The sequence below is a fragment of the Camponotus vicinus genome, unplaced genomic scaffold, assembly GCF_025532165.1.
Source record: "Camponotus vicinus isolate PSW18456_S1 unplaced genomic scaffold, iyCamVici1.0 SCAF_8, whole genome shotgun sequence".
In the NCBI taxonomy this organism is placed as follows: Eukaryota; Metazoa; Arthropoda; class Insecta; order Hymenoptera; family Formicidae; genus Camponotus; species Camponotus vicinus.
In genome coordinates, this window is record NW_028141980.1 from 9,114,133 (window position 1) to 10,061,223 (window position 947,091).

Consider the following 947,091-nt stretch of genomic DNA (forward strand, 5'->3'; position numbering starts at 1 on the left):
TGATCTTTTTGAAAGTAATTAAAATAAATTAATGAAATTTTTGCGTTTAAAATGACATCAAACATGATATAATTCGGATAATTGTTCCTTATTGTTAGATAAATAAAAAAATTGTATCTAATTGAAAATTATTCCAATGAGAAATGTTCGGTTTAATGTGATTAATTTTTAGTTTTTAGTTTTTAGCAAGAATCTTGTTAACTCTAAAATTATGTTCAATAACAAACTAGTAGAAATATAAAAAAATTTAGTTTCAATATATTTAATGTTATATTTATTTTTAAAAGAGTTATATATGTTGCGTATCAAATATGTAGTGTTCACGTGACATCTCCTGGAAATGGTCTATAATTGTCTTTCTTTTAAGATCGTTTTAGTAAATAAAATTCAATTTATTGAATTTTATATAATTTATCTTTTCTGTTTTCTATCGAGAATAATATTCACGAGAAAATATCCTACACACGTATATTACACAAACTTATTTCATTAATAGCTCTCATTAATAGCATCTCATTAATATTGATATTTATAATATATACTTGAATGTGGAAAAGAAATCGCGCAGCTAACAAAGTATATTTTAATTACGTCTATATGCGGGATGTTATTGCTGAGCTATAAATTGTGGATGTAGCACGGACATGAACCAAAACCGACTGTTTTATCGGCACCTAAAAGTGGATGTGGCCATGTAGTTCCAGGCGGCGTAAAATGGATGCACGCGCCGCTAGTGTACGACGTAGAAAAAGCGTCCCATGAAAAATGGCAGCGTGGCCCCTCTCAGGCTTCTCTCTGCTTTAGCTAAACTTACATTTTTTTGTTTTTTCTCTGATTCTCTTCAATTTAGTATATTTTATAAAACCAGAGAGAAGACTGAGAGATGTCATGGCCCGCTTTTAGGTGATCCCTGGAAGCGATACTCCCTCTGTGGACATTAAAAACGTGAACATGAACTACAAAGCCAAAGTCCACGAATGTTCTCAGAGGGTAACATATATGTCTCTCTGATAATATAAATAATATAAATAAAAATATAAATAATTTAATTAATAATAATTTATTATATTATAAAAATATTAGTATGTTATTTATTATATTATAAAAATATTAGTATGTTCTCTCTTTCCACGCTATTATTTATTTATGTGTGTTCTTTTTCTTCTCAACATCATTTATTTATTTTTTATTTATTTATTTATTTAACTCGCTCTAAGTCAGTCTTCTAAAATGCAAAACTAAATATTATAGAATTTGACTTTAAAAATAAAATAATCGAATAAATTCAAATAATTAGCATAACGAAAGGTTCCGTGATAAGTTATTTAATAAATAATCAATTTTAATTAATTAATGAAAATACTTCTATAATTCAATATTCCGCGTTAGCGTATATTTTATAATATATAAAATATTTCGGCAACGAATTATCGATAACACGGTGTTCGACTTTGGCAATACAAAAAATAAACAGTAGCGCGCTATGTTAAAGCTTTAATATTAGAATTAACTATATTTCGACCAATGTTTTAATTTTCTCAATCCTTGTTATTAAACAATATACAATTTAATCGAAAATCGATTAAATGATAGAAATCCAAAATATTAAATAATTACTTCGATCGTTGCGATTTTTACGGACAATAATTATGATTATAATATTTAGAATCACAAATATATTTCATCCGTGTTACTTTATCGTTCTACTTGACAATCTAAATGTAATTTGGATTGTGAGAGAACACGAAGTAAATCAATCGAATTATAGATGCAAATAATTAGCATAATGAAAGGATAAATTGTTTAATAAATAATCAAGTTTAATCAATAAATTAAAATACTTCATTAATTTAATATTCCGCGTTAATGTACATTTTATAATATATAAAATATTTTGGCAACGAATTATTGATAACACGGTGTTCGACTTTGGCAATATAAAATATAAACAGTAGCGCGCTATGTTTCGGCTTTGTCTTTGACTCTCGAGTAATACCTCTCGAGTAATACCTCGAGAAGGTAGTGGTGAGAAACGTTTCGTATTGTATTGTAATTTTTTTACTAAACACGATTACGATTAGTATCGAAACATAATTTGCTTTAAATATTAATATAAATTAATTAATTAAAAATTAATTCACGACATGAAACTGTATCGCAACTATAAATCTTTATCGAATCGCAATCATTCATTACCGTGATTAAAAATTGAAACAAAATATACATAAAAGGGGATAAGAGACTTAGGCCGGTATTCATAGTCCGATCTTATATTTAAGATTATCTTAAGTCTGGTCCGAGGGTGACTTAAGATCAATTAAACAATGTACAATTTAATCGAGAATCGATTAAATGATAGGAATCCAAAATGTTAAATAATTGCTTCGATCGTTGCGATCTTTACGGACAATAATTATTATTTCAATACCTAGAGTCACAAATATATTTCATCCGTGTTACTTTATCGTTCTACTTGACAATCTAAATGTAATTTGAATTATGAGAGAATACAAAGTAAAACAATCGAATTATAGATGCAAATAAATAGCATAACGAAAGGCTCCATGATAAATTACTAAAAAATAATTAATTTAAATCATTAAATTAAAATACTTTTATAATTTAATATTCCGCGCACGAATATTTTATATTACAGAGAATATTTCGGCACGAGAGAATTATCAATAACATCGTGTTCGACCTTGATAAACAGTATCACGCTATTGTTAATACGTTACACGGCTTTATTATCATTCGCACAGTACCTTGAGCAATAAAGTAGTGACGTTTCATATATTATCAAATTCTTCCTTTACATAGTCGACCCTGGCGATATAAACAGTACCGCGGTAATGTTCTTGACTTACGATCATTCGCTCAGTGGCTCTTGAGCAGTGAAGTAGTGATGTGAGACGTTTCATATATTATCAAATTCTTTCTCTAAACACAATTGCAAGTGCAACGAGGAACTTTTCGTGAATAAGTGTAAGTGCAACGAGGATTAAAGTGCCACGAGAAAAGAGCGAAGGAAGCAAAAGAAAAAAGGAGGTTTTGGAAGTGGATGGATCAATAAGATATGATGTAAGTCATTAATATAAATTATTTATCACATTCATTATTTATTATATTGTTGCGTCCCCGCGTCCCGTCCCGCTGAATGTATTCGTTACCCGTTGAATTCTTTCGAAGAAGATCGTTTTCGCGCGCGTTGTCAACTTATTGTTATAAACAACGACTGTCAGAGAGTCTAAGCCCAGCTGTCAAATTGTGTGGACGCGCGTCTATTTGTGATCCGTTTTACGATTATTCTGAATTCTTGTATGTTACTCGCGATTTATTAAAATTCTTGTGCACCTTAAATCGCGTTATTATTTACGAGTGTACGAGCGTCAGCGTATGCTAAGTATTTTGCCGATTGTGTCGCGCGCGTTCGATATATATCGCGTTCGATATATACCGCGTTCCGCGGACGCAACAATATATACATTATTTATCAATAATATATATATTCAAAATATACATATTTCTCGTTTCGTTTTATTTCTTTGATTGTGATTTAATAGTGATTTTAAATTGTATAACCTATATAATACATAAACTTATAAAAAATATTCCATTTTATTTTAAAATAATTAAAACATTTATAAAATTTTTTATTAATTAATATTTTCAGATACTTTTATGTTTTATAAAACATTTCAAATTAATATATTTATTTAAATATTTCATATATAAAAAAATAGAAATTTTTTTATGTATCATATTTTTAAAAGTTTATATCTAAGAAATATAAATTATTTTGTAATTACGCAATTTATAATATTAAGATATATCTATTTAAAAGTAAAAATGTAAAAATTAATTGCGCGCAATAATTAGGTTTAAAATCAATTATTTTGAACATTGCTTTGTATAATAGATGTTCTCTTATCCTTTATATTTTTATTTATCATTCTCATATTTGCGAATTTAAATTTATGTACTATATTACAAAATAAATTTCAAATTATGTATTATATTATATATAAAATTATATATAATATAACCCTCCCATGGGGTACACCTTGTCGCGGTGGGAGGGCTTAGTACTTGGATGGTGCCTTGAAGTTTATCTTAAATTTTTCTATTTATGATAAATCTTAAGGTGCCTGAATGGGAAGCTAAGTACCCTTTCGCGTCGTCGATACCGTCAACGTGCCGCGGACGGCAAGCGCTTCGTTACCGCGTTTTCGCGGTGTAGTATTCTCGCGTCGTCGCGTTTTCGCGCTTCCGCGTTGGACTTTTCGTATAAAAATCCCAATTTCCTTATTGTCACGAGTCTCTACTTCCGATGCCAACTAACTGGGATGTTTCGAGTTTGCACACGTTGCTATGCAACGTACACTCTTGCTTCGTGCTTCGTCAAGTGATTCGGCCCGAATTAGTTAGAACTCGATCGATTGCTCGGAATGGTCGTCAATGGGTCCCTTCTCTTTGCTCGTCTACAGCCACACGCACTGCGTGTGTTAACCCTGTCGAGGAGTCGAGTGGATTCCCCTAGGCACGATTTTCGCTCGGTAAAAGGGGTTGCCTCCCCATTTTCTAAATTGCTGAATGTTAGCATTTAAAAAATGTGGGTATCCTCTTCTTTTGCCGTCTACCAGCCTGGTGTAGCCATGTCCTGCAATAGCGGGAAACTTCGTGTTCCGGGCGAAGCACCTGAAATCGTGCTTAGCGGGTCCAGGTTCGATACGAGATAGGATAATCATGCGCGAAAAAGAGCTGGTGAACTTCATTTTCCTCTATTTCCGTCAATCGTTTCGTCTTCTTTCCGGTTTGGGCTTAGTCCTTGCTCGTTGTATCGTTGCAATCCCGACCGGTGACTCGAAGTTGATTCTCGTAAGTGAAATGGGATTTTCGCTCGTACCGAAACCGGGAGTACCGTCTAATGTATAGGTATACATATTAAGTATATACATCGCGCGATCAAATATAAAATTTTTAATCGCATCGAAATAGTGCGGATATCGTTAAGTACCGCGCGTAAAATAGCGAAAATAGCGATATAAAAATATCGCTCGTGAGTGCGGGAGTGCCGTTGAAAGTATCGCGCGTCAACAACATGAGAGGAGGAGGAGGCCTGGGAGAGGCATCAGGCACCTGTGAAGCAACTCTATGGTAAATAAATTATCGCTTATATATAATTATTTATTAATTGCGTACGCGCGATTTAAATTAAGTAATTAATCTCGTAATTTGATTTTTTATGTACATGACTTAAACAAGAGAAAAAGAGAGAAATTTTTACATAAAAACTGTAATTTAAAAGTTTCTACATTCGAATAGCTTTTAATAGAATTATTAAATTATTACTTATTAGTAGAATTTTTTTCAAAATTTATAAAATTGTTTATCTGCTTATTATTTATGTGCGTCGGATATAAAATTAAATGCATATAATAATAATTTTTTGATCGTGACTACAATTTAATCTTCTTTGTATGTTACAGACCAACAAACTATTGTGAGAGGAGGAGGAGGCCTGGGAGAGGCATCTTGCATCGGCGAAGCAACCTGATGGTGAATATTTATTATTTGTATTCAATTGTTATAAATCGTACGCACAATAATTCGTTCTTATAATTTAAAGGAATTAAAGAGAAAATTAGAGAGAAAGATTTTTATAAAAATCATATATAAAAATTTCTATTTAAAAAGTAATTTTAAAATTTATAAAATCTTCCCACGTGTTTATATCTGCTTATTATTTTACACACCGGATATGAAATTCCGCACAATAATAATTTCTTTAAATATTGATTGTATTTTGAGCTTTGTTATAAATGAATTTTATATTTGTATGTTACAGACAACGTAGCTTCGATAATGACAACTCTGCTGTGGCACGTCAATGCTCCGGTAAGTAATAAAAACTTTTATTTAATTTTAAAGTAACGGATTCATAGAGATTGTAGATAAATCCGTTGCCTTAAAATGGATGAGCTAGAATAGATTAAATTAAATAACTTTTAATAAATTCGTTCGAAATATATTGCATCCATTGCGAAAATATATTGCAGTATTTTAATTATAAAGAAAAAAGATAGAGAAGAGATTATTTTTGTATAGATTTTACCTAATTTATTAAAAATAAAGCACACAAAAAATTGTATCAATTACATCTAATGCTAATTTATTCGCTTATAACGCGCATTTATCTTATTCACTTATCTTACTCTAATTTCTTATTAGCTCATCCATTACAACATTTGTTGTAGATATTGTTTTTAAACTTAATGTAAAGCCAAATGATTAATTAATGAAATAACTTGTAATGTGATAAATGTAATATGATAAATGTTATACACGTTAATTTTATATTTTATTATAAATTATGCATTACTATAAAAATTTATTAATTACATATATTTTTATAATATCAATCAATTTTTATTGGTAATCTACACAAAGACTTTTATATTATAAGAATTTTATATATTATACCAGGCTGCTAACAGCTGAAGCCAGGATAACCATTTACATTTGGGCAGGATATACATATACAGATTAGATTAATATACATATTATGTCGTACTGTCAATTTTTGCCGGCATTTATTAAAATAAATATAAACTTCTACGAGATAGTGATTAAAATGAACATAAGTAGTTACAAAATATTAAAATATAGTATTTAAATAAATATAAGCAATAACCAGCAATTATTAAAATAAATATACAATCGATACTCATATAAATTACAATTGCATCTTTCGAGAGCGATAGTTATGTTATGTTAAATTCTGTGATACCCGGTATAAATTCTGTCCAGTTATAAATAGTTGCCTTTGTTTTACATTTTATCATATGAGATATGGCCGTGTTAGCAGTCTAATATAATATAGAAAAATTTGTAATTTGGCTTTATTTCAGTTTAAAAAATTAAATTGAATTTATTTTTAAAAATGCTAAAAAAATGAAAATATTTAAATTATTAATTTAAATTATTAAAATTATTTTCAGGAATACTAAAAGAAATTGCAAAATTATGAATGTTTAAGAAGATTGTAAATTGCGTAAATAGATTCTTATGTAAATTACACGAAAAATCATCCAAAGTATACGTATAATGATTATATAATAGTAATTCATTAAATTAACATATTTATTTTTATAGTATATATTCTTTAAATATTCATAAAAGAGTAACTATTTAAATTTTCATATCAGAGTCATTAATAAATTCGGAAAATTTTTATATAAAATGTAAAAATTCGATGCTAAATTAATGATTAAATATAAGCGTTATAAAATTCGACGGACGCCTTTCTTATAGAATCGCGAGTCAATTATTATAAATTTAATGATATGCTTTCCGTTAGATTTATCTATTTATGAATTCCATATCGCGCGGAGCTGAATATTCTTAAAATAAATTATTAAATTATGATTGCGAAAATACCGTGTTCTTTCCGTGTTCTTTCCGCATTCTTTTCGCGTTCTTTCTGGGTTCTTTTCGCGTTCTTTTCGCGTCCTTATAAAAGATTACCGTTTTAGCAAAAGAATTTTATCGCTGTCCCTCTCGTCAGATAATATTTCTACATATTGCTAATTAAATATAAAGAATTATCGAATAAGAGTGTGAAGATTCGATGTGATAAGTCAACGATTAAATATTAGCTTCACAAGATTTAACGATCACCTTCGATATTATAGGATCGCGAGTTAATTATTATGAATTTAATAATTTGTTTTTTCAGTTATATTTACGAATTTCGTATCGGAAAATATTCATAAATAAATTAATAAATTACGGTTGCGAAAACACCACGTTCTTTTTGGCGTTCTTAGATGAGATTGTCGTTTTAATAAAAGAGTTACATTGCGTCATCGACTCTCTATCGTCGGTGCCGTCAACATGTCGCGGACGGCGGCATTTCGTTACCGCATTTCCGCGTTGTAGTATTCTCGCGTCGTCGCGTTTTCGCGCTTCCGCGTTGGACTTTTCGTATAAAAATCCCAATTTCCTTATTGTCACGAGTCTCTACTTCCGATGCCAACTAACTGGGATGTTTCGAGTTTGCACACGTTGCTATGCAACGTACACTCTTGCTTCGTGCTTCGTCAAGTGATTCGGCCCGAATTAGTTAGAACTCGATCGATTGCTCGGAATGGTCGTCAATGGATCCCTTCTCTTTGCTCGTCTACAGCCACACGCATTGCGTGTGTTAACCCTGTCGAGGAGTCGAGTGGATTCCCCTAGGCACGATTTTCGCTCGGTAAAAGGGGTTGCCTCCCCATTTTCTAAATTGCTAAATGTTAGCATTTAAAAAATGTGGGTATCCTCTTCTTTTGCCGTCTACCAGCCTGGTGTAGCCATATCCTGCATTGCGGGAAACTTCGTGTTCCGGGCGAAGCACCTGAAATCGTGCTTAGCGGGTCCAGGTTCGATACGAGATAGGATAATTATGCGCGAAAAAGAGCTGGTGAACTTCATTTTCCTCTATTTCCGTCAATCGTTTCGTCTTCTTTCCGGTTTGGGCTTAATCCTTGCTCGTTGTATCGTTGCAATCCCGACCAGTTGGCTCGAAGTTGATTTTCGTAAGTGAAATGGGATTTTCGTTCGTACCGAAACCGGGAGTGCCGTCTAATGTATAGGTATACATATTAAGTATATACATCGCGCGATCAAATATAAAATTTTTAATACAAGTTCTTATACAAAATTATCGTTTTAACAAAAGATTTTTATCGCTGTCCCTCTCGTCAGATAACATTCCTAAATATTGCTAATTAAATATCAAGAATTATCGAATAAGAGTGTGAAGATTCGATGTGATAAGTCAACGATTAAATATTAGCTTCACAAGATTTAACGATCACCTTCGATATTATAGAATCGCGAGTTAATTATTATGAATTTAATAATTTGTTTTTTCAGTTATATTTGTACTTACGAATTTCGTATCGGAAAATATTCATAAATAAATTAATATATTACGGTTGCGAAATCACCGTGTTTTTCCCGCGTTCTTTTCGCATTCTTAGACGAGATTGTCGTTTTAATAAAAGAGTTATCGTTGTTCCTTCCGTTAAATAAACGTTAATAAAAGTTGCGTGACTCGTACTGCCGAGGAGTCGAAACGATTTTCATCATGGAGAATTATTTCTCACCGGTTCTTGTGAGATCCATTCGCGACGTCTAGTTCGGTGCCCCGTTGAAAATTGAGAATTTTTATTGTAAGATTGGAACTAATCCCAGGTTTTCCTGGCAATTTCCGACAGCAATGATTTCGGTAGTCATTCAACGACGAACGCCATACGCTTCTTTAAAGTCGAATTAATTCAAATAATATATATTTAGATGTGAGAGAAAATGCATCTATTTTTTTCTTCTCGTTAAAAATGTTCTGTCATTATTAGGATTGGTATTATTATTGTCTAATGCCAGAAAGATTTAATAGTAGATTAAATATGGATATAGCGTTGTGTCTAAATATCTATTTTTCAAGTAATTTCATATTGTAATAGTTTTTATTAACTGTTTGATAAAAATGATTACGAACGAATATATTTGATTATTAATTATTAATTATTTCTAGGTACTTGGGATATTAATATTAGATTTTAGTTTCTTTTAAGAAACTATTTGCAGGTATTGGACATCCATCGCCATTTTAGAATATTAGTTTTTAGATATATACCATTTTAGATATATGTATAATAAAATACATGCACAAATTAACGTATCCAAAATATTTTTATAATTTTTATTAATATTATATATTATATATACGCGAAATTATACATGAATGTTACATAAAATGTGCGAATACATAAAAATTTAGAGACGAATCGAATGGGTACCCCTATATCAGCAAGATATTGATTAAAAGACAAAAATTATTAATTTAAACATTATAAGAATAAGAATCTAGAATTAATTATATATTTAAAATTATTTGATTTATTTTATTTTGCACACTATTCGAATTGAAATTTTTTAAATCTTGCTGTTATCGGGTTCGATTCGTCTCGCGCGCGCAAACGGTACCCCAAAATTATTGTGTTCGCACATATAACACAAACTCCAATGATGCATGGATTTTATTATTTGTAAATATAATCGTTCGTAATCACATTGCTATAAAAAAGTAGTTATATCCATTTAATTTTCAATAAAGAAATATATTTCTTAATAATGAAAGAACATGTTTTCTGATGTGCATATCAATTTCGTGAAATGAAGATAATGACGAGGGAATTGTCGTTGATTTATTACTGAATTCATTGCTATTGGGAATAGTCCGGAAGATCCGGGATTCGTTCCCTCTTACAGTGAAGTTCCCGACGTTCAATGGATCACTTAACTTTTCTTCGCAGATTGATCTTGCGAAATCTGATGAGAAACAAGATGTTAATCATTCTCCATTTTTAAGATCACTCCTCTTTTATCGGATATTACCGATATGTCATCCGCGTATCAAATGACGTCGAATTATATTATAAGAATTATGCGCAATCGTATATTTTGAACATTATTTTTTAATTTATTTATTCGTGTCTATTGAGGGCGCTTCGATTATCATATTATAAAAATTAATACATGTCGCAATCGGATATTCCAAATATTATCGATTTATTTTATTCGTCGCGTTTTCTCGTGAATTCAAATCGCGATTTATCTTATAAAGATTCGCAAATGACTCGGATAGTGAGAACTATATTGGCAAACATTATAGACATCAAATTGTCTGTCGAAATATCTCCGCATTTACGATAGTAATAACGCGCGCGATAATAATGTCTATCGAGAGCGCTTCGATTATTATATTATAAAAATTAATATAGATATCGCGCAATCGGATATTCCGAATATTATCGATTTATTTATTAGTCGCGTTTTCTCGAGAATTTTAAATCGTGATTTATCTTATAATTTAATCGTTGACTTATACATCGAACCTTTGTTTATCCTTCCACGTCTTTGAATATTATTTTTAATAGTCCGCGCAAAATGCGCTAGTAGTGCGAATATTTTTTTCTACTATTTAAAAGACGATCGATAATTTTATTAATGACTGTTTTAATCGCGATGATTTACAAATTGTGTGATAATTTGAGTGATAATAATATATCGCGCACGCGTCTTGATGATTTCGATTATCATATTATAAAAATTTTACATTTTATCTTATTTAACTAATCATACGCGAGATAGGATATGTATCAGGATATGTATTTGACAGCGTTCATATAAAATTGCGTGTTAATCGCAAATAAATCGGATAGTGAATTTTATATTCGCAAATATTACAGACCTCGAATGTCTGTCGAAATATATCTTCGCATTTATATGTGACAGCATAATTACATTGCGCGCGTATCTATTGAGGACTTCGCGATTATTATATTATAAAAATTATACATATCGAATATTCCGTGTATTATCAATTAATTTATTCGTCGCGTTTTCCCGTGAATTTTAAATCGCGATTTACCTAACTTAATCGCTGACTTACATCGAAGCTTTGTTTATCTTTCCACATCTTTGAATATTGTCGTTAAAGTCTGCGCTAGTAGGGCAAATATTTTTTTCTACTATTTAAAAGACGATTGATGGAATTTTATTAATGACTGTTTTAATCGCGATTGTTTACATTATTTAAATCTTATTAAACTCTACTATTACGTTGATAATTTCAGATATAGTTAAATATGTAGTTAGAGTATTAGAGGGACGTTGATAAAATCATTCGTTCCGTTATTCTCTATTAAACGTGGTGATAACGCGATTTTTTAATTATATATTAATTATATATTAAAATTGTAAAGTTTTAAGATTTATTTTATTTCATTGAATTAATCATGCGCAAGATGTAATATGTATTTTCAATACGCGTTTTCTCAATCGCGACATTTATATAAAATAGCGTATTAATCGCAAATAAATCGCAAATAAATTCGCAAATATTACAGACCTTAAATGTCTATCGAAATATCTATCTTCGCACTTGTGTGTAATAGTAATTATATCGCGCGTGTCTATTAGGGGCTCCGATTATATTATAAAAATTATACATATCATAATCAAATATTTCGAATATTGTCGATTTATTTATTTGTCGCGTCTTCTCGCGAATTATAAATCGTGATTTATCTTCTAAAAATTCGCAAATAAATCAGACAATAAATTCTATATTCGCAAATATTATAGATCTCAAATGTCTCGAAATATCTTCGTATTTGTTTGATAATAATTATGTCGCGCTGTCTATTGGCGGTTTCGATTATCGTATTACAAAAATTATGCATATGGTAATCGAATATTACTAATATTATCGATTTATTTATTCGTTACCGTTTTTTCGCGAATTTTAAATCGTTATTTATCTTGTATTATGCGCCAATAATGCAAATACTTTCTTCTACAATCGAAAAAACGATCGATAATTTTATTAATGACTCTTTTGATCACGATTATATATATTTACGTTACATAAAACTTACTAAATTCTATTATTGCATATTAATTATTAATAATGAATATCGCATAATTCACCAACGCTAATCAATCTTGTTTTGACTATGTAGAAATTTTTAATAAATTTTATATTATACGTATATTTTGGATACTTTCGTGTAATTCTTTGTAATAAATTAAAACTATTTTTAAGAAATTAAATTGAATTTATTTTTAAAAATATTTTAAAAATGAAATTTAAATTATCGAAATTATTTTCAAGAAGATTAAACAAATTGCATAATTGTAGATGTTCAAGATACTTTTTAACATGTTATATTTTATTTAGAAATTAAAAATATATAAATATATAATTTACATATATATATGATATATAACATTAAGTCCAAATGTTAATGCTGTCAATATCAAATTATTTATGTTATTAAACATTTAAATAAATCGAATCCAGTTATTTGATATTGATAACATTATAAATTGTATATTGTAAATTGTATTTTGTAAATTGTAAATAGTTATAATTGTATATTAATTATAATCTAATATTGATATTTTTAATTATTGACATAAATGTGTATAAAATACAATTATAACTATAATTTAATGATATGCTTTCCGTTAGATTTATCTATTTATGAATTCCATATCGCGCGGAACTGAATATCGTATTCGTAAAATAAATTAATAAATTATGATTGCGAAAATACCGTGCTTTTTCCGCGTTCTTTTCGCGTTCTTATACAAGATTACCGTTTTAGCAAAAGAATTTTATCTATCTCTCTCGTCAGATAATATTCCTGAACATTGCGCTAATTAAATATAAAGAAATATGGAATAAGAGTGTGAAGATTCGATGTGATAAGTCAACGATTAAATATTAGCTTCACAAAATTTATCGCGGTCACCTTTGCTATTATAGAATCGCGAGTTAATTATTATGAATTTAATAATTTGTTTCTTCGGTTATATTTGTGTATTTACGAATTTCGTATCGGAAAATATTTATAAATAAATTAATAAATTACGGTTGCGAAAAAATTACGGTGTTTTTCCCGCGTTCTTTTCGCGTTCTTAGACGAGATTGTCGTTGTTCCTTTCGTTATATAAACGTTAATGAAAGTTGCGTGGCTCGTACCGCCGAGGAGTCGAAACGATTTTCATTATGGAGAATTATTTCTCATCGGTTCTTATAAGATCCATTCGCGACGTTTAGTTCGGTGCCATGTTAAAAATTGGGGATTTTTATTGTAAGATCCCACAATGGCTCTTATGTGGCACGCGCATTTAATGCGTTGAACGCACATTGCGTCGTCGATGCCGTCAACGTGTCGCGAACGGCGGCATTTCGTTACCGTGTTTCCGCGTTGTAGTATTCTCGCGTCGTCGCGTTTTCGCGCTTCCGCGTTGAACTTTTTGTATAAAAATCCCAATTTCATTATTGTCACGAGTCTCTACTTCCAATGCCAATTAACTGGGATGTTCGGGTTTGCACACGTTGCTCTGCAACGTACACTCGCGCTTCGTGCTTCGTCAAATGATTTGGCCCGAATTGATTAGAACTCGATCGATTGCTCGGAATGGTCGTCAATGGGTCCCTTCTCTTTGCTCGTCTACAGCCACACGCACTGCGTGTGTTAACCCTGTCGAGGAGTCGAGTGGATTCCCCTAGGCACGATTTTCGCTCGGTAAAAGGGGTTGCCTCCCCATTTTCTAAATTGCTGAATGTTAGCATTTAAAAAATGTGGGTATCCTCTTCTTTTGCCGTCTACCAGCCTGGTGTAGCCATATCCTGCATTGCGGGAAACTTCGTGTTCCGGGCGAAGCACCTGAAATCGTGCTTAGCGGGTCCAGGTTCGATACGAGATAGGATAATTATGCGCGAAAAAGAGTTGGTGAACTTCATTTTCCTCTATTTCCGTCAATCGTTTCGTCTTCTTTCCGGTTTGGACTTAATCCTTGCTCGTTGTATCGTTGCGTTCCCGACCTATTGGTTCGAAGCTGATTCTTGTAAGTGAAATGGGATTTTCGCTCGTACCGAAACCGGGAGTGCCATCTAAAGTATATACATATTAAGTATATACACATCGCGTGATCAAATATAAAATTTTTAATCGCTCTTATACAAGATTACCGTTTTAACAAAAGAATTTTATCGCTGTCCCTCTGCAATTGAGTATTTTGAATATTATCGATTTATTTATTCGTCGCGTTTTATCACGAATTCAAAAGCGCGATTTATCTTATAAAAATTCGGATGTAATTCGGTCGGTGAATTGTATATTCGCAAACATTACAGACCTCAAATGATTGTCGAGATATTTTCGATTTTCTATATTTATGTGATAATAATTATATCGCGCTCGTGTCTGTTGAGAGCTTCGATTATTATATTATAAAAGATATACATATCGCAATCAGATATTCCGAATATTATCGATTTATTTAGTCGTCGCGTTTTCTCGGGAATTTTAAATCGCGATTTATCTTAATATTATCTTATAATTTAATCGTTGATTTATACGTCGAAACTTTGTCTGTCTTTCCACGTCTTTGAATATTATCTTTTATAGTCTGCGCTAGTAGTGCAAATATTTTTTTTACTATTTAAAAAGATGATGGATAATTTTATTAATGATTAATCGCGATTATTTAAATCATTATATAAATCTTATTAAACTCTACTAATACATCGATAGTTAAAGATATAGTTAGATAGTTAAATTATTAGAGAGGGACTTTGGTAAAATCATTCGTTTCGTTATTCTCTATTAAACCGTGGCGAACAACGTCATTTTTTAATTATATTTAAAATTGTAGGATTCATTTTATTTCATTTAACTAATCATGCGCGAATTGAATTTATTTTTAAAAATGTTTTAAAAATGAAATTTAAATTATCAAAATTACTTTCAAGAATATTAAACAAATTGCATAATTATAAATGTTCAAGATATATTTTAACATGTTATATTTTATTTTAAAAATTAAAAATATATCATATATATGTGTAAATTAATATATAGCTATAATATTAAGTCCAAATGTTAATGCTGTCAATGTCAAATTATTTATGTTATTAAACATTTGAATAAATCAATTACATTTATTTGATATTGATAACATAAATTGTATTTTGTAAATTGTAATTTGTAATTAGTAAATTGTGTTTTGTAAATTGTAAATAGTTATAATTGTATATTAATCATAATATTGATATTTTTAATTATTGACACATAAATGTGTATAAAATACAATTATAACTATAATTATATTATATGAAATTGTATTTACGATTGTAAATTACGTAAATACATTCTTATGTAAATTACACAAAAATTATCGAAAGTACGTATAATGATGATATAATAGTAATTTCATTAAATTAACATATTTGATTCTATAGTATATATTTTTGAAATACTCATAAAAGAGTAACTGTTTATATTTTTATATCAAAGAGTCATTAATAAATTCGGAAAATTTTTATATAAAATGTAAAAATTCGGTGCTAAATTAATGATCAGATATAAGCTTTACAAAATTTGACGAACGCCTTCGTTATAGAATCGCGAGTCAAATTATTATAAATTTAATGATATGCTTTCCGTTAAATTTATCTATTTATGAATTCCATATCGCGCGTAACTAAATAATCGTAAAATAAATTAATAAATTATGATTGTGAAAATACCGTGCTCTTTCCGCGTTCTTTTTGCATTTTCAAACGAGATTGAATTAATAAAAGATCTTATCGCTGTCTCTATCGTCAGATAATATTGCTAAATATTGTTAATTAAATATAAAGAAATATGGAATAAGAATGTGAAGATTCGATATGATAAGTCAACGATTATTACGAAATATTAGCTTCACAAAATTTAACGATCACCTTCGATATTATAGAATCGCGAGTTAATTATTATGAATTTAATAATTTGTTTCTTCAGTTATATTTGTGTATTTACGAATTGCGTATCGGAAAATATTTATAAATAAATTATAAATTACAGTTGCGAAAACACCGTGTTTTTCCCGCGTTCTTTTCGCGTTCTTTTCGCGTTCTTATACGAGATTATCATTTTAATAAAAGAGTTATCGTTGTTCCTTTCGTTAGATAAACGTTAATGAAAGTTGCGTGGCTCGTACCGCCGAGGAGACGATTTTCATTATGGAGAATTATTTCTCATCGGTTCTTGTAAGATCCATTCGCGACGTCTAGTTCGGTGCCCTGTTGAAAATTGGGAATTTTTATTGTAAGAATGGAATTAATCCCGGTTTTTCCTGGCAATTTCCGAAAGCAATGATTTCGGTAGTAATACAACGACGAACGCCATACGCTTCTTTAAAATCGAATTAATTTAAATAATATATATTTAGATGTGAGAGAAATGCATCTATTCTTTTCTTCGTTAAAAATGTTCTGTCATTATTAGGATTGGTATTATTATTATTTAATGCCAGAGAGATTTAATAATAGATAAAATGAATATAGCGTTGTGTATAAAGTTTTATTTTTTAAGTAATTTCATATTGTAATTTTATTAACTTTTTGGATAAAAATGATTACGAACGAATATATTTTATTAATTATTAATTAATTATCTCATTTGAAAAATTATTTCTAGGTACTGGGGATATTAATATTAGTTTTTAGTTTCTTTTAAGAAACTATTTGCAGGTATTGGACATCGCCATTTTAGAATATTAGTTTTTAGAGATATATACTATTTTATATATATGTATAATAAAATACATGCACAAATTAACGTATCCAAAATATTTTTATAATTTTTATTAATATGATATATTATATATACGCGAAATTATATATGAATGTTACATAAAATGTGCGAATACTTAAAAATTTAGAGACGAATCGAATGGGTACCCCTATATCAGTAAGATTGATTAAAAGAAAAAAAATGATTAATTTAAATGTTATAAGAATAAGGAATCTAGAGAATCTCTAGAGAATTAATCTAGAATTAATTATATATTTAAAATTATTTCATTTATTTTATTTTGCACACTATTCGAATTGAAATTTTTTAAATCTTGCTGTTATCGGGTTCGATTCGTCTCGCGCGCGCAAACGGTACCCCAAATTATGTGTTCGCACATTTAACACAAACTCCAATAATGCATGTATTTTATTATTTATAAATATAATCGTTCGTAATCACATTTCTATAAAAAAAATCGTTATATCCATTTAATTTTCAATGAAGAAATATATTTCTTAGTAATGGAAGAACATGTTTTCTGACGTGCATATCAATTTCGTGAATTGAACATAATGACGAGGGATAATTGTCGTTGATTTATTACTGAAATCATTGCTATTGGGAATAGTCCGGAAGATCCGGGATTCGTTCCCTCCTACAGTGAAGTTCCCGATGTTCAATGGATCACTTAACTTTTCTTTGCAGATTGATCTTGCGAAATCTGATGTAGAAACAAGATGTTAATCGTTCTCCATTTTTAAGATCGCTCCTCTTTTTATCGGATATTACCGGTATGTCACTCGCGTATCTGCATTTGAATATTTTGAATATTATCGATTTATTTATTCGTCGCGAATTTTAAATCGCGATTTATCTTATAAAAATTCGCAAATATATCGGTCGGTGAATTGTATATTCGCAAACATTACAGACCTCAAATGTTTGTCGAAACATCTTCGATTTTCTATATTTACGTGACAATAATTATATCGCGCTCGTGTCTATTGAGAGCTTCGATTATTATATTATAAAAATTATACATATCGCAATCGGATATTCCGAATATTATCGATTTATTTAATCGTCGCTTTTTCTCGGGAATTTTAAATCACGATTTATCTTATAATTTAACGTTATCTTATAATTTAATCGTTGACTTATACATCGAAGCTTTGTCTCTCTTTCCATGTCTTTGAATATTGTCTTTAATAAGTCCGCGCAAAATGCGCCAGTAATGCAAATACTTTCTTCTACAATCGTAGAAATGATCAATAATTTTATTAATGACTCTTTTGATTATTTACGTTACGTATAATTACGTTACATTAAATTCTATTATTGCATATCTATTATTAATAATAAATGTCGCGTAATTAATCATCGCTAATCATTCTCGTCTGGACTATGTAAAAATTTTTAGTAAATTTTATATTATACGTATATTTTGGACATTTTCGTGTAATAAATTATTCCATGTAATAAATTATTTTGTATTAAATTTCATTTCGTGTAATAAATTATTCCATGTAATAAATTATTTTGTATTAAATTTCAAATTATATTTTACATTAACTTTTTTATTAAACCCTGTATTGAAAAAAAAATAAAAAATAAAAAAAATTTTCCTCCTCGATATATCTCTACCTTAACGAAGGCATTTGCCTGGTGAGGAGGTTTGAGTACTTTAATGAACCTAAGAGCTATACCGGCGGTAACACACGCCGATATTCATATAGACTATATTCTTATATTTAAAATAATCTTAAGTATCTTAGATTGCTTCTTAAGATTCCGTTTAGTTAGTAAAATAAGTTATATAATAAGTTATATAATAAATAGTTATATAATATTTTTCAACTTACTTAAGACGATCTTAAATATAAGAGTGAATTATGAATACTGGCCGTCGTTACCGGCAAGGACACCCATGCCGGATTGGTCGAAGGGGAAGAGTCAGACTAAGAGAGATACCAAAATTATTATATTATTTATTCATATTAATTATTTATTATATTAATATATTAATTAATACATATTAATTAATATATAATAATATTTATTATATTATTTTATTAATATTTTTGAATAAAATGAATTATTAATATGTTTGTAAAATGAAGCAGAAGAGACAATAATCGAAAGAATAAAGAAAAATAGACTTCAGCAATTTGAATATTTCTTAAAAATGCTTGAAGACAACAAATGGCCACAGAAAGTATTCCGATGGACATCACAAGAAGAAGAAGCGTTTCTACAGTTTTTAGGACGAGGCAGTGCGATAGTTCATAACAATCCGAAGATTCTAAGAAAAAGATGCATTGGACAGAGACGCATAATGATTAGACATATAAAAAGACAGCTTGCAAGAAGTTATAAAATTTACTAATAATATAATAATAATATATTTTGTAATTATGTTATACTTTATTATTAAGTACATTGTATTATATAATATAGAGCATTTTAAATATAAAAAATATTGCAGCAATGAATATTATAATAAAATATTATGTGATTATAATATTATAATATTATATATATATATATATATATATATATATATATATATATATATAATTTTATATTGTTAATTCTCGTGCTGAGGAAGGGTCAAAGACGATCCGAAATATTCGTTATTTTTGTAGTTTTTTAGTTCGAAATAAACAACAATTAATAAGAAGGAAGTGTTGTTTCTTTCCTGCGCTCCAACTACCGCGCTGTGGCATTTATGTGCAATTTTGATTTAATTAATATGAAATAAATTTTTACGAGGGAAAATTATTTTTTGATATTTATATAGAGTCAAATATAATTCGTTTCCGACGTTTCATCTATTTTTCAATCATTTAAATATAATTCGGATTAATAACGCGCACTTTAAAACGTCGAATGGTAGAATCGTCTAAATAATTAACATATAACGAAAAGCTCCATAAAAGATACATTAATCTTTTAATAAATAATTATGTAATTAATCTATATAATCTAAAATATTTCTCTATACTTTAATATTCCGCACATATATTTGTTAAAGAATGTAAAATATTTCGATGATGAACAGACAATAACATCTTGGCCTTGGTGGCGTAAACAACAGCGCGCTAATATTTACATGCCACGACTTTGGTATTATTCGCACAGTGACACTCGAGCAAAGATAGTGATACAAAGTACTTTGTATATTATCGAATTAATAATTAAATGATTATTACATATCATGACTTCAATTACATTAATCTTTCAATTTTATAATTCGTGTTAATATACATATATACATATATCAACAATGAAAATAGCATTTAACAAGTAGTATTGAATTTGGCCCGATATAAATGTCGAGCGAATACGTCCCTCGTGTGTTCTCTATCTCTTACAATATAATAAAGTGCATTTCTTGTATAATTATTCCGCGATGAGGCATGCCGTATCTCACAATCGTTCCATAATTATAATTAGTCGTATTTTCGAGAGTGAGTGCCACGAAAACATAACAAAGGACGAACAAGGGAGGAAAATGATATTGGGAAAGGCATATAGGACAGGCAACATACGGAGTAATGAAATTGCGTGATAAGTGATTTATAATTTTTTTATATATTATTCATATTATTTTTTAATTAAAAAAATTACTATCGTAAAATATTATTAAAAATATTATTACCCGATTAGTAAAATTATGATTACCTGATGGATATATCGTTACGTTTTGAACAGTTTCAACGAATCTAAAATAATAAATTATACTTTATCACGAAATATATTTGACTATATGTATTATTAAAGAAGTAATTTTATTCATATAGAACATGTAGTAATTTTATTCGTATCACTATCTATATGTTATTGAAAATTCATTGCCGAAATATGTATTTTACGTACTATAAGATATGTATACAGGATGTCTGATAACTTTTTGTAGTCCCGAAGTGTGAAGGTAGATTGGCTCAAATTAAGAAGGAAGGTGCTCTGTTTTGCAATATTAGTAATAAAAATTAATTAAAGAAAATCGGCCAATTTGGATGAGGCAACGAGAGTCGTCCGATTGTAACCTTATACTAGGCGCGCGACGGAGAGTGGGGAAGGAGTGGTGAGTTCTGGCAAATTGTTTAATAAATAATCAATTTTAATTAATAAATTAAAATACTTCTATAATTTAATATTACGCGATAGTGTATATTTTATAATATATAAAATATTTTGGCAACAAATTATCAGTAACACGGTGTTCGACTTTGGCAATATAAAATATAAACAGTAGCGCGCTATACGTTACCGCTTTGTTATCATTCGCACGATGACTCTCGAGTAATAAAGTAGTGGTGAGAAACGCTTCGTATATTGTAATTTTTTTACTAAACACGATTACGATTAGTATCAAAACATAATTTGCTTTAAATATTAATAAAAATTAATTAATTAAAAATTAATTAACGACATGAAACTGTATCGCAACGATAAATCTTTATGGAATTGTAATGCTTCATTACCGCGATTAAAAATTGAAACAGGGTATACATAAAAGGGGATAAAAGAATTAATTATGTAATGATCTTTCGATCATTGATGCTAATTATAATATTTCTTTAACAATATTAGAATTAAATATATTTCGACCAATGCTTTAAATTTTCTCAATACTTTTTAATTAAACAATATACAATTTAATCGAGAATCGATTAAATTATAGGAATCCAAAATACTAAATAATCACTTCGATCGTTGCGATTTTTACGGACAATAATTATTATTTTAATATTTAGAGTCACAAATTTATTTCATCCGTGTTACTTTATCGTTCTACTTGACAATCTAAATATAATTTAGATTGTGAGAGAACACGAAGTAAGACAATCGAATTATAGATGCAAATAATTAACATAACGAAAAGCTCTATAATAAATTGTTGAATAAATAATCAATTTTAATCAGTAAATTAAAATACTTCCATAATTTAATATTCCGTTAGTGTATATTTTATAATGTATAAAATATTTCGGAATTATCGATAACACGGCGTTCGACTTTGGCAATATAAAATATAAACAGTAGCGCGCTATACGTTACCGCTTTGTTATCATTCGCACGGTGACTCTCGAATAATAAAGTAGTGGTGAGAAACGCTTCGTATATTGTAATTTTTTACTAAACACAACTACGATTAATATCGAAACATAATTTGCTTTAAATATTAATAAAAATCAATTAATTAAAAATTAATTAACGACATAAAACTGTATCGCAACTATAAATCTTTATCGAATCGCAATCATTCATTACCGTGATTAAAAATTGAAACAAAATATACATAAAAAGGGATAAGAGACTTAATTATGTTATGAACTTTCAATCATTGATACTTATTATATTTCATTAACAATATTAGAATTAATTATATTTCGACCAATACCTTAAATTTTAACAATCCTTGTTAATTAAACAATGTACAATTTAATCGAGAATCGATTAAATGATAGGAATCCAAAATGTTAAATAATTGCTTCGATCGTTGCGATCTTTACGGACAATAATTATTATTTCAATACCTATAGAGTCACAAATATATTTCATCCGTGTTACTTTATCGTTCTACTTGAAAATCTAAAAATAATTTGAATTATGAGAGAATACAAAGTAAAACAATCGAATTATAGATGCAAATAAATAGCATAACGAAAGGCTCCATGATAAATTACTAAAAAATAATCAATTTAAATCAATAAATTAAAATACTTTTATAATTTAATATTCCGCGCACGAATATTTTATATTACAGAGAATATTTCGGCACGAGAGAATTATCAATAACATCGTGTTCGACCTTGATAAACAGTATCGCGCTATTGTTAATACGTTACACGGCTTTATTATCATTCGCACAGTACCTTGAGCAATAAAGTAGTGACGTTTCATATATTATCAAATTCTTCCTTTACATAGTCGACCCTGGCGATATAAACAGTACCGCGGTAATGTTCTTGACTTACGATCATTCGCTCAGTGGCTCTTGAGCAGTGAAGTAGTGATGTGAGACGTTTCATATATTATCAAATTCTTTCTCTAAACACAATTGCAAGTGCAACGAGGAACTTTTCGTGAATAAGTGTAAGTGCAACGAGGATTAAAGTGCCACGAGAAAAGAGCGAAGGAAGCAAAAGAAAAAAGGAGGTTTTGGAAGTGGATGGATCAATAAGATATGATGTAAGTCATTAATATAAATTATTTATCACATTCATTATTTATTATATTGTTGCGTCCCCGCGTCCCGTCCCGCTGAATGTATTCGTTACCCGTTGAATTCTTTCGAAGAAGATCGTTTTCGCGCGCGTTGTCAAGATATTGTTATAAACAACGACTGTCAGAGAGTCTAAGCCCAGCTGTCAAATTGTGTGGACGCGCGTCTATTTGTGATCCGTTTTACGATTATTCTGAATTCTTGTATGTTACTCGCGATTTATTAAAATTCTTGTGCACCTTAAATCGCGTTATTATTTACGAGTGTACGAGCGTCAGCGTATGCTAAGTATTTTGCCGATTGTGTCGCGCGCGTTCGATATATATCGCGTTCGATATATACCGCGTTCGGCGGACGCAACAATATATACATTATTTATCAATAATATATATATTCAAAATATACATATTTCTCGTTTCGTTTTATTTCTTTGATTGTGATTTAATAGTGATTTTAAATTGTATAACATATATAATACATAAACTTATAAAAAATATTCCATTTTATTTTAAAATAATTAAAACATTTATAAAATTTTTTATTAATTAATATTTTCAGATACTTTTATGTTTTATAAAACATTTCAAATTAATATATTTATTTAAATATTTCATATATAAAAAAATATTAATTTTTTTATTTATCATATTTTTAAAAGTTTATATCTAAGAAATATAAATTATTTTGTAATTACGCAATTTATAATATTAAGATATATCTATTTAAAAGTAAAAATGTAAAAATTAATTGCGCGCAATAATTAGGTTTAAAATCATTTATTTTGAACATTGCTTTGTATAATAGATGTTCTCTTATCCTTTATATTTTTATTTATCATTCATATTTGCGAATTTAAATTTATGTACTATATTACAAAATAAATTTCAAATTATGTATTATATTATATATAAAATTATATATAATATAACCCTCCCATGGGGTACACCTTGTCGCGGTGGGAGGGCTTAGTACTTGGATGGTGCCTTGAAGTTTATCTTAAATTTTTCTATTTATGATAAATCTTAAGGTGCCTGAATGGGAAGCTAAGTACCCTTTCGCGTCGTCGATACCGTCAACGTGCCGCGGACGGCAAGCGCTCCGTTACCGCGTTTTCGCGGTGTAGTATTCTCGCGTCGTCGCGTTTTCGCGCTTCCGCGTTGGACTTTTCGTATAAAAATCCCAATTTCCTTATTGTCACGAGTCTCTACTTCCGATGCCAACTAACTGGGATGTTTCGAGTTTGCACACGTTGCTATGCAACGTACACTCTTGCTTCGTGCTTCGTCAAGTAATTCGGCCCGAATTAGTTAGAACTCGATCGATTGCTCGGAATGGTCGTCAATGGGTCCCTTCTCTTTGCTCGTCTACAGCCACACGCACTGCGTGTGTTAACCCTGTCGAGGAGTCGAGTGGATTCCCCTAGGCACGATTTTCGCTCGGTAAAAGGGGTTGCCTCCCCATTTTCTAAATTGCTGAATGTTAGCATTTAAAAAATGTGGGTATCCTCTTCTTTTGCCGTCTACCAGCCTGGTGTAGCCATGTCCTGCAATAGCGGGAAACTTCGTGTTCCGGGCGAAGCACCTGAAATCGTGCTTAGCGGGTCCAGGTTCGATACGAGATAGGATAATTATGCGCGAAAAAGAGCTGGTGAACTTCATTTTCCTCTATTCCTCAATCGTTTCGTCTTCTTTCCGGTTCGGGCCTAATCTTTGCTCGTTGTATCGTTGCATTCCCGACCTGTTGGCTCGAAGTTGATTCTCATAAATGAAATGGGATTTTCGCTCGTACCGAAACCGGGAGTGTCGGTGAAAGTATATATATATTAAATATATACATCGCGCGACCAAATTTTAATCGTACCGAAATAGTGCGGGAGTGCCGTTCAGTATCGCGCGTAAAATAACGAAAATAGCGATATAAAAATATCGCTCGTGAGTGCGGGAGTGTCGTTAAAAGTATCGCGCGTCAACAACATGAGAGGAGGAGGAGGCCTGGGAGAGGCATCTTGCATCGGCGGAGCAACCTGATGGTGAGTATCTATTATTTGTATATCAATTGTTATAAATCGTTATAAATGAACAATAATTCGATCTTATTATTTAAATGAATTAAAAAGAAAATTAGAGAGAAAGATTTTTATAAAAATTATATAAAACTTTCTATTTAAAAAACAGTTTCAAAAATTTATAAAATTTTTGCACACGTGTTTATCTCTGCTTATTATTTTACACATCGGATATAAAATTCCGCACGATACAAATTTTTTGAAATATTGATTTTATTTTGAGCATTGTTGTAAATGAATTTTATATTTGTATATTACAGACAACGTAGCTTCGATAACTCCGCTGTTGCGCATCAGTGCCGGTGAGTGAAAAAAACTTTTATTTAATTTTAAGGTAACGGTTTCGTAGAGATTGTAGATGTAGATGTAGATGTAGATGTAGATGTAGATTGTAGATAAATCCGTTGCCTTAAAATGGATGAGCTAGAATAAATTAAGTTAAATAAATTTTAATAAGTTCTTTTTCGAAATGCTTTGCATCTATTGCGAAAATATATTGAAGTATTAATTAAAAAAAAGAAGATCAAGTAAAGATTTTGTCTAATTTATTAAATAAAGAACACGTATTAATAATTTTATCAATTTTATCAATTTCTGATACTACTTTATTTTTATAACGCGCATTTATCTTATTCTAATTTCTTAGCTCATCCATCGTAGAATTTATTTATAGATATTAGTTTTAAACTTTACTTTAACTTAATATAAAGCCAAATGATTAATTCATTAAATAACTTGTAACATGATAATAAATGACTTACTATATGACCGTGTTAGCAGTCTAATATAATATATAGAAATTTGTAGTAATTTGGCTTTATTTTAAAGTTAAAATAAAAAGCTATATTCAAATATTTAACGAACGATCGTAAAATCGAACGATCGTTACGGTGAGCGTGAAATATTTACGCTCATTTGTCGATAATTAATCGGCAAAAGAAGGAGTGTTTATCTCCTCTTTCGATCTCTGATTAGAGATCAAGCGAGAAAGTGGCCAGGATCAACGAAAGGTAGGGTCAACTGGCCTGAAGAAAAGCTCGCACGCGATTAGGGCATTGATTAAAATATATATGATTAGAGATAGGCTCCCCAAATCTCGAATAATTTTAATCAGGAAGTAGGGTTGTTAGGGCTCATAGGATTGTTAAGATCATAGGGTTGTTAGGACTCATAGGGTTGTTAAGATCATTATTTCTTTCAATTCTTTTAATATTCCAATAATCCTAGAAATCCTGGAAATTAAAATTATTTAAAAAAATTTAATTGAATTTATTTTTAAAATTGTTGTAAAAATAAATATAACATGTTAAAAATAAAAATAAAAATATTTTAAAAATAAAATTTAAATTATCAAAATTTTCAGGAATATTAAAGAAATTGCATAATTATTAATGTTTAAGAAATATCTTAACATGTTATATTTTATTTAAAAAATATATTAAAAATATATGTGGATTAAGTTGAATAATATTAAATCCAAATGTTAATGCTGTCAATATCAAATTATTTATGTTATTAAACATTTGAATAAATTGAATATATTTATTTCATATTGATAGCATCATAAACTTGTAAATTGTAAATAGTTATAATTGTATATTAATTATAATCTAATATTGATATTATCATTGGAAATACAATACAATTGTGCATTTTCAATATATATTTTTTCAATCGCGACATTTATATAAAATTGTGTATTAATCGCAAATAAATCGGCACTTGTAGGTGTTAGTAATTATATCGCGTGTCTATTAAGGGCTTCGATTATTATATTATAAAAATTATCCCAATGCATATCCCAATCGAATATTCCGAATATTGTCGATTTATTTATTCGTCGTGTTTTCTTGCACATTTTAATTAATTTGATTTATTTTGTAATTTAATCTTTGATTTACATCGAAGCTTGCTCTATCTTTATGCATTTTGAATATTTCTTTTAGATAGTCTGCACAAAATGCACCAATAATACAATTACTTTCTTTTACAATGGAAGAAACGATAAATTTTATTAATGATTCTTTTTAATCATGATTATTTAGGTTTATATAAAACTAATTAAATTCGTTATTTATATAAAACTAATTAAATTCTATTATTGTATGTCGATTATTAATAATATATATCGCGTAATTAATCATCACTAATCATAGTCTCGTCTGATCCATGTAGAAATTCTTAGTAAATTTTATATTATACATCTACTTTAGAGACACTTCCGTATAATTCTGTGTAATAAATTTTATTTTGTATTAAGTTTCAGATTATATTTTATATTAAATTTGTATTATTATTTGTAATATATTTTGTAATATATATATATATATATATATATATATATATATATATATATATATTCGTAATGTAATTATTATCATGTAATTATAAATCATGTAATATTCGTAATGTAATTATTATCATGTAATTATTATCACTCTCGATCCTCGGGTCCGCTTATCTTCCCGAGCTGTCTAGTACGATTGTGAAGTCTGACAGAGAAAGCGAAACCACGAATAGAGTGCGAGCGAGTTGACCTATCATCAAAGAGTTCCGAAGTCTTTAGTAATCGGTTTTCTCGCTTTCTCTATCCATTCGCAACTCACGAGAATGCAAACATCTTATAAATTAAAAACTAAAACTTTTATTTTGTATTTTATCGATTTGAAAATAATTTTAATGAATTAATGAGATTTTTACGATTAAAATGACACCAAACACGATATAAATCGGACAATTTTTAATTAGTCTGATAATAAAAATTTGGATTATATATTTAACTACATTTATCCGACTTATGTCGTGTTTGATGTCATTTTAATTGCAAAATGCTCATTATTCCATTAAAATTACTTTAAAACGAATAAAATGCATTTTATTTTCTATTCTGATAAGATGACATACTCGTGACATACCCTGGCGAAAATAAGAAACTTTATAAAGCGTTAACAACCGTCAAGTGAGGGTTTTCTGAGAGTTTATATGCTTTTCAAACTTTGTAAGAGCACTTACATAACGCTGTTGGGTTTTGAATGCTTATCAAACGCTGCAGTGTTGCAATTTTTGTTCTACAAACTCTTTATATAATGTTACATGTAAGTTTTGCAATGCTGAGGTAACATTTTTCAGAGTACGTTCAGTAAACGTTGATACATCTTCGTGTACAGAGTTTACTCAGACTTTTCAAACGTTTACGTTTACGCTATAACGTACAAACGTCTTTTAAACGCTGCAGTGTTGCAATTTTTGTTCTACAAACTCTTTACTAATCGTTTTTAAACTCTCGACGAACTTCCACAAACGTTCATGTAAACGCCAAACAAACGTCTCATTTTTGCCAGGGAATTCGTTGCCAAAATATTTTATATATTATAAAATGTACATTTTAACACGGAATATTAAATTAATGAAGTATTTTAATTTATTGATTAAAATTGATTATTTATTAAACAATTTATCCTTTCATTATGCTAATTATTTGCATCTATAATTCGATTGATTTACTTCGTGTTCTCTCACAATCCAAATTACATTTAGATTGTCAAGTAGAACGATAAAGTAACACGGATGAAATATATTTGTGACTCTAAATATTATAATAATAATTATTGTCCGTAAAAATCGCAACGATCGAAGTAATTATTTAATATTTTGGATTTCTATCACTTAATCGATTTTCGATTAAATTGTATATTGTTTAATAACAAGGATTGAGAAAATTAAAACATTGGTCGAAATATAGTTAATTCTAATATTAAAGCTTTAACATAGCGCGCTACTGTTTATTTGTTGTATTACCAAAGTCGAACACCGTGTTATCGATAATTCGTTGCCGAAATATTTTATATATTATAAAATATACGCTAACGCGGAATATTAAATTATAGAAGTATTTTCATTAATTAATTAAAATTGATTATTTATTAAATAACTTCTCACGGAATCTTTCGTTATGCTAATTATTTGAATTTATTCGATTATTTTATTTTCAAAGTCAAATTCTATAATATTTAGTTTTGCATTTTAGAAGACTGACTTAGAGCGAGCTAAATAAATAAATAAATAAATAAATAAATAATAAATAAATGATGTTGAGAAGAAAAAGAACACACATAAATAAATAAATAAATAATAGCGTGGAAAGAGAGAACATACTAATATTTTTATATAATAAATTATTATTAATTAAATTATTTATATTTTTATTTATATTATTTATATTATCAGAGAGACATATATGTTACCCTCTGAGAACATTCGTGAACATTGGCTTTGTAGTTCATGTTCACGTTTTAAATGTCCACAGAGGGAGTATCGCTTCCAGGGATCACCTAAAAGCGGGCCATTTTCTATATGAAAAATTACTGGTCGGAAAACCTTACAGAAAACAGATCTCCTTGATTTCATATCTACAATTTGTCGCGAAAAGGAGTAGTTTCAATCTGTAGGATGAGATGTGGACATACCGCTCTAAATGAAAGTCTATCAAGATTTTCAATTGTTCCCTCTTCAAAATGTCCTAGCTGTGACAGTCCGGAAACACTGGATCATATCTTTTGGAAATGCAGGCGTTTCGATACGGAAAGGAAATTCTTTATCCGTCAATTAATTTCCTCTATTAACACTTTTCCCTATCCAATCAAGTCTCTTTTAATACTTATATATGATGAAAACATAGTACTGGCTATAGATCAATTTATTAATGCTATTAATTGTAATATTTAGCTAAATAAGACTGCTAAACTAGTTTGTTAACAAAAGTATACTGGGATATTGAATATAAATTCAGACATAATTTATAACATTTATGTAAAACAAAATACTTGCACCTAGACTAATTATTATTAACACATGTTATTAATACTTACTAACACTTAACACTTAATAAGATCTAATCTTAAATTCCATAACAATACAAAATTTAAGTTTTATTATAAGTTTAGATGTAAGTCAGATATCTAACTTAATATAAGTACAATAGCGATTTTCTTTTGATATTAAATCTCATACATTAAATAATATAAATTACATAATATGTATATGAGAACATATGTATGTACGAATGCAAATAAGTACTAATCTATGTGAGTGTAGGTCTACAAAGAAAGAGTGACATGTAAATAGAACATAACTGTATGTATCTTTTCTTCTCTTTTACAGGTGTAATATGTAGATTTAAAATAAGATATTGGTACTCAATATTAATCTTAAATTTTCGTTATACTCTTAATAGATATATTTACTTTATTACATTACGACACACTAGAAATAAGAACGATTCTAACTTCGATGTTTCTCTTTATGTTTTCTTGTAGGTATGCACAAAAGCTGTTAAAAGATTTTATTATTTGATTTCTATAACCTACGATAATACCAAAGAATTGTACTAATTCCAAAATTTTTACCTACTGTTAAACCTTACCGACTAACGATAATCTTATATGTATCATGCTATATGGCGTCTAGCCAATGCGTGCTTCTTGCTCAATAAAAAAAAAAATGAAATAAAAGCGGGCCATGACATCTCTCAGTCTTCTCTCTGTTGATATTATCGAAATAAATAATATTTCACAGTAAAGTGATAGATACTTTTTAGAGAAATAATATTTTCTTAAAGTGTTGAAAATATACAACTATCTACATGGATGCATTACAGTTAAGAAATGTACTTAAATTTAATATAATTACAATTTGATTAGATATAACCATATGTCTTCTCGTGTGTATAATTATTTTATTAAAATGTGCAATGTTGTTATAATAGTAAAATTGTCACATAAATTTTCAGTAAATCTGTTTTCAGTAGTTCAGAGACTTTCTTCTCCTCTACAACCAAATATCTGAGACGTGTTTTAAGAAATGTGCAAATACTTTCCTCACTCGAGAAGTCACGTCCAACGAAGTAAGTATTTCTACAAATGTTATTATATGTATATTACAGTATTGAAAATAAATCCATTTAATATTCATCTTTAAAATTGCAGGATCTTTGCGTAAGTAATTGTGCGCAAAAATATATTCATGCAAATCATAAAATAATGGAGATATTTATGGAAGTGCAGCCTATAATGGTTCGTAAAAGAATAGAAGAAATAAATACGACTCAAGCTGCATTAGAAGCACAAAATCAGCAAGTGACACAAAATCCACAATGATGCTAATATCAATTATGTATGATGTATTTATCTGCATTATCAGTCTTCAAATATTCTTTAGTTAGTTTAATCATAAATTATAAAATTCTGTTGAGTACATATAAATATATGTATATAATAATAATATTTTGAAACATTTTACATATGTATATATAGGATAATTGAGGAGAATATATTCTATATATTTGTATTTCCTCCTTTATATCATTTATTTGTATATAGCTATTTAAGCAAAAAATTTTATATATTGAGATTATTGCTTACGAGTATAATGTTGTCAATCAGGCGTTCCGATATTCCAATATTCCAATACTAAAAATCTATAGTTTGTCATGCATACTATAGATTTTCACTACTGGCAGTGAAAAGTTATACTTGATAGATATAATTGAAGAGATTAATTTATAATATGGATTTAAGATTACCTTGAATTATTTTTTATATATAAATACATTTTGTGTAAGAGATATAAAAAGGAGGCAAGTATAAGCATTCATTTATTGTTAAGAGATTTGTATACACATAATATACACACACGATAACATCATAGTTAGGAACATAATATTTCAGCTATATATTTTATAAATAATAAAATGTTTAAGAATTATATATATATATATTTCAAATCTAATAAAAATTAATTTTTGTAACACTGATTAAAAAAAGATCAGATCTTAGCAGATAGAGCATTTACCTAACTTTAATTATATTCTGGAATGCAACTTAGCTCTGTGTAGCAAAATTATATAAACTAGAAAAGAAGGTGTTAATGTTTTAAGTCTTCACATAATATGTAAAGAATATATACAGATATGAATATAGCAGTTGTTACACAAAGGCCAGAGTTATGAAATATTTCATATCACGCTTAATCTTTAGATAACAGATACAAGCGTGAAATATATAAGAAACCTGCGAATTCTTCGAGATTGATATCTTATACATCTTTATACTTTTTGTATACATTCACCATACACACATGTGAATATTTATTAAATATCATGTACACGTTGGAAGAGTCATCTTCGCAATCTTGTGGCATATATAACACCTTTATAATATTATATCACTCTATAACTAGATTTTTATTTGTTCATTAACTGCAACTAGATGCAATGGTAATCACTATTATGACAAGTAATAAATGACCATTATTGGAAAAATGCCATCACTTTTTGCTACAAAATATTTTTAAAAAGTTTTTCGGATCTCTGGAAACTACAAATTGTTGTATGTGTGTGTGTGTGTGTGTAGTGTATATGTGTGATGCATTGTACATATATCATGTTGTCACTATAGAATACAAGCGCAAGCGATTAAACTTATTTTGATACAAAATTATATTGAATCTTTTATATATAATTTTTAAATACTTAAGTAAGAAAATGACTAGCATTCTTTTGCAATGTTTTGTTTAAATTTTAAGCTTTGAAACTAAGATAAATTTTTAAGTAGAATTTGATGTAGAAATATTTAAAAATAAATTCATACATTCTTCCACAATTTATATATAAATATATACTTGTAGCAATATATTGCTACAAATATACCATTGTTATGATGTTTATATCTTTATAATATTTCTTACAATTTTTTTTATAGGAGAAACAAAAGATTTATCTTCATTTTATACATATAACTATAAAAAAAATTTTCTATTTAACAAAAATTAATACACATTTTATATAATATAATTCTCATTATCCACAGAGGATGACAAATATTTATTATTTATATAATTATTTATAAAACATTTATATAATTTATAATTGCATGCATTATGAGTTTTAAGATTAAAGAATAAATAAAAAAAAAAATGAATTATATCATACATGTGATTCTTTAAGAAATAGATTCAACAAAATCAGTTCATACATGTTATTCAGATCTAATTTATTTTATTATATATAGTCACAAATATATAATACTTTTAGTTTCTGTATAATAATACCAAAATTTAATAATTACAGTAAAATATGATGCAAAACAATATATTGATATTAAAATCGCATTAATATTTGATGTGTGATTAATGCAAGCTTTAATTGAAATTTTCAATGTAACATTCTATTGAAATTTTCTATCCAATCATTTTCTTGCTTTTAACAAATTAATTTGTAATAATTTAAGTAATTATATGTTGTTAGATATGGAAAACAAGAGTAAATTTAATAATATCATAGCGTCAAAGCTCGAATTTTTATGAAATAATGATTTATAAATAATAATTTAAAGATTAGTCTTTTAAGATAGTGGATAGTATATTATTAAATTACATGCTTATTATGCATTTGTAAAATGTGATATAAACAAGCAATTAATATCACTAATATACTGTAAAATAGAAGGCTCCATTTATCATATTACGTCACGTTACGTATTTACATTGAAGAGAGAAATTACATTTCCTCTATAAGACAAATATAAAAATTAAATCTATTGCCTCTTTAAATGTTTAAGCATTGGAACTTAATTGTTAAGACATTATTGAACAAGTTGTTTTGAACAAGTTGTTTTGAACTTCCTATTAATTTGCAATTTTCTTAAAAGAATTAATTTTATACATGATGTGTATGTCAAAAATATTATATATATAAATATATATATACATATATATATACATATGCGTGTATATATTTGTGTAGATATATATGTATACATACATGTATGTATATGTATATAATGATCAATATATAATGATTAAGATATTACACCATAACTTTTAGGGATTCAGTCTGTTTATACACATCATAAATCTCGATTTTTTTTCACTCTACATTATTTAAATTATCAGACTAAACGGCAGCTTTCACAATACGTACCGGCGAATTGTTGAGTGGTTTTGATAACTGTTCTACCTTTACTTTCTGTATTTCACAACAGAGTAATTCAGTGGGCGAACGCGCTTGTACAGTCACATCCTTCGCGGCAGGAGAAGAGAGAGATGTTCACTTTATTTCAACTACTGTTCCAACCATGAGGGCAAGGTGGAATTTGGTGATTTCACCTTGATGTTGAATTGTTTGAGAGTTGCCTCCAATGCAGTTTGATTCCCCGAGAAGTATGCAGATATAGCATTATGGAATAACAATAATTGTTTGTGCATCACTTTAATCTGAAACAATATTGTATTGTTAGAAAATGACAGAACCAATTAATTGTCGATTTCGAAAAGAATTAAGAGAGCGTACCCGGTTTTCGTCTAAAAACTTCAATTTGATAGAAACGTCTGAGCGCAATTTTTCGAAATTCTGTTTGTGTCCTTCATAATTAGCCTGTGCCTCTTCTAATCTTGCTGCATTACTGCCATCTGATTTTGTAGCTTGCACAAGAGCCTCTAGATCTGTTCTATATGCATCATACTCTATCCTGCAAAATTATTACATCACAATGATAAATGATATATTTAAATTTATTTATAATGATAAATGATATATTTTAAAAGATATAAAAAACAAAATTTGCATACCTTGCAGTTTCATATTGTCTCACTGTGAGTAGAGTGTCCTCGATTGTTTTATTACACAAGGTATTCACTGAAGAAACAAAGAAATTTAAGGCCCCTAAAAGTGTTTCGCCATTTTTAGTTAAATTTCTCTGCGTTTCCGAATTATATAGAAACTCTTCTTGGAGCTCAGGCGATTTCTGTGCTAATTCAGAAAACGCTTCTCCAAGGGCATGTTGTGTCTGAACAACATGATGAAAGTGTGATGCCAAAGCTCGTGATAATCGCAGAACGTTGCAATATTTTCTCTGAGTATCTCTAAGCAATTCAATCTGAGTCTCAAGTTCTGGAATAAAAAACAGATGTTTATTTTTATGTCTTACAAATGACAATAATTTGTTAAGCCTGTTTTCTTATATAGGTGAAACTCACCAAAGTCTACAGTACGAGATGTTTTCCCTAATCTCTCGTACATTAACTGTTTGGTGCATTTATACGTGGAAATACTCCAATTCTTTAGACTCTCAATTTTGCTTTGAGTAGTGCGCATAGTTTGCGTATCACCATTTTGAATAGGTGTATTTGGGGAAACTGTCATAGCTGAAAAAAGACAGACATCTTTTTACTCCAATTTTAAAATCTCTGAAATTTTGTTCACTGATAAATATACAAGAGAATATTTGATATATACAAGTCTGATTTGTAGGACTTCCTAAGCTCAAATTTATAGTGGCTGGTCTCGGGTGACTATCGCTGCTACAGTTGTTTGGTACATGAGGTGGAGGAGTCCCGGTATGTACAGCATTGTCACTCTCATTCAAGGAAGGCGCATCCTTTAACATCTCATGTATGCTGCGTTCCATCCCACTTGATGTAACCGTAATTTGGGACATTCCTGTAATAAAATACATACCGATTCCATGTATCCCATATACTTTTCTTGAAAAAACAAATTCTCTTTCGAAATCTAATTTAAGCTCTCATAAGCAATAGCATGAGACATGTCTGTCTTTTTGAAATACATTTGCAAATTACATTCTGTTAAATTAGAAATGTATCTCAAATCGAACAGATTTCAGAATGTCAAAGATCGACACTGACAGCCACCCTGCAGTCATATTGGAAGCGAACGTCGTATACTTTTCGCAAAGAACTGGTACTTTTTAGCACACTCTGCATGCATGCGAGATACTTACAATTAACAATTTGACGGAGAATGTAATAGATATATAATCACTGCTCGCAACATTCGAGTGTCACTGTATATGCACGCGACATGAAGACGTTATTATCGTGCGTAATAATTACTGAATAATCGGGATCACCATAAACGGCATCTCTTTAGCACATACGCGCACACGTCTCTCACTTGTATCATAACAGAAAATTCATGCCTTGTAAAAGAGACACGAAGAGACACGTCACTGAACGCTTATTTCTCGAAAGAGTAAACCAGGTTTGTGTCGTGGAAAAAATAGCGTCGAACGGATAATATACTTACTACACTAAAAGATCGACGTCCGTGCGTTACCTCTACCGTGCTGTTACATATGTATAATGTAAATCGAAACACTTGACGGTTGCGATTTTTATCTTTACGGCGTTTCATGAAAAGAGAACAATGTGTGTGCCAACCTAGGTGGCGCGATGAGTGCCAATATCACCAATACCTGTACAAGATATTCTATATATTATGTATGTACCTGACAGTGCATACAATCAATGTCCGTACAGTGAAGTCCAATATTGTAATCAATTATGATCTTGTCCATTCGATTATAAACCGTCAACTGAATGCTCGTAAAATGATAGAAATTTCTAGAGATTCTCTGTCAATAGGCAATCGGAGCATTAGATACATTCACGCGTCAATAACATAAAATGTTTAAAATGAGAGATGATAGAAAAGCTTTATAATAAGAACATTATTTGGCCTTGACATAGCTTATATTTAAGATCTCAATTGGACAAAAATAAACGTACAAATTCATAGAATGTAGTTTTTCATTTACAAAAAGTCTTTGCTTCTTCTCTATATAATTACAACACTTTTAATATGAAGGAAATGTTTTATTGCAATGCAAGATACAAATTCGTTCTGATCAGTTATCTCTCGTTTCAGGTTCTTCATCATATGCTGCCATAACTTTCTCCATAATTTCCCATAGTTTATCCCTTGCTAAATCTTTGCAGAAAACCTGTTACATGAAATAATTCACACAATCAAATCACATTACATTAATTTATATGTAAATTAATATCCTATATATGCACACACATCCATACTTACATTGAACCATGGTTGTTGATCACACTCGTCCATCAGAGGTACAACTACACCATAAATTTGCAATGACAAATTAATACAAGCTATTGCTATTAAATTTGGTGGATAATCAAGAATAGCTGGGGAATGATGAAAGTCTTGCAGCAATGCCATACTAGTTTTGGCAACTGGATACTTGGACCACTCCTCTTCGCCAAACCAGGCTTGTAGAGATCTCAAATAATGAAGCATATACTGTAACAATAAACATGTAAATTGTTCATATATATATTACACATTGATATTGCATTAATATTATGCAATTAGTAATGCTTGTACCTTGTGTGGATGTACAGGTGTGACTTGAAATTTGAGCATTCTCATAATTAAAAGCTCAGCTTGTACAATCGCATCTCTCATACTCCAATATTGATCACCAAGATCTAGAGGCTGAGATCCTCTATGAAGTGTATTGTAAGATACATTCATTATGTCTCTTATTTTTAATGCATCATCTTTGACTTTACTGGCCAAATAAAGACATGTCGATGCTATTAACTAAAACAAATGAGACTTATAATATTGACTTATAATTTGTTAAAAATTTAATTAATATTATTTCTATATTATTTATTCTTACATAATTATCATATCCCTGCAATGTTGCTTCTTTTATAAATCTGTGATATAATGTTGCAGCGGTAGCTATTGTTAATGGATGAGCTTCTAATTTTAAACCTACAATCAAAGAAATGTTTTTTTGTGGTTTATCTTAAAAATATGACTTCTTCCATGGAGCATCTACAAGGACTACATTCCGATTCATTGACAGTACTGGAGATCTATAGTATGTGATGTAAATTATAGATTTTCAGTACTAGTGGATATCGGAACACAGCAAAGATATCGCAGTTGACATACCACACTCAAAGATAAATCGTGAAACTGTAAAACTGTCGTTAGACTTGGTATAATCGATTGTAATACTTTTTTGCAACGTATTCCTTTTTTCGCGTTGCATCGCTAGAACATCAATCACATCTTTCATCTTAGAACTGAAAAGAAACGATAAATGTAACTAATAATGTCGCTTGTGGCATGCAAATTTTCTGCAAAATCATTAATGTCATTATCAATATCATAGATACAGTACGCGTAAAATTTTGATCTGTCAAAAATAAACCGGCATATAACCTTGTTTCAGTATCATCCAATGTGAACTCATTGTACCTGAGAGTTTCGGTACTGCTCGGCTCTGAGGGATTCATCTCGAAATCGCGTGCTTCACAGAAAACAACTTTTATAAATCGTAATATAAATAATAGTATACAAAACAGTTTCTCATTCAAACGCAAGACAAGACATGACTCGCAAACACCAGTAAAATAGTGACGTAAACTATAAATCTTCAAATGAATGTCGGAAAACAGCCTATGTCATCCGAACTAAAAATATTTCCCATCGGATACAGCGATAAAAGCGATATAGCAACAGCTTCTAAAACATGTTTCGGTTTTATTATAAATTTCAACAATGAAATTAGAAATGGTTGTAAATTATTTATTTTTCTTGTCAATTCATAAAATATAGTCAATATAAAGTCAATGTTTTTGACGATGATACTATATTAGTACCAACCAATCAGCGAATCCCTGACAAAGATAGCGATCCAATGGCTGCGTTCAGCAGGAAAAGCTGCTTTGCAACTGTTGTAAAATTCGTGAATCTGATTGGTGTATGCTCTTAGATTCAGTCAAAATTAAGAGCATACACCAATCATGGTGTAAGTAGACAAGGTGAACCATTGCGCATAATGGCGGAGGTCTGAGATCTTGACCAATCAGAACTTGAGCTTTTAGGCAGCGCGCTGTTTGAAAGTTTCAAAAATGAAATGAGATTGTATCTCACGCAATTTGGATAAAAATATGTTGTATTTAATATAAATATTACAGAAGCGAAGTATGACTATACAGATTGTTTATTGCACATATGTTTGAGTTTTCTTTTTTCTTTTTTAGTACAGTTTTGTATTTTGCAATTTTTAACACAGCACACTGGCATTTTCAGCATATTTTAATCACGATGAGAACAACATTCAACCGATAATTAATAACGATCAGTTCAACTCATGTTCAACTCATTCAATGTGACAGTGAAAGTATATAAGCAGCCATATTGAATTTCGCATAAAAGCTCAAAACGTAATTGGCTGACTGTCCCCCACTTATTTTAACCTACTGCGCATCTATCGGAATTGTTCACCTTGTCTACTTACACCATGACACCAATCAGGCTTACGAATTTTACAACAGTTGCAAAGCAGCTTTTTCTGCTGAACGCAGCCAATGGCCGCATTCAGCAGACTCAACAGTTGGACAACATTACTAGATTTTCCGATGTAATTCGACGCTGATTGGTCGGACCTGAAAGTAGAAACCAATCATGTTCGATTGCTACTTAGCGGTTGAGCCTGCTGAATGCGGCCAATCAGCACGTTTCTTTTTCTACCAATAGGATCATTGGCTGCGTTCAGCAAAAAAGCTGCTTTGTAACTGTTGTAAAATTCGTGAGCCTGATTGGTGTATGCTCTTAATTTTGACTGAATCTAAGAGCATACTCCAATCAGATTCACGAATTTTACACAGTTGCAAAGCAGCTCTTCCTGCTGAAAGCCATTCCCCACCCTTGACAGCTCGCTCCAACATATGAGTTTTTTCGCAAAGTTGGCCACCCTGTTATCCCCTCCCTTGTGAGACGCCCTTGGAAGAGGTGGAAAGCTTATATAAACGGACACTGGCTTATCGAATTTCGCGGCATTTTGCACGGGACAAGGCGGTGCATTCCTCGCTGCTAATTTTATAGGTTATGTCGCGCTGAGACGAAAAAACTTTATTACAATCGCGAACTAGATTCTCAATTAGGATCGCGTGTGGATTAGTCGAGAGAGACTCGCAACTCGGTGCAAAAAGAAGCAGGACGAACTTGACGAATACGGTATATTATTCTTCACAATATCGGCACTTTTGCATAAATTTGCCATCAATCACATGGTATCATATTTTTGTTCTCCTTATGTACGTAACTGCGCAGCGGGTGCCGCTAATAGCAACCAGTCGAGGGATCAATTTGGAGACATCGTCGACCTGACCTTTGTTTTCGTTGGATCGAAACGCGAGAAGAGTCGGAAATTCGGAGATCAAAGCGAGAGAAAAAGATACGAGGGAAAAGACGCTATACGAAATGTCGGCTTCTCCTATCGCCAGACAGGCTACCCAGAGCCAGAGCATACCGTCTAAGAGGATCGTCATCCACGATCCTAATCAGTTGCCAACGGATTATTCGTCCACTCCCGGAGGCACTCTTTATTCTACGACACCGGGAGGTCAGTGCATCCTTTATTCCGTTAAGTCAATTTTTTCTTAAATTTATTCCTGACCATGAAACTATGGTCAAACCTCTGCGATTTCTATGGAAAGAAAGAAAAAAGGAAAAACCCTTGAGATTCTAAGAATTTTCTATTCAATGGTCAACCGACAAATATCTTGCCGTATATCCTTCGTCGATCGTGAAAACGTAAAAAATCACGAAGGCCAGCACTGAATTTGAATTCAGTTCGATTCGAATAAATCCGAGAGAAATTTTCGGTTGGCGTGATATATTTCAAAGAGCGAAAAAAATAGATTTTTTTATGTATATTTATATCATCTCCGAATTTAGTCCCCTCTCCTAATCATATCACGTACTTTGTTTCTCGAATGAAACACTCTCTCGTTAGGAGGAATATTGACAAAGAAATTACAAATTCCGATGCGAAAGTTCCACTTAATAAACATCTGTCGCGATGTTTCTCGCGCAATCAGCAGATAAAACAAATACTGACAGATACGAGAATTTCTCTCATTTTTTTTTCTTAGAAAAACACTTGCATTTCGCACGCACACATGTGAAGAAAAAAAGATAAACTTATTGCGACGTTTTATGCGTATCGGAAGACGCGAAGGCATCGACTCCGAGATATCGTTTGGGAGTCGGTGCGACCTCGATAAACAAATGCAACACGTGCAAGCTTCAAGGCCATTGGTATTTACGTGTGTGTCAGCCGGCGCGACGCGTGGTTATCTCTCTCGCACCCATACACACTCGATTCGATAACGAGCATGTTGCATAATTGCATATTTCGGGATTTAATTTTTCGTCTGCATGAAAAAAATTTCAAAATTTTTGCGTCGTATAAATTTTATATATATATAAAACACAGACAATTGATGACTTTATTCAAACAATTTTTGTTTCTAATAATACGAATGAAAAATTATGTTTACACTTTCTTCATAAAAAAAAAATAAATAAATAAAACATGACTAAATGCATGTATACACACACACACACAACATGCAAATAAGGTAAACTCATGATACATTACATATACACGAGTTTGTGATATTAATAGCAGATTTTCAAATCTCGAAGATAATACATTAGATAAACATATATCGTGTCTTTTAAATGATAACTTGTTGCGCTTGTATTTACATTTCTTTGAATACACATTATTTTTCGATTAAAAAGAAGATTCAGAGGAGTCAATAAAGCGAATCGGAGCGTTGAATATATTTATCATTTCTAGGAAAGAGGACGTAAAATATAAAAATTTAAAAAAAAAAGATCCTTCCGCGTTCCTTCTGATAAATTTCGATTCGATTCTTCTTTTACGAAAGAATTGAGAAGAGACATCGATTAAACATACAATTTTTATTTATAATAAGCAAAAATATTCTATTCTACGTGAGTAAGGCCACGTGCATTTTGCACATCTTGCACGTCCTGCAACGTTCCTAGGCCTAAATAACGATCAAGGCCGAATTAATGTGTGAACATCATCCGATGCGTAATCGGTGACGTGTAATGTTTATCACTGCGCGACGCCGAGCTAAAAGTCACGGTGCTTTGAAAAACAAGTGTTCGTTGCTGGGCCTTCGCGATAACTTTAACTTCAACGCATGACACGTGTATTCTATGCCCGATGAACATACATCTAAATGAATTTTGCATGACATTTCTACGTGTAAACAATAACAATTGTTATACAACTGTTTACAAATGAACGGTGTATCCTTGTCCTAACATTGCAACATTGCATAATTTTTTTGTAATTATTTTGTACTATTATTGTCCGAGTAGAAAAAAAATTGCTTTAATCGTAGAAAATTTAATGGAGGGTCATGTTGCACGTTTTCTTTTTTATAGTGAATAAATATGAAAAGATTTCTATCTTTAAGATATTATCTTATGCAAAATAACTTTTTTAGTGAAGCTTTTTTCTTTTTTTCTTTCTCTCTTTTTTTTAGAAAGTATAAACATAATTTTCACATACATCTTCATGTTTCCTATGATTATGTTTATCTTAGCAATCTCGTCGATCCTTGCATCCCTTTTAAGTTAGGTAGGTGTCAGTACAGAAATACACTTGTATTAATAGGCACTGTATGCGCCTCTTTTCATGTGACTGTCGGGCCATTGTATCGTTCCTGTGTGTCGTCATTCTTTGCCTGTATAAATTTTTGTCAAAAATCATTTTATCGTTTCATCTCATTCATTTTATTTGATTCGCATTTTTTCTGAAAATAGGATTATTTTTTAAGAATACAAATCCTTTGTTCTGTCAAATCTTAATCGAATAAACATATATAACACTATATGATAAGTTTATGATAAAATTGACTCATACTTTATCTCTATTAATTAACGTGTTGCAATTTTATCAGATAATTCTTATCATGAGTATATTGTGACTTTAAATCGGACTTATATACACAACGAATATTGTGTTGTGATAAATAGTGATTTACATAGTATTTGTGTTACACATATTTCTAATTGCTTCTAATGAAATTATTATTTTACGAATATTTAATTAATCATATAATAAAAATTTAATTTCATATTATTAAATTTATCTGAAAAAGTAACTTTATCACAAATTCTTGTAAAATTTGTTTATTGAAAAATTAAAGCTTCTATTATATAATACTATATAAAATTCTATGATATAATTATATAAAATTCACGAATTCTACGCAGGTACTCGCATTGTATATGAACGCGCGTTTTTGATGAACTTGCGAAACTCTCCGGTATCACAAACACCGCCGCGAAATACGTTGAGTATACCATCAGAATTACTGAAAGGCAGCACACCAGCAATCATAAGAGATCCTGCTAAAAATTCCGATAAAGGTCAGTTTGCTTAAAATTTATCATTCCATTTATCACTTGATTTTTTTCCTCTATAAAAAAAGATTACACGATGTTTTATTAAGGGAACTTTTGATTAATTTTCATTTCCAATTAAATATCAATTTTTTCCTGGTAAAATTGTGATTTATTCTATATTAATAATATTGAATGTGATAAACTTTTTTTTTCTTATATTTATTTAATATTACAGATGTTCTGGTGATCGAGGAATCTGCAGAGCAATTTGAAATGGACATGTAATCTGCCGATCGTTTACTATAACGATTTAAATGTGTTCGTAGCCATACTTGAAAATGTCGATTTAATCGGATGACAAGTGCAAGTATGGCTAACATGCTTCAATTTTGTGCCTTTTACTGATGGCCTTATTAAGAAGTATGATTTTTTTAAATAAAATGCTCTGTGACAAAACAATAAATGTTTTATATATATTACAAATTATTTCACTCTCGATATTAATTCTTGTTAAATATAATATGTATATTTACATATAAAGAGTTCAATCATGAACACTAATCGTACATATATTTTAATAGTCGTCAAGTCTTCCTTTTAGAATTGCTGAAACCTTGTAATCTATTTCTTAAGAAATTTGTATCTGTGAATGAATGACACATTTTATACATAGATATACATATTTTACTATCATTTTTTTATACATTATAAAAAGATCTTTAACAAATATATAAAATATAAAAATTAAATCACTTGTCTAATAGTTTCTAAAAATATATTGTAATCTAAATTACTTAATTAATTCTAAAAGTTCTAAAATGTATTGTAATTGTAGCTTTGAGCAAAAGTATTTTACGGTGATTTTATATCAATTACAATATTTTTAATTGATATTGTCAAAATGCAGAGTATGAAAGAGGAACAAAAATATGTTATTTGCGAATATAAAATTGTAAAAATTGATTGCTATAAGTTTTAAATTGTGCAACATGGTTATATGTTGTTATATATATATTTTAAACGGATTTGATCACTTATAATATAATATATTACTCTTTACACTAAAAGAAAAGGGGACCGTTATATATAAAGTTAATTCTCTGCTTAGATAACGTAATACAACCTTTGGCACCAATGTATAAATAGCAAATGTGATCAAATAAGTTACTATTATATATTATGTATTATATATATATATATATATATATATATATATATATAAAATATAATATATATATATATATATAATATAATATATATATATAATATAATATATATATATATATATATATATATATATAAAATATAATATATATATATATATATATATATATATATATATATATATAAAATATAATATATATATATATATATATATATATATATATATATATATATAATATATATATATAAAATATAATATAATATATATATAATATATATATATATATATATATATATATATATATAATATATATATATATAATATATATATAAATATATATATATATATATTTAATCTCATATGAAACTTATCACAAACAAAGAATTCACAAGATATATAATAAGCAGTAAATGCTTTATATATCTGCAGAGCAATTTGAAATGGACATATAATAAATATAATCTGCCGATCGTTTACTATAACGATTTAAATGTGTTCGTAACCATCGAGAATGTCAACTTAATCGGATGACAAGTGCAAGTATAGCTAACATGCTTCAATTTTGTGCCTTTTGCTGATGGCTTTATTAAAAAGTATGATTTTTTTTAAATAAAATGTGACAAAACAAATGCTTTATATATGTTACAAATTATTTCATTCTCGATATTAATTCTTGTTGAATTTAATATGTATATTTACATATAAAAAGTACGATCGTGAACGTGGAGACACTAATCGTACATGGATATGTTTTACAGTTGTCATATGTTTAACGGTCATCAAGACGTGCTTTTAGAATTGCTGATACTTTGTAATCTATTTCTTAAGAAATTTGTATCTGTGAATGAATGACACATTTTATACATAGATATACATATTTTACTATCATTTTTTTATACATTATAAAAAGATCTTTAACAAATATATAAAATATGAAAATTAAATTGCTTGTCTAGCAATTTTTAAAAGTGTATTGTAATTCTAAATTACTTAATTAATTCTAAAAGTTCTAAAAAGTATTGTAATTGTACTTTTGAGCAAAAGTATTTTATGATGATTTTATTATTAATTCAATCAGATTGCATATATATATAAAAATTGTAAATAAAATTAAAATTTTTATTTTTAAATTATATAGAAATAAAATTTGTCTGTATCATGTGTTAATCTTGGATTCTCCTAATTTGTAAAAGAAAATTGTCACATAAATACATCTTAGAAGTTATAATATTGCAATTACAATATTTTTAATTAATATTGTCGAAATAAGAATATAAAAGAGGAACAAGAATATGTTATTTGTGAACATAAAATTGTAAAAATTGATTACTACAAGTTTTAAATTGCGCAACATTGTTACATGTTGTATATATTTGTAACAAATTTGATCACTTATGATATATTACTCTTTACTTACTCACTAAAAGAAAAGAGGCCTATTATATATAAAGTTTTATATATAAATTCTCTGCTTAGGCAATATAATACAATCTTTGGCACCAATGTATAAATAGTGCAAATGTGATCAAATAAGTTACTATTATATATATATATTATATATATACATATATATATATATATATATATATATATATAAAATCTCATATAAAACTTATCACAAACAAAGAATTCACAAAATATATATTTAAATTTTTTTAATATTTATGTGGAACTTGTTATTTCAGATATTCTTTGTAAGATTACCTTTGCGACATTAACTCTAGCACCGTTTGAATCATAATCGTTGTAGTAAATTAATTCGCACAAGTTTCTCGTAGTTGGTTCGCTTTCCAAAATTTCTCGCAGCTTCTTATAAAACATCATGGTAATCTCGTTTTTGTATCGCTTGTATACAATAGATTCTGGATGACTGTGTTGTTGTACTTCGTAGAATGTCAGCAATGGTGTTGCACCTTCCGCTACTACATATACTGGACTAGCACCAGAGTCTCTTCCATTAGGATATATCTTGTAAGCGTTGTTACGATATGTTCTTCCTATTGTACCAGCTCGGTCGCGTTTCTCCTCTTCCAATTCGCGCGCACTCTCCATCCACTGGTCCGACATCTCCTTTAAGTGTGGCGAGATATATCCTGACGATGGTATCACGATAAACAGCTTGTGCACTGGGAAAGTTACTTCGTGCTTGTCTTCGAAGTTTTCAATCTTTTCGATAATGCTCTTGCTATCGGAGGTGCCGCGATTCGGTAGGATCAATTGGAGGTAACCGTAGTAGAAACTATAGGCCATACCCGTGCCATAATCCAGACCTTTCATGACGTCGAGATCGAGCAGCGGTCCTCTCTCCCACTCGGCCAGATCCGTTATCCTCAGCAAGTAGAAGGAGAATATCATTGACGGCACGCAGATGTAGGGACCGAAATCCCATACGTGATTCAACGGGCATCCCCGAACGATCATTGTCGACGCGATAAGGAATAAAAACACGCCGATGATAACGACCACCGCGGACGCGGTGTTCAGAGCAAAGTAATGACTGATGATGGATGAGAAACTTTGTCCGGACCGCGGATCCATGTTCGTCAATGAGATGACCGTCTGACACAGACGCAGCGTTACGTCACAAAGTAGAAAGATCACGAGGAATACGGACGTAGCGAGGCACGTCGCTATCAACGACATCATCATCCCGTCTTTCGTCGCTTTGTACGCAACGGGGATGGCGAAAATGACGACGAGGATGAGACTGTGCGTCAGATAAGTCTCCAATTTACGATCAGGCGGTGAATACCTTTCGCTTTCCATCCTAACAGATCGTTCCTGTTTACAGGTCCCCACCGATCGCCGGGTTTTTTGCGCACGTAAATTTGAACTTGTTTGAACTGATCCAACGAAGACGCGGGTAGGCGAGGAAATATCTTCGTAAGATAGGACTTCGTGGAAAAGAGATATGCCTAGTTTACATGTCCTATAGCAAAATTTGAGCATCGAGCAGAATATTCCAAAATATGAAGGTCTACCCAATAGCTTGCGTGAATGACAATCAACCAATCAGAATTCATTGGCTATGCACATTTTGCTTTGTATGTGGATAAGCTTAAAATTTTAGTCTGTTGGCGCGAAAATCGAATTGGCAACTTTGCTCAATTTCTTCTGTCATTCGTTTGTATTAATTGTTAGTAAAAAAATGTAAGATAGACAATTGATTACTAGATTTACAAGCATCGTCATTTTAAACATTTATACATACATGACACTGAAAATTATTTCATTATTTTCATGTTTTTCAATTTTAATTTATGACTAGTAAGATATTTTTTAGTTCCTTAGTGATGGATGTTTCTTGATAAAGTTTCTTACAACAGTAGCTTGAGTTGACAGTTCATATATCGATATAATGAAAGGATCGGGCTTTTCGGAATCGACAAACATCTTTGACAAGCGTTCGGCTTTTGACAGAAAGCTAAATACGCGCCCATAAAAAGTTTTTCTACTTTGTATTAGCTATAATAAAACGGAGAAACAAAGCACAACAGTTTCTTTCCTTTTTCTTCTGTCCCCGTCTTTAACGACAACACCTGTCGATCACATCCGACCCTCGGCAACGTTTCGTAATCGGCAACGCGCGATTATTCCGTAACGGTTTTCGCGCAGCTGCGATAGATAGTTACGGAAAGAGGCCTCGCTTAGTAGGGAGAGAAAAAGAGACAGATAGACGAACGCGTGTTGCCAGGTTGGAGCGCTGTGAAACGAGCCGATGGACCGACCGACCGCAGCACGGTCGGAAGCCATCTACGATCGATAAAGGCTCGTGGAGAGACCCCGAAATCGTCGCGCGGCGGAAAATCGCGACGGCGCGAGGAAGAGAGAGAAAGAGAGAGAGAGAGCGAGAGAAGGAGGGGGGAGATAGATAAAGAAAGAAAGAAAGAAAGAAAGATCGGCCGGCGGCAAACGATCGGCGCTCTTTGGCAGGGACGCGACGCTGCGATATTCGCGACGCGGACGATTCTGCGCGGCATCGCGCGATTAATGTAATCGGCAGGTGATTTCACGTCGCTGATTAAGCGCCATGTCCCGCGATGGACCAATCAGCTGCTTGGTAAACCGCCGTGAGACCTCGAGAATCTGTCCCCCACAGACGAATGACAACAAAAGAGACTGATAGAAGTCGCGCGCGCGAGAGAGAGCCCGAGTTTTTTCGCACGCGAGTGTGTGTATCCCGCGCAGCCGAGGGGTATATTCGCCGCCGCGGCTCATTTTTTTCCGTTCCCGTAGCACGCCGCGAGTAACGTTGCTTCGCTGGTGGTGAAAGTGTCGAGGAATATGAAGAGGAGAAATGTCGAGTGCGGTAAGCTTCGGAGGCCCTTGAAACGCAACAAGCTCACCGAGGGAATCTACGGAAGGTAAATCCTCTTTCTCTCCCCGTCTCTCTTTCTCGCTCTCTCGCCGCCATATGCGTGTGCAACATCTACGTCGAGAGGAATGACCGTTTCTCCTCGACGTGGAGCGAAATAACCAAAGATCTGCGACGTGATCATGCGGGGTTCCCCCCCTTCCCCCTGCGGAGCCGGACAGCCGCCCGCGACGCCGAGAGTCGGTCGCGCGAACGACGCAGCCAGCCTTGTCTCGCTTGACATTTACCTCCGAGTCGCAAACATCCTCTGTATACGTTCCTGTTTTTTTTCTCTATCAATTCCCTCGTCTTTCTCTCTCTCCGACTCTTCATCCTACATACGTTTCTCTACCCCTACGTACACACACGCAGCGTTGATGTGCTGCGTGTATGACTACAGGAGGCTAGCTAATGCCACAATAACAAAATAAAACAGACGCGACAGTCGATTGACTTTTCAACGCGCTCTCTTTTTTTTACATTCAAAAAGAGCTCTCTTGTAGTATTATGTAAGTCCCTTGTGTTTTCGATAACATCGTTTATCTCAATTTATCTCGTCTTGTCATCCACAATCTGATATACTTATGTGTATGGTAAACAAAAATAAAGAGAGATACTTGTATGTGGATTCTATAATACAAATATATAAAATTGTTATTGTTATTGTAAACTCTAATCCGATGAGTCATTTGTATTTGTATGAAATATACAATTATATTTGTTTCAGTACCTTGCTTTATCTAAAGTTTCTTCTACTATGGGCCATGGTGATTTTGGCAGACTTCATTTTGGAATTCCGTTTTGAATTCTTGTGGCCATTCTGGCTACTCCTCCGAAGCGTTTACGATTCCTTTAAATATCAAGGCTTGGTAGGCATCATCGATGTTATACAATAATATAATCGTGCAAAGCATTATGTACTTGTGTAAATTATGTTTCTTTCTTTCTTTGTTTCAGGCCTTCTCTGTATTTTTTATTTGTATTGCACTTACATCAGACATGATTTGCTTTTTTTTCATCCCTGTGCATTGGCTGTTTTTTGCCGCCAGCACTTATGTTTGGGTGCAATATGTTTGGCACACAGGTATGTAAAAAACAATGAATATGATATTTATACCTCTTCTTATATCGATATAGTCTGTTTTACACTTGAAATATAGAAAATAGAATAGATATTCTACAACTTATAACAAATACAAGAAATTAATTACTTTGATATGGTATAGATAAAGGTGTGTGTCTACCGACTGTGATGCTGTGGCTACTATTTCTATATATAGAGGCAGCAGTGCGGTTACGTGACTTACGTCATATGCCGTTTCATCTAGATCTCTGTCGGCCGTTTGCAGCACATTGGTATTATTTCCTCCTATTTTTGCAATAATGTATGATTGAATCTAATACTTTATTAATGCATGTTACTCTTTATACATATCTATTAAAATAGTAGTATAGTCTATTGACAATCACCAATCTGTATCCGATATATTTTTTCTCTAATGCATATTTTCAGCATTGGCTATCCTGTAGTTACATTGGGCTTTGGTTTTAAGAGCTATGTAGGCTACAGAATGAGGCAGGTTAGTCCTTAATTTTATTTCTGATTTATTACACTTTTACAAATAAGTACTTTGCAATGCATTGTGTTGCATGATACATTATATATAAAATTTATATATCTTGATCTCTTCTTCTTGTGCTTCACACAGAGAAAACAGAAAGATGTGGCAAAAGAGAACGAATTCTATCTGCAATTACTGCAGCAAGCACTGCCTCTAGAGCAACAAGCTATGTCGATGCAGCAAATCCAACCGCAAGTGCAGTCACAGACGCAACATGTCACTGCGTCGTTGGAACAACACATTAAAACTCAAACACATAAATTGAGTCCACAATATAATCCAAGCCCTGAAAAAAGCAGAGGTAGTTTGTATTTATTATCAATATATATATATATATTTCTCTTTGAATAAGTAATAATAAATAAACATGTTTTATTGCGATCAAACACTTTAAATGTGGCTGTATTTATTCTTTCAGAGGGCAGTAACAGTTCTATAGAAACAAACATACAAAATGGTGGGGTACATAATAGTAGCCAAATCACATCACAAGCACAGAGCGCTACTACCAAAGGTACTCATAGAAAATCTTTAGACAAGAGTGAAAAGCAGGAAGAGCAGCATAATAAACATAATGTATCAAATAATTCACCATCAGAGAAGAGTGATAAAAGATTTATACACAGTAATGGAAATACAGTACCGCACAGTGACATACAGCTTATCGAGAGGGTGGGGTATGTTCAGTTTTATATCAAAGAATGTATTTTTCTTTTTAACTTCACATTTTAATTCCATACTTCAGATTCTTACTGACAATCTTTTAAAACAGATCTGTAAATGATTTTGACATAAATGAAGTAGAAAAAGACAAATCTATTAAGGGTTGCGGACACACTACAATAAAATCGCAATCAAACGGTTCAGTAACGGGAAAATGGAATAACGTGAAGGAAAGTCGAGATTCATCGTCGACCAATATCCAACGTGAACGTAAGACTCGACAGGTTAAAAATACAAGTGACATCACGGCAGAGCAACAGAAACAACAAGACGATTATTATCAAAGGTACATCATAAAAGAAACATCTCTTTCTTGTAAATGCAATTATCATAAAGTGCTACAGAAATATTCTGCTAATAATTCTACATGTTTTCACAAAGGCACAGATCGAAACTCTAATGACAAATCTGGTATTTCTTGCTCTATTTAGATACCGAATCTTGTATCACTGTATACTCTTAGCACAGATTTCTCATCAATTTCTTTAGCATAATTTGTCATTGAAATAGGTTACTGGTGTGTCGCAGGCTCGAGGCAGATATAAAACGCTTGAAGTCAGACTTGCAGTCAAGTCGACAGTTGGAGCAAGAATTACGATCACAGATCAATACCTTACTTAGCGGAGAGCGGCAGGCTAAGGGCGATATTCAACAACTTCAACAAGATAACGATCAACTACAAAGCAAGTAAGTATATTTAACGATTGTGAGAATTAGTTTTGTAATTTATATAAACATTTTTAAAGAATCTATCTAGTTAATGTCTTCATAATTTTATATTTCGCAATTTGAGATAATATATGAAGTACTTATTATAAATTTGTTGGTAATTCTTCCATTTTTTTTCATTTCCAGTTATTTCATTAAACTAAAAATTGATGCAGTGTTTTTTTAAAAAATGTATATTTGATTTAGATATACAATATCTGCAGGAAAATTGTGATATTGTGTATACATGTACATGTATCTTTATATACTAAAATATCTATAAAATTTTTGCAAAAAATTTAATCAAATTTTTTAATCTTTTAAAAATTCCAATTTGCAACATTTATTATATAATTAATCAAGTTTACTTTATTATCATAATTTTTGATCAAAATATTAATAATTATTTCTATATTCATATTAGTATCCAGACAAAGATTACCATTTGGTAAATATGCAGAAAATTAATTTCTTTAATCAACCCGCGTTTTCAATTAAAAGTATGAAGACTGCATAAAAGGTATATAAAGCTGTAGTTTGTATATTTTACATTATGATTCAATAATTTTAATAATTAAATTTAGTTTGCAACACGCACATACAATAAATCTTCAAATATATCATATTAGGGAGTTATTTTTTAATATGTATTACAACTTTATATTCATAAATCTGTTTATAAAATTATATACACGATATTTATTTTATAGTTATTAGTCAAATATACAATATGTATATAAAATATCATTTATATAATTTCATGTATATGTAAACTATTGTAATTTGAATTAAAATATAACATATATGTTCCTATTTTGATTTATGAATAAAATTGGACAAAGCCTAAAACATAAATTTTCACATTATAGATTGCATGGTTTAGTGACGGCGCGTCAATTGGACAAACAGGCGATGTCATCGTTGGAAAAGCGAATTGCAGAGGAGAGAAAACAACGTACTGCATGTGAAGCATCTTTGATCTCCGAACGGAGAGCACGGCGTGCTGCTGAGGAGGCACGTTCTGCAATTCCACCGCCACCGCCTCCACTTATCAGGCAAGAATGCACTGATGCATGTAAAAGTCGAAGATCACAAATGGAACAGGATCTTAAAAATCTGCGCCGTGAGCTCAAATCGAAGGAAGAAAGGTAAAACAAATATTGCATAGGTTTCAATTATGTGTGTGCGTGTGTGTTACGTTAGATAAATAATCTCAAAATTAACATGTGTGTCACACATTGATACAGGTGTAATGTATTGGAAAAAGACACAGCGCGTTGCAAAGAAAACCACAGGGAGTCCGAAATTTTACTCGCTGCACTGAACGCGCTACAGGACAAAAACGCGCATTTGGAAAACAGCTTGAGCGCGGAGACGCGTATAAAACTTGATCTTTTTTCGGCACTCGGCGAAGCCAAACGGCAATTGGAAATCCGAGAAAGTAAGTAATGATAGTTTTATTCATTATATTTTGTGTTTGTATGTATAATTTTTTTTAACATTTTTATAATTACAAAACGTATTATAACTTATGAAGGAAAATATGGTGCAACATTATATTGCAAATTGTATTATTACTGGCAATATATATCTCATACTATTCTTCATTGAATCAGGCTTAATCAGATCTCACGAGAAAGAAATCGAGATATTGAAAACAAAAATAGCGCAAGATTTAGCTGTGATGCCACAAGACACATTTGGTCCAGCGCCAACCTGTGCGACGTCCAAGCTACGTTTAAATAGTGAAGTGAGAGTAGGAACAAAAATACGTTCAAACGAAAGTCCCTGTCCAGGGTGTACCGTGTCAAATTTGGATCCGAATGCGACAGCGTACACGCCTAAAAGCTCCCTCGTAGCGTCGACCGAAGCTTAAAAACTGCAATTGTTCTCTCTCATCAAAACCCGATAGTAGGATGTATCAATTACAAAAGGATGTTTCAAGTTTCTCCGTGGAAATATTAACCGTTTAGTTCTTTCAAAGTATATGGCGAAAATATGGATTTATGGATATCAGATCTTTCCTGTATAGTCTTCTTCAAGAAGATAGTATTTTTATCATATACAAATTCTCAATGTGTAAAAGAAACCTGAAAGTCTTCCATGAGAAACTTTATGAAACATGTTTTGTATAGTATTTTGTCCTTTCAGAGAAAAAATGAAACCGTTGACATTACTTATGATCACACGACGCGACACATTGGTTTCTAGAATGTTAGGGAAGTACAATGACAGTCTTAATTTGTAACATTTATGCTGCGGGTTGATCTTTTACAGATATATATAACAATTTGTACCAGTAAATGATAAAAGTATTTCCGCGCGTATGAAAATCAATAATAATGCCTAATACTTTTAAAAATCAATATTTTCCCTAGGGCTATAAATATCCGGATAATTTAATATTCGAATTCTTTAATATTATTATTTAATATTAATATTATTATTCCGATTATACTCAAATCTAACTATTTATATTGTCGGATAATATTGAATTACCCGAATTTTAAGATTGGAATCGTAAAATTTGCAAATTTTCTTTTAATTCAAACTATCTGAATTATAAAAAATAAATAAAATACTAATAATGTCATAAAAATCCAAATAATATACTAAAAGTTATTATATTAAACTTTTATATATTTATTATAAATAAAACTACAAAGTAAATAATGCAAAAAAAAATATAAAATATCGCTTCTATTTTAATTGCATTTATGTATGCAATCAAGTATAATGTTGTGTATTAGTCTTCTATTCTAGTCTAGTAATTAGTCTTCTATTTTTAAATTAACTAATAAATAGTTCGGAAAATAAATATGCAGATTTGGATAGATTTGATTTAAATATTAAAAATATTAAAATTCGATTTATCTAGATAATTTGAATATCGGGATTTGAATATAAATATGTAAAATCAAATATTTCCATAAATTTTTCGGATGTTCGAATACCATCACATCGGAATTGTATTTAGCCCTGATTCTGAATTCTTCCATTAATTTATAAGTAAAATATGTGTTTTACATCCTATATAGGATATTTCATACAAAATCTATTTTGTTAAATGCATCTCATTATATGATCAACATGATAATATATGTTTCTTATAAGACATAAGATTACATTTTATGATTATCTATTTATGTATTCTGATGTTGAAATTCTAATTAATTTTTAACATTGGGTGGAAATGATAACATGCATAAATATTTCATTAGCAAAAGCATGATAAGAAGACATTAATATCTGTACTATGATCTCTTCGCAGCATATGCCTAAACTATGATGACTTGTCAAAGATGTATTCTTATTCAAGTCATCTATTTGAAGCTAGTCCACCTTAAAAACTTTATTTAAATATCATTGGCATGTCGAGCCATTTTACGTTATACAATTGAGATGAAACAGAAATGAACTATTGACAACAATAAGGGAAAATATGAGTGTTAAAACATTCAAGAAGGATCAAAGTAAATGTCACGACGCTAAAATTGTTTTAGATGATCATATGCCCGTACGATGATATTCTCTCACACACACATACATACGTACACACATTTTTGTGCTTTTAAATTCGAATATATTTTTAGTTAAATAATTATCTTTATGTATTGGCTTTCAAACGGTATGAATTAGCCATTATACTTTTCGTGAGATTAAAAATGTATAGATTACAATATGTGATAAAAATTGATCTAACTGAAACATTTTGGCATATAATCATACTGGTATATGAGACGTAATGCCATATTATGTTTAAAAAAAGTGGGAAAGAATTTGAGATAATAATTTTATTATAAGTACAAAAGTAGAGAGCGCAAAGTTATCTTCGTACGATTACTTTATTTAAATAAGAATATTTAATTCTCTATTTTGCGACATTGAATGTTGTTGAAATTATATTGTGACTAGATGTAAAGTTTTTTTTTTTTTTCGCTTTTATGACGTCCATTAATATAATTTCGAATTTAAGAATAGAAAAGTTTCGTTTTCCTTCTTTTTCTTTTTTTTCTTTTAATTATTCTTAATATATATATATATACATATATATATATATATATATATATATATATATATATATATATATATATATGTAAAAAAATGTTACATATGGTTTTGACAAATTATGGTACCATTGAAGACACATGTGGTACATAATATTTAAATGATCTGTCTACTCATAAAAATATGATAATTTACACATATGGCGTATAATTAAGTGCAAATTCTTTTAAATATTCGCGCGAATTGTGTGCGTTTAATCTATTGGCTCATTATTTACGCTGTGAAGAGGTGTTGTATGTTATAATTTTGATTTCTATACAGATTTTTTTAATATATTTTCATCTTAAAAATTGATAAAAAGTTGTTATATAATTTTAATTTTAATTGGCTACAGAGTGTTTGGAAGAGTTGTTGAGGAGAATGCAATGCGTGTGGCATTACAAATAACTAATTAATATGGTCAAAAGTAAAATCGATTAAATAATTATATATAATACAGATGTTAACAAATCTGTTTTTTATTTTACCTAAGAAAGCCAATACTTGCTTCATTACATTGGAAATGTGTAACACTTGTTAACTATTACGAGATCATTCTCTCTCTTCCATAATTGTACATACAAAGCATTGTCATGACAATTTACTTATGGACATTAGTAGTGGATCATGACCAACTAGTCAAGCGAAGAAGGAAGTTCTATGAGCACAAATATTTATTAGAAGATATCGAATATTCCAAAGTTTTGGTCTTCTATGAAAAGAGGATACAAAATCCCTTCATTTCATTTAAATTTAGTATCTCTTGGACTCTCATTGGATAAATTATGAGTCTTTGTTCCCCAGATGATCCACTTAGAAGAACGTTGTAGGCTTTCCTGCATAATGTGTATTATTAAATTTTGAATTTTAATCTTTAAAAAAACAGTGCTAAATTTATTTTAAGAAAGTTATACGAAAAAGTTTTCTAAGTTACATACGTTAATAATTATATATATTATGTATTTATATACTCTTTTCGATACACGAAATATTTAAAAAACTCCGATGGTTGCTAGTTTATGAAAAATAAGGGAAACCGTGTGTATGCATTTCTGTTTCCGAATTGTTGTCCCAGTGTCAAAAGATTACACTTATCTTTGATCTTGCAAATAAATCGTTGATAAGTTTTGATTAGAGTTGCGTTTGCTTACATTTGTTTATACACAGATAATATAGCGAAGACGATGAAGATATGTAAATATTTGTCGGAAAAAGTAACTTTGATACCGCCTTTGGTAATGCATGGGTGTGATTGTTAGAATTGTTAGGGCACTTGCGTGACATAGTCATTTTTGCTATACAAGGTCACTTTTAAGTTACGAGTACGATATTTGCCGATTTCATTGACATAAGGTTCAAATACAAAAGTAGATACTAAAACGACAGTAAAAGCTTGTCAGCAAAAAAGAACAAGAAAATAAAGGTCAAGGAAACTATTAATTGTCAAAAAAGTATCGATTGTGAATTTATGTACCTGACCAAGGATATGTAGTAATTTTTTTCTTTTTGGCTAATTTACTTATCTTGAATTCAATTCCATTAGAAGGCTGGCTTAATAAGCAATTAATATTATTAAACAAGATAATATCGTGCACATTAAGTTATGTGATATGCATACATATACACAGACACAAAGAAAAACAAACAGATGCGCGCATATAAACATACACACACGCATATAAATATATATATCACGTGTAAATATACATTCGCTTTTTACATATTTATTTGTGTATACTCGTACATTGCGTGCATGCCGGATCACACGTGCAGTTATCTACGTGTATATACATGTATATATGTATAATTATTTTAGTTATTATACAATGTTCTCTTACCATAATAAATTAATAATGAGACAATTAATCGATCGCCGTAGGTAAGTTTCCTATTTCCAAACGCATTATTTCACTTCGCGCGATAAGAGGAAGATGTGCATAACGTACAAGTACTTAATTTTTTATTTTATAGATTTCATCTAGCGTTTTTTTCGAATGTGTGAGAGAGAGAGAAAAAGAGAAAGAAAAATGAGATGTGCACAAATTCAAGTACTCTTGTAATATCTATTTCCTGAATAATTTATAAGTTCTTTGATATTTTACATAACTTATAATTTATTAAGTCGGCGAGGACAATAAAAAGTTGTTCCGTTTTATACCAAAATTTCGGCGTCGAGTCTAATCGCAATTCCAGTAAAAAAAAAGTATCGCGGAGATGGTTTTTTTACACATTAGTTATTGTAAAGTCTTATGCGCTTCCGAGAACATTTAACTGCGTACTTATTTTGTTATTATTTATAGCGTTAAGTAATCGCCGAGCGAGACGAATGTAGCATAATTAAGTTGCAACAACAACACGGCTATTGATCTCATTATATACTTCGCGACCATACACACGCAAATGCCCTTATTAAAATATTTAAAAAAAAGAAACATGTGGAATGATTCGTTGAACAAATTTTTAACGTATTGTAACGCTTTTTGTGGATAAATCAGATCAAATGAATGCGTCACATACGTCGACATACAATCTTGATTGACGCTTGAACGAAGAACGCGTGCGTTTTAATGCACGCTCCATACATCACATACCACAAACGTGAGCATCTAATGAAAATAAAAAAATGATAAATCTGGATAAAAGAAAAAGAAAAATCTGGATAAAAATGCTTTTACCATCGATCGTAAAACTCGTAAAATATGTAACACGAGATATACGTCCCCATCATACATGCGTTTCTATCGTTAATTCATATAACTTGAGCTTATGTGAGAATCGTGTTCGAACTATGGCACTTTTCATTCCGGTGCTATTCAACAATCTCATCTATTTATAATGATTCTTCTTCCATATATTTCCTGTCTATCAGTCGGTCATATAGAATATATTTGACTTTTGTTTTCATATATTGAAATATATATATGATTTATAAATTCTCTTTTCTCATCCTTCTAAGAGTATGAAAATTTCCCTCCTTGCAATGTTTTAAAAACGTGAATTTTGTCAAAAAATAATGATTTTTTTCACACAACATTTGTAGATTATGAAAAAAACAATGTGAATTTTTTATGGAGCAATGCTGCTCAGATGCAAAAAAGATTTAGATACAAGTGACAAATTCAAAAAAGCCATTGATATAATGGTATTTAAATAAAATGGTATCAAATAAAACCTCTGAAATGCTCATTTTGGAAAACCTTGGAATAAAAATCACATAAATAAACGAAATCACTTGTTGAAAAGAAAAATATTAAAAAATTGCTTTTATATATGTATATATATATATACATTTTATATATATATATATATATATATATATATATATATATATCACACATTGAAATTATCTAATTATGCAAAAGGATTAAAACTTTTTCAAAACACTATAATAAATTAGAAAAATTAATGATATTAATAGTGAATGACTTTTTATTGTGTATTATGTATCGCATCTATAGTGATATTTATTAAAATAAACATTGTACAAACTAATATATATTGCGTATAATTTATATATCAATAACTATTATACATATGTAAGCATTGAGATTTATCAAAATCTAATATTAATGCACCCTAATATAATTTAATGACGTTACACACACACAATTTTATTCTCATATACCTTTTTTTACATACCTTCTGCTTTTCTAATATGAAAATAATTAAAAGCTAGGAGGGAAATTTCCATGATATATATTTATAAAAACCATTTATCTCGATAGTAACATAATCTGATATATTTTGAATAAATATTTCGTTAGTGAAAATATATAAACGAATTCTTGTAGAGAATCAGCTTGTACAGAAATACAAAAATTAAGAATTCGTAAAAATAAATCTTCTGTATAATGTTCATCCGATTGAGTCTCTTTTATAAACAGGATAAGATTCACTCAATGTAATAATAACTATGAGCAATACAAAAATGAGCAAATGTGTTAGCTGACAATATAATGTAGAGAACACACCAATATTTGATTTACTTGGTTTAATTAAAATGTTATAAAGTTGTACTTACATACTCTTTTATTAATTTTGAAAATACTTATGAGATATACTATTTTGAAATTATTTTACTTTGATTTAAGCTATAAGAATGAATGGCAATTATAGGGAACCTAAAGAAGTTTGTACTACATGCAATACAATGATATGGAGTTTTTAATAAAATTAAATATATATATGTTTATGTACATACATATACTATGTATACATGTACATGTATATATACATACATATGTATATATATAAATATACATATATATATATTATATATGCAGATAAACATATATCATATATATATATATATATATATATATATATATATATATATATATATATATATGCTTTTTTTCTTTGTTTTCAAAAGTATTTTACTGCTCTCTACTGCTCTCTAATGTGTCAACCATCATACATAGATATAAATTAAAAAGATTTAAAATAAAAATATTTAAAATCTTAAAAAATAAGAAATTATAATTAATAAAGAATTTATATTCTTTTTATCCTCAAATTATTATACTTATATTACTTTTACAGATTTCTTGTATTAAATTTATAACTTCATGAATACATATAAATTTTTAAATTCTTCTTTTTTCTTAAAATTTTACATTTCAAATAAATTTATAATTTGAAATGTAAAATCTTAAGAAAACCATGGTATATCTTATCCATTTGCAGAAATATACATTTTCAGAAAAAAATAGTTCTTGTAAGAATTATATGTAACATAAAATTTGTAAAGTTTTTTCTGTTGATAATCTTAATTTTGTTTTTAATGTTTTCTATGGATTTAAAGTAATCTAATGTAACATTTTTGTCAAAGATATTTTTAATTAATAACATTATATGTTTTGCACTGTTTTTCTTATTTTCAAATGGTAAATAAAATACATATTATGTAATTCCTTATTGAATGATAATCAAATATAAAACTTATATTTTTTTTTTGTTTTTACATATACATATATGTATATATGTATAAAGTAGTCTCATTTATATTATTTACAGTCTAATGTCTCACATGTGGTTGTATCTAGAGTTCCATGAGATTTAAATTTTTCATAGAGCGGACTATCTTTAAATACTACATATGAAAGAACCGCTTTCTTATAATAATCTGACATCAGTTCTAAATTGCTTATAACTGTTGATAAAAGATGTGCTTTTGCCACATATATTCCTAAATAAAAGAAAATAAGATGCTATAGTTATAGATATTTGTTGCTCATTCTTAAATTATTTAGCACATTCTTTCTATTATAGATTGTTATTTTTATCATTTCTTACATTGACTTACCTGGTGCTTCAAACATAAGATAGCAGAAATGCACATGTAGATAATAATATGATGGCTGATAATGGAAATATATTCTAAGCTGTGATGCAGGTATATTGAATTTTTTACTAATTGCCGTTGTCCCAGCATCTCGTATATTTCTCAATAAAGGAAGATGAGAAGCGTTCAATTCCCTCAATGATCTTATTTTTTGAAATGGTAAAGCCAATAATTTTAATGTATCTAGTTGTTTATCCCATTTGAAATCTGTCACTAATACAAAACCAGTGTTCTTGTCAGAGTCTTCATAGATAATACTTTCTTGTTCAGCTTTGTGCTCCAAAATATTTGTTATCCACTGAAAGCAATATGAAAAAAAAGAAATTACATTAACGTTAATTTTCAAATATGAGAAATTATACCAAGCGACTCAATATTATATTTTAGATAAATTCCAATAATAAATTCTATATTTTATATACCTCCAAACTTAGACTTTTTGATTCTATATAAGGAAGAGTAACTTGCTGATAAAGTTCATACGTTTCGTCTATTATGTACAATTCTTGTCTCTTATATTTCTCAATGTGATTCTGTGTAGCGGGATATATCACGGTCGTGTGTATGCCTTAAGAAACAGAGAATGCATTTGTTTGTAAACGAATATATAATCAATACAGTAATACACGAAAAATCGACAGATCGATGTACTGTTATATTCCTCGGTGGGAAAACAATCGTAATTCCTGTAAATATCGTTGGTGAAGTGCTTTCGGAAGAGCGTCTTCCCGTCAAAATAACCTTTCTCCAACACCAACTTGTCATGGGGGAAACTCTTTTGTTCGAGCAAAACAATCGCCGAGCCTTCGCGATCCTCGAATGTTCCTTCTATGCATATCGATTTCCGCACGCAATTGTTTTGCAGTACCTTCGTCACTTTGAAATTCGACAGATTCAGTTCTACTTCGCGAGTCGCATCATTCTCGCTCGTGTCCCTCTCGTCCGTATTCTCGATCGTATTTTCGTCGTTCAGTTTTATCTTTTTCGCCGGTGGACAATCCCCGTCATTGACGTTTGTACATTTCTCTGCCATCGTCACGTTATATAAACACTTTAATTTCAAAAATAATAAAACACCCCGCGCCGGTTAGATGCAAAAAATTGTCCGATAATAGAGAGAGTGTCTATCGTATTCTTTCTTTCTTATGAATTTCTGTCCCTCTTTTTTAGAAAACCTAACCTAACCAATCAAGACACTTGTATGCGCTCCGTTTGACGTTACAAAAGTTTCGAAGCGTATTGAAAATCCCAGTCGCGCACTCTAACGGCAATAAAATGTACCTATAGGATAGTAAACTTCACCGTCGGTACAGTCGATATTTGTAATGTCGATTATCGACGCGTCGGTGACACGTTCGTACAAAACGGCGTGTACGTATTTTTGCGAGCTGCAGAAAATATTCCAAGTAAATACACGAATTCTTTCGCAACTCTCTTGAATATTTCGCACAGTGTTAGGTAACCGCATAATAAGTACGGTCGAAAACTATCGAAAGTGGTAGGTTTCGATCGACTGCTGTAACTGCCTGTTGTGACCTTCGCTCACAGCGTGAAGGGCATAGTTAATACACTGCAACGAGTGTTCGAGAAAGAATGTTGCAAGTCGATGACAGAAAGGTAAAATGAAAGATATTTGAAATAAATCTTTTTACAGGCTTTACTATTTTACTGGCTTATTAACTTTTCTTCTCGCACACGTTCTGCCTTTTTCACCTTCGTTCTTTCGAGCATTTTATTTTCTCTGTTTTATAAGAGTTGATCATTTGATAAGAATAATACGGCTGAGTAATGACATTTTATTGAAGGTTTTTATAGAGTTCAAAAGTATAGAGTTCTTATAAACTTCAAGAATTTTTTTCCTTTTTTTTTAGTAATTGTGAAATCGTTTTCTTTGCTGCTTGGCTATGCGAATTTATTGAGGTTAGGCGCATTTTAACTCCATAACAATGACTGATATAGCAGCTAAAAGTATTTCCAAACGTATCACTGAGTTTATTAAATCTACTTATCTATATTTAAATTATATTTTAATATTATACATATATATATATATTAAATTTTCATAAATTATATATATATTCCAAAGAACTATATCAAGTGGTACTTTTATCTGAGATTTAATAAAATATTTATTTCAAAAGTATGATAATTAAGAAAAATAAAATATAAATAGAGAATAAAATTCAATTTTGATATGCATATATGTGTTTATGTAATTTTAATATACATATGTATAGCGTCATTGAAAATATCTTGTCATATTGATATCTGTCACTCATTTTTCAATGTCAAAAAAATATCATGTGACCAAAAATAACTCAGCATATATTGATATTTCATGAATTTTTCAAATTTTTAAAACATATCTATCTTTAGATATCTTTTCTTTTTTAATGAATAATAATAATAAAGAAGTACATTAATATGAAAAAGTTTTCTTATTACATGTTTTATTATTATGTAACAATCTAGTGAATAATTCATCGAAACTTCTATAAAAGTAAGAATAATTAAGTTAGAAAAAAGTACATACATGTGTATATTTATGAGCAAGCTTCAAATAAATAGGAATAAGATAAGGCAACAGGAGTTTATATGCTTTTTTTGACTTAATCAATGTCAAGATATATATTTATTTATGTACATATATATATGTTTCATCGGACAATATAAAGCGCGTGCATGAGCGATGCCTATAGATTACGATTGACATTCCTAGGTGTGTATCACACATCTACTCTGTGATAATAATCACATCCTTTTCAAATCCCGCGGAATTCACTTCCGCGCTAGCGACATTTATTTGAAATCACGTGTATCGAGCGAAGCGCGATCTCTCGAATAACTTCGCTTCGACAAAATCTCGCGCGTTACGATGTCGTCACATTCGTTCGTCGTCAATCGTTCCGCACAGGCCCCTAAGAAGATCCTATTCATGGAGTATCTGTTACAAGTAAGTTAACTTGACAAGAATAAAAACATATTTTTCAAATAGCGCATGTGATATCGGTTGCGCAGAAAATTTCTATCGAAATTTCCTACAAAATTTACGGGCGCGATTACTTGCAAAGAATCGAACGAATTTTGTATTCAATTTTGTTTAATCTTCGAAATGATCGATATCGAAAAATTGCGATTTCATGTATATTTCTTTATTAAGGAAACTTCGATTACGATATGAAATGTAAACCCTCTCGCGCTGACACGTGTTTTCGATAAGTATATTTGTTATCTATTTATCAAAAAACTTGAAGAGAAGAGATATATAATTCAAGGAGAATTATATCATTTTGTTAGATTTTCACAGAGGACATCTATTTGTATAAAGCGATTCGCATGAAAGGATATAAACAAACAAAAGTCTCCTGATATTTTCTTTCCTTTTTTTTGTAAAAGTGAAAATTAAAATAGAATTTTTATTCTAGCGAAATCGAACGACAAACGGCTATTTGTATTTTTTAATGTATAATTTTCGCATTTATATATTTTCTGTAAATTATGTACGTGAGATAAGAACTATTTTTAGATATATCTCTTCGATAAACGAATTTTTAAATTTCTTAATTGCGTATTAAACGAAAAATCTTGAAAGATATTTTTTGTGTTATTATGCAAGATTATACAGTGATACTGCTAAAACTAAGTAATTTGAAAGCTTTTTTAATACTTAACGATTTATCTAAGTTTTTACGTCTTTATCTATTGTTATATAAGCTAATGATAAGCTAATCCGATTCAAATGCGTCACGCAGTGAAATATAATTATTAGTTGTCTCTTGAACGATTTATTGTCGCTTTTATCCACTTTTTACATATCTTTTTCAAGAGCAACAGCTGTGTCTCCAACTTGTAAATTGTGTATGTCCTCGAGAAAATGCGAGAACTATAATAGGAAGATTAGAGTCGATTGAAGCCAGAGATTAATAAAGAGGACGAGAAGGGAAGGGGGAAATACTTTACGTTAGAATAGATCAGATATATATACAGGGTGTTCGGAAATTCAATCGACAAATTTTCAGAGATTGTCGGGGGCACCATAAGAATCATTTTTTGCAAATGAACCTGGGGTCGGAAACGTGTCATTACATCGCTACGGCATACGGAGTGTTCGAAAGAGTCGGGGCCTCGAAATATCACAAAAAATAGGTTTTACAAAAAATTGTTTCAAACAAAAGTTGTAGGGTGTAAAAAGGTCTATTTACTGGCGCCATGTGTTTGACCTTGGATGGCGTCGCCAAGGTCACGACAAGGCCACCTTGAATTTTTGAAGGGCTACAAGAATATGCAATAAAAAGTGGAGGGTTCCATTTCAAAAATTCAAGATGGCCTTGTCGTAACCTTGACGACGCCATCCAAGGTCAAACACATGGCGCCAGTAAATAGACCTTTTTACACCCTACAACTTTTATTTGAAACAATTTTTTGTAAAACTTCTATTTTTTGTGATATTTCGAGGTCCCGACTCTTTCGAACACTCCGTATACCGTAGCGATGTAATGACACTTTTCCGACCCCAGGTTCATTTGCAAAAAATGATTCTTATGGTGCCCCCGACAATCTCTGAAAATTTGTCGATTGAATTTCCGAACACCCTGTATATAATAAGATATACATCACAGAATAAAATATGAGAAATATGAATATGAGAAATACGAATCAAGATATTTCATATACATACATACATACATATATATCTATTTAATATAAATAAATATATATATAATATATATATTTATATATATATTATATATATATTTATTTATATAAATATTTCTTCAAGATAAATATATATATATATATCTTGAAGAAATATTTTTTTTAATTTTTTACTACTTTTTTCATCTAATGCAATTGTATTTGACATATATAATGAGATATTTTTTATTTATAACTAATAATCATAAAGGAACAATGAATATTACTTTGAATTTAATTGTCACCGAGGAAGATCCTAAGCGGATCGAAATATCTGATATTTTTTCTGATTATTATCTTGTAAACATCCGTTATCATTAATTACATTTATTGATATACTTATATTACAATTTTTTATAATTCTTTTTCTTTCTGTTGTGATTAATCTTTGCGAAAAAGAAATTTCTTGAGAAAGAATATCATAAGCTAAATTCTGAAAACTCTGAAAACTATGATTTGAATCGAGAAGAACTTATGATATGGACTCATTCCTTTCAAAATTATCTTATCGTAAGTCATAAAGGTTAACAGAAGCCGCATTATCCAAGTATCAGTTATTGTTTCGTTGTCGACTATTTTATGTAAAAGTATGAGAAGATTTAATATAATCTAAAAATGTCGATTTTATGTGTAACGATAATGCGTTTTTTATTATGAATAATTAGATCTTAACTCATAGAATGTTATAAATCATTGCAAAATAATATGAAAGATTATCTTGGCTTTAAACTTAATAGTTGAGTTGTTTTAAATAAGCGATTATATTATTTCGCACATTTTATTATCGACATCAGTATCGACATTTTTTATCAGTCTCATCCACAATTAAAAATAAATTTATCTTATCTAACCATGTTATCAGTCGACCCTGAGTCAAAATGATTTTTTACGAAATACTATCTCGCGTATTTCTTTTTTTTTTTTCAAGAATAAAACAATTTTTAAAAGCTAAACATGATTAAACTCGGATTATTACTAAAGTGCGATGATAGCGACATTTAAGAAATTTAATTGTTGAGAAAGATCCTAAGCGGATCGAAATATAGACATTTTTCTGATTATTATCGTATAAACATCTGCTATCATTAATTACATTATCATTTATTAAGATACTTAATATTCTATTCTAGATTTTTTAGCCTTTTTCTTTTTGTTGTGATTAATATAATGTATTATTTACTTAGAGCCTTGTATTTATTGTTAGCGATATACATAATAATTGAGGAATATCGCGAAGGCGTTCGATATTAAATTTCAATCATTGTCGAATATCCCTTTAATCGAGAAAAACGAATATATTGAGAAATATTTATTTTTTTAATTCCAGGATAAACGCGTTCTATCGTATCTAATCTATTCATAACTGAATTGTCATGCTAATTTTCACTTTAGATATACATTATATTTGTCCTCGTAGCATGTGGACGCAAATATACGCGACTGTATACGTTGGCATTACTTTTTTTTTTTCGAAATACACGCAATTGCTTAACAATAAGTTTCTGTCATTCGTCTTTCGAGATTTCTCGAACGTGTGCGACGACACGATCGCTCTTATTTTCGGACAAACGACGATTTGTTACACGCCGAAGAAAAAAAAGAGAAGGAAGGACAGATATCTTTGTGCTTTCTCATTTATTACAACGCCTATTACTACGCAGCCGATTTTGCATTTCTACACGAGAATTTTACTCCAACAATCTCGGAGATTTTAGCGAACTTTTAAAGGAGGACGATCATAATCGCACCGATATAGGACATCGATCTATTTTATATACGATTTATTTTTCTTTTTTTTGGGTAACTATTTTTTTTACGGCTGCTTTTTTTAAAAAGTCACCATGCATGCGCTTTTGCACTCGTTCGGCGACCGATTTATCGGAACGGAGGAAGAGGATTTCATAAGGAGAATAGGTAAAAAAATCTTGGTCTATTTTCATTAATTCAGGCTCGCGGTCATCAACGCAGTCCTTCAGATACGCAGGCGTTTCGTGAGCGTACGAAGAGAGATGCACGGGCCGAGTTGCAACGTGAATTGGAGAAGCTACAGGCGACCGCTCGTGATGATAAGAAGGAATTAATGGGCCGGCAATTTGCCGGATTTAAGCATCAGTTCGAGCGATTCCTGCAGGAGGAGGGCCCATCCTTAGAATGGGATCACATTCAAAAACTACCGGAAGATGCGGTAAGAATAAAATCATTTTACGTAAAAAAAATCATTTTATAAAAGTACCCAGTAGCTTCTTTCATTTTCTCTTGAATAAATTTAAATAGTATTCTGATAGTTCTTTTTAATCAATAAATTCTATTGTTAATTTTAGCCAATTGAAAATGAAATTAAGGATTGTAAGATAAAAGAAAAGCTTATTCATATTATTATTAAAAGATATCGTCTTAAATTATCTTTTAACGAATTTTAAGAACATTATTTGTTTTTTTTAAATCTATTTTAATTAATATTTTTTTTTTTTTACTAATTAGTAAAATAAACTGAATCGAAATTGTATATTTTTACAGGTCAAAAATTATAACTCTTTACCAACACCGGAAAATAATGAAATAAAAGCGTTACTAGATAAATTGATTGTGGTTAAATTAAACGGCGGTCTCGGAACGAGCATGGGATGTCATGGACCAAAATCCGTTATTGCTGTGCGAAATGGACTGACTTTTTTGGATCTTACCGTTCAACAAATCGAGGTATTTTAATAAGTTATCGTTATTTACTTGTAATGTATACATATGCATGTTATTCATTTATTTCTTTATCTTTTTCTCTTAATCACACATAGTTATATAATTATAATAATTAATAATCTCCATTAATAGCACCTGAATAAAACGTACAACGCCAATGTGCCACTCATATTGATGAATTCGTTTAACACAGATGATGACACGCAACGCATAATTAGAAAATACAAGGGAATTGATATAGATATTTACACTTTTAATCAGAGTTGTTATCCGCGTATAAATAGGGATTCTCTACTTCCAATAGCGAAGCATTGTCAAGTTGATGAGGATATAGAATCGTAAGATGATTTTTATATAATAATATTATTAATACTTTTTAATAATATTACACATTAAATACAATAAAATCTGTTAATAGTTGGTATCCACCTGGCCATGGGGATTTTTATGAGAGTTTTCAGAGTTCTGGTTTACTTAAAAAATTTATTCGAGAGGTATGGGATTTTGTTTTTTTAATACTCCTTAATAATAATAATAACAACATTCATTTACAAGAAACTCTGATCTTTTCTAGGGTCGTGAATATTGTTTTATTTCGAATATAGATAATCTTGGTGCCACAGTGGATATCAAAATTTTGAAATTGTTATTAAATGAAGCACCAACGTCCAGTCTTGAATTTCTCATGGAAGTAACCGATAAAACACGAGCGGATGTTAAAGTATATTCAATTATTTAAAAATTATTTAAATTTTTATTAAAATTATTCGAAATTTTTTTAAAATAGTAATAATTGTAATTGTATATTTTATTTCATACATATTTTTATGTGTATAGGGTGGTACACTCATAAAATATGAGGATAAGCTTCGTCTTCTTGAAATAGCTCAAGTTCCTAAAGATCATATTGATGACTTTAAATCTATCAAAACATTTAAATATTTCAATACCAATAATCTCTGGATTAAACTTAGTGGTATGTATTCTTTAATTTAATACAGACAATAAACATTAGTTGTAGTTAATACAGACAATAAACATAGAATTGTAGTTAACAAGTGTTATTTCTTTAGCCATTGAGAGAGTACTTGAAAAAAATGTGTTGAATATGGAGATAATAGTAAACAACAAAACTTTTGCAAATGGCCTAAATATAATACAACTTGAAACAGCTGTAGGAGCTGCTATGAAATCATTTGAAGGGAGTATTGGTAAGTTCAAAGATGATAGACTTTAAAGCAAATTATCTTTCTATAATTTATTTTAGAAATTATCACTAATTTAAATATTGATTTTATTAGCAAATAATTGATGTGTATTTAATACTACAGGTATTAATGTGCCACGTAGTAGATTTCTGCCAGTGAAAAAGACTTCTGATTTGATGCTTGTTATGAGTAATCTGTATACTTTACGTAATGGATCTCTTGTAATGAGTCCTCAAAGGATGTTCCCCACAACACCTCTTATCAAGTTGGGAGATAATCATTTTTCGAAAGTCAGTATCAACTTAATTTTTGATAATTTATGAATTTTACTTTTAATTTTAAATATTTATGATCTTATTGTTAATTAATATTTTTTTAACTTATAGGTGAAAGAATTTTTAACTAGATTTCCGACAATACCAGATCTTCTTGAATTGGATCATTTAACAGTGTCGGGCGATGTTACCTTTGGAAAAAGAGTAACACTGAAAGGCACAGTTATTATAATTGCCAATCATGGAGACCGTATAGATCTTCCTTCTGGAACAGTTTTAGAAAATAAGATTGTATCGGGCAATCTACGCATATTGGATCATTAATAAATTTGTATAAATGGCTGAGAGAATAGTATGTCTGTATGTTTAGCTATCATGTATCTTAAATTAACTAGTCAAGCAATTGTATATACACATATATTTTAGGAAAAAATCGAAGATATATTTCTATAAAAACTATTTTACTGAAAATATATATTGTACATAAGAACTTAATCTTTAAAGTATAGTAAATCATAGAATATGTATTATGTTATACAAGTAATTGAAGTTTATATGGCATATTATAATAAATGAATACTCTTTCAATTTTAATAATTTTATTGATCAAAGTGTTTCTTTAGAATTAACATTAGGCATAGCTAAATAAACAACACTAGTGAATGATTTGAAAAATAAGTTATATATACAATAGTTTTTACTTTTTAAATCACCTATGATGATATTTACTAAAGTAAAAACAAAGAAACATATATGTAGATACAAATATATGTATAATAATAAATATGTATATATACACAAGTAATGTTATAACTAAAAAATAAAGTTTAAGATATTACTCATTTTTCAATTCAATATAAATATGATTTTAGAAATTGTATTTTTAATTGAATGAGAATTTTGTAAAAAGAGGGGAAAAAACTATTATATATTGTCGTATATATAAATATATATATATAAGATCATGCAAGATTAGCGTGACGCAAAAACGTCATCTGGCGATGCGCGACGAATTTAATCGGTCGCGAAAACAGAGCTCCCAACTTTCGCAGATTTCAGTGTTTCCTGTATTAGCTCGACGAAGCTAATGGAGGACGAGATGATGTTTCGATAAAATACGCGATCGGAGGTACATCGTCGTATACGCGAAGTGAAGTACATTTTTCCTCCATGTCCGTCGTTCCAACAGAACGATAACTTTCGCAGGTAAACGGATATTTTTTCATGGAGACAGCAAACGTATTAACTCTTTCGCGGTGACCACGAATTTATCTCAATTTATTCGTCGTTGTTTCCAAGCGACGCGTTGCTTCCAGCGGTCAGATGCAATTAGTTCATCTCGATCAGATGCAATCAGTTCATAATCAACTTTATTAGCGAATACCGCGTTGTTCGTATACAATATATATAAGTTAATTAATCGTTAATCTTTTTTGTCTAATTGCATTGTCGAGATTTCATTATGTTTAGTATGGATACTTTCGAGCCTAACCTACCTTAAAAATTTATAGCTTTATATGTAATTCAAGATACTCTGGCAAGACGATCGTATTGTTAATTAAAAGTGTCAATAAATCCCGTCATTATTATTGATTTTGTTTTTTCATTTTTTTCATTATATGTTAAAATTTTAATAATCGCGTATATATATATATATATATATATATATATATATATATATATATATAAAATAAAATAAAAAACAGAAAAGTATAATAAAATAGAATAGAAAATATTTCTAAAGTTATTAAATGAGTTTGCAGAGTATACATCAAGATTATTTGTTATATCTTCCTAAATAAAAGATTTAACTACCTCTACAAGATTGCACTTATAATGCACAGTTTTGTATTTTGTTCAGGACTTGCAAGCACAATCTTATATAAATGGGAAAAGTTAAGAAAAGACCAGAATTGCTACATTGTGGCAAATCGCGCAATATATTGCGCAATTTAATGCTGAGAGATTTTGGATTACGCACAACGCATAAAACTAGTACGCGTGAATTGGAGCCAATAGCTGAAGCAAACCTAGTGCTAAGAGATCATAAAGAATTGGTATATTCTTATATGATGACTATATATACATATATACTATATCATTTTACTAATTTCTCACTCTTAATTGATATTTCTAATTTGTGAGAGAGAATCAAAATAGATATACAAAATGCAACAATAAATCTTGTTTGATACAATGAATAGAAACAATAGTAATTTTGTATTAATTTTTGAAAGCTAATTTAATAATGATGTAATGTTAATTATGTATTATCTGTTTATTTATAGAAATGTAATTTACCTGGTGTTCCTAGATCTTCATTTTTGATGGTTTTCAGTGCTGATGGGTAAGATACAATAATATACTATATCAGACTCGTCAAAAGGTAATGCTAAGAGAAGAAAAGGATAGTGTGCACATAATAATAGGTGGTAGTTTTTTTTTTTTTTTTTTTTATGTTGGAAATATTATTATATTTATATATATTAAAAAATTATATTTATATATAAGATAATAAAATTTTTAGGACTATGATGGCATCTACACATGGGAATCATAATGTTTATATCACGGAAATTTCAACGGGAAAGAACATTAGAATTTTATCTGGACATCCACGTACTCCATGGTGCATAGCTTTCCATCCATCCTCGAGTCAGATCTTAGCATCTGGCTGTTTAGGAGGTCAGGTTCGTGTGTGGGATTTAAGTGTAAGTACAGTTTTCTCTGAACTATGTAATTTGTTTCAATAATAAATTATAAAAGTGTGGATCTAAAGATGTGTAATATTTTAAAGATCTAAAGATGTAAAAATTTGTAATATAAATTTGTTTATGTAGGGTAGTAGTGAAATTTGGAATGCTGATAGTCATACTGTTATTGCTTCGCTTGCATTCCATCCATTTGAAAGGTTATTAGTTATAGCAACATACAATGAAATTCATTTCTGGGACTGGAGTAAGTCTCAACCTTTTGCTGTAGCTGCTACAAAGACTGAGAAGGAAAAAGTGAGGTATCTATTTCTTAAACGAGATTGTGAGAATAGCACAACATAAGTATTTGTTTTTTTTTTATTTTTTCTTTCGTAAGTGATGTGAGAAAAAAAAATTGAAAGATGAAGAGACATACATTTGCATAGATAGATAAAAAGTACGTTTCATCAATTAATTTAATTTTAATAATACAAGTCATTTTATTTCTGTTAATTATTTGCAAACTGTAATCTGTAATATTTATTTATCATGTCAATATTTTTGTGTACTTATCACTTTGGACAATACTGATATGGATAAGAAACATTACAAATCAATTTTTATTATAGATGCTGTGTGTGTTTTTAAATTCTTCGATTTATTTTAAATTATTTCATATAACTTAATATTTGATAGTTTTATAAAAATTGCAGATATGTAGCTTTTGACAATTTAGGAAGAAAACTAATCACAGGAATTGCAAATACATCACAAGTTCAACCACAATGGGATCGGGCTCCTATGGGACAATTACTTAGAACTAGTTTAATGTAAGAATACAATGATTTTGTATATATTGCACATAAAAATAAATTTTAGATATAAGTCTGTTATCACACATTATGTTATTAAAATGTTTTTTTATTTTATTTAAAAATTTGAATTTTGAAATATTATATTCACTGAGCAATGAATATTGTATTATATGCGTATATTATAAATTTTTCTCTCCCCAAAAAAATAGGAATTTTAGATATCCACGAGAAGGCTTCCCGGATGTTGAACTTTCACCTTGGCATTTGTGGAATCATGGCTCCGTATACGGAAGAGGATCGACAGATAATCACATCCCAGATAGAACTTCCCGGTATTCAAATTATACGACACAAAATTAAATCGATTAAATTCATCGGACAATGTACGAAATTTGAATAGAAATCTTTTCAGTGCGTATCTGTTTATGCGCAGAGGTCACGAAATGTCCAACTTCTCGCGATTCGCCAATCACCAACAATTCAGGAATGGTACACGGCAGGAAGAGGCGCGGTTTCCACGACGACGTAATCTATCTGAAGGTACAATGTCTATGCTACGATGGTCCTCATACCATCATAGATACAACGACAGACATCATGAACTAGTACGACAACTTAGAACCGCTATGTCGTTTCGTAACAATGCTCAATCTTCAAGTACTCCATCCGGTACTGTAACAATTGAAATTCGTCGTAATAGTTTTCTGCCTTACGATGTAGAACTGAATCAAACTAACGAAGCTACATCTTCACCGAATATCACGAGAAATCCTCTTCGCCCGCCCGGCAACCCGGTGAATGTGGACAATATCGAAAACAGATCATTAAACGACAGCAACGACGATTTTCCGAGCAGTTCAGTGAGGAATCGTGATCGAGAACCTAACACAACAAGCGCTTACTTTGGGGACACATACGAGCAATTAAACAACGTGTTGAACAACGGAGTGGATGAAAGATTGCGCGGAAGGAATGTTCGAGATCCGGAAAGGAGGATCAATTTATGCTATAAAAGTCTCGTCGATCAATATGTGAGACTCGTAAGACGTTACTTTGACATTTCCAGAAATAGAGATACGGTGAGCTCTATATACATATATATGTCTGTATGTATATGTGTATGTGTGTATGTATACGTGTGTATATATATATGTATATGTATGTATTATTGTCTAATTTTCCAATCGTGAACATTTTTTTTTCTGAAATATAGCTTATATTAAGAATATATTAATTTCACTTAAAGATCGATCGTGGCACAGATCCCATGGATATGCCAGAAACATCCTCTAATTTGGAAGAGTCTAATAATAATAGAAACGAATCATCGGCGACAACTGAATCATCTATACGAAGATTAAGAAATGAATTGAATTCCAGTGCCCAAGCAAATAATACGAATCTGGAAAGACATCTACAACGATACCAGCGATTGATGGAATGTTGTGAGCAGGAGGATATCGGAACCATCCTTCGTAATTCGAGAGAGGCTTTGAATGCCGCTGCTGAGAATAATAGTTCATGCCTGGTGCGATTACAGAAACTGCGAGAGAGATTACAACGGCAGACAACTTTATTCGAATATTCTAACAACTGTTATCGTCTTCGATTACTTCGCGATGCTATCATTGACGAGATCGAAGCGCTTAACAATATGGAAGCGCAATTTACTAACACAAGTTCTAGGATCGAACGATTGCGAGACGAATTCGCGATGTACGATTTTCTGCCGCGAAATCAGCGCGTCACGACCGATTCTTCGCAGGTGAATTTAAACGATGTCGAATTGAGAATACCTACGCCAAACGACGGACAATTGCCCAGCACCAGTTCTGCATCGATGTCCTCGAGAATACACGAATCTATTGTATACCCTAGCACAAGTCATGTCAGAGAAAATGAAGAAATCGACATAATATGGCCCGAAAGAGCGAATGGTAGCGAAAGCACTTCATCAAGAAATACAGGGAGGGCTATGAGAAGACGATTCGATGCCACAAATACAGAGGATGAACCGCCGAGACGACGAAAGCGTAAATTGGAGCTAATAACGTTACCAGAATATCTTGGTAATATTTTTATGTTAATAGAAATAAAATTCTTTAGAAGATAAAAGATAACATTTTTCAGAAAATAGACTTTTTAAATCTCCATTTATAATCAAGATTTTACAAAATATTTCGATTTACATATGCATATCTCTAATTTTACATACAAATTAATAACATTTTTATATATATCGTAGATTATAAATTTGTTTATTATTTTAGGAGATAGCTCATCTTCGAGCGATGAAGGCTATGCGCAAGCATCGACATCCCATAACAGTGCGTCTAATTTTACAGTTTCAAGTCACTCAGCGTTTCAGCCAAATGTGCCCAAATCTATCATGCAACGAGCAAGCTCGCAAAATCGAGAAGCGCCAGCTAATTCTCCTAGATTAGATGAAACTAACAGTAACAGTTTTCTGGGCAATTTAAATAACGAATCAAACGAAAATAATATCCAGAATAATAGAACATCAATTACACAAAATTCACAAGAAACGCCGAGGTCTCAAGAATTCAGTAGTAGGCAAGGGTAAATTTTTATATTTAATCTCATATATATATATATATATATATATATATATATATATATATATATATAATCATATTTATTTTATTATTTAATATATATATATATATATATATATATATATATATATATATATTTTATAAAAAAAAACCTTTATTTGTATTTATTCGAAATTTTTAATATTTAGAAATTCATTTAGAAGAGTGTTGGATACTCTCCAACGAAATTTACACGCGGATCGGGTAGAAAACAACAATACTGGACAACAAGTATCTTTGGATGATTCAGAAAATGGATATTGGCTCCTTGAAGAGAACAGTAATTCAGACTCAAATTTGGATGATACAAATTCCAATAGTAACTCAAACTCTCGTCGATGGACCAGCCGATGGATACAGTTGGATAATTCAAGCAGAAACTCAGAATACACCAACGATTTACCAAACGAGCGAACTCAATCGAGATCTCTATCAGGAAATGGGGATCAAAGTTTCAACGATAGACATAGAGATCAAAGAAATCACCTGTTATCGCCTGTATCGGCAAATCCTATTCGCTATGAACAACCGCCGTTGTTCCCGTTTAGAAGTTTACGAGAAAACCAATTACGAAGAATAGCACAAAATCAAATACCTTCCGGCAGCGGTTCTAACAGTGCTCACTCGCAAATGTCTAATTTAGGCATAGCAGATACAATAGAATTAACGGAAAGCGTTAACGATATTGTTGCAGCAGAAATCGCTGATCCAACTGATCGCGAGAGCGTTCGATCAACGGTAATCGATAGACAACAACAACGGGAAAACCAGGATCAACAAAATATAGAGGACGCAATTCTTGATTCTAACGATATAGATCAAGTAATACTCGGTGACGATAATATAATAGACCCGAGAGAAAGTTCACTAGGAGTTCGGCAAGGGATTCAATTGCTTAGTCGTCATATCGACAACATGCATCGTTTGTGCCGGTAAGTTCATAAAAGTACAATTCTTATTGTCCAGAATTTACTTCGTCAATGTTTGAAATCGGAGTGTGCCTTTTAAGCGAAAATTTGCAAATTAACATTTTAAAGATAAACAACAGTTATCTGAAATGTTTTTCAGTCAGATTTTTCGTTAATTTTGATATGATATCAATAAAAAATATTATAATTGTTAAAATGCAATTTTTAGAAGAATCATTGTGTAACTTTTTTTTTAGAAAGAGAAGTTTTTACTCATTAATTAGAATAAATACGAAAGATAAAATGGATTAGAATTATTCTCGTGAAATATATTAACTAATAAATAGTATTTAAAAAAATAATTACATTTGAAAGTACAATTATGAAATATTTTTCATTGCTCTTGTTATTGATCTTTAAACGAAGATAACAATTTTTCTCACTTTCATTACAGAGCACGCGTAGAAATAGTTCAGTTATGTCAAGTACGTAAAATGTGGGAAGATCTGCAACGACAAATACGATCGTTACACGTGACAGTACGTATAGAAAGGCAGAACAGTGATCAAACGGAGGCGCAAAGAGAAAATCCTGGTCCATCAACATCTGCTGCGGGTTCATCGAATGAATCGGCGAAGAATTTTAAGAAAGCTCTTTTAGAGAATTATCAGAGAGAGAACAGCGAGAATGATCGCGATGCGAGATCGTATATAGATCAAAATCAACCGTCAACTTCGAGGGGAATAACCGATATCGATGGAAATTGCGAAAATGACCCTACGCCATCTAATAATTGTAACATCGAGGAGAGCACGAATATAAGTCTCTCGAATTTATTGCCGAGTGATATCGAATTACGACGGATGCAGCGTCTCAAATTGGACGAGCTGCTGGATGGGTTGTTCGGGACGTCACGCAATCAAAATTGTCCCGTTACTGATGTTGCATCGCGAGCGAAAAATGACGATCATACATATGCCAATTTAACATCCAACGGCGACGTGCAATTACCGAGTATATCCAGTGTTGTATCGAATATCGGAGCTAACTCGAATTTACCGGCCGTTACTGCGATAACGACAACAATAGAACCATTACCCAGTATTTCAAGTTTTGTCAATAGTATCGATCGCGCCAACTCCAGCAGGTCAACCCAAGTATCAGACACGAATGTTAATTACACTACAATGGGCGACGCAATTACTAACAACAATAATAATAATAATAATAATAACGATGATAATATAAACGCCAATTCCCTTATGCAAGGTTCGACGAACCAAAGTGAAGCGACCGAGTGGCGAACTTTTGTATCATCGGAACTCGATTCATCTGCTAATAACTGTAATAGACGAGAGAGATATGTCAGGTGCATCTGAAGAAATATTGATATATAAGAGTAAAGAAATATGTAGCGTATTTGGTTTTAAAATATTAAAAATATTAAAACAATTACATTTTTAGAAGTAAGCTAGTAGAAACACAAAAGCAAACACACTATATATTGTTTCTCTAAACCAACTTCTATAAACAATTTCGTTTAATGATGTATTTTGTTTTTCAGACATTTAAAACTATTATCTTTGTGTCATCGCCGTAGAAGACCAAATCTTAGAGTTCAATCCAATAATCCGTTTCGCCATTGCAAGCATGTTAGAAGACCATGGAATTTACGCAGAAATACATCCCAGAATAATAACAATAACAACGACGGTTTAGATGCGGATATAGATAGAATGCAAAGCTCGAACACGTCTGAGTATTTACAAAAGATGATCTTACGACTAGAAACATTAGTCCGACAGCAGAGAGATTTAGCTTGCAACAGCAACACTAATAGAGGATCGGACGGTGATAATCGTCGATCAGAATCTAGCAGAGATAATGACAATCGAGAAATGGAAGAGATTCGTGAAGCTACAAGATTGAGAGCTAGGTAAAAAATGACACATTAATTCAATCACATTATACTTTTTGTATTTATGTATAATAATTTTATATATAAAATATTGTAAATTTTATATATATTAGTATTGTAAAGTAACATTACATATCGAACTAAATATATATATGAAAGAACCATGAATGATCAACATATATTAATGTGAATAAATGTTTCAGACAAGTTCTTGGCTTGATGGTGAGATCTCTGATTCAATTCTTTGAAGTGACAAGATCAGGAAATGGTTCTCAAAATAATGTTCTCTATGAACAAATGTATAGTAAGTTGAATGTGTATTATAAAATTATATAGTTATATATAAAACATTATAGGTTGTTAGCATTGCAATTTAAAAAATAATAATTCTACATAAAAAAAATTAATTTAAAAAATTAAATAGAATAAGTAGGATAAAATGTTTTCATACATAATTATAAAAAGTAATATCATAAGTAGTTATAAATCTTCATATGTAGTTAAATTTCGATTATTCTTCGCTATATTTTTGAGCTTAAATAAGCTTAAATTCGTATTTCTCGAAAATATGAGATTTCATATTGAAAACATTCTACATTTCGGTATCTTTATTTTTTGTAGAATTGTATGTGCTGTTACATCTGGCGCTAGAATTAACAGATTTATTGCTAGCACAATTAGTGATAACAAGACGTGAACTGGAATCTAGTCAATATAGATCTTTCACTACCGATTTATCGGTAGACAATCAGAACGAGGGAACACGTAATAACAGCGTCGATAGTAGTCTACAGACGGAAAATAATCGCGGGAATGATAACACATTAAGACGAAACGCGGATAGAGAATGGATTTCTAACATTCGCAATATGCCAAGCACATCTAGAGTGGAATCCGTAGAGGATCTTTTCTCGATAAACAGAAATAGACGTTTCTCTCATATGGCGCAACAATTGAAGCAACTGTTTCGCCAGAGAATAGAAAGCAGTAATAATAATTCATCCGAGAATCAAAGTGATCCGGTAATAGCTGCACCTAGTAGCAATGGCGATGATAGCAATTATGACGATAACGCTCAAAGCGAAGATAATCGGCATTCGATCTCCGAGCATGCTCTGTCAGCAGAGGTGCAAAGTATTGTGGAAAGAATCCAGAGTAGCAGTTCAATCGACAACGACGAGGTCAGAACGGGAATTGAAAATCGAACGATCGATACTGCACATAATTCGCGCGAATCACGAAACTTGAACGACAGCTATCGACGGAATTACAGAAATGCTACGGTATCCGAACCGGCGATGAGAAGACGCGCCGATGAATCGAGAAACTCTCAAGAAAGGAATACTAGTCTTACCAACGAAAGTTGGAGAAGCTACGTTTCCTCATCGGGAGATGAACAAAGCAGCATCAGATCGCCGCATCAGAGATGGTCTCGATGGTCCCGTCAATATGCGCGAGATGCGAATTCGTCATCATTCGAGCGTTCTTTGCATAGATACGATAATTCCAATGCGAATTTTCTGATCGCGTCTGACAATCGCTTATTTCTTCATGGTAGAGAGGGCGCATCTCTTCGACGAGAATTCAACGTACCCGAATTGCAAGTGAACAGCGTGCCCGTGAATGATTTCGACAATTTGTTGCCCAGTAATCCTCGAAGAAGACATAACACACCACCGACCTTGTCGCATATACTTCCTCCATACCTAATCAATAATTGTCACCACAACAATACCGACAATAGAAACAACGATCGGACAAACGAATCGACGGTACAATCTGGACCAGGCTGGGCTGGACTGTCGAACAATAACAGAAATAGAGTACAGTATATTAAATTCTGGTTTTATGCATTTATATGTATACATTTATATGATTTTAATAGGATTATTCATATCGATGATTATTTAACATTAAGTTCATATTTTTAATTTATAATATATAAATATATAATGTATTTTAGAAAATATGTTTAGTCTTATAAATCATTTTGTATCTTAATTATCTTTGAATTGATGAACATTTCATTGTGAAAAAAAGTAAGATTCTTTTCTACATATTATTATTTATTAACTATTAAATCTCTTAGGTATTGGCGTTTTGGCGCAATCGATTTGGACCTCTTTTTATACCTCGTTATTCCGAACTCGCGGCTAATGGAGAATCACGGGTTGGAGAAAGTGCTAATGTCAATCCTGGTGGTAATAATAATAGTGGTAGGAATGGCGAAAATGGAACTAATGGAGAAGGAGGAGGAGGAGGAGGAGAAGCAGAGGGAGGACAAGATCCTGGAAATGATAACGAATATTTGGACATTGGTAACTTACTCCATTTTTTTCACCGAAGTATAGTACCACATGTCGATATATAAAATAATTCCTTATTGATACAGTTAGAAAGAAGATAATGACATGTAAGGAAATAGAAACAAAATTAGAAAAATAGAACAAAGAATAATATTTTCTTATATAAAAATTTATTTTTAACTAATTAAATGTTTGTGTGGAATTAAAAAAAAATCAGAAAATTAAAAATAATTTTTCTCTATTTTAAGCTCGTAACTTTGACATCGATACCACAGAATAATCTATCCATTTCATAGCTTTGTCAAAATAAGTGAATAGAAATATAATATTCTTTATTAAGGAATTAAAAATATTTAATGCCAAAAATAGCATTTTTTTATGATACACAAATAATGTTGTTTGCAACAAATTTAAAATATTTTCCGTTATTTCTTAAGATAATGAGTTTTTTAATCATATACTTTGAAGCTAACACCGAACAATTTTTCTGTTAATGCAAGTCATGCAAATTTCAAAATAATGAAAGGTATTCATTATCCGATTTTCAAAAGTAATTTTCTTAAAAACAAAAGTTCATATAAAAAGAAATTGTATTCTATGTTTTTTTGGTATCTCATATTATTCACATAAAATCACTATCAATTAGGGGGATCATCTTTATAGCATAATCTAAAAACTATAAAAAGCATTTTTAAATTATATATAATGTATATATAATGTAAAACATGTGTGATTATATGCACAAATTACTTCTTAGAACATGCACCATTCAATCCATTGGAAGCACCCAGTTATCGAGTACAAGCCTGGGACTTTTCTAATGGTGATATACCTGATATTACAGACCGTGAGTAAAATAACATCGAAAATATAAATTATTACACGTTTTCTGTATATCATTATATGTCATTGAGCTGATATGATTTTCAGCTGACAAAAACGTTGTGGTGCGCGAGTGTAAAATTCAGAACGATGCCTTTATCGATATATCTGCAGATGGGAAGTTGTTAATGTCTCTTTTGCAATCGGGTCATCGTAATGTGACTACCATGTTAGGTAAATATATATTGATTAAGTTTTAGCGATGGAATTGGGAAACTCAATTTTACTTAAAAAAAGATTATTTTTTAATTTTAAATTTATATATAATTTGAATTAATACACAAATTATATAATATCAAAGATAAGAATAATCAAGTCTTTATTTAATATTTCTATATTATACACACACACACACACACACACACACATACATACATACACACACATATATATACACAGAGTGCCCGGAAAATCGTCGCGAGAAATTTCGGATAGTGATTCGAGACCCAAAAAGAAAGAAAAAAAGCATAGGTCTGGAAATAAGTCGTTTCCGAGCCACTTTTGTGTTAAAAGAATCGTAATTTATTTAGTCCGCTTGGCATCTCTTTTTAAAATTTTTTATTTTAAAATTTAAATTAAAAAATTTTTTTTCTGTATAATTTTTCATGTATTATGCATAAAAACAATAAAAATTGTTGTGAAAATTATTTCATGAAAAAGTAAAATTATATTTGATTTAGGTATTTATAGTCTGCAGTGGGAAACACTTGGAGAAAGGATTTATTCGACGAAAATTAATCACCAGGTAGTATCTGTCTCGATATCACCAACGCAACAACATGTCTTAGTAGGTTTGGGAAGGAATCATAGCTCCAGGCCGTTTCCGATGGCTCTAATCTATAAGTTAAAGGAGAAGCAACCTGACGATGAGAAGGATGTCTTATCGACTGATTCGGTAGAATCTGCATACGATTCTTCTGACGATATTCTTGACGATAACATTTCTACAAATGGTATCCCGAGACGAAACAACAATAACGTTACAGCCAGCGGTTACAGGTCGCACATTCAAGACTGGCGAATACGAATGAGAACTGAACTGGACATTAAACGTGGTAGAAAAAGTATGGTAGTTATTCGGGAATTATTACCAAGTAACCGGGAAACCGTGGGCCAAATCAATATAAATTGCATTAGGTGGGCGCCGCAGCCGGGTCAAGGGATGATCTATGCCACAAGTACCGGACAGTTAAATATTCTACAGTGATTCCGTGTGCATTCATAGTAAACAGAGACGAAAGTAAACGTCCTCTTCGTATTATAACAATGCTTACCATAAATGTGTCATATGCGTAAGACATAATATAGTATCGCGGTTCACACTAAACTTCTTTTTGGTAGATTGTAAGAAAGAATATAGATATAACGCGTGACGAGCGATAATAACAACGTTTTTACCATCAATCGGATTATCGAATTTGGTAGATTGATGATGGTAGAATGATTATAAATATCAGACTACAAATGACCTATAATGTTTATATTTAATTCCTTATCACAAATTGTTTTTTTTATATTCAAAACAAGTATATAAAAAATGCAAGATGTGTAGATATAATAATATATATTTGATTAATGTATTATTGTATAGTTTATGCAGTTTTTCTATTATGTATAATTTGAAAAGACTTTCCATTGTTTCTGTTAGGCTTGCAGTACAAGTTATCTATCTTCCTATGAAATCTTCTGTTGAATCCTATAATATGAAAAAAGGATTGATTATAAGTTGTGAATTATATATATATATATATATATATATATATATATATATATATATATATATATATTTATATATATACAAGGTGATCCATTTTAAAGTTTCCACTAGAATATCTCTTCAGAAAAACATTTTAAGAAAAAATGTTTCAGATAAAAGTTGTAGGATTTTATAAGTTCTATTAAATGGTCATATCCGTTTGACCTTGAGTAGAGGGATTAAGATTATATGGAGTTCAACTTTGTTTTCTTAAATGGAACTCCCTAGTTTTCATTGCATATTCTTATAGCTTATCTCGAGATTTTTCAAAACACTATAATAAAGTATTTTTTTGTTAAGTACTACTTTTCGAATTATGAGGCTTGAAATAATTTTTTAATTTTAAATAAACCATAAAATATCTAGTAAAATATTCATTTTTCAATTCATTTTACCTTACCTCAATACTTTTATGTAAATAATGTGAGGAATCAATTGATGTAAAGAAAATACATAGTTGATTTTAAGAAAAAATAAGTAATTTGCAATTAACAATTATATATTTTTTCTTAAAAACAACTATGTGTTTTCTTTACACCAATTGATTCCTCACATTATTTGCATAAAAGTATTGAGGTAAGGTAATTGAAAAATGAATATTTTACTAGATATTTTATGGTGAAATGAATATTTTACTAGATATTTTATGGTTTATGTAAAATTAAAAAATTATTTCAAGCCTCATAATTCGAAAAGTATTTAACAAAAAAATACTTTATTATAGTGTTTTGAAAAAATCTCGAGATAAGCTATAAAAATATGCAATGAAAACTAGGGAGTCCCATTTTAGAAAACAAAATTGAACTCCATATGATCCTGATCCCTCCACTCAGGATCAAACGGATACGACCATTCAATAGAACTTATAAAATCCTACAATTTTTGTCTGAAACATTTTGTCCTGCTTTCCTGAAGAGATATTCTAGTGAAAACTTTAAAATGAGACACCCTAAGAGAGAATCAAGATATATCTACTGATCGTCAAACGCGCGCTAATGCCGTCGAATAAATCATTTGAAATGCATTTTGCTGCTTTCATTGTTCTTGACCATAAAAAAATAGAGAAATTTGTCGTGCCATACAAATCTCATTGCAATGTTTTTATTCTGATAAATTTTTGTAAATCATCAATATCAACTTTTATAAACAATTAATTATTAATATCGATAGAAAAATATATACTTTACAAACTTAATTTTGAAATAAAGGTAACATGTTTGTCCACTTTATTTCTGTACTGAGATGAGGTGTTTATTAAAATTTCGTGTATATTCGTTTCATACATACATGTTAAAAATTTTGGCATAGAATGCAAATGTACATACATGTTAATTAAGTAAATGACTTCAGGCACAATTTTATTTTATTTTATTTTTTTTTTTTAGGAAATCGTTTTTCTTTTTTTAAAAATTTGGCGGTTTTTAGAGAGAGAGAGAGAAAGAGAGAGACGAAAATGGCTCCATTTTTGTATACAATCATCGTTTCAATATACAATCATTGTATACATAGCTGAATAACTTATAATTGTATTTCTGTGTGTATAATTGTTATTAATAATAATAATAATTTCTTTGCAAAAAGTTCACGTTTTATGTATCTCACTGCCATACGTATGCGCATACTTTTCGCTTTTCTACGCTTTCACACAATCGCGTTATATTTCGTATAAAAGATACATATATTTATACATTAAAAATAGATATTAAAGAGAATGAATAATTTATATCTTACATATCCAAGAGGGAGATGCACATTTTGCATACAACAATTGCATTAAAACGCTATGTGCTTCAGTGAAAGCAATTTTTGCATCCAGCAAAATGTAAAAAATTTTTGTTCGTTTTTAATTGAAAGCGAAAAATACGACAGAAATATAAATTTTAACAGCCTTACAATACTTGTCCTTCTGTGTAATCGGACAATAAAATAATTTATAAAATAAAAATTTTAGATACGTATACATACAAAACATTATTAATATATCGATATAGCTCTTTATCGCAAATTCATGTTATAAAAGCATCGATCATAATATGTTAACGTAATATTTATTACACATGGTTTAAAAAACTGTAGGATTCTATACGGACGCTAAGCTGGAAGACTTAAAGGCGATCCTTTAAAGGATCCTATTGCCTTCAAGTATAAATACTAAATATTTGCTACATTATACTTTAAGTAACTACTAACAAAGAGTGGTTCGGCTTATAATACACACGATTTATATATGATATATGAACCTTACACGAATTCGGCAATTTATTTACAGGACGCAATAAGACTCGAGGATTGTCTTTATTAATGAATCTCTATTTATAAAAATAGTCATGCACGTGAAAATTTATAAAGATTTAGTTTTGTCGGAAAATCAGCGTAAAGCGAATGAAAATCTCGCGGTGCAGTATACATTTATGTATATGTGTGTGCATAGTCTATACAATATAATTTTAACAACATTTTGGCATCGCACAGTGTATTACAAGCTGCATTAATATTTATTTGCAGCATACGTAGCGCAATACGTATGTATGCTATCTTGTATTCTGTAATGCGGTAAAAATATATTTTTATATAAATCTGACAGCAAAATAAAACATTGTAATCTCTGGACAGAAATTGCAGATATGTTATACTACCGCTTACCATCCGGTATACTATACAATATGCTATTAAAAGCTAAGAATGTACGCTGTTATTTCGTTTCCTCTCGATCGCGCACATCGATTGGACTTTACAGTCGCTCTACTACAATCTCTCTCTATAATTATAAATTCAACCATTACAATATTCCCCGACTTTCGTGTAATAAAATATAAAAATAATAATAAATCGTAATTGCTCTTCTCCGCAACGGTATTCTGAAAATCCAACGGAACTTCAGAGATTATACTTTAATCCTTATAGACATAACCAGTCGTGTTACAATATAAGACTATCTTATATTAAAGAGTTCTAATCGGTATAGGTACAAAATATTAAATTATACACAAGTCAATTAGTGGCGTATGATACACAATTACATTAATGGTATCTCAATTTGACCTTGGTCATGTAGCATAAGATGATAGAAAATCTGTATCTTTTTTCTCTTTTTATTTTTCTAGTGAGCGTGTGTATTTCTGGACGATTTTTAGAAAATTTACTCGAGTGCTTCACGAAACGAATATTTCATACATAGCTATCAGGTTTAAATCTTTCACATTAATGTTATGGCCATAGGAGTATCATCACTTTATGATTTTTTAAATAATATTAATGAAAATAATTATGTAACAAACGTCTCTGCATATATATATATAGATAGATAGATAGATAGATAGATAGAGACACATTCACATAAAGAATATTAAAAAGATGCAATATATATGTACTAGGAAAAAAATAAAACCAAATAAAAAAAGGACTTGATATCAAGTTAACTTCTTTTCTAATAATTTAGAATATAGACTATATAATTACATAAATCAAATTCAATTATTATTAATTGACTGAACATATTCTTATGAAAATAAAGATATAACCCTGATATCGTAGCTTATCTCGCGTTTTATCTAAAATTGTAAATTCTTGTAAATGGAAGTAGCGCCATACAAAAGCAATGATTCAGACTAATTTATCGTGCTTTTCACTCCTAATAAGTTATAAAGGCTGATTTGCTAAAATATTTATGCTATTATATACTTATTATTACATGTGTAAATTATATATGTATAAATGGTGTTCTTATGTATATATGTACTATATTATTCAAAATATACAAGTCTCCATATGTAAAACTTGATGATTCAAATTAATCAAGAGTAAAAAATTTTTACATAAACTAACTATTATATAATATTGTTATATAATATTTCACGATGAAAAAGAAGGGAATTCTAAAATTACTCTCTGAAATTAAAGTAATGAAAACATAAACGGTATATTTATATTATAGAGATGTAGGTGTGTATTATGTTATACATAAAAAGGAATATAATTTTTATTTTTCAATTCTATGATAATTTCATACGATAATTTTTTGATGTAGAGAACAGCGAGATAGATAGAAAAATAAAAAAGATACATGCTTAGAAATAATTTGAATATACCAAGATAGTATGCATTATTTTGCTTTGACTTGCAAATTTTTAATTAGTATATTTTGAACGAATATCGATAATTTTAGCGTGAAGCATGCTGTATATTTTCGCTTTTTAAAATGTTACTAGTAAGTTAGCCGTAAATTTGATTCTTATTAACTTCAGTCAATATAAAATGCTTTGGATAATGAATAGTTGACTAATATATATCACAAGTTATTTTCTCTCCTATATAAGGACAGTATAGATAATGCTACGACTATATATATATATATAAAACAACTTTTCTTCTCTCACCGTTTGCTTCGTTAATGTGCTTCATTCTCGCTTTAAGATTTATTATATCCACATTACAAGGTCCCAGACAGTAAAATCTTTGCATAAGCAAATATATTCATCAATATATGACAAACAAGATCATAATAATTCATTTTTTTATAATCAGCAGTATAACGCGATTAATCGAAGCGATCAGAAATTAAGAACAAAAAAAGGCCAATAAATATGAAATTTGTTTTCTATTGAAATGTCTTTCGATTCTCGAATGTATAGATAATAAGAATAATGCATTGGAAGTTACAAGGAATTGAGAGATATCTAAATTTTAGAGTACATATATACAAAGAGCATCTTCCGGTTATAAGACCGATTTTCGTAAGATTGCAATTACTCCTCTTTCTCGAGCGTAATCGAATCATATCCGATGTCGGAAGATAAAATAGCCGACACTGTGAAATATCGTTTTATCTCACTTACTCTTCCAGAGCTTCACGAGCTGTTGATTTAGCAAGATTTATAAAATAATTTCCTGGAAGATATAAAAGATCCGCACTCCATTTAAGTTAATGGCCGATCCTGAACGACAGTCTTATAACTAGGAGACACTGCAATAATTAAATTTAAGTTTGTGATTGCAAATGAAATTTGCAGCGAAAAATTTTTCATTATGATACAACTTAGTGATGTTTATGAAACATACAATATTTAAATATAATCTAATTTGAATATAAAAGCAATTTAAAGATGTATATAATACATCAAACATTTTTCACAATAATTAAATAGAAATGTGATCCAAACAATCCAAACAACATTTTTTTATATTGATAAAATTGATCGATAATATAATATATATATATATTGCTAAAAAAAAAAAAATTTCACATACCTTTAAAATCTGAACATTAATCATGTGTTTATGTTGAGATATTCACATGTATATTTGTTTATTATATTTAAGATAAAATAGCAATGCTACGTCTAGGTCCACCTATGCATACATTGTCTAAACTGGACCATTTCTTAATACCAGTACGTAGAGCCTCGGCTGTAACCTTATCTTCGTAAACTCTGGACATAGCTTCTAACTTCTGCGCCTTTTCCTTACTAAGAGGTTCGCTAGGGAATGTTAATTCGTTCGCTTCTGCAAGTGTACGAAGATCAAAATAATATTTGGCATATACACTTGAAGGAACATTTATATTGAATTGCAGCATCTCCAGAAATTGTCTTTCTAATTCGTTCCTAGATAAAAAATGTAGAATAATTCAATTCAATTAAGACAATGACTAATAATTATTTTCGTATTTTCATCATTTCAACTCTTTTTTTATCTTTGTAAGATATAAAACAAATGTATAATAATGTAAATAATATAATTAAAAATAAAACTTACATATCTTCCACTGTGATATCTTTCAGTATTTGACAATAATCTACATTCCATACTGCCTGATCGTCCCAAACTTTAGACGCTAATAAAATAGCACCTAGCACTATTCGTTTCCAATTAGCTGGCGTTATATCAATCTCTGCATAAGTAAGTAGGCGTTCGAGATAAACCAGTGTTATGATGGCACATTCAGCTGTGAGCTGAGCGGCGTTAAACAGAGTCCTTATAAATTTATATATTTGTTTGTGTTCTGGATTGTGTTTGTCATAATCCTCTGCAACACCATCTCTCTAAAAGATTTATATATATAAATTTTCGAGTGAACTATTTCAGAATGTATCGCTATAGAAAAAGTTTTACTATAATTTAAATATGCAATAAATAAATAAAAAAATATAAATGAATTGGCAATTTCTAGGTTTTCTATAATATATATATTATATATATATATTGAATCTCTTTTTAAATTACCGTCAATGGGTGTAACTTTTCATCAAATATATCAATTTGTCGCTGTGAAGTTCTATTCTTAATATGGTAATAAACAGCTAAGGCAACGCATTTGACGGTATTTTTCAAATTAGGTTGTGAAACTGTGCTGTCGTCTAGATATATTGTACTGCAGCTACTACTCTTCTTCAAAGGCCTTGTATCCGCTATCTGATGTTGACTCTTTTTTCTCACCATGCCGTCTAAAGAGAAAAAAGGAAAAAAAAGAGAAGAAACGATTAAGGGAGTTAGCAACGCGTTCGTTTTATTCCAATTGAATTTCTGCTTCTCGCAATTGCCCAGAATACCCACTTTCTATAGCCTGTTTCGAACGTTCCATAAAAATAGTTCCCGCGCACGGATGCAATGACGGATCGGAGTCCCAGTCTTCCGGCTCACGTTCACTGATATGTTGCAAATTATTAACGCTGATCCCGCCCTCCGGCAAGTGTTCCTCCAGATTGCGCGTGGCACTCTCGGGCCCGATCTCCTTGCGTCCGACTTGTGGACTGGAGTATACGCAGCAGCTATTCTTGTTCCCCATGTTGCCATGTAAATTTTAACTATAACCGGCCAGTGCCCCTGCTCTTACACTCGGCGCGCCAGTCACACTCAAGTCACTTAATGCATGCGGAGGAATCAGGCCGCGAATAATCGAAATCGTGATGCGTACGCTCGACTAGAGAAGAATCAGCTCGCGCTACCTCACATCTCGTTGTTTAATAACGATCAGCTGACGGGGCCGCTCGTACGGCTGATAGCGCGACTCGTCCGCCCGTTCATCTGACTCATCGTCGGCGCGAGCAGCTCGCCAAACGACCCGCGATCGCCTCGCGACGATTCTCCGTTTCTTGCCGGGAAGAGGAGAGCTGTCCGCGGAAAGACGACCGTTTATCCGAAAACGATCGTCAGAGAACAAGACGCTTCGGAATCGCGCCGGCCGATCTTGTTCTCCGCGCTACGGTTGACAAACCTAGGAAATTACAGGAAATTACAGGTTCGCGGCCGCGACTTGTAACGCGGTTCATTGTCGCCGCACGATAATTCCATTCTCGTCGCCCCCCTCGGACGTCCGGTTTCGCTCGCGAAAGCGCTCCGCGAATTGCACACAACCCAATTTTGCGTTCCCACCGACTTCCCCTATGATTACACGCATCGGTACGAATATGCGTGCGCATCGATATGAATTTCCCACTATATTCTAGGGAATACAAGTGACATTTGTGTACAGTTTTTTCGGCGGGAAAAATTCGATCGACCAATCGGAATGAAAGAAAAAAGATTTCTTTCTTCCGATTGGCCGATCTAATGTAACTAGATCTTCGAACAAAAAATGCCATCTAGAAAGAAATATTTTAAGCCCAAACGAAATCTAGTTCGCTGAACCATCTGTGATTTATTTTATTTATGGCCTTATTGGTCCAGTGACGTCACAACAGTCGCTAAAATGGCGAGATACATGGCGTGTTGACGTTTATTTAAAGTGCTCCTTGGTCAAAATAAGGGTGTAGGGAGACCTTTAAAAAAATCTGTCAGCATCTATCACATTACAATTGCACGTCATCGATTATACTTGCAAAGCGATGCACTCGGTCAGTGCCTGTTTGTCGAGTTCCGCGGATGTAGACGACATGACGATCCCGTTAGTTAAAAGCTGCGATCAAAGCTGCCAAGCGACCGACGAGAGCACCGGTGAACCGTGCGGCGAAACCGAGGGTCTGCGTATTCTCGATGAATTTCGCAAATTGTACGAGAGTCGCATCGAGAAGATCGATCGGGAATCCGGCGGCGAATCTGATCGGGTCTCCGTAAGCAGCGTTTCTTATCGCAATGGAATTCGTTTCATGCATGCCGCTTTGTTCGATTCTTTCTTCGCATCTTTTGTACGATATTTCAAGTGCTCCAAACAGCTGCAGCTTAACAATATCAACTCTTGCTTACATTCAATGTCAAGTGTAATCGAAACATTACACATTACTTTGTAGATGAAGCTGCAGATAATGAGCGATTGGATTAAGGATCTAGGAGAGCAAAATACTATGTTAGTGCATACAGTTGAAGATTTGGAACAGGCCGCGTGTAATAGAGTTAAGTTACTAGAGGAGAAATTAAAACAATCATCGCAAATAGTTGTAGATAATTTGACAAGATCGAGTCATTCTGAAAAGGTAAAAGAGAAAGAGATCATTCAATTCTATTAGATTATTAATAGCTTTTTAACAATTAAAAAATATATGTAATCATATATTTCTCTGTATTAGGCTTTAAATACACTTTCAAATCGTGTCAGTCAATTAGAGAAGGATGAGGAATATCTGCAACAGAAAATAGATTATCTGCAAAGTGACATTAGAGGATTATTAGAAGTGATTCGTCGCGCACGTCAGCAAAATATTTGGAATCTTGATGGTATTACATTCTTTGAGATTCAACCTGAGGATATTCCAGTTTCGGAGTAAGTTACTACTGTTTTTAATTAATGCATTTGTATAATGATTATTTTATCTCTTAGTAACGCGAATTGTTTTATCTTTACAGCTGTATCTGCAGTCAGGTAAATATGTGTGTAAATGCAGCCAAAAAGCTCAGACTTATTTTAGATATAGAGCATAGTAAACTTCAAAAATCAAATTATTTGTGTAAGAACATATGATGCAATACTTGTACTATATATTTTTCATGCTGAAAACTGTTTTTTCACTCCCTACACCCTTTACATAAAATTTAACTATCTCATATACACATATATACACATATTTGTATTCAATAAATTGTCAATTATCTCATTAATAGAGTATTATATTTTTAAGAAATTTCTTTTTTGTACTTACAAATAGTATGTAATCTACATAATATTATATAATATTCTAATATAATGTCCCTAAATATATGATTTCTTTTTTGATATGATATTTAATAAAATATTTTTAAATTAGGAAGAAACAGACATTGAACATATCAAATCCTTGAATTTGCAAGTAGAACAACTTCAGGAAAATGAGAAAAAATTGATTAGGTAAGATATTGTGCAAAATTTTTAATATATACATTAAAAAATATGTGTTTATAATTAGGAATTATTATTATCTTGTTTGGAAATATTATTATCTTGTTTAAAATCTACTTTTCTTTAAATCAGTTTTTAAGTTTCTAGTAATACAAATACTAATTTTCTTTCATTTTGTTTTTGTATAAATATTCTTTTTTCTAATGTATTTTTTTCGACATGTATTCAGAGGCAATAATACATTTTTTAATTCTTAATTATATAAGATACAGATGTAGCTTTATTCTTGCTTTCTCTCTTAAGCTTTTTTTTATATTATAGATATTCTTGCACAGATATAAAAGAGTGTACATTTTTTCAGATCTCAATTGGAACTGGAAGGAAAAGTAGCAGATCTCATGACAGAATTATCAATGAAAGATGAGACTATAAATAAGTACGTTTCTAGACTTCAGTGCTTTTGCGAGAAACTCAAGGAACATGCTAAACAAACAAATGAAGTTATTATTCATCCAATGATAAATGATCAAAATTGCGATGTAAGTGTGTCTTTTATAATTTTTATATACAAATAGAAACTGATTTTAATATCTTTTTTGATTTTTTAAGTATTGATTTTTATAGAGTAATATCGAGGCAATCATGTTGTAATAGTACAAATTATGTAAAAGAAAAAACTATTTTATTACAATAATCGGTTCTATTTATCTAATGTATCCTGAATTTTATATTTTGCAAGCAAGATAACGTTATTCATGTTTCCCAATGAGACAAGAGACTCTTATTTTAAATTTATATTGCTGTTCAGATTATCTTAACACCTGACATTTTGGAAAGTGTATTAGATGTAAAAGATTTGGAAAACAGAAATTTACGTAGACAACTCCAAGATGTTGAATCCAAGCTTATGGTGTACACTTATGAAAACAATATGGATACAACTAATCTACAAGTACAATTGGAAGAAAAATCTAAAAAAATACAGCAATTGGAGGACAAAGTGGCTCGCCTCGAAAAAGTTGGTTTATCATATTAAAATATCTATTTTATAATTTATATTATTAATATATTATGTTTTTTCATTATTTCTAACGATATTTTAGAAATATGTTTTTTTTAATTTCTAACATTATCTATAGAAAATATTATTTTTAATTTTTTATCATCGTATTTATAGTACTTTATTATAGTATGCATTCTCTCTTATTGATTTCAGGAAGCTATGAAAACACAGGATACATTAACGGCGGAGATCACTGCATTGCAGAAACAAAATTACCATGCAAATATAGGAAATCTTTTGAAGGATGATTTAATTAAAGAGATGCGTAAGGAATTGAAAGAAGCAACTTTAGAGGTACAATATAAATCCATAAAGTTTTAAATGTAATCTCATAATTTTTTTTATACATTTGTAGAAGGGCCTCTCCACTTCTACTCGCGTCTGTAATTCTCGCGATCGTGTTGCTGCCATCACTAAAATTAAACCTTCCCATGAATCCTCCGAGCAATTTTCAGTGTCAAATCTCCTTCATATATCCACACAGCGAAAGAACAATATATCATTTCTGCATGATGATTCTAAAAGCCTGTTAAATTACGGAAGACAAAACGTATCAATAATCAATGCAAAGTTACAAAATAAATTGCTTAGTCTCCAAAGTCATTCTCGAGATCATATAAATATTCAAACTCGATACAAACATTTGAAGAACATCGATAGGAAAATCTTACAGACTGCTAGAAAATTATCACCTCCTTGCAAAGATAGCAGTTTACAAGATAGAGTCACGACGAATACTTATGTTTGTTCGACCACATCACATCTTCAAGATAAGACTGATATCTCATAGCAAACTGAATTGGATTTAAACTGCTGAACTAAGGCATTTTAATACATGATTTAATAACTTTCATATTTTTCTTAAAATTTAAATCCTTCAGTGGCATTCTGATGAGAGTTTCTAGAATTGAGCTAAGGAACATATAAAAGAAAATAAATTCAAACATTTATATTGATTCATATATGATGATCATATGATTATTCTTTCTCTAGGATCTCTCTATTGTATAATAAGTATTATATGATATATAATAAAATAAGATAAATTTTCTTAAGTCAGTAAATTAGATATTTAGATCATTGATAATAAATATGTATATTCGTCTGCATAAATTCATATGCATTTATTATTTGTTCAATTATATATATTATTATAGTTAAGTATATATATTATTAGTTTAGTTATTAAGTTTTTCAAAATAGTCTAGTAAATTTCTATATTCTTTAGAATGTCATCTGTGAAAAACAAAAAATTATATATCAACATGATTGCCTCACTTATAAAATTAATAATTTTAAAATGGTCATTTTTATATATTGTTACATTTACAGACACATATTTAATATTAAAATATACTTAACAAAATAAAAGCCAAGAGACAAAGCAATTACTCTTAAAAATTAACATATTTTAATTAATAATAACAAATATTTTATATATATTTTCTACTTTACAAATCATATGTATACAATCACTTATACAAATTTAATAACTTAAGTAAATGCTATGTTTTTTAACTCTTTTTGCGAGAGATTATAGTAAATAATATAATATATATATTATTTATCCTCCCCTCTCTCCCGAATGTTTTATCAACATATATTCATATTTTTTTATGTAATTTCAGGATACATCTCGGAAAGTTCGCATTGATACAAATAATTTTCCAGAGGTGAGTCAAATCAAATGTAATCGTCATATATTACATAATTTTGAAGTAATATTATTTTCAAAAATGTCCTTCGATAGATATCTCGCATTCTAAGAAAGTTCGTCTACATAATGTTCTATTATATTTTTGCATGCATATTTAAAAAAAATACTCTTATTTGTGTATAAATAAAAATTTATATATTTATCGTTATATTATCGTTCACCTTGTTTGCAGGATGAATTTATATCATTTCTGAATAATACAAAAGCGCATGTGCAAAAAGAATGTGAAATTTTGTCGGATTTAAAACTTGAATTGGGGAAATTTGTAGAAAAATTAACTGTCGAAGATAACGAGGTAAAAGAATAAGATATTATTTTCTTAAATATTACAAAATAAACATTGCAACAAAATATCAACGGTTTTTTCTTTTTTTTTTCGAATTAATTTATTTAAAGAGCATATATTTATAGTTCTTTCACTCTCTTTCAAAAAATATATTTTTTTAGATGAGTGATTGCATTATAGCTAACAATTGTATAAATAAAAACAAACTTTTTGCAAGTGGCATGTCGGATAAATTGGTCAACTGTATTGAAATTATTAGCAGAATGTACTCAGAAAGAGAAAAGGAGATTACTCTTTTTGATTGTATAGTATGTATATCAGATGCACAACATAGAAATTTATTTTATTCATTGATTATTTAAGGAAAATAATCATATTGCTTTTGATCACATTATACTTGTCTTTCTAGATAAAGAAAGAAGAAAATCATTGTATGTGCAGCGATCCTAAGAATATTAAAGTAAGATTATATGTTTCAGTATTTATTTTATTTATTTTTATTATATATATATATATATATATATATATATATATATAAATCAATTAATATATATATGTATATATAAATCAATTAATATATATATGTATATATTAATCAATTAATATATATATATGTATATATTAATTGATATAAATAAATTGATATATTTTCCAGTCAAATATAAATAATGCACGACAATTCAAGTTGATGGAAGAATTCAGAGTATGTACTGTAGAAGCTCAGGCAGCAACAGAAGATATTCGCGAAGAGATAAACACTGTTATTTCCACATTTAATTCACGACACCAGAACGTACGTTTATGTTAATAAAAAATCAATAAAAACACACTAATATACAATGACTTAACAATCGACATTAATTTAATATATTTTCAGTATGAAGAATTGAGCAAAATGGTTACTAGTACACAAACTTATTTAGCAAGAACGCGAGAAGGATTAATAGAAGCTGTTAATAGATTGGAATTACAAGTAATGTGAATATATATATAAATGTATATCAGTTTATCAAAATACGCAAGCTCATACATAATAGATATGTCCTTAAGATATAGTAATTATTTTTGAAATATTAAATTAGAATATTAATTTTGATCTTAAGGTTTCATTATATAAATTGTGTTATCTCTGTAATCGAAAAATGCATTTTTCTAATCAGGAGGAAGAGAGATTAAGGCATAATGAAAGAATTGTGAATGGCAAGCTTAAACTGAAAGATATAAAAAATGAGATTAATCAGGTTCAATCAGAGTTATCCCGTTGTATTAATAGTATGCAGACGAATATACAGGTTCGGAACATTTGTATTAAATAATCACTTCGTTAAATTTATGAATTTTATTTTATTATATAAAGTTTAATGTAAATTTTAGGAATATCATGAATCTGGATACACAGGAGCATGTATTAGTAATGATTTATTGACTGTTGTGATGGAAGAGGTTGAGCAGATACTGACTAATTTGCAATTATTTCAAACTCAGGTTGATTTAAGAAGAAATTCAAGAAAAAAACAATAATTATTATCAATTTCGATTTAACTATTAAAAACATTTTTATTACATAAATATCGTCTTTCAGGGTGGTTGCATGACATCGATAGTAAAGGGATTAAGAAGTCAATTATGTACTATAGATTGCTCTTTAAAGGACTTACAGAAGAAAACCGGTGAAGTGGTGAGTATCTTAAGAAGAATGTTGTAAAGAAAAGAAATTGATGATGAGAGAGAGACATGTTATCTGTTATATTCTTTTAATCATTTATATAGCTCTTAAACAATGAAATTGCAAAAACGACATTCTGTGAAAGAGAAGGCAGATTGGCTAAACTGGAAGAAGAGGTCGATTATGCACATACAAGAATGCAAGATGTATTGGAAACTTTTCTTTCCACAAAACAGGAAGAAAAGGTTATTTATATATTAAATACATTTACTAACATTTATATATTAGAGTTGAGCAAAAGGTTCGTTTTTTTTTCTTCATTTTATATCTTTTTTTTTAAATAGTTTTTTCTTTTTAAATTTTCAATTTTTCTCTTAAATTAAATGTTTTTATATCTCAAGATTACAAATTAGATCTTTTCTATATAGCAAATAAATTATTTCTTTTTTTTTTGCATATACTCTGTCTTTTTTCCCTCTCTTCCCTCTCTCTACTTTTCCTCTCATTTCTTTTGTTTTCTATTTCAAACTAAAATCTTTGTCAAGAGAAAATATTTTTTCATATGATAAAAACAATAATATTTGTATTGATTGAGTATTAAAATATATATAAGTAATATAAGTTTGAAAATATTGTGTTTTCAGGAACAATTTCCTCACTTTGATAATCAGGTATTAAAGCAAATGTATTTACTGTAAATAAATATATAATTTTTGTTTTCTAATTCATAATTGCATACACAAAACACAATGTATAAATATATTGTTTTACAGGAAATAAATGATATAATAAAAACAAAAGAAGATTTACATAAATTAAGAAAGGAATATGATGATCTGAAACTCAGCATGATTCAGGTACACAAGTATATAGATTCTTTAATCCGTTTTTTTATATATAATACAATAAATTGTTTCATTGTAATGCATGTACATACATATGTATACAAATTTTTTTAGACAATTTAATTAATATTTTATATGCTATATGTTACAGCAAACATGTCAGATAAAATATGATGAAAAACTAAATAAGTGGAAAAATCATATAACTGATCTAGAAGATCAAATCAGAGTATTGCAGCATGAGGTAACTGTAATTTATTTAATTAACTAGAAAGAATTATATTTTTACTTTGGACTATCTAACATTATTTTCTTTCTGTGATAGGTAAAATGTAAACAAGAAACAAATAGTTTTTTAAAGAATGGTATTCAATCAATGGAGAAAGAATTAATTACTATACGAACAAAGGCAGAAAATTATAGACAGTGTCACAGCAAAGATAGTATGGAACTGAAAAAGAAAATAATAGAATTAGAAAATATTGTAAGTATTAAAAATTGTAAACTTTTTAAACATTACAATTACATTAATGTGAATCATCTAATATTGTAATCGATTTTCAGATCAAAATGCAAAAAGAAATAGAAAACGATCTTCGAAAAAATTTAAATATTAAGAAATCTACAGAAATCTCAAATGCTTTTGTAAGTAAATTCTGTAATTATATATGCAAATACATATTTTTAATATATTTTCATCTCTTTTATAAAAATTTAATTTTATTATAAAGCATATAGAAGCATATAAAGCATATGGCACAGAAGCAACACTCTTACGCTATGACTATCCATCTAAGCACGAAGTAATTATCATAACTATTATTAATACATATTTAATAAATATTATTTAATTCGTAATTCACAGATATTATGTATTAAATATGTAGAATATAAATTTTATGCTGTAATATAAAAATATTATTTGTAATATTTCTTAATAAGATAATATTATTTTAATTATAATATTTTATTTTTTTATTATAGAATATGTCTGATTTGTTCAAAACCGTGCAAGATGCTGTGCAATCTGCAAAACTGGCAATTCAAGATCTTGAAAGTGAATTTAAAAAATCGGTTTGTATCTTTTTTTTTACTTTACAGATTACGTCAAGCTTAAATACATAGTATACTAAAAAAGCTATTATAAAAATCTACTTACAGATATGTGAAGAATCATCTTTCTCTTCTGTTTCGGCAAAATCTGTTGTGACATTGACAGACTCAATAGGAAAATGTAAAGAGAAATTGGACGTTTGTTTTCATGAGTTAAGCAAACTTAAAAGTGCTGTATATTCCAAAGAGAAATTGGTTAGTTATGTATATATGTTTCTTACAAAATTTAGTTTTTTCTAAAAAATAATACGTAAATTGAATAATATAATATATTTAAACAATATGCAATATATTTATTATATAAATATAAATATTATTTTTAAATATAATCCTTTTTATAATTAAATATGTAAAATTGAATATTTTATTTTTTCAAATTCGAATATACGATATATAAATATAATGATATAAATTTTTATTTCAACTTTTATATCAAATTTTTATGTGGTAAAAATATATATTTATCAGAATATTATTCATAATTAAGTGTAAATTTAATTACTAAAATTATTTTAGCTACAAAATATGGAAGAAGTCATAAGAATACAACGAGACTCCTTAACAATGAGTCAAACAGAAGTAAAAGATCTGCATCAGAAGCTGCAAGAAAAGGTAAATTGAAGTAGTTAATAGTATAGATTTTAATTTGATATTACAGACTCTAATTTGATTAGAAATTTTATATTATATGATAATTTTTTTTATGAAAGATTATGTAATATCGCTTTTTTAATTAAAAATTTTAAGTTATTATTTATAATATAATTGTTACGCTTCTGTTTGATTTTTATATACTGTGCATTCATAGACAATACATGTTAATATATGTTACAAAAACAATCTATTTGTCAAGAATGAAGTTTTAGAAGGTATGTATTGACAAAATATTATAATATTATATAAAATAAATTTTTTTACAGATTGATAAGCAAAATCTTACTATCGCGCAATATGAAAAAGAGAAGAACGAATTAGTGAAGCAGGTTTGCTTTTTTTTGTCATTTTTCATTTAGCACCAATAAGATTTGCGTTCCAACATTATGCTATATTTTGTAGAATGAACTCCAGATTCAAACTATCGGACATTTACAAAATGCTGTTGTTGAAGCCAAGAGAAACTTGGATCAAATGGGTCATAAAGCAATGAGCGATGTGAGTGAGCTGAGACCTGCAATATCGTCTTCGGCTTTTAATCATAGAAACGTGCATGATGTTTAAACGTGTAAAATTATGAATAGTTTAAATTGTTATTTAGCTTTTGCGCTAAAATGTATTTGTTATAATTGTAAATAATGCTGCAATGATTATTAAAAATATGACTCTTGAAGATGATGGATTATTATGTTTCTCTTTTTGCCTTTAATGTTTTTATATCGTAACAATGCGAATGTAATGAAATATAATGAGTGTCATGCATGACATATAGCTTGTTTAATCAAGATGTTTGAAGCTTTGTGATATGCTGGTCACACTTAAATGTTTTATTTACCAAGTGACGAGAAATTGTACCATATATACAAGAAATTAACAAGTGTTCTGGATGATTCAGTTGTAGAGCTATTATGCTGTATAAAATTAACAAATAACACGAACCTACATACGTGAGTGTCTGCTGTTTTTAGAACTAAATAAAAATTGTATGAAAGAAAAAATATATTGTATCTTTTACAGCTTTGCAAAAAAAATGAAACTATTCGTGAATTAACAATGTGCATTGATGAAACACAACATCAATATAACGAATGTTTTACAGAGGTAAAAAATATACTATTATATTTGTATCAATTAAAAATTTCTCTTTTATTAATATATCAACTATTGATCAATTTAACATACTAGTAAGTATTTTTAATCTAATTATTTTTCATATATATATACTTGTAAAGACAACTAATCAGGACTTATTATTGGATTTACAACGAGATGCTATTGATAGTCTGCACAAGAGAATTCGTTATCTGAAGTATGATAAGTGTCTAATCATTAGTACTCTGCATACAATGTATTCCTCAATCCTAAGTGTAGTACAGGTATAGTACATAACATGAAGACTTTAGTTTTCAATAATCTACATTAATAATAATTGAAATAATGAAAAAGTTTTGTACATTTTCAATAAAGAAATGCATACATTAAATAAGTGTTTTATCTTGCATTATTATTGAATATAATAACATGTAATAAAAAACTAAGAGAAAAAATTTATAATATCTATCTATCTATCTATCTATCTATATATATATATATATATATATATATATATATATATATATATATATATATATATTTAAGTTTATTATGCATTATTTGATATGTGAAATGATTCAGAGATTTAAAATTAATTTTTTACAGAAATGAAATATCATTTGAATTTTTTCAGGAACAGATACATGATCATGTGAAGGATCTTCAGGAATTGAAATGGAAGGTACATTATTAGAAACATATACTTCTGTCTTATAATAAAATTTTTGTCTATGTTTATTTCGAAATATATTTTGTCATAGATGGATAATTTTATGCAAATGAAGAATTATTCTGAAAGCAAATGCATGAGCAAATCGTGTACAATGTCTTTTAAAGACAAAAGTTGCGATACTCAAGATTTGGAATATTCCTCAGATAATGTTGTGTATAGAAGGCTACTGCACCTGGAAGAACAGTCAGGTAATTTCTTATGTAAAATAAAATCTAAGTAAAATAAAGATTTGAATAAAATAAAAATCTAAATAAGAAAAAAAATTTACAAAAATAAATATGTTAATATCTTAGATAAAGATGTAGAGAATATTGTTCCAATAGAACTAACTGAATTACAAAAGTTGAAAGATAGAGAATGCAATTTAAAATGCGAAAATCAGCGATTTAAGATTGATCTTCAGTGTCACATATCAAAAATTGATGATTTGACGAAACAACTCGAACATGCTAAACAAAAAGAAAGTGAATATCAGGAACTTTTATCAAAACTGGAAGGTGGAGAGAAAGAGGTGATTATGTTTAAGTTTTCGATTTTTACGCGTTCTTAATTATTTTATATCATTTCTTAAAATGTTGAACTGCATAACAGTAGTGGTATCAAAAATATGAAAATGAAAAATCGCAATAGCAATTTAAATTTTATAGTTAAATAAAATTGCACGATTAAAATGCATAAGTAGAAGTAATAAGACTTAATAGATTTCAATGTGAAATTCGCGAGGAAAAGTATTTCATTATTTTTTTTTACCTAAAATATTAAAATCTGTAATCATATATAATTTGTAACCATATATTTTTTTTTCAAAAAAACTGATTAATACTACTAAAAAATTTGTAGATTGAAATCTTAAATGATCGAATTAATAGTAATGAAGAGATCATTAAGAATCAATCTGATGAACTTGGAATACTTCGGAAAAAATTATTCACGAAGAATCAGCAGATGGAGGAAGATTTATCTGAATTAAATGTATCGGAGCACGAGATGCTGAATATTCTATGTGATCGAATATATTCTTTGAGAGTTTTACTCCAAGAGAAATCGGATAACATGGTTAAATTGCAAGCCGATTATGAGTTACTTAAAGTACATATAGATAATTGCATTTCAATATTTAATGTATGATAAAATATAAAATAATTTGCATCTATTGATCTATTAATCGCCTCTTCTTTTCAGAATGAGAATTCTATATTAAAAAAGCAAAATAATATTACTGAAACTCGAGCTCAAGATGATATCTTTCAGTTGAAAAAAAGGGTATAAATAGCATCTTGCTAATTTATCAAAAAGGTTAAATCTTTTATGTGATTATTTTTTTCAAACTTTTTTAGCTCAAAGAGACACGTATAAAATTGCATCAAACAGAAAGTGATTATCAGAGAATGATTGAAGATTTCAATGCAGCTCAAAAACAATTAATGTTAGCAACAAAACATGAAGCAGATTTGCAAAAATCATTAATAATTATGGTAATATACTGTTATGAATAGATAACATCTCTACATTATATATAAAAATTGTATAAATTAATTATTAAAATTGTTACATTTTATTTTAGGAAAAAGATTATTGTTCTAAAATCGAAAAAATAGAAAATGAAGCGATCGGTCTGCGTGATTTAGTAGACAAATTGAACGAAGAATTGGAAGAAACTAAAAGAAAACTTGCGTCAAAAAACATCGAACTTTGTCAAGCGCAAGATAAATGCAAAAGTTACACCGATCATTTGGATATCATACGACAAGATGTATATATAGATATTTTTTCTTTTTTTACCTACAGTAATTTTATTTTACACAAATATGAATAAAATAAGAGTAAATTTTTTGAACTCAACAAATTTTTTATTCTTTTAGCTTGAGATGGAAAAGGATGAATTAATGAAGACCGAGAGTGTGAATCGCGACTTGATTTTACAGTTGCAAGAATACATGAACGAAAATTATCAGCTTGGCCAACAGAAGATTTCACTTGAGCAAAATAATTCCACGTACATAACTGAGGTACAATACTCTTTCCTGTTAATGCTTTTAAACAAAAGATATTATATACATAGTTTGTAAATATTTTTCATATATAATTATATTGACATCCATAATTATAATAAAAAAAATGTATCATTAAATGTATCATTTTTTCAATTTTAATTGTAATTTATCGTATTTTTAATTTAATATTAAACTATAATTTTCATTTTAGTTAAAGGACATGCGCAAATCGTTGTTTGAATTGAAAAAGGAATGTCATTTAAAGGATCAATCGCTAACATGTATGTCGGTTGATTTGACTGAAGCAGCTATGAGTAGATCAGAACTCTGTAAAGAGTCTCAATATATAATTTCATGCATTCGTGATTGCATGGAACAACAAAAAAAATATAATAAAACTCTAGCAAAAAATCTGAAAAATAAGCAACAACTTTTAATGCAGCTTGTATTTGAAAAAAAGTAAGTGTATGTAATAATTTCAGTATTTAATAATTTCAGATATGTGTATTTTTATCCTTTTTTACATTTATCTTCAAAATCAAAGATATCTTCTTTTTCTTCTGCATTATGTACCTATTTATTTAAATAAAGATTATTTTTATAGAGCTCTATTAATTAAAATCAAGAAGCTGAAACGAATTAATTTATTGGCACAGAAATTAAAACGAACGCACGGACAATTAACTGGTAGAGGTCTTAAAAAAGCATATGTAAAAAACGATAATATCTCACCATCGATTAAAACTCGTCAGAATGTAGAAACGGATTTAATTTCGAGTTTAAATTACACAGATTTATACAAGGTTAGTACTTGTTGAAAAAACAAAAAAAATCAATTTTTTTATTGTTTATTTCTTTGTTGTCTTTAGAAATATTTCATAGGACCAATAAAAACTAATCGACGTATATCGACATGTGGTGACTCATGGTGGTTTCCTAAAATGGAGTATTTAATAAATGAGATGCAGAAAAGTAATCAGTGGAATGATAATTTTAGCCATGCAACGGAATCCGATACTTCACTGGAAGAGAACCGTGATTACGGTTATCAGTCTTCTTCTGCAAGCAAATGAAGAGGAGCGAGAGATTTTTCGTAAATATTGTAAAAGAAAAGTTTGATGTCGACTATTGTGTGAACGTGTTTGTAATGTAATTTATGTTTGTGCTATTTTTTGCGTGACAATTTTCTACATATATATAATATATATAATCAAATGTATCCTTTTTTAAAAAATAAATAGATGTTTCTCATAACGTACGAATATGTTTATCACTGTTGCACAACGATACAGTAATGAATCATATAAACGAGATGCAATAACACGATATTTTCCATATATATCTTATGAAAAAATTCAAGTATTATTTCAGCTTGGTTTGGTGTGAATACTTCTACGCAGTTTGGTGGATCCTAGAATCATTGAGAATACTGAATGAATATATATTATGTATAATATAAATTAATATATGTATATTATAATTAAACTGTTTCATTATAATTACTGTTACGGTGTATAAAAGAAGATGTTCGAAAAAATATTTAAATGTTTCTTCAGTTGTGTTCCAATAGTTTGCAAGATAAAAGTTATGAGTCAAAAGTATTAATTCTATAACTGTAGAAATTTGTTGATCGTTGAATAGCTTCTTTCTAAAATGCAATATCATTTTTTTATAGCTGTAAGCTATTACCATAAAGCTATCATTGTAAATTGCATAAGAGTGGACAAATTAAATACTACATTTATTACAATACAAAGTTTGATTGTGTAATTAAATGATCTTTTTAATTCAGAATATTAATAAACACATGAAATATTTCGCGCATGTTAATACTTGAAAAATTGAAAAATTTGCCATAAAAGTTTTATAAATATCTCCTTGTTTTTATCCTTGTATGGAATGTTACACGGAATCTTTTCTTCTGAAAACAATAATGTACATTTATCATATTATTGGATTTGAAAAAACATGACAATTCTAATAATTTTGAACAAAATACGCATTTTTACCGAAAAATAGTAAAATTAATTTTTTATCCTTTTGTTTCCTCATGCAAGCTATATCTTTGGATGTTATCAATTTGGAAGATAAGCAACTGTATTGATTATGCAATTGTACATTATGAAATTGCCAAGGTCCACATATATCGTCATAATTTGTAATATTTTCCAATTCGGGTTCAGAACGTACTTTCCTGAGTACAATTTTCTCATCATCTAGTATGGTGCACTCAGATAGAAACTTGCGTTTTATATCTATTATTGCATTCGATTTGTTATTACACGAGTTATTATGCGAGTCGTCCATTTTTGCATTATACTTTGATGTGTCGTAATACAAATGGTTATACAAATAATGTTAATAACATATCTACTGAATACACAGAAGTATGTTAATATTTTTTAGGCGATTTTTGGCGTCCTTCTGGTATAACAACCAATGTGTACCAGTGTCTTACACATCGATAAAACATACGTACGTATATATGTTTTATCAATGTGTAAGACATTCTGGTACACATTGGTTGCTATACCAAAAGCACGCCAAAAATCGTCTTTTGTAATACCTATGTATATCTAATGTATGAATATATAAGTAAATTCATTAACAAAAGAGTTATTAAAAAAAAGAGAGATCAGTTGTATATAAATGGATAAATGCATATGTATATTCAGTTAAAACAGTAAATTATTATATTTGCTTATATAATAAACACGATTTTTAACAAAGTACAATTTTCTTTGGTCGAATAAAAAGACAATTATGAAAAGCCATTATAATATTCACAAGTTTTATTTTTTTTACCGTGTAATTCATTTATAATTCATTATGAGTTGTCAATAAAATTAATATACAATGTTTTTTAGAGCAAGAAATTGTTATATGTGTTACAAACTAAGAAAGAAAATACATAGTAATAGCAGCAGGAATAGCCTCTTCTATCTTACAAGATCTTCGCGTGCCAAAAATTCATTAGATGTTGCATATTTTAAATGTACTGTTATTATCAATATTTATGATGTATTATTAACGGTATATTATATATATATATATTTTTAATTATTATTATTTATTATTATTATTACTTATTACATATATAAATCATATTTATTTATATGATTTATATAATATATATATAATGTATTTATATATATATTTATATATTTATAACGAACACCGCCCATTACACTACTAGAATTACAAATGGGAGCTTTCTTTACCACCTCTTAATAGATCTGATACTCAAAATAGATGATATATCGTCGATTACATTGAGACGCAGACTCTTAGTCAATCACTCTAGCAAAATGTTTGCAAATGTTCCACACAGTTCACTTCCCACTCTGTACTTTTCCCAAGTTGTGTGCGTCCTCCTTTCAAATTCATCGTAGCACACTCGTGGTGCACTTATCTTTGTAGATTATAGTACATATCTGTAATCAGAAATAGATATCGCGTCTACACTGCAATATTACTCCAAGATATGCATATAAACGCCGAATTTAATCAACATAATAAGAGATAGGTATTGAGTAGTTAACTTAATTAGAATCTTTTTTTATGCCAACAATGCAAAACTGGGTATAACAGTAACATTGTGTTGACACAAATTTTGTTGAATAATTAGCAACTTACACTTGCAACTTACCTAATTTAATAAAAAATCTCTGAAAAATACCTAATTCCCTCAATAGAAATAAAACAGTAATGAATATTTTAGTATATATCAATTTTTAAAATATATAATGCTAAAAGTATATACAGTTTTCGAATACAGATCGTTTCTCTTTTCTATTATATACATAATAATAAGGAAAATGAGAGTCACATGTATGATTCCATAAAGTACTGTATTATAGTTGTCAAAATATCTACAATGCATAAGAAATTATACTATAAAAACACACAATTTATTTGTCTGACAAATATTAAAAATTTCTCTATATAAAAATGAAACCTACCTGTGATTTTAATAGAATATATCTAGATAATCTTGTATCTGATAAAAAGAAAGAGAGAGAGAAAGTGGAAATAAATATTACATACAAGGATATTAAAGATTGTGAAGAAAGATTGCACCCTGAGAATTTCATTTTTTTTTTGTAACAATTTTAAATAGTTTTACCTATCATATTATTACAAAAAATATTATATTTCAAAACATACAATCCAATGATACGAATCATTGCACAGGAAATGGGAGTATTATTATAAATCGCAAGAAACATTTTCGCAAGCTTGCATAATGAATCATGCATGTATATTTTGTAGCACCTTTTTTTTATCAGTCAGAAACTAGAGTCTACCAAAGAAAAGAAACTTTTATAAATTTATAATATCTATTAATATCTAGTGTTTTACATAAACACCACTATGTACCTATACAATCAAAAAACATATCTATAGTGCTTTAAACAACTTTTATGCAAATTTTTGCTAAAATTATGCACTTATTTAATCGCGAATAAGTAATAAAACAGAGAAACTATATAGTAGGAAAATAATATTATGTTTTTAGGCACTATGTAACATAGATTACAACATTATTATGCGCAACTAATAATTCTGATTTTAATAAAGTCGTAATAATATAAATGTTACTTAAGAAGTAAAAAGGCGAGATATCGCATAATATTCAATATTAGCCATTCAATGAAATAACATTGCAAAAGATTTTGATTAAAAAGAATTATTTCGATCATGTGAGATTGCTATATATATTAGATATTTTTATATTGAAAAACTTGAACAGAGATATATTGCAATAATACTAAAAGAGAAATTCAACAAATAACCACAGATTCACGTCATTAGGATAGAAACATCAGAAAATTTAGAATTGTTTTCTTTGCATATACTTTGTGTAAACCATCTTTTAATTACAAGAAACTGTCAACATCAGCTAAATATCATACATCAATATTATAGTTACACATTTATATATCTTGCATTATAAATTTGATGGTCATATAATGGATCTTACTTTCACAATCCGCGCTTTTCTTTCTTATCTAATTATTTTAACCCACCGTGTTTGTTTATTATTCCAATAAATATAAAGAGGGCGAAAGTCGCGAGAGAATATACACTATAAAAAATATTAAAAACATATAACAGGAAATATAATATACTCTATGAAACTGCATGTGTGTGACTACTCAGAGATACCTCCCATATTATATAATATTAATACAAAAATCTGCTAAAAGCATTTCAAAGTGCAAATGTCTATTCTATACAATATTAAATTGATATATTTCCCCGTTTCCCTTTTTTTTCTTTTTTTTTTTTGATCGCGCTTTCATTTCATTATATATCAATTCTATTATTATAAAAATATGTGAACAGGTTGTTATACACCGAATATTTGATTTAATATATTCATTAGGCATATCAAATATTTTTCGGCTCCTCATTAATGGAATAATATCTCTTGTAGTTCTTTTTTCCAATTAATTTTAAAGACATTATATATATATATTCAAATAATGTAAAAATATATATAGATATACGAATATATATATTGTGAGACACATACGGATTTAGATAATCACTTGCAGCAATTGCCGGTTGCTGCCTTTTGCCCATCCGACTCGACTAGTCGACGACCTTGACCACTCGTACTTGCGCTTCCTGTCTGTTCGTTCTTAGGAAGCTTTTTAGCTGTTGAAAAAAAAAATATTTTTTTTTCCGTTTTATAATGACTGTGCATATGTCGACGTATTTTAATATTGTAGATATTTTCACTTTCCAAAAATGTTTTTACTGTTTAACATGATATGTTATCAACAGGTACAGAATTATCATGCACTTTGATTAGCGTTAATAACGTAATATAAGATGGAATAATATTTCTATGTATATATTATCAAACAAAATGGCAAATTTAATACAAACACACGTTATCGTTTGATAATACAACATTACTTTTTATAGCCTAATTATTTTGCTATAATATTTATATTATGTATAATAATGTAATGTATAATCATACATTAATAAGAAAGAAATAAAGGTATATATAGCTCACCAATTGCAAGGAATATGTCGTTGACATTCATCGCCGTCTTAGCAGATGTTTCCATGAAAAGAAGGCCATTTTCATCTGCATACGTTTGAGCTTCGTCATATTCGACAACTCTTTTATTTGCCAAATCTGCCTTGTTTCCAGCTAATGCTATTACTATACTCGGACTGGCTTGGCGCTGCAATTCTTTTACCCATGTTTGGGCACGTGAAAATGTATCCTAATAAAATAATAAATAAACATACATTTATTTCTGTACTTGCTGATTCATCTGTATCATAAGAATAAAAATCATAAATATTTCTCTCTCTTAAATACTCAAAAGAATTAACAAACTGCTTACCTGGTTTGTTATATCATATACAACAATGGCTGCTTGCGCACCACGATAATACATTGGTGCAAGACTATGATAACGCTCTTGCCCCGCAGTATCCCAAATTTCAAATTTTACAGTTGTGTCATCCAAACATACGGTTTGTGTTAGAAATGCAGCTAGAAAGAGTAATATTTGCCATAGTGTCAAGTAATCAATATAAAATAAATATACAAAGATCATATATATTTAATTTTTATTGTTATATAAGTATAATTTTTTGCTTGTTATAACAGGATATTATTATTATATTACAAATTTTTTTTAGAAATAAACAAATTATAAATATTTTTTTAAATGAGTTATTATATGTAGTTAAAAAAAATTAGAAATAAATAGCTTTATATCTAATTTAAAAAGATAAATTATATTTTGATAAATGTAGAATTGAGAAACACTATTATATATTAGTATTCTTACCACCAATTGTACTCTCCTGGTATTCATGAAACTGTCCTTTGACAAACCTTAAAACAAGGCTTGATTTTCCAACTGCCGATTCACCAAGTAAAACTAGCTTAAACTGACAAATTTTCCCTTGTGTCGATCCATTTGGCCTTTGAGCTGTACCCCGATTCGCCATGATCACCTGAAAACAAAATTTAATTTCTTAATTTTGATTAATTTTACAATTTTAGCTTTAAAAAATATCATTTAGTCGTGAATATATGTAAGGTCATGTCATGTTAAACTTCTAAGAAGCTTTTATTTGTTTTATGATAGGTTTTACATTTGTAGGTTTCATGTGTGGTGACATTTTTTTGTGTCTTTGGCTGGCAGATATGTTTAAATATTATAAAAATGAATATAAATCAAGGTGTATCTAAGAGTTATATTAACAATATGATGCAATATATCTCTAGAAATTTTAAAAATATTTAATATAAGTTGTAATAAAACATTTCTCTGAATATCTATTCATAATATAAAGTAAATAAAATGCTGATATTACTAATACTAAAAATCTAATCTCTAATTCAATATAAAACATACAAAAATTTTTAGAGATGTTTCTCAGGAAATTTTGTAGAAAAATAATATTTTGTCATAATAAGATTTTATAATTTGCAATTGCAATTGCTAACTAAAGTTCAATTAAGTAGATAAATGTCTATTTATACTGAAACTTTATACGCATGACAGATAAGCTGTTTCATGATAATTATGTTCTTAAACTGTATAGTTTACATACCTATTTTATTTCAATTAGGAATATAAAATAGGAAGCACAAATAAAAGATTGGACGTAATTTTGAAGGAAAAAGATGACTGAGAATAATTTGAAAGATGCAGAAGAGGCAAAAAATCATTTTAAGAGTAGATATTTTCACCAAACATGAAAGTGTAAGCGATAAGATAAGAATATTCAAAAAAACAAAGATTGTAGGATGAAACGGTATTAAAATAAAAGTATCATTAAGACAAGCCAGTAGTGTTTGAGAAATCTCAGAATATAAAGCGACTCAACTAAATCACTTGTATTTTAGTAGATCATTGCTGGATAATTATTCTGTGATTGAATGTGGCTAATTAGAATTCAGAATTCTCTAAAACAAGAACGATTACTTAGATTACTTACAAGCACGGTGATAAAATCGAAGGTAGCTAACTTATTTGAGAAACAAAAAAGAGTATAGGCTCTTTTTAACCCATTAAGAGAGGGACTGTTAATTATATTATCCAATTAACTCTTCATGCGACTAAAGTCGTCGAGAACGAGTTTTCCCGTATTACTTCCTTTTCTTTTATTATTATTATTATTATTTTTGGTTTATCAACGATCCCGAGAAGAGGCTAGCGCGAAAGAGGCCGAATACGGGAGTAGTCGTCACGAGAGGAGGCGATGCACCGACTTTTACGACAATCACGAGATTTGTCCGATGCTTGTAAAAAGGGTCTCCGCTCTACGTATCGTACGAGCCGTTTTTCGCCGTGACATTCGCGTCGAGGGAAAAATTCACCGAACGATTATTCTACGTCGCCGATAATCTCGAGTAGACGGGATACCATCGAAAAATCATGAGAAACCGTTAAAACGACGCGTCGACGATGAAGGAAAGGAGAAAGACGAGAACTCGGGAAAGAGCTATGTCGCGTATACTTGCGTGTGTGTGAGTGTGCGTGCGTGTATGTACGTGTGACGTGTGCGCAAGCGCGGCACAATGTATGTGTATGTGCAAACAAGAGGAGAGATAGACGATGCGAGATAGCGGAAAGAGATCGGAAAAGGAAAGAGAGGGAGCGAGCGAACGAGCGAGAGAGAGGAGAGAGAGAGAGGGAGAGGGAGCAGGAGGACAGAAGAGACGAATAAAGGGAGTGAACGAATGCGCCACGATTGTTACAGCCCTGAGTACTTGTCACCGCCCGTGACGTTGAAACGTCAGCAACATCCGAAATATTAGAACGCCCCTCGAAAACAACCGGAGCGCACCGTCACCCGAGAGTCACGTAGGTGACAAATACACGCGCTCTCTTCTCCTTTCGCCCTCCTTCTCTCTCCGTCTCTCTTGTCAGAATGTGGCACGCGTATAAACATCTTCCTCCGAATGTCCGGGGTGGGGAGGATATTATAATTTAGCGATTCGTTTCTTATCTCGCTCGCTCGTGTTCGCGCACTCTCAGGATGACGGACACCTGCCAAGGTGGAGATCATGAGTCTCGAGAGTATGCTTAACCTGTTTACGTTGAGGAGGTTCGCCGTTAGATTGATGCGCCGCGCTGGCTAGCTGCTTCTTGAGACGACGACGACGACGGCGGCGATGACGATGATGATGTTGTCGACGACGACGACGACGATGACGACAGGTGCAACGCGCAACGCTGCGCGACGATGATTAACGTCGATTCACTGTAGCGAGCCGAGTCGGGCTCGAGTCAGCACTTGCCACCGATAGATCGGCCCGTCGATCGAGCATAAATCGCGCAATCTATGTAGAACGTGTACATTTATGACAGCTCCCGAGTCGGCGAGAAGAGTTAGGATAGACAAGGTACACAGAACCACGCACGCAAAAACTCCAAAGACGACTCCTCTCTCCTTCTCTCCTTCTTCCTCTCTCTCGCGCGCGCGCGCGCGAACCGATCCCGTCAACTGTACTCGCACTTTCGTCTTCTCGCTCACTCTCTCTCTCTTTCTCGCGTCGTCTCTTCTCACTCGCACTTAGATATCGTCGCACACAACCTGCGGGAGGAGGCGTACGTCCCGGCGGTTTTATCGCTCGTTACACCTTCACGATTTAATCCTGCTATCGTTCCACGTTTCCTCCCGTAACCTACATCGATGAGCACCGACGACAGCGACGAACATACGTCGACAGCGAATGATCGGAACTTTGACACACCGTTGGGAGAGGGAGGGAAAGAGAGAGGGAGACAGAAGGAGAGAGAGAGAGAGAGACAGAGAGAAAAGGGGAAGATTACCGACACGCGCGATGCATACGGCGCTGCGTCACTTTTTGCCGACTCGTTCTGCTCCGTTTCCGTAGATCGTGCGACGCAGCCAACTGCTCGATTACTCGGTCGATTTCGCGGAACCGGAAACGCTGAATCTCGAAACGTCGAACGACTCTCTTTCTCTCTCTCTCGCGACTCCGCCGTTTTTCCTTCTTCGCGATTCACGAATGTATACGTACCGACTACTACGACAAGTAGGAAGCAGTATGTAGACCATAGACGTATAAAATACACAGACGCGGCTGTGGACGAGGGGAAATTTTGAAAATAGCAAGGGGGACGCATCGAAATGCGATCTTCGATCCTCTTCGGATAGGCTCGGTCAGCTGTCACTTGCGATAAGTTCCGTCCATTATTTATATGTTATGTATACGATAACTTATAATGACATTTTCAATGTATATACAATGAAATATTTTTTATTTCAATTCATTTCGAGCGATTAGAAATGTGAAATTTAAAATCCATAGCGAATACCTCACTAGATATACGCATGCTCCGTGATACATTTCTAGCAACTTGATAAAAAAAAATACCGCCCGATTCTATATTTTATGCTATTCGTTGATTGGCCCGCGCGGCAACAATGAATGCGATTAGTCAATTTAAATCAGACGGACCTTTAAAAATGGACGATTCGAACCGATTCATCTTACATCTGTTGGCTTTGTTCGCGATTCGAAAATACGCGCAGCAACAAAGTATTAAACTATGTCAAACTAGAACTCGTAATATTTTCTTGATAAATATCTTTGTTGACTTTTGACACGCGATTGTGTAATTTTTGATAGGACGCGGTGATCAGGAGTAATATAAATTTTCGAGAGAATTCGAGTTTTATATTCGATATACATTAGCTGAGAGGAGTAAATCTTGTCAAAATATTCGAACATAATATGGAGAAGTATCAACACATGAGAGCATTTATATCAGCGGCCTTAGATTATACCAAGCATCCCAGCGAAAGTGCTACATCTGCTATACAAAGGAGTCTTGGAGTAAATATATTACGACTTATTATAATATTATATATATATATATGTATTATATAATATTTTATCTTTATGTTAATTATATTTTGGAATCACAGAATTGCAAACACACAAGATTTATTATTTTAAATTATAAATTTATATTTTTTTAAGGTAATAAGCGTGTCACTGGATCTGAGTGTATTTGATCCTGGAACCAGCATAGTTGCAGAATTCTATGTGAGTCTGTACGAGCTTATGAATTCTGTAGGATCCCGGTCCACTTTGGTCTGGAGTGCTGTAGATGTTTTACAAAATGTTTGCAGAAATGTTCCCGCTAGACAATCGCTTATTCATACATACAAATTTACACCAATATTAGCGAGATTATTAGAGGTATAAAATATTAATATTGTGTTCTCTTGTTGTTGATAATTCTTTTTTTTTACAAAGAAATATATTTTTATCAAAATTATTTATAAGTTTTTTTAATAATTAGATTAATACATATTCTTTATTTGACATAGGCAAATGTGACATCTGAGAAAAGGATACGAGTATTAAAATTACTTCAGGAATTAACATATGGAATTAAAATATCGTGGCAAGAAGTTTATCTTTCATATTTAATCTCTACGTTAACTCAATGGGTAGTACAATCAAAGGAAGAAGAGATTATTGCACTTTCTTTAGGAGTGCTGGTAAATCTGTGTTATAAAAATCTTCCAGCAGTTTATACATTGATGCGTACCATCGATACCAAAGCATTCATCAGAACATTATTAAAACTCCAAGAGCATGTTAATACTAGTGTACAATGTTGCAAACTATTAATTATATTGGAGCCGACCAATACAAATATTTCTGAGAAATATATCATGGACTTTGCATCGATAACTTTCACAAATCTTAAAACAGCAATGGAACAAAAAAACGTTTTTTTATTGCGACACATTGTCGATTTTTTCAACGACGTCGTGCAAAATGAGCATTCGCGAAATATATTACTTACATATTCAAAGTAAGTCTATCAAATCAGATAATTGTACGACATAATATATAAGGATACTATATTTTTTGTTTTTGTTTATAGTTATGATAGAGATGTAAAAAATATACTAGCCACTTTGGAAGAAAATACAGATCCGGAATGCATTGCTGTTATGATGGAATTTTTACTGTCATTGGTGAAACTGAAATTATGTGTCTTAACTCCTTTATATCCTACTTGTATAAAATCGGCTATGACGTGGGTACCTGTAGAACAAGTATGAAATTTATTATTGCAATTTTTATTAATTTAATAATTGGAGATTTGAGATGGTGAAAAAAAAAATAATTTAATCTAAGTTTTTGTTCAAAAATTATAGGTGTGCTCCAAAGCTTTAGCACTCATACGAAACATCATCATCGATTCACGACGCACTAAAACTTGCGCGGAAGTTTTAACAGAGGTAGATCCGTCTGTTCTTATGCTTATAACGAATCCAGAAGATGAAATTAATGGACAAAATGGAAGTCAAAATGCAGAGACAGAAACAAAACAAGCTGAATTGATGCAACTGTTTCAAGAAATGATTAAAACTCCTGCACTTAAGAAAAAAATTATGCAATCGTTTAGCGAACACGTGATGCGTAGAATATTTATTCGCATATTAGATAATGAATTTTCCGCCGCTGGAGATTGGACCGGAAATTTCGTGCAAGTATGTTATCTAATACAAAATGTGTATACAATATTAAATAGTTGTATCAAATACCTATTTCCAATTTTGCAGAATGCTTCCATCAATCTTTACATTTATGCATTAGCTTTGACAGCAGATTTGGCAACAAGTCATTCCAATTGGTTGACATTATATTCTGAATTACTTAGTAGGAAGCAAATACAAATGATATTAGCATTAGCATTATTCACTGGTGATGAGGAAGTGAAACAAAAAGTCTTACAATTAACATCATCAACTGGATTTCCACAGGAATGGTAAGTATTTCCATGCATTAAAAATGTTTAATATTTTCATTTAACACAGTAGTAGTAGTAGTATATATGAAATTTCAGTTGTATATATGAAATTTCTGTTTGACAAGTATTTCTGCAGTGGCAGTTTGCATGAAAGAATTAGAACCATTAATGTTAATTCAAAGTAACAATAATGTATTGGAAGTCACAAATAAGGCATCGCTGAATTATACTGGGAATGAACTGGCACCATTATTTTCCATCACACAAGAAGAGCGCCTTGATGCATGTTTAGCCAAACTCAAATCAGCTTTTGAATCGAATCAGATAAACGATATTGCGACATCTGCAGTAATGGAATTATATGAATATAAGGTAATTTTTCTCTTTTCATATTTATAACTTGTATACAGTATATCTATATGCATTATATTGTAATTAATTTTACTAAAGTTAGCGGCAATGAGACATTCCGAAAGAGCGATGCAATCGAGTTTAGAAGCGGCGAATAATCACGGTACTAGTCTTCAACACAGATTAGCGCAAGTGGTAGCTGAGTCTAGTAGATTACATCAATTATTATTTGATACTCAGCAATGCTTGGAAGGAATAAGAGCTGAAAAATCTATATTAACAAAAACGCTTCATGAGAAGGAAGAGCAATCGAAGAAAGCAATTTTTGTAAAAAAACAAGTTAGTATTTGCTATAATTATATGAAATGTGTATGTAGTTATAATAATTTTTTTCTCTTTTATAATATGTCTTTGCACTTTTTCGTCATGCTTTTAGGAGATTGAATCATTGAGAAAAATTGTGACAGAAAAATCGGCAAATTTGGAGCACTTAAATAAGAAGTTAATACAATGTATAAATGAATTAGAAGCTAGCAATAGCAAGATTAATATTTTAAATAAAAAAATTCAGGAATTAGACAACGAACGTTTAACCGCAGAAAAGAAAGCTACAGATATGAGTAATAAAAATCACGAATTAAGTAAACATTTACAAAACATGAAAGATTCTCTCAGCAAAAAGGAACAGGTAAAATTAGCTTTTTTTTTACATGGAATTATTATTCTATGTTAATTAACCTTTATATTGTGTAGATTTTAGAGAAGAAGAATGCGGAAATAGAAATAAATCAAAGCAATATATCTGCGCTTAAACAAGAAATTCAACAAATGGTGCAAATGCTACAAACGCATGAACAAACCATACTAGAAAAAGAAAAAGACAATCAAAGAATGAAAGCGGAATTGACAGATTTGAGTCGCATGCGAGATATGATTTTTGAGCTTACTGCAAAAAACAAAGATGATTTAAATTCAAGTTAGCATTTCTTTCATTTTAAAATTATACTTAATAAACGGGGAAAATGCACATAATTGATTAATATAATTTTTATTCTTATCTAACATTCCTGCCTAATATAATCTTCTATTTAATTGTATGTTAATTCTTATTAACATTCTATATGATGATAGGAATTAACATCATATACACTTAAATAGAATACACATATTAAATTTAATAGATGATAAATGTAATATTTTTATCTCAGAAAATTTTTAAACAGAGCGGATTAATGAAATATAAAACAGAAAAATTTTATAAAAACGGTGCAAAATGTATATGTATTTTAACATCAATATTTATTGGATAAATGGTACGAACATGATTAAAAAATTTGTATATAAATAATTGATTATTGTTATCACTTATTTAAACATGATCAATATATTTTGATAAATTTTTGTACGTTTATCCATAGAAGACTATTCTAATATTTTTCTCGGAAATTAAAATGCAACTATGTCATTTTGCATACACACAGTGTTATGCAAAGTTTTATATTCTTAAAAATATTCAAATTAAAGATATTTATGCAATATATTATATACTTGTTTATCGTGCTAGATACAATTCCTAATGATTTTTATTCCATTTCGATATATTTGGACTAAAATTTATATAAATTATAGATATATATCTTTGTTTTTAAGAACAAAATCATTTATTTCACATATTTTATATATTATTTTATGTTCTTTTTACTGCCAGAAATATATAATAATATATTAACATTTTGTGTAGAATAAATTCCTCTTATATAATTTTTACATAATAGAAGTTATTTATCTTATTTATTCTCTTTGGCATTATAAATAAATAATACCTTTATTTTTAAAATAATAAATTGACAATATTCAAAATGTTTAGAAATTATACATATATATAATTTTTTTAAAATTATATGACTAAAAATGTATAATTTTTAATATTCATATCGCTAATAATTTCAATTTTCTGTAATCTATCATCCATATAATCTTTATATATCAGATAATAAAACACATGTGTATATAGCAGATTTCAAGTGTGAAAGTTTTTATCTATTGTGTGTATTGTCGTGTACATACATGTGTGTATGTGAAATACATATATCTAGTACAACATATTTGCAAAATTAAATGTCATTTTTATATACAGAAATTTCTCTGGTAATATAATCGAGAAAGAAAAGATTTTGTATGAAAAAAAAATTGACATTAGAATTGAAAAATTATTATCTACTGTTCTCTAAAGTATTGACAACTTGTAATGACTTTGTATCGTACCTCGTCGAATTGCTTCAAAAGAAGTTATGCTATTGAAACTATTCTATTAAAGAAAAATATTTTATATGTAACTTTTTCATGATAATTTATTGTTTTAAGACATTATTTATTGAAATTTATTAAAATTTAAAATTATTTTTTCGAAAACGAAGCTTTGAAAACATTTTATTCTAGTTATTTTAATTTACACATATAATCACTTCCTTTCCAATATTATCAACTGGAAGAGAGACAAACATTCACTATATATGCCAAACTTAAGATTTGTATTTACTTAGTTTCTTTATAAAATTGCAGATATTTTTATATACCCACATTCACATGCATTTGATGCCATCTGAATCTGGATTGAAAACAAAATTGATAAAAAAAAATATAACAATTTCAATTATCTAAAGCAAAGGCCATACGGGCGACGCTATCTAATTATCACGTGTCGATAGAAATTGATAATACTGAAATACGACTCATTTGTCATTGTATATATCACTTAATGATAAATACGATTAGACTATAAAAACTTAAAAAAAAGATATTAAATATTAAATCATTTTACAAAAAAATAATCGGCAATATTTATACCGAATATTATAAAAAATTGGCCATCCAAATTAAAATGTACTGTGTGCAACATGATTAGAGAATATATTATTTTCCACGTTTAATATCGCGTCTCTAATGCGATATTGTCATCATCTATCACCTTTACTCCATGGCTGTTCAGTAGCAGATGCAAACAACAAATAGAAACAATTAGTAATCATGTTTATTCCTGCTGCCATCCAGAATACTGTATGCCAGCGTGCAAGAGTCTCCTGTAATGCAAAAGAAAAACAAATGCATGCATATATATTTATATCTCGACAAATAAATTTGAAACAGAGAATATGCGATAATTACATGTCCCTCTACTATACTGCCGATAACGTAAGGTGCCAAGAAACCACACGCATTTGCTGCAGCATTTGTCAATCCATACAAAGTTCCCGCGTAACGAGGCGCTAATGCGATATGATTCATTTGATTTCCAGCGTACATCGCGCCTTGAAGAGAGCCTAATCCTGTGAGCATCAGCATCACGGTCATACGATCACATCCGGCCCAGATAGCACCGACGAAACTGAGACTGGGACCTAACGAGGCAACCGTGTTCCACAGTTTGAACGAGGTCAAGGGCGAAATCAGACGACGTGCAAGAAGCGCGTCCGCAAAGCTCGAAATACCGAGCCCCACCAACCAAGCGCTCAAGTAAGGTAACGCCGAAAGGAATGCATTCTGTTGTACATTCAAATGCAAAATCTTGTCCATGTACGTCGGCAACTCGGTCAAAAGAGTGTAGAATGCCCAAGACTGACCGCATTGTGTAATAGTAATAGCCCACATAGGTAGAGAAGTGAAGACAGATAACCAAGGTACTCCCGAATCGTCATTCTAACAAAATTATTTGCTTATTAAGCCAAACTTACTGATAATATGTGCGTATGAATATTAAATATAATACCGACCTCGTATTTTTTCTCAACACTAGCTTCGATATATGCCTTCTCGGAAGGATCGATTTTCGTATGTTGCGAAGGAGTATCGTATATAAATATCAACCAGAATGCATACCATACAAGACCAAGTCCTCCAAATAAATAAAATGCAAGTGGCCAACCGCCCCATAATTCCAATGAACATAGCCAGCCACTCACTGGTAAAGAAACGACAGTTCCGAAATTCGAACCTGAAAAAGAAAATATAAATACTTTCGAGTAGTTTATATTTATCAGAGGGAAGAGAGGGAGAAGGACAAAAAAATAATACCTGCGTATACTATAGCAGCAAATTTACTTCTCTCCAATGGTGGTACCCAATGCGCCAGCATACTATGCATCGCAGGAAATGTTACTCCCTGTATTATGAAAAAATATTAATTACTGATCGCATATGCGTCATACATCTTATAAGAAACGAAACATTTACCTCTGTAAATCCTTCTGCGACCCGTACAACTAGAAACGGTATTAAACCCCAATATGCGGCGAATGGACTTATCACTGTTAGAACAGCAGTCAGAAACACTCCCAGACCATAAATTAATTTGCCGCCCATTTTCTCGGCCATCCTACCGCCCGGCACATTTGTCGTCACATAGCCAAGAAAGAAAGCACCCAGTATGATACCTTGAGTTTTTTCATTCCAAGCAAATTCTCCCGCGCTCTAAAATATCAAAATTAATTTCAAATTATATACACTATAATAAAGAATAATAAAAATCATGAAATAAAAAATAATAAAAATCATGAAATAAAAAAGTAGGAAATAAATTTTCTAATATGATATACTTTAAAAGCTTTGATTGTAAGCTATAAAAGATACAATTACTATATTAATATTTCTAATTTATAAAGAAATGAATAATATAAATAGCTTTATTTTTCAAATATTAATAAAACAATTTGTTTTTTGAAAATATATTTCATGATGACAACATAAATATTGTTACATAAATATTTAATAAAATAATTGGAAATAGAAGTAGAAAAATATTTCACAAATTTACAATAAATATTTTATTGCTTAATTCATATACTATGTCAATAACTAAAATTTTAAAATATAAAATTATGGAAAGTATCTAAATGTTAACAAGGAAGATTTTTATTATATAAATTTATATAATTATATAGATTTATATTGTAAAGATTAATATTATAGTAGAAGATAATATGTCTGTAAGTTATGTGTATATATTTCAGTTGTATAAAATGAGATAAAAGCTTGGATGACTAATATCAAATGATAATTAATATCTAAATGACCTAGTGAAGTAACTCTATTTAAAATATATGTAAAAATAACAATATAATAAATCAACAAATTAACAATTTGAAAAAATAACAAACCTAAACCCACCGGTATAAAAGTTCCATTTATTGGCTTAGTTTTAGGACAAACGTCACTAGTATCATTGTTCTCGGTATGCGGTATCGCTGTCTGATTAACCATGGAGACAATGGCTACTGATAAATTGACCCTCATAGCATAAACAAGGGCAAAGCCAAGAAAACCCAGGAAACCCAATGTATGACGTGCTTTTATACATGATTTAGTATCTGCTGGAATCTGCAATGTATTAACTGGAAAAATAATAGTATAATTATATATTGCCAACAAAATACTCTCTATACTTTGGTGGTACAAGATAGGTTTCTTAATCGTTAAGATCGTTAAGAAACGATCGTCGATTCGATGGATCTTCCATTTGACGGAAGGAATGTCGAAGGAAAGAATCGTAGGTGCTAAGAAATGTTAAGAATAAAGCTTTAACTCTCTTTATATTGCCAATAAAATAGAGCTAAAATATGAACAATTGCAAAATAAAAACCTTTTATTATGTATCTATGCATAACAGATCTTACATTATGTAAGACTTTGCCAATAAAATAGAGCTAAAATATGAACAATTGCAAAATAAAAACCTTTTATTATGTATCTATGCATAACAGATCTTACATTATGTAAGACTTTGCAAAGTCTTTGAGTTATTTCATGCCTTTTATTATAAAATACTTTAAAAATACTTTTTTTTTTAAATATTAATCTGTACTAAAAATAGAACCAAGTCAATTTAGTCAAATACTGTAGTTAATCGTTGATTAACTTGCTGAATGACTAACAATGAAATTTGTATAAATTATAATTGTAAATGATAATTGTCATTAGAAATTTTAATATCTGTGATACTGTACAAATTATTTATGTTAATCAGAATTCTTATATATATTTATTTCCTCGAAATAATTTTAATTATAAAAGCAACCTAAGAAATCTATCAAAATTTTGACAGCATTATTAATTTGACAGCGTATATCTTCTTCTAATATTTTCAAAACAATGATTGTTGATTTGTTTTTTCAAAACGGCATCAATTAAAGGTAAGAAAAGTGTGGACTCGATAAAATCAATTTTGCATATCTCTAAACTCAAAACATGTATTCGCGAGTATCGATAAAAAAAATAAAAAAGTCATGACGTGACATTTGAATTTAAAAATATTAAAAATATAAAAATATTACTATTATTTTATTAATATTATTTTTATCATCTTTAATATCTACGAACTTAATAGCGTCTCCTCGTCTCCTAATCATTAATGTCATTATCATCCTTTGTTTCCAAACAACGCATCGCGTTGATAACGCTTTGACAAGACAAGCGTCTCTGTCATTTGTGCGAGAACGATATGCAATTATGTAAGTGATATAAGCGTACAGAGATATAAGCGTACAAGAATGCGGATGTTTAAAAGAAAATTAAACGGACCTCGCTCTAGAGAATCGTTGACGTAAAGGGGTTGATCGTCTCTAGAAACGCTCGGATCCAGCACTTCCATGATGCCTGTCAACTTTCGCGTCGTCGGCTGTTGTACCCGCTCTACGGTGATCTCACGCTTTCACGATGATTCACTACCGTTCTAGGCATTGAGATTATGTTTTTATTATACTCCCTCCAATGCATCCGTACGTGCAATAACGGGTCATTACGGGCCGCGTTGTTACGATCCCGAGTCTCGAGATTGGATAATTGGACCTGTCATTCGTTCATGTGTACGTCGTGTTTGTATGCGGAGTAAATGGTGGGGCAAATCTCACCTACACATGCGCATGTAGCAGCGAGCCATAGACGTAAAATGTATAGATGGGATTCATATCGACCGGTGTTTGGGGATTTTTACTACACCAAAAGCGCGACTGACCAATCAAAAGAGGTTCTGTGTCAAGTCGGCATATAGTTTGTATATCACAGGCTGCGGTCAAGGGGACGCTGAGGATCCTTTGAAGCGTTTGATTGACCAATCAGATTAAAGAAATATTTATTCCTTTTACCCTGATTGATCAATCAAACGCTTCAAAGGATCTTCAGCGTCCCCTTGACCGCAGCCACAGTCTATGGCCGCATTCAGCAGACTCAACAGTTGAGCAACATTACTAGATTTTCCGATGTAATTCGACGCTGATTGGTCGGACCTGAAAGTAGAAACCAATCATGTTCGATTGCTACTTAGCGGTTGAGTCCGCTGAATGCGGCCTATGTATCTTATGTCTATGGAAAAACAGAGCGTATTTTCATTCTACTCATGCATGTTCAGATGACAATTTGGATGTAATACGAGCGAGATTCCAAATTAGACGTTTCAGGATGGCCGCTCTCAAGTTTCTATCTGGTCGCAACGAACCGCAAGTTGAATTAGAGAGTCAGTTTATTTTGCGGCTGCCACCGGTATGTCCTTGCATTTTGATACAATCTATTTTTTTTGGATTTCACGTGTGTGATTTAAAATCAAAGATTATAAATAATCAATTATTTATTCTTTTCAAGGAACCCGCTCGAGTACTAAGAGAAGCATTACGTAGCAGTTTACCTTTAAAAGATAGGTTGATGATAAAATTAGAAAATGATATGCGTTATGGTGAAGTCAGATTTGATCACTGGTTGCTCCATGCTAAGGTTAATCTTATTATTATACATTCAATTGAAATCACAAAAATATATGTGCATAAAGATGAATTTGTTCATAGGTTGTAGATCTACCGACAATAGTGGAATCTTTAAAAACGATTGATAACAAAAGCTTTTATAAAACTGCTGATTTATGCCAGGTAAACTGAAAGAATATTGTAGTGTTGCATGACATAAAACATTTTGTATATTGCATTTTAATGCTTTTATTGTGATATGCTTCAGATGCTGATATGTAAAGAAGAGGATGATCATACTGCAACAGATGAGGAATCTCCTGTTAAGCAGAAGAAGAAAGATCCAAACAAGGTTGATAAAAAATTTCTTTGGCCTCATGGTATAACACCGCCCAGTAAAAATGTAAGACGCAGGAGATTTAGAAAAACTTTGAAGAAGAAATATGTAGAAGCACCCGAGATCGAGAAAGAAGTTAAACGTTTATTACGAGAGGACAATGATGCTGTTAATGTTAAATGGGAAGTAATATGTGAAGATGAAGATCAGTCAAAACCTAGTAAAGTATCATCATCTGGCACAGTTAAGACTAAACGGGAAAATATTAATGGAAATACATCTCAGAGTTTGGATGTTGGTGAGTGATGATTTAAATACTGCTTATAAAAAATATATGAGTTAGTTTTAAAATATAAGACTAATTTATATTTTAGCTGAACATGACATATTTGGTGAACCTGTGAGCGATAGCGAAGACGACGATGAAGAGGCTAACATAAATGTGATGGAACTAGATGAAAATAGTCATCTTACGGCGGATAGTAGAGTTTCAGACTCGAATTCCATACAAGCTGCATATTCTGAAAGATCAAGTAATAATGCGACGATGAGCAGCGGATTAGTTACTGAATTTAGTAAAGAAATGTTTCATAATGACAACAATGGTGATGCAGAAACTGAGAAGCAACAGGATGATGCTACTTCGACAAAAGTTCCAAAATTGGAGCAATTTCATGCAGAATATATTATTTCGGATAATTACACGGAATCACCAACGGTATCCATATCTAAAGGTAAAGGTAATTTTAAATAAGTATTATTTGCATTTATTAGAACAATATAAATCTTCAACTTTTATTTGCCTGAAAAAATCTAGATTCACGTCTTGCTACTCTTCATGCGGAATTGGCGGAACTACGACAAAGAAGACAACAACAAGAGATTGAAATAGCCAATATTGAAAATGTCAAACTAAAACAACGCTTCCAGGAAATTTTAGATAACTTGTTAACTCAAGAAATGCAAAAAGTACAAGAGGTAATAAAATAATACATTATATTTCATTGCATTGAACGTTTTGACTTGCAAACATATATATATATATATATATATATATATATATATATATATATATATATTTTATACATATATACATATTTTTTTTACATTTCAGATACAAGATCTAGAACTGGAATAGGAAATATAGCATAATTATATAAATATCATATAAATTTTGTACTTAAAGACATAAATAATTTTATTACTTTCTTTCTCTATAATTATATATTCATTGTATATGATTGAAATATATAAACTTATTATAATTTTCTTTAACAATATTGTTCAATATTTTGTATAAAAATAATAGAAAGAAGCGTAATCATTTTAGTTAATGATACATATTCTTTAAAATATATACATATTTATTTATGACTTCTACCATTAATATATTTTGTAATATATATAAGAATTTTTTAAGTAAAGTACAAAGACAAATAAGTTATAAGCACCCTTATTTTTATAAAATTTGTGTTCAACTAAATTGTTATAAGTTTACGAAGATAAATATTTTCTGCCATACAACTGTGCCTTTTTCTCGAATCCTACAGACTTGATAGGAGTATTAAACTTGTAAAATGGATTCATAGAATACTGAAACAGAAGAGTATATCGATATAAAAATTTTTTCCAATAAAACGTAGAATATATGTGTGATAATTAAATGAGACTGAATAAATCCTCTGTAAATGTTATAGAGATGATAATTACCTTTATATAAGTTTCATACATTTCGTTGAAGAAATTCTTAATCCCATCCTCATTTTTGCTATCGTGCACCATGACAAACCGAATATGAGTTGCTGTCACGAAAGCGCTGACGAACCATTGATTAAACTTATCCACGATCTTAAGATGCATGTTCGTCGTTTTCCACGTATGCTCGTCCACAAGATCGAGCGCCGCATGAGCGATGAATTGATTTAAATGCGAATGATCCTCTTTCTGAAGAAAACAATACGAATGAACTCGAAAATCAAGTGAAAGGCATAATCATTTTGAAGCAAAATCTAACCTTCAAACACTAACCTTCGCGTCTTCTCTCTTTCCAGCATTATTGAACTCTATTTCGAATAATGGATTGTCAGCGTGGCCGACGATCGCGAAGTAATAATTGGCAGTCATCTCGCGAGCGACAACGGATCAGGTGTTATTCATTCAACACGGATCGACTCTCCATCAATCGAAAACAACATACCATATACACATCGCATCATCACATGTCGCTGCCTTTTGACAGGACCTGTACCCGCGAGTCGCACACGTGAGCAAGTTCTCTGTCATCGGCCACCAGAGCGTGTAATTAGCCTGATCTGTGGAAAATAACAGAGTTGGCGAGCTCACGAAAAAACATGATAACACTTGCAACCGCGCGGTGAAAGGAGAGGAATACGATATTGACAAGTGTGTAATCTCTCTCGGTGCTGTAATGAAGAGATTGCGCGTCGCGTCGCGTTACGTCGCGTCGCGCGATACGATACGCACACACGCATCGTTTTGGACGCCGTATCGCCGTCACCACCTCCGACGCTTCCTCCCCCGAACGAGTGATACGGGATGTTATCGGCCGCATATTAGCAGTGTCGTGAGTTGAAATGGAAACCTCGGCCTCGATAATCGGATCTTTAAAAATCGGTGCGTATGCACACATCAAATACACGCATACACACGCATGCACACGCTCGCTGCGAGAGACGCGCATCGCGAATGCACCTCGGAGTGCCTTTTGTGTGTTTCATATGCATCGTTCGTGTAAGGAATGTTCGCGGGATGATGTTATCGTTGAAGGCTTCTCAGAATTCCGCGAAGAGATACGGTCGCCTAGTAATTGACAGAGCGTATCCTGTACGGGTGCACACACATGTTAATTTTTTAATCTATAATTGATCTTCGAACCGATGACGCTCAAGCGCTTTCAGCGCATCCGGCACGTTTGATAGAGTAAACAGGATCGAACGATTTCATAATAAGAAAGACATGTGTGCATGCCGGATGCATCTTAAGTATATGTTAAGTTTTCCGATTAATTGCGCGCAATTTCTCATACGAAATAAATGGCAGGCAACCTGGCATTATCGGTGATGAATAAGCTCATGAATAAAATTGTTCAATATGCATAATGCGGTTGAATGCGGATTTGTACAAATACAAGTTACATTTATATTATAACTGAAAACATTTGTTTTAAAACTTTACAGAGATGAAAGCTTATAGAGTTATCTAATTATCAATTATAAATATGCATAATATTAATTATAAATATGCAAAAGTGTAATGTCCTATAAATACATATAATAGCTTACTATTATGCAACATAATAATGGAACATACAAAATAGTAAATAGCATAGAATAATGGCATATATATATTTCATACAAAATCATATCAAAATAATTTATAATAACATTGTATATATATATTGACTTTATTAAAAAGGTAAAAAATATGTAAAAATGTAAAAGATATTAAAAATTTATATTTTGATGGTAAAAATTACGTTAAACAGAAAGAAACAATACATAATGAACTTTATTCCACGATAGTCAGTGTTTTTATCTCACTGATTTCTTATCTATCATTACGTAAGTTATTTTTTAAATTATATAATTTTAAAAATAACACATAATGATCTATATTTCTTATCTATCATTACGTAAGTTATTTTTTAAATTATATAATTATATAATTTAAAAAATAACACGTAATGATAGATAAGAAATATAGATCATTATTCTATACTATTTACTATTTTGTATGTTCCATTATTATGTTGCATAATAGTAAGCTATTATATGTATTTATAGGACATTACACTTTTGCATATTTTCTATGTTATATACAAGCACTTAACACATCAATCTCTCTGTTATAAATTGCTTGCCCACTGAAGATAATATTTCATATATCTCAGCAGTATGCAAACAGTGCAGACAGTGCAACAGTAGAGAGCTAAAGAGCTAAATAACAATGTGATGCTAAAAATTATTTGCTGTGACTTGCCTATATACATTAGAGAAATATGTAAAAATCAGTTTTATATATTATTATCGTACAAAGTAATATTATTTTCAAGTGGCTTTTGCTTTTTACAAATTTGTTATCAAATATAAATTATCTATCTGCTTCTTTGTGTTTTCAATATTATTTTTATTTCAGATCTCTGAATCAAAGAGCTTGCAGAATATCGTATAATAAAAAAGCTTATTGATATTACCTATCTCTCTTGATTAAAGATAGAAGGAATGTGTGCTACAAAGATCATTAATTTTTTTGGTGAATAAGCATATTTGATCTTAAAACATGGCCTTGAAGAGTGTATTATCTTATCAGAATATTCCATTTATCAAGTATGTATATGAATATCGTGGAATATTGAATAAATTTATTTTGTAAATTTCACATGAGAAAGCTATTGATATTGAATTCATCAATTGATACAACATTAATTTGTTATAAAAGTATGTATATGAAGTAATAAATTACAATATAAAAGAGAAGTTAAAGAGAATTAATAATACATTAATAACATAATTTGCACAATGCACTATTAATATATAGATATAATAGTATAATTTTTCATCTTTTCATGATTTTATTATAGAGGGTGTAAATTAATACTATTACTGAATACTATTACTGAATACAAACTTCTAGGATATGTAGAGGATTCAAAGTAGACCAACTTTTAATAAGGAACTCATGTTCGGAAACCGTTGCGAGTTGCAAACTGGAACTGTTGGTATATTCAGTATTAGGAATAATTTTCATAATAACTTTATTTGCATTACACTACAAAAATGTTTAACAATATCAAAACAGATAGCTACAATAATTGCTCATAATGACGACCATCAACTTCGATGCGAGCATTGCACCTGCGAAGCATGTTCTGGTACACTCTTTCAAAAATGTTAGGCGTCATTTGGATTTCTTGCGCTGCAGCCAGAATGCATGCTATACTTTTTCCTGTGGGGCCACATGAAGAATCTGATTTACGAGACCCCTGTCGAATCGGATGAAGATCTGGTAGCACACATTCTGACCACCAACTTCGATGCAATGCTTGTATCGAAGTTGGTGGTCGTCATTATGAACTATTATTGTAGCTATCTGTTTTGACATTGTTAGGCATTTTTGTAGTGTAAATAAAGTTATTATGAAAATTATTCCTAATACTGAACATACCAACAGCTCCAGTACTATCCTAGAAGTTTGCAACAGGTATTCATTTACATCCTGTATGTTATAAAATATTGATATTAATAGATAAAATATAAGATAAAATATAAATATATTATATTTCAAATATTTCTTCAATATTTATTGTATTCCATATGAATAATTAAATGCAAGATTCTATCAAATTAGTCACAAATACTAATTATATGCTTGTAATGTTTTAGGAAGCAAATAAAATATCAGTAACGTCATGCATTTTTACAAATAAAAATGGGTACTGAAGAGATTAAAATTCTAGATATTGAAGAGATTAATATTGAAATATTTATAGCATTATTGAGTTAAATTGCAATTTATATCATATATCATGGTGCAACAACGGCTTCCCAGTTTTGATGGTAGGTGTCTACTTAATTATATATTTCACTAAATAAATCTAATTAAATAAATCTAATTAAATAAATGTCAATAGTTAAGTTGTTCTCTTCTCCTATAAGACATCCAATTTTATTAAAAGTCAAAATGGAAATTATGCCTTGTATTTTTTATTTACATTAATGTTGCAAAATTAATCCAAATTAAGAGATATTAAAATCTTATTTATTAATTATTTATAATGTAAAATATAAACACTGATGATTATAACAAACACTGTACATAGCAAATGCTATATGCTTGAATTACAAATGTGATAATTTGAGCAAATTTCTTAAGACAACTTTTAATTTACATAGATAGATTTACTCACACATTTTTCTTGTTTAAATAATAATAAAAGGAATTTTTTTACAATATGACACATGTGTGTAAATATTTCATGAAATTATTAAAAGTAAATAAATGAGAGTTCTCTATAAATTTATTATATATCTTTCATATTTATACAATCCTAAAACTCAAATTTTAGAATATTAAAGTATGAAAAATGTTTAGAGATATGGATAAATTAACAATGGATAAATCTATTTATGTTAATTTGTAATTTGTAGATACGGTTCCAATTTGAAAATATAATTTTATAGTTTACAACCAATTTTATATACAGGTGGTCGAAGTGGGCGGCGTTTTATACTGACACTCGCTGCTGGAATGGCTTTTGGCTTTCTATCGGCATGTCTGCTTATTACATCTACTAGAGATGTACCACACATTTTCAGGTGGATGCCGGGTAATTCTGGTCTTTCTAGAGATCCTCATCATTATTCAGAACTGGAGTCAGAGGTTAGTGTATGTGTATACAAAACATTTTATTTCATATTTTAAATAAAACTTTTAAGAAACTGTGAGTCCTTTCAAATAAAATCATTTAATAAAAGATTGATTTGTCGCACAACACATTTTTAATAATTTAAACAATAAAAATTTAGATATCGAAATATCAAATATATAGATAGAGATTTTGTAAATCTCTTTATTTTTATAGATGTCTAAATTTTTATAAATATCACAATTTATGAAAATTGGAAAAATCTGTCAAATATAATTATGCTAATTTTTAAAGAATGGCTGAATCGAAAAACTAAATGAGGAAAAATGTTTGAAAATTTTTCTTAACTGTAGAAACATCTATGTAAACAGATAATATATCATAATTTATCATATGATCATCCAGTATATAGAAAGACTTTTATACATTAAATTCTTGATTGTCTCTGATGATCCAATAGATTGGTCCTGAAACAGAAGTGAAATTTCATGGTGAAGATGAAGATTTTCATAAAGGAGAAGATAGGATAGCTCAAGATATGGCAAAAAAGGTGCGTGTTCTTTGTTGGATTATGACCGGCCCAAAGAATCATCAGAGTAAGGCTCGTCACGTGAAAGCGACATGGGGTAAACGCTGTAACATACTATTATTCATGAGTTCTGCAGAAGGTACAACATTTTAAAAAGTTATAGAAGAAAAGTATTGTGATATGAGCAAAAAGCTTACGACAATATATGTCGTTTATTTTCAGATGCTAGCTTACCTACTGTAGTTCTCCCAGTAAAAGAAGGTAGAGATAATCTGTGGGCGAAAACCAAAGAAGCGTTTAAATACGCTTACGAAAAGTACAAAGACAAAGTAGATTGGTTCATGAAAGCTGATGATGATACGTAAGTATTTTTTTTGTATGTGTATATATATATATATAATGTGTTGTGTGTTTATCTTTAATATACATATAATTAAAAGTGTACACTAACAACTCTTTATTAGCCTCTTTAATATTAATAATCAAAATGGATATAAAATATATATTTAAAATATTTGAAGAACAAGATGAATTAGGAAAAAGATAGAAAATGATATACAAAAATGATATACAGGTTTCAGAGACATTAGTCTTTAAAATTATATATTAGTCTATAAAATTATATTACATCAATAACAATATTTTTTTTTTTTTTTTTTTTAATTATTTTCATTGAAATTTTCATATTTATATTGGGATTATTTTATAATTATTTTGCATTAATGAACTGAAAAGATAGAAAAAAGGAGCAAACAAAAATAATGTCCAGAGAAAAAGAGAGAGAGAGCTATGGATCTAAATACTTACATGCGCATGTTATATTTTGATTCACACAATTATGAGATAAAATTAAAAAAATTATATTACTATTTATTGTGATACATATGTATGTAATTACAAATGAATTTTTCAATCTGTTTGCAGGTATGTAATAGTGGAAAATCTGCGATATATGTTATCATCTTACAATCCAAACTCGTCACTATATTTTGGCTGCAGATTTAAGCCTTTCGTAAAGCAAGGCTACATGAGCGGTGGGGCAGGATACGTACTTAGTAAGGAAGGTTTACGTAAATTCGTGGAAGTGGGTTTACCCGATAAAACCAAGTGCCGGTCGGATAATGGTGGCGCGGAGGACGTAGAGATGGGGAAATGTCTTGAAAAGGTCGGTGTACGAGCGATGGACACTAGAGATCCTCATGGACGGGGTAGATTCTTCCCATTCGTGCCAGAGCATCACTTGATACCCAATCATGTGGACAAAAACTTTTGGTATTGGAAATATATCTATTACGATACCAAGGATGGTTTAAACTGCTGTTCGGATAGCGCAGTTTCATTTCATTATGTATCACCAAACATGATGTACGTTCTCGAATATCTGATTTATCACCTGAGACCGTACGGTATCAATCACGGTCTAGAAAAACCATCTGCGGATCGACCGTCAACGTTGACCGAATACTAGTCCATAGAGATGTAAATAGAAAAAAAACGTTTTTTATAAAATGCGGTTTTTTTGTGGAAAAAAACATGCCATTTCAAAATTTTATTTTTTTAAATATTTAACATTTTTACCTTTTGATAATTGCAAGTTGATTTGTTATTATTTTTGATTTGTTTAATGATAGCAGAGAGAAGCCTATGATAGATTCAAACTAGCCATTTTAAATATCTTTTAAATGTAAATTGTATTCTAATTGGCTATATACTTATGTAATAATTACTATTATTAAATAGGTAAATTCGTAACAACATCAAAATTAAACTTGAATGAATTATCTTTATTATAGATAAAAACAATTTGTAATTTTTAGAACTGTACATTAGTCATTAATTTAATATTGTAACAAAAATTAAAGTTCTTATATTTTTATCGAAAATAATTTTAATGAATTAATGAGATTTTTGCGTATAAATGATATGACTAAATATATATTGTTTGTATAATTTTCAGTTAAGATGTATAATAAAAATTATCTACTGAAAATCACCCAATCGAAAATTATCCGAATCGTATCATCATGATGGGATTTGTGACAGAAGTATCATTAATTCATAGTTAATTTAAAAAAAAATAAAAATACAAGAACTATAATTTTATTATATTAACAAAAGATTTATGAAGAAAAATACTACATTAAAATAATGAAAAAACTAGAAAACAAATTTTCAATGAAAAAAAAAACATGTTTTTTTTTCCAACGTTTCTCTATTAAAAAAACCCCCGATTTTTTTACATCTCTATTAATCCATACACTAAATAGATCGTAAATAGATAATAAGATTGTTTTATACACGATACTAGTCAACGATACGAATGTAATATGTTCTCAGACGAAAAGCGTGATATATCATACTTCTTAGGTAAATGAACTCCTTATATACGTATCTATGTTAGTCGGAGATTATAGAGCCATAATAGATATAGCGCAAAATAAAAGGAGAAGGAAATACTGCAAGCACAATAGATATGCTCCTTTAGAGGAATATCAGTTTTGTTGGTTCTTATGTCACTTTTTAAATTTATAAGATATTAAATATGATAATGATTTTATGACCATAAATGCATCTAATCTTGAACAAAATATATATATAAAGTTAGCACACGAAAGAGAACAAGTTTGTTTTATTACTAATATGTATACATCATTGAAGATGCCTACTTTATTTTCTGTTCTCTTGAATTAAAATATATATATATGAGAGCAAGACTATAAGTACACAGGATTCAAAAAACCTAGTGATACAAATAATTCCACCTGGTACGTGAAAAATTCCCAGTCAGTTCGACTCCTAGTATAATCATGTGTGCTAAATGTTTTTTTTTTCTTTTTATTTATAGAAATGAAAAATATCCATTATTTTACTTCTATTGTGCTTGCAATGTACGTAATTTTTTCGGGCACTGCAAATTCAAAAAAATCATGTAATTATATATATACACATAAAACTGTATTTCGTAATATTAATATAATAATGGTAATAATAATTTTAATAATAATAATAATAATCCCAATAATGACGTACTACCCAGTAATAAATACTATAGATACAGAGTGAGTGTGGGTGTGTGAGTAAATTAATGAATTAATTAGGGAGTTAGGGGTTCTATGTACAAGTCATATTTGTACTATGCGACTGACGCAATTGGCCACCGTGGCTCCACTCAGACGCGCCCCACATTTCTCTCTCTCTCTCTCTCTCTCTCTCTCTTTCTCTCGCTCTCTTCATGTCTTTTCTTTTTTTTTCATTCAAAGTTAAATTGGAGAAAAAAAAACAATCATGCATAATTGGCTCGTTCTTTCTTCACTCTCGCTTGCTTTCTCTCTCTCTCTCTCTCTCTTTCTTTCTCTCTCTCTTTCATTCTCGCGTAATTTCTCCCTTTCATTCTCAATTACCTAATCTCGGCGATGTCTCACTTCATAAATTATTTAAAAACAATATTTTACACTATAATGTATGTATAATATATAGAGGTCACCTAATCTGAATAAAATTTGTCAAACAGCATCGAAAAATTGCGCTAACGGGTCCAGGAAACATGATAACAGCGACCCAGTACCGCGCGAGCATAATATAATATTATAATCATCATACTTATCTCACATCGGGGGCTTATACGAGGCATCGTTTATAAAAAAGAAGTTCACCTTTCTTTTCCTTTTTTTATATCATCTATATAAAATTAAAAAACAACGTAATATCATTTATATTACTTCATCGTCATTAATAATAAAAGCTTTGTACAAAATTTAATTTACAATTAAAAACTTTTGGTTACGTAATTTTTCTAGAGATTCTGATTTGTAATTCAACTATCTATCGATTGAGAGGCAATCGAAAAATCACTTTCTTATTATGCACTCTCTTTTTCAACTTTTCTCTCTCTCCCTCTCTTTCATACTTTTCTCTTGTTCTCTCTTCCATTCCCATTCTTTCTTTTGTTCTATCTTTCTTCCTTTCTCACGATATCTCTCATCACTTGCATTCTTATTTTTTTGTTGTTGTAATACATTCATTTCTATCATTCAAGTTTCACATTTGCTTTTATTGGCAATAGTCGTACTGAATGCGCATTTCTCTTATGAAATACGAGATACGATCGTAAACACAAAGTACAATCTATTTCGCCTGTTATATAATAGAAAAATGGTAAAGAGAGTCGCGCGAGCGCGCGTTATATTTCGTTCTCATCGGGTTTTGAAGTTTTCAACCGTTGCATTCATCGTGTTATCTTGTGTGTTATGTGTGTGTCGTGTTAATTATATTCCGAGTAAAAAAGATTCTCGGTTCTCTTTACATATGATCGAGAAGGATCGTACTCTGTACCTAGACACAATCTCTTTCTCTCTAAATACCTAACTAACGTAGTATAGGTAAAAGGGCATAGGAAATCAGTTGCTCTCGTAAAGCCCCGAGTGACGGTATAATAAGGAGTGCGTGAGAGAGGTGCACATACTGCACTACAACGGGAGAGGGTGTGGGTCAGACGAGAGCTGCCGTCGCATGGTAGAGATGCATGAGCGCCTGCACATGCACTGGTAAGCAGGACAATCGGTCCTTGGTGTTCGCATCCAAAGCGAGCCACGACAGTGCGTTATATCCTTCCAACACGTGCCTGTCAATCGTGATAATTTATTTTTAATAATAATAATTCAGCGCAAGCTCTTCTAACAAATATTTGAAAAACGGAAATTGTGAATATATATATAACTACGAATACAAACCTAAGCACGTCGGTGGTATATTGCGAGTCCAACGGATGAGCAGTGGGTGCGCTTTGTTGCTGAAGTAAATCATCGCTGTTCTGTTGTATCGCAGGACTGTGCAGATGTAACGCGTTTTTCAGAAATACCGGACAAACGTTTTCAAGATGAGGACAAGCTGCCCAAAACCATGGTGGCATTCGTCCGGTTGGCGCAGTCGATACTAAATAGCCAAGAGCGAGAGGCTGCTGTAGAAGAGTGCCAACTTCTTCCGTTTGCTCAGCTATCGCTATCTACAGATGATCAAAGTATGCATATAATTTTACATCAATATAGTAATAACAGACTTAATCGAAGAGAAAGAAATCTTTAACAAGTTATTGAATTTCTAAACAAATTATTGATTCTTTTCTGCATATTTTTCATCTGGATATTAAAGAAATTATGTGGATATTAATATAAAAATTAATATTTTAATATATTAAAACAATTCAACTATATTTAAAACATATGATAAACATTGTTAATTATATGAATTTAAAATACAAAGATTAATAATAAACTCTAAGGGAGATTTTATAACTAATTTATATTAGATTTATCTATATTATCTACCTTATCTTATTGTTGTCTAGACACTACAAGAGATTTGAAATTTGAAAACATTTTGAACATTGTTTTTTTGAAAATGTATCACTATATAAATGTTTTATGAAAGAACTGAAAATCAAGAATAGAAAAATTCAGATCAAGAGATTTATAATAAATATTTCATTGTTCGATTCACACACATCATCCAAAAAAATTTTAAAGTTTGATATTACGAGAAATGCTTAGACAATAGAAATGGACATTCTTATCTTTTTTTTTTAATACTATAAGTGATTTGCATTATAAAGACTTTTTCTTTTAAACTTACTCTTGGTGTATTACTGCAAGGAAAGGGACTACCGGGGCCATCGTGATTTAATCCCGATCCACCGCCATCTCCTCCGTGCGGTGATCCTTCGGGACGATGCGGACTTCCGTTAGGACTTTGTCCACCGCCTGCACCCGGTTCAGGCCATACATTGAATATATCGTTAAAATCTCCCATTCCTTCCATACCCTCTGGCATATCGTCGTTTAGAGCGGAGAACAATTCATCGTCTCCTAATTCGGGTACATTATGTTGTTCTTGAAATGCTGTCTGCGATGACTAAAACAATAAAAAATGTTTAGTCTGACTCTATATATGAAATAAATAAGTAGATAAATAAATAAAAAAAAATATATATATATATATATATATATCCTTCATTATGAATTTCATTATTCATTACAAATTTATTTTCTTTCAATTATTTTTTAATAAATTCTGTATCAATTTTTCTCTTAATTAGTAAAAACAATCGTGAAATTTTCCAATTTTTAACATTGCATCTTTTTTTGTAAAATTTTAAATAATAATTATAATTCTATATCTAAAGTTTAAATGAAATTAATTAATAAATAAATTTATAATCAATTTGATCTTTTAAAACATAATTTTCAAAGTTATCCATTTTTAATCGCTTTGATATTTTTATAAAAGAAATATCTATTTATTGGCCATAAATTTTGCAATTAAAAAAAAGTTTTCTTAACGAGAATATTTAATAAGAAACTGCATGGACATATGTAACTGAATTTCTTTACCTGGGTGGTAGCGGATGTAGGGAAAACAAGTATATGAGTACATGTGACATCCTGTGGTGTGGATAATTGGCAGTTTACAGATGCCTGACTGAATCTCTCATCGGGAGTGAATTGATCAGCCATCAATCTGAGAGTGGAATCCGGTTCGAGCGATACCAAGCATGCGCTGAGTACGCAAGGCGCTGCTGAAGGATATAAGAGACTACATTGTCCACATATCTCTTTCAGATGTTTCGAGGCTTTCAAAAGTGCTTTTCTGGAAAGTAACCAACTCCATCCTTTTAATTCGCCATGTCCAATGCGTCCTACTCGACCTACGACCAATCTCCATGGTTGCACCTGAGACAAGGAAAATATAATTAATACAAAAAAGCAGTATTTATAACAATGAAAAAACAATTTTTTTTTAACAAATGTAAAAATATGTTAAAATGAAAAAAAAAATATATATATATATATATATATATATATATATATATATATATATATTACCCATAAATTTGGAATAAAGAATAGAAGTAGATAGAAACAGTTACTTGGATATTATTAGTTTTAATTATATTGTCATTTTTTTTTACTTACGCCCTGGGACATTATGCTTAATATAAAGTCCATGAGTTTTTGAAGGCCGATGCGCCTAGCTGAAGCTCGCTTTCTTCTCTTCCTATTGGGTATGTCAATATTAATGGTAGCGGTTTCAAAAATTTCACCCCTGTCGTCGGTCGCGGCTGCCAATAGCCAAGACTGATCCTCGCTCAAACAATAGCTGAGATAAAGCACGGCGCACTCCTCGGGCCTCGCCATGCCAAATGATTCGGGAGCTTCGCTCTTCGCCCGCAGCGGTGCCAACACGAAGGCCGGTGCGTAGAGCCGGTAAGGTGCCTTGTTCCGTTCCTGATGTATAGTTGCAAGAGTATTACTAAACGACTGAAAACGATTTATATATCGTGGATCTTTAAAATTCACGCTAATATTATTATCGCGGCACACAAACAGGATACAGATTATCCTCAATCATGTCGTGACAAGCGATCGAGCAATAAGACTTACGTCTTTACTCTTGAGGAAGAGATCTGCAGCGGCGGCAGTACCGAAACCAGTGAGACTTTTTACTGTAGAATTATGGTTCAACAATCGACGCCCTTGTAGGAAGACATTCAATGCCAAAGCTCGCATTTCATCTTGAATCTTTCGCCTCTCTCGAGCTCGTCCCAATTCCATTATGCTTTCCAAGGATATTATCTAAAAAAACAAATTAATCTCACACAGTCGCATAAATAAATTTGCAATACATAATATTATATTTTAAAAAAGAGCTTAGCTAAAAAATCATAAATTTTGTTTATACTTTTACAAAGGATTCAATTTCTTTAAATAATTATAGTATATTAAGTTAGATAATGTAATATAGTACAATATAATGTAATACAATAATTAAATTATTAGATAAATTATCGAAACATTCAAATAAGAATTTCAATTACATTTTTAAAATGTACATAAAAAATTTGTATTTTTAAAATATAATAATTTATTCAGAATCTTAACTTTGTTTTCTAAATACATTTTAAAATCACACGGCCACAATGATTCAATCATTGATTCCTTATCATTAAGATTCTGCATTTGACTATCAGTTATTACCTGGACATGAATATTTGATCTCATATTCTCAGGCATGCTATTGATTGCGGATGAATAAGCTCTGAGTAGAGCTAAAATGGCGAGTCTTCGTCGATCGGGATCTTCAGTGCCGCCTAAGGAGAATGGTTCAACAAAATAGACAACGATAGCCGGAGGCTCGATCTCCTCCTCGTCCGGGCCTGTAGTCGTAGTAATTGGTGTAGTGCTGTTTGTGGTTTGCGAAGTTGGTGTTGTATTACCGGTCGTATTAGTAGCGGTCTGATTTGTCGCTGTGCTTGTCGAGGAGGGAGTCTCACTTCGTGGATTCTCTCCTTCTGTAAGAAACGAAAAGTCTTGTTGGATTAATCTGATGCATAATATTGCTCACTTCTCTTTCAATTTAAAATATAATTAAACGATGAAACATACCGACAGACTCAGGTTTGGTCGTTGTTAATACGTCGGGTGTAGCTGGCATAGTATCGGGAACGGGAATAGTAGATTGCTGTTGCTGTTTGGACGATTGTGAATCAGCGGGGTCTAACAAACTACGGTCTTGTATAACCTGCGTCAAATATGGGGCTAACCGATGATTACACACTTGAGCATACAGCCTTAATAATTCGCCTAGATGATTCTCTCCCAAAAATTTGAACCACTCATCCATTGGTTGCTTTGCGAGTTTCTGCGCGGTTGATTTGCCGACTCGTAAAATTCCGTCGCGTAGCTGTTTCGAAATTGGCGTGTGTCTTCCTAATCGGCAAATCTACGGTAAATTAAAAAATCTTAATACTCCGCCTATTATAGGCGAGATTAAGCGAAAGATTAGATGAAAATATCATTTAAAAAGCAGACAAAAATAAATATAACTTGAATATTCATCAAAAGTGGTTTGCTACATATTGTCGAATATTAAAATATATATACAAGATAACTAATTCTTACATGTACACTTACCTCATATGTGCAAGACAGTTCTCGGAAAAACGACTTGACTCTATTGATAATACAGTCGCTGTCAGGTGCGACTACCACGTAGGCGACATCTCTAGGTCCGGCAAACGGCTCTAACGACAGTTTTTCCCAGAAGCAGATCGCATACGGCGACAATGATAGCCAATCGCGATCGTATCCGACGACTAGAGCGGGTATTGGTTGCGGTTCACAGCGATCATCAGTGCCGCGGCCGGCTAAACGATGGAATTGCCGCCACGTGAGCGGTCCGGCGACGGTGTACGGTGCCTCCCACATACGGGTTGTACATTTCTTTTGTACCGCGTCCTGAAGCAATGGCTGCAGCGACCTCATCATCCGCACAATGTCACCGCTGCACTGAGGGCCACGCGCTCTGAGAAACACCCACCGATGCACACCATTTACGCGTACGACTCTCTCATTGTGCGTGCCATCAAGCTTGCCTTGATCAAGCGCGGCAACGCAAACTTCGTTACCATCGTTAAATTCTAGAGTGTTAACCGTCGGCGTCAGCGTTGGATAGCTCTTTGTAGTGGCGCATATCCTAGCCGCTCGGTACAGACTGCTGGCAGAACTTTGAACAATCAAGCATTGCTCGCGCAATAATTCGAGAACGTTGGGCGATATTATATCCAGGCCATCCGGAGTTGCTTTCGCACCAGGACATGCGGCCGTGGCGAGTGAACCTTTCTTTTTCTCCGTCGGATCTTCGGCGACGCCTGTAATCTCCATTTCGTCTTCATAGAATAAGCCCGCCCGGTGCGCGAGTCGGCGATTAACCACAGCGCTGAAACCGCAACTGCATCTAATAGGATCATCATCCTGGAAAAGTGCAGAGCCTGCCCACGAATTGCTGAGATAAACGCCCGCGTCGGCACCCTTGATATTGCCTACTACTTTAGGTCCAGCATTGCAAACGCACAGGCTGCAACTATCGAAATTGTGATCGCGGAAGATGTTGAGTGCCGTGTCGCCTAAGAGAATATTTACTATAAGGGAATTGGATTCGGGTGCGCGAGCAGGTCCCGGTGTATCTGCCTCGATACTGTTGAGATTTTTGTTAAGATACGAGGAAGTAGTGGAAGTAGCCGGGCTTGGTTGGTCGTATGGCGGCGGTGGTGGCCTACCGGGAAGGGTGGCCGAGCGATAGGGTGGCGCTGGACTTGAAGGACAAGGTTGTTGTTGCTGCTGCTGCTGCTGTTGTGGCTGCTGCTGCTGCTGTTGCTGCTGCTGTTGTTGTTGTTGCTGCTGCTGTTGCTGTACGGATCCGGGTCTGGTTGGTGGAAGAGATTTGTCCGCCTGATTAGTGGAAGCTGGATTGCACTGCCAGGAAGGTCTGTACACGCAGTGCGATGGCAGTGTGATGGATGGCAGAGATTGGCTAGGCAGATTCGTGAGAGGTGCATACTTGGAAGAACCGACCATCTTGCAGATAGCTGCCGGTTTGAACACGTATGACCAATCATCGATCGGCTCCTCTTGTGGAGAGCCCATGTTAGGATAAATGTCGGGCAAGTGTCTGAGTGGACGCGTGGGCATCAGAAGTTCAGTCTGATCTATGAGAGGGTCGCTCAGCTGACAAGGCGAAGCAACCGGATTATGCTCTAGAGAAGGTGGAGTAGGAAACATCTTGGAAAGCTCCTCCGGTCGTAAAACTGTAACTCCTCGATTGTTGTTCTTATTCGTACCGTCTATTCTCGTTTCCTCGTGCAATCCACCAGATTTATTCGAGCCCGGCGGCGTTTGTATTTGTAATTGATTCAAATTCTGTAAACATTTTAAATGCACTTTATCCATCATCTGTTATATCTTTCAAATATATTGCCATTATAGGCAACTTTTCATTTTTGTTTGTCATTATAGCACAAAATTACATTAATTTAACTATTTACAAGTAGATGCAAAATTACATTAATTTAACTATTTACAAGTAGATGCAAACTTACCGTTTCGTCACTGGAAGTATCAGCGTCGGAATTGTCAAATATTTGATCTAAATCTTTGTAGGATGGCTGAAGACCTTCGCTAGTAAAGAGAGATCCTGGTTTAGACGGATCATCCCTCTGTCGTCTGAGACCATCAACATTTGTGCCGTTTTCTTCACCCGTTGCATCAAATTCGTATGGATCAGTTCTTCTACCAATACATTCAGCCTGCCAAATATATTTGTTAATGTAATATTAATATAATATAATATTTGTTAATATCTTTTAGCATTTTATAAATAAATAGATAGCATAATAGGGGAAACTAGAGTAAAGCAGATTACTCTTAGATATGTTTAAATATGTTCGGTTTGTATATTAATTTTATTTTTCATATAATATCACTTACAACTGAGACAGGTTCTTGTTTAATTTCCAACTTAGGTGCTTGAGATGCTTGGAGCGTTTGAGAGTTTATCGGTGGATAAAGAATGTTGCTCCGATTGGTCGGGGGGCCAGTGGTGTTCGTGGCCTTGAAACGCTTCACGGGGTGATTCAGCCATGCCTCCTGAAGCGAATAATCGTAGAGCCAGGACAAAGGTTGCTCGTCTTCTAAAAGAGCGCCCTCGTATTCCCTGGACGCTAAGACCGGTCGTTTCAATATCGGCCCGGGAACCGATGGACTGTGCACCTGATTGTTGCACGCGGAAGAAATGGACTTGGGCCCTTGCGATGGGGTCAAAGGTGGGGCAGTGTTTGTGTGACTGGGTGGCGGTTGCGGACTGAGAGTCGGCATCGTGGGTTCCGCGGGCGGAACCGACGCCGGCTCGGAGTGCGGAGTCAGGAGGGGTGACGGTGCCGGGGAACCTGGCGAGCCGACCGACGGTACCGGTAAACAATCTCCTCCCGTTGGTGGTCCACGCGAATATGAAGGAGGACCGCCTGGTGGTGTACTAGGTGCTTCCGTTCTACTTAGTACCGACCTGTTTGATTTTTAAACAGATTGAATACCTTCTATAAATATGTTCCACTTATCTTGTAATAGAAAATGAAATTAGTCGTGTTGTATGAATGAAAGAAAATACTAAAAGCGGCATATAATAAGCGGAGATAAGGAAGACTAAAATAATATACCAGAGACATGTTAATATTTCTCAAAGATAATGAGCTAATTATCCAAAATTAAAACTAAAATGGTTCAAATTTGTTTTAAATGTATAAATTATGTTTATGAGGTATATCTTATATCAGTCTTCTTTACATCGTAATTACTTTAAAGTGATAGATTACTTCAAGTTATTTCTAAGTTAGTTTTAAAAATTTCTATTAATGTTTTTTAATATATCATTTCTTTGAATTAATGATTTTATAATATATATAATATAATGATAAATCAAGCCATTAACAAAAAATATATTCTGCACCTGTTGGAATTTAAGACGTGCATTAGTATGAATAAAAGCTTATTACAGATATACATGTTACAGATATATGTGTTACAGATGGAGCAAAAATAAAAACCTAAAATGAGATAAATGCTAGAGGCATATTGGTCACGTGCAAAGCAAAGACAATTTGCTATGTGTGTTATATGTATAATATAAGTAAAATAAATGAATGAAAGAGAAATGCACTACCGATCATATGTAAAACTTAGATACTATCTACTGAATCATGCGCATGAAAACACTTGGGTCGACAAATCACATGTGAAAGTTCATTAACATGTGAAAGTTTTGTCCCTTGTTTTAGCTTTTTAGGAAAGTAATATGTAAATAATAAAATTTATATAAATAATTATTAAGAAAATACACATTCTTTGTATAAATTTGCTATATATCTATTCATTGGCACGTCAAACATATTTGTACTTACTAAATATATACATCGCATTAGAGTATACGTGAAAAATTGATAGAGCCTTTTATCATGGAATGTATAAAATATTAATATAATATTATAAGATCCCATTTACCCACATAATAAGTTTTAGATACTTGATGAGACGAAATTTGCACAGTTTTATAGTTTCAAGTGTGAAAATATTAGTCTGCTATTTGTCTTTTTTAACGCGCGATACGATCGTTGTTAAGACGCATGCTTTACACACTTTGCAGAACAGTGATTGATGAAATCAGATTAATGAGTTATATCGTGCATCGGGTTGAGTTATTTGGACGAATTCATATGATGGAGCTGCCGAAAGCGATGAATCTGCATGTGGGATCATTATGATCATATGTAAAACTGGCGTTATTGCAGTGACTAACATAAGAGAAGAAATGACGAAGATGATTCTCTTTCTCTTTCTTTATATCTCGGGACCCACAGAAATTACCCACCTGGGGGCATTAGCAGGGACAGAGGGACAAGTGTCCCATTGAGTGGTAGAGCGTCGGTGAAACGGTACGACCCTCCGTCCACCTTTATCTACCCTCTCCCTCTGAATCTGAGAGGAGGCCAGGCTCTTCCAACCCCCGGGGGTCGTATACCTGCAACCGATGTATTTAACATCTTGTTTCTTTTTGTGAACGTATCTTCTTTATTCTTTATTTCACTTTATAGAGTTCTGAAGCAATGATTATTAATTTCATAAAATCATGTATAAGAGAGACTACCCTAAAATGGCATTTCAGAAATAACAAATGATTTCTTCAAATATATATTTAAAGTGAAGATTCAAAGATAAGTTAAGAGATAAAATAAGTTATAACTTGTACACACTTTTAATATCCTTGTTATTTAAAGTTGTGTAATTGATTGATTTACCGATTCCTTAAATATTAGTGAAACAATCACAAGTTGAAATTATCAAGAAACAATTATTAACTAGAAATATATTTTTATAATCTGACATTTTAAATTAGTCCCTCTCCTAATTGAAACATATAAAAAAATATGTACGCGGCGATTAGAAATTGCAGCTAATTTTTTCATTTAAATACTTCAGAGCCCTTTAACTTAATTGAAATTATACTGATATTGGTACTCAATAAGTTTTGATCCTAAACAATCCATTTTTTTATAGAAGCTCAAATGCAACGCATAATAGTATCATAATATTTTGTATCATGTTATTGTGTGACAAATATTTATTATTTGTGTCTGAACTGTTGCTTTAAAATTATAAATGAGAAATTTATCCAGGCTCATGTGTATGCGTGTGTGTATAGCTTTATAATAATAAATGCATTAAGCTGATCACTAAGAATAATTGCATTTGAGTCATCTTCAAAACCTAAATTTCCATGCACACATTATAACAGCATCACTCACTACTCTCTAGTCTATAACAATTTGGATATTCTACATTTTATACTCTGTGCTATAACATGCAAACAAAAACTAATAATATATGGCTATAATGGCAAGTATTACTATTATTCAACTAACACAATATATGTAGCAAAAATTAAATGTTTACTATTACGTTCATTATGCTTTTTAAAAAATTGTAATTGGCTTTAGGTTACATTGCTGTGTCCAAATAATGAAAAAAATCTAATATAATTATCCTATTAACGTGGACATAGTAAACAATTAATTTTTACGATGTAATATCGAAATCTAAGGAATAGGAATATAAAGACAATGTCTTTCACACGATGCAATATAATCAAAATTGAAAATGTAGCTCACTTCGAACATGAACAGGTACAGGAAGACTTTTGCGTCGGTTCCACAAACGTCCAGGTTTCAGGTTCCGTGGAAGATTCTGTTTTGGAAGCGGACACTGGCGAACTCAAAGTACATTCTGCCCACACGCGTTCCGGCAATTCGGTAGCTGCGCTCAGTTCTTGTTGCGTTAAGAGGGGTCGTTCGCAAGCGACGGGACTGCTCGGTGGTGAGAGAGGAGTTTCGGGTGGCGTATCATCCATATCCGTAACCAGGACGTAACAAGAAGGATAACGCATGCGCACGCCACCGACGAGGACCTCCACGAGGGGCGGAAGCCCGGTCTCTGGGTTACTGCCGGTACTGATCGGATAGAAATGTTTCCATTCTTCGAGAAGTTGACTATCCATACGACTCACTTGACCCGTTAATGTGCCCGCCAATCCATAAGGGGCTAGGATCACTATGGAAAATAAAAAGAAACATTAATACACCGATGATGAATTAACATTTTAATTATACCAACACTACATGAATGGATCTTTTTCTCTGCGTAGCAAACGACACTTACCTTTAACACCGGATTGAGAGGTTTGGGTACGTTGTAGACATGTCTTTGTAAGATGTCGCACCGCAGGATGCTGCCTAACGTCCACACTTGCGCACACAGTACTTTCTCCGTGGACAAAGAATGCAAACGAGAACGACAGGTGGCTGCTGTAAGAGTAATCAATACATATAAAGACTTTCAGCGTTTCGGAATTTTTTTATACTCGACGTCATATGTGTATCGAGCGATAAAGCAATATTCGGAACCTATGGGTCCTATATTCTATCTAGATATTCGTGATTGTATTGTTCAAATATCAGAAATATGTTTCTTTCTATCGAATATTTTGTTATTTTGATTTTGCGTCTTTAAATCTCTCGTATGTTAAACACTTATAGAATTATCAGACACAAGTCTGACAATGAGTTATGACGCACGAATATCTACATAGGATGCATACGTTCCAAGTATATCACGATGCAGTTAGTTTCATTCAATAAGGCATGTAAGAATATAAGATGTATATACACCAAGTGTATATCTTGTACGTTTTTACCCTTATATAAAGGAATATATATCTCCAAAATAATAAGTATGTAAAATATAATTTCTTAATATTTGTCAAAATACTATAAAGATGTTGAGCAAACGTACCTGCTGCAACGGTGTTTCTCGTAGCCATTATAAGGTTGCACAAACCACTTTCCTAAACGAACGAAGTCACGGGATAGCAAACACCGTTCGATCAAGTTATGCAGAGCCTTGAAAAGAAGTGACCGGCATTCGTACGACAATCCGCTTTCCCAAGAACCCTGTTCACTTTCTGTAACGACAATAAATGGTAAGATTGTAAAAAAAAATCAAGATTCAGGTATAACGTTACTGCTCTTTGTACCATGTATGACGAACAATGTAAAGGAACTAGAGTATTCTAATGCGCGCTTCGTACGGACGATCGATTTCTAAAAATACGCGGAAATAACGGTTACGCTGTTGCTGCTGCTCTAATTAAGCGGGAAGAAACGGGATGTCTCCTTTCAACGTTGCAAACGTATATTTCCGCGCGGCGACCATACCTACTATTTAATTATCACGGAGGGTCTCTACACGATAGAGTAAATAAAATCCGGTCCGGTTAATATATTCGTCCAACTATCGTGGCACGCGCGCCAGGTATCCAAATAATGGCGAAATTTAGCGTGAAAGTAATGCGCGATTCGCGTATAAAATCGCAGCGAATCCCGTCGACCGACCGGTGAGCGTTTCGCGGAAGGCAGAGGAGAAGTTGACCGAGAAAACTGAAAAGTTCTAGAATCCCGCGTCTCGCTCGGGCTAGCTTTCCCCTGATTTTATTCTCACGCGACCGCCTCGAAACGCAGAGAAATACGGCTCTGCGAGAGTTTGCGCCTGCGAACAGCCAGTATTTCGTTATATTGTTCCGGTAAAAAATGTACGTGTCGAAAAATTTATTTTTCTCGAAAGATGCCCGCGTATTTTTTTTCTCAAATTACGTATAGAACGATATGCAGAAGTAATTTAACGCAAAATTAAACGCGAAATTTTTCGTTCAACGTGAGAAATTTCACGGACCCGACTTGGTCGATGGTCTTTTACAATCACGCGCGTTGCACAGCAACGCGTACCGTGCTGTTGAGAATCACTGGGTAGGAGAGAACACGTGTTCCGTCGATCGATATGACCGGAGCCTGAGGGAGTTGCATCTCTCATGGACCACTAGCCGCGGTGGTCTCGTTGCACAGCCCGCGTCTCCCAAAATCCGAACATTCATCCGAGAAACATCCTTATCGCGCGTGACGATGGAACACGTTATTCTCGAGGACAAAACGCAATATTATTTTCCCTCATCGAGGGATCATCGTTTCACGCGTAATTTTGATGTCTACTCTAATATCAATTATTCTGCGCCTCTTACAGGGGATAAAGGAGACACGACGCAGTTGCGTCTTCAATCCTATATTCTCTCGATTGGATTATAAACTAATAATATTCTCCCCTCGCGAAAAAAAAATCGTTATCCGATAAGAGCGGGGAGAGACGCGCACACGAGCGCACGACGCGCGACAGCTTATTTGAAACCTGTGCGAGACATCGCCAACGATCGGCGGCTTTGATTCTACGAGAGCGAGCCGTCGACCCCGGTCGCGATGCTATACGTTTTTAATCTTAACGGTTCGGCCGGTTAGTCGTCGTTTCGCAATTGGTGCACTCCGACGCGGCGCAGCGCGCGGCGCGCCGCGCGATGCACACAACATAGTGGATCTATACGTTGCGCGCTGCAACGAGTTGCAGACAAGTGCATGGTTCAGCGACCCCGTGTCGAGAAACGCCGCCGGGACCTCTGGTCCGGCGCGGCTCGAACGTTGGTCCGTTGCACGGCGTTACCGCTGCACACAATGCAACCTTTTCGAGCAAAAGCACACGGTGGGAAGAGGTCATCGTCGATCGGGACACTAGAGTACTCGAGTCGTAAGAACCGGAGCGCGCTAAGAGTCGCAACGTGTGCAAAAAAAAAAGATTTAAGCAGAGTAATTTAATCCGTAATTTAATCAGCATTCTGTTTTTGAGAATGTTGAATTGTGATTGATTAATCTGTCGACTGCTTCGTTTAAATCAATCTCTGATTAATCGCTTCGTTTATTGCTCAAGTTTTTTCGCGTGTTTATCGGCTACGCAGACGTCTTCACGTACGTCACTCGGCTCCATTTTTCATCTCGAAACGGTATAAATATATCGAAAGGATTTTATAATTTAATGATATGTTCAAGATAACTTTAAAACGAACATTTATGATATATTCGAGGAACAGCTCGTGTTACGCGTATAATGAAAATGAATTGTTTAACGTCTAAAGGAAGAAATAACTTCAGTTGCGAGTGATAATTTTATGTATGATTCACGAGATACCGCGTTTATATATGCCAGTGATTATCGCGGTAATCTAAGAACTAAGCGAGTTTCACTTTTAATCGTATTCCTCTTTTTCTCCGCAGCTTTAATACCGTTGTTTCCGATCGAAAAGGATACTTTATACATGTATTTTTTATATGCACACGTATGTAATGTCCGTCAAGAGCGCATTTGCAAATCCGCTAATGCAACGTAGTCCCTTCGTGTCTCTTACGTGTCGAAACTTCCTCTTGGAAAGTACGTAATAAAAGTTAGCTTAGTCACGGTTTCCTTGCTGGCGTTAGGTAAAGCACTGTACATACAACGGCGTATAAACACCGCGTAATTGCTACTTCCAAGTCCTACGTAGATGGTATACCGTATATCGCGCTTGATTATTACGAATTTAGACTACCAAGAATTTTTTTGTCGTCTCCTCTTCCCCTCTGCGAAGAACGAAGATTCGATCGTTTTCACGCTTTCGATCGACTATCAATTTTCCTCTACAAAATCTGCCGCTTTAAGGCACGATAACGTACTTATGCGATAAGAATGAGTGATAAAAATCTACAAAAAAACTTGAATTATATAAAATAAAATATTATAAATAGAAAGTAAAAATAATATAAAATAAATTACCGTGCGTCATCTAGCGAGATAGTTTTTATAAGCCGTCCCTAGGCTCGACTTCCGGAAGTCCTCGATGAGGCGAAACGCGTTTCCGGGGGCAAGGCGGAGGATACATTATACTCACCGCAAGCGATGAGCTCCGGCGATACCAGACCGGAGAGATCGGGTTCCTCGCCGTACCAGAAGATCCAGAGCTCCTTGGCGGCGGTGAGGGAGAGCGGCGGGGGCGCGGGCGAGGGCGCGATGCCCAGGTCGAAGATGCCAGCCCCGGGCGCCGAAGCGGCGGCGTTGGCAGCGGCCGCCGGGCCGGCAGTGGCCGGCGTGGCGGCCACTCGTCGCCATACGCACAGAATGTCACCAGCTAAACATCGCGAGAAGCTCGACAACACCGGATCCTCGAGGGGGGTGCCCCCGAACCCACCTGCCACTTCTCCCCACACGAGTTTTCTCCATTTTATACCGCAGAGGGATGTCTGAAAGATAAAGAGGAATATTAGCGATTTCGCCTACAAGAATCACAAATGTATCGATGGAACCATATATGTATATTTATTTATAATATTATATTATTAATAATAATTAGAGAAAAGGAGCGATATCGCTGTAGATGGTTTCAATGAATTGCTGATTAAAAAATCCCGGAATTCTGTTCATCTATTCTATTCGCGAGATCTAGTTTTCTAGATTTCCCGTGCATCGGTTCCGATAAATTTGTGGAAATTATCAAGCGAAATATGAATGTAAAAAATATTTATGATGGAACAAAAGGTAACATTGACCGTGACCAGTCGGTAGCTTTAGAACGCGAACGAAGATGTTAAATCGCAAGGTAATAAATTATCCTTTGAACGGCAAAACATGTATTACCCAGTAAAATACACATATGTAGCGTACTCGCGCGGTTCTTGATCGTCGAGAAAGCAACATCGGGTCGGTCCTTGACCTTACGGTAGTGTTTCTATTTGTCACGCGATATGACAAGTCGTTAATTTATTCAAACATACGTTATCGCATATATATTATTGTATTGCGATGGTTTCAGCAAATAATTAGGCATGCGCAGGGGCTAATTGCTCGATTGATTAATTCAAAGTGTTCCACCTAAGATGCTTCCAACCCATCTGTCCACACATTTCGATCCTATATTAAAAGCGACTTGACCTTATAAAATGTTCAATATCCCGTTGACATTAAATCACTCGACTTTAATCGATATTTCATAGTAAAAATAGGGACATTCTAGAGCGAAAAACAAAATTTCTCTCTCGCAGGATTGTACATTTTCTAAGTAAAATTCCTTCGAGATTGGGATAACGTGTAACCGCTTCAACAACTTTCTCTCCGACATAGATTTATATTTCGAGATGACCATTCACTTTTCTTCCTACGCATCTGTTATTTTTCTTTCGAAAATCAATTTTGTTCTTTCTTCTTATTTATGTTCTTTTTTCTTATTTATTGATGTCTTCATTTCTTCAGTTTAGGCTTGTACAAAGAAAGACCAAAATAGAGCGAAATATTGGCGTATAAAATGATAAATAGTTGAAATAATTGCCATTCCAGATTCACATTTCCAATTCGCATTCAGACTCTCACTCTCTTCGCTTTAACATTAGAGAAAGAAAGGTCTCGTTTACTTTCTCTATTCATAATTCGTAATATAATATGATGAAAGATATAGCTGTCGGCAAAACACACCGAGATTTTTTCCGTACTAAAAATAACATGCGTTAACAGAATCGATCGCAACGTATAAGGTCAAAGCCGCGATCCCGATTCGCACGTATTTATCGCATCGCATTGACGGAAAATCGCCTTATCTCCGTTAACGAGAGGGAGGGAGAGAGAGAGAGAGAGAAGAGGGAGTCCATTCACCCCGATTTGGTATCTTCATCGTACCTGATTCGCGCGCTTTCCGCCGTTGTCCCTCGAGATTAGGTCTCGTCGCGCGGTCAACGGCGAATCATCGACGCGCGTCCGTAGAGTCGATCGTACGCACGCGTGCGCGACGCATTTCGCGCCTCGTTCCGAGATGCGCGCGCGCGCGCGCGTAAACTCCCGATTGATGACGAGAGCGGCGACAAACGTATTTCCTAGACACGCACGAATACGTATACGTCCTCTTCTCTTCCTCATTCGTGTATAAAAAAATTTGTCGATCGCGCGGCATAATCTTTGAAAATGATTTCGTCTCGTTGCAATTTCCATGTTACGCGTAATATATACAGTAAAAAAAAAAATGTCTACTTTTATGGTAATCACGTACATTCTGGAAAATGAACGTGGGATATATCGTGCGACGCCATTGCCGATGCACTCGAGGGCTCGGACCGCTTTGACGAGAGACGCGACCGCGCGCACGCGCACATGGTCGCGGAGTGGGCGCGCGCCGGCGGTCCAATCGGTGCCAGGCGTCTTCTTACGTCAGAGAACCAGCTGACATAATCGGAACGATTCAAATGTGTATACAGCCACCGCACAGGCAGGTAATAAGATCTTGGCATCTTCGGGGATCGTAATGCGAGCGTTAACGTCGAGAGAATTTGACGTTACAAGAGCGCAGATTTCAGTAAAATAGGGTACGCGTAAAGAGTCTTTACGCAATGCTTCTTACGATACTTTTACAATTTATTTCAAAGTAGTTATTTGAATAGATTTATTTAGAGGGCTCTTGTAGTCTTTTTGTCATTTTTATTTTAATGTAATCAGCAATCTATTTTTTTTTTCAATATACTAACTTGATAAAATAGCATACGTCGATTATTCGATGAAATAAAGAGAGGAGCGCTCTCTGCATTGACCCGGTCATACATTTTCGGTGGCATTTTATGGTAGCGGATGTGTTAAGTTTCGTCGAAACGTGGCGACCGATCGATAGGAATTTCCTCCGAAAATCGGGGGCATCGCCTTTGGAGACGATTGCGCCTGTCAGTGACTGGGCCAGGGTAGCTCCGATCAAAAGATTTTCGCGTTATTTTCTCGTATGTCTCAAGACGACGACGCATAAATATCGTAGCAAACTACTCTCGTGTCACGATTCAATTTTTTTTTTAACGAGCTGAATTATCAATAGCCATCGTTCATCGACGCGACCGCGTCGTCGCGAGGAGACGGGAATCTCGGACAATTACGCGGTTACCGCTCGTTGTCCCCTCGTGGCGAGAGAGCATCTCTTTCTCGAGAGTGCGTGGTACGTGGCGGCCGAGTCTCGTGGAAGCGTAACGATCGGTCGATACGCTCCGCGCCTTCCGCGGAGAGGACGAGCACGGCATATCGCACATCGTCGGAAGGTAGGGACGTCGCCCGCGTAGTGGCGCCTGTTACACACCGACGCGGTATACATGTGTGTGTGTGTGTTGTGTGCCACCACGGTACGGTGGTGAGACAAAATATTCGCGCACCGACCGACGAGAAAGAGAGAGAGAGAGAGAATACCGAAGGCGCCCGCCGTAACGCTACGGGGCTGTCAAGCCCGCTGATCAATACAAGCAAGGCGACGTGCAAGGCCGCCCGCGTGGGCTCGCGTTCGACTCGACTCGGGGAACCCCCATATCCCCTCGAACCATCCGTCCACGCGCGCCACTGTGCCTCTCTCTCTCTCTGCTCCTCTACCTTCGAACAGCCTCCTCCTCCTCCTCTTCCTCTCTCGATTCTCCTGTGCTCTCTCCTCCACTCCCCTATACCTTTTTCTCGCGCGTCCACGGGGAGATCCGACCGATGGTCAACATGTCGCGCGAGATTCGCATTCTAGACACGACTGCGTATTGTGATAATTTCATAGTTCGGTGGATACGTTTCAATGGTCGCATATGATAAGTATGCAAAACACTTGGAATCTGTAAACAATCTCAAGTATGAGACACTTGTAAATCTCTGGACATCGTGCGAGATAAAATGATATTGTTATTTAAAATGTAGTTTATATCGAAACGTCTATTAAGAAAAAAAAAAAGAGTTAATTATTAATACGAAGGAGTCTGTGAATGTTGCAAAGACGATCGTATGTAATTTATGCGTGTAACATGGCAATTTATTGCGCGATACCACACGCAGACCGCAATTCCGCCCGAGCGGAAAATTAACAGGTATCATTATCGGCAATGATAAAGCACGGAGCGGAGAAAAAGGTAGGCGCGCGGGGTACGCTACGCGGGGAGACGCGCGTGGACGGGGTCGGAGAGAGTCTCGCGACGAAAATATCTCTCAATATGACATATCATCGATGTGGGGTATCCCGCGTTCTATTTTTATTGCGCTGCAACGTATTTACGGTACTCGGAGAGCATTCCTCCGCCTGCTATAGGTTCCCATTTCTGTTACTGCCCTCCTTACGCCCGCCGCCGTTAAAGCCGCACGAACATTACGTCGCGTGCGTGTGCGTAACGAGGCAGAATTCTCCTCGCGAGCGAGCCGCTCGCTCGAAAGTAGATTCACGGATTCTCGCTACCACAACCGCCTTAGCGAGCCTGCCTGCCTGCCGCGGTAGATTCCTGCACAACTTGACGTTCCGTTTCTATACAGGGTGTCCCGTGACGACATCGTGTGCCTTTCGTCTAGAAAGTCCTTCGATTCTTTCGACTCGATTTTCCCTCGACGAGAAGCAGCTGATGGAAGATGGAGAAACTCTCCTCGGATATATCTCTCTCGAATTAAATTTCTATTCCACGCTCGAGTATATTGGAATTGGTATTGTTCCAATAGCGGCATAGGGCGCGCGGAAATAAAAGAACACCGCGTTAACATTGAAAATGCGTTGGGTGTTACCCGCGTGAGAAGCGCGGAGGTGCTTGGCCAAGACTATCGCCGATGCTGCGATTCAACAACCAACCGCTGAGATCTAACGTTCCACGACGAGCGAGTTTCCGCGGGGCAAAGGCTCTTTTACCACGTACGCAAACGTACAACCTCGCGCCTCTTTTTATGCGCGAAGCTTTATATAACGTATCTCGTCTACTCGTCTTCCGCGAAAGAGCTTCCCGAAGAAGAAATCGAAAATCGGCTATTATTATACAGGACCGGGACCGGGACAAGGTTTTAAAAATTGAGAAACGAGTTTCGAGTTCTCACTTACAAGTTATTCCATTGTACGAGAGATTAGATAAACTGTATTAAGTTTTCCAGAGATGACGTTACGAGAGCAAGATGCACTGACATTTCCAAGTATGATGACGCGATTATTAGGTACGGTGAAGCGTAACGATTATTAGACGAAAGAAACGAATCGATCGCTAACTAATAGAAGTAAAACTAAACTAGTGAGATTCGGAACGAACGGGGAGAGGTTAAGCAGCCGATGATCCGTTCGATCGAGAGAAAGCAAATCATCGATGCTGTAACAATGGATCTCGTTATAGTCGCGATTATTCGGGTCTGATACGATGGTTAGAGATTTTTTAATTTTTCTTTCGTTGAATTTTGTACAAGTATTCCAATCTTTCTCTTCAGTTGCTGAATTTCGAAATTAGGGAAATAATTATAAATTTAGTATCTTTGTTGTATAAAAAAATGAAATATAAGACAAAATTCCATATTCATAAAATATTTAAGACTAGTATAAAAAAAATGAAATATGAGACAGAATTCTATATTCATAAAATATTTAAAAATAAAAGTAATTTCATAAAATTACTTTCAAATGCATTTTCACGAGCGTAGAATTGAAAAGATTATATATCTTTTTCACGATGCACGTCCATATTTTCGATAGACCTGCGTATTTTCTACATACGCGGTCATTGTAAATTTCCATTCCATATGAGTAAACTGGTTACGACTAACTCGAAATTCACTCCGTTTATCCCGTAAAACCGCAGAGTATTCGCCGCAAAAGACTACATTATGCATCGTGCGTCATTAGTAATGTCAGCTTTTATTCCATATTGTTCTTTCATGTACGAGCACCGCTACGAAAGATGCTTGAATGCCTCACCTTGAAGATCGGGCCGCTAACCGCAGCTTTCTTTTCGAAAAATAGACACACATGCTTCGCGAGGACTCGGAAACACGCAAAACTCCTTTCGCTACGAAAAGTAAAATATCTATAATTTGCGAAATGTGGGCGAGACGTGGATGCGAATGTAATAGTCGTAACGCAATAATCTTGCCCAGATTTCGCCACTTGGCGGTACATAGCAACACTCCGATCTTGTGTTTCGTATTTAAAGTGCGTATATACCAAGCATTATTAATATTTATTATAACAATTTATCAATGTAACTTGGAAGCACTACATTCACGCGACATTCACGTAAAACGCATGTATATGCATGTGGCTACGTAACGAATACGTCAATAATGTATACGCTTTATAAGTGCTAACAGACTTGTTTACAAACTGTTTATGAAATCGGAATATCTTAAAATTGCTAAAACATTGCAACGAGTTATGGTGTTAAAGAATTCTATGGTCTACAGAGCGTTTCGAACGTTTGCAAATCCTCGATGAAATATTCTTGTGTAAATTTTATACCCTTAGCTATAAATGAAAGATTGACAAGAAAGTGGAAAGGAAAATTTAATGTAAATCTCATTAATGTGTATAATATATTCGAATAAAAAAATTCGAAAGAGATTTTTAAAAGAATCACGCTTAGCGAAGGACACCCTGTATACCGTTCGCTTCCTAATCGGTCACGATATCCTCGCGCGCGTTCTATTTTTATGCCGCAGGGATTTCGAAGGAAAGGAGCAAGGATGCAGCAGGAGGAGAGGCCGAGACAGACCGAGTTTCGAACCTGAGATGAGCGAGCAACCGACGATTCTGGCCGTTGTCTCAGCGGGGGAATCGGCCAAGGGGCCGCCGAAGAGGGCTTCCCCCGCGCGTCGCGTGTCCCTCCCCCCCTCCCTATCCCCCCGCGTCGCTCAAATCGCGGTTTAGATAGTTTAAAATTCGCCTCGACAATCGCCTTTGTGCCCCGAGCTGCGCGGCACCTCGGTCGATTCCACCGGCCCCGCCGGTATATTTTCCTCGGAAACCGTACGCATAGTAACGGAATCGCCGCCTTTCATCTCTCGCGGCGGACTCTTTCTCGGATTCGGCCTCTTTTTCACTCCAATTCATAGACTCGCAGTCGCTCGATATTTTTCCGTGAGTTTCCTCTTTGTCTTTTTCCTCTCGTTATGTTTTGCTCTAAAACGATTAATTATTGTTAATGAAATTTGACCTAAATTTGTGTCGAGCGAAGAAATCCCCGATTGTGATATTGATAATTTTTATATTGGAGACTGTCGACAGACACGAGACGCGAGTAATATCGTTATACGCGAGGTGAGGCGAGATTTGTAGCGATAACGACGGAACTTGGTCCGATTTGAGCGATTAATTCATTGATGTTTCAATAATCACGTACAATGATCACGGACAACAATCGGCGAGTCAAAGTGTGCGGTATATATAAAGAACCTTCTTAAAATACATCTTTACGTGAGTGTGTATTGGACACGAGATGATCGAGCATTTCTAAATACGGTAATGTCAATACGGCAAGTCACTTGTGAATAAAAGCAACGCATCCGGACATCCGATGTGAGCCAGATGGAACGGTTGCAAATCGATCGCGTTTTGTAATCTTATTAGAAAAGCTGACGAAAAATGATAAAACTTTTTAATTTCGAGATAAAAATGACGAATAAAAATTGTCTAAATATTTCTTGCAATTTTATCTTAAATTTTTCAATAGATGTTATTTAATATTGTAAATATCGTTCTTATTAATCAAGTGAAATATTTTCTCTCATTTTGTGTTTCGCATCTTTTTCAAATTCTATGCTCTTCAATTGTACTACTTTTCGCTGTAGAGAATTTAAATTCTATCGATAAATAAAACAATGTATATTTTAGTGACAAAAGTACGAGGAAAAACGACACACGTAAAGGCAAAGCGAAACTCGACTCGAGGTTTCGAGGCTCTTCTATAGTTGTAACTCGCGTCCTCGCAAGAGTCGGTGCAAGGCTTTCACCTAGACTGGGCGGGGGACCCCCTCCCCTCCGATCCGCGGCTTCCCCTACTGTCTCTCTCCTGCCGGAGAGCACCAGTTTCAGCATAATCTAGCCGACTGACTTGGTCGGTGCCGCGAGGAGACGCCGCGTGCCTGACGTACCTACGCCTGGCGAACGCGGGGAGTCACTGGAACGCTACGACGTGGCTGCGTAAAGTTGCCCAGCGGTTCCCAAACCGGCGCGAAAAACACGACACGGAATATACAGGGTGATCTTTATTAGCGAAACGGAAATCGAGTAATACCACGTAAAAAAAAAGAAAAGATAGAGAAAAATTTTGTCTGCACGAGACGATTTGCTCTTGAGAAGCTCGCGGATTTGAAAATTAATAACATTTTTTTTCTCTGCTATATCACCTTGCGTAATTTCCAATTATATACAGGATGTTTCTTAAGTACGAAAAATTTTAGGACATGATTCTTTGTCGAAAATTAAGGAGGGTTTTCGAATATACATATACTCCTACATCCCTCCCTGTGGTTATTCTCCTCCAAAAATGGGGATAAAAATTAGATTTTTATTTTTTTCTCAAACTTGGAACAAGTTAAAGAAATGAAATTAGGTGTGGATATTTTCTACTAGTAAAAAGGTTATTTATTAATATTTTTTCAGCCTGCCGTATTGTTACAAGGGGATGAAACTAGCAACCCCTATTCAATTTTTTATTAGAACTTTTTAATGTTTATATGAAAAACTTATTAAGAAACACCCTGTATATGTACGAGTTATAGATCGATAAATTCATTCCGCGATTATAATAAAAATATGAATACAAATATTAGACGCAAATTAAAATAATGGACTACTTTTGAACAGGCATCTCTTTCCGTAAAATTTCTCTTTGAAAAACTTTTTTTTCGCGTCATAAACTCGAGGATGAAAATGTAAAAAAATTTTTAAATAAAATTTGAAATAATTTTAAATTTAAATGTTGGTTGTATTAATATCATGCCATTGTTTCTCTGGAACTAATTTATCTAATAAATTAATAATTTTAAATAAAAAATTTAAAGAATAATTTAGAAGAATAAAGAAATACTTGATATCTAGGTGGTAAATTAAGAAATGCAACCATATACATCGATAAGTATTAATCTATTGACTGAAAATGCGTGTCAAGCGGTCAATGAATTAGCATGACACATTTAAATAATCACTTTTGATTGACGCAACTAGAATATAATTATGCGGTCTGAAATTTTCAGAATCTCTTCTGCCATTTGATACTACCTATCTGCTATTGAATAAAGAAGTCGATCGGTTGATTTTCACTATAGCGCAAAATGTAATCGCAGCACAATTGCTTCTGGGAGTTGCTGCGAGTTGAAGAAGAAGAAGAAGAGAATGGATGAACCGACTCCCCATATATGCAACCATTAAATTGCACCTTTCGAGCCGACGTTACCTTGTGTTATTGCAAAAAGCGACCGCAGCTATGTCAAGGATGTCGATTGGACCAAAAGAAGCTTCAACGATGAGAAATTTTACTTTGATTAATCGACCAGTGAAGCGTTCCGCGTAAATAACTACGCAATGCGTTTTTATTTTCGCTGACAATGAAAATGCGCTAAAATCGAAACCCCGTTTTATCGATGCTTTAATCGCGCATATCACAAATCTGGCGAAAATTCTCGGCAGAGTACGCTAATCAAAACCGTGTCATTATCTGGCATACATATTATTATCTCGTCGCTGGTTTAATTCGATCAAGTGCGCGATATTGACCCGCGTTTCTCGTCAATGAGCGTCGCTGTCTCGTAATTGAGTACCACTGTGTGAGAGTATTATTCTTACGTGCCATACCGCTCGAGTTTTACTCGCGAATACACGGGACCGTAGGCACAAAAAACCGCCGCGAGCGATTTCTTTGTAGTTCTTTCCTGTCGGTGCGGGGCTTGTAAGTTGTATGTACATCAACGCGTTACACGTCGTTTTAATTAAGACCAATGGATCATTACATGTTTCGCGTTGTCGGGCTCGACCTGAACCTGGGACAATCCTGATCCTTATGCAAGCTTTACTCGAAAAAAAAGAGACAATATCTTGCGCGTCAAATTACTTGTATATTATTACGAAAAAATGTTGAATTTCAAAGAAGTGAGCTGATCAACTTGAAATTTAAATTTTTCAGTCATCGATAAAAATACATCTTATTGCTTCTATTATTTATGCTTATTGGAGATTGCACATAGGAGTAAAAAATGTTTCAATAGTATTTTATCTACTTTAAAAACTTGAAAAAATGTTTATATTAATAAATACAATTAATTATGATAATTAAACGCAACGTGTGCAAGATGCAAACGTTTACTTTCCATTTTTCATGGAGCGTTAATAAGTTTGGAACAAATTATCGACAAATTTGGGACAAATTATGTCCAAATACTGAAAAGTGCGACTTTATGCAAACAGATTTCTGATATTTGGTAAATATTAATTAGGTGAGCAGGATATAACCGATCGCGCTTGAATTCTGGGAATGTCAAGCGAATTAATTTCCTCGAAAAATCTATCGATGTGAATTCATTATCAGTAAAAGACTGTGTTGCAAAAAGACACGATTATAGATATTTCATGTTAAGCTAAACAGATGTACATATACGATTGCTAAATTCACAATTTATCCGTTTCTAGCGAAAAGCTCATAACGTTTTTCTCTTTATAAGCGTAATTAATTATTCGTGTCATTACTTGCGACTGGCATCTAATTAAATCGTATTAACTTCTGATATATATATATACTCATCGTGCCGTTATAAAGAACATAACAGGGATGTCAAGTATTGCGATCAAACGGCTTTGATAGATTGTGCGTGGACTTATACATTATCGCGTTTAATCGAATAAAACTATGTGAACTATATTGGCTGCTTTGTGCCGAGGGAGTGCCGAATTAGCTCGCGGCGTGCTTTTCATAAAGCTCCGAAAAAAGCTCGCCGCTTTGTCGGAATCCGATGAAACGTGCGCTGTTTAAAATAATTCCAGCCGTTTATCTGCATTAAATTAACAGTTCTTTGTAAAAATTTATGTCACAAACGCTAAATACGGGAATAAACGCGTATTTCTTCCTTCAAAAAATGTGTTTATCTAAAAGACGAGAGAAAGAGAGAAAGAGAGAGTCGTCGAGAATGTTTATACAATATCGTTAATTTCAGACTATGCACCAACCGTACTGTAAACATCGACTGTAACTAAGAAGACATGTTATTCGCACGATTCGCCGATGATGCGCAAAAAGAATCGAACCGATTTCTTCAACGTAGTGGTCTCGCTCGATAAATGCTCTTAACTGGCGATAAATGAGGCGTTTTATCGGACTGCGCTCCGTGCGAGAAAAATTGAAGCACGCGTCTGTCTCGTACAGTGCAATCTCGCGACCGAGGAACGCCAGGTTATACTAATGTGTGACGCAACTGCATTTTTTGGAAAAGTACTTTGCAATCATTTTTCGCTCGCTACCGATCAAAACGTGCGTAAGTTTTCAAACTGTTTCAAATTGTTTCTATAAAAATTTATAAATTAATCTCGGTATAAAAAAAATTTCCGATTCTCCACTTTTCATTCACTATATTTACGCAATATTTATTATCCGTTCCTCGCGGTTATTAAAATTAAGCTAATCTTAATCGAGAATCGCGTTTCGTTATTAAAAACTTATAGTATCCTAGTTATTTAAAATTTGCTCCTTTTTCGTTTTTATTTTTTATTTCTCTAATGTCTATCAATTTTTGTATGTATAAATATATCAATTATTTACGATGTAATTATTCTTTTACTTTTCATACATTGTCATTTTTAATGTTCTTTCTAATTTGAATTTACAAAATTTTGAGTAAAAATGTTGACCATCAATTTATCTTTATCTCCATTTGGAAATTAACATTAATATTCCCATGTCCTTTACCTCAATTGTGATTTTATATATATATATAAATTGGCACAGACTACGGAAAAATAAATAATCGAAACGAATGTGAAAAGAATATTCAGTCTTTCGGAGAAATGTTTAAATCTATTGTTAAAAAAAATCTACGCTTCGATTCATATATATGTATACTTTTATCGTCGATATTTTTGTAAAATCCTTTGCAATTCATTAACATGCATTAAATACATGAACGAGGTTTCGATTTTCTCTCTCGTCACAACGTAACTATAACACCTTGAAGCCGCTTCGAGAGAAGGAAGGCGCGTCATCCGTTCGCAGTGACGTTTAACCGTACTCTGTGGGAACGCGAGAGATGCAACACGAGCGGCAGAAAAGTGCGTCCGCCTCGTCGCCGTTAGCTTGTGTCGAGAGTGCGTGCGTACCTGTGTACGTACGTGTGTCGGCACGCACGAGTGCGCGCGCGCGCACACACGAGCGCGAGCGCACGTAGAGTGGAACGGAGCGCGAGAAACAGAAGAGACGAGAATCGAGAGAGAGAGAGAGAGAGAGAGAGAGAGAGCTTCTTTCTCGCACCGGGCAGGTAGATACGTAATACGTAGACGCGAGTGCGCTTCGGAAATAAGCTTGAGGAAATAATTTCGCTCAATTTTTTGAGAAATTCCGGCGACCTCGGTCATAAAAAATCACGCCATCGGGGAAACAAACACATCGTCTGACGCAGTTTTTCATTCCAACGGGCGGCCGGCGAGACGCTGTTTCCTTCGCGACAAGTCGCCGAGGCGAAAGGAATGTTACGCGACAGACACAATCTCGCGCCGTCGCTGTCGCCGCCTCCAATCTCCTCCTCCGTCTCTTCTTCCTCCCGCGAAAAAAAGTCCGCGAGAGGCGGGAACGCGGAGCGAACGACTTTATGAATTTTCTCGGGGAATTTTCCGGACTCTGTATCGAAAATATCCGCGGCTACCGAGAACCTATCTTTCGCTTCGCGCGGAGACACAAACCCGATATTACGCCAAAGACGAGAGAGAGGGAGAAGGAGAGAGAGACACAGCGTGCCTGTCTGCGTTCTCGCCCTCTCTCCGCTCTCCTCTCGCGGTCACTTCTCGTCCTCCTTGCCTGCCTCGCACCTCCCACTCGCTCTCTCTCTCTCTCTCTCTCTCTCTGTCTTTCTCGCTCGTTCGCTCGTCGACTCTCTTTTTCTCCGTCTCGTACGGCGTACCGTAAGACTTCGGGGTCTGACGTGAATCAAGCGTGACATTGGCTCGACACAACAAAACTTGAAATCTCACTGACGTATGTACACACGCACGCATGAGGCCACGGCGTGGAAAGAGGGGGAAGTGTATCTGGCAATACACAACACCAGCACGAGCGACAGCGACAATTACTACGACGACGACGACGACGACGAGGACGGCGATGACGATGACGGCGGCGACGTTGACATTGACGTCGACAATGATGAACGGTACGAGGCACACTCGCCACATAATGCGATACACGGTCGCGAATATAGGTTAACGTTCGGAGCGCGAACGGTGGTCGCGTTCTCGCTGTCGCTCGTACTCGCGTCGTCGGCGACACCGTGTGTCGTGTGACGTACGGCGCGATGCCGGCGGCCACCGAGAGCTCGGCTTGGTTCTCTAGCGCTCGCGAGCCGAGTCGCGCCAGGCCAGGCGTCAAACGTCAGGCGTCGGGCGTCAGGTCGACGAGAATCCATCGGCGCGCTCCGCTCGTGGAATATCTCTCTTTTTCCGCGCTGGAATCGCGCGCGCGCTTACGATCACTCACCAGTGCGAAGAAATTCGTGTGGCAGTCCTCCAGGCTGGCGCCGTTGGTTTGATGCGATGGATGCGTCATGGCTTCTCCATTGTACGCCGTACACGCATTAGTCTAACACTCTCGAGCGGCAGCTTCGGCGCCGATATTTCCCCGGTCACACGAGAAATCGCGGAACGGCGGGGCCACACCGCGCTTATTCACTCGACCCGTGCATTTAGGAGGGTTTTCACTTCTCAATGGCGACCGTAAAATGGCGGCGGGCGGCGATGGGAAACAACAAGCGCAGCCGCCGGGTGCGCCCCCTAAAGCTCACTGCCGCAGTTCTAGTTGCCGTCGACGGCTACCGTCGCTGCTGATGCTGCCGCTGCCGCTGTTGCCGCTTCTACCACCACCACTGCTACCACCACTGACACTGACACCGCGACGGCGACGACGACGACGACGAGCGTGAAAAAGATGGCGGCGCTCATCAGGCATGGCTCGTTCGCCAACGCTTTTAGGAGTACCTCGGCTATACTCGTCGCTAACACGGTCAGTGAATAACTCTCGTCGCTCTCGCTCGCGCGAGCCCACACCCGCCACTCGCGGATCACGCGCACCCAGACGAACGAGACGACTCGCGGACGAGTGCGCTCGGTACGCGCGTCACCGCTAACGACATCGTCATTTTTCTTCTTCCAGACGGCCGCGCGTCGCGATATCGTTCGGCACAAGATCAACAGGAGCAAGGTCCTCAAGCCGAAGGTGAAGACGACGATCGGCTCGGTCGGGGAATCCTTGGCCGCTCGCGGGTAAGCACGATCGCGTCCGGATTCTCGCGTCGCAGATGTACGGTTAAATTGGCGTTACGTCGCGGCGCTGCCTGACTAACGGGGGCCGCACCGCGGCCATCTTACGTCTGCCACCACTCCCTCCGCGCGTCGACCAATCGCCCGACGAATCTGACAGGTCCGCAGGGCCGTACGTCGCTCCTCCCCCCTCCCGCCTCTTATTTATATCTCGACGCGTAGCGTCCAGGCGCGACCGCGAAAAAATCAGAAAACGCGTCTCCCCAAACTTTCAACTCGATCTCGCGACGATAATTTATTATGATTGATCGATGCCCGCTTATAGCGTTTACGTTCGCCCTCTCGTAACGCGATCTCCTCCTGCCACGCATGTCGCTGTTCACCGAGCAAAAATCGTGACGCAACCGATGTCTTTCGAAACGGAACGTAAAACACGAGCGAGGAGAATTGGAGAGGGAATCTTTCATTTTTGCTTGCAAGGAACGATTCCTATTCGGGATCGACTTCCGATGATGTATCTCGTACAATTCTCGTTTTTAACATCGATCGATTAATATGTCCAATTGATACATTAATTTATAACACACGGTTAATCGATATTTTTCTCGATATCCTTCTTGGAAAATTAAGCGATGCTTACGATAATTAATTGCTATTTGCGTATTTATGAAAGTAACGAAACCGAGAGTTTTGCGAGTTTCTCCTTCATCCGCGGGGCACTTGGACGCACTAAAAATACGTCACTGCTCGATGAGAAACGACACGCATGGTGGCAGCATCGTACGGTCAGCGGACATCGATCTCCTCCCTCCTGTCATCGCGTCCCGCGTCTGATTCTTTTGTCCCTCATCGCGTTGAATTTTTCGTTCGCGAGAGCAATCTTTTCCGGACTGCGCGAAAAGTTCCACGCGAGTCTCATCGTGATAATAACCGCGCAAGATTACACCAATTGACGTGCTCATGAAATCGGAGACGCTCATAGAGAGCGAGAAATGAATAAACAGATATTTTAAATACATATTAATAATACAAGTATTTTTCCTATCCTATCCCCTCTTCGACATTTTTTTATTTCAACAAGCTTGTAAATTTTCTCAATGTTACTGATTTGAGAAAAAAAGATTTATCTTTTGTGGTTGCAAACTTAATATCTTGAATTGAACGATTAATGTCAATTGGAATTCGAATCATTTAACATTGGAAATGATCGAAAACTTTTCGCGCGTCGTCATATACAATTATTTAAATAATATATAATCTATATAATTTTTTAAATAATATATCTATATAATTATTTAAATAATATATTAAATAATAATCTATATAATTTTTAAAAAATTAGAAAAACCAATTAGATACCATTTGTTTAGATTTTTGAGGCCGCAGAATGCTTATGAGCCTCCCGAAGATGTGGTTGGCAGGATTAACAAAATCTGCGAGAAACAAGCCATTTCCACGCACGATGACACAAAACTAGAAGATCCTGTTCTTCGTTTCAAGTTATTTGTCGCCTGCGAGGGAGAATTTAAGCATTCCATCCCAAATTCATTGCTTTATACCATCGAGAGCATCAGTTAGTAAAGTTCTTTTTTTATTGTATTTTGAAATTTAATAATACTGATAATAATACGAATTTAATAAAACTGATAATAATAAATGTTACATAGAGGACTTGAAACAATTTTATACGACATCGGTGGACAATACGACGCCTTACGAAACGTTAGGCAGACTAGATTTGCCAAAGAACTTGCACGTCCAACAGGAGTATCATCGATTCCATCCAGGTGAGATGTCTTATAAAAATTGCAGAAATATTGCTGTAAAAGATTAACTACTTTATACATGATATATGTATAAGTATTTAAGTGACGATATTTTTCTTATAGATACCGATACATTATTCAACGGCAGAACGGCCTTTCCGAAAAGTTCTACCCTTGTGACCAGTATCAAGTATAAGAAGAAATATCCTGGACATAAGCAACAAAATCCATGGTTGGACGAGCAGATGAAGATCTAATTAATCTATTGTCAGATATTAAAGATAATTATAATTATAATCTCAAAAGTATCATTAGGGAATAATAAATTTGTTAAACAAAGCCAGTTGCCTAAATTATCTATTGTTTTTGTAGTCCTTCCAAAGGCGACTACTACTACAATTTTTTTATTGCAATAACATTGCATAATATTATAATCGTGAAATATTTCTGTATTATACGGTATATTCTGTATTCTGTATTATATATTGACGTTTTCTTTAGAAATCGCCGTTGTTTTCAGAGAAAAATGTAAATTTTGATCATATATATCATAGGAATATAAAAGAGTCGCATATGTGATCGCGTAACCACGGATGCGAGCTTCCCCGATCGACCCATCAGACGCGCGTAGCAACGTCCCCATGTAGAATCAAGGTAACGAAGTCGGAGAGCAATTTATTCAGCTCACAGTGTGTTATAGTATTGTACGTGTAGTATTGTGACAGCGAGCGTACGTCGTTTTTTAAAGAGCGATCTATTATCGTAATCAAAATGCCCGGAATCGCGAGTGCGACCGGTCTCATCTCCGCGCGAATTCGGCCGGTTCGCAGACCGAAGCCTAAGGTAAAAAAAAACAAAATTATGCCAACGAAACTGGGCGCCACGTGCGCCACTTTATGTATCAGCCTTTCATTATTTACTTAGAGATTACATATACGTAGAGCGTGGAATTATCGGGTTGTACCAAAGCAGCGCCGTTTGTCCTTCGACCGTTTGCCGGCCTTTTTAATCCTTATCCTTATGGTTGCTCGGTACTGTGCAACCATCCAGCGGATTGCGAGGCAAAGGAGGTGGTTCGACGCGCTAAGGATACATGGGTAAAAAATTTTATCCATCGTTGCGAAGAGAGAGGATAGTAATACGCAGTCCCATTTAGAGTGATATGAAACTAATGTGTTTCATTTATATTTTGTATTGTAATAGAACGATATTTGAAGAACTATTAAGCAATTGTTTACTAAGGCTAGCAGAGAAATTTGATCAAAATTTATTATCTTCTCTCCCCCAAGATTTCGTTTGTTTATTGTCATGTAACAATACTCGTCCTTTTATTTATGTTTCGTAATGTTAGGCAACCGAGGGAAAAGCTCTTTTACTGCCAGAGGAAATGGAAATGATACGGACGAGTCTGTTGGCGGTGGGCGCGGGCGGGAACAGAGGCGAGATGACTGGAAATGTCGGAGGTGACGCCGGCGATAGTTACAATGCCGACATGATTGCTTCGGCGGTGCCTGAGGAGCTCTTCCGAAAATATACAGAAACTGACTCGCGACCTTTGACCCCGGCGCCCACGCTTGCCAGCGGTCCAACCGCGTTAACTAACCACGCGACGCAGGAGGACCTACCGGTGACCTGTAATCCGCGCGAGCGCACCACCCTCGTCCTCGATCTTCGAACAAACTCGCAGAATCAGCAGGTGGTCAGTATTAGATACGTCAGTTTCGCTCGATTGTTGCTATCAGCATTTTTTTCAGCTTTATTATAGATAAATTTTCTTTTTCTTTTCCATCAAGCAAAAAATATTATTAATAATCTATTATTAACAATATTATTAATATTATAATAATTTTATTAATATTATTAATAATCTATTATTAACAATATTACTAATATTATAATAATTTTACTAAATATTAATATTAATTAGTAATAAATAGAATGATTTTTGTAAAAGTATATATATATAATAGTTGCAGTTTAGACAATTTTCTGTGATATAAAAATAATAAATAAATTACTTTATATCACAACAGATGATAATGTGCTCTAAGAAATGAGATAAAAATAAAACTTAATTTTGAAAAGATCAATATATTGATATATTATAATGCATTATAAAATGATATTATTTTATTTGAGGTGATTGTTCTGTATGTAAAAATATTAATGATTCATTTGGATTTTAGGAAAACGAGACCTTTAGCTGGCATGCTCTTACGCTCGAACTACCGCCGATGCCCCGGAAAAGCGAGATACTTGTCTGTAAGCCGGTCTCGAAACCACAACATTTGTCAGCAACACCCGCACCGCCTCCTCCGTCACCTCCCTCACCTATCGCTGAAAGATGCGAAACGGTAAGTATCCGACCTTTCTCTAGAAACTGCTACATATGCCCTCCTTTCGCGCGTGAAATTTTTTTGTGAAATTTTATGTCATTTGAAAAATAATGTTGAATGTAATCGATGAAAGAGCTCATCCAAGAACGTGGAGGAAGAAGCTGATAGTGGCAGTGAACAACCGATAATTATTCGAAGACGGGGAAAGCGATTGCGTAAAAGAAAGTGTAGGAGGGGCTCGACTTACGGTCAACAAACGGAAGTTCGCGATCCGCTCGAGCCTACGGTAACGCAGGTCTCACAGATTGGAAACGGATCGCGGCGGCCATCGTTAGTATTTACAAAAATCTACATTAAAATTTATAGAAACAATATATTTTTTAATGTATAAAGAGAGAATTGAAAAAAAGATAAGAAAAATAATTTTCTCAACAAGAAAAAAACAATGTACAAACAGGGTTCATATTAATACCGATAATGTTGACGATTCGACATCTTCTAAGAAGACGCCCATGCCTACAATGAGTCACACGATGCCTCCGAGTTTCCTCGCACCTGACATTCTGAAACACTTGTGTCGAGAGCTAGATCGCGATAAGGTGGAAGCAGAATTCTCGATTAAAGTAAATATGCTGAGATTAATCTTTCCAAGTTTGCTAAATGCTTTTTCTAAATGCTAATTAATTATTTTAGAGACGAATCGCCTTAGAGGAAGCATTACGGGTAAAAGGTGATGCTTACTCAACTCTACGCGGATCTCGTCAAGCTAGTGCCAGTCTATTGGCGCAAAACGCACCCAGAGTATTTTCCCGTCAAGCAGTGCGATTTGAATTACTCGACAGTCAAAGTCTTTGTGGTATGTTTTATGCAGAGTTCATTAATGTATTCTCAATATATTGGAAGAATCTAACAATATATACTAAAACAAGTAACAAATCTTATACAAGGTATTCCTCACGCACACTAAGCAAAGTTTCTCTAATCTATATATATATACTTCTATGCTTCAATACAATCTATACTTTAGAAATTATATATAATCAATATTTATACATAAATATTTATATTTGTATTTTACCTGAATTATTTCATCGTATCACTGTAGATTTTGGATTTATTCACGATATGATTGTTGCAGGATTAACGCCACTTCAATATCTCAGCAAATATGCGTACATCACTTCGGGAAGAAAACTGATTTTCGGTCGAATATTTAATAGATTTAACGAAGAGGCATTGCACAGCGTGCGACGCATTTCGTCGAGTAGCGTCGAAGAAGCTCTTCAAGAAGTGATCGGGAAGGCGTTGACGGATGAGCAGCGATCCTATCTGAAGTCTGTGATAGGAGAGATAACAGACTCGTTGAACTTTAGAGAGTGGTGCGGATTGTGCGCCGCTGTCGAGAGGTTGCTATGTCCTCTGCCGTCAAGAACAAGCGATCCACCAGCCTGGCTCGAAAAGGTAGACTTCGAAGCTCTGGAACGAAGACTTAAGTCAGCCGAATCGGTGGATACCACGCTGGCATTATTATTGAAGGAGATTCGTGACAGATAAAATATGACGTGTGTTTCTCTTATTATACATGTTCTTTTTTTTTATCACAGTGATCGCTAATTATAATGTTCGTATCGTAAATCTTACGATGAAATTTAATGTTATAATTATTTAATATAAGCCTAAAAAATAAAACTTTTTTACGATTCTACAAACGATCCCTATATATATATCTTAACGAATTGCACAGTAAATGTTCAATAGTTGGATATTTAAAGCACAAACGTACAAATTATGAGTATCAATTCGTTTATAAATTATGAGTGAAAACTACAGAGAAGATATGAATTATTACTTAATTATAACTAATATGAATGATTAATCAAAATAAGAAATTGGTCTTTCATAAATATATTAAATCTCGATCGTTACGTTATAAAAAATGGACCATGAATCAATTCATTCGTGACATTGATATGTAATTCTTTCTCGTATAACTTTGCTAAATCGAACATTTACTAATTTCATACATCGTTCGATCATGATGACGCGTAAAGATTACGATCCGTTCAAACATAATATAATGGAGATCACAAATACTTACTCGCGCTTTTAGCGTTGATTTATTGACACAAGATGTAGGACGAAAAAAAGCTCTTCTCATCTACGTTCATCGCACATTTTATTGCCAGAGCGGACTCGCATATATCCACTCAAGCGTACACATGTTGCTTGTATATTCGGTATTCGATTTTTTTGGCTAATATACAAACGAGTTTTCTTGTTCTCTCTCTCTCTCTCTCTCTCTCTCTCTCTCTCATTCTCTCGCACTTAACAACATAATAAATAATGGGTCACTTCTATTTCATCGTAAGGACAAGATATAAAACCGGTGTCTCTTTCTCCCTGCATTATTAAATAAATTAAGTAAACGAACAATACGACGAAACGTAAAAAAAATAATAAGAGCACGGGATCGCGTATAGAGTACTAGATTATAATAATACACTACCGGATGTGTGTCTCGTGTTTTCCGTGTGTTACTTGTTAATTTTTGTTCGTCGCTCGGTTGGTCGCTAGTCGCTACGTCACATATTGCACATACAACTAATGTACAAATATAACGAGATGCCTACGTGTCCGCGCCAGTGACCAGAAGGAGCTGCGATTAAGTATATGTGTATGTTCGTGTGTGTACACGTGTACGTATATGTTGTGCATGGGCATGCGCGCATTATCCTCATGGCCCTGGGAGAACGTACGCACGATACGATACTACTTGGCTAGAGTCTCTATAATACACAGCGCAGCGCTATCCGCCGTATAACGGGATTTTTTGGGACGTTGCGTTTGTAATCGAGATGTGCCAAGAGAGGGATTTTTATCCGCTTGTTTTTTTTTATTAATGCCGCAGCGAAAAATTGAGAGTGAGCTTTCGGAGGACGAGGCACTACGAGTGCATTTTGTCACCGACATCATTCCACAAGAAATGCTCCTCTCGCTCTACTTGAATCTCTTTCTTCATTCATCGCCACTCTCCCCATCATTCGTTTAGTATAAAAAAAGTTGCTGCTGTCGCTGTTGCGGGGCAGTGGGACTGGAGTATGTTGGTGCAACGTTGCACGTGATGGCGACGATGGGCTAGTTGCCGTTTGTGGATCGTTGCGTCGCCGGGATCACGGCGTCTCGCTCAGTCCCGTAGATCTTACCTGCTTTCCTCGCCATATTGCCGAGCATCTCCATTGAGCATTTGTGTGCCGATCTTAACGAGAGCGCCCATTCCTTCAAGCTTATCTCGTCCTACGGCGAGTTAATTATTGTTAATGTTTAAATTTTTCGGCAATTGAATGATTCAAAAAGTTCAAACTCTTCGAGGAACTTAAATTTTTTCGATTTTGTACAACAATACATTTGGTATCTTTTACATTTAATGTCTTTTAAGTTTCATTAAAACTATTATTCGAAACGTACAAAATACTCAAACTTTAAATTAAAACATTTTCCAAACTATTTGAACAATTAAATCATACTAATCATAACAAGTAAATCATGAATTATAAATCATATCTTTTGTACGAGATATAATTTGTATCTTATCGCTAAATATTGAAAATAAATTCACTTACGGCATTTGTAAGTACAATCTTTGCATCTCTTGTACGCATTACGATGCATTGTTCTCCCTTTACAAGCTGCAAATCTGCCCCGACTTCCTCGACCTGAAAAAATTGCATATTGCACAAAATTATTTTTTTTTGCTCGCGAATAAAACAAAACTTGAAATGTATATAATTATTAAGTAAATGCTGATATATCTACAACATTTTAATTTGGCAATTTTATTCTTGCTTTATTTCTTTCATATGCTCTTTGTAAGCGACACGCTTACCTGATCGAGAAACACGAGCTCGGGCTTAGTCGCAGATTCTGGATGTAACTCTAACCGATTTGGATAAAGTTTCGCGTAACGCGTTTGCCATGCGCTCGCGAATGGACCTCCTAATTTTTTTATATAACCGTGTAATATACAGTCCGAACCTGTAAATATGAATAATCGACATTGTATCAATTATAATTTCATCTCATCTTAAATCTTAGAATATTGATACAATGCAGTTACCTTTCTCATCCGTATCAAACCGTTGCTTTTGTTTCGCCTTTTTCTTATTTTCCAACTGTTGGGAAAATAAAATGCAATCAGTTATTAAACAAAAATGATGAAAAGATATAAGCAATTAAGATGAATCTCTTTTACCTTATCCGCTTCGTTATTGATTGTCTCGAACACAGTTTCGGCTACTTCAGCCTGCCATCTTTCGGAGATGACTAGAGGAAAGTTTTTGTACAGATCTTGATCCGCCTCTGTCAGTTTGATTCCCTTCGTGTCTTCCTCATCGAAGGAACCAATGTCAAAGGCATCTGCAGCGTTGACTTCGCCGCGCGGCGGTATTAACGGCGGTGTATACTTTTGCAGATACACCTGCTGCCAATCGATACCACTGAAAAACGGGTGCGCCTTTAACTCGTCCGTGCCATTGCCACGACAGCCGAGTCTGTTGTTAACATCTCGTTGTAGCAAACCTTCCAACAGCGATCGTAACTCTCGCGAAAATGTCTCTGGTAATTCAACGTTCTGCAAACGATTAAAAAATTGTTCGAATCTTCGAGTGTGTTTTTTTCAGAGAAACCTTTATCGAAATCGCTTAAATATTTGCTAATTGTTCAGCGCAGCAATAGATTGCATGTGATGATCCGAAAATTATTTATCTTTTTTTCATCAAAAATTTTTTTCAATGTCATGATTCAACACACGACTGCGATGAAACATCTCAGAAGTCTCAGTGCAACTCACCATGGTCAGTGTCATACGATCAATCTCGTGTTTGTCCTTGGTTTTGTGTTGCCTGAATGGACTATGGCCCTTTAAGAGCTTGTATAGCATACAACCGAAAGAGAACCAGTCCGCACTCGAATCGTATGCGGTGCCCTTCGAAAGTACCTCCGGCGCCATATATCCGTGCGTGCCACTGTTACAAGAGAGTTAGAAAATCTAGAGTGATGCGTTATATGCGTCGAAAAGTTTAATCGTGCTTCGAACAGTATTATACGTACACGCTCGCGTGCGGTTTCTTCTTCGAGAAATCGCATGCCAAACCCAGATCCGATATCCTGACGTGACCGTGCTCGTCCAGCAGTATATTCGCGGGTTTCAGATCACGGTAGACAATGTATCTGCGGTGCATGTGTTCTAAGCCGAGGATGACTTCCGCGGCATAGAACTTCATTTCTGGCTCGTTGAAGACTCCGTGTTGACTTAAGTGGTAATGCAAATCGCCGCCGTTCATCAGATCCAGGATAAAGCATAGTTTGTCGGCCGTGTGAAACGCGTACGTCATACACACTATGAATGGACAATCTACCTGCAACGACAATATTTTACGTTTCGTTATTTATCGCTTATGATTCATCGCAGATATTTTCATTTAGAAAAAAAAAAACTCACTCCGGTGCTGACTAGCGAGAGCATTATCCTCTCGTTAAGAGCTAACGTTTCACCCTGTTTCATTTTAATGCGTTTTTTATCCAAACATTTCATGGCGTACATCTTGCCGGTATCCGCTTTCCGGCAACCGTATACCTCACCGAAGCCACCCCTGCCTATTATTCGATGCACGCTGAAGTCGTTCATCGTCAACTGTAATTTCCATTAAACGATATAATACATTATCAAAAATAATGTCCTTGAAAAAAAATAATTTGACAAATAATTCGAGAAATATACCTGAATATTCAATTCTAAGTTCTTCCATTGGCAAAAACGAGTGTATTTATCGCTATAAAAAAATCATGTACAAATTATTCATTCAGAAATCGCAGCACGGTTAACATATCGTTAAAGTATAGTTGTACCTTTCCAGAAATTTTTGAAACGGTTCTCCTCGCAGATGATTGAAAATTTCTTCGATGTACGGCTACAAATAAAAAGGATTTCGTGAGACATGTAAATATCGACACGTATGCGCAATCACGTAGATAAGGCTACGAGACTGTGATCTACCTCGAACAAGTTAACTGGGACTTCATTCTTCATGAGATATTTGTGCACGTGAGATACCGCCTCTTGTGAATATTCCTACAAAATATATATAGATATACCATTATATGATATCAAAATCACAGAGAGAAAATTTTTCTCTAGCGATATCTCTAGAGAAAATACGTGAATGTTCGATTCAATGCCATGTTATACTCACGTGAGAATGCGACAACAACTCTTTCATAATATAATTGTCGTAGATCTCTCTGGCAAGTTTTCTCCTGTCTTCCGGACATTCGAGCTTCTCGTACGCTTTGATCTGCAATGCGTAAATAAGAAATTCCTTTACGCAGTTGTCTCAACGATATATGGATATATGCGACGCTACTGAAATGTAATTAAATAGTGTGCGGGCTAAAAACACGAACCTCTTCGTAAAACCTAAGTTGCGGAATCGGTTCCTCCGCTACAGTCTCGCAGAAGTCTTTGAATAAAAGGTAACCTGGAAGTACATGTGGAGTTTGCTTGACATCGGCGAATATTACAATATTGTCACAATTCACTACATCGATGTTATTTTCACGAAAAGTGATAAATCTGTACAAAACACCACGGTTCTGCCAAAAAACAAGAGGACAGATTTTTCCAGGTCATCTCGGAGGATAGCGATTAATTTATACATTTCATGTTATGCGACAAAAAATCAAATATATTATTAAATCATATTATTAAATCTGAAATATTTTGCAATTTTCATATAAAAATCTCTATTCGATATTCAAACAGATATATCAAAATAATGCTTTACAAATAGTAAACATTCAATTAAAACGAGACTGTTAATTATCTCGAGGATATTTTTGTTAAATTTTTTTACGCGGATGAATATTTACATTTACGCTGAAAATCTTTGAAATTCACGGTGCAAAACATAAGTCGCGACAATTATTCTGTATAATAATAATATAATTATGACTATAATTATCTGCGAATAGTGCATGCACACATCTTTCTAATTGTATCAATCGAAGAGAATATGTCAATATCTAAAATAGTACCATATACCTCGAAGTTATATCGTCAAATACAGATAGAAACGTTTATTGAGAGGAAATTTTCCTCGTTACAAACTCGATAAACTATTAAATCAATGAATTTATCATCTAAATCTCAGCATTTCTGTCTTTGATCTTGTCAAAAAGCGAAAGTCGCGAATGGCGATTAAAGAATGGAATATCAAAGCAACAGCTTACTCACCTAACATTTGATTAAATATTTTGTCGAAGTTTACTTCGTTATTCTTCTCCAGATATCTGTGCATAACGCTCCTAACACTGAAACAAAAAAGATTGATTTTATAATTAATAAGTAGCCTTAATATTTTAGATTAATATCCCCCCTTTTCCTTCTCCCTGCCCCCTGTCTCTTTGAGCAACTAATAAATGTACAACAATGAAAATATAGGCAATAATTACAAAGGAAAATAATTACAAAGAGTATAAACTAAATTAAATACATTAAAAAGAGAAAGTTTAAGAGTAAAAAGGCAAAGATTTAAGAAAAAAAATTGTAAAACAAAAATAAAACATATATATATGTACATATAACGAAAATATTTACAAATAGACCAATATTCTGTCTGGAAAGTAAAGCATGAAAGAAAAGAGATAATTTCTCCATCAATTAGTTAAGATTACCATCTCAATCGAGCTTCGACCGGAGATTGTGTTCTAAAAAAAAGGGGAAAGAGAGAAGAAAACCTTACTTTACTCTTTCCCAAAATGTAACATCTATTCATAATTGAGGTAAAATTTTAATGTATATAAGAATTTTTTCTTTAATTAAAGGTAAGTATGTACACTGAACAAACAGCGAATGCAAATTTTCGTTATTAAAGTTCGGAAGATATTTACGCTATAATGAAATGCAAACGGAATGTTCGTTAACGTTCAATTCGCTCCTAAAGTGGTATGTTAAAGAAAGTTTCAAATGAATTTAGTTTTGCGCGTTTGCTGTATTTATTCGCTGTTCGTTTGCCTGTATGTACTTACTTTTATAGAGGCGTTGCCGATCAATCGCTTGCACGCCAAATGTTTTTTTAATAAATTAATAAATAACACTTGACGACATAAAGAGATTATTTTTTATTCAGGACGAATATTTTCAAAGATTCGTTTCAAATTCCAAAGATTCCGAATCCAGAAAGAATGGCAACCCTGATCAGTTATTCCATTAAATGTCGATGATAAACTTATCAAAGATGCGCTCGGCATTTCGTGGAAGATATATTAGCATGCTCGGTGATCCGAAATTTCCATACGTTTCGCCGCATCCATATCACGGCAAAATTGATCAATATGTAAAACGATAGAGTTATAGCTTGTCGCATCGCATTGATATGACGATTTACGAGTTTCCATGAACACGAATGCTCTCTGCCGTGCTCGAATAACAAAGCGCAATGCTATGATGAGATGCATAATAGCCAATTATTTGACAAAATACAGTGAGTGTATGTATCTCTTTCTCCTCCAATTATCCAAATGATTCGTGGCATAATACACGGAAAATACGTAGGCGTAGAGTTCATCGATGATGTACGAAGGCGCTAATTAAAATCGCTTTGACTCTCTTATTTTCTCATATATCGCGCTGCTCTACGATACCTGATAAAATATTAAAACGACTAATTAATCGTCGTAAATATTACACTAGTAATTTGAGCGATCGCGTCCACTGCAAACTGCAATACTTACGTAAGACTTACAATAACCTTTCGATTGTAAACGACAAATGAAAAAAAAAATTACTTTTTATATTCTAAATATATTTCTCAAACCGTTTCAGAGAAATATACGTTATATCAGGAAACTTATTATGATGAAAACAAGTACTAATATTGTACCATACAATTTCTTGCTTTTAAAATTACTTTTGTACTCTTTTTTTCACTTGATGTGATGTCTGCATTTCATACTTTATAAATTGAAAATTAGATAAATAATGCGAGAGTTAGTCTTATCGAATCTTTTGCATGTTTGTCTATCAGGTTGTTGCGTTCACAAATTTTTAATCAAAATTAAAATTTAAAAAAAGCTGCTTTGTATAAATATAGAATCAAAATAGAAGTAAAGCATATTCTGTATATTCTTAATCTAGGAAACACGCTATAATCGATTAAAAATCCGACCAGTCGATGGTTTAAACCAGACCTACATCATACGTTGCGATTATTTTTACCGATCGCACAAGCACTTTGGGCTTTAATATTTGATATTCTAGCCATAACTGTAACATAAGTCACGTTGATAAGCATTGATGCAAATTGGTCGGTAAAGTAAATAATGATACAGTAGTATCAAATCAAATTGAGCATCGTAAACTATTAGATATCACCGCAGCATCGCGGTCAATTGCTTCTCAATGAATGCACTTCGAAGCACCTCGTAACTGCAAATGGTAATTGCTATTTTTACTCGAATGACCAAAGTGACTAAGCAATTTAAAAAGACACTCGTTGAAAAGCAACATTCTCGTGATAACAAGAATGTAATCATCAATGACTCTTGAAGAGATAATGTTAAAGGGCGTGTACGTTAAAAGCGCATTTCTCGAGAATTCTCCTCTTTTTGTGCTATTTAATACTTTGGACTTGTGGAAAAAATATCAGTCGGATTAACATTAAAGATTAATATTTTTTAAAATCCGAAAATAAAATATTTATGGTAATACATGATATCGAATGTGTTCTTTTATCCTTTTAAAATTACTGCAAGAGAAAACCATTTATTTTTTATTTCCAAAACTTTTAGTTTATCGTGAAAAAAAATTAAACAAGTAATATAGATAGTTAATCATTGAAGAATTAAAATATTTATATGAAAATTTCCTTTTAAGAATTTTACTCCATCGCAAAATTTTCGAATCTTACATCAGTTTTATTAATGTTCAATTAACCGTATTTATTATCACCGTCACTTGGTCGATCGCCTGTGAAGTCTATTCGGCTGGATTCAGTGCCTTTCTACTTTGCGAACGAATAATTAAGTTCCACCGCGTTCCACCTATAGTGTATCTCTTATTTATGCAATAGCGCCTCGGGGATTGGTCACCATAGAGATACCAAGGGCGCTGATCTCTCTAAATTATACAAGTTATCAGAGTCGCCAGTAGGACGATCCAGCCACTGATTGTCAGTTAACGGTCGGATTTTTATTAATTTCACGCAATCGTGCAACATTAAAGTACCGAGCGTTTTTCGAAAGTCTCAAAGAATTACTATGTAAAATGACTACTTGTAAAAGAAATATTAAAATTTATTCTCTCGAACGCATCTCGCACTACGTCATGGACTTTTATTTCAACGACGTAAAAGCATTTTACCATTTATATTATCCTTGCTAGTTCTTTAATAGTCGCACGATTATTTATTACTAAATTAATGTCGCAATTTATTCGCATGTTATTACGGGAATAATTAAGGAGAGTAGCTCGGGAATTTTTGAAGTATTTAAAGACGAGTAAATAAGAGATTAAGTAAATATTTATCGAGCCATCGTGTAATGCGCGAACGATACATGAGCGTTCAAAGTTTCAGTTCTTCGATCTTTACTTTGGCGAATTTGTTGTGGTCAACGAACTTCTGTTGGGAAAACGATAGCTTTCCTCTTCGTGAGACGCTGCCATAAATCTGGCAAAACTTAATAGCGCTCTGCTTCCAGTTTTACTTTTCTATATAGTTTATCGTTCAAAGTACGACAAATTCGACAAGAGAAAACGTTAAGGGAAGCGAATGAAGAAGCGACAAATGCTTGCCAGAGTTCTCGGGCCATTGACTTTGACATTTGGCGTGTCCCACCCTTACTGAATACATGCGTGTTTAGGAAGGATCATTCAATATTTTATTGTTGATATTTCCCACGCACGAAAAAATAAAGATAGGAAAATATCCTTGAATGTCGATGAAATATATTTTCTGTAACCAATTAAAAAAAGATAAATTATAAAAAGAGAAAAATAAAAAAAAAATATGCGAATAAACAACCGCATCCTTGGCATTTTAGAGAAAATGTCTTCGCACAACTGTTGGGGTTATAAAATAGAATGACAAAATAAAAGCCACGGAGGGAATTAAGCAATAGAGTTCAAGGATAAACGCGCGGCTGTAAAGTTTTGTTTCGGATCAATTTTTGATAGGTAATCGGAGATGGATTAATTTCCGATGGTGGAACAAAAGTATCGAGCTTAAGGGGAAGAGGAAGAGGATGAATGAGCTTTGCAACCGAAAATAAATTCGCGCGTTTCCAAACGACTGGTTGGAACATCGCCAGCCATCGCGTACGACAGTGTTATGTACAATAATGATAGATTTTTATTTATTCGATGATGCCAATCGACGCAGTGAATCTGAAGTCGAGCATAATATTATGCGATTATGGAAAAAAAGTGATAGTTATATGCAAATTCATCTGTTCGGAATCCGTTTAATTAATTGACTCGCATAATCGAGCACAAAAAAAGAATACAGAAGGAGAAAATAAAAAGCTGATAGCAATCTGACAGACTCTCCTGTTGCCAATTAAATATCACTTCCGAGGACTACAAGTTTTTTTCAGCCTCAAAATGGTCGTTCGCGATCTTGGTTTAACGAATCTCCCACCCAGTATTTATAGTCTTCATTTGAATCTCGAGAACGTATCGTAGCAAGATACGTCAGCATCTGAAGTTCCGCATACCTATCTTGAAACGCAGCCAGCGATTTCGATAATCGTAAAATTCTATCTACCAAATTACGCGTCTTAAAAACTCAGCTGATTGCTTATTTCCGCGAAAAGATATACAGACTTTATCGTCTTAATCGTTATTGTCGATACTTTATACCGCAAGGACGCAGGATTTCCAACGATCGCGAGATTACATGGCGCTCGATTAGTCGTAGGCAATTGAATTTTAAGTGGCACGGTCGTAGTCGGCAGAACGATCAGTTTATGCGGAAAATACGGCGCCAAGACCGCGTAAACCGCGGCGTATTTCTGTTCGCGCCCTAAAAATCAAGCGAGACCTTCCGCGCGCGTCGCAATAAATGTTCCTCTGGAGGCAGAAGTTTATTGAAACGGAGATTACTCGCGTCGTTCTCGGTTGCATTAGCTAGTCGCGCGGTAAAAGCTGCAGCCAAGCCGCTTCAACACACACTCGTATTTATTTATTTCTGTAAAATATACATCTGAAATGTAAATATAATACGTTCGCGCGGTCATGTATCTTGGTTGTGTATGTATATCGATTAAAAGAGACCTTATACTTTTTTCCCCTGTCATTGAAATTTCATCGATTAATAGCATTTCAGAGGCAACGCGTCGTTAACGCTCGAGAAGATATACTCGTCCATCAAGCCGAAAGAACTCACATTTAACCTTTCGTGTGCGTAGACGAGAATATTTAATACGTAACCATCACCTCTATATTACATAGCAAAGTTGGGTTTGTCCCGAGGCCATTTATCATATCGAAAAAATGACTCGAACTATAATAAAAGAAAAACGAGAGAGATACTCTTCGGTATCGGTTTGAAATTCGACGTAACGTCATTTATCCTCGTGTCGCATAATGCGATCCGGCCGCAGTCGAGCTCGAATATCAATCATTTCTAAAGTTATGCCCGGCATTAGGGATTAAAACCGTGAACGCGGCGTTAAAAGCGCGTAAACAAGCGACGACGGTAGCGAAATAACGAGGGGACGTAGATCGGAATTTTCATCAGCCATTATCCATTTCCATCGATCGGCTGCTATCGTATTCCGCGAGCGATTTAACGACGAAAAAATTACACTTTGTTCGCAAAAGCGGCTTCGGATTAACGAAGGGCACTCGTGCGGGTGTATCCTTTTAGGCCCCCTTTAGGCAAAGCGGATCTCTTACATCGGCTTTTCGGAGCTTCAATCTCCCTGGCCTCCATTCCCCTTCTTTCTCTCCGCTTGATTGCGATTTCTTCTTTCCTTTTCTCTTTTTCCTACATGAATAGGGTAGTTTCGCGGCTACCATTCAAAGCGTTTCAACGCGTTTCAACGCGTTGCAGCGTCGATAAAAGACGGTAATTAATGTACGTAGCACGACGGTATCTCACTATTTACGGTGACAGTTGTGCGCGCCAACATGCGCGGCGAATGCGACGTATATCGTAGCATGATGGGGATGCGCGATGTATCAATTGTCACGTCTATCAAGAATACCCTTTCTCGAGAGAAGCAAATCGTCGTGATCGCGTTTCGAGAGAGAGAAAGAATATTCATTTTCATTTATTACCATACTTTGCTACCACTTTCTTTAATACGCTTGACGTTTCATTTTTCTTTTCGCTAATGAGGTGCAAATAAAGTGTTTATTATATGGACTTTCATGCTAATTGCATTCGTAATTTTCAAAGTTACGCCCTCGACGCATAAGCGATAAAAGTCTAATATTGATGATGAGGAGTAAAAAACATAAAGAGTTTGAAAATATCGTTAAAATCGTAAAGGGGAGAAAACGACTCCTCCGGGCATCAAATGTCACTCGGACATAATTATTTAATCTAGCGAGAGCTCGTCACGAAAGTTTGCGATAACGCGTGACTGGGTTCCCTCTCTCTCTCGAAACTTTATTTCACTTATTTATTCTTCGAAATTCGTTTTTACACAGCAAACCAGGCGTTTTTACAACGACGCAAGAGTAACGAGAGAGTACGAGAGAACGTGTATTTGTCCGGCTCGCTGATTACTACCTTTAATTACATCTGGGACCGCGGCTTCCTCGATACATGTCCTCTCTGAAGGACCGGCAGCTGCCCTTTCCTCATATATTTGCTCAGAGTTATTTCCTTCCGCGCGAAAAAGAGATAGTAGTCGTTCGTTCTATTCGAATATCGGGAGTAGAACGAGTGGCCCAGTATTTTATCGATTCCACCTGAGCCAATCAACGATTAACCGATCCCGTCCGACGACACTGACGGATAATGTCAATACCGTCTCGCGTTTGAATCCTCGTGAAAGAGAGCTGTGCCAATGAGATAAAAAAAAATCTATTTAAAAAAAATATATATATGTATAATTAAGAAACAGACACGAGAAAAATATATCTAAATATATATCTGTACCATTGTAAATGATGCTCTGAATAACGGATTAATGTGGTAATATAGAGCTACGTTAATAATCTCGAACTAATACGCTTACTCGCCCCGTCGTAATAAGAGGATTTATAGCAAGTCGTTTTGCGAGTAAGAAGATTCTGAAGAGAGGGAGGCATCTCGAGAGGCGCCGGCACGTCGACAACGTTAACAGAGGAAGAAACTGAACGAGAATGTGGCGCACATCGCGAACGAGAGAGAGAGCCAGAGTAAACTTTACCGAGCGTCAACAGTAGCGATGATTCGATTATTTGTGGATTGAAACAAGGTACACACTTTCGTACGCTGCATCTTCCTCTCGCAATGATATTTGCACGTCTTTTCAATCATTTTTTTTTGCAATCAAATTTATCATTGTCGCGGTTCGATCGCTGGCCAAAAATCCGACGTTTCGTTACAGACGAGAAGCAGAAAAAAAAATACGAACAAGATAAATAGTTTACATTCGCATTGTATACGCAAGCGGTATCTCTTGGTTAGCTCTACGTATATTTTTTCTACGCGTATGCTAGGAAATTTACCATTTGCCTCTGGCATACCGGGAATCGCGGTAGTAAGATATCGAAACGTTGTAACGAGTGCATGCCTGTTTCACATGTTTCGCGCGAAGAGCAAGAGACGTCGGTTAATTAAACTCGAAAATTGAGTTGTTCAAGCTTCTACTATATTAGACCGGCACACTACGTGCCGTATCGCGGTATCATATCGTATTTTATAGTTCAAGGATGTATAGCACGCACGAAGCTGTCCCTCGTCGTTAAAACATCAACACTCGCAAAATGTCGAGTATAAAAGCTAAGCGCTGGCAACGAAGATAATTTTGAAGGATAACTTTCTCGATAAATTTGGCGAATTTTCTCTTGGACTTTCCCGCCTACGTGACAAATTTTTTTGTATCGAAAATCTTAACTTTCGAGAAATATGTACATTTCTTTTATTAAATCTTTCCATCCGTATATCTCGCGTCGAGCGTAGCATTTACGCTTAAATATCGCATAAATTATACGTGGCATTTCTCGTTTTATGCGCAGGTTGCGAGCGCAGCTCGTAATTTACCAAGTTAATGATCAATCTTACAGGCTCTAGATTTTTTCCTCCCCTTTCGGAATCTTATTTTACGCGACGAGTGGCGCGATCCCTCTGCGAGGTCCGTAAGAGGAGCGCGAAAAAAGGGATAGTTATCGTGCTTTCAGATGCGCGTTCACGCATTTTTAACTTGGCGGCCGCGTGAAGGTGCGAGGGTACGCTACGTGTCACTGCATTAATGCTATCATGAATAATCTGACCGTCGCCGCTGTGTATGCGATTTTTTTTAATTAGCCAGCACTCTGAACGAGAGGAGAGGCTGCGACGTCGCCGTTGACAGCGCGTTAACGTTGACTTATACCGGATTTACAGTCGACGTAACGGTCGACTGGGTCGATGTGACAAGTCGAGTATACTCGACCAGTGTCAACGCTTTTAGTCGGGGTTAATTTTAGTCTAATATTAGTCGACTAAGCTTCTCAGCGATTACTACGCTACGTAAACTAAGCATATGACCTGGTTACAGTTTATTTGAGAAAAAAAGACCGTCGGCATTGTGTGTCCCCATTCGATCGTTCAAACTCGCCATCGAATGAGTTTATCACGCGTGCAATTTTCCCTTTCTAATAACGTCGAATATCGATTTGACGAGTCGCGGTATCCGAGTCTTATCGCGTCGATCATCGTGGAATTAGGCGCGAAAGGGAGAGAGAGAGAAAGGGGCAGTGCTTTTTACTTGAATTTACTTCTCGACGATCGCCTCGATGATGAATAATACAAATTAACCGCGTTCGTAATGTTATAAAGCGTTACAAAAATAATGAGCTAAAAACAACTCGCGCACTCTGACATTTTTTAAAATGCATCCATCGAGGTCGGATCTGATCTCGCTCTATAATAACCGAAGGTTGGAGAAAATTGGAAACATTTTTTTATGCGCGTAGTAACTAGAGACAAATTGCATTTTTTTCAATCGTAGATCGAGCACATTTTTCACCCTCCACAGACGTTCGATTTCCCGATAAAATATGACGTTTTATAGCTTACTTATTACGCGATCAGATGCAAATGCGTGAGATCTACGGAAATAAATTTCATTGATTAATCATAGAAATGAAATCGATGACATAACCCATTCATTAAGCTGCACCATGCGTCGCGGCATTCCCTGTTATTCCGTTATACAAGAGTTATGTATTTCGTTATTTATACATATCGGCCATCAATTTCAATCCAACCTTTGTACCGACATAAGGGTGAGATTACGTTCAATAAAATACGAGACACTCGCACAAATAGCCTGTGAATTCTTCCGATCGCGTAATATCGAGGATACGTATATATACGGATTACGGGACGCGGGGGGGGGGAGGAGGGGGAGAGGGAGGGAGGTCGCGCGCGATATCCGTGTATTTGACGGCGCAATCAAATGTCTATACGCGATTAATTACTACCGCTGTCGGTGTCGATGGCTTTGAAGGAATTGCCCGGGATCGATCACGCTCCGAGAACTTTGCTCCTAGCCGAATACAGTTTAGCGAACTTTCGTGTAAGAGAGATATATAGCTTCGCGGAATAATCGATACTCTTTCTACGAAGCTGCTCGCCGACGTGGAACTTCCGTTTGCGTACACACCGTGTAATTGAAACGTAATTATATTTGGCGAAAAAGACGTCTCGCGCTCGAAATGCCTCGAGATTATCGACTTTTAAAGCCTCGCTGATAGACGGGGACAGCGATGTAATCCGATATTCAGCATCGTCATTCATTCACGCAAGTTGGGTGCGCCAAATATGTACTCCGACACTGACAAGGAACTAACAAAATTATTACACAATGATTCTCTATTTTAATCCGGAGAATAAACGGCATCGTTTGATGGAACGAAAGGGATTAAAAATAAAACCATTAACGTGGTTTGTTTTTGAAAATTCTTTCTAAACCGCAGTAGTTTGATTAATCTGTCAAATGCTTGTTTGCTTACGTTCAAAGGTTCTCTGTGATGTTTAAAAACCATATCGTGGTTTACATAATTAATTGTACGCTTTAAACGCTTCGTGTTTTCTCGCGAATAATATGAAAACTAGTCACGAAATGTTCCTTTAAATACCGGATATTAACATATCCGATTGTAGACGTGTACTCTTTAACAAGAATTAAAGATAAAAAAAATGGTTGAAATGTTTCGACACACAGGAAAAAAATCTACTAGATTTTTAAACCTGTCATGTCTCTGTTAACGATACTTTAGTACGTATATATTTTCCTTAGTTTCGTAATTAATGGAATTTCCCGAGTTTTGTAATATTTCTAATGTCATTTGCAGATATAGATATTTTCTAAAAGGCTAGATAAAAGAAGATATTTCTAATGTCATTTTGCAGCTATAGATATTTTCTAAAAGACTAGATAAAAGAAAATAACGAATACAGCTGGAAGAGATACGTTATCCCGTGGAAATTCCTAGCCTCTCATTACGGTCAGACACCACCCTTTATGCCGCTCGAACACGCAGTTTTGCCTTATTCAGTGTTTCGGCCGTGCACGTGAAGCGTTCGCTTGGCAAGTCGCCAGCAAAAACGAAGCCTGCTACCGAGTCGACTTATTTTCACGGAGCGAAAGCTTCGGTAATATCCGCGGTTTGCGGACCAAAAATAACGCCGACAGTGTAAACATTAGCAAGTTATAATCGATGCAAAGTATCGATCCACGATATATGATCGGGAACGAGCGATTTTTTGAAAAAAGGGGAAGGGAAGAGAGAAAGAGGGGGAGAGAGAAAGAGAGAGAGAGAGAGAGAGATTGTGATCGATAGAACGAAATTTATTCCATCCCGGGAATTTAATCTCCCCAAGATAAACCAAAGTTTAACATGCGAGCGTATATCGTGTGTACGTTATATATTTCTGTGGAGATTGACTCGGAATATTGGTATCTCTTTACGATGAGAGATCCGAGATAGATTGTCGGTCAAAGAGAGATGTTTCCACGTCAAAACATCTCACGCGAAACGAATAACGTAATTCATTTTCGAGATTTATCGAGATCGATTCTCCAACAAATATACACATATGAGAATGCGATTATTTCTCGACATTACGCGAATCCGTATCAACAATAACTATCGAAAGGATCGGAACTACCGGAAACGGATCGGCTCCCTAAATGTTCGCGCGTCGACTTTCGATATCGCGGCTGTTTGTAAACATTTTTTTATTCCCCAAACTCGGGAAAGCGGGTTCGATAGCGAGGAGGAGGCGGACGATCGAGAGACGTCGTCGCTGGAAGGATGCATCGGCGACTCGAGTGGGATTTCGAACGGAGCACGCGAGACAAGGAAGACGGTATAGGAGGAAGAAAACGGGAAAAACAAAAGCGGAAGAGAGAGAGAAGGGAGGGGCAGGAAATGGGGAGAGGTCCTCCGGCGCCGCGCCATCCGCCTCCTCCTCGTATCGAACCGCACGCATCGCCGCCGGAAATCGCGTAGTAAGGAGTAAGGAGAACTCGTGTACCTAGGATCCGGCAGAATAATCTTCTTGCTGGCACGGGCGGCCGGCGTGCACTTGCTCTTCTCCATGGCCATCAGGTAGCTGACATCGGCCAGCACCGCCTCGAGGTCCGCCATTTTCCTCGGTGATCCTTTCGTCGATGGGTTGTCGCGCGAACACGATGATCACCCCCTTCTTCACCCTCCTCGAGCGGGATCCTGCCTGCCTCCTCTTCTCTCTCTCTCCTTCTCCCTCCCCCTCCCCCTCCTGCCCCGTCCGGCACCTCCGGACCTAGCACACGCAGCCGAGAGCCAGCCGCTTCGCTCTGCCACGGGCGGTGCTCCGCCGTGCGTTTCTCACTGCCGCATATTTTTAGCGTAACACCGACGACGACGACGACGACGATGACGGCGACGATGACGATGGTAGCGAGGATAGCATTCCGATGGCAGCGCGATCCAACGAGAGAGCCTCGCTTAATCGACGGATCCGATCCTTAATCGACGGATGGACGTTGATCACGGTCGAGGGAGCAACACCGACTAAGGTTAGTGTCGTGGCAAGGACAACACGACGCTTCGGAGGACGATGCTCTCTTCCTCTCTCTCCTTCTTTCTTCGTTTCTTCCCGTCTCTCTCGCTTTCGCGCTCCTCCCGTCGTCTCGTTCCGCGTCCTGTCGCTCCTTCTCCGTTATCCTCGCGGGATTCGCGACGCTCCTCTCCTCTCTTCCTCTTACAACGCCGTCTGTCGCGCGTATGGGATCGGGCGCCGCGACCGAGACGAGGCTGGCCTCTTTTTGGCCGCGCGAGCTCCCATTTTAACGCGACGCGACGCGCCGCGACGTACCGTTCCTCTCGTCACGCCCGTACAGGCGATTGACGTCGCGCGTCAACTACGCGGAGCGATTCGAGGTTAATGACGTATCGGGGTGATCGGACGCGCGCGTTCACTCCGGGACGAGACGCGCAAAAATCTCACGCGTTACGAACGCAATAGGCGCACTGACGAAAAAAAAAAACAACCGGATTGCCCACAAGCTCACGACTGCTCGCCCGACAGTCGACGACTCGCACTCCGTGCTCGCTCGCGCCCCAATTGGCCGAGCGCCTCTGGCGGAGCAAGCGCGAATTATCCGGCCGGTAAAACAGTTCTGCTCGGTAAAACAGCTCGCGACATAAATCTGTAATTCACGTTGCATTTGAACGATCGTCGGAAAGATAGTCCTCCTGTAAATCCCGCGCGTCAATTTTTAGCTGTAAACAAAAAAGCGTTACTAGATGATTTAATATCAACATTTCTTATAATTATTATTGACAAAAGTTAGTTTGATATCTATATACATGTTTGTATTCGTGTGTGTTCGATGATTTCTTTTTTTAATTAACGATGAGAGATATTGCCTATGTCGGCTACAATATAATGTAGCGATTTTTGATAATTAATTGTAAAGAATTTTGATTTAAATGATAACACGCATTTTCTTAATTTAAATGTAAGTTTGCCGTTATTTAAAATTCCATTAAATGCGTTTCCATGCAGCCTACCCATAATAAGGAAATGGCTTTCATTTATACGGGCCAATGACACCGTCATTATTCATCGGAAACGGTGGAATCGATTTACGCAAAATTGATCGGATCGATTGCGCTCATTGTAACACATGCCATTCAAACTTTACAATCGTATTACAAGCTATAATATTACAAAAGCAAGCGTGTGACACTCAGTTTAAAATTGCTAGACATTTAAAAAAGTTTTAAAAACATATTAGAATGATAAAGACTTGAATAAGACTTTAATGAAAAGGAATAATTAAACATAGAAGAATTAAAAAAATAGTTAAATATTAAATATATAAGAATATTAAATAATATAATATTAAATATAAGAATTAAATAAAATAATATTAAATATAAGAATATATTTAATATTATATTATTTAATATTCTTATATTTAATATTGTTTTATTTAATTTTTATATTTAATATTATATTACTTAATATTCTTATATTTAATATTTAATTATGAATAATAAAGTGAAAATTATTATTGTAATATAATCTTATAATAGCAATTTAGTGAATGTATAATTTAGCTCTCTTTCATTACTCCAAAAATACTATTAATTCTCATGAATTAAAATTTTGTAGAATTTTTGTTCATTTACATCTATTTCGCAATAAATACTACATTGCGACAAATACGTCATTTATGTAAGACCGTCATACCCGCAGCTCAATATGCTATAAACTCACAAATCGAAGATTTCACTCATGTTTAGTAATAAAAGAGTATTAACATAGTGAGTGATAAAAATAAAAGTGGAGCTATCAGTTTAAAATGAGAGTAGTAAAATTTAAAGATAAGAAGCATTATGGCATCTTTCATGCCGTCTATATAACATTTTGTATGCTTTTATTATAAAATATAATTGTTTTCTACTTTTACTTGCCCGTATGAAATCACTTCTCTACAAAAAATATATAAAGACTGACGGCAATTTATTCTGCAAAAATAAATATGTTATTAATTTTAAAAATATTCGAATTTCCTTTGATTTCTTTTACGCAATACATATATTATTATGTAAAGCAGATTCCACGCTTTTATCTGTTCAAAAAAGTTTTATGAAACATACATACAGTATAATCGAAATTTTCGAAAGTACATCTATAATTTTGTTTTATATCATATTGTTATTATTTGAAAGATATCTCATTTTGCGAAGTGCACATTAGCCGTTCCGTCTTGCTGTATCCATATATGTATATGCTACTGACTAACAAGCGTAAACGATGCCAAAGAGTTACGTAAAGCGAAGGACACTAGTTTCGATGTTCACTATCGATATAGACTTCCAATGCTTGTTCAATTGTAGTTGTTGCGCTATGGGAAACCCTTTAATAGGGCATTTGGCAGTCGTATTAAACGACGCGGTGTGTCTGAATCCCTTTAAACGCCATTGTAAAAAAAACTTCTCCTTGATATATATTTATTTGAAAATGTAAAGGATTTCTTCATACCTATTATTAAATTTTAATTTTGTCAAAATTCAGTCCAGAATCAACTGGGAAAGCGTACTTGCATAATTTTTCCATCATTGTGAATTTAATCAGACAAATAACTCACGTTCAAATAATTTAACATGTCATACTTTCAATGGTATATTAATAGCCAAAGCAAATACTTGCTCCTCGACAGCAGGCCTCTACTTATTTATTATAAGTATCGAGTACTTCGTAATCGTTCACGATAACGATACGACGAAGGCCAAATTTGTGTCACCGATGAGCGAACGTACGTATGCTTGGGCGGCGCAAAACATCCCAGATAATCGTTTGCCGACCTCGCCATCGTTTTTTTTTCCTATCTTCCTTTTTACGACAATGCCGGTGAATGGATTGATGTGCGCGGAGCTGTATTTACCCAGCCGCATCCGATCGTTCGATCAGGCAGGCGGATGGCACGGCCGGAGGATGCCCCTCTGCTCTTCCTCGTCGTATCCGCCGTTGTGGCTCGGCGCGCGATAGCTTTTCATTTCGTTACGTGTCTGTCCCGCAGTTGGTTAGTGGAACGTTTGCCCGTCCATCTCACTCTCTGTATAAACGAAAGGACGACGAATGTACGCGGAGAGTGAATCGCGAGCACGGCTCGATTACGTCGAAGAGCGCATGCAGTCCCCGAGGAGATATATCGATCTTTAACCCGCCAACGATGCACACTTCAGCTAACAATAAGTGTGACAATTGCTACTAGAGAGTTCAATGACGGATCAGCGGTTTGCATAAGAACATGTGAGTGGATGCTCCACAAGTATAAAGGACGAAAAAATCATATATTTGCAATTTCTAAATAATTATTTAAATCTAAAAGATTTCTAAAAAATTATTTAAATTTTAATAGTAAAAAATTCTTCTAAAATGAATATTAATATAATATAAATTTCTTATTTTTAATGTATATCGACATTTTATACATTTCGTTTAGTTCTCGTCAACATTACTTTTTTTAATTAAATCAATTTATAAAACAGAACTTTGTAAACTTTTATTTTAACTTTTGGCTTCACAGGAATTGCATTGTTACGAATATGATTTTATATAATTAATATAAGAAAAACTATGTGTAAATTATGGGGATTTATTCCGCGATTTGTAATACTCTATAATTTTATATAGTAATTTTAATTTAAGCCTTATAGACTTATAGTTCAATTACATTCTGAAATTATGCGACTATGGTTACGTGTAAGTATAGAAATAGCTGTTATTCTGTTATCAGTCATCACCATTTTAATAAGTATGAGTAATCATCGGCATAAAAGTCACATTGTACATTATTCTTTTATTGTGCTGTATTCTTTTTACAAGGATATAATCTATAAGTATCTAATTATATTATTATATGCATTATACTATATGACATAACTGATTCTTTAAATCTGTAAGTGAAAAGATTTGTTTTTTACGTATTGCAATTATATTATCGCGAGACTCTTGATCGCGGAATGTAAGGGCACGACCACATTTTTTCTGCACTCATCTTTGCATGTTTAATAAAGTTGAGTATAAAATCCATTGCAAATCGCTATCGCGAATTATGCCGTATGCTTACGCAGTGTCAAGAGATAGTGGAACCAAAAGCACGAGGTAAAAACGGCACACGATAACATTATGCAGCGAATAACTCGCTTATATGTGAGAAACGTTGCATTATCTTGAAACCTTGAAGATAGGAGGGAGTTCTTAAAGGAGCAGCTAACGCGGATGATCGCATTCGACCGCTTCTTCACTCGACGACTCAATCTAATGCATGTTGATTTCAACTTTTACAAGTGATAATGACATTACGTAACGACATTGGTATGTACAGGTAAATCAGCGACACGAGAGAGAAGCAGAAGATGTCGTTCCGCAGTTTATAGAACAATATCTGGGAATCCTTGAAGAGGAACTCTTCAAACTCTCGCAACTGATTTCATCTCTTCGCATTTGATACAAACGCAAAGATACAGAATGACGGCGACGACTCTATGTTTCATGGTTTTCATCTGCAGTCTTGCTTGCAGCATAGGTAAGAATCAATTTACACAATTAATTAAAAAAATAACGAATATTAATGTATAACGAATATTTATTTATTATTCAATATTGTGAAATATATAAAGAGAAAATTTATTTCTAATTAATATAATAAAATTTTATCTCGTCAAAAAATGAAAATGTATAAACTGTAAAAAAACTTTACTCTTTATCTCGGTACTTTTTCAGCGACAATTTTACTTGGCTCAAAGAGAATTCGCAAAAATCATTTTTCTGACTTGTTTGTGTAATTTTTATTTTGAATACCTAAAATTTGACAATTTATAAAGTATATTTAAATAAATTTCTTTTTTTGAGTTGCAAATATAGTTCGTTATGTAGTATCACGCGAAAAGTATACATAAGTCATCGGCGCGATACACGGCTATTTAACTGCAATTCGCACTTTATAAGACTTACGTCCTTCAGGTTGGTCTCAGAATTGTCAGGATCAAGATACGGGATGGGAGAAAATCATCGGAGCTAAGCCTGCAAACTCTGTAGAAACTGTGTTATACAAAAACAGTGCCATAGGTAATAACGGTATTGTCGTGCCTTGTTTCGAGAGGTAATTCATCAATTAATCATTTTTAATTGGCACTCTACTTTATCTAATCCAATTTAATATGCTTAGATATTAAAAAATCTTAATATATAATAATATAAGCATATCTTTTTAAATTTTTAGACAAGTAGATTTGTATATTATATTATTGAAAACCGAAATATCGCACAATCTTTTATAATAAAAATTAATTTTTATTTTTTACAAACACAAAATAAATCATCATATGCATCAAATACATAAAAAATATATAAATTTATATTAATTAAAAATATTTTATTCTATTACAGGTGTAAAAGCTTGAATTGCACAGCATTTGTGATCGACTTTGTGAGTAACATTTGTTACAGCGTGCAAGTAAAAGGCGAGGAACTCATTCCCGAAACTAACGCCACGTTTTTCCATAAAATCTGTATTAAAGGTAAAGATTATTTGTTTTTCCGAATGGTATGCTATAAATGCAGAGTATTATTTATATTATTTATTTAAAAAATTCTCTCATCAGAGAAAAATGTACTTTTTAAAATCTGTTTTACTCTTCAGTTTCACCAAATTGCAAGCGACAAAGACTGTGGCAAGTAGAGAGAACCTTGGGAGCTATTTTAAAAGATGGATACTCCAACTTATATTTTCAAGCATTGTTACGGAGAAGCGAGTGTTACGAGAAATGTCTGAAAGCAGGTATGCACTCCATAAAATAATTACACAAATCGTGTGTTGAATATAATCTATCTTAAATAAATCAATTTCAATTTCCAAAAAATGATCATTTTTTTATGTATAAAATTCTACACAAAATTTTTTTGTATAATATTAGGAAGTGAATGCGAATCTGCGCAATTTCGTACGAGCGAGCCTTTGTCAATTGAAGATACCCTTGGCACGTGCTCGTTGTCAAAGTTCGAGAGAGGTACTAGACCGCAAGCCTACAGATCGTCGATGTATCGAGATGAGTATCTGCAAGATCAATGCCATAATATATGTAAGTCATTAACTTCTCTAGTCTTTTGACTGCAAAAATCAATTAAATTGCATTCAATTTGTACATATTTTCATGTAGCGAAGAAAAACTATTGCTCTTATGCGGAGTTTCGGAACGTAACATTGCCATACTCGGATATAGCATTACCGGGACTCGACTTAAAACAGGTAGATCTCGTATTTCTCTTATCGGTTCAGGCGTGAATGAATGTGTGACTCAATTATGAACCTTTTAGTGCGAGGAGAAATGTGATCGCAGTCAGCATGGTTTCATATGCAGAGCCTACACCGTCGATTATTCAGAAGAGAAACCATTCTGCTTGCTGCATTCTGACGATACAATCAGTCTTGGAGTCAGTTCGTTGGTTACCAGACCCAACGTCATTTATAAAGAACAAGAAGCTTGTTTAGATTGTACATTTGTGATAGATAATTTTATAAACAATATTCTTTAATACTTAAACTTTTAACACTGTTATATTTTTTACAGTGAAAGTACAATGCGGCGAATCAATCATGACAGTTGTATTAACCACTGCGGAGCCTTTTGACGGACGGATGTATGTGAGCGGATTTGGAGATACTTGCGGTGTTAATGGTGTTGGGAATAATGTAACAATATTAAGAATACCGCTTCCGAAGAAAGAGATTATCGGCAAATCTAACATTGAGTGTGGTCTTACACCTGCGTTTTCCATCAACAACGAAAATCGGTATTTGCATTCTTAAAACCTTATAATTGACAGTAAATTTGGAATCGTCATGCATTTGAATTGTGATATCTTGCGACGTCTCTTATTTGCAGAACGCATACATTAGTTTGGGCCACCATTGTGATACAATATAATCCAATCATCCAACGATTGGGAGATCAGTCGGTGAGAATTGGATGCTCCTTAGATGGCCGCGATATCCCGGAACCGCGAAACGTATCCGTTAATTCGAGCTTTTCTTTCTTGGATCCAAAGTAAGTCTATCTTTTTTTTTTCGTATAATGTCATTTACAATTTTTTAAAGGAATGCCATCACTTTATAATTTAATTATGAGTCTGATATAAAAATCTTATCTCGATATCATGACAAGTATCCCCGATATTTTGGCTCTGGTTATTCTTTTTAGCGCAGGCGTACCGCCGGTTGGATCAATCGTAATAAACGCATCGTCCGAAGCACCAGTGGTGACGATGAGGATCCTTAACGAAGAACATATGGATGCAGTCGTTACCCAATTAGGACAAAAGTTAACACTCAGAATCGAAATCCGACCTGCTGACGGTGGGTCACTCGCTTGTCTCTTGATATTCGTCAAAGAATATGTTAAATTTCACGTCCTTTTTTTCCACTTATGAATTTTTCTTGATCGATTCAAAGTGAAATTTTTTCTAACGAAATTATGAAGCATCAATAATTTTGTTTCATAGGACCTTACGATATCATAGCTGGACACCTCGTAGCTAGTAGCGCATCCGGAGATTCCTCGTATCTTCTTCTGGATGAATCTGGATGTCCGACGGATTCGACAACTTTTCCCGCGCTATTAAAGGATCCAATGGACAATCGTTCTCTGATCTCAACATTTACTGCCTTTAAATTTCCCGATAGTCAAATTGTGCGATTCAACGTCATCGTTAAGTTTTGTCTCGAAGAATGTGAGCCAGTAAGTTGATAATTTTTTAAAAACTGTATAACACGTTTTCACGTTATTAAATTGTTATATAATTGGAATTATTATGGAATATTCATGTATATCACAGCATGATAATTATTTTAGCATTACAAATATTAAAAATATTAATGATAATTTTTAAATTAATAAAATTATAAATTTGTGACTTTTTTGAAGGCTACATGCAGAGGAGGCCAGATTTCATATGGCAGGAAACGACGATCGATCGAGCAGCCGCTCATCGCCGAGGTAACAGAAATTTTCAGAAACCTCACCCCCGCGGAATTACCGTTGCAACTATCTATCGTCGTTCAAAGTCCGGTGATAACAGCGGACCATTTACTGTCCAGGGAAAATCCGGTTCCTGATACAGTTCTGATTACCGGCGGAAGTGAGTTTAAGAATATCGGTATCGTTGCCTCTTCCAAGCATCGGGAACGTCTATAAATCCATTCGCATATATTTCTGATTCTTCTGATTATAAAATTATCGCACAGTATAAATTGTTTTTTAGGATCTATAGATGGCCTTATCTGCGTGGACGCGAGTCTGGCTCTGGGTCTTCTGATCTTTTGGTTAATAATTCAGATTATACTCACCGCCGGTTGCCTTTTAGCAGTTCGTCGTTATAGAAAGATGGCTGTTGAGGCCGAAGAAGACAGAGCTGATATACTGGCGAGGCATCTTTACGGGATTCACGGAGGAAACTTTGAAATCGCACGAAGAGTTAGATGGGCCGATCGAAACGATTCCTCGATTGGATGATTAGTTTTTTCAATTTTTCAAGCAAAGAGAATTCAGATATTAAGTTAGTGGCAAAATTTTTTAAGTAAAATTAGAAACAAAATTTTCAGTTTTAATTTCTAAGTTTTAAAAAAACGATATGTTCAGTTGAAAATGCGAAGTCACCGAAAAGATACCGGAAGCGCTAAAAGTTAATGAAAATATCAATCTTTTGATATAATGCGATAATAATTTAAAAGATTAAAATTCACATAATAATCTTAGCATCGTTAATCTTAGTCATTTAGAGGGTAAAAAAATCAAAATGAAAATAAAGTGTGTCTATTACTAGCTATTATTTTTGCTAAACATGAATGAATATATTTGTAATGTATGTATATGCTATGGTATGTAAATATGTATATTTTTCTTCCATTTTCTACATATTGATCTTTTATTCTCATTAGAATATTTTTTCAATTTTTTGCATCGTTTAATGACTGTTGTAAATTATCCACTCGTTCTTGTTGAACAGCGCCCGTAATATTGCAATGTCACTTCTGTAAATATATAACATTTAATGTTTTAATGTATCCACCTAATAATCGCACTGCCTTATGTATAGTAACTGTATTTCTTTTTATTTTAAACTTGATAGGATAAAAATTGTCAAATAAAAAATAAGAAATAAATATATTTACTAAATATTCACTGCTGTATAAAATTTGTTTATGCTAGAACAATTAGAGTATTTAGATTAAATATCGAAGATATAAAAAGTAATAACAATAATTAATATTAATCAAAGGTAATCAAGATATTTGATTAAAAAATATTAATAACTAATTCAACTTTTAATATGAAACCGAAAAATTTTTTTTAATTTTACTCTCGTTTCTAATAGAAAGCTTATATAACTTAATCATTATATACTTTTTTAATAGCAAGACAAACCAAATTATTGAATATAATGAACTTTCTCCTTTTTATTAAGTATATCGTACCTTTTCCACATCTTCCCGCACACCCTAGTCCTCCTGGATTGGTATAATCAACATTGTCCGTACCGCAAACAGGATTGTATTCAGTTGTCACCTATAATTAAAATGTCTATAATTAAAATGTATATAATTACAAGAATATTATCAAAATTATCCTCCAAAAGGATACAAATATATATTTATATACATATATGTTTTTACATACATATATTTTTTCTCAGTTGTCACAATTGTCTTTTTTATAATCAATATATTTTTTTTTCAATTACAATTGTCTTTTTTACAATCAATATTTTGTAAAATCGAGAGAAAGTATACATACGTATACATAGTATATACAACCTTTTTTAAAATGTACTTTTTCTCTTGTGTTTTTATTATATAATTTATTAGGACCAATTTATAACTCATTTTACATATGTAAAATAATTATTTATTTAAAACATTTTCTCGAATCAAATAAAATATTTATATAAACATTTGCATAAAATAAAATAATATTCTTAATTAAAAAATAATTACCGGACAAGAAATGATGCACGCATTGTATTGATTCACGGATTGAGGAGTCGTAGTCGTAGTACTATTTTCATTCCTAGATGCCACAGTCGTTGTGAATGTTGATGTAGTTCTTTGTCCATTAGACGGTGTGGCGACTGGTCCGTCAAAGACAAAATCTGCCTTGAAATATCTTATTATTACTTGTAATCTAAATTTTTCGAGATATTTAGATACTAAAATAAATTCCTAATTGTTTTTTTTTCTATTTTTGAGAAAATACGTATATATTCTTTCTTTAAAGGAAAATACAAAAAAGACAGAACATTTTACATTAACGACATTATCCATCCACAAGTTTGCGTGTCTATGAAGCTGGCACGACAATTTACGAATTTCAAAAAAATATTAAGGGTTCTGATAGCATTTTTCATAATTCTACAGTTCCTGATAAAAATTAACAAGAGTTCCGCATTCCTTGTATTAAAAAATCAAAATCGAAAAAATGTCGTGCCAACTTCGTGAATCTAGCACGATAACCTTTCCTCTAAAGTACCGAAACGTGTTGAATATCATTATTTTTAACAAGAGTTCCTGTTCTGCTATAGTTCAGCTTATACATATATGCAATTTCAGATCGATATTTCAAAAATTAATAATTTTTTTATGAATTTCAAATGTTCTCGATCAGCACGGCACTTAGTGAAAATGTGTCGTGCGGATGATTTTCCGCAGTTTTAACGATAGTTCTCGACAGTTTTATAAAAGTTCTTTATCCTTTAGAAACAGTTTTACGCAGAGTTCCGACCGTTTAATATTTTTTAAACAATTTTTTACAATTACCCAGCACGACACTCTCCCTCTAAAGTACTAAAACGCGTTGAAAATTATTATTTCTGATAACAGTTCTCGATAGTTCTGCTATATTTCAGCCCATTTTTGCAATTTTAGATCGATATTCCAACAATTAATAATATAATTATAAAAAATTATTTAAAAAATAGTAAGCACATTTTTTTAATTTCGATATTTTAATATAAGGAATGCGGAATTTTCAATCTTTTCAATTTTTATCAGAAACTGTAGAACTATAAAAAGTGCTATCAGAACTCTTATATTTAATATTTTTTTTTAAATTCGTAGATTGTCGTCCAGCTTGACAGACAGCAAATTTGCCGAGAATTTGCTTAGATTTCACATTGTAATGTTTTTTTATAAAACATATAGTTATTGCTTTTAATTATAGATGGGCTACATAAAAAACACATTCTAACTTTATTGTAATACTTGTGCAAAAGCCATATATTTTTTAACTATTCAAATATTTTTTACTGTTTAGATATATTCCTTTCTTTTCTTGTGTCAAAAGAATATTCACTTACTTGTGGGAACGCAGCGATGAAAAACGGTGATGCAGCAACTATAGATAGAAATTATTAAATATAATTGACGATATTAGAAAAAACTGATTAATAAGTAGCACACGAAGCAAACAAAATCATTTTCTCACTTATTGTTAGCAAAAAGTGAAATAACATATTGATGACGTTAGTGACGTTTCGTTCTTAGAAGACCGCGCCGATCGGCTATTGAATGATGTACATATATATTCGAGATGATCTACCGAAGGTTGACGATCTACTGTTTCAAAGTATCAGCTGCATTCACTTTTATAGCATTGGCTACCAGCCAGTGTTAAGTCAAGCTACAGTTATACACATTTTCTGCGTAATAATGAGACTTATTATTTACTAATTCACATCATAATTTTGCAGTTATTTTAAAACAGCAATTTGTTTTTTTTTTTATCAGCAATTAACACGTTAGTGTTAGTACCAGTAAAAAAATACTACTTTAATATTTGAATAAACTGGCTAATAAATCAAGTTAATTATTAGCTGGCAATTTTCAAATTTGTATAAATCAAGTTAAAATATTTGCAAATTATTTAATATCGTAATACTTCTGCTACTTTTGTTCTTTTTTTTGAAAGAAGTAAACTCATTTCCTTAAGAATAATATTTTCAGAGGTTTTATTATAATCTCTTCATGTTCCAGCGAGTGAGCATTTATTCGTCAGACTTATTTCTACAAATCATACAAGAATGCTAATAATATCCTATTAACAGAATTATTATTTCTTTGATCGTATCGCTCGTCGATAATGGAAATCGTTTTTGTTTTTGAGCTGAGAATCATTTGGTGATAAAATGTTAATGTCAATATTCATAGTTGTCGAATTAATCATATGATAAATAATGAAATGTATTACAAAATATTTTAATTTAGCTAGAATACCAAAATGTACACGTCAGTTTTTATATGCATTAATAACACTTCGTGGAAAACTCATACACTTATACACATACGATGTAGTAATCCATTGACTATTGATAACATATGTAAGTTTATAAGAAGATGTAATTAATGTGATAATAATTTGCGATTATGATAACTTGCATATCGAAAGAATATGCTATAGTAATGTAAAAATCTGCAATATATAATATACACATACAATATACAAAGAATGTCAGAATTATTGTTGAAGAAACAAAAAATAATAACAGTACAAAAAGTTAAAATTATAAAAGTATCAAAATATTAAGATATCTTTACTTGTTCATCTGGATTCTCATATATTGTTATGCCATTTTCTCAATCATATGGAAGCGATTATGAACCATGTGATATTTAATTACTGCTCAATTGGATGTATGGTTCGCAAGCTCTAATCACCTTTATTTCAAGTCCTTAAAAAAATGTTTGAAATTATTAGACAAGATTCTTACAACTATAAATAAATAAACAGAAATTATTAAATAAATAAATAAGTAAACAAAATTAATAAAAAAGAGAGAAAATTTGTTCAAAAATTATTTATGTGAATTTAAAAAATTATATTTTTTTTAATAATTTATTTTTTGCCCAATAAGTATGCTTTAGATAAAAATGTAATTATATACATTCAAACATATAAATTACATATAATAAAATGTAATAAAATACATACATATATATAAATCATGATATTTAAAAAAATTAAAATAGTTGAAAAATTAGATAATTAAGATAATTAAAATAATTAAAATAATTAAGATATATTTAGATAACGAAGAGAATTAAGTTAAAAATTAAAATTAAAACTATTGAAAATTAAAAGTTGAGGAGAATTAGAAAAAAATTGGAAGATAAAAAGGCAGAAATATAAGATTTAAAGAGAACTGAAGATTAACTGTTGAAAAAATTGAAAATTGAAACAAGTGAAAGATTTTAACTGAGACTTAGGAACTGAGAATTTTAAATTAATAATTGATATAAAATATAAGTTTAATTAAATATAAGTTAATATTAAAAATTAATGCACATATAAAAGTTTATATGAAGCAATAATATTTAAAAATTATATCTTAATAATATTATTTTTGATAATAAACAAAGAACAATAAAAAACAATATAATGTAAAATTAATATTACTTACGTGGATTACAATTTTTTGCACAATTAAATCTTCCCATATTCCAATATGTAACGTTATCGCTGCCACATACTGGATTGTATTCTGCAGTTGCAACACAAGGACAATTTGTCGTCGTTCCTTGTGTGGTGCTACTCGGCACATTATTATCATCAAAAATCTCACTCGGCCACTGGAAATCTCTTTGCGGGAATGCCAAGGCGACCAACAAAATCATGGCCAATATTTGTACAGCTATTGAATAAAAGAAAATTACACAATATAGATGTACGTTTTAGTATTGTAAATTTACTGAATATAAAAAAATACCAAATAAATAGAGAAAGAAGAGAAGTTATTTAGAGAGAGAAGGAGAGAGAGAATCTTTTTTTTAATGTTTAAAGTTTTGCAAAAATTATATTAAGAAAAAGCAGGTCTAAAATTAAAATATTATCTCGAAATTTTATGAAAAAAGATATACTTCTTTTATTCTGTATATTCGAAAAAATCAATTAATATTTATTGTTATACTCTACTCACATGCAATAATATATTTCATGATTATTTCCAGTCCTTATTAGCCCTTTTATAGATCCAAAATGAAAAAGAAAGAAACAAGAAAAGAGAAAAAAAACGGTCTTGAAATGATACACAATCAATCGATCCAATTCGAATGACGATCTTTGACGAACTGTTTTTCAACTTATATATTTTTTTATATTCTTATCTTCCACATAATTTCCTTATACAGGAAAAAAATCAACGATATGTCGAAAGCGGTCGGGGATAACCACATTACGCACTCGTCTCATTAACATTGATATCACGGATAGAGTCATTTAAGGGGCTCGCGTGAATTATTTCTTCATCGAAAAAAGACTCGGGATTAATTATTGACCTTCCAAATTAGGTGTATCAATTTTGTATAATTTAATTATGCGCATAAAAATCATTATACGATTCTATTAAATTTTTAGCACAATTCGTTAAACTATGAAATAATAATTTTACATAATCTAGTCTTTGATTTTGAGTTTCGAATAATAAATGACTGATTTCACTTATATACTTATAGTTTAATAAATTTTTTGCAAGAATAATGAAAGACAAAATTTAGCATTATATTCCAGTCATGACAAATATATGTTTTGTTATGAATATTTATACGAAATTCAAAAATAGAAGAGAATTAACCTTGAAATTTTATACACGCATAATAAGCAAATCATTTATCTCTTCCTCGCATACATGGCCGCCTACGAAGCACACGCATACACAGATATCTATTTCCTGCTCAAACACTTCCTAGATCTATATAAGCGTGCTCTTTAACAGTCTGCAATTTTTACGTCAGTCTTCTGGGTTATGACATTAGAACTGTGGAAATCCATGCGGTTGATATTTGTGCAATTTGCATTTACATAAATAATTTTTCATGAAATCTAAATAAAATTAATTCCAATAAAATAGATATTATTATTAAAGTAATTGCGCGAAATATAGTGAATATTGTAACTTTAATACATTTTTTATGTCATAAAAATGCTTTCTTTTTCTTGATATTTTACTTTTTTTGAAAAATTATTAATAATTTAAAATCTTACACAAATCTCTAAATTACCAGCAATACAAATCTGTCTTATTGAAGCACAATAAATTTTGTTTGGTAAATTATCTTTTAAAATATTTCGTGATGTGTGTGTATGTGATATATAATAATTGTAGAAACACTTTAATCTGTATGATTTTTATTCTCTCATAATTCTACTGGATTATCGATTGAATATAGAATCGCTGTGGTAGCTAAGGCACTGATAGAAATAAGACTTCACGTGTCTATGCATAATCTTTATTTATAGCAATATCAATCTTTCTCGGATGACAGCATATCGTCATGTGTCGGTGTATGTTTTCTTATACGCGTACCTCGATATAAATCGTCCATACTGAAAGTATGGGAATACTGAAAAATCATTCATACACGTATTTTTATTCATTTACGACGTACCATTTTAATACGAAATGCAGCTGATTCCATTCGCGTGAAGCGTGTAATCTTAAATTCTATGTATAATACGTATATACGTATACATGCTCCGATAAATGAATGAAAATATACGTATATATATAACACATGGACAGTCAGTGCCAAGATGACGGTCACGATGCGCGTGATTCATTCGCAAATATATCTAGGGAACGTTCGAAAATCCTACCGCTAGGGAAAAGTGACGTTTAACTGACCAATCAGGACAAAGAAATCTTTGCTCCCGATTGGTCAATCAAATACACTCTCCTCTGTGAGTAAAATCTCCGAACGCATCCCTAGGCAAGCCTTGCCGCCGCGAATCGAGGCAAGGCGCTGTTCGATAAGCCGGGCGTGAACGTAGGAGACGTTCGAGCGCACAACCGAGATGTCGAGGAACGATGGCAGGAAGGATACTTCGGCGTCCGCGTTCCGTAAGATCGACGTGGACCAGTATAGCGACAACAATTTCAAAGAGGAGGACGCCGATGGTGGCGTAGGCGCGCCCACCGGTCCCGACGAGAACGAGATTTTGACACTTCTTAGCCAATATCCTTTACAAAGCTCTCGCGTTCGATAAAGGCCTTACTTTTCCAGCAGTCTCATCGTTCACTAATTTTTTCCTTAGCACTTTATTAAGGGTAAGAATACGGAGGCGCTAATATCGGTATTAAAGTCCGCACCACTGGAATGTAAAAACCAACAAATCAAGGTAACCTCAAAATATATCCTGCGTGTTATAACTATTCGTTTTCGCAGAATAATATACTTTCTATAATTTTATAATATACTTTTTATTATTTTATATATTATTATTTTATATATCGACCTCAAGTTCGAGAATTTGTTTTACTCTTTGACAATTTATTACATTATTCTTTAAGATATTGCTTCGAAATTATCTGCTTTTGCGCACACCTGGAATTAATAATTTATGAAAATCATAGAGATACTTTGTATATGATTTAATTGTCTATATCAGTGTATTCCTAATACATAATTAACTTTGGCATTTTTCAGCGAATTACACAGAGGACACAGTGAATCATATTTATCCTTGCCAAATGTAAACAAGGATAAAATGATTCATGTGTTAAACTATGTCTTCTGCGTCACTTGCTGAAAGACGCCTTTTATATTTTGTACAATATTACATATATGTATATTCAGTAAAATATAAATTTCCATATATATATATGTGAAATATATCTGTTTGCAGGACAGTGCACGGAACCTGACACTAAAGGTGCTTCTAAGTATAAAGTCGAATCAAATGGACGATTGCTTAGCACAATTAGATCGTGATTTAGTGGATGTTCTAATGAAGTACATTTATCGAGGTTTTGAAATTCCAACGGAAGGTAGCAGTAGTCACTTGTTAATTTGGCATGAAAAAGTATTTAATATAAGCGGCGTTGGTTGCATCGTTCGTGTATTCTCCGACAGCAAACGGGCTTGAAGTTTTGTACATTTCGCAGTAACGCTCATTACGGTAATTACCATTAATTCTTACTGTTATTCATCGTCATTGTTAATATGAGGATGTAGATAGGAAAGCCATTCACATCATTTTCCATATGGAAAATATAACAAATTTGTGTACATTTGTTATCAATAAAGTAATTTTTATTTCTTGTACGTTTGAAGAAATAATCCCTCTACATTCTCCATTGTTGCTCTCATTTTACTCTAAGAAGTATAAATAAAAGTGATTTCACATTTATTTATATATAGTAATAATATAATTATGTATAATAATATATTATATAATTATATAATTATTTATATATAATATGTTATAATATATTATATGTATATATAATTATATAATTATTTATATATAAATGAGAAGAAACATATTTGCTTATATATTTTGTGATATTTAATACTCAAATGTGTACTATTATAATGCAATCTCATCATTATAATATTTCCAAAATTTGACGTGTTTCACTTATATTTTATACTCTTTAGAGTCCATCCAGCTTCTTCGAAAGAAGCTAAAAAGGAGTATATATATATATATATATGTATACATATGATATTATTTTCATATAACAACAATAAAGTCATTCTCATATCTGAACATTTCATTGTATATACTATTATTGACCATTACAATGAGAATTGACGACTAATATGATATTTATACCTGGCTCTTTAAGTTGGCACAAAATAAAAGTATAAATAATTTGGAATAATAGACCAACATTTTCATTTTATATGTATGTATATATATGTAACAAAAACTATAATGCAATCAGATAACATGGAAATGTAATGATGTTAAATTTTCTATATTAGATATTTTTAGGTTCTATTGTTCGTATAATTGAATATGCAAGATTAGCAAGTTGTAATATCTATAGATTATCTGACTTTTGTGATATTATCACATTCGATTTTGGAAATTCATTGTAGAATTGAGATTTACTCACATTTATCCTTTACTGTAAGCATAATCATATTTGTTTGGTGTATCAGATACAGTGCACTCACAAAAACTGCATTTGCTCTGTAAGAAATATATATATTGCATTATATTGTGACAAATATGGATGAATGTGAGATTATAAATCTTTAATTTTTTTAGATATGTTATTAATTTTATTTCAATTACACTTAATTTATTTATTCAAATTCTATTTTTTAATTTTACATTAATTTAAGAATAAATTATTAAAATTTATTATTATTACATATTATGGTTTAAATACCAAACACTATGCAATATATAATTTTTTAAACTGTCTTTAAAAATATATATACTTACTGTCCCTCTTTGAAATACTCCTTCAACGTATTGCTGAATCTTTTACTGTATTTCACAAATTCTCTTTTGCGTTGATCTAATGCTTGTTTACCAGCTGAGCCAGGTATAAATCCAGTAACTTCATTCACAGCATCTAAAAGTTTCTTTATCGCACTTGCTATTTCTCTGAAAGAAAATATACTTGATATAGATTATATCTTAATATATAAATTCACATTTTTACATATACAAATGTTATACAAACTTGATTGTCTCGAGAAAAGTCTTTCTGTCTGTGATCTCATCAGGAATTCTACTAAGTATTCTTTTCAAGGAAGTAGATTTACGATTCAGTTCTTGAAATGCATCTTCCGAACGTGCTGAACGGTACTCCACAACTGTAAACAGACAAAATATAATTTATCTAAAAAAAATCTTAAAATGAAGAAATCATGGATATCACAACTATCTCAATAATAAATATGAGATATAATTGCATTTTCTATGTAAGAATTAGGATAAAAACAAAGAAATAAGATTTATCTTACCATCATAGTCAGATGCAGCGCCTTGCAATCGAAGGACACTCTCATTCATATCAAGATTCAGGTCTGCTCTGCGTATTATACCCATAATTAAATCATGTGTAATCCCAGGATGTGAGCTCTCTGCTTTTGAGAGAGCTGCACGTAGAGTTTGCGCTGCCATGACATTTTGCCTTTCCAGCTATAGAAATTTTATACATTATAATCAATAACCGTTAAACATCCTTAAAAATTATAAAAAATTTTTTACTAAAAATGCAAAGTACACAATATAAAGAACAAATAATTTGTCAAATAAATTAAAAGAATGCTTTCGACTTGTTTTATATCCATTTTCGTTTCCTCATACTGTTTGAAAAATAGCTATCCATCAACGATATACGTATGATGTGTCAAAATGAAATTATTTGAGGAAGAGATAATCATATTAGACGATGACATATTTATAAGTAAACCATAATACCTTGGTTAATATCGGTCTTAATATTACAGGAAGAACCAGTGATGTAACTGGGATCTCATCGCCCATTGTCATCCTTCACAGTGTGTGTTGTCGTTCGAGACGTCAAAAATACAAAGAGTCGAGACGCGAGAGGCAAAGTCGATGCTGTTTCGGGACGAACGAATGACGAGAGGATTGTTTACACACCACTGGCTCACACCAGCATAACTCTTTCTATGACAGCTGTCACAATAAGAGCTAGATACGCGGAAATGAGGTTATTCGGCACTGCCAACATTAGTCGGTTACGAGTTGAAAATATAAAGTAGAGATCTGTTCGTTTTAGCACTTTCTACACTCTTGATCTCCGTTTTATTTTTTTTCTTCAGAAACGCGAGTTCTACGCATTTTATTTTAGATAGGAAAATGCAAGAAACGCAGCTCGAAACGAGAACGAAGTGTCTAATGTTATTTCCGCGTCGGTGAAACCTGCAGGTGACGTGCATTCTACTTGTATCTGTTTCGTGTCGAGCGGCGATATATTTTCTCTCGATTATCGTAATAATCATATTACAAATTAAACGAGCTTTTTATGCAAGCGCATAGCGTGTTATTATCTTAATAGTTATTATCTCAATGCGCTCTCATTCGTCGCTCTATATATCTGCATTTTTCGCACGATTTCTCTCGAACAATTGGCAATGAAATTTATGTTGCAAATCATTGCTGATGGAAAAAGAAACAATTGGAGCATGTTCCTTCCGACATTTCATTATATTTTCTCTCGTGCCTTATTAACGTTTGAAAGTAGCGGGTGATAATCACTAGTGAAAATTGCGAGCGCCGTATAATTTCGAGAGTTGCAAGCATTAACAAGTTCCAATAATCGATAACTTCATGATGTACATTAGTTGCGACGAATGAAATGTATTCATCTGCAGAATGGAGAGGTACGTTTCCCATTAAATAGATTAATTAAAGTGAATCGTGAGTGAAAAATATACGTTTTAGATACGTGATCAAGATGAGTAGTCGTCGAACCATTTGCATCTTTATTCGGGATTTTATTTTACGCTCATAAACATGAACGCGTTCACCTCTCATAACCACTAAGCCTGAAATTTGATCAAAGAAATTTCATTTATTTTAATTCGTCAAATTTCAATATTCAATGCGTCGTCTGATGCGGACTTTACCATCATTCTATTGAATAAAAATATCTTATAAATTAAATTTGCATAAATATTGCCAGATATTTATTTGAAGGTAAGCATAAAATTATATTTTTGTCCATGTAGGTTATTCCAGGGTGTTTACGACCAGCGAATATTTCGGATTTGAAATTCTGACGTTCGCGCCATTTTTGTCGCCTGTTTCGATGCGCGCGCAAGTGGTCGCCATTACTACGATTTGAGTCTCGCGGTCGTGAACGACGCAATCGACACGATCGCGTATATTTTACCGAATTTCTTCGAATTTAGTGGTGCGAGAGTGTCGAAAGTGCGTACAAGTCGCGAATTGAAACTCCACGAAATCGAGGTGATAAAAGATTTCCGTGAAAATCGCGATAATATCGTTTAATCCGGAAAATTGTCCATCGCGCGTTTCGCGATCCTTCCCGCGAAGAACATGTGTCGCGACATGTCGCAACAGGACAATCGGAGGAGCAAGAGGGATTCGGAGGACTCTGGATGCATAATCTACGATGGAAATTCGAGAATTGAGAATTCAGGATCTGCTGTTGAATACTAAGGAACAAGGTCAAAATTCCGTCTACAACAGCGATGAAAAAAAGGTAAGTATCTTAGATGTTAATTAATCCATTTATAGTATTTAACTGATACTATACGTTCTTGAAATATTAATTTTATACTATGAATAAAAATACAGCAATACATTTTTTCATAAGAATAATTTGCTGCAAATTTTTAGCATATTTGTAAAGAAAAGAATTGTTATTATTTTGCATACAAAAAAATAATTCAAATTCAAAGTTAAATGAAATTGTTTACATTAGAAAATAATTAAATAATAAAATAATTAATAAAAAAATAATTCAAATTCAAAGTTAAATGAAATTGTTTGCATTAGAAAATAATAAAATGATAATCAAATTTATATATATATTTAACTATTTTTCTGTATATATATCACACATAAAATATCTTACAAAATCATAGAGATTTTTTACAACATTTCAGATATATATAGAATTGTAGCAAAAAATTCATATTTTATTATCATGTAAAGCGTAGAGTATATTTGTTACATAATCATCGAAAGAAAAAAGTGTTGATTGCATGGTGATCGATGTGAATAATACAATTGCTTTTTATACGAGAAAAGAAATTTTATTGATAACGCAGGGACATCCAAATACGTATATAAACAGTGTGTGTATAAAAGTATAAAAAATAAATATTAGTAGCGCGCGCACGCCATCATTTTGCAAGTCTCGTGGGTATAATGAGTCGGTCGCGATGCGCCCTTGACAACACGGGAATGCGTTGCGAGCACAGCCGAGAGTAAAACTACGTGTAACAATAATGATAATTGTAACAGTAGCACGAGAAAATAGGCGAATCGTTCACTTTAAAAAGATAACACACTGCTGAGAACGAGACAGCATTTACAATCTATTTATAATTTCTATGGATATTTGTTACGCGTGAATCACAGTATTTATAAATATTTTTACAGTTTTATTTGATGTTATTAAAAATTGGAAATTGGTAAAAAATGATTTTTGCGGATATTTCATAATCAAAGAGATATATTTTAAAATAAAAAAATAAAAAAAATTTTAAATTGTACACATCATATGTATATCTAGTATATTATTTTTAAAATAATTGGGTGATTTATACTTGTAATATATAGTCGGGTAATTTTTTTATAATTGTAATATAATCATAATTATATTACTATAATTGACATTGTATTAAAGTGTTACAGTAGTTAAAGTTAAGTTTCAATTCACTAAAAACATTCTATAATGCTCACGTCTTTTACTCACATAAGTACAAGCATTTTTATATTTGCTAACTAGTTTGTATTTCGCATGTTTTACATTTGAAAGACTAAATTGGAAGATTATTGCAGATTTGCACATTTTAGAATTTACTGTTTAACTCTACTAATTAATTGTCTTACATTTCCACACATGATATGAACGATTCAACCCTTACATTATATTGCAATTTTATAAATATAAATTAGTTCTGTATGTATAGACAGATTGTGGGAAAAGTTTCTTAATCTCTCAATTTTTTATCCCCAGTATATAATAAACTTTCGTTTACAACGATTTTTACGGCTTCAAAATTTCGCTACATAAGATTATTTATCTCAATATAAATGTAATATTAACATTAATATTCCCAAGCGCGCGCACATACACACACACACACACACACACACACACACACGTACGCACGATTAAATTAAATTAGATATAAATCCTCTAGTTCAAAGAGTTACATGGCACATTTAATCGGATTTCGTCATAACGGAATCTATTATCGAGGATTCTTTATAACGGAACACTCATTGATATTTGTTAACTTTCTTGTGTACTTTTGGAAGCCAATTGCGTCAGAGGAATATTCTGGTCATGAGAGGTCACGGAGAGACACAGAGAGACCCTGCTCGTGATTACTCGTGACACGAACGTTAATTAGCGTAATTGATCGCTCGCGATTCGCTGTTCACGCAAAGAGTCTACGGTGCCTGCTCTTATCGCAAACATTGTCGCAGTTGTCTCGCGACAAATATACGCGCTCTCGTGTTATTAGCTTAAATTATTTTTGTGACCTCGTTTGCGGGGAGACATTTTTCATGACTGTCGATTTATAATCTACATTAATCGTCCCTAATTGATGAAGTCGGTAAACGATTGAGACCAATCGCATACGACAATATCATGTATAAGATTGCAAGTTCTCACAATTTATTTATAATAACATGTTTTGTTGGATTTGCCAACAATAGTCGATAGATCAATCACGATATCAAATATGATATGGATCGTTGCGGGGGATCTTTCAAAATCAATTTATCATGCATAAGTCTGCAGGTTCTTACCTTCATAATTCTTATAATTCATTTATAATAACATGTTTTGAATTCATCAACGATAATCGATAAAACCATTGTGATATCAACCACGATGGATCCTTGCAGGGGATCTTTCAAAATCGTTGTATATGATAGAGATTAAGATATCTAGAAATAAATCTTGATTTATTATACTGATATAGAAGATAAAAATAGATGATAAAAAGAAACCTTGTAATATACTAAAATTAAATTTTATATCTAAATCTTGATTATATTTTATTTTAAATGGCAGTGACTGATTGAATATAATCGTTTCATTTAATATTTAATTTTATTAAATATTCTTAAATATTCGCACATCCTGCCATCTTGTTTTTTAGAATACGTCGCGCATGTGAAATGATCAACGTTTTCACGAATCCAATGATCGATTTTGGTCACATTTTCGATTCGATTCACCATTTTTCGTAAGCCGATTAAATTAATTATTTAATTATTGCTCTACAATTCAACAATATTTTCTTAAATGTATATTATCTATTCGTTCAAGAAATTCACGAAGATGTACTTTCCATTATAAACTATTCTATTTTTTTTTTAACTTTTTATAATTTATCTTGGATAATATTCTTCAACTTTAATCATATATCAAATATATCAATCTATATATTATTGATATATCATGCTACGATAAGTTCTTTTATACAAGCATTGACAAGAATTTCTGTTAGCTCTTCTTTTTTCTTTATACCGATTCCAAGAAAATATTTTTCGTTGATAAAGCTATAGAATCTCATGTAAATAATGAAAATTAATTTTAACTGGTGTAATACATTGTTTCATTTGAAGCTATCAAAGTTTTCTTCGAATTTAATCTTTTCCATTATCGCGATTTTTCTCACGAGATCATGTGTAGAATGACAATTTTTCGCACAACTTCTCCTTGGGATTTGAGACATTCAACACTTTTTAGAGAAACGTGAAAACGATTTATACAATTCGGAATGATATTAATACTTTAGTGAATTTTGCTCGTTACTTTTATCCCTTAATTATGTCACAGCGCAGACACATCTAGTCACTTCATTTAATCACTCTTTCGTTATACAATTGCAACGATAACGTCTAAAACAGCTTCTTTATCGAACGGTCATCTTCAACGTCCGTTAACCGCCCGAAAACTTTAACAAAGAGATCCACGAGATTACTTCTTCTAGATCTCATCGATCAGTTCGATCGTCAGTGTTAGTCCGATAATCCTCGCCAAGAGGATGATCTTTTCAAGATCTTCTACGCAGGCGCCTGCACCATTGGTCTGTGGATCGGCACCGAAATCACGTAGATGTCCACCTTTTCGCCGGTCGTCTTGTCGACGATTTTACCGTAGTTGACGGAATCGTAAGAAGGCGGCGCAAACAGATGATAAGGTGGTGGTGGAGTTTCCGTAATTCCAGGGGTATTTATCGTCTCGGCCCGCTGTGCATAGGGCACCGATAAGGATCGGTTACCTCGTCGACAGCACCATTCGGAGCAGCTGACAATGAGGAAGAACGCCACCAGGCCGCCGAATGAGCCGATGTACCAAACTATCGACCATGGGTCCAGCGGATTCTGCAGATCGCCGTTGACTACAACAAAACGGGGACCTGTGAGCGAGCAGCTCTCGTTAATAATCGGAAATGTGTTAATTTTTTAATCTATATGCTCATGCAAGAAGATTAATGTGAAGAAGATTAAGGTGCAGCTGCAAAATGGAGAATAGGATGCTTATAACGAGAATTTAAAAAATTAATTTTTTAAATCGATTATTTTTTATAACGAGAAATCTTGGCGAATCATGTCAGAAATTTTATAATTAACGTTAACGAATAGTTGTGATTCATAGATTTGCATCGAAATGATAAAAATGTAATTTATAATTTGAATATGAAAGATGTAAACACATACACATACACATATATATAATCATATTTTCATTTATTCACATAGTCTTTTGTTGTTACGATGCCATGTTTGATAAAAACCCGAGACATCGAGCGTCGGATTTAAAATTACATCGCTTATTTATCGTTAAAAAATCCAAGAAAAGTATTAAGAAGTATTACTTATTTAAACATGGTTGTCAAATTTGCTAATATCATTTGTTTGCAATCTTACACAGCGTATTTTTGTACTTTATACTCGCGTTGAAAAAATTGGCAAATTGCTTTGCAAAAATTGAGGCGATAATTATTTCGTACGAGTGGCATATTTTACACCCTTGATATGGTTGCCATATAAATATTTTTAAAACATTTTAAAACCACGCCCTTCTTTTTCATTGACGATACGCGCGCGGAAACGACATTCTCGATTGTTGTTAATACATGACGAGTACGAAGTGAAACTCGGAAAGACGATGTAAATGAAGATGGAACGACCACTAATTTGCATAAATCCTTGGCACGAGCGACGTGGATTATTCTTTGCAGTCGTGATTTTAACGGAACGCTAGTATAGTTGTGATTTAAAATCTCGTTTGTCTACGATTTTATTGGCATTAAACTCGATTCTTTATAATGTAATATTTTCAATATATTGACTTCTTTCGATTTATGTTCAATATTATGCAAGAGATAAATATGATTGCTAATTTTTTATTACTATAATCAATTAATAATTATTTAATCTTGGACATGTGAATGTCAAAAAAATTAAATAAAATCTGTTGCTATTTAAAATTTTTTATTATTATATTATATACTAGTTTTTCTCTCTCCATTGAAAATATTTTGCATTTATTATGTAACATTTAATAGTTCTGATTAGTAAAATTATTATATAATTCGACATCGTTTACGAAGAATTACATAAATTTAATGCCGAGTTATGAAAATGAGTATGTCGTGTTTCACGGTAAATTGACTTGTATTTGACGTCAGAGGAAAATATTGGAAAAAGAAATCAAGAGTATAGTACGATATGGACGAAACGAAGTAGTAATAGTATATAATTATCGATATGAAATATTCAGCGAAATGTTAAAGATTCGATAAAGAGTATTTCCGCTTTTAGCGTTTGCTGACCTTTATGAAAGCTTGATATGAATGTGAATATAAAAAATGTGCAAGCATGAAAAAAAGATTAATGAAATACATTGAAAAGCATCACTGAATGATGCATGAACGTGTTCGTTGATAGCAACAGGAAGTGCGCAATATTATTTATTATATGAAGTCATTCTCTCGTGTTCATAAGTAAAAATGATTCATATTTTTTACCGATTTCTTCCGTATCTCTATCTTTTTCCACTTTCTCGTCCTTCCCTCCGAATACCCCTGCAAATACATAGACCGTCTCTTCGTTGTCATCGTTGGATTTCGAGTCGACCGAATGACGATTGTCGTTTACGCTGTGAGTGGCTTTATTGCTCTCCATTCGTCTTTCAGCACCGATGCTGTAACTCGACACTGCGTGAGCTGCGACACAAATTGCAACCAATTAATTAATGTGTACTTAATTTTATGCTTGAATGTATAGATTATACTTTCTGAAATTTGTGTATGTGTATGTGTGCACTGAGAAAAATCGCTTGATTGTATCAACAAGAAGTATCTGACAGAAGGCATTTTGCTTAAACCAAGCAGAATTTCTAGTTATCATAATAAGACTCGATTTTTTATAATTAAAACATTTAATAGACTTTACTACAAGGATTTGGTTAGTATTTTCTAGTTGGATCTATAAAACTTCTTGTTATATTAACTAATACTACTATAAACATGAACAGAATGATGCCATTTTTTTTGTAAATTTAGTATTATTATCAAAAAAATTTGAAAATAAATGTAACAAGAAGAAATTAATCATACTCATTTGGTAATTCCTAAAGGAATTCTGATTCGTCCATTTTCCAACAGACATACTGATTGAATCTACCAGATTTCTAATTAATGCAACCAGATTTTTTTCTCAGTGTGATATATGTATGTGCGCTTATATCATTCTTACTCTTACATTACTCTTACTCTAAAAGTATTCATATATATACTCCTGGACAAAATTAACGCATAATTTTTTTTTCATTTTTTCTTTAAAATTTTTCGTTAAAATTTAAATATCAGCTTTTAAAGAAAAAAATGAAAAAAAAATTATACCTTAATTTTGTCCAGGAGTATATTTGGGAATATATAATGTAATCGTAGTCATTTAATTATCTTTGGTATTTAATTCTCAAATATTTTTAATATATATTTCTAAACATTTCAAATATAATTAATATGTGATTATATTACAATTTGATGTAGAAAAGTTATCTTTTTCCCTTAAATTATTATGTATTTATTAATCGCTTTTTTACTCGTCCTTTTCCTCAAAAAACTTCAAATATCACGCAGTTTATTTACCGCTTGCTCGCATTCCCAAATAGGGCGCAACTATACGTATATTATCGAGCGAGATCTCAGGGCTAAAGATGTTGTAACACCCAACAAACAACTCCGCCTGTCACTCGCTAACTTGAATCGCAATGTTAGAAACTGCTATTCACGTGCTATTTATTAAGCCAAGTCTATATTCACCGTCAGTTTTGCTCCGATTTGTTGGTATACGCGTATCTTTTAATAAATAATAATAAAAAGATTAGAACAGACATTCGTAATTATTAACAAATTAACCATAATTCGGTTAATTATTGCCCAGGTATTCTGAAAAACTTTGAATTGAAAAAACGTTATGTTAACGAATTTATAAACGAAAACTTTTTATAATCATTTCTTTAGAATAAACATATTGATGATTAGACGGTCGAATAAATTCAATCGATATAATAAAGATCCTTGACATTTCCAAGCAATTTTCACAAATAGCTTCTTTTTCGTAACAAGATTAGTCTGAATAGCACGTTCAAAAACTATTTTTGTCTATTGCAGTATCAATATTTAATTTTGCTTGCAAAGTTAAATTTATTCTTAGGGAGTCATATCGACATTAAGTATTACCGCAAAGTAGTTTCAATTATGAACAGTCTGGAAAGAAGTTTAGCGAGTTCATAAAAGTCAAAGATCGCGTTACGGTCTTTAAACTTTTATCTGTACATAACAACATCCGTTTTTACAAAGAAAAGGAGTAATCGAGAATATAAGAAAATAATTTAATGATGAAATAATAATTACAAAAATTTCAGATAATTAGCGACAATTAACAAATATTATTGTCAAGCCTCTCGATAAAAAACATGTTTTTTTTGCTTTTCTTTAATCAATTATATGTTGATGAATATTTTGCTGCTCTGTGCTATTTTCAGCTCATTGTTTTACACTTACAAAGTGATAAGACGTAAAATCGATCGAAGCTCGAGCCTCCCTTTTTAAAAGAAACGCCGATATATTGTTACTACATTTTCTTAAAGCGAGGTGTGGTCGATACCTTTCAGTTCTGCCAGAAACTCGCGTCTCTATCCTGACACGATTACCTACTACTTAGCAGCACCGTTGCCTGACCAGATTTGGCTTCGGCTTTATAGTCAGAGTTACTTACGTGTAAGAACACGTTACGATCCGCGCTTAAAGTTGCTTTTGCGTTAAATGCAAATCCGGTCTAATATGTTAATACGGTATAATTTGCTAATACACTATAATTTAGTAATATGTTATGATTATATTGTAGCGGGTTGAAATGCCCTTAATATAATTTCGATATGTCGATCATATTTGAGGCTCTTTAAAATTGGTCAAATTTATGTATGAAACTCATATGTGAGAAAGATGAAAAATACAATTGTAATAAATACTTCTTCTTGCGCGATTGTATTAATAAATGTTGCAAAGTTGAAAAGAGCACAAGGAAATAATAAATGATATTAATATATCGGAAATATATTATGAATATATTATGTTAACACATAAAATCTCATTTCAGATAAGAGATTAAAGCTTTTCGATAAGTTTTATTTTTATAAAATAATTAATAAATAATAAAATTAATGAATATTTTCAAAGTCGGAGGGGGGGGATAAGAAATACTCAATTTACGTGTTACTGTCAAGATAATAATACTTTGTAAACATGATCGTTTTCCGTTTGTTGATCCGTCGTATCATTGAAGGTTGTGTGTAATTAAAGACAAAGTCACACGAGGTAGAGAGAGGGAGAAAGAAGAGGGGAAGAGAAACGAAGAAAGACAGAAAGAGACGTAGTCGTGCCGTGACACTGTGTATGAGAAATGTCCATTACTTTTTGCTAGCTACGGCCTCGTCAGAATCACAGCATCCACGTTTCGCGAGTCACGTACGCTTTTCAATAAACAAAACCGATTATGAGAGGGATTTCCACAGACATGAATAAGTAATTTAAGTCGCGATAATGAAAACTTTTCGCAATTTTTTATGCGCGCGTGCAGCTGACAGACACAAGTACAAACCTTATAATAAAATGAAATGCGAGAGAAGACGATCCTGATTTTCATCTTTTTGTCTTTGATAACGATAGTTTTTTGCCATATACATACATGATAAGGCGCTTACGTCACACAACAATGTCGCGCTATAACAACAATGTGTGAAATTCAGCGGTCGCTTTCCGCGACGTATAGACGCTATTGTTTACATGTCGCGAGGTCGTCTCGTCATTCACGCAGCGAGGCTCGAAGGGGAAGAAATGTGGCGCAAGTGCTCCGTATTAGATCGCGAACAAAGCAACAGAATCATCTATCTTCATCTCATCTTAACATCTATCATAACAGGTTTGTACTTATGTCAACTGCGTCGCATAAAAATCGCGCAATTTCACATCTGTCGCAATTTAAATTACCTCCTACCAGTGGGAATGCCTTTCGTAGTGGTTTCTCTACTTGGTATTATATTTACATCGATGCATCGCGCGTCGCAAACATGTATGGGAAACGATTAATATTAACGTTGTTACGATGTATTATGCGACAGACGTAGCGTTTACGTAACGGCTCTTAGGCGCGATCGCGAGTCACGTTTCAGCAATCGATCCAAGTGTTTGAACGTACGATTGACTACGCCTAAAATGTTAATTTTTCGTTTATGACCAATGACCGGCGAAGCTCACAAGGTTACGGTTTACATATATTATAACGTCACGATGCTATTCTGGGCACATACACACTTGATCACGTGAGCAGTTTATTCACGTGAGAGGAACTCGATCTCGGTACTTATAAGCATTGTCGTCTCGATAGGCTTTGTCTTAAATGCTAATTTGCCGCTCATAATTCGAAATGTGTCGTGAAAATAATTTATTCGAAAATGACTATAATACTGTTAAACTTTTCAACAAGATGCTTAAGAAATAATTAACTTTCCTTATTTATACCTGTCGTTTCAATTATGTAGCGGACATACATGTTTTTTTATTAAGAATATTTTCAAAATATTATATGACAATATGGCATGTTACCAATATTATCGTGGCATATTTATCTTGTCATTGTTAAGAAACGTTACATATCCACTTTATGTTGCTGTACGTTGATAAACTTTTCTCTCTCACATAAACTTTTGAACTTTAAAAGAAGGAAGTCTCTTTAAAGTCTTCGCCGTTCAAACATTTCCTTGTGAAAATGACTCCTTCTGTTTCGCGCGAACATTGTTTATAAAGTTTTACTTGACGTGCGCGAGAACGGCTGAAATACATCGTGGTTACGGAGACACCGAGTTGATCGAAATATTTGCAAAACTCTGGTCAGCAACGGAATCAAGATAAATCGCTGACATAGTATAGCGACGAGTAATACTTTGTGAAACGTTATAGAAAAAAAAGATTATATAAGAGTCTAGAATTTTGCAACCATAAATCTTTTTTAAGGTTTTATTAATTCAAGATTTGTGCGAATGCAAAAATAAATTGTAAAGTCTACTTTTTATAATACTACTTGTCCTCTTAATCAATTTTAAATTCAATTTTAAATAAGCTAATCGCTTTTGCACAATATTTGGTTTAAATTAATGAACATCATTTTTTTTATTTTTTTTTACAATGCTTCATTATAAACTCGCAAGTGGCAAGTTAAATATATGATTAGATGTCAGAGTAATATATATCATAAGAATCGATTATCGTAAAAATCGAATATCTTTCGTATCTTTCTTTATTTCTCATAAAGAACGCATCACGCGACGAGATACTCCTTATGCATCCACACGCGCACGTTATCGGGAAAGTAGAAAGATACACATGTGTACCTCAAACGAGGTTCAACGTGAGACATTTTAATGATCGCGTATATCCGTTGCGTACATCCGAGTTGGGTTGATAGATCAATAATTCATGAAATTATAGCTCGGCGCGATACGCACAAGTTGCACATTTTCATTCATCCATCATCATGCATTCGCCATCAAACAGCGGCATACATATCTGCCTCTTAAAATTGTCTGGTTATAATTGTCGCTTATAATTTTAGCCATTTATTCTCAGTGATATAAATCTAGCTTGAAAACATTAATTTCAATTATAAAATAATAAGTAGGATAGAAACGTTGATTCCCTAAGATTTTTCGAAGCTGATTTTGAAGCCGGTTTTTACACCTTTTTCAAAATAAAGGATTTGTTTATATAGAGTGCTATACAAGTTTTTGTCCGCTTGTTTGACTAAAAAACTATTTTTTAAAGATATTTTGTATCTAAATTGCATCGTAATCTACTACATGACAACTTTCTATCGTTTATCGCTTTTTGTTATCAAGATTTACAGGATATTTGTAATAAAAAATAAATAAAAAATCATGTAGTGTCTTATATAGATTAAATTAATAGCTTTCAAACACTTATATACGTTATATTTAGAATATCTAATCAATGATATAGATTAACAAAAACACAATATTTTACTTACTCTTCTTTATAGATAATAGTCTAAAAGTACTAAAAGTTTCTTAGAAACGATAAGATAAGTTCTTATGTTTATATAAACAGTGTCGGACAAAGTTTATACAGCACTTTAATAAGAGGTGAAATGAATTATTATTGTATTAAATCTCACATATATACTTGATGATATACATATGTGTATAATAATATATATAATTATGTATAATAATATATGTATAATAATATATAATTGCAGATACGTATACGTGTGTGTCACGTGTCTTGCATCGCAACGAGGCGACGATTCGGTCGGCGAAAATCACTTCGCACCTGAATCTTTCGTGAAGTTAAATTAATCGTTGCGCGAGGGAATCTCGGGAGTGCCGATCAAAGTATCGCGCGAGTGAATCTCGGGAGTGCCGATCAAAGTATCACGCGAGTGAATATCGAGAGTGCTAATTCGTGTATCGTGTGATTGGGCGAAAGTGCCAATTATTTGTCCCAAAATCGTGTTATTTACGCATGTTTGCCGATTAAAAGCAAATGCGTCAAAGGAAAAGAATCGAAAGTGCCGCTTGAAATATCGGACGATTGTGTTATCATATTAATTGGAATACGCGGCTGTAATTACAGCAAATCGTTTCGGTTAATTTGTGTAAGTGTGCTCTGACGACATGAAGGATTATCAGCTGGAACGTATCAGCGATGAAGCAGCGAATGGAACGGCATCTCTTTTCTCTATCTCTCAGCAAATTGGTGAGTCAAATTAATTTATTATGTCTGCATCACATAAATTGTTTGTTACTTGAAGATGATATTGCTGCAAAGAGAGCTGCATCCCTATTTGAAATATATCAATAGCGGCACGTAAAATATTTCAATCTGTAACTTGAATCGAAACGCGACATGAAATTTGAATAATATTTTTTACCATTATGCATACACTGCATTGAAGATATCTGTTATTAATGAATTAATAATTGCACGAGATTGAATAAATTAATTCTTATAGAAATATTTCAATCAAGTATTTTATTAAACGTTGAATAAATAGCATTGATTGATCGCGAATTAACTATACGTGCATGATTTTATGCTCGATTCTCGAAGTTACCTTAATTTTGATGGCAGCATCCTGATAACATTGTTTGCTCTTTCAACAATTATAATCGGCGCTTTTACGTAACCACTGAATAATTGAGATCGGCTTTAACGATCGTCCATTTGTGCTATTGATGTATTCAAATGTATAATATATTATTAGGATTTTTACGTAACCACTGTACAATTGAGAAACAAAAAGATCGACCATTTACATATCAAAGTAGCCATTGACGTATCAAAACACAATATCATTAACATATACTTATTATATTAATATATTCGCGAGAAGAGTAAGAAAAGGGTAAGTAGAGGTACAATTACAGGTGATGCGCTCACGCGCAATTGACTAATAGGTAATTAAATCAGCCTACGGTGGTAAACAAGTGACGCAATCATTGAGATATAGTGGAAAACAAGCCGATTGTGCTCGCGAAATCGTCTCGACGTGAAACGCGATATTTGGAGTCTCTTCGATTCCCTCTGCAACGAGATATCGGGAATCGCTCGACTCGATCATGACCTTCGAGTACGCTCATTCAAGTTCGTTTCCTTTAGTCTCATCTCGCGTGCTCTCATCTCGTTCGCACTAAACGCATCTTATTCGCGTTGTTCCATTTCGCATCATCTTCGTCTCATTAAAAAAGAACCTATCGAGCATCAATGAATTAATTAACGATACATGTATAAGAGTGCAATTAATCGATTGATATCAAATATTAGATAATTATTAATGTTATTGCTTCAAATTTAATTTGAGAGATAAAATCTTTAAGATAAAATCTCTAAGATACAATCAATAAGTTAATATATGCGAGATATTATCAAAATGTTTAAAATGCAAACGGAATTTTTTTTACAGAATTTACCATTACTTTACCATTTTTGTAATTTTCCATTGAACAAGTTAATTTGAAAAAAATATTAATTATAATAATAATAAATATAATTTTTTAAATATTTTTTTTTATTTTTTGTTTTACGTTTATCGTTGATAGAAATCAAATTAAACTTACGAATGGTCCTCCCTTTTCCCTCCAATTATCTTCGATAAAACATCTTTGCAAATGAAAGCCAGTGAAACACGGATATCATTTCGTATTTCTACTTAATGATCCGATCACGTAATTTTCTAAAATCTACATAAAGATGTGCTTAATTGTACTCGAAGAACGCGATTGTATTCGAAGAATTGCGAATTATTCAAAACTTTATCCGACCGTAAAGTTTTCGTACCTTGTCTAATTGTACTTTGTGACCAAGTCCGGCGTGTTCTCCTGGCATCGCTCCAAGTTTCGTGATCACCGTATATTATTATCGGAAGTATTGTTAGTTGATTTAAGAGGGCATCTATATAGAGCCTATTATCGATGAACACGTACAAGCGAGTGTTGTCTCCTTCTCTGAAGAAGAAAGAGTATCGGTCTCGTTCTTCTCTCTCGTCTAGATATAGATTCAAAAGCGGAGCTTCTCGCCTATATTTCAAAGTCAAGTGTGTATAAGATTCTGACGTCTTTCGCGCAACACACATAACAAGCGGATAATTTATAATGTAAATCAGGATACATATATATTATATCGAAGCTTGGCTTTCCAAATATTTTGGCCTCTAATGCATGTACTGATAAATATATATGATAAATACTATAGTACTTATGTTAATTTTGCTATATCAAGAAATGTCCGGTAAATATATTCCATTACGATTGGAGTAAAAAAATTCACAAATTTCATTCGACATGATCTATTTTTCTTTTTATTAATCTACAACATTATCGTGAAATTAATAATAAACTCGTAATTTTTTTTTATAAAATAAATTTCTTGATAAATTCAGAGTTAATATTTATCTCGAGAAAAAGAATAACAAGAAGATTCGTATCTTTAAGTATACTTATTGTTAAATGTAGGAAGTTCGTAATTGTGCGTTAAGGATTCGCAGGATATATTCGAGGCTAGAGATATATGTAACGGTTTCCAGTTGCTCTCTTGTACTTCTATATTTAGCAACGAGTACATTATATGTATGATTATGTTCGTATATCCGTTAACTGACATCTAGACCAGTTACATAGAAAATTTGTAAGATACATTCGGTAAAACTTTAATATACTCCTGGACAAAATTAACGCATAATTTTTTTTTATTTTTTCTTTAAAAGCTGATTTAAATTTTTTTAATTTAAATTTTAACGAAAAATTTTAAGGAAAAAGTGAAAAAATATTATGCGTTAATTTTGTCCAAGAGTATATATTTAAAGTAATGATTTATATTTTAAAATTTGAAAATTACCTACACACATTTACTACATATATTATTGCACATAGCATACTCTTCATTTAAGAGCAATGATAAAATAAAATATTTTTTGAAGAAAATAATTATATAAATATATAATATATTCATCGAAACTTAAACAATTATCGACTTATTTCTAATCCTCTTTTAATATTAATAATAAATTATATGTAATTTTATAGTGCGCTTGAGAATTTTTTTCTGCCATAATAAAATTTTCTCGTAAAAATAGTATGGCGGCAAAAATGATCGCATTCTTTGGATTATAGGTACTTTTGTGTGGATTATTCAATAGTTAGATATGGAAAAAGCTGCTGCATCGACATTGCTCAGACGCCACTGAATTATTACGATGTACTCTCGTTAATAAAACAATGTCGTGGCGCGTGGCTTCTTGACACTTTGCTCAGAATTAAATTTCCGCGGAGAAGAATTGAGTTTCCAAATGAAACCGAAGATTATTAAATAAATTTCTTCGATTCTTCGTTTTATATTTGTTATTTTGAGAAATTATTCTAGTTAGGCAAATGATTTGAAAGAGCATTCCAATAATATTTATACCTTTGTAATTAGAAGATTAATAAGTGTCATTTTTTATTTACATAGTATCCTTAATTACGGATACATTAGTCAGATAAAAAAGATGCAAAGTAGAGAAGCGCAGGGTCAAGTATCTTGTTAATCGCTTTATAGAGCACTTATTGATTATATGATCGGGTTCTTTCGTACAAAAAAACGCGCGGATGAGAGGAGAAAGAGGATAATAGTTGCTAAACGTACGAGGGGACGATTGAAAATTTCGTATATCGATCGGTTTCCGACGTTGAAAACGGATCAAGTCCGCCTCATCTGGATGGTTATAGTTCAAGCCAAATTCTGATCGATTGCGAGAGCGCGCGCGCGAGATAAATCCATCATTCATAGCGTACGCAAAATGCACACGCGATAGAATACAATGCAATCGCGGAATTAACCACGCTTTTTAATGCGTTCTTTCGTAAATCATCCGTGCTATTAATGCTTCCTGTCGTTTATACAATCTTTGCGTATTCGATACAAACTGTTTCGATAATGATGTCATGTGAAAGCGCAAGGTTCTCGCTGCATCAATTGAGATATCGATTTACAGAAATATAAAGTATAAATTATGTATCTTTTTTCCCAGAGAAATTTTTTCATTGAATATTATCGTATTTGAAGCCATGTGTATTTAAAACTTTGCAAAAATTTTACAAAGAAATCTTGAGATTACTAAAATATTTGTTTTTGTTGTAGTATACATAATACATTAAATTAGAAGCGAATGTTTTTTATTTGTATATTCATTTTATATATTTTATTAATTTTCATAATAAAAAATTGTTAATCTATACTAATTAATATCAATGAAAAAATTTCAATGAAATATTGAAATGATCTATGCTTTTAAATTTCAGAGCGTTTTTTAATTTTAAAACTTAATGATTTTTTAATTGTGAGATTAGTGCATGCGTCATGTCAGTATTGCGTAATATCGAGTGCTTTGAGATAATATTCTTCGAAAATCGACTAAATTTTGAAATACAAATAATTTATTCAATATCTTTCCATCTTCCTTGACACGGAGCGTGTCTAAATGCCTGGCTAATACATTCAATAATTGACTTTGAACAACCAAAGTGAGATGGATTTGGTTAATTAATACTGGAAAGCTTGCAAACTGAAGAGTCTAATCGAATTATGGAAATCTCATAATCGTATGGATTATACCGTGCTTTAAATAATGCAACGTTATCTATATTCGGAGCTGGATCGATCGAAACGCGGTCCAATAAACCAAATTCTCTTCCTCAAGCGTGTTTATAAAACTTCTGCGGTGCCTGTCTCTTTTTTCTTTGTTATCTTTACAGCGTTTTGGCACAGAGATCATTTCTTTGAACTGGCTTCGTAATATAGCACGTCGGAATCCAAGCGCAATATTCGAAGCATCTCGAAACGGAAATGACAAATTTAACGCTAAGTAGTTTAAGCAAGGTCTATTGGATGCTATGAAATTTCTGTCGCGATTAATATATATTTCGTTAACGCTTTATTTAAAATAAATCGTTTTACATATTAATTCTTTCACACTTAGAAAATTGTAGAGGAAGGAAGAGATTAAAGAAAATTATTATCGAAACTTATTATCGATTTATGTGGATTCATTAGTATAAAAAATTATTCATAGATAGTATTTTTTTATTATCTTATTTTCAAATGAAATACTTCAATATTATGTGTACGACTACGAGTTTCGAGCGATTTATAGCTTCATTCAAAGTCATTTAGAGTAATCTTGAATTAAAAATCACTTGAATACAATCACAATCGATAAATTAATCACGTGTGTACAAGTCGATACCCAAAATAAACCAGTGCTCGAAGACCTTGAACAACCGACACACGAGATCGCTTTTGTCGGTATGTTAGAAAATCAAAAACAAAGCGGATCATTTATCATCTCATCGCAATTCTTATCATTTAACGTGCGATTCTGTACACAAATAGTAGTTCATTGAAAAAGTAATATAAAAACTCCCCCGGGGAAAAAAAACTCGCATGATCAATCACGAGATCTCGCCTTTGTTCCACCGACAAGATACTCATCGTAACGAGATAAATCGCGCCATGCTCATCGGCGCGAAACTTTATCTAGAACGTACCTGGTATCGGCGCGTTGAGGAAGGCCTGGTTTTTCGCCACGAGAAACGAGACGATAACGAACAGACACCACGCGAGGACGATCATCCTGGATCGAAGCGATCGTTGATCAGTGGAGATACGATCCGTTTGCCGATCAGCTTGTCGAACTGGCTCGGTCGATGCGCGCACTTTACGTGACTTTCACGCGTCTCTTACGCGTCGCACGCATGTAAACTCAATACCGGTCGCACGATGAAATATATTTCGCTTTTAAAAAAAAAGAAAAAGAAAAGAAGAACGATTTTTCTCGTCAGCACACGTGACTCCCGTTTCACTTGGTGTGGCGCGCCGCGCAGACGACTCGGCTTCGCCGACTTCTCCGACCGGTTAGTCAGCAGTGAACTGCTCGTGTTCCTACCTCGGGTATCGTAATATACATAAAGTCGCCAGATAAGCCACGGCTGACACCCCACCACGGACGCACCTCGTCGTGGGACGGCCCGTTCCTGCTCGCTCTCTGATGCGCGCCACTGAAGTGCTTGAAATCCTCTCGCCTCCCAGTGCGAAGTACAACAACGTGGTCCCCTAACTCGCGGCCCCGCTCGTCCCCCCGCGATACGCGGGCCGTGATACTCGCGATCGTGATCGTGTGACTTTTTATAGTCACGAAAATTGATGCTCTTTACGTCGACGGCAATTAGCCAACTCTGATTAATGATGACTCTGGTCATTCTTCCTAAATGAGTAATTAATATAAATTGAAAAAAAATATTGTATAGTTAACGGTGTTTTGATTTCCGTGCTGTAACGTGAGGATGATGTATATGTTTTGAACATTTAGATTTTTAGGACGTACATTTTTTTTCCTCGAGTTTGCTTTCTTTTTCGAGACTGGAAAAGAAACGGTCGGCTGATAATGACTATATTTAACTCTAAATGCGACAAATGTCCGCGTCACGTGTTGATAGTAGGCGGGTAATAAATGGCAAATCGATTATGGAACGATAAAAAGCTTGCGTATGTATAATGAAATATCGCACGGTTTTGCTCGATTATTTAAATACCGAGGCAATAAAACATAAGCTCGATGTGAAGTGTTAAGGTCACCTGATCACCGGTCGTCATCGAAATCCTTTCGTAATCGCGCGCAATACGATTACGATGCGTTTCCATGCTCCTTGATCTCGCCGCATGCGTGTCGCTTTTTCTTTCCTTTTTTTTAGAGAAACTAAAAAGAGAACTCGGCTCAATTTTTTAAGGCGAATATGCGAGGCGTCGATCTTTTTTCTCTGAGTCCTCGACGTTTCCATAAGCCTTCGTTCGGCATTTACATACCTGCCTGCTTCTCGAACCGTGCAGAGTAGATATCATTATATTTCTTACGGTATATCTCGCCGTGAAAAAAATTCGTCGGCTATAGTCGCGCATTTAGAGCCACACATTTTCAATTTATCAGACTGTACCTTTATGCAGTTTGCATGTAAAATGGCAGAAGGACCAGAGACAACGGATATTTATAACTTTATAAAGTTACCAGAATTATGAACATTTGCTTTTCTCTCTTGTGGCATTTCGTACAGGAATAACAGAAAGAGACATATACAGAGAAGCTTGGGAATAATTATGATAACTTTAACGAAAGTTTCATATACACCGTGCGCAAAAATATTAAAAGATATAAATACGCACAGGGAGGGGGAGGGACGAAGAGTCATCGATCTTCTCGACGATCGGTGGGAACAGATGTGTATTTTCGTTCCGATGGAGAAATGGCCAAAGATACGTGACACGACAATTGTATAGTTTTTTTGATAAGATTCGGCGCGCGCGCGCATCTCGGCGATACGTGCGTTCGAGAGGTAATGATTAATGTGAATCATATGTTTCCATCGATAAGCGAGTCATCCAGTCACGATGACGAAAAGGTGTCACCTTTGTCGAAACGTTACGAGATGATGGAGGAAACTCGTGAAAATCCTATTGCGTCAGTTTTCCGCGAAAGGCATTACCGACCATCTTATAACTATTTTGCTTTACGTTGTCCACGTGAATGGAACGTCAGTCGGAGGAACGTCAGTTGGAGAAACGTCAGTCTTGGGATATTCACGAAATTGATTTGCGCCAACCGTAACACTTTAATCTCGCACCGGTAATTTTACCGGTAATACAATTATCATGATGACGTTGGCTAAAAATATCAATGCGATATTGATATATGCGTCACTATTTCTTGTGTCATCTTTCATTCGCGCGATAACATAAACCGCAAACAATTCTTCCTGTTACGTCTTTAAAATCGAAATAAATGTATCGTGTGTATCTTTGTTACGATTTTATCTGCCGTTATTTTCTTAGAATTCATCGTTGAGGTCACCGTCCTGCTGTAAAGAGAGAGCCTGAGATGAAATAAGACAATGAAATAAGATATACGAAAGGAGGGACATGATAAATATAAGAATCCAACTCTCATTATAAATATAATGATAGAGAAATATACATATTATTTTGATATATATTTATTCATATTTTATTATTAATATTAATTTATATTCTTGGAAAGATATTGATTACAATTTAGTTGCCTCGAATTTTCTTTCATATTTTTAGAAGGACGTTGATTAAAAATGCTTGCATTTCCCATCAAATAGACCTTGACGATAAATGCATATCTTCATTTTTACGATTCTTATGTCATTGTTGTTCACTTATTATGATGTCATCTCGCTGATCTGATGCCACGGTCGAGACTTGTCGAGAATAAGGAAGATTGTTAGGATGTTTTGGAATACATGGGAGGGATACAAAAATAAACTGCGTTTCCGCAAACTTTGAAGTATCGCGGAAATAAAACGGACGCACATGAATAGTTAAATGTCTTCCTGCTAATAACTACGAAAACACATTATTCGCAATATGAAAATAAATGCGGAAAAACTGTACATTATAGACATGTGTCAAGAATTATACAACTGAATGGTTCGATATGTGTAGTGTCTATGTGTCGCTGTAATAATCGCCGTTGCGACTCGGTCATTTCTCTTCAAATGTTGAACGAGTGATATATGGATATATGGACGTTTCACGTGATCTCCATTAGGTTTCCAATCGTAACACGGTTATACGTGGCAATGTTCTCGATCATGTCAGCCGTTAAAAAAATAGAGAATTCACATATTTAACATCTTCCGACATTAGCTCTTTTATCCGCCTGAATAGATTTTTTTATTACTTTTTTTTATAACTTTCACGGAGTTTTCATGATTTCTTTTTTATTTCAATTACTTTTCGACTGCATAAAAATTATATAAGATGTCTTTATCACTGAATATAATGCGCTTATTGTTTTTTTATATTGTTTCATAAAGTTTTGTCTTAATTTATCTTCAATAATATGATCACGAATTCTGGATACGATGAGATCTCCAGATTTTTAATTCTTGAATTTGTCGCCGATAATATATAAATTGTGGTCAAATTTATTTATAATGCTTCTACAATTTTCGAGTAAGTAACTTGAACTTATAAGCATAAACACACATATATATATATATATATAATAAAATATAATATTTAAAAAATATGCGATTATAGTATGTTCTCCGTTATAAACGTTTACACAAGTGAAGGAATTAAGTTATCGAAGGAAATAATGGACGGTATGTTGCATAATTTATAGGACTTTGATCCAGTGGACATCGTCTGAATTTTCGTTTCTCCGAGTCGCGTTTAGCCATCTGCAAATCCAAATGTCACCACACACGCTGGCAAATCACTGCCACTGAATTAGCATAATCTCCTCGTCTGCGTGTTATGTGCTCGTTGTGCTCGTATGCGCGGTAATTCCTAGTCCAATGTTCCCGTTACAAGTAAAGCCGTCTGGAGTTTAACATTTCGTACATTTTATCGCGTATTAAAGACGTGCAATTATCTCGCTATATATAAATCACCGCTCATAAACATGCACAATTATTATACGTGTATATAATGACAATATGAGGAATTAAGAATAAGACAAACAAACATTATCACATCAGCATATCTACAATTCCACGTGCATTGATATTTTTAATATGCGACAGAGCCGCTACTCGTTGCTATTCCTAATAAACGCCTGATGGATGAACATGTATTTTTGCCTATGCATACACGACACGAAGTATGCATCGCTAAATTGATTCTTCTAAGCTTCATCGACTTGTTTACGCGCTAAATTTGCAAGCGTTGCACATTGAAAATCAACGAGATAAAAGTAAAGAATGTAAAGATGAATCTTGAGACGAGTCTCTCCTGTTGACAGATGAAAGATCGATCGACTATGAGGCTGTGAAAATATTTTTAACACGCGAGACCACGCGATTATAGCGAGAAGTAGCGATTTAAAGCCGTGTATTCTGAATTTTGTCCAAGAGACCGATACGCTGAGGAAATACGTCAGAACGTCGTATAACGGTACGTGATCGACATTTCGCTCCGACAGCTCGCGGCTCCTTTTTTTTTCGCTTCCGCCATCCTTTCATAATTCTTCCTCCTTCATGCGGCATTACGCGAGTGTCACGCGCGTCGAGACTAACTTATGTGATACTTGACACAGAGCTACCGGCGGTAACGAGCCACCTGGAACGAGACTAACGAGCATCTCACATTTCGTGTGATGCATCTCGGTGAGCGATACGCGTTGACGCCGAGTCGCGATGAGTCATGACGGTTTTTCGGCGCCATTCATTGCTATGGGCGATTTCGAACAACGTTATAGGAAAAGACTCGCCGAGCGCCTAATCTCGGTTATTGAAGCTGTCAGGTATAGTTTGTGCAGCGCAGGCATAAATGTATCGACACACTGGCGACTGCGTATCAATGGATTAATGATATACGTGGATTATGTAACATCTATCGGCAAATAAATGAATCAACGAACGAACGAACGTTGAAGTGCGATTAATCTGTTATTTCTTTTTTTTCTTCTTTTTACGGAGATTATCATTTTTTCTCGCGTTTTTATCTTTTTGAATCGTGAATACAATGGAAATGTATTGTATATAAAGAAGAGATTTAAATGTAAAATATGGCTATTGAGGTTTAATCTTTAGACTGCCGGAAAGCTTTTGTGACTCTGAACAAATTTCGAAATTCTGCGTAATATATATGTTATTATATAGAAAAATTTCTGGGAAAAAGAACCATTACTTTGACGAAAAAATGCTGGCAGTATAAAGGTTAACAACTGCTATCAAGATTTATTATCTTTACATCGTATGTACAAAATTCACAGATGGAAGGCGGAAAAAAATATTCTTTTATTGCACTTGTGGTGCTATTCAGAAGAGAGAGAGAGAGAGAGAGAATATAAAAAAATATTTTTTTTCTACTTTTTTCGGAGATGACGCAAGTATTGACGGACCAAAGTGCAGGTTCTACGGCATAACGTCTGTCTGCAGATGCTCTTGAATAAACTTTGGCGGTACGTGGAGGAGAATTTAATCCGAACGTATCGCCAAGTTCCTCGTCGGGCTTACATTTCGCGGTTTCCTTGTCGCGAATCGACTTACGCTCGTTGGACCGCGCGCTTCAGCTCTGCATTTACTGTTGTCTTATGCTAATTCGAACACCAGACATTTTCGTATTACGCAATGTTCGCGCATGATATTCTCTCCCTCACGCGATGTGTATTATCCTGTTTACACACATCCGATCGCATATCAAATATGCACCTGTCATGGGCGATCTATCGCGCCATCAATATCGCGATATATGTATTGTTGGAAGATTTTGGATTCGGACATTGTGTGTGTCATATATTTTTACATCTTATTTCCATATTTTTTAATTACAGAGAAACGTAAGTTCGAAGACTTTCGGTATCTTTCTTCAATTATCGCTCAATTTCCGCTGATATCGCGACGTAATATTTATATATCGTTATTTTCCGTCTCAGTGTCAGAACATTGTCTTGTATGTACGGTAAAGTGTATTTTTTTCCACGTGGTCTTCGCGGCTTGATCGTTAAGCGATGTTTACGGAATCGATACCAGCTGAGGTTGCACGAGGACTATCGTCATTAATTACGCGAAGACGGTGTATATTATTAACATATACGCCATTCTTAGCAGTTCAAAATAAGAATATCATGCTCGGTATTTTTTCTCCATTATCTATAAGAATCATTATAATTCCTGCGAAATTATATGCACCAGACATTATCTCGCGATAGAAAAAGTATTGTAAGTATATGTATCTCACAGTAATTATAAAATTCGTTACCGGACTTTCTCGTGCGGCGTAGATAACGATTTCGTGCGTGTGTAATTAGCGTGACAAGAGAATAAAACGCTCATTGAAATATTGTAAATACCGGACTCGCTTCATTATGAGGCTCACTAGTCGTGTTGTGACTCAGTTTCCGTGTAACATATTGTGTTATAACGATGTTTATCACGGCACGTGCAAGAATTATTACTTATTATTATTAAGAACATTATTACTTATAATAATTAGAATAATAATTATGCACAAGCATGATTTTACATATTGCATTATTAAAATAAAATTCGAATCAATTTGGTGTATGTATGTATGTATGTATGTATGTATGTATGTAGGCTTATTAGTGCAATTTTTTATTCTACTTTTTTATTAGCAAAAATATTTCATACCAATATATTATTACCATTTTATGTAATATTTAATAATAAAGATACCGACATTGCTAATATCTGCTCAAATTATGGGCATCAATAATTATTCAAATATATCTGAAGATAGAGATACAGGATTTAAATTAATATGCAAGTTAATAATATAAAAAGTGAGAGAAAAAGAATAGAATTTATTACATCACAAAGTAGCAAAGAAACATCAAATATAAAATATATTTACGAAATATATGCAATGTCGCATTTATATTTTTCAGATTGTTCGATTAATTAATAAGATGTTTTAAATTCGCAATATTTATACAGGGCACTTTGCATTAATATAATAAAAGCGATTTATGTGACTGATCTTCATTATTAAATGAATCAGAAATATTAAAATACATTTATAATTACAAATTTAAACATATAATTTTTTGTGACAAAATAAGTGGGTGCTCATATATCATAAAAACATAAGTAAATATCGGTTTCTGTTATTTCAAGCATTTCTCTATTAATTTTTAAACATTAATGTGAGCTTACAACAATAATATTACGCATTTGCATTTAGAGTGAGAGATGAAATTCTTTTTAAAATAAATACAATTCTAGACTAACATTGTTTACTCTTCTTAATTAATCGTAAAATAATAAAAGTAAAATTTTTTTCTCTCTTTAAGCTCAACCTCAAATAATTTAATAATTTAAATTTCGAATATATATATATATTTGAAATTCATTAAATTGTTAGCAGAAAATTTATAATAAAATATGCAGAGTTTAAAAACATGAGCCTCAATTAATAATAAGTTTAATTTCAGACTTTTAAAAAAGGATAGACATATATCTTGAACACATTTCACATGTCGTTTTTATATTTTTAGCATTTGATATGATAAAGACAATATCGCAAGTAGGAACCAGTTCACCCGGAAATAAAATATTGTGCGAGATAAGATTTTTCACATACCATCAATTGTTTGTTCTTATGCTTTGACAAAGCGATATTGTAAAAACTTTACGATATTAATACCGTTACCTTGCCGCAATTGAATGCATTTTTTTATGAAAAGAATTGTAAGGTCAACAAAAATTTGCACATATTACATATTAAACATACGCTCAGTGCTAACTAAATACGAGCCTTGAATCATATTGACTTTTTATTTATTTATTTATCGCTGTTATTATCTGCGGCGAGCTCTAACAATTTCTTCAAACTTATATTGCTTATAATAATTCGTTCTTTTTTTATTACTACGATATAACAGCATGTTGCAATATTCAGCGACATTTTTCATTGCTCGAATTCCGAATGAAAAAATGAAACGTAAATTTGATGACTAATGTTTTTAAAGCGTATTTTAATAAATTGTTGAATTTTAACTGGTAAGACGTGTTTTCAAAATTGCACGATTATATTTATATTTACCTTTATCACATGTGCGAAAATAAATTCACTCGATTTAAGTATTTGTAGTTATCGGTCGATATTTTAATTCAATATTGATCCAATTTTCGTGAATATGTGTGTATATGTGTGGTATTATTTGCGATATCGAATACAACGGTTATAAGTAAACAAATTAGTGTTTTAATAATTTTGTACAACGATTGCCGTGTATAGATTTTCGGTTAAATAATATCTAACAATCGCTTGGAGTCTATAAGTGCATCTGTCGCAACACAAGTATGTTCTCTATTTTTAACATCGCTTAGTTACTAACGATAAGCCACACCTACGGAAGTCGATAATGCCAGTAACGTCCGAATAAAATGATAAAACGCAAATTTCATAATTAATATTTTAAGATGCTTTTTAAAAAATACTTATTTAATTTTAACTGGTAGGACATATATATAGGAAAAGTAAACACGCAATTAATGTTGGATATTGTTTTAAATTTTTAAAACTTTTTTTATATTTTCTATACTTTTAGGTTAGGTTAGGTTAACTTTTATTAACTCGTTAAACATAATTATCATTACTTATTAATTTATTACATTATTTATTCATGACATTTAAGAGCATAATAGAAAAAGAAAATTATTGCATTGAAATTATTTTAATTATTTATTATTCATTTTTCGCACACAAACGAGAAATCTAATAAAAATGTATGGATCGAAAAATCTTAATCGTTTAATCTTAGTCTTTTTAGAAATCTTTTTTGCATTAATCAATTCGTCTGAAAGATAGATAAATATTTTCAAGATTATTTATTGAGGAAAATGATTGAATTATTTAATAGAGCATTTGTATCTGATTATCACGAACATGTATATCATCGGTGTGAATTTTCTTTTTATACTCGTAATATAAAGTTCGTTCTACATAGCGCGCGTTAGCACGTTACATAGCGCTATTTATGAACGTATATTCGCGGACTTATCAGGTTAGCTTGGCCCAGAGACCGTAGAGTGAAAAATACACTTGATACTACGTCATAAAGTGCAATATCATGTAATAGAATGCAATAAAAGTATTTGAAAGCTGTGTAAGTTGTCATTTAACGATCGGCAGCTGCAATCGGTAAAAATTTTAGATTTTTCGATACTGGAAGTAAAAAGAAGAAAACATAGAGAAAAAAATTTATCGATATGTTCACGGATAAACTTGATACTTGAGATGGATGAGATAGTACCTCTAAAATATCTTATCTTGAGATATATAAAATTCATTTTACTCTCTGATTGAGAGTCAAGTTCATTTTTAACTCATCTCGATGAATAATTTTATTTCACTCTTTATCAGTTGTGCGACTTATGCAACAATTACTGTTTACATAACATTGTAATTATTTTACGAGTGCTGTAATGTTAAAATGCATAATCAGATATATCGATATTCAACCTCAATAAATAATGACATACACAAAGTAAAAATGCAGAGTTTTGCGATGTTTCTATCTTCTGCAATATTTTTATTATAGGTTGTGCTTAATCAAAAATCAGTTTTTTTAGATGGTCCGAGAAATAATGGATCATCTTGTTTACGATTAGAAAAAAAACGGTCGCGTGAATCTAATCATATATCATATTGTTGAAAAAATTCGGCAAATTTTCCCTTTCTTCTTTCTTTTTAGGTCGCATAGTCTAGATAAAAGAAGGCAAAAGTAGGCCGAAAGGATTTCGCAATACTGCTCGCATATTTGTTTTAGTCGATTTTTATGTGAGGATTCGTTTGACATTTATGCTGCTGTTGGGTCGATAGTTTGCCACTTGGATTCCAGGATAAGTTTAAATATATAAAGCTTCTCAGTGAGATCGTTATTCGGAGATCAAAAATAGTTATGTGTATCATTCTTCCATATATGTACTATAACAATAAGTAATATTTCGGACATCAGTCATATAAACTTTTACATACCTTATCAATTTAGAATTTAGAATATTTTCCTTTATAAAACTTGTTATATATTTTATACAAAACCTCTTTGGAAATTAAATGCGCTTGCGTTTGAAAAAAAAATCAGTTTGTGAAAACGTTGAAAGATTGATTTATCGATATATATAGTTTAGTACAGAAATATCGGAACAATATTGAGTGTCTATGTAAGAGAAGAAAGGCAAAAAAAAAATAAATGATAACCTGAATCACCTTCCATTCGACTCGAAGGACAATAATCACGGTGATTGCTGTATAATGACCGTCGTGGCTCACCATAATCTACGTTGCGACTTTCACGTAGACCTCTCGACACGTATATGTAAAGTCTCGGTTACGTATATTTAAGGAAATTTCTTGAGTGACCCCGCATATTCGTGGACTATGCAATAACAGCAATAATAATAATCGCGTAATTAAACATTCGCAATCGAATATATACTATGCTTGTACTTATTTGCACAATCAGATAAACTATTTCTGTCCCAGATTGGATAAGATTCATATTGTAACGGTTGCATACACATACACCTTTAGACTTTCGAACAATTCTACCGTCAAAACTGGGTCACGCGCACAGGAAGATATCGTGCTTTGACAATAAAGAACTATAAGAATAATGCTTTGGCGATGAACGCACCGAGTGCTAAAAATTTTGTGCAAGAGTTTTATGGGCATGCTTGGTACGATGCATGATTTCTCGAAAGAAGAGTCCGAATCAATCCGGATAAGTCTGACTGAATGACTTATGTTAGATTCAGTGGACAGAGATAGACTCTATTGTAAATGTATGATAGAAGAAGAATAAGAGGGAGAAAATATACGGAGTATAATTTTTTTATAAAAAATAAATAATATATCTTTACTATATAAAAATTAAATTTTTGGAGACATTATTTTTAATGTAAATAGAAGAAAAATTTATTTTGTAATTACTGCACATGGTTGTTGTAATTAAATTTCGTAAAAAAAATATGTGTAGTCATCTAGTGATTATTAAATGAACGCTTACCTGGGAAGAGTTACCTGGGAAGTGCAAATATAGCCGGTATTACTAGTTAGTTCTGCGTTTGTCCAGTTACCGTTTGATGTTACGATCGACAAAATTGCTTTATTTCCTGTTTTTTTTCTCGATTGATAAGCAGTGAAGAATGGTTTAATAGCATGCAATAATAATAGTATAATAAGTATGATAAGTCTGATTATATACTTCACGCATAATATAAAAAAACAAAAAAGAACCTAAAGAGGGAATATAATAATACAGAAAAATATTTATCAAAACACTGCTGATCGAACCATGCAACAAACAATATAATAACAATATATTTTATATATATTATAATAATAGTTTATATATTAATATATCTTCTCGCTTCGATATATGCATCGTGATAATAAAATATAAATGTTACGTCAATAAGCATAAACCTTTTTTTAACGAAATTGTGCAAAAGTACCAATTATCATAATTTTTATTGACTCTTTTACATGATGGGTATAAATATCCATTTTTTTTGTCCATAAAAACATTACAGTAATCTCTTACAAGAAAAGTATGTGACTGTATATTTACATTAGTTCAATTACAATGTGATTACACTTAGAAGTGCTATTTATCTATATTACATATGTATAATCGCACCGATATAATAAATCGCAAATTATCAAAAAATCAAACACCACAATGGCAGTGTCGTCTTAATTAGAAACATACGCATACGGCTCGAAGTATTGGCAATCGTATATCTCGTAATCATTAAATTGAGAGGCTATAGTAAAATAAGGCAGTACGTAAAAGTCAATTACAATTAATATAGACTTTATCCATAGCAAAGATCTTTGTACGACTAATGGACCTATAAATTCCATAATCTTTCCGAACAATATTGAACGCATTCGTGGCACGAAGGGAAAGATCGAAATGTTATAAAATCGGTTTGCCTGGTCAGTTTGCCTAGTCTCTACTCGAATATGTTTCGTTCTTATTTACATTAAATGTATTGTATATAGATATGCGTCATATAAAAAGAACGCAAAGTAATTACGCAATCTAATCGTGGTATAACCGGACATCGCGAATTTTTTAGTCGTTACTTACGTTATATCTCGATGCTTTTGAAACAATAGCCACTTGTACACTGAATTTAAACTGAAGAGTTTATTTCTCCAAAAGTTTATTTCGCTTTAAATAATATTTAAAATTATTATTAAGAAAAGTTGAGAGTATGTATTAGAAAGTTAATACGGGAGAAGTAGACGTATAATCTTCATATTTTAAAAAATATATTTATATATATGAAATATAGTTTATATGTGGAGAAATAAACTCTTGAATTGTACATTTATACATTTGTTTTCGACTATTTTCTCAAATTCATCGATGATATATTCAAATGTGACTGGAATTTTTTGGCACGATAATTGATTTATTTTCCGATTATGTCGATACGATGGCATATGCGGTTACATATTTACAAGATTCGGAATGCGCTGATTGGACAAAGAATCTTGTTTTTTATTCTACATGAAAAAAAACGTTATATTACATTATTTTCTTTTATAACGGTATTGGTCAAGCGATTAAACTATCCCTTAGTTCTTTTTTTACAAGTAAATATACAGTATTTACAAGAATTTTAAAGGAGGAATGTAATGAAATAACTGCCCATAAGACAGTAGATGGATCGGATAGTAAGATATAAATTATTATCATTTTGGTTACCTTTAGCTTGTCGAGTCACTATCGATTATTTTACAATCGGAGATAATTGCAATTATTTATCAGTAACATTTAAAGATTGCTACATCGAAATGCACTGCTAGTGATATTGTAAGAAATATCACTCTAAATACAACTAAAAAATTGTCAAAATTTTTTTCTAATATTCAATATTTAAAGAATTATAATTTTTTTGGATAAATTTGAAAAATAAATATGTGAAACATTTAGATTACAATTAAAAGAGAGATGATACACACACACATATATTAATGTATCACAAAATATAGAAAATATATCGACGGCAAAATTAAATTGGTGAAAGAAAAGAACAACAAAAATTATGTAAATCATATTTTTATTACGATAAAAAGTTAATAAAAAAGAATATGCAAGTGATATTGTGCTTAAGGGTGAAATATTCAGTTTTGCAACATTTATGAGATTACAAACATGTGATGTGATAAATCCTACGTATAGAGAACAAAAATCGTTAATTCGTTCAAATATAATCTAATAGATTACCAATTAGATAGATGACTGGTTTATGAAATTATTAAGTATGCGAGATATGGCAAATTATAATATCGCGTTTTAAAAATAAATTTCATTTATTTTTGCATATGAAAGACGGTTGCAGTGTAAATTTCTTGCGAATAATTAAACTAAATAACTTAACCAGAGATTACTGGCTCGATCTTATGGTAAATTTGATGCCTTATGAATCTAAGCAACTGATATTTAACAATTGTGATGCGAAACGAAGAAGTACGATTATCAACATATTATCCGTTATTTGAATAAATTGAAAGAGAAAAATTGAAAATCTCTTGCAAAAAATAAAACGAATTAATTTGCATACATTAACTTAATTCGCTTAATATATATAATATAATTAATATAAAATATATTTTTTCGAACTTAATTTTTGTTACGTGATCCGTATATTCTTTGGCGAGATTGCCCATAATCTCAATGAGGATATCGGATCAGGTTAACAAATTAAATTAATGGAACGATGCACGGGCCGGAAATGTCGGGTTTAGCAAATTGTTTCGACGATTTTATATTAAACGTAACCTACATACATCTGTGCTTGTCACGCACTTATAAATGAAATACAGAAATCATATACATATATTGGAACGTATCTTTTTAAAACAGTCATTCTTAGTTTACTAGGAGATGTGTGATATTTTTTTTATATTTTAATCTCGATAAAGCAGATCATTACAGATCTTATGTATACATCGTATGCATTATGTTCGTCACTCGTCGTAAAACACATGAGAGAGACAGATAGGGGATAATATTAAAAACAACCATCTATGAAAAGAGTATTATTCGTCTTAAATAGCACAGCCGCTTTGCTAAACCCGCGTTTCCACATTGGCGCCAGTGACTCGTGAGAAATTACAATCGTCAGTTAACTTAACTTCTTTATACGGTGAAACAAAGTATGACTAATCAACATCACGAATCAACATCGTGTACTTATGATAGAGGTGTTTCTAGAGTGAGTCGACAATAAATTCGTATAGCGGACTTGGTATGTAAAACAACGGCGTTCCTTCAACAGATATTTCTCGCTAATTGTACCGATATATTCGATTAATTAACGTGATGAAATTTACAGGGAATAAATTTGTAAAAATGTCTTTAAGGAAAAAAAAGGATATATATACGACATATTTCGCATTCATGCTCGAACTGTTTAGCAACAGGTTATATCAAGCAATCGATTGGCACGTAGATCGATCAGAGAAAACACATTGGTATTAGATTTTTGCTTTATAATTCAAGATGCATTTTGTAAAATTTAAAAACTTATCAATTGTAAAATTTAAAATTTAAAAACTTATCAGTTTCATTTTTTTATGTGATTATTTTATTAATTATGTAATTTTATTAATTATTTAATTATTTTCGTACACGGTCCAGCCGCGTTAAAATGTTTTACGATCTAATTATAAATTTTCGGAAAAATTTAATTTTTTGTCTCTTTTGTCCAACGAAATAAATTTTCGTAGATTCGGGAAAATCTTGTGATATTTTCTCAGCAATTTTTCCTGCGAATTTTTGCTACGTTGTCGCTAAGTTCGAGCATAAATTAATACGTAAGGAACCGTCGTGTATATCCTAGCACACAAGATTTATAAATATTAACAGCCCGAGTTAGCACGTTGCGTCACCCACGTCTACTCGCACGTAACCCACGTAAAGCAGATAATTCATTCAACTGCACGTGCAATTTAATACATGATATAAAATACATACACTTCGCTCATATTTACCATGTCGACCCTTTATAACAGCATATGTCAAAATCTCTTTGATATTATTTTTCCCGCAAAAGATTCCATATCAATATAAACATATCAGATTATTATCGCAATTCATAACAGCGTTTATTTATCGCAAACAAGTTTGTTACATGTAATTTTCAATATTTTTAGCAAAGGAAAAATGTAAACATAATATTATGATTAATTTCTTTTCTCTTTCAATTTTATTTAAAAATAAATTTTAATAAATTTTTTAATTAAAAATAAATTTTATAATGAAACGTAAAGCGCGAGTGGCTGGTTTTAGTAAATCCATTTCCGAAATTCACGAATTCATCATTGTGCTCATTCTCAGTTATCGTAGCGATAAATAGCAGCTATTATAGGATAAATCGAGGGGTCGAGGAGGTCTTTTGAGTGACGTGTTTTCTGACGTGCGTGCGATACGAGTAGACAGGGTGTACGACGGACACCTGGCCCGCCGATGATGGAGGGATGTGCCGACTTGTGGGATCAATATGCCTGAAGTGGTACGATGGATCCACTGCCATCGTTTTAACGAGAGCGATTGGAGCAAGGGAAAGTTATTGTACACTCGTGCGTGTTGTATGGCTGCCGTTCTTCCCCGTCACGGCGGAAAGTTGTTGTTTCAAGTGTTGTGTTGTGCGGTGAAGTCGACTTTTCTCGTTCACCGCGCCCCCACGACGACGTTACGTCAATCGACTTTAATGGCTCGACACGTTGTAGCTCGCGGACCTGGCGAGGGTGTTTGTCTGTTTTTTTTTCCATATATAAACGCGCGAAACGTATCGACTTCCGTCTCCGAGCGAAATTTCGCAATCGACCGTGTCCTTCGAATCTTGCCACGGTCGAGCGATCAAGAGTTGCGAGTCGTATTAAGGATCGATTGCATTTATCGGTTAACTCCACCAGGATGCTCGTTTGTACGTATGTACTTAGCACGATTGAGTTTTACTAAAAAATAATTGATTAACCACAATTAGTGATGGCTGATGTTGATTTAATCGAGTCTGACAGTCAACTATTTGATAGGTTCAATTAACTAACTCTGGTTAACGAAACTTTCTATCTCTCTTTGAGGCAGAACTGTGACCCCTCTAACTTTATAGGTGGAGAGCGAAAATGTAGTTAATACCGCGATTAAACGACGATAATCGAAGTTGATGTAATCGGCCCCGAGACGTTTCGAGAGAGATCGAATTGCAAGTACCAGGCACAGGATGAGATCTTATTGTTTGTTCTACGAGTATCGATTCTCAGTGGAATCGAGTTCGCGTCTTAAGTGTCACTTGTGATTGCTTGTTGACTTGGATTAAGAGAGGTGCGGATATTCTGGAACAAGTCGTTTTTCGATTCGAGAATATCCATTTCGTATAATCCAATAATTCACTCTTATACTCTTGTCATTTAAGACACTTGTATTTCAAATTGATATTATATATATACCTTAAAAAAATTATTAAAAATATAGCCAGAAACACATTGTATTCTTGTACGAAATTCTGAAATTTTTTTATTTATCTGGAGCGCGTTTTACAGACTTGGATGGCTCAGTGTAAAAGAATGAATTATCTCATAAATATAAAAAAATTCTAAATTTGAGTGCTGATTCATGTAAGATTTGAAAGCAGATGCCTGTCTTTCGCAATTCTTGAGCGAAATATTTCGGTGCGCGATTTCTCGCAAAGAAGTAGATACGTTTCGCAGGCAACGTCGAGATGAAATATCGAGACGTTCCGCTTCGGTGATGAAGACAAATGTTACTTTGGACGTTTCATGACAATATCATGCGATGCTCTCGAGTCGAAAAACCTCGCTATTGGACGCTCGTGTCGGACGTCCTCTCGCCGACATTGTCCGATATTGAGAGAAATTAATTATAATTAATAAAAATGTGCATGGCAATAAATTCTATTTTATTTATTAAAAAATTTTAAGCGTTCTTTTAAATTAAATATATATCACCGATTTAAATACGATATCAATAAAAAGTTAATTTTTTTATTTTGTAAAATTGAACATGTTACAGATAAATTGTTGGTTCTCATTTTATATATTGTATATTAAATAAGAAATTATATCTGTTTTAATTTTTTTATAAAATAATAAAATTAATTTCTACGAAATGCCATAAATAACGCAGCTATAAATATATTTGCAAAATTTGTCACTATTTTGGAAGATTGCTCTAATTCTATTTACGATAAGAAATCCATCTACGAACAAAATTAATTAACGCGCGGTAGATAAGAATGAACTTCGAAAACAATCAATTTCTCTCGTTATCCGACATATAATCAGGGAGTTAATCGATTGAACGGTATAGAAAGAGTAGGACGGGAATCGTCGCGTGCAATTGCGAAGTTTCTCGGATGTTTACAAGTCGAAGGATTTGAGCGGCACGAACGTAAAGTTATCGGCAAATTTGATTATCGTCGAAGAATCGCAAAGATAACAGGCGTATTGGCATCAACCCGTCTGACGATATTTTTTTTGCCTCGATCGCCGTGAAAATCCCTCGAAGGGATTTATGTTTTCTCTTCATCCAAAGGAAGTTCCAATTGGTCCGCTCGCCGAAGCTCCGAGTCCGTGTCGAGGTCTTGTAACTCGATCAACGTAGCCGGTTAGCATCTATAAAGACAAGATGCTAGACTGCCGTGGGGGCACGCGATTGTCAATGCCACTTTGCCTTTTGCGCGAATATATCCGCGCGCAAATTTTGCGCGAAGCAGATTCCCAGAATCTGAAAATAGCAAGGATACTTTATTTATTTAAAAGCTACGAGAACTAGGAACAAAATTATTCTTAGCACTTTCACAGAATATTCGAATGTTTTAAACATGTTGCTTTTTATATTTGATTTAATTTTCTATAATAGAACAAAATTTGTTCCTCTTATCATACAGAAGAGACATACAATTTCGGAAATATTTTAGAATTCTTCTATTTTACAGAGTTCTAAATTTTACTGGAATAAAAGAATTAAAATGTTTCAATCATCTTATTTTATTTCTGAAAATACGTATTATTTTCATATTTTTGATGAGAAAAGTTGAAAAAATAAATGAACGTTGAATCAACTCTGTGAAAATGATAAATATGTAAAATTTATATATAGTTATAGAGAGAAATTTGCATAAAAAATATACATGAGACAACTGTACGCATTTTTCAATTGAAAGAAAGCTGCTCAATTTACATTTATTTACTTGCTATTATTTTGATAGTATACTTGTGTATTTTTTGGTGCATATATATATAGTTGATATACGTTATATATAATATATTCGTAATTTTAAATAACTAGATACATATGTACATAATTAGGGGTATCTGAATAATTATCTAAATAATATAGATTATGAAATAAAATTAATAAAATCTATCGTAATACAACAGATAATATCAACATGCTTGAGTATTGATTCGACTCATACATGAACAATAATAAAAATTTGGTGCCATAAATAAGCGATAATTTAAAATCCTTTAATGAAATTTCAGAAGGCTTAATATATTACATTGATAAATGCACTTGCATCGCTTAGCTACGTATTATTACTATGTATCTCGCATCTACTTTACGTCTTCTCGCGTGTAACGCGCTACGAACGAGATAGGTAACAGTCAACGTTGCAAGCGAGATAAAGTCTCACCTTATTTCCTCTAGGGCATGCAACGGCTCTAATAATGCTCTCGTAGCAGGCCGCATCGGCGAATATATTACGAGAAACGTGCTAAAATCTGATTTTAACACTTTGAATCAATGACGACAATCTCTCGACCGACATAGAATGTATCTGAATCGCAAATTGAAAATTAAGCAAGTTGTAAGGTTTAAGTTTTCCATTATAAGCGGAAATTTAAAAGAATATTCCGCGAAAGAAAGACAAAGATATGTATTTAAATTTTAGAATAAAATTTTTCAAAAATTTCCATCAAACATGAATTTTCATCTGGGTATTTTGCCAAAGTTTTATGATTCTTTACTCGAATCAAGCGTAAAATGGAGAGATTCAAAGTGTTAATTATTCGCGAGGCGGGTCGATGGATTTGCACGTACTCGTTAAAAGTTCACCGATGCGTGTCGAAGGTCGGAGTTTGTACTTATACTAATGCATTTTACTGGTGAGTACCTGAGCGAATGCCGTACCAACCACACCGCTGGCAATCGCGAGGAGATTACGCTCCATCCACTCTTCGCCGGCCTGTATGCAACCTTTTTCGTAAATCACTTTGGCGACCTCAAAGTTCTGAAAAAAGAAAGGAGAAACGGCTACTTGGCTTACCGTTTGTTGCCCCCCCGGTATGTTATTATTATAGTTGGTTAGTCCAGGACAATTCGATGGCGTTAGTTCCGTGAAGGTTTCCGTGGAGAAAGTGAAAGGATAACTTGGCCGTTCTTTATGTAACTCCAGCGTTTTTACCGTCGATCGCGTCAATCGGTTGCTATTTTAATGCGCGCGTGTCGCAACCGTTTGTCGCGACGTATGTTTCGTCATTTATGCAAATTGCCGTAATAATTTGCATTGGATTTGACATAGGCTAACGATCCGGGTAAATGTTTTTTCTTTTAAGATATACTTTATGTTTAATGTTTTGAATTACTGTATCAATCGTGCCTCTCTCTCTTCTCTCATGATAGAGGATTTATTTGCTATAAATGAATTGTAATAATAACATTGATAAGCTATCATGAAAAATTACGACGAATTACGCGGATGCGAAAGCCGCTTACGAGTCCGAGAGAGGATAAAATCTGCGGCGTCGTTAACTCTCGGTCGCTCGAGCGAGGATCTGCGGGAAACGTTGAAAAGGTCAGACCGTCCTCGCTTTTACATCCCGCCGCTCGATCCCGGTCTCCACTCCGTTAAGTGAAAACTCAATAAGGTACTTGGTCCGGCAGGCATTTCCTCTCCGTTTTCCACGATTCCGTCGCGAGAACTATATCATCGGGAGAAGAATCTCGCGAAGCGAGCTTTACGAAGAATGGCTCGTGCATTACGAGAGTGACGTGCTTAAAGAAGCGACTCTCTCAGCCATGGATATCGAACAATAAATTCCGCCGCTTAAATCTCCTAGCGAGTTTCCGGCCGATAACTTCAATTTCCAGTCATATAAAGGTAGCAACCTAATTTATTGGGGTTTGGTGGACGGGGGTTGCGTTAGAGGGGCTAGATCGAGCCAAGATAAAATGGTTCCTGGGGAGGACGAGGAAGAGAAGAACGGAAGGAAGATTCCGAGGGGAGGGAACAAGAGGGGAGGACACGTACGTGCTCAAGAAAATATATACGGGTACGGTGGCGCGCGAAAGGCGGAAAGGGGGGGGCGGGAAAAGGGGTCTAAGTAACAAACCCACTCTGTTACGTCGTGCCTCGCGCGTTTACTCTCAAGGAGCCGGAGAGTAACTACGCGAGGCTTTCAAGCTGCTACTTCATTTACACCTTATCCCTCTCCGCGACCTAACTTTTCCAACATCGTCGTCCCCCCTTCTCGTTTTCGCTGATGCCGCGATACACGACGATATTGTGCGACTCCCTCATTAGCGGGGCGTTAGATGCCCTAATTACTCGAGTCTCCGCCCTGCCCTCTTCGTCGTTTCGAACAACTTTGTGCGGAAACTGCTAATTTATTTGGACTCGTCGCGCGCGTCAAAGCAGCCGATGATGCGCGCCATGACGATAACGATAGAGATTGGGGGGATGAAAAATAGGTGACGAGGGTCTGATGTGTACGCAACGTGACTTTGGTTAAGCGCAAAGTTAATTGAGACTCTCCGACAGGGCGTAAGGTAAGCGAACGACGAAGATTTTTGCGAGTGGCAAGGAAGATTAATTTGACGATGAAAAAGACCTCTGGAGAGAGACTCGTGCCCACTCGTTTTTATTCGTTTCCACCGTTCGTTGTGCGCTACTCGCTAAATTTCTCACCCCTTGACGAAGACCTTCTTTAAGCTCGTTTTTTTTTTGACAGGCACGAGGGCAGTGGCAGCCTCCCTATTTTAGCGTACTATAATCTGCCGTATTAGCATAGATAACATCGCAATTCTAGCACGGTACAATCACGTGCGCTAGCATAGATAAGCGCGCGATTATAGCGCAGCATAATCCCGGGCTCTAGCGTAGTAGTATAATCTCGTGATTTTAGCGTAATATGATTCTGCGCCAACCGGCTCCGCGCGTACGTAATTCTGACGTTATATAATTGCACGCGAGCGACTTTACGGTCTCGCGATGTGCCTTGATAATTTCCCTCGAATCAACATAAGTCTACGAACGTTTGTCTGTCCTGAAAATCTTCGATCTATCAATCTATAATCAGCTATAAAATCCCCATTTCAATTGACAGAATTTACATCGACTGCCGTCAGTCAGTCAGTTGCGATTTTTCTTTACTAAATCAATTTATCGCCCCATTGAATCATTCGTTAATTTCGGAGCTACATATTGACCGACGGTTAAGTTAATCGTATTTTAATAACAAATTTAATTATGAATTTCTCGATAATTTTCGATTAAACGTGTCAATTAATGTAATATTAATGCGCACCAGTTTACCGGCCGATACGTCAATATGCAATCTTGTTGCGACATAATTGCATGCGAACATCATCGAAATAATAATAAAACTCGTCGGCCGCGAAATTGAAATTTGAATAATTATCATGGAATTAATAGTTGCGCTAAGAGAAGGAGAAAGAGAGACAGAGAAAGGGAAAGAGAGATTCACATTTATGACGTGCAAACTAGTTTTTCGGACGTTTATTATGCCCATTGGAGGAAGAGTAGTATAATAGTTCTGGCCGTCAAGATTATGCAGCGAGCTGGCAGTAATTTACCGTACTGATTATGAGACAGACAAAAACTCGTATTATTGCATCGCGTGCCAGGTTCGTATAAGCGCTTTTATAGAATAGTTGTATGGTATATACGCGCTTATGACTTACGCTCCTATCTTCATTAAAGAGAATATAATGTGCCTAACTACGCGAAAAGTGGCGTTTCCAAAGAAGAAAAAAAACGAACGAAGCGTTTTGCATTGTTTGAAATTATGCAATATTTCTGAGATATGGATAATAATTCCACAAAATTCATTACCCGACAATTATAAGATTTGTCTAGACAAAGGATATATATAATATATCAGAATGTGTATTATATATATTTGATCTAATATCGTGTTTCGTGTTTTAACATCATCTATTATAAATTTCTGTCGCAAATATTTCGATCGACTATTCAATTATTGCAAGTCAAATCTAGTACATGTATATATATACACATATGTATAAAATTTCATACCAAAGACGTACATCTCTCTGACGCATACTATGTTTTGCAAATAAATCAATCGTAATACGAGCTACGTTCTCTATAGACCTGTTATGTGGAACACAAAATCTTTTGTGTTGGTTTCGCTTCGATATTGCACTATACTATGTGTTTGTACACGTGACGTTTTTGTTTAAAAGCGGATATATACGTGTGGTACTTACCGTATCGATTCTTTCGCACAGCCGTCGCGTATAGACGTAAAATGCATCGATGAAAATACGATATACACGTCGTAAATGAACGTACTTACTTGCAATGTGACCCATATAATGACAAGATACATTTAAATGTACATATTAATAACGACATTTCTAAATTTGACAATGAAAAGGCGAACATGTGTCATAGAATAGTCGACATAAGCAGAAAGAAAACGGAAACGTCAATCAATTTTACACAGAATGTTCCAAAATCATAACTAATTCACGAATGTCCTTTCCGTCAGTCGGTTTGAAATTGATATATTTTCACAAAATAAAAAATATCAAGATGCAAAACTACACAGTGATGAAAGGACACTCTGGTGACTCTGGAATGTTCTATGCGCAAAGTTTCATCACGTCTACATTTAACATACATGCGACCACGTTGGCAAATAGTGGCATCTCTATTGAAGGAATCGAGAAGTTGGGAAATTGCAACTTTCTCAAACTCGGCGCGCATATTTAGAGCTAATTGGCATCATAGTCGAGACTTGCCGCGCGCAAAATATCGCTTAATGGAATTAAAGTTTCAACAGTAAACCGCTTTGCATCGCGCGCGCGCTCTCGGTCGATCTCCCGCCGAAGTTTACTTCTTTCGGTCTTTACACCGTGGTATAAAAGCGGATCGATCGGCGGCAAACTGTGTAAGCGCGCGGCCTGACATATTCATACGTACGCTTTTAGAAAGGTAAGTAAGGCGACGCACGATCGAAGATTCGATGGCGGAAATACGCGCCCTCGCAGATGTCACCGCCGAGTGCAACGAACGATAGTTGGTACTTTCCTTTCCGTGACGACGATCGCGACTATCAATCTCCGCGAGCGCTTTATTGTCGGACGGTATTTCTCTCTACGCGAAACTTATATACGCGGTTTGTCTGAAAATCCGCGTCGCTTCTTGCGAGAGATACTTTATTTCTACGCCGTGGCGCAATTTCGCGCCCGAATAAAATAGAAACTTTCATTCATGGAAATAGAAATATCACTCGAGAGATTTCTGTTTACTTGGATAACTATATCCGTAAAATGTATTGCGGAATTGAAAGCATCATTTTTCTAAACGTGCTTACTTTATTTTGAAAAATTCCTTTTAATATATTATATATTAAAGTATTATACAGCAAACGCATTATATTTGTATTTAGATTTTTGGATTATATTCCAAGCAGAAAAGGTATTTCGATGAATTCGATTTCATCGAGCGATCGATCGATGCGCAGTTTAGTAGCTCAGTTAGTCGATCGACGAGCAGAGAAAGTTCAGACTTCCCATCTTGGTGGACGGCAGTTTTCAGGGAAAGAGTACCTGCAGAATCATGGTGCAGACCACAGCACCAGCGACGGGTACGAGGTTCAATTCTAGCCACTCCTCGCCCGCTCTTAGACAACCCCGCTCGAATATACTCCTCTCTCCCGTCTGCATTGGCCCGAGAGGGCAAATAGAAATGATTTTAAAAGTCGGCAGACACAAGATCTTTACTTAACATCTCAGACAGAGACGCTCGAAATTAGATCGTTGTTGTAAACCGAGAACAAACGTCGTCTCGCTCCCGATGGCAAAGAGGGGAGTGAATAAAAAAAAATAAATGATTCGCCCGTTAGGTTCTAATCGCGATTCCCACGCGCAGAAATATGTATTTTTTATGTTACTACGAATCTACAAAGCGCACGCCCTTAAGGGAAAGAGGAAACTTAAGAGGGTTTATCGACTGACGCGCGAGCATAATTTAGCGGTTTAAACCACAGGGGGAAAGTAAGAGAAATGTAATAAGGTGTTCGTGATGCTCGCTGTTGCGTGAAGTGGTCTAGTGCAAGTGTGCTGTAACGAGCGAAAGGGGGTATTCGTGATGGTGCACACGTAACATTAGTTCTCTTCCGCGTAATAAATTTTTACAAAATTCGCCCGTAGCAGTTTATTTCGGACTTAATTTTTTATTTGTAAAATTGGTCAAACGATAATATCTGTTTCGGATTTAATTTCTATTAATTTGCACATATATGTTCAAAGTGAATAGCCGATACTTTGCTAATGTGCCGGAAAAAGCTCTTTTTCATTATTTATTTATTCGCTTTTTATCGGCTCGTAACGCATCGCGGCGCATTAACGATCGTCCGGCAAAAAATATAATTAAGCGATGGGGGTTTCTCGATGAAAGCGTAATTAGCGAGGGCGAGTTTCAAGAGCCATTACATCGGGGATGATATATCTGCTCTTAAAATAGAAGACGGCACAGAAGTTCTTATTTCTCTTCCACACTTTCTCTCGTCCCTTGGATTCGAGCATTTTCTCTCTAATTAAGTTCCACGGTTTCTTGACCCGAGTCGTTTTTTAGCTGCGCTTGTGTAGACATTGTGTAATCCTGCGCGCGCGGCCTATGCAGAACTAACTACCCTTGCGAACTACCCTTCCTTATCTCAAATCTGGACTCGCGCGATAGAACGCAATTCCAAAGACAAATTATTCGGTGCCCCTTCGAGGCACGTTTTCCTTCCCTGGTTTACCGTATCTTTCGCGAAATAACGCAAGTTTCGAATCGGAAACAAAGCAAAACTAACAGTCGGAATACTAAGATGTCGCTTAGAATACTAGATGTAACGTAAGTGTGAAGTTTTATGATTGTTAACGAAATTAAAAAAGTTTTGTTTAGATGATATAGGATCTCTTACAATGAAAGATGAACTTAAAATTAAAAAGAATATAAAAAAGAAAGAGAAAAATTGAACAAAAAGGTAATAAAAAAATAGCTATTATTCGCGCTATAATTGAATAATATTTATAAACGCTAGTTTTGTCTACATCTGGAATTTTCTGTTACTCGATTACGTTAGTCATTACTTTTACAATAAGATGGGAGAAAACAAAGGTTTTTAATTAAAAATATTTAATTGGTATTAAAACGATAAAAGTAAGATATTGTACTTACATAACTAGGCTTTCTAACGTCGTAGCCGCATTGTTTATTTTTAATAATTTCCTGAAACAAATAAGAAGATTGCTTGACTTTCAACAGTGCGATTAGTACTTGATGAGAAAATATTTTTCAAGACGGCAGAAAATTGCATATACTAATCAATGTATAAAAAGTTACATTAGGTTTTCGCTTGCAACAGCTAAAAGGCACGCCGCACGCTTCCCTCGAGCCGATGTCGCTCGACGAACAATTGAAATAATTGTTGCGGTCCCAATCCTTTGGGCCCTCAATACCGCAACATTGCAACTGGAAAAGATAAAAGATAAATTTTATAATTTTGTGCACAATAATACATTTTTTTAATAATTTTAAAACAATATTGATATGTGTCTGGATTTTTTTAATATAGACTTTTACAACTTTATATTGAACTCTAACATTTTTTTTCTCATTGATCCATTATGTATAGAGCGCTAGAATAGAACTCGTTTCTATACGTAATAGTCGGGTGGAAAATTCGCCGCTTTAAAACGTTCATACAGACGAGAATGTTATCTACATGAGAGCAAAGTTAGAGAATCGTGCTCAAAGCGCATCAAGGGGATATTTTGCATTATTGGCGGAGTTCGCGCAGTGCCGATATGAAGTGCCGATATGATCAATCGTGATCGAATTTGCGATGAATACCACGGATGAAAATATGAATTTCAAACGCTGTCATAAATAATTCCGGTTGCGCTGGGAATTGAGGAGCGGTATGATATTAAATACGCGATTTATATAGAGCTCCAGTCGCGCGCGGGGGGGGGGGAGGGGGTAAGAAAAAGAGAAGAAACGAACTGGCGCGTATCGTCCAGCGGCGAAGTAATAAGAGTGCGAGAGAAAAAAGGAATCCCATCGCAAGCAGCAGAGTATTAAAGGAATGAGAAAAAGGCCAGAGGATGCGACGTAAGTCGGATTTGGTCGGTTGGTCCAAATTTCGAGACTCATTAAACTTCAATATCTGTCTTCTCTACAAGACTTCAAGGCGTTTTATTCCTTCTCGAATACTCGTATGTGGTAATCGTCATTGGGCAATTTAGCATTTTTTTCCCGCTAATTACATCAACCGTCAGATTAAAGAATAGCAGATATACATACATGCACATTGTAAAAAAATATTACAAAATTATGTGAATAATATAAGCGTAAAATTATGCAATATAAATAATGCAATTATTAATAAATAATGAATGTTATTATTTATTGTATAATTTCTTACTTCATACTTGTTCATATAATTTTACATATTTTTTTATAATACATGTATATCTTTTATAAAGCTCATCTAATAAAAAATCTCTTAAAGCCAATGTTAATTTTGCATACAAATATGCCCTTGAAAATGACGTATTTCGTATTAATGATTGCTTTTAAAGGACAATTCATTCAGTGATCTTACAAGTATTAATTCATTTGGGATAATTATAAGATAGGATCAGTAATTCGCTGCACCGTCAATTAATATTACTGTTATACGTTCGATGCATTAATTAATCAACCAATGTGCGCTATATGTATATATATATATATATATCTTGTGAGTTAATCATATAATTAATTAATCACGGGAATATTCATATTTTTTGGTACTACAGTTGCGCGAGTAAAGACATTTCACGTTAATTAGAATGAATTATCCAGCACGTAAGAGATATCTTACGTGCTGGATCTTATATCAATATTAAAAATAGATAATCGATACTGAGAGTATTTGTTAATTCCAGTATTAATAATGACGCGGTTGTATGCGAGAATGTATCGTTTGTTATATTTTTTTCACACGTGCTTTATACGATTCGATTATAGGCTTCGTAAGAAGTGGCCATCACACAAAACCGATACACCGAGAGGAAGGAAGAAGGAAAAAACTTTGCGTGGAGGATGGAAAAGTAATATCAAGCGGATCCCGACCAACTGCGTAATTTAGCTGATTTGTTTTTAGCATCGTTTTATTTCAATCATTCATGCGGCAACGTTTCAATTCGTTCCAATCAAATATTCATAATACGAAACACGGGCGCGCGGAATATTCATACGAGATGCGAATGCGCCGAGTATTGAGATAGGGGATACGAGTTTCCGATTCTAGCTGGATTTAATTATTATGCGCTCGATACACTGTACAGACGATATCAAGAGACGTCAACAACGGATCTCAATTCGCGTATCGATTTTTTCCCGGCTAAAACTTGCGCTTAAATCATGTAAAAAAATATTCACGCACAGACACAACAATAAAGATGCACGAATAGTAATAGATCGGACTATAATTCGTTTAATGCTCGCATCGTTGAACGATAATGAAATTAATTTAGACTCCTTGATACGATGCTCGACGTTTCGCGACGAGAAATTAGACGGAAATGAGATATTCCTTACGGAAAAATCGACTTCTAAAATAAAATTTCTATCAGCATACATACACATCTCTCTTGATACGTCCTGTACATCGATCGCGTTGGCCAAACCGACCGAGTGAGTCAATTGATAAGTGGGATGGTGATAGTAAATATGCTCCTCGCCTCGCCACCGCACGAAGTCGAAGTACTAAGCATTTCATTAACCGTCTATAAATGGTACCGAATGGATCCCGACGAAGCCAGACAATACAGTATACGGCAACTCGGCGGTATCTCGGTTTCCCCGGGGTTGATAGGATTGTCGAAATTGCGCGTCGGCATACCGGGCGTCCCTATTGAAATCTCGCGAACCACAATTGGTCGGCCGATCATCGATTAACGAGTTCTTCGATATTGCGCCGGAAACGCGACTGTCATATTTACAAACTAAATGAGATCTTTCGAAATATCGCTGTTCTTTACTGTCTTTATACACGTACCGCACTTGGATATTTTACGTTAAGCGAAGCAAATTCTACAGAATTTGCTTCGCTTTTGAGGAACTAGGATAAAATAATTATAAATTATAATTAATCATTATAAAATCATTATAAACATTTTTTTTATAATTGCTCATTAATTTGGCAGAAATATCCGCGATACAATATTCTTTTCTGGTCACTTTTATTTTATTCAATTGGTTAAAATGCGACCTTCTCTATCAATCATCGATGGCATAAGAATATGTCTGCTGGGATAATTGGGCCAATGATGGAGAATTGTGGTAGTAATTCGATGTTTGTGGACTCATCAGCGGTCTCTGAGGCCTGTCGCTCGCGTGTTCCGACATTAACCGAATCAATTCGCAAATGTTTCCGTATGTACCCGGGATGCGCGGAATAATTTGTGCATATATGCGACTCGATCGATCGATCGATGAATGCAACGAATATATATATAAGTATATAAACGCCCATAAGCTTATTATGGCAGATTCCGCGACCAGTCATTCATCCCCGTCTCCCTCCCGCGAGGTTCACATTTTAGCTAAACTGCGTTTCGCATTGAGAACGCACGCCACGGATCTATCGGTTGAATTAATTTTCGCGATTCCGCTGGATACTTGACCGAACGTAAATCACACCGTCGCGTCCCGTGTCCGCTAAAGTCTGGCGGAACGGATGAAATTTTCGCTAGATCTGGTAATGTGTGTGGCGCGACGCGCGAGAGCGGCGTGTGCGGTTTACCGTCGACTAGCTTCTACTGATAGGATTACCGAAATTGCGGCAGTGTACCTGAGCGGTTCTATTGAAATCTCATAAACCACAATTGGATGACCAGATATCGATTGTCGAATTCTGCTATTATATTACGCGCTATTTGGGCGGTCGCCGAAGCTGATCTCGCGGCCAGATTTTCATGTGGCGTGGACTCGATAAAGTTGGCGCAAACTTGCATATCGGTAACCGTCTAACCGCACAATTTCCCCTGCTGCTTAGGAATGCGCGCGAACCCCCTTCCCTTGATCGCTTTAGACACATACGTACGTTTATTGAGATCGAGTTGGTTCTCGAGTTTGGTTATTTCGCGGAAATCGTATATAAGGGAAACGCGTGTGTCGGAATTATATTATTGAATCTACGGAAGAGGAAATGCACGTGCGGTATACGCCAATGTAATTGAATAATTTTAATCAACTTGCCCAGTCTTCTTGAATCCAGTCGATGAGATTCTGCTGATCAGGATCCTCACGATAGTGGATGATAAATGCTTGGAAGCCCCCCGTAGCTTGCGACTTTATCTGCGTGACAAATAAAATATCACTCTAATTAATGCAAATCGTCTGCGCCAATTATATTATTTATATAATTTTTAGATCTATTTTAAAGTGGGAAACCTATCTTAAACTATTTACATTAATAAGAGTTTCATCTCCAACAGTCTGTTCGTTAAAGATAAAATAAAAAGGGAGAGAAGAGAAATTTCGAAGAGATGGAATCTCGTGTAAAAAGTTTCACAATTTCTCTGCAAAGTTTTACAATCGGTAATTTCTGGCTCGGATATTCCCTCTTCTCGACAATCGACGGTTGTTACAGGCGTTGCAGGTGCAAATACTCAAGGACGAAACTTAACTTCTCGCCGGTCGTAAAGCAAAACGACGCGCATTAAAACGCGAGCTGCGCGTGATACGATAGCGCGCCGTTTGTCGGTTGTTCAAATTTTCCACCGGCTGAAGAAAATTCTCGTCATGTTTAAAGGATATGGTTAATGGAATTAATTAGTAACCCGAGAACTTGCTGCATAATTATACGCAAACTTCGTCGGCGCATGGCCTAGAGTCTGTTCTACGTGTTCGTCTTGCTTGCGAGCGCGCGTGCATGTTTTCTCGGCGAATAAGATTGTAAAATATGCACCGACGAATATTTTGCACAATGCATTGGACTTATTTGCTTTGACAATTTAGCCATGCTTTCCCTATAATTATTTAATTAATAAACACTGTATGTAGAAATAATTACGAATAAACGCGGCAAAATTGTTTCGAGGAACAAGTACACTTGTTTTGCAAATGTTTAATTCCGTAGAAATCTTTTGAATTTTAGCAAAACTGTACATCCCGTGAAATTTTATTCGCGCGAATAATTAAATTCCTACGCATGCAACATAAAAAAATGATACTAAATTATAGCTGTAAAATAATATTGTCTATGATATATTATTTTAATATTTACTAGATATTTGCTATTATTATTATTATTATTATTATTATTATTATATTATCAATTCTTAAAATAAGTAAGTAATTTTTTTTTATTTTAAACTAAATTAAACAATACGCTATGAAATATTTACCCAATCTTTAAAGATAAATCCTAGGACACCAGCACCCATTTCCATCAGCAGTAATAGAGCCAGAAATATCGCGTACTGCAACAGTAATGCGAAATTAACTCTGAATGAAAATTCTCGTAAGATGCCTGAAAAGAAATTAATTAATGGCTATTATAGTGTCGTTTCCTATTCGTCAAGACCATCCTTTTCAACCGCCATTGGACCGATCGTTACCTTTCGAGCAACTCTAATCTTCAAAGAAAGCTGAGTCTCTTTGAAATTTTAAATACTTTGAAACGTTACATTTTTCAAAGGACGAACTTTTGTTTGATCGCGCGGGGAACGGGCAAGGCAGCGATAGACCATAGATATCACGTAATGAACCGGAAGCTCGATCAAACTTGAAAAGTTTCAAAAGATATCGAACAATTAAAGTAATCCAGCGGGATCTTTATTGAATCCTATAGAGGGCTTACCGCAGCTAGGAGGCATGTGTTCTCCCGTAACGCGCCGACGCATCCCGTGAAACCGATGATAAATGTCACTGTACCTGCAACAGAATAAATAATATCGGGTACTTCGTCACATAGCGCGCGAAATATGTAACGCGAGGAACACACGAACGCATTCATCAATGTATCGTATAATCGTGAATTATGAGCGTGAGTCCCATCGGTGAATTCATTCTCGCATCGACATTCCTGCGTGAGATTTCACAGGTATATTTATAGATTGGAAAGTGTATTGCAAAGTGTATAGAAAATCGTGAAAATCCCCAAAAAATCAGAACTATACAAATAAGTGATGATAAAATACAAAATCGAGATAGTTTCTTTTATTTTATCCTCGTGTTTACTTAATTCTTACATTTTCAAGTCTTGATTCGTGAGAGTGATAGTGTTTATTGATCGAGAAATATTCGAAATCGAGAAATATTCGTAGAGTTCTGGAATTTCATCAACTTTGATTTACGTAGCGTACGTTGCGTATACGCTACATGTGGATTTGCGAACGTTCGTAGAGTTACACAAGTAATTATATTAAAATTCCTCCGCGAGATTCAGTTGAATTTCGTAATAGTGCGTCATCAGCGGTACTGCGTTGCGCGTGCGATGGTAATGCGGAATATTTATGAAATTATCTGCTACTCGCGGACGAGCGTAATGAGCGCTGAATCAATTTCGTGTATATGCTAACGAAAAGTTGGCCAGAGGACAAATACTCGAAATTCATGCTATCACGATTAATCTGCGCGTATTTGAACGCAGGTTTTTAAATTTTAAATTTAATACCGTTGCAACGAAAATACAAATATTAATTTTTAAATGGTATTAAAAAGATCAAACCCGCGTAAAAACGTAATAAACAGTATTGATGGAGTTTGTATAGAAATAAATTGGCAAGTACAAATTTGAAAATTGAATTTTATTTATTTCTATATATTCGATATATAATTTTATTTATTTCTGTATATTCGATATATATTCAATATTAATATTCAATATTAAAGAAAATAGTAGTTGATACAAAAATAATTTTTGTAAAAATTTGCCGATGAATCTTACAAGACATATTCACGAAGTGTCGGGTCGGTTTTAGGGAAGTGTGTATATTTTTGAAAAGTACTTGTCGCGCGAGACAAGTTCCACATATATATCATTACCGTCCGAGACCATGTCAAAGATCAAAAATCGGAAAACTTAACTTCAGATAAAATTCAAAATTTGATTATGCGCGGATAATTTAAGTATTTAATATCATCCGATTTAGCATCATGAGTAAATTTCAAATATATCATCGTATTTTGGCTTCAATTTCTTTCCAAAAATATATACATTTTCCCAAAATTGATTCGGTACTTCATAAATGTTCCTTATTAATCAGATAATAGTTTTACGTGAATGAAGAAGTTATATGGCTCAAATGTTTAAAACAATTTAAAGCGAATTTTATCGTATATAGCGTTGATGGAAATGGCTCCGGTGTGTTAAAAATTAATAGCTGCATCGAGAAAACGATTATAAGCCAAACTCGGTGGGCATGCTGTCGGACTTAATGAATTTTATCTATCATCGAAAGTTATAAGATTTTAGGATGTATTCCGGAAATGGAGGTAACTTTTAATCCGATGGTAAAGTGGGTGCGGTAGCGTAAAACGAAGCTTTCAAGTAACTGAATAATTAGTCCGGAGTTACTTTCGAAACTTTTGTTAAGCCTTGCTGCGAACTAGAAGAAAATGGCAACGACGGAACGCTTTGCGCCCGAACGAAAAACTCAACGAAGAAAAACGAAGACCGAGAACACGTAGGAACGTGTATCTACTTGAAAATGCAGTTGAACAATTTTTGTACAGGTTACTGGCTATTATACACGATACTCTGTCTCGAGTATACTTGAAAGCACGGAATTTATTTTAATTCGCATGAATTTCATTATTAATTATTAATGCGATTTTGTAGTCACGCTGAAAAAATGTCGCTTAACTTATGTTACATCACAGCTCGCATTCGCATTAATATGTGGCACATACTCAATGTTTTATAAAAGAGATGTTAGTAGGTAGGTGTGAGCCAATAGTAGCCGAAAGGGCTTTGCCGTTTCTGCAATATCGCGACGTTGCTTTATGTCATATGCTAATAAAATTGCATGAAAGAGAGACACATCCGTTTGATCTCGGCTCGCGACACGCGAATATAACGGGGAATGTGGACCGACGATATTCGTTTCGATTTTAGATTTTTACTAACTAAAAAATATCCAGAGAGAGAGAGAAAGAGAGACCTTTTTCTCTTTTTTCTCGATGAATTTTATAAGCAATTTAAAATTGATTTTTTATAAAATTGATTTTTTCAACTTTAGTTGGACATTATCCTTTTGTAATTATTTCATATTTAATTTGTGATACGAATATTTGAAATAATATCCGATCAGAATTGGGACATACGCAGGCGAAAATCAAAATGTCGCATTTAATCGTGCGCACGGGATCGCATTTATTTAAGTACGGAAAATAAACGTAATCCGGGATTCAGTGTTTCTCTTTGCGTGAATTGCGATTTATTCGAAACGTCACATGGTTTTAGCGGGCAGCAATGCTAATAACTTTAGTCGGATTTTCGAACGGATGTTTCTCGCCATATCCAACGTATCAGGATTTATGAACTTCGAAGTACGGATTAATTTTGAGAAATGTATATTTACATTATCAGAAACTTTTGTGTGAAATATAATTTTTAATTTGAGAATAATTGTATCGAATGTGACAAAAAAGGAACGTCACCTTAAACAATTTATAATATCTGCAATATGGTATCGCAATTTCATTTTATGCATTAACGGTTTAGATAAAAATGTATGCTGTTTTTAAATGCGATTATAACTTTTGGTGTAGCGTATCTAAAGTCTAAATTGTTGTTATCTAGCAATCGTTACACTAAATTAAGCGCAAGCCAGAAGAGGTAGAGTTACTTGTCAAAGTAAATGGAAGTAATTGGAGCATAGGATAATCGAAAGCCGGGCACAGGTCGATGGAGCACGCTACGCAAGTACGAAATAATTAACAAGCGCGTCGCTTTCCTAAGTATACGAGATATGCATAATGAAAAGATGTCGATTATTTTGAAAATGTCTCTTGAAATTGATATCGTTAATATCGATTTTTAGCGCATTAAATTTTATATATACAATTATACAGTTATATTAAAGACTGAGATTAAAAGACTGTCTGCTGATATTTGATCAGCTATAGCGAATATTCGTAATATCAAATACTGCTGCGCTGAACAAACTCTTAATGACTCAAAGTCAAACACAACGAGCTAGTTCGCTGCTCACTTCAACTCTACGAATTAAATATTCACGCAAACTGCATATATTCACCGGTTTAAATTACAAATATTAAACTAATAATATTTAATTTGTATTACAGTAGCGGAATGAATAACAAAATTAATCGATGCATTTATTTTGACGGAATAAAAAACAGCATGTGTAGATAAAAAACGACGAATATTAAAAAAACAACGTATCAGATATATCGTTCTCTTTCTCTCTTTTTTTATCTTTAATATAATATTATTTACGTTTAAAAATTGAGCGCGAATCTTTAATATCATTCAAGTAAATTGAGGAATAATTACTATTACTACTACTATTACTATCGGATCCGATTAAGAACAACGACCGAGCGAACATGCTCCGTCTCTTTTCGCCATCCCCTTCGAACTCCGAGAAGATTGTTTCCACAGTCTCGGGACAAACAAATAGATGAGCTCCCGCAAATCGGTCCCTCTTTTCGTACCCGAGCGGTCTCCCGCGTACGGTCCGTTGTTCTTTCGACGTACCGGATCACACGTGCAAATTCGATTTGGGCCGCACGACATCCCGCAGAGAACGTCGTACCTCGGATCGGTCGTCTCAGACTAGTTTGGATTCGGTCGCCGGGAACATTCCCGGAAGCATTCTCGCCATTACGGCTCGGTGAAACCGCGGGTCTGACCGCTCCGCGAGTGCGAGCGGCTTTCCGGAGGACGGAATCTCCCAGAATCCACGTGTATACCCAGTGGTAATCCGACTTAGAGCATCGCGCTCTGCGACGGTGGATGTGAAGCTCTCTGGGAACGCATCTGTTTCTCTCTCTCTCTCTCTCTCTCTCTCTCTCTCTCTCTTTCTCATTGTCTCTTTGTCGGAAACGTGACGTTTGCAACCTCGATGCAACCCAGAGGACCGACGAAATAAATCGGACGCAAACCTCGTCCTAATTTTATGTCCAATGCTCGCTGCCAGCTCGTATCCAATTAAAACTTTGACATCGTGTTAAAGAGACAGACAGAGAGAGAGAGAGAGGATAGGAATGGAATGGGGCGCGCAATCTATGCCTATTTGTCAGCAAGGCATCTGCTTTAGTTGACGGAATATTATATTCACATGGCAGAAACAGAGAGAAAGCGCCTAGGATGGTTAATGAAGATGTATCAAGGATGGCGGCACTTTCTACACGCCCTTAACCCTTCGTATGCGCTGTACATTTTAATTAATGTTCCCTTCAAAATCCTCGCAGATTTCTCTCTGGGTGACATTTATGATTTTTCTCCAAATCGAGCTTTTCTCGTTTAGCAAAGATTGAAATTTGATGCTCGAAAAGATTCAAACATCGCTTCGACATTGAAATAATCATCAGTGTTGCACCAGTTTTGCCGAGAAAAATCAGTTCGAGTTTTTACGAGAAATCTATCCGCCTTGCACCAATCTTTATACATGCTAATGGCGACGAACATCATGCAGTCGATTCAGTACTGTGAAAATAGGTCGTCACGATCGTGACCACCGACAAAAAGCGACGGGCTCTTCCCCTCGCGCGTTGGCAAAACGCACCCTTTAACGACCGGTAATGTCGCGTGCACACAGCTTATCTTCCGCCTTCGCGGCGAGGAAATTGTGTCGTTACCTTTGGGACTCTGATTCATAAGACCGCATTCGGCACCGAGGCCGCAAGTATCATTTATACATTACCGTTATACGGCCCCGACATTATTTTTCATCCCGTCATTCCGCCTAATTTACTCCACGTTTTATGAGAGAGCGATTCATCCCCGAAGAGAACCACCAATCATTTTTTTCTATCTCTTTTTTTCGTTTCCGCTTGATACACTTGCCGTGTTAATTGAAACAGATTTACTATGTTGTAAATACGCTTTTCGTAGAATGCTTGAATAAATGTTTACCTGATAAATAAAATTATTCTCGTTTCTAGAGAGAAAAAAGCTGTAATTGTTTCAAAACGATTGTAAATTGTGTAAAATTTTAACCATTTGTTCTGGCTTTTCTACTATATTTTGAACCTAAAATGTGTGGACAAAATAGATTTTCCATCGTTTTTACTATATCAATCCTCTACTATTAATCTTCTAGTACATTAAAGAGAAGTGCTGTATAAATCAGACTAACGGGATAAGAGTTTTCCGATCTCTATTATAAGGAAGTTGTACTCTGAAGAGTGAATTGCAGAGCGTGTGAATAATCAGATAATCAGATTTTGAATAATAAGAATCAGATATTGAATTTTAGCTTCAGAGACCATACTTTAAAGTATCGTGAAGACTCTATTTTGCATCGATGAGTCTTGGTCAAATAATTATAAGAAATAGGAATAGTATATAGTTTGTTTCTCCTCGGTGTTATTTCGATCTTAAATCTTTCTTTTCTAAAAAAAGATAATATTTGTCTCACAATTTTTATTTTCGTGACCTCGTGAATTTCGTGAATTTTAATGATAGATACATTGAGTCTAAGAGGAGAGAAATAAAAAAGTGTGGTTTTTCTCTGTAATGCGCGAAAGAAAAAGCTCTTCTCTTGAAAGATTTAAACTATTCGGAAAATTCACGACTATTCGGACATCTTAATTTCCGGTCCGCATCGTGCTTCGTTTCTCGGATATATATATACGTACAGTCTCTCAGCGTTATCCAAATTACAAATCCGTGCTATTGTTGGCTGCGCATTACGCGATTTCCGTGCGAATTTCGCGGACGAATTAGAACGAATGTCGTTTTCGGGCAATTTTATAAGGTCAGTGAGCGTCCAAGCGGCGCTAATACAGAAATTAAGTTACGACGAGAATAGCGGCGACGCAGTCGTGCGAAATGTTTTCGTCGACGGAAGCGATAGCCACTTCGCAGGCAGTTCTGAGGAAAAATTGTGATCGCTGTCTCCGCTCCGGGAATGCACCAAATGTCCGGGGGCCGAAACTGCGATTCTCGCCATGATCAGACGGCGCATTATTGAAGTCGTTTCCCTCCTTTATTACGACTCGTTCTCGCTCTCGTCGCGAAAATCTACGATAATATTTTTCTAATTTTTTTTTATTTCTCTAAATAGTGATTATTGAACATATCTTTCTGAAATGTTTATATTATTTTTAAAATAATTAGGAGTTATATATTTAAAAATCTGAAGAAAAATCGCCACATTTCTTTACACTGTGCAATTTTTTATTAAAGTCGTTCTTCCGTTTTATTACAATTCTTTTTCGCCCTTCTTACGAAAATTTACGATAATATTTTTTTTAAATCTTTTTCTATATTTTTAAATAAAAATATGTTAGACGTTATAAATATCTTTCTGAAAGGTTTAAATCTGAGAAACTCTCAAGATTTATATACTTGAAAATATTTAAAGAAATGAATTTATGCGTGCGCGTTTTGGCAATTTCAATTTAATATCTTCACATTATTCTAGCGTTATTTTAACAAAAAGTTACAGTATTTTCTCCAAAGGTGACATTGGATAATACTGCTAAATGAGGAATAAGCGGAAATTATTCCGCGTACGAAAGGAATTAAAATCTTTGGCAATCTCAGGCTCTAACGAAGTTACACGTTGTATGTATATATATATATATATATATATATATATATATATATATATATATAGGATTTACCGCTCTTCATAAAGTTTAGCTCCAAGTCACTATAACTCTTCATACGAGTCGCAGAGTGAATGAGAGAGACAGAGAAAAAGACGAAATTGGAAGGAGAGAAAAGTACTGGTACTCACCGACTAGAATAAGGATAAATGCTGGATCGAGTGCGACGTTCGTGAGGCGAGACAGGTTGTTGAAGGTGTCCTTTTCGGTCCATGCCCAGACGCCCACCGCCATGATGCCCAAACCGAGCCACTGCGACATGGAAAGAGAGAAAAGGGATGAGACTCAGAAATTGACTTAAGTGAAGACGAATATCGGCGGCAAGTTTCGACCGGAAAACTTCTTCCGGACTGTTTTCGCTCCGTCCGCCATATTTGTGTAAACAGAATTTTTCAATTATCTCGATGTAAAGGGAAGAGCAAATTTCAGTAGTAATCTATTAGATTAGTGCAAAAGGACTTGTCATATTTATAACAGACCGAAAACGAAATGTATTATATTTACGATTTAATTTTACAAGAGAGAGAAAAATAATTTTTATTAATCAAAATTTTGTCAAACACATATAAAAACACATATTAAAATTTTAATATTCTTTTTCCTATCTAAAAACAGATTCAAAATAAACAAGATTATTTGTTGAATCTTTAATTATTCAACATAATTGTTAGCACACACATTTATACACGATTCGTGCAGTTCTGGGGAGACAGCTACTTGGCGAAATTGCGGTCGGGGTCTCGGAGTATAGCATGTGCAATTGCACCATGGTGGATACGATTACTCGCGGATAATGAGAAAGGCGCCGGATAAGAGTGAGAAAAAGAAAGGAAATCAAAGTAGGGGGGTAGTAGAGGTTTAACAGCTTTCGACCATTAACTCTCACTCTTGTGGCGGTCCTTGTACGCGTAGACTCAAATAATTCGTAAACGATAAGCGTTTGCCGAGTGCTCTTCTATAACCGGATCGTTTCATCGACGATTCTTTTCGCTCGTGTTTTGAAGCAACTACGAAGCTTTGAAATCGTGATTTTAATATAGAGCGGAAAGAAATACCTCTCGAACGCGTTCACTCAGATCGATCGCGAATTTCTTACCGCTCCAAATGTACCAATTAAATTTGAAAGTCTATTCTTTATAAGTGGCTATTGTTATGCGGAATATTTTCGTTCATTTTTAATAATTTAAATTTTAACCATTTTTAATAATTTCAACTTTGTTTAGCCTAGAGTTTTTACTAACAACTTATGTTTTTAATGTCAGAAAATGAAAAAAACACAAGTCTAATATATTGAAGTGACAGAAAGAGCTGTGTTTGTTTGTGCAAAATTACATAACATTTAATGCCGTTAATCAAGAAGGCAAGCGCAAAGTAAGCTTTAATATTGCTTTGACCAACGTGGCAATCGCATTTGCGAAGAGATTGATATTCAACATTGTGCATTTACCGACGTTAAATCCACGCAATTACCGATGACACACGTAGAGCGCATTTGCGTGACAAGACCGACTTAACTTGAAGTAGCTGCAACACCTGAGGCTGCGCCCGATAACGCGTATGCATCTCTCTCGTGGGGTAATCGGCTTTAATCTCTCGGGGACTCAGTTTATGACAGCGCGTGTAACTATTCTCCGTTTGCTTTGCGTTCAATAATTTCTAGTCGCGCGCCATGCGAGGCGGAATAAATGGGTCATGGCCTTGTATAGCACATCATATAAAATTAGAGCCTGTATGTGTGTGTCTTTGACGATGTGTACTATAATTACATACATTGTCGGCTATAAATCAGATTGTCCTATTCTGTGAACTGTATAACAAAGATCGATACATCTCTCTCGTGATTTAATTTGCACATAGCAACCATCCAGTTTTACAAATTTGTTACACGGCTTCATGGACATACACTCGATGCTCATAAAAATTAGATCGAAAGTTTGGAAAGTTAAACGATCCGTGTACACGCGCGATAATATCTCACCAACGAACTAGTGACTGACCCCTTTTTTTCCACTGTGACCGATTTGACGGAAGTTGAAAAAGGATTAAAAAGAATTGCAGAACGCGAGATTTAAATTGTTTGCGATCCATTCGCGGTAAATCATCTCGAGGTCGATACAAACACGCTGACATGTAAAAAAATTACACAATCCCATATAAATATAATCCTGAAATATACGACGTTTGTGCTTTTTTACAAGCAACAGAGTGTTAATTTGTTAGTGTGGCGAAATCATCGATGAACGACTATTGATATTGAAAAAAATGGTCATTTTAATTTATATTTTTAACAGATATTTTACCTATATTTTTTATGAAAAAATATAGGTAAAAATATAATTCTATGTGATTCTATTTATATTCTTCAATTTATTTTATTACCATTTATTTTAAGTATTAGTAAAAACATTTTGCGAACTTTTTCGTCAGACGCATCAATTATTGGTCGATCGATATGTATTGATGTAAATGAAAATAGGCGAGAACACAAATGATTTTCCGTCAAATGATTTTCCGTCAAATGATCTTCTGTCGATTTTTTCGCATGCATCACTTTTGGTTTTTGAGAATAACTTTTTCCCCTTTTATGGTGGATGTTCGTGGGTATTTTATTTTTACATCGACGACCAACCATTAATAAAAAATCGTCGAGACGGTGTTTCGCTTTCGCGCCTCCTGTATGCCGCCAATGTCATTGTACGATATAATTTTAATGCACAAGTTTGCGAAATATAAAGAGACAAAGCTGAGATTGTCAGATCATAGAAATTTTCTTGTGCAATAATAAATTTTATATAGAAATATTTATTTCTATTTTTGAATACGTGTCATGACCATGTTTGGCGTCACGCGTGTCATTCTGATGACTGCAAACAATTTCTCAGCGCCGCACAATAATTCACGATCGAACGGTTTTTGCCACTCAAGACTCGTAACGTTGAGACGAAGGTGACGTCGATGACATGAGTGACGCATGTCCTCCTTTTTCGCTTATTATACCGAGATAAAAATATAATTTGCGTATGCGAGAGAAAGAGAACAAAAATTAATGATATAGTTTCATTATATCACGTTTACGTGAATTTTTAATTGTCCAACAAACAATTTTGAATTGCGAAAATTAATTTTACAATATATTTATTTTGCTCAGAATAATTACTTGGTGTAATTTCGCGAAATAAAATGAAATATTATAAATATATTAAGAGAACGAATATGTACTTGTGTGCCTATTTATAATAAAAAGAATCGCGCGTGTACACCCACATTTATGGTTTTCGCATTCTTTACCTCGACGACTAATCAATACACATGCTATATACGTACGTTTTCTTGCGATGGTTATATGATGCACTTAAAGTTTTATTTCGCTGTCTGTATATTTTTGCATCGTAAAGAATATTCTTCGCATCTTCTGCATAAATAGATTCCTTTTTCAACATTGAATACAGCAGCATAATTTTAGACACGTTACAGATCTGTCAAATTGTATTGTATTTTAGCAATGTAAATTATGATTATATTATTCGTGTTACTTTTTAGTATGTATTATTTAGCTTCTCACTTAATTGCATTTACATAATTTACATTAATCTTTTGTTTCGCAGCTGCATGCTTAGCAACTTATTTACCATTTATTACTCAAACATTTTTTGATTTTAATGCTATTGCTCGTGTAACGAGTAGCAATTAAAATTCAATTTTACGGCAATTCAAACATTGTCGAAAAATAGAACATTTACTGATTATAATGAGTGATAATAGCATGTTGGGGGTATGTTTAAAACTTTGTTAAAATATTTGAAAAAAAAAATTTATTAAACGATTTTTATCTGATTAATTAATGTTACCAAATATTTTGTTTGGTTAATTAACTATGACAAGTAACTTTATCGCGCTTTTAACGATGAAAACTATTGATAACAAGTAACCTGTTGAAAACAAGTTTCGAAAAAAAAAAACACGATCGACAATGTCGGAATGAAACTTTTCCTTTGAACGAACGCGTATGTGTTGACATGATCGAACAGAAAGTAAATAAAATGTTTATTGTGCTAAGTTAATATTTTTCCAGCGACTTTTTATTCGCAAAATGTTTTTGCGGAAGCGCGATCGAAATCTATTATACAATCTACGATTCCGTCAAAAAAAAAGCTCCCGTAAAAATATGCACTTTTGATGACTTATTAATTTTTTAAACACGATTGTGAGACTTTTTGTTAGAAAATACACTCGCAAATTACATTAATCGAAAACCATGTCGCGCAAACATCGCAAACATTGTTATTCTTAACTTGATATTATAAAATTTAAATCTACATGTTTGCAAAATTCACAATGTTTTCATGTGTTTATTAAAATGGGATACGTCACAATTACAATGTAAATATATTATATAAGATAATTTTTGTATTATTTATGTATTACAAAATTATTATTAAAAATTTTATCAAATATATTTAAGAAATTACTATATATTACACGTACATATTTATTATTATATATGTTTGCATCTCTTTTCTAATGATAAAGTTTTAGGATAAAGTTTTGTAAGTATCATAAGAACGTACGTGCAAAGCATGATTAATTTCTTAAGTTTGTGATTAAAGATGTAAATGCAGTTACGTTTTTGATTTACAGTATAGAACATAGCAGCAACATTGCGGCAATGCTGCAATGTTCTGTGCTACATGGAAAGTTATTTTCATAATCACATTTATATACTGCGTGTGTGTGTGTATATACACACACACACACACACACACACACACACACACACACACACACACACACACACACGCAGTATATAAATGTGATTATGAATATATATATATATATATATATATATATATATATATATATATATATATATGTATGTATATATATATATACACACACACACATACATACACGCACATACATATTTCGATTTTATAACTGTCTGTATATATCTCATTTTTAGACATGATCTGGAGAGAAACGAATGTAAATTCGTGAACATCGTGATCAGTGGGCGGAAAAATGCGCGGATCGTTCGGTTAATGAAGGGAACTCTCGTAATTATCGGCAACCGTATTCACGGTAAGATGTACTCTGGGCGCGAGTACGGGAGATATCGTCGTGGACGTAACACAAATCCGACGACGTCAGCAATCGGGAATCTCATTTTCTTGCCGACCCGAAAGTTAAACACAGCCGGTCTGCTGTTATCGTATAATCAAGTAGTATCATCCAGCGAGGATGAGAGGGACGGTGGCGGGGTGAGATGTCGGGAAAGCGAAAAGCGGTAAAGAAGAGGGCAAAGTGGAATTTATCGGCCTGGCGTTTATCTCATCTTCCAAGTGCAATAGGATCCTCGTCCGGACGGAAACTGCGGAAAGCCGCTCGACGTAATTTGAATTCATGCAAATAAAAGACTGGATGAAAGTCGAGACAAAGCAAAGCGATAAACGGGGGAAGGGGTTTAACAACGAGATCGAAGAGGCGAGCGAGAAATTTCAGCAACGATGGTACACATAAAACGTTTAAAGTGAGTTATTAAGTCTATTCTGTTTTCAGACACGGAACATTCATTGGATATTCGGCGCTCTTTTGTCGTAAAAAAATTCGTCGTTCAACCATTTAATTCGTCTGAAAATGTTTCGAGCTCAAGTTAGCTCAACTATGATACATTATGGCATTATAGCGCGAATCACTAAAATTTTCATGCGCGTCTTCGTCGTCGCGTCGGTTCTCGTGTACACTACTGAAAAGAAAATCTCTCTCGCCAGAATAGACGAAGCAGAGCTTGCTGTGGGGATTTTGCGTGCGAAATAGAAATAGCGAATTGCATCATTGAAAAGCTCTCGAACGAAGTTCCGACGAGCGTGTCATAAATATGGAATTTGTAATCTCCCGTTGAACAATCAAACTAGCACGATGACACTGGCGGTCCAGCCAGATAGTTCAAGCGTGCTCGGACGGTTAGCCCCGGGTTCATTAATTGCATTAATTAAAAGCAACTACGGAGAATCGATAGTAATTCTGTTACATCTTGGCGATAACGAGGGCTGAGCCACAGTCGTTCGGTGTCACGAGTTACGGTGATCATCCTGTGAATGTAATCGGGCCACCGTTTTCGAAAGGGTTTTACGTGATCAATAGCAAATGAACGGCACACTCATAGAATCACTTTACTTTTTAATTAAAACTTCGAGGCAAACTTAATATATACTTGATCAGCAGAAGAGAATACATTTAAGATGATCAATTTTGACAATTTGATATCAAATATTTATGTAGATTGCTAATCAGGAAAGCAAAACTCTTTTTTTCTTATGGCTATTGGAATATAATATTGTTTTATCTTTGAGTCATCGCTTTGTTTTATTGTAATTGTTTTATTAAAAATGCCAACGCGACAAAACAAAATGAAGAAAAATGAAACTTTAACAAATATTCGAGTTTTTATTTTCGCGTAAAATTTCCTCTCTCTATCGTCAAAAGAAGAGGGATGTTTCATTAATCACTTCTGAAATAATTGGAATGTTTTCTTTTATTTGTTTTTTTATAAAGCGACCGAAATATTTTGCTTGGATTTTTATTCTCAAAGTAAAGTTTAATTCTTTTGGAAAAAATGAAAAAAGCGTAACATGATATAAATATCTTTCTTTATTCCTTTATATTCATTGTGTTGATAAGAAGCAAAACAGGTAGTTTTCGAATATGAATACAAAAGGTAATTATTGATGAATAAGCATAGAGACAAAATTGTAAATTTCTAAGCTTTTCGATGAAAAACGGAAGAGGAACTAGATTAAAACAAGAAGTATGTTATCAGAGCAATAAGAATCTTATAAATTAGACAATTAACAAATTTAATCTATCTATTATAAGAATACATGAAGCAAGTATATGTGGATTTAAAAAAAAAAATTTATGACTTTGATAAAATATTTTGTTTGTGTAAAAAAAAATTCCTTCGTTATCGATAAATATCTATCTGCATCCCGCAACGAAAAATTGGAAACGTTCACGTGGTCGACACTGACGTGATTTAACACGGTTCCCGATAGCGATTAAAATTATTAATTACGTTTATCGTTTGTGAAGAGCGTACATATATATATTTTTGTCGAGTATTAAATGTTCCCTTCATTTCAGGCATTTAAACGGCATTTATGTTATATCATCGCGACACAATTGATGCGAAATAATAAATCCATAGAACTTAGAGAGAATAAAAAGTAAATTTTTCCATGACACAATAAATTGGATAAGATGATAGTTTAGCCATTCAAATGATAAGTTTAAAATTCATATTATTTATTTATCGACATCAGTTATGTTCAAATAGAAGTTATGTTCAATGTTATGTTGAATATCTCTATGTCAGTAAAAATTATGCATATATTGTGATAATAAACAAGACGATCATTTGACGTGAGAGAACAAATCACACATATACTCGATACGAGAAAAGTACACAAATAATGCAGGCAATATAAATACTTAAAGCATGCTCGATTCAATTTTTGAGGCCGCATAATGGAAATGCATCTTGCATCGAAAAATGGCGTGACTGATAGGCAAAGTGCAGAATATTGTCAGAAATAAATATCTCGCAGTTGATTTAATGATGAGACTACATCACGCGCGATGCGGCGTTGTTAAATAAATTTATCGCGCACCTGTTTTCGACCGAGAGCCGAACGAGTCCACAGTACGCGTATATATGCACGTGTCACGTGTAGAGTACATCAATATTAACGGTAAAATGCGTTTTGTTGGCGTTTGGCAGGGCGAATTTAATTTTTTTCTGGCCTTTTTTTCTTATAACGTCGCTCCGTTATTGGCGAACATGACATAGAGAACAATGAAAATATAGAAATTCGTGAAATATCGCGCATGACGAATCGATTGTACGAGTCTTTGATGATATTTAAATCGACAGTCGTTTTAAGTAACGTTAATATAAATAATAATTGCATATGAAACGCATTCTCTTTCTCTACATGTATACACACCCACACAAAATATAAGACTAGTGGTAAATTAAATACCGACTGCTTATACACCGAAGTGAGCAATCAAAGTTTACATGACAATCGTATAGTTACGGTAATTTGAATGCAATGTACCATGAATAGGGCGTAATTATTGTCGACGTTGAATAATATTTATATGTTTTATTCACGCATTTGATTGAGAACTGACGAATCCATTTTCCCTACGTAAACAAATTGCTTATATAAATGGATTCGGTTAATGAGTTTCCTGCGAGGTTCCATTGTTTGAATTTGAAAATGTGTTTGAACAATCGATAAGCGAACCGACACACGAGTTCAATAGTTGCAATTGTGCGTAACACATTTGAAAAACTCGCGTAGCGGTTTCCCTTGAGAAAACGCAACGCTATGCGATATATTAGAGAGATCGGAATCTGAAATATTAAATATTATAAAAAAGAGAGAAGAAATATCGAGTATAAAATTCTACAAATTTTATGGAAGAGAGGAATATCGTTTTGTTTAATCGAAAATTTGTAACCGGTTCGACGTTGCAGCTGATACGCGAGAAAAACAGGACTCGCATTAAAGACACACCGTACACACTGACTAACTCTGTACGTTGCGATCCGGCGCGACTTTAATTGATTCCGGATTAATTTATTCCAGCGCACGCGCGCGCTCGCGAGGCGATGAAGCTTATCCGTCCGTGACATTTCGGTGCTGAATTATTCAAGCGTTTTCGCATTGGTCGGTCGGCTGCGTTTTATTTCCGTGCTCAATGTTTTAATTAATGCCACCTGTCTCGTCGCGCGATGCCATCCCGATTCTCTTCCCTCTCTCTTTCTCAAGACTCTAAATGGCAATTAGCCATTCGCCGGCCGACAGTTTTACGATCGGGCGAACTGCGATCTAATTTCCGCGATCGACGCAAAGCACTGGCCGGACTCGTTGATTTATGACGCGTTCTGTGTACATACAGCTCGCGATTCGATAATGGCCGTGTGTAACGCCACGCGACGCGTTACCTAAGAAAACACGCGCAACGGGTAATGCACCTGTCAAACTTGGCCGCGAGAGGGATTGATTTATCGCGCTCGCCACTCCCCGCCTGATGCCCCGTCATTAATGGACGCGATGATGTATCATTGACGTTTGGCCCTGACATTTAAACCACCATCAACCACAATTACTCTTTTAAATTGCAGTTTCACCAGAGCGTGAATTCCTGGATTATCTTTCGCCTATATAACAAGCTGATACATAAATTTTACTTAAATGCGATGTCGATGGGATCGGGAAAGATTTAGCCGATAATCCAAGCCAATCGTCTAGCCGGAGATTCAGCTCTTTAAAAAAGAACGAAGGGATGCCGAAGGTGATTTTCCGCGACCGTCAGGGCGCCGCAACCGGTTTCCGGGGCGTCGGGACCGGTGTCTGGTATGAGAAAAGACGAGGGGTGGCAAAAGACGGAGGTATCGAGGAGGTGGACCCGGACAACAAGTCGGAAACTTTCAAGCTCAATTAAACTCGAGCAAACTTGGAGACGCCTCGCGGCAATGAGAACGGACGAACAGTGTCGGAGTGTCCTTTCAGCTATCCGTAAGGTTCGTTCGGTGCCAATTTCTCGATAAAAACGAAGCGAAGAGCCCGAAGAAGGAAAAAAACGAGTGGGATGGATAGGCGGGATGGGGATTCGACATGGCAGCGAGAGCGTGTCATTATGACACCGAGCGTGGTCGTCGATTACCATTTTCCAACTAACGCTTTCCCGATATTAGAATATTTCCTTGCAGCGTTCGTGGATTAGTTTTCGCGCGCAAATCTTTCTTTCTCTCTCGTTTCCTTTATCCTTATTTCGCTTTGAATGATACGTTGACAATGTCAATATAAAGATATCGTATAACGATATAACACACATGCATGTTTCTAGAAAAAAAATGAATTAGAAATGTAATATTAGTTATAAACTTAATTCTGTCATATTAATTATTACCGCATAAATATGTACATATATTCATGACTTTTTTATTGATGAAAAGAAAATATTGTCAATTTTTCCATTATGCACTATGTCATGCAATTCTTCTCGCGTTTCCACCGCCTTAAATTGTTTTTGCGAAACGCACTCGTGCACACATATGCTATGAATTCCGAAGCAGGAGTGGCTACTGTATAATTACTTACTCCTTCGTCGTTCATATAAAATTCAACCTTTGTGCATCTAACGGCGAGAAAAGGGGAGAAAGAAATGCATTACTTTTTTATTTATACACATAAGTTTGCGTCACCGCGAGTTCGCGCTTTCCGTGCGAAATGAATTAACACGCGTCGGAGAAGATCTTTCCTACGGATGCTATTGTCCCTTGTTGTGTCTTTGCATTGTCTTTTGTTCTTTCAGCACGTTTTCGACAATTCGAAATAATATGTTTAAACTATTTCTTTGAGAGAGCGACGGTAAATTTTAATAAGATTGACATTTGAACGTCAACCATGTGTACCTTTGCGAATTTTTCACGAGTTTCCGCGATTTTCCGTAACATTTGGCGCGTCCTGAAATTTGTTAAAAAATTTGACGCTTGCATGAACGCGCAGCGTAATTGCAGTTACGATCGTGCATTTTTCTCTTGGCGCAGCATAACGAAAAACAAAAATAGAATGTTTTAACTTACGAGATGAGTTATACACATGGATTTTAGCATATACACATCGGCAGCTAGCCAACATGGTACAAGCCGCCGTACATTAAAATAAGAAAAAAGGGACGTTTGCGCGCGCGAGACTATAATTAAAATTACTCTCTGCAGTTAATTAATTTCCCGCTTTAATAGCTGCACCGTTATACGTTAATGCAGTTTTGTGTAATACATGGCTGAAGATAATGATGAGGTTTTTTTTTCAAATATCAAAGCTTTAGTGAGCCTCCAAATTTCGTCATTATTACATACGTTGAAAATCGATTACAATAGATTTAAAAAAGAAAATATCAGAAAGAGAAAAAACGTAACAACTCTTAATTAACTTGAATAGAGTTATTCTCATTCCTTCAGGACTTGTGTAGACTTACGATCAATAATAAGTACACAGTGAAAAATAAAATGTTAATTTTAATATTTTTCACATGTCCCAGAAAGTCCACTCTAAATTTTAAGTTAAAATAACTCATTCGTCGTATGTTACTTATTGACAAATTAAAAATGTTAAATAATTGACACGATACTTTACATTTATTTTTGTTATTGTGACTTTAAGTGTAATGTAAAAATAAGATATAAATTAATTAAAAATTACATGAAAAAATAGTTACAATAACTCGTAAGAATTGTTGTAGGACATTAACATATAATAGTAATTATTTTAACTTAAATTATTTGTAATAGAAACATTTGATTTTAGTAAATTTGATTATTTTGTATATCAAAGTTCAAGATTATTTGAAGATTTACTTTAATATTTCTTAGAATGTTAAATTGATTTTGAGACATGTTGATTGTTTAAAATGATTATGTTAAAAATACTCAAAATAATATTCCATTTCCAAGAGACATATACAAAGTGTTAAGTTATGAAGTTGACATAAATGTAACACAAAACGTTATAAAAATAATAACATATAAGTTGTATGTTAATTTTACATTAAAGTACTAATCAAAATGTAGTAACACAAGAAAATTTTAACATAAGGACGCACAATTTTGTACTGTGTATATGTTGATAATGCTTTCGGGAGGAAGTGCAAGAATTTTCTTAAAATATTTTCGTCGATCTTACGAATGCGATATATAGACAGGGCAGGACATTTGCAAGCTGGCTTGACAATTCAAATCGATTCGTATTCGGATGCACTTTTCCCCTCTGTCTCTTCTTTTCTTCCTCTCTCTTTCTCTCTTTCTTTCCCTCTTTTTCGATAGTATATTCTGTCACCGTTCTTTCTTCGGTGCAATATCACTCCATCTTCTTCCTCGTACGAGACAGACACTATCTCCCTTTCTCTTACTGTCTCCACGTCTATCATTCACTCTTTCCTTTTCTCCTCTTTCTCTATCTATCTCTCTTTCTGTATCGACGGAAAGGCAACCGCGGAAACAAAGCTATAAGGCTTTGATGTTCCGCGCAACCACGGTTAAGCATTTCAATCTATCCGATGCAATCGCTTCCGACGTGGAACTGCGTGCAAGTCTACCAAGCCTTCCAGCGATGCGGAGGATGAAATTTCGACTGAATTTTCCCGAAATGTCGAATGTGCCAATAGAGAGTCTGCCGATGGGTGCGAGACGCCGGCGAGCAAAAGAGACGCCGGGAAGTGATTAATCATGTACCGCGTCTCCACGACATTCTCCGAATGCGACCAGGCTTATCGGAAAGCTTTGCATCGTTCGTCCTTTTGTTAGACGCCTGAGGATGCGTTCATGTTGCGCGATTCCGAAACGCTGTCGTAAAATCGATTCGCTCAATTGCCAGACTGTTAATCGTTAAACACTAAAATGCAAATTAGTATCATTTATCGATGCTACAGAGAGAAAATTAGAATTTATCAATTAATCATGATTTAGCACACTTTAGTAATGAAATTTACAATGAAATTTATTTATGTTTAGAAACACACATAGATGAATATATTTTAATAAATAAATTTCATTATAATCTCTCTGCTCTCGTGATTGTCTAAAATTCAATTTAGTATACTAATTGTAAGAAGCAGGATGTGATTTATGCGCTCAAATAATTTCGCCAAATTCTAAGTTGTCAGTCGAAGCGATCGCGTCGCATGCATTTAAAGCTCAAAAAACCGCAGTGTAATAACAAGCGTTTGCCGCAAAGAGGCCAATTACGGTAGCGGCCGTTAATGAAATGTCACATGTATCATTAATGCTGTATTCTTTATTGTTATTATGTTAGCCGATGTGTTCCCCGGCCGATTTTCGACCGAAAATTTATGTCGCCGGTATGCGTTGTATGCCGCTACATAAATTTCCATGTAAATTTCGATGCATTTCCCGTCACGAATGCTAATCAACTAGTTGTCGTGCGACCTCTGAATATTTTGGAATCTCGGAGGCTGCACTCGTGTATCCTTTATGCCGCCTAAAACCGTGCGAAATAATCGCGTATGTGAGCGAATATGTTAATGAGACAGCGTATGACAATCGATATGGAAATGATTTTTGAAAGTCACGTACGCGATAATAATTGCTGTGTGTAATTAGATGCTGCGACAGATCTCTACAAATTTATATTTAATTTTTTCAGCAGCGACATTTTTAATCTAATTTTTATATCGATATTTTTCATGTGATAAACAATTTTTACCACTAAAGAAAACAATGACATAATGTTGTGTAATTTATAATTTAGCATACACATTTACATACATATACACAAGGTATAATATTGTGAATATTATTCTACATTGATATTATATTGATAACTATTAATATATAATCTAATGTGTTATATATAATATAAAATCAATTGTCATATTTATACGAGTATAAATACGATGTTTGCAAGAGTTTGTAATTTTTTATTAAAATGCATATAATAATATCAGAATTCATAATGTTAGAGCTAATGATTTCTTAAATATGTTTCATTTTTAATATAGATTTTTTTATCTTCGTGATACCAAAATTTTCATGTGTCTTTTCAACGTTCACGAACGTGTTATACATCTCAGATATTCTAATCGATATTCTAATAATGCCTGTGTGGCTAAGAAACATGCAATATGCTCCTGTGTCAAATTCTTGTCGCGTCGTCGGTTCAGAGATGCGACAGGTTCGCGGATGAGATCGAGGAACGTGGCTCGTATCATCGTGCGAGTGGGTCGCTATCAGATCATCATAAACCGACAGTGTTCGGAATATCACCTTCGTAGGATGAAAGTCGATCAAAGACGTGGTAGAAGTGTGGAAAAAAAAGATTACGAAAGTTATTCGATGTGTGCATAAAATCGGATGAACCCCCTCCCCCCCCTCTCTCTCTCTCCCTCTTAAGGCTTAGAAACTAAAAATACATCAACGAAAATGCAATAGCGCGCACACACGTAGCCGGTGTAAAATTTCTCGGTGAATTCAATTTTACGCAAGCCGAAAAGCATACGAGTCGACGACGAGTGAGCGAAACCGCCACTTCGGATAACTGTTTCAATGAATTTTTATTTTTTTTATTTTTTATTTTTTTCTGTTCGTCGCGCGCCACGCTCTTTCTCTCTTTCTCTTTCTCTCTCTGCGTTACTATTTCCTTCTCTCATAAATTGAAAGACCGAGAGAACATCCGGAATCACGGGATATATTCCGGCGGATTACACGTGTACGGGATGAACAACACATTGGACGGCAATGATAAAAATATATTTGTCGCGCATAATTGGGGTAACGAACAAACTGTGGAATTAGATTTCTCAATTAGTTGAGTTATTAGTATTCGGAAAGTTATTGAAATATATTATTATAATATATTCGAAGACGTAATATCACATCAAATGTCAAATATAATTTCTCCAACTAAAGGAAAAATATATTATGTAAATTTTTCGTTTATCTTTCTCATGTAAATATCGGCGTTTTGGAAAATATTTCACGCAAACATTTCATATATCTTGATGTATAACGATTTGATTTTCTGATTCTGTATCAAGAGTGTATCTTGTTGTTGTTTTTTAGTATATAAATGCGTGTGTACCTTTATTTATTTGACGATCCGATGCGAACAATTGCGCCGGCCGCAACGAATTCTCGCCGACGTGCGTGCATTCGGCGTTGTAAATCAATTTCAGAAAATCCGATGTAACACGCGGATGTACCGATATTACTTTAAAGGATTACGGATGCGGTGTGCGCGTACCGAAATGAAATAGCCGACTGATAAATGCGACCCATGGTGGCTACGTGGAAGTCCGTCGTTACTCCCGCTAAGCCGATTTTTATTTTATCGCTGTTCTCCGTGAAGCGAATGTTATCTAGCCGTAAGAAAATTGGAGATATTCCCTTCCCTCGTGTATAAACTTCGCGTCTATATCCGCGCCCGAATGCCAAATAAAATTCATCGATCGCGAATTCGATGGAACGTTCGGAAACAGGAAAAGTCACTTACGAGAAAATCCATTTAAGTTGTCAGCCGTATATCATCAGAGAGCATAACGCATATTGGAATCATCGCATTCTATTGCGTAGATGTATTTCGTAAAAATTTTGATAATTTTTTTCTGCATAAAATATAAGGTTGCTATTTATGTAAAAAATCATATGAGCGCTTTATTCTTTGCGAGGGATTACAGAAAGAGATATGAAAAGTCGAAATATACTTTAAATGCATCGAGCATCATCATATAGTTGCAATTTCCTTTTTTTTTTTAAACTAGCCGTCGATGCTATCCCGAATTCTTAAACGAGTGCGCCCCGTCAGAGCCGTGCTTTATAACAACGTGTAAACACACATCGCCCGACGTAGTCCCGGAATACTAGCATGCATGTGAATGCAAACGACATCGATTCCTTCGCACGTGCCCGTTCCCGAACTTCGGCCTGGCGTTCCGAGTGTGTAAACGCGACCCGAAACCCGTTGAATATCGCAAACTACTGATAAACAAACAGCGCGATCGCCGTGAGATGTAGTTGCAATTAATTTCTAGCATAGAGTGAGAGAAGATTGATTAATATAGTTTGCTTACAACTACTTTAAAATAGCGCGATATGAAAAATATTGAAAATATTTCGTTTTGTACATATGCGCAAAATTCGAAGTCAAATGGAATCATTTATTTTTATCATTTATTATGAAAATTATTTTTCATCATTTATTTTGAACAAATTCATTTCGAAAAAATTTATTTTAAAATTCTTTTTCTCGCACACATACGCAGAATTCTTCTCGTAAAACGGAGTTGTTTTAAAATATTTTACAATACGAAATTGACGAATGAATTGCAAACGTGCATAAGTAGTTAGAGTCGAATTTTTTAAAAAAGAATCCTAGAATTATTCCTTGTAGTCAAATAAACATATAAACGATAATTGTATTTTCCTAAAATATAAAATAGAAAAAAACCTGACCTTTTTAAGAAATTACCTTCCACTAGTTATATAAGAGTCACGTACATAGCTTTACCGATGCAACTCTCTGAGTCGTATCTTGAATTAAAAATCCGGAGATTTTTCACTACAGAAGAAATCTCTAGACGGTTTAAAGCGCTTTTCCCGTTCGCCATCTTTCTTCGTGATTCGACGGAAAGAAGGGACGAAGGGAGGAGGAATCATTTTTGGAGGAAATAGAATTCCCAGAAGAAAGTTGGAGAGACTTGGAATACGTACTGCGGTCGGTCAATAATCTTCAGGTACCGAGAAAGAAGAGTGCGGGTGAAAAAGTCATCGACGGGCAAACATCATGACCGGATTGCATTTATAAGTTTTAAGTGTGGGCCCAAACGGAAAGTTAACTTCCATCGCCACGAACGTGCCACGGGAAGTTTTCAGAAGCGGCGGAGTCGCAAAGTGCTTTGAATAAAAAATTGAGATGCGGCCAGCGGCTACATATTTTATCAAGCACGCGATTTATATATGAGATAATTATACGACAGACAGAAAAGTGGGAGATAAATCAGAAACGTGACCTGATCGATACAAAAAATCTTTAAGATCTTAATCCTTAAGACTCACTCTAATAGATATAATTGACACTATATTATTTTAAATGTTGTGATAAATTTATCAGCACATTTTTTAAGTAAATGTTATCAATACTCTCGATTTACATGGAGTAATCGATATAATCGAAATAAATAATCAATTGCAAAAAAATGATCGATTTCTAGATTTATAGATATAATTCAGAAGCAAAGTGCACGCGTCTACTTATCAACATGATAAATAATTTAAGGTGAAGTCTGCAACCTATGATAAGAAATATCTAGTTACACAAGAGAGCGACCCCTACTCTGAAATTTCTATCACCCTGTCGACAGAGGGTTATCGATCCTTTTTTCTGCTGTCTCAGCGAGGGTGCGAGATATGCAACAGGCTGAGGGAAGTTATTCGCGCAGCTGTCGTGTATACTTCTTACATTAAGAGTTTCATCCTTTTTATGTAATTCCGTTGTGATTAAGTGTGCGTTTTTGAAAATGTAACAAATCTCATTAGAATAAAGTTTGCGCGTGTTTCTCATCTTTTATTACAGATACCGAGTATGAACTCGGCATGAAATTGCTTTGAATTGCCTCAATTCACGACAAAAATCGTTCCTCTGCTACTTAATATTTCATTCCATTAATTTCAATTTACATTTTCTATAAGGATTCTTTCACAATGTTTGCTGACAAAATTAATTCTATTCGCGAGCAAATGAAGTACTTAATATTTAACACGATTTTTATGAATATGCAAACTTCTCTCTCGTATATTCTTTTAACTTATACATAATTTACGAAAGAGCGAGTTTGTTTCTTACAACGTAAAACGTAAAAAAACTCGATTCATGTGTGCTCGTTATCGAATATCAGTTTTACAAATATTGTGAATAAATGTGCTGTCGCGAACAGCGCGATCCGATTGTGAAAGCGCGACGACGTATTTCGAAAATAGCGTAGAAAAAACTCACGGAAAGTAGGGTGGATGTACACGCTTATTTTCGCTGTTTTTTGAGATTCCGCTTGGATAAATCTGGCCTAGTTCCTTGTGGGACTTTTCATTATGCCATCCTGCGTGCAATATTTCCGAGCGAGAAAAGCGCGGAGCGTGAAAACGCTTTTTTTTAGATCAGATCGAAGCGTGACTTTCCTAATGAGAGCGAAGCAACGAACGAAGTTATACGAATGACGAACACCTCCGTTGCGAATTTTTCATTTTCCTTTACAATTGACATATGCCAATTTTGCCAATTTTCAAATTTAATTCATTACGCAGCGTTACGCAGTTACACGATGATGGAATAGGTTTAATAATAATTTCATAGCACGAAAAAATAGATAACATCATTATGAGAGTTTAAAGATTTGCAAATATTATATATAATAAATAATAATATTATTCTGAGATAGAGATTTACAATCGTTGCACCTCTTTCTTTATGTTGCTTTCTATTGAATGTATTTTCCGATTTGAGCGCAAGACACACACACGTTGCTCTTTTGGCACTTGAATAAAGTTTGCGTGAACTCGTAAATGCGGCGACAAGGACTTTAGTATGCCCACGAAGGGTGGCTTAAGGATTTACGAAAGTGCCGATAGAAAAGGCAATAAAGGGAATGCACTTGGAACATTTGCTCATTTTATTTTCCTCATCGATTTGACTGAGAAGGAGTCACACCGACGAGCGGACTTTGCCCACGTGCGTTACCATAAAACTTAACTGGCGGAGAGTGGACCGGGGAACGGAAATCCCCATCGGATAGGGTTTACGAAGGTGAACGATAACGACACACCGGGTGGCGCTCGAAAGACTTCCGAGTTTTCCGTTGTGACTGAAGGAAAAGACGTTCGATCGCCATCGATTCGAGGAATACTCAGACATGCAAATGAAAATTTAATTACGTTTGATAGAAACGTAAACTACATATACCTGTCTCGTGCAAACTGTAATTAAAGTTACAACTACATTAACGGCTTACGGCTAATCAAGCTTGCGTCGAGCTGATTTATTGATGTTAATGATATTAACCAGCTTTGCCGATAGAGAAGCTAAAATAAGATATGATACCTAATGCAAGAGAGAGATATTTGTTTAAAATTTACGTTACGAATAATTGAATTCACTTGTTCGCTTCATTTGTATCATCTTTCGAAAAATTTATATCAAGGCTTCAATTTTTTATGTACTTACAATATATCGCTAAATTTTTGGACTAGCATATTTTCCTTGTTTATCGATCGCGATTTCATTGTTCAACGTGAATCACGTTCTTTAGGAAAAACAGTGGAATTAGAACGCGATATCAGCGAGAGGGAAGGAGAGGAGAAAGAGAGCAGAAAACACGTACGAGCAATGTGGGAAGCTGCCATTGAACATCGCGAGAAATGCAATCAATTCCTTAAAGAACACAATTGTTTGCTACGGATTTCTGCTCTCCTATTCGGTTATGTTACATCGGAAATAGTTGGCAGTGTACAGAGAAGATTGGATGGGTTTCTTGCCCGCGCTTGCGCATATCCATGATAATGTAATTAGTTTAACCGTGCTAGCCATGATGTTGTAATTTGTACGAACGATCAATTTGATATTTTTTGTCTTTTTGTAGTTATTATTTTGCATCAGTAATACGCCTTATCTCTCTTGTATACGCTTTTAAGTTTAAAGTTTAATCTCAAAGATCGGACGATGCTCTTGAATGAGCAAAAGTCACCAACGGGAGACAGGGTAGGAGGGAAGAAAGGAAATGGGAAGAAGTACCGTTTAGACCATCGAGACGAATAGTCTCGAGAGGCGAACGCATTAGAGGGTAGAAAAAAAATTTCAAGGCAAGCAAACTTTCGCAAAGGAAAAGGGAGACAGAGGTAGAAAGAGGAAGGATTCGAAAATGTTGAGCTTTTCGACGAGAGTTCCGCGGGGAATTCGAGCACGATCGGCTCGGACCTATTTCGCGATTTTCTTCAGACATGCCATCAGCGGAATGACAAATGGAGGCTGCGCCTTTTACCCGCCTTCGATTATCCCCTCGTCTTTGGTTCACTCCCTTTCTCTGCTTTCTCTATCCTCGCTCTCTCTCTTTCTTTAACTCTCGTCAATACCGGTGTTTCGTGGTAGCTCGAGCCGAATGGTGCGTTTGTTGCCGAGAAAATCGATTACCGACCCTCAGAGAGGGTGCATGGCACGATTTACTATAAGATCTATGGTACTCCCGATTCGTCGAACTTGTGCAAGGGTGCTCATGAATTTTTGAATAGATTCGCGTTCGACTCATGCAGAACTCTCGCCCGCTTCGAGAAGTTATTATCTTCCGACGCTATCGCGTCTGTAATCAGCGATGAATCATCATTGTCGTTGTATACTTAGATTCATCCACCTCTTATTCGTGTATTTGTTGTACTTTACTTTTCCATTTTGCGTGACATCTGTACCGCTTCTCGCTGTGATATTACAGAAATTGAAGTTTCTCTATCTCCAGACATTCGGGATTAAGCGACGCGCGTGCGTATTTGGAGATTAAACACGGGACTCGTTGACAGTGGAAGGTATTTCGCTTATGAACGTAACTATGTGCGAGTGTACGAAAAGCACACGAAAGTGCTGTATATTGCCTGTCTCGACAAACTGTCGACAAACATATGCCATGAAGTCGCCGAACCGACGTTGCATGATCAACTATGGAAACCTCATGCTTCGATAAGGATTTATTCAATTTAAGAAATCAGTCCATCTGTCGGATCATCCGTCGTACGAGAAATATCGAGCGATTAACAAAGATCGAATTATCAAACGTCTATTAACGGAAACAGAAATCGGAAATCGACAAAGTCATTTTACGACCGTCTACTGTCGTTATATTTTGCGAGTTTAAATAAAGCAAAGCCGCGAATATTCATTTCATCCAGTATCGCGTGTAGATTCCTGTCCGAATATTATACGAGATGAGGGGCAGGTTCTGCAGGAGTATCGACATATCAGCCGAACACAAAATAATCTCGCTTCCCGGCAATGGCATACATCGGAAATACACACGGACGTATTCTATATAAATATCGCGTTTCACAAGATCTGGCGGATTAATCGTTAAAGCTCGTTCGCGCGTTAAATCGAGACATACGAAACAAAACGGATGTGGATTTTTAACATTGTGGTCGCGTTATACGATTACCATTTGTATTTAATCGGGATTTAATCTTTCTTACGCGATATCAGATATCAACGCATCATGTTTTCAGCATCAACGAAACCCGAAAGAGGAAGGAGTTGAAACACATGACGGAGCATTTCGCTTATGAGGCTGGGAGGGTTTCGGGAATCCGTATTTCGCGAAAATCTCGACTCCGAATGGTTGTTGTTCGCATACCGCGACACAATAGCGGTCGTCTCGACAAGAACAATTTCGGCTGTCTTGAAATATCGCTGCAACGAGCGGAGACAATCGCGATACTCAATGACGCGGAAACAGTGCAGTTCATCCCTCTCGGATCCGTTGTCTTGTATCGTGCACAAATTCTTGTGAAATTCGCTTCGTTATTTTTGTCGTCGTATTTAATTCGTATCGGAATATTTCTGTAGCGAATCTGAGTCTTGTAATACGATTTTGTCGCAATATTTAATGGGACTGAAGGCAAATGCTCTTGGCGGAAAATATCTTGCTGTACAATTCAGATTTGTATTTAAGGTGCTGAAGAAAATAAAAAAAACCAAGTTAATGACAAAAATCATGTTTGATAAAAAATTAAATATTTAAAAATTGAAACTTTTCAAAATTCGCTTTCTTCAAGTTCAAATGTATCTTAATTGTTGTTCTCGGCGTTTTATTTTATATTAGCATTATTCTTGTTTGCGAGGCGCAATTATCGCATAAATATTGCCTCTTCGATACTCGTCTAACCACAATTAACGCGGTGCGAATAGGTGGTTGGCGGTTTCTTGGCGCGATAGTTTCTCCTCGATGAAAAGGCAAGCGCCAGGCTCCTTGCGGCTTAATACTTTACCTTAGTGCATTTACACGTGCACCTTAACCGCGTCTCTGCGGAGGCAAGTGAAGCGGGCGGTGCAGGGGCGAGGAATTTACGAGCTGTAGGAATTGCATGGGCGAAAATTTCTCGTGACGTACGTCGCATCCGACCTTCGGTGCGAAGCGGTCGACTTGCGCGAAAAATGCCAGCGCGAGAGAGAAGCCAAGTAGCGACCCCCCGTAAGACACGTCTTCATAAAGTCTGCTCCGAAGAAGCGACTCATCTTTTCGTCGTGGTAAGATGGAAAAAAAAGAAGGAAAGAAGAGAGAGAGAAAAAATCGCCGGAATTAAGTTTCGACGTGGCGGCAGTGCCTTATCGATCTGCGGAAGAAAATACCGCGGCTGGTTTATTAGAAATTTTCCTCGCCGCGAGTCTTTTTCGTTTGGGAAAAAAATACTTTGGGAATAGAGATTTTGACAAAGCATCGCGACGCACCAAAGGAACGTCGTTTAATCACCGCTATCCTAAACGAGTAACATTATCTACATCCTTGGAAAACGTGCATCGGAAAATTCGACTTTCAAAGTCGGTCGTTAATTAGTTCGGATAACGAAAGCCGCGCTTTGTTCGGTTGGCCACGTGAAACTGCCACAGCTATTAACATCGCTTTCTCTGTCGACGATAACAATAGAGTTTGGTTACTCGTACAGCTTCATTAAAGTGTCTCAAAAAATGCATCTTGGTATTACCTCGAAGAAGATAAATTCCATGTTGGGTGTCTAAAATTACGGGTTATTACTATCACGGAATCGATTTACGACTGGCCAAAAACTCGGTCTTATTTTACCCCAGGATAATACATCATTTTTCAACATTAATTCTGCCTTTTAACAGTAGCTATGCTTCTCGTTTAAACCGAGAAATTAAAGATTGTTTATTCGCACAATTTATTGTTTTTTTTTTACTAAAATTTTTACGTTGAAACAACGAGTCATACCGGCAATAATGACCGATAAATCTTTTTTTTTTTATTTCTTTTTCCCATTTATTATATCGTTGATCTCCTCTCTCTCTCTTTTTTTTTTGGTTCTCGCAAGTAGCCGAAAACGTCCTCGTGATTAAAGCGAGAGAGAAAGGAAGCTATAGTATCTTCGTTCGCGTGAATATATGTTAATATACACGCGGGTACGCTATTAAACTTCTGCTGGAAATCTCGCTCCCGTAACTTTTAATCCTCTTGCGCGTATATATTTCAAGAGGAAAGTTGAAAGAAGTTTTTAATTTTTCGCTTGCATTCTCCCTCTCAAACATTAATCTCTTAATTATTTTGTTGTGCTATTCGTGTGTATCAAATTCATTAATGGAACAATCCACTTATCCAGATATAAATGATTAAAGCTAAAATTTATTATTTCCGAATTGGCAGAATTACCAATTAGATTAATTTTCTTTTCTAAATCGAATTATTTAAATTTTATTCCCAGAAGTTTCCAAAATAAATTTTCTCTCAAGAATGATTCGATCAAAAAGAAATCACGTGGAGGTTTTTTCCGGTACAAATTGACATTGAATCTACGGCTCGTTAATTTCCCTAGAGTCATTCCAAGAATGTCGAAGGATTCGTAGACATCTTGTAGAACCACAGGACGCGACCTTCGAAACGAAACTCGGGGGAGAATCGTGGCATCTTCTATTCTCTCTCTCGCTCCAGGAAAAACATTCGTCATCGTTGCTTCCGACGGTTGAGAGAGTGGTTTTGATTCCGTTGCTTTCCTCTTCCTCTCTTTTCGCCGTCTCGTAGAGTCTCAGCTGACAGACTTGTAATAAAGGGTTAAGGCGCGAGCATTAATCAAGACGTAACAGACATTAGTAGGAAATATCTCAGCAGTCCTGATATAGGCACCCCTGGCGAAGAACATCTCGCGAAACTTGTGAGAGATTGTTTTTTAAAACGATAGATCCGCCGAAATTGATTTCACTAAATTATACAAAATATATCTAATTTGTCGAAGCAACGTGAGTAAGCGACAAGGTAATTATGAGCGGATTCTAGAAAATTAAGAGAAAAAAATAATCCAGTATTAGAAAATTCTCAAATAACTGAGTTTTTTGTTATTAGCGGGATAAATTATTTTATATTACTTTGTATAAAGTATTATATTAAACTGAGTTAAATGTAATATCTCAGAAAAAATATATATGGAAATAGAAAAATATATTTTAGATAATTACAAAGAAAAGGAAGCTTCATTTTAGACCTATTTAGACCTATGGCTCCAAGAAATAAGAATTATTGAAACTGTAAAATTTACGTATATTTTTCCAAATTATATATTAAACTTTAAAAGAGAGAAAGTGTCTCTATGGTTATCGAACTTTGTGACGTTGGCAGTTTCACATCAAAGTCGATTCACGCTATGCGTCACGTCAACGTTACATCAATATCAATGTCGTGAATGGCACCTCATCGCGACGTTTCTATGATCAAATTTCTATTTGTTCGAAAGTGAAAGCCATCTGTCTTGGCTATATGATGCATCATGATCAATAATTATTAATATTTAACATAACATGATTATTTTATTTGATTAAAATAGCAATATTTATACAATCATAATCAGCAGTGTCATGTTCGAGTTTTAGAAATTGGTAATTCAATTAGTGCGTAAAGCTTTCTGAATGAGAGACCAATCATTTCTCCAACTCGAATTATAACGGTCCGGGCACCCTCTGTACAATAAGAGCGTCTCTTTCGTAGAAACGGACTACACGGCTGGAGGTGCCACGCGTTTTAATGTTCGCGATATTTCAGAAACTGACATACAGCATTAAGAAGACGTTGAACGGAATGACGCGAGCGGCTCTTCCGCGTTCCGCGCGTGCTGCAGGCATCGCCGGCCATCAGCCGCGAAGCGCGGGAGAAAAGCGAGAATTTATTCGATTCCATTAAAGCTAATCTCTCGCCGTCGCGAGATAAGTTCTCTCGAATTAAGTCGTGAAATATGATTCGCTTTGTGCCACAGCTTCCACTGCTTTCCTTCCTTCTCCCTCTCTCTTCCCCTCTTTCCGCTGTATATTCGCATATTTAATATTACTTGATTACGACCGCCGAAACGTAAATGGGAATAATAATTCGCCTTGCTGCGAGTTGGCTCGTCCGACTTTACGAATTCGCCATTTCCACTTTTAGCAATATCGAAAATCGAAATGCACCGATGAAATTGCCATTATTCGTATTAATTTTAAATTTAGAAATTTGTATAATAAATCCTGTTTTTTTGCCTATTTCTCTTTCCTCTTTCCTCTCTAAATTTTTCGTAAATGTAATGAATATCTTCGTAGAAAAATTATTTTGTAAAAGAATATTGTATTCTGGACATTGGAATTAAAATGATTGGATCAATTTGTGCAATTTCTCATGTAAAACTAGTCGATCAATCTCCAAAGCACTTTTAAATTTCCGAAACGTACGGTGAACAGTTAGTGCAAATAATCCATTTCAATTTTTCGGTACGTTAAACCGATGCCGCTTGCATGCCACGATTGTAATTTGAATGTAATACTTGGTGTCAGAGTCGCGACAATAATTTCACGCGGAACGCGCGAATTGTCACTTGGATATATATTTATGAAGCGGGACTCTTCTCGGACGAAGTAATTCCCTCTGAAGTGAGATAGCTCTTCTTTTTTAAGTCCTTAAATTTCGTCCTGGTGACACTTTGCATCTCTCCTTTGTCAATTTAGTCTATTTTCGGTTGATGAATAGAAAGAAATAATTCAGTTGTCGATGCTTATTCAAAGGCGAAAAATAGTAATTCACTTGTTCAATCTTTCAATCGAAAGAAAATTAATTGAAATTTTACGCAATTATTATTAAATATATTTTTTTCGAAATACAAGCTAAAATTGAAGTTTGCGCGTATACATGAGTCACTTATTTTATAAAGTATTAAAAGAGAAGAGAATTTGAAATTTCTGTTAAAATAGATGCACGCTGTAGTATATATACATATATATTAAAAGTCAATTATGTATTTTAACTTGTTCTAAAATTTGCTGTATGTCACTTTCGAAATAAATGACAGATGTCTTGTTCATTTTTTAAATACGTTAATTTTTGCATGTACATTTCTTCCTTTATAAATTTGCCCTTTCAGTTTAACACAATTTTCTTTTTATTCACATAATGGAGAGAGAGAGAGAGAGAGGGAGGAGGGAAACAAGTTTCTATTTTTTTCTTAAAATATGCTTAATATGGTTATATTGTATTTATATGTATTTGTAGAACACTCTGTTATATATATTTTAAAGAACTTTTCTCAGAGTGTTATAAAAGAAAGAAGAAATAAATTTTATGTCATTTCTTATCAAACTAATATCGCATGGAGTACTGGTTCGATCAGAGATGCTCGCTTAAAATTTACGAGCCACGTGGCATACGTGTTATGACGAGGACGAGTCATACTTGATGTACCAATATTCGTAGGTATGAAACCTTTGTCGACGTTTTATTAAATCTGCGAACTCTGCGGACCGTTTTGCTGCCGGTGCAACGAATATGTATTTTTCGTTGTATTAGATCAGCCTTCTCTACTGATGTTTTCAAAGAGAACATTGCAAACCTAGGAATGTCATTTTAGAGAGAAAAAGTATATATATATTATTATACTTATTATACTATTAAAATAAGTATATATATTATTATACTTATTATATATATATATATATATATATATATACTATTATATATTATATTATAATATATATATTATTATACTTATTATACTATTAAAAAATATATATATTATTATTTTATAATATATAAGTATATATATTATAAAATTACACGATATAACAATATTTCTTACAGTTGGAAAACTGCACTTGAACTCTGCCATCATATAAATCAACGTCAACACGATATATTTTTATTACGTGATAGATTTCTCTACAGATTTATTTTTATATAAATATAAAAAAAAGTTTATAATTATTATATATTTTTAGAAAAATATTGCGATATATAATAGATCGTTTTTGAAGGATAAGTGATAGGTAAACCGATAACACTGCACCTCGTATGCAATCTACGGGGATTTCGCCAATCGGTACACATCCTCGGGTAATCATTTAATGTCAATATTCCTTCGGACTTATGTTATCCGGATACCGAATGATTTATCGGTCGTATACCGGGAAAAGCGTCATCTCCTTTTGTTGTCGTAAAGACGAGAGGGAGTCAAGTTCGCGGGGGAGGAAGAGGTTCCGGCCGGAAAGACAACGACTGTCATTAGCCGATAAATAAAGGTAGTAAATAATTTCCCGCGGACCGGAAAAAGAGGTTTTATTCGCCAGCTCTTTCCCTCCCTTCCGGACTTCCTACTTTAAGTGCCGACTTAAAGTCCCATCGCGCTCCGGAAACTTTCGATCGCGATGCACTGCAATTATCGGAAAGACTTTGAATTTATTGTCGATGAAGAAGGGATTTTCGTAAGTTGGTGGTATTTTTCTAATATTGGAATCCTTCTCTCCTCCCCTTCCTTTATTGTTAAGAATTACGAAGTGGAAGTTGAATGCGCCAACATCAATAGGATTAAAAATAATTAATATAAATATAAATTATTAAAGCTATATAAATATACGTGCGTATCTTGTTAACGAAATGAAGTACAATTCGCTCGTTTATTATTAGTTTCAATAGCAAACTCAATAATGTTTTTGACGACTTGGAAATTTCATTTCCAATTACAAATCCAATGTAGAAATATCGCGGGCGTACGATTTGGATCTTTTGAGGATCAAAAATCGATAAAACGCAATAAAGTACTGTAAAAGGGCGATACCCGATAATCGGAAATATTTTCCGTTATTTCCCTCAGGTAAGATCGAAACATTATATGCAAGTCGTATTACCATTCCACGCGTCGTCGTTTCGCGGATACGTGCCCGGAAAGTATATACGCTACACTTTTCGCAGACAGATAGTTACATGCATGCGGGTGGAACGACCGAACGCACAAAAAGTCCGTGTGAGATCCGCGAAGACAGAAATTGTCGAGATTTACATTCCAGATTCGAGGCATATTCGAGCGTGAAGGCACCGAAAATTAATGGTTCGTTGAATTTATAGCCGAGTTTGGTACATCCGTGCCTGTCGAGCTTATCTTGTAACACCGCGTTTAACGATTTCTCCTCTCGTCCTCCTTGCACGAAGACACACGCGTCATTAATCTTTAACAATTGGAGAAGTTTCAACGTAACAATGGTTTAATATAATTTCCCGTGAAAACATTCGAGAAAATCAATCTTAAAATAATGAAAACATTTAAGTTGTAATCAATTATATGATTTATTTATATAATCCCGTGATATTTTACTTTAAAATTGTGAAATTTTAAAAGTAGCTTACGTTATTGAACTGCACATAAAATATATTTTATGATCGTATCCTTTTTTATATACTCAGGTTTTTTCTTTCCTATTACATCATACATTATTTTAAAAATCAATCATATATGTATTTAATATTTTTATTGAGAAAAATAGATCGACTGCAATCGATTAAGTAATTTATGTCAAAAAGACATTTCTCTTTTCGAAGAGAAATCGCCGTCAAAATTGCCAGGAAATTATTAGCTCAAGGATTGTCGCTTTTAGGCGCTATTATCCTTTTGAATTTGGGCATGGTTAACCGGACTGATCGCGAGTAGTCGAGCGTTAACGTTGACCGAGGCGCAAAGCAGTCTTCGTCCTCGAGTCTTCGTCCTTGTTCGCGACTTTCGCGGATTAGCAGGGCGCTCGAATGTCGGTCGTCGGGAACAATGAGCGAGCGGATTAACGGGTTTTGAAGCGCGGGGCTATCGTGGCTGTTTTCTCGTGTTGGAAGGCGACGAAGCGAGCTGTAGAGTAATTAACACGACATCGTCGCCGGTGCGAATATACCTAACCCCGGTTACATTGCAATGACGACGACCTTGCGTCGCGCAATGCGCTTCTACGTACATACACGTACACACATGTGCTCGTACATGTGGTTTGCGCGTTACAATGCATGGTATTTCGCTGTAATCGGCGAGCAACCGACCATGGAAGTCTATACGCGTTCGTTTCGACATACGGCGCCTTTCGTTCGTTTTCGCCTTTCTGTTTTCCGACGTATTTATTCGGGAACGGAAATGTCCGAAAAACTCGACCGAGCTTGTAAATTGTATTTCGACGTGATTGATACAAGACTTCATGCGTGATAAATAAAAAATGTAATAATCGAGTAGTATCTTGTATTATGACAAGAATGATGATACGCAATCTTGTTTAATGCAGTTTTGTAGTCAGTCGGCAAATGTGATGTACGAGCAGATCGCAGTTCGCAATTACTTCGCATTGTGCAGCGATTCAATTTATAAGATAACTCCGATTCATCAAGGAAACACACTGCCACAAAATGCGTCCAAATGATTTAGTATAACATCTTATATTAGTATAATATAATTTTGTTTCTCATTTATTTTTTAATTTCTCATTTAATTTTTTATAATATAATATAATTTTGTTTCTCATTTAATTTCTTATACATAACAAAATACTTTTTTTCTAATTTTAAGAGATTTTTTCCTGATTTATGCACATGTGTCTCATTTGTACATATAAAATTTTAATTAAATACATATTTTTTCATTTACTACATTACACGGCGACAGTACTCTCATTTCGATAAATCTCGAGTAAAGCTCGTAGAAAAATGTTGTAGAGTTTTTTAGAATCATCATAAAATAGGAATTTACTTCTATTTGGCAAGGGTGAAAAATTTAACAAACTCAATGGTCCTGACGAAACTGATGCTGGATTAACTGGCTTAGGAATAATGGCAGCAGGATGCTGTGGAATAATTTAACGGGACGCCGTGCCCCGTCGAACAATTCACTTGTGTAACTTGTTAATCCTATAAAATGCATATGTAACCAACGTTACGTAACCGGTACCTAACTAGTTGTAACACACGTCGCCTTGATATGAATTTTCCGCTTATTGATTTAGAAGCAACAACAATCAATTTTATAGCTCGCAGTTGTAAAATTAAAAAAATCCAAATGCTGATTATATACATAATTTTCGATATTTAAAGTTGTACATATCAAGACGTATTTTGATTAAAAAATTTAAGGGTATACAATTATTTTTACTGCTGTGGAATGCATTAAACATTAAAAGATTAAATTATTTTTATTTTTATTGCATTTTAAAAACTAAAATTTGTCTCGTGCATTAATATTTGTTTAAAAAACAAATTTGTTCATTGTTTCATCGTTTTTAAGTTTATCAATATATTGTTTTTAAATAGATAATAGATAATAAATAATAGACAGATCATGAACAAAACTAATTATTCAAAATAAATGTCAAATTATAATTTTTATTTTCTTGTACAAGTGTGTTAAAAAGATGACATGTTATTCCATATCCGAATAATGATAAAACGATTCAAATTGTCAATTATTTTCGCGGCCTAGCGTGGCTTTGATACGTGTTTATAACGGAGAAGACAGCGACTCGGCAAACGACCAAAGTAGAATTAACCAACACTCGCTACCGGTATTCGAGAGCGAGAATGTACCTGGTTCTAATTAACACGACATTGCTGTTACGCCCACTCGATCTGTATGACACGAGGACACGTTGTAAAATTTGCGGTGCCGTATTTCAACAGGACCTCTTATAATATTAATGTAAAATACGATAGTAATGACAACTATGCATTCTCGTTAATAAAAATAAATCTCTAATTGAAACTATTAATTCAACCTCGAAATTACCAATTGTATAATTTCAATTTGATGAATTCGAGAACCGATACATTGGGAATTTTCATGAATAGAGATCGAATTATTGGGAACGCAATATCGGTTATTGCAATTATGCCGAAAATGAATTATATTACTTAAACACGCAATTTTATCGATATATCAGGGAAAAAGAGGTAAAGAGAATATATTAGATTATTTCTTAAAATAGCTCGAGTATTATATATTAGATTGCTGTCTTTTATATTATCTGAATTATTTGACAGAACTCAAGGCACTATTTTATAATGTCTGTAAAATTAATAAAAACTGATATAATGATTCTTTCTTAAATTTAGAAACATTTTCAAAAATAGAACAAGTTTTCTTCTTCTTTGCAGTTTGATTTGAGTCTTTAAAATTATAAATGTGTATATATTACACATTTAATATAAATAAGGTATTCAATTCTTAACAATTACAATTTGTATGAAAATTGATTTGAATTTAATTAATAAATTTTTAATTAATAATTAAAATAAAATAATTTTTAAATAGAATAATTTTTTAAGACAAACTTTTACACGATAAAGAAAGACACGAAAGGAAAATATATTTATGAGTTCTTTTTTTGTTCACTCATTGTCAGCCTCCTCGAAATACTATAGAATACTATAGAATTTAGCCGCGCTTTACAAACTTGTGTACTTTTGGTCATCGATTCTCCGGGTCATCCCGCTATCGAGCTTCTTCCGGTCTTCCGGCACGCGGTAACGAGATACGGCGGGGGGCATAATAAATTTCACGCAAAGCATAATGGAACGTTGCACTAAGTCGCGATATCGGACTCGCTCGCGGCTAACGACGTAAAAATAGAAACGGAGTGCGGTCCGGCAAAGCTCTCTCGCTTCGCAAAAGGAGCAACGCGAAAGGGGCGACGCGTCGGCGTCGCCGCGCTCTCGTAAAGCGGCCAGATATGCGAGGAACCACTAACTTAATGATTTATGTCGCGCATGCAACGTCGCCCGCCATTCCGAATCTTATGTTATACGACCACCGCGTCGCGTTACATATCTACCATATATACACATATGTATACGTGTGTACATGTGTATACATATATATGTATGTACGTATACCTCCCCCGCCTCCCCCATCACAGATTATCCCCCGCTGACCTAACTGAAACTTATCGTTGCCGCGCGATAAGAAGAGAACGGCCAACTTCGTGCTAGCTAACCCGTCTACCCGCGAACTTTGCCGGAAGATCGTCGTCGAGTTCCAGCTGTTACCGGAAAATACGACACGAGCGACGGAAAACCCGACGGAACAAATTTCGGGAAATTCCTACAACGTTTGCCCGCGAGTATTTTTCATATAAATATAATCGTGTTACATATTTCTTTCCGGATATAATCAAAGAGTGAGAGAGAGAGAAACTTCAAATGCGCGGAAAAATTCAATTCAAGAATGGAGGATTTAAACGGATGAGTGTAACTTAAATTGACGAGTGATCGATTATACCGACGATGAAACTTTCATGAGGTTAATTACTTCTGCCTATATTATTCCTGGCCGCGGGCATCGATGACATAAACTCCTGTGGTTCGCCGTGCAAAGTTTCCGCGTGAGAGAAATCGTGTAACAACGCGCGCGTTTCCGATAGCGGACGTTGTTACACGGTAACGGCATTGCTCTTAATGGAAGTCCCACATTGGCGGTCTTTGATGTACCGCCCACGTATAATATATATGTCCACATGCGGAAACTGCGGACTTAATTTTCCTCGCGAGTCTAATGTGACTCGGCATGCGTAACATCGTTAAATTCAATTGTTGAAAATTATGCGCGAATCTCTCACACGAGATTGTTTTCGCTCTATCTCATTTTTAATGGCTATTGACGTGCGGAGAATTTTCTTTTAATTTTTTAAATTCTAAATAGAGAAGTATCATTTAAAGTTATCTGAATTATTTAAATGTTTCAATCGAGACTAATTGATACTTGAATATTTAATACCGATATATAATTTCCAATTGTTTAATGAAGTATTAATAAAATATTAATTTTTATCGGGAAATAATTTACAGCTACTTTGTAAAATCTGTTACAGAAATCAACGATGCGCCTTTAACGAGCAATTCATCCCTCGTATATATAAATAACGCCTCGCAGCTGATGATGAGAGGAAGCGATGCTCGACAAATAAAGTTCGACGAACAGTGAGTACCTCATTCTTTTCGCTTTATCATCGTTCCATCGAACAATTTGCAGCCGGTATATGACTAACGAGAGACGTGGCAATAGCGGTATACAATAATTAGATAATCCGAAAGCAGCCAGCAGCCGATGGACTATCGCGATTTAATTACCCGGCTCATTTCCCGCGGGACCCGAGAAAGCTCTCTTTCTTTTTCGATAAAGAGACTTTAATTCCATTCCCATCGAAACAGCAACGGTTGCACGCCGCAACGCTATAACGTTGCCCGTATTTCCGCTCTATTCATTCATCGTCCTCCCCCTCCCCGCAAATCCACCCTCTAGGTTGCCCCCAATCCGCACTTCGTTATTCACGAACGACTGGCGCAGGAAGCCCCCGGTATACTTTTTCCCTCATATCCCCACCCGGTAAATAAATAACGGAGCAACGGATTGCAAATATCTGTTCGACTGTCGGATGTGAAATATTGCCGGAATTTGCATCGTAAACTCGGTTATCCCGTTGGCTCTTTCGTGCACACACAACGGAACACCTGAAATCCCTCCTCAAATAAAGGAGCGAACTTTGTGAGCGAGAAGAAAAACGGGAGAAATCACGGACAAAATTTCGCGAACGTACGTACCTCCTCTGTCAACGGCGCGTTGACGGAAACGGGGGAATAGAAGTACGTGATTTCTGATTGTAAAACAGAGAGCGACTAACGCACTCGTGCGTGTTTCTTAAGTATTTCCACAGTTATATTTCGCAGGAATCTGAATGAGGCCTTGGAATAGCGTCGAGTGATCGCATTGCATGTAGGTTAAGCCGATTGGGAATTAAGTGGAGTTACATTACGGTTCTCACCGCGCGGGAATTAGGTTGAAAATCCAATTTTCGGCCGAGTAGACGCCTCACCTGTGTGATTTGGATTATGAGAATCTTAAAGCCTCGAATAGCCGCGACATATCTTCGAGTTGTGCGTGCGGGATAAACGGGAATGGAAATGTAGGAGGAAAAAAGGAATTCGATGCTTCGACTGCGGCATCTTTTCTTGTCTGTTCTCGTCTATAACATGTTGTATCAAAGCAAAAGGATACTCGTTAAATTCTACTCAAAGTCGTCTGAATTATCCTATGTATATTTTATTAACAAAAATTTTATATATAAAATATTTCCGATTTAATGAAATTACGAATACGTGGGTCTTAACATATATATCATGAATGAATAATTCGCGTATGGAACATTTCCCTAATGAAAATGTTGAAAAAAATTTACATTTATCACACACAAATTTTTATTATTTTTATGTAATTCTTACATTATAAATCTTTGTATGGTAAAAAAACCTTTTAACCTTTTAAAATTATATTAAAAATCTACTCTATATCTGTGGAGTTTGTACTTTTAAAATCCGGCCTTGAAAAGCCTTTAAAATTCAATGCATTTCATGCAAATAAGGATTACTTACCATACATCAAATATGTAGGGTAACACTACACGTGATCATCGATAGGCAAACTTACCTGAAAAAAAAACGAAAACAATAGATAAGGATATTCACACAACGATTTATCTTGCGAATATATATGTATTTTTGCATAATAATAATCTTCAAACTACAAATCTTTCTTTCTCTGTCTGTTAAAACTTATTTTAGAAGAAATAAAAATTTAAATCTGTTTTTAACACAAACAAGGAAGATCAATATTGTTCGCAAAAAATATTTACTAATTCGTTTCACTCATTGGTTTTATAATCATTTCTCAAAATATATTCTCAAAATATCTGTTAAAACCAATTCAAATCAAACGAGGAATAATTTTATTTGATCGATATAGGACAAAATTTATTTTTTGATAAATCTCTGACATAATTTGATTCTTCAATATTAAGGCTACTTAAACTAAATTCAATATTAAGGCTACTTAACTAAAATTGACTTTAGTAGTCGAACGATATTTGTAAAAATTAATAAGAAATAGATCGTATATTTTTATTGATTTAATATGCTAAAAAAAATAAATTTAAATGCACAAACCACACGATATTATAATTCTGAATGTATATAGACTTGAGAAACTTGGATTATCATAGCTTTCGGATTACAGAAGTCGCACTATATTTTTATTAACGTCGCAAACACCTGCGACGTACACGGTTAATGCATATGTGGGTCTGTGTTTTTTTTTCGCCAGAAACGTCTCGCGTCGCGACATGTTAACCCTTTGTACCCGGATTATACTTTTCTGCCGCTTGACGGTCAGCTTGAGATTAATTTTTACGAGTACTCGCTAGTCGTGCGAATAGCAAAGAAGATCAAAGTATCGTGAAAGATGACCGTTCTCCGGTGAAAATTTATTCTACTGTGAAGGAATGAGTCATTTAATATTAGATACGATTCAAATTGAATATAAAGAGGCTTTCGCAAAGAGATTTGAATTATAAAGAAAGGGATATTTCAGCGGAGATGCAGCTTTTTAATCATCTTGTGCCTGTCTGCTAATTATAAAGCAAGACTTTGGCCACCGTCTATTATTTTATAATTACTTTCTTGTGGAAAAGTCCCGCGAAAATAATTTCCCTCGGACACTCTTTTCAAAAAGCTTTTTCAGACAGTGCTGTTTATCGATTTTCATCGCGTTCGTCATTACAGCGTGATCTAGTTGCAAAATGTAAGGGGTCACGTTGTACACGATTAAAATATAACATAAATGCGAGGTAAAGTGCACGCGTATCTACAAGAGTCTTCCGCAGGATTTTTTATTATTGTGCAAAACACGCGTCTGAAAATATTTGTGCAAATGTTCCATCGACCATGCACGCGACGATAACGTGGTCTGCGACCTAAAAAGATTCTTTTTCTGTGCGAAAAGATCGTGACGTTCTTTTGTACTTCGCCTCCTTTTATGTTCCTTCTCTATAAGTTCGCAAACTTAATCACGCCTGAGAGAAGAAATTTCGTTTTTGCAAAGAAAAAGTCACGGTATCAGTTTAGTGCAATTGCGATAATTAAAAGCACGCATTAGAATACTTGCAAAACAATTAGCGTGTTATAGAATTGTTAAAGTAATTAAAGCGCGAGCACACGATATTAATACATTATGCTATTCTGACGGCCATGACGGCTATAGCCGTCATGGCCGGTGATCGCTTCGCATCTCGGAATCGTATTAACATCGCGATAACTAGATCCATATTATTATATATATATAAGACTCTAATTGGCGTAAAAATTAAAAAATATCCATACATATAAAATATTAATCTTGTTAAAAGCGAAAAGCTACATAAATATCAGATATGCTATTTTATAATGCAAAAAAAAATGCGAGAAAAAATTATTAAAATTGAAGTTTTATTAGAACAGAAGAAAAGCAGGAGAGAGAGAAGCTTACTTCGTTATGGTGTCAGCCTCGTGATTATTCGTGACGTTTTCGAATTATGGAATTTTTTATCAGTTATAACCGCTTCAATTTACTTTTCGCAAACAGACGCACAGACGTTCTTTGATACGAAACGGAGGCGGATTGCTGGTTGCTGGATTACCGCGACCCGACAAGCTCGTCGTGGCATCCGACTACGATATTACATTTTCCACGAAATTCACCATAATACCCCGACATAACGACATACAACTTACAATACATAAAATACGTAAAATTGCGCCAGACGGAATGGCGGAAACTGCTTCGCATAAAGAGACACACGCAAGTCTCTCTTTAATTCTCAATCTAACGAGAATAAACTACAAGCACATAACGTGCAGATAAGAAGGAAGAAATTGCAAATAAAATGCATACGTATATTCTCTATTTTTATAGTTGGAATTAAATGATAATAGAGATTAATTATTAGTTGACTCTATTTTTTCTTGTAAAGGTAAGAGAGAGAAATAAAATTATTCCCCGCTTACACATACGAATTCGTACGTAAACAGAATATATTCGCACCTTGCATATACATTCCCTTTCTCAATTAGTCTCTTCAGTTTATCGCGAAAACAAAGAGTAGAGCCGCGTCAGTTCCCCAACGACCGAACTTAGATGCAGCTGCAGTTGCAGGGCGCGTACGCGGGACCCCGCGCCGGCGCGACCGCTTCGAACGTGAAAACTTCTGTTTCCGCGATAGAGGAACAGGAAGCGGGAAAGAGAAAGAGAGGGAAGGAGGTACGTTATTTCCATTTAAAGTGGGCTTTACAAACTGGGTTGTGTGCAATAAACATAGCTCGGCAGTTGCCCCTGGCTGCCAAGCAGCCAGGTTGTGGCTGGTGCGCCAACCAGGGCCCCTCCGTCGCCTCTCCCTCGTTGCATCCTGCGCCCCGTGTCGCGTCGGCAACCCTCTCTCCCTTCCGGCCTCTTTTCTCCCTGCAGCTTGGTTGCAACTTTAATACTGACACGAGGGAGTACGTTAAAGCTCCCACCGTTCGCACGAACTTAGGTAAACGCACGCACGCACGCACGCATGCACGCGACATCGGCGCTTGCATCCTGCCGCATCGTCGTAACGTAAATGAGAATTAACGACGACGGCGTGCTCGTTGTATCCGAGAAAGAAATAATACGGCCGTGTTTAACGATCTCATTAATTTAGAGTTGTATGTACATTTTTCGGGAGAGAAGCAATTTCTTTTTCTCAGATTCCTAAGGGAAAAATGGCAGGATATGAAAAATGCAGTTAGCACGCTCTCTTCTATTTTTTTAAATATTATCTTGCAAGGCAGCGGAACGTATAACCGGTTTATTCAAGAATTCATAATAATCTCTTAAATAGGTAAGTTAAATAAGTAGTTCAATTGCGCTATGGACTTCCGGCGGAGCGTCGCGTGTCGTAATCCCATATGATAAAGGGAGGCCAGCGGCGACGCATACGTCAAATCCTTCGTTTTTATGGCCGTGCAGCGATAAAAGAGGGATGCTCGATTTAAACGCATTAAAGAGCGGGGATCGATCGTTTTTCGATTAAGATATCTTGCGCACGAATCATCTTCCCGTTCTCCCTCGCGAACTTTTCGCCGAGCGCCACTTGTGCGGATTTGCATGCTCAGATGTCATCTTCCTGCTCTCCCCCTCCTCCAGATATGGCACCCTCGTGTCGCGAAAAAAACCCGGACGATGGCGTAGCGCGTTATTTTAAGCGGATGTGTACCCTAATACAATATGCGCTCGTGCATCTTTCATGAAACGTGTGACACGCTCGGCTGAGTTTATTCGCCTCGTGCATACTGCGTCGCGCAACGTGTACACGTGAAGGAATATCTTTGAGCTACTCTCTGCTACAATTTATTCTGTCGGGCCGCTAAATAATCCATATAAGGTGTTTCTTAATTTTGGAAAATTGTTTTATTTTCTCAATAGATGATTTTGAGAAGCGTAAAGCGTTGAAACTTGTCCAAACTCTTTGTCAAAATCCGAAATGATTAATCTATCTTCGAAGTTCTTTTTACATTTTATATATTACACGAATTGTTCGGCAAATTATTTACATCTATTTCGAGAGATGTAGAGTTTTCTGCGTACGATACGAAATATTGTATGTATTGATAAATGTGTATTTTCGACTTTTCTTGATTGGTTTAATTGGCATTTCTATTCGCGTTCTAATTATATATGATTAACCGTAAATAATAATAAATTTTTCAACGATAACGATTATTTTTCTAAAAATATAAAAAAAAGCTTGCGATCCAACTCATCTAGAAATAGCCGCGTATAAACTGGTCTTGACGTGATTTGATTGGTGCAAGTAAATATTTATGACCAGTACTCGGTTCTTTTCTCGCTTATCCACGAAAGCACAGAAATTTCTACGGACCATTTCGGGCTCTATATCCATCTGCGAATGCATTCTTGTATTCGTAGCACTCTTCTCCGGATTGCACGTCTGTATCCTGCTATTCACCCTCGCGTAATCTATTGGCCAGGTCGTCCTCTCGCGGGCTATGCAACGAGACAGGCTATGCAGCGGTATAAAAGTACGTTCTCTCTTTTCCTCTCGGAGGAGTCCGAGTTCTCAGCTATCAACGATTTACATTTCGTGACTAGTGCAGTTGTAATAATTCACGAGATGCGAGATGCGCTGCGCCTCAACCTGTGACACCTAAGTCACAATTCCTTTCCTTTCCCTCGTGTGCAAGTCATAGTCCATGCAATTTGAAAGTTGTAACTGCCGGATATATAGCGAAACTATATTGCTTCGCTAGTTGATACGAAGGGAAAGCAAACTGCCAACATAATGGACGGCTCTTGCGTGGAATGTCTTGCAATTTGCCCATATGCATGATGTGACGTAAACTTGTACGATTAAGTTTTCTTAAGATTCTTTTGAATCCTCTTTATATGTTTCTATTAAAATTAAAAGTGCTCGGCACAAACAGCAGAGAGATCAATAATACACTTCAGTTTTTCACCTTTAGATAATTCAACATATTCAAAAATTTTGTTCTACATTTTTTCACTAGAATTCATCGTTGAAAAATAATGGAAAGTGCATCTTGATATATTGATATTCTGAAAAAAATTTATCTTAAACTTTATTGATTTCCAATTAGGTGATATTAAGATTAATTAATCATAATTGAAGACTGTATTGAGTTAGCAATTTGCATATCATTTTATCGCCCACAATATTTAGCTAATTTATTGGAAAAACATTTATGGTTTGAATTTGTGCAATATTAATATTATTAGCCAATTTTGGTCAAAGGCTGACAAATGTGTCAAACGCAGGTGTGGCGCGCATGCGAAAATGACCATATGTATCGCACAAAGCAACGCATAGTTTGATTTCGAATAAAAAAAGTTGTGCGAGAGTATGATATTGAAAGAGAAGATGTATGGACAAATTATTCTTTTTTAATCTCTTAATTCGACAAATATGTCGAACGTCGCTTTACATCTTATAATTAGCTGCTTCAATATTTAAAAAATATGTCACGAAAAGCTCTAGTCGTTTGAATTAAAAGAAAGGAAAAAAACGCGAAATTCTCGCTACCGACGAAAGGAGAAAAAATCATCGATCTTAATTTATATGAAATTAAAAAAAAAATGCGACGCAACACGCACGAACGTACAAATATATAATATAGGATATTTAAAAATAAGTATATTGTGTCAAAAATTTATTACGAGAGAAAATTACAGTAAATTGTTTTTCTTCTTATCAGAGTTGAAGATTAATACATCAATAATATTATAATTATCGAAAGAAATTATATCTACAAATACGCTCAGGGTGATATGTTATTTTTAATTGAATTCGTAGCGTGTTTAAAAGCTACGATGGAGGGACTTTTAATTTCATCAGACATGCGGTGCTTGCCCCGTGCAATGCCACGATGCGCCATAAATCTCTCTTACAGCCGACGCGCATAAGTAATGCCGCCGCTATCGTATTTACGTAATTATCCTCTCGGTTTTCCCGCCCCCGCGCTGGCTTTATCGCGCCCTGCCCGGCCGTAATGCCTGATTATGTTTTAACGTGCGAGATCCTTCGAGTCGCGACGCAATTTCTCTCGGCAGTGAGCCACGGGGGAGAAATTCCGCGTCGATGCCCGGAAGAAAGAGGGAAGAATGCAAGGGAAGAACGCTGAAGGGAGGCAATCCCATCGGAAATTTTAATACTTGAAAGCGCCGGTGTCTCTGTCGTAAAGCACCGACCAGGCTGGCGTGAAACTTGAATAGCGGACGATTGACACTACGTCTCCGGACGAAATGCACCGTAAAAGAGTCTCGGATGTGTTCGGGGCGCGCTTCATACGCTTCGAGTTTGGCGGATGAGCGCCCTAGCTTTGCCGGCAGGCTTAGCTAGAGTTTTCTTCGGATAAACTTTTAAGTGTCGGCCCACGAGGTGACGTACAAATTGCAGAGCGCCGATCGGAACTTTACGACCCGGACTTTCCATCTCGTGGATGCAGAGCCATATAACTTCGAGTAGCGTAATACATTTTGCGTAGATACTGGCGTATTTGAAAGACCATTAATCCGATTTTAAAATCCGAGTAATTTGGATAATCCAAACAATACGAGTTGGAAATCAAATAATTGAATATAATACATTTCCGCACTTTATGCTTCGTAGATTGCAATATTCAAATAAGCAAGGATCAACAATATCAGTTTGTTTTCTCACCTGATCTCACTCTGTAAATTTATAGCGAGAAATCGGAGCATTTTCAGATATAAATTTGTGGTTCTCCCGATAGTTCCGATTCGCAAAACTCGGCCGTTCGTAGGGTTTGTTGGCACCCTTCTGGGACACATTCCGTTATACATGAGTGACCCCGTATAGTGGCGATAAAACGGTCACGATTATTGCGAACTCGTCGCACGCGCGGGTTATAATTCAAACGTACGTGCGAGCTTGGCGGAACATTGCGCGCGCGGGAGTCGAACGAGCTACGAAAGTCATCAAAGCGATTCCGTCCCTGAGACCCTCGGCGGAATGTGGTTCAAGAGGAGAGGAAGACGCGGTCGATACCGGCTGATTTTCAGCTTCGCAATCCTCGCCTCGCTTCGCGAGAAGGGTTCGACGGGTCGCGACACATACGGGGTGAGCCGCGACCCGTAAAATTGCACGTTTCCGCGCAAATGCGCGCCGGATATTTTTGTTTCGTCGGGAGGTAGAGCAAGCACAAGAAGCGCAATAGTGACGGAGCGATCGATGACACGACTCTCCCTCGTTCTCCCTTTTTCGTTATTTTACAACAAATTTTTTCGTCATTTTATACGAATTTCAACCTGCACTGAGAAAAATCGTTTGATTGTATCAACAAGACGTATCTGATAAAAGGCATTTTGGTTAAACCAAGCAGAATTTCTAGTTATCACGATAAAACTCGATTTTTTATAACTAGAACGTTTGATTTTACTACAAGGATTTGGATTATTTTCTAGTTGGATCTATAAAACTTCTTGTTATATTAACTAAACATAGACACAGTGCCGCCATTTTTTAAGTAAATTTAGTATTATTAACAAGAGAAAATTTGGTAAATTTAACAGGAAGGAGTTAATCATACTCATCTGGTAATTCCTAAAGGAATTCTGATTCGTCCATTTTCCAACAGACATACTGATTGAATCTACCAGATTTCTAATTAATGCAATCAGATTTTTTTCTCAGTGTGATGATTATCTATACTGAAATAATTTATATCTTGGAAATAAAATTTGTCTTAAAATTCATGTATATATTCTTTTTAATTTTTCTTTTTAAAAAGAACTTTGCTCTTTTTTTTTATTTTCTGGATATGTAATATCTAATTTTCATCTTCAATAAGAAAATCACAAAACACACATTTTTGCCAACGAATATCGAAAATCTCGCTCTCGAGCACGAACGTGATAAATTTGTTTAATATTCTTCGAAGAATCTTCAATTCTTGCGTCACTTTGCAAGTTTGCAATCATCGCAACAAAGCAAGAGTGCTTTCGCAATCCGAAAAAACTTTCCACTTCACTGTATTTCCGAGTATTTTTACTTTTTTTACTTGTGCGATAACGTGAAATTCTTATACACGCGTGCAATGTCGCTTGGAGAATAGAAGAAGTTGCACGATTGTTTCAAGAAAACTGGGTTTTAGAAAGATTTCGCGCGAAGAAGAGAACAATGTAGTAGACAAGAGAACATTCATGTTCTCTCTTAAAAATGGATATTGTGTTGGTACTTTAGGAAAATCAAATCTTCGCGTTAAAAAGTTGACAAATGAAGAATTCAGATTTTATTAATATTTATTATATTTTGTGTTACACATTTAAATAATTAATATTTCATTATTAATATCTATTAACATATTTTATTTGTAACTTATTTTATTAATAATAATTTTTCTCTAATTATCCACATCATATATCCACCAAAAAATATATAATAATCATATATGTATGTGTGTGCAAAATACATTTTATTCTTCTTATTTATTCTTTTAGATTACATACATTATATTATGCTTGTTACTTTTTTCTCGCATGTTTATTTATGCGTTTGAATGCTGACTCTGTTTTCTTCATTTACGCATCGCGCTTTGTATCCTCTTTTTGTATGTTTGCTTACGTTTTAGATAATTTTGCACTTTACTCAGAATAAATGATAAACGATTCCCGTTCTGTAGCAGAGACTAACAATTGTCGAAAGTAATTCGCCACCGAGCGCACGGTAACTACCATTGTCACAAAAGAAAATTGTCCTGTGGGAATCGCAGTGCGCATTAAGCGGTTACCACGGCATATTCATTGCGAAATTAACCTCGTGGTGGTATTTCGTCGCTTTGACGAAGGGAAAAAGCCTAGACGAGAACGAGCAAGTATCCGCTTTAATAAAAACGGAACAGAATTATGTGGTGGTGAATGGACTTAAGTACCCTTTTCGTCGGAATCGTCAGCATATTTTTGCCGCAGTTACTATCATTGTGTATGAATTCTTTCGTTACATCTTTTGCTACGAAACTTGCTCGTTTTCATACGTTTAATTATTGGAATATTTATGCAAAGATATCGTACATCGAACTTCCATTTTTCAGATGGGCCGTTGCTTGCCATAGTGTAACGATCGTACGGTAATAGAAGCGTACAAGCGTAGTGCGAGAAAGACCAGATAGCGATAAAATATAACCAGCGGAAGCTATAGAGTAGTCTTTGTGGTTCTGCAAATATTTCCTCCCCCTTTGTGTGTTCCCATCTCTCTTTTTTTCCTTCTTCTCGCTCATTTTCTCTCTTTCTCGCCTTTACCGTTCAAGCCCGTGAAAAAAGCAAGAAGAGAAACCGATACCGATATCGATATGCCGCAGATGCCATAGCGCGTTTTCCGATATTAACTGATTAAACATTTACCGTGGATTTTAAAAGGCTGCGGAAAGATAGTCGCCGTTGCCGTCGCCGCATTTTTGTTCTCTCGGCTTTTTTCCCATGTAATAATTTCATAAGCAAGGCGAGGGAGTCAAGTAGGGCGATTCGATGAGACGACTTAATTAAAAAAGCACGGAGCTGCTGAGTGCGGATTATGAGCCGAAATAGATTCGCGTATTAAAATATAAGCCGTTTATGCTTTTTAATTCCTGCTCGTGGCAGCGCATTCTCGTGGGAATGCTATGATGTTAATTAGTCCTAATGAAGTAAAACCTAATTGCGCTGCATTGAGCCACTATCATCCTCGTTCTCTTATCTCTATCGTATTCTTCTTATTACGTTAAATTGGGTTTGAAAAGCTCTCTATAAGAGAGAAGAAAAGAAAGAGATAAATACATTGACATAAATTTAAATATCCACACGTATTGTTTACAGGTGCAAATATTGAATTTTTAATATGAATTAAATAATATTATTTACAAGATTTAATTATTATATATTTCGTCCATCAAATAATATTGTATATTGTTAAAAAAAGCATTATTAAAAATATTTCTTTAACTATTTATATTATTATTATCGGATTTTTCTTGAAAAACGAGGTCATGTATATATTAATAATTTAACAAAGAGAATCTTAATTCTTTGCCACATTATATGAAGGTATTTTCGTTGAAGAGCAAAAATTGCGCTCCAGATAAAAATTAGTTGTACGGTTTTTACGGGTGTGGCGAGAAAGCTCAAAATGTTAACGGATAATTTTTAATACGCAGCGCAAATTGCCATGTAGCGCGGAAGTCCTGTAAGTTGATAATAGCTCTGGGAACAATAGCCCTTTGTATCACGAGCAAATCCTCTTATTAAGAGCCACGCTTGCGCTACAAGAGTCGAGAAACGAAATAGTAACAAACGCTCGGGTTTGCCTTAAACGTAGAAAGTAAACAACCGCAGCTGTATGACGTAGACATGTAAATTAACTACGATGTTTGACATGATATCACTTGACGCAAATAAACAGAGATGGATAAACGCATCTGCCTTTATACCCTGTCGCTAGTCTTAAAAAAATTGTGTATTTGCAATTTCAATACGTAATGCATCTTTTTGCCTATAATTCTTTCAGTCTTTATCGACTTGTTTAAATTTTAAAATCTTTGAAATAAATTAAAACTGTGCGATTGTAGAAGAAAAATCACGCTATTGTTTCCTAACCGCCCACATCGACAATATTAACTTTAGAAATACCCAGCGGAGTCCGATTCCGGATAGTTAAAGAGCCATTACTTTCGGCTATGCGCTGCAGCTCCGTATTTTCAGTGCGCTTTTACGACGAGGATTTTGCGTTAAAAAACAGAAAAAAAATAAAATTCGCGGTGTAATCTCCGCTTCCGTGCTCGTAAAAGAATCCGGGGTGTTGGGCTGACTGATGGACGATCGTGAAGTACCGTCGGTTGAACGAAGGGTCAAACGAAAACACACGGAGAAGATCGGGCAGCCCAGCTCGGTGTCGCGTTGTCGGTTTTCCTGCCGACGAAACGAACCGCGGATTGATCGCCGGTGAACCGCACGAGATTGATCGCACGGTGTGTTTCTTGCGTTTACACAACGGAAACAAGCGTTGTATGCGAAAACTACGTTGACGTTGGCTCTCTCTCGTCTTGGGTGGAACTTTAAAGTACGTTCATATCTTCTATGGTCACGTTGTTCCCTATTTAACTGCAGGGAAGAACAGAGTTTCGCTATTGCAGCGAAATCGTTATCGCTTTAATGATGAAATTAATTCGTTATTAAAGTAAGATTTTTCGCAACTAAATTATAATTAACGAAATATGTTTCTAAATAAACTTTTTGCCATCTCTATACAATAATCGCTAAACTTTGCAAGTCAGCACGAAACATGCAATAATTTAAATAATTTAAATAACTAGAGACAACAATAATTTCATACAGAATAATAACTAAACAATGATGTATGTAATATTATATTATACAACGCGCCCACGTAACAATATACAGAGAGTGGAGAGCACGGTATTATTATCGCGATGTATAATAATACCGATTGCACCCTCTCACACCCAAACGCGCATTCGGATGCAGCAACTGGCTGGCAACGGCAAGATAACAAGATATGTGCCTCGAATCGCTAATGATGTAAGTCCAAACTTGGCAAAGTGCAACGAGACGAAGACTATGTAGCGGAAATGCGAGGAGGAGAGAGAAGATGATTGACTTTCTGTTCTGGCGAAATCTCGATGAAAACTTTGATAACGGTTGATAGCGGTTGTATCGAGCGATCAATTAAATTCCGATACGAACGCAGATCGCGTTCAACCTGATCCGATGATTGATCAAATATTTCGCGGTCTGCATAATTTTTATATCTGAGGAGAGAAATTGGAGCGAGTGAAAAATTTCATCTGCGAATGAACGGCTGGCAGAAGCGACAGCAAATTCCGGAGGAGGAGGAAGAGGAGGAGAAGAACGGGCAGCGAAGTATCGCGGCTGGCTTGATAAGGGGTCGCGATTAATTCCACGTTGAAAATTAATTGCCGGTCGGCACCCCCGCGTGGCGGATACGATATAGATACATGCCCATTGTGTCTAGCGAGACGCGATGATATCGCGATTTATCGCGGCGTCCGGCTATCTGCTGCTCCAACTTTCGCCACGTCATTGCGTTGATAAAAGGAGCGGGCAATCGCGCTAATTTTTGCGCGTATAAAAGAAAGGTCCTTCCTGGGATAAAAGCGCAGCCGCTTAGGTATGCAACTTTAAAGAAGGATTTTTCTCGTACGCTGTGCGACGCAGTTTCGCGTACTTGCACGTTTACATTATTTAAACGGAATACATGATTCCAAGAATAATAAAATATATTATTCTCCTTTGAAAGAGAAATTGAAGTAATTGAGGAGAAATTTTAATTTATTAATTATTATTTGTATGATATTTTCATATAATGTACAATTATTTTTTTAACGATACTTGTGTGAAGTTAAACACGTTTCGTATCGCGCATTAATTTTTTTCGCCGAGATGTAATTATCATTATCATTTCCGGATTGAAAGAGCGGAATAACACACGCGAATTGCCAGAATAATTCAAATAACAGTTGATATAGAACAAAATAATACAAACCTGGATCAAATAATTAAATAATATTATATATCGATCTCCATTTATTAAAATAAACTTGTGATATACGAGAAATAGAATATTCAGGATGAAATTATTTCATTCCAAGCTAATAAATATTTGGTATAAAATACTATTTTAGAGCAGACAAATCGGCTGATACATTGACGTGACATTTGTTTACGTTGTATAGGTATACTGTAGTTATGCAGCGATACTCGAACTGGCAGATAGTAACGCAATCCGCACAATCAAAACGTGATTATTCTCTACAAATAATTGACAATTATATCAATCCGATTAATCAACTTCACGATTAAGTATTCGCACCTCTCGAAGCGGTAGCTATTTATCGAGATAAATATTTTGCGCAATTTATTCATTCATTATTAAAAATGGAAGCGATAAGAAACGAGAATTATAAATTACCATTTCGTTACATATTTATAAACACGTGATAATTATTTTCTTAATGGTTCATGTATCACACCTTACGATTAAAACAATTTAATCTAAATAAATAATCTAAATATCTAATAATCTAATAATCTAAATAAATCATCAATTATTGGCCGTTTATCAATAATTTTGAACAAAATATTTAGTATTCATATTATACAAACTTACAATATAATATATCTTATACATAATTTTATAATTAAAATAATATTTTGTAATGGATGAATCGATTTACGCTCAGTGCACATTTCCTGGAGTATATTTATATTGCACCGTTTATAAAACAAGCTAATGTGTTTTCTCCAAAACAAAATATTTGTTTATATGCTTATATAAATTTGTTTATATACACTACTTAATTAAAAGATGTATTTGTTATACTTATATTTTTACAATTATTATATTTATCGATTTGAAGTTTTCTCAATAGTATCATCAACATTTTTGTATATAAATCATGATTAGCGTATTTTATACATTTTCCTCTGTAATAATATTGTCTAAAAATTGATTCGATAAAAGTTTAATTCTCTAAGATAAGAACTGCTATCGGTATTTGAAGCGCAATTTTTTGCTCTTCGACGCTGCCGAAGAGCCAACGATGGCGGAAGAACCAACTCTCTCCACAAGTCCATTTAAATTTCCAATTAAGATTCCTGCCCATTCCGGATGGAAAAAAGCGTTGTCGTCGGGACGACGTAAGAACGTGCGCGCGTGTTCGCGAGAATTCAGGAAAAGAGCGACAAAAGTACCCGCGAACGTTAGCCGGAACGTTCGTCGAGTTATTTCTCTAACGAGCTTGAAAGACAATAGGGGTTATAATTCTTCTGTAATCCGGATTGTCGAAGCGTCTCGTGTCACCCTCTCAAAGGCCTTTCACGCATACCTTCGTAATTAGCAGCTCGCGAGAGAAAATGGTTGGTTGGTTGCAGGCAACCTTTGCCAAGGATTTTCCTGTTCTTTCGTGCGGCGGATCCCTTCAAAGGAAGTGGAAACGATTGGCGATGAACTCGATGAGTCAGAGTGATTGAAATACAAATGAAAGACACGTAGCAGTATATTTTGCAAAAGAGCTTTTGCGGAAATTTTTCATTCTCTTTTAAGTACTTAATCCTCAGTACCGCAAATCTCGTAAAGCTTCTCTGTACGACGCACTTATACGACTGTATGTTTTACAAAAATATTTATTTCTACAATTTTATCTTTTTTGATGGACGAATCAATGTGCGTAATATCATTGTTTCGAAAATGCGCTAATCTTCGTTGCAATAATTTAATAATTGCACATCAGATCACGCACGATATTTACAATAAAGACGTTAAATTTGCTCTAAGAGTTTTGGAAAGCTAGACTTGTTCCTCGCCCACGATGATAGTCTCTCATTGCAACAGCATCCCTTGAGCTCTCGTGTTACTACGAGACATTCGATGAGAGAGCGCGATATCTAAAGTATCGAATTGCTCAATGATGAAAGATATATTGTCAAGACGCTGCAATAGTGAATCAACCTTTCAAAAAATAATACAATAATATATATGTAATTTCAAGTTTTTAATCATTTTTAAAATGCTTCGTGATTATTTTCCTAATACATAATTTTGCCGACCGGTTTCACGTATCTTGTAATTGGCGCCGCGTTACTGGAAAACTGCAAGATTTATGCGCGCTTCTCCTTTCCCTCTCTCGGACTTAATAACCGCAGACGCGAAGAAGGAAATTGATGGAAGTGAGAGTAAAAGCGTGCAATTACGACGATGGCGGGTAAAATAATAATCGCTTGCTGGCGCAGCGGGGAGATATTTCTCCCGAGAATTGTCCGATATATTTAAAGCCGAACAATGAAGGGAAAGGAAAGGCGGTGAAGACATAAATATGTCTTTCTAAATTGAAATTAATTTATTAATTAGAGAAAAATCATAAAAGAGGTTTTTCTACTTACATGATACAGTTCTAAATTAATCAAAGAATACGTCTGCAAAATTTATTCAAATAATATAGAAATGAGCATGCATACTGTATGTTAACATTGATTGATCTCCCCTGATTAATTTTCGCCTTTTTCATTCACAATCGTTAAACAATCAGTCCTCATTGAGCCTTTTTATTAGCACCCGAAATATCGGCGCGATGTGCACCAATAAAGGATTCTTTTCATATATCTACGTGAAAGGCTTTTTCCAAAGCCGTGGAAACAATGATCTATTGTCTGCACGCCGATACGTAAAAAGAGAGATCAAAAAGCGTGAGCATATATATACTATGGATATATACGGTGTTCCGTCAATATCGGTGAACATTTTGATAAGCAATTTCTCTAATATTAAACACGCAATTTTTCAAATTAAATAATAATAAAATCATGAATAAAATATTTTCGCAATTTATAATTTTCCCATGCAACTTTATATTAAATTCCTATTATATATGAAAAAGGATAAAGTTCTATTAAAGTTAATTAAAAATTCAAATCACTCAGATTCTATAATTTTAGAATAAAAATGAAATTTTCAAAAAAAATCTTGAAAAAGTCTGTTTAAAATATTTTTTTGCAATGAGAATTATTTCTAATAAATAATGTGTTGTTTTGTAAACAAACAATGTGATTCAATATAATTTATTTTATTAATCTAAGTTGCACATATTTTTATTTATAATATTTTATATAATTTAATTAGAGAGAATAATTACAGGATCTTTTAAATATATATAATTTCAATAACAATTAATTTTAGTTGTTATTGTTCCAATGTTTAAATATCTTCGAAATTAGGCCGACCATCAAAGTTTTCGTCGAGCAACTGTTTACGATTGATTACAAATTTATCTAAGTATTTGTCATTAAAATATCTTCCGGTGGCCACCCTGGCTACCCTGTAGAAACTACCGATCAGAAATCGGGGGGAAAATGAAAGTTCGGTCTAGCGAGAGAGATGGTGAGAGAAGGAGCAGAAGGGGGAGGTTTAGAGGACGAGCAGGCTCTGCAGAGAAGATAAAATAATTTCCGGAACGTCGGAATGCGGAGGGTTCCAATGGAAGTGGCGTCCTGATCGAAATCCGGGACGAGAAAGGACAATTATTGACGCAGACTAATTTCACGAATCGAGCAACGCGGCAGTGGCGAAAATAAAAGAGAAAAAGGGAGAAAGAGAAGAAGATAGAGTGGTGAGATCCTGAAGAGAATAGTGGCTATCCCGTCAGCTCTCGCGGGGGATGAATAATTGAGAGAGATCTGCGTGTCGTTTTTTCGGATCGACGGCTTTAAAGCGATCGGGAACGATTATTTTAAAAATGTATTTTTTTGCCGGGATTATATTCTCTCGTTGCATCGCCTTATGCATTTACGATCCTTTTATTCGCACAGTACATAAAATACATGCTCATGAAACATTCAACTTTTTTAGGACATGTCCTCTTTTTTGAGATTTCGAAAGTTAGAATTTTTAAATTTGTTACCTGAATAATTGAAAAAGAGATATCATAATAAATTGAGAACCCATTCCAATCGGAATTTGTCGTTCAATTTGAAACCTAATCTAATGTAGTCTAGACTTTACATCTAATTCGCAATAGCATTCATTTTTATAGAGCTGATAAGTCTGGAAGTCCGATTTATTATGCTAATAAGAATGCCAATTTACAGCATTACTAACTGACACGCTTCATCGTAAAGCGCGGATAAACTCACGGAACAAAACGGTGGCATTAATGCAATCAGGTCAACGAGATCAGGAGATCGTTTATATTCTCTCGTGAAATGTGGCATGCGGCGGAAAAATCGACGGGATAAGCCCGAGCTTACGTTCTCTCGCACGATGCCGAAATCGCTATAGATTCTCGGCGAAACCTCTCGCTAAGGATTCACTCGACAGGAATGGCGAACAGGAGGCGGATGAGGAGAAAAAGCTGCGAGGAAAACGACAAGTCTACCTAACCCTATCCCTAGCCAAGTGTCATTTTGACGACTGTCAACAGTGATCGTGATTTCACGAGGGTAACGTCGGCTTTTGCTCGCGCTTCGTGCTGAAAACGGACGTGACAAGCAGTCGTGATATTCCGGAGATCCTGGCTCCTCGAGAAAATCCCGACGAAGGAGAGAGAAAGAGAGAGAGAAGAAGAAGAAGAGTACCCTGAGGTGTATGGAAGGTCGAGAACAGGATTCTTGAGAACGTCTTTCGTGGCGTCCTCGCGCGCGAGAAATGCTAGCTTATGCTGTATTCCATCCGGACCACGCACGCAAGCACAACTTTGCACGCGTACTACTGATTCAACAAGAGCGAACGACTGACGTTCAAATCCGCCAAAATTGGATTTTAACAAGTACCCTACGTACCTATCCATCTACAAGACGAGACTGCGAGCGCGTAAGCCTTTCGCGTCGGAATAAAGTACTGCGAATATATATACAATGCAACTCTCAAATCGCGAAAATAGCGTCACAGCGGATAGCTTTGTCGCAAATAGTAGAAAGGAAAACAAGTCTTTATTTTCTTCAAACAAGAAATTTTTATATTCTTCGAGGAAATAAAAATATTTATCTCGCAATGCGATAAAATAATATAAAAATAAATAATAGTATAAAAATTTGAAAAATATTAAGATATTAATAAATTTGCGCGCGCATAAAATAACGTCGATAATTCGAGTAATTACGAGAAATGTACCGCTAATTTTGAATTTTCGAAAATTTATCTCGGACAGGTCGTCGAACTCTCGGGTGCCTACCGTCACACGATGCAAAAACGACACACGTGGACGAGGATGCCGGCGCCGACGTACATACGCGAGAGCGCGCGCGTGACGCGATTTTAATCGGCGCGATTTGCATCGCGTTTTCGACGCGTGACGCATCTCGTATATAAATGCTAATGGTCCGGTGACGACGGGGATGTAACTTGATTCTCGCGCCGCCCGTTCCGGTTACGACATCGCCATCGCCGTCGCCGTCGCTCTCATGTCATAATCCGATTTGCCGCGTGTTGCCGCCTCGAAGCGCAGACGAGCTCTCGCATCCTCAGCAAGTGCATGCGGGATGCTGCGCGAACGCAAATGCCAATTCAACTAGTCTGCCCGTTACAATTAGCAGGCGAGATCGTTTACACAATGGACTACATGTACCGTTGCTTATCCCGCTGCTGCAAGATTTAATAGCTGTTCCTGAATAATTTAAACGGCGTCTCTAATCTATTAAATCAGCGATTAATATTCATTGTTTAATTGCTCCTTAATGACAAAGATAGAAATGATCACGCAATCATGATACGCCAGAATATAATCCCGTATTGATGAGTATAAAGTAATAATGTCGCAAAATAACTGGGAATAAAATCAACGACTCGTTTTTACAAAAATTATCGATCGATTAGATTTTCCTCTTTTCTGCAATTTTGATTCTCGATTAAGAGATTTTATAAAGGCGTCGAAAATATGTGTCAATTTTTCATTCGTTTCATGTGAAACATCTTTTTAGATTTGCGTGCTATTTCGGTATCGAGAAACTCAAGTGTTTCGGCGACTAGCGTCGTCACGTAAGATCGTTACTTAGGCGAACGATGTCCACGTGGATATTACCGCACGTTTCCGGTAACGGGACGATAGCGCGATATATTTTCTCGTAGATGTCACGCGGACGAAATGGCCGGCACGTCGCTATCTCACTTTCCCGATCACCGCGAGAATACATCGGTGTGTACCAACAACGCTATAAAATATCGACGTGTAGAGACCATCTCCTTGTCACGTGAAGGAGAGGATATAACATGCATCGAGAGACGTGTCGTCGGGTATAAATTATCGCGGAGCATTGATCCATGCTAGTTCGTCGATTTGTCTGCCTCCGAGATCAAGGAGATCAATCCCCGGATCGGCTTCTTTTTGTCCCGAAGGGGAAAAGAGAGATCTCGCGCAGATACGCTACGACAAAAAAATGGCGAGGGTGGACGAACGAAAGAGCCAGTCGTAGCCGAGTGTAAAAAAAATTTCTCTTCTTAGCTTCGGATGTGAAAGAAGTCTTTTTCACACTAAATGTAAGGCGATTCTTATTCCTAAGAACAATGATCGTTAGTCTTTTTAATAGAAACAGAATATAATAATGATCTTTCTACATTAGATTGCAATTTGCAGGCGAATAATGTTTCGCGAATTTTAGGGTCTTGAATATAAAATATGAATAAAACAAACGCAGTTCAAGAACGAGCGTTCATCTTGCACTTATGTAATCTAAATTCTTGACAATGTCTTTTAAATAGGATAAATGCCGATGATAAATCTATCTTGATCGTCCGACTCGTCGATGATGAACAAATAACCCTGACACTAGCAGCGTCAGGGTCAGTAGCGTCGATTATAATCGCGCAAGCAAGGCGAAACTCACTTAAAACTCATTGCCACCGATGCTTACGCAAACACTTTTACGCCTCAGCTATTCCGTGCGTTCTTGAAGCGTTAGATAGAATTAATGCGCAGAGAATTATTGGATAATAACGATATTCGCGGAATCCGTTTGCTAAATTATACCGACACTCTACTGCAATTGGTTGATATGAGAGCCATTGAGTCATTGAGATTTCATTGAGTTGATTTCATTAAGCCAATGATGAACCGTTATGTGGAAATTATGTCAATCAATATTCAAAAGCATCGAATATTTATGTCGGGTCGAGAATATCTGTAAAGCGAGATTAGAGTTTAAACGTCAAAATTACTGAAATTCTAAAATTTAATCATCGAGTTTCGCAGTTATATTTATTGTATAATTGAGTATCGTATAACGCGCATTTATGAAAATCAATAATAATCAATTACGGCGCATAGTTAAAGAGAGCCGATATTATTTAATAGAAATTTCACACGTTTTGATAACAATCCCGTATACCGAAACAATTTTATCAAAATGATTTCGAAACGCGTTGGCGAGATGATGCAGCCGTTCGCATATTACGTCGAGTGGCCGTAATACGAGTGCCGTTTTCATCATGGGGAAATTTTCGACGTGGCCGCATTGCAAATATTATACAAAACGTTCCAACGTTCAACGAAATGGAATACGATCGGCATATTTCGCCATATCACCCGGACGATTTTTGCCCTTTCATTCCTGCGTATCGTTCAAAATTTTCCTGACGTTTATGCGCACAAATGGCATTGTACACACGAATTCGGTGTGATGTAATCGCTCGAACTTCCACATTTTACGCTCGAGATTGACATTTCGACGGAAATAGCATTTTCCACTTCGGAATTCAGTTTTAATCGATTCCGTCACGTTTCAACAATCCCAAGAAATTATAAATGCTTTTTATAAACGGAATCTTTCACGAATAAATCAATAATATAGTGTAATAATAAAATATAGATCAAAAGACAGAGGGAAAGAAACTTTGTAGAATACATTAGTCTGAATCAATGTTGCCTGTCAACTCGACAAATTTTATACACGTTAGTTTGAAAGCTTCTTTAATTCTGTATTATCAAAAAAACATTGCATTCTTTCTTTGCAGTGTCCGAAATTCTTTTGAGAAAAACCCAAAAAATAGTCGAGCGAAGAAAAATGAGCGTACCGAGGAAATCTTTGAGCAGCTCGAGGTAAGTCTCAAAGGAACACTTCTTTACACGCGGCGATCACCATCGTCGGCACGGCTATCGATTTAAGACGGAGGTGTCAAACGGAAACGTCCAGGCATGTAGGTGGATATTACAGACTCGAACGTGACACACAATCGCGCATAGCCAGTCCTTTGAGCGATGGCATTGCCGCGTCGTTACAAGGTAGACAATCTGATAAGTACATAGATATGCCATCTCGGGTGGTAAATCTGTGAGTAAGCAAAACACGACCGTCGAGACCGAATAGAGACAGGAGGGCCCTTTCAAGGGGTATATGACGTTTATGCGGCTGCATAATGCACACATCATCGTTGCACCGCGATAATTTTCACCCGCGCCGTGCGACATGAGAAATTAATTTCCAGTGGCACATTGTTAAGTAATTATTTCCACTGACGAACTGAAAACATTTTGAGCTCGAGGAGATGATATCTTTATGGCTTAAAATATAACTAATCGAAGATTTATAAAAAAAATAAGAAAAGGAATGTGTAATAATTAAAAGTGTTTAAGAAAGCAAAGAAAAATGATAATGATTAAATTTTGTTTTAAAATGAATCTTGGAAAATTGTATCAATTGTAATCCATCATTTTCTTTGGATTATTATACATGATACATTCTTCATTTAAAAAATAAATCATATATATTTTCTAATATTTTTTTACATCTCTTATAATATCTTTTTTCTCCCGTACACATTTTATCATATATAATATTTTCAACCATAATTAAATATATCTTTATTAATATTCTAGTATACAGAACAAAAAAAATATGTAGTCTCTTTATAATATATAAATTCTAGATCTTTAGATTCTTTTTTTAATTCAAAATTTAATTACTCCAAATATCGAACAAGTAAAAAAATATTCGTTGTACCCTCGGAAAATCAACGTACATTTTTTTTTCTTGTGTGCGTGTATTCTTCTTTCTCTTTTTACCTTCGTCATTTCTTGCATTATCGCAGAGACGACGACACGTGGAAGATGTAAATTATCGTACGTGACGGAAGAACGGCGGAAATCTCTTCGTCAGGATTTCATGTAGTATTACCACCTCGTAAGTCATAGGTTAACGCCCCTGGGGAAATTACCGGGACGTGTCGATACCAATTTGCACCAGTCGACCAATGAGTAACGCGTGACGGCGTCGCATTTCAAGCATCGCAAACCTCTCGCAAACTTTGTAGATGCACTTGATATTCCAATGTCACGGAACACCGCGGCCAGTATAACTGTCAACCGCCACTCTTTTTCTCACGCTGTATTTTCATTGCGTGCATTGCGTCGCGTCAAGTGATCGAGCTGTATCGTAATTTCGTACCAGGCGTTTTAAACGTCAAAACTCGATCGTATAAGGACGAAATGTTTCACATATTTCTGGTATTTTTTTTATATATAATATTTAACGTGTCGTCAACCAATTTTATCTTTTACGGTTTCTCGACGTCTGCATCGGGATATTGGAATACTTTAGGTTTTATTTAAAGTACCTACACAATCGTATTTATAGATACGGAAAATGGAATATATTTCATATGAATGTTCCAATTGTATGCAGCTTTTCGTATTTTTTCGCCGTTCCGTGAGGAAACATTTATTACGTTATTTTGCCACACGCGAAACAACAGTCCAATATAGAGTCTCTGTCGTTATGTATGCGGAAAATTGTAAGAAATATTTGCGGGCAGCGCGTGAGGAAAAATAATGTTTCCGTAATACGGGGAGAAAGCAAAACACGTGTTGCATTATCATGGCTGGGGTTGCCCCGATACATTTGCGGAAATTCCAATATTCGTTACAGCTCTCGGGGATATACATTATTATACGATACGTGCTGACATAATATTGATATAAAATACAATTTCCATTTATAAACTTTATGCGACTCAAAATTTATTTTCTCTCGCTATTCTTGCTCTTCATTTTTGCGACGACGATATTGAATGCGTTTACGCATTCGCTGAGAAAAATCTGGTTACATTAATTAGAAATCTGATAGATTCAACCAGTCTATTGGAAAATGAACGAATCAGAATTCCTTTAGGAATTACCAGATGAGTATAATTAATTTCTTCCTGTTAAATTTACCAAATTTTCTTGGTTTTAATACTAAATTTACAAAAAAAATGGCATCACTCTGTCCATGTTTAGTTAATATAACAAGAAGTTTTATAGATCCAACTAGAGAATACTAATCAAATCCTTGTAGTAAAATCTATTAAACGTTCTAGTTGTAAGAAATCGAGTCTTATCATGATAACTAGAAATTCTGCTTGGTTTAACCAAAATGCCTTCTGTCAGATACATTTTGTTGGTACAATCAAACAATTTTTGCAAAATCGAAGTAAAAATGATAAATATATACGCATGTGTATCGAATTATTTACGTATCGAGTTATTTATTGTAATGTGAAACGACGTTTAGTTGAACGAGTCGCGTAATAATGCCTCGATAATAGCTCGCATGTAAAAGAATTTCAAAGGTATTTACTGTGCGTCAATATACGAGTTGTAGGCGTACGCAAGCACGATTTGCGCGAACGGAAATTCAATCGGAGCGCACATGCAGTTAACTAAAGGGAGGAGAGAAACGTAGTTTAACGTAGCGATATTACATCAGTATTACTGCTTATCGAAACTTTGGCGAATATCGGAGTTGCGCCGCGATGAGTGAGTATCGGTGACACCGCGGCCATTATCGAAGTTTTAATCAACAAGGAAACTGCGCGATATTAAATTACTATAGTAACGTGCACGCTGTAACATGGTCGAGTATTGGCTCTCTAATGTTGCCCAGCAACTGACTATTTTCGTCGCTATAGTTTAGTAATCGATTAATCCAGCAATCAGACTCATTCTCTAGATAATTTTAATGTTTCATGTAACAAATCTATTTTTACACGCAAACATATTTTGTTTTTTTTTTATACAAATGTGTTTTGAATATTTGGTTATTTATTTTCAAATTGAGTATTTTATCGAAATTATTACTAAACGCATACGTAAAGAGTAAATTTTACTAGACAGATTAATAGCCAGAAAAGTCGGCAACTCTAATTGCGTACAAAATTACGTCGTACGAATAATTCCCGAAGCGTCTGCCTCTGACTAATGTATCATATCATAAATAATTGCTGGTGTCCAAATGCCTCTGACTAATGTGTCAACTTTCGCGCAGTAAAACAGCGAATGCAAAATGGGTAGTCGCTGCTTGTACGCGAGAGAAACATCCTTACGAGCCGCGGCTGCAACTTCGTCATGCTACGTCCGAGATCGTCTGGATCGTAACTACCGAAAGGGCCTGCTTACGTGTGTCGCCGACTAAAAGAGCGAAAGAGACGAAATGATAGAAGAAGAAAGAGCGAGAGAGGGAGAGGAGATCTCGTATACTGCACGCGAATCGCGTCACTTTTGCCGTTCCGGAAGCTGGAACGGGCCCAATGGGAGTTTAACGAGGCTCGTCGACGTAGAAAACCGAGCCAAGAAATGGAGCATCTCCAGTGTCAGCCACCCCTGAGAAGTTGCCTGCTACTTCTTCTTTTTTTTTTGAAAGAGATAGATCGAGAAGAGAGAGGGGGAGGAAGAAGAGGAAAGAGATGCCTCCGTCGTGTATTCACCGTCGATGAATTATGCGCGACGCGCGAATTATCCGACGTATTCAACGGCGCGCAGCTCGGTCGCGTTCGCAACCGAGAATTCCGGTGATTTTTATTCATCTCAGAAAGCAGCTCGCAGCTCTTCTCCGCGATTTTAATGAGCTCCGAATAACCGCGGAACGCTTCGAGATAATACGTGGGTAAACTAAGGGAAACTAGATGGGATAGGAACCGTTTCGAGGGAATCTCACGTATAAATATGGATTCTGAGAGCATTCTAATTTTTCATATACGCTCGCAAAATTAAAAGGCATCATCGCAAACTCGCGTAAACGATTCGTTCAAACCTGACGTAGCAGTCTCGCTGATAATAATTGCCACTTCTGCCAACACGCGCTTATGATTCATCGCCAGAATAATAACGACGATTTTCAACGATGTAGATACTGAGACACGATACACCCACTTGCTCTCATAAAGCAGGTTAATCAGTCTAATCACGAGTTGAAAAAGATGCCTATTCAGTTGTCGCCACATCCGCAACATTTATCCTTAATCTAATGAAACTCGCTCACGTGCCCTCTCCTCTCCAATAAGAGATTGACTATTCTTTCTCTTCTCATTAAACATCATGAATATTAAACTCTATCAATACCGAGAATTACTTTTGTACGTCAAATATATACTTAGAAAATAAAATAGTAAATAAATAGATTTTTTAGTTATTTATACAACTCGATTTTTTCTGCAAGTGACGGATACATGAAAATAAAATCATATTATTTATTTAAAAAAAATTAATTCCACAAATGTACATATTATTGAACACTCCGTATATTTCCAAGGATGAAGGAAACTGTTATATATCAGGGATATGGAGGGATGGAAGGTCTCTCATCCCCTTTTGGCAGGGTTGACCTTTCGAGACTACCCCTATATCTAGACGTGAAATTCGCAGTCGAATCGCGTCTCGACGAGAAGAGAGGATCGAGGAAACTCGAGGACCGAACGAGCGGAAGACGCTACTTTCGCGATAAATCTCCTGGGACGCAATTAAACCGACTTTAACCGCGCGCTGCGTCGCGGTCCATGAGACTCCCGGAACGCATTTGCAATTTTGCGGCGTGTAAAAGTTAGCACTCGAACGAAATTTAATACCGACGCCGAGGCACGATCTTCCCGAAGCGGTGATTTTATAAAAGGGGTGATCACGACGTAGTGATAAAATCGATACTCTCATGAGACATCATCAGACGACAAATCTTTAGCAAATTGCTGGTCTTCGAGATAACTGTAATCGAAAAGTTTATTTTTAAATTTTTCGTTAAATTTTGAAAATGTAATCTTTTTTTAATTGATTTAAATTCGACATATTTCAATAAAGTCTTGTGTTTTAAATAAGCTAAAATTATAAGAAAATCTAACATTCTTAACATTTCCGTACACTAGTTGCAGATCACCTTGCGATTAATCGTATACTAACTAGATTTACAATTCAATTCTTCTTTATTAATCAAATGCAAATGCCACGATGAATAACATATATTTATGTTCCTTGCAGAACCTTGAATATTTATTCATATTTCCAGTGATATCGTCTAATATGCAAAGTATCGAGAAAATGTCTCGCCCAACTTGAGACAAAGATCTCACTCAATCCTAATCGTTATTTTATTGTTATTACCAGCATATTGCGGCAACATATATGTGTAGCATAGAAGAGCATGTAGTCGAAATTACTGCGTTTCAATATGTAGGTCGTGATAGTGGGTAAAGTCAATGGCTTAAGTAAATCAGCGCAGAACAGGATATAGAGTACTTTAACATGGGTCTACGGCAGAATCTCGATTATTCGAACAGCCATTAGCCGAGGGTTCGATTATCGGAACATCCATTAGCTTTACGCGTTCGATTATCCAGACTGTATATATTACTTCGAATAAGTATTATGTATTGCAGAAAGTTTTGCGTAAATAGCTTGCCATATTTCTACTGCTAAAATTGTGTGAATATTTTCTAATAACATCGATGTGTTTCAACATTATTTTTCGAGTACATATATTTTGTGAGAAAATTAAAAGCGCAGCTTTATTTACGGCGGAAAAAAACATTGAAATAAAAAGTTTAAAAAGATTCGCAGAAATTAATGGAGCGAAAATAATTTGTAAAAATATTTTATTAAATATTCAATTTATGCGTATTTTTATAAAGCAGTTTGAAATAATATTTAAATAGAGACATATGAATATTACATCACATATACGTACATTGCTTGTCGACAAAAACTCTTCAAAAATATTACATAATGTTTAAAGATCTTTTTAGCATATCACTGTTTGCACTATCAAATAATCTTTTTTAACTAAATTTTTTAGACTGAGCTTCTCCATTTACACACATCTCGCCTTATAATATATCAAATAAAGAAAAAAAAAATTACTTCTCGTTGACACGTGACAGTCTAATTTTAATTTATACATCTCGTTTTTAACACTTGGGAGTTTTCTCATTAGTTGACAGGCACAACCGAGCTGTTTTCTCATTATCACTTCGCTTAATAGCTCGTAATGGGGATTCGTCGGAAAGACATTTCGAATCACTCGAGCGGCTACTCGCTCAACTACGAGACATAAATTTTACGACGCTGGTCCGCCGTCTCTCGATATCGTCTCTCGTAGATCTCTCGCATGATAGCTACACACGTGGGTGTATTGTCCGCTTGGATGAAAAGCGTTTTGCTAGCCTGCGGCACGAATTTACCAATGCAAATTGGCCGAGGTCGAGCAACGCGCGACTGATGCCGGCGAGAGAACTGCTCCGAAACAAGCAGTTCGCCGATAACTTGGATGACAATGTGACGCGATGACGGCGCGCACCATCTGCGAACCGATCTATAGCAAATAGCACGAGCTAGACGTGCGAGCCAACTGATCGGCGATATCGAGACGGAATCGTATAACAACGAACGACGAGTATGCAAAATCTCGAAATTTAAAAGACGAGATAACTACTTGAAAAATACGCGTATCGTCCCGAAACGACGCGTCTAAATGTTATTTTTTTTCGAAATATTTGAATGCCTGCGAAATTTTTTCGAAAAGAATTTAGCTTGCGCTCTCTTTTTTGCTTCAAGCTTATTTCTTTTTTTTTTATCTCATCGCGATTGTATTACTTGTCATAATAATTGCATTTTTCACTCTCGTTTCGAGTTTTCTCCCATTTCGCGTTTAAATGCCAACTGGGCTGCGGATATTAATCGATTAGTTCACGCGCCGTTTGAAAATAATTTTGCGCCCATCTGCGCGTTGTCGATAGAGCATTCGCAGGGGGATTGCATTGAGAGCATAAAATATATTGTAGGGTATGGAAACGAAAAGGGGGAAGTGGAATTTGCGTTAAAGGGTCCTAACGTGTCGTACCGGGAAACAGTATAATAGGGTCAATCGAACGGTATTGTGAACGTAACGCAATGCAATCACGTACGCATAAACCACGAATGAGAGAGTTTGGTGGCTATAATATGCTTCAAAAGCTTGCCATCATCTGAAATAATGTACCAATTTCAATATTTCGCGATATATAATGGAACAATTATCGTAATAATAACAATAGCGCTCTTTCTCTCTATAAATACAATAATATAAGATTAATATAAGAAATTAGACAAAATAGTTTCGCGTGTAAAATCTTAAATTTCAAATTTTGAAGCGAGTTTGATGTTATGATTCTTCAAGTAATTGTAAATAAAAAGATGCATCTCTCTCAGACAATATGCTAATGAATTTAGAGTATACAAAGTTATCATACTTTATAATTAACAGTTGTTTTCCTAAATATTTAAATTAAAATATATCGATCGGTAAAATCTTACGATATATAAAATACGAAGACAGCAAAAGATGTTTTAAAGAGTACTTAAGATACTCAAGTTAGAATATATTGTATAAGCATTATATTGATATTTTCTTATATATTATTTCATCACACGATCATCGTAAAAGGGTTCATGGATGAGTAAGCAGGCCCAGAGCGCGGAAATGTTTCGATCGTTTCCGGCCATTATTCGAGACAGCTACTGTCGCTGAAGTGCATCATCGTGCATCAAATGCCATTCTTTCGGGAGAATTGCACGACGAGGTTTCATCTCCCGTCTTACCTCACCTGCTGATGTAGAAGGACGGGAGATTCCTTTGTGAATCCCGTCAGCAGCTGGTCCGGAGCATCAACAATTGAGGACGCGGATGCAAGAACAGCGTGAGTGCACTTACCCTGCTTGCGCGTCCAAGCGCGTCGCGCATCCCAAGCCCTACCATATCCCGACCTGACCTATTTATGAACGGAGGGGCGCACTTGCGTAATAAAAGGTCGGTCGGATCGCGGAATGTCGAGATGGAGGAGACGAGCGCGCGCATATTTATGTAGTTACCTATTGTCGTCATACGTGTCCAGTATCGTCACCATCGTCATCGTCATCTGTCGTCCACGTCTCTCATTAAGATCTTGCGACGTTGATTATATCCTGACTGAGTGGCACAAACGTAAACACGATATTAATTAAGATGGGAGACCCTCCCCTCCATGTAATAATGAGCTTTGGCGTAAATTATCGATGCATATATATATATATATATATATATATATATATATATATATATATTGGAACCGAGGTATGCAGCATGTGTGACGTCACAGGAGATCGAACCTAATTACGGATCTAACAATACATTGCGCGTTAATAAAATAAAATTGCCTATCGATGGATTAATATCATGATCGAAATGATGATGTTCTACCTACCTAGTGGACAAAGATTGACCGGCGATGACGACGACAATATTTTACTGTCGTTTTATTACGAAAGCTAAATTATACCTTCGACTTTCATGAATATTGGATTACCGAGTGTATAGTGAATACCGGCGAACAAGAACGTCAAGACGTAAACATCTTAAGAGTATGGTAATTCCGTGCATCGATTCATTCTTTTTACGTTCCTTCCGCCGGTTTTTCTCGTCGAGTGGATTACCAAAGTGCCTGTACGCTTTTATGTCACGAATAGAACGATGAGATTCCATTACATCTCGACCAAGTTTACGTTGGGAAGAAACGCTTCCAATGCAAGATGTCTCTTCCGAAAAACATTTCCAGCACAATCTTATTTTATGTACTTTTATTATCTTCTTTTTTTATTGTATTTGAAAATAAGGTAAATCCCTCAAGTGCTGTATGTATTTTTTTTTATTTTTATGACCACAGTACGTACTTCCATCTCTTTGGCAATGACGAAATGTCTGCTTTCGAGGGAGAATACAAATCGGTTGGTTTGCGAGATAAAAATAAATCCTCGATTTTGTAAAGCTCGGCCATCTCTGGATTAGAAGAGCTTCGTCGCAAAAACAAGTCGCTTCTCTAGTCGACAAATTTGCCTCAAAAGTTTCTCTAGAGAGTAAAAAACACAAAGCGTTCCTAAATAAATCGATAAAGTATAAAAACCGACCATTATCATGTAGATATTTCTTTTTTAATTTATTATCATAATTGGGGAAATCATCATATCATTTTAATGTGCTGTATTCATTTCATATATCACATATTTTTTCTCGTATAAAATTAGGCCTTTTTTGTAAATATAATCTTTAAAAAGTTATAGCTTGAAATTCGAGGCAATATTAAATTGAAATAAATAATTAAAGCTATATATTTGAAAATTTTTAGATTTTTAGACAAAGAAGAAAAACAAACACTCTGGATAAATCAAAACGTGATGTAGAAGATTTGAATCGATGCATTTTTTCTTGGAAAGGAATTATTAAATGTACCTTAAGAAAAATCAGAATCATTATAAATATAATGCCTTGTGATAACGGCAATTATTACGTGTTGTTTTTTTCAATCTAGCCACAAGCTTCATTCGCGCGTGATAATCGTGGTATTATCATCCAGATTACCATCATCGTCGTTGTCATTGTCACGTCGACGCACAAAGTTTGTTGCGTCGCATAGTTCATCTCGCAGATCAAAGACTTCCGTCGGAGAACAAAGGAATTATCTTGGCAGGAAATGGTTTTAGGAGCTATACATTTATGAGAAAGGGCAGACGATAGGGTGTCGCGTTATAATAATATTCCTCATGACATTTTCCGGTGGCCGGAAGGTGGGTCGCACACGCATCCACGCACGTACGCACGCACTCTCGTCATTGCGCTTATTCGCTTGACTCACGCTAAAGTGTGGAGGGTCGTCGAACCCCTTTTTTTCCTCTCTTTGTATCTCTTCTGTGAACTCGTTCACAATTGTTGTGGCAACACAACAGGCCGGCGTTCAAACAAATAAAGCCGTCCGAGAGAAGAACGAGAATGATTTTCCATCGTTCAATTCGATGTTGGTCACGACGCAATAAAGATACAATATGATCGGGGAGAGAGATAGAGAGGGAAAAAATGAGAGAGAAAGTTCACATCCACGCGCCGAGAAATCAGAGATTAGCATAATAAGCTATTTTTTACATCTCATAAAATAACTACATTCTTTCGTGTACACGACCCTCAGTTAACGGCGCAAAAAATTACAAGATATATATTTGTAAAAAATTTATTTTATCATATATATTTTATCACGCGCACACGCACGAATAATCTATTATAAAACGTCCGTGTATTTAAAGCGATGACAATTATACAGAGCGAAGGAAATTATTTGTGCGGGAATAAATTGCATTGCTGCCCTCGCGCAACAAGATGCATTTTGCGCGGAAATCTCTTAATCCGCAGCCGCGAAACAAACGAGCGCGACGCGGAAACCGCCCTCCGTCTCTGAATTCGCGGCAATTTAGCTAAGAGACGGAGAGTCGGTTTTTCAACAGGGGGTTATATTCGATGCGCGCTAACAATGTACTACAGAGAATACGCTCTTCCCGTATATATGAATGCGTTCGCGGACCCGTACACACCCGCCGGTGGTAAAATACGCCCGATATTTCAGCCGCGCGTATTTCACCCCCTTCCCCCTCTTCCCGCGGCGATACATTTAACGGGATCGCCGTGCATTACGCGGCGCGGAATTTCGATAATATTGAAATTTCGGGGCGTCTCGCGACAATATCATGCGGCAGTAATTTGCTACAATAATTACAAGGAATATTAATGAGGGGAGTTAATACGGAAGCGCGTATACGGAAACGCTCGGGGCTATTCGCGCGATTCGATAGAATATCGCAGTTATGTGAAACGTAGATTACAGAAATTCGCTGTATAGCGTTGCGGTGGAATAATGGATCATGGAAAATCATTTTCGCCCCTTCGATAGCCTGACTGTTTCAATTAATTATAGTCACACGGACACTGTATCTTTTTTAAATATACATGTACATATTATTTTTCGTTAAAACAAGCGCTTCTGTTATCAAAGAAAGATTCCTCAAATGTCTAACTTGCCCATCATCTCTAACCGTAACACAATCATCTCTAAAGTAACACAAATGCCGGGAATAATCTCGGTGATTAACGACGCAATTTAATAATTAATGCAGAGATAACGCGTTTCCGCATGATCAATTAACGGCGCTGTTAATTTCTCGACAGTGACGGCATTCGACGATTGGAAATTAATGGCCACCTCTCGTCGTAATTAGTTGCCGCGATCAAAAATATAATACAAACGCAAGCGCTCGTCGCGATATAATAATTCGCGCGATATCGGATTTTGCGCGAATAATTATCGCGGAATATACAGCGATATATTTCTGTAACATCGTCGTTACTTCGTGCGCGCGTCACTTTGGCTCGTTATTTAGCCGGAAGGTGTTAATAGAGACGTAAATTGACCGACCGACGAAGATGATCGAGCGGCGAGATTATTCTCCCTACGGTGAATCGAGTGAGAATACGAGCATAAGCGCTACAGGAAACGAATCGTTTCTCTCGAAAAGAAGGAGAAAAAAAAGAAAGGGAGGGCACTGCTTATCGATTCAAATTTCTCGATTAATTTCATTTTATTTTCACTTTATTTGCGAACAATATATACATATTGCACAAATTGAATTTATTACACATTCACGAATAAATTGAAATATATTTTATTTCTTATCTATATCATATCATATTCTTATCTATATCATATTTCTTCTCATTATGTTATCTTATTTTCTATTGTATATAAAATATTTTAATTTAATTATGAATCCTACATGCGCGGCAAATTTATTACATTCATCATCCAGACAATACGTTTTTATTTATATTTGATTTAATTATGATTATAAAAGAAATACGATTCTTATCTCCGACAATGGACCGCGATTGCGGAGCGATACGTGTGTGATACGTGTATGAATGTCGGGCAGCAACTATACCGTGACTCCATCAGGCTTCTACTATCGGATTATGTAATGATTAGAAAGCGAATCGATGTTACAGCTTGTCCCGACATTCATTACTAACACTCGTTTCAAACGCGTTACATACAAGGCGCACGGCCTCCATTCCGTTGTTAATTAACATCGCTCATTATCCCGCGCGATGAATGCCGATGATACTGAAGACATGGTAAGAGGAAATTTAAGGCGGCACAGATTTAAGTTCCGCTGTTTTTTTTTTAACTTTGACAACAGCCGCGACAAATTACGACCCTTCTCGACATTTTCTCGTGAAAGAAAAAAAGTACTTCAATAATTTAAAAATTATTTTAATTATTTCAAATCCAAAAATTTAATCGTAATCTAATCATCGGGGTATTTTTCAGTCAAGCAAGCCTTCTCGACATTTTCTCGTGAAAGAAAAAAAATTACTTTAATAATTTAAAAATTATTTTAATTATTTCAAATCCAAAAATTTAATCGTAATCTAATCATCGGGGTATTTTTCAGTCAAGCAAGCCTTCTCGACATTTTCTCGTGAAAGAAAAAAAATTACTTTAATAATTTAAAAATTATTTTATAATTATTTCAAATCCAAAAATTTAATCGTAATCTAATCGTCGGGGTATTTTTCAGTCAAGCGAGCCTTCTCGATATTTTCTCGTGAAAGAAAAAAAGTATTTTAATAATTTAAAAATTATCTTAATTATTTCAAATCCAAAAATTTAATCGTAATCTAATCGTCGGGGTATTTTTCAGTCAAGCGAGCCTTCTCGACATTTTCTCGTGAAAGAAAAAAATTATTTTAATAATTTAAAAATTATTTTAATTATTTCAAATCCAAAAATTTAATCGTAATCTAATCGTCGGGATATTTTTCAGTCAAGCGAGCATTCAGGCGAGACGAAATTTACGTTCGAACGAACGCAACGCAGCGCATAAACAGGTTTGCGGTCGAGAAGCAACAAAAAGAACGCGAATCACGACGGGATGCGTACCTAAAAATAGGAATTACGCGTGTTTCCGAATGGCAGGTATATCTCGTCATCATCGTCGTCGTCATCTTTGTTGTTGGTCATGAATTTTACGAGCCTCGAGTCGAGAGCGAAACGTCAGCGTTATAGTAATGCCAGCGCGATAAACCACCGCGTAGTCGCCATTCTTCGTTCGTGCGCGCGCCATTAATGCGGCATTTATGCTTTCGCCAAATTATACCGCACGACGATGACAACGCGCTTGCTCGCGTATGATAAAAAGTATTATCGCCGAGCGTAATCGGCGTAACGATCGGTATAAAGTCTGCCGGCGCAGTTAACCGTTGATAATTGAAAGCTTTTAACGTCGCTCCCGCTACGATTCTATCGGCCGCATCTCCGAGTTGCGCGTAATACAGTCCGCTGAACATTGTTGCTGTCCGAATCGAAAGAGAGAGAGAAAGAGGAAGAAATATATTTTATTCCTTATATATGATTTTATTTCAAAGATCGGTAAATAATGCTTAAAATAAGTAACAGATGATTTAGATTGGTAATGGTAACTTTGGCAAAATATAAGATTATATGTATAAACTTTACGAATCGAGATTTATATTAAAAGACAATACTTTATGCGTAGCTATATATATTGATTAAACTTCTGATCGATAATACATATAGATTTATATTTTTTTAGGAGACTAAAAAAAATATTTAGAACACATCTGTGAATTTTAAAAAAGAATAAACAACTGTTTAACAGAATTATTTTATCATTACATAAATAGTCGCAGTATTGTAAAAAATATAACAATTGCTCCTCGATCATAACTTGTAATTAACATAAATGATATTTAATTTTATTTTTTTAAGCTTGTTTTTAAAACTTTGGAGATAACTTTGGAGCTACTTTTATGCGCATAACAAGTTTTCGGAGCAACGACATGTTCAATTAAAATTTAACAATACACTGAATTAAAAAGTAACTAGCTACTATTTGCTGTATACCGATAAAAGTCGAGCTAAGGAGTACTTGTGTAAAAGCCGATGGAGGCGCGCCAAGGGCGCGTATCGCCCACCTGTTAAAGTTCTCATCGGACTTTGAAAGTAACGATGGCCGATCCTCTCTTCCCTTCCCGCATTCTAGTAAAGTTAAAACCAGGAAGTTCGTTTTAATAATCTCAGCAGTGTAACGCGCGCTCGCGTTACACTGGTGAGAGATAAGATTACAAAGAGCTCTCCCACTTTCTTTCTCCGGAAAATTGCGGGTACCGGCTGGGGTGATGGAGAGAAACAGTCTCGGGGAAAAGTTTAATTCTTAAAATTGTTCCCCGAGTAGCCGCTTGTTAAGCACATTTCTTCTTTTCCCCTCTCCCGCAACCTACGTCCGTAACTTTGGTGCATTCTTTATCAAAGTTGCACTGAAGTAATCAACGTAGAATGATTTCTGTGTGCGGATTTTTTTTAATTTTTCTACTATCGCAACTTTGTTCCTCCTCCCTCTCGTTTTATTATTACATTTATATGTAACATTAGTTTATAGCATTTTAATGATAAAATGTGATATAAATTTTATATATGAATTAAAGTTTACTTTTTTGCTTTCCAGTTTTTCTCTATTTAATCAATTAATCGATAAATAATTGCCATAGATATCTATTAATTTAGCCAAAGAAATAAATTAAAATGAATATTGTTTAATGTAAAATGTTTAAAAAAGTTAGATCTAAGAGATACCATCTCGTGGTTCAATAATTTTACGCATTTTTGCGATTTCGTCTTGCAATGATAGAGGGAGATATGACAGATACAATTCTATCGAAACTTGGACGAACAGTCCGATTGCATTCTGCATTTTCACAGACTTTAGCTTTGTGAGATCATCCATACTTAACATTAACATAATTCCGGGACGGAAAGAGAGAGAGCGAGGGAGAAACAGAGTTCGGCTTTGCATTTGGCCCGCACCGCGAACTATTCCGGATGTCGAGATGCGGAGATCGTCGTATATGTACCTTTGTGCCGCTGCACACGGATCAGTGGGGTCTTTGATGTTAGCGATTCTGACAAAACGTGTGCGCGAACACAACCACCATCGCGACGTTCCGTTTTCATGCAACTCGCATCCCTCCAAATGTCATTATCTCGCTTCTCATGAGACTTCTTGGCCTCGCGCTTCTCGACGTCAGCAGCAGCTCGTTTACCTCGCACACCGAAATTCGCACACTCGAAATTTTTGTCTTCTCAAATGCAGCCGCAATTTCTTATACATCGTGACTTATCGTTATAAAACACGTATAATATTATACCGATATGATTTCACTGTATCTAGATTCAGAAATATAATTAGACTAAGCAGATAATTTTATTTGTAAATTTTACATTACTTCTATCAAATGAAGAGATTCTGTTACATTTCAAATATTAAGGATTACAAAAAATTAATTTGCTGTGACATTAATCATATATAAAATTTTTTTTTTAATTTTTCGTGTTCGTTTCTCTTGTTTTAGTCGCACATGGACAATCACAAATAATACATATTACAGTCGATATGTCACAGAAACATTTAGCTTTAGATTAATTAATTAAATTGGACATTTAATTAATTCGTCAGACATGCAAATAATATTCGTAGTAATTAGTAACGTTGATATCGATATGTTTATATGTATATATATATATATATATCTTGTTTGTACTCCTTCTTGTTCAAGTATGAAGTATATGTCAACAATTTGATTTATTTACTGTTTTAACTGAAAACTCAATGTCACTCGATTAATTTTAGAAACACGATACAGAATTATTGACAACTTCAAACGCTCATCATATTCATTATATATCGAAAGATCATTATCTCCAATTATATTAAGCAAATTATCTACATAATTAATATAAATAAGATTTACATCTATTATTAATAATCATTGTTGCATCGATTGTTACTTTACTTATAAAGAGAATCGTCGCGCGACGCTGTTTAAGAATTAATAAAGTCTGTGCGACAAATAACGAGATGACTTCTATTTTCGCGACGCAACGACTTGAGAAAAATATCGAGGAACAAAGTTATCTTAAAGTTCTTCTCGAGAGAATTTTTATAAAGAACCGCATAGGGTGCGAGAATGTGTGCCATGGTTCTATTCAAGTGCCGGCGGACGACAGAGCAAAACTGCTTTAACGACGTCTTTCGCACACACTTGTGGCATAGTTCTCCTACATGAGTCTCCGGCTGCGATTAGATCGCCGAGATGTGGGACATCTCGAGGGAATTATACTCTTTTATATGTCGTATTTCGCGCGCATTCTTTTGAAAAATTTATATACAATGTCGAAATATACAGAACGTCCTGCCAGCTTCTCCAATGGCAGATTCTCTCGTTAAATTAGAGTTGATTTTCTTTCAAGCACAAATATTTCGACGTATCAGTTCTTGAATAATTAACAAGATAAGAGAGGCTTATCGATTTATTTGACGAGTCTCGGCAAAACTTTAGTCTCTAATGTGGTAAAAATTGTGAAATGAAAATCGATAATTTAACGTATGAAAATTTAATATAAATGAAACCCTAGTCACATTGATCCGATGCGCTTCGCTGGATTTCCTCTCTAGTTGCCGATAAAAGTAAGAAAAATCACGGCGAAAAATCCAATCACGCGAGATCACGGAACAATTTAAATCACCCGATATTGTGTCATTTGACCGTAAAGCCCAAGGTGAATCGACGAAGGTTGCTCCGATCGCATGTGTGTCGTCGTCATCATCATCGTCTTGAAAATCCCCGTGGAAAGTCTACGTGCGCGCTTCTCTCTATCCGTTCGCCATTACCGGAAGTTCTCACATCTTGGCAGGTAAGGACGTGCCGAATGAGGAGTTCACATCCTTCGTGCACCTCCATGGCATGGTAGCCGGTTGCACTGGTTAGAAACCGGTTGTGCGCGCAACTTTTGTAATGAGATTCCTCAAACGCCGCCGATGGCGATGAAGGGTGGTGCGGGGAAATCCGGGTGAAGGGAGGAAATCGGCAGGGACGGATCTAAAGAATTTTTAAAGAGGTGATACCGGGAATTTAGTGTTCGAAACAAGTAGTTTTCTTTATACTTTATAAAGTTATTAATCTCTCTTCTTATCTTGGATTTTCTCTCCTCTCTTTTATATATTATATTCTAAACTGCCTTTGCAAAAATAACAAAGACAGTGTTTTTATATTTTATATTTGAAAAGTAAGGAATGATATAAATCGAAAAAATTATTTTTCCAAGAAAAATTTGCAACAAAGTATCAAAAAATATACATTTTCAAAATAAATTAAAATATGCATAAAGTTTGTGCATAAAAAATAAGTAAGCATGAACATAAGAATTCACTTTAAAAATTGAATATAACAGATTTTTGGTGTTTATTTAAGTAATCTTTATTTTATTACAACATATATTTACTATTTTATTATATTATGTTTTCATTATTATATTATTTTTTGCATTATTATATTATTTTTTCAGCTAATAATCTTCATAATTCGTCGTTGAAAACTTCAATCGGATTTGTTTTATTCTATAAATTATATGATTCTTCAGATTTATAGCTACATATAAACACTGTCAAAACTAACTATTAAACTTATTTATTTTTCTTTAGACTTTTCAGATATAAATATATAATAAAGATTTATATAATTGTACGTACATACCTGGAAAGCTAAAAAAATATAAGATTTATTATTCGCCAAAATTGGGAACATACTGGTCCATGAAAGATGAGCTAACGTTTTCTCGAAGAGCAGTATCGGTGAAGTTTCGTGTGCTCGAGCACCTTTGGAATCATCTATGGAACACGCGTATGCTCGCGGCCGTTCACACGCACGGGAGTGACGTGTAAAGCGGGAGAATACCGCCCGGTTCGGAGTCATCGTCAGCTAGCAAGGCCAATCATCTGTTCGAGGGCAGCCATGCAGAAAGCGCGGTGAACGGATTCGGTTCGTGAAATATGTCGATCTCGCAGCCGGATTCCTTTCGGAGACGAATACAAGCGATTAATCCGTAGCTCCTACGAAATTTGGATATTTTTATACATATTATCCCTCTCCTATTGAGAAATTTTATCTGCAGATTGTTTTTAAAATTTTGAGTTCATGTTAAAGTTAAAATTTGGTTCGCGCTGTTTTCTGTAATATTTAAATTGCAATTCTTATTTGTTTCAAGAAAAAAATAAAAACATAAAAATAATTGATTTGTATTTTAATTGCGACCATTTCGGACCATTCAGACTAATCATCTGCATTTTTAAATAGAATACGAGAGAAAGAGAAAGAATATTTATATATAATTCGTTATTTACGTAGGGGAAAGGCGGGTAGCCCCGGACACTTAAATAAAACGCATAAAATAATATATAATCAACAGATTTTAATTAAATTACTCTTTTGCAAAATAAACTTTGAACTTTTTTGATTTCTTATTAACAAAGAATAGAACATTTTTCTTAAACTATCTTAGAAAAAAAAATCAATAACTTATTACTGCTATTTGTGAGCAGTTAAAAAATGGCGGGTAGCCCCGGACATATATTTCAACAATTATCTATTCGTTCTTTGTTCTTACAAACGTCACAATAAAAATATATATTTGAAGGATCAATGTCTACGCATTCTTTGTGTGCCCATTCTTTGCATTTATTACATTGGATCCAGTTTTCTTCGAAGGTTTCTCCGCAAGCAATGCATTGAGTGTCTTGATGTTCGGGATTTTTAAATGCTCTGCCAAATCAAAAGCTAGTTTTAAAAATTCTAATCTAGTCAATGGCATGAGGCGATTGTCTAGATCTTTGACATGATTGTAAAGTTGCAATGAAAAATTTTCATTAAAAGTAGATTCAAATCGGCCTAATTTTGGTTTAAAAATTACTTCTTGACCACTCTTTAATGCTTTTATTCGATCCTGCAAAGTGCTACGTGGCACGTCATATTTTTCAGCAGCTAATCTTATTGTTAACTTTTTTTCTATAACACATATAATTGCTTCTTTTATATTAACTTCATTTTCCACTTGCCTCTATTGGTAGTCCGTCCCTTAAATTTTGGCATTTTTATAATTGTATCTAAAATAAATACATTCATATTATTTAGTACATTAAAATAGTATAAACTGATAATTACAACAATAAAATGTATTATTTTTATAATTTAAAGTTAATAAATATGTCGGGAGGTACCCGCTATATTAATGTCCGGGGATACCCGATTGACTTGATCTAATATATTTATTAATTAATTTGTGTAATGTAAAAAAAATTAATTAAATATATAAGAATCTTAAATTATATTTAATTATTAATATTAAAATCAATCAGACATGTAACAGCACTTACTTTTAATGAACAATAAGCATCGACAAAATTTGATGGGTATCGTAATATCACTCTTAACGGGAATAAAACTGATTATAACATCTGATCCGCTTGGCGTACATATTATTACTGATTTGCAATTGTTCATGTGCTGAGACAGACATGTTTTAACGTGTCATTTGTTTTTTTAAGCAGTTTAGTATTAGAGATATTAAAATGTCCGGAGTTACCCGCTGTCCGGGACTACCCGCCTTTCCCCTACATAATTTATTTTTATTTTTTGAGTAGTACATGTAATTTATTTTTTGAGTAGTAAATGTAATTTTCTTGGAAAACAAAAAATGGAGTAACTTGTTCCTCCATTTTTTTCTTTGCCCGAAAATAAGTATCTAAACTAGCTATTGAAACAGCTGTCATTAATTCGAGCGAATTGCAGCGAAACTGGACCAGCTGTGCAAGCGTGATAAGCACAACAAGTGCATCAATATGTAATAACGACGATATCAATCGCAGATGCAAATAATGCAGGATAAGCAACGACGATAATCTACGTTTTAAATTGCGGTAAAAACGCAGGAGAGGTATTTTTTTCGGGATTTAAAGAGAAAAGAGCAAACGCGCGGAAAATTACATTATGAATTCGTTACAGGATTGCAAATGATCTCGGAGATGCTCGTCTCGACAAGCCATAAATGTTTCGCGCAATATCTCATTTTCCGTGCGCCAACTTTACGAACAGTGCGACGCGCACGGATTTCCGCTCCGAGGGAAAACCTTTCCGTTCGCGGAAAAACTTTGTGATAAAATTATTTGCGCGCAATGGTCGTTATTATTTTTCAGCGACGCATAAAAATTTTACGAGGTCGGTGTTTCGCGAAACGCGCATTCCTAACGAAATCTCTCTTTTTATCTCTCTGTCTCTCTTTTTCTTTTTCTTTTCTTCCCTTCTTTTTATCTCTCACACATATCCCAATTTATATAGACCGAGGAACGCTGATAGTAGCCGAGGTTAACTCGCCACGACTTCCAAACTACGAAACTTAGCGCCTTGGCGAATGTTTGCAAGTTCGTCGAAAGAATATCGAGACAGTATCGTCGAAGTTGCGACTTTTATTAGCTCAGAACGAGTCGAGAATCGTGATTCGACCGATTCCGCGGATTTTCACGCGATTGCTCGAGACATTGCACATAGCCACGTGTTAAGTCTAACATTTTTCACATGGATGTATATTGCGTTTAATCTCTTGCGAGATTTTGATAACTAAGAAATTAATCTTACTATAGAGACATATATTTATTTTTATATAGGTAAATCTTAAATAAAAATAAAGAGAATATTTTTTAAAATTAATTATTTATTATTTTTTTATGGTTTAATTATTAATTATTTATTATTGTTTTTGCTATTATTTTTCATAATACATGAGAAACAAATATATCCAGAAATATTTGACTTTTCGCGATCAAACATTGTTGAATTCTATTGACTTTTAACATAAAAAATTAATCATTAAAAAATGTAAAATTATTGCATTTCACTTTTTACACGTCATTTAAGTCAATTATTAAATTTGTTATCTATCAGACTATCTTTTTCACGCAGATAAAATATTTTGCAAACACTGCTGTTCAATTAATCCATTATTAAAATAGACTATGTTTAATATTATATGTATATAAATGTAATTAATATTATTCGTCGTATATTTTCTCGTATGAACCATAAAATGGATCCTAGACGAGTGCGATCTTTCGTGGCACGATCCCTATTTAATTACGCAGAGTGCTTGGCAGGAAGAACTTTCCACATATCACTAGGCCAGTGCTACATTTCATGAAAACCCCGAACCCAGCCCGCTACCCGGTTGCGGGAAAATCAATAATACCTTTAATCCGTCCCGGTGAAATAAGCTCGCACGGAGTTCATTATCGTGCGGTTACTTCAACCCGAGAACAATTCAGTTTGCGATCGCAATGCGATCCTTGCATTTTTCACCGTCCAAACTTTATAAAGTATCAAGTTTCAATATCTTCCACTAATCGGCATGAATAATAATAAAAGATATAATATATGCTCAGAAAAATATCGAGTTGAATTTGATTTATTAATAATGACAAATTGATGCAAATTTTTCTCTCTCTCTCTCTCTCTCTCTCTCTCTCTCTCTTTCCGATTTAAAATATCTTATAAAACTATTGATAGTTTTTCTCAAGGATCAATGACAAGGATTGATCGAAGACTTTAATCTGGCGACATTACGTCTCGCAGACATTACATGAAGCTTATATCACTGAGGAATAGGATTTGGTTAGAAATTGAGGCGAATAAAGTCGAGGCTTATTCTCGCATTTCAATCAATCCACGCAAACTCCTCCGTGTTAATACGCGTACGCGAAATAAAATTACGATTTGTAAACAACATCGTATAAACGCGGCACGACACATACACAATGCTCGCGTGCAGAATTGATCTATCGCCGTCTATCGTACGTTATCCACCGCGAGAACGGACAGCCGCTCGATCAAACAGAACGTAAATCAAAAAGAGACAGAGAAAGTGGAAGAGAGAAAGGAACGGACACAACGCATAGTGTCCCGCAAATGAAATCTTTTATTTCCCGATAGTTCGCGCTATCCCCTTTAATCGTAAATGTCGCGTACCATCAGAACGCATTAATTTTTTCACGAAAGATGTTAAAATTGCACGCGTGTGATTCATCGTTTTTTCGATTTTAATGAACACAAAAATGAATGAAAATTTAGGATGAGGGTAAATATCGGCTAAAATGCATAGAAATGTAAAAAAAATGTAAAAATTATTGATTTCCGATAAGCAAAATTTTGGACCGAGAAGAGAGGTAAAGAATGATTCTCAGCTGACAGAAACGCGCGACTTTCTATGCGTCTGTCTAACTAATGCGTCTCGCATAGCGAGTAACGTAGTATGTGTGGATTACATGCCGAGTAATATACAGACCGTATCGCACACGTGCACGCTGCATAGAGGGTCGTCGCGGTCCTCGCAATTGGGACACTTCGTGGGCCGCGCGAGCTGCATTGCGGGTCATTTGCGGTGGCTTCTGTAAAAATGCAGCGTCGCCAAGAACGGAACGTTACAAATTTCTCTTCCGGCAAACAAGTTTGTCACTGCCAAAAATGTTATCCCTTGAAACACGTCCCTCCGCCGAGAAGTTTCACGATAAATTCGAACGATGGCCGACGTTCGTTTCGTATCCGTCCGTCGCATTTATAGTGCCACCTCACTAAAGTGCGATTGATTCATATATTTATCTTCTATCAAGATCGTGTACACGATGTTATTCTGAACTAAGAGTGAAATTAGTATTAAACTACCCGATTTGCAATAATCATAGTATCTATATAATTGATAGAATTATAACTAAAGATTGAAACGTAATAAACAATTAATTTATCCATGTTTTAAATTCAAAGGTTTGTCAAGTTTGATTAATTCTTTGTAAACGTTGAAAAACGAGTGGCAAGATTTTTATTATGAAAGGATTTTAATCTTTCTTTTTGTTCGAATATATATCATTACTTTTCGCTTACTAATGGTAACGAAATATAATAGCTATCGAGAAGAGGATACCAATAATCTTTTAATCGCGATCGAGACAAGCTGTTTGATCTTTACGTGTCAGATATAAAAGAGTGCTTATGATATAATAAAACTTGGATTGCGTTTCTTAGATATATACGATAGCGACAAATAAGAAGGCTTTAGACACCATAATTGATATCTGTCCAACTCTCGAATAGCGTTTAAAGGAGAAACCATTCAACTGACGTGATAGACGTAATCGCATTCTACCAGCAGATTTCATCCAAAAGGGTGAGAGCTTTACGAAAGGGGGTGGAAAAGAGCGGGATGAGCGCTTCGCGAGCGTAATCGATAGATCGCGCGCGTCAATGACTTTCTCATTTAATATCATTAAGATAAGAACGCAAAGGAGCGCTACAGTGGATCGAGATAAAGTAGTAATGGCTTCAGGTATTGAAATTTTTTAAAAAGGGGTGTACACACGCGCTTCTCTCGTTTAGCATTTTATCGTTAGACATACAATGCGCACAATAACCACTATAATCCATAAACATTTTTATCAAGCATGAATGTTATTAAACTAAACAATTCGACATATTTTATTTGAGAAAAGGGCTTGCATGCAACGCGATAATAAAGTCTCATTGTAATGCGAACAAAAGCGACCGGAAGGTACGCAAATTTCACTCTGCCTTGGAAATATCGTTTGCCGTCATATTTCCCAAACGCAGTCTACTAATAACGGCTTCGCGAAAGCTTGAAGCTTGAAGTATAAAAATTAAAAGGAACCCCTTTACAACTACCCTTCGTTTACCAAAGTACTGCCTTTTGTGTCTTCCTTCGACTCTTTATATACGTCACTCTCCTGTAATAAAGCTACGCTCACAATCAGGGTTAACGTTCGCGAGGACCTTAGGGGGTAACGTTCGAAACGTCGAAGGACTCGTGATTCGCGTGTGCGACATCGTGCGCTCTTGTTATTCTCGCGCGCATGATACTCACCCAGAACATGACGTTAAATCCAAAGATCACGTACTTGAGGCAGCAGCTCACCTCGCTGGTATCCCTTCGATACTTCCGCACGGCGGGCATGGCTGAGAGACATTTATCTACCGATCGTGCGAACTCCTCGCATACGCGCCACACAGACACAACACACCGAGAACGGACGGGAAACGCGTGGCGACGACGGAGGGAATTACGGAGCCGCCGCGGAGGCGGCGAGGGGACACACTGTATAATTCATATACTACGCGAGGAAAACTAGGAGCACACCACCTACGAGTTGATCACGAGAGCGACGACATGGCCAGCGGCGAGACGATCTTGCGCGAGGGGCCTCTCTTTCAGCCTCTACCTCGGTCGGCTCCTTTTTCGGAACGCCCGCGTGCGTCTTTTATCTCGCTTGCTCCCTCGCTCTCTCTCTCTCTTTCTCTCTCGGGCTCGGTCAATCAGCTGATCGCAGCAACGCACCGTACCGCAATTACGACTGCCGCCATTGTCACGTCACGGCGCGCACTGCTCGCAGCCGGATCAACGAGACTGCCAGCAAGTCGCTACCACCGCCTGCCCTCCCTTCCTCTGCGCTGCACTTTGCGTGTTCCGTCACCCCCGGCGATCTCCCCCTCTTCTCCAGACATCCGCTCCCCCCTCCGTCGCTCGGAGTGCCTCGCGCTCCCACTTTCGGGCAATCTCGTTGACTTCTCTCTCTTCCACTCGCGATTCTCCTCCATGCGATCGACTCCCACTCGTTTCGCCACCCTACCTGACGGCATCCCCCTCTGATCTATCCTCCCTCTTTCAGGGACGGCTCTAAGTATGTACAGAGAAAGCACGTGTTTGGCTTTGTCAAAGCTCACTTTGGTTTCGCGTATCATAGTATGTACAAATATTATCAAAAATTATTTGGAAACAAAATTGTATTCATATTCTTCTTTTTATCAGTAAACGAATTAATATCAAATTCATAAATATCATTAAAAAATCATAATTATAGTAGTTTTATTGAGAGCAAATTTCATTAATTTGAAATATTTGAAATAAAGATTCCGTACATTTGGAATATAAAATGGAATATAAAATCTCCTCTTTTGTCTGAATTATTAATATTGTCATAAAATAATTAAAAACGTTAATTTGTAAAAAATAACAGAAATGTTAGAGAATATTAAAATGTGAAAAAAATTGTGCAATGATGAAAAATTCATTCACAAGAGAGAAGAAGAGATAGCCGTTCCTGTCATCTCCTTCACGCATTCCCTCTCATTTGCTCTGTCTCCATCGTCCTTCCCTGTCAGTCGACGGCCTTCCGCCCCCCCTTTTCCCTCAACCGCTCGTTGTTATCCCCCTTCGTTTTCCCTCGGTATCTTTCTGCTTTTATTTTGCCTCTTCCTTCTTCTTCCTTTTCACTCGTTTCTCCTGTTCGCTTTATCGTTCAGTCTATCCTTCGTCTTTCTTTTCGTCTTTTAAGGTACGTCTCCATTAACGCCCTTTTCGCGTTTGCGTGCGCGCTTTTTCGCGATTTCGCGTCTTGTGCCACTTTTACGACCTCCATATAAACGCTAAGCTTACGATCCAATCGATTAAACGGCACGAAAATCTTTCTCACGCACCATACGATGACCAATTTTAATATATATATCCTTTCTTCTCTCATTTATTTATTACAAATTATTACAAATTTTTTACGCATTTATTCTTCTCTTTTCTCAAATTATTGCCAATATTTTATAACACATTCTATTTATTCTTATACATTATGTGTAATGGATATTATGATTTATCTTTCTTGTTTACATATTTTCTGAAATAAATCATATGTTATAATTATCGCATATACATCTTTTGCATATCATATTTTTCATAATAATACTACCCAAAGACATTAAATATCCATGTTTAAATATATTTAAATATATAGCTAGAAAAGCATAATGCTTTTTTCATATTCTCACATTCTAGCGTGACAACTCGTCCTTAGGACATTACGTGCGCAATTTTATCATTATAATCGCCTCTAGTTATAATGATGATGAATTAACCTATATCATTTTATCTTATTTAAGTCGATGCGAAACATGTATAATTATTAAAGCTAATGATACTTATAATCGACTTTCAACGATTGCAATCGTTAGATACTTGTATCGAAACATAATATAAAGTATACGTAGAAGAAAAATATTTTATTTCACTCGCAAGTAAAAGACTATTCGAAAGAATGCTTGTATAGTATTTCATCAACGATTTTAATCAAAAATAAAAATATACATGTAGATTAATCTAAATTAACAATAATAAATAATTTAAAAAAGAGTTTAATAAAACAATTTAGTCGAACCTTATTATATATTAGAAAGTTATGTAAAATACACACATATAATACAACTATATAAACTTTTTCTTTATTTAAGAAAATGAGAATTAATAGATAGATAAATATATAAATAGATAGATATTGATAAACTTATCAATAATTAACAAGAATTTTTTTAAAAACAATGATCACAATAAGATCTTAATAATATTGTCATCGCTCGAAAAGAATGTTAAAAACTTAATTAGTAAAAGACTTTTTTTGGAATTAATGTTTTTATACGTGCATATTTTTATATACATATACTTTTCTCTAAAAGTTTATTCTCTCTTTCCTAAATTTATATTCCTCTGTATTTTATAGAAATACCAATGGTAGTAGAAACGTACCTTTAAGATCGGCCACTTGTTCAATCTTCTTCTTTTACCATGTCTCGTGCCCACCATGACCGTTCAACACATTTCATTCTACATTAAGCTCCAGTATTGCTAGATGCACATGCATCCATTGAAGCATTCAGTGGAATAATCATATTTCATAATTCGATTTATGTTAAAAAATTCTATAAATTCTACAAAATTTTTTACAAAATATATTTTATATATCACTATAATTCTCGATTATATGATTATTATATATTAATATGCAACATATTAGATTCTAATTATTATTTATTTTTACTTTATTTATATTCTTTAAGTGTATATATTATTATCTATCTAGAGCTAAGTGTATACATATATTACTATCTTACTATCTAGTTTTATTAAAACTATCAAACTCTTTTAACTATTCTGAAAATCTGTAAGATTGTACTATTATGAAAAATATGATAAATAAAAGACGTATTATATGCATGCGACCGATAATTATATAACATATGATTTACTTTTAGAAAATTTACTTTTCAATTCTAATAAATTGTGCTTTGTGTATGTCTCATTATTTTCTAAATACATTTCTGAATACACCTGAAAAACAATTCTGACAATCGTTGATTTTTGAACTCGTCTCTTCTTCGGTCTAATGTTGTAGTATTACTTTGGAAGATAGAGAAATAGAGTGGTAGAGGGAAAGGTTCTTTGTTATTTTGCGAAATTGTTTAAATCATTAAAGAGATAAAAACGGTGAAAGGTAAGGAAGCTTTTATCCTGTAAAAACAAAGCCAAAAGCCAATCATTGATTTATCTTTCTCTTTATCGTTGCGCCTAATTAATTAATTAATTAAGTTGTATAGCGATTAAGAAACTGAGATCGAGTGGTGATAACTTATATTTCATATAGTTTTAATTATAATGTAATATATACCAAAGGTATATAAGAAATCTTATTACTCCTTTCCGATTTTCGATAATTCGATTTTTCTTGAAATTTTAATTGCTACTTCTTTCGTGTCATCTTGTTAATAATTGTAAATTGATTATATTTATCTATCTAATATATTTGTTCTATTTTTAAAAATTTAGTTTTTTTTAAATTTTGATTTACGCTATCTTTTTAATGAATATATTCTCTTCTAATACTTTTTCAATTTTGTGAAAATTTAATTTTGTCAAAGCTAGATGTGAAATTTTAAGAATTCTTGGAATCGCAGTTTTTAAAAATTTTTTTCGTGCTATCTCTAATAATTATATTCTTTTGATATTTTCTACCAATTTAAATTATAATTTACACACAATGTTAACAGTGATAATTTCTAATTTACCAACGGCAATAATTGATTTTAATTTTTAATTTATTGATGGTAAAGTAGAAATCGACTTTGACATCAATATCGACTTTGGATATCAAGTAAACTTGATAGCTTGTCTCTCTATCTCTCAAGTTAAAAAGAGATTCACAAATTCTGTTCTCTTTCTACTTTTGGCTAATGTTTGTCGTTCTTGACATCGCTTAACAATTTTACATCCAATAAATTAACAGACAAATCAGTGCAAGATGGTTTTATTGGAACATACGAGAAATGTATTAAAATTTACTTCCGCAAGTTATATCGAAATAATTAATTCGCTTTGATGAAAGATTTCCATTGTAACCTTCTTTTTAATCTCTTTATTATTGTTTTCTATATATAACTAATGTCAGGTTTTTCCTTTGTCATTATTTAGGATTAAATTATAATAAGTATGTGTAAATAATAATTTTTTTATTGGGGTTTCAGATATTACCAGCTATTCAACAAATTCTTATAAAAAGACATTTCCATGGAAGCACAGTTCTTAATAAATCAAGCTCTGGTCGCTACAAAGTCACACTTAAGCGAGATAGACCATTGACATATGAAATGGCAAATCCACCTCACTATCTCGCTCACAGGAAAAGTTGGAACTCTTGGAATACTTGTATGTATAATTTGTAAGAAGTATACATATATATATGTCAGTTTGTCATACTTCTATCGAATATATTATCTTTTTAGCGAATATAAAGGATGGCAATAGACCATCTGAGACAGCTGTAGAAGATATGTTTATTCGACAATTTATGAGAGGGACATGGCATAATTTATTCGCGAGTGAAGTTATCATTAAACGACAACATAATATTATTAGGATAGCTGGAATTATTACTCGTAGTATAGCACCCTATAAAATATATTTCTTAACTGGCTATACCGAGGAACTTTTGAGTTATTGGCTGCAATGTCCCATTAAAATGGAATTGGTTACGACTGACAGTAAGAAAGATGTAGTATTCAAGTATATATAGAACTTATGTATAACATGTGTAAGTAAAATACATTAGATTTTTTTATAGTAATAATTCTCAATAAATTTTAATATGATATATGGCATCGACTTTTCCTATTTCAATTTAAATATCACTTCATTCATTATAAAGTATAATTTAATAATTATAGCATATCATGCCAAAAATGTACATATACATAAATATATATCTACATAAATTATATTGAAATAAATAAATTAGTATCTTAGTGTTATCATTTTTCACAGAAAAAAATTTCTTTGCTTTTTATTCTTTGCATGTCATCCATTTATTTTGCATTACTTATAATAAATTGTTGTTACATTCGATCATGACTCAAACGCAGCCCATATACAATCATTGCATCTTTATAATAAAAAGAGAAATCATACATCATACCATAAAAGGATTACCCAAATAAAACTAAAGGCTTTAAGAGCAGACTGACAGAGCATTCACAAACTTTATATATAAGGTAATATAGCATAATAATTTTATATAATTGCTACTAGACCACATTCTCTCCTTCATTATATACTTTTATAATTCCTACATATTCGTTCAATATTCAATCAGGACCATGTGTAGCTCTCTTTGCTAATATTTGTACTTTTTTTCATGTCTCATTTAATATCATTATTCTACATGAATGTCTGATAAGGAAGAATGCTATTACTTGATATCCATGCTATTTTCATGAATTATTAGATAAGACTAATTATAATCAAATGTCTGTATAAAAATTATATCATATGTTGATGATGCAACTAGCTCATACTAAATGTATTTAAGACGAAATTACTTTTTCAATGTATATTATGCTTAAAATGCGTATAATCGATGAAACAAAACATTTTATTATTATGCATATTATATGTATATTGATTATATATAATTTTTATACAAATTAATGTTATATATAATTAATGTTATATATAATTTATATATAATTTTTATACAAATTAATGTTAAATTATTTACAATATATTTAAATGAATGTAATAATCTAAATTCCAATCATAAATGGAGTTATATATTTATATGTATATGTATAAAATTTTGTTTGCCAATTACAACTTTTTTTTGCGAGGATCAAGTAATAAATCTTCTGAATGAAAAATTTTTAGTACAATTAAAACAAAGTTTCTCAAAAGAAAGAGAGCTTACACAAAACCTGATTGAAATTACAGATTTTATAAGCGCAGGGATGTAATTGATCTTATATGATGGACGCAACAATTGTGTTCCAATATCTAGAATTTTTTTGATCACTCTTTTTATAAAAGTACAGGCTGAAATGTGCTGTGCTCGTCTTATTTCTTTTTAATATCCTATAACTTAGTATTTTTAGCTATGGAAGTCGAAGTTTGACGTTATATCGCAATGCTATATAGAATAATGACTTTTAAATTTCGAGTAAAATCGTATTTTGTAAACATACCTTCGATTGCTTAAAATATATTTAATAGGTTATTCAAAATATGTTCTCAATATTTCCGGATGATTATGAAAATGTAACATTCCATTATTAATTTATCATATGTTATCTAATGTTTTAATTCCCAACTAAAGATTGTATATTTTTGTCAGAAATAATACTGATATATAAAACAAATGCACGATTACTTTTAAAAGTAACATCTCAATCAAGTGACTTTGTTTTATATATAACAGTAATCTTCGTAAAAATATAATTAATTTATAAAATAATATTATAAATATTATAATTATATAAATTATAATATTAATAATAATAAACAGAGGAATTAAAAGTAAATGCACATATCAGCAAAATAACATATAAATTAATTTAATTAGTGATTGATATTTATTACACAAATTATATAAACTTTATGAAACATCTGATAGATCGACCATTGCATATTATTCTATATCAGATTGCGTGTACAGCGTCTTTTTATGTTTTTATATATATTTATATATATATAGTCTTATATATATATAAGTCGTTATAATACGCCTATGCAATTACAAAGACAATTGCGAGCATTAATTCTAAATATATTAATCAAAATTATATCAAAAGTATGCTAAATTCTCCAAGCAACAGAACACAGCGTTCGCATTGTACTAGATTTTAAAAAGTTGCTATCTCCACATTGATTCAAGTAAAAATACCTACTTAATATTAAATAAGATAAAAAAAAACTATAAGAGATTGAACGCACTACTGTAGGAGAAGGTTTAAAATTAAAGTATTTAGAGATAAGTGCGTAATGCATTATTCGAAATTTCTTAGAAGCTTAAATGTGGTGTTTCTCTTCGCTAACTCGATTTTAAAGCAATTTAGTAGTTTCTTGACAACGTATAAATAAAGATTATGTTACTATTATATGCTACAGAGTTTGATGAATCCTTATTCTTAACTAATTAATCACTTGTTCGCTTAATACATCGAATACCGGTAATAATACTAGTTTAAATCAATGCTTTATATCGAATTCGAATTCTCAGAGTTCATATTTAGAGCCATGTAGTATAATACTATGAAACTATAAACTTCATTGCATCTTCTCGCAAATGTTATTGCAGTTCTGAAAAGACAATGTCTCAAAATGCATTATTCTCGAGATTGAAACTCTATAAACTTTTTTTTTTCTACAGAAAAATAGAATAAAAATCTTTTTAAAGTAAATAATAAATGCTTTTTTTATCAGATTTTTTTATACGATTACAAATTACAATTTTGTATAGGTTTTGCAAATAAAGATATAACATTATTTTTTAGATGTTTATATGTACCAATCAAAAAGAGTAAAGATATTGAAGCGACATTAGAGAATTATTTATAAATATTTGAAGTAATTTTTCTGTAAGTAATAAAATAATGTAGGCCAGTAGCCAGCCCATCATCGATATTAACCGAAGAACATTATTGTAAAAGCATTTTTTATTGAAAGATCTGTTAAATGATATAAGGATAGTCCATAGGACTGTCCCAGTTATTGTCAAGCTTAGACAAATATCTTCCTTCTCGCCAATTGTGGCGTCTCATCTATTATCATCTACATTAAAGAAATAAAATGTATTATAAAAAGAGAATTATGGTTTAAAAATATTATCAAAATTGTTAAAACAGAGTATTATAACAATTTAATGTTGCAGAATTTTAATATAGTTTAGAATTTTAAATGATATAATAAATTGTACTTATAATATATTATATTAATAACATATTCGATAGAAGATATTTCTATGATGAGAGGTGTTAATTATTTCATTATTTAAAACTTAGATTAAACCGAATATGTGCGCCACAATCTTTTACAATGCAATTATATAATTATCTTATTCTGATATATTTAAATCTACATCTATCTTAATACACGCATTATTCCGGTATGATATCTAGGGCTTTGTTAACGGTATCGTTAGTATTACGCGAATATTAAGTTCTAAAAAACTCTCCAACAATAAGAAAAACATATATACAATTTGCCACCCGATATCGATCTTATAGAGACAGAAAATTAAATTCAATCAGGATTCATCAAACTTTCGTTACAGTACATGTGCATAATTCCTTTAAAATCGCTGTATACGCCTTGCAGAAAAAACGAGAGAACACGTTATCTTAATTATTATGAGATAATGCTATAGCATAAAATTTCTCGTGATAATTTATTATTAACCGTTGCATCTTTTCCCAATGACTCTCGCGTGTTATTCGTGCATGATAAAATGATTTTTATTAAACAATTAGCTTTTTCTGTTTGTGAGAAAACGGTGATTTTAGAAACAATAGAGTAGCACGATAATATATATTTTTTAATCAATTTATTGATTTATTCTAGAGAGACGATAAATATATGTATAATACTTCAGTCGTGTTTGAAATATTCATGTTGTAAAAATGATTAGATTGATACAACATCGCACAAAATTAGATTACTTTTGACAAATTTAGATAAATGTCATTCCATTCAAATGCAACTCAATTGTACGAATATATACACTTGTCGGAAATATATATTCTTTTAATATTCTTTCTTTCTACAAAGAGTTCGATTTGTCAGTTTTTTTTCCAAGTTATTAGTATTAAATCGGCTAGAAACGTCATTTTGTAAAATCACCGCGTTCGCAAATGCGACATGAATGCTCATAATCTAAGTTAAAGTATATTATCTGAATCATTAATCTCTTCTCTTTTCCATAACTTCAAAGCTAATATATTTGAAATACTATGGCATAGGCGGCTTCGCGCGTGAGCCAAAAATGCATGAGAGCACGTATTTGTTACCCGACTCGTTTCGTTCTTCTCGTTCACAAAGCAAAATTCAGTGTTGCTGTGTGTATGTACTGTACTTACACGTTTTTTTTTTTTCAAATAAAATGCTTTGATTTTTTATACGTGTCATTGGACAACGATTAGATAAAGTCTCAATGCTGCTTTTTGCATCGTACATTATACAATCAATCATTACATTTATTCTAAAACGCAATCCATGTATCCACGTATTTTTAAAAAGAATCAAATAGCGATCGATATAACGTATACATTCATGTTTTTTTCGTTTTCTTTTTTCTTTGCTAGTAGATAAGAGACAATTACAGAGTGTTCTTTACGGACGAAAGCGATGAAAATACCCATGCGATAATCTCAAATACTGCTGCTAAAATTATGATTTGTGCGCTATTTGTCGCGTCATATTCTTGCAATTGTTTGAAGAACCAATTTTGCAAAAGAAATTGCGCTGGGTTTTATTTCGAGGAAGGATTATCAGTGATCACTATTACATCAAATCCGTCAAAAGATTCCATTTACCGCGAAAAAACATAGGTACTTTCATGCTGAAAATACATTTCCACACTTGATATACTAGTTAAAAGACATTACGAATTGTACTAATTTGCCTTTGCTACGTGTGATACATCATAATATTAAAAGAGGAGCGAGTTAAAAATGATTATTATCGTGCTCTTTTCGTGTCTTTCTTTCCTTCTATACGATAGCACAAATTAAGGTTTTAAAGTTTTTTATTATTGAAACGAAATTCGCCATCTTGCTTTCTTGTCATATATCTTTTTATTCCGACAGTTTAAATTAGGCCCAAAGCAGAGCCGGCAATTGATACTAATACGTCATCATTCGCATACGTCAATCATTCGTTTGCCATGTGAAAACATGCTTAATACGAAGGAATATACAAATACCGAAGAGATGCCATCTCTTCCTTCGATAATTAAAACTATAGCATAATTACCTACTTTATACAACATTTACTACACACATGTCTTTGATAAATTAATCCTTTACTTGTATAATTCAGTTGTCGGGGCCTCAAATTAAAATAACAATCCTCAATGAATCAGTTTTTGAATAGAAAACTTTTTACATTCTTAATTACAGATTATGCCATATATATAACGAGATCCATTATAATATTCATAAAATATTGATAAATTATAATGTGAATAAACTATCTTTCTGAATATGTTACCCGTGCATGTTACACGTTATACTGCTTTGTGTGAATGTGCTATCAAAATATATGTGTGTGTGTATATATATTGGAACTGTAATTATAGTATTTCATTGTTACATTGTTTAGTATTCATTGTACACGTTGTTTATAACAAAAAAGAAAAATGAATCGACGCAATTGCATTTCAGAAAACATGAGTATTTTTACATCATGTTAAACTATTTCCAAAAAAGAAGTAAATTATATAATATAGCACAAAGCACAATATCGATTTTGTAACATACATACATACATTTTGTAACATACATACATAATACTACAGAATATTTATGTGTACATGCACGGTATTAAGAAAATTAAAATAAATTTTTACATTGTGTTTTTCCTAACATAAAAAAATCAAGCTACATATTAATTGCAAAATCCCACTGTCATATTTACAACACATATATATATATATATGTATATATAAAAGGAAATTATATTTATATTTGAATATTGACAATTGCTGTAAAAGATATAATTTTTTTGCAGATTAAATTATACATAGCAATATGAAAAAAATATCAAGTTTTTTTTCTAATAAAATTTTTAGCAAACCGTAAATCTGCATGAAAGGTTGTATACAGATTGCACATTCTGATTATTTGTATTTTAAGAAGCATCACATGTCAAATAATCAATAGAAAATAAAAATTACAGACCTTTCTTGGTAATTTTAGAAAAAAATATTTAAATGCAAGTATATTTGCATTATAATCATGCGCATATTTATACACATGCAACATTGCATATTTTACATTATCATTAAAAACTGTCTAATACATTTCCTACGATAACTAAAATAAGATTAGAATCTATATTTTGGTAGTTGCGGTATTAACTGCACACTGCAAAACAATAGAAAAGAACAAATAAGCAAGACAGATTGATAGAAATGCAATATTGTGGAAAAACGCGAGAACTTTCGTACGCGCGATTATATAAAAATTCCCTCGTTTTTCGTTGGCAACTGAATTAACAAGTAGTGGATTATGTGGTATACAGAGCACATATACATTAATATAATCGGAATCGAACGGATACCTAAAGTGTGGGCGAATGTCGAACTGATCTCACTTTGACGCTATGACAAATGTGTATGATGAATATCATTACATTATATCATACTTACAAATACACCCGCTACAATATCATCTATGTTTTCTTGTTTTCTTATATAACATTATCATATTATATCAATATATACGTGGCCAATAAGAACAGATTTGTACTTGCATTGAAATTGTTTTAAGTCAATCACTCCAATCACTTCGCACAGCCCAGTATAGCATGTATGTTTTCATATGCTTTTTTGTTTTCGTTTTGTTTAAAAATACAATTTTTTTTCTTTTTCTCTCTCATTGGATGGCAGCATTCTTATCAAAAGGTTGGCTTGGAGAATGTTGTAATGACATTTAGGAAGGGGAGGAGGGAGTTTTGTTTAAGATGTGTGTGTTTCTCTCTCTCTCTCTCTCTTTCTCTCTCTACCTAGTAAGACGCTCTACTAGTTTTGTTTATTAGTAAATACGTTAATTTGTTCCAATTGTGTTAAATGTTGATATCACAGAGGCTTCTTGATCGGAATATCGTCATTTTCTCTTTCTTTACTTTTTGTAGGAAAATAGGTATCTACACATACATATTATGATGGTAAATAGAGAGGTTACAATAATTCTTAGGCATGGGAGAGTGAGTTAGCTCTTAAAAATGCAATACACTATACATGGGCTAGCTAAACGCATTACAACACGGCTCCCTTCACCTGGTCATTAGAATTGTGTGTTCGTCGGCGTCTCAACGACAGCAATTGCTGTTGGTTGAATGTGCGGCAATGTATGGAGTATTTATATGTATAATGTTCGCTCTATTGTAGTAAGAGTAATAAGTCGACTGCGAATGATATTGCTAGAGCCAGAAGTAAGTAGAGAAGAAGTGATGCAAATTCTTTCGTTTCCCTCTTTTAACCTTCCTTATTGATTTCTCGCCTTTTTATGGTTACTTGGGTCTAGATCGCAGCGGCTGCTACCTGCGTGAGATCAAACCATTGCTTGTTCCTACTGTCGGTGTCATTTCCAACTCCACTAACAGAGGAAAGTGATCTGAAACATAAAGTATTGACATTACTTTTAGTCTCATCGACGGAAGAAGGCGATCTGAAACATATGTAAACTTACCAGATGGGACATGAGGATGAGGGCATCCTACTACTTTATGCTCTTTAAACCACTCTGGGCTCAATGGACCTAGGAGGCCCAGTGGTACCATACTTTGCTTCGAATAGAAAATGTAGTCTATTATGCCTTTAAATTCGAATCTGAAAACGTGAAAAAGCGTATATTAAAACAAATATCCAAATATATATAAATATAAATATATATATATATATATATATATATATATATATATATATATATATATATGTGTGTGTGTGTGTGTGCACATGGAAAGATAAAAAATAGATTATTCTTACGTGTAGTTGGTATAGGGCATAATGTCTTCGCTATAGGCAGATGCAAGCTTGAAAGAATGCGTGAATTCGTTAGGTTTATCGCAGCCAGAGATCTTTTGTAAACACGATTTGTACGCTAAATCTTTAAAATCACGATGATCGGCCGCCACACGTCCGGATGTAAGAAACTCGATCACACCTGTGGAGCAATTTGTTGTTATTAATATTATTTTTACCACAGACTGCATATGTATATTTATTACCAAGTATTAATAAATACAAGAGATCGTTTAAAAAAAGAAATTGCTAATATAAACATGCATATACCAGAATCAGGTAAGGAATTGAAGTCGCCACAAAGTAGCAGTTGAACATTGGAAGAGTCAGGCTTATGGCCGGGTCTGAACGACTGACCAGCTTGGTCCAAAATGGAACGTAATTCATTGCTCAGCATCATCGTCTGTATTAATTTCACGTCGCAAAATTCGGGATCCCAATGGATGTGAGCCGTACAAACTAAAATTGGTTGTTGCACTTGTGCCGGGTCCGATGGAACACCTGCAGAAAGAAAAAGAAACAATCTGATCAATTGTATTCAGATACATAATCAAATAACATGCAAACATCTTAGATTTTCGGATATAATTTGGGAAAAAGAAATAAAAAATAGAGAATGAAATGATATATTTATAATCTTATATTTATATCTTTATGAATTGTAATAGTATAAAAATATACATATGTTTGTTTGCTGCCTTCACGAATTTATTACATGATATGTAGAATAATTATATTATAATATAGAAGAATTATAATTTTTATAAGATCCGCATCTTGATTATCATTAAAATCTAATTGATCTTTAATAATTGTACTACATATTTGTAAAATGTGTTAATGGAAAAATTAAAATATTTTGTCAAAGTTTAAATGCTATGTATAGTAAATTTATTTGTATATGAACTTTCGCTATATCAATTAAAAGATATATATTTAATTATAAGAATAATAAAAAAATAAATTGAGCATAAGAATCATTATTATGCTTTTAAAATAGAGATATATAGATGTTTATTTTTCATGTTCTTGAAAACAAAGAAATAATAATTAGATCTCCAGCTTCAAAATTATTCCTTATGTTTAACAAACATGACAATGATATTTAGATAACAAAGATAACACAAATTAAGGTCATAAACTTTATTTAGAAATTGTATAACAAATGTGTGTGTTAATCTAACGTTTACAACAAATATAATATCCGTTCTCTCGAATATTTCTTACTCTTAAAATATAAGCATATCTCCAATCATATGTTTTTTAAAATAGTTTAAATTATTCAAGAAGCCGCAAAAACTTAAAAATTATGTATTCTTTTAACTGTTATCAATAATTAACACATTTATAAGACAGTTCATTATTAATAGTGCAATTATAGAAAATACAAATTTAAATAAATTTCACTTTATTACATAATTAATGGCAATCTGTATATGAACAAGATATATTTCCTGTTCAGATACAAAAAGTTTAATTATAGGTGGATGTAAATCCTATAAATATACATACAATCCAATCGACTTTTGACTTAAAATATTATTATCAATGTAAATACACCATAGAGAAGCAGACATGGGTATGCTATGAGAAGCTTCTGATCCTCTTCTCCTGACATGGTGCAGAAAAGCCTGGAAGCGGACAAAGATGCCCAAGCGACGGCTAAGATCGCGAAAATCAAGCCTATCGGGCCTCGCAACGTAGTAAAAACGCTAACACCCGCCAGAACAACTACGGGCAACAAGCAGTAGCCCAGTACAGATGCGACAGACGACAGCGTGATGTTAGAGCTACTACTCATCAAAGACTGCAGGATATACATAAGTATGCAAGAGGTCATGGCTAAGCTGTATACATAGCCAAAGTGCGCTTTTGAACCGGCTAGCAGCAGAAACGCTGCAAGGACTAAGCAAAACGCCACAGGTCCCGCCAAGTCTGAATCTTGCAACAGATAATTCGCATCATCGATCTGTCCTTTCCTGTGGAAGGGATTCAATACAGCCAGAGTTTTTTGCATTATTCTGTCGGGATCGATGCCGAGCTCTTCCAACAGAGGCGGCTCGTCCTCTTCCTCCTCAAAGCCAGTGGTGCCTGCAAATTCAGTATCATGAAGATTTCTCTTACACAATAATCAATGATTCTCGAGCAGATGTATCGAATACATAGATGGTTCGAAATATCTTATATTTTCAGCGCTTGGGTTCTCGCTCGCCTCGTCATTAATCTGACAGTGTTAACATCTGCTCGAGGATCAGATGACCGAGAAACGAATTCATCATATTTTTCTACCTCTCGCATAATCATCCTGCGTGAATAGATCGCTGCTATAGGAACTTTGCGTAGGATCGAGAAAACTCTTGCGCCCATATGAATAATCGCCAGTCGCTTGCTCGTTGTACGTCTGGAATTCGAATTGCTGGTTAGGTTGACCGAAACCGGACGACTCGAAGTTGAATTGGCCCTGTGGCAACGGTGGCGATTGGGTCCAATAGGTATTTTCCTGGCCGGTGTAACCGGACATTCTGCCGACGTTTTATGGTTACGTTTCTTCTTTATAAATTCGAGTCTCCTTGACTTTGAGATGCTTTGAGTTATTTGGAATGTTGACACATTAACCCGTCGTGAACGTCAGCAGAGGTTAGGTCACTTCATTTATTGCGAGATAACAGTAATATTGCAGAGCGCTGCTTTAGCGACATTCGGTAGTTCAGTTGCAATTCGAGAGAAAGAAATTATTTTCCTTCAAGTATATTATTTTTCTTCTCGAGTAATACTGATTACTTATTTAAATGATTGTTGTTATCTTTTTCATTTCTTCACTTCTTTATAATTCTTTATAATTGTTGAATCAGTCTTCAAGTGTTTCTTGATTTTGTATAATCTGTATTCTTGTCTTTTCTATTTATTTTTTAAAAATCTTTTTTATAATATTGTCATTCTTTTATATATATTATAATCATATTATTAAAAATGATTTAATTATATATATCAATCGATCAAAAAGATTTTAAAAAATAAATAGAGAAAAGACAAAAATATAAATTTAATGATATACATTTATCAAAAAATATGTATCAAACATTTATCAAAAAACATGTATACATAATCTTGTTGCGCAAATTCGCCGTATCTTGTGTGAGTTGAATTCACAATCTCCCTCTTACGCCTCGTTATTAATTGCAAGGGTGATTAAGATGAAAAGGAGCAGCCCTGCGATACTCAGTACTAAGTTATCGGTACACAATTAGAACATTTATCAACATTAAGAGAGTGTAAATCCCGAAAACCGTCGGTTTGGAGCCGTCTCGGTTCGGTCTTTAATAAGACTCGTAAATTAACGCTGCTAATACTTTCGTTGCCAATTACGGTAAATTAATGCTGTATTTATTTTCCGTTGTCGATAAATTCCTTTGTCGTTGGCTGGCAAGAGTACTGGAAATCGCTCGACTTGAGAACACTTTGCCGCAACAAGTATACACGACGTAGAATATGTTCCCAATAAAATTGTTTGTTTTTTCAAACTGTCTTAAAACTATAAAAATAAGTGGAGATGATGAAGAGCTTTTCATATAACTTTGTAACATATAATCCCAATTTTTTTTAAATATTGATTTAAGTTTGCCTGGGACATAAGTTTCTCAAGCACGGCAAAGTATAGACAACATGAAGATGAAGAGCGTCATAATTTTATCGGATACTATAATACACCATCCCTTCTTCGCTGTACATATTGATGATCTCACGACATAGTAATTCAGTATATTAATTTAGCTTTTACAGTATATTAACTCACCCATGACTTAAGTTAGTTTCCCGACACGTGGCAGGAAGTAAAGTCATTCGCGCGACGAAGAAGATGCTAACGGATTCTGAGATGGCCATTCGAAATTAATGCTTGAGCTCCTCCCATTATCGGAAATCGACCGATATGTCAACCTTCTATTAATCATCCTATGAATGAATCATTTAATGTATTTGGAAAAGTTACCGAAGAGTGATTTAATTTCCAATTAGCACTATGATTAAAGCAAAACAACATGTATATATTAAATATGTTAAATGTAATAATGTGTATATCGTCAAGAATTTAATAATAATTAACCCAATAGAAAAAGAATCCTTTAAATCTTGTAGATAAATTATTTTTTCTTTAAAATTAAAAAAAGGATATGCAAATAAAATTAATAGAAAAAACTAAAAAAAAATTTGATAATTAAATATATATATATTTATTTCTTTAATCATATTTATTTATATATATTTTATTTATATACATATTTATATTTATATGTATATAAAATGTCAAATTGATTCATAAATTTAATATTTTATTTAAAAAGTTGAAGTACTTCATCTATTTAATATAACTTTTAATTTAATTGCGATACTTTGTGAAAAGTTTTTAATATAACTTTCAAGTTGTTCGAGCAAAAAAATTGGCTTTATTGCAAAAATCGCGTCCAACCCTGAGGATTAAACGTCCTTAAGTTCTTCTTCACTTTTCTCTTTTTCACTTCTCTTCGAGTCCATGGCGATCTCCTCCGACCCTCTCGAGGATTATCGGGCGCAAAAATCGTTATTTAATACCCCCGTGTGAGATCCGGGGGGTATACTCTGTCCTTTCGAACACAATATCGTAAATCCGCCCCGTTTAATTGCGCCCGCGAGAATCCGCTTTTACTATCGGACCTTACAGATTAACCTTACTCAAGCAGCTGTTTCGCCTTGCGTCTTCAATCTCTCACACCACGTTCCTTCGCAGAAACATTCCGCAAGAATCGCTCGTTCTACGAGAGAAACTTACGTGATCCAATCGATTCCTTTGCGCGAAGAAAACAAGATCGTTACTTTGTAAGCTGGGGATAAAAAAAGTGCAAAAAAAATAAATAAATAATTATTTGTTAAAAATCAAATAAAAAGTAATATTTAACAAGTGTAGAGAAGCAATATAGAGGCGTCCCAAGGCGTTGTGGGAAATAAAATAGTCCTGTTGCTATCTCGAAATTCATCGTGTGAGTTGTACTAGTCGCCCTCATATTGCGTAAGGCAGGATTAAGAGAAGTCGGTAACACGGCTGTTCGCCATTGGCAATACGGATATTCCGGGGTGTAAATCAGGCTAGATTAGAATAGAGGGTTAAGGTACCTCTCCGAATGGCGGTTGTACGACAATCGAACCCGCGAACCGGCATTCGCCGGGTCGAACTGGGAACAGTCTCGTAAATTACTGAGGGAATCAATATCCGTTCTATCCCCTTTCCTCGAATGCCTCTTGGGCAAGAGAAGCTTTTATAGCAGGCAGGGACTCTGCAATCTACGAACTGGCTTTTATGAAGGGTCGACGAAATCGGAGGCTAATTTTCCAGAATTTTTAAAATAATCTGACTGGAAAATACAACGCATATACATAATATTGATATTGATATATAATTAATTTTATATCGGTAATAATGGAAATTTATTTTTATTTCTTTGAAAAAAATAGAAGAACACTAGAAGGTGTATATAATATGTATCGATTAGATACATTCGCATGCGCGTGCATATCAAAATCAATAAAAATGATACAGTCACCAGGAACACAAAACACAATTTAAATATGACTATGAAGGCAAAAAATTGCGAGCTAAAATTGAAACAAATGTGATAAAAATAAAGAAGCTGCAGTGTTGATATTGTTAAAAGATTGCGATATCTAAAAATCATTAAATGCCAATACGCTGTCATTAATGATAGATTTATCTCCGACTCTCGCGCCACGTTACTTTACGCAAATCTCTCGCCTCTCGCTTTGTATTAATATGCATATGCGAGAACGATGTATCCGGTATTAAAGCGCGCTGGTGAATGATTACGAGCGTCACTCCGAGGAAAGTTCATTCCGTTGTCGCGGATAATATTTGAAAGTCGCCTATCCAATTAAACCGTTGTGATGTGTTTAATGAGACATCCGATACCGATATGTCAAACTCTCCAGCGAATTTACAGAACGTTTCAAAACACGATAGTCGAACTTTGCGAAGATTTGAAACTTTTCACAAGAATGTCAATTAAATATCGTGCAAAAATTTTGTTTTAAAAAGTGGTTCTTAAATACAGTGTTGTCATAATTTCATAAGTAATACGACAAAAACACTTTACACAAGTAGCAAATATTTCATACTTTAAATCCTACTTCATTTTTATCGCGTTAATAATAACGAATAATAAAATGTAAATGACGCTAATAATACACGATAATAAATACATATTAATGACGACAATAATAATCGGTGGACATATATATGTATTAATGAAACAGTCTGTAGGAGACACGCTATCGCGCAATCACGTGGAAAAATACAAAACCCACGCTTGAAGCGCGCGCTTAATTATGCATACGCACATAGTTACGCAGTTTTTAGTGCGCGGCGGTTCAATATATCAGTGAGAAATCGGACAGGGTGACACGCGGAGATGAACACTCGTTCGAGACATGCTCGTTCGAGATAGGATCGGTGTCCTGGCATCTCTATGCAGCCCGCGAATTTATAAAGCTCGCGCGCAGATGAGAGAGAGACGGAGCTTGTCGCTGCCGTTACTTCATCCGCCTCGGGCGAGAATGCAACGCGTGCATCCGAGACGAGTGCACTCTTCTCGCGGGATGCGAATCGTGCCGCGAGCGCGATTAATTAAGCGACAAGATGTCTCGCGTGTAACGAATGTCGTGTGACGTGGTACTCGCGGTTACTCGCTCCAGCCCGCGGATTCAATTACCCGACGATTTATCTGCCGATTGCAACGAGGTCATGGAAATACGAATCATCGTAACGTTACGCGGCGACACGGATATATCCGCATCTTCAATCATTTAAATGCACTCGTGTCTCTTTTTCAGAAAAGATCCAATATTTTTTATCAATCTGAATTACAAGTGATTTATAAATAAATGTACGCATATACGATATAATATAGGAAACACTGAGAATCTCTTTTGAATTTTTAATTAATAAAATGTAATATTTTAACACATTCTCGTTATGTGACTCTTTGATGTTCGATGGGAGGGTGGGAGGGTGGGAGAGAGGAGAGATTTCTCCCATTACAGAAATTCTCCTATTACGGAAAATCTCTCTGTAATGAAACTTTGAATTATTTACACAAACCTTGAATTATTAACATCGTTTTATCTTAACACCGTCTGGATACGTTTACGTTGCTTTTAGAGACTCTGCTCTAATTTTCTAGACGTGATCGCGCATCGGTTGATTACTCTGAGAATAATTGAGCTCTCTCGTGTTTCCTTACCACCGAGAAATTCGATATTTGGTATCGCCGCATCGTATCTAAATGTATCCCGCTTGGACGGCAGAACTATATCCTCGGTGGCACGGAATAATCCCGTGGGATCTGAATGAATTCAGCGGCATTTTAGCCGGAGAAAACTTTCAGCCGGTTAACCGCGCGTAAAGCCACGCTGGCTTTCTATTCTTCGCACTAAGGGAAAAAAGATGGACGCAAGCCTGGAAAAAATACATTCGTTCTAATTCTAGAATATCCTCCGCATATAAGTTATAATTGTCGTATAATTGAAAGATTTATCCAGCACACTGAGAAAAAACGTTTGATTGTACCAACCATACCAGATGTATCTGATAGAAGGCATTTTGGTTAAACCAAGCAGAATTTCTAGTTATCACTCGATTTTTCATAACTAGGACGCTTAATAGACTTTACTACAAGTATTTGATTAATATTTTCTAGTTGGATCTATAAAACTTCTTGTTATATTAATTATACATGGACCCAGTAATGGCATTTTTTTGTAAATTTAATATTATTACCAAGAAAATTTGATAAATTTAAAGAAATTAATCATACTCATCTGGTAATTCCTAAAGGAATTCTGATTCGTTCAACAGACATACTGATTGAATCTATCAGATTTCTAATTAATGCAACCAGATTTTTTTCTCAGTGCATGAATTCTCTATTCTACACCATCGATTTTTATTACTTGCGTCTGAAATGTATTTATATGAAACACATGTACGAGATTAAAAAATATTTAAAGGGCGGGACGTCATTATGATTTTTGCAGCGTTACTCGGAGTACTGTCAGAGACCCTAAGAAGCCGTGTTTAAGGAATGATGAACGATGCCATCTTGAAATTTTTACACATGAAAAAGAATCCGACGAATCGTGGGCGTACCCGCGATAAACGATCCGCTTGTTCCCCTTATATATCTCCGAATGGCGCATCGTTCATCGTTCGCCGGCAGCTGATATCGGTTTATTAGTACCGCTGATGGTACACTATTAGTCCGACCAATAGAGATTCGCCGAACAGGGATGTTCCTTTGAAACGGGTCATCTTTTTCACGAACCGAGCCGGAGAGACTATCAGCTCGGTCCCACATAAGGCTGAAAGGATGGGAGGTCTCGGGCTTGCTCTCGTATTCGAGCAAGAGAGATCATTAATCGCGGCCCACTGGCATGGTTACATGGATTTTAGCTCTTCGATCGAGATTTAATCTCGATACTCTCGCCCTCGGCGCGAGCGCATCTATCTCCGCGAGGGAATATCGACCTACGCGAGTATCCTTATCGCGCAGTTTAAGTACTAAAGCGAATCTTACAATTACATATATTTTCCTCGAAAGTTAGCTGCACGTGTAAACATTCTTGTGTACGTGTGATTTTTCTTACGGGACTTAATAAAAGAGCAACATTATTCGAATAAAACGAGGAATATTAATTAGAATTTGAGAAATGTGCCATATTAAGGTTCATCAAGAGGGCAATGAACATATTCGATTATATTTGATTAGACTGTTTATTCGCCCGAGTACTGTCAGCTTAGTTGGTTTACTCCATGTTCTCTGATTATTCATGATTATTCAATTGACCAAGTCTTAAGTATATATAAGGAAGTTGAGCGACGGTTTCAAAGCGAGAAACGCGATGCGAGTATATACTCTGCGAAATTTGGAGAAGTTTAGAACTGCCGTGAGTCATACCAAGTTCTCGATACGAGTAGCCGAATTAATTCCATTCGCGTGAAAATTCTCTCGGGTCGAGAGAGAAGATCAGAGATTCTACATTTTTTTTTTCGAGAACTTGAAAAATGTTTGCTACTATTGCGCGAATGTGAACGTGTACATTTCTACAGACGTCTGTAAAAATTCTTACCGTAATTGCGGTCATTTTTTTCGAAAATTTAGAAATTCTAATATTCGTCATTCTTACGAATAAGAAATTTTACAAAAGTCTATGAGAATGTTTAACCATGATAGTGAGCGTTTTTCAAGAAGCGCTTGAAAAACTAGAATTTTATACAAATGTTTATAAAAATTTATATTCATAATATGTAAGCAAATATGCAATAATTTCAAATTTATATTAAAGTATTATATCTGAGAAAAAAAGTTGTTGACTTGACTAAACCATTTAACCATTTAACTAAATCATTATTTTTTTAATTGAAATATTTAACTATTTAAATTAAATAATACATATTAAATTTAACATGACATCTATTTAACTTAAATATTTCAACATTTCAATTAAAAAAATAATAATTTAGTTAAACGGTTTGATCAAGTTAACAACTTTTTTTCTCAGTGTACGTGCAAATAGAAAGAACGTTTACAATTTGATAATCTAGCACCCGCCATAGTGATTTACGTTGCGGTAATAACTTCCGATGTGTACGAGAAGCTAATCAGGTGTTAACCGTAGCGCAGGAAGCGTGCAGGAGTCGTCTCGCGAACGCGATCGATTGCCCCTTCTCGGATAAGAACGAAAAGAGTCCGCGGCTTTTTCCCGACCGGTCATTGCGCCCGGTATGGATTAATGTAACGCGGGTAATGGCTCATTAACGAGAGCACGTTCCGACGCGTCCAAGTGAGCCGTAAGAGCCGTTCTCGACCTTTGGGGCACCATATAAATCTCAGACCTGGTTTACTCGCGCATTCCGCGATACACTTGCTATACAGGGTGTCCCAGTCTCGCCACGTTCCCTTCGAGAAATTTAGAGCCAACAAGCCTGTCTTAAAAACGTTTGATTAATCATCTTTATAAATCTGGAAAAATTTGGATAACCGCGCGACTTGCTTTAATTATGAATTAAAATTCTGTAAAAAATACACGTAATATTTATCTACTTATGACAGAATAAGGAATAAAGAATTTTGATATATAACTAGCAGAATCTTAAAATTCAGCAGAATAAAAATTTTCAATTTTTCTTTCATATAATTGAAATATTATTGTTATTAACAGTTTGCATATTTATGTTAAGAAAAAATCAAACACACAGTGTGCAAACTCTGTGTAATGTTGGGTCACCCTGTGTATACCGGATCGGAGTACCGTGCTCGATTTACTCGCTTCAATCATCGAGCGCACGAGCTTCCACGGACGCGGGAAAAACGCGGACTTCTGTATATTGCGCGCGTCTAGTAGTAATCCGGCAGCTTCATCGGTTACCGAGAGACCGACGCGTTAATTACTTTCGTGTTTCAGGGTGTGCAAACACGCGACTAGATACGCGCGAATCACCGGTGGGTGTGTGTAAAACAAGCAGATGCTCAGTTAGCGTCTGCCGCCTCTATCTTTTTTTTTATTTCCACATCAATCGTATACGCAATCTTTAATTATCTTTTGCTTCAAGACGATTTAGCGAATATTCGCAAACTTGAATGCTCCAGTAACTTTTTTTGTCGGCCCCGAAATGAAAATTTGATTTGATTCTTTCGATAAAAAGGTTCTTAAATAATTTTAAAACTTATTTTATATCCTCTAAAAAAACTTGCGTGTTTCAGGGTGTGCAAACACGCGACTAGATACGTGCGAATCACCGGTGGGTGGGTGTAAAATGAGCAGATGCTCAGTTAGCGTCTGCCTCTATCTTTTTTTTTATTTCCCCATCAATCGTATACGCAATCTTTAATTATCTTTTGCTTCAAGACAATTTAGCGAATATTCGCAAACTTGAATGCTCCAGTAACCTTTTTTATCGGCCCCGAAATGGAAATTTGATTTGATTCTTTCGATAAAAAGGTTCTTAAATAATTTTAAAACTTATTTTATATTCCCTAAAAAAACTTGCTCGAAAACAAGCATCAAATGTCCAAATATAAATCAAATTAAGAATACCAAATACATTTATATTCTAATTTATTTAAGCTATTTCTGTAAATAATATTCTGTAAATATACGAGAAGATGTGAATCTCAAGTGCACTCACCATTGTCCCAAGCGGCTTCCTTAGTCCTAAGTAATGCAGCCAGTCCGATGTTATCTTTGGGCATGACTCGATTCAACATATTATCCGAACCCTCCGCGTTCGCCATCGCCAATTGATTGAATTCGACTAAATGCTCTTTTATCAGAGAAAATCTGCGAAAATAAAATAAAGAATACGTGAGAAAGAGATAAATTTGAATCGATTAGATATAAGTTGCTATTTTATTTTTGGATTTTTTAAAAATTTGTTTAATATAAAAATCCTCTCGCGTATAAAGTAAATTCGGAAAAATATGTGTAAAGGAATTTTACAATTAATAGACTATATACCAGGGACTTCTTAAAGTAAAGTGCAGTATCCCGGTATGAGAGAAGGGTTAAATTCCCTTTTCGTTGCATCAAAGATCGTAATATCAATTGTCATCGCAGTGATAGCATGAGTCACGAATCGCGCGAAACTATGTGTTGGAAAAAGAATTCCCGGTCCTTTCTCAATCGGTCGTTTAAGTCCCAGTAAAGGGCTGACGAGACTCAATTTCGTCCCGTGACGTAGAGAAAGACTTGGCGAGTCCGCTCGCAGTACAACTTAGATACGACGAGAAGTAACGTCTCGTCGGTATCAGGCGATTTTCGTCGCAGCCAGAGAAAGGCGTATCACGTACGCGATGTAGAATGCCTCAACTTTTTCTCTCCCCTTTCTTATATGTGCGGCACGTATGCTTGAGAAATATATTCTTCCCCGAATACCCATTACGAGCCATCATCCCTCCTTCCGTCTCCGGGCAAGCCTCTCCTTAGTCGTAAACAAGATTGAATCACCGTCATCCGAAGTCGCTCCAAACGGAAGGAAGAGGATTGAGTTAAGATTGGTCGAAAATAAGAAAAGGGAACGCGATGGAAATTCTGAATGCCTAATTGATTTCCCACTGTCTGAAACATCTCACTGTTTCACCTTTGAATCGAAGAGAAAATTCCTTAATACGAAGATCGGGAACAAAAATACCATTTTATATAATTAAAATTTAAAAATACATAAGAGAATATAAAGTTTCATACAAAGATTGTGCAATTATTCTTCCTCATTCGCGAAGGAATAAAAACTTAACGCGCTCGAAAAATATTTATCGTCTAATGGATCGTAGAATTTTATCGGTGTTGTTGCGTCCTGCGCGGACATTAAACTTTCTTCGTTTTTTTCTCTCCTTTTTTAAACGGCACTTGGACATTGCGCCGTATAATCCGCGAGGAGGCAATAAAGCCGGGAATGATCGAGGGGCGAGCGCCGAAGGCGGAAATTGAACGCGAGTTGAACTTTACGCTCATCGCGCGAGCGTTGATTTGGTTCGGTCGATTTGGTCGCGTTGTTCAGCCGGATTGAAATCGATGGCTGCGTCTTTGCAAGCCGTAAAAGCAAGACCGTAAGCTCCTTCTTCTTTCTCTTTCTCCTCATCACCTTCGGCCGAGGAAATTCACAGCGAGGCGGCGAGAGAGGGAAGGAACGTGGATAGAAAGTCACGCGAATCATGTCGTGGCTTCGCGCCCGCAGTAGTACAAGCGCGTTTTGATCAGACAATCGCAGGGATCTCCAATTTCTGCGTGCGAGATGACAATTTTTAGCAATTTTTACATTATTAAATCACACAGAATTCTCTTTAACGTGTCTTAATGAAATAAAATATCTCGAAAAATATTTTTACTCAAGATACGATTCATCAACAAACAATTCCACCTGAAATTAAATTATACTCGAGTAACGAAAACTTCAGATTAATTAAATACAGAATGTTTAATATTACAAATGATGCGGTGAAGGGTTAAAACGTGTGTAACCTACCGCGGAAGCGTTTAAAACGGGCGGGAGGGAAGAGAGAGAGGGAGACTTATTCGTCGCCATCGGCCTTAATATTGTCGCACAGAGACACATTTACTTCGCTCGAGCTATTTACGACGGGGTAGGTTATAAAGGGAACCGTTGCACATATGTATAGGGGCGCATTAATCGTCGCGCTCGTGGTTTGATAGCCCCGGGGGTTGGCATTGCGACGCGATATCGCGGAGACCTGCCATTATGTCACGAGATACTCTGAAAATAAGCATTAGTCGAAATAGATATCTCGGGTAGCGACCGGCGGCCGCGATGATTAATGCGTTATAGACGGTGTGCAGCTGCGACGTTCCATTCGATGCCGTCGCAAAGGCAATTTGTGTGTATCGACGTTGCCGCAACATGCCAATAATTTCGTGTATATCGAGTCATTGAAATCTGAACGTCGTGTACCACGTAAAATTTTCTCGCTTTCAATATCAAATCTATAGGAACCATTTTACGCGCGTAAATTTCGGTGCAATTAAATTTTTATTCACGCATAATTAAGATTATTTATTCATTTGCCGGTTTTATGTTTTTCGTATTTTATAGCCTCTAAGATTCTTGTATTCTTAAGTGTATGTAGGTATTTCATAAGGGAAATCTATCGATTTCCGGTTAATTTATCAAATAAAAAAAAATACGCGCTTGCGAAGCGACGCGTTCGCTTTTCTATTAAACACGAACGGCAATTTACGACGCGCGTTACTATCTGACGCGATATTGGATTACCATGACGTTATTACACGCCAGACATGTGCGCGACGTTTTGTTAAATTACGAGCGGACGCGTCTTTCATCCCGCTTGAAATTAAATGTCGCGCTTTGGGAGATCTCAGCTCTTTCCGGTATCGAGGCGATGATAAGCGGAGCCGGCTTTATAATTGATTTCGCGAAGGTGATGAAGATAATCTTCTATAATAACCGTATTTCTCTCTCGAAATGTGAAATCTTGTGAAGATGATTATAACGAATAATTAAAATTACTTCATCACCGGATTTTTTATCAAAGTAACGAAGTGTTTTCACGACAAATATTTCATATTTGTATTGTTACTCTTGTATATATACATATATAAAACTATGTTTTTTTAATTAAAAAAATACAAATAAAATCATACATATCGATTTCAAAAATACGAGAAAAAAGGTTGCATAACTATACACGGGAATAATTGGTTATTGTTTTAAAAATCAATCCGTTTTCAAATTTTTTTAAATTGGTTTACTCTTGTCATATATATATGTGTGCGTTGTGAGTCTTGACGAATGAAATCCTTTCGAGGAATTTCCAGGCGCATTTGCTCGCAAAGTATTCGATCGCGCGTGATCGATAACTGTATTAAATTGGACAGAGTTTTCTGTTGCGCCGTCATGCGTTTATTAATTAAATTACCACGCCTTTTAATAAATCGAGGGATCGCCGGAGAATCGAGACTGTCGATAATCGTTTTTCTTTTTCTTCAACGCGAGGCAATTAGAACGCTCGCCGTGATAGGAAAATGACGAATTAATGGAACATCCTTTCAAACATAAGCTAAAAGCAATATGAAAATCCTCGCATATAACAATTTTGAATATTTAAATTAAATTGCCTTAAAATTAATTATCTACCCTCAATTATCGACGTTACATATATTTTATACTGCTTTTTTCTTCTCAGCATATTGCAAAAGAATAATTAATTACAAGAGATGTTATAATTTACATTAAAAAGTTGGAACCATTTTAGAAAAGCGTCACTGAAGAATGACAAGATATTAAAATTAATGTATAATGTTTGTAAAGAAAGGATGGATAGTAAAATATAGATATTTTTATACTTTGAATTTTTATGGCAGACATCGCAATATATTTGCCATTTTCGACCATTTCGGGGCAACGAATAACGAGACAGAGGAATGCACTTACTTGGCGGTCCTATAAAAAATGGCGCAGCCGTCGACGTACTTGCGGTCGTTCTCCGCCATCGTTTTCGCGCGGGACTTGGGCGAGAATATGCCATCGTAGCCGTCGTGCTTAAGCTCCGGCAAGAAGAAGTTGTAGAATTGGTCCGTCTCGACCTCTTGCAGGCTGATGATGTCCGCGGCGTAATGCCGTATCTCGTCGAGAATACCCTTCTTCCGGTATTCCCAGTCGAGCGCCCAGCTCGGACAGTAGCCGTACATCTGTCGCGTCGCATACTTGTCGCACAACACGTTATAACACATCACCGTAAATATGCCTGCAAAAAATGCAATCGACGAAACGTATATGTAAATATTTATTTTTGACATTTTATTATTTAAAAATAAGAAATACAAAAGAGAGGAAAGACTATTGCGTTTCCTCCTTCTATCACTCTGCATTTTTCCCTCAGGTATTACTTCGCTCGCAGAATATTTCATTCATTCCAGTCAAGAAATCGAATGATTCAACAACCATAAATTACTTCTTTTCCATCGTAAACAATGGGGGAATGTTTTGAACACTCTGGGAATCAACGTGCTCGTTTCTTTCGCAATCCTAATTTCATGTATTCACGATTCGGTTCGTAAGCCGTTCCACTTTCCTCAAGCCCCGTGTCTTTTCTTTTTTCCCTTTCCATTCTCCAATTCTCTTCCTGTTCTACGAGCTGTAAACACGAACAGACGGATACGTGTTGCTCAGACGCGGGCGTGGATAGATTCTCGCGATGTGGAATAAGAGGATCAGCATAAAGCGAACGAGCTGTCTTGCCGACGTCGCCCGGTTGTCTGCATAAATTTCCGACATCTTTTCTCTCTCTATCTCTCTCTCGCCTTTTGTTTCGTCTCACGCGACCTCGCGAGTTATCCGTCGCGTGTAGTACAATATCGTGATTAGAGCACGCTAATGCGAATCATCAAGTGCATCGCGTCCCTCCTTATCACTCGAGACATTTATGGCTCGAGTAGCAACGGCTGTCTGTTTCTACTCGCGTTGCTCGCCTTCCTTCGCGCATCGGAAAACTTTAACACTCGCGGATTGATCCGGTCTGTTATCAGGGTCAATCTTTTCGCTCGCAACTAATTCGCTCATGTGTTCGCGGACGAGGTGAGATTTCGGGGCGTTTTCGATGCCCTTGAAAAATACATCTCGCTCCGATACGTTGGAACTAATTTGAAAGCGGCCCGGACGATAGACGGTCGAGCTAAACCAGTATAAATCAGCGGTTCTATTACCGCAAACGCGATCGCGAAAGAGAGAGAGAGTGTGTGTAAATAATTGAACCGCGGTATATCCCCGCAATCCAATAACGTGTACGCGTACTCTGCTACGTTAGTAACTCGAAGATATCGCAGCCTGTCGAGGGAGAGAGAGAGAGAGAGAAATAGAAATGGTTAGGTAGGTATCGGCATCACAGATTCGCCCCAAACCGTCGCTCCGAAAACGCCGTTAATCATTCAGCCACATACGCGAATCGGTCCCGCGTTGCCTTCGTAACTCGATTCGAGAAGAGGATACGGATAGAATGATGCTGTAGTATCGAAACACTGACACTTTGCTCCGCGATACAACGTATACCTAATAATTTAATGTCAATTTAATGCTTAATGAGGTAGAAATCAAGGCTGTTTCTAATTTTTATTATCGACCACTATCACCGCGAAGCGAGATGTAAGACGTGAGATAACGCGCAAAATGTAAGACAACATTAATTATATATAGATGTAGGGCGTTCCTGGGGCGGCGCGCGTGAGCGCTTTTAATCTTTAATTATCCGTTCCCGACGCGGACGCGGCGATAGACTCGCTCGATAGGCCGATTTTTTCATTCCCGCGATAAATACGATCGTTAACGATCCGTCGATTCGTTTCCCCCCCCCCCCCCGAGCCTCCTTCACTCCCGAGGGATTGTTAACACGACCATCTCGACGAGTCCTCGAGCGTTCGCCGACTAAGTCGGCGATTGTCTTAACGGGGGATTATTCGGATTCGATCTTGCGTGAGATATGCGACGTTAATGGGCGCCCCGTCGTTTCCCCTTCGTACCGCAAGACCGACAAGATGGAGACAATGATGAATATATTGGATTCGAGAAGCGATTTTATCGCCCGCGAGACGACCATGATAAGGAAGGTGACAATACGTTATTATGGTCTTTTGATATTTCTTCCGCAGCGAATGATTATGCTAATATTTTTAAAAATACTTTATTATGGGATATCATTTTTTAAATATGTGCAATATATAAATTTACAAATGTAACATTATAAATTAATTTAATGGAATTTTAAAGAAACGTATATTTATATTTTCCTATTTTTTTCTTTCTCCCCTCTCTTCAGCTTTGCTTTATTCTTTTTAAGGAATATTGCCTATATCTCTCGAAGGTCTTAATGTTGTTATACGTTTTGATGTTAAGAGCGGGTGTGTTTTTTAGGCACTTTACCTTCGGCAAAACCACTTTGGAGAGGATTAGCTTAATCCGAGGTTTACCGGTCCAAACTGATAATGACCAAAGTTATCAAATAGTTATAGTACACATCGCTACGATCTATGACCATATCCCCGAGGTACCGAAACTTGATCACTTCTCCAAGTACGGCACATTTATTGGTAACGAACTAAGTCAAACAAACTCAAGTTTCGCCAACCGATATTAATTATATATATATACATCCATGCTTCTGCATCCGGTATGATAGTATTTACGATATCTGTCGGGATAAACGCTCTTCGCTATATTAGCATCAAGAAATTTGCATCTGTAATACAGTAAATTTCTATATTATTTTCTTCTATTCAATAAATTATATGTATTATACACTTATTGAATGTCATTTTTTAATTATATAATTTTAATAATTGTTTTATCGATTTGTCGGAGACATTGTTGCGATAAAATTCCCTTAAATTCCACTTATATTCATTCTTAAGAGTCTCAATTTTCATTATCAACTGCGGACGATAACGAGGCGAATGTTTAACGGTTAACGAAACGATGAGCCGATAAAAGTATTCGCGAAGAGTTTTCGGCGAATGCATTCGAGCAAACTTTTGGCGTAAGATGTTCTGCAATATCATAAAGTTTGACGAGCTTGGTTTGCTCAGCAGCCAATCTGTTAATCACTTTAATCTGCGAAGTGTTTTAGTCGCTCGGAGGAATATGCTCGGAGGGAGCACTTGCCAAACTTCGACCGTCGGGCAAGTGACAAATACAGACAGCAAACTCGTCGCGAATGCAACGCAGATACACTTGAACTTGGATAAGTGCGTGCAAGAAAAACTTTTAAGACAGGTTTAAAAAAGTCATTCCTAAACTTCAATCTTAAATTCGCAATATTAATCGTTATTAATCGTTCGTTGAACATGTTAAACATTTGATGAAATTTGATTTTAATTTTATACGCGATGCCATAATTGCATAATATTTGTAATAAAAAATAAGTTTTTTGTTATATGAGTTTTTTGTGTAATATGAGTTTTGTAATAAACTAATATTGAAAAAAGAAAGAAGTGTTGTCGCTTCTCTGCGCTCCAACTACCGCGCGTTGGTTTTTATGCCATTTTCTTTTTAATTTTTTTAAAAATAAGTATAACACTGTAATAAAACAAGACAAGGGACGAGTGTACGGAAACAAGTATATAGTGGAGAACGACGGCGGCGGCAATCAATGGCAGCGTGTAAGCGGTGGTCCATTCACGACTAGACATTCTCTCCGAGGTCAACGATGCCGAGCCGCGACCTGCCCCAAGAGTCGCCAAACCAGTCCGCGAGAGAGAAGATCCGAACAGGTTACCTAATTTACACACGCCAGAGAGTCCGCCGCTCGCTCTCGCGTGCTGCGCGATCGTGCTTGTACCGGGTGTACGACAAATAAGCCGAGATTGTTTGAGTAATAAGATTAGCGGACTGCTCGTGTGTTGTCCTGTAAACAACCGAGGTAATTTTTTCGAAGGAATCAACCTTGTCGAAGAATATCTCCGCGAAGTTTCAACAATCGCGTTGTACGATTTACGAAATATCTCTTCTAAAATATCCTAATCGGGTCAACTTCATACAAAGATCAGGACGATAAATAAGCGACTTTGCGGCACAACAAACCCGTGCAGCTGTACGCCGAAATAGTTGGCTCATAAATCGGTATTACGGTGAATCTCCGGTTCGCACAGCGCAATGGGATATTTACAACGTAAAAATCTACCGCGAATAGTTGGCCAACCCGTCGAAATTCAAGAGACCGACCCAGTTTCTAGACTCGTAGATCGAAATGTCGCGGTCGAGCCCAGCGATTTTGCAAATGCATAAACGCGGCGTGCCTCATAGAAATGTAACGATATAAATCGACGGAAAAGAAGTTTGCCTCTGAGCGTACATTCGAACCAAAGTAGCATATATTTCTCTGCGATACCGCGAGACATAAAGGTGTTTTTTTTTTACAACCCTCTTGCGCTCTATGTTGCAACATAATGATACATGTTACGACTTCTCTATCTTTGAAAATATGTTTTTAAAATTTAAAAAAAATTTTGTAGCGTATGTACGTGGTGCTTCAAGTTATAATAAAAATTAGATAATATCGAGTAAAATAATATTTACAATTAATAAAATTTATTAATGGGGGTAGAAACAATTTTTACAACTTTCTTGCGCTCTATGTTACAGCATAATGTTACGACTTCTCTCTCTATCTTTGAAAATGTTTTTAAAATTTAAAAGAAATTTTGTAGCGTATGTACGTGGTGCTTCAAGTTATAATAAAAATTAGATAATATCGAGTAAAATAATATTTACAATTAATAAAATTTATTAATGGGGGTAGAAACAATTTTTACAACCCTCTTGCGCTCTATGTTGCAACATAATGTTACGACTTCTCTCTCTATCTTTGAAAATATGTTTTTAAAATTTAAAAGAAATTTTGTAGCGTATGTACGTGGTGCTTCAAGTTATAATAAAAATTAGATAATATCGAGTAAAATAATATTTACAATTAATAAAATTTATTAATGGGGGTAGAAACAATTTTTACAACCCTCTTGCGCTCTATGTTGCAACATAATGTTACGACTTCTCTCTCTATCTTTGAAAATATGTTTTTAAAATTTAAAAGAAATTTTGTAGCGTATGTACGTGGTGCTTCAAGTTATAATAAAAATTAGATAATGTCGAGTAAAATAATATTTATCAATTAATAAAATTTATCAATAGAGAGTAGAAATAATTTTTTATAAATCAATAAAGCTTTGACAATCTTTTTGCTAAGTTATTTAAGCTTAACAAACGAAGGAAAATGATATTGACTGTATAGCATGTATCTCGGAACCTCATGTCCTAGAATCTAAATAAGTCTGATTGATCGCTATTATTTGATCGTACTTATGGTTGTGGATCGAAATAATCGCGGTAATCAAGAAACAGGCAACGGCGATGACTCCACGAGGCGAAAATAATAGCCAGTCTGGCCATTTATTATTAACTAACAGTAACAAACGCGGCACAATCGTAGATATAACGCCGCATCGATGACGGTAATAATTGCGACAAAAGCGGCAACGATGATTACCGCGCGCGCGCGCCGAGGCAATAATAATTTCTAATAAGAACATAATCGCGCGCGTGCAAGAGCAGTTACGAGCATCGGAATGATAATGGCGCGTAACTGCTCCGTGTCCCATAGAAACCGACCCGGTCGTGTGCAAGGGCCACCATAATGAGTATGATGGTGAGCGTCGTCGCGAGGTGCAAGAAGTAATTTGCACGAACCTGTCGGCCGCTACTATCAGGACCGAATTACGTTACTCCTCGCCACGTGGGAGGTTATTACAAAGCTTTCTAATCTAAATTCCTCTCGATAGAAGATGCCGGCAGAAAGATAATGAATGGAAATAATTATCAGTCATGTTCAAATCGTTGTCGAGTGGATCTTTCAGGTTTATAAGAAATTAATTCCAAGAGAGATGAACGTTTACACTCTGTCCGATCCTCGACGGCGCAGCCAGGTCCAGTGCCACTTTACGAAGGTGCACATGTGTACCGACCTATCACGGAGCAACGGAGATAATGCCGAATGTAATTCCGCGCGTTCCGGAGCGTACGCGCGAAACGAGGATAATTGTCGGCCAGTCTCGCGCGGTATAACGGTGATGACGACGGTGAGATCTATCCCGAATACGTAACGTTCGGGCCGCAGTCGTTGCGATAATTACAGCCATCGCGGAGAAATTGGTTTTAAGGGCGTTCGCATATTTCCTAAATTGCCGCATTCGTAAAACGATAGCTCTCCGAATATAAATGGCGCGCATAGAGCAATTACGAGCCGGCGGCGGCATCATACAAATCGTTGTACTAGAGAGGAAGAGCTTGAATTTCTCTCTTTCTCCTGACGTAATATTCTCGTCGCATGGTATGTAATATTGGATTCCGACCGTTTACTTTATACGACGCATCTTTACCGAATTTCCCGAGGAAATACGGAATGCGTTATAAAGCGCACGGTGGTATATATTTTCTGATAAATTTCATGTTACATTCATTTCTCCTTCACGAGAAAAATTAAATAATCAGCTAATTATAAAATGACTTATTGGTATAGTAAAAGATCAATTGTCATGTAATGATTATTACAATTATTTTATCCTGATTAACATTAGTTATATTCATTATAATTTATGTGTACTATAATAATTGTCTGCTATTTATATTAATTATATATAATAACGAAACAGTCACTCGCGCAATATCTTTATAACAAATTATTCTTTAAGCTATGATTAGAGAACAAAAACTTACCGTTTATTCCGACTTGAAATCTTTGATTAATTTTATTTTAATTGGAATAATAATACTGCATTTTCGAAAGATTATATGGTGTACCTTTCCAGTTAAATTTTTAATTTTATGAAAAGATCGTAGATCTCTATATTTTTTCCGAAAATGCATTCCTACTGTTGATTGCGGCATTTTATGGTACACTTTATATGTGAGGTTCGCTAGTGGGAATTGCCAGAGCATTTTATAAAAGACTGTAATTTACTCAGAATTTAATGGCCCGCCCTTTCAAGCAAAGTGTAATATTTTCAGATAAAAACGAACCATTCTCTACATTATTCGCCATTTCTAGCGTAATGCGCTTCTCTAAATATTGACAAATCACTAGTTATTGTGCATGCATATATAGAGAGATAATAATAGCTAGAAGCAAACATTATACGTGATAGTTGGATTATATTAACTGCTTGTATTAATTATAATTATTGTGTAATTATTGTGTAATTATTTCGAACCAAACAAGCAATTCTATGTCGCAAAGAAATAATAAGAATGCAAATTACTTGACATTATTGTGATTAGGAGAACAAGCTCTACCAATCGTGAAACACAAAAACGAACTAAAGCATTCTTTTCTCGTAATCTTCAATTTTCGAAAATCAAACAAAGATCGATAAAACATACTAGCAATGTAATCCAATCAAACTTACTAAAGAACAACCAGACAAATACACCGTCTACAAACGCATCTACAAACGGTATAACTAATCAGCGACCGTCGTAAGTATAATGGGCCCTCTCGTAAATAATGAATAGCGTAAACCGTAGTGAAATGATTTATTGCGTCCAGCGCGAGCCGACAATGGCTTCCTTTTGGACGGCAGCTCCGAACAGCCGTTTGTACCTCTCCCTGCCCGCGCGCGCGCGCTTTCTCTCCCTCTTTCACCCTTCCCACTACCTCGACCGCTGCCGTCGAGCCGGTGTCGCGCAATAAATCTGTCCAGATGGTGCGGTACATAGCCGTCGACGGTGGGATGCTGCGCGACGCGACACGGCGCTTCGAGGCTGCGAAATTCGTCGTCGGCATTGACCGATCGTCAAGACATCCCCCTTGTCGCTTAGACGGAGGGAGTACGTTGAGGTTCGCGAATGATTGCACCGTAAAATTGAGATAGAGACGGTGGTGAATAGCGTATGCAAGATTTCCCTGATTCTTTAGTAAATGTTAGGAATATTTGTTTTCTTAGAAGATCGCAAATAATTTAGATAAGACTTATAAAAAATATTAATAATTACTTTTATATCCCGGATGATTCATATATCCCGGATGATTCTGGATTTATGGAAGATGGAAAATACAAAGATTAATTTAAAAAGGTATTTGGCGCACGTACCTTTATCGTTACTTTCGCAGAAGCGATCGAAGCAACACGATATCGACAGGAGTATAAAAACTAATAACTTTTATCGCGCATAAAGGGTGTTTCATTTCGAACACGCTCGTGGGAACAATCTCGCTAATTCAACGGGGCGAGAGGAGCGTACTTATGACTTCCAGTACAAGCGAATGAATGCACGAAGCGTAAATGCGATTCGGCTTAAGTAACGATCCGACTAACGGCGAAGTTTGATATCGCCGAGGAGAAGGTGGCTTTAATGCGTGAATTTATCACGCCGACCGTAAAACGCAATTTGTTTTACGGCGCACGCATGCATTCGCCGTATTTTGACTCGACGTGCGCGATTGTCACAGCGGTACATTAGTCACTATCAGCCGTAGTTTCTCCATAGATCATCTCGCGCTCGCCCGTTATCTCACAGATGATGTAACGCGCGTGTTGTAATAATAAACACCGCGCATTGATTTAGCGCGCACGATTCGCGCATTCTAATAAGTACCGATGACGTGAAAACGCTCGAGCGTTAATGAAAGGTTTGCATCACGCGTTACATTATGATTGCAAAGGAGAAACCAAGTCTAGATCTACTATTGAGATTTCTGTAAAAGGGAAGGCCATTCTGCAACGTGATGTAATTATAAAGGAATTAATCCGTCGTGTGAAAAATCACGCGTGGGAAAATCACGTGGAATTTCATTCCCGCATCTGATAAACGTATCGATTAATAGATTAGCGAGCGAGTAATACTTTATTAGATTAATTTTCTTCACGATGTAAAAATGAAAATCTCCGTCACTTACATGTTGGTCTCGTCCTGTTGGGCCTCGTCAACGGAATCCATGGTCTTTGGGGCGGATGATTCGCTGTAACTGCAAAACACGAATGAATGACATTAGCAACACATTCAACAATTTTTTTCTACATAAAACTTTAAATTATAATTATACAATAAGTTTATATATTTTCATATTTCTATTAAAAAATATTAATCTGGAAAATTTACATTTCCTACTCCTTCCTAAACTTTTACAAAATTCTCTCAAAAAGTCATCTTTGGACACCTTGCGTCCCACTTCTCAGAAAGTAATATTATCCATGAATATATAATCTAATCACGCAACCATGTCCGTAATCAGACAGTGACGTTGAAGCGGAAGAGAGACGGCGGAAAGATCGCGATGACCGCGGTTATTATAATTGCCAAAGCGGCGAGGAAGCGAGGAGGGAGATCGCGCGTTCATTAAACTAGTTCATTACACCTGCGTCGTCTAATGGCGCTCTTACGGGAAGCCATGCGCGTGGTCCGATAATTAAATCGTTCAACCAAATGTCACTTGCACAGGCCCTCCGGGCTATTAACGGGGTATAGGGCCAAGAAGTACGCGCGCGTGAAACGCGAAGAAAGAAAACGCGCCGCGTCGCATCGTCTGCACGTGACAGCGAGATTATACAGCTGGTGTCCTCGTGGCTTCGTTTGGCCACTTATCCTCGAGACTAATGGAAGATAACTCCGGAAGAAGCGCCGAATTCATTAAACGTTATTATGCTCCGGCGGAAGAAGGTCGCTACAAAAATGACGGGACACGGCGATGTATTATATATTTTAATATCAAAAGACGCCGCGAGGCTTTTTCGGAGCGGAACGAGTTACTCCGACATCGATAATTTTGTCGTCCTCCTTAGTCAGCGAGTCAGTTTTTAACGACAGGCCACATTTTTGCGCGACGCACACCGCAAATGAGGAAGAGATACGCGATACCGCGGTCTTCCGGCCGACGATCGTGCGGTTAAGAATCCTGTCTTGGCCTTTAGCGGTTAGCATAAGTACCCAGGTCGCGCAAAAAATGCTCTACAAAGTTTGCGCGAGTAAAACTTTGCGTTGCTTTCGTTATTTGGTAATTGACGTAGCTTTGACTCGATATTTCTGCAATTATGAAACTTTTCTCTTCTCGTCGCAATTCCTCGCGTAGAATGGTAAGGGACACGTGTCAGCCAGGCCAAGGTTTAATAATAAGAGAAAATAGGTCAACCTGTCGGACGTTTATGTTCGGCATTCACGAGACGCTTTCTGAAATATCCTCCAAGTTTCAAGAATAATCTCGTTGTTTCAAGACTACGGGAGAGTTATTTACGGCGCGGGGGAAGTTTCGCAATCTATTCGATGGTCGCGCGCGAATCTTCCCGAGAGGCGAGAGATCTCTCGCCGATATTTCACTCAAGATCCGCTCGCAAATAACTTTCGCGGTTATCTTTTTTCCATTAAAATGGAATTATCTACCGATACAGTTCCTGTCTCTCGCGTATTGTCTACAATATACAACACGTGTGTATTTTTCACATAAAAAGTCGATAATATTTTGTAAAATAAGACGATAAATATAGGACGAGGAATACGGTAAATAATAAAAAATTAAATACGGCAACAACGTGGAAATATAAATAGACAAAAAGAAAGCCCGTAATATACGTGAGGACATGTAGAATATATGAAGTAATACATGCCATGATGTTGCATATATAATAATGTAATAACATGTTTTCCGAATGCAGCGAGGCGTGCGCAATTTGCAGTCACTTTCCGCTGATTATCATCATTAAGTTGCCGTATTATCTCGCATGTGCGCGTGGATGATCAGTTCAATCGCGCCGCACCGTCCATCGAGATTAATCCGACGCTTTTCGAAGCTCGTAACACGTCGCGTTACAATCATGCGTGCCAATCACAGCGCTGCTGCCGCGGGCACGAAGGGATTAATCGGACGGGAATAACTCGCGCAATGGCGTTGAATGCGCGCAAAAACAACAAATCGAACGTTCCCGTCATTCTGGCCGAAGCTTTCATAAAGCTATCAATCCAAGCTGGGAATTTTCGAGCATTGTCGAATGTCAATGAAACGTTTACCTTCGAGTCTCAATTATCGATGGTGCATCAAGTCGAATCTCGAGAAGATTGTTTGTTAGCGGAAGGAATTTACGCTCATTTTTTTTCTTCAATATTTTTGCAATTTCACGTATGATTATTTTTTTTTTCGGGAATCAATATTATTCTGTATTTAACACCTCGGGTGAGAAGAGCGTTCGGATATGTATCTTCCTCTTTTCCCCTGCGGGATTTTCCATTCACAGTTGCCTCGTTTCGGGCAAGCTTGTCATTATCCGCGCAATATTTCGCGCTCGGCGATAAGGGCGCTCGAGAGATCATCGTATCGGCGTATCGATCGATCCCGATAAAATATCTGCCCTGCGGGAACGGAAAGAGGTGGCGATACGTCGCTAGCGTCGAAGATCCTCGGCGAGTCTCGGTTTATCTCGATGCGAAGGGAAAAGGGGATAGGAAAGGAGGTAGACGAATGTCGGAAGGGAGGAAGAGAGGTCGTAGAATTGAAACTGAGAATTCTATTTCGCTCCCTCGGGAGCCGCAGGCGAGAAGATAGAGATAGCGCCTCCGGGAGCATCGGCGCCGGATAATATAAGCGACAAGCAAGAGAGACAGAGAAACAGAGAAAGAGAGAGAGAGAGAGAGAGAGAGAGAGAAAGGAAAGAGAGAGTACCGTGTGTGTGTATGCGAAGGGGTGTATTTTACGTCGTAGTTGACATCGCGACGATTTATTCGACGTTGTATTTCTGGCTTCAATGAATTTAAATACGTAAGCTTATGACGAGAGAATCGTGGTCCTAAACGTAGAATGAGTCTAAGTGTTTTGTATGAAATACATGTATTTTTTAAAATTTATATAGTTTCCAATTTTAATTATGTATATATAAGAGAATCCGCAACTTTAACATTCACGGCTGCTCTCCTAAATGTATAATTTGAGCGTAAGCCTCTTAAAATATAAATTACGAGACGAGTACACGCTTAAAGTTGAGCCGTCAACCCCCGCAGATTACGAGATTGTACGGTTACGTATACGTGTGTTAATTTCCGCGATAAATTCCTGACGGCTGCAATGATCCTAAGCTGCTTACAATATAAATTATGAGATGAGCGCCCATTTTATTCCTTCTAGAGTCGGTCCGTCAGTTCTCTCGACAAGACGAGATAAAAGACAAGTATATTACACGTGTTATATACATAGTTGTAACACACCTCGTGAGATGAGAGTACATTGGTAATTACATCTCTTGATTGACGCGTCACAACTTTCTTGATCGTATCGAATCTTTTCGCGGGACGGAGGAATCTCACGCGCGAAGTCAGGTCGGCAGAGAAAGAGAGAGTGAACGACACGTGGGATTATAACGCGCGTACACATGTATGTGCGGAAACAATTACGCGAGACTCGTCCGTCGTCCGCATTCCGTGAGGTCTTACAAACCCAATTAAGATCTCCCGTCGAGACGCGTCCGATACATACATACGAGCCGGCCCTCGTAATTTTCCGGTACAACGTGTTCGAGCTTCTTCACTTCGTGTTCATTTATCGCGCATCGCGAACTCGTCGCTCTCTTTCTCTCTTGCGAGCTCTTCGGCGCTCGTTTCCCTGGAATCTTCATTCCGCCGTCATGGGAAACTATCCATGTTCTTCAACTAGTTCGCTTTAATCATTAACATTCCGCGAATTGAGACGTCTCGGTTTCGTCAATCGACGTGCCGATTAAGCGCCGATTAAGTTTTTGAGATGATAGAGCAAAGATGTATTGTGTTTGTAAATAAAAGGAAACATTTTTTAAATATTTCTCATTTTACTTCTCTCGAGAAATGTATAACAATGTATAAAGTGGCCTGGATGAGAATTAAGCAAAGATTCATTACTTTGACGTTTCTGCATTTATTCTTGCGAAAAGAAGCCTGTTAAAACTATTACGGTCAACATTTTTAGTTTATGTACATTTTAATTTTATTTAAAATCCTTTCTTAATTTCTCTTCCCCCTCCAGTCACTCTCATAATATGCACGCGCATATTTTAGAATCTTCTTAATAGCACGTTGTAAAACAGGTCGTAGCCTCGTGTCTCTTTAATCTAGAAATTGCTTCATCATGATGCTTTTTATCAAGTCTGTAAAATTGTATAATCAGAGCGAAAATAAAGAAAAACTGAGAGGATGCAAATTTTCGTATTATTATAGCTCATTCTTTTTTTCTTTTTATTATCAGAATTATAATTTTTGTTGGCGAAATAATCACCATCACTGAAATTTAAGTTTTTCCAAAGATCGCTTAGGATATTATTTTATTTGACGTGTCTCGACCGAGTTATAAGAAAAATTTAATGTAATTATGACAGAGTTTATTATCCGGCGCAAAAAATCAAAGAGAGAGGAGATACAATTCAATGCAAAAACAATCGATATTTTTATTTGACCTATTATTTTCTTTCATAAATTGAACGCAAAGTTTTGAATTAAATGAGAATTGACTTCATGATCTATTTATTACTAAAATTTAATTTGTCAAATTCAAGTGTAATTGAAAAATCATCGGTAAGACAATCATTAATTTTAAGAAAAATTTTGACGTTAATCATTTTATCATCAAGCGAGTAAAAAAGAATATTGGAAACATTCTACATGCAATATCCTACAAAGTATTCTACTTCGGTAGTTTCGCGGTGGTCTCTCCAGCCATAATCGATTATAACAAATTGACAGTGTTCATTAATCATAAATTCAATTAGATATTTTAATCGCAGCGAGTGACTCGACCGCGATGTTATTTCTACATATAATTACCGCACATAAATATCTTTCGCCGAGTCAGGCGGAGAAAATTATCGGAACACATCCCTCTCGAGGTCTATACAAAGTAAGGACATACTCGCGAGTGCGAATGAATGAGAGGAAGCTATCGACGTGTGCATCCTGCGACATGTCCGTTCTTAATTCCCATCTGACTGAACTGACAATTCTGCGGTATGCTGATCGCGCGTAATTACGCGCTGTCTACCTTATTAAAGGGTTCGCATCGTTGCTGCGAAGGAAACGAATGGCTCGCCTGTATCAGTGAAAATTGTTGTTGCAGTCAGTAGCGCGATATAATCGTGGTGAAAGTTGGGTATCCGATGTAGAAAGTTAAAGAGGCAATCGCCAGTTTTCAATAATAATTTTTCAATTACTTGTATTCTTTGTTTTTCCCACTTTGTAATAATTTTCCAATTACTTACTTTTTTAAAAAAGAAAAGAAAGCTAATTTATAAATATAACTTTTATCTCGGGCAAACTTTTTTCCCTCTTTCTCTCTTTATGACAAAATTATTAAATTATTAAAAAACTTTCTATAAAATTAAAAAAATTTGTAAATTTTGTTATAAAACATTTTATGAAAAAAATTATGAAACTTTCAAGATTTTGTATATTTATGTGACATATTATTTTTACTGTACTTTATATGGTTTTTTTTATGTGTGCGTATTGTGTTACTTACATAACTTTAAAGAAATTCCGCTACGTTTGAATCTCGGAGTTACAGTTCTAGTTACGGCTCTGTGCAGTCATGGGAATTAATATAAACGCGAGCGCGGAAGGCCCGATACGATAAATTGTATCGCGTGTAGTCCAATAAACTTTAATTGCGTACCGATTAAAATACGGGTTTGCTTTTTGCCGAAGGTAATTACTGGCTCGACGGTAATTTGTGGCACGCACTCGGCGAACGTCGTAGCGATGTAGGAGCTAGGAATGGAATATATATTCCCGTTTGCGATAAATAGACAGACGGAAGCATTCTCCCGCGGTACGGATGTGTCTCTCGCCCGTGTGTTATAAACGACCCCTGACAAATCGCGATAAGAGTTACCCCGGCGGCCTCGATAAAACGCGCTGAATTGTTACCAAATAGCGGATTAAATACCGGATGCGAGAGCCGAACGTTCGTATTTGTTGCATCATACTTTTGCGCGCAGCGGCGCTTTCTCTCTTTTATGCATGACAATTTTTTGTAATTTTTCGAGGTTTTTTTTCCAAATAAATAAATTTTTACAATCAAAATATGTTACAAAAGAGTGACGGAAATATTTTAATTCCGTGTTTTTCAACATCGTTTTTTCGTTGAATTCGAATTTTATTTATCTTTACTGTCATAGTGAACAGAAATTTAAATGGTTCATTGAATTGTACAAATTATGGCTTTTAACGTTTCTTAAAAATGTCACAATAAAATACCATGTGTCTTCGTTCAGAATCGTTGCTGTAATCGACGTAGGTGTGATATAGTTTAAAAGTATCTCTTCCTTATCACAATATTAAGATAACGAGGCTTCTTTCTTTTCTCAATCAAGGTGATGATAATCGCCGAACAATAATCAGCCAACTTATTGCCGATTAGCGGCTAAGCAGAAAAAGTTTCCGGTTAAGGAGAAAACGGCTCTTTCTCCCGCCGGAATAAACTGGGATTACTTTTAAAGTGAGAGTATACTTTTCCCGTTTTTTTTTCTTGATCGATCTTGCTTCTTCGCGGGCCGTCACGATCGTCAAAGATATAAATTGTAACAAACCAAAAACTTTATGTGCAATCGCAATATTTATTAGCAATAAAGATCTTTGCATTTTATGATTAAATGTCTTCAAAATAGTCGAAAAATATATCTGTCATTTTTTTCCTTGTCTTTATTAACGATCGGCAAAAATATATGAGAATTAATTGCAACTTTCATTTATATTATTTCACAAATATGATATTAAAAAAAATAAGAATTTTTATTTCTTATGATACCAGAAGTAAAGTACCTGCAATTATATATCATTAAAATCAAGAATTAAAATATGGTAAAAACGTAACATAATTATGATGATGACATAATAATTCTTAAATCAGTAAAATTCGATAAAAATATATTTGCGAAGTAAATTTTTACGATTCTTCTCTTCAAAGAGCTTCTCTAATAATAATAATTATTATAATTGCAACGTCTTCTAATACTCTTTTTTGAGGCGATAATAATTAATACCGATAATGGAAGGCTTCGATAGAACGGATTGATCGTGAGAAGCATGAAAAATGCACGCTGTATCGTACGCTTCATTTTTTTTCTCTTTACCTCTCAGCGAAGGCGGCAAAGAGGCTCTCGTTGAGCGAAAACGCTGTCGCTCGCGTTTTCTGCCTCCATACTTTACATATATATTATCCTTTATCAAGCGACAGTTTAAAGATACACCGTACGTAGATAGGGTACGTCAATATTGAATTTCACGTACTGGCTCGGCTTTCAACGTAAGTCACATTTACCGGGATCTCGAGAAGTAACAGACAAATAGTTCCGAACGTCACTACTCTTCGTTTTCTTACTTGTCCCTCCCCTGTTACGCCTCGTATCCCTTTACTTTTTGTATCAACCACTCGGTGCGGGGAAGGCGTGCGAAGCTCCGTATTTATGAGATTACTCTCGAAAGGGTCGATCCATTTTCAGAACGTGCCGCACGGCATACCGGAGCACCTTATTATCTGAAAATCCGGGATAGGGTACTCTTTCCGGTTATATAGACGTGCTTTTTCATCGATCTCCCTTCTCCTCTATCCCTCTTTGATCCGATCGAATACGTGCCGCATTCCGGTAGCGCACGCTGAAAGGTTATACGTGAACATTTAAATTCGACGCAGCGAGATCGCAATAATGCGCAATTTGCAACTCCTTCGTATGTAATCAGTCAACGATTTGAAAATCTAAAGATGTAAATTTGCGGGAGGAGAAAGACCGTTTGACTGAAAATAGTACGATATTACGATCGACGAGCCATATAAAACAGTGACATCTAGTTTCATTATTTTATTTTATTATTTTTTTTATTCTTAGATCTAAATATAATATATAAAATTGATGATATTTAAATTTCTGATGTAAAGAATTATTTTTCTTACTGTATTTTACTACTCGGTGCACGTCGATTAGAAGGAATGTTTTGTTTGTGTATGTGTGCGTGTTAAATTTATGTGTGTATTATGTACACATACACACATTCTGCCATAAAAACATAGCACTGCAAATATCAGTGCAAATAAACCATAATTCATGACAAACTCTTAACTGAATGTTAGCAACGTATTTCCATTCAGTACTCGAACGTGTCTCGATATCGAGCCTTCATCACGAAATGAGCCTTATCTTATGAGAGAATATTCTCTATATCTACTGCTATTAGCTGAGAACTGGTAATAAGCCTCGGCAGTAATTCCCGGTAAGTTGGACTAAGCCGGCGTATCGAATCCGCGGGAGTAACTGCACACAGGTGTAAACTCAGCTATTCTAAGTATGCCGTTAATTCCCCCGTGATCTGAGAACGCTCGCTCGCAAGATGAATCTTCGATCTTCAATCGCGATTTTATCGTCGACCTTTAATAAAATAATAAAACTTTAGACGCTTTCAACTCACAAAGGTGCCTGAAACGCCTCTTTTCTTCCGCAATAAATATTCTCACGGTGAAGTTATTAAATTATTGCGAAGGTAATGAATTTTTATTTTACGCTCGCTTATTTTAATTATGAAAAAAAAGATTCATATTTATTTTTTGCCACGTTCTTTTAATCGCAAAATCATTTTAAAGACACGAACGAAAATTTGCGGAGCATGACTTCACGATGGCAGCGAGATGTGTATTGCAATTTTTCAGTTCACTCTGCGATTAAAATAATTTCTCGCGTACAGGACAAAAAAAAACGAAATTTGCGAACGTTACCATCTTCGTCAAACCGACTAGTCTTTTCACTTAATCCGAGCGCGCGCATCATACTTTACACAGCGACCTGACGCTCACTAAGCCTCCCGATATTACGAATTCATTCGCGGTTATATCTCGGACTATCACGAGCACGCAGTGAAGATTAGTCTTCCGGCCCCTCGGTTTCCGACTATAATCCCGGAAAAGGAATGAAGTCACCCTAGACCCACGAATATGAATATCTTTCTGTTGTGATGTAAAAAAAATGGAATTTGAAATTATTATTTTAATCGAAATTTTGCGAAACGATCTGTTGCTCATATCGAATATAAATTCTAGAGAGAGAATATATCCTTTAGAAAGAAATAAAATTATTATATGTGATAAAAAATTATTTTTAATTAATTTACATTATTTTAAATTAATTTCTAATAAAAAGAGAAAAGCAAACAATAATTTCTGTTGCAATAAATATTATCTGTCAATATTATATACGGCTAATAGATATTTATGATGAGAACTTTTTTATACATGTTATCTGTATTATAATATATATAATGACCAATTGAAATAATAAACAAGGTAAATAAAATGCAAAAGATAAAATAATAAAATAGATAAAATTAATAAAAATATGCATTTTCAATTGCTAAGCGAAAAAGTTCGAAAATCGAAGCTACGAAAGACGAGCAATTGCGCTGTAATACCTTATTCTTTTCCCTCGATGCTTTATTTAAGTCTTCTCGTAAAGAGAGGAGAGATTGCATTCGTATCGCGTCTCGCTTATACGAAATCGTAATCCTGACGCCGGAGCGAGCGAGCTACAAATGTAACCGGAGGCGAATGGCATTTGGCGTCATATTTCAGAATAATGCTCGGGCTCTACGACGTAGAGGAAGGAACCCTCGTCGTATACGCCGAGTTCGTGTTATACACGGCGGCTGCATACTAATGCCATGGGCGCAGCACTTCAAGGCCGAAAGGGCGGCACGCGGAATTTAAAAGCCTATCTTCGCGTGACGTCAGACGTCGTGACGCGCACGTGGATATTGCTACGGTGTGACAATGGTGGCTCATAATGCCGCGACACACTCGGTCTTTTGTATAATATATATGATATTTGATACAATATGGATGTGTACAAGGGTAGGAAAAAATGATGAGACCTTTCTGAAAGATATGTAAATTTAAAGATATGTAATATATATGCAATATATATTTTTTAATAATTTTTTTATTATATTCATATATCTGAATTATACGTATATTAATATATATTCATATATCAGATATAAATGTAACAAATAATTATTAAAAAATAATAATTTAGTAAATATTTAATAAGCGATACTCTAGAAAATATTTAATTAAAATTTAATAAGCGATACTCTAGAAAATATTTAATTATATTGATTCAAAATTGCTTAATAAAATTATTTTAAATTAAGATTTAAAATCTGATATTGTAAAAATTTCTAAATATCCCCAACAGTCTTTTGGCGCATAAAATACATGGGACATGAAAAGAAGGAAATATATACAAGAACGTTCGGCTGCGCGCGGTACTTTTCTTCGTAAGGATAGTCTCATATTTGTCTAACCGCTTCCCCGTTCCCGTCTAATAACTAAGAGATATTACACTAGAGCGAGCGTAATTCGTATTTTCTTTCGAATAATTCGCAAACTTGTTATAACAATCCTCTTCGCTCTCATCGACCGACTGGTTGCGTTTCGTTCTTCCCTCGCTCGCCGGAAGCGGACGCGTAATTTGCATCATCCGTACTAGTTTTGAAAGTTTTAACGAGAGAGGTAGAATCGCTTGTAGTTAGTGGCGGCGAGAGCTCCAAAGTTTCGTGTACTTCCGCAATTGTTATACAATTTTCTTTCGGGTTCCAATGCTACGCTTAAAGCATCTCCCTCTCTCCTTCCCGTCGTTCTTCCTTCCGTCATTCCCGAGACACTAAGGATATTGTCGTTATTCCCATGTACACGAGAGCACTCGAGGATTTCCAATGTTAAAATCCATGGTTCGCGAATGTCTTCTGTCGAAAATGCATTCATCCAACGACAAAAACCGAAAGAAAAAAAATTACCCGTGTGTCTCCGAAAAAAAGTAGAGAATATTTACCATCAGATACTAAAAATATTTTTGCCGTTTGCAGCGAAAAATATCGTCGGAGATATAAATATTCACGCGGTACTTGAAAAAATATTCGCGCAAAAATAATCTCTCACTACTTGGCTCATCTCGAAATCGTATTTCGCGAGATTTTCGCGAGTGAATATATTTTTCTGAAAACTAACTCGGTTAGAATTATCGAAAATATTATTCGACAGCCGAGCATTTATATCTTCTTTTCAACTGCTTAAGATTGAGTCTCGCCTCTCTGTGTAGAAGATTTCCATCAAATTTTCACATAGCTTTAGAAACGAGGAGGCAAGTATAGCGAGAACATTCGGTATAGTCGAGGATTCACTGACGCGAATAACGGATGATGGTGACTTTTGTATTCCCGAGGGCGAACATATTTGTCCTTTTTTCAAGTCCTTTTGCCTTAGCTTAGCTTGTCTTCGATTTTTCTCTGCTTAAGTTTAAAGGTTTTATTTCCTCTGTCAGAGAGGTTTTTTTTCGCTTACTTTACTATCTAATATCAGCAAGGCCTATTCTAACTTTAAAAAATACAATTTTTTAAATAAAATAAAATTCTTATAAATAAAAAATAAAGTAAAAGACCTCATTATTAAATATTATTGTTATAAATAAAATAAAGCGAGATAATAAAGGCAATTAGAATTTAACTTGTGTAATCATCGCACTGATTTTCTAGGCACTGATTTTATGCGTTCGGTATACGCCATAAGCTTATCATGAAACATAACGTTTCGCGACCAGTGATGTCTCGCTCGTTGGACAGATGTATCTTTTTCTCAGTGCATTTTTCGCGACGCGATACATCTCGTGTGAGTTAGATCGAGTCCTCGCGCACGTAATTACGCCCGATCGAAGTAAGTCGACAGCTCCGGTGCAACAACTTGTTGCAGAGGCGGATTACGCGGCGGCGATAAGCCCGTAGAATTTCGCAAAGAAGCGATCGCGCTCTTAAGGCCATTACGATGGTGATTGATCAACCTGCCGTATCATGCAATTTCTGCATAATAATTAGCAGATGATTTAATTAACGTCAAGTTTAATATGTGCTTATCATTCGTGAGTGAAAAAGAATTATGGCTTGACATCAAGTTGAAAAAAATTATGATTTGATATTAATTATCTTAACTAGATGTGAGAGAAAGATTTTTGATTGTTAATTACATATTTTTAAGCATTTTAAATACAAAATAAATGAGGATATTTCTTATAGATAAGATGTTTTACTTTTTTTAATGATGGATTTTTTCACAAGTAGATGATTTATTCGCATGAATTTATGCCTTTTACGAATGGCGTTAATACATTGGTTATAGACAGCATTATTGTAGTGTAATTACTGATATACTGGCGATATAAAAATGCAATTATGGGTTGTCAAAGAAGGATCGCGGCAAGTAACTCGTCGTTCTGTCAACGTACTCTCGCAATCTCCTGTTTTACCGATCTTATGTGCGTTCGACCAAGGCCCTATGAATAGGTCTGGCAACATAATTAAGCGCTTTAACTCGTGATCAAGCTTCAGGAAAGGTGTCGGTATAAAAAAGCAAACCTCGAATTAATGTCAGTCCAATTGATAGCCGATGATAACACATTATCTTGTTAAACTCAACATCGGCAACCATTAACGTTTCTCGACGATGAATAATATCGAGATATCGCAGATAAAAGACATCTCATTTGAAATTAAAGAACGGCTGCAACTCGTGCATTCAAAGTATATAATTATTGAATCAATTAGAATGAAACCGCAGGATATATTTGATTCAGCTTTTACACAAAGAAGGGTATATTAAAACGTCTTTGCTAGAGAAAAAGAGAAAAAAACTGATTTAATTATTAAAAGAATTGCATTATATCATCTGTTAATTCTATTCCATCTATAATGTACACATCATTTAATAATTCTGTGCTATTGATGCATATTTCATTAAATATTAACTTGAATTAACATAATTTCCATTTCCATTGCGCGAATTATTGATGAATAAGATATAAATGTTCTTCAATAAGAATTCAGAATTATTACATTATATATGTATACATTATTCGTAATAATAATAGGTAATTTACAAAAATAGAAAATTTATAAAAAAATTTAATCAATAAGTTTGATTTTAATATAACTTGCGTATATAAAAAAAGACTGACAATCGATAAATTTTTAGAAACCAAAGTATAATTTTGAATTATTTTTCTTTCGTCAAATTTTTTACTGGTGGTTTTAGAGATAGAATAAAAGATACAACAATATCTGTTTTTCTTACGAACAAAATTGAAATCAAAATGAATTTGCACGAATATGTGATAGCGATCACAATACGCTGTAAACTTCGTTTAAAAAGAATTAACCAATTTACAAAACAACTGACTGATTAAGTTTTGTATCAATCGCGATACTATTGTTTTGACTTTGAAAATATATGAATATTTCGATTGTTGATTTAAGAAAGATAAAAAAAGATAATAGAATAAATTATTATTATTATATTTAATCGATCTAGAGTCTTAAAAAGATAAATAAATTTATAACGATATTAATAATAGCTGCAATTATGTTATGAACGAAACAAGACAACGTAGAGGCACGTCAGATGCGAGGCTTGACATAATCTAACGGATAAAGTCAATGGAAGTCTATACCCATGAGAAGTACGGAACGCGGAAATTACGAGCGATTTCCTTGTTCGAGCGAAAGAGCGATTCTAATCAAATGACTTCAAGAAATCTTACATTCGCAGTCACTCGGTACATTGATGAGCTATGAACATTTCTTGCATTAAGTAGGAAATTGCCGAAATAATAAAAAGAGACAAACAAAACTTGTTCGTAGTCCGTCTAATGGATCGCTAAACATTATCTTTTAATTATTATAGTCGCAAGACACGAAAGGCTCTTATCTATCTGAAAGATATAATGAGAAAACGTACTATAACTGTCAATTACTCTTTTCTTGATCCCGACAGTCGACAAGTATAATAAAAAATATTAATATTTAGTTTGCTTGCGTGACGCTTTCTTAAAAAAAATCCATACAATTAATATTCTATATAATTAATAGTATAAAAAATATATTGGCTTTTTTATATGTAATGCATAATAAATTAATAAATAAATAGTAAAAAATAGCGTTTGTCTCACAAGTGTATTGCATGTCCTGTCGCCACAAGATTAATTTCTGACGTTGTAAAGTTTCTGAGTTTCTTACCTGTAGCAAAAAATAAAATACTTCGTTAAATACAAAATAAAGGGAAAATATATATCTTAATTTATTAATGATATCTTATCGTTTTTAATCGTTTGAGGTGCTATTAAAATTGCGATCGCGAAATTTTGAGACAGTCTATATGTATTGTCAAACATATAGTGGATCTTTAAATCTTCAATTTCATATAACTTTACACAAATCTGAGAAAGCATCTTTTCGAGTTCGCGTAGCAAAATTTCTTGCAAACTTTCATGGTTCTTTGGGATGTCGTTAAATTAAAGGCAACCCTCTTATCAGAAACGAATACGCAATTATTAGGTTTACAAAGTTTCGGCGTGACTGCCGATTCAAAATCGCTAAGGCGGGGGCGGTTTTCTGCAGAATTTAAGCCGCGCTAGATAAAGTCCCGTCAGGAACAAAGTACGATGGAGAGGTCGCCCTCGAGTCCTCGGGCTGGTTGCGAGATAAGGGTACGACACAGTACGTTTCTCTTCAACCACAAAATGCGCATGCCGGCAAGCAAAAACGTTTGCGAGGAAAATCACGGAAATGTAGTTTGGCATGGAAAGACTGAGAAAACGATAAAAAAAGATAACAAAGAAAGAAGAACATTTACAGAGGACATTATCGTGTTTCTTTATCGCATGAATAGGAGAGATAAAAGTACACTTAAATATAAATGAACAATTTAAATGTCACAGGGATACAAAATAGTGGAAAAAAAATTTTTCTATTATCAAATATTTTAATATAAAATGGTGTTCCTCTTGATGTTTATAGAGAGCAATATAATTGCATGATATTAATACATTCGAACTGTTACAAAATATGAAGAGAAAAAAGTACATACATTTATATATTAATTTAAAAAAATGAATATAAATAAATCCTATCACGTTACATCCATTTTTATTTGATAATAACGTCGCGAAATGTAAGCTCACATGGCGTGATAAAAATCTTTATCTATAGCATTATCTTAAAATCATCTATAAACAAAAGTTTTCTCCGAAGGAAAATATTATATATCCCGAGTAGAAAGAGAGAAAATTCTCAAAAATAAAATCTAAAGTGATGTGATGGAAAAGATTTTCTCTCGATGTGTTTCCGTGTCTGTCATGTAAGAAAGTTTGACGAGCTACTTAAGCGAACAGACTTAAGAGGATCTACCATTTATTCCGATGGACAATAGAAAGAACTGTTCGCTTTACTCGGGGGATCGACGTATCGATCGCGCGGCAGCAACATTTGCATAAGGAACGAAGTTTCAAAGTGGCCGACGTCGACTTCCTTTCTCCTCGCGAATCGGCGAACGATTTTTCCAGACATTAATGGCACGACGCCAGGTCGCAGCCTATAGATAATCGATATTGCCTATCATGTCGTGCTCTTGACATCGCGAAAAAGAATAAAATAAAATAAAATGAAAGAGAGAAAAAACAGCCTCGACGGTTTGGGTAGGAAGAGCTACCCCGGGGAAAAATAGAGAGAGGTAAAGGGAAGAGGACAGGATTCCGCGGACTACGTCGATTTTTCCAACAACACAGAAATAGGAGACCGTGCGGGTCTCCTGCTGCCGTTCGCAAGCAGCGTATCCAATAATTCACGTGGCAGCAGGACCCGCCGTTTTGTCGTCTCGCGCGCGCGATTTATGGTCGTCGCTCCGCGTTTTGTAAGGTAAAAGTCGCCCTTTTCGCGCGAAAGAGAGGCTGAACGTTGCGTTTGGCAAGCGCGCGTGATGGATGCACGACCAACTGCAACCAACAGACACGTGTTTTGGTCGGTGGTTTGCACGCTAACTCTTTTGTCTTTCTGTATAAAGAAAGATCTAAAATGTTTCACATTCCCAAAAAATTGGTCCGTTTGCTAAAATTTTATTTCGTAAGCCGGTTGAAATTGCACCGCTATTCTTTGTTATCTCCGCGCAAAAATGTACATGCCAAATTGCATTGTCGGATATACAAAACAAACTAAAATTAGACGCTGATCCCGGTAGAGCTTAGTGCGAGAAAATGGCTGGCCGCTATCGGACAAAATTTTTCTACCATCTCGCTAACTCGACTTTAGCGCGAGCTGGTATATTCATTGTTCTAATCTCGGACATCTGACCACACCTACGTCTCGGCCTCCCGTTTCTGGTTTATACGTCTGGCATTACGTTAAGGACGTCGTTTCAACGGCGATCTACGGCCTTGCTTTAATATCTTATTACTGCGGATGAAGAGCTTCAATCCCTGAGAATAATTTTTCTTGCCTCGCGCGAGTGTGTGTGTGTGTGTGTGTGTGTGTGTGTGTGTGTGTGTGTGTGTGTGTGTGTGTGTGTGCGCGCGCGCGTGTGCGGCGCTTAGGATCAGCATTATGACGTAAATTGCGCGGCTTTCTGCGAAATGATAGATATCCGACGTGGAGATAATTTGCATCCACTTACCATATCTTTCTCTTTTCTATTTCATGTGTTAACGAGATACATTTAATTTAGTTTCATTTTCCTATTTATTTAATCTTCATTTATGTATCTCGCGTTACTTTGTCGCAAAATTTATCAATATTAATAATACTGAAAAAAAAGAGAGAATGTAGCTAGATATATAAAATTCGAGACATTTGAGATATAAAAAATACTATTTAAACTATATAAATACGAAAGTGATTCGAAGCTATTAACAAACGACTTTAACCTGAATATCCCGAAACAGAGAGAGATCTACGGCGAATGCACGTAGCATTGCATTAATATTTCTCAGCGACAATACGGAATAACGAGCGAAACGCGCGAGGAGCTCTTTCCAACTTTTAATTAATACTTCTGACTACCGTCGTCGTCTGTAATCCAAGTTCCAACGAATAAAATTCATCCTTCAAAAGGATGGCAGAGATATACTTGGCGGTAACGAGTAGTGGTCGTTAGTTTGATATAATTTCCAGCAGTAGTGGCAGCGGTAGGTCCTCGCGATAGCTCGTTTCGTGCGGGTAAAGGGAAGCTTTGAAAACAGATCAAAGTAACCGCGTTAACGTTGCGCGCGCGGCTATTTACTTCGAGAGCGAGACCGGAGATCAATTACAGAAACGTTTCCAATGGGGTTTCCCGATTAAATCCGCCGCAGCCACTGCATCGCCGCCGCCACCGCCGCCGCCGATGCCGCTCGATTCTGAATTACCCTCGTACGCGAAATATCGGCAACGAGCGTGATTCTCTGGCCCCGATCATTTCACGCCGGATAATAAATTGAATATGTACTGTAATATATAATTGAATACGTGCGCGGAAATCGAAATTTCGGAGGGAAGATAAATGTGGATTTGTGTCTTGTGTCGCTAAATCCTTCCCGGATTTAGACGCAATTTATATGTCACATTTCATATTCTATATCTTTTTCTTCTTAATAATATAATTTTGATAATTTTAAAATAGACAAATAAATGATCTTGATGCTCTATTTTAAAGATCTCGTTTTCAATAATAATATTTTCGTTGGAATTTTCTATATTCACATATGATGTCTATAATATTATCAATAAACATTAAAAATGAGATAGCAATATATAATAATAATAAAATGTATGTGTTTCCATATATGTTAAATAATTCTGAAAAAATGACTATTTCTTCTATTATTCCAACACATTTGATTTATTATCATCTACATTTAATTAGATTCATCTGATTACGTCTGATCGTAATATATTTCGCTTCGTGAAATGATTCAGAATTGTCGCGAATTAATGCATGACTGATCATCGATATACACTGTCAATCTACGCTAAATTTTATTAGGTCCCATCACCGTGGACAATAGGCGCGGTCGAGTTATCGCAAATATCGTAACATTGACGAATACCGATATATGTATACGATATATATTACTACATATAACTCGCGCGCTACCAAGGCCGAGTCATGCGAAACAGGATTGATAGAGTTGGGGATGGCCACGTTAAACACGACTAAATCACGGTGACAATCAATTCCATTGGTCAGTGACAATCGACTGATGATACTTCGCGCTCGCATAGATCGTTGTAACGCAATTTATTTGATCGATTAAATACTGTAACGCGGCTTTTGCATTTTATTCGAAACTATATTGCAGACGCGGGCCGAAATTTTTTAACGCTGTTATTCTTTCATTTTATAATTCGACATGGTTAAATATTCACGAGTATGTCTTTATAAAATGTACTAGCGATGTATAAAATTTTGACGATCCTATTTGTGATAAAAACATTGAATTTTTATGAAAAGCTTTAGGGCGAGATATGTAATATTGAAAATTGAAGCGTGTTTTCATGGCTCGAGCTTCACGATCGTAAGCGCATAATGAAATTTTGTACTAAAATTAATTTTAAATGAACTTTAAGCCGGTAGATATTTTATTATGACTAAACCGCCAAAATAATTGATTGAAATCAAACACGTTAAAAATTTAAATAGTCAACTCGATAAATCTGAAACTAAATTTCGTTAAAATTATATATATTTGGCGACATGATGGAAAATTCTGTATATGGAATGAGTCAAACGGACAAGGTAACGGATGAGACTCAAGGATAACTGCGTGAAGTTAAATGTAGGTCCAAGGCAGCCAGAGATTCAATGGATCACGCACCTCGTAACTCTTAAAGAGTTACGAGGCCGCTGATTTTTACGTTCGTGCGAGCGAACGAATTCTTGCCGAGCGAAATGAGGCAATGACGAGAGCGCGTTATGCACGAAAGAGAGCCTTCGTCCGCTCTAAAAAGTGCTTTATGCATCATTGCGCGCGCCACGGTAACGGTATAACGTTTTAATTGCATCCAAAGTATTGTACGGCATACACAAGGATCCAAAAAATTCTGTTTTTCGAACCTGAAACATGAAAAAAAGATCAACTAATAAAAAAAGGCGAAAAGAAATTTAAGATAGTTTTAAAAAAAATAAAATTGGTTTATCAATTTTTTTAAAAAAGAGAAAAGCGTTTTTTTACAAAACAAGGTTTAATTAAATTATATATTTTGAAGTATTAAATGTTTTGTTTACGATCGTAGAAATTAAATTCTTTTACACGTAGATACAAAATAATTTTCCCTTTAATGTTTCTTTAGAGAATCAAATCATCATCTCGCGTAAATCTCTGAAATTTACTGTAGAGGTACTTGACGCAAACGTAGAAGCATCGTTGATACAAAAGCCAAATTCCCGGTCGCTAGTTACGCAGTAGTACAGAGAGAACAACAATCGTGGAACACGCAGTCTGTGTTTAACCGACTACTGCTGTTCTGGGGAGAATGATACCGGAGCACAGCTGTTAACTGCCAGAGACACATTCTAACGATCCCGGCAATCAAATCGAGAGGAAAAAGAGCCGGTGACCGTCTACCAACAGTCCTCGCTATCCTTGCATCCGGTTATTTGCGATTAGCGATACGAGCGTCTAGAAATTAGCGGAAATGAAAAAGGCGGAACCAAAGTGCCAATTGTCTCGCTATAAAGAATTAAGAATAAGCACGGAGAGAAAGTTCATTTAATCTGAATTTCAGAATATCTTTTACATCTGAATTTCAAAACATCCTTTATTTATTGTCGCGAAAAATTACAAAGAATAGAAGAATGATGAAGAAGAAAGACAAGGAAGAATGAGATAGATATTAAATCTTCTCTCTTTCCTGAAAAATTAGTGACTCGGTATAGTCGATATAATTTAAAATTAAAATGTCAAATATATGGATACGAAATTGCAAAATTTCCGGCATTATAACGCTAAAATCGATTCTCGCATGAAATAAAAACACTTAAGAGAGCACGGGCGAAAGTTTTGCGATGCAAAATGCACGCTTTCGATAAAGTATATTTGAAATCGGAAACTGGGACGGTAACCGCATTCATGGGGCGCATTCCGCTCCATCGCGGCGAGAAATACGTAAACAGACAAACAAGAAGCTTATACGTAAATAGGGTAAACAGATTTGCTTTCAGCCAAGTTTCTGCGCGCGCTACTGTAGGAAACGCGATTTTTGTTCGTCCTCTTTCTCTCTCCCGTGCGGTGCACCGCGCGCATAATTAATCCTTGGAGAGTTGAGCGTGGTGCATTTTACCATCCGGTAGTGGTTTCTCTCTTACACCGAGCAAAAGCAGGGATAAATAAAATCCCAGTGCGTTGAAAAGATCTCAATTGCACCGGCATCGTTTCTAAAAATGTCTCTATATGTTTGGAAAAAAAGAGATATATATATATATAAATAAAATATTTGATATTATTATATTTGATATTTAATTTGATATTTAATAATTATTTATTAATATTTATTATATATAATAATGATTATTTAATGTTAATAAAAATAACAAGTTTTTCGTTTCGTTGTATTCTATTATGCCATCGAATTTGAACAATTGTAATAGCACATCAGTCACAATCTTATAATCCCGGAATCGGTTAAAATGGCATTAATTTAACGTTGCGCATTGTACGCGCATCTCCTATTTTACCACATAATTACAATAGAGTAATTTAACGCTGCGTGTCGTACGCACATCTCCTATTTTATCGTTTAACAACAGAATAATTCACGCGGGATTATGTTAACGTTAACGCAGTGAACACATTCGTTCGATAGCGGAATGATAAAGTGTTCGATAACGGAGAGCTGAAATGTATTCGTTACATCGTTACATCGTTATAGTAACGACGCTATTTGCATCCGTGTAATATCTATGCCATACGTATAAACATTCATGTACGCGCGCAGATTCTGACGTTTAACGTCGAATTCGAGATATTTCGTAAATTAGGCGGAAACCAACTAATAGTCATGTAACCGTTGCCATTGTATCAATTATGCTGTCGGAACGTAGCGTAGCGTAATTTTGTGCGGAATTTGATCAAATTGTAATGAAGTTTCTCTAATGGCGACCGCATGTATAAAGGAGACGAACGCGCGCGCATCACGAGCAGCGCTCATCAATTCCTATGCGGTTCCTCGAATCTTGAATAATTGTTGCACTATGAATTACTTGACATCGAGAAATGGGAGAAGAATTTCCGACAAAACGGATCGATATTACACAAAACGGATCGATATTACACAAAAAAAAGTGTCAAATCAAAACTTATATACTTAAACTAACGTGTTCATTGTTTTGCAAAACAATTTATAATCTTCTTAGAAGAATTTAATAAAATATAATAAATCAGTAAGAATTTAATAATTTTATATTTCAACAATATTATAGTCTTATTTTAATATTGTAATTGTCACCTCAAGAATATATAATTATTTAATTCTACTTAAGAAAATTATAATCTTTGATTTAAAAATGTTATTTTCTATCTAACATTGTTTCTTTTTCATTCAAGAAAATTAAATCTTAAATCATAAGAATATATTTTTCTCGATTGAACTATATAAAATGGCTTCATTCAAATAAGCAATTATTCAAGCAATTATATTTTTCTTTAATTAACGCAATATAATCTCATTTCAAGATTTCCATGTTAAAACTAGATATATTTTCAAAACAAAAATGTCCTTTTTTCTGTGTACTACGCCTCGTTTCGATTCCATTTTCTAAATGCAACCGAAAACAAAATTATATCAAGCTATTATATTTATAATATTATCGCGAATCAAATTTTAAATTCGAAAGGGGATCTAGACTTTTTATACGTTTACATCTAATCAAATTTTAGATTCGAAAGGGAATCTACCCTAGACTCTTTATACGTTTATATCTAATCGCTCTGCAATTAAAATGCATTATTAAACGCTCTCTCGAGAGTCGTACAAATTATTACGCGTATTTAACCGCGATATGAATATAATACCGTCGTAATTTCGACGGTACGTCACAATCACGCCGGCCTCGTCGCATTTGCAACAGAGAAACGTCAAAGGTGCGTTATGGTGCATAGAGACGTATTCCCGGCCTCGAGCCGGCTGCGTCGAAATCATAAATTGTCGGCCGGCACACCTCGCGACGATCTCTCTCCACGTGCGGTTTGTAACGCGCAACAGCGGTGCTTCTGGGTCCCGCCATTAATAATTAGAGACACCCGCGCACGTGGCGGTCCAGTCCCTTGGGACATGCGAGCTATTTATTGCTGCCTAATGATTATTTATTAATCTTACCACTCCGCTGTATATTTCTCTCGTTGTTGTAGCGGTACATCGCGGATGTCATACTTAAGGTTAAACCATTAACGATGTACAGAAAAACTAGAGATAAAAAATATTAATTAAAAAAAAAGTATATAAATGAAATAATGATAAATTTTGAAATATAACAGAGCAGAGTTGATATATAGTATAAATGTGTATGGAAAGAATATAATGTTATAAAATATTTATAATATGTATGATAGATTGTGAACATTGTTATTTGGATTAATATATTAATTGATTTAATTTATACGATAAAAAACGATATAATAAAATTGATTTAAATATCTCGAGATATTGTAGATTTTCTAAATGAAATACCGCGAATAAAATGACAATAAAAGGACTTCTTTGTGTGTAAATGGAGATCGAGAATTTAAAATAAACTTTCTCTAGAGCGAGTCCTCGAAATCGAAGCAATTTCAACTTAGCGGTTTGAAATTTCGCGAGATTACGGTATAAAAGACACGAAGCAGATAGATAAGGATCGTGAAAGCAGCCGAGATTTTCGTCCGGATCGAAGTAACTTCCTTAAATGGGATACAAGTTTAAATTGCTTTTAATTTCGTAACGAGGTCGAGATATAAGCAACTTGGTGCAGTTGGCTTACGAAACATGGTCGCTTGCATGCATCGCTGTATTAATGAGCCATGTTTTTAAAGGCGCAAAAGATTCGCTTCGATAGGTACTACACTTTTGACAAAAATGAGAAAACAGAAGCATGGAAATTTTATTTTTCGTCTGACACAAATTCAAATAATATGTCACTCTTTGAAATGTCGTTTTAACAAAACTAGATTTTATAAATTTATTAACGGTTAACACACACAATTAAAATCGATACAACATGATATATAACAAAATATTGTATTTATTTTATATAAATTTGTGGCTTTTTCAATTTCCAATTTGCCATCAATATTACGTTTAGCTTTTTATTGCCACGATAATCGCTTACAATTTTAATCCACAGAATTCACGGAAATAGAGCTTCCTGTATCGGATTTATTAAGATAAAAGCATTCGTATTTATACAATGAATACGATAAATGGATTAAAGCGTCATATCAATGCCAGCAAAATGTACGCGCGGGCCACCGGCTACAAATTCACCATAAATGGAAAGCGTCTCGTTAAAGAGAAACACTTTGTTGGAATAATGTTATAGAACAAATTCATTTACAATGACCAGTAATTTTTCAATATTAATATATGAAACCCGCTTAAAGCTTTGTAGAGAAAACATGCGGTGTTTTAAGTAAAAAGAGAATGAAAATAAACTGATAAATTTGATAAATATTCAATGCAGGCTTCTGTGTTTAAAGCGAGTTTTCGAAAGCAAATTATGTTAAAATTTGAAAATAGGTTATAGAATTTCGCAAAAGAGAGAATAATAATTCGATAAAATATTATATATATAACATATAGTATGTTTTTATTGTTATTCTTTAATGCTAAATTGTTTTTATCGAATTAACGTTACAAACAATTAATGCCGAAAAGTTTTGGTTTTTGTTATCGAACGCACTGGACGCGAAAGTTATTGAATCGAGAACGAACACCATGATACGGTACACTATATATGCATTGTTTCCGAGTTCCCAGAGAGGCGAAGGTTAATTGTCATCATTCTTGGTCCGCGGGACATATTATCTTGTCTGCGCGTGCAAGCGTAGCCAAATGACATGTTATGCTCTCGAATTATACGTGCGCTGTCGAGTTATATTGTTGCTGGATATAAATTTATAACCGGTCATGCAATTGTAACTGTCAAAACGCAATATTATCTATCTCCGGATATTTCGCATAAATTAATTTTGATTAATTTGATATTAGATTTATATGCAGAAAAAATTGTATCTGATATAACGCGCATGCCATATTTATTACATTATTTTTTTATTATATTAATTTGCACGAAGCGACAATAAAAATATATAAATTTCAAACATTAAAGAAAATTTTCTCTTTTCGCTCTCGACAAAATCTATTTTATTATCTTTACAGCGTGCGCGAGGAGAGAACTCGTCTACAATAATCTACTTCTGCAATATGAGAATAGCGGTTTCGCCATTACGCTGTCAGCTCGCAAATAGATATGTATATGTCCGCGTTATTATCGGAACGAATGTATTTGTCAAAGGAACGAACGTCGAGTTGATGAATAGATGCATGAACGAACAGACGGATTTTTGTCAAACCGTCGTCAACAAAACACCGGAGCGAAAGTCCGAGATATCTCTGTACAGATACATTTATGCTTGAAAAATTTTCGAAAGTATAACATATATGCATATCATCGTGAATCAATAATATGATGTGAATCTGATACTTCATCTCCGTGATAGTCTAGATGACAAGCTGAATAGTCTCATGAAATGACCTCCATTAACTGATGATGTTCGCAATTTCACTCATATTTCTTCTTCTGTAACTTTTTCACTTTAATTTTCGAAAGATTTTTTAGATTAAATATGGTAAAAGCATCTCTGATTCTAGAGGCTATATAAAGAATATGAGCAAATATGAATTATATCTGTTACATACATGAAGAATATAAAATATTATATGCAATTTTTTTAGAGATCTTATAAAATATTTACGATAGCATTATCGATATGCATTACGATAGTATATAATAATGGCCTAGATTCTTCCACAATTTTGATTAAAAAATTTTACGCATATTGAGAGAGATAGAAAAATGAATGCTTCTAAAATCATAATGCAATGTTTGATTATGTAAAAAGCCGAAAAATCTAAAATTATGTAAATCCACATTGTGTAAATGGGAATAAAATAATAATAATTTTATTATTAAAATTATATTAAAAAAACCCAATCACTCATTGTATTTTTTAATTAATATTTTCATATCCATACATACATACATACATACATACATACATACATACATACATACATACATATATATATATATATATATGCACACATTCGAGATGAAAGTTCTTTTAATTAATAATTTTAAATTTTGCAGACAGTTTCTCTATCATTCGTTCGCTACATATCCGAATAAAAAAAATTAAATTTTTATCTTTGCTTTTTCACACAGCAAAGTTCATATAGGAAATTTTGCGAATAAATGATAAAAATGAGTATTCAGAATAATAAAATTACAATCAAAAAATCTATCAGATTTACTTTTCATATTTACATAAAAATATATTCATAATATACATTAAATATTATTAATTATTTATAATTACATATTAATTATAAATTATATTTATAAATTATATAATATAAATTATATATATAATCAATATAATCAAACTATAAATACAGTTATAATTATAATTAATTTTGTACATTTCGATGCAAATATGAAAAAAACGCGTTTAAATTATCAGTTTATACATTAATAATTCCTCAGTAAAAAAAAGTCTGTTGTGACGCGATAACTTGCGACACACTGTTGAGTATCATAAATACTTCGGTGAGCCTGAAATCTACAGGGCACGCGGTGAAAATAATTGCGGTCAGCTTAAATTTCTCGGAGACGAGAAGTTTCGCGCGGAAACGCGACAATACGCGCGGCTGTGGATAACGCGAAAGCCGCTTTGCATCTGTCAGAAGAGCAATTCCGCCGCCCGCTGCGCCGAGGCAGGCCTCGCGAATTTCCATGGAGTCGGCACGATCAGCGGTATTTAACTCTCGACACTACAGTAAGACCGAATAAACGAGATTGCGGGATTAGGTAAATAAGTTAAAACGAGAGTTTGCAAGAGAATTTTCCATGTGGAATCCGATTCGCTGGTCCTGTATCGCTACTATAATGGAAACAGTAAATCTCATTTTTTTATTTCTCTCTTTAAAACAATGTAGGCCCCTTGCCTTTTTTCGAATTTGATGAAAAATATTAAGAACTGCTAAAAATTATAATAAAATTATATAAAAGAATAATGTCTAATTAAGTTTTCTAAAATTCTCTTCTGTTTTATTACAATAATATAGAAATAATTAGGGTCTGAAATTTATATTTTTGTTTTTTTTTTATTTTAGACAATACATTTTGCTCAATATTTTTTTAACATGAATTTAATATTTTAATTCATCATTTAAAAAGTTTATTTTTTTAATAAATCCAAAAAAGCGTTTGGAATAAGCGATATAAACTCAGCAAAACGATGGTGTATGATGAATAATGGGTTGTCATGTTACAAAAATAGTTTGCCCGGATTGAGAACGATGTATATGAATTTACGAACAAAGAGCAGGCTATTTCCTGTGGCGGTGCCGATGTATCCGCGAAATGGATTCAAGGTGCGGCGGATACGCGCCTACACGATAACGACATTGTACGCATACGTAGGTGTCCGCATGTATCCTTAACTAGAGCAGGGTTTCCCAAACTAATGAGGAAACTTTAAGGGTGATTAATGAAAGAAAAAAAAGATCTATTTTCCCGAAATATATATACGAAAATTTCTGAATCTAAATCTATTTATAGTTATCAAATAACAATAATTCTCGAGACATTTTCGTATATTGAGCAATCTTTTTTTTAGATTAAAAGATTATTTGTATAAATCGTGATATAAATTTATGGCTTCAAAATCGAAATTAGAGAGAGCTATAGAAAATCACACAATCCCCATTTACCGATGATAAGTTTGGGAACCTCTGTTCCGGGACGACGCACACGTTAACCAGGTCTGGATGTCTGATTGAAATAGTGAGAGGGAGAGAGATGGAGGTTGAATCAGCACGTGGACATTGTAAACGCTTGGAAGCGCCTTAATCAGCCATTGTATGCTGCGGTCAGCGATAGCTCCACAAGCGAACGAAGGGTCGCAGGGCAGAGGGGGTCTATTGGACCGTGGACATGTACCAGCGACGTACAGTCCACTGCGCGCTTCCTGACAGGAAACGCCCGGATAATTCCGATTACGTAACGAGCGCGAGTTTTAATGAGCTTCATGACAATTGAATCCTTCGAGATTGCCGGTCCTCGTAGTGGAAATCTCGTTATCAATTGTTACCGACGATAAAAATACTCATCGCGATTATAATCTTTTTCTAAAAAAGGGAGATAAAAACATGTCAGTTTTACATTTGCTAAATAATCTTTACACGCAATTATTCAAACATTTTGCATAAAAATATTATGATTTATTATAAGGAACATGTGTTTATTTCACATCTAAAAACAAATTTTATTTATGCTATAATAATATAATAATAATAATAATATAATTTTAATTTAAATTTTTTAATTAGCTAATTAAAAATTAGAATGACGCTGATAAAAATCTCATACATAATTTGTTATAATTTTTAAATGTATATTTTTAGAAAAAAATACTCCAACTTTGAAGCAATATTTTAAAATATTCTCTCTTGTACAGAATATTCGCTACAGCTTTCAACATACATCCCGGTTTTCGGAGACACTCTGAAAACATTTTCAGAGTATCCTCTCATCTCGCATCGCTAACTTAGAGACACTTCAAGTTCTCGGCTGCATTCATTCCCGATTACAACATGTTCAGGAGAGCCCCTCTAGATCCGCCCTCTCCCATTAACGTCTGTTATTTATGCATAATGAACGACGACAAACTTTCAACAAAGACACTATCTCTCCGAGACATTATCTTTCCTCGTTGGTCTTAGCAGCCACTTCGGAAGGAGCGGGCGGAACGAAGGGAAGGAAAGAGGGTCCCTCTTCATTTTCCACGAGGAAAATGAAGCGATAACGGCTAGGTTCGCGGAGAACGTTTGTCGGGGAGGGAAGGGGGGAAACGACCGTCGAACAATTCGCATTGTTTCGTTAATCGCAAAGCATCGGCCATTATTTCATTATTGCGGCATACGAGATAAGCCGGGCCCGGTGGTGGGCCCTTTGTTAGGCGGGTGGGCAAAATAACCGGCGGCGAACCAATAGAAGAGAGAATCCCGACACAAAGCACGTCCACGTGCGCGCGCACGCACGCATGTTTACAGACGAGATTATACAAGGACGAGGAGAGAGGAAGGTATGCTCTCTCGTAAAATTCTTTGTTCGAAGTGGTAGCGGGCGATTGCGACACGAACCGGCCGATCGCGAACATTTTGGCCGCGCGACCCGCGGGAGATGCCGCGATGGCGAACGACTAGAATTTTTCCCGCCCTTCGATAACGACACAACCCCCCGGAGGCAGCACGTCCTCGTCGTTGCTCCCGAAAATATGAAGGGAAGATCGGGCAATGGAATGGAATACTCGTCTTTCGAGCTTAGAAAAAAAGTGGGAAGAATAGAGAAAACTGACATTTCCGTGCGATATATATGAAAGCTGACTTTGAGGATTTATCTGTTGGATAATAGATCGGAGAAATATCTAGGACGTGCCTTTTATTTTATGTAATAATTTTCTGATTGGCTTTAATGTAAATTTGTTTTTTTTTATTGGACAATCGCGCAAAATATTGGTAAAAGTTTTCAACATCTCTTAACACAAAAAAAAAATAAATATAGTATTTCTGAATTTTTTCTCCATAATTATCCCCAATATAATACATTCTTATTAATATTCCGTGCTATATTGACTCGCGTATTTTTTCGTACATTCGTGCGCAGTCTTCACGCGCGCAATTTTCCAATTAACCGCGGGCCGAATGGCGCAAAAGATCGTGGCTTTTACTAAATTGACCACAAATGGAAAGTTACGCAAATAATACGGCAATTCCTGGCTGATTTTGGCCAACCGGAAAGCGGAATGTATGGGAGAAGCGCGATCGTGATAACGCCTTCTTCTCTCGGTACGCGTGCTCGCTGTTAATAGGGGCAAATTTGTGTTTACTGCCTCCACGTATATAAGAGTTTAACATCTCCTTCCTTCGCCACTGTTAGTCGCCCTCGTGTAGCGAGATTAAAGCTGATAGCATCGTAAACAGCGCGCAATTTGGCAAGATTTAGACCGTGTGTCTATTCCAAAGGGACACGGAAAGGGACTTATATACATACATACACACACACACATTTCTGGCCGTAATATAATAATTATACATAATTTTGCTCCTATTTTAATATTAAAAAATATATAAAATATCTGTATTTTTGGAATCGCGTTAAATAATTTTTATACATGATTTTATGACATTTTTCCAGGGAGGCAAAATAAAGCCATCAAAATTTTCAAATTTAATACGACAGATCGCTTACAATATTGTAAAGTTACGGGGTTTCCGATTAAAGCATTTTATGTACGATATATAAAACTAAATTTTTCCACAGCGTTATCCATCCTTGATATTCGCAACACAGTTACGCATTAGCATATTTGGAGGGAGTAAAAGCGGCTGTGTGTAAGTTTTATCGGCGCAAAGAGAGAGGTAGCAAATGCTACAAACGGTAACACTTTCGAGCTCACGCGCATGTCTAATCTCGTAGAAACGGCACGGCAGTCATTCCCGCCGCGCGATCGTAAATTACTCTCGTGAGATAAAACTTTCACGCGAAACGCGCGTATTATTTTAGGGAATCGTTCTTCTCCTTCCATCTCTCCTTCTTTTTCTCTCAGTAGCGTACTTTTCTGCTAAACGCTCACGCGCATATTTCGCGTAACGATTCGCCCGGGTTACGCGAAATGCGCGCAAAATCCGCGATTAATCTCGCGCGTTGCATGCTTGCGCGCAAGACAAACATCACCTCTGTTGTTTACACACCGCCGCGTATTTACATACATGCTAATATGTTTGCGCACGGCAGAAACACGCCGGTAGGAATAAGTTTGACGGAAGATAGTGCATCGACGCGGAAACCGCGCGATGCATAAATGTCGGGGGTGTATTACATATTTCGAAGCTTTGCTTGTTGTACGTATGATTAAATTTCACTCCATTGTACACGCAAACGCAATTATACGGCATTGATTGCGGTATTTCATAATTCATATTATAAAAATAACGTATGCGAGAAAATAAATAGATAATTAATATAATAATTGGTACGATTGATAATCTATAGGATAATAATAATAATAATAAATAGTTGACAACGTATGTCATTTTAAAATATTAATTAGATTTAAATTAGTTGCGTGATTATTAACGTTATATATACATGCGTGTAAAAATGGCGAAGTAATTTATTAAAAAATATATAATTTAAAAGAGACTTGATAAAAAAATCTTCGAAGAGAGAAGAAAATTTATAGAATTTTTATAAAATTCAATAACTCCTGAGAGCTTTTTGCGAGAACGAAAGAGTATATTTTCTAGTTTTCAAAAAATTGATGATACGCTCTTGCAGTTTCACATGAAACGTCGCGCATCCCTGTATATCCTAAATGTTCCACGAGTAAAACTTGATATCTCGTTTCACCAACACACACACACACACACGGACCTTCCACCGTCGCTCCTTTTTCACCGACGCATTCCTCACATCGCACACATCGTAGAGTTCTCTGGCGCGCAAGATACGTGTGTCCCGGGACGCGCAAAAGCGAAGCTCTGAAAAACACACGCTGTTTGCAAGGTTCTCCGCTCTCTCTCATTTTCTATCGACTATCCGCGCGGCCCAGTAATCGCGATCTAATCTCATCGAAAAAGTCCCGAGAGTGCTGTTGCCATTGCAGCTTCGAGCGGCGATATGCCACGCGGGCTAATTAAAGTCGGCCAAGATGAAATATCGAGATATACGCTCTCGTTCGCGTCGCGATACGCTCGGAGAGACAAAAGGAAAGCTCCGCGCTGATACACCCCGGTATACGTACGACACGCTTGCGATCTCGCTCTTTATTCGTTCTTTACCCTATCGATGCGGTTTGTCGCTAATGGCTATCCGATGGCGTCATGGATTTTTCACAATGTCGCAATTTATTGAGCGAAGAACGCGATACGCCTTGTCGTGAGTATTGTCGACTCGTGACGCGGATCTAATGGAATATCCTGAAAATAATAGCTGCTTCGGATGATTGATAAATCGATGTCGCGAGAATCGTTTCGAGTCCGATCAAAATTCCATCATTTTTTTGCATTCTCAGATAAAAATATCCAATAAAATTAAGAACGAAATTTCTTGTATCTTTTTTTAAATTCTTCATGTTATCGGCACGCATGCGTTAATTATAGCGTTTTTACGTTATCCACAAAATATCGTCAATTTTAACTTTTTCTCTACGCAATTTCCTGCAAAAAAATCACAATCATTATCTGGAAAGTACGATTCGAGACAGGTCAGCCGACAAATACGCCTCCGAAGAAGATCTTCTATCCCGCCAATAACGGCGGCCCTTTCGCAAACGCTTCTATAGAGGCATCGGGTGGTGAAAAGAACGCACTGAACGTTTAATCAAGCCTCTGGCGGCAACAGCTCTCGCGCGTCTTAGCAAGCAATGGATTCCGAAACGATGGACTGACCAAAGGCCGACCGATCAACCGGCCGACAAACCGACTGCGCGCGCCCAACCAGCCAAGCGTGTTCAACTGGCCTTCGAGGGATGCTCGTTAGTGTCGAGTTTGTGTGTAAGTATGATGCAGTTACATAGGCATCAGTCTGACCCGAACAGTTTCCGCAACCGCGTTAATTCTGCATCTCCAGGCAAACGGAGCGGTATCTGCGAGATCCTGAGAGAGGAGTCGGGGAGAGAGGAATCAATCTGTTATTCCGCTACAAAATTAGGACGTGTGAGATTCGAGCATCGCTCTCGGCAACGCGGTCAGCGATACCAGGCGCAGCAATGCGACCTGCGGATAAGTAAACGCGGTCGAGATCGTTGCACGTACAAGGTGATGTTGAATTCTGCATGCTGCAGTTCTATAGAAGGTTCGTCAAAATATTTTCCGATAATCAGGATACTTTACGTTAATTGGACAAGATTCTTTTATTTAGGAAAGTACCACTCTTTAAATTATCGACATCTTGTATACGATAATTCAATACTCTGAGAAATGGCACGATGTACGAGAAAAATACAATAAAATTTTTGTTCCACCATCACCCGAATCAAACGTGGAAATTTTCCAACGCAATTTTACACATAAATACGTAATTTAATTTTTCCTACATTTTTCTATTACACGCAACTTTTCATCCAGACGATATTCGTGTTTATTTTTCCTCGTTTTTTAAACTTTTCTTTCCTTCATGAACACCGACAAGCGTAATTTCCATAAGTTTAATTACCCCTACGAGGCAATAACTGACTAATTATTTCGTCGGTTCGGGGCATTCAACCCTCTCGCTCGACGTAACGACTTTTCGGAGCCATTTTTTCTCTCCGCGCGTCAACATATTTCATTAACTACGATTTCATTAACCATGCGGTGATAGACAAACCATGCCACGCACGCCGTTTCAACATGGAACGCTATTATTCCTTTCGTTACTATTTGCCCGCGCGCGCTGCCGAAAGCAATTTAAACTATTATTTTGCCGAACCCATACCTGAACAACTCGCAAACTTGCGAAAATTGTATATTGCGCCGGATAGCATTGCGTCGCCCGTATGTACCAAACAACCAATGTGAAACGCGATTATTCGCGAATGTCGACCTTTCATTCGATATAAAAGTGCGTGATAATTGAACAGCGAGCGTTATAAAACATGCGTACAATAACTAAATCAATTCCAGTATACGGCAATACTAGTAAATAACGGAATAATTGATCAAATACACTTGCAGGAAACCTGTATATAATTGTATCTTTGTTTTTTAAATTTACAGAGCGCGAACCGTGTTTTACGACTTGGATGCAATTTTGATATTTAAAAAAAAATAAAAGAGTACTTTGAACGGTTAGGTCTTTGGACATTGATGAAACGTTTTTGAGGAAACACCCGCCTCTCGTTTTGGGTCACCGTTTGTCCGCTCGTTTACGAGCGACGAAGCGAAACGGAATCAATACTCATTGGATAAGCCGACGACATTGCGCGCGACTAGAGATCGAGCGAAATAATTGGCGGATTCAGCGAATACACAGCTGCAGCTGTTGCTGCTGCACTGAATAGAGGAGTGCGTGTTGCCTACGTGTGTGTATCTGTATGTGTATGCAATGTAGAAGGGTAGTCGTGTGACCAGTGTGTGTGTGTGTGTACGTGTGAATACACGCGTCGTGAATATACACGATGGCCGAGGCAATAAGTCACGCCGGCGAACCGTAATGAATTAGTCGCAACGTATACACCCTCCCTCCCCCAAGCTCGCAGCCCCTTGCTAACTCCTTGCTTTCCCATGGTGCACTGCGGCGCGTTATAGACGACTACGAGCACCCGGTGCACGCTCGTAAGAGAATCGATTCGCGTGGATATCAATATTAATCCCCCGCTGCGCGGAGGCAATTATTTTCCCGGCTGCAAAAAAAGAAAAAGTTTCACTTATCGAAAACGGATTAACGCGCGCAACGTAGACTAAATACGATCTCTCGAGGGAGAGTATTCTCGGGATGACGGTCAGGTTTCTCCAAATCATCATTCATTTCTTTCTCTTAGCCATAAAATACCGAGAAGATATTCGTTATCGCGTAAATAAATCATTGATTATTTCTTACATTAAAATTTCGAAAAGATGAAGATTGCTCAAATTTCAATTTAATGATGATAATCCAATGTGTATAATTAAAGTTGGCGACACAAGATCCACGTGCTATCATTTTTATCGCGTGTCGTATGAATTAAGAGATAATAACATAATTTAGATTATATTCTATTATTTTGTATTCTACATATATCTGTATAATTTAAAGTCATACAATTGTGTCGACGCTTTTAATCCCTTAAATGCCGCGAATACCGAATCCTAGTATACTTAATTAAATGCCAGACGGTGCGTCTGCGACGACATTTCGTGTCGTCGGGTTGCGAGGAAAATATCTCGCGATAACCCAGACGACTTTATACTTGGGAAACTGTTTCCCGAAGTTTCCGCACGCGAATAGGGCAGTGTGTAATAGAACGCCGACTTACTCTTCGTTCCTGTGGGATCCGCCGCCGATAGCCGGAACTATTCCGAGAAATTAGTCGGAAAATTAATGCTTGTAGTTTCGCGAGAACGAGACGCATTCGCAGTTTGCTTTCTCTCCACGGCTAATGGATCGCGAGAAGCGACTAAACTTCCCGTTTGTTAATGAATTACTTCAAAGTAGTAAATATATTAAACACTGCGGTCAAAATTATACGCGCGGTGCTCCATTTGATTCTACATTAATTTAAAAAAACTGAATTTTTTCCTTGAAAAAAAAAAATCTACTTGATATGCAAATTTATCTTGAGAGAAAGAAAGATTATAAGAGCTTAATTTTCATTCATTTTATACGACACATAAGGTAAAGAATCATAAACTAGAGATGTTTTTTCTCGCGAAGGGATTGAATTTCTTTCGAATCGCGAGTGCCTAGGGATATCCTTGGTATACTCGCTGCAGGATAATATCGAGCGAAGCGGATGCGCGGATGTCTATCGGCCCTTTGTGGAACCGAAGCTGCATCGGGAATTGCGCTTTCAGTCGAGCCTGGTTTTCCGTAGATGGAGAGAGAAAGAAAGAAAGAGACCGAGAGAGAAAGACGAAACGAGTCTGCAGGGAGTCGTTCCAAGGGAACGAAAGCGCGAGCGAGCGCAACAATGTTGCCGAAGTGGATAGTCATTGCTTTGGTCGGACAGAGTCGACGAGAAATTTAGGAGAGGGAAAAAAGTGTCGAACACTTTTCTCTTTCTCTCTTCTAAGCTGAAATAAAGATAATAAGAAAGTTTCCATACATTACCTCGTGAAAAGCGCGATGCGCAAGTTATGTCGAAAAAGTCGATGCGTATAAAAAATTTCAGGAAAAAAGGAAAACAACTCGGGGGGAGAAAGCAGTGCTACATATCCTGGTATACATATTCCCTTTATAAAGTTCGCGGGCGGGAAAAACGAAAGGTGGAGTAATAACGAGCCGCCGGTAAGCTCGGCTTTCATCCTCGCTCCCTCATCTTTCTTTTTCTTCGCCGCTTTTCCTTTTCCCCTCTATTTCTTCTCTCCCTTTCTCTCTCTTTCCACGATACTTCAAAACGAAAGGATCGCACGAACATTTTCCCTCTCGAGCTTTAATCTCCCATATTTAATTCCCGATATTACTGCGTCCTCATTGCGGGAGCGAAGGATATACATCATGATTTTAAAACTTATTAAAAACTATCAAAAATTCGCGTATTAAGCAAAGTACGCTTGAAACTTCTAAAGTGCATTACAAATAAAAATATATCATTTTTTATATAAGCTAAATACATTTTTTAATATACTAAGTGATCCATCTCTGTAAGAAATGACCAAGCTGTAATTTTAGATTACGTTTCTTGATAAAGTTGAACTAATAACGTCGGTAGTGAGATAAACAATAAATTGCACCGTTGATCGTTACGTCACTATTTTCATCGCTTTGCGTTCAATACGAGACACATTTTTTATCAACAAAGAGTTATTGTGCCAGCGGCAAATTAACGTTAAACTCGTTACCCTCTTTTAAGCACTTTCGCCGACCGCCTCTTTACGGTTCGCGTCTGCTTTATCGTCACGTTCCCCTTAATGCGCCGCGCCGCTACCTCTGTTCGCGAGACGGCTACGACGAGATGCTGATTAAAACCGTTAACAATGCCTCGTCTCGACGAAGAATCGAGTTACGAGCTCTACGAGCGACGCGACGTATTATTCTCGTTGCTCATTGTACGACCGATAATGCTCTTACGCCCGTGTAATTAGCAAAAACGGACCGGCATCCGTGACGTACTTTTAATTAGAGTCCGACGCTGCTAGTCGAACGCGATCGATAGTCGAGACTCTACGATCTGTGCCGATCTGCATATAGTATATAACGAGAGAAAGAAAGGGAGAGAGAGAGAGATTATAAATTTGAAAAAATATAATTACCATGTTAAAAATTGCCCGTGATTTCAACTAAATATATGACATGTTTAAATGAAAAGCTCAATCCCAGCTCTTTTCAAAGTTAATGAATTTTTAAGGGGATGTTTTTATTTTTCTCGTAAAAAAAATACGTTTGATAATTTCTATCTTTATTTTATATTTTGTAATACGTGACGTCACTTTAGAAGGATAAGCTCGACGCGTAAAAATGCTAAAAAATCTTTGTATGAATTTTTCCGTTCTATCCGACAGCGATTCGCTATGCGCGGTTATCCGCATCGATTTTGCCGATACTTTGGTCCAAATTAATCTCTCGTTCGCCGATAAGGCTAAAGCCGACCGGAATCGACCGGATGGCACGTTGGCGGTAACCGGTCGCGATACGCTGTCCGGCAGCACCGGTCAGGTGCGTCCGACGACGAACGCACTAAATCTGCGAGAGTTACGCGAGAATCGTTGCCGCGCGTATAAACGTTGCCGCGGAGATTCATGGCGCAATTCACGGTGACTTGATATTGTCGGGCAGAGGAGGAGAGGAGGAGGGAAGGAACGAGAGAAATTATCCGGGTCCCGTGAATACCGGAATCGGTCGCACGCGCGCGATTGTCATTCGTCTCGAACGATCGGGCCGTGTTGATTGTAAGGGTATCGTTGCTGTAACGTTGCTACAGGCCGTGTCCATGAACGGGCTTTGTCGGGGATATCGCTGCCTCGCAGGATCGATGCACACAGAGAACGTTTACCATTCGCGGAACATTTTCCATGGACACGAGCAATAAACGAGGAATATCGGAAGCGAGCGAACACGCGAAGGTACTTCGTCGTAATGACCGGAGTCTTTTGAAAAATGTAGTAGCCATTGCTGTCGATCGACTACACGCCGAGTATAGATGAATAGATCAATTTTATTCTTTTATTCCGGCTCTTCAACAGACACAAGACATATGAGACTCGAACGAGATGAAAATTAAAATATCTTCTCTGTGCATAATTTTCTTCTAAATTTTTTATTTCCTACTTCAACATTTTCAACAGATATCATAAATTTTATTAAGCCTTTGCGGGATATATGGACATCTCGTTTAAAAAAAAAAATTTATTAAAATCGTAAAAGATTTGTAGCCAAAATTATTCTAATCACACTACTTTATATGTGCGTACATTATATTTTTTATACATCTTACTATTACTTCTAATGATATTTTTTATTACATCATCCAAAAAATTCTGTGGTATCTACTGTGAGAAAAAATGTGAAACCAAGAACCAGGATGTCCAATATTGAATGTAACTGAGATATTTGTTTTCAAACAAAAGAAACGATTCGAGTAGAATCACGAAAGTTTTCGGATATTTATCGAAAATTTCCTCAATTTAGATAAGAACCCGAAGCGAGTTGTAAATCCGAAATCGAAGATAATAAAATCGCTGAGTTTTATAGAATTTAAGTGGAGAGTTTAAGGCGGTTCCGCGCAAGGAGTGAGAGATATGTATCTGCCGGCGAGAGATTAACATAACGAGATAAAGGCAGAGATTTATTCGGAACGATTAAGGGAACGAATCCAGAATGTCGAGGTTGTCCCCCTTCCTTGTCTTACTTCTCTTTCGCAGAGAATGCACGACAACCGGTTAACGCGTCAATAAAAGGGAAAACACCGCGAGAGATCGATACTCGTCTCATAAGTCGAGGTGTTGGTCGCGACAACCGTCTACGCAAGACTTACACCACCAAGAATCATCGATATACAGGGTGTTTCGCCACTTCTTTTCGATCACGTCAACGCTAAAGAAAATATTCCAATTATGATATTCTTACCAGAAATATTGTTGAAGCTATTTAAAGCGTCTATAAACAGCGATTATTTCCATAGAATTAAATCCCTCCTTTGATAAATCGCTATCATTTGAAGAGTACATACCTGAAACAAAAAAATATTCTTTTAAATATGTATTCCTTATCTAAGCAAAATTTATTTTAGTAAAGTAGATGGAGTAAGGCCTGTCAAAAATCCTGCAGATATATTTCAATATTTTTATATAAAAATGTATATGTATTACGTATAATATATTCCTCAAAAATAATTACAATTTTCCAAATTTTTTCATATTTTTCATTTCACGCTTTACTAGATAATACTCTATCAACGACAATGTATGAATAAAGGAATGTATGAATCCAATCGATTCGAATAAGGATTCTAAATTGCGCGAGAAATCTGAAAATCATTAAAGATTGACGCCGTATTGGCGAGACACACTATATGTTTGCCCGAACGCGACGTATCGATCGCCGATCGATGAATTACATCGGCATGCTGTTAACTACTAGCACCGAGCTGACTCGGACTCGCTCCGGACTCGATACGATCGATTCGATTTGCGAAGCGAGATGTACCCTTCTTCTTATTCTTCTCCGCGAAGCACCCCTGAGGCTGGTCGATGGTCAATAAACTTTCACGGGGAATCTTGGAAATCTCCTCGGTCTTGAAAGAAGACGGGGAAATGTGGAATAAAGGCGGGAAGAAGAGAGAGAAGGGGAGATAGTGTCCTGCGCAAGGATGACACAGGAAACGATTCGCCTGAGAAACGAATACACGAGCGGCGAGCTCGAGCAACCTGTAACCGCTTAGAAATTTATTTCGCCAAAGAGATGGCAAGTCGAGACCGTGAATCTTTCGAGTTTACTTCTTCTTTAATCTCTTACGGAGCTCTGGCAAAGCCTCTGATTCTTTCTTTCTTTCTCTCACATACTCTCTCTCTCTTTCTGTCTCTGTCTTTTTCGCTCTCTTGCTCTTTAAACCAAAAAGCTTTTACGTGGAGGGCGGCTCTGAGCGAATCTTTAAAGGATTCGATTCCTCGGACGCGCAGAGGAAACTACGTATCCGTTGCGGAAATTCGTCACTTTACAGAATGTCCTGGAATTGCCGAGTGCCTTTTTAAACGCAGATATTTCGAGGTAAAAATAGAAGAGAAATATGACGCGATATTTTTTAAATATCAGAAAACTATTAAATCATTTCATTTATTGATTTTGTAAACATGTAATATAAGAAATGTTTCCAGTTCATTTTTTTCACTTTTCGTGAATTAACCTATTGCATCGATGAACGTTTCATGCGTAGGTCGTTCTTTCAGAAATCGCCCGAACGCACACGACCACGCTCTTATTTCGCCTCGGATCAGTTGCTCTTGAAATTTTACGACGTAATAGTGCTACGAGCACTCTCCTCGGGGAAATCTGTGAATATGCCACGTCCCGTTACGATAACTCGTCTTCGTAAGTAAGTCCTCGTCCTTCGCTCGAACCACGATAACGCTGGAAGTGGATAGTGAAGATGTCATTGATGAAAACTGATCGAGCTTAGGATTGAAAAAGTGTCTGTACCGCGTATGTGTAAAATATATTAGGTACGCGTCGTATATATTAAATAAATATGAAACCATCACAATTTTTAATTATTTACAAGTAATTTATAAATAAATATACTGATAAAAGATATATAAATATTTAAAGATTTTGAATATATGTATATATTAAGATATAAAAATGATTGCTATATAACATTTTTATAAATATTACACAATATAATAATTGATATTATAAAATATATATTCATGATTAATTATTAAACTTAACGATCAACATCTCTCGATTAATTGCCGTAATTATTGCAAGCGTTTATACCGAGATTCCTACGCCAATCAAAGTATTTCCTTACTCAATGACAATATGTTTTTACGATAATGTAAATTCATTCGCATTGTATCAGTAATGGGTTTCTCCCAATCACTTTGCGTTTAATTGCCACGATTATTGCGACATTGCGATCGTTTATATCGAGATTCCTGCGCTTATCAAAGTATTTCCTTACTCGATGATGACATGTTTCTTACGATAATGTAAGTTCATTCATTGTAACAGTAATGGGTTTACCCTGTTCACTCTGTTGGCGTCCGCGCAGTCTTATCAACATCAAAGATTACTTAGACGATGTACTTCAAATTGATGAGAAAACGCCGGAACAAGCGACTAGGGAAAATATTGTTCCTTACTAGCGAGTAAGTGGAAAATAGCACGGAAGATAATAAAAATGACAGTGCATCTAACAATCTAGCAAGCAGATAACAAATTCGCAAGTCCTACTTCGTTTTCAGCAACATCCGTTGTCGCAGATAAATCGCGGACGTGATGAGCCGTTCCTTTTTATTTATGTCTAACGAGTACTTTTACATGACCGATCTCTATTCGAAATCTTTACGAAAGTACAACTGACCTTTATTTTTCATTTATATTATTACAATATTAATTATTGCTAAGGATTGTCAATATCTCGATGTTTCATTGAGAAGAAATTAAAATCAATTAAAAGGTCTAAGGCATATATTACATAATATAGAATTTATCTATTAATTCGAAAATTCTATACGATATTTTATTTTTATAAATTAAAATTATTAAATTTCGATTATGTAATAAAAAGCAAATAAATCAATATCCTTTCTTTCTTTAAAATTTATAAATCAAAGTGCCGTTCTTTCGATATAATTCCCAGATAAAGTTTAGTGTGTTTTTTCGTTGGAGAAACCTCTCCGCCGTCGTGTAACAAACGATTCTATTATCGGGAGCTGCGCCGTGCGATGCATCTCGGTGACGACGGGGCGTGAGAAACGAGGTGTACTTTTCCGCGAATCCGAGGATATTCTCGAATCGCGTCGTCGTCGCCGAGAGATGAATACGTCACGCTGCGGTAATGCACTCTTGTGACATCTTGGGAAGAAGAAGAATCCGAGGGCAAATTAAATGGTGGCCTAGGATGTGATAAGACGGGAAAAATGCAAATCTGAGCTGTGGCGGAAAAAAGGATGAAATTCAAGGAGATGTAAGGAATGCTTTAGCGTAACATCCTGTCTCGACGCTACGGAATTAAAACTGCAAACTGTAATTCGCTTGGAAAGATAATAAATGATGTATGCTGCCGTCGCGCGACGCTGCCTGCAAAAAATTCCATTTGAATCTTGCGAGTTGAGTCCCCAGCTTTGGACTTGCACTTTGTTAATGTAGAAAATTTCTTCCTATTAAAAAAGCATAGAGCAAGAATAGTAATACTTTAAATGCATTTTGCGCTCAGGGAAAAATATTTATTTTCCACAGAAAAGTTTATTTCATTATTATATTTATTTACATGTATCTTTTACATATCTATTGTAGAATTTTTTATTATATTCTCGTTTTCAATTATTTTTTATTAATTATTACTTTACTTTTTCTCTCTCTAATTATTTCTTACGAGATATTTATTATCCAACTTTCGCTTTTATCATACGACTTGTTAGAGGAAGAAGTTTATGCTACTATAGATACTATATATGACATAATAAGCAATACATAAAACGATAAAAACGCTGTACGCGATTTACGTATGCTTTTTTCTCACAGTACAACAAAATTATTGCATATCCGCGTGGCAACAAAAGTATGCACAATCTATTTCTCGGCGCACGCAATTGCATTACACGCAATCTAAATTTTCCATTGTTGCACGCCACATGTCTGATGAATAGTTACAATAAAAAATTCCAAACAGTGACAGACAAGTTCTATTAAAAATATTGTTATGTAGCAAAATAGCATTTAAATAATATTTTTGCTATATTCTATCTTAATGCAATCTATTATATATTCCAGATTATGTTTCAGATGAATCCTATTAAAAATTAACTATAGGGCACAAGATAATATTTAAGTGACATTTGCTTTAATGCGATCTGAATATATCGCGAATAATTCAAATGCGAGAGGACTTCTCGAACGAAAAAATATAACAATGTGTCGGCAAAAACGATTGTGCGTGACGTGCAGTAAGACACGAGGAAGAAAAGAGAGAGAAGAAACGAGTCGGCACTCCCCGATGTATTTGTGGCAATTGATGCACTTCCCCGTCCGCATACGCATTGCTATATTTGCACGAGACGTTATTGTTCACGGAATATAATGGTTGCCATGCTTTATGATTTGCCATATGAATATACTTGTTACGTCGTTTGCGTCATGATTCGCGATACAGATAGCTTTTGCCTTTCCGGTAACGATCATATAGATCCGCGCAATGCGTGCAGATCCATTCCACCTGTATTTTCTTAAAATACAGGTTCTCGCAAGAAAGCGAGCGCTTCCTTCCTACTTCGATTTAAAGAATAATTTCTATCGTGCAATTTAAATTTCCTTTTCATATTTCTAAATTAAAAGAAGAAATTTACATTGTAAAGTAAATTAAGTATGGTAAAAAGATGGCGGAAAGATTAATGCGAAAAATTATGTATCTATGAAGATGAAGCAGGAGGCCGCGATACTTAAGATTAATTGGATCCGATAAACTTGGGAAAAACACCGACGAATAAGTATGTAATTTCAAATTAGATCGAATAATATGTAACATCTTTAGAAAATATATCTCGTGTAAAGAAAGAGAAAGAGATGTACGTATGTAAATACTCGTATTTAAATGCATGATACAGTAATAGAGACATGTTACGCCAATTACGTACTCGATGCATTCGGAGAACGTTGTATAATGAAAAGCGCAATCTCTCATGGAACGCACGTGCGCGTTTCTCTCCTCATTTAAAGCGAACATGTCGGCGTCTCACGAAATACTAACGAACGCTTGCCTCTGGGATTCAATTTTTTTTCCGTCTCTGCGAGATACATTCGGCTCGGATTAAAACTCCATCTGTCACAAGTCGAGTTCTGCGAACATATCGCGACGTAAAAGCCGCGTTTTCGCGTAGGAAACGTAATTGGAGCCCGTACGGACAATACAGTCGGAAAATCCTCATTAAGAGCCTCTCTTTGACGCAGCAGTAAAATTTCAGAAATCCGTCACAAAGAACTTGACGAATCGTCGCGGTGATAAATTTCATACGTCACAACTCGATATGATGAAGCTTTGTGAAGCTTACGCGGCAGAATCATGCCTCGAGAGACGCTTTAAAGAGAAATATCTCTTCAGGATTGTGTAAGATTGTACTAAAATTAAAAAGATGTTAAAAGACTTTAAAATCCTTAACATTTAAAGGAAATGTATCAAGTTCAAAGACTCAAATTTGCGCTTTCAAAATACAAATTAAATAATTTTTCATCAAGAGACAAATTAAAATCGCGCCACTGCATTATTTTAATATCTTCTTTTCCGATTTATAAAATTTAAACTTAGTTCGCCCCATTTATCCGCGGACGTATGAAAAATATTTAGCGCTTACACGGAATAAAAAAAATTGCCGCGCCATCGTCATGATGCGATGATAGTCGACCGTTTCGAAAAAGCGCGTGTCAACGATGACGGCGTTCGCGACTGTGCGCGACAGTTGCGGTAAAATTAGCGCCAAAGCGCGTCGTTTAGCGACATTTCGACGACCGCGCGCGATTCGCGGGACGAACGCTTGTGCAAACAGTACATTGCGGTTGCAATTTTGCCGATCGGCGGACCACTCGCGGCCGGGCATCGTGCGGAACCGCAAAAATGGCTAACGGTTCGGCCACTCCGCATAGTTATGCTCGTTGCTCGAGCGCTCTCATCCGTCGTTCGGTACGCGGCTAATTCTCTAGCTGGCGGGTAACGCGAACGAGGGGGAGGGTGGGGGCGGGGGCGCAATTGATCCGCGCACGGTATGCACATTTGCACGCCCGGTGGTAGACAGACGCGTCGAGTGGTAATCTCACAAAGAGGTAATCACCCGCTCGATGCACTCGCGATGCCAGGCCGCCAATGGCGTGGCACGATTATCGCGAAGGCCAAACAGGCAGGGTCGCCGCTTCGATTTCATTCTTCTATTCCGCATCAAATTGAAGATTGCGCGTAGTTCAAGACGATCGAGATTCTAAGCAACACTTTTCGAATGTTGCGCAAACATTTTGCATTTTCTGGGTCATATCATTTCCTAAAATAAAGTTTTCTAAATTGCTCGTTGCACGTATTTTGAAACTTTTTAAAGCGAAATGTGTGTAAATGTAAATCGCGCTATATTATATTATTATCAATAGTTTGTACTCGTATCTGATGGGAGAATCTCGCGACGGGAGTCTTTTGCACGACACAAATTTTAATTCAACGCGCGCTATACCTATCCAAATGTCAGATATACGTTTCCGCTGCGTTCAGAACGATATGCAAGATACGCAACTTTGTTATGGAACAGATGTGATTTCCACGACCTGCGGAGTTTCGCATTCTGTAGGATGCGCAACTAACCATCGCGCAAACGCGAATCCGCACACACGCATCTCTATCAACGACGAGAAGCGGAGTAGACGGCGGAATAAATTTGAATTTCCGATGCCACCCGTGAAATTCCCATATCAGTGTCCGGATTACATTTGCATCACAGTGCACGGTCGTCCGACGACCGAGGGACGACGAGAAACGACGAGCGCGCACTTGTAAAAATGCGCGAGAGCGCGCGTTGTTCGTTATTACTCCCCGAGTGAAACAAGTAACACGCGCGAGCGCTTGTTCCAATCCGATACCAACATTAATTTGGACTTTGATTAACGCCGGGATTGCATTAGCATCGCAAAAACGCTCAAACAAACGCGTAATGCGAAGAAAGATACGCGAGAGGCAGATTCGAGAATCTTGATTAGCGGCTTTCGTAAACCTAAACGACGCAACGCAATTACGTATGGAAGACATTTTTAGCGTTTTATAAAGTATTACTACGTAATTAGAGAATACGCGTATTATTATACACGCGCAAGATCAAATAAGACTTTACAGGAATTTAACGAATTAAAAGGTAACACTTAAACATTGTATGAAATTTTTATTTAAACAAACAAACGAATGCTTTTCTTGTTAAAAATTGTATAATTTTAATAATAAAAAAATTACAAAAGAAATGAAGCAGGAGATTAATAATGACGTTTAAATAACGTTGTGTACGCTGGCATGGTAACCAAGAGAGAGAGATTCAGTTTCGATAAATTATATAAAATAATAAATAATCTAAATTATATAAAATAAACAAATAGTTTTTATCTTTACACGTCATTGTTGGCTTCGATCACATGTCTTGTGCAATTTTTCATCTAATTTTATTATTAAAAATATATATTTTTTTGAGAAAAATTTATTTGTCTGTTTAGATAAAAATTTAACTTTACTTTTTATTTAATCGATATTAAAAAGCATTTTATTTTTCCATTCGATAGATTCTCTTATAATCTGTAAACATTTATCAGAACATTTATATCAAATGTCAGAATCGTCCAAATTCCATTTGCCTTGCAGCATCGTAAATAGACCAAATCGGAATCTAAATTGAACTTATTCCGCGAGCTGTATCAATAGTTGTGTATTTTCGCAAAAGCCAATATCGTATCTGATCGAGAGAAACGCCCTCGCATTTTCGCAGACGCGAAAAATAATCCGGCGCGTTCATTTCCCTTGGTCCAAATAAACTTTGAGGATGCGCGTGAAAGAAATTATATATATATATATATATATATATATATATATTTTTTTTAGCATCAATTACGTCTACAAAGCATACATACGCACATGCAATTGCGTCCAAGAGTCATAAGTTTTGTTCAGCCTTGCAAAAAGCGACTATTCTTTTCCTTCTGCTACGGCGTTTCTTTACAATGGAGTATGAAATTATAAGTAATGCTCACGCTTTCCGAGTTGTATGTTTTCGGATTTACAATCGGTAAAAAACAAAAAACAATATAATACGTGCGAATACAAGGTGTCTTGCCTTCTTGCACTCAATAGTAAATTCTTTGAAGAATTTTATTAAAAAAACATTTTTTCGATAGAAATCTCTCTCTCTTTTCTCTCTCCAATTTTCAATTTTTTAATATTTATATTAAACGTCAGAATCGCCCGAATTCCATTTACTTTGTAGCGTCGTCTCATTAAATTTATAAAATTAAATCTCTATTAAATATATATTCTACGTATTCTAAAATATATCTCTTCACATTATCTGCATTAGAAATAAACTTCTAAATTTTCAGAATATACGAAATTTTGTTACCAAGAGAAATGCATAAAATATTCCGTATCGAAGAATCGATTTTATATTCAAGAAGGAATCTATATTTGGGAGAAAGTAATCGATTTTTGATACACCCTATATACATATATATAGCAAAAGGAAGAGCGGAAACGATCGTGCATCGGGCAAAGAAGGAGAAGGAAAAAGAGTGAAATAGGAGGAGAGGGGGGTGGAAGATATCGCATCTTCACCGAATGCACGGAGTGCATCCGACACCCCGGGTTCGCCTCCTCTCTCCCTTCGTTGAGAGAGCCGCCGCAACCGGGGCCCGCCTGCCATTATCTCATTTTTATTCATTCAGCACATTGTTTCTGGATTACGGGTTGTCCGCCGCTCCATTCGTCATCGCTTATTTTTACCCACGACCAGCCAGCCGGCCGGCCGTGATTTACTTCGGCACCGAAATACGTTTCGCAAACCATCGTGCAATCCATTGTGTTCCGCGTCGAAAGACGGCTTTTTCATTGTAATTTTCACTTTTACATCGCTCGAGGCAGCGTCACGATGCGTCTCGCGCGTGCGCATATTTTGAGAAACTCGTAATATATTTGTTTCTTTCATTAAAATCACCTTTTGCGCGCACGCGCGCGTCTTTACAAAATCTTATATAATTTCCGAATTTCTCTCTTTTAAATATCTTAAAAACAAATTATTTATGTATATAATTTTTTGATATAACGCAACTTTCTCGAAAGATGCGCGAACCGCTGCATCTGCTTTCGCACAAATATCGCCGCGAGAGGTTGCGATTCCGCGATCGTGAGCTCTCCCTTGTCGAAAGTCCGCTGCGGCGTCCCCTCTGCTGGCGTTTCCAAGGTTTTCACTCATTTACGGTGCCGTGACCTTCCCATAAATCACTGCAATTCCGCGTGTCCCGCGCCATCTCGGGCGATTCGCGTGCGCATCTGCATATCGGATTACACGGAACGCGCAGGAGGAAACGGCCCCCCGTGTATAGAGCTATAGGCGCGCGAGGCGATCCTATGCATAAATATGTAACATCGCATCGATGTTTTGCGTTCCCGTCTAATTGGCCTCGCAATCGTTTCTGCCGACTGGAACACGGCAACGGAAACCAAATATCGCCGAGATCTCTCCCGCGCGCGGTTCTCTACAGGATCGTTCAACTCTCCCCGGCATTTATAGAACGCTAATTTATAACTGACGAGGGAGGTGCACGCATTTTTTCCAAAGATCATGTGTCTGTTAGATTTATTTTGATAATATATACGACAGCTTTTAAAAATTATTATTAAATGTAAAAATTGAAAGGAAATAAATTACGTACGATTAATATAAATATCTATCGTATATGATATTATCTCTACATATTTAATCGTGATGGGAAAATTAAGAATGCAAACGTGCAAAATTACACGAACATGCTTTACGAGTTTAAAGTTTCTCGGATAAAGCGTGATATTTCAGGAACACCGCTAAGTTTACCGGGCTCTTTCGAGCTTCGTTAATTAATAACGAACTGAAACAGGTTGTTATTACAGGTTGTTATGAAATATCGCGAACGAGATGGCCATCGTATAGAGTGGCTTTATACTAACTACATAGATACAACAAAGTACGTATACAATAAAGTTGGGCTATAATCGTGGCTGCTGCATCATATCCCCGATGATTTAATCGATCGTGCATGAGAATCGTATTCGCCATCGGTCAGCAAAAGTACCACGCAAGAATAACGGAGGGAACAAGAGAAAAAAATACATACAATGTGCGGAATGTATAAATCGATCTGTACCGATTCGGATCGCCTTGCGCGAATCGAGAGATTCGATAGAAGCCTCACTTTGCTGGCAAATAACCGCATGTTTATCTCGGCATATGCTAACGATTTCGTGGAAGAGAGCTCGTCGAGCGTGCAACCTGGATCTATCCATCTAGACATGTCTACCGAGACCCACATTACGTCTCCCCCACATACTTCCCCCTCGTCTCTCTTCTCTTTCTCTTTCTCTCTGTCTCCTTTTCTATCTACCTCTCCGCTACCGTGCGTGTTCATCGTTATAACGCGTCTAACGCGTGACGCGGATAATTGCGAGTACCGGTCAGCGACTAGCTAATGGGTCGGTAAAATCGAAAGCGAGAGCACGTCGGAAAAGCCAGGGGATAAGCGAGATCCGGATGGAACGAAGAGAGTGAGAGTCATATCGAAAGAAGATAAAGTTCTTATTATCGGATTTATATGAAAAATTAATCACAATTTTAGCATCGTTCAAAAAAGTGTTTTGAGTTGCATGCATTTATATCTTTTTTTTCTACATCTCATGCATGTATAATATTCTTTAATCTAATAATATCAAATTCTACTTTTTTTACCTAATGTTTAATTTTATCAATAACAAATTATTTATAAATAAATAAAAAATTCTCGTTTTCATGTAATCGATCAATTCAAATAGTGAATAAATATAATTCATTTATATATTTTTTATTTGATGAATAAAAAATTAATATACAATAAGAGAGAGAGAAATAAAGTAATTTTATCAGAATTCTTACAACATATAAATTTCCTGAGAAAAAAGGGAAAAGAAATTGAAAAATCCATCGTTTAAACGATCTTGTTCAAAGATGAAGAGAGGAAAAGGAGAAGGGGTGGAGTTGGTCGAAGAATCTTAGGAAGAGATATTTAGAATACTTCACATACCTATCTAATGAGCATTCCCCGGAGTCAAAGGAAAAGCTTCTTTTTTCCTTCGTGTTCTTGTCGTATGCGTGTCATTTGCATAACGACCGGGAAAATATGAAAGGTAGATGAGGGAAGTGAGAGAAGGGAAAAAAGGATGGTAAGCCCTTAGGGAACACATGTTTTCGCTACAGTTTGTTTTATGTCTTTGGTGCATTCTCGAATGACCGCTTTACGATTTCCGTCGTGTTACAGCAACGTAATATCGAGAGAAAATAAGTATCTCAAACCAAAAAAAGTACTTTGAAAACTGGGAAACGAATGTCACTAAAATTAATGAGACGAATGTAACATGCCGAGTAATATTCTTTTGTTCCAAGCTATATAAAGCTGAAAATGTTTAATCGTAAACTGTAGTTTATAATTGAACAATTTTATACGCAAAATTGTAATTTTTTAAAACTATATTATTATAGCTATTTTATCGGAAATTGAAGATATTTTCAAAATCTGTCCAGTTAATTTCTCGATTTGGATCAAACTAAGTTTAAAAATTTTTTTTTAATAGAAGAAAAAAAGAAAAGAAAAAAGATATTTAATTTCGTAAGAATTGAAAACAAATATTATATATATTAAAAATTTCTTTTGAATATGCCTGTTTCGATTAACGAGACAAGCATTTCTCTCGCAATCATTCGAGATCACGCTGCTCGTTCCATAATATCGGCATCCACGTCGCACATATGATTACGCGATCTGGCACGATAATTATTCCGCATTGCCATACGCGGTTCATCGAGTAATAAGTCGCAATTGCATGCGAAGCAAGAGAGTGCGTTATCGTGCGCGGAGTCTCGAACCAGGTGTTATTATTCTCCCCTGATTATTATTCTTAGCTGCCGCGTATAAGCCGGTCGACGATGCTTTGCTCTTCCGAGAAGTGATACTTAATTAATGGGCGGCGGAGAGAGATAGAGAGAGAAAGAGATGGGCGAAGAGCAAACATACGAGACAACTTAGTAGCCCGCTCACGTAGATCTCGCGTTTTCGCCCGGCGAGACCAGCCGTGTAACTTTACTTTGTTGTCGTGATGGGAAACGCACTACCACATAAAACTCATTTTTATGTCGCCTTTAACCACCAACTCTAAATCAAATCAGCCCACATTTTCTGCATCTATTATTTCAATCTCGAATCAATTCTTTCTCAATTTACGAAAATGTTTAATCTTGTTAAATAACATAACAATTATTTGTTTTTAACAAAATGCTGATGCTCCGAAGAAAGAGAGAGAAAACACACGGCGAAGAGAATCGTTAATACGACGACCATCGAAAGAACACGAAGAGCATCGTTGGACGCAGCTGGTCGATTCGCGCGTGATCTTCGTGCTTTATGGGGCGCATGGGGATAAAATGGCGGAAGGACGTTTTGCAAATATAAGCCTGCCGACCGTAAAGAGCAACATGCTCTCTTCACGCAAAGGTAGAAAGAATGTCATCATCGCGAAACGACACAATGGCTCGTACACGTAATGGCGATCATCCTATTCAATGCCCTTCTCGCCATTTTGCGTCCGTGAAACGGTCTTGGCAGTAAAGACCTTTTAGAGGAGACCCTCCTTCTGCTCTCTTTCATAATATCCTGTTCGCATCTCCGTGTTTCCGTTTTTACTCAGCTATAAGAACATCGAGGTTCATGGGTCGTGCTATACGCATCGGATGTCCCTAACGAGCGTAAAACATTAGCAAGAATGTGGTTTGTATCGAATTTTGCCTCGAGAAATTTAATTTGATATTTTGCGTAAAAATAACATTTTTTAATTAATGTGTTAATGGAATAATAATAATTAGACTTTGACCATAAACAGCGTTGCTAATTAAAATTGTCTTTAACTTTTTAAGGGCGATGAAAATGAATGTTAATTTTGAGTATGTAAAGGATATTCAGAGGACATGCATTTTCCGTAAATCAATGCAAAGCAAGAGGAGCATCAGATTTTTTTATTCTATTGTGTGGTCACTCAAATATGTAAATGATATAATTTGATTTTAATTAAGATAACAATCGCAATTGTTGATAAATAATCCTGGCATATATTTATTACACGATAAAACTAACAGATCGCTAATGAAGATTCCCGATGTCATTAAATCAATCATCAATTGCCATATTATCGCAAGCATTGATCAATAATAATTTAGAATTTATTTATTGAATTTTCATAAATTTTGTTTCATTTCAATTATGATTTAATTGCAGAAACAGAGATGTCTCAATAAAATTATTATTTTGTTTATTTTATGTATACACTTTTGCTAATAATAAATAAATCAATAAATAAAATGTTAATAAAATAATAATATTTAAGTATGAAGTAGAATTAGATTCAAACCTGAAAATATTAATTTCTACATATTTGTTGTGATTCATTTTAAAGAATAAATTTACAAAATTAAAGAGAAAAAGTCGATTTCATTTATTACTTAATAAAAATACAATCTCAGATAAAAACGATAGAAAATACGGTTTGGCGAGTTAATTGGCGAATTAAGAATACAAAAATTCTGACACTATTTTTCAATGAAGATCTCCATTTTTCGAAAAATTGAAAAATCTCGACTATAATCTCTTGGAAAATGCATATGCTCGCATAGCAGATGTGTCATATGGCAGAATGTCAAGGCTAATATCGTGCATCCGGTAGAAACGCGGTACGTTTTTAATTGCAATTTAATTGAAATTTTTCAATTTAGTATTCGAAAGTTTTTGTCATTATTGCAATTAAAGAACAATAGCGAGGCTATTCGCGGTTTTATCCAGCTCCCGCATTTCGCGAGCTCGGTTTAAGGTTCAAGAATCTCTTCCTCTCGGTATAACTTCTTCACGCAACTCAACCGATTATTAAATATCAATATATCCTCTTGCGAACGTAACACGAGGTTCGGCTGCCGCAACTCGGTATCTGGCTACGACCGAGTCCGCAAGCGAATCTCGCTGAGAAGGAAAGATCAAAATTGCCGGTACGCGACGGACAATACCCGATTGTCGGAGAATATCCGTTCCGATAATAACCGCGGGAAATGGTAGCATGATAATATGGTACGCTACGAAGAAAAAAGCACGCTCTCATAAAAACCGCACAATGATCGTCGATGGAAGATTATCCCTGCGAAGCGGAATTAATCTCGATGGCGAATTATTAACTCGGTTCCCTGATAAATCTGACGCGTTCTACTACTACATGCAAAAAGTTAGTTTTGCATATTTATGTGTGTTATTCACGTAGAATTATATTTAACGTTCCGTATCTATTCGTAAACGAATATATGCATGAAGTACTTCATACCTTTTAGCTATTTTCGTATAAATTTCACATGTAGTATAATAAGTAACATTACAGTAACAAACAGTAAATATGAATATGAAATAAATATATGAAATATGAAATAAAATATATATACTATGAAATAAAATAATATATATACTAAATATATAAACGATTAATAACATAGTTATTTCCTAACTTCTTTTTCACGTTGAAATATACGAATCTATATTATTTTATAAATGTTGTCACGTAACAAATGAAAAACGGACGATGGCTTTGTGCGGAATTATCTGTCAGACCCGCCACGACATTTTCGCGACAGATGTACATTTTTCATCATGTCGCATATATATACATTATGCATTTTGTAATGTATGGCCGCAGTCGGACAGCACACAGAAAAGGCCAAGCAAAATTCTACCATTTTACATAAAAAAATAAATAAATTTTGCTTAACGAAAGATAGAAAACTAGTCAAAAATCGGATTATCGAGAGACGCGCTGAATGCGCAAAACATAAAATGTTTTTAAACCACTCTCTTTCGTGGAAATTACACGGTAACTTCGAAATTGTTGGACAAGGGAATCTTCGTCCAAATGTCCAGCGTAATTACGATGAAGGCAAGTTACCGTCGACAAGGGCTTATCCCGTTAGGATAAAAAAATAATTTCCGAACTTGGTCGAATTCAATTTGGTCGTGCGTGTAAAAGGTAAGTTACGATCACGTCTCTCAGGCAATTCTCCATATTGGAAATAACTTTTTCCGATTGCCCTTTTCGCGTCGTTCGCCGGTACCGAGTTCTGTACTTACTTCCGCTGGGGAAACAATTTTTGACGTTACATCATATATTACTGCGATCATTTCCGTATACCGAAACATTTGTCATAAAATTAGTGACTGATAATCATTTATATACATTATTTTAAGAGTGGTAATTAAATCAATTTATGCAGAAAAAAAATTATATCAAATTATATATATTAAATTTAATTCATTCACATAAATACTAAATAGTAGGGTAATAAAATTAAAAGTAGTAAATACTAAATAAATATAAGGAAATAAAATCGATTATTTCTTTAGAAATTATTAAAAAAGTTTCCAATCTATGCTAGAATTTTTTTTTATCTTCTCGTTTTCATAGAAAGAAACCATTCATGTGAAAATGATACGTGATGTGTAAATGAGTGCGATGTGAATATTTTCGAGAAAGCGTTCTCTATTCGATCGTAAAGTCGGGACGTTCATTATTCGAAATGCAGGTCGATAGACACCCGATAGATTTTACTTGAATGGATGCGACATCGTTAAAACATATCTCGCGGAATCGCGTCCGTTGTTGCAATAGCAACGAGTATTCCAAGGGAAGCTTATCCAAGGCAGGACCGACGAAATCGACAGGTTCGATGAGACGTCGCGGCTCTCGTTGACGTAAGCCGAATATTGCTTTTCCACATCGTTACGTTTTAATAAAAGATCCTCCTGCTCTCGATCCTCATTTCTCTCCGAGGATTCGCCGTCATTCGCATCCTTTCTCCTCTCGCTTGTATTTCGAAGGTTGAATATTAATGTTGCGCTACCCGCGAGTAATATCAAGTCGCTGTACGTCTATCCGAGTGGCATTTTCGTCGTCCTACGCGCTGTCATTGTGTGCATTATTCGCGGCATTATATTTAAATTTCCGCGCGTGTGTGGGACGCACAAGCGACGACTCAACGGGCATGCTAATTGTTCCCTTGCTGCTTGTTCCTTTTTTTCCTCGATTATATTTTCACGGGAAGCTTTCGGAATCGACGTTCGTCTCGCGGATGCTTTCACGCCATCTTGTCGCGAATATCCCATTGAGTCACATTTCAATCACAACAAATGGAAGAAAAAGGGAAAAGATTAATTTATATCCTGGCAAAGTTAATTATTGATAGGATATTCCAAGTTACTTAATAAAACTGGAAAGCTATGCGTTGATTAACGATAAAATGTCAAGTTTTATGAAGCATCCGTTGCTAACGTTACATTACCTTTGCCGGATAAAACTAATCTAGCCTTTATATACTCTAGATATTCCTTCTCGTTAGTAAAATCCAGTAACTAAGAGCCAAACGTCCCTGGTGTATCTATAATCGAATCTATGATTTGAGATACCGGATCGTTGGAACGACTGTCGTCGTTTTATGTTGTTCGTGCGTGTCATTAATTTGCGGGCGGACGGATCGCATCGACGGCGGAGACATTTATCACAATGAAGATATTATCGAGATATCTATCGTAGCACGCGTAGTCGATGGGATACAGGCTGTACGGCGGCTGATTGTTGACTCGATTACGACGCGTACGGGACAAGAATCTCAAACGTCTCCTCCGTCGAGCGGAGAGAGGAGAGTGATACCTAGTCACGCCGAAAGAAAAAAAAAGCGACCGAGCGAGTTTCTGCTGCTACCTCGCTATGTACTTGTCATCGAGTCCAGCTCGCACAAGATTATATTCACGTAAAATGTTTGGTTATTACATCGACGGAAGGAAATTATCCTAGGGACAACAAGCTCGCACGGAAACTCAAAGGTGGCCTGCTGCAGAGAGAGGAATCCAAAAGGATTAAAGAGTAAAAAAGTCAAGTTTAATTACCGGTTATGCTCGTAATTTGGTTAAGATTATTAAAGAGACACGCACACATATAACGTAATGCATCTAACAATGTCAATGAGAGATCCCGGGGGGGTTACTTGTATACTTCTTTGTTCAACGATCCGGTGGTAATCTTGAACGAAGATCGCGACGGAGGTAGAGTGGAAGGCCGACCGGCCGCCATTACCGGACCCTGGTGCGGCGGTCGGTCGGTCGGTCGGTCGGCTGTTCCATTTGTCGTTACACGGGCGCGTCATCATGAAGTCATATTTCACGACTTATGGTAATTACGATCTACCACCCAGAAGTCAGGTGCGCATGCGTGCGGGACTCTTTGTCACGCGCGCGCTCGCGTGTACACCGTGCATGTGTAACACGCATCTCTCGCCGGACCGGACGTACGCGTATTACGCTTTTCGCGGGACACGCGGGGGATTGTGGAGCCATTTGTCGTGCTTGCGTCCGTCGTATCAATCTAGCGCGCCCGAGCCTGACCGCGACACAAATCGTCGCTTCGAGTAATAATTACTGTATGCCCGTCGGCGCGAGCCGCGCCGGTTTAATTGCCTCTCCGAACAGGAAGAGAAGAGAAATCGCCAAACGCTCGCCCGAGACAAAACGAGTGATGAGAGACGTCGTGATGTAACGCGTGTCGATGCAATGTCTTATGTTTTTCTTAAACGAATTTTTACGCGCAAGAACCTTAAAAATAATGACTCGTGTACAAAGAAAGCGCGCCTTATAAAGGAGAGAAGTACTCATCTTCATCCTTTCCATCAATGAAAATTGAGTATTAAATTAATCGAAGAATTTGCGCAAATTCTGTTACATATTATGTATCGAATCGTGGTCTATATAATTTCATTGTGTAAAGATAATAGTATAAATCGATATATAAGAACGATACAGACATGATGACCCAATCCGGTTTATATTTGTCCATTAGTTTTTTAAATCGCGGCGATATTTCTACCATAAATTCTGAATATTCAGCAACCGAGGCGTAGATATGAATTCATTTCAGTCGAATGGCCAAGAAAACTGTGTCCAAAATGGGTCAACAACAAAGTCCCGGTTACATCAGAACCATAAATCGGACCCGTGTACGGACAGCATAAAGGGCAATGACGCGCGGCTTGGTTGCGGTCTCGAAACTACCATTTTTTTACGTGCTATAGCTTGTCGCGCGGATTACTGCGGTCTGAGCCGTGGAAACGATTTCCGTCTTTTTAGAGGGAAATAAAAATCCCGGCTTCTCTCTGTGACCGATCGTTTAGGGCCGCGTCCCTACTAGTGGCAGTTTCGCGAAGTTACGATTTCTGCGATCGATCATTTGAATCATCTGTTTCGCGGCAAATTCGCGTCTGAATCGAAAACTACAGAGAAAAAAAAACATAGCTTGTTTACAAATTATAAGAAAAATAATAACAAGGAAGAAATAATATGTAAAAATATATTGCTCTTCTAAAAAAAGTACATCAATGATTCTCTTTATAATTAATCGCTATGCAAATCTATATAAACTCTCAGACATTATATTATATATATTATTTTTATTTAATTTTATTAAAATGTTCAGTATTTTAATTTTCAAAAGTATTGTATCAAATATTTAGATGCAGTATTTTTTTTATTAAAAATACAATGTCTTCGATATTTTTTTTTTAATAAGAAGAAACAACATTCTGTAATAAGTTAATAAATGATAAAATTATTATAAATCGACAAAAAATGACAAGGTATTCTTCCTCTGTGGTATTCGATCGAACTGAACGGATCGACAGTGAGCGTACCTGCCGTCTTAATATCCGGTATCCGTCGATCGATCCCGCGCGCCGAACCGGTAACTATCGTGGCTGTTTCAAGACACTATGAAGGCGTCGTAGTCGGTCCGGCCACACAAGTGGAAGAGAATCCCTTCGATCGGCAGACCCTTATTCTTTACAGACGACGAGAGGATACGACCAAAGCCGCAAGCGGCACATCCTTGCATCGTGATCACGGTACAGCTGTTGCACTTAATAGTGGTTATTTGTCGCTCGAGCGTGTTAAAATGTTACTGTCTTGTTGCGCGCGGGCAAAATTCCGCGTGAGACGCGGTTCTCTTTAACCGGCGGTAGTTCCCTTTTTTATTCTCTCTCTCTTTTTCTCTTTCGCGAGCCCTGCCATTTTACACGCATTGTATAGCACGTGGTATTTTAAAATTTCCGCCTAGTGCGGAACTTGGCATTTAGGGATTATATTTTCCGATGCTATAATAATTTTATAAATGGTACACATTATATCGACATAATGTCGCTATTAAATGCCATTTAAATCGGACTTAGTTTCTAATAATTATTACAGAACATCATAGATAAATTGTCGCGAAAATTTCATAATAAGTATTCATGTTGCTTTTATAAAATTCTTATATATTTATAGTTTACAAAGTCATAAAAAGTATAAAATAATAGTACGTAATTTTCTAGTGAGAAAATATTGGGATGAGAAAGAGTTACAGATTATAAAGTGATTACGGAATACATAAATAGAACGTTTATTAGCCTGAAAATTTACGCAAATGTATCAACTGAGAAAGTGTTTTGGAAACAAGTCCCATAGAAAATTAATAGGATCGTTGGTCGAGAAAATGAGATAAATCTTGAAAAGAACAAAATGGATTGGCCAAGATGCTTTTATGCAGACGCGCGAATAGCTTCTCGTAAAGCTTTTACGTTCGCGATGTATAAGAGAAAATGCTCGCGCGTATAAAGTATATACGCGGTCGCCCGGCTTAAAAGCGCGATTTTGAGTCTCGCGGGTTAAGTGCGATATCCGACAAGTATCGCGAGAGAATACTATGGATTCTCGTTAACGGGAAGTTAGAGATGGTCGGACATTTTTACGCCGCTGTTTATTTCTTCTCATCGCGTTCACGACGTCATAACGCTTTATTAATGTCCGTATAAATTGCGTACGTAAATAAAATCGCGTGCACGCGCCGAGGAATGAAACGAATCTCGCGCGTCGATCAGTCCGAGCAAAAACTCATTCATCTAAGGTACTTGGCATGATTCATCCAGTACGTGATCGAAAGCACCACGATGACGATGACGACGGCGATACGCGGGTACGTCTTCACCGTCGCGATCGGATTTTTGCGCGAAGCGTAACGAGAACATTCCGCGGAATCTCGTCTCGCAAGAGCGCTCGCGCCGCGAGTCGAGGATGATCTGGCCAGCTGATATCGAGTGACATCCAGCGGGGAACACGCAGCGTCATTTGTTACCGACACGAGCAAGCGGGCGGGAGGGAAACGCGCCGACAATAGGGCCCGCCCGGCCAGGCCCATTCGAAGCCCCGCTGAGCGAAGAGAGAGGTCGGCTTTTTTCACCCGACTCGAATACCGACGACTCTTCCTCTCCTCTCTTCCTCCCGAGTAGCGACCTTAACCCGGCGGTGAACGCGCTCGGAAATTCAAGGCGGATGATTAAGCTTTGATCCCTCTTATCCCGGAAATGACTTCGTGATTTGCCCGCTCGAATGTTTGCGCAAGAGCGTAACGAGCCTTTCTTATATCGCGTTACGATTGATTATCTTAGTCGCAATTTTTCAGGTGTACTCTAATTTTGTCCGCTTCTTTTCTAATCGTACTATATGAATCATTTATTTGATTATTATGTCTACAAGTACGCTTTAAGTAGTCTATTTAAAGATTTCTATTTAAAAATATCCTTGTCGAAAAAATATTTAAATGTAAACTAGATTTGACATTTGGCTTTAAATATTTTCTTTACGAGCTGCAAATTTCCATCGTGAGTGCAGCTATTATTGCTGCGTGCTCGCGAGAAGGTTTCTTTTTCGTCGAAAAGAATAGACTTGTCTGAAGATCGTAAGAGGAACAACTAGAAACGTAAGTCGAGACAACGAAAACGTACTTGTTAGACAAGCGTGGCACGTACCCAGTCAAGGACCCAGGGCGGCTTCCATTACGCTCCGTTTCTTACCTGGAACATACAAATGAGGATTGGATTAAATATTAGTTGAATGATGTGTGGCCGAAATGTTATCTTAAATATTTATGAAATTCAATCGGTTATTATACGCTCGTGTAGCAAAATAGGAGAATGCGTTCTGAATAATGCTACAAGGTACATGATAAGAGATGCATATCGCAATTTTTACGTGTGAAAATGTTTCGATATTAACATTTTAAAATTTTATCATTAATTACAGAAAATGTTATACATAGAGATATACCGTGTACCACTTAGATAATTAAGATTATTTTCAAATAAGTATAAAATATTTTTCCATTGTAACATTTTTTGTAAATATGCAGTGAAGCACGCTTTTATCTCGTGCTAAGGTTAAAGATCATTAAAGCAACGAAGAATGCTAATTAATAACGAAGCTGAGATTACAGTGAAGAATCTATAACGAAGCGAGTATAACTAAACAGAAACGTTAATTAACACATTGCCGGGATCGGATTCCGCGAAGCTTCGCGTTCATCCTTGCAAATCTGAAATTCGATCTAATTTCAGATGCGACTGATGGTGAATTTTTTAGCGCGCGATAAATTCACATGCCTCTCTTACTTTTCTCTCTTACGCGTGATTCGATTGCGAGCTCGCATAAAATGTGAGATGGTGTTAAACTCGAACGATGCCGGTATCATCACGCGTAGTTCATCACGTGTGAATACGCGTGTAAAGGAATGCACGTGGATTTTTACTGTCATTAAAGCATGTAGCTTTTCAGTTTTTTTTTAATTTTTTAATTTTATTTTAGAGAAAGCTAATCATTTCGATGATAAAATAAATGTAATAAAAAAATCTGAAATATTAATCCAAAATAATGCTCGCTTCATATATGCATTTATTTAATTAATTCGTCGTATATGTATATGCAACGTAATTTATCACATTTAAAAATCACAAAACGAATGATAATCGTGTTTTTATCGGAATGAAGAACTAATCTTTCCTTCGTGTCTTCTACATACGTCTGTAGAATTTTTCGCGGTCGGTTCGGAGCGAATTAAAGCTCGGGGTTCATTCCGGATGCTTCGAGGCGTTCGATCGGGGGGGAATCGTTTTTACGAGGCGACGGCGCGCGCGCCGACGAGTGTGATTGGAATTTTATTAATTGGTCGTTGCATAATTCATCTCGGCGGCTTCCCACCTGCACCGGGTGTCCTCGAAATCACAAAAATTCTTTCTTTCTGCTGTTAAAATCATCCAAATAATTCTTCCTGATATTTTTCATATGCAATATTTAATCATATTTAATCACACATACATTAAGTAATATTTAAAATATAAAATATGTATTAATTATGAAAAGAAAGACTTTGGACCATGACTTAAGGTGTAATATATGTGAAAAAAATCTGAGAGTTTAATTAACAGATAATTCCGCGAATATTGATGTTGACAGTTTCGTTATCCTTGACATTGTAATCTCTCATAACATCTATCGACATTGTAAAGGATCCGAAACAGGATCGAAGCGTTTGTCACAATCAAGTAAAAAGATTTTTTATTTGATATTAAATTTCTTGATATGTAACAATTCCGACTTTCAGATTTTTTTCACGTATATTATAGTTTACGTCATGATCTAAAGCCTTTCTTTTCATAATTAATTGATTTTTGATCTTACGGATCTGTCTTACTTATTCCTTTTAAAATATGTATCGTTCACAAAATAATATTTCTGAGAAAATGTCAATAGTGCAACAGCAATAATCTTGAAATTGATTCTAGTTATAAAATAATTTTTTATAAAGTGAAGCAATCACATACTATGTGATTATTAGCTCTGTTTTAAAGTGTATTTGTCACTTAGACAAAATATGTCATTTATAAAATACCCTTTATAACACGTTCAAACTCTCGTCACGTTAAGTCAGTGTATTAGCATTAGCACATAATTCCGCGAATAATGCTAATTCGCAGGAATACTTAATCGAGATGTTCACCGGACGATCGAAAAAGGCGCGGGATTATGCTTCGCAGACTTTATTAAACGCTGTTTTCGCCGGCGGATCTAAGCCTATTATATGATAATCGAGTTAAGCGACTAAGCGACGTTCTTCATTACGGAGAAAGAAAGGATTATATTCGATATGAGACGAGCTCGCTAAAGAATTAAACGCATGCAAAAGCGCGTCCAATTATCGGGATATTTTCAACGACTTTAAATTAATCCTAATGGAGTAGCAAAATTACCATTCATATATGCACAATGTATGCACGATAATGGTCCCTATACAGACAAAATTTTTATTTTTACGATAACGTGTAACTGTATCGTGACTTATGGTCTAATTTTTCGTTTTCAACGTGTGATAAATTATTACAAAATTCTATTTCAGAATTAAACGCTGCATTTAATCCTCTTCGTATCTCTTGTGAAAAAGGGCAATTTAAAAACGATGATAAAAATATCTTGCATCTCCCATTTCACTTTGAGTGAAATTATCTATTTTTTTCGAGTCGAGTCTTTTTAGATTTCTGGTTATTTCGCTTTTAATTCCAGTATACAGAATGTCGTTAGGCAACAGTTAGCAAATGGGGATATTAAAGTAGAAGTTTTGCGTTTTGATCCGTGGTTTAATGCGAATTTTAACGAGATCGTCGACGTTCGCGGCGCGTTCTCTTTTTGCATCCCCTGCTGTGCATATCCTGGAGGATATCGTCCTTTCCGACGTGAATAACTTTCGAAAGGGTCATTGTGAGATTTCTCATTTCGAGTGTCATCTAACGCGGAGTCACTTCAACATAGATAGATAGGTAGTTCCTACCGCACGTCATAAAATCTAAATGCATATACAAAATGTTCCAACGTTGAAGAGACATGTACAAAGTGGTCTAAAACTGTCGATTTGTCGTCAGTTCAATTCGAACTGAAATTTTTCTTAACGACAATTTCATTCGACACCCGATACATCTCCATCTTCTCTCAATTTCAATAATTTTACGCACCTCGATACAATACTCATGCATGAAATGCGATAAAGATCGCGCCATAGAATGGCGTGTAGATTGCGATAGCGCGATAAAAAAGGTTAATTAAATCGTAACGCTAATAATATACAACTGCCGAAAAAAGGGCGCGTGCAATTTTCGATTTGTTACACCTGCGACGCAGAACGAAGCCGATCGTAATCGCGAGCCGCCTCGTCCCGATGAAATTATCGCGATAATTTCCTGGCGTAGGCAACGCCCGGCATTATAAACTGCCGGACTAAGTATATAATCGCAGGTGCGCGTAAAGGAGAACTTTTCTCTTCCGTGCGGAAAGAAGCGCGTCTCGCGAGAGAGCGCATGTATCACCCAGCGCGGCGACCTTACGAACCTTCCGCGAGAGCTGTTCCTCCCGTGGAACGGGATGCTGCCTATCCTACGGCTGGCGAATGGATGCCAACACGTCTAGGAAAGGCGTGGTCGCCTTGGCGGCAACGGTCAGGTCATGATTTATCTCGCGTTCGGTCTCGAAAACGATTTTCTGCGATATCGTATCGCCATCCCTGCCGCGGAGGATGCCTTCTCGATACTCGGCTCGGGTACGAGACAGCCTTCGAGAGAGCGGATGCTGAGGAGAACGCAGGCATCGAGCGGCGAAGCGTGCAACGCGGGCTGGTAGCGGATCATTTTATCTCCCGGGAAGACGGCACCGCTAACTTGACCGAATGTCCGACACGCCGTTCTATCGCGCTTTATCGCGCTCTTAATTGAAAGTGATTAATGAAGACGGCGTCACTGAACTATGCATTAGGAGCATGGTAACATTCGGATCTCGCGACGTCAATCGTTAATCCTCGTCATAATTCTCAAGTACAATATCGAAAAACCTTTCCGCGCAATGTTGCAATGACTAGACGCATCCATTTTTCACCTCGGTTTACATTTGATTACGAGATAAATCATTCCGTGCGTCGAATCCGATATAAACGAGATTCCGTATATATCTCTTCCATTTTCGTCCAGTTGTCGCTCGATTCGAGGAGCCGCGGTAAGGAAGAAGGAACAAACGTCGGAATACTGACACGTCTGAAGAGAGGCGTGGCGATATCGGGGACGACCCGGGTCACGGGCGATACATCTCTCGCCGGCGCTGTCTCTCGAAAATGATTTTCCGCGATATCTCGTATATCTCGGGAGGACCGTGAGGCCGATAAGCCAGCAGGCGGCAGCGGGAGCCGGGCCTCGGGGAGGAAGGAAAGGGGGAGGGAGGGGTAGCCAGCCGGCAACGGAGAAACGTGTTGCACTCGGCGGCGCGGCGACGAGATGCAGGTGGTGCGAGTGATGGTAGTGATGGTGTCGAGCCGCCGGCACCGGTGATTACGTCAGACGACCCGTTACTCTCGACTCGTACAACCCCGAGCTTCTACGTGCCAGATGGCCGCGCACATATCCGAGGTGTGTCCGGCTAATATGACTGATTGCAATCTGCGCGAGAGCAAGCCGCACGAGAGACGCCCGCCTGGTAAGACGTAGGGCCGGAGAAGCTCTTCGCGTACCCCGGACGCTGCTGATGCACGAGGGATTTTGATATTAATCGCGGTAAAAAAGCATTTAAATCAGGGGAAAATTTTTATTTTACAGTATTATTATATTTGATAATCGATACCACGTACACGAAAAATAAACAATTAAACACAACACTATTAAAATTTAGAAACACATAAAGAACCCTCTTTCCGCATATAAATGTGATTAATATATTTTTTATTACTGAAAAATTTTTTAATTACTCAAATATAAAAACATGTTTTTCTGCAAAATAAAGTTTCTTGTTTCAAATGCTTTTTCCTTGGAGCTGGACAATTGTAATTCCAATGAAATATTAAACGGTTTATCATTACATTATATTAAAATTCTAATAGAGGAAATACATGGACATGTGATTTACTGCATTATTGTAAAAAATTCGAACTTGTCCGAATGTGCGTAATAACCGGAAATTTGATTATATCGAGAATTATATCAAATTATCTTGTAAATATAGTCGCGATGGATAAAATTAAAAATAGATAATTAATAAATCAAATTTTTTATATTTTCAGATATTAAATTCAGATATTCCCGATATTTTTGCGAATACGTCCGATAAACGGAAACCCTTAATCATTTTTAATCGCGCAATCTCCGCGATATAATAAGCTTTACGCGTTCCGAGCTCTGCAAAACTATTAAACGCGAATGGACTGATAAATTAACTTGGGCAAAATGTAAAAGGAAAAAGTCGCGTAAAATCGCATCGGAGGAGAAAGGCAACATCTTGGCGATCCATCCCTGTGCAGGTTGCAGGGTGGTTCGGCGCATGTTGCGCTGCTCTCGGCTACGTCGTAGCTAGTGATGCCGGCAGCAGCGGTAACCTTGTATCTGCCGTGGCAGAGACGCGGCTTTAATAAATGGGGTCCGCGCGAGGTTACAACCTTCATCAGCGGAGATACACCTGATAGCATCGCCAATCTCGTCACGCCGCCCCAGCGCCATTACCAAAGTGTCTACCGCACTTTACCACATGCTCTCCGCGCGCGCGCACCCCGCGTGTGTTGCGTCGCCTTGTGTTGCGTTGCGTTGTGTTGTGTTGTGTTGTGTGGTGTGGCGACCTGTTTCTCTCTTCGCACGTAACACATACACGCGCGCAACCCGCCCGTCTCTCCCGGAAGTATTTCCAGGGAGATGGAACAATAACGCATCTTCGAGACACGGACAGTTTCATACACATAAAACGGGAACAATGCTATATATATTTTTTCGAAAAGAAAAGAAAGAACTATTATATTCCGCGAATGAACAGGGAAAATAAGAGTTATCTTTGAAATGTACGTTCAATTTTCAAGAAGTAATGTATCACAACAGGTGTATACTATTTTTACTGGATGTATTAATATTGTTAAATCGATTCTAAATTCGTGAAAAGTTCACTAACCAATAAAGTAATTTTCCCAAAAATTTTCCATCATAAAGTCGATAAAAGTTTCAAGTCGAGTTCAATGAGAGAATTTTTCTAATTATAAGTACGGGGAATGTAATTTCGAATGTGGATGAATACGATATCAGTACTATATAGATGGATGTCTCGTAAAATAGGGCTGCAATAAAATGATCTCGCATTTACATCGCGGCTATTTCACAGAGACACGAGATAGCTTTATTAGCCGTAAATCATCCGGCTCGTAACTTCGGTAGCTCTGTCTATATACGTACTTCGCGTGCCATCTTTATAAAATCGTTTTGCCAACCCGTTACGAGCTTTATAAGTTTCCGTCTGATTTATAGCTAAATATACTACTCTCAACGACTCTTGGGTCTCGTCAGATAAATGAGCGTTTGCATTCGCATCGATCACGCGTTGTCGCCGATCGCTGTTTGCAAAATTGCGAATGCTTGTAACGCGCTCGCATTATTCCGAGGTAATTTGTTCGTTAATTAAGCTCGTGCTCGCCAAATTACCGCAAGTGCGAAATTACGGGGCGTTCTCGACTCGTTCTGTTATGTCGTAGAGGTGTTAAGCGATATCGAAACACGCGGTTAATATCAAACACGCGGTTGCTACATATTCTTGATTAATTATACATGTTCATTCATATTTAAATATTAACATTATACATACATAAAGCAAAATACTCAAGCAATTATGTATTAATGTCATAATATATCGTTTCTAATTAATATGTCATTATTTTCAACTTACGCCGTTTAAAGCATCACACTTGATACTTAAGCATTTACAATGTTTTTTTGGGAAAACTTTCTTCAATCATGATTTCATAATTTTAATAAAAATGAGGCGAAATAAACGAAAGATATAAAGAATTAAAGATATGAATCTAAAATTATACCGATATCACAATATTATTCGCGTTTTTATGGGATTTCTGTATTGAAATTTATTATATCGGCTTTTATTGCACTTGAAAGACTTTGCGCTGAAACTATCCTGGATGAAAATGATTTCTGAGCAGAGTACAGATGTTTCTATGAGCCATGATGACGTACTTGAGAGCAACTTTTCGCGAATCGTAAACGGATACGCTGTATGCGCAAGTAAACACATTTATAGCGTTTAAGAGAGGCGATTATTTTCGCAAAACAGCGAGCAAGCGCGTTTCATTCCTTACGACTGTATAGGTACTACAACGAGACTATTCGTTGCGACATAAACGACGACGCGGTTGTCGTTTCTTCCCGGCCATTAGATGCGCGTACATTGCGGGAAGTTTTGAGAGAAGCTCGCAAACGGAAGATGTCAGGTCGCGTGCAATGCTATTAAAAATGCCGTAAAGTTTAACGCGCCACTACAGAGGAAAAGATGGTGGCTACTGAACGTCCAACTGAATTTACATGTAATTTTTATATAATCTATACAAAATATATATAATAAACTAAAATTTTTTTACATAATTAAACTTGTGTGATAAAAATGTAATTTACTATTCATCCTATAATTTATAAAAATAAATTTTAAGATTGCATATAAGAGATTGAATTTTGAGATCTAAATAATTCTAACAATTAAGTAATAAAGCTTGTAAAATTCCAAAAATTGGAATAATTAATTTCTTCCCGCCTTCTCTCATAAATCTTTTCATATAATAATACTGAAATTATTGATTTTTAATACGATTAAAATTTATTTCCCTTTGTAAGGAAGATATACGCAAGAAATGTAACGCTCTTCATGAAATTGAACCGTGTATGACGATATATCTTTCTAGAATATTTGTTTCTAGCACGCTCACGCGTATGTGCATTCACGTCTCTCGTTATTCAAGCAAAGATTTCCGATCGCGATCAGGAGAACGTTCGCCATCGGCTTACATATTATCTTGTCAAGTTGCAGTCTCAGCATTAACACCCAATCAACGGATGGGCTTGTACGAACCTGAATTCATTGGATCGGTTACCCGAGTTCAGAGAATATCGCGTAACTCGCCACTTTTATGACAATTTTACCGTCACGATGTAAAAGGCCCGCTCCGTTATGCGATACTTATTTATCTATACAACGCTTTAACGAAGAAAATAGACTAATGGCAGCTACACGCGCGCTTTATTTTAATTATATCTATTAATCAACTTCCATATTTCAAAAAGATACTTTAGATCAAGCTACAAATTCTTAATCAGCGTAACTCTTTCGTGGTCTTCGAGTTGCGGCAATCAAAATGCAAATACCTGTCGAGTAAATGAAAAACTGCCTGTACGATTTAACAGAGGATGCGAGTCCCGCGAGTGAATATTTCTCCATTCAAACTGGCAGGTCATGAATCAGTGTGTATCCTAGCGTAAAGGCAAAAATTGTATATATGAGAAAAAATATATTGATTTATATTTATACTGTAAATTATTATATTCAGAAAAGAGTTTATTAATAGAAAACCGTCATGCCGAACTTTTTTATAAAATCGATACACAATACGCAGAATGCGTAGCGTAATCACGTAGATATGTAGAAACATGAAAAGCTAATTTAGTATCGATTTCAAGATCAATTCGTCAGCCAGTCACGTTGGATTGCGGTTTGAAGCAATGATTTATCCGGTCGCGGGATAATGTATGTCGATACGGATAAAGTGACCGCTAATGATCGATAAAATTGCCCTACATAGTGACATTTTCTAATTTGACATTCCATCACGTAGATTGTTCGGACGATCAATCCTTCATTGCGAATGATTTATCGCGTACGCATCTCGTATCGACAAATATCTTAGTAAAATTTTATCTCGCATGTAGATAAAAAAGTAAATAAATAATAGAATAAAAAATAAATAGAAAAATAATGAAAGAAAATATATATATGTGGAATAAATTTGTTACACGATAGAATAATAGTTAATGAATTTACATTCGATAAATTTGTTAAAAGTACAATATCATAAGATACCACTTGATAAATTCGATATATTATATATATGTTTATATATATTTTTGCACAAAGTTTTAGGAAATAAAAAACATTTGAAATAAAATTCGACTAAATTTCTTTCTCTTTTTTCTCTCTTTCCAATAAATTTTATATATTATATATCAATCAATATATATGTATATATATTTTTAATTTAATGTGTGTTGTTTAATTTTTGACTGCTCTTTTAATATCAATGTACACTCATATTTTATTTTTGATGGCAATATGAAAACTGATATACATATGATTTGTAATAATTGTCAACACAGCCATATATATATAATAATACGAGTTTTCGAGCATGAAGTAATATTCTTTCCGTTTGCACGCGTTATGTCTGGAAATCGGATTCACAGATGCGTTTATGCTAGGAGCAATCCTGCAATCGTGATCACTGAAGCATCATAATTGGATTCGATTGTCTGGGGAGTAGAAATATGCAAATGAATCCATATCTCGCGCCAATACCTTCACCGTATTCCGGTACTTATTTCTCGATCGACAATGGGTGAATGGGAAATGAAAGAGAAAGATCCTTCGCTTTAAATCCTATATAAAACTATTATCGATATAGAAAAAATTGTTCAATAATCCACATAATATAACATTTCGGATCTTAGATATATAGGTCGTCTATTCTTTCATTTCTCTTGAATATTTTATTCATTAAACATTTTACAGATTTTTACAAACATATATCTTTCTTTTTAACACACGATTAAGTAAAACGGAGATTGAAAATAAGTAAATCAGATGCAGAATTGTTATAAATGACAGAATTTTGTATCTGCATAATGCACCATCCGTCAATCAGACATTCGAGACACGTCGGGATTCCGTAAAATGCGAATTTTGTTCTCTCGATAATTTTGCACGTGTATCTTACGGTATCGATCATTTTGCATGCTTCATGTTTAACTGCAAACAGATAAGCCAAAGTGTTGTAGATAAAACTATAATAGATATTTCTTCATTATCGGTTTATACGCGATAATGACAGATTCATTAATTTCTTCCATAAGACGTCGAGTAATAGTATAATAGTTTCACCGGAAAAGTCACAGATTGCTCCGCAATTTAGATCAGATCGAGTTGTCAAAGTTGAGTTTAACGACGCTCTTTCGCGATGTTTGATGAAGTTTGGTGAAGTTAAACAAGCAGATGAAATCAAGAAATGGAATATGGAATTTAATAGTTCTATGTTAGACTTATTATGCTCCATTAACTTCTCATAATTTTAGCTTTTGTTAGTTATATAGTATACACACTTATACATCATATTAAAAGCATTTTTTTTATATATAATATTATGTAAAAAACGGATAAATAAAAAATTATAAATAAAATTTTTCTTTCTCTTTCCATACTACTTCCTCCTTCCCATATATCGGGACAAATAACTTAACCTAACTTCTTATACGCTTCCTATATAGAATCTGTGTTGTGGAAAGTCACTCAAAAATTCCATAAATGTATAAATCGCTCTCGTAAAAGCGGGTTTCTTGCGAGAAAAAGGGAGGACAAAACACAGAAGGAAAGACAAGAGGAGACAGAGTTATCCGACTTGGTGAAAGAATAATCCTTTTGTACTTTGAGACATCGTCCAAACCAATCTCGAGTCTCTCTCTCTCTCTCTCTCTCTCTCTCTCTCTCTCTCTCTCTCTCCTTCGCCCTCTCCTCCCTTTCTCTCTGCTGCGTGTTGGTCGCGTACGATCGATGAATCGCTTAATATTTAAGATGCGCTCCTCTCACCGTCAGATGATACTTTCGCGCAGCTAAATCCAGGTGCAGTTTGTACGTCGCGTTTTACATCGTAGATAAGACGTGACTCGAGTGCGGAATCGAAAAATGAAAACGAGTCTAATAGCGTTTTCAGTTCACACTTAAAGAGGAATTGGACGACTCACACAACTACGTCAAAAGTTAATAAATCTAATAACATTTCGAGATTCATGAATTTGACATTGCGCAAAGCGCAATTTTAGTTTCTATACTTTGAAAAAGTTAAAAGTGCTTTGCGCAATGTTAAATTCATGAATTTCAAAATTTATTAGATTTATTAACTTTTGACGTGGACGATTCGCCTAGTTCCACTTTAAGACCAAATCCCGCGAGATTATGCTTCAATCAGAACACATTTAGATGCCAACTAGAATCTTTAAAAGTTAAATTTCGAACTAAAATTTAAGGTTAAATATAAATTTATAGAATGTTTAGCAATTACTCCTTGTGCATGATATATGAACATTTCATCTTATACGTTAGCACATTTTGGTTTTATTTAATATAAAATCAAAATATTAAATAATAAATAACATAGCAAGTAAAAATAATAAAAAATAAAGACGTAATAAAATAATAATACTACGAGCCGAAATGTCAGCCTTCAATTGCACAAATGTGGAAAAAATATTTCCATTACGAGGTTAATGTATGCTTTGTCGAATTAGATATCTCCGGGAATATGTTTTATTGTAGTATATTTTATTGTTTCCACGCTCCGATCAATATTCGTAATATTCGGCCTCTGTCCAGGAAAGAAGGTCTATACAACACGCGTTGCTGTCCGCCATGGCTTATATTATTTCCGCTTATCGCGCTCGCACGTCGAAATAACACATGACACATATGTATCGGGCCCACGAGCACACGTTCGCCGCAATGGCGGCCGGTAAAAAGTTAAAAAATGGTCATTCATACACGAGAATCCGCCTTTCATCGCGTCGGGCTAAAGTGCGTGGCTATCCAGAATTAACGAGTGCGTGAAAATAAACCGTGATTACAAAAACGCAATATTTTGCGTGTTTAAAAGGCTCGAAAAAAAATTCAACGCTCTCTGAAAATTTTCAAAAATCTTGCTCGAAAGTCTTTAACTTTAAAAAAACCAAGGCTTTAGAAGGAATATTTAAAATTTGAAAATCAGAATAGAATTTTTAAATTAAAGTTTAAATTAATCAAAGTCAATTTTTTGATGCTAGAAACTCGTAAATCTAGCGATCTTAAAATTGAAAAACATTTTAGGAATTATAATGAATATAAACATTTCATAAATTAAAAGATTCTATCCAACGATTAAAAGGTTAAAAGTCCAGGAATCTCTTAGGATTGAAAGATTTAATCAAGAATCTTAGGATCTAAGTATCAGTGGATCTAAACGACTAGAGAAACTAGATATTTGACTCGAGATATCTCACGGGCGTTAACCGCTTTTCACACGTTAATCGTCGTGACGCGCGGATACTGACACAAAACTACTCGCACGAACACAAGTGACAGCCGCCACCGCGAGAGAACGGTAATCCTATCGTTAATAGAATTGGTCGACCAGCGGGATTCCATTAGCAATATATAAAGCATCGGTGTTCTATTCCATCGCGATAACGTACACGTTTCTCTCTCTCTCTCTCTTTTACTCTCTCTCTCTGTCTCTACCTTTCTCTCGGAAGCAGTCAGAGCGAAGCATCTTCGGAGAAGTAATCGATTCGATTTTGTTCCCTTCTGCCAAATCACCCTTTTGCGAGCCCTTCGAGCTTTTAATGGTCAGGTACGGTAGAAGAGCTAGCTTACGCAATTAAACCGGAACCTCGAGTTAAGTGAATTAAATCCACTCGGTGGGGAAAGGGGTAAGGTACCTCCGTGTACGGGCCACCTTCGTCGAAGTGGTCAACGGGAGATACGATAACGTAACTCAATCGAACTCGCCGTTTAACTTTCCTATGTAAATACTGCGCGAGAGAGTGACGGGATGCACGAGATGCAAGGTAAAGTTTATTCGCTTCTGAGAATAATTTCTCTATATTTTTAGAAACTCGAATGTTCGTTTTGGAACGATATTTTCGTTAAGCAATAAGGAATAAAAATTTATAAAAGCAGAAAATTAAATAATATATATTAATATTAATATTATTCCTATTAATATTATTGCGTTGCAATTATAAATATACTGTTATATACGCGTATACAATTTTATTTAAGTAATAAAATATTCTATTAACATGTAAAAATTTTAGAGCATTTATTTGCAGGAATATATATTTAAAAAAATAATAATAAACGGACGTAAATTATATGTGCCTGTGTATTTAACGATAAATAATTATCCGAAAGTCGCCGTGTTTCGCCATTTCTTCGTATTTTCCGAGATACTTTGCGATAACAACAAGGGGAATTTAATACTCTACATTCGAATACCTCGATTTAATTTTCGGTTTCGGGATATCGAGATTTCCGAGGAGCGCGCGAGTTCTCATCCGCAGCCAGGTGATTCGAGAAGCAGCGCATAGTTCGAGTTAAGTGAATTAAATCTAGCAAACACACAGACGTAGATGAATACATACATACATGCATATATATATATATGCATGTATGTATGTATATAGACAGAGAGAGAGAGAGAGAGAAGAGAAAGAGAAAGATGGAGAACGGAATCAGCCGAAGCGGCCGGTTTGTCGGCAATCGATACCGCGTGTGGTCAAAGGAAGATATGATTACAAGATAACGGTAGACCGATCTTGTAGAGAGGCCGCTGAGAGTTCTCCATTCGATGCTGTACATGCAAATATGTAGAAGCGCGCCCATTTAAACGCGAACAACGCAAACGAACAACAGCGTGTTACGAAAAAGCTGCGCTGCGATTCGTCGCGAAAGAAGCCCGATCGTATATCGATCGATAACGAAACCGCGCTTTTTTCCTCCGTTTTTTTATCTAGACGAGCGAAAATTGGATTCACTCAGCGTGATACGAGCGCAGGGCGTCGATCGACAATGGTGCAAATAAAGAATGAGTTTGCTACAACCAATAAGGGCTCTCGCGGCATCTCTCAACATTGTATTTCGTCATTTCGATATTCGCTTTTTCACCATATGAGAAATAACAATAGCATGTGTAATTAGAAAATAAATGGAATACAAAGAAACTTGTGAAATAGTTTACGATAGTTAATTTAAATATCGATATAATTTATGTACATGTAATATAAATATACATCTTGAAAATACAAGATTCACAATTTTTTATTTGCTAAATAAAAATATTTGAAAAATTTTATGATAATACACGTGAAATCTGAATTAAAATCTAATCTCCCAAAAAAATAATTTTTACACTATAATAAATATCAAAATTTTGCAAATTTTATATTACGCTATCAAATATCTTAAATATTTCCGAAAGTGCATATGAAAATATCTTATTATAATAAAGTTAAATATATTTTAAAATAAATTATATATACGTAATTTATTTTAAAATATAATATTTAATTTTATTATAATGAGATATTTTCACGTGCACTTTGGGAAATATTTAAAATATTATTTGATAGTGTATTATAAAATGTGCAAAATTTTGATATTTATTCTAATGTAAAAAATATTTTTACCTTACGTAAATATATGTATATATATGCTCTCTGTTTCTCCTCTCTGGTTTAAGATTCTTCACATAACTTAATATTACACTAACCTTAATTAAAAGATGACACAAAGAGTTCTCGATGATCCTACGGCGTGCTCGATGACGCTTCGAGATGATTGTGAAGAATAATCCTTTGGCACATACTCAACACGCGTAACGTAGTTCAACAATTTATACACTTAAATAAATCGTAGACACATTATAATGGCACATAATCACATTCGCGATGTGTTCGAAATTTATCTTATAACAAATGAGAGAAGAAATACTCCGATATCAATCTACACGCGCGATCACTTGATAAATTCGGCACTCCCGATATTAATTCACGGTTTTACGTGATATAAAAATGCGAAAACGCGGAGATATCTTGATTATTAGAACGTCACAATGAGACTAACAATAAGCAGCGACCACGTACTTGCCTCAAGGTTAACGCCTCAAGCGTCAGATGTTTACGTCGACCCTTATGTTATCTGTAAGATCATTGCCGTGCGCGCGATTATTTACGACTTTATAAACACAATCGTGCGTATATAATGCGAGTAATAATAATACGTAATATGTTTAACTCGATACTGCCGATATTAATTCGCGCGTACTCTATTTACATTTACGAAATAATATATTCGCGAGACAGAATATGTAATAATAATAACCACGGTATATTCGTTGTTTCCCCCCCCCCCCCTCTCTCTCTATCAGATTATTCTGAAATATTCCAATGTTCATATTTCTTTCTCTGTCTCGATGATTTAACACTCCAGATGCTCGATTATATATTATATTTCGACACCATTTAATATTTTATGGCAATACTCGACATTCCCGCACGTATAAATTATTTTTACGGAATAAAGTTGATGAAAAAACGCGAAAGGTGTAACAGATATAATAATGGCGAAGTTTGCTTACCAAACGAATAAAATATTATATTAATTCGAGTGACTGCTTTTAATACACTCAAATATATTATGCATCGACATTAATACTCTGTGACGATCGCGCAATACTTTATTCGGCATTTTTGGTATTTATTTATGCACGATTCACTTTTACTGACTAAATTTCCCCGAGAAACGCGGATACATCTTATTCGAGTGGCGACGCGACAGTTAATAACGAGAGCGGCTAAGTTCGAGTGGTTTGAATGTGTCTTCAACAAATTTTCTTTAAAAATCTCCAAATTTCCGATATCGATACATTATTCCTAGGCTGGAAACACACTGATTTAACTACCGCGACGATCATCCACTACACAAATCAGCACTTTCGACTCATTAATTTGTTAGACGCGAGTCTTTTTTAATAAATATCGCGCGAAACGATTAACTCCGATGAAGAAACGAGACGACGCTAAGGGACGCCGTGTAGGGGGTAGTTCGTCTGCGCGCGTATCTCGTGGAGGGGGCGCTACTCAAATCCTTACGTCACGTGTCAAAATGTCATACTAGTAATACTGCGCTGCGCGATTAATTCTCTCCGATTATTATACATCGAACTCAATGATACGTACATTTATTACATGTATTTGCAATACACTATCTTGACATCTAATAACACACAAAGTAACTAAACTGAAAATCAACCGAGTGTAAAGAACGATGGATGTATGCATTGATAATAGTCGTAAATCAATTCTTCGCGAATGTCAGTTTCGTTTCTTCGGAGATTAGTCTTGTCCCGCGACAAATGTAGCGGAACGTGTAATTCGTGCGTTCAATCGCAGACGCCCGAATTAATTGCATTCGGTTGCAATGTACAAGCGTGTAAGCAACAAACGCCGCGGCCGTTACATTGTATTGACGCACTGTGCTTAGCTCAACGTTTACCCTCTCTCTCTCTCTCTTGTCTCTGTCTCTCTGTGTGCACTTACACACACGCGGGTATACCGACGTAATATTCATGGCGACTGCTTTGGAGAGCACGCAATTAATCGCATAGTCCAAGGTGTGCTAAATACCAAGATTACAATCTGCATTTATCCTAGTATCGCGTATAATTGTATCAAAAAGATTAATATTTTGCTCTTAATTATATTGTTCTAAATTATTATTTTCATTATTATTATATATATTTCATAATTATTATTATTCTCATAAAAGTTATTCTCATAAAGAAATTAAAATGTTTATTATTGTCATTATTTTATATATATGAAACATTATTTAATTTAATATTACATATTTATTTATCTTACGTTTGTGAAATATATTTTAACTGCCACGGTTAATTAAATTTTCCACGTTTGCCACGGTTACTGAAATTAGATGTCACACTTTGCACACTGGCTTATTCGAAACTACACACGGCAAATGGTTAGTCGTATTATGGCATTTAATTGCGACATGAACGCGCCGAATACTTTGGATAACTCGGATAATTAAATTCCAGCAAAGTAAATTTAGCTACATAACGAAATTATATTATAACTTCTATAATAGTTTTACTCGAATGTGTAATCAGAATATGTCGTTATTTTTAAAGAATTTCTTCTAGCTGAAACAAAATAACTTTTCTGTTCTCTAAATAGAAAACCAAAAATGTAATATGTAAAAGAAGACAAAATTATACAACGAAATTTAGTTACTTATAGTTGCATATGTATAATAGCTAAGCACATCAAGTTTTCAATTTTCATGAAAGTGTCTCGAGCAATTTATCGTTAAATTAATTATAAACCTTTTCCACGTATGCATATTTAGAATTCAATATTCAAAACGAAGCTTCTCAATAATCCAAAGAAAATACTAAAAACTTGTAATGAGATTTCGCATATAGCGATGAAATTAAACAAAAGTCAACTACGTAATTCCTATTCACGAAGTAAACTTTCTGTAAATTAAACGTTCACCCCTTACGTCCCGTCTTCGTAAATCGTTCGATCCTCTCGGTGGCGGACGATAACGTTTAATTAAAGGTCCTTCTCGAAGAAGTTGTAGTATTTTATGTGAAAAGTTTCGATCAAAAGAGAGATTGATCTCTCTCCTTCTTGCATTGTAGATGAAACGGAGAAGAAGCTACGAGCAACTTGCCCTTTGTTTGAGCCACTCTCGCTCTTCCTCCCTTTCTTTTTTTCCTTTTGTGCGTGCACACGATTTCGCCTTGATTCCGTTTCATCTTGTTCCGGTTAACGGCGAGTTGTAAGCGATCACGGAGGTGATCGCAATGCGATCACATCGTCGATTCCTCCCTCCCTCTCCTCTCTCGTCGGGCTTTATTTTACTTTACGAATGAACGGACTTGAGTTAAATACCGGCGACCACTTTGACACACAATAGAGAGGATACCACTCAAAAGACCGTCGTCGCGATGCCCCTTTCGTTGCGCTGCTCTACTACTGTTCACGGGATTCGGTTTAATCTTACATTCTGCACGTGAAACTCGCTGGTAAGGCTCTTTCGAGAGTCTAAGTTAACTTGATTCTAGTCTAATAGGATTTACGGCGGATTAAATGATTATTGAATGTAAAGAGCACCATAAAGAACATTTAGTCCGGTTTAGATTTCAATTTATATCCATCTTTTCTATATAATTAAAACTACTAATTAAAAAATTATTAATCATAAAAATTTTTTTCAAGATAACGAATTATGTACTTTATTTATGAAAATTATTATGAAAATAATATTTAAAAGACATGTTCATAATATATAATTTTTTATACATACGCGATCTTTCAAAAAAATTGTTTTATGATAACTTGTGAAAACAGTTGGTTATGCGTGGGCTTTTTGCTTATTAAAAAAATTTGATTATGCTTATTTTCTTAAAAATATCATGAAGTGACATAATTACTATAAATTTTTTATATAATGCGCTTTCGAAAATTGAAAAATTAATAAGAAATTTATTTTATGCATTTTATTTATTTTTTCACATAGAAAATTATTATTGTCCTGTATCATTATATCGTCAATTACATGACTCTGTATATAACATATATAATGAGAATAAAAAAGCTGTAATTATCTTATCTCATGATATTTTTAAAATAGACACAATCCAATATTTTTTAATAAGCGAAGAGCCATGCAGAGCCAATTGTAAAGTCATAAAAAACAAGATCTAAATACACAATAAAATGCACAAAACCCGAGAGCAAAAGGAGGGGTTCGCATCCATCTTAAATTTAAATTAAATCCGATGCCCTTTGAGATTAAAGCAGTTTACGTAATTATCTCGAGAAAATCAGGTCTGTCGCATGACGGTGTATTATTAGCGCGATTACAAGTCCGGATCTCTCAAAGAGCGCAACGTGCGTTACCGGGGCATCTCGTTGCTATCCAACTTCCCTATGCGTTAATAAAGTGTAACCGATATATGCCGAGAAATGCGGGCGGAGAGGAAAAAAAACAGAAAAAAGGGAGAGAGGGAGAGAGATAGAAATCCTTCCCCGAAATCGGCGCGTTGCCACGGGCGCATAATGGCACGCTCTTGATGATCCGGTCCGGAGATTACGCCACGCCGGCTACACGATAATCATCTGGATATTGCTCCTGCGTACGTACTGCATCCGAATAGCGTACAGGTACATGCGGCCAATACGCAGGATCAGATAATTGGCATTCAGCCGGCCACGGCCGTCGATGCAATGGGCCGCTCTCGCCCCTATCGACCGCAATCTCTCCCTCTCTCACTCATTGTATACGCGTGTAGGTGCATGTCAAGGATGGGAAATGTTGAAAAACCGGATTGAACGATCCATTTTATTAAAAAAACTCTCTACTTGTAAAATAATATAAGAATATTAATTTGTTCAAACGAAAAACTTCTTCAGTTTTTTTACGTTTGGTATATAAGAAAAAATGTGATAAATTTGATTGACTTGTTCGCGTTAAGTTTTGTTAAATTTTATTTTTATTTTTAGCAAAGATAGATTTTAAAGCTTTGTACACATTTTTGAGTAAAGCTTCTTTCAAAATTAAGCTCTTTGAGAGCTTTTCTATTGCATGTTAATAAATACGCAAGAAATTGCAACGAGCGTTCGACACGAAGCAACAAGTATCGAGTGATTAAATGACGTTGCTCGCGATAAAGGTGAAAAGTAAATATCGATCTGAATAAAGTTAAACAAAAAAGGTGCATTGCAACGGATGAATTGAAGGATAGTGAAATTCGCGCATAAATTACAACCTATGAATTATTGCATTTTGGTCAATAGACAAAGTTTGGATACGCCGAATTATTTGCGGAATATCTTGCCTTAGATTTAAGGCTGCCGGAACACATTCATTTCACGAAAATATCGAGAATAATTTCATCCATATTGCCAGTGCTTCGCAAAACGCAATGTAAATCATAGGAACATGCACTAGATGCAAAAAATATTTAATTCATTATATTTTTAAAATTTAATTTCCAAGAGCTTTACATTTTTTATTTCCTACAATTCGACATATTTTGTTGAGAAAGAAACAAATTATTTAACATAGCCAAACAATACATCTGTAAAATTTCTTTAAGAGTTAATAATAATTTCTTATACGTATACCGCAAATATTAGATATTTCCCGCATCAGTATCGGTGCTATCATTATTCGTGTCGCCGCATCTAGGTCGTAATTTCCGAGATTGTTGACAGACAGACAGCACATGAACGGAAACGCCAGAAACACATTGCGGTTTCGTTACCGAAGTTATACGAGAAGGAGGGAGAGAAGATATTTCATGGTTCTCTTGAGCGTGTCTGTGGATTGCATCGTATTCGAGTTTATACACATGTTCGCAGATTGGACGATTACGAGAGAATTGGATATTAACTGCAGAAATTTAGACCTAGATCTAAGTCTCGCTCATGTAAAAAGAGTATTAGCAATCGTAATAATATCAAGACAATTTTAAGCTTCCTATTACAAAGTTATTGAATTGCAAAAATAATTAATGCGAGATAGTCTTGTCAAGAAAATTTCCAATGAAATTACTAAATAATCTTTCAATTTCTTTTTATAAAAATTATCTCGCTGATATTCTATTATTGTGATAGTCTATTTTACTTATACATTTCATCAGTATCGATATCTTTCTTCCTATTAATACAGTTTATTTATAATAAGTCCTCACCGGTTTTTGTTTTTCATATAGAGTTTAATTTAGTTAGTACTGTGCCCTTTAATTATTGACCTATGTTTAAATTAAAACATCAAAATCGTTGAGAATCAAGATAGAAAAGAGAGAGAGAGAGAGAGAGAGAGAGAGGGGGGGGGGCAAACATAGCAGACAGACAGATAGACAGTTAGATAGGCAGAGAAAACTCGAAAAATCGCATGTGATTCACCACTTGGACACTGAGAGACAGGCATTAATTGAAATCCGGTCGATTTTAAACGTAAACTCAATTTAGTCGCTCAATTAAATCGTAATTGGGAAATGGGATATACACAAATGATAAATCTGATGCTTTTTTGAAGTGCATAGTGCTTTCTGGTTGGTGTATGTATGTATGTATGTATGTGTGTGTGTGTGAGACTGACATTTATCATTATTTAATTTATTACAGGAAAGAGAGACGTAAAGGACAAAAAAAGCAAAAAAGTCTTTCACTCTCTTCTCTCAAGAAAATTTTTACGAACTCCGAAAATATTTCAAGGGTATGTATAAATAAAATGGAGTTATATAAAATATACTTTATATATATATATATATATATATATGTGTGTGTGTGTGTGTGTGTGTGTGTGTGTGTGCGTGTGTGTATGTGTGCACGCTTAACATGGAAAGCTTTCTATCATAAAGCTTGTCTCTTTTACAATTTCTAGTCATTGAGGTAAAAGTAATAAAATTGTTTAATTTCACCGATATCTTTTTAAAGTTTTACGATAATATGTCAACGAAAAATTCAAAGCTAGACGCGACTATAAATAAAGGATCACGTATATAATAAAGGATCATTAAACGTTTTATTCACGTACTGCATATTTGTAACTGGAAATAATATAAAATGCCTCTTTTATAACATGATATTATATCATACATGTCGCGCAAGCTTTTTGTAAAATCAGCCTTTTTGTGTAAAACGCCGAATTTTTGACATGATCAGCATTTTATAAAAGCTAAATTTTTTTTATAAAAAGGTTAAATTTACAAAGAATTTGTGCCTGTGATATATACAATTCGCGACTTTTATCACTGAACATGCAGAGTCAATGATTAAAATACGCTTGCGGCGATTTGTATGTTTTATGGCAAACAGCCCAATGTTTCTGTCTTCATCTATCCTTTTATCTCTTTCAATCCTTATTCACTTTTCGAGAAAATAAAGAGAATTGAAATAGCGAAGAATTCCTATGAGCTACCTTTTCGTGTCGCTGTTTGTTTATATTAGTCATTAACAATAGAGAAGTTGAAATTTTTTTACCTTTTCTCTCTCTTTCTCTCTTTCATACTGTGTTTTTTATTTATTTATACATTTATAATTATTATAATATATTATATTTTTCTAATATTTCTCACTCTGTTAATACTTCTATGACAAACATTTTAAAATAATATCAAGAATTTGAAATGCATAGCTTTTAGAATAAATGTGTATGTAAAAAAAAGCAAATAGTCTAAAAAATTGCATTAATATATTTAATTAATATTTAAATAAGTTCGCAACATATAAAAATTCACTTTAATTTTATTTTTTCTTCTATACTGAAAGTAGATTATTATATTTGCCCTTTATTTTTGTATAATGAATATGTTCTGGTTTCATTTTTTTTTATTCACAAGTGCAACTTGTCGCTTTAGAATAGCCGATCGACCAGTCGCTTGATTAACTCGAGACGTTTTAAGCACGCGGCTTTACACGAGATAAGGATAAGTTGTCGTATCTCGTGTGTCTCCGGTTTCGTATTTTTCTTTCTTTTTCCTCTCGTACAAATTAATCGAGGTAAGAAAGCAACGCCGATCTCGCATACAGGGAATTTAACAGAAATGTCGCGGCGAATTTCAAAAATACAGTTACCGTACAATTCTCATCGAAATTTAACAATAGTCTGAGAAAATTATACAGGCACACGAATGTGTGCGGCAGTAAAATTCACGATAATTATATCTAACATAAAACTTCTCCGAAATATAAGTGTACTCGTACGTGTTTTCGAAGCGAGAGACGCAGAGAGATAACCGTTTTTCAAACTATTAAAAAATTCTCGACACGCTACGCTTTCAACAGGATGATTCCGGGCAAGTTACAGAGTTAAGACTTTTGTCGCCTTAAACATAATATGAACGGAAAACGCACGTCCTTACGTTTATATGCGCGGCTTCGCGCGCGAAAGCCGAACAAATGTAGTAAAACTGCCATAAAAATTTCAAGTCGATCCAAACTTTGTCTCGCTCGGACTGCGACGCACGTAGTTGGGCGAAACTGGGCGAGAAGCCCAAAAGTTTCCGGCAAGTTTACTTCGGGGGATAACTTTATACAACGTGTGATGCGACGTGAAAAGTTTGCGATTTTTAATCTATGAGCGGTACAAGAAGCGCCTCTTCCTCGATGTCCTTTTGTACGTACGTACATAGGTACGTCGCCACTTTCTTTATCCTTTCGACGACGCGTCCGGTTTTTCATCTCGCGCGACAGAAACGAGCGAGTGCATCCAGTCGAAAAGTGCGCGTCCGTCTCTATACTTTGTGCTGTGTCTTGAATTTTTCAAAACTCCGTGCTCCGTCGTGTGAGATATCGCGATAAAATGGAGCAGAACGGTTATGACACCAAATGAAGCGGCAACGTACAAATTGTATCGTGGAAAAATCGAAACGTTTGATCTCCAGCCGTTGACGTCGACTATATATTTTGTCGATTTAATACAAAATTTTAATAAAAATTTTGTTTCATGTAAAGAAAAAATATACGAAAAAATATATAATTTTTAACAATATAGTATTAATAAATAAACTGATAGCAAGACACGTGATTATAAAAAGAAAAAAGAAGCGTTAATAAGAAATCTTAACAATTGCGATCTTCCCTGGACATTCTGCTCTATTATCTCGTTCCCTGACTTTTCCTCCTTTGTATCTCTTTCTTGTTCCGAAGGATGCGGGCAGCACCGACCAGACGGTTGGCTCGTACCGGAATTAAGTTGTCGAGAGATAGAAACGGAGACTCGATCGTGCGCTATCGCGACACACGGATCGTGGCATGTGCGTCCACCTGCACCCACTGGTGCTGCAGCTCCGGTCCTCGAAGTGCATCGAGACTGCATCCGTGCAAACGTTCCGCGGGAATCGAATGAGATGGTCGAATGAGATGACTCGTCTTCTCGCGAGAATCTTTTATCTGTTTCCGCGAGAAATTCGCAGGGGGGAGATTTCCATTATTTATTAAATATAAATGCAAGGCAACAACGCAAAAATAAAATTCGCAAAACGATAAATGAAACAACGAAATAAATAAAAAAATAAAAAACACGTTCGCCTTCTTATCATCTTCGTTTCGATATTAGCGCTCGTCACGATGAAACTTCCGGTGACTCGCAAGCTGTGTAATTTCTCGCCGACTAAAGTACACGGGCTCCTCTCGATATATCGGCGAACGCATCGATCGGCGCTTCCGCTCGATAACTCGTCGCAGAAGAGAGAAAGAGGGAAGGCAGGTAGGTAGCTAGCTGCGGATCTTGCTAAGCCGTCAGGCTAAATCAACCGGAGCACCTATACTCGTGCTATACTATTTCGCGATATATACATGTTACTCTGCAGCGGTTCCCGCGAGGGTTCTCTTCGTTATATCGATGCGATACGATCGATAGGGCTCCGACTACCCAGCCCTATAAACGTCCGTTCGCGGTGGCGGCAGCGGCGAACAATTGAATGCGGTCGAGGATGCGGCGACGATGACTCGGTCGACTCCGATAGAAGACGACCCTTGGCGCGAACGCGTACATTTACATTGTCGGTAAATCTATATCCGCCCATCGCCATAACGTCGGCTCAAATGAACACCCGGGTGTCTATTCTCGTTACGATCGGAATCGGACGCGCGAATTCCTCGCTCTACCGTCGATTCGCGCAGCGATACGGTGTTACATTGCCGATAACGTAGTCGCGTGAGATACACAGGATGCGTGTTTCGTCAGGCTCGCGCAGCGAACCGATGAGTAATGATAGCGTCTAGTTATACTTGGTTCTCTCCGCAGAGCTTTGTTCTCAACGTTATCGCGTTTCGTTGCCGCGAGATGCGCATCCTCTTCAAAAATATACTAAAATCCTTCATTATACGCAAAATGCACGTCTATCTTTTACGAATAAATAGGGATATTCTTTTCTTAAAATTATTTTCATAAAATAGAATGACTTTCACATACATGTCTCTTTCACATATTGTGTATATATATTTGTGTGTGTAATATATTGTCGAAGAAATTGCAATTTACCGTGTTTGTCGACCCCATTTAATTTGCGAGACGAATTAAATCATGTCGCCCCTCTAGATCTGTGAGGTCCTGATAAGAATATACATATATAGCCGCGATACATACAATTAGATGACGAGAATCTAAGCGCGTCCACATCGCGCCACGTGTGTCCCGTTCTGTTGCGCGGGACTCGCAATTAGAAGCGATGGCGCGAGGATTAATCGAACGGCAATAATTACAGAGCGCCTTCTGGCCGAGGATCTCTTTAATTCGCGCCGTGGTATAACTCGATGAATCTTGTCGCGGCTGTCGTCTGTCATCTTTCTCTTTGGCCCGACTGTGCGGTGTAACATTGCTGGTAGTAACATTGTAGATTGTAGAACGACTCGGAACCAATTAACTGGTCGCCCCGCCCGCCGCCGGAATCCGCGACTACCGACAATCAAGCAATTAATCAAAGGGCGGAAAGCTTCGCTATCGAGACAACGTGCAATTAGAGACCGAGAAAGATAGCGGGAAAAAGCGCGAAGGGGAAAATATATCTGCTCTATTCCACAAAAATTTCCCGAGAATAAAAGCAATCTTATGATACTTATAGCGGACTGTGCTTTATTCTTCATTACGATAAAAAAATTATATATATATATATATACATGAGACAAAATTTGTTTCGTTTGAACCGTTTCTAAATTGTTTCTAAACTTTGAAAGATTGTCCAATTTTTCATTAATTAATTGATAAAATTCAAGAAATTCTATTATATATTTTCAAGTTGTCGAGATAAAAATACAGAAACAAATATATAATTTATGCAACGTGCAAAAGATGATTATGTATTACTATTATTTTGAAAGCGTATATATAAAGTTACGTCTGACAGTAATAACATTAGAGATTATCAAGCGCTTTTTGTTAAATTACCATCTCCCATGTAAAAAATGCGCTTTTTATATATAATTTAATCAGATTCACGCGTGATACTTATATGTTGCGCGTAACAAAAAAATTCTCTTCCAAAATATATAATTACGTGCACATAATTACGTTTTGCATGACATCAGTGATGGTAAGGATCAAAGGACAATATCCTGTGTTTTGTGCCGCATCGATACTGACAGAGGGACGATATTAATTTCAATATAATGATTTTATTGATAACGTTGATTTATTATATTCCGTATATAGGATTATCCCCTTGTTGTACATCTTATTCGTCTTTTAAACGCGATTAATCTATAATGTTATGCCGGTTCATCAAATTTTTTGTCACAATTATTAGCTCTGTCTTTCTCTCTTTTCTCGTAGGATTGTAACTAATTTTTATTTCTTACAGAGACACGAGAAACATTTATTTTAACTGGGACAATTTATTGACGTTCTTTTCAACGTATGAATACGTTTCTCTCTCAACTGCAATTTTTATCTCGTAGAAGCAATTTAATTTGGTGTTTGTTTTCTGTTATTGCACCAACAAAGTATTAAAAAATTAAAAAACGAATATTTTAAACAAACTTCACCGTTGTGTAATTTTGCTGATTGCTATAAAATTTTTGTCGATAGGAAAATAAACACCTTTGTCATGATTGTTTCGTCGTGTAAATGTGCAGAATTGCCATGTATTTTTTGCATAATTAATAGTAGACAGGAATAGAAAAAATTAATATAATAGAACAATAATAAAAAAATACGACTTTAAAAAAGAAAATAAAACTAAAACAACATTTTTACTCTTTTATTTATTAAATCAGATATTTTATCAAATTATATGTCACTTTCACAACAAACCACATGACTTTTTTATAAAATTTTGTAAAAATGAAAATGTCTTCCATATATCTGTATACGTATGTATAATCACTCAAACTTTCTTTTCTCTTTCTGGAAATAATTTACCCAAGAGCCAGTTACGTCTGTCAATAATCAGTTCGTAAATGACGTCGGACGGGTCGGCCGTTTTCTTGGCGATATAGCTCTCGCGACGGGCGTAAAAGCGCACTGAAAAATGACCGGCAATTTAGTCTGGTCGGATGATAAATGCGTCGAGGCGAATACACGTCGTTCGCTGCAACGTAGGCGATAGCAAACGAGCCGCTTTTCGCGAGCCGAGGGCGCTCTCGAGGAAGTTAGTAATTAACGTCAGACGGTCGCGTTACGATTATCAGGTAGCCGCTCGTCGACAATCAATAGCGATTCTCCACCACTTTCTCTCTGTCGCTTTGTATGTTTCTCCGTCTCTCTCTCTTTCTCTCTTTCTCCGGTTGCCGCAATGAACGACAAATTTCTCGCTGCACTTAATACCGCGTTGATATTCATAGAACAATCACGCCGACACGATCGAATGGAACGCAATTATCGCCGATGATCGGAATGAATCTCCCGGCGCGCGAAACGGTGGCGAATACCACTTACTCGTCGCCGAACTCATATTTCCTCGTCGATGAACAATCCTGAGGCGGTTTAGAGTCGCAATAGCCACCACCTCGAGGTCTGCGATAAGATAAATCTAGTTCGTGGGAGGTTCGAGTAGCTAAAATGCCCGAACCTTCCGTTCTGTTTAAATTGACTTGAAACATAGTTTTGTCGAATATTGAAAAAGATGATTGAAAATTTTTTAAAAACATATATAATAATCTTTTCTGATTATTTTTGTCAAAAGAAAGACTCTCTATCGCCAATCTGTAAAATATTCTGCAGATCAAATAATCGCAGAGCTTGGATATCGAGAAATGATCGTGTATCAACGATCAATCAGTCTCGCGGCCAGCGAAGATCTGTAGCAGCAAAAGTCGAGGGACGACGCGCGTTAACTCCATTCACCTTATTCAAATGCGAATCCGCGTGCATGAATAATGACCGCGTTTACGTACATCGCGGCATGTGAAGTACACGTGATCATAATCTCGAGGTAGAAGGGAGGGAGAGTTGAAGTTGCGCGATTAATTTCGCGATCGATTTTCAAATCCCAGCCTCAGGCAAGCGGCTCACTGTGAATGACTTGCCGACTGGAATTACGAACACGCCGATGTGTTGCGTCACGCTTAATACCGGAATACGAGCGGATAAGCCAATGAAAATATCGCTCATAAAGCATCGACTGACGTGCATTGATCCACTGCAACGCATCCGAGCGCTATGCATAAATATGCATTTGATTAAGCGGCCAGTGGCAACGAGATTCTCGATATTCTCGTTATTTTGCCGCGCGAGCTTGCAAAATAATTATGGTTAGCAATGACGTCATGCACATCGCGCGTGTTCATGCAGTAAAATAAATCAATATTTTATTGATAATCAGGCATCAGGCATCAGGCATTCACACTTGCATATTATACACACACATCACTCGGTAATTATAATGTATCGATTCAAAGTTTCCAAATATTACTCGTGTGTATGTATGTCTAAATAATTAAATAAACTTATAGATGTAAGTTAATTAGAAATAAATTAATAATTTGATATTATTTATTCGCGTTTATATGCAATCGAGGGAGAGAAAGAGAGGAAAAAGAGATGTGTTAATTATTGTAATTCTTATTTTAAGATAATAATAATTAAACGATATTTTACAGTTTCGATGAAATGGATACGCAATAATTAAGTCTGTATCATATTTTTGAATTCATTATTAAAATATAAGTTACGCCAATTTCAGCGATATGATGTTTCGCGAGCACGTATTACGATGCAACAGATCGTCTCGAAAATGAATCTGGCATGCGGAAATTTGAAATCTCTTTCTGATAGTCCATTATCAGGGATGTTTCGCGAGCCCTTTGTTTCAATTTCTATCGCTATTGTTTTGTTATGTTGCATTAATTCATGCATAGGCGCCACCCTATGCGTGCAAACCCGCATTTTCGGTTGCCCTCCGGTGTTCATTGTACAAAATGTCACACGCTATGCACGTAAAACTACGATATCGATCCCACCACCACCGTCATGTACATTTTCGAGCGGCTTTATTCCGCGATACAAATCGATGCAAAAGATATCTGAGAGTTTATATGGCGCAACGATTGTACGTAACTGCAATAATCCTATTCTGAATCGAGTTTAAGCGAGCTGCACGCACATTACAATCTTATTATATTACGTCGTTAATTTTTCCATTTTCTTGTATTCAGAAATTTATTTCAGTATTTCAAAATTTATGATCCATAGATATCCGCGTAAAAAAGTAAAAAAAGTCCTTAAGGGGATGCCGGAGTCCTGTTTTACCGATAAAATGTCATATTTCATTTTTGTCCGAAATCATTTTATTAATTGCACAGAATAATAAATGCTCCTCCACGATTAAAGTACATACAGAAACAAAGCGGGAACCTCCTGATTTTATGTTAAAAATTAAGAAAAAATTGAAAAATTACAGTTTTTTATCGGCTTCTGGGGTCAAATCGTAACAATATTTGCTTTGTATGCACAAAATAAGATAGGTTCCCGCTAGAGATTATATGAAGGAATATAAATGAATTTTTAGAAATGAGTTTAGAAGCCTAAATAAACCGAAATCTTTTTCATTAGGCTTCTAAACTCATTTCTAAAAATTCATTTATATTCCTTCATATAATCTCTAGCGGGAACCTATCTTATTTTGTGCATACGAACTGTAAAACTTTTATATTAAGCAAATATTGTTATGACCTTTTTACGATTTTTCAATTTTGAAAAATTTTTAATATAAAATCAGAAGGTTCCCGCTTTGTTTCTGTATGTACTTTAATCGTGGAGGAGCATTTATTATTTTGTGCAACTAATAAAAAGATTTCGGACAAAAATGAAATATAACATTTTATCGGTAAAACAGGACTCCGGCATCCCCTTAATAAAGTTTTAAATCTTTTTGTTAAGAAATGTAACAAAATACTTTCAATATTTATAGAAAAGTAACGACATTTCTGTGAAATATCACTAAACGTATTTGGAAAAATTTCAGTATAAATTAAGAATAACGTTAATGTTAACAAATGGAATCATATGCGAGCTGTCATCTAATTCATTTGATCGCTCAAACGTTTAAGACAAGCAGGAAGCAAGCATCGATCCGATCAAAAGCCAGCTCTCTATTCGACGATATCTTTTTTCTCGACGTGTACCTTTTCCTCGTATACCTTGTGAGCGGCGTTTTCCCGGAGGAGATTCGTCGATGAGGGAAAGCTCGATGGAGCGAAGCCAAGTCGAGTGTGGAAAGTCGAGCAGGCCTTTAGAAACAAAAATCGTTCACCCTGACAAAAGAGCCGGAGAGAAAGATGGGGAGAAGAGTTTGCGTGGAAGAGTAATATCCGGCTACTTCTTTCTGCCCGGCTCGCATTTATATAAAGATGTTACATTCACATATATATGCATGCACATGCATTCGATGTGTAAAGGCGGCTGTATATTACACGATGCATCTCAAAGTCGCGTTCGCGTCAGCGAGTTCGAGGACGTCCTTTAACGTTACTGCCGTAGTTACTCGCGTATAGACGATAACAACGACCCAGCCGCGGTCCTTGCTCTCTATTCTCAAAAGAATTCTACTCCCTTCGACCTCGCGTCCGCTCGCAAGGTCTTCTTACGCGGTCTGCAATAATTCTGTGGAAAAGCAGCCATCTCTTTTCCCAGCGGCGCGGAGAGGAACCGTGAGAAGGCCGACAGATGTTCGGCTCCGTCCTCGACCACCATCGAGTCAGGAATTATTGACGCGACATATAAACTTGGACTTTTACAGTGAAAACGTAGCGGCGCGCTATTCGCGATGTTTAGAGGTCGATATCGCGAACAATCGTACGACATGAAAATAATTAAGTAATGTTCCATTAATATTAATCTCAATATATCTCCCCTTCTCTCACACAAGTTATATATTTATTTTATTTTCATATATTTAAAAGTTTTCTTTCAAAGTAGAAAAATTTGTAAATATTTATCCATCTATCTACACGTTACATCTACATGTTTTTTTTATTTTCGATCGATCGCTCAATAAAATACGACGTAGACATCGCGAGAATGCATTTGCGCGTATGCGGCGCTTCCGCACTCCTTATGGCTTCCTTTTGTCGGCGTGAACGCGACTAAATGAAGCTTCCTGGCGATCGAGGAGGCGCGATAATGCGCGATGCCCTTGCCTGGCACGCTGGCCCTTAATCCCTTCACGACACTCCAACACATGTCGATCGGATAATTCCGTGCGTCATCTGTATGAGGCGCAATCATCGATGCGGGCTGGATATTCGACACGACTCTGCTAGTGAATTTCATGATTGATCAAAGATGCGACCACATAAATCAGTATGCGATAAAGTTCGCTGACTGAAATGCTTGTATTTATCTCCATAAATTTATGAGAGAAATAAATTTTGATACAAATCTTAATAAACATGTAAATAAATCAATAAACAAATAAAGTAAATTAGAGAATAAATAATAAGTAGATATAAATTAAAATTGTAAATTACTAGTTTTAAACTATAAATAAATTGTATAAAAAAATATAAATATTCTAATAAATCATATAAACACGTATTCATCGATAAAATTAATATTCGCAAATAAATATATTCTTAATCAACACTACATCGTTATTATACATATATTTATATTATTCAGAAATATAGAAAAATAACGTGTTAATATCGTCCGCATCATAAATTCATAAAACTCGAAATCAAACGTACGATAAATGCGATTCGTTAAAACCAATCGATCTTTTCCGTCATGTATACAAGTAATGAATACATTTCTCCGCACTTTATCGTAAATATATATATATACATATATTTCTCGTTTCGAATTAAAAACTACTCTCCCGATTACACCTTCCAAGTTCGTTAGTGCGGAGAATTGAGCAAGACCTGAATTTCGACGAGTCGAAAACATTTTCGAGACTGACTTCGACCATTAATCAATCTTCCTTCCAGACTATCCTGAAAAACCTACAACATTGCGAAGAACTTCATAATAGCGTGAAAACTTTCTGACACAAACTCTATAACAGCGCGCAAACTTTGGCCATGTTATATTTCTTTCGCAACTCAAAAGCTACATATACGCAATATAATTTCGTTTTTCACATAAAAATAAAATGAAATAAAACGTAATTATTTTTCAAATTTATTTTTTTTAACATACAAAGAGCTCCGATTTTAATGTGTGATCGATTGTTCCGATCGAACGCGCTGCCTTTCTCGGAACTCTCAAATTTGAAATTTCTAAACTTCGTATTTTATATCAAGATCATACTTGAATCATAACAATGGACTTTGCTCTCTACGCGCACAATGGATGCGCCTTTGGGAAAAAAGGGAAATACGAGAGAACGAAATTAATAGCGCACAGGCGAGCCATGCAGCTGCACCCAGTAGTCAGTCAGTCGTTTCCATTGTTTGCGTACCTCCATATTTAAGAATTATAAAGTGCCTCGCGGTACATAAAGGGCGATCTGTCCTACAGCATGTTCCGGGTTGCTCGCCCGCGCATTGTGCAACGCCAAAAAAAATATGTGCTACAAAAACAAATTTCGCATAGAACGCGCTCATCCCCGACTGTGCCTCTACTTGATTTTTGCACAAACCTGGAAAAAAATCTAAATATGAATTTACTATATAAACTAGTGGCACGTTTATTACGCTGACTGATGTACCTTGTTGGATCTAGTATCGTTAAAAATCTATGCTGAGAGAAATTTAAAAAAGTATTTTTAATATAAAATAATATTAACTCGAAGAAAATAAATATTCTCAATAAAGCTAATAAAAAAATTAATTAAATATATATATTTATATCGCGTATTGATACTTGGAATATGGATACAATGTGAGATAAACGAATCGAATAAGAAAACAAGTTACGAGGCAAGCCAGTCAATCAGAAGTCCATTACTTTTGCAAGCTGTCTGATTACACAACTGCTCGACTGCATGCAAGTAGCATGCGCTTTCGACTTGCATCGTGTAAGACATATTAAGGACGAGCGCAATCAATTTCAAATGTAGTCGTCGTACACGCTCAAACTTTCATATCGCAATCTCGGTTGTACAACAAGCGTCGTGACTGATGTCCGACGAAGATGTTTCCGCGGAGGACACTCGATATATCCAGGCAGGATTCGCTGGGCGGCATACTGGGGAACTGTTATTCGCTGGTGTACGAGAAGAGAGAGAAAGAGAGAGAGAAAGGGAGATTTATGGCCGCGTCCTATCGATTTGCGATATTCGCGGGCTCTGCATATATCGTTTGAAAACAGGTGCATGTCCGTCGCAAGTAAATACGATAAAGTATTTAATTTCGCGTCGCAACGCCAAAGATCGGATTTCGAAGATTAATTACCAATTAGACTCGAGATCAAGTAAAATTAATCTCGCTTCTCTCTCTCTCTTTCTCTGTGTTGCAAAGAATCTTGAAATATGACCAAATTTACATACATACAAGTTAAATAAGCTATTGCCATTTTTAAAATATTTGTAAATTATTTACCTTTATTTTATCACGTTACATCGTGTTATTATAATTAAAAGATTCGATTTATTTATCAAACTTTGAATATAATTTATTATTATTATTATAAAAATTATTATATTATTTCGATTTACCGTTATTTCTTGCAGAAGACAAAAACTTTATTTGAGTTGGAGCTACAGTAAATGAATAAATTGATTGCGCGCGCGCGCGAACTTCTACCGATTCGTGGAAAATAAACTACGCTGCGATGCCGCTACTGGGTAAAGTTTTTTCACCTCACCACATATGTAGACGTTCCTGTCGATCTCTCGTTGAAACGAGGTTGCGTGCACGTCGTCGAGGAGTTTTGTTGGAAAATGTACTTCATGAAAAGTGTATGAAACGCGCCAGACTTCCGTGCGAGGGTCGTCAGCTCGCTCCCCCTGTCCCCGTCCCCCTCTCGTCACGTGAATAGGATTCCTCCCGGGGGATACCCGATCGCGGAAAAGGGGTATAAAAATCGCATAAATCGTGTTTACGACGCGACCAGGGGAGAGGGTAATGCGACGAAGGCAAACATTTCTGAGAGTTCCGAAACGTCTCACCCTCGCGCGATCGCCCTCGAACGAATATCTACTCGCGATTTTCTAGCGAATCGAGTGGGCGGCTCGTTTCCGTGATATGTATTTCGAAGGCATGAAAGTTTGCAAATGTTGTAAGATGGCTGTTTTTCTGGTCGATAACGTTTGATACAGATTAATCTCTCCCTTTCTTTCGCGTTAATTTAAGTTTTTAAACTTAATCGCCCATAATTCTTTCATAATTTAATTAATATCTAATAAATGCATATATGTATATATTATTAACATCTTATAATTTCTTGGGTGTTATTAATGTCTCTGCGTATATATACTGTGTAAAATGCGTTTATTCGCGTCGCAACTTCATCTGCATTCCCAAGACGATGCTGTTGGTTAGTCGCCTAAAGTAAGAATGATATACTATAGCATCATGCGGAGCGTAATGCATTTTAAGTGAAAAATAGTGCTTCAGAATGTATCGCGCGTTGCGTTACGAAAACAGATGGCTTTTTCTGCGTCACGTCGTCTTATTCTGGCGCCGTGTCTGTTACGCGCGAGAAATAAGTCGACGTGTCTTACAGTAAGTCCGAAATGTCAGCCTTAATTTCGACTTATTCTTCATCAACGTGTATACAAAAGACCTATTCTCGGGTATTAAAAAATTCTGGTTTAATATAAAATTGAAACAGTGATTTTGAAAGAGAAACATCGCGTATTCTCTGAGATAAGTTTAGTAAATTTGATCAAATTATAATCAAGCAAAAGCCTTTCTCGTTTAATTTCGCAAACACACTTGGCTTAAACGGAAACGTAGTCTAAATTTTGATAGTAATGAATTTTTTTTCTGTCCCAATTTATTTTCCATGAAAAAATTATTGACCGCGAGTCATTCAAATAACGTCACTACGCGGACGCAAATTTAGCGACAGCTGACCTATCCACAGCTGACCTATTTATCCGAGACGCGGTAAATAACGATACGTGCGAGATGTCGAAAAGCTCGTTCGCCAGCGAGATTTCACTCGATAGAAAGGAGCTTTTGCCGCACGTGAGATCCGGTATCGTGTCCTTGGTGCAATCGGAGAAACGCAAGAAACGAGAAGACGGAGAAGGAATGTAAGGAGAAAGGTGGCGAGGCAGGGCTCGACAAAAAGGTAGCGGTTCGTGTCCGAGGCTAATGCATCCGTGGGGTCCGAAGGGTCACGAAACTAGGAGGCGGCCTGGAAGCAGGAAAAGGAAGAAGAAGAAGAGGGGAGGGAGGGGACGGAGAAAAGAGAGAGGTCCATTGACCCGGTGGCACACTTCCACTTCCATTTCCATTTCCAGGCGGCGGCGTCGTGAAGCATATCGAGCCAGCGAGAATGCATTTGCGCGCGCTCGCGTGTACGAATGCACACGAACAAGATGTGCACGCGCGGAGGATGCAGGGTTGAGATAATTCATTGGGAACAATGAGCGCGGCGGCGCGGAACCTGCCAAACTGTAGATTGGCTCGCGGAGAATCTTCGTCATTTTACTTCTTACCGAGACTTCCTCGGTTACGGAAGATAAATTCAGTGCGAGGTATACCCAAGGCTCTTGCAGGAAATCAAAACTCTGAGTGTGAACAAGGCGATGCGGCTGTTACTTGTCGCTCTTTCTCTCTCTCTCTCTCTTTTTATGAGATACAAATTTCTCAAGTTGCAGTGCAATATTATTCATCTACTTTGATTTAGTGACAAATTAATAAATTCCTTATTTTTTTATCTTGTGTTTCTCTCTCGCGATACCTTTATCCTTTATTTTATATTTTCGAAATAAAATGACAAAGACAATAGCAAATTTCTTCGAAATTGCATATTTCTTCCTCGAATATTACTTAAAAATATGTACGGTAATAAAATCGCCAAATTTTTTACCGTGCAACAATCCGATACAAATATTTAATTACATGCGCAAAATGCAAAAATGCGTTCTGATTAAACGTATTATCTGCATAGAAGTATATCTAGCAGTAAACGTTATGACGCTAGAACTTTCTCCTTTGTATGTTAGCGCTTGATTTCACTCACGGCTATAATAATCATTGTACGCGCGCGAGTACGCGACTGTATCTATCTATTTACTGTATGCATGAGGCGCGTAAGAGGGCTCAAAGGCCTTTAATCCGAGCCTGCGCGCATGCATATATTGTACATACACCGAGCGAGTATACACGGTAACGGCGGCGGCAATCGAGTACACACATCCCTCTCTCTCTCTCCATGGTATTTTATTTGCCCGGCCGTGTGTATCGACGACGAGCCGACAACGCATACCGGGCACCGTGCGAATGAAATTGTAGCACTGCACACGGTCAAATAAGCCTGCAAGGCGGAAGTGTTTGGCCATCGCCAAAATTGGTTTTGCCGTTTCCCGGACTTGCTTTCCCTTGACTCTCCCTATGAACCTCGCTCCCGTGATCAATATTGCCGGTGTACACGTGATGAACGCGTCTTTTTAGCATCATGTGTCACCGTTATTGCGAATTTTACACCGATTGAGAGCATTCGACTCGCGTGTATATCAGCTAAATCTAGATTCTCTGATCTGTTTTTTTTCTCCTTTTTTTTAACGGAAACAGGCATGAGTAGTATCAATTATTATAATTTAATTAAAAAGTGCTATATGAATAGAGCAGAATATAAATAAAAATATATTATTATATAAAAACTTGAATGCCTTCGTTATAATATTTCAAAAAAGGAAATGCAAAGAGGGCCTTAAAAGAAGTTATTAATTTAATCCAGTGCATTTAATCCAGTGCAAAAAGAATGTGAAACAGCTGTTTTATACAAGTTAATTGAATAAAATATCTTTATAATTTTGAAAATAGCGATTATAAAAATCTCAAGAGTGTCATTTGTACTGTCTTTATATTTTAAACTATATTATGACAAGTTTTAGAAAACGACGAAGCTAATGATAAACAAATCTAGTTTTTAGTTTGATCTACTTACTGCTCTTCAATGATGGATTCAAATAGAATTCTGGCAGCGGGATATTATGGCCAGTTGTTGTCTGTGCGGCGAACAATAAACGTCCGTTTGATCCAGACGCGATGGTAAATTTATCCAGCAGTTAAAGCCGTCGTAACACACCGAATACAATGTGTTTCCGTCGGAATTGCCTGCGATGGACCGGCCGCAACGCGTTCTTAACTGCCGAGCGAATTTACCGCGAATGGATCACAGAGAGCACGTGATTTACACGCTCGAATGAGATCACTCGAATGGTATCGATATATTTGGAGAAATAAAAAAAGTCGAGCAAAAAAATTCCATCAAATTTGTAGAGCGAGAGATTTTGTCAATTTTAATCAAGAAGATGAAAAAACAAGTTTTTTATATGCATCTCTTATATTTTTAATATGCATTGTAATATGCATACCGAGCGAGAATAAAATCCAATATCCAATTATATTTAAACATCTTTGTATAGCAATTGTCCCGAATTTCCTCGCTATAAAAAGATTTCAAACGACAAAGGCGCTTATCGGTTCTTTTCGAGCGAGATGAATCGTTCGATGGGAAAGAAATGCCGGAAGGAAAAACGGACGGGGCGGAAGAATTAGCCGGCGAACGAACGAACGAAAGACGAAGCGGAAAATAATCGTGCAGCCTGTCTTCGCGGCGGAAAAGGAGGAAGGAAGACGGTCCGGGTATTAAAATCCTTGAACATCGTCACGAGATATCCTCTCTCGTGCCTGAGAGCGCAAAAGCGAGATTTTCGCGGATTGCTCTCGTTCCCCTCAAATTTTCTCGAGTTGTGGCTTTTGAATCTCCTCTCGCGGAAAATGCCGTCGCGATAAATCCCACCGTCTCCTAAACCGCTAGATTCGCTAGTCGACGCGGTGAAAATTACAGAACGGCGTGATTAGTTGTCCAAGAAAAGGAGCTTTCGTTTTAAAATGAAAAACCGGGAAAGGTACGAAAAAGTAGACGAATTTTTATTTCATGTTCTTCGGTCTCTGTGTAATCAAACCGAATAGACCATTTTTTTGTCCTATATTTATCTTTTTTTCGGATTCCGTGTTTTATATATAAATGGATGCGACGTTGCATTAGCGGAGCTGTAAAGATTTAGCTCTTGCTATTTTTCTTCTTTTCTCTTCTTTCTATTCAGGTTATATTTTTGTAAGCGGGTCGTTTGAAGGAACAGGCAGATAAAATAGCGCGTTATTCAGCTCCCGCTTCAAAGGCAACGATGCGCGAACGCCCAAAATCACCCAATTCATTCTCATATCGATTTAACATCCTCCCGTCCGTGTACGACGACGACAACCTCGACGGGCTGACATATTCCAGCATAAAATTCGTGGACTATTGCCTATATATCTACCTTCTCTCGAGAAAACGCGCATAATCGGCCGATAAAATGCCCTTATCATCGCTATATTAAGCAGTGTCAGGCGCTAGATCAAATAACAGAATTGTGTGAAAAGAAAAATCGATACATATATCGTAGAATTCAACGCGCACGTGCGAGCATCTACATTAAATTAAAAAAATGAATGTTTACTCTATATTTGTGATTTAAAAACTTTATTGCTATTTAAGTATAATAAAGATTTATAAATTTATATATCAGATTAAATATAAAGTATACTTTCATTGACTATTTTTAGCGAATATTACTAAAAACGAGAAGAATCTCCGTCAACAGCGCGTCAAGTTGTTCAACTTTCTAAACAAGAATGACTGTACAAAGTACAAGACGGATGTAAGTTGGTGATTCAGTGTTTGACATTTAAAGAACTGTTCCATTTAGCGTCTGCACGGTTCGTCTAGATTCCATGTTGATGTCGGAAGAAAGAGTATTTCGATTATACTCAGTCGTCCCACTAACCCATATCGATAAACGCTATGGTAATAAACGCCTGCGTCCTCTCGACCACTTTCGCTATAAACGTCAGAATGTGAAATCACAACTTTCACATCCAAAAAAGGAATAAAATCCTTAATTATCGCTGATTCACATAATTTAGAGATAATTTTCAAATAATTCAGTTCTATCTCTCTAATTTACATCTTTGCGTTAATTCTACATATTAAAATTCTACTAATTTAAATTTAAACTAATTTAAATTTGCGAACGTGTGTCTTCAAGCTGCATGTATTTATTTTTACATCTAAAAAATCTTTATGTCAAAATTTATAAGATAATTTAATTGATTTCGAGTATATTTCATTTTCGCCTCTCTTTACACGTGCTGGTTAATATCTCGATCTTTGAGCGTTTCTTTGGAACAGAGAGTGCAAAGTGAACCGGAAGAAATCTATCGCGACAAAGTCTAATCTCGTACTCGTCACGAGTACATAGCCGGCGGAATCGCGATAAAAGTGCATAGTCTTTCCTTTCGCAAGAATGGACGATTAAAGATGTCTTTTTGCGCGAGGCAGTAGCCGCCGGGCAGCGTTTTCGCGATTTTCAAGAAGCCGGCACGTTACGAGTAGGAAAAGAATGTCATATCACGGTATATTGCTGCCGGCCAACAAAGATGGGTCTTTGGGTTATAAGAAGGGAGGGAAGGTGCCTGCATTCCCGTGGAAAGAATTCCCCTTTCTGCTCCTCTCCTTCCCGTCTACGTGTCTCTCTATGTATCACCGGATCGCCTTTCCTCCATTTTCTCGGTTCTTCCACGTCCCTCAGGAGTGTCTCTTTCAACGAACGACCTGAAAAGGCGCTCGTCCTGTATTAAAGACGCGCTTCACGATGCGTTAACTTTTTCAAGACGATTCTTTCTCTCGTAGTTTCAACTTTATGGAAAGACGTGCGCTCTTGTGATTAATAACTTTTGCGACAAGCTGAAATGTCACATGGCTCTTTGAGGCTCTAATATCTTCAGATTTCATATTTCACTAATTAAAGCTAAAGATTAAATATTATAAATATTAATAAGATAAAATATTATAAATACATAGTAAAAAAAAGTTTTCAAGCAGATATCAAATTTAAAAGAAAATTTTAATTAGAAATACCGCATGTTAAAATAATATTTTCAATATTTCACATCTTTAATAATACAATAATGTATATAGTAAAAAATTGTACGTCCATATGTTAAAATTTTCTTGTGTTACCACGTTTTGATTAGTACTTCAATGTAAAATTAACATACAACCTATATGTTATTATTTTTATAACGTTTTCATGTGTTACATTTATGTCAACTTCATAACTTAATACTTTGTATATGTCTCTTAGAAATGGAATATTATTTGGAGTATTTTCAACATAATTATTTTAAACAATCAACATGTCTCAAAGTCAGTTTAACATTCTAAGAAAAGTTAAAGTGAATCTTTAAATAATCTTGAACTTTGACATATAAAAATAATCAAATTTACTAAAATCAAATGTTTCTATTACAAATAATTTAAGTTAAAATAATTACTATTATATGTTAATGTCCTCAACATTTCTTACGAGTTATTGTAATTATTTTTTCATGTAATTTTTAATTAATTTGTATGTTATTTTTACATTACACTTAAAGTCACAATAACAAAAATAAATGTAAAGTATTGTGTGAATTATTTAACATTTTTAGTTTGTCAATAAGTAACATACGACGAATAAGTTATTTTAACTTAAAATTTAGAGTGGACTTTCTGGGACATGTGAAAAATGTTATAATTAACATTTTATGTTTTACTGTGTAAACACTAAAATCTCGTTTTCGCGTCTCTATATTATTTTCCGAACACGTTAAAATTTCTGCCTATCAACTATAAATTTCGATGTCTATTTCAAATGTTGCGAGCGTTTTGACAAAGAGCGACTAAAAATCGGCGTTCGCATTGTACGTTGTCGCTTGCATGGTGACAACATTGTCGTCATCGTCGTCATCGTGACGAAACTGCATCGCCAGGTACCAATTGTGTAGGCGACAGAATCGTGTCGGTCCAGAGTCAAGCCATCGGCAGAAGCGACGGCGCCGGGGTTCGTTGGCCTCCCTTGGCCCACATCACCGCGCCTCGGTTACGGCCTTCTCTGTCTCGCAGGCGGCATTATTTATGACCCTGCATTTTTCATCGGCGGGACGATGGTCTATCATCGGGTGCGGCCTCGGAAATTAAAACGGGCCCCATCGTAACCTCGACGGCAGAAATTGTATCGATGGGTTAAAGCTTCTTTCACCAGAATTTTAATGTTTTTAAAAAAAGATTTTTTAGAATCTACTCGTCTCTCTTCCTCTCCCTTTCTCTTTTTTAGTTCCCAAATAAATTTTTACAAAGATGTGGATTTTTATCAAAATATATATTTAGAGTTTATTTATCTGTTACTTAAAATATGGGCTGAGATGAAATGTTCTTGAATGCGATATACATTTTTCAAGGATAAAATTAAAGAAGAAGATGCGATTTGTATTAGCGCTAAAGCACGCTCACATATATTCATCTGAATTTAAATTTTAGAAATTTCTCATTATATCCGAGGTAATCTAATAATTTCAATTTCGCAAAGTTCTGCGCGCGCTTTATCGAAAACCGAAATTAGATGGCTATTATTAGCGGTTTAACAGGATCTCTAACTAACGTGCGATGGGATACGGGATGAATTTTCCTCACCGGCACGTATGGATAATAATTAATTATCGTCTCTCCGGGAAATGCCGACGCAAAGACTGGTAGAGAGCGGCGTCTAGCGATAGGGTCGTAGGAGTTGAGAGTTCCCGGATGTCCACAGACGAATTTGTACCCGCGAAGCCCGCTTCCACATGGAAGCAGTAGCCTCTTCTCCCATTCTCCTTTCCCATTTGAGCTTAATTCGATATTACGCGGTAGTGATCAAAGCTTCGAATTGCGAGGATGAAATGGCGGATTGTTCGCAAAGTCGGTACATGTCGGCAACCGGATTTCTCGTCGCTGACCCGCAGACGATATCCCGCTTTGTTGCTTGTAGCGACAGTTCGATCGAATTCCAAAATACCAAAGGAATATCGGCAATTAAAAGTTTCAATGATATTGAGCGAGATGCTTTCGTGTTCAACGAACCATTGAAAGATATTGTTTTGAAATATTTAGGAATATTAGAAATTTAATGATAAAAAATATGTTATATTCGAGACGTAAATATATATATTACAATTAAAAGTATATTTAATTTCATGTAAAATTGACTTTGAGAATATTTCTTCATCCCCATTACACATACACACACACACTTAATTATTTGTTCGATTTAATCAAGCTATAATTTTATATCTATTTATTTTATATCTATATCTATTTATATCTATTTTATATCTATTTTATTCTATATCTATTTATCTATGTATGTATCTATTTTATTCTATATCTATTTATTTTGTATCTATTTAGATCTATTTATTACATATGTATGATCCGTTTCCGATATTAGCGGCATAAAAAAAATCGTAAATGCTCGTGATTAATAAATATATAGTTATTAATTTTAAAAAATAATTTATTTTATTACAAAGTTCTTCTAAAATATGCACAATTAGTTGATAAAATCATAAAGAAATACGAAGCTTGTGTCTTCTACACTATGATATATTTTGATTCTACGCTCGCGAAATCTTTGATTCGACTTATAACTTTGATCATACGACTTTCACACGTTCTTCGGAAGCGACAATGTGCTTGGGAAAAAAAAGAAGGAAACCTTCGGAAAACCGTTCTAAATCCCAAAGTCCCTATCCGAAATAGTAAAGAAGTAGTAAAAGGAATAAATCGGAACGATACGTAAAACTCGACAGAAGACTCGAGAGCTTCTTCACCGAGCCGTAACGCGAGAGAATCGTCCGGGTCATAAAATCCCGCATATCGTAAAAGAGATAAGTTGAATCTTATCCTCGCAGTTGATAAGTCTAGAAAAGTTTCGATTCGTTCGTTCGTTCGTTCGGTTTGACCTCGCGATAGTCGATTTTCGACTATTCACATCCTCTTTCTTTCTTATACTTACGTCGAATTGATTCTGCGCTTTCTGCCCATAATTTACATAAACTTCGCGCTTTGCAAATTTTATTGAAATTAGGAGAAGGAATTTAAACTCGATATTTGACAGAATCGATTACGGAATATGCTTTCTCGAATATCTATGTCAACGATGAAAAAATTTGAACGAAGATCTTAATCTTTCGCAAGCTGCATATATATTTCTACGCGAGGATATTTTAAAATAATACATTTTATTGTTAAAATATATAAAATATATAAAAACCATAAAAAATAAATAATGAATTTTATATAGATAATTAAAATAAAATGCGCTGGAATATTAAATTTCGTACTCAATTTCCTCGCTAAAGCGTAAGAATAAAAATTCTTCCGCATAAGCATTTTGAAATAAGATAAATAAATTCCACTTCGTTTTACCTTGTTACGCTAAAACGCTTTAACAACCGAATAGCAAAACGCCAAGCAAAATCGCTTTCGCTTCGGAAGACTAATAATACCACGCATCCCGGTATATTGCACCGCGGAAAAATGCGATTGTGTCATCTACAATGTGCTGCTGCAACACGTTCTACGATTCGTTTCCCAGCGCACACATGCGCCCCGGCAGCCTTAACGCGGCGAGATGATACACGGCGCGGCCTCGTTGTTAGTTACACCCCGTAGAGAGAGCGTGGAAGAGAAGAAACGACGAGGAGAGGAGAAGAAAGCTGAAAAGTATGTCGTTGCACGCGAGAGCGAGGTTGATTATGGGAGCCGCGCCGCTAACGCTTCTTTATCGCAATTTGCAGGACGAGATTGTTGCAACTAGGCGAATGAAACGTTCGTCTTGTGAATGGGGAATGATTATTACGGATATACGAGGCGGCGCGTGCGCGCGTTCCTCTCTCGGTACAGTAATAATTCTCGCGCTCGTTCGCGTCTTCCACGAGCCTTTGTCTTCCGACGAATAGCATCTCCCGCGTGCACTCAGTTTGAGTATTTTCTTTGAATCGGTAGACGCTATGTTTTTATGCGTATTAAAACGTACAAAGTGTATGTTGCATAAATGTATATATCAAGTATTTCGGACGAGTTACTTTCGCATAAAAGTATTTTGCATTGTTGTTATTGTAATTTCCAATATCCTTACTTTAATTATTTTTGTAATCATTATTTTTATTTGCGACTGTAAATCATTTTTATGACGCTATCATATTATATAAAATTAGCTAGACTAAGATATTTATTACATTCGCAGTGGAAAACCGAAATAATTAACCATAGTATTCTTTCCAGACGTTAAAAGAGTTATGCTAGCTTTAGTCTCAAGTATGATTATCTCGTGCCCGACTTTGTCAAAAGTATAATGACGACGGCGAGGACGACTAATTGTAAGTCGCTGGCACACGTGCGATAAGAAGACGTGGGATGGCCTTAATAGTATCCTTTCGGCTTAGACATCCGCCTTTGCCGGCGCGATAAGCGATAATAATATCTGTCATTGGTAAGCCGACGAGATAAACCATCTCGTATCGGCAACAGTCGAACACGTAATCGAAATTGTATACACAATAGCAGATATTGAGAGTCCTTAGCGTAAAATAAAAACGATAAATCAACAAATGGAAAAAAATGTGTGAGAAAAATTTGTCACATTTTTCAAATTTTCTCTCATAAAACGATAAAACATACGTGAATGATTCGTTAATTCTGATACGTCATACGTATTAATGGAGAACGGCAAAAGAGATAACGTGTACTTGATTCTCTCGAGGGAAGAAGACTATAAGTTAAGGACACGTTAGCCTCCTGTTACGACAATTATCTAAATTCGACAAAACACAGCACGCGCGCGGTCGTGCACGCTACCGCAATTACATCCAACTAGATGTAACTGCTTTTTGTGCACGGTACAATCGTGTACGTTAATTCACAGAGGCTTTGGCTCTACGACTAGGCCAGGTCGCTGCCTTTATCTTAGACATGGCTGCAATTATCCTGATTTTTCCAAGCGGGCTTACAATTGCGAAAGCCTCGAGAATATATCGTGACACAAAACATTTTTTTACACTAATAAGAAATGTAGTAAAAAATCCACTAAAATAAATTTTTTTATCCAAGTAGCAAAATTTAACGAAATGTATATTATACAAAATTTAGAGATTTCTCTGTTGCACTAATTAATTAACATAAAATTTAAATTAATTGTATTGGGTTTAACAAAGTTGAAAATTCTTAATATTTAGAAATATTCTATAAAGTATTTGATTTCACACACACATGTACCACGAGTAATAATAAACTCAAGACTTTGTGGCGAATCTTTTAAAAAATTTGAGCCTATTATTTATCGCGGTAACTTGACACTTATCGCGGAACAGCCAGTCCATACATCCGGCTGCGAAATGCAACCACCGGATCTCGAAACCACATGGTAGGATAAAGGGTGTGTATAACACGTGATTCATTGTAAATGAATCTAAGTATCTTCTGCGGAGTGCGAGTAATTGACTCGAGATTATCGACACTTTATCGACGATATTTATTGAGAGTAAGGCGTGCAGAATGTATTTTTCACCGATGAGGCTCTTTCTCTTTTTTTCTCTCTCTTTCTCCCCGAGTGGGAGACTAATTACGATAAATTTTCCTTTGTCGACCTATCGAAGTGGCATGAGAGGATATAAAGACGGCAAGGAACAAAGTATCCACGTTATTTATGTCGTCTCATTCTTTAAGAGTCTTGATATCAAATCTCATTTTACAAAAATAAATCGTATACTTCGAGAGATTATAATTTTTAACATTATGTCAAATTGAGAGATGTATAAAAAGTATAAATGTGCGAATGTTTCCTTTTTCTTCTCCTTTGTAAGCTCTCTATTAAATGCACAAGTTACAAGCAAAGTTGAAATATTTACATATGCGATGGCATATTTAAACATATGATAAACAAATTTTACATTTTCTGTCAAATTAGTTAAATGCAGTCATATGTAATGTAATGTGCTTTCTGCCTCTTCTGCGGAATTTTTGTTTTTATAAATAAGACTCGCTTATTAATTTAAAATTAAAAAAATTCTAAAACATAACTGTTTCCATAAGAATTACCGCTAAATAGAGATTCAATGATGTATGAACTCGCGTTTAACCGTAAACCGACGCATCAAGATCCTCGGCCCTTCCTCGACGTATAGCGAGCGCATATGCAAAAATAGAGAATTATGCAAAAATACGTTCCGCTCAGCGAAGCTTCTCTCGGATCGGGTCACGATCTCGGGTCGCAACCCCACGCACGACATTCCCAGCCGACAATGACGCCTCGGGCGGCATACGCGAGCATGTTTTCTCACGATTTGCATCGACGAGGAGGCATCATGCACCGGGGGCCCAGCCCGCTATAGTCGCTTTTGTGCAAAGAAACGATTAAAACGACGCTTCGATAACGTATCTGATAAGACGTCGAGAAATACAAGTGTGCGTTACTAAAATATTTGAATAAATTTCGCAATAATAGCCTGTATTTGAAAACTTCTAATCAAGCAGGATTTATCTAAGTAGATAAGAGTAATGTAAATTGGAAATAAAATTAAAACACGAAAATTAAATACAATTTTCAAATTTTATTTTGATAAAATTTAAATTTAAAATTTTTTAAATTAGTATTTAAAGAAAAAATCCATTTCAAGAAGAATGATTCCAGAAAATCCGTAATTTTAAAATACATGAAAATAGTTCCAATAGTTTTCGCGCTATATATTAAGATATTATAATATTCAAACAGTGGCTAAAATACATAGTATTCTCCATTGGAGGCAGTTATCGATTCATTGCCATCGTAAGTGTGGTCCGCCTATATCATTTCTTCTCTATATCTTTCAATTAGCGACGCCCGAGCCGCGCATTCGTGGTTTTTTGCGCGTTGGTCGAGATTTTTGCGCGTCGGAGCTTTTGTTCGCGACCATCCACGTGGGCGTCTTTCACCCACGTGCCGCGTGGCTCCGGTGTCTCTCTTCTTTGCCCACGTCTGTTCGCATAAAGAAACGTACGGCTGGCACAGACGCGGTTAACGGTACTCGGAGAAGTCCCTCTACCATCATCTGGCACCACTCCATCCACGTCCGCCCGTCGCTTCTTCTTCTTCATCTTCCTCCACCTGACCTGATTTCCTGACCCATTACCGGAACCGAGGGAAAGAGAGAGAAAGAGATAGAGACATATTCTCGACCACTAATTCAATTACTGCCTTTCGCGGCGCGGGCCCCTGTTAATTTTAGTGACAAGCTGGTAGTTTGCCCGACATCGACATGACCACCCGCTGCGATACCATATTTATGGTATTATATCGATACGACGCTGCGGAGAACAATCGATGTCAGTCTGTAGTAGAGAGATTAATGATCGAGAGCCCTATATCTTTGAACGGGTAACATTGCTTTCTTATGCTGCCAAGTCACGGAATGGCATGAATATAATATATCGCAAGTTCTACGCCAAATAATAAAAATCTAAGAGATAGAAAAGCCCTAAAAGACATCTAAGAAGCATTTGCATAATAAGAATGTTGCTATTCTTATGCAAATCAAATAACGAAGGAATATATATCATCTAATTATGAAAAATCATTACTATGTAATAACTATCTCTTATTTTTTAACAATAGTGAAAATTTTGAAATATGATTATTTATTTCAAAAACGCATAAAAATATCCACGAACCAGGTCTGAAGATTTGTGTTTCTCTTTTGAAAAGAAATGTGTCCGCGAGAGATGTTGATTTTATTTTCTTCCTCCTCTCACTAAATACTTGTCACGAAGCACTCTTTTCTCACCTTCATCCTCGCAAATAGCGGAAATTCACCAAGCTTCCTGAATCGTCAAGTTGAGAACGCGATCCGGCAAAAGAGGGAGAAAAAGAATTCCGGGAAAACACCGCGGGTAATCTTATACAGTTACATGTGGTATTATCTAAGATTCGATAGAGCGCATACGCGGTGAGGAGAGTTCGACGACAACCGGAAGTGGGCATCCGACCACGTAGTTTCCTCCTTGCGAGCGAACGAGCAAAACGGAAGCAAGAGACCGTGCTCGTCGTCCGTGACGAGCTTTTGTGTGAGCCTTTGTTCGGGTCTGCGAAAACTTTTGACTCGCGCGAGCTCAACTTCTCATAGCGCATTCAGGAAAAGCTCCTTTTTTCTCCGGCTCGCACCTCTCTGGCGACACCATGTGGATTGCCTCCTTCGAGAAGCACTTCCGCCCGCGTTGTTGAGAAACTTCTAAAACGTGACAAAGTCCCCGCAGAATCATATGTCCTGTTCTCTATCTGCGAAAATATCCGGGTTACAAGAAAGACTTTTCTACGCGAGAGCAATTCACGAAATTATTCGTCCACTCAAGTGACGGTTTTTTATGTATATAATTTCGCATCGATTTACGTTAAGCTTGTTTCCTTCTTTTTTAAATATTGAATATAAATGTGCAGAGGAATGCAAATTAAAAATTGAAATAACATTTTCCTTTACGTAATGAAGTTATTTCAAGAAACAATTTTAATTCGTCGTTATCGATTTGATACACGCAAAGTTTGTCGATGTAATTGTGTCAATCGTAATCGTATAAAATTTGAGTATGTTCGATAGATTTGTGGAAAGTCGAAAGTATTCTCAAGAACATGATAGAGGAGCAGGTTGGTTTAATTTTTACACGCGTGTCTCTCTTTCAAATCTTTTAAAATAGACTTTCAATAAAAGTCGATCATTTAGCATTATATAGCTAATTAATTAGGTTAGCTTCGTGACAGTAATAATATGTTTGTTATTAACTCGTATGAGATTTTCTAAAATTCAGATTTTATCAAAATGACAAATAATTTTTCGTCGAATAAAATTATAAAATTAAAGTATTACGATTGATATAATGAGATCGTCTAAAATTTTTAATATTTTTTTTAATAGATAATATTTATTCCAATGCCTAATCAAGTGTCTATTTTCAATCTCAATGTAGTCGTACGACTTGGTGCCCAGTATGTGACAAGCAAGTAAGCATTGAGGGAGATACGTGCAGACTACTAACACATATCCGTAAATATCATTCCAAGATCGCTGGCAAATGTTTGGACAATCAGGTACAGACATCCGTTTTTTCAACTAACGTAGAGAAATATTTCTCAGTTCCTTTCAGATAAAATATCAGATAAAATAGCTAAAATATACAGTAGCAGTAAAATCGTAAAATGTCATATAGATTATCAACATCGTAAAATATAAAATACTATATATTTCACATTTAAATCAACCTTTTTTTCTATCATGTTCTCGAGAATGCATACTTTCGATTTTTCACAATTCTATTTTTATTCAGTTATATCTTAATTTTTTATTTTATTAAAAATTATTTTTTTAATCAAAAAATATCATATATACATATTATTTTATATCCAATATCTCCTTTTTTATTTATGCGATATATTCTATATTATTAAATAATAAAACGCGTCCTCTTTCTTTCTTTAATGGCACACTCAACAAAAATCTTTTTATAGAGTAAACATTCGATTTCGGGTCGGTATAAATTTTCACATTTTTCAACCCTAGAGTGGCTATCTAAGAAATTAGATATCTTGATAGATGGGATAGATATCTTGATAGATGAGAGAAGACCACGTACGGAAATTATGCGCAAAAAAAGCGAGAAGAGAGAGAAAGAGAAAGACTGCACCTTCATGTTTGTGGTGGTCTTATCGTCTCGTGTTTCACCTTCGACCTTCCATCTTATCCATCCTATGGTCTTTCAACCTACGAGTCTCTCTCTCGGGTTGAGAATATATAAAGTTTCTAAAATAGATATAAGAGAGATCTTTGTGTCCGCGTAATCCACAGAAAAAAAACACGTACACGTGCGATGAATTTAAAGAACTTACATGTGTTGGACGCGACTTTTGTAACATTATAAAATTTTCAATACCTCACATTGTAATATTTATAACTCTTCTCGTTCAATTAAATGGTAGCTAAAAAATTTATTTTTATATGCATGTTTTTCTCAAATTTTCTATTTACAAAAAAAGTTTATAATTTAAAATATAGCGACTATTTTCACTTTATAAAAGATGTTTCCATTTAATTACATTACTTTATTACTTCATGTAAAGTACTATTTTAAATTGTTTTGATTAACAAATAACCATTAAATTAATTAAAAAAATGCTCATCTGAAACCATTTCTAAAAAAGATATTGAATATACATACTCCATATTATGTTTGCCCTCGTAATTGAATCATGTAATATACGCGAGATGATTGACGACGACCACCTACTTATTCGTGACTTTTTGTAGAAGGACGAAGAATCAAGGATATCGAATCGGATTTCGTCTTTGGTCACGCCAGGCGACGATAGCAGCAGCAAAAAGAACGAGTCGAAGAAAGTTTATGCCACTCGCGGTAGATACCGATGCGATTAAATCTTACGTGCCGCACGGCACAACCGAGAGAGCTTTCGCGATATATCCTAATTCGGATACGGTAAACGCTAAAGTTCCATGTTCGGCGCGAGTCGCCGTAGCAATTTCCGCCATTGATTTATATGGCCGTTCACCGTATCCGAAGTAAGCTATTGCAGAAAGAATAATCGTTTAAGGAAACGTTTAGGATCCATTAATTATGAATGGGACGAACTATACGAGATTAAATAAAAGTACCTTCACTTCTTAATTTCTACTTCGTAATTCTCTCTCTCCATTATTAATTTATTTCGGAAAAGATGCTCTATTTTTATAATTTATGAGATATAAATTTTTTATGATATTCAAAAAGATTGCTACTCATGTGCAGGTCCGATCACGCCAACGTCGATCAGAATTATTAATGACAATTAGCTCTAAATTTTTCTCTCTGTATAAAACATACAGACGTACAACCTAGAGAAACGGTTGAGCTACGATTAGAGCTGAGCGACGTCGGTGAGAGCGGCCCTTGGAAGAATGTTTTGTCGTCTGCGGTTTATCCAGCGCAGCGACAGTCTGCGGTTCCCATTGTGGTCGGTGTGAAAGCTAAGCCTTAACATTCGCTTTCACCGTCGCAGTGGACACATGGAAATTGTACGGCGAGAGGAAAGTCTGTCCCCAATGCCAGAAGGAAACTGTACCGACGCTTTATTATACGCGCGACGACAAACTGACAACCTCTCATATCGGAGCTCTTTGTCTTCTCGGGTATGTATATCGAGATTAATTAAATCAACAATTCTTAGAATAAAAAATCTTATCTTAAATGTATAATATCATCATGTAATATTAATATGTATAATAAATGTATATCATATTTTAAAATATTAATTTATTACAAAAAATTAAATAAGGAACTTTAATTTGCCAAATATAAATTAATTTAATCAATCACTCGCTAATTTGGAAATATTATAATTTCCGGTGCAAACATTGCATAGCATTATTTTGTTACAGAATTATCCTGCTTTATTATTTATTATTGGTGATAATTAACATTATAATAATGAATATACTTTTTGATTATGGCAATTTCTGAACTCTCGAGTTTATCCGATAAAACTTTTCTTGTTCGTGTAACACGTGCGCTTCTTTTGCAACTTAACGAGAGATTGCCTTTTATTGACTTTTTCATGATACACATGATCGACCAAGCGAAATTTAAAGCTCGTAACTTTATTGCACGTAGGCGACCCAGAATTGATTCTGATGTTTGGTTGACTGATCCCCCATCTCGTTTTGAGAACTTTGAATTCTAAGAATTTAATCGGAAAGCTTAATTTTAGAAATTTCAACTTAATTAATTAAAAAGTTTATATATATATACATGTATAATCTTTTCTCAGCTTTGTATGATTAACATTTTCAAACTTTTAAAAGAGTAATTTATTTTCAAAACTATTATATATTATATTAATTTTCTCTTAAATAAACTACAATATTTATACAAACGACATTATACGATGTCTCTCGCAATTCGTACAACATAAACGTGCAATCAGATTCTCACCGCAGGGCGATTTGCAACAGATGTTGGCCGTTTTGTTTTATTCCGTTAATGAGACGCGCGAAGAAAGTACGCATGATCTGTCCGTTGTGCGGTCACGTTTATGGCACCCTTGAGTACAAAAACGCGAAGCTGACGTCCTGTAAATCCACTGAGAACTTGCAAGCAGCGGAACTTGCGTATTCGCGAGATTCCGCGTACAAGCGACGAGAGAAGAATTGTTGCAGAATTAATAAAACGCTTCGTAAAAATATTTATTATCGATGTAAATCGTCAATAACAAACTTCTCTTGAATAAAACGTTTTCAATATTATACGCTCGTTTCAATACTAATATTTCAATATTGATATATTATCAACAATACAATTATCATTTATCGTGAAAAAAGAAGTTAATTAAAGCAGAGCTTTATTATTCTACATGTTAATAAAATTAACTTATCAATATACGATTTTGTTATCTAAACGAATAATTAAAGCTCGCTGATATTTTAAATAACAAATAAACTCTATCTCGCAATTGAAATTTATATGATTCTACTAATTATTAATTTGGAGATCGATAAATTAATTTACAAGATATTTTTTTAACTTTTTAATTTTTTTTTACAGATTTATTTACAACGATATAAAAAGATGTCAGTAAAAACAAAAAATGTGTATCTCAAACATAATTAATACAATCTTGTAAAAAATTGTTCACGATGAATTTTTAATTATCACGAAATGATAATAATAATAGTAAATACTAGGAGCGTTGGAAAGGATGAGAGATATGATTTCGATTCATGAAATGACGACGATAAAAAGGTCGCAAAATCATTTCGCGATATATCGTTGTTTGAATATTTAGTTACGCGCGCGATCATCAATCCCGGGGATGATTTCCATAATGACTTATTACGTTCGTTAATTAAACCGCGGATTTTGTTGTAATCAGCGGCTGTGGTGGCGACTCGATTCGGTTTACCGCAAACAACGCAATCGAGCACCGCGCTTAAAACGATAATTAGAAATGCGTTCGTAAATTCTGTTCATTAACGTTACGCCCCGAATGCGTATTCTCGTTGCCGGAAACGCGCGTACGCACGCATTGCACAGTCGAATTGTTTATCGCACACGCGAATGAATTTATGCTTCTAGGAAGCAGCGTGCTTTTGTAAATCACAAAGGGCGGAATGCAAGCGGAACGAACCGTCGCAAAGTGGCACGTTGTTTCCGTGGATTACAACACTGAAAATACCTGATGATAAAGCTCGCGCACCGAAACAGCCGAACAATGTCTTCTCTACGGAAGGTAAAGCTTTTATTTTAATTTCGATTAAATTAAATTAAATTAAATTAAAAATGTGTTGTGACAGTTATTAGACTGAATATTGAGAATTTTGCATTGTCTTTTGCTTTTGTCAATAATAAATTAATTAAACACTGCAAATCTATTATTTTTATAAGCTTGAAATCTTTATTACAGTCTAGCATAAAAATATGAATATAAATCTCTAACGCCACTTTATTTTTGACAGTTGAAACATGGAAATATCATGACAAATCAGTTCGCTGTCCTGCTTGCGGAGTGAGAGAGATGCCGATAATTTTTAAACAACAGAAATTTACGAGCTCCCGTCTAGCTGCATTTTGTTTATTGGGGTTTGTTCATCGAAAAATTGTCAGATTATTTATAGTTTGAATTTTATTATTTCTAATATGCAGCAAGAGATAACGTATACATGTTATAAATACAAATTGCAGATAGAATAAAAGTTATTTATTTATTTACTGAATGTAATAACATGTACGCGTCATGAAAAATCTCAATATAGTTTATTATTAAATAAATAAAACCGTCAGAGAGAGAGAGAGAGAGAGAGAGAGAGAGAGAGAGAGAGAGAGAGAGAGAGAGAGAGAGAGAGAGAGAGTGTGTGTGTGTGTGTGTGTGTGTGTGTGTGAGAATTTTACTCGCATCCGCTTTAACATTTTGCATAAATTTGCGCCGATAAATTCCGCGGTAAAACAAGTTTCCGATAATCGCTTATTAGCGGCGGTAAAAACGGCGCTAATTAGCCAAGCGCACCTGCAAACTCTCCGAATAGTCTCTCCCTATAATGTACGGGTTTTTCAAAAGACTAACGCGCCACATGTCGCGTGAAACGACAAAGTGCAAATCGCTGCGCGATTCGTAATTATTAAATCCCTCTCGTTAAATTTTAATCCTGCTCGCAGGCGTTCATTTCACAGCGAATCGAATTCATACGTGACGAAAATCGCAAAATTATTCCCTCTCATAAATCATGACGAGTGATTGCCGGTATAAATGTGTAATGCCGTATTTCGAAATATATTCAGTTCATTAAATCTGATTAATGAAATGCAATGAGACTATATATGTAGCGATATTTGCTGCACCGCCAGAAAATATTTTTATCTAGACATATTCTTATATTTTTTTTCCTCATATATTTATAATAATATTATATTTATAATAATTATATTAATAATATTATATTTTTATATTTATAACATTATCATTTATTATTTTCTTAAATTAATTATTCATAATTATATTAATTAAAGTAAGACATTTATGCAGTCTAAATTATTGTTTTAAGAATATATTTAAAAGTGTAGAAAAACTATTCGTTAAATTATCGACTAAAGCATGTATAATTCGCGATTTATTTCTGTATATTCTAAATGGAACAATTTTCCAGAGTAAGATCTAGAAAAATACAAAATGTTGTAGCAACGAAAGACATATACAAATATACGGAAAATTTACAGACATTTTTAACGAGAGCAAAAAAATGCAGAATTTCCTGTTTGAGTTTAATAACATGTACAATTCTGCATTTTATGTAATTTGAGAGAGACACCACGAGATATTCTCATTTTTTATTAAGCAGACATACAGAAAATTAAAAGAAAGAATGCCGCAGGATATCTTGCAAAATTGATATACCTGTGTTCGCAGATGTTGGCCCTTCTGTTTCATCCCGTTGTTGATGAGTCGAGGTAAAAGCGTACGCACGCTGTGTCCGCGCTGCGGTTACGATTATGGTGTTCGAGCAGATGAGATGGTTTGCTCGCCTAAATGTGCGTCTAGCCGCGGGGGACAGAGCGACTCTGCAACTTCACAGACGCGTCATCTTTGGACGGAGTGCAGCGGCTCGCGAATGCAACTCGGATATTGGGATCGCCAGGTGAGCGGTCGTTGCACTAATTATGTCCGCAGGTAGGATTCACTATGAGTTCTACTTTGTTAATTAATTTTAGAGTATCTAACTTCGAAACATTAATACCGACAAAAATCTATAATGCATTTAAAAAATATATTAATTCATTAGAAAAATCTTGTTATGTTAAATGGTATTTCAAGAATGACATTTCCTGGATATAATACAATAGTTAAAAATAGGATTATATTTTTGAGAAAATGTAATCATCTTTTTTTAAATAGATTAGATAAAATTATTATTAATAGATAAGATTATTATTAATCATTACAGTATCAATTGTTGTTTTTCCGCCAATTTTTAATACATTTTCTTCTCGCAAATCAATGTTCAAAGGGAAATTAATTTGTCACGTTTTACATGCTTCTCTCTACATAATCTCGCGGATCATTACGTCTCGACGAGCAAAGAATAAGAAATCGATATCTATCTATCGGCTAAAAAATCGATACATCAGAAATAGCTAACGCCTTTTCTCGTATAACAAAGACACTTTCTACGAGTGACGAAACCGCGAGGGCTCTCAGGGTCTCGGAGAACCGTCCTCGACGAGAAGGCGAAGAAGGTGGATCCCGTTGCCGACGGTCGCAATCGAAGCTATCGCGCGAATACGCCTTTTGTGCGAACCAGGTCACGGTGAGTCGTCGTTATCGCGATATTCTATATACAAGATAGGCAATCGACGTCGTCCTGAAAATACTTTCAGGACTTTTTGACGTCGGCGTCAATTTTTCCGCGACGGAAATTTGATACAACGATGTTCTCGAGTTTCAATGATAGAAATCTCGAAGTTCTATCTCTCGTTGAAATTTCGCGTTAAAGAAATATACGTTTGAGTTTATCTGGAAATTATCTGGAAAGTATGTTACAAATGTGTGTTTTTATTTTTAATAACAAAATGTCTCGTCAGTTACAAATTTCCCAGAAATTTGTTGAGAAAAAATCGAAAATTAAAATTAAAATTAAAGATTTTACTGAAACAAAATTACATATATTAAGACGAAATTTATAAGACAAAAACAGAAGATTAATAGTACAATCTGATTTTATTCGAATAATGCGCGTCTAATATTCTTGAGAAAAGATCATAGAAATCTCACAGAATAATTATATTTAATAATTATTAATTATAATTATAATATAAGTATATTTTTCCAAAATTCATATAAAATTCCAGATTAACTTTCGTAACAATTTGCACCACTTCGAGTCTCGAGTACCAAGTGACAAGGCTTTATCGAATTGTTATTATTTTTTATGTCATATTATTATATAATCGCAAAAAACGAATAATCAAATTGCATCTTGAAAATGCTTGCAATTTTTCGAGTATAGAATCACTGTTCGCCGTGTGACGAGTACAGAAACAACGATTACGCAAACGAGAAGCGAGATCGTCGGCGCAACTTGAACGAGACGAAGGCTCAAGAACGAAGCGAATCCGAAAGCGATAATAGGACGATGTTCGATTTTTATGCAAGACAAGCCTGTTACCGGGAGTGCGGCTAAAAGGGACGGTCGAACGCACGGCGAGCGAACAAACGCATTTGCACATTGCTCCTAAAACACGAGCTGTTACCTTGTTATTCCGTGCAAATTCAGTTCCGCGCGGAATTCCGTGGAAGGGTAAGGAGTTCTCTACCGTGGAACTTAAATAGAAATTCGCGGCAGAAATAGTTTCACGGCGAAAGAGACGCGATTTGCGTTTCCATCTGACTGACAATTTCGTAAGAAATTTCACCAGAGATGGAATACGTTATCGTTTTTATTTCTTTATTAATCTCCGATAACGGGATTTTTCTCGAGTGTACGCGAATTTCTTTTTCTATTTCATTTTTGAATAGCGCTTATCTCTTTTACGGAAATATTTTCGATGAAAATACTTTTGATTCGAGAAGCATTTATATATAGTTATTAATTTGTTTGTCGTATGCTGAATTTTTAGATAAGCTTTCACGTACGAGATTTTATATGACATCAAACAACATAATAAACATTTTTGCAAAATATTAAAACCTTCGTTGCTGAATGAAATAAAATTATTTTAAACCATTATTTTCATATTAAAAATCTCAGGCTCAATTTTTCGCTCACTTTTTCTTATTTTCATTCATGTGAAAAAATGTCGAAAGAATTTATATATAATAATAACGCAAGTGTAACGCAACATTTTACAGAAAGAACATAATTATTGTGTAACGTGTTCCATTCATAACGCAAGCGCTCGCGATATTCATTGGAGAAACTGCAAGAGCATTCTTGAGAATTACGAACGAGTTTTGGATAAATGAGGGTGCACTATAACGGGAGATTTAATAGGCGTACTCCAATTTATCGACGCGTTTAAAGCATAAAATAAACGGATCGCCGGAGGACGTATGAATGGCTCTCTACCTCATTCTCCTTCTTTTTCCGTCAGACAACGACGACATTCGTTTCATTTCCTTATTACCTCATTATCTTGCGTCGGCCAACTTATCTGCAAAGTGCACCCGGATAATAATTTCCCGGAACTCTTTGCTAGGCTAGCTTGTAAAATGGGAAAAAATTTGCGCGGAATAAATAACTGCATGAATTTCGAATCTCTAAATCGCTAAATGAGGCTTTACAATGCGCTCATAAATATAAAAAGATCGCATTTAATTTGTTACATTTAATCGAACAGATCGCAAATCTTTCATAGCTATCTATAGTTATTTAGGGGCGCGTTTTACCCAGTGTCACATACGATGTTGGTCGGAATCGAGCCACATTCGATTACGTAATGCGTTTCGAATTATTCGGTGGATAAAAAGAGCAAAAAGAATGCCACGAGGACGCGAGCAACGTATGCAAATCGCATCGTCGCGAGAAAAAGAGCCGCTAGAAATACAACGACGAACCGCGCGGTCGGCAATTCTGACTGTTTCTAAACGAACGCTCGGATTCGCGCTTATCTAAACAATTAGTATGCATTATTACAGCCGCGTTACGTTTTGTAATGGATATATGTAGCATATTACACCGCGCGATTAACGATCGCGTGTCCGCCCCGTTAAAAGTATACGCGTAGGCGAATTATTATTCGCTTCGCTTTACGAAAAAAACGGAGGTACGTAGATAAACGTCGTAAAAGATAGTCGTGTTACAAATTAACGCTGCGATCGAGCGATCAACTTGTAATCATCTCGTTTTAGAGATAATTATATCGCCTTTAGAGACTTTAATTAAATAGGAGCAAAGTGTGGAATTCGTCCAAATCTTTGGAATCGCGGAGCTCGTTCCACTGCCCGAGCGAGTTAACGGCGCTGTAATTAGCGACGGTTACATCGGGCACGTACGGAAAACGCGCGACTCAGCGTTCCGAGCGTAAAAGATGGGTCACTCCCGTCGAGACTACCTCGCCTTTTATTGTCGCCGATCCGAGCACATTCGCGAGCGCTGATTGGCCGGTCGGAGGAAGAAGAACGAAGGATGCTCTCCTCACGCGGAAGGAAAGTTTTCCCTGAGCGGGGAGAACGTGGCCGGAGTCGGGCAGCGCGACGTGGCACGTAACGGGCATAAAACGATGAAAGTAATCTCGGCTCTGATCTCGTAGACGGTCACGGGGATCGATCGATACGCCGTCGGAGCGCGCCTGTAAAGACGGCTTCTGCTCCATTCGCGACGCTCCTAATAGAGTTTGGTCCTTTTATTGTCCTCGCGTCATTGCAGCTTATCCTCGTCACGGCGAAACTTATGGTCCTCGAATATAATAAATATCGTGGAACCGGGAGAAAGAGAGAGGGGGAAACTTTTATTAGCCCAGGCAGAATTCCTTCAATAGTCCAACATAATGATGGAAATATAAGAAACGATAACGAGTCGTTATAATAGAAAATAAAGTCGATTTAATTTAATTGGCAGAGAGAGATCGATCGATATAATTAAAAAATTATTTCAAAATTGTCCTAAATAGTCGTATCTCTGAGAAATATTATTTCTTCATGAATTGTATGTCCACGATTGTAAATGCCGAACCGCAGATATACGAAATACGAAATGTGAATATGAATCTTCTCTCTCAAACCTCGATGTACCGTGGGAGCGCATAATACCACGAGCACAAAGAGAAAGAGAGCGTCGAGCGAGTTGCACGATACCGGTCGCAAAGATACGCTCGTAGATCACGGAGGGATGAAGAACACAATGCGAGATCGTCAGTTAAACTGGGCCATGAAAGCGGTACCCGAGCGTTATAAGAAAAGCCATATAATTAGCATTGCAAACGTTTCTCATTCCCGCTCTCTTCTAGCTTCGTTTCTCTCGGAATTCGCTTAACGCCATTCATCTCTATCCTCGAATTCAAAAAATACCTGTCCAACCATTTATACGCCATTCTGCATTCTAATGAGCAAATTAATTAGTTTGCATAAAACTTTATTGCTTGCCTTAAATTTCATTCTTGTCCCCATTAAAGAAACTAGCGTGTATGTGTGCTAATATATTTATACTCGCTTTTCTTTTTATAATTTTGCTAATTTATTAATTAAAATTCTATTAAAACAAGGTGTAATCAAAAATTAAGCGAATAATCAAGTGTTGTCTACTTGCATCTCTAAAATTTAATTCGCGGAGATTTATATTCAGATGTTTATAACTAAAAATTATTGTTGCGTTTCGGCATTTTTTCGTAAGAATTTTTCATCTTTCAGATCAGAAGTCTATTCTTGACATTTCGTACATTATTCATATCGTATCATTCTAAATATGTCTATTAGGCTCTACTATCTCGTTGATCGGTTCCCGTTCAAATATCATTGATGGTGATAATAGGGTCTTTATTTTTCTTCTACCCAGCAGTATCGCACGCTCGACTGGCTACGCAACAAGGAGTCTCTTCTTTCACACATCTCCTCTTCTTTCTGCTCCTTCTTCCGCCGGGAAATCTTGTACTGTTAAACCGCCGACTGTCCTATAATCAATGCACCATCGTCATCATTACGACGACCCATGATACCGATATCCTTCTTTTCGTTGAATTTTACGGTCGAATTTTATGCTCTTCGCGGCGGCTTCGCACATTTCCGGGACTTCTTTTTTTATATGGAAGACATCGACACCTCGGTCGATTCTTTTAAAGAATCGAAATGCGAGCACTTCGGGAAAGCAGCAGAAAAAACTTCGATGGAAATGCGTGTGTGTGTTACCCATAATTTTCTAAACTTTCCAAAGTACAGTGAATGCTTTTCAACGATTTGCATTTTTCTTCGACGGTATACAAAATGTTTCGTGCAACTACCAGTTTGCGAAGCATATAACTCTGGTTTAATGCTATCAACTTTCGAAATATATTTTTTCGAATATATATTTTGGCGGATATATAATTTTTTAATTTTTATTTAAAGAAAAAATCTGTAATTGAATCGTTAATACTTGTTTAAGATAGCACAAATATACTTTGTTGTTGCAATTTATTTAAAATGTCCATCCGCATAAAATTATTTCTGTTGTTTTTCTCATGTTATTATTCGCAATCCTTATTAAATTATTTTGTGCCACTTTGCTTTATGTCATCTCATGTCATTATTATGCAAATATTTAAAAATTATTAATATATTAATTAAAAAAAAAGAGAAAAATGTTTATTGAACAGAAATTACGGAAAATGTCTTGGGTACAACGGAAGATTGAATTTCAGGCGACGAAATATGAGAGCAGTAAAGAGAATCATGAACCTGCTCGACTTATAAATGATCGTCCCCCCGTGACGAACGATCGGGCACCCTTTAATATACCAACCATCCGCTCGCGTCGCCTCGTCCCCCATCCCGGCCTCCGCGTAGCTTCGCGCGATGGCAGCCACTTTCAAACTTGGTCTCCATTTGGTGTTACAGCTTTATAAATGGGGCGCGGATTAATTAGCACGTGAATCCACCGGGTCGAGTCGCCAAGCAGTCCAACTTTAAATCTTAAGAGAAGAATTCAAACTAAAGAAGAATTACGATCCTCTTTATGTTACACACACACATGCACGCTCGAGCGCACATATACACATGTACATGTTACGGACATTGCGCAAACAAATTTTGATTAACAGTCTGAATGCTAATGTCTCAGCTGGCAATATTGAAATAATTAATTAAATTTTCGAAATATATCTTTATAAAAACATGTCGTTATTTTATCATTTTTATGTCGTAAAAGAAGTTATACATTTATTATATAATCTAATGTAAACAAGTGTTCACTATATAATATACATATTTATGTCACGAAGCAATTAAGCAATTAAAGCAACTCTGCCAGTCTTTGCGATAAACTTTCGCAGACTTTCATCAACGATATGTAAGTCACGTATGCGTTCGTAATATACTTTTGATTTTGATGTTATCAAATGTATGCGTTAATTACGACTCGTGACAGCGAATTAAATCGCGCGCTCACTTTGCGCATACTATCGGAAACTGTAAATGACGTTGAGTCGCGTCGAAATTCAAAGCTCAAGGCAGCATTTGCGCCCGTCTAATTAAGCCGCGTTTCAGAGCGCTGGATACATTGAGTGCGATTCGCAGATTAACGTCAGAGATCGCGCCGAAAGGGAGAGGGAACGATCTAATTCGGTTCTAAGTGGGTGCATATAATCCGCTTGGCGCGCGTAATTGAGCTTAGATTAGGTGCACGCGGATTATGAATAGGCCGCTGGCAATCGGGTTGCGATAATTAGCGCTTTAGCGAGAGAGACGCGCGTCGCGAAAACGAGCCGATAATTTGCGAACCCGTGGTGTATCAAGTGAGCGAACGCGACGCAACGCTATAGATATGCGGATGAGGATGAGATAATGTTAATTCATGAGAAGTTGACAAATGTGCTAACGATGGGAGGATTATTTACAAGATTATTCATCTCGTATAAGATTCGCATTTATCGCTTTTCTCTTTGACAAAACAAACCAACCATCGCATACGAGAATAATAAATAAATATTTCGCTGTCAGAAATCCAACAATATTATAGAAATTAGATTCATGTATAAACTGAACATCCAAAGTAGAGATTTCTTAAAATATAATTTTCTCGAGTTATGAATAAATTGCAAGTGGCGTGTAGGAAATAGCATTATCCTGTCCGCGTGCGGGAGGAGATGGGAAGGGCCGTCGTCCTTTTGCTCCACATCCTCCCCTTCTTCCCGGTAATGATTCAACTCTGCTTTAATTAGGCGGAGGACAGATACCCGGGTATACAGTCCGAGCAACGCCCTAGCGACACCCTAGTTCCCTTTCGTAGTCTACACGGCACTTCGATCGTTTGTCGAGAGCTCGTTAATTAATCGCCCGTCGCGTTCGAGAACAAACGAAGCGAGAGCGGACCGAGTCGAGCCGGTGTACACGAGCGAAAGGATAAACGAGACTACTAAGTTATTCTATTGAAGTCGACCGCTCTTTCTCGGTTCTCCTCTCTGTTCTTTTAGCGAAACCTACGCGAAATACTCGCGAACCGTGAAGCCGCGGTTGATACCATTGTCAACTATGAGCTAACGTATCGGAGCACAACTTTAACGATATCCACAGCAATTTGTCGTACAAAGCGTTTACATTTTAAATATTTATTGATAATTTCGATGACTGATTCAAAATTGACTTTTCCTCAACGAAAATATCAAAGCATTCATAATTTGAGAAAATTAATTTGATATTGAAGCGCATCAAAAGAAAGTTAATTTAATATCGACAAAAAAAAATAAAAAACTCCCGTTTAACTGAAAATTCAAGCGAGAAAGTACATTCAAAGCCACATTCTTCGATCTAGTGGTAGTTTTAAGTGAAATTTATTTTAATAAAATTTTAATTTTATTAAAAATGTTATAAATGTGTGTATAATATAAAAAGGTGCAGTAAATGAAAACTATATTCGACCTCTTTTGCTGAGAGGAAGTCAACAAAAAAATTACTTTCATTAACATGGAAAATAATATGAAAACCAATGTTTTGCTTATTAATTCTTAATGGCTTGATATCACGGTTAATTAATATCAAAGGTTATGATTTCAGCAATATTAATATTATTAAATTTTAATATCAATCAATATACGCGGAAATGATTATTATAGCCTTCATTGCCTATTGGATTTAGATTGTATTCTTCGATAATGCATATACCGCGCTTCGAAAATTGAAAAACTATATTTTCGCGATAGATAAATGCGCATCTCGACGCAATAGCTTTGTCTTGTGCCGGAGTAATCTTTTCGAGGATGTTATAGTATGAAGGAAAATGAGGGATCGCCTCGAGTGTTTTACCATACTCGACCATTTTCCGCGGCGTTGTCGGGTAGCGCGGATATTGCCCCGCCGATCATTGCGTTATATAAAGGACGGGAAAATGGTTGAGTCTGTGCTCTTTTGCATTGTCGCCATATCTGTCGCCACCACGTGCGCGGAGATGAGCTTTGCGATACGAAGAACCGCGGGCTAATTCGCATTCTCTCGCAATAACATATTTTTCTCTACGAGACTGTGCTGTCACTAACAGCCTCGATGGCGATGTAACACACGCTTTTTCAAGGAATAACAGTATCGATCCTTTCACGAGGGAATATTATTCAAAAATAAGTAAATGTTTGAACAAAGATATTTTTAAATATCGAAAAATCTCATATGTTCTCTCTCTCTCTCTCTATGTAAATTATCTATTAAATTAAAATTATTCTCTTGACGTTTAATATGAAACTCACTAATTTGTAGAACAACTATGGAGGGATTATTTGGAAAATTAATATTCGTTTGTTCTGTTAATTTCACTAATTATGTTGGAAATTACTTAATAAATTATTGTTAAAATGGTGAATTGATAAACACAGTCTCGAATACTGAGAAAATTTGTTTTACATATTATAGAATCAATTTTGATAATAAATTTTGATTGTTTTTCTTTTTCTGTTTTAACATATGTTATAATAATTAAGAAGTAAAAATCGGCGCATATACATACGCCATCGCGATACAATTCGCGTGCTTAATCGCTGAGAGGAGAATAACAACAGTTGTTTGGCCGAAATTGCGGAATTTTATTATTATATCAATGAAAAGAATTGATGTAACATATACCATGATGTTTGTATCTATACACTTTGTTCGAGATAAAGTTGTTTGGCTCGAGTTTGGCTTGCCAAATACACGAAACCCGTTTTCCAATGGTAACTTTCTGTACCGATAACCGATACTCTTTTATGTGTATAAAATGTAGTAAAATTTTAATTTACAAATATCTCAAAAATATCGAGTTTAGGATTAATACTGAAAACTTTGTTCCTCATATTTCAAATTTTTAATTTAAATAGTTTAAATTATTCTCTCAAATATTTTTATCGTTCTTTTTCCTTGTTAATTATTTTTCCGCAAATTATCCGTTTTTTTAAAATACGCATCATTATTTTAATTTTTACGTTACTACGTTTCATATATATTTAAATTATTTCATCGAGTTCTTGAATTTATAACTTTTTTTATTCTTTTATATTTAGCAAGATCGCAATATTCAACCCTCGGCTATGAATGACGCGTTTTCTGCACAATCTATGAGACCTTTATATCCTGTGTGAAACAAATCGACCTCTCGGAGGGACATTTTCTATTCATTTGGGAGTTAATACGTAATAACGTTTACCAGCCGGGCCTTGATTTCACCGCACCCGGCGAATATGTAGACTAACATTACAGGGGATATTGGGGATTATATCGTACTTTATTAGAAACTGTTGCTCACAGCTGATACCGGAAAACTCGCTTTTCGATATTAGTGCCCAGGTTTTTTATCATGACATTTTCTCTCCCCTTCTTTCAATCATATATTTTTACTCGCATGGTTTTTCGGACACTCATTCTTTTTAGATCAATAATGATGTAGCAGAGATCGTGGAGGAAGTAATACATTAAAATACTCGGATAGAATTCGTTGCATATGCTAAGTTGAAACAAAATTCCAAGAGGCCAAAGAAAAAAGAAAAGAACTGCAAACGAGATATGATAAAGTTCGATGTATAAAATGTGTCAGCCGCGTTGGCGAACTGCGAGCGTCGTTGTAACCAAAGTTTTCCTCTTTATAAGAAAGTCATATTGAGAAAACTTACATATCTGTTTCTAAGAATATTAAGTGTATCTCACGAATATATATGTATATATAAGCAAGCACATTATAATCTGAATATTATATAATATATATTATATAATATATATTGATTTCAAGAGTTGCTTTTTGGAAATGATTCCTTAATAATCCATTATCTCGTATAACAAATTTTTCATATAATATACATATATGAATCCGTGAGAAAATAATTCATCTTTGATTTTTATAATACTATGCTAATGTAATCCGAAATATTTTCAGAAAAATTTTTACATATTTTGGACAAGCATCTCTCGAAAGTAAGCCATGTCGTATATTTTTATGCGTATGAAAAAAACTTTAATATTAATATCACTTTGATATAGCCGAGAATTTGCATACTTCTCCTCTTGAGAAATGTAAGAAAATGCTTGTAGCGTTAAGACATTTGCGCAAAAATTTTAAGATTATAAATTCCTCTCGTGAAATGAAAGCGCTCGCCGCTGAAATTTTCCATCTTGCGCCTCGCGAATTATTTCGTATGCGCGGTTCATTTGCCGAAGAAATTTCTGTAGGAATAACCGTCGCGACAGGAATAACCGCGGGCATGAATCGCGAATTGCTCGCTCCTCGGTATGCAACACCGTGCGCCATATCAAGTACAAGCAATCGTAATTGCGCCAATTAGAAACATCGTCGTTCTCGGAAGTCGCAGGACGCGTCCGGGAATATATAAATTGCGCGAAAGCGTGACTTTTTGCGAACGAATTCCCGCGAGTGCCAAGTTAAAACGCGGCGAAAGAGATATATTAAGAGTACCGCGGGGATAACGCGGTTCATTCTTCGTAAAGTTAATTAAGTCGCGCTTCCTGGGAATAGAGAAGGAGAGAGTGTCCAGAAACATGCGAAGCTTCGTTCTGCGGCTTAAAGTTTTTAATTAGACCCTCGCTTCTCCTGCAGAGAGGTCCCTGCAGATCGCGAAGAGAGAGAACGCATGATTCTTCCTGAGATAATAAGGCAGGCAGCTTAGCCTGATAATTTCCCATTCGTTCAGCCGAGCAATTATTAGATGCCCAGAAAATATATATTACATTCGTATAGACGTACACACGATAAATTATGTAATATTATTAATACAATCTTATCTCGTTCTATCGACTAAAGACGTATTCATTCTCAATACCAACTGAAATAATGCGAACATACCTCTTATCAACGTTGTATCTTGCATGCGAAAAACAACTAGCGGTAGAATTACGTACCTGAAAAAAAAGAAGAGAAATAAATTAATAATGACGAAAACACAAGTAAGGAATTTTACGAAGAGTGTCACGTAGCATATTATATAAATCGCGCGCTCGACGCGATAATAAATAACGGAACCATGTCAATGATTTCGCTTCTCAGCGGCGCAATAAAGGATTAAAACGCGCGCCCGATACGGCAATATCGCGCGTTTATATCGGCGCTTAACGCTCCAGGAAGCAACGACAAAGCTGAAAAGTCGTTGAATTTCCACGATTCGCGGCCAATTAAAACAGCTTTTTATCGACTCGGCAGAGGATGATCGATGAAGCGAGAGAGACTTCGCTCCGACAATGGGAGTGCCTGTGTGCGAGTCTGCTTTTTTCGATAAATCAGTTATTTACCATTTAGTTCGCTGAATATCAGCCTATCAATTATCGAACAAAATATATATAATAGTAGCGATACAAATATAACGAAAAAAGCAATGCATGTTTGAATGTTGAATGAACATGAAAATTTGAATAAACCGTGCACAAATTTTATAATCAAGAATTGCATGTGGAAGGAGAAAGAGAGAAAGTCTACTTTTGTAATAATTAAAGATATTGTAAGTAAATTGTACATTTCGTAATATAAAAATTTTCGAGAATTTTAGAAATATTTTGGAGTAAAACGAATTTAAAGAATTTTAGGGATATCTTCGTTCGTTTCTTCCCTTAATATCAAAGAGGAAATTCGTCCGAATCTCCCGAACAGTTAGCTCCATCATGGTCCGAAACCAGATTAGGCTGCTGCAGCAGCACGTTTGCTCCTCGCATTGTTCGCCGAGATCCTCGCGACGGAACGATGGTTAGAAAGGGCGTATCGCTCCCATGAAGCGGACGGAGGAGAAGACGAAGAGGCGAAAACGGAGGGCACGGGAAGGCGAAGGAGAGTCAGTAACACTGCTCGTGCTGAAACTTTAATGGCGAAGTTGTCCGCGACTGTCTCCGTGATAAGTTCATAATGCGGCAGCTCCCCGACGCGACTGCCATTGATAACCGGCGTGGCGTAAACTTCGCCAACGACTGCGCATCCAACCGCGGAGAGAGGAACGGCGGGACTTGGAAGCAAAATCGAGAGATGGAGAGAAGCACTTCGGCCTAATAGGTCTCGCAGTTGCGGACTATCGACTAAAACGCGCTCGACTAACTTTTCGCCGTCAGCCTAGCGGCGCTTGATTCCGTGACAGGCGATCCGACGACGTTGACTGACGCCGTACCACGTGTTTCGAGCTCGCTCTCGCCTCCGGCAAGATATCGCAGGCATCTCCTATATGCTTGCTTACGCCAAGCTATTAACGGGACGAGGAAGAGCGAAAGATGAAAATTTGGAATGAGATTAGTGACGAGCCGAGGCGATTAACGTGTACTTTTTTATACAAAATGTTAAACAACGTTAAATTTCAAAATTTCAGATTCAGATTTTGTTGAATTAATTTTTTTCTTTCCCTTGTCTGCGATTAATTTAAGACAAATGTCATATATCCGCTTAAATTTCTATTATTGATTATTAAAACAAACATAACTTTAAAATTTTAAGAATTTTTTTAAATTTACTTATATAAAAATAGTATATATACAGAATGCCGATTATACTAATAATTAACGTATTTTTAATATTTATAATTTTTTATGCTTTAAATATTTGATCTTTAAAGTCAGTCGTCTTTTCAGTCGGAGTAGTTTAACTCGCAAAAGTCAGAAATACCTGTCACAATTTTCTTTTTTGTTTCTTTGAGAATTCACGTTTGTTTGAACATGCGCCAGCTTAATTTCTATGGGTGATTCAAACGCATTTCGATGAGCTCTCCAATTAACGAGACTTTCGCTTGTCCGCAATCGAGTCGATCTTTTGTCAGACAGTTTTATAATTCGAGACTTTGATCGAAGTGCACATTGTCCAATAAAGGATTCTGTATTTTAAATCTCCAGTGGATATATTCTTTTTCTCTTCAAATATTTCTAAATACGAATATCCGCTCAGACTATGGCAAGTAACAATTATATCATTCTCTGATATCGTTTATTTAATAATCAGTATAATAAAGAATAGCACGCGAAAAGCAAAATAAAAAAAATCTTTTTTCCTCATTTTATTAATTTCCAATATTTAATGTCATATCAGTGACTATTTTTTTTTATATATCTTTATAATATTGCGCTATTTTTTGTATTCTGAAAAAATAATACGATATAAACTTTATTTTATTCTATACCATTCTGCCTTTTTCGTAGTCGAATAGTCTTTTATGATCAATACAAAGTTTCTTTTCAGCTTTTGCGGTGGTGCGATAAGTGCAATGCAGTTTATTCCCCATCGGCTCTTTGCGCAAATGGATTTTCGTCACGGGATTACGTTTATCAAACAAGGAGTCCATAAATCATCCATAAACATCACTAATATGTAATCTTGTCCTCTCTTCTGCAATGTCGCCATCGTATTGAAGCACATCTACATACATTCGCGTAGATGCATGCTCGTAAGTTACGAGATATGGAAACGTAGCCTCGGCGTAGCTACCGAAGGTAGGCCGTTAGGTTAGGCGGCTTTATCTCGTGGCTTTACGATATCGCCGCACTTGACAAGGCACAGAGAAAGAGAGAAGGAATTGTAATATATATATATATATATATATATATATATATATATATATATATATATATATATATATATTGTGTACAGAATGTTCTGTAATAAATCACCTTTATATGATTGATGTTTTTATTCCAACAATGTGTAATTTTTCTTCTAAATTTAAATGACATTTTTCGTCGTGTATTGAAGCTTTGTAAAAAAATATCTGAAAATTATCGATTATATCAACATTTTAAATTTCAAAGTTGAATATTTTTAAAATTAATTTAATATGTTAGATGATTGCTATTATTATCTTGTTTTCCGTAACGTCTCTTGCGCGCGTACGTCCTCCGTTTGTTTAAACTAAATACCGTTAGGTTCGGTGGTTTCGCTTTGGAACCATCGCTGTGACGTTTTCGTCCAAGCGAAGAGCCATCACGCATAGACTTCTCTCTCAACTAGAATTTCAAAAAGATACTTTTGGTGAAGCACTGGCCGCGTCGACTCCCTAGAGAGTTAAGTTACAACAGGCCGCTTCATCGCGTGTCGATGCAACGAAATCGAGCGCGATTTAAATCGAGTGGACTCATATGCGTAAAACGATATACGTGGATAACGTGTGTAAAACATAAAAAACGCGATTTGGTACACAAAGGATTTTATTCGCGAGCATGCGAGCAATAATTGAAGTGTGGAATTATTTATCAAAAAATACATTCAATGCAAATCGGTTTATTGCATGTCAATAAATCCATCATATTCCGAGAATACATCTTTTATTATTCAAACACCGTATGTAGTTTCATTCATTTAATCTGTCTACAAATATGATAAAAATATATTAGCAAATCGTGTTAGAAAAATTTTTACGTACGAGCTTGGAATTTCACCGTTGAAATACCACGAGAATTTTTTCGCCATATTTTTCGGACTTTCCGGAAAGGCGTTTTTCCACGCGGATTACACACTTTCACGTCGCTTTTTCCAGAGATGCCAACAATGATGCGTCGGACACTGCGAGAGATGAAACGCATTCGTAATGTCAGGCAGGCGCATACAACGGATTCGCTCGTTCGAGTATCGCGATCCATCACGCGAACATCACTTGAAAATTTTAATGCCCGTGGTGGATCTTCATCCGGTATCCGGCGGTTGGCGGTCCTGGAAAATAACTTTTTACGAGCCATTCGCTCATTCATATTGCAAAGAAGCGTGTGTTACTGAAGAATGCTCGAATTTCGTTCAGAGTCCGATTCGCTCGTCCTTTTTTCGGACACGGCGAAATAACTCGCTGGAATGAATACAAAAGCCTTCGTAACGACATTGCGGCGTGATTCAACGACGAAGTAAAGGGCGATTTTGGCGCCAGACATGACGGTTTTTTATAACAATATCTCTGAATAATTGAAAGTCTGCGGCAAATTTAAGCCCGAAGCTCGCGCGAGAATGAAAAGCCCCTTCATTAAATAGTGACAAAAATTAATAAAATAAAAAAAGTTTACTAGGTAAAATATGGAAAAAATGATAATAAATTGTTTCAAATCATTATACATATATGTAATAGAGAAAATGTGTAAAAAATACATACATGAAAATATAACACTGCAATAAAAATAATTTTTTATATAAATGCAGCTCTCACTTTTGGCCTAATTTTGATTAGCGAGCGAAAACATTAATCTTTCGCATAACTTTCGCGCGATATGGCGAAAGTCGCCAATTGTGCCGGGCATAACTGCCCGAGTTGGGAGGGACCTATCTACCTACGTGCTAAGAGCAAAGCCCGGAATTAGGATGCATCACCATTAATTAGACGCTTACAAAGAGCAACCGATTACGGTACAACGCATGGCTTTATACAGCTTTCGTAATGCTGATTTAGAGCACGCTCGCGCGCAACCAGAGCTTTGCGCAAATTTCTGTCCTCACGGGGGTTACCGAGGATGTACGAAAATTAATATCGTTGCATTTTCCGCAACATCGCGGATAAGGCAAAAGCTTCGTGCCAACGGACCAAGTCTCCCGCAGAGTTATAATCGTTCCGAAATCCATATTTTCGTTCCAACGATAAGTGTGCAGCTAGAAATCTCGCGACGAGAGCGTGGATTTTGCTTTTACATGTATCTCACGTATCAGCGCATTCGAGACTTTCGGGTTTCGAGTATCGTCTCGAACGTGACTCTATGCGAGAATTAGCCGGTTAGATGAGCCGCGGCGTCCGTAATCGGCGGGAAGCGTATAAAGCGGTACGAGTTTGACGGGCTCGAAGAAGCGCGTCGTGGTTTCTCAAGTTTACGTCGTGGCAAAGGTGGCGTACGTGAAAAAAAAAAGAAGGAGAACCGAGATAAAGAGAGAGAACGAGAGAAGGCCGTGCGATATATAAGAATCGCTAGAGCGCGAGCGGCGGGTAATTGCTCGATTACCGTTAGCGCGCGCTGTATATTTCGCACTGGGATTAGAGTTTACGACTCTAGGCGAGATTTAAAACCGAATTTCCCTCGCCGCGATCGGAGCGATCATTTAACCGCTCGCGATGATCCGCGAGGAACCGGCGGCCGTTCGTTAACCTCGGGAATATCCGGGGCAAAAAGTGTCCGGGATCCTTTGATTCTAATAAACTACACGACGTCGTCATATTTTGCCGCAATTTTATCGCCGACGTTTTTACTACGTCGACTTTTACTATGCGGTAGGACGTTTTTGGGTATACACCTGTAAATGTCTGGAATAACAGCAGTAACTGCAATTAATCTTTGAGAGAATGGAAAGCGCATGACACGAGCTGTCCGTAGATGTAATTCATATTTTGTCTTTAGATAGGCATGGTGTAATTGCACATTCATAATTCATAATACATAATTCGTGGACAAGACTGATCGCGTGACGTTTTGACTTTTGTCGCATGACAATCTTCAGCTATCAAAATATAAAATTATAAGTATATATGAAAGCAATAAAATGTAATAAAAATAAAATTTCGAAATTTTTTCAAGAAACAGAGAAAAAGTAAATTTAATAAACTGTTATAAATATAATCAATTAATAAAGCAAATTTTGCTCGTTCGAAGAATATACGTCTCGTAAATGATTTGTTTAACTAAGCATCAATTTCGAAATTACGCCATAAGCCGCGAGAGCGAATGCAGCCGCAATTTTGGATTACAAAGCCGCAGGGAGAATTACAATTAAACTTCGCCATCAAACGTCAACTCCAAATTTGTTAAGGAATCCGCGGCTGGCCGGGAATGCCGTGCAGTTCACCAGGGGCCGGGGACCGCTCTGTATATAACGGCGGTGACCCGCATACAGCTGCTTCTCTCTCTTGCGGAGACAATTTGCGCGGACCCGTGCACGCCCGCCCGTGACCACACGGTTGTTTGCGGTAATAAGACAATCCCGGTCTGTCGGAGAGCGAAGTTATGTGGGCCGGCGCGCGCTGGGCGCGGTGTGGATTTTCTATAACGGATTGTTGACGTGTGCATGCCACGTCCTTTTCGCTTATCGGGCCAACTCGCCAATTTCGCATACACCCGGGAATAGCCCGGGAATACAATACGACGACAAATCGCCGTGCCGGTATCAACGGCGCGAGTATCTCGGGAAATTTTCTTCGTGCTCGTGCCGAGATGATGTCTGCGTCGTGATTAGGGATCCGAAGTTGGCGTCCCGCGCGAGCCCGAGGCGCTTGCGCGAAATGTGTCCGGTTATTCGCGATATAAAGCAACAAGCAGCGCGCGTTATTATAATAATAACCAGCAATCGAGGCATGCTCGGAATGACGGAAGTGATTGGACCGGAGAGAGAGTTGACTCTTCGGGTATTTTAAATTCTGAAAGAATTACTCTCCGAAAGTGAAGAAAATTACTCAGATCGAGACGATTCGATGAGAAAGAGAGAACAAAAATGTATCAAGTATCTTTTTAAATCTCGAGACAAATTTTTAATAAATTCGCACTTGTCTGTATTTCTAAGGAAAACTTTCATTTTATCTTATTTGTTATATTTCGCTAAGAAAAAAATTGCTCCATTTAAAAAGAATGCCTGTGTCATCGTGGGTCACGACGCGAGGTTAATCACGATCCGTGCGTCCAAACTGTAACTCTTCCGAAAAAGCTGCCGCGCAAATAACGCGCTCATTTTCTGCACGAACTCGTAATCTTGGCCAAAAAGAGAGAAACAGCAGGTGAAGAGGAGAAGACGAGGAGAAGGAGGAGGAAGAAGTAGAGCGTATAACGCCGTATACAATTTGTTAGAGCGCATAATCGTCAACGAGACAAGATGAGTAATGACGGTGGTTCATATTGTCGGAGGACGAAGGAGAAGGAGGAGAAATACCGTAAGGCGCGGGATAGAGATGCGTTTCAAGGAGAAACTCGCGGGGAGAACCCGCGCGAGATAGTGTGCCAGCGGACTAAGGCGCCGAGGAGCGTGACTCTCGTGTGCTTGCCGTTTCGCGAAAGATTGCGAATAATGCGAGTATATACGCCGTCGTACGTATGCTCATCTGCATCACTATGAACGTGATTCTTATCTTCGCCCGCGAACGCGCGGCCGTCAATTAAGCATCGCGCGTGCTATCATTTTTTCCCTCTCTCTTCTTCCTAATCTTGAGCTCTTCTCCCTCCTCTCGCTCTTTCTATCTCCCTTGTTCTCTCGAACGTTATTTCGTGCAGCGAAATTAATAGCACGCTACGGCGTATCATTACGGTACAATGTGCGCCTACGATACGTCACGGATGCAAAGGAGGCATTCCGCGCTCGGCAGCGTATCATTACGGCGCACATATACACGGGTGTCAAACGATTTGTCAGCGACTAAGCGTGCACGACGGCGACGACGATGGCGATGGCGACGGCGACGGCGACGGCGACGGCGAACGGACGCGATGGCACGACGCGTTTAACCCCTAACTGCGATCCCCGTGGTTACCGCATTGTGTGCCACTTATACGCGGCCGTTACGGGGCACGCGCGCGTAAAGGATCGGGCATAATCGAACGAGATTATGCAAAAAGAGTCTCCTTTATCGGCGTCGTACGTATACTTTATACGAGGTACACGCGCGTGTACCCCACGTCGCGCAAAAAGTCCGCGAATAAACGGGAAACGTGTTTTTCACTCCGATGCATAATCGCGCGAGATTGGTGCGAGAATCGTTTAACTCCGCATCTTATCGTGGCGACGTTGGAATGCGATACGGCCGAGTGTATGAATATGCATGGAGAATTTAATAGCGGCTACATTCTTCGGCGGAAAAAATTATTCAAAGAGTTGCCAGTTATTCAATTGTATTACTATTGACGGGCAATGTATTTCTACTATTATTAACGGTCGTACAGAAATTAGACACGTAGACGGATGCTTGGAAATTTATCCGGATAATACATCGAAAATATATCGGGTCGTCGTTCTTTTATCAGGCTTGTAACAATTTTTCAAAAATTATATCAATCGCGAGTCGAATAAATCACGCTCGATACGACATCTTTTAATTTGCCTAACGAGCTCGCTCACGCGAGTTGTCGGCATGAAAATATAATTACGTAAGCGATCCTAAAGAGTGATATAAAAAACGCTGCGACTCGGCGTAAATCGCGGCATCAGAGAACGCGCAACTGGAAAAACTCGCAGTAGTGGTATTTTTTGCAGAGAAATAAACGAAAGAAAAAAAATCACACAGGTACTGTCATGCACGTTAATGCGTTCCACTTGAAAGTAATTATCCCTCCGTGTGATCGTGCGAAAAGGCTGCGCGGGTCAGGAAAAGGAGGGTATTTACTTCGCTCTGTGGTCTAAGCTCGCAGTGTAGTATAATCAACGAGTCTCGGATCGGCGATCGATAGCCGCTAGTAGATCGTTCGACATCTACGGGATTTACGAGCGGACGTGTCGTAGTTCATAACGGTACGAAAAGAAGCGGCGGCACGGATATGCAGAGAGAGAGAGAGAAAGAGAGAGAGATGCGCATACGCGCATACATACATGAATATGAGCACGGATAGAAAAGGGAGCGGAATTGGCCGGTTGGTGCACAACGGAAACTGGAGAAATGTCCGTGTCAACTACAGATGTATCGCGATATGGATTTCCGCCACCGCTACCGGTCCGCTTCCATCCGCTTCTTCCTTCCAGTCGGTTATGTACAGGATGTTCCGCAAGTCGCATACATTTCCTCGGTTGTAGATATTAGAATCCGAAAAGCTTAGCTAGCTAAGCTGCGTTAAGAAGAAACATCTCGAGGTCAGCATTATTTCAGTTCAATTATACCTGAATTAAATCAATGAATCCTCTCGAGTGTCAATTTATTGAGATTAATTCTCAACAGAATTAAATGCGATCGACAGGACTCCTCAGAGATTGAACGTACAATGCAAGTACTCAACTCAACATAAGTAAACTAAATTACTTAAATTTAAATGCATACATTCGCGTATGAACGTTCAATCTCAATGGACGCTGCATCGCCGATACTTGGCGTAGAAAAGAGAGACGTAGAACCTTTCCGGTCTCAGACATCGGTATGCCGGAAATCTCGTATGCGCGATATCGGATCCGATGGACGCACCTAACTACGACGAGAGTATGCAGTCGCACGTTTAGTGTTCTTCGCGTATTCTCTCCCTTCTCTCTCTCTTTCTCTTTTCTGTCTATCTCTTCTTCCTCCTGAAATCCCCATTTCATCCTCTCGACCTCTGGTCTCGCGTAGTTTGCGGTACCTGCGCACGCTTCGCTCGAGGACACACGTCGTAGTTCGTATGCACACACGCGCGTATATACGCCGTGTACTTCGCAAATTAGCACCTTACGCGAGCATACAAATAAGCCACCTACCACGTGTGTACCTACTCTATCCGACTTGCTTAAGCGCGGTCCTTCTCTTGCTCCTTTCTATTCCTCTCTCTGACGCTTTCGTCCTCTCCAGTCTAACGGATCCCTATCACTCTCTAACTCTCCTACGCCGTGTATTGTCCTTGATTGTAAAATAAAATTTTACACGGAAACCAAAGAGATGAAATAATTCAATAAATGTATTATCCTTTAATTTGAGATATTTTTTGTCGCACAAAAAAAGAAAAAATCTTTAAAGTATATGTATTTTTTTATTAAGTCTATTTTATTTATGCTCCTTAAACATATAATTTTTTTCACTTTTTCTTTAAAAGCTGATATTTAAATTTTAACGAAAGATTTTAAAGAAAAAGTGAAAAAAAAATTATGCGTTAATTTTGTCCAGGAGTATATATTTGTTACTTGCATATAATAGTACATATGTGAGAATAAAGACGAAAGAGAAGAGAGAAGAGACGAATGAAAAAATTCAAGGAGATATGCATTTCGCGCTAATAGCGATGAGTAGTGCAATAATTTCGATTACAAAGCGAATATCGATTAAAATCTCCTGCCAATCACGGCGAAGAAGACTTTTTCGTAATATCCCGGCGCTTCTCGATCTTCGGCGACCAACACTGATAAATAGAATCGACAGCGCTTAATCTCGTTACCACGTGGTGCACTTTGTAATGCGATCGATACGAAGAGGCCGAGTGGACGTTTTCGTCACACTAGCTTGGGGGCGTGTCGACGAATGTACGAACGCACCAACGTGACCAACGAAGCGGCTCGTAAATCGATTTATGCGTATATATTCTCGCCGCCGAGGCGTTGGAGCGAGAAGATCTCGTCGCGCGATACACGATCATTAATAACGATCAGTGAGTCGACCGAAATTCTCTTTTGAACCGTTTAGCCGACGATGATGACGATGATGGAAAGCTCGTTTGTTCAGCCCTGCGGGAATCATCCCTGCAATTTTTAGTTTCCTAAAAATAGAAATCCACCGTTATAAAGTATAATAAAAAAGTGAAATTTTATCGAGACCCATGTGATGAGAAATTAGGTAGATAATAGCTCAAGTTATTTTTACAGAACAAATCTGAAAATAGATTCGAGATAAAATTAAAAGGATATTTGATCGCGACATTGTACATCTAGACGCTTTTAATGCACTTTACTGATATTTAAAGACTGCTGAAATAAAAAAGCTCTAACAAGATGACCGAGAGTATTGGCGCAATCATCAAAAAAATCATAAAATTCTCATAAAATTCCAACAAGTCGAGATATAGTTGATTTAATAAGATTTCGATAAAGGTACATTTTTTCATGAAGCAGAAAATTAATTTCGTACGTTCATCACATATATTATTAAAATTATTTCTAAAAAAATATAAAAAAATTACCTCGTTATTTGATTTCTCACGCCAACTTGTTACGTTTACGAGGAAACTGGCAGAAAATAACGCGGGCAAACTCGTGACTAACAATCTTCGCGGGACAATTTTATTGTTTCTAGCGCAAGAGAGTAAAAGCCGCACGGGGCGCACTCGCAATCTCGCATTCGCAGTTACAATAAGGGCGGAAGTTTGCTCTGCCAACCAACGCGACGGCTTATCCGGAGTCGCATAAAAATTTATGGACGCGATAATAGGTATGCGAGTTACGCGCGCGAGTACGACCAGCTGGAAACTCGTTGCGACGACGTACGATACGCGAACACTCGAAGAAAAATTCTATTTCTCTTTCTCGCGAACGCGATTAAGATTTATGCATATATAAGAGGAAAAATGAAAAATAAAAAATGTGTGGGAAATGATAAGCGAAAGAATCAATCCCGGGTAATTTACATTCCCGCATTTTTTCCTCTCATGCGATGAATTCATAAGAATTTTGATATTTTAAATAGGAAGCGTAAAAAAATTCCTCAAGCAACATAATTAGTATACAAACTAAGCAAATTAACCTAAAAAAGAATCTTCTTTCAATTGTCTATTTGAATAAAACAAAATTAAATTTAATCATATAAATCTTATCTTAATACAATTAAATTTAATACAATTAAATTGTATATTTCAAACGAAGTAGGTAAGAATTTCAAAGAGCACACTCATAATTTTGTAATCTGTACAATCTTCAATATTGAAGTATGTGCTAGATGAAACATCGAAGCTTTTTTCTTTTTAGCAGAGACTGATACGAGTTAATGAGAGAAACCAGGAGATTCGCAAGTTAATTAGACATCGGGAAATTGGTTGGTGCAAGATTGATTGATCGCCGATGAGATCGTGGCAAGCGAGAGACGAAGAGAGTCTGGATGTGGGATGTAATGCCCGTTCGTAATCGATATAGACATACTCGGAGAGAGGAAGGTTGCTGCGCGCTGCGTTCGAGTGCCCTGGTTTCTTCGCAACGGTCACTGTCCCTATTAGTGTTTTAACGTCCGAAGAACCGCCGCCGCCGTCTGCTCGCTATTTGCGGAAGGTAATACGGTAGAATGTCGATTAAATGGTATCGCCGATGCGCATGGGCGCGATTACGCTGAATCGCTTTTAGATCAAAGGCGTCTCTCTTGGTCTCGAGAAGAAAACTCGTCTTCCCGTTACACCAAGACAACCGCCGGAGATGACAGAGCGACTCTTGTGCGACGAAATAAAAAAATTGTAAAGCTTGAAAAAATCCATCGCGATTAATCGACTTTTGAAGTTTGAGCGACGCAAAAGTTTCGATAAATCTGTCTCGATACGACGGAAACTCGCATCGTAAATTATTCCGCTTTCCGTCACGTTGGTCTCTTCCGAGAAAAATTTCATCGTTTAGCAAGTCTAAATGGAATGGTAATTTTTTGCGATTCGTATCGGACGTCAATCTCGATCAAACTGGCTTAATTGATTTATTTCGCCATTCTGGCATTCTTCATCAGCGCGGGTAATCACGGATCGTGTGTCGCGAGATTGACGAGAGGCGACAAGCAACGAGGTGGACCGAGTGATTGCGAGCGGCTTCCGCGATTAGCCGGCGAATTTTCTTGCCATCGCCGTTGATCGCGAGATTCAATTTGCATTTATATTGTATTAATTCAAAGGAACGACCGCGCGATAAGAGAGAAAAAAAGGAATAAACGGTCGAGGGAATAAGGGTAGAAGTGGTAATAGATGCTGTGACACCGGCGGGATCAGCTTATCCCGCGTGCTTCCAATTTTCCAAATTACATTGCAGGAAACGCTGGGGAAAATCTTGCGGAGATATCCGTTTTTTTTTCCTACATCTTAGAATCGTGTGTACTTTTCTCGATCTAACTTTACGCTGTTGAAGAAGCAAAAGTGTCTCGAGATTGTATTAAATCTAAATTGCAGTACAGAGAATCGGCGATTCGGAACCCGATATTTCGGAATCCGAAATTCGATAGTTTGAGATTCCGCGTAAGTCAAGGCAAACTAAAAATCGCTCGCCGATTTTAGAAAGCCACCAAAATTATTTTCTCACTTTTCCCTCTTTGTTCTTTCGTTCGAATCTCGACGTCTAAATTATTAATATACACAAAATCTCGTATTTAATTTCGAGAGACAATATTGTCGCTTTTTTTCCCTCGATTTTATCTCGCGGATCTTTTATTTCGTATAATCCGAGTTTTATCCAAGCTTGTCCCGGTTTCATCCTAACAAAACCACGGAGGGACTTTACTGTATTTCTAGTACCACCACGTTTGCGTGTAACGTATGGGGCTCGCATTGTGCCGTTTCGGGAAAATACGAGAACATGCGACTCCGGCGAAGAACGGCGACGACGAGCGCAATATAATTCTCATCAGGGACCATCGCACGCGGCCGGTGCATCGTAAACCGCACACACCGCGAAATCGTAATCGAATTGAAAGCCCGGTCGGAGCGAGGACGTCGCGACGAAACGAGGCGCCGTCCTGCGAATTACGGCGTGTCGGGAGGGCGAAACCTCCGAAGAGAATCTCGGAAGCCCATTCGACGTATACGCGTAATCCGCGCGTGCTTAGTACATTCGAGTTGACGGGCGATAAATAGCAACTGTCGCCACTCGCTCATCGAGAGTCGTAGTTTAATTTTCTCCGATTTACGCGAAAAAAAGGAAAAAAATCATTATTTCTCCATTTTCCAATTATGTCATAAAATACTAATATCGGATTAAAATTAGAATTTAAATATGTCGGATTAAGCACTAGATGAAAAAGTAGATAAAAGTGTTTGGAAGATTTTAATCATTCGAGTTGACGGGCAACAAATAGCAATTGTCGCCAATAGCTCATCGAGAGTCGTAGTTTAATATTCTCTGATTTACACGAAAAAAAGGAAAAAATCATTATTTTTCCAATTTCCAATTATGTTATAAAATACTAATATCGGATTAAAATTAGAATTTAAATATGTCGGATTAAGCACTAGATAAAAAAGTAGATAAAAGTGTTTGGAAGATTTTAATCATTCGAGTTGACGGGCAACAAATAGCAATTGTCGCCAATAGCTCATCGAGAGTCGTAATCTAATATTCTCTGATTTACACGAAAAAAAGGAAAAAATCATTATTTCTCCAATTTCCAATTATGTTATAAAATACTAATATCGGATTAAAATTAGAATTTAAATATATGGGATTAAGCACTAGATGAAAAAGTAGATAAAAGTGTTTGGAAAATTTTAATCTCATCTTCGATAAAAATCGCGTTTCTTGAAAATGTTAGACATTTCTAAAAAGAGAGACACACATCTCTCTTTAAAAAATTAAAATATGAAGAATCTCAAGTATTCTTTTTAATATATTTTTACTACTTGGCACACAATTTTAACCTCTCTCACATCTGTAATCACACAGTCAGCATACGCGATTGTTCTTCCTTTTAGCACATTTCTCTCTCCCTCATCCATTATTTCACGTGACTGTCGATATAAATGTATCCTATAACTCGCTATCGAACACAGTCATTTGACTAGTCATTTAAAGAGGGTAACTTATCGGGTCATTCTCTCTCCGAGACGCGTCTCGACTCGCCTCATTACGCCGTATTGTTAGAATCATTATCGATACAACGCGGTCCTTTAGAGCCACTCCTGCCGTCAGTGTCCTTGGCTGACGATGTCGAGGGGTATCATACATCATGCCATTTTTGCTCGGCCACGCGCGACTTCTCCCGTTTTATCACAGGTGGCTTGAGCATTTGTCAAAACCGGAAATCAAAAAATAAACGTGCACCACGCGAGAGTTTCGAACGACTTGCCTTTAGCTATTTAGCAAAATGTCGATGCCAGAGAGTCGCACAGGAAGCATAAATATTTCCTTTTTATATTTCGTAAACTTTAAAAAAAGCTCACTTAACAACTTTAACGGTTTTTTCTGAGAGTACGATTTGGATAATTTAAAATATGAGTAAATATTAACTTTTCAATTAATAGTACACTTGGTAGGGATAATTAAATATCATCGACATTTATTTATCCAACGATCGTTAAAACGGTCTGGAAGCTTTGAGTCAATAAGCGCTTTGATAAATGTCGAAACAGAGTCTAATCAATCAAAGTAAACTTGATAAGTCAATGATTATTTCAGGCAATAAATAAAGATTGATCGATAGTGAATATGAAGTAATGATAGATTCTTCAAACAGGAATTTATGGAATACGAATCCGAGAAGTTTAATGGATGATTCATAATAGTACAAGTCGATAATTAATTACGCTTTCAATCAGATATTGAATATATAACGTATGATGATTTTCAACTGTGTATACCGCCCTTAACGTATCATATTTCTTCGAGGCACGACGCGGAAGACTACGCGGATCTCTTCGAGAGAGTGCGGTATACACGTCTCTCGCGTAGACTCGCGCTTCTCTAGTGTGACTAAGATTAAAATGTATGCCTCTCGAACACATAGAGAGTCGACTAGTGGCGAGGTCGAGGCCTGCCACATAAATCATCTTCCCCTGAAAATTTCAAGTAGCGCTCAACCCGGCCTCCGAGAGGCGGATCGCGCCGCTGCTGCGAATCGCGCAGCAACGTTCTATTACGGGTGTCTCCAAAAAAAATATACGCTAGTGGCAGCTGGAACTCCTTCGGCGGAAAAATCCTCAAGTGGACTCCTTCGCTGGAAATTTCATCCGGGATCCTCTTTTACTCTCCTACAGAAGTGTCTAAAGTTTTGAAATTAAATACTTCAGCGAATTGTATTTTGACAGAGGACGATTCATAAATTTTATTCGTCGTAGATTGTCTAAAAAACGAGAATGGTCCCATTTATGCTGCATGTCTGATGCTTACCGATTTTTTAAAATTAATTTGATTAAGTTCTTAGAAGCCTTGAATTGTTTAATATCGAACAATTTGCGAATAATTTATTTTCAAAATAAAATGAAGCAAGTAAGCGAAGGTTATTATACATGTAACTGACAGATGTAAGTTTCAGCAATCTTTGATAAAAATCTATGACGAGACAATCCATCTCTTGTAAAAATTTTTAAACTGGAGCACAATTATGTGTAACGTTTATTTCGGTAAAAAAAAGCAGTAAAATTAAAAAGTGAAATGATAAATTGAAACACGCAATCGGATGACAATTAAATATTGAAATTTTCACCAAGTAAGAATTATACGCAAGTTCATCAACGAGCATGCCATTGAAGCATAACGCAAACCTTGCGAAACACCCCGTATAAGATATATGTACAGAGCGTACAGGTTCACAGTGTATACACGTTAGGTGTGACGAATATGCACGAATGACGGTCCGTGTAACGAGCACCGGTACGTGTCTCTATATGTACTTTTGTGTGTACGTGTGTACATCTATGTGTATGCACATATGCGCTTCTCGAGTGTCGAGGAGAGCTTTCCGTAAGCATTGACGGAGTGTGTACATCGCGCAAATAGGTCGCGGGTCAACGGCCATTCGAGGCTACATCCCGTTTATCATTACCGTATGATCTACAGCCGGGAAAAGGGAAGACACTCGCTCTCTTGTCCGCTCCAAGAGAGAGCGATGCGAGAGAGAGCATCGCGTTCTTCGTCTACGAGGCGAATACGCGAGTGTTGACTTCACGCGTGTCATCTCGACGCATAGCGTAAGAAAGATACGCTTAATCCTCATTCCTCTTTTGCGATTTGTCCTCAATATTTCTCTCTTTAAAAAATTTTATTTTATCAAAAAATATATGGATGTTAATTATTTTCCGAGAGAATACAAGGTTTATATCCGTAAAAATTATTCGGAAAATAAAACTTTGAAAAAACGCTTTTGTTCGTATTCTCTACCGTACTTCCTTTATAACTCATTATAATTTTAAAATAGCGCGTAAGTGTACGCGGAACATTGTCGATCCGCAACGAGCGAACGACGTAGGAGGAAATTGCGTTTTACGCGACGATTAAAATTACGTATAAAAGAGAGAGTTAAAAGAGCCGCGAGAACAGACGGGGAACGAGCGGGAACGAGAGGGTACGAGCGATGAAATGAATGAAACCATTCAGATAACATGTTTATGCGCTCACCGGCGCGATGACGGAGCCAGTCGGTACGAGTAACAATCCGGAAAGCAAGCAGATGGCACACCGGGTATAGCGGATTATATATCGCTTGTTAGGATATGTAATAATAATAAAGCGCGTAATATAGCGCAATAAACGCACGCGCGTGTCTGATAGCGGCTTGCTCGCTACGTCTTGAGAGACAAGATTCCGAAGCAACTCGAGACCTTAAACGGTGTATAAATATACATCGATTTCAGAAATGTATCTGTCACATTGATATTTAAATTCGAAATATGGCATACACTATATTATCTATTTAGAAAGCCGATTTCTTACCAACAAAATTATCGATTGAATTTCTGGCACATTTTTAAATTTATAAGAAAATTTTTTGCTATCTTTCGTGATATTTCTATAAAAAAAAGAAAATATTCAATTCTAAATTTGTCAACTAATTCGCAGATAAAAGTGAGAAAAATATCTGAAATGTGACATTTGTTAATAATGCTCGTTATTTTTTTTTTACTGCATAAGCTTGTCGGTTTCTCTTTTTCTCTTTTTTGATATTTTAAGCAGCCCATTTATCATAATTATATAATTTTTATTAGCATCGTTCCCTTGGCAATAACGCAATGGAATACCTCTTTATTAGAACATTATATAATAATTCCTACATTAAGTTGTCAAATCAAAACGCGGCATATCTGTTGCACGCTCGCAATTTTCCGACGTATAAGAGTTGCGGGCGCAGTTTCGTAAAATCTGAAAATTAATTTCACGTCGGGATGCATTCCGCAAAATAGCAGCGGAAACGAAGCAGACGTGGGTGGCGGCGGCGGCGACGGGGAATCTTCTCCGCGTGATGCAGGGTGACAAGCTCGCAAATCCTGAATAGATAATGCGAGAGCCGCAAGATGAAGATCTCATCAGTTCCGCGTAATTACCTCCCACGCGAGAAGCCGTCCACGAAACGTTGTTACATCTGTACGACGGGAATAGCCGTCTTACCTACGTAATTTTCACGGTCTAGACACGTATACGCGCATGAGATGTGCGATTATATATGTATATTATTTTGCATGATATACCATTTACGTACGCGAGATGCGTTTCCAGAGATATTTAAGAAATGAAATTTTAAGAAGTTTCTGTCATCCGAACTATTCAAAAGATATTCTCAAAGATATTCGTTTTAGCTGAATTAAAAGAAAAGTCAAAAGTGGATCAAATTTACTAACACAGAAATTGGCTAAACAGCTTTAAATCCAAAGAGTGCTTACAAACTTTTAGCTTTATCCATTTAAATTACGAGTGCTTCAGCTTAAATTAAAACTGCACTAGAGTAATTAAAAAAGAAATGGTTGGCATATTTTAATGAAGAAATCTCTAAGCTTTTTTTCAACATAATTCTTATAAAGCAATAAAATGTCTATCAAATATATATATTTTTATTGACACAAATGTATTACAAAAATGCGAATGAGATAATAAAATATTATTGATTAATCAATTTTTAAATAGACTTGGATTTTACAGAAATTTAATTTCAAAATTGAAATTGTGATATACATACAATGATATATATATTTATATCTTTGATAATAACATTGACAGATATCGTATTTATTGGAGCATTTGTTTGCAAACGAATGCTCCAATAAATAAACGATATATCGGCGGAAACATTTTTCGGATTAATGCAACAATGTGTATGTAACGGTTTCGGAATCGCGTAAATGCCTCTTTCCGTTAGCGATAATCCCTCTTTTAGCGTCATACGACATGTTAGACGATTCTGAGCCTTCATTCGGTCTTTGTGAGTTCTAGATTTCGAGCGTTCTTTCCGATCACCTTACATTGACTTGGCGTAATCCGCGTTTCCGTAAATGTAAAGTGACTCTGCTTTCCACTTTGTGCTTGTGTCGTGCGTGTATACACCGACGTCGCGCGGATACCGTTACCGGCGAGTTTTAATCTGAGCACACATGAGGACCGTAAGAGCTCTAATCTCCTCGCTTCTTAAGTAGTCGGGAATCAAAAGTTATCCAGTGACAGGTATACGGATGGATCGTTTTGTTATCAGGACACGGCGCATATTTTATCAAACTGTGTCACCGGTAAACTGATTTAACCCTCTGACGCCAACTTATTTTCTCAAGAAGATATAAAACACACGTAGAGTTAAATAAAATAAGCGAAAGCAAAGCGACTAGCAAAGAGATAACAAAGCAGAAAAAAAGACGCGAGAAGAATATTTAAAGGCTTTTTCTCGAAATAAAACTCGAAAATTCGAGTTTAAGGATGGAGAGTCAGCGAGAGGACTTTAACGCTTACGAGGCGTGTAAATTCGCGGCTTGGCTCTGTAATATGCTGCGGCGCGAACTATGTCGCTGACGTAAATTCCCTTCTTCCCGCGTAAGCGTAACCTAATTTCTTCTTACGACGTCGCGATTCTGCCGCTTAATGAAAGTTCGCAGTCTCTATGGAGAGATATTCGGCCGATCTACGGCGGAGCAAACGAGGCAAAAAGACGCGCGCGCCGACCCGTCCGGGACTTTGCGCCCGCGATAAATGATACCGCGCGATCATTCGGACCCGGCGGAGATCGAGGATTCACGGCAGGGAACCCCCGATGCGCGTTTTTTGCCAGCGTTTCGCTGTAATTAATGCCGAGCGCTTTCGCAGTTGGGTAAGCGTTTCTTATCGCGACTGTTATCCGCTCCGACACGCCGCGCTTGTTGTAACCGCGATTATTCTTCGATCAAGTATTTCTTTCTCCGCGTCGCGTCGATATTGTCGAGAATGTAGAGGAAAAATATATGAGCTACGAAATATGTACATATTTCCAGGATATCTTTTTCATCTGGTTAAATAAAGATCGAAATGAAATATTTATACTAAACTATATTAAAAAGTTCGTTATAAAATAATAATTCGAAATTTAAAATGTTTCTTAAAAATATAATAATATTCAAAAAAACGCAAGATTTTTAGCAAAGTCGAAAAAACTAGTCGCGATATTTCTTTAATTATCAAGTTGAAACGCTAAATATTATTTTTATTCCAAAATAATGCATATAATATGATTGCACGTTTAACTTGATGAAAAAGATTGAAAAATTTCTCATTTTCACAGCAATATTATAAGAGCATAAGAGCAAAAATTCAATTTGGATATAATTAACATCTAATATTGAAAAATAAATGGTATTTTGTCGAATTATCGTTAAAAGAACATTGACTTCAAATGAATCGAGGCCACCCGGTAAGTTCGACCTGCATATATACAATCGTATAAATCATGTCGGGAGGTACGTATTCGCGAGGTTTATACAGAGTATAGGTTGGCGAGATGTTCCGAAATTAACGATGCGGCAGCACGAATGGAAACGTCCTGCACGCGCGCGGGTGTTTGTTAAGCAGAGCTTATCTCGTACTGTAGTCTCTCTACAACCCCCTTAACCCTTTCGACGACGATCCCGGGACGATGGGGAGGTAAAGCTCCATTACTCACGTTTTTACCGGTATGCTACGTATAATTCACCGGATGACCCACTTGTGCGGAGCATAATCCGAGATCTATCAAAGCAGAATTTCAGAGATGCTTGCGATATATAGGGACCAAGAAATTTCGGCGAGCTGATGGCCGTTGAATTGTCGGTCTCGTTCGAGTATATCACTCGCGAGCTATCGGGTATCGGAATATCGATTTCAAACAAGTCGAAATCCGCTGCGATCCCTTCTCGCAATTTTTTTGCGGTCGTGTAGTTTCAATACGATATATGTATTGAAGTATAGTGGTCATTAGAGGATATATAGAGATTATAGATATAGAAATGTGAGAGACTTTGTGTATCGTTTCGTAAGTAATGCGGATTTTCCCCTGATAGGCAATAAAGCTTAACTTAGAAATTATCTTCTCTCTCACACTTTTTTTTATTATTTTATATCATATTATTTCATCGATGTTATTTACATGCATCTCTGTTTCTATTTCTATATCCTTTTTAAATAAAAATTTTTGTAATTTTATTTGAACGTATAATATTTACTTTTAAAAAATATATATATTTAAAATTGCTTAGAAATAAGTTTTTTCAATGTAAGTTAAATATTCCGCTCTCTGGAACATGTAAAAGAAGATGGAATATTTATCGATTGATTAATAATTTATAACAGTTTCTTTCGTAATTACAAATGTTATGCAAAATACAAGGAAAAAAAGCTGAGAAAATTTAAAAAAAGAATGGATGCGTCGGCGAGTTGCAACATCATGCTATAATTAAGCGGGCGATATCATCGCCGTCATTTGTCTCCGCCGGCTGAGCGAACGGACAAGATTTCACTTTGACTAGTTTCGCTATTCCACCTGCGTCACGGAACTTTCATGTTTATGAAACGGCTAAAGGAGCTCGGAAAATAACGTAAATTCTGGCGCTCGCAGCGAGCCAGAGTTACCGGAGTAGAATGCAAATCTTCCGATGACGGTGGTTCGTCGCGCGAGAATCACATAAAAAAGTGTCTGGATAGATTATTTAAAAATACGAACATTATGTAATCAGGATGGTCATTTTTTGCTTATCGAATATTTTATCAACTGCTTAACCCAATAATAATCACTGCCTTATATATGTGAAAATTTTATCATTTACATCTTTTTATACATCGAAAATGGAATACGATTCTCGAAATATACTCGGCGAAAATTCTCTAATAATTTTAATATTAATCTGAATCTAAAAATTATTATTAATTTAATTTAATTGTTTACATTATAATTATAATTCTAACATACGAACATCCTTAATATATTTCTTTATCATTCAATATAGCATTCAAGGTATATCGCTTTCATTAATTGTTTTCTTTTTCATTTCCTCTTTATTTGATTTTAAAACCTCTCTCTCTCTCTTTCAAGATTCATAATCTATTTTACTTAATTTATTGGATAATAAAACTTTCTTAAACTTCCAAAGAATAATTTAGATAATAAAAAGTTTGAAAGTATCGAAAAAGCGTCGATGCAAGATGACGTTGACGCGCGCGTTTCATTTAGAGGCAATCACGATGTATCTAGAACTCGGACAGATATTCGCGACGCGTTATCCACGTGACCGATCATCCCGAACGCCGCTAATAAGACCGGCCGATAAATGGCCGAAAGAAAATAACGAGAGGAGGAGGAAGAGGGTACGGCATGCACCGAGCGTGATAAATCGCGGTAGACCGCCCCCCTCCCGTGCTGAATAGGATTCCCATGATTTATCGCGACAAGATATCAACGAAGATAAAGAGCTCTCGCGGCGCTCTTGGGCGCTACGAATCGATCCGCTGTTCGATACTCGCCATTCTACGACGTCATTTGTTACAAAGCAATGAGGAAAACTTAAGACGCCGTTTGTATCGCCGACACAGGAGGACGTGTACTCTCGGAGGGTTGCATGCGGGGATGCAGACGCATTTTATACGATCCCTTTCGCGCATATACATATATACTTATATAAAGAAAAAATTCTCTATATTTAGAATATTTCAAAACTCGAATAGAAGAAGAATCGATGATTTAAAGAAAATAAACGACTGAAAATAACGAACAACAAATACATTAGTTTTTGCAGAGCGTCCTCATTTATCTGAGAAAACACAATCGAGAAAGAACGAAGTTATATCTTGAGACAGAAGAGCAATATCCTACTTCTCCTCACGTAAGGAATCGTTCGACGAGTCCTTACGAGCGCGGTCGGAGAGATTTAGCGAAGGCGAGCAACATAAGAAAGCAGCACCCCTTTACGCTTTCGCGCCACGAAAAGTAACGAGAAAAAGAAGGAAGGGCGTGGTTATTTCGCGCGTTATTACTCTCGGCGCGAATATCTTCGTCTTCGCGTTATTAGCAGCGCTTCGAGATACTTATTACATCATTACAACTGTATAATGAGACGTTAAGGGGTGTTATTGGCGCAGCTCGCGCGCGTGTTTATTATATTAACGGAGGCAACCAGCTGCAATAGCCATCGAGATTGAAGCTCATCGAGTTGTAAAATGATACAGCGGAGCTCATGCATACTTTGCTTTACGCGAGTCAAAAGGATGAACGTCGCAATCAGAGAGCGAAAGTTCATGATATTTCATAAAGTCTCTATGAATTGAGTGACTCGAAATGCGTAAAAACAGCAAGTTGCCTCAAAGACGCGAATAGAGATGAAAAAGGTTCGCGATATCCTCCAGTTTCTATTCTTCAAAATTCTATTGATTAAATTGCTTGGCTATTTAAATATTTCTACGTAGAAGAGATATCCGCGCTAAGAGATCTTTGCACGCACAGAGTGCTCACAATCGACAATTTTCCAGGCGTTGAAAGGATTCGAAAATCGATGTAGGTGGAAATAAAATTGCCACTGCAATTCCGCGGAGGGCTCGTCACGGCTCTCTCCGTAATTCCCGTCGACCTCCGGGGAACTGACAGCTCCGTCGTTGCCAAAGTCGTAAAAAGCCGGAGCGGAGAGACACGGGGGAAGAAGAGGAGACGGAAAGGAAAAGAGGAAAGCCTCGCGCGCGATCGTAATGCACGCGATAGGGGGAAGCGATCCGCGAGTTGAACGCGTCAACGTACGTTTCCCATCGATGCCGCAGAGTGAACTCCTGCGACGACGGCAACGAAAAAAGAATGAAGCCCTTCGCGTCGTTATTCGTCCCGGAATGCTAGATACGTCGGTTCCGCGCAATTTACAGCGGAGAAATACAAGGAGAGAATGCCAGAAAATCAAACGACGACCTGGTGAAGAAACGGCAAAGGGAAAAATATACAGAGGAGATGTGTATAGCGTCGGTCACGAAGAGAGAGGAAAAACGGAGCGGTCGTAACAACATCTTTATATTATGCGCATGGCTGAACGTTTTCCGAGGTCGGCTTTTAGATACGCATGGCAGAGACACGACGAGACGAAAAGAAAGAGAGAGAGAGAGGGGGGGGGGAAGGGAAGAAGAAGAAGAAAGACAAAGAGGAAAAGAAAGAGAGACAACGGGATTGAAATGTATCTTGATCTCGCGAGTGGATTTACATAATTGCTTCGACTACGTTGTCCTTTTCCCGAGCGAAATCGCCGCGACTGCGGAGGCGAACCCCTCACGATATTGGATTCCGCGGCGCAACAGTAGAGATATAAAGGACCGGAGGACGGCTCGTAAAAGGGCGCATCGCGAAAGGCTCGCTCGTCGTTTCTGTCGCGATTGGTTTTCCTTTAGAGCAGGATTATGGCGCGCGATTGTTCGAGTTACGGCCGGGTTATCGGTCGCTGAAGATTTGCTTTTTCGCCACGGGTATTTTCGATGGCTGTCATATTTATGATAGACAAAATATGATTGAAACAATTTTTATTCCGTAATAACTTGGACAAATTTATTCCCACATAATTATGTTTCTGTTAATAATTTAATAAGTGTTGTTATTTTATCTTATTAAAGAGAGAAAAAAATCTAAAATTTAGAATACTTCACACATATCCTATTCTTTAATGTTTTTTAGATTTTTGTAACATCTTCTTTTCCTATTACTTTTATACGTTTTTTTATTCTTTAATTTTTGTCAATTAAGCGAATATTAGAGAGGAATATCACTTTATCTCTCAAGAATTTATATACATAAGTGCGACGACGAAACATATTTATGTGCTCGGGTACTCCGCTTTCGTGCAAACTTTTAAATTTTCTCGAATTTACGGGTGGCTAAGCGTGCCCCTTGTTAGCAGTAGAAATCAACCAGTCCCCGGAAACAAATTATCTCGATTGTTTGTGTCTGTGTAATTTGTGCTCTTTGAGCTCTCGACAATGGAAAACAATTCCTTGTTATTTCGTTGCGCCGCGTTGCATTTCCCAATTCGATTTTCTGGCTGTGATAGAATTTGTCAGATCTCGTTAGCTGACGTTGGGTAATTGTAGGATCCGCCTTTCCTGCGGCGAAAATATTTTCTCTTATTCGTCGAGAGTTCTACCAACTACAAAATAAATTAATTTTGTTCGATATAAACATCCGATGCAATATACAACTTATTATTTCCAACATTATAAAAGATATCATTATTTACCCACATTTACATCTATTCATATACATCCATTCATATAAATTTATTATATATTTTCTAGCAAATATTTTTTTTCTCAACTCTTATAATTTTAGGAATCTTATATTGATGAAACTTTTATAAATTTTAGTGATTTTATTTTTAATTTTGCATAACTATTATTATTTGTTAATTTAACATGTATAATTTCACAAATTTGACCGATATTACAAGATATTTCGCGCATTTCATAGGAATTTTACCAATTTAGGCAATTCCGAAAATATTATAACCAAATAAGCGGTATTAAATTCCAATGAAAAAATTCTCGTGTTGTACACAATTATCCGTTAATATAAAAGATTATACATTTTCGCGCAATTGCGATGTAATGAAGAGAGCTCCGATCGATCCCGATGTACACGATTTATAAAGCCCAACATATATAAATTCAATAGCACACGGCAACAAAGCGAGAAATAGAGAGATTCCTGAAATGAGCTTTTCATGTCGCGCGCGGATTGCAACGTATTAACTGTCACGCGCGTAACACGCATTAATAATTATGACGACGGAAGTGCGTATCGCATCGGAAAATGAAAAGCGGCGACTCACGATACATACTGCCGGGATGAAACTCGACCGGCCCGATCCGGCGCGGCGACCTGGTTGTCAAGAATATCTGGCTAAACGGAAACTAGAACGTAGACCGAGAGGAGAATCATGCCGCTGCCGGCGGTTATTCTCAAATATTGGAATAATGTATCGAGAGAGAAGATACGGTGGAAGCGATATTCCCGCCGCTTTCATTACGAGCACGCAAGAGCGTCATCCATGACAGCGTAAGCCTCCATTTTTTTTCTCCACACCAGAGGAATGTGCGCCCTTGTCATGTGTGCCATTATCGTGAGATATTGAATTTCGATAGGTTCGATCCGCCGTGAAAACACAGTCGCGTGCACGACTATGCCGTGCTACAATGCACTACTGCATAGCACGTGAATTGCATCGAGAAACGTGGTTACGTTGTGCATATATACCCATTTGCCATTGTTAACGTTTGCTTGTTCCGACCGGAAGCAAACGTTTTTCCGACCGGCAACGTTATATTTTTCGATTGTGCGCATAAAACAATTTATTCCCCTCCCTCTTTCTCTTCCAGTTAATTAGAAATTAATCCCTATTATTATATCAAGATCGATAAGGGCTTGCTTGTCTGTCAGGTTTGACGTGATACCTTTGAAGAATTAATTTACAATCCATTAATTAAATTGTCGCGCGCGATATCTCTTGAAAATAACGAATCCGGATAATGAACTCCATTATTACAGGAAACCGAGCTAACCGCGTTCCTTTTTAATATATATTATGTTTAAATAGATTGAAATGAATTTGAAGAATCTTTAATTATAGCATCCTCTAAAATTATTGGTTTTAATTTTACTATCAGATTCTCGCGTGAAAACCAATTGCCGATTTAAATCCTTTAATAGATTGTCAGCTCGCTTGTTCTAGTATTAATTATGTAACGTACGTGAACCGATTACAGATAAAATGTTATTTTCGCTTTTAAAATATCAAAAATTTAGCATAGATAATTTCGAGAAGCTAATTTATGTTCAATCGTTGCAAATTTCTTGTTTCGAAATAATACATTTACAGAACGAATTTCATTTTTATAGGAAACGACAAAATTGTACAATTTTAACCGTTTAACATGCTATAATTAAGATTTAAATAGTCTTAAATAAATTTCAAATTACTACTTCAAAAACCATCGATTTTTAATGTAATGACAGAGTTTTGAGCGAAAGCTAACCGCAAATTAAATATTACGTCCTTTTGAAATTTTGAAAGTCTTTTGTCTCTTATTTTTTTCCAATATTAGATTTGTTTAATTCTCAAATATATATTACAGTTTCGAATAATTTTCGAATTAATTTTTCTCTACAATTTTTTGACATATTTTTCTTTATAATTTTTATCAAACAAGATGATCATCAATAATTTCAACATAATTTTTTTTAACATCTACATGTATAAAATCTCCCAATTTTCTTTAAAGAAAATTCCAATCGATAACCATATTTGATATAGACAAATCTCTTGCAATCTGATAGTTATATAACATAGATATCACTATATCAAAGAAGGGCATTGTAACGTGGTGCCATTTCCGGGCTTAAAGCATCACGGTCGTGAGAATAGCATGACGGAGCACATCTTTCACGCGAAAATGCGCGTATCTTTTATGTTCCGGAGCAGAGAAGAAAGTCTTCTTTGTTAACCAAATTTTCACTTCCAGAGCGATTTCGTAGTCAACGCGTTGTTAGTCCACGTGTCACTTACAAACTGGCATTATAAATCCCGAAAAGGAGAGAAAGAGAGAGAGAGAGAGACGAGGGCACGGGCCACGTTGTGTACGGCCGAATTACCATCTGGAATTTATAACTCCTCCGGTGGACCTTTCAAAAATAGGGCCATATTTCGAAGATAAACGTGACTTACGAGCCCTACGACCTATATTCGCGCGGTATTATACTAGCAGCTAGTCGTGGGAGTTTGTCGAAAATACTCCGCCCCTCTTGAGCCACTTTGAGTTCGCCGAAGCATAGCAATATAAGTGAAAGAGCAAGATAAAAGCGCGAATAAATAGTGTTCGTTTTCGATGTGTATATTTTGCCGAGAGTAGCTATCATCATTTTTAGAAATCTTTTTCTTTCGAGAAAAATGGCATCGTAAAAGAAGACAACGTTCTTTTTGAAAAATAAGAAAACGCACATTAAAAGTTTTGGATTTTTCTTCATAAATTGTTTTCTTCGTGATCTCCATCGTGTAATTTTGTTTTGCATTAAATTATGCTATAATTTCGAATTTATTTTCTCAAGTTTGGTATATTTATAATTAAGATATATGGCGAGATAATTTCGCTTGAGAAATGAAAATTGTATAAAGTTTACGAACTGCATGAATTATTCGCTATGCGTACATGCTGTTTTCTCAATTTAATGGAATCGTTAGCGTATTATTAACATAGCATCCTGAATTATTCTCTCGGATAAGCGTCATGGATTAATTCGACGCGGAAGCGATTATCGCATCACATGATACGACCGCCTACTCGAATAAAAAGCTCTCGATTCAACATTGAGCCGGTCCGATCTAATTATTACTTTGTGCCGCGAGAGTGATTATCGTGTAATTAAAGCATTCATTAGCACGAGTGCCGGCAAAGTAACAAGCGTTCGATAGTCACTAAAGGAGATAATAATCGAAATTGCAGCTTATGAATAGCAAAATTGTGCAAAAAATGTATATACAAAGATTATGAAATGTACCTTATATAGTTAATTATAATTAGCGAATCATTTCATTTCGTACTTTTTTCATACTTTCTGCTTTAATCTCGAACGTAACATTTATCTTTGTTTTACTTTACTTTCTTTTTTTTATACATATTATACACACACACGCGCGTACAAATGATATTTTCCTCCAGAGATATAATTTTTCAAATTTTAAAGAGTAAATTTTTCAAGATGCTATTGTTACAAGCACGCATCCCCTTTAAAGCAAACGTCAATTACGTCGAACTTTACTTACATTGGCACTCTCTTCCGGATACTCTTCGATTTAATTCAGAGACGCGTGTTGCCGGAAAATGGCTTTTCTCCGAGGCATCGATCCGTCGTTGGATCGTGCATAGGCGGCGCGAGTTTTTATCGAACCGAAGGTCGTCGAGTGGAAAATCGAGGAAACTTTCGGGCGAGAAAACTGTCGGAAGTTTTCGCAAACTGCATCTGCATCCATCGAGCGTGCTTGTTAAAGAAAAGTATTCCGCGGAAAAGAAATTTGCATATTATAATGCGAACGTGAAGATTTACATGGGATAATAAATATGATAACAGCATATCGGAAAATTTCGCATGCCGTACATTATTTGCACAAACGCTCCTTTAAATATATCCTAGTTCTGAAAATCTAAATCTTTACTTGTCCAACATGTGCGATATACTTTCAATCAAATTTTCTAACGCGCGTTACTCGATACCAGGGCGATTAAGGTCGCCGACTTTCACTCCAACAATACCGGGAATTAACTTTCTACGGGTTTCAAGTTCGCCATTGTCTACTGCACGAGGGATGACGACACGAGAAGTCGAAAATACGCGCGATGCTCGAGCATGTCGCTGGGGAACAAAGGATTAATTCTCGATTCTTGAGATTCTCTCGCTCGATTCGGCGCCTATGCGCGTCGCGTATCGGCGCTCCGACTTTTTTTCCACGTGTGGGATAGATAGCTCGCGATGCTTTTTTCTCGTCTTATGTCCCAGGACGGGTCCGAGTGTTCGCGACGTGACTGGACAACGAAACGGCTCTCCTCGTTGTCTCTGCGAGTCACCGCGGAAGAAACGAGCACTCTCTCTCCCCCTTTAAGGCTATGATTGACTATCTACGGATCACACGCTGCATTGGTGGTTCAATTGAAAAAATTATACGGGGAAATTGCGATTATACCGGGTGTATCAATTAAATAATTTAATAATTATCGTACATAAAGATATGAAAGTATGTCATCCATATCCGATAAGGTGTCACATAATGCATTAATAGAGACATTTATCACTATAAGTGATATTTTCCAAAAGAATTCTACAATCGGTAAACTGATGCTGCTGATTTAACAAATCATACTAATTAATATCAAAGAAGAAGAAATAGCTAATATTTAGTTTTTATTTTTTATCTGTTATATAATTTTGTTTTTTTTAATATATGTATAATCACAATAAAAAATTTCTTAAAGACATAAATTTTTGTATTTTATAAATATTGTATTTTTTTATTTGTAATAAATAAATAGTATCCGTATCTATATACATCTTTTCCTGAAATATTATTTTATATATGATAAAAGAAATAATTCTTCTCATGTTACATATAATATAATAATATCATATGATCACACATATTACACATACCATACATGTACATAGTCACATTTTAAACCAAAAATGTGCTCCATTATAAATTTTGATTCTTTCAGAATCAGTTTGAAATTCAAGCGAATAGGATAAATGTCGCTCTTTTCAGACGACCACCCTGTACACAAACTCCCCGCGGATCTCAATATGAGTAGATATATCCGTGTAATGTGGCCGAGGGCGGTCTCGCTCTGCGAGATGTCGATGAATTATTTACTAGGAGTGCGTGGATAACACATACATACGCATGACATGCCGGATATATATCTACATTTCTAGATCTTGTCATCGAGACCGCCTACCGACAACATCGTGTAGGAAGAATAAGAAGAAAAGCTACGCGTATCATGTGCGCCGGGAAATCTGTAGTCGAGACAAAATGCGCAAGTCATCTAATATATAACTTGGGTTGTAAGTTACATAATCATTTTATATATTACTTTCATTTCTTAAGCTACAATATAATACATATTTTTATAAGATTCAAACGATAAGATTGACAAATTAATTAATGCAATTACACACGTTATTATTAATTGAAGCAATCATATAAATTATTATAATTTTGACACTTGCTTTATAATCTCTATTTTAATAAAACATAAAAAAAGAGAACAATCACAAATCTAATACGGAAAAATTTACAAATCGAATGCTAAATCTAATAGCTATGTTAACCGTGTTATATTCTATTATCTCTGGTATCTCGATACAATTTGTAATTAATTTGCTCTGTAATTAATTCATTACTGACGCTTCGTAAAACGTAGTCAGTCGCGCAAAATTTAACGGATTTAATTTATGATTTCGCGTTGAAACAGTAATTCGACGACAAGCGTGAGAAAGGATCGTAAATGTAGCTAACCGGATAAGCGCTCAAAGTGGAATGTGAATTCGCGCTCCACTGTTATTTGTTCGTCGAATTATCAGCGAGTGGTGCGAAACGCAGTTATATTCGTCTAAGATTATTTCCTAAGACTCGCGTTAACTTGCGAGGACGTCGGAAGAGTCGTTTCTTTAATTGAATTCCGGCGAAATTGCGACATCCATTAAGCGCACGGTGCGCGAAAACGCGCGAGAGGAACTTTTCGCGATCATCCTGCGAGACTTTTTCGCGCTGAATTATGATACCTGCTGAGCCACGGAGACAAAGACGCGTATTACGGGAGAAACGCGTGTTGTTCTTCTTTTTATTTATGAAAAGCACTTAATTTTCATTATTTAATACCATGGATTAAAAAACCGAGAGAGAGTCGACTGTCTCTCTCTCCCTCAGAAAATCTTCTCACGCGCTCGTTGGTCCTGGGACACGTGTGTCCATCGGACGGGGCTTAAAATCCGCGCGAGTTATTTGGGAGCGCGGGGTCGTCTCGTTGTTCGCATAAAGAAATCCAAACTTATGACGACCAGAGGCGACTTTAAATCCCTAGCACGTCCGCGGTCCCCGAAGTGAGAAACGTCTGCCGCGTTTACGTGTTCTCATAGTAAATCTCGAGATCTGCCCGCGATAATTCTAAAGTCTGATATATTTCGTTCGAGCAACGGAAACATGATTTTTCTCCGACCAGTTCAATTTGAAGCGACGAGTTTTATTTGTTCCATGTGCATATAAATGCGGCATAAAAATACCCGCGTGTCTAGATTTATAGCGCGCGATATCAAATTGTTCCCGACGTCGAAATCCATTTATAGAATATTCAGATCTTTCATATATCAAGTAACGCTTAAGCCCGATGGAGTGTGTCGAGACATCTTGTATAAACGGTAATGGCAGACATTTGGTGACCGTTGGGATTGTCCTTAACGCACAGCATACTCGCACCGAACGCGACAGAATCTCATGTATTTTGTCATTACACTTGCTGGCCGCAGCGGAATAACCGGGCCAACAATTCCATTACGAGCGAGCTCTGAGGACTGCAAAGTTACCTCCCTCGGGTAAGACCGTTCCTCGTAATTAGATATTCGTAAATGACGCGGCAACCTCGACCGGCATTGTATTGTCGAGACGAGTATTCTCCCGTGACGTTTATACAGACTGTCCCCGAAGTTGTACATATAGACCCCGCGAATTTCCGCTCATTATTACTTGCCTATCATTAATTAAGAATTTCAGTTTCGATCCATCTTAAATTGAAAAACATTAGAGCTGAGTCAAATAAATTTGTGGTCTGGGAAAGACATCATATCATAAAATACGCGTATCTATTTCCATATATAAATAAACTTGTATGTGAAAACATATCTAAATTTTAAATTATATCATGACGTGTCCATATCCTACTGCAGTTAAAAAAAAAGTATATACAAATCTAATTATATTATTAAATTAAGTTGTATAATTAAAAAAAAATTGTAACCGAAATTTAAAAAGAAAACGTGAATTGTTACATTTTTCTTGCAAATGTAATTTTGGAGTTTCTATGATTTAGAATTCAGGTCCTTAATTTTAATTTTTAAATATCTCTATGGTAAAATAAATTTTTTAAAAAATATTCGACGAAAGAGTAGAATGCGAAAAATATCCCAAGCAAAAAAGAAATACTAGTCATAATACAGACTAGTAATAATCCTAGGTCTCTATCATAAATCAGCCTTACAAGCGATACGTATCGTACAATATTAGTGCGAAGCAATAAAAATGGCGTTTACAATTAAAGCGGTGGAAAAATCGGCTTCGAAAGGATCCGAGAGTCAGGCTGCAGGTAACTCATCCCCGTTCGTTGGTAGTTTACTTGTTCTTTTTTCATCGAGAGATCGCCTCTCCTCGTCGATGCACCGGATGCAGCGACGAGGAAAAAGGAAAGCGAGGAATAGGGGAAAATTTATTAACGATAAGAGATAACGTGACTTAAAAGAGAGAAAGAGAGAGTTGCTCCGGCTGCGCGGCTGTGATGTGAAAAAAATAAATAAATAAAAGGAATGAGCACGCGCAAAGGTTCGATAACGCCGGCTGCAACGGATATCGCGTGCTGCAATTATTATAAATATCATAGACCAAGTTATAACGCAGAAATAGTGAGAAAATTTAAATTTTACCAATTTATATATATATTCGTTTCTTATAAAATGCCGAATAAAATTTATTAGCCCTAAAAAGAAATATGTGTCGCAACAATAAAACATAAAATTAAGGAGGGGAATTATCTCAAAATAGTTTAATGTAACGTTTCCTAATATTGTTTAAAAATATCACGGACTTTTTACGTAAACTTAGTAACAAGAATTTATAGACTTATTTCTAGTTGAAAAAAGCGGAATAAATACATTAATAATGTCGGCAAAGCCACTATTAAATATAAATTCGACATTATCGCGTGAAATCAGGAAGATAACGACAAATTGAATCGCTTCCAACCGACGTCCTCGGCAAAATTTTTACTTTCGCTTCGTCTCGACGGGAGTAATTCTCTCTTCTCCGTCTTCATTCCGCGCCGTCCATTGTTGGTAATGGTTGCGATAAATCGTGCGAAATATCTTGTCTCAAAGTAATAATGGGCGGCGTTAATTACGAGCGGTGAGAGAATAAAGGCACGTCGACGGAGCCACGTTGTATCGCGACGATCCGTAGGATTTTTCACGCGTTGCTTAAAATATATCAAATAATCAAATATAATTTCTATAGTTGATGAGAAGATGCATAAAAAGAAGATACAAAATCCTATCGGTTTATTAATTACAAACATATGAATTAATCCATTTTATTTTTTCATCAACGAAACGCTTTTTCGATAATGTTATTCTGAAAATATTATTGTATTGTAACGCGATAAAGATTTTATACAATTATTTTAGTTATAGAATAATTTTGGAATTCAATAGAGCATATGTTTTAAAAACGAGGATATTAAATTTGAATATTAACATGTATAAAGATTTAATTCAGAAATATTCGTCATACCTTTATTCACATTCAGAAATATTCAAAAATATACTACGTTCATATATAAAAAAAAATTATATATTTCATAGACAATGTGAGACTTAGATTTCGATTTCACATAATTTTAATTTAAATACGTATTAAGTTTCTCTTGTTCACATTGTAATCGTCACAAAATCCGACATTATTTAAATTCAGTCGCGGGAGCGAATTAAAGGGAATAATGGTTCGCGAGATTGGAACATCGACGACGACAAATCGAGCGCGCGCGAAACTGGCGAATAAATTCATTCATTGAATTCGCGACAAACGTCGATTTCCGGCCGCGCGGCGCGCCAAAGTGTTTCAAATAATGGTACGCGATAATGCCCTCGTTAATAATGCATCGTTCCAATCGGATAAATGAACCCACACCGACTCCGCTTTGTTCTCATTATCGGTAATATGCGAAGCAAAAAATAAAATGAATAAATTGTCGTTCGAAGGCAGAAGTGATCACCTGCCCGTTGGATTTAAATGACATTTTAATCTTTCGGCGATTTTCCTAGGAGGCTTTTCCGCGCAAATAAATTCGCATGATTTTACGACGCATGTATGCAAACGTCACCGGCAATATCTCGCTTTCGAAAAATATTCATTTTATTCCGCGCATTATTATAGATATGTAACATTGTTACATATAACATGCATTACGTAAAAGTCGTAAATGTCGGAGTACAAAATTTCATGATATTTTATGTCAGTTATAAATAATAAAAATAATAATAATATCATTTATCTTGAAAACGTTATAAGAATTTTTAAAAAATTTTACCAATTATATTTTACAATTACATTAATTGGTATAACGTATATGTTATATAGAGTGTAATAATTATTTCATAAACATTATATATATTTTTATTTATCATTAAATAGATAAAGAATTCCCGAAGAGAGAGAGAGAGGGGGGGGGGGAGGGGGGAAGATTTAAAATCTATGCTATGAAAAATCGATAAAAAATTGATGAAATTTTTACGCTTCTCGATAAATTAAATTCACGAATGATAGTCCATAAATAATAAAGGTAGCGATGTCCATATAATACGAGATACGTCGAAATATTATACAACGCGGTGTAAATCACGCGACTGAATTTACGGCAGACTCGCTAGAAGGTTCCCCATCGAATAAATCGCGATAACGATATTTTTAAAATAAGTTTAGTGCGGAAGCAAACTTTTTTTTTTTTACGTTCGAATCAACTCGTGGGACTGTCCTGGAATAATAATTTAATTAATAAGCATGCTTCTTTTCTCTTTCTTTCTCTGTCAAGTTCTACCGACTGAACGTTGATTCAATATAACGTCCCTGCCTCCTCACTCTAAAAAAGAATTTGATTACAAAAGTTTCACACGACTGGCTGACGTCCACGTAACGCTTGACAGCTTTTGACTCAAATACCGCCAAATTCTTTATCGATTTTTTCTCGCGGCTCGTTTTTCTCGCCGTAAAATGTGCTGATATTAGATCAAACGGCTTTCATGAAAAATAAATCTGTCAGTATAAAAAATAGAGAAGCCATTATGTTTCACATATGTGAGTAACAAAAATTTGCTACATAATTCCCATCAACAATAATATATACACATACACAATATTAATTGTATAATTTTATATTATTTTATACAATTATTGTTGATTTTACATATATTTTGTATTATATATAATATCACACACATGGATTTTTACTCGAACACAAAAGCAAAATTCTCTATCGATTGCAACGGATTTTATTTTTGAAAAAACATTGGCTTTAGATCAAAGGGTTTTGAAGAAAAATAAATCTATCAATAAAATAAATGAAAGAAATCTCGCCATGTTTCGACGGAAATTTGTTCTGTTTTGATATAATTTGTTAATGCTAAATTGTTCAATATTGTGCGTAATTTATATGAAATGTTTGATTATTGATAGCATCAATCAACTTACTGGCATGATAATAGCTTTCGATAAAATTAGGTCACAGCTAAATTGTAATATATTAGATATGTAATGTAACCATCAACTACGAAGTTCATAATATGCTGAAATGTAATATGTATTGTGCTCTCAATATTTTGATCATGTTTTCAGTATAATATTGTATATACGCGCACCAGTTATTTCGCTCAAATACACACATGTAGCAACTAATTATACTGATTTTATATAAAACGCACTTATACGTATGTATCGATGTGTCTGTAGGTAAATACTGCAGTTTATCGCCCATGATCGTGTAAATCACCATCACGAAACATAAACCAAACATAATAGAACGAACCATTAGAATAAGAGTCAACGTAAAATTACATCGCAATAGTTTCGCGGATTATGGGCAAAGCACGATCGCAATAACCGCACATTTGCCAACGCCACCAAATGTATTAGCGTACTTAACATAACAATACGAATTAGCAAATCGAAATTTCGTCATAATTAATAATTCGCGGTGTGTAGAATTCGGAAACGAAATAATCCGCTGTTTCAATTCTCTTATTTGCGACAAAGCGAACATAAATATCGTTTCTATTCTTATTATTAATGTGATATATATTACATTTCAATATAGAATAAATATTATTCCCAAAGAGGATTTATTATAAACAGAAAATATATGGCAATTTATAAAATAGAGAATTTTTTCCAAAACTAACTATTATAAATTTATAATTACTTATATCAATAATTGTGAATTTTTTTACAATTTAGAAAGAATAAGTTTCCGTTTGATATGACAAAGATACGACAACGGAACAGAAACGAGCGATCGCAAAAATTATGATTCGTTCAACGAAAATACGCAAAGTTTTCAAAAGAGCGACGATGCAAAATTTATGATCAGAGAGAATTCAATATTTACGTGGTTATGATTTTTCGCGGTACTGTGCACTTATCGGTGGAGTTTTTTCGTCTGTAATCTAACTATCATTCGGTGTGTTTTCGCTCGCTTGCGCTATTTGCGCACTCGGCAGTTGTATGAATATGTAACAGATCGAGACCAGATACACGAGAACGATTACTATAAGTTCGCATAATTTAACGGCATCGTGTAAATATTTGTTTGTGTAGATAAAGAAAAAAGAAACGCGCGTTTATCAAAACTGCGTGTCGACGATAAGCGCGTTTTCAATTCGCACGCGATCAGTTCAATTAAGAGCAATTTTTTGAACTCTTTTTAAACAAAAATATTTTTGGTACGCACATAATAAAAATATAAAAAGAATTTTAAGCACGCACATTGTCAAGTTTCTATTTTATATTTAATTCAAAAGTTTTAATTATTTTGGAATACTTGCTGCACGTTACAATTAGAATTGATAATATATTTTCAATAGTAAACAAACCCATAAAAATTTAATTACAATCAAACTGATTAAGAAATCATAAATCGAATAATGCATTATAAATGTGTATGTTATCTATTTCTATTTTATCAATATTTAAATATATCGTATAATAATTCATATAATATAAAATCGTTATAAAGAATATAAAATCTGAATGTCACATTTATAAAATAATAAAAATGTATTAGATATATTTTATTTTTTATCTAAATATTTGAATATTAAGAAATCGTAAAAAATGACTATTTACAAAAATATTAATTTTAAAATTTAATATTAAAATTACATAAATATTTATAGAGATCTGGATCTATTTACAAAAATATTAATTTTAAAATTCAAATTTAATATTATTAATTTAAAAATTAAGAATTTTTGTAAAATATTTTTTTCTAAGAAAAAGTTATTCCCAAATTTGATGAAGCAACATATTTATAAATTATTTTATAAATTATTCATTTATATTTTCTATCAAATTTTGCTAAAATCATTACATGTAAAACTCAGAAACAATTGTCGTATTTGTAAACAATTTATAGAAAACGTTCTTGTTAATTCTTCTTGGCTCGATCGCGTCAATTAAGCGCGATTAAATATGAAAGATCGCGGTCGCATTGTAATCGCATTGAAATAAGCGGCACAGGAGTATAATCGCGCGTTTCCGGAGGGAGGGTGCGCCTCGACGCACGCTGCTTCCTCGTCATTATCCTGATAAATCGGTATCGCTTAAAATAAACATCAGTGGACGAGACGCTTCATTATGCGCAATTTCCGGAGATGTATCGAGGAACGCGAGTTACGATTCATTTGAGCGGAACTGCGATGATCAACCTTTTCGCGGAAGAACACCGTCGCATGCAGAATTACGGAAATTACGAAAAGCCATTTCCTCACACATATAAGACACAAATCAACAAGTATATGTGTAGAAGGACCAAGTCCTAAATTTCATCTTTTTCTCTATAAATAAATTGCCACTAATTTACTGTAATACATTGCGTCACTTACCAAATAGCAAATAATACTCGTGACCATTGACGGATGAACTTACCTACAAAAGAATAAAAAATAAAATTAATAAATATTCACAAAATATATTTTGCGTATATTTAAATAACAGAACATAAAACAAATATTTTATATATATATACAAATCAATACATATGCGGAAATTCTATTATCTACATATGTATTATGTATGAATGTATTATAGTTTAGAGCAATTATTGTCGATTAATATAAAAAAATCAATGATTGAATATGATGGTAATTCGAGTCATTATGAATGATTTGTATGCAAGTTTCTTTATTTTTATTTTTTAAAATTAATATTGATTAATGATATATAATATCACATCTTCCCTTTGTTTTTTCATTTGATTGATTTGAAGATTTGACACATTTTGGAAGCCAAAATAATTTTTTATTCGTTTTATATTCACGGAAAAAACGGCGAAAAATTGGTTAAATCGCGCATAGAAAATAAGACACGTGTCATATCGCTGGATGAGAGCGCTGTCATCCGGTGTTTTTTTTTACGTGTAATAAAGCTGATAGATTGCCGCTGGTCCAGCAGTGAAATAAAGCGAGCTCTCGCAACATTGTTATTCCCAAATAACGGGCAAAAAGCGCATAAAAGAAGAGTATTAATGAATTTACTTGGGCCAACCTTGGAATGAAACGGCAATGGCCGTCCTCTCGATGGGCGTTTATTCGCAAGAGTAATTAATGCAAACTGCTATGCGGCGAAACTTTAAATATAAATGCTCGCGCAAACCACCCACGTTACGTTACGTTACTGCCGGAAGTGGCTTAAAAGCTAATGCTGCCTAAACTCTGCAGACTCTTCGCCTTCTCGCGCACTCTCCCGGGAACGACATTAGAGCTAAATTTTAACCATTTACCGTGGTGCTCGTTCGCGACAAGTTTGTTTGCGCATTTTCTTGGCGAAAGAAGGGAAGGCAATAAGGAATATAAAGAATATTTGAGCAACTTGGATGTCTTATTAAAAAGTGAAGTAAATTTTTTCTTTATCAAAATTAATTATTTTAATTAGTTATTTTCTTTAATATTTTTAAGAATTTAAAATTAAATATAGCTTGATCATAAATGAATATCGTGATTTATAATAAAGTAGAAAAAATTCAAAAAATTGGAAAATTTCAAGCAAGTTATTATTGAATCAAATAGAGATTAATGCCAAAGAATTAAATGACCTTATATGTATGTCACTTTTATGTATTTAATTTTTATTTATATTTTAAATAAATAAATTCTCAACAATTTTTAATTTATATTTCTTTAAATAAATTTGCGGCTTCTATCTTAAATATAGAGAAATTGGAAATTCTTCTCGAAGTAAAAGATATATTCCTTCCATATCTCAAGACCTACATTCGCTAGTCTCTCGTGCGTTGGTATCTTGTATCAACAAAGATCGTAGGATCATACGCGAAAGGTTCCCTAGACCGTGATAAATCGTCGTCTAAGGCGCGCCATATCCAAGATCCTCGCGGCACAGAATCTCTCTCTCGACTTCGTCCTTTGAGACGAATCTGAAACTCGCTGGAACCTCGCGTTCGCCCAAGGAACTTCACGTTCGCCTAAGCGAATGTCATAAATATTCAAGATTCCGGTAGAGACGAGGACTTCGCGGCAGACAATGAGCTTCTATAAGGATTCGGAGCGGTATAATATACAACTGGCGCATTGTACATCTTTGGCATACGTGCGCTTCTCCATCTTCTTCCTCTTCCTCTTCTTCTTTGCCGGCTTCTTCAGTGACAGCCCGAGGAAGAAGAAGAAGACAAAGGTACTGTCTGTGTCTATTTCCGCAAGGTCACAAGATCGGAGATCGAAGTTCGACCATAAGCAGACGCCCGTCATACACGATGACGTTGCATGACAACTCTTGAGGCGATGTCTTCTCGATCGAAAGTGCCTTACCCTACCTGTACATCGACATTTGTGAGTTTTTCTGAGATTTCCTTCTTTCTTCTCTATACCTTTAATAATATATTTTAATATCTTAAAACTATCTCTTATAATTTCTCTTTTAATAATCTCTGATTAATAATGCAATTTTAGGAGATAAACAACCTTGTGCTACCGTTTAGAATTTGTTAGTTAATTCAAATCCGTGATATATACATTGTATCCGTGTGTGTATTATTCTTCAATATGTAGCTAGCGTTAACACAGTTTCCTACAACGTGATCCAAACACGCTCATCGTACGAATCGACGTCTCTAGCCATTATTCCGAAGACGGAGATAAAGGCGGAATAATGGCGGCCGCGAATTATAAGAGGCGAAGGAGGAGAATGAAATCCGTGGTCCGTAACGTATAACCGACGAGTCCTTCCGTTACTAACTTCCCGATCTCCGCGCGAGGGAAGTGAGACTCCTCTCGGTCATGCTCAAGGGATCAAAGGAGAGAAGCGGGTTCTCATAATCTTCCTCCGCCGCTTAATAGCCTCGCTCCGAGAGCCCGAACAATAACCACTATGCCACTCGCCACTATCGCCGACTATGCAGTAACGCAGTCGAGTGCACTTGCTCAAAGAAAAGTATCTCTCTTATTACCGCGAACGATGAAGAGGCTAAGAGACAGTTTCGACAGTAACGGATTTGTAGCGGCAAAGTTATCGCTCGCTATAATTATTCGAAACGCTTTTCAAGTCTCGCGGATACAAAGATCCTCCGCAGGATCCTTCTACGTACTATTTTAAGTTTTAAGGAAGCCAAGTTCAAAGTAGTTCGACGACAGAATTTATCACGGTGTTACCGCGTTTCATCGACGAGATCATATTTCACTCTTCAGCTCTCTTTCCTTCTCTCTCTCTCTCTCTCTCTCTCTCGTTGTTTCGAAAGCATAGTTATCTAGACATGCAAGCTACTGCCCCCCCGGGGGACGAGACAGACTAGTAGATTATCCGGTCGATTGAGGCGGCGAGTAGTTGGTAACTCACCAACTTCCGAGCCGCGAGGATGCTCTTCGCAAGACTCTCTTCGCCGCTGGCGAGAAAGGTCCTTTCGGACCGGATTCACCGCCTCCTAATCTGCAAATAACTCCGCCGGCTGTCTCCCTATCACACGACATTAACTGTCCCTAATTACAATTATGCCGCGAAATACCCGCGGCGCTAAACTTCGAGTCCTGATGAGACGACGTCGATCTTTTACAATATTACGGTCCCACATAGAAACTTACAACATACGTACAACTTGCAATAGATATTCTCCTTGCATTTTCGTGCCCAATCGCACATTTTTGCATTTTGAAATACGAAAAGAAAAATTGTTAAATTATTACTATAAAGTGTATTAACTTGGAAAAAAAATATTAATAAAAATATGAGATAGATATGTATTTATATATTTTTTCTTATTATAAATACTTTATAAGTTTTACTTAATAAATAACTTGGCGACAAATAAAAAAAAACTTAATGTATATGTAATAAATTATATTATAATATATTATTACATTTTAATATAATAAATTATATTTACTTTGAGAATACAAAAAAGACATTCTGAAATAAAAAAATTGTAAAGATTTAATAAGATATTTTTGACCGTAAATGAGAAAGTTTTCGACAAATAGTACAAAAATCGAAGATAATGGCAGCGAACAATCTACGACACAAGTGCATTATGGACAAGAAATAATTTAGCAATTCTACTGGATAAAGTTAAACTAATTTCGTAACTGTCGGATCGCGTGCGAACTTCCGAGACCAACATGAAAACCAAACGAGAGAATACCGAAGAGGATGTATGGAGAGTAACCTGCTATCCGATTATGCGATTATTCCTGTTCGGGTTTCCGAGTATGCGAGAATCAGAAGCCGCGATATCCAATATCCCGAAAGGGCGAAACTATTTCCCGCGAAAAGCGTTTCATCGCTAGCGCATTCACAAAGGATGCATTCTTTCGCTTCCATTTATTTCGGTTTGCCGAAAGCGGTTTGGAGCGAATCGAAAATAATCTACATATTCGAGGAATTTATTTGCTTCGAATAATCATTTGATCAAATAAAATCGAAAGAAACAATGAGAATTCCTCGAAAAATGTTCGACATTTTATTGCGAGTGTAATTTATTATATATGAAAATGATAGATAGATAGTTGCATTTTGTAACGCGATTAATTCGAGTAAAATTATTTGCTGCAAATCATCGCGATATATCTGTTTCAGTGAGATTCTCGAAATCTGATCTATGTTGCTTCCAAAATGGATGACGGCGCGAACGTAGCGAGCTGCAAAGATGGGAATGATTTATGCGAAGTGAAGCACGTTCGCGAACAGCAGCTTCTCTTTTTCTTACCTATTTCTGCAAATCCCGTGATATATATTTCGATTAAGAGATAAATGGGAAATAATAATGACCAGTATCTATCGTCTATACGCGAGAGTGCGGGAAAAAGCAATGTCAGACGAATGTCTCTTTGTGAAAATCGATGTAGGGAAATACAAAAAGGCTATCCGCGGACTGTCTGACGTAGCAGAAAATCTTTAACTGATCGCGGATCTTTCAGCGTGGAAAGCATACCACATTTTTAGCAATAAATATCTTCTTTCGAAGCCGCCGTATCGAAATTGATATTGAACGACAATGAGAAATCTATTTCGATATAATAGCGATATAGGATCAATATTAGTATCATTTATACAACGTTATATTACAGTCTTTAATTAATCAGTATCTTTTTGCGCTGCAATTTCTACTAGTTTTATTCTTGCTTTTAAGAAATATTTCTCTCATAATTTATATCTCTATCTATTTTTTTTTAATTTTAAATCAATTATATTTTTATTTAAATTTATTAATTTCTAGAGAGACAAAAATTTTAATAATTTTAATAATTTTAGACAAAATTGACATTTTATAATAAATGTCATCAATTTAAATTGAATCTTTATCGATAAATTTGAATATATAAGATTAATTTTAAAATTGCTTATCTTCGGAATAATAAAATAATATAATAAACAGCGCGAATATTTATCATTGCGGTATATTCAGACTTATGAGAGCAAGCACAATTATTATTAGTGACGTTATGTAACTAATAATAATCGTCAAGGTAAACATCAACATCGGCGATGGCATCGCGCAAAAATATGCCGCTCGCCCTCTTTATTTCTCGCGTGTGCATTTCCAACGCGGTGCACTGACCTACGATGCACCCGTGGGTGCACGTATGGCCAAACGACCATCATACGAGCGCGCTATATTTATTTCAACATCATGCACTACCTCCCTTTCCATATAAAACACGTTAAGTTTTCATAGTTTCGCCATGAGAGCGCGTCGAGATAGTGTCGAAATATTTGCAGTTTGCAAGTAGCACGCGCGGCTGATTCCCACAGAAAGTCAAATAGCTCGAATCCGAATCTACCGGACGTGATATTCACAGCGTTATTTTAGATTTGCGTTATCACACACATGCACATCAAAATTGCAAAGGATTCGAAGCTCGTCTCATATCTGATGCGATCGATAATCCCTTCTGTCCCTCATCTATCCCTGCTATAAAGTGCTTTCTAAATAAATATTTACTTTGTAACGCGACATACATTTTCCCGAAATAAGTTAATCCGATTACATATCGTCATAGTTACGATCTCTAAAAGGAAACAGTAAATAAATTATGAATTTTTAGGTAATATAATTCAAGTAACAAATGATGAATAATTTTTGTTGAGAATAAATTATGCTCTCGACATTTTTTAAAACACGATATCGTGCTTTCGAAATTTTAAAATTACACTTTTACATATTTTATATTTATTAAAAAATATATTAATAATCTTTTTCTATAATGTTTGGGAACAAAATCATTTACTTATCTATTATTAATATTAAATCATACATGTACAAAAAAGGACAGAAAAATACGATTTATTTATTTTTAAGTTACCTTTAATTGATAACTATTATTAATCCTTGCTAAAAGAGGACGGAAATGGCGACATTCTTGCGGAAATGTGGAAATGCGGCTAAGAACGAAATACGACGCAGTAGTGGCATGGTCCTCGACGTCGACATGGCCGCAAGAGTCGGGGTGCGCGGATAGCTAGGTGTCGAGTTCGAGGATCCTGCGGCCCTCACGGAATGGAATGCTTTGCATAATGGTGACTCCGCAGACGGCATTGCGCGCGCGGAAAGCGAACTCCCAAATTCCTCGTGGCTTGGACGCGGTCCAGGACACGAAGCGCGTCTACATCCCTGTTCTCGTCATAGTTCCATCCTTAATGGACATGTCATCTCTGTCGCGAACAAAATTCCATTCCCGATTATGCGCCGAGTATATGTCAAGTAGCATGAGATTATATAAAACAACTCTAAAAGATATGGAAACATATTCTTTTTTTTTATTAATTTTAAATCGATACTTCCTTGGAGGTAATGAGCAACCGGAAATGTTTGCGCTGCGCGCGCGCGTTTGCGAATTAAAATTTAAACGTGAAAATAAATGTCGTGAAATTTAATTTAATTTTAAGCGGATTTTATTTTTCAACAAACTTTTAATTTACGGTTTAGTTATCAAGATACTTAAAAGTTAAAATCAATTGTAAATTAAAAAATTACAGAAAGTATCTAGACTAGATTCTCGCTAAGATCTTAAATTTTATGCACATGATAGTGCATTTATCGTATTTTACAACGTTTATTACATATCTAACACACAGAGAGAATAGAGAACAACCATTAGAGAGCTTGTAACATCCATCTCAACAATTTAACCTCGTCTTCATGTTTAATGTAATCTATTGAGCGAATTACCCTATATCGAGCGAGTATTAAGCCGCCTGATCTAACAGGTTGAGATAGAGAGATAGAGAGAGAGATAGAATCCTTGTTGGTATGCCAGATCTCGACTGATCTCGTGCTGTCTCTCTAACAGCGTGATGTACTCAGGTGGTGCCTGCTGAGGTCTATGCAAGCGTTTCAGCGAACGGCATACCTACAATAAAGCCAACAATACGATCGCTTTGCGGCACAGCACGCCGGAACTATTTGAAATAGACCAACGGACTTTAATAATAGCGCGCGTCACGAAGCAAGAGCGGATCGACCGCCGCTGGATGAATGAGTCAGTTTAAAATACATCGGACTCTTTGGAGTCATTAAATCCCTCTTTAAATAATAAAAATGGAGATGTCAGGAAGGAGTTGTCAAATCGATTATCTTTAGACTAGAATTAGCTAATATTCGAATGCAACGAGTTAATGGTTCTTTTCAAGACCTCTCTATTCTACTTCTGCTAAATTGAGAGAATTTGTCACGAACGTCGAGCGCGCAAAACATTTCCGTTAAAAATAGAGTTCGTTTTTCTTTGCAAATCATCTGTGAAAGACGCTGATGCAAAAACAAAATTTCATATACAATGACCCGATAAATCGAGTCAATGTCGCGAATCGCAAAAATAGATCCACAGCGTGATTTCCGGAATATCGGAATAAAAAGTACGGCGCGGCGAATTTCCTCGAATTAATGCAAAACCGAATATGCGCGTTACCGAGAAGTAACCAACTTTAATCGATCCACTTTTTGCGCGGCGTTTTATACCTCCTCGATTCGATGCAAATCGACCTTCCCGCCGACAAACAGACTAATTTAGACGATGGCGTACACATTGGCGTTGAATGAATGGCGACTTTAAGTAGGTAGAGGCTGTTACTTGGCAAGGTCGTGCAAATCGTTTTGCGAAACGCTTAAAGATTCTTTAAACTTGCGACTTACGGTCGGCAACGGTACATACGTGACCGGCACACTTAATTCTATCGTTTCACCCTTTTCTCGTGTCGTTCGCCCTCTGCTAAATGTTGCAAGCGAGATAGATGCAAGTCGGATATGTCGCGCGACGACATCAGTTCGCTTTCAACGCTACGCGATACGAGTTTTGTAACCACGAGCTGCCGTAGGCTATAAAATTGCCCGCAATTTCGCCGTGCATTGTCTACGTGATGTTTACACGACGATCTTCTCGCGTGGACTGCAAAGTATCTACATTACGAGAAGAGTAAACCGACCGCGTTGCATCGAGATGCCTTCTCCCTGCTCATCAAATACCAAAAATACTCAATATTCGATACTTTAAAGTCTCGCGGAATTAAAAAAAAAGAAAAAAATACAAAAAAACGCGCAATCGTGGGCGCAGCCCGCATTAATAGCGCACAGAGAGAATCAAATACGCGATATTAAACGGAGAATTGGATGCATCGGGATTGACAACACCACGCTTTTAATCCGTTCGTTAACGTAATCCGCATACTTCTCGTTTGCACGGATCGCGCGCACGTGCGGTGATTAGCGTGATTAAAGGGGGAAACGCTACGCGTTGGTGATGCGAAACGTGTGCGCCAAAGGAGAGCTTAAAATCGTCGTAATTGCAAAAAATGCCGTCATTGCAAATGCGGGCTTTGTATTATGAAACCATTGTGAATATTCTCCTTTAATTTATCGAACATTGCTCGACTCTCTCTCCAACTATATCCAGTGTTACTTGCTCGTGCAGCTACAATATATATATGTATATGTTACACGTTTGCAAATCTATATGTATGAAATATAAAAAAGTATAATTTATTTTTCAATATTTCTGTGACAACATTAAATAAAACTTCTCGCGTATACAAATTTGAATAAATTATAAATTTCTTTTTCTTTTTAAGTCAAGATAGAAATAAAAATGATGAATGCAAATTTCGCTATTATCTAAACATACTATATATTTACTTTTACTTAAACGTACTGTGTAGTAAGATGCACGCATTAAAAAATAAATTCATAATTTATTATAAAATAGAGTGAAAATGTGTATTATATCTTTATACTTCTCATATATATATATATTTTCTCATACTCGCTTATTTATCGTAGATCGAAAATATGAAGTCTGCAACAGTTCTGCTTGATATAGAATCTGCATGTTGTTCTTGCTCGTTTAATCGCTTTTTATACGGTATCTATTTCCGCGCAGTCCACGATGACACGAACGGATCTTTTGGGAATATATGTAGAACGCGAGATCGAAAAGCGCGACGATAATTACAGCGCGATTACAGCCCTGCCTGGATATGCCGTAAAGTTATTTTCGCGCGCATGCAAATGTGTCTCGTAGGAGATGCGAATACGTCGACGACAGATAAAACGCGGATCGTTCGCTCGAATAACACGCGCGCCGAATAAACAGATCCCGCGGTCTCCTGGGTACCACTGCACGACGCGCGATGCATAAAGGTGCATTCGTGCATGCCGTTCTTGTGAGAATTAATGTTGCATGGAATGTAAATTTAGCAAACGTTGATCGATCGAAAATTTCTTGCGGTTTTCAGAAATAAGACCCGTTAGGTATAATTAATCGATTATCTTGGGAATTTATTTCTCCGTCCATATGATATCCGTTATATCGTCTAGTATATTTTCCGGCATGTAAAACATTTATTATTAAAGCGCGAAATTTTTTTAGAAATAAATAGCACTCGGAAATCAAAAATAAAAATAAAACGATGATAAAAAGGTACAAAATTAATATGATGGAGCGATATCAAGAGAGTATCGAGGATTAAAAGTAATCGATCGAAAAAATCGCATAGCGCAAATAAGTTTAAAATTCTTAATCCGTGACAATCAAACGGGGATTTATCTCTGGCCGTTCGTTCTCCAAGAGGATGTGACCAGAGAAAAAGAAAATGTGTCGAGTGGAAAGAAAACAGCAGAAACGATACGCGCAGGCGAGCTCCGTGTAGAGCTGATAGCTGATAACCGAAAGAAGAAACCGAGGAGCGTTCGTCTAGCAGAAAGACCAAGAAAGAGCGAGAGAGAAGAGGTGTCTGTCGGACTCTCGTGATCTCGGAGCGGTAAATCTCGCGCGCAAGACACCGAGTGTACTCGTTCGCGCGCGAGTCGCCGCGCATTTATTACGCGCAACAGCAACAATGTAAAGTAATTAGGGACATTATGCATACGCAACACGTACGAGTTATCTCGCAGGCCGAGCGTGAGTGTGATGTGGCGAGATAAGGAAAGGGAGCGAAAGAGAAAACGAAGAAAGAGAGAAAGAGAGAGAGAGAAGGAAAACGGCGAAACGACTTATCAGACGGCTACCTATCGCGAGCGATATATTTTCTAGATCGACTATCGAGCCCGCATGCACTTCTCCTCCAATGTAGTTTACCGAGCTACCATACGAGCCAACTTCACTAACGACCATGATCAAAGCGCTTTCTCCTCCACAACATGCTGGTATACTTCAGCGAGTATATTCGCGATAGACTTCGATTGCGCGATCGCTGGCAAAAGAACCTCGGAGAAGTAATCGCGAAGAGCAGGTGGGAGACGAGATTTATGCCCTTTCGAGAGAATTCCGCTAATAATAGACGAATAGGTGGGCGATTCGTTATGGTATGTGCATGGACGAGTCCCTCGAGATCTCATACAACAATTTGCGAAATTTCGTGATAAATGCGGAATGTGTTAACAACGATAGACGAATCGCGGAACGTAATTGAAAGATAGAGCGATACATATATTCATATATATAGCGTAATGTAAAGTAGTAGTAATAAATGAGAAGATAGAGCGATATAGTTTAATTTCAAGTAATAAATGGCCGATCGCTCTTACGATGATTAGGGATAATCGATCTCCTTCTCTCTCTCTCTCTCGCTACGTTTTCTCAGAGAGAAACGTCGAGATTGTGTGGATTTAAGTTTGTTGCGCAATCGGCACAGGATATACGTGAAGACAGGACGATTAATCTCTCGCTACCATTACGCGACTCATTATTATCATTATTACGGTTATTACACCTTCCCCTCCTTCTTTCTCCTTGGCCCCTTGAATCAATACAAATTTGCATTCGATGTACCCGCGAGATATAACGGGGTACGAAGATGCGCGTTTACAGCGCGATGGATTTCATAAGTAATGATAATAATTCAATCGCCGACTTTTTCGATGCGGTCAATCGTTTCATAAATTACGGTGTATCGCGGCAGAGCCGCATACACTGGGTATTCTCGAAATCACACACTTGCCTTGAATCAAGCAATTATTAAAAATTCAATGGAACATAAAATAACTATAATATTCAATTAAAACGGGAGAGATCAATAAACGGAACCTTTCGAAAAAAAGATCAATAAAAAAATAACTAAAAAAAATCATTCTCTAATAAAATCTTTTCTATTTTAATGAATGTATTTTTAATGGCTTTTCCCCTTAAATCATCACATCATTGTTATATATTATTAATCACAATTATCAATCATTATTTTCCAATATTATCTTGCGCGATAACATTTTTTTTCGAATAAGGCTTTTCTCGCTGGGGAAAAGACCAAGTTCAAATTTGAAGAATTCGGCGCGCGATTTTCGAGACACCCCGTAGAAACGCATCGGCATCGGCGATCGTTGGACGTCGACATCCACTTACATTAACGGTACAGCACGCGGCAGAAAACAACGTACAATTACAAGCCATCGTTCGGTTGCCCTAACTGCTGCTTTCGCGCCCACGCTCTTACCACCGTGTCGACTTAACGACGTTCGTCCACTTCGCTCTGCCTGCTATATCGGCCGAAAAAGCACAAGAGTCGAAGACGACAATGCCGCCATTCGTTGCGCGGTATGCTAAAAAAAAAAGAAGAAAAAAAAACAGCCGACCGCTATTAGCGTTCCGTTGCTAAACGCCGTCGAAACCGTTGCAACACCCGCGTCCCGTAAGAATGCATCGACCTGCGCCAGTTAAATGACCGTGTATCGACTGGTAATTGATTATGTCGGTTAATTATAATGCTCTGTTTTACGGTAAAAAGATTATTCTCCACTTTAAAGAGAGATTAATTACTATATTACATCTATATTTATATATTGAATTTAATATATTTTAATATTTAATGTTTAGTATTTTATTCCTTAAATTCTTGAAAAATTTTGAGGGTCTTTTCCTAAAAAATGTCTAATTCACTAATACAATATAATATAACATAAATTTTCACGCGCACAACTTTCTAAGATGTTATTGAAGAAATAACGGCACATATATCCGAAAACTTTAATATCGCTGCAATTTACGATATATTATAAAATTGACGCCGCGAATTATTATTGTATTCCTCGCGCAATATAAGCGGAAAAATATTTTTCAATAGACTCATACACGGAATGCATAAAACTTTCCTCTGTATGCCTAGATACGGAACGCAATCTGGAGCCGGGATACAATATGCTACAAACATCTTTATTCGCTACTAGATATGTTACTCTCTCCAAGTAACCGTACGTATAGCCGGGAGGCTCTAATATCGCGTCTTTAACGACACTATCCATTCCCCGTGGCATATTCACGCCTGGCAACCGGATGCTGCAACCTGAGAACGGGGATATGGGAAAAGACCGCGTATTCGCGATACCGAAACGGCGGAAAGCGCTCGTCGCATGACTCACCCGCCCGACATTCCCCGACGCCGACCGTCTGTATAAGAAACGCGCGCGCCACGCTTTTGATACGCAATAAGTATGTGACTCTCGTGCGTTGTAACAGTCTGCAAAGCATACTTCGCGCGTGCGAGGCAACGCAAGCTGTTTCTATAATACCATAAAAAGCTCCATGTCTCTCTCTCTCTCTCTCTCTCCCTCTCTTTGCTCGTGCTCTTTACTGCACGAGCGAGATATCGCGCCAGCTTGGTTCCGCCGCACACCAGCCTGGCATTCTGAATCGTTGTACACACACTGTCTGGGCACGATGACGTTGTCGAGTTATGCCACTCTCGCCCCGGTAATGATGTTCTTCTCTTTTGTGCGGAATTTCCCTACGAATTTCCCACGAACGTTATTTGCATACACATTTTGCGTTATTCTGTATAATTCCATCTCCTTTATAATTTTTTATTACACGAAGCTTCTACCGCTTCCGTTTATCTGTTTTACTCGTCGGTGTTTCAATCTATTCTATTTTATTTAATCCCATTCAGTTGCAGTATTTTTCATTTTATTCAATAATTTTAGCGACTCGTCATTTTCCCGTATTTAGGTCGTCTAATATTTTCAATTTATATTTCTCAAATAAAAAAGATGGAAAATAAAATATTTATCAATTTCAATATACGCATTTCTATCGCCACAAATAAAAAAAGCTATATAGATTACAAAGTAAAATAAATCTAATTAAAGTTTTTAAACAGTAATATATGAAATTCACATTCCGATAAATATCGCTGCAAGTTTGTGCAAATTATTTGAATTTTAAAACTAATAAAATGTTTAAAAATAAGTATTAAAGATGATGTATTATTTTATCACGTATGAGAATTTTTTTATTCAGCTTAATATATAATTAAATATTTCGAAACTATAATTTATAACATTTTGCAAACTCTTCTTTCTCCAAATAATTTGCTTCTTTGTAAGTATCAAATCTGTAAACATTATTAATCGTACATTCGATGTATAAATACATTGTGCGAATTCTCGCTCGATTATTCGCGTCCAAAGCGCATGTCAGAAGCACATCTGGTTTTCATCTCGACGTTGATTACAACAAAAGAGCGAGTAGAAAAGGTAGGTAGGTAGGTAGGTAGGTAGAACGTTGCGTTCGTTCTGTGTTGTTTAATGGGCAAAGTAGTATATTTCCTCCCTGGCGCGTCGACCGGCGTTGCATCTCCGCGCGTGAACGCAGCGGAACAAACGCGACATCGCTGCACCGCGTTGCAACCGGAACGAACGTTCGTGATTTCAGACTCTCTCTCTTCTCTCTCGCGTGGTGGGTTTATGTATGACACTAGGGAAGATACAGTCATATGCTGGGACGCGAGACAACGCGGCTGACAAATACAAAGCTCGCTTTACATTTTTGATGATGGTTTCGAATAAGTAAAAATCGAAAATCTTAAAAAATTGAAATAAAATGGAAAAGGTATAAGTAAATGACTTTGATAACAATTAAACTCTCGTCTAATTGAATTTGGAATTAGAAAGAAACGTATCGTTTTTTGATGTAGTAATATATATGCAATATGTTTGGATGATTGATCGAAATCACATTATTGCATGATTCGCTTTAAATCTTTCGCGTATATTCTGTTTTATAAGATCGGTATATTTGTACTGTAAAATACGATATTATGCCTATAGCCGAAAAGAGGAAAAAAATTGAAAAGAGAGGGAGAGAGAAAAGGTTGAAATCAGACCATCCAGAATTTCTAATGAGCAAGCGAAGCTATATGCGATGCTGGCTATGAATGAAATCAAGAAAGGGCAGAAGCAACGTAGGATTGCTGCATAAATCTATGTTATTGTGATAATAATAATGCAACTATGTTACGTTACATATAACAGAAGATTGATTATTAGTTAACGAGAAAACCAGGAAATGGAGAACTGTCTCATGTTGAATTTCGTGAAATAGAGATAGATTCATAGATTCATAGATAAACTTCATAATTAAACCACACACACACAATTATTATATGAAATATAATTTCAGTTTTTGAAATTAATTGTGAGAGATAGAGAGAAAGAGAGAGAATTTATCAGATAAAGAATTACATAAAGATTTTATGTTATTATGTACATAAATTGCGTAATATTTAACATAAACTTTCGTATATGACTATGTTAAAAAAATGCGTATAGAAAATATCACTAATTTAGATGTAAAATAAGGACAAATAAGTGCAATAAAAAACCAGAAATATTTTATGTTAGAGAATAATATAATAAAATAATAATGAAAATGAAAAAAGATAAAAGTATTTCGTTTAATGGTTAACTATAAATAAGGAATAAACTTAATTTTTTACATAATATGAAAGTTTCTCACGATCAAATGTGACTCGAGTATTCGAAAGAGATTTCAAAGGTGACACTTGTAGAGACGAGAAAGAGAGAGAAAGAGACAGAGAAAGGAAGAGAGAGGAGAGAAAGAGAGAGGAGTTTGTTAAACTTCGCAGTTTCGTAATGAAGCCTCTGAGCAAGATGATTCATTCCCTCGATCTTGGCAGCGTAATTAATCGGTTCACTGCGGCAAAGTCAATCAACTGCAGTCGGCGAAGATAATTAACGACTGCGGAATCGATCCTCGAGATCAAAAAGAGAGGGGAAGACTCTATCAAACGCACGAATAATAATAATACCTAAACACGCCTCTCGTGACGTCGGCTTATCGTAAAGTCGCGTCGGTCTATCATAAAGATCGATTACTACACTTTCGCTAATTTTTTCCTCCTTTTCAAAATAACAATATCATGACGTGACTATATGAAGGATTTGAGAAATTAAGAAATAACAAGGTTAAGAAATAACAAATGGAGTTAATTTTTGCAGAGCAATTTCTGAAGATGTTGATAAATTTTCTTTGTTAATATTTTTTTTATATTGTAAGATAAAACAAAATAGTAGCTTATTATATTCATGCTCCTTAAAAAAATTTATAATCTTTGAGAAGAAAATACTTTCTAAAAAAATCCCACTTTACACACATATTTTTTTATTGAATAATCAAATTTATAATAATTATATAACTGTGTAAATAAATATTGTGTAAATATTTTCTAAATATACACATAATCAATAAAGAATAAATAAATTTATTACGGCGTTTTGATAATGATATTAATAATTACAGTATATTATATAAATAAAAAAATAATAATTTCCTGTTTTCCTTAATTCAATTCAACTTTACTAAATCGTGTTATACATATACATAATAATATCAATAATATTTTCAGCTAAATCTCTTCTTTTTAAGAATCTTTTGCAAGGCTTTTTTACATATAACTTTGATTTGTCAGTGTAAATGATGTAATACAATATGCTTGTTATCAAGAGTTGCGTGATCTATCGAATTAAAATTCCAAAGGTATGTTAAAGACGTAACAATTTAATTACGTGGAATCTATTACAAATGTAGAACGGAGTAACGGCTGACCGGTATGTAATGCCTTCGAAAATAAAAACCGGTACGCGCTAATGCACAAATTAATTCAATGATGACCGCTCTAATTACCAACATTCGCCGGCATTTTAATTCTCAATACGGAAATTGCGTTGTTAGAGTGCAACAACGGTAAAAATACCGTATGTATGGCAAAAAACGCACGAGAGTTATGCAAGTTTTATACGTATGATTTTAAAATTTTATTTTTTTAAACATTGTAATGCATAACAAATTATTTTGCAAAATTAATATAATTTATATCGACAACTAATTTGTGTGTATTTGCGTGTACTTGAAATATTTTGTCATAAAATGTTATATATATTGTGTTCAAAAAATATTGTAAAATATAATCAATGTAATTTCCTAGGAATGTTCGTTCTTCCGTCCTCTGAGATGCATTTTTATGCATCTCATGGTTCAAGTGAAGAAAGCTTTAAATTCGCCGCTTAGCGCAGTCAAGACCTACCGCCCCCGATTACGCGGCTCGCGACGACATAATTGGATTCACAGGCGTTTAACGAGCCGCGCGTGGACCTCGTCAGATCCGTTAGGATGCACGTTACAGCTCTGAATGCCGCTGCACCGTGCGATCTGCACGCGTGCCATCGGCGAGTGCACAGCGGCGTCGGCTGCTGTTACGTGGCCCGTTTACACGTGTCACTCGTATCGCATCACACGTCATTACCTTTCCAACCTGCACCGCATCGCGCCACTTCGTTATCTGCGGTTCAACAAACTTCAAATCGTTGCACCTGCCCCGACGCTATAATGGCTTTCGTCGCAACCGTTAAAATCTGCAACCTGCAACGACCTTTGTGATTATCAAAGTCCTTTATCCTTCATTTTATTTGCTGTTTGAATCTATAAATTTTGAATGTTTTTTTCGTCATCCAATATATTATCTCCCTTTTTGGTTCTCAATATTATTAGAATATTTTTAGAATCTAAATATGCGTGTATTTATTTCTTTGATGTAAAGCGTTTATTTAATCGAAACTTTGTCAAATTCTGTAAGTAGAAATAAAAAAAACCTTATTAAAATAAAAAAATTATATTAAAGTTCATAAAAGAAAAGATTATATATTCATTTATATATTAATATTTTTATTAAATCCACAATTATGGGATATTCTTTTCATATTCTATTCATAGAATCCGCCGATAAAGTTCGTACACAAATATTGAAGCATTCTGCATTATGCAGCTTGCTCAATCGGAATAACTCGATGAAATTGATAAATATCCGACAGAAGTAATGAATTCGAAATGTTAATGAATTTCCTGGATTGGAACTCTTTCTGCCGGCGTGTTCAATGAACCACAATGATTTTTATGGACTTTCGTGGAGCATGTATCGATGCCGGGGAAGAGACAGAGCACCGCGGTAAGAACTTTATAATGGCTCTCACGATAGATCTTCATCGTCCATTGTTAGCACTCGGAGAAGTATCGGTTACCTTGCTCACTTGCTCGGGAGGTCACCGCAATATACGAGGATTCTTCAAATTGTCTCTTTTCCACATTGATGTAGACAAGACTCTTTCTTAACGGATCGATGATTGAGTATTTTTGAAGCAAAATCTTTGGCGTATAAGGATATGTATGAATGTGTATGTGTGTATGTGTGTGTACAGAACATACGTCAAACTATCTTTTTAGAAAAGATAACAAAAGATGCTATTGACTTCTTTTAACAGATTATATATAAATATGATATGATTTTTTTATATATAAATACGATATATTAGCGTAATTAATATGTTTAACTCCTCCATAATATTATATTTATCATTTTTATAATAACCAAAAAATGATTATTTGTCTGTGTCTGTATGTGTATGATATAAAAACATATTAAATATATTGCACCATTCTAAGAACCTATTAAGAATATCATTTATAACAAGCAAAATTAGATATCATGCAATGAAAATTTTATTATTGTCTACCACTAATTTTGTTAAATTATAAAAGCTATTCTAGGTCAGAAAAAATTATGTATAATTCATCGAAAAACTCATGTAATATAGATCAACGCATTTGTAGGGGATATCCTCGTGGGAAATTTATTCTATGAACCGCAAGTGCGCTCTTCAGAAAGAAAATAATATCCAAGATCATTAAGCGAGGCGCATTAAGAGTGCAGTCCAGATTTTACGTCTGGGAAAGATTTCAAACGATGCGAGTCATCATCGTCATTGTTATACAAAGATATCGGTTCCGCGAATGAGAGGGAGAGAGAGAGAGAGAGAGAGAGAGAGAGAGAGAGAGAGAGAGAGAGAGAGAGAGAGAGAGAGAGAGAGAGAGAGAGAGAGAAGTCGAGAAAGGGTTGCGATATAGTACTCATTAGAAACATATCAACTGTGCTCGTTGCTTATGAAATGTCAGATTTCGAAAATTACAGTTTCACAAAATTATAAAATAAACATCTTGCAATTATTCGAGAACCATCTTTCCGCCTCTTTCCTTTTCCTTTTCTTGTTCTCTCTCCCGTCGATAAGTCTTCGGAATAGGACTATTGAAGGTGTAAGACTAGGAAGAGAGCATAATGGGCCGACTGTTGGAGCGAGCATGCGAATCGACAGGATGAAGAGTAGGCTCATTGTCTACCTCTGTGAAATCGGCGGGAGACACGTGTGTCCTTACTCGCGTCTTCGAGTGGAAGGAATCGCGATTACGTCCTTCTTCTCGTCGTCGATCGTGCATAACGACGGCATCGTGCCAGATCTCTGCGAAAAGCTCTTCCCCTTGTCGTGAACGAGATAGAATCCGACATTGGTCGATTGAACATCTTAATTACTCGTCGCCGAGACAAACGGCTCAATCTCGAGTATATCATACTATTAGCGCCGGCTAGTTTAATTCATTAATTGTGTTTAATTTAGAAAATAGCGAGGAACACGGTATTCTTCTTTAATCTTTGTAGTGATTGATAGTTAAACGCAAACATGAACATTTTATGATTATATTCTAATAATTATGAAAATAATTCTATGCATTATTTTTTTTATATTTACAATTTTTCTAAATATTATAATGAAAATATGAAGATAAATTTGTCAGTTTACAATATTTAATCTTGGTTTTCTCTACGAGATTTTTTTTTAAGGTAATACTATTGAAGAGTATTTTACACATTCATTCATTTGTAGGATTATCTACCTCGTTGCATAATTTAAACACGATGACTAGATGATTAGATACAGTAGTATCTTGTTCCGTCTTGATAAGCTACGTTAGTAGCGGTACTTAATTAACAAGCTAGTTGAATATCACATATGTCGACATGGTACATCGATAATTTATCTATCGTAGCGTACTGTTTACACGAATGCGCGAACGGCAGATGTATTGCGCTCAATTATCTCTGCTTCATACAACAATGTTACAAATCAGTTCGTTAGACGCTATTAATAATCTCGATGCGCGATTACTATGCGCATGCACTTATCGCAGATATCGCCGGTTTCTCGTCATTCTCGTATTTCGAGTATGGTAGATTCTTAATAAACAATTTATAGCGAACGCAAATTGCAACTTAAGTGTGACGATACGCAAAGAAACGAAAAGTTCCATTCGGGGACCCTGTCATCAAGCCTTTGTATTTTAACTTTTTATTACAAGTAATGCATCATATCTATATACCATGTCGTTTCTGCATACATCAATGGATATTCAGATATTATTAATCGTGGAATGAATAATAATGAACAAATATACAGATTTAAATATGTATTTTAAACAAAGAGCAACATTTTAATGAAAAATAAGTCAAATCTTGACAAAAAAAATAAAAACAAAGGATTCGATATATTTTTAAAAGATTTTAATATATCACATAATTTTAAATATAATAATTTAAAATAATTTTCTATGTATTGTATGTATACAATTATATGCTTTAAACATTGATTAATGGTTCTAATCACATTCTTCATTTATTTTATTATTCCTTATTTATTTTATTAAGAATATTTCACTTTTGCCCAAGTATGTAAGAAAAAATACTCTTAGAAATTATCTAAATAAATAAATGTCATTATTCAATAATACCAAAAGGACTTGTGTTTCTAAGCAATTGATAAGTAAAAAAGAATTAAAAATTATATGTTATGGACAGAAAAATTGCCTATTGAATATTCTGCTATTTTTGTAATGTTAACACGGATTCATAGAGTAATGCATACAGTGCTACATTGTTTCTTATGCGCGCTACACGCCATCGAGAGGCGTGCAGGTATTAGCTGCGGGATGAATATCGATGAGCACACGAGTATATACATGCTGTCCCTAATTGAATCTAGTTTGAGCACACTGATAAACTTATATAGATATACGCTAAGTTGCAACAAGGGAAAACCAGGTTGCCAGGCTTTGTATTCCGTCATATATTAATACATATATTAATTCTCGTAATCCTGAAAGCAGCATTTTAAAAGCGCTTAGACGTCTCGTATCAGTTATCACGTACGTAAAAATATTGTAAAATAAAATATTTATAAATGTCGTTGAAATAATATTTCAATATAATCGGTAGAGTTATATTCTGATGCAAAAAATATGTGTGTTATAAATCGAATTTATTTTCCGCACACACACAGATTTTTCACTAAATTTTCCAAGTCTTAAATTTTATTTGAAGGGAAATAAAACAGAACATGTCCCTTTTCAGTAGTTAATGCTAATTCCAATATAAATCAATCAATAATAAATCTCACTTTGTCAAATCTTTTGCGATTGAAATAATTTATCATTAAATTACGATTAAAATATATATATTTACATACGATTTTTCAAATATTTTTAATATTAACTAAGTGTTCTCGCTCTCCTCTTTCTCTTTCTCTGTGTGTGTATTTAAAAAATTAAGCACACACAGTTAAACATTTTATAAAATAAAAAAAAAAATAGTTTGTGTTTGAATGAAACAATTTACTATTAATTTTGCTGAAACATGAATTTCGTAATTTAGTAAAAGCTCTATATAGAATACAATCTGGAAAAGACGCGACATACGAGGGTAATCGCATTAGTTTTCCCTGTCTTCTCTCGCAACAATATTCTGACAAGGACCCGACCCTTATTGTCACGTGTATAGTGGCGGTTAAGTTGTTGGAGTTAATCGAGTCTCGCTCGCGCTATCGCAATAACGAGACACGGCTTGACTATAGCCGTATCTCGGCTCTTTCCTGATGGATCATGGAGACCATGAGGACGCGCGGAAAACCACGAATACATGGTCCTTCAACCGACGTCGGCGTCGATCGATTTATTATTAATGGTAATTCAAACTTCCACCAAGTATCAAAATGTTTTCATTACAACATATTAAAGTTCCATTACTTTATTCTATAGAATTTAAAATTAAAATTAATCCTTTATTAATGTGATTTGTAATCTCATTTTCAACATAATAATTTTGATATGTTCATCAATGTAATAATAAATGCGATTAATAAATCAATCATCGCATAAAATTGTAAATAAATGAATCGAAAAAATTCAATAAAATAATCACTTTATGAGTATTCGAGAAAAAAGGGAAAAGAGAGAAAAAGAGAGAGAGAGAGAAAATATCAATAAATTAATAAATATGTAATAAATGTAATAAATTAAAATATTGCTATAAAAATGTTGCTCGTGGCAAAAAAGCTTTATCAGCGAATCCGTTCACACGCATGATATTAGATGCAAAGTTCGCACCGACAAACTTTCTCTAGTCTCTAGGAAAGGTAGAAAATACGACCGACGCAAGACGGCCAGCTGCGGAATCAGATTACTGTTTGAGCCGGAGGTCGGAGAACGCAATTATCTCATGATTAGCAAGCCCTCGAGCACGTCGCAGTTCTGTAGTTCTGACCGCCATTAGAGTAACTCTCGAAACTAGCAAGTGCCCATCGTTTCTGGCGGGCTAACAACAAACGGGCGGAGAGAAATCAACGGAGATAATTTTACGGAGTGGAAATATTAAATTAATTTAATCAAGTTTACTAAGGATGGCTCGAAAGAACTCAATTCGCAGGAAAAAAGAGAGGAAACGACAAACCGCATAATAAATGAATACGCCAATTAAAGCGTCGCAATGATTAAATGACTTATAGATGACGAGATTAATGTAATTACGACAAAGAAAACGTCCCGACATAATTAATGAATACTCGCTAATAACACAAACGAACGGTAGCGCGATTTCGTATCGTGTTGTTAGTTAAATCTGTCATTAATCGGGCGCGACGTAAAATTGTGATACAGTCACTACACGTTGATTACAAGACGCCGGAAGGAAGCAGCACGACATTAGATAGCGTCATGATTAAAGACTTTGAATCTCTAATTCATGTATTAGACTCTACATCTGAATCAGACAAAGTTTAATAAAGCGAAAAATTAATGCGATTATAATAAATTATTTTTAATTGCAATTAATTATATAATTGTGATTAATGATCAAAATTTGTAACTGAAATAAAATCGTAATAATTTTTTATGATTAAATATTACTAATTTTTTAATATCTAACGCTACATTTAAAAAAATAATATCAATGTAAATATCATAATTTTATAAAACAAGATATAGCATTTTTTACCTTTATTTGCACGATTGATGTTGATGATATGATAAAGTTTTCGTTTCACGAAAGATTCAAACATTCAGAAGACTTTCAAAAAATTTTCTATGTCGCAGATTCATTGCAATTCCTCAGAAATTTTTCTTATTTAATAATACCACCGAGAGAATGCATAGTTACAAACAGAATCTCTATTCATAGCGCTCTGATTCAATTCCAGGAAATTCGTCCGCGGAATATAAATAAGAACTACTGGTATTTTTATATCTTTCTTAATAAACAAAAACTGAATTTTCTAACAATATTACATAGCGTGTCATGGCAAGGAAATACCCAGGGAAGTCGAAGAGTTAATAATAACTCAGATGGAATATCTTCGATGTGTTTCGACTTTTCTTTCTCATTCGTTCAAGAATCGTCATAACTATCGTTAATATCTCTGATCACGATTTTCTATCAAAAGTTTAATAAAACGGAACGATGGCATGGCACGTTAAAGTTCAAGTGGGGAAAAGGGGTGCGAAAACTTCGTGATACGATAACTTACCCGCCATATATACCTATATATACTTTGGAGAACTAAGGTAAAGAAAGCTTGACGAAAGTTCCGGAAGAAGAACCGAGTGGAAGGAAGGAAAGAAGGTGGCTTACCTGAAACAAACAAGAAAAACAACGCGTTAAAAGTTCGCCCACACTCGATGAGGTGGATTTTAAGTGTCGTCGCTTGAAATAAGCGCGTCACGTATTTCCGATATTATTTCCGGAAAAATCGCATCGGCGGCGAATCGTCGACCGCGAGGAACAAAGTTACAGCGAACGTGTAATCTTTTTTTATCGTCGTTTCTTTTGCTCTCAAAGCTTCGCATTTTCCTAGCACGCTTAATGTAAAACGATCTGAATCTGAATTTTATTTACGCAGATTCTAAATTTTATCTATTTAACGTGTAACTTTCGAGTTTCATTTATACGAATTAAATTTTATTTTGAATCACTTATACGATTGTCAATTTTTCTCTTATGTATCAGAATTAAATAAATATTATGAAAATAAACTAAAAATAAATTAAAAATAAGTTACATTCTTTACAATTTACATTTTCTACAATACTCTTTTTAATCCATTTCTTGTCGCAACTGAAGAGTCGAGTTTCATACAGATTTGACACACGGTGCTAATTATTTGACTCGATGCTTATTAGAGGTAATGATCGTGACATAATGCGCGCATAGCACAGCCTGCACCTCATTCCGCGTGATATTTGTTCCTAGCAAGCAAAGGCGAATGGGAACATAACGGATCCGAATAATTAACTTTGGCGTGCGGTCCGGAGGAAACAATTACAAAATGTAACATCTAATTGGAAGAGTAGAAAGACGGGGGAGAAGAGAGAGACAAGCGGAAGTCACTACTAGCCTACATACGAGAAGAATGCAACGTGTGCATTCGCCTCGAGGCATCGTTCTAGACCAAACGGCGCCTGCCCGTTCACGGTCTAAAAAATCGCCCACTTTTACGGCATTCGCACAGGCCTGTTGTTTCTGTTTACTGTTATTGTTGCATGTAAAAAGAAATTTATGATTCTAATTTAAATTATACGAGTTAGATAAAAAAATTAGCAAAAGTATATATTTTATTATCAGATATATTTCTAAGAAATAATTTATGATTTTAATTGAAACAATATTGCAACAATAATAATAACATGTATATATTTCCTCTTTGATTTTTAAAATTAATTTTCCATATACAAAATAAAAAGTTTTCAGTGCCTCAATTTTTCATATTTGTTATTTCAATTATTCATATTCTTAATTTTTAAAAAATATTTTTTTTCTATTTATTAAATTAATTTTAAACAAAATTTATATAAAAATAGAAATAATATTAATATTAATATAATTTAATATAATATATAGTGAAAAATATTAATACAATTTATAGTCAAAAATAATTTAACACGTCAGAAATATCAACCTCAAATGAAAGATAAAAATTAAGCTTATCAGAGTGTCTCATTGTGTACTGAACGTTAAGTATAGACTGACAAGATATGAAAGAATTAAAGACAAGTCGGGTCAGGTCAGGTCAGTTCAGGGAGGAGCATAAGACAGAGAAGAGAAACAGAGCACAGAATGAGAAGAGGACGATTACTCGGGCTTGTCTGTGTCTAAGGCGTTGATGGGTGTCTGGCAGGTCACTTCACCGTTGTAGGCCGAGCAAGTGAACTCGAAGCGGATTCTGCCCATATACCTTTATCTCCGTATATATAATATCTCACTTGTCTTCGAATAAATCCATTCACTTAGACATCTTTTTTCAATATGTAGGAAAACAAATTTATAAATTAGACTGTAATTAATTTTTAACAAAGTTCGTTAAATAAATAGAAAAAAATCTTTTTATATAATTATAAATCTTTATAAAATCTTTTTATATAATATATGAACATCTTAAATATGTAATAGTTATGTCACTACATTTTTATATATCATTGTTTTCTTCGTTATTTGTTACAATATAGTTGCAAATGCTCGCAATTAAAAGTCGCAATATTTTGTTTTTATTTTTAAAGCTTAATGGGAAGATGCTGCAATAGTACAAAATATTGCAACAATAATAACGGCATAGTTAACGATGGTTGCGAGAGTGAAGTGAAAAGCGAGAACAGATAGGGGAGATATACGAAAACAAAAGCGCAATCAGGCTTCCCATTTGAACCGAAATAACAGTTAGCTCCTAGTCGTTGGAGGGTTTCTTTATCCCATCCCTATTCCATCCCTCTTTCCCGACCTCTTGCTGTGTTCTAGAGAAAAACCCACATTACCATTTATAGTAAATGCACCGACTAACGAGATGGTTGTACTCTCTCTTTCGATTGTCTCCCGAAAATTTCCACTCGCAAATTTCTCTCCTCGCGTTCTTATCCCATTTTCTCAAGCGATGCAACTGGATCGCCTTCGTGTCGTGTCGCGCCTTTCTAACACCTGTTGCTGGCGCATAAATCGTCAGCGAGAGGACACTTAGTCGGTGGATCGCGTTTGCACGACAACGAAGGTATTAGCGTACACCGATATTCTCTTTAAAAAGACTTTTCATAAGGACCGTCGGCATCCGTGTAACTTGAAGAAATATTTTTAAATATATGCACACATCACAAATATATTTTATATTCTAAATATGTATATATAAAATATTTTTTATATGTTAAGTATATATTTTTTATAAATTATTAAATCACATGTTAATATTGCAATTATATATAATAAATTAATTGCGATAAAAGTTCGCATTACGATACGTGCCACTGTGAATCGTAACATTTCACGCCATCAAAGTTGCGATGTAAAACCATGCGAACGGAAATCTGTCTTTTCGTCCGGTTTGCGGTGCGCTACATCAAAGGAAAGGGAAAAATTGTCGACACGCAGACGCATTGTTCCAGCAATGAGAAATGTCATTCGACAAGAGCGACGGTACACACATTCCTGATCTATTGTCTCCCATTGAATAAACGGGAATTTTCTCTCTCTCTCTCTCTCTTCCTCTCTTCTTGAATAAAAACAGGGATGCCGGACATACGTTAGGCATTTTCTAAATACGGAAATTAATCTGTTACGCTACACACAGACATGAATCGCTTTTCAACGAGAAAATAGATCCAATAAATTGTAAACCGCGCATTAAGAGAAGATATAAAGATACTCTATTGATAAGAACCAGTAATAAAGATAAAATTTAAGTAGGAACTAATTAATGGCTCAATAAATACCCATCGTGTAATAAATGATAACTTTAATTAAGCGCAGAAACGCGCTTCAAAGATAAAAGAAAAAAATACCAATCGCTCTATAATAATCGCGAAAAAGTTATCAGGTAATAACGATTAAAATTTAATGTGGGAACGTGCGGTTCACGACGGCGGGTTAAAATCTACGGTACTGCTACTCGTAATAAAATCGAACGTGTACGTGAGGTGAGGTCCTAAGGTTAGTATGGCGGCGGAGGAGAGCCGGTAGGCCGTTCCTATTAACTCGCCGGTGGAAGTTACGACACGATATTGGCACTCGCTTGTTACACACGAGCCCGTCTAATTGGCTAATCATATCTACCGTCAAAGTTTATGTCAGGCAGTCAGCAGGCCTCGTTGGAAATTTGACCTACTTCGCCGTCGCAGAGACGGTAGCGGATAACTGCGCGTACGCAGTCAAAGTTCGAGATACCGGCGCGATATATCGAATATCAAATTATCGCGCACCGACAGCCAACGGGATGCCGAATCTTTTAAATTCCACGACCATGTTTATATCAATGTCGTGCACCGCTGCATACGCAAGTGATAACGAGGGTCTTAGAGAATTCCTCTTGGTATATCCTCTTGGCGTATAACGCGGATTCATTCGTATTCCGGAATGTAAATTCTAGCAGATCATAAATAAAGAATATATAAAAGAGGAGAGAGAGCGTGTATCAATAGTTGGAATTAAGATTAGGCGTCAATATATTTTGCGCTATCAGTATCATCAATTTCGCATATCTATTTGTAAAAAGTATTAAAGCTAGTATGCCGTCACACGCTTCGATCGATTCAATAGGCGCTACTTGTCATCAATCTTGCCTGCTTCGCACCTATTTTCGTTGGAAATGGAAAATGACGAATGCTTCTCAATACCGCATCGTTAATTAAGTTTGCCGTGCGAACGAACAAGGAATCCATCGTCATACTCGGTTAGTTACGACGTTCATGTTTGCAAAAGGTAATCATTGTTCCCTTGCAAAAATAAACGATGATTGCGCGATTGCGTAATTTAAACGGTTTGACGCGTTCATTAATGAACGACGGTGTGTAAATCGCGGGGGATCAAACGTGCAATTAATTTAATTCACGGGTAAATTTTCGCATTGTACACCTTTTCACATTTTCACCTTTTGTTTCTTAACGAGCAAACTGAAATTCTACACTCTCACTTAATGTTCGAAATTCATCATTAATTTAGAATAAAGTAAGAAGTCTGCTTCTTTGCCGAGAAAACTTATAATATATGATAATAAGCAGAATATTTATATTCTTTAATATATAAATAAATAGAATCTCATCTAGTCTCTATTTAACATTTGGTTTCTAGTTAATATTCAAAATTTAAGAGTTGCAGAAAATAATATTCTTTATTCAGGTTTTTTTATTTAGAAAAAAAATTTCTCTAAAATAATAAATACATATTTTAAACAATATTGCGCGCGCGCAATTATTTGCTCTTTCTTTTAGCGACACAGCTTCCTGAGATTGGGAATAGCTTTCCATCGACCAAATGAGACTGCTGCTCCTTGAGGAAGAAGCGAATGGAAAGAGAAACACGCTTAACCTCGACAGAGGATAAAACGAGCAATGCACGTTAAAGTTCACGGAAGACTAATGAAATTGCATTAAACAGAGAAGCGTTTCGCTATGCAAAAGTATGCAGATAACACAGGAACGTAATTAACGTTGTATCTAACCGTGGCGGAATCAAGACAATTCACTACGCTCTGCGAGAGAAGGAGAGCACGGTTTTTACATTTCAATTACATTTCCACGCGATCTACGCCGTCTTACTACTGCAATAAAAACCGCAATAAAAAAACCGCAAAATTGATTATCCGTGAAAATAATTAACCGCATTTATGCATATATATAATGAAGTCGAGAATATAGTGAAACTAATATATACATGTAGAATGAGAAAAATAAATATTTAAGAGAAAGAAGACATTCTTCGACCAAAACGCACAATAATGTATCTAATCCGAGGAGTATCGTTAGTTCAACGACGATTTATCATTTTTTGGCAACTCGACGAGAGTTTCAATTTCCGGTTTTCGCGATAACGCGAGCTTCGTTTCAGGCGCAAATGCATCGAGATTCGTGCCGAGTCTTATACCGAGATACCGCAAAATTGGAGCCAGTTCAATGGAGAAGAAGCACGCTATTTGGCTTGATTTTGAAAATTAGTACTTTGGATTATCGGAAAATTTCAAAAATTTCGTAAAGCTTGAAACTGTTGGACGTGGAAATTAATCTATCTCAAGATTATCGATCGTTAAACCCAATTAGCACTGGCACATTGTGTCGAATGCGATAACGCGAGACATCGTAAACACTTTGGCCGAGCGATCTTCGGGCAAGATCTCTCTAACGGTACTTTGAACACAAGAGATACCGCCCCCGACGGAAGCGCACGCTATTAGGCGATTTAAAGCACCGGCGCCTCGGAATTTACCGCTTCGCGCTAAACCGGCCGATTTTATTTGCATAGTTCGTTGCAATAGGGTGTGCCATTCACTCGTGGTTTTGTCACGTGGGCGTGATTTTACGACTGAGGAAACGACTGGTCCCGAGATCTTGCCGGGAATAATAAAATCGCGCCCACCGGCAGCATCACTGGATTTCAATTATCCGGTCGAACAGCGAAACAGTCGGTATCCATTATGCAGTCCATTCGATCGTATAATCGCATCTAACTGTGAAGTTATCCGATCTTTGAACTTGTGTTGTACAGTCGGCATCGACGCAATAATGATACTTTTACATTAGGAGTATCAAGCTGTTATAAAACTATTTACGGCCGATTCTATTACATTTTCTTATTTCATTCTTATTTAATAGAATAATTGTGCATATTTGTTAATTCAATCGTGATTGCAGTTCGGAGTATCAAGCTGTTATAAAACTATTTACGGCCGATTCTATTACATTTTCTTATTTCATTCTTACTTAATAGAATAATTGGGCATATTTGTTAATGCAATCGTGAGACTCGTGTCACTTTACAGTGAGTTTACGCAATCACAATTATATTTTTACTTTTTACAAGACCAAAAATTATGTGAAGGAAGATAATTGAATTAAGCTTTTTTCGCTTTAATGCATTTTTTAATCTTTGAGACTCGTTGAAATATATAAATGAATTTACGTCATACCGTGTGTAACATTGTTTACTTTCCCGGCAATATCTGTATTCTTTACTCCCGACCGCCAATATTGCGCGCAGCGACTTGAAACCTCTCGAGGAAAATGTTAACATAATATTTTACGAAATAAGTTATTTTCCCGACTTTGTGCTTTTTTATGAATATTGCATTATAATGTTCCGTCGTGCCGTCGCGTTTATATCGCTTTAAAAATAAACAAACGATCGGGCACGAATTTATAAGGTAATAATAAAGTAGTCTAAATTCTGAACGTTACGAGACATCAAGAAGTTATTAATTCAATCCATCACTCTCGCGGGGGTCGTAAAGTTTCGCACTTCGTTTTTAATTCAAATAAATTTCTAGATTCATTGCGCGAAGAAAAAGTTACGATTGATCTGAGAAAAATCAGCCAGGAGGAAGCCGAGTGACGGATAAAACTTTTCCGACAATAAGATTCAGTTGGCGCGCGTATAGATCGCGCGAGTGATTAATCGCGAGCTTGAGGAAAAAAATTTATATTCACTTCAGAGCCCCGCGCGCGTCTGCGATTATTAATCGTCTCTACAGAGATTTCATAAATCAATCTTTCGCAACTTCGTACCTTCTTGACTAAGACAATAATCGCGCGTAATCCGATTTAATTTTGCGCCGATAGTAGACGCACTAAGCAACTTTTCCTTCATTTTTTCATATATAAATGCAAGATTTCTATCTCGCTTGAAAGCTAATCGATAAGAAATTTGTCTATAAAAACCTTGAAATTATAAAATTATAAAAGTTGATATATAAATGCACCGTATAAATCATATAAAAGCAAGACTTTGATATATACTATTTTGATATAACTATATATGACTAATTTTTTCGATAATACAGATATATTTCGATAACACATATATAGAAATAACAGCTGACGGGATGGAAGCAAAAGCGACAGGGCGAAAAGAGACGACAAGACGGGAGTAGTTGGATGGATCGTCTTTGTATCTCCAGGGGACAGCCGTCGTCGTTGCAAGAGGGCAAAATGCGCATTTACCTAAGAATGTACTTTGTATTCTCCGTCTAGTGGGTTGTTTAAAATAATCGTTATATCGCGAGAGAATGCACGCTGACGATCGTCTTCGTTCGAAACAAGCACAGCTCGCGGCTGTGAACCGCCTCATCTCGCTTTCCTCGTCCGCAAAGTCCAAGTCTATTGCTGAGATTTACATTTATCGTCTCTAGATAAAGTCGATTTCAATGGCAGATATTAAGTAGACTAGTGAAATAATAAAGATCGAAGGGAGAATTGGATACGAGATAATCTTTCTTGTGACAGAAAATAGATAAAATAGATCGGTAAAATAAAAACAATTTTCATTTAATAATTGCATTATAATTTAATATATTCGAGAAAGAACGAATGAGAGAACAAGAAGCCAACAGAATCTTCCTGCTCGACGTTTCGCGCTTTAAACTATATGCGCGCAAATCGTTATACGAGAGACGATCTCTCGATATCTTAATAAAATCTGCATGCTGTGCGAGATAATTAACCCGCACGCGGTTTCGCATCCCCGCGAGCGCGCCGTTTATATCTCCTTTGCGCACGGTCGAATATCGGATGTCGATTACACGTTCATTTGTCAATAGCAGACCGTGTTCGCCGGTGGTGTCCGTCGAACCGTATCGGCACAATGTAGCGGGCGATTCGATCCGAAGGATATTAATCTCTCCCTCTTCGTCTTGCGCGATAATGGTGGCTCCGCTCGTGTGTTTCGGTATCTCTTAATCGTCCACCTGTCCGCCTTTCTCTGTCTCTTTCTATCCCTCTCCCTCTTCCCGTCTAATAGTAGCGCAGGCAGAAACAACGTTTGCAACGGCCGCGCCTATTGATTTGTCAGCGGGGCTAATGGATTTCCATACACACAAACCGGAATTCCGAACCGGAGGGGTACGCGAACCATGCCGCGAGTATTAATACGATCGTTATATACGGACGCCGCCGCTATGCCGAGGTATCCGCCATCCGTTAACCCTTTCGCCCGTGAATTCCCATCGCTGCTCGAGGTATTCACGAGTGCGTGAGTATCGCCAACGAATTGCGCTCGCGATATCGAAAAATGCTTCGTATGGAAGATTTACCGTAAATACGTTAAATTAATCCTCGCGCGCTCGCCCAGGCTATAAACCCGTGGCTATAATTCAGATACAAATGAGGCGAGAGGTAAACGACGAGTAACAAAAATCGCTGAAAAGTAGAAATATCAGTTACGCGATCATACTTGGATATTTCAACTATTTTCAAAAATATTTCCGAGATGTCTAATAATCTACATATTTTTATTTTTTATTAGTTATTTAAATCTCTTCCGTAGCACGATTCTGAGATTCGAATACGCACAATCAAGGTAGACTACATAATATACGGCAAATATACCACTTGCGTAAAGCAAACGCCGGTATCGCTCTCGTCATGACCATTCTCGCCCACGCGAGAATTTATAAATCGCTTTCGTGCTACGCGGGATCCGGGGGCCCATCCCGTTTGTTACGGAAGGGAAGGAGAAACCGGGGCCTCTCTGCCGCATCGTCGCCAGCTCTCTTCCTGCAACGAGCCGCGCCAACTTTCCTGTCGAGCCACAGCGCATTCATTCTAGTTAGAGCGCACGCCCGGCCACACATCGGCCGTTATATATCTCGGCTGATTTGAATTTAACGGTCACCGCCATTGTGCGTACACGCGCCCGGTCCGACCTCTCGTTCGTCTCCATTTTTCTTTCATTTTTTTTCTTATTTCTTTTTAGCGGAATAATTCGCGCGACGACCTCGACCGCTGCCTGTTATACTCGTTGCTGTTGGAGATTTGGCGACGATGATGCATCGCACTCCATACATATGTGCGTTTGCATTAACTAATAAAATATTTTTACACGTCGTCCGGAAAATATTTGATTCATCGCATAAGTGAGAAGAGTAAAAAATATTTATGTACACTAAAATTTCAACGAAATAACGAAGCGTTGATTAATAAATAATCAGTTTATTTATCAAATGTCACGTATAATAATTATTTAACAAAATCCAAAAGTATCTTAGTATTTTATATAAGGGATAAAACTTTTTTTAATTTGCTACCAACGAAAGTTTCCCAGCAACAGTGATGCATAATGTAAATTCCAAAAGCAAAATTTCCTTTCTTTTATGCGCCGTAAAATACAAATTGACTTTAACAATAACGAGGATGCACGGATCCGAGTTTCCCCTGCAAAAAGCGGCCAAACTTTGTGTACGAATTTCTTAATTAAATTCTTTTTGTTCGCAGCCAGCAATGTTACTTTTTATGCCGCGCGTTTTGCGTAAACCAAACTGAGTCAGTTTATCTCCCTTCATTTTCTGAAACAAAGTTGCGCGTATACACGCGCGTGTGAGTGTTCCTTTGCTCGTGCAATTGAGTCGCAAGTAAATAGAGAGGAAGGGCTTTTTATTTAAATTTGCCGTCTTGAGGTCCACAATATTCTACCTGCAACTTTATATTACTTACGCCAACGCGTATCGACTGGCTTCGTTCTCTTTTCTTCGTTCTTCTTCGGCAAAACTTGAAATATATACGCTTTGAGAATACGTATAACGCGCCTATCGGAACTTTGACAATATCGACGAACAGTTGAAGCTAATAAGTCTCGAGTAGATATCTTTATACTAATCTTGACGACATTATTTTCGATGCTTTCTAAAATAGAAGAGCGTAGCGTGATGTTTTTATAGTAAAATTCATACAATATTTTTCGCCTCCGTAAGATAAACGCAATTTGAAAATTCATTCACGTGGCGAGCGCAGCCGCGTGCACTCACGCGGGTGTCAAGCGCATGCCGGATTATCATAATGCCATATATCGCGAGGACGCGCCGCTTCCTAAATAAACATTTGCGTCCGGCGACGTATTCGCATAATCTATTCGCACGTGATTCCCATGCGCACGTAGCGCACACTACGCCGGGTCCCTCTGTTTACCGATTAGATCATAGCCTCCAAGTGCATTGTCGGTGCAGCCTGTGATCCTGACAGTATTGCGAGGCGCATTAGCAACGGCGATCCTCCACGAGTCAATATTCCACCTGATTTGACTTTGCCTCGCCGATAAACAATTATGACGATAAGGTCCTCGCATCCTCCGCGTCGATATTAATTTGAATTAAACGGCAATAATGATTAATAGATTGTTCGATTGATACAATCATCAAACTTGCATTTTAGGTATTAACTTGAATAGGAAATAATATTCATTATATCATTCCAATAATTTAATAGAATTCCAAGTATAATTTACTTTCTATGTTCATCTTAATATTTATTTTAGAACTCTATTGTTACATATTTTTATATTATTTGTCCTTGTTCTACTTTTTTATCTATCATAATATTAAAAATGTTTCGATTTTATATTCTTTCGCTTCGCAAGCGCAAACGCGCTCGTGTAGGATACATCGTCAAAAACAAATTCGTAGTGTAAATACGCTGTTAGAACCTTTCCGGGCAGATTGCGGAAGGGTTAATCACCGAGGCAGCTGTAATCTGGGTTTCGCGGTGGGAGATAGAGGGAGGGCGCACGCGTAAGAGTGTACAAGGGGAATAATTAAAGCGCGCGGTATCCCGCTGCTTTTATGCACTCGCCGGCCGATTCGCGGCACAACAGGGCGCCGCCGGTTTCTTTCGTCGCGCTGCCGTGCACGAAGCAACCGACCAACGAACCAACGACCGTAATGCACATCATCAGCGAGAGAGATGAGCAGCGATGTAATCGCCGGTCATTCGTTGGTAGCGTCACATTGCGCGTACTCAACGTTCCCTGAATTCTCTTCTCTCTCGTACCTGCTTGATATTTACAAATCCATAAATAATCCCCAGTCACGAGCGACCAGCGACTGATACGAGGTGGAAATTGTCATCTCGACGCGAGACCACCGAGTGTTATGGGACGAATGTCTGAACTCTGGAAACATATGACCAGCTCGATGACAGGTATTTCATCGTAAACGTGACTTCATCGCACGTAATCACCGTGTGGATAGATGGATAGGATAAATGCTCCATTAAATGTTCGAATTTATTTATTTCCGCGGCTATATTAATCCCAAGTACTGTTATCGGTACCGGTTTCTTCCTCTCGCTGTTAGACGTGCTTTAATGTTACGTCGGTAATACAAGGATTTAACAATGGAAGGTTTTAAATGACGTAGAATGAAATCTATAATTTTAAGTTAATAATAATATGATTTTCTAATGAGGGAAAAAGCAAAGAAAAGAAATTTCAAAAACTTATGTAAAGTATATATGTGAATGAAAACCATTATGTTATTGTATGTATATTTCATTATGGTATTGTATTGTAGAAAAATATATAAAAAAAATTATTAATGCGTTTTCTGTTGTGTATTTTATCTTTTAATGTTTGGAGAAAAATCTATAAGTGAATGATATATGCCGCGAAGTATATCGAACCTACTTATATTCAGCTTACGGAAGAGAGTTTGTAATACAAGATCGAGTTGTTTCGATTAACTAGGAAATTTATGATCTAGTCTACCGTAGCATTCTTAAAAAGGGTATGCGAGATGGTTCTCACGTTTCTTAATACCTTGAAAATGCGCGATGAATACATAAGTATGCATTATTAATATCGTAATCTTCTTCTTTGATGTACATATTTATTCTCATGATCGTCGAGTGGAATAACAGGTAGTTTTATGCAAACGTAAACTAATCTTAAATATAACGTTTAATTAATCGATAATTATTAAATTTTAAGATATTAATTCGTGAAATATACGAGCATTATTAATTCAAAGATAATTGAACCGTATACGCGAAAAGATTTATCATCGCGAATGCAAATAGCGCGCTTCGCAATAATTTGCTTTTTAAATATTTGCACATCGTTCTCACATTTATATTATTCATTATTCAATGCGAGATGTGTGCGTGCGTTTTTCGATTGTTGGAAAGAATAATATATTCCAAGAATATATTTTTTCCATAACTGAAAGAGCTTTTAAGTCGCAAAAATGATGCACATGGCACAAACCGTGGCAGCGATTTTCGAAGATTATTCCAATTCCCGTTGCATATTGCACACATATTAAAGTTCAGGCCACGCCGGACGGATAATTTAGAATTTTCCTCAATCTACGCGGTCGCTTACGTTGGACCCCGGCCAATCTGCGGGAGGATATCTCGGCGCAGTTTTCAGGTCACGACGCCATAATGCGGAAAACGTGTTAGCACACAAAATCGCGAAAACTGCGTTGCGTTCGTCGTAACAACGCGGTATAATTGAATGCAGTCGCCGGGTCGTGGCGAATCGAATGCTCGTTTCACACCGACAACATTCCTTCGCTGCGGGATGCAATACTCTTGTTATGAATCATACGATTATAAATTAAACGATTTTTCAAGAAACCAGCAACTAAATCGGTTTTATAAGACTGATTGTTTCAAGAAACAAAAAATTACACATGAATTATTTAAAAAATTAAATTCACAATATTATTTAATTAATATAATTAAATTAAATAAACTAATATATCACGTTAACATAATTTTAATATAATTTTATATTTCTATGGCGCGCGCGAGTGCTTACAATTTTATATCGTTGATTTATGCGAATGAATTTATGAACGCAAATCATCATTCTTCTGCGTCATTTTCCCAAGATCGCTTGATTTAAAATGAAAGTTAAAATATTATAACGTAAATCGACCCCAGGGAAACCACGTGCATACCGAGAGGTTTCCTTGTGCCATCGCGGAATCTGGCAAGGTGACGTAAGCTCGTAAGTCCGCGTCAGCAGCGCGATGATTCCTCCCCGTTAGAGTTAGGCACTTGACCCCGCACCGTGCTCCCGGAATGCCGCGTGCATGCGTGCGTGTGTACGCGTCCCGCTCCGTCCCGCTCCGTCCCTTCGCGTCCCGTCTCGTCCCGTTCTGTCCCGTCCCGTATCGTGTCGTGCGGTGCGGGATGCCCCGCGGCGCATCCATCACGCGTTTACCGAGAGAGGGGGACCACCGAGTGGCTCGCCGAGATCGGGGGACGCGGGGTGGATTATCAATGAAACACCGGGTGCCACACACGGGATATCGTTCCAACGGTGGGCTCGGCGGTTTCGATCACCGTTAACCAGCCAAGAGAGTCTGCTCGTTTCCTGTACATACTTAGAAGTTCGAGTGCAAAGGGATCCCTATACTCGATAAGACTCGCGAAGAACTTCACATGTGTTTATTGATATTTCTCATCAAAAGAATTGAAATAACGTTTCTTCGACAAGACATCGAGAGATGAAGTTCTTGTACCGATGATCGATCGAGACAAAAGTGCTTTTCAAAGATATAAAAGGTAGATATATATATATTCTCTCTTTGCGTATTCTTTATTTTTAATTAATTTTACGCGGACTTTGCTCGATTTAATTTGATTTGACATGATAGTGTCATCATGATTTTTATTTAACATTAAGATTACAAAAGCTGAATAGAATAGTTACTGCTGTGAATTTTCTTAGGTAACTAGTGGCCATTTTCCACAATAAAGAATCTCTTTCACTTCTCTTGGAAGATTCTCTTGAAAGATACCGGCTATCTAATCTACGTTACACAGAAGCAAAAGCGAGAAAATCATGATTACATGTTTCACGACCACATCTTTATAAGCAATTTTAAGCCTTATATGTCCCGTAATTTAGATGATCATATCCAATTATGCGCTATTCTTCCGACAAATGTGCATTTGTGCAATAAACATGGATGATCACACAATGTATCTATGACATTGAAGATGTATAAAGTCCTTTTCCATAAAAAAAAATTGACAAAAAATCCTGCGATACATGCATCGCACATAAGAATATCTTTAAGAAAAGCAAAAATATAATTTTTCTTTCATTTAATGTTCTTTCTTATTTAATTCTTGGAAAACATATTTTTAATTACATGTCGTTAATGCAACGTTTCATTTATTTTTCAGCACAACAATATTTTTGCTAACGAACAACATCTCTTGTAACGATGCGTATCAGAGAATAACGTCGGTATAAAATAGAATTGGATTTAACCTGCGTAATTCGCGATAAAATACGATGCGCGCTTATTATATGAGCATCAGCTGATCCCTCGTTTACAGAAAAATTTACAATAATGAAAAAATTCATTAAAGCGAAACAATTGCGATAGGCGGAAATCTGAAGATTTTGTAGAAATTCCGGTAAACTAGTTGGCTTGAAATTACGCGTCGACGGGATATAGCGTTGCGGCGCAAATAGTTACACCTACCAAAGCCAGCAATATCAACTCTCGTGAAAGCTGATATATGCATACTTAACATAATTTCGGAATTAATGCAATTTCGGAATTTCCCGCACGGCGCACGCCTCAAAACCTCACAATTTCATTACGACGTCGCGTGGCATAATATTGACGTAATCGCGACAGCATCGTTTTAATTAAGAGGAAACAATGTTCGGCTTTATCGCGCAATAATTCCCAAAATATCTTTTCTAATTATAATCAACCTTACAGCATCATCAATTATTGCACCATCGGTTCGATAATCTTTATAATGTTAATAAAAAATTAATCTGAGAGATAGAATATAGTTTGCGAAATTCTTAATAAAAGAAAAAATGAAGAATTTTTAAGAAATTTACAGAAACTAATATATCTTCGTTAAAAAAATTATATAAAAATTTTAAGATGGAATAGAAGGAGAGAAGCTACGCGATAACAGAGTTATTAGCGATCGGAAACGAACGATCGAACAATAGGCTCGGCAAAAGTATCTTTGCGAAAGTATCCTTCCGACTCGCGAATCAACACATCCACCGATTACGAGCGTTCACCGAAGACAGAGAGCTTTACATCGCCATTAGGCGAACGATTCAGGAAACGAATAGGAGCTAAGTGAAACGTATTCGACACGGGAGTCTTTACCGTTATACGCGCGAGTCTTCTTGTCGGGCCCACGCGCCACGACCATCATTATTATTGCGAATGCGCGCAATATAATGTCATTACCGGGCGGTGTTACGCTGCCGGTTGTGCACCGCGTGACAAACGACGAATCTGCCGGCCAGTCTCGCACGCGTGCCCACCTGGGACGATTATTCAGGACCGCGAAAAATCGCGAAGATACGAGAAGATCGGGAGGAGGGGCCGTATGCGAGACCTACGTGGGCCGTGATAACGGCATCAGCTGTCGACCATACAGTTACTCTGCGTTAATACCCGCCGCAGCGATCATCGCGCCGGAGAAACTGCTATTTAGGCTCGTACTGTCGGAAAGATGCTTCGCGAGAGGAAGAGGAGAAGAGGTTTCGCGAGAACTCGCGTAAAGTTTATCCCGACGATTATAACGCGCGACGTTTTGACGCGTGGATTTTTTTGCAGAACGGAAACGATGGGAACGTAACTGAGCCGCGTGCTAGAGAAATCGCGAGCTGTAAAATAAGATGTAACATTATCTTACGGAAACGCTCTTTTAGCGTGCAGGAGGAAATTAATATTACAAATTGTGGAGAAAGATTTAATTAGCGAGACGCGAGATATGTTAATAATCTACGTTAACTCGTTCATGACATCGCCTTACTTTCACGAATAAATGTATAAAATGTTTCACGAAACATCCGTGGGAATAACATCTCAACAATTCATAATTATCCTAAACGTTGATTGCCCGCAGCGCTATCAGGGTTAAACCAAATGATGTAACTATTCTTAAGTAGATATACATCCTCATTAATTAGTCGGGAAATATGTTTCGTAATATCTCCGCCGCCGCTCGTGTAGTACTTTCGCGAAATTATCACGACGCATTCGTCCGCGTATCTCACGATCGCTTTATTCCCTTCTATGCGAAAAATTCAGCATGAGATGTAGAGCTTCTTCGCTCTACATCTTTGTGTGTTTACAGAAAAGATTTTTCAAGAGCTTCATGGTTAGCGACAATGATTCCGAAAATAATTCATTGTGAAAAAACCTGAAAAAGATTGAGAATAAATTTCTAAGAATGATTGCGTAGGAAAAGAAATTTTCTCGAGAGAAAATTTTGATTCTACAATAAAAAATATGTCTATATTTGTCTGTTGATGCCGTTCTTTCACGAATAAAAATCATCATGCGGGTGATTTTGATTACGAGTTATCGCGTATAAAACATCTCGTACATTTGCAAAATTGAAAGAAAAGAAAAGGGTGGGAAAAGAGAGGCTATCTGCGACCCGTTAAATCCCTCGTTATCTAAGCGGATAAGAATCCGTCGATGGACAAGCTTCCTGAGAACGCGAGTGCCCGAAGTACACGCGTACGCACGTATATACGCAATCGTGCCTCTGCCATTCCGCGTGCGGGGTTAACGAGCCTTATAAAAGCCGCCGGAATATCCATTGCAATGTCCGCGAACACCGGTTACGATCACGAGAGAGCCGCGGAAAATTGCGGTCCGAAAAACATCGCGACCGCGAAATCCAAACGCGCCATTCGCGCTCTGATACTTTTTCGAAATGGTTTCTTTCTTGTCGCGCGGAACAGCTAGGACGGAAACAATTTAACTCTCTAAATAGACCATAACGTAACGTAACACCAGCTTCGAAGTTGATGAGAAAGAATATAAAACATTTTTATTATACGAAAGAATTATTTTATATATACAGTTGTATGATCGATTATATTTTTCATAACATTTGTTAGTCCGCTGTAATACCCACTATTATTGAATGCACTGTGAATCTGCACCGCTTTGTGTGGCTTTGAAGTTACATGTGTAATTCAATTTATTAATAAACGATTATTATGTACGTATATCACGGTTGCCGTTCGGTAAATCCGAATCCATTTATTGGACACAAATGATTATAACATTGGTTTAATAATGAATTAATTACCGTCATACTACTAAATGTACGGCGAACAAATATTTCCTTCTATCTCTTATATAGAACTTTATGTATGTATACTGCAATTTGTACCTGATTTGAAATTAGCACATAACATTTGCTCAGTAGTTTATTAGATAATTATAATAAAGTATGTATATGTATGCCGTCTCATAATTCGCATTTCTACAAACAAAAATTCTCCGTGAAAATAACTCAGTGAGTCAAAACATTATTCATTGCGTCTAAATTAAAAAATCTTGAAAACAAAATAAAAAAATATGAAAAAAATTAAATTAAAATCAAAAAATGTTTTATAGCACTACACATGTAATACAATTTTTTATATAAAATTATTTGATAAACTATTGATTAATTTATTATTATAAATATTGATTAGAATTTATTATTATAAATTATTAATTAACTTAATAAAAATTATTGATTATAGTCAAATTTTTTAAATTGATTTGTGCTTGTATAATTAGATATCTTTTTATTTTACGTGACAAATTTTATTTATTTATTTTCAAATCAATAGATATTAATATTTTACATGCATCATTCGTTTTTGTCACTACTCTTTAACATTAAATTTATAAAAAATATATAAATCAAAGAAAAATATTTTATTATATATTGAAATTGTTTTTAAATTTTTTATTTCTTGTGAAAATTATGTGTTTTTATTGCTGAGCATTTTATACTTTCAACTGATATTTTCTAGAATTTTCTACAATATATTTTTACAAAAATCACGTTCGTTTCCGTTGATTACGATCGCGAATCTCGGATGAGTGTCGATTCTATCCGAGCATCGGTTGATTTCTTCGGACTTTCGTCCAAGTATTTTTCCTCAGCTCCATCAACCTTTCTTCTTAGAAACCATCGATGGCGGAGCCATCATCTGAACAATTGTAGTTATGGACCGACAGCGCTTCAAGTACTCTTTTCCTATCTAGATAAAAAACATCGCGACAAGCTTACGAAAGCGAACGAAACGACAAAAAGAGAAAGAGAAAAATTCGTGAAAATGGAGAAGGCAAAAGTCGAGTTACGATCAATTTGCGTTTGGCCAAAGAAACGCCAATCGAGCATCGATGACACGTAAAACGATCAAGTTTTTCAAAAACTTCCATTTGAATGCGGCTGCAAATCTTTTTCCATGCTTTTCGTCAACTTATTTTAGCGAATGTCATATTTCAATCAAATATTGCTATAAATATTAAGATTCTTAATATTATAACCAAGTGAAAATATATATTCAAATATTATATTGAAATTTAAGGTATAAATCATAATTTTCCAAAAATCCAAATAAAATTTTCATCGAAATATTGGAGAAGAAAAATAACTTCTTTTAATTATGCGAATCTTGTTTTTATATTCGCGATATTATCGAATGCAATTCTCCGGTAGCTCTCTGTCTATTTATCGACGTATTTATCCGCGTGCTTGCGTTGAACGATGATGAAACATCGTGCCTCTCGTTAGGTTGATGACTCGTATATTGTACATATATCTTCAGCTATTTCCCAAGAACGATACATCGTTGCGAACAATATGCGGGCCTTTAACTCTGCGTGAGCAGAACGTAAATAAGTTAATTCATCGATGAGATCGCCTAGTCGAGTTAGAACGGCTGGCAACTGCGGACGTTAAACGCGCATTAAATTTACGTCGAGTGTACGTTAAGTTTACAAGTCATGTTGTAAATGTAGCTTGTTACCGTAGGATCGTTTACTGGGGCGACACGACGAGGGATCAATCTGTGGAATGCGAACGGAGGATACTCAGCACTCGGGATATCTTTGCAGGAATTCGGTATCTCAACGGTCAAACATTGTATAGATCTTCTAATGGAGAGACCACCTTGACATTCGCGAAAAGCGCTTCAGATATTCAGCGAATTAATATATTTTCAATGTATTTCTCATAAGAGTAATTTTATTATTTTTCCGAAAATATATATTCCATAGAATTTGAGTTATGCTCTCTTCCTAAATTAAATTAAATAATCGTGAAAAAAATAGAAATATTTTTACGGTGTCTCTAAATTATATTTTACATTTCTACGTTATAAAGAGAACGAATATTATGCATGCGTGCTGTATAAAATTTCTGTTACATTTACTATAACTATATTATGTAATAAATCTTACAGTGTCAAGGCATACATTTTGAAAGTGCGGAATATTTTTATATCACATATTACTTCTATTATACTTCATATGTATCTTATTAAACGCACACATAATAGATAGTAACAACATTAGACAGTAGCTATAAAATTGAATGATTCAGTAATCATGTATATAATTTGCTTCTGTAACACACATTATATTCTTGATTAAAATTTCGTAACTTTATTTATAGTAATAATCACGTAATTAATTTAAACATATCAACATTTATTAGAATTAATGAACCCATCGTTTCACGATAACTCTCTCGAGTTGAATATATCGTAGAGGAATGTCGGAGGTAAAGACACAGCGGAGGTAATTGGCATCGCGCAAACCGCGATGTTCAGCGCGTTTCCTTGAGCAATGCGACTCTTATTTATTAAAGGCGCTTTGTTTCGGAAACAATTAACGACCTGGTAGAGAATGCACAAAAGAAGCCCCCGCTTCTGTGCCGAGAACCGCCCGGCGTCTCTCGCGCGGTAACTTACATAATTTCGAAAGACGTCCTGACATTGGCACGCGTATACCGTGCACGTGTATAGCGTTGAAACAATACCGGCTGACGCTGAAACGCGCGCTATACAAACCGCAGGATCGATACCGCACGTCTACAGAGCGAGATCGAGATTTATGCGAAGGTAACACTAAACAGCGCCGACTGCTGTTGTTGCTTCACGCGCGCAGAATGAAGCCAAATGCATATATGTGGCAAATTCATATTAGTCTCGCCTCCTTGCGTGCATGTCGCGAGATCGTGCGAGATTGTTTTAACCAGATTAAAGCATAAAAAAATAGCTAAAAGTATAAGATTTTCAAAACATGTATATAATAATCTGATCCTCTATAATTATTATTCTTATAAAGATATATTTTGTATAAAAAATGAATGATAATTTGTTTGACAATTTTCTATAATTTTCTATAATTTTCTATTAATATGTTAAAGTAGTTAATAAAGTTTTCGATAGTTTAATTTTTTCGAAATTTTGTTACTAGAAAATGATTTATGCCACTTGCAAATTCACTCAAGAATATATGTATAATATCTTTTCTCTCTAATACTCTTCGTAAAGTGTGTAATAATTACTATTTACAGTACAGAGCCTGTGCATATATTTAGCAGCGGAGATTGAAAAGGGCACCGCACAACGCGAAGGAACTCTTCTGCCTCATACTCGAGAAAAAGAGAAGAGCCTCTCGACGCCCTCAGTGAAGATGACTGTCTCGGTCGCCGATGAGTCTGCAAGATGATTCTGAATAACATTGACAAACTTTGCGTACGGATTCTTTTAGTTGGGCTCAATTATTCCTTAGCGATTATGTTAACATCTTTGTTTCATCTTTAAAGTTAATTTTTCTAATCTTGAGTATTACCCTCTTCATATAATAACTTGACTGCTAACATGATAGTAAAACTTCATATTTTATATACGCGCGTATTAACTAGTACTGGAGAAAGAAAATTTAAATTTTTATTTTTTTTTTCAAGAACAAAAAATATTTATCACAAGGAAAATTTAAAAACGTGTATTTCTTTGTAAAATTTTTTACGCTACTTGTGCAAATTTCATTATTTGCGCAAAAAATTAAATATTTGAAAAAAATGGTGTTCACTCGACTAAAAAATTCGTTAACGAAAATTTGTAAGATGTTAATAGACTGTGCTTCTCCGAGTCGCTGCACATCGCCGAGCAGATAGATATATGTATATGCATATATATAGATATATTAATTTTCGACCCGCATTGAACCGCATCCGGACATAGGCGAGGCGTTTTCTTCGTCCGACATATTTTTCCGGTCGAACTCTGCGACGCCCATCCGCCTGTTCATTCTACTACACTGGAAATGTTAATTAAATTACATACGCGTGTTACGTTTACGTTTTCATTCGCCGAATTTGTCAGATTATAAATGTTGCATGCGGCCAGCATTGTTGAAACGGAGAATCGGTCTCGATTTATACTAATTTACGATTTTTATCATCCGGCGATTTATGCTGATTGTCGAATTTTTATCATTAGAATATATTTCTTTTTCTTAGAATTAAAAAGACTGAGTTGGACATCAACAAAATAACGTGGCAAAAATATGAAGATAAATAAAACGAAAAAATTGCAATGGAAATTTTCTGAATATTATTATCGTGTAAATTGGCAATATTGTTATCAGTGACTTAAAGAATCATGCAAGAGTATCCTGCAGATAAAAATGTTACAGTAATATAATACAGTTGTATTATTTTTGTTCAATAAAATAATGAAAAAGAAATTAAGATTTTCATTTGACTCACGCTCGTATTTACTCCACAGTTATGATACACGAGAATAAAAAAGATATCACTGTTAAATATTCATCGAGTATTGTAGGTTTTTCCGACTATGATATATAAATTTGTTGACTACAATTGCAATTTTGGCACGCAAATAATAATTTTTCAAAAAATTTTATCTTCCTTATTGAATAATATATCCTAACAATTTTTCATTTTAATAGGAAATTTTATTTTACAATTTTGCGAATAATATTGTGCGTGTTCCATAATTAGTAGGAGAATTTTATTTCAAAAAAGAGTTTTTTGAAAAAATATCTTCTTTGTAAAATATGCAAATTATTGATGAATCTCGTGTTACGCAAAATCTATTATCCTTTAATTAATATACGAAAGCGCGCATTTCTTTCTCTTCTCAAGTATTATTACTATGATATTCTCTCTCATGCATACACATTGTGTGCACGTACGATTCAAATCTCATTATAAATTGTTCGAGTAATAGTGATCTCGTGAAATAAAAACCGACGACGATTGCATGCTTCCTTGGTTCATATGTGAAATTTATTGTTCGAGCAAAATGATAAATTCACATTAAAGTAAATTTATATCGCGGCTACAGAAAAGATAAGATATTACAAATGATAAATATAAATTATATTACACATTGCAAAATGTTATTTTACACGACTGATATTTGCAGACATAAAACTACCGCAACATAACGGATGTAACTTTTAACGGGAATCGAATGTTAATTTCAAAGCACATGCATTATTTCCTCGATCCATCCCCACGCATGCCTCGTGCTATCGCTATATGGCTAAAGATAACGCACTTGATGGGCGGCAGCATCACACAAACAGTCTGCCTGTCTCCACTTACGTTAATCGTGACGCTGTCATGTTCCCATGACGGCGGGTCCATCCGTTAACGTCCGTCATACGTGGCCGCGCGCTCTATTAATTAATCCCGCGACGACAACGTCTGCACGAAACGTTTAGATTTGCTAATGACCCACAAGCATCATACGTATGCGGCGGGCATAATAAATCGGAAAATTATTGTAGATAAAATCATAAATAAATAGCCGCGTCGTATAAATAGCTGCGTCGTGTAAGATAATTGTTTCCCACGATCTTACTATGTAATTAGTCTGGATAAATATTACGTTGTATAATATTACATTAACATTTTATTTGCATCGAATTTATTAACGTTATTGCGACTATTGCAATAAACAGCAAGCAGTTTTCATAATTCGTAGATTTTGTAACAATTTTAAAAAACAATTTTTTAACTGTTTATTCGTTGTTTCTAATTTTCTAAGAATTACTCAAAGATTTGTCGTGAAAATTATCATGTCGAGTTGGCCTCTCTCGGATCCCATGAGCTTTTTATTTTTATATCCCAAAGAAAAGTCATTCTCATAAATGCAAGGTACAACGGAGCGGCCATCAGTAATAAATGGAGATATTGACAATCCGACGTGGCAGTGAAACGAAGAGCACCCGGACAGAGACTCATCTTCCATTATTATAGGTTTACGGTTCATCTTGTCGTTTCGTTCGTCGAATCCGTCGTTCGATACGGGAACTTTCATTATAATCAATGCACTTTTTCTTCAGAGCCTCCAACAAAGACCGTAAAATAATAAAGAACGCTTCTCGATCCTCAAAAGAATGACTTGTATGCGAAATTGAAAATTTTATCACGATTTTTATCTCGATTTTTGTCGCTAACAAAATTAATTTTGAAAAATTAATTAAATATATTTACAATTTTGATAAATTAAAAAATTTTTATAAATTATTAATTGCACAAATTAATTTTCTTAACCATTTGATAAAATTAGAAAATACAATAACAGATAAACAATTATTTTTAAATTTAAATTAATATAAATGAGACATACACATATCTAATAATAAATTTATATCTTTCCGTTTTCTCCCTAGTTTCTAAAAAAAAGTAAATAACTAATTTTAAATTTACAAAAAAAAAAACATCAATTTTGGAGTATTAAGAAATTACGGTAAAAAGAACTTCACTCTTATAAATTAATTATATAAAAGCATGAACAAATAAAAATATATAAAAAACCTAATAGAATCTAATTATTTCGCACAAACTAGATAAAAAAGCAATTTGTCTCAGGATACATGTGTCCCTGAATACGACACGCAGCTTCGGCAAAGAGGAAAAGTAATCTCAAGTGGCTATACATTTCTATCCAAAAGTTTAGCTCTCGGCATACTTTTTTCAAGCACTAATGCAAACCGCTGCGCTCTCTCTCTTTCTTTTCCTCTCTCTCTCTCTTTCTCGCGAGAACGATATAATTTACTGCGGCTATATATGCCCGGACCGTTTTAATACCCGGGTGTTTCTGGTCCCCTCGTCTCCCACTTTTTACCCCTCGTTCTCCGGCGAGAATTCACTGGCAAATTAAAACCGCAAGAGAATTTATCGCCTGCTCCCAGTCGGCTCGGTGCGTCTGGCACCGTTTAAGATAACTAAGTGCCGAAGACACGTATTAACGAGCGCTTGATTCGTCTCGTTTCTCGGCTGAGAGGTCGAGATTTTTGCGCGGCGAATGACGATGAAGAATGAACCGAGAAATTAGTATCTTCCATGGCCGCGATACGCGGTTGATAACGGTTAAAGTAGTTTTGCAATGAAAAAGATTCAAGTCACAATTTGATCTAATGAAATATCGTAGTCAAACGGTTCATCTTTAAAGATCTTTTTTAATTCTCTTTCAATGAAAATGTTTAAAAAGACTTGTAAAAAATATTTCACCATGTAGAAAAAATCACCATGTTCATCTGTACATATCTATACAAAACTTTGAAGCTTTTAAAGAAACTTTTTGTTCATGCAAATTGTAAGATAAACTTACGCGCATTATTTTTCTCATTACTTTATTATATCTATATAATTATTTATAAAATTATTCGCGATCTTGACAATCATTCAAATATTGTTTCTCCTGTATTTTATACATACATATTTTATTCTTTACTCAAATGTATATCGTTCTTAAAACTTGTTCGGATTGTTCGCTAATTACCGCCCGTCGCGCAAACACTCAAGTCATCCGGTCGATCGAGCGAAAAGCGTCGGATGCGAAAGTGGTTCGTCTCGGAGACTGGCCAGACGGGATGGGAACTGCGGAACGTTCTCTCGAGTGCCATCGCAAAAACGTTTACGTCGCACCGTAACGACGAATAGACAGTATTTCTCTCTCTCTTCCCCTGTTTCCCTCGTTCTTATCCCTGGAAATCGGCACGCCGTATAAAGGAACCGAGAAAGCGCATAGATAGACTCGCGCGGCCTCGAGTGCATTACTCCAATAGGAGAGGCGGCGACCGCTGGAGATGGTCGCGGTCGAGGGTTCTGTACACACCGCGGCCGCCGCAGTGTGTTTGCCCGCAAATAGAATTTCCTCGCGTCTTTATTTACTAATAACGTAGTCCCTGTGGTCGATTCACTCGAAAGACGAGAGGAAGACGCGCGTATAGAGACTCGTTCGTTCGCTCGCTCGTCGGCTCCTCGAAAAAGCGGCCTTTCCGAATCTCACGCGCGAACTTTGACTCGCGCGTTGAATCATTGTAACATAACGTTACACGATTCCACACGAAGCATTTACATATCGCTATTAAGATACGTTTCATTGCATACGTTTCTATCACATGCTTCGTTATCAATGACACACGATTGTAATGAAACAGTGTGCGATATGCACACTCGCTATCATAATTCTTTCGAATCTCCTTTAAACTGTGATAGCGGTATTAAAAATAATTAATGGCGGTACCTTCCTTCGCGATAGTCTATCTAAATTTATGCGTGTATAACTAAGCGTATAACTAAGCGTATACTTATACGTATTCATTCTTTGAACGGTGCCGTAACTTTTCGCTTTATCGCGTCACGCGGTGTAATGTCATCGTGGAAAATACTCTCGTCTCTCCTATCTTCGAGATAAACACGTCTTTCCAGAGAGAACGTCGTTTGCCTTTATAAACGTCATATCGTCGCACGGGGATCTAGTAGTAACTGTCTCGTTCCGACATCTAACTTGAAATAAATGCGTATGGAAGGGTCGATCACCGAGCGTGCGCGCGAAATGCGTGTCGCGCGACCCGCATTATTCAAGATATTAATTTTTTTCGTCATCTGTGCGTGTGCGTAATTTGTATATTTCTACGAATATTTATCGATTTTGCGTTGCACGAATGATAATAGCGCGTTATCAGTACAATGTGTATGAGCTAAGCGAAAACCGTGCTCTTATCAAATCAACGATGATTGTATCGCGTATGATTTTCTAATAGTTGGAATAAATTTGTCGATCGATATTGATTTCTATGAGATATTTAAATGGAAGCTAGGAATAAATTGAGAAGATGAAGTAAAAATATGTTGCGTTCTTAAAAAAAAATTAAAACTCCGTTTAAATACATATATTATATTTTTCCCATATGGCACAACGTGAAATATACAAACTATTCGGGAATTCTTACATCAACAATTTAAAACAGCATGTATCGAAAACTCAATTTTTAGAATTAAGATATCACATAATTGATACAAATAATAGCAAGAAAAATAAAATAGTAATTTTATTTAAAAGTGGTTTGCGTTTGACTGTTACATCGTATCGTTTCTATTGGACAATTTACTCATGTGTCGAGAAACGCATTACAGGTGCATTATAACAAAGTTGCAAAAAAAAGCCACGTGCAAAAGATTACCGGGTATCCCCTCGCGTTTGTTATACCATCGCCGTCATGGATCCCATTTTTCGCAAACGAATGGCAGAATATAATACGCGTCATCTCATGAGACTGGTGGGAAACCGGCGACGCGCGAAAATGACGCCCTTTCGAGACCGCAACCGCATTACTCACGCGACGCTTAGCGAGCGCTCGTTATGAACGTTGGGAAAATGTCTGGGCGCATTTTTTCTCGCGGACGCGAGCGAATAAAGGAGCAAAGCGGGTATGCTAAATCATGAACCCGCGTTCCTCCATGATACCTCCTGACGATGACGTGTACACGCGTATAAATCAATTGCTCTACGCGACTCGGATCGTAAGTGTTCAGAGGCCGACAGTGCAATTTCTCGATATAAAAAAGTTTAAAAGCAGCTCGAAGAATCTAGGGCAGGAAGAATCAAAGCGAGAAAGCATATGTTATATACTTGGAGAAATAAGTAAGTATCCGTTTAAAATAGATTCAGAAATCAACTTTGACATAAATAATAATATTCTGCTGTCCTACTTTGGTTTAAATTTGTATTCCAGAGTAGATCAGCGCAAATCAACCCTGACATAAAATTATTTTATTTATTCTATTTAGATTTTAAGTTCAATAGTTCTTAAATGAAATTGCTCATGTCGACGACTAGTTGATGTAGAGAAATGAAAGATTTTTAATAATGCATGTGCATTTCAACTTTAGATTCAAAAATATAGGTAAAATGAACATTTTTATACATAAAAAATATCGAGATATGCTACATATACCCAAGTACATATATAACACATATTGCATTTATCCATGCGATTAATTTAGTATCGTCATTCTGTATCAGAGAACCAACATTGCAAAATTTGATCATATCTTATGCCAGAATGGCATTCACACTATGGCCTTATTTTGTCTCGTTAATGAATCATGACGGATTAAAAGAGAAGGAGAGAGAAAAAGAGAAGTTTGTTTAGCCTTGGTAATACGATTACATCGAAATATCCCTGGGTCAGCAACGTGTTCTCTTGTTCTGGCCTCGTCATTGAATTCAGTATCGCGTGACAACTGATTTCGCACGCCAAACGCGATCCTGCTATTTGTAGAAGCACAAAGATTTCAATACATTCGTTTCCACGTATTTGTTCGCGTAATGAAAAAAAACAGATAAATGAAACTGAAAGGATGTCATTAGTATTTTCATGTAAGACTATTGTTGATAAAAATTAGGATTCTTATTTGAAAAAAAAACAACGATAAAATATTTGAATTATAAATAATGAAAAATTTTTTTAAATTATCAGGAATTATGATTCACACGCGCACAAATGCGTAACGAAATTATTTCTTATATAATAAATTTAATAAAATTTATTGAAATAAAAAAAAATTAAATCTTTCTTTCAAAATCTGACAGATGGAATTCATCATCGCGGATGATGCTACAACACGTCTCCCAAGAATCGAGAGAAGATTTATAGCTTTATGATGAAAAGTGAGACAAGACGAGTCTGACGTTTTTAATTACAGGGACACGGCGGTTTAAGACTTTATTCACTTTGGTCTCTCTATGGGAAAGTCTTCTCCGGGGATTCGATGATGGCCAAACGATCAAAATCGGCTTACACCGCTCGGGGAGTAACGGCACTTCCTGTTGCCAGACGAACGAGGATGCTGGAAGAAATACTTCGAGCATGTAATATATGCCGATAACGCGCAACGTGCCCAAGCGCGGCCCCAAGATAATCGCACGGAAATCGGCTTTCGCGCAAGATTCGCGCGAGATAGAAACGCGCATAAATAAACAAATAACTCCGCGGCAGTCTAAATCACCGGTTCCGTTCGTTTGATTCATGATCCGAAGTATTCTGCGCGGACGCGGTACATAAATCAGCCACTTAAGGGCTGAGAATTGCACCAACTCAAGAGTTCGAAAGGATAGTGAAGCACGATCGCCGAGATGAAATTTCGGTTCACCTCGAGACGAGAAACGCGATAAATTATCCTTCTGCGCTGATTAGCGATCATCGATTTCATTGAAAATGATTGCTCGAAAATACTTAGTAGAAAATACCGATGCTATCACAAATTACGTGCAAACAAACGTACTTTTCTTACTACACGTTAAGGTGAAGCTAATGATTAAATGTTTCACAGATAAAACAACTGTGTTGATTGATTAGCAAGAGATTGTAAATTAATAATAATATATTTTACATATAAATGTTCTATATATCTAACATTCTAATTAAATTTTCGGCAACATTATTATAAATGTATTGTACATGTAAGAAATTTTCAACCTTAATATAAAGATCAGAAAGAATTGTATCAATAAAGAATTATATCCTCTAAATTATATTTTTTACAATATTACGATAAAAAACTGTTAACATTATACTAATGTGTGCGTATATGTGTAAAAATATTTATTTATCTCAAGATATTTATAACATTCCTTTCAATACACTTGGAAGACTTGGCGCACACAATTTATCACGAGATAATTAAATTATTCCAACGATATCTACGTACATAAGACATGCATCGTTGGTTAATGAGTTTTATTTCAAAAAAGAAATAGCCGAGATATGCAAAATTAGCATATGGTCTGACATGTTGACTACGTAATATACCTAATTAAGATACGCGCGTAAGGTCTCTATCATTAGAGAGCGCCTATTATTTAATAGTAATTAGAGATACTTATCGAATCGATATCGAGACCAATGATTATCCGAGCGCATCCAATTATTTGATCCGAAGCTTTTTACCGCATTGCGTAACAGCTCGTTACGCGTTTCGGACTAGCCTAATCATTAACCTCAATTGACAATAACGTATGCACGTTACATTGTCAATGCATTATTAGAATAATAGTTTAATTGCAATTAATTAGCCGCCTAATTAATAATTCGCTATTGAAAACGTGCTCTCTCGCTTATCATCCAATGAAAAGATGGTCGGATAATAATTCTCTACAAGGAATGTTCGATCCCGCGATGGGAAAGGCTTATCGCTTTTACATACATAATTTTCAATTATCTCGAGAGTTCATAGGTCTATTTTCCTTCGACACGCGTAATTTCTTTCGTTTTAAAGCTGCGCGAATTGAATCGTTATTAAAAAGATTATTCTATCGTAACGATGTCAGAATTCATATTTTAAAAAAGAAACGGGCAAAGAGTTCGCCTTATAAGAAAAATTAGATGACAGATTGATCTAATTGTAAGTGTCAATTCGACGACGTTATTAATTTCGGTGATGATCGCGAAATCAGTTTCGGTCTTCCAATTTAAGTCGGCAATTTTTCAAAATGTCCTCGAGAAGGAAGAGCACTCTTAGATATAAAGATTGTAAGGAATAATTGTAAAATATTAAGAGAAAAGAGAGTTTTCTTCATTTAAATAATCAAATAAAAATCTTTATAAAATGTGGAATAAAATTTTGAGCAATAAGAAATTTAAAATAAAATGTTTCTTTCTCGGCTGACTATATCAAGTATTTGGAGAAACAGATGGAGCTTTATTTTTTATTTAAATTCAAATGGACTTCACTGCAACAGAATTTTTATTTCAAGCTTAACTACCAAGACACACACACACACATACATCATCTTTAATGATATATAAATGAAAAATAAACGACAAGCCAATTCGATATTTTTCCATGAGATTTCCCGTCTTACATTTACATAACAAATCTATCCTTAACATTTTATATACTAGGTATGAATCAAGCTATATGTGCTTTATGTTCAAAAGCGACATAATAAATTAGCTAGCACGTCGAAAGCAGCCGCTGGCTGCACTGCTGATTTTAAAAACGACCGGAAAGCATACGAGGAAGGATTAATTATAAGTATCGATTTCCCACGAGAGCGAGATAATATCGATAGCATATTAAATTAATTAGCGATTCTCGGCGTCGGCAAGATTAATTATTCCGTTTCTTCAGTTATTTCGCTCGCTCTGTGCGTCTGTCTGTTCACAGCCGGCTGTTTCTATTTGCAAGACGCCATCGAGAGAATGTCTGTCCGGCGACGCAACGTTCGCCAGGATCGACGACGAGATGTCGCGAATGCATCAGATAAAGCCGAAGGATCTGCACGTCGTACATATCGTGGCATGATGAAGAGACACGATTCTCGAGAGAGACGACTCGTTCCTTTTTTGCACGGTGTGTCGCGAAGTATCTCGCTCATGTATCGATAGTCACGGCCGCTTTTCCCGATGGAAAATAATGAGTAAGCGAGATTAATCGAGAGAATGCAGACCACAGCCAAAGAATATCGTCGAGCCACATGTATCTTATCTCGAGATATTGTCATTTATTATTTTCAAGACACGCGCACGAACACACACATGCACCGCTGCAATTTATAATTTTTATAAAGAAACAATAAAATAAAATGTGAGAATTTTATCTATAAAAACATATTTTTTTTCATATTTCAAATTGCACGCGAGAAGTAAATAACAGTAATTTATAAGAGAAGAAATTTGAAAAAACTCGACATAAATAAATCTCATCATTGAAGCGAAGAAAGATTTTCGATCGAAGCAAAAATTATGACATCCATCTACCTGTAGCTATTATTAATTCCGTCGTGAAAAAGAAAAGTGGAACGAATAGCGATGTATAAAAAGAAAAAACATTCACTATGATTAATGCGAATTTAGATGTTCGATAAAAAACGTATTTTTTACGCGTCAAAGAATTATGGATGGTGTTTTAAGCGGGTCAGTTATTAATTCCGTTGTCGAAGTGGAAATCGAAAGTCAAATATGCCGGTACAACTTTAATCGTACAGTCGCATACACATATATAATGTTTACATACCGGTCAGTGTCATACCGGTCAGGTATTTACCGGTTTTGCGCACGTATTCGGCCTATGACTCATTTAGCCGGAGGTTCATTAGATGCTTTCTCTCAATATCTCTCTGCGTTCAGAAACAAAGGCCAGAATCCCACATAACATCCCAAATTGCGGACGTGTTCCGTTTTCGCCCGTTTATGACGCTGCAACATTTTCCATCGCTCGCTTAGTTACTTTCATCTCGCCGCAATTGTTTCCAGCAAAATTAGTAACAGATCGTTTTCGAGAAATATCTACTTTTTGCAATAGAAAATAAAAATAAAGACTAATATTTACATTTAAACGAGAGAAATAAAGAACGAAAGAGAGAGAGAGAGAGGTTAAAAATAAAATTATCTTAAGAAAGAATATTGAGAGAGAAAAAGATAATTATTTTTTTATATTAACTATTTTAATCACATAAAGACTGGAAGAATAAATTTTATATATCATAAAAAAGATTAAAAGAATAAAATTTACAATTAAAAAGATAGTTATCAATAACTATTTACTAGCTATAACTAATTCTAGCTATTTTTATAATAATAAAAATAAGAATATTTTTATTTCTTATTTTAATAACAAATCTACCATTTAAACTTTCAAACATTTATCACATATTTATTGCATTAAATAATGCTGAAAACGAAAGCAATCGAAACTCGCAACATTGCATATGCGTATCTCATAATATCTCGCGGATGATATTTTATTTATCGAAAGGATCCACATTTCGACATTAATTAATGGTATTGCATTCCGAAACGAGATCGGCTCGCGAGTTATAATTTTGCCGTAATGTCGCGCGACCGTAATTTCGCACAAATTGATATCTACTGATTTTGGGATTTGTTCCATATTGTGTCTTGTCGCGCGCACATGCGATCGGCGCGATGCGCGATTTCCGCGGGATGCACGACGATTGAAAAACGATCGTACTGCACGCAAACTGCCGTCCATCAATATCGAAAGGATCGCGGACGATTGCTCGCTCGGCCGCTATTTCATATGCACAATTGCAGTTACCGGATACCGGAAGGATTTGTCTTTAATACCGCTACTGATGGCCGCTACACCTATTCATGAATACAACAGTACGAAATTCGCTTAATGCACATTAAATATGGCTGCGATGCACGCTCAAGAGAGAGGTGAGGTGAGGAGAGAAGAGAGAGAAAGAGAGAGAGAGAGAGAAACAGAGAGAGAGAAACAGAGAAGAGGGAAAGAAGATACAACCATTCCACTCGCGATCGTTGAATGAAAACTAATGAATTTGTCGACCGTAATACTTACGGCTCGCGATACATCAAATCGCAATCAAGCTGTTTTTGTACAGAGTCCAGGAATCATCTCAATGATATATGTTGTATCGTTCGTCGTGATACGATAATCATCGTTTTGAAGAAGAAACGTTTCAATTATAAATCAGTCTTCTATCTTTTATTTTTATAAAACAAGCACGAGCTTTGAAATGCTGTGCAAAATAACCGAATATTCTATATATTTCTGTATATTTTCGTATATTTCAATTCTATAAAAAATTCAATGGAAAAAATAATAAAAAAATAATATTCCATTTTACAAAGATCTCGTCAGAAGTTATTCATTCGCATTACGAGATCATCGTGTCGCGATAAAACACTCACGCTACCTTACGCGAGCAACGGGACCGATAATTGACAGATTACTTATCTCGATGCCATTTGACGTGTTCGATGATGTCGCGAGATATAACGAGCCTTCTAGAATGACGCAATGAGAATACGACAAGATTAGCAGCGAGGATTAATTCTCCCGCGAGTTCGAAGGAATTCGATTATTTCGTCCATGAGATTCTAATCGCGACGTCTCGATAAGAATGGACGTTAGATCATTATTAAGATTATTATTAATTGATCCGACTACACCTTGCGGCGATATTCAATTTTTAATCCTTTATTCTTTTATCTTTTATGTCTTTATAAAACTCCAATAACCAATTCGAAATATACTTGCTAAAATCTCTTTCATCGAAATTCCATATGTTTTTCGTATAATTCTCGTTAACGGTCGAGTGACGCGAAATCTAGGATTAAAATTTCATCGAGCGAAAGCGGGACGTCGCGTATAAAACGCGTCGCGTGCGATACGTTTGATGATACACCATGCAGAAGAGAGGAGGAGCTCGGCCTCCCAAAAGCTCGGCGATAAACCGAGAAACAAACGGCCCGGTTTTCGTTATCCGCTGCGCCCGGAAGGGGCGGATAAACGCGGAAAAAAAAAACCAACGAGGAATACGATTATGTAAATGTAACTGTGCGGGAAGAAATACACGCGCACGCACACAAGCGTACAACGAGCCACTGCTGTTATTAACATCAGCCTCGCATGGCTTAATATTTAAATTAGTGTTAGGTCCGGAATTCGCTTTGGCGATAGTGCATGCTTCCGTGGATTATTAACACGAGCCAGTGAACCCGCGAGCGACACGACATGTGGCGTGTCGACAACGTTAAGAATTGTTGTTGGGCGAATTATCGGACAGAAGGTAACCGCTGATTCGCATGAAAACGTTTTGTGATATGCGTGTCTCTGAGAGAGAGGAGTAAAAAGCGCCCTTTTAAGATGATCAAGATATCCTCTATTCTAATAATTACAAAAAAAATTTAGAGATATGAGACTCATTATTAGACATAAACATGAACATTTTATCTTATGGCCTATATATCGTTATATATTTATTGCATTTCGTACATTTAATTTTTCTTTACATATATACACACATATATAAATTAAAAATATTATCTTAATATGATTTTAATATGTATATTTTTAAAGAGAGAGAAATATATTGTTAAATTAAAAGGGAGCATTATACAAAATACTCTTACTATATGATTGATTATATATATTTGTAACCTCTCTATTTCTGTAAAATAATATAACAAGTGATATTTAAATAATATATATATTTCTTTCGGAAGATGTATTATATTAAATATATTTCCAAAACGGAATAAATTTTTTCCACTATTGTTCTGGTCCTACCTTCCTTTTCATATCAATCGTAATACTAATCCAATCCATGATCCCTTCGATCGCGGTCATTATTGACGAGATCGAATATGGAACGGAATAAACCGACTCGTAGCCAATCTATAACGCGCGTCGTGTTTCAAATTCAATCACGATCAGTGTAGGTTGTTTACGGTAGCATGATAAATGAAAGCTGCTTAAAAATACGTCCCGGGCTCGTTACGAGCCGTCAGCTGTGCGTGTGCGTGTGCGTGTGCGTGGCTAACCGATGCGACAAAATACATTGCCGGCCAATTCGTTCGGCGATCATTATGAACATGGACAATGGCGTTGCTCGATAATGTTCGAAGATCTCCTCTGCCCTGCCCTGCCCTGCCCTACCCTGCCCTGCTCTGCCCATAGTAGATTCGTGTGTCATGATAGATGTTCCGGTGTCGCGTACCCAGACCATTCTGATAATACATCATACCGATGTATCGCATCGGCATTTATTTACGTCTCCGTAGCATCGAAACACGAATGCAAATTTAAACTTTATCATTTTTCGACCCTGCTATTTGCGCCGACGCGACGTGAATAATGTCACTCCGCGTGAACGTTACATTAATTTTCAATAGTGCAAAAAAATGGGGATAGTGAAATATAAAGGAGCTAAAAAGATTTAAAATTTTATTTGTAAAATCCATTTTCATATCGGTAACTCTTTGATATTTTATCTCCGAGTTTTCCTCGATTCACACTATTTCGATGATATTACGGTTTGCGCGACGTATTATATATAACATTGATTTTTTTTAGATTCTCATATAGATTAACAACAATCTCGAAATTATTGAGTTTCGATTCCCCCCATTAAGCGCGACTGCTATTTAATTATGCCGCTTCGTGAACGCGCGCACAATTCAAGATTAATTAGTTGCTAATGTAATTGATAATATTTGTCTATGTTTGCAATTCAGACAAGCAGGCGGATTAATTTTGCGGCAATAATTTATCAAAATTACGTCGTTGGTTTACGCATGAAATTGGAAAACATCGGACGGAATTAAATTTCGATTCATCAAATTATTATTATTGCAAATTAGGAAATTAATCAGAAATCCTGCTCAACCATTTATATCATGATCCTTTTGAAATAAATAATTACGTTTACTTATACTTTTGCAACTTTTATTTCAATGCTACTTTTTTAACTGCTCACCCTTTCTTTCATCCATTAAATATGATATAATATTCAAAAAAACTGCTATTAATTTAAATCTCTTTGAATCTACTATTTAAATACTAATTGTAAGCTACCTTACGCTCTTATATGCTGTCAGGGCGTTTTCACAGAATTAGCCTGGAATTCTAATAAATGCGTTTTTCTATCTCTTTCGCATAATTTCTATACTTTTTAATTCCGCCGTAGCTTTCAACGTTGTAGCACTCGACTCGACATGTCATCCGCGAAATGAAAATTGGGTTTTGCTGGGGAGGTTAAGGGAAGTGCTTGCGCGGAAACCGTAGAATGGCACGCATGGAATGCAAGTTCAAGTGTGACGAAAAATACGCGTATATGCGCGATGCATGGCTGTCGAGAGCCGTGCATAGAGTTGCAATGGGCGAAAATATTGAAACGCGTGGGATGCCGTGACGGGGAAAAACATGAAAAGATATCCAATGCTTTTTCTCATCGTCGAATTCATATTAACGTAAAAACAACGAGAAAGAAAAGAGCGAAGAGAGCACGACAGAATGCACATTTAGCTCGAAATAAACATCGGTATCAAAAGTCACGCATGAATCTAGGCGTGCGAGAATACGGAAAAAATATCTCTACGTGTATAACGAGAAATGTGTGTTTAATAAAATATTCGATTCGGTATTTTTTTCGAAGCATAAAAGTTGTACGTCATGCATCGTAAGTCATAAATTACTAGCACCAATTAAAGTGAGATTCGAACTTAATTATCAATTAAAGATAAAATTCGAATTTAGTTCCTAATTAATTAAATAATTGCAAAATTAAATGTCTATTTTAAAAATGTTTAATTTTTTTAGTTTTATTTTTAAATTTTTATTTAAATTTCTACCTTTGTTATTTTTTTATAAGTGTCGAAATTTATAGAAACTCAAAAGTTACTTTCAAATATTTAACTGATTATGTATACATTATATAATTATTAATTGTACTATAATTACCTCTCATTTATGCTCTATTATTATTATATACAAGTTATACTGTTATTTTAATAAACGATAATTATTCCCTTCGGAGTTTAGACTATACTCCAGATCTGTGCCAATGGTATTAAAAATGTTTTCATGGACTAAATATATTAAAAATATAGTAATACACATTTTTAACAATTTTTAAAGTGTGTTCATGCGAAACTTGGAAATTAGCATGCCGATTACACGACAAAGATAAAAGCAACTGATGAAATCGGTTGTGACTCATCGGCGAGTTTAAAGTCCGGATATTCATACGTTGTCACAGAAAATTGAGCCATAAAGGCTTCGCCGCGTGCGACGGTGACGACGAATGCTATTGAAACCGTGCCAAATTCGAAATTAAACCGTCGTAGAATGATGGCGTCGCGCGAGAATTACAAAGGATTTCCGGCAGCAATGCAAAGGATATTAAGCGTAATACATAATTCCGACTTAATGTGCGGAATATTTACGATAGGTCACGCCGGCCACCTATTGCGAATCTTCTAAAGAATTAAACGGAATAAAAACGCACGTCACCGTCGCATTCTTTCGAAACGATACGACGTGCAATAACAGAGATTATGCTAATTCGCTTACCACATGTCCCTTTGAGAAACTTTCTCGATCACATACCTGAAACAGAAAAATAAAGATCACGGTTACAACGCTATGTTAATGTATGGAAATATTTCGTAATTTTATTCTTTTAATACTTTATCCATTCTCATATTTAAAAAGTAAATCCATTATGGGTTGAGAAAAAGGCGAAAGAGAGATGTTAATTTCTCTGGGTTAATTTGCAATAGATGATTTGCGCTTTATGCAAAATCTCAGTAATCTTTAAAAGAAGTTCATAAACACACATTTCAAAAATGGCTCATTGTCGGGAATACAAAACGCAGCGCGCATATTCCATATTATTACCGTGTATCTCTGGCGGCGGCCTCTTTAGAGCAACGTTGGAGCAAATAAAATGAGCTAATTAAAAGATTACTGGCATAATCTTCATCTACGTCGAGTTGCCTGCCCGCTCGCCCGCATTTCGCGTTATGAGACGCATTGTCTTGGCATTTCTCGTCCACGCCCTGGATTTTCAGGCTGCAAACACACCGCGAGATACTTCCTTCGCCGCCGCCGCCGCCACTGCCTTCATTGCCACCACCGTTCGTCCCGGTTAAATGCCCGAGAGAAAAGCAATTATATTCGGAATTAGGACAGACGCCTACGGAATAGTTGCTATCTTAACCCCGAGCTGAGCATAAATCTCCCGTTGCTGTTGAACGATGAAACTTAATCCCGTATACTCACACGCTACGACTATGCTCCATTTTCCGAAGGCAAGTAAGCTAAACGAACTGTTTCTGCGAAGTATTCTCGCATATTTACCCGCTAACAATGATATTACTGCTTTTTCAATTATCCTCAGAATATTGCAGTTAATTTGGTACTGAATTCTCTTGTTTCACGAATGCTATATTTACGCTCGTACTTTTCATCAGGTATAAATAATCGCATTTTTAATTCCCGTATTAATTTTTATTTAAAACTCCCGAATCCAATATTTTCAATTTCTAAAATTGTACAATTATTGAAATTAAATATTATTAAATTGAATTTTAATTTCAATTAAAAATCTTATTTTCGAAATAAATATTATTATAATTTTATTTTTAATCTATGATAATTATCTAGTAAATTTTTATCAAGAAATTACAAACTTAAAAATTTGTATCGTCGTCAAAGGACACGTAGGAAAAGATCGCGCGCCATGATCCGCGACGATGTCTCGTGCATTTTACAATAATGCAACATAATACTCTGTCTATATATCCGTGACTTAATTCCCATAACGCGAATAATCGGAATAACCGGAGGAAAGCAAGTTTACGTCGCGTCGCCGACATAGCGGCGGCAGCCTCTTTAAGTCCGCGCGGTGCTCCAACTTTCGGCGGTTACTCCGCGAGTTAACTGAAAACAAAGCCCAAAGCGCGACTTTGGAAAGACGAGCGTTCAAGTTCCGTAACGAAGTACGAAACTCCAAAGTGCAAGAGAGATCAAGATAGAGAAAGAGAGAGAGAGAGAAAGACAGAATGAACAGAAGCGCGGTTTACTACTTGCATATACGAGCGGCGTTACGTTATAGTTAAGTAGTTTCTCTCTGGAAAACTGTGCCTTCGGGCGCGCCCGAAACTTCTCACGACAAGTTACCAGGTTCGTCCCCTTCCCTCTTCTCCCATCTTCAAAGTTTAAAAAAACCTTCCTACCTTCGACAGCAAATAGAGCAAACGTCACGTGCGCGAGTGCAATTTTTCGGCGAAATTTTTCGCCAGGATTTTTGGACACTCCACCGCACGGCGGTTTGACCCAGTTGTTATTTCCTGTTGGAGTAATTTAGAATAGCGCCATCGCGTCGCGGCGCCGCCCGTTGAATGTTAATGCAGCACGGTTAAAGTTACCGTAATGCCGCCGCGAGTGACTGATTTTCAACGGAGATTCAGCATTCAGCTCTCTATAATTGTTTCGCGCCAGAGTTTCGCCCACGTACAGGGAGATGCACGCGTAAACAAATACCTTATAAATCTCGCTGTGTGTTTTGTAAATAAATTTTTTAAACATTCCAACCGATGCAAGGGGAAAATAAACTGCGCGAAAAAAAGGAACCCAAATCAATATTTTTAACAAAATTTAATATAAAATTTCCAACATTAAGACGATATTATTTACATCCGTGGAATTTCGTCAAACGCTTGAAGAGTTCACATTGCGAGATCGAAATGTGCATCGAAACGCGAGCTTTAATTAAATTGGAACGAATTTAATGGCGAGCCGCGGGTAGTATTACGCAAACACGCCGCGAGAGTTCGGCCGCGATAACGCAAGCAACATGACGTTCGTGCTATGCTTCGCGCCCGACACGAGATATCCCGGCGAAAAATGTCCGGCTCCGTCGGGCATTAATTACGCCGATAGGCGGCATTAATTTAGCAACAATGTTTAATTCGCTTGCGCGCGACCGCACACACACGCCAACGACAACGTCTTCGATCACGATCCCAGCTGGCGGTTACGCTGCAGCGCGCATTAATTAGGATCCAGGATAGGAAATTGTTTCTCTACCATCACGCGACTCGCCTCGCCTCGGGTAAATGTACGTATGATAAACGTAATAACACACGCATTATGCACGGTGGTGTATCAGGAGCCGTCTGGTATGGTGTGGCGAGTCCCATACCATCCGGCAACATTAAACATCGCGCGGAAAAAGAGCAAGGATTGGCTCTCGCGTCGATTCTACGGACGCAGGCAATTCTATATTAATTAGGGGACTAGTATTGCCGCCGTATAATAGAACCGATAATAACTATAAAGCTGCGAGATATGCGGGCGAGAGGAGGAAAGAAATTAATTAGCGAAGCGCTATCTTTCTTCTTCCGCGGCGACCGTTCGGAATCATTGTCATCTTCATCGATCACGACGACAATCTACCTGGAATACGCCTGCGTCGTATTAAACGATGTTTATAATAATCATCGCGCTGCCAAAGGGAATCGCGCGATAAGAGTAGGCGGCGCGATAAATGGCAAAGCGCGAGCATCGAATCGCGCATGGTATAGCGTGCGATTTATCTTGACGAATGAATGGAGTTGAATCTAACGAACGAAACGATCGACCGAGTCTGCGCGCGTAATGTATTTACCGTGGATGCTGATCATTGATTATTACGTCTCTCGCGCAATTATTACGAGGCTATCGCGTTCAAAGGAAAATTATTACGTGAGCCGTACTTACGTACGGTTTAACAAAACATAGAGTAACGAGCGTCGAAGAGTGGTGCCGAAGCAAGAAATTGCAGGCCGCCCGTACGTCTGTGGCACGGATTTCGCGCGTCCCGGCTATCAGCGTCCCTTTCGCGTCGAGGGTACACAATGAGAGGTAATAAGGTATCCCTCCGGGGTGCTAATTAAGAACAGGGGCGCGGACGGACGGACTCGGCGTTGGGACTAGGTGTTACCGCGATGTTAGCGCGATGTTTCTCCAGGCGATTCGTAATAATATACCGGCAAAAGACCGACGCGGCAATCCGTACGAGCGGAATGTAATTCCGCTATGTATTATTTCGCGATTACCTTTTAGTAGCGCGCTCGGATCACGGCTCGGCGCCCTAATGTCTTGGAACGCTTCTTACAATGCGCGGTCTATTTGCTCTGTATCTTTCCCGTCGAGGGAAACCGTTACGTATAATCGGTGGAAATTATACGTTCGCCCCGACAAACTCCCCCTCCCTCCCTCCCTTCCTCCGCGCGCGCGTTACCGATATCATCTATCACTTTAATCATTTTTTAAGTTGAGATAACTTAAACGATTCTCGCGTGCGGAATTCCATTTCTAGATATCGCTAACTGCATTGGAGTTTTCCCAGACGACGATTTATCGAAGCGAGAAGATTACGCGTCGACGTAGTTTCGCAATCGATAGCGAGGTATATCGAAGACGAAATACCGTTCAAGGAGAAGCAACATTAAAGCTTGACTCGGATACGCCGACGTTTTTTATTCCATTTCGCGTTGATAATCGGAGGCGAACGCGACCGTTGTTGTTGCCGATCGCACGAAGTGCATATCGTCGCGAGATGGCCAGCGGTATCTTTAGAGCGTAACTTAATATGGGCTTCCGTTAGGCGATCCAGAAAGCCGGAGATAAGGGAGAACGTCGAGGAGGAGGCGAAGAGACTCGTGCTTCTGCGCGCAGACAGATAGGCACGTCGTCGGTGGTTAACCTTCCGGTGGTAGCGGTATGGTGGTGGCTGTCTGAGCGCTCTTCCGGGGATTGTCTCGGGCGCAACACTCGGTCACGGTCTATTTCCGGGGCCGAGCGATCGTCTAACGACGCATTGTGCGTATGTATTTATGGGTGGAGAGAGAGGGACAGACAGAAGGAGAAAGACCGAACCCGGGCAATAAATACTGTTATACGGGCATTAACGTTCGCCAACGGGTCCTTCCTGTCGCGCGTGGATAATACGGGATCGTTTACGACAGGATAATGAGAGGAAGATGCGCGCGATCGGCAAAACGAGAAGCGAGGAATATCGGGAGAGTGAAAAAATCGCTTTAAAGTCTAATTCAGCTACGAAACTCGGAATCGTAAACAGAATGATTTGAATTTATGAGAGACGTCAAATAAAAATAAAAATATTTTAAATTTATCGTAAAACGATGCGCATAAATTTACTTTCGGAAGAAATAAACATCCTAAAAATTTAAGACGCGCTCAAATTAAATAAACTACTCTATAAATCCAAGCATCGCATAAATTTGCGCACAGTTTCTAGGACACGAGAGCTCGCGTTGCTCCCGTTACGTCAAACGCTCGTCGGCAATTAGCAGCAGAAACAAACGTCGATCCGCTTACATTCTCACCTAATTGTACGACGGTAATAGAGCCGTCGAGAAAATCGCGTGGCAATAAGAATAACGCATTCTATGTAAAGCTCTCATTGTCCTCGTTTCGTAACTGATTAATATTCACAATTTATGTACCGTATTGTATCACTACCATATCGTCCTCATACCATTCGTGCTGTGTCAAATTATAATTATATTATTAATCGTAATTTCTTGTTTACCTAAAACATTATTTCTGATTTGACAGTGTGCGAATATAAACTCGAGCGAAGAATAAAGTCGTAAACTGACAGAAGAGAAATTTAAATAAAGAGTTCAAGTATTATACAATATGGTGACGCACTGATTGCGGCGAATTACAACGAGTTGCGTTTGAACTTGTTATTTTCGCGGCGTACATTGTCGAGGAGAACAACAACGAGAACCTACATTTTTCCCTCTTGAAAACAATCGTGACGCCTAATAGGCAAGACGCAACAACAGAAACTTGGCGTGTAGAAACAAAGAACTTTTATTCAGCGCGGAGAGGAAGTTAATGACGGAGTGCTGCAGATCTGGATCCGTTTCAGATTGCGGAACGACGACGATTGAAACGGTAATTGATTGTTGGGAGGTTGCTACTGGCACCTAGCTTTTTAAAGGGCTAGAGAGAAAATCGTTCGAAAACTCGATAATAGATTTTCCGCGGGATTCCGCATTTCGATCCTTTTAATCCACCTCTTTGTTCAAGATGGTTATAGTAAAGCGACAATTTTTATAGAGAGATAATGAGAAAAAATACTAAGAGTATCAATTTTTAATGGCTGCAAATCATTAAACTAATTTCTCAAGATTCATGATTTATTCTTATAAATCTCAGATAATGGATATTATTCTATTGATCTCATATATTCTATCATTGTTCAATGAATATTAAGAGATTATGAATTAATTGTTATATAAATCATTAAAAAGGAGTAAAAGAATAAAATTTATTACCTTTTTAATCATGTAAAAAAAGGAAAGATAAGTATATTAAATAGAATATAAAAAGAATATAAAATAGAATATAAAAAATAAAGCTGATGATATATAATAAATTCAAGACAGTTACATTTCAGACATTTTTGAGAATTTTTCAAAATTAACTTTAATTTTATTTGTATTATTTTAAGCTCGCACATATAAAGTAAAGCATTAATATTTCTTACATATGATGCTGTTTTACAAATTCATATAAAATGCAAGATATAATTGTATAATTTTTATATAAATCTTTCTCTCACATATTTATATTACTATTTACAATTTTAATAATAAAATTAGAAAAATACTTTGGAAAAGATAAAAGATTTCTATATTTACTATATATATTTTTAAATAAAAATAATTATGTTTCTTTTAACTTTAAATCTTTTTAATCCTCGATCAAAAGGTCCAATACAACACAATTAATACATCGTAAACTGGACTTGTTGTTTACGGGCTACCGAACACGAATATCCGTCATACTCAAGGGGTGTCGTTGGATTCGAGTTCGCGAATGTCGACAGCCTCGGACAAGCAATTTCCGGATGCGGACGCGCGCGCCAAGTTCGCGGAGGAACCGTTGCAGGGCATAACACCACCTGTGCTCACTCGAAGCGGTAGCGAAGCGTGTCTCGCGTTCGCGAGAACGCATTCAGGGTTATGGCCTGACGTGGAAGAGGATCGCCGCAGGATTTATGTACCAGGAAGACGGTGGATCTTGCCGTTTAAAAGCCCATCTGGCCGCTCGATAGGAAGCTCAATTAAATTCACGCTTGAAAAAACGCCCTCTCAACAACGATGGCAAAGGGCAAAGCTTCCATCGAGACTTTCGTCGGAAGCTCATCGTGGAAATTATCCTATTTAAAGACGTTAACGGTATTCCGATATTGGTGACGCATTGATACTTTAGCTTCGGACGCTCCGATACCTTAGCAATGATGCTTTTCGCTATTCATCGATAATTCTCTGCTAACCTCGTTATCAGTATCGATTACGTATTACCGTGAAACGTTATATAAGATTTCTTAGATTCAACGAGACTCTGCTTAACTTGGCAAAATTTATAGCACGTATAATCAAGTATTATTATACGTATTATAATAACATAATTATATTAATTTTGAATCACTTGTAAAGTTAAAAACTAGTTAAAATTCAAATCAAATGATATGCTGGATTTTGAAACTACTTTATAGGAATGTTTCAACTCTAATAAAGTAACGTAGACTTTGTACCGATATCGTTGATGCAGAGATTGTCTCGATACATAGCAGCCCTAATCGCGTACTCGAAGCTGCCATCATGACAGTTGCCGGATAGGTGGAGCAGTTAAACTTCGAAATGACTTCTCGGCTTGGAGTAATAAGTCACGCGCTAGTTGTGAATGGTATTGTAATACGAGTACTCCAAGTGTAGATACGAGCTAGCAGCAGGCCAGCAACGCGAAACGACGAGCAAAGCGACGAATGGGTTGCCGGGTGCGGCTTTCCGAGCTTATAATGTAGCATGACTATGCAAATCGGCCGCTTTAACTCACCGACGACGGTAGATCGGAGAGACGAGACGTTTAATAAAATGTTAATATTATATCCGACGCAAGTATCGCGCTTTGAAGAGAGATATGCTGCTCTCCACATGCAGTGGAGTCTTTAATAAGAAATCAGAAACCAATTTTACAATTTTTTATTTCTCGAGCATTACTATTTTCCTTTCATGTAAAGCAATGGTAAAGATAATATGAAGTAATTAATAATATTTTAACATTAAATAGTAATTAATTGCAATAATAATTGTATCTTTGATATTATAATTTAGCTGCGTTTTATAATATATTAATTTATAAATAATTAAATATGTTTGTGTAAATTATAGTAATTATTATTATAAAAGTATATTCTTCTATTTTATTAATTTTTTTATATTACAAAAATTGTATGTTATATTTATATAAGAGAAATTATTTTCTTTTCTTAAAATTTTTCAGAAATTTGAAAACAGAAATTAAATCTTTCTCTCTCTCTCTTTCTTATTTTTATACATATATTATATTTATATTACAAAATTACTTACGATATGATACGTGCATTTTTGCGAATTTACAAAATTAACTTTTTTACGTAGCATCTTGGATCAAAATAAATATGTTCAGCCAGACTATGAGTACGCGCGATAAGATAAATTTTTTTCTGCAAAGAAACAGCCTTTGCGAGTCATGTCTAGCTCTTTGGAGGAAGGCAAAAGTAAGGGTAAAGTAAAGTAAAGTAATGGCATGGGAACCTGTGGCCAATTCGCGGGATCGCCAACGCCGCCTCGGATTCGCCTGACTGACTGGAAACTGCATCCTGCCGGAACTTTCATCGTTTATCGGCGACCGCGACAGAACTGAGAGACCGAGCGAGGGACTGGGAACTTTTATGCGCCGCTGATTCGACCCGACAGATACCCCGCGATCAGATCGTCGAGTGAAATCAGTCAAGCGTCTTGGTTAAAGGCAGTTTGATCAATAAGTCCTCGTCGTTTCATATCGATTGCGGCGTACGCTGTTCCTTTTCGGAGAACACGAAGCATGGTAATTGCCTTATTTCGAGATCCAAGAATGACGTCGAACGTGAATTATAACAATGACTTTATAACAACCGCATACACTGAGAAAAAAATAATGTTGAATCAACATCAGTGTAATTGGAATTTATTTTATTAATTCAACAACATTATTAATCAAATCAGGTGTACATGGTGTATTGATTTGATTAATAATCTTGTTGAGTTAATAAGATAAATTTCAATTACGCTGACGTTAATTCATTATTTTTTTCTCAGTGTATGTAAAAATGTCTCAGCGTCGTTCCTTTTTTGATATTCGTTTTCTATTTTAACATGCGAAAAATTACAATGACACGTGTGAAATTGGAGAAAAAATAATGGAATGGTTCGAAAGATCTCGTATATATAAGTATTGACAAAACACAAGTTATATATTATATCAGATTTACAATGTATTCGCGAAATATCTGTAAAAGTATTTGAGAACGTTTTATTCGTAAATGTAATAATGGCATTATCGTGTAAAATAAAATAAAACTTTCCGGAAGATATTTTCTGTATTATTATAAATCAATATTTGGCGGATTTTATATTTTTTTATCGCACAATATATACCTTTGAAAATGTGTATGTAAAAAATGCACATAAATATCGTTTGATTATAATATTTAAAAATCAATTATACTAAATAATTAAATATTATATTAATCATAATATATAAAAAGTAAGACACATTACATAATTATAATTAATTATTATAATATAATAATTTTATTATATTATTATAATATAATAACATAAACATTTAAAATATTTCTGATTTATAGATAAAAATTATTATCAGAGAGAAAAAGAGAGAGAGATATTTATATTAATATAAATTTTACCATAATCTTAATACGATGCGGAGATCTCTCGAAAATCTATACGACGTATTGCTCGATAACCTGGGATGACTACGAAGAATAATAATCCTTAGGTACACTGGTTTCGACACTCGCGATTTTATATGGTTGCAGCACATATATAATGGCACGCAATTACACAACACTCCCGACATTTGCGTACGCGCGATTTATACATATTTATATCATATAGATCATTCGACACTCTCGTTATACCTAACTGATAATATTAATATATTCGGCACTCCCGATATTAATTCACGCGTAAAAATTATGCGAAAACGGAAAGATACTACAGGAATGTCTCGTAGTACAACTAATATGGCGACCATACGTGCTCGTTCCCTCATCCCTACTGAAGGTTATAAACTCGGTAACACATGTTTACGCGTTTGATCCTTCGGTGACTCGTCGCGATAATAACAACTTTAACCGTGCGTACATAATACGTATAATAATACACAATGATATGTTATTTATAATATATGGAAAGTTCGAGAATACGAGACACAATGGTACGGCGTCAAAAAAGTAAAAATACTTGCTGCGGAATATTTCAGAGCTCACCAACAATTCAGTACGTTCGCGATACTCGCTTTCGATGTTGACGCCTTGTGACATTCATGCGATACTCGAGTCGACACTTCCTCGCATTCAATTCACGCACATTATTCATTTTTACCGAATAAAATCCGGGAGAGACGCGAAAACCGCGACGAAGAAGAAAAGGACTTCGGGAACTATTTTGCCCCCCTCCGCGGGGAGAAGGCGCAACGTCACACGACGTCACGCAACTTCACGCGAGATTAGATATTCTTACGCCAACATGGCGCAAGGACGTGTTTCAAGTACGCGCTTTCCGAATTATTTTCGCCGATCGTTACACGTCAATTGTACGTCGAAGCAATTGCATTTGAATTAACGCGAACTAAACTTCTCAAGGTAATTATTATAAAGATCTTTTTAGCAAATAGCGCGCTTTCATGTCGTTTTAATCATATCGAGAAACGAAAAATGACGTGAAAATTAATTTGTCTCCGCGCATTCTTGTAGGGGAGAAGGCGTTACGTCACGTTACGTCACGCTACTTTACGTGGAATTCGATATTGTTACGCCAAGATGGCGCAAGGACGTACTTTAAGTACACATCGCGTTGTATTAATTATTTTCACCGATCGTTGCACGTCAACTGTACGTCGAAACAATTGCATATTCGAATTAATGCGAATTAAACTTCTCGAGGTAACTATTATATAAAGATCTTTGTAGCAAATGGTGTGCTTTTATATCGTTTTAATCACATACAGAGAAACGAAAGATTACGTGAAAATTACTAATTTGCCTCCGTGCATTCTTGCAGGGGAGAAGGTGTTACGTCACGCTACTTTACGCAGAATTCGATATTCTTACATCAACATAATGCAAGGACATAATTTGAATGCGCATCGCACTGCATTTTGTTTTCGTCAATTGTTACATCAAGTATACGTCGAGACAGTTGCATATTCAAATTAATGCAAACAACTTCTCGAGGTAACTATTATATTGCATATAGCTTTTTTTGGTAAATTGCGTACTTTCATACATATATAAAGTTTCAAATCTTTATAAAGAGAAACGAAGACTATGTGAAAAATATTAATTCACCTCTGTGCATCCTTTGCAGGGAAGAAGGCGTTACGTCACGCTACGTCACGTTACTTTACGCGGGAATCGATATTCTAACATGACGCGAAAAGGTCATTAATTTAGGTATGTATCATACTGCGTTAATTAATATTTCGCTAATTATTGTACGTTAAATATTCGAATTGATAAATCTCTCGAGGCAACCTTTATTTATAGATTTTCTGATAAAATGCATGTTTCAATATCGTTTTAAATCCATGTAAAGCGAAACGGAGAATTACATGAATTAATGTTAAACGTTAATATTTTTTATTTAACTGCATAATATATCATTTGAAGAAGTTGTGTTTTGAAATGTCGCGCTTGGAGAAAGAGAGACAAGAGGATTAAGCTTCATAAGTTTATGTATAAATAATTAAATAATTATAATATAATGAAAAACATTTAAACAATTAAATTCATATAATTTCTCCCTTTCTCTCTCTCTCCATATATATATCCACTCGTGCTTACACAGTCTATCTCTTTTATCGCGTACATCAAGTTTAGCTAAATAATTTATAACCCTGTGTACTTTGTTGCGTTTTGCAGGCGCGCCATTATGTTTACCGCGATTACAACCGTAGGAGGCTAGTTGTAATATGCAAATGAATAAGCCGGCGATATGTCACGGCGATGATCGTCCCTGTCGTGCAACGCGGTGCGGTTTTCAAGACTGTGTCTTCCCACTCGCGTAGCGGATTAAAACAATCCGCGCCGCGCTCCGATGCAAAACCTGCAAATCACCCGGGGTTTACTGCGACGTCGTCTTCCCTGCCATTGCATCCATGTTGCTACGTTCAAACACGCGCGACGATTAATCCAGCCGGCCATGCCGCAAACCGGGGTAAGTACTTTATCCTCTTTCGAGGCCCACGCGGATATTATGTTTGCCGCAGCGACGCGTCGGAAAATATTGGGTGAATGGAAACAGAAAGGCAACGAAACGGGACGGCCAATTACTGCCGACTAATGGCTCTCCATCTTCTCTCGCCAGTGTTAACGAGAGTCCACAATGCACTTTTGTGTCCGTTCAACTATTCCCGACGACCAATCTTGGCCAATCTGGACCAATCTTATTGGTCTGCTCCGCTTTCCTCTTCCATTCGCACTATGACGTTTTATCGTCGATAATTAGGTGCTTTTCCTTTACTTTTGTTCGGATTAAAAAAGAATTTCTTGCCTGCCTTGATGGCAATTGCTGTAATAACGAGAGCTTGAAAGTTCACAAATTTATCGTTTGTAAATATTTGTTGTGCTCCGAAATAATTTTTCGAATAGAAGTCTGATGCTCAAACATTTTACGAGAGATATTACATTCCAAATATTAATATTAAATGTATGAAGTTGAATTTAAATTAAATTTCTCTTTTAATTGAAAATTTTAATTCCAAGCTGTAAACAGCTACATTATTAGCCGTGGCAATTCCGGGAAATAAATATTTTTAGCGCTTATAGAAATAAACATAAAGCATACGGAACTTTACATTTCCACGGGATTAAAGTTTTATGGATTGATGAATTTTCGCGACAATGATACTCCCGATATTCGTGTGCGATTCGCGACGCGAAATTCAGGTGCAATTTAAACGTCAACGCGCGGCATCGAGACACTGTAGAAAGGCTGGCAGTCGATTATCTTATAATATACTATGTCCTTCTGACGTGCCATTGACACGCTTACGGAAATGCCGCTGCAAGTTATAAACAGCTATCGACATTTCTCCGATTAACGACCCATCTCCCGATCGACGACAGCGCAAACGAAAGAAGAGAGAGAGTGAGAGAAAAGGTGTTTTGTCGCGCGCAACGACCTCGACTTTGCGCTTGACATTAATGCTTGTCGATATCGACATCCGCCGTGCTTCAAGTCGCCGTCCGTCGTGCGTGACTTTTAATCTTTCCCGGTAACGCTCTGTCTCTCTTGCATATTATAAGTCGTCGAAAGGAGGTACGTACCTGTCGATTGCATTCGTAACGAACTTCGCAACAGGCAGTTCTGAAAAATGGTATGTCAATCGACGATATTGCATATATTTTGATTATAGGAATCGAAAAACTCTGTTCAATCTTGACGTGATCAAATATATTACAGTTTACACGTCGAGGGAAAAAATCAAAATTTTTCATTTATATTCAAATGTCAAGCTTAAATTGTAGTAGGAATTTAAGAAAAAGGAATGGAGATATAATATTGGACATAATTTTCAACAAGATTCCCTGAGTCGAGCTTTTAGAAAGCTACTCTCTCGAAGCAAGCGAGGAACGTCGTCAGGAGCTGCTCGAGCAGGAATCTCTCCGGCACTTTTGCACGCGGTCGCCAGATAAAATATTTTAATACTCGCGGGAATTTTCCACGTGTCACGGTGGAAATATATATATATATATATATATATTTTCTGGCGGCGAAAGCGACCTTATCTTCGCGGATTATATGCATACGCAGTGCTTTTCGTTTTCGCGCAACTTTCAAGACGGATACGTTGCACAAAAGATTTTTTTACGTGCTTCTTCTCGATTGCGATTCTACATATTCGGTTCAACCGCGTAAAATAAATGTTTACATAGTAATTTGCGCGATATCGGGATGCACGCGCTTTCTCTCTTTGACTCATCGTTCTCGATTAAAATCGGTTTTAATTCGATTATTTTGTTGATGTTAATACATTGCAATTTGTATTATAATTGCATTTCCTGAAATGATAATAAAATAAAGATATCTTTATGGATGTTATTACAACAACTCTAAATTTAGTATAACTACGCGTATTAAAGATATTATTTCGTTTAATTAAATTTCAATAAAACAATAATGTACTTTATACGATTCAGTAATCATATTTTTATTTTTTATCACTGTTTCAATTTGATTTATCTTGATCGGATCATGCAATGTTATTACAGTTGAAATAATACACACGTTATAATCATATTACTCTGTGCAAGCGATCGGTGAGGTTGTTCAAATTCCTATAACAATAGAGTAAAAGAAGCGGCGTAATAGCTCGCAAAATATAAGCACTTTCGCAAATTGCGTCTTTTCGTCACCCTCGTCGAATGATATGCTGAGGTTTGTCATACTATACGTGTCCATGCATTCGTATGTTCATGTCACCGAGATGAAGTAGCTAGTTTTACGGGTGGAAAATATACGCGAGATTTTGCGGAACGAGAAAAGCTTTTTCTCGCTCTCTCTTTCTCTCTCTCTCTCTTTCTCTCTCTCTCTCTCTCTCTCTCTCTCTCTCTCTCTTATTCTCTTTTGTTTCTTCTGCCGCGATAAAGTGAAATCTCTCTCGGGATATGTCGTCGCGCGCGGAAATTCCCGAATTATTTATTCATAGCGAACGTAAAGCGCACGGCTTGGAATTTAGTCGAGCATTATTTTAGCTTCCCGCGCACGTGTAGTCGCGACACTTTAAGCGCTTAGTTTTTAAGCTTGTTACAAAATTGTTGATGACACTTCATTAAGAATGATTTCATCGACGAGTAATTACCTCTCTACAATTATCGATAAATACAATTTATTATGCGATGTTTGATGAAAATTCATTAAATATTAATATATTACGAGAGGAAATGTGTATTTCCGAGGGATATATATTTATTTATCGAGTCAATATGCGCGCAATGTTTTATATTTACTTAAAATTTTAATTTCTAGTATAAATTTCGCGTATATACATCTCTTCTCTTATCGGATATTATACACCACAGACACACAAAACGCAACGATTTACAAACATCATATAAAATTAATTATCTTCAGCTCCATGCAAGTTGCATCCGGATCGAAATTTCCGGCGGAAAGATTCGACCTCGAATACAATCTCGAATATTACCGGAAATTATAGTTCGTTGCATTCAGCCGTGCAAGCTCTCGACGAAAGCTATACCTCGCCGTCGTTGATGGAGATTTCCTTCGAGATTTCCGTTGTTAACACAATGTCGTGTAATATTGCACCGATATTACCCCCGAAAGATTCTAATTACACGCGAGCTGTCGCAAAAGGCAAGGTTTTTTTTCTCGTTTCGCTGGCAGACTGATTTTTCAGTCGACTCAAGTAGACGCAAGTTTTCATTGTGCGGCTTGAGAATGAAAAGGATGCAGCATGCATGTGAATGTGCATGTGCATACTTCGTGGTGAAATATGCAAGCCGTACGTGCGCCCATTTGAAAGATTCGCTTTTTATCCGTTCGCTTCGGGACGAGACGACGGGATTTACCGGTAAGGCCGTATTCATATTCAGCCTATTAAGATATCCGACACGAGCGCGTGCAGTGCAGCATGTACCATTTGAACACGTTTTCTCACGTTTCTTAATAACTGTTAATCTCGCTGGACCGTTAATGTTATTAGCGTTAACGCTAGCGCATCGCTGCAATTTGTGCGCGATGTAAATTTGCAAAAAGCGATTTTTAGCTTTATGTTCCTATGGCCCGTCGCTTAAATCCATCCACCTGTCACCGATACCTGTGATAAACTTTGTCAGAGAGATAATAGAATTTGCTATAAATTATCATCTATGTGTGAAAGGGTTCTATAATTAATTATCGCAGCTTTGCGAATAATGAAAATAAAAAAAAATTCCAAAATTGTTCCAATATCTTCTGCGAAATAACTTGCCAAAATATTTAATTATAAATTTTTAATTATAAAGAATCGATATATTTACTTAATCATTTTTATATTTTTTTCGTATTTTTACATGTTATACTTTTACATCTTTTTAATTTTATACTTAAATCTTTTTTTGCTTTCGAAACTATTTTAGTTTTCTAAAATTTAGGAATTTGTCATATCATTTATAGTTGAATTATCAGCTGATGCTTTCAATATGGGATATACACCTTGTATGCCTGACTCTATTTAAAATTTATGATCTCTGTCCTGCTCGACATTATGTACAAACCGCGTTTCCATTACCATTTAAATGGCGCGAGTCCCATATCTTTGCCGGTCGATAAATCTATCCCGCGTGCATCGCCTGTATTTTTCACGCTCCCATTTTTCCGTCGTAAGTAGATAGGTAAGCGACTCTTCGCTTTCTCGCGAGAACGAGAAGGCACTTACTGTGTCCTGCACACACGGCTACCGTCGATAAACTAACGTTGTTAGCGGAAACCACCGCGGGGTAACTTTGTACTCTCCGGCAAGTCCGGTTAGCGCGCGATCGCGCGCGCTCGATATTGCTTTTTATCCGGTAATCTCGTTCGCGAGTTTACGACGGACACCCGCGTAAATATGCATCGGTCTGCCTCGGCGAAACTTGGTCATTTAAAACTTGGTCTTGAGATGTACCACGATGACGGGGATGGCGACGGAAAGCAGCGGAAACGATCGTCCAATACGAAGAACCCATCTTCGAGAGAGAGAAAGACTATAGAAAAAGCTCCCTGATTCTAAACAACATTCCCCTTTCGACACTATTTTCTCTTCTGCTAAAATGTTCCTTTCTCAGCTTTTGCTTTATTCGTTTTTATCACGGCAAGATAAAACTTTATCTGCAATTTCAAGAAATTGCGAAAATGCACGATAGTATTTAATGAACTTGAAAATAATCACTTTGGAATTGATAATAAATTTATTATTCTTTCGTTTTCTCTTTCTCTATTCGTGTTACATAAATATTTGATATTAAAATATTTTGCGAATTAAATACATGTATGAATTGTAAGAATTATAAAATTATTATTTTTACCTTATAAAAAATTTAATCGATCAATTATGATGTTACAAAATTTTCGCAATTTGAACAAAACATTTGTAATACACATAATAAACATTAATAAAGATAAAATTATACTTTTTTAAAAAAGATACTTTATTTAATACTTTATTTTATTTAATACTTTATTTAAATATTATTATTATTAATATTAATATTAAAATTTTCGCGGAATAAAAATTTCAAAATAATAGAATAAAATCTACAATAATTTTCTAGAAATTTATTTTTAATAAATTTTTTCGTAACATATTTAACTCTCAAGGCATGTAAGATTAAAAATTTTAAGACATTATAATAAACAAGCAAAAAATTCGCGATTTAAATTTGTAAAAAAACAGAATCAATTCCAAATTCATTAAAGTATAAATTCTTATTGTAAACTACCAACTTTTTCACATTATACATAGAAAAAAGGCAGAAAAAATGCAAGTAAGCTTGTGAAAAGTGGAAAAAAGAGAATCGATTTGAAGAATCGCTCAGTACTGTTTCTTTAAAGTCGTTTCCGGCGAAAGCTCACAAAACGAACGAGCGAAGTGTGTCCGTTCGTTCTCATAAAGTGGAGAAAGGAATTAAGAGTTCGCGGGGATATATATATATATATATACACATGCACATATACACATACATACATACACACACATACATACACACACACACATATGTACACACGTGCAGTAATGTCATTTACAACAACGAAGAGAAGATGTGCGAACTCGGCGAACCGGGTAGAATTTTTTGGCTCCGCAGATCGTAAATTTTCATTTAACTCACTTTCGGCATAAACCTCGCCTTATAATCCTTGAACGCTTCCTTAAACGAATAAAATAAGGGAGTAGAAAAAAAGACACAGAATTTAAAGAGAGATTGGGAATTGAAATTCTTTTCGGTGCAACGTTGCATTTTTATTCTTATATTTTAGTTTAAACGTAGTTGTACAAAATATTTAGTATGCAATATATTCTTCATACATAAATGATATATATATATATATATATATATATATATATAGACACGATTAGTTTGTATATATCTTACAATTTAATTATCGAAACAATTTATTGTGGAAAAATTAAATAATCTGCGTTTTATCGTAAATTAATAAAATAAGTTTAAAAAAATATGTGTATGATATGATGCAACGTCCGATAATAATAAAACGTGGTCGATAAGAATGTAAATGTTTATCGTAACATCCAATTAGTTTAATAAATTTATTGAAGCATCGAACTATCAATCAGCGATAATTTTCCCAACAGTAACGCATCGAAACGTAATTGGTGTAACTGGTTGACTTGTCAATGAACTTAATTGAACATTGCAACAATTACCCTAATGAATGACCTTATAATGAATAAGTCAGCATGATAGTAATTATCACCTCATGCAAAATGCAGCATCTGCATCACGCACATTTATATATTCAATTGCTGATAACTACGATTACAACTATGATACGCATAATTATTGCTTCTGGCATTAACTTTCATGTTTAATTTAATAACTGTGAAATACAATTAAGGATAAATGTTAATGTGCGGATGATATAATCACCTAATCACCTTGTAAAAAGAAAATTTCGGAAAAAATTTTAATAACTTAAAAGATTGACAATTAATCGCTTTTGTTAATTAATAATTAGCAAAATTGTATTTTTTAATTTAACTATAATAAAGTTACTCTTTTTAATTTTCGCTAATTGGAAGTCAAATTAGTAAATTTAATAACAAATAAATGTATATATACTGTAAAATTAAATTTTTAGAAAGTCCGGCAAATTATTCAAAAATGTAACAAGGTGAGAAGAAATAATTATTAAGCTTTTTTCCTGTACAAACGAGTTCGAATATCAGATAAAATCGAAGGAAAAATGACGGAACGGAACGCAAAGCATTTCGTTGCGGATTCAAGCTTAAGCGAGACGCGCGATGCGAAAAAGCGTGGACGGTGATATATAAAAGATGCACGAGGCAACGATGCGACGCTCGTCTCTCGTCTCTCGTCTCTCTCACGTTCCTTTTTCTCGTTTCTTCGTGGCGGGTGCACCCGCTGTTTCCGAGGATTACGCGGCGCAATGCATACGATTCTCGGCATACGCGCGAGATGCAACAACGTATTAGACACGACGCGATGCGGCGGCGGCGGCAGCGGATGCAACCAGAGCTGCAATGTCACTTTGGCGAATGTGTGTGCAGCCTGATGTTGCGCTGCACACACGGCGACTTCAATCGTCGCGAGTGACAAGAACGCGCGGAACGAGCTGCCCGTCATGCTTACTTGGTCGAATCACGACAAAAGACATTGTATGATTAAAATCTATACTTGAGAAGAAAAAAAGTTGGAGATGATCGGTATTGATATATCTATATTATTGTAATTGGCAAGACATGCTCTCTAGAAATTGCGTTGTAAAAATGGGAAGAAATGGCGAATGAAAAGAGGTAAAATGAACAAGTGATTAGAGATTTTTCCGACAGAGCATATGTTTGAAATGTCTATATATAATTTTTTTCCCTTGTATAAATTTCTTCTCAAATTTTATAAACTTTAAGCTATTTAAATTTTTAATTTTAAAAAGTTCTCATTTCACTAAAATTTACATATACGTACAAAATTGTACAGATTTTGTGCAGAGACAAGATTGATGTTTATTATTCTTTTTTTTTTTTCGAAAATAAAAATAATATAACGAATATCCCGACTAAATAAATCCCATCAAAATAATATTATTTCTCAATTACTTCTCAATTAAAAATGACGTATATTATATGGAATGACGTATATTATATGGATATACCAAAAAAAAGATGTGATATTTCAGAAATGTCGAGTCCGCTTAATTCTTTATCAAGTTTTTTTTATGAAAAAGAGCATTGATATGTCCAATTTTATTTTATCAAAGAGAATTAAATTATGATAAAAAAATATTCAAACAATCTCTTTTATATAGGGAATCAGCAAATCCCGGTATTTTAAGAGTGACGTATGAAAATTCCTTGTTGAAAAAAGATATGATATTTCAGAAACGTCGAGTCCATTTAACATTTTTACTTCATAATGAACTAGAAATACATTGAATTTGTACATTTAAACAATATCAAATAAGTACAATAAAAAAATTGTTTCAAGATTATTTCTGTCGAAAAACTCATATATATTCAATGCGTTCATATATTATACACATACATGTATGAATTTAATTCTTTCGCACGAACAATAATATAATACAATTTTTTATTTAATAATATAAATACAATTTTTTATTTTTTATTACTTTTAAAATTTTTAATTACAGATTAAATTTAATCGCATTTGTTTTTAATATTTAACCGCTTAATTATATAAACATTTCTATTCATCTCTCATTTGTACCTCGAAGAAATATTAATAGTTTACTCGAGTGCACGTCACATTTTTCTTTATCACACCTTTCGCTTGGAATAATATTCCTTATAATCACATTCCGAATTATGTCCAACTAGACTGCTCAAATTTGCCGTCAATGGACGAAGAGACATTGAATGACATTTACACGACTAGAGAAATATCGACAGGCAAAATATTGAAGGAAAAGATAAAGATGCGAACGGAAAATAGATACACAGAGAGAGAAAGAAAAAAAGAGATGAAGAGAATCTCAATGATGCATCGATCGTATTGTTTCATTAGCGAACCATTGACGTGTGCGTGTAAAGGCACCGTTCGGCTCCCTTCTTTCGTGCATACGTCGGCCATAATGCCATGCATAAATTACGGCTGGCCGCGGGCTGATTGTCCGCGCGCGATTCAATGACAGCGTATTATCGGACATTAATAGCCCCGGCCGTATTCACGTCAGCTCACGATGACCAAGTTATTGTTCCCCAGCGCGTGGCGGACTCTAACCCGCCCGCCCGCACCTGTCATCCCGCTCTGTCTCTCTTTCTCCTTGCTACATGTCGAAGTGGTAACGTTCATTAAGCCGCCGGCGACAATCGTACAATCCCTATCTCGATCTCAGGTGCATCGATAGGTTACGACGAATAATCGACTTGCCGAGTCGAATCGCAAACGTTTGAGCTGCGAGCGAAAGGAAGCATCTTCCTCCATCATTTTCAGTTTTTCGAAATGATCTTTCTTTCATTTTCGAGATTAACGATTGACAATTTTATGGATGCATATGCGTATGTGTAGATATGTGTGCAAAAAAATGAAAACGTGGATTAATTAAAATATATTACACATTTTTATAACATAAAAAAATAAATATTTTTAAATAATTTTTTATTTAACATCGCTGAGAGAAAAGTATTTACCGAACTTTAATATATTCCTAATTTTCTAGTCTTTATTTTTTTGTATATCTAATTTCATTGTTTACTTGTATTTTTTTCATTTATCTCTCTTTACTCTTCAATATTAACATAAAAGAAACATTTGGGATTATGTCGACATTTTATGGTACATCATCTCGAAAACAACAGCGAAAGAAATGTAGGACATTAATCCATGTAATCTAGCCGCATAGCTGAAATGTCAGTCATGCTAGGCTCGTTCGCGGCGGTTGATATTTATCTGCGAGGTTAATTCGTAACAATGTTACGCGAGCGATAAAACGACGATATGCCAAGATCCAACTTATCTCTCGGGAATTATCAGCGCGTGTGCTCGAAGTTTGTTGTGGCTCGAATCCCGCGCGCTCTCAAATTTCATGACGAGGCCGCTCGAAACGTATCTGCCGCTACAGTCCACTACGTCGTAACGTTATGCCGTGGATATTCCGTTTCACGAGCGAGCCAACGGCCGTGTATATGTAACGGCGTGGACGTGAAAATGGAAAATGAGCTCTCCACTCCTCTCATCCGGCGACCGCGCTTATCCTAAGGTTGACGATTCCCCATAGAGACGCCGCTATTGTCGGCGAGATTAAAAACGTTACGACCCCTTAAGCAAATGCATTTCGGCTTATCGAGCTTTCTTCTTCTTCGTCGTCGTCGTCGTCGTCATTGTCGAGAAAATGTCTCGCTGAAATCTCTCATGCGCGTGTAGAAAAATTTTGCGCGTTCTCAACGTAAACTTTATTACATGTTTGTGAAATTCTCGCGGAATTTTTTAGCATACATGTTTGCTATTAATATTAATTTTTTATTAATATAAACAATTTTTTAATATTAATGCACATATATAGCGCTTTTAAGGAAAGTAATTTATACATAGGATTTAAATAGGATTTGTTATTCAAATAATTTACAGGGTATAAATATGACCAAGATTTTCTTAATTTTTTAAATATATATAGATTTTCAATATGTCATATTTTAGGAATCAGAACAAATTTGAAGCCGATGAATTTTACTCGTTAAGTTTTCTTCCCTCTTTTGCTAAAAATAAATCTATAATATATTCCTTCAAGATATTAAGTCAAACAATATTTCTATTTTAAATTCGCATTTCATCTTTAGATATGAATTTAATGATTCAAAAAGCTTGAAAGTTTTTGCATAAATCCAATTATGCGCTTACTTAAATCACTTTTTCAAGCATAAAAGCGTATATATTTCATAATATTCGAAAAGTTAAAGCACAAAAAATAGAAACGATATAAAAATTCGCACAAATAAAAATAACGAGAGCAGCTGCACACAGCGAGAGCGCTGATAGAAGCGTTTCCGCAGGAAGGTTTCTGTCGTGCGCGCGTACGCGTTTAAATATAACCGGGTTAAATTTTCGTTTCCCTCCCAGCCTTTATTTTCACGACACAAAGCGCGTATCCTAATTTATAGTACACAACTTTAGCGGACCGCGATATCAGGAAGCTCCCTCGGAGTTTTTCGCCGCGAATTTTGCCGCAATAGTCATTGAAATTTGCGGCTGCTTTTATTTCATAATAGCATCGGGGAATTTTTTCCGTTCTCGCTACGGTCGACGAGTTGTAAAGTTCACAAGGGTGAGGGAGAGTGTAAGATCGCGCGTAAGAAGAACTAAACAACGTTAGCAACAATGGCGTTCTCCACGCGCAAGGTGGAAAATGTCGCCAACGGTAGACGATACGAGGCAGCGCGATATTCCTGGCGCGATGAAGATCTTTTTGCGCCGCAAACACATTGTCTAGTCAACGTAAATTGCGTTAGTCGCATTTTGTGCGCTTCCCAAAGTAAGACGTCTCTCTCGCTTGGAAGAGAGAGTAAGTCGCATCGTGGCTTTTTTGCAGGAGTGGGATGGTTAAACGTAAACGTCTCTCCGACTATTTCTTTACTGAATATTATAAAACTAGAACATCTAATGTAATTTCGTAACTTGGAAAAAGAAATGTTCTCCAAGATGAAGAAGAAGAAGAAGAAGACGGAAAAAAGCTATTAAAGACAGTAAATGTTATTTCTTTGTTATATAACATTTTAGAGGAAAATATCTTAATAATAAATTCTTTAACGATTAAAATATTAATTCTTTCTGTAATTTTTCAATTTCATAAAAGTTTAATCCAATATTATCCGTCAGAATTCATCACTTTCTATATTAAATATCTCGAACAATTAAAAATTAAAATTTTCTTAATTATTGACTTTTATATGGATCGTTCTTTTCGTCTCAAACATCTGCGTGGCGCATGTCCGGAAAATTTCGCGCGCAGAACGGATGGATATCACGTGCAAGATAGGCGGATGTTAGCCAGAAACGAGAAAGAAGTGGAGCAGCGTGAGCAAGCCGCAAAAGCGACGGGAAAAAATCGTGAAGAATTACGAGGGGCGAAATAAAAGCAAAACGAATTTTTAAAAAGCGAGACGGGGTAAGGTAAGCCCGATGAAATTTAGTGAGTCGTTAGTGCGTGACAGTTTCGGCCAGCTGGTAGCATACGGAGTAACGGATCGCCGTGACCGGCTAACTATGGCGCACCGCGTACATACGGGGGACCGCCGCGTGTTGTACGTGCTCCTGAAAATAAAAAGGTCTCCCGAGTGTCGTTTGCGTAGGCGGGGCGAGTAGGGGGCATTAATGCGTTCGGACACGGCTGCGGTATTGAAAACGAATTTGCGATCTGCAACGCCGCGTGTCTGCGTCGTATTTTCCGATCGTTTCTATTTTTTATCTTCCACATCTCTTGCGATAAGAGCGGTACTGTAACCTACTCGTATATGAGTATCTTTTTATAGGATTTAAATCTTTTCTTCGAGCTAATGTTGGTTTCATGATATGGGAGATATGAGATGGAGAAGTGATTGTTTTTACCGCAACTGTGCGATATAAGAAATAGATAAATCGTGATGAGAAAACTTATTTCACTTGACTAAAAAGTTGTTCTAAAAAGTTGTTTTAAAAAGTTGTTAAAAATTCTTATCGTCTCTTACTAAATTCTTCATACAGAGACGAATAATTATATAATTTTTTTATGTAACTGTAAAGATTTAATTTTCTTTTTAGAGATCTTTATTATTTTACAGATATATATACAGTTTCATAAAAATAGAAAACTCAATAAAGGATTAATACATCTTAAATGACAAGCAAAATCTAAATCTTTGCTTAAGAAACCGCGATCGATGGATTTCCATCACCGCGCTCGCCTTAAGACTTAACCGAAAATAAATGGTCCGATTTCGCTTTAAGGAAAGCTTTGTGAAAAAGTCAGCATTCCGCCACGCGTGCGTTGCCCTGCTTTCAACTTAGATTGTTATTGATTTAAGAAAACGTCTGTTGATTTAATTAAATGTTTGCCGAAGCGATGAAGTTTCGCTTGAGTTTTCTTTGTCCACGTTGTTATTTCTACGTTAGTCAAACATTTGCCATACCGTTAGGAATCGAGGGAAGTTCCAACCCGTGTTTTCTCCCGTTACATGTCCGTTAACAGTGGTAGCGCGCACATGTGACGTGTCGGAAATTACTTCCCCGCTAAATTTAACGTGCGTATTTTCGGCCGAGCATCATTAGCGAGTGATGATGATAAAGATTGTCCGTGTCGAGAGATGACGGCAAGCGATGAGGGTATGAAATGATGAAACGTATGTGTTTTTCAATCTTATAAATTAGACACGATGTATAATGATTTATAATTATGTTAAATTAAATATATACGATAATTTATTTTCGAAAAATAATTAAGAGAAAATCCGCTTACGAGATTAACCGAAAAAAAAATGGAAGAAATCGATAGATACAGGACACTCGGCTGCTCTAAAAAAATTGCAATCGCAATATCTTGCATCTACGGAAAGAACAGAGCCGAAAGAAAAGTTGCACATCTCATCATGCAATATCTTTCTTTGCCGTTTCTCTTGTCTCAGATATGAGAGAGATATCCCCGTCGTCCCATTTGTGCCAGAATCACTCTGTAATTCCGTGGGAACGACGCGAGCGAATCTAATCCTCCGAATCTAATTCTTGCAAACTGACCGCGAAATCACGATAGTCGTATCATGACGCTGCACGCTCATCAGGTAGAAATATCGCCGTCAGTTGGCTGATTCGCGAGATTTTCAACAGTTTCGTACATTTACGCGCGAAATATACCGGATTGCGAGCGACGACACGTCATCGCCGTCGTCTCGAGAGCACAATAAGCGACACCCGTGCGGAAGAGGCATGCTAAAGCGCGGTGATATAGCACCGCGGAATTATAGGCGTGATACAATTGCGAGACCCCGCGCGCAATAAATAGCAATTATGCCTGGTTGCGAGGACGAGACGCATCCTTGCCCCCCCGAGAGTTGCAGCGAGACGCATCGCTCTTTCGAAACGTTTTATTCCATCGAGTTTATTTTCAACATTCTAGTGGTCGAAGAAGAATATATCTCGTGCGAAAATATTAAAATCGCATAACGCTAAAATCTTCGCGTATTAATAAATTATAATAAGAGGATATAAAGAATTCATTTCACAGCGATAATTTATCCTTTGTAGGAAAGTATTACAACTCCTTCCTTCATCAATCTTTCTTACGTATTACTGATATGTAGCAAAGTTGCAGTAGCAAGGTAATCAACACTGAATGCAACATTGCGTTCCAGTCGTAATCGTGTGTAATCCGCGTATTTTGCAATTTGCGCTCCAAGTTCGCGCCGCGAGTTGGCATCCAATGTAAAGACACCGGTAAAAATCTCGTTTTCCACGTACGTTGCCTTCATTAGAGGCGCGGTCGGATGTTCCCCTTACTATCTATTTATCCCGTTTAATTCTCCCGGGCCTCTTGCACACTTTCGATCTCGTTAAGGGAGCGAGATCGGATAAGAAGTGCGCGCACGACATCCGAGAGCTGCCGGGAATGAAAAAGGCGCGTTGTTACTCAAATTTGCACCGCGTGAAAGAGCAATCATACGTAGCCGTAGGTGCTCGGAGAATCCGCTTTTAAGACGCTTTCATGCCTTCGCTTTGTAACGTATATCCCGTATATTTGTGTTAACGCATTGCTCGTATGACACAAGTAAGCACCAAGTAATTTTACAAATTCAAATAATCTGGAAATGTGTCAGATGTTACTATTATATAAATTACTGTATCCTTTATGCTATTCTCTTTCTCTTTTTCTCTTTTTTCGGAATTGCAACGTTCTCATTATCCTTTAATTTGCGTGTGACCTCATTCCGGATGATTTATCTCACATTGATCAAAGCGAAAGACAATGCGAATATGTACACCTCCTTCATTACGCGCTTTTTCGAGGAAACCTTACCCACCATGATTCATTATTCTTACTACTCGCATGATTTCATACTAAACGATTCATCGCGCGAATGCATCGCCGTGCAAATTCGCTTTAACGCCGCGCTTCTCGACAAGCGGGATGCGCGCACGCAATCAAAGTAACGATTTAACACCACGCTAACCAAGAATCTAGATGCATACAGCGCGCGCACGCTAACGAGGTTGCAGCGGCCGAGAAAAGAGGAGTGAAAAGCAGCGGTGGTTTACTACACCTGGGCGTGTTTTGCGGCGAGAAAACCAGGGACCCGGATGAACGGAATGAACGAAATCGCGTCTCGTTTAAGGCGATCCTAGAAATGATCCGAGAGTAATTTGCTGCTCGCCTTACTTGCGTTACTAGATACCGTCGTCGACCGCGAAACGACGTTCTAATGTCTCGGAAGTGTAAACGAGAATCGTGGAAGCTCAATGAAAAGAAATTGGCGCAAACTTCAAGTAAATTGTTACACAAAATTATTGATAAAAATTGACTAAACAAACTTCGAATACTTTTGGTATCATACAATATAATAATAGGCAATTTTTTTATCTCACCAAATATTCAAACAACTCGAATATCAAAAACTTTCCAAGCATTTTGATCGCAATTGATAATCAAGAGTTCGAGTTAAAAATCTTTTGTGATTAATAATAATCTTTTGTGATTAATATATCATCTTCCCATTTTTATACCGAGCAATTTTAATTTTAAAACTACTACAATTTTTGAAAAAAGAATTTTTTTATCCAATCGAATCTTCCTCCGATAATTCGTGGAAATATATATCCACGTCGTCTTGCGAGAGGCTGAAGAACGACGGAGAATGAGCATGCGGCGTATTACAGAGACGACGGGCTGTTCTTGCAGTCCATAAAAATGCCCCGATTTGCTCGTGGGTTCGCACCCAACACGACTAGACGGGCCGTGTGAATCTTTGAAGTCGTATTACGACGCATCAGCTTCAGCCCGCGCGTCGTTAACGCGTCTTGGCGCGCGCATAAAGCTTGAGCCTGGGCCCCGCGGGAGAAGAGCCGAGACGTAACGGCTCCGCCTTAGGACCGACGCGCCCGATTTATACTGGATGCAGTCGCATACTGGATGCAGTCGCGGCATCAGCCGCGTGCGATATGTCGATGGATCGTCGGCTAAAATAACGATTCTCATTTTCCATAAATATACTTTTATGGCTCTTATCTCAGATCGAATATAATGTAACTTGATTCATTTTTGTCGGAAGCAACATATCAAAAGATTTAATGTAAAATATGAGAGGTCCGTGAAAGAAAAAATACTTTCGATTAAATTTTTTTCTTAATTTGGCTTTGAATATATCATCTATGACAAAGAATTTTATCTTTTTCGTATGAGAAAAAAATGTGTTAAATAAATTTTTCATTTCCCTAGATTCACATACATCTAAGAGCTTTTACAATATGTCATTTAATTCTCATATAATATCGAGAAATGCATTCGCGTGCTATTTTGCATTCCACAGCTTCAATTTAGTTAAAATATGCAATACTACCGAAGAGTAGATCGCACCCTTTGATTGATGCAGCCGAAGGCGCGTCTATCGGCTGTTTGCCTAGCACGTCCAAAGCCTAATGGTGTGCAATAAGATGTGTCATCTTAACCGAAAGGACGTGCACAACTACGTCGCGGCAAATTGCAATTAAGACCGACGACGGTGGATTTATGAAAATGGTAGCCTCGCTCGGCGCGTATATCCTCGCCATCGGAGAGATACGCGCGTATCCGTCGTCCTCCGTCGTCCCAGGATCAGGATGAACGAGGTGGAAGGTCCTTGCCTTCCTTCGTAGACGCTACTCTCGGAACAAACCGCGCGCGCGAACTATGTTGCGATTTACTATCGTAGATGCAACCAACCGAGCAACCAGGCGGTGCATGCTTGCAACCAGGCGCACCCATCCGGTCGAGAGGTCTGGTGATAATTGCTGAGTGTAATTTACGGGACTGCATTATCTCTGTGTTTGGGAGAATTTGCGCCCTTCGACGAGTCGGCCTTTATAAATCGCGAAAATTTACTTGAAAGAGAGATTAGATTTATATCAAAACTATCATTTACACCTAAGAGATCTTTCATGATTTAGAAACTTATTCTTTTATTCGAGATAACAAAAACAATAAAATTGAAACGACTTTCTCAACTTTGCCCAATATGAAGATTCTCGAATAGAGTTATAATTTTTTCGTTAAATGAAAATTTAACGAAAATATCGAAATCATCATCAAGCGTGAAAATGGATATTCAAGCCTGATAGCAATCATCGAACGGAGAGGGATCATCATGCCGCACCATCGAGTTATATGCATACGTTTCCCGACGGCGTATTTCCCATTCGAGTTTACCTCGATAAAGCCGACAGCATCCGGCAAAAGAGGCAAGTAATCAAAATTTCAGGACGCTTCGCTGGGCCGTGATAAAAATTTCGATCGCGTCGCGTTTTACGCGTTATCGCACGGCGAAATCGTTTACAAACGGCGCTGTTGGTTCCCCGCGATGTCAGACTCGACATTTTAATCTCCGCCAATGCCCAACTTTTCAGGTCGACCCTGTATAAATAATAGAGCCCGCGCGAACAGTGACACGGTCGCGGAAGAAAAATATCGAGCTCGCGGATCAGATTGATCCGGCGTGTTGTGAAGCTAGCATCGATCGCTCCCAATAATACCGCTTTCCCATAAAGAAAGCGCCGTAGCGTAAAATGGCACAAGCGTGAAACGGTGCTTTCCGAGCTACGTCACGTCGGAATGGTTTTTTTTTCACATGCAGGAATACACGTGGCTGGCATTTATTATGGATAAAACAGCTTGTATTGTATGTGTGTATATATGTGATGTGTAAATGTAACACACATATAAAGCATTCATAACATGGAAAAGAGAACTTTCGCTCGAGGATAAATAATATTGATGAAAGAGAAGAATAATAAAAGTTGTTGCAATTGTAATTATATGTCATTTTAAAAAAATAATTAAAATTAATAATTTTAAAAATGCAATTAAAAATACAATGAAGGTTATTAATATATATACAAATAATTTTATATTTAATAGAATTTACAATTACTGGGTAAATTTCTCCCATAAATTTCATAATTTATTTTCACAAGAATAATAACATGTCAATAATCAAAATTAAATTAAGTAAAATACTATTTTTTTTTTTTAAATATAAAATAATCCTCTAAATTATTTAAATTGTAACTGCATTTTTTTTCTTAAAATACATTCTCTTACAAAATACATTCTCTTTTTTCACAATATTTTCTTTGATACTTTTAAAATTAGAATATCTTGAAATTCAAGACGAAACATACCGTATATATTACGCTACTAATTATCATTATAGACCTACAGATCTACGAGTTTACGATTGGAGGTCTACGAGTGAGTTGTGAATCATGCCGAGCATTAAAATGAATAGAAGCTGCAATCATGCTGTAGTAGTGTAGTGGTTAACGGCGCTACTACTACGGTATTCATGACGGAAGTCGAGTATGTTCAAACATAAAACGTAAAATGTAGCACTCATAAAACATACATCACGAAAGATTCGGCATGTCAAGAGAATTTCTTCTTGCTTGTCCTGAGAAGATTGCGAGCTTTAAATGCGCAATTAGCAATACCTCGACCGTTATCAATTAATTTCTATGATTTATTCGTGATGATCGCCGATATAACATCGTACGTCGTTTAATATGTAAGCTACAATGACGTGTTCTGATATACATTATACTTTATAGAATATAATAAGGAATTATTATTAAAAATGAAGATGAGAACGATCTATGAAAAGACGACGAGGCGAGAGATATCGAATTGTCGTCTCAGTGGCTTTAGTCATGAAGAAGCTATGATTGGTTCTTAAGCTGATTTACATGGAAATCACAGCGGAAATAGACAAAACCGTGATCGGGATTGAGTCACTATTGCGAAGGAATATCGGTCACGGAGAAGAAATGATCGTCTTTCCCCAACGTAAATCGAGGATTTCGCACTCGATTATTCACCGGAATCGACTTTCATCGTATCGTATCGTGCTAACTTGAATTGTGCAGTTTATTCAATCAATTTACTATGTTTTAAAAGTCACGCGCTTTCTCTTCCTATAAAAATGTAATTAAATAAATTAAAATTATATTGTACGTGGAAATTAGTGGGAAGTCCAAGCATTTTTATGAACGTTATGTGAATGTTGTAAAACAACATATGGGATCGAATCGTTGGTTCGTTGCTCATCGATACGTTGGTTGATACGAGGCCGCGAAATTACTTGAATAATATTGCTCTATCAAGGTTTTATCGCCGACAGTCACGCGTAATGGCCGCAACAGCTTAAATATCCGCGCCTCTCGCGAGAGACGGTTCCATGACTCGCGAAATTATAGTCGTCGGGTATATCACGTTAATTACACCACCGCCGACGCCAACACCGCGCGTACTAATCGTATCTTTGTAATTAAAGATATTGCACGAAAGAGACGCATTTAATGGCTGCGGTGTTGTTTCTTAATCCCGTACGTCTCTATCAGCGCGGAGCTTCTAAAAGTGCTAAAACCATGGCTGGGTCCTAAAACGTTTTGCGGATACGGGGTAGGAGATAAGCTGGCCAGATAATTAAGTTATCTCAGTTAATTCCCAGCTAATTTCGCAGGCGAAGTTAAGTTATAAATGCATTATATGAAAGGTGTATAATTTAATCATAATAATTTAATTACTTTCATTCTTGATCCCATTTTTTTCGAAGTAACATAAAGAGATGCAAGAGGAATTCTTAGCCGAGAGAAATACCGTTGTTGAGTTGTATGTAGTTAAAGTCACCGTTTAGCTGTCTCGTTACTCGCAATTGCGTTTTCAGGCGCACGGAAGTGAAGTGCGACCACTCCTATTAAACGCATTCGCTATAAGAGAGTGTATAAAAAAAGATATTGCAAGATTTAATTACCGTTTTATTTAATTGTAATGGTCGCGAAGCTCAAATTCAGGGCCATATTACTTGAGATTATCCTTGTTCCGAGGATGCTATTACCTCTCCGTTTCTTATTTTTCAACATAAAATCTTCGATCGACTTTGACTCTGTTCTCTCAATGAAGAGCTCTTTTCTCGAGGAGTGAGATACATAACGGCCAAGACATCTCTCTAGGTCAATCTCTCATATAGGATATAAATATGTCTTATTGTGAGAAAAAGGCCATCCGTGTGAAAAGGAATCAAAAGAGGGAACTGCAAAAATCTGTAATAATCTCTCTCTCTCTCTCTCTCTCAATAAATTTATTTTATAATTATATATTTATACACTATAAAGTTATGTGCATATAAAAATAATAAATTTTATAAATTTCTCCATATTTATTGTTAATTATAAAACGAAATATTTATAATTTTGATTTCTTTTATTATTTTATAGTATCTTTCTTTTATTTCAGTTATATTTTATGTTAAGTATAATTATTATTTGCGTTTTATCTAAATATACGACATATGTATATAAAATCTTTTTATATCTTGAGATTGCTTAACAGAAGCGAAAACCAGAGATGATTCTTTTACGATTGGTTACGTCAGTGCGCAAAATCGACTTTAAACACGAAAGACAAAGCGAACGAGATTAAACATGCTAAGTTCGCGGGACGCGCAAAACGATCGACGTGGAACACGCGGAAGACAAAAGGGCTCATTCCATATTCGATTTCATATTCATGAACGCCTGCCTCCTTGACGATGAACGCGCTGCTCAACATGCTCGTCGACATCCGTCGCGTTCTGTCTCAATTTATGCCATCGCTAATTGTCATCGCGGTCGAACTTCGAAAGCCGACGCAGCGCATGCTGGGAATCACTCTCGGCTTTATATTTGATGAATGCGAAACGAGATTGCAATTCGAAGGCTGTATCGAAAACAAGAGGATGACGGCGTAAATGCTATTGTGTCGAAAAACAATGGTAACAATTCGTAGAGATAAAGCGTTCCTTTCGCTATGTTTTCTTAATGACATTTTAATTGTTAACGTTTACAACGTTCTATTAACTCTAAATTCTCAATAAAAATTTAGCCCAAGTGTTTTAATATATGTTGTAATTTTATAAATTACAAGAAAACGAATTCCAGGATAAAAATATCTTCAACTTTTGGAAATGATATTACATGAAAAATCCTAAATAAAAGTTACTTATATGTCAAGAAATAACAGGTTCAATGCGCATGGATCGCTGTCAAGGAATCGAATTGTATTACCATGATACTCGATCAAGAGAAGAGACGAAACTTTCCGAATAGAGTAAGCAGAAGTTCGTGCAGAATATGAAACGGACATCTGAATACACGGTCGATTGAAGGAGAGACTCAAGTCGGGCGAATATGTAGAAGTACATTCCAATCAGAGGGAACCGGCCCTTCTATCTTCGAATACGGAGAGGCATAATACAAAAACTTTGTAAGAGTGTCGGAAAGTACAACATACCACACTTTTCATGCTTTACCGACTGTATCGACATCGCTCTCGGAAACACAACGAGGCCATATTGATTTCTCCTGACTGCCGAAGGAGGACGAAGGGAGAAGGGTGGAAAAGTGGGGACAAGTTCAATAAATCCATCCCGAGTATGTCTCTAGCTAGTAAAATAGTTCTGTCTCTTTAATTCTTTGCGTGAATCTTCTTCCCATTTCGATATTACATCGTCAATAAATTTTCACATTCCTTCTACGCGATCAACAGCTGAATATGAATTGGAATTTTTTAAAAATTCGGTATACTGGACAATTTCTTCAGTAATATCGTTCGTAAAATATATTAAATAAGATTATTGAAATTTTATTTATTAAATTATATTTATTAAATTATCATCAATCTAGTCAATAGCATCAAAACTAGAAAGTACATTGTTCAAAAGATATATTAAAAAATAACGCAGAGAAATATAAATTGAAAGAGCATTGAATCAAATATATTTCACGTAGAGATTATAAAAAGTTTATCTTAATTATAGTCTTCATTCCTATTCTTTTATTTCATCAGCAAGTATTTAGTTATATATTGATTTATTTCATATCAATATATAACGTGGAATAAGTCGATACTCAAGCCGAAGATATAAAAAAGAATGTTACATTTATACGCTGAGATGGAAACATATCGGCTAAAAGGAATGCGGATTTATATTTTTCGTCGACGCGACTGATATACTGGCCTTAATCCCTTGGAGGATCGCGAACGGTAAGATACGCGGTAGATGGAATCTGTCTTAAGACCTACCCGTACGTCAAAAGTTTCGCGAGAGCGAATAACTGCGCGCGGATAAAAAAGTTTCGCGAGACTTTCGTCCCGTCGGGAAAAACGGCGAAGCGGCGCCCGACATTAAAAATACATCACCTGTACGGCAGCCGCGGGAGATTGTTATAAACTTCTGTAAATCATTCGCATACGGTAGGCGACGAGTGATGAAAGTGACATTTATAACGATACTTGTAGTAGCGTTCATATTTTTAATTAACTTTGAGCATCGTTTTAAATAGGTTTAATTAAGACAAAAATTTATAACGCTTTATGAAGCAACGAAAGATTTTTATTTGACGTTTAATCGAAGTAATAATTTAATAATAGACTTATATACATTAAAACTATTAATTTTAATTTTTAACTTCTAATTCCAAACTTTTAACAAGTTTTTTAATTTGTCTGATATTTATATGTGCAATATACGTAATAAAAATATTATGCCGAATAACGAAAATCGGATTGATTTTTTGGGAAAAAAGGTTCTCTACGAAAAATCACAAAAAATTATGATTTTTAAAATCTGCTCGCAATTTATCGAACTATGGCTGAGAATGTCTTTTGTCGGAAAGAATATTAAGTCGTGCAGAAAGATCTTGTAAGAATAAAACTCAAGGCTAACTCAGGGGCGCGGCGACATGAATGAAACCGACGTTAGTCACGCAGCATGCGTCATAAATTATATCAATCGGCACATTATCATCGGGGATGGTAATACACCGATGTGCGATGAAGACATCATTACAATTATCCGAGACCGCATTGGCCGCCGATTTGCTACGTGCGAGCAGTGCGATTTGCTGGGAAATGCATCGACTCCCCATCGCGCGTGCTCCTGCCATCGTATAATTCTTCTCCCTCGCGATTCGCACGTGCGTTTACGCGCGCACATTTTTATCGGCGTAATCGTTAAACCAATATGTCAGGCCATAGGATCATAGGTTGTGTCTCTATTTTCTCTTTTTCATGCAGCGAACTCGCATGCAAGAGAAAGATAGAGATACGCATCGCGGCGATAACGCTCGAGAATTTTCGCGTTATTTCCAAATTGCGGGCCATTATCGCGCTGGGCTTTAGTTACAATATGTTTCAGTGTTTATCGACAGCGATACACTCAACATATATGAGCGTTTATGGGCTCTTGACGCGATTATCGCTTGTGTTCCCCATCGGCGGAATATTTTTTTCATACATTTGAAAACGTTAAAAATTATACGATAAAAATAAAATATTTGTTGTATACACAAGCTCTTTGTATTAATTATTTCTATATTTGTAGAAATCAATTGTTGAAATATATTAAAGAGATACTGATAAAAATTAAAAAAATATATATATAATGTATAGCAAAATTGACAAAAAAATAACATTAATTGTAGTCACGAATCGATTTTGGTAGCGGATGAAAATTACGGTGACAACGTCTGCTTTTCGAGCGTCGATGATAATCCCGCTATTCAAACGGTTAAACCAGAAATCGAAGCAGTAATGGTTGTAGCTGTTTCTTCTCTTTTCAATGCGGTGTTAAATTTGTGGGTTATTAAGCCGTAATCATTGCACAGGTTCGCAAACGGAGGGCCACTCCATCGGCCGCGCTACATCAGAGGACAGCATGATGAGCCATAAATCGATTCGTAGATACTTCCTCTGTGAAAGTTAACTGCCGTTCAGAAAAGTTTTACTGTCTACGGGTTCGCTGCGTAAAAGCAGCATCATTGCCGCGGCTGAAACATAATTCGCGACCCTGCGGCTATTAGGGCCCCGTTATTCCCGCGTTATCCTCTCGTCGGTCTTTAATGAGCGTACAATCTCGATAAGCTGTATCAGATAGATACATCAATTTTTGCTTTCAATAGATTAATTTTTTTTCATCTAATTCAACTCAAGCTCTATCAGATAGATACATCAATTTTTGCTTTCAATAGATTAATTTTTTTCTCGTCTAATTCAAATGGACTGTCCTTGCCTAATGCGAGAGCAGTGATTTTTACTTATAATTGATTTGCTTCCTCTTTCGGTAATCGTTATTTAATTCAGCTAAATTGTTTCTATCTATATAATTTGAGATAGGAATATTTCAATATTGAAGTATATATACATTTAAATTATATAATTATTTGCAATCGTGATTATAAAACGCAAAGCACTTTTCGAGATTAACGTATATTTATGTTAATGTTACTCGTGTTGCTTTTCATCGAGATAATTAATAATATGCTATAATCTATCTTTAAATACATACTACATCGAAATATTAGCATATAACTTAATGATTGTTTTACAACTACTCATATTTATATTATTATGACAAGAAGTATGAAAGCGTCGACATTTCAGGCTTTGCAGGTAGTATGCGTAAGGAAAAAAAACCCGGAACAGTAAATCGCAGTTTGTGTATGCGTTTAATTAAACTTTTACGTGCCATCTGGCACGGAGAAACGATTATTGCGTTGCCCTTTTAACGAAGTCTTTTCCTGCGCGATAATGTAAAAATTACTCTTCTCTTCGTATGCATGTTGTAAGTATTACTTGTAATATTTCCTAGTATGCAGTAGGAAGTAATTATATAAGAAACATAAATAGTGTTTAATTCGAATTTACGATAGCATATGAATTATATAGTAGCTAGGATGAAAATCTATAGGTTCTAAAATTCTAAAGCTTTTTTAAAACATGCAATCCTCGTGCATTTTCCAAAATTTCTGAAAATGGAAAAGCACAATATTTTCCGCAATATCGGCATATTCAAAATTGTTGAGTTTATTTCATGAAAAGTATTGTCGATGAGCGATGGTAAAATTAGATTTGATTCAAAAGCCATAATCAGCCCGGCTGACTCGTTAATGCACGTATTCTCTAAGCTATAGAGTTATGATCAGTCCACGATTGGTCCCGTTATTGGTAATATTCGGTGCATTATGCAAATATGTATATATTGTCGGGTAGTACCGGCCTGGCGTTTCGATTGTCATCGATCGAGTCTCTCGACGTTTACGCGCAATCCAGGTCGCGATATCCATCATAATGCATTCTCTCGATGTTGAACACGCTCAATGCGGCTCAATACATTCTCGCGATGATACATTTAGGAAAATGAATGTGGAAATATAAATAGCAAATTGTGGAATATATAATTTGGTGAAAAAAGCATATGAAAGGAATCTAAATAAAATGCTACAGATGATTGCAATTTCTAGATAATTGGAGCAAATTGTAAACCAAACATCCGCGCTATTTCAATATGCGCATATTTAAAATTTCCTTTATCATCATATTTAATATTTACGGATTAAAAAAAAAGATATACACTCTTCGTTAGCAAATTTCCTGTGGCTGCAAAATCGTGTAATAAGTCAGCGACACCTTGTATTAAAATCTCAACATATTCACGCCCCTCGCAAATATTCATCGCGGGAGATAAAAGTGGTAGCGTCGGAGTCATCCGGAATTTTAATAAGACCGAGAGCTGAGGAGAAGATTAGGGACAAGAGATAAGCGAAAGAGGAATCATGTCGCTTGGAGGAAGAAACGTCGCTCGACTCTCTTTCGGTGTCATTACATAAGTGTAACCGTATCTTGCCGAGCGACGATATAACATCTCAATCTTCTTGCTTCAAGAACGTAACCAAGCAGCTAGACATTAGGGGACTTGAAACGAAACTTGCGGGAAATTACAATTTCTTGCAAAATTATATGAGTGTAAAAAAATTATAATCCCGCGAAAATGCAACTATAATATACGTTTTAGAAAAAAATTTTTTTTATATTTAAAAAATCGGCAATATTTTCATTGCAAGATAAGCTTGCGCTGACGCAATATTTTTCATTCGAAATTAACTTTCGAATCCACTGGCGAAGTGTTTGTATTACCATTCACGATACACCCGAGTATAATTTTCGCGGATGGTTAATATCGTACGTGTGACAAATCGGAACGAGGCAGAAACTGCGTAAACACACGCGCGAAAACGAATCGATGTTTGACGGGTAAGCGCGATAAAAAATTTACGCCCAGGTTGTTCGCGATACTTTTTGTTTGCACGCCCCTGCGGGCCGGCAACGGCATCGAGAGTATAACCGATCATATTTATTCGTCCAGCAGAACGTATTGCATCGGCGGTTGAGTTATGAATCCGTGCTTAACGCGAACAGCAGCGAAATAAACATGCCGGACGGAAGTTTTCGCGTGATTTACGGACGCGCGGCACGCGAAAATCTCCGCGGATTCGTCACAATTTCTCCAGCGCCGAATTGGAATCACGGGATCACGATTCGACTCGCATTATCCAAATTTAACCGGTAAACCGCTCACGGGAGCCGATAATACCCGTAAAAATAAGCGCGATCGACAGCATTCTTTATAAAAATTGGACGGGCGTTTTTCAAAATCTCTTAACCCGATAAGCGCGCAAAATCGGAGAAGAATAACGGACTCGCGAAAAATGGGACTTAAACCGTCGTAATGAATTTCGGAGTGGTATTTTCGGGAAATCCGGTTGCGATTCTAACGAGAGAGAGAGAGAGAGAGAGAGAGAGAGAGAGAGAGAGAGAGGAGGGAATCGTGGAATCCCTGAAATCTGACGTTAAAGCTGCATTTCCGCGTGCTTGCAGAAACGAGAAATTACGGAGTTACGATAGGTATTAGATACGGTGGTACAACCGGTGGCTGCTCCATTCTCTCTTTCTCTCCCTCCTATCTATCCATCTCTTTCTTCCGCGGCGTTTCGTGCTTTTCGAAGTTGCAACAAGAACGGGAGTCACAAAACTACTTCAATCACGGCGCCGCGAGCGGGCCGTGCGAAAACGCTTCCGGCGTCCCAATTAATAAGTTTCCTCGTGGCGATTTTAGAATTGCACATTCTGCGCGCGCGTTTCTCTCAGCGTTAAGAATCACGCGAATTTCGTAAATTCGATTCGCGGATGTTGAACGTACGCGTAAGTTCGTTTACTCTGCCGTAACTGTTACTTCTTTATCTTCTTGTGTTAATCGCAGTTAGTACCAGAAATTTCTGAGTTGTTTTATGAAGTTAAAGAGAGAGACAAGCGAAATACACGAAGAAATATAATAACACTTGAATGTATAAATAAATATATAAAATGTAAAATAGTGAATAATAAATATTTGTAAATTGTCATCTACATATAAAATTATATAAATATATTATAAAATTATATGAAAATAATGTAACGATATAAAATATATAATGAGATAAACAGAAATTGCGCATATTCGTATCACGAAGACATAAAAAATTTAATAAATATTAAAAAGAAATTTAATAGATATTAATACATTAGCGCACATGTGTTCACGGCTTCCATAATAAAAACATCAGGGAAAAAAAATTTTTTAAATATTTGTATGTATAGGTTTATATGGTCATGTGCAAAAAATTCTAAACGAGATTGCATGGAATATGGGAGGAGTATATTGAAAGTAGATATTCCACAAAGTTGCAGCAAAATTCTTCAACAATTTAACAGTTATCAGTTATAGTTATGACTAACTGTTGAATTTAGTTTTCGGATAAAGTAGGTCAAACGGAACTTCATAACGAAGTATTCGTTAATCCTGATGCTTTTCTACGTTCGGGAGAGGGCCCGAACTCTCGCAAGCACGCGATATTTTAACAATTTTGTGGCTCCATGTACAGCAGCACGAAAATAGCGTGTTAACAAAATTCCGAAATAATGAAATTACGAATTCCTTTTCATTTACGTGCATACAAGAGAAGGAAGAGGTAGATGGACGTGAAATGATAGAAATGGAAAGAGGGAACTTACTTTGTCCTGATGACGTCTATTAAATACAAAACCACAAGCTCCGACTAAATCGGTGTTTTGTTCATAATGTTTCTTCTCACAATAAAATGTTTTTCAAGTGTAATGAAATAATCAATGGTAATGAAAGATAGAAGTACTCGCGTATTATTACGCGTGACCAACAGTTAATTTATAATAATTAATATAAATCAATTATATATAATAGAATACATATATATAATTTAATTTAAAAAATATAGAAATTTTATGTATATGTATATCACATATCACTCTTGGATACTAATTTTTACAAATTCTTGGCTTTCACAATAATTTTTCCTTAACTTTAGCTTGTAAAAACGTACACATCACGCTGCACCGGAAGCGGAAGAATAAAACGAAATCAGGCGGTTTATTCCTTGCCACTGGGTGTTCTCTCTATTATCCTTCTGGCGTTCTGGCCTCCGTATTTCCTGCTAGCATGACTTTCGCACGGCTCTGACATGTCCTTGTCACGATTTTGCGGTCGCAGATTCTGACTTATCTACCCGCTCGATGAAATATCTCTATTTTTCACTTGACTTTGCCAAATTGACGCTCGCATCTTGTTGCCAGAAGATCCCACTTTATCTTCTTACTCCTTGAAATATTCATGAGAAATCATCTCATCGTTTTTATATCGAATAAATATCAACTTCATTTTAATTCACAAATTGTTAAAGGGAATTGCGAGTCTTTCGAGACATCCCGTACTAAATTAATTGTGAGAACTAATTGTGAAAACCGAACAATCACAATAATAATTGTAATTTTTATTCACTCGTTAGAAATACACATCTCAAAATTAAAACTTATTTGCAAGCAAAATGTTGCTATTAATTTTTTAATAAATATTGGACGTAAAATTAAGTAATTTTACGAAGCGAGAGAAAAATTGTTTACATAAGTTTTCATATTTTACGTAAATTACAGTGGACATATTTTTCTTTTCTCAAATTTTATTTAATATTCTGGGTCAGAGAAAAATTCATTTTACTCTCTAATATAACGTTTGTCAAAAGAGGAGCAAAATAAAAATTTGTAAGGTAAAGAAAAATGAGGAAGAGGAAGAGGCCAAAAACTAAAAACGAAAGCGAGAGAAAACCCGCGAAACAAAAAGCCTAAGAGCAAAAGTGAAAAACGTAACGGATGCCGGATGCAAGAAAATGGTGGTTGCACACACGTGTACCGAGAAGCGGTGAAGAACAGGACGCATTTGGTCTGCACGACGGATGCCAACCGTGTCTTCGGCCCTTGTTGCGGCGCCGGAAATGCAGGCGAGGGGTAGATATCACCTTTCTTTGTAGCAATGTAGCACGTCGCACTGGACCCCGGGGAGCCATTTCGAAGGAGACAGCCGTCAATTTATCCTGCCTGACAACATTGTCGACTCTCTCTCTCTCTCTCTTTCCTTTTCTATCTCCTTCTCTCCCTTCTTTCTTACAACAACGGCAACATATCTTCAGATTCGTACATGTCTTCGCTGACCGCGATTATTATGCCCAGATGGACGCTTTGTCTTGACATTTCGAGTAAAAATAAAATTTGTATATTATGTCACACGATATCTCATTTTGAATTTAGATGAAAAAAGAGGATTAAATTGATCGATAAAAAAAGAAAGAAAGATTAAATTGATAAGTATAATAATCGCGAGATTGTTTTTTACAACAAGATTTATAAGATTATATTATAAAGAATGTGATTCATTTTTATTCTATTTTTTAATGACAAATTTTTCATTTAATTCGGAATCAATCTTTTCTTATGTGAAAATGTCAAGGAAGTCATTATTTATTGTATAACCTTCAAATTTGACATATTCATATTTTTCAATCAAGTATAAATAAGTAGTAGGTGAAACAAAATATCGAATATGTCGAAATATCATCTATATGATAATATATGTAGACGATAGATTTACATAGATGACATAGATTGACAAATAATTTTATTCAATTTATCATTGTGTTGCGTTGACTTTCATATGAGAATGGACACTTTGGCTGTTAGAAATGAAATCAACTGGTTCTATGGCAACCAACACAGGCAGACACGCACAATGAAACCTGCGTCGTCTAGCGATTGCTGTTCAATTTGCACAATGTAAACTCGACAATTCTGCTGCCTTCAAACTTAGTAATCAACGACAAGTAATCTGACAGCATCTATTTCGAGTTCAGTATGTTTCATACTTTAGTTTTGCAATTACGCTCGTAAATGATAAAGTTTAGATAGTTACTATTAGCATAAAAGTAATAAATTGGAGACTAAAAATATATAAATATCATTCATTAAGAACCATTCTAAAGCGTTCCGATTAGTGTTTATTTATACTACTGCGATAAAAAAAAAGATAAAAGGATAAATTAAAATATTTCGACTACATAAAAATAGCTTTTTTTTTTCAAAATAGTATAATTTATAATAATTTTATTTTTAAACATTACTTAATTTCAAAAAAAGAATAAATCTATCAATAACCATTAAATTCAATACTAATGCCATATCCTTTTACAGATGAATGACTATAACAGGTGGTTCACCTATTGTCAAAGCTGAGCGAAACCATTAGACATGCTGTTAACCTACTTAACAGCGACAACGGTTAGCCGATTACATCGGCTCGATAATACATGTCTTTCTTTTCGATCTTATCGGTGGACCGCAGGCTCGACTAGTCGATATGGAATTATATCGCCATTTCCATAACACATGTTGCCATACCCGCAATGATATTGAATGAGTATACGTGCCATTTGGCTAAGAAATCAATCCTTCAATGATTGAATATACGCGAGATACTCTATTTCGAGATTGTAATCTATATACTTGAACAAATATATACTTAAACAAGAATTCTGCTTATGTAGAAGAAAAATTTCATTAATTTAATATGTAAAAGTTGTTTCGTTATATTATAAAAATATGTTTTGTTAATTAATAAAAACAAAATAGTACTACTAATAATACAATTCAAATCAAACTGCCAAAGGAAGATGTAAATATTGTATAATCGCCGCACTAATAATATCAGTATGATATGACTGCTAACAATACAAGTATCGTAGAATTAACGCTAATTGCACAAGCAACACAAGACTAATGCAAGTTTCCAAGTTTCTCACAGGCAAGCCTGATGCTTGACTTGCGTTGATATAACATCAGTTTCCCGTCTTCAGACAAGAGCGACCATAACTTATTATCGCATTTTGCGGTCTGTAACAACACACAGACTCGAGAGTTTGTCGAGAGAAGGAGGTTTTCTCGCGCTTGTTGTATCGCTCTTGATACACGCAAATTTGTTGAGCACGTCGCGGTCTTCCGGCAATCAACGTAAATTGTTAATATTAAAACTCAATGCGGAAATATTGTCGCGCGCGGGAAAATTTATCGCGACTTTGATTGGCCATTGGTTAGTTAGTGCGAACCCCGAGACAATAGACGCGGAATTTATTTGCGGTTGCAACCATGTATTGCTTTAAGTTTTTATTGTCGTTCCTTATATTCCACAAATGACTTCTTGTAATTATTGTGTCTACTATTCCAATTAGTATCTTGAATGAAAATAAAATATTTTGGCCTTTTATATTTTGAAAACAGTATAGATAAAATTTTGAAATTTCGAGAAATAAATTACAATTAATCGTGCTTTTATTATGATTAATTTTTTTAAGAAAACTGAAGCTTTTTTCTAAATGAATTTTCTGGTATTTTCAGGTGTTCTGTTTACAGTCTAGCATTGCAGGAGTCTAGCATCGCCGCGCTCGCAACTGTTTTCATAAAATTAATCAGTTCAGACTGACCGAGCCGGTAACTTAAAACACAACACGTCGTAACGCGAGGAAATGAGGTAAGACAGAGCGAGGTGAGGCCATGAGCGCGATTAGGTAACGTGTTACGTTACTCCCAACCAACGAGTTACGGATCTCAGTTGGCCAACCTCTCTCGTAAATGTGCTTACACAGACAGAACCTGTCGTCGTGCACCACGCCGTCGTCATAAGGCCGTAAGTACACAACGCTTAAAATTGCAGTGACGTACTTATCCAGTTTCCGAAAAACGGCACAAAAAAATTATATCAATATGTGCTTCCTATCAATAATAGATATGCAAACGATATCAGAAAACATTCTTTAATGGCATTTTAATGTTTCAAAAATGTCAAATTAAATATAATAATACATTAAATATAATAAAATATAAGAGATTTCACAAAATACAAAATATATACTGCTGTAATAATATTTTATAATATTTTTTGGCGATATATAAAAATACAAAAAAAATTTTACAAACTTTTTTTATATTGCGGCGAAGATTGTAGAGAGGAAATTTTAAGCTTTCTATTTAGATCACGCTGTTATTCTCGAAGAAAAAATTTTAAAATTTTTATAAATTTTAACAAAATTCTTTTTATACTTTTTATAATATTTTAATTAAATCCAGGGCACATTAAAATTCGAACACATTACTGAGGCTGTGAAAGAGATCGGTTGCAGGTTGCAGGTTAGAAGCAAGATCGTTGCGTCACATCGCATTTTACAATGAGGTACGCTTTTATGAGAATTACAAATCCCTCAGGCCTTGGGAGTAAATATATATCATGTTGACTGTGTATCTTTCTGCCACGATATTACATTGCATACCACATTCTCAAATTTAAAGTGTTAAACATTTTTATATGTTTGTCTATTGATCCGCGCCAAAATCTCAATATCGTTACCTAATCGAAACTACATGATATTTCGTAAAATGTGCGATAAAATTTCTAGTGTATAAAAAAATACAACGATACGTTTAAAAAATATAATAAAAATTAACATTGTTTAATGTAATGCAATAATTAACAATACAATAATTTAAATTTTTATATCAGAGTTTTCTTATTAATTTTAATATAAAGTAATAAATATATATATAATATTTCACGATTTTTGAAATTTTAAAATTTAAAGCACGTCAAAAGAAATCAGATACTTTGTTATTAAAGTAGATTGAATATATTTTTTCCTTCCGCACGAACACGGATTTTTCTCGCTCCTATCGGATTCTTTCGAGCAAACCTGGCGTGTTTACGAATTCAGCTCGAACTTTCTCTATCGACATTTTACTCTGATGTAATCTATCAATTTAATTTATTCTCAGCTCGCACAACGTTACGGTGCAATGCGATACAGGATATAACTCGGAAAGATTATCCAAAGACACTCCTCTCAATTGAGCTACTGAATTGAGTTTTCTCGAATGACAGCTCGTCGTATAAGTATTACATTCGTATAAAGAAAATGACATGAAAGTCGATTACTGTCATACGGACATCTCTATGGAATCACGCGGCGTACAGGCTATCTCAAAATAAATCATCAACGACAAATTTTTTTACTAGTTGAAATTTTCACGAGATGATATTATTAGTTGTAATTCTTCGAATTTTAATATTAAATATTTTCGTGCTCTCAAGTAAAGATGTTTTAAAAATATTATAATTATTATTTAAATATTATAAATATTATTTGGAATCCCAGAAAGGATAAAGCGTCACTATTAATTTGCCTTTGAGTTTAATTAAGAATGATTAAAGTTACGAGATTTAGTTTCTTATTAAAAAAAAAAGTTGACTGATTAAAATCCGATTTGTATATTCTGGGACACTCTATATAAGGTTTCCTTTCTCTCGGGATGTGCGACTGACGGCCTCATACATTTTCCAAACTCCTCCTGCCTGACGCATTTCGGATATTAGGTTTCGAACGTCAATCAGAGCACACTGCCATCGATCGCCATCCGGACAACGTGACAGCGACGGATTTGGCGCGAGTGTGTCGCCAGAAAAATAGATGCGAAATACCGTCAGAGTTTCCTCGTTGAGGGATCTCGCGCGCGCTTCGAAACACTAGATTTGTGTAATTTTCACAATTGCTAATGGAACATTGTTTCGCATAAAATGTATTGTCTCGCGAAACTAGTCAATTTACAAGTAATTCAGACTTTAGTTCTCTATTCAAATATTTGAACAATATCCTGGGAGAACAATTTTTATGCTAATAAATTCTTTTTTTAGATTCTGAATTGAATTTACAATTTTTAATTTGAAAAAATTCGGACTTTAAAATTAAACTTGTGGAGTAGTTTCCACACAAATACAATAAAACCTTCACAAAAGGCATTTTTAGTATAACATTGATAAAAAGGCTATTTCTTGACATTTCTAACATTTAAAACAAAGATAAAGATTTAAAATGTGAATTATATTTGCATGAAAAGATCTTTTAATGTTTTCGTAATTCTTTTCTGTTTTGTAGATATACCTAACAAAAGTTACATTGAGAACGTAATTGACATCATCTATTTATTAGAAATTGAAAGTGAAAAATGGAGAATGAAGAAGAGCGCATGTAATCGATCCAATTTCAGATCATTGTGTACGTAAATATACGTAATACAGCGAGAAAGCGTGAGGATTTTATGGATCAACGGCTTTGTAATTGAACGACCGATAGATCTTAGCAATTTACGAAGCCGGCAATCCGCGGATCCATCTGGCAATTTATGAGGCTAACAGTCTAACAAATTTAACGGGTCTATCGATCCATAAATCCCGAGGATGCAAGATCTCTCTACCGTTACATGTGTACTTTCGGTGTTTATGCTCGACCGTTTCGCATGGTTAAACACGCATCTTTTTTGCTTCCTCTAGATAAAAACTGATACGTGGGATAAAATCATTGCGAGAAAGAATTCCGAAAAACACAAATCTGCAAGTCATATTTTACTCTTAATGTCAAAACTATCGCTGTTGATATCGTCAAAAATGCCAATAGAATTTTGAAAAGACAATTTTTGTCACATTTAATTATTAGCGCAGAGCGCTCCATAAATGCACAAAACTAGGTCAAATTGATGCATGTCCGGTTACGTCTGTAAAACAAATACGGCGGCTGACAGTAGATGGCATATAAACGCGAATTTATGGAAATAATGACGAAAACGCTCGAGGCCTTTTCGGGGAACGAATGCTGACGCTGATGCGATTCTCGCGGACAGCTAGTTGTTACTCCAGGTAGATAAATAGGAGAGAGAGAGAGAGAGAGAGAGAGAGAGAGAGAGAGAAAGAAAGAATGAGAGAAATAGTTTTTATTCCATCGTAGTGATATAACTATTTACACGAGTTTACAGGAATTTACGCGCCGCGGGACATATGATACTTCTTCACTTCTTGATGATAATCGTCGTAGCACGTGTTTTCTTCCATGTCGAAATGATAAATGATTCGTATAAATCGTGACTTAAGTGGATGCGTTCGATTGCTCGATTGATACTTCAAACGATCGTTTCACCGACAAATGATTAGCGGATCTTGGTGATGATTGGCTAGCTATTCGCCTAATTGACTGTCAAGTGTGATGGAAGTCAAGGATTTCTTAAGTGAAATGTCAATGGCTATATGAATGTATTTGAAACTGCTAATATAATATAGGATAAAAAAGATGGAATTACAATAATAAAATTTAAATATTACATCCTGAAATGCAACATATATAAATGTCAGTATAATTATATAAGTTAATTAAAGATTAATTAAAAAACTAGATTTTAATATTGCATACATATTTTTTATGTATCTAAATTGCGAAAAATTATTCTGTAATATACAAAATTAACGTACGGACAAATTATGTAACATAAAAAATTGATATCCGGATAATTCCATATCGCATGAAAAAAAGAACGTAACTTTTTTTTTGCGAAAAAATTTCGACCATTGTCGTTACTTCATCTTTGCTTTTATTGCCTGATCTATGCGACAATATGAGAGGGAAGGCGAGGTCGCGATGCGAAACTACCACAGCCACGTGGGCGTATTATACGCGCGAATATATTCACCACCCTCGGTGCTGGCTCCGACTCTGCGCTCTCGGATCCAAGTCTCGGCTGCTGAGAACTCGGGAAAATCTCAGAAATGTGACCTTTTGCGCGCGCGAGACTCTCCAACTCTCTCTTTCTCTTGGCGGCGACCTAACACCGAGAGAGTTCGAGAGCGGGGTTTCTCACGCCTGCCCACGCACGCGGAGAGATTGATGAAGCAGTCACACTTGTTGCACGTGACTGCCCCTCTCTCTCTCTCTTTGTATTTTTTATCTATTTCTACCTCTATCTCACTCACATTCTTCCCCTCTCTTAAGCGAACACCTCGTATAATCGACACCCCGAGAAGAAGTGTTTCGAGTTCATCTCGACTGTAGAAATTAACGAGCGTATCCGTCGACATAGCTAGCATAATCGATCTCGATCGAAGCGTGATCGAACAGACAAGTCAATCTGGCGAATATTTTATTTTAAGTCACGCGGCGAGAAATTTCCCAGTGATTTCCACCTGTTGAGAATTACAATAATTGTGAAATAATTTATGATAGAAAGAATAGAATAATACTTTAAATATTATCTCTTAATTATACTTTAAATATTTTCTCTTTACGTTCAATTATTTATTTTTAAATATTTTACATTTTAAATATTATCTCTAAATGGACAAAAATTTGTATAACTTAATAAAGAGCTTGCAATATAATTTCTTTTTCTAAATGAATATATTTGATAAAAAGCACGAAATTTTGATTGAAAAATGTTTCTATAAATATAGCGTGCAGAGATTCTACAAGATATGCTTTTTATACTTTCTTTTAAAGAGAAATAGATAGCATTCTTTATTATTATTATTATTATTATTATTATTATTATTATTATTATTATTATTCTCGTTATAATTATCAAGATACCTTTGAGGAATGTAATCAATATTATAATAAAAAAAAACTATTAATTTCAATCTACATCTCATTTATACACACACACACACACACACACATATAAATGTGAAAAAAATAGATAGTAAAAAATAGAGGATCGTGATATTGACTCAGATGGATTTGTGTATGCGCAAATCTATAATTTAACTATAACTCGATGTCAAAGTGTATAAGCATCGATTATGCAACATTAACTCATTTATCGATCCAACACATAGGTACGATCGTTCCCACATTCTCCATCAAGCGATCTCGTCATAAAGTCAAATCACTTTCGCGCATAAACACCATCGATCACGTAGTGACGCGATCTTCCGCGTGCGTTGATCCTTATGAAAGAAAAAATGGAGAGAAAAATCGAATTAACCCACGCAAAATCAGACATCAGCTAAGATATATATACATGTACATATATTTAAGAAACTAATTCAATTTCTCAATTTGATAGTTAATCTCCGCGAAAGGTTAATTTAATTAGCTCGAGATTCCAGATGTGTGAATTAAATCTTTTAAGAACGAAATATAAGACTCACGATCCTGAACATGTACGAAAATAATACAGAGTGCATAATTTTAATTTAAAAAATGTTAAATCTTTTACGATATATATGTCATATACATTTTTTTCAATTTCTTCATGTAGCATGTGCACTATTAAAAGGAAATATAATACAGTCAAAATTATGCATATAATCTATACATTCTTAGCTTACATAAATGTTGTTATTGCTAGAAATGGACTGATGAATTAGATCATAACAAATCTCCTATTTATATTTGTAATCATGATAAATTGAAGAGAATATCGAGTACTTTGCTACTCTACCAAAATAGCGGCTGCCACTGACGCTTGAAACCTGCAATGTCGTATGCAATCGATCGCGCTTGCTTGCAATCGGTCTCTCGCGAAACCAGTTACATCGTTCTTTGGGTTGCAACCCATCAACGATAGTGGCGACGATCGCGGTTTATGTACCACCCCTCTCGAATCCTTCTCGATCTCGATGCCTTTCCCATCCAATACACTGCATCGGGAATGGGATTGTTCGCGATGCTCACTGAAAATCGAGCGACAATGATTTCACAAGCTGGGAATTCCGCTCGCGCGAAAGAAACGTGAAAAAAGAAACTCAAGATTTTACGAACGATCAGCGTCGAGCAAGAAATGGAAAATCAATTGAAAACATCGCACTTTATATTCGATCGATGTAGCACGCATGTACGATACTTTTCCGATAAAGCAAAACACAAAATAATAAAAAAAATATTCTAATCAATAAAAAATATTACAGTTACAATAATTGCAGTTTTTACACAAGTTTTAGGTATAGTGTTTTATTTACTTTAAATAAAAAATATTTGGCACACTTGTGTGTGCTTTGGAAATATTTATAGAAAATGTATAGGGAATGTACATATCTTGAAGCTCTCTGATAAATCTAAAATCGATGTTTTCTTTGATAACCAACACAATTTTACTGAACATTCCATAGAAAATCAAATAAAAGGATCGTTTATCTTTAGTCTAGAAAATAGTGAGTAAATAACTGATTTCCTTCGTTATTTTTGTACATATATATATAATCGCCTAGCGAAAAAGATAAAATTTTTAAAAAAATACGCGCACAAAGTGTCCTCCAAGCGATAGCATGTAAAGCTGGATCTATGCCCGGTTACACGCGATTCGTCATAGTCAATTGAAACTGTCGTTGTACATATATCGGCACATAGGGACATTACTCATCTCCGTGTAATGTCTTATCGATCTTCGCTTTATCGAAGACGCCGCGGCAATGCATGAGATGTGTGGACGTAAATTATTCAGGACCGGCGATTTTGAATTACGAGAAGCCCGTGTGTTAAATATTAATATGCCGCGACCGGGGACATAGAATAAGCGTAGGAAACGCGACATAGAATAAGCAATACCGAATATATAAGAAATGACGAAAATAAGAAATATTTCAGTTGAGAGACAAGCTGTACGTTTTAGAGACCAAATCTCTGTGACAGTTGTCAATGATCTATTTCTCGATGTCGAAATATTGCATGTAATTTATTATCGATTAGTCTATTTGTGCACTCTTCAGTCGAAATATTGCATGTAATTTATTATCGATTAGTCTATTTGTGCACTCTTCAGTTCAAATTGTGCGTCTCACTAAGAAAGGCTGACTTGTGAAAATATGTATAATATTCTATTACTGACTATAAAACTATAGAATAATCCAATGGCTTCTTCACGAACGGTCGCGTGAAATACGGCGGCGTCGGAAATTATGATCTTCACCCTTTCTCTCTCTTTTTCTCTTCATCTCCCGCTTTTCTCCTATTATATTAATAAAAGGATATGGTGTGTATCTATATTACTATGAGCAGCAAGCGATCAGCACGCGTGAACTGCAAGCATGTCTGCATGGGCGCTCTTGTAAACATGGGCGACCATGCATAAGAGAGGGACTTTCACTGCACATTATTAGATACGCGTCGGAATGCGACTACCGTAAATCGCGACTGTGCAGTAGTGCCGTAAGTTGCATCGTAAGTACCTCAGCTGTGCCATTTCCTTCGTCCCAAAATTTTAATTGACCGTATTTATTTCGCGTTCGCTTAACACAGAGAAAAATTAATGTAAAAACTAATTATTTAAAAATATCAAAATATCATTTACACTGCATGCCTATTTTAACATTTTCTGTAAAAAGAAATAAAGGCAAACAAATTATAAATTAGTAAAAATACTATATAAAATTTCGATGAAAAATAAAAGAAAAAAATAAAGCGCAAAATAATCGATAATGGCTAATCTTATGTAACCAATGAGAGAATATATTTATATACATATATTAAGATTTATATTAAGATTTATATATTCTTTCTGTATCAAATTATATTTTTTAATAAATATTTCAACTCTACACAGAAGAAAATAGCAGAAAAATATTAGAAAAATTCATGCCGCGTATAACGTGTAACACGATTAAAAAATATAAGTGAAGATGGGGAGAAAGGGAATTGGATAAAATCGATTCGTGCAAGTAGGACTTGAGGACGCTATCGATCGAGAAAAAGAGCAAAGTGCAGTTTATTCGAGCCAAGTTTTCGTGTACACTGTGACAGACGCGACTTATGCTAAAAGACGAGAAAACGGATGCTGCATCCTCTAAGATGCAGTGACGCGACGCGCCTCGTAGACTTTCACCCCTTTGAGAACGACAAGTCCTCGGATTTACCCATACGCGGATAAGTCGTCTTACGTCCCAAAGAGCGGATATCGTCATATGAAAGATCAGCACCGGAATATTGCGCATACGGAGAACCGACTGGATGTCGCCTCAGCGAAAGCCAAATCTAACATCGGTCGACAAAATGTCGATATATGTATGTATATCGAAGAGTTCTTTCTCGCAGTGAATAATCTCCTAAAATAGTAATATCATTTGCTCGCGAATAAATGCATGAATGGAACGAATGGCTATTCGAAGATGAACTGAAGAGAGAAAGAAAGTGGCAAGATCTGAAATAAATATTTCATTGCGATCGATTCGAAAAATTAATAATAGTCATAGCGATAAGAGAGATGAGTAGAATTATTTTTGCATTTAAGTAATAAAACAAGTCGATCCAATTTCATTAAATTTATGATTCTGGAACTTTACAGATTTTTCTATAAAACGAATTTTTATAGATAAAAATTTATCTATTTTTCAAGTTCGTGTTTTTAATCATTTTCTTATCATTTATTTTTCTAAAAAAAATCGTAATAAAATATTAGATTTTTTTATTATTTAATTTTCTATATAATAATTAAAATTTTTCTACATGTATAAAAATACTCAACTGTAGACAAGCCATAAAAGAAAAAAGCTGGTTAGTAGCATGCTCAATGAGAAATAATCCGCTTATCTGAAAAGGATTCCAGCCTACCGTTAAAACGTTATTATCTTTAATGACGCATAATATGGCGATAAAAATTAAAAAATTATAAATGCAAAAGTAATAAAAGTGAACGTTTAACAGCTCGTTACAAGTATTAAATGCGAGAATAATGAAATTCTGCTGTCGCATGTATTTGTAACACTATTACCTGCAAAGTTATGTATCTCGTGCAGGATGGTGTGACATTTATATTGCTCGCTAACAAATTCTTGCTCTATTTAATGCAATTCTGAAGCGAAAATTGTAAAAATAAAAAGGCCTTTGTATGTATTCGAAAATATATACTTGTGCACAAATACATACAGTTGCATTCCATCGAGTAACAAGTATTTAACAATCAAATTAATGCTGCTTATCAGCATTGATTAATACCCACGTAACTGACTGTGATAAACTGACCTAAAGATGTAATTTCCTCATTTATTAGTTGCACAAATCGACGCATCATAAAATTATTATCATCGCATAACTATCAGTAAATGTACCGACAAAATATTTAATAAATTTTAATTAACAGCAGTGTGTTATTATTTAAATTCTTAAGTTTATGTAAGATTGTTAAAATGGGATAAAAAAACAGGAGATAAATTTTCGAATCTTTTTTTCTGAAATTTTCTGTAAATGAATTTGTAAAATTTCTTGGACGGGAACCTTAACAGACATCTTTTCAAAAATATGAATATGGATAACTAATATTCCGCATTAAGCATTATTCATATTATGCCATCACTGATATTTTAATGCATCTTTCCTTGTTCATTTTTAAATAAAGCAGATATAAATGTAAATTGCGTTTGAGTGGGCGGTTCTGGTTGCCAACAATGTAACGCAATATAACGTAACCAGGAAAAGTGGCAAAGTAGTGTAAATGTATACATACATTTGATTGAATCTAGATATGCCGGAAGGGCATTTACATTTCATGAGACGTCGGCTTAACGTTCTTAGAACGATGATAATATGACGTATCTCAGTTACTGCTCTCTTTCTCTCTCTTCCTCTCTTTCTCACGCCGGAATTCAAAACGCTCATCACGATCGAGTTCGCGTACTTAAAGATAAGATAACGCCTCCAGGTAAGCCGTCCGAATCGCGTCTGCCTGCGAAATGACTTCTCATAATGCAGATATATCCCGCGAATGTAACAGGTCAGATGAGACCGACGTGATAATGTCACTGTGATCTTTTCAGATGACACTGTGAATGAGAAAAAATTCTAATACCTTAGAATCATGATAAAAATTTTAATTTCATTTAATTTCACAATAATGTTTAATAACGTCGATGCTAGGAAAAAAGTCGCGCAAAGATACATTTTAAAATATTTTTATTAATAAATTTAAGCAAAGATGTTTTTAAAATTTTACTTAAAGTTTATATAAGAAGAGATTCAAGATTAAATTACATTCTCTATATTTATGGAATATTTAATTCTCGTTACGCTAGTTGTGAATCATTTTATACGCCCACGCGAAGAGAAAAGACACGAAGGAAATAAATATTTTAAAGGCGCACACATATATACCTCTCGACAGAGAATAGAATAGAAAGACGACAGTTCGAGAAGCCGTAATTCACAATTCGAGCGCGCCACAACTGTAGCTAATGAAATAGCACATAATAGCAGATAAGACTCCTCCGCGGAACGCGAAGATGACTATGGCATGCTTCTTCTTCTTACTTATGCGAGGTCGCCATAAATCTCCTGCCGGTACGAGGAATTCGCTCGAAGATAACTAAAGATCGCGAGCATGCAGCTGCAGCTCGGTGAATACAGAAGGATGAGGAAACAGGGGAGACGAAAGGGGAATGAGTAGGTCGAGGAGAAAGCAAGCAGATACGTGGTTCAGGAGGGCGGAAAAGAGCAGAGGAGAGGGAGGAACGGAAGAGAGGCAGAGAGAAAGAGAGAGAGAGAATAGAGAGAGAGAGAGAGAAGTTGGTTAAAAGCGACTCCGTTCTCTTCGTGAGTCGTTAAGACAAAAGGTCGTTACAGGGCTGCTGCCACCCTCTTCTTCGCTCCGCCCTCTTCTGTTCCGGGTATATGTCACTCGCTAAACGAGTAATTAGTAATTGCGCGAGGGAGGGAGATCGCTAGGAAGTCACTCCTCTCGGGATGCTTCTCTGCTTTCTTCGGGTGTGTATGTATGTGTGTGTGTGTGTGTGTGTGAGTGAACATCGGTATGTGTACTCTCTCGCCGTCGTGCAAACAAGCAATGATAGGCACCGGGACGTTTTCTACCCCTTCGAAGAGGATCCTGTCGGAGACGGAGGAGTTTCCCGGAGGATTGCGGCCGGCTGCTGCTGCTGCTGACGAAGTCGATTCCGGGGACGTCGCGCTCGCGCGCGGCGAATCAATATTTGAACTCGCCGCTATGTAAATCGCAGAATACCCCCGGCTACCGGGAGCACGCCGGAAGACCCGAGGAGTCGGATTGAAACGTTCCGTTAAACTTTCCGCGGAAAGCAGTGCAGGCGATCGTCATTGTGTACGTCGGGGAGAACTTATTTGGTTTGGCCAAATTCGATTGTGTGAAAATTCTCAAAGTTAAGAATAGAGAGACGTGTAGGAGAGATATATGTTGTATTTGGAAAATTTATTGCGATGAATTGAAACAGGCAGATTCGATGTTACGCGATATAGATGCCATCTCAGAATATCTGTCAAGCCTATACATGTATCTTTGCGATCGTGATTGTTGTTTCAATGTCTTTTCTTTTGTACCAGTTTGGATGATCCGCAATGGTTTTTCTCTCACGAATGAAGCCATTGAAAGGAAAAGGCGGAGGACCCAAGTATTTCGTGAACGAGTCGGGGAGTTCGTCGAAGCACTTCCGGGGACGATTCTTTGCAAGGACTTACTTTTTAAGACCGTCCGCGTTTTGATTGCACAATCGATTCGAGCCCGGGCTTTAAGCGGCGCGAAGAAAAAGTCACTGAATGGCGACTTGCTCCTCTTTTTCTTTCCCTTTTTTCTTGTTTTTTTTTGTCTTTTCTGTCACCGTTCGCCCTCGAGAATCGCCGCTCCGACAACGATCGATCGACTTTGCAGATCAATGCAAAATAGCCGCTTTTGCGACAAGAAAACTCTTCGAGACAACGACGACAGGAAACTTTAAATATCGCGTCCTCTTCCTTAAATCTTCCGTTCGAAAAGATTGAATTCCGTCTTCCTGCCCATTCTCTACTTACTCTTGACGATCGCACAAGTCGGTGCCTCTTCTCTAAAAGCCAATCTTTAGTTCTTGTGCTGACTCTTGAATATGCGACGGAGATTACTTTTCGAACGTTAGAAAAAGATTCTATTTGAGACGGCAGATTTTTCTAGAGAATTGTTCATTGTTTTCAATAGTTTCTTAATGTAGCACAATTTTAGCTTTCAAAGAATTTTATATTATAATAATAACTATCTTTATTTAAATACATTCAAAAATATTTTATATATTTTCATAAAACATTTATTAATAGTAAACATCAAATAGAGCTACATAAAGAATTATTAATTATATTTATAAATATTTCATTTAGGTATAACTTTTTCTATAAAAAATATATTCCAGCGGTACTATTCCAACTGGTGCATTATTCAAGTCGCCTCCGAGTTAAAAGAAACGGTAATGTAATTAAATGTTTATTCCGAACGTTCACGGTACGTTACAATTTATGTTTCCTTCGTAATTAAATCTCCACAACACGTTATGCTAGTTTTTACGATGTTATTACGTTCTTATCGGCATATTTACTCGCTTATATCGGCGCATTTGCTCGCTGCTTTTAAAAAGAAATAACGCTCACGGCTACGCGGCATTAATGATGTCCCGTGCATCACCTTTAGCATCGTTTCGTCTCTCATCATCGTTTCCCGTTACGTACTTCATCAAGTGAAACATCCGAGCTTATCACTTGCACGCGCGTGCGCGAAAAACGATAAACATATCGTTCGCAATATTAGACGAGCGTAATAAAGTAATATCGATATAGCTGCATCTCATCATCCGTGAAATGCACACGCATGTCCGTGTGTATAATGAGACACCGAAGAAGGATATTAATCATTCTCGTATACGTGTACGTGTGCACGTAAAATATTTCGCGTATTTTGCGAATGCGATAAAATCCGTACTATAAATCCGTTTATGCAGCAATGCAGAATCATGTACACGTGACGAAATTACGTTAAAATGAATTATAGCTGAAATGTAAAACCGTTTATCCCGTTGACAGAGAAAGAGAGAGAACAATGCGGTGTAACTGGGTGAATCATTGATAAAAAGCTAGACTAGTCGGACAATTTCAAGATCCACTGCGTCAAGAGAGAAATATACACAGAAAGATTTGGTTTCTTTCAATAAAAGAGTTAAAAATCACTTAATTGAAAAATTAAATGCTAAATTAAATATTTTTCCATTTGCATATCATTCCATTTATATCGCATAAGTCGCAAAAGAAACTTGAAATAAAACTCAAACTTTCCTCTAAAAATTTTCACTTTGCAATTAAAATTTTCTTTTAATTTATTAATAACGTAAAATTAGATTACTATCATTATACATTAATATCTATTAATTTACAAGTTTTTTACTAGTATTGCTTTTTGTATATGAACAGGAGAAGTCATTTAGAATTGCAACTATGTCACGGCTACGAAATACGCACGTAAAACGTAAATATCTTAGAGTTTTATTAATGCTTTAATGAAAGCACGTTTCTCCCTCCCTTCCTCCTCTCTTCTCGGTATGCGGCAAAGTAAGCCGCAGTAAGCCGGATTATGTCGAAAATAACAGTGTAGGAGAGAGTAGTACGTGTGTGTGGAAGCGAGAGGGAAAGAGAGAGGACGCTTCGTCCCCCGGAGAGATGACGAGCATTTCCGCCGCCTCGTATCCTGTCGGACTATTAAAAAATGGACGATGTCGCGCGATGATATAACGCGTGGCAGCGAATTACGTTACGGAAAAACGTACGTGACAGCAGGCTATAGCATCAGGCAAAAACCGACTTTTTATTACACACTGAAAGAGGACTCGGCTCTCTTTCGCGTTCGCCATCGATCGATCGTACATGCATGCGCGCGACGTTAATTTTTGACAAGTGTCACTGTGAGTTCTACTCGGTTCCGATGTTCTCGTTGAAGGCACTATCGATTTCGAAGGAGGCTCGATCCGAAATTGCAGCTGCACCGGCTTTTATACGACGAAACGTCCAACGCAATCAATTTTCGATCGCGAGTCGGAACGGTGAAGTTTTCATGAGAGATCCCAGTATAAATCTGTATATCGTGCTTTTTTTTTATCACACAGTATCGCAGTTGCCACTATACAAGTTTGGCGCTCGTTCAGCTTCCAATCTTTCAATTCTCGAGTCTTTATTTTCTACTTTGAATGACTAATTGTCAATTGTCGGGTTTTTATTTTTTAATTTCGACGAATGAATTATTTTCTACAATATTCAATTCTCTATGCATTACCTTCTCTATAAAATATATTATCTATTTATAAAAAATACTTTTTTACGCAGCGTTTATTTATTATAAAATATATAATTTATTGAAGACAAATTTATCTAAATTTGTGTATTATAGAGTAAATGTGCTTTTTATGAAATTCTAAATAATAAATACACTTTGCGATATGGAGGCGTACAACTCTCTATTTTCCAACTTTCACTTTTCTTTCTCTCTCTCTCTTTCTCTCTTTACTTTCTATATAATAATTTCCCTCCTCGATTTCCCTCTTCTGTATAAGAGAGCGAGTTTTCTTGGAAGACTTTCTGCAGATACAGTTATACGTTGGAATAAGATAACTCCATTTGCCGTATAGCGTTATAAGGTATAAGAGCCGACATAGCATGCATCGAAACGGCATTCGTTTTCATCGTTAAAGAATGGCACGGGGTCGATAAAGACAACGGCGAACGGTATTTGCATTTACAATTGCCGTGCGCTACCGCGGATTATCCACATCCTCGTCCACTTGTACAATCGCTATTGAGAAATCGATCGAAATCAAGAGCAAAAAGAGAAAGAGAGAAAATACATTTTTATATTTATATCAAGCATATCATACTACCAGATATTCGGGCCACCGTTATTACTTTCTCCAATCTCAAACAACGTGTAATACACGTTACTATCTACGTGTGATGCGTTTTATTCTAAAAATGCTTATCTAAGGAAAGGTGGAAGGCATTCGATGGCGACGTGTCGATTGTATGTGCGCTAAGAAGGAGAAAGCGCTCGGTACGACTTGGTGTTACAGAAAAAAAAGTTACAAGCGGATCGCGACGCGATAAGTTTGCAGTCCCGGAAATAACGGTAAGGGAATCCTTTTCGCAATAGATAAGTAATTAATTCGCGAGCCGCGCGCAAATTAATTACTTACCTATTCACCGACGTTCTCGTCGTTGTCGACTTCCCCAAAAAGGACAAGACGAAAGAAAAAACGCACACCGCGATATGCTGCATACGGGATGTACGGTTACTCGCGAGAGATGCTTCAACGAATTATTGAGGCAGTAACTGGGATCGGGCTCTCTCTTTCTCTACGATATTCCGATGGATGGCGAATTAATGGAGTTCGAGACTAGGAAGTCTTGTTTACGAGCGATACAGTTCATTGGAGCATAAATATAAAGCAGGAAAGAGGAGTAAAGGGGAGAAATGCTTGTTACAAAATATTAAGTATATTCCGTAACAACATCGATTATGCATTCTAAAAAAAATCTAAATAAAATATCACTGATGCAAATAATCTTATGTGAAATGGAAAAATTGGAATTTAAAACAATTTTCTTTAGCTATCAATTTCATACGATCTGGAAATCGTCTCGCTAAATTCGCCACTGAATATGGCCGGGGGCGAACGCGAGAAAGTATATATATACAGATAATATTGCAGAAGAAAAATATAGATATGGTGCAATTCTCCCATGCGGAAACTATTTTGCGGAGGAAGTGAATTGCTAGCGTGCACAAACTTGCGAATAATTAACAATGTTCACTTTTATGTATTTTATTTTATACGAAAAATAGAAATTCGAATTGGAATAAATCCACGAGAAGCGTAAAGTATCGTTCATGCGAACAATTTAGCGAATGTAGCCTGCGGAAAGTCCAAGTGATGAATCAAGAAAAGAGAATGGCGGAGACTAACTTCTCTCTGGGAAAGATACTATCTATTTCGAAAGTAACGAGAGATATAGAGACTGCGGTTTGAATAATGCAATATCAATTTCGATCGTCCGATAAACATCAGATATTTATTACGAATGGCCCGTGGTTATTTATAAATTGCTGCATTATTCAGTGAAAATTATTAGCTCATCAGCGAATAAAATGTTGTACCGCTCAGGATATCGCTAATGTATTTATATCGATCATAAAATTAAATGTATAACGCGAAAGAAAATTAATATCATCAAAGGGAACACGGGATAAAATGACTAATGGAAAGAGGCTCGCGTGTATTCGAGGATAATTCGCAAACATACATGTATGCAAGGGACAATAAAGAGAGAATAATTAATCATTTATGTAAATAAAATGAAGATATTTATATGACACGAGAGAAAAATCAGATTGTCAAACAGGCTGCGGATAAAGTGAGTGGAGAAAAAAATTCGTGCATATTTGAGAAAAACTCGCTTATTACGTTTGCGAGAGGCGACAAGAATGGAAAATAGGGACGACGGTGCGCGACCGGTAATTTCAATGCAAGCTCCGCGAGAGAGAAAGAATGGATAGTAGCGGCAAGGATGAAGCAGGGACTGCGCGCTCTTAATGCGAAAAGTTTAATGATATTAATGAAAGTGGCTGTATAGCGGTAGGCGCGCTGCATTTTCAGCGCGCGCGCGACTCAACTTTAATAATATCTGCTTCATTTACATTCTCGCAAATACTAGGATGAGAAGGTCCGGCGCGCACCGGAGACCGCGCGCTAAAACGAGGTCGGTGCCGTGCGCCCGCGAGGAGATAATTCGAGAGCGACGTCGCCAAGAGAAAGAGAGAGAGAGCAATGTTGCGAACCGCTATCTCTTAATTTCTCGAAAGGCCGCGACTGCTCTCTTCTTCCACCGCATCATTTCCGCATTATTGTACATCTGGTACGTCGGGAAGTAACGAGCGGCACGTTTTCTCCGCGCCGCGTAATTGTAATTCCGCTAAATTACCGACTCTCGAAAGTGCGTAACGGCGCGAACGATGCCGATGGGAAGGCTCCCGGTGGAGAAAAATATGCGCGCCGTCTAAATTCTCGCGATATCTCTCCGCTTTATTTCTCTCGTCGTCTAATCGCGACTGGATGATGTTGGGGAGAGAGGAGAAGAAGCGCGATTAGATCTAAATACGCGTGGACCTTAACGGATGCGCGAGATCATCAACGTGCGTCGTTTATGCGTATAAAAACTCTGTTTCGCGTCCGTTGCTCGTCCGCGAGATTATCGTTGCTATCGCGATATTCCTTCCCGCTTTGACTGTCCGTCTCGCGAAATGAGGATGAGCGACGATTAAATTTAATTAACTGTAACAGCTGGGACTTACCGGCTCGCCGGAGTATCCGGTGGCACTTGCGCGCTTAATGCGAAAGAGAAGCTTACCTGAAACAGAGAGAAAAGGGGGTAGCGATGATTATTATTATTCCACGCTTAAATGAGAAAATTGTCGGTTAAAATTAATACCGTGGTGCTTCAAAGAAAGCATCTTTTCTCTTTTTTCCTTTAAAAATGCTATCTCAAGTAATAATGTTCTAGATACTTTTTAATGTGTTTGCGCTCGTTTTTTAATTTTAACATTGTAAATATGTATGCTGTTGAAATTCAAGATATAACAATATGAATTTTCTATGTGTTGTTAAATGGTTTAAAAGTTTAATGGCTTTAAAAGTGATTTCAAATATTTGCATGAAATGTGATGTGTCATTTTTAGAGATTAAAAGATAGAATATGTAGGAGAGTGTCTCACACACACACGTATTCTAAATTTAATTTCCAATATCTATTTAATTTTTTAACACCTAATAAAATTCTAACCTGGAAGTTAACTAATGAAATAGATTAAAATAAAGGGAAAGATTAGATATTTTAATCAAAATGATAAAATGTCGCGATAAGGAATATTATTAAATTCTTGCTATGAAGAATTCGAAGAATTGAGGTCAAAGATAAGAATATATTTTTCAGAAAAATAGTCCAGAGCACATATGATATGATTTCTGTATGTTATATAATATTATATATATATACACGTATGGGAATACACGTATAGTCTCAGATGGCACATATAGAAGACTGATCTATTATATTACTTTTCGAAAGCTCGAGAGGGAAGAAAATGTCTTAAGGAGAAATAAGCAATATTTGCTGAATCGGACAGGACGATTCCATCGATATTATGACGCCTTCTCTCAGCTGCTGTCTCTCTCTTTTCGAGTTCCTGAGAAATTCTCGCCGAAAAGAGCGTCGCAAAGAGGGTCACATTCTCGTACATATAGTGAAAAATACCGATCGAGATCGATTAATACGTAACCCTCGTGCCGAGAAATTCGTCGTAATCTCTCGTAGTTGAAGCCTTTAATCTCGTTCGCAAGAATGATGAAAGATGTGGAACTGCCGCGGATTTGTGCCGTCAATATAGATTCCGGTCGCGCGACCGAAGCCCCTAAGTACTTCGGCGACTCGTTTCGACCACCCTTTGAATGACAATAACTCCCTCCGATATAAGAGCGAAGGGGAGAAAATGGACGGGCGGTCGACAGGATAAGAGAGTCTCTGCACGAGGGCGATTGTCGCCGGGAAAACGACGGTCGCTCGTAGTAACATCGATTGCAGATCATTCCTCTGCAAAATCGCGGGATTTATGGGGATTTCGTAAGGATTTTCAAACGTGTTGAATTTCGAGATAAGCAAATTTTACCGGACCTTCTTTGAAAGATCAGTATTTGTAAAAGCTATAAAGAATTTTATTTCTCCTTGCATTATAGGGACATTTTATTTTTGTACATTCTTATTTATTGTAAAATTATAAATAGTATATACATGTATAATACTGAGGTTGCAAATAAAATAACTGGTTCTCGATTAAAAATCTCATAATGCATGCTCTCTCTCTCTGTTTTTATTCTCTATGTCTTCTGATAAATAAGATATAATTTTTATTAAATATCAGTGTCTTGAAATTAGTACAATCAATGTCAGTTTGCGGTTTAGAAAGCATTTATATCGTTCGATTATATTCGATGTAGGACATTTCTCTTATTCCTTTTCTCTCTTTTTTTTCTATGAAACCACAAAATGACGATTCTAATCCAAGATACAAAAATATTCTCGGTCCATTATTTTCAGTCACGATATCGTTTTTGAAATAAGAGATTTTCTATAAACGACCTATAATTTACCTCTTTTATTAAATAACAGGTAATTTTTGTCAAGACTAAATAAATCTATTCGAAAAAAAGATAAATATATCTAATCGAATGATATAAACGATATTTCACTGCAGCAATAACGCAAAACGACATGACGGACCACACATCGATGTCAGTAGCGCGCGAGCACGAAACCCATAACTCGTGAGACTCATGAATAAGCACGCGACATAACGAGTCTTTTCCCGTGGGAATTTTATACGAGACGAGAATATATCGCGAGAGAGATCGCGAGAGAGATCGCGATAGCGAAAAAGAGAAGGAGAGAAAGAAAGAGAGAGATATGCGCGTGCACGATATGTGCACTTCGTATTTGGCTCTTTAAATAACCGCGAGAGACGGTCAACAGGGGGAATAACAAGAGTGAGAGTGGGAAAGGACTTTTCTACGTGATCCTCGAAGAGCGGCATTATCCCGCCGGCCAGCGCCGCGATAGCATCTGAAACAACGCGAGCGAGAGGACGAGGTCGACGAGTGCAACGGCGTTGCTGCACGCGCGCATTGCACACGTATGCATGTAGATACGTAGCTAGGTAGGTGCACGCTCCCACTTCCGGCGAGAAAAAAAGCGTCGAGCTGATCTCTGTCTTTCTCTCTCTCTCTCTCTCTCTCTCTCTCTCTCTCTCTCTCTCTCTCTCTCTCTCTCTCTCTCTCTCTCTCTCCCTCACTCCAAGCTGTCTACTGACGGAGGTCTCGCGGGTCAATCGGAGCACAATTTCCGCTTGCTCGCATCCTCTTCTCGCGGCCAAATTGCCCCGATCTCGTGATCGGCCGACGACCCGCGAATGCACCGGCCAGGCCGATCCTCCCCGGAAATTTCAAAGCGTGTTACGTTCAGGATTCCCGAGGACGTGTCGTGTCTAGAAGTGTTTTCGAAGATTCTAGCGGAAAGCTGCTGGAATTTTCGAAAATGAGATATAAATATATAGGTATTGCATCTGTATATATTTCATTTATACTTATTGTATTTTTATAAAAAATTCTCTGCAATTTACAGATTACATATGCATAAATAAAACGGATATTTAAATAATATAATAACATTGCTACGATAAAATATTACTTTAATGAACCGATAATAAAAATAATTAGGCTTGTTTATTTAATTAAGTAAATTAAATAAATATTTTTAAAGCCAAAGTTTAGAGAAGATGATTTCTTTCGTATAATTTTGTATATAACCTGAGATATTTTATAAACGTATATTAAATTATAATAGCAAATTTCTTTTCACCTTATTTGAATATCATAGTAGGCGTAGCGTGTAGCGTGTCGCAATGCATAACTTGCTAATCATGTATGCAAAGTTTCGCCTTCATTCCATTTAATTAATACACGCTATATTTCTCCCATTCCAGAGAAATATTCAAGGACTCGCTCCAAGATCGGATTAAATCTCTTAATAAATGTATCTATTTTATCTGCATTTTGTACATAAATATATTCTTTCACTTGTCGCATCTTGGAAGACTCGTTCTAGATTCTACACAACTATCTATTCTATTCCATTCTATTCTAATGTATTCTCTCTCGCCTGAAACTTCCGCCCTCTCCAAAGTACTCGTTGTGTAAACGAGTACGACTCGGCGCAAGTAGAGATACGAAAGGAGGAGGAGAATGCGTGACGTGACTCGGCCGCGATGAATGATTTATCGTTTGCTCGCTCGCGGATTATCTGGTGCGCATAAATTACACACTTCTCTCGAAACGAAGCAAAATGCGTGTACAACGGCGGCGGAAACGCGAAACGCGGTAACGGTACCGCCGGAAACCGTGGCGCGAATCACGGCCGATCCTTCGAAGGAAGCGTCGAGATACACGCGCGCGCGCACACGATGTACAAATGCACTCGCCACATCGCTGCACATTCGCTGCTCGTAAGCAGATTACCCGCGTGACTGTTGCTGCCTAATTGCCCGCATTGACCCAAATTCCAAACCGATAAGCACCCCTGTTGCAGGATGCAAGCGTCAGTTGGTCCGGACGAGATTTCGGCAATGAATGTTTAGTCAACGAACGATATCTGCTTGTTCACCAAGGGACGTAGAAAGCTTACGTGATTGAGTTTGACTTGCAAAAATTTTAATATTCAATAGCCTACGCTCTTGTTTATTTGCGCATTCTATTTGAATCGAGCAATATATATTTTTCCGAAATCTCTTTAATAATTAGTTTTAGATAATCAAAGGCTTGTATGCGATATTAATAGGGATATATTTTTAACGTTACGTAGAATGATTCGCGTGACTTTATCATCTGAAATATCATTATTAAGAATACTAGAAGGATTGTTTTGAACGAAACTAAATATATTTTCGAGTTAATTAAGTAAGGAATTTTGATAATATTCCTCTGCTGACGATCGAGTAATTTGCGCCAGCTTTTCCACACCGCTGATGGGGAAAAGTGCGCTTATTAACTTTTAACTCGCCGGCTTTTCCACCGAGTGAGTACGTAAGTTACACGACGGTCCGATATTGCGCGATTCCAGGTAGGGCAACGTTAGCGGCGAGGGACGGTATATGCAAAGCAAGAACACAGTTACGGCGATAAATGTCGAAGCACGCCGCCGGGTGTGTTTTATTTTCGCACTCCCGCGATATGGAAATTCGCAATTTTCACCCGACATTGCGTAATTTCCGTCTTACGCTCGAAAGTATCCGGCGCTGTGATTCTGTCGAGTTAATATCCCAAGGAAAAAGGTACGTCGCTAGCGCGAGAAAGACCTCCTTAAGATGTAAATAAATAATTAAATTATAATCCCTTCTCTCGGTTAATAAGGATTAAAAATTAAATTCGCGGGTAATAATGCTTTTTCCTTATAATGTTGCGTACGAAATTTTTAATTCCGCAACGACTCTTCCGTACTTTTTAAATCGTAAATCGATACTTTCAAGCTTATCCTAGTCGATTTTCTTTCACACGAAACTACGATTTCCATTCGCAGAGAAAAAAGTGACACTTTGTATTGAAGGATTGAGTTGTCGGAGCCACTGCTACGGGATTCGCGAGAGCGCGCGTATAACGATCCGGAAGTTTCTAGGAAAATCTTTGCGAGCGACGGTGTATAAAATGCGAGAGCAAAATGATCGGGCAAGAACCGAAACACGAGCGTAACTCTGCGCTAAAAGTTTCGCCTGACGATTCCGGACGGTCGGCGCGGCAGAGTTTCGTTGTTCGCTCTCTCAGAGGCAATCGGCGAAATTCCAATTGAGTGTCGAGGCCAGACTTTCAGGGAATAAACGAGAGTTTGTCGACAACTCGCTGCGATTCAACGCTTCTCTTTCGCAATCGCGTCGGAATTAAAAACACTCGTGCACGCGAGCGAGCGTAAAGAAGCGAAGATAAATGTGAATTGTGAGTCGTATTATCGGCATCAGTTTTAATGTCGGTCGTAATAATCTAGATAATCTAGATAACGATTGACGAAATCCCTTTTATTAAAAGTACATAATGAATATACTTGATTTTTTTCTTTCGTCATACTTGAGCTTGAAACATCGTATAATAGCCCGTGATTTGCACGGTTATGTTGCATGAGATTCCACTAGAAGGAATATCACTTCTCGCGAGTATAATTGTACTCGACCATTCTAGGAAAAACCATCGTTCCGCTCAGCAGCAGAGTAAACAATCAAAGAGAAGAAGTTAATTCGAAGGGATTTAGCGAGTCTAAAGTGACTTTCGGTTTAAATCGCAACAGATCCCTCGTTGCTCCTGCGAAAAAGAGGATCGACAAAACACGTCGCATTCGTGTATCGGCGACGTGGAGAAAACATCTCGAGCGTCTCGGCGAGAATGCCGAGAAGCGGACACGGCTATTATTATCAATTGCGCGTAACAACTAATTACCCCTAATTATGCCGGGGACATCAAGCTGTAGTATAACGGCACGGTTCCCGTCGTGCGAGAGAAATTACGACCCGCTGCGACGCGACTCTCGATGTCTGCACCGTTGCTCATCATTGCATTCCCCGCTTTTGACGAAGGGGAAAGGGAGAGGGAGCTCCTTTGACGATCGCGATGCGCGATCGCAATTACGACGGCACGTGAGCGGAACGTGAAACGGCGATTTCGTTTTCGAAACAGACGGCAATTCCGCGTAATGCGTCTGCAGGCCGTTTACCGAGATCGCTGAAAGTTCGATGAGATAGGTATTTTAATCAATTCCGTCTTGATGTACGAGACGCGATGATGCGACGAGTAACGATCGAATGATCGATTAGTTTCAATGTGTTAAGTGTTTCTTGATTTTGCATGGAAGAGTCAATTTTATGAATAAACGTGAAGTACCTTTTAACGGAGAGAAACTGGAGCATTTGTAAAAGCATTTGTTTTAAAGTAAAAGAGAGCAAGAAGGTGTAAAAGCGCATTCTACATTTCGCATGAACAATCTTGCTTTTAGTACGTAGCATTTCGCTTTATACTTCAAAGCATTTGTTTATCCGTCGCTGTCAGAGAAAATGCCTCTCTCTCTCTTTCTCTCTCTTTATCAATTCATTCGTACCATTAAAAAATATATAAAATTATGAAATCTTATAAGATATATCATAAAATGTGTTAAAAAAGTGTAATACATTCTTTTTATACTTCTCTTCCTTAAAAAGAAAACAAAAGTTTCAATTCTAAGTATAGAAATAAATATACTAGCAATCCTTGCTCACATTTCTCAAAGTACTTGCTTCGATAAGTAGATGTAAAAAGAATTCGCTTCGCTCTATAAAACAATATCTTCGCTGGCTCCACCGTCTGGTAGCTTTGGCATCATCAAGACACACGTGCTAGCTTCCCTGAGGAATAATACCTCGCAGCATCGCACGCTGACGCAACATAAATCTCTCGCGTGGGTCATTCGGCCCATCTTAAATCCCGGAAGCGAACGAACGTTCCGTAATTATATGTGAAAAAAATGGAATCTTTTTTTCCTCTCCTAATGGAATTACTGCAGAGGCGAAACTCTGAACTTACGTGACGTTATCGACGAATGAAACGCAGTCTTGGCGAACTATGGCCATTAATTAGGAGCTCGCAATGTATCGACAGATCTGCCAGAACTTGTATTCGCGCGCGAGGTGCGAAGTAATTTTTTAGTTTCCAGAAAACTGCTTCGCCGTGTTTCATTCGTATGAACGACTAGCTACAATTTCCCACGAATCGAAGATGTACATTTATCGCGTTTCACGCCGTAAAAATGGAATCCTGCATCTCGAAGCATTTGTAAGTTTTAATAAGTTAAAGCTACCTCAAAATAAAATTAAAGACATCGACAACTTAATTTTAAATAAAATTTTTTATAAATTAAAATGGATGAGTTTTATTTATATATATTTATTATATATATTTTACATATATATATATATATATATATATATATATATATATATATAAGTAAAATATTTTTTATTTTAATTTTAAAATTACAAAAATTAAGAACTTTGGCGAATTAAATTATGAGAATGCAAAGGTATAAGGCAATCTTATTTTTTAAAACTCATCCATTTTAATTTATCAAAAATTTTATTATTATATATATATATATATATATATATATATATATATATATATATATAAAACTAAATGTTACATTTCTTTAAAAAAAAAACAAACAAATAAACAAACAAAATGGGACAATGTTTTCGTCGAGAAATTAATTTCACATTGATAAAGAAAAAAATGATGCAATTTTTTACATATATGATTAGAGCTAATACAAATGTAATATTAACGGAAGAATGGAGCAAAGAAACGGGCGATAAATTTCAACGTGGAATTCTGATATCCCTGGGGGAAGCTTAGCACGACATCCGCTTGTACAAAGGATTAAAGGTGTTAACCTCGCGTACGGGGCGATTAGGGCCACCGAGGAGTGTATATCGCCCGCGGGCGATACGACCGGGCCATTTTAACGCGATGCGGAAATATTCAGTGAAGAGAAGCAGTAAAACTCGAGGAAAGAGAGAGAGAGAGAGGGAGAGAGAGGAGAGTGAGAGAGAATGTCGCATATAATACAAGGGCAAATGTCGTTTCAGCGATATTCAACCAAGTTTCGTCGCTTTTGATATTGCATCTGGGGAAATTTGCTAACTTGCAAAGTGCTGCGGCGATGATAGTCCTCGTTTTGTCAAGCATGTACCGTACAACAGCCATATGGCGATCTATCCTACCCGATAAATACGTTCTCATAAAAGGCGTCGAGATACCTGGCGACGAATTAGCCGACGTTGCATCGCTGCTTCGCTTACACACATGTCGCTGTGTTGATGATAGTAATTGACATCAAAGCGGTAAGAAATGTATATCCTATAGATCGAGTGTTTATATTATTTAAAAATAATAATGAAAAAAAATATGATGGAGAAAAATTCGTAGAAGAGTCAAGAAGGCACAGAGAGAGAGAGAGAGAGAATGTCAAAATTACTGAATTTGATTAAATACGTAATTATTAATCCTCAATTTAGTTATATAAATCATTTCATTTTGAAATAGTTAATTTTTGAGTAATCAAATTAAATCTTTTTATTAATTTTTGCTGACAAATGATTTTCCCCGGAACTAGAATACATGTTAATTAAATAGCTTACAAAGTTGCGAGTTGAACATCTAGGGGATCAACGAGAGAATTAAATAAGCCATAATTGCCGTGAGAAGAATGTAAGCTGCACCAGATTCGCGATACAAGCAGATGCCGGAACGATAGCAGGAGGTCACGATCCCTGTGCTTCTTGCAGGTCAGACATACACACACACACACACACACACTCGGAAGCAGTAAATAGTATTTCTCTTGAAACACCTGCGAAATTTGAATTATTTTCACAGAACACGCCCACGGTATACGCACACAATGTTGCAAAGAAATTACGATGACCTCACAACAAGAGTCATCGGCCGGGTATCTTTATGCGCGTTAAAGTTGACCGACACAAACAGCTGATAGGAAGTCGTTCGGTTGTTTCCGAGAAAAATTGTGAGAGAAAATGTACAGAGAAGTGCGTTAGAATTTAACGTAACGACAATTTCTTGAAGATACATATCTGTGTTCGAAGAGAGCAAATTATTTTTTAATTGCTTTTTTATATATTTTATAACGATAATCAATTAATTAATATAATTATTCTAGTGGAATTCTTTTTATATTTACAATTCTCGTAAGTTTGCCCGAGTGACAATTTGCGATTACGATCGCTCAAAATAATAAATTTCTTCCTGGCTACATATATAAGTTTCCTTATACGTTATATAAATAAGATGTCGATCGTAATTATGGAGCGCGCAAAATTGTTCGCGAAAACACCGCGTACCAAGCGATCACAAGCGGCGAACATATTCTTCATTTTCGCATCTTCTCGGAAGACGTCTTCTTGCCACTTTCTCTGTCGTATAAATAAGAAGCAGCCTTCGATTCTCTCACTCGCATGGGATTCACGTGCTCTTTCGCCGCACATGACGTTAGCCGTATGCACGCGATTGCCCAATGCTTATGATGCGACTCCAGCGAACGGGGCAATTTGCGGTAAATCACTTTTCTCGAATCTCTCGGTCTCTTTCTCTCTTTCTTCTCTCTGCCTCCCTCTCTCTTCCTCTCCGCCACTGCTCTCTTCCTTTCTCCGTTCTCACTCTCGTCATTCTGCACGTACATTTCGCACGATATGCGTCGCGACTTTCCCCCTCTGTCCGTCTATCATACTCTCTGCCAATTTCAGGTATTCAAAAGTTATACAGTTCGTTACTTTCACTTAATCACTCGACTCTGATTTTCTCTTACTCTCTTTTTGTTCCCCATTTCCACATAAAATAAATCTACATGTCGACTTCTTCGTATGCACATACGTTTCTTCCATTTAGAGTAAATCAATAATCGTGACAGAAGTAGAATAATAATTTAACACATGAGAGCAACATTCATTAAATTATTCAACATGCAGAAAGTAGATTGCGCTATTTTTCGCAAAACAACAGTGCTACTAGAATTAAAATTGGCTAAAAATATAATAACACGATTTACAAGTGTTCGAAAACATCTTAATAATTGAATTATAATTAAAGAAAGTGTTATAATTAAAGATCGTGATAAAAAGGATAAAATTATATAATTTCGTTACAAAAATAAATAACTTGCATTTTACAAAATTCTTCTTTCTCACTTCAAATACTTGACACTTATATTATTTATCAATTAACAACATGTATACATATATACATGCATTTTTAATAATTTAACTTATTTAGATGCAATTTTATAAACTGACACAATCATTAATTTCTGAACTTCTCAGTCATACTCTTTCCGCAATCGCAATGCTCCACGTTTGGCTCCTACATTTATCTTCGCAGGAGATTTCATTCCAAGTCATTTAATATCCTTTTCCCTCCTCTCTCTTTCTCTCTCTTTCTCTCTCTTTTCCTCTTCCCTTTCATCTTTCTCCTGCTGTCTCACAATCGCGTTTGCGGTCTGATACATCTCTTATGTAACAACCTCGTTCGCACATCTCGGTATTGCTTTGCAGAGAAGCAATTGCAATATATAAATATATATATATATATATATATATATATATATATATATATATATGCATATAACGAAGCATCCTCTCATTGGCGAATATGCATATATGTACACACACACACACACACATGCGCATGAAAATACCAACCTGCTGCTCTCTCGTTCAATGACCGTACATGGCAACTTTTTGATTCAGTCGGTAGCACGTGACCGACGGCTTGATGCCAACAAAATATCTTCTTCGCTTCGTCTTTGACTTCTTCTTTCTACCCATCGGCGTTTATTAGATGTGCTCATTACGAGACATATTATATCGCGTTACGCTTACGATCGAGCGCGCCGTGTTCAGTAATTATGAGTAATAGTCGGTAATGCGTAGATCCTCCATAGATTACTCACAGATTACCGCGTTTGCACAGAGTGGCCCAAAACCATTATATATCTTTTTTTACTCATCGAAAATAACAGGGCTGAGACTGAGAAAAATTGTTTTAATAATAAAGTATCGATAACGAGGCCTAATTATTCAACAATTTGTAAACCTTGAAGAGTTTCAAAGTTATTGAAGTCTTGAGAAAGTAAACAATTTAAAGTTAAAATATATAACAAAGTTTTTAGACAAATTTGATTGGATTTAATCTTAATTTAAGATGTAGTTATTAAAATTTTCAAAAAAGATTTCCATCGAATTAATCTTGGAAAAATCAAGGAAAAATTCATCACAATTTTTTATTACAAAAGCACTCACAGTTTCGAGAGAGACACCCTGTATAGATTCACGGACATACATATATGAATCCTTCTCTCTCTTCCTCTCTTTCTTTCTCTATCGGAGAGGTTTCCTATCCTCGGAGGCGATATACGGAGACCATTAGAAGCCGCGGGGGCATCGATCATTCCTCTCGGGGTATCGATCGTTGAACCTGTCCGAGGAAAAGCTCGCGGCCGCGAGAGGCACGTGCGCTGATTTATGTCGTGGGACCTAGGCACGTGCCATGGCGGTAGACATAGTAATCTGCCATCCTTGTTCCTTCTCTTCTCATTCTCGCGCTATTTCTTTTCGTTTCCGTCACATCTTTCCCCTTTCCCGCATATGAGAAGATTTCTCCGTCAATATTTGTCGTCACTTTCATAAACATTTTTCGATATAATGGTAAACGATTGGGCAAGTTATCTATATATCTTGCATTTATTAATATATTCAGATTTATTCTAATTTAAAATTTGATTAAACTTGATAATTATTAAAAATAACATGTACGTTTATAAGAAAAATATTTGCCGCGGTTAGAAATTTGTAACATAAATATCTCGAAGAAAGCTATAACGGGAACTCAATATTTATTCGAGATTTAATGATAATCCCGTTATCCATAAGTAATTATGTTAAAATAATTATAAAATATTCATCGCTGAAAATGCTCAAGCTACGATCGCCAATCGAACGTCTTCCGGTCACTTTATAGATTTATAGTAGTAACAATAGAATGGGGAGGAAGTACGGTATGACTTCGCGAAGTAGCGCAATCTAATTTCAGCACCTAACTTTCTAATGAACGTCACTCGTCATTGTCGTCGTGCGCCGAACCGTTATTCTACTTCTACTTTGTAATCATGCAAACGTCACTTCTCTTCGTACCTCGCTCGACCGATTGCCATACAAAGTCAGCGAATTGCACGACGCGCACATATTCGCTGTTAACTATCGCTTCACCGAGCATACCCGGGAATTTCTAACGAGCGGCCAATCTTTATCCCGGAGACATGACAAATCGCCGTAAATCAACATCATTTCGGCGCCATTAATCACCATTTGATTATTAACCATCGCGGATGCGGCAATAAAACACCGTTCAACCGTGTTGCTTCCCACGTTTCCACGGTAAATTCGTTATATCTCGAACGAGCGCAACCTCATTCGCGATAGTTGTACCCGGGTTTCGTATTCCGTGTACATAGATGGGAGAAATGTACACAGAAGACGTGTTGTACAGCTTCCAGAGATTTCATACGAAAATTATATTGATCAAGAGACACGATTAACACAGACATTGTAAAAATAATTAACATGTTCTCGCGATAAGTATATGTACTTATACAGGGTTTGCGCGACCTAGCTTAAGGGCAGCTTCTTCGCGCAGTTTCTCCGAGACAAGTCGAGGCCCGAAGCCGGCGTTTTCGTTCCGTTTTCGCGAGGGGGCCGATCGGCCGTCACGCTCGTTTAATTTGCATAATCCCATGGCGCGCGAGAAGGGACCGTTAGACCGAAAGTGCCTCGCGCCGCGAAAGGATCATCGTAAGAGCGTTCGTCCGTTACGGAATGCTGGGAAAGAAACGAGAGGGCGGAATAAGGATGCGAGGAAAAGGAAAAGAATGGCGATGCGCCGAGGAGAAAGAGGAGAATTAAAGGAGAAGGAGAAAGAATTCCCTGAGAAGGAAGAACCGTGTAGGAAAACGAAGTGGAGAAAGGATAAGAGGATGAGTGAAACCCGCGTGGTTTGCTTCGCGTCCACAAAAACGCGTCCACTTTACCACCAACGATGCAACGCCAACTGAATCGACAAGCGATCGTTCCTTCCTTCCTTTCTTTTTTTGGTTTCTTTTTCTCTCTCTTTCTCTCTTTTCCTTTTTTATCGAAACCGCCGATGAGGTTCGATGGAGGCACAATGGTGGGTGCATTTAAGGTCGGCTTAATTTATTTCAATATTACGTAGTGTAACTCGACAAGGTAATTACAACAAGTAAAACATTAAAATTGTTGTAGAAAATTGTTCTCTGGCAAAAATTTGATCTTTTTATTAAACTAAATAATAATTTTCTTTCTCCCTAATTACCTTTGTATTTTATGCATGAATTTGAAAAATTGATTTTTAATTCAATCTTCACTCTTTTCTAGAATAGAATACCTACTTTAAATCATTAATATCATTTGAAAAAATGGAATAAAATTCTTTCTATTTAAATTAAATAATTGTAGTGTTAATTATTCAGATGCGAATTATTTATATATTACTGGAAGAAAAGATGTGTATTTATATATTTATATTTTTTCTTTTTTATTTTAACTTCAATTATAATATTTATCGTTCTGATTTTTTGTTAAAAAAATTACTAGTTTTTTTTAATTTACAGAATAAAAATATAAAAAGTTAGGGTACGTAATACTAGCCACTCTCCTGAATGTCGTAAACACAAGAATGGACATAAGTCGTCTTTGCTTCCATCCGCGCCACGGGACACAACTGGCACGCCGTGGTGAGGTCTCATTAACTCAAGGACGCCGCTAGCGAACCCTTATTATCGACTCGCGAGCGCGCCATTATGGCGAATCGCGCTTTTCCCTCACGTCCTGCCTGCCTTTCCGGGCGGAGGAATCGCGTGTCCTTTTTCCGGGCGATAATGGAAACGTTTCTCAGGCTCGGCATTCCCGTCCTTCGACGCGGCATTCCCTTGCGCGTTCGTGCGCGGTTTTTTTTCTTCCATTCCATCGGAAAACGTTAATGCGTATTCCTCTAATGGGTGAAAACGACAGCGACGCGTCTGCAGCGATTTACGATTGTGTTGTTTTCGAATAACCGTGGAAATTAACACGGGGGGAAAAGATCGCTTCGGAAAATTTTTAAATAGCTAGAATGCAAGAATGAATGTTGATACCGTCGCAAAATTGTATTGTATTTTTTTTCGAACTATTTCTTTGACAAATTTAAAATTCCACAGGTTTGCTTTAACGAAAATTTCAAGATTAATGATCGATCTATATAGATGTAAAAACTTTTTACAATTAATCCGTTAATTTATACGCATTCAGATTGCAAATTCAGATAGCGAACCGGAATAGTTTCACCGATTCGCGCTACCGCCTACGTCGAGACCTCGCCTCGACTTTTTCACCGCGCGTTGTAAATGTTACATGAATTACCGCGAGCTTGGAACATGCCGCAACAACGCGACATCGAATCGCCGACTCAAGGCTACCAGCGGAATGGTCATTATCGTGCCACAAATTACCTGTTAACAACATACCGCCAATCGCATGCGATGCGCCGTCATACGTGTGTCGCGAGAGGCTGATAAGAAAAACAGAACGATGATAGTCGACGACGAGTAGTTTGTAAATGCTTGTTATAAAAATGTTACAAATACGCTGTCCTGTGAAGCCATCCTCCTCAGTCGTATTTAATTATTACAGTCGATAAAAATTGTTTAGACTTATGTCTCTATCGCATCTAATCGTTTTTATATCGTTTTAGTACTCCTTGGATATTTTTCAACATTCTTCATAATATCTATGACTGCATTTTATTATACTTCTCGCATAAAATAAGTAGAATTATCAAGATATTCATTTCAATTCTTTCGTTTGAAACTGACCTGTTTTTTTTCTTGAAAGTTTAATTTTGTTTGGAAATGCTGCATGTAACATTGTAAAATTTCACAAATTCGTCAATCTTAAATATCTACTCCGATATATATCATCAAAAAATTTATTATTTTCTAGGAAATACAATGTTTCATTTATAACATCTATATAAAAATTAATCGTAACATTGAAGATTGTCCGATTGTATTTTTACTGCTGTATTCAACTAAGTTCGCCATTAATTTTTCCAACAGAAAGAAACCGGTATCGAACGAAACACGGAATCAAATAAAGACGTTTACGACCCGATACAGTCGATGATAAATAAAGAGGAAATCGCGATACTTAATTCGCGACATAGAGTCATTAATGAGCATAACGCAGTAAGATTGGACATTGCATATCGACCGGCGATCGTAACCGGCATTTTATTATATTTCCCTTTTAAACTGTGACCCGTGCCGCGAACTCCCTCCGACGTAAATTAACTTCCTTATCGTCACTTCAATTACGTTATCTTATCTTGATTCGTTTAACGGTTGAGTGTGCACGGGTTCGATCGCCGCTACGCGTTATATCGCTGGAATCGCGATGCTGGAACATTGAAAAAAGAGAAGAAAAAAGACTGAGAGAGAGAGAGAGAGAAACAACGACGAAGAATCGCGAGGCAATCGGTAGCGAACAAATAAGAGATAGGGACGCAAGGAAAAAGTAAGGCTGCTGTTTCTGTCCCGATCTTATCGGATATATTGCGGGGGTGTATCGCTCGCTCGGCAACGACATTCCGGTTCCCGGTTCGGTATTCTTGGAGGAAGAACCGCGCGTGGATAAACGAGATATCGATCGATGCCACCCTAGGTATTCATAAGATAAGCAGCGACAGGTCAACCGATGACAATCGATATTCTTGACCAAGTCTATTTAATTTTTTTTGCAACATTAATATTGTAAGTCTGTATGTAATATATCGAATCCGTGTTTTCTTTTTTTACACCTTTATGTCATAAGCGTAGAACGGTTCATACAATTGAAAATATTGGGAGATATATAATTTGTAATAAAAATATTGAAGTAGAAAATTTCGAATATATCGGATTTAAGTTTTTATCGATTTTATTAGAGTGATTTCACACTGTAAGACAATTCATTAATTTACCTTAGCACACGACTGGTTTTACAAATTTCAAAACTAGATAAAGAAATAAAATTCACGAAAATAAATAAAATTTAAAATTTTTTAATTAATAAATTTAAACTAATTTCAGATACATAATAATCAAGATGTTGCATTTTTTCCTTAGAATTTGTCAAAGCGTAAAGTTGCAAAGAGAAGAAATCTAGACTGTAAAACTTACTCGCTTGCGCGATTTACATTTTCATCAAAATGTTTTAGCTTTCGCAACACATTCTAGTGCTCATTCTTTTTTTCACTCTTCATCTTAATGCATATACTACAAATTGCACACTCTAACTTATAATTATGCAGCGAGAGATTAGTGTCGGCTAGCCTAGGTGGATTTTCAAACTCGAAAGAAACTTTTGTGCCAGAGTGAAGTCAAGTCTCTCTTCGCTTTCTCGTGTTAAATAATAACTCACAACTTAACAAAGAAAGCGACGCGGCGAATGAAAGACGATTCGAAGCTCTTGAAGAAAGAAATTAAATCTTCCTCACCGAGAAAGCACCCCCGTTCTGTTCTTCAGGTCTAATGAGAAACGCATCCGTCTTCAGGCATACAATGGGTATTCTATAATCACGGTAGCGTCCATTCGTTAATTTCAATTAGCGAGACACTCTTAGTACACAGAATATTCGCATTATATTTTAATAACGGATTCGATATCGAGTTTTTATAGCGCGAAAATAAACTGGAATAAAATATAACAATATAATAGAACCTTCTCATTAAGAGAGAGAGAGAGAGAGAGAAAGACTCTGAAATCGGAAACTGAATCGGAACATGTTATATATTTTGTCCAAAAGCTAACATTATTATAACAAATGCTTAAAAGGACTTGTTATTTTAAAATGTAATATAATACCAGATATTTTTTAAATTAAAAGAGACTAGAGTCATAAAATTCTCCTTTTGTCAATATACACGATAAATATTGGTTCGATATTAATCACAAAATTCTAATCAAGTTTCTGAAATGCTTCCATAAGATCCCCGTGTGACTGTAATTTTAGATTATACGATTGCTCGACCATCCACATTGCACAGTCGAGATTTTAGAGGAGCTATCGAAAGTATTCATCGCTCGCTACCGGCAGATGTTTACGACTCACTCGTTTTTCGAGTTATGCCTTTTGGGTCTAAGGTCGGGTCGTCCTGAACATACTGAATAATAAAACGTGCACCAAGTAGGTAAATAGAGATAGGTGAAACCTTCCAAATATTCGTCCTGGGAGTATAAAGTGCACGCGAGTGCATAAGTTTCAGCTTTTATCGCGTTTTATCGTCCAGCCGAGCGTGCAAGTCAACGAGGGGGAATTACCGTGGAGAAGAGAGCATTGCATCTCCTAAGAGACTTAATGGAATCTTAAATCGCGCTAACGATTATACATTGATTCGCGACCAACTTGATTAATCGCATTGATCTTATATTCCTTTTTGAACAACTAATTTTTTAACAATGTTTAACATTTTTTAATATTTTTTAATTCCTTTGACGTTGCTTAAAAATTTAATTACCTTTTTATGAGCTTAAAGTATATTTTTTTCCTTTTTTTAGAAAATTTATTTTTTCAAAAAGAATTTTGCGATAAAATTATATATACATATAAAATATTTAAAAGCATTGCTTGTATAAAATATGAGATACAAAAAATATTAAATTCTCCCGACTAACAAATTGGATAGTAAATTTAAATCTTTATTATGCGAATTACACATAGTATGTGTCCATATTCACGTTACGCCACATTCACATCCACATCCACGTTCATGAACCAGCCACATTCATGAAGGTACACATAATAGATGAGAGAGCAGACGTCAAATGCTTGGTCGTTGTTCAAGTTTGTCGTCGTTTCGCACGAAAGTGACATTCTCAGACCATTCCTTCAGTGTCGTAAAGATTCGCTCGCTGCATTAGGTTTCGTAACACTGCAAGTTTTATTAAGGACCGACTAGGAGATATATCGAGAGACTAAGGTGCAAATTCTTTCGACGTTTATCATTCTTCTCGACGAAGAAAAATCAGAAACTAGTCTACATCGAGGGCTAAGATTTCTTAGATAATATACGTCATTATCGAAAGGTTAAATCTGTACTTTGGTTAATAATTTTACATACTCGTTGTGTGATTACCCCACAAAAAGGATCGAGAAGCTATGCCTCTCTCGGACTCGTGCCGTTCCGCAGCATCGCACCGGCTTCTTCGGCGAAGCCAATTACGCAAAATACGCAGCGAGATGATGGAAAAAGGTCCGACGATGATTACTGTACCATAGCGCTACTTCCTGATCGGGTCGCTGCTGGTGCGGTCCACTCTCGCTTCTTGCGCCGTTAAATGAGCGCTTTTTATCGCGAGTGCGCTTTTCCCGCCCGGTAAACTGTCAACCGGTCAACCGGTTGAAGGTGCAATAAAATAGCGACGTCTTTATACATACTAACCGTTTACACAACGGCGAATAATCACAATGACGACTTGAAAAAGAATTTTTATATAAAGTTTATATTATAAATTTTTTTATTAAATTATGATGTAAAAAAATTATGTATTTTAAGATCAGAGGAGAAGAGATATTATCTCCTTTTCAAAGCGTTTCCATAAACGCTCATGCTGCAACTAGTACGAGAATTATAAAATCCGCGCCACACTTTTGTTCCTGCAAACGAGTTGTGGGCAATTAAAGAAATTTATAGGTAGTAAAATTGCTTTCATCACGATCGAGTGGAAAGCGGTTAATAAACAGATTGTTCCCATGCGCTTGCATGGGAATTGTTCCCATAAAGAATCGCTATGCGCGGCATCGAATGCGAACGCGATATAAACCAAGACGATAATTAATTTTTCACATTTTATCTCTGTCTCATAAGTCTGATCTCTATCTCTATTGTGATTATCCTCTATAAATAATATACAATTATCACTTATAAATAATTCCAATCTAATATAATCTTTCTATTTTCTCTCTCTCTCTTTCTTTCTCTTTTCATACTTTAAATCTTTAACAATTCTCAGCGACACTTGATAAATTTTATCTGTATTACTATATTCGCAACCATCTTAATTATTGTACAATTATTTTCGTCATTAAATATTATCGTGCCATTTATTATCACATTAGGTTGCTTCTCGTTTGATTATGTCTCAGTTACTAGGATATCTTTACATGTTCTTTCCATCGAGTTAACATCGAAGCGTAATGCTTGAAAAATCGGTGCTCTCCGCTGTATTCGACCTTGCTGAAAGCGGTGGAATCAGATGCTCGTTACGCCTCGTATCGAGCGAGCCTGTCGGTATCGAGCGATGCATTCATCGTCGGCGCATTCATCGAAATACGTTCATCCATTACACGCCGAATTCGGCGTGAGTCTCGTTTCGTCGGCGAACACACGTCGCTCGCTAAATGCGGCCAAAAATCGAAAATCGAGAGAACGGAGCACATCGCGCCGCGTTCGACGTACATATACGTACGTGCGTACAATCCTACTCGCTCATTCATTCGCTCGTTCGCGCGTGTACACGCGAATAGCACGCACGGGTTACGTGGTGATTCGTGATTTTTTTTCGCGGGACTTTATCCGGCTGCGCTATTTAAATTCGTGGTGTGTTGCATTCGATTTCGACTTTCTCTCTATCTCTCTTTCTCTCTTTCTTGTCTATGACAAGTACTCTCTCAAACGAGAACGTTTCCAGAAGTGCACGTGTATGTAGTGCGCGCGAGCAAACAGATCGGCTATTTGCGGATATTCGCTGAAAATGATACGCACGCTGCCGGAAGCTGTTATGTCTCTTTTTCTCTTAGTTTTTTTCTTTTTTTCTGCCTACCTGCAAATGGTGATACGAAAAATAAAAAAGAGCTAAAAACAAAGCTCAGTGAATATGATAAGCAAGGTCGAATTACAAGCTTTCGCATCATGCATCGTGTTCGTTATCGAAAATGCTCATTGATACTAGTCTAATTATAAAGAACCGATATTACAATATTATCGATATTATGCAAGTAATCAGTCAATCGCACAACATGAGAAATGGTAAATTAATACGCGAATTTTCCTTGAATATAATCGTGATGATTTTGATGCCTTCATTAAAGTTGTACATTGCTTCTATTATAAGTTTCAATCAACAAGTGACAAGAGATTCCTTTTTCCCTTTTATCAACTATTTTCATTTAAAAATTTAATGATAAACGAGCATACAATCAAAGTGCACGTGTAAAAAATATGTTAGATATCTGCGCAATGTTTTAATTCATATTTATGAAAATATATTATTGGAAGAATTTTACAATAATCAGTAATTATTATTAATATCTTCAATAGACGAAAATTAACTAATATATCATCATGAACGATAAGCAGATCGCTCTATGTGATGAATGTCTTCTTTTGAAAAAATTTACTTCAAATCATGATTTATTTCCTCCATACTGGATTCAATCCAAGTACTAAGTGCTATGTCATTTCCCAAGATGTTCTCTCGCGAGATTGCGTAATTGTTACACGATAAATATGTAACACGCCAGCTCTATTCGACGATTGCGCAAGATGTATTAGACTTCCGCGTGCAGTTACATAAAATTCGCGAGGAGGAAAGAGCGCGCTCGTGGGCGCCGCCTTTTTACGAGCGTACTTCTCTGCTTTACAATCGCGGCGCGAGTAACGTGCGACTTGGCGGAAAATATATCAAATGATATTTCATAAATTTGTACTCCGAGAACACGCAATGCTTTCATCGGATCGTTCCGTTGATATAATTTACGGCGTGGTGCTCCACCCGCGCGTTTCCGGTTTCCCGCAATTAAAAATGCGTATTCTACTTCAGAATACGATCCAGCTCGTTATTCTTAGCGGATGTCGCGGCCCCGAGAAATATAGGCTATCAGTTATGAATCTTTGATGAGGCCGTTATTTTTCGTTCGGCTCGTCAGCTTACTGGTTTATGCGATTATAGGCGTCGTCCGTAACATATCAATGTGGCGATAAATTCTAATACTGTTCGTTAATCCCATGCTGCGGCGATAAGCGAAGTATAAATTCCGGCATATTAGAAGCGATAAAAAACGAATGATATTCTATGAGATAAACAACTTCATCAGATATACATATTTGAATATGTAAAATAAATTAAGACTAGTATCTTGTGTAAGAAAAAATTATCATTATACAAGTAAATTTTTATTTCTAAAAATTATTAATTATTGCAAAAATGTTGAAAAAAGAACGTAATAAATAATAGTTGTACCTAAAATAATTATATAATATATAATAATAGTGCTAATATAATAATTATATAATATATTATAATAAAAGTGCTGAAAATAATTATTAGTTACAGAATTTATAAGATTCATTTCTACGCGATTCTATAGGCTCAAAAAGTTTGGATTCGTATTGCGAGCATATATGTAATTTCTCATTATGGATATATTATGGATGTAGAATGTTATGCGGATGGTAAACATATGCATGTGCAATTAGAAAGTAAATCTAATTCTGGAGTTTGTATATACGTATCATTCTATGGAAACTCTGAATGAAGTCGCATGATTGTGATACTATTGCTCTGCACAGTGCGATGCACAATATAATCTCGGCCAGAAATTAACGTAATCACACGCGTCCAATAATTTCCGGATCGTATCTTCTGTTTCCCGTCCGCTGCTTGACAAACAACCGATTGAGCGGCTAAATTTCCACGCGTACAACTCAGAATTAAACGATAACTCAGCTCGACGTATCGCTGAAATTAATGCGTATCGCTGAACAATATGGATATCGACGAAGATGCACAATTGAAAATACAAGTAAATTATATGCATCAAGTAGACAAATTAAAAGTTTTCATTTTATTAATAACAAGAAAAAGAGTAATAAATGTATCTTTTAATTCAAATATTTTTATTTAGATTTACTCAAATATTTGAATATTATGAAGCAGCAAAGTGATCATTTAAAAATATAAACGCGTTATTTTATACAAAGTATAACAATTCAAAAGTACTACAAAAATGATCAGAATTTTAAAATCTTTACATTTTTCAACGTTTCGAAATACCTGAAAGATTACCTTAACATAGTATATATTCTTACCATTCTTAGTAATTATTTAAACCATTCTTTACTTTAATAATTAATATCCTTCGCATTTCTTTTTTAGAATGTCGCGCTGGAAAATTATCCTATTTAGGGAGATAAATCGCGAATAATCAGCCTTAGCGTATAATCATTTGCTCGTCTCTGTAGCAACGGGTGCGCATTCGCGGATGCACCTGCCCCAATTATTCACCCTCCCAATAAAACACTCGAGAAACCACCTGGACTCTCGAGGCGGTACCTACGTTGGAAATACCGCTCGACAAATTCGCGCAAAGAGCGCATCACGGTCGCTCCTAATTGCATAAGAGCGGCTTTGAACCGGTAGGGTCGGTATTAAAATCAGTCGATTCGACATTTTCCAAGAGCAGCATTACCTTACGCTGTCGGACCAGTTTAATATCCGGTAGCGTTTAAATCTCGGAGAAAAAGGCTTTCTCGAGCGATCCATTGACCCTTTTTCAAGCTATCTCCCTTCCTCCCTCGTATCCTCTTTCTCTCTTTCTCTCTCACACTCTCACTCTCTCTATCTCTGTTTTCGATAACTTTTTCCATTTTATTTTACTCTTTCGATTTCAATCACGTATAAGAGATATCATCATCGAGAGTATAAAAGTTTTGTTGTCAGTTTCATTATCATTCCTAAGTAAAAGTTCATTGTTTCGAAAGTTGCGCGCTATCGATTATATAGCGTCGCATATTGTATCTTTAACTCTCTGAATTTTTTAGCATAACAAGCTTATGTGAAGTAACTTCTACGAACATTTCTTAAAGCATTATAAAGTAGCAGCAGAATTAATTAATTTTCTTGATATTAATTAACATAGACTTAATTATATCTCGAGTAATAAATGTAAAAAAATCGTAATATTATGCGAGAATAGAATACAAGATAATTTTAATATTATGAAAGAATTAATGTAAAAATTAACGTAAATATTTTCTAATTTTGTTCTCTTTTTAGAAATCGAAAAACCTTGATTTTTTTCTATTGTTCCTAGTTCACAAAAAATTCTAATCACACTATCGCACTACAATAAGCTGCTAATATCGAATGGCCGCGAGGGATATCAAGATCTACAACGACAACGTCATCGCCGCCGGCAGCGGACAAGCAGCGTTTTCCGTCAAGTTTTAATGACAGTTTCCGAAGTTTGGTCGACGTGAAACAGCCGTTCGTTTCCCGAGCCCGTTCGTTGCCTGCTTCCGGGCGTTTTGGAAATTAAATTAGATCCATGCACGACGCTTCGTATGTTTCATATTGCCGACTCATCTCAGCCGAGAATTCGATATTGATATTATTCAATGATCGCATGTGGCAAGAAATCACCGATCTAATCCTTAAGCAATTTACATTCTTGAATGGGCAAAATTATTTTATATTATGAACTCTCTATTACATAATATAGTTGACTTTTTAAAGCAATTACATTTCTAAAAATTTAATTTAATTTAATTTTTTAAATAATTATTTTAGATAAATTAATTTCTACTTTTCATACAGAAAAAAAAATTATTCTTTAGAAATTTTCTTCCAGTTAAAGAAAATATTAGATGATGTCAGCGTTTATATATACTTTCGTGTTTTTTCCATCGGCGATTGACAAAAGGCAACGTGTGCGAACATAGGTATTGGTAAAGAAAGCGCGTAGAAAGCACGAGTCGATAACAATAAAAGCCGGAGCCTATCTACCAGGCGTCGAACGAAGCGAGAGATCCATTAATCTAATTAAATCGATTCATAGTCCTTCGTTTCGGCGAGTGACGCCTGTCGGAAGCGACGAGCGAGTCCATCGGCGTAACGGTCCATTTACTAATACGAAAAAGTTCGATTTTCCGCGCTAAGCTTTGCACGTGACGCCTTGTTACTTACTGACGTGATATTTTGTAAAATTCAATTAAATAGAAATTCCGCATTTATTCCGTAAACTCACTCTTTCATTATAAAGGAAGAAAAAGATTACATTTTTTTGCCCTGGGATCTCTCTTATTTCCGATAAGGTAACGAATTTGTCGATGTTACGCAACGACCACAAATTACAGATTTTTTTCTCTAATTTTCCCATCGATTATGAATTTCGAAAGATTTACACGGGGAAAACAATCGGCGATTTTGGGACTTGACACGGCCTCGTTTGCGTTATATGCAGGTTGTCCCGAATGCATGGGCCCGCATGAATGCACCGCGCGGACGTTGCATTGGGGTGCACGTGCATGCGCGACCACAAACGCGCGCATTCGATGTGAGATATCTCGATAATTAATCGACGAGCGCGGGTGCGTGTGCGCGTGTATGTACGTACTATACACGTGTATACAGCGTAGCGGATCGATGAACGTTCACCTCTCTCACTCACTTACACACATTGTCTCCCTCTCCCTTTCTTTCTCTGTATGGAACAATTGCGTATTACAACCATGAAATAGCGCATCCGAATTTCATTCGAGAACATCCTGATGCCATCTCATGTTGCTAATTACACAATCGCACATGATAAATCTATATATGAGAAGAAGAGAAAGAAATACATACATCACTGATGCAAAAGGAATTTATGAAAATTCAAAAACAACTTTAAATTGAAATTAAATACACGTCAATTTATGTATTTTTTTATTTATTTTCATGATTTTCACTTCTGTACTTTGAATATTAACAAAGTCTGAAATAATAAAGTTTGAAATTTACAAGCTATGGAATTAATATGTAAAATATATATCAAGCTATATAAATTCTACTCCTCTTTCTACAGTTATTTAATTGAAAACACAAAAGAGTCAATTAATTCTTTTGATATTTCTTAAGAATATAGTACAAAAATATCAAATTTTCAAGTCGATAAGAAGAAGAGAAATTGTATTATTAGAAATAAAGACAAACCTCCAACAATTTTTTTTTTACTTTTTAAATTGTAAGCGACACTGAACACATAATTCAATCGAGCGTGCTCAACCAAATGCCAAATACACGTGCAAACGATTGCATAGAATTTTCCGAAAATGCGGCGTGTCGTACAGTTTTACAGCATCATGTGTAATGACAAGTACGAATGTTACGTACGCGTGAAATAACGCACATGATTTGTTCCATCGTTGAAAATAAATTAAAATTACAACCTTCCGGACTGTTATGCGGGATTACGCGAAACTGTCATTTGCCCCTGCTTGAAAATTCGATCAGGACGAACTTTTAAAAGTGGCGTGACGCTATTTTCCACTCGATTTATAAATTGCGAGACGTGAGAACGGTATCACCGTGGAGTGCTCCACGTTACGTGATCGTTTGCCAATTCCAATAAGACTCGGCAACTGGATTTTCATAAAAAAAAGTTTGGTTTCGCCGGCGGCGGCAATCGCGCGGCATCCGGCTCGTGGAAAATGTGAGAAAAAAAGGTGGCCGAATAATTTTCTCGTGGAACTTTCACGTTATTCTGAAATATACGAAATTCTCCAGTTGCTCGCTTGACAAACGAATAGAAAGGAAAAAAGGAAAAAAAAGTAAATTATATATCTTCTATCCACTCTTTATAAACAGAAAAAATATATTTTATTTTATTATTTTTCAACATTATAATTTCTGAAAATTAAAGAATTAAGTTTCCCTTTCATTATTTCTAAAATACTTAATAACTAACTTAATTCAATGGTATTTTTATAATAATGTTCTTCTTTGAGATAAGTTTTTTTTGTATCAAATGTATGTATGCAAATAACACAAAATTATTTTGAAAATATAAAGACACATCTCTTTTAATTTACCTTTTTCGATATTCTGCTGAACAAATATTTATTTACTTCGGATTATGATAATGATCCATTACATATGCCTCAATGTACAAATTTGGCTCCCGGTATTTCCATCGACTTCCTCTTGAGCAAATATTTGCTTTGCACGGGAGAAACAGTACGATACTTAAAGTATGCAAAGCAATGCTTTATTTCCCATGCGCCCGCACATGTGGATGATACATTAGACTTGATAATGCGAACGTAGGGAGTCCCACGCGATGTGGCCGCCGCATTGTGGTCGATGTTTCCATTAACGTACGTTCGCCCACGACAAAATTGTATCAAGCATTTCACATGACTCGAAATTTGTAGATCGCGCTATACGTGATATACAAATGTATGCTAATGCCGGTCTAAGTATTAATGTCTAAATTTTAGATTGAGATATGAAGACACCTGTATTATTGCATGCATGAAACAACTGGCATGTCTAGCAATGAGAAAAATGTGTGATGTGTGTGTGTAATTGTAAAAGCGATGGCAAACATGCCAAGCTATTAATAAGATACTTAGGTTTTAGCAGTCGAGTCGATTATAATAAATACACGCGTGAAAAATCGTTAATCTTATTTTCGCCAATATATCTCTATTTAATGGGATAGTTCAATTTCATACTGTACTTTTACAGATATTATTTATTTCATTCTAAGCAGATTTTAAGATATAAAAGTGTCATAAACGCATCGGATATAACGAAAATATATCATGAATACATGTGTTTCATGTAGCGAGAAAAATAATTTATTCTTATTTCGAAACCCTCATCTCATGAATAATTATTTTATCGCGATAAATTATGTAATTATATAATTTATATTCATAAAATAATATTTTTCCACAAACTTTAAACAGAAAAAGAAACATGATATTTTATTTGAACTCCAGTCTTTTTATCATCAAATACAGCTATCATATTTGCACGTTTCCAAGTCATATTTTTAAAATTTTGAAAGATTCGTTAAAATAAATTGTGCATTAATGCAAAGTTCTAATTCCAGAATATCGGTGTTTTTTTATAAAAAAGCATCTTATTGTAATAATAAGTATAATTATACATTTATATATATTTTTAGAATTATAATCATCCGATTTTATCCGACATTAATTCACAGACAAATATTTATCTCTATAATTTATTATCGCGGCCATTCCGTCTGTGACAAATGGTGCGAAGAGATTTAGGCCGAATAGTCGCGCGGAGTAATTTTCCAGGCGATTCGACGAGCAGCATCCGTAAATAAAACGCGGCAGCGTGCTGTATGATGAACGGAGAGAGAGAAAGAAGGGGAGAGAAGAGTGACAAACCTCATGAAATCGTCAAGCTGCATAAAATTTTACACCGACTAAAGTTCTCTGTCGTCAACGAACTCGCGCGCGACACGGAACTAAAATCTCGTAATTAACGCAGGTGGAAGTAGGACCGAGGTAATAAATCTGTCAGGCCTCGAGGAGTAGAGTAACACTTCAAGTTTTTATGTGCACGACGACGAAACAGTGTGGAAAGAAAGTGTAGAATGTCGTGAAACGACAACGAATGACATCGCTCTGCGCGATAATTCATTTTCTTAAAAAAATACCTTTAATCTCTCGATTTTCAATAACACACATCAAGTATTACAATGATTGAGCTGTTATGAAAATAAGAAAAATAATTCTTTCCGGTTTTTCTCGCAAAAAAAAAATCTCAAAGCAATTTGCGTTTTCGCATTTTATGGGAGAAATATCTGACTTTTGTGAGAAAACAGTTTATGCGAGACTGATTATCATCTGTTCGCAATCTGACATTTTGCACGTGTGGGAAGAACAACATACGTGCAAATGGCCGATAATAAATTAACAATCGACCGATGACTTTCCGATGCATTTCGACGGCCATTTCGCAGAGTCAAACAACCGCTGTGGCAGGCATAACATTATCGCTCCCGATAATGAGCGACGATAATCGAGTCTCGTTGCTCATGGCGCTAGCAAACACATTAATGTCGCGATTAAAACAGACCGCGAATCATTCAGAGATCTTCGATCCCAGTCACAATGCTCTGTGGCTGTATGTTCTCTTTGCAATATTAACGATTATATGCGTGTTGACATATTGATTCAATCGCGATTTTTGCAATTATAATTGCGAAACTGAGTGCCGCAAAAAAACTGACAAGATTTTATAATGCCTTGTTTGTTTGTTTAAAAAAAAAATTAGTGTATTTAAACAAAGTTAAATTTTTTTATGCAAATTTTCTCAATAATTTTTTTTTATTAATTAAGGAAATTGATGAAATCTGTGTGTTTCAACGACGTGATTTGTCAAAAGATTATTGCATTTAGAAAATTATAATTAATTTAAAGCCATTGTATTATAGAAATCTACAATGCAATAGAGTTCAAACGAGAATATATTTACTACGCGTTATTCATGGAAAAAAATGAGAAAATAAATTACTATTATGAGTCATGAATTTTGAACAAAAAGACTTCCCTGAGGTTAGATCACATTTTTACTTTTTTACGAACCGTGCTATTGTTAGACTAAGCGTCTCACAACATAAGAGAGTATATATAATACATAAATTACATAATAACTTCTCTACATATCGCCCTGCCCATCTACATTATAACAATACTTTATCATTTGCATGAGAAAAGATGGCGATCGCCAAGGAACGCTATCACGGATATTCGCGGCACAAAAGGCCGCGTGCGCTTATTAATTAAAATCTCCTTTTCTCTCTCTTTCTCTTTGGTGACGGTAAAATCGCTTTCATAATGACAGAGTGGTGATACTGGCGGTAATGATCGTCGCTCGACACGGCATTCGTGTGTGGCGTGTGGATAATTTGATCGATTTATCCACGGCGTTGTCCTCGATATGGGCATAGTGCAATATAACACAACCGATGACACGAAAACAGCGGAAGCAGCCCGGACTCGATCATGCGAATTAGACGCCGGCGATAATCGCGCGCGACCGCGCTGCATTAACATATATACATCGGTCGTTTATTTTGAAAGCGATGTGGCGAGTGAAATTTCCGGTAACTCCGGGAATTTAATTTAAACGGCTAAATCGAGAATGAACGCCGATTTTGCATTCATACTTTGATTTACGTCGAAAGGTATCGCACATACATAGATTATATGCATAATTATAATTTTAACGTTTCCAATTTACTCTTTTTTTACATAGGAGATTGTCGTATCAAAGTTTGACGTCAAACATAATTGTTATATGTATCAATATTTTTCATGTTTATTTTATAGCAAAGATTATGTAAACTATTTAAATATGTAAAAGACTACTGTCACCGTTTACAAAAATTTAAGGGAATTTTATTTGTAAAAATTAAATATGATTAAAAGTTGCATATAATTTATACCTCAGACTACCTTACATAAAGTTGGACGATCCTTAATAGACGGAGAGCGAGACATAGATGCAGACGGAACGTTTATTATGCTCCGGGATATTAGTCCCTTCCCGAGCAACGAGAATTGTACATTAATTAAGCAGTAATTGGAGAGGAAAGTCAAGATGGAAGCAAATGTTCATTATAGCTGCGCTAGAGAGAGAAAATTAAAAATAAAAAAAAAATATTTTAGGCAAAACAAAGTTCTTATACTCCTCGACATTACACAGACTACCAAATAGATTTACGCAATTATGCCCTTGATTGCTCATTCTCTCTTTCTTTACTTAATATTTTTAATAATAATAATTTTGAAAATATTATAAATTGCAATCTCTTTCTGCAAACGCACGTAATCCTTTTACTTTTCGGTTATTTTTCATAATTTAGTCACGCTTTGCGGTTTCATCATTTTACCCTAAGTGAACGAAATTACGGTACATACCGACTAATGTATTTATTTTCTTTGATAGCGTGGTGCTGAGTAAACAACACAGTAGATATTAACGTCGCGCGATTCCATCAATATCGCGTTAAATAAACTATCGCATTAAAAGCAGAGAAAAGCATTTCGTCGACGTGTGTATTTCGAGAAAGGACGCGAACGGCTCGATAGAATAATTTTTCACGCCCCATCAGATACGTGCATCCCCTCGCGCGACGGGGGTTCACGCGAAGGAGAATAAAAATGCGCGGAGATTGCGCGCACGCGTGCGATAAAGCAAGATGTTAATAAATGATCGGTTTTTCCGCGCGGGACTCGCGCGCGATATTGCACCGGCGGCGAAATTGCGAAAAACACACAACGCACGCGAGACAATTACATCACGACGTGTCGGCCGGCGTAATGAAGTCGCATAAGTTACAATCAAGCACTTTGCAACGCCGCGCTTTCGACCGGTTGTTAGTTAGTTATCGCGCTAAACTGCTCGCCAGAATTTACTCCGTGTCCATGGAGATGAAATTTATACCCGGTTAACACGGTTAATTCTCCTCCTCGTTGCCGCATCGTTCACCGTGTATATACGCGAGCGCGAACGCGCATGATTTTATATTGTAACGAACACGATTTTTCGTTGCGCCCGCGAACTGCGCGTGATGTATTATCTCCGATGAATTCGCGTTTTTTTAATGTATCGAACTGGGCTGGGCTGGGCTGAGGGCCGACATAAAATAGATTAGATAAATCGCGAAAAATCGCCGCGTTTATTCTGAAATTTACAATTTGCGCGTGTACCGAGTAATTTTCTATAGAAATAAAATGTACTCGAAATAAAGAAAGAAGAGAATAATTATATTGTTGTTATAAGTGCCATTATTTTTATAAAAACGAGCCCATCAACGAGCTGAAAAAATAGCCTATCAAAGCTAATATATTCTATACAGAGAGATGTATATGTATTTAAATAAAAAAAAGATAACATACTGAATTCTCTAGAAATAGAAATGTAAAAAAAATATGTAAAAATGGTAAAAGAACATTTAACATTTCTAGACGGATGCAAAAGACAAGACGTGAAAGATAAAGAATGAGGCGTCTCGATCATTTTTCACTTTCAGTAGAAACGGATCGAGCAAGACCGAGGGAGAACGAGCACGCGTAAACGTTTATTCGTTAGTCTCGACGAGGAAGGAAATATTTCCCGGGCGGAAGATCGCGCGCGGCGGAAGTAACGAAATTACCCTGCCGATGATTAAATGCACTTAATCGCCGGCGCAAATTTAGCTTACTAATAATTCCCAAAGGAAGAACTCGCGCTCTTGTACCTTATCTCCGCGCCGGTCGATGGTAACAACGAAGGGAAAGGCAAATATACAAAGAGGAGATAAAGAGCGATGATTACTTACACCATCCCAGTTATCTTCCCTTTTCCTATCTTTCTCTTTGCTTCTCTCGACAGTCACTTACCTGAAACAACAAAGAGTAATGAAATTAGATTTTCAATTATCCATCCGCGCGACCAGACCAATTAGGCGCAAAAAAGAAGAAAAAATCAGAAAACAATCTCTCGCTCGACGCTTTACCGCTAATTAGTCGATAGGATTCTCCGCGTTTGTGAGAAACTGGGCTAAAATTCGCAATCATCCCCGTCCGTTGATGGCTACACAATTACATTAGACGGCCATTGTCTCAGCGAAATACCGTATCGCTGCTGGTAGATTCTGGAATGCAAGCAGGAGAATGAGGCGAATCGCGTTTACAACCTAATTATTACGAGATACACACGATATACATGATGAACAATCGCGTAGATAGTAGCTGTCGATATTATCTTGGGAATTTTTTTAACGATGACAATAAGATTACGAAAATGAAGATAACATAAATCAAGCATGCGAATATAATAAATTGACAATGTAAATCTAGCTTAAAAAATGTTTAATTAGAGAGCAGAATTGCTCTGTGAAATTTTCTGGAAGAAATGGAAAAAGGGTAGCAACGGAAGAAAGAAGAGCACGACGATCTAAGGGATATCTGAACGTGAATAAAATTTAAAGAGAAGCCTTTCAAGCAGCCTTTTAACAGCTCATTTCCGATACACACTCTGCTATGAACGCTAAGTGTATTCGAAGCATTCTGTCTGGCTGGCCGGCCAAGAGAAGTATATAACCAGCGGTTTTTCCATTAACCTCAGAGTCGCAATCTAGATTTGCCTGGCAGCAGCTTCAAAGCTCTTACAGAAAATGATAAGCAACCGCCCCGTTGCATAGAAAATTCAACTTCAGTTTAGCGTTGCAAGAAGCTCGGTAAACAGCATGTGTATCCGCTTATCGTACATATATTAACAAAATATGTATACGCGAAATGTTTTAAAAGAAGTCATTTAATTCTAGATAAAATCCGTAGAAAAGAATAAAATAATTTATCATAATAATTTAAAATCATAACAACACACTAAATTATTAAAAGGATTACAAACGATAACATCTTGTTCAACTAAGTATCATACACGAAGATCAGGATATAACTTGAATTTTATTTGCAAATTATAAAAGATTTTTATTCGCGAAATTTGATTTGAATTTCCAAAGTATTTAATGTAAAAAGTTGGGAAATGTTTGGATAGAAAACAGCAATCAATTAAATTAAATTCTAAATTAATGACCTGGAAGAGAGAAAGAGAGAAGGGGGAGAAGGAGAGGGAAAGAGAAAATAGCACGGCGAATACAATAGGAAGTTTCGAAGCTTAATCTAATGATTATGCAGTTTCGGCTTTTTGTCGCATAAACCGCGTTTGGAAGAATGCATTGTTAGAAAGTGCGCTAAGTCGGTTAGAGGTACAAAGTAACCCTACATTTGATTAATGTACTTCCAAGCAAGTTGAGTTTCTCTTTTTATCACAATGTCTCGTATGAACAATCGCAAATCTTTTTTCACAGATGTTATGAGATCTAAATTTATTTATTTGAGCGAAAAAATGTAGATAAAATAAGAAAAAAATTAAACAATTTTTATTCAAAAACATCGATATATATTTTTTCTTTTTTTCTCTTTCTTCAAGTATAATATATTTAAAAATAACCATAAATAATTAATAACAAACGGTATACTAAATTGTTGTAATCATCGAATTAGCGTTTGTTATAATGGTCGAACGTAATGCTTGCTGAATTGTGTTCGTTAATTAACAAAGTAATGAGTGAACACTGATTACTCTTTCCATGTTGTTAAATCTTTTCCCGCTCGATTAAACGACCCGCCACGCCTGACCGTTCTCCAAACTTCCGTTATAAGGACGAACTCCAATAACGGACAAAAGTCCTTCGTGGAATTATAAAGCTAAAAGGCGAGACGAATTAGTGCTCTACGTTCCATGAACGTCCGGTCCATGCGTTCGACACAATTACCTAACAGTTTCGATTTAAAATTCGGCCCTAACAGCTTTCACTCGATGTTAGAGTCTCTGAGTCGTAATCAGCAGTATATGTCAAATTGTTACAAATTTTCAATTTTTTCAACTAACTAATGGTTAAGTTTATTAACTTACACAATTGTGTACATTTAATATTTATGCATACAATTATACGATTATATACCTGATATTTTTCCTCATTATATGCTTTTATTTTTACATCATGTTGTTGCACACCTATCAATACGTAGACACAAATAAACCTCGAGAAACGGTAAAATGAATGACTGTGTGCCAATTTCTCTGATAGACAAATAAAGCACTGAACAGTCGTGTTTATCACCAGATACAGCTACCTGAATTTAATTGAACGTTTTTATCCGGATTACGATTTTCTGTCGGACCGATAAGCGTTTCGAAATGAATCACTGCATATATCGTTTGCAGAGAACACGGTCGATTATTGACGAAACGACGCATTTAGGTCGACTATTGACGAATGGAAATGTTGTTGGTCGCGTCATCGGAGGTAAAGCGAGAAACTTTTCAGCGAGATGCAAATTACGCTCAACAGGCGGACGCTCGTAACGTCGCGTTAGAGGGAGATGCGCTAATTAGAGGAACAATAAGTTCCACCGTCCCCGGCTGCGATACTCGCTCGCCGACTTTATCCCGGAGCTGCGCACAATGCACCACCGCGTAATCGGCAATGTTGCCTCTTACGTAAGAGCCATTACCGCGCGTACACGTGCTTATGTAATGCTTTCGCGTTCCGCGCGTTGTGCGTTCCATTGTGTCGCGATGGTCAAACAAATGCGCGTGTCTGCACCGTTCATCGAGCAAGAACCGCATACCGCTCGCTAGTTGTAATCCTTAACCTATTTGTGTCTCGCGGTTACGCGAGATGACGAAATAATTTCGTTACAGGTTTATGTGGGATCGACCGGTTTTGTACATTCGCAATTAAAATGTACATAACGTCTCTCAATCCAAATTAATTGATTGAAGAATAATTAATTTATGCAGATTTATTTTTATATATTTCATTGATTTATTTAAAATTTATTTAATTTATGTACCACATCTTCATCATTAAAACTCGTTTATTCATCGAGTCTTTCAATGCTTCCCATAATTGTTGTTTAATAAATTTATCAAAGGATGTGACCCAATAATTAAAGAACATGTTAAAATGAAAGCATGAGAAAGTTATAATAGAAAGTTGTAGAATAAAAAATTAACAGTCCATATACGCGGAAAACTGAAAGTAAAATTGGTGAAAATTAATTCGTTATCTTGCATATTGTAACTCGAAAGTTATGTTGATTACATGCTGATGCATTTGACGCAAGGTACGCACATAAATATGTGCAAATTACGCGTACGAATAAATCGTATAACGTATATGCAAATGAAACACGTTTGCCGAGTGCAATATGCAAAGGACAGTAACCTGCATATTTTAAATAAACATACACGTAAAAAGTTAAACTTAAATCTTGGACTTTATAGTGCAAAGAATCATAATATCACTCTAATATTTTTCATTTATTTTTCCTAGCATATTCAAGAAGCGCATATTTTTATATTACTATTTTAAAATGTATGTTTATTACGAAAAAAATAATCAAACAAATAACAGAATAAATAATTAACAGAATAAGTAGAAAAGAAAATAAAAAAATTCCTTTGTGAAATTTGTTAAAATTTCGCAGATTGACTCGAATTGAACGGCATCGCTTTCCGCAATTTATTATCGCCAGCACAATATCAATTCTCGCGATGCGCGATTACATAATGCTTTTTGCCGGTAATGCAACCGCTTATGAATAATGCATAAACATCAGAAGCTTACGTCGGCCCGTTGACGATTCAGTAACACGAGGCGAAACTCCGTTTCTTGGCCGGGCGCGAACACGTTTCTTATCTAAGGCGGCTTGTGGACTTCGCGAAGTACGAAACATTTATCCCGCCGATTATGCGGCGGCGGCAAGAGATAACAGCCCGTGCTATGTCAGACAAACGGATGGACGGGGAGACGTTATCTACGCTCGCTATGCAAAACAACGTCTATGGAATGACGCCCCATTCCCACGCGGCATGTTTTTTCCTAGACCTGGTGAGGTCCCGGTTTGTAACGTTGAGGTTTCGTCAACTTTGAGCTGCTCAATTGGCAGAAATTTAATTGGCAGCTAGAATCTCATATAAGAGTCATTACCTTGTTATACAAATCACTCTGCACGTGATTAGCTCTTCCACGATTTGAAACTATGTTAAAAATATTTGCTACAAATTTGTATTAAAGAATATTAAGCAAGATATTAAATAAGGATAATAATCAAGAATCACTATTAAATAAATGTTAATGAGGAATTAAATTTAAAAATAATTTTAATTTAAACAAAGAATTCACATTAATATATATTCATGTAAAATTAATTCTCTTAATTTTTTCTAGATAAAAATAAATGTTATTTATCTCAATTTTTTCTCTCTTTCTTTTTCTCTATCTCATATAAAAATAAAAGAAAACTTTTTACGACACACGGCGGATAAATTTGGTCCTCATAATGTTATTGTCGGAAAATGTAACAAGCGAGAATGTAAGACGCGCTGAAAATTTCTTTCCGATATTGGAGAGCCGGTACGTTATGATACACGTAAAGAGATCATTTTTATACTCTACAGAGACAGACGCGCGCGCGCGCGTGAAAAATCGCGCGTCGAATGAGTGTTTCCGAACAAATAAATAACAAATTCAATGAATCGCGTGTCGATAAACCTGCAGCGCGTCACAGATCGCGTAACAAAAAAATAAAAATAAAAAGAGAACAGTATTACTTCGTAGAAACGTTAATGTAACATTTTCTTTAACATCTTGTTATGTTCATTTTGAAGTGTGAAATATTTAAGCTTATATTGTCAAATAATAATGCGATATTGAACTGTCATGTTGATTAAAACATCAAGTTATATCTCAAATTATTATGCAAATATAATTTAGAGAATCGAACTGTCATTGTGTGGCTATTTATACATACATATGTTCAGGACACTAATTTAATTATTTTAAATAATCAATTAATCTGTAGAGATGGAGAGAATAATTAATCTTGGATATTAATGATAAGTATGAATAGAGTAATAATCTATTAATATGAGTATTAATAGTACTGATAATTATAATATATATATAATATTTGTGCAAATTGCGAACACAAATACATAGTATTAATAAACATTAATAAATAAATGTGACAATGTTAAAATTATATTATCCTTTATATTATCCTTTTGAAAATCTTATTGAAAATTACGCAAGGAAATATTTTTAACTATCAATATTTGTAGTTGATGGGACAGATAGCTATTTTCCTTTTTTAATACATACTTAGTTTGTCGCTTTAATATTTGTGTGGAGGGCTTCTACTCATTTTAATTGTAATTAATTAAATTGAAATAAACAATCGTCAAAGGGATTATCCACCGCTAAAACCTTTCAATTTGCTCTGATGTAATGAAAAAATATTAATAAAATTTCATGCCACTTCTCTTTCAGAATAGAACCAATTTTTACATTTTTAAAGAAAACAATTAATAATTAAACAAAATTCTATAATTTATCATAATAAATGCATTGATAATTGTGTTTATTTGTTTCATATTAATATAAGTTATATAACTGATTAAGATCATGTGTCTGATTAATAAAACAATAAATATCAATTTTTACGTAATAAAATCCAATCGGAATCGATTCAATCATTAGCTCGATTTTTAAAAATATCGTAATATAATTATGCAATTTTGTGTAATATTATTAATGGATAAGCTTATCACAAGGTGAAAATATACCGGCTTGTTTTAGTGCATCCAATTCCATTTAATGTAGCTAAATGGAGATTGCTGCCGCCGCTTTCAGACCTCTCAATTATGCACAGTATACAGTAATACTATTTTGGATACATAAAATACATCACGTTAATGTATCACCTCCGCGCTTTATGCGAGTTTCCAAAAAGATTTCGATGTAAAAACAAACCGCAGAGACGACGAAAGACGCGAGAATCGTATTTACTAGGAATATATTAATTCGCAGTTGTTAATATTCCCCGTTTTTGACGCTCTCGCGCTTCCAAGAATGCAGATCCCACCCGCGAAGGGATTTAATATCCAAGAGAAAGCATGAATGAACATTCGCGAGAGAGCTGGAAATTGCATGGTAATTCTTATTAATTGCACGTTAAATCCCGTAGAAATGGACCGCTGGGAAGGGAGAGAACTATTATTTCGCGCCCGAGCGCGTGTTCGCATTCGAGTGATGTCAAATTATTCATAAAGAAGGAAACATTAATGCCGCTACCATTTCGACGAAGAGATCTCGTAATTGACATATCTCACAACGTCGTAATAAGCAAATGTACAATGCGATTTGAAATGCCGTCAAATTAAATCCGATTCATTTTCAATTGCAGACAGATAATGCAATTCACTGTAATCAAATAATATTATAATTCCATTATAATTCTGTTATTCGAGATAATGATAATTGTCTCCAATAATAAAACAAAAAAATTCAAAGGGAAATTATAAAGCGTCCTTTATTTTAACATTTATCTCATTATTTCCAAGAGTCATTTATAAAAATACTTTTATATTAAATTTTTATCAAATAAACGTGTGAGATTTTTAAGCGTCTTCGGCATGTATTTTCGCGCACGTGCCACGTGAAAATAGCACATTTCTCGGTCCGTGAGCTTCCTCTGCCACCGAGCCCTTCAAGAATAGAGGAAGAAACGCAATTTTCACGTCGAGCATTCTTCTCTATCTTTAATACTCGGCGCAGGAGATAGCACGGAACACACCAGTGCTATCGTATATAGTCTACGGAGATTGCAGCGAGAGGAAGGGGGTAAAAGAGGAAGAGAAGAAGTGTGCGCCTCTCTCGGAAAGATTATCGTTAAAACCTGTCGAGGAGCGTTGAGGGCAACCGAAGGGAAAAATAAACCAGGACGTATCAAAGAGCCGGATGCGGCAAGGGTGCATCGCAAGGGGAATAAGCAGGGAGGGAGGAAGAGAGGAGGGGAGGAGGATATACTGCAGCTATACGGTCGTTTTATTTCATGCTCCGTTTCGCGCGGAAAATTACAGCGGCGCTCGCGATTCCCTTTGAAAATGCATTTTAAACGGCTCAGAACGAACCGCAAATGACACTCGCGACTGTACTTTCCATCCTGTACCCCCTTCTACCATTTACATCAGCCGCCTCTTAGATTTGGTCTCACCTTTTCTCATAATACTCCTCTTGTGGGCACCACGTGTTTTCTCAACACTTCTTTCTTTTGTATCATACAACTTTCTCTCTCTCTCTCTCTCTCTTATTTCTACAATACATATTTATACAAATGTACATGTATATAGACTATTAAAAAAAAATCCTTCTTTTTAAAATCGTCCCACGACAAAGTTAGCATCGAGATTGTCGCTTTTGTAAAAGTTTGCAAGTACTATTTGTCTAGTGCATTATTTGGCGACTGTAATCGTAATGCAGAATATTAATTTTTAATTAGGTTTAATGAGTTGCTGTCTATAATGCTGTATCGATTTGAAAAAAATGACACGATTGGCTCGATCGCTAATCGTTTTTAGCTTCAGTTTCGCGAGAGTTGCGCGTTTTACTAAAAGCTATGCGCATTTATATTAAACGTTAACAAATCCGCGCATTCACAGCGCGATTATGACGTTTACGGGGATTTTCCATTAACGTAGTACCGCGCAATTCGGCCGGATAATGAAATTAATTCTACGTTACGTTCCGCAAAAGAGTTGTTCGCTCGCGCGGAATATAATTATGTATCGTTTTAATTATACATTCCCGCAAATCCTTTTGCACGTTCGTTCGCCTGTAAAACGCAATCTACGGTCGGAAAATTCTACGTTGAAGAACGCGTTAAACGAATATCTTTGGTTAACAATGGCTTTAATTTTATCATATGGGAACGTCACGATCGCAATTGAAAAAAATTGTCAATGTTGAAGCGCACGTGAAATGCTCGATTAAATTTCCGTTAAGAAAAAGTTTACTTTTTCAATTAACGGAGGCATCCGTCGATGACGAAAAATTGAATTCACGAACGTCGCGTGTACACGTTATATATTCACGTATATTAGTTATTCGGAATTAGATTGCCACCGAATATACATACATACACACACCACACACACACACACACACACACACACACACACACACACACACACACACACACACACACACACACACACACACACACACACACACACACACACACACACACACACACACACACACACACACACATATATATATATATACACACATATACATACATACATACATACATCATGTACATATACATGTATACACGACGACATTCGCGTTTTCAAGCGGCTGGAGGCGACTATCACGAACAGAAGAGATCATTTACCGCGAGTGTATGTCCGCGTTTCTGAATTTACGCCGCGAATTGGTCCGGCCGATTGGAATTCATGAAATTCGTGCGAGCGAGCGAGGATCTGATAGGCAAACAACTCGATTATATTCGCACGCGCTACGTTTTTACCACAGATGAACTTTGTGCAAATCTGCAATAATCGCGCCGCTTGTTCATCCGAATCGAGTAATCGGATTCATTAAAATTATTTCGTCAATAATTCATGTAGTAACAGCTTTTTCTGAAAGGACAATCGTGCGTGCTAAAAATTGCGTCATCGCTATAGAAATAAAATATTTCTATCGCATATATTGACAAAACGTAAATTCTGTCTATACATATTTAAAACGCTGAAATTAATTCTTTTAAACTATGTATCTCTCGCGTGTATTTTTTATTATTTGTAATAGATTAATTTAGAAAAATAAAGATTAATATTATAAAACCCGAAAAATATATTAATACCAATGTTATAAAAATCCGAAATATATATTAATATTACAAGAATAAAAATTTCCTTTCATTACTTAAATTAAAATACATTAAAAATTAATATTATTTTTGAAAAAATAAACGTAAATTTCTGATGCAACAATTAAATGTATCACAATTCTGTAATCGTTTCGCATAATTCTAAATTGCAACTAAATTCCAGTTTTGCATATTGTTTAAATCAAGGACATAAATTTTGATATACATTACACAATTATAACTTGCAATTCTACACTGCATATTATAATTCAATCTACTATCGATCAATACTCGGCCGCGCGCGATTGCTCGGTCGAGAAAATATTATTTCATAATTATGGAAATGTTTGAACACGTTGCCGAGCTCATCGAAATATTAATCGCTTTTGGTTTATAGAATTTTATGATAGCAATAACTACCTTCGTTCTGCAAAAACAAGAACTTAATGAATCTTTAGTGAATTAACGGTATAATTGCTGTTTTCACAAGTACAATAACAAGCTTTAATAAAATTTCAAGAGTGATAAAACATCGAAAAATTGTGCAATTTACCTAATTCTTCGACAAGAATATGCTGTTGTTCAAGATATCAGATTTACACTATACTTCTGTATAAGTAATATCTCTAGGGACTTTATAAATTCCTCTTCAATCTGATCTATGAGTTGGCAAAATATTAGAAAAATTGTAAGCCAAGGTTCTTTCTCTCTATTGCGGAAATATTGCGAAATGTACGACAAAAGATTAAATACATACAACTTGTCAGGAAATCGATACGATTTATCCACCATTATTTACCATTTACTTTCTCAAAATTGAAAAACATGTGTATGTGTTATGGGACCATTTGATAAAAAGCTCGTTAGGATCGTGAAGCAGTGAGGATAATGGGAGAGATGTAGTCTTTCGTAAATAATAAGTGCCGTTTTAAAAGGTCCATTTACCGCGTTAAAGGCATGTAAATCTCCCTGGACAAGAGCAAGGGGGTGGTGGGCAGACAAACATAGAGACACAAGAAAAAGAGAGAGAGAGAGAGCACATGAGTTCCCTAGGTAACGGTAGATGGGAAACTCGAGCATTATGATGTCGTAAAGCCGCGAGCGGACCCCGCGGAAAGTGCATTTTACGCGTGCGTTATGTCAAAATACGGTTTCCTCTTACCCACCGGGATTAACCTCGTTCGAAATGCTCTCTCTTGTTAGTCGCTCTCGCGGGAAGGAGGTCGCGAAAAATAGAGTGGGCGAGAATGCGCGCGAGTAAATAGCCGCGCCACTTAGACAAGCGGCGAGAAAACTCGGCGAGTGAAGAGGAGCTCTCATCGTCGACGAGATGAGTCGCGTGACCACCTATTTCCTATTTATAAATCATGCGAGAGCACAGTTCTAGCTTACAAAGTTTCGAATGCACGATAGAGAGAGAGAGAGAGAGAGAGAGAGAGAGAGAGAGAGAGAGAGAGAGAGAGAGAGCATAGGAATGCGATAAGATTAATTCATAACAATAAAGAATAATTTTTTAATTGCGTATGCTTTGTAATAATACGTCCCACGATGACATCGCATAAAATAAATTAAAGCGCTCAATTAATTTAAATCATATGTTTTCAGTCGCATCTTTTCGATCGGAACGTATAAACTCGGATTAAACCCCTGTCACCGTTTCTTCGTTTCGACTTCATTTAAACCGCCGAGAATGGCTTACGATATCACCATCGACGAGCTGTTTCCCCTTCGTAGTAGTTTCTCGTTTAAAAAGACCGCGTCATACTTTTGCGGGACGTGCCCTCGCCTCGTGTGTCGCAAGAAATTACACGCTTGCATTCTTCCCGACTCGCGGACGTTCGTATCTCCGAATTCAATCTCGGGAATATGCTCTCGCTCTACTCGAAACTTTGTCGTTCCTCTCGTCTCGCTTCAATCCCTTTTCATGCCAAGCCCATCCCAGCGAAATTTTTTTTCCCCATCTTTTCCGCCACCCTCCTCCTCCTCCTCCTCCCGGAAGCGACAGCTCGAACTTTTCCAAGGCCTGCAACGATGCTGCGGGAGGAGAGAGGTATTTATATACCAGTCGTGAAACTTCTGAAGCACCGACGCGACGGAGTAACACCGAATATCACTGGCGAACTTTAATATCGTTCTGCCGCAGCCAGACTGTCTCGACGCGATCCAACTTTCGCATATCTTTGTGCTCTCGATTGCGCTTTCGTCGAATCGAGCTTAAATTTAAATCGACGTCGATGATCGAGATGCTAGCAAGCGAAAACGATACATCAAAATCCGATTTTTTTTCACTTGCTTGGATTAATTTTATTTCATTTATTAGAGAGCATATATTATTTTCTGATTTTTCAATTATATAAATGCAGAGAAATTAAGTTTTCGTTTTTTTTATCAGATACAAATTTATACATCTTTACAGATATTTAATTATTAGTTAATTAATTAATTATTAGCAGATTATTAATTTTCTACGAAAGAACTTTAGATCAGGCAAAGATTTTTATATATCAGAAAAAGAGAATCCAGAAAAATCTTTTTAGAATCAAAGATTTTTATATATTAGAAAAAGAGAATCCAGAAAAAACTTTTTATATCGAAGAAGAAGGTTCTTTCAGGTGATAAAATTATAATGTTTAAAGGTGTAAATATCAGCGAGATGTGCGCGCTGTCATTGTCAGACTTTCGCCGACGAGATCAACGAAGCAAGAAGGTGACGACGCCTGCATCGCCACCAATGCATTTCTCTGTCGGTAGCTATTAACTTCACCAAGGCAGTCAGAAGCAGCATGGCTAGGGAATCGTGTGACCGGTAAGTACTTCCTATCACCGGGACTACCAACGCGCTCGTCTTCGTAATTTCCCGTAATTACACAATGACGAGTTTGGATAACAGCGTTTACACAGTGAAGAAATTCGGCGTAAAAAATTCGTTAGTCACACAAACCATTCTGCGAATCCAGTAATGAGTGTATCTTTTTATAAAGAAAGATTTGCATCAAATTGCATAGAAGAAGAAAATCTTGAATAACCGAATGTTATGTCTCACAAAAATATTATTTCATAAAATTAAATAAACTGACATTGTTGCGATAGGCAGAAAGGACACATTAAACTGTACTATTAATTATCGAGTAATCATTATATCGTCATTAATGCATGTTATTTCTTATTTTACATGAAGATTTCTGCCCAAACTTGTACGAGAATTTCGTGTGCATCTCTGCAAGAACGAGAAACAATACCGGCGATCATTAGCATGATCTAGCGCAGACAACGACATAAAAGTCGCAGGGAAAAAGTGGAAGGAAATCGATCGAGAGGGAGATCGATCGAACATTTCGTACAGCTCGTCGCGCGCGTGCACGTACTGTTAACCGTAATCATAGCGGTGACGACGACGGCGGCCATGGGTAAAATCGAAACATCCATCATACCTGTCACCGGGCATAAATGCAAGCAGCGAGCGGCGCAACGACTCATTCCTCTTCACGGCCGGGGCTTCGCTCGAATGTAAATGGAGTCGTCGAGGAGGCGATGCGATGTCGAGACGAGGAAGCATCGCAATCGAGAAGCGAAAGGATACCGGTACTGAATCGACCCTTTGTGCGAAACGAGCCAGCCATCCGGGGGAAGAAAAATCGGAAGAGAAACTTTATGTCGATATCGGCTTCTAATGATGGCCTGAATCGCTGACTCTTTACATTTGCGAACGGTGCGCTCCATGCGCGACTGATAAGGAATAAATAAATAATGCGATATGAAAGTGATATTAAAGCAATCGAATAAACAGACACGATGAGATGCAAATGGGAGTGAATGGCCGTTAATTAAAAGACGAATCGCTTAATCAAAAGATCCCTAATAACTTGAGACAGGGAGCAAAAGGAAAAAGTGCATATTTCAATAAACGCTAAAAAAAATTATCGAGGCAATAATAATATAACGAATTGATAATTGTTAAGAGACCAATATCGTTTTCATTACCTTGCTAAATATTATAATTTTATGAGATAAAATGCGTTTGTATTTTTGAAACATATACATCAGTTCTCAAAGATTCTTTGTGATTAATTTATATTTATTATGTATTATCCCAACTATTTTTTAGACACTGACGTTATAATTTCAACAAGCATCTATGAGATTCCGTCTTGAAACTGCAGACTTATCATATACTGCAAAAGCAAAAAATTCTCTATATTAGAGATAAAATTAATACGACATTTTATGAGAAGAATCCATTTTATGAGAGAAAACAAAGATTGCGAATTGAGTCGCATAATTTCGTGTCATTCGTTTTCCGATGCGGAAAAGATATTCGCGGTGACTTTAGAGATGTTTCCGGCGTTCTCATGCATGCATATCGTCGTCGATGTCATCGTCATCGTCGTCGTGCACCACTTTGAGCAGCAGCCCGATCTCCTTGCTATTTCCTCGCAATCTTTCGCCGGCTAACCAGATTGCGGGATCATACGTGGGCGCCACAGAGCACGACGACAGGCGAGATACTACATTTCCGTAGAAAGCAATCGCCCGTGCGGAATTCATTCCACGGTGGCAGACATTCTTGCAATTTTTGCGGCCTGTACGGATAGCGCGAGAAACTGGGTCACCGAGCGTTTCGCGTCTCTGTATTTCCGTCGTATCGGATTCAACGTGCATCAAGAAGCATTTTTTGCCGAAAGGGAGAGAATGAGAAGCGACACGCGACGTAAATATAAAAATTTAATAAACTGTATCATATAAATTAAGAACATACACTCTCTACATGTACACTTACATTAATAACGCTGCAATCAGCGCCATTTTAAATGAAGACAAAATTATTATATCAATATTTCCACGCTAATCTGCATGTACAGGAAGCGTAGATGCTCGACCACCTATAACAAATATCCTTATCGACATCCTATTTTCTTGACGAGTATAATCTCTATGGAGATGCAGTGTAAACCTTGATCTGTGATAGAGAGATAACTACCTCGAGAGAAGCCGAGGAGAGCATGCGCGCGCGTTATCGTTAATAACGAAGAGAGATTGGCCGGGATGCCGAGATCTACAGCGACGATGTTGTTTATAATGTCGGCGAGTTTCGGTGTATAATGCAAGAGGTAATCATTATGTATCTGACGTATGTAACGGTTCGCTTAGCTGGGCGAGTATATCAAACAACGAGGAGCGGAGCGCAACCTCGCGCTAGTGATTGGTCCAGATGTGTCGGCCACGACTATTGATATGTGAAGCCTGATAGAAATCGATAAAGCAGTCAGGAAGGCGGAATGACTCGATCGACGGGAGAAAAGAAGGGAAGGAAGACGTAGCCACTAGCGTAAACCCTCTTTTATCTTACTTTAACACGTTTAACGCGCAAAGTCGGAGTCCAGATGGCGGAATCTTCCCTCGCTTATCGCTCTGTTCGAACAAGCCTATGAAAATTTATCACCGACAATGAGATTCAGGAGCCGAGCTTGCAATATCTCGATCGAGTGGTAATTTAGTTGGAAAAGTACGAATTGAAAAGAGCCCTATTTTTCTGATACTAGTTGATATGTCCTAATCTTTTCGTATAATAATTCTTGTGCGACACTATAGAGAGATAATGCGAATAGAATTTCGCGATGATGTTAATCCATAATAAAATTCACAATATTTTCTTTATCGAAAATTTGATAAATATCACCTGTAAGAAAGTTATTTAAAAAATATGTATAAAAGGAATAATCGTATACGATCGAGCGCGCTTACGCAATCGGTGCAATATCGATTTCGCTTACTTGCCCGCCGCGATTTTGGCAAGAATTCAGTGTAACGCGACAAGATTGAGCGCTTGGCACAAGATTATCCGCGTGGGATTTCTTGGAAGAGACAAAATCCAAGTGTGAACGATTTCAGCTTGAGAAAATGCGCGGAATAAAAATTCGCTTCGGATTTCTCTGCGATTGAAAAAATTTGTTCCGGAAGAGTTTCTAAAAAAGCAAAGCGGCATATGATAGTTTTTAAGATATTTTTTTAAGAATCTGCAACATTTTATATATCGGAGCTATTTTATTTATTCATATTACCAGTAAAAATTATAATGACATCAATTGAAAAAAATTTATATAGAGATAATAATTTCGAGAAATTTTAGAATAAAAGAAATATATAATAATGTTAGAAATAATTAATAAAAAAATATTTCGTGCAATATTCATACATCGTACATTTCATGTTATTTATTTGTACATTAATAGCACGAAATTAATATGAACTCTCTCTCTCTCTCTCTCTCCACGACACTATGAAGATTAATCAGACAAACTATTGTATAATACATCTCCGTATGCCACGAACATTGAAGTTGAGTTCACAGTTGTTCGCGCAGCATATTGTTGCAAATTCGTCGCATTTATCACGCACCGCGCCAAGCTTATTAAACGTTACGCTGTTTAATGAGGGAGAGATAGCAACCGGAACAGATCATGCCTCTAACCACTTCTAATTCTCCGTCGTGTTATATCCGATTCGTACTTCAGCCGTTAATAATTAAAGTGCTGGACTAGTCAACCACAGTAAAATGAACCCTCGATTTACTAGCGGGATAATATTAGCAAACTAATTCTGAATAACGCGTCATCCTCGTAGGAATCATTCTCTGTTCTCTGCAGCGGAAAAGCTTAAGTTTACGGTAAAAATAGAGCTTCGATTTATACCCGTAGAAGAATTTGCAATATCTCAATCTATATTTTTATTAATATTCAATCTATACATGTGTATATCTCTTTCTATATCACACCTATATTCCACGAATGTAAAAATATGAATTTGAATGTATATAATAGCTTGCGTCATCTCTGCTGTTGTCTACGAATTTGATGGTTGTACAACAACTCGTTTACAATTCGTTATTTGACTGAATACCTATATTTTGTATTGAAATGTGAGTCATGATATAGAGGAAGCTTTATAGATTTGACGATATTTTTCAAGAGGTTTCGATGCATTTAACAATAAAAAAAAATAAACAAAAAGAATGTACTATTTTACTATCAAATATGTGTCATGTTTGAACATTTTAGTAAAAATTCATTTTCTCAAGAGGACTTTATTGTAGCATAATAACTTTCTCCCCCTCCATGAAAAATTACGGAAAATTTACGAAATTTTCGATACAAAAAAACTCGTATGCCAAAATAAATTTTAAAAGTTAAAAATTGATGCTTTTATATATTGTTTTATTTTAAATTGCTTTTCTATATAAATTGCATTTTTATTAAAATTAAATTTAAATTGCATTTTTTTATATTACAAGTTCAATTTTCTCTCTAAACGTTTCTATATTAATAACGAATGAACAACTTTCGTCGAAAATCCTCTCGAAGGACGACAGCTAATCTGGATTTCTTTTGGCCACCGTTTTTGCCTCAAAGTTGCAACGTTAGTGCACGCTCGACACGCCAACTTGATTCGGTCAAATTTCGAAAGTTTGGTCCACACAAATGACGTCAGATGTATTAGAGCGAACTGGAATTAGAGAATTCTCCCGAGGGGTTCGTATTACCGAAATGCTTAGCGTTGCAATGTCGGACCATCGAATGGTGGAGTCTATACTCAAGGATCGGTGAACTATACGTCATATGAACCGTACGACCGGATAAAGATCGTTATCGGAGAAATACGAGTCCTTGTTGAGCGAAATCCGATTGATTGAAACTGTAAACTTGCAACTCGTCGTAAAAAAAATATTAGCGTCATCTCGCTCAAATGGATTCTCGTAATTTAATTTCCTTCATATATTTGCACAAAAACATTATAATAAATGACAGATTTCTAAATAAAATGATTAAACCTACTATGAGATAAAAGAGACGATAAAGAAGGACTCGATAAGATTGTGCTGTAAAAATTAAATATTAAGATAACGGAAAAGCGATTGCTGGATTATTTTATTATTTATACAGCTCAATTTTATTGTGTCAAACGATGATAGCGATGTGTCACGAACGTGTCGTATAATGAAATGCGCGCGGTTCTATTCTGCGATTCTTGATGTAATCAGAACGTCGTAATGGAGCGCGTGACGTAATTGCGGATATATAGTATATGGTTAGAGACGCGTGGAGCGCGCGGAAAAGTAATCTAAAATCAATATGAGGCGTGCAACGCGAATGCAACGTGTTTAATCGCGCGTTCCGGCTAAAGGTGAATGCGGCAATCTATGTAACAACACAGTCTGAAACAGCTACAGTCGGACTTTTTCTGTATCATCGTTGATTACTCAGGTGAATCATGCGTACGACAGAATTTCTGCATCGCGTCTCCTTCCCGTCCCCTTCCCTCGCTCCAGTCCCCCTCCGCTTACCAACCTTAATTGATAAAAGCCATTCCACTTTAATCTGATTAAAGCAATTCCCGTTTGCGTCGGAAAAAAAAATTTTTTTTCATTCACTGAATCAAACGTTCCGATGAAATGACACGGCGATGCAATTTTCGAGCAATTCCCGAGAGATATTAAAAACCGGTTAAAAACCAGATTAAAAACCAGTCCGTGCCATTATTCGCGCGCTTCGTGCGTCGGATATTGACTATTTGCCGATTAAGCTGTCTCCGGTAATTAATTTCAATTCATTTATTTTGTTAACGACGCTCATGCCAATCTAAATGTATACTTGCGCTTTTCCGTCAGATTAATTTATTTTATTATAAACATCAATGAATATTGCGAAGAAAATTGCATAGCAATAAATAACTTCGTTACTATTGCTTTTCAATAAAATCCATATATTGTAAAATGTACGTAATTGGCCGATAATTAATGATATATATATATATATATATATATATATATATTGATTTAATTCAATATCATATTAGAATTGTCTGATGTAGAATAAGATAAAATCTTCATAAAAAGAAACTGACCCCAAAGCTCGTCCTCCTCGTCCTCTCGATACTAGAAAACAGCTATAGCAAAATAATACTGCATTGCGGTTGCACTCTTCGTCAATTTTTGTGTATCGATTGTTTCCTATAAGCTATTCAATCTTTTGCTTTCAGATAATATCTACATTCAATCTCCACAATCAGGTAATATTCTCAAATAATCCTTCTTTTAATTAATATAACAAATGTTGAGTAACTATTAAAAAATTCTCTTTTAATCTTAAATTTACCCATAATAAGTTATATATCATTCCAATTAATTTTTTATTCCTATTTTATGGAAAAAAATCTGCACTGCACAAATGATGCAACTATTGGTCATTATTTACGTCAGCATTGGAAGAAAAACATTATGTCAAGTCGGACTTTTCTTCGCGGAGGTTGCTGGGTGGCCGAGCATCGCGTGACAACCACCCATTTCTCTCTCCTCCTCTCCCTCACGAATTTCCCTTTAATTGCGACACGTCTAGCGGCTTATGGTGCACGGCGCATCCCGTAATTTCGTGGTATTATCTTGGTATGCGGGGGCAAGTGCTCCCGGTTCAATCAATGTCCGCCCGATGCACAGTTCCGTGGCCCCTTCTCTCTCCATCTGTCTCTGTTCCTCTCCGATCCCGAGAAAATTTCCCTCTCTCCCTCGATCTCCGTCGATCACTCGTCTCGCAGATGCGACGCGAATTTCTTCCCGTTCGCGTGCTCCACGCTGAGGGGCATCCACAGTCTGGCCGACCGAGATGCAAACCACTCAATTATAGTGTGGCCTCGAGGCGCGAGGATCAAACCAGCGCAATCGAAGCACGAACGAGATCTCACCTGGAAATATGGAGTGTCCTTGCAAAATCAAATCGGTTTGTCATGATGAAACTAGAAATGATAGAGGGAAGGAATAAAGGGAGAAAGACATAATCTTCCAGAATAAATGTAAAACTCTAAAAGAAAGTAACATTTAAAATAAAAAAAATATATCTTCAAAATATCCGATTTTATTGATAAAAGAAACTAAGAAATATAAGATTTATGTCTTCCATTTGTCAATTTTTATAATGTCTTTATCAAGATTGATGTCGCGAATTGTAGGATATCTTACGTTATATTATTATTAATAGTATAATTTCTTTTTATAATATAAAATTCGAATTATGCTATAGAAATTTAGAAAAGAAGATGCTGATAAAAGATATCTTGATATTCGCTCGTAAACTTAATAATCGTCATAAAAAAGATCCTCATTCCAATGACCATAAGAAAAGAAGGAAAAAGCAGAGGGAATCCAATTTGTCGGGGACATTTTGGGCGGCCCTCAAATTCTATTTGACATAATCTAAGATGCCTGACTTCGCATGATAGGGGCATGGATCGCCAGGCTGTTGCGGGAACAAATTAGAAGGACATCATTACGTGGGTGACGATAGTAGTCACTGACGAAGCGATTCCCGTCCTTAATCCAAGCTCCCACGGACCTACTTCCGGCGACCCGTATGTAATGTACGTAGAAATCGTCGTCCGCCTGTTCAGGAAATTGATCCATCTCTCCCGCTTCATCATAAATAGACAGACCCGAATGCGAAGGGCCGAGATGGCTTCCCTTTTTTTTATCGGTGAACCTTCGAGATGAATCTCGGTTGATCCAAATTCGTTCATTGCTCCGAGTCAATTTCTAAATTTACGCGACTGAAACTTTTATGATTATAAAACAAAATTAGCTATTTACGATAAAATCGCATAAATTTACGGCTCATTTATAATTTTGACATGTTCGTGATATGAATTTTAAACCATGTATAAACAATGTAAAAACGATAAAAATACTTTTTGATACTAAACTTGTGGAACGTGTTTTCTTTAAAATTTCTGGCATTACAAAAAATATGTATCCTCCTTTTCTATTCTATGAAAAGATACTAAAAAGGAGGTGACGAATATTAATAAAGAGGTTATATAAGTGAAATGTTCTTTTTGAATTTTGATAATCAATCCATTTTTGACACATATTTGATATCTCAATCTTTCATATTCATCTTTCTAAAGTAAGAAATATTTCTGCGAAAATAACGCTAACTACAAAAATGTTATTGAAATGATACACATATAGTTAAAAAATTATCTTGCAAATTATAGTTATAACTCGAATATGAATTTAAATAAAAAATCTAAATAGAGAGTGCACAAAAAATATATATAATTTGTTTAAAGATAATTTTTAAGTTGTATTTATATCTCGGAATCTCTTTCAGATATAAAATCTTTATCTATTAATTCAGGATATCTAAAATAAATAGAATGTTTCCTGGCCTATAAAAGAGATAATTGCATCAGAATTTATCGACCGTCTCAGAATCGACGAAATAGAATGTCTTTCCATCATTGAACTTAAATAAAAACTGACCAGTCTTCCAGGATATTCGCTATATCGCGAAAATTCAAAGTGGAACATCTCCAACGAATGCAAGATGACTATTTCAGTCTCTGCCGGTCTGTTTAAAATAGAACGCAGCATTTCTGTTCACCAACCGCAATCTGCAGCGCTGACAATCTCAGCAATTTTCAGCGGTCTCGCGCGCTCAAAATGGCGACGACAACGACGACCCTTTGCAGGATTCTCTCACCGAAATGATCGGTTTCCAACATTTGAAATAGAACTTCAGCGTCTTCAGCGATGAGCTTAACTACAAGACGACGAGATTCCACTTGATCGTTTCGAAATAGAACATCTCGGATGTCGGGATTTCTGTCGAGCGTCCAGCATAAAAGAGACGAAAATCCAGCCCACTGACCTCGGACATTTGGAAATAGAAGACTTTCATCTAGAGAGCGACCGATTTCTGTCGCACTTCAGAAAGCCAACAAGACGTCAGCGAACTCTTACATATCTTCGTCCATCGTAGCCGTGTAATCGTCGTCATCCTTGTCGAAGAAGATTGGTTGCCAACGTGGTAAAGACATAGACACGTGGTGGACAAGAGTATGTAATGGAAACGCATGTGGTGATCCCTTCGGCGCTAAAACATCTTGCTTGAGAAGATTTGTCGGCAGCCGGTGGCAAACGACAAATCCTCCTTTTCCTGCGAAGCTACCAACATTCTCATCCTGCCGGCTGGCACTCCTTCTCGAGGATACGTCGACCCATTTCCGCGAGGAGTTTCAAGATCGATGCGCTTCGAGCAATCGAAGAAAGGAGGATACGTTTCTCTTTTCCTCCTCGTCTCCTTCTTTTTATTGCAGATAGTCGGATGGTGCGACTTTAAAGATCGACGACGACGAGTACGAGCAGCAATTTCAAACCGCTTGCAGAGAATATGCTGTCATTCAACGAGTCGCAAGTTTTATATCGCAGTAAATTTGGCCCAGAGATTACGCCGATGTCGCATTTGGAAAAAAAATCGTATTATTCTGTAGATATCTTCTGACGAGAAGAATGAAAGATTCGTAACTTGAATATTTTCAACAAAATAAGGTACGTTAATAAGATGTTAAAATTTTTTCGCTTATGAATTTAAATATGTTGCGTCAATTTGATTATTTATTACGCGTATATATGTATATAATTGAGAAATTTAATATATAAAGCTTAGATAAAAAATATTCAAACAAGCAGTTGCAAAGTATACAGTTATTTTTTTATAATTATAAATCTTTTTATATATATAATTATACATTGAAAAAAATTAATAACCGTTTTCACAAAAGATCTAAAAATTTTCATTCCATTTTAGCTTCTCATAATCGCTTTTCAATTTACAATGAACGTAGAGAGAGACATAAAATCTCGGACAATGCAATCTTCAGCAATTTATATATTAAACATTATCGGAGAGAAATGATGCCGTTGTAATGGAAAAAACGATCGAAGTTGGAATGAACTTTGCATCATCGTCGCTGTTAGGAAACAATTTGATAGCGTCGCTTTATAAGATTCACAAAAGGGGATGCCTTTTCGGTCAAACAAGAGAACAACAATGCGCTTTAAAACTCCGGGAAAAAGAAGTGGAAGTTACACGAATCGGATTTTTCTCCAATCGCCGTAGAACTCTCGGCCATTGTGCCGTCCGACGATTTTCCGCCTGGTTGTGTCCGCTGTTTAATAAAAGAGTTCTCGCGCAAAAATGTGTGCGCAGAAAATCATAGAGATCTCTCGAAGGAATACTTTTCTTGGACAGAGCGAAAGAGAGGAAAAGAAAGAGAGAAAGAGAGAGAAAAAAAGATGGCAGAATGAAAAGACCGGGCCGACCGAAAAATAAAGAGTATAAACGAAGACCCATTAACTTCGAAGACCGGGTTAACTCGGAGAGCACGCCCGTGGGAAGCGCGATTTCTCAAAGTGTCACGAAGTGCTCCTTACGGAGACGCATCGGCGCCGCGACGCCAACAATTGACGCCAGACTGATTGTCCTCATTGAACGAACGCAACTATCGTAAACTGAGATTAATTTGATCGTTTTAATTAACCTTAATCAGTCGGGAGAACGAGATCACGGATTGGAGAAAACAATTGTGTGTGTGTATATATGTATGTTCCCAAGTATGTGATTCTTTTACGATAAAAAATCCAGGAAAAATTATTCTCGTATTATCCGTTGTATAATAACGTAACAAATTAAAGTCACTCCGATTTAAATCACTTCAATAAATTCATTTAGATAAAACAAATATTATAAAATATTTTAACACTCTTATTAATACTATTTGTTGGAGTTGGGATTCCTCACGATAATTATTAATACTATATTTCTAAAAAATAGAAGCCTTAAAAAATACACAAGAAAAGTAAAAGAATAAAAATTAATCTGAAACAGAAACCTGTATCGATTAACAACGTGTCGATCACACACCGGAAAGCTCTCTCTGAAAACTATTAATTATTAACATTATATTAAAGCACTCGCTTCAGATCGCTTTTTTTAAGAGATTTCTCTAGGCAAGCACATCCGGCAGAAAATTATCTTTACCGCGCCAGCGGAGTACGATCGAACGTGTAAAAACAAATTTGCAGACCTCTGGTATTTCGCCGGCGGCTGTTGGAGGACTTTTCGCAAATAGCGCGCGGCACGTCTCGACTTACGCGAGCGATAAGCGTTACAAATCGCGCCGCCGACTCTGCGAGAAACGTGCACAGGAGTATAGGAGTATATTTACAATAGCCCGCGGTATTCATAACGCCTTCTCGCAACGACTCGCGAACGAGCTATCGCGGTCATCTCGGCAATTACGACGGCCGTTCAATCGGCAGCGCATAACTACCCAACGTACACCTGCGTCTCATCGATTACGCTCGAATGAGGCAACCTTAAATTAGCGATATATAGTGCTTCATTTGTTTAAAATCTAGGACAAGCTACCCAAGAATCGCAGAAAAATATATACGTATATATCATAGAACACGTACACATGGATATTTTTACATTCAAAATTCGAAAGAATGAAAAAATTAATTTTCGTGGAATTTAAATGGATGTTAAGTAAAGATTACAACTAAAGATTACAACTCATTTCGCTCCAAGATAATAAAATGAGATTAATAGTACAATAATAATATAATCACACGATAATTACTGTAATCGGAATATTCATATATCGGCGGGGCAATTGTAATAATAATAATAATAATAATAACAATAATCGTGTAATGCACCCGATGTACCATAATTGGTGATGAACGAGGCAGGTGGAAACAGGTGCGACTAGTCGAGAGCAGAGGAGCGAGCGCTGGCTCGCTGGTAGAAATCGTTGTAATTATTATGTGTAAACGGCGTTCGCGCGCGAGCTCGGAACAGTTAAATTGGAACGAAGAAGATCGCGGACTTCCTGCTGGCTTCTCGCGCGCTAATCTATCTTGCCTGTCGTCGTACAATAACTATTATATCCACCGCGAAGTGAATCAGGCCAGGATCAAGCAATATTATTACTTTTTCTTCCTCTCTCTCTCTACATCTACCCATCCATCTCTCTTTCTCTCCACCTCTCCTCATCTTTTCTCTTCCGCCTCTCGACACTTGTAAGCAAAGAGTCTACTTCTCACGAACGCACGGCTCGAGTGCGTAATTAATTAGTAATGCGATCTGACTCCTTTTACTCATAACGGCGTAATGGTTAAGTATGCCGAGTATTTCAAACTGCCGAGTTATTGATTTTTTAGCGAATCGGAAAGCGATTTCCGAGGGGTAAACCGCTGATCAAAATTATGTACACTAATGCCTACTAATGCCCAATTCTTGGGCATTACTGCTAAATTTTTTAAATTTAATAATTTAAATTTTAATAAATTTAAAATTATTATTTGGAAAAAAAGATTTAATAATACTTTAATAACGTCCATAATACGCATTAAGACTTCAATAAAACCTAATAATGCCCAAGTAATGCCCAAGCAATGCCCAATAATGCCTCAAATCTGTACACCGCAATGCCCTCAGCGGTTTACCCCTCGGCGATTTCCTCTTTGCAAAAATTTTGTTGAAGCTCATCGCTCGACTCGACTCGAGAAATTCTTTAAAATTTTTAATATTTTTTCGATATTTTAGTAATTAAAAGCATCAAACTGTGTAAATTTTTTTAACAAATAAAAAAAAGCCTCGAATTTTGATTAAAATTATTTTTTAAAAAAATGACTCAAATTTAATAAAAACAAAGTTTCATTCAGCATCGATTGAAGAATAAAGTTTCTCAGTATTAGAATGGATTCGTTTTTCTTATCATTCTTATTTCGATGAAAAACCGACACTGTCGCTTTATTGTCGCCATGCAGATACGCTATTAGAATGCAGTTACATAAAAAAAAAGGAAAAAATTATTCAGGTTGCCGCGTCACATGCGAGAGAGAAAATGATTAATCTCCTCCCATACCGGATTTTCGATTATCGTGAAATTAATTAACACGGATTTAGTAATTACCGCGCACTCGCCGCCGCCGCTAACCAGCGCGACGTTTTGCGCGCGCACACGTTAATGTAACGATCGTCGCAATCGCTCGCACGGCGTACACCCTGCATCAAATATCGAATACACACAATGTACGCGATGTGGACGTGTTCTAATTAAGTCATGCCGAAGCATTGCGATGTGGTTAATCATGGTCGGGTGTATCGAGTTACCAATTTATGTCGAATTCGCCGCATTTAAAGGACGCTTTAATTGATAATTATCAGCATGTTACTAATGTAGTGGCTCAATCCGAAATCGGTTATCAACCGGTAATGAAACCACCGGAAGCGTATGTCGAACGGTTTATGAGCTTCGAATTAGTGCTATAGTTTCGAAACGGTACAAAACATTACAAAATATCGCGAAAATTAAATAAATTTATAATTACGTTAGCTGAAATTTAATAAATAAATAACATGAAATATATAAATAAAAATGTTTGATATAATATATATTAATGAGAAATAAATTAAAAAGTTTTGCTTTCAAAAAAACACGCTGAAATTAAAAAGAAATTAAAGAAAAATTGATAGAGAATTTATTTCCATATTATATTATATAGAAAAATTTATAATTAGTTACGGAAAAAAATACTAACGATGTAACGATTTTCTATTTAACCTGAACGTCAGAAAAATATTGACACATTGACAGCTTTTAAATTAAATGTAATTTAAAAAAAAAATTCCATCCTTTATTTAATTTAAAATGAATGTTACTTCAAAAGATTTTTAATCCCACGCATTTAGTCGCCCATTGAGAAAATTTCACGTTGAAATTAAAAAAAAATTGTAATAAAACATAATTATCTTTGACATTCTTCCGTAGGAATTTTCATCTCGGGTTCAAGCGAGGAGCCCACCCGTAATATTTCGTACTTGCATAATAATCGCAAACGTTTGAACCATTTCCTGTGAAAATGCGACGGATATGGGGAAAACTCTTCTTCCTCGGATTATCGCAACAATGTGTGCGAAACACACGATAATCAGCCTTGTAGATTTAAGCGCTCGTTGCCGCGCCGCAATTCCCGGCGTGCGCCCCTTTCCTTTCTCTTTCCTACGCGATACGCGTATCCGTACCATCGGCGATAATGACGGTAAGACCGCGGCGGGATATGGCGTTACCACGGCGGTGGTACGCGAAGGACGTGAGGAATTATTAGGAATAAATGCGGGAAAAAGAGACGAGCACGACTCGCCCTTGCAGCCGCCGCCGATAGTGTCTCGCTTTTTGCGGCTCGTGTAATAAGCACGCGGATTTTTCACTCCCCTTGCATTCCGCGAGAATGTGCAGCTTACGCGATATACGCGCACAACGTATCCTACTTGCGTCACGCGTTATTTTTCGATATTGAATCCTCTAATCTATCTGAAATCGATCGATCATGTTAATAAAGTTGAAAATTATATTGCATTTTTCCAATCTCTTTCTTTGTTGTTTCGTATTGTTCTCGACAACTTGTTTCGTTATATCAGTGAGTAATGTCAGAACGAAAGAGAAATTTCTTCATCCAACATCCATTTATCATATTTGACGCATTCCTTCATATCATTTATAATACGATCAATTTGTCGAGATTAAGCTCGGTCTAACAATGAGCAGTTGAGAGCAAGGTACCAATGCTGAAATGTATACTTGTATCGAAATCCCGATACCTCATTCACCGAAACCCATACCGATGCCGAGGAGAAATTGATTGTTTCTAACGACTCGTCAGCGATTCGCCATTGACGCAACTATCAATTCTCAAACCGCCAAGCATGTAATCTCCCGGTAACATATGGACGGGAAAGAATCTCGGTAACCGTATTTCGCTCGCGGGCCCCGCTCAAATGCCGTGGTATTCACTCGTAATTCAACGGGCATTCGCGAAAAAATACGCGAGTGATTGACGTATTCGGCTCAGGCCGGGCTGTTACGAAACGCGAATACGGCATTCCTCGCCGCAGGTTGTCGCAGACGGTCGTGAATACTTTCAGCGGGCAGATTGCACGTCGGATAGAAGAAGAATTTCGCGCGGTTACGTTAGGGAGGAGAGACGCGACGGCACTTTCCAGTTCTGCCTCTCGAAATTCTGCCGAACCATCTCCTTCTCTCTCTATCCTTTGCGGAGATGGAATCGTTGCGCCGATAAAGTCTCTCGACGGCTTAACTCCGGACTATAAATCTCGATGTTATCTATCCGCTTACTCACCACTATGTCGGAGGCTCGGTATAATTCTAAGTCAACGGGCTGCCATAATCCCGGAACAGCTCGTAACTCACCTGGAACAGAGAAGATCGAGGGACGTTAGTAGTGGCTTTGAGCATAAATGTAAAATAATACAATAGAGAGCTGGTACAATAGAAACAATAATAGAAATCGATAAATGGCCGTAATAATAATAGGAGCGGTGTCATAAAATATATATAAGTAAATTATTTCCGAGTGAGATATTTTCAGAATTCGCTACACATGTAGTTTCAGAAAGTCTCAACTATATTTCGTCTTATATGCTGGTAAGGCACAACGGCAGAAATACGCCGAGCAAAGAGGAAAGATACTGAACGGTCATGAATAATTGTGGTGCGCACAAATTTATCTGCGAGTATCTATCAAGGAAGGTGGATCATTAATATTTATCAAATAAATGTAAATAACTCGCGGGGTGAGATTCTACGCAAAAGATTTATTTGCAATCATTATTGCAATTACCAAGCACTGTTTTTTTATTTGTAATGAACGAAATATTATTTTCCAACAATATTATTATTCTAGAAGCATAATTGACGAAACAATGCACATATTACGTTAATTATCAATTGTTACGTGTTAATCCGATTATCTGTTAGTCCATTTGATTTTGCAAAATGTATCATAATAAATCTCTAATTTTTATTCTCTCTTTTTTTGCAGTTATTATGCTGCAGTACTTTACTTAATTTTCCATTATATTCTTCTCGCAATATACAGGCAATTCGATAGCAGCTGAATTAAATGAATAAAGCAAAACAGTCTGTATAACACGAATGGCGAGCTAAAAAATATTCGATAAATTAAAGAAGAAAAAGTGTCCGCACGCGCCGATAAGAAGGCAATTTATTTGTCCCCGTTAAAAAGAGAAAAGAAAGAGAGAACGCTGGTAGATGAGTCGAATGTCGATTACAGTTCGATGCAATGTGCTCGATTATCGCCGGAAGGCGACGATATCGGCGCCTACTTCCATTTTCCACATCAGATTTCTCTTCCAGAGAATGCCGCCGACAAAAGTAGAGGAGGGTAGAAGAAGAGTAACCGGGAGTGCAAGCGACTTTCAACTCCCGCTCTTTCCTTTTCATAGTCTTCCGTTTTTTACGTTTTATCGCCTTTGTCCACTTGCTCGCCAGTTCTTTTCCCGCGATTCTCTTTTCTCTTCCTTTTTTCTCTTTAGAAAACCGAAGCTTTGGTAGAAAAACACACGAGAACATAGAAACATTATTCTTATCTGGCATATGATATTTAATAGTAAGAGTTATTAATAAAATTGACGATAATTGAAGATTAATCAAATCATTGTTATAAATAATGTGAATAAAGTATGACGAACAGAAGAAAGAACATAAAGCTAGCAATATTAATCGAAAAATGTCATCGATATTATTATCGCTAAATTGCGAAACTCGAGGATCGATATCCTTCCCATAAACCTCCTTTCGCAGAGTAAATTACTTTATTGGCAGCCGCTTGCATTTTCCCTTCTCGGCGAATTTTTGAGCACGATCGATGATCACCTCGTTCGCTCTCAGGTAGACAATTGCAGCTTGTCAATTTAACTTCTTTCTCGCGTTATCGGCCCGGAAACCTCTGATTCCATCCGGATATAGAAGGGTTTGTTTCATAGAGCGCTACCTCGCTCTCGATCGATCGATCGATCGATCGATCGTCCAAGACTGTTACTCGCATTAAGCGCATAACTCGCCAACGACGGGAAGAGAACGAACTTTCTTGCCGAATTTCTTCCCGCAATCTCCGACACCGTCATTTCGCTCCGTCTTGCCCGGTACATGGCTCGTTTATCTCGTAGCGCGCGGTCAAGGATAATGCGCCTCGAATTCTTCCTTAGCCGTGTTTGCGCCGGCCGGGACGCCCGTCGTCATAAGTCCCGAAGAGCCGCCATTTGTTCGGGGCCGCGGGAGAGTTTTTCGCTTAATTTTTCAATTTCAGAACGAAGGACGCGTCGGGAAAAACGCGCACTCCCAGTGTCCGGTGACACGGAAGAAAAACGACGCCGCAAGGCAAACGCTTGCAATGATGAACGAGTGCTTTTTTCGTTAATTGATTCCGAAAATGTCCTAGTAACCAAGATGAATTAATAGTGATGGCTAACTGAATTCTAGAAATAGTGGCTTTCACGATTTATGTAGCTTTAAAATCGATTGTTAATCCTCTCGATGATTTAAATATCTTAATAATAATGTCTCTTTTTATGCTTGAAAATTTTATTAAAGTAAATTTACTGAGAAATAAAGTTTCTCTTCATCTTTTCTCATTTATAAAAATCAACAAAAAAATGTCTTAATGAAGTAAAATAACGGTAGAGAGCAAAGTATCATTATCTTTCTTATCATTCTTGATAAAATATTAACCAAAATGATCCTTTCATAAGTAATACTCTAAGATAAAACATTGTTCTTTAATCCTGTTAATTTAGATTATCAAAATCTCTTGTCTAAAGATACTTATTAAAATTAAATGATCAAAGAATTAACATTAATCTATTTAATAAGATTAAACTAAAAATTACAAAAATTGTAAAAATTAAAAAAGAAATAATCCATACCAATCAATTTCGAAAAATTTTTTAAAAATTATGATTTAATTTTTAATTAGTTCTCTCAAGAGAATAAAAGTACAATTTTTAAAGAAAATATTTCTGATACAAAAATTATTTGAATTCTCCAATTACGTTTAAATCTTAAAAAAAATGATGATTAATCTAACTCGCCTCGTAAAGATTTAACTCAAAAGTAACTGATGCTTCAGGTCTTGAATAGATAGCGTCATTCCGGAATATCTCGTATATAGGTCATAACCGAGCTGATGCGCCGACAAGAAGACTTCTAGGTCAGGGGTCGTGGTGGAATGATTCCAGCAGTTGAAGTCTAGCAGAGTCAAATTAAAAGTTGTTGTCGTCGTCGTCACGGATTCATGAAACCGGCAGGCAGCCGGCGGAAATGAAACATTAATATCCTCACGTTGATAAAAGCGCACATTGCGTGGCGACACTTGGCACATAATATACACGCGACGAGCTTATAAGGCGCACATTTACGAGGACGCGGGACCGATGAATTCCGACAGAGAGGTAACTCGTTCATTATCATTTCCGTTTGTGAACTCTCTTCTCCTTGCAACACTTGCTAGAGCGAATCGCGGCTTTTTCACGCCATTTAAGTTTAGGCGGAACACGAACGAACGCAAACCATTTCTCTCGGCCCACATAAAAGCATCTGTTCCGAATACCAACCGCCGGTTAACCGCGATCATTTGAATATAAATAATCTTCTCGTCATTGGACAATTTATGTTGCCGCAAATATCTTCGCTTTATAAGAATCCATCGCTATTTTTTTGGTTCAACCACTTTTGTATCAAACACGTTTTATTCCATGGTATATTGAAAAATGTCTGATTGAAATAGGTTAACGGGTTAAAAAGCAGAGCAAGTCTAAAAGTGGCTACAAAACGAATCGACTCAAGGAGCAATTCTGGAATAGTATAAGTCAGATTTAAGTTTTTTCTCAAAAATAAAATAGAAAAAAAAACATTTTAAAATAATATTAAATTTGTACAATTAATAATGACTGACTGAGATAGTGATTTATATCAACTTGCGTGCAAAAATTTGTAATTTTTATTCATCGCGCTTGCGTATGAAATAATCGATTTATGCGTTTATCACGTTTAAATTACAGTAGGATCAATTGATTTTGTCGCACGTTGTAAATCCAGGGATAGTTTGTCCTTATTTCGCAACCACACTCGTTGCACATCCCCTCTAACCCACATTTACCCAGTTGCACCGCGACACGAATGGAATTCGAATCGCAACTCTCCTCCGAGTTTCATCTCCGAGGAACTTTCTAACGGCTACTGTGGAAAATCCCGCCCTCGTAAAACTAATAGACTAACTATTACGAAGTCCTACATCTCGATCCGAATCTCGCCGACTCCCGCTCTGTCTCTGTCTCTTGCATCGTGAAATTTAATCAGAGTATTATAACCGTGACGTTATCGAATGCCGCGCACGGAACGGCTGCTATATCGAATCGAACGAATTGCAACCGAACACGGAGTTGCCGTTGGTCAACGTTGTTGGCGAACGGACGCCTCATTTCGCGTTTCGCCGCGGGACTTTCTCGCGCATCGAATTCACAATAGAATTGGCTCGGGTAATTGAAACGCGGGAATTCCTCCTGTTCCCCGTCCGCCGGTCAAAGGAGAAGGACAGAGTCCCATAGGGAATAAAAGTGTAACGATACTTTGCTTTCGATGATATTACTTTTCCGCGTCGCGTTATTATTTACTATGTACGCGCACGAATGAAGCTTTTAGTGTCAAAGGACCCCGCGGAATCCTTATGGAAAATGGCTTTCGGTCAAATGTTTCGAAACTTTGCAAAGAGATAGTTCTCAACATATAGATTAAAAGTGTCCATGGGCATGAAGCTCTAAAAATTCGAGATTTTCAGCTACAGCCATACAAAGTGGTAGATTTTTGAAGGAATTTGAACCAATAAGGTTGATTTTTGGGCCAGGGCTTCGCACTTTTTTGATTGCATATTTGTATAGTTGCGGTCGAGAGCTTTCCAAAACACCTTATGAAAAGCTTCTTACGTTGGGGAAAGTGAAAGTTATAAGTCCTCAAAGTTTAAGAAACATAGGCATGTAGGAAGCATGAGAATTATCAAGACTATCTGATTTATGATTTTTTGTGCTAAGTAGACTGCCTTAATTGTGGTGTGTGTGACAGATTGAAAATATATACATGTATTTGTTATTTTATCCTCCTCTTTTTAAATACAGGCTTGGAACTGTCAATGGCAAAGTTACTTTTTTTGCTTTTTTTGCTTTTTTTGTTTCTACAAAACTTTTGTATTTACTACTTTTTTGTAAAACCTCACCCAACTAAGATGAGCTACCGTTGCCGAACTTCGGAATATGCTGCAGAAATTCAAAAATCTACCACTTTGGATGGCTGTAGCTGAAAATCTCGAATTTTTAGAGCTTCATGCCCATGGACACTTTTAATCTACATGTTGAGAACTATCTTTTTGCAAAGTTTCGAAACATTTGACCGAAAGCCATTTTCCATAAGGATTCCGCGGGGTCCTTTATTGACACTCTGAGACTCTCGCGCTATAAAAGTTCGAGATTGTTAATTAAATAAATTTTTAAGGAGAAAAAAGTATTAGATATAGTACATCTCTAGAGGATAAAGTTGGAGAAAAAAAGCGAAACGTTACAATAAAGTCCACTATGTGCGACTTTCCACTTTCGATGCAATAGCATTCGCGTTAGTTTCGCAACTCTCGAACTCTGCCGGCCGGCGAAGATTAACGACGGATCATTAGCATTAATGAATAACCAGCGTCGAACTTGGCGTCGTTTTAACGGCGAGACGAGGACGATTTCAGCGGAACGTTCTCCGCGCAGAGCCAGCGCTGTTTTGTTGAATGATTCTTCGGCAAGTTGCACTGAAAATCGCCGGCGGCATTTGTATGCAACCTTGTGGTGGCTTAATGACGATGGTGGTTTCTCAAGCGGCGACGCGACGCCGATTTATAGCTCGAGTAAAAAATTATTCGCGCGAAAACGAGTCGAGCTCGAGAAAATGAGAAACGTAAAGTCGCAAATTTAACTGTTGCAACCAATCATGTAGTCCTGAGAAGCGGACGGAGATAAAAATTCAAAATCTACATAATTAAGGATAAAAGTCACGTGAACGTCAAACGTGTATTTATATGTTGCTCTATACAAAAATTTCAATGTACATTTATTTAAATCACGCACGCGTATTTAAATCACGATAAAAATGTACGTTTATAATTCCAGAGTTGCGCGAGCTTCATGAATTTTTACACTCCCGTCTCTTAAATATACATCGACATTGGTTTTTAAATGAAGCTTAAAACTCGGTATAAAGCGAGATTCTTGCAAGAAGAGACACTTTGCGCGCAAGCTTCCATTGTCTGAAAAATAAAGGAGTCGAGGGCACCGTAGTCCTTAAAGTACTCAATGACACAGAGTAAATGGGACAAAGCTTTTAGGAAGCTCCAAGAGCGGGGCTATTTAATGGAGTTCTAATCTGGATACACGCTCTCTCTTATCGGATCTTTCGATATTTCAGTGATCCCGCGCGACAACTCGATTGCCGTCGACGTAGTCCCCACCCCCTCGAGATAACATCTAAATGGAGTTCCATTTGTAGACGGAAACGTATAATCCGTGTAATCATGTCGCCTAATTAAATTCCGAAAGCTTTTTAAGCGCGCGTTTGCGGCACCCGCCGCTGACATCCTTAATGAACGAACGCATTTAAGAGCTTGATCATATCGGATCCCGCTTCTCATAGATAAAAGAATCTTGCCACGCGATAAAAACTTCTATAAAATTTACGGGAGCTTTGTGCCGTTTCATTAAGAACTGTGTTAAAATTACGGAAAGTATGTCGAATATCGAGCAGCCGACTTTAATTATTTCAATGATAGATTCTTTGGCAAATTTTAATTTCGTTATTATGTACATTAGCGATAGATGTTATATCATCATAATATTACCATAAATTATCAATTATAATATTATTAATCATTATCATTTTATATTATACACATTTATATTACTTCCGTCAGAAGGTGGTTTTACCCAACATTTCAGCATTCGCTTAACTAATATCAGCGTACATCTCATATCATCAACTTCTTCAATTCGACGGTGCATTACTCGGACTCGATCTTATCGAGCCTGACGATCCTAAAAGCCTGATCCCTGCGCGTTTGCATCATTATACACACCGGTTATCTATTGCCGAGCGAGATCTCGCGTTATGCTTCGAGGCGAGAGGCAGAATGCGAACTATTCCACCAGCCGAGCGTAATAAATTCGGACGGCTAAGAGAGGAGAAAAAAAAGAGATACCCGGCGCAATTTATCATTCGGCCATTGACGGCAATTAATCTCTCTATCGGCCGCGACTAATATTTATATTCTCGCGGAGAAACTCGTTCGGCGCGAAAAAAGAAGAGATTGAGGGAAAGAGAAATAGTGCGTTTCGATCGCGACTCGTTTGTCACTCGATAGCGATCGATAGCTCGAACGACGGCGATTTTTCTCGCGCGTGCCTACGTTTCGTATACGCGTCTCGCGATGCATCACGAAGTAGAAAGTCATGCTTTCTTCCTCTCCTCTCTCTTTCCATCGTACGGCTTTCCTATAAACGGCGTCTCCTCGCGCGATGTTACCGCACCTACTTTCGCGATAAATCGCAATGGCGATAATGCGCCCACGTTTTCCCTCGTTCGAATAAACGCGCTGGGACGTGGTGGTTTCGTGACCTGGAAAAACTTTTTCTTCGCCCTCGAATTCGCGACCGAGTCGCAGCTGGATGAATTCTTCATTACGCACGGGATGTTTATTTTCTGCTCGACCCCGTTCCCCCGTTGAGATTTGAAAGATTGGATAAGCAAACTCGGAAGACATTGAAGCGTTGTTAACGTCATATTGTGCAAATTTATTGAACAAAGGAAGGAAGCGGCAGTTAAAAAAAGGAATGAGCAATAGTCTCTCCGCATACTTTGGAAAAAGAAAACTAGTTTAGTTTTATATTTTACGAAATTTAAAAAAAGTAAACAACATCCTCCATCAACCTGTCCAAGCGTTTTTTTTTTACCGCGATACCATTGTAACGAGAAATGACGAGATAATCGATACACTTTATCGATGTCCAAGACGACAAGTTTCGGTACATCGACATGCGCGTTCGTAGACGTCAAAGTGGTGCAAGTGCCATCAAAGGATACACTTGAGGTTCCCTTCGCAGGCTTTGACGACGTTCTATTACACACGTAATAGAATGCCGTGAACGGTGACAAGCTGCGCGCGTTCGAGGGTACAATGCACGCGAGAAACTTCCGGGATTTTGAAACGATCGCGCGCGAGTAATCTCGTAACAGCCCTCTCGAAAGTGAAGGACCGGCGGGCGTGCCGAAGTGCCAAGTCATGGGAACGGCGAATTTTACAAGGACCACACAACGCCAGAAACACCATAAATCATTGACTCTCAAACTAGTCCATAACCCATATTATTCCATCGGCGACAATGTTGCACTTGGCGCAAGTACCTCGAATAAAAAAATTAAGTTTAATATTTTAATACTTAGAAAAAGATATATATTCGTGAATGTTTACATGATTACGTTAAATGTATTATTAAACGCAAATTTTTCATTAAATATATTTTAAGTCATAATATTTCAGTGTGTATACTTTAAAAAAATTAAAAATCGCATTTGAAAAATAAAAAATTCATTAAATATGAATTTTTTATTAGATATAAATTTTTCATTAAATATTTTAAATTATAATATTTCAAAGCGTGCACTTTTAATAAAAAATCGCATTTGAAAAGTCAGAAATTTATCCAACATTTTTTTTCTTCCCCGAAGAAGTCCATCAAAGCGCATATTATTAGCATATCTCGAGCTCTTGAAATCATAATTAAATCACGCTTAATGCTCGTTGAATGGAGCAACGTCGAGATGGATAGACAATGCACAATGCAGGTGTTTCCGTAAACAGGCGTTTTTCGAGCATCGCCGTCAGTGCATTCAATCGTAATTAATATCGACCCCGCTGCGTATGATGTCCGCTCGAGTTGGCTAATAATATTTGCCGGGCGGCGATAATGGGGCAGCTATCTTACTGCAAATAATGAGCAGCTCGCCGCTGATGGATGGAACAATGAAAAGAGAAGAATGCCGATCGAGAGAGGCACAATAATGGCAACACGAAACTTCGATCGACACATACGCGCATACACAGACGAGAGTTGGTTACGAGCGCAATGCGATCCCGTTCCTCGATTTCCTCCGCCGTGACATATCACGAAAGGTTTCGCCATGAAACATCAACCGTACACCTCCGACACCGGCCGTTCCGCTCTTATTATAGCGGTCGAGTTAAAGGGCAATCCTCCTTGCGCGCAAATCGGATCACTTTTGCGAAAGCGATTCGTAACCTCGAGCGCGAATCAAACCTTCGCGCGATCGCTGAATAATACTATTCGATTATTCGCAGGAGGCTTGATTTCAAGGATTTAAAAATTTATTATACGTATAATAAAAATATTATATTTTATAAAAAATGCAACGAATATTTCAACGTTATAAGATCAAAAATTCGTTTTATTGAGTTTTAATAAGTTATACACTGTAAATTACAACTCGCATTCAACTCACGTGCAAAAAACATCATGACTCGTAATATGCATTTAGTATCTAAAAAACATACAAGAGGAAAAAATATTTGAATGATTAAGACATTCTTTAATTACCTTTCAAATATCTGTTGGATTTTTATATCGAGGCAAATCTTTAATTATCTTTCAGATATTTGTTGGACTTTTACGCGACTCGGCGCATTTGCATGTTACACATGAAGAGAAGAAAATCGTAACGAGTTTTGCCACAAATTATCGGTAAGACAACTAATAACGTCGAAGGTGAGTCGAAGATGCAACGTGCGACAGGTGCATGTGTAAGTGACTGCCTACGCGCGACGTGAAGTTTTAAGGATTATCCCGTCGCAAACAAGACACACCCTGATCCGCGATATATTCCGAGACTTTGTCTCTCTCTCTTTCGTCAAGGGGAAACTTTGCTGCGCGTGAGAAGGAGCAAAAAGTCAAAGGCGGGAGCGGATGAGTATCTCGCTTTCTATCTTTAGAATTATAAATTAATGACAAGCGTTCCTTCGTCGATGATAATGACGATTTACGAGCGACTCGGGCGCGCGCCACGAGTATATTTCGACGTTTTAGATACGACTTGTCTTATCTGCGGAGAATGCCCGGTATATTCGCCGATACACCCAAGAGTACACGCAGTATTATCACGTCGTAAAATTATACGGGAAAATGGCAGATGAAAAAAAAACGATGCAATAAGGAGGAGAATTACAGACCGAAAGGACATTCGAATTTTTCGATAAGTTTAAATTTTAATCAATCTTGTCCGCATACAATAACATAAAATAAACAAGAAAGCGTTAAATTGTTTATATTATATAGTATATATATTATTATATGTATATAATAACGTGAAATATATATTTCGTAAACATTTCAATTACTATTAAAATTTCATCGATTAAATCCTTGCATGTGTAATTTGAAGTGTCCTTAAATTAATTTCCAAATGGAGGAAAAGGACGCTATTAACGGGAGAGCTTATAAAAACATCATAATTTATCGAGACGTCTAAAGTACGATTAACGAGACGAAATAATTCACATCTTTGTGAACGCAAATTTTGCATTTCTCGACGAGAAATTTGTTTTCTTGCGCACGCTGGCACCGAATGACTTTCCAATAATTTCGAAGGGTCGAATTATTCAACGCGGGAGAAGTTACGAGCCGACATTATACAGGTTTTTCGCTAAAATTCCGAGAACGTAGCGAAGATCGTGTGATATTTAGGGGCGCGGAAAAATCGCGCGAGGCGCGCGTATGGTGCATGAGTGAGCTTAAATATTCAGTAATTATGCGCTTGTGCGCCGCGCACAGTATTTTATGACACGCACGCATTCTGCATCCAGCAACACCCCATCAACATAACAGGCGGCACCGACCGCTTTGCATAAAACCAGGATAACTGACCTCAATAGGCTAGCGTCATTTTGAAAATGATGTAAGCCTAACTTCGAAACAGAGAATATATATGTGTGTGTATTCTCTGTTTCGGTTTACATCCTTTTCAAAATGATGCTAGCTTGTATACATATCGAGTAAAATAAAATATGAAAATAATTTCTTTTTAATATAAAATAATTTTTTGATAGAAGTTATAGAAAGCGATCGATATTTTATATGATTTAAACAATAAAATTTGTTTTCTAAAATAAAAAAATATTGATTAACTCATACTGTTCATAATTCTTTGTCGAGTAAATGATTCATCATCAAGATTCACACGCCACTCTTGAGAGTATAATTAGATTCCTCATTTCTGAATTTTGCCTTAAGCCATTCTTAATTTTGTCAGGAAGAAGCGCGTTTGTTCGACTTTCAAAGCATTGACATTTCAACTCGTCTTACTTGTTCTTACACACATCTTCATGAAATGTCACTGTGAAACCTTGTTTTCCGGTTGTCAAGGCAAATAAACCTGCCTTGTTTTTGGGTGAACTTTGAAGAAGCGAGTTAAAGCAATACCTGAAGAGCGGCTTTTACGCTCGCACTGTACATCCGCGAGCTTTCTTACTTGGAAACTCATCTTAAGTTCTGACTATGCATACAATCCTATATGCCGAGCAATGATTAGCAGAAAACAAATAAAACTAGAAGAAAAAAGATGCAAGAGAGTGAAACATAAAATAAAATAATGCAGTATTTTATACTTGAATTTATGGCCTGAGTTTTCTTTTATTCATTTTTAATTTTCTTATTTATTGCATATAAACATAACACATGCCGAGAAGAAAAAAAGATTTATTATAATTCCATCTAAATTTGTTTTAAATGGATTAAATTTTGAATTAATTTAATATTTTATAAATTGATTTCTTTTATATCTAAATTTCAATTCTCAAGTGATATATATTGTTTACTGTAAGTTAATTATTTCTATAATTACTTAAATTTCAAATATGATTCGTCTAATAAAATTTTTGTATATTTATCATTTTTAATATTTATCATCTTTTTAACACGCTTATATTTTCTATGTATAAATTACGAGAACAATAAGGAGAACGATGATGATGACGTCGAAATGCATCATCCATTGCTTATGCAAAAGGCAGACACATATACGTGACTGCGGCCACATCGTTAATTTCGCTAAGTACTAGCCAAAGTCGAACTACACATACTTACATTAACCGCTTCATCTCGCGTTAAGTAATTGCAAGTCGATGGGAATTACAATCGCAGTCATTCGTCATCGTCATCAGGTATGACACGAGAGAGACATGTAAAACCTGGTTTGTAACCATTCGTGTTACCACATACAGAGTGTTTGACGAATAAACATAGATGATATTCTTTATTGCTCCGAAAATCGAAATGACATTTTTTAAATAAAAATTAATTCGCAAACAATTAAAAAAATTTTGTTACGAATATAAAATGAATATAAAAAGGTAACAATAAATATTAAAATATTTAATTTATTAAATTATTGAAACATGCTAAAAATATATATCATTTGTCTCTATATTCAAAAATATAAATTAAATAATTAAATAAAAGTTAACATTTCAAAATAATTTGAAATATTCGTATTCGAAATGAATTCAAATTTATAGTTTGAGACGAGGCAAAAATTTTTTATTGTGTGTGTGTGTGTGTGTATATTAATTTTCCATTAAAAATTACATTTAGTTAAAATTTTCTGGAAAAAAATTCATTTCATAATTTTTAAAGAGAAAATGTATATCAATCTATTCGCGAAACACGTCGGCTACCCAACACTCAGTATGTGGAACGTGCGATAGCTCTCCACACGGTTATTATAAGCGAGATCTGTGCCCATATACGATAACTGTGCCGCTGCTCTCCAGTTATGCCTCTCCTCTTTCTCATCATAGCCGCGTATACATATTTATGCCGCTGTCTAGTCGTGTGCCCGTTTGAAAGAGGAAACGGTGGAAAGAGAAAGATGGAGGAGTAAGGGGTGCAGTTTAATAGGTATTTATTTTACAATCCAGAACCTGGATATTCTCATCGTGAGGAAAATATAAAATAGTATCAGAGAATGTACATATACGTAACAGTAAGTATATTTACACAGTAAGAGCATAAGTTAATCCTGGAATAAAACCGGAAAAAGAGAGCTTGGAGAAAGGTTTGTTACAGTTGCAGAAAGTTTTCTAATTCTTTAGCCGCGTCTAAAATTTTGTCATTTCTTTCATCTGTCTTCTTAGTCTCTCATGCGATAATTTGATTCGCTATTTGATCTAAGATTAAGAGCAAGAATCTCCGCTCTTATATTTGATATATCATTAAAGCCTTAAAGACGAGCAGGGGAAGCTCGGTGATTCCGTTCGGCCATTCCCGTTTCCCTTATTTATGACATCCACTTTCTATGTATGCGGCAACTTGGGGGAAAAAAAGGCCGGGAATGTCGTTCGGAATTACGGGGAAACGCACCCTATGCCGCCGCTGCGAAATGCGGAACACACACGGGCGTGTTTTATGCATTACGGTCGTGTGTTCGCGTAGGTGCGTCTATATTTGTGTTTGCATATGCAGTCGAGAACCTAATTCAGAACGCGGCGAAGCGTGACTTAATTCTTTGCGCGTATCCTTATGGAGAGGTGTTCGCGCTGAAAACACGCGCTTTTACACGATCCAGGAGGATAAACGAGTGGCAAGGATATATAAGACCGTCTGTATGCACGCGAGAATAAACTTGCATGCATAAATGCCGCTTTTTCGACATTGTCATTCTTCAGCATAACGAAATTATCAGCAACAGGTGACCGCTAGAATACCGTGCAAAGTTTAGCCCTCGCATCGCATAGTAATATTTTCATAATATAAAGTATACCAGCTTAACGAAAAGCTATAGGAAGATATTTTTTTCATCAAAAATTCAAATCGATTTTCGCTAGCAAGAATTTTATCGTCCACTTTCTTGATAAATTCTAAAATCCTCGAGTAAAATATCTATTGGAACTATTTTTTTTAAATTGACCGAAAAATTTTATTATCTACTTTAAATACAAAAATTTAATTCGTAAAAATTCTTTTTTTTAAGAGAGATACTGGAAAATAAAAGTCTTTACTTCCTAAAAGTTTCTGTCGACCAAAAATTGATTTTATATATAAATTTGGCATAGCGTCCTTTCCTAAGAAAAACTGCCCGTAAATTGCTATTTGTGGCAATATCATTAAATAAATTACATTTATTTACAACGTTGCATATTACAGAACGCAGATTGCGAGATGCAGCTATTTCTACCGCGTAATGCGCGCGTTAATTAAAACAAATGGCCACGAAGCGACGTTCGAATTTTATACACTGTTATGCAATAAATATCGAATGACCGGCCAATGAGCCCGCACGCGCGCGCGCGCGCAAATGCATTAATCAGCGAAATTTGCAAAGAGAGGGAGGACGGTTGCTGCACGCGGAAGCTTAAGTTTCTCCAACTGCACTTTGCTTGTAAACGGACCGGTCGTGAAATGTCGATACAGTTTTAGAGCAAACACGGCCAAATGCACTTTCGTCTATACCGGTGCATCCACTTTATTCGCGCGAAAGCGAAACTAGTTCCTCGCAAGGAGATCGAACAAGTAACGCACATCGTAACTTTTTGTTTATCAAAGATTGATTATAATATTTCGTGATTATGTGTCATAAAAAATCTGTAAATATATTTTAATTTTACAAAATTTATAATAATTCAATTTCACTTAATTTTTTGGTCTTGTCAAAATTTTATCGAATGTCTTATATTTATATATTTATATATTTATCTATTTATTGCGATGTGTCTCCTCTTTTTTCCTCTCTCAAAGATTTTTAGTTTGCTTGTCGACATGTATAAAATTCATGATAAAAATGTTGGAACGTTAGAGCGGTACTTGGTTATTTATTCGCACTACTTTTGCGATGCCGAGCCACCGCTATCCGTGTTATTTGTTATTCATATTACAACTACAATTTAAGTGTGTTCCTTGCGCGCAGACATGGAAGTCTTAAAGTGTCTTACAGATAATGATCTTGCGGAATACCGGCGCCATCAGATACAAAGATATCGAAAAGCTCCTAATGTTTTAATGCATCGTTTTGTCATCGATCGCATAATGTAACCAGATTGTGCATAGAAAATTTAGACGATTTTCCAGAGACTCTCAGAATCAAATTAAAATAATATTGTTTAAAAATTGACTTTTTCTATTGAAAAAATAAGTTAAAAGAAAATTATCGACAAAAGATATGAATAATTATTATTTATGTCGATTATTTATTATTGATTTGGAAATACATTTAAGGACATTATTATAACACGTTTATATTTTAAGAAAGAGCCTCTTGAGTATATTCTACAAAAAATATCAAAGCCCTTATTAAATGCGCCTGTATTAACGACCATCCTACATGTAACATAAACATTTTGCATGCGATGCGACACACTCGCAGCATACGTTCGATCGACAATTACTAAATTTACGTAACTCGACAGCTCGCAGCGCGCGGGCGCAATTTATTATCATGCGAGAAGCTCCCGTCTGCGTTGCGTAACGCGTGTACGACTCCGAAACCTGATTTTCCTGTTGTGACGACCGCAAAGCGGCTTACGATGGAACTGGACGCCGTCGTCGTCGTCATTTAAAATCGCCATCACGTAGCGTAACATCGGTAACGAACGTCAAAAAACAACAAAATAAAAAGAAATAATCTTTCGCCTTCCATCTTCGCATCGCGAATAAATCACTGATACCATCCGATGTTACTTGATCCCCCTTCTGACAGTTTCTTAATTTCAATTTTAATCTAAAAACGAGATTTCTTGTGTACAATTATTCTCTGTTTTTATCATCTTGAATATTTGCTTTTATCCAGCAAATATCTCTCATTTTGTTCTATTATTCCTCGAGTTGGTCTATTATTTCTCAGCTTCAATGCTCAAATAATTTCGCGAAATATAAGTCTATTGTCCGCAAAGTTTGAAAGTATCGTGACAGCGGCGTCATTTTTTCGGGGCTGCCTTACAACAATTTGTTCTTCATGATTGATTCTCTAGTTTGTTAACAATCACCGCGCAAATGTGGCTATAGTGTCTCGATATCGCCGGAAAGCAACGTAATTACCGAGTAATTACGCGGCGATTGTAACACCAACATGCTTTGCTACTTCGCCAGAGATATATCGCGCGCGCGAAACCGATACGCGATGTGCCTCGAAACGATACCGCGAAGCAGACGTGTCGCTAAAATATCGCTAAAAGTAACAATGAGCCCGATGAATCCCTTTATAAAACTACGCCCTTGTACTAATGGACAATCCTCTATCGAGTCAAAGTCAGTTACGGTTGACATCAAAGTCTGAAATTGCTCTCATTTGCTGTATTACCGAATATCGTGAATGTCTTTATACACGTATACACGCTGAGAAATCGAAGCGTAGAATTGCTTAAACAGAAGTCGCACCAAGGAAAAGGAAGAAAGAGAGAGAGAGAGAGAGAGAGAGAGAGAGAGAGAGAGAATTCCCTGCGCTTCTCTCGCGACGGTCGCTACGCTCCATTAATTTTATTACGGAGTCCGGAGAACGCGAATTCTCGTAGCGACCGATGTAGAAAGAGCGCAGTTTTCCCTTCCTCACAATGTACCTGCCGTTCCTTTCCTTTCCTCTTCCTTCTCCACATGCGAGGATGTAATATCGAATCGTCACGCGCGATACATCGCGTGACCGAATTGGCGGCTGAACGGAAATCGTCGCGACGTCGATTCGCTTAAATTTCACGGCTAACTACTCGGACGTGATAACTCACTGCCGGATAATAATGCAACAATACCCGTACAACGAGATATCGCGGATTATTAGCATATAAATGTTCAATATTCGCGTGTTCAACGTCGAGCGCGCTTTTGTCCCGGTAATTCGCGATTTTTCCGTTGCCGACGTAGCGCAAATTTTTTTGGCTGCACAATGATATACAGGCACAGTCTGCCATCCCGAATATTCTTTTAACCGTAGATTCTCGGATATTTAAATTCGAAAATATCAAGCGTCTCTATTTTTCTCTGGAGATAAAATATAAAAAATATAATTATATATTAGAAAATTATCTATAAAAATTATCGATTATATATTAGAAAATTATAAAATGGCGAATTATATGACAATTTCCTTCTTGTAAATGCGATTAAGCTTGGAGAAGTTAATTTGACGCGAGACGATGTGTTTTTGATCGTGGAAGAAACGGAGGTTGCGATTATGCGGCGAAGATGGAGCGCGGCTTTAGCATAAACACGCTCGCATTTACATTTATTTGATGGCACGCCGATGACGAGCCGATACACGAGGCGATGATACGCCCGCATTAAGGGACCGATATCGACATAAGTATCGGCACTGATTGCTACACGTATCCCGTAGTAGCCGATGCTTATCACTTAGCAAGCAGCGACGTCGGCAGGTGCATAAGTTCGTTTTATCGCGCGCGTAACCGGTAAAGCGTATCACACTGTGCGTTTGCAGCGTAATACGCATGCAAATCACGTCGCGTAGCTAAAAAGTCACATAATCGATATTGATGGACACGCGTCCAGCCGCGCCTCGCTGTCATTCATAGTCCCCGTGTAACGCGATATTGACATGTCCGCTGATCTACGATATATTCTCGACAACAATATAGATGTAAATCGTCCGTCGAATTGCGTCAGTTATTAAGGTTGTTACCGACCAACATATTTTACAGAGTAAATATGTCGAGAAAAACCGTCCTGCACAGAATTTATGTAATCTTAATCCATCGAATTTATTATTTAATCCCTCCTAAGATGCGAAAATCTTCTTTTTATCTCTCGACCAAACATTATTTCCATTTATATTTGTTTGCTTGGGACACTTTTCTTCGTTTTTCTTTCTTATAATCTTTCTATAAATTTATATATGTTATATATGTTTGCGCAAAAATATTTTTTACATAAAAATAATTAAAACGTCAAGATGAAATGCTTGCGCTTTAACGAATAATGACGTGTCTTTGATATCTCGCATAGATCGGAATTCTAAGCTTTTGCCGGAAACACTATCGTGGAATCAATTTTACAATTTCTATCCGTTTAACGCTGCACGTGCAAATAAAGCACTCTCCGTAATGGATTCTCAGTAGTGCCTACCGGAAGCCAAGATTATTAGAAGATGCAGAATAGAGGCAAGAAATCCTTCCTTTTTCCCCTCTCTTCCTCTCCCCTTCTCTCTCTCCCTCTGACGAGCGCGTGATCTATGATGGTTCATCGTGGAAACGTAGATTAATGGATCTCGTTGATAAGCACGCAACGTATGTGCAATCCGCAAAATCGAGAATTTGCCCCTCCCGTTCCACTCCCCTACCAGACGGTCTTATCGTATTTGTGTTGCTCGTTATGTTTCATTATATACGCTTCTTGCGAACGATACGTCGAACGAATCGCTTGCTCGCTACATAGCAAAAGTATAGTAGAAACGTATAGTAATGGCGAGTAAAAGGGATTGGAGAGTACGGGATTAAAGGGCTGAAAAAAGATATAGTGACTGAGCATAACCGAGTAACCGTCGCTTCCTGGTGACCGGAAGGATTAACGGAATGATTCTCAAAGTATGAGTGAGTCAGCAGACGAATGCTTAATTCAAGATCTGATTCACCATCCAATCTAACTCGACTCAGGACGATTGTTATGTTTTTTAATTCACGATCTTCATTTTAAAGGCAAATTCTGTGCGCAAACGCGTCTTGAATGGAATTAATTTATAGAGAAGAAACAATAAACCAAGTTTTACACGGGTTTCTAAAAAAGACAATAATACGTATAATTGTAGCACACAATCAAGAAATTTAAAATCAATAAAGCAAGAATTTGGTTACATATATGAATTTAAAAAATATAATATATAGATCTTTCTCTCTGTCTCTAATTTCGCTAAATTTTATCCATCTTGTTCGTAGTGTTTGCGAACCGTTTCAGGGAGGAACTGGAAAGTCGTTAACTACAAGACGGAATATGGATGCGAAAGATATTTATAGATACTACTGGCTGTTTACTAGCCCGTGTATTTACATTTCCTGCAAACTACGCGAATAGATAGACTCTACTATTTTCAGTGTTACTAGATATATCTCATAGAACCATTATAAATTTCTCTACGAAAGCAATTTCCTCGCTGTTACGCCCTTTACATCATTTACAAATCAATTTTATCCAAAGTCTGAATTATTTATTTCAACTTCCATACCCGATACTCTTTTTCGATTCATATCTTATTTTATAATATTTGATAAAATACAAATTTAAGTCCGTTTGATTTAAGATAAATCATAAAAAGATTCATAATTATCATAAAATATTCATAATTATTATTAAAATATTAATTATCGCTGTTAATAAATTTAGCTGCACTTGATAATATCCAAATGATTAACATAATTTTTGTCCTTCTAATAAAATACAATGTATTGACTTTTATATTCAGTATCTCCAAAGAATTATACTTGCGTTTCTGTTATAGATTTCGAAGGAAACCATTTATCACGACTTCTGAAAATAAGCGCGACGTAAATATGTTCCGGATATAGTTCGAAAAGAAAAAACCTCACTATTCAAGCGCATCACGATCGCGCAAAGATAGTGCCGCGATAAAATATTCCATTCGTATATTTAAATGAGAGCATTCACACACGATGGCGGTAGGATGGGATAGGTCGGGTCAACGGGAAACCGGACTGAGTGGTGTGAATGCTCTCTCATTTAAATGTACAAACGGAATATTTTAGCAACTACTATCCTGCTCATCCTGTCCTGCTTCAATAACGAAAATATTAGTGACGCGAAGACGAAATCGCGACTTATTCAGTAGGTATAATTGACGTTCTTCGCTCATACGCTCTCGAACAAGTTCTTTAATGAAATTTTACAGATAAATGTTGAATATGAATCCTCAATTTTTGCAAGTAAATGTCAAAATGGAATTTTTAATATTCTCTTAGAATATGCTATCTCTTTCTCTTGTAAATGTGTTATCAGTTATGATAACAGCATGTGCATTATAATTTCCATTACATGTACCTCCAACACTTTTCTCAGAAATCTACTTAAATTTGGAACTTTTTATAAATAATTATTATCTACTTAATAATTATTCCGAGAAAGATAAAAAGACAGAAAAAGAGAGAGGGGAGGGTCTCAAAATTTATTAAACTATATAAAATATTCTACACTTTAATCAAAGTTATAAAGTATAAAAATTAATTCCCCAAAATTTTGACAAAATTAAATTTTAATTAATCAACTCAGAAATTTTAATAATGTAGCTTACATAATTAATCTTTCCTTCAATATTTCTTTATAAAGATCTCTCTTGTATTTTATTCTAAAGTTTTTCCCTGTCTTGTGGAAGCTCGAAAGGATGCGAATGCAGTCCCCTCAGTCGAAGAATTCATCGTCTGTTAAAGCGGATTGGACTCGTCGTCGTCGGCTGCCATCGGCGATGAAACACGAAATTGCCGGTGAATGGAACGGTAATGAAACGAAGGTGATTGCGCGCGATACGCGACGAATACTACGGCGAGAATGGACGGCGGCGGGTGGTGCAATCGCGCACACCTGATAATGCGAGAGCGAGTGCATAGAACTGCGAGCGCGCGACGCATAATGCGTTATCGCGCATATATAGCTCTCGCTCGCTGTAATTTGCCCGCGTGAATTATTTACCGAGTGAGTCGGAATGTCGCGAACGGCGCGTTAACAGGGGCACATAATGTCATAAGTATCGCTAGACGATACACCTAGTAAAGTGCTTGTAAAATTATAGCTTATTGCAAAGTAGACGAAAGATAAAATATCCAAGCTCAAGAAATTATTTTACTCTCTTAAACTGAATCAGAAAATGTCCCTGATTAAAGAAGAATTATATTATTGAAAGACTCGGGTTCGATTCCCGATTCAGCGACTTTCGGCCCGATATTTTTCTCGCCTACAACATTACAGGGGGGAAAGAGGGATAATAATTAAATAAATTCTCGAATTGAGAATTATTTAAATTTGCTTGGTATCGTACCAAGAAAATTTGTGCCCTGTGCACACAAATAAGTTTCAACGAAAACTTATTTCTCGTTGAACTTACGCACTACCATCCGCGTTTAGCTCTTATTGCCTTTAAATTTAAATTTATGTTTTAATACACAGAGCCTAATTTCTTATAGTTATTTAAATTATATTATTATTTTAATACAAAGCTCTATTATGTTAAAAATTTATCTCTCTACTCGAATCTCTTTTTCTATTTTTGTTTTTTTCTTTTCAATTTTTATCTTGTCATAGTTTAAGTTATGCTTGTGAGAAAGATAAAAGAACAATATTTCACTAAAGAATTAAAACATTGAGAGATATTTAAAATATCTCACTGTTATTTCCCTGAAAATGAAATTTTTAATTTCGATGAGCGCTCCATAGAAACTCCCCTTTTTTCCCCGGTGAAATGTGTTTCCGCTCGCGTGCTATAACGCGCGAGGAAACAGCCGCAGGGACGAATTCGAATTCCGCACGAGGCGGTTTAGAGGCGGCGAGCACGTGTGGCGAGATCGAGAGGGGGGCGAGGGATTAATTAAAGCGGAGTTTTTCGAGCAACGGCGAAGAATTACAACGAGAAGAACGCCCGGGAGCTTTAGGAGAAACGACGCGGCGTAAAGCTCAGTGCTTTACCGTGTCTGCCGGCGGTATTAGCTGCAGACGAGAAAGTTGTACCTACTTGGTCGGCAAAGGGAAGTAAATCATAGCGTTTACGTTACTGCGATACTTTTCGCGAATTTTTCAATGTCGGAAATTTGAAGTCGCTCGAGGTGAACTTAATTAGCCAAAAGAAATGCGGCAATTATTTTTATTTTGTACATTTATATATGTGTGTTTTTTTTACGACTGGCGTTCAATATTCAATTGCATTCTTTTTCAAAAAATTATAAAAATTTGTATAATTCTTTGTATAATATCTCTATCGTATTTTATGTAATGTCGATATTGTTTGGATATTTTTAGACATATTTTTTCCAGGTGATGTAAAATATCATACGTAACGTCGCGTTTGCTCGTCGTTATTAAATGTTGCACGATCAGCGTGTATAGACATTGTTCGATAGAGCCAGTCGATATATGCCGCGGTGCAAATAATAAATAACCTATCTACGCCGCGCATTTAACATTTTTCGCGCGCACGCTCGCCTGAATAAAACATGAGCCGAGGCATTAGCGTACTTAAAGTATAATGCTTTCTCGCCGACGAGCGAGCGAGTAGTCACAGATGGAAAGCCAACGATATAAAGCAGCCACACGGAGCAGGCGGAGTGTGTCTATCTACCTTGTGTGGCGTAGCGACGTTTCGTTAAATCGACCGACAGAGATGTAGAATCGTGACGCGAGAGATCGACGCCAAGTCGAACGCGAGTTAGCATAAACCTTTCCCGATGCAGTCCCGTCACGATTTGCATCGAGCCGAGACGTCTGATTTCAGATAATTCCGGCCGAAATCCGATTCAAAGCGGATAAGTCGATTTGCGCGGCGAACGTCGCGAATCTTTACCTCCGCGTCAGATGATTCGCGTCCCCACGATTGTCGACATAAAGAGAGAGGGGGAGAGAATTTCAGTAAAAGCTTATAATAAATTCGACGATTTGTTAAGAGCTGTCGCGTTTCGTTTCTCCAACCTTGGTAAAATCTGATAAATGCGGCGGGCAACCGCAACAAATTAATAAGATCCACCAGTTCGTTCGTCCAGCGGAGCTCGCGACCATAAATCTGTCCCTATATGCACGTGTCTCAAGCGCGAAGACAAAGAATTAAATCCTCAGCGCCGACGATGGCACGCGCCTCGAATAAAGCAATGCATGCTCGTTGAATTGAAATACTACAACATTTGCTTTACGTCCACAAGTTCTGTGACCGCTGATAAAATACGAATGAAAGACAACAATGTTTCCTGCGCTCGCCTGGTCCCGAAATGCGATTCACTCGTGACGCATCTCTTCCCATTGATTCATTATACTTTTAAATATTTCATTTATGAAAAAATAATAATTTTATTCAATAGAGATAACACAAAATGTGCTATTTGGATTATTAGTAGTCAAATTAATATTATACATACAAACGCATCAATTTAGTATCCTAAGAGACGGATATTGTTATTTTCGTTCCCTCATCCTGTAGTAGTGCTTTATAAAAAATTGAGTCTAAAAATCCATGTAATTCATTGTAATACATGAAGAATTATTTATGTTCTTTCCAGACCTGTGTGTGTATATGTGTTCGAAATCTTTTATCTTTCGATAATTAATTCGATGTCGGAATCGCATTTTCGAATAGTAATCCGTCCGAATGAATCACCGGCGAGAGAAAGCACTCGCCATTATTTGTGGAGCATAGAGTATGACACGGATACGAAACGGGAGTATAAAGGAATACGATGTAATAGTTATGCAACGCGACTTTCGCAATAGCGTTACCTTTTCTTACCTCGAAACAAAGATTTCATTGTCTCGAGAATCCGTCGTTATTGCATCAATATGCAATCATCGTTCGCTTAATCAATCTCAATGAAAGGAGAGTATTGTCGGGGAAGCCAACGCGATGCAAACACGCTTCATTTGTCGCTCGTATCTCACAGAGAGTACGGACAAGCCATTTCTCAAAATTAATTCCTCGAATCATTTCTTATTGACCTTAAAACTTCAAACTGTCAATGATGCAATCATTAATATATAACCAACATCTTTTTCGATATCTCTACATTAAAAAAAATCGCGTAAATGCAAAAGTTTAATTCTCCAGAAGAAGCATGCTAAAGCTCAAAATTCATCACGTAAAAATGTGCTATTTCAGATAAATTAAATAAATATGGATAAAAATTCTATTTTTTTCTCAGTGAAAAAAGTCTATTTGCAAAGTAATAAATTCTTGATGTTCATTCTAGTTTAAAAAAATGTATTATAAAATGTTTATATACTTATGTATAATATATACAATCGATACATCAAATTGATAATATGATTGGATTCTGCTTTGGCTTTTCAGGAATAGATTTGTTCTGCTGATATATTAACATCAACAATGTAATTAAAAAATCAAAATCCCGCGCGCAAACAAAATATAACAATTAGATTCTCGGCTTAATAAACCAAGCAATATTTTCGTTATTACCCGAGGCGAGTAACGCCAGTTCCGAGGACAACGTCAGTTAATAAAACATACAGGTAGAATTTCCAAAGAAGAAGACGACAGTCGAGCGAGTTGCGAGCCTTGGTCGGAAAAAAATGACGACGGGAAAGAAGAAGAAAAAGAAGATGATGAAGACGAAGAGCCGGCGTGCGATAACCGGCCGTTGCGACGCAAAAGTGTCTCGTGTTATCGCCAGAGAGAAGCCGAAGAAGGATGTGGCGAGTTGGGCGAACGAGTGCAACGAGTCTGTGCACGCGTCAGATGCAACGCGATGCAGCGGCTAAAGTGCGTGAATTTACGCGCGCGTGCCCGGTAGGATGCGTGCGAGAATGCAAGAACACGTCAGTTCTTGAGATTAAAAGCTTTTTTTGCTCCGGCAAGCGGCTTCGGATAACAAGACGAGGTCGATAAAAATTTCCATTCCTTGATTGACTCCGTTAATCGACTGCAGACATTTTCATGTTGTCGACGAAAAATTAGAATAAAACATCGATACATTATGTATTCATAAATATAATATCGCGCATAGTGATAAAATTTCCATAAAAAAACATGCTTTTTTTCGTAAAAGCGCGTTTTGCTGTTTTCTGCTTAATTGAGTTTGCCTATCAATTTTTTGGCGGCTGGTAAGCAAAGGCTCCACTCCCGTTGTCGTTATCATAAAAAATATTGTCCCTCTTTCCGATATTATGTACAGGGTACTCTGAATTTATGAGGGGACGTGGTGCTGAAATTCAATTATGTACAATGTGTTTCGGCCTCGAGAACGATCGAATCGGGAAAGTAACATCATCGTAATCCTCGAGGGCTATAATCGGGCAGCTTTGGATCGTTACCCTCGTTTATACTTCACGCAGGCATAATAGCCGCTTTTAATGTTCTCGGAAAAATCTATGGCGATGGCGACGATACGGAGAAGAAGGAGGCATAATGGCCTAGATGATGCATGATAATTTGCATTCAAATTGCACCGAGGCCGACGTAGTAACACAAAGTCGACATATTTGTGAATAAAGACACGCGGGCGATTATACACAGCACACGTTCTAGGCATTCATATTTCAGTTTTAATAGAGCAAATAATTTATCAAATCTAAAATTGCGTAATACGTTTTCTTGTATTATGTATTACAACTTTTATATCCGCAGTTTTAAATAAGCTCTCTTTATAAGCCCTCGGCAAAATTATATAAACGCATCGTATTAAAATTCTGAAAAATTAAAAGCCTATATCCTAGCGCACACCTCTCTCTAATAAATCTCTCTCGCTCCGCGTCTCTCGGTCTTCCGTTTTATTTACGAGCTCCTTTCCCGAAGTCGGCGCACCAACTTTCGCTCGTTGCCGTTGCTAAATGAGCCGCACTTGCCAAGGTTGGGCCAATAATCCACTGCAACGCGCCCATGCGTCTAAACTCGTGGCGCGACCTCAAGCGTTTTAATTAGCTCGTTGATATATCCCTTTACTTTCCTCACCCTTCTCGTTCATTTACCTCCACGTCGCGTTCTCTCACAGACGATTATGTTCGCGCGAGAGCTAGTTGTAAGTGACGTATCGATTTGACAAAATCGAAAACTTCAAACTAAAATCGCAAAATAAAAAAAAAAAGATTTTAACGTTTCCATCTTAATCTTGTTTTTTTTCAAATTAATTTATAGAAAAATGTTTGCCCAGAATTTATTTATTAAATAATTAATTTTAAAAAAATATGAGAAAAGCTCGCAACAAATAAATTTAACAAGCGTGCAATAATTTTTTTGCAACAAATGAAAAAAACTTGTAACAGCTAACGGGCTCTCATTAAATTTTAGTTGCAGGATAATCGATTTAACTTTTATCAAGAGATTAACAATGGGATAGGAGAAACGATAGGCACTCTGTATGTACGTTCTATATACGCGTATCTCTCATGATAACATTAAACCGTACAAGCAGTATCCCGATAATGTGACTTGTTAGTTCCTGTGACGGCAAACAATGCACTCTGAGTGGATTGGTAATCTGGAGATCGTCGGGTAAACGAGATGAATATCAGCCACTCTCGGCGCGCATTGTGTAATGGCATTGTATCGCTTATGCTAAACAGACACGAGCGGAATTAAAATTTGATCAAATGGGAGTAGTCGCGTTTACAATTGTGCCTCCGCTCCGCGTGATATTACCGACATTCCCACGATATTGCCCCGCTGCCGTTCCTCAACCATGATTTCGACAGAATCGAGTATCGCGCACTGTACCTCGCTTGAAAATCCGCGCCCCGATTAATCCTTTCGAATCGTGCGCTATTCATTTTCGCGTTATCTCGTTTTGTAGCAGAAATGGACGACGTTTGGAAATATTTGTTTGCGCAAGTTTACATCGATCCGAAAGCACTCATCAAAGTTGATTGATTATAACGTGTCCTAGAATTGGCAAAAAGCAAATACGTACTGCTTCTCCTTGCGAAATTATTGGCAATTAATTTCTTATCAATGGAGAGATAAACAGGTCTTTTTTAGAATTTTTTAAATTTCAATATTCCGTCTTTTTTTCTCTCTCTCAATAATTAGATATTGTAAACTTGTTTCAAAAAATGCAATGGATGCATTTTACTTTACGATAAAAATAATCTGTTTCATATTTTTATCCTAAACTTAATTCTTTATTTCTTGAATGAATGTATTTTTGATGATTCAGAAATTATTATTGCTTTGATATTTTCCCGAGCATACATCGAATAACGCTATGTGTTTTAATGAAAAATTGAAAATCCATAAAAAAATTCTACATATCCAAAGCGAAAAAAGTGAAGTGCATCTGCTACATAAAAAAGGCACTTAGGAAATAAAACATGGAGCAGTTATAAAATGGAAAAAAAGGAACAATTTTATTACTTCGATAGCCATGCCACCTTTGAATCGATTATATCGCCGTCGTTCGACAACACACAGAAAAGAGAATAGATATGCATCGGTGCATATAAAGGTGATATACGATAGAGTATCTCTAGTAATAAAACAGCGAGAGCCTCGGCGCACAAAAGCACTCGATACGTATGCGTGTATTTGTGTTTGGTGTATATGTGTACGCGTATATTTTATTTTCACAATCTATCTACAGAAGCAGAAACGATTAACACGCCGAAGAAGTTTGACATAACGTGCCACCGATACTTGTCGGAATTTGCGGATGACGGTTTTGCATATCGTTTGTCCGCAGCAGTTTCGAGATGCGCATTTTATGACATCTAATTGGACCGCGTTGCATCCGCGCCTTTGATGCAGCAGGCGCCTCGCCTTATTAAAAGCCATTCAATCAATTTTCTGAGATCTGCCCCTTACATTCCAGATATCGCGATACGAGAGACTGCAAGAATAGCAGAAAGAACGAGTCGCGGTTCCACGGAAAAATGACAACGTTATCATCGACGAATTAGATAAGTTTCTCCAATCGGAGATGATGTCGCGCAACGCATTTTAACGGAAGAAAGATAAGACTCGCGCAAAAGGAAAATATTCTCGTTAAACATCCATAATTTCCTCACGAGAAATTCCTCGCGATATTTTCGTATCTAATCTAAGAGAAGGTATAACTCTTCCGATACAAAATTCAAGATGACATTTTAATATATAATTTTCTTAACATCTATGATTACTATTAAATTTTGTAGAAAAATTTTTGCAGAAACGGCAGAGGACGATTTTATCATAAAGCACTGATGTATTCGTTACTTGATGATTCATCGTTTTCGGATCGCCCGATTATAAATGACTCGCTTTTATCATAAAGCTACCTTCGACGCATTTTTTTCCAAACCCGCTGAATTACGAGACGGGCGATCATAAATTCCTGCATAAAATATCTCGCGCGCAAGTAGCATTTCAAAGAACACACCGATGAGAAACTAATAGGCAGTCGGCGCGGCGTGCGGATTCAATCGTTTCCAAGTTACCGCGCGGAGAGCTACATCGGATAAGGAACAGTCTCCCTTTCTCTCTCTCTTTTCCCGCTCCCTCTCTCTTTCACGACGGGACGAGAATGTAATCGATGGGTTACAAGGAGCATAAGCCGCAAGTCACGGGCGTCTATATGCGCTATGCGCACAAAAGGGAAATAAACGCCGATTCGCGATATCGGAAAGGAATTAAGAGACCGCGAAGAGAGAGATATCGGCGATCATAAAATCCGCGCGCGGCCGTCGTTAATTTCGCGTTGCTACCTTGTGTTAAGGAAGATATATTTCCACGAGTCCGAGTAGAGAACTGTAAATTCAACCCTATGGGTATTCTGGTATGACCACTCGCATGGTGCGAGAGAGAGAGAAAGAGACGCAAGACACCGCTAAGTCGCGAAGAGGCTGAGAGCCGCGCAAAAAGGACTTCGCACCACCGACAATAGTGGCGATTAATGCGCAAAGAGTTGCGTAACGCGACTACCGTCGCGATGGGAACAGCGGCGCGGAAGTGTTGAGTATAATCCCTGTTGATAACCATTGAAGGATCGCAAAAAGATAACGGTAGGATGTAGGGGAGCGAACCGCGACAAAAGGTGGACGAGGACTCGAATGGATTTTATGACGCTCGCAATGTCGAGGATACATTATGATCAGCTAAGTATGACGTATGCGTTAAATGTCTCACTATGTCTTATGCTAATCTCGGGTTTTATTGATGCTAGAAAAACGGTAGAAGAGTGACGTGAGAATAATACGCATTAGTCCAGCATTAGTTATCGTCTATTAATATTCTCTATAATTCCATAATTTTTTTAAACAGATGTAATGTTTGTAAATATAAAAAGAAATGATTTCTATTTTTTTGAAATATGAATTAAAGACAATTTAAAGAGAAACTTTTCAATCATCAGCAAAATTATCTCTCTTGAAAAAAATGCAAATTATCGGAGCATTTTCACCTCGCAAATTAAAAACTACTACCGCTCTCTTTTGCTATTTTAATACAATATCCCCGATCAAGTACGGATGACAAGAGTCGACATAAACTCAAGCTACGAATTTCACGAGCATTTTGCTGGCCGCCAGGTATACGATTACGGGAGTCGACGTTTGAAGTGACCGGAAGCACCGGTGGTGACTCCGTTTGTTTCTCCGCGCGATGATTTACGTGTAACGTGTCACCGGCAGAGCTAGGTGACAGGAATGCCATATGCGAGGTAACATGATAACCCCCGGCGGCATAAGTGCAACGCGATGTCAACGACGAGCGGCCGACAACTCGACGCGGCTCACCTGATAACGTTTCGCTACCATTAGTTTAACGCACGCTATAATAACATTGCGCATCGTATCGTACACGCTCATAAACTGTACAAACTCCCGTCTCCAATAATGCTCGACTACAAGATATCACCGAGCTGCATCAAGTCGATCTACTCGCAATCATAATCCATTACCATGTGTTCGATGATTGTTCAATAGTTTGCTTGCCATTTCGTTTCAAATTTTTAATATAAATAAAATTAAAATTTTTAATAGGGAAAATTAAATACATATCTGAAGCTAATTGTGTCACTCTCTTCCAAAAATTCCATTCCACGATCATACATTTAGAATGTCCATTATTAAGTTACTAAATCTTTAAATAACTATTGTGTGAAAATGATTATAATAAGATTCTTATTAAAGATCAACTTTCTCTCCAGATAATTAATCTAGAAAATATCGACCACCTTTGCTTACTATCAAATACATAGAAAATAAAATAATAAAAATAAATTTTTGGAAGAGAATCTACTTCTTTAGAAGTTAATGAATTATCCGAACGCGTTCTGATTTGAGCAGATTTTATTCATGCAACCCAGATATTGATCTTTAAACCAAACATTCTCAAGTTGTTTTCCGCATTAGATGAAATGAAATAATATCTTAAGTCGCGCTTAATTCCAAATACGCGATTTCTCAGCAGTTAAATAGCTTGTACGCTCAGCACAGAGAGCACTAAACGAACGCTTTAACCCACTTTTACCCACAATTATAATAGACTAAACGTTGAAGATGCACTATCTCATTTTCGATAATACGCTAATATATACAAGATGTAGGTCTCAAGATAGTAGGCATTAGATACAGTCTGAGACGAAATCGCAAAGTATCTTTACTAAATTCCACTAAAGATAAGATAGTAAATATTTAAAAATTACAAGGCAATAAGTTATTTTTAATATAATCTTTTTATCCTGTTTCAATACCTGTCATAATTCGGTATAAAATTTTCTCGCGTATTTTAATTTTAATTTAAATAAAATATTTAAATAAATATTTCTTAATACGATTTACTGAAAAAGTATAGTACTGACAAAGCACTTTTAGATACGGTATGCCCACTTGCAGAACTCTTGCAACATTAATCGTGACCGATCTACTTAATCCGATGGTATCCACTGATACTATCGGCTGGAGTAATACAGTATCGAGGAATAAATCGGGCGGAAATTGGACTCCATTGGTAGTGAATCGTTAAAAACTTTTTCGTACTGTAGTGTGTTATAGACGAACCTTATTTTTACAAACCGCATGAAACAACAGCATTTCGCTCTTCGAAGAGGTTAAAACCCGATACTTTTACGCTGGAGATTGGACTCATCGAAAGAATTTCGATGAGAAAACGCGACTGTTAAATTCGCGATTTATGCCAGCAACGGTACAGTAGCGATAAATTCTACGTAGAATCCCTAGGTAGAAGTTTCTCCCCTCGAGTAATAACGTTTGCGAGGAGTCAGCGAGAAAACTGAAAATTATGATGCTTCTACGCCTTAACTCGATACAATTAATTTATTTAACAGTTTAATAAAAGCGTAATAGTGTAATTAGCATAATTACAGGCTAATTAATAAATAATAATAACAATTCATAATAATTAAATATTAATAAATATTAATAAAATATATAACATCTTCCCATAAATAGATAATGAGTAATATTTAAAAATTGTTGAAGTATTTATATGAAGTATATTTATTAATTTTCTCTTAGTAAATTTTATATTATATTATATAATATAAAACTTTCTCTAATTTTTTAATGAATAAAATAGGCGACAAGATCAGTCGTGCGGAATTCAATTTTGTTCGGATACTGTGGTAAAGCGCGAAGCTGGAAAAAAAGATCGCAATCCGCAAAGTTATAAAGAACATTCGTTGATTGTTTTACGATAGTTAAATATTTTCTTTCACGACTGCTGCTTTAAGATCTACCTCGCATAAGCACCGTGCACTTATCGCTCTTATAGTAATTGCCACTCGTTACCAGGGAGAAGCCTTTTTGCCTGTATTTTGACTACATTTACACGACCTACCTCACACATAAATTTATCGCGTACGTCGTTTGGCACATTTATTGAAACGTAAGCTACACGATCTATATATTTATATATTTATAAGAATTAAGTTTATTTTCAAATAATACGGATTACATAATCTCTAAAAAAAATAAATCTCCGACGCCATACTGTTTGTGATAAAGTGCCTTTTTGCATCCCACGCGAGTAATAATTAAATAATGAATATTTATGATCCGAATATACGTCACACAGCCGTTCAACAGTAGTTTTATTTGAATAATTACTCAGATAAATAATGGATACCAATTATTCGCGAATAATGCCTGAAATGTTGAGCGTATTGGATTTTATATTACAGAATATTTTTCAAATATGAGAATACAAAAAAGTTATTTCCATTTGCACCATTAAATTAAAGTATATATATAAAGCGACCATCGAACATAGTTCGACAAGAAATATCATCGATCACCGGCGGAAATTAAAAACACTAAACTATTCCTGATGAGCTTTATAAACCATACTCTAACATCCGATCTTACAAATTATAAAGCACGTCGTATATTCTCGAGCAATTGCTTCGTCCGTGCGAGGACACTTTCGTTCTGTATTAATAGTCGTAATTAAGAGCGAGCGTATAGGCGGCGGAATACCGACAACAACGTTCTCTCCCAGGCGCATTCTGCTCGTGATACACGCGACAAGGTCACGTATGCAAAGTTCAGGCCATTATGACGCTCGTATTCAGATGCAAATTGACTGGAAACGACGCGGCTCTTAAAATATACTTAAGCGAACGCGTCGTCGTTGAGATACAGCTCTTCCTCCCTTCTTCCTTCTCTCTTCTTCTCCTTTCGCGAACGAGCGTACGAACGAAGAAGCACTAACGAGTGTAGAAGGTGCCAATGCGGCGATACAAAGTGTATGTGATTATAAGGCCGAGGATGAAAAACAGCCGGCTTACGCGGCAGTGCAACGTTGGGTCGGCATTATGCCCTTGGGTCCTTTTTTTCGCGAGCGTCTTAATGACAGGTCGCATAATTAGCGAGAAACTGCGCTAGTGCGTTACGAAACTTTGTACAACGAACCTTTCTCGGTGCACATGTGTAAGAATCTCTTCTCTTGTAAAAATAAATTTTATATAGAGGAAAACGTAATCAAGATTCGAAAAATAATTATTTTTCTCGTATGCATAATTTGTTTGATGTAATAAAAAGTTTAGTTGTATATTTCAAATTAATTTTAATCATTTAAAAATGTGGTAAAAAACATGTTACACGAAAATGATAAAGGATGGAAAAATTAATGTATCCCGAGCAGATTAATTATATATCTAAAATACGCAGATTATATCGCATTCGATGTATTTAATATATGCTTAATAAAATTATTTTATTTTTTAAATAAACAAGCCACGTTAGGAATTTTATAATTTTCAGTCTGGTAATACACAGTACAAAGTAATATGTGGCAATTGCCATGTGGTAATAGCGTATGAGATTATATATCCGCATGATAAAATATTGATCTATTATCGGTGAATGTTGATAGCAAATTATACAGGTGGAGAAGGAGAAATAATTATATACTTGCTATGGAAATCAAAGTGTAAAATTCTTAGCGTTGACTTTAGATTTTCGTGTGCAATCAATGGTGCAAGTCCAACGTATCTTATGTAATCTTCTTCTTACATTACACTTTCGTGATATCGAATTTAGTCGGCTTAAGTCGCGCGTTAGTTATATAAAACACGTTCGTCATATATATCCTTTATATACTATATCGTTACATAAGCAATATTTGAATCCAAAGTATCAAGATATAGAAGCTCTATAGAGCTCAGAGATATATGTAACTTGAAATTAATGACGTGTTTTCATTACATTCTGCAGACGTGAAATAATGCATCGATAAATTAATTAGAATCGCTCTGAATCCGCATATAAATTCAAATCGTATAAATATTATGGCTCCGGACTTCATCATCTTGTTTATTTAAATTTACGATGTTGCATAAACGACTACATCTGCCTGCACGCAACAGAAAATACAAGTTGCAGTAACTTACGCATCATCTGCCCTTGGAATAATTCGATACGTGACGTTTCCGATATACGCGTCTATCTTTTCCCGATTTTTTCGCGATCGAACTCGAATTAATAGATGATACTCGAACGAATCACCTGTATTCGCCAGGTGAGATAACAACCGTGAATTGCAACAATTTCGTGATTAGCGTTTGCAAACTTCAACGCCGATCGACTTGTTCTCTTGAATTGACTTCTCTCTCGGATGGATCTGTTGTAAAGATCGGCATATTAATTTCTGATTTTTTTCTGATTCTCTTTTGCCCCGATCGTGATTGACGTCCTTAATTCGAACCGGTATAATGATTCATTCTCAGGTAACGGCGCGATAAGACAGAGGGATTACGTTGCACATATACGCAAGCACATCGGCTAATTCAATCGACAGAGCATGCCGCAGGCTGTTAGGCAATGCGTCGACCAGCTAATGAAGTGTCATTGATTACGAACATTCATTTCGGCACGAGGCGAGAGACCCTGAATCTGACCGCAAGCGTGACCTGAATCCGCTTACGACCAGCTCCCATCTCCGTCTCAGAAATCTAGAATAGCTGTTTCCAACAGTGATTCCGTGCACAAAGAATATTGTAACAGGAAAATGAAATGAAATAATCACATAATAAATATAAGAGAACTCTTGAGTAGGAAATAAATTAAAAAAGAAATATATATTATTATTTATTTCGCGTCTCTTTTCGAATTAAAAAAAAAATTTTTTTTAATACGAAAATATGTAATTGTATAGCAAAGTCCTGAATCTTTTTTAAAGACTCTTTGGTCCTTAAAATCAGGGATTCGCCATCATTGCAATACAAAGCAGATGGAAAGAATCAGTTTTTACGAATTTCTTTGTAAGAAATCGGTTCAAAAATTCGGACAAAAAGGGGTGCGGTGAGCATCAAGAGCGGATGTTAACAGTATCAGGGAGTGGATGTGCAACGTGGGTGAATTATAGCAGTTTGCCGACCCACACACGAACCGGCGAAGGGGCTATTACTCAATTCCGAGATAAGGAAGAGGAGGTCATCGGACTGCATCCGCCGCCGTCGAACGACGGTCTAGTATCGTGAAGCGCATAAACTGATTCCTGACTTGACGAGAATCATGCGTTCGCTTGCAATGAATTTGCGCGCGCGCGCGTGCGCGGAGGCGTCGAGGGCGGCGATGCAAAGCTCGCGATGAAATCGGCAGGACTTCTCGAGAAATTACGATGCATAAACGGTACTTAAACAGATAATATCGTGCCACCAATGGAGAAAGATCGCGATTGCAATCGTACAAGTAGTATTCAAGTATATATTTTCCATGAGATCTTATCGTTGAAAAATGACGTGGAATCTTCTTTTTTGGTTTTGGATGCAAAATTAAATATTATTAAGATAAATATAAAATATGTGTGTAATTAAAAGATAATTTTTATATGTAATTAAAACTTGTGCACTTTTTTATCTTTTTCCAGAGTTAATATTAATTAAGTCACGAAATTTCACAAACATCATGATTTATACTGTTTAGATTACACATGATTGATAAGAAACTATTAATGTCTGAATCATATTGGTTGAAACACGAATAGAATTTATGCCTCAATAGTTTACATTTTAGAGTTTAATTCTTTGATGTTGCTTGTGATATTTATATTACTCCAAGTATTACAAACATTTATACTAGTCGTAATGTCGAGCAATCGTGACTTAAGTATTTTATATCGTTACTCCTGTCGGGGATATTAAATCGCCGCTCGCGTGATAAATCAGTTCACCAACGAGATATGTATAATCTTAAATACGTATCGGACTCTGTTACCATAAGTCAAACTCGTTATATGTCATGTGCTATATCATGCGCGGCTTTATATATCTCATCGTACAATAAAAGCGAAATTGCCATTATAGTAATTTATGGCATTAGAGTAATTTTCATCTGAATAAACATGTAAATTGATTGTTTGATGGATTTTCATCCAATTCGCTTACTCGCGAAAAAAAGTAAACGAAATAAATTATATGCAAGAACTGATATCATTATTTTTACGTGAATAAATTGATGCTTACAGATGACAATCGCAAAAAAGGATACGTGGTATTTAGTTTGTCACTAGATTTCCGAAATTAGTTTTTCCAACTTGAAAATTGCAATAAATTTCAAAGGAAAGTATTTACAAGAAATTAATTTACCATTGGCGGTATAAAAATAAAATATTAATATTAATATAAAAATAATCAATATAAAAATAAAATATTAATATTAATATTGAGAGAAAAATATTAATATTGAAATAAAATGATTGAAAACGTAAAATAATCATTATCATAAATATTAAATCGCTACAATTTTCGTCATGTGACAAAAATTAATCGAAGATTAAAATTTGAATAAAAATTGCTTAAATGCTATAAAATCTTAAAATACGTTTTGCATATATAATTTCTATTCAATTACGTTTTCAATTATATGTTTAAATAATAATAATTAATTATTTTCATTATTTCATATATTATAAAAAACTTAAATAAGTTGTATGTGCATCACTTTTATAATATTTGATATATACCTTTTTACCCTTTTTTATGCATATGTCTATATATGTATTAATCTAATATTAATCTAATATAATAATGAAAAGGTAGTAGACACGGATAAATTAAAGACGTTTTTATTGATTTCTCCAAACAATATGATTCGAGTTAGTGCGACATAGCACTATAGGCGACGCTGATAGGTCGGCTTGGTTGATCAGTCTATTACGACGAAGCGGAGCCGAGTATCTGTGTGTGTATGTGTAGATGTGTATGTTTACATGTATGTATTATATCGTTGCATTATCACAATACGTTATTAACGTCAATTGACGATGAGTGAAATAAATACATAAAGAAGAAGCAGGAGGGTGAGAGAATCCAAAAACGATCGACGGCCGACATGGGGACGAAAAAGAGAACAAAGAAAGAAAGAAAAAGATATCGGTAAAGAATCATCATTTAAATCACGTTCATTGAACTCTCTCCATTTCGGCTGTTTTCGAGTCTCTCCCTCTGCCTTCGTCAGAGATCAGATCAGGCGGAAAGCACGATTTCTGAAACGATCACTAGACTAGCGATCGGGAAAAACGACATCGGAGCCGGGGAAATAATTAGTTAAGTAACAATGAAAATATAAATATGTGTCGACGATCCAGCGAGTCTATTTTGTAATATTTTACACAATTATCTCTAGGGATCTGAATTGTGAGTTTCGTTCATTTTTTTTCAACTATGTAAATTGTAATTTTCTCTCACGAGAAAAGGAAAAGCAGTAATATCGAAATTCAAACTTTCGAAAACCGCAGGATCTGTCGACGAACTATCTCACTTTCTATCAAGCGTTTCACAATCCTATTAACTTTTCCACATTTTCCATCTTTTTTTTTGAATCTCTTCATATATTTCTCGTTTTTCAATATTTGCAATAGTTATTTTCTCCAATGTTTGTCACTCTTCGTCATATTCTCTAGACATTCGGTAAATAAAAATCGCAAATATTTATAACAATGGCATATAAAAAAAATTTTTTCGTCTTTCACACAACATTGTAACTTTTAAAACAGCAGATAATGAAAAATTCTTTCAAAGCATATTCAACAATAGCATTGTTTTTCAAAAAACAAATTATATATCGTTCTCACTCACTCTTTCTCTCTCTCTCTTTCTATCCATCTATCTATCTATCTATCTATCTATCTATTTCTATGTCTATCAACTTCATTTGTTTGTCAATTTTTATGCAACGTGTCTTAACAAATTTCTTAGCATTAGACCGATAAGTAAATTAGGTCACTTTCGTCGCCAGAAAACGAATTCGTAACAAGTTAAATCAGCAAACATCGTCTCAATCAAATGCATCGAGAGGACACTTTAATTTTCCCAAATTAAGGTCGCCATTTCTCGCGAAGAGATCGTGATAATAACGCCTTATATAATCTTTTCTTTTTCGCGCAACAAATTTTTGTTCACAATAGCTGCACTGTTCGTCAAATCGAAAATATGGATGCATTATAGGAATATTTTTTACAGTATTGCAGTGCGCAAAAGTGCGTTACAAGTCTTATTGTCGAGTTATCAAAGTTACCAAAGCGAAGCCGTAACTTTCATAAGACGAACGAAGGAAATTTGTGCAGAAACGCTTGTAGCAAAAGCGACAACTTGTAAACGAGTTGAAGTGTACTACGAAAACTTATGCGATTATAAATTCCCTTCCTTTAATCCTTTCATTTAAATCTAGTAAGCGATTCGGGCGCGTGCTCGTTAATACTTTTAATACGAAAGACCGATTGTATGCAGAAGAAAAAGTTTTTGCGGATTGACTTTTAAAACAGGCTCCTGTCACTCGATTTATATTTGGCTTTACCGTGTTTCACTCTTTCCGCCAGACACTGCATTCGATGCATCATATAGCGCATTCATGCAGAGGCATTGTATATAATACAACCGAAAATATACGTCGATACAGCATCAACAAAAATCGCGTGCAATCGGATAAAACACGAACAGATATTTGCGAGCGGCAAACCTTTTTTTCTCGGACGCGACCAATAGTAAGAATTCCCGAAGAAAAATATCGACGACGATGTTATTAAAGCACAATCACTCTCTCTCTCTCTTTCTCCCTCTTATGCGATTTCCTCGAGTACATATTGCGTGATTATGCATCGATGCGTCGCGCGCACACTCTGCCTTAACAAGGAGAACCAAGGAAAATATTTATCTGTCACCACTTGGCGATAAAAATTGCCGCAACGTGCGACTCGCCGGCAAGAGAGAAATATTGCTAATATCATTCTTCGCACTCTCGTTCGGGACACGCTCGCCACGTCCAACTTGGCACAAAGCGCACACCCGTTACAGCCTAAACGGACGTCGTTGTAGTCGTCATTGGAGAATTTTTACGGCCGACCCTTCGTATTCCCGACGCTGCGAGTGTGTACTGAATACTAACAAGATTTCATCGGTTTCCTCCTAGTTTAATCCGCGCGCGCTTCTTTTTGGAGAAACGGCAGCTATAAATATTCATGAGTGATTCCACCGCGTGTATACTTTGGAAAACTAGAACATCAAACTTCCGATTCCTATATATATTATGTGTGTATATATATATATAGTTATCTCAGTCATCGCATTTTATTATAAAGAGATGATGCAATAATTTTATTTTATTCTCTGTATTTTTGTCACGCTTTATTCATTATAATATATTTATCCTTTCTCTCTGTGCTCCATTTCTCCAAAAGGAGACACATATCGTACAAAACAACATTCATTCGATTAGATTCCCGGTCGTGTCTCGTCGTCGTTTTTCCATCGCGTATTCTGAAATCGTGACAACAAAAGGCGAACCGTCTTCACGCGATTTCTTCTATACACATATAGACAACGGAGATAATAATCTAAGTAGATCGCCTTAGATTCTAAACTTACGGTCTAACGATAGGTGGTTGATTGGCTGTACGTGTGTGTGTGTGTGTGTGTCTGTGCCCGTATGTGTTGCGTGTGATAAAGATGATAACGTGTTATAATGCTGTGGTGGCTCGCGTAGTAATGCGTGTTTTGTTTGTCTCTGGTTGACATGTATATTGTGGGGGAACGCGGAAAGGGAGCGGGGAGATAAGGTGGTATAGTCTTCGTATATCGCATACAAAATGACGCAGGGTTCGTCGCACGCGGTCGGTCTCCTCGACCGACGTTCTCTCGATCATCGAGCGCAGATTTACAGAAGAACGAGTCGACCTATCACGACATAGATCGCGACACGGACTTTGCACGTGTACGTGTGTGTGACCGCCCGACTCGCTTCTACGTTTACTCGCTTCTACGATCTGTGTAAATCTGCGCGATGGCCTTTCGTTTTAATATAGATATAGCGTATCTCGAGTTTATATAGATTGATCCTGCCGCGGTAATTCCTGCCGCACCTTCCACCCTCGCACGATCTCGAGAGCTTCGACCTGTCTCGATCGTGCGATAAGCGCGGAGATTGCGATCGATTATATTTTTCGAAAAATTAACGGAAGTCGTATCTAATAATAAATTGATGGAGGAAAGAATATTTTCTCGTCATTTTTTCAGATCCTTATCGACACTGGAAAAATCAAGTCTCGATTCCTTTAGATATGTGTATGAAAGTATTATACATAATCGCATTATTCAAAGATAAAAAGAGAAACACAAACGCGAAACGTATATATATAAAATTAAAAGTCGTTAAATTCCAACTGCGCAAGTTTTATCGCGAAAGAGAAGAATACAAAAGTATGCTAATTAATTCCATGCTCAAAGAAAAACGCTATAGACTTTAGTTATCAAGTGGCGAGAGACAGATATCCGGTAACGGAACGTGCGACAATATCTCTCCCATCCAGTTTCAAGTCGTGGCGAAACGACAACGACGATAGTCCCGCTTCTAAAGTATTGATATTGGACAAATCAATAACGAGTTTACCCGATCCGTCTGCCGTTATTTAGCAGAGGCAACGGTAAACGGCGCGCAAGAAGAGGAAGGTGGGACGCGCAACAATGTTACGAACTTGCAGCGAGGCAGCCCGCCCGGTTATCAAGTCAACGAGCTGAACCGTTGTGCCGAGTTATCCGATAAAACACGGTGATAGCGCGCGCGATTAAACGGAATTACTAATACGAAGGCGGTAGCTCCTTTCACGCGAGGCAAGCCCCTCGGGAAGGGAAGAAGGAGAAAGAGAAAGAAGAAGAAGAAGAAGAAAAAGAAGAAGAAGATCCTCTCCGACAGTTCGACCTACTATCGCGAGAGAGGAGAGAGGGCGGGGTGGAAGGCGCAGACGTCGATTACGATCGGCGGCGGCCAGCGGTCGGACCGGACCGTTCATCGTTCCTCCGATTAATTGCTACGTTACGTTTTAAACGGTCACGTCGCCGCTACTCGTCTTGAACGGTGGCGGCGAGAAAAAGCCGGTACACATCGCCGCTCTTGCGGCGAGTGTGTTGGTGCGGGGCGAGACGATGCGCGGCCCGAGTGCATCTCGCGATTAACCCTCGCGATTAACCCCCTCGCGGCTGGCACGGTGCTTTCCCCGGGCGCTTCTTCTAGACGTCGTCCTCTAGACTTCGCGCGACGCGAGGCTGCCGTTCTCTCGAGCTGTGTGTTCTGATATGACTGACGTAAATGAATAAAGTTTCACGCGTCGAGAGATGCGTAAAACTATAAATGAAATTTGGTCGAGAGACGATTTAACTTCTCGCGACGCAGATGATTAAAGAAAGTGTCACGCGTTCGTGTAGAATACATACAAATCGTCGCTTTTTGTAATTAATGAACATCAAGAAAAATAGTCGCTGCTTAATTACGCGCAAAGCGGCGATGGTTTAGTATTCTACATACTTCTAATTACGTAGCCAAGACACGATGAAAAATAAGAATCGAACGTCGGAGCGCGGAAAGGAAATGGAATAAATTTACGATAGATGAGATAAAATCATCGAATGGGAAATCGATCGGAAAACAGATGTAGCGGAGGAATAAAAGACATGAGCGATGGCCCCGCGTCTACCGAAGAGTACGGTTGAAAGCATTTCGATATTCTGATTGATATAATACATAAAATATCAGAAATATTTATGTATTTTTTATTCCTGCTCCTCTATTCTTACGTTGTCATCGTTTCCTGGCCTTTTTTAACGCACGATTTCTCGTCGTAAGTCGTAGTACAATTATCGTTGTTCGAAAACGAGTTACGAAAATAAAGAGAAAGTGGCTACTCCACGCACAGAGTCGATACGTAATTAAACCGCGATTAAGCCAACCGGCATTACCTAAGCATTTTTTATAGCTAGATATTTATAAGTCGATAGAATTTATTACTCGGTGCTCTTTAATCGAGCGACGCAAATTGGATCGATGGACAGATCGATTAAACGATCCATACAATCGTGCGATGGAACAATTTTGTAAAATATACAGCGTAATTATTTTCTGGACAAACGGACAGTTTCTTCCCACGATAAACTAACTCAATTAATAATTCCCACCTCCGGATCTCCGAGCGAAAACTTGCATAAGCGAGACATAAAAAGCACTTGCGTAAACATATGTATATGAGCGACTGTTGCTTATACAACCGAGACGATCGTTGTACTACGACCCACTACAAGAAAAATTCATTACGTTTAAGACGCATGATAGATGCAGTCGCGCGCGTTACACGCGCGAATACGCATTCTTTCCATCTCCCTCGGACTAACACGCTCGCGACAAGGCTACGTTCGACGCACCGTCTCTCGTTGCGTCTGAGAGTCAATTCACTTCGCTACGTGAAACGTCATCGAGAAGAAGCATCAAAGCGATGATCCATCCGGTATCGCGTCGCGTGCAAAGTTACTACGAACACCGTTAACGATGAAAAGCCGCTCTTCGTCGTCGTCGTAGTCGTCGTTATCGCCTTCTTCGTCGAGTTGTTGTTGTTTCGTCGAGGTTTCGCGGCTTCGCGCTTCATAAAACGATACGGTGTCGAGACACTTGGCCCAAGACCCTCGACCGCACATAAAAGCGACATCGCGAGACTCGGGCGAGCTGTGTTTACGCGCGACGGATGGACGAAGTAAATGTCGTATTTTTTTTCCGTCACCCGCTTCGGGAGATGCCAAACACTTTTCGTCGTCAACATCCACGCACTCTATTTTTTGCTCCTTGTTTTTACTGTTGTTATTATTATTGTTGTTGTTGTTGTCGCTTCGCTCTCACTTCGCACTCCACCGAGCGAGTTTACGAGACCGCGAACGCACGTGGACACTTCCAGAGAAGTAATAATAAGTCGACGAAACGGCCCATCACTCCTCCGCCTGTAGCAACGTGCGGAAGTCCTGCTGCAGCTTCGATTCGTGGTAACTCCATATGTCGCTAAAGTCGCCGTCGCCGTTGTTCTCGTCGTCCTCGGCTTCGTCGACGAGGCTCGACGACGACTTGTCCTCCTCGACGAGACGTTCAGCGGGCGACGGCGACGAGTAGAACTTGATCTCCAGGTCGCGGTGGCCGTTGGGCGAGGTGATGATCTCGGTGGAGACCTCGAGGCCCTTCGGGGACGCGGCAGGTCCGCCAACAGCGTTTGGACCCGCACCGTTGGCTCCCGTCGACGAGCTCGTCGGCGCGCCGCCGATGCTGTCACCGCGCCAGAGGGTCCGTTTGTGTTTCCCGCTCTCGGACTGGCCTCCACGATCGCCGATGACGCCGACGTCCCTCGTCGGCGCGACGATCTCCTCGCCGTAGCTAAAGTAACTCGTCGGATCGCTCCAGCTGCGTCTCAAAACCACACCGCCGGGCCCTACAACGGACTCTCTACCGTCGTCCTGTGATCGAGAGTGCTCGTCGAACAGTCTATCGAGCGCGCGTTCCTGTAGATTCGAACACGGCGGCGTGAGAAACAGCGGCATCTGACTGAAATGTCCGGCGCGACGATAATCGACACCCGGGGACGATGACGACGAGGGCGGTGGAACCGACAGCGACGGCGCCGTCAAGAACGGCGAATAACCGTTCCGGTCGACGTCCCAGATCAGACCAGCCGGATCGCAGTATCGGCACTGACACGGGCCCAGACCGTCCTCCCTGGCGGCGGCCTCGCAGGACTCGCCCGCGTATTCGTGAACGTAACGTCGCGGCAGACTGCTGTTACAGTTGCCGTTACCGTTGGCGTGATGATGATGCCGGTAGCCCTTGGGCGGCGCCGCTGCGGCACGCATCGGCGCCGCGATCACGTTACGGTTGTCGTCTAGCACTTTCACTTGCACGTGATGACGATGATGCGCGTACCGTTGCTGCCTGACGTCCGCCATCTCCATCTGCATCGACGGCGCTCTACAACCGCCGTAGACAGTCTCCCGATGGCCGACCGGTGGCCTCCGGTAATTCCTGAGATGTGGCGCGACCGCCTCGTAAATCCTCGGTTCGTAGCAGGTTGGTGCGTACGACTTGACGACGACGCTCTGTTCCCCGGATACTCCGTTACCGCAACCCGAGGACTGTTGCCGCTGCGTTATTACCGGCTCCTCCGATTTCGCCGCGTCGACGCCGCTCGCGACGACGTTATTCGGCGGCTTGCGATCCTTCTTTCGACGTTTGCGAGGCTTGATTATGCGCGGCAGGCTGTTCTCCGAGTTGTTCGAACCAGAACTCTCGTCGCTCGCGATACTGAGAGAATCGATGTTCGCGATACTCGAGGAACCGGCATTCTCCTTTCCCGCAGCGGAGGGACAGTCGGGATTCGGCATCTTTGAATTCGCGGAAATCATCACCGGTGGTTTCTTCATGGCGGTCTCCGGTGGCCTTTGAGCGACGATTCGCGACGCCGGACACCTCGTCGAACCGTTCACGTTACTCGTCGTGGACGAGTTCGCGTTATTATGAACGTAATTGCCAACGGCGTTGCCGCAGAGCGTGTTGATGGTGCCATTGGAATTGCCACCGTTGTTGCCGTTGTTGCCATGTACCTTGCCGCGATTGTAGAATCGCCCGGCTAAGATCAAAGGCGCGCCCTGCGTGTGAATCGCCAGCCTGGACAGAGGACTCTTATGCAAATGACCGCCTGGCGGTACCTGCTGTTGATCGGCACAGCAGGTTGTCTGTTGCTGCTGCTGCTGTTGGCCCAGCGACGGTGATGATCGCTGATTACATCTGCGCGGGCTCGACGTCATTGATATCAATGGCGCGCCCGTCCAACCGCCAGGACCGCCGTACTGCACTTGACACTGCTGTTGATCGGCCAGTCCGGAGTAACCCTGTGCTCCATTATTGTAACAGCCGCGGGCCTTGGCGCCGCGTACCGTCGCTGGTTGTTCCTGCTTCCGACAGACGGTCGCGGGCTTTCCGTGCAGTCCAGCGCGCACGTTGGACGAGATGAGACAGCTGCCGATGTAACGCTCCACCTCCAGGGCGCCCTGGGAGGCCGGGCTCATCTTACAATGTCCGCGGACCACCAACGCCACCGGTGCTGTCAACCGCACGATATATCTCTGACGATAGATTCGACTCGACACTGCCCACTCGACAATTCCAATTCTACGTTGTTCTACTTGTCACGACACATTATTCCGATGATCTTGATGTGGCCGCGGCTGAACGGATAAAAGCCGCTCCTCGATCTAGCCCATCTTTAACGACCCTCGTTAACGCCGAGAACAATCGAATCTTCGGCTCGCCGAGACGCGCCGAGCGCGGCGTCTCACGGGGCGAAAGTAGACCGGGAAAAAGACCGAAGGAGCGAGAGCGTGATCTTTCGCCGTGAACGCGACCGTACGAGACCGTGGCCGGAACGACACTGAGGCTGGCGCTGTCCGGAGCGACGTACACCGTTCTCGGTGCTCTGCGACGCGAAGGTCTCCCTACCCCTGGTCGTCGCTACCACCACCGCGAGCACATCAACCCCCGCTACAACGACGGAACTTGGTTCCCCTCCCCATTATCCGATCTCCCACTCCTTACCACCTTTCGATACGACGCCGAGCACATCGAGTATATATCGCGCGGCGCGGCATCGTATCCTTTCGGCGAACGACAACGACGACGACGACGCTGTCACAATTCGGCGAGAGATCGTACGGAGAAAGTTGGAGAAGCGCGGGAGGCAGGACGAGAGACGTGTCGGAGAGTATCGTCGCCTACCCGCTGCGACACTGACTGACAGAGACGAATTTACCTGCCTGCCTGCCTGCTTATCCGGGTTTCTTTGACTTAGCATAAATTTCATAAACAAATCCCGAACCTGTTTTCCCCATTTTCCTCCTTTGCCTCTTGCTTACTGCAGCGTAAAATATGAGCGAGTCTAAGATAGTAGATTGCACAAAGGGAAAAAGGAATTTTATAACTTTCTGATTTTATCCTCGATCGAATAAAGTTTTTTATAAAATTGAGGAAAATTAACAAATCTGAAAAAACGATATGTAATGATATAATTGTGGTAAATAGCTGGTTTCTTTTTTTAAATGTACACTTTTGCAAATTACATACATTGAGTAGAAAATTTAAATGTAGAAAAGAAAGAAAAAAATCTTATCTAATCTCGTAGGAATATCAAAGGAGCGCAATTTTTATATAATTGAGTGTATTTTAATTCAAAGAAAATTCCGAACAGTTACATAAATTCTCCGCTATCAATGCTATTTTTATACGTATATGACATGGGATTTGCATTGGATAATGTTGATAAAATATCGTACATTTCATCGATATCACCTTACTTGTACCATGAATCATGAGCGAAAAATAGAGTAACTCTATTCGGTCGTATCGATGATTCATCGAACGATAAGTCGCTCGTTTAAAATGCACTCCGCTTAAAATACCTGCGGTAATAACTCTTCGCATGCAAAACGTCACCTATCGGAAAGCGCTTTTTATTACATGCTCGTTTACGTTACGTTTTAATACGATATTGTTCAAATTAAAATAATGACATGCCGTAACTTTAATTCTGCAAAAATATGATTCAGTTCGTGTTGTAGCATTAAATAATTAATAGAATACTATATCTTATATTTTTAAGCAAAATAATTTAAATAAAGGAATTTTCAAACAAATCGATTTATTTAAGACGAATTATTTTAAGTGATTTATACAAGTCGAATATTCACAAGCGCACATTCTAAGATGAAATAAATAAGAAATATATGTTTGTTTTAAGACTTTTGGAATCTGACATACGTCAGCTCCAAAATAATCAGTTCTCGAAAATCTCGTAACTTAACTTCAAAGTCACTCGCGATCCGCGAAACGAGACCGGCTATATATTCTCGCTGTCGGAGCAACTAACCGGGCCGATTATTGTCACACACACATGCACACACACGCACACAGCCGCGAGGCGAATCGAGAGAGCGGAGAGAGTGCAGAAGAGAAGCAACATTGGCGAAGCGGGAAAGAGAGGTAGGGAAGAGACCGATATCTTACATCAGGAGCACCCTCGCATCTGGGTCGTCGGCGCGAAAAGTAGGTCGCAAGTCATCAATCGCCCGCGGCATGCCATTCGGTCGAATCTCTTCCCGTTCGCTCTCTCATCCGAAAGGTCTGCCGGTGGTGCAGCCGAGAGACCCGGTCCCTTTTTAAAATTCCCATCTCGTCGTTAGACGCATCGAGGAAAGTTTTGGCACCGCGTTTCCTACGCGTTATTACGCGCTGTTTTTAAAAGAAGCACCTTCCTATTAGCGCACGCATCGGGCGGAAGTTCGGTACCGCTCGTCTGTTATTACACACTCGTCGAGCAAGAAGTTCGGGAGAAACCGTCTCTCTATTATTATATAGATATATCAGCAACGAGCGTGTTTGAAGCGGTTTCTCTATTATTACGCGCCAGTCAAAGAAAAATTTGTAAGCGCCTCTTTCTTTCTCTCGAAACAAATAGCGCGCTCATTACGCAGCAGATTTGAAAAAAAGTTCGCTTGCGCTCTATTATTACATATACATTTTTCTTTCGAGGGAATAAGAACGAGGTATAAGGTACTGCGCGAAAAATTTCGAAAATTCCGCTCCTTGAATAAAGATATTTTTCCATTAATTGCAAGCGGATTAAATCTTTTCTCTGTGAAAATTTTATGTTAAAAATGTCGATTAATATATATGCATATTAACCTTGTATACATACGTGTATATTATGTATATTAACGCTTTTTATTATAAATATTACGAATAAAAATATATTAAATTTTCTGACAGTTTTTATTAAAATAGAAAATAATGTCTGCGTAATATCGCTTCAATTATTCCCTGATATATAAGAGGGTATATAGAAGAAAAATGATGATTTTTATTGCGTTACTTGGATATAAAGTGCACCTGTCTAAATGAAGCGAAGCCCGAGACGGAGTTTTTCCAGCGCGATTACAGTCGCGATGTAAGATAGATCGTGTTTCTTGATCAGAGATGGGAGTCTCGCGACGCGATGGCGATGCCAGTTATCACGTGTCCCGATCGGGGATGCGCCATTAGCGATTGTTACAAACTGATTTTGATGTCCCGTCGCGCGATCGACCACTCGATAAAGTGACCGTCTACGATTAGCGTCGCCGTAAATTGGCATTATTGTGAAACACGTCGAACCATTAAACCGCAACGCGACGTTGTTACCGCGTCGACCGATTCGAACGACTGTCATAATTTTTGCCCCTTTTCTAACTCTACTGAAAATTATCTCGGCTATAGAAGTAGATATACAACGCGATAAATCTCCGGTTCCAGGAAAAAAACATAAATGAAAAGCAACAATTTGCAGATTGACCGCATACTATTATGTTCCTGATAACTAGTTTTACAACATTGTGAAAAAGAACATAAATCAAGAGTGTAGAAAAATATTTTAAAAATATTTACAGATATACATATTTAAATACGCTTTTCGGTTCCCAGCAGTTACTTAAATTTTTCCCAGATACCAGAAAAAAAATAAAAATATGGATATAAATAAATAATGAACATTTTTTGTCAATTTAAATTTTTACCAAAACAAAAATACAATGTTAAAAATTTTTACGTGGGAGAAAATAAACGTGACGATTTGATTAAATTAGAAGAGCATTGACAGAAAATGAACAGCGCGACTTTCCATCATAGATATTCGGGATAAGGGAGAGACGCGGAGGGTTTGTCTTTTTTTTACCAAAGGTAAACGAACTGCTTTATCGGGAAATAATGAAAAATAGACGAAGCGCGACGTGAAAGTCCGCTATAAGCGTACTCCAGAAAATCTCGGCCGATAAGTACGCTTGAATGAGCGATTCTTGAGTGAAAGCGACTACAACAATGATTTACACGCGCGATGAAAAAGATAAAGGTAAGTAGCAAACTGAAATAGCACGAATAAGAAACTTGTTCCAACGAAAAAGAGAGACATGACCAGATATGGTAAGTAAGACTACAATACAGATAAGGTAATATAATCTATCACGCGAGATGTCAATTTTATAAAACAGTAATCAAATGTAATAGTAAAAACAGAACGTAAAAAAATGCGATGTCTATTATTTCAAATATGAAAATTTCATTTACGGATGCCAATATTCGATAAAAATAATTTTATAACTTTACGAAGCATTTTCAACATAAACCAATCCAAAAGTGAATGTTTAAAAAATTATTTAAAAAAAGATTTAAAAAATGCGATGTCTATTATTTCAAATATGAAAATTTCATTTACGGATGCCGATATTCGATGAAAATAATTTTATAACTTTACGAAGCGTTTTCAACATAAACCAATCCAAAGGTGAATGTTTAAAAAATTATTTAAAAAAAGATACCTTCTAATTTTCTGCCAAGCGTTAAATTTGGCTTGAAATATTCTGTCACGCGCGCACGTATAACAAGAAAATTCAGTTCTAAATAAATGGAGGCAAGGATTTTGCAATACTGTAAAAATGGAAATAACGATGTGTACGAGCGTGGACAATGAGTGGAACGTTTAGCAAAGTTTTACGACGGAATGTTCTTCGTCGTGGAATCTCGTAATAACGTCGCGCGTGAACATACATCCTAAAAATGTGGCCGCTACTGAAGATAAACATTGAACGGTTTCGACATGGCGAGGAATTTGTCGACGCGAGACGAGATAATGACGAGAAAAATTCGCAACTTGGCTAAAGGCGAGAGAAAAACGCTTAGCAAAGCCATATATAAAGCTATATACGTGACTCATGTACACGCCACGAAAGAGACTGCTTTGATGTCGCGGAATTTACTTTGATCACGTGACGGTATTTTAGAGAACAATAATTTTTTTTCAATATAATTGCGATTTCCTCGTTGGAAAATGCATAACAAAATGCAACGTCTATTATTTCAAGTATGAAAACCTCATTTACGGATGCCAATATTCGATGAAAATAACTTTGTCAGTTCAAAGCGTTTCCAATATAAACCAATCCAATTTCAATTTACTTTCGAGCGCATCAACCATCATGCAATAACGTATTGCAATTATAAATTTCTGTAAAGAACAATTCAAAAACATTTTTTGTCAAATCAGAACAGCCTATCAAATAATATTGCGAATTGTGGAAATATCAGTTTTTATAAATAAACATTTATATGATACATTAATACAAATTTGCTTCCATAAACTTTCAAACATCCACCAAGGAAATAAAGATAAAGAAATTTAGTTTACACTAATTATAATGTATGGCATACACTGTGACACACAATTTTTTCATTTCCGAATGGGTTAAATGTAACGTAACATGTCGATCCTATATAGTTTGGTCAATCGTGATTGGAAATTTCCGATCGACATGGTCCGCCGATCGTGCCGATGCGGATACAACGCGTTCGCGACCAATGGGAAGCGGCCAATGAGAACCCGACCGATGCTTTACCTACACGGTAATCTCTTAGTGTAATCCGAATTAGGTCCTGCACTACGTGTACAATGTCCCTTACGATAACAGAGCATAAATCACGGGCATCGATAATGAGAAATCCACTGTGCACGCATTATGGCTGCGGCATGCACGCGGGGATCCCTGTAATGGGAATACGTAACTAACATCCCGTGCCCATTACGTGTGCCCAAGACCGTGCTGGTCGTTTTTCTGGATCATTACACCAAGCTTCGAACGCTTGGAAAATTGAAGATTAGCGTGTATGTGAAAAATTAGTAGTAACGATAATAACCAACAGGAAGTAGATTATATTATTTGTAATCACAGATAGTTGCCGATTATTGATGATAATAATCGTTACGTTGTAATGGAACACAATTTAATTGAATATGATAAACTTGTTTGATACTCTTTCTCTTTCGCTCTCTCTCTCTTTTTCTCTCGTTTAAAATCACAAATCTTAGATCTCTAAATGTTGGAATGCGTGTAAGTAATGGTACAAAACTAAATTTAACTACAGCAGAGAAATAACTATATTTATGATTAACGGTTGTGAATAATAACGTGGAGTCCGTAATTTGTAGGGTCGATTTTAGATACAACTTCATCTTAGATTTACATGTACTTGGAATATGTACTCTTTGAAGTCGTAGGTAAAATAAACTTTGCAAATTATGGGTTTATCTCAAGCAATGAAATCTTCGATCTCCACACGTGACTACTCGGATGTTAAAATTACACGCGACACACTTGACGTACCGTCGAAAGCTTCAACGAAAAGGAACGTACAGGCACGTACAAAAATAAACATTCTCGGCTGTGGGTGAAACACGCGACATCGTTGGTAGCAACCGTCCTAGAGTCAAGTTACAACATAATACAAGAGCAACAAAAAAAAACAAAGAAAAAAACAGCCTAGTTTCGTATCCTCGACGAAAACAACGCGATGTACGTTTCGGTGCTTTTTCTAGAATCTGTCTCCTCCGAGACAGATGCCTAAAAGATTCATCCTTTTCCTTGCTGCTTATTTCTTACCTCTCCGGTTCCTTTTCTCTCCACATTTTGTCAATCTAACGACCCCTGCCGATTATTACACCTCACCGCAGTTATAACTCTTCCTGGAAGACATCCATTATCATGATTGTTCGCAAATTTATGGTCGACGCGGCGCAGCTATCTATGAATTTTCTCAAGGAGAGGAAACGAAGAGAAACGTGGGTAGCCTTGAAGGGATTTCAGTTTCCATCGTCCCGGAAAACTCCTCTTGATCGATTCGCGATTTTATATATAAACAAATTACATATATTCGTAAGATATATGTATTCTATTTTATAATAAATTAAATTACAAATTCATGCGGATGTACTGTAAAAGGATTCTTCACAATTAATTTCTTTTATACAAATAAAATAAAAGAATTTTTAATAGGAAAACAATAAATTAATTTAATATAACAGTCATAAAAATATTATAAAATTTGATTGATTTAATAACGCAAACACAAATTCATATCAATTACTTATATCAAGGGTTTTTTCCAACATTTGACAATGTGTCTGGATAAATCTCGTTCGGCCAAAAAATGACGCTCGCGTAAAATTTTTCATCGAACGAATGCGTAAATCAAAGAGATCAGCAATGATGGTAGCCGATTGGTTGACGAAGATTACAAACAATTTTCGAAATGACACGCATACGATAAATTATTTGTTCGTAAAATTGGTCGTTCGTAGTGTGCTCGTCAGCTGGAGAATTCGTCGATCAAATACGCGCGCATAAATTGAATAAGAGCGACTGCCGAACACCCGTCTAATAAATATTTCCGATCGGCCGACGTTTTGGCATATTTAATTGGACAATGGATAATGCACAGCCGGCACTTCGTCCGTTTATCGGTGTCATCTATTTCCCGGAAAATATTGCAAGAGATCGCACTTGTCGCGAATAACGATGCGCTGCGAATAAACGCGGTTGCCCGGACAATTTCTTTGATATGATAAGATGTCGGATACGCGTAAAAAATTCATACAAAATTTTCTCAAAATTTTTTGCTTTAAATAATATATTTGAAAAAGTTAATAAATTTTTTGCTTTAAATAATATATTTGAAAAAGTTAATAAATTACGATGATCAATAAATCATTTAAAATTTCGATGTATGTTATAAAGAGAGATTGCATATGAAATATATAAATGCAGATATATATAAACAATTATATATATGTTTTAAGAAAAAGAGAGAGAGAGAGAGAGAGAGAGAGAGAGATGGAGAGGGGAGATGCATGCGTGTGTGCAATGTAAAATTATTCAACATGTAAAGGGAATTTCAAATGCGACTTGTGCGACATTCACGAGCGTTATTTCATTATTCCATTACTCTCTCTCTCTCTCTCTCTCTCTCTCTCTCTCTCTCTCTCTCTCTCTCTCTCTCTCTCTCTCTCGTCAATCGATCGAGCGCGGTCTTCCGCATATATAGGGTAACTCCTCCCCGTCTGCTCAATTAAATATTTATAAAGCGAGATAACGGGGCTGTCTGTGTGGCTGGACGCAAAATCGATAAACGGCAATCTGTTCCGCGCGTTCTACTTTCGTCACGGGGACGCAGGAATCCTCTCCGCCCGAGAATCCTTCCATTATCCCGAGGATCCTGGAGGGTCACGGAAGGAATATCTTTTGCTGCCACGGAGTATTGCCCGACTGATTGGCGAAGATCCTTGTCCAAGTTCACGCCCAAACACTAACGAACATGCGCTAATCGCAGCGAAATGTGCACAAGCGAAACTGTGAATAACGCTTTCGCAACGGATAAGTAGCATAAGTTCCGCAAACTTCGTTTCGAAAATGCAGACGATTTTTTGATTATTTCGAATCAACGAGGAAGACAACATCTGTCTTCCATAATTAGAAAAGGATCCTGAATCGTAACGTCTGAAATTGAAATTTAATGCTGCGATAACTGGCGTGTAATACAAAAGCTAATTAACTTTGTTATCAATACATAATTATTAATATCAGCGTTAATTATCAATAAATTAATCGTGCCAGTAAATCACAAAAATGAAAGAAGGTAATAATAAAAGATTAATAATATAATAAATTTTTAAAATCGCACGAGTAACATTATTAAAAAATATATTGTTATAAATTTCTATATAAAAAAATATCTTTAAAAAAATGAGCCCCAAAATGGATAATTAAAACATAAATATAAAATCAATTCAAGCATACCATAAAGTATATCAATGTTATATTTTTAACGTATAATATAATGTATCGTAAAAAAATAATAAAGAAGCAAAATATACATCTCGTATTAAATTGACAACACGATAAAAGATTAACTTTTAACATGAATGATAAAGGACTTTAGGGAGATTTATTCGATTTTTAAATGCTCCTATTTCGTTACATCAATAATGGAACATGATGGAATCGAGACATCGCGATTGCGGCGGTCAATCAATACTGGCCGATTATGGCGAACGGAGATGTGATTTCCCGACGGTCTTTGCTGACACGTGTCTCTCCGATAGAAGACGGAACGAACGAGTTAGTTTCGGACACCGGCGGCACAAGCGGCACTCCGAAGATCGGGATTTTCACGCGTTCGCAATATCTTACCGCCCGAGACAGCTGCAATAATCCTCCTTGACATTTACGACACCCCCGAGAACGCGAGATGCAGCAAGAAATGATAGATCTAACTTTCTCGCGGGATTAAACGGCAGGTCCCTAACGAAATACGTTTTATTGCTCTAGATAGAAATAGCAGTCCCGATTGGAAAATAAACATATTGTTTTCATAACAGTGAATCTCTCTCACTCTCTCTTTGAAGCGAAGAGTATGCGTGTGTGCGTTTTGAAAAACAAGCAAAAAAATTTTCATGTAATCGAAATGTAATAATTGATAGAAAAAAGAATTATTAATCGCATATTTTTAAAATTACATTTATGCGAATTATATTTTCTCTGCCGTTTTTCTGAATCGAATATTTATTTAATCTTTTCCATATTGCGTTTTAAACGAGCTATAAATTTTCTATCGGCATTTTTTTATAATTTAAAATCAGATTATTTTTAAAATCCTGATATTTAATATTAGTTTAAGAAATTATAACATATATTTTGCACAATTTAGTTACATAATATATACAATATGTATACAATCTTCACAGCTTTAGCGTCTATAATATTCTGTTACTTAATCGCGATATTGCTATTAATATCGTTCAATCATTTCTGTTTCAGGTGAATCACGATCCCTGCCTTAATCACGGCGGTGGCGTATGATTGATTTCTGTAATATTGGTGTGAGTATATGCATAGCATATACATGTCATCGATATTTAATAATCGTTTTAGTATCGGTCAAAAGTATCGCATCAATCTCCAAAAAATACAGAAAACACAAGTAAATGATTAAATTAATTTTTTTCTCCTATCTGTTTTGCCTATATTCATAGAATTATTAAAACAGCGATAATAAAAAATAATATAATAGATAATATAAGAATTATTAAAATAACGGTAATAAAATGTTTTTAAATTTAATATCTATAAATATTTTTGTTCATCCACACATATTTTTGTTATTTTTGCTAAAGCAACGATTTTCCTGTTTTCATAAGTAATGCACTTGACCGTGAATACTTTTGACCGATACTATATATATGTTATCTCAAAGTTATTAATCGCAGCTGCGGCGTGTCGAAAACGGATCGCTTTACTCGCAAGTAGCGTAGATAAACGGAGGTAATACCACTAATTGCGCGTATGAATCTTTCTAGCGTGTATATTCGCGGATTGAAACGCGATTCTCTCGCGGTTCGAGTTTGTCGGGTGAGTCTGCAAATTCGATATATATGTACGTACACATGCAGGTATATATCTATGAAACTTATATACAAGAGCACCTGCCGATACCGTTAGTCTACGATGCGCAGTGACGCGAATTTGCATATGCCGCGAGATTACGTATGCTTCCCTCCCAATTAGCGTTGAACGTTAAATTCAGCGACGGCACGTAACCGAATCAATAATATGTAAACATCGTTCTATTATCGAGGAAAATCCCACAGGGCCAAAACGTGCAAATAAACATTCGATAATTTTCAGTGGTACGGTAAGCGGACTCGGTTGGTTCAATTATTTAGTACTCTAAATAACAGGCTAGCTACTAATTTCATTTCTATATATATTGTAAATGAATTATATATATGTATATTACTAACTCTATATGTTAATAATTTCATGTATTGTTTATATTATATCAAATGAAATATAGGCAATTTATTGAGAAAATATATCTTACATGTAAATATATTCATGTCGTGTATTGAAATATACTTTTTTACAATGATAATTATTATTTCACGAAATCGATACGGATGGAATCATTAATAAATTTGCCTTGCAAATTCCTCTTTCGCCTTCTCTCTCGTTTCTTCCAGGAATAATATTAAAATTTATTTCATGGAAAAATAACACATAACATCATTTATCGAAAGTGAGTAGAGGAAATCCGCATAAAAGTGAGTTTAATTTCGAATGAGAGATTCACCACTCTCAATGTTCGTCAACCAAGTCATCGTGATCGATCAATATACCGTACAATAACATTCCTGGCTTTTTTCATGTATTGTCAACATAACGGAGTTTGATTAATTGATCCTGAAACTGTCCATTTGACGCATATTTGGATAAATCAATCACTAATTACCATATGCGAATAGACAAAATAACTTTTCATCAGTCTACGTAGTCATTCAAGTATTATCTTTAACGCAGAAAAGAAAATGATAAAGAAATTTTGTAGAAAATAAATTGTTGAATAATAAACTTAATAAAAGTAAAATTAATATCTAGAATTAAATTAAAATAGACTGACAAATATTATTTTGCTAATTGATAATTCTATAAGTATAATGTCTTACATGTCTCTACTTTTTTCAAATTATTACTGAGCTTTAGGTTGAATTTGAATCGCATTATGATAAAACTAAAAAAGATTTTCTCCATATATTTTCTGAATAAGTGATTATTATTTCTTACGGCTATTTCTGCACACACAAATGCAGTAAGAATATTAAATCAATAAGAGAGTAAGATAGTAAATCAAGTAATATGAAACTAAATTTCTTCTTGCTGTAATATTAAACACTTCCACACAAGCGGAGATTTTATACGACACGGATAAATCTTGGCTAATAAACTGTTTTATTTTTTCCTCAGAATGAGTCGTGAAAGTTACTTGATTAAAATCGAGGACTCGGAACACTTGGCAGCGAGGCCGTAATTGTTGATGAAAATACGGCAGAGGTATATATACTTTGAAATTTTCTAATCACCCTGACATGTTATTCGCGTGCAAAATGGAAAAAGAACGCGAGATTGGGCTGCATTAGATGAGAGGCGATGCGTCGTATGTGAAGCTGAAAATTTCATCGGGTTATTTTCGGGAACCCTTCCCTTAGAAGAGAGAAGAAGCGCAATCTCTCAAGTCGCAAATTAGAAATAACGAACGATAATGAAATGATTGATGAGGAACGTCGTAAAGTGAGAATTTCTCTTTCTGTTATTTGATTTAATTATTCTTCTCGCAGATTAGCGCGTTTAACGCCATAATGTCGCACTCTCGAGTTTGAACTTTTTTAATCGTTATAAAGTAACTAACTTTTAACGATAAAACTTCTTCATAATAAAGAGTATCTTTCGTGATATCCAATTCCATCTAATACAGTACAATTTACAGTAATTACAACAATGTTAGTAGTAATATCGACACGTGTCCGAACATCGACATTGTATTATCCGTAGCGATCTCGAATTGGTTCTCGAACGGATACGCGAAAAATTAATATCGAGCACCGGTAAATAATAGTGGATCGGACAATTTCATTAACTCGGGATGCGCGTAAATCGAATAATTCTTACAATATAAAAGTCACAAGAGGGGAGGATGAAGGAGGGCGGATCGCGCTCTCTTTCTAGCAACTGGCGATGCGGAAATGTTCATAATTTGTTTTCCCCTTCTTCCCCTTGTTCATCAGCCGTTTACTCGCACGTATTAAGGGCAGTGTATACGTTTTAATATCGGCCATAGTATTTCTCTCTCTCTCTTTCTTTCGCTTCCGTAGTGTAATTCTTTCGACGCTAAAATAAAGAAAAAAAAAGCGGTTAAAATGACTTTTGACACTGAACGAATCGGATGTGCGCTTTATCGGGAAATAATGTTCCACGAGTCGTGTGCGAGCAATTCGAGCGTGTTACGTTGCTGCACGCTGGGGGGTGGTGCGATGTTTATCGAAAATCGATAATAAGGCGAATGTGCGCGCACGCGAAACATAGTTTTGCTCGTTTTCGCATCGTTTGTCGCGGCTTACGATCCACGATGTGCTCCCTTTCTCGCGAGTTATCGATGATGCCGCTTTGAGAAACGAACCCGTTATCTCGAGATAGAGCAGCCTGGGTCGAATTTTAACGCCACGTGCTCTCAAAAGATAAATAGCACTCGAAATTTTCTTTTAGTACGCAAATATTTCCAAGTATATCCGAAAAATCTCTTCGGAATGCGTTCGAAATTGTTAAAAGCAACGCTTGGCGGTTTTACGTAAGAGCAGTTATGAAAAAACCAGCATTTACAGTTTAAGAAGAAGTGAGATTCGATCGATTTGTTTACAAAGAGAAAAAGCATATTTCGGATCAATCTATAAATTTCTCTCCGCTGAATCGAATCAACCTAATATTTTTTTATCCGGCGTGAAATAATTGCGCCGGAACGAAGATGCGCTGTTTGCGTTGCGTCATTGCGTTGCGTTTTATCGCCGAGTAACGATACCCCCGTTATTCTCGTTATCGAATGTACCGCGTCAAAATACGTGATACATGTCTCGCATTGTTGCATCGTTCCGCGTTCAAACAGAGATTTCAATTAAAAGCGGTATTTTTTTTCCGTCAGTACTCGCCAAACAATGAACTCAATATTTGCATTTGTTTTACGCAAATCCTGCCATTTTCATGATCGTTAATACGTAGTGAGCAATTTATTTGGTTTTTATTATATATTTATGCTAAACAGACATGAAATATGAGTGAATATGAAAAATATATAAATGATTTTACATGCATTTATGAGTTCATCTTTTAATAATCATAGATTCTTTTAAAACTTTATCAACTTTTGTATTTAATTCGAAATAATGTTTTTTTTTTTCGAAAAAGATGTAATAGGATTAATTTTTTTTAAATTTACAACGCAATATAGAAAAACAAAATGTGACAGAGACGTTGATGAAAACGATAATAAATATATTATAAATATCATATTCCATTATGCTCGCGATTTTTTCCTGACTAATTTTCCTGAACAATTTTTCAGACCAAGATGCAATAAGAGGAAACTTATCATCCTCGGGCGATGCATCGCAACGTAGAACGAATGCCTGGAAAAGATCGGAGGATATCCCGATGATGTAACCGAGCGAACATATAAACGAGCGATATTTTATTACTATGCGAACGTCGATACATCGCAGGAACGTACGCTCTTGCGTAGGAACGCACCGCGGAAGTGCATAGGGCGGTGCAGCGGTGACTGGTCGGGATCGTTCCTCTATTTTTGTCAGCCGTGCAGCAATTACACGTTTCAGGGCTGTCATCGATAATGCATATCTTGGCCTATGTGCGGCTTGTTATACGCGTCCGAGGCAATGTTCCCCGGCAACGTAGCAAGCATCCCCACGCTAGCGGGCACAAAATCATACCGTCTTATTCTATTCAACCTTGTTCAATTAACCGGTTTGATCGACAAACTCGCATTCCGCGCCAATCGAGGCCGCGCCATTCGATTAAATTGCTAAATAACAAATTGAATTTTTTTCCACCCAGTGTTGTATCAGCTAATCTAATCGCGACAGGTGGAGAAATTAATAATTGTCTAACCCCTGTACTTCATAGTTGCACTTTCGCGATTCTTATCGAGGTTCGCTGATATACGTATCCAACACGCCGCGTAACTGTTCTCACGCGTTTGATAAAGTAAATTAATACCTCAACGTGTGCCTCCGATCACCGAGAGCCGTCTTGTATAGAGAACACGGCGGAAAATACGAAAAATCGTCACGGCTCGCTGAGAAATGGCCGAGGTCCGATAGACCGCACCCGTGCGATACGGACTATTAAAGTTACTCGATGCCAGCAATTTTCGTAGCTTTCTTGCGGTAGCGCGCGACCTCGCGTTAAACGACCTCGCCACGCCTTGACACGATACTGCCTAACTATACGGACAGGCTAGCGATCCAAGCGCGATGCAATGTTCTTGCATAATGCGCTCGATCGATAGGAAATCGCAGGCTAGGCCGAGGCGAGGCCCAGAGAAGCGGATTCTTTCGCAGCATCCGCGCTTAATGTCGAAATTGGGACGCTCGTTTGCAAAGCGATTGCCGCAATATGTTTCATATAGACGCCTCGTCATTTATCTCGCGAGAGATCGAGTATTTACGTCAAAAATTAATCACGACGAATATAATGTATTTAATGCGCGCGCAAACTTACGAATCGACGTGATGCAATATCAGTTTGACGCGCGTAAAAGAACCTTCGATGGAAAATTAATATACGCGCGATTGAGAATTAATAACTGTCGTGAAATTATGAAAAGCGGGCGCGCGGTCAAAGTGACGCGGGAATTAAAAAATGGAAGTGAAAGACATTTTCCGACAGTCGTCCGCGGTAATTCATCAAGCCGGGCAACATTGTAAACCTCGCTGGCGATAATCAAAAACATAACTTTCACTCGTTTGAGCTACAACAACTGCCTGGCCGTTACTGCTATAAAATACAATGGCCGCGCGTATTGTTGGTCGCATGTACCGCAAGCTAAACGGAACCTATTTTTTTCGCTCTCCTGGGCACGCGACGGTACAAAGGGTATGTATAATCGAAACGCATTGACCGCCATTTGCATAGCACCAGCCCGAGTATTTTATGGAAATTGCCGGAACAAAAGCGAGAGAAAGAGAGAGAAACAGAGAGAGGAAGATATATTTATTACGCGAAGCGCGCGTGAAGAGAGAAAAAGAGAAAGGACAAATTTTATCGCGAGATAAAACAAATCTCTTTAAACGAATTAAAATATAACATCTTCTTGCACAGTTTTCCACCGAAATAATGTCGTTGGAGATATAATATAATTAAGCAACAAAGAAATAATTTTGTTCTAACAAAAATAAACCTGCGTAATAAATCGCGCGTATATTAATTTTCCATCGAAGGTTCTTTTACGCGCGTCAAACTGATATTGCATCACGTCGATTCGTAAGTTTGCGCGCGCATTAAATAAAACCTGCATCCGACCTGCACTTTTGCTGCGGAAAAAAATTACTTGAAAATCGTGGAACGGCGGATCTTCGAGGATTGTCGATCGATGGCTGAATTTACGGAAATTGTGCGTCCCTCCGATATTTCTACGGTAACGTTAAATAAATATTAAACGAGACGATAAAGCAGCAGGCGCACAAAGCACTCGTGAGGGGCCTCCCGTAGTCCATAAAACGCAAACCCGATATAGCGTGGCGGCGACGGCGGCGGCGATGCGTTAAACTGTCCGCGAGTCTCTCGATTTACGACGTGACGGGGGATCGAAGTTTATACAAGTACTCGCATTAAGAGACCATCGCTTTTCCGCGGTCGCCCCTTTTTCTCCGGTTCCCAAGACGCGAGAGCGAGCACGAGCCGCATCCCATTTGCATAAGTGGATAGAATAATACCGGTAAGCGGTCGATGTATTACGCGAACCGTTGCGGAAACCGGAGTTGAAGCTGTAAGTCGCTCAGACAGTTGGTGAAATAAGTCGCGATTGTGTCATGTAACAAAAACGCGCATTACAACCCGACGTTGTTTTCCGGCACGAAGCGATTCTTGGCATGGACGTCTTTCCCAGTGTACTTTCTCGTTTTTCTTTTATGACGCGTGTCGAGCCACATGGAATATTTGGCAAGTCATGTATTAAACTTAATAAATACATCCTTTGATCTACTTGGAGCGAAAATTTAAATTTTTGCGCATAATAAAGTTATCGGCTAATTTTAATCAAATTTACAACGCGCATCCCATTTCCATATTAAATGAGGAATTTGCGCATATTGATGGAAAAATAATTATAAATATAATTATTTACAAAAGAGATGGAGAGAGAGAGAGAGAATTCAAGAATTATAAATTAAAATAATATTAAACGTTATTAAGAAATACACGTGATACCTTGTACGTTTCTCAAATATTTCGCAATATTTCATTTGATATTCGCGTGGAAAATTAATTTGCATCAAAATCGCATTTATATCGCGCGCGAACAAAAAGATTATGCTCTCCAGGTTTCAATGTTCCTCAATGTTACCCTGGCATCTCTCCATAAAACGAACGATGCAAATCAGTGTTTAAGTGCGTTGCTCGCCGAGAGATATTTCAATCGAGATATCTATAGTTTTCGGTCTCTCATTACGTATTCCATCATCGCCAACCCGTTTAGACCACCATCGCCGTCACATTTCATGGTAGCGCGAAACTTTGTTACCCGGAAAGTTCAATGAAATTAACTCCGCTTTGCATACGCTTAATAGCCCGTATCGCGGTCGCGATCTGCGAACGTAAGACCGTCCCTCGACTTTGTGATTTTCCGCGCGAGCGGCTTTTACCGCACCCCCGCATCCCTGTACCGCGGAACTTCCGTCTTTTGCATACATGCTTCCGTTCGTCGCACAATGCATTCGCTTCGACCGCGACGGCGACGACTCGTCTTTCTCTCTCTCTCTCTCTGACTCTCTCCTCTCCTATCCTCTTCTTCAAACTGATATTTAATTTCGATGCACTTTGAGAGTCGGAATAATCCCGTATTTATTTCTATTTTCATGCTATACTTACAGAATATCGATTTATCCTTTGGCTCTTTTACCTTATTCTATACTCGAATTGTGTATTCCACAAATACTACAAAAATATGTACCAAGTTATTCTAAATTATACTACTGTATAAATTTTACTTGCGCAAGTTTTAAAATAAAGACTCGTTTGTATATCGGAGGATTAATTACGTCGCGTCGAACGAAATTCCGCAGTGACATCGCATCCCGAAAATTGTACAACTATGAGATTTTTAACGAGACATACATCAAGAAGGAAAATCTCAACCGAGACAATTTGTCTAGTGGCATTATTTCGTCGCGGATTATTACGAGCACCATTTTCCGTCGCGGTTCTCTCTCCTTGCGAGCTGATTCGGGAAGACGTATCTCCCCTAGGAAAGAGGAGCTTCCGCGAGTGCTCTACCATGCCGTTTTTGTTGAGACGGGATTTTCGTGTTCTTTATGCGCGAACCTTCCACACACCGCCACGTCCCTCCTCCACTCCCTAAATCCATTTTATTCCCGTTTTATACTTTTGTCTGTTCCTCACTTGTCGACTACCACATACGTAGCGCCGTCGGTCGCTACGTAAACGTCAGCTTTTGCGCGAGGGAAAATGCTTTTGTAATCTGAATCGAGAGCGCGTTGACGTTGCGAAGAACGTCGTATAACGTCATATCCGATGGAATCGAGCCATTTGGCGGAGTATGGATCCAGCGTGCATTTCGTCGTAACGAAGACGCGCACCAAGTCGCTCCGATCGCTCGGTGCAGAAAATAACCAGAAATTGCGAAATTGTGAAGTGAAATTTTCGTGCCTCCAGACATAGTAATTATAAATTCTCTCTCAAAAATACACATAGTCATTAATAAATAAATATATCCTTCATAAATTTAATGAACGGAAAAATTTAATAGAAATGTTATTTCGCGCGTGCTTCTTGTATGAAAAATTATAGCGTTCTCTTTTCAAATTATGAAATAAAAATAACGAGAGGACGCATTTTTAAATCCTACATCTTTTAAAGCCATTCAAAATGTGAATTGTTTTATTCAGAGGCGATAAAATATCTATGTAGTTGCTACATGCGGTCGCGATACATTTTGCTTGTTTTTGCGTCGGGCTCAATGAGCCCGACTTGCGATTGAGCTACACCGCGCAACGCGCAGCGTCGCATTGATACGACAATGCGGCATCAAATGCGTTTGTACAGCTGAACAGCGGCAGTTATACGCGCGGTCTATCAACCTGGTTTCGTACTATATTAATTTCCCGGAACTGCGATTTAAACGGCGTTCGTGCGTGGCGCGCTCGTCCTGCAAACTCTCACGGACTCTATTACGAGAGTTCTAATGCGGATTATAATGGCCATTAACACGACACGGTCGACAACCTTACCGTTACGACAACCTCTCTTGCAATTATGATAAATGTAGATCACGCAAAGTCATAATTCGATCGAGCGCGAACAAGCGTACAGCTGCTTCGAACTCGATAGAGGGAAAAGAGGAAACATAAATATGAAATCTATCCAAGATATATCTCTCGACTTTCGTCACTGCAGCATGTGAAAATTTTGTGAGACACCCCATGCATCGCGACATCGATCGGATCGCGTTAATGCTTAATCGAACAGTCCCGTCACATCGTCCGCAGCATTTTGCGGCGCATCAACGCGCAGATTGTTGCCGCTCTCTCGAATGCATCCGTTAAAGTGCGGTCGAAATTACCATGGAGATGTACGGTCGAACGTGGAGATGGGCGAGTCTCTTGTTCGGGTTGAGGGAAATTCGATCGGGGATTGAAAGACGGAGACGACTGCAGGGAGACTCAGGTATTCTATGAACGGACGATGGGCCGCGGTTGGAACGATGCATAACTTGGACGAATAACCGGCTTCCCTTCTCCCGCACCCGCCCACCCCGGAAAATGCATTCGAACCGTATCGATGGCTGATGATCGCATATACTCCGGCACGTGTCTCGAAATCATTCTACGAATATCGTCCTTTCGAAAAGGCGGGTCAGCATGTCGAGCATTGCGGGAAAGCAAGCACGAAAAGCGAGGTAAAATTCTTTTTGCAACAAGCTATCTCGGTTTCATATATTGGCTTATGTGTATTTATTCCACTCGCTCTCTATCCGTTTAATTTGTGCGTATTCCTGCCATTTGAAACAAATGTTATATTTCCACTTTAATATTTCCTCAAAAATCTGGCAGCGAAATACTCCCGATGCTTTTTTCCCGGCCCTATATCGCTGCGTTCGGCCGCAAAATCGCCAGATTAATGGATTACTCGGTGGAAAATTAAATTTATCTTATCACTATTTATATATACATATACATCTGTGTGTGGCGCAGAAAACTGCGGCTAGATTGATGCGATTGAGGCTGCAATATCTATTCGCAATAATGCTCGCCGCAACGTTGTTAAATAAATCACCGTGCACTCTTGATAATGTCATCCTTTTTGCGGCGACATCACAAAACGCGTTGCATTGAAAATCGTGCAAAATTATATATTATTCGAAGGAGCGGGGTAACATACTCGATCCTTTTGATCGCGCGTCAAATGCGAATGTTTGATCTTGTATCTGTGTCAATGAGAAACATGAGATAATAAAAACTGAGCAGAGATTTTTTTTTATGCATGGCTTATCGCTCGATTGGCTAAAATGATATAATCTCTATGATAAAATTTTGTACATTTTAAAAAAGTTACAATTTGAATATGTGAAATTTTAAATATAAGATCGATTACAAAATAGTTAACCAAGAGAGTGACAAAGCGACATTGTCTATTTTCTTCCCTTCCACTTTACGACGAAATCGCGGTGACACACGCAAAGTCTTATCAATCATAGTAAATTTTCTAACCGATCAATCTTAAAAGTACCACGCTAATATCGTACGTCACGTTTCAGATAACGCGTTTTTCATTGCATCCGCTTACTTCTTCTTTGTCCTTCTTCCTCGTCTCGGTGAACGACAATCGCTTCGTCGATATCGTCGCCGTTTCCTCCTTGCCTCTTTTCGGTGCCGTTCTATTCCGTGACGCGAATCGATAATCCTCAATCGACAAAACTGTCGTGACTGTTATGGACGAGACTGAATATTCATTTTTTCTTCGCGTGTGCCAGAACGGATATGGCGTTATCTCTTTCACAAACTTGACAGATCAATCGCAATCGCGGAAGTGAAATAAACGTATTAATATATCGTATCGAATATTATTTGTAAAATGTTAAAAAAAAAGAAAGAATAAAAGATAAGATATTAAAATTTCGAATTTATTTAAATTATAGAATATTTAAATTGCTCTATAAATAAAGCATGTATAAAAATATAAAACAAGACAATAATTAGAAAAAGAAATAGAAAAGTTATAGATTTGCTATTGTCGGGATAATATACCGGGCTTTACACGCGCAAAATACCGTTCTGTCAATTTCGATGAGCATCAAACACATCATTAACAGCCATGCAGCATCGAACAAAAGCGCACATAAAATTACAAGAGACGCCTTCGACCAAGTTTTAAAGAGAATTACAGTTTAATTCTTATAACGCGATCATTATTTTTCACCCTCCCTTTCGTTTCACCTTCTCGCTGTCGATACTCCACGATACGATTCGAGGTTTTGTTTGTCGCTATTTCAAATCGTTCCTCGAATCTCGAAACGCGAATCGTTCTTCCGACTGCGATACCATTATTTCGTGAAAGTTCTGGGGCACCTGTCATTCGAACTGCTGTCGAGCTCGGTTTCTCTCGCCGATCCTCCTCGGTCATTGACTTTTCTATTTGCGTTTCGCGAACGTTAAACTATAGAAAATATATCTTCAGGTCGATGTCTCAAAACAAAAATGCATCGATATAAATATAAATCCAGCAAATATTTCAAGAATTATATTCAAGCGTTTCTCGATTTGATCGTCATTTTTGCGCGTGATTCCTCTACATTGTTTAAATAAATTTTACAAAGCTCAGCTCATGTCGTATTAGAGGCCATCCTGTTCTAACAAAAGAACCCCACTGTAAGGAGCAAAAGCGCCGCCACTTGAAAATGGATTATGTAAATCAGGAGACGCGCGCGCGTCCCGCTGGCAGATTTATGCGCCTCGCGCTTTTCGCCAGGTATCGCTCCTCCAAGGCGAGTCCCCCTTGCAACAAACGTTGGAGCAACAAATAACGGGAGAGCGACAAACAACGCGCGACAACAACATTTCTATCTTGTCTACCGGATGGTTCTCCCGTCTTCTCCTCCCGTTACTCCGAACGCAGCGATCTCTATCGAGTAATTTCCACGCCGGAACAAAGGGTGGCGAGAATGGAGGGCGGATCTGTTAAGGTAAAAAAGCGGCCGACGTTGCTTCCGAGACTGTTAAGAGGAAGTTTCGGCAAAAACGTCCCGCTACCTTCGCTCGTACATTTAGGCTAATACCGAGAGAAAAGGAAAGAGGCGCGGCGCCTTTAGTTAGTGGTACTCTGAACACAAAAAGCTGGACTATTCTTGCACGGCCATACCGTAGTTTCACTTCCCTTGTGTGTCGGTGCGGCAAAGGTAGACTTACGTCGAGTTCACGACGCTTGTCGTTCAAAGCGGATAGATTGAACGAGCAAATTTGCATTTAACTTAATTTGCATTGAGATGTGTACTTCGTGATAGTGTACTACGCTGAATAAAAAGAGCTTAAAACTTGTAATTTTGTCTAATTAAGGAGCTCCTCTTCTATAACGAGCCTTAAATTTATATTTAAAAATTTGAGATTCCGCATTTGATATAAAAGTTTTTATGTAATAATTATAAATAACGTAAAATTTCCAAAATTGGCGAAAAATAAAGGAGAGAGAGAACCTTTTCAATTTCTCAGATGAAATATTAACTGATGGAATAATTGATAGAAGAGACACCCGCAGAGAGTATATACGAGTCATATCGTAAACGGTGCATTAACTAACACTATTATTCACTCAACACTTTTGAACGAACATGTAAACTCGCTTTTATCCCTCCCACCCTGAACCCTGAAACGGTTCACTTAGCGTCCCATCGCGTTGGGATGCGGTAATTACGTCCGGGAAGCCGAGGGAAAGCGGGGTCTGCGAAACGGAGGCCCGGTGTCTGTCAGACAATACTCGTTTGAATTTCTATGAGCAGTCGCGGATCACCAATTCGAACGTGAAGCGGAGAAGGAGAGAGGAGGGAGGCGGGAGGAACGACTGTTTGTCGAACGTGACGATACGTTCGGCCAATGATGGCCACGATCGATACCCGATATACATACGTCACGGGCGCGTAGCGTGTCCCTGAGAGGATCAACAATTGCACATAATGCCATTTCGTGCCCGTACATCACGTTACACGTTTTTCAACGACGCAACATAAGGAAAAAATTATTCATATAATGTACGTTTGCGTCAAAATTAATCGTCATTGTAACAATGCAATTTGACGTGATCCAAAATTTCTGCCAGAACTCGTTGCGACGAATTATTATTAAGTCTGCCATGCAAACTGTCGATACCTCTTCACTTATTGAGCTCTTATTCGCGAACAGACTATTACGCTTTTAAATTGCCCAGTCGAATCGCGCTAAGGTGGTGAAGTCGTAAACTTTGAGGAATGGCGAACTTTTGCAATTTCCCAATAATCCCTCTAAACTACGATAGTTCTGAAGTTTAATTTTCTTCGGGGGCGCACGCGGAGGACAAAGCGTTCCCATTTAAAGAAAATAAGGAGGTACGAGGAGTAGAAAATTTTATTCCGCGCGCAGAAAACTTTCCCAATGTATCGCCATTCGCGTTTTCGCGCCGCAAATCATGCTTTGCTCGGTCCGAAAATTATTGGCGATGTTTCTATACGATTACGGTTAATATACAAGTATAAATATGCGAAGGGGTAACGAGGATTTCGGAAACAAATAGGCAATAAGATACAAGTGTATTATTGCATCATTTATAATAAGTATGATTCATCCGACTGAATTTTACTCGATTAGTTTATACGGACATAATGTTTGATTTATTGCAACAGCAAGTACTTTTGCGCAAGCAAAGATGGTAATTTGTTATCCGTCTACACCTCTCTCGAACAACCATTAGACTGCGCGAAAACGCTTCTATGAAAGTAAACGAATCAGTAAGGCAGTTAACCGCTTTCTCGTCTGGGCAATCATTTGTCTAAAAGAAAGTTTTTGCTGCACAGCGCAGATTACTTCAATTACACGCAATCCAGACGTCCCCATAAATTGCGGGGCGAAACTGCAAGCGGGTAATTCTCCGTCCGAAGCGATAAAATATCTCTCAAATATTTTCCAAACTCAAACAAGCAACGTTATTTTCTCTCAATAGAACACGTTAATAAATGTTACACATTATGTGTAATATACACGCCTAGATACATTTCGTAGAAAATTTACGAAATGTTTCCCGACCTCAATAATTTATTTTACAGACTAGCTGTCGCGCGTTTAAATATGTTGGAAGGAATCTAAAAGACTCACGTAGCTCGAATCAGGGTTAAGAAACTTTCCCTCACGTTTTCGAACGTGTTGTTGCCCGTCGAATATGCGCACTTGACTTTCGAATCCTACTGGGAACGATATCAAGAACGAGGAAATCGACGCGAAAGAAGATCTCGAAGATGTAGTTATCCACGAATGTTTACTTAATGTCGCGACCTTTCTTTCGTTCGTTTCCAAAGGAGAGGACTTACCTACATAGAATTGAATCCCGGTAGTTCGGAAACGACACGAAGCGAAAGCGGCAGAGAGAGAGAAAAGCTCGAAAAATTGACGAGTATGCGAAAGGATGAGATCGAAAGGATTGGAAAAGCAGATCCTCCGATCCTTTCGCGTCTCGCGACGCTGAATACGAATCGCGGCACGTGGCACAGAATCCCGGGGATGCATCGGTACGCGATGCGAAAGATGATACGGCAAGAGAGGAAAGGAAAAAGAAAAGGTAAGAGAGAGAGGAGAAGGGGTAGGAGAGAAGTAGCGGATATTTTTCTCAGTGGAAACAAACGCGTTACGTGCCCGGAAATTTCAATCGCCTCCACTTCGACGTAAGTACGAGGTGGACTTTTCCAATTAGGCCGGACGGAGATTCATGGCGGCAAAAGTCTGCCGCAACATGTTTAGAAGTAATGTCAGGTAGGGTTAAATTATACCAACAAGAGAGTAACTCTGCCACCGTGAGAGTATCGGATGGTTCTCGAGAAAACTTAAATTAGCGCAGTAAAGTCTCTCTTTCGATATAAATGAAATACTTTAAATATAAATATTTGGTCAGCCCGATGGCGAATCATCGTGTAAATAAAGAAGCCAGATTGGATGCAACGGTGCAGCGCGCTAATCAAAGTGAGTGCAGCGAACAAGCGTACTTCGAGCGGTTCCTCCAGAGAAAATAATCAACAGGCAACAGAGGGGATCCCATGAGGGAATCGAAACTAAAGCTTATGGATTACTCTCCCGGACACTTAAATCGCTCTAAGAGCTTTTTTACTCTCGTGACGCAAAGTTACCTCCTCTGTAATCTTATCCCGTCTTACTTCCTAGCTTGGCGACTGGCTACCCCGATAGCTGTCGGAGGTAGGTGGTAGATAGGTAGGTGCTTACTTAACTCGACAAGAACGTAGTTTTATCGGCGACCGTGCGCGCTTCTTTGTGAAGAGGGACGTCGACGCGATTAAGTCGTGATATATGTTTTTTTCTCGCATTTGCAAGTTGGAGAAATTCGAATAAATTTCACAAAAACACAAATTTTTTTCCGCCGTCCGCGCTGATGCGTTTATGACATTTCTGTTGATGCTTTTAATTATAATTGAAACATAATAGTTATTGTAATGATAATGGTGAAATAATGAAACTTTATACATGCTAGATAACTGAAAGGTATCGAGTCATATAAATTTGCTGTTACAGGATGTTACAGCGATATTGGAATAACTTGACAGGAGTTACGAGCAGGCTGTAATAATAGACATAATGAATTGGTAAATCACAATTGACAAAATAATAGCTTGTGGTAACGAGAACAGCAAATTGATGCAAATATTATACATGTATCGAATGATTGAAAGACATAAAATCATGTTAATATACCGTCATCTTTATATCAAGAGAGTCGTATATTTTTAAATGAATTATCAATATCTGATATTTAATATTTAATTACTAATCGAGCAGCTGAAAAGTCAAAAATAGAATTTATATGCGTAGGCGTGACAATTGATCAAGTCATGTTAATAAACAGCACGTAATCAAACATCAATATTTAAAAAATTATAAATGAATAAATTATGCATTATTTAAGTATATTTACAAGAAATCTTGTTTAAACCGTGTTTTCATTATTTTTATTAATTAATTTAATCAGTTTAACAGAAAATTAAATCTATGTAAGCGATAAACAAGCTTTTTGTCTCTAATCAAATTAATAATAATATAAAATATTTATTACAAATCGTATCTGACAATCGTTTATATATCATAAATACACTTATAAGAAATAGCAACGCAATCTTGTTTACACGCTTGGTATCGTATTATGTCAGTACAACATAGTGAAGATGCATAACAAAAGACAGAAAGTGGGAGAAGGTCAAGGACCGACGCATAGTGAAACGAAAAGATTATTATTCTTCGATCAACGTTTGTATCTTAAGTAATGTATATTATATGCTGTTTATCAATATTCTTCTATTTTTATAATTTCCACAGCTTTCAAGATTTATACAAACACATTTCGCGAAATGGATTTCTCTTTAATAATGGGAAATATTTATGAAATTGTTGTACGAAATATACGTTGTCAATTCTCGACGAATTTCGAATTTCTTACCGTAAACTCTTCGTCTATTATTTGATGCACATGCACACCAGAACCGGAGAAGCTTAATCCGCAAGCGATGTGTTATCGATCGACTACCTTGTTCCCTTTAGATAACATTGGGGCTCTAAACGAGCGAAGGAAACGCGACGTGCACTCAATTAAGTCCGCAAATATATCGTCCTCTCGGGGTTTCTGTATGTCGGTCGTAGGATTTCCACAATCCCAGGATAGCCCGAAAATAATCTGCGCGATAGACAAATGATACAACCGCATAATCAAATGTTTATCTACTCGCTCAAATTTCATCGTACGAGTGACAAGGTTACAATCTATAAACATTTTTATGACGTATAGCGTGCCATTGTTTATATACGGCTGCCTTATTATTATTCGAGAGGTGAGATTCGAGCGAGAAGGTCACATCAGTATCATTGTCATCGGCATTCTGACAAGTAATATTCTACGATTAAGTTTTCTTACGCTCTAGTATTATTCTTTCTACAAATGATATTGTGTCTTATTAATATATTCGTTGGTCAATGCAGTGTCAGTGCAAAATTAATGTAATATTATTGTTGGCAGCAATAGCTGTAGTGTCGTCGCGTCGGATGACGCATGAATTTTTGTTCGCGCAATTTTTGGACTCTAAGACTCTTCAATTTGATGTGTAGTTTCTGCGTTTTACTATTGTAACATAATAAGGTCCACGTGCGGGAGTGTCGCGAAAATGTCGCGCAATCGTATTTTACAGATTAGTGTGCGAGCAATTACCGGTGTTCTCCGCGAGTGAGTGTCGTGTGAGTGCCATAAAGAAGTAACAAGAAAAAAGGAAGAGATCCGGCAAAACATCGGACGATGTCAGAATAATCGTAAAGTAAGTAACTTAACATTTATTTATTATTTATTATTTATTTGCGAAACTAATGGAAGAGAATAAATACGGAAGAACGTCTAATAATGGCGGAGTAATCAAGAAGTAAATTGAGAAATTTATAATTAAAATAAACATAATTTTTTTTCCCTTACGCACAAGATATAAATAATAAAATAATAATAATAATAATAAAATTATGTTTCTTATATTTGCATTAAAATTCGTTATTTCAGTTATAATCATACGGCTCTCTTCGAGTGAAAATGATGTGAAAAGTCGGTGGAGAATTTCGTTTAGTTAAATAAGTGGGCGGAGAGAAAATCACCCCTCTATTCAAAACTTTAGCCCTCTTCGCGTTAGTCCTTTACTTTTTCGGCTTTTTTTTATTTTTTTTTCTTTCTTTCTTTTTTTCGCCAATCTACGAATGACATCGTTTCATAGCCGTGTGCTTCGGTGCTTGGAAATCAAAAGTACCTTAGGGGATAATAATCAAAAGATTCGAATGTTTATTTCTCCCTTTTGTCTCATTTTCTTCAAAAAATAAAGGGACACTAGAATGAAAATCGGTTTTAGATACATTCTCGGTATTTTCCTTTTTTTTATCATGAAATTATAAAATAAGTCGCGTAAATAAACGTATCCCGAGTTTAAATGATTTAACTTTTCAATGTTTTAGAAAGCAATAAAATAAAAAAATATAATTATACATCTGATAATCGTGATAATTTTAAAAGATATATTAGAGTAAAAGATGTTTATGAGATAAAATATGTATATAATTTTCGCCACAACTACGCGCTATCTAAAATTGGATACATGTATCGCGCCTCGTCGATATAATATTTAATTAAATTTTTTTGACATGCTGCTGGCGTCGCATGCTTATCGCGCGCGCGATGCTCTGACGGGTTATTTATGCGTTGCATCGATTGTGAGCCAAAACGTAACGTCATACGGCATTTTATTTTATATAACATCAATATCGCGCGCTTGTAGACACAGTCAATAACATTCGCACGGCTAGAAACGAGACAGATGATGTTTCGACATTACTTGAAAATCCATTCGCAAAATGCAATATTTTTTTCTCTTTAGACAAAGCGAAATATGCAATATTGCGACGAGAAAATAGCGTATAAATATGTCAAATGCATTTCGTATTGTAACTAACTGCGCGACAATATTTTATGATAAACAATACACTCGGGAATATATTATTGCGCGAATGTCAGTTACATACATAAACAAAAATTAATTAGTAATAATATAAATTCTTGATTAAAAATGAGCGCTTTTAATAAATTGCGGTAAAGTCAAATTTTTGTACAATATTTACAAAAAGAGCATATAAAATTTTATAATGATTTATATGATTCAAATGTAATAGATATTGAAATAGTACTATTACATGAAAATATTTAGAAAAATTATTATAACAAATTTGTTTAAAATTGATTTAGGGATATTGAACAATCTTTACGTAAGAAATTATTATACGTGTTTAAAAATCCTATGAATATGTTACTTTTCTACAATGGTAACTTTAACATCTTCTTTTATAAAATATTTTCATATAATATTTTTATATAGATTTACTTTAAAATTGAAGAAAAAAAGAAAATAAAAAAGCAGCGTTTTAAAAAATGTGCAATTTACATTATTTTATTATTATTAAAATAATTAAACTCAATGAAAGAAAAACACTTTAGAAATGAGACAAAGAAGAAGAAGAAGTTTTAAGGATTATGACAAATTATTACAATTTTATATTAGTCTTTTTCGAATAATCTATAAAATAAGTAAAAATTTTTTTTATTAATACGTCTTTTTCAAATACCATTATTTTTCTTAAAAATATTTATCTTTAAAGTAAATATTTATTTTTTCCATGGGGAAATATTTGACTGCACAATCGTAGATGCCCAAAATCAACAATAATTCGTCTCGTGGTAGCTCGTCGCATTTACTCGATCGCTCGATTGCGCGCTTGCACTTTTTGATATCTCTCTACAACGAGTCTCGATGCTGCAGCGAGACACACGAGAGTGCATTTCTCTTCGTGAATCTTGCCAAATCCTGAGTTGCAGAACCCTATTGGAAATTCACCGCGACCAGGCTTTCTCATCGCCTAGATATAAAAGATAGAAAATAGAGGTCAAATCGAATCGAGCGAGAAAAGACGGAAAGAGTCGCTGGAAAGGAAACCGATGAGCGGGTGAGAAGAAATATACATACATAGAAATCTACTCGATAATATCGCGGTTAGTGGGACAATCACCCGGGAGAAAGTTTGCCTCTCTTCTTTCCTCTCTCTTTCCCCGATCCACTCTTAAAATATCCTTTGCACCTCTGATGTGTTCTTCTTTCATGAAAGTTTAAAGCAATTCGTAGAAATAGAACTTTAACTAATCTTTAACAACAAAATGCAGACAGCGTTTTTGTCCCGTGATTAAATTAAGATTATACTAAAATAATAAAATTGACGCTAAATGAAATTGGTGTCGATATTTACGTTTGCCGATACATAAACAATATGAAATTCATTTCATCATAATACAATTAGACCAGCTACATTTTCCGTTGTTATTTATATTTACGTGAGGCATTCAGGGAGGATTGATTGAAATTTATTATAAATTCGAGAGCGCATACATACGAACGATGAAATAGTACTATAAATAACTCTGTCATTATATTTAAAAACATTAATATTCACAACATTGTTGCTTCAAGCGAATTAGATGCAAAAATAATCATTAAAATTATCATTATCTTTACACGACAAAAATAATAAAAAAGGAAAAAAAAGTTAATAGCAATCGAAATTTACATGTTACAAAAAAGTATGTCAAATTATAATTACGCATCATGATAACTAACTAGAGGTTAGCGATTAGATATCAGCTATTTTAATACATATACTTTCACTTTCAAATCAAGCAACGAGCACATCGATTCTAAACTCGTAGCACGGGAATGTAAACCGCGAAGGTAAATCAGACGCAAGTTTTGCGGCGATAAAGCGTAATTAACGGTAGAGAAGTGAAAGTATAAACCAAGTACGCGTGTCCAATGCGCACGGCTGCTCAGCTTCAGAAGCGGGGGAGAATCGGAGAGGGGCAATTAATTATTCAAAGGGATTAGGTTGGAACGGTCGGTCGTGCCCTGGGCGGATAAGTAAAAATAAACCGCGGCGAACGAATATTAATACGGTAATATTATGAAAGAGGTCGACCGTTAGTCTCCGTGTGTGGGCAGGAACAATATGCGTGCCTATCAGATGGATTATTTTCAGTTAAATCGAGTTCTGAAAGGGACCATAAGGAATGAAATTTCCTGCTCTTCTCCCTCCTTTCAACGAGAATAGCGTGTTTCAGAGCTTAATTGTACGGGCGTCGTGTGCCCCTTCAAATCGATGGTATCTAAATTGAACAGGGTTGCCAGAGTATGGATAAGATATACGGTTTCCTGCCGAGACGTTTTCTGTGATTCATCTTTCTCATGGTATTCTTAAGATATTCTAATAAACCAGAGAAAAAAAGAACGAAAACGAGAAGAGGAATCTCAAGCATCTCTTTATTTACTCTTTGTATTTGCAAATTTGTTGAGTCGAAGGGAAAGTATATAGTAGCACTTGAGTAATATTCCTTATTTCTCTAATAGTGATATTGCCGAGCTATCCAACTCTTTATTTAATTTTACTTGAGTTATTATTATTCAAGTTTTTGCACAGCAAATTGTGAAAGTTGATAATAAGAATGTATTCTTTAATCTGTAATCAGTAAATCTAGAGACAATTCTTTTCTTGAGAAAAATTTTCATGTTACAATCTATTATATTATTTTTTACATTTCCGTTAGACGATCAATATTATATAATATTAATAAATAGTCTTTATTACTAAGTCTCTACAACTACGTTACAAATTTTGTTAAATTAATGTGAAGAATAATAATAGAAGATTTATAAATATAAAAATGAGATAAATTTATAATTTTTAAACTTTAAATGAGAAGATATCGAATGTGAAAACATTTGAAATTATGCATTCTAAATTATCGATTTTTTTTTATATCCATTTTTCTTACATTATTCATGTATCAGTATTTTAATTAACAAATTGATTATAATTGTAGATTTGAAACTGAGTAGATATCGTAGATTTTCTGACATGATAGAATTTCTTAATGATTTAAAATATCTAACTTGAGATAACTTAAAATATCTCTCTTCATTAAGACGGAATTGACGAATAATCTGAAATTAAGAGAAAATGTTTTTCTCTATAAAATAAAAATCTGAAAGAACTTTTAAGTGAAGAATTATGCTTCAGATTGGGTTAATCTCTAAGTTATAAGTTATAAAAAAACAAAGTGTGACAGAGAATAAAATTACAAGTTATTTTGTTACAATTCAATCGGACAATTATAGATTCTTTGACGTTTGAATATATTTGAATATATTTCACATCATACTTTTCATCGATCCAATTTATGTCAGTAGTGTCAATACGATGTCAGTATAGTGTCAATGCGATGTCATTGGCAACAGATGTAATGTCGTCGAGGCGAATGACGCGTGAATTTGATCGCGCGATTTTCGAACTCTAAGATTCTCAGCATAGCATTGTGTGATAATGTTTTACTATCATAATATAATAAGATTCGTGTGCAATTAATGTCAGGATATCGTGAAATTGTCATATTCTACCAATTAACGTGTACATGATTGTAATTAATTCTATTTTCGCGAAAATATCAAATAATTTTAGAAAAGGATAAAAAGATACAAATATTTCTTGACAATTTTATAAAAATGTATTTATATAAATTTTTATAATGATAATGAATGCAGCGGTAAAAAAATATTTCGTATTTATTTTTATATAAATTAGTTGATAAATCTAAATCCATTATTTGGTTTTCTAAAGAGAGTTACTGTATTTTAAAATTGAAAAAATACATAAGCATATATCTATTTAATTAAATATAATAAGAGAATGATATATTTATAAATAAATATAGATTTTCTAAAACAAAATAAAATGATATTTTTGTTTTTGGTACATAATATGCTAATTTTTTGTAAAAAGAAATAGCTGGTAATTAATAAAACCAATTTTATTTTTATTTTGTAAACAAATATTTCTATGAAAATTATATACTTATTATACTTAAAATTTAATGATTGAGAACGGTAATTTAAATTCATAATTTTTAATCATAATTTTATTCATAATTTTAATCCTTCATAAACTGTTTGAATTAATTTTAATCTACCATTACACATCGATGAAATGATACTCTAGTAGATTAAATTAATACACATTAAATTATCCAACGTCTGAAATAATTACTTTACCTAATGTGATTGGAAGATGTTACTGGTGAGAGTAATTGAAACATCATTCACGAATTCAAGTAACTGCTTAAAAGCCGATAAGTTATGCTCTATTACCGAAGCGAGGCGAAACCTGCAATGAGACGGGATGTCCACGGTTTTCATGGCCGAGTGCGCATGTACGCGTAGTAATAGACGTCTAATGTAGGCGGTTGTGAGAGATCGTGGAAAGCTAATAACGGCCGGTCTACTTTCCAAGCACGAAATAATGAACATGTTGGTCGCGTCGCGCCGACTTTCGCGTCCTCATCCTCATCGTCGCGGAGATCATCATTACCGTCACTATCCTTATGCGATGCATTAATCCCTGTTTCTCTTTTTCTACGTTCCTCCACGTTGAAATATTAATCGACGAGTCCATTCGTCCTATTAGTGCTATCTTAGAAAGCGGACATTTAATTATCCGCCACGTTAATTATATTAACGACCGATCGAAACGTGACGAAATATACCTGACGAACACGAAGAGCTTTCCTCGCCATTTTTCTCGTCACGTGCTAATTTCTTAGCAACTTTTCATCTCGCGCGAGCCACTTCAAGTTATAAAAAAATTACCGAGAAAACGAGGATCGAATACTTCATCGGTCGTTTTCGAGTAGTTCTTCTTATCGTACTTTGCCCTTTTCTGCGTTCTCGAGAGTAAAGATGGATAAAAGGATATGAGTTTCTCATCAGAACGAAGCTTTCGTTAGCTCGGACTAGCTGATAAAAAGGACTCGATAAAAAGGGCTGTTAATAAACTGAAATGTGAACAATGAATTAGTAAGCTATAATGCACGAGTGTATTTAATCTCGCTCGTTTGATGCAAAACGCGTTCATATTGTTCCGGATTTTATTCATAATCGGGTTTCTGTTGCGTTAGCTGAGCTCGAAAATAAACAAAAACCTTTGAATTAACGGAATCAAAGCGAACACGCGGATCAGTGATTTGAGTACACGCCCCCTATCGTACTTTATCACGCCGTACATAAAGCCGTGTACGTGTATGTATGTGTGTGATACAGAAAGTCTGAATAAATCATGCGTGTTTAGAATTTGCAATATTGATCGTGCGCTTCGAGCATTTGAAGAGAGAAGCCCTAGCATCAGGAAAGGTTAATTAAGCCAGGTTGATTTATATACTTGGCATCGAAATGCTACCGCATCTCTTGATTAAATAGCATTGACGATGCGTGTATTCAATTTGCGATAATATATTATTCATGTGTCAGATAAAAAGTGTGTTTTTTAACATGTTTTTAATTCCACGTGTGCGCGGACAGGCTAAATTTATCAAATGTAAATTCAAAATACAAATATGAAATATTGTCAGAGATTATGTTCAATAATATATAATAAAAAAAAATATTATTAAGCCACAGAGTGATAAAAATGTTAAAATCAAATCTACAAAATATAGACACATTTTTCTCTCTTTCTGTCGCTCTCTCGCTGCTAATAAAAATATTAATGTGTAATTAAAAATTTCTAGATATATAGATATTTTTAACAGTTTTAATAATTTTGAACCAAAAGTGTATATTATTAAATTAAAATTAGTAATAAAACTTTTATGCCGGAGAGAGCAATTATTCACTATAATGCATCTATTTTATATTTGCGTCTCTAAATAATTCAACAAGTATCCATTAGAGCATCATATGAGATAAAATCAGTGTTAACTGCAGCTAGCGGGTATCAGTTCGAGAACGACCGCCGTCCTGTGGGAATAGCACTCAAGGTGGATGTAATTTTCAAGCCGGTGACGGTTGGAAAAGCAGAGCGAAGGAGTCGCGGAAAGACACATCGCTAGGAGTCTTCAGGGGTTTCGCCGCGACAGTATCAAGCCGGGTCATCTCTAATTATAGCGACCTCCCTTCTCCTCCGTTAAGAATTGTAGCGTCCGCCGCCGCACTCGCTCAGCGAATTAACCTCAGACACACCGAGTCTTGCCAGGAAGTCACTGTTAGTTTATGATTGTAATATGCGACGCATTCATACTTCACGGAAACTAGATTCGCACCTCACAGCTTCGTGTCATCTATTCCGTAAATTTATTTATGTCATCTACATATTTCATCTACATAAATATGTAAAATATACTTTTATAAACAATATAAAAATACGTAAAATATCTCGGAGAGATTACAATAAAGATAAGAAGAGCGAAGATAATATAAGGGAAAGCTCGTTCGCTTCGACTATTCATTCGGGACGATCATTAAACCAGGAACCATGCAAATTCACCTTTATACGAGCGAATCCTCGGCTTCGCTCCCGGTGATATTAGATGCCGTGGAAGATGATGTACTTGGTCGATGCAAGTCGGAGGAAGGCACCATCCATTCAACCGTGGAATTTCATATGGTACCCGAACGACGGCGGGGATACCTCGGCATTAATTCCGAAAGGAGCAAGTAAAGCCGGCGGTGGCAGCGCGTCGATGGGAGTTTGAAGGATCGCGACCTATCGGGACAGCTTTGACAAATGTCTGCGGCCAGGACCTTCGATTTAAGCCTGACTAATCTCGCGTGACCTTAATAATGCCGCACACCACTCGTTACGAAGCGGTGGATCGTTTCTTAGCGTTGCGTCATATTGCACGACTCGGGAGTAAGTATACGCATAGAGTACATTTGTGTAACTCTCGCGTAATTGACAGCTTAATACCCTCTTTTCCCAGTCGGGACAATTACGTAAAGGGCTATTAACGCGCGAAAAGAAATATCAGCGGTGCGAGAACAAGATGTTCAGAAATTCGTGAGGGGACACGTAAGAAATCACGTAATGACGACTACTCGCGCGCGGAAGACATTACCGGAGGAGACGTGAAACGACACACGATGACGACGTTAGTTATGTATGTACGGGTTGCGCGATATCCCTTTACGTAAGTATACTTAACGACGATCAAGGCGACTAACGTTCCAAGAATGAAACGCAGTTTCTCGCACCAAGCCCCTCTTTGTACAACGTACAATATTTTTTTCAAAGCGATAATAGCAAGCTCGCGATATCGCGCTCGTGCGTCTCTAACGCGTGCGATAATCTAATGCGAGATTACCGGCAATTAATCTCACGTGTCAGAATTGTACCGACACCGTTATGGCCGCGACTATTTCGTGAATAGAGAATGTCGCTCGTCACGAGTAGAATGGAGTAGAATTTATTGTACGTTCTGCGACAAAGGAACATCTTAGAACATTACATCGTCAACGGTACGTGAAAAAAATTCTATTTAATAGATGACAGGAAAAAGATTGATTTAAAGTTCCATGAACAAAAACTTAATTTCTAAATTTTACTCACACATTTGTATAAAAATTTCACTAACATATATGAATATTTGAACAAATTTATAATTTATGCTCGCTTATTTCTTCTATTTATTATTGCATTTAATTATCTAAATAGATTGCGCTTTATTATAATTTTTAAAAATCAAATCCATTTTTTAATAAAAAAAACAATCAAGTTATGGAATATAATTAAGTAAAGAGACATGTTTTAAAAATTGATTAATAAGCTAAACATTTCAAGCAGCAATGGAAAAAATATATTCTAAGATGATAAATATATAATAAATATATAAATATAATAATAAATATATAAATATAATTTGGAAAATATATAGTAGAGAAACTCAGAGACTCGCGTGATAAAATGAGTCCAACCTAAGTTTACGTGCCAAAGCAAAGAGATAGATTGACAACAGGGTGCGAAACGAGAAATTAGAGGCAGGGAAGGAACGTGGCGCGCGAAGGTCTACAAATTGATCGCGGGTCTTTTACGCCCGTTTCGCACGACCCCTTTGCACCCGATACCGTATACTCTGCTGTCTTTCGCGCTGCTGAATCACCATTCTCGGTTTTGTGACTAATGAAACTCTAAGACCCGCCGGAATGAAGGATGAATCGCGGGTCGACTTTGAATTTTGTGCGTGATTGCGACAAGTTAGAACGAGTGGACGGACATAATGACCCTTATTACTCGCGAAAAGAAATGCTATGCTTAGCTATGCGAGGTATTCTCTCGGCCTTTCGCTCGTGCGACGGGATTGTTAATATTAACATTAACCATGACATGTATAGAATATTTTAGCGTACACCTGGTGTACGCTATAAAATGATACCGAGTAGAAAGCCGTCGCGGTTTATGTGAAAAATCAAAGTATCGTATTTAAATTTATGTATTCTGTGCTTGGTACTATATTTTTGCAAACACATAAAATAGAAGTAGAAAAATATATTTCAGTAGAAAAATTATTTATTATAATAAAATTATTGGCTATTAAATAAAGTCCAAAAACGGAAAATCAAAAGATCAAAAAAATAGATAGATAAAAGGAAAATTTTATATCTTGTATTAAATAAAACTAGAACATGTATATAGAGTCTCTGTATAGGATATAAATATATAAATACCTTCAATATAGCTCTTTCTTTTGAGCCGCACATGACACTGTTTGACAAGTTTTTGTGTTTAATGAAATATTGGAAATCCATCAAAAATTTATTCCTAACAATGATATTCGCAAAATTGTGCGTAATTGTTTCGCATGTATTGTATCGTCGTTCGCCGTAATAGACAAAGATTTGCGTACAAAAAACAAAGTAAAAAATATTGTTCGATACCGCGCGCGTGTGTGCACACAAATACGAAATTTCGAAATAGATTTGCTACTGCTGTTGCTGAATGCGCTGACAGAATAAATCTGTTTCTGGAACAGCACGGTCGTTAACGTTCTCCGCGGTCTGAAAATACATTTCCCGACGAACGAGAGAGATTGGAAGAGAGGGAGAAAGAGAATTCTTTCGCAGCGACGAGGACGAGCGCGGCTTGGGCTTCTCGTTTCGTGAGTTTCTCGAAGACGTCACGGACGAAACCTCGATTTAACGGTTAATTTACCTCAGCGTTTCGAGAGATGTACTCTCGGAGTCACGTTTTTTTTTCTCTACCCCACGTCGGAATCATGTCGAGAGTTTCCCAGAGTCGTAGATCCTCTCTCGCCAGCCATGCCCCGGAATTTTACAAGCCGATTTTACCATCTGTGAGGTAAAAATGCTGACATTTTAAATATACTTGTCAACATCTCAATGCAGATAAATGAGTGTTAAAAGCGATTTGTAACAGCGTCCTAAAGCTGAGAAAAATGCAGATCGTTACAATTTTACGGTAAAACTTTCTACATCATATCCTCATTAAAACATAAGTTTCATTAATATAAAGATTATGAGTAAATTATTAAGATATTGATCTCTTATTTAAAAGCATTTTTCGTATAATATTTTCAGTAACGTATATGTATATGAGTATCTCTTCTTCTTCTAATTATTATAATCCTCTGAACGGGAGCTAATAACGTTAATTTAATTATTTTGAAGCAACGATATTTAATTTGCTCGTAATTAAATATTTAAAAAATTAATGTCAGTGACACGTTTAAAAGCCGATGATAATACTTGAGCGAAAGAAAATGTAAAAAAATGCGCTGAATTTTTTATCGACGATAAACTTGACAACGCGACGACATTGCAGGTAAATAATGTCACGAGCCGCATTCTACGGTATAATTGTATCCGTTTCCGGCGCGAACGTGTCAAATTTACTAGCGAGCCATCAAATATGAAATTCCAAACGCGCGCGAGCGCGCGCCATTCGTCGCGGCGCATGTCACTCGTGATGCGTGATAATTGACTGACAATGAAAATATTATCTAGTCGATAGACACATACTCGTGTTTCAGGCGTTAGCAATGGTTGTCAAACGTAACTCACGGTTACATCGGCCACCGACGCGGTCGCGAACGCGGACGCGAACGCGAACGTTAATAACTAGGGAACGCGTCCGTTTTCCGCTCCGTATTATATGGCCATCGAGCTCCGGTGAATCCTGAAGGAGGCTGCGGGCAATAGCCCGGCCGCTAATCAACATGCAGATGATGCATTTGTCCTGGCGCGTCATTAATTTGTCCCTGTCCCCATTGGCCGAACATTACTGTCCGTCCGTCCGCGTTCGCGTTTAACAAATGTAAATTCGATACTGACTTTCCGCGACGTGTGAAATATCGATTTTAACTGGATAATTAATTACGAGAGAAGACTAAGCTTTTACTTTGCTAGAAATTGCTCGAAATATGAATTAATCCATATACATAGAGTCAGTTGTAATATTTTAAATACGAGGTCACGTGCGAAAATAGACTGGCCATCGACTCTTGCGACGAACGCGTTAACCGACAGGTAATGGAAATACATTGACAATTGTCGACCTCGCGAATAATTAAATTTGCATGCAGTTTACTAATTCACGAATACAATGGAATAAGAGATATTATATCGATAATGGTAGAGTTTGCCTATATATTTATAAGATATTTTTCGAAATAACACATATGTGCAATCCGATATCGCGGTTTTTTATTCCGCAGCGCTTGAAAATCAGCCATATTTTTTATTTTGAAGTAAACTGCACTCTCGACGCATATATACAGCCGGATGCCCCGCCGCCTTTTGTTTTATTCAAACGACATATACAACGTTCGAGTCGATAGTTTTCGAGCGATTTTTACAGTATGACAACAGAGAGAAAACGCTCGGCTGCTAGCGCTGCGTTATAGCGATATACTGCGTTTTTGCAATGTGATACTGGCATGAAGCCACTCGGCAGCCCAAGGGACGGAAAATGTGAACTCGCTAATATTTTACGAGTACTACACCGTACGTGTGTAGTTTCGCAGTTGAAACGATCAATCTCACTCTGCGGCACCGAAGATGGTGAGAGCCTTTTATTTTCAGAGAGCGCCGTATATTGTACGCCATAAATTTCGAAAAAGTACGAGTTTGGATAATACATGGAAATCAAAATTGTGTGAAACAATGAATGCGGTTTAACAAACTCGGAAACATATTCCATATGTTGTGAAATTTATTTTAAATTTTCAACCAACGCGAATACTTCGAGCATATGTACATATATTTAGTTGGATAATATTTCTATGTTAACGTCAATTTGCAAATGTTAATCATTTCAGCATTATCTCCAAACTACAAATTGAATCATTCTTTTAGCATTACTCGGCAATTAAATTAGTTGGATAACATTATCTCCAGTTATATGTGCACGAATTAAGTAATTATTCTGGCATCAGCGAATCGTTGATACGCGCGCGAAATTAAGTGATTATTCCGGCGTTATTATTTCGCGAACGCGCAACAAACCGCGGCGGAATAGACGGATCGCCGCCGGTGGTTAAAGAAACGCGACTAAGTCGACGATTCTACGTTTTATCATGCTTGCATACAGGGTATCTCATGATTACGCGGCCAATGAGGCGGATCATTATTCTCCCGAGCGAGCGTGTTCTCGGTCCGGCGTCTTGAATGATACTAATTACGCACAATCGAGAGAGAGAGAGAGAGCTCGCCGAATGGATTGTTTTCGTCTTGTTTCGGGGATGAAGCGTCCAAGAACGGGGTCGCTAATGATTGGATTCATGGCCGGCCTAGCAGCCCCCGGAGCGATGATATGGGAAAAAAGGCGGCCGACGACCGAGTGTGGTTAATAACGAGTTACATGGCATAGATTTCCCACTCGAGCCATCTCATATCTTTTCCCAGCTTCCTTTCGCGCGGCGTAATCTCCCGGAGATATCCGCTCTCAATCGTATTATCAGCGTTTAAACGCAATTTCCTTCATCGAGAGAGACGCCTAATTGAGGTGGGTAGAAACAAAATTCCACTTGGATTCTCCACTATCGAGATCTCTTTGATAAAGTTTCAATTTTGTTCATTTTGTAATCAAAATAAAATTACTAAACGTCGATACGCGCAATTTAGCTTGGAAATAACAGTAATATATAAAACAAAATTGCATTTTTCTAATTCAAAATAAAAAAAATAAAAAATACAAGATTGTTATAACTTTTAATTTAATTTAATTTAAATGTAAATTTGTTGAATATTCTGCAAATTTAGGTTATATGCATCAAATATCAAAATAAAAAAAGAGAAATTGACTTTGATTTCTTTTTTATCTTTCCCGCATATCATATAGTTAATTTCTCAAAAAATATAAACTTTTGAAACAGAAAAATCATGCATTTAAAATACTCGCGGTGTAATTCAATCGCTCCTGTCTATCATCGCACACAAATAGCGATTATTAATATCGTCGATATATAGACAGTTCGATCATTTTAATAGTTAACGCTCATATTCGTAACGCGGATGCATTAAGCGAACGCATTCAGTAGGTATTCATCATTGCGACGGTACATGATTGATCGATTCAAAATTAATTGCCCTACCGGGTACGTAGGTAGGTTGGTAGATAGGTAGGTAGGTAGGTAGGTAGGTAGGTAGGTAGGTAGGTAGGTAGGTAGGTAGGTAGGTAGGTAGGTAGGTAGGTAGGTAGGTAGGTAGGTAGGTAGGTAGGTAGGTAGGTAGATAGGTAGGTAGGTAGGTAGGTAGGTAGGTAGGTAGGTAGGTAGGTAGATAGGTAGGTAGGTAGGTAGGTAGGTAGGTATAGATAGGTAGGTAGGTAGGTAGTTGCTGATTAATATTGCGATTTAGAGGGCGGTAATTAACAGCAGCGACGCGTGCCAATGACGCCCTAAACAACAGCCACGCTTCACGAAAACTTCCGCTGTGCATTTTTTATGACGCTGCGCATTCTGCATCAAAATTAGCCGATATAAATCAAGCTTGCAATAAACACGATATTATTTTCGAAACGTTTCGTCGATGATACATTCCTCGTGAAGTAATTTCGCATAAAGCATGTCGCGCGACAAATGTATATTAAAATCCAAAAATTGTTGAAAAATCATTCAATAATGTATTCGTACGCATGATATACATTTATGAATCGAGGTTCTTTCTGCTTCTTTTATCCTCGCGAATTTTCGAAAGCTCTTTTTTTCTCAACGTCCCGCGATGCTATTGCGGTCAATGAGATGCAAATTTGTCGCGCGTGAAATAGTAGAACAGATTTCATGCGAAATAATTTATGGGAGTGCGCCGTCAAACGAATTTACATATTACAGATTGATTATATAAGGACTGTGTTTTCTCGACTTTTATCCGTCTGAGAAATATCCAGGAGCGCAGGAAGAAGAATCTTTACGCGCCGCGTTAAAATTTTCGACTGCACTTTCTTTCTTCCCCTCTTCCCTATCTCTTTCGGACTTTATTCAGAATTTTTCCTCGCCCTCGAGAATTTATGCGCGTCCTGGCCGTTCCTTGTAAATTTTACCGCCTGTTGGAGTAAAACTCCCTCCCCGAGGGCAACGTCGTATTTCGTTAAGCCCGTAACTCGCGAAAATAATGACGGCCGGTTATCCGAGGATTGTTAGCAACGTATACATTACGACGGAAGTAACATCTTAAGCTCATTCCACGCGATTTATTATCCGCGAGAAAAGAATTGAAACTAGAGACTAAAGACTCCTGTATTCAAACAAGTTACATTAATTTATTAACCTTCTTAGCCTAATTATTTCTAAAAATAGCACTATCTAATTCTAATCGTATTTTAATTTTAATAATTTGATTTTCAAAATATTTTCCATATCGCGCGACATATTAAATGAACAATAAAATTTTTCGTATAAAATGAGCTTAACGTTTCATAGAACACCGACCGGAGCATCGTTCTTGATCAACACATATTTTAATAAACGATGCGATATCTCTCTTGATGAAAGTTATAGTTTCGCGCGAGTGAATTACGACGATAACTTCTTATCTGACAAGTTTGCGTCATCTTACGACGTATAAAGCGTAATTTGAAGTTACAACGAAACTCACAAAAAGCAATATGCAAACTCGCGAAGAGAAGGCAACTCGCGTTTTTATCGCTAGTGCAAAATATGACCGATTATCGAGTTTATTTGTAGAACGGATTTAATTCTACATGTATTTATTTATACACATATATCTATTTTTATAGATATGTAAAGTTGGTATGCCAATTTTAAAATTCGATTATTTTTTATTGAAACTCTAGTTTATATTCAAAAAATTCAAAAGTTCGTAGCGATCGAAAAAGATTTTTCCCACAGTGATTAACAAGATTAAAATTATATTTAAGAAGAGAGAAAGAGAGAAACAAAATGCTAATTTTATATATTTATGTAATATTACATTTATGGCAAATTCACGATCGAGATTCTCACAAGTAGCTGCTGAAAGAATTTCTCAGACTTACATTTTTTTTCTCTCTGGAAATGTCAAAAATTCCAAGTTGCATTTGCGCACGTGTCGAGTATCGCGAAAAGATGCACGAACGGTACTATTTCGTCCTTGAAAGAGAGGAAAGAGGGAGAGAGAAAAGAGCTTGGCCGTTGTCGCAGGCCTTTGAAACATGCAGGAATGGGAGTGCGCGGCTACGTGCGACAGCGACGAACAACAGCGTGTGTCCCGCGTGCAAATGCCGCGGAATTTCGTGCATCCTTGGGTAATATGCGGTGCAATGCCGAATGCCGGTGCACGGCTAGCCTTTCAATATGCATATACCCGCGGGGTGCAGCTGCACTCGCGCGCGTGCACGTATATTCGCATCCCAAAAACACAGACCGCCGACAAACCCGCCACGTCGCCCCCGGCCATTGTAGCTTGCATTCGAATGACAATAACAGAGCTTCCCTGACTCAAAGAGCGCTCTCGTAACGCGCAATTTATCTCCGTAAAAGATCTTTCACTCCTACAACACCCGCCGAAACGATCTATATTTTTAAAAACGCGAATGCGGCAAAAATATTCAATTTTTTTTTAAGGCTGATTCGCGTAACGCCTGACGTAAAATCCAGTTACGTCACATTTCACATGCACAACAGTTGATAATTTCTCGATAAAAGCCCGCATATATTTAGATTTAATAAATTGATTAATTATAAAGTTTATAATTAGCTAAAATATTAAATAATACCGCATTCAACGGAGCGAACTTGTTTCGCGAGATATTTAAATTGTGCTTAAATCCGTGTAATATTAAATCATGTCGCACTGTTTACATCGCGAAATGTCATTTCAAACCGCGAACTTGTAACGCGAACATGTAACGCGAAATATTTCATGGCACATATTTGCAAGGGAATATAACTCGGTGAAACCGAGTCACTTCTCCAAATTTGCGACATCCGTTTAGCATATAGAAGTGCGTTCTTCTCCGAGAACCAATGCGTGCGCGTAGATTGTGCGTTCGCTATTGTTAGCCGGTACCGTGCGTCGGTTAATTGCGGGATACGTTCTACAGTGTAGAATATATTCAAAGAAAATGACTAAAATGTTTGAATGTGATTCTGTCATGGGTTTACAGATACGACCTCTTTATTTCTCTCTCAATTTCTCTCTCTCGCCTTTCTGTCTCTCTCGCTCTTTCGGCGAAACCGCTATCACGTGGTTCCGAAAGTTACGCCCGTCAAACTTTTGATCCGCTCGCATATCCCAAACGGAATTGTAATCGGATGATGAAACTTCGTCAATTTAAGCGAGGCTATTTGCATGTTTAACCGCTACTATCATAATACATGAACGCAAAACTTTTGTGGGTTCTGGCATTCTATACACGTTTTAATTAACGAGTCCTTTCAACACGTGTTGATTCTAATTATCGACACTGATTTTTAATTTAATTAATCATTAATTGTTCGGTAATTATTTGCACTTTTTTTCTATATATAATAACTATTTGATATAACGTTAACATATAATGAACTTTTTTATACCTTACATTCATTTAATTATATATATTTAATAATACAAAATATATAAATTATCTGGAATATTTTTAATGTTCCTGTACATTTCGAAAACTAATTAATATTCGTTTTTAACATTAATTGTTTCAAGAAATTATACGTGTGTTTTTTTAACAATTGTATTTATAAATTGTAATGTTATTTTATTAAAAATAATATTTTATATTACTCGACTTTGAATAATGCTACGTAAAAATGGCAACAGTTCAACAACTGTTTTTTCATGGACATACGATGCGCTGATGAAGCCTTTCTCATTGCCGTACTTAACTCTTGAAACGTACCTTCATTATCCTACACCCGCTATTAACATTTTCCTCGAAGCCAACCGTACGAATTACGCTCGCCATCAATTCGACTCGACGACTCAATAGTCTCCTCTCGGTGTAATTCGCGAATATAGCGCGATCCGGGTTTCGAAGGCAAGTCATTAAGATTCAAACGCAAGGACTCGTTAAAGTTACGACGAAGGAGGAAGTGGCGGCGGTCGCTTATCGATCTGACCAACAATAAAAGGAACGAGATATGCCTCGGTCGGCAGACAGGAGGAAAGACAGAGACAGAGACAGAGACGGAGAAAGAGAGAAGAGAGGGAGAGAATACCGGCGTACATTCCGAATTTTCTCCGTGGAAAGTCAACCACCTACAGATCGTACAACGTCCGACATTACGTGCAGACGGGCACTTCTTCGAGTGGCTGACTAAGCGCTTCGTAACGGCCGATGGCCATTCGTTTTCAACTCTATCGGGCTTACGCGGACGATCCTCGGGCGTCAAGTAGTCCTCGCACTCGGAAATCAGTTAAAGCTTCGAGCGATTCTCTCGCCTTTTACTACGCAATTTATGAGAGATGCGATTCCACAATTGCACGTCGCGTACATTTTCGGTTAAATTCGCTGAGCGCGCGAATCTTGATACTCGTATTACTTTGCTTTTAATAATAAGCGGAAAGAATAAAGAAAGCAAAATTAAATAAATAGAATAATACATAGTATGAATAATTATATTTATTTAATATAAAATCATGTATAACATTAATCATTTTTTTCTTCCATTTCTCTTTCGAAAAGAGAATTTTCCTAAAACCTATAAAAAAAAAATGTGAAATTTGTGTCGCTACACAATTTTAGAAACTTTTATAAAAGACACGTGTTTCGATACAAGAAATATTTCAGATATTATAACAAAGTTTTTGTCCGAGCAAACTTTAAACTTTCCTTTCTGAATGTTTTTTTGTAAAAAAACAAAGAACCACATGCCTCATGCATATAACGGAAAAATTTAAAACCAAAAAATGTTTGCCCGCGGGATGTTACCCCGTCAGTTTATAGGAATTTTTTTCTCTTAACTTTAACATTCTACATATGGAAATATCAAAAAAACCCGTATTTTCCATTGCTAAATATCGCAGATTTTGCATTCAAATTTAATCGTATAAAAAATTAAGAAATCATGTGTACATATGCGTTGCATGATTAAAAGATTGCATCGCGGTTAAGAAGATTGAAAATTTTGGAAATACATATACATATTTCGCAATCCCTTTTGCGCACAAAATTAATTCGCACCAGAATCGCACTCGTATGCTTCTCGGCAATCGCGCAAACTGGTACGCGCGCTACACTTTCCTGCAACATTTTATTTGCACGGTTTCTATCTAAGTGTGTCATTGTATTACTTTCTAACTGAATATAAGTAATTTTCTACGCTACGGGGCTTTGAGACGGTGCGCCTATGCGCGCGTCTTTATCGCGGCGAGCTAAGTGAAAGGATTAAACGTCAGCGAGAGACTGCAACGTTGTAAATCAGCGAGCTGCAACTGCGAATGCAGTTTCCTTTGAGGGGGCTCTCTCGGCGCGGAGGAATTTAAACCTCCCAACATTTACCGCACCTCTTTCTCGGTGTACTCGTCGGCCAGGGAAAACATCGGGAATTGCAGAAATTTTCCGTTGCGCTCGGGTGTAACGCGCTCGTATTAATTTCATGACGTTTTAAAATTCTTGTCATGGCACTTTTCAAACCAAACACGTTGGTTGCAACTGCTACTTATAACCAAGCAAGTTGTTCAATCACAAAATTAAATGTTAACTGCATTAAAGAAACTGTTTGAGGCTAATTTTAATCCGGTAAACACTCTTACTTGGAGTTTTCTATTGTAAATACAACTTTGATGTAAAAGAGAGTAATGTATCAATTCTTGTAAAATTGAAATTATAGTTGCGCGATTAAACCTGATATATATTTAAAATTTTGTATCATAATATTATATATATTTTTGTTCCATCGAGCAGTGAGTGTAACGCAGGATAATTAATGCAAAATTGAATTTATGCGACAAAAAGAAAAATATACATCAGTTGGCGCGGACAAGAGAACAAAACAGGATTGCGCGAATAAATACAGGCGCAAAGCGAAAAAAACCGCTTCGGTGGGAAGCGCATAAACACGTAAGGTTTCTCTATCGCACGGTGCGCTGCACCCACATATGTCAAGCGCGCTTAGTTAACCCGGCTGCTTTCACCGCTCCTCGACGAGCTGCGATAAGTGCTCTTGTGCGCGAATCGCGCGCTCGCTTTCGCGCGTCGATATAATGTCGCGATTCTCGAGACAGCTCCGAGAGGTTGCTCGACGATCGATGATGTCGATATCGATGTCGCGAGATATCCGAACGCGCCAACACGAGAGAGAAGAGGAAGAGAAGAAGAGAGTCCTCGAGATCCTCGCGAGTGTCACTCGCCGGCGAGAATCGTGTAAAACCCTGCATTTTATCCCGCGATCGAATCCCGACTTCTCAATGCGACGTCTCGACGTGCGAAAACCGCCTTGCGAAATTGCACGTAAATTATTTTTATGAATTACGCCTTGCGTAACGTATACACGGCAGCAGACTTGGAAGAGAAACGCTCGGTTCACGAATTCAAAATTAATGATCTAACGATAAGATACTCTCTCATATTTCGGAAGTTTCATATTTATTATTAGAATTAAAAAATTTTGTGCGACGGGTACAAATCGGTCATAAAGAAAAATCACAAATCCTAAATTAATTCAATGGCTCTTTTTTTCTAACTCTCTCTTTTATCTAAAGATTTACAAAATACAATTTAATAGCTTGTATTAAAAATTTTCTCTATGAAAAAATTGAATCGGAAAAATAACTTCCGATCGAATAAAAATCAATTTAAGTAGCACATTCATCTCTCTCTTTCAATAAGACTCGAGATTTCACGTTTTCTAAATCTTTGATGAATGTGAGCTGATGATTTATATTAAATTATCCTTTTCCCTTTATAAATTTTCCTTTTTATAATTTTTCCTTCCGCGTTAGATAGCTTCCCAGATATATAATCGCGACCAGCGGCAAAATGGGACAAATATTTGCACATGGCGGTTTTAGAACGCGAATGAAAGCTTGTCTTGCATATTCCAGAGGCCCGGCAACGTTATATCGAGGAAGCTGGCGAATATCGACGATGCATCCACGTAGATACATGCACTCGTGCTTTAGCAGCCACGCGAGCTTCGTCGTATCTCAACGCGACACGTTTCTGACTGTTGACTGTCTCCTTCATATTGAAATCACGTAGCATGCCATCAGAAGGGGCTTGCTTTCGCCGCAGGATCGACAGTATGACGTACCTAGCGAGTATGACGACAACAACAACAACAACAACAACAACGCAGCAAATGCCTTGTGTGTCGGCACTGATATCCCCGCCAATAGAACCGACTTGCTTTTACCGACGTAAAGAAGACGACGTGTATAGACGAGCAACCTGTCAGAGTGAAGGCAGACTGTCGAGTTCCGCGAGTGACTTCGATTATGATATCGTAACAGTCAAGGTACGTAAAACATAATAATAGCGAATAATAGTGACGCACGACGATAGCACAATGTCTCGAGATAAGGCCAAATATCGACATGTATCGAGTCTAGAAAGAACTTTGTTTATCTACTTATTCAAAATAAGTATTACATTAATAGCTACTTCATCATAAAGACAAAATATCAGCTATCGCTATATTTAATTATATTATTTAAAAAATATAATAATTTCAGAGAGTAATAATAGTTTTTAAGAGATGTATATTTTTCTAATTAAAAAATTCGTGAATTCTTTTACTACATTTTAAAAAACATTTTTAATAATATAAATGAATAATTCCCTGTACAATAAATATCGTATATTCTTTCGAAAGAATTTCTCGTCTTTTCTGTATGCGTTCTTGCATTCTATATAACTCTTTCTCGCGTCTAATATATTGCTCGTTTCGTCTAACACGTCTTTAGCGATTGCACGTGCATAGACCCTAATTTACCCTCCTGTCCAAGGGGAAAGCCTATGAGATCCCAGACGCCTCCCTCGCGATTTCCATGCCAACGAGGCGAATCCCGAACGCTCTTTTTCGCACAATCACCAATGCCAAGGTCGGACCGAACGAACGATGGAACGGACAAACGACGACGACGGTATCCACCAACCTGGGCACGTACGCCCCGCGTTTATTATGCACGCGAGTCTTCTCTGCATCGCGAAGACGTCCGAGAGAATGTACTTTGGCTTTATGGCCGACCGCTGGGACACGCACAATTCATCGCGAGACACTGGCTACTTTTCTCCCGGGACGTCCTTGTCGACTTTAGCCAGGAACAAAGGACGATATTCTAGCCCGGTGTTATGGAGCTGCATCGCAGCACGCGAAATCGCCCGTGACGGGTTAAAGCCGAAGAGCTTTACGATCCATATTGCCGGATCTATTCGACTTTCTCTCCCGGCGCGGCTTGATCGAAAGCTCAAAAAAGGAAAACACAGTGAAACGTTATCTCCGACCTTTCCCTGAGCGCGACTTGCGAAGATATTCTTAATAAGATCGCGAAAAGTTTCGGACCACCGCTTGACGAAAGTTTTCTACTTATCTACTCGACTTCTCTCTTAACAATTTTTCTCTCTACTACTACATATCTACTTATCCTTCGCTGAGTCATTTTCTTCTGAAATCAGAATCTGATCGAGTAAGAGATATGCATTTCATTATCGTATATTTGTCTTGTAGAGAAAGTGAAATAATTGATTTTTTAATGAAAAAAGCTGATGTTATCAAAAATAGCATTTTCATTAATTATAAATAATTAATCTAAACGCTTATATATATAAAATTAATCTATTTAAATTAATCTAGATATATTTCTATGCAATCTTGAGCTTTCTATTGCAAACATATAATACATGTATCAGACGCTACGTCCACAGATATCGCAATTTTAACTTCACTTGTTCAGAATCAAGTCCATGTTCGTTCGGAAAAAATGTAATTAGCATTGGTAATATTTTTTTGTATTAGCAAACTTTCAATTGTGATCGCTACATGCAACGTACGTCAAAATACGCATAGCGCGTGATACCAATAGTCATCGCAGATCACGACTAACGGTCGCAGGTCGAATCTGGAATGACGGGATGGGTTCGGAAGGCCAGTCACGAGTCCGTGGCGCGAATCATGTAACCGAGTGTCCATTCGCCACTTGTAATTAGTTTTACGGGAATTCGATGCAGCAGCATGCAAACGTGCCGCATCGAGTCGCGACGAGCGAGAGCCGTAATCGAAAGACAGCAGGGCGGAGAGCGCCGGGCAAGAATGTGTCTCGTAAATTTCGTCGCAATGTCCGAAATGTGCGACAAAAAATACGAAAAAGAGAGAAAGCTAGCAAAAAAAAGGAAATGCGTAAACAGAGCGAAGCGGGTAATCCGATATGGCGGCGTCACAGAATACGAGTATCTCGTAAGCTTTAACGACGCACAAAAAACGGCGGTCTTTTTTTTTACACCAAGTCTACCCTCGTTAAAAGTGAAACGAATTAACCGCATCCCGCGCGGACTAATTTCGATTTGGAAGAAGAGCCATTCCGCATCGCGTTGATAAGCTACAATTGAAAATTCCTGAGGCAACGCGCTGTCGATCGATCGCGATAAAACCCCCTTTGGAAATAGCATCGATACAATGCCGGGATACTTTTTTATAGAGAGCAGTGAAATCGCTTCGAAAAATCCAATTTCCCGTTTAATGATTTGGAAGTATCGATGTAATCGTATCGTATAACACATCTACCTGATAGAAACCAATAATAGTTGACATTTGTAGATTTCTAATGTAAAATATAGATTACTGCAATTTTCATCGTTATGTGAAAATTTTATAAAATCTAGCTGAAAATTGCAATCGTCAAAAAAATAATATTAATATTAATATTTTTTTAAATGATTATTTTTAATAATTAAACGAGAAAAGGAAAGAGAGAGTGAGAAAGAGAAAGAGAGAACATAACTACTGTGTGACTGCTTCCATTTAGAAAAGTTTTCCCTTTCAGAAAAACTCCATTTAGTAATTTAAATTTTTAGTGATCTAAAATAGAAATTAATGTTAAAATTTTTTTAAGCGCACTGATTTAACATAAATGCAATTTCTGACATGTATTGTTGATTAACTAATTCTCTATTACCAACGTATATAAATAATCCAAAAAAATCCCAAAGTACAGTTGGTTAAATTTAACTTTATGCGTCAATAAGACACGTCAATATTAATCAACGTGACAGTTAAAAAATAAATACTACACTCTGTTAAAGCTTTCCAATAAAAAAAAGCGAGTCTCGTAAAAGATTCGGCGTATCCTCCCTCGAGACGTATCGTGGAATATTCAACTATAGCTAAAACGAACGCGACACCGACGATATCCCCGTAATCCCCGGAATCAATTTCAGAGGAGACCACTGCCGATTATATAGCGAGGGAGCGCATTAAAGATACGGTATGCGAACGAAGGCTTTATAGCGTGACAGGTGAAACTCGGTAAAATCGCGTCGCGGCCGATCACAGCAAGAGCGTTTTAGCGTGGATTATAAATGAGGCGACTCGACGCTGACGTTCTCTCGACGATGGCGATAAGCTTAAGCTGCCACGCATCCAAGGCGTCGTCGTCTAATCGATAATTACGGGTGATCGTCTGATCGCTCGAGTAATCGATCGAGAGAAGGGATGAGCGTCGTGATACCTGGCCACTCGCGCTATCATGGTTGTCTGCTTGCAAAGGTGACGATGGCACATCATCTTAAGAAAACTATCGACTTTTAGTTACGAGAGGCGACATGGAAATTAAGATAGAAAGACTTGTCTCTCAAACGCCATTAGATTGTTGCTTCCCATAGTGCAAATACGATGCTCTTTTATCTACAGTTTTATATTTCGCGTAATAAATACGGATGATGGAATACGAACGCTATATATGAGAAAAAAACAAGACAGTGAGATCGAATGTCCTTTCCAATAGAATTCTAAATGAGAGAATGGAAAACTCGTAGTACCTTAATCCTTTAGTTATGGTACATGAAAATTTTAAAATACATTATAATTATACCCTCTGCAGATCTATTATTTCCAGAATAATAGCCGTGAAATAACAATGTCATAAATTAATAATGCATTGGAAAGGTCTTAATGGATTATTTATGTTAGGTAAAATTTTCTACTCTGATATGTATGTAAGAGTTAAAAATTAAATGTCAAAAACTTCTAAAAGCGTGTAGGAAAAAGTGAAATAAAATGTAAGACATCAGAAGCTGATGCAACGACTTATAATAATAAAAGCTGAAACTTGAAGATGCCAATAAAAAAATGACAGTGATCAAATCAGAATTTATTTTATCTTTCTAAAGTTCTCAATCTTTTGTTTCTCTTTCGAAAGACGTAAACTATATTTGCTTCATTTCAAGTACAGTAAGCGTAGAAAGTACAGATAACATATGATGTTGAATATATTATAACGAGTATCAAACAAAGAAAATTCGTTCAACATCCAACTAATTCATTATCACACTTGTCACGCGTTTTTACATGTATTCGAGGCAGGAATTATTTCCAATCACGTGTGTGTACGATATAGCTTTAGTATATATAGTGTCTGCAAATGACGTGCTTCTTTGACTAATCCAACTTTTATTTTTCTGTGACGAGAAAAGAATTTTGCATAATTAAAGATTAATCTTTAATAATCTTGAAACTTAATCCTAATTTAAATTCCTTGAAAAATCACGTACATTAGATCTTTTATATATATAAAGAAGAATCTCCTTTGTTTACACAAATTAGTCAAAAATCTTGACTTATTTTTAAATTATAATCGAACCATATTTGGATTAACGGATGAATATAGGATTATTTTAATGGTCCAGGTTTTAATTTCGAAAAAATTTTTGAGAGAGAACTCTATTTACTAGTTATTTGCAAAAAGCTATTTGTGTTCGAATATCTTTATAAAAAAAATATACAAAAAGAATCTCGCAATGTAAAAACATGGGCGTGAATTTGTGGCCACTGCATGTACATCGTAACGCGCTGTCGAGCGCGATAATACCGTGGCCGATATTCAGTACGATGGATTTCGATTTATGCCGCGGTGCTCGTGAGGACGTGTTTCCCTTTGCCTCGTCAATGCCGCACCATCGGAAAATTGCGATCGGTAATTCTAGTCGCGTTGTCGAACGTGCTAGTAACGGAATTACTGGATCTAGTGGCGTTTCCGGGGGAGGTAGACGCCAGACGCGAAACTACTCGCAACAATCGACTGTCGCTTCCAACAAATTAGCTCGTATTAAACAATAGCTTCTTTCTATGTCTTTCCTTCATAATAAAATTTTACGCTAGATGAAGTATAAAAGTTACTTTGCTATTAGTATCTGGCTACAGATATTTGCTGCAGCAAATATTTTGAGATAAATATAAATATGTAATCAAAATTGAACAAAAAGAAAATAAGAAGAGAAAAAGGCTCAAAAAAGATACTTGTACCTGAGGATTTTTACATCGCTATTCATTACTCGTTTATTCAAAAAAATTCTCTGGTAGCTTGATAAGAGCAAGAATTTGTAGTACATAATTAGGACGAAGTCCTAATTGAACCTAACAAAAGACTTAGAGTGAAGCGAAAGTACAGGAAGCCGCGGTTAAACTTCCTCTGACGATCCGTGTTCTTTGTACGGATTCCAACGTTAATCAGGCTTTGTTAATATATCCGTGATGTAAAAGATAAGAAAAATTTTATCAAATTTTTATCTTTTATGTAAAAAAAAGAGTTCTTACTTTTTATTTATTACATGATTGGCATAAAAATGTATAAAATTGTAGAATATTGTTTATAATTAAATAAAATTTTTTTATATTATAATGATGTTTATTATATATGGTTAATAATGTTTTGAACAAACTTTGAATAAAAATTAAATTTTATGAATTAGTAAAATTAAATTGAAAATTTTCTCTTCAGATTAAAATTAAACTTTTTATTTTGTTTCTATTTTAATAATTTTTATATGTACAGAAGAGTAAATTTTCAATCATCTTATTTCTTATCATTTTAGTTTACGATAGTATTTTATATTTGTAACTTTTGTGAAAAAATGTGTAATCACAATCAGTGTTAATGTGACAGAAATTTGTTTTGCGATATTCTACAAAATAATTATTCCACTGCGCGCGCGAGTAAATGCATAAATCTGCGTTGTTTCACGAGAATTCAGGCAAGTTAAGAAACGCGATTGAAATTATGGCGACAGGCTCTTAGTTTCTCTATACGTATAGCACTCTCTACGGATCTTTCCGGTCTTTCTAACACGCGGATTCAGATGGCGACGGCTACGGAATAGAAAGTAGACGCAATCTCTCCTTGGAACAGTCGGTTATTCTTGGAATACTCCGCAAATTTATAGTACAGTAGTGAGAGGAAACTCTGAGAAGTTTCTCATCCCGAAACTTATTAATTAATAATCTTACCTTAAGGACGGATGGGATCTCTCGATTGCGTTTAGCGCGACACTCACAATGTACTTTGTCGCGCGATATTTAATGAAAAGATGTGAGTATAATAATATAGAACGAAAGAGAAAATTCAATCGGATTAAAAACACGTAGTAAAAGCGTTGATTCATATCTTCACGAACTCATATATTAAACGTATATAGATATGCAAAATGTACATACACATATATATAGAAATAGAACTAAAATATCTCAATTTTTCAAAATTGTGTTAAAAGTGCACTTTTAGTTCTATATATTATTGTGAATTTTTTCAAATAAAAGTTTACAACAGAATTAACATTCAGCACTTTTGATTCAATTTTGAAACAAAAATCCAAGGAATTTGTTCAAATTTGTACACATATGAAAAATCTCTCAATTTTAAAAAAATCTTGGAAAATGAAATCTATGATTTGTGTTGCTTTTATCAAAACTGTATGATACAATACCAAATATAACAGCAAGAATAATGATTAAAAAAACAGGGGCAATCTCAACTATTTTTTTCGACCGCCTCGATTGTGCGCGATTACTTTTCGCAGTAAGAATAGCAGCGAATCGAATTGAATCGACCGGGCCAAATGAATACTTCATAAAGGTCCTTCAGTCGTATTCCATCGCTCGCCGCACTATTAACGGTTACGAACTCGCGAGCAGCTCCTCTCTTCACGATCGACTCGGAGGCGATTCTGCGAAAGTAACGTCATTAAGACGAAACTTGAGGAGGTCTCGAATTTAGAGAGACCGATCGGCCCGCAATCAAGAAAAACCCCCTCATTAAACTTTCCCCTCGGAATAAGAAATCGGCGGAAGGGGGAAATGAGTCGAGGCCGCGAAAAATAAAAAAAAATTTAGAGTACGAAAGTCGAGAGCGACTAGTTGAGAAGAAACGGTAATGAGAAACTCGAGATAGAGCGAAATATTCAAACTATCTTTTATTCCTCTCGTAGAACAACTAATAGTTGCTGATGGCAATTGTTACGATCATTGAGACTTCATCAATAACCGCGCTTCTGTAAATTTCCGGGCGCTAATTATTAATACAAATTATTATATCGGTTATTGAGATCAAACTATCGCAACCATGACAATAATAATTATACAAATTTAATCATAATAGTCCAAGGGGTCAAACTATATTAATTCATACATTATTTATATAACATGATATAAAATAACTTATTTAATAATGGATAAATGAAGAACATATAACTACTTCATTGATCTAATGCAATAGTCAGTTTATTATTAATATAATCGCGATATTATTCGCATATTAATATATATTTAGTACGCGCATTTACATTTAAATGGATTCTACAAACTGATCAGTTCCAATCATCAAATATATTATAATAATATCCGCGCGTTTCTTCTGTTTTTTTACAAATTTAAAAATTAAAAACCCGATTAGAATATTATGAAATCTAAAAGTGCTAAAAATCGATATCGAATTATAAAGATAGAAACTTAAAAATTGGAATAAAACAATTAAGAAAACAGTGGAAAGTGTTATTTTCTTCAAATAAGCATGTTCATTAATTCCAACGCAAAATTTTCTTGCAAACTATTTAATTAATGCGAATACTTTGTGTATCTCTATAATTATAAATCTTACTCTATAAAACACGGTTAAATATCCCATGAAGCAAACGCGTTTATTAACTCGTAGGAAATTTTCCCGAAAATTTCTTGCACCCTACTTTTTACTCCTCGGTTATCGCGACGCTTTCAACTCGATTTCGTCGAACCGTAGGAGCTTACGGGCAGCAGGATCAACAAAACGTGGGAAAGAACGGGGCCGGCTAGTTCACAGAGATAAGGAGAGTCTCGTTTATAATAAGCGCTTGTCCACTGCCCACACGTTCTCTCCCTCTCTCTCTTTCTCTTTCCGTCAAACCGCCTTAGTGTGTTACACCGCACGCGCGAGTGAATGCCTTATCGTTTGATTCGCCTCGTTTGTTGCCGGGACTGCTGCTTCTAGAGAAAGGCAGGAAATCGCGTGCGGTTATGCCCGCGCACACACGACGTGATTCACGGGTGATACACGAATACGGGAAAGAGAAGAGACGCAAAAAGAGAAAGGGAGAGGGAGGATTTGTCGATCGGAACGGATTCGGGGTTATGGGTCGTCGAATAAAGTTATAACTCGTAAGCAAACCGCCGGAACAATGCTATCCCGAGGTAAGCGTTCCTCGACATCACGCAACATATTCGCAGGGAAATACGCAGAATCATGTGCACACATCCATACGTGCATCTACATGCGATCGGTGGAACGCTGAACGTGCATTGCTCTATGCTAGAATAATGTTCTTGCACTCTCCGCGCACATGTTTTAGGGATTTATTTCTTTATTTGAAAGGTTGAAGTAGATCCAAGGGATACCGCAGAACCTGAATTTATATTTGCAAAAATATCATTTTTTTAATACAAATGAAGACAGGTTTTATCATCGAGTTATATAATATATTCATATATTTGGCCATTTTATATCATAAAATAATTCTAGTCTATATAATATTGAAAACAGATTAGGATAGTGCTATTACATAATAGATATTATGGAGGCACTATATGTCTATAAAATAATTTTAAAAATTTGTTATGAATAATTCAATAAAGTTTCAGATATAGGTTTATAGGAGTATCCCCGATGTATCCCTGATATAATTTATAGATTGCGTTATATAACATGTCTAGGAACCTCGTCTAATATAATGTGTCTAATATATACTTTGCAAATTTAAATTAATTTTAATTCCTGCAATCTCGAGGAACGAAAAGTTGAAAAGGAAATCGAGACCTACTGATACGCGCGTGTTAGTCTGAACGAAAATCGTAATAAATTGATTCTCGAACCTCTCATTAAAATTCGAATCGATATCGGAATGTATATGCATATTAGCAAGAAAAAAACGTAGAGTAGGTCATCGCGCAAATATTCTACGCGGAATAATCTGCCGAGGATTATAAAAAGTAAAAGGTCGACGTGAATTGTTCGTGATCTGTTATTTGCAAGGTAAACAGATTAAAACGATAAGGTCGAATATGATTTACAGTTTGATATGCGTCTCCCGGTGTTTTCAATATGTTGGAATAAAGATTCGGTATATTTCCAGCATCATAAAGTTTCATTTGTGCGATTCATTTCGTATTTTATCGCGGAGGGAAAATCGAAATATCAAATGATAATATCAAATGTAAGAGACAGCCAGCTTCTCGTCAAAAATATGCGAGAAGGCTAAATGCTCCTCATAAAATACGCTTTCTATCGTCTAATCGTTTCTCCCTCCCTCCCTTCCTCTTCTAACACGGTGGCTACGACGTTCATTTAAAGCTTTGGCAAGCTCGAGACGCAAGTTGCGGCCGCATATTCGTTTCTTTCGTATTTTTCCCTTCGGTTGTAGCGAAGCAACGGGCGAAACGAAGGACTGCCCTACTTTCGTTATTGCCGAAGCTATTTCGATTGGTGGTAGATCGGATGCGCACACCCTGTGCGAGTCTCGTTCACCTCGATAAACTCGTTTGACGACGGGGAGGGGGAGTTATACGCCGATGCGATTCCCTATCGATGCAATTTTGAGGCGCTCATGACGGAATATCCGGCACGAGTCGAAACGATATCCACGGCACACAAATTCACTTTTAAGGGCTCCTCAAAATATCCCGAAAGAGCAATCGCAAACATGAGTTCGATTTCATCGGCGAGTTTTTTGCATATCTATCTACCTAGCTACTGATGGCGTAAAGCGTGTAACGGATTTTGCGAGAAAAACATCATAGTACAAGTTATAATTTTGATTGTCAATTATAACCGCAATGAATAGAACGACGTTTAATCTCTCCTGTTAAATTCACCTGTCTCGCGAATCGATTAAAAAACGAGGAAGTTGGACGACGATTTGGAGTTTCACCGGCGTAATCGGCAACCGGAGGAGAAGCCGGGTGTTCTCGGTGACCAGAAAACAACGCGATCGGCGGTTCGTGACGAAGAGAACAGAGAAGGCGAGGCAAAAAGGGCCCGAATGCCCCTTAACCACCGACGTCGGCGGCTTTGAGCGCGCGGCGATAACTCGCGAGGGGAAACGAGCCGGTGGTTATCCACTGCTCGCGGAGCGATTTAACGGCGGGTTTGCTCGGGCCGGGTTAATGATAGCCCGAGCGAGGAAAGTACCTCGCGACGGCGTCGGCGGCGGTGGGGCCCATTGGGTGGCACGACGCGGGTCAGGTGCTCTCGGTAGAAAGTGAACCAACCAAGTGTACTTGGAAGTCCCGAGAACGAGAACGAGAACGAGAACGTGAACGTAACCAGTCGGTCCGGCTCGTAAAGGAACAGGAGGGGAAGGACACACAGGAAGAGGCGGCCCGACGACTAGGTATGTGTCCCACTATCACGAGAAGACATGTCCCGATGTTACTGCTGACATAAAAAGACCTCTCCGCGAAGAAGACCGTACAGAGATTCGCTCATTTGCCGAGGATTTTAAAAAATAAAAGAGAAATCTCTTTTTCTCTCTCTCTCTCTTTCTCTTTCCCGACAATCGGACGTGAATTCGGGTTACCCGAAACGAATCGATGCAAACATCGATTATGAGAAGCTAACGAGGCTATTTTCAAAGTGCCATATGTATTTCGAAATTAATGTTAAATAATTTCTGTTACGATCGAGGCCGATTCGTTTTTGTTCGGCAAACGTAATATTCTGATCAAATAATTTAATCTGTATAAATTAATGCTCTTAATTAATTAAAGTGCCTATTTTAGAGAATCAATTAAACATTCTGGAAGGAATAGTAATTATATCAATAATATATTGAAAACTGAAATAAAAAATACCTTAATATTTAAAGAAAGAAAAGAATTAGATTAATATTGATTTTTCAACAATTTTGAAGCATTATAAAAATAGTAATAGGTTTACAAAAATTAAATCTATATTATTCCAAAAGACATTATATTATTAATTCATATAGTTTTTCTAATAAATAAAATTGTTTTAATATTATTAAATATTGCAAAAAATAATGTCATACGTAAATGCAAGATATAATCTCCATGTTAAAAATTTCTTTTTTAAATGATACGTTAGCATAATGATGTATCTTTGAATGTATCTTATAACTTTGAGAACAACTAGATTGGCAACTACTACCTCAATTATAATTAAGTTATTGACAAGGACGATTCTTAGACAGCTTAAGTTGTTAAACTGGAAAAGCAAGCCACTTTCTCAACAAAGTATATTAAATTGGTATATAACTTGTTACTTTAATAACTGTGATATATTTTGCTTGAGCAAATACTTATTATCTGAGAGATATAATAAGAATAAAAATATAATAAGAATCCAGGAGCAATATAAAAAAACTTTGCTGTTTCGAAAGTAAATAAAATATATAAAGGAAATAATTTTTTGGAGAGAATTAAAATAATTCTTTTTCAAATCAGAATAATGACAAGTGTGAAGGAAGAATTTTTTACTTGAATTTCACGAAAAACAAATTAATAAGGCTTCGATAAAGCTTATTAGCATTAAATCAATATACGCAACGAATAAATTCCATTGCCATTAAATTTTCATTATTTGTCCCCGATAAAGGATCGAGTATCTTGAAAAGTAATCTAATCTCCTACATAATTAGTACGTCGCGGAGTGCGGAGCAGTGGATGCAATTTTTGCTGGGAGCAAACCTTTCAACTTAACGAACGAAGTAATTTTCGATCGTACTCCCGGGCACATAGAACTTGTAAAAAGAGCGCAACTTTCGCGCGGAAGTATATTGAAGGGAAAAACGAGTTTCCTCGTCGGAAACACACTCCACGCTTTCCCACGCCCGAATCGTTCGATGCGAGTCGCGAACCACCGCTGTAAGTGCCGGCCGATTCGAAAATAGCACTTCTTTCCCCCGGCACTGGCCGTAAAAATAAAACGTAATCGATGCACATTGCGACGTTTGTCTCTGCATGGCTCGAGTTACGTAATTCGATGAAAAAAAATGGCAGATATCAATTATTACTCAATGTGATGTACGGCTAAACTTAAACTGAAATAGCTCGTGTTATTCTATAGTTGGTGTAATTGAAGGACAAATATAATGAGATGATATGCAATATTAGTCATTAATTTGTGAACACTTGAGAACTGATGGTTGGAGAAGAATAATTTATGAAATCTCACAAATGTGACACATGTTTAATTTTATTAATTAGAATTAAATATTAATTTGAATTGGATAAAATTATTCAATGTATTCTCTCTCTTGGTTTTCAAAATGTATTATGCATTAACAATAGTATATATTAATTATATATTAATTAATAATAGTATATAACAATAGTATATGTTCTATATATAATTCTCGTATGTTATTCATATATTAGCCTACATGTAATTCTCGTATAATTATTAATATAATAATAAATATTATAGTTATGATTATACACAATAATAAAAATTGAGAAAAAAAGATTTGGAATTTTTATACATTTATATTCAATAATGTTAACTTCGTTATTTCTCAAAATGGATATTTAAAAAATAAATAGGAAACATTAATTAAATTTGAGATATGTAAAGTCGATTTAAAATTTCTGCAAACACATATGTTTACACATGAACTTCTAGAAAAAAAACTCGTATATCGATTACGTTTCATTTTCATGAAATATGTATATGATTCTGAAATATGTGTTAATCGACGATCTAATTGTAACATAGTACACGTAGAGCGACAATATTACTTTCAATTACTTTCACATCGAGCGTTTTCCTTTTCATAGCGAAAACAATGCCAAACTTATAGACATGCTGACATTATATGTACTCTATCACTTCTATTAAAATGACACATGACAATGATAAGATAAAATGCTTTTCAAATCTTAAATCTATGATATATATATATATATATATATATATATATATATATATATATATATCATATATATATATATATATATATATATCATATATATATATATATATATGATATACATATGATACATATATATATATATATATATATATATATATATATATATATATCATAGATTTAAGATTTTAATATATATATATATATATATATATATATATATATATATAAATCTAACATTAATTCTTCTTTAAAGAAACTTTGATTCATTGTTGTATTTCCTTTTATATTTTCTCCTACATAGAAATAAAAGAAGAAAAAAAAAAGATTTTTTTAATTTTGTATAGTAATCATAATGCAAGTCACACTGTCTGCGGCAGACTTGTGTAGTGACAATTTTTAATAAGCCCTATATAGTGACTATATCCAAAGACAACATGGATCTCTTTTAAACATGAGCTTTTCGTTCATTTAATTGTATGGAAGTTCTCATTTATCAACGTTACGAGAGCTCGCCTTTATTTATCAACGTGACGTCAAAGTCGAGCCCTTTTCTTCTAAAGAAAATTTATCTTTTTAGAGAAACACGATACTTGTGAAGCACATCTCAGCGCATGGAAGAAGCGGACAAACAACGCGTTAATGAGGACACCCGAGTGACACGAATTGGTAGCGCGTGCAATTACAATTCATGACTCGTGTTTGCTTTCAGAATCGTAACCAGGGGATCGTTCCAGCTCATGAAAACCTAAATTTAAACTCGTGTTTTAGAATTCGTGTTAAATTCAAAAATAAACTTAATTAATATTACTCAATAAGTCATTAATTCTCTATAAAAAGTGTAACATTTTAAGAGAAATTAGCTATTATGCTATTTTTGAAAAAATATATGCAAATATTTTCGGTATTTTTATAATTAAAACATAATGTGGAAAGAGATGAAAAAAGAAAGAGACAGAAGAGAAGATTCATATAAAATAAATTTTATATGATAAACTATTATTGATGAGACATTAAAATAATTATTAGATTTTCTTGCAATCAGGATAATATCAAATATAAAAAAAATTGATACTCGAGCGATATTCGCAGGATTTGTGCAATCGCGACAGGTGTCATCCTCGTCACACCCTAGTTACCAGGCCCGTTTCAGACAGAAGAGAAGACTTATATAAAGTAAATTTTATATGATAAACTATTACTGATGAGACATTGAAATAATTCTTAGATTTTCTTGCAATCGGGATAATACCAAATATAAAAAATTATTGATACTCGAGCGATACTCGTAGGATTTGTGCAATCGCGACAGGTGCCATCCTCGTCACGCCCTAGTTACCGGGCCCATCTCCTCGCGTGCGTACACATCGTGTGCGCCGAATAACGAATGAATCATGCCGCGTCGGTGTATACGCAAAGCGACGACGGTTCACTTTCTCCCCTCGGTTTCGTCCTCAATTACACGGAGTCCCGGAGTGGGCCCTCCTCCCCTTCCTGCTGTAATTATACGGGTGAGATGCCTCAGTGGGCGGCGCGCGACGGAGTGAATCGCGGATAACAATTTTCTTTTTCGGGCCCGAAGATCCCTTTCACTCGGCCCGCTGACGCGAGACCTGGTTTCCTTCCAGCCCAAAAAAGTAGCATTCTCATTACACGGATGTTGTCAAACATCCAAATATAGTTATAACGATATATACGTATGTATGTCGTAATCGTTATATTGCGCATATAAAAAATAAGAAAAATATATTAATAAAAAATTGTTTAACATATATGCTTTATGTATATAATAATTTCAAAATATATTAAAATATGTATATACATAATTACAATAATAATTTAAATCAATCTTTTAATTAAATTTATTATAATAATTTTAATTCTCTCTCTATTTCCATCATCATAAAGATTTTCATGAAGATACACTCATAAAAATTATTAAAAAATTCAAACGCGAAGAAAATCTCAAACAATAAATATTTAACAATATATATTTTTTTATTATATTTGTACTTTGAAATTATAATATAAGAGTGGATAATAAGAATGACTATTTTATTTACTCGGCATTCAATACGTTCTATCGAGATTATTTTATTTACTCGGCATTCTATACGTTCTATCTATGAAATCATTCATAATGGCGTTGTGTCCCATTCAGTCGCCTAAGACATTAATGCTATAAAGTTTTTTTCCAGAGACATAAAAGATAAAAAAATCAGCAATGCTTAATGTAAATGTTTAGAGAATATTTGTAAAGATGAGATGTTAAGAGAGATTGTTTGTGAACATTTTTCTCTAACAATGATTTCTTTTTTAATCGCTGCATGAATTTTTCAAAATAATTTAATTATTAACAAATGGACACGCGTTATTCCGCGAGGGTTTATCTTTTTCAACTATGTATGATCGGATGGGTAAGTATGTCCAGGGGTGGATAGATTGATCGGGCTTGGATTTACGCTTCATAGAAAACGAACGCTCATGGAGAACAAATTGTTGTTAGAAAAAGAGAAAGAGAGAGAGAGGGAGAAAGAAAGAGACTCTCTCGTTGTAGGGCGTGCACCTATTGTGTTGCGCGCATTTTTGCCAGTTATCCGATCGCCTGAAAGGTCTCGGCTGTACCATTCCGTTTATCCATTGTTCTCTTCAGAACTTTTACTATTCGATACCACAACATCACACTGTACATCGTTGCCAGTCATTTCCCCTTCGCGGCTCCCTCGCCGCTTCTTCGTAGCGGCATTAGGATGTTTCCGGTCATCATCCTTTTCATTCTCCCTTCTCTCTCATCTTCTCAACGCGTCTTCTCCACCCTTTCGTTTCACACGGAGTTACCCTCTTATCTTAAATCACGCGGAAAGTATATTTATATTTTATCAGAGTACAGTCGTCAAACGCATCTTGTACACATTTCCTCGTCAGGATATATTGTTTTTTTCGTACGAAATGAGAAAATGTATAATATGTATCAAAGAAGTAAAAAGATATGAATTAAAAAGCTTATTTTTTGGAAAAGCTTTACAAAAATTTAGCAAATGCACATATCAAAATAAATAATCAAATATTGATAAATACATATAATCTTCTAATCAAATATAAACTCACTCATATATAAAAAAAATATCATATATAAAAAAAATATAGATTTTAAATGTCTTCTTGTGTAATTCTTATTTATAGAATTTGTTATCTTGATATTACATCATAAATATATTTTAAGTACATTAAAATTTTTATATTAGATAGAAAATTTAATAGAAAATCTGTTTTATATTAAAAGCACTGAATTATATTAAGTCTAAAAACAGTTATAAAAGCAACAAACATTTAATGAGTCTTTTTAATTCACTTTCCATGTAAAATAAAAACCTTTTTTAGGTCTTTTATAAATGGATTTATACGCATAACTAATTTGTACAAATAAATTTTGTAAATTTTTACAATATATATGTATACAGCCTTTTTGATTTGTACAAGTTGAAAAATGATCCTGAACTCAATTTAATAATCTGTGATAATTAGCAGTCGAAAATTAATTGAAAGGGTTAAAATTCGTTCGTGAAAACAGTGATTTTTTTTCTTAATAAAGTACACATCCTTCATATAAAGTTGCAAATTTGTTTGCCTTTGAACGCACATACATGAATCCGCGGATTATTGTAGAAGCTTTCGCGAAACCGTTGAATTGACAAATACGATTATGCGAAAGTACATATATAATGATTTATATAGACATATTTGGCAATCCGCGGTGTTATGTGAGAGCCAAAATCCCGGAAACAAATTTATGCGCATTGTATCCGTGAGGATCTCTCGGCGCGGCATCGTCGTCACGACTTTCCAGAAGTAACGTGACTACAATTACGCCATAATTGGCCTAAGTGTGCCCATTGTGTTCATGTCCCTTGAGTATCGCCTACAGGTGTCTCCTCTATTTTGTTGTGTATCGTGATTTACGTTCTTCGGATTGGAAAATATCGGAGACCAGTTACATCGAAATCCCTGTGTCTTTTCGTGTATGCGTCTCTCCATCCGTTTTCTATTTTGCAATGACTTAAAGCGAAAGAACCTACACCTTTATAATTTTACATTATTTTGGCTATCAGAAATTTTTCTGAATATCAAGGAGATAAAACTAAATTTATAAATTATGTATGTATATATGTGAAAAAGAGTTATTAGAAATGATTTTAATTCAACTTAAATTATTAATTTATTATTGATAAATTATCTCATTACTAAATTATTAATAAAATATATGATTAATAAATTATTAATAAATTATATTATTAAATTATTAATAAATTTAATTAAAAGATTAATTTAAATTATTATACTATTATATCTACTTTTAATATATTTAAGAATTATTATATATATAAAGTATATAGTATAATAAACAATTTTTAAATAATATATTTTTCTTATATTTTACTCTTTTATGTGCGCAATATAACATAACATAAATGACAACATATATTTTGAAAAAAATTCCAAATCTAAATCTAAATAGAAAACATCATTCCATATTAATTTAAATGATATACAGTAATACTTTGTGTATTTAAACAATTATAACTGTTTAATTCTTGTTCAAGAATCATATTATGAATAATTTTAATGAATAATTTTAACAAAATTGTTTTATTCTTTATGAAATGAGAGATTTTTCATGTGAATTTTTAATTTTTGATTATTCTCTGCCTTTTACTTTCTCAACATAAATATTTAAGTACATATGTTATAAATTTTATTATTGATATGAATAAACAATATATTAATTCTCTGGCAGAAAATATACAAATAATTTTTTGAGAGAAAAAATGTATTCTAATATCTTTGATAACTCTTTTCTCTCAACAGATGAAATTTTTCCACTTACCTTGTAAGTTGTCCAACATGTATGTCAGCAGCTTGTTCGTCCCTGCAGGCTCCCCTGTCCCGTACAATGTCAATACATCCTTGCTGAGTGGATTTCCTTGAAGTCCAAGCACTTGTAATTGGAACAATTTTCCTAGTTCGTACGGTAACACACGAAGGTAGTTTTGGTTCAATAACAACTCCCTGAAACAATATAAACATTTTATAATAAAAAAAAGATATAAAGTACATTAACATGCATTGATATTTCTCAATTTAATTTTGTTTACTTTATATTACCTGAGGTAGATAAGGTCCCCCAGTTCAGCAGGTAGACTACGCAGCTTATTGCTGCTGAGATCTAAAATGCGCAAGTTGGCAAGACGACCAATTTCAGCTGGTACTCTCTGCAGACTATTGTCATTTAGATACAAAGCTGTCAGATGAATCATTTGCCACAAATTAGGGCTTAGATTTCTTATACTGCCTGTTATCTCCAACTCCGACCAATGAGATTTCTTCCCCGATTGATAGTCTTCAGGGCACATGAGTGTGTACATACGACGTGGGTTGGAGTTCTCATACTTGTCCTTGTGATTGCGGGACATGTTATGATATTCTAGAAAAGAAACAAAATATTTCTGTAAAATAATATTTTTCGTTCATGAATTTTTGTTTTTATAAGTTTAATCATTATACAAAATCAAAATCTATTGCATCTATCATATTTCTTGAATATAAATATCAAGAATAAAAATATAATTAATTATAATATATTTCTCAAATATAACTTGATTTTTACTCGAAAATATGAAAGAACTTTTGCATAAATCATTTTATTATAATTATATCCCTCTACTAGAATATGAGGAGTTGACGAACAATACATATTTCTTGACTCTCGCTACTCAAGTTACTATGTGCAACTTGATTATTTCGAAGAAAATGAAGTAAGAAAAGACGCACGTATATGAGAGATACAGCGCAGTTGCTATAAAAGATTAACACTGTTAATAATCCAATTATTAAAACAATCGTCAAGTTTGCACTTCAATGATCAATAGCCTCAGTGAAAGACAATGGAAAATGTAGAAGTATGCATCAACTTTATCACATATCGAGCACGAAAACATTTCTAAAATTCACAACTACACAAAAATAACGCGAACAAATATCATGAGACAAATGATTCGACGGATTTCATCTATTCCATACTAATGATACACCAGGTACAACCCATAACCTATGAGAGCGAAACAAGGTTTTTGAGACTCGTGCTGGTTAAACGTGACGGAAATTCACCGATTTTGACGCGAAACGCGACGCCAGACTATCCGGAAGAAGTTAAATCGCGAATTTCGCCAGATGATGGCGAATTTTTTTAGCGTCAACTACTCGTCCTGTCGAGAAGATTCGTACGCTTACGACGACAAGTCGACGCGTTCGCGCGATTTCCCCGGCGAGGACGTAACAGAGAGGGTCAAGAGCGACGGCTCGAATGCGAGATGGCATTACGTACCTTCATCTACCCCTTCAGCACAAACGGGACACGCAAAAAGTTGTTACCGAGTGAAAATTTCCGCGTAAACAAAACTACCTTGACAAACACGGATCCTCCATTTATCAACTGCACCGATCGTGCGCCAAACGAAGCTACGCGATTGGCCGACTCTTTTCGGAGCAGCCGACGTCGCGAGGAACGATTCACGAGTGATGCCAACATCGAAGAGACACGAGTTATTGGCAAGCGTGCTCCTTCTAATACGTCATTCGCGGCTAACTTTCTGGAATCGTTTCTAGAACAAGGAAGATGTTGCTCTCGTCTTATCGCGAATAAAACGAGAGCAATAAATAATTTTTCCTCGATAAAATATGATCGATGCATACATAATATATTTATATACCTGGCAATCAGCTTGCATCCGTTGCATTTTTGTTGCACTTTGGAAAAAGGATAACTCGAGATATAGGTCTCTTAACAGCACACATGTCCAAAAGAGAGTTCAGAGGTTATCCAGAGGACATCCAAAGGACATAAAATATCCTCTGGCTATTAGAGTCCATATTCTGAATCCTCTTTTGTGGGCCACAGCTTTTGATCGATTCCGAATCTAATCTAAGGAGGGCCGCGGGCACGGAAATCACGATAACGGCGATTGCGAGGAGTGTCAAGAAAAACTTTCGTCACGTTACAATATACTCGTGATAATTATTCGCGTGTGAGAATCACTTTTAAACGATACCGATCGCGAGAAATATGGAATGATTCGAATCCGACTCCGGCGAGCCATTACACTACTAACTGCGATTTGAAATCTATCGAAATGCAATTGCGATTCTCGAAGTATCGAATTGAAGTACACGCAATATGTGAATTTGTCACGATGACCGCATTCAGCGGACTCAACCGCTAAGTAGCAATCGAACGTGATTGGTTTCTACTTTCAGGTCCGGCCAATCAGCATCGAATTACATCGGAAAATCTAATAATGTTGCCCAACTGTTGAGTCCGCTGAATGCGGCCAATAATATATGGGCCTGTTCTTTTTAGCTGCACTGCTGCACTAGTGCAATTAGTTAGAGTGAAAGAAAGTATGTTTGTCTCTTTCTAACTTATTGCACTAGTGCAGCAGTGCAGCTAAAAAGAACAGACCCTATATATATATATATATATATATATATATATATATATATATATATATTATTTTAGATAAGCATTATAATATATTATTATATTATATTATTATATTATATTATATTATATTGTTAGAAATTTCGAAAAAGATTTGAATGTGAAAAAATATTAAAATGAATAATCTAGGTATATGACATAATCCTAGGTATGTAAGTTTGCTTTCTAGGGGAATTAAACGAGAAAGCTTGGTACTGCATTGTTCTTGCTAACAATAAAATTATATTGAGTAATTTCATGTAATGCACGTGTTTATATAACGAACATATATTTTCTATAAGATTTTTTTATTATGTTCCAATTGGCGTGTCATTTAATGAAATTAAAAATTCTTCCGAACATCTTTATCTATGTCAGAGATATTGATAAGCATTATGTCAGAAAATATATCTGAAGAGGAGAATAGTTTATTCAGAGGTAGATAATCGACAAAATTACGCACATGTATATTTACAAGTTTTTTTTAACTACAAAGGTTGTCCATAATTGTCAATTTCTTATATTATTGTTATACTTGATTTTTACAATGCAAGTATTAATGGTAATGATAATATATTTATTATAGATTATAAAAGCGAAAACTTCGATGATAACGACTTACAGTCCCGATTATACGCAGAAATCTATTATGAATCAAACATCGAGGACGAACCAAAAACCTCGGATACTTCAAGGATTCAATTTGCTAACATGGTTACTGAATTAAACACATCAGAAGGTATGCAACAAAAAGAGGACAAGCAATTATTAGAATTTGAAACTACTAGAGATAAGTCTAGTAAAGCTAAAAAAACATCAAAAGAACATTGTAATCAGAACACTCCACTATCAAACGAGGGTTCTGTCGTAGAACCATTAATGAGCAATGACACGTTGCAAGCACAAAATTCAACTGATGATCCTAAATCAGTGGAAATTCAGACTAATACAGACAAATTATCTGATCGAGAAATAAATCTTGTAATACATGAACATGACAATAATGACAATCCAGGAAACCTTTCAGTAGGAAAAGGAAAGAAGTGCAAGGAAAGTGTTGCCAAGAAGCATAAATCTTCTAACCATACAAAAAGTAAACGTCAAGAAAGTTCCTTAAATGATTATACTGCTTCATCAAATGACACAATACATTCGAAATGTAATGTTGTTTTAAAATGTATGAAAAAAGAAGTGGCCTTAAACAAATTATTAAAGAACGATGAACAAACTTCAGACAGTTCTGATTCAGAAGAATCTATTTTTGAAGTACCAATTCCACCAAAGCCAAAACCACCACTTATAAATTTGCAAGATTCCGATGAGGAAAAAAATGATACAAATTCAGGAATGAATAATCTAATTTCAGAGAAAATCCCAGCTACGAATTACAAAATTACAAGAATATCAAGCAGTTATCAAGATACATCTTTTAAAAATAAAAATACTGATAAATCTCTACATAATAAGAATACAACAGTAAATACTGAGAGTACCCATACACATACACAAGAAATTAGAGAAGATATTGTTTTGAATTGCACAATAGTTCAGAAAGGTGCCAAAAGTATAAATGAAATTAAACAGTCATCTAAAAGTGCAGAGTTAAATAAAAATCAAGAAAAAGTATCAACTGAAGATACAAATCAAAATTCTACAAAACAATTGTCACAAAATATATCTAAAGAAAATAATGCTAATTTCCAACAAAAGATATTTGTGACTCCAGGAAAATATTCGTTAAGAACACAACAAAATATTGAGGAAAATAATACACATAATAGATATAATTTAAGAAGTGTAAGTAAAAACAATACATTAGATGCAAAGGCGTCATGTAGTAATAGTGATATAGCGATAAATCGAAAGAGACAACACAATGAAACCAAGGATTCTAAAGAGAAACGACAATGTATTGTTCAGGAATACAATCAAGATATTGTGCAGCAAAGCAGCAGTAAAGAAAGAGGAAACGAATCGAAGAATGAATACTTCAATTCAATGCCAAACGCAATGAGAAACTATTACTACAACTCGTCTCGCGATCTGGAAAACTTTGATGTTAGTAAGCTGCAGCAAGGCATGTCGAAAGATCCGCGAATGTGGATGATAATAGATGAGGATTTGATGCCAAGTCCTCCCAGCAGACAGCGTACTAGATTTTGGAATGTTAGATGCTCCAATTGTCATCGGGATGGTCACCAACGTTACGATTGTCCAGTGCCGCGTAAAATACCATGCTGCTACATATGCGGTGAGAAGGGCCACGTCGAATCTCGTTGTCCACAGAAGATATGTCTTACATGTGGTAAGCAGCAGAATACGTTTCGTAAAACTTGCGAGTATTGTCGTGTCCTGTATTGTACTATGTGTCATTCGATAGGACACGAGTCAATGGAATGTCCTGATCTGTGGCGACGATATCATCAAACGACCGACATGAGCAGCGTACCACAGAATCCAGACAACGTAATGAAACCGCCCAGTCTATTGCATTGCTGCAATTGCACCAAGCGCGGCCACGAGTCGTCCATGTGCAAGGAATATAGATGGTCGCAGCACTTTCAAACTCCGGCGGCAGTCACAAATTATATAGACGGACCGATGTATATGGACGGACCATATACAATGAATTTTTCAGATGATTTCGAAATTGATACTTTATCCAGGACAACAAGCAACAGATCGATTCCAAATAGTCCTAAAAATATTCAGCAGATAAGAGAAGAACATCCGAAACCTGCTGTCAATATAGATACGTTATCATCCAATGCAAAAGCTAAAGAGACGCCGATTTCACAAGGAACTTTATGCAATTCAGGAGTAGAAAAAAACTTGGAATCTCCTTCTGTGGTAAATAACATTCTTCGACCCGAAGAAAAACAAAAGAAGCACAAACAAAATGTAATAAATGAAGAAGAGTTTACCACTATTTTATTTTCGTTTGGTAAATTTCAGCACAAAAATAGCAAGAACGCGCGAATAATCTCGAGAAATCTTTCATTGCTCAAAAGCAATATGTCATCTTATGGAAAGAAGACTATAATAAGTAGTTTACCAAAGCGCCAAGTTGTTCCAGATTTCCTTAGGACATTATCAGATAAGGGGATAGAATTTGAACTGAAAACAGGCTTCACAGTACATCAAACCATAATTTTACAGTTAATAGCAATGAATGAATATGTAGAACTGATATATGATTTACTGCTTCATTGGCTCAATCTCCCAGACGATGAAAAAAGTTACGGAGTGGATGTGACTTTACCCATGAGTCCTACAAAAATGTTTAATGTACTGTCTTCGAGATTACCGCAGCTCACAAAAATGAGCTTTACGTGTTATGCTGAACATATACAAGGAGTAAATGATCCACGAGGACTTTTTAATTTGATAAAACGATATAAAAGACAATTGGAACAGCACAATGGTACCAGAAAGCAATATCTTCGCCTACGTACAAGGATGTGGCGTGTACAAGTCAAGCTTCTTATGATTGTCAACACTGAGCCTAAACCAAATGTTTATATTTCTCAGTTTCATAATGCAATGAAGCAACTCGAATCTAAAAAACAAAATCTGAAGATGGAGAAACTTGATAATGTCACTTATCTTAAACTCACTCTGCTTTATAACCATTTATTTGTGCCTCACACACCTGCCACTTTATACAGAACGCTAAGTCGCATTGAAAAACACGCGGAAAAGATGGCAAAGAATATGAATTGTGCACGGCTACAGGAATTGGAAAAGGATAAAATATATGAACAAGAAAATCTCGAATCATACTTAAATGTAAATTCCTCGGCATCTGCGACACCTTACATTTCGCAAGATATAAACTTTGCTGAAAATTCTACGATTAATAGTCAACAGAATACGACTAACGAGACATTAATTGAGAAAAGAGGAGTGGTCGATGTTTCATCTATAATCGATGAAATCATAGATAGCGATGATAACGAAGTAATGATAATAGAAGATTCTGTTGGAGAAAATTGTGGGACTATTATGTCATTAAATACTGAGATATCTAACAATGATAAATCAGTATTGATTCAAACAGAAGACAAAAATGAGAATCAAGTATTAACAAACGATTTAAACATTGAATGCAATACATCCGCGGGCAAACAGGATGTAAACACGAAACACCCGAAAAACATTACAAGAAAAGAAAAAAACAAAAAAAATAAATTATCGAGGACTGAAAAGAAACAAAAGAGAAATGAAAATATTTATCAGGAAGCGTCACTTCTCATAAAAGAGGCTCGTGCGCTTAATCTACCTCATATAATGAATGCAGCAAACGAATTGGAAAGAAAAATTAGCAACCGAACAATTCAGCTAAAACATGTCTACTCGATAAAAAATATGATTAGATTAGAAAAGAAATATCGTAAGAAAGTTGACTTATATTGGAAGGACTTAAATACATAGTTTTTTTTTTGCAAATATTATACTTTTGTTCAGATATTGCAATATCAAAAAGTTATTTGTATGAGATATGATATCTGCACAATTTTAAGTGTGGATGAAAAATTGTTTATGTGGGTTGCAATATCAAATAACCACAAACATGTGTATAATATATTTAAAAAAGACATATAATACACAGCTTGTAAAATATCTTGCAAACTACTTAATCACATACATATATTTCCATCCTTATTCTATTAATCATATATTTTGATAAATGTAATTAATGACATCTTAAGATAAATTTTGTATCATTTATGTTACAGTTGTGTAATATTTGCTATAATTAATTACAAATTAATTGTCCTTTTATATTGTTATATTTTTGAGTGAACTATTAAACAATTATCTTAATATTTTCTTATTTGCGTACATATATCCATTTATAACAATATTTCAAAATGTCATATTCATGACATTTATAAGTTAAGATCATATCATTTGTTGTAGCAAGTAAAACCTGAGTAAAAAAAAATTGTCTTTCTATATTGTTACGTTTTTGAATAAAACATTAAAGAATTAATTTTGAATATACATAAAAAGTATTTATTTTATGTTTCAGGAACAATACATATTTCTTAATTAATTTAAAATCTCAAAATTATTTGATTTACTTATGATTAAACTTCTTATATGTACACATATTTTGGTAGAATAATTAAAATTTGTCAATTTAAAAAATCAAAGTTTAGAATTATATGCTTCATGTTTCTAGGAATTCTATTTTATATGTCAAGGAATAGTAAATGATAGATACAAAATAAAATATGGATACTATATGGATACTGTTGCAATAACATTACATTTACTTTTCGAAGAGAACACACAAGTCATTTTAACATATATCAAAATGTCGACAAACTTTCTAATCGCAATATTAGTTTTAGTTTTGTACAGAATTCTTAAATATACAATATGCGTACACATATTTTTCTGCCTCAGACCATTTTAATGACCACACGCAATCAAGGTTCAACCAAATCAATCGTATCCATAACACAACACACAAGAAAGAAAAATCCTCTGGTTGTTATTTCTTCATCGGTGGTGGGCCTACCATGGGAGGCGGCGGTCCATTCATCGGTGGTCTCATGTGTCCCATAGGGCCTATAGGACCCATCATAGGACCCATTGGTCCCATCGGTCCCATCATAGGTGGCCTCATACCCATCATCGGAGGTGGCATTGGTCCATGCGGTCCCATCATCATTGGACCTCCTGGTCCCATGGGACCAGCTGGATGCATACCGGGTGGTGGCATCATTCCTGGAGGTCCTTGCGGTGGTACTCCGGATCGTGAGCCAAGACTAGAGCCGAGATTCGGTGGTGGCGGTATCGCCGCACCCTTGTTAGCCGCGAAGGGGTTGGAGGCGATCTTACCGGCCTTAAAAGCGGCTGTTGTTGCATCGATTAGATGCTGGGCCTGCTCCTCCATCCATTTTTGATAGAAATACTTCACGTTATCCTTGTGCTTGCGACCCTGGCAATGGGTCTTGCGTACACTCGGCGAATCATGTGTCAAATAAGTATCACAATAGTCGCAATAGTATTTCGGCATCGGTGCGTTTCTTGTAGAGATACTTACTTCGTTGATTTTTATTACGACTGGTTTTCTCGGCGTTATTTCACAATCATTAATTAACGTGAGCGATAGAGTATTTTAGCATTTTTTTAGGTTATATACCGGTAGCAGCCACAGGCAGCAGCTCATTGACAGTTTACAAGCGATCAAATCTCGATCAATCCGCATATTGGATTGGTCAATACTTGGGCGCAAACAGCCAATCAGAATTGCAGACATTACTTATTTTCATTTCTATAAATGGTGGTTTTATCGAACATTCCAAAATAGAAATAACTGCTGCCAACTAGTGTAATATAGGAATTTTTGATTTGTCAAAGACTCTAGTAATAATTAATCGGAACTTGAAAATTTAATTTGGTGAAAGTTTTATTAAATTCTGTTTATACGTTTTATAAATAAATAGAATAATTTGTAAAATAAAAAATGTTAGCTTTCAATCTTAATGAATTAATCGTAAAATATAAATCTAGTTATCCTTTTCTAATTAATTTCAATAATAAAATTTATAATAACGATAACAATGCATATTGTCATTAAAAAATTACAGAAAAAACAAATGAATTAGGAGATAATATTGCATAATTTACAGAACTCATTGAATGCAATAGTCATAATATTTTCGACTTCGTAAAAAATCAATGAACTTTAGATTTATTCTTTAGCCAGAGAGAAGCCTGAGAGGGGCCACGCTGCCATTTTTCATGGGACGCTTTTTCTACGTCGTACACTAGCGGCGCGTGCATCCATTTTACGCCGCCTGGAACTACATGGCCACATCCACTTTTAGGTGCCGATAAAACAGTCGGTTTTGGTTCATGTCCGTGCTACATCCACAATTTATAGCTCAGAAATAACATCCCGCATATAGACGTAATTAAAATATACTTTGTTAGCTGCGCGATTTCTTTTCCACATTCAAGTATATATTATAAATATCAATATTAATGAGATGCTATTAATGAGAGCTATTAATGAAATAAGTTTGTGTAATATACGTGTGTAGGATATTTTCTCGTGAATATTATTCTCGATAGAAAACAGAAAAGATAAATTATATAAAATTCAATAAATTGAATTTTATTTACTAAAACGATCTTAGAAGAAAGACAATTATAGACCATTTCCAGGAGATGTCACGTGAACACTACATATTTGATACGCAACATATATAACTCTTTTAAAAATAAATATAACATTAAATATATTGAAACTAAATTTTTTTATATTTCTACTAGTTTGTTATTGAACATAATTTTAGAGTTAACAAGATTCTTGCTAAAAACTAAAAACTAAAAATTAATCACATTAAACCGAACATTTCTCATTGGAATAATTTTCAATTAGATACAATTTTTTTATTTATCTAACAATAAGGAACAATTATCCGAATTATATCATGTTTGATGTCATTTTAAACGCAAAAATTTCATTAATTTATTTTAATTACTTTCAAAAAGATCAAATAAAATATAAAAGTTTTAGTTTTTATTTTATGGATATTTAAAATTATAAATTATTATACATAACGAAAAAAAAGTTTTCGATATTATTGAAAGCGAGAGCGAGAACGAATAAGAGCAAGCGAGATGACGTATCGTCAAAAGAGTTCCGAAGTCTCTTACGCGACACACCCTTTCTCTATAGTATGTCACGAGTATGTCATCTTATCAGAATAGAAAATAAAATGCATTTTATTCGTTTTAAAGTAATTTTAATGGAATAATGAGCATTTTGCAATTAAAATGACATCAAACACGACATAAGTCGGATAATTTGATGAATTTTATATAATTTATCTTTTCTGTTTTCTATCGAGAATAATATTCACGAGAATAATATTCACGAGAAAATATCCTACACACGTATATTACACAAACTTATTTCATTAATAGCTCTCATTAATAGCATCTCATTAATATTGATATTTATAATATATACTTGAATGTGGAAAAGAAATCGCGCAGCTAACAAAGTATATTTTAATTACGTCTATATGCGGGATGTTATTTCTGAGCTATAAATTGTGGATGTAGCACGGACATGAACCAAAACCGACTGTTTTATCGGCACCTAAAAGTGGATGTGGCCATGTAGTTCCAGGCGGCGTAAAATGGATGCACGCGCCGCTAGTGTACGACGTAGAAAAAGCGTCCCATGAAAAATGGCAGCGTGGCCCCTCTCAGGCTTCTCTCTGGTATCAACATGAACATGAACTATGAAGCAGAGAGAAGACTGAGAGATGTCATGGCCTGCTTTTAGGTGATCCCTGAAAGCGATACTCCCTCTATGAACATTGAAAACGTGGACATGAACTACAAAGCCAATGTCCATGAATGTTCTCAGAGGGTAACATATAACGTGCACAATTTTTGGTTTTGTTCCATGCTATGTGTACGAAATATTGATACGAATAAGAGTGCCGCAAGACGCTTATGTATATTAAATAAATTTTAAAATTATCTTATAAATAAGTTTTGTGTGGTTCTCTCTCTCTCTCTCTCTCTCTCTCTCTCTCTCTCTCTATATATATATATATATATATATATATATATATATATATATATATATATGTTGGAATTAGATATATACATATATTCTATGTATATATAGAGATACCGTCTCTTTTCGAAAGATATTATTAGCATTGAAAAATTTAAATATAATATATTTAATTCATTGAATCGTATCTATTCTATGTCTCATCACACGATATAAATAAGAAGTTGAACGTTTTTTATTTCAATGAATGTAACGCGTTCAAAGATGAAATAAATATTTTTCTATATATTCATTGTCATATTTATATTTTTATTTACAAAAAACAAAATGCCTGCTGTAGGGTAAAAATATTTTTAACCATATATTTCTATAAATATCTTCTTAATTAGCAGTAAATTGATCTTTGATATTCAACATTTTTTTAAATTATTTAAAAATTTAATTAATAATACATGTATAGAATTTGTTGTTAAATTAATCACTGATTCTTCTGAAGGATTTGTAATTAAGATTTGAAAAATATGGATGTTGCAAAATATTTTAAAAATGTCTTCTTTTATATAAAATATAAAGAATTCATATATTCCATTCTAATGTAGTCAACAGTATTTATATATTTTTATCATAATTTTCATAACAGCGTAATATTTTTAAGTTTAATACTTTGTACTAAATTATAAAATTTAATATAATTACAAAGTAGTAGTATTATTATTAATAAATAGGTTTAATATAATTTATTATTATTAATAAATAGGTTGTATGCAATTGCAAATTGTCTTTTAGTTTCTAATCATTTTCAATCATTTCTAGGATTATTGGAATATTAAAAGAATTGAAAGAAATAATGATCTTAACAACCCTATGAGTCCTAACAACCCTATGATCTTAACAATCCTATGAGCCCTAACAACCCTACTTCCTGATTAAAATTATTCGAGATTTGGGGAGCCTATCTCTAATCATATATATTTTAATCAATGCCCTAATCGCGTGCGAGCTTTTCTTCAGGCCAGTTGACCCTACCTTTCGTTGATCCTGGCCACTTTCTCGCTTGATCTCTAATCAGAGATCGAAAGAGGAGATAAACACTCCTTCTTTTGCCGGTTAATTATCGACAAATGAGCGTAAATATTTCACGCTCACCGTAACGATCGTTCGATTTTACGATCGTTCGTTAAATATTTGAATATAGCTTTTTATTTTAACTTTAAAATAAAGCCAAATTGCTACAAATTTCTATATATTATATTAGACTGCTAACACGGTCATATAGTAAGTCATTTATTATCATGTTACAAGTTATTTAATGAATTAATCATTTGGCTTTATATTAAGTTAAAGTAAAGTTTAAAACTAATATCTATAAATAAATTCTACGATGGATGAGCTAAGAAATTAGAATAAGATAAATGCGCGTTATAAAAATAAAGTAGTATCAGAAATTGATAAAATTGATAAAATTATTAATACGTGTTCTTTATTTAATAAATTAGACAAAATCTTTACTTGATCTTTTTTTTTTTAATTAATACTTCAATATATTTTCGCAATAGATGCAAAGCATTTCGAAAAAGAACTTATTAAAATTTATTTAACTTAATTTATTCTAGCTCATCCATTTTAAGGCAACGGATTTATCTACAATCTACATCTACATCTACATCTACATCTACATCTACAATCTCTACGAAACCGTTACCTTAAAATTAAATAAAAGTTTTTTTCACTCACCGGCACTGATGCGCAACAGCGGAGTTATCGAAGCTACGTTGTCTGTAATATACAAATATAAAATTCATTTACAACAATGCTCAAAATAAAATCAATATTTCAAAAAATTTGTATCGTGCGGAATTTTATATCCGATGTGTAAAATAATAAGCAGAGATAAACACGTGTGCAAAAATTTTATAAATTTTTGAAACTGTTTTTTAAATAGAAAGTTTTATATAATTTTTATAAAAATCTTTCTCTCTAATTTTCTTTTTAATTCATTTAAATAATAAGATCGAATTATTGTTCATTTATAACGATTTATAACAATTGATATACAAATAATAGATACTCACCATCAGGTTGCTCCGCCGATGCAAGATGCCTCTCCCAGGCCTCCTCCTCCTCTCATGTTGTTGACGCGCGATACTTTTAACGACACTCCCGCACTCACGAGCGATATTTTTATATCGCTATTTTCGTTATTTTACGCGCGATACTGAACGGCACCCCCGCACTATTTCGGTACGATTAAAATTTGGTCGCGCGATGTATATATTTAATATATATATACTTTCACCGACACTCCCGGTTTCGGTACGAGCGAAAATCCCATTTCATTTATGAGAATCAACTTCGAGCCAACAGGTCGGGAATGCAACGATACAACGAGCAAAGATTAGGCCCGAACCGGAAAGAAGACGAAACGATTGAGGAATAGAGGAAAATGAAGTTCACCAGCTCTTTTTCGCGCATAATTATCCTATCTCGTATCGAACCTGGACCCGCTAAGCACGATTTCAGGTGCTTCGCCCGGAACACGAAGTTTCCCGCTATTGCAGGACATGGCTACACCAGGCTGGTAGACGGCAAAAGAAGAGGATACCCACATTTTTTAAATGCTAACATTCAGCAATTTAGAAAATGGGGAGGCAACCCCTTTTACCGAGCGAAAATCGTGCCTAGGGGAATCCACTCGACTCCTCGACAGGGTTAACACACGCAGTGCGTGTGGCTGTAGACGAGCAAAGAGAAGGGACCCATTGACGACCATTCCGAGCAATCGATCGAGTTCTAACTAATTCGGGCCGAATTACTTGACGAAGCACGAAGCAAGAGTGTACGTTGCATAGCAACGTGTGCAAACTCGAAACATCCCAGTTAGTTGGCATCGGAAGTAGAGACTCGTGACAATAAGGAAATTGGGATTTTTATACGAAAAGTCCAACGCGGAAGCGCGAAAACGCGACGACGCGAGAATACTACACCGCGAAAACGCGGTAACGGAGCGCTTGCCGTCCGCGGCACGTTGACGGTATCGACGACGCGAAAGGGTACTTAGCTTCCCATTCAGGCACCTTAAGATTTATCATAAATAGAAAAATTTAAGATAAACTTCAAGGCACCATCCAAGTACTAAGCCCTCCCACCGCGACAAGGTGTACCCCATGGGAGGGTTATATTATATATAATTTTATATATAATATAATACATAATTTGAAATTTATTTTGTAATATAGTACATAAATTTAAATTCGCAAATATGAATGATAAATAAAAATATAAAGGATAAGAGAACATCTATTATACAAAGCAATGTTCAAAATAAATGATTTTAAACCTAATTATTGCGCGCAATTAATTTTTACATTTTTACTTTTAAATAGATATATCTTAATATTATAAATTGCGTAATTACAAAATAATTTATATTTCTTAGATATAAACTTTTAAAAATATGATAAATAAAAAAATTTCTATTTTTTTATATATGAAATATTTAAATAAATATATTAATTTGAAATGTTTTATAAAACATAAAAGTATCTGAAAATATTAATTAATAAAAAATTTTATAAATGTTTTAATTATTTTAAAATAAAATGGAATATTTTTTATAAGTTTATGTATTATATATGTTATACAATTTAAAATCACTATTAAATCACAATCAAAGAAATAAAACGAAACGAGAAATATGTATATTTTGAATATATATATTATTGATAAATAATGTATATATTGTTGCGTCCGCCGAACGCGGTATATATCGAACGCGATATATATCGAACGCGCGCGACACAATCGGCAAAATACTTAGCATACGCTGACGCTCGTACACTCGTAAATAATAACGCGATTTAAGGTGCACAAGAATTTTAATAAATCGCGAGTAACATACAAGAATTCAGAATAATCGTAAAACGGATCACAAATAGACGCGCGTCCACACAATTTGACAGCTGGGCTTAGACTCTCTGACAGTCGTTGTTTATAACAATATCTTGACAACGCGCGCGAAAACGATCTTCTTCGAAAGAATTCAACGGGTAACGAATACATTCAGCGGGACGGGACGCGGGGACGCAACAATATAATAAATAATGAATGTGATAAATAATTTATATTAATGACTTACATCATATCTTATTGATCCATCCACTTCCAAAACCTCCTTTTTTCTTTTGCTTCCTTCGCTCTTTTCTCGTGGCACTTTAATCCTCGTTGCACTTACACTTATTCACGAAAAGTTCCTCGTTGCACTTGCAATTGTGTTTAGAGAAAGAATTTGATAATATATGAAACGTCTCACATCACTACTTCACTGCTCAAGAGCCACTGAGCGAATGATCGTAAGTCAAGTACATTACCGCGGTACTGTTTATATCGCCAGGGTCGACTATGTAAAGGAAGAATTTGATAATATATGAAACGTCACTACTTTATTGCTCAAGGTACTGTGCGAATGATAATAAAGCCGTGTAACGTATTAACAATAGCGCGATACTGTTTATCAAGGTCGAACACGATGTTATTGATAATTCTCTCGTGCCGAAATATTCTCTGTAATATAAAATATTCGTGCGCGGAATATTAAATTATAAAAGTATTTTAATTTATTGATTTAAATTGATTATTTTTTAGTAATTTATCATGGAGCCTTTCGTTATGCTATTTATTTGCATCTATAATTCGATTGTTTTACTTTGTATTCTCTCATAATTCAAATTATTTTTAGATTTTCAAGTAGAACGATAAAGTAACACGGATGAAATATATTTGTGACTCTATAGGTATTGAAATAATAATTATTGTCCGTAAAGATCGCAACGATCGAAGCAATTATTTAACATTTTGGATTCCTATCATTTAATCGATTCTCGATTAAATTGTACATTGTTTAATTAACAAGGATTGTTAAAATTTAAGGTATTGGTCGAAATATAATTAATTCTAATATTGTTAATGAAATATAATAAGTATCAATGATTGAAAGTTCATAACATAATTAAGTCTCTTATCCCTTTTTATGTATATTTTGTTTCAATTTTTAATCACGGTAATGAATGATTGCGATTCGATAAAGATTTATAGTTGCGATACAGTTTTATGTCGTTAATTAATTTTTAATTAATTGATTTTTATTAATATTTAAAGCAAATTATGTTTCGATATTAATCGTAGTTGTGTTTAGTAAAAAATTACAATATACGAAGCGTTTCTCACCACTACTTTATTATTCGAGAGTCACCGTGCGAATGATAACAAAGCGGTAACGTATAGCGCGCTACTGTTTATATTTTATATTGCCAAAGTCGAACGCCGTGTTATCGATAATTCCGAAATATTTTATACATTATAAAATATACACTAACGGAATATTAAATTATGGAAGTATTTTAATTTACTGATTAAAATTGATTATTTATTCAACAATTTATTATAGAGCTTTTCGTTATGTTAATTATTTGCATCTATAATTCGATTGTCTTACTTCGTGTTCTCTCACAATCTAAATTATATTTAGATTGTCAAGTAGAACGATAAAGTAACACGGATGAAATAAATTTGTGACTCTAAATATTAAAATAATAATTATTGTCCGTAAAAATCGCAACGATCGAAGTGATTATTTAGTATTTTGGATTCCTATAATTTAATCGATTCTCGATTAAATTGTATATTGTTTAATTAAAAAGTATTGAGAAAATTTAAAGCATTGGTCGAAATATATTTAATTCTAATATTGTTAAAGAAATATTATAATTAGCATCAATGATCGAAAGATCATTACATAATTAATTCTTTTATCCCCTTTTATGTATACCCTGTTTCAATTTTTAATCGCGGTAATGAAGCATTACAATTCCATAAAGATTTATCGTTGCGATACAGTTTCATGTCGTTAATTAATTTTTAATTAATTAATTTTTATTAATATTTAAAGCAAATTATGTTTTGATACTAATCGTAATCGTGTTTAGTAAAAAAATTACAATATATGAAGCGTTTCTCACCACTACTTTATTACTCGAGAGTCATCGTGCGAATGATAACAAAGCGGTAACGTATAGCGCGCTACTGTTTATATTTTATATTGCCAAAGTCGAACACCGTGTTACTGATAATTTCTTGCCAAAATATTTTATATATTATAAAATATACACTATCGCGTAATATTAAATTATAGAAGTATTTTAATTTATTAATTAAAATTGATTATTTATTAAACAATTTGCCAGAACTCACCACTCCTTCCCCACTCTCCGTCGCGCGCCTAGTATAAGGTTACAATCGGACGACTCTCGTTGCCTCATCCAAATTGGCCGATTTTCTTTAATTAATTTTTATTACTAATATTGCAAAACAGAGCACCTTCCTTCTTAATTTGAGCCAATCTACCTTCACACTTCGGGACTACAAAAAGTTATCAGACATCCTGTATACATATCTTATAGTACGTAAAATACATATTTCGGCAATGAATTTTCAATAACATATAGATAGTGATACGAATAAAATTACTACATGTTCTATATGAATAAAATTACTTCTTTAATAATACATATAGTCAAATATATTTCGTGATAAAGTATAATTTATTATTTTAGATTCGTTGAAACTGTTCAAAACGTAACGATATATCCATCAGGTAATCATAATTTTACTAATCGGGTAATAATATTTTTAATAATATTTTACGATAGTAATTTTTTTAATTAAAAAATAATATGAATAATATATAAAAAAATTATAAATCACTTATCACGCAATTTCATTACTCCGTATGTTGCCTGTCCTATATGCCTTTCCCAATATCATTTTCCTCCCTTGTTCGTCCTTTGTTATGTTTTCGTGGCACTCACTCTCGAAAATACGACTAATTATAATTATGGAACGATTGTGAGATACGGCATGCCTCATCGCGGAATAATTATACAAGAAATGCACTTTATTATATTGTAAGAGATAGAGAACACACGAGGGACGTATTCGCTCGACATTTATATCGGGCCAAATTCAATACTACTTGTTAAATGCTATTTTCATTGTTGATATATGTATATATGTATATTAACACGAATTATAAAATTGAAAGATTAATGTAATTGAAGTCATGATATGTAATAATCATTTAATTATTAATTCGATAATATACAAAGTACTTTGTATCACTATCTTTGCTCGAGTGTCACTGTGCGAATAATACCAAAGTCGTGGCATGTAAATATTAGCGCGCTGTTGTTTACGCCACCAAGGCCAAGATGTTATTGTCTGTTCATCATCGAAATATTTTACATTCTTTAACAAATATATGCGCGGAATATTAAAGTATAGAGAAATATTTTAGATTATATAGATTAATTACATAATTATTTATTAAAAGATTAATGTATCTTTTATGGAGCTTTTCGTTATATGTTAATTATTTAGACGATTCTACCATTCGACGTTTTAAAGTGCGCGTTATTAATCCGAATTATATTTAAATGATTGAAAAATAGATGAAACGTCGGAAACGAATTATATTTGACTCTATATAAATATCAAAAAATAATTTTCCCTCGTAAAAATTTATTTCATATTAATTAAATCAAAATTGCACATAAATGCCACAGCGCGGTAGTTGGAGCGCAGGAAAGAAACAACACTTCCTTCTTATTAATTGTTGTTTATTTCGAACTAAAAAACTACAAAAATAACGAATATTTCGGATCGTCTTTGACCCTTCCTCAGCACGAGAATTAACAATATAAAATTATATATATATATATATATATATATATATATATATATATATATATATAATATTATAATATTATAATCACATAATATTTTATTATAATATTCATTGCTGCAATATTTTTTATATTTAAAATGCTCTATATTATATAATACAATGTACTTAATAATAAAGTATAACATAATTACAAAATATATTATTATTATATTATTAGTAAATTTTATAACTTCTTGCAAGCTGTCTTTTTATATGTCTAATCATTATGCGTCTCTGTCCAATGCATCTTTTTCTTAGAATCTTCGGATTGTTATGAACTATCGCACTGCCTCGTCCTAAAAACTGTAGAAACGCTTCTTCTTCTTGTGATGTCCATCGGAATACTTTCTGTGGCCATTTGTTGTCTTCAAGCATTTTTAAGAAATATTCAAATTGCTGAAGTCTATTTTTCTTTATTCTTTCGATTATTGTCTCTTCTGCTTCATTTTACAAACATATTAATAATTCATTTTATTCAAAAATATTAATATAATAATATAATAAATATTATTATATATTAATTAATATGTATTAATTAATATATTAATATAATAAATAATTAATATGAATAAATAATATAATAATTTTGGTATCTCTCTTAGTCTGACTCTTCCCCTTCGACCAATCCGGCATGGGTGTCCTTGCCGGTAACGACGGCCAGTATTCATAATTCACTCTTATATTTAAGATCGTCTTAAGTAAGTTGAAAAATATTATATAACTATTTATTATATAACTTATTATATAACTTATTTTACTAACTAAACGGAATCTTAAGAAGCAATTTAAGATACTTAAGATTATTTTAAATATAAGAATATAGTCTATATGAATATCGGCGTGTGTTACCGCCGGTATAGCTCTTAGGTTCATTAAAGTACTCAAACCTCCTCACCAGGCAAATGCCTTCGTTAAGGTAGAGATATATCGAGGAGGAAAATTTTTTTTTATTTTTTATTTTTTTTTCAATACAGGGTTTAATAAAAAAGTTAATGTAAAATATAATTTGAAATTTAATACAAAATAATTTATTACATGGAATAATTTATTACACGAAATGAAATTTAATACAAAATAATTTATTACATGGAATAATTTATTACACGAAAATGTCCAAAATATACGTATAATATAAAATTTACTAAAAATTTTTACATAGTCCAGACGAGAATGATTAGCGATGATTAATTACGCGACATTTATTATTAATAATAGATATGCAATAATAGAATTTAATGTAACGTAATTATACGTAACGTAAATAATCAAAAGAGTCATTAATAAAATTATTGATCATTTCTACGATTGTAGAAGAAAGTATTTGCATTACTGGCGCATTTTGCGCGGACTTATTAAAGACAATATTCAAAGACATGGAAAGAGAGACAAAGCTTCGATGTATAAGTCAACGATTAAATTATAAGATAACGTTAAATTATAAGATAAATCGTGATTTAAAATTCCCGAGAAAACGCGACGATTAAATAAATCGATAATATTCGGAATATCCGATTGCGATATGTATAATTTTTATAATATAATAATCGAAGCTCTCAATAGACACGAGCGCGATATAATTATTGTCACGTAAATATAGAAAATCGAAGATGTTTCGACAAACATTTGAGGTCTGTAATGTTTGCGAATATACAATTCACCGACCGATATATTTGCGAATTTTTATAAGATAAATCGCGATTTAAAATTCGCGATAAAACACGACGAATAAATAAATCGATAATATTCAAAATATTCAAATGCAGATACGCGAGTGACATACCGGTAATATCCGATAAAAAGAGGAGCGATCTTAAAAATGGAGAACGATTAACATCTTGTTTCTACATCAGATTTCGCAAGATCAATCTGCAAAGAAAAGTTAAGTGATCCATTGAACATCGGGAACTTCACTGTAGGAGGGAACGAATCCCGGATCTTCCGGACTATTCCCAATAGCAATGATTTCAGTAATAAATCAACGACAATTATCCCTCGTCATTATGTTCAATTCACGAAATTGATATGCACGTCAGAAAACATGTTCTTCCATTACTAAGAAATATATTTCTTCATTGAAAATTAAATGGATATAACGATTTTTTTTATAGAAATGTGATTACGAACGATTATATTTATAAATAATAAAATACATGCATTATTGGAGTTTGTGTTAAATGTGCGAACACATAATTTGGGGTACCGTTTGCGCGCGCGAGACGAATCGAACCCGATAATAGCAAGATTTAAAAAATTTCAATTCGAATAGTGTGCAAAATAAAATAAATGAAATAATTTTAAATATATAATTAATTCTAGATTAATTCTCTAGAGATTCTCTAGATTCCTTATTCTTATAACATTTAAATTAATCATTTTTTTTCTTTTAATCAATCTTACTGATATAGGGGTACCCATTCGATTCGTCTCTAAATTTTTAAGTATTCGCACATTTTATGTAACATTCATATATAATTTCGCGTATATATAATATATCATATTAATAAAAATTATAAAAATATTTTGGATACGTTAATTTGTGCATGTATTTTATTATACATATATATAAAATAGTATATATCTCTAAAAACTAATATTCTAAAATGGCGATGTCCAATACCTGCAAATAGTTTCTTAAAAGAAACTAAAAACTAATATTAATATCCCCAGTACCTAGAAATAATTTTTCAAATGAGATAATTAATTAATAATTAATAAAATATATTCGTTCGTAATCATTTTTATCCAAAAAGTTAATAAAATTACAATATGAAATTACTTAAAAAATAAAACTTTATACACAACGCTATATTCATTTTATCTATTATTAAATCTCTCTGGCATTAAATAATAATAATACCAATCCTAATAATGACAGAACATTTTTAACGAAGAAAAGAATAGATGCATTTCTCTCACATCTAAATATATATTATTTAAATTAATTCGATTTTAAAGAAGCGTATGGCGTTCGTCGTTGTATTACTACCGAAATCATTGCTTTCGGAAATTGCCAGGAAAAACCGGGATTAATTCCATTCTTACAATAAAAATTCCCAATTTTCAACAGGGCACCGAACTAGACGTCGCGAATGGATCTTACAAGAACCGATGAGAAATAATTCTCCATAATGAAAATCGTCTCCTCGGCGGTACGAGCCACGCAACTTTCATTAACGTTTATCTAACGAAAGGAACAACGATAACTCTTTTATTAAAATGATAATCTCGTATAAGAACGCGAAAAGAACGCGAAAAGAACGCGGGAAAAACACGGTGTTTTCGCAACTGTAATTTATAATTTATTTATAAATATTTTCCGATACGCAATTCGTAAATACACAAATATAACTGAAGAAACAAATTATTAAATTCATAATAATTAACTCGCGATTCTATAATATCGAAGGTGATCGTTAAATTTTGTGAAGCTAATATTTCGTAATAATCGTTGACTTATCATATCGAATCTTCACATTCTTATTCCATATTTCTTTATATTTAATTAACAATATTTAGCAATATTATCTGACGATAGAGACAGCGATAAGATCTTTTATTAATTCAATCTCGTTTGAAAATGCAAAAAGAACGCGGAAAGAGCACGGTATTTTCACAATCATAATTTATTAATTTATTTTACGATTATTTAGTTACGCGCGATATGGAATTCATAAATAGATAAATTTAACGGAAAGCATATCATTAAATTTATAATAATTTGACTCGCGATTCTATAACGAAGGCGTTCGTCAAATTTTGTAAAGCTTATATCTGATCATTAATTTAGCACCGAATTTTTACATTTTATATAAAAATTTTCCGAATTTATTAATGACTCTTTGATATAAAAATATAAACAGTTACTCTTTTATGAGTATTTCAAAAATATATACTATAGAATCAAATATGTTAATTTAATGAAATTACTATTATATCATCATTATACGTACTTTCGATAATTTTTGTGTAATTTACATAAGAATGTATTTACGTAATTTACAATCGTAAATACAATTTCATATAATATAATTATAGTTATAATTGTATTTTATACACATTTATGTGTCAATAATTAAAAATATCAATATTATGATTAATATACAATTATAACTATTTACAATTTACAAAACACAATTTACTAATTACAAATTACAATTTACAAAATACAATTTATGTTATCAATATCAAATAAATGTAATTGATTTATTCAAATGTTTAATAACATAAATAATTTGACATTGACAGCATTAACATTTGGACTTAATATTATAGCTATATATTAATTTACACATATATATGATATATTTTTAATTTTTAAAATAAAATATAACATGTTAAAATATATCTTGAACATTTATAATTATGCAATTTGTTTAATATTCTTGAAAGTAATTTTGATAATTTAAATTTCATTTTTAAAACATTTTTAAAAATAAATTCAATTCGCGCATGATTAGTTAAATGAAATAAAATGAATCCTACAATTTTAAATATAATTAAAAAATGACGTTGTTCGCCACGGTTTAATAGAGAATAACGAAACGAATGATTTTACCAAAGTCCCTCTCTAATAATTTAACTATCTAACTATATCTTTAACTATCGATGTATTAGTAGAGTTTAATAAGATTTATATAATGATTTAAATAATCGCGATTAATCATTAATAAAATTATCCATCATCTTTTTAAATAGTAAAAAAAATATTTGCACTACTAGCGCAGACTATAAAAGATAATATTCAAAGACGTGGAAAGACAGACAAAGTTTCGACGTATAAATCAACGATTAAATTATAAGATAATATTAAGATAAATCGCGATTTAAAATTCCCGAGAAAACGCGACGACTAAATAAATCGATAATATTCGGAATATCTGATTGCGATATGTATATCTTTTATAATATAATAATCGAAGCTCTCAACAGACACGAGCGCGATATAATTATTATCACATAAATATAGAAAATCGAAAATATCTCGACAATCATTTGAGGTCTGTAATGTTTGCGAATATACAATTCACCGACCGAATTACATCCGAATTTTTATAAGATAAATCGCGCTTTTGAATTCGTGATAAAACGCGACGAATAAATAAATCGATAATATTCAAAATACTCAATTGCAGAGGGACAGCGATAAAATTCTTTTGTTAAAACGGTAATCTTGTATAAGAGCGATTAAAAATTTTATATTTGATCACGCGATGTGTATATACTTAATATGTATATACTTTAGATGGCACTCCCGGTTTCGGTACGAGCGAAAATCCCATTTCACTTACAAGAATCAGCTTCGAACCAATAGGTCGGGAACGCAACGATACAACGAGCAAGGATTAAGTCCAAACCGGAAAGAAGACGAAACGATTGACGGAAATAGAGGAAAATGAAGTTCACCAACTCTTTTTCGCGCATAATTATCCTATCTCGTATCGAACCTGGACCCGCTAAGCACGATTTCAGGTGCTTCGCCCGGAACACGAAGTTTCCCGCAATGCAGGATATGGCTACACCAGGCTGGTAGACGGCAAAAGAAGAGGATACCCACATTTTTTAAATGCTAACATTCAGCAATTTAGAAAATGGGGAGGCAACCCCTTTTACCGAGCGAAAATCGTGCCTAGGGGAATCCACTCGACTCCTCGACAGGGTTAACACACGCAGTGCGTGTGGCTGTAGACGAGCAAAGAGAAGGGACCCATTGACGACCATTCCGAGCAATCGATCGAGTTCTAATCAATTCGGGCCAAATCATTTGACGAAGCACGAAGCGCGAGTGTACGTTGCAGAGCAACGTGTGCAAACCCGAACATCCCAGTTAATTGGCATCGGAAGTAGAGACTCGTGACAATAATGAAATTGGGATTTTTATACAAAAAGTTCAACGCGGAAGCGCGAAAACGCGACGACGCGAGAATACTACAACGCGGAAACACGGTAACGAAATGCCGCCGTTCGCGACACGTTGACGGCATCGACGACGCAATGTGCGTTCAACGCATTAAATGCGCGTGCCACATAAGAGCCATTGTGGGATCTTACAATAAAAATCCCCAATTTTTAACATGGCACCGAACTAAACGTCGCGAATGGATCTTATAAGAACCGATGAGAAATAATTCTCCATAATGAAAATCGTTTCGACTCCTCGGCGGTACGAGCCACGCAACTTTCATTAACGTTTATATAACGAAAGGAACAACGACAATCTCGTCTAAGAACGCGAAAAGAACGCGGGAAAAACACCGTAATTTTTTCGCAACCGTAATTTATTAATTTATTTATCAATATTTTCCGATACGAAATTCGTAAATACACAAATATAACCGAAGAAACAAATTATTAAATTCATAATAATTAACTCGCGATTCTATAATAGCAAAGGTGACCGCGATAAATTTTGTGAAGCTAATATTTAATCGTTGACTTATCACATCGAATCTTCACACTCTTATTCCATATTTCTTTATATTTAATTAGCGCAATGTTCAGGAATATTATCTGACGAGAGAGATAGATAAAATTCTTTTGCTAAAACGGTAATCTTGTATAAGAACGCGAAAAGAACGCGGAAAAAGCACGGTATTTTCGCAATCATAATTTATTAATTTATTTTACGAATACGATATTCAGTTCCGCGCGATATGGAATTCATAAATAGATAAATCTAACGGAAAGCATATCATTAAATTATAGTTATAATTGTATTTTATACACATTTATGTCAATAATTAAAAATATCAATATTAGATTATAATTAATATACAATTATAACTATTTACAATTTACAAAATACAATTTACAATATACAATTTATAATGTTATCAATATCAAATAACTGGATTCGATTTATTTAAATGTTTAATAACATAAATAATTTGATATTGACAGCATTAACATTTGGACTTAATGTTATATATCATATATATATGTAAATTATATATTTATATATTTTTAATTTCTAAATAAAATATAACATGTTAAAAAGTATCTTGAACATCTACAATTATGCAATTTGTTTAATCTTCTTGAAAATAATTTCGATAATTTAAATTTCATTTTTAAAATATTTTTAAAAATAAATTCAATTTAATTTCTTAAAAATAGTTTTAATTTATTACAAAGAATTACACGAAAGTATCCAAAATATACGTATAATATAAAATTTATTAAAAATTTCTACATAGTCAAAACAAGATTGATTAGCGTTGGTGAATTATGCGATATTCATTATTAATAATTAATATGCAATAATAGAATTTAGTAAGTTTTATGTAACGTAAATATATATAATCGTGATCAAAAGAGTCATTAATAAAATTATCGATCGTTTTTTCGATTGTAGAAGAAAGTATTTGCATTATTGGCGCATAATACAAGATAAATAACGATTTAAAATTCGCGAAAAAACGGTAACGAATAAATAAATCGATAATATTAGTAATATTCGATTACCATATGCATAATTTTTGTAATACGATAATCGAAACCGCCAATAGACAGCGCGACATAATTATTATCAAACAAATACGAAGATATTTCGAGACATTTGAGATCTATAATATTTGCGAATATAGAATTTATTGTCTGATTTATTTGCGAATTTTTAGAAGATAAATCACGATTTATAATTCGCGAGAAGACGCGACAAATAAATAAATCGACAATATTCGAAATATTTGATTATGATATGTATAATTTTTATAATATAATCGGAGCCCCTAATAGACACGCGCGATATAATTACTATTACACACAAGTGCGAAGATAGATATTTCGATAGACATTTAAGGTCTGTAATATTTGCGAATTTATTTGCGATTTATTTGCGATTAATACGCTATTTTATATAAATGTCGCGATTGAGAAAACGCGTATTGAAAATACATATTACATCTTGCGCATGATTAATTCAATGAAATAAAATAAATCTTAAAACTTTACAATTTTAATATATAATTAATATATAATTAAAAAATCGCGTTATCACCACGTTTAATAGAGAATAACGGAACGAATGATTTTATCAACGTCCCTCTAATACTCTAACTACATATTTAACTATATCTGAAATTATCAACGTAATAGTAGAGTTTAATAAGATTTAAATAATGTAAACAATCGCGATTAAAACAGTCATTAATAAAATTCCATCAATCGTCTTTTAAATAGTAGAAAAAAATATTTGCCCTACTAGCGCAGACTTTAACGACAATATTCAAAGATGTGGAAAGATAAACAAAGCTTCGATGTAAGTCAGCGATTAAGTTAGGTAAATCGCGATTTAAAATTCACGGGAAAACGCGACGAATAAATTAATTGATAATACACGGAATATTCGATATGTATAATTTTTATAATATAATAATCGCGAAGTCCTCAATAGATACGCGCGCAATGTAATTATGCTGTCACATATAAATGCGAAGATATATTTCGACAGACATTCGATGTCTGTAATATTTGCGAATATAAAATTCACTATCCGATTTATTTGCGATTAATATGCAATTTTATATGAACGCCGCGATTGAAAATAAAATACATATCTCGCGCATGACTAACTAAATAAGATAAAATGGAAAATTTGTATAATATGATAATCGAAATCATCAATAGACGCGCGCGCGACATAATTATTATCACTCAAATTATCACGCAATTTGTAAATAATCGCGATTAAAACAGTCATTAAAAAAATTATCGATCGTTTCTTAAATAGTAGAAAAATATATTTGCACTACTAGCGCATTTTGCGCGGACTATTAGAAACAATATTCAAAGACGTGAAAAGATAGACAAAGCTTCGATATATAAGTCAACGATTAAATTATAAGATAATATTAAAATATAAGACACATTTGCGATTTGAAATTAAGATAAAAGAAAACGCGACAAATAAATAAATTGATAATATTCGGAATAACCGATTCCGCGATATCTATAATTTTTATAATATAATAATCGAAGCGCCCTCAATAGACACGCGCGCGATATAATTATTATCACACAAAGGCGAAGATATTTGGATAGACAATTTGAGGTCTGTAATGTTTGCGAATATATAATTTATCGACTGATTTACGTGCGAATTTTTATAAGATAAATCGCGATTTAAAATTCGCGATAAAACGCAACGAATAAATAAATCTATAATATTCAAAATAATCGATTGCGCATAAATTTTATAATATAATTCGACGCCATTTGATACGCGGATGACATACCGGTAATATCCGATAAACAGAGGAGCGACTTTAAAAATGGAGAACGATATTAACATCTTGTTTCTACATCAGATTTCGCAAGATCAATTTGCGAAGAAAAGTTAAGTGATCCATTGAACGTCGGGAACTTCACTGTAGGAGGGAACGAATCCCGGATCTTCCGGACTATTCCCAATAGCAATGATTTCAGTAATAAATCAACGACAATTATCCCTTGTCATTATCTTCAATTCACGAAATTGATATTCACGTCAGAAAACATGTTCTTACATTATTAAGAAATATATTCCTTTATTGAAAAATAAATGAATATAACGATTTTTTTTATAGAAATGTGATTACGAACGATTATATTTATAAATAATAAAATACATGCATCATTGGAGTTTGTGTTAAATGTGCGAACACATAATTTGGGGTACCGTTTGCGCGCGCGAGACGAATCGAACCCGATAACAGCAAGATTTAAAAAATTTCAATTCGAGTAGTGTGCAAAATAAAATAAATAAAATAATTTTAAATATATAATTAATTCTAGATTAATCTTCTAGATTCTCTAGATTCTCTAGATTCCTTATTCTTATAACGTTTAAATTAATCATTTTTTTTCTTTTAATCAATCTTACTGATATAGGGGTACCCATTCGATTTGTCTCTAAATTTTTAAGTATTCGCACATTTTATGTAACATTCATATATAATTTCGCGTATATATAATATATCATATTAATAAAAATTATAAAAATATTTTGGATACGTTAATTTGTGCATGTATTTTATGATACATATATATAAAATGGTATATATCTTAAAACTAATATTCTAAAATGGCGATGTCCAATACCTGTAAATAGTTTCTTAAAAGAAACTAAAAACTAATATTAATATCCCCAGTACCTAGAAATAATTTTTCAAATGAGATAATTAATTAATAATTATTAAAATATATTCGTTCGTAATCATTTTTATCCAAAAAGTTAATAAAAACTAATTATAATATAAAATTACTTGAAAAATAGAAATTTATACACAATGCTATATCCATATTTAATCTACTATTAAACCTTTCTGGCATTAGACAATAATAATTCCAATCCTAATAATGACAGAACATTTTTAACGAAGAAAAGAATAGATGCATTTCTCTCACATCTAAATATATATTATTTAAATTAATTCGACTTTAAAGAAGCGCATGGCGTTCGTCGTTGAATGACTACCGAAATCATTGCTGTCGGAAATTGCCAGGAAAACCTGGGATTAGTTCCATTCTTACAATAAAAATTCCCAATTTTCAACAGGGCACCGAACTAGACGTCGCGAATGGATCTTACAAGAACCGATGAGAAATAATTCTCCATGATGAAAATCGTTTCGACTCCTCGGCGGTACGAGCCACGCAACTTTCATTAACGTTTATCTAACGAAAGGAACAACGATAACTCTTTTATTAAAATGATAATCTCGTATAAGAACGCGAAAAGAACGCGGGAAAAACATGGTGTTTTCGCAACCGTAATTTAATGATTTATTTATAAGTATTTTCCGATACGAAATTCGTAAATGCACAAATATGACCGAAGAAACAAATTATTAAATTGATAATAATTAACTCGCGATTCTATAATATCGAAGGTGATCGTTTAATTTTATAAAGCTAATATTTAATCGTTGACTTAACACATCGAATCTTCACACTCTTATTCCATATTTTTTTATATTTAATTAGCGCAGTATTCAAGAATATTATTTCACGAGAGAGGAACAGCGGTAAGATCCTTTATTAAAATGGCAATTTCGTCTAAGAATAGGGAAAGAATGCGGAAATAAATATGATATATTTCCGTAATTTATTAATTTGCGAATATTTATTTCGGATACGAAATTCGTAAATACATAAATCGAATTGAAAGTAAATCATTAAATCCGTATAATAATTGACTCGCAACTTCATAACATCGAAAGCAATCGTTAAATTTTGTGAAGCTAATACTTAATCGCTAACTTAACATCGACTCTTTATACTTTTATTCGATATTTTTTTACTTTTAATTAGCGATATTTGAGAATATTATTTGAGAGGGACGGCAATAAGATTCTTTATTAAAATGGCAATCTCGTCTAAAAACGCGAAAAGAACGCGGAAAAAGCACGGTATTTTCGTAATCATAATTTATTTCATGAATATTCAGTTCCGCGCGATATGGAATTTATAAATAGATTTCGAATTTATTAATGACTCTCTGATATGAAAATACAAACAGTTACTCTTTTATGAATATTTCAAAAATATATACTATAGAATCCAATATGTTAATTTAATGAATTACTATTATATAATCATTATACGTATACTTTGGATAATTTTTCGTGTATTATTATTATGTAATTTTTGGTGTAATTTGCATAAGAATGTATTCATGATATTTCTTAAACACTAATAATTATGTACAATTTTCTTAATATTCCTGAAAAAAAAATTTTAATAATTTAGATTTTATTTTTAAAGCATTTTTAAAAATCAATTCAATTTCATTTTTTAAACTGAAATAAAGCCAAATTACAAATTTCTATATATTGTATTAGACTGCTAACACGGCCATATTTCATATGGTAAAATATAAAACAAGAGCAACCGTTTATAATTGGGCAGAATTTATGCCGAGTATCACAGAATTTAACATAACACTATCACTCTCGAAAGATGCAATTGTAATTTATATACTTAATGCTTGTATATTTATTTTAATACTATATTTTAATATTTTATAACTGCTTATATTTATTTTTATCTCGTTGCAGTTTATATTTATTTTAATAAATGCCGGCAAAATGAAATGACACAATATGTATTTATTAATCTAATCTGTATATGTATCCTGCCCAATTGTAAATAGTTATCCTGACTTTAGTTGTTAGCAGCCTATAATATATAATATATAAAATTTTTATAATATAAAAATTTTCTGTACAGATTATCAATAAAAATTGATTGATATTATAATAATATATATAATTAATAAATTTTTATAGTAATGCATAATTTATAATAAAATATAAAATTAATATGTGTATAACACTTATCATATTACAAGTTATTTCATTAATTAATCATTTGGCTTTACATTAAGTTTAAAAACAATATTTACAACAAATTCTATAATGGATGAGCTATAAGAAATTAGAATAAGATAAGTGAATAAGATAAATACGCGTTATAAGAATAAATTAGCATCAGATGTAATTGATAAAATTTTTTGTGTGCTTTATTTTTAATAAATTAGGTAAAATCTATACAAAAATAATCTCTTCTCTATCTTTTTTCTTTATAATTAAAATACTGCAATATATTTTCGCAATGGATGCAATATATTTCGAACGAATTTATTAAAAGTTATTTAATTTAATCTATTCTAGCTCATCCATTTTAAGGCAACGGATTTATCTACAATCTCTACCGTTACCTTAAAATTAAATAAAAGTTTTTGTCACTCACCGTGGCATTGATGTGCTGCAGCGAAGTTGTCGTTATCGAAACTACGTTGTCGTTAAAACGTCTGTAACATACAAAAATAAAATTCATTTATAACAAAGCTCAAAATACAATCAATATTTCAAAAAATTATTATTGTGCGGAATTTCATATCCGGTGTGTAAAATAATAAGCAGATATAAACACGTATGGAAAGATTTTATAAATTTTGAAATTATTTTTTAAATAGAAATTTTTATATTTAAAAATCTTTCTCTCTAATTTTCTCTTTAATTCCTTTAAATTATAAGAACGAATTATTATGCGTATGATTTATAACAATTGATATACAAATAATAAATATTCACCATCAGGTTGCTTCGCCGATGCAAGATGCCTTTCCCAGGCCTCCTCCTCCTCTCACAATAGTTTGTTGGTCTGTAACATACAAAGAAGATTCAAATTGTAGTCACGGTCAAAAAATTATTATTATATACATTTAATTTTATATCCGACGCACATAAATAATAAGCAGATAAACAATTTTATAAATTTTAAAAAAATTTCTACTAATAAGTAATAATTTAAGAATTCTATTGAAAGCTATTCGAACGTAGAAACTTTTAAATTACAGTTTTTATGTAAAAATTTCTCTATTTTTCTCTTGTTTAAGTCATGTAAATAAAAAATCAAATTACGCGATTAATTATTTAATTTAAATCGCGCATACGCAATTAATAAATAATAATATATAAGCGATAATTTATTTACCATAGAGTTGCTTCACAGGTGCCTGATGCCTCTCCTAGGCCTCCTCCTCCTCTCAGTTAGACGCGCGATACTTAACGGCACTCCTGCACTCACGAGCGATATTTTTATATCGCTATTTTCGCACTTTTACGCGCGATACTAAACGGTTTCCGCACTATTTCGGTACGATAAAAAATTTTCTATTTAGTCGCGCGATGTATATACTTAATATGTGTATACTTTGAACGGCACTCCCGGTTTCGGTACGAGCGAAAATCCCATTTCACTTATGAGAATCAGCTTCGAGCCAACAGGTCGGGAATGCAACGATACAATGAGCAAGGACTAAGCCCAAACCGGAAAGAAGACGAAACGATTGACGGAAATAGAGGAAAATGAAGTTCACCAACTCTTTTTCGCGCATAATTATCCTATCTCGTACCGAACCTGGACCCGCTAAGCACGATTTCAGGTGCTTCGCCCGGAACACGAAGTTTCCCGCAATGCAGGATATGGCTACACCAGGCTGGTAGACGGCAAAAGAAGAGGATACCCACATTTTTTAAATGCTAACATTCAGCAATTTAGAAAATGGGGAGGCAACCCCTTTTACCGAGCGAAAATCGTGCCTAGGGGAATCCACTCGACTCCTCGACAGGGTTAACACACGCAGTGCGTGTGGCTGTAGACGAGCAAAGAGAAGGGACCCATTGACGACCATTCCGAGCAATCAATCGAGTTCTAATCAATTCGGGCCGAATCACTTGACGAAGCACGAAGCGCGAGTATACGTTGCAGAACAACGTGTGCAAACCCGAACATCCCAATTAATTGGCATCGGAAGTAGAGACTCGTGACAATAAATGAAATTGGGATTTTATATGAAAAAGTCCAAAAGCTCCGCGAAAACGCGACGACGCGAGAATACTACAACGCGAAAACACGGTAACGAAGCGCTTGCCGTCCGCGGCACGTTGACAGCATTCAACGTTTATGTTGACGACGCGAAAGGGTACTTAGCTTCCCATTCAGGCACCTTGAGATTTATCATAAATAGAAAAATTTAAGATAAACCTCAAGGCACCATCCAAGTACTAAGCCCTCCCACCGCGACAAGGTGTACCCCATGGGAGGGTTATATTATATATAATTTTATATATAATATAATATATAATTTATTTTGTAATATACTATATAAATTTTAACTCGTAAATATAAACGATAAATAAAAATATAAAAGATAAGAGAAAATCTATTATATAAAGCAATGTTCAAATAATTGATTTTAAAACTAATTATTGTGCGGAATTAATTTTTACATTTTTACTTTTAAATAGATATATTTTAATGTTATAAATTGCGTAATTACAAAATAATTTATATTTCTGAAATATAAACTTTTAAAAATGATAAATAAGAAATATCTATTTTTTAATATATGAAGTATTTAAATAAATATATTAATATGAAATATTTTGCAAATTATGAGAAGTATCTGAAAATATTAATTAATAAACATTTTATAAATGTTTTAATTATTTTAAAATAAAATGGAATATTTTTTATAAGTATATGTATTATATATGTTACACAATTTAAAATCACTATTGAATCACAATCAAAGAAATAAAACGAAACGAGAAATATGTATATATTTTGAATATATTGTTACGTTCGCGGCAGCGACTTCGAGATATCGAAGCGCGTTCAACACAATGGGATACTCACGGACCGCGTAAAATAAGACACTCTTAACGGAAATTAAGAACTTTAATTAGAAATACAGAATACACAAACAATAAATAATAACAGGGGAAATCTCGCGATAACGATCCGTAATGTAAAACGCGTCCGGATAGCTTGATAGCTATTCTTTGACTCAGCTGACCATCGTTATTATACACCAATATATACTATTGATAAATAATTTATATATTATTGAGTTCGCGGAACGATATATATCGAACGCGCACGACACAATCGATCGGCACACGCTGACGTTCGCGCAGTAAATAATAACGCGGTTTAAGGTATAAGAACTTTAATAAACCACGAGTAACATATAAGAATTCAGAATAATCGTAAAACGGATCACAGATAGACGCGCGTCCGCATAGCTTGACAGCTGGGCTCAGACTCTCTGACAGTCATTGTTTATAACAATATCTTGACAACGCGCGCGGAAATGATCTTCTTCCGTCGATGTACTTCCCGCCGAAAAAATTCAACAGGTGCCGAATACTTCCAGGGGGATGGGATGCGGGGACGTAACAATATAATAAATAATGAATGTGATAAATAATTAAAATATTAATGACTTACATCATATCTTATTGATCCATCCATTTTCAAGACCTCCTTGTTTTCTTCACTTTTTCCTCGTGGCACTCCAATCCTTGTTGCACTCATTTGAATTCCTCGTTGCACTTACACTCATTCACGAAAAGTTCCTCGTTGCACTTGCAATCGTGTTTAGAGAAAGAATTTGATAATATATGAAACGTCTCACATCACTACTTCACTGTTCAAGAGCCACTGAGCGAATGATCGTGTCAGAAACATTACCGCGGTACTGTTTATATCGCCAAGGTTGACTATGTAAAGGAAGAATTTGATAATATATGAAACGTCTCACTACTTTGCTGCTCAAGGTTATATACTGTGTGAATGTCCGTAAGTCAAAAACATTACCGCGGTATTGTTTATATTGCCAAGATCGACTTATACTAGATTGTTATTATAATTCATGTTGAAATATTCTATGAGTGATTGCCGAATAAGAAAATTTAAAATTTAATTGGTCGAAATTTATTTAATTCTAATAAGAATCGTTAGGGAAATTATTATAATAAGCATCAATAATCGAAAGATCATAACAAAATTAATTCTCTTATCTCCTTTTATGTATCCCCTGTTACAATTTTTAATCGCGGTAATAAAGCATTACGATTCGATAAAGATTTATCGTTGCGATACTATTTCATATCGTTTATCAAAAGTTAATTAATTTTTAATTATTAATAATTATATCAAATTATTCGATATTAATCGTAATCGTGTTTAGAAAAAAAATTCGACAATATGCGAAGCGTTTCACACTATTACTTTATTGCTCGATTGTCACCGTGTGAATGATAATAAAGCCGCGAAACATATTAACAATAGCGCAATATTGTTTATACTGACAAAATCGAACACTGTATTATTGATAATTCGTCGCCGAAATATTTCATGTAATATAAAATATACACGCGCGCGGAATATTAAATTATAGAAGTATTTTAATTTCTTGATTAAGATTAATTGATTATTTATTAAACAATTCATCACGGAGCCTTTCGTTATGTTAATTATTTGCATCTATAATTCGATTGTTTTACTGCGTATTCTCTCATAATCAAATTATATTTAAAAAATAATAATGTTTAAAATAATAATTATTGTTCGTAAAGATACGAAATACGCACTTTATTATAAGAGAGAATGATTGTGTGGGTGAACATGACTTTTACACGAGACCAAAATCATACGCTACTTGCTACAACAATGTATTATTACTACTGATATACGTATATTATATAGCTATATAATATACGAATCATAAGACCAAAAGATTAAAGTAATGAATGAAATTGTGATATAGCAATCGCGTTTAATTAATAATTAATTTATGTTTATTTTAAAATTTATTTACTTTAAAATTGTAGGAAGTACGCGGGTCGATATTAAAGACAGAAACTTTTATTACAAAATGTTTAATTATACAATAGGTACGGTTCCTCGAAGATCTCGGCCACGACTGACTCTTTTCGGCTCGCTAATGCTGCTCCACCTTTGTAATCTCTATACGTGGCCCAATCGGCTCACAACACGCTCAGCTATTATCAAAAGAGAACGATTCGAACATTTCAGATCAAAACAAGTATAAAAACTAAGTATAATAATAATAAAGTCAGAGGAACGCAAACATGATTCGAAATTAAATTCTCTATTAAACGGAGAATTTTTTGTTATGCTAATTATTTGAACGTTTCGATATTTTAATTATCGAAAAGCATTCCATATTTTAATTATTAATTTGATAATGTACGAAATATTTCGCACCACTATTTCATTGCTCGAGTGTCACTGTGCGAATGAAACCAAGGCCGTAGCATGTAAACATTAGCGGCTATTGTTTACACCGTCAAGGCTGACGCTGTTATTGTTCGTCATATCGAAATATTTAAAGAAAATTTGATATACAATATACAAAATATTTCGCATCACTATCTTACTCTTCGAATATCGCCGAGCGAATGATATCAAGACATATACACAGCGTTATTCATAAATACAAGTCATATACTGACAAGGCCGAACGTTTTATTATCCATTCATTGCCGAAATATTTTACGTACGTTAACATATACGTGGAATATTAAAGTCTATAGGAATATTTTAGATTATATAGATTAATTAAATGATATTTATTAAAGGATTGATGTGTCATAGAGTCTTTCATTATGTTAATTACTTCGATCTACAATTCGATTGTTCTGCTGTGCGTTCTGAATTCAAATTATATTTAAATAATAGAAAAATAGAACGATAGATAAAACACGAACGAATTATATTTACCTAATATTTTGGGGCGCAGAGTTATATTCCAAATAAAAATTGAATCGTGGAAACAATTAACATTAATGAAAGGCTCCATTAATCTTTTAATAAATAATCATATAATTAAAAAATCTAATATAATCTAAAATACTTCTATATACTTTAATATAATCACGTATGTATTAAAGTACGTAAAATATATTTCGATAACGAACAGACAATAACATCGACCTTGATGGCGTAAACAATAGCGGGCTAATGTTCATTTGCCATAGTCTTGAAAAATGTTTTGATAAAAAAAATAATAATAACACAGTTTTCAGTCTTGGCGGAGTATGATGTCAGATTAATTTTTTCGACTCTATTATTATTCGCGCGACGACACTCAAAGAGTAAATAATGGCGCCAGACGCTCCGTTAAAAATTCCTTTTCTAGACACGATCGCGATCAATATCAAAACATTGTTTGTTGTATTAAAATACGTAAAATATATTTCCAGGAACGAACAATAACACGGTGTTCGGCCTTGACAACGTAAACAATAACGCGCTAGTGTTTATGTCACACGGTCTTAGTATCATTCATGCGGCGACACTCGAGCGATAAAGATGGTAGTGCGCGCGAAATAGGTCGTAAAATTACGTTGTTAAATTAATTATTAATTAAACGACTATTGTATCATGACTTTCAATTACTATATTAAACTTTCGAATCTATAATTCGTATTAATATACATGTATATGCATATATATATCAATAATGAAAACAACGTTTGTAACGAGTTAGTATTTAATTTGATCTCATATAAAAAGAGCGAATCGTACTTCTCTCAATGCGTTTCTCGTAATTATTCCGCGATCGGAAGTGCCGTGCAAAGTATCTCGCGATCGTTTCTATATATAACTAAATATTACTATATTACAGGGTGCAGAGTTAAATTCCAAATAAAACAATTGAATCGTGGAAACAATTAACATTAATGAAAGATTCCATTAATCTTTTAATAATCATATAATTAAAAAATCTAATATAATCTAAAATACTTCTATATACTTTAATATATTCACGTATATATGTATTAAAGTACGTAACATATTTCGATAATGAACAGACAATAACATCGACCTTGGGGGCGTAAACAATAGCGGTTTTCGGTCTTGGTGACGTATGTCAGATTAATTTTTTCGGCTCTATTATCATTCGCGCGACGACACTCAAGGAGTAAATAATGGTGCGAGACGCTCCGTCAAAAATTCCTTTTCTAGACACGATCGCGATCAATATCAAAACATTGTTCGTTGTATTAAAATACGTAGAATATATTTCGAGGAACGAATAATAACACGGTGTTCGGCCTTGACAACGTAAACAGTAACGCGCTAGTGTTTATGTTACACGGTCTTGGTATCATTCATGCGGCGACACTCGAGCAATAAGGATGGTAGTGCGAAAAATGTGTACGTCGTAAAATTACGTTGTTAAATTAATTATTAATTGAACGACTATTGTATCATGACTTTCAATTACTATATTAAACTTTCAAACCTATAATTCGGATTAATATACATGTATATGCATATATATATATATATGTATATATATATCAATAATGAAAACAACATTTGTAACGAGTTAGTATTTAATTTGAGCTCATATAAAAAGAGCGAATCGTACTTTTCTATCCCTTATACAATATATTAAAGTGCGTTTCTCGTAATTATTCCGCGATCGGGAGTGCTGTGCAAAGTATCTCGCAATCGTTTCTATGGCTAAATATAATTAATTGTTTGTTCGCGAGTAAATGTGGGTGCTACGAGGAAACAGCAAAGGATGAAGAAAAAAGGAAAAGGACATCTGGAAAAGTATTGGACAGCCAGAGAGCAGTGACAGAGCCTGAAGCAGCCAGAGAGATATGCGGTGAGTAATTTATAAAAATTATTTATTATTCATATATATTATTTTTAAAATAGATATATTGCTTATCATTTTTTTATTTTATCGATAATAAATGTATAATTGGTAATTATCCAAACTGGATAAATAAAGACCAACCGAAACATCAAAAGTCGAATTAAATTCATAGATTTGAATATTAATCTTCCATTGATTTAAAAAAAAAAATTTAGAAAAGCGCGATAGACTCTCTCAAAGATGGTGGAGAAAGTTTATATATTATATATCATAACTATATATAAAATTATTTATATAAAAAATTTATATATGAGACAAAATATATGATAATTATTTTCTCTTTTCACAAGCAAACGTAAATGTTCGAAATTCTTATTTGTTTTTTTCGACCGTTAAACGAGTGATTGGGAAATAGATAAATTAGTATATTTGTGGAACCCAATTTGTTTACCTCACGTAAAAGATAGACATATAACTTTGTTTAATCACGCAATAATTTTCTTGAATGAGAAATCTACGCGAAAAATATGGTTTATTTTAAATATATATATGATAAAACTCTACTCTTTTTAAAATTAGTGATTAAAGACAAAGAGAAGCATATAAAATATAATTATAATTAGATATAAATATAATTATAATTAGATATTTAGAAATATTTCGTGATAATCAATAATTATATTTTTTTATCGTATACATATGAAATTGTTGGGCATGAGAGCTAAACGAATTTTTCGTATTATATTTGATATAACCAATATCAATGCAGCAGATAAATTGGTAGATTCGCGAATCACAGTCCACGTAGAATGGAGATTTATTATTAAAGAGGAGAAAAAATTTTTAATTTACTCCGAGATACTAAATGGATTTGTGCAGAAATAATTACATGTATATATAAACAATAAAAATACGATAAGATACTTAAATTTTTTATGAAATAAAAATAAATTAATTCTTATCGGTACGATGCGGAAGAGCAGAATTATAGTATTCAATAAATGTAATTTAATAACAATAAACTCAAGTCATACACAAAGTGGTAATAAAGCAAATAATTAAGATTTAGGAAAATTGTTGAATGCAATTAGATTTTTTTTTAAATATATGTACTTTTGTGGAATACTATAAACGAAAATCCATTTTTTATTTTAATCATTATTAATTTTAAATAATATTAAAATATACATACATGTATATTTATTTATATTTATGTATATTAATATCATTTAATATTTTATATAATTTAAAGTTTATATATACATATAGAATATATTCATAATATATAATACATATAGAATATTTTAATATTTCACATTGGTCAAATAAATTATTATTAAAGATAAAAGCAAATAATTAATTTCACAAATAATAAATATAATAAAATAAAATAGGTTATAAATTACTCACGATTATTTGCTATCGCACGATGCGGTCAATGGGTTATTTTCTTCATTTCTCTCATTAATTTTTTTCTGCTCGTTTATGGCACTCATTTAATATTCATTTACGAAAAATGTAATTACGCACTAATCAGCATACGATCATACAGAAATTTACGCTTTGTACAACACTCGCGACGTTACACCATGCCTTTTGTCATTTTGCTACGTGATAATAATGCAATAAATCTCAAAAAGTTATGACACACTCGACATTAATTGAAATCAAAATCAAAACGCGCCACTCGCTGTGTAAATAAAAATCGTACAAATTAATAATCACTAATTGCAAAAATTATAAAGAACAATCGCGTTTTGTAGGATCGATTCTCAACGAACGACTCGAGTCTTCCCGCGAGAAGTCAAAATTTAGTTCGAACGCGTGACGCGCATAAACATAATATAACAATTCGTCATATAACAATTCTTTTAAGTAAATAACCAGTATATTGAAATAGTTTCACCAACTGGTCAATTGATCAGTTTTTATATCAGTAATTAAATCGGTAAAACTGTTTCGATATACTGATTATTTATTTTAAAAATTTATTCATTGTTGCCGCGATGTTAACGTATGGAATAAATGGAATATATTCGTGAGTTACAATTTTATTATTAATAAATCGTTAATTTGACCATTGCTCTTTCTATTATTTGAAATATTCGATTATACGATTGGAATATAATTTCGAAACACGTATTTCGCGTGATGCGTTCATTTAATTAAGCAATTAAAAAGAATCGAATATAATTAAGAATCGATGTGTGTGACGGGAATCAAAATTATAAATTATTTTGTTGCAATCCTCACGAACAATAATTATTATTCTTCTATTAATATTTATAATTAAGAATATTTCGTCCGATGCTTTATCATATAATTATTTGATGATCTAAATATATATAATTCGACTGAGAATGCGCAGTAAAACGATCGAATGGCAAAATCGAATAATTAATATAACGGAAACCCTTGTGAGGTATATTAATCGTTTAATAAATAATTAATCTGAGTGCACGTGTGCGTGAAATTAAAAATATATTTGTATATAAATTTAATTCTCGTATATATACGTCACAGTACGCGTAAAATATTTCGGCAGCGAGGTCAATAACACGTTCGGCCTTGATGACGTAGCGCGCTATTGTTTACATAGGCGAAGACCTTGTATCATTCGCATGGCGACATTCCAGTAGTAAAGTAGTGATATGAAATACTTCGTATTATTGAATTCTTTTCCTAAAAGTGCGATCACGATTAGTATCGAAATATACACGTAATTCCCTACGACTATTACAATTAATAATTAATTAACTCTTAATAAATAACATGAAACTATATGATGATAAATTCATCGAAACGCGATCCTTCATTATTCCAAATAAAAATTGAAACGAAAGGGGCAAAAATTACAAATACATAGACTTTGTATCATTCCCACGGCACATTCCAACGGTAAAGTAGTGATACAAAACGCTTTGTATTATTGAATTCTTTTCCTAAACGCTATCGCGATTAGTATTGAAATATAATTCGCTACGACTATTGTAATTAACAATTAATTACTTTAATATTTCAATCTGATGATTCACGTTATTGTGCAAATATATTATACATCAATAAATAGAAATATCATTATTAGTGTAAAAATCGAGTGGTGTATGATTTTGCTTCGTTTAAATGTCGAGCGAATTGTAATATTTTTTGTGTTCCTCTCTCACAATATAATAAAATATGTATCTCGTATGATTATTTTGCGATCGGAAGTGCCGTGCAAAGTATCTCGCGATCGTTTCTATATATAACTAAATATTACTATATTACAGGGTGCAGAGTTAAACTCCAAATAAAACAATTGAATCGTGGAAACAATTAACATTAATGAAAGGCTTCATTAATCTTTTAATAATCATATAATTAAAAAATCTAATATAATCTAAAATACTTCTATATACTATAATACTCGTATATTCACGTATATATGTATTAAAATAAAATGTATTTAAAGTACGTAACATATTTCGATAATGAACAGACAATAACATCGACCTTGGGGGCGTAAACAATAGCGGGCTAATGTTTATTTGCCATAGTCTTGAAAAATGTTTCGATAAAAAAAATAATAATAACACGGTTTTCGGCCTTGGCGACGTATGTCAGATTAATTTTTTCGACTCTATTATTATTCGTGCGATGACACTCAAGGAGTAAATAATGGTGCGAGACGCTCCGTTAAAAATTCCTTTTCTAGACACGATCGCGATCAATATCAAAACATTGTTTGTTGTATTAAAATATGTAGAATATATTTCGAGGAACGAATAATAACACGGTGTTCGGCCTTGACAACGTAAACAGTAACGTGCTAGTGTTTATGTCACACGGTCTTAGTATCATTCATGCGGCGACACTCGAGCAATAAGGATGGTAGTGCGAAATATGTACGTCGTAAAATTACGTTGTTAAATCAATTATTAATTAAACGACTATTGTATCATGACTTTCAATTACTATATTAAACTTTCGAATCTATAATTCGTATTAATATACATGTATATGCATATATATATATATATATATATATATATATATATATATATCAATAATGAAAACAACATTTGTAACGAATTAGTATTTAATTTGATCTCATAAAAAGAGCGAATCGTATTTCTCTCAGTGCGTTTCTCATAATTACTTTCGCGATCGGAAGTGCCGTGCAAAGTATCTCGCGATCGTTTCTATATATAACTAAATATTACTATATTACAGGGCGCAGAGTTAAATTCCAAATAAAACAATTGAATCGTGGAAACAATTAACATTAATGAAAGATTCCATTAATCTTTTAATAATCATATAATTAAAAAATCTAACATAATCTAAAATACTTCTATATACTTTAATATATTCACGTATATATGTATTAAAGTACGTAACATATTTCGATAATGAACAGACAATAACATCGACCTTGGGGGCGTAAACAATAGCGGTTTTCGGTCTTGGTGACGTATGTCAGATTAATTTTTTCGGCTCTATTATCATTCGCGCGACGACACTCAAGGAGTAAATAATGGTGCGAGACGCTCCGTCAAAAATTCCTTTTCTAGACACGATCGCGATCAATATCAAAACATTGTTCGTTATATTAAAATACGTAGAATATATTTCGAGGAACGAATAATAACACGGTGTTCGGCCTTGACAACGTAAACAGTAACGCGCTAGTGTTTATGTTACACGGTCTTGGTATCATTCATGCGGCGACACTCGAGCAATAAGGATGGTAGTGCGAGAAATGTGTACGTCTTAAAATTACGTTGTTAAATTAATTATTAATTGAACGACTATTGTATCATGACTTTCAATTACTATATTAAACTTTCGAACCTATAATTCGGATTAATATACATGTATATGCATATATATATATATATATATATATATATATATATATATATAATGAAAACAACATTTGTAACGAGTTAGTATTTAATTTGAGCTCATATAAAAAGAGCGAATCGTACTTTTCTATCCCTTATACGATATATAAGATAAAGTGCGTTTCTCGTAATTATTCCGCGATCGGGAGTGCTGTGCAAAGTGTCTCGCAATCGTTTCTATATATGGTTAAATATAATTAATTGTTTGTTCGCGAGTGAATATCAGTGCTACGAGGAAACAGCAAAAGATGAAAAAGAAAGGAGAAGGACATCTGGAAAAGTATTGGCCAGCCAGAGAGCAGTGATAGAGCCTGAAGCAGCCAGAGAGATATGCGGTGAGTAATTTATAAAAATTATTTATTATTTATATATATTATTTTCAAAATAGATATATTGCTTATTATTTTTTATTGCTTATTATCTCGATAATATATATAATTCGCTCTAAAAATCACAAAATATAATGCATGTATAAAATATTCCAGGTTTTATTTTAACACATTTGAAGTATCTATAATAAAGTATCCATAATAGTTTTATTATTAATTAATACTTTTATGTAGAAATATGTTAATATTTTATAAAATATTTTTAAAATAATATAATTATTTAAATATTTCATATTTACATAAAAATTAACATGCTCTCCTTATTAAAATTATATTTTTCAAAAATTTATAATAAAAAAAATATTTTTTTGCTAGTTTTATATTTAAAATATTAATATCAGAGATAAATCTCTCTTAAAAGATAAAAAAATGCGTGTAATAATTAGTTTTACAAAATGAATTATTTTGAGATTTATAAAGAATAGATCTATAAGAGTATTAATTGATTATATTTGTATTTAATTTTTGACGTATTGACTTAAAAATAAAAGTGTGTAACAAGAATTAAAATTATATAAATTATTTTATTCTGATCTTTATAAGAATAATTATTTCTTTAACGATACTTAAAGATTAAGTGTGTTTTATTCGATGTTTTATTTCTCATTCAACTTTTAAACAATCTCAATCTCAATACAATTTAAATTGAGATTAATTAACTTCACGGTTAAAGATTTATAAATGTGTCAAAGTGGTCAAAGTTATTTACTGAACTAAATATTTCGCACAATTTATTCATTCTCAAAATAAAAATCAAAGCGACGAAAATAGATAATTATTAACTAATATCTCATTATAATATATTTTCAAGCAATAATTATTTTCATTATGATTCTCACATGTACATTTCTTATATTCAAATATAATCTCGCATCACGAATAATAATAGATCAAATGACTAATAATTAATTTCCGATACAATATTTTAAATAAATTTGAATTGTGTGATATGTATACTATGTAATTTTAAAATATATATTTTATAATTATTATATATATTTTATATATATTTTATAATTTATTTTTTAATTAAAAGGCGAATTAATCAGGATTTGAAGCTTGTTTTTTAGAAACATATCTGCATCTTTCTCTTTATTAATCGAGAAAAAAGAGAGGTGCTATATAGATAATTTTTCAATTATAAAATAAATTTCACACAAATTATACGTTATATTATAAATGTATATAATCCACCCCTCTATGGGTCACCTTGACGCGGTGGGGTGGCTCAGTACTTGGATGGTGCCTTGAGGTTTATTTTAAATTTTTTAATTTAGGATAAATCTCAAGGAGCCTGAAGGGGAAGCTAAGTACCCAGCACAGCATTGCCACGAGTCGCACAATGGCTCACATGTGGCACGCGTCGTCGACTTTCCGTCGTCGGTGCCGTCAACATGTCGCGGACGGCGGCGTCTCGTTACCGCGTTTTCGCGTTTAGCTTTTTCGCGTCATCGCGTAATCGCGTTTTCGCGTTGGACTTTCTCGCAATCCCAATTTCACTTATTTGTCATCGAGTTGTCATCTTCCGACGTCAACTAACCGGGATGTCTCATTGAGTCGTTGCGAATGTAACGAAATTCTCACGCCTCGTGCATCGCGGCACTTGGTGATGCCGGCCGCGCACACGTATGTCCAGTACTGTGTACATGGGCGCGCGGTTTTGAGCTTTTGCTCAAGTTCGGCTGATTGAGGTCACGCTCTGCTTCGGGCTCCAGTTCGGTACGGATCGGTTAGAATTCGATCGATTGCTTGGAATCGTCGTTAATGGGTCCCTTCTCTTGTTCTAACAGCCATGAGATATTATGCACGAACAAGAGTCGAGTGAACTTCATTCGCGTTGATTCCATCAATCGATAGTTTTCTTCCGTTTCGGACTTAACTCTTGTTTGGAGGTAAGATGTCGTTGAATTCCCAACCTGTTGACTCGAAGATGACTCTCGTCAGTGAAATGGGATTTTCGCTCGTATCGAAACCGGGAGTGCCGTTTAAAGTATATATATATTAAATATATACATCGCGCGACCAAACAGAAAATTTTTAATCGTATCGAATAGTGCGGGAACCGTCCAGTATCGCGCGTAAAAGTGCGAAAGTAGCGATATAAAAATATCGCACGTGAGTGCGGGAGTGCCGCTGAAAGTATCGCGCGTCTAAGACTGAGAGGAGGAGGAGGCCTAGGAGAGGCATCGGGCTTCGGCAGAGCAACCTTCTGGTAAATAATTTATTTATTTACAATTATATATTAAATATTAAATATATTTATTATAATTTAAATTAAACAATTAATCGCGTAATTTGATTTTTTATTTATATGATTTAAAGAAGAGAATTGAAGAATAAGATTTTTAAATAAAAGCTATAATCTTGTAAAGGTATAAGCTTTTATAAAGTTATTAAAGAATTATTAATAATGTTTTTTTTTTAATTTATAGAATTATTTTATTAATCTGCTTATTATTATATGGATCGAATATAAAATTCAATATATACAAATAATAATTTTTTGAAATATTAATTTTTTGGACATTATTATAATTTGGATTTTCTATATGTATGTTATAGATGCAACAACCCAAATGATCTGAGAGGAGGAGCAGGCCTAGGAAAGGCATCTTGCACCGGCGGAGCAACCTGATGGTGAGTATTATTATTTATATTAATTTTATATAAATAAATAAATTAATTTGATTTATATGAATGATTTAAACATGAAAAAATTGGGAAAATTTTTATAATTTTTTCTATATAAAAGTTTCTACTTAAAAAAATTAATTACTTATAAAATTATTTCATATTTATATATTTATTTATAATTGCGTGCATCGGATATAAAATTCAATGAGTCCAATAATAATTTCTTAAAATATTAATTATTTTGAACATTTATATAATTTGCATTTTATATTTGTATGTTACAGACAACGTAGCTTCAATATTAACTCCGCTGTTGCGCATCAGTGCCGGTAAGTAACAACCTTTTATTTTGAAGCAAAGGATTTGTAAATGCATGAAAAAATCCGTTGCTTCTAACTCTCGGTTGGCGGGATAATACGCGTGTAAAAATTAAAGTAAAAGAAAAAATATTTTTAAAATAACAATAGATATAGAGGTACATGAAATATTTATTTCCATTATATATATCGGCCTTTATAAAACGGCCTTTTTAAAAATAGATTTTTAATTTCTAAATATTTAATCTAAAAGATAAAGATATTTATAAGCAACCCGACGACGGAGAGTTAAAATGCATGCTAATTATATTTTATATATGCATGATAATTTATATTTTGCGATTTCTGACGACTTAATGGCGTACGTTAAAATACGATTGTAATATCGTACGATCGTAAACAAATTATTAGTCGTCAAAATGAATATGGCCAGAAGAAGAGATAACTGGCTTGAAAAATACATATCAATATTGGCAATATTGGCCAAAAGATGTGTTGCGCGGCTAAGGCTTCCTAAATTTTATCGCGAATTTCCGGTTAGGGCTCCTTAAATTTCTCATTATCGCGGATTTCTAATTAGGGTTCCCCAAATTTCACCTTATCGTGAATTTCTGCTGGTGTAAGCCAGCAAGTAGGGCGGTTAGGGATGTTAGGTCTTTATTAGGTCTGTTAAGGCTATTAAGTCTGTTAGGGCTGTTAGGACTGTTAGGTTTGTTAGGGCTATTAGGGCATATAAAAGTTAAATTTATTTTCAAGAAAAAAAAACATAAAAATATGTTATTTTTAGGGGTCTGTATTAGGCTTGTTAGGGCTATTAAGTCTGTTAGGACTGTTAGGTTTGTTAGGGCTATTAGGGCATATAAAAATTAAATTTATTTTCAGGAAAAAAACCATAAAAATATGTTATTTTTAGGAGTATTTTCATATATATAATTTATTTTATGTAAAATTAAATAAATTATATATAAAGAATTGAAATTAATTATAAAAAAAACTATAAATAAAAATAAAAAAATGTATGGAAAATGTATGGAAAATGTAAAAAATGTAACTTAAATACATAATGTACATTTAAGTTGCATTTTATTATACGTATAACATGTATTAAATTTAATATTTTATTTTTTGTAAATTGTATTAATATTTTATCACTTAAAAATTGTATTTTTTTGAAAATTATACAATTTTAAATTCGAATGTGAATGTTATTAGTATCTAATATGATAATATTGATTCGATAAAATATTGACAGAAAAAAGTAATTCAATCTAAATAATTTTTTTTTCTAACTTATTTGAATCCATATACATTGATTATCATTGATTAATCATTTCAAATAATAAAAATTTTGCAATTTTCTTGTGTTGAGAATATTGATACTAATAGCATCAATTATTAAATTGTATCTAACATTGTAATTATATCTATAAATTGTAATTATATTATTTTTTATTTTTAATAATTTTCTTTGCAATTGTATATAAATTATAATCTAGTTGTAATAATGTAAAAGAAATCTATTGTACATTACACGAAATTAGATGAATACGTACAATAAGAAAATTTGTTTAATTAACACATTTGATATATTTTATTTCAATATTTTTATTGCAAAATTATTCAAATATTTGGATAGCTTATTTTTTTATATTAAAAGATTATTAATAAATTCGAGAAACTCGCGCAAATACCGTAAAAAAACTCTTTTACATAATATAAAGATTATTAAATAAAAGTGAATCAAGAAAAACACGATGTTAACCCAATAATTAGATATTAGCTTTTTACTCGTAAAATTTGTCGCGCTTTTAATATTATAGAAACGTAAGTATATTCGAAAATAAAATATTGCGAAATATTGAACATTATCGATCACGCGGAAATTAAAATCTGTGAAACAAAATAATTTTCTTTGATTATCGTTTTTAATTAAATGTATTTCGAAAATTTCGAATCGCGTTAAATATTTATTGATTTACGATTTATTGATTTACGATTTTATAATAAATTATATTGCAAACAATTGCGTTCTTTTCACGTTTTTGGACGTGATCGCTATCTTGGCGAAGAAGCCTTATCGCTGTCCCTCATGTCAGGTGGACGCTAGCAAATGCGGTTTGTACTGGCGGAGAGTCGAAACGATCTTCATTGCGGAGAGTTATTTCTCGTCGGTTTTTGTGGGCTCTATCCGCAATGCTTAGTTCGGTGCCTCATTGAAAATTGGAAGTTTCCATTACAGAGTAGGAATTAAACCCAGGTTTTCTTGGCGGTTCCTGAAAACAATGTTTTTGGCAGTGATTTAACGACGATCACCGTACATTTGAAATCGATTTTATTAAATATAAAATACAAAATTCATTAAGTATACTTTGAGAGAAGATATATTTTCTTTTTTTTTATTAAAAATGTTCTTCCATTAATATCAATATTATTTTAATAATGAAAATATTTAATAATAGTTCAAAAATGGATATAATAGATAAAATTCACTTTTTCAAATATAAATTTAATTTAATAAGTTTTTGCGCAAACTTTTTTGTTCAAAATTTTTATTATTTGAAAAATTATGGTTACAAACAAGTATATTTTATTAATTAATTTTGAATTAATTTTATTTTTGGTTTCTTTTAAGAAACCACTTGCAGGCACTGGACGTTCCACTATCTCAGTATATTACATTTATTTTAGATAAGACGAGTGTATATGTATATATAATAAAATACATGTGCGCAAATTGTGATGTATTTGCAAAAACCCTTTTTTTGTATTATTCTTAATAATATATTAGGATGATGCATGATATAATATAAAATGTGTGAGTAATTAAAAAGTTCGAGACAAATCGAATGGGTACTCTGATATCAGTAAGATTCTGTAAATTATTGTCACGTGTTAAGTGTTAAATGCAACAGAAAAATTAATTTCTTGATAATCTTCCATTTGATGTTGCTAAATATTCAAATTGAATTTTTTTTTAAATCTCGCTGTTATCGGATTTGATTTGTCTCGAGCACATTTGGTACCCTAAAGTTATTATTATTCATACATTTAACCGAGCAACGATAAAAGCGCATGTATTTCATTTTTCCTAAATATACTCGATTGTAACATGTATATAAAAATCATTATATCCAGTCATTTTTTTAGTAAAAAAAGATATTTCTTACAATGGAAGAACATGTTTTTTTTCACGCGAAGTTTAATCTCATGTATTGAAAATGATAATAAGGGTAACAGTCGTTAATTCGCTGCCGAAATCACTGTTATTGGGAGCAATCAGGAAGATCGGGGATTCGTTCCTTCCTGTAGCGGGACTTATGACGTTCAATGAATCACTTAACTTTCCTTTGTGGATCGATTCCGCGGGATCCGAAATAGAAGAAATAAGATAAATTGAGGTCGCTTTCCACTTTTAAGATCGTTCTTCTCTCTGTTAGATATTAACCAGCGTATCACTCGGCAGAGGGATTTTGATCTGGTTTAATCGTTGGGCCAGTTATCCTTCATTGAACGTGGCGATAACGCGATTATTTTAAGGAACATTAAAGTTTAGCCTATTTGCAATTGTCCGCGAAACAAGATATATATTTTTATATACTTTTGATCGCGAAATTTACATGAAATTGTATATTTGGAAAGAAATCGAGTATTATAGGTTCTACATCCGCGTTTAATTCCTTACGTATATTATTTACAAATTATATGAAATGCGCCTCTAATGTTGCAATATTTTTATTGTCACATGAAATGATAATAATTATATTGCGTGTGCGCACGTTGTATTCCGATTATAGAAATTATGTGTATTGTAATTAAATATTACTATTTTTATCAATTTTTTTTATTCATCATATACATTCGCGAAATTTAAACCGCGATTTTTTTTCTGATTTAATCGTTGGGTAACATCGATGCTTTACTTATCTTTTCGCGTCATCGAACATTTCTTTTAGAAAACCTTACAAAATGCATTAAAATTCCGGGTACTTTTTCTTATTGAAAGACATAATCGATAAATTTATTAATGATTCTTTTGGTTGCGATAGATTATCAGCGCTACGCCAATCTAAAAATTTCTAATAAATTGTACGCATTTCTGATATTTTCGTGTAATATAATAAAATATGCTATGTATATATTCTATATAACAATTTGTTATGTATTATTTTATGTTTTATATATAATGTATTTTTTATTATTGTTATAATTATGTATTATATACTATATATTTTCAACGGAAAATTTTATGTATTTATAAATTGTATTATAATTATAATGTATATTTTGTAATATATTTTTATATGACTGCAAGCTATGTAATTATACATTATAATATTTTATAATTATATAATATACATATATATTTTTTATAAATTCTATGTATTATATTTTCTATTTGGAAAATTTGAAAAACCTACACTATTAAAAGAAAATAAAATAAAAAAATTTTACCTCCTCGATGGTATCTCCACCTTAACGAAGGCATTTGCCGGGTGAGGAGGTTTGAGTACTCTAATGATCCGGAGAGCTATGCCGGCGGTAACATAGGCCGGTATTTATATAATCTGTTTTTATATTTAATCATCTTAAATATGGTCTTCGCATCTTAAAATTCTGTTCAATCTCAATGAAATAATAAACATTTTCTAAATTTTACTTAAAACGATCTTAAATATAAGACTATATGAACACCGACCTTAATTACTGGTAGGGTCACCCATGCCGGATAGGTCAAAGAAAAAGAGTCAGACTAAGAGAGATACCCCGTAATTATAATTATTATATTAATAATTATTAATTATGAATATAATAATTATATTATAATATATTATATTATAATAGTTAATTAGTAATTATTACATTTTTTGAATAAGATGAAAGTAAAAGAATGATAAAAGCATGAAGAGAGAGAGAGAGAGAGAGAGAGAGAGAGAGAGAAGGAAGAAGCACGAGTCCCTATGGTCTTGGGAATGCGACAGATTACAACACTGCAAAGATTTGAAGAAGAAGATACATTGGATAAAAATGCGTAGTAATACTTTATATAATTATGTTACACTTTATAATTTAGCACATTGTATTATAATATATAAAGCATCAAGCATTAAATATTTTGATGTTATGAAAACTATAATAAAATAATATAAAAAATTTGCTATAAAGTGGAACATTCGAAAGCATATCCACTGACGAGATACTATTAAAGATCGATGATTTTACAATATTTACCGTGACCACAAAATATTTATGTATTTATGTATATATATATATATATATATATATATATATATATATATATATATATAGAGAGAGAGAGAGAGAGAGAGAGAGAGAGAGAGAGAGGACCACAAGATTCGTTTATATTAAAAATTTAACACTGGCATTTCGTGTACATAGCACGGAATAAAACCAGAAATTGTGCTGAAAGGTTGATGGTGCGAACATTTAAACATAATATATCAGCTCTATTGTTTAAAACTATATCTGTAAGAAAATAATCAACTTTTCCTCTTGACTTTTTGGTAGTAATAATTGCTCCTCGACTTCTTTATCGAAATATTCAATCGCTCCATTTCTGCTATTAATATTTTATAATTTGTTAGCAAAAAACCAATCATTTTCTTGGAAAAATATATTTCCCATAGTCTATCGCAAATATATCCAACATATTCGCAGACCAAATAATATTTTATGATATCGTGCGATAATTGGAGTGCAGAGTATTACTCTGTATCTATAGGGATAGTTTAAGTTTATTTATATTGCGATATTTTGCGGCACAGTGTAATATTAATTATCTAGGGACAGTATAAGATTAAATACAATGCGACATTTTACGATATTTTGCGATATTTACGGACGTAGAGTAATATTCTGTATCTATTGGTAGTTTAGGTTTATTTATATTGCGGTATTTTGCGATATTTGGGAACACAGTGTAATGTTAATTATTTAGGGATAGTATAAGTTTAAATACAATGCGATATTTTACGATATCTTGCGATATTTGTAGCGCGGAGTATTATTCCGTATCAAGGGGTAGTTTAGGTTTAATTTATTGCGATACTTTGCGATATTTTGAAGCGCAGGGTAATATTAATTATCTAGGGATAGTTTAGGATTTCTAGCATTGCGATATTTTACGATATTTTTCGATATTTTGGGCGCAGAAAATTATTCTTTACCTAAGGGTAGTTTAGATTTAATTTGTTGCTATATTTGTTGCTATATACTTTAATATATTCCACATGTGTATATGTGTGTGTGTGTGTGTGTGTGTGTGTGTGTGTATGTGTTAAAGTACGTAAAATATTTCGATGACGAACAGACAATAACACCGACCTTGACGGCGTAAACAATAGCGCGCTAATGTTTATATGCCATAGTCTTGAAAAATGTTTCGATAAAAAATAATAATAACACAGTCTTTCCGACTAATTTTTTCGCTCTATTATCATTCGCGCGACGACACTCAAAGAGTAAAGTAGTAGTATACAAGACGCTCCGTTAAATCCTTTTCTAGACGCGATCGCGATCAATATCGAAAAATTATATGCTGTATTAAAATACGTAAAATATAATATAATATAATATAATATAATATAATATAATATAATATAATATAATATAATATAATATAAATATGTATTGTTTACGCCAAGGTCGGTATTATTGTCTGTTCGTCATCGAAATATTTTACGTACTTTAACATATTTATATTATATTATATTATAATATAAAATATAATATAATATAATACAATATATTTCGATATGACGAACGGACAATAACACGGTGTTCGGCCTTGACGATGTAAACAATAGCGCGCTAGTCATACGGTTTTGGTATCATTCACACGGCAACACTCGAGCAGTAAAGATCGTAGTGCGAATATATTCGTCGTATATTCTTAAATTAATTATTAATTAAACAATTATTGTATCATGACTTTCACTTTTTTATTAAACTTTCGATTCTATAATTCGTATTAATATACATGTACTGCATATATATATCAATAATGAAAACAACATTTGTAATGAATTAGTATTTAATTTGATCTCATAAAAACGTCGAGCGAATCGTACTTCTCTATCCCGTAGATCTAAATAATTAACTTAATAAAAAGATTCGTAAAAGATATATTAGTCTTTTAATAAATAATATCGTATAATTAATTTACATAATATCGTATAATTTAGCTACATAAAAATAAAATATAACACAAAATATTCTAATTACCTATTTATTTCTAAATATTAAATACTATAAATTTAATAATTTTATATTTCGTAAAATTTAATTATAAAAGAATCTTTAATATATTCCAAAAGAAACGAAGAACCTTTGCCAACGTAGAACAAAGTTAATTTTATAAACAAATGTATTTAATTTTATTGGAATTTTATTATTAATTTTATTGAATTGTCAAACTATACGCGATCTCTGTAATGATAGCTATTCACGGAATAGATACAGTGAAATAATCAATCATTATCGCCGAAAAGAGGCAATAATATACTTTTAAATCTAATTTAAACTTTTGATAAACAATATGAATTTTTTTATTACGATGATAAATCTTTATTAAAGATCATAATTGCAAAAATAAAAATGGAAATAACGGTAAAAATGATAAATTTTATTATAATTTTTCGATTATCAATCCTTACGAATAATAATTATTTATCTAATAATGTTCACACACAGGGTCAAATATATTTCGATATTTCCGATATTTTAAATTTGCTTAAAATGCGAGCATAAATTAATTATTAATTAAGCAATTACTATATCATGACTTTCAATTAGATTAATCTTTCGATCTTTTAATTCGTGTTAATATACCATACACACACACACACACCCACACACACACACACACACACACACACACACACACACACACACACATACTTATATATACATATACATATAATACTATATTTATTCGCGTTTCTTCTTGGATCTTTCTCTCTCTCGCCTTATCTCTAATTGCCTTTAAAGGGCAAGCTCGAGCGAGCATCGGCTCGGCTTTATCTACTGTAATTTGATACGCAGATAAAAACTAAACTAAAATAATGTACCGATTTACGTGTCCACCTATCATCGACTTTCTTATCGCGTATAAGATTTATGCTTAATTTAGTTACACAAATTTATTTCATATATTTCAGTTACTTACACACTCGTTTATAATGATGTAGTTTCGAGCACTTTCTCTTTAAACTCGATTAAAGGCGTACTATTAATATAAATGCCGTCAAAAAATAGAGAATTGCAATAATTTTAACAATAATCATTATATAGTATATTAATAATTTTTTCATTATTATTTATTGTCGTTAAATATCTGCGAATTAGTACTAAATTTCTTTCAATTGCAAAAAATTATCAGCAACGAAATATGCGGTGTACGTCATTTATAAAGTATTTATCATTCATATATTACTTTCAGACATTTATTATTGTTTCTTTTTCATCTTTTCGAAAGTAATTTATTCTAAATTATCATCTAATAAATAACGCATATATAAAAAATATTTCAGTTTTTATTTTAAAATATTCCAAATAATATAATAAAATAGTTTTCGTACAAATTGATATTTTAAGATATTTTATAAAATATTTCACAATAATGTAATTATTATATTCTTTATATATAAGAATTAGATATTTTTTAATAGATTGAATTTATTAAAAGTTTTATATTCAAGACGATTCTTGATATTTACAATTTACAATATTATATATCTGAAGGCAAAAAAAATTGATTGCGCGTAATAATTAATTATACAATCAATAAATTTAGATACTTAATTTTATACGAAATAGATTTATAAAAATATTAAAATTGAATGTATTTGCACTTCATTTGTGTTTGGTCTTGCGTAACGATTAATATTCGCGTCAGATGTTCAATATATCGGTAGCATCCCGAATTTTTTCTGACCTAAATAATCAATGTGGATTCGATCGATAGCCAATAATTATAGTAATTATATCCTTGATCCTTAAATCCAAAAGTAGAAAACTCGGATTTCGTCGCTCGTGAAATATCTCGCGTCTTATTCGCGTCCTATTTCTTTTCGCATCCTCGTTGCAGCCTTTTCTCTAATTGCTTTTAAAGGGCAAGCTCGAGCGAGCAGATCGGCTCGACTTTATCTGTTGTAATTTGATACGCAGATAAAAACTAAACTAAAATAATGTACCGATTTACGTGTCCACTTGTCATCATTTTCTTATCGCGTATAAGATTTGTCTTAATTTAGTTACACAAATTTATTTCATATATTTCAGTTACTTACACACTCGTTTATAACGATGTAGTTTCGAGCACTTTCTCTTTAAACTCAATTTATTAAAGGCGCACTTTATATATTATTCATATATTACGATTAAAGCAATCAATGTCATTTAAAATGTTACATATACGTCATGTATAAATGTTTACATATACACATATTCTTTTAATTTTCAGCTGTAAGGTATTGTAATTAACATACATTAATATTAATTCATTGATGATTTCGATTCGCACTTAGAAAAAAATATATTTAAAACATTTTAACTATATTTTCTAAAAAATTATTTGCAGATTTTAAAAACACATTTATTATTCTATATAAATAATTCGCAAAGAATGTTATAAAAAAATGTAACACAATGCTTACACAGAAAAAAATAAGTGTCAAATCAAGACTTATATACTTTAAATTAAGGCGTTCATTGTTTCGTATATATGCAACAATTTATAATCTTCTTAGAAGAATTTAATAATTTTAAATTTCAACAATATTATAGCCTTGTTTTAATATTATAATTGTCATCTCAAGAATATTTAATTATTTAATTCTACTTTAAGAAAATTATAATCTTTGATTTAAAAATATTATTTTCTATCTAACATTGTTTCTTTTCCATTCAAGAAAATTAAATCTTAAATCATAAGAATATATTTTTTTTTATTGAACTATATAAAATGGCTTCATTCAAGTAAGCAATTATTCAAGCAATTATATTTTTCTTTAATTAACGCAATCTCACTTCAAGATTTTCATGTTAAAACTAAATATATTTTCAAAACAAGAATGTCCTTTTTTTCCGTGTATTTAAATGATACGTTGTGTTACATTTTTAATCAATAAAATTTTCATCGATTCAGTTTAAGATAGTATGTTTTATATGTACAATTAGATATTTTTCTTATTCAGATTGCTTTTATCTCTCGGTCAACATTTCGCATGTAAGAACGGAAATAAATAATAAGAAAAAGAGTTAAGCAGTTCACGTATTAATATGAACGCTGTTGCAAATCTAAGGAGCAGCAATTGCGACAATAATTATTATATATAATATACAATATAATATTATATACAATATAATTATTATATAATTTTCTCATTGTTATTTATATTATATAATTTTCTCATTGTTATTTATTATTACAACATCTCTGTGAATTAGATTCCAATTTTTTTTTATTAAAGAAAATGATCGTCGTGTAATTTTTTATTCAACAATATATAAGTAGACATTACAATGAAAAAAAAAATTATTTTAACTAAATGCACTTATTGCGTACGTGACATAAAAATCGGAAGCTCTAATGATTTAGATTACATTATTGAATGATATAATTTCACACAAATTATGTAAAATTATATATAATATAAATTTCTTTGTCTCTTTCACAAATTATATTATAAATTTATATAATATAACCCCCCATGGGTACACCTTGACGAGGTGGGGTGGCTCAGTACTTGGATGGTCCCTTGAGGTTTATCTTAAATTCTTTTCTTTAAGATAAATCTTAAGGAGCCTGAAGAGGAAGCTAAGTACCCATTTGCACAGCATTGCCACGAGTCGCAATGGATCGCACGCGCATTTAATGCGCTGGACGCAGATTGCGTCGTCGACTTTTCGTCGTCGGTGCCGTCAACGTGTCGCGGACGGCGGCGTCTCGTTACCGCGTTTTCGCGTTTAGCTTTTTCGCGTCATCGCGTCATCGCGTTTTCGCGTTGGACTTTCTCGCAATCCCAATTTCACTTATTTGTCATCGAGTTGTCATCTTCCGACGTCAACTAACCGGGATGTCTCATTGAGTCGTTGCGAATGTAACGAAATTCTCACGCCTCGTGCATCGCGGCACTTGGTGATGCCGGCCGCGCACACGTATGTCCAGTACTGTGTACATGGGCGCGCGGTTTTGAGCTTTTGCTCAAGTTCGGCTGATTGAGGTCACGCTCTGCTTCGGGCTCCAGTTCGGTACGGATCGGTTAGAATTCGATCGATTGCTTGGAATCGTCGTTAATGGGTCCCTTCTCTTGTTCTAACAGCCATGAGATATTATGCACGAACAAGAGTCGAGTGAACTTCATTCGCGTTGATTCCATCAATCGATAGTTTTCTTCCGTTTCGGACTTAACTCTTGTTTGGAGGTAAGATGTCGTTGAATTCCCAACCTGTTGACTCGAAGATGACTCTCGTCAGTGAAATGGGATTTTCGCTCGTATCGAAACCGGGAGTGCCGTTTAAAGTATATATATATTAAATATATACATCGCGCGACCAAACAGAAAATTTTTAATCGTATCGAATAGTGCGGGAACCGTCCAGTATCGCGCGTAAAAGTGCGAAAGTAGCGATATAAAAATATCGCACGTGAGTGCGGGAGTGCCGCTGAAAGTATCGCGCGTCTAAGACTGAGAGGAGGAGGAGGCCTAGGAGAGGCATCGGGCTTCGGCAGAGCAACCTTCTGGTAAATAATTTATTTATTTACAATTATATATTAAATATTAAATATATTTATTATAATTTAAATTAAACAATTAATCGCGTAATTTGATTTTTTATTTATATGATTTAAAGAAGAGAATTGAAGAATAAGATTTTTAAATAAAAGCTATAATCTTGTAAAGGTATAAGCTTTTATAAAGTTATTAAAGAATTATTAATAATGTTTTTTTTTTAATTTATAGAATTATTTTATTAATCTGCTTATTATTATATGGATCGAATATAAAATTCAATATATACAAATAATAATTTTTTGAAATATTAATTTTTTGGACATTATTATAATTTGGATTTTCTATATGTATGTTATAGATGCAACAACCCAGATGATCTGAGAGGAGGAGCAGGCCTAGGAAAGGCATCTTGCACCGGCGGAGCAACCTGATGGTGAGTATTATTATTTATATTAATTTTATATAAATAAATAAATTAATTTGATTTATATGAATGATTTAAACATGAAAAAATTGGGAAAATTTTTATAATTTTTTCTATATAAAAGTTTCTACTTAAAAAAATTAATTACTTATAAAATTATTTCATATTTATATATTTATTTATAATTGCGTGCATCGGATATAAAATTCAATGAGTCCAATAATAATTTCTTAAAATATTAATTATTTTGAACATTTATATAATTTGCATTTTATATTTGTATGTTACAGACAACGTAGCTTCAATATTAACTCCGCTGTTGCGCATCAGTGCCGGTAAGTAACAACCTTTTATTTTGAAGCAAAGGATTTGTAAATGCATGAAAAAATCCGTTGCTTCTAACTCTCGGTTGGCGGGATAATACGCGTGTAAAAATTAAAGTAAAAGAAAAAATATTTTTAAAATAACAATAGATATAGAGGTACATGAAATATTTATTTCCATTATATATATCGGCCTTTATAAAACGGCCTTTTTAAAAATAGATTTTTAATTTCTAAATATTTAATCTAAAAGATAAAGATATTTATAAGCAACCCGACGACGGAGAGTTAAAATGCATGCTAATTATATTTTATATATGCATGATAATTTATATTTTGCGATTTCTGACGACTTAATGGCGTACGTTAAAATACGATCGTAATATCGTACGATCGTAAACAAATTATTAGTCGTCAAAATGAATATGGCCAGAAGAAGAGATAACTGGCTTGAAAAATACATATCAATATTGGCAATATTGGCCAAAAGATGTGTTGCGCGGCTAAGGCTTCCTAAATTTTATCGCGAATTTCCGGTTAGGGCTCCTTAAATTTCTCATTATCGCGGATTTCTAATTAGGGTTCCCCAAATTTCACCTTATCGTGAATTTCTGCTGGTGTAAGCCAGCAAGTAGGGCGGTTAGGGATGTTAGGTCTTTATTAGGTCTGTTAAGGCTATTAAGTCTGTTAGGGCTGTTAGGACTGTTAGGTTTGTTAGGGCTATTAGGGCATATAAAAGTTAAATTTATTTTCAAGAAAAAAAAACATAAAAATATGTTATTTTTAGGGGTCTGTATTAGGCTTGTTAGGGCTATTAAGTCTGTTAGGACTGTTAGGTTTGTTAGGGCTATTAGGGCATATAAAAATTAAATTTATTTTCAGGAAAAAAACCATAAAAATATGTTATTTTTAGGAGTATTTTCATATATATAATTTATTTTATGTAAAATTAAATAAATTATATATAAAGAATTGAAATTAATTATAAAAAAAACTATAAATAAAAATAAAAAAATGTATGGAAAATGTATGGAAAATGTAAAAAATGTAACTTAAATACATAATGTACATTTAAGTTGCATTTTATTATACGTATAACATGTATTAAATTTAATATTTTATTTTTTGTAAATTGTATTAATATTTTATCACTTAAAAATTGTATTTTTTTGAAAATTATACAATTTTAAATTCGAATGTGAATGTTATTAGTATCTAATATGATAATATTGATTCGATAAAATATTGACAGAAAAAAGTAATTCAATCTAAATAATTTTTTTTTCTAACTTATTTGAATCCATATACATTGATTATCATTGATTAATCATTTCAAATAATAAAAATTTTGCAATTTTCTTGTGTTGAGAATATTGATACTAATAGCATCAATTATTAAATTGTATCTAACATTGTAATTATATCTATAAATTGTAATTATATTATTTTTTATTTTTAATAATTTTCTTTGCAATTGTATATAAATTATAATCTAGTTGTAATAATGTAAAAGAAATCTATTGTACATTACACGAAATTAGATGAATACGTACAATAAGAAAATTTGTTTAATTAACACATTTGATATATTTTATTTCAATATTTTTATTGCAAAATTATTCAAATATTTGGATAGCTTATTTTTTTATATTAAAAGATTATTAATAAATTCGAGAAACTCGCGCAAATACCGTAAAAAAACTCTTTTACATAATATAAAGATTATTAAATAAAAGTGAATCAAGAAAAACACGATGTTAACCCAATAATTAGATATTAGCTTTTTACTCGTAAAATTTGTCGCGCTTTTAATATTATAGAAACGTAAGTATATTCGAAAATAAAATATTGCGAAATATTGAACATTATCGATCACGCGGAAATTAAAATCTGTGAAACAAAATAATTTTCTTTGATTATCGTTTTTAATTAAATGTATTTCGAAAATTTCGAATCGCGTTAAATATTTATTGATTTACGATTTATTGATTTACGATTTTATAATAAATTATATTGCAAACAATTGCGTTCTTTTCACGTTTTTGGACGTGATCGCTATCTTGGCGAAGAAGCCTTATCGCTGTCCCTCATGTCAGGTGGACGCTAGCAAATGCGGTTTGTACTGGCGGAGAGTCGAAACGATCTTCATTGCGGAGAGTTATTTCTCGTCGGTTTTTGTGGGCTCTATCCGCAATGCTTAGTTCGGTGCCTCATTGAAAATTGGAAGTTTCCATTACAGAGTAGGAATTAAACCCAGGTTTTCTTGGCGGTTCCTGAAAACAATGTTTTTGGCAGTGATTTAACGACGATCACCGTACATTTGAAATCGATTTTATTAAATATAAAATACAAAATTCATTAAGTATACTTTGAGAGAAGATATATTTTCTTTTTTTTTATTAAAAATGTTCTTCCATTAATATCAATATTATTTTAATAATGAAAATATTTAATAATAGTTCAAAAATGGATATAATAGATAAAATTCACTTTTTCAAATATAAATTTAATTTAATAAGTTTTTGCGCAAACTTTTTTGTGCAAAATTTTTATTATTTGAAAAATTATGGTTACAAACAAGTATATTTTATTAATTAATTTTGAATTAATTTTATTTTTGGTTTCTTTTAAGAAACCACTTGCAGGCACTGGACGTTCCACTATCTCAGTATATTACATTTATTTTAGATAAGACGAGTGTATATGTATATATAATAAAATACATGTGCGCAAATTGTGATGTATTTGCAAAAACCCTTTTTTTGTATTATTCTTAATAATATATTAGGATGATGCATGATATAATATAAAATGTGTGAGTAATTAAAAAGTTCGAGACAAATCGAATGGGTACTCTGATATCAGTAAGATTCTGTAAATTATTGTCACGTGTTAAGTGTTAAATGCAACAGAAAAATTAATTTCTTGATAATCTTCCATTTGATGTTGCTAAATATTCAAATTGAATTTTTTTTTAAATCTCGCTGTTATCGGATTTGATTTGTCTCGAGCACATTTGGTACCCTAAAGTTATTATTATTCATACATTTAACCGAGCAACGATAAAAGCGCATGTATTTCATTTTTCCTAAATATACTCGATTGTAACATGTATATAAAAATCATTATATCCAGTCATTTTTTTAGTAAAAAAAGATATTTCTTACAATGGAAGAACATGTTTTTTTTCACGCGAAGTTTAATCTCATGTATTGAAAATGATAATAAGGGTAACAGTCGTTAATTCGCTGCCGAAATCACTGTTATTGGGAGCAATCAGGAAGATCGGGGATTCGTTCCTTCCTGTAGCGGGACTTATGACGTTCAATGAATCACTTAACTTTCCTTTGTGGATCGATTCCGCGGGATCCGAAATAGAAGAAATAAGATAAATTGAGGTCGCTTTCCACTTTTAAGATCGTTCTTCTCTCTGTTAGATATTAACCAGCGTATCACTCGGCAGAGGGATTTTGATCTGGTTTAATCGTTGGGCCAGTTATCCTTCATTGAACGTGGCGATAACGCGATTATTTTAAGGAACATTAAAGTTTAGCCTATTTGCAATTGTCCGCGAAACAAGATATATATTTTTATATACTTTTGATCGCGAAATTTACATGAAATTGTATATTTGGAAAGAAATCGAGTATTATAGGTTCTACATCCGCGTTTAATTCCTTACGTATATTATTTACAAATTATATGAAATGCGCCTCTAATGTTGCAATATTTTTATTGTCACATGAAATGATAATAATTATATTGCGTGTGCGCACGTTGTATTCCGATTATAGAAATTATGTGTATTGTAATTAAATATTACTATTTTTATCAATTTTTTTTATTCATCATATACATTCGCGAAATTTAAACCGCGATTTTTTTTCTGATTTAATCGTTGGGTAACATCGATGCTTTACTTATCTTTTCGCGTCATCGAACATTTCTTTTAGAAAACCTTACAAAATGCATTAAAATTCCGGGTACTTTTTCTTATTGAAAGACATAATCGATAAATTTATTAATGATTCTTTTGGTTGCGATAGATTATCAGCGCTACGCCAATCTAAAAATTTCTAATAAATTGTACGCATTTCTGATATTTTCGTGTAATATAATAAAATATGCTATGTATATATTCTATATAACAATTTGTTATGTATTATTTTATGTTTTATATATAATGTATTTTTTATTATTGTTATAATTATGTATTATATACTATATATTTTCAACGGAAAATTTTATGTATTTATAAATTGTATTATAATTATAATGTATATTTTGTAATATATTTTTATATGACTGCAAGCTATGTAATTATACATTATAATATTTTATAATTATATAATATACATATATATTTTTTATAAATTCTATGTATTATATTTTCTATTTGGAAAATTTGAAAAACCTACACTATTAAAAGAAAATAAAATAAAAAAATTTTACCTCCTCGATGGTATCTCCACCTTAACGAAGGCATTTGCCGGGTGAGGAGGTTTGAGTACTCTAATGATCCGGAGAGCTATGCCGGCGGTAACATAGGCCGGTATTTATATAATCTGTTTTTATATTTAATCATCTTAAATATGGTCTTCGCATCTTAAAATTCTGTTCAATCTCAATGAAATAATAAACATTTTCTAAATTTTACTTAAAACGATCTTAAATATAAGACTATATGAACACCGACCTTAATTACTGGTAGGGTCACCCATGCCGGATAGGTCAAAGAAAAAGAGTCAGACTAAGAGAGATACCCCGTAATTATAATTATTATATTAATAATTATTAATTATGAATATAATAATTATATTATAATATATTATATTATAATAGTTAATTAGTAATTATTACATTTTTTGAATAAGATGAAAGTAAAAGAATGATAAAAGCATGAAGAGAGAGAGAGAGAGAGAGAGAGAGAGAGAAGGAAGAAGCACGAGTCCCTATGGTCTTGGGAATGCGACAGATTACAACACTGCAAAGATTTGAAGAAGAAGATACATTGGATAAAAATGCGTAGTAATACTTTATATAATTATGTTACACTTTATAATTTAGCACATTGTATTATAATATATAAAGCATCAAGCATTAAATATTTTGATGTTATGAAAACTATAATAAAATAATATAAAAAATTTGCTATAAAGTGGAACATTCGAAAGCATATCCACTGACGAGATACTATTAAAGATCGATGATTTTACAATATTTACCGTGACCACAAAATATTTATGTATTTATGTATATATATATATATATAGAGAGAGAGAGAGAGAGAGAGAGAGAGGACCACAAGATTCGTTTATATTAAAAATTTAACACTGGCATTTCGTGTACATAGCACGGAATAAAACCAGAAATTGTGCTGAAAGGTTGATGGTGCGAACATTTAAACATAATATATCAGCTCTATTGTTTAAAACTATATCTGTAAGAAAATAATCAACTTTTCCTCTTGACTTTTTGGTAGAATAATTGCTCCTCGACTTCTTTATCGAAATATTCAATCGCTCCATTTCTGCTATTAATATTTTATAATTTGTTAGCAAAAAACCAATCATTTTCTTGGAAAAATATATTTCCCATAGTCTATCGCAAATATATCCAACATATTCGCAGACCAAATAATATTTTATGATATCGTGCGATAATTGGAGTGCAGAGTATTACTCTGTATCTATAGGGATAGTTTAAGTTTATTTATATTGCGATATTTTGCGGCACAGTGTAATATTAATTATCTAGGGACAGTATAAGATTAAATACAATGCGACATTTTACGATATTTTGCGATATTTACGGACGTAGAGTAATATTCTGTATCTATTGGTAGTTTAGGTTTATTTATATTGCGGTATTTTGCGATATTTGGGAACACAGTGTAATGTTAATTATTTAGGGATAGTATAAGTTTAAATACAATGCGATATTTTACGATATCTTGCGATATTTGTAGCGCGGAGTATTATTCCGTATCAAGGGGTAGTTTAGGTTTAATTTATTGCGATACTTTGCGATATTTTGAAGCGCAGGGTAATATTAATTATCTAGGGATAGTTTAGGATTTCTAGCATTGCGATATTTTACGATATTTTTCGATATTTTGGGCGCAGAAAATTATTCTTTACCTAAGGGTAGTTTAGATTTAATTTGTTGCTATATTTGTTGCTATATACTTTAATATATTCCACATGTGTATATGTGTGTGTGTGTGTGTGTGTGTGTGTGTATGTGTTAAAGTACGTAAAATATTTCGATGACGAACAGACAATAACACCGACCTTGACGGCGTAAACAATAGCGCGCTAATGTTTATATGCCATAGTCTTGAAAAATGTTTCGATAAAAAATAATAATAACACAGTCTTTCCGACTAATTTTTTCGCTCTATTATCATTCGCGCGACGACACTCAAAGAGTAAAGTAGTAGTATACAAGACGCTCCGTTAAATCCTTTTCTAGACGCGATCGCGATCAATATCGAAAAATTATATGCTGTATTAAAATACGTAAAATATAATATAATATAATATAATATAATATAATAAAATATAAATATGTATTGTTTACGCCAAGGTCGGTATTATTGTCTGTTCGTCATCGAAATATTTTACGTACTTTAACATATTTATATTATATTATATTATAATATAAAATATAATATAATATAATACAATATATTTCGATATGACGAACGGACAATAACACGGTGTTCGGCCTTGACGATGTAAACAATAGCGCGCTAGTCATACGGTTTTGGTATCATTCACACGGCAACACTCGAGCAGTAAAGATCGTAGTGCGAATATATTCGTCGTATATTCTTAAATTAATTATTAATTAAACAATTATTGTATCATGACTTTCACTTTTTTATTAAACTTTCGATTCTATAATTCGTATTAATATACATGTACTGCATATATATATCAATAATGAAAACAACATTTGTAATGAATTAGTATTTAATTTGATCTCATAAAAACGTCGAGCGAATCGTACTTCTCTATCCCGTAGATCTAAATAATTAACTTAATAAAAAGATTCGTAAAAGATATATTAGTCTTTTAATAAATAATATCGTATAATTAATTTACATAATATCGTATAATTTAGCTACATAAAAATAAAATATAACACAAAATATTCTAATTACCTATTTATTTCTAAATATTAAATACTATAAATTTAATAATTTTATATTTCGTAAAATTTAATTATAAAAGAATCTTTAATATATTCCAAAAGAAACGAAGAACCTTTGCCAACGTAGAACAAAGTTAATTTTATAAACAAATGTATTTAATTTTATTGGAATTTTATTATTAATTTTATTGAATTGTCAAACTATACGCGATCTCTGTAATGATAGCTATTCACGGAATAGATACAGTGAAATAATCAATCATTATCGCCGAAAAGAGGCAATAATATACTTTTAAATCTAATTTAAACTTTTGATAAACAATATGAATTTTTTTATTACGATGATAAATCTTTATTAAAGATCATAATTGCAAAAATAAAAATGGAAATAACGGTAAAAATGATAAATTTTATTATAATTTTTCGATTATCAATCCTTACGAATAATAATTATTTATCTAATAATGTTCACACACAGGGTCAAATATATTTCGATATTTCCGATATTTTAAATTTGCTTAAAATGCGAGCATAAATTAATTATTAATTAAGCAATTACTATATCATGACTTTCAATTAGATTAATCTTTCGATCTTTTAATTCGTGTTAATATACCATACACACACACACACACCCACACACACACACACACACACACACACACACACACACACACACACATACTTATATACATATACATATAATACTATATTTATTCGCGTTTCTTCTTGGATCTTTCTCTCTCTCGCCTTATCTCTAATTGCCTTTAAAGGGCAAGCTCGAGCGAGCATCGGCTCGGCTTTATCTACTGTAATTTGATACGCAGATAAAAACTAAACTAAAATAATGTACCGATTTACGTGTCCACCTATCATCGACTTTCTTATCGCGTATAAGATTTATGCTTAATTTAGTTACACAAATTTATTTCATATATTTCAGTTACTTACACACTCGTTTATAATGATGTAGTTTCGAGCACTTTCTCTTTAAACTCGATTAAAGGCGTACTATTAATATAAATGCCGTCAAAAAATAGAGAATTGCAATAATTTTAACAATAATCATTATATAGTATATTAATAATTTTTTCATTATTATTTATTGTCGTTAAATATCTGCGAATTAGTACTAAATTTCTTTCAATTGCAAAAAATTATCAGCAACGAAATATGCGGTGTACGTCATTTATAAAGTATTTATCATTCATATATTACTTTCAGACATTTATTATTGTTTCTTTTTCATCTTTTCGAAAGTAATTTATTCTAAATTATCATCTAATAAATAACGCATATATAAAAAATATTTCAGTTTTTATTTTAAAATATTCCAAATAATATAATAACATAGTTTTCGTACAAATTGATATTTTAAGATATTTTATAAAATATTTCACAATAATGTAATTATTATATTCTTTATATATAAGAATTAGATATTTTTTAATAGATTGAATTTATTAAAAGTTTTATATTCAAGACGATTCTTGATATTTACAATTTACAATATTATATATCTGAAGGCAAAAAAAATTGATTGCGCGTAATAATTAATTATACAATCAATAAATTTAGATACTTAATTTTATACGAAATAGATTTATAAAAATATTAAAATTGAATGTATTTGCACTTCATTTGTGTTTGGTCTTGCGTAACGATTAATATTCGCGTCAGATGTTCAATATATCGGTAGCATCCCGAATTTTTTCTGACCTAAATAATCAATGTGGATTCGATCGATAGCCAATAATTATAGTAATTATATCCTTGATCCTTAAATCCAAAAGTAGAAAACTCGGATTTCGTCGCTCGTGAAATATCTCGCGTCTTATTCGCGTCCTATTTCTTTTCGCATCCTCGTTGCAGCCTTTTCTCTAATTGCTTTTAAAGGGCAAGCTCGAGCGAGCAGATCGGCTCGACTTTATCTGTTGTAATTTGATACGCAGATAAAAACTAAACTAAAATAATGTACCGATTTACGTGTCCACTTGTCATCATTTTCTTATCGCGTATAAGATTTGTCTTAATTTAGTTACACAAATTTATTTCATATATTTCAGTTACTTACACACTCGTTTATAACGATGTAGTTTCGAGCACTTTCTCTTTAAACTCAATTTATTAAAGGCGCACTTTATATATTATTCATATATTACGATTAAAGCAATCAATGTCATTTAAAATGTTACATATACGTCATGTATAAATGTTTACATATACACATATTCTTTTAATTTTCAGCTGTAAGGTATTGTAATTAACATACATTAATATTAATTCATTGATGATTTCGATTCGCACTTAGAAAAAAATATATTTAAAACATTTTAACTATATTTTCTAAAAAATTATTTGCAGATTTTAAAAACACATTTATTATTCTATATAAATAATTCGCAAAGAATGTTATAAAAAAATGTAACACAATGCTTACACAGAAAAAAATAAGTGTCAAATCAAGACTTATATACTTTAAATTAAGGCGTTCATTGTTTCGTATATATGCAACAATTTATAATCTTCTTAGAAGAATTTAATAATTTTAAATTTCAACAATATTATAGCCTTGTTTTAATATTATAATTGTCATCTCAAGAATATTTAATTATTTAATTCTACTTTAAGAAAATTATAATCTTTGATTTAAAAATATTATTTTCTATCTAACATTGTTTCTTTTCCATTCAAGAAAATTAAATCTTAAATCATAAGAATATATTTTTTTTTATTGAACTATATAAAATGGCTTCATTCAAGTAAGCAATTATTCAAGCAATTATATTTTTCTTTAATTAACGCAATCTCACTTCAAGATTTTCATGTTAAAACTAAATATATTTTCAAAACAAGAATGTCCTTTTTTTCCGTGTATTTAAATGATACGTTGTGTTACATTTTTAATCAATAAAATTTTCATCGATTCAGTTTAAGATAGTATGTTTTATATGTACAATTAGATATTTTTCTTATTCAGATTGCTTTTATCTCTCGGTCAACATTTCGCATGTAAGAACGGAAATAAATAATAAGAAAAAGAGTTAAGCAGTTCACGTATTAATATGAACGCTGTTGCAAATCTAAGGAGCAGCAATTGCGACAATAATTATTATATATAATATACAATATAATATTATATACAATATAATTATTATATAATTTTCTCATTGTTATTTATATTATATAATTTTCTCATTGTTATTTATTATTACAACATCTCTGTGAATTAGATTCCAATTTTTTTTTATTAAAGAAAATGATCGTCGTGTAATTTTTTATTCAACAATATATAAGTAGACATTACAATGAAAAAAAAAATTATTTTAACTAAATGCACTTATTGCGTACGTGACATAAAAATCGGAAGCTCTAATGATTTAGATTACATTATTGAATGATATAATTTCACACAAATTATGTAAAATTATATATAATATAAATTTCTTTGTCTCTTTCACAAATTATATTATAAATTTATATAATATAACCCCCCATGGGTACACCTTGACGAGGTGGGGTGGCTCAGTACTTGGATGGTCCCTTGAGGTTTATCTTAAATTCTTTTCTTTAAGATAAATCTTAAGGAGCCTGAAGAGGAAGCTAAGTACCCATTTGCACAGCATTGCCACGAGTCGCAATGGATCGCACGCGCATTTAATGCGCTGGACGCAGATTGCGTCGTCGACTTTTCGTCGTCGGTGCCGTCAACGTGTCGCGGACGGCGGCGTCTCGTTACCGCGTTTTCGCGTTTAGCTTTTTCGCGTCATCGCGTCATCGCGTTTTCGCGTTGGACTTTCTCGCAATCCCAATTTCACTTATTTGTCATCGAGTTGTCATCTTCCGACGTCAACTAACCGGGATGTCTCATTGAGTCGTTGCGAATGTAACGAAATTCTCACGCCTCGTGCATCGCGGCACTTGGTGATGCCGGCCGCGCACACGTATGTCCAGTACTGTGTACATGGGCGCGCGGTTTTGAGCTTTTGCTCAAGTTCGGCTGATTGAGGTCACGCTCTGCTTCGGGCTCCAGTTCGGTACGGATCGGTTAGAATTCGATCGATTGCTTGGAATCGTCGTTAATGGGTCCCTTCTCTTGTTCTAACAGCCATGAGATATTATGCACGAACAAGAGTCGAGTGAACTTCATTCGCGTTGATTCCATCAATCGATAGTTTTCTTCCGTTTCGGACTTAACTCTTGTTTGGAGGTAAGATGTCGTTGAATTCCCAACCTGTTGACTCGAAGATGACTCTCGTCAGTGAAATGGGATTTTCGCTCGTATCGAAACCGGGAGTGCCGTTTAAAGTATATATATATTAAATATATACATCGCGCGACCAAACAGAAAATTTTTAATCGTATCGAATAGTGCGGGAACCGTCCAGTATCGCGCGTAAAAGTGCGAAAGTAGCGATATAAAAATATCGCACGTGAGTGCGGGAGTGCCGCTGAAAGTATCGCGCGTCTAAGACTGAGAGGAGGAGGAGGCCTAGGAGAGGCATCGGGCTTCGGCAGAGCAACCTTCTGGTAAATAATTTATTTATTTACAATTATATATTAAATATTAAATATATTTATTATAATTTAAATTAAACAATTAATCGCGTAATTTGATTTTTTATTTATATGATTTAAAGAAGAGAATTGAAGAATAAGATTTTTAAATAAAAGCTATAATCTTGTAAAGGTATAAGCTTTTATAAAGTTATTAAAGAATTATTAATAATGTTTTTTTTTTAATTTATAGAATTATTTTATTAATCTGCTTATTATTATATGGATCGAATATAAAATTCAATATATACAAATAATAATTTTTTGAAATATTAATTTTTTGGACATTATTATAATTTGGATTTTCTATATGTATGTTATAGATGCAACAACCCAGATGATCTGAGAGGAGGAGCAGGCCTAGGAAAGGCATCTTGCACCGGCGGAGCAACCTGATGGTGAGTATTATTATTTATATTAATTTTATATAAATAAATAAATTAATTTGATTTATATGAATGATTTAAACATGAAAAAATTGGGAAAATTTTTATAATTTTTTCTATATAAAAGTTTCTACTTAAAAAAATTAATTACTTATAAAATTATTTCATATTTATATATTTATTTATAATTGCGTGCATCGGATATAAAATTCAATGAGTCCAATAATAATTTCTTAAAATATTAATTATTTTGAACATTTATATAATTTGCATTTTATATTTGTATGTTACAGACAACGTAGCTTCAATATTAACTCCGCTGTTGCGCATCAGTGCCGGTAAGTAACAACCTTTTATTTTGAAGCAAAGGATTTGTAAATGCATGAAAAAATCCGTTGCTTCTAACTCTCGGTTGGCGGGATAATACGCGTGTAAAAATTAAAGTAAAAGAAAAAATATTTTTAAAATAACAATAGATATAGAGGTACATGAAATATTTATTTCCATTATATATATCGGCCTTTATAAAACGGCCTTTTTAAAAATAGATTTTTAATTTCTAAATATTTAATCTAAAAGATAAAGATATTTATAAGCAACCCGACGACGGAGAGTTAAAATGCATGCTAATTATATTTTATATATGCATGATAATTTATATTTTGCGATTTCTGACGACTTAATGGCGTACGTTAAAATACGATCGTAATATCGTACGATCGTAAACAAATTATTAGTCGTCAAAATGAATATGGCCAGAAGAAGAGATAACTGGCTTGAAAAATACATATCAATATTGGCAATATTGGCCAAAAGATGTGTTGCGCGGCTAAGGCTTCCTAAATTTTATCGCGAATTTCCGGTTAGGGCTCCTTAAATTTCTCATTATCGCGGATTTCTAATTAGGGTTCCCCAAATTTCACCTTATCGTGAATTTCTGCTGGTGTAAGCCAGCAAGTAGGGCGGTTAGGGATGTTAGGTCTTTATTAGGTCTGTTAAGGCTATTAAGTCTGTTAGGGCTGTTAGGACTGTTAGGTTTGTTAGGGCTATTAGGGCATATAAAAGTTAAATTTATTTTCAAGAAAAAAAAACATAAAAATATGTTATTTTTAGGGGTCTGTATTAGGCTTGTTAGGGCTATTAAGTCTGTTAGGACTGTTAGGTTTGTTAGGGCTATTAGGGCATATAAAAATTAAATTTATTTTCAGGAAAAAAACCATAAAAATATGTTATTTTTAGGAGTATTTTCATATATATAATTTATTTTATGTAAAATTAAATAAATTATATATAAAGAATTGAAATTAATTATAAAAAAAACTATAAATAAAAATAAAAAAATGTATGGAAAATGTATGGAAAATGTAAAAAATGTAACTTAAATACATAATGTACATTTAAGTTGCATTTTATTATACGTATAACATGTATTAAATTTAATATTTTATTTTTTGTAAATTGTATTAATATTTTATCACTTAAAAATTGTATTTTTTTGAAAATTATACAATTTTAAATTCGAATGTGAATGTTATTAGTATCTAATATGATAATATTGATTCGATAAAATATTGACAGAAAAAAGTAATTCAATCTAAATAATTTTTTTTTCTAACTTATTTGAATCCATATACATTGATTATCATTGATTAATCATTTCAAATAATAAAAATTTTGCAATTTTCTTGTGTTGAGAATATTGATACTAATAGCATCAATTATTAAATTGTATCTAACATTGTAATTATATCTATAAATTGTAATTATATTATTTTTTATTTTTAATAATTTTCTTTGCAATTGTATATAAATTATAATCTAGTTGTAATAATGTAAAAGAAATCTATTGTACATTACACGAAATTAGATGAATACGTACAATAAGAAAATTTGTTTAATTAACACATTTGATATATTTTATTTCAATATTTTTATTGCAAAATTATTCAAATATTTGGATAGCTTATTTTTTTATATTAAAAGATTATTAATAAATTCGAGAAACTCGCGCAAATACCGTAAAAAAACTCTTTTACATAATATAAAGATTATTAAATAAAAGTGAATCAAGAAAAACACGATGTTAACCCAATAATTAGATATTAGCTTTTTACTCGTAAAATTTGTCGCGCTTTTAATATTATAGAAACGTAAGTATATTCGAAAATAAAATATTGCGAAATATTGAACATTATCGATCACGCGGAAATTAAAATCTGTGAAACAAAATAATTTTCTTTGATTATCGTTTTTAATTAAATGTATTTCGAAAATTTCGAATCGCGTTAAATATTTATTGATTTACGATTTATTGATTTACGATTTTATAATAAATTATATTGCAAACAATTGCGTTCTTTTCACGTTTTTGGACGTGATCGCTATCTTGGCGAAGAAGCCTTATCGCTGTCCCTCATGTCAGGTGGACGCTAGCAAATGCGGTTTGTACTGGCGGAGAGTCGAAACGATCTTCATTGCGGAGAGTTATTTCTCGTCGGTTTTTGTGGGCTCTATCCGCAATGCTTAGTTCGGTGCCTCATTGAAAATTGGAAGTTTCCATTACAGAGTAGGAATTAAACCCAGGTTTTCTTGGCGGTTCCTGAAAACAATGTTTTTGGCAGTGATTTAACGACGATCACCGTACATTTGAAATCGATTTTATTAAATATAAAATACAAAATTCATTAAGTATACTTTGAGAGAAGATATATTTTCTTTTTTTTTATTAAAAATGTTCTTCCATTAATATCAATATTATTTTAATAATGAAAATATTTAATAATAGTTCAAAAATGGATATAATAGATAAAATTCACTTTTTCAAATATAAATTTAATTTAATAAGTTTTTGCGCAAACTTTTTTGTGCAAAATTTTTATTATTTGAAAAATTATGGTTACAAACAAGTATATTTTATTAATTAATTTTGAATTAATTTTATTTTTGGTTTCTTTTAAGAAACCACTTGCAGGCACTGGACGTTCCACTATCTCAGTATATTACATTTATTTTAGATAAGACGAGTGTATATGTATATATAATAAAATACATGTGCGCAAATTGTGATGTATTTGCAAAAACCCTTTTTTTGTATTATTCTTAATAATATATTAGGATGATGCATGATATAATATAAAATGTGTGAGTAATTAAAAAGTTCGAGACAAATCGAATGGGTACTCTGATATCAGTAAGATTCTGTAAATTATTGTCACGTGTTAAGTGTTAAATGCAACAGAAAAATTAATTTCTTGATAATCTTCCATTTGATGTTGCTAAATATTCAAATTGAATTTTTTTTTAAATCTCGCTGTTATCGGATTTGATTTGTCTCGAGCACATTTGGTACCCTAAAGTTATTATTATTCATACATTTAACCGAGCAACGATAAAAGCGCATGTATTTCATTTTTCCTAAATATACTCGATTGTAACATGTATATAAAAATCATTATATCCAGTCATTTTTTTAGTAAAAAAAGATATTTCTTACAATGGAAGAACATGTTTTTTTTCACGCGAAGTTTAATCTCATGTATTGAAAATGATAATAAGGGTAACAGTCGTTAATTCGCTGCCGAAATCACTGTTATTGGGAGCAATCAGGAAGATCGGGGATTCGTTCCTTCCTGTAGCGGGACTTATGACGTTCAATGAATCACTTAACTTTCCTTTGTGGATCGATTCCGCGGGATCCGAAATAGAAGAAATAAGATAAATTGAGGTCGCTTTCCACTTTTAAGATCGTTCTTCTCTCTGTTAGATATTAACCAGCGTATCACTCGGCAGAGGGATTTTGATCTGGTTTAATCGTTGGGCCAGTTATCCTTCATTGAACGTGGCGATAACGCGATTATTTTAAGGAACATTAAAGTTTAGCCTATTTGCAATTGTCCGCGAAACAAGATATATATTTTTATATACTTTTGATCGCGAAATTTACATGAAATTGTATATTTGGAAAGAAATCGAGTATTATAGGTTCTACATCCGCGTTTAATTCCTTACGTATATTATTTACAAATTATATGAAATGCGCCTCTAATGTTGCAATATTTTTATTGTCACATGAAATGATAATAATTATATTGCGTGTGCGCACGTTGTATTCCGATTATAGAAATTATGTGTATTGTAATTAAATATTACTATTTTTATCAATTTTTTTTATTCATCATATACATTCGCGAAATTTAAACCGCGATTTTTTTTCTGATTTAATCGTTGGGTAACATCGATGCTTTACTTATCTTTTCGCGTCATCGAACATTTCTTTTAGAAAACCTTACAAAATGCATTAAAATTCCGGGTACTTTTTCTTATTGAAAGACATAATCGATAAATTTATTAATGATTCTTTTGGTTGCGATAGATTATCAGCGCTACGCCAATCTAAAAATTTCTAATAAATTGTACGCATTTCTGATATTTTCGTGTAATATAATAAAATATGCTATGTATATATTCTATATAACAATTTGTTATGTATTATTTTATGTTTTATATATAATGTATTTTTTATTATTGTTATAATTATGTATTATATACTATATATTTTCAACGGAAAATTTTATGTATTTATAAATTGTATTATAATTATAATGTATATTTTGTAATATATTTTTATATGACTGCAAGCTATGTAATTATACATTATAATATTTTATAATTATATAATATACATATATATTTTTTATAAATTCTATGTATTATATTTTCTATTTGGAAAATTTGAAAAACCTACACTATTAAAAGAAAATAAAATAAAAAAATTTTACCTCCTCGATGGTATCTCCACCTTAACGAAGGCATTTGCCGGGTGAGGAGGTTTGAGTACTCTAATGATCCGGAGAGCTATGCCGGCGGTAACATAGGCCGGTATTTATATAATCTGTTTTTATATTTAATCATCTTAAATATGGTCTTCGCATCTTAAAATTCTGTTCAATCTCAATGAAATAATAAACATTTTCTAAATTTTACTTAAAACGATCTTAAATATAAGACTATATGAACACCGACCTTAATTACTGGTAGGGTCACCCATGCCGGATAGGTCAAAGAAAAAGAGTCAGACTAAGAGAGATACCCCGTAATTATAATTATTATATTAATAATTATTAATTATGAATATAATAATTATATTATAATATATTATATTATAATAGTTAATTAGTAATTATTACATTTTTTGAATAAGATGAAAGTAAAAGAATGATAAAAGCATGAAGAGAGAGAGAGAGAGAGAGAGAGAGAGAGAGAGAGAAGGAAGAAGCACGAGTCCCTATGGTCTTGGGAATGCGACAGATTACAACACTGCAAAGATTTGAAGAAGAAGATACATTGGATAAAAATGCGTAGTAATACTTTATATAATTATGTTACACTTTATAATTTAGCACATTGTATTATAATATATAAAGCATCAAGCATTAAATATTTTGATGTTATGAAAACTATAATAAAATAATATAAAAAATTTGCTATAAAGTGGAACATTCGAAAGCATATCCACTGACGAGATACTATTAAAGATCGATGATTTTACAATATTTACCGTGACCACAAAATATTTATGTATTTATGTATATATATATATATATATATATATATATATATAGAGAGAGAGAGAGAGAGAGAGAGAGAGAGAGAGAGAGAGAGAGGACCACAAGATTCGTTTATATTAAAAATTTAACACTGGCATTTCGTGTACATAGCACGGAATAAAACCAGAAATTGTGCTGAAAGGTTGATGGTGCGAACATTTAAACATAATATATCAGCTCTATTGTTTAAAACTATATCTGTAAGAAAATAATCAACTTTTCCTCTTGACTTTTTGGTAGAATAATTGCTCCTCGACTTCTTTATCGAAATATTCAATCGCTCCATTTCTGCTATTAATATTTTATAATTTGTTAGCAAAAAACCAATCATTTTCTTGGAAAAATATATTTCCCATAGTCTATCGCAAATATATCCAACATATTCGCAGACCAAATAATATTTTATGATATCGTGCGATAATTGGAGTGCAGAGTATTACTCTGTATCTATAGGGATAGTTTAAGTTTATTTATATTGCGATATTTTGCGGCACAGTGTAATATTAATTATCTAGGGACAGTATAAGATTAAATACAATGCGACATTTTACGATATTTTGCGATATTTACGGACGTAGAGTAATATTCTGTATCTATTGGTAGTTTAGGTTTATTTATATTGCGGTATTTTGCGATATTTGGGAACACAGTGTAATGTTAATTATTTAGGGATAGTATAAGTTTAAATACAATGCGATATTTTACGATATCTTGCGATATTTGTAGCGCGGAGTATTATTCCGTATCAAGGGGTAGTTTAGGTTTAATTTATTGCGATACTTTGCGATATTTTGAAGCGCAGGGTAATATTAATTATCTAGGGATAGTTTAGGATTTCTAGCATTGCGATATTTTACGATATTTTTCGATATTTTGGGCGCAGAAAATTATTCTTTACCTAAGGGTAGTTTAGATTTAATTTGTTGCTATATTTGTTGCTATATACTTTAATATATTCCACATGTGTATATGTGTGTGTGTGTGTGTGTGTGTGTGTGTATGTGTTAAAGTACGTAAAATATTTCGATGACGAACAGACAATAACACCGACCTTGACGGCGTAAACAATAGCGCGCTAATGTTTATATGCCATAGTCTTGAAAAATGTTTCGATAAAAAATAATAATAACACAGTCTTTCCGACTAATTTTTTCGCTCTATTATCATTCGCGCGACGACACTCAAAGAGTAAAGTAGTAGTATACAAGACGCTCCGTTAAATCCTTTTCTAGACGCGATCGCGATCAATATCGAAAAATTATATGCTGTATTAAAATACGTAAAATATAATATAATATAATATAATATAATATAATATAATATAATATAATATAATAAAATATAAATATGTATTGTTTACGCCAAGGTCGGTATTATTGTCTGTTCGTCATCGAAATATTTTACGTACTTTAACATATTTATATTATATTATATTATAATATAAAATATAATATAATATAATACAATATATTTCGATATGACGAACGGACAATAACACGGTGTTCGGCCTTGACGATGTAAACAATAGCGCGCTAGTCATACGGTTTTGGTATCATTCACACGGCAACACTCGAGCAGTAAAGATCGTAGTGCGAATATATTCGTCGTATATTCTTAAATTAATTATTAATTAAACAATTATTGTATCATGACTTTCACTTTTTTATTAAACTTTCGATTCTATAATTCGTATTAATATACATGTACTGCATATATATATCAATAATGAAAACAACATTTGTAATGAATTAGTATTTAATTTGATCTCATAAAAACGTCGAGCGAATCGTACTTCTCTATCCCGTAGATCTAAATAATTAACTTAATAAAAAGATTCGTAAAAGATATATTAGTCTTTTAATAAATAATATCGTATAATTAATTTACATAATATCGTATAATTTAGCTACATAAAAATAAAATATAACACAAAATATTCTAATTACCTATTTATTTCTAAATATTAAATACTATAAATTTAATAATTTTATATTTCGTAAAATTTAATTATAAAAGAATCTTTAATATATTCCAAAAGAAACGAAGAACCTTTGCCAACGTAGAACAAAGTTAATTTTATAAACAAATGTATTTAATTTTATTGGAATTTTATTATTAATTTTATTGAATTGTCAAACTATACGCGATCTCTGTAATGATAGCTATTCACGGAATAGATACAGTGAAATAATCAATCATTATCGCCGAAAAGAGGCAATAATATACTTTTAAATCTAATTTAAACTTTTGATAAACAATATGAATTTTTTTATTACGATGATAAATCTTTATTAAAGATCATAATTGCAAAAATAAAAATGGAAATAACGGTAAAAATGATAAATTTTATTATAATTTTTCGATTATCAATCCTTACGAATAATAATTATTTATCTAATAATGTTCACACACAGGGTCAAATATATTTCGATATTTCCGATATTTTAAATTTGCTTAAAATGCGAGCATAAATTAATTATTAATTAAGCAATTACTATATCATGACTTTCAATTAGATTAATCTTTCGATCTTTTAATTCGTGTTAATATACCATACACACACACACACACCCACACACACACACACACACACACACACACACACACACACATACTTATATATACATATACATATAATACTATATTTATTCGCGTTTCTTCTTGGATCTTTCTCTCTCTCGCCTTATCTCTAATTGCCTTTAAAGGGCAAGCTCGAGCGAGCATCGGCTCGGCTTTATCTACTGTAATTTGATACGCAGATAAAAACTAAACTAAAATAATGTACCGATTTACGTGTCCACCTATCATCGACTTTCTTATCGCGTATAAGATTTATGCTTAATTTAGTTACACAAATTTATTTCATATATTTCAGTTACTTACACACTCGTTTATAATGATGTAGTTTCGAGCACTTTCTCTTTAAACTCGATTAAAGGCGTACTATTAATATAAACGCCGTCAAAAAATAGAGAATTGCAATAATTTTAACAATAATCATTATATAGTATATTAATAATTTTTTCATTATTATTTATTGTCGTTAAATATCTGCGAATTAGTACTAAATTTCTTTCAATTGCAAAAAATTATCAGCAACGAAATATGCGGTGTACGTCATTTATAAAGTATTTATCATTCATATATTACTTTCAGACATTTATTATTGTTTCTTTTTCATCTTTTCGAAAGTAATTTATTCTAAATTATCATCTAATAAATAACGCATATATAAAAAATATTTCAGTTTTTATTTTAAAATATTCCAAATAATATAATAAAATAGTTTTCGTACAAATTGATATTTTAAGATATTTTATAAAATATTTCACAATAATGTAATTATTATATTCTTTATATATAAGAATTAGATATTTTTTAATAGATTGAATTTATTAAAAGTTTTATATTCAAGACGATTCTTGATATTTACAATTTACAATATTATATATCTGAAGGCAAAAAAAATTGATTGCGCGTAATAATTAATTATACAATCAATAAATTTAGATACTTAATTTTATACGAAATAGATTTATAAAAATATTAAAATTGAATGTATTTGCACTTCATTTGTGTTTGGTCTTGCGTAACGATTAATATTCGCGTCAGATGTTCAATATATCGGTAGCATCCCGAATTTTTTCTGACCTAAATAATCAATGTGGATTCGATCGATAGCCAATAATTATAGTAATTATATCCTTGATCCTTAAATCCAAAAGTAGAAAACTCGGATTTCGTCGCTCGTGAAATATCTCGCGTCTTATTCGCGTCCTATTTCTTTTCGCATCCTCGTTGCAGCCTTTTCTCTAATTGCTTTTAAAGGGCAAGCTCGAGCGAGCAGATCGGCTCGACTTTATCTGTTGTAATTTGATACGCAGATAAAAACTAAACTAAAATAATGTACCGATTTACGTGTCCACTTGTCATCATTTTCTTATCGCGTATAAGATTTGTCTTAATTTAGTTACACAAATTTATTTCATATATTTCAGTTACTTACACACTCGTTTATAACGATGTAGTTTCGAGCACTTTCTCTTTAAACTCAATTTATTAAAGGCGCACTTTATATATTATTCATATATTACGATTAAAGCAATCAATGTCATTTAAAATGTTACATATACGTCATGTATAAATGTTTACATATACACATATTCTTTTAATTTTCAGCTGTAAGGTATTGTAATTAACATACATTAATATTAATTCATTGATGATTTCGATTCGCACTTAGAAAAAAATATATTTAAAACATTTTAACTATATTTTCTAAAAAATTATTTGCAGATTTTAAAAACACATTTATTATTCTATATAAATAATTCGCAAAGAATGTTATAAAAAAATGTAACACAATGCTTACACAGAAAAAAATAAGTGTCAAATCAAGACTTATATACTTTAAATTAAGGCGTTCATTGTTTCGTATATATGCAACAATTTATAATCTTCTTAGAAGAATTTAATAATTTTAAATTTCAACAATATTATAGCCTTGTTTTAATATTATAATTGTCATCTCAAGAATATTTAATTATTTAATTCTACTTTAAGAAAATTATAATCTTTGATTTAAAAATATTATTTTCTATCTAACATTGTTTCTTTTCCATTCAAGAAAATTAAATCTTAAATCATAAGAATATATTTTTTTTTATTGAACTATATAAAATGGCTTCATTCAAGTAAGCAATTATTCAAGCAATTATATTTTTCTTTAATTAACGCAATCTCACTTCAAGATTTTCATGTTAAAACTAAATATATTTTCAAAACAAGAATGTCCTTTTTTTCCGTGTATTTAAATGATACGTTGTGTTACATTTTTAATCAATAAAATTTTCATCGATTCAGTTTAAGATAGTATGTTTTATATGTACAATTAGATATTTTTCTTATTCAGATTGCTTTTATCTCTCGGTCAACATTTCGCATGTAAGAACGGAAATAAATAATAAGAAAAAGAGTTAAGCAGTTCACGTATTAATATGAACGCTGTTGCAAATCTAAGGAGCAGCAATTGCGACAATAATTATTATATATAATATACAATATAATATTATATACAATATAATTATTATATAATTTTCTCATTGTTATTTATATTATATAATTTTCTCATTGTTATTTATTATTACAACATCTCTGTGAATTAGATTCCAATTTTTTTTTATTAAAGAAAATGATCGTCGTGTAATTTTTTATTCAACAATATATAAGTAGACATTACAATGAAAAAAAAAATTATTTTAACTAAATGCACTTATTGCGTACGTGACATAAAAATCGGAAGCTCTAATGATTTAGATTACATTATTGAATGATATAATTTCACACAAATTATGTAAAATTATATATAATATAAATTTCTTTGTCTCTTTCACAAATTATATTATAAATTTATATAATATAACCCCCCATGGGTACACCTTGACGAGGTGGGGTGGCTCAGTACTTGGATGGTCCCTTGAGGTTTATCTTAAATTCTTTTCTTTAAGATAAATCTTAAGGAGCCTGAAGAGGAAGCTAAGTACCCATTTGCACAGCATTGCCACGAGTCGCAATGGATCGCACGCGCATTTAATGCGCTGGACGCAGATTGCGTCGTCGACTTTTCGTCGTCGGTGCCGTCAACGTGTCGCGGACGGCGGCGTCTCGTTACCGCGTTTTCGCGTTTAGCTTTTTCGCGTCATCGCGTCATCGCGTTTTCGCGTTGGACTTTCTCGCAATCCCAATTTCACTTATTTGTCATCGAGTTGTCATCTTCCGACGTCAACTAACCGGGATGTCTCATTGAGTCGTTGCGAATGTAACGAAATTCTCACGCCTCGTGCATCGCGGCACTTGGTGATGCCGGCCGCGCACACGTATGTCCAGTACTGTGTACATGGGCGCGCGGTTTTGAGCTTTTGCTCAAGTTCGGCTGATTGAGGTCACGCTCTGCTTCGGGCTCCAGTTCGGTACGGATCGGTTAGAATTCGATCGATTGCTTGGAATCGTCGTTAATGGGTCCCTTCTCTTGTTCTAACAGCCATGAGATATTATGCACGAACAAGAGTCGAGTGAACTTCATTCGCGTTGATTCCATCAATCGATAGTTTTCTTCCGTTTCGGACTTAACTCTTGTTTGGAGGTAAGATGTCGTTGAATTCCCAACCTGTTGACTCGAAGATGACTCTCGTCAGTGAAATGGGATTTTCGCTCGTATCGAAACCGGGAGTGCCGTTTAAAGTATATATATATTAAATATATACATCGCGCGACCAAACAGAAAATTTTTAATCGTATCGAATAGTGCGGGAACCGTCCAGTATCGCGCGTAAAAGTGCGAAAGTAGCGATATAAAAATATCGCACGTGAGTGCGGGAGTGCCGCTGAAAGTATCGCGCGTCTAAGACTGAGAGGAGGAGGAGGCCTAGGAGAGGCATCGGGCTTCGGCAGAGCAACCTTCTGGTAAATAATTTATTTATTTACAATTATATATTAAATATTAAATATATTTATTATAATTTAAATTAAACAATTAATCGCGTAATTTGATTTTTTATTTATATGATTTAAAGAAGAGAATTGAAGAATAAGATTTTTAAATAAAAGCTATAATCTTGTAAAGGTATAAGCTTTTATAAAGTTATTAAAGAATTATTAATAATGTTTTTTTTTTAATTTATAGAATTATTTTATTAATCTGCTTATTATTATATGGATCGAATATAAAATTCAATATATACAAATAATAATTTTTTGAAATATTAATTTTTTGGACATTATTATAATTTGGATTTTCTATATGTATGTTATAGATGCAACAACCCAGATGATCTGAGAGGAGGAGCAGGCCTAGGAAAGGCATCTTGCACCGGCGGAGCAACCTGATGGTGAGTATTATTATTTATATTAATTTTATATAAATAAATAAATTAATTTGATTTATATGAATGATTTAAACATGAAAAAATTGGGAAAATTTTTATAATTTTTTCTATATAAAAGTTTCTACTTAAAAAAATTAATTACTTATAAAATTATTTCATATTTATATATTTATTTATAATTGCGTGCATCGGATATAAAATTCAATGAGTCCAATAATAATTTCTTAAAATATTAATTATTTTGAACATTTATATAATTTGCATTTTATATTTGTATGTTACAGACAACGTAGCTTCAATATTAACTCCGCTGTTGCGCATCAGTGCCGGTAAGTAACAACCTTTTATTTTGAAGCAAAGGATTTGTAAATGCATGAAAAAATCCGTTGCTTCTAACTCTCGGTTGGCGGGATAATACGCGTGTAAAAATTAAAGTAAAAGAAAAAATATTTTTAAAATAACAATAGATATAGAGGTACATGAAATATTTATTTCCATTATATATATCGGCCTTTATAAAACGGCCTTTTTAAAAATAGATTTTTAATTTCTAAATATTTAATCTAAAAGATAAAGATATTTATAAGCAACCCGACGACGGAGAGTTAAAATGCATGCTAATTATATTTTATATATGCATGATAATTTATATTTTGCGATTTCTGACGACTTAATGGCGTACGTTAAAATACGATCGTAATATCGTACGATCGTAAACAAATTATTAGTCGTCAAAATGAATATGGCCAGAAGAAGAGATAACTGGCTTGAAAAATACATATCAATATTGGCAATATTGGCCAAAAGATGTGTTGCGCGGCTAAGGCTTCCTAAATTTTATCGCGAATTTCCGGTTAGGGCTCCTTAAATTTCTCATTATCGCGGATTTCTAATTAGGGTTCCCCAAATTTCACCTTATCGTGAATTTCTGCTGGTGTAAGCCAGCAAGTAGGGCGGTTAGGGATGTTAGGTCTTTATTAGGTCTGTTAAGGCTATTAAGTCTGTTAGGGCTGTTAGGACTGTTAGGTTTGTTAGGGCTATTAGGGCATATAAAAGTTAAATTTATTTTCAAGAAAAAAAAACATAAAAATATGTTATTTTTAGGGGTCTGTATTAGGCTTGTTAGGGCTATTAAGTCTGTTAGGACTGTTAGGTTTGTTAGGGCTATTAGGGCATATAAAAATTAAATTTATTTTCAGGAAAAAAACCATAAAAATATGTTATTTTTAGGAGTATTTTCATATATATAATTTATTTTATGTAAAATTAAATAAATTATATATAAAGAATTGAAATTAATTATAAAAAAAACTATAAATAAAAATAAAAAAATGTATGGAAAATGTATGGAAAATGTAAAAAATGTAACTTAAATACATAATGTACATTTAAGTTGCATTTTATTATACGTATAACATGTATTAAATTTAATATTTTATTTTTTGTAAATTGTATTAATATTTTATCACTTAAAAATTGTATTTTTTTGAAAATTATACAATTTTAAATTCGAATGTGAATGTTATTAGTATCTAATATGATAATATTGATTCGATAAAATATTGACAGAAAAAAGTAATTCAATCTAAATAATTTTTTTTTCTAACTTATTTGAATCCATATACATTGATTATCATTGATTAATCATTTCAAATAATAAAAATTTTGCAATTTTCTTGTGTTGAGAATATTGATACTAATAGCATCAATTATTAAATTGTATCTAACATTGTAATTATATCTATAAATTGTAATTATATTATTTTTTATTTTTAATAATTTTCTTTGCAATTGTATATAAATTATAATCTAGTTGTAATAATGTAAAAGAAATCTATTGTACATTACACGAAATTAGATGAATACGTACAATAAGAAAATTTGTTTAATTAACACATTTGATATATTTTATTTCAATATTTTTATTGCAAAATTATTCAAATATTTGGATAGCTTATTTTTTTATATTAAAAGATTATTAATAAATTCGAGAAACTCGCGCAAATACCGTAAAAAAACTCTTTTACATAATATAAAGATTATTAAATAAAAGTGAATCAAGAAAAACACGATGTTAACCCAATAATTAGATATTAGCTTTTTACTCGTAAAATTTGTCGCGCTTTTAATATTATAGAAACGTAAGTATATTCGAAAATAAAATATTGCGAAATATTGAACATTATCGATCACGCGGAAATTAAAATCTGTGAAACAAAATAATTTTCTTTGATTATCGTTTTTAATTAAATGTATTTCGAAAATTTCGAATCGCGTTAAATATTTATTGATTTACGATTTATTGATTTACGATTTTATAATAAATTATATTGCAAACAATTGCGTTCTTTTCACGTTTTTGGACGTGATCGCTATCTTGGCGAAGAAGCCTTATCGCTGTCCCTCATGTCAGGTGGACGCTAGCAAATGCGGTTTGTACTGGCGGAGAGTCGAAACGATCTTCATTGCGGAGAGTTATTTCTCGTCGGTTTTTGTGGGCTCTATCCGCAATGCTTAGTTCGGTGCCTCATTGAAAATTGGAAGTTTCCATTACAGAGTAGGAATTAAACCCAGGTTTTCTTGGCGGTTCCTGAAAACAATGTTTTTGGCAGTGATTTAACGACGATCACCGTACATTTGAAATCGATTTTATTAAATATAAAATACAAAATTCATTAAGTATACTTTGAGAGAAGATATATTTTCTTTTTTTTTATTAAAAATGTTCTTCCATTAATATCAATATTATTTTAATAATGAAAATATTTAATAATAGTTCAAAAATGGATATAATAGATAAAATTCACTTTTTCAAATATAAATTTAATTTAATAAGTTTTTGCGCAAACTTTTTTGTGCAAAATTTTTATTATTTGAAAAATTATGGTTACAAACAAGTATATTTTATTAATTAATTTTGAATTAATTTTATTTTTGGTTTCTTTTAAGAAACCACTTGCAGGCACTGGACGTTCCACTATCTCAGTATATTACATTTATTTTAGATAAGACGAGTGTATATGTATATATAATAAAATACATGTGCGCAAATTGTGATGTATTTGCAAAAACCCTTTTTTTGTATTATTCTTAATAATATATTAGGATGATGCATGATATAATATAAAATGTGTGAGTAATTAAAAAGTTCGAGACAAATCGAATGGGTACTCTGATATCAGTAAGATTCTGTAAATTATTGTCACGTGTTAAGTGTTAAATGCAACAGAAAAATTAATTTCTTGATAATCTTCCATTTGATGTTGCTAAATATTCAAATTGAATTTTTTTTTAAATCTCGCTGTTATCGGATTTGATTTGTCTCGAGCACATTTGGTACCCTAAAGTTATTATTATTCATACATTTAACCGAGCAACGATAAAAGCGCATGTATTTCATTTTTCCTAAATATACTCGATTGTAACATGTATATAAAAATCATTATATCCAGTCATTTTTTTAGTAAAAAAAGATATTTCTTACAATGGAAGAACATGTTTTTTTTCACGCGAAGTTTAATCTCATGTATTGAAAATGATAATAAGGGTAACAGTCGTTAATTCGCTGCCGAAATCACTGTTATTGGGAGCAATCAGGAAGATCGGGGATTCGTTCCTTCCTGTAGCGGGACTTATGACGTTCAATGAATCACTTAACTTTCCTTTGTGGATCGATTCCGCGGGATCCGAAATAGAAGAAATAAGATAAATTGAGGTCGCTTTCCACTTTTAAGATCGTTCTTCTCTCTGTTAGATATTAACCAGCGTATCACTCGGCAGAGGGATTTTGATCTGGTTTAATCGTTGGGCCAGTTATCCTTCATTGAACGTGGCGATAACGCGATTATTTTAAGGAACATTAAAGTTTAGCCTATTTGCAATTGTCCGCGAAACAAGATATATATTTTTATATACTTTTGATCGCGAAATTTACATGAAATTGTATATTTGGAAAGAAATCGAGTATTATAGGTTCTACATCCGCGTTTAATTCCTTACGTATATTATTTACAAATTATATGAAATGCGCCTCTAATGTTGCAATATTTTTATTGTCACATGAAATGATAATAATTATATTGCGTGTGCGCACGTTGTATTCCGATTATAGAAATTATGTGTATTGTAATTAAATATTACTATTTTTATCAATTTTTTTTATTCATCATATACATTCGCGAAATTTAAACCGCGATTTTTTTTCTGATTTAATCGTTGGGTAACATCGATGCTTTACTTATCTTTTCGCGTCATCGAACATTTCTTTTAGAAAACCTTACAAAATGCATTAAAATTCCGGGTACTTTTTCTTATTGAAAGACATAATCGATAAATTTATTAATGATTCTTTTGGTTGCGATAGATTATCAGCGCTACGCCAATCTAAAAATTTCTAATAAATTGTACGCATTTCTGATATTTTCGTGTAATATAATAAAATATGCTATGTATATATTCTATATAACAATTTGTTATGTATTATTTTATGTTTTATATATAATGTATTTTTTATTATTGTTATAATTATGTATTATATACTATATATTTTCAACGGAAAATTTTATGTATTTATAAATTGTATTATAATTATAATGTATATTTTGTAATATATTTTTATATGACTGCAAGCTATGTAATTATACATTATAATATTTTATAATTATATAATATACATATATATTTTTTATAAATTCTATGTATTATATTTTCTATTTGGAAAATTTGAAAAACCTACACTATTAAAAGAAAATAAAATAAAAAAATTTTACCTCCTCGATGGTATCTCCACCTTAACGAAGGCATTTGCCGGGTGAGGAGGTTTGAGTACTCTAATGATCCGGAGAGCTATGCCGGCGGTAACATAGGCCGGTATTTATATAATCTGTTTTTATATTTAATCATCTTAAATATGGTCTTCGCATCTTAAAATTCTGTTCAATCTCAATGAAATAATAAACATTTTCTAAATTTTACTTAAAACGATCTTAAATATAAGACTATATGAACACCGACCTTAATTACTGGTAGGGTCACCCATGCCGGATAGGTCAAAGAAAAAGAGTCAGACTAAGAGAGATACCCCGTAATTATAATTATTATATTAATAATTATTAATTATGAATATAATAATTATATTATAATATATTATATTATAATAGTTAATTAGTAATTATTACATTTTTTGAATAAGATGAAAGTAAAAGAATGATAAAAGCATGAAGAGAGAGAGAGAGAGAGAGAGAGAGAGAGAGAGAAGGAAGAAGCACGAGTCCCTATGGTCTTGGGAATGCGACAGATTACAACACTGCAAAGATTTGAAGAAGAAGATACATTGGATAAAAATGCGTAGTAATACTTTATATAATTATGTTACACTTTATAATTTAGCACATTGTATTATAATATATAAAGCATCAAGCATTAAATATTTTGATGTTATGAAAACTATAATAAAATAATATAAAAAATTTGCTATAAAGTGGAACATTCGAAAGCATATCCACTGACGAGATACTATTAAAGATCGATGATTTTACAATATTTACCGTGACCACAAAATATTTATGTATTTATGTATATATATATATATATATAGAGAGAGAGAGAGAGAGAGAGAGAGGACCACAAGATTCGTTTATATTAAAAATTTAACACTGGCATTTCGTGTACATAGCACGGAATAAAACCAGAAATTGTGCTGAAAGGTTGATGGTGCGAACATTTAAACATAATATATCAGCTCTATTGTTTAAAACTATATCTGTAAGAAAATAATCAACTTTTCCTCTTGACTTTTTGGTAGAATAATTGCTCCTCGACTTCTTTATCGAAATATTCAATCGCTCCATTTCTGCTATTAATATTTTATAATTTGTTAGCAAAAAACCAATCATTTTCTTGGAAAAATATATTTCCCATAGTCTATCGCAAATATATCCAACATATTCGCAGACCAAATAATATTTTATGATATCGTGCGATAATTGGAGTGCAGAGTATTACTCTGTATCTATAGGGATAGTTTAAGTTTATTTATATTGCGATATTTTGCGGCACAGTGTAATATTAATTATCTAGGGACAGTATAAGATTAAATACAATGCGACATTTTACGATATTTTGCGATATTTACGGACGTAGAGTAATATTCTGTATCTATTGGTAGTTTAGGTTTATTTATATTGCGGTATTTTGCGATATTTGGGAACACAGTGTAATGTTAATTATTTAGGGATAGTATAAGTTTAAATACAATGCGATATTTTACGATATCTTGCGATATTTGTAGCGCGGAGTATTATTCCGTATCAAGGGGTAGTTTAGGTTTAATTTATTGCGATACTTTGCGATATTTTGAAGCGCAGGGTAATATTAATTATCTAGGGATAGTTTAGGATTTCTAGCATTGCGATATTTTACGATATTTTTCGATATTTTGGGCGCAGAAAATTATTCTTTACCTAAGGGTAGTTTAGATTTAATTTGTTGCTATATTTGTTGCTATATACTTTAATATATTCCACATGTGTATATGTGTGTGTGTGTGTGTGTGTGTGTGTGTGTGTATGTGTTAAAGTACGTAAAATATTTCGATGACGAACAGACAATAACACCGACCTTGACGGCGTAAACAATAGCGCGCTAATGTTTATATGCCATAGTCTTGAAAAATGTTTCGATAAAAAATAATAATAACACAGTCTTTCCGACTAATTTTTTCGCTCTATTATCATTCGCGCGACGACACTCAAAGAGTAAAGTAGTAGTATACAAGACGCTCCGTTAAATCCTTTTCTAGACGCGATCGCGATCAATATCGAAAAATTATATGCTGTATTAAAATACGTAAAATATAATATAATATAATATAATATAATATAATATAATATAATATAATATAATATAATAAAATATAAATATGTATTGTTTACGCCAAGGTCGGTATTATTGTCTGTTCGTCATCGAAATATTTTACGTACTTTAACATATTTATATTATATTATATTATAATATAAAATATAATATAATATAATACAATATATTTCGATATGACGAACGGACAATAACACGGTGTTCGGCCTTGACGATGTAAACAATAGCGCGCTAGTCATACGGTTTTGGTATCATTCACACGGCAACACTCGAGCAGTAAAGATCGTAGTGCGAATATATTCGTCGTATATTCTTAAATTAATTATTAATTAAACAATTATTGTATCATGACTTTCACTTTTTTATTAAACTTTCGATTCTATAATTCGTATTAATATACATGTACTGCATATATATATCAATAATGAAAACAACATTTGTAATGAATTAGTATTTAATTTGATCTCATAAAAACGTCGAGCGAATCGTACTTCTCTATCCCGTAGATCTAAATAATTAACTTAATAAAAAGATTCGTAAAAGATATATTAGTCTTTTAATAAATAATATCGTATAATTAATTTACATAATATCGTATAATTTAGCTACATAAAAATAAAATATAACACAAAATATTCTAATTACCTATTTATTTCTAAATATTAAATACTATAAATTTAATAATTTTATATTTCGTAAAATTTAATTATAAAAGAATCTTTAATATATTCCAAAAGAAACGAAGAACCTTTGCCAACGTAGAACAAAGTTAATTTTATAAACAAATGTATTTAATTTTATTGGAATTTTATTATTAATTTTATTGAATTGTCAAACTATACGCGATCTCTGTAATGATAGCTATTCACGGAATAGATACAGTGAAATAATCAATCATTATCGCCGAAAAGAGGCAATAATATACTTTTAAATCTAATTTAAACTTTTGATAAACAATATGAATTTTTTTATTACGATGATAAATCTTTATTAAAGATCATAATTGCAAAAATAAAAATGGAAATAACGGTAAAAATGATAAATTTTATTATAATTTTTCGATTATCAATCCTTACGAATAATAATTATTTATCTAATAATGTTCACACACAGGGTCAAATATATTTCGATATTTCCGATATTTTAAATTTGCTTAAAATGCGAGCATAAATTAATTATTAATTAAGCAATTACTATATCATGACTTTCAATTAGATTAATCTTTCGATCTTTTAATTCGTGTTAATATACCATACACACACACACACACCCACACACACACACACACACACACACACACACACACACACACACACATACTTATATATACATATACATATAATACTATATTTATTCGCGTTTCTTCTTGGATCTTTCTCTCTCTCGCCTTATCTCTAATTGCCTTTAAAGGGCAAGCTCGAGCGAGCATCGGCTCGGCTTTATCTACTGTAATTTGATACGCAGATAAAAACTAAACTAAAATAATGTACCGATTTACGTGTCCACCTATCATCGACTTTCTTATCGCGTATAAGATTTATGCTTAATTTAGTTACACAAATTTATTTCATATATTTCAGTTACTTACACACTCGTTTATAATGATGTAGTTTCGAGCACTTTCTCTTTAAACTCGATTAAAGGCGTACTATTAATATAAATGCCGTCAAAAAATAGAGAATTGCAATAATTTTAACAATAATCATTATATAGTATATTAATAATTTTTTCATTATTATTTATTGTCGTTAAATATCTGCGAATTAGTACTAAATTTCTTTCAATTGCAAAAAATTATCAGCAACGAAATATGCGGTGTACGTCATTTATAAAGTATTTATCATTCATATATTACTTTCAGACATTTATTATTGTTTCTTTTTCATCTTTTCGAAAGTAATTTATTCTAAATTATCATCTAATAAATAACGCATATATAAAAAATATTTCAGTTTTTATTTTAAAATATTCCAAATAATATAATAAAATAGTTTTCGTACAAATTGATATTTTAAGATATTTTATAAAATATTTCACAATAATGTAATTATTATATTCTTTATATATAAGAATTAGATATTTTTTAATAGATTGAATTTATTAAAAGTTTTATATTCAAGACGATTCTTGATATTTACAATTTACAATATTATATATCTGAAGGCAAAAAAAATTGATTGCGCGTAATAATTAATTATACAATCAATAAATTTAGATACTTAATTTTATACGAAATAGATTTATAAAAATATTAAAATTGAATGTATTTGCACTTCATTTGTGTTTGGTCTTGCGTAACGATTAATATTCGCGTCAGATGTTCAATATATCGGTAGCATCCCGAATTTTTTCTGACCTAAATAATCAATGTGGATTCGATCGATAGCCAATAATTATAGTAATTATATCCTTGATCCTTAAATCCAAAAGTAGAAAACTCGGATTTCGTCGCTCGTGAAATATCTCGCGTCTTATTCGCGTCCTATTTCTTTTCGCATCCTCGTTGCAGCCTTTTCTCTAATTGCTTTTAAAGGGCAAGCTCGAGCGAGCAGATCGGCTCGACTTTATCTGTTGTAATTTGATACGCAGATAAAAACTAAACTAAAATAATGTACCGATTTACGTGTCCACTTGTCATCATTTTCTTATCGCGTATAAGATTTGTCTTAATTTAGTTACACAAATTTATTTCATATATTTCAGTTACTTACACACTCGTTTATAACGATGTAGTTTCGAGCACTTTCTCTTTAAACTCAATTTATTAAAGGCGCACTTTATATATTATTCATATATTACGATTAAAGCAATCAATGTCATTTAAAATGTTACATATACGTCATGTATAAATGTTTACATATACACATATTCTTTTAATTTTCAGCTGTAAGGTATTGTAATTAACATACATTAATATTAATTCATTGATGATTTCGATTCGCACTTAGAAAAAAATATATTTAAAACATTTTAACTATATTTTCTAAAAAATTATTTGCAGATTTTAAAAACACATTTATTATTCTATATAAATAATTCGCAAAGAATGTTATAAAAAAATGTAACACAATGCTTACACAGAAAAAAATAAGTGTCAAATCAAGACTTATATACTTTAAATTAAGGCGTTCATTGTTTCGTATATATGCAACAATTTATAATCTTCTTAGAAGAATTTAATAATTTTAAATTTCAACAATATTATAGCCTTGTTTTAATATTATAATTGTCATCTCAAGAATATTTAATTATTTAATTCTACTTTAAGAAAATTATAATCTTTGATTTAAAAATATTATTTTCTATCTAACATTGTTTCTTTTCCATTCAAGAAAATTAAATCTTAAATCATAAGAATATATTTTTTTTTATTGAACTATATAAAATGGCTTCATTCAAGTAAGCAATTATTCAAGCAATTATATTTTTCTTTAATTAACGCAATCTCACTTCAAGATTTTCATGTTAAAACTAAATATATTTTCAAAACAAGAATGTCCTTTTTTTCCGTGTATTTAAATGATACGTTGTGTTACATTTTTAATCAATAAAATTTTCATCGATTCAGTTTAAGATAGTATGTTTTATATGTACAATTAGATATTTTTCTTATTCAGATTGCTTTTATCTCTCGGTCAACATTTCGCATGTAAGAACGGAAATAAATAATAAGAAAAAGAGTTAAGCAGTTCACGTATTAATATGAACGCTGTTGCAAATCTAAGGAGCAGCAATTGCGACAATAATTATTATATATAATATACAATATAATATTATATACAATATAATTATTATATAATTTTCTCATTGTTATTTATATTATATAATTTTCTCATTGTTATTTATTATTACAACATCTCTGTGAATTAGATTCCAATTTTTTTTTATTAAAGAAAATGATCGTCGTGTAATTTTTTATTCAACAATATATAAGTAGACATTACAATGAAAAAAAAAATTATTTTAACTAAATGCACTTATTGCGTACGTGACATAAAAATCGGAAGCTCTAATGATTTAGATTACATTATTGAATGATATAATTTCACACAAATTATGTAAAATTATATATAATATAAATTTCTTTGTCTCTTTCACAAATTATATTATAAATTTATATAATATAACCCCCCATGGGTACACCTTGACGAGGTGGGGTGGCTCAGTACTTGGATGGTCCCTTGAGGTTTATCTTAAATTCTTTTCTTTAAGATAAATCTTAAGGAGCCTGAAGAGGAAGCTAAGTACCCATTTGCACAGCATTGCCACGAGTCGCAATGGATCGCACGCGCATTTAATGCGCTGGACGCAGATTGCGTCGTCGACTTTTCGTCGTCGGTGCCGTTAACGTGTCGCGGACGGCGGCGTCTCGTTACCGCGTTTTCGCGTTTAGCTTTTTCGCGTCATCGCGTCATCGCGTTTTCGCGTTGGACTTTCTCGCAATCCCAATTTCACTTATTTGTCATCGAGTTGTCATCTTCCGACGTCAACTAACCGGGATGTCTCATTGAGTCGTTGCGAATGTAACGAAATTCTCACGCCTCGTGCATCGCGGCACTTGGTGATGCCGGCCGCGCACACGTATGTCCAGTACTGTGTACATGGGCGCGCGGTTTTGAGCTTTTGCTCAAGTTCGGCTGATTGAGGTCACGCTCTGCTTCGGGCTCCAGTTCGGTACGGATCGGTTAGAATTCGATCGATTGCTTGGAATCGTCGTTAATGGGTCCCTTCTCTTGTTCTAACAGCCATGAGATATTATGCACGAACAAGAGTCGAGTGAACTTCATTCGCGTTGATTCCATCAATCGATAGTTTTCTTCCGTTTCGGACTTAACTCTTGTTTGGAGGTAAGATGTCGTTGAATTCCCAACCTGTTGACTCGAAGATGACTCTCGTCAGTGAAATGGGATTTTCGCTCGTATCGAAACCGGGAGTGCCGTTTAAAGTATATATATATTAAATATATACATCGCGCGACCAAACAGAAAATTTTTAATCGTATCGAATAGTGCGGGAACCGTCCAGTATCGCGCGTAAAAGTGCGAAAGTAGCGATATAAAAATATCGCACGTGAGTGCGGGAGTGCCGCTGAAAGTATCGCGCGTCTAAGACTGAGAGGAGGAGGAGGCCTAGGAGAGGCATCGGGCTTCGGCAGAGCAACCTTCTGGTAAATAATTTATTTATTTACAATTATATATTAAATATTAAATATATTTATTATAATTTAAATTAAACAATTAATCGCGTAATTTGATTTTTTATTTATATGATTTAAAGAAGAGAATTGAAGAATAAGATTTTTAAATAAAAGCTATAATCTTGTAAAGGTATAAGCTTTTATAAAGTTATTAAAGAATTATTAATAATGTTTTTTTTTTAATTTATAGAATTATTTTATTAATCTGCTTATTATTATATGGATCGAATATAAAATTCAATATATACAAATAATAATTTTTTGAAATATTAATTTTTTGGACATTATTATAATTTGGATTTTCTATATGTATGTTATAGATGCAACAACCCAGATGATCTGAGAGGAGGAGCAGGCCTAGGAAAGGCATCTTGCACCGGCGGAGCAACCTGATGGTGAGTATTATTATTTATATTAATTTTATATAAATAAATAAATTAATTTGATTTATATGAATGATTTAAACATGAAAAAATTGGGAAAATTTTTATAATTTTTTCTATATAAAAGTTTCTACTTAAAAAAATTAATTACTTATAAAATTATTTCATATTTATATATTTATTTATAATTGCGTGCATCGGATATAAAATTCAATGAGTCCAATAATAATTTCTTAAAATATTAATTATTTTGAACATTTATATAATTTGCATTTTATATTTGTATGTTACAGACAACGTAGCTTCAATATTAACTCCGCTGTTGCGCATCAGTGCCGGTAAGTAACAACCTTTTATTTTGAAGCAAAGGATTTGTAAATGCATGAAAAAATCCGTTGCTTCTAACTCTCGGTTGGCGGGATAATACGCGTGTAAAAATTAAAGTAAAAGAAAAAATATTTTTAAAATAACAATAGATATAGAGGTACATGAAATATTTATTTCCATTATATATATCGGCCTTTATAAAACGGCCTTTTTAAAAATAGATTTTTAATTTCTAAATATTTAATCTAAAAGATAAAGATATTTATAAGCAACCCGACGACGGAGAGTTAAAATGCATGCTAATTATATTTTATATATGCATGATAATTTATATTTTGCGATTTCTGACGACTTAATGGCGTACGTTAAAATACGATCGTAATATCGTACGATCGTAAACAAATTATTAGTCGTCAAAATGAATATGGCCAGAAGAAGAGATAACTGGCTTGAAAAATACATATCAATATTGGCAATATTGGCCAAAAGATGTGTTGCGCGGCTAAGGCTTCCTAAATTTTATCGCGAATTTCCGGTTAGGGCTCCTTAAATTTCTCATTATCGCGGATTTCTAATTAGGGTTCCCCAAATTTCACCTTATCGTGAATTTCTGCTGGTGTAAGCCAGCAAGTAGGGCGGTTAGGGATGTTAGGTCTTTATTAGGTCTGTTAAGGCTATTAAGTCTGTTAGGGCTGTTAGGACTGTTAGGTTTGTTAGGGCTATTAGGGCATATAAAAGTTAAATTTATTTTCAAGAAAAAAAAACATAAAAATATGTTATTTTTAGGGGTCTGTATTAGGCTTGTTAGGGCTATTAAGTCTGTTAGGACTGTTAGGTTTGTTAGGGCTATTAGGGCATATAAAAATTAAATTTATTTTCAGGAAAAAAACCATAAAAATATGTTATTTTTAGGAGTATTTTCATATATATAATTTATTTTATGTAAAATTAAATAAATTATATATAAAGAATTGAAATTAATTATAAAAAAAACTATAAATAAAAATAAAAAATTAATGTATGGAAAATGTAAAAAATGTAACTTAAATACATAATATACATTTAAGTTGCATTTTATTATACGTATAACATGTATTAGATTTAATATTTTATTTTTTATAAACTGTATTAATAATTTATTTTATCACTTGAATTCAAATGTGAATGTTATTAGTATCTAATATGATAATATTTATTTGATAAAATATTGAGAATAAAAAGTAATTCAAACTAAATAATTTTTTTTCTAAGTTATTTGAATCTATATACATTGATTATCATTGATTAATCATTTCAAATAATAAAAATTTGGCAATTTCCTTATGTTGAGAATATTGATACTAATAGCATCTATAATATAAATTGTATCATTTTTTATTTTTCATAATTTTCTGCACAAATGTATATAAATTGTAATAATGTCTAATTGTAATAATGTAAAAGAAATCTATTGTACATTACACGAAATTAGAAGAATACGTACAATAACAAAATTTGTTGAATTAACACATTTAATATATATTTGAATATTTGAATTGTAAAATTATTAAGGTATTTGGATAACTTACTTTTTATACTAAAAAATTATTAATAAATTCGAGAAATTTTCCTAATCGCAAATACTGTAAATTCAAAATACTGCAAATAAAAAATTCTTTTACATAATAAAGATTACTAAAAAAAAAGTATCAAAAGAAACACGATGTTAACCCAATAATTAGATATTAGCTTTTTACTCGTAAAATTTGTCGCGCTTTTAATATTACAAAAACACAAGTATATTCGAAAATAAAATATTGCGAAAGATTAAATATTATCGATCACGCGGAAATTAAAATCTGTAAAACGAAATAATTTTCTTTGATTATCGTTTTCAATTAAATGTATTTCGAGGATGTATTTCGTATCGGAAATGTATTTCGTATCGCGTTAAATATTTATTGAACGATTTTATAATAAATTATATTGCAAACAATTGCGTTATTTTCACGTTTTTGGACGTGATCGCTGTCTGGGCGAAGAAGCCTTATCGCTATCCCTCATGTCAAGTGGACGCTAGCAAATGCACGGTTCGTACTGGCGGATAGTCGAAACGATTTTCATTGTGGAGAGTTATTTCTTGTCGGTTTTGGGAATTTATCCGCAACGTTTAGTTCGGTGCTTCATTAAAAATTGGGAGTTTTCATTACAGAGTTGGAATTAAACCCAGGTTTTCTTGGCGGTTCCTGAAAACAGTGTTTTTGGCAGTGATTTAACGACGATCACCGTACAGTGTCTGAAATCGAATCACAAAATTCATTAAATATATTTTGAAAGAAGATATATTTTCCTTTTTTTTGTCAAAAATGTTCTTCCATTAATATCTTTTCTATTAATATCAATATTATATTAATAATGAAAATATTTAATAATAGTTCAAAAATGGATATAATAAATAAAATTCACTTTTTCAAATATAAATTTCATTTAATAAGTTTTTGCAGACTTTTTTGTGCAAAATTTTTATTATTTGAAAAGTTATGGTTACAAACAAGTATATTTTATTAATTAATTTTGAATTAATTTTATTTTTGGTCTCTTTTAAGAAACCACTTGCAGGGATCACTGGATGCTTCACTATCTCAGTATATTATAATTATAGTTTATTTTAGATAAGAGTGTATATATAATAAAATACATGTGCGTAAGTTGTGACATATTTGAAAAACTATTTTTTTATATTATTCTTAATAATATATTAGGAATGCATGATATAATATAAAATGTGTGAGTAATTAAAAAATTCGAGACAAATCGAATGGGTACTCTGATATCAGTAAGATGTCTGCAAATTATTGTTACGTGCTAAGTGTTAACTGTTAAATGCAACAGAAAAATTAATTCCTTGATAATCTTTCATTTGATGTTGCTAAATATTCAAATTGAATTTTTTTTTAATCTCACTGTTATCAGATTTGATTTGTCTCGAGCACATTTGGTACCCTAAAATTATTATTCACATATTTAACCAAGCAACGATAAAAGCGCATGTATTTCATTTTTTCTAAATATACTTGATTGTAACATGTATATAAAAATCATTATATCCAGTCATTATTTTGTAAAAAAAGATATTTCTTAAAATCGAAGAACATGTTTTTTTCACGCGAATTTTAATCTCATATATTGAAAATGATAAGAAGAGTAACAGTCGTTAATCCGCTGCCGAAATCACTGTTATCGGGAGCAATCAGGAGGATCGGGGATTCGTTCCTTCCTGTAGAGGGACTTCTGATGTTTAATGAATCACTTAACTATTCGTTGTGAATCGATTTCGCGAGATCCGAAATAGAAGAAATAAGACAAATTGAAGTCGCTTTCCACTTTTAGGATCGTTCTTCTCTCTGTCAGATATTAACCAGCGTGTCACCCGGCAGAGGGATTTTGATCTGGTCTAATCGTTGGGCCAGTTATCCTTCGTTGAACGTGGCGATAACGCGATTATTTTAAAGAACATTAAAGTTTAGCCTGTTTGCAATTGTCCGCGGAACAAGATATATATTTTACTTTTGATCGCGAAATTTACATGAAATTGTATATTTGAAAAGAAATCGAGTATTAGATTCTGCATCCGCGTTTCATTCCTTACGTATATTATAATTATAATATTGTACAAATTATAATTAAAATGCGCCTCTAATGTTGCAATATTTTTATTGTCGCACAAAATGATAATAATTATATTGCGTGTGCGCACGTGGTATTCCGATTATTATAGAAATTATATGTATTGTGATTAAATATTACTATTATTATTAATTTATTTATTTATCATATATATTCGCGAAATTTAAACCGCGATTTTTTCTCTGATTTAATCATTGGGTAACATCGAAGTTTTACTTATCTTTTCGCGTCATCAAACATTTTTTTTAGAAAATCTTACAAAACGCATTAAAATTCCGCATTAAAATTACTCTTTCTTAATTGAGAGGAACATAATCGATAAATTTATTAATGATTCTTTTAGTCGCGATAGATGATCAGCTACGCTAATCTAAAAATTTCTAATCAATTTTACGTTGTACGTATTGCGGATATTTTCGTGTAATATATATAGTAAAATAATGTATATATTCTACATAACAATTTTTTATGTATTATTTTATGTATTATATATAATGTATATTTTATTGTTATAATTATGTATTGTATACTACATGTTTTCAACGAAAAATTTTATGTATTATCTTATGTATTATTAATTTTATATATTAACAATAATGTAAAATTTTATATATTAACAATTTATTTATGTATTATATATATATATATATATATATATATATATATATATTATGTATATATAATTTATTATTGTTATTGTTATACATTATAGACTTTCAATTTGATTGTATTATTATATATTAAATTAATTTTGTAATTTATATTTTATAACTATATTGTATTTCGAGCTAAAGTAAAATATTATGTATTAAGTTATACTATTGTGAAAATGATAACAAAATTATGTGTAAAAGTTATTTATAACACTTACAATAGAGAATAAATCTTGAATAAAAGTCGAAAAATGGAAAATATATCTTGCAATATTTTCATTTTTCGAAAAATTGTCTTACTCTCCAAACTTTCTTTTCTTTTTCTTTCCATATACATATATACAATATTATTGTAAGTCCAAGCGTGTATGTTAATGCTCTCAACATCATTATCCGTATTATTGAAAATATTTGTATAAATTCGAATACATATTTATTTGATGTTGATAGCATCACCAATTTATAAATTGTACTATAATTATAATATATATTTTGTAATATATTTTTATATGACTGCAAGCTATGTAATTATACACTATAATATTTTATAAATTCTTTGTATTGTTTTCTATTTGGAAAATTTGAAAAACCTACACTATTAAAAGAAAATAAAGTAAAAAAATTTTACCTCCTCGATGGTATCTCCACCTTAACGAAGGCATTTGCCGGGTGAGGAGGTTTGAGTACTTTAATGATCCGGAGAGCTATGCCGGCGGTAATTAGGCCGGTATTCATACAATCTGTTTTTATATTTAATCATCTTGAATATGATCTTAGATCGCATCTTAAGATTCTGTTCAATTTCAATAAAATAACAAACATTTTCTAAATTTTACTTAAAACGATCTTAAATATAAGACTATATGAACACCGGCCTTAATTATTGGTAGGGTCACCCATGCCGGATAGGTCAAAGGGAAAGAGTCAGACTAAGAGAGATACCATAATTATAATTATTATATTAATAATTATTAATGTAATAATTATATTATAATATATTATAATTATAATAATTAATATTTATTATATTTTTTGAATAAGATAGAAGTAAAAGAATGATAAAATCATAAGAAGAAAGAAGCACTAACACCCTAATATGGTCTTGGGAATGCGACAGATCATAGCACTGCAAAGATTTGAAGAAGAAGATGCATTGGATAAAAATGCATAGTAATTAAGTGTTTGATGTCATTTTATAATCGCAAAATTTTCCATTAAAATTATTTTCAAATGAATAAAATTCATTTTATTTTCTACAGTAAGATGACATATACTCGTGAAATATTGTAGAGATAAATAAAGTTTTATATAAGAGACTTCGGAATTTTCGACATCGGAAACATTTTATTAATAATGTTTTCAAAGATGCATCAAGACACCTTTTGTTATTAATCAAGTGCATATGTACTTGATTACATCAGATTTTTACAATCGATTTTCTCAAAAATGCCTTACGAAAGAAATTTTGTTCACTTTTTATTTACATTGACATAATAATTATATTTACATTAACGTAATTAAGGAAATCATTTCTACATATATTTTGTTTGTATTCTTTAAACGGGTTCATAATATGTATTAAAACAAAAAAAGATTACACGCAGTTAATGATATGTAATAAATGTTAGTAAATTTATAATATATTTCCGTACTTTTGATCCATAATTATGGATCTAGTACGGATATGAACCAAGCGGTCGTTTTACCATGGGATCAAAAAGTGAATCTAGCCATGTAGTTCCATCGGCTCCGAAATGGATCTAGGGAGCGCCACTATACAACTTAGTAAAACCAGAGAGAAGCCTGAGAGGGGCCACGCTGCCATTTTTCATGGGACGCTTTTTCTACGTCGTACACTAGCGGCGCGTGCATCCATTTTACGCCGCCTGGAACTACATGGCCACATCCACTTTTAGGTGCCGATAAAACAGTCGGTTTTGGTTCATGTCCGTGCTACATCCACAATTTATAACTCAGAAATAACATCCCGCATATAGACGTAATTAAAATATACTTTGTTAGCTGCGCGATTTCTTTTCCACATTCAAGTATATATTATAAATATCAATATTAATGAGTTGCTATTAATGAGAGCTATTAATGAAATAAGTTTGTGTAATATACGTGTGTAGGATTTCTCGTGAATATTATTCTCGATAGAAAACAGAAAAGATAAATTATATAAAATTCAATAAATTGAATTTTATTTACTAAAACGATCTTAAAAGAAAGACAATTATAGACCATTTCCAGGAGATGTCACGTGAACACTACATATTTGATACGCAACATCTATAACTCTTTTAAAAATAAATATAACATTAAATATATTAAAACTAAATTTTTTTATATTTCTACTAGTTTGTTATTGAACATAATTTTAGAGTTAACAAGATTCTTGCTAAAAACTAAAAACTAAAAATTAATCACATTAAACCAAACATTTCTCATTGGAATAATTTTCAATTAGATACAATTTTTTTATTTATCTAACAATAAGGAACAATTATCCGAATTATATCATGTTTGATGTCATTTTAAACGCAAAAATTTCATTAATTTATTTTAATTACTTTCAAAAAGATCAAATAAAATATAAAAGTTTTAGTTTTTATTTTATGGATATTTAAAATTATAAATTATTATACATAACGAAAAAAAAGTTTTCGATATTATTGAAAGCGAGAGCGAGAACGAATAAGAGCAAGCGAGATGACGTATCGTCAAAAGAGTTCCGAAGTCTCTTACGCGACACACCCTTTCTCTATAGTATGTCACGAGTATGTCATCTTATCAGAATAGAAAATAAAATGCATTTTATTCATTTTAAAGTAATTTTAATGGAATAATGAGCATTTTGCAATTAAAATGACATCAAACACGACATAAGTCGGATAAATGTACTTAAATATATAATCCAAATTTTTATTATCAGACTAATTAAAAATTGTCCGACTTATGTCGTGTTTGATGTCATTTTAATTGCAAAATGCTCATTATTCCATTAAAATTACTTTAAAACGAATAAAATGCATTTTATTTTCTATTCTGATAAGATGACATACTCGTGACATACCCTGGCGAAAATAAGAAACTTTATAAAGCGTTAACAACCGTTGAGTGAGGGTTTTCTGAGAGTTTATATGCTTTTCAAACTTTGTAAGAGCACTTACATAACGCTGTTGGGTTTTGAATGCTTATCAAACGCTGCAATGTTGCAATTTTTGTTCTACAAACTCTTTATATAATGTTACATGAAAGTTTTGCAATGCTGAGGTAACATTTTTCAGAGTACGTTCAGTAAACGTTGATACATCTTCGTGTACAGAGTTTACTCAGACTTTTCAAACGTTTACGTTTACGCTATAACGTACAAACGTCTTTTAAACGCTGCAGTGTTGCAATTTTTGTTCTACAAACTCTTTACTAATCGTTTTTAAACTCTCGACGAACTTCCACAAACGTTCATGTAAACGCCAAACAAACGTCTCATTTTTGCCAGGGTACTATAGAGAAAGGGTGTGTTGCGTAAGAGACTTCGGAACTCTTTTGACGATATGTCATCTCGCTTGCTCTTATTCGTTCTCGCTCTCGCTTTCAATAATATCGAAAACTTTTTTTTCGTTATGTATAATAATTTATAACTTTAAATATCCATAAAATAAAAACTAAAACTTTTATACTTTATTTGATCTTTTTGAAAGTAATTAAAATAAATTAATGAAATTTTTGCGTTTAAAATGACATCAAACATGATATAATTCGGATAATTGTTCCTTATTGTTAGATAAATAAAAAAATTGTATCTAATTGAAAATTATTCCAATGAGAAATGTTCGGTTTAATGTGATTAATTTTTAGTTTTTAGTTTTTAGCAAGAATCTTGTTAACTCTAAAATTATGTTCAATAACAAACTAGTAGAAATATAAAAAAATTTAGTTTCAATATATTTAATGTTATATTTATTTTTAAAAGAGTTATATATGTTGCGTATCAAATATGTAGTGTTCACGTGACATCTCCTGGAAATGGTCTATAATTGTCTTTCTTTTAAGATCGTTTTAGTAAATAAAATTCAATTTATTGAATTTTATATAATTTATCTTTTCTGTTTTCTATCGAGAATAATATTCACGAGAAAATATCCTACACACGTATATTACACAAACTTATTTCATTAATAGCTCTCATTAATAGCATCTCATTAATATTGATATTTATAATATATACTTGAATGTGGAAAAGAAATCGCGCAGCTAACAAAGTATATTTTAATTACGTCTATATGCGGGATGTTATTTCTGAGCTATAAATTGTGGATGTAGCACGGACATGAACCAAAACCGACTGTTTTATCGGCACCTAAAAGTGGATGTGGCCATGTAGTTCCAGGCGGCGTAAAATGGATGCACGCGCCGCTAGTGTACGACGTAGAAAAAGCGTCCCATGAAAAATGGCAGCGTGGCCTCTCTCAGGCTTCTCTCTGCTTTAGCTAAACTTACATTTTTTTGTTTTTTCTCTGATTCTCTTCAATTTAGTATATTTTATAAAACCAGAGAGAAGACTGAGAGATGTCATGGCCCGCTTTTAGGTGATCCCTGGAAGCGATACTCCTTCTGTGGACATTAAAAACGTGAACATGAACTACAAAGCCAAAGTCCACGAATGTTCTCAGAGGGTAACATATATGTCTCTCTGATAATATAAATAATATAAATAAAAATATAAATAATTTAATTAATAATAATTTATTATATTATAAAAATATTAGTATGTTATTTATTATATTATAAAAATATTAGTATGTTCTCTCTTTCCACGCTATTATTTATTTATGTGTGTTCTTTTTCTTCTCAACATCATTTATTTATTTTTTATTTATTTATTTATTTAACTCGCTCTAAGTCAGTCTTCTAAAATGCAAAACTAAATATTATAGAATTTGACTTTAAAAATAAAATAATCGAATAAATTCAAATAATTAGCATAACGAAAGGTTCCGTGATAAGTTATTTAATAAATAATCAATTTTAATTAATTAATGAAAATACTTCTATAATTCAATATTCCGCGTTAGCGTATATTTTATAATATATAAAATATTTCGGCAACGAATTATCGATAACACGGTGTTCGACTTTGGCAATACAAAAAATAAACAGTAGCGCGCTATGTTAAAGCTTTAATATTAGAATTAACTATATTTCGACCAATGTTTTAATTTTCTCAATCCTTGTTATTAAACAATATACAATTTAATCGAAAATCGATTAAATGATAGAAATCCAAAATATTAAATAATTACTTCGATCGTTGCGATTTTTACGGACAATAATTATGATTATAATATTTAGAATCACAAATATATTTCATCCGTGTTACTTTATCGTTCTACTTGACAATCTAAATGTAATTTGGATTGTGAGAGAACACGAAGTAAATCAATCGAATTATAGATGCAAATAATTAGCATAATGAAAGGATAAATTGTTTAATAAATAATCAAGTTTAATCAATAAATTAAAATACTTCATTAATTTAATATTCCGCGTTAATGTACATTTTATAATATATAAAATATTTTGGCAACGAATTATTGATAACACGGTGTTCGACTTTGGCAATATAAAATATAAACAGTAGCGCGCTATGTTTCGGCTTTGTCTTTGACTCTCGAGTAATACCTCTCGAGTAATACCTCGAGAAGGTAGTGGTGAGAAACGTTTCGTATTGTATTGTAATTTTTTTACTAAACACGATTACGATTAGTATCGAAACATAATTTGCTTTAAATATTAATATAAATTAATTAATTAAAAATTAATTCACGACATGAAACTGTATCGCAACTATAAATCTTTATCGAATCGCAATCATTCATTACCGTGATTAAAAATTGAAACAAAATATACATAAAAGGGGATAAGAGACTTAGGCCGGTATTCATAGTCCAATCTTATATTTAAGATTATCTTAAGTCTGGTCCGAGGGTGACTTAAGATCAATTAAACAATGTACAATTTAATCGAGAATCGATTAAATGATAGGAATCCAAAATGTTAAATAATTGCTTCGATCGTTGCGATCTTTACGGACAATAATTATTATTTCAATACCTAGAGTCACAAATATATTTCATCCGTGTTACTTTATTGTTCTACTTGAAAATCTAAAAATAATTTGAATTATGAGAGAATACAAAGTAAAATGATAAATTACTAAAAAATAATTAATTTAAATCATTAAATTAAAATACTTTTATAATTTAATATTCCGCGCACGAATATTTTATATTACAGAGAATATTTCGGCACGAGAGAATTATCAATAACATCGTGTTCGACCTTGATAAACAGTATCACGCTATTGTTAATACGTTACACGGCTTTATTATCATTCGCACAGTACCTTGAGCAATAAAGTAGTGACGTTTCATATATTATCAAATTCTTCCTTTACATAGTCGACCCTGGCGATATAAACAGTACCGCGGTAATGTTCTTGACTTACGATCATTCGCTCAGTGGCTCTTGAGCAGTGAAGTAGTGATGTGAGACGTTTCATATATTATCAAATTCTTTCTCTAAACACAATTGCAAGTGCAACGAGGAACTTTTCGTGAATAAGTGTAAGTGCAACGAGGATTAAAGTGCCACGAGAAAAGAGCGAAGGAAGCAAAAGAAAAAAGGAGGTTTTGGAAGTGGATGGATCAATAAGATATGATGTAAGTCATTAATATAAATTATTTATCACATTCATTATTTATTATATTGTTGCGTCCCCGCGTCCCGTCCCGCTGAATGTATTCGTTACCCGTTGAATTCTTTCGAAGAAGATCGTTTTCGCGCGCGTTGTCAAGATATTGTTATAAACAACGACTGTCAGAGAGTCTAAGCCCAGCTGTCAAATTGTGTGGACGCGCGTCTATTTGTGATCCGTTTTACGATTATTCTGAATTCTTGTATGTTACTCGCGATTTATTAAAATTCTTGTGCACCTTAAATCGCGTTATTATTTACGAGTGTACGAGCGTCAGCGTATGCTAAGTATTTTGCCGATTGTGTCGCGCGCGTTCGATATATATCGCGTTCGATATATACCGCGTTCCGCGGACGCAACAATATATACATTATTTATCAATAATATATATATTCAAAATATACATATTTCTCGTTTCGTTTTATTTCTTTGATTGTGATTTAATAGTGATTTTAAATTGTATAACATATATAATACATAAACTTATAAAAAATATTCCATTTTATTTTAAAATAATTAAAACATTTATAAAACTTTTTATTAATTAATATTTTCAGATACTTTTATGTTTTATAAAACATTTCAAATTAATATATTTATTTAAATATTTCATATATAAAAAAATAGAAATTTTTTTATTTATCATATTTTTAAAAGTTTATATCTAAGAAATATAAATTATTTTGTAATTACGCAATTTATAATATTAAGATATATCTATTTAAAAGTAAAAATGTAAAAATTAATTGCGCGCAATAATTAGGTTTAAAATCAATTATTTTGAACATTGCTTTGTATAATAGATGTTCTCTTATCCTTTATATTTTTATTTATCATTCATATTTGCGAATTTAAATTTATGTACTATATTACAAAATAAATTTCAAATTATGTATTATATTATATATAAAATTATATATAATATAACCCTCCCATGGGGTACACCTTGTCGCGGTGGGAGGGCTTAGTACTTGGATGGTGCCTTGAAGTTTATCTTAAATTTTTCTATTTATGATAAATCTTAAGGTGCCTGAATGGGAAGCTAAGTACCCTTTCGCGTCGTCGATACCGTCAACGTGCCGCGGACGGCAAGCGCTTCGTTACCGCGTTTTCGCGGTGTAGTATTCTCGCGTCGTCGCGTTTTCGCGCTTCCGCGTTGGACTTTTCGTATAAAAATTCCAATTTCCTTATTGTCACGAGTCTCTACTTCCGATGCCAACTAACTGGGATGTTTCGAGTTTGCACACGTTGCTATGCAACGTACACTCTTGCTTCGTGCTTCGTCAAGTGATTCGGTCCGAATTAGTTAGAACTCGATCGATTGCTCGGAATGGTCGTCAATGGGTCCCTTCTCTTTGCTCGTCTACAGCCACACGCACTGCGTGTGTTAACCCTGTCGAGGAGTCGAGTGGATTCCCCTAGGCACGATTTTCGCTCGGTAAAAGGGGTTGCCTCCCCATTTTCTAAATTGCTGAATGTTAGCATTTAAAAAATGTGGGTATCCTCTTCTTTTGCCGTCTACCAGCCTGGTGTAGCCATATCCTGCATTGCGGGAAACTTCGTGTTCCGGGCGAAGCACCTGAAATCGTGCTTAGCGGGTCCAGGTTCGATACGAGATAGGATAATTATGCGCGAAAAAGAGCTGGTGAACTTCATTTTCCTCTATTTCCGTCAATCGTTTCGTCTTCTTTCCGGTTTGGGCTTAGTCCTTGCTCGTTGTATCGTTGCAATCCCGACCGGTGACTCGAAGTTGATTCTCGTAAGTGAAATGGGATTTTCGCTCGTACCGAAACCGGGAGTACCGTCTAATGTATAGGTATACATATTAAGTATATACATCGCGCGATCAAATATAAAATTTTTAATCGCATCGAAATAGTGCGGATATCGTTAAGTACCGCGCGTAAAATAGCGAAAATAGCGATATAAAAATATCGCTCGTGAGTGCGGGAGTGCCGTTGAAAGTATCGCGCGTCAACAACATGAGAGGAGGAGGAGGCCTGGGAGAGGCATCAGGCACCTGTGAAGCAACTCTATGGTAAATAAATTATCGCTTATATATAATTATTTATTAATTGCGTACGCGCGATTTAAATTAAGTAATTAATCTCGTAATTTGATTTTTTATGTACATGACTTAAACAAGAGAAAAAGAGAGAAATTTTTACATAAAAACTGTAATTTAAAAGTTTCTACATTCGAATAGCTTTTAATAGAATTATTAAATTATTACTTATTAGTAGAATTTTTTTCAAAATTTATAAAATTGTTTATCTGCTTATTATTTATGTGCGTCGGATATAAAATTAAATGCATATAATAATAATTTTTTGACCGTGACTACAATTTGAATCTTCTTTGTATGTTACAGACCAACAAACTATTGTGAGAGGAGGAGGAGGCCTGGGAGAGGCATCTTGCATCGGCGAAGCAACCTGATGGTGAATATTTATTATTTGTATATCAATTGTTATAAATCGTACGCACAATAATTCGTTCTTATAATTTAAAGGAATTAAAGAGAAAATTAGAGAGAAAGATTTTTATAAAAATCATATATAAAAATTTCTATTTAAAAAGTAATTTTAAAATTTATAAAATCTTCCCACGTGTTTATATCTGCTTATTATTTTACACACCGGATATGAAATTCCGCACAATAATAATTTCTTTAAATATTGATTGTATTTTGAGCTTTGTTATAAATGAATTTTATATTTGTATGTTACAGACAACGTAGCTTCGATAATGACAACTCTGCTGTGGCACGTCAATGCTCCGGTAAGTAATAAAAACTTTTATTTAATTTTAAAGTAACGGATTCATAGAGATTGTAGATAAATCCGTTGCCTTAAAATGGATGAGCTAGAATAGATTAAATTAAATAACTTTTAATAAATTCGTTCGAAATATATTGCATCCATTGCGAAAATATATTGCAGTATTTTAATTATAAAGAAAAAAGATAGAGAAGAGATTATTTTTGTATAGATTTTACCTAATTTATTAAAAATAAAGCACACAAAAAATTGTATCAATTACATCTAATGCTAATTTATTCGCTTATAACGCGCATTTATCTTATTCACTTATCTTACTCTAATTTCTTATTAGCTCATCCATTACAACATTTGTTGTAGATATTGTTTTTAAACTTAATGTAAAGCCAAATGATTAATTAATGAAATAACTTGTAATGTGATAAATGTAATATGATAAATGTTATACACGTTAATTTTATATTTTATTATAAATTATGCATTACTATAAAAATTTATTAATTACATATATTTTTATAATATCAATCAATTTTTATTGGTAATCTACACAAAGACTTTTATATTATAAGAATTTTATATATTATACCAGGCTGCTAACAGCTGAAGCCAGGATAACCATTTACATTTGGGCAGGATATACATATACAGATTAGATTAATATACATATTATGTCGTACTGTCAATTTTTGCCGGCATTTATTAAAATAAATATAAACTTCTACGAGATAGTGATTAAAATGAACATAAGTAGTTACAAAATATTAAAATATAGTATTTAAATAAATATAAGCAATAACCAGCAATTATTAAAATAAATATACAATCGATACTCATATAAATTACAATTGCATCTTTCGAGAGCGATAGTTATGTTATGTTAAATTCTGTGATACCCGGTATAAATTCTGTCCAGTTATAAATAGTTGCCTTTGTTTTACATTTTATCATATGAGATATGGCCGTGTTAGCAGTCTAATATAATATAGAAAAATTTGTAATTTGGCTTTATTTCAGTTTAAAAAATTAAATTGAATTTATTTTTAAAAATGCTAAAAAAATGAAAATATTTAAATTATTAATTTAAATTATTAAAATTATTTTCAGGAATACTAAAAGAAATTGCAAAATTATGAATGTTTAAGAAGATTGTAAATTGCGTAAATAGATTCTTATGTAAATTACACGAAAAATCATCCAAAGTATACGTATAATGATTATATAATAGTAATTCATTAAATTAACATATTTATTTTTATAGTATATATTCTTTAAATATTCATAAAAGAGTAACTATTTAAATTTTCATATCAGAGTCATTAATAAATTCGGAAAATTTTTATATAAAATGTAAAAATTCGATGCTAAATTAATGATTAAATATAAGCGTTATAAAATTCGACGGACGCCTTTCTTATAGAATCGCGAGTCAATTATTATAAATTTAATGATATGCTTTCCGTTAGATTTATCTATTTATGAATTCCATATCGCGCGGAGCTGAATATTCTTAAAATAAATTATTAAATTATGATTGCGAAAATACCGTGTTCTTTCCGTGTTCTTTCCGCATTCTTTTCGCGTTCTTTCCGGGTTCTTTTCGCGTTCTTTCTGGGTTCTTTTCGCGTTCTTTTCGCGTCCTTATAAAAGATTACCGTTTTAGCAAAAGAATTTTATCGCTGTCCCTCTCGTCAGATAATATTTCTAAATATTGCTAATTAAATATAAAGAATTATCGAATAAGAGTGTGAAGATTCGATGTGATAAGTCAACGATTAAATATTAGCTTCACAAGATTTAACGATCACCTTCGATATTATAGGATCGCGAGTTAATTATTATGAATTTAATAATTTGTTTTTTCAGTTATATTTACGAATTTCGTATCGGAAAATATTCATAAATAAATTAATAAATTACGGTTGCGAAAACACCACGTTCTTTTTGGCGTTCTTAGATGAGATTGTCGTTTTAATAAAAGAGTTACATTGCGTCATCGACTCTCTATCGTCGGTGCCGTCAACATGTCGCGGACGGCGGCATTTCGTTACCGCATTTCCGCGTTGTAGTATTCTCGCGTCGTCGCGTTTTCGCGCTTCCGCGTTGGACTTTTCGTATAAAAATCCCAATTTCCTTATTGTCACGAGTCTCTACTTCCGATGCCAACTAACTGGGATGTTTCGAGTTTGCACACGTTGCTATGCAACGTACACTCTTGCTTCGTGCTTCGTCAAGTGATTCGGCCCGAATTAGTTAGAACTCGATCGATTGCTCGGAATGGTCGTCAATGGGTCCCTTCTCTTTGCTCGTCTACAGCCACACGCATTGCGTGTGTTAACCCTGTCGAGGAGTCGAGTGGATTCCCCTAGGCACGATTTTCGCTCGGTAAAAGGGGTTGCCTCCCCATTTTCTAAATTGCTAAATGTTAGCATTTAAAAAATGTGGGTATCCTCTTCTTTTGCCGTCTACCAGCCTGGTGTAGCCATATCCTGCATTGCGGGAAACTTCGTGTTCCGGGCGAAGCACCTGAAATCGTGCTTAGCGGGTCCAGGTTCGATACGAGATAGGATAATTATGCGCGAAAAAGAGCTGGTGAACTTCATTTTCCTCTATTTCCGTCAATCGTTTCGTCTTCTTTCCGGTTTGGTCTTAATCCTTGCTCGTTGTATCGTTGCAATCCCGACCAGTTGGCTCGAAGTTGATTTTCGTAAGTGAAATGGGATTTTCGTTCGTACCGAAACCGGGAGTGCCGTCTAATGTATAGGTATACATATTAAGTATATACATCGCGCGATCAAATATAAAATTTTTAATACAAGTTCTTATACAAAATTATCGTTTTAACAAAAGATTTTTATCGCTGTCCCTCTCGTCAGATAACATTCCTAAATATTGCTAATTAAATATCAAGAATTATCGAATAAGAGTGTGAAGATTCGATGTGATAAGTCAACGATTAAATATTAGCTTCACAAGATTTAACGATCA

The 947,091-nt window shown here is 34.9% G+C and overlaps 37 protein-coding genes and 7 long non-coding RNA genes across 108 annotated transcripts; 21 read left to right on the forward strand and 23 right to left on the reverse strand.

The window, feature by feature from the left end:
- Positions 1-5,482: 5,482 nt before the first annotated feature.
- On the reverse strand, positions 5,483-8,159 carry LOC145976092 (uncharacterized). Its single transcript, XR_014440186.1, has 3 exons — positions 7,860-8,159; positions 7,441-7,512; positions 5,483-5,553 (listed from the first exon to the last, which is right to left on the reverse strand). It is a non-coding gene; the product is annotated as an uncharacterized LOC145976092 (long non-coding RNA).
- Positions 8,160-30,954: 22,795 nt separating this feature from the next.
- Positions 30,955-31,828, forward strand: LOC145975487 (mitochondrial import inner membrane translocase subunit Tim10 B). The gene is made up of 3 exons (XM_083105987.1): positions 30,955-31,148; positions 31,290-31,385; positions 31,468-31,828. The coding sequence occupies exons 1-3, from the start codon at positions 31,125-31,127 to the stop codon at positions 31,636-31,638; spliced, it is 291 nt and encodes a 96-aa protein (XP_082962113.1). The 5' UTR covers positions 30,955-31,124; the 3' UTR covers positions 31,639-31,828.
- A 2,317-nt stretch (positions 31,829-34,145) lies between these two features.
- Arfip (ADP ribosylation factor interacting protein arfaptin) lies at positions 34,146-36,740 on the reverse strand. Of its 3 annotated transcripts, none has more exons than XM_083105983.1 (6): positions 36,585-36,740; positions 35,775-35,978; positions 35,516-35,683; positions 35,108-35,429; positions 34,830-35,007; positions 34,146-34,753 (listed from the first exon to the last, which is right to left on the reverse strand). In XM_083105983.1, the coding sequence occupies exons 2-6, from the start codon at positions 35,974-35,976 to the stop codon at positions 34,601-34,603; spliced, it is 1,023 nt and encodes a 340-aa protein (XP_082962109.1). In that variant the 5' UTR covers positions 35,977-35,978; positions 36,585-36,740; the 3' UTR covers positions 34,146-34,600. The 3 variants fall into 3 exon arrangements, with proteins under 3 accessions (XP_082962109.1, XP_082962107.1, XP_082962108.1); XM_083105981.1 differs by having other exon boundaries at positions 35,516-35,701; XM_083105982.1 differs by lacking the exon at positions 36,585-36,740 and adding an exon at positions 36,280-36,570 and having other exon boundaries at positions 35,516-35,701.
- Positions 36,741-37,132: 392 nt separating this feature from the next.
- Koko (cyclin Q) lies at positions 37,133-38,923 on the reverse strand. 3 transcript variants are annotated; one of them, XM_083105985.1, is made up of 6 exons: positions 38,580-38,923; positions 38,271-38,404; positions 37,990-38,087; positions 37,689-37,907; positions 37,374-37,604; positions 37,133-37,281 (listed from the first exon to the last, which is right to left on the reverse strand). In XM_083105985.1, the coding sequence occupies exons 1-6, from the start codon at positions 38,615-38,617 to the stop codon at positions 37,186-37,188; spliced, it is 816 nt and encodes a 271-aa protein (XP_082962111.1). In that variant the 5' UTR covers positions 38,618-38,923; the 3' UTR covers positions 37,133-37,185. The 3 variants fall into 3 exon arrangements, with proteins under 3 accessions (XP_082962111.1, XP_082962110.1, XP_082962112.1); XM_083105984.1 differs by having other exon boundaries at positions 38,544-38,922; XM_083105986.1 differs by having other exon boundaries at positions 38,503-38,619.
- Positions 38,924-40,148: 1,225 nt separating this feature from the next.
- On the forward strand, positions 40,149-44,048 carry Thor (eukaryotic translation initiation factor 4E binding protein thor). The gene is made up of 4 exons (XM_083105825.1): positions 40,149-40,343; positions 40,440-40,731; positions 43,431-43,586; positions 43,798-44,048. The coding sequence occupies exons 2-4, from the start codon at positions 40,590-40,592 to the stop codon at positions 43,845-43,847; spliced, it is 348 nt and encodes a 115-aa protein (XP_082961951.1). The 5' UTR covers positions 40,149-40,343; positions 40,440-40,589; the 3' UTR covers positions 43,848-44,048.
- A 2,319-nt stretch (positions 44,049-46,367) lies between these two features.
- Sting (transmembrane protein sting) lies at positions 46,368-47,636 on the reverse strand. The gene has a single exon (XM_083105831.1). It carries the CDS (start codon positions 47,491-47,493, stop codon positions 46,390-46,392), a length of 1,104 nt encoding a protein of 367 aa, XP_082961957.1. The 5' UTR covers positions 47,494-47,636; the 3' UTR covers positions 46,368-46,389.
- An 802-nt stretch (positions 47,637-48,438) lies between these two features.
- On the forward strand, positions 48,439-58,047 carry LOC145975376 (macoilin-1). Of its 5 annotated transcripts, none has more exons than XM_083105826.1 (12): positions 48,439-49,091; positions 49,809-49,950; positions 50,039-50,165; positions 50,308-50,437; positions 50,595-50,661; positions 50,791-51,007; positions 51,122-51,380; positions 51,476-51,712; positions 51,937-52,113; positions 53,004-53,282; positions 53,382-53,575; positions 53,751-58,047. In XM_083105826.1, the coding sequence occupies exons 1-12, from the start codon at positions 49,012-49,014 to the stop codon at positions 54,008-54,010; spliced, it is 2,169 nt and encodes a 722-aa protein (XP_082961952.1). In that variant the 5' UTR covers positions 48,439-49,011; the 3' UTR covers positions 54,011-58,047. The 5 variants fall into 5 exon arrangements, with proteins under 5 accessions (XP_082961952.1, XP_082961954.1, XP_082961953.1 ...); XM_083105828.1 differs by having other exon boundaries at positions 48,441-49,091; positions 51,955-52,113; XM_083105827.1 differs by having other exon boundaries at positions 48,443-49,091; positions 50,791-51,004.
- On the reverse strand, positions 56,198-59,395 carry LOC145975378 (uncharacterized). The gene is made up of 2 exons (XR_014439958.1): positions 57,656-59,395; positions 56,198-57,017 (listed from the first exon to the last, which is right to left on the reverse strand). It is a non-coding gene; the product is annotated as an uncharacterized LOC145975378 (long non-coding RNA).
- Positions 59,396-61,091: 1,696 nt separating this feature from the next.
- On the reverse strand, positions 61,092-62,722 carry Dcps (Decapping enzyme, scavenger). Its single transcript, XM_083105835.1, has 4 exons — positions 62,177-62,722; positions 61,948-62,093; positions 61,487-61,823; positions 61,092-61,369 (listed from the first exon to the last, which is right to left on the reverse strand). Exons 1-4 carry the CDS (start codon positions 62,556-62,558, stop codon positions 61,188-61,190), a joined length of 1,047 nt encoding a protein of 348 aa, XP_082961961.1. The 5' UTR covers positions 62,559-62,722; the 3' UTR covers positions 61,092-61,187.
- A 146-nt stretch (positions 62,723-62,868) lies between these two features.
- Ugp (UDP-glucose pyrophosphorylase) lies at positions 62,869-70,988 on the forward strand. Of its 3 annotated transcripts, none has more exons than XM_083105834.1 (10): positions 62,869-63,142; positions 68,169-68,405; positions 68,738-68,920; positions 69,050-69,255; positions 69,336-69,411; positions 69,492-69,638; positions 69,755-69,893; positions 69,991-70,128; positions 70,249-70,415; positions 70,512-70,988. In XM_083105834.1, exons 1-10 carry the CDS (start codon positions 63,119-63,121, stop codon positions 70,722-70,724), a joined length of 1,530 nt encoding a protein of 509 aa, XP_082961960.1. In that variant the 5' UTR covers positions 62,869-63,118; the 3' UTR covers positions 70,725-70,988. The 3 variants fall into 3 exon arrangements, with proteins under 3 accessions (XP_082961960.1, XP_082961958.1, XP_082961959.1); XM_083105832.1 differs by lacking the exon at positions 62,869-63,142 and adding an exon at positions 64,320-64,478; XM_083105833.1 differs by lacking the exon at positions 62,869-63,142 and adding an exon at positions 67,809-68,134 and having other exon boundaries at positions 68,197-68,405.
- Positions 70,989-71,397: 409 nt separating this feature from the next.
- Positions 71,398-87,696, forward strand: LOC145975382 (uncharacterized). 9 transcript variants are annotated; one of them, XM_083105841.1, is made up of 20 exons: positions 71,398-71,606; positions 72,262-72,457; positions 72,689-72,747; positions 72,928-73,111; positions 73,241-73,413; positions 73,807-73,923; positions 74,118-74,240; positions 74,309-74,987; positions 75,155-75,977; positions 76,179-76,488; positions 76,673-77,455; positions 77,886-78,800; positions 78,996-79,367; positions 79,553-79,653; positions 79,971-81,172; positions 81,439-81,667; positions 82,413-82,502; positions 82,586-82,711; positions 83,218-83,601; positions 83,675-87,696. In XM_083105841.1, exons 2-20 carry the CDS (start codon positions 72,287-72,289, stop codon positions 83,701-83,703), a joined length of 6,870 nt encoding a protein of 2,289 aa, XP_082961967.1. In that variant the 5' UTR covers positions 71,398-71,606; positions 72,262-72,286; the 3' UTR covers positions 83,704-87,696. The 9 variants fall into 9 exon arrangements, with proteins under 9 accessions (XP_082961967.1, XP_082961962.1, XP_082961964.1 ...); XM_083105842.1 differs by having other exon boundaries at positions 71,400-71,606; positions 74,309-74,448; positions 74,629-74,987; positions 83,218-87,696; XM_083105843.1 differs by having other exon boundaries at positions 71,400-71,606; positions 74,321-74,448; positions 74,629-74,987; positions 83,218-87,696.
- Positions 85,752-91,680, reverse strand: Cycy (cyclin Y). Of its 2 annotated transcripts, none has more exons than XM_083105856.1 (5): positions 90,846-91,680; positions 90,516-90,736; positions 90,048-90,334; positions 89,541-89,896; positions 85,752-88,746 (listed from the first exon to the last, which is right to left on the reverse strand). In XM_083105856.1, exons 1-4 carry the CDS (start codon positions 91,075-91,077, stop codon positions 89,608-89,610), a joined length of 1,029 nt encoding a protein of 342 aa, XP_082961982.1. In that variant the 5' UTR covers positions 91,078-91,680; the 3' UTR covers positions 85,752-88,746; positions 89,541-89,607. The 2 variants fall into 2 exon arrangements, with proteins under 2 accessions (XP_082961982.1, XP_082961981.1); XM_083105855.1 differs by having other exon boundaries at positions 85,752-89,256.
- A 270-nt stretch (positions 91,681-91,950) lies between these two features.
- On the forward strand, positions 91,951-105,961 carry LOC145975384 (uncharacterized). Of its 6 annotated transcripts, none has more exons than XM_083105845.1 (42): positions 91,952-92,416; positions 92,519-92,701; positions 92,795-92,988; positions 93,072-93,087; positions 93,470-93,549; positions 93,902-94,079; positions 94,349-94,558; positions 94,757-94,897; positions 96,232-96,276; positions 96,493-96,615; positions 96,768-96,914; positions 97,016-97,066; positions 97,262-97,399; positions 97,484-97,579; positions 97,767-97,898; positions 97,981-98,091; positions 98,189-98,284; positions 98,377-98,517; positions 98,917-98,943; positions 99,046-99,129; positions 99,269-99,361; positions 99,443-99,601; positions 99,682-99,762; positions 99,849-99,920; positions 100,102-100,191; positions 100,279-100,425; positions 100,747-100,842; positions 101,151-101,213; positions 101,287-101,382; positions 101,902-101,985; positions 102,117-102,260; positions 102,611-102,658; positions 102,738-102,897; positions 103,003-103,220; positions 103,550-103,798; positions 103,892-103,972; positions 104,047-104,184; positions 104,274-104,462; positions 104,572-104,718; positions 104,915-105,162; positions 105,308-105,506; positions 105,573-105,961. In XM_083105845.1, the coding sequence occupies exons 1-42, from the start codon at positions 92,117-92,119 to the stop codon at positions 105,774-105,776; spliced, it is 5,499 nt and encodes a 1,832-aa protein (XP_082961971.1). In that variant the 5' UTR covers positions 91,952-92,116; the 3' UTR covers positions 105,777-105,961. The 6 variants fall into 6 exon arrangements, with proteins under 6 accessions (XP_082961975.1, XP_082961971.1, XP_082961972.1 ...); XM_083105846.1 differs by having other exon boundaries at positions 103,033-103,220; XM_083105847.1 differs by having other exon boundaries at positions 91,952-92,341.
- Positions 105,388-107,219, reverse strand: LOC145975388 (uncharacterized). Its single transcript, XM_083105857.1, has 5 exons — positions 106,713-107,219; positions 106,537-106,624; positions 106,207-106,351; positions 105,963-106,114; positions 105,388-105,762 (listed from the first exon to the last, which is right to left on the reverse strand). Exons 1-4 carry the CDS (start codon positions 107,008-107,010, stop codon positions 105,974-105,976), a joined length of 672 nt encoding a protein of 223 aa, XP_082961983.1. The 5' UTR covers positions 107,011-107,219; the 3' UTR covers positions 105,388-105,762; positions 105,963-105,973.
- A 154-nt stretch (positions 107,220-107,373) lies between these two features.
- Positions 107,374-114,758, reverse strand: Rab5 (RAS oncogene family member Rab5). 4 transcript variants are annotated; one of them, XM_083105861.1, is made up of 6 exons: positions 114,740-114,758; positions 111,528-111,696; positions 111,075-111,226; positions 110,735-110,951; positions 110,243-110,367; positions 107,374-108,137 (listed from the first exon to the last, which is right to left on the reverse strand). In XM_083105861.1, the coding sequence occupies exons 2-5, from the start codon at positions 111,688-111,690 to the stop codon at positions 110,255-110,257; spliced, it is 645 nt and encodes a 214-aa protein (XP_082961987.1). In that variant the 5' UTR covers positions 111,691-111,696; positions 114,740-114,758; the 3' UTR covers positions 107,374-108,137; positions 110,243-110,254. The 4 variants fall into 4 exon arrangements, with proteins under 4 accessions (XP_082961987.1, XP_082961984.1, XP_082961985.1 ...); XM_083105858.1 differs by lacking the exon at positions 114,740-114,758 and adding an exon at positions 113,783-114,733; XM_083105859.1 differs by lacking the exon at positions 114,740-114,758 and adding an exon at positions 112,687-113,307.
- On the forward strand, positions 112,847-118,880 carry LOC145975385 (protein CIP2A homolog L). 3 transcript variants are annotated; one of them, XM_083105852.1, is made up of 11 exons: positions 112,847-114,922; positions 115,352-115,558; positions 115,706-115,927; positions 116,059-116,552; positions 116,625-116,799; positions 116,902-117,237; positions 117,310-117,515; positions 117,623-117,869; positions 117,948-118,187; positions 118,285-118,536; positions 118,602-118,880. In XM_083105852.1, the coding sequence occupies exons 2-11, from the start codon at positions 115,457-115,459 to the stop codon at positions 118,827-118,829; spliced, it is 2,502 nt and encodes an 833-aa protein (XP_082961978.1). In that variant the 5' UTR covers positions 112,847-114,922; positions 115,352-115,456; the 3' UTR covers positions 118,830-118,880. The 3 variants fall into 3 exon arrangements, with proteins under 3 accessions (XP_082961978.1, XP_082961979.1, XP_082961977.1); XM_083105853.1 differs by having other exon boundaries at positions 112,847-114,902; XM_083105851.1 differs by lacking the exon at positions 112,847-114,922 and adding an exon at positions 114,945-115,261.
- A 742-nt stretch (positions 118,881-119,622) lies between these two features.
- On the reverse strand, positions 119,623-124,727 carry Mfs10 (major facilitator superfamily transporter 10). The gene is made up of 7 exons (XM_083105854.1): positions 124,422-124,727; positions 123,012-123,235; positions 122,079-122,315; positions 121,920-122,007; positions 121,619-121,839; positions 121,014-121,544; positions 119,623-120,928 (listed from the first exon to the last, which is right to left on the reverse strand). The coding sequence occupies exons 1-7, from the start codon at positions 124,489-124,491 to the stop codon at positions 120,806-120,808; spliced, it is 1,494 nt and encodes a 497-aa protein (XP_082961980.1). The 5' UTR covers positions 124,492-124,727; the 3' UTR covers positions 119,623-120,805.
- A 472-nt stretch (positions 124,728-125,199) lies between these two features.
- Taf7 (TATA-box binding protein associated factor 7) lies at positions 125,200-127,286 on the forward strand. The gene is made up of 7 exons (XM_083106999.1): positions 125,200-125,378; positions 125,478-125,606; positions 125,678-125,758; positions 125,844-126,210; positions 126,287-126,646; positions 126,730-126,890; positions 127,027-127,286. Exons 1-7 carry the CDS (start codon positions 125,298-125,300, stop codon positions 127,048-127,050), a joined length of 1,203 nt encoding a protein of 400 aa, XP_082963125.1. The 5' UTR covers positions 125,200-125,297; the 3' UTR covers positions 127,051-127,286.
- On the reverse strand, positions 127,085-128,800 carry Trs20 (trafficking protein particle complex subunit 2). The gene is made up of 4 exons (XM_083107011.1): positions 128,397-128,800; positions 127,941-128,224; positions 127,623-127,856; positions 127,085-127,505 (listed from the first exon to the last, which is right to left on the reverse strand). The coding sequence occupies exons 2-4, from the start codon at positions 128,034-128,036 to the stop codon at positions 127,407-127,409; spliced, it is 429 nt and encodes a 142-aa protein (XP_082963137.1). The 5' UTR covers positions 128,037-128,224; positions 128,397-128,800; the 3' UTR covers positions 127,085-127,406.
- On the forward strand, positions 127,955-137,432 carry C1galta (Glycoprotein-N-acetylgalactosamine 3-beta-galactosyltransferase 1). Of its 9 annotated transcripts, XM_083107003.1 has the most exons (9): positions 127,955-128,546; positions 130,068-130,258; positions 130,513-130,646; positions 130,731-131,132; positions 131,315-131,488; positions 132,136-132,311; positions 132,758-132,965; positions 133,049-133,187; positions 133,751-137,432. In XM_083107003.1, exons 5-9 carry the CDS (start codon positions 131,458-131,460, stop codon positions 134,292-134,294), a joined length of 1,098 nt encoding a protein of 365 aa, XP_082963129.1. In that variant the 5' UTR covers positions 127,955-128,546; positions 130,068-130,258; positions 130,513-130,646; positions 130,731-131,132; positions 131,315-131,457; the 3' UTR covers positions 134,295-137,432. The 9 variants fall into 9 exon arrangements, with proteins under 9 accessions (XP_082963129.1, XP_082963127.1, XP_082963126.1 ...); XM_083107001.1 differs by having other exon boundaries at positions 130,513-131,132; XM_083107000.1 differs by lacking the exons at positions 130,513-130,646; positions 130,731-131,132.
- On the reverse strand, positions 135,760-166,002 carry Skd (mediator complex subunit skuld). 7 transcript variants are annotated; one of them, XM_083106989.1, is made up of 17 exons: positions 165,117-166,002; positions 151,562-151,910; positions 148,555-148,723; positions 147,922-148,067; positions 147,375-147,813; positions 146,078-146,227; positions 144,145-144,718; positions 143,757-143,963; positions 141,793-143,577; positions 141,265-141,601; positions 140,857-141,170; positions 140,263-140,454; positions 139,795-140,139; positions 139,213-139,551; positions 138,455-138,733; positions 137,557-137,828; positions 135,760-137,447 (listed from the first exon to the last, which is right to left on the reverse strand). In XM_083106989.1, the coding sequence occupies exons 1-17, from the start codon at positions 165,183-165,185 to the stop codon at positions 137,315-137,317; spliced, it is 6,099 nt and encodes a 2,032-aa protein (XP_082963115.1). In that variant the 5' UTR covers positions 165,186-166,002; the 3' UTR covers positions 135,760-137,314. The 7 variants fall into 7 exon arrangements, with proteins under 7 accessions (XP_082963115.1, XP_082963120.1, XP_082963117.1 ...); XM_083106994.1 differs by having other exon boundaries at positions 139,795-140,106; positions 165,117-166,001; XM_083106991.1 differs by lacking the exon at positions 165,117-166,002 and adding an exon at positions 164,545-164,598.
- Positions 165,173-168,000, forward strand: Mrpl50 (mitochondrial ribosomal protein L50). The gene is made up of 5 exons (XM_083107010.1): positions 165,173-165,638; positions 165,789-165,898; positions 167,266-167,468; positions 167,563-167,682; positions 167,785-168,000. Exons 1-5 carry the CDS (start codon positions 165,564-165,566, stop codon positions 167,916-167,918), a joined length of 642 nt encoding a protein of 213 aa, XP_082963136.1. The 5' UTR covers positions 165,173-165,563; the 3' UTR covers positions 167,919-168,000.
- An 88-nt stretch (positions 168,001-168,088) lies between these two features.
- Positions 168,089-171,701, forward strand: LOC145976075 (uncharacterized). Of its 2 annotated transcripts, none has more exons than XM_083106997.1 (8): positions 168,089-168,504; positions 168,603-168,758; positions 169,013-169,360; positions 169,848-170,015; positions 170,131-170,327; positions 170,455-170,620; positions 170,691-170,853; positions 171,136-171,701. In XM_083106997.1, exons 1-8 carry the CDS (start codon positions 168,433-168,435, stop codon positions 171,549-171,551), a joined length of 1,686 nt encoding a protein of 561 aa, XP_082963123.1. In that variant the 5' UTR covers positions 168,089-168,432; the 3' UTR covers positions 171,552-171,701. The 2 variants fall into 2 exon arrangements, with proteins under 2 accessions (XP_082963123.1, XP_082963124.1); XM_083106998.1 differs by having other exon boundaries at positions 168,428-168,504; positions 168,586-168,758.
- Positions 170,871-189,777, reverse strand: Gprk1 (G protein-coupled receptor kinase 1). 2 transcript variants are annotated; one of them, XM_083106995.1, is made up of 15 exons: positions 188,732-189,777; positions 177,286-177,362; positions 176,457-176,530; positions 176,246-176,347; positions 176,050-176,124; positions 175,902-175,963; positions 175,774-175,825; positions 175,495-175,686; positions 175,104-175,411; positions 174,844-175,018; positions 174,247-174,624; positions 174,112-174,166; positions 173,881-174,029; positions 173,618-173,710; positions 170,871-173,291 (listed from the first exon to the last, which is right to left on the reverse strand). In XM_083106995.1, exons 1-15 carry the CDS (start codon positions 188,842-188,844, stop codon positions 173,133-173,135), a joined length of 2,064 nt encoding a protein of 687 aa, XP_082963121.1. In that variant the 5' UTR covers positions 188,845-189,777; the 3' UTR covers positions 170,871-173,132. The 2 variants fall into 2 exon arrangements, with proteins under 2 accessions (XP_082963121.1, XP_082963122.1); XM_083106996.1 differs by lacking the exons at positions 176,457-176,530; positions 188,732-189,777 and having other exon boundaries at positions 177,286-177,346.
- Positions 189,778-192,027: 2,250 nt separating this feature from the next.
- Positions 192,028-198,431, forward strand: LOC145976080 (uncharacterized). Of its 3 annotated transcripts, XM_083107014.1 has the most exons (15): positions 192,028-192,502; positions 193,581-193,781; positions 194,219-194,357; positions 194,645-194,775; positions 194,898-195,035; positions 195,172-195,336; positions 195,415-195,503; positions 195,572-195,749; positions 195,826-196,048; positions 196,141-196,302; positions 196,456-196,610; positions 196,757-196,992; positions 197,179-197,250; positions 197,352-197,392; positions 197,516-197,657. In XM_083107014.1, exons 2-14 carry the CDS (start codon positions 193,724-193,726, stop codon positions 197,367-197,369), a joined length of 1,764 nt encoding a protein of 587 aa, XP_082963140.1. In that variant the 5' UTR covers positions 192,028-192,502; positions 193,581-193,723; the 3' UTR covers positions 197,370-197,392; positions 197,516-197,657. The 3 variants fall into 3 exon arrangements, with proteins under 3 accessions (XP_082963140.1, XP_082963139.1, XP_082963141.1); XM_083107013.1 differs by having other exon boundaries at positions 192,030-192,502; positions 197,179-197,392; positions 197,516-198,431; XM_083107015.1 differs by lacking the exon at positions 197,352-197,392 and having other exon boundaries at positions 192,030-192,502; positions 197,516-197,652.
- LOC145976090 (uncharacterized) lies at positions 198,062-200,891 on the reverse strand. Its single transcript, XM_083107040.1, has 5 exons — positions 200,734-200,891; positions 200,606-200,643; positions 199,248-199,406; positions 198,729-198,819; positions 198,062-198,284 (listed from the first exon to the last, which is right to left on the reverse strand). Exons 1-5 carry the CDS (start codon positions 200,759-200,761, stop codon positions 198,235-198,237), a joined length of 366 nt encoding a protein of 121 aa, XP_082963166.1. The 5' UTR covers positions 200,762-200,891; the 3' UTR covers positions 198,062-198,234.
- Positions 200,892-201,275: 384 nt separating this feature from the next.
- LOC145976091 (uncharacterized) lies at positions 201,276-203,385 on the reverse strand. 2 transcript variants are annotated; one of them, XR_014440185.1, is made up of 4 exons: positions 203,222-203,382; positions 202,706-202,936; positions 201,843-201,976; positions 201,276-201,717 (listed from the first exon to the last, which is right to left on the reverse strand). XR_014440185.1 is itself a non-coding variant. In XM_083107041.1 (3 exons), the coding sequence occupies exons 1-3, from the start codon at positions 203,238-203,240 to the stop codon at positions 201,918-201,920; spliced, it is 309 nt and encodes a 102-aa protein (XP_082963167.1). In that variant the 5' UTR covers positions 203,241-203,385; the 3' UTR covers positions 201,627-201,917. The 2 variants fall into 2 exon arrangements, 1 of the variants encoding a protein (XP_082963167.1); XM_083107041.1 differs by having other exon boundaries at positions 201,627-201,976; positions 203,222-203,385.
- Positions 203,386-205,007: 1,622 nt separating this feature from the next.
- Positions 205,008-208,637, forward strand: Arpc5 (Actin-related protein 2/3 complex, subunit 5). Of its 2 annotated transcripts, XM_083107039.1 has the most exons (4): positions 205,008-205,255; positions 205,346-205,419; positions 205,927-206,199; positions 208,497-208,637. In XM_083107039.1, the coding sequence occupies exons 1-3, from the start codon at positions 205,096-205,098 to the stop codon at positions 206,164-206,166; spliced, it is 474 nt and encodes a 157-aa protein (XP_082963165.1). In that variant the 5' UTR covers positions 205,008-205,095; the 3' UTR covers positions 206,167-206,199; positions 208,497-208,637. The 2 variants fall into 2 exon arrangements, with proteins under 2 accessions (XP_082963165.1, XP_082963164.1); XM_083107038.1 differs by lacking the exon at positions 208,497-208,637 and having other exon boundaries at positions 205,009-205,255; positions 205,927-206,345.
- Ccm3 (programmed cell death protein 10 Ccm3) lies at positions 205,504-208,885 on the reverse strand. 4 transcript variants are annotated; one of them, XM_083107032.1, is made up of 6 exons: positions 208,468-208,883; positions 208,008-208,185; positions 207,725-207,857; positions 207,481-207,645; positions 207,146-207,222; positions 205,504-205,625 (listed from the first exon to the last, which is right to left on the reverse strand). In XM_083107032.1, exons 1-6 carry the CDS (start codon positions 208,537-208,539, stop codon positions 205,606-205,608), a joined length of 645 nt encoding a protein of 214 aa, XP_082963158.1. In that variant the 5' UTR covers positions 208,540-208,883; the 3' UTR covers positions 205,504-205,605. The 4 variants fall into 4 exon arrangements, with proteins under 4 accessions (XP_082963158.1, XP_082963160.1, XP_082963159.1 ...); XM_083107034.1 differs by lacking the exon at positions 205,504-205,625 and adding an exon at positions 205,658-206,396 and having other exon boundaries at positions 208,468-208,881; XM_083107031.1 differs by lacking the exon at positions 205,504-205,625 and adding an exon at positions 206,435-206,707 and having other exon boundaries at positions 208,468-208,885.
- Positions 208,886-211,201: 2,316 nt separating this feature from the next.
- LOC145976088 (uncharacterized) lies at positions 211,202-227,922 on the reverse strand. 2 transcript variants are annotated; one of them, XM_083107036.1, is made up of 3 exons: positions 227,402-227,922; positions 215,766-215,963; positions 211,202-214,151 (listed from the first exon to the last, which is right to left on the reverse strand). In XM_083107036.1, the coding sequence occupies exons 1-3, from the start codon at positions 227,484-227,486 to the stop codon at positions 213,796-213,798; spliced, it is 639 nt and encodes a 212-aa protein (XP_082963162.1). In that variant the 5' UTR covers positions 227,487-227,922; the 3' UTR covers positions 211,202-213,795. The 2 variants fall into 2 exon arrangements, with proteins under 2 accessions (XP_082963162.1, XP_082963163.1); XM_083107037.1 differs by having other exon boundaries at positions 211,202-214,133; positions 227,402-227,915.
- On the forward strand, positions 221,941-349,043 carry Mrps24 (mitochondrial ribosomal protein S24). Of its 4 annotated transcripts, none has more exons than XM_083107027.1 (5): positions 221,941-222,077; positions 297,970-298,078; positions 319,993-320,077; positions 348,414-348,594; positions 348,672-349,043. In XM_083107027.1, exons 1-5 carry the CDS (start codon positions 221,996-221,998, stop codon positions 348,959-348,961), a joined length of 747 nt encoding a protein of 248 aa, XP_082963153.1. In that variant the 5' UTR covers positions 221,941-221,995; the 3' UTR covers positions 348,962-349,043. The 4 variants fall into 4 exon arrangements, with proteins under 4 accessions (XP_082963153.1, XP_082963154.1, XP_082963156.1 ...); XM_083107028.1 differs by lacking the exon at positions 221,941-222,077 and adding an exon at positions 270,939-271,040; XM_083107030.1 differs by lacking the exon at positions 221,941-222,077 and adding an exon at positions 270,949-271,020.
- On the reverse strand, positions 238,859-344,504 carry Tsp26a (Tetraspanin 26A). Of its 3 annotated transcripts, XM_083107024.1 has the most exons (10): positions 343,939-344,502; positions 265,645-265,765; positions 258,567-258,640; positions 258,112-258,186; positions 256,961-257,059; positions 253,055-253,183; positions 252,890-252,940; positions 251,272-251,382; positions 246,566-246,682; positions 238,859-245,172 (listed from the first exon to the last, which is right to left on the reverse strand). In XM_083107024.1, the coding sequence occupies exons 1-10, from the start codon at positions 344,026-344,028 to the stop codon at positions 245,104-245,106; spliced, it is 936 nt and encodes a 311-aa protein (XP_082963150.1). In that variant the 5' UTR covers positions 344,029-344,502; the 3' UTR covers positions 238,859-245,103. The 3 variants fall into 3 exon arrangements, with proteins under 3 accessions (XP_082963150.1, XP_082963149.1, XP_082963148.1); XM_083107023.1 differs by lacking the exon at positions 246,566-246,682 and having other exon boundaries at positions 343,939-344,504; XM_083107022.1 differs by lacking the exon at positions 251,272-251,382 and having other exon boundaries at positions 343,939-344,498.
- Positions 349,044-350,755: 1,712 nt separating the features above from the next.
- Positions 350,756-835,437, reverse strand: Twin (CCR4-NOT transcription complex subunit 6-like twin). Of its 5 annotated transcripts, XM_083107017.1 has the most exons (14): positions 835,078-835,437; positions 833,474-833,792; positions 833,196-833,377; positions 723,150-723,220; positions 665,112-665,167; positions 604,417-604,452; positions 505,869-505,924; positions 380,968-381,036; positions 371,964-372,276; positions 368,187-368,338; positions 357,227-357,457; positions 356,921-357,098; positions 356,625-356,764; positions 350,756-356,549 (listed from the first exon to the last, which is right to left on the reverse strand). In XM_083107017.1, the coding sequence occupies exons 2-14, from the start codon at positions 833,779-833,781 to the stop codon at positions 356,473-356,475; spliced, it is 1,869 nt and encodes a 622-aa protein (XP_082963143.1). In that variant the 5' UTR covers positions 833,782-833,792; positions 835,078-835,437; the 3' UTR covers positions 350,756-356,472. The 5 variants fall into 5 exon arrangements, with proteins under 5 accessions (XP_082963143.1, XP_082963145.1, XP_082963147.1 ...); XM_083107019.1 differs by lacking the exons at positions 505,869-505,924; positions 604,417-604,452; positions 665,112-665,167; ... (2 more) ...; positions 833,474-833,792; positions 835,078-835,437 and adding exons at positions 418,912-419,014; positions 439,674-439,742; positions 454,133-454,447; XM_083107021.1 differs by lacking the exons at positions 505,869-505,924; positions 604,417-604,452; positions 665,112-665,167; ... (2 more) ...; positions 833,474-833,792; positions 835,078-835,437 and adding an exon at positions 770,293-770,613.
- Yip1d1 (Yip1 domain-containing 1) lies at positions 358,085-359,704 on the reverse strand. The gene is made up of 2 exons (XM_083107026.1): positions 359,246-359,704; positions 358,085-359,047 (listed from the first exon to the last, which is right to left on the reverse strand). The coding sequence occupies exons 1-2, from the start codon at positions 359,475-359,477 to the stop codon at positions 358,488-358,490; spliced, it is 792 nt and encodes a 263-aa protein (XP_082963152.1). The 5' UTR covers positions 359,478-359,704; the 3' UTR covers positions 358,085-358,487.
- Positions 474,417-490,500, forward strand: LOC145975843 (uncharacterized). Its single transcript, XM_083106584.1, has 4 exons — positions 474,417-474,544; positions 488,359-488,479; positions 489,693-489,798; positions 490,266-490,500. The coding sequence occupies exons 1-4, from the start codon at positions 474,417-474,419 to the stop codon at positions 490,415-490,417; spliced, it is 507 nt and encodes a 168-aa protein (XP_082962710.1). The 3' UTR covers positions 490,418-490,500.
- LOC145975801 (uncharacterized) lies at positions 490,481-496,551 on the forward strand. The gene is made up of 6 exons (XM_083106519.1): positions 490,481-490,568; positions 492,511-492,664; positions 492,891-493,014; positions 494,336-494,564; positions 495,087-495,233; positions 495,933-496,551. Exons 1-6 carry the CDS (start codon positions 490,482-490,484, stop codon positions 496,104-496,106), a joined length of 915 nt encoding a protein of 304 aa, XP_082962645.1. The 5' UTR covers position 490,481; the 3' UTR covers positions 496,107-496,551.
- On the reverse strand, positions 759,109-767,823 carry LOC145976081 (uncharacterized). The gene has a single exon (XM_083107016.1). The coding sequence runs from the start codon at positions 767,418-767,420 to the stop codon at positions 765,300-765,302; it is 2,121 nt and encodes a 706-aa protein (XP_082963142.1). The 5' UTR covers positions 767,421-767,823; the 3' UTR covers positions 759,109-765,299.
- Positions 835,438-836,071: 634 nt separating the features above from the next.
- LOC145975467 (uncharacterized) lies at positions 836,072-840,673 on the forward strand. Of its 3 annotated transcripts, XM_083105962.1 has the most exons (3): positions 836,072-836,282; positions 836,431-838,149; positions 838,225-840,673. In XM_083105962.1, exons 1-3 carry the CDS (start codon positions 836,216-836,218, stop codon positions 840,276-840,278), a joined length of 3,840 nt encoding a protein of 1,279 aa, XP_082962088.1. In that variant the 5' UTR covers positions 836,072-836,215; the 3' UTR covers positions 840,279-840,673. The 3 variants fall into 3 exon arrangements, with proteins under 3 accessions (XP_082962088.1, XP_082962089.1, XP_082962087.1); XM_083105963.1 differs by having other exon boundaries at positions 836,072-836,340; positions 836,431-840,673; XM_083105961.1 differs by having other exon boundaries at positions 836,431-840,673.
- Positions 840,674-841,100: 427 nt separating this feature from the next.
- Snrnp-u1-c (small ribonucleoprotein particle U1 subunit C) lies at positions 841,101-842,038 on the reverse strand. The gene has a single exon (XM_083105964.1). The coding sequence runs from the start codon at positions 841,873-841,875 to the stop codon at positions 841,348-841,350; it is 528 nt and encodes a 175-aa protein (XP_082962090.1). The 5' UTR covers positions 841,876-842,038; the 3' UTR covers positions 841,101-841,347.
- Positions 842,039-891,118: 49,080 nt separating this feature from the next.
- Positions 891,119-893,897, forward strand: LOC145975445 (uncharacterized). Its single transcript, XR_014439977.1, has 3 exons — positions 891,119-892,137; positions 892,488-892,562; positions 892,844-893,897. It is a non-coding gene; the product is annotated as an uncharacterized LOC145975445 (long non-coding RNA).
- Positions 893,898-903,545: 9,648 nt separating this feature from the next.
- Positions 903,546-906,324, forward strand: LOC145975443 (uncharacterized). The gene is made up of 3 exons (XR_014439975.1): positions 903,546-904,564; positions 904,915-904,989; positions 905,271-906,324. It is a non-coding gene; the product is annotated as an uncharacterized LOC145975443 (long non-coding RNA).
- A 9,702-nt stretch (positions 906,325-916,026) lies between these two features.
- Positions 916,027-918,805, forward strand: LOC145975444 (uncharacterized). The gene is made up of 3 exons (XR_014439976.1): positions 916,027-917,045; positions 917,396-917,470; positions 917,752-918,805. It is a non-coding gene; the product is annotated as an uncharacterized LOC145975444 (long non-coding RNA).
- Positions 918,806-928,693: 9,888 nt separating this feature from the next.
- LOC145975478 (uncharacterized) lies at positions 928,694-931,264 on the forward strand. The gene is made up of 3 exons (XR_014439989.1): positions 928,694-929,507; positions 929,858-929,932; positions 930,214-931,264. It is a non-coding gene; the product is annotated as an uncharacterized LOC145975478 (long non-coding RNA).
- A 12,342-nt stretch (positions 931,265-943,606) lies between these two features.
- On the reverse strand, positions 943,607-946,279 carry LOC145975999 (uncharacterized). The gene is made up of 3 exons (XR_014440152.1): positions 946,091-946,279; positions 945,650-945,743; positions 943,607-943,761 (listed from the first exon to the last, which is right to left on the reverse strand). It is a non-coding gene; the product is annotated as an uncharacterized LOC145975999 (long non-coding RNA).
- Between the last annotated feature and the right edge of the window lie 812 nt (positions 946,280-947,091).

Coding starts and splice junctions, on each gene's coding strand:
- LOC145975487 (XM_083105987.1), top strand. CDS start 31,125: ATGGATGCATTACAGTTAAGAAAT. Junction 31,149..31,289: donor ATGCATTACAGTTAAGAAAT/GTACTTAAATTT, acceptor TGTTTTCAGTAG/TTCAGAGACTTTCTTCTCCT. Junction 31,386..31,467: donor GAGAAGTCACGTCCAACGAA/GTAAGTATTTCT, acceptor TTAAAATTGCAG/GATCTTTGCGTAAGTAATTG.
- Arfip (XM_083105981.1), bottom strand. CDS start 35,976: ATGTCCCAAATTACGGTTACATCAAGTGGGATGGAACGCAGCATACAT. Junction 35,702..35,774: donor AAGTCCTACAAATCAGACTT/GTATATATCAAA, acceptor TGGAGTAAAAAG/ATGTCTGTCTTTTTTCAGCT. Junction 34,754..34,829: donor AGTTTTTAGACGAAAACCGG/GTACGCTCTCTT, acceptor ATATTGTTTCAG/ATTAAAGTGATGCACAAACA.
- Koko (XM_083105984.1), bottom strand. CDS start 38,617: ATGAATCCCTCAGAGCCGAGCAGTACCGAAACTCTCAGGTACAATGAG. Junction 37,908..37,989: donor TGCAGGGATATGATAATTAT/GTAAGAATAAAT, acceptor CATTTGTTTTAG/TTAATAGCATCGACATGTCT. Junction 37,605..37,688: donor CACCTGTACATCCACACAAG/GTACAAGCATTA, acceptor TTATTGTTACAG/TATATGCTTCATTATTTGAG.
- Thor (XM_083105825.1), top strand. CDS start 40,590: ATGTCGGCTTCTCCTATCGCCAGACAGGCTACCCAGAGCCAGAGCATA. Junction 40,732..43,430: donor TTATTCTACGACACCGGGAG/GTCAGTGCATCC, acceptor AATTCTACGCAG/GTACTCGCATTGTATATGAA. Junction 43,587..43,797: donor TGCTAAAAATTCCGATAAAG/GTCAGTTTGCTT, acceptor TTAATATTACAG/ATGTTCTGGTGATCGAGGAA.
- Sting (XM_083105831.1), bottom strand. CDS start 47,493: ATGGAAAGCGAAAGGTATTCACCGCCTGATCGTAAATTGGAGACTTAT.
- LOC145975376 (XM_083105826.1), top strand. CDS start 49,012: ATGAAGAGGAGAAATGTCGAGTGCGGTAAGCTTCGGAGGCCCTTGAAA. Junction 49,092..49,808: donor ACCGAGGGAATCTACGGAAG/GTAAATCCTCTT, acceptor TATTTGTTTCAG/TACCTTGCTTTATCTAAAGT. Junction 50,166..50,307: donor GCAATATGTTTGGCACACAG/GTATGTAAAAAA, acceptor GATATGGTATAG/ATAAAGGTGTGTGTCTACCG.
- Dcps (XM_083105835.1), bottom strand. CDS start 62,558: ATGGCAGAGAAATGTACAAACGTCAATGACGGGGATTGTCCACCGGCG. Junction 62,094..62,176: donor TCCCACCGAGGAATATAACA/GTACATCGATCT, acceptor CTGTTTCTTAAG/GCATACACACGACCGTGATA. Junction 61,370..61,486: donor TCTTATGTTTGAAGCACCAG/GTAAGTCAATGT, acceptor TCTTTTATTTAG/GAATATATGTGGCAAAAGCA.
- Ugp (XM_083105832.1), top strand. CDS start 64,401: ATGTCGTCACATTCGTTCGTCGTCAATCGTTCCGCACAGGCCCCTAAG. Junction 68,406..68,737: donor AAAAACTACCGGAAGATGCG/GTAAGAATAAAA, acceptor ATATTTTTACAG/GTCAAAAATTATAACTCTTT. Junction 69,412..69,491: donor TTAAAAAATTTATTCGAGAG/GTATGGGATTTT, acceptor GATCTTTTCTAG/GGTCGTGAATATTGTTTTAT.
- LOC145975382 (XM_083105836.1), top strand. CDS start 72,287: ATGGGAAAAGTTAAGAAAAGACCAGAATTGCTACATTGTGGCAAATCG. Junction 72,748..72,927: donor ATGGTTTTCAGTGCTGATGG/GTAAGATACAAT, acceptor TAAAATTTTTAG/GACTATGATGGCATCTACAC. Junction 73,924..74,117: donor TTACTTAGAACTAGTTTAAT/GTAAGAATACAA, acceptor CCAAAAAAATAG/GAATTTTAGATATCCACGAG.
- Cycy (XM_083105856.1), bottom strand. CDS start 91,077: ATGGGGAACAAGAATAGCTGCTGCGTATACTCCAGTCCACAAGTCGGA. Junction 90,737..90,845: donor TTCGAAACAGGCTATAGAAA/GTGGGTATTCTG, acceptor TTTTCTCTTTAG/ACGGCATGGTGAGAAAAAAG. Junction 90,335..90,515: donor AAAAGTTACACCCATTGACG/GTAATTTAAAAA, acceptor TAAATCTTTTAG/AGAGATGGTGTTGCAGAGGA.
- LOC145975384 (XM_083105845.1), top strand. CDS start 92,117: ATGCACTCGGTCAGTGCCTGTTTGTCGAGTTCCGCGGATGTAGACGAC. Junction 94,898..96,231: donor TGAAAGAAGCAACTTTAGAG/GTACAATATAAA, acceptor ATGTAATTTCAG/GATACATCTCGGAAAGTTCG. Junction 101,383..101,901: donor GTCATAAAGCAATGAGCGAT/GTGAGTGAGCTG, acceptor TATCTTTTACAG/CTTTGCAAAAAAAATGAAAC.
- LOC145975388 (XM_083105857.1), bottom strand. CDS start 107,010: ATGGACGACTCGCATAATAACTCGTGTAATAACAAATCGAATGCAATA. Junction 106,625..106,712: donor ATTAATTTTACTATTTTTCG/GTAAAAATGCGT, acceptor TATTGTTTTCAG/AAGAAAAGATTCCGTGTAAC. Junction 106,352..106,536: donor CAAATTTTTCAATTTTTCAA/GTATTAACATGC, acceptor ATTGCATTTTAG/AAAGAAGCTATTCAACGATC.
- Rab5 (XM_083105861.1), bottom strand. CDS start 111,690: ATGGCGAATCGGGGTACAGCTCAAAGGCCAAATGGATCGACACAAGGG. Junction 111,227..111,527: donor CCAGGAGAGTACAATTGGTG/GTAAGAATACTA, acceptor TACTCTTTCTAG/CTGCATTTCTAACACAAACC. Junction 110,952..111,074: donor TATATGATATAACAAACCAG/GTAAGCAGTTTG, acceptor TTATTTTATTAG/GATACATTTTCACGTGCCCA.
- LOC145975385 (XM_083105852.1), top strand. CDS start 115,457: ATGGAGAAGTATCAACACATGAGAGCATTTATATCAGCGGCCTTAGAT. Junction 115,559..115,705: donor CTATACAAAGGAGTCTTGGA/GTAAATATATTA, acceptor TATTTTTTTAAG/GTAATAAGCGTGTCACTGGA. Junction 117,870..117,947: donor TGGAATTATATGAATATAAG/GTAATTTTTCTC, acceptor ATTTTACTAAAG/TTAGCGGCAATGAGACATTC.
- Mfs10 (XM_083105854.1), bottom strand. CDS start 124,491: ATGGAAGTGCTGGATCCGAGCGTTTCTAGAGACGATCAACCCCTTTAC. Junction 122,316..123,011: donor TAAATGGAACTTTTATACCG/GTGGGTTTAGGT, acceptor TTGATATTTTAG/AGCGCGGGAGAATTTGCTTG. Junction 120,929..121,013: donor GCAGTATAGTAGAGGGACAT/GTAATTATCGCA, acceptor TTTGCATTACAG/GAGACTCTTGCACGCTGGCA.
- Taf7 (XM_083106999.1), top strand. CDS start 125,298: ATGGCCGCTCTCAAGTTTCTATCTGGTCGCAACGAACCGCAAGTTGAA. Junction 126,647..126,729: donor AACGGTATCCATATCTAAAG/GTAAAGGTAATT, acceptor GAAAAAATCTAG/ATTCACGTCTTGCTACTCTT. Junction 126,891..127,026: donor AAATGCAAAAAGTACAAGAG/GTAATAAAATAA, acceptor TTTACATTTCAG/ATACAAGATCTAGAACTGGA.
- Trs20 (XM_083107011.1), bottom strand. CDS start 128,036: ATGACTGCCAATTATTACTTCGCGATCGTCGGCCACGCTGACAATCCA. Junction 127,857..127,940: donor GAAAGAGAGAAGACGCGAAG/GTTAGTGTTTGA, acceptor TGTTTTCTTCAG/AAAGAGGATCATTCGCATTT. Junction 127,506..127,622: donor TGTATGAAACTTATATAAAG/GTAATTATCATC, acceptor CTTCTGTTTCAG/TATTCTATGAATCCATTTTA.
- C1galta (XM_083107001.1), top strand. CDS start 131,458: ATGGTGCAACAACGGCTTCCCAGTTTTGATG. Junction 132,966..133,048: donor ATTCATGAGTTCTGCAGAAG/GTACAACATTTT, acceptor GTTTATTTTCAG/ATGCTAGCTTACCTACTGTA. Junction 133,188..133,750: donor ATGAAAGCTGATGATGATAC/GTAAGTATTTTT, acceptor ATCTGTTTGCAG/GTATGTAATAGTGGAAAATC.
- Skd (XM_083106986.1), bottom strand. CDS start 153,573: ATGAGGAAGAGAAGAGGACGTATACGTATTCGTGCGTGTCTAGGAAAT. Junction 151,911..153,336: donor GCGGAAAGCGCGCGAATCAG/GTACGATGAAGA, acceptor TTTATCTTTCAG/ACATCCCTCTGCGGTATAAA. Junction 137,448..137,556: donor TATACCACCGACGTGCTTAG/GTTTGTATTCGT, acceptor CACGATTGACAG/GCACGTGTTGGAAGGATATA.
- Mrpl50 (XM_083107010.1), top strand. CDS start 165,564: ATGGCGGCGCTCATCAGGCATGGCTCGTTCGCCAACGCTTTTAGGAGT. Junction 165,639..165,788: donor CTATACTCGTCGCTAACACG/GTCAGTGAATAA, acceptor TTCTTCTTCCAG/ACGGCCGCGCGTCGCGATAT. Junction 167,683..167,784: donor GTATCATCGATTCCATCCAG/GTGAGATGTCTT, acceptor TTTTTCTTATAG/ATACCGATACATTATTCAAC.
- LOC145976075 (XM_083106997.1), top strand. CDS start 168,433: ATGCCCGGAATCGCGAGTGCGACCGGTCTCATCTCCGCGCGAATTCGG. Junction 168,505..168,602: donor TTCGCAGACCGAAGCCTAAG/GTAAAAAAAAAC, acceptor ACATATACGTAG/AGCGTGGAATTATCGGGTTG. Junction 169,361..169,847: donor ACTCGCAGAATCAGCAGGTG/GTCAGTATTAGA, acceptor TTTGGATTTTAG/GAAAACGAGACCTTTAGCTG.
- Gprk1 (XM_083106995.1), bottom strand. CDS start 188,844: ATGGCGGACCTCGAGGCGGTGCTGGCCGATGTCAGCTACCTGATGGCC. Junction 176,348..176,456: donor AACTTAGGTTTTACGAAGAG/GTTCGTGTTTTT, acceptor TACGCATTGCAG/ATCAAAGCGTACGAGAAGCT. Junction 174,625..174,843: donor ATCGTATGACACTGACCATG/GTGAGTTGCACT, acceptor AATCGTTTGCAG/AACGTTGAATTACCAGAGAC.
- LOC145976080 (XM_083107013.1), top strand. CDS start 193,724: ATGACGGCGACGACTCTATGTTTCATGGTTTTCATCTGCAGTCTTGCT. Junction 195,504..195,571: donor CGGGACTCGACTTAAAACAG/GTAGATCTCGTA, acceptor TGAACCTTTTAG/TGCGAGGAGAAATGTGATCG. Junction 197,393..197,515: donor AGTTCTGATTACCGGCGGAA/GTGAGTTTAAGA, acceptor ATTGTTTTTTAG/GATCTATAGATGGCCTTATC.
- LOC145976090 (XM_083107040.1), bottom strand. CDS start 200,761: ATGTTATTTCACTTTTTGCTAACAATAA. Junction 200,644..200,733: donor TCACTTTTTGCTAACAATAA/GTGAGAAAATGA, acceptor TTCTATCTATAG/TTGCTGCATCACCGTTTTTC. Junction 198,820..199,247: donor CGTGCATCATTTCTTGTCCG/GTAATTATTTTT, acceptor TTTTAATTATAG/GTGACAACTGAATACAATCC.
- LOC145976091 (XM_083107041.1), bottom strand. Junction 201,977..202,705: donor TGCAAAAAATTGTAATCCAC/GTAAGTAATATT, acceptor CATTTTTTTAAG/GACTTGAAATAAAGGTGATT.
- Arpc5 (XM_083107039.1), top strand. CDS start 205,096: ATGTCGAGGAACGATGGCAGGAAGGATACTTCGGCGTCCGCGTTCCGT. Junction 205,256..205,345: donor GATTTTGACACTTCTTAGCC/AATATCCTTTAC, acceptor AGCACTTTATTA/AGGGTAAGAATACGGAGGCG. Junction 205,420..205,926: donor GTAAAAACCAACAAATCAAG/GTAACCTCAAAA, acceptor ATCTGTTTGCAG/GACAGTGCACGGAACCTGAC.
- Ccm3 (XM_083107031.1), bottom strand. CDS start 208,539: ATGACAATGGGCGATGAGATCCCAGTTACATCACTGGTTCTTCCTGTA. Junction 208,186..208,467: donor TAAGACCGATATTAACCAAG/GTATTATGGTTT, acceptor AAATTTCTATAG/CTGGAAAGGCAAAATGTCAT. Junction 207,223..207,480: donor GAGTATTTCAAAGAGGGACA/GTAAGTATATAT, acceptor TATTTCTTACAG/AGCAAATGCAGTTTTTGTGA.
- Mrps24 (XM_083107027.1), top strand. CDS start 221,996: ATGAAGGATTATCAGCTGGAACGTATCAGCGATGAAGCAGCGAATGGA. Junction 320,078..348,413: donor AAATCTTTGAGCAGCTCGAG/GTAAGTCTCAAA, acceptor TTGGGGTTTCAG/ATATTACCAGCTATTCAACA. Junction 348,595..348,671: donor TTGGAACTCTTGGAATACTT/GTATGTATAATT, acceptor TTATCTTTTTAG/CGAATATAAAGGATGGCAAT.
- LOC145976088 (XM_083107036.1), bottom strand. CDS start 227,486: ATGATCGTCCTCGCGTGGTGTCTGTTCGTTATCGTCTCGTTTCTCGTG. Junction 215,964..227,401: donor CCTCAACGCGCCGATACCAG/GTACGTTCTAGA, acceptor TTTGTGTCGCAG/CTCACGCAGTGTCGAGTTAC. Junction 214,152..215,765: donor TAGAGATACGGAAGAAATCG/GTAAAAAATATG, acceptor GCTCGCTCACAG/GTCCCCGTTTTGTTGTAGTC.
- Tsp26a (XM_083107024.1), bottom strand. CDS start 344,028: ATGCCCGCCGTGCGGAAGTATCGAAGGGATACCAGCGAGGTGAGCTGC. Junction 253,184..256,960: donor ACTGGATTCAAGAAGACTGG/GCAAGTTGATTA, acceptor TATCTTTTCCAG/TTGCAATGTTGCGGTATTGA. Junction 245,173..246,565: donor TTGGTACGGCATTCGCTCAG/GTACTCACCAGT, acceptor TGCTATTTTCAG/ATTCTGGGAATCTGCTTCGC.
- Yip1d1 (XM_083107026.1), bottom strand. CDS start 359,477: ATGTCCGGTTACACCGGCCAGGAAAATACCTATTGGACCCAATCGCCA. Junction 359,048..359,245: donor GCAGGATGATTATGCGAGAG/GTAGAAAAATAT, acceptor CTGAATTTGCAG/GCACCACTGGCTTTGAGGAG.
- LOC145975843 (XM_083106584.1), top strand. CDS start 474,417: ATGTCGAAAAGCTCGTTCGCCAGCGAGATTTCACTCGATAGAAAGGAG. Junction 474,545..488,358: donor CGAGAAGACGGAGAAGGAAT/GTAAGGAGAAAG, acceptor ATCTCAATGTAG/TCGTACGACTTGGTGCCCAG. Junction 488,480..489,692: donor GCAAATGTTTGGACAATCAG/GTACAGACATCC, acceptor GACTTTTTGTAG/AAGGACGAAGAATCAAGGAT.
- LOC145975801 (XM_083106519.1), top strand. CDS start 490,482: ATGCCAGAAGGAAACTGTACCGACGCTTTATTATACGCGCGACGACAA. Junction 490,569..492,510: donor GGAGCTCTTTGTCTTCTCGG/GTATGTATATCG, acceptor TTATGCTTCTAG/GAAGCAGCGTGCTTTTGTAA. Junction 492,665..492,890: donor CAATGTCTTCTCTACGGAAG/GTAAAGCTTTTA, acceptor TATTTTTGACAG/TTGAAACATGGAAATATCAT.
- LOC145976081 (XM_083107016.1), bottom strand. CDS start 767,420: ATGAGCCCGGCCTCCCAGGGCGCCCTGGAGGTGGAGCGTTACATCGGC.
- Twin (XM_083107017.1), bottom strand. CDS start 833,781: ATGTCCCGCAATCACAAGGACAAGTATGAGAACTCCAACCCACGTCGT. Junction 833,378..833,473: donor GGGGACCTTATCTACCTCAG/GTAATATAAAGT, acceptor ATATTGTTTCAG/GGAGTTGTTATTGAACCAAA. Junction 723,221..833,195: donor CATGTTGGACAACTTACAAG/GTAAGTGGAAAA, acceptor TCTCTGTTCCAG/GTGAGTTACGAGCTGTTCCG.
- LOC145975467 (XM_083105961.1), top strand. CDS start 836,216: ATGTCAGAGATATTGATAAGCATTATGTCAGAAAATATATCTGAAGAG. Junction 836,283..836,430: donor GGAGAATAGTTTATTCAGAG/GTAGATAATCGA, acceptor TATTTATTATAG/ATTATAAAAGCGAAAACTTC.
- Snrnp-u1-c (XM_083105964.1), bottom strand. CDS start 841,875: ATGCCGAAATACTATTGCGACTATTGTGATACTTATTTGACACATGAT.